The sequence below is a fragment of the Trachurus trachurus genome (assembly GCF_905171665.1).
Source record: "Trachurus trachurus genome assembly, chromosome: 15".
Lineage (NCBI taxonomy): Eukaryota > Metazoa > Chordata > Actinopteri > Carangiformes > Carangidae > Trachurus > Trachurus trachurus.
Window position 1 is genome coordinate 14921056 of NC_139906.1, and position 1143412 is coordinate 16064467.

A 1143412-nucleotide genomic window follows, 5' to 3' on the forward strand; every position below is an offset into this window, starting at 1 on the left:
AAGACCTTGCTGTTTGGTTTTTTTTTTTTTTTTAAAGGTGGAGAGCTGGCAGGTTTTTGAGAGCTTTCCAAGAGCCAGTTTTTACACCCCACCAAAAGATTAATAGGCTACTGCGTCGCCCTTGAAAATTGAAAATCAAAGATATCAAAAAGCTCCTCGGGATTAGAGCCGGGGAGTCTGATATCAAGCCCAGTTTACTCTTTATGATGTCATTTTCTTTTTATGGCGGAAGCAGGGGGTGAAAGCTCAAGGCAGATATGGGATCCAGGTTTGGGGGTAATCTCCCATATACCACAGTGCATAAATCTGCCCCATTGATCTCTGGAATCGCGCTTCTATTGACAAGAGCAAGTCTTTCTTTTTTAAAAGTGATAAGTGTGCAGGACCGTCCCATTAAACGTTTATGGATGTCGTTCCTGCCTTGGTCTGGGCCCTCGTTCTGTAATAGCTTTTAGCGTCATGTAACACTTATACGTGTGAGTGAATGCACAAATGTGTCTGAGACCCTGCTGAGTAAGTTTACGCTAGCCGTTAATCATTGTCTGGGCCAGCTGGCTGTAGCCACTGGGCAGGTGGGCCTGTCAGGTTGGCAGCCTCAATCATGCAGCACTGAAACTGGAGCCCTCGGGGACGACCATGCCCCTGGTGTCTCTCAAGCCCCACATCAACTGGTGCTTACCAAGTGCTATTTTGACTGATACTTTAGATAACAGTCCAGTGTGTTGAACTTGCCCAAGAGCAGTAATTAAATCCCAATAAACAGACACATAAAATTGGAAAGGAAGACATGATGTTTTTATTTTGTCTCTAGTTTCGTAACAGTGAAATATTAGATGGATTAATTCACAAGGCTGTAGAATTGGATATGTTTCCCCTCTACTGTAAACGTGGACTTGACAGAGTGCTATGCTTTAAAGGGAATTTCCGGTATTTTCTGCATTATGATCACTGTCCAGTATAATATTTTATCACCTTGTACAGATTTTGAAAACATGGACTCAAAGAACTGCCTTATGTGCTACTTTCACGCATGCATGTGTGTGAGGTTATGACTTGTTATCAGATTAATTAACACGTATAGAGAAGTGGCTGATATAAATCAATATATTCTGTTTGCTACAAGTTTCCAAACTGTCAAATTTAATTTAACACATGGTACAGTGTTGATCGGATGCTACTCAACTATAAGCTGCCTCTACAGCTGTCGGCTGTTGGCTACAAGATTTACAGGGATATCACTATCTGTTCGTACACTGAGTCAGACTCACAAACAAGTGTCAGAGATTATTTGGGATGAAATAAAGTTTCTCATCAGCATTCTTTGGGTCTAAATCATTATTTTACTGTATTCAAAATAAATAAAGTGAGGAAAATTGTATTTTAACCAATAAGTAATGGGGGGAAACAGATTGTATTTCCAAACCTAAAGCGTGATTGAAATCAAGATAGCATTATGATATACAGTATAACGATGATATACTACTCAAAAGTGTACCCCTCTGTTATCACTCCTCTTATGCTCCGCCCTTCACCTATACGTTGTCGTCATGTACTTAGTCAAATGCGAGAATTGGGGGCTTGCTAACCCATGACTCAGCCATGGTAATGTCTTCCCACAGCTGAAGATCCCACAGATTCCCTCATGTGAAGGTCCTGTTCTTAAACCACCCTGACATTTAACTAGCTCATTGATGGACAGAGGGTCAGGGGTGTTTAGCATTTTCCACTGTAAGTTAACACTAAGGAGAGGGAGAGCACTATGCGCCCCTGTTCTTCCATCCATTGCCCTGAAGTGGCTCTGACAGGAAAGCATCTGTGCCCCCAGGAGCTGACAAGTGTTCTGTGAACCAGAGAGGAATGTCGGGGCCTCGGATTAGCACTGTGGCCCACGATGAGGATGTTCTCTGAGCTGTGAGGTTGAGGACAGTTTGGGGCACAGTGAGTTAAAAATGGTCAGAGGAAGGAGGGGGATTAGTGATTGGGCTCTGTAGCATACATTAGCCTATGTTACAAGTCAAGAGTTGAATACACCAAACTGAATGGATTAAAGCACATCATTGATATCTTTTTTTTTTTTTTTTTTAAAATCACAACACACTAATTGTTGTCCAGTAGACTAGACAAAGGTGGATGCTTATGTCTTCTTGTCTGTTAGACCATATGAAAAAGCAAAGTTTATTACTGCACAGTGCATTTTTTGGAGGCCATGTGTTGGATGATGTCTTGTTGACATCATGTTGTTGCCTGTAGAGTTCACAAACTTTCAGCTTTTCATTTAATGTTTGTACAAATTAAACAAAGAATAAAAACATGGCTATAAGCCTTAGTCTGAGCCAGGTTTTGTGTTTCCCTCTGCTGTAGTATTTATGCTAAGATAGGCTAAGTGCTTCTTGGCTGTAGCTTCATTCTTATCAGACAGATCTGAGAGAGGTGTCAATTTACTTTCAGCAAAACAGAGAGGAAGCAAACTATGTATTTCTATGAATCATCCATAAATGCATTTTAGCATTTGTGTGAGCTCCACACTCCTTTAGCAGATATACTGTAGCCTACACATGAATACAGCAAGTAGCCTACATGAAAACTTGCTACTGTGTTGTGTTGTAGAGAATCGCAACATGAGTGATTTAAGTCGGCGATATATTAGCAGCTTCAGTGTTCTGGGGACATGTTGGTACAGTTTATAAACGGCTTGAAAACAAACCAGCTTGGCCTTTCTTGAGTTTCACACGGCCATCAAACTGTCAGGTCCAGGAACAGACATCTACCCTTTAGTGTCTCCTCATCCCTTGCTGTGCCAGTAAATTCTCCAAAGAGCAAAGACTTCTTTACTGCAATCTTTTAGCGTCACACTGACAGCTATCACAGACCTCCTGCTTTTCTCAACTTACATGCATATAGTAGCTGTTCTTGTAAATCTTAAGGGGCATTAATTAAACAGTCAGGGTTTAATGTGACATTTGGGCTTCTTAGAGTGCTCATTTTGGTTGAGAACATGCTTAATGAGCCATTGATTAAGAATAATAATAATTAAATGAAGGATTTGGAGACATATTCCTATGCACTGAGCTTCCTCCTTCACCCACATTTCAGCATGAAATGAACTCTCTGCAGCTCACAGCAGTTATAACTCACCCCGGGCTTGAAAATATCTCCTGAGCCCAGTATCTCTGCAAAAGTTGCACTGAAATTTGTGATCCTGGGTAATGAGAGTTGAGGGTGCCACAAGTAATCACAGTCATAAAGTTTGGCACTGTAGATTATATTGACAGCATACACACACGCACGTTGCACACATATTCACATCACTCACAGCTCTGTTTCTAGTCTCACGTTTAGAGCTGCGTTCCTGCGGGCAAGATTTATAAAAACGCCAGTGACAACACATCCTACTTGGCCTTTAAGACCTACATAAGTGGTGCTGTGCTGAGGCCAGCTGGGTATTAATAGTTGGCATGGGAAACATAAATTATTGCTCTCTTACCAAAAATGTCATTCTATCCCTACCTCTATACATGTCAGGCTTGTCCTCTTGAACTGCTGAGTAAATCAAACCATATGTTCCACCCCAAGAAATATTCTAAATCCACAGGCTCAGCAATGGCCAAATCAATTTATCAATCAAATCCCACATGCCTATCAATTTGAATAGAGGAGCATTTTCTCTCTCTAGATGGGTCTGTGTCCCCCATCTCGTCCTCTGCTCTGTAACTGGCGTCCACTTTCTCCAACTATTGAATGAAGACATTTTGTGTCTCAGAGGCATTCATTAGCTGCCACGTCCTGTTGTCCAGCCTGTCACAACATCAGTGTTAAAAAGAGACACCCAGCGCCTATTTTGAGCTGGGATGACCTGAGGGCAGTTGAGGATGAGGGCAAAGTGTTAAGGAAAGGACTGGCATTGTGTGAACATCAGATCACCATGCGGCCAGCGTGGCCTCAGCTGCAGCTCAAACACTGGCACTGCTGTGATTACTGATACACAACAAAGATAAATGTATAGTATAGAAGTGTACTTGACTTAAATCAGCCAGTTTGTGTGTTTTTATGGAGCCAAACTCTGATCAGATGTTTTGGAGAAGACAATCCAATTACTGTCAGATCAGATTATTCAAAGATACATTTTCTGATTTCCCTCAAGTCCCAACAAATGTTGTGTAACATATTATATTGTGTTTTAGAATTTGGTTACTTCAACCTATAAAAGCACGACGGTACTGTCAAACTTTAGAGATTAGTTCAATGCAAAAAGAATCCCTACCTTTCTGTGGGTGAGGATATTCATTTCCTCTGTCATTTTAGACAAAGCAAAGCCTTTATTTATGAGAAAACTAACTAACTAACAAAAAAAAAAAAACTTAAAATTAATTTTGGATTTTAATGTTTGCTCTAGAATGATGTGCTATACTTTATTGCCATCGATTTCATCATCAGCATTTTCCAAAACTAGAACCATGTCTGAAATTAGGCATAAATCATATTTTCATGAATTTATCCAAAACATTAGCCTCACAATAAAATGTTGAAGCGCACGTGGAAAACATGGTCTCATCTACTGTAAGGTCATGTTGCAGGTTGTATGCACTCTTAAAAACATTACTCTGTCCAGTGTAGAGGGATCGAGGAGGTTAATATCTGTATCCCACCAGAGCCTCTGTTCCCTCAAAACTGTTTTAGAAGATCCAAGCACGACATGGTCCATGGGAAATGAGGGGTCATTTTAAATGCAGTTAACACTGATGACACCCTTGGGAATTCTTTACCTAAATATGATTTAGTGATAAATGAACTCAAATGTGTCGTTGTCCCCCCCTCCATGTGTAAATCCTCTCAGTATCATCACTGAAGCGGTCACGAGGATAGGAACGGATTCCCTCGCTGGCCTGTGAACATCTGCTGGGCCATTTAGCCAGCTAATAGATCAGCCTGGAAGGGGAGAGAGAGAGAGAGCAGAGGTGCAGGTGTTCCTGGCCAGAGCCAGAAGACATCAAACCAAAAGCCCAGGCCAAATCCACCAGAGCACAAGCTGAATGACTCACGGCCTCTCACAGATAATAAAACAAGCATGAAGTTTGCTTAAGGTACAGGTGGGGGTATTTTGCACCGTACTCGAGAGAGACCAGGCACCGGCCCGGTGAAGGGAGAAAGGTAATTGGATGCATATGGGAGGAGGTAAATGAAAGAATTTTGAGAATATCTCTGTGGAATACCTAATGGGGACAGGACAGAAAAGGAAATTAAAAATTATTTGAAGCAGATGGACTGTTCTTTGAGTTTTTCAGGGAAATTTATTAGTGCTGTGAAAGAAATGTGTCTGTTTATTTTGCGCTGCCACGAAATGAATGGCCTGCTGAGTTGTGCTTGTGTTAGTTTATGACTGCCTGGTCATTATTCATAATTTAGAAGGCATTTGTTATCGATTCATGATGTAGCGTGATTTATTGGTGCATGTCAGGTTTCATTCAAAACTCCACCAGTTTTCTTTCAGCAGCAGGCCCAGAGTTTATGAAAAATATAAACAAAGTTGGGCGATATGCGGATACAGTTTCATTTGTACCTTATTACATAACAGCCTTGGCTGGATTCAAATGGTGCCTCATTGTAATTCATTTGTTCCTGTTATTTCCTTATTGCCAACAACAATAAAATGAAATGTTCTTGAATATAATATCAGTCAAGAAACACTTTGTAATGGAAACGTTGATGGGAAAATGTCAAAATCCCTCCAAGTTCAGACACTGTTTAAAGTTCAGTGTGGTCAGGTAGGAACATATTAACAATTGATCAGGAACAGCAGTTATGTATTATGAGTCTGCCCCAAGAGGATTTGTTAAGAAGCTGTTTTGTTCCTACAGCAAGCATCGTTAAATCTACTGGCTCTGGACGTCTGGGAACATAAAGGTTAGCGCTGATATTAACCCAACATATGGTTCAAATTTGAAAGAAATATGTCAAGATTAAAAGTCTCACAATATAAGAGGGTCAGCTCAATCTGTTCTGTTGTAAATTTACCCCTACTTATGCGTTAACCTTTAATTTCCCCAACATGGCTGAGTCGTATTGACTCAACTCAGTTCTGCATTGTTTCCTCATGAAGATGAACTAAAACAAACACTGTGTGTGATGCGAAGCAGCCAGAACCAAGCTCAGCCTGTGTAATCAAGTTGCAGATCCAGTTGTTTCACAACTGTTGTTCAAATTCGATCTGCGTCAGCCATTGGTGAGTAAAACAAAAGCTGCAGCAGTTTGAAACTGTAGCCATGGATGAGTCAAGGGGCGCAATCTTCAGCCAAAGAGAATAATGCATCCTCCTAATTAGGCACTTGCACCAAAAATATAATACGTGAACATCTGTATGTTGGCAGCTTCAGCATGTCTTCATAAGCAGGTCTGAACTGCTGCTTTCTTTCTTGTTGGTGCTACAGATTTGATAGTTTTTTTTTTTTTCACAGCTGACATTTTGACTTCATGAAAAGCACACCTGTCACAAATAACAGAGGGCTCTGTTCTATTCAAGTGTCCCAGTGGGCCATGTCGGTGCGACAGTGAGCCAGCAGGTGCATTACCAGGACCCTGAAAGTGAAGCAGCGAAATGTAATTCGGCCATCATTCATTTCATTATTTACACCTCAGTTTTTCCTATTGTGAGGCGTCTCCGGCGAGAAATGTGCATGGCCAGGCCGCTCCCTTTGTGAAGAATCTGCAACCTGCAGAACATGAGCGAGTTTATGAGCGAGACACAAACTATAACTGCAAACACATTTGAACTGTGCACTGTGCTCCAAGTTATGATGGAGATGGTGGTGTGCTACTCTTTTCTTTTCTTGTAATATAACAGAGACATACTCTAAGCTCAAGATTATGCCCAAGACTTTGAGGCAAGAGGTGAACCAAAAACACTGCACACACCTTTGTAAGAACCAGATGTACTATTGGCAGTATGAGACCTTCAAAGACTTTTCATTTTTTCAAATAAAAAAGACAAAGAAAATGCACACACATAAAAAAAATAAGAGACAGGCAAAGATGTCTCAGTCTGAATCATTCGCCTCCTCCTCATATGTGCCCCTCGGAGCTACAGGCCAAGAAGGGAGATATGTTGTGAGAATTGTGAGAACAAAAACAATTCTCACCTTGAGATAAACAAGAGGCATCACCGAGGCCTGCTCCCTTCCTGCTGTGCTCAGCGAACAGTTCCATCCAGGACAACCAGGAATTAAACCAACAGTGGAGTTCACCCACTGTCAGTATAAATAAAAAAACTAGATCCAATGAGCTCTGAAAAAGCCGTGCGTAATGGGATTTGATGTCTGTGGGTGTAGATGAGAAAACAAAGTTGGAATCAAAAGAGCAAATAAAACAGATATGTGAACCAAATATCAAAGAGAGAAAGAAATCATCAACTTGTTTGCATAGTTGAAGAAAAGCTTTGTTCTTGTGCAAAACAACAAAATCATCCAAGCGTTATTTTGTTTTGTGAGGCCCTAAATGTCACACAGCCTGAAGTAGTTATGCTCATAGGAACAATTAGCGTTTCACTTATTAGACCCAAATTAAGTTGGGTAAATGTAAGAGCAGGTACAGCCCAGCAGTTTGACCTGTGCAATTACTTACTTGTGCGATTATATGTAGTAAGCAGACACACCCTGCACATCACTGGACCGTGCCTGTTTCATCTGGATCTAAATCGAGCTGCACCTTTCAAGTCTCAGATCGGCACAACTGACGGAAACAAACAAAACCCCTCCTGACAGCTCAAAAGCCTTTCTGTGTCTGTCTGAGGTTAGTGACGCTCCGCGAGCTGACACATGGTAGAGGAAACAATTGCTTCATTAACAAGAGGTGAAATAGTTTCAAAAAGACCTCATTCGCTGCGCTGAGAAGGAATTAATAGGCTCCGGATTGCAGCTTCAACTGAAGTAAATTAAGTTCATAGCTAACAAAATCATTTGGTGTTCGAGCTTCCTCTCTGTATTTCATAGGTCTTTGGCATCGCAAACCAAAAGGTTAGTGATGTTATGTGAGGACTGACCCCCATTAGAATGTAAAATGATGAAAACCTGTAATTAAGAGTAAAGCACCTGGGGTTTGTCAAATCAAAAAGTCTAAATCTAATCAGACAAAGCATGTGTTCCTACAGTGATACTTCATGTTGAACAATAGTCCTAATTGCCTTTACAATAATAAGTTACAATGGCCATGTCAGGCTGAAATGATTCATTGCTATTTAAGTTATTCTTATTTTTATTGTTTCAAACCTAATTTTGCCTAACATTTACTGTTACGATTGTGTGTATGAGCCTACAACTGTAATGTTTTGTGTTGGCTTCACTGCAACTTGTGCTGATCAATGTTTTTAGCAACAACAACAACAACAACAACAACAACAACAAAACCTTTAGGTTTAGGCTGGTCTTTCCTGGTCCTCAGTGGAGTCTACACTAGGCTATTTATTCTTTTCTTTATATTTCCATTGTTACAGCTGCTGTTTTTTTTATCTCATGCTCTAAATGTCTTATTCAATTTGAGTGTCCTTGGATGCATTGTATGCATTATAAACTCGCTCTACGCTACCTGCCCAGCATTGAATTAAGAAACAGACTAAGTTAGCAGTGAGCTGTTGAACTGAAGGGAACATTTTGCAAACGTGTTTGTCTGAACAATTTTATCAAGTAATGTTGGTGTTGTCTTTGTTGTTTATTGCACTGCCCTACAATTACCCAAAAGAATCAATTAAGTCAGGTTTAGAGGGGATATGTGTAATTTAGGTCTTTTTAGTGTTTTGTTTTTGATTTTTTCGCTAGGAGGATTTGACAAAGGCTTCTCCTGTTGTTGCGTTTACAGGAGAAGAGGTTATAATTGCCTATGTCCTCTGGGCAACACTACAAATTCAAGATAGGCTACAGTGAGTCACTACTGGAAAATGACAAGATGGACCATGGCTAGCTGATTAGCACGCTAACTTAAGAGGAAAGAAAAGATGTGATATAGACAATGGTAAACACTGCTACTTTTTTACAGCTTTTGTAAGGAATGAAGTTTAATGATGACAACGTTTAGCAAACAGCTGTTGTAGCAACACTGGTAACATTGGCTATATCTTGCAATAGCTACAACTTTCAGCTCCTTTGAGGACAATAACAACTTCTTGTAGGCCATAGTTTGCTTGACACATGACATTCACATTTGAAAACTGGCAATTTTCTAAAATTGAGCAAAGTGACATCCTACTAAAAGGATACCCAGCATCAAGTTAGCAGTTAAAGTTTCATCAGGAAGGTTGCAATTAGTTACAGCATGTGCCACCCCACATACACAAACACAGCCATCACTACCCAAGCTTCCCACTATCCCATAATGAATGAGAGGCTTGCTTTAATTGAAGTGGCATGTCAGTGGGAGAGCAGGGCTTTGTCACTGTAATGGATGCCAACATACTTAACCCCACCATTTTAGACATTAGCTTCCACCACTGGAACTCCAGAGCGGGCTGCTTCTGGAAACACTTTTCGTATCCAGTACGCTTATATCCCCCCACCACCACCCCCCTTGGACGCTTGGCAGAGAGGAAGATCTTATGATTATAGCAGCTTTTGTTTTTATCCTGACCGTGCTTGGATGGGTTTGCATTTCTAAGAAGTTCAAGATGTGGCAGGCAGACAGGGAGATAGAGAGACAGAGTTAAGGTGAGAGAGAAAAGAAAGCAGAGTAGAGAACAAGACTGTTTAAACCGAGGAGTGTAATGTAGTCAGGATGGAATCTGTCACTCAGCTTATTGCATGTTGATGACTCAGGGTAGTTTCAGCTGTAAGCAGCTCTTGATTTATGGACAGTCTGTGAACTCCTGCGGGCAGCGAGGTAGGGAGGAGAGGGAGATCACAGCCCCGCAACTGCAACAGGACCTCCTTTTTTTTCAAGAGAGCAGAGAGAGAGAGAGAGAGAGAGAGAGGCAGGGCCTGCATTTTTCCCCATCATGCCAGGCTGCTTTGCACGGCAATTAGCTGTGTCCTCATTTAGTTTGCCCCGTCCCAAAGGGTAATGAAAGTCGTACATCATCTTCAGGGCCTGCTAATTATCCAGCTCAGTTGCAGGTAAGCTTTGTAACCATGAGAAGGCCCTGTCGCCCAGATATTTATTGCTCTTCCAATAAGCGGGTAAAAAATACTCTCTTGAAAGGTTGCCTCTACCAGGCACCTCACATCCTTGACATACCTTTTCGCAAATGTGCTAGTCAAAGGGGAAATGTCTTCATTCCACATAAATCATCTCTTCTGGTGTGGCAACAAGATGTCCAGCCAGAGCTGTGTGCAAGTGCTGGAAACCGGAGAACATAAACATTTTGGGGGTCAGCTTGTCTGTGTTGATTTACATATGGCTAATGGAGGAAACACAAGTGAAATACTGTACTCTGTAACACTATGTCTGCTGGACTTAGCCTGCTCCTGCTGTTCCCATTATTGAGAGATATGTGTGTTTAGATTGTGCTGCTCGGATCTGAAACACAGCAGAGTCTCCTTGTCACACTTAATGTACTTGTTTGGATAACAAAACCAAATATTTGTGGGTAATCTTGATTTGATACTAATGGAGACAAAATACTGGAGAATAAATCTGATCCTGGCGCACCTTGATTTAGTCTGAGTAATTGAGAAATATAAATACATTTTCCACACATGTAGAATATTTCTTTTATCCAGTTTTGTTCAAAAGCAACAGTCAAAGTGGAATATTTTCACTGTGTGATTGCTTTCTAAAGGGCAAAAAAGATACAGTCAGTCACAGACTGAATATTACAATTTAGAGCTGGTATGACTAAGAAAGACAGGCAGGAAATGATGAATGAAAGGGCACCAGAAGGCATAGTATTAACTGCCATCCGGGTTGAGATGACAGTACAAAATCCCGTGTCATGCCCTGACATGTTTTGATGTTTTGGCCCACATCCTCCGTCACCTACATAGGGAATCTGTCTTGGTTCACTGATTGTGGCCTTCATTCCTTCCTGCCTCGCTGGTGTCATCTTCTCCCCGCCATCATATCCACCTTGAGCCTGGCAACCTAGTGCAGTCTGGGTATTGGAGTCTGGAGAGCGCAGGGTGAGCGCTAGAGGCAGAGAGGAGACTAATTGTCAAGGTTATGCCTCGGAAGATGATTGATGCCAGGCTGGGCTTTCCTGTCAGCCTGTCAGGAGGCAGGAATGTTTAATGTTCTCATTATTGGTTACGCTGTTGTGTATATTTCTCTGTCAGCGCCGCCGAGCCATCTGAACTGCCAAAGCACTTCAAAGGCCTGCAGGTCATTTATCTTCCCCTGACGCTCCCAATGCTCAGCCTCAGCTGAGTGCCAGTGATTTGTTATGACTTGAGAGCTGGCTGACAGACAGGTCCTCTGTACGGAGGGGGGGAAAAGGAATCCTTTTTGTCACACTGTGAAAACATCAATGTTCCCGTAATGGGCTACAACTGTCAGTGGAGGCCAGCACCTGACAGTTGTGTGGCCTCACTAATTTGCAGTCCCAGTGACTTGCACTCTTCCCAGTTTAGATTTGGTTGTGGTGTCACATACAAACAGGCCGCCATCTGTTGTTCACCGCCAAAGGGAGGGCGGAGGAGAAGAAGAGGGAAGGCTATGCTAATTGAAGACACCTCGTCATTTCGCATTAATCATAAAGCCAACCCATCCTTTCTTTTGAAGTCAGGGCCGAGCGATGAAGAGAAAAATAACTCTGTCTCACTAGAAGGCAGGGAGGAACGTACGGCTCAGGAACACTGCCCAGAACATGGGTGAAAATAGAGAGAGAGAGGAAGGCAGGGGATAAGAAATAGAGGAAGGAGTGTAGGGAGGAGGGAGGGAGGTCTTGCAGAGGGGATGAGAGGGGGCCAGAGGGGAAGAAAAGGAAGAGGTGAGGAAAGGGGAGTGGCATGGGTGCAGCAATAGCGAGAGAGAGAGAGAGAGAGAGAGAGAGAGAGAGAGAGAGGGAAGAGAAGAAAATCAGATCTTTGTTTCCTTTCCCAGGCCATGACATGATTAATCGTTTTCTTCTGATCTAATTTTGGAACATGAAAAACAGCACATTTGTCTTGAAGAAAAATGATGTGCCGCACTGTGCAGATGGAAATTTCAAGCCCTGAAAAAGATTAAAGTGAAATTCCACTCCTTAGACCTAATCATGAGTTGTACATTATACTGTCGTCTTAACCAGATGGTGAGTTTGATTCCCCGGACCCTTCCTCATATTAATGAATGCTAGACTGTTATATTTGACTTTGGTAAGTGAAATGTCTATCAGGCCTAATGGACTGCCAGCCAAACTAACACACGCTGCACCTCTTTCTGCTCGTCCTGCATTTTTCATGCCTTAGACTGGTGCTCTATGTAGAACATTGTGCTTCCCCTTTCATTTCTCACGCCGTTGTCGCCCGCCCTGCCTGCTAAATATTTTCACACAGAGGGTGGAGAACAAGAACAAACTTGTGTCCACAGCTAATTTCCTCCCATAGGTTGGGGCCATAACTCTAGACTTACAAGCGTCACCTGGGGCAAGCAGGGACGGGAACTCAATAGTAATGTGATTAAGCTTCCAGTCAATATGACTGCATACACGCCAGTATGTTAACCAACCTAATTATGAGAGGGGTGATAAAAGGAGAGGAGTGGGTGGCCGGGCATTTCATCTCAGCACACATGCGTTTGCCCTGTGGCACTGTCCTTTTCCTACCAGAGACCCCCACACACACTCACACACACACACAAAGACTCCTGTATTTCATTTCAGGTAAAACCTATTTCTCCTTTTCACCAGACAAACTGGGTTGCACGGGTAGTTGTAGTACTATGCACTGCAAAACTAGCTCCTGTAATGTTAATCAGAGGAGAAATCGACACATCTGTTGCATAATGTTTTGCTTTGATATTATTTTCCCCATCAGAGAATGGCGATGACAGTGCACAGTATTTTTTAAGTAACACAGATACTAATTCCAGGATTTGCAGGATCCTCTCTCTAAGCTCGACTGCAAAACAACTGACATCAGCTTTCTTTAATGTTGCTATCCATTATTCCTTTGCTCCATCTGTTTACCTTAGGGGAAATAGTCCCTCCTCATGAAAAACACAGAAACGATACTTTGGATAGTTGTGTGGATCGTTTTGGCTGCAGGTTGAGGCCTTCTATTTCCTTTTCATGCCTAGCCTAGCTCTGCTTATGCTGTTTCAAAAGGTAATTCCAAGGTAATGCCGTCCACTCTCTGGTCCCACTGCAGCTCTCCTGTCAGTTTCTGGACAGCCGAACTGTAAAAATCTGGTAGTTGACGAACTCCCGTGGCAGACTGCCACTCTCTTTGTTCGCTAATATAGAAAATGCAAATGCTTGGAGGAAAATCTATGAGCAGGGAAAAGACCAGCGGGAGTAAAGGGAGGGAGCCAGCACGAAACTTTATTCATGAATATGCCAGACGCATACTCAAAACAACAGCCCCCTGAAACTTGGACGGCGTCGCAAAAACCACGAACATGAACGGAGGGAGACAGAGAGAGCACAATGCCAATATGTCACACGCTAAATAGTTTTAAATTAGAGCCTGTATACGCCTGTTGGAGACTACATTCATCATACTCAACCTTGGTCTGTTTCTTGCAAACCTGGCAGTAAGAGCTTCCACATGCCAGTGTCGGCGCTGGGGAGAAACAGAATCGGGTTATCAGCAGAAGTTTACTTGTCTTTAATCAGCCTGTAGCTAATTACCAGGCTTCCACACAGCGTGGCCATAAGTCATTAATCATACAGGGCGTCTGGGAGCTCTCAGCTTTGTCCTGGACCACTGCAGCAGACAGGAGCTCCCTTTTCCATGATGGAGCTCCTCTCTCTCCTTCTCTCCCCGTCTCCGTCAGAGCAGCGATGCCTATAGCAGCAATGGCGTCGTCCATTAGGTTGTATATTACAGGCCTCGTCGTAGATACCCAAACAAAGGCCATCTGTTGTACTTCCTGTGGCTTTCTGAATCCCCCTTTTTTTATGAAAGATGACTTCAGAATTATTTTAACAAAACGACAAAAAGTCGTTGTTGGCATATATTCGGTCAATCGACAAATCTGCGCTACTGGGTGATGTCAGCGCTTTGGTGGCAAAATCGCTTGCAAGTTAGCATGGCTGACGTTGGGTTCGATCAAAAGTTGCCATGGAGAAAAGTGTGCTGGTAATATTTTGCAGTGAAAGTGGAGGTGAGAAATAAAATTGTCATTTAGCCAGACCAGGTGATACATCATTCTGTCTGTGCTGCAACACCCTCGCTCACCAGTGACTAAATGGGCCAGGGCTGTTTTCAAATTACAGCACAGAGGTGCCGAGGTCTCCACAAGGATCCATCCATGGCGATCTGACGGCAACATTTTTAATCTGCCGTCCATACAACTGAAAGGTTCATCTACGTGACAGTCAGAGACAGATTGCTCTGTTGGAATGTTTCCAATGATTACATCTAACCGGCCAACACCATGTGTAAAATAACAAGACAACAAGAGCGAGACGAAGGACATTGACACAGAGAGAGAGAGAGAGAGAGAGACCAGAGAGAATGTCTTCTTCCATCACTCTGATCCCTTGGACAGCTCCATTCACCATCCTCCATCACTTGACAGGGGATATTTCCTGCGACCCAACTCTTTTTTTTCTCTCTCTTCTGTGCTACTGAAATTCCACGCTCAAATGTACACACACGAGCATCATTCCAAAGAAAAATATCTGAAAGGAGCCGGCAACTGCAAAGTGAAGCTTTCAGCTGCTTTTCATGCTACTGCATGACAAACTCCTGTGGTTGGCTGAATGTCTCCATCGGCCAGATGGAACAAAACATCCCTTTGTGCACCTTGGAGGGTCAACCTGTTTCCCATCATGAATAACACACACATGCAACACGCAAAAATACCTGGTGTTAAGTGAATTTTTTTGGTGCGTGTGTTCGGTGCACCGGCATCTTGACAGGAGTGGAGAAAGGTTGCGATTTCTTCCTGACTCTTCAACTATTTGAGCATGGGGTTGTGAAGACAGATGGTGCGCAATGTAAAAGCAAAAGACTGGCATCAAATGAAAGATTGTTTAAAGTCAGAACTGCCAAAGCTTTATGCCCATCATTTATCTTGTTACCAATAGATCAAATTCACTTCATGGCAGAGTCATAAAAATGTATGAGAATGTAAATGGCTGAGTGACCCATTCATCTTGTTTAAAGTGGCAAATGTAACATGCTTCTCATCCTGGGTGATAAACTCATACTTCACTCTTTTATGAAGGATTCATTGTTGATGGTGAAACGTTCTGAATTTCATTACAGCAGCAGGTAGAGAGGCTCTGTCAAGGTACTCCTGTTGCAGTACAGTATGTGTAAATCACTCAAGCTGTGTTACACTGGGGACAGACCAGGATGCAGATCTCTTTTCTTTTCTTTTTTCAACAAACTAAAATCGAGCCTTAATGTTTTCTCCTGCCATTTTTTTTAAAGCTCATAGCATTTTATCCAAAAGTCAAACTGAATGCTCGCTATTCAAAGCCAGTTCACCCTTTAAAAAACCTAGATACCATGTGACATTTTTACTTTGCGTGTTTTCCTTTGATGTTGTTTCCTGAAAAATAACATCAATCATTCTGATTTCCTCTCAAGAAGAAAAAGTACATGTGAGTGACTCCCATTTGGCTTCCTCAGCCTGAGAAGTTGTATTTCAAAAAACCTCAGAGGACAAAAAATGCAATCATGCCACTAAAACTCAATATTTCTGCTGGACACAGTGAGTGGTGAGTGAATCAAAGGGCAGGTTTTTCCCTCACACCAACCCACCCACCCACACACATACACACACATTCAAAGTGCTTGCATACACACAAATACAGATACACACATGCTCCTAGACAGAAACATACACACATTAGTCGACAGGGCAGTACACTGAGGTGGTTTATGCTTCTTGTCAGTCGGAGGGCGTGATGAAGTAATGATTAATATGGGGGATGTTTGGAAATGTAAATCTGTGCTGCAGCACAAATAAACCAGGGGGGTTTCTGGGGATGATTAAATGGACATTTCACAGTTGATTGAGCATGCAAAAAGTCATCCATTTCCCGCTAACTCTGTAAACAGCAATGGCTACCCCGTTTCCTGTGAAGTATATGATGGTCGTTGTGGTTTTATATGCACACACAGGCCATTGAAGACGAATGAGTGGCTCAATTTATATAACCACTGGGATCTCCTGATTAGGTAATTTATATGGAGGACAGGTTTATAACTGCTAACTCACCGTCATGTCCCGCAACAATTATTCCTGAAATCCGGCTGTAAAAGCAGACGGTAAATTCTGCATTTCTCTTTTGCTGTCATCAGGTCCCATAACCTGAGATCTGATTTTCAATAAATCTTTTGGAGGGCAATTACATCAAGGGAGGGAGACTTTCAAAATTGATCCGAGTAGTGAAGAGTGGCATGTATAGTGTCTATCTAAGATTGCCCTCAGTGGCCTTGACGAATCCAAAAAGCCTCCGATTTATAGCGTGTCCCACATATTTGAGAAAATGGACTATCATCTCTTAATGCATCAGAAATTCATCTATTGAGGTTGAAGGGAACAAAACACGTTAAGACAGTCCATCATAAATTCACAGAAGATGTATTGGATGGAATGACTGAAATGTCCGTAATCTGATCAATACACTGTATGACAAATCGAGCGGGAGAGTGACGAAGATCTCAAACAATAGGCGTGAAGAAAATCAAGTCCAAATTACCCTCAGATGTCATGTAAACTCCTGCTACCTCAGTTTGCATAAACCAATAAACATACATTACAGCTAAGCTACAACAGTGTAATCGCAAAGCCAAATGTAATCACTGAAAGTATACATGACTGACAGGTAGTTTATTTTGCTGTTGACCCAGTGACAGAGATTCATGAGAGCTTCACTGTCATTGTCTCTAGCAAGGAAACTACAGCTCCAGCTCCGGCCAGGCACCAGAGTCATCATGAGATATAAAAAGAACAACATTAAAGTTTAAAATATACTATATCAGATTTAACAAGGTACAGAGTCATTAATTAAAAGAAGGTAGTGCACAGGGCTGTGAAACGTAAATATAGTGAGTTGTGAAACATAAATATAGCAATAAAAATAGATATAGACGTGTGAAATATTGTAAATACAGGCACAGTGTAACAGCAGCTGAAAATGACAAAGTCAAAAGTTCGTTTAAGTGAACTTGTTATTCATCTTATAGGAATGTTTGACAAGTTAGCAGTGACGTAAACCTGTGTTGGCTGAAACACAAAGTAAGATTTCCTACACTTGAAAGTTTAATGTTGTTGGCCAACCAGAGTAAAACACAGAGACAAGGGAATACAATTTTTTTTATTGCACTCAATTTTTATATTGTATGTCACATTGAGCTCCATCTCTTGTACGAATAATGCTCTCTGGATAAAGTGTGGTATTATTAATCTGTCGGTCAGTAGACCAGTAGACCATGAGGAATGTACTCAAAAGCTGCTGTGCTATACTTTGTATGTTACTGGTGTGTTTGATGTTGTTAATGTGGAGCAACAATGAGGCAATTAAAAAACCTAATTAAAACTTAAATCAAATTATGGCAACATAAAGGCATTGTTATATTATTTGTCATCCCACTAGCCATCAGATTGTTGGAGTGTCTGAAGAGATCTCAGTCTGCTAATTTTTCACCTTCACCAAAGTTTCGTCGTAGCTTAATAACAGTAAGGTAACAACACAGGGTAAATCACTTGTCTTTTCAACGCAAAATCATTGTGAAACAGAAATATTATTCATCACTTCTCAGCTTCTTTCTGGTGTAGTCTGTTTTGTATGATGGTGCCGGATGAAAAGGGAAAAAGTAAACATGCAAGTTACATTAAAACTCCTTTAAAGTTTAACGCTGTGGCCGAGCGCTCATAGAAAATTGATTTCGACATCTCTCTCAGCGTATGTTGGTTTGTTCTGGACAGCATCTGGTGAGAAGTGGATGTGTGCTATTAACAAGTCCTCTGGTTGGGGTCCCACCCCAGCATGGTTGCTTGTAAATGGCACTCTCTTATGGAGACAGATCACCCACTGGTTAGGGTTTCAATGAAAGGGGATACAGTTAGAGTACATAAATATAGCCGTAGGAAGCACCACTAACCATGTGATACTAAAACGATAGACTTTTTGTGGCCAAGAGCCAGGTTTCACTCCAAAGAGGCTCAGCTACCAGAACAGCTAAAAGCTCACAGTATACAGTTTGAATGGAAATTATATCTCTGGCAGAGCCGGAGCCCAGATACTTTTCAACAAGCACATTTAGCTGAACAGATGAGATGGATGGACCATTAAATAGCACACAGAAAATACAAGGACAACTGTGTGTTGGCTCTGCGATGTGTGGAGAGGCTGCAACTTTCTCTCGGATTTTAATGTGTATTTCTGCCAAATAGAGTCAAAGAGACGTCTGTGGAGAGCTTATTAAAACCTGACACGCAGAAGAATCATGTGTACGCATGTGTAACATATCATGCACAATTAACTGGTACGATAACGCATAATAAAATGAAACAAAGATAATTTCTAGAAAGTTGCATCTGTTTCGCTTGCAAGATAAGGCAACCAAGACAGTGTTGTAATCATAATTGTTATTAATTAAAAGTGTTTTTCTGGTTGTCTTCATATTGGAGAAGAGTTCTACAGTTAAGTTAGTATGATGCGTGATGTAGTCTGCGTCCTTGAACATGATCATCGCGAGAACTCCTGCCTGACACACTGACAAACAGTGGAGCACTTCACCATGAGACAGTGTATCACACAGCTCGTGCATCAAATTAGCAATTACAGCTTTGAAATTCGCAAGATTTAAGTAGAGGAAGAAGAAGAAGAAGAAAAAAGAGAAGCATTTTGCATCTCACATGCTTGACTGCCCCATCATCTTCATATTTGTTCACAGCTGTCACATTGATTCTCTTTCTTTTCGCCACGAACAAGGGGATATTGTTCTATCGTTTCAGAGTGAAAGCATGCAGGCACTCAACCTGTCGAAACCACGCTGGGCTGTGTTGAGCTCTGAACTGGAAAATGCTGGCTGCCTCCCCGCAGTTTTGGACTGTCTGAAGCAGTGGTTCTCAAACATTTTCATGTCACACAACCCCAGACAGACACACTATAGGCCACAGACTATGCAGCCAGCGATATTTCTCCCCCTTGACTCCCATAAGGTAAAATCTTTGCCATTGATTTACAACTGAGTTATATAACTCTACAGCCTGGGTGCTACAATCCTCATTCTGATATGCCCTCTGCATGAGATCATTTCTAATGATTTCAAATATAGAAAAACTTTAGCTTCACTAGACGTGCCAAAAGCCCCTATAACTTTCCCCTGAGCAAACCACTGGTTTGAAGGCCAATGACATTAATACCATTAGCTATTGCGAGTTGACATACATCAAAAGAATGGGTGGCTCAGTTCTTATCAGAGCACATAATCAACAGGTGCTCTAAAGTAAACACTGGTATGATTAATTGTTTGGATATCAAGGTCTCCTTTTCTACAAAAATATGCTCAAAATTCAATTAACTGCCAGTGACATTAAACATTAACAGAGTGTAATATATTAAAAGAACAATGCCTTTTGATTGGCGGCATCCATGAATTGAAGTTTAAACGACAGTGTGATGAATAATACCCCTTGGCTTTGTTTGCACACCAATAGACCGGTCGCCCACATAGAACTGACGACGGTGTGTTTTCTTTGAACTGGCATTTAGACTGACAAACACAACACATTTGCCAAAAAAACAGACCCATTCATTTTTCATAAAAGGGCTCTCATGTGAGCGCTGAGGGTAAATCCCACATCAAAATTTTAAAAGGGATCTATTTTTCATACGCGCCACTACATCGGATCACCCAGAGTTACCTGTGGAGTCCTGGACCCGAGGCCCTTTTTTCGCAAACGCACACAACACATTCAGCAGCACCTTGGTTGCTGCTGGTGATGCAGTGTTTCATGGCACCCTGTTTGCAGTGAAGTACTGAGCAGCTTATTAATCAGTGCTGAGAGGTCTCCCATCCATCCAGGCATATGGCTGCTTGCCTGTGGAACATTTTAAAGGCAAGCAGGTCTATACAACAACCATTAAAAGCACCGAGAGCCATATCCTGTAAATTATTTAGCTGGGAGAGGGTAGTAAATCAGTGTGAGTGTCATATACCGAACATGGCACATGCTGCAGTGAAAAATGCATACAGAGCGACTATTCACACACATGGCGCTGAGCGTGGCATTTAAAACCCTGTGTCGTCCGCCATCTCTCCACAGCCCTGTCAACTTCAGTCACAACTAATTCATTGAAGTTGATTACGAGTGATCCATTTTGGGATTTTGGACGGTAGCGCTGTGCTGACTATTGAGCTTATACGTGCACTGGAAGGGGTAGATTATGTTATGTTTCAAATCACTGCTTTTTTCACATTGTTATTTCAAAGGCTGAGGCGAGCAGAGAAGCTCTCCAGTGCATCACAAATGGAAAACTATGTTCAGTCTATGGTGGAGAAAGAATACTGACTTGAAGCACTTTGGGGCTTTAATGGTTTTGTGAGTAAAAACCTTGCTGAAATGTGTGTTTTCAGAAATGCTAAAGCCTCAACACACCAAACTAAACATTTTGTGGTTTAGCCATAATCAGTCTTCCTTCACACAGCTGTTCAAATATTCCATTTGTAATTTTTCAGGCAAGAGTTATTCCTGAATGTCTGTGCTTGAGATCTGGCTTGTCGACAGGCTTCACTGTGACTGACACACTCATCAAAATGAGAATCCTTCTTGCCTGGGGGAACTGTGATACCTGTCAAATGGTGGATATCTTTTAATGTTCCTGTCTCAAATGCATGTCAGAGCAAATGCCAAGTCATAACATCAGTTATTACCTGGATGTTCAACGCCTGATTCCTCTTATTTACCTAAGGTTTCAAAAGATCCCTTCACTTGTCTTTCCCGCTTTCTTTGTGGTGAGAATCCTCTTTGTGACAGTTTTTCTATCTTCAAATTTTCAGTAGATTTCATCTGTTTATTTTTTGATTGACTCCTTGGGTGTGCGGCATGTGTACGTTAGGTGTGCTCGTTCTCTCATAATATTTAAAGCCCTAAAGGTTGATAGCTTGCATTTGCCAGCTTCCATCTTAAAGAAAATTAACTATTACAGACTTGAACATCAGAAACACTCAGGCAGGCTCCTGTGTGTTGTGTAAATTCCAGCTCACTCACAGTCTGTCTACAGGGGGAGCAGTTCAGCACAGGACTGTCACACCACTTTTGACTTTCAAAACGCTCTGTAACCTCAATTCACATAGAAGGGAGAGTTTCTTGTCACATTAAAACAGTTGCACATAATCTCAACTCTAGGGGACATAAGCATCACACATACATCTACACTATATAGGTACTGTGCATTCAATGATATGTGTCTATTAACATTTAACTTGTTACTAATCTATCTCTTCTGAGCAGTTGGTATATAAAAAAAATAATTTGAAATAGAAATAACGAAGAGCAGTTATCCTGGTATGCTTTGCAGCAGCTTTGCTCCTATCCAACAACAAAGGTAAATCTGCATCTGCTGTTATATTGTTTAAGTTTCTTTTTGCAGTGGTATAATGTTCCTTTAATTATTTCTTTAACAGTAATATGACTTAGTGTTTTAAATAAAGAAAACTTATCTTAAAAAGAAAACAGAAACTTGCTTGTTCAGCATAATATGGTCTTATATAATCTTTTCACTATACCTTCAGCAGGGCAGACAACAACAACAAAAAAAGGGTGGAAAAAACAAATGGAGTGTAGGTAATTTTCAGTTCAATTTCACAGTTAACACTAAAATGCATTAAAGCAATAAAAGTGATGTGAGCCACCATATTTCCTGGGGCTGTGTTGCTGTATGTCTTGCCCAATTTGTCTCCCAGTCAGGCCCATTAGTCTACTACGCTCCCTTCTTAATACGCCCGGCTTCCTGAAATGCCTCAGATCAATGTGTGATACATCGCAGCAGCATCACTTACTGCATGTGGATGAGCTGAGAAATGTCCCTCTCTCCTATTATTTCCTCTGAGAAGTCTCTATTGAAAGTCACATGGGTACAGGCAGGGAGAAGTAGTTTGGTTTGGGGTTGCCGGTGTAGAGGTGAGGGAATTGTTTGGTCCACTGACATGAATGAATTGCTGGAGTAATGTGGAGGCTGGTAATAGTTGAATAGTTTATATCAACGTGATAAATATAGCTCTCATAAATCACATAAGTGTTATATATTGCTGTTTTTCACACTTGGCTCCAACCAGGAAACTCTGGAGAGTATCACAGTGGATTGTGTACTTTTTTGTAGGCCTATGAGCTACATTAAGTTCTAGGTCTTCAGTGGTTCCTTAAATTGGATAATAGTCCTATGGTGTACCACCACACTGTAACACAAGGAACTATTAATGACCCCATATGGTGCTTTACAGGTTTGCAACTGATTGTGTCTCTTTGAAAACTGCTTGAGTTGGGAAATTCTGCTCAGTGGTGCAGTAGAGGCAAAACATAACCGTGTTTACTTAAGCTAGTTGCCTGTTAGCAAAGAACTCGCTTGATAAAACAAGCATTTCATATTTGCATTATTATGTTATGTTTCGAATGTAGTCATCCTTTGTACTTGAGGGAGCCATGAAATCATGGTCTGCTTGCAAAATCACACATTGATTCTTACCTTGATGCAGCTGAAAGGTGCTATTAGCTAGCTAGCAAATATGCAGATTCCTGCTGAAATATTATTAAATTGTGATTATTTCTATTTACACTGTTATTTTTGGCCTGTCATAGTAGGAGTTCCAGGGTCCAGGCATTGTGCATACTAGCTTACTATCAAGGCTTGAGCTTTTCCTGATACAAGTTGAAATGACTGGCTGATTATTTGGCTTAAATTGGATACTTTAAATGAATTTGCTTTATTCTGTCAAACAGATGGCTTTTTCAGGATCTATTAGGCTCGTTTTGGCCAACAAAACTTTCAAACAGCTTTTTGTTTTTGGTGTAATTGGGCCAAAAAATAGTGTGTGAGAAAGCAAAAGTTTTTGATTTGCAGTCTGATGGGGGAACTTTTGAAAACATAAAAGTGCAAGAGAAGTTAGCCATTAAACAAATCTCCCCATCCACTGGACCCCATGGGCACTAATGCCAGAGATGTGATGAAGTTTTGTAACGTAACTTTTGGTTGTATCCACTTTCCCTCAACCTCACTCAATATACGCCCACATTAGTTTGTGATTTTCTTTGAGAATCCCTCTGAGAATGTGTCTGAGCTTTCTGCATCCAGCCATTAGTTTTTTACGTGTAGGTGGATCAAGCAACGACGACACCTACGGAGAAAGATTTTCTGCCAAAGAAGAGGTTAAAAGGCCAAATAGTCACACCCCTTCTCAAAACCACCACATGTGGCTGTTATACAAAGGTGGCTGTACAAATAGCTACAATGCATTTCTAACACACAAAAAAAACTCTAAGAAATGTATGGCATACTGGAAATAATTTAGATATAGAACTCTTTCAGTGAGCTCACAAAGACTTGTTACTTGGTAGCCTTGACAGTTAGCATTTACAATGTAGCACATATCAACAACATTCCTACATTTCATTTATTATGCCTCGCAGGGTAAATTCAAGCAGCATTCACGTAGAGCTTGATTACTAAGATGCTAACTAGCCTACCAGTATGCAAAAAATTGTTTTTATTTTGTCGAGATTGTTCTGCCATTTTTTTCTCATATTTTTTGCATGGTCTCCGTTTTACACTTAAATATAAATTATTTAAAATAAGTAAAAGTTCTATAGAGTAGCTAACTATCCTTCACTCTATGATAATTGTAATTTACATTATTCCATTTTCTCATTTTTATTACTGTGTGCAAAGTGCAATGTTTATGTTTTACATCATATCTGTGGCAGTTAATGAACATTTATAAAAGATGTTGTTACTTTTGTGCATTTGGTTTGAATTGTAGCATGTCCCTTTTAGCATGTCTTTCTAATGGAGTGATCAGAGGTATCTGGGTTTGTGTAGTCAGTATGCATGTGAGTCAGGGTAATTGGCGGCCCACACCCATGGAAATGACATCATGTACTCGTGCTGTCATGTAGGGCCCGGTGACACACCATCAGGATTTACTCATAGAAAGGAGAGAACAGCAGAAGACAGCAATTATGTGGTAGACTGAAACCTCAAACCTGTCAACAAAAAAACTTGGAAAGTAAATGCCTTTATCTCAAATTAAGTTGGTTGACTGTCTTTGATAGTCCACTGGGTGGCTACACACAAAGATGCGTGTTGTAAGATGTCTTATACCGTATTTGCGTCAAACAATTAGAATAACCTTGTGATTGTGCGCGATTACACCCTGAAGTTACACTGCTTAGGCATTGCTGATTTCAAATGAAGGCAAAGAGTCCTTTGGAGCCGAGCCCATCTCTGACATTTTCCCTGCTTTTTACATTTATCAGTGACAGACAACAACCTCATCAGCTCGCATACTACTCCAACATACTCCATTAAGGTGCCTGGAATAAGGGTGCATTTCCATAAAATATTCTTTGTCAGGATCAGAAAATGGGCAAATTATCTGAACACTAAAACACCCCAGCGCACCGTAGATCCCAAAGCAGACAGAAATGACCTCAATTAGGCTGTCTAAGCACAAGAAAGTGTCTCACTGGTTAGAGATCTGAGTGGCACAGATAGATCAACACTGCCACTTCTCTCACATCACCTGGATGAGTACTTTACATTTGTAAATCAATGAGCAGGGTAACCACATGTAGAAGAGCTGGGAGGGATTCCTGTCTGCCTTGGCACAGATTTTGAGAACCAAATTACCTCTATTACAGCTCTCAGTTGGGGACTGCATTCTAGGATCAATTTGTCAGAAAAGGGTGCTTTAGCGTTGATGGATACGACACGTGACCAACGACAATGTTGATTTTTTTAATCTCCTGGATAATAGGCAGATTTAGTACAGATTTTCCTGGAGCAGTCAGTGGATCTGTTTACGACCACCGAGCCCCTGCTTTGTTTCATGCTGCTCACTTTATGGCTTCATTACTACAATCACAAAGCTGTGGGCACCTCAGCAGCCCGTATCACCATAAATCACACTGAGATAATGGCAGTCGGGCGTTTCCAGCTAGGATGACACCTTTTACTACGAATGGAGTGCGAAGGCATATTTGAGATATAGGTGTATGTAATGTGCAGTCAACATGAAGGCTGAGATGGTCAGCGATGGAGGCCTTTCTCTGTGGTGTGATGTCTGCGAGGTGGATGTACAATCGAGGTGTATTTGTTGTGTAGCAATCTACTCTTGTAAAACATAATTGCAAGTAAGAAATATCTAGTCTACATAGGCAGTGCAAACAAAGAAGTTGTTGATGGGTGTCTTTTTCCCATCACTGTGAGATTTTCTATATCGCTTGATGATTAAAAAGAAAATCACATGCATAAAAGATAATAATCGCTCTTTGACTTATGTCTGGCATGGGGTTGAACATTATAGCAGCTTCCCCTTATTGACACAGCTGTTATCCAAACTATAGACTTGCCACTGCAGACGACGGCATGTCTTTATATTGTGCCACACACCCACTAATGACAGCTTTAGTGGCGGTAATTCAGTAGGGTTGAATATGGGGTTAGGTGTGTGAGTCACGTCCTGGGCTCCCCCCCTTTGCCAGATGTCCTGCCAGGTTTCCTGCAATGTCTCTCCCTCTCTCTCTCTCTCTTTCTCTATGATGATGCAAGTATGTCCGAAGAATTTCAAAATGGCTGCTGTAGATCTTGACAAAAAATCTGAAGTGTCTTTAAAAAACGTTTAATTTTTGTGCGTACCTTTTACATTTTAAAATACTTGACTAAATACTAGTGGCTGTGTTTTATGTTGTATGAAGACCGTCCACTCAGCAAAACAGATGAGAGCAACCTCAAGAATATACTGTAACTTTAAAATGCCAACTCTCTACACCCTTAAAGTTACACAATAAAGTTGTAGCAGTTTTTGCCAGTTTTCACGGAGAAAGGCTGTGAATTCATGTAAAGCCCTTGACCCAGCACTGTTAATGTTTACTTCAACAGACAAGGCACTTAGCCTACACCTCCCCTTAGCTCCAGCTCACTGACCTGTGTGCCCCCTCCAGACCTTTATGGTTAAGTCCATTGAATTGTATCAAGCAGATTTATCAATAAAGTCCACTTAATTTCATAGTTTTTTTATATGTATATTATTAAATCACTATTTAACACTGGGCTGTGGTTTGATGTATACTTTTGTTCTACACAGCACATACACACACACACACACACCTTAGGACTTTGAAGGCCTTGATGGACAAAGTGAATATGCAGTTTAATAGTCTTGCATACTCTAATCCCCCATGTTCTCTCTCCTCTGTGTCAAATCTCCTCAGTGAGAGGGAGGGCTGGGGAGGTGGGAGGGTGGGTAATTCATGCACACATGTGCCTGCCTGTTCCTCCAGTGACAGGGCCAGGGGGAGGGGCACATGATAAATTGCCTTCCACCGGGGACCTCCGAGCACAGCCACCATGATGTGGGTAAAAATGGAAATTGCTCCCTTTCACCGTCATTACATCAGTTTAGGACGCGTGTGGGCCGTATACACACTATGAGAGGAGTTTGCGTCGTCTGACTAACCGATGCGCGATAGACAAGGGACAGAAGAGCCGGGGAGTTATTTTAAAGAAATAATAATAACTGGAAAACAGCTGGGTCAACAGTTTGTCCCAAAACACGTGGAAGACAAAGTTGATGCCGTTTTGAGTCGATGATAGCGATGTAAAATATGCAGCCCACTCTTTCTTGTTATGTTGACTTCAAACCAGTCACTATGGATAATTAATTGTGGCTGCGTGAACTCAATCACCTAAGTTTTCTGTTGCTATATTAGAAGTCAATAAAGCTCAAATTTGCAGCTGATCTCTCTCAAGAGTGTCATAAATAAAATCAGCTCTAACAATACATGTCCACAACCGTTATCTGAGCAACACAATTTTTGGGGAAAAATATGCTAATGTAAATAATATCCATATGGTTGGTTGTAATTGATAGGTTTTCAATATGCGGCTGGTCCACCAGTTGTGAGTGTTTGTACCTGCATGAAAATCCCACAACTTTGCACAAGTTCGATCTTTTTTTTTTCTTTTAATAAAAAAAACGGAGTGCTCTGTACATTATATTTACAGGTGGATGAGAATATCAATTGCAAATTATATAATGGCATCCAGTTAATGATCATCATCCCAATCAAAAAAATAGCTCAGACTTATTTTATACATAAAGCAGTTATTGGCCTCCACGTGGAAATTTCACCCATGGTGGAGTCTTGCTCTCAGCCCACAGCTTTGTCATGAATCAAATAAAACAAAAAAGACACACCAGTCGAAAAGGGCTTGTAAAAATTCTAGTGCATTCCACCTGAAATCAGCAAATTATTCACTTCATCGTCTGTGTTTCTCTTAAGGCTGGAAAATTGATTTTTTTTTTCTTTTTTTATATTTTAATTTGGCAATTTAAAATACATAAATGTGGCCATGATTTAAAACACACACTCACACACACAGAAAAATCCGCCTGGCCTTGTCGAGCATTTTTTGTTTGTTTGTTTTGTTTCTGATATAGTTCAGAAATTTACTTTTTCTTTACACAGGTAAAGCAAGTCAAGACTCTAACGCTTGTCAAAAAAATAATCCATCTGAAATCACACTGACAAAAGCAGCAAACCGAATTCTCTTATACAAAATCACTTTGTAAAGCCCGTTTAACTCTGTACACACGCACACACTCACACACATTTATCTCCTTCACTCAATTTGCATTAATTTAAACTTTATAGTATGCTATGGTTAAAGTAAACTTTTAAAGCTCCATCATTTGGCTCATAAAGTCATATAATAGAAAGACAGAAGGAAAAGAAAGATTACATGAACAAATAGTCACAATCTGTGTGACAGCAATTTACTGTGTTGAAAAGTTTGACAGTGGGAAAAGGCCTGAGTCGCGGCGATGAACAAATGAGATTTTCTTAACCCCATAAATTTAAATGGCCTTTTTTTTCTTTCTTCCTTTTTTTTGTTTGTTAAAAAATGACAGTGTAAAATAAATCGTAGAATAATTTCAAAGTGAACACTGTTAACACTTAAGAAAATGAGGCACACGGAGATATGGAACAGAATTGTTTCTTATTTTTTTTCCAGAATACATACAAAAAAATACCAATTCTCTTTCCAAGGTGTACACCTGAAAAATAACGGCAATTTAAAATGTGGACAATATTTTTTTTGTTTGAAATTTAAGAAACAAACATGCATGTAAATTATTTTCTTCTCAATGAGACATTAAATAAGAACAAATACAATCATAGCAATTTCAAATTAACATCGAAATGAAGACCCCTACTTTAATTAGTACTCTAACATTTGTGTTTTCACTTTACCTATAGAGTTCAGTTTCAACATAATGCACTTTTTGAGTTGCTCAAATATTTTCCATTTGCAGCTATCGTCTGCTTTTAAGCCGACATATAAATAAATACAGTTGAAGTCCACGGATCCCGCCCATAAGTTTTAGCGCTGTTAATATAAAAGTCTTTATATTTGCATTCTTAGTACTATAAACTTTTCAAAGTCACTTTTCTCCTCACTGGTATCCAAGCGCTGATGCTGTGGTGAGTCTCTGGCCATACAGTGCATAAGGGGAGTAGTAGGGGCCGGTGGCTGCGGGGACGGGGACAGGGGCACCGTTTGGCAGGGGGCTTTTGGAGTACGGATGGTAGCGGCTACTGAGTCCTAACGCGTGGTGCGGGCTCCTGAGAGCCAACGTCCCGGGGCTCCCCGGGGCTCCTGACGGTGGCATGTGCATATGACAGGCCATGGCCGCTGCTGCGGCGCTGGCCAGCGATGAAGAGCCCGGATAACCAGATATCAACTTCTCTGCCCCGGTAAAAGCAGTATGTGTCCTCAGGTGATTCAGGAGCTCCTCCGAGCTGGAGAAGCGCTTGTCGCACGGTCCATTTGCCGACACCCAGTTACAAACATGAGGGAGGGGGTCGTTGGGGAGCATGAAACCATATGGGTACAGGGGGTGTCCGCTGAATGAAGGCGCCGAGGAATGAACGCCATGCATGGGGTGAGTCGGGTACATTAGTGGGTAGCCGGACTTGAGGGCGTTAGCGGCCGCTGCAGCTGCAGAGTCGTGCGTGCAGGAAGCACTGGCTGCGCCCGCTAAGTGACTGGCACAATGGTAACTGAGGCAGTAAGGGTCTCTGCACAGGCTGGCTGACATGATGGACGGTGGAGAAGCCCCAGCCAGGGGACTGGATCCAGCCTTACTGCAGCCCAGTGAACTAGCCAGCTGTGCGTTTACCAAGCTCCCTCCGTGGGGCAGGAAGTGTTGAGGGTAACCTGCATAGGCCCCAGCCAAGCTACCTGGGTAGGTCATACCAGCAGGAGGCAAGGGGAAAACTGTCTGCCCAGGTTTGTAAGGAGAAACCGGCGCCACAAGTCCTGACCCGAGAACGGATGCGGAGGATACAGAAGTTACAGATGGGGACTCCGAGGAGGAGGTTTTAGTGCCAGGCGTCGTCTCCTGGTGTTGGTTGACCTCCACGTTAATTCCACCACAACTCACACTTATCCTACTGTGGCTAGTGGTGCCAGACCCGTCCGTAGTGCCATTTTTATTACAATCAGACTCTTTCTTGTCATCCCTGTCCCCACATTTCCCCTCGGATGGCATAGGAGAGGCTGAAGTGCTGGAGTTGGGGCTGCCTGTCCGCGGCGTGAACGGCTGGCAGGTGGCGCTCGGCACTCGGAAACCAGACTTCTCTCCGCCACCCGACGACGAGTCCTTCTTATCTGAAGGTTTAGAATAAGGTTTGAAGCTAGATTTGTCATCCACACCAATGTCACTCATTTTCAAAGGACCGGATTTAGATTCCTTCTCACTAGATCCATTTGATGTTACGGAGGATAATTTAGAGGAGGGTGGTGGGTCCGGTTTGCCGATCTGAGAGCAGGTCTGCGCCAGCAGAGCCAACGGACTTTTCTTGGCATCTAGCTGCAAAAAGAGAAGATTGAATAGATGTTGATAAATGTTGTTGTTTTTTTTTAAACACATTCAGACTACTTTCTTTTATGATTACTGCACGTACAGCTTCAGAGAATGAGGTTCGACATAAACATTTCCTGACATTTACAAGCGGGATTTTATATGTGGTAATTACGCACGGCTCTTCCGTGAACAAAACTACAGTCAAGATCATTACAAAAACAAACTGCGATGTTTTCCTGCTCCCCTGAACTGTTTCAAACTGTCGTAGGACAGGTTATATTATGGGATGGCTGCAATAGGCTCTCAAAAGCGTGTCCCATGAAACATAAATAAGCAAATACATAACAGTCTAGCCTAACTGTCAGCATACTGTCATAAAGTATTCAAAATGTTCTCCTTACCTCTATGGGACTGACCGGGGTAGAAGGCAAAGGCTGCAGATACTCCGGGTGCAAAATGTGTCCCGACCGTGCGGTAAGCATTTTCAAAACCTTGATGGGAAGTCGCTTTGCTTGTCGTAGTGGATCAGACGGAGGTGCGGAGTGGAGAAAAGGCTTGTTGATGCTCGCTGAGCTACTATTCCGAGAACTGCTCCTTTCCCAGGTTGCACAAATATCACTATTTTTCAGGGCAGACGCCGAGGGCGATGTGATCATGTCCCAATTGTCAGGAAATGAAACGGCGATGCTTTCATCAGATTCATTAAGAAAATCTGGGAGGGAAAAAACTAAAAACAAAAACAATCGAGCCTCTCTCTGGGTAAAGGGTGGGGAGAAAAAGAATGACAAAATGCTTCAATAATGGGTAGTAATCCTGGTGGTGAAGGAGCGAGGCGCGGCAGCTGGAGGGAGACCGTGCGAGGTTATCGCAGATCCGTTGCTGCGTCTTGCACCATGAGCGCTGCGCCTTGTGTGCGCCTGTCTGCAGTTCCTCGCTCTGTACTCCCGAAGTACGAACTGGTAGAAATTTTCACTTCAAAAGCAGCTGAATTAGTCCGAGATTAAAGCCTTTGCCGCCTTCCAATCAAATGGGACCCTGAGGTGATTGGAGGGTCAAGGGGATGTGACGTTCTCCTCTTTGTAAGCGCCTCTATTTTGACAGCTCGGGGGAGGAGATAGGCTCCAATATCTAGGTTACCGTGAACGCTTGCACCGTTTTGGATGTAGGGATACGAGTTCAAAAATAAAAACATAATGTGGTCGAGTTAATAACTATATATAAGGTTGAATCTCTTCTAACAAAATTAACAGGCGCACCTCACTCACTTTAACACTTTTATTATATCTAAAATGAAAGAATGGAGTTATGTGTATAGGCATTAGATAGAACACTCACTTAGGAAAGTTAAATTACGTTGTTAACATTAGTAGCACATTCAGTTTAGTTTTAGTGAAGTGTTAAACAGTGTCAGTCGGGATGGCACACTGCTTTACTGATTTCTCGGCTTTCTGTCACACATTACTGACCTTCTCATGGCTTCACTGCCATTAAGATATTAACGGATATGGTCATGTCTAGAGTCGAGCTAGTTTGTGCGATGAAAAATATTGAACATTCGTGATTAATTGTGATATTTGAACGGTGTGTAACCCCCGGAGAGGCACAAAGTGTGCGCAAATTGCGCACATCCACCGCTGGGACTGTTTTCCTCCCTCCCCACTGGCAAACATAAAACCAACCACTTCAGCTTGAATTCCCTTAACAGACAAGCGTTGACAGGAATAGACCAATGTAGTGATGGAGGGATGTGAATGTCACATGTTTTCAGTATAATATACACCGCCCTTCTATTTCTATCTCCACCCCTCCGTCAAGTGTCAATTCTGCTCCACCGCAATCAATCAGTTATTTGTCAGACGCTGTCAATCCACTGCTTGATTTATGTCAGCTATTGTGGCTGATTACATGCCAGTGTGACTGCGGGGAAAAGAACAAATGGGGAGAGAGACATTCTGCAAGAGACACATGATTTTCGGAGGAAATAAATCGATCCTCGAGTTAAGATTTAATTTTTAGATGCACTAACAATAGTGGACGTCCCCTCCTGTCCAGACGTTGTGTGGGGGGATGAGGAGACTGTGTGTTGAACTTAACACCCACTCTCTTGGTTATTAAACAAAGTCTGTAACTTTTGGAGTTTCTCATCAAACACCTCGGAGGTGGCACACACGATGGGACTTTAATAACTCTCCGACAGTCCGGTTCACATGTTCCGCAGCGTGGCTGTTAGTGCTCAAAGGTGCTAAAGTGCTCCTGCTATAATCGGCCGCTTATAGCGTTAACAAGAAGCCTTAGGAAAAACACTGTTGCCATGAAAAAAAAAGTATGTTGGTGAGAAATAAATTTAGATTAAGTCCAACAAGAAAAACAGGGCGAAATTTATAATTTATGTTTTTTCTATATTTGAATGTGTTTCACAGAGTTTATCCTTCCGAAATATGTTAGTTTAGACAATCAAAAGTGGACATTCATTCAAAAAAATTATAATGTGTAACAACCCGAGTAGTCATCACAGGCTTTCAAAACAGAGCCCTGTCCATTTTGGCTAAACGCGTCTGCTATTGTGTTGTTAAAACCTGTCATCTGCCTCGGGCACACTGTCATCTGCGACACGAATAACAAAGACAGGGAACAAAAAAAGAAATCCAGACATTTTATATTGATGTCAGCTCGATTTTATTTACATACAATGAAAATGATTTATTTTCTTCAAGAGGTAGAAAAGCGGAGTGGGGTGGGGGGGAGAGAAAGAAAAGAAGAGAAATGGTCTGTCAGGCCGTTGAGAAAAGAAGTTTAAAATGCCTTGAACTATTCACCGCTGAGATGGCTAATCAGTATTGAGGCTCTGGGGCAATCGGGCAGCTTTTCAATGCGGTTTTCCTTTCATCTCAATCGGGATGGAGGCGCTCAATTAAAAGCCTATCAGTTTGTAAGTAAATCAACGCCTATCAAAGTTGTCACATCAAACAAAACGATTATTATTGCAACCCGCCTCTGCCATTAATCTCTTTCTGTGGTAATCTGCTTGACAGGTCAACTTGGAGAGCAAGAAAACCTGGAGTGGACAGTGAAGGGGGCAAAATATGTTTTCTTCGTGCAAAATAGAAGGAACTGACTAAAAACAATAAATATGTTGGAGACCACAATCTGCCGTAATTAAATTTTAAGATGAAAATTATGTCATAAAATAAAATAAAACGCAACCACGCGTTTAAAAAATGAATATGAGTAAACAATTCTCAAATCTAACACGCACGAATAAAAACTCTTTTCAGTTAAGTTTGGGGGGAAAAAGAAGATTGGTTTCAGCTTTTAGGCCCACATTGGTCTGCATGACTGCAAGAGCTACTTTGTAAACTGTGTATGAATAAATAAAAACAAGCAGCACTCGTCTTATTTATGAAGACTTAGCTAAGTCTTAATTTTAGGATAATGTTTATATGTATAGACAAATAGATAAATGATTACCAACTCCAGAAGTTCTTTTCAGTTTGTAAGGATTGGGAGAAACGGGTCCAAATGAGCGGGGATCTTATTCCTCCAAGTGTTCTCACTGTTTTTCTCTGGCAGAAAAAAAAGAGGGGGGGACACGTTTCACAATATGCAAAGATGTGTGATTGATAACAGGCTTGCTGTTTTCTGCAAGGGCTGTCAGTCCGTGACACAATATGTGAGTTATTAGGGCAAAGAAGGGCAACCATAAATTTTCACTGTCAGGCGAAAACCCTCTTTATTGTCCGTATGACGAATGGGCTTCTGCACCAGACACCAAAATACTCGGCATTCCCCTTAAATGGGAACACATTCTTGCGACCATAATTCATGATATTTAAATAGAAAGTTTTAATATCCCCCATATATTTCATAACACTGACATGTTTATGAATAAGTCCCCGCATGCAAATACAACTATTTACATCTGGTGAGGAAATATGTTGGACTTGCAGGATTACTTTGAGCTATGTGCTGGGCCACAAGGAAGAACAAATCTCATGGCAAATTTATAGAAAATAGAAAATATATTTTTTTCCCCTAATTACATACCCACAAGTTTGCCTGTAATTTAAAGAAATTACATATTTCTTATAACTAATCTAGTTTTATGCAATTACCTCTAAGTTATTTATTTATTATTTGTTTTGTTCCATATCCTCTCCATGCTGTAGCCTACTTTTGAGATGATATCCCAGCCATAACTGCTTTCTTTTTTCCATTTTAAATTGACGCACATTCGGAGGGGAAAAAAATAATAATCGCAGAAACAGATAAAAGAAGGCAGGCTGCACAGGATAGTACTAAAACCATTCAGATGCATGCATGGAAAGCTTTCTCTAAAACTCCAAGGAGGAAGGACAGGTTTACAGGAAAGTCCGTGACACGACATTACCTGGAAGCATTGCCTACTAAGCCCCGATGTAAAACGTCAGAGAGGTAAAAGAATAAAAAATAAAAACATAACAGTTCAAACATTAAGACATAGTCCGTCTGTCTAAAAGAAGCCTACTTTTGCATTGCTCAAACACAACCACTCTTTGCATTCTGTCAAATGTGAGGCACCGCATGGAGCACGGCGGAGACTGAAGCCATGCAAGACTCTCTCTCGCTCTCTTCCTCTCTCCCTCTCCCTCTCTCACTCCGGGCGGGCTGCAGGGAGAAAGTGGAGCTTTTTTTTTCCGCGTATGGGGAGGTCCCACGTGACGTCACATGACATACAGTGAGGAAGAGAAGCGGCGTGGAGCTCTCAAAAACTTTCACATGTGTCTCAGCTGAAGTGCCCACCACCGTCACCCAAATTGTGCACGGTTTGCCCCCATTGCTTCGTCCGAGGATCACAGCAGTTGTTTTCACTCATTAGCACCGCTTCAGAGAGAGAGGGAGGGATAAACATAGCAGTGAGGTAGCCTAAGCTGCTTTAGTGTTGGGCTGCTATAGTGTGCTTCCAGGGCACAGAGACACATAGGACTAGTAGCCTACTAAAATGAATTGAAGATAGTTTGGTGTCTGAAATAGGTAGGCTAATCATAGGTATGAATCTGGTCAAAAGATTGTATTTTGACGGAATCAACCATCACACAAAGGCAGACATGGTGAAGCCAGTGCATCATCTTTCTATAATAAGACTTAGCCTAAATTACAAGTTGATAATAACAGATGATTATAAGACGATTATCAATCAGACAAACACTAGAATTGGCTCTATCACATGACCTTATGGTCAGGGCCGTTGTAGGGGAGAAAAGTGATGATAATTCTAGGGGCCCAGCGCCTAGTAAGGCCCACAAAAAAACCCAGTACAGTCCAACTTTGTATGACTGATTTATTCTGCACAAGACGCTGACTAATACTCATATGCTGCATTATCATTTTTCATTTAGCCTACTTTGTTTTGATGCTATTACATACGTAGTCTAAGAAAATAAGTGGAAAAGTCAGGGCGTAGGGGCCCACTTTAGTATTCTTTCAGGGGGCCCAGAATTCCTAGCAACGGCCCTGCTTATAGTAACAAATTCAGAGCTATTGGCCACAGTGGTAATGGCTGATCTGGAAAGTTACACCAAGCTGTGCCTCAGAGTGAAACAAACATCAGTCACATTGTTAAAGTGAAGCCATGAAGGTTTGTTCATAGTCCCAACAAGGAAAGTGGTTCAAATATTTTTCACATTTGGCACACTTCTCCCACTTAAGTCAAGGGGCACTCCTTTCAGTCTTCATATGTAAAGATTTAATTTGCCTCCTTACTACTCTGGCAACAGGGTCAAAATCTGGATAGAAAGATAAGAAAGGCTATAGTCAAGCAGGTGTAATCGTTTTTAATTACAATTTTGCCATTCCTGTTAGGCCTGTATAAGCAATTTAATGATCACCCTGCCGCTATATCTTTACCCAGTTATCTCTAAAGTCAGAAATTCATAGAGATACATAATCCATTTGAACTCCGGTCACAAGGGGTTTTATACAGATATGGCATTATTAACCTGGTTTTCATTCAGGACAAGACTGCACGTATGCAAAAATGTTGATAATTATAGTAGACCAAGATACTCAAGTTGGGTCAGTAAATATGCTTGGATTGTTAAATAAAAGCACATTGTAGCTATATCAATTTCTTAAAAAGCTGTCTTTTTTCCCCTTAAGATTAGACACTGTCACCACACAAGCCAGCAAAAGGCTACCACAGACTAGCCTACATATATACAAAGCCTATATGATAAATATAAAGGAGTTGTCTACAACACTTATCTGCAGTAGGCTACTAGTCCAAAAGTATGCATCAGCGTTTAGATTAGGCTACTATGGGTGCACCTATCTGTTTCCCATTCACTAAATGATAGGCTATACCATCATTACTATAATGAGGGGAACCCAAAGTAAGGGTACGGCCCCTATGTGTAGGCTAGGTGTTGTACCCATATCCAATTTTGCATTGCTTACATTTTATAATCCCAAACTACAGACGGATTGATAGGTCTCAGTCCAGGAACATGGTTTAATTTACACTCTATGGTTTGTATATAGGCTACATTAAGGGTTTTACTCCTACGTCTATGCAATTAACTGCATTACAGATGACTTGTGCTCTCTTGCAATGTAAGTGCCTATTAAAACTATTGCGGTTATAGGTTATGTGATGTGGTCCAAGCCAAAAACAATCACACATAATGTCACAACCCTTTGGTATAGTAGTGTTTAGTCTTGTTAAGTGGAAACAACAAGTGATGATTCCAGTGTAACCATAATGTGTCAACAAGACAATGCCACAGTTAGCCTGCATTAAACAACCCACCACAGTTTTAACCGGGACTATTTCCTTGGATAAAAAATAGTTCCTGCAGAACTACCTTCATAGCTACCTAAACAAGCTCACGTTTTTTGTTCTTTTTGGTGCGGAGTGATACAGGGGGCAGCACTGAGCGAGTCCGTCCAGTCACGCAGCAGGTGGATCTGGGCCTCTTTGGATAAACTTCGTCAAAAGGAGTTTTAGCAAATGTAAGTTTCTCCAAACGATATATTTTGATTTAATAAGGTATATTTAATAAATAGCTATGTTTTAGTATATAATTTGGGGGAGTTTAACCACAGGAAACAGACCACGGTGCTTTATTTCTGAACTGCGTCACAGCTAACGTTATTTAAGCTAGCATCAGTAAAATTGAGGCAGTTCCTAGCCCCGTAAATAACCCCATAAAAAACAAAGGTGTTTCTTTTAATGAGACAGGTACAAATTACCTCACCCAGTTGTGATAATATTATTATAATTAGTTTGTACTTATTTTAAATGTAGGCTTTTTTTTTTTTTTTTTTTTTTTCAAGGCAGACTCGAACCAAACATATGGATTTCATACATGTTAAGTTAGTGGAAATGTGAAACTGTCCCTTAATCAGGAGACAGTCAGCAGCACTGTGATTTCTATCTCTGACACACACACACACACACACACACACACACACACACACACACACACACACACACACACACACACACTGGGACCGCGTGCTTCCGCACACAACAGCAGTTGGTCAGCTGATTGAGTTGGCACGCGGAAACTGTAAAAGTCAATTGCAAAGCGCCAGTAGATCTCCAAAGTTGCCGGGCTGAGGGGTTACATCCACTAACATCACCATTTAATGTTTACAGCAGCCGGGTGTCTTAACCGTGAGTAGGACTTAGGTTATCAGCTCTGATAATCTCAGAAAAACAAAACACACACACACACACACACGCACAGTCAGTGGGGCTGTCATTCTCGGGAGGAAGTTATGGCGCGGAACGAGTCGTTGGTCGCTTTGAATGGGACTCAGGTAAGTTTGTTTTGGAAACTGTTGCGTCGCACTTCGCCACGCTCTCGCATGTTTAGCTGGTACATTAACCGGTGCTGTGCTGGTGCTGCATGTAAACCGGGTTTGTTTTTTTCTTCTTCGACATCACCGGTGTCATGTGACACTGTAGCTGAGACGTGAGTTTCAGTTTTGCACTTCCTCCTGCAACTTCACTGAGGAAAATACCGGGGTTACGTTAGTGCAGGGCAAACTCTTGTATTGCGTATTATCCAGAGCATATAATGAATGAAATTAAAAACATGGCTTTGAGTTGTGAGTGTCATGTCCTAACTAAGCTGCTGCATTATGTTGCATTTATATCAGTTAAGAAAATGCAAATGATGATGCTAAATCAATATAAAGGTTGGATATCCTAAATCAATATTATTGTGTTGTTCTCATGTCAGGGTTGCTGTGGTCTTATTGATGCTTATATTGCAGTTATCTCTCTGTGTTTTTTTTTGTGTTTTTTTTTTTTTAATTGTTGTTGTTATCCTTATTCTTTTAAGATTTCCTACATTGGACATGACTGTAAGGACATCCCAGACTTTCTTGGACACACATATGGCCACTTTGCTAGAAGGCTGGATCTGAGCTTCAACCAGCTCAGGTAAGTGATACATACGTAATAACCTGGATGCGTACAATGCCGGTCTGTGCCTCTTCCTCTTTCTCCAGTCTGTTACTGGGAGACATGCATCTTATACATCAGGAGCAATTGAATGTGTGACTTCAGTCTATAGGTGGTCAAGAGTGTCATCAGAACATCAAAGAGCTGAATGAGTGTTAGCGCTGGGCTGGTGTCACACTGGGGCAGGATAAAAGGCGTAATCGATAAATGTGACATGCTAATTCAGGGGCAAATAGAAGAAAAGATTCATCTGTCAGGAGATGAAGGAACACCTCATGGCAGCTGCTTCAGAGGGGGCTGCCATTTCAGCAGCAGGCCTAGTGAAGTTGATCTGGCAAGTAAAAGGAAGGAGATGATGGTTATAAGGTGCTTTTGTTTCTGAACCCTTTTCATGACTGTCAGGCCATGAAGCCGTCTCATTCAAGGCCATTTTTTTCTTGGTGAAAATTGTCGTCTTGAGGCATATTGTCTGTGCTGGAGATGTGGAGTCCTCAATTTAACTCATTTACATTGTGTCATGTTTCAAAACGCCTCATTTGCACACAGTATTCAGACTGGCTGGAAAATATTAATGGAAATGAAATGAATTCACAGATGAAGTCCCTGTGAGCAAGGTACTGTGAGTGCTAGTACAGTTGTTGCTGGATAAAAACATTACCTCTCAGGAAATGTATGAAATAATGACCTAAATGTGCTACAGTGGATGATTATTAATCAGAATTTGAGGGCTGCTTTTGGTTATTTAAATCTAAAAACATAGGTCAATTAAAGTACGTACATGTAATAAATGTTTGCTGGTTTATTTTTTGTATTTCCAACATTTAAAATACAAAAAACACAATAAAACTGTTCATAGGCTAATTTACCAAGCATCTGTCAGTTACATACAAAGAAAGTCACGTAGACTAACAATATTGACCATCACTAAAGTTAACTAACCTGAAAGTTGACCTTGCGCTGTTTTACTTTGATTACTTTGTTAAAAAAAAAACTCACGCTGCCCTCAGATGTACCTGTCAGACATTCAAGTATGTGGCAAAACAAATCTTTCCTCAGAGCATTGTGCTGCATTTTGATTTCACTGTGTAAGTCGACTGCAACCATATCTAGTTAATGCGGCAGAATCCTAAGCCTTTCAATGTTTGTGTTATGAAACAGCTAACCGTAACCAGGATGTTCATGCCATTGTTACCTTGCTGTAATGTGTTGAGTGACTGCTCTAATCTGATTCTCTAAACACAAACAAACAGAAAGTTTGAAATCTGAGCAGGTGATTTGGTCTACTTCACACAGGATGATTGCCATGAGACCATAAATGCTATCTGTATAGTACAATAACATCCTTGGACAGCTGCGTAGTAGACGTCTTGGTGTTACCTCAGAGGAAGAGGAAGCCTGTTATGTCTGGCAAACAGCTTTATGAAATCTGACTGGAACAACCCTTATGTGTGTTGGTTTCGGGGAGATCAAGGCTGGCATTATGTCTCTTGCCCTTGAACCTGTCACATTAAGGACTTGATGTTTAGAATCAAATATTTATAACTCAGATATTACTAATTCATTATTAATTTTCAGTTCGGCTAATCTCAGATGTCAGATATCATTACTAAACTTCAAAGGGTGGTATGGGCAGAGAAGCGGTGCAGGAGTAATGAGGTGGTACTTGAACCATTTGGGGCTCATATCAGTGGACTATTGATTGATGGTTTGCTAGTGGGCAGAGTGATCTGTTACATCGTGCTTCATCTTTTTCTCTTCTATAGACGGCATGTTTAAATGGTTCACATTGAAAACCTGTATGTCGTATTTAACATCAAACATGTCTAGTGGTAGCTTTGCTTTATTCCAGATGCTTCATACGTGCACACATCTCCCTCTGACTTTTTAAACACTGCATACTCTACGATGATACACTGACATTCATATAATGTGTAAACTCTAATTTCCAAGATTGAGTCCTCTTGGTTATGGTAACTGCCAGTGTAAACTGTCAGAGCGCTGTATCTCTATCCATAGCGTTACTGCCGGTTATGCAAGCTTTTCCACCACACACACACACCAGAACTAAATATCCACCATGCTCTCTTAAACTCCCTCTCTATTGCAATTGGGTTCTGTAGGCGCTCACATGACAACACTGGAGGGTCATGGGTGGGTGGAGCTGTGAAACTCAATAAGCAGCTCAACATGTGATAATGTTATATGCTAACTAAGGCATAGCAACCCCCCTGAGTCGATTTGATCCCCATAAGAATGCACCTCATAGACAGAGGCCCCTGACTCACAGCTTAATAGTGGAAAGATTTGTGGAAAGAATTGTTTTTATGCTCTTGAATTCTTGGTGCTGGGCTATTTGTGTGTAGCCCTTTGAGGTAGAGATTGATGATAAGGACAAAATCAAATACTACATTTGTGATCCAATGTTTTGATTAAAAAACATACCAGTTTTCAACAAGAATATTGAAACTTGTACTTAAATTATACTTTGCTTTGAAATGTTGATGAAGCAGGCAGAGGCATGCTTTGCTTATTTTCCTTTTCTTCAAAATATAAATTAGTAAAGAGTGTTATTGAATTGAGGTTTGATAGTGACATTTCTGCGAATAAACTGCCACAAGTCATTTTGATCAGCACTTGATATCTTTAATGAATTTTCTTCTTACTTGTCCATATTTTAAAACTTTCCTGCAAGAACAGTTATGTGTAAATCACTGCACACATTTTAACAATGCACATAAAACTAGCCATGGCTGATTATGGTTGAAATTAATGCAAAGGCACATTTTTGTTCTTGTACTACAGAAATGAATCATCCTCATATCAGATGAAATGTGGTTACTTTGGTATGTTTACTCATTTATAAACTCACAACATACCGTATTTTTCAACAGAATTGAATAAAATGTCACACTCTCCTGTTGTACTGTAATGCAGCCTTTAAGATCAGGGGAAAATTGGGGCAATTTTGTATTCAACATCCAAATTATATACAGTATATACTATCTATCATACCACACAGTTTGTTATTATATCAGACTATATCCACTTTATCTCAGAATGTTAAATTTATATATTGTTCAGGTCCAGCATTCATGAATGTGAAGGTTTAGATAGCAGTCATTTCACATTACATGTTAGACAGTAGAGACATTAGTGTATTGACACCATGACCCCATTTCAGTGTCAGCTGAAGCGAACCAGGTGTAAACAGATGCACATGTTAGTGAAACTCAGTGGACTGCCTTCAGCATTGTGCACCTCTTCATGCTGCTTGACTCAAATCGAGAGGGAGACATTGCCAGAGTTTGTTGTTGCTAATGTCAGCTCAATTGACAACCCTCATCCAGCAGCCTGACAATGAGTCACAATGAGAAGCAAGGTACTGACATCACTTTTAACTGAGTCCTGTGTGTTTTTTTGTGTGAGTGTGCATTGTACATATGTTTATGTTTGTGTGTTGTTGTCCATGTTTGCATGCACTGTTTGTGCACCTGTCTGTGTGAGCATAACTGTGAGTGGCTGGGCAGGTAATGGCAGGATGAAATTATGGTAGCAGGCTGTCACACCCACACCTCTCCCTGTGTGTGCTACAGTGTCAGGCTGTCTCATCAATGTGTTAAGACGTGTGGCTCACAGTGAGATTTCTGTCTCAGGATGAGCTTGGAGAGTATTGTGTTGTCCACTTTGTTCCGGGTCAGGTGTGTGTACACAATGCAGTGAGTGTGCATGTGCTGTGTTGACATGATTCTTCTCTGTGGCTGTGGTGCACTTTTGGGTGCCTGCATCTGTTACATGCAGCGCTCTCACCCTGGACACATGAGGTTTTCAGGAGGACACGTCTATGAGTCATTGGAAGAATCACTGACAGTGTTGAAACAGTGATACCTTTCCTCTGAGATCTGTCATGGCATCTTGATAAACAAATCTGTGTCTATGAGTCTGTGCAATGCCAGCATTTGTGAAACGTTACTCCAACGTGAAAGTTAACCCGGTGCTATTTTACTTTGATCTGTTCTCGCTAGTAAGATGTGCCCCTCACATGTGATACTGTATACTTGCGTAATTTAAGAAAGCTTTTAAAGAATGTTAACACAACTGTGACAATATTTGTTATAGATGATCATAACGTTTGGTCATTACAGTTGATTGGTTCTTTTACAGACCACATCATGTGTGACACAAATTTTACAGCACAGCTATTTTTAAGTGTGGTGCATAAAATGAACATCTGAATAGATTGCAGTGATTCCCATCTTATGCATGTGTTTTTTGTTGTGACAATGTCAGAGAATGTTGTTCATACAACTATGATACTTTTTTATTGCTTAAGTTTGTGTTGGCATGTTTGGCAGCCTGGCAACATGCTACAGTAAGATGACACTCATATAAGAAGGAATTTGCCACTGAAATGGATGAGTTATTTGATTAATTATTTTTGTGCAATTGTAAAATGACAGTCTGTTTGTTGAATAGTTTTTGTTGGTCACAGTTTCATTCAGGTTTAAGGCACTGGATGATTGTGTTCTAACATTTTATTGCAGCCACTTCAAGTAATCTTCAAGTAATCAATCATTTCCAGTGGAAAGTTACATAAAGTTAACATGGAAACCAGTTGACCTGTAACACTGGTACTTGACTTTGCCCTTTGCCATTGACAGCTTCCTCCTCTGTCAGCTGTCAGACCTGATGAATATGTTCCAGTAACACAAATAATGGTTTTAATGACAAGCCTCAATAGCTAGCATATCATCCTGCTATGTTGTCTGTTTACCCAGTGCCAAACTGGAGTTGTTCCACTTTTGCAGTTACAGCTTGTAGTGATGTATTTAAGTATATTTTATTCCAAGGTCAGATTTTAGTTGGTGCAAATTTGTAGCAAAGTTAGAAATTGAACCCTCAGTTAAGCTGTTAACCTAACTTGGGTCAAATCAAGTGGTGTTCTGTATATGATCTCTTTAATGTACCTCAAATATATATGTCATATACATAGATCTATACAATACATACAAATCCCTGCCTTTAGAGTGAAGTTGACATTCAGTTTGTCGTTAAGAAAAAAGTATCTTCTTTGGACTTTAGCATTGCAGAGGAACAATTGCTACCTATCTATACAGTACAGTATATGCGTGTCTGTGTGTATCTGAGGGGATATGTGCTCACCCAGGCTATGTTGGTGATGGCAGGCGTTTTGCATTTTAATGACAAATCAAGTATGCTAACTCGCGTTTTAAAGCGAAAGTGCTCTAAATGTCGCCCGGCTGTCAAAATGAGATGTAAGTAGTCTGATGAAAAGAGAACAAAGAAGACAAAGTAGGGAGGCCTGGTACACTGAGAAATGAAATAAAACCTTGTATGGCCTGTCAGCTGTGTCGTTTTATATTCATATCTAAAGAACATTATAGTATTACTCCGCCGCTCATGCCTCACTCATCTGTCTCTCTTAATTCGTCACAGGCACCGCTCTGTCTTTCAAGTGGCTGTGTGTCAACACGGGAAGGAGCCTGCTAATTGACAAATGAGTGTCACAGACATCAGGTGCTCCTTTTTTTAATCCAAGATAGGTAGACACTGGTTGTTTGATGATGAGGGGGGAGCAGGGGAGGGAGGAGGTGGGGGCTCTGCTATTGGCAGAAGCCCAGTTAGATGCATAAGACTGGTCCTAGAATGAGAAGTGACAAAGGGAAGAGAGCCTGTCATTGTCTTGCCTAAGTGTTCAATCTGCAGAGATGCCGGTATGCAGATAAAGTGTCAGTTAGGAGGAGAGGATATGAAACATTGGCAGTATGAAGTCCTCAAATCACTTAACTGGTAGCCTCCTTGTGTGTGCGTGTGTGTGTGTCTGGTATTAGTGGTGGCGTACTGTGCTCTGCTGAGGAAATATATTCCATATCCGATCTATCAGGCCTGTTTAGGCCGATATACTTGGATAACCTGATCTGTGTCTCATAAATTAAGGAGGATGCAGAGCTCTCCCAGCCCTAAGAGATTTAAACCAGAGGGATGAGAGGGACAGGGTCTGGCAGGAAATAACATATTCATATCAAGGACATTGATATTTTGTATCATTCTGTGGTATTTGGAAAAAAAAAAAACCTTTTTAATTTTCATTGGGATGTCTTTTTTTAACGATGTACTCCTCCTGGGAAGGTGATGGAATGACACAGAGATAAGGATGTTATGCTTAATGGATGACTTGTCTTGTTCCTCCATCTCTCCAATTTGGGGTTATATTCAGAATTTTCTTTTATGTGATTGCAGCAAACAGTTTTGAGTTGAGTCACTTTTGAGGACAGTTACAGCAGTGCAAACAGAAGTTAAGTGCTGAGTCCTATAGTGAAATAGTAAAGAATAATTTGTTCTATTTCAGCAGCATATGTGTGGTATGTAAGGTCTGTAGTCATTTAGATGAGGTTATATTGTGTATTGTGTTTTTGGGTAGGTTTTCAAAGGGTGTAGTAGTGATAGGCATCTGACACACAACTCTTGTTGCATTAAGTTAAGACAACCATCATCCAGTGTAACTAAAGACCAGCCAAAGTGTGCGTTTATCAGTTTTCCTTTTTTGCAAGATGTATATGACTGATTGAAAGCTCTCCCACAAATTGCAACCAAACCACAATGATGTGGCCTTCATTATGTTTTGAATCTGTAGATGGTCCATTGTCTTTGTGTTTTCTGTTTCCAGCAGTGTTTCTTGACTTGACGTAAATTGGCTGCACTATTTGTCCGAAGGAGAGATGATGTTTTCAGATGAACTGCATTTTTTGTTCTTATGTTGTCACCAATGGATCTCATCATCAGTTGGACCAGGAAAAAAACAAACACATTTTGAACATTTTATATACTTAAAGGGACAGTATGTGAGATTTACCCCCATCTAGCGGTGCGGTTGCATGTCGGCGCGTATTCTTGCTGTTGCGTTTACGTAAACTCGGGCAGAAGTCAGAAAAACAACACACGCTGCATGTATCAGGATAAACAAGCCTCTATGTAAACAAACGGTCCGCCAGCACGAGGCAAAACAATACAGGCGTGACAATATGTTGTCATGGTGATGTTGTATTGTTTACCTGACCCACGTTTTACCGGCTTTCTCTCGTCGAGTAAAATAACATCCAGTTGGTTTGCCGACGGCGTCACTCACGGCGTCATTCAGGTGTCTGACTGCACCTGAAGGCAACACCAGTGCCTCCGTCCTTCCTCACACTAGCTACACGGTGGTGACAGTTTTAACAGGCGCTGTCTGGAAAACTTTCTCCCCGAGCCGAGAAGCTCCGGCGGCCCGAGTTTGAGGTTACTTACAGCCACGGTGACACTGAACGTAAAACATGGCGATTCAGAGAAGGTTCGGTGAACCCCCCCCTGTATGTTTGTAACGACTTCAGGGTGTCCGCGGGGTTTTAAAAAGTATTAAAAAGTGATAAATCAAAAAAGCAAAATTTAATGGCCTTAAAAAGTGATAAATTTGGTCCAAAGGTATTAATTTTAAAGAATAGGTATTATTTTTTTTCTTTTGGACAATGACTGGTTTTATTTTGATGAAATAGGCGTAATAAAATAAATAAAGCATTACTTGCTTGCGCCGCTACTTCAAAAAAAAAAAAGGAATGATATTGACGTCATATCAATTCATTGTATTCATTGGCCGCTAGAAATCTAAAATCGTCTTTGCGCGCATAGTTGTCAGGCGGATAGAAGTGCTAGTGAATCTCTTCGGATTTTAGCGTGTGGCAAAACGTTTCGAATATGGGAAAATGCAAGTTTGCAGAAGACTTAAATTGAGATGACAGGCGCCTTGATGTAGCCTATGTGTGTGTCAATGTAGATGCACGTCACGCGCCGCACATCCGATGTGCTCTTTTTTCATGCATTCGCGGCTCACAGCTCCATGAACCTTCTACCGCCAGCCCGGTGTTTAGTCGGACCGGGTCCGGGTCTGCTCCGTTTGAAAGGGCAGGAAGCCCCGAAGCGCTACAGATACAGACACCTGCAGCAGCTGCAGCTTCTACTGAGAGCTGAGGTCAGATGGAACGCACGTGAGACACAGACCGACGGTGCAGATGTGCGGACATTGTTGAAACTTTTCACACTGATGTAAAAAAAAAACATATATATGGCCTACCACTGTGTTCTGTGACGGTAGAGACAGAACCAGGTATTTATTTAAAGAGTTAGTGAGGTGAGTTGGGTGAGGGAGGGAGGTGAGGAAGGAAGACGGAGCGAGGCAAACTGGGTGAGGGAGGGAGGGAGGGAGGTGGAGTGAGGTGAGTGAGTGAGGAGGGGGGGGGGGGGGGGGCAGGTGAGGGTGGGATCAGGGGAGAGAGGCTGGTGATTGAGAAAGGCATGATAAGATATTTTATTTTTGATCAAATGTTCCTGATGACTTATGGATGATGCCCTGTTGTGCAACCGAGTCTCCTGGGTAATGGTAATGATGTAAGTAAGTGTTGGATGATAAAATCTATGTACATGTCATAAAATCTTTCTGATTGATACTTGGTGCAACTCGATGTCGTGGTGGTATTAAAAAAAATCTGAAGGTAGTGAAAAAAGGTATTAAATGGTAGTAAATTGACTCAAAGATTTGTGTATATACCCTGGACTTGTAACATCTCATTCTAAGGTACGAGAAAGCGCTCGTTTGTATGCGGGCGCGATTCCACTTCAGTGAAATACGTATTTATGAAAGCGATATTTGATTTTTGTCAATAAAAAGCCAATAAAGTCCCATACTGTCCCTTTAACTATATGCACACAGTATGCAGTTGATAGACTGAATTCAATCCTCAGTTATGTTTTCCTAATTGAAATTAAAGTTTATAAATTGGTTGTAAAGGGAAACCCCACTCACATAGAGCAGCATGTCATATTCTGCTGAAAGCCCTACATTCACCTTAAACTCGTTAAGATTTGATATCCTCAGGAACAGTTAACAGGACCACAGATTCAGTCTCTGTTTTTTTTAAAAGAAAATGAAATTATCATCTGATATGATAAGCGCATGTCTTGACCCTCTGATTATGGGGTCGTCAAGCTGGTAAATGTGCATCCGCCATTTCTCCTGGCTTGACGGCCTCCAGTCGCTACCTTGGTGGTAGTAGAGAATATTTAAACGAGAGCATTGACGGCTGAAGTGGAGAAGAGTTCCAGATGAACAGCAGTTGAACATGGGTCAGTCCTGACAACTACTGTCAGGGGCAGGGGCGTGTGCAGTTGAGCCCGAGAGGAGGGGCCAAATTGAATGTTTTGTTTACAGACTGCAGTGAACAAACCTACTGGGAAGTTGTGAAAGTTACCATGGTGTCAAACTCTGCAATAGTGCTTGAAGTGGCCCACAACATTGCAGAAGTGTCAGTGTATGCAGAAGTGAGTTTCATATCAGTTTTCTGAAGTGACTGCTGTTGAGAGAGGCAAGCAACAAAGAAAAGAAAAACTTAAACCTGGTTGACTCCGTCTGCAGATATTTACTGTATTGACCACATTTAATGGGATGTAATTATAGCAAAATCAGTGGTCAGAGAATTTAATTTTGTGAAACATAATAGACATAGACTTAAGTTGCCTTTTATTTTTGTATTTTGGAGATGTAAATGCAGAAGTCTTGTCCTGGCCTTCATGAATACATGGTGGCTCATAAATTATGAGGCAGTCATGACACATTAATAAAAAATTAATTACGGTAATTTGTTCATTACGTTTAGAGTTGTACACAAATGCAGGACCATAACAAACAATGTGTTTTTCTTTCTTGCTTAACTACCCAATCTGTAGATGTAAGTCTATCTAGTGAGTTGCAAATATGTAGATTTATCCTTAAAACTGTAGCTTTAAGCAAATTACACTAAAGCAGGCAAACAGTGTGTGTTTGTTGGGACTATTTCTAGCATGGATTAATACATGTTTGGAGCTCTAGAGAGTATTTACAGCAGCAGAACAATGTAGTTGGAGTTGACTGTGCCAATGTTAATCATAATGAAGGGACATGTCACCCACTGCAGCAACAGTGTGGCTCACTGATGTGCTTTTAACAGTTGGGAGGTCTACAGCAGAGAGGAAGAAGCTGTATCAGGCTTTGGCTGCAGAGGAAATACTTGTTAGTGGACTCAATATAGGGCTAGTTTTTAGTTTGTCTGCTTGATTTTATGGCATTTTTTGACAGTGAGAAAAAAATAGAATATTGCAAGCCTTATCCTGTAAGACAGCAGAGCGGCTAGTCTATCAGTTTCTTTACCCTGAGTACACATAAACAATATAAATCTTTATCTCTGTGAAAATACAACAAAAGCCCACAGAAACATCTGTTAATCACTGTCAGCAGCTGCCATCAGTCCTCTCGAGCATCTCAAAATCTCCTCTCCTCTTCAATCTAAGGCCGACTTTTGGTTTGGGATTCTGAATGGAAAGGAACATCTTTATGTTCCTTTTGTTCACATTATATATACTGGGCAGTGATGCCATTCCTTTTATGACTGCGTCACGTTTTTTATTGTATATCCCAAGACGGATGGCGTGCCACTGACACGGAGATTTACAGGCCTTCAGCTTGCAGTGGCAGAGCTTTAGAAGGGCCTGCTGACATCTAGCCAACACTTTGGAGGAGGAGAATAAAAGCTGACATTTTATTGGCTTTAAGAGAGAGGGGGAGAGAGAGAAGAGTTGGGGGAACAGAGAGGAAGGGAGAGGAGAAAGAAAGGAAAAGAGATTCTGTTTCTCTACTTTATATTTTTCAGCGCTGCCAGCTGTCACAGGGACCTTGCTAAAAAGAGGGGATTTATTGGGTATTATTTAGAAACTTGTCAGTGGTAATGACTACAGCTATGATTTCAATTATCACCCACTAAATATAGCTTAATTCACTGCCTCGCTGGCCATAATGAGCTGCCCTGACATCATTTTTCAAAAATTCGATACCATGCTATTTTAATATTTTATGTTGACCACCGATTTAATTTTCCTCCTTGGTGCTTGGCATGTGGCAAGGTCCCACTCCCTAATGCGCAGTTGGACAGTCAGAGCTATTGAGTTCAAAGCTGTCCCAGGGATATATTTTTTCCATTGACAGAAATCCAATTAGTTTTAGTACACAGTCTGGCTGAATAAAAAGGGTCTTAAAATCTACAATATGTTTCCTTAGCGTTTTAGCAGAGTGCAAAGCCAGTGATGGATCTTTATGATTTGACCTGATGGGGCCCAAGTGGTCATACTCCCTTTCCTATTTTGGCAAGTGAAAAACAAACTGTCCATATGTCTTACTCATTTTGATAGGCATAGCAGAGTCTTTTGATATTGCGTAAACATCTACTGTACAGTGCCTGCACCGGCTAAGATCTTGACTCTCGTACATATTTAAACACTTATTAAATACTTTACAACTACTACACAAATTCTGCTGAAACACCATGTAAATATGAGAGAGGGAAAAAGTCTGATGTATAATTCATTAGTGACATGTTTAGTAAGTAGACGATTTTGGGAGAGTTAATGTGTACTCAGGTTTTGACATGAGGGTGTGTATTTCTAAGCGAGCATTAAAAGGGAGATGATTAGGACTGGCACTCGGCTGTCAATAACAAGCTTGCTGCTTGAAGTTGATGATGGGGGTGAATTTCGATATTTCCTTGTCTTCAACCCTCTCCTTCTGCTGCACTCATTTTGAAGCACGTAACAGTCATTTAGGATACCCGCCAACGATTAGGACTTTTCCATATCAGTGTTTTCTCATTTAGGCAAAAAAAAAGGGAAGAGGGCGCAAACTTGTGTTTGAAACACAGCCCATGTCTCTTTTAGCCCATAACTCAAGCTCTGTTTATGTTCACCCCATCACACTTACCCATCTCCTAGATTGATGATGTAAGCAACTGGAAGGCATGGAACATATTAGGACAGAGCATGGAGAGGGGCAGCCATACTTCTACTTCCCTTGGCTTGGTCCCAAATGGAAAAAAGGGGGGAAAAGAAGGTTTGGAGCCTGTTTTGGAAGAGGAACAAAGGAGCTTCCTTTGGTATGGTCTAGGCAGTTTTGGTCGCTTCATGGCTTTCAATCTCCCACAATCTTTCCTAGAGGGCCCAGGGGTGAAAAGTGAAGACAGATACATGTGTGTATTCAAGCCAAGATTTTAGAGGATGATTGCAGTTTTTGCCATGTTTTGAATTTTAGGGGATGATTTTTTAAGAGGCCTGCATGATAAATGTCAGTAGATGAATAAATCCTATGACCATAAAATGCAGTTGGAAGCTGTTATTAGACGTAGCAGCTCTTGAAGGCCTCATGATTGCAAAAAGAATTTGCTGTTAAGTTTTGGTGAAGACCAAAGGGGTCTAATAGAATAATCATTTAACCTCTCTGAGTTGAGTCAGGTTTAATTAGTTTGCCACCCTTGAAGTGATAAACATGCAGGCCTTCTTATTTGCTTGTGCTGCAATTTCAAGCCCCTAACAGCTTTTTGTGGGTGAATCCTCTTTTTTTTACGCTCTCCTGTAGAATGCTTAAACCATCTCTGGCCATGGACAGCTGTGCCACATTCTCGGCACAGCTGTAACTCATTTCCTGTTTCCATTTCGGATAAACTTACTCACATCTTTCACAGCTTTCACTTATAAAAACCACCGACTGTCTTTCCAAGCCGCCATCCCAAGAACTTGATATTGGTCAAACGGGAAGATTTGTGGGAGATAACAGCCCCTGTGCTCTCACCCGGCTGCACTCTTGTTCTCCTCTTTCCTCTATTATTTTAACTCGTTTATAGACTGTATTTACTTGTTCCATTTGCGAAGCATGAAGAATAAGTTTAGAAAAGTGTACTGGGGAATATGCTCAGAAATCAAGGGCAAGCTATGGCTTTTTTTTTTTTAAGGCTACATCTGACATCCATCAGCATGGAAATATGTTTTAATGGTCAGGCAGGCTGCAAGACATCAGTAAGCTGTTGCCTCACTTTTCCACCCAGGGACATATTGAGATAAGAAACAGTGACGGCATGTTTCATGTTCATGCTGCTGACACGTCTGTGTTGGAAAACTACAAGGAACAACCCTTCCATTTTGGGGCCAGCCGTCTGTGTAGTACAGTATTCTTATTCTCTGTTTTCCCTCATAAAACACTGTCTATCCATTAGGATAAATGCATTGACTCCCATCATAGTAGTTCCACTGTGAGCTGCTGACTGCACCATTAGCTGACAGTATGATTATGTGAACAACAGACCAAACAGTCTTCTGATCTTCTCTGTCTGTCCAGACGTTTGGTGATGTTTAAGAGTTTCTCCCCAGTGGTAATGGTTAGATAGCTTTTGTACCGGGGGCACTGTAGAGTTTCTTTATTTTCTCCCTCTGTCTGGATCTCAGGCCCCTGGGTCCTCCAAAGCTCAGAACATGTCTGTACTCAGATGTTTCAAAACACCAAACAGCAGAGGAAGAGAAGGAGAAGGAGGAGGCAGAGGAGGAGGAGGAAGAAGAAGGGATAAAGGAGAGACGGAGGGAAATGGGAGGAGGGTAAGGAATCCTCATAGGGACCAAGTGTACATGTACACGAAGACCAGGCAGAGAGACCCAACAGGGTCTGTAGACTTCTGATCTGAGGGCCGTTTGTGTGTCAGTCAGATCAAAGTCTTTTGAAGAGAAGGAGAAATCCCTTTACCTTCTCTGACTATGGCAACCCTCATTGGCAGCTAGGTAAAAAGAGGGGGATAATAACAGAGGCTGCAGTGAAGCGCTTCAAGTTGAGATGCTTTTCATTGTTTTTGTTACACTTCAGATAAAACATACATTGGTCCAAAGACATTTTCATCCTCACAGCCTTAGGTTTGTTTATTTTGATTTGAATTTATTAAATATGCACATATGGTGCTTCGTTAATAAGTATTATTGTTGACATCAGTTTGAAGGGATTAGGATTAATAAATACAACAACTGTAAACAAGTAAAACTGTTGTCTATGCTTTCATACCACACTGCTCTGATGGTTTAGCACAATGGATGTCTGCTATGTTTTTCCTTGCTAGTATGTAAATGTATTATTTCAAGATGATTTTTACCTGGATGTAATGTCTATACTCATCAGAACATTGCTGTCGTCTCTTTCCAGCAAGAAGACATCCACAGTTTAAACAAAGTCCCCTTAAACTGAGATCATCAAGGCAGGACTAGACAATACGGAAAGGAAAAAATAACATTTCATTTAAAAACAGAGTAAGCACAAATGACCCTGATGATAATTTTTTGTGTTTTGGATGGAAAAAGCTCCAAATCAGAGGCATTGCAATGTTTTCATTATAATTCTGATATTTTCTTCTCTACGTATGTTGTTACTTTAGTTTACAGGGTAATGCATAAAAAAATCTGTTCAGTACACAGTCACCCTACAGTGAGGTTATGCAGGCTTTGTTGCCACTTTCTCTCACACAGTCTGACCAGAGACAGCGCGGTTGCTGCTATCTTCCCCCTACATTTATGGTTATTCTTGAGTACATACTGTATCTTTATGACCTTTTGTTTTGATTTCAGGATTTTATGAATGTGAGAACGTGTGTTCTTGTCAGCGCTATCTTATCAGCTCAACACCTCCCTGTCGAGCTTAATTGGCTACTGATGAGGCTACACGACTGATCAAGTAATTAAAACAAGTCAAATGGCTAAATACTCATCACATGTCAATCTGTACCATGAACCCTGACAAATGTACAGTAGTGGCCACCTGGGGCAAGAGCAAAGCAGGGTGCAACTACGACTCACCAGGAACAAGTTGATCATACAGTAGGTCTATACTGCATATATATACACAGAGCTATTGGTTTCTGGGAGCGCCAGACAGTCCGTCACTCATACTCACCCCCTCATGCTGTGAACGTGTAGTGAGTGTATCCTTCCATGGGCCTGGCTGTTTAAATTAATTATTAGTTTTATAGCGAACCCTGAGGCCTTGCACAGGCAGCTAATCCCTGCAGACGGCTAATCCGACCCCGCGTTACACAAAATCAATGCTGGTCTTTGGTGTTGGCATGCCATCAGGGCACGGGGACACATGTCAGACAGGCCTCCTGATTTTTTCATGAGGTGTGTTTTTGAAGTAGTGAAGCCAGTGGAGGATGCTCGAGGTACCCTGAATTGAAAAGAATATCCGGAAGCGAGATAAAGCTTGTATGACCAAATTTCTCTTGGGGGGTTGGTGATGCAAGTGTGTGGTTTTTGTGCATTACTTTAACTTAGGGATGCACCGATTGTGAAATTCTGGGCCGATGCCGATACCGATGTTTAAAATAACAACTTGGCCGATGGCCGATGCCGATGTTTTTTCTTTTTGTTATTTATTCCGTCTTTGGTGCCACAGAAACATTAGGCTACTTAACTATTTTAAAAGTCTTTCAGCTCTTCATCATATTATTATTTAATGAGCACAAATTCAGTTAGACAAATTTATGAAACAAAAACAACCTTTAATGTCAATTTTTACTTGACATAACCTTAAAACACTTACAGTGGCCTAGAATTAGTATTAGAATGGTAAAAGTAGTAACAAAGTAACTAGCTATAGCATTACTTTTTTTTTTTAATAAAATGCTCAAATTACTTAGACTTCTCTCCCTAACCCCCTTTATCTGCAGTAACACAGAGACAGAATGATGAAAGGTTTTTTTTCCAAACGGTTGATGAACTAAAAATAATCTGTATAATGTACACTGAAAGAGGAACTAAGCAGGATTTCTCCCGTGGCTATGCTACATTTTTACCTCAATTAAAAAGCCCCAGAGTAATTGTGACAGCTAACTACATGACTTGTGACTGGTTACGAGTGAGAATGGAGGCTCTCTGCCTTCACCTGGCGTCTCTCTCGTTGCATCAGTGTAGTAGTCTACCTGGCCGCCCTCCTCCGGTGTCCGTGTCCCAGCTCTTGTCTAGACGCGCTGCGTAACGTTTATAACAGTTACGTAATCCACCGCTCCATTTATTGATTTCTCGCTGGCTTCGTTGTAAACACATACACGTGGCCCGGCGGAGGTTAGAAAAAAAGCGACCAGACGAGTTCCTCTCTAACGTGTATGAAGCCCATACAGGGGATTTAAATGACGAGGGGCGTTCAGGCTCCTCCGTTCCTCCGCTCGCCATGACCACACTGCACTTAACAAGTGTGTTTATTAAACATGCGCTCAACTTTTTTTTTCAAAAATCAATCCGTGGATCACATGTGTGCTGAACCGAAGATATTGATCCGAACAGATCACGGATCAATGATGATCTGTTGCAACACTAATATCTCCCCCCCCCAAAAAAAGGAAAAAAGAAAGGTTCCTCCCGAGCACAGCGTTCATGCGGCATTTAAAGAAACATAAACATCGGCCACTGCCATCGGTGAATGTCATCTTTTTTTGCCGATGGCCGATGGCAGTTAACGAGCCGAACATCGGCAGATGTCGATGTTTGGCCGATGCATCGGTGCATCCCTACTTTAACTGAAAATGGATGAGATCTTGGAGAAAACCCATGTTGTCAGAATATAGGACATGTATAAATTAGTGAAGGTCCATATTGAAAGCATAGATAAAATAAAAAGTAATAAAAAGTGCCCTCTCTTTCTTTCACTCTGTCTCTTTTCGAGTGGTAACTTTCCATTGATAGTCATCTTCTGGATGTTGGCTAGGTAGCGCCTGTTTGATTAGAAACATCAGTGACCTTCTGGCAACCTCCGCAGTGATGGATGTGTGTGGTGGATGAGTGTCCTGCAGTCATCAAGGATTTGAAGGGATTTTGTTTTGCCGTGACTGACTGCAGATCAAGTATTCTGAGTTATGTCATGCTTGGTCTTTCCCTGGTTTGGTGGCTGAGGATCAGCGCCTGTCTAGTCTTGCTGTAAAAATCAGTCTGTGCTATTTGCCTGGTAATTTGATGAAAAAGGGGATTGGAACCGTCATTTTGAAAATGTCAATTTGTGTCATTTTAGTAATAAATCTTTTCTTCTTTTTTTATGACCCAGGATGAGAACATCCCATTTTGTCTTGGTAATGATGCAGACAGTCTGTGTTTTGAGATCGGTTTAAAATCTTGTCAGATTTGATACACTGTCAAAATTGAAACCACCATCCATTTTCTTTGTCAGGGTTTAATACCATTCAGAGAAAATATGAATATTTCTCATTCCTCAGTCTCATTTCATATTCTCAACTGCCTGTCAGTAATTGGACGAGAGAGTGAGAGAGAGATGATCTGACCCAGTCCCCTACTTCTTTTGCACCTCTCATTCTGCCTATTAGTTTTGGATTACCAGCTTTCTCTCTCTCTCTCTCTCTCTCTCTCTCTCTCTCTCTCTCTCTCTCTTTCTCTGTCGCTCTCACACACACACACATACACACCGAGACTGGCAGCTGAAGATAATAGCTTTCATAATGTGTGGAGTTTCATTCCAAGCTCCTCTGTGTTTCTCTTTATGAGAGAACAAAAAATGTCAAGCCCAGTCAGTCTATTCATTTCCTCTATTGGGAGATTAATGAGAGGAACAGTGCTGTCTCAAGCCTTTTGTGACAGGCTTCAAAGTCCCTGTACAGGAGGACTCGTGTCTCCTTCGTCTGTGGAGTTCACACAAGCTGGCATTCATGCACGTTCACACTGTGGTAGTTGATTAGGGAGACTAGCACATGATCAAAAAATATATGCTACAATTATCCCCAGACTTCTAGCCCATTACACCGATGAAGTGATCAGGTATGATAAAAGGCTCATTCAGGCCGTTGTGGGATTTAAGTGAGGCAGCAAGTGATTTAAGTGTTTACAACATGGCACCTAAACACCAAATGTGGTTTGATGTGAGTTTGACTTCATGAAGTGAACCCTTTGTGTGCTTACTATGGCTCTGGTGTGTGTATGTGTGTGTGTGTGTGTGAGGTCATGTGTGTGTGTGGGGGTGTGTGTGACACTAATCAGGAAATGACATAGAAAAATCTTGTGTCTAGTCATGAGACCTGTGGGTTAGACTGTTCTTTCTTATTGAGAACACAAGGAGTCATTCATTGTCAGTAGTCGGGATCTGACTCCTGTCTATCACTCAGGCATTACATATTCTTTCAGTCTATCCAGTGAGTCATTTTCTCTATAACATTTGGACATCTTTTAATGTTATTTGATATGTTAACACTGGATACAGAAAAAAAAGATACTATGATTAACGTAAGGGTTGTAAGCTTGTCTTCTGGGGAAAAAACGTCATATGTAATATCTGTCCTGAAAAGAAAATGGAAATGGAGTGAAGGTGAACAATGCAAACCTCAGCAGGACCTCTGTATATGCGGTACCATGTGTAATAATGAAGTCCCATAACTATAAATCTACCTACATATGAAATCTTGAAAGCTGTTCCTCTGCTCCTCCGACCCCATCCAGTCCATGAAACACCAATAAAGACGCTTGTGACAGTGTGAGCTGTGCCAATTTCTTATCATATGACTGACATTGCAAACAGAATCAAACAATTATCTCAGCTATCAGAGCCTTTTTGCTTGAGAGCTCCTTTACTGTAAGGTTGACTCTGTTCATGCACTGTTTATCTACCCTTTGTCTTACATCTTCAGGAAAATAGGGAAAATGATTTCACTTATTTTGGCCATAACTCAAACAAAGTTCTAGTCTATATGTAAAGTTAAGACTAAAGAGCATGTAGCAAAAGAACAAAGAAATAAAGCTTTGCTAACTGTTTCTCCTGAAATTAAGTAAAGCTGGTGAAACATAGCTGCTCAAATGCATGTAAATATACTGTCACTCATTGTTCTCTTCTTGTGCTAATTTTAAAGTATCGGCTCTTGGAGTATCCAAATAGAAGTGCTATACATTCTGTCATTCATCTTCATAATTAATTTTTTCATTCTTACCTGATCACGTAAGTTGTCAGGGGTGAGACAGACACATCTGGATGTGACCCACACGTCTTTGCTTTGTTGAAATGGTGATATGCCACAGTATGCTACATTGTTTTCAGGCGTGTAATTTTATCTTTCACTAATTGCTCCTGGCCTTTGCACTATCACTATGAAACAAGTGTTTGCAAAACTGTGACAGTTGTAATGTATTAGATAATGTCTTTGTTGGTATAACCAACTTAACACTCAACTCCAAACCTCACATTTGGTGATAAAGATGAAAAACCATCAGGTTGCATTATTACAGAAAGTTAGAAGAAAGTAAAGGAGGAAAACTTTTTTTTTTGCTGTGCACAGCCAGCGTGGTGTATTTGCTTTACATGGCTTTGATTAAAGGTTTTGAGAGAGAGGAGACATTTCTTTTGCTTTATGGCTCTCTTTGCCAGCTTGGCAGCAGCACTAGCATTTAAATGCCCATTAACAACCTTTTAACTGTCAAGATCTTTTGAAATATGGATATTTGCTTTCCTCGCTGCTTCAGAGCCACCAAAATTACTTTTAATAGGACAAATGTTGGTATTAATATGTTCCTTCATGAGCACTAGGCTAGCCGCATGTCATTCTAGTGCGGAGGAGTTTGCCAATGATGTCTGATTAGGAGTGCAAGGGGAGATTAATAGATGTTTCTTCCCCTCATTTGTAATCACTCTTTTAGTGCATTGACTGACTACAGCATGTGATAAATAGAGGGAAGCCTCTGCATTTCCTGAGTGTGACACTATCTATCTACTCGTCAGCCCAGCTCTGTGTTGATGCGATGTCTCCTCTGACAGCACATCCAAAGTCAGCTGCCTAGTCCTGTGCAATTTCAGCAGCAGAGAGGAAGGTGTTTGGGATCTGCATTTTAATCCTGGCCTGTTTAATGTTTGCCCCCTGACAATCTGGGCCAGACATCATTTTAATGGTATGTACAGTGATAAAGCCAATAAAATGTCAGAATGATTGATAATCTGAGCATTATAGCAATATGACTTTCCAGTTCTCCTCTGCGCTCCAATGATGGTTTCCAAATTGAATTCTTTATGTGTGCGAGTGCGTGCGTATGTGTATGCACATTTACACTGTGTGCATGTGTGCGTTTTTGCTGATCCTTAGGTGAGAAGAAAACAGAAGAAATCTTGTTATTTTCTAGTGAATCAGTTTTCAGTGCTTATGCAATACATTATTTCCAAAATAACAAACCATATCGGCTGAATAGATTATCTGTGAATTTTTGGCCTGCTTACTGTGTTCGTCTGGAAAATATGGATTGGAGAGGGAGCAATTATAAGGAAGATTACCATATTTCTTCTGTTAAATAAATGGTATGAAATCGTGCTTTCCTCCGAGTGTCAGAAGCTGTGAATGTATGAACCAGACCTCTGAGACCGGTGTGTGTTTCATATCAAAGCTCGCTTATTTTTGTCCACTGGGGATGGATGGGAGGCGGGGGGAGAGGATGCCATTCATATCTCTTGACTTATGAACTTGTCTAAACACAGGTGGACATTGACATGCCACAGACGTTTGTGAGGCAATCAAATGTTACTGTTGCGTTTTGTCATTAGGCCTCAGTTTTGATTGTTATGATTTTTTAGGTTCCCTCAGGATGGAAACTGTTCGTAACATTAGAAGAGTAGTTTTCCCATTGGTGTGGTTTTCATACATTTAAACAATAACCTGTCTATTCTTTTAAAGCTGTGGGCTCACCTCAGTTCGTATGGATGAGATCAAATGGCTCTGGTTCATAGATTTATTGCTTGCTATTTGCAAACCAATAGCAATTGGTTTGAGATTGACAACACATGTAGGCCTGTCGTGCAGTCAGTGTCTCTATGGACCTATGAAACGGCTCCTTTTATCTCCAGCAAAGTCAGAGCAGTCCTGCCTCTGACTGGCAGTCATAGAAAGCTCTTTGTTTTATGTAAATGGTGATTGATGACATGTCTGGCATAGCCTGCAGTTTTTGACAAAAAGTATTGATGGCTGCTCTCAGTAAAGTGTTAGTCCAGGTGACAGAGCAATCCATTTTAAGATGAATGGGAGAGAGAGAGAGTGAATAAAAGTGAAAGAGAGAGACAGAGAGAGAGAGAGAGACTGAAACAGCAAAGTCATCAGCACTTTCAGGAAAGAGTTATATATTGGTAACCCTAGTTCCATGATCACTGGCTTTCAAGTGGAAAACATGTGCACTGCGATCCCATTTTAGTTAATGTGTGTCGTGTGACAATTTTAGCATCAATACAAAGCACCACAGTGCTCTATGTCAACAGAAACGGAGTGTGTGTATCGACATTTTGTTGCCAATAAGAGCACGGCATCATGCATTATCATTTTCTGCTGCTTCAGCTGTCACTTGAGGACCCAGTCCTTTTTTCTTTGTTCTGTGTCTGTCCTCAATCAGTGCAACAGTAGATCAGAGAGGGCTGACCTATCACAGAAAAAACTAAAAAGCCTAGTGGTGAACCATGATACTACAATAAAAGCTTTGTGTGTGCATTGGCAAAATTGACATACAAAAAGGGGGGGCCGGATGTTTATTTCTTCAAGTTTATTCTCTGCAAAATATACAATAGCAGACTACATTAGCTCCAGTCATGTGAGTCGTGTGACTTCCCAGGTAACTAATGTTATCTGCAGATATCGGGCAGATGTTTTGAAACCTAAGAAGTGGGAGCAGATAAAAGGCTGTGGACTGTTCTGCTCTGTCCGTGCTGCAGCTTTATTGCTGAAGTGGGTTACTTCATTTTTTTTTTTTAGATTAACTATCTCATGGTAAAATTATGTGTAACAATGACATTTATGATGGTGGTGCAGGTCTTGCAGCCTACTTTGTATTTTTACAAATTAACAAAATGAAACATTTAGCTAAATTTTAGGATTTTCAGACATTAAGACTATGTTGATTTGGATGTGTACATACAATAAGAGGAACACTTTCTGCAGTCTCACTACTGATGTTTTTGTGCTGATGCCTAAAATAGGCCCCTCAAAAATGTACCCTGTAAATGTAAGTAGTAAATGAAAAAGCTCTTGTCAAAATATACCTGTCTGTCAGTGAAGGCTCGTTTGGTGCCTGTGGGAGCATTTACAGCCACTGGATTTGTTTGAGTTAGATAATGGGTCCATGATCCGCAGGGGCAACTCCGTCCCCTGCACTCCATCTCCTCTCTGACTTTGGGATGATGAATGTGAATTTACATTTGCACTATATGCTTTTACACTCGGCTGTAATGTAATTTCACTAATGGAGCCACTATCAAAGAGAAGTTTACTTTCGGATCTACGGTATGTAGTAAGGAATGTTCAAGGGATGAGCAGGCCAGAAACTGTGCATAGCAGACAAGTCAGCGAAAAACAAGTCTGCGATTGTGAAGAAAATCTATAACAAAAACAACTCTGAAATGGACCCAGTGCTGACGTGTGTCTGACAGAACCAGATTTAACAGATGCTTCAAGGGGACCTTAACCCATGAAATCACGCTGTCCTGCATCCAGAGCCCCACCCTCTAACTGCTGTATAAATAGATTCTCGTGACAGGGTAATTCATCTCTGGCCATGAAAACATCAGCTTTAAAAGACAGCTCGCTGAGACCCCGCGCTTGTTAGGGGCCAGATCAGCAGCCCAGATGCCTGGGATGTAAACTCATGAAGAGAAGATTAATTTATCTGTCATCCCTGACTTTGACAGTTGTTGTAAATTTGACTCTGGCCTCTGCACACGGAAGAGAAGGGAGGGGTTGAGGGGGGAGGGGGGAAAGGAGAGACGAGTAAAGATATGGAGAGGAGTGTGAAGAGGGAGGATGGCATTAACAAGGGAGGGGGCAAGGTAGGGGTGAGCGTGCTTCAAAAATTTCAAACATACGATATTGACAAGAGAACTCACTCACTCTCTGCTGGTGCACACCTGGATTACATCTGCAGCCCACCCCTTCAGATAATGTGTTGGGAAACCTATTGTTAGGAGAATGTTTGGCAGTGATTTTTAGCTAACCTTCGCTGCCCCTCTCCTTTTTTAAAGCACCCTTCCTCTTCACCAATTTTTCCTCTACCACTCTTTTCAAGATGGTGGCCACATAAGGCACGCAGGAAAATGAGTAGTGGTGGTGTCAGGGAAGCCATTTGGGGTCTGATTGATGGTAGCAGGCGAACCACAGCGGCCATGTTCTCTGATCTCCCTGTATGAAAGCCATGCCTGGCGCTTTCTGAGAAACAGGAGAAGTTTTTTTAAAAGTTAATGCTGCTGCCAGACACATTGCATTAAATTTCTCATCATATCTGTGTCAGTGTTTCAGAAAATAGATGATGAATTGGGATGCATGAAATGTTTATCATTTGAGAAGATGATGATCTGGCCTTGGAGGAAAAATGGGGGGGAAATGGTCACAGCGGTATGGATAATGTACTGTATTTATTTTTTGACTTGAATTAATAATTGTAATCATAATTCTGTTGGCATAGATGGATTAATAAGTATTGGGTTTTATTTTCATGTCAAGGTTTGTAGATGTAGGCTGAATGATTTACAGGATATAGCCCAAATCACATAATTGCACAGTTTGCACTTCATGGAGTACTACAGAATAGTAACTGACTGTTTTTAATGTTTTGTGTCCAACTTTTTTTTCCACAGATTTTGATGCCAGTAGAGCTGCCCTTTTTTATTTTTAGGATTTATAGAGCTACAGATGTGGATGTAGTTATGGCATTTAGCGTAGATGCAAAGCTGGTGCTGTCAATAAAGCACCCCCCTCTGGGCTTTGGGTCTGCATAACTATTATGTCTTCTCTTTGGTCCATTTGACCCCTCTCTCTTTCTGTAGGCCTTCCATGAATGCCACTGTATTTGTAGCAAACATCCTATCAGCTGACACACACAGTACATGATTAATTTATTTTCTCTGAGCATTTTAGCTCTGAGCCTTTACTTTTAAATAGTCCCCCTCCTGATTGGATTTGTTGTATGTCTGATCAGCACGAGTTTATACATGGAGTCTAGCGTTAAAGCAAATCAGTTAAATTTGGTTATGAGATATCAGCACCTCCTTATATGTCTGATTGGACCTAGGGGAAGTGACAAATATAGCCCAGGAGATCTTGAGCTTTTATTGTGGATTAGCATGCTAATAGGCTTTCGCCTTGATTTGACAGAGCTTGCTTCCCCCTGGAGAGGGACAGCCTCGAGCCAGGGAGAGGGGTTCTGTATGGGGGTAAGCAGGGAGAAGGAGGGGTATAAGAGGGAAGAGAAAAGGGAAAGCGGGTTAAAAAAAAAGGAGGGGGTGTATTGGTGGGCAGGCGCCAGGCGGTGATGGAGGAGGTTTTGGGGAGTGTGGAAGATATTGCCAATTAGCATGTGGAAGAAAAAAGGTTCTGACAGGAGTGGTAACCCAGTCATGATAAATATGGTGACTTAACAGTCTCTCCTCCTCCCACCCTTTGTCTGTCAGACCCCACAGCTGTGGACTTAAGAACTCTTTTCACCTAAAAGGAAATCAAAAGATAATCCCAAGTTTGATGTTAGGAGAAACTTTGAGTCGGAGGGGAAAAGGGGTCACCGGTGTATAGGGCAACGGGTTTAAGCTGTAAACCCTTCACAAAAGGTTCTGACAGAGCGAGTTCCTCCCAATCTCTCTGAGTGTATTTGGAAACTTCTGAGCACCTTCTCTGTGCATGACTAAACCTACAGAAGAATAGACAGATAAGGGAACTCATGGGCTTAAAAGCAAAAGTTTAATTTCCCTACGAAAACAAACATCTGGTATCAATCAACAAGGTGGAATTGAAATCCTCTCACCTGTTCCGTGTTTGTCAAAATTCCCGTTGATGATGTAAACAGCTACCTGGATTTGACTGACACTCCTCTCTCGTAGTTTTGTCAACATCAATTGTTGGTATTGTTGAGGGTTTTGGCATCTTATTCCAAGAGGATAATGAAATTAACTGAAGATTTGTCTGAATACACTGTGGAAAGGCTTGATTCAGCTCTTTTCCCTCCTGGAGTTAATATAGAGAGATGTTCTTGAGAGTAGCTAAAGCAGAAGACTTTAGTAAGTGAACTGGGGCATATCACTTTGCTGTGCTGTACATTTTCATTGTCTCGCATTGACAAAGATGAAGGAGACAATGGAACCAATCAGCCATTTAACCTGTTAAGCATCTTGCAGGGGTTTCACATTTTTCCATTTGTATTGTGTCTGTGGGCTGGTAATATATTAACATTTAGCCAACACATGAGAATTCTTGTCTTAAGCTATCAAAGTTCCCCCTGGTTTTACTTAGCACATACAAATATTTCCTATGACCAAGTTTCTTTTTATTTCAAACTATATAACATACATATGTAAAAGTCATTAGTCCAATTTTGTCTAAGCAAACCACATAAAGCTCGACCATCTCTTGACCGCCTTTCGTTCCAAGGACAAAGCTGCAGTACATTAGCTGTCTGTGTGAGGAGATAATTCCTGTGCTGATGATGGCAGCTGACCTTGAAGAGCTTAGATGACAATAACCTTGCTATCATCCCTTGAACCCCAGTTCCCCCAACTAGGTGCACATGTACACACTCAGGCACAGAGACACACACACGCTTACTTTCAGATGCATAAACACACACTGCATATGCCATATTTTACTCACTGAAACCCACACAGCAAATGACCTTTCCTCCCTTCCCTGACAGTTTCATGCAACTGGCAGATGCAGTATTGCTTTAGAGCACATTTGCTTACCATAAGAATGTAATTTTCAGTGATAAGGTCCTGGAACTTGGCAGGGCCTGTGGTGTGGGGGGGGGTCTGTCGTTTTGTGCCAAAGCTCCAGTCCTGGATGATCCAGGGGCTTGCCCTGAGGGACAGCTCGGGGCTGAGAGGGCCAAAGTTATGTCATCCTGCGGAAAAATGATTAATCTCTCCCTGTCTATCCTTCTAGGAGGAAGGATGCACAGCAAAATGCAGTTGAGAAAGTGTCTCAGTGGAGCACATGTAAATTTAATTTTTATTCATTAGGCTCTTGCAAAATTGCCTCATCATTATAATTTAGGGCGTTACTGAAAATTCAAAGAAGAGAAATACACATATCAGTTTAATTTTGTAAAGAAACACATAATATTTGTATCTGAGTTTTTTGTTCAGTTCTCATGGAAGTGTTCAGCTGCGCATGGGGGATCTCTGTACCCTTTAAGGAGCCATGTGCAGTGCACATAAAGTACCCAGGGTTGATATCAGAGCAGAGAGACTCAGCATAAATACCCAGGTCAGAGCTGTCAGCCAGAACACTTCTCCTCGTAGTCCGTCCTCTCTTTTTTAGTTTTAAGCCACTCATCGTGGGCCGCGTGAGAGAGGCACACAGATACCGGAAGGAGGAAGCATGGTATAGCACAGTAACAGATTGGAAAGAGCAAGAAAAGTAGGAGAAAAACATACTCTGAAGTGTGTGCGAATCCATAATAGCACCACTTAATGACACAAACTGTAATCCCTTGCTGTCGGAGAGAGGCTAGGCTTCCTCCGAGCCTCAGACGGCCCTCTGTTACAAAACAGAAGACAGTAGGGCTTTGACAGCTCCAAGTGTCTAGGGCCAGGGATATAATTGATAGCAGGCTGCCTGCATCCAAGGTCCTTTAGCAGTAATTGCAAGCAGAATCTGACTCTCTGATCTCACCAGTGGTATTGGCTATGCCAGAACAGCCTGGCTTTGACAGATTGCCTTCCTGCAGTAATAACTTAGGCATGTTCCCTGTTTTCTCACACAAGGCCATACAGCGCTGTCTCTACCACAGAACTAGCCCAGAATCGTCAGTGATTATTTTAGATGTGTATTTTTCTTTTAGCTCTTGGCAGATTTTTCTGACAGGACGCTGTTCGAGTAATGGTTTTGCCTGCAGCCAACTGCCCCGTACATTGTTTTCCACTGTGAGTTATTTATATATTTATTTTTATTTATCTTCAGAATAAAATGAGTATTGTCTCCGTGTTAACATAAACTTGCGAGACAGAAAGCAGTCAGTGGAGCTTGTGAAAAACAAATAGATGTAATGGGATTCTTTTATTTCTAATTGCCTTGTAAAATCAGACATTTATTAGCCTTAAAAGGAATGTAGTATCTGTGACTGATCAACTGTGCTCCAAAAATCTTTTAGCTAAAAAAAGGAAAGAGGAATTTCCAAACACTCTCCGTTGCCATGGTTCTTGCCCTGAATGACAGCCTGAAGGCTTTATGGCCTTTTGAGGGATAGTCCTCTTCCCCTTTCCCCTCCCTCATCTCCTTGTCTCCTCTCCCTCCTCCCCTCTCGCTCTCAGTGGCACTCTTCCATGCTCACTGTCTGCACTGTAAAGCACTCAGGGATTTATTGTCAGCTGGAGTTTCCTTGATGGGGTGTAATAATACTGTGCCTTTCTCACCCGCTAAGGTGGTAGAATCCCCTCCCTCTGCCGATGAGAGGACCCCCGCGGGCTGCCCTGTGTGTGCCTGTGTTCTGTGGCAGACTTATAAGCCTGGCAGCTCCTCCCCATGGCTGTCCAAACAAGGTTTCTCAACAGGCGCCCACATCAAAAAGAGCAGTGTATGGGGGCTGCAGGAAAGTGAAACGGCAGGATGTTGCCTTTAGTTATTTATTTATCTGGCTTTTCACAAACAGAAGAAAAGAGTTAAAAGCATGTGAGCTCTTTTGGCATGGTAAGGTTTTTTTTTTTTTTTTTTGGTTTTGCTTTTGTTTAATGTTTTGGCAGTGAAACGGTGAATTCTTGCTACTGCTAATTACAGTTGAGTAGTTTTGTATTCGAAGTTGCCAGAAATCATCCCAGACAGGACTGATGAGTGTAAACACTAAACTGATTTCTGAATGAAAATCATTAGAGGAGTTGAAGTGTAAATAGACACGATCCCCATGACACCCTGCAGTAGGAAATTGTGATACTGTGGTTTAGTACTTTACTGCCAATGTCTGCCAGTTAATCTAATTTAATCTTTAAATAAAGGCTTAAATCGATGCCAATAAACATTAGTAAATGAGTCTGGGAATAACATGTGGGAAAGATATCAAACACAATGTGAGCAAAGTTAAAAGTCCCTAAATGCCTCAAAGCGTACTCACAGCTCAGCAGGCGAGCTGCAAAGGCGGCAGCTTGATAATATAAATAGAAACTCCCTTCACAAACCCGCAATTAATAAAAGATCCTTTGAGTGATCCTTGAACAGGGGAGGATATGAGCAAGCAGTCAGTCGGGTCAGGGTGGGATAAACTGGTCCCAGCTCCCTGTCTTCTGTGAGAGCTTGGTGGCAAGATAGATGGGCGCGTCATGCTGCTTTGAATGTCTAAACATAGACGTTTTAGAGGTGGACGCAATGTGAAAATGTAAATAAACTTTATAGGAACGTGGGGTCAGGCTGAGGTTGGATTTATGGTTTTGGCATTCACCCCTAGGCTCATCCGTCATCCCTTGGCCCTACCAAGCCCCTCTGTCCCAACTCCTCCTTCTTGAGCCAAGTCCCTCCCTTGCCCCCACCCCGCACCCCAGATCACAAGACCCTCAGCTGAACTACAGCCGACCTGCTGGATCCAAGGCCAGCTGGGCTTCAGATGCCATAATAAGAACCATTCAGTGCCTTTAATGATTGTGTGACTATTGGGCAGACCTTTTTATCACCCTTTCTCTTCGGTTATCTTTTTTTTTTTTTTTTATCTTTCTTTATCTCATTTCCTCTTAATTTCTTTGTTTCTCTGTCCTCCTTTCTGACACCTTTTGATATATGTTTTTGTGTGTGTTCAGGCTGAAGAGAGAAGTTTGCATCAGTGTTTTTGGACATCTTGAGGGACATGTGGAGTTTAGGCTGTCTTCCCACTGGAGCGGTGTCACACCAGAGTCTGTGTTCACTTATTTACAGCACCAATGCTTGTCATGCCAATGTTCCCGAATTATCAAGACATAACAGGGACTCTTGTCATCAACTATGATCTCAGTAAGAAACATCTGACTCTTGCTCTGTTGCTGTTTTGTTTTCCGTAAATAACAGCTGGTAGAAACAAATTACAGCATTTTATCTCATGGTATGCTGAAGTAAATTGTATCTGTTTTGTAAAGGTGATAATGTTATCATCATTTAAAACAGTAAATTATAATTATGTGTAGTGGTGGTAAAACAAAGCATGCACCTCTTACCTCTGATTCTCTCTTAACACTGCTAAAATGAACTGCAGAATAAATATTAAGCGCCATTGAGCTGTCAACATTTGGTGTTGGCATCAAAATTCTTATCTTTTATGCAAATGATTGTAATGCACAATCAATTGTAAAGGCTGTGGTGTGTTCTTCTTGAAGCTAAAATTATTTACTGGAGCCAGACACAGATTATGTGCCCCTTCTGATAAATGTGCAAAAGTTTAATGAGGGATGAATAAAAATCCTGTTCAGCTTTACACATTGCACTTCATTCAACATGACTTACTGGAAACAAATCCTCAGATGATGTACGGCAGTGACAGGCAAACAATCCTCTGGTACCTTTTCAATAGCTGGGTTTGTGCACTTGTCCCGGCATTAGAATATGAGAGGACACCTGCCTTAAATGACTGAGGGTCAGCTGGGAACCACTTTGATCTGTGTGACAGTTTGACTGCCTCGATGGGAGTGGCACTGATAATCCCTTTGCTTAACTCATGCTTTTTGGCCCAGCCGGGGTCCAGTCCAGGGATAAAGCAGTGGGCTAAGTCTTAATCAAACAGCAGGGTCGGTGGCTGCATGAAGGGAAGGGTCTTTGAGGGTTAGAGTGCGGAAGGGCACATTTAGGACAGGGATGAATACACACAAATGGAGGATTAGAGTGTTTTGCCTACTTGCAAATAGAAGAGGTTTTAGCAGGCAGTTCTCCAATACTGAAAGAGTAAGTCAGTGAGTTTAAGAAAGCAGGCAGTTGTTCTCTCCCCAACAGACCTGAGTTCATGAAGCCAGTCATGATCTACTCTGCCAACAAAAATATGCATCTGCTGCGTGCTGTTGAACACTGACTTTCTGATAATTGTGGCAGTAAATCTTAGTTTAATGACCCATGCTCGTCCGCAAAAACACATATTAACAACTGTCAGATTGCATGCAAACAGTGCAGTTTCACATAAAACAGCCAGCTTTGCAGATTCACTCCGGTCCCACGTCATTGCCTATAGCGATCTGACACCAATCACAACACAGCAGTAAACAAGCATAAGAAGTGTCATCGGTCAGCTATGTGATTCCTGTTTAACAGTGGGAGCATGCCGAGCCTAGCATAGATGAGTTGTAACGGAGACACTGGATGACCTCTGTGCTGTTATCACCTGATCTGCCTTGCATTGTTCCTTAAAGTAACGCTTAACACAGTAACGGTGAGAACAGTGTTTGTTGGATCAGTTTGTTTTCATCTTAATGAATTGTTTACAGGAAGTATGAGTGTGGGAGGGGGCTGGGTGGGCTGCAGCAGCTGTAATAGGCACATGTCAGCAGCATGTCACGTTTCATTTTTGAATTTAAAGAATGAAACTGGTACAATTGTAGAGGACTAATCATCACAACCATGTTTACAGTCATGAAGAATTCTGTCCTGCTTTTACCTGCCATGACAGAGAAGCCATCATCCCCATAAAAATGAGAAAGACAACTCATTTAGAATTATAAACCCTTTTCTCTGTTTGTCACTTCTATTGATTTTCCTCTGCCCCCGTCTCTCATAGTTTATATCTAGCTATAAGATATACTCCTGAAGAGGATTTATTGCAGCTATAGGCCTTGCCCGCCAGGTCTGCTATTACCAACAGATGAAAGGCTGGGGGGGGGGGGGGAAGGCAGGAGGACTACAGCAGTGTGGTATTGGATATTGTTTAAATACCGTAAAAAGAGCCTGCTCATTTACCCAGTGAGAGCCGTGAGAAGCAGACTGATGTGATAATCCTGGGAGTAGCAGGTGGCGCTGCTTTAATGTTGGTGTAAAACAAAATTGCACTTTTCCATTTTCAATACACTCTTTATAATCTCTAAATGAGACGATTGATCGCCCGTTGGCAAGAAAATGGTATCACCAGCTTTTATTCAAAGTGGACCTGAGGAGAGGATGATGGTACACTGGCAGCAAAGGGAAAAAAAGAGCCATATTGTCTTTTTTCTGTCTCTATCCCCTATCTATTTCCCTCACCCTCTCAGACTGGGCTGTCAGGAGTGAGGAAGAGGAGGAGGAGGAAGCAGGCCTTTTTTCTTCTTCCCCCACTACTTCCGAATTACCTGCTGGGTCCGAGCTCTTTTATGCTCTTGTTGTGACAGGTAGATTTATAAGGCTTGAAATTTGTACAAATCAGTTGTCATTCAGCGGCAGCTGTCAATGTGTCAAGCTGTCAGGGCCTGCTGTGAGGGAGATGCCTTAGGGGGCTGAGCGAGGGGGCAACCGCCCAGAAAAGAAAATGAGTTCAAACAGACCTGAGAAGCTCCTTTATTCCACAGGCCTCCCTGCCCCTGCGGAGACGCCATCGATTTCTCTTGATGTTGAGCAACAGCGTGCCCAAAAATGACACGCCACACCGCGCTCAACCCAGTCAGGCTGCGACACGCCAACACGTGCTGTGCCCATCCCCTCAATCTGCAGACATCTCTCATTCTCTACTAAATGACTGGAAATATGTAATCTCTCTGAGGAGGGAGAACACCAGAGTTGTGTTTAGAGATTGTTGGCAATGGCTGTCGTGTTTTTATGTACTGCTTAAGTAGCTGAAATAGAAATCTCTCAGAGGAGAATGACAAGCATGTTTAAAGACTGTTGTCGATTGTTGTCTTGTTTGCTTGTTTTCTCTGGCCTTGTCTCAGCGTGGACCTGCCTGTGTGTGATTGGCGGGCCCACTGGGGCAGTGATGGGCATGACAGCCTCTCTCAGTCAGAGGACCCCAGGTGACACACACCTTCTCCATCCTCTATCCTTCTACACAGCCTTCACAGAGAAATGGGAAAGACAGGTGCTGCAACCAGTGTGAGGTGTGTGGAAACAAAAGACAACAGCTGACAGAGAAGCTGTGCCATGCGGCAGCAAACACGCCGAAGTGTGGGATGACACAAATATGCTCATATTTCTCTCATACGCGTCTTTGTGGGATTATTGGTGCTGCTGTCACATTCAGTATGTGGGAGCAGATGGAAGAGAACAGGTTATTATTGATAACACATTATTAGCACACTGTCAAGTCTGTGATTTGATGCCCATTATCACTGTCTTAGAGTTGAAGTAGTAATACAGTAAATATAATAATTCATATAGAAAATAAAGGTTTTTGTTGTGTGGATGTATTTTTATAGTCATTGTTATGTGTGCATCGCAGTGGAAGTTATTTTTTCGCTTCTTTTTTAATTCAGTTGACTTATTCCTTGTGAAACACATCTAAAATGTGTCATACATCTCCATTTTGTGTAAACATGTTTTTTTCTTTCTCACTAAACACTAAAATCATTGTGTGCACAGGCTGTTTCCACTTAATGATGTTGTCACATTTGTTGTCAGCATTTTGCAGTTGTGAAACAGTACATGATGTTGATATTCAAGGTTTTTGTCACCTTGCCCCTCCAATTTAATGACAACAACATTTTAGGTAAAAAAAAAAAAAACGTCTCTCAGCGGAACAGAAGTGTTTACATCAGGTGTAGCAGCCAAGTTTGTTTTCACACCCTTCGTGTCTGTGTTTGTTGTGTATCACAGCCAAACACCCTCCCGTGAGATGGGTCAAGTATGGCCTGCTGAATCTTATTTTGAAGTTTTGACCAAAGCTTGAGGTTTTGAAAGCACATGAAGGCTGAGAGTAAACATGAGGGGAGGGATTTGGATTCTCCTTTGAGATCTGGTTAATTTGAAAGCTGAGGACTCAATTTCTGTACATATCATACAGGACTACTAATCTGGCTTTAGTCCAAACCTCCACCTAAACACAGACATAGACATGCATCAGAGCTGCATGGCTACACTGTAATTAGCCTGATGAGGTTTGGGGGCATAATCCTAACAGATTTATCATCTCCACCTGGCAAAGCAGGGTCCCAGAAAGAAAAGGTGTCATGGGACACGGTTTGGAAGGTGACACTCGCTCAACAGCCCTGCAACAAGGGGTGAAATATTAATCAAAGTTTTCCATGCAGTTATTAACAGCTGCTGGCCTTGGCCTCTGTGTGGATCTGGGTATGTGTGTGTGTGTGTGTGTGTTTATTGTGTGGCAATGAGCAGCAAGTTAGTCCACAGAGAGATGAGTGTGACGTGTCTGAGTTTGTCTTGTAAAAATGCAGCTGTCCAGGACATGACAGCTACAGCGTTCGAGGGGCCATTACGGGGTGTAGAACATTTCCTGGGAAATGGCTTGAAAAATGACAATACAGCCTGTGCAATATTAATTGCTACACAGTCACCATAAATAAGTCAAAAAGCTTTAAGAGAGGTACAAAGTACTGTACTGTGCTGGTTATCCATTGATCATAAAACAAGAGAACAACATTAAATCTTATGCATCAATAATTTTTATTGTTTTCTTAGTAGTTATATACAATTTTATGTCTGTGCTGTGTCATTATATTTCACTCGCCTTACTGTGGGCTATTGTTTTACTGTGTAAACTGCTGCCTGTCTAAGCTCTGTAGTAACATTTTGACATTGATTCTGTGAATCTATCCCTCTGTCCTCTGTGACCCTTGTGACTCTACCTTGTTAAATGTTGGGTATTTGTACTTCAAACGGCCAGCTTTGGTTTGCAAATGAAATCCTAAATGTGCTCCACAACTCTGATTTAGTTGCAAATTAACAGGTCATTGTTAGGAAGCCGTTGGTGCATGTTTGGCAAACCGTTTTCATGTAATGAATAGCTTACACATGTCGTCAGTCTAAAAGGCAAGGACAGTGAAAAGAAAGCCATTTAATCTTTACAATTTACAAAAAAGGACTAGAAAAGAATAGTCATTGTATTAGATACTTTACACGATCACTTGTGACTTTAGTAATGTCACTGAAGTCAGTTTGTGTGTTTGCAGTTTTTTTCCCGATTAAACAAGTTTAAAGTTGGTTAAATCTTATTATTATATTAGTCTTTCATATCTATTAAAGTCACATTATTATATTTTTAAACTGTGCAACCAAAACATTTCCACAACATTAAGATTGGAAATAATTTGATTTTACACCAAATAAAGTTAGATCAGAGCACAAGAGCCAGACTTTTGTTGTTTATATAGCTCTGTCTTTTCCTTCCTTTCTCCCTGCACATAAAAAGAGAGTTGAGAGGTAAACACTGCAGCAGAGCAGTTTGTTCTGCAGTTATTGTTTTCATGTCTTGTTTCCCAGCAAGCTTTTGTCTGATTTAGTAACAGGCATATGTTGTTTAATAGGAAATTAATTCCCACCCCCACCGTCTATCCCCCAGTAAATCAGGCATGTAAACCAAAAACCTGAACACGGTGACTAATTAGAATCAAAAGGGCTGGGATCCATAATGGGCCTCCTTCACTCAAAACACTACTCTATAATTGGCCATAAATAAACCCTTGCTGTTTTTGTGTGAGCTGTAAACAGCTGAATGCTTCAATTAAGCAGAAATATACCTGCACCATGTTAAATGTAGGGTGCTTGGGAGCTGCTGACATATGGATATGATCTGTGCCCCCCCACCCCCCCACTTCAATTCAGGCCTTATTTTGTGGCGTGCGTGAGAAGCACAGATAATTTCTTTTTGCCGGTGTAATATTATAGTGACTCATAAATAGATGGTTACCCTTTTGGTACTAAAAGTTTTCATTAAAGACGCCTGAGTTTTGTTATTGACACCACGGGTTGCCTATGCAGGGAAACACAGTAAAATTTATCAGTGCTCTTTTCCTCACCTAATAAATCATCTAAACAGGGCAGACCATATGGCAGATAAGACCTTGGAAATGTGGCTTCGGCATGCGAAGAGTCAAGTTGCTTGAAATCAGGAACGATCACAGACTGCTCTCTCCCTTTCCCCCTCTCTCTTCCTCTCTCACAGAATATCTCCCAGTTATTTTACACGCCATTTTCTTGTTCACCTTATCACCTCTTTGTCACTTGTTTTTTTTTTTTTTTTTTACTTTCCCCCAAGAAGAAAGAGAGAAGCAATTCCTGTGTGTAAAGGACTGGGAGTAGATAACTCTCTCTCTCTTCGTTCTCTCTGTTTCTCCCTCTCTTACTCTCACTTCCACCACCACCACCACCACCACCACCTCCTCCTCCCCCCTCTTCTCCACCTCTCTCCCCCCTCTGCCGAGAGGGTCCTGGGAGGTGCATAGACTGATGGGAGAGGATGATATATGTAGCGTCTGTGTCCCGGCTCTCCTCTGGCCCTTTGTCATTAATCATAGCCATTAGCTTTTCTCACTGCAGCCTTGTCTGTGCACTGCTATGAAAAAGAAGCCTTTTCTCTCATATCCCACACCAAGAGAGCCTGCTAATACTTCTGCCTCACTGTCACACGGCTGCATTTTCAGCACACAGCAGACAACTATTGTAATGTAGAAAATGGATATTATATCCAACACATGTGATTCTTCACCAGGCAGTGCAGGGAAATATGGGAGGAATTATTGAGTGGCTGTGAGGTAGAATTGATCGTCAATATTGATTTTTGCCGATATACTTTCTCTCTTTCTGCTCTGTGTACCTTTTGTTGGTATTTTCTCTGCCTTTTCGGAGTAGTTTTTCTTGCACAATATATATTGACTGTTAGAATACTCATTTAGGAAAAAAACCAAAACAAAAAACAACACACTTCAAATGTGACTACATCTGTTTTGGACTGGTTTGAACTGGACCACGATGGATTTGGCTTTGTGGAAGGCTGTAGAGAGTCTGTTTGGACGGCCAACGTGTGAGCTAATGAGAATAAACAGCTGGCCACTGTGGTGACCATCTAGTGTAATAGAGATGTATGGCCACTGGCTCCTGCACGCCTACTCCTCCAATCCCCAAACTGTGCCTGACAGATATACTAAAGCCTCATCAGTCTAGCCCAGTCACACCAAACACACACACACACACACAAACACATTTACCAAGCACACATGCTTTTGCATCATACAGGAACATACACATGCACACAGACCTAAATTCACAGGCAGCATAGCATAGCAACACAGACCTGCTGCAGTCACAGTTCATGTGTCCGTTCACACAAACACATACATACACACGCATACATACACACAGGCACAGAGCCAGCACTTTCCACATTAGAGACTCAACCCTCTTTTTCTCATTTCCCTAACTGTATCATCCATACTGTACCTAATGAAATGATTGCAAGTAGTTATTGCTGACTTATTATCTAGACACACAGCTTTATCAAAGTGCTGCATTGATTTAGTGGACTGTGTCGCCAAGAAAACTCCAGGGATATTTCATTTGCCTGGCTACGCCATAATAATGGGACCCATCCCAGTATGCATTATGCATAGATAGACCATAGATAATTCAAACAGGAGGAACACATGCGTTACCTCGGTGCTGTAACCTCCCAGTCTCATACTGTCTATTATATTAGGTTGCGGTGTTGTTTGTTTTGCGCTGCACTGGGATCCCATTACAGTGAAATGATAAGAACCTACAGTGCAGCCGGCAACATGTACAAATTTGTGTCATAGTTTTCAGCTTTGATAAATCCCAAACACCTTATTCAGCAGGTATTTGTGCTTCCTCTCATTTGACGGTGTTTTGTCCTCACAAAGAGAGAGCTAGCTCCAGGTGGCTCTGTGCCTCCCCCCAGGGTTTGCGGAGTGAGATAAGCGTTTGTCTTTCCCATTCTAAAGTGGCTCCTGTTAAGCCCCATACCTGGAAGATGACTGATTTTGACAATGCAATTTACATCTCTGTATAAAACAATCTCACACTGCGCCTGCAGATTTACACCGGATTAAACTGTTTGTCTCCGTCACGGAGTAACCACACAATCTATCAGGGCCCCTGTACCTTTTCCAATACCACATTCCCCCTCTTGTCCCTAGAGAGTAGAAAATTGATCCAGAATGCAGAGCGGGGGCCTCCCCCTTTAAAATTGCTACAACAGCTTTGCAGGACCTACAATTATTGAAACATGCAGATGTCAGTAATTTCAATAAAACTGATATGGTAGTAATGAAAACATCTGACTGAGGGGGCGACGACTGCAGGATTTATGGCTGCATTAGAGGAAAAAGGCTGAGGTGACAGTTTTGCAGCATTGCTTGACACTCCCTTGTTTCACACGCATTAAAGGCGCAGATCAATTAGCGTCCGACGCAGTTAGCTTTGCCACAGACAGTCCTTTTTACGGCGACATGAAAAATGCATGGGTTCCTGGGAGAGATTTTGGAGCCATTAGCTGTCCCCATCCCTGCATGGTTTCATGTAAGTGTGCATTTGCAATGATGTATGACTGTACTGCAGCTATAACTAAAGTCTGTCTTTATAATCATAGAATCATGACATTGTTTTTGTACCTCTTTGTCTTGGCACAGCATTTTAAATTTATGTACAACTGAAATTTAAGGCAGGAATAGGCCTCCTCTGTTATTCAAAAGTATTATTGCCGTACAATACAGAAACCAACCAACCTGCTTGTCAGACTGTCACAGTCGTATATTATGGCCCTTGAGGAGCGTTAGTATTAAATGCACATCAGTAAAACTGTTATTATACAGAAATCCATACTAATTCACACCATGTAGCTGCAGCCAACCCACTCAGATCAAATACCTTCATTCATCCATTATTGTACTCCTATGATCTCATGGTGTCTGAGTGCTGCCTCTCCATTCCCCTCAGGTGAGTCATTGCAGGGCCTGTCACCCTCTCTGCTCCGTATGCCATATGTCTAATTCTAATTAAATGAACATTAAGACCCCCTTTCTCCTTCCATCCCTTTCTTTCTCACCCTCGCTGATGCTATCAGAGCTAGGAGAGCTCAAATGTTAAAGTAATGAATGTGTTAGCACCATGACAGGAGTAAGAGGAGAAGGAGGTGGTAGAGAAGGAGAAGGAGGAGGAGGAGGAGGAGGAGAGGAGTCTGAGGAGTGACTATGCAGTGCAGCTAGGCTCTCTCCTCAGCGGCCACCGAGGCAGTGACAGGACTTGGTCACATCCGATTTGCATAACGTGCTAAAAAGCTATCAGAGGGGCTGCAATTGATTGAATTTCACCTCAGAGAAGTGCTAATTAATAACGGTGAGGATCTGACAGGCCTTTATTATGTGCGTGGGACAGGAGATGATGTCTGTATTAGCAGGGTCTCTGGAAGCTGTGGAGGAGAATATAGAATGATGAATTAATGGAACTATGTCCTGGCTCTATCATCATATCATTAGAAGACCATTGATGCTTTCACACTATAGGTATAAATCTATAACAGTGTAAAGGCCTTTGCACATCAAGTCCGTTAATACACTGACTCTGAAACTTTCGTCTGTCATTAGAGTTTTCGGAACAGCTTCTATTCTTCCTTTTTTTCGCATCTGTAAAAAGCCTTTTTGACCACTCACATCAGTCTTTTCGAGGCTGTTCCAGAGATCCCGACTGAACTGCCTCAGTGTGTGTGTGTGTGTGTGTGTGTGTGTGTCCCATAGACATACTGACAGCCACTGTTTAGGATCAAATTGGATAACGGAAATTGGTCGTCTTCTTTTCAATGTGTGGCTCAAGTACAGCTAATAATTTATCAAACTGGACCACTGACATCCTAAAATAAACTATGGAAGTGATCATGATGATTCCGCAGCTCATTTACAAGCAGGTTGAACTCTCCTTGCTCTTGACGTCCTTTCAGGATTGGATGGACCCAATCTTTTTATTTTTTTGATAAGCGAGAGGACCACAAAATCAACCTCACTGCTTGACGACCTTTGTCTCCTTTTGTGAATTTTGGAACAGAACGCATAGTAATTAAATGCATTGGACTCAGTGTTTAAGGTATCTGTGCGTAACAATTTTGGTCGGATGACGGATTAGATAAACACATACAGAAAACACAGACAAAAACCTTAATGGTGCAGTAAAATTTAGGCAGCAGCTTGTGCTATCTGCGCTATTTGATGGGTGCTAGTATGTGGTTCTGAGCGATCAAAGTGAACCTGGAGTTTTGGAATTGTTGACTATATGGACAATAACTTTTTTTTGATACTGATAACCGATAACTTTCTGGTTCCAAAGGCCGATACCAATACCGATAACTGATAACATACGTACCTGGAGATAAGAAAGACTAGTGAGGACCTAACATATATCATGACATCAATACTATGTCTATGTATATGTGTTATATATACTATACTATACATACTACACTATGGGTTTTATTAACTTAATGTCTGGTATGAAAATATCCATCAATGGTTTCAATCTTCATGTGTTTATGGCCACACACAGAAGCTCACTGAAACAGATCACATTAAGTAAACAACTTTTTGCTGAGGGTTTCAGGCAATTCAGTTAAAACCAACTGCTAAGCCACATCACTAATAACGGACGTTTTACACAGCTGGTCAAAGGTTAGAGGAAACAACAACAGCTGTGGACGAGGAAACGTGGCAGGAAAGTTTCAGTACAAACAACAAATGTAGCTCAGCCTTCACTATTGGTGACTTCTGGTCTGAAACAGCCGTTAAACAGTGGGAGCTTTGTGCACCTGAGTCACTTGCACATGTTTCCGTTGTTGCTGAAAATTTGTGTCTATTTTTTCCACACAGGAAATTGATGAGGAATTGATAAAGTCGTTTCTATGAATAACATCATGTCAATCCCAATCCTATTATAGGATTAGGTATACCATTTGAAACACCAACCACTACCTTCTTCTTGTTCTTTCTCATTCTGCCCATCATGTTGGTGCAGCATTCACCTTATTTTTTCCAGTCCACAAATGAGCGTCTCTGTTCATGAAACTGTAATAATGTTCACAAAATTGTCTCTGCCCATTTTTGGCAGAGGAGCAATCCATAGTTGACGAGATTTATTTTTCCGAGTCTTGTTCTGGTTTTTGCTGTTTCACTCACTGAGGTCTTCATGGAAAGGATCAGATTGGAAGCTGCCAAAGGCTTTGCTCTTTTTGGCCAAAACGCTCTCCCTAGCTTGGATGATAACACTACAAAATCACTCTTAGACGCCATCATAAACTACCCGAGGGGTATTCTGTGTTGTTGCCAAGAGCAATTACCTTAGTAGAAACAACTTAACTATGTGTAAATGACCACTGCTGCTTGGTGAATATCATATATCCTGAATAACTTATTAGATTAAGAGGCTGCACTGTGAATAGATTGAAAATGACAGATGAAGAAATCAAGCCCAGATTGCGCTGTATATCTGACCAGAAAGTTGTTTCACAACATCACTTGACTAATAAGATGAATTCCTTTTGTTTATAACCACAAGCTCTATAGCGATAAAAACAGGTCTTTATTGTAAAACCTAAGAGTGGTTTTCTGTTATGAATTGCGGTTCGGCAGTGAAACAGATACAGTAATGTAAACATCTCCCTTTTTATGTCTTTTTATTAAGGCACCATATAAGCACAAATATATTAAATACAGTGGCACTGTATGAAAGAAAGATTAGAGTATTCCTCAGATAAAGAACCTCATTATGTTGGTTTACTACTTATTCAAGGTCATACAGTATACTAGTGGCGCTGTGATGCTTTCATGGTGTTCAGTGCTTATTGCACTAAATTAGCTCTCCTAAATCATAGAGGCCTTTCGGATAGGACGCCTGAGAGTCCTGCATGTGTTAATGTTGTATACAACCCACTATTCTACTTGAAGCAGAAATGCTCTTCATCATTCTATGAAACAGGGAAATGCCTGTGGGTAATGAGACTGACTGCAATTGAGAATAACTTATGGAGCTAATATTCTATATCTGCACATAAGCAGGGCTCCACAGAACGTCATAAACATACACTTGGGTGTGTTTCCCAAGCATCACTCTGCAATGCATATTATTTCCCTGTCTGTCTTCACTCTGGTGTTGTAATTGTTTGGTGACTTGATGAATTGCATTTGATATGTCAGAGCAGATTCTCTAAGGATTTCCTTTCTTCGGGCATGCCATTTTCTACGGTTTGTCTGTGTGCAACATGCGTGAATGCAATCCTGTGATCTGGATCCAGGTTGTTACGCTATCATATGAAGTTAAGACAGCGCTGCAAGGGAGCGTGTTGTCTCCTTGTAAAGGCTATGGTATCATATCACATTTAAATCCTTACTCAAGACCTCCCAGAGAGTCATTTGTCCAAATGAGCATTAGTCATTATTCTTTAAGCCCTTATTGGAGCTCATGGATGGACAAATAGGTGGCCTGTGACAGAAATAAGGTGTAGGTATTCAATATCCCACCCCTCCCTACTCCAGTCTCCACTCTCTCCCTCTTAGCTCACTACCTTTTTCTCTGTGTAACACAAAGACATGCATAATGTGGACTGCAATCTGATAAGTGTTCCTGCATGGTAGCCCTCCCCTGCTCTATACATCACAACAGTTAGAGAGAACGTGTCTCTGTGTGTGTATGAGAGAGAGGGAGAGAGTGAGCAGATCAGAGCAGGGGGAGCTGTGGCTGGGATTGAACCGGGCTGTCTGAAGTTGATTAATCGGCCTGTGAGGGTGAGAGACTCCCGGGCCAGGCAGCAGGGTCCATCCCCGTGGCATGTGATGCTGATTGGCTTTGTCCTGTGCGTCTGCGCTGGAGGAGCGGACATTAAGATTAAGTGATGCTGTCGTGTCGGGGAGCACTGCACTGCATCATTCTGGGAAGAGACAGCTGTGCTGCTTAATCCTTCATCACCAGGGGAGAGCTGCCAGGGCCCAGATATACAGCCAAAGATAACCCTCCATAACTTCTGCTAAAGATCAGGAAACTTTGAATTCGCATCCATTTGCTTGGCTCTGTTCAGCTCAACCCCCCTCCGTCTGAGTGCTAGAAATGAGCAGTCAGTTAGAAAGCTAAATAAAAGGGAGGAGGAGGAGGAGGAGAAAGTGAAGGATGGCTGAAGGGAGTAATCTAAGACCAGTAGTGTGCACAAGTTGTGTATGGATAACCTCTGGCACCAAGGACTGTCTTTTGTCTTTGTGAATGATAGATTCATAATACAGATGAATTACAGACACAGTAACCACTTTTCTATTCCTAATCATTCATGGGGAGATTGCACAAAGCATTTGAGCATTTTCTATTCCCCTCTACTGCCAGCACTGCTCACACTTTAACCAACTAGTTTAATTTAATCAGGATCTCTGACTTGTTGTGGTTGATAGTGAGTGTGCAATCTACCGATAGCTGGAGCTATGTGTTGTGACACTGGTGTTAAAGCTTGCCACTGCAGTTTTCTGATAAAGCAAAGACCCAGCCAGTGAGCCCCTGTCTAGATTCATGCCTTGTCCAGTCAGTCAGTGGTCAAATAAATCTTGACGTCCTATCTGCAAACAAACTTTTGGTCCCTATTAACGCTCTTTAGTTTTAAACAAAATAAATAGAACAAATTACATTTTAACTTGTGACTGCAGGTCCTAATTATTTGAATACATAACAACAAGATAATAATTCATTGTGTAATTTAATATAAATATATATAAATTTATTAAAAACTTTGCACACAGCATGCTAAATGAAAGTAAGCCCACATGTCACCTCTCAAACCCATGCAAGGTATATTTGTTGAAATGGATTGTATTTACTCTGAGTTTGCCGGAGAGAAAAGCAAGCTGGTGTGTTGTGAGAGCAGATAAATCCTGGGCGGAGGCCGAGTGGCTGACTGATTCCTCCTGTATGCAGCGATGGGTGGCGTCAGCAGGTTTCACACTGCTGGCCTTTGCATGTTTGCAGCTGGCTTGATGCAGCTGTCAGACCGTGATTGATGAGTATCATCATTTAAAGTGTAAAAGAAAACGTCTCTGTGAAGGGAGACATGATGAACTGCCGCCTGCTGGCGCTCGCAGAGACACGCTCGGCACTTCCTCCTCCCCTCTCCCTTTTCCCTCTCCCTCTCCTCGTTTCTGCTCCACTGCTCCCCTGTCCATCCCTCTATCCTTTTCTCCTTGTATACTTCTTTTGCTGTACCTTCTCTTTCCCTTCAGAGTTTCTCGGAGTCTTTGAGTGCCCCTGTTGCCGCCGCCTCTTCTTCTCTGTTCCTCCTCACTTTACTCCTCCTGCACTCTCTTCCTGTCTCTCTACTGCCCCCATGATTTCCACATCTGTCCTCCCTCTTTTACTCAGGTTTATTTAACACACTTTTGTTGTGTCACTCTTGTGACTGTATGGCCCAATTCCAATCCGACCCCTCACGGACTCACTGACTTAGAGGCGCGTTCACGGGAAGTCTGTGAGTGTGTGAGGGCTGTTCCATTGTCAGATCATCAAGTCAGTGAGTCAGTGAATGAGCCCTTACTGCCCCCTTACCGTAAGTCAGCACCGATGCTGACTTTGGGTATGGAAATTACCCACAGTTCATAGCGTTGTGAAGTCAAACACATGAGATGCCGTCGGAACGCAAGTGTTAAAAAAAAAAAAAGTAAATTAACACACGTGGACAGAGAGAGCTCCGCCGCTCTCGTTATTGTTAATGGACAGGAGCAACAACCAAAAAAAAGAAAGAAAGAAAAAAAAAAGAGTACGTTTACTGTCAGTGTTAACGTGCAGTTTGTGATTATTGATGATGATTTGATCAGATCTGATCCGGGAACATTTTGTTTTGAGTCCGTCCCCCTCACACACCTTGTGCGTATTGAAAGTACGTAAATTATCGGTCCAAGACCGGAGTCAACAACGTTTTGTTGTCAAGGTAACATGTCGTGAGAGTGTGTAAGTGCTGTTCCATTCATGTTTACAGCATCTGGACCCTCACAGACTCTCACACTCTGTCACTTACAGCTGACGTCACTTTAGTCAGTGAGGGTTCAGGGCCTGAGTCTTTAGGGGGCGGATTGGAATTGGGGGACAGTCTGTGTCTCCCTCTTTCACTCCCTTGGACTCTTCCGCTGCTCCTGCCCTCCATATGTCTGTTTGCTTTGTAGAGAAGTCTTGAGAAGCAGCCAGCACTCAAGCTCTGTGTAGTCCTTTCTGTCCGTAATACTTTTCAGATCATATGAAACGTCAAAATTCATATGGACCTTGTAAGGTGATATATTTAGTCCCTGTCTGCTGCATACCTCCACTGCAACCATGACAGTGACATATTAGTTATGCTGTCTTTTGCAATGTGATATCTTTAAATTTGCCACCTTGTTAAGTTTTGATTAATGCGATTCCATTTCAGCAAAGTAATTGGCTTGGCCCTGTTGTGAGCGATACACAGGCGCTGCGCCGGAACAAACGCTGCAACATGGTAATGAGGCAATGAGTTTGTTCTATGGATGCTGGCAAGTGACAGTTATTAATGATTGTTATGATAAACAGACGAGTGCAGATCGGGGGGATGAGTCGGGCCAGACTGACAGTTTAAAAATAACGCGCACTGGAAAGTACTAACGAAGTAATACAGTGTTAGGAAAACAATCATGCAGGTTGTCAGAGGAAGAAGTGTAATTACAGAGCTACACTGGCCTGCCTGGGAGGAGCTGGCTTCTAATAGAGCCAGAGGAATATGCAGTGACAGAGGAGAACAGAATGATATACAACTTTAATTGGATCATCTTTTTACCCCCCTTTCTTTTTCTCAGAATACAAAGGAGGTCTGTGCTCACAGCTGTGTTATGATAGGTTTGGTCCCCTGTGAAGACTAGTGACCCTGTGTAAATGGCTGTATAGTACAGGGAACTGCTGTGTTTGTGTGATCTGAACATGGACTATATTACTGTTGCTATCCCTGTCTCTGCTCAGTATCAAAGCTTGGAAAATGTGTATACAGTATGTTTAAATGGTGTGAAGTGATATAAACCCAGGCCCATTTTAGCCTGGCTCTTTCTTTCCATAGTATACATGAAGCAAAAAGGGAAATAGACCTTTTCTCTCTTGCTGTCATGCACTTATTGTCATTTTTTTAGTTCAGCAATTCCTGAGAAAAATTATTATGATAGTCAGTGTCATTAAGTGATAAATGCTATATCACTTACAAGCTTTCAAAGCACTACTGCAGGGACAAAACCACATTCCTGTCTCTTCTTATTTGCTTTGCCTGATCTATTTCTCTTTTTGCATTGGTGGGTGGAGGGGACATGTTAAATTTGTCCATCTTCTGTCGTCATGCCTGAACTTTTGGTGACATTTAACCTGTACCAGTGCATAGCTGTCATGAAATACTTGGTTTTGGAATGTGATGATCAGATGACTTTGCCGACCTTTGCATGAACCTTGTCTGGTGTTGATTTAGTGAGGCACAGAGATCAAAGCGATCCCTCTCAGCTTTTGTCAGTGGGCGGTTGGTGTATGGGCCCCGAGTGTGAACACAACCAGTCCGACAGAGCACCGGCGAGCTAACAGCATGCTAACTGTGCTGAGGTCACCAGGTGACTTTTACACTAAATAATATTACTTTCTTACATTTCTTCTTTTGTATTTAACCTTTCTTTATGCAACCCATGCCTCCGCCTTCACCTTCCTCCCCAGCAGAGAGGCCATTCTACGTCTTTTACTTGACTTTCATTGTTATGTTAAACTGTGGAGATTTATCTTTCCTTAATTATCTTGAAGACGCCAGCGAGCAAGTTGGCCAAAGATGGCATTAATCTCTAATTGTGGACGCTACTGTTTCCCTTTTAAGGTTGATTACCTATGGAAATAGCTTGGAATGGCCTCATGAATCAAATTATTAAGTCAATGTCAGTGTAACCCTAAACACGGGGCCACTATCTCTGACTCGCACTCTCTCACGCTATCTGCGCTGTGCTGAAATAGTTAAGTGTGCTGAATAGAGTTTTTATGGTCTTGTCAACAATGGAAGGAGAGAAAACCCCCTCACCAAACAAGTCAATATTTCATTTTCCCTCTCTCATTCATATCTGGGTCTGGCTGTGGAAATTGATTGTGGTTAGATGGTCAGGGAGGCAGCGGTGATTCAGTGCAATTTTCAAATAAACTGAAAAAGAATTGTCATTCTGTAATGGTTTTAGTTGGCAGTAAGTGGCCTGGTTGGAATTTCAGGGCCCTACACTATCCATTATCCAAGTTTTCCAACACCCTGTCAATGTTGACAGGTGGATTATAATTTTTCTATAGCAGAACAATTGAAATGACAGCGGTTTAACAAACTTGGATGGGACAAAGGAGACGGAGGGTTCCAACAGGAAATATGCTGCCAACATTTGTGTGCACTTTGTGTTAGGAAGTGAAAGGTCCTGCTTTCTATCTTACTCAGGAATAAGAGTTTTCCAGATTGTCCAAATATGCACTGAACAGGACTGCTCTTGATGAATGAGTGGTTAAAACTGTTTCTACATGAATTCAGACTCCCATGTCATACTAGAAAGCCACAAAACTTTGACCTAGAAAGTATGATAACAAAAAAAAAAACTGCAAACACAACATCCAGTCAATTTATTGCCCTAGATTTTAAACGTAGAATTATTCAAGCAGCTTGATCTTGCCTGCACTCTTCATATTACAAACAGCTTTAGCACCAAATCAGTGCTGTATTGGCTGAGATCCCATTTCCATGCTGCTTGCTTCTTGGCGCTGTCATACAGATTCTCTTCACGGTTCCATTCTTTTTCTTTTTGAAGGCTGTGATTCCTGGCCATATGGAGCCCATCCCTTTGTCTTCTGCGGTGCTATCACAGCGCAGGGCCTCCTCCTCTGGTATAGGCTGGGTTAGTGTGTGGAGCTGCTTGGTGACTGTCAGCCTTAGTAGTCTTCTGTTTGTTGACGTGTGAAGCTGGGCAGCATACTGTAGGCCTGATGTTGGAACTCACTTACAATTAACTTGAGGAGACACTGACACGGGGCCTTCTGTCCCAACAAGTATCGTGGGGGAGACAGCTGTGTGTTATCCCATAGAGCATAAATCAGTTATTACTGTGCCTATTTAGGAGGACATTATACGAATGTTGACCTAACTTTACAGGAATGCGTGAACTTAGAAACACTTTTTATTTTCTATGTGTGTGAGTTGAATGCAGATGAGTAACAGGAAGTGAAGGACACCGAGGCGATGTAGGAACAGTGTGGAGAATGGTAGCATCTCTCCCAGCTGCTCACTCACTGTCTCACTGGGCATGTATCAACACTTCCCTCCACATGGCTCTGCTTCTCCTCAGTGTCTCAGCTTCCCCACGCTCTGCTCTAACTTCTCAACAACTACAGCCCCCAAGCCCCTGTGCCTTCATAATGAGTTTAGTCAGAGTGATTATAGCTGTACTATTCTACTGTCAGTGATTATTAGACAAGAGCTAAAGCTGAAGACCTTTGTCAGCTATTATTTTAATAGCGCTATTAGTATGAGTCCTTGGTGACCATCACCTCCATCAGTCATCATAAACCTAATTGTGTAGTGCACATAGATAGTGTAACTATTACCACTGACGTGGATTTTTGCTTGAACAACATCATTGTGAGAAGTGTAATTGACAGCCACACACACAAACTGACATCTTGTCTGGTTCAGAGCCCCAGATTGCTTCCCTGTTTTATCTTAGTAAACTAAACCTTGAGTCACACATTGTCTGTCTGACACACCACGCAGTAAGTCAGTGTCCTGCAAGATGGGGACTTGCAAATCAGTCCTGGAGACACAAGAAAGCAGACTGAGCGGGAGTTAAGTTTGCTTAGTGGAGTGAAGTGACACCTGTCTCCCACACTAGCCTAACTCATGTGCACCATGAAGTTAATCCTCCTGTCACATGACAGAGCAGACCACAGGGTGAGAGAGAGAGTTTTTCCAATTGCTTACATAGATGTGGAGCAACAATATGATTTGTTGCTAAAAGACAGGGCTGTAATTTAAGATAAAAGTACTGTGATAATTTTTGTTGAAGCTGTCATTACGACTGTGGTTAGTGTTTTCATCCATCAAGATGTTTGGATGATAATTATCACTGCTTTACCCAAGTGTAAGTGCAACCTGATGTGTTACCCATGAGTACACGCTATGCGATACATGAGGGCCGGCGTAATATGAGTAAAAGCTGGTCACAGGATGTGCTGATGTGTTCTATCTTGGTGGAGACGGTGGTGAGAACATACTGATGTTGATTGATTTTGTGCAGCAGTGGGTCATGTTAGGTTGGCTCATTTTCATTCTCAAATGCTCCTCTGACCTGCTACAGCCATATAATGCAGTCTGAGCCTATCAGCTGAATCAATCATGTCAGTCAATGTCAGACATTTAAATGGATGTCAAGAAACATGTATGAAAACATACAGCGGTTGATGTTCATGCTAAATATGACTTTCTTTTTCTTTTTCATGTGTGCCTGTTTTGCTGGATGCGTCATGACTGGATTGGGTGAATTTCTTCAAAATAGGTAAGCTGTTAACAATTAAAGTCCCACAGGAAATTGCAAAAACATGTCACACAGTCAGTATTATATCCTGCTTACAGAAATAGAATTTGAAGTCCATAGCTCAACCATCTGGTTGCCTTGTTTACCGTGCACAGCGTCAGTGTGTGCGTATTAATCATGCTTACACAAGTGTCTTAATTACTCCCAATGTAGCTGCTCCCTCTAGAACCCAGGAGATGACCTTTCTTTCACTGTTCCTTTACGCCATTAATCATGCATAATCAACAACGTCAGAGTCAAGGAGAGGGCCACTCAGAGCTGCCCACCACTGCCCACAGACCTCCATCACATGCACGCTCAGATCTTTATTAATGGCCCACACATGGACTACACAAAAACACAATAGCGTGCACAAACACAAACTTTTTTAACCCAGCTATTGAATTGGGTATATCGAATTTGCCGATAAGAAAAGTATCATGATAATAACCAGGATGACGTATTCTTCCTCATGAAGGTCACTTTTCCATTAATATTCAGGAGTCAATTGTCTGTCATTTTGATGTTCTCTCATATCCTGTATGAAACTGGAGGAGTGTGCCCACAGGCCTAACAAATGGTATTTCACTTATAAATGCGATACTCTGACATTCATGGCAGATGCTGATTCATAGCCGTCACATGGCTGATATGTCTAAGTGCCCAGGACGCACAAGGAAGTGAAAAACTATGGTGTGCAGGGCTTTTAACATTTCAGATCTTGTTTAGCCCTGCCAATGGCAGATTGACAAGTGGAGTTTCTGCTGTAGCAGGTAACTGACATGCCTGGCTTCTCCCCACTGCTGACTGAAAGCTTAATATATCATTTGTCAGTCAAGGATGTGCTTTCATTCAATCATGGCTTGGCATCCACTCAAATGCCAACTGGGGCTTCGATTTCATGCAAAAGAGAAGTTGAATGCACACTTAGCAAGCGTGCACTGGCTGTAGTGATGTGCTGATTTCTAAAACACTGTTGTTCATTAGAGTTCATTAAACTTGTCTGTCAGTTAACGTCCCAACTTTGATACACATTGTTAACACAACTAGTCAGTCGTGATCTCTTTCAAATAAAAGGAGTTATGATATTTCTGGAACACTGGATCATCTTGCATCACTTACATGCAAAAGGACAAAACACCACTTCAAAGTTCTATAATAGTTTTATGACTGCCCACAAATTGCTGTCATAAATTTTTCATTCTTTTTAATTTACTGCCATAAATCACGGCTGCTGTGGGCTCTCTGCTGTAAATGGGATTGCTCCATAGTTTTGGCATGCGGCAATCTGGTTGGATCTCTGAAAAACAGACAGCACACGGAAGGTAGTGCATTAATTTAGGCCCATAAATTATGCACTTACTTTTATAATGTCAAACCATAAATAATGTTGATGCATTGGGAACTGCAACACATCACCCATAGAAATTATGCATTTGAGATGAATGGGGATGCTGTGATGGATAATGGATCTCAACCAATGTGATCTATTTAAGTTTGGTCCCCAGAGGAAATGATGGGGCAGAATTAAGAATGCAAGTTCGAGAGGAGATGGTTGATATTCATGAAGCGCTTCGTCTAACTTTGGTCAGTTCATTATTGATGTTGACATTGTGTAATAACTGTTACATCATGCATCCTTAATTATTATCCTTTGAGTTAAATGATTTTGCTAAATGAGAAAACACAGCCCATCGCAACAAAAACAGTTTTTGCCCAATTTATATTCTTGAAACTTTTGCAGCTCTATCCCTGCTTCCTCGTGCATGTCTGACCAACATGTGCAGCTCTACTGTGGATTGGCCTCAGTGCCAACAGAAATGTTGCCTCTGGTTTTTCCTGCCTACTCCCCAGAGTACCAGATGGATGATTAAGTAAGGGACTTTACAAAGGCTTGTGCAAATGCTTAGTACACTGAACTCCTGAATATTGTGTATTATCTGCCATTAGGCAGGGATAATATTAGCCATTCTCCCTGTAATGGCTTAGGAGAAGAATAATTGAATGTGCTCATGGGCTCTGGTTCAGTGGAGTCACTGTTATGCCACTGTAATTCCTCTTCAAACTGAGCTCCACAGGAGTGTTAGCCGTAGCACCGTGAACACATCCAATCCAGTTCCGTGATTTTATGATCTTCTGGATGTATTAATTATCTGCAGAGAAGCTTGTTTGGACAGCTCATTCATTTTTACTTGATTGTATTGACAACCCTTTCTTAAGCAGTCAAGATAAATGCCATGATCAATACTGCGGTATTGGCTTGCATTATTCCGATAATCCTTGTATGTGAAAATGGCAAGAGAGACTAAAGGGGAGCAGGATCACAGTCACTTTGTTAACATTGAAACGTCCAGTTGATGATCTGATGGGAAAAAATGTCCTCAGTATCAAACTCGTTGTCTTTGGCTGAAGGTTTTATCTGCAATTTATGATCAGTGTTTACATAAAGACGAATGACTGTCTCTGCTGTACTCAACAAAATTGCAACTGATGATTGATGGATATTAAGCAAGTCCACAATGATGTTTAAGTGGATTGTTTAAAATCTCATCCCATTATTATGTGTAGGGAAGCAAGCCTATATAATACAAGCAAATTAGGACAGTATCTTTTGTCAAATTTAAGCTCTGCCCAGGCCGTGAAGTGACTGTACTCTAATAATTGTTCTGTCATTGAATTTGATACCAGACAGTAGCATACGCATCAGACAAAGCCCCTAGTTCTGTATGGTGAGTATAAATCATCTTGATGTTCACATGGCGGTCTTGTGTATACTTTAAATAGAGGGAGATGCCACATCAGCTGCACACTGAAAGTTATGGACCATGGCAAAGTAATTAAACAGTGCACCATGTGCAAAATGCTGCGGTTAACTAATCAGAACATCAGACGTTCTCAGTGAATCGCTCATTTATTTTTGCCTTGTTGATGTTTGATGCCTCAACACTGACCTCACTGTTTGAGATCTTAGAACTCTGGTGACACAGAGGAGAGACTTGTGTTTTTCCCTTTCAGACAAGAGACAACACCCAGTTTTTAGCAAGTATTTCCAGTTGACCCCATTTTCCTCCCTGGGATAATAAGCTCTGACACTGACAGTAAATATCTCTCTGGGTTTCATTACCCTCTGTTTGCCATCATAAATCCTTCCAGAGGAGAAAACATTCCCCAAACTAGCCATGCAGGTAGATCTAGTGTGTGCTTGTGTGTGTCTGCTTGTGTGTGTGTGTGTGTGTGTGTGTGTGTGTGTGTGTGTGTGTGTGTGTGTGTGTGTGTGACTAGGAGTGTGTATGCACGTGCGTTTTTGTGATAGGTCTCGTTGTGTCTGCTAACCTCCCTGTGTGGTACCGGTGAGGGCCTGAAGAGTTCGAAGTCTTGGCACACACACACATGCACACACCTCAATAAACACACCTCAATAAACTCTCTATCAGAATTAGGACAGACTTGTCTATGTTTGGACCAGAAGCTCCAGCAGTGGATAAATTGCACCGTTTTTAAGATGTGAAGTGTTGGACAAGTGTGTGAGGATAGCATATTATGCAGACTTTAAGACCACTATAGAAGGCAGTTTATTGTAGTGGGCACTGTAAGAGTACAGTATATCCATGTCTCCAGCCCTTTGCTGCCCTTGCCACAAAGTCAACAGACTGCAGGGCTGTAGTCAGCGTCCCTGCCCCCTTAGTTCAAGACTGCACTTACCAGAACCTAGCGTAGCTGTTGGTCCTCTCTTTCTCTGAGAGCTGTCACTCTTGTGTGTAATTTGCCCTGCTGAAAGAAAAAAAAGCCCAACTCAAACCGTGAATAATGAGTGGTTGTTAGCTTTCGAGACAGAACAAGCAAAGCGAAACACAAAACACTCCAGCAAAAGAACTGTAATTACCCACAAGCCTGTGAGTGCACTCTTAGAGGGATTGTTATTGTGTGTGAATGACCTTTCATGTCTTTGGCATGCTGCTCTGTGGCTCTGAGTCTGAGACTGTTGCAGTCCCATGTAATCTGGTGTAGCAATAGGAAATAAATATGTCATTTATGGAAGCTTTCACAGCAGATGGCTTTAATAAATAACTTTATCCTCTATTTCATACAGTAACAGCATGATCTCACTTTTAGACCATCCTCTCAACATTTGACAAAACTACTGTTGTCAAAAGCATGAATTTAACATTGATTCGATACTTCCTGTGACTCTCTGGATCATGACTCCAATAAAGACACTTGAGTCATTTGTATTTCAACACATCGACCTTCTGATGAGTTTAACATTAGCTCTCCTTTAGGAAATGTACCCCCCCACAGACCACCCATAGGAAGACGGATTACTGGGAGAGGTCTGTGTCACAAACACCCAGCCCTCCCTCAGCCTGTCCATGTCTTCAGAAGTCCCGCTCAGACAGCAACAAATGGACAGATTACACAGTCACTATGGGATGACAGATAACGCAGCGCCAGCAGAACTCTGGTGCGGGAACCTCCTGTTCCAGGCCTCCCTGTCACAGACTGACTTTTTTAAGATTTATTCCATCAGTCAAGTAATTAACATGATTTATGGTGCTGGGGTGACTGTTAGTGAGACAACAAAGGGGTCGGGCGGTTCCTCCCCCAAGGAGATGCTATCAGGTGTTTTCTGCTGTGCTTGCAATGCAGTCAGCATGCAGCTGTAAATCCAGCCATTCTGCATTGAAGAGACGTGACCCCCCCCCTCTCTTTTCCCTTTTTCCCCCTCTAGTCCTCTCCCCCTTCCTTCTCACTCCAGGAGGTCACAAGTTCACAGCTCGGCCTTAACTGTTAAAACCTGGGGGCTGAACTTCTGACCTCACCAGTGTAAAAGGGAGCACAGTGAATAGTGTTTATAAGGGCTGCCATTCTGAGAGGCCAGAAGGGTTTAGTGAAGGGGCAGGGTGAGGCAGTGGCTGGGGCAAGGCCCACTCTTTTGCCCAACCTACCCCAGATCCAGAGGCCTTTCATAGAAGTGAAGTAAGGAAAGACTGCCCCTCAAGGCAAAGGGAGAGCATGGCACTGGCTGAGATCTGAGGTAGCTTGACTGATGCCTCTATAAGCACAAAGTTTTATGTTTGTTTCTTTAGCAACACAGATCAAACTATCTGCAAGACAAGGTCACTCATGCAGAGACAAATGTTTTTGCATTTTCTAGTTATCCCATTGAGAGTTAAAGATGAGGGTTAATAACGTTCTGTGACAAAACTTTAAATTTAATTTGATGTCTGAAGTTTTCCGGTGAGACATCATGATGGCAGTATAGATATTGCCTGGGAGCATTAGCATAGTAACTGTCTGAAAACAAACATTCATTTGCAATCTTTCCTTATTCATCTGTCAAGTAAAATCTGCAGAACACTCATACCTGCTTTTCACAAGAGTGGCAGTTCCCCGCGTTGTTGTCGCTCGCAGGCAAAAACAAATCCATAAGAAGTGCTTGGCTTAGCCCTGTTTACACACACTCTACTTTTCCTGTAACCTCTATAAAAACAAAACATGGTTTCTCTAGGCTGCCTGTTTCCCCATTAAAACAAGAGGGGGGAAAATTAAATGCCTACAAGCAGATTTTATGATCTGATAAAAGATGGCATTTACTGTTGACTGATTTACTACCTGCCAAAGTTTGTGAGAGTATTGTAGTACAGCATCAGCTCTAGAACAACACAATGGACTTGTTGGGAAGGCTTTCATTTTTGTGAATTTTGCCAAACTGCTGCACCTCCTATTAAACAGCAGAAATCAACAACTGTTTAATGAAAGAGTTGCAGGCTGCTGCAGAAGAAACACCTTTCTGTGAATTATCATCATTAGTTGATCTACAGCGTTGCCTGTGCTCATTACTTTGTACATGTAGTATTCTTTGTTAGACAGGACATTAGGCCTGGCAGGCTGAGAGGCATAGCTGTGTCTATTACTACTAAGTGACTAGCATGTGGTAAAACAAAGCTTGAGTGATTTATCTTGGCCGCACAAATATTAGTTCAGCTAAGCCACTATTGCTGTGGCTCTAATCAGAAGGGGCGATCTCTCCTGTAAATGACAGCTCAGAGATCTCATAGAAGGGTGTTTACATTCGCTCCTAGGCTCCTAACATACACTCGAGTTAACAAAATAAGCCTGGCTGACTGGTGTGGAATTTGGGCCTTGCTTGCAACTGCAGCACTGTGTGACAGGATTGTTTGTTAATGAAGGATTTATGGCTTCTTGGAGCTTTGTTAATTGCCCATTGTACTTCTGCTCTGTTGATGCATTTCTTCTAATAATATGCTGAGGGGCTATTTCCTTTGCTGTGTCCTGTTCGGTGGGATATACCGGTACTTGGCTTGTTAAGTTGTGTCTTTAATTAAAATGGAGATACGTTATCAATTGCATGACTGAGAACTGGGACCAAGATCTGTGCAAATGGCCCCCAGAGTTTTACTTGACATTTTGCTCTTGTGAACCTTAATTATTGTGAAATGTGTAGCAACTGTACTAACTGTGCTGTCCAAAGTTAAGTATTCTTTTATAGCTGTTGCTATCCTACATTTACTGTGCAACCAACCACCGTTTACGCAGTTTTTAGTGATGTTATCAGTCTGTTGCCTTGTTGCCCTCTCATTTTGAAAGAGGCTACACCACTCTGTTTATTTTTCCATCCAACGATTTCAGCATCGTCCCAGTTGTTACCGACCATGCCTTACATTTACATTGGCTGTCCTGTAGTTTGAGAGGCCTCAAAGCAGTATGTTACCTTCACATTCATATTATATTGGACAAATAGACTGTAAGAGTTGAGCAAAAAGTGTCACCTTATTCTTCTGTAATTTTTCTCCCTTTTTCACCTATTATTATAGGTTCGGAGAGTAGAAAGTTTTGGTTGGTTGAAATAATATTGTAGTTGTGGTTCTATAAATATGTATTGTAGCGTCCTTGGGATTTATTGCATTCCTCCTCTTCTTGATATTATTTGTGTTGACCTCTTTTTACTTTAAAATCCATTGTGTGTAATTACTGACTTTGTGTTTGCGTTTGCCTTTGGTCAGTTTTTGTTTGACAAGTGTTGACAGGCTATTATAAATATGTGGCATCTCTGGAGAAAACACACTGTTGTTTTAAGCTTCAGCTCGGAGTTTGGTTTGTCCACATGTAGTTAGCAATGGACAGCGAGGTCTCAACAACAGGATCTCTGTCTGTGCAGATCAAAGAGCATGAGTGGCAGGGGGTCAAAAACTTCCACCTTCTTCCTTTTAATCTTATCCACACCTCCTCCCATTTCAGCATCCTTAATTGCAGGAGAACTAAGGTAAAGGAAGCCCTGTCCTTTGCATTCTTTGTTGTTTCTCCTTTGTGCCTGTTTGACTCCTCCCCTCTGAGCCCTTTGCTGGCCCAGTGAACTCTGTGTGCACTTTGACCTCTGGCTATGCACTGACTACTTCCCAGGCATTCTGGCCCCTACTATTTTTTTTACATGTATATGGAACCTGTCCCTCACCTCTTGACTAACCATGAAGCAGCTGTTTGACCTTTTATTCATCCACTTGGCGTCCTCTTCCCTCCCAGGTCACAGAGTTTTACAACTCGGACCAAAGGGCTAAACTTGGGTAGCGGTCAGCCAAAGTTCTTGGAGCCAGGAAGTCCTGACCACATGTGACCACAGCCGAGTGCATTGGTGTGATGATTTTTACTGACAATCTCTAAAGGTAGCAATGAAGGGGGAGTGAATCAACATTCCATTTATGCTATTTTGTAATTATTGTAAACAAATAAAGGGTTAGGGTTTATAGTCTGATCAACGAAGGGCTCTCATAGACCATGGTGATGAGTAGAAGAATTCAGTCCAATAAGACATTGAATTAAACCATAACATTTTCATTAAAATAGGGCGAGTATTCATTAAACTCCACAGCATTTTCCCAAATGCCTGAATGCAGCACACAGGGAGCAAGAAGAACACGTCATGTTCTAAGAGTCTCGAAGAAAAGCTTATTTGTGGACTATTAACCAGATCAGAACAAACTTAATGTTATTGAAAGTCATAACAGTGAGATACTGTATATTTTGCTTTCTGTGCAACCATATACATCATTGATGTCTGGGAAATATTTAAATGTCTTTATTCAAGCCAGTGTACATGCTGAATATAATTTTCCATAATCACACCCCATTATGTTTAGTTTCTTTGCCTGTGTGTTTCTCTGTAATATGTGCACTTATGCATGTGTTTCCTTTGATGCATTAATGCATGTGTATACATGCTTGCACAGATTTGTGCATAGATGGGTTTGTTATGAGAGGGGGTGCCGTGTGTATGTGTGTGTGTGTGTGTGTCCCTCTCTGTGTGTCTCTGGGATTAGTGGTGCTTAAATGACAGCGTTTGATCAATGGTGTCAGGCTCTGCCCTTGGTTCGTTTGCTTTTTGCTCATCATTACTAACATGGGCTGAAATATCTGGGTAACAAAAATTGATATAATGACGGAGTGTGCCTTATTATCTTCAAGCTACATCAGATTGGCAAACTTCTGAGGGAAAGCAAAATGTCTGAGAAATATTACGAGTCATTTATCAAGTCCCTCTCATTAGCATATTGCCTACAGAAGCACTAGCAGAAATCTAAATAAAAGTGGCCGATTGGGAGTTGGTTCCATTTTTCTTTTAGCTGAAAAAGCGTCTCTGGGAAGCCTTTGCGACCTTGACTTTGCTGTGGACTCCCACTATTGACAGTGCAAACGCTACCACTTATAAGCCAGAGATCTTAGTGTCACAAAAGGTGATAAGCACAAATATTGGTGGTTGATAGAATGATTCCTCATCTGTCAGTCACACCGCTACGACGCTGGCTGATGCTGATGTGCCAGTGTGTGATTTGTTGAGTACGTTTATGATCAGTCGTGAATGTCCTTAGTGGTACAACAATAGTGACAGAGCTACATTAATTAGGAGGTGACTGTGTACTCCATTTTTCCTTGTCACATTAAGCTTGGTCCCAGGTGTACTGTGGCAGAGAAGGAGAGGTAGTGGAGTCCAGATGAGGTGCACCCAGCCCTGCATCCAGCAAACCGAAATAATGAGTTTCCTTCCCCCTTTAGCCACTGTATGCACCATGATATACAACTCGCAATTAAGCATGGCTTGGTGATCCAGTGATTAATGTCTCTTGTGGCGGTTGTGAAGGGACTGGGACTTAGTGTGAGACTGGGGGACTGGCTGAGACTCCATGTTTGTATTCCTATCATGGTTTGCACCTCTCTCTCTCCCCTCTCTCTCACACTCACTTGCTCTCTTTCTCCCTCGTAACCATTCTCCATTACAGGGAAGATGGAGAGGACCATTTGCAATTCAGTAACCTTTATGACAGTGCACTCTTTAATCAGAGGCCCCTATTTCCTTTGAAGAGTAACACACACGCACACAGACCCACACACACTTTTGTGCACACAGAAACACATGTGCACAGTGCGCACACTGCTACGCACACACACATCAAGGGGCCCATGAAACACCCAAGCTGGGTGAGCTGGTGAAAGTGACGTATCTGATTTACAATACCCTGCTGCTGTTTCATTTGTTGTTTGTTGAAGGCTTTTAATTTTTATGGCACGACAGCACTAAGTAAATTGTGTCTCATTTAAGAGAGAAGTCTTGCTTTTAAAAGGGTAGCAGAGGGAGGCACTGAACAATCACAATATTCTACTCTGACTTTTCTGTTTTTAAGAAAGTGTCATCTAGTATGAAACGCATCACCCCTGTGCTTTCATTTTCTAGCCGAGTACACACACAGTTTGTTGTAAAACGTCGAAGAAAATGCCTGTGACAAAAAGGCAGAAATGTTTTGCACAGGGACACAATGAAGTAGCACTAAGTTGATTATGTAAGAGTATTTCTACCCATGGACTTACACCAGACTTAGTCCACTCTCAGGTATTCATAATAGCCTCCGTATAGAGGTCATTTTGCTGACTTGTCTGTACATATGTTTTCTGTTCTTTATTATAGCTTTCTACTTTGTTAACATGTACTGTTTAATTAAACTCAATCATCTGAATTATCAGTCACGGTAATAGCAACAAGACTGTTGCTCCTCACTAGCTGGTGAGGATTATAATGGTAAGCTGTTCCAGCCTTAAATGGCAAATGCTGTTTGCGGCCACTTCGCCGGTCCTGTTTAGTGATGAAGGCTTTTGATTTGCTTTATCCTCCAGAGCCCTATTCAACTGAATGAGCGACACTCATCCTGCAGAGCACAAGGGTGATTTGCTTTCTCTCTCTCTCTCCCTCTCCCTCTGTTTCTCTCCCTCTCTCTTTCTCTCTGTCTGCCCCCCCCTCCTACTTCTACTTTCTCTTCCCCTCTTTACTGGATCATTTCCCTTCACACCCAGAATGGCTTTGTAGTGGCAGCATCATTTTCCTAGCCTGGCTTTTTCTCTCCCTTCATTTTTGTCTCTCTTTCCTTTTTTGCCTCTCTCTTTCACTCTAACTTTCATAAGCTCAGTAAAGCATGGCCTTCAATTCCCTTGTTCTAGTGTTTTCACTTAAGATCAGGAGTGATGAGCAAAAGGTTTCTGGCTCAATCCTTGAGCAAAGGCCTGGCGTGACAGGGATTATTATTTATTTGTCATCTTGGATGTAATAAGCTGTAGGTACAGACTGGAGAGCTAGTGATTTATTGCTCTGTCGAGCGCCAGTAGCAGTCCGGCCGCTGGGGCGTGCAGGATGAATACCGGCCTGTCACTCCCGTCCATCCGTCTCCTCGCGCCTGCCGCCTTCACAACACCGCCCCATTTCATGCCAGAATACATAAACAATCTTTCATTACTCCTAAGCCTTTTTTTCATATTTGCTCTTCACAGGACACAAAGTTTGAATTTATTCATGGATTTTTCTTTTTTTTTCTCCCTTTATCTCCCTCCCTTTGTTAAAAATTAGGCGTTGTCTTTGTGTTTCACCAACAGGGATTTTCTGAATGTGTAGTCTTAAACAGTTTAGAAATCCCACGCCCATACAGTTTTCCCCCTCCTCCTCTGGTTTCATTGTCGTTTCCGATCCTTTTGGCCATGACTTCATTTTTCTTCTCAAAACCGCTTATGAGAAGAACAGCTGAACACACCCACTTCCACTTTAACTTTTTCGAATGGATTATTCTAAGTCCGGAAGATTCTTGAGCCAGGGGTGATCGGACATGAATATGTTGGTGTGCTGTCAGCACCACGTCCTTCCAGTGCATTAGTGTCAGTCTCCATGCTGCACTAAAGCATGAAATGAGTGATGAAATATCAAATCCCTTCCCTTCCCTCCCCCACCCCTCCAACCCCATCCTCCAGAGCAGAAGACATAATATCGACCCCCAGTCCATTTAGACAGGAATTTAATATTTTTCAGCTAAACCAATCACGCATGGTTAGCGCTCAGTGTAATCCAATCACATTCCATCATAAATGCCCCTCTTGTGAGGCTATTCACAGACCTGATAAACTGGTAGAAATCAAGATGTTGAAAAACATGGCCTTAATAGATTGTCTTGGCTGCTTTAGAGGAGCTTGTCCCACTCCTTTCTGTCGATACACATTTTCATTTCTCCAGCCTTAACTGCTCTCTCCAGGCGCAGATTGGCTAAAGTAGAGCTGACTTTGTAAATAGGGCTCTCATTTATTAGGGCCTTTATCTGAAAGCTCGACTGGGAGAGGTCTCAAAGAGGATGCTTAGCCCACATCACCCAGACAGAGGAAGAAGGAGGATAATTATGAGACATTTATTTTGGTGAGCTGATTAATAGTAGGACCTGTTTTCAGTGGCTGTGAAAGCTGTGAGTATGATGGCTTTGCTTTCTGTGTCCTCTGAAAGACTCTGGACACAGTATTCACAATGACACTGCATTCAGAGGCAGCGTATTAACAGCCATAGAGAGCGAGAGAGAGAGAGAGGCAGAATGTGTGTGTGTGCTGGGCCAACTCTCTTAACAGTACAGTGAATAGTGAACATTTGTTAGAGGACATAGGTGGTGATGCCTCACACAGGCAGTGAACTGAGAATACTCATTTGGTTCCTGAATAAAGCCTTGACAGCCACCATTTATATTTGGCTCGTTGTGTGCTGTCCAGCCGATTAATAACAGTTTATTGCTGTCTAATTAGTGTCGGCTGATTGGAAACTGCGTCACAAGTGAGAGAGAGACTTGCTTGCTTTGTTTTAGTGTCTGCAGTGTTGGAGGCAAATTTACAAAGGCTAAAATCAGCAGAATTGGTCATTTGTGAACGTGAGCATTGTTCTGTGCAGTAAAAAGGGTTATTTTAATTTATAAAAACACAAGTTCTCCAACCATCTGCTATATGTAGTTTAATTTGACCTTTTTGTTTCTTTGATATTATTCCTGTTCTGCAGATACATTCAGTGTCATGTTTACATTTTGTGTATTTTCTTATCTGTATGTTACTGGTGATCTTTCCATAAACTTGTGTTATATTTCCCCTTTGATCAGCTATTGCAGCGTCATCAGCATTGCAAGAGTGTGCCTTTGAAGATGCACAGACTCATGGCTGATCATTTCTCACGGTGCTTGGTCTGTGAGGATGCTGTTTTCATTACCAGTAACAACCTGTTCACCAAAATTAGGCTTAGATGTTTGTATGAATTACAAATACATGTGCTCACTGTATAAGTTCAGTTCTAAACTGTGTTTCGCTGCGCTCATAGAATTCTTTTTTTTAAACACGTTGTTTGATTATATCACTTAGCACAGCGACAGTTAAATATAATATCATAGTACACAAATGCAGGGATCAGACTCTGGACCAGTCCAGACATGCTGCTTTTGATAGACTTGTATCAGTTAAATTAGCCTCCAATCATTTGTTTGTTTGTGTCATCATGTACTGCAGCTGTCAAATCTGCCCAGTAAGCTTTTGAAACAACACTGGAACAATAACTGCAGAGCACACAGCAGCCAGCAATTTCAGTTAATTACACATCAGCATGTTTTGCAGACTAGCTTTGTGGAGTAAGTATTCTTAAAAAAATAAAATAATAATTGCATGTCTAAAGTGCTATTTTTCAATTAGATTTGAAGGTTGAACTACAGTACACTGTATTTTATTTTATTAATGGTTCGGCTGTCAAAGTCCTGGCAAACATTTCTGGCCACATTAGATCAACACACTGATACTTAGATATTTTACATAACAAACTAGGAGACCACCAGGGATAGCAATGCAATGCAGGAGACATTCGGCTACCATATATATTTACATAGCTTTACTAAATTAAATGTGGATTCACTGTCCAGCTGTGAATTAAACCAACTTGACATTGACATGTACTTATTACAGGATTTGGATCAGTGTAAAAAAAAAAAAGAAAGAAACCCAGACCAACATGTTCCTATTTATTAATGAGTTGCTTGTGCCCTGTTTTATTGAACTTCTCTGTTTGTGTTGGGGCTGGTGATGGAGGGAAAGCAACCTCTTCTCAATTGCGGCCCAGCCAGACTGAGTGGTTAGGTCAGTGAGGCCCCACAGCTCTGCTTGGCCTCCAAACCACCACTGACATGCAGCTGATCAAGCCTTAATTAAGGAGACATTTTCTCCCTGTGATTTTTATCGATGCACAGCGAAGGGGGAAAAAAACACACACACAATCTGAGCCACTTTCCTACTAGACTGCAGAACAATTGAGTATACAAGACCTTCGACCAGCGGCCAGGAGTCTGTTCAGCTGTATCTACCTCTATATGGCTGCTCTTGGTTTACCCCAAAACCTTCACTTTTGACAACCATCTCCTTCATTTCCCATGCCTTCTAGCTCCAGTGTTTTCTGCTTTTGGATTTCCCCCCGTTTAACCACCATCCTTCTCAAGTTCTACTTCCTCCCTCCCCCTGATCCTTGTCCTCACCTCTGTCACTCATTCAGCTCCTGCCTCCTTCCAATTCCTCTTTGCCAGCTGCCTGTCTTGGCTGTCTGAGCAGAGGCGCGTGGTCTAGGTAGGATGGGGTGCGGCATTAGTGTTTCTGCTTGCCTGTGCAATAGAAGGCGACGCACGTCAGGGCCTCTGTCAGCAGATCAGCACCGATGCAGATGGCAGGTGAAAAGCTCCCTAGTGACGAAGCTCAGAGGCAGTGGCTAATGGTGGAGGCAGGGCCGCCCACTGCTCTTTCCTCCCCTGTCCCCTCCAAATCTGTCTATTTCTTTATTGTGTACACCTCTACACACACACACACACACACACACACACACACACACACACACACACACACACACACACACACACACACACACACACACACACACACACACACACACACACACACACACACACACACATACTTTCTCTCTTTTCCCCAGCCCTTTCTCCTTTGTTATTGCAGCAGTAAGGATGGAGTGGGCTCTGACAAAGTGCTGGGATTGATAGATGGACAGGGCTGGAGACTGGATGAGAGGATGGATGAGGGCAGAGGAGGGAGTTTAACACAGGCAAACACAGAGAGACAGAGAGGAACGACCTGTTCGGCTATGCAGCCACTCACAGCCCCACAGCAATTTAGCCCTCCACTAACCCAGTGCCAGTGGACTCTCAGTCTTGCTACCTGTTCAGTCACGATGCATATGAACAACTGTGACAGCAAGCAGAGGCTAAAAGAATGTAAAGCCCACAAAGAACAGTGTACACACTACTGCATGTATTCTAAGCATAAAGTCTTGCTGCAGCATCGCACAGCAAAAAGAACATTGTTGTGAGCTCATGAGTTGATAAAAACTTGATTTACTTGACCTATTGTTTTGGAAAACGCATGAAATGAAACCGTGTGGGTAAATTTCCTCTTTCTTCCAAACGTACCACATGTATAATTTAACAGTGCTAGAACAGATATTTGATATTTGCACTGCGGTTTTTGTTATTGAATAACATCAGGATGAAATTTGAATTAGATTTTCACCTGTGTGTACCCAAAGACTCTCCCAAATGTCCCTGCAGTGGTGTGTACTGGTGGTGTGCAGGAGGTTTCAGCCATTTTTCACAGCCCCTGCATACCTAACCATCCCTGGAGGAGAAAGATGGGAGAGAGGTTCTAGTAACTGTGTTCTTATTACAAAAGCCTTCCTCTGCATCTTGGGTGGGGTAACCTGTGTCTGTGCGTCCGTGCGTGTGTGCATGCGTCCTCTCATTACGCCCCTACCTGCTCTGCATTACTTGTCAGTGGTGTTGGAGCGCCCCGCTCAGATTAAGACTAATGCCGATGGCCCCAGGAACTGCGATTAGAATCACACTCATTACTCAGGGCCCGGTGACGGAAGCAATTTAAAGCCCTCGTCTTTACAGTACAAGAGGCAGGGCAAGCCCCCACTGTCACAGGAGGTGAGACACTACCCTCCACACACATATACACGCACACATGCACACACACAAAAATACAACTGCACTGCTCCCTCTTCCTGTCCTCCAAGGACACCTGAAGGCCAGGCCCTCAGTGACTTAATTGACTGACTCTCTTTCCTCATAGCTTTTAATTGATTTAACCTGTGAAGGAAAGAGGAGGGGGCACACTAGTTTAGTTTGTATACTGCCTCAGTGTTAAAAAAAAACATACAGAGAGTGATGTTAGTAGGTCTGTGTTGTACATGTACAATAATGTTGAGTAAGGAGAAGTGCGCGCGATAGGTGCTTTCACGCTTCCACGGACCCTGACAAAGATTAGACGGTCAATATATGTCAGTCGCATGTCATTGCCACTGAGTGAGTGTGTTTCTGTGTGTGCATGAGTGTGTGTTTGGGGCTTGGTGTGCATGTAGGTGTTTATATGAAAGCCTTGTTGGCTATACATGGGCACATCTGTGTGAGCTTTGAGAGCCTGTGGGTGTGTCTGTGCAAGTCTGTACTTGCCTCTCTTTGTTCCTGTCGGTACGCTTGCGTGTGTGCACGTGCGAATGGTTCTGTGTGTGTGTGACTCACCTCCACAGTAAGGTTACAGCTGCTTTGAGTCCCTCTGTGACAGTTGTCCAGAAGAATGTCAGTCAGGGCCAGCTCTAGGGTGGCTGTCACTCAATAATGAATGATAGGCCCATCAATTAGCACCTGTCACCATGGCAACTCTATCATAGTAATGACAGCACTGCTCACTCTGGAGAAGAGAAGGGGAGAGTTTTGTCCTTGCCAGAAAGGAGAAAATCTACTGTATAGTGTATCGACGATGTTGTGAATTAATTTTGTTTTGTTTTATTCTGGTTTCTGATGATATTCCTGTCATCTTTTTTTTAGGTTTTATAGTCCCAATTGACATTAACAGACACAAAGAAATGTGAAACATGTACACTAGTCATTGATTTTCTAATATATCAAAGATGCTCATATTTAATGAATCACATGGCTGTATATTGGTTTCCTATGTTGTGTGGTTTCATAACCATGACTACAAATAATCAAGTCTTCAGCAACTCAAATATTGATGTTGAGTTCAGGCTTATAAATACTTTTTTAGTATGAATTATCGAAACATAAATTCAGCAGAGTAGTCTTTTAAGTCTCATTAATGTTGATTGGTTTTTGATCAGCAGGCATCATTTTCATGAACGTACAGTATGTGATTGGTAGATTGGGATTAACTGCCTCTAGTCACAGATCAACTTAAAATCAATCACTGGTAGTTAATACTCTGGTAACTGCGACTGAGAGAAGCACAGTGTGTTGTGTGTGTTGTGTTGTCCCACCTTCCATGCATCTGCAATGCATGCATTTTAATGTAAATAGTCCATCCATAAGTGCTGCAAGCTGTTTGTTGACCTTTTACAGTATTTAAAAGCCCTTCAGAAATAAACACACTGCAAGAGCAGATAATGCTGCAAGACTTATGTGCTATTTCTCAAGGAGCTCAAAGGTGGCAAAGGTTCCTCCCACCTCCATGTTATCTAACTAATTAGTTTAAGATGGCAGCTGTAAAGTCTAAGAAGACCAGTTAACAACACAGTGTGATTTACTCACATTGGTGTGACTGTTATGAGTAAAAGATTGAACTCATAATAGATGTTCAGTTTTGAGTGCAACATTCATTATTTTCGTTTGTGTTTTAGTATTGTTGAGATTATAGAACTGGATTTAACATAGCCTATTATCTTGTAAACAACCGTTTTTTAAACATGTGTTAACATGAAAACATAGACGAGACACTGTCTTTACTTACCACAGTGTTTTACAACCCGAGTAAGTCTTTTCCACCACCCGACATACTGAACACAAATGACACCTACTCTATGCTACTCTATACTCTCTCCCTGTTTGAATAGAGAGTGGCATTGACTGATTGATATTGTAATTCTCGCTGTGAAGTAATGTTTTACAGCATGCGTAAAGACAGATCTGTATGGCCCTCCCTACCGAGCACCTTTCTTCTGTATGGATCTGCCGAGTGCTGAGGACTGGTTAAATGCTGTCAATCATTGATTTTTCCCTCTGACAGTAGAGTGATGGCTGTGGTGATTGAAGGAGTCAGGGTTTTGTCTTTCTCCCCTGTGCTGCAAGGATTCTAGCGAGAAAACCTCACACCTTCTAAGCCAGCCCATCACTTCCCTCCTCCTCTTTTCCCTACTTTCCCACTCCCCCTTTCTCTCTCTCTTTTAACAAATGGGCATCAACAGGCCATGAAATAATCAATGCTGATGATCCATCTTGGAGCCTGTCGATATGTTAATGAGCACGCCTCATCGTTATTGCTGCCGGGTCATAAATCACTGCCTCTTACCAGAATGCACAGCAGCTGGTGCAGCAAACCCCAGGCCAGGAATAAAACACTGTCTTTTAACGATTAATGTCCAAACATTCTGCTGCCCTGTGCCTTGATTGTTTTCAGATGCCAAAAAAGTAGGACGGATTGTAAATCAATAAAACAATAAGACAAAGTGTTTTAATAAAAGGAGAGGTTGCGAGTAAATCATTGCAGTGCTCCATTTAGCACTGCTTCCTGGGTAAGGAATAATTGGATACCTGGTACCCAGAAGTCATTTTTAAGGTTATAAATGCCTGTGTCGGCTAGTAGTGAGAAGCAGGCTAGCTTGCAGCTGTACATTTTTCAAATCTGCTTTTTTTAAGGGACCCTAGCAAAGCAGAGGGAGGGTTTAGTGGCTATTTGTTTCACGATGAGAAATGAAAAGATAACATGTTTGCATTGAGCACACTGTAAATCATTATGATAAGATGCCGGGAAGAGAAGCTTTATTATTTCCTTATTTCCTCTGCTTGAAATCTTATACCTTATTCCAATATATTGAGTACAGCTCCCACATATAAGCTCAATACCCATTATATGTCTCCTCTATGCTGTACACACATTGTTCTGAAGCATATAATTCACAATCGTGTTACCACATTGTATGACAGGTTTCTATAACTTACAGTAGACAGTGTCTGATTGGTTGGTGTTCTAGTTATTGTAGTGTAGTCAATGTAGGTTGTGTTGCAATAAAATGGAACCTAATCATATTGTGGGTTATGAGCATTTGTTCCTTAACCTCTGAGGTATAACTCTGTAGTTAATAAAGAATATTGTTTTTCTCCATATCAGAGCATGCAAACAGGTTATTGAGTTCAGGCTATAGACGGTATTATCTACAGTGGGTGGGAAAGTTCTCGGTTGAATATATGGGGAGCGTGTGCTAGATCTGTAAATCAATAAAAATCTGTCTAAATCAGTGTTAGACTTTACATGTTAAGTTTTGGGGATTGGGCACATAGCTACAAAGTACATGAATAGGGTTGAAAATAGGATAGCATGACGAAAAGTTGTGTGGATGATGTTACTGTAGATTTACCTCTTAAGTTGTGAGAAAATTTGGTTGTCATGGGTCCATTTGTTTTCCTTTTATATGATCTTCGGGCAGTATGGTTTGGCCATCAGTTTTATACATAAATTTCAGTATTTATATACAGCATATGTAGAATTTATTATTGATTTTGTTTGACCAGGTAGTCCTTTAGTTCTTCTGTAAAATGAAGTTAAGTGTTTGAATTCTCCAGATACACCACAGGCTATGGTCAGAGTCATGTAATCATACTCATAAAACATTAAACTATCAGCTTTATGTCTGGATTGCTATAGGGCATGCAGGCAGCTCTGTCTGTTCAAATCAAAGTGTATCACTTTGGAATAACACCCTTGTTTGGTTTTAATATTGCTATTAACTGTGGTATCAGTCTTGTGACCTTGTGCTCAATGATTCAGTCAAGCTTGTAGATTGCAGTATAACCTCTATGTATGTCTCTACTGGACCTCTCAGAGCTGAACAGTTTTATGTTCTAGCCCTCGGACTTCCTGCAAGAAGATGAATCATAAAAACCAAGCATTTATAGCAATGTTAGCAACTAGATTACCATCTACATGAGAGTGCTTTCTCATACATGTGTCCTCACAATGTCAATATTGGTAATTGTGGCCAGTGTGCCACCACAGTTATGGAAAGCCTGTATTTGATGAAATCCCGCCTTCATAACCGAGTGGAGCACTGTTTTTTTTTTCTTTGTTGCGAACATTGGCAACAAGGTAATTGTCAATGTTTGTCATTTTAGATTTTTCTAAAGAAGTTGGATGTCATTGTGGTGACAAGAAAACTTGTTTCGAGGAGACAGAATAAATATTGAGCATGACAAGTTTTTTGTTTTGTTTTTGCTGCTTGTAAATCAACTGTAGCCTCTATTTATTTTGCCTTATTGTAATCTGGTGCAGAGGGAAGATGTGGCCATATTTACTCACTATGTTTTTATTCTGCCTCACACACTCACTAATACACCAGAACACAACTATAGTCGAGGATCCCCTCCTTGGTTTATAGAACCAGATAGCATGTGTGTGCGTTGGACATCCCAATTTATTTACAGGGACTGAATTTACTTCAGACTCTGACAGCTTGAATTCCTGTGGCCTCTGTGGGGCCTAAATCATGCTTGCGATATAGTGCAGCTCTGCATTTTTCTCTCTCAGTGCTAAGTATTATAATGATGAATCTGCTACTCTGGCTTATGCCAGCTCTAGGCGGACATAACAGCAGTTGTTTAAGTTTTCCAAAATAAATAGAGAATATTTCAATGGAGACAGATAGCAGAGAGGAGCCTGGGAAATGGCACAGTTTGACTTGTGGAAGTTGCCTTTCTAAATTGTTTTTGTTGCCAAGATAAGGAACATTAACTCCAGATGTCAAAGAAAGTAAATAATATATCAGTCGGCTGCAATAAATGCCATGTGCTAAAGAACCAAATGGAGAATTTTATTCCTTATAACTGTCATCTATCAATATCTGCATTCTTCCACCAATCTTCATTGCCCATATCCACATACATGTAACCAACCATCCATATCAAATATTATCTGTATTCCCCCCAGATCACATCTATGTGTCTCACCATTTCAGAACAGATGGGCCCTTTGCATCAGGTCATTAGTGTAAATTTATTGCCTTACAATGTACTTTTTTTTTTTTTTAGACAGAGTCACCATTTAACACAGGTTAAAAGGGAGGAAGGTTTCCCATTAGTAGCCCATTTTGGATTTTCATTATTGGTTAGGGAGTTGTTTTTGACTGATCTTGTGGGGAGAAGTCTATCGTACAGGAATTATACTTGTGTTGCCGCTGTGTTCAGTGACAAATTGTGTTGTGAGAAGAAGCAAGACATGTTTCTCAGTGAGCTGCCTTTTGGTAAATCTAGATGTGAAAAAGAAGAATGTGAGAGAAGTGATTCACATAAAATGAAAAAAAAAAAAAATCCAGTTATAAGCTTTTCATGGAGCTGCGATTATTTCGTCAAACTCTTACTTAATAGGTTGTGAAGAAAATATATTTTCTTATTTCTATTCATACTGATAGTGAAGATGGCAATATGTCTCTGTACTTTTGGTGGAACTGCCAATTTTGAAGTGGTAAAGGAATAATAAATGAAACGTGTGTTAAATTATCACAATCATTTCGTACATTTCAGCTTTTTGTTAACTGAAGGACAAGAAGAAACATAATGCAACAACACACAATATGCAAGCTTATAGGGTGTGATTATCAGGCTCTTGTTCCAGCATGCTGAACACTAATATAGAATGGATTTACACCCACTCCTTTCAGTCCACTGCAATATAAAACATTAATGGTAGTTACTTCTACAACGTTAGCAGTCTTGAAGATCAGTTTGACAAATAAGGCCATGCAAGGTTTATGGGAGCTTGGATGTTTTAATTTGAAAAGGTAATGGTTTTATAACTTCAGTCATTTACAGGCATTCTTCTGCTTCAGTATAAACAAAGCTGCCTTGAGACGGATGGTAATGCCTCTTCATACAAACACAAAGCATCCAACAACTTAACTGAACCAAGAGTATAATTGTAATCCTAACCATTGATATCAAAGCAAAATCCCTAAGGGGGGTCCCACCCCCATTTGTGAAGATGCTGAAGAGGACAACATCAACACCCTCCAGTATACGATGTCCCCTGTGGAAAAAAAAAATCCACACCAGTATACCTGAGGTCAGTGGCCTCATAATTTGCTAAAGCATGTTTTGAGATTGCAGATCATTTAGGTTTTATGATATTAATGAGGATATGCGCTTATTAGGGTTCCTGGGAATAGTTGTTGATAGGAACAATCTGGAAGGAGTGAAAAATGATTTAACACGCTCAGCAGGAGTGCAGGCTCGGCCCGTTGCTGTGCGCTGCGATTAGTTCTTATTGTACAGCAAAGCAGCTTGATGGTGTAGCACTGAGGCCGTTTATTGCAGAATTAGTGTGATTTTGCAGCATTTGTTGTGGTGTTATACTAAATGCTAATTAGGCTCTACAACCATAATTAGAACCTTTTGCTAGACAGACCAATTTAACTAGTACCACAGCAAGAGCACACACACATGCACATACAATTACGCGCTCACATACACATGTGATATCACACATGCGTACACAAACATCTCACCTTATAATTGCACTCTTGCTAACTTTCAGTCAAGACAAATGTGGGGGTTGCAGAGGCTCTACGCCCCTAATATGTAAATCATTTCTTTGTTCTTGTGAGCTTTTACAAAGTGTGTGTGGTCTTAATGGTTATTTTATTGAGTACACTGAGTTAGAGAAGTGTGTTAAACACTGGTAAATGCAGGTAGGAGCTGCTATGACATGGAACATTTTGTTCACTTACTATTGGCAGCTCTACACTTTTAAAAACCCCCTTGGTGCTGGTGAACATGCAGTGAATGCCTTGCCTCGGCAAACTGTGGCGCTTGCATGCAAATGTGCAAACACGCACACAGAAGCTTGTGAAGGAACAATCACTTTCACTCAACGTTAATCTCCTTGTATTCATCACCGCCGCTGCTGCTCATGATATGGAAGATCAGAGTGCAACATGCACATCAGTCTGCAGCCTTGCCTGCCAGTCAGGCCTGCATGTTGCCGTGGCGTCAGTGGCATGGCATCCTCCCCTGGCTTGCACATTAAACCAGCGGCTATGGGCAGCGTTCTTGCCTCTCACAGCAGACATACTTCTCAGTCATCCACTGACATGCTGTTGGACAATGTTTAAAGACATAGCTGAGCAAACAGGCTCCAGTGGGTTGTTACTATGTCTGCTCATGCCAAAGATAACTTTTTTTAATACTTCGATTTACTCTTCATTATTAAAAAATAGTAATTGTATTTTTTTGTGTGCAAGACATGTCAGTGAGACTATATCTCAAATAGCCGCAAATATTGGAGACAGAATAAGGTTAGTGTTTTCACTCAGTGTCATTGCTATTGCAATAGGGATTAAGTAAAAAATAACAATGTGAAAATACAGAGGAATCATGATGTTGAAGCTGGATGATGATGATTGATGCATTCATATAAACCTGGTCTGATGTCTCCCTCATTGTTCTGTGCAGCAGCATTCACTCTCCTTGGGCCACAAGAGAAAGGGGGAGAGAGCGGGTGGGGGTTGACCTAAGATGCACAAAGATATATGTAAATACATTTATTATTTATATAGGCATCGGGGACTGCTATTGTTGTCTCAGAACACATTGAGCTTTTGGCTACAGCCTTGGGGCCTTCTGTAAAACACTTTATCATGTTTTTAGTCCTCATGAATAATTAAAAACTTAAATTACTTGCCATGTACAAAATTCATATGCTGGAGGTTGGGGGGAAAAGATACATGAAAATTAATTTTCTTTTCTCTAAGAGTATGACGGGAAATCAATTAATCTTGATGTATTATTTCATGCAGGGCAGGGTAGCAGCAGCAGCAGAGAGAGTGGCTACAGCTGTTCTCATTGGAGAGGCCATATATTATACTTGGCGGCTTTGACAGCTTCTGAAGGAAAGGGCTGAAGGATATCAGGCAGGTGAAGCAACTGTAAAAAAAAATATTAGGGTATACAAACTGTTTCCAGGGAGTGTTATAAACTGTACAGCAGGAGGAAACGTTATTGAATGTATTTTTTTTTTAGACTCTGGCTTCTATTCCCAAAAACTGCTGTCATTCCTCACCAGCATTATTAATGATGTTCCCTTTCAAAACATCATGTTCATTTGATTAACTAGTCATATGTTTTTGTCCCTCTATCTCCAATTTATTTCCTTGTGTCTCCTCTTGCCTTTTTTGGGGAGGTAAGGGGAATTGAGATTTACCACCCGTCAGATAAATGTGTCCAGGTAATATAACACTGGGGATAGAGTGACAGAGCTATTTACTGCCTGCTTTAAAGTTTTATAACTTGTCACAGTTTGCAACTTGTTGTCTGTGCCTTTCCAATTTCTCGACAGTGTCTGTAAATAGAAAAATTGTGTGCAGAAATGATTACTCTTTTAAGAGGAGTAGCAGAAAAATCAGAGAACCATAAGAGAAAAGCAGAGTTAATGGAGGAATAATCCAGTAGTTAATAGACCTAAAACCTGAACTGCTGCCAATTCCCAATTTCTTTTTTTGGAAAAGACATGCGCTACAAGGTGATATAAGTAAACAAAACACAGCGCTTGGAATAACAGTGGACGTTAGTGGTCATCCATTTATGCAACCCTCCCCCGATGACATTTAATCATAGCTTTATGGAAACTTTTCTCCAAAGTGATGTGCGAACTGTTAGAAGTCAGTCATGTCACCCACTTAATGAAAGGAGGATTACAAGCCTGCCAGCTGTGACTGCTGATGAGTGACAAGTGAAATGTGTCATGTCACTTTCCAGCGACGTGTTTGTCAGGAGGATGTTTTTGGACCAACACTTTCTTTCCACCTGTAATAAGCTGTAAAAGGAAAGGGAAATAAAGACCAAATGTGAGAGGCTTATATCAGGGCTCTGACGGTCTTAAAAAGTGTTAAATCCTCTTTCACAAATACCAAAAGTCATTAATATAAACCTCATTGAATCATTAGGTCATAACACGAGCACATTCATTTTAGTTGTGTTTGGTTTTTTGGCAGATTTAGAAGAAGAATTACAAGGAGACCATAGGACCGAGCTCAGTACACTGTCTCTTAGTTAAAAGGTTGGCAACATTTCTCAATTTTCCCTTGGAGAGGTGCATATCCTGCTCTGCTATAAATTCCATTCCATTTATGAACAGATTTCACTGGTCAACAAGACTGGTAATCAACAATCAGTAAACATCTGTTACCATCTATTAATAACCTGGCATTACAGATTTACTGCTGGCCCGACGGCTGGTGAAAATGTATTTCTGCCGCTGACGAGGGGCAGCTTGGAACGGGCGGCCAATGCCATTTGTAAATGTGAGACAAATTAGAGAGCAGGAGACAACTAAATTAAAAAGCCAAATGACCGAGGCCAGATGGAGCTCAATATAACAAATGGAACAAGTTGTGGAGGTGCCAGTTGTACAGACGCTGAGGGACACTGAGGGGGAATTGATTCAGGAGAGCCACTGGGTGAGCAGATGAAAAGGTTATATTAGCACTTACAGGAGGCAGAAAGTAGGCCTCTGTGCCCTCCAGCTTTATGTTGCAGTCATTCACACATATGGACGCTGGTGTCCACATCATCTTTTTAAATGGTGCTGTGTAAATGCCAGTGTGAGAAATAAACATGGTTGGTGTTGCACTCGGTGTCTCTGACACAGGGCATATTGTCAGCACATGGCCAGAATCCCACTGACAACTGAGACTGCTTTTATTCAGATGGTGTCTGACCTTGTGTTGATCATAACAAACACTCACACAGCAGTATGCAGCGCCATGTAAATATAAAAGTTTCCTGTTGTGTAATGTTAAAACAACATAATACAAAACCTTATTATGCATTAATAGACTTGTCATGTGAGACCATGTTTCCCAGAAATAAAGTGCATTATTTAACGTTCAGCGAGACAGTGCACAATATAGCAAACGTGCCTCATTCTGGTTGTTTGCTGGTGATGCATCACACCGCTCTCTAGGTGAAGACACATGAAGCGCGTTTGTGTCTTGTAAATGGGTATGCAACACTAGGGTGAGGAGCACATTTGTTTGGGTTAAAGACTGCATGTTAATGAAATAGATCATGAACACTGCCATTATGATAATGGATTACAGCACTTTCCTTGTGGCGAAATATTTTATTTATGACCTTTTCAGATTACTTAGATGAAAAAGGGGAAAAATAAGATATAGACAGTGTTCTCCTCTACGGCTCTTTTCCAAACACAAAAGCTCAGTATTTACTGAACACATTTTTCCCCATGGCAAGTGAAGATCAGGGAGTTTGAGTGGGAGATTAGCTTTGGGTTAATGAAGTCTGGAGTCAGGAGAGAAATGGTTATTACTCTGTAATGTAGAGTCTTTTAATTTCCACTGTGGCAGTCAGGCCTAATGTGTTATTTTACATTCTGTTTTAGATTGCACAAAGTGGTCACTGCTATTTGTCTTACTCATTTAAACCGCTATTATTCAGATGTATTAGGGGATGATACATTAGGCTGCACTCAATGCTGTTTGCCTTTCCTGGTTACTGAATAATAAAATATTCTTTGTCAGGGACAGTAACACAGCGGTAATATTCTCCTGAAAGCCTATCACAGTCTTTTTCTTCCTCCATGACATACATAAGCTGTTAACACATAATATGCCACCATTTGTTTCTTTAATCTCTGCCTTTTATCCCTTTTTCTGCTCTTGAGGCATCATTATGGGAATCTCTGTTCTCATCACTCACTTGAAATCCCATTTTTGTTTTTCTGTAGGAGATTTCCTCCTGTGCAGTTACTTACAGTGGCCCTCTCCTTACCTCTTGCTTCTGATAAAGGAAGCAGGAACTGACAGGGGCTATTTGTTATGGGGATGAGACAGGGGTGACACACACTAGATTATAAAATGCAGAGACGTGCAGAGGTCAGATAAACAATTTGCCACCAAACTTGGCTACCCATGATGCTCTCTGCTCCCCCGTCTGCTGAATATCAGAAAGGGAGGGAAGAGCAGGGGAGCCACAGCTCTAAGGGAAGGAAGGTGGGAAGGATCATGTGAGGGAAGGAGAGGGGGGAGACAGAGCAGCACAAAGGAACAGTGAGAGAGCCCCCCTGGCTGATGGCAGTCAGGTTTGCATTTTTTTCCCTCCCTCTCTGGGTTAATTCACGGGATGAAAAGCTGCTCTGTGTGATGTGTCATATATCAAAGACAGGGCATCAGTAATCTTTGCTCAAGGGCACCGATAACAGACAGATAGACATGTGAATGAGATGAAAAAAAAGCAACTCATCCTTTTCTGCTACCACCACGGAGGAGATAAAACAAGATTTATGACTCATCTCAGACCACATACCAGCTGCGCGGGCCATTTTTCACATGCTCCAAAAATTGGTACTGGAAAGCAATCTGCTTGTCAGTGTGTCCATCAGGTGCTTCAGGAGGAAATTGGGTCCTTCGGGCTTTTTGCTCTGCAGTCAGCTATTTTCTTTATAGCAGTTTTGTTTTTAATGGTATCCATAAATATATGTAGGGTTATAAGTACCTTTATCACCCAAGGAGCTTTTCCACATGATGTGGTCTGCTATGCTCCGGTGGTTGTTTCTGAACTGAGAGCTTCCTCTGTGTGGTCACTACAATCCAAAAAGCTGCGTAGTTGTCACCACGTTGATGGACAGTGATGTGACGGAGTGACACCTCCCTTGTTGAGTTTGATTGGCAGAAATTTGCTTTGATAGGCAACCAAATCAGTTTTGTCTGCACAATCAGTCATGGCAGATTAAGAAGGGTGAATAGAGAAATGTATTCACTGTAGGCATTTCACAAATATAGGTAAAAGGTGCAGTAATGGTCTGCGAGCAGTGCATAGTAATGTGGTGGATTAAGGCGTTTAAATAGACCAAACTGTCATGTGACTAGGTGTTGCACAGTAGGTAGATCAGAAATAAGTTGATCTGCACGGTGAGAATGACTTTATGTTCCTGTCTGAGCCTGTGAGCTTCATATTACTCACATCTATCAATAATGTGCACCTTAGCTAAACCAGCTGTAAAAAATGCTTCAGTGCACGATGTTAAAACAGTGAAACATACCCTAAATACACAGCATGGCACAAACAACCAAACAGCAGCAGTCAGCACTTTCAATGATGATATCCACAGTGACAGTGAGCATCGGGATAAGGAGAGGCTGTCCAAAACCTTCTGTCTAAAAAAGTTACAGACTGACACTCCTCTCACCACAAAATACCATAGGATGCTTCACAAAGTATTATTGAAAACCATAAAAGAGAAGCTGTTTCACGGGCAATACTGTATTTTCTGGATTGGCATTACAAATTTTAATGTGGCCCTACTTTCGTAATGACTGGTCATGTAGGAAAATATCAACTTGAACGTAGTCTTAAGGAACTCATCACAGGACGGGAATAAAAAGAAGAAAAAAACTATGTTCAGACAGTATGATGCCTTTGTGTCAGCACATTTTCTGTAATATGTGTGTGAATGTCATTGAAAAGAGTCAACACTGGCTAGTTGGCTAGTGATATACTGTATCTTTTTTGATAAATACTTCAGGAGTCACTGTCACAATCATACCTCCACATGCAGACTTTCACACTGGACGCAAAGTGAATTTTCGCCTCGCTTTACTCGCGTGAGATTGACTGCGGGAGTATTTGTGTTACTTGCGTTATACTTGCGCAAATACACGAGTACAAACAACTCGCGCAAATATGTGAGTAGCCTACAAACAACTCACGTCGTCACGTCAGGGTGAATAATATCATTAGAGGTGCACACAGCTCAGTGAATTTCACCACTTTCTCCAGGAGCTCCGTCCGGACAGATATAAGAAGCTCACAGATTATTTGTATACCAGGAGGCAGTTTTTAATTTCTAGGGAAAAAGTGGAAGAAGAAAAAAATAGTATAACCGATGTTACACAAATCTGAAATGAACTCACTCATGAAAAATAAGACACCTTTAAAACATTGGCAAAATAATATGACATCTACAAAGTCTCTTTTTCCAAAAAATAAATTCCATTTCATGAAAGGTTTGCTTGAATATTCAGGGTACTTTGGACTGTAGTTCAAGACGTGGTAATAAATTATGACTGCTATATTCAGCATATGTGTGGCATTGGCTTCTGCTTGGCTGTGTGATTTTTCAAGTGCTTCCTGACTGCCAGGTTGGAATGGGGTATTAGAGTGACCCTGCTGTGCACAGAGTGTTGATAGCACAGGGAGCTGCATGACTCTGTCTGTTATGGATCAGGTTGCACTTGGGGAAACATTTGAAGGCTCCTCTGGGCTTTCACAGAGCAGCAGTTTTCCAGGGGACAGAAGGATCAGCTTAAAGCAACAGGCTTGTTGACTTTGATATCCTATCTGATACCAGCACTTCCACAAGTTTACACCTCTGCAAACAGGCCTGACATTAGAATATCCTCATTTGTGCTAGCTAGGGGGATTTGGCCCCACCGCAGGGGTTTGAGGTTTGTGTTTCTGGGTTAGGGTTAGGGGTGTAGATTTGAGGGTTTCCATAATTTGACTTGTGTTCCCTCTTGCACTAGACCAGCCTGTGAAAATGAGAAACAGGCGAAGGAGAGGGGAGGGCACACATACCTGCTCGGCACAGCAGGCAGATGTTCTATGAGGGTCATTGTGAGTTTCAGCAAGGGAGAGAGGACAGACTGATGTAAAACATACACTTGTTTTGCACGTTGTCACGTTCGCCTCTTGTCTCCTGTTGCCCCTTGAGCTGTGTCCTACCTGCTGTTCCTGTCTAGACTACTTGCCAACTGTGACATCTGTTGTAAGATGAAAGCATAGGCAAAATCTGAATGTCAATATCCTCGCCGTGGACAGACAAAATGAACAAACGGAGGAGTGGCTGTCACTGTGCAGCAATCATCCTTCAAATGAAAGGTTACCGTGCCACATTGTGTGCTGGAGAAATGACCATTTTTAATCAGACAGCAGGGGACACATCTGTCAGAAGCTCAGTAAAGCTGCAGTTTGGAGCCGAGGAGAGGAGAGACTGATCAGTACAAATCATTTCCCCTATTGCCCCACTGACAGAGCAGGCCTAAATGTGAAAAGGCCACAAGGGAATTAAATATGACTTTTCTAAGGTTATCCTTAGGATGCTAAGATGATAAAGTGAGGCTGTTTACTCAAGGCTGATGGATAACATTATGCATGTGTAGATGTTATTGTGTCGAATGCAGCATGCCAGGTTGAGGGGCTGGATGTAAAGAGCGCATGTCTAAGAAAAGTGCACAAGTAAATTAAACGAAATAGTCAGTTATATCTCCTCTGCACCTTTGTTTGTATAATGAAAGAAGTTAATCCTCTGTCTTGGCTGAAGGAATAAAGACAGAATAAGCAACAGAGTAATGATAGTTTATCAAGCTAACATCACAGTCACACTTGCCATCCTCTTTATGATGAGATTAGAGCTTGGTTGGCTGTGTCTTCGCTGTTAGATACATGATGACAATCTGTACTTTTCATCTCACATCATGTTGACTGGCTGCAGAGGAACATGCTCAGGTTTAGACTGCAGAATCCAACAGAATTTCCCCATAAACTGGTTATCTCTGTACATTTCCTCCGTTCTCCATGTTTTGTCTGATCAGAGCCTCCGTGAAAGTGTAAGCTCAGACCTTGGGGTTTGCCCTATCCAGGGGCCTTAACCTTAAGATTACATCTACAGAGCTGGAAAAGTAATTGCAAAGCTAAGGTTAGTAATTTTGTGGTATTAAATTGCCTGTCAGAGCTAAATGAAGTAGGGCTTCTGCACTGCCAAAAGCCATAAGCGCCTATGCAGAGAGTGGTGTAGCTTTACCCGAAGAAGGTAGTATTTTCCTCCACCACATCATTTTATCATTCAGCTGAGTTCATGGTGTTGTTTTAAGAGATTTAAGTCTCATTACCCCAACCTAGGCCCTTTGTGATTTATACCATTATTACAGCACTCTCTCTCACAATAGAAATGATGCATGAATCACATTTGTACTGTAAGACAGATGTTTCTCCAAGGGAAAGAGAGACATTGTAGCTAGTTAAAGGGACCCTCATTAAGCTCTCGTTATTGGATAAGTGGCTCTCATTTTCTCCGTGAGATTCCAGCCCTGACTAACTGGTCTTTATACCTCTCTGTAGATTACAGCGTTGCGTTGCAGCAGTGTTAATTTGTTCTTTGTGATGTGACCAGCAGTTATACATTTATTTTCAGTGTCCAAATCTGTGTCATCCGTGTCATTGACCTTCAATTCCTGCTGAGTCCAACACCTGCTGACCCCAGCCCTAAATTTGTCGGTGATGGAGATAAATATAGGTCCTTAGAGCTGCCTCCTCCCAGCCCAGCTCAGGGTTCAGAAATGTTTTACATCTTGTTTTATGCACACTGCCAGTAATATTCCTTGACCTTTTTAACTCTGCCTTTCAACAACAATATTGACAATACTACACCTACAAATTATGATCAATTTCATCATTGACCACTCTGCCAATTAGTTTGTTGGAGTCATAGTTTTTACGAAAATATAGGCCTATCAGAAAATAGTGAAAATATACATTATTGCTTGTTTTATCCCCCACGACATTGAGTTAATAGTTATGACAGAAGAAGAACAGCAGAATCGATCGAAGAGTACTTGATTATTAATATAATTGCCCATAGGACTGGGCAGTATACTGGTTCATACCGAATACCGGTATTTATTTTTGTTATGATATGAATTTTTCATATACCGCAATACCGGTGAAGAGCCCAAACAACGCCCGGATCATGCGCAGCGGGGACCCGTTTCACCGCTGCTCACCAAACAGGCGTACTAACATGGATGTATAATAGATCCATGTGTGGTAGACGATTGCAACCGCGGAGTAATTTGAACACTGTACAATTACTGTTTTAACTCTAACCCTAACCGACCAAGTCCAGCAGGAGGAGGGGCTGACTGACAGAGCTGAGAGATGGTGAAACGTTGTTAAAAAAAAACATAGTATTTTTTCTGTGAGAGACTGTGGCGGGTCGCCTCGTCTCTTAATTAATGGGAAACACTGAGGGGTCGTGCTGCATTTACCTGTGTGTGGACATTAAAAAGAAAACACTATGCAGTCCTTATGACAGTAGAATGGGCTGTTTAAAGCTGATCTACTACAGTAATTCTTTTCTCATTAAAATGTGGGTTAGCCCACTCTTATTAAAATATTTTAGTTCTCTACACATTTCACCAGCATATTCCTATTCATTCATAAGGTATACGTGACAGTGTGCAAAACATCACTAAATGTTTAATTTTGGTTACTGCTTCACACACATCTGTCAAGTTCAGTGTCAGTTTGAGGCTTCATGGTTTTTGAAATCCAAGTATTTTTAGGTTTTTAATTTTAAAATGTATACTCAATTGTTTTTAAATAAATAAAATAAATGAATGCTTAATCCTGCAGTACTTTTATTCTGAAATACTAAAAAGTAATAAAAAAAAACAGTAAAATATTTCAAAATGGAGGAACAAAAGATGGTAAGAGAAAGCGGCTTTTAAGTGTCTGAAATTTCCTCTCCTGTGGTTTATTTGAAAGCTATCATTTTCTTGAATTCATAGCTGAAAATTGACATTGATTTGCAGGATGACAGATGCTAAGAGCTCCTCTATTGACGTTACCATCGACAGTTTCAGTAAATTCCGCATCTAATTATCATTCCTGGGCAAATGATACACCTTTGTATTCTGTGAGAGGATGTCGATGGCGCACGGCACATTGTTCTAGAAGGACTTATTGAGCCGGGTGTCACTGCACTGTGATTTAGGACATAACAGAGAAGATTTCTTTTTGTGTGGCATAATTAAACCTGGTATGGGCTACTCCCAGACTGCTAAAGACATCACTGAAGAAAAGATTTCTGTTCTTGATGGGTTTTGTGCTCCTCCTTCACCTCACCTTTTCTCTCTTGCTCTTATTCTTTCCATCTCCTCCTCTCCTTCTCTCTTTGCTTTGCTCATTTTTGAAAAAAAACTTCTTCTTTTTTTGCCGTGTAAGTAATTATATCAAAGTAAATTGAGATAATTCAGTGACATGGTATTGACCTCTTCCTCAAATGATTTATAATATCAATATTTCTCCTGTCCCACTATTAATAGAACCCCGGGTGGAGAATTTATTAGAAATAAATCACTTCCTTAACCTTTTTCTGTCAAGGAAAGGATTAACTAGTTTTAGTAAGACCCTGTTATTTGAGAATATTCATTTCATTATATATTGTAACCTTTTATGTGAAGTTTACACTGTGAGTTTTTCCAATTGAGGGTACTGCCTCCAATGGGCAGAAATAAACCACTACAAGTCACCTCTGTTGACCACAAAGTTACTGACAGGCTCTTTGCAGGAATGACATCTGAACCTGCCAGGGGCTCCAGCAGGTGCCAGAACCCGACACCTCCTGGAGGCACTGGGAGCAAAGTGTTGGGTGGTGATGCTGATGGTGGGGGCTTTTGAGCTTTATGTTGGAGGAATAGTAACATGATGCTCAAGTCCCCTGCCTTTTCCCACAGTGGCCCTGAACCACCACTCTGCGGCTCCACTGGCTAACTAACGGCTCACTTGACTGTGGTTACAGGAAGCCTATTGTTGGGCAGGACAGAATTCAGGGGGGAAGTGGTGTAATCCTGGCTCTGCCCTGGATCAGTCAGTTTGGATTTCACACAGGCCCCACGATCAGGCCCAGTGCAGCCAAGGGCCCCTGGACACTGTGTTCCCTAGGAAACGGGCAAACACCTCTTTCTTCGCAGCGGGATCATAAAAAGTAAAACAAGCTATATCTCTTCTAAAAACATAGACTGTTGCAACATCTTGCATCCTTATTGAAAAGTAGAAATGTCAAGTCAGAGTATAAAATAACAAATTATTTTAATGAATACATTTGCGTCTTAGCCACTAAACACTTTAACACCTTGTCCATATAATTATTAAAATGTTTTTTCTTTCAAATCACTTGTTCTTGGTTACATATTGCAGCGTTTAATGTTGTTCCTTTGATACTTGTTATTCTACATACATGATTCATACCCGTCTAATGATGATGAATCCAAACACTTGAGATATGCAGATGTTGTGAACCGTGCCAAAGTACTAAAACTTTATTCAGCTTCTTAGTATTACTGTTTACAAACTGACCAATCACAACAAAAGATATAACTGTTAAACACTGGTTTGAATCATTTTCAGCACATTGACAAAACACATGCAATTCAGCATTTAAACAGTTACAGTTCCTTTTAAAAGAATAATACTGGCTGCATAATCTACTCAGCAGTCCAACAGAGATTATGACTGGGAAGCTGATGGCAACACTGCAGTGCAGCAAAGTATGAGCAGCAAGGCACTATCCTCCTTTTCTTATCTCACTACAGTATATCACAACTGGACACAACTTAGCATTAAGACATCCAAACTCACAGCACATCAAACAGCATTGTGAGAGCTGTGTCATATTTCCTGTCGGTCACACCTTTTACGGAACATCCCGCTGAGATCAGCTTGGTGAGGTATAGATAGGTTAACCACCACTGGTGACAAACTAGAAACACTCCTTTGCAAGTCTAACCTCTGAGCTCTTCTCAACAGTATATGACAAATCATCAGCTGCCTGAATTGTTGCTCCAATCTTCCAAATGATTGCAGCCTTCAGGTTATCTGTGAAAAGAAGAATCTGAGCCAGAGACTGCTATTTTTCAATGGTACAGTAGGTGGCTTGGAAAGGGCAGTAAAGTCATGTCCAATGTGAGTCATGTTGTCTTTCATTCAATTAGACAAACTCTAGCCCACACAAATGACATTGAAATAAATTGATGTAATGACAAGAATTCGTGCCTTGCAACTGTGAGAGGTGAAAATCCACCCCTGCAATTTCAGGCTTTGCACTTGGCATGGCGTGTAATGTGATCTCTGTTGAGTCTGAGGAAAACAAATCCTTTTTTCTCTCTGTTTTACATACAAGTGAGTATGTAAGGCATTTGTAGTTATTTCAGGAGACAGAAAGAGAGAGAGCGCGAGAGCTGCAGGGGTTGCTGGTTCATTCTCCACCTATGCTATGGAGAGCAGATAATTGCTCCATGGCCAGAAGGCTTTGATTGGCTGGCTAGTTAGTGATCAGAGGAGCGAGACGTCTGACTCTCTGTGGACACCAGGAACTTTGTAACGTATGGCAGAGAGAAGTGGGCGGAAGGTTTTTTTAAGTTGCACTAGTCCTCATTTTCTTTATGACCTCTTACATGGGTTACAATGTCATGTAATGCCATAGAATTTCCAGTTAGCCATGGGTATTTCTAGCACTTGTGAGAATTGAAAATGCAAATATAGATTTGACCACAAGCATGCACCGCGTGTCAGACATACAACTTAAAACTACTTCAGATGGATTCCAGTACCGAAAAACTTAACAACATGAAAACTCTTCAAACAAGATATTTTGTGCTTCAAGGTATTAGCCAGCCAAAGTTTTGCTTGGATTGTTTTGAAAAGTCAGTGGCTTTAAAAGCTGGTATAAGTAATTACCATTTTCAAGCTTCCATTCTATCTGCCTATTTTCATGCATTGGCTACAAAGTGCAGTATAGCCACACCAGTCTTAAAACATTGTTATATTGTTTCTCAGCTTATTATTAGTTTTACTTTTTAAGAATAATAACAAATAATAAATACATATTTGTGTGCATATACACTATATGAAGAGTGACATGAATATAGATAAATACTGAATATACACAATTTATATAAGGTTGGATGAAAATAATGGATAGAACAGGTGCAATTGTGATCATCTTTTCATCCAGGTCCTTATGCTGCTCCGACCTTTCTTGATTCACTCCCATTGACTATTTTCAAGAATCATAGCACTTTTTTCTATTATTGCAGTAGAAAATTGCAGAAAGAAAACTGAAGCATTTGTTTTAAAATTTGAAACAAAGGCAAAAACACATGTAGCTGTTGCCCCTATTATGTCAGTAGCTCACCAACATTTCATGACACACTACTTTTGAACAGGCAAAGTCACTTTCAAAGCATTTCATAGCCGTCTTCATACCACCAGAAAAATAAAGCCCCTATCCTTTATTAGACAAGTCCATAAATGTTTGGACAAGGAGGTGCCGGGACATCATAGTTAATCTACATGACATGTATCTTTATACAGCTGAGCTACCAGGATGATCTGAGACATTTATTTTTATACGTGACTGAAGCTTATCAGGGTCAAATACCCTCTGTGCTCTGGATTGTTAAAAGGTGTTCACCACTGTTTGCATCCCTCTATGGAGATCCAGCTCTTTGACAGAGAGAAAATCCTTCCAAAAACCCCAGGGGGTTCTCAGTGGTTACTGAGCTTGAGGCTGCAAAGAAGCCCTCTTTAACACACACGCACGCACACACACACACACAATGTTAAAACAGTATCATGTTGTTGTGGACCCCCTTTGTCCCCTCTCTTTGCCCTGTCTGTAGAGAAATTTGGGCTGATGTTTGTGATGGCAAGGATCCCTCTCAACAAACAATGTCGAGATTGAAAAGAGGATTCTTCTTCTTTTCACTCCGGAGCCTTCTAGTCCGCTGCAAGTTTACATGACCCTTCAACTCCTCTCTACACAAGCTGTTGAGTTTTGTTCAACGGCTTCTGTTTGGGCATATAAGGAGGCATTGTTGCCTGGGTCACAGCAGTGGGATGCTAAGTTCAGGAGTTTACGTAAGAAGGCCTTTCTTCCTGGCTCAGCCTCAGTCTCTTGACAGATCATGTGAAAGACACCAGGCCACAACAACAACACTTTATGTGGCAATGTGCAGGAATATATTTTTGCCTGCCATTTGAAAAAAGACACACAATATCCATTTGAGGAAAGATGCTCTTGATGTTTGCACAATGGTACACTTGTCTTGTCATAAATGGAAAAATAAAAAATAAAATAGTTTTAGAATGTTTGTAGGTAATTTATATCCTCTAAATTGTCTGCACACTCTGTCCTGTCTGTCAGTTTTTTGCTAGAGTGATTTTGAGTTGTTTACTCAAGCACATCAACTCACTTTTCACTCTCACTTAAACTGAATGAGCTTCCTGCATCTACAATACTTCACTAAGCCCGTTTGGCAATGTTGGATGTGTCCATCACTGCATTTCTTGTTCAAGAAAGACAAGACAATGGATTTATTAGGGAGACAGATGAACTTCTTTTCAAATCCCATCATTCTGTTGAGTGTCTAAAAACTAGACAGTTGATGTGCATATGACAGCTGTCACATTCATCACACTCTAGTCACAAACAAGCAGGAACACGTAGGCTGTTGTGCCTGAAAATTCACAGTGCAGCATAGCTTTCAGTAAAGTGTAGCCTGCCATCAGGGCTCTGTGTAGGATCATAAAACACTTGGCATTTTGACTTGTGCCTTGTGATTTATCTTGCCTGGAGACATAATTTGGTCTGAGCCCGCAGCGAAATATATACTTGGATAAATGCTATGGCTTTGAGTTGAAATAAACAAATCCCTAATGCCCTATCAATGTCCTTCCTGTTGGAAACAGAATAACTCCTTTCACTTACCAAAAGGAATATATATCATCAGATAAATGCTCCCTAGAAATAGGAAACCAGGGACAGGCTTAACCACTTCTAAGCCCTGCTTCCCCGTAGACTTGTGTTTATGATAAAGGGTAATGAATGGAAAGTGGATTTTATCAGTGAAAGATGGAGAAATGGTTAGCTTGAGTGATGCTTTTTGTCCCACATGGCACAATCAAGGCCTATTTTTGAAGTATCGTCCCTCGTGTCTTTCTAGACCAATTTTTGTGGATATTGGCTGTGGGATTTTGCAGGCCCTGCTGTACAGTAGAGTGAGAAGGGCAGTCCACTTATCTGAAGATTCGGCAGTCTTGCTTGGCATGCAAATCAAAAAGAAAATAGTTTAACATCCAGCAAACTTTGCGTGTTCTACTTTAGGTTATGCGCTTCACTTCGGTCCACGTGGTTTGGTTGAATAGAATTATATCTTGGCTTGGCCGCAGTTGTGTTTGTGGTTGAATGAACTTTCTCTAAATATGAATAAAAATGAAAGGCGCTAAAATGTAAAGATTCCTTTTTTAAGTTATTTATTCATACACTATAAACTGTGGGTTCATGGTGTAAAGAGGTTAGTTTACAAGACCTTGTGTTCCATATTCAGTGTTTGCACCACAGGACCGTCTCATCACATGCCTCCATCTGCTGATTTCTTCTCCATCTTGTCTTCTTGCCTGTCTTTTTCTTTTAAACCTGACCCTGCTCTCCGTTGCTCCCAATGAGACCTGGCATTGAGCAGATTCAAATAAGGCTGCTCAGCAGGCATGTACACTCCCACCGAATAGATTGGATCTGCGTCAGGAGAGGGTTTTCCTAATGGGTTGACAAATGAATGTGCAGGCTCAAGCTTCTCTGCAATGATTTCATCTACACGAGCATCAGTAAAAACATTTGGTTTTCCACAGTAACAAGAGTGCACCCTAATACTGGGCGTTAGTGAGTTAAACAACTCTCATCTGTTTTAATCTGTGCCTCTAATGGAGAAAACAATAATAAAAGGTTACTGCTGATCAGTAGCCTATACACACACAACCCATCTGTCTGAAGATTAATAAGTTATGTTTTGTTCCAGCAGAAGGGATAGACTTGCCAGATTTATTTTGCTCTTGCTTATTAACACCTTGTGCTGTCTGCCCCTGCTAAAGACAGTTTTTTCATCAGGCCCTAATTGACTGTAGGATTTTGCTGAAGAGTATTATCAATCTCTATCTGTTTCATGTGGAAGGACATTGATCAATGGAAATAGCTTTCCTTTGTTGACTGTATTGGACAGTGCTCCCGGCCACTGCTCGGGCCATGTAATGGAGCTTATGAGAACCAAGCCACCAGATCAATAAAGCATTGAAATAAGAAGATGAAATCCCCCTTTTTCTCAGTGATTACATGCTCAATGGCTGAATTTGTTAGATTTCAAAAAGTTTTTATTTTCCTTTTGGTCTAGAAGTGATTTACTAAAAAAAAAAAGGGGCAAACAACCATCTCAAACCATCCCTTCTCAGCCTCAAGCCCATTAAAATTCCTCTGAAGTTTTTTACATATCACTACATCAAATGCACATAAATTATGAATGTCTCATATAGCAGTCTTGCACTTGTAGCCCCCGGGTTCCCTTGAAACTGATTTGGTGTCTATGAACTTTGTTGTTACGAGGGCCAGAGAAAATTGGAGTAATATGCTCTCTCTGTGATTGATCATTCACAGCTCATAATGCAGAACATGCCATAATAAACATCTCCACCTTCATGTATTACTTTGAGATTGTGTTTATTTCACCATTAATGAATTTACTGTCATAAAGTCGGTTTTAATATTCATGCATGAGAATGACTCTGTCATAAAGGGGCTACACATTTGGATACCCAACAACATATGCTTCCTCCAGACATCACAGGCACAATGGGATTTTCTTTAAGATGCAGAAAGGTCTGGAGGAGGGCAGTTCACTGCACACGTTCTCCTTAATGTTTTGCAGCAGTAATCATTTCCACTGTTATTACTTTAAATACAGTGAAACTTCTAATCGGCACAGATATATTTGGGGAATTGCACCAACTAGTGTCTCTCATCTTTGTTATCATAGTGGCATATATTCCCAAGTTTACAGAATGTAAACTTTTCCACAAATAAGGGGAAAAATAGGGGATTAAAGATCTTGTATTTCACTTTAAAACAAGTAGAACATACACTTAGCATTACCTGTAGCTTACATTTCTGATGGGGCAATTAAAATCTTGGGTGGTTTTCAGCATAGATGTAGGGATAGGCAATCAACATAAACCACCGCAGCTAAGATGGTCTTATTAGTCCTGGGCAACCTGCTCCAAAACATTATTCTCTCAGAGCTATTGCATCTCCATCATGAGAGTTAGAAATAATACCCAACCCTCTGTGTTGTCTGTTTACTTGAAGCCAGTGGTCATTACTGTAGATGAAATGCTTGGGTCTATCATCGCACCCATCAATATGACCACTTTTTGGTCTTGAAAATAGTTTGAAATAAAATCATTTTCTCATGATGTCACACAGTCTGTCTTGATGCAGGAACAAACAGAAGTCTTGATGATGGAGGTTTGGATGGAACCGAGAGTTTTAGCCTTAGGTTCAGCATCAAGCTGGGGCTGTTCTGGCTTTACTGGATGTGATTTATCCCCATCAGTTCAGCTGAGGTTCTCCAGCTGTTTGTCTGACGGATACTTTTACAATGGGTCATGCTGAATATGCTTTGCTCTTCGAGAGCATCCATCTCCACTGTGACACAACCCTTTGGCTTATCGTGATCCCCAGAACATGCAAGGCACAAATGCCTCTTCTTCTAGGCTCAGGCCTTTTCAACACACTACACCCCTGCCTCCCTTAGGGAATTAATACAACATAGTGTGATGAATAATTTATGAACATCCCTACTCTAGTCTCCATGGATGCAAATACTGAAAACTCATTTAAAAAACAAAAAGTAAGATTGCAGATAATGTTTTTGGACAGTATTGGCTTGAATACCTTTTATTAATGGGTTGCAGAACAGACAGATACCCAGCGGTCATTCTAAATCTTTTCCAATCAAATTCATACTGAATTGCTTAAGACTACATTTAAGCTTTAAGCTATTGTGTTCAGCCTTGACATGCGCACTGTTTAGTGACATTTATCCAACTTTGTCAGCACATTAACTACTCAAGCATTGTTTTCTCTCTCTGACTGACAACAACTGGATTGAAGTGCTGCACATCTGACAGTCTGGTTTCACTCATAACCTTATTTATAACTTATTTGCTTCCCTCACATGTCCCTAGAGTTTCACTAAACTTGGATTCCCAGGCTTTGAGAAAAGCAGGCGATATGTCCTGGTGCCTGACTCATGTCTGTTCTAACCAACCCCCCACCCCTCCCCCCACTAAACTCGTAACCAGCTGCACATCAAAAGGAATATGATTTATTAGGGGTGCAACTCCCCAGGACTTTGAACGACCATCGACTTGTTTATCCAAGTTAACATTCTTGGCCATATCCCTATATATTTTTTCTTTGGCCTTTCATGTGGTTCTGCCGGGCTACATCCACCGGCTGCTAGGGTAATAGTCCACCTACAGTAAATGTATGTCGGCTGCTAATGTCACTCATGAAGGATTTAAAGTTTGAGCCACAGTAGTGACATGGATCAGTTCTGTGACTGTTCCTTGAAGGCATTACATAATTGATATATTTTCATGGTGCTGCGGTTAGGTGATGGCACGGGAGGGGGGGGGGGGGGGGGGGGGGGGGGTGATTCTGCTAAGAACAGGCATCATTGACTCTTTTCCCTTGAAGCTGCCCATCCTTTAGCCCTAGAATCCCTCTGCCCTTTTTTTCCCCCTCGCCTCTCTGTGTATCTCCCAAATGGAAAACATGTGGCAGGAGTTGTCATTTGTTAACGTATGGTAGAAAGAGTGAAACAGGCCAGGGGATGGCTCATCAGGAACACTCATTCAGGATGATGAATGTAGCCAAATACACATTTGTCCGTAAAACTTGCCGAGTGGATCAGCATCATTAGGCATGAGGAATAGGTGGAGCCCGCTGAGAAGTGAATGCAGCAAACAGATGTTGCAGATTTTCACCAGCATCTTTCATCCAGAGTACCATCATTAATAAAGTTGAAGGTGATCCTCGTGTTTTCATCTAATAAGACCAAATAAAGTATGGTGGCACTCTCAGGAAATTGCTGAATAAACTGAATATCGCCATGGCTTCTTAAACAAGGACCCATGGTGCTCTGTCTGGTTTTTAAGTAAGTCTTGGCTGCATGACACTGTAGTTAGGATGATGAGTGTAAAGTGTATTAGTCAGCGGATGCTTATGAAGTCCTCAAAGGAGTATATTTCAAGAGAAAAAATCTGAGGGTTATACTATGGCAAAGTAATGTTTTTTGGTTATGTTTTGAGGATAGGAAAATATGCATATACCTGCAAGGGTGCATAGCATAGGAGAATATGAAGCTGAATCTGTGATAGAATCTGACAGTCTAGGTTGGTGCTGTACAATACTATGTCAATCTTTAGTTGTCCTGTGTGTGTGTTTTTCAGTGAGATGCTGAATGGTTGCAGCTGATGCCATGGGTATGTCAGGTGACTGAGCCCCATGTTCAAGCAGCTTGGCCCTGTTGTAGAGGGCCTCCATCTTTGTCAGCCTTGTCTCATCTTATAAACAGGCCCGGACAGAGAAGCTTTACCATGAATAATGCCTCAGGTCTGTAGAATCCCAACACCTATAAATCTTAATAGAGGTTCCCAGATTCCAACGGGCGACCACATCTCTTTCCCACCCTGCCCAGCTCTATTGCACCTCCCATGCCGAGTCTCCAATTTTCTCTCCCTCAAAGTAAACCCACGGTGACTCAAATTTTCCCATGCCATGATTTACCTACGAACAGGATTACATGCATATAGCTCATGCAAATCAATAAAAACATGTCAAGAATGCTTAGCCTCCTGTGGTTTGCTAAATGCAATTTATCACTCAGGGAATCAGGGAAAGGGAATGGGCTAACAAATGGAGTCTGATCATTTGCATTGGACCTGTTGTCAAATTCTTGAAGAGTGCATTTTTCATTTTCTGTACAGTAAATTGCACTTGGTCGTGTGCTTGTTTCAAAGGGACTAGTGGAGTCCCTGCTTATCGCATTTAGTATGGAAACCTGCACTTTTATAAACTGCTGTGTGGTGTTTACTGCAATTCCCAAATCATTTCATATACAACAGATTGCCATACAGTCGAGTGTTTAGAGAATTCTATTTTATAAAAAAACGTTTGAAACTAAAACTATATGATGTATAAGGGAGTTTACCAATCATCTTAACAATCTAAATAATCTTTTGTTAATATGACTTTTTAAAGGCAAAATGAAAACAAAAAGAGGTCATACCTTTAAGCTATTCCCTCTGTGTAGCTGCTGAACTCTGAAGCTTGAGCTGCATCAGACAGCCTGATGTGAATTACATGTTGCATTTTTCATGCTTGCTGACTGAATTATATTAACTGGCTTTGAAGTAAAGTAAAATATACTTAGAAATCAACTGATCTCATGTATATCAAGTTTCTCGCTCAGCGGACAGTCATCAAGAATGCTGCGCATCAACTTAACCGAGACTGGGCATGTGTTGGTATGATGAGCACAGATATTGACACTTTGAGAGACGTCTTGCTTCGCTAAGTCCATCTATGCCTCTGGGCTGAGGCTGGTCAACATGTTGCCCACAGATTCCCCCAAATTGAGCCTGCTTTAGATTCATCATTCATAAATTGGGAATATGTCACCTTTGAAGTGCAATTACAGCACATGTGGAGGTGGATTTTGTGAATTTGCTATTTCACTATTCTACCCTAAATTTCTCATGAGTATGTAGACAAGTCTAACTTAATAGATAACCTAACATTTGACCTGCTATTTTACAGAGGCAAGGGTTGGCTTAAGGTTAAGAGTTGGCTACATTCTCTTTCATGTGCCGTTGTTAACAACCGCTCCTGAAAATGTCTTTGCTACGTTAATGTGTTTTACAAACACAGCCAGTCATTAACTAAATTTAATGAAAAGCCTAAAGGCTCAAAAATGTTGGCACCACTCAAAATTCTGCTCACATGTATCCAACTTTCATTTAATGCCAGTCTGTTTTTTGTTTTTTTTCCTTTATCTGTTTCAAGACTATTGTTTTGGAATCCATCTACCATAAAGTCATGAATATGCCTTTCCTGTGATTCAGTTACTTTGGCATTGTTCCAAGAAATCCTCTGCCAACAGTCCTGGACCATATTCCCATATGGTCATGAACACATTCATTCACAGTGCAATGATCACTGAGTGTGTCTTTAAAATCACTGTGGTGTATGGCAGCGACTGCTCCCATAACTATTCCTCTTTCCTGGTTCAAAGATAAATTAGCAGCTTCTAAATAATGCAGTGAACCCTAATTCTCTTTGATTAGCGGCAAGTTAGATGATAGCGACCCATTGAAATTGGTCATCAGCATAAATAATGACTGAATGAACTGATAAAATGCAAAGTTGCCGACCATCATAAATCAAATGAAAACCACTTGGTGTGGAAGTCACTGGAATTAGAAGTCCATGCTCCTATTAATTATGTTGCCTTGCCAAGGCGACAGTGTTATAAATCAGTTGTGAAAGGTACTCCAGCCGGCTGGCCTGCCCAGCAAGGCCTGCTGCCTGCAAATGGCTCTGTATACCCCCCTAATTGTTTCTTAAACAAGCCACCTCTGGAGGCTGAAGCTGAGGCTGATGGACAGAGTTTAAGAACAGAATTGAAAATGTGGGAGGAGGTTGCACTGTGTATAGTTCACAGCTATGTTACAGTCCATAAGCCTTGAGTCCATGGCCAAGAACTCTTTTGTTTCATCATATATTAAACACTGACATAAAGTTAATTGCCACACCAAGATTGTATAATATACTGTACACTGTACACTGTACTTAAGCAAAGTATGTTAAGATTTTCTCAGTTCTTGATACTCTTCTCACAGCTGGCAGAAACGCTGCATGTTCTTGCAGAATTTTGTCGTCAGAATTATCCTAGCAAACTTTGAGAGGAAAGTCTAGCAATAACTTGTTATCTTTCAGATTTGGTGTTTCCAAAGGTAATCCATGAAGTTGATGTAAAGTGAAGTATAAGCTCTGTGGGTACAACATCAGTCCATGCTGAACTTTTCAACTCATTTTATGATCAAACAGCTGATAAAACTAAAACAGAACAACCTTGCTCAGCTGGCTAACAAGTCATTTTGTAACTTAAAACGTTTATAGCAGCAGTACAATAAGTGAAAGACGAGTTATCACTAGAGTTTATCTGTTCTGCCTGTTAAAGCAACTGAAGAGAACTTTTTACTGGATATGCAAAAGTCTCTCGTTTCCACTGATGTCTCTGTACAACCTACAACAGCAAATGAGGCCATTGGTGGGAAGATAGGCAATTTCTTAAGAGTGTAACTCTAGACCTTCGGGAGGCAGTGGTCGGGTCGGTCCACTGGATGGAACGATATGCGACACTCAGACCTGAGACAGCATGTGCGAGCCAGATAAGCGTCTTTACATGCTAGAGCTCATGGGAAATGCAGTTTTCATTCTGGCAAAAAACACTATCGCTTTTGTCCACAGGTGTCGCCAAAATCAACACAAAATGAAAGTTCTTTGTAGATATTTAAATAAAACACACGTGAATAAGTGATTGAAATGCAGTATATGGCAATATACCATTATATGTCAAAAACCTATAGGTATGTGAATATGAATTTCTTTTATATCTGATGCACTTTCAATATTTATAAATTCTAATTACATAATTTCCTCTTGTGCACGAGTCATTCAACAAAGTAAAAATCATACTGGATCTTGATGTTGGAAACACAGTTTAGACCTGGTTCAGGCCGCTGCATGAAAAAAAAAAAAAAAAATAGCAGTTATAGATCCAAAGAGAGTCTCAAGTTCAAACAGAAATACAGAAGCAGATTGTATTGTACACCTGATCAGTACTTCCCTGTCTTCATCTCTAATCTGACTTTTAACTTATTGATGTAATTCATTCTTTGACATCTTTACCACTGTGTTTCCTCCAACATCCAGCCAGTTCTTCAAAAATATCACATTTCTTGGGAGTTGTGGAGCACTAATCTTTCCCAATGGAAACAGAGGCACGTCCTCTATAAAGGCTCCATGCTCCCACCATCAATCACACATTTCTTATTAGCTTGTCTATAACTGACTGGACTTATTTTGTGGGGAATGCTATTAGAATAATTGCATTCCTATGCAGTTCCCTGTTCTGCTAGATTTATTTGTTTTTACAACACTGAGCTCTTATGAGGTCAAAAAACAACTTGTGATGCTGCCTGTAAATGTCTGTGTAGAGATGTATGTAATGTAATGGACCAGTGCTACAACAGGACCAGGCTGTATATGTCTCTCTCTCAGATATTCTGCAATCGTGCAGTGTAGGGCTGCATGATAATTGGAAAAAACATTGTGATATTGCGATATTAAGGAATACAATACATATACTTTTGCATATTTACATGACTCCCGATTGTAAAAATGAAACTCTGAGAACTAAAACTTTAACGATGCCTGTGTGAAAGCACCCTAAATCTTCCCTTCTCGTTTCTCTTTCTTGCTTGTCGCTCATTTTCAGAGTGTGTGACTGACAGCGAGTGCATGGTGCAGAGTGAGAGAGAGAGATGAGCAGGGCTAGAGTTCTCAATGGGCCGGTCAGACCAACCCTACTGGACGCGCTGGTTGGGGCCGAAAAATAAATAATGCTAGTGAGACAGGCCACGTTGGGTCTGGGTTTCAACACTAGTGGGTCAGTCCGGGTTGGGTTTTAATTTTCATGCCTGTTGAGAACTCTAAGCAGAGCATGGAGCTGGTTCAAACAAAAGTTAACATGTAAAAAAAAAAGAAAAAGAAAAAAGGAAAACATACCTGAAACATCCTGCGTGTGACTGTTGCACATTCGCACATCACAATGGCGATGATATATTGTGCAGCCCTAGTGTCACTGGGCTGAACTGGGTGTACTGTATTTAGGCTTCCTGTGGATTTGTAAAGTTTGGAAACTGAAGAGCCAGCAGGGTAAATAATAGTGTTATTTACTTTGAAGTAACTCTCACCAGGTGTAATTGGTCTGCAACCTCTGTGCCTCTATGAATACTCCTCTCTTAGTGTGTTGGTTATCTGAAATAGCCTTGTAATCTCAATCATCTCATTTTCCCCTGGATTTCCCCACTCTCTTTACATCACCAGTGAATTAGTTCCTGCACTTGTGTCACTGGGCAACTCTGGACTCACAATCTATTACATGCCTCAGACAAAATAGCTCTCTCTTTTTAAATGAGGCCCGCTCTGTCAATCCATTACCCATCTCTGTTCTCCCCCCTCTATCTCTCTCAGCTCTCTACTCCGTGTACGTGTGGCTGTGTGTGCATGTGTGTAGGAAAGTCCCCAAGAAACCATTTAGGCAGTAGAAATGGAGCGGGCCCAGGCCTCAGGTGTCCGTGTCATGGTGATGAATCACATAGAACACATATTAAACCTTCCTCATGTGAGAGGGACCTGTGTTGAGCTGCACCCTTTCCCTGGCTGCCCTCTCTCCCAAAAATGAAATCCATTGACGACCAAGAAAAAAAAAAAGAAAAAAGGAAGAATTATAAATATGACTGTGTGTTCTGCACATAAAGGCCGGCCTGTCCCTGAGAAATTGATTTATTGGACTCCCTGACATTTTAGTTGTGGTCGTTATGTTATATTTATGGGGGAATTGCTGGAGCCTCTCATTATGCTCTCCTAATTTATTTTACATACTTTTATGGCCGCTTGTGCTCAGCAGGCCTTTACGGCAGCTGTTATTGAAAAAGAGAAAAAGGCAAGTACATATCGATCAAGATTTACATGTTTATTGCCAAGATTGTGATTTATTTTAATGTGCTTTCTTGTTTAGGTCCAGCTGCTTTTCAGTCAGTTGTCAAAAGCACTGGGAAACCTGATGCAAATGTTTTCATAGCCCTTATATTTTACACTGTGCATTAGGTTATGCCTCGTTTTCATGTTGTATATTTATTAATGTATTGTGCAAGCAAAAATTTGAATTTATGGGGTACAAGAACTGACAATAATATAGAGGCTGTGTATATAAGTCATATTCAAGATGGTCGCCTCACTAAAAATGTAAACCTAATATTGTAACCTTGAAGACAATACCTTCACCCAGGTCTGTAATTCAGACCAAAATTAAATTATATGGTCAGTTGGAGTTTCAATTCCATGTTTGCACTGTAGATAAAACTCTTAACACACCAAACCATGATTTTGCAGTTTTAGAGATTTTTTTTTGTAATGTACTTTGAAGGGCAACAACAGTCAGTTGGTGTAACACTGTGAGATACCTTGTTGAGGTTGTTCTCTGTCAAGTTATGTGGCCTTGGACATGATTAAGTAATAAAAACAATTAAATTAAATTACTTAAACTTTTGATGCATTAAATGGTGTCCCAAGATCATTCCTCAGCATAAAGGATGTGTAATTAACAGCTGAGATGAAGCGGTTATGAGCTGCTTCTTATTAAATTAAAGTCTAAAAAAAGGGTCTTTCAGTGAAGCCCAAGAACTTGATATATGCTTATGCGGCTCTGAGCATCACCTACCATGAAATTTAGTGTTTCCAGGGTATTTAACATTAAGACGTAGTTAAAATTAATTCTACGTGCAATTTCTCAAAAAGAAAGCTGAGAACTAATGTCAATAAATCGTGCTCGGCCTGAAATGTGGGGATCGTAAATCTGTTGCACAGTGCCGCCCCTCAATGTGGTAGTCAGGGGTCGAATGGGGGTGTGAAGCGGAGTATAGGAATGAGGAAGATGGATTTGTCGGTGAGGGAAGGAGAAAGGGTGATTTAAAAACCCTGGACACTGATTGGTGGAGATGAGGCCTGGGTGTCCTTGTGGTGACATTCAGTCCCTGATATTTGTTTGCCTTTAAATAATACCCGGCATAGGGCCTGAGAGTGATGGCCACTGGGTCGGCTGACATTGCAGCCTGTGCCAAGGTGAGCGACTTCAGGACACTTCCTCTCTCTCTATCTGTCTTCCCCTTCATCTCTCCATGTCTCTCTCTTTCTGTCTCTGGCCTGTCAATACGCATCCACTTGTCTGATGGGTCCTTCTGAGGAGCTTACAGCTGACATGCTGGTGTCTTTATTTCCACCAGCAATCCTTTTAGACTTGGCCTCGGTGATCAGTCATGCCACTGACAAGCAGCTCAGGCCTCAGCACCTCAGCAACCCTCCATCCCCTCCTCCTCATGATTCTATGTCATTACAAAGGAGGAGCAGACAGAGGCTGTGGTCCAGACTAAGAATTTAGGTTGACTCCATTTTTCAGATATTGCAGGATAAGTTGTTCATCTCTATGCTCAGAAGAGTTGATGCCTTGGTAAAATTAATATACAGCAACTTAAAGGAAAAAACAATGTCGCTGACGGTTAAAAAGACCTGTATATGGGAGGCAGTGTGACCCGCATTTTTGCCCACACATACTTGTTTTGTTGTTAAGGACTATTGACATGGAAACAGCAGCTTGGTGGAAAAAACTCCCAACCAAACTCACTTTTTGTTCCTGAAACTTCTGAGATCTTGTGGCTTTCTTCAGCAAATGGAGCAAACATGAAGATGAATTAAGGCAAGACCACAGAAGACACTAAACACCACAGAGAAATACTTTATAAACGATATAACTTTGCAATCCATCGGAGTTCAAAGGTGGATTTGTCTCTTAAACCTGGTTCAGACAATTGGTCAATTAATCGTTCTGTCATCAGTGTCAGCACAGTTATTGACATCATTATTTTAGATTAGTTGGTTGTAAGACATTAGCATATTCACTTGCACGCACGCACATACAGACACACACATGTGGGTGGCTGTGTCCTTAGTCATGGGAGACAGTGTTATGTTGCAGGGTGGAGTAAGTGTGAGTAGTTTTCCAGCTCGTAGCAGATGATGTGCTGTTGATTACACTGGGCCACAGTAATTATGGGCGAGGGCTGGTCCTGGGTTATGGTCTTTGTGATTACCAGCCCACTGCAAATGACTTATTTACAGTGTTGTTGATGCCTCTATAAAGAAATGACTAAGCTCTGGTCATCTTTAATTAGGACGACTTTGGTGACACTTAGATTTACAGTTGGCTTGTGTGGAATTTGGATTTAGACACCAAGCCAGCGCAGATGACAGATATAGAACCATATGGTCCTTGAGTGTGAATGGCTTTACAATGTGGAGGTTTCGTTTGTTTGTTCCAGTCAGGATCTGTATTCTGCAGCTTGATTTTAGAGTCACAGGATGGTCTTGTTAAAGAAACCTACAGTGTCATGTCCGCAGCTTATTGTCCTTACTGCAGGACTTATCGGGGTAAGACAGGACTGTCTTTTTATCACTCATGAAATTAACCCAGATAGGTCATAATTAACATCCCTGTTCCAAGGTAAATATTTTTTTTAAGCAGGGATAATCACTTGCAAGCTCCAACTCTGTATTTTATTTGTCGTCTCAGTTTAGAAACATGTTATCTTAAAGCAGAAGTGAGTGATCCGGTCGTTTTCGCTAATGCTGCGTTCCAGGCAGGCTTTTGAAATCGTAAATTACAGCTTCAAGTCACAACTTACGACTTTGTAGCGTTCCAGGCAACCCACTCGCGTTTTTCCGACCTGTTTTACCGGTGAAAGTCACTATAACGGCCACTCGTAACTTCCGACCGGTGAACTCGTACCAGATCGAACTGGTACCACTTCACGGTCGGAAAAATACGAGTTTCCTTGAACGCACCATAACAGTCCTCGTCGCTACGTCACCACATTCACGGCGTTCCTTGGCTGCACACACAGCCCTGCATGCCGTTCTCTCTCCTCATTGGATAAAAACTGTAGGATACGATAAATGTTTTCTCTTCAGCTCAGAGCAGAGCAGAGGGACTGAGAGACCCGTGTTTCAGTCCAAACACTGTGTAAGTGATTGCTGTCGGAAGATATAACTATTTAAGACTTATATTAACACAAATATATCACTCACTTCTGCTTTAACTTTTTGTTTTCATAGAAAACACTATTTTGCACAGAGTCTAGAAGCTAATTTGGTTCTCAGTATTACAGCATTTATGAAATAGAGTTGGAATGGCAATGGGGCACAGGTCATTAGTAATGTTATTATATTATTACATCTGCATCATTATTATTTTCTAATCTGCGTTGCATCTACTTATGATTCCATCTCAGCTTTTTGACTCTGGTCCTGACATGCTGTGAAAGTACATACATCAATCTGACGCTAGCCTTGGGAGAAAAGCAATTATTCTCCCATCTGAGGAGGAAACAAAGGGAAAACCCATTCCTCTATCAGGCAAATAATAACAGGAATGTCATATCCTGTCTTCATAAAGGATTTTATCTGATATTGGATTACATGGCCATGTCCAATGGTATCATGGCAGGCTTTGTCTCCCCGTGTTTCTGTCATCAGTTTGAGTAACAACCATACTAGTGGTCTCACATGTGCTGGTTTTGATGAAGCTGTGACACAGAACTTGCTGAGCTTTCCCTTTAATTGTACATGACATTGTGTTTGATGTGTCACTCAGAGAACTTAATTTGTACCTTAAGGGATTTTTAATTTGTGTTGTGATTGAAAAGGTTACCGTTCTCAAATAATACAGTTGTGTCAAAAGCAACGTCCTTGTATACGTGTCAAAAATCAGATAGCATGTTGGCACCGATTTTCACCCTACACAATTCACAAAACGGCATTATATCCCTCCATCTCTTTTGTTATTATTGCTTGTTGAAGTGTTGCCTCTCAGAAACAGCAATGTAAAGTGGAGTGTCTTGTTTCCGTTTGCCAAAAGCAGCTTTCTCCAATTCTGCACTTTTGCCATTTTTTATCATTTTTTTTGTTCTGTAAATCTCATGTTTTGTCTCCCTTTCCTCCTCCTTCCTCTCATCTTTTTTCTTTTTTACATGTCCCTCCTCCAGTATAAACTGTATCTCTTCTCTGATCTCTTCTAAGCAAATTTACAGCTTTAATTTCCCCTGAAACATGCATCGCTTCCAGGTGTGTGTGACCAGCGGTGGTGCTGAGACCCGTGGATTGGGGTCAGGGGTCACTCTGATTAACAGCCATCCTCTCCCGGGAATGACAAACTTCCCTGGCGCTGTCACCAAGAAGTATGACGCTCCCTTTGTTCCCCCCTCAGGCAGCTGTGACAGGCTGGCCAATCAGAGGGCTGCAGGTTTAAATCTGCCAAATTTTTAGACAAAACAAAAGTCTCCTCAGTCTAGCAAACAGGCACAGCCCTGCTGCTCGACTGGCTCCCTGTTCCACCACCAGCAGAGATTACACTGAAGTGCTTAGTGCATATAATTACAAATAATTGGCAAATAGTAGGCTCTGACCAAACAGAAATTGTTTCATTATGTCTAATTAACACCTACTTGATTATGGTTAATTACTAGTGTTTGATAATGGAGGAGCAAAGTTGTCAGTCTGGAGACAAGCAGGAGCCATCTGGATCATTGATAACCATATGCTGGTGCCTTGCTTCGCTATGCTGGGATCAGAGCTGTCAGGGCCACCGACAGTGGCAGGTGTCTGCTGTGGATAGATTCAGCATCTGCACAAGGTGTAAACACAACACAACTCGAATAAACATGTCACTGTGTGCACACAAACACGCACACACACTCTCGTATACACAGAAATATTAAAATGCATGCACAATCAAACACACGCCTACACTCTGGCAAGCATGTAATTAATTGTTGTCAGACATAAAATATTCAGTTAAAAGAATGCTCACTTAATTTCATCACTGCTGAAAAGGACTTCACTTTGTATTGCTCTCACACTTTTTCACTCACTGTAACTGAAAAGCAAACTTGTATTTAAATTGAATATACAGTTAAAATGCTCCACATAATTATTGGAGGAAATTGTCAGGAAAGTACAGTGAGGGAATTGTCAGTCCAAAACTTCAGGGAAGGTTGAAATATATGCCATTAGGAGCAAAACAGGGTTCCTAAGAGCCTTCGAAATTATTCGAAACAGAAGGCTCCCTGCTGTAAACAAAAGAAATTACCCTGCACTAAAATTGTCTGTCTGTCCCTGTTAATTAGCAGCACACACAATGTGAAATTAGCTATGACGCACAAGGAAAAGAGAAAGATAAATAGTCCCTTATTGGGAAAGAATAAAGTCAAGACTTGCCATACGTAGCATTTGTCATGTTTAATTGTGGGATCAATTAAAATTTGGGGGATAATGATGATTTATAAGTGTTTGTGTATAATTTGATATTCATTAAGGCCGCCAGACACATGCTGGTATCAGCTTGTTAATTGTGTTTCCTTTTTGTTGAAGGCTGGCTTTTGAATGCAATTGGCTTAAAGTTTACAAACTTGCTTGGCTGAGTGATTCTGTAGCGTGGCAGCCAAGATCCATTGTGCTGCTATAGCAATTTTGTCACTTCTTATTTGCCTGTCTTCAATATTCTTTATGAACTACTGCTGAAATTGCACAGTCCTTTGGCCCTAACCCATTTTACTTTCGTTTGGGGTGGACAACTTGTAATATGTCACCATCTCAACTAACTGACACCATTGATTTTTTTGTCCTTTTTTTTGTTGCTGCGTGTCTAATGTACTTCACAAGCTAACAGATTGCTAAATGAGCTACACGGCATATTAATTATCATTTTCAAATTTGCCACAGCAGTGCTTCTGTAAGTTCAAGTACAGTCATCAATTGCAGTAACGTACAGTAACTGTACTTGATCCATAAACTCTTCCCCATCATGACACATGATGCCACTGAGGAGTGTTTTTAATTGTTCATTTGGGGCTTGAACAGCCACATTCAGTGTGCACTCACAGCGTCACATTGTTCAAAGAGAGGCATTGGTCAGATGAAGAGAGCAGTCATTTGAGCTGTGCATAATGCAGCCAATTCATCATGCACATGTAATGTGTGCTGTTTGAGCGCACCAGACAGCAGTGATGGGAGAGCACTTTGTTGTCACCCCTCCCGCCCCCCCACACACCATTTTTTCCACTGCAAGGCTAAGATGTAGGCCAAGTGGAAGAGAGCCAAATGATTCAACACAGGAAAAGATTCCCATTCAAACGGCGCAGAGCTTTTCCTCCTTATTCATTTTCTTAGATTACCATCAAATTTGTGTCACCAGCAAGGCAGCGTTATTGACTCACAGCGATGCACTCCCTTTGCTTTCGTTGTTATTAGTTGACATGCTGACATTTTCATATGTGTCTTTGCTAATGCCTGCAAATTGCTTTGACCGAAGAACGTGAGAATTGAACAGATAATTTTAATAAGATTCAACTGCAGATGCTGCGATGTGCCTGCCTTACACATATAGAATACCAATTGTAACCTGTTTTCAGAGGCGACTAAGGGAGCGAACTCTAATGGGTTTTGACAACATTGTATTAGGCACAACAACTACGCATAATGTACCGAAAAATTGGACGTGAAATTGGAAACATAGCCAAGAACAAAGTAAATTTACATGGTTTGGTAGGTTTGGTGATGTCTGATATCATACTCTCTCATGCAAGCTCTATCTGGAGGGAGAAGGCAGGAGCTGCAAAGGGGGGGCTTAACAATGGATATCAGTGGAGAGTGCTTTTAAAGTTAAGGCTGATGGATGGCTTGTCAAAAAAATAATTGCACTGGTATGGAAGTGGGCTCGCACGAGCTTGCCGAGGAGGGGTTGGGTGGGTATGGGGGGTGTCAGAGTGGCAGAGGAGGGAGGCGCGATCAGCAGAGAGCATGATGGGAAGTGACAGTGGTCTGTCAAGAGGCAGTGGCTGCCCAGAGAAGTGTGAAGCCAGAGCTATGAGGTGGCAGGAGAGAGCAGGCTGTCAGAGCAAGAAAGTGGCTTTAATACGGCGAAAAGCAAAGGAATCCGCCTGTCAGGCCTGCTCAGCCAAGCCAAGGCGCGGCAGCAGCGGGAGAAAGGAGAGGAGATGGGACGGATACGGGTGAAAACAAAGGTAGAGGGGGAGAGAGAGAGAGAGAGAGAGAGAGAGAGTGAGGGATAGATACTCAAGGAGGAGGGAGCTGGAGAACCGGGGTGCGAGCAGTGAGAGCTGTGTGGCAGCAGGAGAGGCATGATGGGAAATTGTGTGGGACAGAGGAACAGGACCAGCCGTCAATTAGAAGTTCCAGAGGAAGGCTTTGGGGAGGTGATAAAACTCATCAGCTCTCCTACTCACTCTCCAGGTGGCACTGGGTGAGCTCTGTGCTGCTGTTAACAGTCTGCAGAGATACTTGTGTGTATGACTATAGTCAGTATGACTCTATACCACATCTCCTACTGTATCCTAGACTCCCTGCACCGCTCCTGCCTCGTCAGCCATTTAGATCTCTCCATATCCACTGACTGTATGCAAAGTGAGGGACATAGAGTAAAACAGACTCTTGATACCAATGATGTGACTGGAACAAAGACAAAGGCAGGCTGGTAATTATTGTAGTGGATCATCCCATGCCATTTACTTGAAGTGCTGGAATATATTTAATAAGGCTTGTCTGCTCTGCCTTGACCTTGTGTGAAAGGCACTTTAATACTGTGACCCATGAGGAGAAGCTGAGAGGCTTGTGTGTTGATTACTGACATGAATGTATGCTCAGTGGCTTTTCACACGAGAGCAATTGCTTTTGTTTGCGGGGCGTCTGTGATGGGGCTTCATGTATGTTACATTGATAATGGCCGATGATGGATGGAGCATGTCAAGATTCAATAATGACAGTGTCACTTTTCTAACACTGTCTTGGTGTTACATTATGGTTTTGGCCTCTTTTTATGAAGACCAATTTTCATGACATTTTCATGATGTGCATTTATTTATACATTCGCTGGGTGCTGTGTTTTATAACCCTACATAATGGTTAGTAAATGTGCACTAGGCAACATCCATATAGTGCATACAGATGTATGATCTAGAAACCGCGTAGTAAAACTGGGCTCTTCGTTTTGCTTCTGCTGCAGTATGTGTGGTACAGCAGGAGCCATGATCTGTGTCTTCACATTCATAAGCAATTAGTCTTGCCATAATTTATTCCTCATTAAGGGCACATAATTAAAGTTCTCTGTAGCTTCTTTGAACATTAAATTACACTCTCATTTTCTACAAATATAAACCGTGATATTTAAAGGGCCACTAACCACTGACTCGCATAATCAAAAAAGAGTTATTCTGAGAAGTTATCATTACAGATCATGATGATATGTTCTCTTGTGAACTTTATACTCTGTCAGGCCCATGCAGCATACAGAAGCAGCAATTGATTGAGAGACTGTGTATGGATTTTAATGAGGGGCATTAGAGGCTCATTTTATTTGTACTGGTTAAAAATCTTCCAAAGAGTCTGAAGTTATTACCTTAGGCATGTGACATTCATGCGATCTTGGACTCTGAAGTTCTGGCACAAGAGCTGGGTTTATGAGAAACACGATTAAGCCGGAGCTTCTGGCGTCGATAAATGTTTCACCAAATAGGTCCAGCAAGCTGGTAGCATTTTCTTTTATCTAGAAACTACATTCCCAGATAAGTTAGAATAAATGATTCATTCAGATTCTGCACTGTGTTTTATTTCTATTTTTTTTTTTTTTTACTTTTTTGAATATTTTGTAGCTTGAAATGTTTCTTTATACACAAAAAGTTTCTAATCCAGCCACTGAGGAAATTAAGGAGAGTGAGGGCCCATTTAGTAAGTGTTACAAGCCTATAAAACATGCATTGACTCACTTACAGTATTTCAGAAACTAAGGCATAGTTTCACATTTTGAGATATTTGTTTTATTTGCTGCTGTGCCGAGAGTTAGATGAGAATATTGGCGCCACTCTCATGAGTGTACAGTAATGTTGTTAGCTTAGCATAAAGAGTGTAAACCGGCTGAAACCATTAGCTCCAGCCCTGGCTTGTTGAATCTGTACAAAAGCCAAAAATTAAAAACCTCTCGTCAGGTAAGACTATTGGTCAGCTTTTCAGTTTTTTTTCCTACATTTCTATGCTAAGCTAACAGGCACCTGGTTGTAGTTTAATTTATCAACAGTGTGGCATTCTGTGTATTTCTATTTGTTTTATTAAATGTATTTCCTAACATGCCAAACTATTCCCTGGTTAAGTTTTTTTTACATGCATCTATACTGCAAAGGTGCAGACAATTTAGTTTTCCAGAGACGCAAAACCACAAATACAACACACTCTATGTTGCCCAGAAAAGTTGCCTCTTAGAAGTACAGTATATCATCACACTTTGGGTCGTGAAATAAGTTTTGTTTTTTGTGTGATTTTTCTTTTACTTTAATGATAAGGATGTCAAGTTCAACAGAGCAAGAAAAGCTCCTTTGCGAATCAGGAATGGGTAGCTCTGACTCCACAGCTTCTTATTTTCAATACCTGAAAAACAGGCACTGTGTCAGCACTGATTGGAAAAAAAGATATATAGACTACCAAATTGATGAACTGACTCAGGAGGGAGAGAGAAAGACATTGAGAGAGAAAAGGCAGTATGGATAGAATGGATGGATGGATAGAGGGAAAGCCTCATTTAGTGAAGAAAAGGCTGTTTGGCCTGCCCATACAACAGAGGGAGAGTCCAAAGCCATTGATCTCTTGCAGCCAATGACAGGCCAGAACTCAGCAATAATCATGACAAATGAGTGGAGCCTCCACCAGATGAGAAACTGCCGATAATCACACAGACCCCCAAAAAAGAAACTAGCAAGGTCGCAGTGGAGTGCAGTGGAACTCCAATACCTCTCAATACTCCTGAGGGAGGTGTTCTGGGAAATGAGACAGATACAGCTGAGAGAGGGACTTTAATGTCACTGTATTGGACAATGACATAAATACCTTTATATAGTATCAGTGGCTTTAATGAACACATGGAACTATAAGGCCTTAAAATCCCCACAGTGTTATTGATATAATTTGAAATATAGGGCCAGCATAGTTTATTTCTTACTTTACTTTATCCTGACAAGATAAGATAGTGATTTGTGGATGTACCATTAGTGATTACAAGGTCAATAACTAAAAGTTCATATTAATCTTTGCAACGTGTTGTTTAAATCCTTAAAACAACAGTAATGCCTGGAAAATAAATGAGGCTGCTGACAAGCTCCTATAAGGACATTCATGCCTGAAGTGTTCCTCTGTGTAGATTAGAGCTAAACAATAATGATTAAATTGCTGCAGCCAATCAATCTGCCTTCTGATAAAGTATGATTGGTAGCACATTATCCCTTTTCTTTCCCTTCTGGAGGTGTCCTAGTCTCCATCACTATAGCAGCCATCCCCGCCTCCCTGGATGAAACATTTTCTAATCAGCTTTATCTCTCACATCTGAATTTATCTTATTCATGGAAAATGCCAATATATTAACCAGCTTGTATGATACACAAGGTGACCCTACTGACTTAATGACATAATACATTATCCTTAATGAAGTCAATATCTCGTCTTTTAGCTGTCTGTCTATTGGGCCGATTAATTGCGGTGTCATTAAAGTTAGCTCTCTTTTCATTTGAGCTTGGCAAGTGGCATAAAACTAATGTTCTTAGTTATCAACCACTGAAATAGGATGGAGGGTGGAGGAAATTACAGGGAGGACAAGGGGGGTTTCCTACAGCCCACATCAAGTGTTTTTCTCAGTGACACCACACACACACATGCATCCACACATGATACTAAAGAGCAGATGCAGTGGGAACATTTGTCATCATCAGATTAATTTGAATGTTTACATTATTAATGTTTTTCCCTTGTTTTCTAAGCCTCAAAAAAATGTTGTGTTGCAATCTCACATTATTTTTTAATATATTTTAAAGAATGTTTTGCTATTTTAAAATGGAGGTATTAGCAATCTACTGTACCCATTCTTGCACAATAATTGCTAGCCTGGAGGTATGACAGACTGCTGTTTAAAGATGGGGAAAACACTCAGTAAGGCTTTTTTTTTAATTGATATTTTAGAGAGAAACATTTCATTTGTCAATAATGTAAGTGTGTTGTGAAAGTGTATGATGCAGCATTTTTTTTCATGCAGTCCACTGTGATTGACAGGCTGTAAAGTGCTTTTGGTAGAAACTGTGTCCCTGTGGCCGTGACTGTGTGTGTTTAAGGGGGAATTGGGGCCAGTAGCATGGTCTTCCCTAAACTCACATAGGAGCGACAGATGTAGCCAGAGGAGTCTTAGCGACTTGCAAGTCTCTGCCAATGGCCTGAGGGCTAAAAATGACACCTGCTCAACAAAACATTACTTATCTGATGGCTGCTGTTACTATAATACTTTTTTCCCCTTATACTGAACAACTGTCACTCAGGTGTTCCAAGTATTTAAGTTAGAGATCATGACAGTCAACAGTCTGAGTATGATATTTTTAGGGCTTATTTACATACTAATGCCAGGCTCATCGTCAAAGTGAGGATTTCATCTGTGTGGACACTCAGTCATAACTGTGCGAGGCTGACAAGGACAAGACAGTTTTCAGCGACAGAGATGCGTCTCTGTCAGAGCTACAGATACACGAACACCGGAGCCCCCTCCTGCTGCCACTGCCCCCTCCTCTGTTTTCCTGCTGCCCCCTTCTCTGCCACTCTCTCCCCCCCCATGCTGAAACAAGCGGACAGGATAGGTGTAATTTACAATGTGTTATCTTTGTCTATAGCTGCGAAATGATATGAAGTAAATCAAGGCAGGAGTAATGAAAGACTGAGGATTCATTCCTGTGAGCACATTTTAAGTGTAGTATCCGTTATGGTGGCAGCGCCTGAAGAGGCTGGAATGAGACGGGCTGAGGGGCCATAAAGCAGCAGCGGGGCCCATGTTAATGCTGTCTGTCTGGGGTTAGTAATTGGGTTGCACTGATGAGTTGCTTCGAAGACAAAGTGTAAATCCCCCACGCCTGCCATAAATCTTACATTGTTGGAACAAGGTGCAATCCCAACAAATATTGATCCTGCCTAGGGGCCTGCTGCGCCCGAGTGTGTGTGTGTGTGTGTGTGTGTGTGTGTGTGTGTGTGTATGTGTGTGTAGACGTCCAATCACTGTAGTCAAACCAGCACACCCTGGTAGGCTTGTTCTACAGTACAATTGCATCCTTGTCGTTACCTTAGATTTGGCCCCTGTTGTTAAACTGCTGAGCTTGTTTTGCAGCGAGATTGTCGCTGCCTCACCAGCTGTGTTTTTGTGCTGTTGAGTCAGATGTTGGTAGTTTTTGACTGTGAGTATTCTGGCTAAAAGGTAACAGCAGGTAGTTTGGAATGAATTGATGCATTATTCATGGATGTTGCTGCACCAACTGGACAAGTGTTTCGCCCCTGTAATTTTTTCATTGACACTGTTTTTCAGTTTCATGTAGGCTATACATTGTGTCATACTGTGGATAGTACTGCCATTACTTTTCATTGTGTTTAACTTCACCACAGTTCCTATAGCAGACCATTTACAAAGGTTAATTTCCAACTACAAATACTGGAATGTTTGACAGTTCAAAAAAGATGTTTTCACCCAAATGTAAGCCCTTATGATATCAAAATAGATTAAATATTGTTCTGTTTTGGACAGTTAGTTGGTTTTCTGGTATTTTATAGACTTGACAATTAATGAGTCAATCAAAAACTAATCAGCACCTTCGGTCGATAATGAAAACAATCATTTGTTGCAGTCCTAAACCACTTATAAATAGCAAAATGTCAATATACAATTAGTGCTGATATATTTTGTGGGTCATTTGTTATTATATATGTAGGTTAGTTAATTGAATTATGTATTGTAAGTAATGATAGTTGGTATTTAGAAAACAGGAATCGGATCACATGTGCTTTGCTTCTTACAACCTTTGAGGTTTTGAAATGTCATTGAGCTCTCCTTAAGCTGGGTGGTGGACTGTGTGTGTGTGTGTTTGTGTGCGCAGCTGTGTGTGTGTGTGATCCAGGCAGACAGCTTATCGTTGAACACATCCTATCTGGCTTGACAGGTCACTGTCAGGTACAGCTCCCCCCCTCCTCTCACCCCCACTGATACAGGGTGCCACACAGAAATCTACCTGCACCAGTATGCTAATGTGATCTGATGGGAAGAGCTGTTAAAGCTGTGAACCCGTCACAATAATGCAAAGGAAAGTTGATTTACACCTCCTAGTCTGTGTAATTTTAGCATATTTGCACACTGACACAGCTGGGTCATACAGTTCAATTCAGAGTGCTAAAATCTAGAATAGAAAAAAAAAACTGACTATGAGTGGCAGCAGTGATGGGGAATGTGATATGCTGAGCTGCAGTGACGTGCCAATGACTTTTATAGTGAATATGTTTGACTCACAAAAAAGGTCACATCATTTAGAGTAGGAATCATTTGGTCGCCTTAACCTCACCTGTCAGTCTGTTACATTAATCACACTAATCTGCTCAAATATGCGTTCTACAGTCTCACCTCCCATCATCCACGTTTCGCTTGGGTCATTTCTTGACCTGTTGACTGCTGTTATGTTGTTGCTTTTGTGCTTTACATACTCAGGGCCATCGGTTTATAGTACAGTATGTGTTTCACAGTAACATTGCAAGTCATTTCTTATAGGGCTACAGATTTGATTATCAGTAAGTTGTTATGGTAAAGTGGTGCAGAATTCAACCTGCTTAAGTCCAAAGTGTTGTCTTTAAAAAGACCAAAACCCACAGATATTCAGTTTACAACAAGAAAGGCACAAAAGAAGGAAAATCATCAAATTTGCAGAGCATGAACCTGTTATAAGAAGCAGTAATTAATTAGTTATCAAAACATTGGTAGATTAATTTTCTGTCTTTATTAATCTGTTAACCATATCATCTCTGACATCTTATAAAATAAAGTATAAAATACAGTAAGAACAGTTGTTCACAAGAAAGTTTTTAAAGTTTAGTTGTACTATTTGAGCAAAACCAAACCTTATCCGTACATGGCTGTGCGTGCGTGGTTTGCTTCAAATAAACTGTTGATATAAATGTCCATGATTCATGTGTCACGCTATATAAATCTCTACTTCTCCTCTCTCTAGAAAACAGGTGTTAGAAAGTTTCCCAGGTAGGAGAAATATGGTGTTTGCAGTTGGAGCCTTGGTGGTGTTTTGTGGTTGCTGGGTGCTGCGAGGATAACTCATAGCCCTGGCTCACTGTGTCCATCTGTAAAAGAGGGAAACCTGGACCTGGTGTGATGGTACAAGATAAACCAGCACCAAGGAAAGCTCCATTAATAATTCTCTTATTTGGGAACAAGGCCCTGTGCTTACAGAATACAGGGCAGTCCATCTCTTACAGCGAGAAGGGGGGAGGTAGAAAGGAGGAAAAAAAGGAAGTATAAGGTCAGCAGGGAGAGACTCCATCTCCCGTTCGCCCCTCCTTTCCTCCACCCCTCCCCTCTTCAAGAGTGATGGGCCCAGGTTTTCCAAGGTAGTGCATTTGTCTGTCAGGAGTCTTGGCTGGCTGGCGTGATTTAGCTGCTGTCAGTTGATGCTGGTGTCCAGAGGATGATAGCGGCTGGCTGGATGGGGGGAAATTTGTTACCTTTAGCTCTGACAGGGAGATAATTGCTGATGGTTAACAGAACGGTATGGAATCCAAAGGGTTGGAAGCAGAGAGGAAAGTAATAGGATACCAGCCAACGGGTTCAGCCCATATTTCTGCCTACATTCACCTAATCTAACACGTACTGTCTCTCTCCCTTTAACCTCCCTTTCTAGTTGAAGATTATAAAACAGTTTCAGAGTCCAGCTACAGTTAGGGTTTATGATTGTAAAACAATGAAATACATTATTTTGTTTCTGGCTCAACATTTTGGAAAAGTTGCACTTTGGAGGACATGCTGTGAGATCCGTCGTTTGTGAAATTCTTCTGTTTTCCTTTATTTGTACAGTATGTGTGGTTGGTTGTGTTATGTGCAGTGCAAGGCTCAGGTAAAAACTGAGCTTTGTGTGCACTCATGGAAAAGTCAATAAAAAGGGGGTAAGGCTATCTCTCGCCCAGTCCTCTCGTCATTGCAGTGGCAGAGCCCCTCTGCTGCTTTGCACATCTAATTAGGACAGAACAGCAAATTTCTGGCACTCTCTCTTTTCCTTTAGGCCCATTCACTTCACCCGCACATGTCCGCCCCAATCTCCCTCTCTCATATCCACGGCATCCACAGAGGCACCTCCCAGTGCTGGGATCAGGACTGCCGTCAGTCAAGCCATCCAAACTGCCAGCAGCATATCACAGAGAGAGTTAAGTAGGAGGCGGACCTCAGAGTGCAAGTGTGATAGGTTGACAGGGCTTGATTGACAGGTTAAACCCCTGGTTAATTGTCTTCTCCACCTCACATTGATGTGAAATAGGCCTGGCCGTAATGCTGTGGGTGGAGTTAAGCAGCTTACTTTGGAAGGCACTGTTACATTTAACAGCATTTGTTTTTCTGCTTTTTTGCTTCACAAGTGCTTTGAACAGGAAAACACAGACACTTGTTAGCAACCTGACCATACTTTCAAAAAACCCTTGTACGAATGGAGGGTGAACGAGTAATCTTTCAGTATTCCAAAATCCATTATTCTCAGTGTCAGCTGTCTAAAATTTTAATCGCTATCGCTCCAATATTTGTTAATATAATTTAGTCCTAGAATGGGCTTCATCAGGCATATATCCTCTCTATTTTTGATGCACTACCTGCATTAATGAGCAGCATTGATAGGGTCTTAACGCCTTGTCACTCTTGGGTCGACCTCAACATCATATTTTTATTTTCTCTCTGACAATAAGAGTAATAGGAAATATTGATTGGCAGTGCAGTTAAGTTGTCAGCATAGTCATTTAATGTGTCACGAGAACCAGTTAAATTGTCAAAAAAAATCACTTGAGGACTCTGCTCTTCCTTAACGGCTTTCTATAAAAGCATCTCCCTCAGACAGGAAATGCTCCGTTCCTCACTGAATTACAGTGGTTTATATTATAGTGCTTTACAGCGGACGTCTTGTTCTGCAATTTGGCCAGACAGACTGAGTATAGATTCTAATATGATACTAAATATGTTTTATGTTCTTTATTTGTTTATTTTAATTTTTTTCCAAATTGCAGACATACCAATAGCGCAAAAAAACAGATATTACAAAATGATGAAATGCATGTGTGGTATAAACCAGGGGGTTAGATTTGAAAATATCAGTAACATTACAGAGGCAAAGCTAATAGCAAAAGATTCATTTTTGATTGGGATGATCAGGCAGTTGGGAAGTCTGTTTATATTCAATCTATAGTGTAAACACCTCCAACACATTGCAGCTTGGTTGGGATTTGTTTGAAAAAATACACAATGGTATACATTTTGATATGTCCGTGATTTATGGAAGCTTTAAAGAAAACCCTTTCCTCAGATGTTATCTGCACTGATGTAAGGCTTGTAAACATTTCCAACCAGTTTGATCTGTCTTGTTGGTGTTTCCTGGGCAGCCTTGCCTGTCAATTAACTGTCTCTTTAATCTCCAACCCAGAACACGGGAGGATGTATGATGCAATATGTAATCTGATGGTAAAATGGTCGATGAGTGAACGGTGATAGCAATTTGGGAGGAGCTTGAGATGACTTTTTCATTAGGATTATGTTGGACATCATGCGTTATGTTGTGCTGTATGCCAAACATGTAAGACTAAGGTAATAACTGCTGTTAAGAGATAGACAACAGCAGAATGTACTGATGTGCTACTGTATGTGTATTAAACATTCTACAGATATACTAATAATTTGGGACGCAGCTATCCAGCAACAGTATGCAGCACTCAGTGGTTCAACATTTCATATTTAATTTGTACATGATGTGTTTGAATGAAGAATACATCATAATAACCAAAATTAGATTTCACTTTATTATTCTCTGAGTCCAGACCAAAATGGTGTTCATTGTTACAGCAATTTAACCTACTACTCAGTGCAGACCTTTCTGCTGCAGAACACTTCTTATAATGGCTATAGAACTGAAAAACGTACAATTAGTACGGCTGTTTAGTGTTTCAGATGAAACAAGTAATGTAGGTAGGATTGATTTGTGGTTTACACCATAAAGCACATCAGCTTTCTGAATTATTTGATTGTTACAACATTAAAAGTGGCATGGCACCAGAATACCAGCAACAATCCATATACACACACTATATATATATATATGTAATAATTATCATAAAACATGGGGAAGCATTGATACTGAATATATGTAAAACAAATAAATTGATACTTAATTAGTTAGCATAGTATACAATAGTTTGTCTTTGTTTTTCAACAAACAAATGCCATGAAAGCGACAGTTCCTTCCTACTGCTTCAAAGACCAGGGAGTCTGGCTACCTAGACAGCTGACTTGATTTCAATTGCAGCAGTGTTCACTTTTCCGCAGAGCTGAAGCAATGTTATTTGAAGATGTTTAGCGAGGGGCTTGATTGAATTTGCCCCTCGGTGCAGAGACAGGCTCCATTAGGCAGTGGGCAACAGGGTCTAGGGACAGACCAGTTAGAGAGATAAGAAGGGGAGCTGCCAGTGTAGTCTGGCCTCAGACCCAGAGCAGGGGTTCAGGGAATAAAGCTACATAATGGCTGGTCCAGGGTCAGGTAGACAGCCTCCCTCTGTCCGACCCTTTTTGGTTAAGTAACAGTTGGCAGCCTGGTGCAGGGAGCAGTCCAGACTGTGGATGGAGGGATGGAGAACAAAGGTTAGTGTATGGAAAATGGCTAGTGCTGTGATTGTATCTTAAGCAAACTCAGCTTAACTGCCTCTGTGAGTTTGGCATATCTGATTGAAGTTATATCAGTCATCGAGTTGGAAATTGTTTGTGACAGTAACAAGCTGCCTAATCACTTGATTGATGGATGGGAGGAAGACTGTTCGATTGTTAGATGGACATTTCCATGACAGTGAGACTGTTTTCAAAGTTAATCAGACTAAATTAACCGTCAGTTCCACCCTACTTCTCTGCTATATTTATATTTTTCCTCCAAAGGCCTCTATTGTTGGTGACAGTGGTTGCTGCACTTCTCTTTGCTGTGGGAAGTGGATGATTGTGACAGTTGGCTGTCTCAGTGTTTTATGTACCTTAAGCCTCTGTGTGTATCTGACTACCACGGCCCTTTTCTCCAGGCCCTTGGCCCCTGGCCTCTATCTCCTGCTCTCCCTCACAGTAATGAAGCCTGCCTTTAAGGAACCCGGTGCAGGCAGCGAGGCATCACAGATTAGGTCAGTGGAATGGCTAGCGGGCTGAGCATGATGGATGAGGGCCAGAATGAGTTTCTGCCGCTGCTGTATTGTGAAATCTTTTCATTGTCACCGACGGGCCTATGAGGGCCTGATGAATGAGGGAGCAAGTGTCAGAAACGCCCTTCCACGGCTCCCCCTTCTACTCCTTTAATATCTCCCTAAGCTGCCTGGCTGCATGCCTTCCTATCCTGCCCTTTCTGACCGTCCACTCAGCTGGTCACAGCAGTATTGATAAAGTTATCGCTAAAAATAGGCCAGGTCCACTTCAGAGAAAGAGAACAAAAGCACTAATTAGAGAGAATGGTGAAGCCAATGGAGTCATGGAAAGGCTGTCGGACTGGGGATGTGCTGTGCTGGACTTGAAGTTCATAACTGTGCAAAACAAGTCTCCTTGCTCTTTCACACTCACTTGTCTCTCTTTCCTCCCATGCGGACGGACCTCCTGCTTTCACAGAGTGAGAGCGAGAGGCAGCGAGGGGAGGGTAGTGGTGGTGGTGGGGGTGTCTTTATGGGAAACGTTTGTGACCAGCGTGACAGCTCTGCTTGATGGATGGGCCGCCTCCATCTGGTTGCAGTGCATGTAATAAATATCCATGCTCGTGTTTGACCTCTCTCACTTACCAGACACATCTTTCACTTTTGGGACATCCAAGGGGGACTCACAATTATGCTCTGCACTCTCCACTAGCCGGGGTGTGGGGGATAGCAGCTCTGTTTATGGGCCGCAGCCCAAGGGCAAAGAGTCAAAAAAATAGATAGCTGTAAACAATGCTTCCACCGCCAGGAGAATTCTCCAGCATTCAATAACCTTTAACACCTCCTAAACCCTCATCTCCCTGAGCTGGTTGTCTGTGCCCCAGAATGCACTGCAGCTCCGCACACACCGCCCCCATCTTTTGACCAGTGATTTAGCTTGATGTCTAAGCATGGGTCGAAAGATCAAATGTCAGTGCTTGTGTAAAACTTGTAAAAAAAACAAAAATTAGAAAAGTATCAGTGACAAATGGGAAAAAAGTCTGTCCAAATGTAATCCAATTTTGCCTTGTTGAATTTACTGCTTTGCTGAAAAGATGCAATCATCGAACATATGGAAAAGGTTGTTGTTGAGGGCAACTGGATGTGTGTTCGAGCCTGTCTGAGGTCACACTGGCCTAGTTATGCTCCCACCACTATTTGCTAATACCAATAGAAGAAAAAATAGTCATTACTATTCCTCTTTGATTGCTCATAAACAGCAGTTGGTGTGTTTGCCCTTAAGACTGACCCAGTGCATTAGAATGGTCAGCTCCTCTGTAATAGAAACAGATAGGCAGCCATTGGATTTTAATAAACCGGGATAATAATGAGGCTGAAAAGCTGAGTGAATTGTAAAGCAGAAGGCTAATGAAGTGCCTATGTGGGCAGTATGTGAGAAATAACCTATAACCTATTAAGAAACAGCCTAACTCCTTCTGCCCAAGTCCTACCCCCTGATTGAATTAGTGCAGTCTTTAATTACTGAGCATCCAAGATGGGAGCTCTGAATCTAATTGAACTTTTTCATGCTTGCTGCACCCCAGCCAAACAATTTGTTCTGTAAAAAAATTGAATTAACAGTCTCACTTTGTCTCCGTTTCTTTTTTCTTCTTCTTCTTCTTTTTTTGGCATTGATTTTTTTATAACATTAGGACTGTCTCAAGAATTTCCAGGCCGTAAAGACTCAAATCGCACGGCATTATTCACAATAACGCATATGTTATAATCGCAGGGAGAACTTACTTAAAATTCAATCCACTTTGGCATCATTATCATGTATCAACATAATAAATGAGCCCTTCAGAGCATGGTAATTATAATTTGATAAATCATCAGCAGAAAATTAACTGGATGTCAAAACATTCATTGGAAAGGGTGATGAATGGTGGATGATTGTGGTGATGAATTGTGTTAATCTGCGCAGTATGAAGCCAGCGAAATGGCTAAGCAGCCCAAGATGGATGGGCCATAGAAGCTGCAAGGTCAGGACACACAACTGCAGAACGGAGGGAAGAAAAAAATAGGAGGGAATGAAATGGGGAGAAAAGAAGGAAGGACTCTCTCTCTCGCTCTTTTTCTTTCTCTCCACTCAGAGCGTTATCTGTCTTCTCACCACAGCAGTTCTTCATGTGGGGCTTCAGGCATTTGGGTTCTGACAGTGAAGTTCACCCTATAGTCCATTTTTTTTAAAGTGATACTTTGATAATTTTGATAACGATCATGGTCGTGATAGTGATGATAATAAAAGAGTGAAGCTAACCACTAATGTCTCATAATGGATCACGTTGTCTGAATACATGTTGTAGCCCTTTGTGTGGTGTAAATACTGCTGTTTTCTACTGAAAACAGCCATTGATCAGCTGTAAGCCAGTGACTGAACTTATTTATGTAAGTAATTACTCAACAGGTTGGTGAAAGTCATGCACATGTGACACTCCATTGGCTTTCCTGTCCACCTCTGCTTTAATACCTGTAGACACACATACAGAACATGTAGCCTTAAGAAGTGTGTTTTATCTCTTTTTTCATAATAGTCTCTTGAATACAAGGGAAACAAGTTAAAATGCTCCTACTAATAACATTAATGTTTTTTGTCCATTAACCATTTGTAAATTCGTATTTGAAAATGTCACCAGTGTGTGGTGCAAGGGATTTTGTCGCCCTGAATGAGCCTCTCACTGTGCAAGTCCTTCAACCATGTTTTTGCAGCGGTTTGGGTTTGTATCTGACTTTCTGTGCAAAGAGGATGTGCCACAAATGCCACTGAACCCATCCTAAGCCATATGTGTCAAAGTAAAGGCAAATTTGTAGTTTTGATGGGGTGTTGTTTTAGTGCTTCTCTCTCTGGCATAGGATTTTTTAGTTCAGTGAAGGGTGTAGCCTTGTGATTACTGATTGTTCAGCTGCCATAGCTATAGTACTGTAGATGAAAATGGCAAAATGGACAGTATCAGTCCAGCATTTTTGCAACACATCTGTGTCTCTCCTCCTGCCAGCTGTTGTTGGCTACTGAGATGTGCTGTACATACATACCTAAAAATACAATGTGTACTCTCTTCATTATAGAGTGGACAGATACAGAAGAGATCTGACTGTTTTTTTCTCATTTCGAACAAGAATAAAACACAAGCATCTCAGGTTGAGCAGTCACACCTCATCTTGTTGATGTTTAGATGTCAGCATATAATCAGTTCATCTGGTAACATCGTTAGGAAAAGAAGCTTTTACATGAACAAGTATGAGTACACTAGCATTTCTCATATTCACCATCCACCATTGTATTGTTGTTTTTGTTTTACCAACTAACTAATGTATATTTTCCACAGTTTGACACAGATACTGACACAGGGCTTGCTGCTGCTCGCCTCAGTTATGTTGTTTTCAGTTTCAGAGATATTGCTGTTCTAATTGCTTGTGCTACAGTTGCCTAACAAACAATTAGCAAATTCATTCTGGAGTGGGAATGAAAATGTATTAGCACCAGAAAGCAACAGTTCTACTTGGGTCGCAAGCCTCATACTGTTTTCCCATCCATACCATTCAAATACGTTATACAACATCAACCAATGGATGGGTGAATTCATGCTCATCAAACACTTTACTTTAACGTTAATCTAAATGAAGCTACGCTAACTTCTTTATTGTTCAACTCTTTCATGTTTTATAATTCTACATAACAAGACCTGGAAACTTTACTACTTACACAAGACTACCATATCATAGCATATTTCCATTAAAGGGTTGTTGAGCTTCTTTCCAGTGGTGAGAACGGAAGGGCCCTCACCAATGATAATGAAGGCTATTTCTACAAATAACAGTAATTACATGTCAGTGCTTTTGAGATGTGACAAAGCAGACAATGTTGCTTTTATTGAATTCATTATGTTGACAGGCACTTCATCCTTTCATTTATCTGCTATTCGTTATGGCCTGAGAGAACGTGTGCAAACTGACAACTAGACTTCATGTTGCTATTCTCTGTTTGTGAATTTAGATGCACTGTGAGGCATTGCATTTTTGGTGTGTGTGTTAATGCTTGTCCATGTACATGCCTGACCTCTGTAGGAAGTATGTTCCTTCGGTGGTAAGACTGGTGCTGCTGTTTAAGTGGCTTCACCACCACGGAGATCAAAAGTCCCCCTTCACATCCTGTGTCATTTCTAGCTGGGAAGTATTAATCTCATACAGAGCTTCAGACACCTCTTATCTGGTTGGCAGGTTGACATGTAAGGGGATATTTCGTCTTGATTCCTGCAATGAATGCAGCACACAGGCTATCACTTGGCCCACGCTGCATATGGAAGAGGAGAAATCACACCTTTCTTTCTGTGACTTCCATTTTCATTTGTGCTCCCTCCACTCACTCTTTTCTGTCTCTCCTTTTTCTCTCTCCTGGAAATTATCACCAACCATGTCAGGAGCCCTGTCGGATGGAGGGGGAGAAATGTGTCACACTGCCTCTTAAGTTTCTGATTGTCTAAATGACACAGAATCTCATCATACAGCTGTCTCCCTCTCTGACACTACAATTACCCATAATTCTCTCTGTCATTCACTGTCTCAAGGTTAGTATTTTATATCTTGAACAGAAGGCGAGGGCATTTACATGTGGAGGCTAGAATAAAAATGGGACTGGGGAAACACAAAGTTTTGTGCATGTGTGGGGGGTGTATGAGTGTGTGTGTGTGTGATACTGTGCATTTGAAACCTTTCCATTAATTAAAGTGGCTATGTAAAACATTTTTTTTAGGAAACTTGATTTTCTAAATAAAATGATTTAAAAAACAAAACAAAAACCCATATTAGTGCCGAGCACTGTGAACTAGAGTTGTAACTTTAAAATACATCATGTAAATCACCTTTTCCTATTATCTTAATGACTTTGTTAATGACCAAGCATTTGCATTAAGCATTGTCACTCACCAAAATAATACTCCTTGATACTATCCTTCAAAAGTGGGTGTAGTCTGTCCCTCTTGACAAAGTGTGCTCAGTGAAAATGGTCCATTATCATGCCACGTTTTACTCCATTATCTCTGATATTCTTATATGGTCTCTGGGTTAAACAGTACGTCTTCCCATCCTTTTTACCCCATCCCTCGAGTAAAGTGTTCTTCAAAGGTATATATTTCATTGCTAGCTGACAGCCTTGACACTATAATTGACCTGAGAGCTTCCATCTTACTCTTTTGAAATTCTCCGTTGTAATGTGTGTCAACTAGATAAAATGATTTCCATCTCCACCTTTCTCTGGATTTCCATTTGCAAAGACAGCTGGCTGACTGACTGACTGACTGACTGACTTAGGCTCCATTATCATTCTGTTTGAATGTCTGTGATCGTGGAGAGATGGGGGGGTGTGTGATGCGAATGGATCCATTGTTTGAAACAGGTGCTAACACTTGAGTCCTATACATTAGTCGAGCATGTGGGGCTTTTAGGTGGGTTAAATAGTTTGTGGTGATGTTGGGATTTGATATTCTTTGTGAACAATGCGTGGCTCTGTCAGACAGACCTCCTAATCTGTCTTTCAATGTGTCATGGTGTCATTGAGGCAAAATCGGTTTTAGGCCCTCATTAAATTTGCTAATGACCTCTATAATGTTCACATTATTAAACTGGAAATCATCAGGAGTGGGGAATGCAATGTACAGTTTAACCTTTGTGTATACTCGCAGCTCACTAATTCCAATTCTTTATTACTCTGCATCAAGAAAATGTATGTTTGTATTGTACATGTATGAGCAGAATAGAAGCTTATGCATTGGCTTGAAAACTAAAACATCAAAAACATAAAATAAATCATTTTGCAATGTATGTGCACATATGTATCATAATAGAGCATTTCAAATATTTACCAGGTCTCATCTTGTATCGTTTACGCTTCCCACATTTATCCTGGAAATACAGTAAATGCTAGATTATCTCCTTTCCCGTCTCTTTATAATTGTTGCATCTGTTTCTCCTCATGGTTTTTATTACTGTGTCTGTCATATTTATCATGTCACTTGAATCCACAGTCAAATCAAAAGACCCTTTTTTCCCAGTAAAAAGAGAAGCACCTTGCTTGTACTTCTTGTTCATTTTCTTTTATTTGTGCTTCATTTTCGCATGTGGCTATAAAAAGACATGCTCTGTTTTTGTATGCCATGTCATATTATTAAGTTTCACGCTTGCTCCATGAACCCGAGACATATTTTCTGCTTTCCCCCTGGCTAATTGGGAGATTGTTAGGACTGTCTCTACCCAGAGCCTGATGCCCCCAAATGTGTCAATGTGCTGCTATGCTGCTGCAAGACTTCATGTCTTCTTGTCAGTTTGCAGCTTGTTTTTCATAGCAGTTTGTTATTAGATTAATTAACACTGTATTGACAAACTGTGATAGGATTGCGACACAGACACAAAAAGGAGTCTCTTTTTTTAAGTGCACAATAGGAAAGTAAGAGATACCACTTTCTGTGGTATCTCGTTTTACGAAAAGGGTCTTTGAGGAACTTTTTTTTTTTTTATCAGTGCAGTGTACTGTGTGTTGAACAAATGTGACCCATGTGTTTATTTTGCCTTTGTCCGAGCTTACAAAGTAGAGGGAGGCTTTATGTGCCTGAGTAAAAAAGGCTTCAGGGGAAGCAGCACTTTTTGGAGGTAAAGCTGGGAGGCTAAAACAAGCTTTAAAGAGGGTCCAGTCCCACTCAGGTTCACTGGTAAGCCTGTTGGACATCCAGCTTTGTTCCTCTTATAGGCTCCTTATCAGTGGCCTGATGCGGTTGTCCCCTCATATGTTCCTCTTGTTCCTCATCTTGGCCAATTTCATGGCCTGAGTGTTCAAATTGAGCCATTTTGTTTCACTTTGAAACAAACTAGGACCTATTATGAGTGTGTTTTTTTTTTTTATTCAAACCCCCCCTTCTCGTCTCCCTTCCACGTTGGCCTTGGTCTATGTAGTTTGTCAGTCCCCCCCCCCCCGCCTTTCTCTACTCTTAAGTTTGAAGCGCTAGCCTTGTGAGGGGTCAGTGTTTCCACTCCAGCAGTGTCAACTTCAATCTGGGGCGATTTGGTGTGAAATGTGTGCCATGGTGTGGGGGCTTGCAGGTCAAAGCCCCAGTAATTGATGTTGCTTATTCATCTGCTTTTCCTTGTCTACTCTCACTGCAGCACAGCGGCCGTTTTTGTTTGTCTAAATTGTTTGAAGATTTACTGTAGGTCTTAGGGCCCTGAGAAGCATCCCCCTGCTGCACTTTGTCTGTGTTCCTACCTAGCAGGGGGTTCAGCACTGGGGACACACAATGGTGCCTGCACAAAAGAGGCTTTCCCCAACACAAGGCCTGGAGGACATCTCATAGCATGATACTGAGCACTGGGGGACACACAATGGCAGAGGCACAAAGGAAGCTTCTCTTAAGACAGGACTCGGAGGACATCTAGCATGACAAGCAGGGCAGCTCTCACTGTAATTAGCCATGGAGCCAGTCTGACCAATGGCCTTATGAGATCAGTGAGCTATCAGTAAACAGTATTTAAAAAGAAAAAAAAACAGAACGGGAGTTAAGAAGGTTATTGGCAGAGTATTGGTCTTGTGATGCAGCAAACCAAATGAAAATGATGCACGATTAGTAGATGATGCCACTCCAGATAGATAAGACAGCTACGCTTGAAACCAATATCCCTCTCCCACTGAACTCTTTGGCTGTGCTGATCTCTCTTCCGCTCGGTTCCTTCTGAGGAAGGGTACCTGCTAGCTGAAGCGCGGGATGAAATGCTGGATCTGTTTAAGCACAAAGAGGAACGTAATGATGGAGCCACGTTTAATCTGGCCCTCTGGCATGTCAGGCGGCTGCATGGGTGGTATGTCCTCCAGGGCCTTTGAAGAGGGCTGATTTAGAGAAGAGATTTGGATCATTACACAATAAAGAACACTTCATAAGTACTGAAGTGAGTTGGAGAAATGACGGTTAATGATGTTGACAGCAATTCACCTCTGCTGAATTACAGAAAGATTTGACTCAACTTGCCTTCTTTAATGAGCCTCACTCTGTAAAGGTAATGGGCCAGCGGTAAGACAAGGAGAGAGGCGGGGAGGGGAGACAGTGGGGAGAGAGTGAGAGAGAGTGGGAGGGACTTTTTTTTCTATCCTTCTTCTCTGGGAGCTGCACCAGTGCCCTTGGTTTAGACTGGGCAGATCACACGAGGCTATCACATACCTCCCTTTAAGTTGTCATGTCAGGGAGCCGCAGAGACAGAAAGGCCATCTTTACCAAAGAGAGCCTGTGATTCCAACAAGGTTGTCTGATCTCCACTGTTAAAGATGTGCTGTCAAAGCTGTGTGATCATGGACCACCAGGTCTTATATCACAGCTTATTTGCAACCAAAGTGAAACCCTTTTGCTTTTGTAGGGTCGTTGGGGTATAGTATACATAAGAAGCTCTTTGAAGGCGTGTATAATAATGTTTTCATATACTGTGTAGAATGATAAATAATTGCATTTTCACACTTTGGAGCTTGCCATAATGTAAAGGGTGTTCTCCCAATAAGTGTCCATCATTTACTATGATTTTCTTCCAAGTCTGTCTCCAGAATTTTATTCTCTCCGCTTGGATCAAATAAGCCTATTTACACACTTTTGGAGCAAGGACACTGATTCCAGCCTACAGCTTGTTTGCTATTTCTAATCATGCATGTTTATGTGCAAGTTTGTGACAAAAAGCTTAACTGACAGCGCGACAGTTGATTTGCAGTTCTATTTTTTTCCCCACATCTGACTGTCATCCCATCAAAGTAACATATCTGTCGGTGTCTTTGAGTGTCTCACACTGAATGATAAATATGTACATCCAAACTGGGATTCAGTGCCAATTATGCATTGACAGAGATGTCACCGGGAATGTAACATTTAAATTAAAATGATGGCATTCAGTTTCAAACTGCCTTGTGCGATGACATGTTCTATTATCTCCTTGCATGGTGTAAGACAAGGCAAAAACAACAACAATGAGAGAAGGAACTATCCCAAAGGTCAAATCAATAACTTTGTTGTTTCTCTGCTTTTTCGTGTTGGCACACCTACATGTCAGTCATTAAGCCTATTAATAGGTTTGCTGGAGCCAAAACATACTCCCGGCTTTTATTGTCATCTTGGAAAAACTCCACATACTCATTACTTTACCAGCTTTCAGAAACTCTGGAAACCTTCCAGCTTCTGGTAGTGTTGTTTGCTGCATTTAAAACACACAGTTTATGATAGGTCAGTGCGGGTATAATGTTACTACACATATATTGAAGATTGCACATGAGCAATACGTATTATCACATTATGCTGTGCATGGATGTGCGGCGAGCTCAATATCACTTGGGGGAAAAAAACACAAGGCTTGATACTTTAATTGGCAGGAATACTTGTCTAATTATCACTTTTCTGCTTGCTCTCCATGCTGAGATTATGTAATTATCTTTCTGAAACATTGTGGAACGATATTGCTTTTTTGTGTGTCATTTCTGAGACGCCTCTGTACCTGACACTCAGCAAGCCACTTAATAATATGCTGGAAAGGCAGCTAATTATATCATAATAATGGCTTGATGAAAGCAATAAGGCAGGCCGGTGAATGAATCATAGCACTGTTAGACTGCTCAAGTTGTATCTTTATCCCACATTATTAGAATCACGCTAAACAGGAAGTTCTTTAATTACTAATGTGTTTATTCATTATACCACAAGAATTTGGAGTCTTTGTATTTGTTATCATTATGCAAATCACGGCCCATACTAAATGATATGTTTCTCTGCAATGATATTTTCAGCAAATTGAATCCCTTATCAAGTTAATTACTCCATGTTTACAAGCTCCCCCTCCAAGCTCGGATATCCCAATTAAAGACTACACCTGTTCTATTTGTGGGATTTGTATTTGTTACATGTGCCATTACATGTCCTCCTGCAGAGCACAGGTTTGTCAGGGGGGAAGTACCACCAGTTAGACCCCTTACTGGGCTTCCAGATTTCATCCTGCCTCTTCAAACGTTCTTGTCTGACTGGTGTCATCTAGTTACGGGATGCTTTTGCGAAAAGGAGACAGGAACACAGCTGACACACACATCCCTAGGACCTGGGGAGGGGGTAGATGGGTAATCTGACGGAGGGCGCGCCCAAGCACCAGCAGCGGCAGCATCAACAGCAGCCGTAGACTGCTTTCGAAACTTTTTAATTAGCACTAATTACCTTTGCAGGAAAATGTTGAGGCTCGAAAGGATTTGTGTCAGCAAGTGGGAGATCAAAGACTGTGGTGCTGTGCATTTTAATCTGAACACTGAGGGGTAATAGGGAGCTGTTTGTGTGTTAGAGAGGAGGAAGGAGGGAGAGAGGGAGAGAAGCATCCCAGGTGGTACTTGAGTAGTCTACCTCCAGTAATGCTTGTCTACCAATCACACCACAGGTCCTGTCACATTATAATATTTCCCCCTTATATAAAGAAATTAACTTTTTTTTAATTGTTGAACTGAACCATATCTTTCCCCTGCTTTGTTCATTTTCTCCTTCATCCGTGTGTATGCATTCCTCAGTGTCAGCATGTGCACACGCGTGTGATTTTTGTGTGCGCCGCTTCATCAGACTGACAGGCATTTCATAGAGGTGGTTTTTAATGCATGCCTGGACATCACTGTGGCAGGGTCATCCATCAGACTTCAAGACAACATCGATCATTTGCCATGAAGAGAGCGCAGGGTAGTGATTATTTGCTATTAGGTGGATGCTGAGGCATACAAATGGCTGGCAGTTGACAGTTGAACTCACTCAAACGTAATGCGGGATGGCTCCCCCTCTCAGGGAAATGTTGACAGGCACTGAGCCTGAACACTGTAATGACAGAGCGTACAGGCAGTCAGGGGCTGAGGGATTCTTCCACACAGATCACATGTATTATTTAATGTTCTTTTCTTATGTTTTCGCAAAAGTACATGAGCTCATTTCCATTAGCATGCTCTGTAGATATATATTCTATATATTTTTTCACACTTCATTTAAGAAAAACTCTTTGTTTAACGTGGAGCATAATTACTGCCATATGACTTGGCTGACTGACCCTGTCACTGTAATTTTACTGTATTATACACACTTAAAAGTGTATGAGCCTTTGTAGCATGCGTGTGAGCCTGTGTGTGCTTGTTTGTGCTGCATTGATGTCCTCACTGACTGAGATGGCATCAGTGAATTGATTTTCGGCTCCCGCTCACTGAGGGAGGACGGTGTTTGTCATGTGGATAGACAACTAATCTTTCAGTACAAACATTCACAAGACGCATGGCCATACTGTGAGCACAGTCCAGGCACTATGAGGAGCCAAGTGTTGTACAGGCTTCACCAGCACCACTGCTTGCCCCCACCTCTCCTTGTCCGATGATGTATTTCACAGTGTACAGTTTAGTGTTGTACATTGGAAAGCAGCTGTCATTCTGTCTGGCCATGTAACAAACCTCACTTGCTGAAACTTTAAAAGACACATCCACCTTTGGAGCAGTGATCTCTCCATTTCTTTCTTCACCAGGAAACTCTCTCCTGCCTCTCAATCGGGTCATTGTTGGAGCTTAGACTTCATCCCGGGCCAAACCCGGGTCAAGCAAGGCTTATGAGGTCAGACCTGACAGGAATGTCTGTCAAGTTCTTATCCCCCGGCCAGGGTTGATCCAGGGTCATTCATCAGACAGGGATTGGAGGTGCAAGGGGAGGCATGAGGCCAGGTGATGCTGACCTCAGTACAGTGGCTTTGATTTTGTCTAACCCTGGCTCTTTGTGTGTGTGTGTGTGTGTGTGTGTGTGTGTGTGTGTGTGTGTGTGTGTGTGTGTGTGTGTGTGTGTGTGTGTGTGTGTGTGTGTGTGTGTGTGTGTGTGTGTGTGTGTGTGTGTGTGTGTGTGTGTGTGTGTGTGTGTGTGTGTGTGTTGGGGTGGGGTGGGGCTGTGAATTGACAGGATCAGTCCCTGTCTGACTCACAGTAGTCTCAGCCCCTCTGCCAGCGCTAATGACATTGAGAGAGAATATTAACCTCACACACTCAGCAGGAATATCCACAGGAGGAGTCTATAACTCAGACACCGCAGGATCCACAGAGGTATTACATGCAGAAGCTAGCTTTAAACGTTCGACAGACGCACCATGGTGTAGACACTTTCAACAATTTAATCTGCACTTGTCTCATAATAACCTCGTATAGCTTGAAGTAAATGAGCTGTGATATTTAACTTCTTCATCAACAAAGAACTTTGCTAATTATGTTTCACAGATTCCTCCTTGCTTGAATTTGTTTATGCTCTGTTAAAGAGATATTTTTGTTTTGCAAATTGTGCAACTGCAAAGTTCAATCTGACGTGCGACCACCAATCGACAGCTTTGTAACTAGTGATGCTTGTAGACACAGGCTATCGGGAGAAAGCATAACACAATATTCAAAACAGATTAGGAGTGAACCCACATAAAGAAGAGATTTGCTGGCGGCACCAAACGTACTCTAATGATTTGCATTGCCATTAATAGTAATTTGCAGCTGCCTAGGAGGAGACGTGTAATCCCCTTCCCATGTGTGAATTGACATGCATTCAGGGAGGGCTATGTGTGTCCTGGACGTGTGATCTTTAAATGACTGCCACCTGAGGCCTGGCAATACAGAGGGAGGAGTGCCACACTGAGCAGTGACTGTCTACATGTGAGTGAGATAGGGGGTGAGAAAGGGAGAGCTGTGGGGGACTCAGAGACAGATAATGACAGTCTAATTCACCGTCGCCATCACAGATGCATGCACAGAGACGTGTATAGCCCATAAACTGTAGCTGGAGGGAAGAGTGGTGGAACAGACCTGATCAGCACTGTGTGGAGGTGGTATGTTGGGGGGTGGGCTTGAGGGGTTGCAGGGCATTAATTTGCTTTACAGATAATGTCATTTTATTTGCCATGAGCTAATCCTTGATAGTGTTTTGATGCTGTATTATGGTATTTATTTGATGTTTATTTGTATTTTGGTTGCTGGTTAGAGTGATGAAATACAGCTGGGCTGTACAGTATCACTGGAGACTCTGTGTATTGATAGGTTGTATGTTATTATTACATTTTTAACATTATGGTCACAAAAACATCTTTCACACCCAGTACATTGCTACACCAGAAAAAACATCAGTTCTATCCAGCCGTTTAGTATTTAACATTTTCAGAACTTTTTTTGAGTTAATAAATAAATGATAATAAAAAGATGTATGATAATTCGGAAACCAAACAAAATCTTGGTCTTCCAAAAATATTTTAAGCAACTTGACTATCAGAAAACAGGACAGAACAATGCAATTTGTTGTTGTTGTTGTTGTTGTTGTGTGCTGTTGGTTTTTGGGATAAGTTGATATGCATTGGGAACTGTTCAGTATGTATTATCTTAGAGATTCTTGTGATTATTTAGACGAATATGGATAATTAGCTATATAATCTGGATAAATTACTGGATGAATATGAGATATATTTTCAGGTGCACATAGGAACAATAGGAATAGGGCCAACAAAATATTTCTTTACTCTTTCAGACTGAATGGCTTTCAGCCTCCTTCCCCTCTCTGCAGCCAGTCCTCCTCCTCCATTCACCTTTCTTATTAAGTTTATTAAAGCCAGTCCACATACAGGGTTTCCCAGGTCCAGATCCTTTTCCCATTCATTACAGTACCTTATCCAGGCAGGCAATCTGAAGTGTGCTCTGAATAGTCCATTATGCACATATGAAGGCCATCATGGCCCCAGTATTGGTCAATTCATCATACATTTATCTGTTGCCCTCTGAACAGGACGTCAGCATGCCTGTCACTCTGCAGCTCTGGTCCTCCATTTAGAATAACAGCTCATTGCCTTTCTGCTCCACTGCGACCTTTGAGAGGACATCAGTCCTAACTGTGAATTGCAGCTATGAGGGCTCTCCAGCTTTTTAAAGTGTGTGTGTAAGCTCCTTTATATACATTAGTCTCAGGAACTTTTCTAGTTTTGCAGTGGTTGGTAGCTGCAGGGATGTTTGCCTCTGTGCTCTCTATCACCATTTCAGCAACAGAGAAGGCTTTGAGGCTGTTTTACATTGTAGCTCTGTCATTTACAGCTCTGACAATCTCCACATTTGACCTGTCGTCTTCAGAGTTTCTAAAAATTGCCAGCTGTGATTCACTTAGGCAACAGTTTCAAAAGCAACAGACATAAGAGGGGAGCCTGTGTAACACGTGTAAAAGAGCCAAGGCTGTCGTTTCCATTTGTTGCCTGAGGATATCTGACATGACACTAGTGCACACCATTGGAAGGAGTGACTGACATTTCAGCCAGTAATGGTCGAGAGTTTTCTTCCCTCTGTTGTCAGCAGTGGTTTATCAATCACTATGTCTGCATTAGTATTAGTGTATTGATCTGGCAGCGCTGCTCTCTGGGTCAGTGTCTCCTCTCCAGTGTCCTTGTCTGCTTTCTCACATCCTCCCCTGCTTCCTGTGCTGGGGTTTCTGCTCCAGCTGAATCTCAGTGCATGTACTCTGTGCATTCAGTAGACAGGATCTCAGCGGATAATGGAGGTTTCAGCACATACATGCATTTCTTATGTAAGCTCAAAAGTACACACACTGATGCACACAGCGCTGCATGATGTATGATGGTAAGCTTACACAGGCTAAGTGGTAGTCAAAGTGTAAAGACAGCCCGTGTGAAGTATTAGCTCTGACAATGAGGCTGATCATAATTATCTTAACAAGGAGGATTCATCGCCTCACCTCGTTAAAGCTATCGCCTCTCTCCATCTCTGTCTCTCCCTCTTGCTAGTTAAGCAGATGCCACTTGATCACACGTTACCATAGAAATCACATTTTTTTCTGAAAATGTAGGATGAGGTGATGCAATGTGAAGTGACAGTAGAATATTTTCTGTATCCTTTTTAATAAAGGGTCAGGTTTTAATAAAACCTTATTCCAAAACAGGGTCTACTTGATATACATGAAGTGACATTTCCGTTTCATCTGTGGAAATCTCATTAGCAGATGTATGAAACATGGCAAAATGGTAATAGCAGTAGCAGTAAATCTGTGATCCTACAACATTTGCCATTGCACTTTAACTATTACTGTACCACAATCGTCACGTTTTTGAAGGAGCTAAATTGCATAAAATAACTATTCTTTATTTTCTTTATTTACTGTACAACTTGTGTGTTTTGTCTGTGTTTTACCAAATCTCTATAGCATTTGGACTCAAGTCAATTATGCTCATTAGTTTTGTTAAAAGCAACAGCAGCATTTTTTTTAAAGAAGTGAAGCACTTTTACTGCAGTGCTTAAACTTTGTTAGTTTTCCAAGCCGCACATTAAAACAAGAAAGCTTATAAAAAGTAATGAAACCAGCTATGGAAATCTGCAGAGGGAGCACAGAAAGCTGGAGAGTATTAGAAGTTCAATCCCTGCACTGTAGTTAATGCTGGATGGGACTCAGTGGCTCTCCCCTGGCTGTGAATTTAACTGATTAAATCAGCCAGTGCACGCAGCAGTGGTGACATGAAAACAACAATTAATAAGGCTCCCTCCTGCGCCATGCGGCTCCCTTTAACCGAGCAGCTAATAACATCACCCACAGGACTGCAGCCCATCATACACACACATACACACATGCGTGCACACACATTTACAGGTGGAAATAGTTAGTTACCAAACCTCTGTTAACAGCACACAAAATAATGTTAATCCGTTGTGGTAAACCATTATTCCTAACTGCACATGAACAAAGATTAAACTCATTCATTGCATGTTCTACCAAATTTCACATGAGTACAAGCACTGCGCTGAAAACTTAAGCCCTCGTTCCTATTTGCCAACAGTCCAATCACACCTATGCTTCAGTAGTTCTGCTTTTGCATTCTCATAAGTTTTATTCTGAAATCCACGATAAACAACAGTAAATTTACCATAGAGTGACAGGAAAGTAAACAAGTTGAACTGGAATTTATTATTTTCACAAGCTCTCATAGCGTTAAGTATACTGTGTCGTAATGGGCCTTCTTTGTTTCACAAATGTGAAGCACCATGTGGGGAAAACACAAGCAAACAGAGTAGGATTTCATAAAACTGGCACATCTCTCTATTCATCCATCTTGCCAGTGCATTAATCAGACCTGATAAGAGGTTGTCAGCTAGCGGCTTTGCCAGCACACTGGCTAGGTGCTGTCAGCTGTTGTTGTGGGTATCAAGTGTGTGTGTTTGCAAAAATGTTGATGTCTTTTGAAATAAGGCAGCTCGGTCCGCCTCACTCGCAAGTCAACAATGAATTGCTGATTTGTCATTTTCCACCCGAGGAGACAAGTTGCAACATTTTGCTTTGTAGTTCAAAGTTGCTGCCAGTGTGTCCGCTGTGTGCATCTGTGTGAGTTTCTGGATCAAGGAATATGTCTAGGTGGAGTCCAAGCCCATCGCTCGCAAAAAAAAAAACACATGAGAAACAGAGGAGATAAAGCAAGAAAACACTTGGTCTAGCTCACTAAATGTGTTAAAATAAAAGTACGTGCATGGCTACTCAGTGACCAATTAGTTGGACATGTTAACGTCTTGATAGCTCCAAGTGTATTTTGGTGCACTGACTGCCTCATATTCCAAGTACTCAGCATCTTTTTAATATTTCCTTTTCCTTGCGTTGCCCAATGTGTGGTTTCTTTTCCATAATGAATGCTGCTGTATATTATACACCACCTAACACTGTATCCTGCTTGCAGCTATCCTTTTACAGATTGTCATGATAAAGGTATTATATTTACATAGCTCCAAGTTGGTTTGTATCATGGCAGCCACTGACACTAGGCAGATCCAGTGCAGGAGCAATAGTTCACACTGCAGCTGTTTAGACCTCACTGTACCTTGAGTTTGTCATGTTGCAATGTGATTCTGCTCACTGGAGTTTATATTTACGTAACTTAATGTCAAGGTTATCTGTCTGCTTTCAGAAGTACAGACAGTACACTATTATATCACACTATACTAAAGCATAGTGTAGAAATTTGGAAGAATGAAGTGAATTAATATAGTCAAATATTTGTAATAAAATATGATGTCAGATAAAAAGAAATAACCTGTTGTGTGAGAGAGGTAAACTATCTGGGTCAAAGTCTGTCAAATGTAAATGCCAATGAAGTCACCCAGGACACTTTACCATGGCACGCTGACAGTGTGAAGGATTAGACAACACACACATTGCCTTTATGCACCGTCTATGACTTGAACTTTGCAGGGCCCCAACATTACTCCAAACACCACCAGCTCCATCATTTTTATGCCTGTGTGAATGTGCATGTGTGTGTGAGAGAGAAGCAAAGAGTTGAGATGACCCTTCACCTCTTTTTGCAATGTGTCATAAAGCGGAGCGGAAAGGCAGGATTCCTCCTTTAAAAAGAGAGAAAAAAAAGGTCCTTTGATGTTAAAATCCCAACACTAACCCCTATTGCTGCAGCACAGTTGCAAAAAAAAAAAAAAAAAGTTTCCCCTTCCATTCCATCTGTGATTGCGAGTGTATTCCGGTTCCTCTGTGAAAATGATGGATGACAAGTTAAATTTGTGTCTGGGGAGTGAAGGTGAACTGTGACAGAGTGATTTGTCTTGGGAATGGAGGGTTAGGGTCAGGCGAAACTGGGCGCCTCAAGGCACAAGACATTGACAAATTCATCCTGCCCGCCGCATTTCTGAAGCCTTTTGTTTTGAATCCTGGCTACTCACAAGTGACCCCCATCCCTCATCCTGCCAGCCGCTGAAGGATGCCTCACCATGCCAGGGGAGCTCAGCACCACTAATTCTTGTCATTCACTTCCCTGACAGGCCCGGACCCATACTCTCCCCGCATATGAAAGAGGGAGGTTGAAATATTTATTCCTGCACAATAACGTCTGGCCAGATTTAGAGCCATAACAGTTTTCCTGTTACTTTATCATTGCAGGTCACTGGCAGGCCTGAAAATGTTCACTGAGCTGGAAGAGCTGGTCGTCGACAACAATCTGCTTGGAAATGACCTCCTGTTGCCCAGGTTACCCAGCCTCCACACCCTGACACTCAATAAGAACCAAATATCCTTTCAAACAAATCGCTCAGCCCCTCTTCGTCTTTGATTTGCAGTCCACTATGCAGACATAGATTACGGGCATTGGTTTCAGAATCCAAGTTTAGTTTGCTTAAATACAACCTGCTCTCGTGTCAGAGAACCAGTTTTCAATGTCATGGCTTTGCAGGGAGCACTGTGTGTTGCAACAGAGAGCAGGAGAACTTGGCTGTCACTGAGCTCCACACAGGACTAGTTTTTGAACCACAGGGACCTCTAGTGGAATCAGATTTTAGAGTCAACACACCAGATGTGTTTGTATTTTCAAGGAGATTGTGTGGGATTCAAATAATTTCCCAAGATTTAAAAAATAATCAAGTGCCATTTATTTGCTCTTTGGTAAAATCAAGTTTTTAGATTATAAGAATTATAGAATTAAACATTTTTACATTTGCATCAGATGCTATTTCTTTGCCTCGCTGAAATAAAAATGAATCTGTTATTTAAGTTGTCGTGGCACAAACTAAAATGTGCACTTTTTGTGGCTCATTGATTATAATGGCCCTGTGCATTTTGCTTGCCACCCACCGTAAACATGTTAAAACCAGAGCTCGGCACAGCCACCCTCAATTCAAGACACTGGCACATTGCGAGGCTGTTTATGATCAGTCAGAAATGTGTGAACTTCCCCTCTAAGCCTCAGAACAGGTTTAGCAATGTGTCCTGTTTTCCTCTGGTTATGCAGATCCTACTGGGTAACGATGCTCACTCTCTCTCACACATTCACACACAGACACACACACACTTCCAGAGTCAACATTAAAACTGGGGCTCCTTGAAGTGTGCGTCTGGGACTGTGTGCCGAGTTTGGTTGTGAAGTGGTCGGCACATGCTAATAGGCCAATTATGTACATCCTGTCGTGGCACAGTGCCATTTTAAAGCTCGAGCACTGCATTAGTGCAGTTGTATTTTGACACTTTGGGGCTCAATTTTCCAAGTGAATGTATTAGTGATGAATGTGCCTGCTTAGGGGCTGTTTGTTTTTTCCACGTTTCGCAAAAGTTTTCCACAGCATGGCTCTGGGAAGCACGGACTGTTTGAACCACAGGGCATCCATCATTTTGTCACTGTTCTGCACCCGGCCACCTAGGAAATGAAAGAGATCGAGAGAAAGAGAGAGAGAGCAGCAGCCAAATTGTGTCACTGCTATATGCCAAAGCCTGCACCTTAAATTGCCCCTCTGTCTGCCCAGTCTCACAAAGCCAGTGACTAGCCCCTTTGAGCACCTCTGTAAATTTGACAGTGACGTGTTTTAGTGCAGACAGGCCCGGGAGGGGCTGTGCGGGTAGTAAATGCTAATGTAATTAACAGCGCTAGGTCCTTGACATCCGCCCTTTGACACCTGACTGATATCGAGGCCCTGCTGGAACACTTGGCTGATGTGACCCCGTCGCTGGAGTACCTAAGCCTGCTGGGAAATGAGGCCTGCCCCAACCAGCTGGTCAGCCCGGATAAGGATGAGGACGACTACCAGAGATACAGGTCAGTCACTACATAGATGAACTCTGATGATGTCGCTCGCACATAAATAAGGAAAGGATTTTACTCTGAACTGGATGGATGGATAGATAATGTTCTGGGCGTGTTTACATTTTCAGTCAGACAGTTTTGCCACTATTCAGAGTGATAGCTTTTGTAAGTAATGGATTTGGAGATGTTCCATGTTTTTTTTTTTGAGCATCCAGACCCCTGTATTTCACAAGCAGACTGTGGATTCAACCACATCACTCTAAAAGCTTTGTCAACTGGCCCCTCTACACTCCGTTTTGCAAAATGGATTTCATGTGTGACTAGTCACCACCACGAATGAGTGTTTACTACCCTGCCTTACCAGAGCAGATGATGCATTAAACATCAAGCTAGGCCTTAAGCCATGCAATATGACCACCATTTGTCAGGGTCCTTTACATGAAATGCGATAAAAGGCGAAAAGCATACTCTCTTTTGTCTGCTTTAGCCCTAAGTGCTTGTTTCTGACTCAGTGTTGCCTATTAATCATTTACCAACCTTGCCTTTCTTGAATAATCTTTATTCTCTCTTTCTGCCCCCCCCACCCCCCCCCCCCACCCCCTTCTCTCTCTCACACTTTCTCTCTCTTTCTTCCCTACTCCCCCTTTCCCCTCTCCCCGCATGCTTATCTTACTGGTGAGGAGAGCTGTTCTGTTTTGACTGACAACGTCTACGGTCCTGTAATGTAATATTCATAATGTGTCACATAGTAAAACATCAATTTGAGCGTGATGCAGATTTCATGTCTGACAAGGTTAGGCTGTATGCAGGTCGTGACAGCACTGGCCTTGGGCAATAAATACCCAGCCCAGTGCCTCAGGAGCTCTTGGTCTCTCAAGTGAAATACCCTGGTGCGTTGCATCGGTGCCCCAATTAGTGCAATGACATAGAAACATAGTATTTATTCACACAGTACTGTGTAGTCTGCAGGGAGGTTAAATGTTGTCCTGTTCTGAGCCGACCATGCATACGCTCAGTGGCCATTTGTGGTACTACAATAACACAAGAGTTTGAAGCTGTGATGTTATATATTCACAGTAGGCACTGTATTGTGCTTATAGGACGTTGTGTCATCCAAACTCAGTTCTTTCTCTCTGATTCTGTGACGAAGGGAGATTGGCATATTTTCTTGTGACATTTTAACTTCTTATCGTGATGGAAGTTATCAGCGTGTCCGATCTCCTTTTTGTGGCAGATCAGAGATCTTGTGCCTCTGGTTCCTCTTCCATCAGCTGCACTTCTTGTTCACTCAGCCTTTATTCTAAATGCCATAAATGCAGCTGCACAATAATCACCCTCAATATCTATGAATATAAAATTGATTTATGTTTATATTGCGTTGTCTTCCATAACTGTTACACTAGGTACAGTATAATAATAATTGTTTGGTAACATTTCATAGGTCCCATAGTTGTTAATATCATCTTAGAAAGAATCAGATGTAGCTTTAATGTCTGGAGAAGTTTAGTTTAGTTTAGTTTAGTAATAATGAAAACAAAAAGGGAATTATTCAATTAATAAACTCTAAAAAACTTACTATAGTGTAGCCTTCTTTTACCAGTGTGATCTCTGTGTAGTCTGAATTTACAGGCAATAGGACAAGTCCAAAGATTTTATGAAAAAACTTGCCAACAAATAAATGAATAATTAATAGGTTTAATTGATTTCTGTCAGTTTTAATCATTAAAACAGTAGCTTTAAAGCCAGTTATCATAATAAACCCTTATATATTAACTACTTTGTCTCTACTTTCTTTGTAATTAATACCAAAAAATCAATAACAACTATAGGAACATAAAAAGCACTGTGCCAGTTCTTTTTTCTTTTCTATTTAGTAATTAATTGTTCTAGATTTTAGATTTTGAATTTTTTTGATTAAAGTTGTACTTTGCCACAACCACTTCCAAGGGCAAAAAAAATGGTATTGATGTCAACAAATGTTTGGTATTGCTAAAAAATAAAAAAAAAGCTATGAGTCTTTCATTTCCCCAGTCATCTCTCCTACCACCCCCCTTACCCCCTACCCCCCTACCCCCCTGTGCTCTCTTATCCTCCCTCTGTGGTTGGGTTGAATCATTAATATCCCTACTGGCTGACAGAGCCTTGTCATCTGCTCTGACCCTGTGATGGTAGGTTACCTATGGAGAATAACCTCTCTACATGTCTCCCAAGGGCATCTTCACGTTTCATCATGGAAATGCCCTGAACAAAGTCCTTTTACAAGGAGGCAGAAACAGGATGGGGACGGTGCCTCTTGTATTTGAGTGCTGGTGCTCTTGTTGGAAAAGGGGCTCTTATTTGGGCCTGCGAGTCATTTTACTGTACAACAATGTTCCTATAAGAAGTAATTTAGACCCATTTCATATATTCAGTGTTTTAATCATTTATTTTACTAAACACTCATCATACTTTTTTTTTTTAATTATGTCAGACGTTTTTCTCCCTTAATTTTCCACAGAGACATTTCCTGTTCCATGTCAGTCTAACTGTGATCCCTGCATCCCCTCATTATAATCCTCAGGTGTTGAAAACTTGACACAGGCTTTGCCATCTTCCCTCATCGCCATCGCCATCATCAATTTGTCACGGCTCTTTGCGCACAGGTCTTGTCTGTGCCCATATCCCCCGTCCTTTCTCACCCTCCACTTAGGTGCTGCATGCATGTCCTTTTTGGCTACCAGCTCAGCCCTGACATACTGGTTCCTCTATCCCTGCCTGCCTGTGAAAGGATCTGTTGTCATCTGTGTATTCCAACCATTATCTTGTGACATTTCTCTCCCTCCCAATGAAAGACAGAGTGTGTCTGAAAGCTTAGAGAGATATCTGTGATGCTGCCAGAATGACAGCTCTGGCAGACGGGTTGTATCTCCTTTCGTGCTATTTATATGTCGTACTTATTCTTATCAGCTTTGAAGTTATTACATACAAGAAAATATCACCATTAAATCTGCATCACCATTAAATCTCTCTAAACACAGCTTCTTTTCAAGTTTTGTTGATGCGTGCATTTACATATTAGAATCGGTGTCAGTTTGATTAGTGTGTCACAGTTTACATATTTCCTCAGATTCTCTGTTTGTCTCTTTGTCAAGAAACCGGCCTAAAACCGGACCTTTTAAGGCTGCAGTGTGGTACTGTTCAAGCTCAACTGTTGTTTTCTTCTAGGTACTTTGTTCTGCACAAGCTGCCCCATCTGAAGTTCCTGGACACCAGGAAAGTTACCAAAAAGGAAATAATGGAGGCACAGGCAAGAGGAGCATTCATGAAAGTGGTCAAACCCAAGTCAGATGCTGTAAGTTACGCTTGTGTTTTATTTTTATTTACTTTTCTTATTTAATTATATTTTATTTTTTCTAGGGCACTGTTTTAAGTTGTAGTTCCTCTGAAAGTCTGGAGTGGATTTGTCACATTCATCCCTTTCTTCCCTTCTCTCTCCTTTTGCTTTATCCTTCCTTTCTTCCTGCCCATGCTTCACTGTCAGTCTCTCTTTACAGAGGTCCTGCTACAGTGGCCCTTTGAACAGCGTCTCTTTACTATCACTTACTAGCATGTACGTGTGGGTTGCATGTGAGCGTGTGTGTGTGTGTAAATGTGTGTGACCACGGCCTGACCTGATTCCGTATGCATGAGCCCAGATCAAAGACGACGGGCGGCTGTCCGGTCGCGGTTGTGTTGCCAAGTGTGACATGGCTGGCGATTGGAGTGACAGCTCACGTACATGCCGCTCACAATCGCTTAATTATCCAGAGCCCATGCACTTATTCCTCCCTCTTTTGTTTTGGGTCACACGGACTAATTAGAGTTCGGAAGGTTCATAGATATACCCACTTCACCCCTTTCCCCCCCATTTTTTTTTAATACCGCTTTGATAATGCAATATAAATGAACAGCTTTAACCTAGGTTTGATTTCATGTAATTGTAAAGTCATGAAATATTTACCATTTGGATTAGCTAAGCTTTTTCATTTCAAGGTCTCTGGGGCTCTGACAGTGAGCCACGGAGGTAAAAATGGATCCAGAGTAGCAAGAACGAAGGCATCCAGTGACAAATCAGAAGCATGTGAGTCGATGTCGGGTTTAAAAGTGCACACGCAAAACAAAATATTTATTGTTTGAGACAATCAGCTAAGATAGTGTACTCTTTTAGTGTCAGTTCATGCTATGCTTTGTTCTTGATTCTTCATGCAAGTGGCAAGCGAGAAAAGCAAAACATTGAAATAATTTAACCTCAGCCTGGCATGTTTGGTAGATGGAGAAAAGTGGAATGAAAACACTGTTCATCCACTTTATATAAAAAGAGACTAAGGACCTCTACAATGCTTTTTGGCAGGGTAAAGTCACTTTATAAGATTTTATTTACATAGCTTGTCAGTGAAAAAGAAATGTTTGCCTGTGTCGCCACAGCCTTAGATGAAAGGAGAGATAATCACTGATTCTAGCTGACATGATGTGTGTGTTTTTTGTGTCTCAGTGTCTTTGAACCTGCTGTATATGATTATTTATTCCCTATGCAAAGTAAAAGGTTACAGCTTTGATGAAAACCAACCTCCCAACGCACTGCATTTTGTGTGCACTCGAACATACTTGTGCTGTCCTTCGCACGGTTCCTTATTAGCAGTGTTTGAGTGAGTCGACACAGTGAAGGGGATTTTTTTTTTTTTTTTTTTTTTTTGCCCGGACGTATCTCGCGTCAGGGCCATGTGATGTCACAGCACAGCAGCATTTCCGTAACATTTGTTTTGAGTTAGATGAGACGTGATGTGTCAACTATCACAGACTTGATGAGCCATGAGTACCTCCCGGCTCTAATTGTCCACATCATCAGAGTGATTGTAAGCTGACCAATAGTGCGGGCCACCAATTAGCGAAACGTCTGCGACAGAACAGGAACGCGAGGAGAGATGATGGCATAATTAGATATTTGTGTTTGCTATTATGTCTGGTACAGCAGGGTGTTGCTCATAACAGTGGCTCATGGTACAGTGTCTGCCATTTGCTTCATTACAAAGGATGGTAATTAGCTGTCTCGCTGTCGCTTGTGCTACCATTTGAGTCTCAATTAGTGCACGTATTTGGGGGTGCGGGGAATACAGGACCACAGACGTGATTTAAAAGATTTACTTTGGAAATTATTTGACTTTGGGTGTATCAGCGAAAGTTTTTTTTTCTCTCTCTCTCTCTCTGCCTAAACTTATTTTTCCTTTTAAGACCTTAAATGACAAATCCCCTTCCTACTGTTTACAGTAGATAAATTGAAACCATAGTAACAGCGGCAGGGATACAGCAGCAGCAGGGATACAGCGATACATGCCCACTCATGACAGCATAAATCTGAGGAAAAAGCCCCTCTATCAGATCATTCCCGCTGCATGATGTATGTATTGGAATAGTTAATGGGTGCACTATGAAAGAGACAGTGCTGAACTTTGGAGACCCCTCTTGAGTCATATCGGAGTGGATTGTGACCACAGTTTAAACTCCTTTTCAATCATGCCATTATGGCATGGCACTGAGCGACGCCACATGGTTCTGATAAAGCAGTTATGGTCTTTAGCACAATCTGAACACAATAACTTTTCATACATTCCCAATGTTTTCCATGTTCCCTAAATCACAACCAGACAGTCAACGGCTGGTTGTTTGCAGGGAAGGGCGCAAGCACACACACTCACACACACACATACACACAAAACCCTCTGTAGAGGTCTGCGAGTGCAAAATTAACAAAAAAAAGTTATAGCCTTCATAAAAATGTATATCGTCAAAACTTCACTCCAAAGACAAAGAACTGTACTCAAATACATAATCATGTTCATATACTCAGGATAGTTTTGTCGCCTCTTTAATTGTTAGTGGGAGTGACACTAAGTGGGCGACGATGAGCTGTCTCTGACTCGTCCATATGTTTTGTTATTTGCTTGAAGCTGTGTGTGTCGGGGCGGTGGGGGGGTAATTTTCTCTTTTAGGTTTTTGTTATATTGCATTTCTGAGTGGAAAGGACAAGTAGTTGGACAGAAACAGAGGCAAAATGACAAAGACAAGAAAGCGAGAGGGAAAAAAATAAATTTATAAATACCTGAAGTAAACAAAAAACACAGAGGGTACGATTGAAGTGTTTTCCCAAAACCACAACACTAAGCAGAGTCAGAGTGGAAAAGCCTTGAGCTGTATTTTGGGAAATTGGGCGTGTTGGAATGCTATAATGTGATAATTCTCTTTGAGGACTTAGAGGTCATGGAATGAAATGGCGTTAAACCACGTAGAGCCATTTGGACTGTGTTGGGCTGCTTTCGGAAAATACATGTGGTACCTTTTGGCTCGGCTCCTCCTGCTCCCTCCATCGCGCCACGAAGCCCATATTATGCTGTCGAACCCTTGGGTTAAACTGGCCATGTCTATCAAAACACTGTGACAGCACATTCTGTTTTCAGATCCCAAGCACCGCTAAAAAAAGTGCGTAGCAAATTTAACTAGTAGAATAACATTTACTCCTTGCCACATGTTTAAGAGTGTTTCACAGTGAATGAAGTAAGTCTATGGTCTCCCTCACTAAGCACAGCTTGGTAGCTACGTCAGCGGGTATAAATGTTCCTCGGATGTCACTTAGATTTTGCCTGGACGAAGTATTTGACTTGATTTTCTAGCATGAACACAAGTTTTTTTTCCCCACATCCTTCTGCGTATAATGTAAAGCAGACTGCATTGCAGGGTGGCTTGAGCCAACTCCCGGGTCCCATGAGTTTCTGCACACAGGGTAACGGTTCTTCAAGGGAATTGACAGTGACAGAGCCAGGAAAGTCCTCAAGTGGATCTTTTCAGTTCTGTTTTTTCTTCTCCAGACACTAACCTGTTTTACTCTGCAGCAGACAGCGGTTCATTTTAAGTTTGCACTGAAGGGAGCAGTCCAAATCTAAGATAGACTGCATGGTTTTAGACCCATGATTGTGCATTATGTGATGCATGATTGTGGCTTTTCTTTTTTTCTTCTTCTTTCTTTGCAATGAAACTCTGGAAAAAGAGGAGGTATTCTGCTATAGGTTGGTTGTTTTGCTTCCTTTTCAAGTCTCAAATGTGCCCTGTAAAGTATGTTGCCACGTTCATCTCTGTGCTTGAGAGTTATGAGTTCCCCGAAGCTCTCAAACATAACAAACAGCATGCAATATAGCGCTTTGTGAATGTGCCTTCAGTGGGTTAGCTGAATCATTTTACAGAACAAATGTGTCCTCAGAGAAAACTCAAAGAATATGGTTCTCAACAGGGGAAGGAAATATAACCCAACAGATTGCTGTGGTAGCAAGTTTATTACTACTCTTTCCGTCTCTGCTAGATTCTGTATTTGCACCAGCTATTATACATACAGAGGCCTGATTTGTCACCTTTTCTTTCGCGGCACTTGCCTGAATCAATATGTATACAGTAGGTCGACTGAGGACAGAGCTGTGGATAGAGGAGGACTTGTGGGCAAAATATAAGCACACCGAGCGCCTGCCTGCTTTATGTTCAGACAAATACACTCCACTGACAGATTGGGTTGTGATTGCTCTCAAATTATGTTCTTTCCACCGTATTGCATAACGTCTTGTTATCTGTTAATTGCATCACTTGAGACACTGCTGTTCTCTGTCTTTTCACGACAACATATCCTAAATGTTAAAACAGCTGTTTATAATTGTTCAGACGTGTTTAGTTTGTGTGAGAGACGAAATACACCGATATTTCCAGGGAGCCACATGTTCATTCTCTCAGGTATGTGTATTTGTGTGTCAGTGTCTGTGAGTGGTGTACGCCTCCATGTGTGTGTTTCTCTGTAAATGACTGCTGAAGTATGAGCCAGTCCAGTGTTTGGACCAGTGCGACAGGCCCAGTTCTGAGTGCTCTGGCAGCCTAAACCGAGAGGTCACACAGGGGTTATAAGCCAGGAAAACAACACCAATTAGAGGGAGTGACTCACACTGTCCACATAAATCATCCAGGCCCTGCATATCATAAACACACTGTAAAACTTTAAAGCACAATTAATTGTAAGTAATAGTGCCAAGATTGATTTATTGCCTCTTTCAAAGCCTGGAGACATGGGGTGCGTGACCTCAGTGTCACGTCACTCTCGCAAGTGAAAATGATAGATGTATTATTCGTTTTTGGCCAAACGCAGAGCATAAAAAACAAACATGTGTTTTTGTAAGGGCTTTTATGAGACGCTGAAGTGGCCGTGCTGCATTAACTGATTTTCCTCTCCTTCTCCTGGCATCCAGTACAGAGAAGGAGCGCCTCTGCGGTAAAGCATTTGTTGTCTCGACGTCTCTTGTGTTTAGCAGTGCAGTTTGAGGCCTGTCAGAAAACAGGCCAAGGCTGGCCAGCAATAATGAGATGTCTCCCTGTCCCATTGTGATATAAAGTTTTCATAAAGTTTGACAAATCATGCGATCATTCACGTAACTTTTCACTTTTTTTCATCTTTAAAATATAAGTCTTTGTTAAGTTTTTATTAGTGTAATAATACTGGGATTGGCAAGCTACAAAGCCTTTGCTTCTTACATATGCTGTTCCAACTAGATTCTTTATATGCCTTAGGGAAGGGTCAAGATTTTATAGCAATTTTGCAGCTCTGTTCCATTGAAACACAGAAAACTACAGGGAAATAACACACGTCCTTCCTTCCATTTCATTGAACACTTATCATTTTTGTAGACATATGTAAAGTAAACTCTGCCTATGCTCCTCTGTGAAACGGAGCCTTCTTTCACTGCATGCTGAGGAGTTACACAACTCCACAATCCCTGTGCATGTACTGTAGAAACAATGTTATAGCCACTAAGGCATCCCTTCAATTACACTTCTTATCAAATGATGCTTTTAGCTATTACATAGTGCAGAGTCCCAGTGCGTTGGTCTATCAGTCCAATCAGAGCTAATCCTCCCTGTTGGTCTCTTTGGTGACAGGAAGATGCTGCTAGCCTAATGAGAGACAGCTGGCTTAGTGTTTTCTGTGCTCTGAAAACAAAACAAAAAATCCCTCTCTCTTTTCTTCTGCGTCCTACCCCACCGGGTGTTTCCACAGAATTGTGCCAAACTTTAAATCGCTCAAAGAGATCAGTCATTTCTTGGCCTGTCTCCTTTAGTTGATGTTGACAGTACACATTAATCACCATTTCAGCACTCGCATTTATAGTTTGCTTTGAAGTTGACTGTCATGTGCACCCACTCTGGGTTGCTTTGCTTTAATTCACATTCAGATGTTTATCAAATAATTCAAGTAAAGTTGTTGTTGTTTATGACATGCAGATGTTGATGTGTTATTAAAAAAAAGTTAATGAGTGTTAAGACCACTCATTAACTTCAAGATTCAAATGTGTGTCAGATGAGATGGATAGAGACTATACAAAAGTTTGACATTTGTTTATGATTCATCATAGGCACCGAATGGAAAGCTTTGGTTCCTTCATCTGAAATGTTAAATGTTTTTCTTCTCCTTTAATATGCACAAACATGGTGGCATAACGTCTTCTCCCTCCCACAGTGTGCTGGATCATTTGAGCTTTAATCCATTATACCAGTTGTGTCTGTTCTTCAGTACACTGTTACTGGAGATGGAGTCTTCTGTCAGCACCAGCGACTTTCAGAGCATGCAACAGAGGACAGAGCCAGAACTGAAAGTCCCTCCACTGAAGTTTGTGCTTACGCAGGCCTTATTTGTGGTTTTTAGAGCTTGTCAGACATGTCAAGCGCAGGCTAGAAAAAGTATATTGTTTCCAGCCACTTGGATTCCTTTCTCCCTGACATCTGCCACTCTGCCGAGATGATAAATTCTTGCCTCATTAAGCGTGGGTGTGGGATTACAGGCTGACAACACATTAATCACTGGGCTGGGTGGCAGCAGCCCCGCACCAGCTACAGGCATTGTTAACCAAACTTTTCTAATGTGTCACTCTCCCCCCCTGACAGCCCATAATCAATCATCCTGATTGGCAGGGCTGATAGATTACACTATTTATACTTTGTGTAATGAAAGCTAGCGTTTCCACCTACTGTCATTGTCGAGACGATGATAGGCCACACCGTCCAGCTGAATGGAGCACACACAAAAAGAGACAGAGAGAAAAGAAAGGGTAGGCAGACCTTGGTGCTGCTTTGTGAACTTTCAAACAGACACTGTTGAGCTCCAGTGTGGTGTGAGGGGGGGGGGGTATTCTACCAGCCTGTATTGTTCCCCCTGCGCGGCATAGCTTAAAGGCAGTCTTCACACCATCACTGTGAGCCATTGTCATCTTTGTTGCTATCAGTGGCAGGCCGTGCTCTCACAGGTAAAACTATGCTTTGTCTGCGGTGGGATTCAGTTTCTCCGTGACCCCGTTTCTGAGGTGAGGTTTTGTTGTCAAAGCCTCTTTTCTGACAGAAAGTGAATGATTTACACATGTATAACAACAAAATGACAGGACACCATATACTGTACTTGTGTGTATGTGTGTGCGCGTGTGTGCGCGCGCACACTTGTCAATGTGCAGAGGTCGGTCGGATAATGGATTTCAGTGTTTCCTCACTAAGAGCTTTAGAACCATGTTACATCGCTGTACAACCCCCCTAGCGGTACATTTTTTTGCATGGGAACTTGTGGATGAAATGACACACTGCTGGTAGCCTTCAAACATAATAAGGTTATGTTTCTTTTTTGTTCATTTTCAGCAGTATGTCTTTGTCTGGAATTAGAGATGTCCTCGGCACGCCGAGAGAGGATATTGAATATGAGCTCTTAGTTGAGAGGCTGCCAAGCATTTGGAGAAAAGAAAAGAGGAAAAAAAAAGCAGTCCATCATGTTTTTGACAGGCAGTAAATCTGTGAGTTTCCTTATGAGACAGTGTGCTGTCAAGAAATTAGTTAACTAGACCATATTATGGAGAGCCAGGTAATTTACCCTCAGAGATGCAATCGCAAATAACTAGCAGGAGGCCGCATCCCTGACCTGACATTGCTTTGTGTATAATGCAAAATCTGGTGACATGCTCAATGGGTTCTGTCAGCTGCAGGATTGAATTCTCTACCTACTGCGTCTCAGTTTGGAGCACGCTGGTCAATTATTTCTGAGGCTGTCAGTGCGTAGGGAGACACTGTTATTTAGTATGTGTTAACTTGGCATCATTAAGACACTCGCCTGACAGAGAATAGCGCACCTGAATGTTATTTATTTTGATTCCCCCGACAGGGGTAACCTTCAAACAAGTTGACCTCTCCCTATTTTGCGTTTTGTGAAATCCCGTTCGGTCCATTAGAAACAGGAGCTGTCGAGACAGTAGGGAATCAAATGACCGAGTCGTCTAATCTAACACTGTAACGCGCAAGAGAGGCTTCCATTTGTTTGGACAGATTGCTCTGATCACATGTTGGCGGTGCGGTGTCTATCCACACTCGCAGAGTAGACATGACTGTCCACACAATATCTTTAAAACACATACAGAGATGTCATATTATCATAGATCCATGTTTTTGCACACCAGCACAGTATTGAACATTCAGAGAGGGATGCAGCAGTTTTATGTTGCATGTTCCTTTTTAAGTGGTTCTTGAACAGAAACACCAGCAGTGCAATATTTTTATCTCTGTGTCGTGTAAACAGAGAGATCCATTGCATGTACATATTGATTTTATATTGTCATCTGAAATGAATAGCTGGTGGATATTTTAACATTTTTAATGGCAGAGACAGTCTGAGCTCCACAATTAGAACAGAACACTTATGCAAAAACGCTGTAATGTTTTCTCTAAAACCTTAATGACGTCTTCTGTGCTCGTTTAGCAGGAGACACAGCCAGGTGCGGACATAACAAGTTTAAAATTTGAACTCTGTGGGAAACCGATAGTTAGCAAATCTACCCTACCCTACCCTAACCCCCCCATCCTCCCAACACCTCCACCTGCACCACCAACCAGCTCTGGTGATGAATGGGAAACCTGATCGAGTAAAGCCTCAGCATCACCTCTGTACAGCAGGATGACATGATTAGGAGGTGACAGCTTCTGTAACAACATCTCTGCATTTATCTTTTTTCTGTCTGCTCTGTCTCTTACTCGCTCTCTCCCTCTCTCTCTCTCTCTCGCTGTCTCCGTCTGTCTGTCTGTCTGTCTCTTTCCTCTCAACAAGTCAGACTACTCTATAATTAATGTCCCTGAGGGCTATCCGCAGGTCAGGCGAGGGGGGTGCTGTTGAGACAGGTAGTCTTGACACCTCCAGCTTTGTAGCTTATGCATGCGGCTGGGGAGACGGCTGAGGAGGGGTGAGAGAGGCCAATGATGAGGGCGAGAGCATGTTTAGGTTGGAGGCTAAGACGAGAGGAATACTGCAGGTTGAAGGGAGCCAGGCCTCGCTGTGCGACCTTTCCACCTGAGAGACAAAAAAGATGGTTTTTCACAGGATTAACCAGTCAAATCTGTTGCATTAAGGGCTTAGCCTGTCAGGAGCAGCACATCTGAGTGACAGAGAGGGAACATACAGTTTCAATAATGTCAGCACCTCGCACATTTAGCCTAAGGAAGGCACTTAATGTTACGAGATGAATTGCTCCGGGATGTTTGATAGTGTGGGGGTATTTGTTTTACTAAGCGTTAAGTTGGTCAAAAGTTTGCATAGCGGTGTCAGTCATGGGAATTCACTCTCATTCTTTGTTGTGTGCTGCCTCTGTCTTTGCTTTTTGAAAGGTTGCAGAGAATGTTTAGCTCTTCCCTTACACTTAGACCATACACGTTTCCGATATCCACACAGTCTTTCCCACTCCGCGTTTCAGAAACAAAGCAGCTCCCTTTCCCCAACAATCGCAGTCTGAATAGCTACTCATCCCTGTGTGTTTTCTACTTTATTTCTGGAGAGGCGGTTTTCTCTTCTTTCTTTTCGCCCTCCTCAAGTTTTGAATAGAGGTGGAAAAAAAGGATGGGAGAAGCAGGGTGATGAACAGAGCAATGGGAGATTTGGACAGCGCTAAAGAGGAAAATAAGTTGACAGAGGAGAAGAGGGGGACATTGTTGTTTAGCAGTGGGAATATGTGAGAGAGTGAGGGCTACGCAGGGTGCACCAAAGGTCATTTCGGGGGCAGAGGGGTCAAGTGACACTCAGGCGACATTCTTGTGACATTCATGTTGGAGAGGGTTGTGAAGCGTTGGCACTGGGCTACATGTTGCAAATGGGCAGTGAAGTGGGTGAAGATCCTAAATGCCACAATGTTTCCATGGCACCAAAGAAATGTATCATCCTCACTGGGTTTAGTTGTTGTCATCAGTGTGAGTTTCCATCTTCTGAAATATGTGATTAAAGTACAATATCTGAAACCTTTACATGCTACGAAAAAAAAAAATCAAGATCTTAATTTTTTTTTTTTTATTAACCTGACCTTTCTTTTTTCACTGTCACATTATTTGCGTCTTTCAATTGTTATCAAAGGTGTCACAGCCTCTGAGGGTTTCATTCGGTTTCTATTTGCAGTTGGTGTTGAGCTCCAAGCTGACAGATTCATAATGTCTCTTCCTAGAATAGGTCTGACTTCTACGCACTGTACCATACTTAAGAAATTGAATCAGAGCCAGTGAGCTGTAAAGGTCTGTAATAAGATATCCTGGGAGATGTACTGTAAGTCATGATTAGTAACCAATATTTTACTTCAAGGATAACTTCTGCAGGCAGTGTGGAGCAAAGCTTTGTCATTTCATCAAGTCTGATCAAGCTAATACAGGAGGTACTGTGTTGTGGTGGTCGGCGGCAAAAAAAAAAGCTGTTCTGACAGACAATGGATCTGTGTTTCTCTTTATTATATCCGCCTTGCTCTACTTTACCTCATGGAGATAAACCGCTCCCAGAGGTGCTGGCAATGTCCACAGTCAAACTGACAGCATTGACCTTGTAAGCACCAAGTCATTTTGTCCCACTCTGTACGATCTATCTTTTATCTTGTTAAGACCTATAACTGTAACCCATAACCCAGACATTTAATATGATATGATAATAGGTATCCCCCGGGATCACCTGATACGCCGTTTCCATGCAGCAGGCAGATGGATAAGGCACAACGGGCATCACTTCCCAGCGTTTTACCTGCCAACTGGCAACGTCCGTCACCAGACGTGTTCGGGGTAATCCGAGAGGTGGGCCGAGCTGCAGCGGCTCCGACTTTCATCACACCTGTGCTAAAAGCGTGGTGAGGAGCAGCCTGTCCGTCCTACTCCCCCCTCTGTAAGGGAATATTGAGGCGGCAGTGGATCAGATGGGCTCACATCCTGTCAGACTCATCAGATTTCAGGACGACTGAGTGCTTTTGTCAGCTGAATTCCAGACATCTTCTTTCTTTCCCTCAAGAAGGGTTTTGGAAGATAATGTGTCTCAGGACTTGACCCCCCTCGAAACAATAGTATCATTGATACCGCCATGACTCTGATTAATGCTAATGGTGTACGGTACATAATTCATGAGATATCAGGGTGTTCAAAATATGAAGTCCTAGGCTAGCCTAAACTCCAAACCAAACCAGCAGGCCAGAAGGAGGGAGACAGCAAGTCTGATGCTCCTTTCATGAAAACACCCTTGTCTTCAGCTTTTCCTCTCATCTCCTCCAGCTCCTCTCTCAGTGCCCTCTGTCACACATGTCATTCTTTCCTGACACCTGTCTGCCCTTCCCTCTTGTCTCACTGTCCCATCTCCTTCTCTGTGGGGTGGAACTGTTTGTTTTTGGAGGTTTGTTTATGGGGGGAAGAAATACCCCGCTGCTCCAGGCCGCCTCTAGTCTTTCAGCTCATCACACAGAACATGACAGCCCTCCTTCTCTTTGGTGCCGAGATGAGCTGTTTCTCCTGTCCCCACGGGGCGTCAACATTTTCTGCTCCACTCTCTCCTTCTTGAACTTCACTTCAAGACAGCGGATCGATAACGGTGTGCGTGAGCAAACGCTATACCTGCTTTGGGCCGTGTACACAAACATTGTGTAATTTTGTGTTTGTGTACAAGTGATGTGCTCGGAGGTTACAAACCCATTCACTCCAAGAGAAATTAATGTTTCATTGGATGCAGTTATTTCGAAGTATTTTTTGGAAATTCAGCATTAACCAAAAAATTTCAAACCACAGTAAAAGCTAATTGCAGTACAAAATCTGTCTTAAATACTTGTCTTATTTGCTATCATGTTCATTGACACCGTGTATTACTCATGTAATCTGCTCCATTTGGACACCACAGCTTGTAATTATTGCAATGAAATTAGACCTTAATTCTGGTTAACATGAGTGGTGAAAAGACTATAACTGCCCTGTAACTGGGAACGATGTGAAATCAGACACTGAAAATTTGTAGCATGTAATTATGCTGTTTTGCTGACACACATTGTAATTATGTTGCTTACTTTAGCAATGATGTGTTAAACACTCAAGTGTTCCCATTTATACTATCAGTCAATTGAATGTCCTGAAAGTGGACTTTTAAATCTAAGTGCGTTTTTATCTATCATTTCCAAACTCGCAACCAAAAGCTCAGACTGTGTTTGTTTGTGGACAGGGAAGGTTCATGGAAAATAGTTAATACCAATAATCACACTGGGTGGTCTACCACTGGCCTTCTATGGCATCCAGGACTCCACCCAGCAATTTCATTCCTGGTTTCACTTATTTTGTAGCTTATGTCAGTATCTTAGCATCTCAGTGTTTCTAGCATTTAGGTTTCTCTGTAGTGTCAGAACCTCAGACAAGCCAAAGGTACAGCTTTGACTTCTCACATACGCTCAGGGATTGTTTTGTATGTGTGTGTTGGTGTGTGTGTAAGTTGCACGTATTAATTTTTGTCTCTAACATCATGGAGTTAAGACTGAATCAGCTGTTCACACGGCCCTCTCACAAAGCATATTACACACATGCACACACACAGACAGTGCTCAGACATGTACAAAAGCCCAATTGCACAGTAGCAAACACACACTTTTTGCACACACACACACAAAAAAAAACACTCACACACCTAAAGAGGGGGCTGTGCCTCCGGGGGCCACGTCAGTTACCTGCTGACACACAGGCTAGTGATTGATGAGACGCCGGGGGCGCTGGAGTAGACTTTGTCAGCTGCTCATAATTTATACATCTTATCTCCATCAGAAGAAAAGACAGAGTGCCGCGTTGTGTATATGGAGATGAAAACACTGGGCTTGTTTAGGCAGCGGTGACAGGGTAGCTGCTAGCTGTTAGCCGTGGCGCAGAGTGAAAACTCAGATTGCTATCTGTTAGCTTTCTCACCAGGTCCCTCTGTGGCCTGAGCCTTCACTCTTTGCCTGTGATGAATCCTCTGTCTGTCACTCATCCTCACTCACTTTCATTGCCTCTCTCTCTCTCTCTCTCGCTCTCTCTCGCTCTCTCTCATGTTTCCATCTTCCCTCCTCTTTGTGTCTCCTTTTCTCTCCTCCGTCTCGCTCTTTTGTGTCTCTATTTCTCCTCTGTGACGTGTCCTTTTTTCCTCTCTCTCTCTCTCTCCCTCCACCTTTCTCTTCTGTGTCTATCTCCTGTCACATTCTCAGGCCAGACAGGCCCAAGCCTCTGCTGAAAGCTGCTGGCTCTTCTTCTGGCCACTCACAGGGCGAAGGTCAGGACAGAGGCAAGGCTTGAGTTACAGAATAATTAGCACTGTCAGCATCATGTTGAAATCAATGTTCAGATATTGTGTGAGGGTGGGCCAGAGGATTTATTTTAGAAGAGTACAGCCAAGATTAATTTGGGAGTAATGTACTGCGAATCCATTTGTGCTTTATATATTTTTTAAAAATCCATATATACCGTAATTGGGGCAAAAGCTGCACTTGCAACCATTGTGCTATATTGAATTGTGGTCCATTTCTTTGTCAGTACTAATAAAGTCTGTAACTCTGTGGGTGAGTAGATGGATGATTAGAGGTTCATTGTTTCAGAAGATAAAACAAACGTGGCGTCCTGCTGATTTAGAATTTGTTGTTGTAACTATTGTGATTTTTATTTTACTGTTGTTGGAGCCCAGAAACAAAGAAAGGCATCAGTGATCCTGCTTAGAGCTTGTCAGTGGTAAATGAATCTGACTTATGTTGCCCTGTACACTCAGTGTTTGATATTGCCTTCCTGAATGTGAAAAGAAAGTTTATCAACCCACAGAAGTTCACCTCACTCTCCCCCAATTGTCTTTTAGCACGCTTTGTTCTCTCAAATTGTGTTCAGATGTTTTTAAGAGTGTCAGTTAACTACTGCACCAGCAAAACAACTTTGATTCCATAACCCCTTCCCACTATTGATCTTGCCTTGTAGATAAAAGAGTGCTCTCTCTGAAATCATGCATTTTTCATTGTGGTATCAATGGCAGCTTTTGCATTTGGCATCCCACTTAGCTTAAAGCTATACTCACAAATGCTGTCTGTTTTGCTCTATTGATTCAGAGGGTTTGCATCTTGTATATTTGAGATATCAGTCCCTTGGTATCACTTTACTTGGTCTTTGATCAGCGTGATTGCTGTAAACAGCCACAAAGAATCAAGCAAATTATTCTAATTAATGTGTTTTGGTGGAGATTAACATTGTGCTTTGCATTAAATATTCAAGTTTTGAGATAATTAAGAAAGTGTGTGTGGTAATTCAAATCCCCATGACTGCTCTCGCTGCATGGTGCAAGCTGCTTTGTCGGTGTGTGTGGACAATTATTTGTTCACACAATTCCCTTTTTTCAATATTACACACACACTGAATGCACTGAATTTTTTTTTTCTTTAGAATATTTCTATACTGGTATTTTAAAAATGTTCATACCGTATTCTTACCAGATATACAGCTTGAAGGAAAAATTGAGATGTCCAATATTACCTTTCTCACCAAATAGGAGTTGGCATTGTGGTGCTGATGCTTGTCAGGTGTTAAACAACACTTTGGACCAAGGACAGACAAATGAGAGAGTCCTCCTCTCTAATAGAATCTAAAAAGATGAAAAATATAGTGCAGGAGGCAGGAAGGACTAGTCAAAGAGGTGACCATCAGCATCTCAACAGCGTGGCTTGGCAGCCTCCAGCCTGCCATGGTGTAATTGGAGAGAAAACATATATGGGAGCAAATAACCCCCTGTCAGGGGCATTAAAAGGAGATGTTGTGACGACTGAGAGCCCTGCCAGCTGAGCACAGCAAAGTGGAGGGGAAGAATAAGGCCCATCAAATGGAAAAACCTGCTCGGAGCAACCGTACATCCAAATATTCAAGATAATTGTTGACCGGTAGCAGAATAGAGCATCCATGTTTGTTTGTGGAACTGTCCCTCAAGAGAAAAACAGATATTTGTCACTACTGTCGCTGTTGTTAGCCATTCGCTGTCATGCTTTGATTGGTTTGACATGTCTGCTTTGAGTATAATTTGAAAATGGTAAAGGGTGACATTAACAGTAGAAGTGCTCAGCCCATATTACTGTGGAGTGTCAGGTAGGTGATGGAAACGGTGAGGAAAATATGATTCGCTGTCAAAACTCTGCAGTACATTCCTTGAAATGCAGAAGAAAAATAAGCAGACAAAACATTTCTTAATTTAAACAGATGGGCTTACCCTGTGGGAAGCGACATTATCAGCCATTTGAATATGCATTAGGCAAATGACTCTAAACGTTAACCATTACATAACATACATTTATTCTGAACAGTGTGTTTGGGCTTTTATAGGCTCTTGTGGAAAACACATGTGTGAATGTGTTTCTAGACTGTGGTGCCATTGAAACTTTCCTCAGCCAGCCTTTGTTTTGCAACTAAATATCTCCTCTAAACAAATTAGATTTTGGCTTGGCTTATACGGGTGCAAATTCCAGCTTCTCAAATTATTGAATTATCTCAGGCTCCCTGTCGTGTTGACAGAATTTCCCCTGTCCCTCCTGAACCTCCTCTGCGTTTGGAACCTGCCTGACCCCGCCATTCAACTGAGTGTGTCAAAATGTTAATGAGGATCCCCCCCAAAAGCGCTCAGAGGTTAAATAAAGTCTTCATAAGCTGTCGGTCGAAATTCAATAATTTATTTACTTGGCATGTTTCCACTTTCCCTGCCACTCTGCCTCAATTCTTGTTTCTATCCGGGGACAGGGCTTGTCTTGTTTTGTTTTGTTTAATTTTTTTTGTGTGCAGGCAGCTGTGCAGGCAGCCTTTGTCTGTGTGTGAGATTGCTGCTTTAGCTCGGTGGCCCCTCTCATTAATCATCCGGTCAGACTATTTATAATGTGGCAGCCAAGCCGCCACCTTGGTTGCCATTGGCTTTTGTCACCGTGGCACTCTGTTTTGTGGCAGGAGGAAGCCTAATTATTAACTGTTAAGATGACAGCCAGCACTGTTCCGTCAACATGGCTGGCTGACAGTCAGGCTAAAGTGATAGCCCACTGAGCAGCCATAGAACCAACACCTCATTGCACGGCTCAATCCAGGTATCTTGATCTCAAAAGTATATTTTGACACTTTGAATTAAACTTGCTGAAAAGTCATCACCTTTTTTAAATATTTATATTCAACCAATTGTCTGAAAATTAGAAGAAAAGTATACCTGTACGCACAAATTCAAAACAACCATCAGATTTTTACACGCTTGAATTTATGCACCTGTTTAATCAGGTGATTATTTGTTGATTTAGGTTTTGAGGAAAAATGCAGGTGTGATTTTGTTGCAGCATTACAAAATATTTTTTTAAGTGTAGCATTTCCTCAACATTTCATTGACAGATCTTTCTAATTTTGTGTGAAATGGTTCTGGCAGAGGCTGCCAGTCATGAAATCTGTGTTCTTACTGTTAATCAGTTGTGTTCATGCCAGATACAGATATCAAACTAGCATGAATAATTAAATCTTTCCCTGCTTTGCTACGCAATTCCATATCTTGCAAATCCAGGGAAGATTGAGATGGTGCTGGACTTGAAGTGTCAAAAGGATATAATGTGCATCTTTTTTGTGGTGGGGGGGAAAAAAAAGAATTAGTGAAAGCCTCCTGGAGAATGACAGTCTTTGTTATTTGTCTTCTGACTCCTTAGCAGACAGCTATCAGGAAGAAAGAGAACTCACTGTGCACCACCGAGAGAAGAAAATATGTGAGTCAGACTTTCCCCTCCTCCCTCCTTTTCCCAAAGCTTGAGATCCCCCTTCCAAAAATGAAAAGGATCAAGTTGCTGTCACTGTCACCGAACAAACATAAACTTTTCTGGCACCTAATAAATAGGCAGTGTGGCATTGTTCTCAAAGCCAGACAGGTGTGTCTGCCTCAGTGATGATGGATTCCATTATTCTGTATGGAAAGCCTGTTGGCTTTCTTGTCATATGTTGTCACACATCTCTCTCCTGAGAGAGAAAGGTTTGAAAGATGGCCAAAAGTAATTACACAGACGCTTCCCTGATGCTGTTGCCATGTGTTTTCTCCTGCTCATCACCAAAGATAGAAAAAATCTGTTACCCACAGCTATATTTCACAGGGAGTCGAGGAGTGCAGACATGTCGGTGCTCTGCTGCTGCTCTTGTTGTGTTGATTGCTAGCTCATTAACCCGTCAGGTTTATTTTTCCTAGTCATGAACGCTAGCTTTGGGAAAGGGCCCTGGGCAGCTTTACTCATCACTGAGGTGGAGCAGCAGGCCCTCATCTGGGTGTGTGGTGATGACATTATTTGCACCTGAATGGCAGGTACATCAACATCTCCTTGTAAACGTATCAAAAGAGAAACAGTCGCACCTTTGTTTTCCTCACAGCCCACTTGGGTTGCTGACAGCTTGCTGATTGATATTATCATTCTTTAATGTCAGTAAATAGTGCCATGCCAGATAAAGAATCAGTTTCCTCTTGGTGCTGGAGAGCTCATTTATCTTTCTGCAGCTTGCCCTGGCATATGCCGAAATTGGAGCCGGAAGTAGTCTTCCATTTCACTCAGACATTTGGTTTTTTGTTTTTTTTTTCCTCACCATCTCTTAATCTTCCCTCTCGGTCTCGCTTTCTCTCCTTGTCTCTGTCTCCCTGGTTATTTTGATTCTGAGTGAGTGAGACTTAACTGGGAGGAAAGATAGAGCTTAAGTCAGTTGTAATATGTTAGGACAACTCTTGATTAGATTCTGTCAGAGTGAGGTCTCTCTGTGTCTCTCTTGCTCTGGTCTCCCCATCCAGGAACACTAGCTTAACAATGAACAGATATCAGGCCACTCAAGAGCCTTTCCATGAATTTGTTACCAAAATAAGACCCTTGTTAGAGCGACACTTCTACAAAGAGAGAACCACAAAATTATCTAATTGTGTCTCATGTGCAAGACATTTTCTTGCTTCGAGGGTGTCATGCATTTAACGAGTCCTTGCAAGAGGAACCAGGGTAGAAAACCTTTCTATAGCCACCAAAGGTCTCACAGGCATCATATTGAAAAGGTTAAACACTGACAAGTGAACAAGCCTTACATGGTGGGTACACAACCTCTACTGAACAGCAACAAATAATGGCATTTGAAAAGGAGAAAGAAAACGAAAGGAAATTCAATGTGTTTTTTTTTCTATTTTGATTTTAATAAGAATCAAAGGAGAACGGGTAAAAAAAAAAAAACAAGCTGCATTTGATATGGCTGGTGCATCATGGTCACATTGCTCAGAAATTAAAACATGCACACATCTAAGTGCTATGCTATAAGTGTGCAATTCAAAGAACCTGTCTTCATGTTTTTCTCCTTTCACCCCTCCCCTCTCCAATCCTGTTACCCCCTACCCTTTGCTATTATGTTGACAGACAGCACTGATATCCTCTGAGCTGCTGATAGATGCGTCATATCTTGGGGAGAAACGGGTTTGTCCTCAGCAGGTGAATATGCGGCTCCCTCATCCTCCAAGTAGACAGACACGCATGACACTTTTCGACACTCTCTCCCTGATAGCACTTTGGCATGCAGGCAGAATCAAAGGGGGCATCTTTCACATGCAATTAGAGTGGAAAATAAAGACGATGAAGTGCGGTGTACAAAGGAGAGCTGGGGATCAGAAGGCTGTAATGAAAGGTGATTAGAAGTGCAGGGCCCAGCCAATGAGCTGCAGAGAGCTGGGGAAACAAACTCATCCTGGTAGGGTTCTCTATTGAAGACACTGTTAGACATTATCAAAGCTGATAATGACAGACAGCCACTGGCAGGTAGACATGACTCAAAAGTATGCTAGATCTACACGTGTGTGTGTGTGTGTGTGAACTGGGTTTTCTTATATTCTTGGGGTTTGAAAACTGAGAGCCCACAGTACTTGTGGGGACCAAAGTTGTGGACCCTACTAGTTAAAAGCATAGACTGTAAAAAACATGGACGTAGCATCTGTGATGTCACCCACTGGTTTTGGGGAGTCGTTTTTGTGACTCAAATATGGCGGCCTGAACAGCGCCATGTTGGATTTACCGGCCGAGAACTCGCCCACTGGCCTCAAAGCAGCTGTCCATGGACCGCTCCGGATCTGTCACTCAACGTTTCCGCGCCCTAATTGGCGAGAACTTTAAACCTAATAATAGTAAACCGGTAGAGTATAAAAAAAATTCACCCCCCTCAGAGTGTGTGTGGGGGTAGAAACTATCGTTTGAGACTTGAGACCAAAAATCGTGATGGCACCAGGCTTTGATCATGTTTATTGAGGATGTAAAATTGGCGATTTTAACATGGGGTGTATGGAGAATGCTGCTTTCTGACACCAGCCCCCAGAGGAAGCCAAGAGGATTGCAGTTTTTTGAACGCAGAAGTGAGCTTCACTTCTCAGACCGACAACTGCCCCCTTGGTTAAAAGGGATGTTTGGGGGTCAAGATTTGGCTTTAGGGTCAGGGGATATAATTCAGTTGTGTTGGGTAAAGGGCAAGGGAATGGATAATGATGGGCCAATGCTAATATAATAAAACAACAGGATGTGTGTGAGAGAAAGATCTATCTAAAATCATTAGCCGAACCTAAGTTCCATGGTGCAGGGTAACCGAATGTAGTGAGTTCACACCAGAGAAGTGACAAAATGAATGCTTATAACTTCACTTTGCTTGTTTTATCTTCCATCTGAATCGATGCCATCACCTTCTTGAGTCCCTTAACTTCTCATATCATCCTTTCACTTCTGACTGAATAGCATTCTTCCTCCGTCTCTCTATCCCTTCCTTGTCCATCCTCAGAAACAGCGCAGCCGTCCTGCTGGGTGCTGAGTGAGTGAGTGATGGACATTTGTTTCAGTTCTCTCTGCCTAAACTGAAGAAAAGGAGAGCCATTCCTCTGTCTGCCATTGCCAGCTGTGAGTGGTTGTCAGGGTTGGGGCTGGTCCAGAGCCCGCTAATGGTGCTGTCTGTCTCAGTCAAGTCCTTGAGCCCTTGAGTCCCAAAGAGGCACAGAGCTCCAAAGTTTGACTGGAATTAAGCACCTGGTGAATGAGCAGAGGCTGTCATGGATGAAATCATCGTGACTTTACAAATGCAGTTTATGTTTTTAGAGGCTGTATTTGAAGATGTTGTCATGCACTATTACCAGGCTGAATGTCGGGATTAATCATTTTGTGGACCAGTGAATTTTTAAAAAAAGACCTTGATGTACCATTATTCCTTGTGTGTCTTATACTAGCAGGACTAGATATTGATTATCATACCAAAAGGACCCCACTCCCAAATAAAAGAGAGAAAAACACAAGAGTAACATTGAGAACACTGAGGAGGATCCCAGGGGCTTCCACAAACAAACAACACTAATTCAATGCTTCACTGACACAAAATCACATTCAATCAAAGCACCAAATAACATCCTTGTCAAGCATCTGGAAAATAGGTGATTTGCTACTTGAACAACAAGTTGCAGTTGAGGCCCATTCAGATTGTCAGCAGACACTACTACAGGCACGCAATGAGCGGCTTAGCAAAAAGGGGGGCGGCGGGGGAGCGCTGGGGTGGCTGGAGAGTTTAAGACCAGCACTGTAGCTATTACAGGATGTCAGAAAATGTGCTTAATTGAAAATGATTAGGACTCGCGTAAAAGCCGATCAAGTCAGGGTTTGGGGAGAAAGCGCAATTGTCCCACATAATCCTGCCTGCCGCTGTTCTTTCATCTGGATGAAGAGATCAAAAAAGAAGGGATTTGTAAAGGCCAGACCTCCCTGCGCCGCAGCCATTGAGCTCAGCTCCTCTCTCCAGTATTCACTCTCCTTTTCAAATGTACTTCCTCTCTCTCATGCACTCCTTCTTCCTCCCTGTGTTTTTTTTTTGTCTTTTTTTTTTGTACTGGTGTTTCTCATTGGTCACAAGGTATGTGGAGGTCAGCATTCAGCCCTTTGTTGTGATTTTTGCTTAGCGCTCCTGTTTCACTATAATATCAGTATGCTTTGCATTTAGCCATGAATCTTGATGAGGGCTTGTGTGACAGCATGTTTAGAGATAACAGTGTTGCCCTTCATCATCAAGACATCAAAGAGACGCACTCACCCACATTCAAACTTATGTGTGCAACTTCCATGCCTTTATCCATCTTCAAGAAAAGAAAAAAAAAGAAAACAAGAGGATAGAAATTGGTCTGAAATGAAAGCTAGAGGGGCCTACAGAGAGTCAAAGTGAGACACACACAAACATTCACACACACAGAGAGGAATCAGCTGTGAGCTGAATGGATCTGAGTTGGGGGGGAGTACAGTGCCCTTATGGCCTCTCTTTGAAGTGAGGCACAGGCCGTATGTACAGGCCCCAGAGAGGGGCATGTCTACACCCCCCCATAGGCTGGCTGAAGGCAGCGGTCCGAGCAGAGCACACAACACAGAGAAAAGAATGGAGCTTCCTAACTGAGCTGCTTTCTCTTCTTTCCTCGCTTTCCTCGTCCACAGCAGAGTGGTTTTGTTGAGAGGAAAAACGCTCAGGGCAACAAAACTCTCCATACTTCATTTAATGTCTGCAATTTAAGGACATAAGACACAGTTTGAGTTTGTGGTTCTGCAGCTGGTTGTTTAACAACCCACCGCTTTGATGAAGTTGTATTAAAGATTTTCTAGCAACCTATGAACGGCGCTATCAGTCACTTTGAAAGTGATAGCATTCAAGTTGCCCTCCGAAAGATCTATAATGGCCTTCGCTATTTATCTTAAGATTGGTGTAAAATAAATTCCCCCAAACAGCAACATGAGTGATGGGTGTTTAGTTCCAGTCTCAACAATTATGTTTAAGTCAGTGGACGAAGAGAGATTGTGTCCATTTGTGTTGAGTGCAGCACCATTAACCTCTAGTCCGATTAGCAGGACAGAAGAAAAACTCGGAGCAGATGATTTCCGTCACTGTAATGTCACAGTGTTGTTCTCAGCTGTCGAGGCTGCACTCTTAGAACACTCCCTGTAAACACACGCATCCACTTTGATGGACTGTTCCCAGCTTGTGCGCCCGGCACTCGGCTCACGTGTTGGGTGGGATACGGTGAGACAGTGTGAGGTCTTGTCTGGTCTGGTCTGGGCCACTCTTGCTCTGCCGTGGCCTCGGGGAATGTTTGGCGTGAGATAACGCTGTGTTTGAAGAGGAGCTCCAGATGCTCGTATATTACAGGTTGTCTTGTCGTGGTGCAGATAAAGCCTCAGAGAAGCCCCTGTCGCCAGGCCGCACCGCACACAGACACACACTCACAGGGAAGATAAATGTTTACAGGAGGCATTCACCCTTCGACAGTGTCATGCTGTGGACGGCAGAGCTGTCAGAGCTCAACCATTTTTAGGCTGTGGCTCATTTCTGTAGCATCCAGCTTTTGACATGTTGCATATCACTTCTTATAAACATATGATTATATTTTCCTGGCTTTGAGATACTTCCACGCTTTGATAAAATAAAAAAAAATGTTAGCCTTAACAAACTCTGACAGCTATATTGGTAAAAGCCATGTCAAAAAAAAACATGTTAGCATGTATTGGTCTCTTAGATTAGATTTGAGTGTAGCATGGTCTGTTTTTCACAGTGTGTACTGCGGATTGGCCTTCTAATGTCTCCCTGTGTCTTTTTACACACAGTAAAACAAATGTGTAGTTGTAATTTTAGCTCTAAAGAGATGAGATTGTGAATTTGTCACACTGATAAAGATATAAAGTCCTGCCATGGTGTTCTCTACCTTACTTTCACGCCTGCCTTAAGTTTATTAGGCCTTGAAATAGCTTTTACTGTAGGTCATATCTGTAGTGAGTAAAGCTGGGGTTTCAGTTTACTCTCAGCATGTAACTCATTGTAAAGGCTCTGTCCAAAGATTTGTTAGTTAATTGGTTATAACTATTCATTATTTAATTTTGTTAACCTCTCTGTCTTTTGATTGCAAGTATTTCCATCAAATCTCTTTAAGGCGGAGACTGTGTCCCTGCTTTCCATCCAACCTTGAATGAGGTTATCCCTCACTAATAAGACAAGAGATAGAGAGTTTGTATAATGCAGAGACAGGTTTCCCTCTGTCATTAAGTCCTGTGTTTGCTAAAGTGGAATAGTATATTGCTTGGCATAAAACGTGGTGTGTCTTCATTTGTCAGGCTCGTAGAGCTGTGAGACAAACGATGTTCATAGTGTATGTCTGAGGGCCCTCTGAGACCACAGTTGAGCGGCTGCTCACTGGTGCGTTTCTCATGCTAATGTCATGGTCTCCCAGTCTATCTGTCACCCCATTACGCTAACATCATTATGCACAGGGGCCTGTCTCTGGCGTTGAAAAGAACAGAATCATTCCTGTCTCATTTTGAAGCAAATTGTTTGGGGAACATTTCCCTCTTCTTTTTTTTTCCAGTGGTAATGGCGGGCCAATCATTTTGCAAGGCTCCAGGTATGCAGATGAATGAATAGCTATTTGAGCTGTTTGGTGAAAGGAGTTTTTGTATTATTCATGAGAGGGATGGTGTGTCTGAAAGAGAACGTGTGCGGTGTGTATGTGTGTGTGTGTGTGTGTGTGTGTGCGCGTGCGCGTTCATTCGAACTAATGCATGTGTGTGAAGGGGCCAATGTGTCTCTATCAAACACATACATTCACACACAAGTACAGTGTACATGCATTCTACAAGCATGTGTACATCAGCTGTTACACACACCCTACAGAGTCATGCTTAAATATTTCCGATGGATGTCAGCAATGCAGACGGGTGGGGTCCGGTGACGGCTGGATTGGTATTTGACTTTTTAAATACTCAACTAACGGCTGCTTGGCAAAATGATTATAGTTAAGATGATAGATTTTATTATTATATGTATATCATTGCTTAATCAACATATCCACTGTCACTGCAGGCCCACAATGGGCCTAAATCACAGCATGATTCACTCATGCTCTTTTCATCTGACCTAGCGCAGGTTCAAATCCGAGTTAAAACCTTTGTCTCTATCGAGATCTCTCCATCCTGGCAAAGAGTGCACAATTCCAGTCGGTCAGCTCAGCAGATTCCTCGTGCTGGTGTGCGAGCCTCCTGTATGTGTGCCGCCTCTCCGTGTGGCAGACATGCTAGCCATGCACCCACCTGCTAATTGAAAAGCTTCAATCAGCTCCGCTAACTGAACAGACAACCCTGGGTCCCTGTAATTGCCCTAGTGACAGTGCTTCTGCGAGGGGGAAAAAAAGCCTTTCTGTGTGTCTGTGTCATCATTTGCACAACGTTATGAATAGGTTAATAAAATAAAATACTTTAATTATAGCTTAGTTGCCATATTGTTAATGGTGCCAGTGTGGCTCAATTGAATAATACAGTTTCTACTATTAATTATCTGAAAGTGAACTTGTTTAAATGATATTTTACAGCCCCTTGATAAAATTACCGCTAGAGGCAATGTAATGATAGACAGACAAAGGCCATACACGAATTATCATAAACTATTAGCTTGTTTCCAAAGGGTTTTATGTTAATCTTTTAGCGCTTAAGTACCCTGCAATTAACATATCAGGAGGAGCTGCCTTCCAGCTAGGCTTGCAAATTGAAGTGCTCAGATAAAAAGCTATTGAGATGAAACCCTGAAAGAGAAGAGGAGCTATCGCACTGAAGTGTGCTGGAATTTTTACTCGTGTGCTCCGTGTGTGTGTGTGAGCAAATCTGTGAGCAGGGGAGAGCGATAGAGAGACTTTAAGAGCACTGAGACAAAGAATGAGTGAAAAAGAGAGCAAGATGCCGTGAGAGTGTCTGTGATAAAGGATGTATAACAATTCCATTATCTCTCTTGGGTGATGACATGAGACGTCTCTTTCAGGCCTCTTTTCCTTTGTCTAATGCTACACAGTGTGTGAGCTATAGGAGGGATGAAATGGCTCTCATTGGCTGCGATGGCGGCATCTGATGGAATGTGTTTACATATCAGGCTAGTGGCTTGATATGTAAATGCGGCGCGTTGAAAAGGCTACAGGGAGATATGGTTCATTGTTAGGTCTTCACAGACTGTGTTCCCTTTTATGCTAAGCACAATTGTATCCACTGAGCGAGCATCTTGTAAACCGCCCGTTGCCTTTGGTAGGTTAAACCCACAAAGGAGACCCATGCTTTGGAAGATATGCATGTTTTATAGGGTAATTGGCAGCTTTGCTTTGGTCTGCGTTCTTTGTTGTCAACACATAGCAGCTGACACCATTTACATTTACTACAATTAAATGAAAATAACCGTAACACATGTCTTATGAGTTCAGTTCTTTGTCTTGTTTGCTCACTACAGGAAATAGAAGAGGGTAATTATTTTTCTAGATCATTTCTTCCCATCTTTTTTGAAGAAATGTTATGTTATTATAAATTTTCCAGTTCCAGTAGTGTTCCCAGAATAATAAGCCAATGTTATTTGATTTTGTGTCTTTTTCTGTCTGTAACTATCCATAATTATTTCACAGTAATCATTGTGAATAATTAATTGTTAGACCATTACATGTGCCATGCTTTACAATTCCAGTACATCACAGTCCTGACTCAGTGATACCATATTGCCCATAGAGAGCTCTGATATTTTACCCCATCACCCAAAGATAGATGAGTCCACTGAGGCCTTAATCTCATGTTAAAGATTTGTTGGCCTCTAGTAGTCAGGCCTAGCATTGAGATGCCTCATCTGATTTATATTCACTGGCATTGAAGGGGAGCCAAGTGCACTATCTGCAAAGCAGATGCTGCTGCAGTGCCCTTGTATTTGGCCTTATATTTCACCTGAAATAAAACCTCTGAGCAAGGTCATGTCCTCGAACACCCTCTTCTCTCTCTCATTCTCTTATTGTCTGTCTTTCTTCTTTTTTTCATCACTTTTTCATATTTCTAACAAGCACACCCAATAAATTTTCATGTAAATGATTACCTGACAAAAAGAGTATGTCTGCATTCTACATACACAGTCCCCTAACCCTCAGACCGAGAGGTTTTAATTTCTCTTTCATGGCTGGTTCTGAGAGTAAAGAGCTGAGAGAGAAATAAGGTCCATAGCTGGCCAAAATCCTGATGAACACCGCCTTTAAAACCAAATTCTTGTCTGTCAGCTCCTGTAATTTATGGGGCGGAGATTACAAAGCTACAGATACAATAAATTAAACTGATGGACAGAATTATGCCCAGTGCTTCCTGCTCTCCCCAATGACGCACACTAACTTAGCACTGCCTGACAATGAGTGTGATTTACCACCGGGCAAGAGTGGAGAAGGGAAAACATTCACAGGCAGAGGCACCCAGGCCTCACTCTGGCCCGCAGCCTAGTGAATAAAACCCAGCTTTAATTCACCCACAAACGTGTCGCCATTAAAAGACTAAGAATAGGGATTGCAGATCATAAATACTCTCTGATTTATTAGCTAACAACAAAGAGCATAAGCCCAGCCAAGGAGAGGGAGCGTGTTTGACAGAATGTTGTCAAGGAGAGAAAGAGAGAGGAAAAACACACTCATTCTCTCATTCTCAGTCACAGACACTCTTAGCTAAATCTGACCAGGGATGTAGCCCAGCCCTATCTCCTGCAGCAGCGTAGGGAGCAGATGTGTCTGCTCTCTTCTCAATGTGTGACAGACAGAGAAGATAAACAGAGAGAAAAGCAGAGAGAGAGAGAGGGAGAGAGGAAGAGACGGAGGGAGGGAGGTAAAGAGAGAAGGAGCTGGCATGGCACTGGCTAATTTATCTCGCTGAGAGACAGATTAAAGAGAGAGGAGAGTGAAACAAAGTTCCACTGGCTTAATCAGCGGACAGCCTGCTAGCAGAAGACATGATAAATCAGAGCAGGCTCAGTCCAGGAGAAAGCCTTTGCTCTGGGAGGGAACGAGAACGGGAGACGTCCTCGGCCAAACAGCAGTATCTTTTACACCGACTGTTGTAAAGAGCGGCTTGTGAACTTGCTATGTGTGGTTTGCTATGAATCGATACTCATTGCTATTGTTTGAAGAAACGTTGTTATACAGTAGCCTCCTGCTCTTCGCTTTGTTTCAACACTGTTATTTTTAGTAGTGGGGGAACGGTGCTGTTTGGTGGTGTTGTGTAAACAGGACAAAGGGACATGAAAGACCTTAAGTTTCCTCCTGGTTTCTCTTTGCAGCCGTGTCTTTCTTTAGCTTCTCGTCTGACAGGAGACTAACCTAAGGGCCTAACCCAGGAACAGGAAAAGGGGCTTAGATATCCCAGTGTCATTAGTTCACTGCGGGGTCATAGCTGGGCCACTCAGAGCATGATTACACCCCTTGATTTATCTGCTTTGGAGCCCAAACACAGATAAATCTCCAAGCTCATCCCGGCCGTGGGATCCTCACCGTCTGATAAACGGCCCAAGCTGAATAAACAACCGCCAGCCCCCTACCCCCACAAACACCCAGCCTCATACATTATGAATAATTCATTCAGATTGTGAGCTCACTTAAATGTGTATATTTTGTATCTTAAATGGCAAAGGTGCTCCTATGATCTCCATCCAATCCGTTGCGCACGTCTCTGATGAAATACTAGAGAGGCAGAGGTTGGCGGACATTTTGTTTTGTAGTTGTAAACTTTATTTCCTTACCCCGGCTGTCGTCCTCTAGCATTTTCACATAAATATACTTTATGCAAATATGCAGCTCCCGTGTAGATATTGGCCTGTCTGCGACTTTATGACAAAGTTTAAAATCATTCATTACAGTGACCCCTGCGGTAAATTCACTTAGTGGAAAATTGCCCCGGCTCTCCTGTTTGGTGTGTAAATGTGATCACGAGAGCATTTTTAACTTAATTAATTGGCCGTTTCTGTTGACAAGAAATTTATGCAGTAATAATTTGCTCGAAATAGATGCAGAGCGCAGGAAATGAGATATCCATCAGGGCGCTTGTGTTCCGCCAGCTGCACCGCGGCTAATATGAAAGTATTTTGGGCTGCTCAGACCCTGCTGTTTGCGCAGTCAAGATTATATATACCCACGATCCATTGCCTGCCTCAGAGGCGCTCATGGAGGTCTATGATAACAAAGACCATGTGATTTATGGCCTGCTGTGAAAGCAGAACTTGATGAGATTAAACAATTTCATAGCACGAGTGTTTCTCAGAGGGCCCTCTGATTTGTGGCAGCAACGCCGACAGTAAATCAGGTTTATATATCTGAAAGCATGCTCAGCAAAGAAGTGCAATTACTGTTTAAGACAGCTACTTTTTATTTAATTTTTATCCCTGGTTTGTCTTTTTTATTCCTGGCCTGTCACACAGCCATTCACCTTCATAAGTCCTTCTGAGGGAAGGGTTGAAGAAGAGAGGAGGTGGGAGAGTCAAGGAGGGGAGGAGAGGGAGGCACGGCATGGCGTGGGGCCTCTGCTATCTGTCCTCCACAGCTTTTAGAGGAACAACTACAACAACAACAGCAACAACCAGGGGACAACGTCGGCCACCAGCAGAACAACACGGGCATCCATAGAGCAGGGGAGAGCACTCCATTTTTAATGCATTGTTTGCCTGCTGCTCTGTCCCTGTCTGAGTAAATGAAGTAGGCAGAGTGTAATTAGAGAGCCGGGCTTTGCTCCGTGCCATAAAGATGACATGGTGTAATGATACAGCTTACAGGCCCGCAGAGGGTTCTGTCTCGCGACGGAGGATCTGGGTCGTTTGCCTGTGACTTATGATAGGTGTGGAAGATGACAGTGTTATCATTGCGACGTGGAACTCAGAGGATGGGAGAGAATTTCTTGCGAAAGGCTGTCAGGGATTGGAGGCGAGCAGCGATGGATAGGGAGCGTATTAATCATCTGTGTTCACTGCTTGTCATGTAATATTTTCAAATGGATAAATAAAGAGGAATATAATTTTCAGTAATCTAATTATCATAATTGTGTTTGTTTTTAGTGCTGTTTATTTGTCTTTAAATATGTTTAAATACCAGCTCAGAAAATATACATATAATACATTATTCAAATTAATAAACAGTTAAACAGGATTATTATTTTAATCTTATAGCCCTTAATTATTTTTGCATTTAGTTGAGGCCAGTTGTTAAATTTAGATCACTAAGTTTGTGCTGTATTTACATCATGCAAGTCTGCATCTGTACTAATCAACTAATCAGTTTGTGTTTGTGTGTGAATGTAAGTGAGCATGTAAGTACATGTGCATAAGCGTTTCATGCATTCAAATAATATGAGGGGATATCTGTGCACTTTTTAATGTGAGTACATGCACACATGCAAATTTGTGTGTTTTGAAGTTGTGGTTAAATGATCCGTGTTTGTGTGTGTGTGTGTGTGTGTGTGTGTGTGTGTGTGTGTGTGTGTGTGTGTGTGTGTGTGTGTGTGTGTGTGTGTGTGTGTGTGTGCGTGCGTCTGTGTCCTTGGGTGAAGATGTGAGTTGTGCATCTGTCTGCATCATCCCATATCTTCCCAGAAAACATCAAGAGATCTCATTATTTCGACACATCTCAGTTTTTTTTTTCCTCTTTTTTCTTCCCGTATGCCTTGAGTCAAAATTAGTTTTCATTCCCTCTGTGATCTTACTGACTGAAGCTGGCTCAAAGTAAAGAAAATCGCAGTCTTCATAGCGAGGCTGAGTCAAACACACACTTCACACAGCCGCAGTCTGAGTTAAGCATTGCTAAGTAACCTTCACATTTCACTCGTGTGAAGAGCTAATTTCCTTTAAGTTCACATGTCACTTTTTGTGGCTCTTTTTGTGGGTCCTCTTCAAATGTCTCTCGGCGTCTAATTGCATAGGAAACATTCTAGACAAGCCGGTGTGACAGGCCCGCTCCCAGAGTCTTCAATTATTAAACATCCTACACTCTAGAAAACAGCCCTGACGTTAGCTACAGCCCTTAATCGGAACAGAAAACCTCATGATATGTCACACTCCTGAGTAGCTGTGGTTTTGTGTATGCCTGTGTGTTTGTGTGGCTTGGCTTAAACAAGGAAAGATGAAAATATTTCATTTCACACCAGTTAAATAAGGCAAAACATAAAAAAAAATATTTTTGTCACAGGTAGATCAGAACATTTACGTCTTCCTTTTTTTCTCTCTCCTGTATTACAGATAAGAGAATTTGTGCACTTGTGAAAATATATAAAACAATCAGTTAAGTTTTGTGTAAAAGTTTAAATAAGATATTGAATCATTGTTTTAACTAAGATATACCACATTCAGTGGTTTTTTTAGTTCTATTTTGCCTTTGTAACTTTATAGTTTTAGAATGAGTACTCATGGAAAGGTCATACTAGACAAAAATAAGAAATAGCCTCAAGCTAATTGTAGTGCGTACCTGTAATGTAGGCTTTAAATCACCTACACTTATTCTGCAAGACACTCAAAGAAAAGGTCGAATGGGTTTTTAAGATTTCAACCTAAAAACAAACACAGCCTTATTACCATCTATGAGTCATCGCTATGGATGATTAACGTCCAGCAAGCACTCAACCTTTGCCTGTCTGACGCTTAGCTGTACACAAAACGGCGGTGTTCACTGTTGCTGGTTCGCTCCGTGTGCCTCGTGCCCCGAGCGAAACCTCACAACGGTTGCTCTTGTGATCAGTGATCATATGATACATTTACTCAGAGCAAGTTCATTGGAGTAGAACTGGTAAATCATTAAACACACGCTCAGCAGTCTTCCTGCTGAGCAAAAGACTGCTGTACTACCCACAAGTGCAGGCACCATTACATCAAACGCTCTTCCTCTTGCCATTACCTAAGAAAATAGAATTGATATGTTTCATGCACACAACCACAATTTCTAACACATTGTAATCTTTTTCCTGCTCCCTTAGACCAGTCATTAAGGTCAGATGCAAAAAGAGAAATGACTTGAATTAATTTACTACTGTATAGTTTTACTTTTACTTTTACCATGCCACTTGTGATTGTTGTTGGCAAAATCTGCCTCAACCATTCTGACTTTTTATGGCTATATGATAATATAAAAATGTGGTATTTTGTGCAGTAATTCAAAAAATATTAGGATTCTGTTTGAAAATGCTCTGAATTATGCACAAAAGTAGTGTGCATACAAATCAGGACTGGATTCAATCTCTAGTAATGAATTAGAGCGGTTCTCATTTCATCATTGCCATTACATGCTGTAAGACGCTGCAAGCTGGTACTGCTTATTTGTTTTTCATTGTTTATTTCTGAAAGTGTTGTATTGTTCGTAACCCCTAACTTCAGAAGTACGAGACATGAATCATAAAAAATTCTATCTAGTGAAGAGATAAACGTGTCATGCCAGCATTAAATGTTGACTCAAATAAGTTCACAACTTGTGTCTCCTCTGATCTCTAACATGATCAGAAAGCAGCACCAGTTTACAGAGACAAGACGTGAAAAAAGTTCCATGCACAGACACAAAAGAAATATTTTGATATAGACCCAAAGAGAAAACATATCAAAAGACATTTTTATACATGTCTTTTGCAAGCACAAAAAGCAGAAATGGTGTCAAGAGAAAACAAAACAGAAGGCTTGTTTCTTCCAACAATTGCTTTAAGCTACAAAAATCTCCTTGAGTCCCTAGCTTCCCCTCAATGTCAGCCCCCCACCCCCCTTCTACTCGCCCTTCCTCCCTCTCTCTTCCTCCGTTTCTCTCTTTTCCCCTCTTCCCTCTCTAAGGCAGGACAGGACCCTCTTTGCACCCTGATAGGTTGCGGGCTGATGCTTAGCAACAACATTCCTGTGCCCTAAGTAGCAGTAAGCCTCTGGCTGAACTCTTTGATGTGGCTGTCAGGCCACATTTATTTCCTTTTAGCACTTTGTCTACTTGTCCAGATGTATAAGGAGATAAAAAAGGGCTGGTGTTTACACTGGTCTCCCTCTGTAGCGCGGCTGTAATTAGATTGTATTGCTGGTCAGTCTTAAGGAGGGAGGTGAGGTGAGGCGAGGCAGGAACCAGCTGTGTCAGGATGAGCTGGTAAGGGTGAGACCTCAGGCTCGGGCTGCAGTGTATGTAACATGGTCCAAAATAGTTTATATATTTTGGCAGCGAACATCATAATCACATAGTGAAATCTTTCTAGATCAGTCAGCGTAATGTACTGTAATATAACGCCCATCAAGCCACAGCCAAACTTGCAAAACTTTGTAAACTTTGTTGCAGTTGCATCTGAAAAACACCTAGATATGTGTCAACCTTCCCTGACTCACTTTCTGGTGTCTCACGTTCTCGTGAACCTCGCTGTGGAGGTGTTTATGTGCTCCATGTGGCTCTCTTTGTGTTTTGCTTTTCCCGTCTCTCCATCCCTCCCGTCTCTCCCCTCCCGTTCCCCACTCTCATGGTGATATGTTGGAAGTAATAATCACTATTGCCTCTGGGTTTATCAGCATTTATTCGCATAACAACACAGAAAAGGGGTAGACAGACAGCACTGGTGTGATGTATTATCCTGTACGGGAATCATCTTTCATAATGACATCCAACAGAGCTTCCTCTCCCTGCCACCACCCATTTTTCTGTGTGTGTGTGTGTGTGTGTGTCTCTCTCTCTCATTCTCTCACAGACACACACACACTTTCTTCATTTCGCTCTTTCCCTCTTTCCACTCTCCTCTGTCCACCCTGTATTATCACAGAATCCCCGGTGCTCCCCAGCCTGTAAATTTGTGCCGCATTATCATAAGCTGTGGTGATAACTCACATTGCACAGAGACAATAATGATGTGAACACTCAGCATATGCCCCAGGCCCAGCAAATTAAAACAATGCTCAGCTTGATGAGCAGACTAATCTGGACAGCAGAGAGACTGAGACTGAGAGAGAGGGAGAGAGGGAGGAAACAGGGGGTCCAGGAGCATCTTAAATAGACGACACAGCAGCACCTCCCTCTGTTCAGTGTAGGTACAACTAGAGAAAACAAGAAAGGGACACAGAGAGAAAGGAGGAATACAGAGAAGGGGGCATAAAGGGAGTAGGAGCGTGGATGAAGTGCTTGTTTTGGAAAATATGAAAGGGATAAGATGTGTGAGGACATTGTGAGACAATCACTAGTTTTGGTTTTTATTGTTTCCGACTGCTTGAAATTTGTATGATCAAGCTTTGCGCACATATAAAGCTTCTTCTGCAATACGTTCATTAGAGAATGACATTGTTTTACTTGTATCATTGGAGTATCCATGTAGTGTCTCGTTCCTGTTCAACATCCCCAACAAAGTGTTGCCTGTACTGTAGTTATACAACTGTCCTTAAGCACTGATCTTGGTCTTGCTGCTGCTGCTGCTGCCTTCTGCATTTTGATTGTTTCATTGTTGATGCATTAAAATAATCAAACTCATTATTCCATTAAACATCTGAGAGCGAGTGCAAAAAAAAAAAACCCCGATAATCCAATTGTTCTCCGTCATTTGTTCCACATGTTTTGTCATCTTCAGCTTTGGCTGCTTTCTCTTCCTCTGGACGGGTCATTGACTGAAGTGAAAGAGTGCAGATGTGGAGGGGTAGGGAGGAAGGTCTATGGGGGGAAAGGGAGGATCACTACATGGGGCAGCCAACTGATTGATGTGCTGTGGGTGGAGTATAATGGTTATGCTGGGTAGGACACAAAGTGACAACCACAGATGGCGAACGGCTTTGGTATTTGATCAGCAGACATGATGCTGAGGAGGTGAAGCATTGGTATCGTGCATTTCATGGTTACTGAGTGGGTGGTGATACTGAAAGCTAAGTGAATGATGTCCCATAGGACCAAAAGCAGGGTGAAGCAACGCAGTCCTGTATGAAGCAACCGCATCCACTCCTCCCTCTCCTCCTTCTTCTCCAACACCCTCCCAACATGGTCTGTGGGTGGTGCTGTTAATAATGTGGCAACTAGGAAGATTAATTGTGGGCAAGCAGCAGGATTAGAAGGGGCTTTTTAGGGCCAAGCAGGCCTGAAGAGGCCCAGGCCTGTGATCATTCAAGCAGCCCAGGAAATGAGGCAAGCAGGAGCGCAACTTTGCGGAGGCTCAGAAGCACATGGAGGTCGATCAGATAGAGAGGGTTAACAATTCTTCTCTTAATGCCTGAGTTGCTCCGTCAGCTCATAATAATTGTCACGGACTGATTCATTGTGTGATCACCCTGACAGCCATTATCAATTTTATCCTCAAAACAAAATGACAAAACGTAAACTTGGGGAACAGAGAGTTTCTTTGAAGATGGTGTTCTGTTAATATTGGCGTGGGTCTCTTATTGGCCCCTTTCAGTATCCATATTGCAGCAATACCTGTTTTTCCCCAAAAAGGGAGTTGTCCATTTTTTTTACTAAGAACATTATGTTCTTATTTTGTCAAGTTTGACTTCTTCTGTTACATTTTTTATACAAGCACAGCTTACAATCAAGGAGTGATCTGTGATATTTTTAACAGGCTTCAGCCAGTCCAGAGGCTGAGAGCAGCAGGTCTGCTGTCAAAACAATATTTTCTATTCCAAGCTCTGTCTTTCAAAAGCAAGGTCCTTGAGCATATATGTTGTAAGATCTCAAAATAGGCTTATTTTTGCCATTTTTCCTCTCTCGTGTAATATGAGACACATGCTGGCCAGACCTTAATGCCTTTCAGAGATTCTATCTGAAAGCATATTATGTGATCGTATTCAATTCACTGTGCTCTCCTTGCCCATGAAGAATATGGTTCCATTTAACAGCATAGACCATTCCATTTCTCAATGTTATGCATGGGCATGTAGAGGAACAACAATAAAAGTGGGAAAAATGCAGCTCCAAACCATCCCTAATATGTATTTGTCAGTTGAGTCTCTTGCTATGATTAAAGGCCCAGTGAATTCCTTCCTGCAGGAAAGGAAAGTATTTCTGCAAAGGCATCAGATATCGCTGTGTCATGATAAAGTGCCTGCTCTGCTAGCTAAAAGGCTAAGGGAAGGAAGAGGATGTTTTGGACCTTGAAAGTGCATGAAAGAACAACAACGCAAGAAACTCTTGACCTGCTTGAGAGCGCGCTCGAGATTCAAGCCGCTGTTTTCTCTTTCTCTCAAAACAGTGTTTGTCACACTTGTTTAATGTGAAGGGTGTAATAGTTGCACATCATTCGGGAATGTATGCACATATTTACCTTAAATTTCAATTATATGACACTGAGTAAGGTAGCCAGATAAAAAGAGATTAGTATTTAAAATGCAAATAGTTTTTACTCCTTTCAATCCAGAGTTGAGGTCATTCTGTGTCACTCGTCAGATGACACTCATGGCCGTGCTATGTTTGGCTGTTAAACAGTGAGTGACGTCTACCCTTTAGGTGACCACAGCAAGGGGTCATGGCTGAGTGAAGGTTAAGACCTGTCCTCCCTAACCAGGTAGTAGATCAGATCATCAAAGCCAGGACTGACACATGAGATGTAATAAAACATGACTTGCCACATTATGTGTTAAAACGGGAGCAACAGCCCGCAGGATTTGTGACACTGACATTCAGTTGCAGGCATTTTTGTAATTTTAAAACTCATCAAACCACTTTTTCTCTAAATTTCTATTTTGTTTGTTTTTCTCCTTCTCCTAGCCACGCACTGAGCCTGGATCTGAGGGTCACGCACTGCCCTACACTCCTCTACCCCGAGGGTCCAGAGATGCAAAGAACCACAAAGGTAAGGAAAACAGAAAGGTCTTTGGACTTCACATCCTTTTCACGCAGGTGGCTTGTATAAACATCTGTGTGGATATTCTTCAAAAACAAACATGCAGCAACACAATATATAGTTATAGATTCATTCGAATCCTATAGGTCCATGGATTATGTAGATTCAAGTCATAACCCTAACGTCTGCAGAGAGTGGGAATCTATTGAACCTGTGACCTAGCTGAAGTTACAGTATGTTATCTATTGTTACTGATCTCATCTCATCTGTGTGAAATATTGATAGTGGGAATAAATCTGAGTAATCTAGGTTAACGCTGTTCTGAATGTATGCGTGGGAGCACACAGTACATATACAAGATGAAGCCTCCTTGATCTGTTGATACGAGACATTGATTAGGCCTCATATTGACCCAGTGTTGTGAGTTGATGCAATTCTGTAGCAGCTTCTTAACATCAAACACAAGACTCTAGGAAGAACTCATAGCGTTCATTAAAGATACAACGTTCTAGATTAACTGGAGGCCACCTACCGCATTTGTGCAGGCATCATTTTTTATTTTCTTCACTGTATATACAGGTACAAGGTACCAAAATACATATATTTTATCTAAGAATTACAATTGTAATAAAAAATTATTGAACACACAAAACAGTTACCAATAATTGTATTATTTATTGTGTCTGAATGTGCAGTTTATTGCATAACCAGGCTTCAGTTGGCTTGATTTACTGAGTTGGGGTTATGGAGTATTTTAAGCAGGCTTCTCTTTTTTTTTTCTTTTTTTTCCCACTTTTTATTAGTTTTCAACAAGAAAAGACATACATACATACCACAAGTCTAAACTAGGGCTGTCAAACGATTAATTTTTCTAATCGCGATTAATCGCATTTTTTCCATAGTTCATTAGGCCTACCTAATCATAACACATGATGCATGAAACTCACACAGAATTGAAACGAATTGCATCCAGTGGAAATTGCCCTTTACTTTGCTACACCTCTGCCTGGCCATGTGCATTTGTTGACAACCGATGCCGTCAAAAAAATCAATACATGGCCATGTGCATTTGTTTACAACAAAGCCGTCAAAAAATGAATGGATGGAGCTGTGGATATATGTTAGACTGTGTATATTTGTGTAGCAACCAACTTGAAGGTGCCTTACCGCCACCTACTGGACTGGAGGTCCCACACTCCAGTCCTCCAGTCCAGCAGACAGAGGACAAAATGGGCCGCGATTAACAGCGATTAAAAAATTTAATCGCGTTAATTTTTTAAATTAATCGCATCGCGATTAACGCGTTAACTCTGACAGCCCTAGTCTAAACCAAGCCCAAACAGAGCCTCTACAAAAACAAAGACAAACAAACGCACAGAGGGAGTCCAACAGAGACAGTATACCTACACCTATACAAATACATACAAATGCAGACTGGTGACAGGAGTTAACCTAAGGGTGCAACCCACCTTAAGCAGGCTTTTCACAATTAGCTCCACTCTTTACAGGGTCAGTCCCTTACCACCCTCCCACCCAATCTCATCGACACACAAAGACACACACGCACAGCTACCTGAGACATTCATCACTATCTTCACAGAGCAAAACACCTCCGTTGGATGTCCTGTCCATCGCATCACTGGTGTTAGCTTCTCCACCATATATCCTGCAATGTAGACCCACCCCCCCCCCCCCCAACACCACCCTCAACCCAGAGACCTCCATTTATGGCGCCAAGGACATATCTATGTCACAAAAGTCTGGACAGTGGCAGCTCTCACCGGATGTGAGGACAGGAAGAGCCCCATGCTTTGTCAAAATCAGACCGGGCTAAGAACAGTCCATTTAAAGGTGAGGGGATCTGACACATGAAATATTTTCCCCTCCCTCTAAGATCTGAGCAGCAGTGACAGTCTCCATTTGTTATTTTTATGAAGCAGCACTGCAGTCTTAGATAACACAGCCCTCATCTTCGCCCTTCACCTCCTCTTCATGTCCCTGCCTCCATCCCCCTCCCCCGCTCTTTGTTTTTTTTTTCTTTTATTTACACTTCTTAAACATACTTGAGTTTTCTTTATGTGTGGGAGACGGTCACAGTAACTCCTCATTCACAGAGAACAAAGCGATGCTACAACAAACAAAACGTTTCCGACAGTAATTCCAAACAACTGAGTGTTTACTGTGTTAAATTCAGGATATAAACAATAGAGGTGAAACAATATGCTCCTTGATTTTGTGTAGTTCAGTGGAACACACTTCTTTCTATACACACCATAAATTTAAACAACATGTTTTGTTCAACATCTGCTGTAAAAGTGAAGTGCTTTGGTGATACTATATAGTTGGTTATGTCATTACAACTTAATGTCTCTGCACTGTACTGATTTTTTTTTTTTTTTTTACAATATACAGAATCATATAACCCTAACCTTAAGTAAGGAGCTAAAATTTAAAGTACACATTATAAAGTATGTGATAGAGACATAGATGTCTTAAGGGTTAATGAAGTAGGCTCATTTTAATGGGGGAACAGGGAAGGCTGTATAGTTTTATCCTGACTCCTGCAGTAGCAGGCAGATCAGCAGCAGTTCTGACATAGCCCTGTCGGCTGCACAGAAAGAACCTCCCTTTCCTCCTTTCAGCCCCGTGCACCCACCCTCCTCAACATGTCACCTGTGTGGAAGCCCCAGAGCCTGAGTGCCAGAGGTAATTACAGCAGCTAGGAGCTCCCATAGGAGGGCAGCACTGGCAGGTCACTGCCCAGGGAGAGAGGGGTGGAAACTGAGGACAGAACTCCAGGATAAGCTTCTGTCTTGGTTGTTGGAGGAGTCAACCTGGAGGAGACGGAGAAAAACAAGAGCAGGAGAGAGAGGAGGGAGAGATGAGAGTGGAAAGATGTGCTGTTGTGGTAAAGAAATCTAAATCAAGATTCCATAGACCAGATCTGACAACAGATTGATAGATGGAACTAGAGGCTAAGATTAAGGAGAGAGGAATAAGAGGCCCAGTGTTAAACAGGGGAAAAAGAAGAGACCTAAAAGTACGAGAGAGCGAGACAAAGACAGAGTGAAGGAGGATATTGGGGACTCCAGTGTGTCTCGGTAAAGGCGTGACACAGAGTGGAGTAGAGTATATAGTCTGGCAGAGGGGCCTGAGGATCCTCCACTACTGTCACCTTGGCTCTAACTCTCAGTGCTGGTCCAGCTGTCAACTCCAGTCTAAATCTAACAGTCCAAAATGGAGTCCGGGCCTAAAGTACTGCGTGTCTTTATGAAAACTGGTCTATATCATAATGTTAAGCCACAGCTTATGACATATTGCGTTTCTCCTGCCACCATGGCGACTTATCATTTCAGCATGCAAAACAGTGTGCTAGGTTATTTATTACCGGCTTGTCATTTTCTTAGGATGACACATTTTGAAGTGAGATTCACAAGTTTATTTCATAGATCTAATTATAACTGTAGTTCAGAAGTATGTAAAAAAAAAAAAAAAAAAAAAGATGCTTCAGAGTTGATTGATATATCCATGTGCATAGAGGAGATTTTAATGAAATACCTTTCATTTCCTCTGTATATTTCAATAAATATGCCAGGCACTAGTAACAGGTATCAGATTAAATTTGAGTAGGCCATCCCTCAGCAGTGACAGCAGTAAATGAAAGGGATATCTTTGTACAAGCAGAGTAAACAGACAAGGAAGAATGCCTGAAATCTGCCTTATAGTATGAGCCCTGGGCCCTTTTAATGTTGTTGTTCTGGGCCTGCTTCCAGCTACTTTGTATGTATGTATCTTAAATGGTGCACAACTGTTATTAAAATCCCAAGAGGAAAGCAGCCTTCAAAGCAGAAAAGCAAAAAAAAAAAACACAACCTGCTTCCTGACGACACCCATGGGGCGCCTCACATTTGTTTGGCGGTTCGCTTTCATTACATGTCGGGGTGATCTGCACTGCAACTCCTGCTACACTCCCCCTAGCTTCCTCAGTCTCCCCCCCACACACCAAAAAAAAATGGGGAACAGATCCAAACTAAGAGTAAACTGTTTTACAGTTGCTGCACAACAAATAAACAAACATCTGGAAGCATTCAGAGCGGCCCATTAGAAGGGCTCTGGGCTTTGCCAAAAAGGGGTAAATGATGAGGAATGGGCTGTCGAGAGGCTGGTGGAGACAGGGGAGAGGCCAGATGACGGAGCTGTGGGTGCTAAGCACTGCCTTTTAGAGCTCAGCTGGGCTCAGAGAGATCTACACCTGCTGCTATCTCCTCCCCCTCCTCCCCCCCCCGCCAGACATCTGGATGGGATACATGACTAATGGATGACTAAACTGCGAGTGTTGAAACTTAGCTGTTGTCATAATGAAAGGAAAGGTTGTTGGTTTGACTGATGACTTAATGTTCTTTGCACAACACACTTAGTAAAACTAGAAGTGAGTTTGACGGCTTTAAAAATGTTAATGCGTCAAAACAGATATACTGTTCCCCAAAGTCTGTTTATTGTTGCTTGTATAATAACCAGAGCTGATTGTATTATTTACAATCGCATGGTTCAGATGCTGTTGTGAATATAAATACATTCTCATGAAGTCCAGTTATTTTAAGTGAACACATGTGCTGTTGGTTTGGTGATTTATTAATAACTTATTTTTTATTTTTCTGTGAATTGCTACATTACCTCAGACATCTGTTTCTTTGCTCCCGAGTTGTTTTCCGTGCTTATCTTTGGGTGATACCTCCGTTCTGTTTGATGTCACTCTGTAGTTAGAGTGAAAACTCTCATCTTTCTGCTGATAATCTTCCCGTTCTGCTTTGGACTGCCTTGGCATGTTCCATGAGCATGGAAATGTCCTCTCTGGAGCTCAGTGAGAAAAGACAGAGCACCTTTGACGTTTCCCATCAGACACATGTACGTGCTCTGCAAGACATTTCACTCAGCCTCGTAATGATTATACCAGCAGGATCTGTCCCCTGATAAACATCACTCTTAAACACAAAGACTTGAGCTGGCCCCCACACAACTAAAATGAGGCATATGGAAAGAGCAGAGTGTAAGCTTTTCCTCCGCCTCGTCCAGAGCACCCTTCACAGGGCTGCTTTCTGTAAACTTTTATAATAAACTGTAGACAATGCGTGCGTTCAACATCGAGAAATGACAGATGATGAAATATTGTCATAGAGAATGATATATACAGATCTCCCTGCCAGCTATACGCCATGAGCTTGTGTTGAGTGAGTCTCAGCACCAAACTCTATGAGGTGAATTGACAAAGTAAAGACATGGCTTTCTTCCCGGGTGCTGAGTTCATAAAAATGTTTCCCAAGCACTTGTCACCGCATGAAGGTTTTATTTCTTTGCAGTGTGTGCCAGTTTGTGAGCTGAGGAGGTGTTAAAGATTAGTTTCTAATGACTGGGTGTCTCACTGCCATCTCTGATATTGCCTTGTAAATCACAATACAGCCACAAAAATTAAAACCTCAGAGTGATTCTTATTCCTTTGCATCAGTATACACTTTCCTCCAAAAGGCACTACGTGGACATTTTCCCTGGATATAAACTATACTGTGTTGGTGGAGAGTAACAAAGTACATTCACTCAAGTACCACACTTCAGTACAATTTCAGGTTTAGCTACAAACACTACATTTACAGCAATATATTAGATATTATATGTCAACATATGATCAGCTGATAAAATGGCATTGTTCACAATCTAACTACCCAACAGTGTATTATGTATTTAAAACTAGCTACTAACTACTAGCTAGCTATAGCCAGTAAGATACAGTAAGCATATTTTGCTGATAATGTCCCTGTACTTTCACTTAAATAGAAATATGAATGTAGGACTTTTATTTACAGCCAGTATTTTCATATTGTGGTATAGTTTTATTTAAATAAAAAATCTAAATACTTACAATGCCTTACTATACTAGTAGAAGAGTGTTTTTTTTTAAACAAGCATATCTTATTAAAGTATTATATAAACAGATCCCTGATCAAATAGATAAAGTAATAAAAACAGAAAATAATTAAAATGGTCAATATGTATCCATTATAAAGCAGTATGTTGCTGTGTGCTGCTGTGTCAACACCTGTATATGGGGTGGCTGTAATCTAATTGAACAGACAGAAGAAGGGACTCTAATTGCTTCTTGTTCCATGATTCATTTTTCAAACCCAGTCTTGTATTGAGTGAACGAGCACCTGAAAATTCAGTCACAGTCACATTGATCTATTCTTTGGTGAGGTAGTTCCTGCTGCATATCACGGCACATCACAGTGGTATATACTCCCCGTGTATGAGGACAGGCTCTATTTCCTTTATCTGAGTCAGATGATGTGATATTATTTCTCCCTGGAGTGGATTGGCTCAGCAACATGGATATCCATTAAAGCCGGCCTATGGAGATGGATGAGGGGAGAAGGGACGAGGCAAACTGGGCCTGCAATCCTTCAACGTGGCTTCACATAACACTGCACTGTCCGCATTCAAAGTGATGAGAGCTCTTTTTGGAGGCAGGCCTGTCCTTGTTATTACTAGCCCTGGAAATCACCTCTACGTTTTCTCCTTCAGAAGCAGGCTAGATTAAAATGCCAGGATAACCTCCTCAGCTTCCATGACAGCCTTAACTGCCGAACCCTGACATGCCACCTCTAAACTGTTTTGAGAAAGCTGCCTTCCACCAAGTGTCATTATCTCTCCGTTATCGGATGGCACTCCTCTCACAGTGTGTGAATAATTCTGTTTGTGCTGGGTTTGGAGAAATGTCAGTGACACTATTGTTTTTACCTTGCCGTTTGATGTAGCTGAGAGAGTCTCCTGAGTGTCTTGAGTTCTTAAAGTGATGTTGGACGTATACAGCAAAAACTTAAAGTAGAAAGATAGCACTGTCACCTTCTGAGCTATATTCCAAGATATTTGTTTGTTAGTTCCTCTCACTATCAGTATAAAAGTAAATATTGCCTTCTGTGATATTCTGCCTTAATAAGGGTTTTTTTATAGTCAAGGTAAAAGTATGCTGTTTTGTTTTTGACTGAAGCGATCCAAGCACTTTCATTTGGATGCTGCAAAGAGTTCACAGATCAAATGAGACATTATTTATCTGACGGTTATTAATCTCAAGTCATTGTACAAACTAATGTGATATAATGAACATTTGCCATTTTGAACACTGAGCCTGAAATCTTATGATCATACTTTTAAACTCCTCCATCCATCACCACTGAAATATGATGATTACAATCTTTGGAAGAGTTTTCTCAGCAGCAGGAAAATATGTAGCCTCCTAAATCTTTACAGTGCGTGACCATTGCAGACAAACCTTTGTTATTTATGACGATACGAACCCTACTGGACTCGCCCATTAAAACCTGCTACGGCATAAACAGACATAAGTTTGAAGCAATATCTTGGCCCGCTACTCCAAACGTGTCAGGCCGATAGACAAGGACATGAGTTTCTGCCAAGCAGGACCAGCCCTCTTGGAAAAACATACCGCTGGTGCTCTGGACCTTGGTCCACTTCCCAGTTGCACTGGTCATTCTCAGGAAAGTAGCAGAACATAAATCACCCAGAGTGGAGAGGTCTTACTGCTAGAATCAGCTCTGATGTTCTGGTATTGCTAATGCAGCTACACTACTAGTCATTTTCCACCATGATTTGTAGTTGTGGTTCAGAGACAACTGAGATGCGGTCTGCGCTTTCCAGTCATACTTTCAGGCAGAAGTTGGAGCAGGTTTCTGTAGCCTTCATGGTTTGCAAAGATGAGAGTCCATCATAGTAATTTAGGATGGGGGTCAGCTGCCAGATGGTTTTGGATATTTTTACAGCAGGATGGATGTTGGGTCCACCGGTTTTCTTCTGTGTCAGTACCCCTTGAAACAAATTGCTTGGTGGGCAGACAGAGTCTGTCTATGTGAGGGGGCTTGCTACCCTTCATTCTGATGAATCACTACTAACATGCTGGCAGATGCTATCCAACTTATCATGCTAAAAAGGACAGGCTCAGACCACAAGTCCAGACTACAAGTCCTTGTAGATTTGTAATTATTGCTTTATTATCAAGGATGTTTACACAGAGATACAACATGTCTCATATTTCAGATTGTGTGATACAGCAAGTTAACAGAATTAGATATAGTACTAATATATTTGTCTTGTTGGTTTATGTAGCATCGTATATCTTAATCAGGCTGTTTTTAATAAATTATATTTTGAGTAGACTGTAGATCGTAATTCTAGGGTAACTGATTTCACACAGTAATCATTCAAGATGAAAACATGCCTTAATGCTAGTCTGGTTAATGGTTCCAACAAATTAGACTCCACTTCACTCGGTGGCTAGTTTATCATGCTGGGTGACAACACATGCTGCATGACTTAACAGCTGTGCTACATCACTGAACCTTTCTGTCAGGCATGATCGTAACAGAGCTATACATGCCATGGAATCACTAATATGCTGTGAGAAAAGGGGCCACGCGTGATCATTTACTCAGCAGCATAATATGGAGCCCAGAGTCCTGTTAGAGGACAGGCAATAACAGTGGCAATAACACACTGAAACAACTACCCTCCCTGGTTAACCACGTCATGCAGTATATTACGACAAACATGCAGATGGATGTGTTTGTGTAGACAGATGCTGTGTGGAATCATTTCTTACCTAGAAATAGCAGTTTACGCTACAGTTTATTTTACACTTCATATCAACTTAAAGCAGATATCAGTGGAATGTTTTTGTTAATATAAGTCCTAAATAGTCCTATTTTCCGTCAGCAATCACTTACATGAAGTATTTCAGCCTAAACACGAGTCTCTCCGTCACTCTGCTCTGCTGTAACCCGAGGAGAAAATTTTCCTTGTGGGATACAAGTGTTATCCAATGAGGAGAGAGAACGGCATGAAGGGCTGTGTGTGCAGCCAAGGGATGCGCGTGAATGTGGTGACGTAGCACGAGGACCAATTGATGCCTGACAAGGGCGGGGGCTGCTAACTCATGGTGCGTTCAAAGAAACTCGTACTTTGTGTTTTTCCTTCCTGTGAAGTCATACCAGTTCGATCTGGTACGAGTTCACGGGTCGGAAGTTACGAGTGGCCGTTATAGGTAACTTTCACAGACAACAGGATGGTAAAAACACGAGCTACGGGTTACCTGGAACGCTACCAAGTCGTAGTTGTGACTTGAAGCTGTAACTTACGGTTTCAAAAGCCTGCCTTGAACGCAGCATTAGCCGAAACGGCCGTGAAGCTGATATCTGCTTTAATATATATAGATTCATGTGACAAAGCTGTGATGATGACATACTAAGGTATACTGTCTTTACATAGATATTAGAAGATATCATTCCTGAAATTTGGTCATTATATCAATGCTGAACCTATAGTAAATGGTCGATGTTGAGTCAGAAATTCGCCTGTTAACTGGAATGGATGTTTACAACAGGCACTTTGGTTCATAATTTTACTATTACCCTGTTTGATAGTCTGACTGTGCATATTCTTTGCCCCATCTGACTTATTTTTATCATTGTTGCATTATTCCCTAAGTCCAATGCGCATGATTTTTCTTTCATATTGCTTCACTTTCTGATAGTACTGCAGAAATTAGGATACCTGGAAATATCCCAAGGGTCTTGATAAGTTCTATAAACATTCTCAAGCGAGTTTGACAAGAGATAGTATTGAACCAGAAGCTATTTTTCAAGGTAACAATGCAAATCTGCAGATGTTGCTTATCACAAATTACAACAATGTGGCTGTATTTACTAATATAGGAACATTTGTAAACATTCAGTGCGAGCATGACTGCAGGCACTGTTACTCTGGTGATATTGTGGGTCCTGAAACATCATGCACACACACAAACACTGACACACTCATTCCCAGGTACCCTCAATGCTCCAAAGCTATTGTGGTAGAAAGAGCTGAACCCATCTGTCAATTACGGTAAGCTCCATTGGGCCATTGTCTAAACAGTTTTCTCACTCACTGGTGAATCCAGTGATTTATTGTCAACTGCCGAGGCATCAATATACAATTGGGAGACACTAAGCTGTGATGTCTGAACACAAACTATTGTCAGAGTATCAGCATAGCTCACATTAAGTGCCATTTAGATTATTCATTGCATCGGGCTGTGTGAAAGCCTGGTTTGGATTTGCTGCTTGTAAGGGGAAGAGAAGGCCATTATCCCATATGAAGGGATTCCAGTGCTATGGATCTGAGCTTGTATTTACTGCAGATTCACCATTCAAGTGGAAGAACAGTGTCCGAGCAGAACCAAACACAGACTCAATGTTGCACATTTTGTGGGTCAGCTTGTCCTGCCCTGCCTTCAAGTCCATAAGGCTAACTGGGCATGAGTGTCAGGGCTATTTTGTCGACTTGACATGCATTTTATCTCTCTTAAAATATAAAGGGGAGCCTCGGTTACAGGAGGTAGCAGGTCTTTCATGGTTTGCACTGGCATCAACATCCCAGCTCGACCAGAATGAAAAGAGTGAGGTCACTGAAATGCTAGGAAGTCCAAAACAACCTTTTAATCTGTCACTTTGATTTGCTGATTAAGTCACTTTAAACAGACGGAGCAGGTTTCTCTGTCATGATAATATGAGAGGACAAGTTATTTCACCATCATAATTTGATTCGTGGATCGTTTCTGGCATGTTATGTCGCTGCTGCACAAGCTGATTGGATTGACTGAGTCATTTTGGTCAAACACATGAATTTACCCCAGATTGTTGTGATTTAAGAGGCTGTTTGTTTCATTCCCCACCCCTCAGGACAAACATGCATTCAAAACTAAACCTTCACAATTGGTAGCCATCAAACCGTACCATTTCTGCTCCAAAAGATGTAATTCCTTGATTATGCATTTGTTTATAGTATGTGCTGTTTGTTGACTGTGTAAGTTTAGTGTTGTGTGATTGTGGGATCCATGCTTCATAAAACAATGCAGAGGAAAAGAAGGAGTCAGAACAGTGAAATTTCCATTCAGAAGCATAAAGGCTGAAAACCAATTATTTTAGTGCAAATAAGTAGAAGACCTCTGTGCTGTGGAGTGTCGAGCGCCTCGAGAGCCTCAGAAGAAAGTTAAAATATGTCTCTCCATTTGACACTATTAACGACTGTTAACACATGACCTTTGGCAGTTATATCGTTTTAGGCCATCATCTGTGCCTACAATCAGCTAAGGATTTTGACAGTTGGAAAACAAAGATAGGGGAAGAGGGCATAATGTTGGACAAAGTGAAATGAACATGTGCACATGTCTGGCGGTGAAATCTCTTGTTTGCACGGTGACCCTGAGATGCAGTGTCTCAGGGCTAACCAACTGTTTGTTTTGTGCCCTTTGTATTTCTGGTTAAAATAACAAGCCTGGTACTGTCTTCTACTCCTCATTGCATTATACCCTCATGGTTAAGAAAAATACATCTAAGTGCATACATTTGTTGTATACGAATACACATTGTATAATACATTGAACCATCATCTGTGTTATTGTTTTACTCTGTGTAGCAGGCAGTAGATTTTAATGGGGGAGCTGAAAGGATGATATTAAGATAACCTTGGGAGAGAAGCAATAACACAGCCACGGGCATCTGTCCTTCCTGCCATCACTAACCCACTGTGACATTTTGGCCGAAGAACAGCTCAAGCTACCGTGCAAACAGCTTATTTGCACTTTTTTACACGACACTTGAAGGAATGCAATACTTTTTGTGTTATTGCAGAGTTTTAGGGATTGCCCTGCTGGTCATCTTGTATTGTGATATCCTGTTAGCCATTAGACTATGGCGAGGTAATCCTGACAAATACAATGAACAAATCAAGGATATTAGTGCTGTGATGTGCAGTCGATAATATTTGGCTTCATTAATTCCCATGCCCTGAGATGACATCCAGCCCCTATTAGGTTTGAAATCTCATCCCCTTCTCCTCTATACCTCAGCTGTGGCTCAACCAAGCAGCCAAGCAGATAATACGCTCTGAGCTCTGAAACATGTACCATTATAATTAGCTTTGTCAGGTCCTAGCCCCTACAACCCTCATGCAGATAATATGATAATATGTCTTCATAACCGGCTGACCTTACATGCTCAATATTTCTCCCCTTATGAAGATTACATGTCAATAAAGTAATTGAGTCCCGGGGTGTGTGGCAAGTGAAGATTTAGGTTATTGGACTTTTCAGGGTAGTGATGTACGAGCGTTATTATTCTACCTGTCAGGAGATGTGCAGGGGGCTGAGGACAGTCCGAGAGTGTCAGGGGGGAGAGGAGAGGAGCAGGGGAGAGAGAGAGAGAGATAAGGGAAAAGAAAGAGAGAGAGGGGGGAAAGAGCAGAAAGAAATGAAGTGAGCCAAAGAGAGACACCGACAAGGGAGAGTGAGGGAGACGGAAATGAAGAGAGGAGGAGGGAGCACTGGGGAGAGCAGAAGAGGCAAGATCATTTCTCACAAGGAGGGACAGATCCACTGTTAATCATTCCCTCATACCTTCATCTCCCCGTCCCCTCTCTCACTCTGTGCATATGAACAGGGGATATGTCATATTAATTAAGAGAAGTAGAGTTACAGTGGAGCCATCCGTCTGAAGGGGCTACAAGGGAGGCCAGAGGGGCATGAAATATTCCACACAACACAAACCTATCATCACCTGTGCCACACACCTGATTGGCTACTGTGTGTTCATCAGTTCAAATTCTGGCACGAAATGACGGCATGTAATTTGACGCAGCCTTAATTTAGAGCAGCATGTGATGTCATAAAGAATAGTTTCAGCCTCAGGTCTGCATAGGCCGTTTCTTATTCAGGAAACACTGTATACAAATTCATTAAAACATAAATGATACAGTAACACTTGTTCATGGTTTGTCGCGTGAGAATGAGAATGCATACATTGTATAGGCATATTGATTTATAAACATGGAGTGCGTGTAGCCTCATTGTTATGCTGCACACTGCATAAAGTACAAAAACAGACACAAAAAAACCCCAATAAATCTAAAATGGGTGGAGACATGAATGTTTACTTCTTTTGAAAGAAATACAGACAAAATCTTTCAGTGCTAAAATTTTATTTCCAGATTAGATTTTGGCTCACCATATCACCGATGTGGCGCAATACACACTTGTGTTTTGGTGTAAAGAGCCAGCAATAAAATTAGCTTGGCTTGACTTCTCAAGGATTTTCCTCAGGGTCCTGTTTCAAAACATAAAGGTGGAATCCCTGATCTCAACCTTCCACACATGTAGTGCTCTAATCTTCTTCTCTTTTTTTTTTTACTTTCCACATATAGTGACAGATTGTGCTAAATGCCACATGTCAAGGTACAGTTTTGTCCATCATAATTTGACTGTCAGTGCTGGAGACAGAGGAAATGGGATGTGAAAATGACTGTGGTCAATTGAGGTCCAGCAATGAAGGTTACACACATTTTCAGCTGTGAGAGAGACAGAAGCAAGGGACACACAAAAGCAGGGTGGGAGAGCAATGTTAAAGGATATTTTACCATGTCCTTTTGGATTAGGCCTGAAGATTGATATCTTCCAGTCAGATGAAGCTCTGATGTGAGTGATCTAGCCCCTCCATCATTGTGACATGCGGCTCTTGGCTAACGCTCATCCGTGTTGATGGGCACACCCTATGCCACAAGGGCACTGGCTAACATACCCACCTTCCTCTCTCCTCGTCTCTGTCCGCCTCACTCTGCCATCTCTGTTCTTTTATTTCTATTGCCCTTCTCCCCTGTTTTCTGTCACCATGTCATGTCCAATCACTGTTTGGCTGGCCAGGCACTCAGTCGGGCAGGCAGGGAGCAGGAGCCCCAGGTAGAGAACTGCCTAACAGGCATCAGGATGGGCACTGAAATGACTCTAATAATGGGGTCCCCGTGTGGCCCAGACAGGCCAGTCAGTTAGCAGGGCCAGAATGGAGAGTAATAAGTGTTTGATGTCTGCAGGGGAAGGAAGTGTGAAGGAGCACAGCCAACCCTGGGCACTACGGTCAGGCAGGTGCAGCCAGCCAGGATTTGAGGAGGGAGACTGTGAAACAAGACGTCAGACTAGTATTGATATGTGTCAAGCTGGAGGTTGCCAGGCTGTTTGTTTAAGAGAGTGTCTCAGAGTGGTAGTAGCTAGTGCTGCACGATTTGATAAAAATGTGCGATTGCGATTATGGTGGAAAATATTGCGATTTGCGATTGCGATTACGATATTGTAAATTAATGCTGTAAGGAGTCTATTTGCTTGATTATCAAGCACAGCACAGGAAATAACCATATTTTAGGAGTGTATTTCTCAAATAATAAGTGTTTCCTTACAGTATCTTTGTATTAAATAAAAATAGGTAACTTTTTGTGCAGTTTCATAGTCTACTGCGATGTCATTATGCCTTTCTCCCCCCTCCCTCCTCTCACAGTACACAGGTACACAGGTAACACAGAGACAGACAGACAGACAGACTGCACGCACGCGCACACACACACACAACGGACGAGAGGAGATGGCAAATGAGTGTGGCTGTTACCGTAAAATAAAAATAAAAAATAAATAAAAAAGACAGTTAAAAGAAAACCAAACACCGGAGCTTTCTAGTCGTTCGCCCCAACAGGCATATACCTCCTCGTTTTTTAAACGCACTGCACATGTTGCGGAGGAAAACACAGTTCGCTCCGTGACGCTGCAGCTCCACACCTGCTGTAATCACGGGGAGACGGTTCTGCAGCACACGGAGCGCTGTCTGCCAGCTGGGTAGTCACGTGATCAGACCTGCTGGTCACATGACTACTGATGGAGTCTGCTATGCTGCACACATTAGCGGCTCTGCTCCACACACTACAGGAGTTAAAGTCCCGTTTACAGGCTCACGCGGTCGCACATTTATGTACTTTAAATCGCCAATCGCACTCTTTCGTGCGATTACGTAATCGCACGGCGTGACATCGCGATTGCGATTGCGATTAGATTAATCGTGCAGCACTAGTAGTAGCCATGTGGTAATTGATGGCCGGCTCAAAAAGACAAGGTAGAGTACAACCTGATGTGCCTGGTGCTCATTGAAAACCGAGAGCATCACGAAACAAACATTGTCGATTTTATGACACGGCAGAGAAGGAGAAAACTGCACAATGCATCTATATTGTACGTGCATGTTTATATGCATGTGTAAAACTCCAGCAGCAGTTCCTCTTGTGGCTAAATTTGCTGGTCATCTCTGATTTGATGGAAATTGCTACTGACAGGTAGCGAGGTGCCATTTTACCCACTGATGCGTGAAGTCCATCATTGTCTGAGCTGTTGAGTTTAGTTAACATGGCACTTAGCGACTGACATTGCTTTAGAGCCAGAAAAACACTGTCATTGTCATGTCATTTATCTTTTGCTATACCGATTTTCGATGTGTTCCTCGCTGCATGCCTCGCTGAACCCTTCCAGCTTTTTACAGTAGGCATGCGTGGCTACATGCGGTTTCAGTGCCCTCTAAGTGTGAACCACATTCCAAATGCTCAACACATTTTAAGCACTGATATCAGGAGAAATGGCGTGGCCAGCACCTTCCCCTGATAAAGCCACCGCTGTCCCTTCTAGCATGGCTATCAAGTAACAAGCTACTTCCGTTTGAACAGTTTTATGTGGTTGTAATTGACCTGACAATGGGGTTCATTATGCAGTCCCTTTCATGCTGTTTTGCCTGATAATTATTATTTAATGTGTTCGGATGGAGAGCATCATTAATTCATCCCTTCCTCCAATGTCAAAGAGATGAACAGTGAAGTTATCACTCTCTGGTGATTAATATTATGCTCCTTTGTTATTGAATCCTGTCCCAGTGATTAAACCTTCGTTGAGTGACTCACCAGCCGCCCTTTATTAACGGCACCATTACCGAACACAGCCAAACCTCTAATTGCAATTTTCACTTTTTCTTTCTATTTCGGTCAGAGGTTTGAACCACTTATCTGTGCTTTTGTTTTAATTAGAAATCCAGGGTGTAATGACGGACACAATCGATCAGTGTCAGGCTGTGTGCTGTGCATGTGCGGTGATTTGTGATCCACATGTTGATGGAGAAAATGAGCCCTTAAGATTACTGGCCTCATTAGTGGTTTTATGTGCCCTTAAGGGGAGACAAACCTCTTCAATAATAACTATAGCAGTAAATAACCAGCTTGTCGTTGTTTTGCTTACAGGGGAGTTCTTGTTTTTCCATATGCAAGCGACCGTGTTGTCAGTGAGTTTGCTAGATGATAGTAGGTGCCTTGAGAAAGGCGTTCCAAGGGGAGTAAGGACTTTGTAAACTGGCAGAGTCCCCTGCCTTAAACCACCCTCCTCTTATCTCCACACTCCAGAGCTACTGTAACCAGTGTTCTCTCCCAGCTCCATGTGGAATAAATGTCACTGAAATTAATTTCACCATTTTTTTTTCATTAGACCCCCCACAACGGTAATCTGTTTTCAGTCAAAATTTATATGCCCCAGAATTCAATTTCCTTCTCATCCTCATAAGTTGAAAGTACAAAGACTGATAGGCATTTATCTGGTTCTAACTGTAATTCACCCATCAATGAATAATGCCATCCTCAATTTACAGTGTTTGATTACAGCCATTTAGTGAACTGACAGTGATGGAGTGGCATTTTTCATACATTCACCAATGCTTCCCATAAGCTCAAAATATAACCAGTGCATACTGTCGCTTTGTCCATTTATGAACATGCTGAATATGTTTTGTTCCAAATACTAATTAAATTTCTTTGTTTCTTTTTATCAGTAACAAGTCCAGTCACAGCATCTCCTATAACAACAGCTGAACCATATGAAAACATACAGAATATGTTATTGTTGTACTTTAAAGAGAATCATGTGGAAAAATCAACCTGGTATTGATCAGGGCTGGTTGAGCCATGACCCAGCAACCTTCCCCTGACAGTCTATCAGCCTGTGGCAATAGCAAATCTTTCAACTCTCCATGTCCCATACATTCATACACACACACACACACACACACACACATACACACACACACACACACACACACACACACACACACACACACACACACACATCTGACCCTTTTATGTGTGTTGTTTTTATGAGTCATGTACACAGTTACTAAATCTCACTCTCTCCTCAGTCTAGGATTAATTGATATAAGACTCCATCATATGTAATTATACTGTATATGGTGTCTGTGTACAACGTATGTATATATCGTGGTGGAGAAACATTGTCTTTGAATGGGTGACAGACCAACTACTGACTGACTGACAGGAAGTATACAACATGTCAGGCCGCCTGGTGAGAGGTGTTTGGAAAGTCTGACGTCAGAGTCTCATCAAATGTCAGCAGAGACAGTAACAGTTCTGCTGTCTGTCTCCAGTCTGATGGACAGGCATGTCATTAAGGGGGCTTGTTAACCTAGGACTGTTACTGTAGATTATAATCACTATTGATAGCTAATAGTGGGTAGCTTTCCTTACGTTGCTATGAAGCTTCAGCATGTACTGTGTGCAAATGAGTGTTATCCACTCTTCATTTAACACTGCTGGATGTTTTACCACTTGCATTGCACTATTGGCTTGTTAGAAGACTCCTTGTGTTGTAGGCTGTATAATCCCCTCCTTCCTGTCTCTCCTGCCCTCCTTCCATCCCTCCTCCTCTCTGCCTTTTCCCCAGCCTCTGCCTCGGTGAAAAATGGGGCGCATTTTCCTGATAGCCTGTGTGGATGTGGAGAGTATAAATGGCTAATGAATTACAGATGAACATTGACGCAAATTAATCTTCCTGATGTCCCAGGGTTATATGGCAGCTATTTAAAAGTTTAATCAATACGCTGAAGTTGAGAACATGCAGGCACTGCAGTTGTTTGGCCGCAGTAAACAGCCAGGAGGGGAATGGGGAAGGCCCAAGCCAGGGCATGCATCATAATGACAGGTATATATGTTTAATGGACTAAATATTTTTTATTGGTAGAGGGCAAATGTCACAAATTCCTAAAGCTGCACACAGGAGTTTTATTGAGACTGAGTGATAGGTGACACCTCAACTGTCAAAATGGTTAACTAATTGACAAAAGAGTCCAGTAGTAGAGTAAAGATAGATTTAGTTTCAGTGCGTCATATTAAACATTCACTTCTTTTGTGATAAGTGCACATAAAAATGATAATAAAATGGACCTTATGTTGGTGTCGTCAATGTTTTACTTAAGTGGCATTCTTTCTTACTTCACTGTGCTGTTTCCCGCCTTCACTCTCACATAAACACATGCATGAAACTGTAGCCCTTCTATTACTGTTGCAGCAGTTTGTGCTACAGCTTTTTGCAATTAGCAGTTTTTCAACAATTAATTCTCTGTTTCAGAATATGACTCTAAACACAACATGATGCATTGTGTGGGAGTTATGCCAAATGACCAGATATCTTAAAATGAATTCAAAAATGAATTCAACTGATCACTTTGTTTGTCATTGCACTTTGTTATTATTGTAAATTATGCCTGTTATTTAAACACAAACTTAACCAAAAAAGAACAGAGCAATAGAAAATGAACCTAAGTTAATGATAAGTAAAGACTGAAATACTAGCAGAACAAAAGCTTTTTAGATTGACAGACACAGTAGTTGTGCCTGAAGCCAACACTGTGGTCATATAAGGTTTACTCACATAAAGCAGTGTGATTGTTTCCAGCTTGCAACATGTGGATTACACATGTTACTTCTTTTTTTTTTTTTTTTTTACCAATTAAGGAGACCATGAAAGAGGAAGAGTATAAACGACTCCACACGGGAAGCTTTGAATGTTGTTGGAGTATGGAGTATGTACAGCCATTTACAGTACTTTTACTGTATCTCTACAGTACAGTATGTTTCTGTAAGTTTGACAAACATTGGTGTGTAGAAATACTGTACCTTTCTGGGGTGAAGATATTTCTGCATGATTACACCCACTGCTGCTGCCATCATTTGGCTAAATTTAGGGCAGCTTTAATTTCATAATTGCTTTCATTGGGCATTTCATTGGACTCCACTATACTGACTCTGGAAAGCAAACACCGAGCAAATGCATATTTCTGTACTTAATAAGAGGCTCTGGATATACTAGCACCTGAGTTGCTCAGTACTGTTTACCTCTTCATCTTTTGGGAACATTTAACAGGTGCTTCGAAGAATTATATACACATAAGGCATGGCTTACACACTAACACACATATCCAGCATACTAATACTAAGTAAAACAATTCAATTTTCTCTGCATGGCACTACGCTGTGTGTGCCAGCCCACCTCTCAGTAGGCTGATTCGCAGTACACCGGCTGTTGGTTTATGGGACACAGGGGGGTTATCTATCTGCAGGCTTCCCTGTAGAGACGAGATGGTGACTCCATCTCATGACGTTGGGTTGAACTGATAAAAGGACAGCCGGAGATGGATCGTGTCCACAATAATAGCCCTGGCTCACAGCAGCCTATGCCCCAAGCTCATAAGTCACTTTCGCGCCAACTCTTATGGATGCCTGCCCCCAGCTCTGTCTGACCCCACCCCCCACCTGCCCGGTAGTGTTATTTCAACCCATGGAGATAATACAAGGGATGTCTTGTTAATTGGTTTCTTCTCAATGCATTTTTTTTCCATAATGGATGGCTGCACTGATGGAATTGTTGGCTAAGTGGCCACACTGTAGGGTGTGACATAAAAGAAGAGGGGGCAAAAACTATAGCAAACGAGGAATCAGGGTGAAAAAGAGGAATCAAAGAGAGCAAATAAAAGAGTAAGAGTGTAGAGGACGAAAAAGACTGAGTGGAAGCATTTGAGACGAGAGGGGAGGATAGATGTGAAAAGGAGACAGGACAAGAAACTAGGAGTGGTGGGAGTGGATTCATGCCGAGAATAGATAACCTTGATGTTAAAAGCTACATCCGTCGGATGTGTCTTTCTGTGACATATTGATGGCCCTTGAAAAGAGTCAAGCTGATTGTATGCAGGGAACAATCATTAAACCCACTCCATCTCCCTGCTCTCTTTCTCTCCATTGCAAGTGTGTGTGTGCATGCATACACAGTTGTATGTGAGCTGACTAAATGAGTTTTGCAGCAGGGTAGTTGTAGTGTGTGAGATAAATGTTAATAAGTAACCATAAAATTAGTCCTTACTTTACAATGTTTTAGTCATTTTTGTACAACATTTTAGTGACTAGTACTATTCACCATCAGTGACAGAGTGCCACTGCCCTTTACTTTATTTATTCATTTGTTATGGACCGGACCCACAGTTCTCATATGGAGCTATATCTCTAGAGCTGTATTCCAAATTAATATATCAGCTATTTAGTGTTAATTGCTGTGTGGACCTGGCATGGGTGAGAACCTGGCTCATACCCACATCTCCATGGCAGACTGACAGAACCTGATTGGTACAGCAAACATGGAGACTCAAACCAGACGTGATACTCAAAGGTATACAGTATTTTGCCTAACATCTGTTACTGGGCATTTACTTGCTGGGCTAATGCAACACTTTGGCTTCACTTTGGCAATGCCTCTAGGCAGATCTGCTTGCAACACATGATGCAAATGGAAGCAGAAACACTTTGTTGTGACTCATCAGTTTCAGTTTGGGAGGCAGAAATCTAATCCCTATCAACCCTACCAACTTTATTCTCACTTCCATCCTTGCAATCTGCTCTTTCTGGTAATTGATGTTCTCGTGTGAACTTACACACTGACATTTCAGCTTTCCAGAAAAAGTACGAAATAATCCCTCAATGAAAAATTGCACTGTGGAGCTGAGGCCATAGCGAAACAGTATCTGGGAAAAAGACAGGACGAGATGAGATCTTTCATCAGTCTTTCTACTAAATTGTAAATGAATTTTGAAATTAAGTGCCCTTGAAAATTGAATGTATCCAGTGGAAATGCAATTTTAGCAGATATAAATTTGACAGTTCAAGGAGCAGTGTTTCTTGACAAATTTAAATATCCACCACAACCAAGAGCATGAGCTGCAGAGCTGCAGTTAGACCACTAAGTGACTGTTAACTGTATTGATCAACAGCACTTGTAAACCTCTGTTTATGTGTTATGGTCAATTTTGTACAACAGGGCAATAAAGTATCACCAATTGCACCTTATATATTATGTTTAATATGGAAAAATTATGAATTCACAAAGGAGAGAAAAAAAAAAGATCCTCTTACCAGATGTGTTGATTTCGATATTGGAGCACTGCATAGGAGGCTTTGTACAGTACAGCTAGCTTACTCACAGTAAGCGCACCATGGCAGGATGGCCCATCAAGCCCCTGTAGAGAGGACACATGCTTTGGGTAATCAGCTCTGAAACGACCAGACTGTCTGAGGATGAACCTCCACCGCTGCATCCACCGAGAGGAAGATGCAAGATACCGACGGCACAGCTTTTTAATAAAGACAAGAAGGTTAGCTACTCCCCTTAAAAACAACAAGGTGCCGCGTGGCATCTGCAGAACAAAGGCCTGATTGTTCCTCCACTAGGGCATGATGGAAGCATTAGCCTCCACATCACTTTGTTAAAGCTGTCACTTCAATGGCTGCTCCCACTGTTCTCCCTGTGTGCTATGTTTGTGCGCCCGACATCAAAGTGCGTATGGGTTTGTGATGATGTGTATATGGTTGTGAGTGTGGGTGTTGATTCAAGTCTGCTCATCCATGGCTTAGGATACACAGAGGATATAGTAGACAACTGCGTTTGGCACTGTACCACTGGTTATTAAGTACCAGTTCATCAGGTGGAACCCCACAGGCGTGAGCATGCCCCAAGAGCGCGTTATGTAAGACTGAGTTCGACTTAGTTATTCCCTTCTCTGTCTCCAACCGCCCCATCTTTCTCCTGGTTTTGTCCCGTAATAAGAGCGAGCTCTCGCTGTGCAGGGAAGGCAGCAAACTGGAATGTGTTTATGCATAAAAAAACACTGTTTAATGTAACACTGAAAAGTAGCCAGAGCTTGAGCCAGCTTGCACCGAAAATTAAGAGACACATTGATACACTCTTTCACCCTCTGGGAAACAGACCTCATCCCTATGTGCTTTGTTCTACTCTTTCCCTTAATTTACTCCTCCTCTTCTCCCTTGAACACAGCTGTAGCTTCATTTTTTTAGCGTTAAGCGAGAGTCACAGGTCACACATCGTCCAGAGGTTTCTGATTGGTGCTGCAGGATCACAGAATGCGCTCCCTCCAATCTTCCTCGGTCCCCATGGGCTAGTGACGAGATCAGCAGAGTGTGAAGGCTTGGGGGGCCTTTAGCTTCAGTTCCTTCATCTGTGAAGGTTATCTCTGAAAGGCTTTGGTTGCAACCTACAAATATATCCCCTCTAGGTAATGTCTTATTGGAGCCTTGGTTCTGGTACCTCAATGGGTAATCTCTTTAGGGGCCCCACTCCTGGAGAGAGTGAGTTTCTCGCCGGGTAAGCTGTGAATATGTGAAAGGCCCCAGCACCCATGTGATCAGAGCGCAGTGAGACACCCAGAGTCCTGTGGTGTCAAGCCCAGTCCCCAGCCGTGGCACCTATATCCCCAGGCAAATCACGGCAGCTGGAATTCATCCCCACCACCCTCCACCCTCTGCCCCTAACTTCCTCACTGTCAGAGAAGCGCGCACACACAAACACACACATATATGTACCCTCTCACACACCGGAGGAGCAGGCAGGCATGGAGCTGGTCCCGGATTTTATTGGAGGTGACAGCTTCTCACACTTCAGTGTTTGGATCACCTCAAGTAGCTGGGCTATGAGGGGAAATGAGCACTGCTCCACTACAAAGTCCAGATTTAGATTGACTGAGCTTGTCCTCAGGCCTGTGGGCTGCTGCTGCTGCTGCTGCTGCTGCTGCTGCTGCTGCTGCTGCTGTACTGCTCCTCCGCCTGACAGAACACCCACTACTGCTGCGAGGGACTGGTGTGTGTGTGTGTGGGTATTTGTGTACGTCTACGTACTGTATATGTGCGCGAGTGTGTGTGTGCACGCATGTGTGACTTGGTAGAGCCTACTTTGAAGAGTCAGAGAGAGTGGGGTAAAGAGAGCGATGTGTCAGGTTTGGTTAGAATTGAGGGTGGCATCAGAATATGCTTGGCACTAATATGGCACCAGTATCTCTGTCCCTGTCTCTGCTTTCTGTCACTTAGTTGCCATTCTCTCCCCGCCCTTGACAATGTCTCTTTGGATTATGTGATTGGACTTAGCGCTTGGAGCACCCCTCATCCCTCTGCCACGACGCCTCTCCCATAAGTCTCTCCTCTCCTGCCCTGTCTCCAGCCTGGCCCCCTCCTCCTATAATGCACTTGATGTCTATTTAAAAAGCCTGGTGAAAGCTGTATCTATTCTCCTGTCAGAGGATCATTGACAGCACTAATGCCACTTGTCCTTGCCTCATTTGGCGAGAGGTGACACCTAGCCGCAACCCGCCGCATTCATCAAGTGGCAGTGGGAGCGGCTGTGACATCAGAGTCGGAGCAGACCAGCTTCAGAGCTCTGGGCAGCCCTCTGCCTGTACGACAGCACCTCTTATTACAACTAGAGAGCACTGTCGGCCATCTTGGATTCATCCTCACAGATTAAGGTGTAGATGTCATGAGGCTTCTTCTTCTAGCATTAGTTCTGGTTAAGTAATTTCTGAAAATGTAATTTGAAGTCTCTTTTGCTGAGCACTGTTTAATGTGTAAAATATATATGAACCATAAAGACATATAAAACTCTTTGATTAGCAAATTGAACATATTTGACTTTGGGCTTTTACTGACATTTTACTTTCTTGACTATTTTCAGCGGTTTCATCTCAAATAAAATCAGAAGGAGAATAATCTGTGTGGATTTTGTTTCCTCAAGTCACAGTCCTCTCCAAAGCTTCAGCCTACTCTCCATCTATCAGGCTTTTTCAGGAACCATGAATGAAACAGTGGTTCCATGGCAAAGATACTGCATAGATGGTTCACAGTAGCTGGTTCCTAACTCCAAAATTGATCAGTATGATCAGTACGTGTGTTATATTAGCCCATTAAATGCACGTGCACATATGCATGGACATACCACACCCCTGCCTGCTGATAGTTGAATAATTGCTTGCTGTGATGGTTCAGTGTGTGTCTCTGTATGTATGTCTGTGTGAGTGTACGTGGGTGGCTGTGAGCTTGTTACTGTCCGGACTTTGCCCTGAGGCCACACTGGTCTTTCTGTGAAACAAGATGCTCATCCTTTCCAGCAACACCTCTCATCACCCTACGAGGAGCAGACCCGGGCCCTGCTCGGTGCTGCCATTTAAAGCTACCCTGTGGAGTTTTTGCACGACAGTAAACAAACAAGATTTTGTTTACATTAAGTTTTTCTCTGTAAAACTTTTTGTCTCTGTCCTTAAGGTCCAATAAACACATTGAATACATTTACTACCTCATAAAATGTTAAGCCTTGTTTTGACTTGTTCTTTTTACATGTGTTTATGGTCTTCCCCTGCAGTCTTGCTTGAGATGCAGCCATTATTTCCACCTAGTTTGTGTTTGAGGATTTTGGCTACATTGTAACTAGTTTCTTCACTTAAAGCAGAAGTAAGTGATATATTTGTGTTAATATAAGTCTTAAATAGTTATATCTTCCGACAGCAATCACTTACATAGAGTGTTTGGACTGAAACACGGGTCTCTCAGTCCCTCTGCTCTGCTCTGAGCCGAAGAGAAAACATTTATCGTATCCTACAGTTTTTATCCAATGAGGAGAGAGAACGGCATGCAGGGCTGTGTGTGCAGCCAAGGAACGCCGTGAATGTGGTGACGTAGGGACGAGGACTGTTATGGTGCGTTCACGGAAACTCGTATTTTTCCGACCGTGAAGTGGTACCAGTTCGATCTGGTACGAGTTCACCGGTCGGAAGTTACGAGTGGCCGTTATAGTGACTTTCACCGGTAAAACAGGTCGGAAAAACACGAGTGGGTTGCCTGGAACGCAACAAAGTCGTAAGTTGTGACTTGAAGCTGTAATTTACGATTTCAAAAGCCTGCCTGGAACGCAGCATTAGCGAAAACGACCGGACCACTTACTTCTGCTTTAACTGCTGTATATGATCATATCCTAATGAGCTATAATGACTTTGTTGGGTTGTAGGTTAGTCAGGGTCTTTCCTGTGGCTCCCACAGGTTGGGAATCACTCATGCTCATCAATAAATGAAGCACTGCAATTATATATGCCAATAATACAGCTAAAACTTTTATGATCAAGAAATTATTGATTGGTGAACGTCAAGGTGGGAGTCTGTCTGGGGCTGAAATATTTCAACAGATAGCATAAATCTGGTTTTTCTTACATTTATGATTGAAAAATTGTGTGTAGGTGTGGGTGTGTGTGTGTGTGTGTGTGTGTGTGTGTGTGTGTGTGTGTGTGTGTGTGTGTGTGTGTGTGTGTGTGTGTGTGTGTGTGTGTGTGTGTGTGTGTGTGTGTGTGTGTGTGTGTGTGTGTGTGTGTGTGTGTGTGTGTGTGTGTGTGTGTGTTTTGTTATTTGTTATAAGTGCAACCATGACCCAAACTTTACCGGACTTTCTCTCATTATGTCTTTAGGGGTATTCGCCAAGTGCCGTTACGTCTACTACGGCAAGCACTCAGAAGGCAACAGATTCATCCGAAACGACCAGCTCTGATGGACAGCCGGTCAGGCACGAAGAGGGACATGAATGACGATGAGCATTAACAAGAAAAGATGACCACACCGATCTCTTATTTATTAAAAGCACTGGTGACATTTGACTTGCCTGATATGCCACTGAAAGAGATTTTAGAGAAGTTTATCAAAAGATGTTATGTTGTCATGGTTATGTAAGGAGTTTTTTTTTTTTTCCTCCTTCCAAAGATCATTTTCTAGCCCCATAGTTATGGCCTCCTCTGCTGAGCTCGGTCTGCCGCTGCCTCCCTGCTCCCAGCTCGGAGTCAGAGTCAGAGATGACACTCCCACTGACATGATTGCCTCTAAGCATCAGCAGCCGCACAACTACAGACACACAAACACACGCAAAAGGACAGTCTCTCTCCCTCTATCCCTCCCTCTCTCTCCCTCTCTCCCTCCCTCTCTCTCGGTGACAAACAGACCCAGCCAATTGCATCCTTTTCTTTGACAGCCATGATGGATCATCCGTCCACTACCACCACTAATCAAGGGTGAAAGGGGTGACGGTCGCACACCTGGGGCCTGACACGACCACATCTCCCTCACTCCTCTCTCACTCTCTCCCTTTTTCTCTCGCTCTCTTTTACACACACACACACACACACACACACACACACACACACACACACACACACACACACACACACACACACATTACTGCTGTTTAAAACATTAAGACATTGCAAAGAGTTTGACAGAACAAGGTTTACACAGCCTGGTTAAACACTCAGAAGATTTTCAGTCTGAGCTGGAGGCATGATCAGTCTTCTTTCATTTATTTTTCTTCTTTTATTGGAATGAATTTTTATTGAATTTGTTTTATCTGAGGAGAGAAAGAGAAGCTGTTCCCAAAGTCAGACATATATCTGATATTTAAGCTGTACTGTGGTCAGTTTGTGTTGCATGTGTGTATCAACACGTGTTGTTTTTGTTGTTGTTTGTTTGTTTTTGTCAAATGCAGCTTTCAAACTCATTCCACCGTCAACCTTTGTGAAGAATCTAGTTATAACCAATTGTTTAATTTCAGTCGTCATTATCTCCTACTGTATGGTGCCATGTTAATGCACCTGTCCCACGTTCGTCAGCCAGTTAACTATGTTATCCTAAATCATTCCATTTATATTATTTGCATTGTATTGTGGTGAATTGTGAACAAACTCCAAGATGTAATCTTCACAAATGCACTTAATGTAATATTGACCATACAATTGTGAACAAATACATTGTTTTGTCAAGTGTTTACATTTCATAGTACTTTTGTAATTATCATAGTTTCAGAGTGAATGTGTTTATGGTGGCTTGTAATACATCACAGCAACCTAAGCAGCCTTATTTTATATTTCTCCGGGCAAGTTTCCAATCTGAAATTCTGAGATGAGTGAATGATGTAATGTAGCCGATCTGATGTGAAATTGTATTAGCTGGATGTCTCCAAGTGATTAAATGGGTTTAACTTAACACGAGTCTCTTGTCAAGTTGATGTAGAGCTTATTGTGGTGCTTTCACATTAATTCCCTCTGTCACCACAATACGCTTTCCTAATGATCAAATGTCCATCACGTTAATATTTTTTTTCCTGTATAAATCATATAGAGCCAATCAATATTTTAATAGCCCTGTGTAGCTCATCATTACAAAGATGTTCCTGACTGACAAATCTAATGTTGAGTCATGAGGTACAGAGATTACATTACTGTACCTACTTCTTTAGAGGTGGAGGCTTTGAGAGAACCATGATGAGCTTCAGTCTAGTGTGTCAATCATCCACAAACATGAAGGAAAGGTCAGAGATAGCCTCATGCAATGTTTGTTCACTGTGTCTGTATCTGTTTATTTCTCTTTTTTATTAGCTTAAACATTTGTGCTGGTTTACAAGACGGTGCATGTGAGAGTATGTGTGCCCGCTTTCATGTGCTTATACACCGCTTCCTACAGGACTGTGACCATATTCCAGCTGACATGCCGTTCAGGAGCCTGGTCACTAGTGCCGGCGTTTCAAAATGACAAGGTTTATTTGTCTGTGTTTTGATATGCTCAGAGGAAACTGGGGCTGACAGCCGGAGGAGGCAGGAAGAGGGGAGCCACAACAAGTTCCCCCCCGCACGACACAAAATGTCATCCTTCCCCTGGCTGCGGCGCGCGCCCAGCCATCCTGCTGAAAAGAGCAGACATTTAAAACTTTGTGACATGTGTCACAGGCACTGCCATTGAGCCAGTGCCACTGACGGAGCTGGAATTGACAGGCCCCGAGCCACCGGAGCTGGCTGGGGGACACACCGAGTTTGGTGTGTGTCACTTCCTATCCTCGTCAGGGACGCATCCCGAGCTGCCACACCAACACAAACTGCATTATGGGATGGGCGGAGAGTGCCAGAGCGGGTTGACATATGCTTGACATGCGCCTTTGTGCATGCGATGGGGATGAATGGGAAGCCTGGCTTCACGGACAGTAGATTAATTAAGGTATGATCCACAGATCTACCTGTAGGCGATGCACTCCTTGACCCTCATCTCTGTCACTACTGCTGCTCCTTGGGAACTTCCTGGCTGAACAAATGGCATGCCACTTCATCAGGGCAGATCAGTGACATTCTGCTATAGTAGCCCTGCAGGCTCCTCTGCTAGCCACTCTGTGCATGTGTGCGTGTGTGTGTGTGGACTCAAAAAGAAGGTATAACTCCAACATATCGTCAGTGTGTATCCATGCTTGTGTGAACTACAGCTGGATGTCAGTGGTGAATTCTTGTTCTTGCTTTCAATTTGCTTGTCATAAAGAATCTTAGAAATACAATGTGACTGTGACAGTAAACATAATAAAAACCAAAATGATTTTTTTTACTACTAAATTTTTATTTGATTTCATTATGGGCTTTGAGTGTGAAGTGCATTCACTTTGGAGAAGGGACAAAACAGTATGAATGTTATTTTGTTTAAAAAAAGTTAGTATTTTGATTATGGATCCAGTTATTCAACAAAACAAAGCGTAAAATAATAATAATAATAATAATAATAATAATAATAATAATACATTTTATTTATAACGCGCTTTTACAAGTGCTCAAAGACGCTTGAATTTTTTTTTTTTTTTTTTTTTTTACATTGAAACGGGTACAAATGTATATATCATATGTACAGTAATACAGTAGTAACCAAATATTGCAACAATTTCAGGTTCAAAGTTCAAACAGTCTTTATTATCCCCACAGGAGCAATCATCTGTGGTTTTGAGTATGTATTTAATATGTAATAACGTCTGTGCTCTATATTACACTGGTTGTACAGCAGGATTCACCTCCCCAAAAGGCACACTGGTGTCTGACTCACTGTCAGAAGAACTAAGGACCAATCACCCCGTCACTTCCCATCAGCCCACAGCCCGATGACTGATTGGCATGAGCTAATGCAAATTTACAAGACGGCAGAAGGATAAAAAAAAAAAGGACTTGTCTTTATGAGTGACAACTGGCCACTGATAGCAGAGCAGCGAACAGGATGGGGTGAGATTTAGATTTAACTGTCCCCCTGGCTCTAGAAAACTCTCCTCCCCCCTCCTCCTCCTCCCTCACACTCTCTCTCACTCTGTGTGACAAGCAAACTCTTTCACTCCTGCACCTGAAGACATTTGGCAGCACGCTGCTGTCTCACTCCATCCAGCGAAGCTGAAGGGGGGGGAGTGGCCCTTATTTCCTGGCCTGGTCTTAGATGAGTAACATTTGTCATTCAGGGTTGTGCTGTAGTAATTAGCTTGTCAGTGGGCAGCAGGCTGAGCTGGCTCTTTCTGCTAAGAAAGATGGACAGACTGACACAGGAGCTGACAGCCAGTCGATAATGTGGCAATTAATGTCATAAATAATTCCACTGCCAATTATATCAAAATGGACTCTGTTCTTTCACAGGGCCTGGTACTCCCTTATCATTTCCTCTGATAAGAGGAACAACCGTCTTCATCCCCCCCTGTAATTATGGGGCTTTTTATATGGAAATACAACAGGGCCTCACTCACACCACATGTTTATAGCACAGGGGTGAAAAGCAGAGAGTGGGAGACTTGGACAATAACTATAACATGCTAATGAATCTGTTTGGTGCACTTTACCTTGGGCATTTCATGGGGTCAAATATCAAGACCGCGAGGCATTTCAAATGTCATTGGCACACACAAAAGACAAAAAATAACTTGATTTGAAAATGTAGACAATTATGTGAGAGAGATCGATTGAAGATGATATTCTAAAGGTTGCAAAAGCTTAACCAACAATGAGAATATTGATCCTGACCTCCCATCACTTGGTGGGAAAAACTACATCCATTCTCTGTCTTCAAGATGCAGATCAATCAATCGCAGCAGGTGAGAATACATGATGAGCTGGAATCAGCAAGGGTTCACTGAATAGAAAATTTGCTCTTATAGTAGAGGGAAACAAAAAGTGAAAAGTGGGGAATTTGCTTTGAAATGCTTATTATCCACCGCCTCTGCCTGTTTTCACGGGCTCATTTGTCTCGACAAGTGACTCAGTCACTGGGAATGGTCCCCATCAGCCTGACACTAAACTCTTCCTGTGAAATGTATGAGCAAATAAAGTGAGCTCAGCACATGTAAAGCCCTCCTAATGCATTGTAAAACAGCCTTAAACACATCAGATGTATCTTCGGGATGGGAAGGTCGCTCTGATGGTAATATATGGTCTGTGCTGAGAAGTCTCAAGGTCGTGTCAGATTCGCCTACATAATGCATGATTTCCCGTTACTCTCAGACTCCAATCATGCCTTGCAAGCCTTGAGATGAAAATTTTACTAAGTAAATCAGCCACCTTGCTGGCATTTCTATTACCCCTCTGTGTGCACTGACAGAGAAGATGAATAACGCTAAATAATAACACGTGGTAACAAATCATATTTACTACTCATAAAGAGAAAGGCTGCAGCGGATGTAGAACCGTTAGGTGGTTTTTGTTATTCTTTCATCTTGCCTGTGCCGATCTTACTTTTTTGTTGTTTGTTGTGTGTGTGCGTGCGTATAAATGTGTTCTTTGTACTTTATGGAGATGAGTGTGTCACTCCTCCACTTGTCACTGTCCTCTTGTTAGATTGTGTGCGTAATTATTGTGTCATTTATTGCACGAGAATTGCTTGCTTTGAATAAAGCAGTTAAATGACCCTGTTAGCATAATTAATTTAACCATCCTGAGGGGCTGCAAAGTCGCAGTCTCATGAATATTAATTATTGTCAGTGTCAGTGCTAAATATTGTACAACAACAATGCAACACGTTTTTGTTTTGAAGTGAAACACTGTTTGATGCAATTTTGGAGTGAAATTTTGACTCTTTGTTCCTGATGTATAATCACTTTCTCTAAATTTTCTTTTCAAAACACATTTACATAGAAGAAACATGTAAAAATACAATACTTTACAGTGGCTGCATGTTGTCAGATGAATATTAAAGTAGACACTTTCTCCCTTATTGCTTCAGCTACATCATTAAAACAGCAACCACATTCATTTGGCAGAGAACATACAGTAATTATACAGAATGGTATGGCAGAGGGCATGTAATGTTTGCATTTTAATGTTCACACCCTAAGGCCCTACAGCCATACTTAACATGACACAAAGCATCAGCCATTGATTTTACATGCTTGACTTGAACAATCAAACATTTCAATGGAAATTCCTGGAAATACTGGCATTTACTACTTTTCTCCAGGTCCTGAGGGTGGAGATGCTGAGAGTGTGTGCCTGTGTGTGTTTGTGTGTGTATGTTTATCTGACAACTGGACATGAACAAGAACCAGAAAACGCCCTCAGGAGAGATGGATGATTTTCTCACATGGGCAATTCTGTATTACTCCATTGAGGCACAAGATAATACAGTGTACTGTACATTGAGCAAAGTGATGTGCATCTTCAGTTTCAGTAATATCACATTCTTTCATACAACTGGATCTGGATCGTCATGGGAACCTTGGCGGGTTCCGAAATGACACTCCTCACTTAAAAACACAGGAGAATATTCCCGCTAATGTCTTTGAACTGTAAACAATAGTCATACATTTCATATGAATACACACATTATGGGCCCCACAGTAGTGTGACCTGAGGGAGGAGTGTGTTGTGCGTGTGTGTCAGACTTTGTGGTATTTGCTGCGGCGCTCTGATCCTATCTCTGGGGTCCTCTGGAGGGCAGCCTCTCAAATGGCTCGACTTGGCCTTGGCCGATGACAGTGACATACAGAAGCAGTCGATTTTTGACACACGGCAGTGACTAATGGTGAGGAAGAGGTGAGGGAGATCTGTTCTGGGGCCATTCTTAAAGACATGGAGATCCAGCCCACCTCCCCGGGGTATAGCTTAGCACAAATGAAATCCTTGAATCATGAATGCTGCAGTTAGCATCGTGATTCAAAGATGGCAGGTGAGCTGCAATTTACTGCAGCTCATCTTACTTTTATGGAAGTAATATTGGTGGTCAGCTGTGGGAAGCTCATGTTTTAGGTATGCTTTGTTCTCTAGCATTTAAAGGTAGCTTATTGACTTTTATTTGTCTTCTGTAGTGAAGCAAATTGGAGCTACTTGTAATGTGTGAAATTGATTTAAAACACAATTATCATTGCTGAATTTCTGCAACAATTGCCTAAAGGTAAATACTGAATAAAATACACACACACATCACATTACTCACTGAAATAACTAAGTCTAGAAATATATACATGAAGCTAATTTGCGAAAGAAAATGTTGTCAGCAAATTAATAGATTATATTGCTTGTAATCATTACGCATTTTGAAATACCACCTTGCTAGCTTCTCTGTACACCCGCTTTGAGCTACACGCTATGTCAACAAACTAAAATTCCATGCATTGTTAAAATGTTGCCATGTTCAGTATGTAGCCAATATTATTTACCATGCACACCACATTACGTAGCGTGTCACCATGCTAACATTTGCTGATTGCTAGGATTGACTTTAATTTTGCAAATAAGAATAAGGATGACTTTATTAAGCCCTAAAGGGGAATTCATTATTAATTCATTAAATGTCAACCTCTTAATGATGTGAGAGGAAAAAGTCGGGATCCCCAAGGTCACATGGATTTGTCCTCTGCGGAACATGGAGATCTGATCAAAATCTGGACTAATGTATAAAAACATATAGTTGAAGTTATTTGTTTTTGTGTGTGGACCATAATTTGTACTTCTACAAAGTTAAGTATTAGGCTCCTTCAGAGAAGTAGAGTTGTTCTCACAACAAACTATACAAATCATCCACCATTTCAAATATGCATATGGTGATTAAATGCCAATAGCACAAAATATTGATCTACTCACTGGAGTCAGTTTGAATGTCCCTGAGCTAAAGGTTTATTGGTTGTTATGCTACTTCTCTTCTATGTGTGGGTAAAGTTCAGCCGTGAACCTTCACATTTGGGTATTAGCAATGTTTTTTCTCTCTCACACGCACAGGCTGATAAACCTAACCTTGTCTGTCTTTCCAAACATATTGATTAGCCTGTGAGAAGAGGGTGGGCTATGAGACTATGTGCAGAGGCAAAACTTGAACTAATTCACTTCTTGCTAATCACAGCCCATTATTTTATAATAGGGGAAAACTGTTCTCCACCTTATTTCCATGGTATGTGTGTGTTTGTTTTTGTGTGTTTTAAACAAATAATTAAATAATTAAATGAATCCCTGTGTATTATTAGTAATATTGATAATGATTTGCACCATGGCAACCAAAGCTGCCTGATTCGAGAAACATTATCTCGATTTCATGATAAGCAGCATTTATAATGACAGCCTTCTACAAACTGACAAGACTGCTATTGTTTGTCAGGGAGAATATCCAACCACCATCAGCAGCGAGCTCAGCGAAGAAGATTCACCAACTTTTCCAGAAGAGAACATTCAACACAAATTACAAATGGCAGTGGCAGGCAGGAAAAAAGAGAAAAGCCAACCTCTGTGCCTTTGTTGTTCTCCTTTAATTCTGTTAATCGCCCCCAGGTAAAGATTAGCTGCTCTTGCCAATTTAATTCAGCCTCAAATGATGCTGCTACAAGGTCACTTTTTCTTTTCTTCCTCTCCTCCTCTGTCTCTTCATTCACCCCTCCTCCCCTGCCTCCCCCCTCCCATCCCACCCTTCTCTCTCCTCCATTTCTCTTTCCATGAGCAGGATTGAGTTGTCATGTAGTTCTAATAGGCAGCACAGGGAATCATTAGTCCACCTCGGCTCCCTGACTGATGGGTATTTCACTCCAATCATCTGAGTACTGTGCGTGTGTTTGCGTAGGTGTGTGTATGTGTGTGTGCGGAACAAGTGAAAGAGCAGGAGTAGCACCCCCCCCCCACCACCTCCCCACCTACCCATTCACACACACAAACCCCACGACCCTCCAACACGCACGCACGTACGCACACACACACACACACACAAATCCTCCACCCTAGACATTACCATCCCCCCACCCGCCACAGCATTGTGCGCCTGCTGCTATTGACGGGGTGTCAGAGCTGAGGGGAGATGTCTTAATCAACTTGGACACACTGGGCATTGATTTGACAAGCTGCTGTAATGACCTTCTTGTTTTCGTAAAGGATCACTGTTTATCTGGGCCACAACTGATGCGCTGAGCATGCCTCATCGTCATGGAAACTATTATCACGGCTGAATTGGGACAGCGCTCAGTCTTCGGATCACTCTTTTTCTCTCACTGTCGCTCTCTGTCTCTGTCACACACACACACACACACACACACATACACACACAAAGCTGTCTCTTACACACAATTGCAGTCATATGTATTGATATAGATATGTTTGAGGTGATGCGGCGTAACCACATGTGTGTGTGTGTGTGTGCTTTGCTGTGCCTTCAATGTGATGTTTAACACTTCCAGTCAAAATGTGTCAGAGGTCAAAGGGAAAGTCTATAACTGGTGTCAACATCTTTCACATCAGTGTTATGGAAATCATTACAGACTAGATGGACTGATTGAGAAGGCTTAATAATCCCAAGACAGCCATTTCATTTACCTGCCTCTCAGCTCTTTTGGATAATAATATTAAACACTGTAGCTCATTGATGTAGCAAATGACCCATAATGACATCTAAATGGACAATTTATTATATACAGAGAAGAATAAAATATCATTTTACAAATATCAAAAGATCATTTTAAATCTTTCAGAAAAAGGTCTGTTTTTAAACTCTGACATTTTTCTACCATTCTCCTCCTTGATCTGATGTCAAGTCTAATCTTGGAGGTTTAGCGGCAAAGGATTTTGTGTATGAATTATGATCTTCTATCAGCCAGTGCATGGTTTAAAGATGAGGGGGAAAGATTGCCTTTGTTTGTGTTCAGCCAGTAGCACATGAACGGTGTGGTGCTCCATCACCTGGTTCATGGCCACGGGCGCACCCTGCTGCCTTAAGAAGAAGAAGAAGAAGACACTCTGCTGAGTCGATTTGCAGGGATCTCAGGTTCAGGCTCCTGTCAGCCTCTGTCAGGGCAATCAGAAACACTCAGCCTCCCCTGAATAGCCCGCACAGCAGACGGTAAATATTATTGGCATTCTGACACCCTCTCGCTGCGACCAAGTGTGTAAAATTGTTAATAAGGAACATGATGGGGCCACTGCATGCCATTGTGAGAATGGAAAAGCTTGCTCTTGTTGGCAATTATCCAAATAACAGGATGAGGTGTCTGAGGACAGGTGATTTAAGTCCTTAGCAGAGTGGTGGAGAGGTTTGTTTTGGCAGGGAGGAAGTCAGCGAGGTCACACGGTAAACATTGTCCTTGTGCTTTATCCATCTGTGCAACCCTTTGTAAAATCTACATGGAAACCCTTGTGTGCGCTGTTTGGAAAAATTGCTAAAGACACTGCCCACAGATGCTGCACTTTAACACTTGATGGCCACTCTACATTATGTATGATAGTCATCTCGGCTGTACTAAAACAGGTAAAGGTTGTTGTGGTGTCAGCTGTAAGTGTGGCTGAGAACAAGCTGCTTGTTTACTGAAATCCACCGTTATTAGTTATTTCTATGCCTCCCCCCTGAAAGGCTCAATGTGACACTGTGATAAGGCAAACAGTATTTCCCTGCTTGCATAGAGCAGGTAAGTCATTATTTTTAAAGGCATAGTATCTCCAAGTCACAGAAGGACACGTTGATAGCGGAATAAAGTACACAATCGTAAACGTTTATGCCAGTATTTCTCACTGTATGATTACATTTTTATGGCTCATATTCTGATATGGCTTGTTTTTGCTGCCACCGCCAGAGCAATGAGACAGGCCCAGAGGTGGCATTTCTCCTTTGCTTTATGGGGGTAGAGATGCCTAAAGGAGAGTCCTGCTCAGTTTCGTTTGGTAAACACACTGCCAGGCTAAATGGCTGATCAATCAATTTCAGTGGGATCGATCTGCATCAGTTCTGCCTGCATGCACACACCCGGAGCCACTTTATTGTAAATCAATCATTTTGAAAACATCTCACACAGGGGCCCGTCCTCACTAACAAGCCATCAATTCCAGCTGCCTCTGTAGCACCCTTATCAGGCCACAAATCAACAGCCACACAAACATCTGCTCCATTTCCATCGCTTTCCCCCCTCTGCCTCGCTCTGTCTTTTACCCCCGCTTGGTCCCTGCCGCTTGTCGTGTTTTGATGGTGTGTCTGGCGAGGAGGAGAGAGGAGAGGCTGCGAATCTTCACCACACCACTTAAGATAACCCAAGGGTAATAGTGTTTGCACATTTGAGAGAGAAATGAGGACAAATGCCAGGGTGGGTCATACATTCTCCTTCTGACCAGCTTGTTTGACGTTGGAGTGTGAAATTGCACACTTCAGCTGAGGATCGCGGTGGAGAAGGAGGGGGTGGGAGGAGGAGGAGGAGGAAGACCCAGAGACTCATAAGATGTCCACTGATTTGTTTTTTTTTGCTATAAGAGGGGAGTGAGTCGTCTGAGAAGTCGTCCTACCTCATCATAACACCTCAGAATTGGTGCTGCTCATGATATTTGAAGGATTCTCAGGAGATATCTCAGTACCCTTGACACAGACGCCACAGTATTTAATGCAGTGCATCTAGAAGCAGATTATTTCAGTTAGAGAATTACTGGACTAGCTACATAAAGGTTAAAATAGCTTCAACTTGGGCACTGTTAAATGACATGCTTATCAATGCCCGGCTTTACTTAGACATATTATAAAGCTCCAACAGGGGGAGGAGGATTAGTCTCTCAGTTTATCATTTGGCCCTGGAATAACTGTATCTATAAACCCAATCCACATTAAGATGCTACACATCCTGATGTGATGCGCAAACATTCACAGCGGTGACATGACAGCACAGCGAGATACCTGGTATGATGTCCTTTGCTCATCTGCTGTCATCGTCTCCGTGAAGATATACGAGCCGCAGTGGACAGGATGTGATTCGAATGCTATTCCCACCCATCACTGTGGATCCCCTTTGATTGACAGTCTGACAGGTGAAAGTGATGGAGCAGCTAATAGCATGTCAGTAAACGTAAATCAAGACTAATGCCAGGCTCAATGGATAAGTGGATTGGCGGTGTGACTTGGACCACGGGGTCACAGACCTCTCTGCAAGGTGGGGATTGGTAAAATACAATATACATTCATCCTAGGCTTCCCCTGGTGATAGTCAAGGTCAGGCACGGAGTCTATTGCGATCTTACAGTACCTGTTTGTTGTATATACACTGAAGTGGTGGCATGACATAGGGATACACTGATATTTACATTTTTAAAATGCAGGGTAAATTGTCACCTATAATCACCTCACATATGTACAACAGGGTAATTCACAAGCTCCTGATTTCTGCCATTTTTTCAAGCTCTCTGTATTTTTGCTTTGTCTGCTTTAAGTGGGTAAGAATTCCTAAGCTGGAAGAATGTGGTGTTACGTATATCCCTGCAACATTTGAATCAAATGTGATAACAGTTGTATGGTTGTTTATGGCCTGTCTGACCAGGCTGGTGCAAGCTGGATAGCCTGCTAACTTTAGTAGAGGAAAATAAAGGAGAGAAACAGAAGCAAAACATCTGTTAGGTTGTTAAACCACTGGAGACAAGTTGGTGAGTAAAGACATTTGTTTGATGCAGATTTCTGACACTCGCAAGTAAACAGCTGTACTGTAGTAGTGCAAATGTTACCCATATAGCAATAACAATTTTTTTAAGGGTAAAAAGGTCAAATATATCTATATATTATTATATAAAGGCCCTAATACAATTCTATAGAATTGTGAATAATTGAATAATGTTATGTTTTATGATGACATTTCAGCAACATACTTAAGAAATGCTGCCATATGTTAGGGCAGTGTTAACTGTTCAAGTGATGTTGATGTAGTTTTATGTCTACAAATGATAAATACAAACCAAGTTTCATGTTTTGCAGATAAAATCTTCATTAAAAAGCAACTAGAAGGTATAGTTGTAAAATCCATTAAATTAACTAAACAGTAGGGTAAAATACTAGTACTTTGAATTTACAAGTACACTACTTGAATAAATATTCTTATTCTTACGAATACCTTCAACCAGCAGGTAATTTCTGAGACTGAAAAGGGCTATGTTAGAGGAAAATGCAATAAATAAGGAAAGAGACGAGAATTTCCAGTTTTAGAACACAAATACATCCATTTTAATTTGAGAAAATACAAAAAGAAACCATGTACAATCTATGTACAAACTTTTTGTACAAGACAGTATATTTATCAGCAGATTATATTTGACAGAGTCAGGTAGATCAACTCAGCACCATCAAATAATCGATTTGTCCATCATATCAAGAACACATCCAAACTAATTAGACTGCTATGTCAAACTCCTGTTTGCTGCAATGACAATGTGCCAACAAATCCTATCTGTGATACGTAAGAGCAATGTCCTGAATTCTTCCTGAACTGATAGGCAGCCAAAAAGATTAACAAAAATTGCAACTTTTCTTTAAAAAAAAATTGCTGAATGCAATTTTAATGTATTATTAAGACTTGAGACCCACCTCCCATCCCCATAAGTATTATATATTCTATTATATCTAGTACAATTCCCAGCAAATAAGTTATTATATCCATCCTTTACAGCAAAAAATAGATTAACAAAAATAATGCAACATACTGTAACAGTAACGTATGACGCATCATAGTCTTTGATTTGTTCAGTGGATGACAACAACACATCTGATGTTACAGGCATGGGCCTCTATGTGCATCTTTCAGTCATCCATATCTAACTACACAACACGACATAGTCTGATAACCTGTAACCAAGTACACGACAGAGACGTGTGTGGTTTAATGACCAGGGCTGGTATCTAACTGCCCCAGTTGCCCCTTCGGCCACCTTAATGCCACTTTTCGCAATAGTGGGACTTAATATGGGCCCTCCTCTTGACCTTCTGCACTGCCTGGCACTATACTGGCATGGAGGCATTGATGGCTTGGATGTTCTCCATGTCAGTACAGACACTGTTCTCACAGTGGAAAACAAATGGACTTGGCTGCCTCAAGGCGAGCCTGTGTCCCTGAATGACTGAAGGATGCTTGCTCAACTAAACTCTTTTCATGGCACTTCAAAAAACACTCTAAGAACTTTAGAGGTATACACTGCAAAGACCTGAAACATCTAATAGAGACATATGACAAAGGTGTAGAAAGGAGAGAAATCTCAGTCCAGTGTTGTGGATAATGCCAGCCAAAATGAGTCGCACAATGAGGGTTCAGGTAGAAAAAGCACAGTAATCAAGTGTAATGAAAACAAATGGTGCATTACTTTGAGTTTATGTTAATGCCAGTTTGCAGCATGTACTGTTTTTCATATCTGGACAATGCTATGTTTAAGTTCCTCGAAAAAAATACTCTGTAAACAAATAAGAAGCAGTTGTGACAGATTCTGACAGATAATGACAAGCTGACAAAATGGAATGTAAACCCTGCAATAACACAAAGTAATAAAAACAGGAAAATTAAGGATGTTCTCTCTTTTGATAAGCTTTGCTGAATTGGTGCTACCTTCCATCTATGTGATGGCTGACAAACCAGATCAAATTCCGCCTGACTTTTCTTTGTGTCACATACAGTACTTCAACCAAACCTGCATTCTCAGAGAATTCAGGATCTTTCATTTGCAAAATACACATTTGTCTTTTTTTTTCTCAACATAACAATCAGTTTGTCGATTCTATGTATAATGAGTCATTGCCATTATCAAATATTAATAGTTCCTTAATTATTCAGGCTAGCAAGTATGCCGTTAACAACCCAATTATACATACATTTTACTCACATATTTTCTCAAAAGAAATCTATTTGCTACAAAGTGTGACAACGATGTAATCACAGTTCAAAAGTTCACTTCAGGACAATGTGTATGAGGCTTCAGTATAGTTGCACCACACCCAATAGACGGACATTGAAGCTCAGATCATTTTGTTTGAGAAAGAAAGGTGGTCTATATAATGGGTTGAATCTACACAAACATATTAAGCACAATATTAGTTCTTTTTCCATATTCCAAAATTGTTTTTTTTGTTTTTTTATAATTACTTTCCCTTTACAGTCTATAGAGGAGAATCACTGCAATTATCAGACAGCGACTCCCTGTCATATTTGAAGTCATATGTTGTGGAAAACAACAGCACACTGTGCTGTAGTGTATGCGCTCTCCTTCCACACTAGGGACCTAATTTAGGTCAAACACATCTAATGAAGGTCATTCAGTTCTGGCTTGCACACAGAGAGAGCGACTCTATGATCTTGTCATTATTATTACCACTCTGATCTGCTCTCCATCTAAATACAGTTCCCGCCCCAACACATAATTCCTGTACACCTATTGTTCTGTCTGCGTGCTCACAGCAAGGGATGCTTAGTAGTAGACACATTATTTAGTAGATGCTGCTCATCTGTGCAACTAAAAGAGGCTTCAGATGAGCTGTAATTTATTTCTACAAGCACTCAACAGAACTGAGCTGCCAAGGCTGAAGATGGTGATTTCACACTGCAAGCTAGTCTAAGCTTTATGCGCTCCAGCGTGATAACAGTTTGTTAAAGAGGGGGCAGGGGGGTAAAATCATCTTTTGTTTTAGTATGATGTGAAATAAATGGTGATAATATAGTCAAACAGAAAATCCTTTGATATGTAGTTGTAATCAAAGATGAAGTCTTTTAATCTCCTACAGTAGAGAACTTTTCACTTGATTCTTTTCTAGAAAAATAAGTACAAATTGATTATGTTCATGGATACAAAATAATTATGTTTAAATGTATAAATCCAAACACATACTTGTATGAAGTTCATGTATCAGAAGTACAAGGCTACCACCTCAATTGGCCATCTCTACCACAGCTGGATTTGGATCTATTCGTGCCTAATCATGAGCAAAACACTTTCGCTGCACGCAGGCTGACATATAGAACACTAGTTCCTCGGTAGTGTCCTATTTGCAGTCTGTGGCATCATTGTATTTTGACCCAACTATGTTTGAGCATTTCCTCTGCTTAGAGGACCGAGCAAAGCAGCTTGAACTCCTGAGAGTTTTTGAGGCGTATGACATCTGGATTGGCAACAGAGAACATCCAAGCTCTTTACTGCCTCTGTGCCAACCCTGTGCCAGGCAGTTGCTCCGATCAAAGGAGGACCCATTGATGCCCACTTTTATGCAATATGTGGCATTTCTTTCCTCAGACGTGAAACTTTTTGTTAACAGACAAAACATTCAGAAAATACACCACTCTTCTTTGTGATCCCAATTCTGCCGCAGATATGGCGGCAAAGCGTTAGCGGTGGGCCCACGGCTGCTGCTGCTCGGCTCAATCATAGTTTGGGATTTTGATTTACTTAATGTTTCTGTTAGATCCAAATCCTCTAGATTATTCTACTGTTTCTTTTCTACCATGGCTTTCACTTTTTGAGCTAAGATCCCTCATGCTTTTCCGTCAAAGGTGCACCATCACATACAAGCTGATGGAGGAGAAGGAGGGAGGGGGTGTTGACGGCATTGATCAGTGCAACACCAGAAGGATGAGTGGCTGTGATGCACACACACACATACATAATTATACACACACACACACACACATACACACAGCATGTACATAAATGCTCCTGAACGCATGAAGGACAGTGCAGGCTGTTTTTCGTCCTCCTCATGTATTCAGGTGGATCAACTGCACTGTTTCTGTCATAGAGGGGGCTCAGGCACATATCATGCGATAGGAGCTGAAACAGAGTCACAGGCTTGATGATCCGACGTATCAGCGAACGACATGTAGGTACAGGGTTCTCTTTCAGCCAGCAGTTGCCAACGCTGCACCGTTCTCTTGAGTTTTTTTAGACTACTGTTTTGCGAGATGATTTTTGTTCTGCAGGACTGGAATGCTCTCACTCAGCATGACGAGTCAACGTTGAAGTAGCAAACCATAAGCAATGGCATGATGTGTAACAACCTAAGAAGAAGATTAGTATACCTCCGAAGCCAAGCAGCCCTCCCTCCCTCCCTTCCTTCCTTCCTCCATTTATCTCCTCTGAGACGTTTTATTGGGGGTCGGGGTGGGTGGGGGGGTCTGATGGTTCCAGTTGTTCTGTCAAAAGAAACTTTTTCAGTTTTAGTGCAAATAGAACAGAAGCAGACAGGAGATATGAAGTTTGATGAACCCAGCTGGTTCAACATCTGGGCGGATCTTTGGGAGATGATACGATCAGTTTATCGCTGCAACCCTCATCCTCCAACAACCAGTCACCTTAGCCATGGAGTCTGGTCACACGAAGAGGTGAACTATTGCAAAGAATTACAGGAAGTACTTTTTTTTTTTGTCAACTCTTAAAATAATTCCAAAAAGTGCTAGGGGGGGAGGGGCTGTACAATCCTTATTTGATTGTCATTATGTACATCTCTATGGATACATTAATAAATAAAACGATGTCCAAGAGCATGGAAGTAACATTAAAGGTATACACATAGGAGGTCCCTTCCAGTTTGGGTTCCTGTCAAACCCTTGATTAGAAGAATGAGTGAAGATAAATGTGTCAGTCTTCAACATCCCTGTCGTCATCATCATCATCATTATCCTCCTCATCCTCATCCTCATCCTCATCCTCATCATCATCCCTCCTCCACTGGTGATCTCTTCCCGTCTCTTTTAAAAGAGCATACAGATGTCTGGTGAGTCGGCGAGAAAACCTGGTGTTCAGCATTCATCTTCAACTTCTCTGATTGGTGGAATCAGACTACTAGTGGATTTGTATTGGTTGACTTGGTTGGCCATGTGAGTGCTCATGGGCTTGATCTGAATGTTCCGTGGGTAGGCATTTTCTGGTTCATCTGTAAACCATTTCTTTTCTGAAGAGGACAAGGTGAGAGAGGAAGAAGAAAAAAAAGGTGCAGAGTTAGTTTGTAAAAGTATGTAACAGTGGATTATTCACAACCAAACTGCCTCAGTTTAAGTGGTAAATTTGCATGGCATTCATTGTGATTAGCATCAAACCGTGAGGCCGGATATGAGTTTGTTCTGGTGCAGTGAGCCAATTTTTACATGGTCATAGTGGCCCTGTCTATAGTGTACATGGAGAAATAACTTGATTTTAATTTTAAAGCACAAAACTAAAGTGTTGCAAAGTCGGTTCACCCAAATTACAAAAAACAAAAACATGGTTTCATAATTTCCTCTGCTTGTTTTGGATCAATTTACAGATTTTGAGCTGAACTACACAGTGCATTTGAAAACTGTCAGTGTGAGGACAAATGTATTAAAAAAGAAAAGCTAAATTATCACAATGACATATAGTAAGAATTCAAAGCTGTGTCCCCTCGAGACATTTCTACACCTTAATTAGATCCACCACCTGTCTGTATATAAGGTCTCACAGCTGACAGAGCATATCAGAGTAACAGCCAAGCCATCAGGTGGAGGGAGATTCCTGCAGAGCTCAGAGACAGGATCATATTGCCACAGATATTGGTAGGGCTACAACAACATTTCTGCAACACTTGAGAGCCCAGTGGCCTGCAGCATTCTTAAATGGAAGGAGTGTGGAACAACCAGGGCTCTTTCTATACGTGGCTATTTGGCCAAACTGAGCAATCAGGAGCAAGCATGAACCTAATGGTCACCTGGCTGAGTGCCAGAAATACTGTTAGGAGATGTGGGAAACTCCCACAATAACAACCAGTCTGAGCATCTTGTCTGGTTTCTTTCAGACATGATGCAACATGAGGCTTCATCAGACCAGAGGATCTTGTATCTCACAGTCTGGGAGTCCTGTAGGTGTTTTGGGTTTCCTTCTGGCCACTTTGCAAATGCTGCAGTGATGGGTGTCCTCCTGAAACTTTCCCACAAAAAATCTGCATGGCTGTTTACAACTTCAGTTAAGTCAGAAAATATATGTTTTGTAATTTGGGTGACCTGACATATTTCATAGTAAGTCTTACTCTCATGCTGACAGTCATTATGTGAGAGAGGAGATTTGAAAGATTTGGATATGTCATTTTGGAGAGGTTCTCTTCATGTTTAAGTATGCTATGAGAGCACTGTTTCTGAGGAGAGGGAAGGGTGTATGCCAGCTGTCAGAAGTTTGTAAACTCTCTCCCAGCACTTCACAGGCATCTGCAATGCCATTCAAGATGTCACTTCCTTTTGGGTGAAGTTGTAATATCAAATTTTAACTTTCCTATGTGGAGCAAACCGTGTGTGTGTGTGTGTGTGTGTGAGCGAGAGTGTGTGTGTGTGAGTGTGTGTGTGTGCATACGGGTGAATGTGTGTTCACGTACATGCAGGCTTCTTGCATGTGTGGAGATTCATTTGTGAGTGGGCTTATGTGTGTGTCAGCAAGCTTAAGGCTGCGGGGCCGTGTGTTACAGCACAGGCATTTGATGTGTAGAATTGTGCCTGAGGTGAAGCAAGATGTCTGCCATCTCTCTCCAGAGTCTGCTGCTGATACGGTGAACTTAGTGATGTCGCCTCAAACCACCATATCAGGTGCACAGGGTTACAAGAAGGAAACTTACAGGCTCATATCCCCCTTCAATTTAGACTTTAAATTGGTCACACCTCCCACTTTCTTGGTGTGACCGATGGCACAGGGCTGGACACACTTTCTTAAAGTTCTGTGAAGAAGTAAGCAATTTGGCTGCATCAGGGGGATTTGAATCAGCCTGACCTACATGTGAGCTACGATCTGGGTTCGCACAGGTGGGAAACATGTTGTGTTTTATTCTGATACTAATCAAATATTAAACTACTGTACTGCATAAATCTGACATCTCAAAGTATGCTACAGTCATCTGATGCATTCAGTAGGAGGGAAGATGCGCAAACACACAGACCTCTCACACAATGCAAACCATCTCAAGTTGAAATAAATCATAAAAAAGGCATGATAAATGACAGAAAGAAACAATGTGGGAAAAAAGGATTCTTCTGGAAGAAAAGAAAAGTCATATCATCAGAATAACTGAGGTAAAGGCACAAAGAAAGAAGGGAGGGGGGATTTCGTCTCAACCTCATGCAGTGTGAAGATGGTCCTGATCATGGCAGGGAGGAGGCAGGAGCAGCAGCAGACATTTTGCTTTCCAGATGAAAGCAAAACTTAAACTGAGGCATGGTTTACTTAATATCTGAAGAACAGAAGAAAAAAAACAAACTCCCCTCGCCATAACAATGTCCACAGAGGACATAGTTATGATCAGAACCCCAGGTAAAGGTTGCTAAGTCATGCAGAATCGTTAACTTGCATACCTTGGCCCATTCTATTCATCCTTGTTGCACTTCAAAAAGAAAGGTAAGTAATCTACTGTAAGTGAGTAGTATTTACAGTCAATACACAACTGACAAGTGGCTACCAGTTCAACTAAGTTTGACATATTTTTACTACAGTATTTAGACTATATCATACATCTTAATTTTAAGATGTATTGAGGGCTTATCATCTAGCGTTTGATAATTCTCGTAACAAATCTGCATGCTTTTAGAATATGTCACGATTTCAAAATTCAGCCACTTTATTCTCCCAGATGAAACTTAAATTCAAACTGTAAATATGTATATATATATTTTGTTAGTATAAAACATATTGGTCAAATGTATTTCACCAAATTTGAAATAATTATATAATAAACAGAACAGGAAATAAGAGCCTGCTAAAGAGGGCTATCAACATGGTCATGCAATAAAAGCAGTACCGATGCACCATGAATAACAAAATATCAACATTGCTAATGGGGGATGAGCTTATGAGGAGGCAAATGTACTTTATAGTCAAAATCAACTACAGTATGTCAACCACAGTATCCATGATCCAGACGTACTGATCATGTGCACTAAATGTGCACAAATATGCAACAAACAACCAGCTATTTACTACACAAATATTAAGAGTTAGACACAAAACGACTAATATTAGGACAGATACAACAGGTAGACCAAACAACATACTGAGTGTGTTGTGGTGTATTGTGTCATTTCATTTGGCTGTGGATGAGGCCTTTACCTAATAGTACAGTAATTTCACTGTTTACAATACTGTAAATTTAATTTGTAAGAAAAAAAAGTCTTAGTATCCTGAGTGTAATAAATGAGCCCAGCGTGCTACAGAGCGGGCTGAATAAATTTGTTAATGTCATGTAATGATTGCTGTGATGTGAGTGAGGACCACATGCAGGTGATTATGAAGGAAACACACAAACACTGGGCATGGATGCAGAGCACAAGTCACGCAAACACACCACAAACACACAGTACACAGTATTTATCAGTGATTGTGTCACCAAAGTCTGCACACAAACACACACACACCTATAAATTACAAATCAGGTATAACACACTAAACATGCACATCAAAACTCTATAGAGGACACGTGAGCGCACGTACTTCTGTTTGTCGCGGGCTTCCCGGGTCTTACTGCTGCGGTTCTGCCGGTTGGAGGGCGGGATGGAGTGGACGGAGGAGCTCTTTTTGCTGGAGGAATGGGAGGAGTGGGAAGAGTGGGACAAGCTTGTCCGGGACTGGCCTGCATTGTGGTCGAACTGCATGAGGCAGAAGATCAGGTCTGTGGGAACCAGCTCAAACTCGTACGGTGGGTTTGTGATCACATATCTGCCCAGGAAATAAGTGATACAGAGAAGATTAAACCCTTTAAAAAATGTATATATTCAACACTATACACACACTTTAACACACAAATCTATATATATTATTGCATCAAAATGTTGATATCCTGCAGAGCGAAGGCAGTAATTGTACCGTTTTGTACACGGGCTTGGTGCATTGAGATGAGCGTCTCTTAATCTGTAGATTCCAAAACACAGCATGTTGTACGTCTTCAGCGCTTTACAGAATAAATCCCCATAGCAGCCGCCATCCTGGTGAACAACGGAACAAAGACACTGTGAGTGTGTGTTAGGTCAGCCTGATGATCTGGCGCAGTGGCAGAGAGCGTAATTCTCTGTAAAGTTCTAGTGTAAATTCAATGTTCTGCTTTGCTGAGGGTGTTTTCCTTGCAAGTGAATAGCATTTGTTGGCCGTGCAGACTGTAACAGTCAGCAGTGTTTTCAAATTGTGCCACAATTCATCCAAGAAAAAAACAAAATTACTTCAGTATTGGAAGTTCTGTATAACAATGACAAAAAACTGTAAAAACAAGGTTGGAACCAATTAAACTTGGAATTTCCTTGGTGGTACGCATTGTTCTCTTCCCTCTCCACCCACTAAGGCCTGCTTTGCGTGATCACTGTTCTTCACATCGAATTAAGGACCGTGAGGAGCGGAGGTGGCCAGATGTGTGCTGCTGGCTAGTGCCAAAACGTGTCATCTCTGCTTAAACATCCACTTACCCCCAAGTCGGCAAATGGCCCGTCGTAGAGGGCTAGCTGAGCGACGCGACACCTGTCTCTGTTGGCCAGTGTCTGCGGCGTGCTGTAACCTCCTCTGAGAGCGTTCTCCTCAGCCAGCAGAGCCTCCAGCTCTGGTGTGGCTCCCCCTGTGACTAGCGTTCGAATCAGTGTGAGGATGTTATCATTGAAGTACGTCTGGGGAGGAGAAAGAGGAGATATCTGTAAGCAGATGCCATTAGACTCTGGGAGGTGGCGGATGCGGAAAGACGGCAAAGCCCCTATTACGTCGATCCTTGACCTGTCTCTTCATATAACACTGACTAGGAGATGAGGAGACAGGCAATGGGAAACTATATATTTGTGCACCATTCATCTGATGTGGTCCGTGTTTGGGAGGCGAATGGAAAATTCTTTGTGGTGTGGACAATATTGATAAATGAGAGTGAATTATTCACAGATGTCATCATTTATAGTTTCCCCTTTATACAAAAAAAGAAGATCCCTATGAAAACTGTTGATAGCTTTATCCTACATCACAAGGACAATTCATTTTCTAAAGCTTTAAGCACAAAAATGAAATCCCATTCACCTCCATTATTTTGGTGGTAGAAGCTGGTGAACCAACAAATACACTGTTTGAATTGTATAAATTCATAAGATTTGAGCGGGTAAATGTTGATAACCACAGCACATTTGGGCCCTTCCTGTTCTATAAAAAACAGCAGTACTTGAACACAGCACTGCTCCTTCCTCTGTGAACACTCTGTATGATGTCTGCCTTCCCTTCTGAAACAACGATTTGACTGCGCTCTGCGGGTGTCAGGTTCTCTTGTCCTTCAAGCCGATCAGGACCTGCTTTTGCAGCGTGTGAAGACAGCCCATGTCACTCGGCAATCGGGCCAGAGTGGCAGCTCCTCTCCCCGGGCCCCTGACAGGCCTGCAGAGCCTCATGATGGATGAGCACTGTCCATTAGCTGGGTTCACCTCTGACCAGTGCCAGACTACAGCTGAGGCCTGCTCTACTCCCTGCTCAGCTCAGCTCTGCACGCCCCTCTAACCCCTCACTCACTGAGAGGGCTGCTGGAATTAAGCCATCACAGCCCCAAAGGGAAAAACACAGTTGGTCATGAGAGTAGGAGGAAGAGGAGGAGGGGAGTGAATGAGGATGAGGTGTAGAGGAGGATTTTTCCCCCTCCCTACTCCTTTATCTCGTTCCCTGTGCTGTGATGACATTGTCAAAAGATGAAAGAGTGTTTCTTTGGCCTGTTCCAGCCAACCTTGTGTCATCGCCATTACGCTAACCTTCAACACTTACTTCGTTAAAAGATCTAATAAGGCTCTTGAAAGTTGAATTCATAACACTTAAGGTGAGGAGTGACGCCAACAATTTCCCTTTTGATGTCAGCCGAGCTGGCAGGCATGTGTGATCAATGTACTGTAACATTTCATTTACCAACTTCTGCCTACTTAAAATGCTAAAACACTGCTACTGAAACCAGTCGATAAATTTAACCCATTTTTCTCTACTGAGGGAGTAGGTTTTTCATCTACACTTGCTCTAAGGTCTTAATAGTCCAGAGATCGTCTTCTCTTTCATGGAAACTATGTTTGGAAAAAAAACACATAAAACTATAAGCCTCAGTACATGGAGACAGGTGAAATAACAGAATTATTTATCAAATAGCACAGTCATGACCACCAGTGAAGTAAAGGTTTTCTCAGGTCCATCTTTCCAGTCTGACTCACTTCACACGTGCTCCTCTTCTTCATCCTGCAGTTTCTACCAGTGCAACAATATGCAATTGTTACCCAATGGGTGTAGCATCTCCATGTATTTAGTTTGAAACTTCTCTCCACTTTCTCTTTCTTAAACTCAGAGTGTTACTCTCCTGTAGCATCTAAACTGAAATGGGCCCTGGAGTAATAATGAGAAAACGACAATTATACAAAGAGGAAGTAAAACGTGTTATTCTGAGCGAGTGGTTTTGAAAAAAACAACCCCCGAACGCAGGGAGTGAAGAGTGCGCCTGAAAACTCACCGCACTCATCAGGGAGTCGAGCACACTGACAGCGAAGGCGGTGCCGCAGGCGAACGGCTGAGTGAGGTACAGCTCTGTGTCTGGGTCATCATCATCATCTTGGTCCAGGAACTGAACGTTTGAGTCGTTCACTGAGAGGAGGGGGTGAAAACACATCTGACTTAGAGACAGGCACCGTGAAGAGGAAGGAGTCAAGACACACACACTGACACCAACACACCTGAGAGTTTAGAGTGGGTTTTTTTTTTTTTGTTAATTTATTTTTTAGTTTTGCTTGAGAAAAGATCTGGTAATCTAACAACACTTCTCAGGTATATAGGTATTGATGCAAAGTTCGATCTTACAATATAATGTAGCAGTAGATGTACATTATATTTTGCTTCTTCACTGCAAAAACTTTATTTCTTATCCAAACAATTAACATGATTTTTATTGACCCTATATCACTGCTAACTGAATAACCTCTCTTCACATTAAACATAAACTAAGCATGCTATCTAAAGGGGTGTTTCTCTGTCCATGTACCGGATAATTGTTGGGAAGGTGAAAAAAGTATTTATATAAAATATATTTACATAACAATATTTTAAGTAGCTTGATTATTAAATTCACTATTATATCACATGCGGGGTGCATTTCATACATCTAGACAAACCACAATTTTAGGAGAAAATATTTAATTGTATTATGCACACACAGTGATAACCATTGTAGAAGTCTCCAGAATTGAATCAGTCTCACATCTGTTCTGCATTAGTTCCTCAGTAGCCCCTGTAGCTCGATCTGTTTTTAAATTACTGCAAAATACTACAGTACATTTATTGCATTACATGTAGCACATTCAAAATGAGAAATTCTTACTCAAGGTATATCCGCCTTTCTGTTTATTGTGGCTTCAGCAAAGAATAAAATAAGCATATTTGATCAGGAGAAAACAGCATAAAATGTTTTCGGTAAATATGGTAAAAAGCGAGACTTCAACAATGGCTACCATGTCACATGAAAAAAACATGCACTTATAAAATCATGCTTGTCTTTTAGAGTTTTCCTTGATGAATGTGTCTATCACATCATCTCAAATATTTACCTGTACCCTGTAAGTCAAGTTAAAGCCAGGTAACAATACACTTATTTTTGCTTACAACTGATAATGAGTCAGTTCTACTAAATGAAGAAAAATGAGATAACAAGCATATATATATTTTTTTGCCTTTCATGTATGGTGTAATTGGTAGAATAAGAAATGTCCAGTCCTCCCTACTCTGTGTGTGTTTTTCCTTAACATTGTGTGTCTAGCAGCAGTGGGCACTGATGGGCCTATAAACAAAAATTACTTTAAAAAAACAAGCATCAGGCAAGTTTTTGTTTGACTCCACCGATATCTGAGCTTCAGAGATATGGTCTGGAGGAGAAAAAAAGAAACTTGAAAATGAATTTAAAAAATAAATAAACAGCTTAAAAGATTGTTTGATCTTAAGTTTTTTGTTTTTGAAATCTGATTTCTTCCCAGGCTTCCTGTGCGCTGTGGAACAGAAATGTCAGTCAAAGAGACAAGGGGCTGATGCAAACGGGCCTGGGCCAAAAAGAGTGAATTGGGGGGTTGTGTGTGTTTGTGGGGGGGGGGGGGGGGGGGGGGGTTGGAAATGTATGTGTGTGAGTGTGTGCATGTGTGTGATGCGTGTGTGTTTGGAGGAGGAGGGAAGGGGTGGGAGACAGGGTGTTGGGGGGGTGAGTTGCAATGAAAACAGCCACAAGGACAGACTGAGCATGATCAAAGGCCTAGTGATGCTCTGCAAACGCAACTGGAGGAAAAAAAAAATACCCCAAAAAGAAAAAAAAAATCATTAAAAAGGGGCCAAAACAAGACAGTCAATTTCAACCAGAACGAAGAATAAAAATGTGTTCAAAGTGAAGCCATGGGAGCAGCGAGGGCCTTGACTGCAGCCAGATAAATCAAGACAAGCTGATGAGGAGCAGAGCGGTGGAGCGAGGGAACGAACGGCAGCAGAGGACAAAGGCTCAGCTTACCCAGCTCTGTTATCATTTCTATGTTGGTTCCACTTTTTTTTTCCTGACTGAGTGAAACCAATGGCAGTAGTTTGCCAGGTTTAGCTAATGGTGATGAGACAGCGCAGAGAGGAGGAGAAATGGCGTCGTTATTGAAACTGTTTCAAAGACTGCAATAAAGGCTTCCGCTGTCTCAGACTAGTCGTGTCAACTGCGGAATTAGTCCGAGACATTCATGGTTGTCCGGTATCTAAAAGTAAAGCGCCCTGGATTAGAGTGCACAGCAGACACAAAGCCGGAGCTGTCACTGTGCTATACCTCCACCACAACAATAAATTATTTCATGGTAAGACAGTGAAAGGGATAAACAAGGTCTTATCCATAAACACACCTACTTTGCACGCCACGCAAACAAAATCGATCATGCAACTCAGATGAGGCGTGTTTTTATGTTTCAACTTGACTTTAATCTGCTCCTGGCACTATAAACTGAACATATGACAATGTAATTACAGAATATGGTTCCAGTGAGACATGCAGCCACTCTCCTCTCTCCATGCTCTTGCTCCTTCCTTTCCTAAAGGACAATGTTATCACATCTAGTGTTGCTGTGGCTGTGAAATTCGTTAGCCAAGAGCGAGCAGAGGCACAACACCGGAGCCTCTAGTGTTTGAGTCCAGGCCAGGAGCCACTGACTCCAGTATGGAAAGCATCTAGTTTTGATGATTGCGTATGCAGTCGGTGGTCTAATAGGAGAGGCCCTTTGCAGGTAATGGCTGGCCTGGTTACAAGTAACATTAGGTAGCTCCTTTCTCTTTCTGGCCTTTTCTTAGCTGGTCTCATGCTCCATTGCTCCCTAATTGGGTCAGGGGAGACAGAGTAGCCAGTCTCTGGTGCTTTAGAAGGCCCCTCAGAGATCTGAAAGTTTCATGAGTCCCCACCACCAGTGGGAATACAGCCACTGCCATTGTTATTAATAAATGGACCCATTTTGCAACCAAGGCAGTTTTTTTCCCTCAACCTTTTCACTCTCTTTCCTTTCTCCCTCTCTCACCCTCTCCGTCAGGCCAGGTTTCTCTTGTGCATTAGAGGACAAATTGCATGAGATGCAGACGCGGCCCTAAAAATGCCCGCCTGACATCTTCAAGTGACAGTGGTCCACATTGTCTTCAAAGCAGAGATGTGCTCTTGGCCTTACAAGCTAACATTATCACCAATCGACAAAATCCAGCCAGATCCAATAACTGACATACGAATATGAACTTGAGTTGGGCAAAGCTATACCGACAACATGAACGGGAACAAAAATTCCACACCACGCATTCCTCAAGTCCAATTGACCTTGAATGAGTTGGAACTTTTGGTAGCAGCATGATGTTTAAGTCTTGGATTATCAGCTCTATGTGTCTATGTCTGCAAATGAAAAATGAGATGCTCTTACTGTAAGTTATTGGGTATGACATGCGATATTTGCATTCAAGGTGGGTGGAATCAGCTTTACCTAGTTCTGTGATGATGGGGATGTTGGATCCGGTGGTGACGGAAGCCTGACGCACAAAGCCATGTACTGGACTGCTGTCTGGAGATGACCTGTCCATTCCAGGAGGCGTGAAACCTGAACACCATGGGAAATAAAGAGGAACAAAGACAACCGGATGTCAGTAAGAAATTGCCTCTGCCCTACAAACACAGATGGCAGTAGCTACTAACATTAAAGGACTTGGAATTCTCAGATAGGAGGGTTATAATGTCTTCCTTTCATGATTTTTGGCTCATTATTTTTCCCAGAAAAAATCATTAGAACATGAATGTGCCTTTGGCTGCATCTGTGCAACTCTATCTGTCTTCCTGCCTGTTCATACACTGTGAATATTTATGATGAAATCAATTTAATTAAATAATTCACAATAGAACACATTTAAATAATGTATAAAGAATAGCCATGGCAGACAATTTAGCTACAGATGTCACTGGTCTGCGACATGTAGTTTTTAAGAAATTATATATTTCTATGGCATAAAATGACTGTATGGCAAAATAGGTATTAAAAAGTTGGACCCCAGCCTTAACTCTAACTTACAGGAAAAAAAGGAAAAGTTGTCACTGCTTTTGGGGCTTTGTTGGGCAGTATTGTTGACTGCATTATCTTCTGCATGAAGAAAAATAATGTCCAAGCTAAAAATGTGCATCTCATGTAAGTGTGCCTTTCCACGGAAGTATCATACGCATAAGGGCATAGCCTGGAACTCTGTATCAACACCATTATACATAGTGCATGTCAGCCCAGTCAGCATGAATTTGTTGATGTGCATTTTCTGTGTCATTCAAATGTGTGGATTGACAGAAAAAAACAGAGGAAAAGGAGGAGGGGGAGATGGCTAAGTGAACAAGGCATCTGCCTAAAAACTGCAATATGGATACCGTGCTTTTAAGGGTCAGCTAAGACATATTTAGCATTCACGTCCCTCCATCAACGGACAGGCATAAATTTTATATGTTGTTCATTTTGTTACGATAAAATTGGTGAAGTGGATCCTGAAAACCTTTTATCGGAAATGGCGTGGCTCAGAACCATGAAACACAAGTGCAAGTGACAGGACTATGAATTCACATGACTTCACATTTTTGCATTTCCTCAAAGTGACAAGTAAACACCTTAAATCTGTAATGCTATATGCATAATGCATCAACTGTGTTTTGACATCCATCATTTAGTGCTGACTACAGCAAAATACCAGCTTATAGTGCCACCACCAAGGAAACATAATGCAGGGAATATATTCAGGTCACAAAGTTTTTTAAAGGATTGCAAATTCTCCATGTGTATGTATTTGTATGCGTGTGTGTATTTGTATGTGTGTGTGCGTATATGTGTGTGTGCCTTCCCTGTCAGGAAACTCAATGAGCTGCTTACATTACAAAAGAGATCTTCCAGCCCTTTGCAACAGAGAAGACACCAAATGGTTTACTACACAGCAGGAAGCACACACTGAACTGAAGCATGGATAATCATAACTCTTGTTATACCAATTATTGAACTTGGAAATAGCAGAGGTTTGACACTATGAGTCAACCGGGGAGCACAAGCTCAGACAGTGAAAACATCATTTTGTCGATGTCCATAAAGGATGAGGTTTACTCCACCGGAGAGTGACAGTCAGTGTTTGGATACTCTGCTCTTACTGTATCATAGTGAACACGGAGGCGGCGTGGATCAGTAGGAGAGCAGCTTCCGTTCCACGCCGTGTGTAAAGCAGAAAGTGATTGTTGGCGAGAACAGGGATACACAAGGCCTACTGCTGAGCTGCTTTCAAAGCCTGTTAGCTCACAAACAGCTCAAAAGTTGCAATGTGAGCTAGTGAGCTCCAAACAGAGGACTGTATGTCTCTCAAAGACAGAACCAGAGCACTGCGAAACTTAAACACCTTTCATCGTCAACTTCATTATATTCTTCTTTAACCCTTAACCTAACCATTCCAACATGAGGGGTGTATGACAAAACACTTGTTACTCTCTTTATACCATTAAACATTAAGTCCTTGGGCAAAAAAAATGCTAATTATGCTGTGTGCATCCTCATCATTAATTATTTATTCTATTATTTTTTCCATTTGGGCTTTCATTATCTATTTACTGTAACATTTTTATAAACTAAGTCATCATTTATTTCTCAAAGAGTTTGAAAGGCAGCCTGATCAGACACACCGTCTCCTCCTCTGGCTGCTGCTACTGCGAGGCTGTAACCTCGTCTGTTCAGCTACAGTGTACAATAGACAAGTGAGATCTAGGTTACATACCCCCTTATCCCTGTAGCCCCCCGGGCACAGCTATGCTCTGCGGTTGACTACATGCTACAGCAGCCGTGAGAAGCTCTCCCCCAGGAAAGCACATGTTTATTTATTCATTTGCACCTTCTTGTTTTAAATTCCACAGACAGCGTCTGAATGGGAGCATTCAGGGAGGAAGGAATCCCCAAAGCAATACCTATGATACAATTGCAGTGTTTGGATATGTGCGTATGCTTCCTTGTCTATGCATGATTGCATGTCACTGTGGAGTGTATGTGTGTTTTCTAAAGTGAAGTATTTATAACTGAAATGGTTGGTTGATGTAAGACCCAATTATTGATGACAATAGGCTCCATCCATCGACCTTGGGAGAGGATATAGGCTAGTGGGCTTCATAGTGAGGTGGCTTTCTGTGAATACGGCTCCCCAGAGCGGCACGCTCTCAGATTTACCCCTGCTTATTGTTCCTCGGTGGCACCGCTATCGACAGCACATCATTCACTCAAGGCTGGAGAAATAACAGCATTGGCATTCTCCTAAAACATGTGGAAGTGCTCTGCACTAAAAGTAATGGCCTCTTGGACCTTCAACTTTGATTTGTATTTACAACAGTCAGTGTGGTGGCACTAAATAGTACTGAGCTCGAAGCATGTCATGCCTTTCAAGCTAATCATAAACTGAGGATTACCTGTTTGTGGATGTGCATGGATGGATCGCGCTGGCGTGAATGTCTGTTTGTGTGTTACGTGCACAAACACATATGCGCAGCCATTTAAACAGGGAGGTGTGTGCGTGCATGTGTCGCTGTTTTGTTGTGACTAATGAGGAGCAGCTGAATTGGCCTGCCTGGTGATTTGTACTAGCTGCTTAATGATGATGAGGCCTGATGGGATGCCAGGTTCGTGTGTTTGTCTGCAAACATCAACAATCTGTTCCAGACGATCTGCCAGACACCAGATCAGGGGGAACAACATCAAATGACACAGTCATGTTGATTACATCATTAAAAAGTATTATCAAGGAGGTTTAGCAGCATGTAATTACCAGGGAGAAGCTTGAAATCATCAGAAAATTACGTGGAGTAAACACTCTTCAAAGACTTGATGAAACATGTGCACACGTCTTCAGGATTTACAGTAAAGTCCGTTTGCAGATGTCATTTGCTACAGTATGAACTCGAGTATTTCAATTAATAGCAATTTGCAGACTCTGTTCTTGACAGTTACCCACCACCCACCACCCTCCTCTCCTCCTTTCCATCTTTGACTACTGTCTTCCCTCCCTGCCACAACCTGTCCCCTTTGGGCAGCAGTGCACATGGAGTCTAATAGGACGATCCTTACCTTGGGAATTAGCCTGTAAGAGCCCGATGCTGTCATCAAACTGCATAGATTTGATGTTGAGTGATGCCAAGATGCATTCCTTATCCTGCAGTGAAGCGTCTTCGATATTGTTCTGATTGGCTGACAGTATTACACACATGTCGCAGAGGTTGATGTTGACAGCCCTTAAATCTGCCCGACTTAATGGTGTACCCTTCAGGGTGAGGAGAACAGAAAGAGAGAGCAAGACAGAGAGGGAGAAGGCAAAACGCAGAGAACAGACAGACATTGGGGAGAGAAAAACAAATTTAAGAAGTGAGCAGAGTGGAGCTTTGGGAAATTAGCTAACAAGTATTCTTGTTTTGAGGCGATGACATTCCACTGATCTAACCGGGCACTGGAGAATCAGAGACATGGACTAATCTAAAGGCTAGCCTGCGCTGAGGGCTGTGTTTGGGATTCTCCTCTGATCATCAGTCAAGCCAGGCCTAACAAGCTCTAAGGCAGCGAGCCACGCCATCTGTGACGGGCACTGCAGCTGTAACACACATAAACTCCATTTTGGATATGCAGGATGTGTCACTGCTCTGGATGAAGGGGGCTGACTGAACTCTCGCAGAGTGATCATTCAATTGAGTAATGTGTGATCAAATCGAACTGACAATCCCTCTCAGTATTTCAATGTGCATGCAACTCGAAATGTCAACGCCTCGTTAGCTGAAGAGAGATTCTGGTTAAGAATCGGCAGAGAGCTGGTGCACTCACAGGTAAGATGGAGACCTTGGGGAAGTTGTGTAAAGTTTCCCACTCTCTTCGCAGGTAATCCAAGGAACCCACAAAGACTATTGGCTTCAACTCGTGGTAATGGAAGTTACTGGCTCTTAAAGGCATCACCAAGTTTCGCAGCCCCACTAAAGCGGACGTGACATCCCCAAATATACAGACCACTACATGGCCGCTCAGCACTGTCATGGAGGCTTCACTCCGGGTCTGCAGGGAACAGAGGGACACAGGGGGAGGGGGGAGGGAGAGCAAAGAGAGGGGATTAGAAGGAGTGCAGACAGAGAGGAGAGGAGAAGACACACAGAGACAAACACAGATCCACAGAACAGAAATGGGTACTGTTAACAGAAAACTGGGTAATAATGTGCATGAAGTAACAAAGTCTAGTTTTAGCAGCCTTCAGAAGTGTCTTATAAACTGTTATAAACCCATGTTAAATAGTTTGTTAACCAAGTATTCAGTTAAAACAAACATATCCACCATTAAATCATTCTACTGACAGGCTGTGACATTTACATAAAAGATTTGGTTAACTACTATTCTGTTTATAAGCAGTTTATTGGATAATCAGAAATAGGATTTTACAGAACAAAAACAAAACGTGTGTTTTTCCAAAGGGCAGTTGATTCAATCAGGCTGAGAAATGAAATGCAGTTTGTAAGATTTTAGGCGCATACAGTATGTATGAATAGCACCCTGTCATAAATCAGAGAGGTATAAACAAAGCTTCTTGAATTGTATGAAGTTTGTGTCAAAAAAAAAAGAACAATGCAGCGCTCTGCTTTCAAGATCTGTCGCCCAGCATGCCAGCTTGATGTGCATTTTATTGAGACTTTGGGTGTACGTTAAATAAACTAAACACTACTATGATAGCATCTGGTTTTGAAACTAAAACTGTGTCTTTGTTTATTGGACACATGAGGTAGAATAAGAACATCAAGGAGCAACTGCTGCAAACTGGCTCTTACTCTCAGTTGGTTGCCTAATCTGGTGGATTTCACATTTCTAAATATCTTCTCATCTAGAACATTTTTTGGTGACCCAACAAATGCAGGAATTTTCTTCAGCCTCCCATAAATTAAGTAACAATCACAATCTAAGTTAAATATTTCAAGAGCGAACAGGTCAGTGGTACTGTATATCAGTCGGACAAAAAAAACATTCAGTTGTATAGGTGAGTGTGCCTTCTGTTTTACATTTAATTTGGACAGGATTAACCCTGCCCAAACACATTACACACTAACCTAAATGCTTACAAACTGCCTTGTTAAAACATCTGAGCAAAACCATGCGTGGAGAGCTGAAATGCTGTTCACAGATCCTTGGAGGATATAAAAAAAACAATAAACTCACCTTGAAACAACAGAGAGGCATTGAGAGAAATTTCAATACATATTAGTATGTGATTGTGTTGCTACAATATTGAGGGGAAACCTTTGCTCCTGAGCATACTCACTTTCTTTATTTAAGTGTATTTCTATCATATGTTAGGAGATTGATGTGACAAAGCTCTCGTCCCACTCACCAGGATGACTTTTTCGATTTCCTTTGATGGGCACCAGTGAAACATCCCTGTCGAATCATACCTCTTCACGTTCATGTCCATGTTCTCAATTTGTTCATTTCCAGGAATGAGAAGGGGGTCGTGTCGACTGAGAAAACAGAATGACATATGCATGTTTGACCAGTTTATGGAATGGCCGCAGTCTTGTTGTTAAAGCGGTAAAAGATGTTTTTTTGATACAGGTCCGCCTTTTCAAACAACTTATTAAACGTCCATCATGTTCTCAAAGTGTTAAACTTTTTAACTGTAGCCCATAAATACCATATCATTCCTCCTTGTCCTTGATGTCAAGCTCTCAGAAAACTTAAAGACCCCGGTGCTTGTAGTGGTGCAGAGGAGAACAGCAAGACGTGAGTGCTACTGACTGAATGGCATGACAACACAAGGCCAATTACCAGCTTTTACCCTCTCTTCCAGTTCCTGACGCCATGCGGCGCAAATAGTAAACGCTCCAACAGGCTCACACCTTAAATATTTCAGGAATTTGCCCAATCACATTTTGCCTGATGGACATTAATGTTTCAACAGCATGTCACAACCAAACAGACTAATCCACAGCAGTGGGCTGCTGAGTTTTATCCGGTGTAACACTGACCATGAAAGGGCTCCTGTCAGTCCTGTTCTACTGCCTCTCCTGTTCATGCACTCATTCTACAAGACGCGTTCTCACAGTTTCTCTGAAGGAAATCCAGCAAATTTCATCCAAAATGCTGAGTCAAGATAACCTGCAAAAATGTACTGCTGTTCCAGCGTTAGGGTTGTTTGCTCAGCAGCAATGCAAATGTAATTTATTTACAATCCAACCCAAATAATAAAATCCTTGGTTGAAGCAGTACTATACCAACTCCAAAAACAGAGAACTGCGGAGAGACAGACATTTGAGTAATATGGGAGAAAACATCTCAAGAATTTGACATACATCTCTCTCAGTATCACTCTCTCTATCCTCTATCAACACTGTCATTCTCTGACAAGGCTTTGATGTCGTCTCTTCCTTCAGCCTGCATTTGGGTTGCATGCCAACGCAGGGAAAGTAAAAGTATAAAAAAAACAACGAAAAAAAACTGTCAATTAGCCACCTTCTCTCTCTACCTCTCTTTCCCCCTCTTCCCTCTATCAGTTAGTGCAGGTGATAATAACACTGACAGCATTTAGTGTTTTTACACTCAGCCTGAATCTTTCATCCAGAGCTGCGTGTCGCGCCAATCAACTCCACGGAGCCCCCATCACTTCAATCTGCTCAGCTCTGCTCGCCTCCACACGGGCTGACTGGCGCATGCAGGCGGGCTGCCGCTCCACCTCTCTCTGCCAAGACAGCTATCTTTCACAGAGCTGTCAACGGTGTGACTGGCAGCCTGTCACAGCCTCCACACACCTCCTCCTCCCTCTGCCTTCTCGCTGCCTCGGGTTGAACCTACCACAAGGCTCAGGGAGAGCAGACATGACGTCTGTGCCACAGTGCCACGCCCAAGGGATATCAGCTGCAGATGACATCTCCTGCGATTGGATGCATGTCGTCAGTCATGACCCATCAGAAAGGTTTGTGGAGATGGTGTTAATGCCATGGTGGCAATGCAGCTCGTTAGCACAGTGACACGTCGGCTTGGCGACTGGGAAATTAATAACACGGCTATGCTGGGGATAGGTCAGCTAGGATACAAACTGTGATTAAATGTCAGCCTTAGTGCTTATAAAATTCAACAAATAATTTAGAAATAAACTGAAACAATATTTAGTTATCTACTGTAAATTAAATCTGTGTACATTATTTAAGGAGTATTTGCTTCATTAAAATTCCCACGTTAAATTTCAAAATTAAATAAATGTATTTATGCTCAGATTGCAAGACAAATATTTCCCCCTTGCAAGAAAGTAGTATTTTATCAGATGCGCTTTTATATAGGACAAATATTTCTCTTACAGCATGTCTCACTCCAGTGTCTCACCCCCTCGCTTTCTTCCTCCCTCCCCTTAGTATATATTTCAAACAGAGTTGAGTTATTCCAGTGTATCACTCTGCAGTCACAAACTGGGGATGGGCGTGCTCCCCCAATCCCCCTCTGCCAGACTACGAAGGCAGCCTCTTGCTTTGAAAATTTTCCCCATCATGCAAACTGACAAAGGCATGCTTTTCAAAAGCCCACAGCCAATCTGTTGATCATTATTTATTTACAAAGGCCTTTGGGCTGCAAGTCCTGTAAAAATCATACTTGATACGTACGCTCGCTCTCTTGCCAGCTCTCTACTGTGTTTTCCCCCTCCTTGCTTGTAGAATAAAGCATCCCTAAGGCTACCTCAAACAATCACTTTTCATTGTGCATAAAATACACCTTGTAAAGCACAACTGTTTAATATATATGGTGTTATATGTTGGTGGGGGCAGCTGCGAAGGGGGGCTGTGGACTGTGATGGGTAATTTGATGTTTTGCTGAGGGCAAAGACTTAGAAAAAAATCTACACCTATAACAGAGGACCTGTCATCCCAGTACCCAAGAGCCAGCAGAATACAGAAGCACCCCTAAAGCAGAGAAAACTTTGACACCGCTTTGAAGCGTTTTCAAAACTGAGTAAATAACTCACAAGAATTATTATCACTGCGAGATCAAAGCAGAGATGCATATATTACATGGCAAACGGGGACCATCTCCTAAGCAAAAAAGGAAGAGAAGAAAAGGTTTTGTGCTTTAAGTTGGGCAAACTAAACAGCCTTTTAAACAAGCAGTTAGCTGGAAATATGCCAATGTCTACTTGTTTTTGTAGCGGTTTTTCCTCCCTCTGAGCAAGGGCATTTAAAATGATGCTCTGTTGCAAACTAGACTGAAGGGTATGACTCTGTGTTGGGCTAATGGTTTGGCAAGTGCGAAGGCTTATTAAGTGCTTGTTTTCTGCAGAACCGAGGGGGAGGCCGACAAGCACTGGACAAAATCACATAGGCATGCCAGTGTAGTAGGAGGAATGCTGCCTAAGGGAAGCAGGACCAACATACAAAGAGCTCCACTCGAATGTAAGGAAAATACACCACGGCACAAATAACAACTAAAAACAACCATATATACTGCACAAACACAGAAATAAAAAAGTTAAAACTACAGAAATTAAAGAGCATTTGGATCATACACTAAGTGACAGAAATTAAACATTCATGCACTAAATTCTACTGCACTGTAGGCTACTGCAGCTAGACCGTGTAGACACACAGTGACAAGTGTGTGTGTGCGTGACAAAAAAACACGCAGCTCCCTCTTTAGATTTTCCTACTGTAAAGTCATAAAGATGATGACCATAACACTCACTATCATTAAGAGACAAGCAGTGGAGCTATGAGTGTTCCTGTCCTGTTAGATCTCCAGCAGCACCATGCCTTTATCCTGCCGTCCCAGCGCGCACAGCTCGGCCTCCCTGTATTTTCCACACTGTCGTGTAGCGAACCCCGCCTCGCAGCCAGAGGAGCACAAAAACCTACCCCCTTTTATCTTTCAAAATCAATTAACAGCAATTTAATTCCACGGGACAGGATAAAAGGAAGGTAATATTTGAATTCATATTTGATTGTGATGATACATCTCGCATATGGCCTTAAGTACCAGAAACAGTACTCACAGGGGTTCCCACAATAGAGGAGTAGCCTGAGGGCAAAGTAACCATGCAGGTCCCTCTGATTGGTTGCTGGTGTCATTAGTGCCAGCATTGTTTAAGGAGTACATGTGGACCAGACCGGAGGAGGTGACAGCTGGGACTTTAAAGCCAGAGGAGTTTTCAAATGGCTCCTCACAGCAGCTTTTCATGACAGAAATATTATTTCAGCTCTATCATTAACAGCTGACAACATGCCATCCTAAACAGCCAGAGCCTAACAGGGCACTTCTCCTCTCTCTTTCTCTCACGTAGTTTCTTACCTCCTTCTTCTGCCATCCTTAATTTGCCCCCTCCCATCCATCCAAACTCCCACCATCTCACCACCAGCAGCATCTGCCTCTGAAGTATCTCACACGCATCCCTCCATCCTTTCCTCCCACCCTCCCTCCCCTTATCTGACTTCCTCTCACTCCCCACTTGAACGACGGAAAGAGAATAAAATCAACGTCTCTTACCTCATCATCTTGGGCGAGCAGTTGGGTGAGTTTCGCATCCCTCCGTTGCGCTGCTTTTTTTTGGGCGAGAGAGTTGATGGATGCTCGTCTTCAACTGCAAACACATGCACAGAATGTCAGAATAGTGACAGGTGGTTGGGAAAGTGCTGGACCTGACATGAAAATAATTAATTAAAAAAAAGCCAACAATCAATCAATCAATCATTGCAAACAAAAAAAACTGAACAGAGGAAAAGGAAAATTAATAATTCAGTGTCAAATTGAGAAAATATAGAGAAAGCATTAGTAACGGACAATGGTAAATCTGAGAAAGGCAGGAGAAAACCACGGAGAAAAACCAATTTATGACCTGAAAATGTCACAGAAGGCTCACATCCCAAAACCCCCATACTTCGGCTCTTCTAAGGTGCACTTTTACAGGGCTGTCAGTAACACACTACTGCATCTGTTCAGTAAACCTAGTAAATAGTGCAGGTGGTTGGACCACTAGCAGTCTGCATCAGAGTCACCATGCTTACCTACACCATTAATTGCCATGAGATGGTACAGACTGTCATTGTCAGTGGGGCACGGGCAAAAGCAATGACAATGAGATAAATAAAGGTTATGGAGATGGATCTTGAGAGGGTAGTTTTTATTGAGAAAACTACCTGAACCGCACCCCATCAGTCCAGTTTGTGCTAAAGCAACGGCTCATCTACAGGTCCTCCATGCCAAGAGATCATTTTGCACTCAGCGCACATCATGAAGGACAGGCCACGCTAACAGGGTGTGAATTAGTGGACTATGAATATCGAAAAGCAGCTAGTAAATGCACATCGCCCTGCAGTAGACGAAGGTCAGGACTAGTTTTAAAAGTTTAACAGGAAAGTAAATTATTTATTTCCGATTAAATATTCCATTTTTTGTGTTTGATGCCTCAGTTTTAAGTGTTTGTAGGACGCTGAGCTATAAGTCACAACAGAGATTATTTTGATCAGATTTAAGTTCAGTTTGCTGTCAGCTCTTCTTTGCTGTGTTGAGAAACAGTAAAAAACAAAAAACAAAAAAAAAACCTGTTTTTCAAACTTTGCGTAAGTCCCACTCAGACAGAGAGGACAACAAAGGGCAGCCGCAGTGAGGCCAGGCCCTATTGTCTGAAGATTTCAGTCAATGTAACAGTAGTCTGATCTTCACCACTGTCTGTGAGTTTCATGAGCGTTCAGACAGGCACCCAGATACTCTTATCCACTCTGCACTCTCTCAGCGCAAATGCCAAGTGCACCGTCACTTCAAACCTGTATTAGTCCTTTGGTTAGAAATCAATAACACAGCATGATATTAGTGCAAATCAATGTGCACGCCGCAAGCCGTGACTATTCCAAGCATGCGGAATTTCATTATTGTCTGAGCACCCATTCTAGGCTGTCACCTAATTCTGCTAATAAAAGATAAGAAATATGACTCTGCCTTCTGATAAAATGTCATTCTCTGACATTTCCTTTATGCAATTGGGCATTCGGAATAGCTAATATCACAAGCACTTTCCACTTTACAAATAATTCTCTCTCTAATTCTCTTTGAAAATACCACATCAGAAATATGCATTCCTTGCCATATTGTTTGACACACTCCTCCTGGTTTAAACTTAATTTGTTAACAGTGAAAACACAAAACTTCTCACTTACACACAATATCCCACAATAAATACTAATACTCTCCAGCCACAAGGTAATAAAAGCCTTTACAATATTTGATTAAAATCTTTCTTTTTCCTCTCCATATGTCAGTATCCTCACAGCTCACAAATCCTGCAGCACTTCTGGAAATATAAACTGATAAACAGCTCTTTTGAGTTAGTTCTAAAATCACAGCTTTTAGTGCTCCTCAGTTTGGAAGTCACCCAGACAGCAGCAGCTACTGCACTAGCAGGCAAATCTGTGCAAAGCAGCAGGGGCAACAACAGCAGCAGCTCCGGCAGAGTCAACTGTCATGCAGCAAACAAGACAAAATGACGGGACGGGACAGGCGGGGTTACAGACTGATGCATCCCGCTAAGGGGGCAACCTACAGTGCCTACTGTGACTGAGCAGCATGGCATTACTGGAGTGGTAGCGGTATTTCACCGGCAGACTGCGGGCCCGGTTCAGCCGGCTCTCAGCCAGGGATCTGGCCACCACGTCTCCTGGGCCTGAGATACTGAAGCGCAGTTTGGAGGGGTCAGCCCCAGGCCCTGGCCCCTTCGGGAGCAGGCTTCCTTTACGGTTATTAACAAGGGGGATGTTGATTGTGCCTGGGTTGACCAGGGGCTCCTTGTTGGGGTGCAGGGTGTTGGGAAGGAATGCGTTTGAGGTGATGGAGGTGGAGGCGCAGCCGGTGGTTTTAACTGATCGGTTTTGAAAAGATGGTCTAACTTCATCCATTACTGTCAAACAATGGAGAATAAAAAGTGTGAGAAAGCCTGTGTTGTTGCTAATAAATTAGTTAGTCAATATAATGTTAGACTTAAATTAACAAGTGTTAATGTTATTTTTTTTCACATTTTTTTATTTTTTATTTTTTTCTATTAGATTTCAGGGGAAATTGACATAATTCATAATTTCACTTTAGGATATTATCACGCCAAAACATGTTGGTAAATAAGACATGGGCTCACTAATTTGAAATAAATATGCAATAATTACTCAATAAACTGTATATGAATCAAACACTTGTTTCTGTTGAGGGAAAAAATGCACTTTTTAAAATTTGTTAAAGTGAAAAATTCCTGCTAATCCTTTATTTTTATTTTTATAAAACTGGTGTTGAACCTTCATTTTTATTTAACATCTCTTATCTACTTGGCATACGCTCTAAGTGAAATGTTCACAGTGACATTTACTTTGCATTTGTGACAAACATGAATTAATTAGAAGCCTCTGAGTTTTATTTCTCGGTTGTGCTTCACTTTCTGGTAGAACAAAGCAGAGACATGGCTTGGCTTAAGCCAGTCAAATCCAATCAGACACTGTGTCATTTCAAGCATAACATGTGGCACAGTGCTCCTATTTCAACAAATATTAGACTGTAAGAAATAATTGATAATATTACTAATTCAAAAATGCTCTAAACATTAAACATTTATGGGATACATTTGAAAATGTGGTTTAATTCCAGACTAAAAATGCAGTCAACCTATTTTTTTTTTTAACAGTATATTTACGGTTGATAATTTGTCAGAACTTTGGCAACAATCACAGTGTCCGGAGACAACCCACTGTGTCTGAGAGTAAATACACAGATGTACACCTGATGTTCACCCAACCATCCCACCAATCACACACACAAACACACACACACAATCCAACAGACTGCAGAGTTAACCTGTGTGTTTGTATGTTCTGAAGGGGTCATGGCACACTGCAGGAAGACAACAGAGGGAGATGAGTAAAATATCTGGTTGTAAAGTTGACTGGGAGAGGCGGAGCCCTTTTCTCCCCTTTGGTGGAAGGGTGGTTGGTTGGTTGTTTGGAGGAGAGAGCATGCTTGGGTGGCCCCGGGCGATAAACAGACGTTTATCCCAGCCGTCAGCTGCCTCCTTGATTTACGGGGCGCCACCGATAGCTCCTGGATTCATCTGGCCCTTGTCAAACACGTGCAGCGTTAGAGAGCACTCACCCGCCCTGGCAGGTCCACTGTGCATCCTGAACAACCCAGACGGCAACTGTCCCTTCCTGAAATGCTAATCACATGACGGTACTGTCCTGTGCGCATGCAAGCTTTATCAGATCGCCATGACCCAATGTAAACTGGATGATGAGGCAGAGGAATAACAACTAAAAATGTTTACTTTTGTATGTGAGCTAAGTTGGCTTTGCCTTCACGGTGTTTGCTGCATGAACAAGCTTTGTTCTGCATCTGCATTGCAACTGCATGAAATAGCTTTTTAGGCCATGCAACTGTTGAGTGAAACTGATATTATGATAATTTCATTTCCTTTTAGTTTTGCTGAAGAGGCAGCCGCTATTTCACAGAGGAAACAAAAAAAAAACCTAAATGTTTAATAGAAACAAAAACAAAAACATTATACATATAATTATACAAATAAAATGTTAGAGGTGACAAATAACATTTCAAAACTAAAATTAAATCTTAACCAGTAGAGTGAAAGGAATGCATTTAACAATTATTTACCAAAGAATTACCTAAATTGCAATCAGCTTTGAATCGAACGCCAGCCTCTTTTTGACTCCCACTGTTCCCTGGTGTTGTAGCGCCATCTGCTGCTACATGCAGCACAATACAAAAAGAATATTTCATGGAACTACAAGGTATTATCAAAACACAAATGATTTGCTTCAGTTGCTAAAAAATACCAAAAACTACTTGAATTCCCTGTCAATATATGTTGAAATGATTTAATGAAAATGGGTTAAAAGAAACAGTTTGTCTAAGTTAGACATTGAATTAAACTGGTTATATAGTGAGTTTACTTCCACATTTGTCTCTACATTAGACACAAGACAACATCAGTATATTTTTAAGGGATGAGGGACAACAAAGAAAATACTAAAGCAAAGCATCGGTACTAATTATGTTACATGACATAATGAGGGGTCTAGAGTCTACACACAGAGCTGGAGCACAATGGAGAAGGACAGAGAAACACACTTACGTGATCTGACATATCCATTATACTTATATTTGGCTGAGGAGAATGCAAAGACAAGTGGCAGGTCACACAGAGGGAGAAAGGATGTAATGAAACAGACACATTAGGAAATAGAGACATCAATGTAAGAGCAGTGGATGGAAATGAAATCAAATGTACTTGTGACCAAGAACCATCAGTAAAAGTCATGAGAGCATGAACCAAAAATAAAAAGAAAGGTATAAATAATTACAATAATGGTGGCGATGATTTAACACAAAAAAGGCAGACAGGTGGATGAAATGAACTGTCCATTCTCAGTGTGAGCCATGCTTTTGGGAAAGTGTACTAAACCTGCAATGAGTCGTAACCCTTTTTGTAAAAGAAAAATTTGCTCTGTTTTTCATTCAATAAATACTCTGACTTTACACATCACTGTTTCATGGTGTCAAGCATTGTGAGGTCTGTAGACAGAACAAAAAAGCCACCATGGGAAACAAAGACAACAACTATATACTTGAATGCATGTAGACATCCAAAACACAGACAGCAGACACTCATTACTCAAAATAGCCAAGCCAACAGATACACTGCATGGTGGTTATCTGCAGCCCAGGTTTCTTGCAATGTTTTTTTTAAACACAGGTTCAATACTACACCTTAAAAATCCTTATTTAAATAGGGTTGACGGATACAAATGCCAGCAATATTAACTATCTGGAAATGTATTTATCAGTTTGACCATGACTGAGGAGGTGCTGAAGACTGGTACAAATAGAAGCACTGGTTCAGTGGGCACTTGAACTGAGCTCTGAGCTGCTGACACTCCCCACTCTTTCCGAGTCTCTTCCAGCAGTAAAGGTCACAGTGAGGGCCCAGGGCTGGCCTATGACACAGATCCTCAAACAGGGACCCACAGTGGCCCTGGCATCTGTCTCTAGCAATCTGCCCGCGCTGCAGAGGCGGCAGACTAACTGGCTAGCATCTGGGGCGTAGTGAGCCGGCATAGGACAGAGGGTAGTGGGGGGGACCGAGCCTGCCTGGTGGACAGGAGCTGTCAGGGCAAGTTTGGTGACGGACCAGCAGGGCTGGGAAAATGAAAATGCAAACATAATTTCCGTGTCAGGACAAATAAGGTCCCCAGCAATGAGATGCAGATACACACACATGCACGGACACAGAGATACAAGTGCATGTTGTCACACACGCAAGATGTGCACATGCATGCACACACACACACAGCCCAGGGGGTCGTGGACAAGCCGAAAGCGTCCCCTGAGCTTGGGGTCCCCTACCCTTGTCCATGGGCCAGCTTTAAAGAAGCATCAGCCTCCCCATTATATAAACTCTGTCACGTCTATGGCTTTTCTCTCTGAAGGAAGCTGGCTGGCTGTGATGACGATCAGGTGACAATAAAAAACCATATGTAACTCAAAGACCCGCCAAAAGTACCCTTCCGACTGGACTACTAACAATAGTTTCAGAGGTAGTATTTAAAAAAAACTCTTGAAGACCACACGCACACACACATACACACACCACACAACAAGAAACTACATTTTTGTACTTTGCTATATTTACTGTACATATATAATTTACTGTACGCTTTGAACTATATTTTTTGACTACCCAAAAGAAACAGAAACTGCTCCACTGCTTTAACTGCAAAAGTTTCTAACTTGTGCTTATGCCTTTTCTTACTGTTTACCTTTGTAATTCAACATCTGACTAAATTGCAAAATGACTCCATGTATAATCCTTAGCAACAGAAGAGATGCAATTAATTGGCTAATTTATCCCCAGCTTGCTGTTTGTGCAAAGGTTTACTTTTTCTATATCATCAAACATCACATTACTCACTAAACCCCTTGAATCACTGCTTATTAAAATGGCCATTCATTAAAAAATTGCATAGTTAAAGTTTATAAAGCGGTGCGGAGGTTTATGTTTATGTCACCATTAAAAGAGGTGTCTGTATCCCACTGTGTATTTGTGTGGTCCAAGTGCAACATGCATCCGAACACAGGGTGAATTAAATTAAAGAGTGCGATCCAGGAAATCAATTATCCCAGTACTAGGGCCAGACAAATGTGGCTCAGATGTACAAGAGCATGAAGTCATCATGGATAAAGACGTCTTACCCTCTCAGGCTGGTGGAAAAAAAGACGGGAAATGGGGAGAGGAAATCCAACAATCCCTGACTGACAAAGCCCAATGCACTACTTCACTAAACTCACTTTGTTCAGACAAAGTCAGAGTCAAAAAGGGAAAGAAATCTAAGACAGAGGAGGCTTTCCTGAAATCCTACAGGGGGTTGAGGGAGAAGTGAGATCAGTAACCATGTAATGGCCAGTAATTGGTATCGGGGGATATCAGCGCAGGCCGAACTACAAGAGGCCAAGCCAAACTCATCATGGCTTGTTTGACACTAATCTAGGCTGAGTCGGCAGACGGTGGGAGAATGTTGAGAAGGAAATCAGATCTGTATGTCTGAACCCAAGGCTTTGATAGCTAGGCCTACTGCTGCCATGTCTAATTGACAGACAATTTAGTATTTCCTATCCACTCAAAAGGAAAATGGAAAAGGAGTCGCAGTCCTCTTACCTTTTCTTTATCAAGCCAACACCAATTTTTTTTAAGTTCTCATTTTGTCTCTCCTCTCTTTTTTTCTCTCTCCTACAGTACCATCTAATCATAGACTGTTAAAGACTGCAGATACACTTCTTTAAGAATGTGCAAATCTTCTTTAAGAATTGCCAGAATAGTTTCACTGCTGAACCAGTATTCCCAATAAAAACATGTTTCAATATCCGTGCTCTGTTCCTCAGCCATAATGCTTGAAAAGACTATTGGAAATTTTCAAAACACCATTTCAGATGTGATTTTCTCTTATCTTCAACATTACATGAAACAATTTCTCCGCAAAGTTAAAGCAAAGGTTAAAGAAAGTGAAATAGCACTTTCACTCCGCTCTCTGAGTGCCAGTGTTATTTCACAAAAAGTAGATTTAACTGAAAAGTGTAGAATTGAACTGAAAACAGTATTAATCTGAGCTCTGTAATTGCCTTGTATGTAAAATAAAATAAAATAAAGACATAATTTGACAAACAACATTAAATTACAGAGTAAAACCTTAAGAATAAAACAAAATGTTCCATTTTACATAGAGTACATCCTTACCTTGAAGACATGAAAACAGTAACAACAATCCTCCAAAATTGATAATATCACACAACTTCATGACTGATGTAGCATGCGGTAGCCACGTGTCTAACACCTATAGTACTGAACAGTACAGCAGCACCACAGAGCCACACCACCACTTACCCACTACACACATTACACTCAAGAAATAAATCAAACTCATAGCGTCATAATGGGAAAAGATAGATAGATAGATAGATAGATAGATAGATAGATAGATAGATAGATAGATAGATAGATAGATAGATAGATAGATAGATAGATAGATAGATAGATAGATAGATAGATAGATAGATAGATAGATAGATAGATAGATAGATAGATAGATAAGGAAGTACTGAAAAAAATTGTTCGTAAACAAAATTATAATGAATAAATTCACATAAGCCACAGCTACGGAGTCACAGTGGACAGATCACACCATGTAGACAACACGGTACCTCTGCACGGTACAATACACATGGAGCACACACCACAGACATGTAACAGCATGTGTTGAGCGGTGTAACTTACAGGCACGTAAAGTGGTTGCGCAATCATGAACAGAGACAGAGGAAAGTGGGTAGGCCCTCTGAAGGGTGTCCATGTTACTATGTACACTGCCTGACATGCAAGAGCAGTCTTGCTCTGAACGGCCGCAATCAAAACAACATGCCAGTTTCATTCGTTTGTAGACGGACATCTTGGCTACAGTCATGTTTTGGGATGAGAGGAGAGGAAAATCAGCAGGTTAATGGCAAAAGGAGAAATATTCATCCAGGGGAAGTCGGAAGGTAACTTCATCAGAGAGTGCAAGCCTCCCACAGACTTGAGCCCCAATTAATTTAACACAGTGGAAGCACACGGATGTATCCATTCCTAAAATTCATCAAATTGTCAAATGATTTTCATTTTTTAAAATAGTTTTTTCATCAAGGAAAGGATCATAAAAATTTGGACATGCTACTGGTATTATATTAATAATAGAACGATATAATCACATATATCAGCGTATTATTCGTCATTCATGTTGATATAGTCTTGAGAGGTCAAGCTGTGTGCTAAGGCTGTCACAAGTCAAAAGGCAAAACTATAACAGTGGGAAAGAGGGGTGAGGAGAAAGGGGAGAGGGAGGGAGGCATTCAGGGAAAAGAGGCATGAGCAATGTTTTCAGCAGCAAACCTCATACAATGTTTCATACATTTGTACATCCTCTATCCATTTGGCTAAAGGAGTGGATCACGTACCTGTATCCCATCATGCAGCTGTAGCGGCACTGTCCAAGGCATCACACTACTCTACTGACTAGACTGGCCAATTCATGCTAGATTCAGACCTGCAGTTTCACTGCTCTACTCCCCAAGGGAAGCTTCACTCTAATGCGTGAACATGCATGAGCAGCCAAGAAATCATGCATTGTATATCTGTGATTTCTTTGTGTCCATTCAGAGTGAGCCTACGCTACTTTGAAAAGAAGAACTAGATCATTATATTAAAATACATTACTTGTCAGTCCAGTAGGCTACACTTTGTATGGTGTGCCGCTAACACAATGCTAATGCTAATACTGTAGCACACTTCAGTATTCACCTACTGTCAGCCATTAAATTATTGCTTCTAATATTAAGTAAGAAGCACTAGCAATTTTCCATATTTTACTAATATTAGGCTACTCATCTATCTATTAAGCAGTTACTATTTGGGCTGTTTCTGTATTGTTTAATTCCACCCAACTAGGGGTAAAACTTGACAAGAAGTGGACAGTCTATGGTCTTTCAAAATCCATGCTCATCAGACTATTGTATCAAAGCTTTTCATTGATATTTCTTTTCATTTAAGGCACTTTACAAAACTGGCAGTTTGGAGCCCAGGTGCTCTTGTTGAGGTTAGATTGGAAGTGAAAGCACATATTGTATAACTTCATAACTACTAGCCAGCCTGCAGCCAGAAATACTGTAAAAACATCTACTTAATGTCTATCTGTGTGTGTGTGTAACTGGTGTGTGAAGCTGTAAACCCCGAGGGAAGTAGGAATGGAAGTTCCCAGAGCAGCATCCTCTAGATTGCTGTGACTCTGGGCAGAAACAGTCCCTGGTCCCCATTCTCTCATTGCCAAGGTGCAAACAGACAGCAGACTAATATTGTCTGGCACCTTTACAGAGATGCTTTCAGCATCTTTGACTCTGAGTCACATTGGAAAATAAGGTCCTGAATGAAGTAATACGTTTCAGCCTCTGGCCAAGGAAAGAATGGGAAATGCAGATCATAACCCATGGAATGAAAGCATCAGGGACTGTTGCATCCTGTGGCATGCACATGTACTTTTTGAGCTTGTAATATGCATGCAGAAAATGTAGTTTTGGTCTCAGCAACAAGGGGAGGTAAAGAGATAACTGTTCACAGTGATGAAACAGTTTTGAGAGCATGGCAGACAAGTGCAGCAAGGCTTTCAGTTCATGCTGACATTTTTTAACTTCAGAGTTTTTGCTTGGGCATTCGGACCACAGTATATGTGTGTGACAGTGTGGATTACTGACACATGGAGGGGGAGCAATGGAGAACATACACAAGGACATACACATACACACGGACAATGTATTTGACTTCTGACTTCACAAATACCCAGATTCTGGCCTAAGATTAAAAGGTGTTCATTTCAGGGCAGTCCTAATTGGAGATTCAACATGACAGCTGCCCTGATCAACTGTCTGCATGGGTCTAATAAGTCACCATCTTTTAAAATTCACCAAAGGCACAACATACTCAAGCAGAAGCTATCAGGGCGCTATGTTGAATGCAAAGGATGTCCCAAAGAAAGCACCGTTATGATAAATCCCTCTAAAGCTTTCAAATTCAGCAAGAGTGCAAGGAAAAAATGATACTGTTAACTCAACAAACATTGCACAGTAGAATCATAAAGAGTGCGGAGGACAAGTATCTCTCCTTAGGAATGGAGCACACAACTCTCACCAAACCCCAACTATACCCTGTCATGTGACACATTACATTAAAGACTACAAAATGATGAAAGAAACTCAGCAATTTGTCAAACCCAGGTTTTGATTAATTCTATTCTCTTGACACACACACACACACACATATTTAGTCCTTGCATTTTTGCTGAACATGCATCAGGGGATTTGAGTTTCCTCTACAGACATCACCATTTAAATAGTCATATTGACCCTGGCAGGGCACCACCATCTAGTGGCATTCTAATGCCATGACAATTAATACATCTTATTGCTAGTGGGCTTTTCACCAAGTGCAGTGAGTATAGAAAAAAAGAAAAGGGGGGGAGGTGAGGGGTGGGGGGTGTGGGTGTCCAGATTTGATATGCACAAGACTGGTACGGTGACATTTAAATTCTGAAAGGAACTGATGATCTCTGAAACCTCAGACCCAGCTGGGCGAGGACCCAGAGTTTAGAGAGGGGCTGAGATCACAGGGAAGTGGGGCAAAGGGGAGGCCAGATTGTTTTGATTGTGTTTTGGCAACCTAGCTGGCTCGGGTTTGAAGAACTTCCCACAAGGACATTTCTGCTCTCTGAAAGTACAGCCACACACAAAACTTCCTTTGACAGAAAGCAGATCAATTCAAATCTCAGCGGTTCTTGTTCATTTTCTTCCCTTTGTGCAACATCCTCTAAACCTATGATTACTGTATGACATCTCAGATTTTTATGACATTCATTCTGTACTTTCTTGGAGCATGACGCTATGCGGAGGGTAATCATGGCTAATGACATAAGACTTGAGGCAGATTGGCTTTCAAATGCCAAATATGAGTTTGGTTTGATGATCAAATAGTGAGGAAAAATTGAGAGCTCATCGGCCACATCTAATTAAGACACATTCTATTTAATTATTTCCAACTACTCCGAGCAGAAGCTGCCTGGGCCAATGAGGAGGAGGACTGACGCTGGAGTGAGTGTGATTTCTGCTGTTTTGGTTTTGGTCTGGTCTGAGCACAGTGTAGAAATGAAAGGCAAGGAGAGGGATGCAGAAGCTACACTGGTACATGCAACATAGATACAGTTTACTATTTGTTGAAGAGGAAAAAAAAACACTTGCACTGCACTCTGGGTAATAGGACACCCATTTTCTTTTTACTCACAATAAATCACTACCAGTGAGTAGTTAAAATAAAGTGGCGTTTTCCAATGGCAGCAGGGGAGGAAATACATCAAAAGTGTGTCACTGGTCATAAAGAAACATGGGAAAAACAACAAAAGAGAACAAAACATGATAGAACAGAACATATTGTAGGACAGACTTCCATTGCAGTAATGGAACTGTCATCTTTCTAAATGCAACTCTCTTGTCGGAAACTACTGTAATAGGATAAAGCATAACGCCACATTCATCACCAGAGTCGGAGACATGAGGAAATTAAGAAAGCAAACAGAAGTAAACAGTTTATCTAAATGAAACCAGAGTGTGAAGGGCCTGTTGACTCTACTGAGCTGGCAGAGCAAAATAAATGTCTTGTAATAATTGAGATGACACTGACAAAAGAAGGGAATGGTGGGTATATCTTTTAAAACCAGGCTTTGTCTCTACTTCACTGCTTACTGTAATTCTCTGCGACCTTTTGTGGGAATATGGGATATTCACCTGAATTACTTATCCAGTAGCTAACATGTCCTGACAAGTGACTACAGCACATAGGTCAGGTTATATTCATGTGCTGTTCCTGCCTTAATGGTAATGTTATGTCTACATAAAAACAGGGGAAAAAATGACTCATGGGCCTTTTTACTGGCCCATAGTGAACAGTCTTGAATTTAACAATTAAGAGCACATTATATGTCAGCGCTGGACTATTCACAATATGGGAGCATTTGGCTTAAAAAAACATGGCTGAGCTCAACACTCTCAAATACTCCCACCAAGCGCATTTAAGACAATATAATACAATAGGTAACAACCAATAATATTTTAAATATGACGGGGAAAAGCAATGAGCTTTTCTGTCATATTCATCCTCATCCTACTGTCAGTTATTATCTATCTACTTTACTACAGTACTACAGATTGCATAGATGACGTAGTGATCCAATGGATAATACAAAAAGAAAACATATTTATAGATGACAACCTACAATTCAACTTCAAAAAAACAAAAAACAAAAACAAATCTATCATCACATAAAACTCCAATTGATGTTATAAAAATTCAAATGAGACCAATATTTAACACTTCCCTGAGGGTATAATGGTGTGACAACATACAGTATATTACCTTTACAAACACAGTGCCACAGTACAGAAGAACAACAACAACAATGAGAGTATAACATTAGTGTACAAACTAGTTAAGCCTTAAGTATAATGAGACAGACAGACCCACAGGTAGGTGTGGGAGTGAGAGGAAGGGGAGGAGGGAGGCAAGGAGGGAATGTTTTGATGGGGCAACATGAAGGATCGGCTATACTCACGTCGTTTGCAGCCACACTTCTTAATCCTCTTAGGGTCTGTGATGTCATCATGACAAGCTTTGCAGTAGAAAAAAGCTCTAAAGGCGACACAGTAACAATGTTTAACACTTAAAATGATCCATGTCCACTTTGCGTAACAGGTGACCAGTTGTTGACTGGGACGGCTGGATTACCTCTTCACTTCTTTGGCATCACTGGCGATAAAGAACCCCAGTGTTCCCTCTTGCATCTTGACATGGTTGCCCGGGTTGATGAGGATGCTGGGTAATGAGAGAAATAGACACATGACGCTCATTAATTTCTGGACAACACTCAGTTCATGCACACAACTTTGCTAATCAAGAGGAATGGTACACACACGCGGTGAAGCCCTTAATCAAGTGCTTGGTTTGCTCTTTTGTGTTGTGTCCTATGTGTCATCATAAACACACCTGCTCCTCTTAACTTTGGGGCAATTTGCTGATGTGATACTCACACGGATGGACAGAATGTACAACAGTATGAGTGAATTTGAATTCTTTTCTTTACAGAATGGTACTGGATTGTCCCGGGGTGAGACGGGGGGGACAGAGAGGCACGAGTAAAGGGACAAAGGCAGAAAGAATTAAAATCATGGCCATGAAGTGGTTTTAGCCTCAGCACTCAAATACATTCATCTAGTCAAAAACAAATGTTGTGATGGCCACTGAGACATGGCTGTAGTACAGAGAATGTACAGTAAGTGTCATTATCTCGGTTAGTATTTGACAGTGGGATGCAAGGGAATGAACAGCTCTTTTTATTGTCGACTCGAGGCTCATTCTGCTAAGTGACTCTACTGTTGTCTAAGGGATCGCTCCAGGACGGTTGAGCCCCATAAAAATCACAGTGTGGCAATAATTAGAATGTATGTGATACAAGGTCAATATTGACTTCATAAAACATAAACGAAAAGAAAATGTATTATAGCATGCTGAACAGCAGCTGCCCTAAAAATAAATATCACAGGATGTATTAGTCAAACTATTTTTCTTACAACTGAGACTCATACTCATTACTGCTCTAAGCACTGTAAGCGACTGGCTGTATCATTCCCCATTAATTAGACTGAGACAAAGAGTAGACACCACACACACACACTATATATGCTCATACACACGCATACACACCCTGGTCATTAATGGTTACCTGTGGGCAACAATCATCAATGATGTGAGTGTGAACTAGGAAATCAAAACACTGAACCCACACATCTTTAAGGGTCACACTCCTTCAAAATACGAGCCCAGATGAAAGCTGATGAATTTTTAATTCTTATATTTCCCATTTTCTATCTTAAAAACTAAAACTTTTTATTGAATGGTGATAATAATATTCACCACATGGCATACAGAAAAACAGAACATCTTTCTAAGCAACTTGGCTCAAAATTTGGTGACATTTAATTTTGAAAGAGTACACTAGCAGGGAAGAGGAAAATATCTATTCCACTAAATCTTTCCTCTGGGCTCTGGAAAAGGTTACACTAGAGAAAATAAACAAAAATATTAAGGGAGCAATTGAATCCATTTACATATCAGGATGTGATCAAATTGCACCAGTCATGCAGATCAGATTTTTCTTTCCACACTGCAAGAAGTAAAATAGCATCTAACATTCACTCAGATTGAATGGCCCCCAAAAAGGTAAACAGGCATTATGCCTGGCATGCTCTTTAGTCCAAAACAAATGAAAGAAATAGATCAAATCAAGACAGTTCCACAAACATTGCTGCCCAAATCTGAGATTTTACAGGTGTGCCTATCCAAGACATTTTTCTTCAGTCAGGTGCAAACTGGTGAATAGAAACTTAAAAAAGCATCAAAACCTCATATTGTGAGCAACAAGGCAAGCATCAAACACTTTATGTGATAGTGTCATAGCATGCAGTTACCAAACAGCATGAAGAGGACAATAATCAAACAGAAAGGCATAGCCACTGAAGTACAGATATAAGGACAGGTACGTAGATGCAGACGGTTGCAGTAACTTCTGTGCAGTTGGATTGTTTCTCAAACACCAAACTGACAGGAAGTGACCTCACTTAAGAACATCTACTCGAGAGACGCACGAGCATGACTGTACATGGTGGCTGAGACAGACGGACAGACGGAAAGACAGACACTCACTCACTCACACACACACACACACACAAACTCTCTCTCTCTCTCTCTCTCTCTCTCTCTCACACACACACACACACACACACAGAGACGCACACACACAGACGCACATACATGCACAGATGGATATACATTTAACACTGAGAACATGAGAGGGTGATGGAATGCATAAAGTGAAATGTGGGGCACTTGTGAACATTGTAGCCTTTGGTTATTAAATTTCAGTTTGGATAAACTTAATGCTATCCAAATTCAACAGCTCCATGCCTTTCCTAGTGTGTGAAATGATGAAAAGAAAACAAAGGTTGGCAAGGTGCTGCTGGTGTAAAACCATGGAGAAAAAGACATGCTATCGTATCAGCCACTGCCTACAGCAATGGCAAATAATCAGTCAGTTTATTTCATGATCAACAGATAATCAGTGTTTATCGACACCACCTCTGAGGTCTAAGTTATGTGTATAGAAACTCTTCACTGATCTTGAATCAAAGAACCATGAAGTACTGTTCTGGCAAAATGATTTGAAAACACCATGAGTGGAATAATTAGCTTGGCAAAGCTTACATACAGTAGGGAAACAACTGAGCGACACTGAAAAAGAACTGAAAGTGAGAGAAATAAACTAGGCAAAGGACTGGTAAAGGACAAAACGGAAAAGATCAAAAGAGGTAGATATGGAGAGGGTGAGCGTTTGGCCTTGGTACACCGACAACAGCAAAGACAAAGAAACAGCACTTCTACAAACACGTCCAATTTATCTATCCTCTCTCTGCCTGCAAAGAAGTTAGTGCATTAAGCACAAGGGACACCATAAAAAAGAGTTTGAAAAAGAGGCCTGTGAGATAGAGTTTGGAAAAATATCCTTGGGGAAACTCCCAAAGTCAGAAGCTTTAAAGTGGTGGAGATTGGGTGGAACTTTGGAAGTAAGATAAGGTAGAGGGCATACCGCTTTCGGCTTCTGCAAACAACAAGAAAAAATCTCAAATCAAACAGTTATCATGAACATATAGAAGAAGAGGAGAATATGACTTTTACTGATGTTTTTCAGCCAATTTGGTAGGCACGCCATATATGGTCGCAAGTGGTGCAACTCTGTACACACACTGTATGTCATGCTTGTTCGATGTTGAGGTCCTTGCACTAAAAATATTTTTTTTCTAAAAAATGTTTTAACCAAGCTTATCTTAGCAAATGTATAATTAAATAAACTGGCATTGAAAATTTGGCAGTATATTTTCTAGAAAAAATGGCCAAAAAGGAGTATCATGTTTCGTGCTCCGTCATTAACATCATTATGAAAAAGTAATATAAAAATTATATATAAGTAAAATTACAGAATTAAGATAAAGTTGTTTTCAATAACTTATTAAGCTCGAAGGAAATAAGACCTTGGGAAAAACTCTATATCAAAATAGCCATCATTTGCTTTGCAACCTTGCCAGTACATAAAAACATTTGACACAGGTGAATGGGAAAGGGTGGGAGGGATTTGGCAATTGAGATTACTGAAAAATAGTACTTCATGTTGTTACTGGTGATACGACTGACACTGATGCAGAGTTAGTGGTTATCATACAGACCGAACAGGGACAGAATAGAATTGAGTTCAGGAAACACATGACATGAAATTTAAATGTGCAGAAAATTTAGGTGTGAAGGTTTCAGCACAGTGTAACTGAAATGAGACAAAAAACAATCGTGAAAGTTTTCTTGTTCCAGTGCAGTCGTCTGTTACCTGTCTGAACCTGAATTGACGTTTTAGCCAGATTTTATATTTATTCCTGAAGGGTTTGGTTACATATCAGCCTTGGGAATCTGTATTTACCTCCACCAATGACAAATAGTCATTATTCTCAGTTTCATTAATTTGTTCAATCAATCAAATTTTCTAATCAGATTTAGCACTGATGCCAGGTAGTGATTTCCTGCTATTTTTTATTGTAGTTGTGCTTAAATTAAAGGTTTCAGCATGGCAAAATGCAGATTGAAATAAATGATAAACATTAGTGAATATTACTATATTCACTACTACTAAATATATTATTAAAACACAAATTCAAGTTGACTGTGTAGCCACTGCAGAGTTATGCACAGTCTGTGTGCTTTCTGTACTTATTGCATGTAACTTTTGTTCTATTTAATGTTTTGGGTGGGAAAAATAACCCTTAGTGTACATTTTAAATATGTAAGTCATTTTGTTTGTTCACCAAATTAATAACTAATCAAAATCAAATTGATACAGCTGATACAAATATCAGCTGTGTCAGGGAAACAATAGAAAATATCACAGATATCAGAGCTGCCAAGAGGATTTTGGGGAAGAAATATAGGTATTTATTAGAAGCAAATCACTCAGTGGTTCATAGCCCTTGTATCTAATGTTAATGGGAGAAAGATCCAGTCCACAAACCTGCTCTCTCTCTGCTCAGACTTGTATTCGATGGCAATAAGCAACAGCTTCAGCTTCACATAGCACAGCCTGTAAAACATGAGAATTCATTAGGAGAACAGAATATAAGCCGATCACTGCTGAGTTTAAAGACCTTTGAAATTATTTTTCTTCCATCCCCACAGCCCATATTGTCTTTTTTTCTCTCCCTTACTTTTGAATTATTAGCGACCTACCATTGACAGAGGGCTTGCTGAGTGGGGAAAGAGTGATACTTACTCACAGACAGTGGGGAAGGTGAGGCCCACAAAGGCACTGGACAAATACTCTGTGTACATCTCATTGGCCACTCCTTCAAGGTAATACTTCTGCCATGTGTCCTCCTCAATCTGACAAAAAACAAGCACGGAAATGTCACATGTGAAGATTAAGAAAAGGAAGAATAAAGCAACACTGTTTCCCTTCCAATCCAAGCAATCCAATGTGGTCTGCAGATGTTCTCCCGCACAACATCAGCCTGGTCATTATAAGCTGATCCATCATCTTTATGACATGAGAACAGTTCTTTGATAGAGGCAAGCACCTCTTCAATTTTGAGCTGCAGAAACACTGAACAGATTCCATATGAAATGTCACAGTAAAAATATGACGTGCCAGGATGACTGAAAACACTCTAATAGAAGCCTTTCTCTGGACAAAGATGTCAAAATTTCCCAGGGAATGTGCTGTGTCTGATGGATCTAGTCCATCTGTCAGCAGAGAACTTACTGTATCAATTTATTTCACCTCACCTTCAATCTCAGTATAAATCATCTCATTTACAAAAATGCAATGCAGGGATTCATTCATCCATATTACTTCAGTCTGTTCAGAAGGAGTGACTGAGACATGGCAAGTTAATCTTGTCCTCTGTGTTACCTCAATGAAGGACCTCATGGAGAATAGGTTGGCTAGCATTGTGGACAGGCCCTGAGCCAGACAGCTCTGGGCAATGAAGCCTGCCTTCAGCTCCGCCAAGCAGATAGCATCGTCACCCTCCTTCCAGTTCCAGCTTGGAATGTTCAGCAGATGGGCCTTCATCACATGATACAGACGAGGGAGGTCACAAGACACAGAGAGCTCACATTCAGTCATTCAAAGCCCTTACAGGAATACTTCAACATTTTGCAAATTATGCCTGTTTGCTCTCTGAATATGATAGTAAATACAGAGCTTGTGCCAGCATCCAAATGGCTTAGCACATACACTGGAAATCAGGGGTCTTGCGTTGAAGTTTGGTTTGTTCCTACTTTGAATACAGTGTTTCCCTTCTGTTAGAAATACCTTTCCCATAGCCCTCCCTCCCTCTGTGGTTGGGCTTAGAGCTCTGGTAAGGTAATGATTATTTATTCCCTAACGTAGCACCCTCAAAAATTCCACAATGGGACAAAAAACACAGGCATCTAGTATCATGACTACTTAGTTCCAACAATCCTTAAATGCAATTTGTTTGAAAAGTACGCATTGTACTGTCAGCGCTGTCAGTGTTGACACACTTTGACGATGATTAGTAATTTTTTTAAGTCTCAATTTGCTGCTCACTATAGTAACGACTGAGTGTCAATTACACAGGGAGGAGAATATGAGCAGTAGAACATAATCCTTGCAACTCCAAATTATTGCATTTACAATACATGTCTTTCCTATGAAGACATTTTCCTTGAAATGTTTATAACATAATTTGAATGTGCCTAAAAATTGATAATACAATAAATCATTCATTAGGAATTTTTCAAGCTTTCATGTTAGCCTCCTCTCAGACATGTATTTACATAGAAACCCTATATAACCCTATATACTATAAGTTGTATACAGTGTGAAAGGGTGCTCCAAGGTAAATATCAATCTCTGCCATTCTTGCTATTGTATTGTGCCGCTCTTTTTATGTACTGACTTAAAACCGAGGTTTGTACCCAATGATGAAACCAACTGCTATCTATTTACAGTCCAGCTGTTAAACAGAAAGAGTTGTGGTTTATCTGCTGTCAAAAACTTTCTGCCATGTGAGGGAGAACAGAGACCAGTCAAAATGAGGCAAAGCAATCTCATACAGTATACCCCAGGCCAGTGAAGCTTTTTTTATTTTTTATTTTACCTTGTTATGATATTGGAGCATCTGCGTGATTATTCTAATCTTGGGATGATAGTTCTTGATTGAGATGACCCTTGAAAAAAGGCAGAAACAGTGAACAATGAATATGTAACACCTCATCTAGTCTCTGTCTGCTGCTTTCAAAGTCAAGATGATTCAATACCTCATGATGTTGGAGGCATCTTCAGCATCGGGATCTGCACAGTATTTGTTGGCAAGGATTAAACAGGCATCTGCTGACTCGATCTGTGTGTAGAAGACCAAAGAAACACATGGTGAAATGATAATACACCCCAGTATTTATTCACAGGCACCGAGTGCTTTCAGAAAATTGCCTCCGTCTTTTTCTCATAAAATTATACAAATTAGTGGGTTGAACAATGACTAGTGTCAATACTATGAGCAATACTCTTCATCAATATACCACAGCCTTTACCTCTTTTCTTTCTTCTGTCTCTATCCATTTTGGTTAAGAAGTAAAAATAATAACTGACATGGATAGCCATATATTGTCACCCTGTTCTGCTTTGCTGTACTCTATATACCCACTAAAATGAAAAAATATTCAAATGTTCAAACAGGAAACCTCAAAATGTCTGGTTTAGTGAAAGGACTCTGCTCTTAATCTGTCCAATTTAATCTATAATTTTTTGTGTTTTTCCTCCTCCAAGAGTCCTGTCACCAACTTCACCAAGTGTACCTTCACACGGGCCAGATCGTGAGGGTTGAGAACAGATCCCTGGTAGAACTCCACTTGGGTAAAATGGCGTTTGAACAAGGCTTCCAGCTCAAGATTAGGGGAAATACTAACACACAGAGAAAAGGGGAGAGGAGTTAGCGCATGTATGGCTACCTCATGTATACACGTCGACTGCGCATTGTTTCAAACATTGTGTGCAGTGCAAACCTACACGTGGTGAGGAAGAATAAGTTAACTTACTTATGGAGAAAAACAATTTCAACATTGACATCATCCCTGTCCTTGTGTAGGAAGTCTTTGAGGAAGTTGGAGACACTTTCGAGGGTAATATGACCACAGACCACAATATGCCTGGAAGGGGGGAAGAAATCATCTTGAGTGGGCAACATAAATCACTCCAGACACTGGCATGTCTCCCAAAGATAATCAGTCAAACCAAAGCACTCTAACATCTAACTTAAATATAGAGTGAAAAAAATCTATATACATGTCAAGAAATGTTGTTTCAAAGCAAACAAGTAACTGAATTATATCTTTTTGACCATAAAAGTGAATATTTTCCCCCATGTAATGAAAGTGGTTAAATTCTGCACGACAAGTGCAATCAAACACTCAACTCTGAACCACTTTAGAAAATCTAAGATATAATCACACAGCCCACAGTGGTTGGACTGTCATCCGTTCTCAATATAAAAACTACCCCTTCAGCCAAACCACCCCCTTTGTGAGCTGAATGGATGTTGACAAAGACATGTACATCAATATGCTTGTGCTTTTATACAGAACATTACTAAAACTTTCAAAGTGATTTGGAGGCCTGTGGTTGACACAAACTCTAAACAGGACCTCAGAGTATTTGACGGGTCCCTGGCAGGATTCAGTAGTGCATTACAGCTGAGAGAGCTGTCAGAGGGTGCACAGAGCTGATTACAGCACAGAGGAAGTGCGCGGTCAGATTAGAGAGATTTTTGGGTTGAAGTTGTGTGTCCCTGGTTGTCCTCTGACTGCCCTGTAGGCCAGAGTGATCAAGTTCAAAGGTTGGCCTCTCAGTTTTATCAGCTATGAGGGTCATTGTAATAAGATTTTAATAAGACACAGGGAGTTTGGACAGTCACTGTCCAAGTCTTATTAAAATCTTCACATCTTAACAATAAAACTTGTGGTGCTTCTGTAAATGTCAAGTTTTAGTGTCCCAGAACTGAGAAAAATATTCATATTGCTCAAATCATTTATATCATAGGTTTAATCTTACTTTTTAAATGTTGCTATTACACTGCTGTATCTAATGAAAATAATAGCTGTTATTATTAAAAACACTTGGACGATGATACCAAGTATCAGGATTCAATAGCACTGTAAGTATCGGTATCATGGCTATGATGAGGCAATTTAATCACACTAATCTGGTGGATTTATGACTCTCTGCAGTATATGCTTCATTTGCACTGTGGTAAGCTGAACTAGTCTTCTGGACTTTAAGTTAAATGTCACCAAGTCTTTTTGCCAACCCCCTTAGTGAGAAATCCAAACATGCTCAGTAGAATCCAGCCCTTATATTGACATGGATTAGTGTGGATATTCGGCAGACACCCTAATTACCCTATGGAGACCTGTAAGGCAATCTGTGTAATGACAATGGCCTTATCCACTACTTACAAGGATGTGCCAGGAGACAATTGAACCACTTAAGATTTGAGTGTCTGGGTACTGGACGGCTTTGCACTCAACACTAAAGAGATTAAGTTACTCTTTCCTAAAATTAAAAAAAATACATCAGTCATATTTGTTCACTGTTCAAGTTCTTATCATCAGACTAGATTTGTTATGACAGGTTTACCTCAATCTATTATCAGGCTGTTATATAGAAGAAGGAAGCTCTGGCTTACACATTAACCTTAAACTGTTGACGTCTAAAATTGTATAGAACATTAGTGAAATCTGACTCAGTTTGGCAGGTTGAAAGGAAACAGAGATATTTGTGTTAGATGAGAACCATAGTCCAGATCACTGTACGTTCTCCTATCCTGTACCAGATGGACTGGGCAGGGCTGAACTGAAGTGGACTTGGCAAAGTAATGTGACAGACATATTGAGAGAATGGCAGTTTGTGAATGTTGCAGGACATAATGGTCTTCACAGATGTCGCCTCTGTCCTTTAAGAGAATCTAATGAGCAGCCGTGATCGCATGGTTGGCCAGAGTTGAGCAAAGGGCCGTGTGGTCTTACAAGCTGATGAGCTGAGATGTCTGTGGGCAGCCAGCAGAATTTGGCACAAGACTTCGCTCATTTCATGAGATGAAAAACATCAGTCATGTTTTCCTATTCTCAGCATCCAGATGCCCTTCTCCAAGGGTGGAAGTAAGGTACAGATTTATAAGGCGTATTATTTGGCTTGTGTGGGTTTAACATTCAGTACCGAATGGCAGATGAACACACACACAAAAGCACAAACCTGAATCTGTAAATTCATGTTCACAGGTAAACACAGGTGCACGTACATAGAGCGAATGTGGTGCTGCCTTTCACGCTGAAAAGGCGATTTATCGGCATAGGAAAACTTTCTCTCTCAAGTATAATATTTTTTGTTCCCCTGATCAAGCCACTAATTATTAGAGTCTCTGTATTTAAGAACTTGGCCTGGCTGTATTGAGCTTTCCATGTGCCAGTAGTGGCATCAAATTCAATACTGAGATCATGGCTAGTTAAATAGGATATAAAAAAGGATATCATGGATAATTCAACCATTTAAAAATGCTTCATGATACCTCCCCTCTGGTCAACCTGATTGTACAGTACAGTTTAAGATATAGAAATGACTAAAAACAAAAAATTTAAATAAAGCACTTAAAGGGCACAGATTTTTTTTTTTTTTTTTTACAGGAAAATCATACCTGGCAACCCAGAAACTCAAAAAAATAAAAATAAAAAATAAGTGTGGTACACAATCACATTCAATGCAAAGGGGTATTACACAGCATGCACACAAAACATGCAGAAAGGCAACATCCCAGGATGTCACTGGGGATGCACAGAGTACAATATGAACAAACACGAAGAGCTCAAACATCAGCAACAGAGGTCACTCACTTAATACTGCTCTAATCCTTAGGTCAGTGATGAGTTTACTGCAAGAATCATCATCAAAATGTTGCAATTTACACATGAGGGTTCCCCTTAATTTCTATCATCTTTCAGGAAATTCTTAGGCAACAGGTGAAAGTGCATCTCCTGTAATGTCAAGAATCAACAGTGCCATGTGTAGTCATCACATGCTAATCAGAATTAAGTGAGTACATTTATATATACTGCATATTGTCTTTACAGTGCGGTAGTATGCCGACTCTTCACAAGTCAGCCCTATGTATATTTTACCATTATGTAAAGGGAGTGTCTGTGTTAAGGCCTGACAGTGTGCGAGTCTCTGCGTCTGCACGCCTCAAGTCGCTAACCCATACAGACGACTTTCAAAGGTGTATGTCAGAGTTCAGCCAGGGTTGAAGCCAGTTTCCGTGCCAATCCTTCTGTTGAAGTTGGGGCTAATGGAAACCATAGAGCCATAATGGAAACCACAGAGCCCCGAGTGCAGTGTGGGCGCCAACACAACGCAACACTTGTCATTATTATATCAGCATACACAGGCTGAGAGCTGTCACTGCACTCACGGGTGTATGGTACACTGCACAGAGTACTATAAGCAACACTAGCATGAGACTGGAACTCAGTACAGACCCAATGTGACTTCCAAATAACCTTCAAGGCCTGTTTCAAGTGACTGCAGCCAGCCAGAGAGATCAAATAAGGGTTACATTTAAAATACCTCACAATGTATTGTGACCTCATTGTTTGCTAGTTCTGTAATCAGTCTGATACTTGTAATCTCCTAATCTCATTTCCATGATGGATTTTTTTTTCTGTTGATAGCTGCTAAATTTTAATGCACTGAACCCTAATGTCAATCTTAAACCCACATGACAGACCTGTTTTGTCTATGTGTCAGGTCCTATCCATGTAAACACCAAGCACATACATATCTAAATGATTATGCAAAGAGCCTGGTTCCACACTAATCCTGTGTGTTTGGTGGGTCTCCTCGAAATGTTACGATAAATTCACACTACATATCTACACGGAAAGAGAGATGGACGGGGGCCGTGGAAGGAGAAAATTAAGTGTGTGGGAAAAACTATCCTCAGTTTTGACAAGGGTTTCTCTCAACACCCATCTGTGAGTCTGGGCTGAGGTCACTGGCCAAACATAGCATTTCATCAATCTTGTCCCAATGACAGGCAAACATCATCGAACAAAGGCTTTTTTCCTATGCCTCAATCTACTGCTGACTGTCTGGAATCCACCCTGCTGAAACCAAGGGAAGTAAGATTGGAAAAGAGAAACAGAGCGAGAAAGAGAAGACAGCATGGTAGTAGATGCTGAGTGCTACGGAAGAAAATGAGAAGAAAAGGGAAGAAGGAAAAAGAAAAAGTCTGCCCTCCCTATTCTCCACATTTGGATTAAAATAAATCTGTGTGCTGAATATCAGTAAGGTTTGAGCCACGAGGGGAGGAGAACAATACTGCACAATAAGTACTGTGGTAATCCTGTACAAACAGTAAAATGACCACAGTGTCACACATACTTAACAGTGCACTGGAACCTCTGCTCAGAGAGGCCAATTACACATATACATAAATAACAGGAGCCTCCGGAGACAAACTCCACCACCACACAAGAGACGAGAACCAGGCGAGAACCAAGCAGGCAAAGCAAGCCAAAAGCAATTGAGAGCCTCCGATGGGAGTGAGGCATCCAGCATTCAGGGTGTGGGAGCTGACTGAAGATCAGGGCCAGAGTCATGTCAAGCATTGATGATGCGATGGGCTAGCGGTGACAGACAAAAGGTTGATGGCTTTTTCATAGAGTTTGGCAAACAATGAAAAAGCCGCAAGACAGCAGGTTATAACAGAGAGCATGCCAGAGTGATGCAGATAAAGAAAGAAAATCTATAAAACATGCAAAACAAACTCAAGCAAAATGAAACAAGAAAAGAAATTATATCCTGCAATGGTCATTGAGATTGATGATGCTTAAAAAGACCACCAATAATAATGCACTTGCAGATGTTCAAATCTTTCTATTTTCTTGTGGAAAAAAATCCTAAAAGCGGATTGTAGGGGTTTCATGACTATTTTCTTTCATTTTGATGGATTAGGATCCTAAATCATCCCCATAGGCAAGACAGTATTAATGAGAGACTGGATCTGAATAGAATCAGAAATGGGACAAGACATTGAGCACAGATCTACAGGATAGAAGCACCACAGGTTAGTATACTGCAAGTCTACAGTGTAGTAGTCATGAAAGCTCTATTTTCCAAATCAAATTAAAGCGCAACACAGGATGTTTCAAAGAGGACAAAGAAAGAAAATGAACGGCACACAAATGACTTCAGGAAAGCTCTGAGTGAAGGACAGATAGAGGAAGATATAGAAAAGGGTAGAGAGAAAAAAGAAGACAAGGCTAGAGAGAAAGACAGAGAGACAGAGTGAAAGAGAGTAAAGGGGCATGGACATGTATGTCCTAATGGCCAAGGTCTCCAGTCACGCAGTGTGACTTGATGCTATAATATAACTTTACTGTTCTAAAAGGTCAAGTTAACTAACCCCCAGTAACTACAAAACTTCAGGGGGGTGCACTTGAGTCACACAACCACACCTTGTCTGGATTTCAACTTACTTTCTGCCTCGTGTCGAGTTATAACTCCCTCCGTATTTCTTCCGATTAAGGATGAGAGCAGCAATTTCTGGCACGTAGCGAGCAAACATGGCCTACATGCATGGAACAGAAAAAAGAAAAAGGCATGCAGAGAGGGTTCTACCGCACACAGAAAAACAGCAGAACCATCTGGAATACTTACTTTCTCCCATTAACCGCACTATAGGAACCACCATATTTCTTGCGGTTTCCTATTAACTCTATGATTTCAGGGACGTAGCTGGCAAACATGGCCTAAGGAGAAGATAGAAGACAGAAGAAGAGACTAAAAAAGAGACTACTAAGCCGCAGAGTGGGTGGTGGGGAAACTGGTGCGTGAATCCAGATTTCTGAGGGGAGAAAAATATTACTTTGGAAATGAATGAGAGAAAAAAGCTCTCTCATTGTCGGTAAACTTTATAATCATGAAAGAGATCTTCGTATACCAAAAAGAGTCTTGTTTTTGCTGTTGAGTAAAAAAAAATAGCCCCAGTCTTTCAAGGTAGAGGTTTAGGAAAAGGTTTAGTCAGTGGGCAAGAATTTTGTCACAGCTGTTGAGTAGTCAGTCTGTGATAGCACCGAAAACCTTTATGGAGAGCAGAGGTCTAAAAGCTGAGGGAGAATAGAATCAAAACCTATGTGCCATGTTTTGTCCAACAAACACAGATGATGTGGCAGGTTGATTTGAATAGGCCCACCTGATGGTCCACAGCTGCAAAACACATTAAGACTCATTTGTTGGGCTGGAAAATGAGCTGGATGCATTTTGCAAAGTTTCACAGCCATTTATTGCAGGAGAGGGTGGTTTAAGTTTACCATCTAACAATGGGGTTCTCGCTGACACTACTCATCTAGTCTAACATCTACTATAAGAAACAAAGACATGCCCTTGCCCTTGTAAATACACACTTAAATCATGCTTGCAAAGTTTACCTATATGCATTACCAGGAATAATGTGAAATGACGTGGGTTTGAAATGATTCCTGGATTTAAAGTATCTCCAGCCTGGAGTCATTATTCAGCCACTGCTGCTGATAGGAAGCAGCTTGAGGTACTAGCCTAAAGACTTCCAGAGCTTTCAACGCGGAGAAAAACACACAACCTATCACCATGGCCACAGCACGGTACACATCCACACAGCTGCAGGTCATCAGTGCATAGTGATAGCTGGCCAAATGCAGAATACAGTAACTGTGATTTGGCTAGATCCTCCATTTTCTGTAAGAGAAGATGGAGGAGGCAAGGTCTTTGCTATGTGCGTGTGCATATGTGCGTGTGGGTTCTCACAGGTGTGTGTACACATGCACGCTTGTGTGTAAGTTACTACTGTACACTAGTGGCAGCCCAACAGGACGCTAGATCAGGGGAAGGTGTGGGGGTGGGGAGGGGGGCTGCTGTTGCTGTGGTAACAGTCAGGCTGGCCTAAGCCTCATCTCTCTGCCCCTGTGTTTGTTGGAATTGTGGGAAGAGACACGGGAGGAGGGGTGTCCTGAAACCGCAACTGCTTTTAAGAGAACAGTAACAACATTATCAGACAAAAGCTTATACTCTAATCAAACAAATACAGGAATGACACATACGGGGAGGGGACAGAGGAGCACATAGTACTGTAACTACAGCAGACAAGATACAGTAGGCTAAACAGAAGGATACAGCTACACTATGACGAAGAAATACTGTGTACTGGTACAGGCAACATACAGTAGTTCTAACATTTTATAACACTGTGATAAAATATTACACAATACTATCATAAAAGCATTTAAATGTATTTTTCATTATTCAATCATATCTTGCATCATTTTGAATGACAGATGGGAACAGGCAGGATTTTAGGAAGGGGATACAGGGAGTGAGGGGAAAAATAAAAAGCCTGATTTTACCAAACCACCAAGGATGAAGAAGACCATAAACAGGCGCCCCAGGGTAGTTTTTGCATAGACATCCCCGTAGCCCACTGTAGACATAGTCACCATCAGCAAATACACACATTCCCAATAGGAAAGTGACTGGGAATTTTGGAAGTTTTCCCAAGGATCCCCTGAGTTTTCCACCTAAAATGGAAATCGGAGAAGTAGGGAAGCATAATTAGACATAACTCTAACCACCAATTTGTAAACAGGGTTTTGAATAAAGAAACTACTTCATCAAGTTTGATTAAATCCAGCTTCAAGTGCTCCTGCATCCATCTGTGCTATTGCCACCCATAATTTACACACTGAGCTTAGGCTGCCATCTAGTGGTAGAAACAGCTCAATGCTGAGATGTTGAGCAGAAGTGCCAATACACAGTGTATATTTTATGTACTATTGTTTTGAATAATTCTCTTTATAGATTTTTCCTAAGTTTGAGAGTTTGACAGAGGAAAGTGGCAGGAAACCAGAAGAAGCACAGAATAAATATCTATGGCCAGACTTGAATCGCAGAAATCCAATGACATGTTATACTGGTGTTATCATATAGTATATATTGAAAAATCTTTTATTTAAATTCACAAGTTGTTTCACAAGTTATAAGTTATATGTCATCATTCAGTCCTTAAAGAGGTAAAAACAGTTGATGTATTTACTTGTGACTTTGCTGTTTCCTTCTACTGTAACTGTTGTCATAATTGTCATAATTTACCCAACACTGGTATGGGATCAGTACTAGATATTGACAGGTACTGGATGCGTTGTTGGGAGATAAAAAGTTAGGTTATTTACCCCTTCCTGGAGATGTGAGATAAATGCCATCATAGTTTCCTCCCTTATGATTCATTCTCCAGTTTTCAAATTGCACTGTTGTAAGCATCAGGTGTCTCAGTTGTATTATAGCCAGAACACTGTTACTTACTGGCTCAGTAATCAGAAGATCCCCACTGGCCTTCACATCTGCTCACTTACCAAATGTATGAATCCAGCAGCTGTCAGCCATGTACTGATAAAGATGGAACATAGGTTCACTAGCTTGATCGAATTGCTGGGTAGAAGAAGAGCAAACAGAAAACTCTCAAAGACATTCAGGCTACAATGTCAGAAAAAACAAGTTTTGGAAACTCTTGTCAAAGTTACAGCAGGATTGAACTTAAATACACTGTGGGGTATATTAATAAAATATATAGTGTTCTGATTACATATCCTGTGTCTGTGTAACTTATATCCCATCATAAAAAAGTCATTACATACAACTGTGATACTGAGTAAAATAAGATCTATATTAAGTTATTTCTGAGTGATTATATATAGAACTCAAACATATACAGAGTTTTAACACAGCCTCATTGTTAGGCATAGGTTTTTTTGGATGTGTTTCTTGTGAATGAGAAAAGCTTTATTCTTACCTTGTTTTCAAGATATTCAAAAACTGTAAGATTTCTGAGAACTGTATTAATCTTAGAGCTCTCAGGAATCTTAAACCTGTGAGAAAAGGAAGAGAGAGAGAGAGAGAGAGAGAGAGAGAGAGAGAGAGAGAGAGAGAGAGAGAAACAAATAATTACATACTGTACTACTGTACACGACTGATGGTAGTCTCATGACAGATTCAAATTCACATCTGCATGTATCCATAGGCGTTTTCTAAAACATCTTTCCAGCAACAGTGGAGACAGTTAAGAGCAGCAGCTGTGTGTAAACAACACATATGAGGAATTCAGTGAAACAGTACAGTTCAATTGTCTTCAAAACACAGCGCTCAAACACAGCAAAGCACCACACGATGCAAAATTTTGTTCGTAAGACACAAGAAGATGATACATTAAAAAAAAAACCTCAAGATGATGAGTTGGAATTATTTATGCATTCAAACAAGTTAGGAGGAACATCATGTGGCCTACTTTACATGAGCCTCAGTCTGAATCCAAGAGCAGCTCGCTTAGGGATTATAGAACAATGCGACACCTGCCTCCTTGTCTTTTTACATAACACCACTGATCCCGTTGGAATGTGTGTGTGCGTGCTTGTGTCTGTGCCTATGTGTTTTCAACTTCATGTCACAAAAGGTGATGTGAATCCCTACTGAGAAGGATCTCTGCAGATATAAAGTGAGTGGCCATATGCTTGTCACCACACATGAGTCAAGACCAACCAACTGTAAGTGTCAAATTGTTATTTTCAAGAGTTTGATTAACTAGGCCAAGCCTCCTTCTGAACAACTTCTGAGCACACCTCCAGATAATGCATGGCTGTATGCCGATACCTATGTTGATATGTTGATACTAATGCCCTTACCCCAGTTGCAGAGGATCTGTAAACAGGACCAGACTGAATGTTGAAGTCCTGTCTGCCTTTCCTTTTCCTCATTTCCATGATGGACTTGCCTCACCCTGTACCCATTTTGAAACAGATCGCCACAGGACTTCTTTCGCCTCCATGTCTCTCGGAGGGTCTCCAAATTAGCTTCACTGTGTGTGCGCCGGTACATGAGAAGCTTTGGAGGAATCATTGTTTTACACTGAATGCTGTTCCGAGATCCTTTATAGAAATTAAAAATATGTTATCCAATAGATTTATAAAGGGCTAGTAATCCAAAAGCACCTCCAGAACGGACGAGATAATTCCTAAAAGTGAAAAAGGAAGCAAGATTTCACTTTTGTGAAAAACGAAAACCGTCCTTGATACTATACCAAGAACTTCAAAAGTTCCTTGTACAGCAAACACCTCTGACTACGATTAAATCGACGGTCACTGCTGCAGACAGTCAAGCAAAAAGAGACAGGCAGAACTGGCAGATCTTGTCAGTGTTGCCAGGGATTGTGTCTCTGTGAGCAAAATGTCAGCTCTAATATAGGTGTTTTTTTTTCTTTTTTCATTTTTGTTACACTCTATTTAATCCCCACAACCCAAACAGATTTACCTTTCTCATGCCCCTTTCAGTGCTTTACTATTAACCCTTCGGAAGCTTTGTTCCCATCAACACAAAGCTGTGATAAACCTATTTTCTAAAAAATTGAACCCTGCCAAGGATTAGCAAAGATGAAAATAATGCAGAACAACAACAATAATCCTGACTTAAAATTGAGTGTCCTGTTTCCACAGGAAAATGTCAGTCAACTGACGGGGAAAGACTTCTGTCAGACTGCAAACAGGTATGGCCACATGTTTCCTCTGCAGCAAAATGTGGTACAGTATCTGGGGTTGACGGTCAGTTTCCAAGAGCTTTGGCCATTGTCGCCTTCGCAAGAGAGGTTAAAGGAATAGTTCACCAAAAAAGTTGAAAGTGCATCATTTAGGACATTTTTACAGCCTAACAGTCCTGTATTGACATATTTATTTATGAACGTCAGAGCATACAGGACTGTTTAGGCTGTAAAGATTTTCTAAATGACGTCGTTTCAAGTAAACTCTGGACTTCAGGACACTTTGATTGCAGCGGACAAGCAGTATGGAGGAATATTACAAGGTTTTTGTGTAGTTTTCTTTTTATATATATATTTTTTGGGGGGGGGCTTTTTTGCCTTTAATGTACAGGATAGTTGAGAGAGAGACATGAGATGGGAGGCAGAGAGAGGGGGAATGACATGCAGGATAGGGCTGCTCAGCGCGGAATTGAAACCGGGGTCGCCTGCAGTGAGGACTATAGCCTCAACACATGGGACGGGTGCTCTACCAACTGAGCTAAACACCGCCCCGTTTTTGTGTAGTTTTATGGACCTTTTTGTCTTGGGCGCTATCGACTCTCATATAAGGATTTCGTTGGACTACGAACCCCCCTCTCAGGTCTCCAGATGCACTTTGAGGAATAAAAAACTACTCCGCCCGGAGTATTCATCAGCATGAGGGTGAGTCAATAATGACTGAATTTCATTTTTTGGTGAACTATTCCTTTAAGATGTAGCAGTTTTAGTAAACCACCAGAACAGTTGCAGTGGCTGGATTGGAGCTAGCTGGTTAGAAATGTAGCATTGACATTACTTTCCAATGCTGGAGAAAACCACTTGGAGAGTAAAGGAATAAAGTTTCATTCTGAACTTGCAACACTTACATATAGCTTTCTTATATGGCAACTATGTATGTATAGAAAAGAAATACAATGATGAAACAAATTTTTACAAGTTTTCGAATTACTGTATATGACAAAATATATTTCTACTGTAATATTGCCACAAGTAATACAGGGGAAATGTGTACTTCCTTTAATTCTGGTTCTCATAATGTGTACTTGTTTCAGAAATAGACTGGTTTATGTTTTTAAATATTACTGAAAATAATTAACGACTAAAATTATAGAAATGTATGAATTAATATTTATTCATTATGTATTTGTATGTTTTGTGTGCATACATGCTCTTGTTGTGTATAGCCTACATTATTGTAACATTTTTATATTTATTAGGTGTAGGAAATATACACAGGTATGAGAAATGCTCAGAAATGTATAATTCTTTACTACTGAGATCTCAAGGAAATTTTAATTGAACGCAACTGGACTTGGTTATTTGTCTAGGAAGACGTTTCACCTCTAATCCAAGAGGCTTCATCAGTTCATATTCGCATCTGACCAGGCTGAGACTGGTCCGACCAATAACCAAGTCCAGTTGCGTTCGATTTAAATTTCCTTGAGAGATAACTATGACCTGGACAAATGAGAATATTCACAGGCTTTACTACTGAGAAGAATTTGTGTTTGTGCTAAGTGTGCATCTGTGTGTCGTGTGTGTACATTCAACACTCTGGGATCACATTTGGTGACTCACTTCCGATCTGGGGACAAAGGTCTGGTCTCACAACACTAAGCACTTATTTGCCTCCAGGGAATGCATGTGCAGTAAGTCAGTACAACGCTTGTCCTCACAAACACAGCAGTACAAATTATGTGTGTTTGCATGTGTGTGTGTGTGTGTGTGTGCATGGTGCGAAAACTCTCAATGGAATTCTGGTCCATCAAACACGTGTTCATATATGAGAAAGTCTCTTTTCTCAGACATGTTAAAGCCTCTTGCGCTCACACATACGCACATGCACACTCACAGATATACACATGTCAGCTGTCCAGATGCTCATTCAAAAAGGTTTTTCTGGTCTGTGCCCACTCTTACTTCATTGAGGCTTTGCGAGCCACAGCACGGCCTGTGTCACATGTTCTGGCAGAGCAGCCTACTGGGACCTTTTATCAATCAGCAGTCTGGGATAGTTCATCTGGGATAATACTGACAGTCAAGCCAGCCAGAATTAGATTATACGATGCTACACTTGCATCCACACACACACACACACACACACAAACCGTCAGGCACACACAAACTGTCACGCACACGTACACACACTGGACATTCATGCTACATAGAGGGCACATGTATGTACTTAATTCAGAGCACATTTTTTGATATGCTGGGAATTATAACTCAACTCACAGCTTGTACAATTATTCAAACATGCAATGCAACGCAACGCAACATGTGAGAGGCCTGGCCACAGCAAAGAGGCTTAAACTTCCCACAAATTAGTTTCCGTTCCCTGAATGTACATGGAGGCTTCCTGCCAATGGCTGAAAGGCTATATAAGGCGGGTGCACTCATGTCCATGTCAGGTACTGTAAGCCTCTTTCAGTAGGGAAACACAAGGGATCAACCACAGTCAATGGGATCAACAAACAGTATACTAAAGCACCACTAGGAGGCAGTAGCAGGTTAGAATCCAAGCAATGCCTGAGGGCTACTACTGCATTCTCAAAGCCAATGCAGCTCAACATTAAGGGTTGCTGCCATAAAATCATAAACATAACACACCAATCCAATACAACACAGCTTGTAAACATATATTTCTTTTATTTCAAACATTTTGCAATATATGTCCACTTTTATTATTCCCTGTGTTTTTCAAAGGCTGGGTAGGATAACATGAAGTTGGCAAGGTGCTGAGAGTTGGGGTTCAGCAGTCACAGCTACCAGCAATCAAACAGGCATATGCTAATCCCACACTGCCAGGACTCTCTTGGGAGCAATGCTCAGTTCAAGTGGTTAAAGGAGATTAATTCCTTTTTCCAAGGAAGAACTCTACATGCCCCCTTACATTAGCCGCACATCATTCTCCTCCTCTTAATCAATGTCCAATTTGCAGAGGCAGAGAGAACATAACTTGAAATACACACAGCTTGGACTTCCCAGTGAGCAGAGTGGGCGAATACCACATAGCACAGGGCAGAAACCTCTATTAGCACACCTCAACTGGATCTCCAATGGTCTTCTCATGCAGGACCACTGCTGAAGGAGTCAAATGAAAGGTAGTGTAATTATGATGTATTACACAGGCTGCGGTGTGTATTCCCCAGTACTGAATGGAAAGGAAAGATTAACTAATCCACTGGGAATGAGTAGCACTCACAATACACATTCTTAACAACCACCCTGGCTTCCTTTTAACAAAGCCTGTTGAGGAACAAATATACACTTAACTAAATGAATGTAGCACCAATTATGGATTAGTTTATCGATTATTAGGAAAACCATTATGACCCTGTCAAGCTTCCTAGAGGAAGAGCATGTAGGGGGGTTAACTGTCTTTATGGCAATGCTATTTATATATCAGTTAATGTCAGAGGATGGCATCTGAAAGCAGATCAGACATAAGACACTATATGTCACTGTCATTTCCTTTGACTGTTGCTCTAATAAATTGTGCTTATTTTCTTGTCAGAACATGGTACTGTATGTTCTAATTTCCATATTAATAAACGCTATAAACAGCTGATCGTGATTCCTGTCCAATCTCCTAGAGGCTGAGAATGAACAGACACTTTCAGCACCCCATTAGTATTCTGGGAGCTATCACCAGCCTGTTAGGGCACACTATATCCAACTGCAGATTCACACTGTTAATTTTATAACAGAGGATTTGCAACACTTTATGTAGCCTTTAACACATGGGAAAACACACCAACAAGTAAACACACCCTGCCATGCCAGCAGGAGATCTGTTACTATGATGTACTGTTCTTATCTTAGATCCAGCACTGCAGAAATAAAATGCTCTATGACGAAGATGCCATTTGATATGTCATCCTCACAAAAAATAGTCCTCAAGATTCATCCCTTTGCAGAATAATAGTAATAAAAATAAATGCAAATCAGGAGCACAGGAATCTAGGGCATCTCTCACAAGCAATAAATTTACACTCTACACAACGACACTGCAGCTGCACTGTATAGAAAACAGGTCTTTGCTCTCCACGTCAACCCCAGATGCAGGACATTTAATAATCGCAGGTAATTATTCACAGCAGATTGTCAGGCAGCAGCCAGACCCCTATTTCACAGTCTTTCATCATCCTCATCAAGGCCCTAACACTGACGGTTTTCTCAGGATAAGATGAGGACACCTTACATCATGAATACCAGAAGCCAGATTACTTGACTTGGCCATATCTAATTCATTACACAGCTTGCTTCCTGTGAAATTCATGGGCCACTGTGAGCTTCTTAAGAAACCTTCATCACCTCAGAGATCAGACTTTCACAGTTTCAAATTGCTTCACAGATTGAGTGATTCTGTGGGCATGTAGAAACAAGAACATACTCTGCAGGATAGAAGGAGAATCCCTGAATCAATGACAGAATAGTTTGGAACATTAATGCTATCCCTTATAATAATGTTCTCCCCAAAGTGAATGCTAAGATCTAGGAGCTTCACACCATCACTGCATCAACGCAACAATTTCAACAGGGCAATAAATGAGCAGTCTGGGTTGTGAACAAGCAAACTGTTGAGCTAAGATATTTTTATGAGCTGCTGGGCAGTTGAATTTCCCTTTGGGGATAAATAAAGATAAAGTTCTGTCTGTCTGTCTGTCTGTCTGTCTATCTATCCATCTATCTATCATTACATTTTCCAGAATCCAAGGTGATGTCTTAAGTCCTATTTTTGTAGATATAGAAAGGCAGCAATTCTTTATGTTCGAGAAGCTAAAACCAGTGAGTATTTGATTGAAGAAAAAAGGGAAACAAGTCATCCACTGTTAAAACAGGTCCTCGTAAGTTTTCCGCAGATCTGCCTATTTTACAGTAAACAATTGTTGCCCAGTTTGCTCAGAAATGAATTATTATTGCTGATAATTGTTATTATTATAATATATTATTATATACAGCAGATAATTTGACTGAAAAGCACAGGTGTTACTAATGGCATTCATGCTTCTCTTCCAGTAAACCATGAGAGTGTGACAGTGACCCAGCATGCACAATACTGGGAGGCTGAAACTGAAACAGCTAAATGGAATTCAGCCATCATGAAATCTATGACTGACACCTGTGATGTGAAAATAACATTACAGAGAAAAAAAGGCATATAGGATTGTTTATACTTTTAAAAGTAGAGGTGCTTTGCAACCAAAAACAGAACACAGCTACAAAGAAACTCTTTTACTGCAGTGTAATTTAGGCCGCAATACTCTGAATGCAATGAGAAAAGTAGGTCGTTATGTAATGCAGGTTAGGGTGTTTTCCAGTCTGCTCATGCAAGATTGTGTCTGACTGTGTGTGTGTGTGTGTATATAGTATATATACATATATGGGGATAGCACATGCTTTAGCATGTGCATTTTTCATGTGAGTGTGAATGAGCCCATTAGATGGCAGTTATGGACCGCTGTGAGGTATTCCAGGTGCAATGCCTCAACACAGCATTTACCAATGAGTCTGAAGCAACAACACACACCGACACACAAACACACACTCACAGGACCACAGCCCAATTCTGAGTCACTCTCACTCCCATTAGTCCATCCACTCTGCTGTGTCTGTGCTCCCTGAAACATCAGAGGAACTCAGCCCTGTCACTTTCAATGATGAGGAAAAGTTGACTGCAGCCCGGAGCAAGAGGGCCTCAGAGACACACTCCCAGTAATGGGGAGACAGAGGGGGGACCGGGAGTCAGAGGAAGAGATAGGGAGTGATAAAAGGAGGGGTGACGTGAACATAGAGGGCAAAAAGAGAAGAGAAAATGGGTGCTAGAGTTAAGGAAGATGGAAAATGGAGAAAGAAAGCAACAAGAGATGAGGTTGTATGGTGAGAATGAAAGAATGGGTATATGAAATGGAGGTTGTCAAGGCGACATAGAAAAAAAAAACATCAGAGAGAGGTATACAGACTTACCGAGCCAGCTTCTGTTTAAGTATACAGAGACAAACACGGGAGGAACAGTGAAGAAATCGACCACGGAGTTGACCTCCAGCCAGAACCACAGTTTATCATTGGCTGCTATAAACTGTCAAAAAAAAAAGGCAGATGGCATTCAAAATGACAATTATGGCGTCTTTCCCTGGCATTGCTGACATACTCTATAGAATGACAATAGCTTCACCCTATTTGCTGAGTCATGCGAATGGTTGGTGGTGTAAGCAGCTTATGAGTTTATTTATTCATTCATTGGGGATGTCAGGCTTGCGTTTGCACCACTGGAATGCTGCTCTGGCATGACAGCCATGCTAGCAACATTATTCCAACAGTGTCAGTTTAAACTAAAGTCATTCTGCGTGAGTATTTGTAGGTGACTTAGGTGGGTGCCGCCTTCAGTGAAAGGATAGCTGGTTGTCCAGTTAACCTGCTATGTCTCAAAGTGTTTTTTCAAATAAGTTTCAAATTTAAAATGTGAAGAAAACGTTATTTATTATTGATAAAGATTGTAATGTGTGTAAAATGAGGCCTGCCCACATTCCCAGCGTGCATATTGTTTGTGTACTTGTGCATTTAAGAACATGCCTGTAATTGGGCACATGTATGAATGAGTGATGCTGTATGCTTGTGTTTGTGTGTGTATGAGCTGGCGCGCTCATGCTCCATCTTACCCTCAGACCAAAGTATAGAAGGAAGAAGACGTTGAAGGCCATATCGATCTGTAACGTGAAATCTTTATAGAAGTTCTGACAGGATTCTATAGGACTGGAGAACAAAAACAGAGAGAGAGGATAACATCAATACAAGATTAAAACACTCATTAACTGACATGTGGTAGGAAGGTTAATTTTTATTTTTTGGTACTGTTTGTTAAATAATGGATTAAAAATGGGATTGTTATTAATAATACTAAATGAAGTGAATTGAAATTGAGTTTCACTGACACCCTGCAGTTCCTCGTTGGAACCCTAGGGGGTCACAGACCAAGATAAAAGTCCTCGCCATAGAGTCAGTCACATTCAGATGAAACAGCTGCATAATAAACTGGAATTGGTGGCTAAGAACAGCTGCTTTGATGTGACAGTACATTCAGCATACATAAATTATTCAGCATCTGTCAAACACAAATATTCCAACAGATATTCCCTGCTATGACAGAAACTCCGCTTGGAAAATTTTTAACAGTGCAGTGGCTGGCCGGGTGTCACTTTAAAAAAGAAGGAGAAGGAGAGAGAAAAAGCTGATGGCGATAAATGAGCCATAAATTGTCTGGTCTGTCATATAATCCATCTTCATGTTTACCTTGTGATGATTAACCATTAGAAAGTGGGTGCTCTCAACAAAAGCAATAAGAGCCTGTGTTCCCGTCCCATTCTTCACTGAGTCATGGGTCTATAGTGTTTTGCTTTCCAGTAATGAGGTAATCCCACTGTGAGAAAACACATGAATATGCATTATGGTATAGCGGGCTATAGGCGAGCTTTGGGAATGTATAGACTGCTAAGGGAACACACATGAGGCTATTATAAGAATAAACAGCTACAAGTCCCATACGTTCACCTTAAACATTAAAGTATGCATGGGGCCCATAGGGGCACAGCGTGAGATCCAGAATAGACTGATGAGACTCTCCAGATGTAACAAGGAGTGAATCTTAATCATCTTCCAGTTAAGATCAAACATTTTATCACACAATGATCCTTTATAATGGATAACTGAGTAAAAACATGCCAGGCAAAACACATTTCTCCATGAGGAGGATCTAACTTGTAATTCATGAGTGTGTGGTCTGTCTGGAGCATATCCCCAGGACTGATGTGATCTAAGCAGATGTAAAACCCTGGCTCAGGTCCAAGATGCTTCGAATCAGCAGTCTCATGTATGCAGCAACTGTTTTTTAAAAAAAAAATGGGATTTCAGTTGGTTGAGTGGTAATTTCTCATACAGGGCCCTCAGATTTTGGCACAGGTTAATTCACTCGTGACCCCTCGAAGCAGTTCACATTGATCTGGCCTAAATGCTCAATTGTTTACTCACCACCTGCAACTACAGTACACGTGATTGTGTTGGCATTCAACTGAGCAAATGTGCTAAAACAAACCTGCCATGAATCATACATACAGCTTGGGCATACACAACACTCCTTGGGTGATTAAATGTCCTTTTCTCTCAAAACAGCCTCCAGGCCTAACACCCATCTACATATACAGTACACACACACACACACACACACACACACACACACACACACTGCAGCTCATGTGCCCCCCACTCTCCAAAACTGATTTAAAGCTACAACCATAGCTGATCCTTACAGACCATTGTGCATGAGAATGCACACACTACGTACATGGGAATAGGAATACAAATACATAAAGGAGCACATATGAGTATGCACACACAGATGGTGCACAGAGAAGACACCATTTGGAGTGGTCACTGTGGCACTTCCCCTTGGGCCCAGCTCTGGCCTAATTCTGAATAACCGCTCAGCTACGGTCATGTGACCTAAAGCATTCTCAATAACAGAGAGAGCATGGCAGCACACAACATAGGCTCAGCGCTACATTCAATTTTGCAGCACTCAGAGCTGTAATTTAGTAATTTTTTTAATCATCGTTTTATAGTAAGGCTTATCATTAACTAAAATAGGAGGGAACGCGCATCATGCAGACCTACGTTTTCTCTGTTCAGCTCAAGAGCACAATAGCTCATCAGTACGAGAGCAGCTCCCATTGTCTACAAATGTGGAGATGTGCAGAAAAATGGCAACACAGAATAAAAAAAACATGATCTCTTTACTCTTTCTGGCAAGTCATTATGTTTGACTGCATCACTGACAGAAATAAACACTTAAAGGAGCTAATGGTTGATACAGCTCTTTTCCATATTAACATTAAAACAATATTTCAAAATAAAATATTATCTAATTGAATCTACAACTACATAAATAAAAAATAAAAAAACATATGGCAAAAATGGCTGTCCACTGTGAAAGATATCAGGTTCAAAATCAGTTCCCTGGGATGTAATCCAGTTTACACCCCTTTTTGGTTTTGGTTCACTTTCAACCTCAACCTCATTTCTAGCAACAGCAGGTGGCTTTTTTTCAGCTAAAAAAGCTTTAGAAATTGTAATGCATGCCCAATCTTACAGAGAGTTTGTGACTATACACGGAGAACACAGTGGAGACAAAACTGAGATATTTAGTGCCAGGAGATGGCAAGGAAAAAAGCAAAGTTTAAATTTAATTAAATTTTTTATACAGTTAGCCTTCATTCTGTATAATGCAATATATCGATGACGCAGTGAGTATTTATGTTGGGTGTAAATGTTAGGGTGTGGCTTATATGACTTTAACGACAACAACCACAGTTTGTCTCACTCATCACCTCACTGCTCAACTCTGGACAAAAACAGAACATTATAAGCTCCTATGTGTTGCAGGGATTCTGTATTGGATTTCACTACACTGTAAAGATGTTTCAATGTCACTTCACACTCCACAATCACAAGACATTCCTGGACACATGCGCCAGTGTCCTGCAGAAAATAGATCTGCCCACCACAGTTCTTATTACTCCTTTAAGCCCCAGCACAGCCTGGGGTTATGCCATCCTTCCTGAAGGGACGAGGGCAGGGGGGAGACAAAGGAGGAGAGAGGTGGGAAGACAGAAAGCCAGGGACAGAAGAGAGGTAGTGACTGTTGGAGGGAAAGGAAGAGGGAGAAGAAAAGATGACAAAAAGCAAAGGGGACAAAGCTCCCAGAGGTACTGGAGACAATTTGTCTCACTGTAAATAGCACACAACACTATAGTTTGAGGACATGTGGAAATTGCCTGGAGATTCCTGAGCTCCTGTGCTAAAGCTATAGCGTGTAACTTCTGACGACCCCTAGAGGAATTTTATGCAATTACAAGAACCCGCCAGCGCTTCCAGTCATGTCTGGCTAGGCTGTGGTCCTGATGAAGGTCAATACACCGAAACGTTGACTTAACAATAAAAGAGCTTCAAGTGAGTGTGGGAGCAAGTACTGATTTTTTATGTTGAACCTGACTGGGGATCTGTTCCCAGCACCACCCTAAGGAGAATGTGCATGCTGATTAAGCCTGGTTAGGCTGTGACCACACAAACATTACTGCAGGTGTTGTGCTTTAACATCTACAGAAAGAAATAAACTGCTGACACATGTTGCTACTTTACAGACATTGTACTGCAGGAACAACAGTTATATGGTATAACTCCACACCAGAAGATTGTTCATACTGTAGGCTACATAGCAGGCACTGGCAGCTAAAGAATAATCATATGCTGCAGCTGAATGTGACTGAGGTCGCTGCACCGCAGGCACCGGGCGGCGGTGGCGAATATTCCCGCAAATCTGCATCTTAGCTTTGGGTGTGGTCATCCGAAGGGTCGCCACTTCACAATCAGCTCTATGTGTGGGGAGTGAGTGGAAACTACCTCGACATCCTGGCACCATAATTATAGTGGTCACAGCCGAACCACCTCGCCTTAGTTTACTGGCTAGCAAAGTCTGTCGTTGCAGCGCTCGCAATGCTCTGGTTAGGCCAGGTTTCCATGAGAGCGTAAACACAGCAGTTTTCTTGTGCTACGCTGAGAAGCCCTCCACAGTCAAATGTGATCCATGTTGGGCACTTGTTTCTGCCTGTTGCTAGCAGACTCACTGCTCCTGTGCCCCCTTGTCTTGTGAGGTAAAAGGCTCACGACTAAATTATTGCCGCCACTGCTTGAGCATTGGGGCAGACGCACAATAATAATCTACCAGTTAATATTACTTTGCACCGTTTTCCACCTACATAGTTCCTCCTCAGCGGGGGCGGTGTCGGCATATCACGGTGGCTGTGGCCGCATCATCTCGCTCTTTTTTCGACCCTCTCTTCAGCTCCAAACTCACTCGTCTGCACCTCGATTACAGACCAAAGCGTGGTTTTCCACATTTAACTCAGGTAACTCAGGACAGAATAACAACAGTCTCAGTACTACATATCAGTGGGCGCTGTTGCCGGTGTGTTTTTAAAATTAGCGGGTTTGATTCTTGTGTCGGAAGTCACGCTCAAGTGCTAGTGGAAAAGCAAAAAGAAAAGAAAAGCCGGGCCAAGCCGCGCTAGTGGAAAAGGGCCATAAATAATAAACCTAAAGTGTCCCAGTCCGCTGGGAAAAAATGTTGACGATATTATTGTAGCCCATAAGTTTTTAATGTTGCAAAATCCTAGCGGAAACACTGTTATTTCCTGTTTTGCCGCATCATTTCCTGAATGTTTCCGGCTGACATGAAATTCAAAACAACAAATTCGACTGATCGACCTATGATGTCTTATCTCATCTACTAATGGCTTGGGTACAACGAACAAGAGAAAGTTACCCACTATAGCTTTAAACTCTAGACTTCTTCTGTCAACTCAGCAGCACACTAGTCCTTCTCTAACCCCAGCTTGTTAGGAGACCTAGCACTAACACACGTGTGCCCCTTGCTTACATGTAGACCCACACAGGAGAACAGTATCTGCCTTGGGGGAGGCTACAGAGCATGTAAGTCTATTTCAGGACATAAAATGCTTCCCCACGTTAACCTCCTCTGACCAGGAACTCTGCCTCTGGAAAACGCAACCAGAGAGGTAAAACTCATTTGTTCACAAGGGCATAGGAGGATGGTCGGTGATGACGTTCTAAAAATAGCCCCGAACACCTTTAGTCAGTCAGCAGAAGCCAGGCTTTCGTTAGCCTGCACATGACCTTGGCTGGCTGCTGTAGCAACAGAAAGGTTTGCCCTTCCTGAGCAAACAATAGCAACAACAACACAACATCAGAGCAAGACACCAAATCTGAGTCATTCTTCAGAGCCCAGGAATGTCTTAGTATCATAAGCATCTTGGAATGTATTTATGGATTCATAGTCTCATTGATCTGTTGATATTCATATAGCCCCATATCAATGTACAACCCAAACAGAAAAATGTGAACCCATTTAGAGCGCGATGTGAGCACAATGACTGAATGTCTGGTTAAGGTGCCGTATTTCTCCTGAGGCTAGTGCACGTACATGTGAGGGATGCAGCAGGGAGGAGACTGTGAAGCTGAAAGAAGGCCAGGTTAGTACTTAAATGACTGATTTGGGTCAAGGCACCATTACTAAAATAAGAAATACTTTAACACCTACAAGGGCAATGGACAAATAAAACCTCCCCATGGAGACTAAAAATAGACAGCTCTATTTTCTAATCTGAATGCAAATGACTTGACTTCCTCCACAAAGACACTATTTATTTTAGAGTCTGAAGGAGCAGTTTGAGACAGAAAATAGCACATCGCTTCAAGAAACCACAACCCGACAATGCAATATAACTCAAATGAGAGTGAGCACTCACAGAAATAAAGATGACAGAATTTTTTTTTAAAAAGAAAAAAAAAGTGACATGTTTACAAAGGAGAAATAACACTTACACTAATGTATGGTTAATTTATTCTGAAGCCAGTATTACAGAACAATAGCTCAAGTACATACGTCACATCACTCCTCGCTTGAACACAAACCAATTAAGAGATAAAAGCTGTGGTTATGTGCCATATGCAGAAAGAGGAAGTCCTTATCAGCACACCAATTAACACTGTCAAGTGAATGAAGTTGGCCAATCTGGTTTTATTTGTTTTAATTTCAGGGCACTTAACCAGCATTTTTAGAGATCCTCGTGTAAAATAAGTAGTAATAATCAGCACAAAAAAACAAATTTATAAATGTCCCTAATCATGTAATTATTCCAACCTCTCCTAATCCGCTCATAAGAAAAAGAAATGGATCCCTTAGGAAACATGAATTTTAGATACATTTCAAACATTAATTTATTCTGTGGAAAAATTCTTACTTTAATTTTAATTCTTATCTAAATGTAATGACTTCCTCTTCCAAGCCAGCCTCTGAGTTAATCACTATGAGATGGTTAAAGTTTAAGGAAATTATTTTAAACTGCACATGAATGTTAGGAAATTAATCAGTTTATGACAACAAGGTCGTTTCTGCACTAATGTGTGAGGATTCAAATGTGTATTTCCTCTTTTGATTCAATTCATTTCTTGGTTTTGTAAAAACTCCAGTGCTGTTTGATTTGTGGTACAAGGACATACAACTCATATAGACAAACTTAATACAATGATTGTGTGAATGTACAGAAGATGTCTGCACGATTTATCGGGGATTAATGAGCTAAACTACTATTGAATGTGCACAGTCCTGTATCTGATCATGGGAGCTGTTACACGACAATGCAATTTATGATCAATGTAATTGATTATGCAAAAATCAGATCAAAAGCTGGAAGGGTTATCATGAACCGACACTGTGGCTACACATTTGAAAAAGAATAACCATGAAGGAACTTTAATCATTTAAGTTTCATCTGGGCTAGTTAACTAGTTAACTGAATGTTTTGAATATGGCTCATGCTGCGTTCATGCGATGGTCTAAAAATAGCCCTTCCGCTTGGCACTGTGGGATACCAGGGAACTGCAACAGCAAATGGCCTTTATATCGCCATGGTGATTTGGATAAACAAAGAGGTCTGACCATTAGGCATGCACCGATACCAGCGACAAATATCATATTGCAGAGCAACTGGGGTAATTATCTCGTAATCATTTCTTACATTAGATTTCAATCAGTGTTTAAAGCACTGAATCTGCATTTGGAGATAGAGTGACAGCTAGAATGCCTCCACTCTAATACTAACAGCCTGACAGGTGATACCATCACACCAGTGTACAGCTTTGCCACATGTGGGCTACAAAGGAATCCTTTTTTTAGAGCATATATTGATAGTGAGTCACTTATTTGGAATGAGAAAATATCCCTAAAAAATATCAGGGGAAGTACTGAAATGGCATTTAGTCTCCAGTGGGAGGGATTTTAGAAAATTGCAGAAGATTTGATTCGGAAATGAATCATTTCTCACTGCCACAGTTTGTGGATTTAAATCTGAAGCCACTTGGGAATGGTGTCAACTGCAAATTAAGTCCTCTAGTGGTTACATGGTCCTCTCTGACTCCATCCTCAGCCAGGTACTGTCAACACCCCGAGGAGGAGAGCTCCTTATATAGGCTCCCCTTCATCGCCACAAAGTCTGCCAACCTTGTCTCACTGCTCAGCCATATTTCTCACCTTACCCCATTAATTAGTCATTAGGCACTGTTTCTTTTTTCGGGACTGACATTGATCGCACACTAATGATAGAGTTACAGGCCCAGGCTACTGCTTATGAGGCCTCTTAGACAGAAGAGAAATTTTGCTTGTATGTCCATATATCTGTGAGTGGGCTTCTGCCAGTTAACGTGACTATGCAAGTGTGTGCATGTAATTGTCTGTATGTGTGACAGGGACGGTTCGAGAAAGAGGAGCAAAATAGAAACAGAAGTAGAGCAGGAACAAGGGCATCCCTTTAAGAGCAGCCTGCAGAGACTTTGTCCTACATTCCTCTTTATTTGTTTCATGGGAGCACAGAGGAGGAAAAAGAAGGGATGAAGGATGAGCCAAGGTATTAAAGCAGATTCAAATGTGGGTGGGAGAGGACGCAGTATCCTCCCATTGAAAATATAACCAAAATAGCACCAGTTTGGCAAGTGAAGTCTGCTGCAGAGGAAGGTGGTGTTTTATTGTACATTATTATGTGTTGCACTGAACTGTGATAAACAACCACTTTGTGAAAACAAGCAGATGGGCAGTCATTCTCAGTGAAGCTACAGATTCATTCGCATTCATTCATTCAAAAAAAAGGAAAAAAAGACACAGCCCTCTTGACAACAACAGAGTTGCCAAGCCAATGACTATAGTACTTTCTGTGCTCAACTAGGAGGGCATCCAATTAAAAAAATTATTCTTTTCAAACTCTTTCTACCTGCTTCCACAAAAGGCTTTGGTGATCTGTGGCTCTTTGCTGCAGGATGTTGGCCAACAGGGCTCCTGCTAGGAAAGCCCCACTTGCAGAGAGCTAGAAAGAAAACAGCTCATGGGAGACTGGTGCCTGGCCACCAGAAAGGTATGTTTTCCTCAGCATTTTACCCACTGTGTGTATGCATGTGTGTGTATCCCTGCCCCAAGGGGCTACCCTGCTTCAGTGAAGTAGACACAAAAACCCATTGTGCAGATCCAGCCTCCCGAGGTCCAACCCAAATGCACTTATTCCACTACATGTCTCTTTTCGCTGTTACCACAGGAACTCGACCATAATCCTTCCCATTACTGTTGCCTTTTTCACAGACGATTTCAGGATGATGTTCACTTCATCCAATGGCCAAAACGGCACTTTTGAAGAGAAAGGGAGAAAGCAAACCTGTATAGTTCATGCGTCTGTAACCTCAGTATTTGGTGGAGTAATTACTACCATTAATAGGGTGACCTATATTTGTGCTCATCGATTTCCTCGGCCACCAACATTTAGTTGCAAGGAAGCTAGATGGACAGAAGGTCATTTGTAGAGCGTTTTTAGCATTTGAACATGGGGGTAGAATGTGAGTCAAATCATTTATTCATGACCTCGATCAGGAAAGCATGCACATGCAACTCCACAAAGCAATAGCATTTGTCAATATTGGTATCCTTGTGCATGCTCTTTGAGTGACTTCCAAGGACACAGTGAAAAGCTTTGTTGTGATGCTATAGCTCTGTTCACCTGAGACAGTTAGTGTGGATTTTTTTTTCAGTTTGGCAACTTCAGGAATCTTTTTGTTTATTAGATTTTACTGCAAATAGATTTTGACAAATACAAAATGAAGTCTTGCTCAGTGGAATATTAAGAAAGATGTCGTTGGGTCGACTGTGTAAAGTGTAATATTGAGTGTAGAACACAGCTCCAGCTGTTGTAGTGAAAGTATGACCATGACATAAGCCTGGCCCTGTTCAGGATGTCAAAGCCCCCAGAGTCAGCTGAGCCTGCCCTGGGTCGATCAGTAGTCCCCCTGAGAGGACGTGCACACTCAAGTGAAAAGCTTTAGCTAATCACAGTGATGAGGGTGGAGAGGGCCTTGGAGCTTAATAGGAGCACAGAGAGATCAGGGCAATGCTTCAGGGAAGCCAACTCACATAGAAATACACTCAAAGTGCAGCATAACGCACAAGAGATAAACAGGGACTCACAACAGCCAGACAAACCACAGTTCTGCAGCAAAACTGAATAAACCAAACTATTCTACCTTTTTCCAAGTGTGATCTTGTGGCAATGCAACTCCCTGCAAACCTCTTACCTTCAACCTTTCTTGTCTTGTGGACAGGAAACACGCTCATGTTTTAGGTTAGCCTTATGCTAAAGTCATAATCATTTGTTTGCTTTCTGTTTTTATGAGATTCAATAATTACTGATCATTACCACGGCCAATGATTGATTTAGGAAACTACTATATATCCCTAGCTGGTTAGCAAGTGAACACTAAATGGGATTATAATTCTCTCAACCCCCCTTTTTTTCTTTTTTCTTCTTTTTAGCTAATGTGCCAGAGGCAGAATGGAATACAAAGAGGGGGCGATTGAGGGATGTATGGAGAAATAGAGCTGTGGAGGAGGAAGTGAAGGTTTTTATCCTAAGGTACAACTGGGTGACTGGATTCACTCCAGGAATAATTTCCCTCTGCTACTAAGATAAGAAGACAGTACAAGCTGGATTGCATTTTGGAGTTACTTCTTTGTTTTGAGTTTGACATCTCTATTCTTGTTTTAGACTCTCAGTTCCCTCAGGGACATAATTTCAAAGTCCACAGATATTGTATTAAACTGAAAACAAACTACAGGAAGTAGTTGTTACTTAAAGATAACATGCTGCACAGCAGCCAACAGAGGAACGAACATGATGAAAAGGTACCACCATGATACGACGCCACAGTCAACAGATTATGGTTCCTTTGCAGTTGACTTTCCATAACCGCAGGCACTACAGTAAATATTTGAAGCTTTATTTTGATAAATCAATGGTCCATGAAATAAAGTGCAGTCGAGGCACACAGAGTTGGTGTGCAGGCCACAACAACACATTTTTGGTCTTTCTGTTGCCAGAGGCACATGTAACAACTTCTGCTACATAATTGGAAATGATAAATTGCCTCTTTTGCTTAAATTTAAATCAGCACACTCTGAACCATGGTACTCCAAAAATGTGGGGGGTGGGGGCTCTACTACAAAGGCTTTTGCTAATGGAAGTCAGGTGTGGAGAAATGCTGTGAACAAATATACAGGATGGAATAGCACCTTAAATTCAATTAGCCTTTAAAATAACCATTGTTTTGTTGATGAAAATAGGTACAAATACTACTACTGTACTATATGACACCATCAATCAAAATGAACAAGGCTGGGTAAATATTTTAGTTGCCCTGCAAGTGGCTGTTCATGCTCCAGTGTCAGGTCGGCCTGTTGATTATGTTAAAGTCCATTTCAGGACATGTCTTACAGATGCACTATGACCTTCCCATAGGTGACAGTGCAGTGTGCCCTTAAGGCAGAATGATTGATTGAGGTAATTACTTAAATTACCAAGTCATCATCTGATTATTAAGAGGTGATTATATTCTTTTAAAAGCTAATGAGCCCATAAATCTACCAGACAGAACCTTGAAAGACTTGGTGTGGATGGCATGAACTGCAGTATAGTTACTCAAGACATGCCAGACCTCCAATCTGTCTCTGGGTGACTGCCAGCCAGGGATACGCATAAACTAACAATACACATTCATTCGCTCACACGCTGAAGCTCCCCAACACGTACAGTATCTGCCTTTCTCTGTTACCATGGCAACTGACAGCCCTCCCATTGACAAATCCTCAGTTACAGATGTGTGTCTTGTGTGTGTGTGTGTGTGTGTGTGTGTGTGTGTGTGTGTGTGTGTGTGTGTGTGTGTGTGTGTGTGTGTGTGTGTGTGTGTGTGTGTGTGTGTGTGTGTGTGTGTGTGTGTGTGTGTGTGTAGCTATACGTGTGTGTGCATCAACGCCGCTTGCCAGCGCTTGTGGGGGTGTGAGTGTGTGCATTTGCATTTCAGAGACTTCAGCATATGGAGATGAGTAAAGACGCATGTGCACCTGTCATTCACATACAATATGTAGGCCAGTGTAAGTGCATGTAACAAATATGCAAGGTTCATTTTATCTACATTCCAACATCAGTATGGCTGCTGGTGCATGTGTGAAACTCTAGCTTATTTCAGAGTATGTCATGAAACTGATACTTACTCTGAGGAGTCTATAAAGTATATTCCAAGGGCCCCGATGCTGAGCGCAAAGACTAACACCACCTGGAGAGAGAGAGAGAAAGATGGAAGAGAAATTACTTTCATGCACAAAGTGACACGTGTCATCTAATGCCCTATTACTGTAAGTTGGGTTGGACACAATAGGTAACACCATCATTTACAGCATCTGTGATTAAACAGAAACCTGCCCCCTGCATGTCGCAGAACAGTGAACGTTCTCAAAAAGCACGTGTTGAATAATGAATGTTCACCCTCATGTCAACAAACACAACCTATTGAGTACAGGCAGTGTAAAGTCAAGCCAGTACAATCATAGCAAGCTAAGAAAGGACCCAACTGCAGGGAGGAACAGTAACAATGTGGTGTTGAGAGGAATGTTTAGACAGAACCATGTTCATCATGTGTTGACGTGCAGCCCTCAACTTCTATGCTGAGTCAATGTTTACATTGTGTAAGATAGTGACCCTTACTCAACTGTGGTCTGTATAATGTTTCAGTGACTATATATGACTGGTAAGGTAAAGAGACGTGAGGCAACTGGAAGTACAATCACCATTAGCAGCAAAACCTCAGTCCAAAATCAAACATGTTATTTGATTTTGTAAGGAGAATTCAGTTTAACTGATTAAAAAAACAAGAAAAACACTGTACCAATCAGACCAGACAGAAAACTGCATTAGAAATGCACAATTCTTCTTGATTAAATCTGTACTTCTATAATGTAATATCTTACAGCATCCCATTAAAAAGCTCTAAAAAATAATTATATGAAACAGTTTAATTCATTTAACATTGGAAAAAAAAACATACAAAATTGTGCCGTTTATGTTGACAAACAAGAATGTGTTACAGTATTAGTCATTAAGAGAAAATGTCACCTCCCTCTTGTTCAAGGAAAATAAACAGCAGCATGTGCAGCAATAAACCCCTTCGGCAAAGTGCACTTGCAAACATTAGAGTTTGCATCACCATCATCATCACCTCTGTCATCTTAATCATCATCTTTGCAACAGCTGACCAGCGTAGTGGTGCACAATAGTCCCTCCCCTGTGCTCCTTTCTCCCATTCAGCCATCTCACAATAGGAACCCACTGTCCCTGCTGATTGTGCCATTCATAATTGATGGTGGGAGCTTGATTACTTTCATGTGATTGTCCTTTGGATTGATCCAATGCATTGTGGCTGAGGTATTAAGTAAACACCCCCAATCCCCTTGCATTTTTAATGGTTTTCCGCCTGAATGGAGGACGATGGCAGACCCAAGCACAGAGTTGTCCAGGGCCGGAATAACCTTACAAGCCAAAGACATCAATGATGCTCCACACAAAGGAGATGGGCGGAAGGCTCAAGCTCAGACTCTACGATAACATCAGGCTTTTGGATGAGAGGCGCTGGTCTGATTAAAGAAAGTAGTTGACTGGAGGCCATTATCTCATCTACACACTGCCTTATTGTTTATATAGGAATTAAATATGGTTTTACCACAAGATGATATAGTATGTGCATAGTAAGTTGTTGTGTTTTCAAGGGGAAAGGTGAACACATCAGCCAAACTGAGTGAGAAAACACAAGGTTTAACATCAATGTACTATCCAACTGGTGTTGGAGAGTACTAATGCATTTATGCATTTGTAAAAAAAAAAAAGTTGTATCATACGTAAAGTAGGCACCAGGTTTTGAGGAAGAAAAATTTTGACACCTGATTAAAACTGTCCAAGATGTGTCTGTCTGATAATATTATAAGAATGCAATGCTCAACTGCAGTTACATCAATTGGAAATACAGTATAAGGTCTGCTGAATGTTGCCTTGTTCCCATCATCTCTGAGTCTCAGTTTGATCAATTTCACACAACACTTTCAGCCCTTAAAAAACGGAGAATCCTACACATGTACAGTATACATGCATAGACTGAATTTTCCTTGGGAGCAGTGGGGTCATAGGGCAGGTGCAAAGGGCAGCAGAGAAGAGCACCACTGAGCAATGCTGGGTTGCTGAAAAGCTGAGCCGTGAACAGTGAACATCCAGCAATGGGCTGAGGAGATAAGAAGTGTCATCATCCTTAAACTGACCCACTTATTCAGCTGTGAAAGCCCATCCACCCCTCTACCCCCACACTTTCTCCCTCTCTCACACACACTCTCTCTTTCCCTCACAATGTCTACAAGAGATAGCCATCAACCTCAAACCCACAATCTACCAAAGACAACCAACCGAGCAACTGCCACTGCAAATCAGGACCAATGCAGTAATAGGCAGGGGAAACCTACAAGAGTGGTAATGGCAGAGGGGCTTTCCCTTTCCTCTGCTTTCAAAACAAAGTGAGAAATTAAAAAAAAGACACTGGGCAGTTGAAGGAGTGTTGTTTGCTGCATCTTTAAATCACTTTATGAGGCTGTTTCTATGCACAAGTCGTCATTCAGATGTGAAGAGATGGCATGAGTGAGTCATGTTTGTTTGCAGCAAACTGGAATATGGCGGCATCATGTCTTTTAGAGCAACACTCGGACGTGATGTCTATGTTTTCTCTTTAATAGCCGTGTAGGATTTCATTGGTGTGTCCCTGCCTATATTTAAAGTGTAAAGCTGAGTCTGTCAGATGTTTTCTGAGGTGCACTTTAGCAGGCATAGTGGAAGGCTGGAAGTGTAAGAGAAGCCAGGGACAAATCATGTGCATGTTTTTTATGTATGTGTGTGTGTACACTTCAGTGTGTGCGGGTTTCAGGTTCCAGCTCTGCAAACGAGCTAAAGATGCCGGCTCTCACATGACGCCATCAGAATTGTAAACACGTAATAAAATTTTACTTCCATGTATTAACACACGTGTGAGTCTGACGGTCTCAGTTTATTTGGCAGTCTAAAGACTTTCGAGAGCTCGTCAAGGCTCGCCTGTGGAAGTGCCCTAAAACTGAGCCAGAATTTCACACACGACTTCTTCCTCCAACAGGGATCCTGTCTAATGACTTCCTCTGTCCCTTAAGTGCACCCTGCGTAGAGGAGAGAGGAGAATCTCCCAGACAGGTGATGTGGGCTGACAACGTACAGTATAATCGCTTCACATTAAGGCCAACTACCCAGGTCAACAGAGCTGTGACTCAGGGGCCTCCGTCTCCTCCATGTCTCAGTCCAAAGTAATCACGAGAGCCCCACAGCAGTGGCTAAAATCTTCCATCATTCCAGCATGGTATTGGTACCGTACTATGTCAGTGTAGATATATCATGATTAAGTATGGTCAGTGGAAATTTCTCCATCGGAGAGAACCATTTACAAACAGATGGGAAATTCCAGGGAATTAAGCAGCTGAAAAATCACTGTGCTTCATCAAGTCGATGCAGAAAAGAGACCATCTGGACATTCATGAGATAATGAAAGAGTGCCTACCATGGTATATACTGCAAAATCTCTGCTCTCAGTCTTTTCTATACGATAAAGTATAATCCTTGTGGAATGATTTAGGGTCTCCCAATATGTAGTAAAACAGAACTCTCAACACCTTGACCTTCACTGGGAAAGCCAATAAAAAAAGGAGAGGATTGGTGTCAACATCTTCTGTGTGTCTCTGGTGAATAACTGGTTGGTGATAATTATTCTATTTACACACATTTTTTCAGTGCATGTTGGTTTATGGTCAATTTGTGGCAGACTGACTATTTTTAGACTTCTGTTTCCTGTATGAACAGCAAAATACACAACAAAACAGTATCATACCTTTTTGTACATTTTAATATTAATACTAACAACCATACAGGTTTAAAATGAATTAAGGACCCCCCACTGTTCATGTACCATCTCCAATAAAGCTTTGGACCAAATGGAAGAAAGTAGGACGTTATAATCTGAAGCTATTTTAGTTAAATTATATAATAAAAAGCCGAGTTGTGCAAAATATTAATAAAATCCAAAGCCTGGGGCTAATGAGGCCATCCAATTGTGAGCTGATTTGCATGCTATTGTTACAGAGCTTCCAGAGGTTGACATCAAAGGTAGGAAAACAAACATCCTTGTGGGCAGATTAGTAAAGTGAGAGATGAGAGAAAATCTAAACAAGAACATTTCCGTTTTTATTTTTGTCAAACAGTGAAATAAATACTTTCTATGAATCCTAATGGGTTCCCCAAGATTAGATGAGTGGGAATCCTCAGTGGGAAGTCAAGAATGCCCGTCAGTACCGCGTGGCATCAGGATAAGCTCATTCATTAATCCGGCCTGGCTTGCTGCGCTAGCCAGAAAGAGGAGCTCCAAAATGTCCGATTGATGCCTCAGCCACAAAGGATTTCAGAGGTCCATAGCCAAGGAAAGCTCAGGCCCGACCAGTGTGCTGTTTCTGCTTCCCTCAATCTGAATTCTGAATCCCTGAACACATACAGTACATCCATCTTTTATAGCAGGCTTCAAACAAAATGAGAAAAGCTGCCGGAAAGAAAATATTCATTCATATTCAATACAGATTTTCTCAGAATAAGTCAGTGAAGCAGGAGACAAATGCAACTCTACAGTGTTCCCTCCACTCATCCTATTGTCACACTATTTGCACCCACTCTGATTGTCTGCTTTCATAACAAAGACGCGTAGGTTATCAGACACAGGTTGCACATCAATGCAGATTAAGACACAAAGGGAAACAGAGTCACGTTACTGCACAAGGTGAGAGTGTGATCTTCTCACTGGGGGAATGTCAACAGATGACACCTCTGTTAAACTTTGATGGCATACATCCATACATCAGCACGCATCGTGATCTCCCCTTTCCATCACCCTCTCCCCGATGGCAGAGGGCTCTACCCTGTGCAGGTGTGGGTATGATCTGACATCCTGTCAGAAAAACACTCTGTATTCCAGTCACATGCACTTTATACCTCAACCCTGACTACTGATTCCCACTGTGTGGCTGAACAGATGTACCACAAGCATAGCAATTCATGTAGGAGCAATCTTACAAGAAGACAAGAACCACCACACTTGGACAGCTTTGTGAAGTCGATGCTGATTCATATTAAAAGGAGCCGTACATATCTTTGTGATCAGAAGATGAACAGAGGTGTAAGCAGATTTAAATAAAAGAAGAAAGTGCTTTCAAGTCAGAAAAACTGATATTTTTTGTGACATTTTAGATCTTTGTTTCTTAGGCAACGTGACTAAAGACAATCCAGTCGCTGGCTATCAGAGTACCGGAAAGTCCACTTCAGACTGTCTGAGCCTCTGTGTGGTGATAGCTAGCCTCTCAGCAGATTTTCCAATGACATGGATGCTAATTGCCACCTTTGTTACAATTGCACCCTGCTAATTAAACGTGGCGTATAAACAGTTGTGGGTGTGTTAAATAAAACAGACAAGCAGAATACAGTAAGCTTGTCTGACTGTCTGACAGTGCAGGGCCAATTATACTCAGACTTCAACAATACAATTCATAAATTATGAGAGGAGCAAAGGACGAAAACAGGCAGGATACAAGCTGAAGCCTGCAGAGTAAGTTGTGCACTGGTGTGTGTCAGAGTTGTTTTTATCATCCACATCCACTGAAGACTCAGTCAGTTTTCATAAAGTCTAATGGGGGAAGAGCGTGAAAAAAAAGAAGACAAGAAATAGTCTCAAGTAATGAAATGTCGAAAACCACCACTATAGTAGTATATCAGTAATGCAGGGCACTTAGACACAAGTCCAGATGGCCTGATACGCCTCCTCGCTAATAAATTCATCTGCCTACTATATTTTTTTTCCCACTATCTGCGAAACACATTCGCCTATTTCTTTATGAAAAAAAAAACAGTGAAAGAATGTAATTGAGTTTTGCTATCTGATTTGGCTGGTTGCAGTGGATGAGGGAAAATACTACAGGTTTCATAATGATGCACATTGCAACACAAGCCCTGTCTCTCTCTCTCTTTTCTCTGTTTACATCTTCGCCTACCCGACCCTCCCACAGCCGGCTCCTTTTGTGTTACCATCCAAGGTCATGTGGTGACTGTCTCTAGGGTACGGAGCAGGTGAATAGAGGATCGGCAGAAGCAGGCTAACATGTTCTTCACGAATCATCTTTATCATTCATCCAGAAGTGCACACACATGATAGGATGGTGTATTTATTCACAGGACATTTACTACAATTCAATATGCACTTAAGGGTTACACAACCAGTATCGATTGTAAAGAAGTAGAATCAAATTTTGAATGTTGCTCTTTTTTAGTTACAGGTGATGATAATAATTATAATGGCTGGGATTTATATAGTGCTTTTCATGGCACAGAGCTTTACAGAAACCATTATTCATTCACTCTGGTGGTGGTAAGCTACGTTTGTCTGCCAACCCTTCAGTTATTGGACGACCCACTCTACCTCCTGAGCCACTGTTGCCCATGATGTATATGACAAAGACCATTGGGAAAAACTGGGTCTGGAGAAGTGCAAAATGCATTGAGTCGATATATCAACAGCTCTTAAAAGTGAAAAAGGCTACATTTGTTTGTCTACAGCGAAGGTGGTGAGAAAGCTTTTCATTTCTTTGAATCAGACATTGGAAAACTTGAAAAGCGATACTACTGGGACTACGCCTGATTTTCATGCGTGAAAATACAAACGCGGTGTGAAATGTAACACTTTCACAGAGCTGACTCTGGTTAAAATGAACTTGGGCACTGCCAGCAGGACAGGTGCAAACCAGCGACAAGCCTCAACAGGCAGCCACTAGATTTCTCCATAGCAGCCGTGGTCAATGGGGTTTCCAGGTTTTATGATACACCACCACACAAATGTGTGCCTCAAATGTCTACTTCAAAAAAAAAAACTTTGATATACAAAACAAAATCCTCTGTTACTCAGATTCTTGAATATTCTGGTCTCCTCAGGAATTTAATTTAAAACCAACAATCATACTCCGAACCCTGCTGTTCAGATAAGATTTAGCACATTATTTCCTCTTACATAACTCCAAGAAAACACCAAGAAATGTAATCTCATATCAAAATGCTACCACTGATTCAGCACACCCCTGGAATTGGCTCCATTTAACCCTTGTGGCCTTTATGAGACAGATGCACACATATTGTCGTACGTAGGCAACAGATACTGTGATTGACGGGGGAGAGGACGGGGAGGGGGTCAGTATGAAGGAAAGCCTCTCAGGTCTGACAGGATGACAGCTCCTAAAATGAGCATCTGTCAGTGGGAGATGAAGAGGAGGCCTGTGGGGATATGTAATAGACAGACAGGACAACCTGTCTGAAAGATCTCCTCTAAAAGTTTCTCTATGGCATCATTAATTCATGAAAAGAAGTTTTTTTTTTTTTTGCTACTTGATGTGTCAGTGCCAAATTAAACCATCCTAAGCAAGATGAAGTTATATGAGATGTACTGTAAGGTACGCTCCAGATACGAGAGGGGCAGGTCACTCTTTTCTCCTCTACAGCATCCTGTGTCTAATGGCAGCCTTTCCCTAGACATCTAGCTACCTACCTACGTGACCATGACCTTGAGTGTTCGCAGAGGATTCTAAAAGGACAAAAAAGAAGGAGTGAAAAAGGAGAGGAGATAAAAAGATGGAGGTGATGATGACAGGAGATGGAGGGATGAGAGAATATTAGAGAAAGAGCCCTCCCCCTGAGACATGAGGAGCGTTGAGAGGTGGCAGAAAATGGCTTGTGGCAGAGACAGAATAAGAGCGAGAGAGAGAGAGCAGCTGAAGAGAAAGAAGGGTGGAGGGATGGAGAATATTAGAGCATGTCCTCTAAGGCACAGCAAGAGCTTAAATGCCACAGCGTGTACGCGTCTGTGCACGTATCTCCACCTCTTAAGTGTGTGAGTGCATGTATATCATGTGTGTATGTCTTCAACCTCTCCATATGATCAACCTTTGTGTGTGTGCATTTGTCCATGAGACAGAAGGGAGGACCCCTACTGGGATTATGCTAGTGCAGAAAAGATGAGAGGATGCATGTGACCAGCCTGCAAAGAACCACTGACAGCATTTGAGGGGAAAATTCTTCAATCCATTCTCCACCCGACATCCACCACATGAGCTTATAAATGGCTCCTTTTGAAAACCGCAGTATATCTGCAGAATATAGAAAGCTGCTGCCACTGCACAGAGTTACAGTACCATAATGTCCATTATGCATGTAGCATAGCTGGAGGGCAACATTATTTTTAGTGAAACGCGACTGTTCAGCTGTTCCAGCGATGCTAACTCAGTGGTAAGTTAGCCGCGTCTTAAAGATTTAATGTGGGAGTTCAGTGGAGGCGCTCTGTGAGATAACACCGCAGACTCATGAACTCTGGGTAAACTGTCGCTTTTCACTGCTGGATATCAGAGGGCCACAAACTTAGCCCATGTGAGCCCAAGGGGAATCCAGAATCACCAAGTGTCACTAAGTTTGCCACAGCCCACAAGTGAACCTCAGCTTCCTGCACGACACCACCTAGAACCAGCTGTAAGGTTTTACTGCCCATGGAAAACTCAATACAAGTCCAGATTTTATATTTTCCAAGTAAAGTTTGCAGCCAGTTATTTGAGCCTCTAGTTATTCAATGTGTATTTTGACAGGTTAAGGTGAAAAATAGTGGTGAAATGTGAATAATTATGAAGCAGGGAAATGACTACTGGTATTATACACTATTTGAACTCTCATAAAAGTAAATAAAACTTGGCACAGACATTCATTAGTTGAATGAGTCTCTCCATTAATTTCAACTTTTCAGAACATTCAGGTACCAGACTCACCGACTTATGGCCACTGCTTGATCATTCTCCAGCTGAGCAAAACGTGTTACTTCCATGGTGAATTATACAGACCATTCCTCCTCAGTTAACAGTTTGAAGAACCCACCAATAGGCTGCCTCTGCTCTAAATTGCCAGCAGTGTTGCTATTTTCAGAGGAAAGTCGGTACTTGTCGGATCAGGTCATACATGAATTTGCATATTATTTTTGCCGCACTCCCCATTCTAGTGGATGGAGGAGGATTTAGTTGTTTTAGAAGTGTTATGATTATGAACCTTTCTGGAAAAATCAGTCATACTATTATGTTGTCAAGTATTTCTTTGTCAACACAATAACTGTGCTGAGTGTGGTTGCAAGATTTGTCACTGATAGCTCTGCATACATTTTGTCAACAGGGGGGCTGAACACTGACTCAATCTAGCACAATAAAGTTGACTTGAAAGCAACAGTTGCCAGGATTGGGTCTGAGGTGACGCCTGATCTGACTCATTGTAACATAATCAGACTTATGAGTAGGCTTAAAGCAGAACTGACAGGTACCAGTAACAGACTTATGACTATAGTCAGGAAGGAAGTGAATGACCATTTGATAGGCTTAACTAATCTTGAATCATCTTATTTATCTTATTTTAATCAGATGTGATATAAAAAATAAAAAATAAACTAAATTCTAGACTTATGTAAATATTATAAGTTAAAATATAGTGTGTGGTAACATGTTTGAGCTAATTGTTATGATTAAGGTCCTTGCTTCTGGAAATTCATGCACCCCTGCTGTCCTCAGATTGGATCCCATCAAAACATCCTCTCTCTCTGTGTATCCCATTAAGCTTCAATAAAAAAAAGAAAACGCTTCATCCCCCCACAAGACCTCTCCTCAGATTTCTCTCCTCACAGGGAACCCTTTCACACTGACAGAGTGGGGCTGTTTCTCTCAAACCCAGAGATGAAACACAAATCTGTGTGGATTTTTCCCACTTTTCTGAAGTGGAGCCAAGGAGCACGGTGACTTGTCACCCCCGCCCATGCTACTATTGATTCAGGTCTCTGCAGCTGTTTTATTCAAACTCAGATAGAGTGGCTGCATGGAGGTAGTTTAATACAAGAAGCAGCGTTTGATAGGCAGCACAACAAACAAGAGTTTGAAAGAAAAAGGTGGTTTGAAAGAATAAAAGGTCAGCAGTGTAATTCCTTCTTTCACAATATGAATGCATCTACTATGTTAGTCATAATCATTGAGTAATGTATGTACTCATTAATACACATATTTCTGCTCAATCTTTCAATTTACTTTTGTAAACACATTTGTCAAATTTATTGTATTATCTTCCTTGATTTTTCATCCCTCACTATTGTTAAGTATGCAATTGCACCACATAGCAACCCATAGCCAGCTTGACATTTCCATAACTGGTACAATTTCTCATCACAACAATGAGAAATGACCATCCAATCTACAGTAGGAAAATGAAAAGAAAGGAAAGTTTGCTACATGAATACTAAAAGGTTGCCTTTAAATGGCTTATTCTCTATGGTCTGCAGGTTATAATGTATTCAAGTCACACAAGTTGTTCAGGCACTGGTTACTGCCACACAGTCCCATTATGTACCTTTAATCTTAGCATAAATCATCCATGTCATAGTTAATAACATCAAAACTTTATCACACCAACGCCATTTCTATTACAATGCATGCAGAGTGATTACTTTGTCTGATGCATATTGTGCAATTCAGCAGAACCTTTCATCCTTCTCTAAAAAAAATGTCATCCTGCGTTTGGCTGCCAGAGGAGCAGAATATGGAATTAAAAGCTTCAGTTTTGCTTCCCAATAAGATAAATGGCTCAACAACCATCTCAATGATAAAATGATATCACCGTGCCACATCCTGTTTTCTTTCCTCTCTTAAAACCAACCCTCTATACCCCCCACCCCTCCCATCTCACAGGTTTCATCTCAGAGGAGACACAGCGGTGACATGATCTTTATCTAATTAAATCAAGGTTTCGTTTAATTTCCTGAAAGTTAATGAGAAGTTTATCATCCGCGTCAAAGCCCACTTTCGCTCGCTAACAACGTAGTGTGTGTCCTGATAAGGTGGAATGCTCGCTTGCAGCAAGGTGAAAGATGAGACTAGGATCCGCAGAGAAGCAGAAGCGGTATTAGTATTCTGCGCCTGTTGGCAGGGCCATGTGTAAAGTGATGAGCAGCAGCATCTCCATGTATCCCTCCCCTGTTTGCTCTCCGCCACATCAGATCAAGCCCTATACGCAAAGCTGTCCAGCTCAGTCAATAAGGTGGGTGGATGCCTGGGACCTGCCATGTATGACCTTAACACATCTTTGATACCTTCGCTCACCAGCAGGAGGGATGGAGTTGTCACAGTAAACACTTTGGCAGCTGCTCTAACAAAAACAAGTCCAAAGACAGCCATGAGGAACGGAACAAAGTGAACTGAACAAAACTAACATATTTTATATTCAGTTTCATTAATACTTGCCAGGCCCTCAGTATGCTTTTGTAGTTCCGAGATACAGCAGGGGAGAGGAACAGAGGGATAATTTGCTAATGGTCTCTGTTCCTTTTCCTTTTGGGGTATGTATTATTAATTCCACTTTAGTCACAGAGTAGATAATTAATAGTCTGTCTTGCAAAAAGATAGCTAATCCAATGCCAACAGAAACAGAGTAAAGGGTTTTACCCTTTCAGTTTAAGTGCAATGCATACATATTGAATTATTGTCCCGAGAAGCACTGCATCACTGGTCAACAAATATATCTGAAAATGGACCATTAGTCAGTTAATTATTTCATATGTAAACATGTCTGCAGAAGAGGTCAAATCAATGAGCCTTTCACGCAGTTTCTCACGCAGTCCTGACCCTTATTAAGAAGACATTGAGCTAAGCTCCAATTCAGTGTCCATCAGTTCCACCTCTCACCTTTCCTCTGATGATAGTCTGCTGGTTTGATTGATTATTGACCAGCACTGACACCTGTATCAATGTATGTCCAATATCCAACACTCTTTGTTGTGTTTGTTGCATTGGATATTGAATGACTGAAGAATACAGCAGCTACCTTCAGCCTCCCCTGAGATTGAGGATTTTACGGGTTTAATATCAGACGCAAGTCTTTTTAAAATCCACCTCTCCATTCTGAGTCCCAAGACTCCCGCCTCCCTTTACAAAGCCCTGACTTTAGCATGATTGAAACTGCCACATAAAGCTTCCGTGTATACTCATGTCTCAAGCACCTGCATACTGTATACTTTTCTGAGTCTCACAAGAAAATCCAGTTGGGTTTTGCACAGAGCTGTGCAAGTGTCCATCAACTGAAACAGGAACTGTAACTGCATCCAGTCCCAACCTTTGTTCTTCAGACTAAGAGAGCATAAACCTTAAATTTTTATAATCTGAAAAATGCTCAGACCAAATTAGGAAAGGTTTCAGTGCAAAAACAACTTGATTAGGTTGAAGAGAAGAGGACTGAAATTACTTCTTTGTTGGCTTCAGGAGAAATTGGTTGTCAAGCTTTTCATTGCAGTTATGGAAAAATGATGGTCCAGGGAAATGCTCATCAGTCTCCTGTGCCCATCCACTCTAACCTGCTCCCTCTGTGGACTCTTTGCCTCTTTAACAACGTCAGATTGTTTCCTCCTTTGCTCAAGTGAGAGTAAAACAAATTGTTGCAGAAAGTTGTACTCAGAGCCGAACACTATCTGTCTCTACAAACTACAGTAATTTATAATGTGGCACAACTAGCCCTTCAACCTCATTGAGCATGTGGATATGAAGAATGGCAGCATCCTGGGATGGTGGAGGAGCTAGTGAAACACAAAAACAGAAAGAGGCAGCGGATACAAAGCTCAATCCTGTGAATACGGGATGTGATGTTGCCACGGTGATATGCCACTTGTGGGAATAACTGTGAATGCAGTGTGCCAGGGAGACATATACAGGCACACCAAAGTAATAAAAGGGGATCACAAAAGCAAGACATCAATCAGTCTTCAGAGGCTCGGATGCTCCGGCCTTTAGCCCCTCTGTCAGAGGGAGTTTTATGCTTTCATTACTTCATCTAAGTAGCACTGTCATGGAGCTCCCTCCAACTGGACAGTCAATCTTTAGTGATTAAAAGACCCTAAAATAAATGGAGGAACCATATCATGTTATTTTGAATGATAAGAATATTAAAATATTGTCTGATATAAATTATACACATCATGCATTCAATTGAAAGTGTGTGTGTGTGTGGGGGGGGGTATCTACTGTATGCTCATGCATGTGGGCTAAATGTGCAACTAACACTATTATAGCTTGTTAACTGCTGTGTTTTATGTTATTAACATGGTGCAGTATAATAGCATCTCTTGTTGCAGCTGTTGCAGTCAATTTATTTGTCATTCATTAGTATTGATTTACCCTGTAGGATCATTTGTCCCTACTTTCACTTTGACTGTGCCCGACCCCCACCCTTATATTCAGCCATGTGCATACCACATACAGTAACAATCACAATGACAACACAGTCATCCATCCACCATACAGTAGCTTACATGGTACACATTACTCATGGAAGCACATGCTTCTGAGCGTACAATCCAATCCAGCTGTGTCCTTGCAGAAAGGGTGTACTGATAAGGAACTAAAAGAGAGGAGAGGAGAGGAGAGGAGAGGAGAGGAGAGGAGAGGAGAGGAGAGGAGAGGAGAGGAGAGGAGGAAGTGAACAAAGTCATACTGCTTCTGGTCCTTCTTTGATGCATTGGGGCTTTGAAGTCAATACTGATGCAATTTAGGGCCGCAGGCAGAGACCGATCTACAAACCATTTAATTAGCACCTTGCCATGGCTCCTAATGTGAGAGAACCTCAGTAACAAAGCCAAAAAAATTCTCCACCTCTCTGATTCACTCTCAAGAAAGACCAGATTCTTTTTTAGGACATTTGCCTGGCAAAGCTTAAAAGAAATGTCTAAAAATATTTGGCAGCTAAAAAAGAAATGATCAAGGTATTTTGAAAATCTAAAAAAGAAAGCAAATGTGTATTTTAGCCTCCAAAATCTATATTTGGGTCAATATGAATTTTCCTCTTGATTATATTTATTTTTGAATTCCCTTTTCTTCAATGTCTCACCTACGCTCTCATGCAGTAATATTTCTCCCTCCAATCTTCCCTGTGCCAGTTACATCACCTGCGATCGTCCCCTAATGATCTCATGGAAACTGTGAGCAGCGAGCGGCGAGCTGGTGGTGGTGATGTGTTTTAGGGACACTGTGTGGCTGTCCCATCCCAGGAAACAGAATCCCAGTGGGGGTAAACGGATCTGAAACCTGGCTTAGCAGATGGTCCCCACTGTGCTGAGTGCGTTGATAAGCAATTAGATGTACAAACATGAAACGAGTGACAACAGCATATTCAGAACGAACCTGAGACCAGATCTACGACCGGGTCGGGTGCTGTCACAGGAGTCATAGGACGGTCAAAAAAAGATTGAAATATGAAACTTATAATACAGGAGTGCCTACACATGGAAAGCTGGCACTCTATCATTTCAACCTTGTGAGACTGTAGCTACACAGCACAGGAGGGAGGTGTTTCCCACCAATATAAAACATTATGTGACAGTTGCCTTTTTGTCACCTCTTAGGTCAGTTTTAGGAGGAGTAGAACCGTGTCATCTATCTTGATGTTGCTGCAATAATAACCTGTCCACCCTATAAAGCAGAGGTAGGGATGCAGTGAGCCCCATCTCCACTGATCCTTTCACTCCCACACCATCTCCATGTGTGTGACTCAGACCTGCTGATGTATAGATGGTGAGACAGACTGAGAAGAGGAGAAGACAGTTCCTGCTCCACAGAGCAATTGACATGCAGCATATAAAGCCTACACCGAGAAAAATGTTGAATGTTAATAATGTGGTACTTTATCAGAACCCACAGGGGGATTCTCTTAATGCTTAGCCCACTCCAAGGAGTTTGGAGCACAAAGTGCATTGGAGAGCTACACCTATGGAGGTGGAAGGGATTACAGCTTCTTCCTCCAGGTACCCCCAGGTCAATTTACAGCCATTCAGTGGCAGATACATATTTATCTTTGGCTGGTACTATGGGCCCTACAACTGAATTCACAAAAAAGGTCTTTGGGGACGAGTGCTCCTTTAGCCTTGAAGCTTCTGAGCGGGCCTGCTGGTACGATGCTGGCCGCCAGCTGAGCCAAGGAGTCACAATGTAAACAAAACTTGAACTACGTAGCAGCTAAGGACCACTCAACTTAGCATTAAGGGACCTATTTTAACAGTTTAAGTGTTTAATGTGCAGCCAGTGACCAGCTAATTAGGTGTCTCCGTAATAATGCACAACTGCATAAGTGGGAAAATAAAAGAAAGCACTTGTTCAATCAGCTGTGTTGCAACCAAAGAGATTTTTGATTCCTTGCTAATCCCGGTAATGTCCTCTGTCCCCTAATCTTGTTTTTGGAGAGCTTTAAGAAATGAGCCTGGCTGTGACAGCGGCGTGTTTGATGTGGTTGGATCAATGTGATGCTGCAAGTTCTGATCCATTAGGTGTGCATCATCCCAGAGGCACTGAGTCACTCCCTCCCCGAGACCATACCAGGCAGCCATGACAAAGACGAGACGGGGACAGAGCTGTCTTGGAGGTGACAGGGGGGCTCCAAATGACAAACATGAGAATGTCTGCATCTTCTCTCACTGCCTACTTAGGTCTCTATCTGTCTGCACGCAATTTTCCGCCTGTCCATTTGCCTATTTGCCTGTCGACTGCTTGCTCTGTGACTGTGTACATCTATCTGTCTGTCAGTCTGTGGGTCTGTCTTTCGCCCGCAGCCTAATGTGCTTGTGACTCTAAATGTAATCTCATTTCTAACTACCCTGTCACTCCTCAGCCTGAGGTTTCAGCAGAGCATAAATAATCACATTGTAAAAAGTAAACAGAATATCATTACTGCAGTCACTTGCTAGCTCAAGGAGGGCCATATTTTAATTATCTAATAGCATGGACTACTTGTGTAAAAGCTACGGCAGGTTTGTTGTAATTAGCTAAGTGATTTTGGATTTCCTTACCACACACTCCAAGGGCGATGCCACCAGGGCTGTTGACAAACAAACTCTGTGACACAGAATGATCAAATACAATACCTTAACTTTTTACTTCATACATTTTAGTTGCAGAGAAGAGACTTTATTTGTTTGGGGTTTTGTTATAGAATGAATGTGCTGAGTCTTTTCTCTGTAGGCCCAGACTAAAGGAAATAAATGAACGTGCACCGTCGCCACAACGTCTCAGACAAATTGCTTTGTAAGTCACAGGTGACTTTGATCTAATAAGGAGAAGGCCGGGTACCCAGCTAAGTGAAACATCACTCCTGTGTCTGCTCTCTTGACCTTTTCCTCAGCAGAGCAGTTTGAGGGAGGGTGGGACAGACAAAGGGCGCTGAGACTGCGGCGAGAGAAAGCAAGTCCAGGTCATTGGCTCTTTAGCAACAGAAGCCCAGGTGGCAAATGGATGGGTTAATAGATGGTGGTGGGAAGGGTGGGGGTGGAGGTGTGGGGGGGGGCAAGCAATGATGAGTCATCCCGCAGAATGGAGCTGAGTTATAACGGGCCTAAAGGGCGGCTGCAGGGAAAAATCATTCATGAGGACAAATTGAGACCAAGCCTTTCAGAGATGTAAAACTCTCCCCAGTGTGTCGCAAATATAAAAGAAGTGAAATGCAAATCAGTTAAATGTAACAGAGGAAGAACTTCACTACATTATATATGATGAATGATGCGCCCTGGTGGATATATACAATATATCAAAGAGCTCCAGCTGTAACTCTAGTTCTTTCACACATCTTGCACTCTCCTCCTACTCTTACTTGACAGAATTTGAATTGGAATGTTTTTCAGTTAATATAATACATAACACTGTGCCTGTATTTATATATGCCTGCTCAGATGTGCGGCACTATGTCTCTTTGCTAAGTGAGAAGACAGTGTGCAAATTTCTATCCGCTGAAATGATGCATCACGATGGCAGGCCTCCCTGTTGCTTTTCTTTCCTCCTATGACACCCTGCTCTCCTCCTCCTCCTCCTCCTCCTCCTCCTCCTCCTCCTCCTCCACCTCCTCCCTCCTCTTGCTACACTCCGCTCAGTGCACGACTTGTGTTTCTTTTGTGGCAGCAGCCCAGAAAATCCAAGCCAGCAGGGCTGACTTCACACAGCTGACCCTTGGACATGGTATGAGAACACATTCTAAAATCACAACTAAGTCCAGTGACATTTAGCACTAAATCAAAGCCGGAAACCAATAAAAAAAATATATAAACAAGCATTTATCGTTGTTTTGAAGGATTTACAAGTGGACACGGATGTATTATATATATTTGTCACACTAAACAACAGAATCAGTAAGATATGAAGAGTTCATTTGCAAAAGCAGATAACTCCGTTTTTAAAAAATTCCAGAATCTTCATTTTTAATTTTTAATTTACATAAGGTGATATCAGTCAAACCAAAGTTGAGTGACTTTGAGATGTAACAAAACAGACATATCTCAAAAAAATAAAGTTTTATTGAAAAGAATAATTAGCAAAGAATAATTACAAAGCCTCAGCTCATTTTTTTCAAAATGGCACTTATCTGCTTTTGCAAATGAACTCTTCATATAATATCTACAAAACATGACATTTGTTAATGGTGTGTTTCCACGTTGTAGTCTTCCTTCATGTAGAGGAGACTTTGGCTGGTGCTGCTCTCTGCACCTCAGTCTCCCTGCTGCAGTGCTTGTCCCCGGTGGTCCCTCCGGCATAAACAGCCATTCATCGTTCAGAGGATTTAAGTCAATGCCAATTGGATTGCTATCGACTGAACTGATAAATTATGGCAAATGACGAATGAACAAGCTTTGTAGTTAGTCAAACTCAACGGCTGGGAGAAATGGGACGGGGGCAGGGAGACGGCCCTCAGGTTTCAGAGGGCACCTGAGTGAAGAGAATAGGAGCAAACTGGCTCAGAAATTGAGTTTCATTACAGGGGAACACACTGCTGGAGCAAAGTGTCATGTCCCAAATGCTGAGAAGAGAGATGAGAAATTGATGGATTTGTCCGTGTCCACTGCTATTAATTTACAGAGAAATTGGGTTGTGAAGTGCGTGTGGAGAGACGGCCTCTGTGGCTATTGATTGTCTATTTCTCACATCAACAGGACAGATGTTTTCTTAGACAGACATGTTTGACAGACACTGAGGGAATTGACCATTGACACATTTTTCTGTTCATGAGTCAAAGGTAAATGGTCACTTATTGACTTTCAACAGAGTCGCATTAATCTGATTTGATCATGATACCTGAAAATGTCTGCTGTCCGAATGAATGGTTAGTAAACTATTCAACTTAACAAAAGTTATTGGAGTTTGTGACTCGTGTATATTCTGTGCATGGAAATACAGTTCATTGACTTGAAACTTAAAATCACTTCAAATAATTTGGAACATTTTGTCATTTCTGAAATGTAAAAAAAAATCACAATTAGTGTAGGGATAATGATTTCAGCCATATTGCTTGGTCTTAGTTCAGCTTCTATTTGCATATGTACCTGTATGTGTGTGGGTGGATGTGTTTATTGTTAAGATTTCTCATTGAACCTGCTGTTCCGCCTGGGTGGATAAAGTACCATACTGCCTGTTAGTTTTATGCAAAGGGATGAGACTATTGTCACGGAGACGCACGATGCAGAAGATGGTGCTGTGCAGACAGCTGTATTCATGCTGAGGAGTTTACTGACAGCAATAAATTAGTTCCACGCACTCAACAGGAAAGCGTAATTAGGCAGCCCGAACAGACAGACATGCATTTGCACATACACACAAGAACCCACACGCACAACACAGAGAAACATACAGACAGAAAGGCATTGCACGCTCACTCATACAACTCAGAGATGTAAATAGACTGTGGCAGTGCCCAACATCGTTGTAAAAAAAACAAAACACAAACATGCTTATGCAAGCCCAAAGGTCTGCGAGTACAAAACTACATAGAGGTAAAGGCACACACACATACAGTACATGCCGCACTGCAGTGCACAACGTAAACAATTCCACTCTAAAAAGTAGAGCATTGTAAATGACAGCTGTTCTCTGCGCAGGAAGGCCATCACGGGGAGAGAACATATTCACACTTATTTTCTCCACAACAGGATGTTTGAGGACACATGGAAACACAATGGAGCGCAACCACAGTGTCCTCTCACACTTTGCACGATCACACCCTCTTTCCTGCCAAGTCACATACACACTGAAACTATACACATAGGGTAAGGGCTGGAGAAGATGAGGGGTAATCACAGGGAAAAGACACGCCAGGGGGGAGACAGTGTGAGACAGAAACGTGTGCCTCCCCTCAGAGGTGCTGCCGCAAAATCCGTTTTTGTTTTCTTTTTGTTGTTTTTTTTTAAAAGGAGGCATGCTGGATTTGCTACAGATGCAGTTGGAGTGGTTACAGTTAGAACACGTGCTGTCACTCCGCTGCAGAGCGAGACAGATGTGTTGTATTTGCGGATGATAGGGGTCAATATGCAGAGTGCCATGCAGTGTGTGGGTGGATGGGGAAGGCAGAGGGATGACCATAGGGTTTAGGGAGCGGGCCATGTGAACAGATGGTCCCTGGTTGCCACCCAAGATCCCATTAAGAAAGATGGCAGGGCTGACCTATTTCTGGACCCACCATGCCGTGCAAATCCACTGCACGGAGAGATAGGGCGAATATCTACATTCAGAGGTTATAATCCTCGCTGTTTTCGTTGGACATGATGGGATTACATACGTTGTTACTATAGAATTAATGCAGGAATCAATTACATGAGATGCTGCGGTAATGCAGCGCAAGAATTCAGACAACTCATATATCCAGCTGTCCAGCTACTCATTTCCTTGGACATTGTGCCCTTGAGTGCTTAATGAGGTTTTTCCACAAAGCAACCGGGGTGATACGGTTGTCAAGAGACCGATGAGCCATCCACTGCCAGACCAGAGGTGCTATGCCTTTCACCTATGTTTCTCATGTGGTGTCTTTGTGTGGACAGCTGTCTCACAGGGCTCAGAGAGACACGTCCCTCCTTAAGCTGCAGCTGGCACTTAGTCACTTCATTGCTTCCCCCTCTGCGTAACAGACGAACTTCTACGTGTACAATCGCATTTCAGAAAATTATTTGAAACTCATTAAAAATATTTATAATTGGTAAGAATTTCTGTTTTTCTTCTCTATAATTTGATGACTGAGTTACCGCCAGCAGAGAAGAGTATTACCCTGAGTTTCAGTTCATTACCCTCGATGTTTTTTCCTTTGACCCTGAGCTTTGTGTCAACTGAAAACTACACTGGATGCAGGTCATGTGTGAATGAGGCAATAAATATTTGATAAGGTGATATTGTAGAGGTGATGGGTAATACAAAAAGGCTGAGGACCCAAACCGAGGCGCACCACTGGCTGGAGCTAGCATCAATCATTTCCCCTGGTATTTTATAAGGCACACGAGGTGACACAGAGCCTAATCGAAATTGGATACATGACTGTGTGTGTGACGGTGGTTGGGAGGGGCTCATATCTGCAGGTTACAGAGGCTGTGATCACACAAAGACGGGGGGGGGGGGACTGTGACATATGACCAGTCTGAGGAAACAATATATAACCGGCACCTTTGTCTTGTGAAATCACATAGGGCACATAAATATACACACATAAATTCACACAAGTGCCCGTGTGCACCTGCTGCTCTGTGTTTACTGTTATTACATGGTCTGAGCTATGCCATGAGCCATAATAGCTTTCGGCTCTTGCAGGCCTATAGCTCAGCAGTCAGACGTCTTCAAAACAGGGCAGCTAATCAGCAGAATGATGTGTTTCTCATGCAGCACATGTCTGGTCCTAATAGTTATGTGGTGTCGGTGGATATGTGTTCATTTAATCCCGTTCTCATCACAGCAAAGTAGTTTGGCAAAGTCACATTAGGCACCAATAACAACAGAGGCCTCGTTCTTCCCACCCTAGTAATTCGGCTCAGCAAGGGAAAACAATATAGGGGACTCCTGGGCCAAGATGCTGCCACAGATGGATTTAGATTTGACTGGTAATTCAATAAGCCTAGGGGTACACTTGATCTTTCACTAGCAGTGAAGTCATCAAGGCAAACAAATGAACGGGGATAGAGGGCTCTGCCTCTCTGCCTACCAGAGGTTATCTGTCTCAATCTGCTTTGGCTTTGGCTCTTCCACCTGGATAGAATGGAGCCTGCATCAAGCTTTAATCCCACCTCTGTGTGTGTGTGTGTGTGTGTGTGTGTGTGTGTGTGTGTGTGTGTGTGTGTGTGTGTGTGTGTGTGTGTGTGTGTGTGTGTGTGTGTGTGTGTGTGTGTGTTATTTCTGCTTTGCTGCTCTGCTCTGCCCAGGCAGACACCCCCCTAATGTCAGATGACGGAGCGCCACTACACAGCAGTTGCTATGGTTACTATAGCCAGGTTCTGTGTACACGGATACTCATCGCAATTTTGATCTGCAGTGAAGCACTGATGGGAGAGCAAGAGTCCCACAAAATCACCCACCCCCACACACACATTCACACAAGCATATCAATACGCATTCTAATGCATATGTGAGGATATGTTTAGATAGCCTACATGTATTCAAAAACGCACACACACACTCCACCCACAATCATTCACCTACACGGAGCAGTACTCATGTTGGTAGAGTAGACTGTGCATGTGCTCAAATACAGCCTGCTGGCCCGAATTATCAACCCCACCACAAGTAGCACAAATCACAGTAGGTGATAGACCGGGATCTCTCTATGCCTAGAAACCCCTTTAAAGCAACCACTGCTTTATTTCTCACTGACTCTCACACCCACTATCTGTTTCCCTCTCCATATGCCTGTCTTTCGCTCTCCTGGTACAGTATGTCTCTCGCTCTCTCTCTCTCTCTCTCTCCCTAACACACACACAGGGCAGATTGGGAGCGCTCAGTCAGAGCAAAAGATGAAAGCGAGAGGGAGCTGTGTCCATGCCAGAGGAGCTGTGAGAGTGGGGAAGTGATGAAAGAGAGGCTCATTTAGTAAATTGACAGCTCCCTTCAGGATTCTTCATCTTCTCCATGAAAGACCTGAATCCCTCTCAACTCCCGGCCATTCTCACCAGGCGTGAAGAAACTGTCACATTCCAGCAAACATTAACAATGACAGTCTTAGTATTTTAGTTTGGATCCATCTCTCTCCTGACTCCCACTGCTGCTTCATTCAGATGCACAGAGGATATCTGACTGAAGACGGACGTACTGGTGGTAATACTCTGATGCTAATTAAGATGTAAGAGGACCGGGACCAGGCAGGAATGAAATGTGAAAGTTTTTAGTTTTCTATTATTAAAAGCGCCAGATACACTTACACAATACACACTTAATGCAAATCCTTGCACAAACCACACCTGGATTTTCTTATCAGTTACACACTGTTTCCATCCATCAATCAATCCCCTATACCACTTATCCATAAAGGGTCACAGGGGGGACCAATCCTGACATAGGGCAAGGGTCACATTCACAACTGTGGGCCTTTCAGAGTCACCAAGTCACCTAGTGCATCTCCTTGGACAGTGGGAGGAAGCCAGAAACCTAAGAAAGTGTTTTTCAACCTTGGGGCCTGGAATTCAAATGGTGTCACCTGAAATGTCTAGTCTTTGATAAAAAAAAAAAAAAAAGTATGTTTTAACAAATTATTATTCTCAAGTTTAAATAAAATGCAGCAGAAAAAAATATCTTGATTGACCGCCGCGATCACCTGACTGCACATGATCGCAGGGTCGCAAGAAATTTGTGATGTCAAAATGGGGTCACGACCCAAAAAAGGTTGGGAACCACTGACCTAAGAGAACCCATGCAGGCACAGGGAAGAGAAACTCCACCTAAAAAAAGACCCCAAGTTTTGGAATTAAACTTTCTTGTTGACTTTCTTGCCTTTCAAAGTTAAAACAATGTTGCAGAGACAGCATAGGACCAACATGGTTAGCGTGAATGAGCCCAGTTCTAAACATACACTGTGTACTTTTTTAATAATCCATGTAGCTAAGAGAACAAAGCTACCAGTTGCAGGCAGCGTCCTGCTCATGGCTAACAGTGGAGCTAAGTGGCAGACATCTTGCTAAGCACGGTGGAGGAGCGTGCTGCTTGTTGCAAAGGCTTTTAGTTTGGATTTTTAATTATGTATTTTGCCAGAGTGGTGCAATTGCGTAAAGCAGCACAGGATGTAGGAGAAACTTTTAAATCAAATCTTCACTGTGTGTTTGTACAATCCAACGTCTTTTTTTTTTTTTTTTTTTTGTACCAGCAGTGCATTTGGGATATGTATGAAGTGATGCAAGTTACAAGGCACTACAAACAGCAGCTAACTGCTACAACAGTTTCATTTGTTATCCTCAACAAACAGAAGTAACTGACTGTGCTGAAAACTCAAGCAATAAGGGAAGAGGCTGAAAAGCAGCACAGCCTCATATATATGAGTTAGACCACTGCAGATGCTGTGAGGCTCTGGCAAACTAGCAGAGTGCAGTGGAGACTGTGGGAACAGAGTGAGGGATGGAGCTGAGGTAAGGAGGGTCAGTGGAGGAGAGGGGCCGCAATTCATACCAAGAGAAAAGCCATAGCGACAGTATCTTACCTTTTGTGTAAACACCACATATGCTACTTTCTCTTACTTGGACAGATAACTCTACTGCTCACATACACACAGGCATGAGCATGCACACCCACACTCACAAATACACACACTCTCATCGGTTCAGCTGGCAGCGGCTCAGCAGAGTGAGTTACAGCGTGCCACACATAGGCCGCTGCAGCATGGACAGGGGCCGGACAGTGCCAGCCAAACATCCAGCTGAGGTTCAGTGAGGACTAAGCATCTGCAGGCCTCTGTGGGATCAAATTAATTGCCCAGCAGTATGACTCCAGTGGGACCTGTATACAACAGGTGAGTGACTGTGCAGCCTACATGGCAGTGGATTAAACAGAGGATGTATTCAAAAGCTAAGTTGGGTGTGAAAACCAGTTTGCCTGAGGAGGGTTGGACAAAGTGCGAATGGATTGGAGTGTGGATTTGGTTGAACCTACCAGAACTCTGCCGGTGAGGGTCTGAGCGGAGATCATGACACCGGCCCAGTCTTTGACTGAAGTCATCCATCCCACCTCGCTGACCTGCACCTCCTCTTTCTCATCGGGGGCCTTAGCTGGCTTGTCTGTTGCCTGATTGTTGGCGGGGTTGTTCACCTTCTGAACCTCCTGGAGGAAGAAATAATAATCTGAGTTAGGAAATGGAGCATATTAAAAGATAAAAAGCAGGAACATGGTCTCCTTAAGGCAGAAGGAGAATCTAAAGGGGAGAATAAAAAAGGCACATATGTGAAGTGATATTTAACAATGAAGAGATGAAGACATTGGCTTTTGGCAAATCTAAATGTGAAAGAATATTATCAAGAGGCTAAAATAAATTCATCATATCAGCTCTGCTGTAAAACTGAATATTGCCTCCGAACTCTTCAGCTCATGCACATCCATATTCGTGTCAAGCTACAACCTCTGAGGGGAAATGAAGAACCATGACTGCCACAATCACGCCATGATGGCATCCATCTGCTATACATTCACTGTGTGTGTGTGTTTGAATGCAGAATGTTAGATAACGACAAAATGTATGCACATTGGCTCTTGCCGTTTGGTCCATATGGTTCTGTAAGTTAATTGTTCCTCAGGGTAGAGAGCGTAAGACTATTGTTCTCATTCAGGCCTTTCATCGTTCCCTCTTGTGTCCGACTGAGTGAGCAGAGTTGCGCGGCAGTTCATTGACATGCTTTGCTTGGCACAGTCACTGCATGCAGCTGTTCCTCTGCAGCCGTTCACTCACTCCTGATTTGACACAAGCAGGCACTCGGCTTCCCTGTCCTTATGGCAAAAGGGGGGGGGTGAGAAGATTTCCCTGGGTTATACTGCCTCAGAGGCAATAAAATCCTACACTCACAGGCTTTATACATACACACAAACATGCAGAGTTAAGGTTTGTTTTTGTCACTCTTGGCCTCATAAAACCATAGGCCAAGTGCTTGTTTCCAGGAAGGCAGACTCATGTTACAGCATGTGTAGCACTTGGAATGCATTTTACAATGTCCCTCCAACATCCACAGTGATATCCGACAAGTAGCCATCAAAGCAGATTACATGCTATGTCAACAAAGTGACATTTGTTTCCAAGTACTGTGCATGTCACATTGCTACAGTTTGTTTGGACAACCTCCATGATGCGCAGAAACAATGACGCAAATAAAACAACTTGTATTTACTGTAATTTGTTTTTGGTTCATTCCATGGAATGTACAGTATGGGACAATAAAGAGATGGAACTAAAGGCAATGGAACCACCAGAGGAGACCAATGTGTACCTAAATGCAACACACACAAAACAAACCAACTTAAGTATTTTTGCAATACTAAAGAGCAGTGCTATCTCAGATGAGCCCAAGAGAGTGCTCTGTCCATTTCAAGAGGATTGTCTGCTCAAATTGGATTACATTTCATAATGATATGGCATGGACACAGCTGCCATTTTCCTAATTTGATTCCAACCCCATAACAATGCCAATAAACTGGCCTTAAAAAATCCTGACTTAGTCCTAAGATCATTATCTGCTCCTGCCATTGGGCCTCTTGGTACTGCAGTGGATAATTCAGTTACTTATGTTTTATATACTCATAAAAGAGCTCAGTGTTTGGGGATGGGGGCCTCACCTGTCGCAAGTGAGATTTTAAGTATTTAGTTTTGTCTCTGGAAGTCACGTGACATCAGCACCTGATTAAACCCTCACCCCCACCAGACAGAAAACCTGAGAATATTATCCAACAACTGAAGTGAAGTGAAGAGTGGATGAGTAAGACACAGCTCTAAAAGTCTATTAGCCTGATTTCGATATTGCTTGGTACAAAGTTGAACGCCTTGTTTGCTCTAACAGATGTTAATTACCTTCCACAACCTGAGTTCAATATCCTTAAACCAAGAGCTTTTCTGCTGTGACTGCAGTTGGGTTTTCAATCACACCCTAACCAAGTTATTTAAGATTACTTATCCGCTGAAAAAAGTACATGTTAACATTTTTTATATATATATATACACCACTGAATGTGCAGACTGCATGACTAAGATTGTGTCCTCTTTCCCAACCCCACACCGGCACCATACATCTTCGGCGCTAAATTGACTACGTAGCCAGCGTGCGTCTCGCCTGTCACATGCTGCAAATGCTCAGCAAAGTGTGTTTGCATGCAGGTCACCATGCACAGGGATGTCTAAGGTTTCACTCCGATTGGCCGGGAGCCTGCTCGACAGCACTCCAGGCATGTTGTGGTGGCGTAGTATGTGCTAGTCTGTGTCCGGCCGGCGGCTACTTCTTAGCCAGAGGGGGCCTCGCATATACACACATACCACACCGTATCACACCAGAACACAAATTGTGCCTCCGAGTTGCTCACAGTCATTTTCTTTGAAGTAGAGTTTGTTTTCATTTTCATACTTCACACTGTTTCATACTTTGTGTAGACAGCAGGTTAATCTGGGAATATGCTCATGGGTGCACACCTGAACATGGAGGCAACGGGAACACACTCGGTGGCTGAGATGTGTTCCTGTGCGCGCATGTGAGCACGTGTGTGGTGGAGGAGAACACATGAATAATGGATGCAGTCACAAACTGATGGTCGGGCAGATTAGAAGAGACAACGTAAACAAGGAATTGCTTCTAGTTCATTTGAGTGGCCAGCTGAAGGCCTAAGTCAATACAGAGAGAGAGAGAGAGAGAGAGAGAGAGAGAGAGAGAGAGAGAGAGAGAGAGAGAGAGAGAGAGAGAGAGAGAGAGAGAGAGAGAGAGAGAGAGAGAGAGAGAGAGAGAGAGAGAGAGAGAGAGAGAGAGAGAGAGGGAAAGGGGCACTGAAGCAGTCTGCCATGGGAGAATCCATCTGCTGGCTATATATACACACCTGTGATGTCAAACAGAGTGAGACAGGCAGAGGGGGAGACAAACAGAGGTAGAGAGGGAGCAGCGGGAGTTGGTAAATTGTATTTATAACCTAACTCAAAAGGGGGCAAAATGGTATGGTGAAAGAGAGAAAGATTTTTGAACATATATCAAAATAAAATGTTGTGCTAATGCAGAGCTGTAGGAAAGTATGACAAGAAGACAGTCACATAAAAGAGGGCAGTGATCTCTGACACCAGCATTGAATTTATTAAAAAAGGAAGCGTTTTTTTTCTTCTTCTTTTTCTTTAAGGTTACAACCTAATGTTCTCATTAAATCAAAACCCATTTGTCATTCCAGGTTCACACATTCATAAATTACCTCTTTATCTAGCAGTGTACAGAACCCGCCTGGTCCACCATGTGTACATATATACACATAAGACTTTCCATTTTTATCTCAGTGGTATTAGTCAGTGCTTTAGCAAGTTACTGCTGATATAAACCAAACATTTCAGATGAGGTTGAGGTTGCGAAGCAGTCACAGGATATACAGCGTATTTGCTTTGACACTAGTGACGACATTTGTTCATCAAAAATAATTCTACAATCACAGCAGTCCTTTTCAGCATTTTTTGCTCACGAATGAGTTTTACATTTTGCAAATAGCACAGGAACAAGAGGTAGAAGCCATAGTGAGCAACTAAATGAAGAGCTGAAGGCATTAGGCTGCACATCTCCAACTTCTCAGTGAGGTAGACAACCTCGCTGAGCCCTGCTGTTGTGTGAAAAACTATTTGTGACATGTATGAAAACAGATTGCAGATGCAATTATTTACAGACATTCCTCAAAAAACTTGAAATGGTGTAGTTTTGCCATAAACAAATACACCTCCTGCTATTCCGCTGTACTTTAACCAGGACTGAAACTGACTATTATGCTCCTTTTGGGCTCTATTTTTATCCTGGGACTCCACCAGGGCTGCACAATCTCAACCGTATTCGGATCATCCTATCATCAGCCTGTGAAATTGCCTGCTGTCAGGAAATACAAAAGCTTATGTTGCTTGTAAGATGTCATTCTGCTGTTGTAGCATTCAAACCCACTGGAGACCCAGTGTTCAGAGCTGTCTGATGCCCAAGCTTTGATCTCCCTGATATTACTTTTAGTAGGTTTATCTCAATATTTCAATATTTTTCAGAATTTTATTTGATAAACACTTATATGAACATTTGACCTTGGAACATACTGTATGTTTTACATATTCTGTAAAGAAAATAACGGAATAAAAGGATAACAGTCCACTTGTCAATTATTGTGTACTTATTAATTTTACTGTATACGAGTACTTGGTTTTGTAATTCAAATTTTATATTGAATGTTACTTTACCAAACATTTGTGAAAGAATAAATGAAAATACAAATGTAATATACTGACAGTACAAACAGCATTTAGCAAATTATACATGAGAAAAGGTGATTAGAAACCTGGCCAAATTTCTATTTAAAAATGAACTGTATGTAGTTCATCTTCCTACTTCTAGAAACCTTTTTATAACAAGACAGATGAACACCGTTAATATTAGGATTGTACCAATTAACAGAGTACACAGGGGATGCCTGGTAATAATGAGTGCGAGAGAGGCGAATAAAACATGGTAGAGGAAAGAAGGCTGAGAGGGGCTGACAGTGAGACAGGAAGACAGAAGAAGGACACCCAGTCAAAGCAAGATTCAGAGGGAGGCAAGAAGATGGACTGACACAACAATAAAGCGCAAGGGGCAGAGAGAATGACAGAGAGACACAAATTACAAGACATCAAGAGAGGCAGAGTACTGAGCAAAGACAGGACAGACAGACAGACAGAGAGGTGGAAGACAGTGACAGAGAGACGAGGATACCGCAAGACGGGGAGATAAACAAGAGGGTGAAAGACAGACAGGTGGGGCAGATTAGGAGCAAGAGAACCAGGAAGTGAGAGTGAGAGACCAGAGACATAGAGAGAGAGACAGAAACAAAAGACAAGAGAGAGAGAGAGACAGACAGACAGACAGAAACATGCCCATGTGACTCCGCTGATCTAACAGGACTTGGCTTTAGCGCAGCTGTTCCTCCGGCTTTCGTCCTCATCGCTGGGGAAAACTCTATTCCAGTGTGAGAGGCTATTTATAGCTTCACCCAGGGAGACGTTAAACGAGTGAATCTCATAACACGCTCTGTTCTGCATGTTTGCTATTTTAATGCCGGTACAGTTACCCAGTGTCCCTGGGTTACAGGCCTACACTGGGTCACATCAGAAGGGAAGAGGGAGGAAGAATAGGAAGCCTCCTCATATACTAATGCATGTACACACACACACACAGGCGCACACACACAGGTACAAAGCTGGATCTGGCAACACCATGAGAAAAGCTGTTACTCCTGTGTATAGGTCATGCCCACTGAACCATATAGAAGAGAGGGGGCTAAATGGTACAGGCTGATTCACATAAGGTCATAACAAGTGACATGTGGCTACAGTGATTTCTACTACAAAGAAATCCCCACAACCACAAATGGTATTATGATCCAAAATGTATTGTATGTCCATTGCAGTCCATGTACTATGTTCCCTCAGTAAGTAAGTAAGTAAAAATTGTATTAAAGTGTCCTGCACAACAAGGTGCCCAGCCCCCATGGGCTTACAATTGTATAACTGCAAACATAGATGACAAAGTTAAAAAATAAACACATGAAGAGGAGAATTCAGATTTGAGATGGTGGGCCTTTATAATTCTGAGGTTAGGGGCTTAGGCTGCCATGTGTTTGATTTAGGGATTACACAGGTGCAGCCTGGAATACAATCTGCTCAGGATGACACCCATACATGTCACCACTACGAGCACATTGTTGCCATAAAAATGCCATTCGTCACTGCAGCAGTGGAGTAAATGTGATACATGTGATACATGTGATACAGCAGTTATACTGTAAACACATTTGTCATGGAAGACTTAATCTAGATATAGCAGAGAAATATTGAGATCCACGTGAAACTTTTTACGGGCTGAGATCGAGGCTCAGAGGTCCGATCGGGCCTGAGAACCAAGAAACCACAAGGCTGAGCCCAGTCAAAAGACAAATCCAAACTATTCAAAGACCGACAAATACAAAGCACTGCAGACCAAAGCAGGATTAGACATTTTGTGAACACTGAACTAAATACATGACATTCACAATGTTAGCAAATAGGACAACAAGCCAAATGGTTTACAACTCTCAGCATCGCCACTGTACGGTACTGTGTCCAACCAATGGGACAAAAATCACTCAAAATGGCTGCCCTCCCTGTGCACCCTTTGTCCGAACTGTGACGTCTCCTCAGCTAATAGAGGGAAACAATGAGATAGTGATATGAAACAGCACAATGCAGGCCTGCCAGCGCCTGCTGTCTAAGATGTACATTATTTCTCGTCCCTCTGTCCAAACAAAAGAGGATAGAATAAAGGCCCGTCCACATTAGTGTTACTTTCCTATGACTGGAGGGAAAGTAGAAAGAAAAAAAAAATCTTGAATGTACAGTGCTGTTGATTCATAACGCTGTACTGCACCTCTTCCATTGATACAACATTTCAAGCCCCAGTGGTCTGGGATAAAAATAGATGACGCAGTGAATTGTGGGAGATTGAAAGGTCAGCACTTGTCATCTGTAACATTAAGTATTATCATCTTAATGTCAGCAGATAATAGACGGCCAGTGCCTTAAATGAGGACACTCAAAAGATGTAGGCTAAATAATAAAAGAACCTAAATGAAAGTTGTTCATCAGAACATTTCTGGTATAAAAAGCCCAGATAAAGAGCTTAAAAAATGAGCCAATGTGCTAGGCATCTCTATTCCCTCTAGATGCAGTTGTTTGGCAGCTGAAAGCTGTGCGAGCTTTTAACAGTGGGGAGAACCAACCAAATAACATAAACCACTGGTTTCACTTAGTTTACCATGTGATACTATGCTGAGCAATAAATGGCATCATAGCAGTTTAAGACCACAAAAAACCAATATCATAATTTTCTTTCCAGTCTCCTTTACTCTGAAAAACCCCAAGAGAAGGATGATCATGAGCACATCACTGGAATTTGCACTCAACAATGACCTGTGCTCCTGTCTGTGAAGCTCCCTGCTGTGAAAAAGACAGCTTGTCCCTTCCTTTGCTAATCTTTGTTTTTACTGTATTTGACTGAGAGCTCAGATAATTGCCCCTGTACATAATCACCATGAAAACAGGACATTAAAAAGATTTACGGCCTCAGACACACAGACGATGAAAACAAATAAGAGGCAACATAATTACTTTAATGCAGATGTAGGAGTGAAAATTCAACAAATTACTATGTTGAGGGAAAAATGTACAATTAATGAAAAGTCATTACAAACAACAACACACACAAATCACATCCTCCTCCACATGTGCATATTCAATAATTGCTCATTTAATTCTTGACAGGTTTAATTTATTTTTATTTTTTTTATACCTATCCGGAGATGGCTTGTTACTATGGTGATACTCACAATCTTGTTTTCAATGCAAATGAGGACTGACTTGATGGGAAATGTTTCAGATGTGTCCATTTAATAAACCAGACAAATGGCCCTCAATGTGATTGTTGACATGAGAAGAATTCAGATGCAGAGGTTATCACACAGAGGACAGAAATCACAGTTGACATACATTATCTAGGATAAAGTCTTTTTTGTATAATGAGAATGTTCTACACAGTAAATAAATGACCAAGATGTGTTATGACCCAGACTCTAACATACATCATTCTTCCAGAGGGGGTTACATATGATTGTATCCTATCAGAAAGTAGGTGAAATGAAAAAACAGCTACATGCTTGAATGACATCAGCCTTTATCGTACTACAGCCATCGGTGGCGCAATTACCCGAGGCAGATTTCCACCATTTTGTACGGCAGTCAAATTGTACATGTGAATCAGTCTTAACCTGATGAATATTCAAGTGGAGCATTCAAGACAAGTACCAATAAAAATGTATTTGTCTGTGCTACTATGAATTTCTCTTGGGATCAAAAAAGATATATAATAAAGCTAATCTATCTATCTATTGATCTCTTTTCCTATGAATAAATTACACCCCCTTCATTGTTGTTCTTGCTACATAGAACCACCACTCTCTATTTATTCAGCTACACCCAGAAGGTTGACTCTATTTTCTCTTATTGCTTACAAAAAAAACAGTGTTTTCATTCATTTAAGGGTGCCGGAAAAATTTTGCTTTTGTGTGTGCCTATACTGTATGTGTGTGTTAAGGGCAATGATTGATTTCAATTTCATCTAGGGCTCGGTTTGTGTCCGCATCGCTTACCACACCCATGAATCAGGAGGTAATAGTGTGCCTCCAAACTTGCAGCCTGTCTGGACCTCCTAACCATGGAGCCTGTGGCAGAACTCCTATAAGCACTAACAGCTCCATCACCAACAAAGCACTCTCAGTTGCACACTGAGGTCATTTTTTAAACACAGCATGCCTTTTAGCCACATTTCAGCATGGTAGGCAGCTTTAATACAAGATTTCTCAGTGAGGTATTGGAAGAGAAGCACTGTAGCATGAACACCTGGAGCTACTTAATACAACAATTTTACATCCTCAAAGCTTGTGCAGCTAAGTCTATTTTCCCTGAGTCTGATACTGGTTCTCGTCTCGATACAATTTAATCCTGTTGGTTAGCAGACTTGGTACCCTGGAGTTTACATACATACAGTATAAGGTTTATATTCACAATGTATTGTGTGTATCACTGAGTCATAAAATTGAATGCATTTTATATACAAAGTCAATTTTTACATTTTGAAAACTGCATCATTTACACCCATGCCCACGAGCGAGCAATTGTTGCTAGAGTTTTTCTTGTGTGTCTGTTGAGCCTTGACCTTGACTTGTCTTTCACAGTGCTTTTTGTTATTTTAGAAGCCCTTGACAAACGTCACTCTTCCCACTGATGAACAATTTAGAAGCACATTTAAGTGTTTAAAGCAGGGGTGTCAAACATGCGGCCCGTGGGCCAGAACCGGCCCTGCAGAGGGTCCAATCTGGCCCTCAGGATGAATTTGTCAAGTGTGAAAATTTGAAATTGCACATATTTTTATCAAGAAATTTCAGGTGGTTCATAATATGTTTTGTAAAAGGATGTAAACATACTAAAACAGAGGAAAATTTCAATTTTTAAAATATATTTAAAGGTTATTATGCTATTATTTTACTGGTCCGGCCCACTTCAGATTAAATTGTGCTGTTTGTGGCCCCTGAACTAAATTGAGTTTGACATCCCTGGTTTAAAGAGATTGCTACTGTTTACCAGTGTAGAAAAACAATGAGTCCAATATAAACACTCTCTTACTCTTCAGAAATTGTCTCCAGCAGTGCAAAACAACCCCCTAATTCTAAGAATAAGGTTTTTGATGGTTTTGTTAATAAGATGAAGGTATGAGCCTTCCTTCTCAATTGTCTTGTTTCGTCCACATCCCTCAGTGAATTTAGAGAGCGGCAGCTCAGAGAAAAATGAGTACGGGTCGGGTAACAGCCATAACAACAGTCATATCAAGGAGTCACCTGTCTTAGCCCTGATCCCCTATCGCCCTCAGAACACTTTAATGAGCTTTCCTCCTAAATACAGGCAGACAGCTAGCTCTTTGTCAATAAGTGACTCGGCACACAACAGACAGATGAAATCGGGGGCCCATTACCTTCAGCTGAACAGGCCATTTAGGTGTTTTCCAAGAACGGAAAACAACCAAGATGGTAGCTATTGCCCTAATTGGCTCCCTGCTGTCTAACCTGCACTGATCAATGTGCTCGCTCTATAAAGAGCAACATCCAAACATAACTGGTAGATAAAAATTCTTCAACAGCCAACTGGTAGCAGGTTTTAGGTGTCAGATCAAAACTATCTTGTGTAAAATAAAAACAAAGGCATATGTTATGTGAAGTCCTGTCTTCTAAGCAAACAAATAAACAAGATAAGCCCTGGCTCAAATATATGTATTATTACAAGTTCTGCGGTCATAATTACCACAAACTCTTCTTTTCTTAGCAAATCTTTAAGAACTATGCACTCGAATGCAAATCCATTTTCAATAACAACACAACTAGTCAGATACATATGAGTCATCAAATTACTGTGCTAAAAGATTTTGGTATAATATATTCACTTGTGTACTATACATCCTGTAGAGCCAGTGCACTTATGCACATGCACCCACACCACAAAAAGAAGAATTATGTGTGGTTTGTTTATCATCAAACAGTGTGGATTCATACTGCCTTAATGGACTGAATTAATTACTATTGAGAGAGAAAGAGTTTGTGCTCTTTATTGTTGATGCAATGTATTTGCAAATGCAGCAAAAAGAAAACAAACAGATTTAGTGTTGCAATAGATAATACAGCTTGGCATTTTCTGAATATCTCACTTCAGTGGAACATTATCAAATTCTGTAGCACAGGAGTTCAAGGTAAGGTATAGCTAGGTTGCTGAAACAGCTATGTCCAATAGCTTTTTAAAGTTTTATACAGTTGAACACAGCTTTGGAGACTGTCAGTATTAATGGATGTTTTTTTGCTTGTAAGTGTGAAGTAAGCTCTGTTATTTAATGAATCAGTCACTCCCGAACAACAGATGAGTGGGAGATGTTGCATTAGGCGATACGGTTCCAGTGCTGTCCATGCATAAGATATGAATGACTAAGTATGAGCACAGTACAGCCAAGATAGCAGTAATACATGTATATAATGTTGGCCAACTTGATCCAAATATTGTTGCTGATAAAATCTGAGTCACAAAATTACAAAAATAAGTTTCAAATGTTTCAACACAGGTATGTCCATATTATCTCTGAGAGGATTTATTGTTATAGTCATCCCTTCAGCCCTGGACATCCAGCAGGTAAGAGGATAATGATCAACTAATCTTTTTAACATAGATCAACACGTGTCTTTATACTTAACTGAATCGTCTCTTAGATATATTCCCACAATTAAAGACAACAAGCCTCCATGTTGCGCAGCTTCTGCAGTTTAGCCTCTCTTGGTCCCCTCCTCCCTAACAATCATCAAATCAAACCACCACTATACATCATTCACAGATGGCTGACCATAAATCAAGCTTGAGGTACATCGTTGAGTAAACTGGTATAACCATATATCCTCTATCTTCCCACTCTGCTTTCCTTTTCCTCTACCACCACTGTCATCTCTTTTCCTTTATCCCACCTATTCAGTAGAAGAAGCCTGAAGAGACCACTGAGATTAGATTCTCTCAGCTTGAGAGACAGGTCTCATTACCTTTAGCTTCTCCTGATGCAATAATACTCTCACAACTCTCACTGATGCCAGTCATTGCACAGGACTACATGAATTTATTTAGACAAGCTTAAACCACACATTTAGTGTGGAACAATTGCAAAAGAGGTAAGGGTATGAATTTTAAATCAACAGCTGCACTGCTTAATTGTTTGGTCATTGTTAAAAAGACCAATTTGGCCGGTGGGGAGTATCAAATAAAGCTGGATTTATAATTCGTCCTATTTCTGGGAATGTGCTGATTAGGTCCATAACTTGTATTGCACAATATAGGGTCAACAATGTTATTTGGAAAGTGTTCTTGTTAAAGGCAGTAAAAAAGGCAGTCATCTGAGCCTAATGATTCAGAGACTTGCCCTTGATTTGAGAACAGCTCAGAGGCTAACAAATGGAAGTGCAAATGATTTTCTAACTCTAGGCTCGTTTAATCATTTTAAATTTAGATCTCACGCCTCCCACTGGGGAAAATAAATCAGCTTCCTTCATACAGAATTTGCATGTTTTAACCCTGGAGTTAGGAAGAGAAAACAGGGAGAGGACACGATGGGATTGTTGTGGCTTGTGTTTTACTATCAGCCCACAACCAGACCCCCCAAGTGTGTTCCACAGGGAAGGTTGTGTTTCTTTACTGTGACCCCAGACAGCGAGCACTTTGACCTCAGCTAACAAGATCAATTAAGAGGAGCTTAAGTCTGGATGAAACATTGCAGCAAGTGTTCCCAAGCCTACAGAGATTCAGTGTAATTATGCAAGATGGCAGCACACTACCAATCTGTGTGTTTATGGGAAAGGTCATTGCCTTCGGAGGAACACTGGACCGTATTGCACAGCATTAAGTCTCTATGTGATGTCAAGTGTAAAGTAGGCTGGGGGGTAGGACTGAGGCGTCCTGCCTGTCTCTGACTGTGTGGAGCTCAACTTTAACAAATCAAAGGATTCTTATTGTAGAATGAAATATCCACAGACAAGCCTCCACAGGGCTCAGAGAAACACCCTCTATCCAAGCTGAACCATGTTTGTTTGTGTTGAGTGTCAGACGAACATCAGCTCTGGTTTCCGCTGTGATCTGCCTGTTCCTGTTAGAGGAGATGTTGTTGTGTTTGGAACAGGTTTGGGATTTGAGGAGCTGACAGAAAAGCATTGCGGGATTGCCTTTCCGCCTGAGGTCGAGAGAGGCATTCCCTGCGATGTCGCTGCCATGTGGGGGTGGTTCTGTGCGGGTAGGGGTGGAGAAAACCACCTCCCCACAGTCAGCAATTTGACCCTTGTGGGCTTAGTGCAGGCTGCTCTGTTGAGCTCAAATAAATAACACTGAAAATTCAGCACAAAAAAAAAAAAAAAGTGTTGTCAGGGTGTGTTAGCGAGAGAGCGGGCAACAGCTTTCACATGGGATGATGTGAAGACTGAATCAGCTCTCCTCTACTGTCCACACAGTGTGCACTTGATCACTGCAGCATTGTAAGAACCCAAGGACAAGTCACTAGGGGTGACACACAGAATGTGTTATGGCTGCTTTTGCATGTGAGAAGGATTCATTTTATTAAAATATATTGAAGCTACAGTGCAGGGAACAGGGGACGAGGGTGTGTGTGTGTGTGTGTGTGTGTGCACACATGCGTGAGAGTGAGCGATTCATCATAGGCAGCTAGAACTCTTCAATGCTTTTCACTTAAGTGTGATCACTGGCTGTCCTTGCAGATGAAAAACTACAATGATGTACTTCTAGGTTCTGTTGTGATGTGTGTGTACAAGGAAGGACAGCCAGTTACATACATAGTGGTTGCAAATATATACGGCATCCTCCCCCCTTTTCTGACAAGTGAGCATTTATGCAAAGGGTTTATGTGAATGACACAATGTGTGTTACATCATAATGAAGACAGTTTCCGCTTCATCTGGGTTTTGAGAGGCCGTGTAGCTAAGAGCTAGCCCCAGTAATCCACTCATCTAGATGCATTATGCCTGTTGCAGTGAAGTAACCTCCAGCTCATGAGCTTCTCTTCAAATGCAGCAGTGAGGAAATCCACATCACTAATCCCCCCCAGCCTTAGTGCATTTATTTAACAGACTGGACGTCCAGAGAAGGTTTACTGTAAGAACATCTTCCTTTCCTCTTCACTAGCTAATAGCCACTGTTAATCAATACAGTTGTAAGTGCTTTTTAGCGCTCAGCACCAGGCTCATTTGTCAAAATAAAAGCTGTAAGGGCCCAAGGGACTAATCAAAAGGGATGAAGCAACAGGGAAATTTGCAGCTTGGTAACATGAGAGAAAGTCGGGGAGGGATGGGGAGGGGCACAGCGGTGGTTCAAGCATGTTCAGCAGCAGCGTCAGATTACAGCATGGGCTGCAGAAATTTGAATGTTACTGAAGTTTTTGTGCATTTGTGCAACATTTTCTATTTTGTCTCTTCAGTATTATTATTTAAAAATTCTCAATAAATTAAGTAGGCCTATTATCTTATCACAAGAATAAATATCCAGCATGTCTATCGCATTTGGGAAATTATGTTTTTCTTAAAAAAGTAATATTAACTAATGATGGGAAAAAAATAAGCATCAGCAGATACTACAATATAATACTACTCTGTAAAAAACTCTGAAAATCTGATTTGTAAGTCATTCCAAACTTCACACTGGGTGTAACTGAAATTAAATTTCATGTTTGAGTCACTACTCATCCAAGGAAGCTGCAAACTAGAACATTCATTTTAAATTTAGACCTTCTAGTCAATGGACATTTGAAATCCATGTTGATGTTTTTTAATGTATTCAGTACAGCCGTAACAAAATACAAACATATTCAGTTCCTATAACGGCACTGAAGTCTCCCCATAGTAATCTGCTACAACTCTTGTTAGGAGAAATGCAGTGCATGTGCGTACAGCACAGGCAAGGATGAGATCATGATGGACAAACGTCGCTCTCATAAGAGCAGTCCATCGCTCATTGCTTGTCGCTTAGCAACAGAGACCTGGCGGGCAGACAGTAGGTGTGTGAGACAGAGTGTGTGGGAGGGGAGGATTGGAGGAGGGGGTGGAAAGAGGGACAGAGTAGGGAGTGAAAGACACGAGAGATAGGCCAGCATCGATACATTTTCAAGTAATCAGAAAAGTGATTATTCAACAATTTGAGAAGTTACAGATGTAAACAATGGTCTATGTCTTCATTATATAAGATTACTGGTAAATTAAATGTCTACATTTGACTAAATCCACATTGCTTTGTGCATTAGCACAATTTAATATGACTCTATAACTCAATAAAAAATTTAGGTCCAACAGTTTTACAGTTTACTTAATTTTCATTGACCATGTTCATTTAATTTGTTAAGTAATCATCATCAGAGGCAATTAAATGGTAGAAGCCATATTTTCAGCACCACAGTAATGGATAGGGAGAATCAAGGGACCGTCTTCACACAGGTTATGTCAGTTATAATATGAAAGCTGTTTTGTTGCCTTAAAACATAAATTGTGATTTCCGTCCGAGGCTATTCTATTGTTTACCGACATTCAGCTTACATTGTAATTTTTGTGGTGCGTGCACAGAATCAAAGACAGAACGAAAGTACGATATAACACCACAATACTGTATCTCAAAAGTTAATACACCGCGGGTCTGTTGATCAGATTATGTTTGCTCCACTTTCAACCTTAAAATAATCTCGTTAAGAAGCTGAAATGACAGCTGCAGCAGTCAGAGAGTCGCTTTAATCTTGTTATTATCAAATTATAGCATGCACATAAATGCACAGTGTGTGTTATATGGTCAACCTGTCTGCAGTGTTTCACCAACTCCCACCTAATAATCCAATCGGCATCTCAGTGGCCCTGAATTCCCAGAAATAAACCCATGAGAAAAATGAATGAGCACTTTTAAGTGTGTAAAAGGCCACTTGACGATGTGAGATGGTGTGACATTTAAAGACTTCCATCTCGTATGAGCCCATGCATAGCTAACACCTCATCCTTTTTTGCTGCGCTACATTAAAGTCTTTTTCTACTAATAATGGGAAATGAAAAGTCCAAACCAATAGTGGCTCGAGAGATACCTAACTCATTTCTAAAAAAAAAAAAAGAAGGTGTTTTGAGAGACTGCAGTTCTCTGAACCAAGGTTCATGTAAATTAGAAACACGAGCCCCAGCCAGTGTTCTCAAATATTCTTTGTAAACTGATCAAGAACGTAAACTGAGGAGCAATTGTGGTTTTCAAGAATTGAGCAGGAAAGCACAGCAGCACAAAGCAGCTTCACATTATTACCAGTGCAAAATCTTTGCTAAGACTGTGATCAACATTGATATGAACAGGAAACTGAGCATAGCAACAGAAAGAATGGGTTGTGTGGAAAAATAAATTAGGCAAGTATCATATTTTCAAATGCTGATACATATTTTCTAATCTCAGCGCACATTTTCAATTCCATTTTTTATCTTTCTTGACACATTTATCAAGGTTACCCAATTCTTATCTTTTATTTCCACATTAAAGGTGCAGCAGTAGGCAAAGGAAGGGCGTTCTAATAATGCAGGTGGCAAAATACCAAAATACCATCACGTTATTTTTAGCTGGGTGGAGGGTGAAAAATAGCCCAAGTGCAACCTTGGTACACACTCAATCCTCGCAGCCTGGGCTTTACAAGACATATATTCTCCTCCGTTGGTCTAATGTCACCAACAGCAGCCAAGTCTCAAGGAAATGTCAATGACAAGGATAAAGCTGTTCTATGGTGGCTGAAGAATGTCACAAAAAAATCATACTTGACATCACCACAGTGACCGACCAGCGTGTGCTACACCTCTTGAGCCAATGCAGAGACATCGCATGCTTTGCTGCGTTGTCAAATCTTATGGTCTTCCAGTTTTTGATCTCTTAAACTTACTGTCAGTCAAAATTCAGCAATGAGTATTTCCATATACTGTAGCTGCTTGGAAGTTTTACACAGAAGGAGAATAACATTATGTCTGTACACTATACTCTAGACACACAATGTTTTAATAAACCCATTATTGGAGATACATTTTTAACCATGTTTGTTTCAAATACTGCACTAAATTAAATTTGAGGCAGCATCTGTCAATCGATCAGCATAACACAGCTAAACACTTCAAGACACATAGTGTAACAAGAGACACTCTCTCAAACAACTTGCTGATGGAAAATATCCAAGGGACCTCTATAATGGAGCCAACTGACAGCAATCTAATTCAATCACGTGTGTTGCAGTTGCAACTAAGCTGCCTCCAAATACCCACGTCTATTTTAAACCCTGTTCAACAATGACAGACCGTGAAGACTCCAGTATGCCTGAAAAAACATTACGCAAAAGGGAAGAAACCAAACACCCAAGCCTGCCTCTGTCTAGCATGTGTAAATGTGTATCTGGGTGTGCAGGAACCATGCCTCTTCTTGGTCTCAGTGTGTCACAGAGAAATATTTTGCATGCGTGTCCAATTGCACATAGCTGAGTATAACACAGCCTATCAGAATCAGCAACGGGAATGGCAGAATTTGAGCTACACAGAGATTGTTCACATCATATATTCATATCAGTAGCTACAGCTGAATCAATTTTTGTGTACTTTTTATACAATTAAATCACCCAGGGGACAGAATTATCTCATCATATATCCTTATCTTTCACCACAAACACACACGTAAGAAGGAAATAGGGGACATATTTCAGCGGGTGTACAGTGGTAAGAAATAACACTGAGGTTATTCTTTCTTTTCCTTCTTAATCAGAGCACACTGGTGCCCTATAGCTGTTGTTTACTATTACAGCGGGATTAAGGCCGAGTTTTGCTGGGTAGTTCCAGGAGACACCACTGATCGCATGGTTGTTCCCAGAATGCCTGGGTCTTTGAGATCATTTCCAGCAGGGTGTCGAGTTAGTGATGGGAAAAAAGGCGCTCGATTCCTTTGATCTCCAGCCAAATGGCCAGAATGGACAGGTAGAAACTATGTCAGCTGTTTCTTTCTCGTGATCTTCTTCCTCTTTTCCCCATTGTAACATTTTTTTAAATAATATATAAAGTACCAGGCTTGGAAACAACCAAGAGGAAGTATTGTGGCCTCCAGATTGAGAGCGCTGTAAATATATAATGCACTGTTTATTGTGAAAAACGGCTTGAGGGATTTTTTGTTATTGATTTAAGAATATCGGGGTAAAGATCGTCTTGGTCCCATCAATAATGCAGCTACAGTATCTGTGTCCACACAACAAATGAACGACACAGTGGCTTTTCCATTATTCATAAGGGATTCCACCTGTAGCACCTCAGCTCTATTATACAGTATGTGTCCCATAGGATGATTTGCAGGAGCTCTGTGCAAGCCATTAGATGCACTACTTGTAGCGGTACACTGATATTATGATACCCTGCCAATGGAGCTCACACACTCAAGTGCTGTAGTACATGTGAGACATTTCCTCAATATCGTTAAGACAGGAAATTCATCACTGCCCATAACTAATGTGCATAAGAAGTGACCTTGATTTAATACAAGGCAATATCAGAATATGTGCAATAATATGACCAAGAATAAAACTTATAAAGACTGATTTGTAAAATAAAATAAATATCAGTATCATCAGTGGAGATGGAACATTTGATTGAAAGTGGAAGATTATCCCTGGATTTAAGAGGCCTAGATTCAGACTATTGGCCGAGAAGATCTGAAATGACCAGCGAATAAAAGAACGTTGAATTCGATCCTGTTTTGACAAGCAGCCAGTGCAGGGACGCTTGTGGCAGTGTAATGCCATCTCTTTTTCTGGTACCTCTTAGAGGAGTCTCGCTGCGGCAGTCTGCACCCGCTGCAGGCGAGACAGAGAGGACTGGCCAATACCCAGGTACAGTGAGTTGCAATAATCCAGCCTTGAGATTCATGCAGCGGTAACGGTCTTCTGGAGAGGATGGACTTCAATTTAAGAATTTTCCTTCGCTGGAGATAGTAATCTTTCAAATGTCAGTGCAGAGTCAGAGATGACAGAAAGAAAGATTCCTGGCCACAGAGTGACAGGTCAGTGTTGATGATTAGCATCTTGCAGCAAAAGTAACTGTAAAAGTCTTTTGATTATTGCATAGATGTTGTTTGGAGCAAAACAGAGGGCAGATTTAATAATATCTGGTACAAACATGAGTAGAGTCACCTTTAAAACTACAGGGAGCTTCCAGCTGCCTCTTTGTTATTTTGTTTTCCCAGAACAGAGGGGAGGACAGAAAGCCTCTATACCCAGCAGTAACTGGAATGGGTAAACAAAAAATGTAATTCGCCTGTGAACACTGTTGACACAGACAGACAACCTCTGAGCACCAAAAAATTGGAAAAAAATTGTATTGTTTTGTTTTCTCTTTCACTTCAAAGTACCAAAAGGTAACCAGCATTTAAGGGCTGCAGGAAGAAGCAAATGTGAAAATACAACTCTAATGCATTTTAGCAAGTAACTGCTTGGGAAAGTTGAACTCAAAAAACTTCAAATCTAATTTGATTTTCAGGCCCACATTGCTGTTCTCCTGGGTAAACCCACTGACACGGCAGGGCTATTACTTTCCCTGTGTTACAATGAATGAGCCTTGCTCCACTGTCAACCAGAAACGAGGAGGTCACGGCCCCTCTGGGAGGTCACAGCTAGGTCAGGCGTTATGACTACAGTCTGACACTATAGTATAAGCAGCACATCGTATGCATGTAGAGACGAGCAGACAGAGTATGCTTATTTCATTTCAGGATGAGTAACCCCATAAATGGCAGTTAGTCATTTTTACTCTCTGGGTGTTACGAGGATTAAACAACGGAGGTACAATATATATTAATTAGCAGGTTTTAGAGGTGTACTCTGTCTTTAGCCAGCTGCTGACATTAGTTCCCCACAGATGAGAATCAGTCTTAATGTAAAACTGTTCTTTTGTCTTTTCTCTGGAGTTCCATTTACTTGTTCCCACCTGCTTTTAAACTGTCCTGCCTTGCCTCCATGTGAGTGCATTGAAACACAAGAGGCTGCCCAGAAAAGTAAACCACCACCTGTGTGGCGTGCATAGCCTAAATGTCAGACTCCTAATGCTTTTAATGGTGTGTCTCTGTGTTTGTGTGGGACTGGTGTGCACGTGTGCGTGCGTGTGTGTGCGTTATATTGTATGTGTGAATAAAAACAGCAGGGCCAAGGCTGCCCTGAGACAGCAGTAAATCACACTACAATCTCTATATATCGCAGTCACTGCCATTCAGCCCACTGGCTTCCCACTGCTGTTCCAAGTTTCCTTTGTACAAAGACTGACAAAAACTCAAGACATGACATTATGAATTCATCAAAGAAAACATTGATGAATTCATAATGCTTGGGATAATTAAATGTTTCTGTGAGCAAAATGTTCTTAAGTCTTAAGTAGCTGCAGTGTAAAAGCTCTGCTTCTCTGTGTTATTGGACCAGAGTGTGGAAATGGACGTAATGACTAGACTCTGGAAGGCTGAACAAGACTAAGAAGGATCCTCTTTATCTATTTATAACAAGGAGATGTATTTCTTGACTTGTGTGTCTTTGTTCTTATTGCCACATAAACTCTGTATTTCTCACACCCACACGCACACCTCGCCAAGAACGGGTTGCTTTGATCGACAGGGAGCATGGCACTGATGGTCAGAGGCTGCATGTCAAAGTAATTACAGAGCAGCCATCTTAGCAGGCCCGAGCTGCTCCCACAGGAAGAGGAAACAGCAGCAGAGCGGCTTGCATAGGTAGGGTTTCACCTCAGAAGTCTCCGCCTCCGTTCTGTTGACTGGCCGCGTCATGTGAGAACATGCAGACGGCTAATTTCTCCTTCGACCCTCGTCAACTTTGACCCTGTTCCCTTTTGAGACAGGTGAAAGGCTCCTTCTCCAGTCATGCCAAGTCACAGAAATAATCCGTTTCTGATCCCCTGAGCAAGGGTCAACACCCTCAAGTAGGAGGGTAAATCCTTCTACTTGGGGAAAAAAAGAAAGGGTAATTAATGTTCTCATAAACTGTCAAAAACAGAAAGCTGAGAGTTGCAATCTGTCTGCTCCTTTCTTCCTGATCAGCTTTCTCCCTTTCTTGTCATACTCTAATTCTGAGTGACTGCTGAGGGCAAGTTTTTTCCAGTGTTTTAACAATGCTGAATTTCCACATGTCATTTGTGATATCACTTATGATCTGTCCCACTGTGTTCATGTCCCCGAGGCTAGACGCCAAAACAACAAGGGCTCCCCAGCAGAAACCAGTTGTGCCTGGCCACCAAATTCCCAGACTGTGGCTCCTTTTGAGGGAAACACAGGGGACACCTGAAGGACAATGACACATGAAGATGCTTTGAATCAGGAGAAAATGAGGGAGAAAGATGGAGAGTGATGTGGATAATGGAGGAGAAAAAAAGAGGCTGTACATAGGGGAAATACCAACATATGGAAACAGATAAAAACAAAGTATATTAAGTCAACAACTGGGGAAATTAAAGAGGATAAACTGAGAGAGAGAAAGAAGATGAAAGCCTATTGCTTTATGAAAACGTTCCGCTATTCTTCTGTTGCTCATCTTCACTTGAGACAATGTGCAATAGAGAAGCTCCTAAGCTCAGTGGTTTCATTTAGATCAAAGCAAAACAATTGAGAGTATCCAGCCTCTCACCATCAGCGGCAGCGCTGACCATCACAATCATTCACTCAACCATTAAGAAAATTAGAACTAATGAAATGCACAAGACAAAATCTAAGATTTCATCAAATTAAACGCTGTCTTTGATACTATTTTCCCTCAATTGACATTTTCATTGTTATTCCAAGACGCTGGATTCAAATGGGGATTCACAGGAAACAATCCATGCATGTAATCCAGCATAACTGTTTGTGATTTTATCTCACCATAAGCCTCGCTGTTTACTGCTCACTCACCTGCAGCTGTATCAAAGCTGCCTTAAGTTGCTGCTGATACAAAACCGAACATTTTCTATACTGCAGCTGCTTCACTTAACAACTATTCAGGTGTGGAAACACGGGGTGGATTTTATAGTGAAGCCGTTAGATGAAACAGAAGTGTTTGTCACAGAGGGTTAGGTCTGACGACAATAACGGCAGTTCTTTAACTTGATATTTCATCAAGCTCTATGTAAATTACAGTAAGCTTGAAGATCTGACTGGCACTGATAGATTTTTCTTCCTTATCTGCCTTTCGTTTTAATCCCAAAGTCCAATCATGTCACCAAATCTATTCTCGGCTTTTTTCTGAACAGCAATGGTTTTAGTAACCTAAACTAAAGTGCACTTCTCACTTTTGTCAAAACTATCACAATGACTGCACTTAGGAGTGCATTCCTGAGTCCTAATGTCATTTTTTAACTCTCAATTAAAGGTCTGTGTGGGATAGTTCAATCCCACACACGCCCACTCCCTCAAGATTACAGACCATTACAGCCTGTTCCTGCAGATGTGCCAACCCACTCCTGTCGACAAAAAAAAGAGAAGTTTTTATTCAGAAACCCTCAGCCCTGCTCCACAGGGAAAGTGAAGTAAATTAGTGTGTTTTAGCAATATTTTCACAGTCACTCAAGTGTTTAACTGGCCAACCTTTTGAGGACATAGCCCACCTACAGTGAAAATAAATTGTCTTGTCAGGCTTCAGTGGTAGCCTAATTGTATTAAAAAAATTATATCAATTAATATCTCCAATCTAATCCCGCAGTCTGTAAGCAACCCACAAATGTAAATATGCCATACAGATATACAATTAAAAAAGTGTGTGTTTTGCTATTGCTACATAGCTAACATTAGCATCAACATACATTGGCTGTTGACCATTGGCTGAGGAAATGTTGCAAGTTCAGCTCTCCAGATGCCACCAATTTTAACTCTTGTTTCTTTCTATCATAATTTTTATTCTGAAGTTATCACAATAACCAGCTAGCATAACCGGCCATACTTTACCATCGCAAAGAAGCTATTGTCATTCTAAAAAACTAAAAACAAAGTTATCAGGTGTAATTACAATCATACACGTACACACACATACACACACACACTAACCCTTTTCTCTGTGTTCGTTATTATCAACTAGTGGATTCAGCTGTTTGGTTGCTGTTCACCACAGATCAAGCACAGGTGGAGCTAATCACACTAATTATGGCTTCGTTCCACTCAAAGGTCCCAGGAAGCCAACAGTGAGCCAGCAAGCACAGTGGCAGAGACCTGAGCATCTGGAGCCAGACTGAAAATCCAGTGAGCCAATATCATCAGCAGATATTAGCTCATCAGGTATATTTTGTCAGATACCAAAAAATGTGTCTGCATTAATGCGTTGTCTTTACTTAGTAGCCTACTTTTTGACATGGCTTCATCCTCACGTTTCGACTATTGGCGCCACTCTACCACAACAAGAGTTTACCCACAGTGTATTTTGCACAGTGATATGGTGGTTAATATTATGCCTTGTGATCCTATTGTCTTGAGGTCTTTCTGTTAAGTAGTTTGTGTTAAGTAGGGCTGGTAAAAGGCATTACTTCATGTTTTTCTACACAGTGGAAGGATATTCTCTGGCTGCTGATTTTAGTTCACAATCGTGACAAGATTCTGCGTTTGAGCTGCTTGATTCCTGCAGGCCAAACTCTCCAGTTACACAAGAACTTTTATATCCATGACATTTACCGAGTGCATTTATGTTCCCCCAAAGAATGAACCCTGTCAGTTCTGAACATTCATGAACTTCCTCCCGGTACTACCCCTTAGGCCAGAATATCAACTTTGCACATAATATAATCTAATAAGAAGATTGCCATGAAATGTGCTGAGCCAGTGCTCCTAAGGGAATAAACCCACACCTTTAGCCCCACTCTTATGACAGACAAACTTTACTCTTTTTTTTAGCCCCACTACTGTTGAGTGTCTATAAATAACTTGTGTCTTACCATAATGGTTTATATGATTGTTACATGCAACTCTTGTACCTGCAGGACTTTCTGTCTGTCAGCTCATGTTATGTTTAATATTTTTAGCTGAGTATAATCCCATTCTGCTCTCACACATTGGATTTCAAGAAAAATACTGAGGTGTGACTCGGTAAGGCATGAAGAATGCCTTTGATCTTTGATTGGTTTTCCACCAGTTACTCCACTCCAGCTCCTTTCTTACATTCTGTGCAACACACAGGGATATTCAGATCGTCCTGTCACGCACCACCTCCACTTCACTACTGCCGTATTAGCAACCTGTTCACATTCTTGCTTAGTTTCACTGCTACCAATTAAACCCTGCTTTTGATATGTGATGACTCCAACTCATTGCTTATTCCCTGGGCACTAGTTAAAGAGCTTGGAGCTGCTCTATGAGACTGGATTTGTGTCAAGTCAAACTTTTTATCAGGCTATTCCCACAGAATGACTATCCCCAAAGAAAAGATATAGCATTTATGGTAACTACAATTGCATTTTTCGATTCCAATATATCAATATAAACAAAAACCTACTGAAAACAGCTTGCAACTTAAAGTTTATGTATTAGCAAAAGTCTTTTACGATCATCTTAGAATACTAGAAGACTTTATTCACAGAATAAGTTCCAGTTTTTGAACGTATCTGTTCTATTAAAGACAGTGTAGTTTTTGCCATATAGACAGATTGTTTTAGCACAAATAGAAAATGCCGAACAACCGATTTTTAGGCAGTGAACAGCACAGAAATAGACACACATACTGCATAGTATGTGTATGGGAAGCTCATTGCTCCTTCAGTCCTTCCTGAGCTCTCCATGGTGCTGAAAATCTTCACTTGTGCAGAATAGCTGAGGCCTACGGTCGTCATGTTTAATGCATCCTGCCAAAACACAGAGATGGGGCACAACTGCTGTGTGTCACTGTCACCAATGGAATTCACATCTCAGATGAGCACCGTGGACTGCATTACGTAGTCTGAATATTAGAACTAATCCCTGCCGTTCCCCTGGTCAACATCATAATTGGAGCACACATTTCAACACCAACCACAAACTACCCAGAGGCATCCAGGGTGTGAATCCTGATTGACAGTGGTAACATAGTGAGTAGCAATTACCATCAGGGAAGAAACAATATTATAAATTACTTTCTTATCATACATAGGTACATCTGCCAGTCATTAAGAATCAATAGTTTTATCACATTTGACACATTCCTAATCCAACTGATAACAATGCTGCAATCTCTTGTGGATTATAATGTTTTCAGATTCCACATTTCTGTAACCTGATTGTCACACTATTTTCCATTGTAACACAAAAACTGGCACTGCGATAACACTATGCTACAAAAAAAAGAAAAGAAAAAAACTCAGATCCACAACTCTATATAGACATACAATACGTATTGTGAAAAGCATTGTATTATAGGGCATCATGCACTCCCCAGAGCAATATGCATTTCAATCTGACAAGACAGGATCAAAGTATTAGACATTACATCTGGCAATGAAGCCATAACAAACAAATCTATATATTTATAACTGATGCCTGTTGTAGGTACATAATGAATGAGTCGATGCCCCATGGCACTAACCATGATGAATAGACTTATTAGTAGTAGTACATAAAATGATATGTCCACTGAAATGACATTCAGACCAATTAGTTCCTAGAAAATGCATATTTTTCACGTATTACATCATAAATTGTATTTGAATCTGCATAATTTGTCATTCATTTTTAAGTACATCCAGGATGTTCAAAATGGCTTCTGTTCATGTGATAGCTACGTATATCTATTTACAGATTAAAATATCTCCCGTCTGAGTGATCCCCGAGAGGGAAGCTATGCAATTTAATAGTCTAACCACTACTAACCAATTAAAGAGCTCTTTAATATCAATGGCATCGGCTGTCAGAGAGCAGCATGGTAGCTCTACATTATCATCCATCTTTAATGAGGCATCCAGCAACGAACCCATACATTCAGTGCATCATTTGTACATGATGTCTACACGTGCTGTCATTTGGGGCTCAACACTAGGCGCATCATCTTACAGAGCTCGTGTCACTCTGAAATTGCTCTGCCTCACTTGGTTCATGTCTAGATACATTTCACAGCTTTGCGAGCAATGCCGTGCAGCAGACGGAACCTGAGTGAGACAGGACCTTCTGGGATTTCACTTTCGCAGGCATCAAACAAAGCTGTAATTGACAACTGGGCTATTCATTCTGTGCAGCTACCCTGGAAAATGTCAGAAGAAGTCAAGAGGTAAAATCATTGTGTAGCAGGCCCACTCACTTTGGCGGAGCAGGGTTCAGCTTGTAGTCTGCCCCTCACTGTCAGTTGAACTTGCATTTCCTCATAAAGACATTCCATTTTATTAGCGTCTGGTGCTCACCTACCTAATAGATGCTGACTGGGATGTTGCCAAATCGGGTGCAATCTTAGTATCATAGCATGGAAGCTATGAAGGCACATTGTTGGCACACAGAGAAAAACCTGAGCCTGCTGTTAGCCTGCAAGGAGAATGGCAATTAGCATATTAGCCTAGCGCCATTGGAGGTTAATTGAGGTTGCTTGGGGCAGTGGTGGTGGTGGTCGTGTGGTGGCGACGTGTAATCCTAACACTTTCCTAACCTTCTCTGAGAATGGAAGCTCTGCTTGCATGTTCAGCCACTTGTATGTTCAACCTTATACACCAGTGCATGTATGTTGCGAAGAAAGAGAGCTGGTCTCTAAACAGGAAAACAGAAACGGCACCCGCTGAGATCTTTGAAGGTCACTGCAGTGTCCTCTACACATTCTCCCCTCTCTCTGTCTCCATCTCTCTCCCTCTCTCCCTCCGTGCATCAGTGCACACAGCTCAAAGCGCCAATTATTATGTTAACTGCGTTTTGATGTCCACATATCAATGCTCCACGGGCTTCCCTGATTTTGGAGGGTGGGTGGTGAGCTGAGAGGAATGGAGCGAAAATGAGGGGGAGAGTAGGGGATGGCTGGATGTGCCTGATAAAGGGCTGCGCACGTGCCGGCCCGGCTGGTTGCTGTTATTCGATGCAATGGCATGGAAGATTTGAATATTTCTAGTTTTTGAACACTTTTACACAATAAACCTGAAAGAAAAATCTGATTACACTGTATATTAACATAGCGTTCAGTTTTTTTTTAAAAACAGTGTGAGAATCTCAGCATGCAACATTTGTCTATAGTCTTAACAGACATATGTTGCATGTGCATGTAGACTCCAAGCAAAATCGAAAAATGTATTGGAGCAGAATCGGTTTCTGTTAGCTGCACACACACACAAAAATAAGCATTTGTAAATTTTACAAAGATAAAAGACCAGTGAGGCCTGTATGTATAACAGTCAGAGCAGCTGTTGGTATCATTGGAAAATATGGTACTGTCCTTCCAAAACTACAGCTTAAATACTATTCAAAATCCACAAACCAAGATAAAAATATGTTGATATTCACATGTGGATATGCCACATGTGAATATCAACATATTTTTAACAAATTGTCAGTGTAAGCCGTTTGTCTTTTCTTTGAAACTGCTGCAATGTTTCTCGTTCATGTTTCATCTTTTTTAATTTGATTATATATTACTATGGCCTGGCTATAAGAAGGGCACCCAGTCTACACACAGAAAGACACACAGAGAGAGACACACACCCTTCCTCTGATGTTAAGCTGTTTAAGGACAACAACAGCTGAGGAAGAAAGCTGGTAGACTGGAAACCATAAGCCATGATCCCGCTGGCTAGCCAGGCACTACAGTAGCTAGCTATCTCCCTCCTGCAGGCCTCCTATACCAGCTTAGCCTAGCCGCTCTCAACCAGCAGATCTATATGCAAATGGTCCTCCACTGCCAGTTTGACTAGGCAAGGATCAGGTGGCTTAGACCCTATCACACATTTTCAATGTCGGGAATGCCAGTCTTGCACTCCTGCCGCTTGTGGAGCCAGGTACACCCTTCCCCTCTAACCTTTAACCTCTGAATAGTTCCCAGGGCGTGGGCGTCCTTTTAATAGTCCAGTGACTGGCCAAAGAAGACATAACAGCATGACAGCAAGAGAGCACAGTTTGGGCACATGGGGGTGGACCTCTGTTTCTGTTTCATGATATACATAGTCTGGCCTGATATATGGCCTCTCCTTGTCTGTGGATTATCATACATCAGCATGGCACACTAGAGTTGTCCCTAGATGGCCATCAAATCAGGCACAGAGAATTAGGGATTAGGGCCCAGAAAAGGGAGGATCTCCACTGAAGAATAACTCATGAGTCACCCATTCCATAGACAGAACAGATTTGGAAAAGCTTACATTATATCCACTGTGTGCTGCTGCAGTATGTTTATTTTTACATTTGTTTAGAACTCAAAAGTAGATCAAGATAGTGAAATCTCAAAGAGAGCATATACACAAAAATTTAATAAATTCCAACTGACTCATCTCCACACAACTTGTGTTCTTCAGATGAGGCTGAAAATCAATTAGTCATTTAAGTCTCCTATCAAAGAGAAAGACAGATTTCCTCTGCTCTGTGTCATTGCAAATTGAATATCTTTGGATTTTGTGCTGTTGTTTGGACAAAACAAGTAATCTGAAGATATCACTTTGCGCTCTGGGAAATTGCAACAGGCATTTTTACAAAATTTGTTCGGCAAGCTAAGGAAGATGGAAATAATCATTAGTTGCAGCCCTATTCCTGATTTATTTTAAATGGTCTGGGGACTGGCAAGTAGACTGTTCCCACTTTGCCCTGGGATAGCTACCAGGCATGCTCACTCCTAGCAAGTGTCAACACAAGACGAGTCATATGCAGCTGAGCTACTATAGAATATAGTAGTCCACCTCCACACACATTCCTGAAATGACATCAAATAGCTATAACAAGCCTTTATCAAGTGCTCTATGCTACACTCGTGCTCATTTCACCAGGTGTTTGCTTGGCACATTTCATTTCTTCAATTAGCTCTGGACTTTAGCGGACCAGGGCCGAGCTGAAGCAGGCCGAGCTGGGCCACGTTAGGCCGAGGTTAGTGAGAGCGACAGCTGATGGGAGGGTGTGTGCTCTATGCTGCTCTGGCGAAATGCAGCTGGTCGGTTGCCAAGCACAAGGGAGTACACAGGCTCATAACAGTTCCTCTCTGCAGGCACCTCCGCAATCCATTCCAGTGAAAGGTAAGCGCACTGAAGAGTGTCCCAGCTATACCTCTCTCACTCTGCCATGGGTTTTGGGCTATTCCTCGTCACACATGGCAAACACAAACGTGAACACATGCTTACACTGTTGTGGGTTTCAGATTCAGGGATGATTAATCGCTCTGCAGTAAAAGCCAAGCCTTAGAGCATACAAATCAATATCAATCTTCAATTATGGAAATGCATCGTTATGATTTTAAATTCACAGAGGCTGCCATGTCTCATTAGATGGCTGATCATACAATGGATTTTGTCTTGTGGGGGGGGGGGGATTTAAGGAAATTGATCCACCTTTCCACCTTTAACCTTAAAACTATTAAATCTTACGTGATAATACACAACACTGCAGACTGACAGGGGTCAGAGCAAACACAAACACAGCCGATGCACCAGATGAGTCCCCGCCCCACCTGTTTATTAGTCACATCACAGGAGCAGAGTCTGGCCTTCAGTGAAGAGAACCAAAACACGGCCCATCAAACTCTCATTAAATAAGATGAAACTTTAATGATCCCTTGATTGCCACAGGGACACAGGGCTGGAGCAGCAGCAAGCAAACATGAGAAACAACATGAGCTAAATACAAATGAACAAGGATAAAATTCCACTTTTAATACTGATATTTGTAAAATATTATTAAATGTATCAGTCAAAATGTGAGAAAATATTGTTTACAGCATTATAAGTGTTTCCACATTTGCAAAAGACGCGTCAAATTTCAAATAATAGACAAAGTAAAATGTATAATATTCAGACCAGAGGCTAAAATGCAAATAATAAACTAACTGTGTATGGAATGGGCTGAAACTCAAGTAACACGTAGAGTAAGATTTGTGTGAGAGATGCAGAGACGAGCTGGTGTACGGAGGTCCATACAAATGTAGAGAAATTGTCTCAGTATATAAAAACATATATCACATATTATGAAAGTGCAAATGTAATACATCAATATTTAAATATGTAATTTAATAGTCACACCGTGTGGAGGATTGTCTGTTTTTACCACTATGAACAGGAAATATTATGTGCTGATTCACATGCAGAGAACATACAGATGTCGGCAATTATGTAACCAAATGTCATCTAGATTAAGCCCGAGTACAGGAGTGATAAGTGTCAAGAGTAGATTGTCCAAACAGAGCAGGTACACGGCTCCATCACCCCGCTCGCTGAGCTGTTTGGACAGAAACAACTGTACAGTCCTGACGTCTGTTGGCTCTAAAGTGCACATAAAACACTCCATGTTGCACCTTGGGGGGATGAGGGGGAGGCGGAAGGTGCTCAGTGCAGTAGCTGCATCAGCTGTTGTGCTCAGGCAAGGTGGGAGGTGTGTTTTGTTTTTTCAGTCCTCATTTAGCAGGATATATATCTCACCAAAACACACCGACACATGTAGTTTAGTGCTTAGATCGAAATACGTGACAGTCTACTCTGATGCTGCTTGTGCACTTACTTCCTCTGTGTTGTCAGTTCAGACCAGTTCACAGCCGATAGGACGGAACAATCTCTCTCCTAACTGCTCTGTGACAGGTGTCAGTGGTGGAGTCCACTGCAGCTCCTTCTCCCACCGATGCAGGGCTGAACACTGTTCTCCTTCACACCCCCAGATGAAACTGCCTTCTAAACACCTGTAGGGATGTGTTCTGGGTAAAATAACTCAAAGTGGAGGCCCTCGGCCTCTGGTAACAGTGACTGATCAATGTATTTTAAAGAAGGTAAATAGGGACATGGATGGTTTCCATACTGCTGAGAATTAATGAGTTTGTACCAATAAAATCTTACAAATATGATGACATCACTTAGTCAGCCAGATCATGCCAACTGGCAAATTAAACTAGGCAACAGTATGGCATTGGTAATAGCAGTAGCCAACAGTGACCTGCTGTCTAATTAGCCAGTTCACAAAGCTGAAAAATTTGTCAAAAACAATATGGGATAATTTTCAGTATTGATATATATCTGCCTTGTTTAATTGCTTAATTTGAAAAATGTGTGAAATATCACAATTTTGTGGAAGAAAATAAAAGATTTCCAACGATCACAATTTTCTAAAGTCAGTCAGTTTTACATCCCTAAAATCATTTGTTTTGTAAACAGTTCAAAATCCACAGTTTATCCATTTAATAAAAAGCAAATCCTCATGTTTTTAGTTTGAAACAGGACAATTAATTGGGGGTTAATTTTCTGTTGATTAATTATTTTACGAATCAACTATTTAATCCAGCTCCAGCTAAAAATTAACTGAGCTCCTCTCAGCTTTTGTTGCTTTGGACCTGAAAGTTCAACATTTTCTCTGTCATAATATATCAGGTTCACTCAAAATTAACTTTAGATTTCACTGGCTGTCGCAACTACACAAACATATACAAGATATAGGAAAACTGCAATGTGAGTCTAGTTTGAAAAGTGATTCACAAGCGCTAATATAGAAAATACCAGGTGTTTCTCTTTTTTTTCTTAGAGCCATGTTTTCACAGTCATGTTCTCCAGAGGATGATAATGCCATGCATGTTTGAATAGGGATTAATACCACAAACGCAAAGCCTCTATACTCCTCCTCCCCACGCATCCCAAATAACAGAGGCGTCATATAAGAACTCCTGGAGGTGGCATGACGCAGAGTGGATAACTAGACCATTAGATAACCATACAGCAGTGAAGCAGCACAGCACAGAAAACAGCACAAAAACTCAGCAAGACTACAAGACCATAGGGACGGGAATACAGAGCAGAGCTTATATGCTAACAAGCCTTGCAGCATGTTAGTGTGGCTTCCTCCACTTCAGTATATCACTGAGTGGTTGCGCTTACATTTCCATCACTCATGCATATGCATTAGCATTGTCTTGAGTGAGACTTTCCCTTAGTAAGAAAACCCCATATTTAGATTGTGTGAAGTCTTGAACTGCACTATAAAAAGAGAATGAAATATTGTCACTCATCCAGACAGCCTGAGAGCTGCTGTTTGCAGGGGGACTTAGGGCAAATCGCATTACCAATGTGGTTGATACGTGGCTTAAAAGTGGCATTTGAGCACTCTGAAACACCCAGCAGATAAATAATGCCATAATGTTGCCATTACTAGCACAGGTTTAGAAAAATCAATATGTCTTATGTTTTGTTTTTTGTTTTTTTTTTAAATCTGATGTTCGGATCAGACCATTGCTTAACTGTCCACAATACAACTGTTTTGTCTTGTTTTAGACGGATCCAGGTTTTAAAAAAAAAGGTGATTATCCCAGGTTCTGAGGACTCTTTCCCAGCTCCTTGGAGTTCAATATGCATTTATTGGCTTTGCAGTAAATGAGCAGCAACACTGCAGACACCGTTATTGAACAGTGCCGACATCAAAGTTGCACTGCACATTTCCCTTGGCAGAATCCCCTTATCTCTGCCTTTCTTGATGCGTATGATCTCTTCGACCCTTGACCTCTCTCTTATAATCTTAACAGAGAAGATGGCCATTTAAAAGATTTAGGACACCAGCTGTGTGTCAATGGCAAAGCGCAGGAGGACACTATGCAATGCAACACCCCCTCTCGAACCCTTCATCGCCCTCACACCCCCTGTTTCCACTTCCTCCTGTGACTCTCTCAGAGTTTCCACCTCTATTTCCTTGCCTCTGATTCCAGGTTCCCAGTACGCCAACAATGCATCCTGTTTCTGACACATGCCAACCGAGCTGGCCTCACCAGTCAGCTGAACACAGATCCAGTTTCCCTTTCTTAATACTCCTAACAAGCCTTTTCCCACTGCAGCCAAGTGTCAAGCCCCACCAAAGTCACCTAACAGGACAGCTCTGTCGTTCACAACACAGCAACAACACACCGCAACAGAGACAGGGAGCACCAACAGGCGTGTGGTTTCATTTTTATCATTTCTTCTCATTTCCTAGAGATGAGATGCAACCAGATACCCACCAGCAGTCACAAGATGGATGCCTCATTATATTTGCATGGTTTATTTTCATCACTTTCCCCAGCAAGACGGTGCGAAGTATGAAGGATGACATATGGTTTGGTGCCATTTCTGATACTGGGGATACATGGGCATGACAAAATGACAGGAGGCTGACAGCCAAATAATAGCCTAAATGACCTACTGGGCAGAATCATCTCTCAGCATAAACAAGAGATGTTTAGATGAGACCTTTTTTTTTTAGCAATTATTTGGATCCCGGCAGAAGCCTCTTATATGTATCATGGTGATGTCTGCAATTTGTTTCCCGCATGATCAGTTTTCTGAGTGGAAGATTCGAATAATGAAGGAAACATTGAGATGATAAGTGTATCAGTCATATCCAATGCAAAATAGCAGCTTTATGAAATGTATCTGGTTTTGGAGTTTTATGCATGAAGGTAAATTAGGAGTTGGGAGTTATTATCTAGTCAGCTATCAGTACTAGTACTACTAGTAGTAGAATACGTAGAGAAAAAGGGGGTGAGGGAGCACTGTGTGGATCTTGGAGTGAAAAACTGAAAAAAAAAACGGTGCTCTTTGGTGAGGGTTCTAGTAAAATATGTTTTGGATAGGGATTTCTAAATACAAAAAAAATCTAATTGCCGTCATCTCAAATGAACTGCTTCACCATTTTGTAAAACTCTTCACAAATGTAAAATACAATCTTCACCAGCTAATGTTGATGGATTAATTTCCACTTTCTTAAGATTCATTTACACAATACGACCAATACCAAATCAAACACCCTGTATCACATCTTACTGCATTCAACCTTTCCTTCAGTGGAGGGGATCTGCTTTGTTTATTGGCAGCTAGGGTTGCCCCTGTCTCCCACCTGTCACAATACCAAACAGAAAAGGGCAGAAAAGGACCAAGGCGACCAAAAGAACATGACTGAGAAGCAGCAGGAGGTACACGGCTCATCCAAACAAACTGGACACAACCCAAATACATCAAGGACGAGGGAGCTGACACTCGCTCTGTCTTTCTTTTCTGCTAGTCAGTGGCACTGACGCAAAACCCTGGCTAGACTTAAGACAGTTTTTAAAAACACCATTACTTCAGGATTTTTTGTATTAAACGTATGAATATTTTCTTATTTCAAACAAGCATTGAGAAATGAAACATGTTCGGCCATGTTTGTGCACACTCTCAGCAACATTACCTTTCAAGCTGCCCCTCTGTTCAGCCAGGGGTCCATGCACTACACATAAGAGTGTGAGTCATGTATGAAGCAGGCTTTAATACACACATGAATCAGCCGTGATTCATCCTTAATGCAGACCACCCCAAGCGAAGGAATGGGCAGTCACCCTTTTTATCCTAGTTCTACATTATTCCTGCCAACATGCAGAACAAACACATTTCAGCCGCCGCTGAACGTAAACATGAGGTGGAATAACAGAAAGATGTGGCAACAAGGAATGATGTTTCCAGATACTTAATATTGCAGAGTTGTTGCACAGTGTGTTAATCGACAAGCCTCTGTGTCATTGGGTCTGCATGAGAAGTCCCGGTAGACTTCATTAGGTCTCACTGGTGGAATGTGCAGGATCATATGTTTGGTTACATGAAACTGGTGTGCGGCCCCCCTGAGATGTTTACTTTCACCCTAGAAGTTACGAGCTGATGAGGACACTGTGGTGCATGTTGAAGGAAAATGAAATGAAGGCATTGCTCTCTCCCCTCATCTCACCAGCGTCCGTCATGCAACACCACCCCCTATATTCAAGAAGACAGCCGAGCCAAGGGATAATAACAATCATCTTCAGGGGACTCATTCATTACAAAGGCACTGCAATGGGCACTTTATCAGTTTAGTGGCTGCGTATGATGCAGATGATGAGGAAACCCATAACATTCAGCTTAGGGGGCATGTCACTTGAACAGTGGAGGCCATCAGAGAGCAAGAAGTCAAGGCCAATGTGACAGGAATATCACCATTATGTGCATCAGTGTAATATATGGAGGGGCTTCTTTTTTTTTCTTCTTTTTTTTTACACATGTAGCTGCAAACTGACAGCAGAAGTAGAGCAATCTTACCTTGGGTTTTATGTTGCAGTGGCAGCAAACAGTCCACAGATATTTGAGGGTCCTCCATAGCAGGATGATGAAGAGACCCCCAAAAAACGTCACCATGGAGGAGGCGAGGAATGCCCACCACATGCGCTGTCCATTATTGTCGCAGGGCACCTCAGACGAGAACGGGATGACAACGTCTTCCATCTTGGATATTAAGATTGAAGAGTCCGGATTTATATTATTAATGATATTGCTTGTCCTCATAGAGCTGTCGCTTCCATGGGGAACGGTGCCATCTGCTTCAGCTAGCATTTAGGAGCCTTGGAGAGCCTGTGCCAGCGTCCCCAGCCCCACTCACCAGCCATATTGCTTGAAAAAAAAATCCCCTCTTCTCTGTAGATTATGTTCACCCACCCGATTTTTTACTGGGTTTATTAGCAGCCTATGAATTGTTTACTCGTGACAGCGTGAGACGCCGCATATACGCGGACCTGACCAAAATCGCGGGTCGGTGGCCCTTGGTGAGAGGCATTTAAATCCGCAATAATGACGAATCTGTGGCGCTTCTCATTCTGAGGGATTTTCTGGCTCTTTTACGCCAAAAGCCATGGCTAAAGGACGCCGTCGTTTGCAGCCGTCGCGGCTGCCAATGAGACTTCGGACGGTGGTAAATACAACGACAGTCGAAAAGAAAAAAAGAAAAAGAAAAAATAAACAAGAACACAACGTCTGAGCCTGTTTCTCGGCGTGGCGAGCTCTCTCTTAGCCGTCTTCCATTCAGGGAGCTTGTCGATTAGCAGGCGGGGGAATCGATCTCACTTTCTTTAAGCGTCAATCGACTGTGAAGAGCCGTTTGCAACAAGACGGGAAGAAAAAAGAAGGGGGGAAAAAACACGGTTTAATTCTACAGTTGGTCAGCTGTCACTGCGGCCGACTAAGACTACATGTTCTTGCGGGCGTCTTCGCTGTCAGGTCTGCGTAAAAAAACAAAAAAACATAAAGACGGACTGGAGCTCGGGTGAACGTCGCTGTCTCCCATTCGGTCCCCCTGCAACCCTGGCACGGAGCGGCCAGCTGAGAGCGCCTGTCAGATCCGCTCCAGAGGAGAGCGAGGCGGTGGGAGGAGGGGGGTGGAGTGGTGTGGTGTGGTGTGGAGCGGAGAGGGTGGGTGGGTGTAAGGATGAGGTGGGGGTGGTGAGGGGGGGTTTACAGGTAGGAGGGCGGAGCGAAGCGCTAATAATAAGAGATGGACAGGGGGCAGAAACACCGCGACGATGTTTATTCCATGTGGCGACCGCCTCTCTTTCTCTCTTCTGCTGCTGCTGCTGCTGCTGCTGCTGGTGAGGCTGCATAAAGGAGGTAGGCAACAATTGCGCCTTTGCGTCTTAAACGCACGCCGGTGACGCACGTCGCAAGCACAAAGAGGCTATGAAAAGCAACAGTATCGATCGGCTATAAATTTCAGGATTATAACCCACGATAAACATCACTGCAAAAGACGACTCACCCCCTCCACCCCACACCCCACAGGAATCTTGTAGTGACACCGGTGGATATAAAAACTACAATAAAGTGAGGTTACTCATCATTGACTCCAACAGTGACAGTTCCCTGCAGGGATATTATATTGTGGTGAATTTTCATTAAGGATAGTGCTCCCCGTTTTCAATCACTGATGATGGGCGTCCCTGTTTTCATATTGAGAGATGAACTCTATATATAAAAAAGGTCTCACAAATAGAGAGAGACATAGAGGGGTGGGGGGTGTCCTTCTCTATCAATTACTGTAATATGCTTACACTTTTAGAGCACATATTAGTGCAAAAACAGGTGTGGATTGGTGATGACGGTGAGGCACGGCCAGCAGTGGTTTATGGCTGCACATGCAGGATGCCCCTCCAGCAGCCAGCCAGCCAGACCAAAGGGGATATTGAGGGAGGGGCTGGGAGGGGAAACAGCTGGTTTGGAGGCCCCGAATAACCACTGACCCCTGAGCACCAGACCAGGCAGGTGCACACAGCCACCTGTGTCACAAGGCTCCAGACTTCTTGGAGGTATGCGATGCTATAAACTTTCATAAATTTGCGCCCCCTCCCCTGTAAGTCCCTCTGAATGCTTTGATTTAAAACAGTGACAGTGCAGTTGAAGCTGCTCATCCTCTTCTGCACTGATTTAAAGTGAAGGTGACATGATCAACTTTATTTTTTACTTATGTCCCATGATGTGTGGAAATATGGCACCTGGTCTCAAGCACAGATCATGTGAAAAGTAAACATGTTTAGGTACGATGTGAAGAAGATTTATGTTCCATGATGGTAATTTATTGTCTGGGAAATATTAGTGCTTCTACAGAAATAGCTCCTGTAACTGAATCTTTTAACCTGGGAGGGGGGTGAGCTGTAAAACACTGATGACAAGGAGATCTGTAAAATATAGCACTTCAGAGTTATGAATGTCTATGCAAGCACAATGACATCACATAAAACAGAGGCATAGCGGGACTGCGCTGTACCCACCATTGGCTGGTCTAGTGGATATGAGACACAGGACAAGGATAAAGCTCAAGGCACCATGTTTTTAATTCTTTTAATATTCTTATTGATTTTTTTCCCCCAGTTCCATCCACATCGCTCATTTTGAAGTTTGTTTTCGACTGACCCTGCAGGAAACACCAAGACTTAAAAAATCAGACAACTGGGTTCAGGTTTAAAATGCAACTCCAATGTTACATACGTTGTAAAGCTTTATTCATGGCCTGTGATGCCACAGACAGCGTCTGATCTGTTCGTGCTCAGGCAGCCTGATAAGCATTAGGATGGGCTTTGAGCAGCAGCTCTGAAATTGTCCTCCTGCTGGTAAAAAGATGAACTTTCACAATAAAGGCAGATGATGATGCTCCGCAGCAGCCTATAGTGGCAGGATCCACTGACTTTTTCTCTCTTTTTTTTCAAATATTACAACAGCTTATAAAAAATGAATATTCTTGCAAGAACCAAGGTGACATGGGTCAGAAAATAATAAATCTGAGTTATCTAAAGCCTCACGATCAAGAAATGTTTTATTAATGCTCATCTTTATTGAATAAGTGATGAAATCATGAGGAAACAAGCGAGGTGTAAATCACAAGTCCGGCTAACATAGGCCTTCCATTCAGAGTAATAATGTTTATTCATGGTTTGGATTCACAAAGAATTACAAATGTATCTGCACATAATTCATGATGCATGTGGAGAAGAGAGGACAACAACAGGAAAATCAATCCACCGTAGGTAGGCTACTCTGTGTACAAGCCAAGAGAGATCCAAATTCCAAAGCAACAATAACCCCCACGGAGAGGTCACAGAGAGTGAGAGCATCAGCAGCACATGCTATGTACATTATGTGTCATAATAAATCTTCCTGGTGTTTATTGCTGGACGCAGCAGAATGGACTCCAATTGATCACCCCCTCCCTATGAAAGGCCAGCTGGTGTGTAAGTGGTTCCTGTGGGCCAGCAGAACTTTAGCTGGAAGGTCTTGGCACTGACAGATGAGGAGATTAACGTGAAAGCAGTCAGGTGGTAATCCCACAGGGACTTTCGGAGATGCTGGAGTTAACATGCTGGAGAACGGGACGAATTCACCCTATCAAGCGGAGGCACGGTGAAAGAAGGAAACATGCCTCCTCGCTGTGACAACGGGATTTTGACGTGAGCCGGGAAAGGCCACAGCTTGCCACCGTGGACTACAAAGATCCTTTGCTGTCAGACTTGAGACTTCTCAAGTTCAGTCGAGCTGTCAGCAGCTGTCTTGAAACAGACACCTCAGCAGGAGGGCAGGAGACCCTACCCTCTTTCTAAAATAGGCAGGAGGAGACTTGGAGGACATAAAGAATTTGGGACACGACATAGCAGGCTTGCACCTACTGTATGTCTGATGTGCTTCAAAGTCATTAGTGACTGAAACCATGAGCAGCATTCTCTGAAAAACCATTTAGTGGCTAACACAGCGTCCGGTTTCAAACAATGACTGCTCTCACTCAAGTACAGCTGAGTTTCTGGCAGTTTGAGGCAATAGTGGATGTTTTGGAGACACTGGGTGCTCTCTTGCCCCAGTGAACCTGACAGGCAGCTGGAGGGTAGTCATTCACTGTGACATCATTGGCTAGAGGACCATGTGACCCCTGACGCGCAGCTTGGAGGAAACAACCTCGAGCTAGAGGCACCCAATCAACCAGCAAGTTCTGGTGTAGCTACAGGCCGCCTAACTGCATGGAAAGCAGCTCTGAAGGCACGCTGCTGAAATAGAAGTTCCTCTTTTATATGTTTGTTGTGGTACCAAGTGAAGCATAACATTTAGAAGTCATTCTCAAATCATATTAAGCAGAACTAGCCGATCAGAGATGATTCTTCACTTTACATCAATATCATAGTTCTTTTCCTTCAAGAAATCATTGTATTTTAAAAAGTGATGTTTTTCTGGGAAAATATGATTATGAACTGTGAAATTACTTAAACTACTTTAAATCTCATTTCAAATTAATAATTTGTGATTTAATTGAAGCAATTTGGTGGAAATTGAGGCAAAAGGGAAGCAAAAGTGGTATTATTCTCCTCATAAATCATGTACAACTAATAAATCATACGATAAGGAGAAACCCAGCACCACACTGGTGAGTGAAGACAATGAATAATGCATGGAAACAAAATCATAACTAGCTTGGAAAAAGCAAGACATAGTGGTGTAACATCCTATCAAATGTTCACAATGTATAAAAGATCAACTCTTCTTTCATCAGACGATAGGTACAGGCCCAGGTCTACATGGTTATACAATACAATGCAAAGTCTGTCTTTAATTAAATAAAGAGACATGGATCTTAATAAGATCACTGAGTAAATAAAGTAACTGAAGTGACTGATATACCTGCATTATCTTAATCTTTCTTATATAGGGTGTGATGTACGCATTGTTTTACTAAAGAGGATTTCTCAGTGTGCACATTGAGCTGTCACCATCTAACTGCAAACATGATGTACGATAGTTTTGCTGCTGAAGAACAGACAAAGCCACAGCATTTTCAAAACCGTGTATAAACTCAAGGATGCAGCTGCTTCTCTAAAGCTGAATCAAGGCCACATCTTTATCGCACTCCCTCTGAGATCCTGGCAGATACTGTCATGCCACCTTATCTCAACTCAGAAATTGATGGCCCTTTCATTTGCTGATGCTTTCAACAAAATAAGAAGGAAAAAAAAAGTGGATTTGCTTTCTATCCTCGTACGCGTCAGAGGGACACAGTCACATTTCAGCAAGACAGAAAAAAAACTGCCATCAGTTCTGTTTTAGTTCTCTTCTTTAAAAAAAATCTAAATAAAAGAAGACAAAACTTTTTGAAACGTATCTTCTCAAGCATTGCTCAAACAGTGCAAACTGGGCGGTGGTGGTAAGTGAAAGATGCAAATTCAAGCATGCAATATTTTTAGTAGTAGAGCAGAATAAAACTTCAGCCTGAGCCCATGTTGTGATACAGAAAATGAGCTTTATTCTCATGTTAATGTCTCAACATACAAATCACATTCTTTTTAATAAAAGAAAAAGTTCAATCAGTACCTGGCATCTAGATTCTTCTTCCTAAAAATACAACCAATTCATGTTGTATCCTGCTGTCTCTCTCGCTCTCTCTCTAGAACATATGCTATCTATTCAGAAAAATAGGAACATTACAGTTTGCTTCTTCTTACTCTTTTAGCCCAATAGTCAAACTTGTGGACTAATTTTCCTTTGAAAAACTGTGCAAGAATAGATCCCTTTTTAATAATTCAAATAAGAAGTGATCCTTTTTTTCTAATGAAGAATAAAAAGGCCATCAATGAAATGTAAGGAACTGATGTGATACATAAAATGTGAATTAGTTACAGTAGAAATTATAGTACCTATTTGTAGTCTACTGGAAACCTAGGAACAGTTATATGTTTAAGGTTCACAGATAAACAAGTGCAAAACAGAAATAAAAAGGATAAAGTTGCCTTAGTGGATTTTGGCACATTAAGATACAGGATATGGTTTTCGAGGAAGGGCAGAATATTTTTGTCAATATTTTTTTGCCTCCTGAATAAAAAATACAATTAAATAACAATGAAAAGTCACTAACATTTAAACAGACCAGAGAAAAATCGTTTAAGATATTACCCTGCAAATTTTGCTTCATAGTGTCTCTTTTAATGAGTACATCGATAAGTGACTGACAACCAACCACAAAAAAAAACAAAAAATAAATTTAAAAGAAAAAAAAAAACATGCTAATACCTGCTAAGACATTACTTGACTGCCAGACGTTCCTAGGCATATGACCTAGTGAAAATACATGTAATATATATAATATTTGTTTTTTTTCTCTCTCAGATGTATCTGCATATTGTATATGTTATACTCTATATTGTTGTTAAATATATGTTAAAGAGATATAATGATAGTTACACAGTGGTCTGTCTAGCCCTGGAGTGCATTCTGAGGAGTTAACCCGTTGGACGCCTTTCCGGCCGACCCTCAAAACCTCACCATTGTCATGCACTGTACTGGTCTCAAATCAGCCCCTAGATCATTTAGTCCACGATGGGTGAAATGATTATATATCAGATCTGGAGGAGAAACGTTCAACAAAAATCATCTGCGTGTTCTGGCTACGTGACCCAGGGGTTGGTTTCAGATCAGGCTTCTTCTCCGAAGGCACTTCCGAAAGGCCCATAAACTGTCCACACACCCGGCTACTATAGAAACACAATGCATAGAGCACACATCGATGTGTTTGGAGTTTTCATGGCCGTCGCTGCTGCTGGCAGTCGGGTTCAGTGAGAACGCAGCTGCATACTTCAAGAGGTTTTTTGATGCTTTTGCACTTTTTTGTGATGAAACACCACGAGGAATGTGATGTCTGATCCTCGCATTCCATTTCTATAGCGTCGTATTCGAACAACTCATCTGAATTGTCATTACAATTGTGAGCAACAGTCTCAATGCTGTTTTCTCTCTCTCTCTCTCTCTCTCTCACACACACACACAAACTCGCACGCAAAGACAAACACACACACAATTAGTTGTCAGTCATTAAAATGGGTCCATATTTGTAGGGAAACCACAAATGTCATTTGGTACACGGGTGGGTCAGGGGTTGCTGAACTTCATTAGTGTTGAGGTTTGTGTACACTGGTGGACACACACACACACACACACACACACACACACACACACACACGCGCATTCAAGCAAATATTGAACATCAATAGTCAGACACGTCTTTTGACTGTAAACGGATGCTTACAATGCAGCATTACATATACACCAACCAGAAACCCTTAGGGAAGACTCAATGAACTCTAACATGGAGATCCAGTGCTACTAACCTGCTCCGGAGTTACATCAGAAATAAAGGAGGCTCTGATTATAAACCATAACAAAGACAAAATAAAAAAATATCAATAATTTACATAACTAGCTCGCTGTAGAGTACCTATTGTTATAGTGTGAAAGAGTTAATTAGTGTTTGGGGGAATGGAGATGAGAAGCTGCAGTTTGCTGTAGTGGCAGCCGGTCTCCTCTAGGGGCAGCCAAGTGGAGTCCACAGGACTTTACTTTGTTCTTGATCAACTATAGTCATGATCTGAGTGCAAATGTAAGGGAGGGTGCCACCTTGGACAATACCTGCAAAGAAAAGGTGACTCATTGAGAAAAAACAGAGGAGAAAAGTACTGACTGGAAGTGAAAAAAAAGAAAAAAATATATGTGTTTGTTTTTTAAACAAAGAATTATTATATAATCTGTGTTTTAGGCTGGTTTCTGTTGTGATTGCATACAAACCTGTGAAGAATTTGCTGTACTCTTGCTCTATCTTCTGTGCACTTTCAAATTGCTCCTTGGAATGTTTTTGAGAGACTTTGTCCCGCAGATAAATTGGATCCTTCTGTTCCCTGTGATTTTTTTTTTTTTAAAGAAGAAAAAAAAGATCAGTGAACATCATCTTTCTATCTTTACCAACATAAAATGCTTTACAGTTACTTATTTTGCCAGTGAAAAATATGAAAATGTGTCCCAAATTAGCCAAATTATTGTTGTTCAGCCTATTTCAAATATGTAACAACAGCATCTGATGAATCCTGGCAAATATTTATGACAAACAGAGCAGGGGGGGAAAAAACAGTTATGCTTCAGCAGCTGTTTGGGATTATACAGTGTGTGTGGTGGAGTGGGGTGCTCTGACAGACACGCCAAAGGGTTCATGGTAGAATGGAAAGTGTGAAGGCTTATCCCGCTCCATCCATCCATCCATCCATCCATCCATCCATCCATCCATCCATCCATCATCGAGAGACACAGACACACAGGGAATCAGTGCCACTGTACCGGGACATCTCTATCCTCATACTTCTGGCCTTGGCATAGCACTCCAGAGTTCACTCATCAGACATTCTGTACCACACTACCACTGTGTCTGTGTGTGTGTGTGTGTGTGTGTGTCATTGTGTGTACTGTAAAAAGATGCAACTTACTTAATCTGCTTGGCATTTTTGTAGCGGACAAAGACAACAATTGGATAAATGTGAACACTGTGGAGCCTTTCGATGGCATGTGGGGCGATGTCGAGCAAACAGTGGCAGCCCTGTAAGCAAAAAAAACCCAAAATAATATTGACATAACACTTCAACAGATGAACTACGGTACTGACCCGAATATAAGACGGTATTTTTTCCATCTCATAAAGTCTCAAAAAGACGGATAGTCTTATTTTTCAGGGTTGTCTTATATTCGGGTAAATACGGTAATTTAAAGCACTGCCGTCATAACGGGAACCCTTTCATTCAACGATATCCAAGCCTGAAGTGCTGCGATGGTGATAAGTTATCTTCACCAAAGGCAGAGATCAAAGACAAATAGAGGCCACTTTATCGCTCCTGATACAATCTGATGAGAGAGAGTGAGAGGCACTGACTAATACCTTATCTGTTATTTCCTTTATAGAAGCAACAGTGGTCACGTCAAAATGGCCACTCCTGCGCTTGTAGTCGATGAAGAGGCAGTCTTTGACGCCTCTCTCGATGGCTTGCTGGGATGCCTTCATCACCTCTGCAGACAAAAAGAATGGCAGAGTAAAACAAACAGCCAATGTGGTAAAAGCATGGATGTTCCTCAAAGGCATAAAGACATTATGTGACTGAAATACAAATTTTCAAAAACTAAACCACCTATTCCTCCAAACGCAGAGTCTGATTTTTATGAGTGATTTATTCCCCCTGTTGGGACTAACATCTGGATGGGATGAACTCACCCAGTACACATCTGCAGAACTTCCCAGGAGACTCTTTCACCAGCATCTCCTTGACGGGGTCAGTGAGCGGCCCAAGGATGAGCACCGGTCGGGGAGAGGTGCACTCCACCTTCTGGACCCGCTGGTACGCCAGGCTCACACAGTCTGACAGAGGGAGCGAGCACACAGGTCAACAGAAATATCCTCTGGACTTTGTTTTCTTTAATCCGACACATGAAGCCCTTTCTTCTTACCATCAAGAAAGGGGATGGAGTCTGTGCTGATGGCGTCCAGAGCCACCATCTCTTTGCTGTCTTTGGAGCTGCTGCGTTTGTGTTTCTGTTTCCTTCTGAAGAAGGATCTGCGAGCTGCTGCCGACAGAGTTTTGCTGGAGTCTTCCTTCATTTCTGTCACACTGTGTCGGCGGTAAAACTCTTGGTCCATCCTACACGGCACATGAACGCAACAACAGATTTAAGTGAAGAGGATCCGCGCAGGGAAAAGAAAAAAAAAACGATGACAAGTTCACATGTATGGACTGTTTTGTTAAGAGACAATTTGTTGTATTGCATTAGAATCACTGTTTCAGCCAGAAACAGTTTCCAACATCAAGGCACATTTACAGGGAAGATACAATAAGAGAACAATGTCTAAGAGAAAAGCAATGGTCCAAAACATGGAATGGTAGAGAAGTGACATTGGATATGATTCCTGCATCGTGGCAGTATGGCACAGATTGTTGTCTCAGCTGTTACAAACTCTCCGCTTGCTCAAAGATGTACACTATGTGTGTAAGTGTGTATCGCATTCTCCACCCACATGTACTTGCTGGGGATCTGCCCCCTCTGGATCTGCTGTGCGTTCTCATCTAGCTGCCAGGCCATCCAGGTCCCGAAGCTGCCCTTTGGTAAAGACTCATCCACGTACAGGATGTCATCCTTCTTGAAACTGAGGTCCCCCTCGGCCTCACCCACCCGGTCGTAAAGTGCCCTGGTGGGAGGGAGAGACAAAGATAGATGGGGAGTTATGAAGAGTAGGGCGGAACGAGGGTGTGAGGGGCGTGAGGCTGAAGCAGCGAGGGAGGAGGTGAGGCATTGGGAGAGAGAGGTGTGATGGCAACAAGACAAAGAATCAGAGAGTAAGAAAGGAAGTGAAGAGGGAGTTTATCTATAAACAGTATAGGACCTGCTTTCCTCATGTTGCAGCCTCGTAAGTCATTCCCGAACAGCCTATCTGCGACAGCCCGGCAGGCTGAGTGTATTTACTGCAGATGACATCACAAGCCCACTTGCCTATATGACAAGTGACTGCGGCAGCTGCTGCAACACGCCTGGACAGACTTCCAACAATAAAACGTGACTATTTTAGTTCTTGTTTTTCCATTCATACACAATGTTATTTCTAACGACCTGGAAAAACACAGAGCGCAAAATGGACACGGTGTTTGTGAACAGTGAGTAGAGAGAGATTAGATAACCTAAATCTGTGGTGTGATTAGCATCATCGCAGTCACACACTGGATCTGGGACATAATTGGTTAGATGAGAAAGATTCAAGCTTGTCCAAGGGCCACTCCAGTAGTGGTTCTATATATAGCAGCATGGGCAGAGATGAGATGATGAAGTTGCTTGGGGAAAAGTTGTTGTAGTTCTTTTTGCAGAGCTGTAACACATTAAGTCTATGTGTAATATGAGTACTGTATCTATGCACTTACCTAATATAAAAGCCGTCTCCTGGAACATCTTTGAGCATGCTGAAGTCATCTGGCCGATGCTGCACCTTGAACGTGACCACCTCTGCAGGCTTCAGCATCTCGACGTACATCTCTTCTGCCGTCTTATTCTTCATATTCACCAAGTTATACTGAAAGACAACGTGGAGAGGAGCCTAATGAACGTCACGTCATGACAATTGAGAATTGGGAAGCAGAGAAATTTGGAGTGTGAAATAATTTGGCGTGCCTGCGAAGGGTCCACTTGTAAATGGCTACATTTCCTCTGAGCTCTCAGCTGTATTAAAGTGTCGCAGTATTGATTTGTGCCATGTTTGGAGGAAGAAAACAAACAGGATGGGAGATTGAAGGACAGACTGATGCTGTGCAGACTGATGACAAAGCTGCATGGCAATTCAGATAGCAGGTCTTTGTGGCAGAGAGCTAAGTGGGAGCATGCCAAGAATTGTCTATTATGAGTTTGCGGTGCTCCTGGATAGATCACCGATATGGAGAGAGCGAGAGAACGCAGACGAGGAGGAGATCAATGAAAAACAATGACAGGTAGGGGGGAAAAAAAGCCAGCGCCTTCTGTCAGTGCTCGAGTCTGAAGTAACAACAGCACACAAGGCTCTTTAAGAGTCAAGAGACAGCAAACGTCTCATAAGAGCTTTGAGATCACTTCTAGTCCTACGTCTCCTCACTGTCAAATGAAAATCCACAGTGTAATGTGAAACGGACTAAAACTCTCACTTAGAGAACATCCATCTTTCCAGAAATGTCTCCACACACAATTCATAGAAATTCCTAGACAGCAGGTTGTGTGTCTATGCATGCGTGCATGGAAATGTTGTGAGTCTATACCTCTAGGATGAGGTCCCCAGGCAGCAGCCCATCGGGGCCTCTGGCAGGACTGTCCTCATCCAGGCTCTCTATGTAGACGCCCCGCAGGTTCCCTCCGCAGAGCGTGACTCCCACCTCCACTCCGGGCCTGCGCACCGTCACCAGTCGTGGCTCACACACCTTCCTGCTGCCCTCAGACGGCATCCTGGACGACAACAATTGGTCAGTTAGATATGTGCACAGAGCACATATTCATCCTATGCACAGCTTATTACACTGAATAAGATCTCTTAGCATCTCATTAATGTTGGTGCACATGTTTACCTGATGAAATTGTGAGGGCTGGTTGTGGGAGTAGTTTGCTTGGAGGAGGGAGTGAGCGTGCCCTCGTCTTGTTCGCTGAGTGTATCGATGGCGGAGTGATTGTCGGGGGTGGCAGCCCCGCTTCCTTGGGGAGTCGACTGAGTACTGACTGGCTCCAGACGCGAGCTGCACAGATGGAACAGTCAAAGTTTTTGCTCCATCAATTGAATTATTTAAAAAAAACATTACGTTTGATGTTTCTCACTATTACTCAGATGACTCTGCTGACGCTGCTGTTGTACACTGCAGCTGTTCTTGGTATCAATCTAATAGCTAATAGTGTCTAATGTGTGGCCACCAGAGGGTCCAATCCAGCCCACAAGATGAATTTGCCAAGTGTGAAAATTACATAGAAGAAAGAAGAGGCATAATATTGTTGAAACTGCACATACGGTATTTTTCGCAAGAAATTCAGGTTGTTCTTAATGTCTTAATGTACTATCTTAAGGATAGTTCATTAACTGTAAACATAATGTACTTCTACTCCTTTGCAATAAAACAAAGGAAAAAATGTTACGTTCTCTTCGTTTATAGGTTATTACGCTATTATTTTACTGGTCCGTCCCAAATTGTGCAGTATGTGGCTCCTGAACTACAATGAGCTAGAAGCTATGGTGAGGTCAGTCCTGCAACGGTTCTAATCTAAACTAGATTAAGAGCAACTGTGATTTATTGTCAACATGGTGCAAAATTAGAGGATTTTGACCATATAATCTTGCTCCACATTACTTTGTCTACATTATTAAAGTTATAAATTAGCAGCTAATAAAAAAATATTATGGCACAGAAAACTGCGTAAAAAAAGGCATTATTAGATGCAAGAGAGAATATATACGTATTGGTCACAAAACAGTCGAATATCAAAATTTCAGGGATTTATATTGAACGGTCAGGCTCTACCCTGCACTTAGAGAACATTTAAAGATGAACAGCCAGACAGTTAATTCTTTACACTTCACACCTAAATGAACAAATGTTGTTTCTGTGTCTCTGCTCGTTCAGCTGGAAAAGTGTAAATGCAATGAAAATGTATCATCTGGCCTGCCTGAAAAAAAGAAACTCTGTCAAAACATCTCTGTCGTTCTTAACTTAACTGGAACATTTACTGGAACCGATTCAGCAATCAGCCAAAGCAGCCCAGCTGGGACGCAGAATGAACAACTCCCCCACCGAACATCTCTGAATAATTCTTCAAGAAACATCCTGTTACCTGGAGCGAGAGTGGTTGCCCAGCTGGTACATGTGTGGGTTGTACTGGGCCATAATGGTGATGGTGTCACACTGCTGGCCGATGATGAGGCGAGCCTGCTGCTCCGTGGCGTTCCGCAAGTTGATACCGTTATACTGATAAAGGAAGAAATGTGTGATTAGGGAGAGTTTTAGGAGAGATGGGGTTATTAAAAGAACAGAGAGATATGAACACAGTATGTGCCCGGTTTATTAAGGGTTTTAAGTCATTAGTAGTGCTTGGTGGAAACGATACTCATGAGAGTTGACAGAGGATTAACTTTACACCCATTTTCCTGCTTTAGAAAAAAAATATAGTGCATACTCTTTGCTTTGTGCAGAGAGCAGACAGCCATTGTTTGCCTTGAAACATCTGTAGCTCTATTTGCAATTCAGAAGTGCTGAGGCAGCGCATGCTTTGTTGTGATTATGTAAAGCCACTGATGCATATTTATGATGCATTTTTTGTTTTTTGTCGTTTTTTTTTAAGTATGTACCTCGTTCACACAACACATAACTATATTGAACAGACTGAAAGATTAAGGGGAGGTCATCTAGCCACCACTCAGGTGAACATCTTCCTTAAGTCTTAATTACATCTTCATTAATGTCTTCACTTTAACGTAGCTACATTAAGAAATGGATCTGGAGGGTGATTCTACTTTTGTGTTCAATTGTCAACGTAAACATATAAAAAAAGTGCACACTGTTTTTAGTTCATAGCTGGGTTATGTAAGACGGGATGACAGGCATTAGCACTGCCAAAGGAGCCAAAGGAGCCACTACCTTGTGTGATAATGAAGCACAGAAAAAAACAGAGCAACTAAGCCTCTGCAAAGTTCGGGTGTGATAAACAAACTTCAAAAACATCCCACGTCCATAAGTCTTCTTCTTTTAACTACTCAAACTGTGTGTGCATCATTCACAAGTGCAGTACACCCACTTGATATTGCAATAGCACATCAGTATAAGCAGACAGTTCATATGCAGTAAAAACACCATTTCAATTCATGCATTTCAGCTAGTCCTGGGACCTGTGACAGCGCTGATGAATATGCTTGCCCCGCAGTGAGGCTATACAGAACCAAAGGCATCTTATCTTATCGTATACATTCTTATTTATGCCACTTGAAGCTACAACATGAAGTTAGTTGTCTATACCTCCAGCAGTTGGTCTCCATACTCCAATCCTGCCTGGTGGGCGATGCTACCTCCAGTCACTTTAGAGACAAAGATCCCTCCATTCTCCCCGCTGACGATGGAGATGCCAAGAGGCTCCGCACCTTTGTGCACGATGACGTTGCGCGGCTCTTCCAAGTATGGCCTGATGGGAAAGAGGGAAATGAATGAATGAATGCATATACGGTGACAGGATACCACACAGGAGGAAGTTGAGAGGGTAAACGGTGAGGAAAGATTTTCACAGCAGGGCTGAACACTGGATTTACAGCTCTGGAGAGTTACTTGTCACCCAGGTTTGTCTCCTTATACAAAATCATATCTCTTCCAAATATAAAAACACAATACCAACAGAAAGTCATGTTTGAGAAATGTTGGAACCCGAGTTTAAATTTCCTCCCAGGCCTGTAAACCGATCATCTCTCCGGAGGGCCATTCTATGCCTGGCTTAGAGGAGAAACCGGACAGGACAGGCTCAGAGTTCAGAGAGACCATGTGTAACATCATGAAAGCACAGGCAAGTGAAATCCCTTCACATGAAGGAGATTTGCATGAACTTTGCGTCTTCATAACAAGTTGGCTTTGGACATGGGAATACAATTCCATGAAGGATAAGAGAAATGGATTAGCAGCCAGAGACAGGGGTAAACAGAGTGGTGGTGTACAAACAAGACCATGACCCAGAAGCTGGAGGCTAAATAATAATACCGTTGCATAACATACATACTGCAGACTAAAGGGTGACTTGGCTTACGGCCAAAACATACACATGCATATTGACCATGTCATCATTGTGGGGCATGGACGCTGCATGCAATATCCGAGATTCAAGTGGGTTTTCCGACATGGAGGGAGACAAGTACAGACATATAAACACAAGGCTCAACCTTTGAAGTTCACTAAGTGGAACTAATCAGGGCTTTTTTTGTTTCCTGAGGCACGTATCATACTGCAGCATGCAAAGAACTAGCAATCTGAAAATTAAACCACGCTCTTGTGGTGGGTGAAAAACATCAAAAACATATATATATACACATTCTTTTTGCATTCCATATAGTGCATGGAAGCTGTACATGACTACCCTGCTCCTCCATATTATGTACCCAACTGCACTGAAGCATGTGAACGACGTGATTTTGAGGGAAGGGTGGTTGGGTTGGAGGGTGGTGGGGGGTAGGGGGCATTCCCTTGTTTGTAGCACTGTTGAGGGAGAACGAACCTGAGGCTCCTGAGAGAGGAGAACCTCGGCCTTGCAGCCAGAGGAATCCTTAGAAAAGATCGGTTACGGTAAAGAGATCTGGAAGCGGAAGGTTACAGAGAGGCGGGAGGAAGATAAAAGAGGAGAATGGAGGACAGATATCATACAGAGACAGTAACGGTGTAAAAAAGACTGAGTGGTGCTGGTGATAGAAAATGGGACAGAAATGTTGGAGGAAAATCCCAACACACTTGGCGGATCGCTGCATCTATTTTGGAAACGGTAACAAGCTTCTATAAAATTATTAAACAACTTTTAATAGGATTTCAATCTGAATTTCAATGAGGGATTGCAGAGCTCTGACCATGATAGACCTGTTGCCTGGCAACGCCTGTTGAAATAACCTGGGAGGATCCCTCAGGGCAGGCCATATCGTACCAGCTTCTGAAGTGAGCTTTATAATCATACTCTATGTCATTCACACCATCTGTGGAGCCGCTCTCTCTGTATCTACAACAAGGGCCACACTGATCAACTCGACACTAATAACAGTCATCAGATTCATCTTCTTAACAGATAATCCATGATCAACAAGCTAATTTGCAGACGTGCAATTCACTTGTGGACAGTTCATCTCTGGCGTACTGCTCTGCTCTTTAGAATCTGCATCTGTGTGAATCTCCCGTCATACCTGTCTTTCCTGCGCTCCCCTATCGGCACAGGGCTGACTGAGATCCGAGGTAAAGTTGAAATGGAGCCCTGCGATTGGCTGCTGGCAAACGAAGAAGTCTCCAGATTGAGTGGCGAATGTGGAGGTGTGATGAGACTGGGACTGCTACACTCAGAGTGAGAGAGGGAGCCTGGGTTTAACAAGAGACGAACAGGAGCAGAGGAGGACAGAGTGAAAGTCTGCGCCGTTTAAAATGACATTTACACCTCACAGTAAATACGCACTGAAATCTAGTTACAAATACAGTGTCACACCATTTTGTGAAAACAGAACTTTTAGGAAAGAAAAGGCAAACCTATTTGTACAACACATTATCATACACAGAGGTCATTCAACAGAAATCAAATTAGAACACAATATTACAACAGCAGAACTCTGTTCTAATTTAAAAAGATCCAAAAACACAGATTATGTAACAGTTAAACACCTCAGCACAACTTGTCCTACATGCCCATGTGTTCTAATCACATGAAGAGGTGGTTTGGATGATCATACATTTAACTGCCTAGATATGATTTGCATCTGAACATATCATTTTTCTGTCTGCACATAGTCTGGCCCCTCATTTTGGACATTATTACCTCACATAGATGAGATACAAGCTCAAACTGCTTACAAAAAGGATACTTCAAGTGTTCAAGAGGAGAGTTCTTCATCTGGCAATGAAATATTTTGGCTCCTGTTTTCCTTCTGCCAAGGCTGCTAAACCTCAAACAAGACATTGATCTTACAACTTAGCAAACCTGACAAAGTTCAACCAGGCCTGAGGGTTGTGAAACAGAGTTAAAAGACAAAAAAATGCTTAGCCTTATAGGTCCTGCTTTGCAGTATGATCCACTGGGCTTTTAAGTAGTTTGATACTTGTGTGGTAAATGTGAAGTACTAGTGAGAGCAGTACCTCTGTCTGACCCCAGCATGGAGCGAGGGTATCGGGGAGTGGAAGGGATTTTGATCCTCTCTGTGCGGTACTGGACATTATTGGAAGAACCTGGCGGTGGGATAAAATGATACAGGAATGAACGTTTTTTTTAAAGGAAAGGAACAATGAGTCATGACCTTTATGTGTGTGTGTGTTTGAGTGCGTGCGTGAGTGTCAGACTGACCGAGCCGTGCACTGGAGGGCAGTGAGTTTGTACCGTGAGAAGCTCTGCTGCTGCGTGACGATGAGGATTCGGAGTAGTCGCTTGTGCGCTTCTGCTGGCTTAGGTCTAGGCTCAGACGACCCTGGTGTTGGGGGCTGTGCAGTTTGAAAAGAATTCAAAATTTCTCATGCTTATATAATTATATCAGCATGCAAGATATTTCCTAGTTGAGACATAATTAAATTGATGGGCAGAGTTAAACCATAACTGCACAATGTTAGGGCAAAGCAACAGCACACAATTATTTTCCACTCAAACCAAAATTTAATTATGTGATTTTTGCCTTTAGGAAACAGGCTAATTTAAATGTATTACTCATCTTAACAGCCAGAAAGAGTGAACTGACAATCTGTTTTAGAGCAGCGGTCAAAGAAATGGTGAGTGTGAAGAGGGAGGTTACCTGGTGTGGGTGTGCTGGTGACATATCTGGGAGGCGACAGATGGACAGTTGCTGGTATGAACGCGGTGGCTGCGCACCGTGTACACCGGATTCCTCATCACGGCAGTCACAGCGGGGCATGGAGACAGCCCCCGGTGGGCTGAATCTGACAAAGCGCAGACGCACCGCCATGTTAGAGACCGGGGGATTCAAGGTAGGAGGCGTGTGTTTATGTAAGCATTTGAGAGACTCACTAGGAGGTAGGGTGCCATTGTAGACCGTGGGGACGAAGCCGACGCTGTGCCTATGGGAGCGGCTGGGGGAGGAACGCAGCATGTCCCTGGGCTCAGGTGAATGATCGTCGTTAGAGTAGCTCTGTGATGAGTGACAGAAACAAACGGTTACCATTTTCCCTGCAGGGTAATACAACAGGGAGAAATCCTCTGTCCTTTTGCTGCAGACAAGTATTATATGAGAAAAATGCCAGCATGAACATCCCACAACAGTAAAATGAACATTTGTCCTCAACTCCTCCTGGCCCCCCACCCCACCTCCATCTCCTGTGTGCTTCGGGGCCTGAGGAGGTAGCCAGGCAGAGTCGTCTGAGCCCCAGGCACTGACTCAGCTCTTGGTCTGGATGGCTGTACCAGTGCAGGAGCATCAATCACTCAGACACGCTGTCTAAGAGGCCAGTCCCTGGGGTATAACTCTGACAAGGCTGTAAATTCTATTACAAAATGGATGCTTTGGCCCAGTGGGATGATTTGAAATGTTGGTGCCACTTTAGATTTTTGAATCACTTCTCAAATGCATCCTGTTCTCATCTTTTTATTAGAGCGCTCTCTTAAAAGGATAAAATTTCAAAGCAAATACGCCACGTCGAGACTTTGAAGACCTTGACTCACTTGGAAAGTGGGGAAAGTGATGGTCTGGGGGGTCATCCTGCGACGGAGGGCGGGGGCAGATTTAGGGCGTGGTCTCTTCACCTCCGGCTCCTCCCCTCTGGTTCGGCCGATGTCCTCGTCGCAAGACTTCCTGGAGGTCAGGACCTTGCCTTCCAGGAAATAGTGGTTTCCGTTCCTGTCTCTTTCTCGCTCGCTCCTCTCCCTGCTCTCTCCTGCTGCCATGGAGATGACAGCCTCTCCCTTGCCGTCTGAGGTGATGGTGCAGTCGGAGGCAGAGCTGCTTTGATGTTTGTGTTTGAACTTAAAGGAGTCACTGCGAGTGGGTGGGGTGGGAGGGGTTGGGGTAGGGGTGGATGAGGAGGAGAGGGACTCTGTCTTCGAGGGCTGCGGGGAATGAGAGGCTGCGGCTGCGGCAGCTACTGCCGCAATCTGATTGGCTGCCATGTACTCCATCTTTGAGGAAGGTGTTTCGGGGCGTTTGAAAGTGTCTGGGTCGAAGATGGACTTCCTCTGCTTGGGCGACTTGTAGATGGAGAGCTGAGCTGCTGCTGTGACTGTACTGGTGTTCTCCGGTGCAACCGACATACCTCCCACCATCATCTTGGGCCACGTGCCCCCGCTGTGCTTCTTCTCCAGGGTCGTCTCCATTGTGATGCAGTCTGAAGGTGACACAGGTTCAAAGGGCAAGGAGGAAGGCCCCTTGTTGTAGGGACAGCACTCTTGGAAAGCGCTGGGCCCGTATCGGCCGGTACCCAAGTCAGAGGCCGGCCGGAGGCTGGTGGCGTGGAGGGAACCTGTGGAGAACGGCTTGCTGATGTCGTACACCTCCTCAGCTTCACCTCTGACCTTCCTCCTCTCCCCAGAGATGCTGCTTGTGCTAGTGCTCCCAACATCGGGGCAGAAGATGTCAGTCTGCGTCGAGCTGTTGTGTTTGAGGTTGCGACTGTTCCGGGAGTGAATCTCTGACAGATGAATGCGCCCGTTGGACTTTTCCGATGACTCACGCAGACTCTCAAAGATGTTCTGGCCTGACGTGCTGTGAGGGAAGAACTGCAGGGGGAGGACAGATGATGGCATAAGCAACACAAAAGGGACACATATTTAATGATACCCTGGTAAATTAAACAGTAATGCGTCAGATAATTCAGCTCTCACAAAAAGTTGTAAAACTAAGTAGGGCATGCAAAAGTAGAAAAAAAAAGAAAACGCTTGAAGATTTTCAGCGTAGGTGAAGTACAGAAGGAGAAAGTGAGATGAATGTGGCCCACCTTCATGAGAGAGAGGCTCAGAGAGTCCCTGCAGCTCCTCAACAGAGCCTCGCACTCTGTCACAGATTTGTTATCCAGAGCAATGCCATTTATCTGGGGAGTAGAGAGAGACACTGGAAATAAGGACAGGTCCTTCAGCACTAAAGCAATGCACAGTAGTCTTTTTGATATTCCTCTAAGGCCCATGTGTCATGTGGATCTATTTACTGCCACACAGGATGTCTATAAACACATGCAGGTGACATATCTTGTCAACATGACAGCGAACGGGACCCGAGATGTGTGTCGCTCTGCTGTGGTGGGAAAAACCGTGGGAAATTTAGGCCATCACATTTCAGTCAGAAGAATCCTCACAGCGCAATCTGCATATTTCCATCACAATGGGCTCGACTTGAGGAAACGGTCAGAGATACTAAAATGGGGTGATATATTACAGCTGAGCTTTATCGTGAAGTAAGTTCAGGAAGGAACTTTCTGCTTAACCCAGAATGAGTTTGATACATTTTACCAAGCTGAGGAGAGGAAACGGTCACCTCTGGGCTGTGGGGTTCAGCAAGCGACATTCAATTGCATCCCATGCATATTTCAATGCAGATACAGCACTCTTAACTCTTTTTTTTTTTTTGCAAACGCAATTACGCATTTAATAAGTTATACATAACCTGATACACTACTGTGATTAACATCCACAAGGGCATGTTTAAATACGATACTCTTCCACGATTAAGATCTCTTAACGCATCCATCGTCTGTACTTACCAGGGCTAAATGTGGTTGTGCTGAGCTATCATCTGGCATATCACCTGGCTACAAGGAGGAGACTGCTGTGGTGCTAAGTGGTGAGCAGAGACATCCAAGTGCTCTGAGATTTAAAGGTAATGCACAGGTTTCATGCTGAGGTTTAAACTAACCGGGGGAGTAAAGATTTCTGCTGCTGCCAACAGATTAGCATAACAGACAAGGTCACTTTTGGAAGATAAAGATAGGTACGCATGGTTCCATTCCTGACGCTCGTCTTCTCTCACCCACTCCCTTAAGTCTGAGGTTACTGCAGCAGCGGTGTGTGTGTGTATGTGTGTAAAGACAGCTCCACCTAGCCCTGTAGAGCTGCAAGTTTTTGAGGGTTTAATCTAAAGGAGGAGACTTTCTTCCTTCTACTTCACATGCTCAGCCAAATCCCACCTTATCTGGGTTCAGAGTGTGGATACTGGAATGGATCAAGGCCTGGATTAGGAACGAGTGTGAGCTGTAGAGTGGTAGATGTGGAGGAAGGGTGTATTTTCAAAAAAAAAGACAGAAAAAAGGGGGATTTCATTAAGGCTGACAGTGACTCACAGCGATCAGTCTGTCTCCAACTGTGAGAGAACCTTCCCTGGCGGCTGGACTGCCCTGGACGATAGCAGTTACAAACACCCCGCTCTCCAGACCAATACCACTGTCTTAAAACAGAGGAGACAACGTGGTGATAAACAAGGGGACACAAAACAACACGGAAAGAACGAGCACAAGCAAGTATTCCAGCGCCAACACACCCTTGTGTCCCACGAGATTGATGTGAACAGGAGTGACCAGCCTTCCCCCCAGAGACTTCCTTCTTCGTACCACCATGTTGATCAATCCTCCACCATTAAGGACAGCCTTCACCACCTGCTTCCTGTCCTTATTGGTCAGGTCCATGTCATTTATCTTCAATAACCAATCGTTCACTCTGGAAATGAAAGGTCGCAGCGTTTAATAAAGAATCTGTCCGGATGAAAAGGACGCAGGTTAGCATCGTGAGGCAACTCGTACCTTAACCTTCCATCTGCGATACTTCCTTTGTCCACCCTCGTTACAAATATTCCACAATCTCCTGGTAAATATGGATCATTTACCCCCTCAGCGATATCAAACCCAAGTGCCTTCAAATCCATGTCATCCTATAAAAAGGCAATAATACAAATGACAGTAGATTCATTAATTTTGACAAATCCATTTCAATATCGTCAAGTTTTGGCAGTCTTTGGAGCTCTGCTGGCTCTCAGGAGACCGGCGTGTCATCAAATCACTCTCAGTAATAAGATCTGAGCGCTGCTCTTACCCTGTCTTTCTCAAACTCCACCACCTCTGTCTCCCACTCCAGGGAGTCTGTGTCGATGGCTGAGTCGTGAGAGCTGTGGGCCATTAGCTGACAGAACCTGGCCTCCTTCTCCAGCTGGCTCTCCATCTTCTCCCTTAACAAAGGAAGACAGTGCACACAAAGTCAAAGGTCAGTCACTTAGGGATGGACTGGCAGAGGCAACAGAGAGGACTGCACACCACGTGGACGTGGACCGGAACATACAATGCTATACCTGACTGACCTTCCTTTTTTTGATCCTTCTTTCCTTGCGTTATACCTCACATCTTTCATTTAGGGAATTTAATGTATATTTACTCATAGGGAAACCTAAAAGTAGAATGCACACCATGCCCCCTCTGTCAGTAAGATGTATGGTGTCCCATTGAGGCATGCCTTGAGGGTGGCTGTGCCATTAAAGCCCCAATTTTGCATTGTTCTTTAAAGAGGATAACGAAAGAAACTCTCAAAGTCACAGCACACTGTGTAGGGCGTTCAAGGCTTTTGACTCAAGAGTGCTTGTCATATGCACTTCCGCCAGCAGAGGGAGCTTTTACATGCCTTATGAGCACGTTCATAGACAGGGAGGTAGAGACAGTGAGAGACTAAATATTTATGTGTGTCCAAAACACTGACGCTTTCTGGGATTACACTTTTAATCTGGGCATGTGGAAATGGCGCCAGATAAACAACTGAGCTCGGTGATGTCTCCAAAGGCGGAATAGCACAGCTTACGCCTCGCCACACACTGAGGACAACAGCTTATAGAGACAAAGACGGCGTGGCACACGAAGTTGGCTCAGTAGAGTCAAAAATGCTGTTTGTGTGCTTGCTCAAGAATTTTCTTTGGATCGCAAACACGAGCCTGTCCTCCACGGTGACGACTCACTTCAATTCTTTGAGCTCTCGCAACGCGTCGTTCTTCTGTTTCCTCATGTCGTCCAGATTTCGCAGGGCGTCGGCCAGATCGCTGACCGCCCGGTCCCTTTCCCGCCGTAGATTATCACACAGAGTCCTGGGAAAGAAGAGGAGAGAGGTGGTGAGGAGTGATGTGAGAATATGGTGGAGCAGATGAGTCGACTAACTTCATCAGGACTCTTTAACAAACCAATACACAGACTGACCTTATGCTCTCCCTCTCCGCCACTATTTTGTCCCTCTCCTGGAAGGCCCAGTCCCGACGACATTTGGCCACCTCAGCTTCCTGCGTGGCCTCCTTCAGTTCCTGAGACATGGCCTCATACTGTTTCCTCAGCATCTCGATCTCCTTATTGGCTCGTTCCATGTCCAGGGTGGCCGAGTCTTGTTTCTGTGAACATTGAGCACACATGAATGAGGTTAACTGACTAAACACGTGTTCTGTTACAACATCCAAAACGATAAAGGTCAGAGAAAGAGACAGAAATATTAAAAGCTGCAAATTAAGAAACTAATCAGGATGTGTGACTTTTAAACAACCCAAAAGCTCATCTTTCAAGTCTCTAAGGTTCAGGGACATGCGACCTGCCGGGCCATCTAGTGATCAGACAGAGGTGCGACCTAAATCCACTTCAGTCCAATGACATGCTGTAATCCACCGACTGACAGCTCCCTGGCTGCACTAAGCTCTTTATCATGTGTCCAACCTTTGACTTCATACTGTCAAATCAAAAGTGCGGTGTTGTTTGTTACCTGTCTGGCCTGGTAGTACTCTCGCAGTAACTGATCCCTTTGAATGATGGCCTCCGTTCTCTCCTTGCGGGCCACGTCCCTCTCCTCCCGGACCGTCTCGATATCCTTGCAGGCCTGGCTCAGCTCCTTCTGGGCCTCGGCCTTGTCCTTCACCTCGTGGCAGTACTTCTCCAGCAGCTCGTTCCTCTCGCAGATGGCCCTGTCGCGGTCCACCAGCGATGAGTTCAACTCCTGTCACAGAACAAAGGGGGCCAAAATGGAATGAGGGCATCTCAACACTGTGAGTCATTAATGCGATGTGAAAAAAAAGTATTTGCGGGCCAATGCAGAGTGATCCAACACTAGTTATGAATCTCTTTTGTCTGTCAACCGCTGTTCAGAGATCTTCTTCAAAAAGGAGGCGGTGGGGCAGAGCTATTTTTGTACGGTATTCTGGGTGAAAATAGCCTTTGATCCACTGGCTGAAATATGGATGCCAGGCCCGAGCCATTCACACACACACACACACTGAAAACCTGATTTATTAGGCTGATATTAAACTCTCACAGAGGGAATAGTTTAAACTGACGTTTATAGTTCTTGAAGGATGCGGTGGACATACAAGTAGATGGGCTTCTCTCCTCAGTCACCGTCAGCAGGACACTGATTGATGAGTCATGACAGGTTTCACTGCACGCTTTGGCTTTGGTAGCACTTCTTTAGGTGTGTTTTGGTCTGCACCCAACTGAGTCTTCACACAGCCTCGACAAATTAACTATTTGCTTGTTTTGCACCAAGTCTCCTGATCCAATCTGTGTACAGGATTTTAGGATTCACACGTCGTTGCAGCTGTGACTTTAGTTCAGGAGCTTCTACACTCAATCTGACTTTCTGGTCGGAACATTTAAAGCTTTCATAGGACATAAGGTTGTGACTGCAACCGAAAGGTGATCTTTTTATTTGGGGTGTGTTATTTTCAGACTACTGCACAACAGGGGTCTGGGGTTTGGTAATAGGTTACAAGAAAAGTGCCACATTTTGGGAAATGCATTTATATGCTCTTTTGCTGAGAGTCAGATGAGACATTCAACAAAACGCACATGTCTTATGTACGTATGTAGCTGAATGTCTACAAACAAAAACAACATTTTGCCGTTTTATGGGGGCTTTATCTGCCATAACTGTTCTTGGCCTCAACCAGTAACTTCCTTGAATATCCACTGTTTGCCTAGCAACAGGAAATAGCCAAGCACATAACCATTCGGGATTAAACAAACAGGATATTATATGATTGTTTAGATGTGCCAGCAGACAGATTACCTTTGGACAGAGCCAGGCAAGCTGTTTCCTTGTTTGCACTATTAATGCTAAGCTAAACTAACTGTCTCTGGATACATGTCTTACCACAGAGGGGCATGAGACTGGTATTGATGATCTCATCTAACTGTTTACAAGAAAGCAACTAATCATAGTTCCTAAAAAATTCTAACTCTAACCCTTTAGGTTTTTTACTTTCATGTCTGTAAAACATCTGATGACAAGAAAAGGTTTAGTTTTGTTGTTCATGAATCAGTTTGACCTTGTCTGAAATATCTGAGATTATTATATTGTCATATTATTTGTGTTTGTGACAATTTATAAGAACAGTTATTACGCAGAGAGGTTACTGGAGAGTGCTCCAAATTTTATCATGATAAGTGTGCATCTGTTAGTGTGTTATTTGTGTACATCTTCTGCCTGTTACCTGTCTGAGCGCCTCCAACTCCTCACTGGCCACCACTCTCTCTGAGGAGGTGTTCTTCAGTCGGGCCTCGGCTGCCTCCAGCTCTGTCTGCAGCTTGTCCAGCTCTTTGATCACCTGGTCCCTCTCACTCATGATCAGACGATACTCGTTGAACACCGAGTCCCTCTCCTCCTTGTACTTCTCGCAGTCCTTGGCCGATTTCAGCTGCAGGTTCTTGTAGCGCGTCACCTCCGACTGCAGGCGCTCCATCTCTCTCTGCAGCTCCTTGTTCTGGGCCGAGGACTTGTTCAGCTCCTGCTGCACTGAATCAAACCTGGAGGAGCAGGGGGGAACATGAAGAGGTGCTACATTTTAGGATGCTGTAGTGGCACAGCTCATGGCAGCAGTTGCTCCTATGTGTGTTTACAGGTGTTACCTCTGCTGCACTGATTTAAGCATTAATATCTCATATATTATACATTTCTCATCTCAAGTGCTTTGTGTGTGCTGCTTTCACCTTCTCATAGAGGTGGAGTACTGCTGCTGGTAGTGCATGGCTGAGTCGCGCTGTTTGAGCAACGCATCCAGCTGCTTCTGCAGCCGCCGGTTCTCCTCTTCGGCCTGCTCCAGGCGGCTCAGGTCGGTGTTGTGGTTGGCCACCTTCTCGCTGTAGCGCTTGCTCAGGGCGTCGTACTCCTTCTTCACACCCTCCAGCTTGTCCATGGCCGTGTCGTACAGCTTATTCAGCACCTCTGACGAGCCTTTCTCTCTCATTACCTGGTCGGCACAGAACAAAGTCATAAATGCCACTTTATTGCACGTACAAGGGTGGTGCTCAAAATGTTGTTGTCGCATGGGGCTGAGCTGAGCCTGTATTTGCTGTGCCCCACCTTAGCAGCAGATGGCATCAACGTGTCGGCAGGATTTTTACAGCGCAAGCAAAAACCAGTGCCAGCTTAAACAATGGCTTTTGTAAGTGTAAGTGCATTTCTAGAACAGCATGCAAGTAAAAAACACAAAAAAAAAAACGAACGGCTGGCCTGCAACATTAACCGGTTTATATGTAGAGTGTGTCCTTCAGACCGCATTACTCATTCTCTCAATGTCTCATTACTGTAGGTCTTGCTGATATAGTCTTCCTGATTCCTGGGAGAGCTGCTTTGACCTGAGGGCTGTATTGACCTCATCGACACAGCACAACACTGCATATACTCTGATCTTGTAAGGACATGGTTTGGGTCAGTGTGCCCTTTGCCCGAGCCACGGCCCTTTTCTTCTGCACTTGCCCTTTTCAGAAATGCTCTGTATGCATTTCCATTTGCTTGACTGCCCTGTGCTCTTAAGCACTGCAGTGTTCCCACGGGTGCTGTGAGCGACAGTACTGCACAGTAGTCCAATATGTGCCCTCAGCTCCCTTGTGAACAAGGTCTTTAGTACACAGAAGACAACAGACGATATTATGTAATGTCACAAAATCTATGATGAGGCAAAAATCCCTCTGGACTACTAAATGTGTAGTTTTTGTGAATAATCATGTTTGATTTTGTACACTGGCTCTAAATTCTGTGTCGCCTCAGTAAATCTAAGGTCCCTGCTTGTATAATATCTGACAGCTACAGCAGAAACCGTGTGTGTGTGTGTGTGTTTGTTTGTGTGTGTGTGTGTGTGTGTGTGTGTGTGTGTGTACCTGCTGTTGCTGCTGCCGGAGGTCTGCCAACTCCGCCTGGTCTTGACTGTGCAGCCGTTTGAGCTCCTCACAGTTCTGTTTTAGGTGGTTGTGCTCTCGGACAAGTTGGGCATTGTCCCTCCTGAGTGTCTCCATCTCCTCCTTCAGCTGTGTCTGCTCGCCCAGGACCCGACTGTGCAACATGCTGGAAAGAGGAAACGCACATTGTACATGTGAAATTTCTACAGGTGATATTCAGCGTGTGAAATGTTCAAAAGATTTAAGATAATTTGAGTATCTGGAGGTTCATTTTTCCAGGAACCTGTTACCAAATACTAGTATACCATCAAAACACAGCACAGCTAACTTAATATGTCTAAGCTTATGTTTTTAATGAAGCTTTATGTGTGGAATAGACTGCAGGCGATGTTCTTTTGTTGGAGCAACTTGAGCCAACAGCTCACAGCAACCATGTCATTTTTATTCTGTGTAAAATATCAACCCCATTAGCTATTAACTTAATTTGACTACTTATCTTTTGCTTCCATCATATTAGAAAATATTCTCACCAGTAACACTCTCCCATAGCTAATACACTATATGATCAGCCGCTGTGCTCCAGAAATTTTGCCTTGGCTTACGAGCCGAATTATTAAATCACATTGCCTCCATTTCCAAGCTTTTAAAACCATGCATGTTTTTTTGTAGTGCCAATTCCCCTTCAATATGAAAGCCGACTGAAGCTCTTTCAATTAGGTTAATTGCAACACTATGCCAGTATTTGTTACCATTCCAGCAAAACAATGCAATAAAAATTAATTATTTCTATGCTGAAAAGCAGCAGGTGGCAGCTGACAGACTGTTCATCCTACAACAGTTGGACTTCAGTAATGAGCCCCGACACTCACATTCACCGCTGCTCTCCTTTGGAAATCGGAGCAACTAGCTGCATTGTACTTAGACTACATAACACAGGTAAATATTTAAAATGTAATGAGTTCTTCATTAGCAACCAGCAAGGTAAAAGAAGCACCATGACACTCCACGGGAGAAATACTTACTGGTAGAAGTCAGCCTCCTTTACAGCCTCCTCGCACCTCTTTAGTGTTTTGGTGTGCTGGTTCTGGAGAGACTGCAGATCTGCCATGGCCCTCATGCACTGGCTTTTCAGACGCTCATAGTCATGACTGGCTTTGGAATTTGGCCTTAAGGAGAAAAGGCAAGAGCGAGGAATCAACACTTTCTCCTGTAGCCTTGTATAATAATGCAGCCAAATACGGCTCAGATAGGAGGCCGACCTTCCCCTTGTATGAGAATTCATAGAACAGGAATGAAATGTCTGACTAAACGTAAACAGGATTAAAAAAAAAACTGATGTAAGCAAAGCAGTCCTTTCGACTCATCTGCTACACACGGCACATCTGGTAACTGGAGCACATTAAAGTTAATTAAGCAGCCAGTGTCAGTGGCCTCTCTCGGCAAGGTAGAGTCAACATTAGTCCAGACAGCAGAGAATTCAGGGATGAAAACATGGCAGCCAGAGTGGAGGACACTGACATCGCAGTGCCTTTAACAGCAGAGAGAGAGTCAACATTACCACTCATAAACTTTGCTGCTCTCAGAGCAATAAATCCCAGCTCTGGTCAATAGTTGGATCTGATGTATTTCATTTAGGCAAAAAAAGCATCTATAATCACAGTCGACAGTTTCATAGACATCAGCCAAACTCAATTGTTACCACAAGGAAGAAGAAGAAAAAAAAAAACAGCAACAACAACAAAAACTTGGCAGACAGGCTAGGATTTGCACCTGCAGTCATCGAAGGTGGTCCCGGGCGATGCCAACGCCAGGCGCTTACGGAGCTCATCCCTCTCCCTGGTCACCTGGCGGAGCTGGAACAGGATGGTGTCCAGGTTGTCACCGGATGGCCGGTTGTCGTTGATGGCTGGGGGCGGGGAGGACGCTTCGCCGTTAACGGGCGAACCTGCAACATTGAGCACATTACCGAGGGGGCTGGGACTATTGATCTGCGCACAGTGGGATAAAGTTTCCAAAGTGCAATTCACGCCATCATTCAGAAGCTTCGGAGCATTAAATGTATCTCAACTTGTAAAAAAAAATGTAATTGCAACACAATAGACTGAAGACTGTTTAATCTGCTCCGTGAGAATTTACTGAAAAGTTGCTGAAAATTACATTGGATTTATAAAACCACACATCTGTAACCTCTGCCATGAAAGTCAAAGGCAGAAGGAGCAGATAGGAGTGTGCTGATGTACTACGTCTCTGGTTATTTCTCTACCTTTTAAACCATAGTATCCAGGTATATATTTGATTAGTTTTAAGCATTGTGTTTGGAATTCTAATAACTGAAACACTTCATTTATAAAGGATTCCTCTCTCAATAGCTTCATTTTCTTTACCCAGGCCTTTATGCCGCTATTATCAGACCTGACAGTTCAATTCCACCTGTCATGACTGAGATTAAAATTCAACAGATTGATTTTAACAGAGGAGGATTTGTCCTTAAAATAACAAGGTCATTCCCTTTTATTCTGTGTACTTGACACGTTGCCAGATAGACAGATTCTGACAAAAAACTTTACACCATTAATGAGTCATTTTGAGGGTTGTTTTCCTCATAGAAAAGAACAGCCATGGCAGGAAACCTGGGGATTATGTTCATCTTTGGCTCAACATTTGGCCCTTTTGGAGGTTTATGTAACACAGCTGAGTCATTTGGACCTTTGTCAAAACTAGGGAAAGACAAGCATGGCAAAACTTCCTCCAGGGAAGAGGAAGATGTTGGGTGAGCATTATTGCCTTAATGTGGGGTTTCAAGCAAAGGAAAAATAAAGGCCAGCTCCCTGAACTTTAACCCTGTAGACAATCAGATGCCAATATCAGTAAACAGTAAACACACGTAATACAGACATGCTGATTTGACTTTCTACGGTGTACAGTATTTGCTTGTTGTATAGAACCTGTCTGACCTGGCATGACACACACAGACACACACACACACAGCATAACAGGCTTTTTGGGTCATTATACATACCGACACTACTGAGGGAGCTGCTGCTTTCGGAGTCAGAGGGCATGGTGGACAGGACGCTGTATGTGGAACCTGCCAAGAGAAGAGATACATTCAGACACAGAGCGCTGATGGATTGATTGACCAATTATACGCAAGCATGAATTAATTGACCGTGCAATGTGGTAAAAAAATATATATATTACACAGCCCGCTTCATATTCCATCCACAGTTGTATAATGAATTTGGTGCAAGGTTTATACTTGGAATAATAACTTCAATGCTCCTTCTTAGCGGCTCTATATTATCACTCCAGACCGCCGTCGTCATTAAACCTCCTTTCCCTCACTGTGCAGTGCACTCTGCCTTGCTTTGATGTATAGTCCCTGTATGTTTCTGCTACACAGGCAGAATGTCACGGCTGAAATGGGATTTTCTCTTTTTATGTCAAGCACATGGAGAGAAAGAGAGGGAGAGAGAGAGAAAAGAGAGAAAATGATTCCCTATCTGAATAGCTGTACACACCGTTAAGCTGGGGGATATTTCACACAGGCTACCACAATCCATAGGAGAGACTATGCAGATCCCCATTATACTGCAGAGTGCCTCATCCAAAGGGCAACATAAATATGGCTGACAGCATGCACAGGATTTGTTTAAAAGACATCTTACAGTTGTGCATACTGCAGAAGACATATACGCTATTGTAACACTAAAGCGCTCTTTCTTTTTCCAAGAGGAGCAGATGGTTTAAAATAGAATTTCACCCAGAATGCATATCCCCACACATCCAAATGTTGATGTGTTAGGTGCAGCAAGAACACAATTATCAGCAGAATTTATGGTGGATGAGACCCTTGTGTAACCGGCGCACTTTGAAAAATGCTTCCACTGATAAAGTTGAATAGACTTATCAAAGATTTAAATGAGTGAAAAAACAATAATAGATAAGATCTGTTGCTATCAATTATTGTAATTATTGATATCTGTGTGATATTTTTTGAGCTGCATTGTTCACTGCAGTATAATAAAAGATCACAATACGGCCAGGTGCAATACCCAAATCACAGGAGCTACAATTGTCTTCGAATGGTCAAATGTGTCACATGCAATGTGCTTTGTTAACGCCATAAGTATTGTGTTGCTACAGAGATGCCCCCAGTCAACAAATCATACTCTCAAGACATAATGGGACATGATTGTTTGGTACAAAAACCCCAAAACAATAAAATCACATGATCAATTTTATATATTTTTTCAAGTTAAAATGACCATCCCAACTGAAATTGCACGCCTCAATATCGGCCCAAATAATCACAACATGATGCTTTTTACATGTTGTGCTGCCCTAGTTTCAAATGTGCTTCATGTTGAGCCCATAGTCCAAAACTCAAAGGTGTTTCATTTATAAACAACAAAGACAAAAAAACTGTACTCTAAGGAATAATAGAAAAAATTGGAACCTGCATAAGCAGCACAGTGAAGCACAGATAATACTAATTTAATGTGGTAAATGCACACTGAATATACAGGGTTAAGAGAGCAGGGGAATGCTAGCTGGCTTTGTCAGCAGCAGGCAATAGATTGACGCCAACTGTTCTAGATCTCCATCTCTGTCCTTGCCTCCCCACTGGGTTTAGCTACAGCTCTGGCTCCAGCCCTCAATGTGTGACAAGGCCAAGCCTAATTAACTATGAGCTCTGTGCGACTGAGCCACTCCATCTTAGGCCCCGCAGACAGAGCAGAGCAGAGGAGATGAGAGGGGGGCAAGAGGGGAAACAAGAGGAACGCATGGAGCAGAGGAGGACAGATGAAAGGAGATAGCCTAACTAAGTCGCAAAAGAGATAAGGAGGGAGGGGTGTTTGAGAGACAAAGAGTGAGAGAAGGAAGACGAAAGACTGTAGAATAAAGGAGAGAGAGAGGAGCAGGGCGGAAAGACTTTTAATCTGTTCTGACGTTCCCTGATGCTCAACACTTTTACTCTGCAAAGTGCTCCGAGCACACAGTTTTGATTTCATATTGTTCCATCAGACATGATGAGAACAGCTGCACAGCATTAGTTCTCTACAATCAACACTGCTATGCAAAAGGCTCCAGCTCGTTTCCTTGGCTGCACTGAAAAGCAGCGACTGCCTTCTTGAACCCAGAATCCGACTGACAGAGTCTCATGGTAAAAGACGTGAACCTACCGAGCGGTCTTATGCCAGCTCAGCTGGAGGATAAATCTTTTTTTAAACAACTGTACAGAGTCAGAAAGCTCTGTGCCAGGAAAAGCCTAAAAATGTAGCTTCTCGAATGCTGCATTTGGTGATTTGGAAGCTAAAACACTCAGATAAATTAAAATCTGTAGTAATCTGCACCACTCAGGACACTCGCCAATCACCAGAGACCATAACTCCTGTGGACCGGCCAGTTCTGGGGCAATCCTCGGTATCTGATTTGGCTGCAAGGGCAAACATGTGCACCAGAATTCCCATATTTAGATCGTTGTAATAGGCTGATTGGTTAACCCCGTAAGCACCCCAATGAATGGAGGCAGTATGGATTGCACATCAGATACAAGCGGGCTATGTGGTGGTCGATGGGTCAGGGACATTAGCCTTTTCCAACAGGCTTTTAATCATCGATAGCAATTAGCAGCAGCAGCCATGGTTAGTGAGGTTGATCATTTGTAAACACATTCCCTGCATCAATCAAACAGCTCTCCATTAGGGCTGCATAGATCTGATGATATATAGTGGGAGAATCCATCTCTCAGCGCCAACGACAGACAGACAGGTCAGATCAGACCTGGGAAATCACAGCCAACGTTCACATTAACAGATAAATACATCACGACAGATTTTATCCGGGGCCATTAGATATGCTAACAAGGAGCGAGCATCTGCTACTGACTTCCATCGAGAGATGCACTTTAAAGGTGAGAAATATTCAGTGGAGAACCTGAGGCGACAGCAACAAAGGCCCGCGCTGTGATCTAAATAGGTCAGGGGAGTACTCGCCCTACCTAAGGGGTTCCACTACCCCCCACCCCCCCTTCCCCAACTCCTCCCTCTCTCCACTCTGCTTTCCCTCCCAATCAAGCAATGCGCTCAACCACCAACAGTTGCTTCAGACAACCAGATTATGTTCTCCAGCACATAAGGCGACATGACACGCGTTGCCATGGTGAGGCTGGATGAGAGGAATAGTAAATTCTGTAGCGTGGAGAGGAAGAAGGAGCATAAGAGTTGAGAGGCTGATGGAGGAGAGGGAGAGCCTTATCAAACAAAGATGCAAAGTCTGGCTTCCACCGTCGGGCGAGGCTAAATTATTCATCCGCTCCAGAAAATTCTCTTATCTGACAACGAGAGTGTTTCCAAAAAACGTAACGCACGTATGATTATCACGGCGATTGGACTCTGCCGCTGCTTCAAACTCCTGTTATCAGAGCATGTTGACAAGCCTTGAAACTATGGATTCGAAGCAGCAGCCGAGGCGCCCGTTTCTGTTCCCAAGAACATCACAGACCAAAAAATTTTCAGGGCCACTTGGTAAAAGAGCTGCATTAGCATTCCAAAAATAATACTGCGAACTATCCTTTATTAGCCGCTGTCAGCTCTTCTCACTGTCAGTGAGCAACAGTGATTAAAAAAAAAAAAGGAGTCACACACACCAAGCAGAGTCCAAATATTCTTTATGCTCCATCTCCTTTTGTGTCCTCAGCTTCACAGCCGTTAAACTATAGAAGCGAAAATAACAGCAACACTAATAACACGCTTGAAAACTACTACCCACTCATTTTACAGTGTGCTTAAGTGAGGATGAAGGATATGTCAGCGTTAAGCCAGCGAGCAGCAAGTATCTCTTTTACCCTGGCATCACATCACATTCTCTAAATCCTGCTCCCTGTATGGAGGATGCAGCTTCAGTCAGTGATGTGGTGATCCCACCTACTCCGCTTTGATACTGGCTACTAATCCCAAACTTTAATATATTCACAGTATCAAAACAAGAACCAGTGCTCTTTTGCCATTTTTCTATTTAAAGCATGTGTGTGTGTCACTTTGTGTAACCGAGATTTATCCTGCGTGTGAAAGGTAACAGGAAGCTGTAACTACATCACATCAACTACGGACTCTCAGGAGCTGAAGATTTATTTATGTATGACATCAGTGACCAAGAGACTGTATTTAAACCGGATCAGTCCTGTCTGGCTGCTCATCACACTCAGGGCAGTATCAAAAACTCAGGCCCCTGCATCCGATACACCTCATCCCAAAAATCGGTTTAAAGTTTAAATTCTGGTGTATAAATATGACATAATTTCCCCTCATCCAATCCCCTCCCTGTACTGTGGGACTTCCAGTAAGCCATGCAGTGGGCCTAACTTCTGGGGAGGCAATGACACGACAGGCCAAGATTCTGGGCAATGAGCCAGTGAAGCCTTGCTGCTGGGTAAGGGATTGATCATCTGATTTAAGGGGTCTACACGAAACATAAACACGAAGACATCTAACATGATGACTCCATGAGCCAGGATTACTCAACCGCACGCACATCGCCTGACTCACAGCTCGAGCCTGTGGTCCAACCCACCCACCTTTTTTCACTCAAAAAAAAAAAGGTCCATGTCTGCCCTGTGGCGTGTCTCAAAATAAGATCTGCTATTCTGCTGATTGAAATGCAAGACCGTCTTCCTCAGGTGCAGCAATAAAGTCGTTTTGGATCTGTGTAAACACTCTGGGACAAGGGGGGGGGGGCAAGGAGATGCATGGAAGAAAACCTAAGAGGCCCCGATTCTTCAGCCCAGCAGACCTGTCAGAAGTGCTGAGCAGCACCAAAGTCCAAAAAAATCCCCTGACTGCTATCCAGCCCGGCCCATTATCAGCAAGCCATAATGGGTTTTCTCTCTGCAAAGAGCTCTAGCTCAGCATAAATGAGATATAATTTCTTTTTGACCAGCTTTGCCTGCTCGTGCCAAGGGTTGGGTCAAAAACATCTGAGAAAAAAAAAAGGTGAAAGATGCCTGCATGTCCTCCAAATGCTCAGCTACACAGCTTGGACAAATATAAGCCAAAACACTGCCAACAGCCTGTCTGTGTGGAATAAACCCACTATTGGAATTTGGGTAATCTTTGTGACATTCCTTTCATGTTTAATCAGAGGAGACTATGTTTATTCTGAAAGCATTTTCATTGTGAGTTGAGAAAAAATTCAGATGATTAAATTGCACTATAATTCTTTAAAGGTCACAGAGAGAAAGGAATCTCATGTGGAAGGAAAAATGCACATTAAATGAGTCAGCCCTACCAATGTGGACGTGACAAACAGGCCGTTTTCTACTGTATAGCGATTATCAGCAACATAAATGTCATCAGGGGTTCTGCTCTTTTGGTATTAACACTTATTAACACTGGTTTTACACCAAAACATTTCAGTTGAGTTAAATCATTGCTGGAGCTTCATTCTATGGTTCACCTGAATCTGCTCTGTGACCTCTGTGGCACATCGTCCTTTTTTTCTTGTTTCTAATCTATACAAAAGTGAAAGCACTAATAATCGTCGCCAACATTATCATCTGCTGATGAGCAGGTCACTTTGACCTGGGGTCACGTGCAAGGAACTGAAGGACGGATGACGACATGTGTCATCAGGACAGACAAAAAAAAGGAAAAGGTAGAGAATTAAAGAGATAGCAAACAAGGAGAGTCAAGGGTGGAGGAGACGACGTGATGGGAGGAGAGGGGAGGTGGAATAGAAAGAAAAACACTGCAGAACAAAGCAGGGAGGGCAAAGAGAGATGCTGTTTATTTCCATGACTTCATAGCGCTGGTAAACATTTAGATGCTGGCATTTCCTCTACCTTGTGGGGTAATTAGAAAGCGGAGGAACATGTGTAAAATGGTAATGAAGTCCTCTTTCTCAGTACAGCCTTCTGGCTGTGGTTCGCACTTTCAGAGTGTAGATAAACCTGCCATCAGATATTAATGCTAAAGTGAAAAAATATACAAATTTTGCACTAAAAGGGTGGCGTGCTATAGAGCAACACATTTACAAGGGAACAACAAAACCAGTGACCGAGTGGAAGTAGAGAGGCCAACCTCAGGCCTTGATTAGATATATCGAGCAGCATTACTGACCAAACACCCAATACCATTAACAGTGCCACTTACAACTCACCTGAGGCTGAAACTAATGACGTCATCAATGATTTTCAATAATTCAAATAATCATTTAGTCTATCATATTAGTAAATGCTTTTTAAGTCCAATGATTAGCAAAAGAACTGAAGACATAATAAACTCTCATTTAAGGAGCAAACACCAAAGTACATATTGATATTTTTGCTTAATAAATATGTTTGATGATTTATTGGTTAGTCAATCGATTGAACACAATTTTGTATAATTACTGTTGTACAATAACTGTTGCAGCTCACAATGCTGGTTCACAGAGGCGGACCCGGCCCGTTTCGGCGCAATAAAACTCACGCCCACAACTCATCTAGAACGTGATCTACTCAAATGTCATCAATCACACTAAAGCAGAAACATCGGTTAACGGGAGATGAATTGATGGCTTCCTCTCCACACCGAGAGGGAGGAGGATAAGGTCAGACTGTGGTGCAAAGAGAGGAAAAAAGAAAGAGCGTGGCGACACGTGAGAAATGGCGAAGTGAAGAGAGGAGGAGAGGAAGAGGGGTCCGGCTCATGGGAGATATTTAAGAGCAGCGGTCGTGACAAGAGTGTCAGGGTCATAACTCATCCTGTCTGTCCACTGTGCTTTATAGAGTGGGACAGAAACTGGTTGACAGAGAGGAGAGAGCCCCCACCCCACCCCACTCCACTCAACAACACACACACTGGCCTATGTCCTAGGCTGCTGTACACAGAGCAAGCTGCTGACTGTGCACTTTGGGCCTGCTCAACTTCTCAACAAAAGGCTTGTTGTCTACCTCTCTCTTGCCCCGTCTTTCTATCACCCTCTTTCTGTCTCTCTGGCGTGTCCCTCTATTTAAGTGTGCAAAGAAACAAAGGGTACTTCAACGGGGAGAAAAGAAATATAATAAGTCAGGGACAAAAGGAGAAACTAGTTTAGAAAGGGATGGAGGGTGAGTCAGAGAAAAAAGACAATAAAGCATGGGAATGAGACACCAAAACAATGAGTAAATGAAAGCAAACAGATAGCAGGGGAAGAAGAAGAAGAAGAAGAAGATGAAGAAGAAGAGAAGAGGAGGACTGTGGACGTTGCATCCTGTCAGGGAGAATTGTGTTGCCGCCTCTCGGAATGCGTTTAAATCACTGTCACAGACCTTTGAGTCTGAAAAGAGTGGGGGGATGTGCAGGTACATCTCCTCCTGCTCTGTTCTTTCAGGTAAAATGTTGTCCAATGCAGTGCAATGGGATGAGAGGGACACGGCATGAAATCAGCTTGATTGCAGCTGCTTGGATTTATGAAACGGCGGAGAACTTCTGGTCTTGCAGAAACAACAAAATAAGCCTCCCCAAAAAACTTCAATCATCCTCAATATTCAGAGTGAATCGTCTGCTCTGAAGTTTAATCGGAGTTTGAGAATTTGAGTGAGCCACAGTCCCCCGTGGCACGCTGATGAACAAAACAGGCTAAATAATGAATGATTTGTTTGCGAGAAATGTGTTGGAGTTTGCCAGCAAAACACTAATAATTTACAGAGCCCGAGCTTTAAACAAGTGAGCTTTTTTTTCATGCATGCATCTGTGTGCTTTTCCTTTGGGGTGATGAGGATGTTTCTTTGGAGTATTGACGATTGCATATGTGTGTATGTACATGGAGGCTCAGCTGGCAGAGGAGGACGTACATCTGAGAACAAGAGCAGGCAGGCAGCATGAGAGGAGGACGACTTGTGAGCAGGTTGCTATCAGTGAGACTCATCACACACACTCATATTCCTTCTCCTCACTCGCCCTGTGTCGCTCACACAGACACACCGGCGGGGCTCTGAACATTTCATCCCCTATGTGCCTCTCTTTGCCTGGAGCTACGACTGCGAGCGGCTTGTCTTCGGTCTCTCACACAAGTGTGGTTAAAATGCGGTAATCGCATCAGGCGAATCACTACACTAAAGATAATCAAAAGCACATTTGGAAGAAAAAAAAGAAGGAGGAACAACCACAACACTTGAGTCGAAACAGAAGGAGCCAAGAGCGTGGCGACTAATAACAGAGGATTGTAGAGGCATGATAAAGCGTGTCTCACGGAGAGAGTTTACACCAGAGAGAGAGGAGAGCAGGGCCTAATCCTCTGTTGAATAACCGCAGGCTGACTAGCCAGACTCACTCTCTCTCCTAGCACAGGGCAGGTCAGCTCTGAGGCCTCAAGCGCTACAGTCTGTAAAGGTGTGTGGAGAAAAAAAAAAGAAAAAAAAAGCCCAATTCCACTTTGTCAAATCCAAGGCAGAGTCAAGGAACCAACACCGGGTCAAATTCTGCTGATACTTACATGTGAATGGCTGTCAGTGCATTGTGTTATTCTGTAGCAACAACACTCACTTACATTAAAGTAATAAAGCTTAAGAAAGCATTAGCGATCCAGTCAGCAGAGCAGAGCAAGACACCAGCTCAGCATTACCTGCTATGGTCGGTTTGCAGGTAGTAGACAGAGACATGCTACAACTTGGCAGCTGTGAACTATGGATTTAAAGAGGGCACAGACATGTGTGGAATAAAGCTCTGACTGTAGTAAAATGATGTACGAGATAGAGGCTGCATGGTTTGTTTCACATGTGGGATGTGTCAAAGGGAAGCATTTCTCTGCGTCTCCTCCCCACGTTTGGATCTCAAGGCTCATCCTGCATTCAAGCCCTCGGGGCACGAGGCTGGTTGTGAGTAAGCCGACTGGCTTCAGTCATTCAGACAAAGCAAAACAGGCAAAACTAGACGAGGCTTTTACACTTGGTTGCCCTTTGTCTCTGTGCAACAACAACCCCAAAAAACCGCTAGAGTGGAGGCAGTTGCTGTGAAGGACAGCGTGCACATCAAATCATGAATAAACTGTAATTAAAAATGTAGCATGAACGCACCACTGAAGAGATAAATCTGTGGCTGGTAAGAAAACCAGTGCGGTTCTTCTCCCTCTCCCATCTGAGAAGGTAGAGTGATCCACACCATGCATGGGTAGGCTACACACACGCACTCGCATTCACACACCCCATGTACAGGTCGATATGGGCCCACATGTCAGTGGTACACCCGTTGTCATGGAAACAAGTCAGGCAACCTCATGTACCTTAGCCATATCATGCCATTTATTACAAATTGGAGCTTGTGTTGGATATGAGATCATTGATTTTGGTTTTCTCCTCTCTTTGCAGCATACAAATATCATATAGACTATGTTTAGAAGGAATCGCCCATCATTACCTAGCCAAATGCACACTCTACACTGTGGATGTGTAATCTGTGTGTTGCAGTGACTGGGAGCCTTTTGGGGGCAGGATGGATGATAGTAATGGCAGAATACAGTCATATGGGCTCTGCATTAGATCTGCAGGCCAGCCGTTCAAAGAAAGCAAGCTATAGTGCATTAATTAATGTTATAATGTTGCACTCATTTAGTTCAGATTGCAAATGTGCAACCATGCTGTACGCAGCAGCAGTGTTGCCTGAACCTTGCAACCCCTATCATCATCTTATGCAGTTTTGGCTGCCAATAAATGAAGCACCAAGCTCCACTGTTGTGCATCTATCCACACACGGTCTTCTTGCACCAGACCACCCAGATTGTAGCAGCCTACCCAAGGCAGGGGGCTACGCAGTGGCCAGTGGTCCACTCGTTTTTTTCTCTCACATTGATAAATAAGCCTACTCATGAGCGGTATGTTGTCAGCTCTTACCGGTGGAGTGGTCCACGGGTCCACCGCCGTTGTTACTGAACAGGGCAGCGTACAGGTCAGGGTATGCCTTCTCCAGGGCCACACACAGGTCGAGGAAATGGTCGCTCTCCTTGTTCATCAGCATCTTCAAAAGGTGGTCGACTTTCTCGGCGCTGGACGAACAGTTCTGGTCCAGCTCGAACCTGTCCAGTTGACTCAGGGTACCAGAAACTATCAGCAGCTCGATCACTCGGTCCGCATCTGTTATGGACTCCAATAAGTTCTGGTGGCACTGGTCTAGCAACTCTTTGTGCTTTGGCTCCATTGCTATCCGCTGTAGTTCCGTAGCTTCCCAGCTAACCCAGACGGCCAAGTGAGGTGTAATATCCTTACCGATCAAAAGTACCGAGCGATTATTGAACTCAACTTATCGCGGCTTGCAGAAGTTCGCCGGAGCCACCACGGCGTTAGGTTGCACGGGAGATCAATTTTTATAGCATATTGAAAAAGGCACAAGAAGCCATATTTGTTGCCCAAGGCTGTTGACTGCACTAAACAGCGATACATTTTTCCATCTTACTCGTGTGTGGCAGTTCAGGTCGTTTTTTGCTTCCCCTCGGAGTACGCTGTAGCCGAACACATTTTCCTCTTCTTCTGTAACATTTAATGCGCCCTTCGCCGACTCAACTGCTGGGAAAACTCACGTAACTCCGCCGCTGAGCCTCAGTTACACTGTATCCTCCGCCATGTCTGAGCGACTCAGCAGCTGCTACCCGCTGTCAATCAACGTTCCGTTCAATGACCGAATAAGGGAAAAGGGGGCGGGGCTTTCACAAAAAACACACCTATTTCTTCAATGGGCGTACACATCAGCTCCGTAGTACGTCGAAAATCCCAGGCGGAAAAAAACGAGAATGGGGAGAATTTGCATGAAAATCTAGAGATTTTTTTTTTTTTTAAACGAACTATGTAGTGTTAAAGGTGGATAAACAATGACCTCATCTTTTAGGTAGGAAGCAAGCATGTAGGATTAACAGAGCACAAAAAGCTTGTTCTATTGTCTGCAGTGGTGGATTATTTACTGAAGTAGCCTACAGTCAAAAAATAACATTACATAGTTGTCCTTGAGTAGGCTATTTCTCAAATGTGTGCTACTTCCATCACAAATACTACATAATATAGGCTACATTTTACACAAAACATAAACCTACCATGATTTGGTAGATAACACTATCTTATAGGCTATAGCAAATTGATGCAACAGCATTTATCCCATAATAAAATGTCATATATAATGGAATAGCATCCCCAAGATTAGTTATATGCTTTATGAATAGCCTACACTTTGTTCTGCATTTTCATACTAAGATTTACATTTTTCCTTCAAGACTTATCAGAGTATTTTTATGTAGCAGTATGACTGCTTAATCTGAAAGCTTCCACTGTTGTTATGTACTGTTCGTTTCATGTATTTCACTTTATCATCACCAAAATTAATTTATGCCATAAATATTCAGTCAAACACTGTCAATGAACCAAGTATTTATCCCTCATTATAATCTTTTGGTTTAACATAGACATATCAAATCAGCAGAACCCAGTCAATGGTTAACCTCCCTGACTCCCTTATTTGGTGTAGAAAAAAAATGCTAATGCAGTGATAAAAATATAAGCATTTTTATTCAGTCCTTGCATAATACTGTTGCTGTAGCCACGGGCTTGTGCAGCACGTTTCTATATTCAAGCTGCAACACGACAACCAATTTCAGCTTGAACTCTTTCTGTGTGTTGGATAAGATAGGGCAGTGGCTAGTGAAAAAAAAGTGCTTTTGAAATGAAAAGTGTGTTCGAGCAGGATTTGTGAAATACAATATGATGATGATGATGATGATGATGATGGATGCGCACTGCTTCCATTCTAGAGCTGAATAAAAATTGTTGGCACAGAGGCAGGCATCTGCAGGCATACCTCTCAAACCGTGACCTTATTCATGCATGCACTGAATCTCATTGTGACATCTACAACTCTCTCAGTCTGTCTCTCGCTCCCTTCTTTCTGTCTCTCTGCCATGCTGGCTCCATAGCTTGTGCAACCATGTGCTATCCCTTTAGATGAAAAATTAATTACAATTCATTCATATCAAAGGGAAGCAGATCCCCACTGCTGACACAGATTGGACAGTTGTGTCTGTACCCTACTTCTGAGGACACGCATTTGAATAGAGAAGACAGCCTGATGCTTTTTATCTTGGGGGTATGAATGAGTTTATTATTTAGACAACACGGGTTGTGTTTCTAGCTGTCTGATAATTTACTGAAATATTATTTAACAGATTTGTTTATCAGGCAGCTCGGATCAGGATGGATAATAGCTTTATCTTTTATTGAAGAGACTGTCAACAAGCATATCCATCATTTATCCTGGCCAAATAGTCTCAAACTGAAAATTTTATGGGATTTTTTTTTTAAACTGACAGTATGAATCTAGTAAATGAAAAAAAAAAAGCTGTCTGGAAAGGATGGAAAAACAACATTACTGTCTGCTAACTTCTTAGACATTCTCAGCTATGGTGTATCCATTTTATCCTTTATCCTTCAAATATGCACCAGGATGATGCTGTTAGAAAACGTTTGTTGGCATAATTTGTCATTGTATTAAAACATTTTATGTAAAGCCCTAATTTTCCCACAATTTCTCAGACCGCAAGCACTGCGGGAAAGATTCCCAAATGATTAGATCAGTTATAATAGATATTAAACTAGGCTATTCTTAATTATCAGCGAATTACACAGCCTTCAGCTGGACACCTGCAACAGATGGGAGGTTTCTGATCATAATTATAACAACACTACAATGTTGGCAGATACATGCTTCCTTTTAAATTTCATGTAATTATGTCTAAATCATCTTTTCCAAACCAACATAATTGCATGTAATCTTCATTAAAAGTCTAGTTATTGCAATTTAAACATTCATCTAAAGCCCACAGGCCTCCTCTGCCACTTCTAGTGGATTGTAACACGATGTGATCAAAAATGACTCTTCCAGTGTGGCTGTTACCCAAAGGGTCCCCGAGGCCTCCGACAACACTGCAGACATGCTAGACTTGGTTAATGTGGCCGAGGCAGTTTTATGGATGCTATCAATTCCACATGCTCCCTCCTCCTCACTCCACAGAGTTATTGATCCTAGTGCAGTTAACTCTCTTGCACTCACACATACACACACACAACTGTAGCCAGCCGAGCAGAGAGCCACATCTCTACAGTCAAGTGTGTTCAACAGTATTTAAAGTGAAGCCAACAGGGCTTAATAACGCGTGGAGAGCTTCACATGCAACCACACATGCTGCCCTTATACACCACTCAAGCAAAGAGAGATTAAGTATCCACCACATTGACTGAGAATAACGCTGTGAATTAAAGAATCACCCATTGGTTTTGGTACAGATTGTGAGACTTGGAACATATTCAGTGAGGAGAACTATGTAGTGTGTACACATTTATGTGACTATGTGTATTGATCTTATGCCATCAAACAATGATCCACATCCCCTCTGCTGGTTGGAATCCACACTTGTGGTGAAGCTGTTGGGGTTGACGTTAAGACTTCACTGCCCTCTACTGGCATATTGAGGCTATCACCAAATGCTGGACCATGCATACCTGTGAGGCAGACATCAGAGGGACTTTGTATTTTGCACATGATGAACCACATTTATTTCAATGTTTAGTTTCTGAGATTTCAACAACAATTGAGGAAATGCAATTTGCTACAATGACAGGTATATGACACAACTATGATGTAAAGGGATTTGTATGTGTAGACAAAATACAGCATAGATATAATACAGCTGCAAACATTGACTTTGGTACTTTGATACTTTTACATATCCCATGTCTCATATTTTATTCAGCATTGCTGAAAAATAAAAGACAAGTCGATAAACATTCCAGATAACATTATATATCTGATCTTATCTCACAATTGAAATAAAATATCTTAAAAATATATAGCTCTTAAAATTCAAATGTAATCTCAGACAAATCTATTGTATGGCCATCCATTTTCAACTTAAATGATCAAAGTTATCCCAAGTGTAAAAATATAAAACTTTTTTTTGTGCATACTACATATAGAAAAGAAACTGCCCAGCAATATGTATGAGGTTCATATACAACTTAGTAAACATTGCATTGAAGGCATTGGCTTGGCATGCAGGCTGGCTGGCTGTATGTACTGTATATAGTGCGCATAGCTAGTGTGAAAAAGTGATATTTTTGGAATATCTTTATACTGTGGTAGACACCGTTTTCAGTTCAGTCACTGCCTCCACAGAGCTTCAGTAGGAGTTTCTTGTAGTCTCCTGATGTGTCTCCCTGTTAATACAATAAATTAATCAACAATTATTTCAGACACTGGATTTATCATTTTCAAATTAAAGGATAATTAGCGGTTTTTACAATCTGGACCTTATTTCTAGCATAAAATACGATCATTTACTCACCCAGATAACTTTGGTGTCATTACAAGTCGTTCCGACGAAATTAGATCCAGCCGAGAGCCGCGTATATCCGTATAATGCGAGAACACGGGGCACGCAATGCAGCCTCTAAATAACACATCATCCGCCGCGAAACTAGTTCATTTCACCAATATTTTGTCATGATATGCTAGTGCTGTTCCCCTCCGAGCCCGTGGTGGCATGTTATCAACATCCGTGGTCTGTAGGTTGACTACTAACCTCCGACCTGGATGATGTCATCTCCGACCGTGGTGCGGCGCGGCTTGTTGCTACCGCTAATGCTATGGTTTGTTTCTGCGTGTTTCAGACTTGTCAGAACAAAATGAGCAGCTGGACGAAGTTCAGCTTCCACAGGCTTCCTCTCCGCAACCTGGACTTACTAAAGCTCCGACTAGTTGAGCTAAAAATGGACCTGGATGCCGAAGTGGAATGATTATTATCAGAATGAGCCGGGCAGCAGTCGGAGATGACATCAACCAGGTCAGAGGTCAGTAGGTCAACCTGCAGACCACAGATGTTGATAACATGCCACCACGGGCTCGGAGGGGAATAGCACTAGTGTATCATAACAAAATATTGGTGAAATGAACTAGTTTCGCGGCGGATGATGTGTTATTTAGAGGGTGCATTGCGTGCCCCGTGTTCTCGCATTATACGGATATACGCGGCTCTCGGCTGGATCTAATTTCGTCGGAACGACTTGTAATGACACCAAAGTTATCTGGGTGAGTAAATGATCGTATTTTATGCTAGAAATAAGGTCCAGATTGTAAAAAACGGTAATTATCCTTTAAGTATTAAATGTAGCAGATGATGATGATGATAATGATGATACTTACAGAGATAGCTGTGTACAGCGATTTGCCGTAGTTTCTAACATACTCCTGGCGGATATCGAGCATGTCCACCTCAGAACGAGTGACCATGATGCGGATCAGGGTTCTGTCCTTAGTCCCAGCTCCCTGAACACACACAAACAACATATAAACCGAGGGTGATATAAATCAAATATTATTCTGCACTCATGTAATAGTAGTCTAGAAATGGACTGTCCAAACAAAACGTCAAGTCTCACCCTCATGGCCTTGTAAAGCCTCTCAGCAAAGTATCCAGATGTGTTCTTAATACACTTCACTGAAACAGAGAAAATACTTAATATTGCAGCAGAAGCACCACATACTCATTAATTCATACTTTATTTCTTACTCTTGAGAATGAGAGAGATCTGCAATATTTAGAACAACAAAATGGGGGCGTGCTATCTAAAGTGAACTATGTCAAAAAATCAAGCTTTGCGGTTTGCATACATCAAGATGTATGTAATGAGAAAGTAACAAAAGGACAACAAGCAGACTTAAAGTTGCACTAATCAATATTTCTACATTTAAAAAGATAATGAGTGGGGATCCCTCATTATGAAAGAGGGTAATAATTTATCATCAAATGCACGTAGAACTCAGCTAGTCTATGGAGAGAGTTGTAGTTTAACATATTTCTCTCCTCGGAAAGTGGTTAGCAGAGCTAAAAAAGGAGAATACATATAGGGCTTAAATTCATCATATAGCAAGAAATTTGAATCTTATGATCTGATTATGTTACTAAGTGTCTGCTAGATATACACACCATAGCTTATTTATTAGTTTCAACATGTTTATAAAGGTGATAATAAATCAGGGGTCAGACGTTTTTGAGATACTCTGTGCCCCACTGGCCAAATGTTGATTACTGCAGCTTTAAAGTGAGTTATATTTTGAAAAATGAATGAGGAACACAATGTGAAATCAGACACAAAGACATTGTCTAGGAGATTTAAATTAAACAGTGTTGAAACCAATGAAAGCATCCAGCACTGCAGCACACAACACCTCACAATTAAAGATGTATAAACCGAATGTGCAAAATGACGTAAGGATTCAAATAAAAACACATCTAAAAAACAGGTTACTGTACCATAAACCTGAGAAGTGTTGGCAAAAAAACAAAAACAAAAACAAAAACATTAAGCATTCAACTGGAACACTTCCCCAGTACATTTTCAATTGTGTACTGCATTAGCCGTAATAAAGGGTGGAATACAATTGGCATGGAAAACATTTAATGGTTAGATGTTACGTCAAACGTGTACTGTACTGAAGAAGAGCCTCTCTTGTCATGAACTATTCATATGGAAAACATTCTAAGACTTCACACAATAGATGGGTGTGGCTCCTCTAAGGCCTGAATAGGTGTGTGTGTGTTCAACTTCTTACCCACTGCAACCATGCCACTCTCAAGGTCTCCAGACATCTCCCTGACAATGCTCTTCTCAATGTCTCTGCCACACATCTGCTGGTACTCCTGAAACACTACACACAAACATACACACACAAAAATAGGTAACGCAGCTCGCAAACCACAAACATTGCCTGGATTATTTTGACTAAAATGTTTAACTTTGTCTTTTTGTCTATGACAAATACCTGCTCTGAGATGGGATTTGCTCCTGGCACACAGAATGGCATTGAATTTGGACTCATCTGTTCCCAGCTTGTTTTCTCCCGCAGCATACAGGGCCTATTACAAGAACAGCAATATGCACAATGTGACGCGTTTAATACAGTTATTAATTTATGAACTACAAAGTTGCAGATAAATCTTCAAACATTTATTATTTGTGAAAATGATGCTGACTTTACCTGAGCATCTTGTTTAGCCAGAGAGATGTCAACCTGTTCTCGTTCATCACGATTGCCCTACAAAGTACAGAGAAAAACATTCCTAATTAAATCTGAAGGTAGTTGCTAAGACATCAGGCACACAGATAATCCATTTATATAATATCTGTACCTGGGCGAGAGAGATCAGGAGCCTGCGGAAGTGCCCTGAGGTATCCCCACTAATGGCATCCTCAAGTGACTTCTTGTATTCTGAAATGGAAAAAAGGAATGACAATCCTAGTTAAATAAAAATGTAAGGTTACAGAAACCAATAGTATCGAAAGAAATGATGATGGATAAACTATAGGTTTTTCTGACATATACTGTAGGTATGGTGACCAAGACCCAACTTCTTGGCAAGGGAAACAAGCATACTGCAGACTTGTACAAAACTTAGTAAACTATAAAAAATACCCCAAATCAATGTGCCTCTGGCTGTTGCTGACATAGAGGCATAAAGATTGTTGAACAATTAATTTAAATAACCATAAAACCCAGGAAAACTAATACTGTATTTGCAGGCCCTGATATCAATGTCTTATTATTGACTACGAGGGCTGGTGTTAAATAACTGAGTTTATGTCCGACAAATTCCTCACCATAGCATCTGTATTTAGAAATTTTACAGAGATACCCAGATCTAGACACGCTGAGCTTATCCACTAATGTAATAAAAACTCATTCAAAACAGTGTGGTGATGCTGCCAGATAAAGATTTAGAGAGCAGCAGAGAAAAGCAGTGCATGTACCACCCCAAGGCATCTCACCTTGTTTGTAAATGCGGTTTATCTCTTTGATTTCAGCATTGGAGCGAGAAGACAGGATCTCGATCAGACAAGCTTCATCGGTTCCGGCTCCCTGTAAGCAAGGCAGAACAATGATAATCTGACTACCTCATCCGCTGGCCTTGGAGCAGTCAAAGTTCTTCGTGCTCATTTTTGTTGAATGGATCTTTTTTCAAATCTACAATTAATGCAAATTCTAAATACTATTGTCCATGCATTTATTTTACAACATTTTCTGAGTGTTTACCTTGATGGCACTGTTGAGCTCATAGGCATCAAACTCAGCTGGGCTCCTCAACATGGCCATGACCAGCTTCCTGAAGTCTCCAGACAGTTCCGAATGCAGATCCTTAATCAGATCCTAAAAATGGAAACATGCTTGGAATAACTCAAAACCATCATTAACTGCTGCAGTGAAACACTCACTGCGAGAAGCTCTGTGGCATAACTATAATGAGCTTTGAGGACATTCAATCCCCTCTCCATTTTACTGAGAGCGCTAGCACCTGTTGTGTGCTCGCCCCTATTAAGCACCGCTAGGTAATGCACACTGAGCCACATATGACTCTAAATTGGTGTTTGGTGTGCAAATAAACTGTAAAAAATAGATGTGTGTACCTTATGTTATCATACTACCAGTGCATACAGATAGATAAACAGAACAATAAACAGGACTAGTCCGTTACCTTTCCGTAGGCCGTTTTGTAAGACCGGGGCATAGGCACACGCTGCTTGTTGGAGCGGCTCCCCAGCAGCTCAATAATGGCTTGCTCATCAGTTCCTGCAGAGACAAGCCCACAGAGTCAAATCAGAAATTAAAAAAAAAAGTCTTAATATCTTCAACATTTTATTGATACTCAAAACTTTTATACATAAAAATGACAAACGCCTTTGAAATACCAAAATCAAGACTGACTAAAGAATTCTGAATTGACTAAAAAAGTTGATCTGGTGTTTTGATTCTAAAAAATGATTTGTAAACTGATGAAACAACTAAACCATTTGTGGCTAAACAAGACCTTACAACCGCTAACTAACTAATTAAGAGGGATGGCAAAAAAAGAATACACAGCTAGAACATGACTTCACAAATGGGAAACATCCAGCACATCTGGAAGACCTTACAGCTGAAACAAAAGAGATTAAAATTCAAAAATAACAAGCAGAAAACCCTGATTAAGACCTTTGCCCATAATACTCACCAAAGCCCTTCATGGCCTTCCTCAGGACCTCCACATCTTTGAGTGGGTCGGCTCCAGGAAAGTCCTTGATTGATCCTCTGAATCCTCTCTGACACAACAAAACAAAAATTTCTGCAATGTGACAGTGTTTTTCCGACAAAGAGTTGACTGTGTTTTCAACATTACATTGTTAATGTTGTGTGCAGCACATCACAACAGAGACGCATAATGAGAATGGGTGTTGAAAAAAACATTTTCAGTGTCTCTTACATTGACAGGTGGAGCTATTGGCATGGCTCCTCCACCATAGGCTGGCATGGACGGATTTGGTGATGGGACCTTTGGATATCCTGGCATTGGTGCTGGTGCTCCTCCGTATCCAGGGTTAGGTGATGGTGCACGAGGGTACCCTGGCATAGGCTGTCCAGGCTGACCGGGGTAGCCCATCCCTGGGCCTTGGGGTTGCTGCATAGGCCCTCCTGGCTGTGGGTACAGGCCATATGACTGTTGGTTAGGGGAGGGGGCACCATACCCACCAGGCTGGGGGGGGTATGGGTAGCCCACAGGGGCTTGGGCCTGTGATTTGGAAAGATTGGAATTCCATAATATGTCCACACATCCTTGAAATGTTTTCAAAGCATAGATAGCTGGTCACACCTTTTTTGGACTAGATTCATTTTATATGAATTCACCTTGAAAGATTTTAATGAATTTTATTTGAAATAACCAATATCTGTGACAATGTTTTGAGATACTTTCAAGGGAATGTCCCCTATCCTCATCTAACTTCAGTGGTGAGACTGAAGTTAATGTCCCTCATGTCTTGAAGCTCTACCATTTACATGATGTACAAGTATCCAAATAAAGTGTGGCCGCGTTTTATTATAGAATGGAAATACAAATATGCGATAACACAAATACAGCACAGACAGGACAATGAGTCAGCAAACAAAAAAGGTGAAAAAAGTTGACTGATAGATTTTCAAAGGGATTGATAAGAATGAGGCATACGACAGGTTTTCTCATGCAAGAGATTTTGAAAGAGAAGCTGACAAAGAAAACGGTGGAAGTGCTAAGGATTTTAGGATGCGGACTTTGGAAAAGTCTTACCGTAAAATGAAAGGATGTGATATTCCATTAAAGGCTGAGTAATTCAATCTAACTGGGATGTTCAACGCAATAATCTGATGATGTTTCATTAAACATATATTAATTAAGAATTTTACAGGTGCAAGTGAAGGGGGTTTATTTTCGGATATACTTACCATGCCAGCATTGTATCCAGGGTTAGACATACTGTTAAGTCCAATGGAGGGATAACCACCGGTTGGACCACCACCCCAGCTGCCTGGAGAAGATAAGAAGACAAAACTGTCTGAGAAAGTTGAGCTACTAAATGCCAGAAATTAGATTAAGATCAGAGTGAGACAGGAAGGACCACACTCACTGGAACTTCCTTTCTCTGCCTTTCCAACTGGTTAACAGGCAGGTGAAAAGAGTGCTTGACAGACAGTGGGAGTACTATGTGAAGGCTGCACTGTGGGACGTGCTTCTCTTAGCAACAGCAGACATTTGTTTGTTTTTGAGGGGGAAAAAATTCCTCTCTTGACTATAAGTCTCATGATTCTCGTTGGCTACAAAACACGACCCAACAGACTCAATCTTTCTGTGACGGGCATCATAATATTTTCACCATAACATTCAGTATACAGCAGTTTGATTTTAATGTACGATTACATTACCTAAAGAGTTCAACTTGACAACTTGGTAAGGTAATTGCACATGAGTTTATTTCTCAAAAATTTGTTTTGTAGTGTTTCTGTGGCTTTGTGGTCACAGTTCACTCCACACAGCTTTGGCCTAGTTAAGAAATATTAGAAAATATGCCCATTCACTCTCTTGCTGAGATGTAACAAACAAGACCATTTCATTACTTGAGAAAGACCCGGGTCATTTCCTTCCTGTCTGTATGCTAGGGAAATGTTTGCTGGCAGTGTCTTGACACTTCCCATGCAGACATTAGAGCTGCATCTGTACCGTTTTATATTGTTTCATGCTTGCTTACCTGGTGGTGGAGCCTGAGGGTAACCTCCAGCCTGTGGTGGATAACCGCCAGCCTGTGGTGGATAGCCGCCAGCCTGTGGAGGATAGCCACCAGCCTGTGGAGGATAGCCGCCAGCCTGTGGAGGATAGCCACCAGCCTGTGGAGGATAGCCGCCAGGTTGGGGAGGGTAGCCACTTGGCTGTGGTGGGTAGCCTCCAGCCTGGGGAGGGTAAGCACCGGGCTGTGGTGGGTATCCACCTGCCTGAGGGGGGTATCCAGGGTAGCTCATGGCTGTAAACATTAAACAAAACTGTTAGTCAAATGTTAAATATTTAATATTATTATAATAAATAAATAGATTTTGGGAAGCCAGTGGAATTCAACAGTTCCACAGCCAAATGTTAAGAAGAATCAAAAACACAGAACACTTCATTGTTTATATGCTAATAGCTAGGATCTTGACATATGTGTTGTGACTTTATAATACCCCTAAAGGAAAACAGCAACAGGCCTTTAAAACTTGCTCCCCTAGTATAAAGGTTTCCCCTGATTTGTAGGGAGTTGGCGATCTTTTTAGCACAGACTGTGTTTCTGAATGGGGCAGTCACTGTCACTGCGAACTAATGACAGGTCAAACTCTTTATTCTGGGAATTTTGGATCACAGACATTTTCAGCTGAGTAGTGGCGTGGCGAGGAAACTTTCATTTTGGTTTAGCTTAGTATGAAAAGCAAGGCCTATTTGTTCCATGGTAAAACTGACTTCAGAGACCTTAAATGGAACAGTCTTCTCTGCTTTGCATTTTATGGCCACAGGGGAGAAAAAAAAGGGCGTTGCTATGTTTGAATGAGCGCACTGGACAAGGAAGCTACCCTCAGAAATATAGAGGTCAAACCATGAGGTTAATATGTGAAAACAGCTATTTAAGAAAAAATAGGCTACTTTCACTGTTTTGAAAACATGGGTCATTGCAGCCATAATGACTCAAGAGTAAATTGAGAAATAGGCTACTGCTCATGCTCATGCTGCTCTTCCCTATATGCTGCTGCTGCTGTCCATCTCAGTTGCACTGATGGTGATTACTTCAAAAGGCTGACGCCACTGAATATATAAATAGGTTACATAAGGTTAAGACAAAATGTGAATTGTCTGCTTTTGGTTTAGATTATTCATGTTAAAACATGTCTCTCTAACATGTTCAATTGCTGCTCAGGTGCAAATGCATCACGTAGGCCTGCTTTAACACTTCAAAGTGTGAGAACACTGTGATCTGATCAAACCACACCACAAAGCTAGGCTACAAACCAACACCATATTTACTCAGGGGGATGTGGTGCTATTAAAGATGGTTATCATTTCAGTGTCAAAAGAAAAGAAAAGCACCATTGACTAAGGTAGTTTACAACCTTGTGGAGTGTTATAAAACGGTTAAGCGGCGTTCACACCGAACGCGATAGACGCGAATATAATCGCGCCAGACGCTTCCATCTCACCGCTTGGTCATTTTGGATCGTTCGCGTCCGTCGCGTCATTCGCGCTAGACGCTCCGCCCGTTCATTTGAAAACCGGAGATCTCAACCTGCTCTCTTTCCATGTCGATCGTGGCTGATATCACCACCGTTGCTGCACTGTACCTGCTGTAAACACTGGAAAACCACCCGCCGTCGTGTCTGAGTTCACTGTGTGTGTGTGTGTGTGTTTTTTTTTTGTTCACTCTGTGTAGAAGAGGCAGCGGTGCCACACACAGCTCATATACAATTAGCTTCTCCTTCATGTTGTTCTGAGTGTAAATAACCGTACAGAGAAGTGACGTCGTCGGCTTGAACTCATCGCTGATTGGATGTCACGGCGCGATGCCGCCTGAAAAGTTCAATATTTTCAACTTTTGATTCGCGCCGCTCCAGACGCGCCGCTCCAGACGCTTCATTCGCGCCGCGTCTCATCGCTCCAGACGCTCCATTCGCGCCGCCTCCGCCTGCATCGCGTGTCATCGCGCCAATTACATTGATTTTCAATGTAGAGTTGCCGCTCCATTCGCGTCTATCGCGTTCGGTGTGAACGCCGCTTTACACTTTCTGTTTGCTAATGTCATAGCTTACCTTGGATCAATGAGTTTCATTTTATGATTAAGTAGTTAGTATTGGCCTTACAGTTAACATTACTATTGAATTTAACTGGATCAGTGGGGTGTTAGCAGATAGTTGGACATCATGCAAACTGACTTTACTAACGTTAGACACTGTACATAAACAAACATTTAGTAGAAAGCAGCACGGACACATGATTGGTTTTGAACATGGACCTATCAAACGCCCTTACAGGCCTGTAGCAATCTGTTACTGGAAAAAATGAGCTAATTTACCCACCCGTCGAGGAAGTTAGCTAACTTACATAATGTCGATCGATGTTAATCTTGTCAACTAAACCCTGGGCTTATAATGCCATAACTCTCTTATTCACTATCCAACCACACACACACGGTCAAAAATGTGGCAGCAAACGAACACTACGACCTTTGTTTCAGCCTTTAAATGGATTAGCTCAATGCAAAGAGAAACAGCAGCAGCAGCAGCGGGAAGCTAGCGACAGCGTCGACCAGCGTACACAGACATTATGACGAAAAAACAAAACAAAAACAACACCAAAAACTGTTTTCCCCTCTGAAAATATAACTTAAATATAACCAGTCATTATTCTAACTCGCGCTGTTCGAGTAGTTGCTTCATATTTAGTAGGATACTTACTTTTGTCAGCTTGTAGTTTCTTCCCGTGTTTCCTGGAGCCGTCTCTGCAGCACTGACTGTATTTAAGTCTTGTGGGTGGGACTCATAGTTTCCATTTAAGGAACCCACCCATTCTTCTTATGAGCCCTGTCCGTCAGAGATGTGTCACACACTCGTGCCTTTTGACAACAGATAGACAAACACGCCATACGTTATCAATACACGCGGGCATTGATGACAGGGTGGAAAATGTGACAGCTACCGACTACGGGGTCTCACAAAAGGTCTGTTATTGATTTGACAGCTGACACGCCCACAACAAATACCTAGGCCTGCTGACTTGTCTATTTGGCCCCTAAGCTCCCCAAACTTGCCTGCCTATAATTAGCAACACGACACAGCCACATTTACCGGTGTCGTGCCAGGAGTTGATTTTTGCCAGAAACTGATTTCCGGTCCGCGGGAGCGCGCACGGTCTGTTAAAGTTGTGAAGCGCTGATTCTGTGGCGCTATGGCTGCTTTCATTAGGCTCAAACAGCGCCAGTATGCCACAGTTTATATCGATGATAAGTATTTGTGAGACAATAAAACATATTTTAACACATTTGGCAGTGATGAACGTTGGCTGTTCAGAATGTAGGCCAATCAAGCGTTTATGAAGCGATCATTGAATGATCCGATAATGACGATAGTGTGAGAAAGATCATCAAATGTTGTTTTTTTTTTTTTTTTTTTTTTTTTTTTTTTTTTTTATCTCTGTTTATGTGTTTGATAGCCTCCTGTGTGTCCAGTAGCCTAATAGGCCTATTGTTGTTGGGTAGATGGTGATTTATATCTGGCTTGTATTTAGGCAAATAAAGATATTTTGAATCGAGATTGTTTATTTGTTTCTGCCTCAAAATGGCTTGATATCACTCAGCAAAGTAATACTGACAAGATTTGATGTCAACCAGTGCTTGAATAATGTGTAAAGGGCCATTACAATGTAAAAATCAGCATATTTCACCTGCCAGAAATTGATTTACGCCTCTGGCACTGTACAGAGATGAATATTTTTGCTCAAAATGACTTGATATCACTCAGCAGAGCAACATTTACAAGATTTGACCTCAACCAGTGCTTTTTACCACTTGAAAAACGCATAAAGGGCCATTACAATGTAAAAATCAGCCTATTTCACCTGCCAGAATTTGATTTACGCCTCTGTTACTGCACAGAGATGAATACTTTTGCTCAAAATTACTTGATATCACTCAGCAGAGTAACATTTACAAGATTTGACCCCAACCACTGCTTTTTACCACTTGAAAAAGGCATAAAGGGCCATTACAATGTAAAAATCAGGGTATTTCACCTGCCAGAATTTGATTTACGCCTCTGGTACTGCACAGAGATGAATACTTTTGCTCAAAATTACTTGATATCACTCAGCAGAGCAACATTTACAAGATTTGACCTCAACCAGTGCTTTTTACCACTTGAAAAAGGCATAAAGGGCCATTACAATGTAAAAATCAGGGTATTTCACCTGCCAGAATTTGATTTACGCCTCTGGTACTGCACAGAGATGAATACTTTTGCTCAAAATTACTTGTTATCACTCAGCAGAGCAACATTTACAAGATTTGACCTCAACCAGTGCTTTTTACCACTTGAAAAAGGCATAAAGGGCCATTACAATGTAAAAATCAGGGTATTTCACCTGCCAGAATTTGATTTACGCCTCTGTTACTGCACAGAGATGAATACTTTTGCTCAAAATTACTTGATATCACTCAGCAGAGTAACATTTACTAGATTTGACCCCAACCACTGCCTTTTACCACTTGAAAAAGGCATAAAGGGCAATTACAATGTAAAAATCAGGGTATTTCACCTGCCAGAATTTGATTTACGCCTCTGGTACTGCACAGAGATGAATACTTTTGCTCAAAATTACTTGATATCACTCAGCAGAGCAACATTTACAAGATTTGACCTCAACCAGTGCTTTTTACCACTTGAAAAAGGCATAAAGGGCCATTACAATGTAAAAATCAGGGTATTTCACCTGCCAGAATTTGATTTACGCCTCTGTTACTGCACAGAGATGAATAATTTTGCTCAAAATTACTTGATATCACTCAGCAGAGCAACATTTACAAGATTTGACCTCAACCAGTGCTTTTTACCACTTGAAAAAGGCATAAAGGGCCATTACAATGTAAAAATCAGGGTATTTCACCTGCCAGAATTTGATTTACGCCTCTGTTACTGCACAGAGATGAATACTTTTGCTCAAAATTACTTGATATCACTCAGCAGAGCAACATTTACAAGATTTGACCTCAACCAGTGCTTTTTACCACTTGAAAAAGGCATAAAGGGCCATTACAATGTAAAAATCAGGGTATTTCACCTGCCAGAATTTGATTTACGCCTCTGTTACTGCACAGAGATGAATACTTTTGCTCAAAATTACTTGATATCACTCAGCAGAGCAACATTTACAAGATTTGACCTCAACCAGTGCTTTTTACCACTTGAAAAAGGCATAAAGGGCCATTACAATGTAAAAATCAGCCTATTTCACCTGCCAGAATTTGATTTACGCCTCTGTTACTGCACAGAGATGAATACTTTTGCTCAAAATTACTTGATATCACTCAGCAGAGCAACATTTACAAGATTTGACCTCAACCAGTGCTTTTTACCACTTGAAAAACGCATAAAGGGCCATTACAATGTAAAAATCAGGGTATTTCACCTGCCAGAATTTGATTTACGCCTCTGGTACTGCACAGAGATGAATACTTTTGCTCAAAATTACTTGATATCACTCAGCAGAGTAACATTTACAAGATTTGACCCCAACCACTGCTTTTTACCACTTGAAAAAGGCATAAAGGGCCATTACAATGTAAAAATCAGGGTATTTCACCTGCCAGAATTTGATTTACGCCTCTGGTACTGCACAGAGATGAATACTTTTGCTCAAAATTACTTGATATCACTCAGCAGAGCAACATTTACAAGATTTGACCTCAACCAGTGCTTTTTACCACTTGAAAAAGGCATAAAGGGCCATTACAATGTAAAAATCAGGGTATTTCACCTGCCAGAATTTGATTTACGCCTCTGGTACTGCACAGAGATGAATACTTTTGCTCAAAATTACTTGATATCACTCAGCAGAGCAACATTTACAAGATTTGACCTCAACCAGTGCTTTTTACCACTTGAAAAAGGCATAAAGGGCCATTACAATGTAAAAATCAGGGTATTTCACCTGCCAGAATTTGATTTACGCCTCTGTTACTGCACAGAGATGAATAATTTTGCTCAAAATTACTTGATATCACTCAGCAGAGCAACATTTACAAGATTTGACCTCAACCAGTGCTTTTTACCACTTGAAAAAGGCATAAAGGGCCATTACAATGTAAAAATCAGGGTATTTCACCTGCCAGAATTTGATTTACGCCTCTGTTACTGCACAGAGATGAATACTTTTGCTCAAAATTACTTGATATCACTCAGCAGAGCAACATTTACAAGATTTGACCTCAACCAGTGCTTTTTACCACTTGAAAAAGGCATAAAGGGCCATTACAATGTAAAAATCAGGGTATTTCACCTGCCAGAATTTGATTTACGCCTCTGTTACTGCACAGAGATGAATACTTTTGCTCAAAATTACTTGATATCACTCAGCAGAGCAACATTTACAAGATTTGACCTCAACCAGTGCTTTTTACCACTTGAAAAAGGCATAAAGGGCCATTACAATGTAAAAATCAGGGTATTTCACCTGCCAGAATTTGATTTACGCCTCTGTTACTGCACAGAGATGAATAATTTTGCTCAAAATTACTTGATATCACTCAGCAGAGCAACATTTACAAGATTTGACCTCAACCAGTGCTTTTTACCACTTGAAAAAGGCATAAAGGGCCATTACAATGTAAAAATCAGGGTATTTCACCTGCCAGAATTTGATTTACGCCTCTGTTACTGCACAGAGATGAATAATTTTGCTCAAAATTACTTGATATCACTCAGCAGAGCAACATTTACAAGATTTGACCTCAACCAGTGCTTTTTACCACTTGAAAAAGGCATAAAGGGCCATTACAATGTAAAAATCAGCCTATTTCACCTGCCAGAATTTGATTTACGCCTCTGTTACTGCACAGAGATGAATACTTTTGCTCAAAATTACTTGATATCACTCAGCAGAGCAACATTTACAAGATTTGACCTCAACCAGTGCTTTTTACCACTTGAAAAATGCATAAAGGGCCATTACAATGTAAAAATCAGGGTATTTCACCTGCCAGAATTTGATTTACGCCTCTGGTACTGCACAGAGATGAATACTTTTGCTCAAAATTACTTGATATCACTCAGCAGAGCAACATTTACAAGATTTGACCTCAACCAGTGCTTTTTACCACTTGAAAAAGGCATAAAGGGCCATTACAATGTAAAAATCAGGGTATTTCACCTGCCAGAATTTGATTTACGCCTCTGGTACTGCACAGAGATGAATAATTTTGCTCAAAATTACTTGATATCACTCAGCAGAGCAACATTTACAAGATTTGACCTCAACCAGTGCTTTTTACCACTTGAAAAAGGCATAAAGGGCCATTACAATGTAAAAAATCAGGGTATTTCACCTGCCAGAATTTGATTTACGCCTCTGTTACTGCACAGAGATGAATAATTTTGCTCAAAATTACTTGATATCACTCAGCAGAGCAACATTTACAAGATTTGACCTCAACCAGTGCTTTTTACCACTTGAAAAACGCATAAAGGGCCATTACAATGTAAAAATCAGGGTATTTCACCTGCCAGAAATTGATTTACGCCTCTGGTACTGCACAGAGATGAATACTTTTGCTCAAAATTACTTGATATCACTCAGCAGAGTAATACTGATGACATTTGATGTCAACCAGTGCTTGAATAATGTGTAAAGGGCCATATGTAAAAATCAGGATATTTCCCCTACCTAAAATAGCTGTTTCAATTGTGTGCGCCTAATACGCAATATGCGTAAAGTAGCGCACCATTACGCACGGTTGAATAAGACGACAATCTGGACGCTACAGCTTGGAGTATTTCTTTGGAGTCGACAACATGGATCCCGTTGTTTTTAACAACATCAGGTCTTTCCTGTGTGATGGAACCCTCCCTCCTGCATTCACTAAGGTCCAACTCAACAATTTCCGTCGAAAGACAAAAAATTACGAGTTGCAAGGTGAGCTGGATCATCTGGGGCACGCGTTGGGTCGTCATAGACTTAGGCCTACAGGCTAAAAAAAAAAAAAATCCATCTTGTCTGTCTTTTGCGTCGTTTTAAATTTTTATTTATTTATTTCAAACGTGAATAATTGCCCGTCTGAGTGTGAATGTGTGTATCTTAATTGACCCTTGGATCAATAAAGTTTTATTGATTGGTTGATTGATTGATAGCCTACGTAGCACGTGGAAAATCATGTTAAAGTATTCGAAATCTAGGTTTCCAAGTAAGAGTATCTCTCTTCTGTGGTTATGTTCAGGATATGTTTGTTTCATAGTTAGTTTTGTTGTCAATTAACACTACCTACTGTTATTAACTAAAACACACCAAGCCAAACATGGTGATAACAGCAGCAATTATTATATTATAACTTCTTTATCTGGACTTTCTCACTAATTACTTAAATATTAAAAGGCTGGGAGATAAGTAGGGCATATCCAAATATAAATAAATATATTTACTGTATTTGATCACAATTAATCAATAATTTGGTTTTCTTTTTATAGATGGTACCTTGTACTATGTGAGGCATAAGGGCCAGCCTAATTCCACCAGAGCTAAAGTTATTTGTGGACAAGAGGAAGCCAACAATGTCTTCGTAGATTTTCATGCCAGCAGCCATGGTGCACACGGTGGGCAAAAAAAAACGAGAGAGGCCATCTCTCTGCGGTTTTACTGGCCTGGAATGTCTGAGGACATCCATCAGTGGGTCAGTATGAGCATATGCTTGCCTTTCCAATAGTCTGTGGTGGTTTTATATTATGCTCTTTCCTTGACATTTTTCATCCTTCACACCTCGTACGTAACACACACAGATGGATAAAAGGAGAGTAATTTTTTTCATGTTTTTGTTGGTTTGACTTTATAATGTTAGGTTGCCCAGTGTCCTGAATGCCAGGCCAATAGTGTGGTGTTAAAGCAGGAAGTAGAATACCAATCCATTAAAGTAAGTAAAAAATTTAATCTTAATATCATCATCTTCTTTTAGAATAAAAAAAGTTAATAGGTGAAAATAAACATTTGCTGGAAATATGATAGGCATCTAATGAGTTATATGTTATGGGTTGCAGGTCACTGCACCATTTGAACTCGTTGGTATGGATCTTATTGGGAAACTGAGAACCACAGTCACTGGAAATCAGTACATATGTGTGCTTATTGACTACCTGACTAAGTGGCCCCAGGCTTATGCAATCAAATCCAAGACTGCACAGGAGGTCAGTCAGTGCATACTAAAGTTCTTTTACCAGTTTGAAGCACCCAAAAGGATCTTGACAGACCAGGGCCGGGAGTTTGTCAATGAAGTATGTATGCAAAACTAAAAACATCTATCATTCACAAAAATTGCTAACTAATTCTGTAAGGCTTACAAAACTCTGACTCTTTTAGTCACATGTTATTCCATCTATGTCTATCTTTATTTTGCTGTCTTTATGTATTTGTAAAATAGATCAACACCAACGTGTGCAAACTACTGGGCATCAAAAGAAGCCTTTGCGCCCCATATCATCCGCAGACAAATGGACTGGTGGAGAGGATGAATGGAACGATCCAGAGGTATATCTATTTTAACATTATCACTATGGTATATGTCTTCTTATTTAAAAAATATGTCGTAATTTCTCTTTTTTGTAGGGCACTGGCCAAACTGGTGCATGACAGGCCAGACATGTGGGACCAGCATTTAGATGCGGTGATGTTTGGCCTGCGAACCAAGCGGCAAGTTACCACGAAGTTCTCACCCTTCTATTTGATGTTCGGGAGAGAGGCGAGGTATCCCTCTGAAATCCCAGAGGAGTACACGGTAAGATGCATTGTGTATGTTGAAAAAACTATTTCGTAGAAATAGATTAAACTTACAACAATGTAGTGCTTTAACAGGGATTTTATTGAATTGTTCTTTAATTTGATTTTGAAATCATTCAAAAGGTGGATAGCAGTGTGGAGGACAACCTCTCTGTTGAGGAAGTAACGGAAAATGTCCTCAAACTGGATGATGCGCTTCAAAGTGCCATCCAAAACATAAAGGACAACCCCAAACCAAAGAAGGGGAAAAAAAATGCTGCTGACCTTCAGGTGGGAATGAAGGTGTTACGAAAAAATGTTAGGAGTCAGCAGAGGAAAGGAGGGAAATTGGAGGCAAATTATCTTGGGCCCTTCACCATTGCATCGATCACTGGCAAAAGTGTGGATCTGGTAGACCCACATGGGATCACTATCCCCAAAATAAATGTGGATCACCTTGTCCCTTATACTGAGGGGAAAAAAAGAGTTCCACACAAACTGTCCACTGGCCCGCCCAACACCTCAAGTCATGCTCCGCCTGCTGCAGCATCCTCCACCGGTCCCCCAGCTGCACCAGCCTCCTCCTCCGGTCTGCCTGCTGCACCAGCCTCCTCTGGTCCTCCTGCTACACCAGCTGCAGCATCCTCCACCGGTCCCCCAGCTGCACCAGCCTCCTCCACCGGTCCCCCAGCTGCACCAGCCTCCTCCTCCGGTCTGCCTGCTGCACCAGCCTCCTCTGGTCCTCCTGCTACACCAGCTGCAGCATCCTCCACCGGTCCCCCAGCTGCACCAGCCTCCTCCACCGGTCCCCCAGCTGCACCAGCCTCCTCCTCCGGTCTGCCTGCTGCACCAGCCTCCTCTGGTCCTCCTGCTACACCAGCTGCAGCATCCTCCACCGGTCCCCCAGCTGCACCAGCCTCCTCCTCCGGTCTGCCTGCTGCACCAGCCTCCTCTGGTCCTCCTGCTGCACCAGCTGCAGCATCCTCCACCGGTCCGCCTGCTGCACCAGCCTCCTCTGGTCCTCCTGCTGCACCAGCTGCAGCATCCTCCACCGGTCCGCCTGCTGCACCAGCCTCCTCTGGTCCTCCTGCTGCACCAGCTGCAGCATCCTCCACCGGTCCGCCTGCTGCACCAGCCTCCTCCGGTCTGCCTGCTGCACCAGCCTCCTCTGGTCCTCCTGCTGCACCAGCTGCAGCATCCTCCACCGGTCCGCCTGCTGCACCAGCCTCCTCCGGTCTGCCTGCTGCACCAGCCTCCTCTGGCCCTCCTGCTGCACCAGCTGCAGCATCCTCCACCGGTCCGCCTGCTGCACCAGCCTCCTCTGGTCCTCCTGCTGCACCAGCTGCAGCATCCTCCACCGGTCCGCCTGCTGCACCAGCCTCCTCTGGTCCTCCTGCTGCACCAGCTGCAGCATCCTCCACCGGTCCCCCTGCTGCACCAGCCTCCTCTGGTCCTCCTGCTGCACCAGCTGCAGCATCCTCCACCGGTCCGCCTGCTGCACCAGCCTCCTCTGGTCCTCCTGCTGCACCAGCTGCAGCATCCTCCACCGGTCCGCCTGCTGCACCAGCCTCCTCTGGTCCTCCTGCTGCACCAGCTGCAGCATCCTCCACCGGTCCGCCTGCTGCACCAGCCTCCTCCGGTCTGCCTGCTGCACCAGCCTCCTCTGGCCCTCCTGCTGCACCAGCTGCAGCATCCTCCACCGGTCCGCCTGCTGCACCAGCCTCCTCTGGTCCTCCTGCTGCACCAGCTGCAGCATCCTCCACCGGTCCGCCTGCTGCACCAGCCTCCTCTGGTCCTCCTGCTGCACCAGCTGCAGCATCCTCCACCGGTCCCCCTGCTGCACCAGCCTCCTCTGGTCCTCCTGCTGCACCAGCTGCAGCATCCTCCACCGGTCCGCCTGCTGCACCAGCCTCCTCTGGTCCTCCTGCTGCACCAGCTGCAGCATCCTCCACCGGTCCGCCTGCTGCACCAGCCTCCTCTGGTCCTCCTGCTGCACCAGCTGCAGCATCCTCCACCGGTCCGCCTGCTGCACCAGCCTCCTCCGGTCTGCCTGCTGCACCAGCTGCAGCATCCTCCACCGGTCCCCCAGCTACACCAGCTGCAGCATCCTCCACCGGTCCGCCTGCTGCACCAGCCTCCTCCGGTCTGCCTGCTGCACCAGCCTCCTCGTCCGGTCCGCCTGCTCCACCAGCATCCTCCACCGGTCCACCTGCTGCACCAGCATCCTCCGGTCCGCCTGCTGCAGCTTCCTCCTCTGGTCCGCCAACAACCTCATCCAGTGATGGGCGAAGGACCACTGCCCTTTCAGGTTATAAACACCTCCCCTACATGTACAAACTCCACAGTGGACATCCCTGTCAGTAAGCATATGTTTTCTCACGGATAGATGGATGGATGGATAGATAGATGGATAGGAAGGATACATTTAGTCCAAAAGGCTATTGAAAGCAAACCCTAAAGCTATTATATCTCAAATTTATTTTGGAGATCAAATAAATATGTCCTGACAGAATTCCATTAGTACAACTTTAAATTTCTCTTTTCCAGATGTGAGAGATGCATGGGGGGGGAAAAGACCATATGTCCTGCTCTCCAAAGTGGGCCCGTACAAGATATTTTATAGTGACATCTATAACACGGGTCCTCAAATGGAGTTTGAAAGTGAGGTGAGTTTTTAACACTCTTTTCCTTTACATTGTTTTCCCTATTGTAAATACTTTCAGGTAGACACACACATCTCCTATCTTTTTTATATTTTGCCCTGCAAAAAGGGGTTTAACCTTTCGTTTTTAAATTACAGGTTATAAATGCATATCTCACAAGACTTGTGGGAAAATACAACCAAAACAACACCACGAGGGCATTCGCAGTGGACACGTTTGAAATGACGAGGATTTGGGAGGGGAAGAAGCCCAAAATTAAGGTAATAGAATATATTCTATCATGTTTTTTTACTAATCAATACAGCACAATATAAAAATATCACAAGACATATGTATTATCTTATGTTACAGATCGTCCCACAGCTTTACGAATTGATCATGGGCGTGGTCAATCAGGCCCATCACTGGATGCTGGTGGTAACTTCCCAACACAATTTGTGTGTGTGTGTGTGTGTGTGTGTTTGTGTGTGTGTGTGTGTGTGTGTGTGTGTGTGTGTGTGTGTGTGTGTGTGTGTGTGTGTGTGTGTGTGTGTGTGTGTGTGTGTGTGTGTGTGTGTGTGTGTGTGTGTGTGTGTGTGTTGTTACGGCATATTTATAGAATTTGTATCTTGTAGGTGATCTTACCGGCAAAAAAGAAGACAATGTTTCTGGACCCACTGGGTGAAAAGAAAAGGGCTGTCAACCAGTGTAAGGATGTCACAAGGTAATATATTAATCATTCTTTTATGTTGACATAGCTATTGTATTTGCTTAAATCTGTCATTTCAAATAATTTCTATTTCTGCTGTTAGATCGTTCATGAGACAGAGGGGGTTAAATCCTTCGAGGTGGGCGTGTGAAACGACGACCCACTCGATCCAGCAAGATGCCACGTCTTGTGGGGCTTTTGCTTTGAAGGTATATTATAACATAACATGAACATTATTCATCATTGCTCTGAACCTTGCTTAACTGTTTGTTGTAACACACAAACATGTTTGATAAATATGGACAATGGCATTATATTATTTGATATGTAAGAGATGTGTAAGATATTGATATGTAGGAGAAATTAAGTAAAATAGTATGGTATTTAGGGATTTCACTGTTATGTGTTACTTACACACTTGGATGGTCAAATAACACTTTTGTCTGGCTAATGTTCATTTTCATAATACATAAATACATTGTGACATCTATTATTCACAGTTTGCTGAATGCATCTTGGATGGGTTGCCTCTGGTGTTCGACACTTCACCACCCAGTGTCAACACCATAAGGGAGGAGATAGCTGTCTCTCTTATCATGAATACAGGTGTGTGTGTGGGGGGGGTGGGGGTAGGGGGGTCAATCTCCTTTTCTAATTATGATATACCATAACTCTGACAAACATAACTGACTGGCCCTTGTTCTTTGTATTGCAAGATGACCTAAAAGACCTCTGTCATATTTGTGGGGAGCAAACAGGAGACACTTTGTGGGTAAGTGTTTTACCCGTCCTTCCTAAATTTGCCTTTGATTAATAAAACAAACAAGTATCACAAATTCCTAACAATGTAATAATCACTCACATTCTTTTTTAGATCGGGTGTGACATGTGTCCACGGTGGTACCATAAAAGCTGTGCGAAGTACCCCAAAAAGGGAAGGAGGTCATATGTGTGTGAAGCATGCCAGTAGTGTGTGTGTGTGTGTGTGTGTGTGTGTGCATGCATGGGAGAGTGCATGGTAGTGTGCATGGGAGAGTGCATGGTAGTGTGGATGGGAGAGTGCATGGTAGTGTGCATGGTAGTGCGGATGGGAGAGTGCATGGTCTGTCTGTCTATGTCATTCAGTCAGTTGTTTGGACTGTCTGACTGTTCAAAATAAATCCTTTTTCTCAAAACTTGTTAATCCAATGATTATTTATAACAAGTGCACACAGGTTACATCATGTTCATATTACAGTAAGATGTCAAACGAGTTCTTGTCATTGTGATGATTATGTTTCATTACAGGGTAAAATATTTAAACTTTGCTTAGTGATATAAATTAATTGAGAGCTAAAATATTCATCTCTGTGCAGTAGCGAGGTGTAAATCAATTTCTGGCAGGTGAAATACCCTGATTTTTACATTGTAATGACCCTTTACACATTATTTAAGCACTGGTTGACATCAAATGTCATCAGTATTACTCTGCTGAGTGATATCAAGTAATTTTGAGCAAAAGTATTCATCTCTGTGCAGTAACAGAGGCGTAAATCAAATTCTGGCAGGTGAAATAGGCTGATTTTTACATTGTAATGGCCCTTTATGCCTTTTTCAAGTGGTAAAAAGCACTGGTTGAGGTCAAATCTTGTAAATGTTGCTCTGCTGAGTGATATCAAGTAATTTTGAGCAAAAGTATTCATCTCTGTGCAGTAACAGAGGCGTAAATCAAATTCTGGCAGGTGAAATACCCTGATTTTTACATTGTAATGGCCCTTTATGCGTTTTTCAAGTGGTAAAAAGCACTGGTTGAGGTCAAATCTTGTAAATGTTGCTCTGCTGAGTGATATCAAGTAATTTTGAGCAAAATTATTCATCTCTGTGCAGTAACAGAGGCGTAAATCAAATTCTGGCAGGTGAAATACCCTGATTTTTTACATTGTAATGGCCCTTTATGCCTTTTTCAAGTGGTAAAAAGCACTGGTTGAGGTCAAATCTTGTAAATGTTGCTCTGCTGAGTGATATCAAGTAATTTTGAGCAAAATTATTCATCTCTGTGCAGTACCAGAGGCGTAAATCAAATTCTGGCAGGTGAAATACCCTGATTTTTACATTGTAATGGCCCTTTATGCCTTTTTCAAGTGGTAAAAAGCACTGGTTGAGGTCAAATCTTGTAAATGTTGCTCTGCTGAGTGATATCAAGTAATTTTGAGCAAAAGTATTCATCTCTGTGCAGTACCAGAGGCGTAAATCAAATTCTGGCAGGTGAAATACCCTGATTTTTACATTGTAATGGCCCTTTATGCCTTTTTCAAGTGGTAAAAAGCAGTGGTTGGGGTCAAATCTTGTAAATGTTACTCTGCTGAGTGATATCAAGTAATTTTGAGCAAAAGTATTCATCTCTGTGCAGTACCAGAGGCGTAAATCAAATTCTGGCAGGTGAAATACCCTGATTTTTACATTGTAATGGCCCTTTATGCGTTTTTCAAGTGGTAAAAAGCACTGGTTGAGGTCAAATCTTGTAAATGTTGCTCTGCTGAGTGATATCAAGTAATTTTGAGCAAAAGTATTCATCTCTGTGCAGTAACAGAGGCGTAAATCAAATTCTGGCAGGTGAAATAGGCTGATTTTTACATTGTAATGGCCCTTTATGCCTTTTTCAAGTGGTAAAAAGCACTGGTTGAGGTCAAATCTTGTAAATGTTGCTCTGCTGAGTGATATCAAGTAATTTTGAGCAAAAGTATTCATCTCTGTGCAGTAACAGAGGCGTAAATCAAATTCTGGCAGGTGAAATACCCTGATTTTTACATTGTAATGGCCCTTTATGCCTTTTTCAAGTGGTAAAAAGCACTGGTTGAGGTCAAATCTTGTAAATGTTGCTCTGCTGAGTGATATCAAGTAATTTTGAGCAAAAGTATTCATCTCTGTGCAGTAACAGAGGCGTAAATCAAATTCTGGCAGGTGAAATACCCTGATTTTTACATTGTAATGGCCCTTTATGCCTTTTTCAAGTGGTAAAAAGCACTGGTTGAGGTCAAATCTTGTAAATGTTGCTCTGCTGAGTGATATCAAGTAATTTTGAGCAAAAGTATTCATCTCTGTGCAGTAACAGAGGCGTAAATCAAATTCTGGCAGGTGAAATACCCTGATTTTTACATTGTAATGGCCCTTTATGCCTTTTTCAAGTGGTAAAAAGCACTGGTTGAGGTCAAATCTTGTAAATGTTGCTCTGCTGAGTGATATCAAGTAATTTTGAGCAAAATTATTCATCTCTGTGCAGTAACAGAGGCGTAAATCAAATTCTGGCAGGTGAAATACCCTGATTTTTACATTGTAATGGCCCTTTATGCCTTTTTCAAGTGGTAAAAAGCACTGGTTGAGGTCAAATCTTGTAAATGTTGCTCTGCTGAGTGATATCAAGTAATTTTGAGCAAAAGTATTCATCTCTGTGCAGTACCAGAGGCGTAAATCAAATTCTGGCAGGTGAAATACCCTGATTTTTACATTGTAATTGCCCTTTATGCCTTTTTCAAGTGGTAAAAGGCAGTGGTTGGGGTCAAATCTAGTAAATGTTACTCTGCTGAGTGATATCAAGTAATTTTGAGCAAAAGTATTCATCTCTGTGCAGTAACAGAGGCGTAAATCAAATTCTGGCAGGTGAAATACCCTGATTTTTACATTGTAATGGCCCTTTATGCCTTTTTCAAGTGGTAAAAAGCACTGGTTGAGGTCAAATCTTGTAAATGTTGCTCTGCTGAGTGATATCAAGTAATTTTGAGCAAAAGTATTCATCTCTGTGCAGTACCAGAGGCGTAAATCAAATTCTGGCAGGTGAAATACCCTGATTTTTACATTGTAATGGCCCTTTATGCCTTTTTCAAGTGGTAAAAAGCACTGGTTGAGGTCAAATCTTGTAAATGTTGCTCTGCTGAGTGATATCAAGTAATTTTGAGCAAAAGTATTCATCTCTGTGCAGTACCAGAGGCGTAAATCAAATTCTGGCAGGTGAAATACCCTGATTTTTACATTGTAATGGCCCTTTATGCCTTTTTCAAGTGGTAAAAAGCAGTGGTTGGGGTCAAATCTTGTAAATGTTACTCTGCTGAGTGATATCAAGTAATTTTGAGCAAAAGTATTCATCTCTGTGCAGTAACAGAGGCGTAAATCAAATTCTGGCAGGTGAAATAGGCTGATTTTTACATTGTAATGGCCCTTTATGCGTTTTTCAAGTGGTAAAAAGCACTGGTTGAGGTCAAATCTTGTAAATGTTGCTCTGCTGAGTGATATCAAGTCATTTTGAGCAAAAATATTCATCTCTGTACAGTGCCAGAGGCGTAAATCAATTTCTGGCAGGTGAAATATGCTGATTTTTACATTGTAATGGCCCTTTACACATTATTCAAGCACTGGTTGACATCAAATCTTGTCAGTATTACTTTGCTGAGTGATATCAAGCCATTTTGAGGCAGAAACAAATAAACAATCTCGATTCAAAATATCTTTATTTGCCTAAATACAAGCCAGATATAAATCACCATCTACCCAACAACAATAGGCCTATTAGGCTACTGGACACACAGGAGGCTATCAAACACATAAACAGAGATAAAAAAAAAAAAAAAAAAAAAAAAAAAAAAAAAAACATTTGATGATCTTTCTCACACTATCGTCATTATCGGATCATTCAATGATCGCTTCATAAACGCTTGATTGGCCTACATTCTGAACAGCCAACGTTCATCACTGCCAAATGTGTTAAAATATGTTTTATTGTCTCACAAATACTTATCATCGATATAAACTGTGGCATACTGGCGCTGTTTGAGCCTAATGAAAGCAGCCATAGCGCCACAGAATCAGCGCTTCACAACTTTAACAGACCGTGCGCGCTCCCGCGGACCGGAAATCAGTTTCTGGCAAAAATCAACTTCTGGCACGACACCGGAACCAGTAGGCTAGTCTATTATACCAGGATAGCCTATCTGTAGCTATTATTATTACTTTAACATTTTTACGATATTTTCAGTGACAATCAAAGTGACTATAATAGCCTTAAGACAAGCCTAAAGAAAATTTAAATAAAATGAAAAGTAGTCCAAATTGCGATTGATGTGACTGTAAAGTAATTCAACATTTATAAATATGTTTACATTTTCAGTGACAAGTGATTTAAAAAAGTAAGAAAGGCTTAAAGAAAATTTAAATAAAATAAAAAGTTCTCCAAATTGTGATTGATGTCTCTGTAGCTACTGTGATGATGGTCACTTGCAGGGATGGTATTTTTTACCGTCTCCACCACGTCACTGATCCCACTTTTACGAGAAGTGGGTTACACACATCGATTATGTCAAGAATGTCGCAACTATCCTGTGTGTGTGTGTGCGTGTGCGTGAGGGGCATTTATCACTAGAGGGAGCCATTTAAAAGCTTTCTCCATTGCTACCCATGGATGTATTGCTACCTCCAGGTCAGGTTTGAGGCCTGGACACTGATTTGTAGTGGTTGATTTATTCAATTAATTTGTGTTTTCTGATGATAATTACTTTAAATCACTATTCAGATTTTTGAGAGAGACATCTTTCAGACGACCTTACATTATTGATAATGTTTAGGATTCAAATAGCCTACCGGTAGTCAAGGCATTGGGAAACTCAAGCATTTGTCAGTTAAGTGCAACTACTCACCTCTGTAGCTAAATAAACAAAACACCCATCTATAACACCAACACCCCACCCCCTTCTCTATAGGCTAATAAACACACTTTTCAAAACAGACAAAACAATATATTATTAATGATAAAGGCTAGGAGGTCGTATATCATCCTAACGCTCAGAGGTAGTAGCCTGATGAATCGGTTTAATTTAACAAGTAATGTGGTAGCCTCTACAATATTTATTGTGGTAAAGCTGAGATATTGAGTTGAACCATTTGTCTCATCCAGTTGGCTAACAATGAATATTCATGAAAACTGGGACGCTGATTGGCCCGCGTCCTCGGTGACGCAGACTCGTCCTCATTACATATTCAAAGAGCCTCTTAGGGGCCGCTGCAATAAAGGCAGATAGCGGACCATGGGGAGCAGGGGAAAAGTTTTTATACTGACATGTCAGCGCAATGACTTTTGAGAAACATCTATCAGGGACGAGGCTCCCGGCGTGAGGAGGACAGGGCTCTTTACGGGAAGAGAGAAGGAGCTCTTGCCATCTGCCGGGCTACGGGAACAGAAAAGCAAGACGGCTAAAGAGTTGAGACCAGTCCAAGAATCAGCGGTGGAAAATCCAGTTTAGCCATTTAATTTGAAAGATGAGCTTGTTGTCTGCCATAGACACGAGTGCCTCCGTGTACCAGCCCGCGCAACTTCTCAACTGGGTCTATCTCTCCTTACAAGACCCCCACCAGACTAGCGCTTTTGACGCGTTCAGACCAGAACCTAACTCTTCCCACCCGGATCTCAGCTTCAGCAAGACTCCCGGAGCGGCGGACTTGAGCTCTTCCCTGAACTCCAACTATCTCAACAACTTTTTTCAGCTGCAGCGAAATGAGGTGAAAGATAAAACATGCCACACACACTCACACATGTCTGGGATGTTTCACTTTGTGACATTATATGGTTGAAGTTACCATAGCCTAATGAGAAACAGGCTGGGTTGATTTGTTGACTGTCTTGAACAGCAAATGTTTTAGCATGTACAGCATGGGCTATTCTGGTAGGATATACATAACCGCCATGACATCTCTAATATGGAAAATACTTTTAAATAGTCTTGTTAAAACAGCATTTTAGAGTTTTGACTATTAGAATACAGTTGGTAAAACTCTTTCTGAACAATAAAGGCCTATCACAGCATTTAATAGGTTAAGTATCATACTTTATACAACACAAGAGGGATTTAGTCTTTTCTAAATATCACTTTTAAAACTATGAACCCACAGAAACACTGCAAGAATATAATTATTCCACAGGAGTTAGTAAGTTTTTTGTGTCACACTGTTATAACTTATTTCTCATATCAGATGCACTCCAGGTATGGGAATATTGAAGAGTTGACAAAAATTGAAATATCATTTGGGTAAACTTATAAACAAGTTAGTGGCTCTACAAAGTTAAATAGTTAAATATCACAACATGCTTTTCTAAAAATAGACAATTCAGTTTCCTTTCCCTATAATGTTATCCAATGATCTAGGGGACATTAGTCTGTTTATGACATACCAGTAAATTATGGTTCTAATTAAGGGTGAAGCTGCAGTGCAAAAATATGTTATGATCATACTGTACAGTATGCCTATGATCAGAGAGGTAAAAGTGGACAGACGGAAAGAGATTCCCCTGCACGCCTCTGCCTGGAGAGAGTGGGCCACTGCAGCCTCTTGCTGAGGTCTGCTGTCTCTGATGCCTTCAAATAGACCAGGTTGTGCAAACAAAGTCAATCCTTGTTTACATATAGTCTATTTTTGTAGCTCAGTGTAATTTTAGGGACAAACATGCTGATAATGTATGCGGGGGTGCAAACCTGATACTGCAGAACCATACTGTGCAAAATGCACCCCACAACCGCACCCACTCACTTGGATATACATGTGGTGCACACAGAAAAATAATCACACACTGTGGGTAAGATGGTAGTGTAAAGAGTATACAGCAAGGTTCCCAGTGTGTTTATTACGCTACAGATGAGCCCTTTAGATCTATGTCCCCTCTAGTGCTAAAAAACACTACTAGTGGATGGATGGTGTGCTCACTGTATAGTGCCAGTGGCCATTATTATGATGGTAACCATAGAGGCATTTTGAAGTCATTTAACATGAAACAGTTCTCTGAAAACTGGGTGTTCACATTATACATTACATGCAATTGTGTAATGTCATTCAATCCACATGAGTCTGAAGTGTTTCAAAGTGAGGGAACACACATACAGTCTGGAAACAGTTTAAGGGGTGGGAGGGGGGCGCATTTTGCAACTTATTATACCGGGTTAGCCAAGTAAAATAAACCACTGCAGGGATTTGATGGTGAGATGAGTAATGCAAAAATGTGGTTGTTTTTGCAGAAAAGAATCACACAACAGTCAAGCCTCAGTGCAACAGTGATAAATCAATTAATTTGCTGTTGATCGGAGCGCAATTACCACAGTCACATCTGCTGACAGCTGCTTCGTTTACATGTTTGTTACTTTTCTCCCTCATTATAGTTCTAGGTTACAGAGACAAATACTTCAATGTGACTTTTAAATATTTATAACCGATGTGGATTAATCTAACCCTACGGCAGTTTCCTGTGGAACGCATTCTCAGTCACCTTTTAAAGTTTCCACCAGACACCACAACTCTGGTTTAAACATATCAGTGTGTTGATTGCTCCCTGCAGTGTGACACCTCATCCCCAGACCTGTGAAAACAGTCACTGCTCCGCTGCAGTTACCCGACCCCCCCCCCCCCTAACTTGGACACACAAGTGACTGGTAATGATACCAGTTTAGTCCTCATTGTGTTGGCCAACACATACATACATATCCATTGCCACACAGCCTCCTGCTGAGTTGGTCAGTCTGTCACTCGCTCACTCCCTCACTCACTCCCCAGCACACAAAATAAACAAACAGTCTCACCCCACCATTAGCAGATGTGTGTGAAATCTGTTTCCTCTGGCCTGACAGTAGGAGATCTCTGGCCAAAACTGAAGAAATGCGAGGAGCATAAACTGAGCAAAGTTTCCTGTTTTATATTTGTTCAAATAATTCAACAATCTGCACTAAGACTTAAGTTTAGCTAACACACAAACATGTACATTTCCGGGCCAGGAGCCGTAATATATAACACAGTAATACACAGAGCTAAAACACATGGCAGATGGAAAACTTGAGAAGCTACAGAGCTGTAATGCTTGATTTACGGTGACTACATGTAATAAATGAACACGAGTCTTGAAGCTGGAGCCGGTTAGCAAGACAATCTCACAGCCTGCAGATAAAGCTCTGGCTTGCCGTGCTGACCAGGTTGCCAAGTCTAAGGTTTCTGTGCTGTGCAACATTAAACATCAGCAGGAACATTATTTCCCAGACACAAACCTGTGACCAAAAGAAAAGGCCTGACTACTATCTGTGAATTTCATCACACAGTTTTATCAAATCTAAAGGCAGATGATTGGTTTGACTTGTTTAGTTAGCAACATTAAATAAGCAGCAGTCAAAAGTCGATTCCTGTCTGTTGTTTCTGGATTGTATTTGAACAGAGGAAGATGTGAATGAGAGGGGAAACTGCAGGCAATGCTTTCCCTGTTATTAATATTCAGAGGGCATCTTGCATGAATTCACTGGGGCCTGTGGCATGCAACACTGTGTTCTGTGGCTCCGATCAGACTACAAACACACTGACCATGGCTAGTTTACCGCCAACAGCGCATGGTGACATTGCTGATGTTCCACAGGCTGACGAGGGAACATGCCTCCCATCTTGTTTACAATGAGTCATCCTCTCAAAGTCCCGTCTTTCTCTGTGGACATGCTCAGTACTTTTCCAGCTCATGAGCGCCGCTGGGCCTCACGCCAGATGTTCTGAATTTAATGAGAGAAATGATTTCGGAGTTTTTTTTTTGTACTTCATTTCTTTTGCACAACAGAAAATAGGTCATAGTGCATGCAAAGGAAATTGATGATTAATCTCAGTATTATTACACCTCCAAACCATCTTGTATATGATGATGCTGTCCACAATAATATATATCAACATAGACTCTGACTGATACAGTATATCCATCCATCCACTACTGCTTATAAGTCACAGTAGGGGTGCTGGAGCCAATGACATAGGAAGAGGGCAAGGTGCACTCTGGGCAGGTCACTTAGTTCATGATTGATACATGATGTTGGATAAACTTAAGAATTAGAACCTGCAGAATTATGTGTTGAAATATAACCATGTGTGGTATTATTTCAATTTGACCACATCTGGTATTATTCCCATTTTACAGGCCTTAAACAACAACGTATATAAGAATGTGTCACCCTATGGCTCCCTGAACAACATTGTGGATGGACTCAACTCCCTGACGGACCATTTCTCAGACCTTTCCCTTTCTTCAGAGCCGAGAAAACCCAACAAAAGACCCCCACCCAACTACTTGTGCCACCTGTGCTTCAACAAGGGCCACTACATCAAAGACTGCCCTCAGGTGAGACTTATAACACACATGCATTACATAATCTAAGCTTCAGATGACACAAATTGCAATTAAAATCACAAAATGACCCTCATGTGGGAATACCTTCATTTCACTGTTTAGTTACCAGTCTCATATTTTGCTTTGCAAAAACTATGTGACTTTCATACAAGCCAATGATGGCACTAAATGTTGTGTTTGCTCCAGCCAATGCCTCCCTGTCTTTCTCTCCTTCTCTCACTCTTTGGCTCTGGTCTGACCTACTTGTTAAACAGGCTGGCCTCTGTCTTCTGTAGTCATGTGTGTGAGTGTGTGTATGTGTGTGCTTGTGTGCATCTTAACTGCCGCAGCATTACACTGTGTGAAACCATCTATCCATCTAACCATGATAAATAAACTTGTTGGGCTAGTCCAAGAGTCAAAGGTGAAACTGTCTGTCTAGGGTCATCATGTTAACTGTGTGATCTTGCTTCCAAGAAGAAAAAAACAAAACATGAATCAACATTACAGCAGCCATCTTTTCTGACATGCTGAACATATTGTATCCATCCATGGAGTTACAGTTGCAATGTCCTCCAGTTTTCTACCGGATCAGTCTGTGATGATGCAATTTTATTCGTGCAGCACCATGTTAAATCCACCTTGAGGTCTACCATGGAGGTCGCAGCGCACTAATGTGTGACTAATGGAGCCCCAGCTGTTTTCATCTCCTGCAATCTAAACTCATCTTTGAGAGCACCAGGAGAATTTTAGCTTTTAAATAATCCCTGTTTACTTTCAATGAGATCTGGGTGGAAATGTGGTGTTTGGGAATATGGACCTGGTTGGTAGCTACTGATGCAAGTGTGCAATCACTCAACATTTACATGTAAATGAGAGGAAAACGTGTGTGCTGCAAAGTTAAGTGTTGTGTTCATGAAGTATTATTTTGTGGAGTTTGTGGAGTTGTTCAAGAAGGAATGGACTATGAAATTGCTGTGGTGGATCTGTCATTGTGGTATTATATAGGTCCATAACCCCACAGCTGGGACTAAGGCCTGGAAGTGATCTGATTTCATAAGAGGAGCACAGAAATGTGGAATTTTTACACAAAGTTTTTTTTTTGTTTTGTTTTTTGTTGGACTTATGGTACCTAATAATCTCCCTTTTCTCGCTGTCTCTCCTTTGCTTCTCTTTGCTTTCCCTGAGTGAGGTGCAACAGCCTAACCCCAGCCCCGAGTTTCTTGCATGGAATGGTAATGAGGAGCAGATGTGAGATTAAAATGCTTTGACTTGCTTTATGACATATGATGACTGGTCTCGGGAGGTCTGTAAAAGACCTGTGTACTGATGAAATATCTCCTGGACAGCTCCAAACTCCAAAGTGTGGGAATTAGATCATCCACTGACAATTCCAACGGGAATTCTGAGTCGTAGTATATCATGCAACATGTAACTTTTGCCTTCCTTTTCCCCTTATGTAATGCTGTAGTTGTTGATGTTAGCATTGATCAACTGACATAGAAGAAGGTGTCTATTAAGTAATACATAATCTGCTGTTTATTATCTTGTATGTGTTGTATACATTTATACATTATTATTTTTAGGTGTTGTATGTGTTTAAACCAATAATTTAAGCCAAAATGAAAAGTCTAAAATGATGCTGTATTTAACAAACCCCCCATTGACAGTAGAAGCTGCAACATCAATCTTGCTATATATGTAAGCATTCAGGGGGTGGACCTCAAAATCACACTCAGCCCTCTTCTGGCTTGTATTTCAGCTCTTCGTTAAACTGCCAACAGTAACTCAGAAAGCAGCAAAGTCTCCAAGTGGCCTCCACACCTACACAGTTCAACACCATCTCTGTTATTTAGGTCTCTCCTGGGTTTTTTTACTCCATAAATTTACCTTCCATTTATGCTACATCACTTACACTATTGCCCTGTCACCTGTCATTGCATGCCTGGCCAAGGATATAGCTCATCCTTACTTAAAAAGTTGAAGACCCAAATAACAGATGTGACACACATCTTGCAATAGTAACATGAGTTTTTGATGGCACAAGGAGTCAGCTCATCTATTAGCCAACACTTGTGTCATTTTCCAAACAATATTTTCCTGTCTTACATTATCCTGACTCTGTTTTACAAAGTGAAGTGATCAATCGTGTGCCCATGGAGTTTCTGGTCTCTGCCTGCCCTGGAATGTATTTGAGGATGAATGTGCCCCTACTAATAGTTTGTCCTGTCCCGAGGTTCCTTGCCAATGAAAACAGAGGCTTCTGATTCACAGAGCACTGCTAAGTTTGTCATCCAGGTCTAGGCATGGAGAATCACACTCTGATTACATGCACAGTCTTCCTCTTCTTCACTAAAATATGTTTTATTGTGTTGTTTTATACTGTGACTTTTATCAGTGAGTCGAGATATTTTTATACACTTTTGAACTGGATGACATGTTCCAACATCAGATATGTGGAACAGTCTACAGTGGAAAATAGTCAAAAACACATGCATAATCAGCACCTGCTTCAGTAATGTTTACTAAAGAGTTGGCTTAGGAGATCACTTACCATATATATATAAAAAATAAATAAATAAATAAACCTTACCTCTTGTTACCTTTAAAAAAAAAAAATTACTATAGTAAATGAACTTGGGTTGGCAAAACAGAAAGTAGCCTAGCAAAAGATTAGGGAGCTTTTTTGTAAGTTTAGCTATTTCTACATGATCAACTGTAGCATAACAGCTTTTAAATGACCAGACTACAGGCTATGTTGCAAGTTCAGTTTTTAACTTCATTCTTGTCTTCTTTTCTACCACTGAAGTTAGCATACTAACCAGCTAACCCCACCCCGACTAACCCATGTTGTCATTAGAAAAAAAAAAGGAGTCACTGTAACGTCTAGTCAGCCTTGAAAGAGCAGTGTTTCGCAGAGGATGTATAATAACCCTTTGTCCTGTAAATGCAACAATGGCTCAAGGCAACTCTTAGCAAGACCGTAAACAGCTGCTAATGCTAGGGATAGCTATGCAGCAAGTTATAAATAGACCCTTTCAGAATTACAGAAATGTGTTTTTTTGGGGGGATTTGTTTCCAAAAAGAAAATCAAGAAATAGTGGAGGCTACTGTACACCTGCCAGTATTTTTCCTGCCCTCTATCCATCATGCACTAGTAATGTTGTCACTGTTTGAAAATGTCAGTCTTTCTTAGAATTAAGTATTAAACGAGGTTTAGATGTATGAATTGTGCAATTGCTTTTAGATAAATCAAATTTTTAAATTTGAATTAGTGTCAAGTCAATTTGAATGGTGAGATTTCTTTTTTTTATCCCAGCTGTCCAAAGACATGCGGGTGAAGGATTTAAGATAATGGTGGATCCTTGACCTAGTTGATGGTTTTTCTATCCTTTCCATTGGTTCTGGGAGAGCAAAAGTTGGGCAATTAAATAGTTGAGGTCACCAAAGTGTTTATGCATTACTTGAAATTTAAGACCTTTTTTGTTATAAAATGTTAATTTTGGAAATACACAGAGGAGGCTTGCGGCTGTGCTGAGAGAATTATTTTACAGGGAACTCTTGGTAGTTGAGTGAAAGCCACAGGCCTGGCCCAGTGCTCTCTGTCATGGGGACAGAGGTGTTATGTAAACTGGCTTTTATTCGGAAAATGAGGTCGCTCCCCCAGTTATGAGCAGAATGCCCCTCACTGCCACGCTTTGGCCCCCTTCCAAGATATCTTCCACTTGCACTCATGATTTGGTTCTGTTCAGTGGACTAATCCTTTCAACAGTTGGCCCCACCTCTGATTTCAGTGATCAAAACGATGCATTGAGTGACATCTTCTTGCTCTGTCTCTCTGTAGAAAGATTAACTCATGGAAAATGTCTTTGCCGGAATGCAGGTTTGTGGATTTGAGGGGGTGGCTGCTGCTATGTGTGTTTAATGTGTGTGTCTGACTTACAGTGGACTCCAGGGTTACTATACCCCATTCCTGCACGTAATGCATTCCCCTGGTTAGGTCCTTTAGAATTATAGTTTCTTGTTTGTTTCTATTTCATATGTATTCTTCTGAGAAATTCAGATATTTTGAAACTGGAAGAATACTTATACTTACTTTTATAAATTCTAATAAGCCAAAAATAACTGGCATAACATCCATCACTACTACCGCTTTCAACCTTTTGCCTTCTGCTGAAGCTCAAAAATGTGGCTACAAATTTTAGATGCATTTTCAACAATGTAACATTTTCATTTCTACAGTTGTGAACTATTCAACTATCATCACATTTTGATTTAAATTCAACATAGAAAGTAGTAAACAGTAAAAAAAAAAAAAAAAAAAACAATGTTTCAAAGCTTTTTAAGCAACAGTCTGAAGTTTTAGAAAATGAACTAGTTTCTTGTCAGGATTTAGTTGAGAAGATAGTCTGTCTGTCCATTAAATATAATATACCAGTCGGCTAACTAAACATAGTACAGAGACTACAGACATAGGGAAATAACCAACTTGCTCTGTCCAAAAGGATAAAAAAGATTTGCCTGCCAGCACCACCCTGTTTTTAGCCAATTAAAAAATCTAAAATATAGCATGTTAAATGATGAGCTTCATAAGACAGAGGCAGGCTGGATGTCTCCAGTACTTAGATAATCTAACCAGTTTTGCTTCCAGTGCCTCTGTGGCAATAAAGAAACTTCAAAATGATACTGCTGCATCTGAATTTTTTTCACTTCTGAGATCGCATAGATAGATTGTAAAAACAATGATGATACACAGACTTTTCCCTGTTTTTTTTAGGGGAGGCATGGGGTGGGATTGGGGGGCTCTTGTAAGACAAATTTAATTTATTATAGATAAGCCTACACTTAAACATGGAATGTTCTGTTTGTAACCATCTGTAAAAGGGAACAGAGAGGACAGACCGAAGCGACAAGCAGCTCCAAGAGCATCCCAGTTTAGGTGTTGATCAGAAACACATGGAGCCCATTGATCCAGATACAGAGCCTTCTTTATCGCACCAGGATAATGAGCCTTTTGTTCAAATAGTTATGGTGTCTGTGGAATGTGTGTGTATATATATAGCATCAATTTCAAACTTTATATTCCCTTTTTTCATATAGTTTTTTTTTTTAAATCTCATTTGACTTGAAATACTGGCAGATAGTACAGAGTTCACAAGTTCATCTACATGAGACTTGAAGGAGTGTGTGTGCATGCTGAAACATTTGAGTCACTGTACATTTAAGTCACTGCTCAATTAATGAGGATTGATTTCAAAAGGATGTCCTGTCTCACTTTAATGAGTGCAAGTGCTGACATTTCCTCTCATCCCTGCCCCTGTGACGTGTCCATGACCGAGTCTCGTCTAGCATGTATCTGATCTGTATCTGTGACCATATGCCAATTACCATGATGGGACCTTACCCCTCATGCGGCGGTAATTTCAGCAGCAGTCTGTCCTTTGTGACAAATGGTCACCATAATCTCCCATAACAGTGTCAACACGGAGAGCTGTGAAGTGAGGGCCTCTTCACACCAGAGGCAAATCACACTTGGGGTAATGTGTGACTCACCAAAATGCGTGCTTTTCCTTTGGTCGTGGTGATAAACTTGATGACTTGTCATTACTGCAGCCCACTTTGTCTACCATAACAAACATCAGTGGTGGTTGTTTCGCCAAAATGTATTTGGTTTTTAAAAATCTCCTGGTGTTTACCTCTAACAGAGCAGTGATCCTTTTCCGAATTGGTTGGCAGTCATGTGGGGATAATTGTGCAACCACTTTGTTTTAATGTTTCAGTTTGTTGTTGTACTAGGGGATGGGGGTAGGGGAGGAGGGAGGGTATAATGTGTCAAATACACATAGCAAGTTTATAATTCACCAGTCTTACACTGCTGCACAGCACAGTCTGTGTCCTTCACTATTGGAAAACAAGTATTTTAGCCCTCACCCGCACACCCAATTTCCTGCTGTGTGTAACGCTAATATTTAAATCTTAATTGAATAGGGCCAAGGTCTCTAAACGAGTTCCACCTTTTCAGCCTGCACTTTCTCTACCTTTTTTATAACCAATTTATTTTGAGAATGAACAGCACTTTAATAAGACTGGTCTGCTTCAGGGCACAAATTGCCTAAAGAAAATACTATATTTGTTAATACATTTTTTTCAAAAAACAAAAAAGAAAGAGAAAATGTTAGATGTTTTTTTGTATTTTCTTGTATTTTACCAATTTTGCACTGATTTTTTTAAAGTCATGTAAAAGTCTCAGGTTGATATCTGCAAAAGGAGGGTACAGGCGACCACATCCACATCTGGAAGAGAAAGTGCTCCCATGGTGTTACACTGTTGGTGTTTCAGCTGTAAGAGTTAATCAGAAACAGTTGATGTGCCTTGCTTGTGGGTAATTCTGTGGTAGTAAAAGGATGGAAAAGCTGTCTTATTCACTTCACCTACTTCATGTTTTTTTTTTTGCCTCAGCTGGTCCTGGGATTTAAACCAACACTTCTTCTGCTTCCTTTGCAGAGAGTCTGGTACATAACTTAGCCTGTAGCTTCCTGTACAATGTAAATTTTCCAGTCAGAAAAAAATCTAAATAATCTCAATTACAGTTTAATAACTGCTCTGCCTTGTGCCTCTGGTACAACATTTGTCAGCGCTTGTATTGAAAACATGCTTTTAAATGGTCTAAAATAGCTCGCAAGCCCGCTTTTGATAATGCTGATTGTTCAACAGCAACAGATTACGTGGCCTTAATGTGGTTGGAGATGTTAGCTGTCCCCTAGAGGCTAATGTTCCTGGGAGGAGAATGAGCATCTGTCCTTTAGCTTTTCTAATCTCTATTTAACAAACCCCCGCCTCCACTGAAAGATATCTATAGTGAAATCATGTATTTACATTCTCCTCTGCCTGCACCAGCTGTTTTCTGTCATCTTGTCTTTGTTTCACTCTCTCTCTCTCTGACTCTCTGTGCATCCCGCAGTTTGTTAACCCTGTCGATAAACAATCTCTCAGCACCACGGTCACACTTCAGCATTTGTCATGAGAGAATGCTTAACATTTTACCCCCACAATCTCTGTGCCCCGAGGCCATTTCTGACATGGCTGCAGTTATTTGCTGTGGCAGGGAGGCAGTTTGAGATGGGTCACTGTGATGGCACGGAGCAGTGCTGAGTTTGTGTGCGTCAGACACAGAGAGGGTATAGTTTGCAGGCCTGTGAAGGGCACAAGAGCCGAGATACAGCAAGTCCAGCGAAAGGGGACTGAGGGTACTTCCTCTGAAAGGAAATCAAAGTTAAAAGAATGATAAAAGTGCGGTTTCCTGCCAGCTGGTTTGTGTTCTGTACAGAAATCCCATTCTTCCTCTCAGTTTTTGCTGAGACAACAATTGGTCCACTTCCTGTTTTGGTTAACTGTGACACTGAAAACCCTGTCTCTGGGAGGCGGTGCACTGTCACATTTACCATTAGGCAGGTGAACTCACAGCTGCTCCTGTATTAAATGTTGAAATATGAGGAAACAATCGTGAAAACACTAAATGCATCATCAGGAGAGAGTTGTATGAAGACTACATCCCATCTATACTGACTTAGTGTCAGCTTAGCCCAAGTCAAAACATATAATTTTGCTTGCTTTAGGTGAGGCTAAGCTGACACTAAATCCATCAGTCGTCCCCACTCAAATGGATTGTGCACCTCCTATCTGATTAACCCTTTTTTGACCCTCATACTCATCTAAAATATGTTGGATGTTTATTTTCTATTAGCTCATATTCGGAAGATTTCTTATATAATAGTTGAATATGAATCTTTTTGTTGCCACGCCACTGAGCCAGCACTGTAAAACGCAGGCTGGGGTTAATAAAAGAAAATAAACAATAGAGTGTTTGGGGCAGTTGTTCGTCACATTGCTTTATGTAAGCTTGTCTTTGCAGCATGAGAAAAAACAGGTCAGCACTCATTTTAGAGTCTAGTGTGCTCATGTTTTATATCACCTCAGCATAAACCCCCCTAAAAATATAACATTTTACTTCTCTATATACTGAAAAATCTTGTGCTTCTGTAGCCAAGCATCTACTGAATATCAAAACATCAGAAAATTGATCAGGATCATGCTGAAGAATAATGATGACAATACCAGGAATTACTTGTACTGTACAATAGCAACACTTTGGCTTCTGTTATAAGCACAACTACAGTGTCATGAGGGTCAGCTGCCATACACTGAGGCCTCAGGAACTTGAACAGGATGGTTCACTTTCCAGTGAGAGAGGAGGGCGGGATCAGGGGGTCAAGGGTCAGATTGTCACTACAGCATGATGTCCTGTTAGCACACTAGGGCCAGGGCCTGTGTCAGCTCATACTAAATGTAATGTCCTCTCATGCAATCACTAATACTATAAACCATATGTGATAAAATATCATCAGACCGTCCCAACTAATTCACAGTATGTGTTGTATACATTATGAAATATACAGTTGATATGTTGCCACCCCAAAGAAGATAATAGGGATTATTTGATTAATGTAACTAGATATGCAATGATTTATCAATTAATCAATTAGTTGATCATTTGATGATTATGAGAGCATTAATTGGCAATTATTTTGGCAATCGATTAACTCTTGCAACTGTTTTTCATGTGTGACTTTTGCTGCATTTCTTAACAACATCGTAAATTGTATATCTTTGGTTTTGCACCTGTGGTTGGATAAAATTGTGATGGGCTCTTTTCACCATTTTATCAAATATTATCACTAAATATTATAATTCTTGAATTAACTGAGAAAATAAATATTAGTGATTGCAGATGCAGCAGTTTGGATTCTGTTTACTCGGCCCTTTGGAGCTTGTTTTTTCTTTTTCCCTCTCTCACTGATTGCCAACACCTAACAATTGGCATTATATCCAAACACTTTACATAAGGTATGTACATTACTATCTTGACCCTAGCAATTTCAATAAGCTGTCTCTCTCTACAGTTACTCAATGAAGTGAGCAAGGCGGAGGGTGACACGCCTTCAGAATGACGATGTATGAAACCAAGTGCACGAGTCATACATCAGCATGGAACTGGCAACCAAATGTAATGCTTATCTCTACTGGTTGATCGGTATGTGGCCAAACTAATTGCTGCCCATAACCACACACATTCTTGACACACACATGAGCAATAGCTATTCTTATGAGACATGAGACAGACTTACAGAGAAGACGGACAAGCAGACAGAGACACTGTGAAGCTGCAAGGGCTGGCACACAGGACTGGATTTGGTGTCAAGAGATCAGGGACTGACACTGCTGGCTTTGTGTTGCGCTTGAATGGGCACCTTAGGGAGAGACTGTGGCTCTGAATGGGCACCATTGGGGAAAGCCCTAGTGGTTGGAATGGAGTCTGGTAATTAATGCAGTCATTGTATGTCTGTAGGATCTGCTAGACAGAGAGGTCAGGAAGGCAGGCCTGTATTGTTCCCCCAGCAGGACCCTCACTGCATCACAGTTGTGCGTCAAACTCAAGTATGTTTGGAGAGGGCTTTGGATCTTACAGAGAAGAAAAAAAGAGTTACAACAACAAACCACAAAGACAGTCCCATAAAGTCTGTTTGTCTAAATGTCAACATATAGACTATAGGGGCCTCTTCGGTGGTTTTGATTTTGTAACAGCTCCTCTCTTGCTCTGTATGTTTAAGTATTTTGAAGTCCTTCTCTGGCAGGCAACCCAGGAGCTACAACCCTCTCAGGAATTAGGACTGTGTTAACCACTGACTGAAAAAGATTTTTGTTAAATCTGTATTTGGGGGTGTGTGCTCTGTAGAAGATGGATGGGAAAGCAGAAGATTACATGCCTGTTTGGTTGACTGAGTTTGTGAATTAACTAGAGGCTGAAGTAGCTGAAATAATGGAGCCGGCGAAAAGGGTTTGATTGAGGAAAGGCATTATTAAGGGCAGCAGAAAATATACTCAGCTGTGCTTAAGTTGAGGTATCAAATTTAAGGATGAATGAATGAACCCTTAACCACCCACTGGTCAGCTTGCAGGATGCTAGCAGTAGCACTATGTAGAACATTCATGGTATGCTAGTAGTATGACAACTTATATGAATATGAACATGTAATGTAGCAGCTGATAAGACTCTTGACTATATAGTTAAAGAATAATATATAACATGAACTTGCTGCTGAAATGTCAGCATGAGAATACAACATACTTTAATTATATTTACATACTTTTGTACTGCTTTAATCTGTTTACTCTAAAGTTTAATAGCAGGTCTTAGTAATATAGATTTTAGTGACTGTGCTTTTACTTAAAAAAAAAAGACCTTCATTGCTTTTAGAAAGGTTTTCTGTCTCTCCTCTCTATCTGTATGCACTGCCCTGTAGTGTGTCGGGAAGTTTCTGGCAAGGATGAGGGCTGGGGGGAGGTGCACCATGGGAATGTTGTTACAGGGTAACCCCTGATCTTCCTTCCAGTTGCAGCGAAAGGCTCTGAAGGCCCTGCATCTGTCTCTGCTCTAACACTCACTCAATCAGGTTACCGACAGAGACTGAGAGTAGAGACTGCCGTGTAAACAGATAAGGCTTATCAGGGATGCTGGAGACACGCTGTATCAGACAGCTCCTCTCTTCCACAGTGTCACAGCAGTAGGCGACTATCCTCTCTGTGAAAAACAGCTGTGGCCACTACCTGTCAACATATTTTATTTTTGGGGAGTTATAGAGAGAAAGAGACTTTATAGTGGCAGCGCTGAGGAACCATATAGGGCCATAGGTCCAATATAGCATTGACAGCAAGCGACTCTGAGATTAGCAACACACGTGCTCAGTATATCCAGGACAGTGCTGTACAGAAATACACACACACTCACACACATGCACACGCCCACTTACATACACATATTTATAAGCGTTACATGCAGAGATAGACAGCAGTAGTTTGAACTTCCTGTAGCAGATGAGGAGATGTTTTGTGCACCTCTGTATGCCCCAGTCTGCCACCCAACCTGCTCTTGTCATTCACTGGCCTGGTAACCTAACTCTGCAGTGCAGCTGCACAGCTCATTGGGCTTAGTGGGACCATGGATAAGTCCAAGGCTAGGAGAGGGCAGGGGGGGGGGGGGGGGGGGGGTTCACACCCACGGCCCCACTTAGCATTAGCCCTTAACACTCGGTAAATATGGTAAGTGTAGGAATAGGTTAACTTATCCTGTGTCTGTGAAAAGAGGCAGCTTTAGTGTCAAGCTGGTGTGTATATGGAACTGAGCTTCTGGGTTCAACCAGGGCAGAAGCCGAGGCCCAGTTGGCCCATACTTGTGTTTTCTATGAATGAAGCATGAAGAGAGAGAAAGGATCCTGTCAAAAACATCAGTTTTAAAACAAGGGAGTGTTATTGGTATGAAGAAAAACACCCACATGCCTGACTCTCAGGGGTATCCATCATTCATCCAAGAACATGACACTGAGATCCGTGGCTGATTAGAGAATCTGGGTTGTGGAAATCTAGGAATCTGGGAATACGGTTTTGGCGAAGTGCACGCTGGCATGGTGATACGCCTCTGCAGCTGTCTTGGACACAAATGACGTAGGTCTGTTACTGAGGAGAAAAACTTTGAGGTACACACACATGCATGCACATTCACACATGCCTGTGCATTGCATGTCTGTATTGCTGCCTCCATATATTGTATAACAAGTCTGCTAGAAAACAAAACTCAGGAGTAATATAAGAGATTAGTGTTTGGGCACCAGTGAAATGTCATATTGATAAATACATTTCATTATTCTACCGGGAAAAATAAAACATCATCATTGTTTGAACATTGAAATCATCTGCTTGCAATAGCACATATAACAGACCCCCACCGCCAGTTTATCAAAACAACCAGAAATTGCAGGTCACCAGATTTCATTTGTAAGCACTAACATCATTAAATATGACTTAGCTGAGATTTGTTGTAATCTAAATCAACAGATCAGCATATTGTCATGTCAACGGAGCCAGTGTTAGTTTTGCCAAGCTGCATTGTTTCCTACAACTACAAAATGTTTTATGGTCTTTCTCCTTAGCTGAGCCACAATATATTGTCAGAGGCCAGAAACCCGTGGATGTCAGTGGGTAGTAAAAACAAAAAGCTAATCTTATTCAACTGATAAAAGGAAAATGCTGTTCTGGGACATTTCTACGATCTTTGGAAGAAGCTAGCAATTGTTCTAGTGTTTTTGGTTTTGTTTTGTTTTTTTCTGCCTTTTGATTCATTTAATTTCAAGGGACAAATACAAATAAACGTGTTACCATAACAACTTTAGGGTTGAGTAAAACTGCTCTTGTAAATGTGCTTCAATAGTTTCTCAGCATTGATGAAATGTAAAAGCAAAAAGTACCTTTTTTAATACTCAGCCTCTCCACTTATCTACATGGGTAATAGCTGTGGGATGTTTTATCTGTGGTACAGCTGTCTTGATTTACCTTTTCCCTGCGTGATATCTGGGCCTGTCAAAGAACAGACTAAACATAAGTAATATGCTTGGTATCGTTAGGAGACTTGACTTAAATCGACCCCTGTTCTGTTTTAACATCATCACAGAAAGCAGTTGTGTGCCATGCCTAGAATCAATCTCTTCCAGTAGAAACACACACATACAGTACACATACACGCACACACACACACACACACACACACACACACACACACACACACACACACACACTCATACACACTCACACACACACAGTCTGCCAAGCAGAGGCCATTTCCTAGAATGAACTATTTTGGCGTCTCCGTGGGGCTGGAAATGGACTTGTGGTTATTCTTTAAAACAGTTGGAGTGGTTGTCCTCTCAAAATCCTCCTCTCTGTATAATGGTGAGATAACAAACACATTTATAAAGACTTGTGACCTCAGTGGTTAAACCCAGAGATCCACAAGGGAAAAACATGTAACCCCAAGCATCACTGCTCACTTAAAAATATTTATTTAGGTCATTTTAAATTCAGTACCATCCACCTTATATAGACAGCACTTGTAATATTTGTTGCACTGATTCAGGCCCATGAAATATTGCTCTTACATAACTGAAGTTTTCAGATAGCTGTGGATTCGATTATATGCCAATCATGGTTTCACATGAACTTCTCTCAGTCTCTGTCCTCTACCACCTCTGCTGCTTCCCTAACACATTACACCTGAGAGAGGATAAATGCAGCCGTAGACTTTGCCACAGCGGAAATGCCTCACGGGCATATTTAGACCTGGAAACAACTGGGATGTGCTATTGTGAGTAAACCACTTTTTATAGTCCAATGAAATGTCAAGCATATATGAATAGGCTAAAATAAAGAGCTTCTAGAATATGAAACCTTTTTTAAGAATAGCAGCCTGAGCCACATGGGTGCGGTGCAGGTTCAGATGCTGAGTGAGTGAGTGACTGACTGACTGACTGACAGGGGATCGGAAACTTTGTAAGATTTCCTTTCTAATATTATAAAAATCAGTGACAATCAATGCATGAATACATTTGCATATTATTGGTTTATTATAGTTGATTTGCCAGTGTGCATCCATACTGTTTACAGCTGGCACCCAGCCATTAGAAAATGTCACAAACTGTGAATGAGGTGACTGAGCAACTTTATATACATTTTTAAGACCTTTAATTTCTGTTGAAGTTGTCACTTTTTCTAATGTTTGACTATATGATAGAAATATTACATCACACATTTCTAAATAAGCAGGAGTATTAGTTTGAAATTACGGACTAATAATTGTTATTATTGTTGGCATTATTAGATTATTACTAAAGGTAGAGCTGAAACCTTTCCTGGCTTCAACAACTTCTGGCTGTTGGATGGACAAAACGAGATATTTGATTTACCATCACACCGGGTTTTAAGAAAGTCTAATGGAAATTTATGACCTTACTTTTATACTATTTGTATGAGTGTTTGTGCAGTTCCGTTGAATAAATCCACACATGCATTTCTGTGGTTTGCAGTGGAAGTGTTAGTGCGTGCACAAGGTGCGTGTGATTGCGGTTATGTGCAGTACATGATTGTGTAATGCTGCGGTTTATATTTAGAGACAACTGTACAAGATAAGAATGCTTATCTCAGCAGTTGTAGATGTGGAGCTGTGAGGCCGATACAAGGCAGTTACGAGCCACGGTGATCTCCACCATTATGTCTAACATCCATGCCACGCACTAAGTCACTGTTGTTTGAAATATTTAACTCAATATGTAGTTTGGTGGCTACACATACACTTTTCTTCTCTGCTGTAACAGGTTGGAGACGTGAAACCCTGTGGTTATAGGCATCACAGTGTTTGTGAAAGTGTGAGGTTTAAGGCCAGTGAACCACACATTTTGGGGGTGGCAGCTATATTGAGGAACACCAAACCACATGATTAATAGATATATGGTTACTCAAACACTATTATGAAATGTTCAGGAAATATTTCCTCGCTGTGCCTCCGAGAAGGATCAGACATGACTGATGCTTTGATCTTTTTTGATGTTTCACAGAGGAGAACCAGGTTCTCAGGTTTAAACCACATCCAGGCTTTTCCCCCCATGAAGCATTCATCAAACCGCTAAGGCTAGCACGCTAACTGAAAGCATATTAAAGCAATTAGAAGTCTTATCAGAAATGATACGGTTAATGAGCAAACCAAACAAAAACTCCAAAAGACTCAAAGCTAACATTGTGGACTGAACCCCATCCGCTCTATCTGTAAGTCTATCTCTTTCTGAATTGCAGCCAAACCAAATACAGATCCTGAGATGAGGACACAAGAGGAGAGACACAGATATGCGCACGGACACACTCGTGCTCGCTCACGTGCACACGGGAAGTGCAATACACAACAGGTTTTTTTTGGGGCTGGTTTGGTGTTCTTGTGTTGCTTTCTGAGTGATGTCCTGGGGGATGCGGAGAGGCAGAGCGGGGCCTGAGCTCCTCCGCTGCTCCTTTGTTTACACTGATGGTTTCCAGATGCTAGCTAGTGATCGGAGCGCTACGGAACGCTGGGGAGCAGCCCAGCAGTTTGGGGCCTGCGCCAGCAAGCCAGGATTAAGGCAGCTCTATCTGGGATACTTGAAAAAACATGGCTTTGCCTACTAATAACTATTGTTTCACTTTGTATGTTGTGATCTCAGATACAAGTGTCGCAGTCATCCGCGTTTATTGGAGCGATACATGCAATGCCCAATGACGTTAGATCATTAAGTGTAATTATTAGTCACAAAATATAGACTTGGATTAATTGCATCTGACTGTAATTAACATATTTGTTTCTTTAAACAGGATCTAGCCAAGCCTTTGTTCTGATGCTGATTGCAAAGAGAGATTTTGCACCCTATAATTTCCCTCCCCAGCTTGTTTTTTTGTGGCAGCCCAAGTATATTGTCTGTCTCCCCTGTGCTGCTCCATTCAAGGGAAATTGTTTTTTATAAACAGAGGTTCATTGTGCTCGAGAGAGGGCAAATTTATCACTTAAACAGCACACCTGTTCCTCCCGTCACTTTCAGCCTCGGCCACTTTTCTTTACAGGCATTAGAAAGAGACAGCTGCACCAGCAAAGGAGCCGTCCAGAGAGAGAGAGAGAGGTGAGAAAGATGGCAGGGAAAAAGAGAGAGAGACGCACAGAAAACAGTGGCTGTATTTAGAGCTTGTAGTGCATGGTGAGAGTGATAAATAGTCCCCATAATGCACCTGGCTGAGGTTCTGGCATGGGGTCGGGGCTGTTTAGTCCAGCAGCGGAAACAGCCAATAAAAAAATGCTTGTTCTGTGTGCAGTGGGACACAGCTGAGGTGGTGACAGTGTCATTCTTGTGAGGGACTTGAAGCAGTGGCCATCTGCACGCTCTCACTTGGCCCTCAGTTCTGACTGACAGGCTGACCACTGCATCCTCAGATCTTTACTCTGTAGCTGCTGTGATGTCAGACAGCATGAGCAGTGATGCTCAAGTCGATGTGAGGATTTAACTCAGGGGGAGTTTATGTGAAAATACTAGACAACTCCTCCTGAACAACCAGGGTCAATGGGTTCTTTTCTTTTCCTCTTTATTTCTTTTTTCAAGGAATCAAGGGGGTAGAAATACCACAAAAGATACTGGAACGTGTGAAGATATGTGGCATCTGCATATTTTTCATGTTTCACATCTGAGCTGCCTTGATGTGGTCAAAGCAAACCAAACTGTGCACTGAGAGTTGTTTTGCAAGTATTATTTGCCCCAAATGACCCGACAACCATCTCAACCAGACTCTGTCTGGTGTGGTCAAACAAACAACCTCAGCTTATTCCTTCACTAGCCTATTTCTCTTTGCTGAATGGGAGGCTCGTGTTGTGAGTCACTGACCTGTCTTCCTCTCTCTGATCGTGCAGCTTAACGGTGCGGTGATGGGAACATCAAATCAAGCCAAAGAATCTCACATTATCATGAAGAACATCGAGTCTCAAGTCAGGAAGAGACTTGGCTTAAAGATGAAGTCTTACTTGAACATTCATGTGGGAAAATACAGAGCACAGTTGTTTCCTGAATGTTGCACTTCATGCTTTTGTGTTTTTTTCTTTTCCTGCCAGACCAGAAAAGTGGGTGCATACATTTACTACCAACCATTTTCCAAAGCCTCAGTGTTGGTTTTCCCACCAAATCATTTGCATAAAAACTCAAGCTTCACTGTCTGTCAGCTACATGTGGACCCCAAATTAAGTGTAGGTAGATATCTCATCTACTGTAATATGTGGAGTATGTACGAAATCCCATATCCACAACCTTGAAAGTAGTGGTCTCTAGAATGATTTCTTTTAGGTTTGGCTTGGAGAGGACATCTAATATTAAACCAAGGCTAACCTATCCTGTTGCCTGAGACAGGGGGATTAAGGGTTCAGGTTTTTGGGTGAGTGTCTGGGAGTGTACAGTCTGGTGTCTCTCCACTGGTCATTATTCTCAGCCTGGAATGTGAGATCAACAGAAATGCACAATCACCTTTAGGGCCTTAGACAGTGGTCTGGACCATATTTTTCCAGTGGTCAGTAATAGACAGCATATTGTGATTTAAACTAGAGGCAGAATTTCAAGAGGGTTTTTGTGGCTAAATGGACGCCCCCGCGCTGCATATTTGCTAATCAATTTTACGGTATTACCTGAATTACCCTGAAATTTAAAGACGTTGCAGTGGGTGTCGTCTAGACCGGGAACACCCACTTGAAGACACATCTTTGAGAAAAGTCAGAAATCCCCCTGCGATGGTGCACATGCCTCAAATTCCTCATATCACTCTGTTCATACAACATACGTCTTTAAAATCAACCCCCCCCACGTGAAACGTCTACGCATTCCTCCACTTGATAATGAGTCCAATCCACTGTTGTGGTGGCCAGAGCTACAGCGGTTAGTTAACGCTGTTTTACGCCCGCACCTCTCTCTCTCTCTCTCTCTCTGAGATGTATGGCCTAATTGAAAGCAGAGCAGCGATTTTACGACTGCCTTCAGTGTTTCTCGTGTTCTGCCCCTTTGGAGGCCATCTGCTTTGGATTTAGATTTCCTCCTTCGCTCTCTTTCTCTCAGTTTCTCCTTCCCTTTCTCCACCCTCCTGAGAAGGGCTGATTGGAGGGTCTCTCCACAGTTGGCTTGGGCGACTGTGGGGCTTGTGGTATTTGTCCACTTTTCTTTTCTCTCCCCATGTATGTGTGTGTGTTTGTGTGGATGTTGGAGTCTGATTCAAGAGCAGCAGGTTTTTTTTAGACCCCCCCCCCTTCATTACAGAGTCCTTGAGGAGCAGGAGGCTGTTTCACATCCAACTCTGATGTTAATTCCTTCTAGGTCCTAATGAGCATTCTCCCGTTTCTGTTCATCTTGTTCTCCTGTGTTGCATTTTTTTGTCTCCCTTTTTTGTTTTTCTGTCTCTAGCACAGCTCTGTTTATTCTATTTAATGCAGTTTGTGAGCTCATTAATCCTGTGATATAAGCCAAAGAATGATCTGTGTCCTTGAAGCAGGGCTAAACTCTGAGTGGGAGTAGCGCAGGAAACCGTGCGCCGAGACTTTCCGAGTTGCGTCTCAAGAGTGTATGAAAACCTGCGGATGTGGAATTTGTTGGGAGTGCATGTGCGTCTGTATGTGCATTTGTGTCTGGGTGTTAAAGGGGAGAGTGAGACATTGTGTCAGTGTTTGCTTGTGCCTGTGTGTGGCCGTGTTTTGCGTAGAGATAGCATCAGTGAATGGGTGTATCGCTTGTGTGTCTGGGTGTATATGCTGCTCCATTCAACAGTTCACTGACCCGTAGTGCGAGTGCGAGTGTGTGTGTGTGTGTGTGTTATGTGAAGTCCCTGCTGTGATCTAGAGCAAAAGAGGATGTGGTCAGCTAGATGTGGTTATCAAGCCAAACGGTCTTCTCCATTGATAATGTCCTCCACACAGACACACACACACACACTGACCCTTATCTCAACACATGCTGCTGTAGCCTCAGGGACGTAAACAAACATTGACTCAGTGAGAAAGTGATACGACAAACACTGCTGGACACCGGTTGATGGCGCAGACGCTGAACTGATTCGCCAGTTCAAAGCTGCACTTCCACATGATGGACACTTAAAAGGCTCTGAACGGTTCAAACATGTCCATTTAGCTCTCACCGTGGCATGAGCTTGAATGGCTTTATTTGTAGAGAGCGAGGGAAAACAAAACACATCCTCCCGAGCAGGCTCATCTCCAGAGTGTTGTGTGGTGCGATGACGCAGTTCCATTAAATCAGTCATTGTACTGTGTGTATGGTTAGCGTGGTTATTTTCCTGGAAGTCAAGCCTAACTAAAACATTTACACAATGGTTGTAGTGTTTACAGCTGAGGGTTTTTATTTGTAACCCACTGCACCAATGTAAATGGAAATGCAGGTCCTGTATGTATGTATGTATATATGTATGCGAGTGGAAACCCAAAGCTGTGAATCTAGCGCCGTTTTTCTCGGCCTGCCTCTGTTGGCAGCGGTGGCACAAAAGTCCAGTGACATTTGTTCCTGCATTTGTCCACTTGAATGTGTCACGCCAATTACGTCAAAAAAGTTAATACGTTTGGTTTGGTTTGTTTTGGTTTAGTTTAACGACCTCAGCTCTTTATCTTAGTTAGATCTCCATGAGAAGCAGCGTGTTGCAATGAGCTAACAATAACTGACCACCGTGCAAGTAAACTACTCCAGTGTACAAATAAATTCTGGTTTAGGCTCAATTTGTGTGTCTACTATGTAAGGCAGTGGTGACAGATTTTATAAAAGACATTTTTTCCTGCAGTGCTCTTTCACAACACCAATTTCCTGTCCAAATTAATAGTAATAAGTGATGTTTGTTTTCATTACTATTTAGTCTGCTGAAGAGCTTGATCTTCAAATTGCTTGTCCCATCCTATCCTCATCATTTCTAAGATACTTGGTTCGGAGATGTTATGTTTACTATCATAGAGGACAAGAAAAGCTTCACATCCTCACACGGGGGAGAAGGAACCAGCTGCAGACGGAGCATGACACGCAGCCAAAGGCCAAGTCCAGACCCTGGAAACAGCATGGAGCAGGAGAGGAATGGTCATGAGAAGGATGAGTGCTGTATCTGTCCTGCTGAGTCCTGGCTGTACTATCAGGGAGATATTTTTTTTTTTACATCAGAACAAACAGCTACAACAGTAAATTATCTCAATGTTCAGATTTCCAAATGAATAAAGAGGGTTAAGGTTAGACCGCCTGTGTAGAGCACCTGGAAGTCCATCGATCGCTTATTTTTGCACTTTAAAAGATTTATTTCATTAGAAACAATAGTGGTTTCAGTGTTTTACTGCAGCAGAAATTGAGAGAGTGCTGTGTTTTTAAGAGTGAGAATGGCAGCCTGTTTATGGCTGGATCATATTGTAACTAGATCATTCGTAGGAGAGCATCCAAACAAAATGTTGCCATGGCATTGTCTTTGAGATTGCCCACTGATTGGATCAAGACAGCCCTGTCAGAGTGTATAGAGTGTTGTGCTGCAGGCCAGCAGAAGTCAGATTTTCCAGCACTGCGCGCTGTCACAGTGGGAGATGCGAGGCTGACAGTGGGGTTGAGGTCATGCTGTTGAGGGGCCGGCTCGAAGCACAGCCGCTCATACTTAGCGTTGGCTCGCTGGTGCTGATGCAAAGCGCTGACGTCTGTGAGGACAACGCCAGATGCTGCTGATTAAAGTTCCTATTACTCACACATGGGCTGGGACAAAATAAGGGAAGTCCAGGGATTCAGATTGTACCGCTCCCCTCACTCTCGCCGCCCTGCACCCCCCCCTACATTCACCCCGAAATCTGTAGCCAATGTTAAAGTGATTATGTGAACAATCTGCAGTCTTGCAGGGGAGTCAGTAGTGGACTGGACAGGTCTGATTTCACTCTTAACGCAAAGCATTTCGTAACCTCCTGGAAAGCCGCCATCAGCTGCACACTGTGCATTAAATTGACTTCTTTTTGTCGTATTAGATTTCCATCTGTGCATGAAAGCATTTTTAGTTTGAGAGAAAATAGGAGGATTCTTTGCTACTCCATTTACAATGTTTATCTTCCAAATGGGGAGGATTTTGTTTACCAAAAATAACCCCTCCCAGGCTGATAATGACTGTCACAAGGCAGATGCACGTCTGGGGATGATTTTTGGCTGTACTGCAACGAGGGGGGGGGGGGGCAGCCCTATAATCGCAAACATACAGTGTCAACAGACTGCAGCTTAAGAAAACACAAATTCAGATACACATGTGCAACAAATAGCCTACTTACCAACAACAACCAAATATACAAATATGTATTATATTGCATCCCAGCCAGGTTCATCACTTTGGAGTGTCCCCTGGAAACACTTCTTTTGTCATTTATGCTTCTTGCAGTGTGTTGCTGTGTTGGCTTGTGGTGTGAACATTTGCAGTGCATGTGTTATTAAACTGCTGAAGACATTTTCTGGGGCTGGTTTCACAGAGACAGACTCTGACTGTGGCTTAGAGAAAAGAAACAACCTAACTGCAGATAGAAGTCTCAGTTCTTTTGTTGTAGTAAGCAGTTTAGTCCTTGACTACCTTAAGTGGGACTATGGTACAAGGAATTATGGGTAAATAAAGAATTTTCTCCAGAAACAAATAAACAGGGTAAATGAGGGACTACATTCAACCCTGAGCTCTAACCTCAGCAGAAAACGTTTACTTTGAGGAACAACACAATGGTGACAAGGACGCTTGCTTGAAATTCAGTGTAATATAGTATAAAAATAATAATAAATCAGATTTTGGTCTCTAAAAACAATTTCCCAACAATTGAGCCATGCTTGCCTGTTTTTGTTGTGTGGTGCCACTGCTCAGTGCAGGTATCGCCGATAACCATGTTACCATGGTAACAGGTCTCAGACCTGAGGTAGCCTGGGGGTAAGGTGTCTAATGTTACACCAGCTATTATTATTATTTGTGAAACAGTCTTACTAGCATCAGACTAGGCAGAGCAGAACGAAGACGAGCGTAACACAACAGACCAATTTTAAAATATCTTTATGAAACCTGCATGAGTTCTCAGGGCCACTCACTGACCAACCAATTAGCCAAATAACAAGACTAAGCTGAATCCCCACTGGCTATCAGTCTTTCTTGTGGCCTGCAGTGTTGTTAACGTAGGTTGTCAACATAGCACACAACCACACGTGTTGCGAGGTCAGACTTTTTGGACACACCTTGTTTTCCAGATGAAGACGGGCAAAAAAAAAAGGTATCTAGTATCTTGACTCTTTTAACTCAGATGAGAGTCCACCGTGAGGAGCTGCTATCATCATGCTTTTCCTAGGATCTGTCTCTCTCCTGGAAAATTAATATTTTTTTCCGGGGACACAAATTGTACCGGATCTCCACCGTAATCCTCCATAAAACCACATTTGTTTCCTTCTGCTGGTGTCCTGTTTTTTTTCCTGGTTATGTCCTATCCTGTGTGCGGATGAAAACGGTTAAAATAAATTGTCCTTATTACCTAGCAACTCCCACTCATCCCACATCCACAAACTGGGCGACCCGACCTACACAGTTGCCCTGAGTTCCTGGTTCACTCAACAGTTTGCCAGACTTGTTGCTCTCTGTCATTCTCCTGCTCTCTGTCTCTGCATTTTCAGTCTCATTTTCAATCTCCATTGAATCCCTCTTTAAGAATCTCCCCAGAAGTCATAATGACTTCCTCTGACTAACTAACTAATACAGTGTCTCCAACTTGCCAAAAACAACACTATGTGTGTTGTTTTTGGCAAGTTGGAGAAGAGGCTATGATTTATCCTTTTTGATGACTTTTGTTTGTGACACGTTTTTTTTGTGGAAAAATGAATCTTTTGCTCCAGTGCTGCTCTAGTGGCCTGAATAAAGTTGCCAGAATGAAGTCACTCGAGCGGTTCCTCCCAACAATATTGCTCTCAGGCTAGTGTGCTTTTTCATGGCTGACTGACTGTTTGCAATCATCTCCCTCATGAGAATCAGAGGAATAATTTAAAACAGATGTAATGGAAGTAAATGTCAATTACACAACCATATGTTGTGCCAAAAACTGTATTTAGGGGTGTGCTGTATGATGAAGCTGGATATATTTGCATGACAAGGATTGGACACACCCTGCTATCAAAGCTCAGCATGTAGTATGCAATAGGTGCTCTTAAAAATGTCCTGTCCTGAATAGAAACACCCATAAAGTTGTATCTCTTTGACCCAGTGATGGTCTTTTATTCATCTTGCTCTATTTCTTTTTTTCATAGGCCAGACCTAAAGGTGAAGGGCTGACACCCTACCAGGGGAAGAAGAGATGCTTTGGAGAGTACAAGTGCCCAAAGTGTAAGAGGAAGTGGATGAGTGGCAACTCCTGGGCCAACATGGGACAAGAATGTATCAAATGCCACATCAACGTCTATCCACACAAACAGGTAGGTCAACCTACAGTACTGTATGACGTTTGAGAGAAAAACAACCAAAACATTACTCATACACTTTGTTTAAATGGTAGATTGAGTCCAGGCTCTGGCTTGCGTGGCTGCGTATAGTCTTGAGGATATTCCAGATGGCCTCATTAAAATAAAATAAAAATCATACCACAACAACTGCTCTTGCCTCCATGGTTATAAACCAGCACTGAATAAACTAATTACATTTCCTTACTGATAAAAGTTTGGGATTATTTAGGGAATGTCATCAAATTTTAAAACAAATATGTCTTAATAATGGCTCGCAGACACAAAATAACTCCAGGGGTAATTGAGGCTTGCAGCTGCAGAAATTCCTCTCGCATTCAAAAAAAAAAAAGTGAAATCATATTCACCAAGATGCTGCAGAGTGTTTTTCCAAACAGCAAACACTCCGAGGGAATTAACGTGCTGGTGAGCTGTCTTGTTTGGCTTAAATGTTCCTCACAGCCCTGTTGACTAAAGAGGTGGATGGCCTGAGAAAGAATCCACCCTGTTTTCTTCAGCTCCAGATATATTTATCCTCACGCTTCAACTTTTAATATTTATGCTTTTCTACATTCTTCCAATTCCGCTTCCTGAAATAAAATTAGGATTACTGCTTGAGGCCCTGCTCGTTCTCTGAATACCATGGCTGACCAAGCTCCACTCTGTTAACACTTACATGAAATGAAGCAGGAAAGGGACACTGCTCGACAAATTTGCTCTAAATGTCTGGCAAAAGCGTCTCAAAAAAACACGCACCGGAAAGTTAACGCAAGAATTTATTCCAAATCTCTTGTTTATGTATCTGCATCTTCATCGACGTGAGATCTCAACCAAGACTATTAACTAAAGCATGAGAAGCGTGAGTGGAAGACTGTGTTCACTTTGCCAGTACTTAAGCATTTCTTGTTCAAAACCATTTTGTTCCATGAAGCCCACTGGTGGGAAAACCTCTGTCTGTCCTCTGCCTTGCGGCAAAGCTGCACACAGGCAAGCAAATTCCCCCGCATTTGCAATGTCACCCACTTAACATATTTCCCCCCTGTCAGCATTTGAAATGGACCACTAACCTCTGTGTCCTCGAGTATCAAAGAGCACAGCCTCTCAGCACGCCCCCCTCCCTCCCTTTCCTCCCTCCCTGAGTATTTCCATGATTGAACTGAATACAGTATGCATTTTCCAATCTCATCCACATGTATAAAATATTTGTCCCTCTTGGCCGGGAAATATATTTCTTAAACGCCCAGTGCGTTTGGTGCGAGCCAGCCAAGGGTATAATTTCCACAGGGGATGATGAGGACATGCCCCCTTTACTTTTCAAACTGCTATTTCTGCCTCTCCATTCGGACAGCTTGAGTTTGATTTACTCTCTATAATCTCTAAAAAAGTGTCCCCCTGATGCTCAGCTGCCATAATCCAAGTCTTGAACTTGAGTTTTACTTTGCTGAACTTTGACACGTGAATTTCCACCATTGATCAAAAGTAAGACCTCCATGACAGCGCTGACCTTTGAGTGGTCACAATGGAGGAAGCTAATGTAGCTTATTAGCCATGGCTTCATCCATCTTTATTTAGCTGCCTGAGTCGGAGTATAAACTGCACCACAGGGGTCAATGGTACATACTATTTTTAAACAAATTGAATTATTATTAGCCCTTTAGTGACACAGCAAACAAACAACTGACAGTTAACACGGAAGGTTTCTGACTTGTGAGGAGTAGCTAGATGTCGCTTCAATCTTTGTTAAGCAACGTTTGCAGACTCCACAGCACTGCATATCTTTGGGAAAATAAACGACTGACAGAATTTACATGACTCTACAACTGGAACCACACACGAAGCTCGAGTAATACTTAAACAAGGCTTTCCTGCTGCTTTAGTGGTGTCTTTCAGTTGAGCAAATGTGTAGGGCAGTTATTGAGTAATGAGTTTGTTGTTTTCTCTTCTTGCAATTACTACTACTCTAAAAACAGTTTCATCTCAGCCTCAGTTCTTCACAAGTTCAACTACAAAAGAAATTTTAGGAAAAGTAAATTAAAAACACAGATGTAAGAGAGACATCGGAAACCAACCCTGCAACCTTGATTCAAACAAAAACCTAGCTTTGTTTTCATGATTCCTGCCCCTGTGCCAAACACATACTGAAAAAAACAGTTGCATGTTATTGATCGGCGTCTGTGAAATCTCTCTTTTCACTTCCCTCCAAATGGAAAGAGGTCAGACTGCAGCCTCAGCTCCAGACCTGACTCCCTTGAGCTTAAGCCTGTTGCTCAAGGACACTTCAGAAGGGAAGATGCCTGCAGCAAAGGCACTTGAACCCAACTCGCTCAAACCACTGAGGGGACCTAATAAAATATGCATCAGATTTTCCAGCTTTCCTCAAGGACCCAATGTCTTTGACACACCGATAGTAAAGTCTCGATACTTCCTGGCAGACTCATTAGTGGACGACTGAAATATCTCCTTGTAGTGACCCACGGTAACCTGGTTTCCTTTGGTTGGGCCGCTTGGAATAAATAACGGTTTTGTAAAAAAAAAAAAAAAAAAAAAAGTCTCTAACAAGACAAGAACAATGGATGAGAAATAAAATTTTCCAGACAGATTGTTAAAATAACCTCCTAACGTGTTGGCCCCTGATAGATCCCCTTTGTCCTCAATAATGCTTCCAAGACGGCCATCGCTGCAGCAGATCGGTGATATTTCCATACAGGTCATCATGATCAAATGCATGCTGGATCTTTTTCTTTAACACCAGGTTGTTAAAGTGCGCTGCAAGTTTCCAGAGCACATGGTGCGCTGCCATATCTCTGCAGCTAATTGTGTTTAGTGCACGTCTGGTCTGTGAAAAATATGGGCGTAAAGTTGGAGGCCAGAGTTGATGGGCGTATAGCAAGAGTTGAATCTGGTGCCAAATGAGCTGCTTGCAAAAACTGTGTGTGCTGCTTTCTCCAGCGTTTTAATATGACTCATTATTGCTCCTCTGTTTCTGTCCTCAGCGCCCTTTAGAGAAGCCGGACGGCCTGGATGTTTCTGACCAGAGTAAGGAGCACCCGCAACACCTGTGCGAGAAATGTAAAGTCCTGGGCTACTACTGCCGCCGTGTGCAATAATCATCTACTCAGAGTCAGAGAGCAACTTTTGTGTCCCAAGTGCTATCGCTCTTCCTCCATCAAGGCTGTTAACCCCTCCTCCCCAGGTTCCCCTCATCCCCTGCTCTGAAAACAACATGGCGTCCTTTCCTCCTCACATCTTCCCCTCTGTCTTTCAAAAGCCTCAAAATACAAATGTAGCTCTTCTTCTCTTTGAGGCCTTTCCTCCCCAACCACAGCCAATAAACCTGCTATCCCTCTTCTTAAAACCCCACCCTTGGAACACAGATTTTATTCATTATGCCTTTTTTTTCCATTGACAGTACTGATGATTACATCCAGGAATGAGAGGAATATATTAACTTAGGATCATATCTTGTAAAGTGCTCTTCATCAAACGCAAAAACAGCCAAAATCAGTGACTTTTTGTTTTTCGTGTCTCGTGTTATCAGAAACTATATAACCCCACTGATCCAACTCGATGTTTAACAACATCTAATTATTGTATTGTTGAATTCGCACCAGGCATATATTTCATTGGTGTCACTGACAGTATTGGTCTCAATAGATTACCTCACCTTGGCGTTTGTTGGCTTTGTGTTTACAGAGATCTGCCTTTCATTTCCCTGCCAAGTGAAGCATGTGCTAATGTGATGAACATTTAATGCGGGCCTCTCGCGATGGTTTAATGTACAGGAGGCCTGCGACGTCTTGCCGTATTAGGGTCAACAGCACATCTTATTATAACTGTGAATTAACCGAGGGATAAAGTGCCATACATCCCTAGCTTACATTTGGCCTATTTATTTTCTTGTTGTCTAGTGTGCAATTTGAATTTTAACTGGGACATAAAGAAATGTTTTTTTTTGTATGTTTGTATATCACATTATTGTGTGACTGCTTCCACGTGTCTTTAGAAACTACTGTAGGTTCAGTTATGTAGTCGCTCCTCGTCTAGATTTAGTGCGTTGCTAACGAATAAGGTTTCAGTCATCCTCCCGTAGTATTTTTGTTGCCACACAAATTCTCAATTATCTACAGTGTTAGGTAGGTATAGATGCTGCGTTCGTTTCAAATCACAGAAGGTCAACTGAGAAGGAGCTGTAGGAAAACAACAGTAGTTTCAGTAACAGTAATCTCGCCATCCACAGTCGAATATTCAGTTCTTTTCAAAGCAGTTGAAAGAATGAACTGCTCGCCATAATTTAATTAGGATTATGAAACATTACTTTAGAGGTTAAATTGTTCACATGTAAAGCCTGATTAGATTTTAAATGAGTAAAATACAAAGGAGATGTTTGTTTGGAAGAGGTTCACAGAGACATTTAAGATCACATTTTAGTGCCAATTGATGCCTGGCAGCCTTAGTGGAGTCAGTGAAGCTAAATGGAAACATTTCCAAAGGGCTTGCACCCTTCAAAACAATGTCCAACAGCTGATTGCTGCGTAAAGAGTGTCCAGAGGGAGGTGAAGCTTTGGAGAACTGCAATGATTTTTTTTTTTTTTTTAGGTTGGTTGAGAGAAACAAATATGCAGTAGAAGGGCTGACTTGTGATGTGGTGATGCTGAAGATTCAAGGATATATTGAAAGTGGTGATGAAGTTTACATTTGTATTCATTTTCATGGGGCCTACAATAACAAACCAATGTCTTTAAAGAGAGAGAAGTACATGTATCCTGTTTACATAGATCACTACGCAGACCTAAAGCACTACAGAGGAAATTAATGTAGTTTCAACTAGAAACCTGCCTTTCAAGGAACCTTGTTGTAAGAATTGTGAACTATTTTATACGTACTGTATTTCTAGCCTTATAGAAGCTGGTTGACTATATTTTATACTGTAACATACTGTATGTGCCTTAAAAAGATTGAAATCCCTCTGAAGCATCGAGACTAGGAGGCCATTAAAAAAATTAGGAAAAGACATATGGGGACAGGCTCAAAGGTGGAATAGTTTATGTGCATGTGGTAACTGTGGTGTATGAGTTTAATGCAGGTCCGATAAGTGACAAAGGACAGGAGAAGGTGTTCCTCTATTAGCGGTTTGTACTGGCATGGTGGGTGTTTGCTTCAACAAGGTTTGGTGAGTTGGAGGCGCAGGCTGAACCAGCACTCCCAGCTGGCAATAACAATGCTCCTGTGGTCTGTTGTCATGGAATATCAACAAAGACGTGATTTCTTAGTCAATCCTCACAACATAATGGAGTCGTGCACAAAACTGTGGACCTCACTCTTTGTTTTTTCTATCTATTGTTGTTATGTTTATCCAAGGAAGCGTGGGTTTTCTCAAGAAATATACATGGTCACTTGCCTTAGCGGGAGAGATTGCAGTGGCTGATAATGGTACCATACAGTCCTGGGAAATGATCATTCTGGGAAAATGATCATCTATTCCACCTCTAAGGTTAAAGGGGCACTCCAACGATTTACTACTGAAGTTCTACAAAGTCACGAGGCCTTCAAGAGACACTGAAGAAGAGGTGTCCTTAATTTCACCTAGTTGTAGGGCTTATTCATGGGTCCTACAGTTCCCAGTATGCCACTTCATAGCATCTGCCTAGTACACGCATATGTTTAAAACTCTACACCCCCAGTTTGTCATGCAGGCTTAATCTTAAAAATGTGTCCACGCCCAAGTGAAGATAACCTGATGACATCTCTATGACATCATCAGGGTTATTTCCTCAGACTTGACAAAGCTCCTGAAGAGCCACCGAAAGACATTACAACTGATTTAACCATCTGCTTGACTAAACTGAACTTCAGAAGTAAAACTAATGAAGTGCCACTTTAAAAGAAAGAATTGGCAATTGTGCAAAATCAGAATGATTATATCCCTTTTAGTCACTCCTGGGAACAATCCATACTTCCTACTGTTAATATCATCTTCCCTTTGCTTTGTGTGATGAGACTAACCTAACAGGTCTTTACATCTGAACCTTAATGTCAAACAATGTGGCTGCAGCAATGAGAGGAATAGATACCAATGATGCCTTATGAACTAACCTCATAAACATGTAACAGTGTAATTGTGATTCACAGAGTTCTGCTTAAATAGAAATGAGAAATCCTGTTGAAGAGTTTGATTCCGCCCAGAGACATGTTATCATATGAGGAGGCCATTTTAAATGGCAAATCAAGAGCCAATGGAAGCAGCTGATACAATACATTTGAAAAAAGAAGAAGAAATCACTGCTTTCAGACGTAGTGTCTTGAATTACATATACTTGACTTTTCTAGTACCTTTTCAGTTCAAATTTGTTATTTTCTATGAATGAGATGTGTATTTTGGAACACTTAATAGATGTTGAAAATTTTAAAGCAATCTGCAAAAACTCAAGAGTTATTTCCCTGACAAAGATAAGACTGTTTTATGTATATATTTGATGGCCATCATTTTCAAGGATATTAGCTCTTTTGAAGCGTTATGCAATATTGAAGCTTTTTTGTGTTTGTGAAGAAGGGCCTATTGCTGAGAAATAAACAAAGCTGGCAGTTTTTTTTTGTTTTGTTTATGTTTTACAAAAATCTGAGGGGTTATCCTGCAGAAATATTTATGGAAAGATTTTTTACAACACTTTTTGTATAGAATATGCAACAACGTTACACTAAAGAAGGAAATATTGATGTCTACATAGAATATTATTAAAAAAAACAGCTGGTACATAATTAATACCCTTTTTCAATTATAAGCCATTGTATTTTTGTGTTTTGTTTTATGATGTTATCAGTGTTGAATAACCCACAATGTTATTCAGTTGCTATCTGTAACTAATTGTGAGCTGCCATTTACATCCATAGAGTTGCATGTATTCATTTTGTAAACAGTAACTACAATATTATGAAGATATATTGTGTTAACATGCAGAAATCTTTTTTTTTCTTTATTAGTGACGGATACTCACCACTGTATAAGCACGTTAAACTGTGAGATGTAGTTTGCTTAAAGCAGCAATGACAAGAAACTATTATAAGATGTTACGGTGTTATTAGTAGTTTAGGGAGTGTATACTTTTTGTCAAGAAAGCGTGTGTGACAAAGAACTATTTTAGAGTTTGCATGTGCATGTGTTTGGTTTTGAAAGAAATATTATTTTGTGCAATGTATACTTATTTAAATACTTTATGGTAGTTCTCTTCAGTACATGCTGTTCTTAACGTTATCAGCAACTTCTGATTGTTATTAGTCGTGAAGTATTTCATTTACCGCTAGCGTAGCCTCTACGAATAATACATATTTACTGAATGTAATGTGTTAACACTTATGTGGTCAATTTGGAAAGTTATGTTTGTATTCTTTGCTGTCTGTATCACTTGAGATGTTTGTAATGCAATATTGCAATAATGTAATATTTGAATTGGACAGAACACAGGCGTGAGGTTGGGAAGACAATGATTTTGGGAAACAAGGACAGTCATGGTTAAGAGAGTAGACCACAGGTCTGTTTTTCATGTCCATAAAACGGCATTCCAAAATGTGCCTTATTTGTTAGTTGGGAAAACATTTTAGTTCTATAGAGCTGTCGAACGTTTGATGAATAAAAGTCATATTGAATTAGGACTGCTTGGATAATGTGGTTTTCATTTGTTTGGATCCTGTGCTGAGTTGTTGTAACCAGTAACTGGGAGGTGTTCGCTCAGGAGTTTGATTTCAGCCAAAAGCAACACATTGTTTTCTGAGCGCTCCCGTCCGTATAATATTCATTACAGCCAGTGTGCGTTTTCATCATCACCCTGTTCTGTGTCTCTGAGTGCGAGCTCGAAGCCTTACATAAGTGTATAGATTATGATAAAAAAGAAGTTTCCAAATGGATTATTCATGGCTGTTGTGTAACACCGGAGAAATAGGGACTTTTTCCTCACTCTCCATGAAAGTGCTGAAAGATAACAGACATGTTGAGCTGACAGAACTCCATGTCAACACTTTGGGTCAAGAAAACCAAAGCACGCAGAAAAAAGGGACACCCAGCTGACATGGGTGCTGCTTGATAAATGCAGACGTTTACTGCCATGAACCAGCTTGTACCAGTTGTAAAGATGTCATTGTTTTGCATGTGTATTAAACGTTGGCCGCAGCACTGCCGCCTCCCGAGCCAAGTTTCCATGCACAATATTGGACATGCATTCCAAATAACTAAAACTAAACCAGAGGGTGGGGACCCAAATTATATCAAGTTTGTTACAACATCTCGAGCTCAAACAGAGAGAGAGCTGCAAAAGTCTCTATAGCAACAATGTAATCTGAGAATTCAAACAAACGGTGGAAGGTCAGTGCGCATATGGTTTCATTTAGGGGCAAGAGCTGCTTTTTCACGTCGCTTCATTATTTACTTTCATAAAGTATTAGCTCGATAAGCAGCACCACCCAGTCTCTGGCCTTCAGACATGTCCTGGCCGCCTTTTCTCTCTCTCTCTCTCTCTCTCTCTCTCTCTCTCTCTCTCTCTCTCTCTCTCTCTCTCTCTCTCTCTCTCTCTCTCTCTCCTCTGTGTTTCAGATAAAGAGGCTGTGAAGGAAGAGCAGCCCACATACAAGCTTAAAGACATTTTCAGCTTTCTGTATGGTTCCACCAGATTAAATCGTCTGTGTCCGATGAAGCTATAGCCCACAGCTCTCGCATCTGTCCACTGCTTTCATGCGACACTTTCAGCTATACTGTGTAGGTGGATGTCACGTGATGTCACATCCTGACTCTGATGGACAGGAAGTCAGTGGTGCTGGAGAGGCGCTGTCTAAAAAAAGCTTCCTGGATCATTTCCAGGAAGCTTAAAACCAGAGGGGTTGGTGGCACATGAGAGCAAATGTCCTGTACTAAGACCAGAGCTTGTAAAATCTGAAAATACTCATTTATTTGGTGATAAATGGAGAGTAATTGAACAATAACATCTTTCTGGGTCAAGTTAAAACTTAGAAAAACAAGAGATCAGCAAGAAGAAAGATAAAAACGTGTCAGTGTAACTCCCAGTCTTTCCAAATAGCATTATTTATAAGCAAACGTGCAATAGAAACTTTTCATATCTGATTTTGAGTCATAATCAACAGCAGAAGTAGAAATGTCCGATTTTAGGGAAGAACAGGAACACCTGTGAGAGCTGCTCCTTGAAAGCATCATGAAAATGGGAGGACAGATAAAGTAAATAACCAAATGTCTGCACAGTGAGTCATCGCACAGAAGTCCATGTACGATCGTAGGTGTTATTTAATTTCCCCACAGTCAGTGACGACAATTTTTTTGATCACACCACCGTCGTGTAAACCAAAGGATTCCATCTGAGTGACCACGTCCATACCTTCCTTCACCTGCCCGAACACCACGTGTTTCCCGTCTAACCTGTCGAAACAGGGGACAAAATGTGACGTCAGCACGTGATGACTGACAACTGTGCTGAGATGACTGATTAAAAAAGTTCTACAAAATGTTTACCATTCGGTTTTAGTCGTACAGATGAAGAACTGGGAGCCGTTGGTGTTTGGCCCCGAGTTTGCCATGGAAAGAGTTCCTGCAGAGATCAAATAGAAGGCCAAATAAATCAATTAAATGTGATGCAGTCAACAAGATCTTGACCTCCTTTTACTACTGATTCAGTCCCATTCAGGCCTGACTGTAGCAAAAAATGAAGCATGACACACAAGTCAATAACAGGCTTAAGGGAAAAGGCCTGAATCTCTTCTCTGAATCTGACGCAGACCGAGATTATGCAACACTTTCAAATGAAGCTCCAAATGGTCAACATGTGGACGAAGTTTATTGAAGAACAGAGTTATTTTGATTAGTGCATGTTGACGCTCTAAAAAAGTAGGTCATTCACCTGGTGATTGCAAAATCCATATAGGCAGTAGTATTAAAGCTGCATGAGATTAGGCAGTGCCATCTAGTGGATAGGCAGCTGTACTTACCGTATGTCAAATTATATCTTTGGGAAGCATATAAAGTATGTCATGATACAAATAAGAGCTGCTATTTAGAATCATTTATCATATTAGTTAATCTGTTGATTAATGTTTTTGACTCTCTAATCAGATAATTTTTTCTGCCATTTGATTTATTTGACTCAAATGTGTTTTTTTAGGTAGTTAACAGTATATTAGCTTATAGATATGAAAACAAAGCTGTAAGCAATGGCTGCTTTAGTCCTCTAACTATGTAGGTGAAGCTTTGGACATTTACCTGGACTGGTGTGTTTTAATTTGAAGTTTTCATCTTTAAACGTTTTCCCATATATGGATTTCCCTCCTGTACCATTGTGATTAGTGAAATCTCCCCCCTGCAAAAACAAAGTACATCAATACACAACATGGCATACAATGTAATATGTGTATATATATATATATATATAAGACATAAATGCTCATGTAAAATCATATCTAATAGTTACATAATATGAAACCTCATTTGTTGACATCTACTGTATCATGTCTATCCAATACAAAAATGTATTTTTGCTTATATTTTAGACAGATGTTGTAGAAATATATATCTGCTCCATAGCTATATGTGAAAATACGGCAGATGAAGATGATGTGTACTGTACACACACAACTGACGGGACGAACTGACGAGCGTGTGTGTGTGGTGTACATAACTCTGTGAACACTGTGTCCACTGAATCTTACCTGACACATGAACTCTGGTACGATCCTGTGAAACACACAGCCCTTGTATCCAAAGCCATGTTCACCTGTGCACAGCGCTCTAAAGTTTTCTGTTAAAACACATGTAGTTTTATTAGCACCAGCAGGAGACCAAGGGGCAGTTCAGGTGGTTTTAACATTCAGTGGTCGCGGTTGAACGTACCTGCAGTCTTTGGCACCACATCTGCATTTAGCTGCAAAACAATAAACACTACATTCAAATTCACGGCTAAATGTTTTCATGAATGCACTGAGTGTGAGACATGCTGCAGGTCACAACACAACAGAGGCTAGCCGGCTACCTCGATCACTATCCTCCCCAAAGGCTCACCGTCCGCCTCCACGTCCAGAAACACGCGGGGGTTTGAGGCGGGACCGGACGACAGCAGCCGGGCAGCGGCGAGGCCCAGCGCGCTGAACCTCAGGCGGCTTCTGATCTGACTCATCGCTGCTGCATCGCTGCTGACGGGGCGAGCAGGAGGAGGAGGCCCAAGGCCATGGTTGCTGGCTGCTGCTGCTTCTGCTGCTGCTCGTCGCGCACGCTGCTGCGCTGCCGCTCAGCTGGTGTTTGCGTGTGACGTCAGAGCGACGTAACCTCGTAACTTTGCGTGGGGCGTGAAACGAAACAGCGACGCCATGCGCTCAGGAAGTATAAAACAGCACAAAGCCTCACTGCCGCAGTTTTATGAAAATTTCAACACTCAAATTAAAACTTTACACTAACCAGTCTCCATGACAACCGAGTCTTTATCATGAGCATTATTATTACGGTCTTTCGGGTACATTGATCTAATCAAGTCACAGAGAACAGTATGAAATCCTATGTTTTGTTTAACGGAAGCCCTTCAGGATTAATCACAAAATCGCTTGGAAGCCCACAGTAATTTTACAGCTTTAATCTCTGATTGGACTAATTAGGCTGACTGAGAAACAAGTCTGATGATTATTTGCAACAGTAATTGAATCAATCTACTTTCTCTCACTGTTGATTTCAGCTCAAAAGATAAGACATCATTTATGTTTTTCTACATTGAAATAATTATCTCTTCACTAACAGCCTATGAGTAAATGTGATGAAACGGACATTTTCGCCTATGATAGTTAACTTAAGTGATACAAATAGCATAATTAATTTTATTATTTAAATCTGTGCTGTAAACACAAGTGCAATGGGATTTAAATTGCCGTATTTTTGCAAATTCTATGTACTTCAGGCTGTATCCTAGGCTATTATGTATATAATATATGTATGTCAAAAGACACAGAGGCCATTAATTGTGTTTCATCTGAATACATATTTATTAGATAAATATTAGGATGTCACGTCATCTAACTACATACAGATTTGCAAGACTAAAAATCACAATGTTTTTCTGACCAGTTTAGAATATGAAATGATTGTACATAGAATGTACAAAACCAAAGAGACATCTGCCACCTGTAGTGCCAATCACTTCAGATTGTACCTTATAGCATACTTTGCCAAATTGCATAAAAATTATAAATTTGACAAAATTTTTTTACAAACTGTAAATTTGGAAACAACCCTTGAGAGCCACTCAAAGCTCACTGTCTCCAAGTCCCAATTATACCTCAAAAGGTTTTAATAATTTTTTTAGCACCTTTATAAAGTACACAGTTAATAGAGAAATACACAGAAGTTTAATATTACACAAACGAAAAATGTCTTTTTTTCTTGGAAACCCCACGTGGAGGGTCACATAAAGTATCTTACATAAATGAACAGGCGTGGTTAGAGAGGTCTGCACAGACGCAATCAAACACATTTTCCCAATTCAATGTCTGACAGGAGGATGCAAGCTTTACAAATTCTAAATACACTATGCACACTCCCCCTGGAGAAAATGAATACATTTCTGTTAACGTGTCTCTATTTGTCATTTACATTATGTACACGTATCCCTTACATCCCCAACTCCCACCCCCAGCCCTCTGCCACAACCTATCCTCGTAATGCAAGTTGGAGGGGTCCCCCCCTCAAGAAAAAAATTTAAATGTACAATATTAGTTGCATTTCTCTTTCAAATTCTCAACTCAATTTTCCTTGTCTGCAACCAGACAGTACAATTTGTGTCTTTCAAATTACAAGGTGTGATTTACAGTGAGTTACAGTTACACACTGTGTAGGGAAATAAAACATCCCAATGCGGCAGTGCATTGTCTTTAACAAACATATAAACAAACAAACAACATCTGATCCTTCAACTGTGTCATACGCGGGAGATTTCATCAACTCTGAAGACCAGTAAAGCCACATTTGGTTCTTCAAATTGATTACAAATCTCAAATGGGGGAACTTTTTCAGCATATAGTACGTTTTAAATTTAAATCGTTATTTAATTCATTGGTACTGCATAAAACTGTGTAAATCAAATTATACCTGTCATAAAAAAAACACTGGACAAAGATAATAACTTAAAACTCGAAACAATATAAAATGTGATGAAAATACACAAATGATATTCACACATTTTTCCTAGTATGGTTATCAAAAGCTCATTATCAGGCCTCAAATCAACTCAGAGGACATTTTGCACATTCTCACTTTAAATTAAGAGGAAGAGGTCACTTGTTCCAATAATATTAAAACAAATAACTGTTGGAGAAATTTGGACCTCTAAGCTGCAATCCTTTAGACAGAAAAAAACAGCTCATGTATATGTATGTGTGTGTATATATATATATATATATATATATATATATATATATATATATATATATATATATATATATATATATATATATATATATATATATATATATATATATATATATATATATATATATATATATGCACACACACGAAATAAAACAAGAATAACTCACAACTTGCCCACTGAATAATTCAAATATTCCTTTTTGCTGATGCATTGTCACAGGATAATGGAAAAACTGTACACAATACACAGGTAGTTAACACAAGGCCAGTGAGAGTGCATTTGGATCAATTCATTAGAATATTGGACTGGTTAGGGGGGGTTGAGTGTGAGTGTGTGTGCGTGTGTGTTTGTTTGTGAGTGTGTGTTGAGTGTTTGTGAGTGTGTTTGTGTGTGTGTGTGTGTGTGTGTGTGTGTGTGTGTGTGTGTGTGTGTGTGTGTGTGTGTGTGTGTGTGTAGTCCTTGACAGACATACAGTACCATGTAGTTGCAGTAATAGATAGGTACAGTACTGTACAGTCACAAAGTATTCACATAGGGTATATACAACAGCTCTGGAAACACTGTTGGATCATGCAGGATGTTTTTTCCCCCCCAAAAGATGCAGTTCAACAGTAACAAAACGACGAAAGGAAAGATCAGTACAATCACACAGACGTTTCTATAAAATACAGCGATTTAAAATGTTCTGTAGACGTCTGTAGGATGTTGAAATCCTGCTCTTGACACCAACATGATATCCAGGCCCAACCCTTACAAAAAGCATAGGACAACTTTGGTGATGTGGATCTGATTCATTTCAACGTGGGACAAAGATAAAACACATAAAAAAGGACAACAGTAAAAAGATGAATTTGAAATAAAATAAAATAATAAATAAAAACACGAGAAAATGATTTGATCAAGCACGTTTAGGCTGGACAAAGACAACAGGAGCTGTTGGCACACATGCACTTGTGAATAAAACGGTGCTGGATTTGCTGAGGACGAGCGAAAGAGTACAAACAAAAACAAACTGCAGACAGGGAGGAGAGGAAGAAGTGAGACAGCTCTCTGTGGGTTGTTTTATCTGACTTCCATTCAATATTTTCCTTCCCTCCTCCGTCTCAAACCGTCTCTCCCCACTGTCTTTCACAGACGCTCGCAGGCAAACAAAGGGGAACATGTAAACACACACACACAGACACGCATGTACAGTACGTACACACACACACACACACACACACACACACACACACACACACACTACATTGCACTACATGTGCGCTCTTTTCCTATGTTGACATTGGAGGACACTTTAGATCGTCCTCTCAGAGGCTCTGATTCTGGAGAGATCCAGTTATTCAACTGTCTCACACACATGCACACACCCCCCCCCACACACACACACACACACTGGGAAGTCTAGGGGCCAAAGATTTGGAATAACACATTTCCAACAGGATAAAAACACTCTTACAAGACAATGTTTCCCTTGGACTTATCTTTTTTTTTCACAAAAGGAAAATTATAATAAAAAACAAAACAAATAAACAAAACAAAACAAAACAAAGACAGAAAAACAATAAAAACAAAGCTACAACACTTATCCCTAGAGCCCACAAAGGCTCCGGTCTCCTCCGTGTTGTTACACATGATGATTATAGCTGCACAGTTTTCAGTTGAAAAGTCACAAATATCATATATGTATATATATAATATTACTTTAGTGCCCGCCAACATGGCTGTAAATGGCATGTCTCGAGTCAGAGGCGGTGGAACTGGTGCGTGGAATCTTTACAGGAGGAAAAATAAAGGAAGTACGGGGATGAGTGGCATTCCTGCTTTTCCCCTCCTTGGAGTTCCCAAAACAGGTGCCTCTTCGTTTTTTTTTTTCTTTTTTTGTCTTTTAGCCGGGGCTCCTATGCCGCACATTATCTGTTGAGAGATTGTGTACGTGTGTGCGCGCGCGTGAGCACAGGAAGCTGCTTGAAGTGTCGACCAGAGTTCGGTGAAGTGTCTGTGGACGGACAGTCAAACACGTCACCACTCCTGTAGGAGCAGGAAGGTTTCTGGAGAGAGAGAGGAGGAGGAGGAGGAGGAGGAGGAGAATTGGGGGGGGGCTAGTTGTTCTCAAAGAGGGAGAGAAGGTCGTCGCTGCTGTTGGCGGGAAGGTCAGGGGGGTCTAGGTAGGATAGTAGATCGTCTGGGTTGGCGAGCTCTGGAAGCAGCTGCGGAGAGAAAGGAAACAGAGAGACGATTAGCGGCGAGGCGACGTCGCACCGTCAACACATGTTTATCTTTGTGACGCCTGACGATGCTCGAGCGTCTCTTGAAAGCTAGCGCACACGTAAACACAGCTACCGCCGCTCAGAAGCGGTCTGAGCGGCAAACACAAACAAGAGCACATAGCAGAGAGAGAGAGAGAGAGAGAGAGATGAGAATAGCTGCAGCAGACAATGTTAGCTGTTAACAGGTAGCTTATGGGCGCACAAAGCTTTGACACACTTACATCCAGGGAGGGTTCAGGCATATCCTGGGCCCCCTGACCCATCTGTCCATCTGAGGAGGGGTTAAAGTTCAGATCGCTGTGGGGGTGACTGTTCTGCCCAGGCTGCTGCTGAGGCTGCGGCTGAGGCTGCGACTGGCGAAGCGACTGCGATGACTGGCCACTGTGATGCAAAGGCTGCCCTGACTGGCCACTGTGATGTAAGGGCGGCCCTGTTTGGCTGCCGGGGTGGGGAGACGCATGCAAGCTCTGCTGCATGGAGTTATGGGACTGATCGGGATGGGACATCTGCAAGGTGCGAGAGAGGAGGACAGAGAGCGAGAGAGATGGAGAGTGAAAAATAAGGAAGAGGAAACAGGGATAGAGAAAAAGAGAGTGAAGTAGAGTGTTAAGGTTTGTGTGTGTGTGTATGTGTGTTGTATGGGAAGAAGGAGAGGAAAAGCGAAAATGAGCTCCAGCGTGAATAATATGGAACAGGCCTTCTAAATGGAAGCTGTGATCAGCAGACATGTGCAGCTGCAACATTATACGGTGACATGAGCATGTGAGCATGACTGAGCACACATGCTGGCTACAGGCACAGGCTGCACCTTGTTCACAGAACAAATCTCACTCTCTTGTTTTCCCAGTGTGGCACAGATTGTCTAAAGATTCACTGAGGTAACAAGTAAAAGAACTTAGCAACGGATAAATAAAATGCATAAAATTTTAAATTCAGACTGAACTGAATCCTAATTTCAACCATAAATATACTTTCTAGATACAATGGTTTTTGAAAACAAGCAGCGCTGGGAGTTAACCCTACTTACTCCATCGTTCATGCCGTGGTTAAGGGGTTTGTCGTGGGGGAGGAGGCCACCCGGTCCATCTGGGGGATGAGAGAGCTGGGGGCCATGGATGAAGTCACTCATAGGGGGACCTCCACCACCTCCACCACCTCCAACTCCACCACCAGAGGGGTTCCCGTGAGGCATGTCAAAGTTTCCTTGGCTGTGGTAACTGTTGCCTTGAGCCACAAAAGAACAAACACTTTTCTTGTCAAAAGTTTGGCCTGTTTGACTTTTATGATAAATTCATGCTGTTGCAGAAAGTTACCTTCTTACATAACAGGATACACAAGTTCCACTTCTTTTCTTTTTTTACCGTTATGAAACTTTTATCAGAGCAATAAGCTGACAACATTTTAAAACAGGTTCGGCATAAAACTCTGCTTTAGGCTCTTTCTTTGTTTAATGCACATGAGACACATCAATGGTTTCTGTTGTAAAATGCACAACAGCTCACTTTTCCAACAAATGAGCTGACTATCCTGTTCTTCATTTACACAGCAGGATCCTGTCCGCTTTGTGTTTTTCTTACCTGCTCCTGGGTAATCTCCTCCATTGCCACTAGTGTGTTGACCAGGGTGTGGAGGGTAGGGGCTGGGACCTGGTCCAGGGCCGGGTCCAGGTCCGGGTCCTGGGCCAGGACCGGGACCTAACTGTGCGATCATCTCCATTACATTGGGCATGGTCATCTGACTGGGGCTCATGGTCTTAAAGCGTTTGGCCAGCGGTCCGTCAGGGTCTTCTTTGATGTGTAGCTCAGACTTGATGGGGACAGGTCGCCAGCTACATGTTGGGTCTATAGTGACCTCCTCAAACTCTGAGCTGTTGGTGGAGGAAGCAGAATGTGTTGGTTCATTTTTTAAAATAATCGACTAAATAAAAAATAAAGTCAAGGTGGGAGTCAGCCGGAGAAAGAGAGACTCACTTTTGGATGGCATTAAGGATTCCCCACATGTACTGGTCCACCTCCAGACCTTCTAATAATGCTGTTTTACTGAAGTGAGAAAAACAGAGACATTATATATTAGAGGCATTCCTCATTAGTTATCCCATTTTTTTTATATCTCTTCAAAACAGAACTTTTCACTTACTTGCACACAGGACACCTCCATGTCCCTCTCTCACAGTTCAGCTGTAAGTAGGACTCCAGATCAAAACACTGTGGAGAAGAAAATCACAGTTAGAATCAGAAAAGATCTTCTCCATTAACAGTGATGCATTTTTTTTTTTAATTTCCAACCATTTGCCGCCATTTAAAAAAAATCTGAACAAACCTGGACATGTTTGCAGTCATGTCCCCGCGCCGGTAGCTGGATGCGTCGGAAGGTGATGGGACATTTCAGCGACACCTTAATGGCCGTCTGCTCCACGCCGTCTTCACCGTTTAGAGTGGTGTTGCCCGCCGAGGCCGCCACGCTGCTGAAGTTCCTCTTGACTGAGAGGAGAGAAACGGGGGGTGAACATTTGCAGGAGACAAGTTTTAAAGCAAACTGTAAAGAGAAGCAGGTGTGCGCCCCGGTAATTAAGATGTACTTATGCATATTAACCACACTGGGAGACAGAATGAGACGTACTCTTGGTGATGCAGTGTTCTGCAGGAAGGAGTCTCTTCTTCAGGAGCCCCTGGAGGACGGATCGCACAGATGGCCTGTGGACCAGCTGCAGCACAAACAGGTGGGACTGCAAAGCAACACGAGAACATGAAAACAAAGCGAGTTAACACAAGACAGCTGAACATCAAGTCTATTCCGCACATCCGCTGCACAGAGTTCAATCGTTTTCTGTAAAAAAAAAAAAAACATCACAGTCGATGTTTTCGTTGAAGTTTGCGAGCTGTCGGTGATGTTGTGTTGTACTCACACAGCAGCAGGCAGTGACGGTAATCTGGATGGTGTTCCTCCCGGGTTGGCATACGTGCTTCAGGTGCAGGGGTTTGTGGGAGGTTTTGTTGTCTCCCCTCTCGATGGTGAGGGGCGTGGCGTTGACGCTGACCTGGACGGAGGCGGGCCAGTTGGTGTTCATCTGTCTGTCCTCGTGGTGGTAGCACTTAAACTGCAGTTCAAGGTCTGACCTATGGTGGTGACAGGACAAGAGTCAGCTGTTTTCAATAATATTCAGAAAAACACATTAAGTTATCCTGTGACAAAGATGTGTAACTAATGAGTTTTAATAGATACATAAAAAGAAAATGTCTGTAACATCCAGCCGTAATATAATTTCTAGTATGCGTATGAAAAAACTGAAAAAGTTACGACTAAAATTCATAATTAAGGTTAATTATCTTACTGTTATGTTATTACATCCATCACATTTATGTGGAATCAAATCAAACTACCTGTAGTTAATTAAACACTCAAAAGAACTTGAACACATTATCAGAATGATACATACTTTTAATTTTCCTGAAACAACCACACAAAGGCAGACGTCTAATAATTTAAGTATTAAAGCAAATATTCAATCATTAAACACAAGTTCATTTTATTTATATCAATATTTGATATTACATGGAGCAAAATTGACTTAGCGCTGAGTGAATGACCAAAAGTGCACAGAGTTGCTTAAGTGTAAGGAAAGTGGATCAAATGTCTTGCCTCCACATGAGGGTCTGGTGGACGGAGGGTCGGAGGTGGAAGACGTGGTTGCTGACAGCCAGGTTGTGCTCCAAGCGGAATGGCTCCAGCACGACTCCGTCCCTGACTGGAAACGTCAGCCGCAGCTCCTCGTTGGGGTTAGCTGGGAGAGAAGGAAAACACGCAGGGGTGGTCAACTTGAAATCTAACACCGGTAAAGTTACACAGTGTGCGAGATGGAATAAAAGAGAGGCCCAAGGATAAAAGCAAACAGATGCTTCAAATGAAGCAGTTGTCTCAGGACTGCTGTGGGGTACTCACTGGGAGGGGGCGGAAGTGCCGTCATATTTGGTTTCATGTCGGGTGGAAACGGGGGTTTCACATCCTGGTTTGGCGACAGGTACGGAGGAATACTACTTCCTGGGGTCATAGGCGGTGTGGGGTTTCCAGGGACTGGGGAGTGGGGGTAGTTGCCGGGCCTGGGGGGCTGTAAAAGTCAGGAAACGGCAATAATGAAAACATCTGTATAATTCATTTCACATACACGACTGATTCAAATTTAACACAAAGGTCTTGGCATGCTATATTTTACGAATGGAACTTTATTTTTGGAGAGGAAGTTAAAACATACCCCATTGCCTTGACCGTAGGAGTATCCACCTCCGGAGAAGTTGGTGCTCTGACCATTGAAGGGCTCTTGCTGTTAGATAAATAAGAAGAAATAACAATTCAATATAGTTTTTATAGCACAAAGCAGTTTGTTCCAAAAGGCTGCTATAAAATATCTGTAGGAGTGGGAGGAAGTTATTGTAGAAAACGGACAGATAGATAAATGGAACGGCCTCACAGACCTTATAATACTGGCCCATGGGCATGCCAGGCGGGTACTGTCCCTGGCCCTGCTGCCCTGGCATCCTCTGGCCAGGGTAGTTAGGAGAGGGCAGCGGCCTAGAGGCATTTGATGGGGGGTACTGCCCCTGCTGTGGCGGGAACTGACTGTTAGGCCCATACTGCTGACCCCCATAACTTGCCTAGAAGATGAAAGTGAAAGAAAAAAGGTGTTAAACACAGGTCCAAGGTGCTACAAGACACATCATCTCCAGACGGACCTCTCCTCTCACCTCTCCTGGGTACGGCCTCTTCATCCCCTGCATGGGCATGCCCTGTCGGGGTCCTCCAGGATACCCTTGCTGGGGCATCCTCTGGCTGTGAGCACCAAAGGGCCCCATGCCCGGGGTTCGTGCCTGGTTCATGCCCATGGGAGGCCCGCCCGGCATATTGGGGTTGCTCATGGCTGACCCCATGCTCGCTGGGTTCATACCTCCAGGGGGGCCTCGGGGGCCCGGCTGGTTCATGAACTGGTTATTGTAGGCCTGAGCAGGGCCCATTTGAAACGACGAACACATCTGGAGGCAAAAAAAAAAAAAAAGGAGGTTGCAGAATTTAATATGATTATCATGGGTCTCCAACAGGTGGCTGGATAACAGCTTCCTGTGTATGTTAGTATTTTACAGTTGGCTCTGGTTAGTGGCTACAGCTGTAAACATGTTAGCAGGTGTGCATCGTACCTGCCCATACTGGTTCATATCTTTATTCTGGGTTTCCTGCAGAGCTGCTACCGTGGCCGTCGCCGTGGCTGTTGCCGTAGCAGCAGCGGCAGCAACAGCAGCTGCGGCAGCAGCGGCAGCTGGCTGAGTGAAGTCACCAGGAGGACGTGTGTGGGAGGTCATTCCCATACCTCCAGGAGGGGCCTGGCCTCCTGAATAACTGTCAAAAACACACATCAGATGTTTTAATCATTATGGTGAAATTTACTGCTTCTTTTTTTTTTTTAAAGAGAACTCATATCCAGTCTCTTACCTTCCACTGTATCCCCCAGGACCTCCGGGGTAGCCAGGCCTGCCATACATGTTCTGCTGCATGTACTGTTGGTTGGAGCCTCCTTTGTTTGGAAACTGTTGCTGTTGAGCACTGAATTGAGGTGAGTTGAGCCCTGCTGCGCTGGCAGACATACCTGATCCCATGGGGTTACCCCCAGGATTCATGGGGTTATTGCTGTTTGCCATTGGGTTACCCAGCACCTGGATTCAACAGAGCATCATACAGGAAGTTTAAACATCCTGTGCGTTTGCACACTGAACAGAAGAGACACAGATTCTGAGTCAGGTGTTGATTATGTGTTATATATAACTGCAGACTGGATGCTGTTCATGCACATACCTGACTCTGCGACGTATTGGTCACGCCCCACACTGTTGTAACCACAGACAATGACCCAGGGGGCTGGTTGGTGTTTTGTTGCCAGGGGACAGAGTCATAGGGAAAAGATCCATCGCTGGAGAGAAGATCAAAACACAAACATGAGCCTGATGTCACATGAAGTTTCAACTGGCCAGGAACAGAGTGAGTAGAAAGCCAGCAGAGGTGCATATCCATCCAAAAAATGAGAATAATTTGGGAATTCTTCTTGCCAAAACGTTAGGCAATTGGAAATGTTTGGCGCTCGATTTCAAAACATGTTTTCAGCCAGGATGTCTGCTAATGGCTGAACAGTGAGATGAGTAAAAAGATCCAAATGAGCTGATAAAGAGTTGCATGTGCACTCACACCAGTATGAGCTTAATATGATTTAATTATTTCTTTGTTGAAAAATCTTTGGATGTGGATAGGTGGCGTGCAGTTGGAATGTTTAACATTCAGATTTAAAACAAATACCAGGGTAAAATAGGAGAGTCTGTAACATATAATAAATAAGCTAAATCCTCATGGGCAGAGGCAAGTGGCCAGTGGAGTGGGAAGGAACTGCTGTTTTTGGAGAGCAGCTTGTTTTCGTTCAGAGGTTAGCTCTTGGAATGGATGACACGCTCAATATTTCCTCATAAAGGCACAACATTATCCCAAGATCCTCAGCAGAGGCAAACAGGACTCTAGGCCAACTGCAGGCTTTCTTCTTCTTCTTCTACTTTTCTGAGAGAGGCATGAGCACACAATGTTCTCCAAAAACATTACTTCACAGCAGCTCACTTCCCACTTGGCTCATCCTGGCTCTTCTTCAAACAATGGAAATCCTCTGTTTTTTTTAAAATTTATTTTATTACATGACCCGCAATTAAGCCGGACACACTATTCCACTTTAACTAATTGAGCCTTGGTCGGCTTTAATAAATTCAAAGATACTGTAACTACAAAACCAAATACTCTGGGAATATAAGGTAACACTTTAAGGTTTTGCAACTTTAAATCAATAACTGTAACAATGCTTCTTTCTCTTGTTTACATCTCTATGATGTGACATTTGACCCAGTAGCTTTTGTGGTTTTAGTTTTTCACAAGAAAACTATTACAAACCACAATCCAGAATAGACACTGAGGAAAAACTATCCTTGATAATTTAGTGTTATGCCGCTATTATGAAAATCTTTGTGAAGCATGACAATTCAAACTAAAAGTATGGGATGTATCTTATGTGTGCCATATTCACTGGGGAGTACACACACAAATGGCAGAAACAGTATTCACCTAATCATTAGGTGAATACTGTTTCTGCCATTTGTGTGTACTCCCCAGTGTATTCATATATAACCAGCTCACACTGATTTTGTACAGCACATTTTTTTGTCTGATACACTTTGACACTGTTTTTTTTTTTTTTTTTTTTTTTACTCCAGGAAAAAGCTTAATCTCATTCGTACACTGTTCCAACTGTAACCTTGAGCTGAACTGAGAATATGTCTTCACAGTAAGATAAACACAGCTTTGAGTCAAGCGACAGGAGAGATGTCTCAGAGTAGACTCCCCGCTGACCTGTGTGTGAGGCCGGGCTTCATGCTGCTCATGCTGGGCTGCATGGGGACTTTTCCCTGCGGTTCGTTCTGCCTGTTCTTCTGGTGACGCAGCAGGAGGAGACGACCCAGCTCCTCGCACCACGACGACAGCAGGGCTGCAAGGAAAACACACAGACACACACACATATGCGTACGCGTTAGTCTCTTCTCAGCGCAGACGCACGCACATGTTATCCTGAGTGAACTGCACTGAGCATTTATGGTGCATTCGAGGTTCAATATGTGGATGAACTTTCCCCGTATAACACACTTTCTTATGTGAACCTCTGATGAATATAGATTCACTCTGTCAGGTATCTTACCAGTGCACTATAGTGAACTGTTGCTCTGGTCTACAGCCATTCAGCTTGAAGTTACCACTTTAGCCTCCAGGGGGCAGCCTAAACTCAATAAAACCTACACTGATTATTTTTCTATGTGAGATTTCACAACAGTTCCAATCACACCATCTCTACCTGGAGAGTAAAATGTGAAGTGTGAACCTAGCAGTGTTTCTGCTGCAGAACAGGAGAGGCTGAAATGAGGCGTGTGAGGCCGACAGAGGCACGACGACTGGCGTTACCGATAGCGATCTATGTAGGAAGCAAGAAACTGTCACATCTTCACTCTCCACTTCCTCCACTCATCACCACCACTTTTATTCATCTCCACACATCCCATGTCCTCTCATATCTCTGAGGACTCTGCAGCCGTCTCATCCTCTTAATAAAGACATGAGTTCAAATACTGTTTTTTCTCGTGCTAGTGATGTACCAACTTCATTTTTTTCCCCCTACGGTGCCAATCAACTTGTCTTTCTTGAGTCAATCAGAGTTGCGTGGGTTATTTAAACACACTGCCTCTTGATTGCACAAAGTTGATTAGTCTAGCTTCAATTTAAAAAAGAAAGGTTACAGTGTTCAGTACTTAATTAAATAATTTAGGATGTTATTTTTAGCTTGGTAGACCGAGATACACCAGCCTTTAGGAAGTGCTCTTACCAAGTTTAGGGTTTTGAAATGCAGAGTGTTTGAAAATGTCGGTGCCCTGAAGAGATCTTACGCCTGAGGTTTGAACTGTGGGTGACAGTGAAACTGGTGTTGCATTGTGAAGATTTACAAAACCAGAAACAACAAATGTCTGCCTCGTAAAAATCGCCTTGTAAACTCGGAAAAAAAAAACGGAAAAAATGAAGCACTGTTAGCAGCCCACAGTGAGTCATGTCATCTGTAACCTGTTTAATCCATATTGCTCGGGTTAATAATGACTTATATTTTCTGAGTGACAATATGTGATATGAGAAGTGACTGTTTACAAAGTGAGCAAAAAGAGAATAGGAGACACAGGAACAAGAAGAAGAAGGAGAAGGGAAGGAATGAACAAAGCAGAGGAGTGGTAACATTTTCTTCTGGAGGGTGGAGAGAGCCAAGCCTCCTAGTTAAAGAGGAATTATTCCACCCTGCCATTACAGAGAGCTTATCTCCCCACTAAATCACCACCTCCACACAGAGGGACTGTCTCTTCAACTGGCAACCCACTATTTAGACCTAAAGATCAGCACAGAGGGCTGGGAGTTGCTCTGAGAGGGAGAGAGACGTAAAGAGGCAGAGGAGAGGAAAGAGAGTGGTGGTGACTTATCGTACCAGTGTGGCTGCAAGCCGACGAATCTAACAAGCTGCCAAGGCCAGAAGTCATTCATAATAGAGCGAGGTTCTGCTCTGGGCATCGTGCATATTTAGCGAGCTTAGTACAGTGCGCATGACCTTGTTTTCACCCCTGCCAACACCATCACACACCCGCAACTACGCTACCACACTCCTCTCACTTCATCTCTTTGGTCTGCATTAATGCCCTTCTCACATGGCGTACACACCCGCATTCCTCTCAGTCATTTTTTTTTTCAGTTGAAAACTTTAATACTACTCTGATCCTTCTGTCTAAACTATTATTAATGTTTTGTTAAGTTTGGCGATGGAATCCCGCCAACGAAAACACAGGAATGCAAAGGCACGGCCTCCTTCTGGTTACGCCTCTCGTGTTTCATCTTCCATTTACTCCTTTGTCATTCACACTCAAGCCTTGTAGTGTAATCATCGCACACTCCCAACAGCTACCTGGTGGAGACGAGCCAAGGTCAAAGGCTTTTCGCCGAAAACCGTATTCCCTCAACACTGTTGTCCACAACGCCTACTAAGAACTACGCAGAGAGTGAACGGATCCATGATACATGATGCTGAGTTGAAGCGCTGCGAGCCAAATCCTGCAAGTTTCTATTCCAAGATTGATTTACAAAATCATAAAATGATAATTTTACTTCACGATGAGCATGTTATCAACAGGCAAGACATAGGGCAGGATGGACTCATACATGTTTTTCTTATGTCTCCTCATGCAGTTTGAATGTCAAGTGGTGACTTTAGTCCAGCTTTGTCCAATTACTGGATATCTAGAAGATCAAGTAGCTCTTCAGTGCTATACTGACATAGTATTGACATTACACATTACAGTTTACAGGTAAAAAAAAGATAGATGAACATGGGGACATGTATGAGAGAAGAGAGAGCTGCAGCTGTAGTATGTGGCGGTGTTGCCCCAGGGTGCCTTCACCAGCACTGAGGGTTTGTGGTTGTTAGTCTGGTATGACATTTTTTTCTCCCCGAGTACATAAATCCCAACAATAACATTATAGTTTGAAACAACAGTTTCTGCCTGTAGAAGCATGTAAATAGGAGTCGGCTGCCGGTTGCACGTAGCATTTATGTCTTTCTTAATAACAACATTTGTGTGTTTTTAAATATGAAAATTACACCATAGATTACTCAGACAAAGCCATCCTTATTTTGAAACATTTAAAGGCGTATCTCCCCACTTTTGAGAAAAGCTGCCGTTGATCCTGTAGAAATCCAGTAATTGACTTTATGTAGGTTAATCTCGCCACTCTTACCTTTGAACTGCAAGCAGACGCATCAAATGCAATCTATCTCTTTAAAGGCATGGTGAAAAACACTGTGACTGTTCGGAGGTGACTAATATCTGCAGACTAAAATAACTCTCAAGCTCTGTAAAGCTGTTGTGTTAAATGGATACTCTATCACAGAGATCTCTTCATAACAAGTGGTCTGTCCTTTCCTCCACCAGCCGAGAGAGCAGATAGTCTTTAAGCTCGTTTCAGAAACTCTCCTGAACCCTCTGTGAACAGCTCCATTCCTTAGAAGCTGAGGCCCTTTAATTGAGTAATACCCAGAGACATATGGCCCCTCCTCACTCAGGCTGTATTTAATGCTGTATAGCTGACTGATAGCAGAAACTCTGGCCCATACTCACCTCACCTCGGCCCCTCTGGGAGCAGAAGGGAGGGAGAGTAAGCCCTGGTAACAGGCTGCAAGGCCCATTAACTAATGACAGAGTGTGTGTACAAGTCCTCTTTTACAAGGAAACCCCAATGCTAATTGCTATGAACTCTGACAGTGCCGTGTGTGCACAAGCATCTGTGTGTGTCTGTGTGTGGTAAAAGCCTTCTGCTACCGAGCATATCATTTGCCAGTTAAATCATGACAGATTGCTAACTATCTACTTCCTGACATAACTCGGTTAGCTGCGCCCACTCTGTTGATAAAAACACCTGACATGGTTTAAATGCGACGGCCCGGATTTGCCACAGTGTCACGTCACGATAGGGAAGGGGACTGAGACACTCTGGCCCTCTCCATGAACTACTGTTCCCTTTGGCAAGGCAGTTAGCACTGCAGCGGAGCAGCAGCAGAGGAGTGTCGTCACGCTGGACAATGCTAACGTGTGAATCATCAGACAGAACATGTGATATGACCACACAGATGAGCATCATTTTAATATTACCCAGCAAACTCACGTGTGCAGCAGAGAAAGACACTCAGGCATGTTTTGTGTCATTGCACGACCAGTGAGGAAGTGAACTTCCTTACACTGCAATGACTAATTCAATGGGTGAAAACAGATTCATTGTCTCCTGCAACATGTGACATCCTCCGTGTTCAAAGGGCAGCACAGCTCATCAAGCACAGGGGACGTACTGTATTTCAGCCTAAATGTGACAGTTTTATATTATGTTTGCATTAGTATGAATAATACACAATAAACAACAAGGTACTGAACTTTTCACACAGCACAGTTTGCATCTAGTATTGCACTTGGTAACACCGTCTCACTTCAGCGTTGTCGGTATCCTGCAGAGTGAAACATCACTGATCGACCGAGCTAAGTTTAATATGAATATTTTATTTACTTTTAAAAAAAGCAAATGCTGAATAGCCAAGAGAGGCCATGACCATAGCAAATGCTCCAGTGTTGAGTTGTGTTATCAAAACCTTTATACTTTTTTGTTTTTTCCCCCAATCTCAATTATAGCCATGTGTTTGTTTTCCCCTGATCAAATACATGAGAAGAGCAGCTCTCAAGTGCACTCAAAAAAAAGAAAAAAAGAATCAGCTCATGTCTTGATCATTTTGGTTAATTTTAGGTGCAACTTGATTGACAAAACTTTTGATAAGCCATGTTTTCTCTGGAGTGGCAACCTTGTCCCTGGATTTGTTTTGGGTAAACAAACCAACTGCAGTTATTTTTCTTTTCTTTTCTTTTCTTTTTTTAAACGCACTGCACCCCGGTGAGCTTCAGCGAGGGAGAAGTTAATCTGTTTCCTTGTAAGAATACATTACGGCTGTGACTTCACGCTGCCATATCGTGATACTGATATGGCACCAGTGATATGTTGCTGATAGGATATCACACAGCAGCTGTAGGCTTCAGCTCTTTTGTTGTATTTTCAAACGTGTTGTAGCTGCTACATCCAAGATACCTGTTGTAAAGGGGATGGTAGATGTAAAAAAAAACAGAGTGCAAGAAACAAGATCATTCTTGAGATGAGATGTCACTGTGTATTGCTCCTCTTCTTCTGATGCTGACAGTGTCAACAGCAAAGTATAAACATGACGGCTTGGTTTTACAGTTAAGTAGGTTGGTTTGCAAAACGTTTCTGCAATTTAGAAGATTTAATGGGTCTAAATATAAGAGATAAACCAGTGTATGTAATGCACATCCCTGCCATCATCATCCTCACATCACCTCTGGTCCTGAAATGACCACAGAACGCGGCTGTCAGACCAAATCCTGATCACTTACACTGGTCACGCCAGGCTTTGAGAAAGACATGTAATAGTGTGCATGCAGCTCCACTGGGGGGTTTGTTGATCACAACACAGACAAAAAGAGAAATAACTACACTTTCTGAGCATGAACACTGCAGCACTAGACATAGAAGCCTTCTGAGACAATGTGTGGGATGATAAAAAGAAGCAATTTATAATAGATATCATCGGCAGAGGTCTGTTAAACACTGGCAGGTAGGTCTACACTCTGTGGGTACACATTATTATGCAAAAGACGAATATGGATATAAAATCCTGTGAAATAATAATAATAAAAAAAAGTCATGCTTTTTGCAGAAGTGTAATGGAAGCCATTTAAGCAGTCAATGATATCCCCCATCCTGCCCCCTCTCTGTTCAGCCAACTTCTTCTAAGAGAAGAGCATATCAAATGGGCTTTAGTCTCAACAGCTTGGAGGCAGAACAACTCAAACATGCCCTGCAGAGAGACAGCTCTGTGTCAGAAATCACACTCAACCAAAACCAGGCCTTTAATGGATCTAACTGTTCACACATATCCCAATATTCCAAATGTGAAACTGCCTCTAACTTATAAATGTGTCATTTACTTTTACATTTAACTAACTTTTAATTTTTTTTCTCTATGATTGTTTTGCATTGGCGAAACAATGCAGTCTTCGCATCCACCTGGTGTGACAGAATTTTGATCTGCATCCTCTGGCAGTGCACCAGACATGAGGACGGAGGGGGGAGAGGATGGATGGAGGGATGCTAGACAGAGGACAGGTGGAGATGGAGGGAAGGGCAGATCCCCTCCTCCGCGGGATGTGTGGGTCACAAGCCAAAGAGATGGTGCAGCCCAGAAGGGAGGGTTATCTCTACCTGAATCACTCTGACATCTCCTGCAGGTGCTGGTTTCTGTGGGGGTTCAAATTGCACATTTTTAAACGGGGCAGAGAGTCATAAGAATCAGCATGAACACCAAACATAAAGCAGTATGAACGGCTACGTCTGACTAGAGGTGCAAAAAGAAAAGAAAATGCTGGCGCTCGGGTGGGAAATGTGGGATTCTCCATGTCGCATGTGGCCACAAAATACAACAAACACAGTCTGTTACATTTTTTTGTTTGTTTTTAAATGTATTGTGGGGCATGCCTATCAAACTGAGCTTTATTGAGAATAACTACAAAGATTAACATTTCTCAGCAGAGTATTTACAGCAGCTTTAAATGGTCATTCTCATTAGGCAGATACTCTCCATTTGTGTGCCGTTACATAAACAGTCAGGGACAACAAAGGACGAGCACAAGGATGCTAAGCTCCAATCCTTTGTGTAATACTAAATGTCCATTGCCCAGTTTATTTAGCCAATGAATAACCAGTGTGTAATGTTTTTCCATAATCTCATTTTTACACCTTAAAATACTCCCTTTGCTCTCAGCTAATTGTTGCAGCTCTAATTGATGTGGTATTTTTTTTGGTTTTTTACATCCTGTGACGGCACTGCATCCAGTGACAAAACAGACCACATCAGTTACACGGCACCACGAGTTCGCCTCGGGTACATTTGTTACGACAGGGGTTTGACGGCACTGACCTACGGATCTGACCTACATCCTGGCGGGAATGTGAAAATTCAGGTGGCCGGCGTGCCTGCCTGCGTCAGACCCTCAGTGAGTCATCACATCATGCTTACAGTGCTAAGCCCCGGGGGTCACGACCTTCCACATCTGTATCAGAGAACTGTCACAACACTCGCAACGAGCCCGCATACGATCACACAACCGTGATCCACGTACTGTGCGGTAAATATGCACAGCTGCACTCAAAAGGTACGTTTAGGTACACAGGGAAATACACACAAGTTATGTGAACATAAGCATATGTAGGAAAACATAAAAACAATGCAAAGTAAATATGGAAACTGAGGTCTGTGTTAGTGAGTAAACAAACACAGACTGCGTCTTGTCTTTGTGAAGATGTGCTTATACAGTGAAGCACTTCACACGGAAGAGAACGGCGAGCTGTGAATGAACCGCTCTTATCAGCCATGCGCAGCTCCCCACCACTGGAGGGGAACTAGTAAATATCACATGCCTAATTATAACCAGACACGCTGCTTGTCTCAACTTCCACAATGTGTCTTTCATCTCACACTGTTGTTCCTTCAATAAAAACCATTAGGGTGAAAAACACAATCAAGAATTCTGAGATTTCCTGGGGCTGCTGGTTTCATAATATAAGACAGTGATTTAAAAGTGATGAAGTTCTGGCTCTGGCCCCTTTTTTTTTTTTTTTTTTACAGGTGATTTAGTAACAAGTTGCCATGACAAAATGTCAAAACACTTTGACTGAGGCAGTGAATGAATGTGAACATTATTAACATGACCAAAGAATTTTACTAGCATTTCCTGAAACACATCCTGAAAGATCGCTGCATAACCTGGGGCAACGAGAGCTCCACCTCTCACTGCTATCAATACTTGACACCAGCTCGTCCTACCAGAAATTCCTTTCTTAATACTCAAGCAGCAAATCTAACACAAACTTTCCTTGGCCTCTTGTTTTTCAGTGGGAGGAGGCAGGGTTTGCCGAGCACGGCAATGATTCACAGAAAAAGCAGAAACAAACTGCAAAAACAAACACGGGCTGCACACATACAGTTCAAAGTCAAATGTCATGAATGAGTCACTAAATGGCCCGATGGGGGGGGGGGAGTACTCAGAGCGCAGTAACAGGAGGTCACCAAAGTGTGTAGAGTAAGTGATACAAAGAGAGCGTTGGAGCCAGAGAGAAAAGAGGAAGTCTAGAGGGGCAGAGTGGCTGCATGTGGCTCTGAGGTTGAGGATGCAGACGGTTTGGGTGGTTTACACCCTCGCTCGAGCTAACAGGAAGTGCCGCAGCCCCACAACGGCAAGCTGGAAGTCTTATTGTGTGTGTCGTAGTGTTTTCTGCATTATGTCAGTGGAAGATTCTGTTATGGTTTGCGAGAGCCACTCGCTAATGAAGCTGTCAGTTTTAAGGTTAGATTAAGCACTGATTGAATAGCCTTCAGCATGATGTCGCTTTTATTGCCCGAGTGCCCTTTACTCATTCATGTGAAGGAAGTGTTATTTCCCTTTATGAGCCACCTCACACAATGAGAGGTGCATTAAATACTTTTGCCCACCATGGAGAGATTTAAACAACAGGGGGAAGAAAAAGCTTTCCTTGCACTGCCTACACTCCCCATCCTCCCCCTCTGTCTTCGCTCCTAATGAGTGGACAGGCAGACAGGCTCTGGCTCCAAGCACAGGTCAACAACTTCACAAAAAAAGAAAATCCACAGTGGAGAAGTGGGTCGTCTTCTACTGCTGACATAGAAACATGAACTGCACATAGACTTGCACTCTGAACACCATTGTGGATACTTGTTCCTGAACGTGTCGGAAATGAGAAGAAGTTGTAGAATGCATGACGCTGCCAAGTCAGCAGGCCTCATAAAACCCATGAACAACAACAACAATGGGGAATGAGTGAGTGAGCCAATATGGCTTTTGCATATTTGTGTTACGTCAACAAAGCTAAATGCATGCAGACAAAACCACTAATGTCTTGTTTCTCCAACTTTGTGTGAGCTTATAAAGAATCATTTGATAACCACGCTGCATTTCTCAAATCTTGAACATGACTTCCAACTCTTTCAACATAACTAAAATCCAACCTGAAACCTCAAACTTCACTCTTTTAACACCCAGGACATAAAGGCCAGAACATAAATAGAGACTAAACTGTAAACCTGACCCACAAATCCTGTTTAAATAAGCCCAAAACGACCTACAATATTGCGTCACCAATGTATGCTTGTGTACATAGCGTACAGACACAACCCCACTCAGAATAGCCCTATGACAGAACAGCATGTAGGTCAACCTGTGGTCAGCTGATCTGCCCTGATCCTGTCTAGTGAGTGAGTGGCCGGTGCTTTTAGACTACAGTCACACCAGCATGCCAAACAACACAGAAACTCACATCATCATTTATGGCCTAAATCACAGACAACAGTGTCAAAGTGCAGCTGACATTCACAATTTTAACAGTTTAACACTCAAACTTCCAAAAGAAGAAAAAAAATGATTCAGCTTCAATTATTGCATCACTTAGATGTGAATAAACTGCAGGGCTGCCCTCTGTTAACCTCTGATTTTGCCCCTGTGCGTGCACAAACATTCAAAACACATACCACATAGATTTTGTGCAGAGATATACACACGTGGACAACAGACACACACACTTACCCAGAGCCAAGCAAAGTCCCTGCACATCTCATCTCATTCCCTTCATAGCGCAGAGAAAAGACTCAAGTGTCACAAATGTTCCTGTTCCCGCAGAGGCCAGTGGCAACTCTTAGAGCTTTTGCTGCTTCCAAGCCTCCTGCCTGCCTGCGCCTTATCACTCTCACTCTCTGCACATATCCCTTACTCTGCTCACTCTTTCTTTCTCACTTCCTCTCTCCTGTCCTGTCTTTCTCTCTCTTTTCTTTTGCTCACTCTCTTCCTCCTCTCCCTTGCTCTCTGATCTGTCTTTTTCCCCTGTCCGGCGTCTGCACAATGCACATCAATTATTCAGAGGCAGTCTCCCGGTTTCTCCGGCTTATCCAATCAGAGCGGGGCTCCGCACTAATGGGCTCCTGCTGTACCTGCTACCGGCTCCAACACACTCTCGAGACAGCGCGGGGGAGGGAGGGAGAGAAATAGACAGAGGGAACAGAGGAGACAGCCAAAGAGGAGGGAGGATGAGGAGAAGAGATAAAGACAGCGAGCCGACGCAGACAAACAGGAGCAGAGATAGAGAGGGAAAGATATTCCAGTGCTTCTCACCTCAGTTGTGAGGTGCTGTTATTGATGTGCTCAGCTTAGTCTGTCTAGCGCTCCATTGCCCTGGTTCGCTAAGCTGTGAGACAGTGCACACAGAAACACACATTCACACATGCATAATCCAGCGATGCGACTGCCATTTGTCAAGAAGGGCAGAAAAAAAAAACAGAAGAAGAAAAGTCTGCAACCTCAGGCTGCAAACTTGCATAAAGGGGTGGAGCTTAATATGCTATGCAGGCTGGCTGGAAGCCAATGCATGAAAGAGGAAGTGGGAGAAAGAATAAAGTACAAGATGTAAAGTAAAGATCACCCTACTCAAAGTCTGAGAAGTAGTGAGATATAAGCTTTATCAGAGAGGAGATTCCTGACTGCAGGACAATCTAACCTGACAATGTCTCCCTGTCTCCATCACAGACCACTTTGTAGATCTAATTAACAAGACACATCAGAGAGCAGCAGAATATCTCAGTGCAGCTGAATCAAAGAAGACGCAGGTCGAGGGTGAATCTGAGTTCATCCTCTCTTCGTCTGCCCCCGACATAACCCAACATGGAAAAGCAAGAAAAAAACAATACAAAATTAAAAAAAAAAAAAACAGTGAGGATGAATGGACAGGAAAGCTGTCATTGTTCTCTCTCCCCTTACCTAAATGCTGATATGTGCTGTGCCTGTGCAGCCGAAGAGTGGGGAAGCCCACTGGCCTTGTGACAGCAGAGGGAAGTTGTCTTTTGTGTGGCTTTTGTGTGACAGACACACTCAGTCATCAACAGTTTCACAAATGTCCCGCGCAGAATTGAAACACATACACAAGGGAGGCATTGTCGGGCAGAAATATAACATGAAAAGGGTGTGTCAAAAGCCCCCGATGGGAAGAGGAGGGGCGGGTGGTGGTGGTGGTGGGGGTGGAGGGTGGGGGTTAGTGATGGTGGTTGGGTTCCTGAGGTGTGGGTGCCAGATCAGTCAACCCTGAACAAAAGGAGGATTTAAATCATTTGCTCATCCGGTTTTGAGAAGAACAAAGTCTTCTGTGTTCTGAGTACAACTGCACTGCTGGTTCAGCTGGGATATTACCAAAATGAATTTACTTGCAACTGTGTGAACCAAAACAATTAAGCAGCGAGTGATAGAGGACCCAATCAGCCAGAGGCAGCAAATGCAACTACCCTAATAAAGTATTTCCCCATGAGCTTTTATTTCTATAAACTTAATAGTAAACTTCTGAAGGTAGTTTTGGGTTGCAAAGGGGTTTCATCATCTGAAGCGTACCGCCGGAGAGTGTCAGAGGAGAGGCCTGCCTTCTAAAAATAAACCCCGTTTCCTGTTAATAATTCAGCGTGCTGCTCTTACTCAGCAGTAATTAAATATAAAAGTCTGTAAGGTTGATTGGGTCAGTAACAAAGGATGCCTACACCTTCCTCTGGTTCTACACACACAGCTCCAAAAGATGGAAGGAAAGACGGGGTGAGAAAATCAATCAAGTGAAAGTAAACTGAGACAGATGAGTGGAAGGCATGTCAGAACGTGTGTGTGTAGTGTCTGAAGCGTGTGTGTGGTGTGTGTGTGTGCGCAGGTACTCTCACACACACACACACACACACACTGTGCAATGAGTCTACACCGAGTCTAATGGGAGCACTTATTTTCAGTTGTTCATTTACTTGCACTGCTATGGGTGTTACAGGCTGGTGAAGTATTTTTGTGTGTGTGTGCGTGCGTGTATGTGTGTGTGTGTGTGTGTGTGTGTTTTTCAGAGGGCATGGGGTAAGTTACAGCCACACCCTGGAAGTTTTCTGTCATTGTTGACACAGCAGAGAGAGAGCGGCTGTTTTTTCCACATGTGAAACAGCAGATCGCCTCGTGAGCGTGCCCTGTTGACTGACTGACTGACTGACTGACTGCTGACACTTCTACAGCTCTGCTCACACAGTTTCTCTTTTCTTTTTTTTAAATGTCAGATGAAAGTGGGTGGGGGGATTTTAGAAACCATCTCAGAACAAAGCTCAGCTCTGTTAATCATATTTTCCCAATCAGCTGAAAAAGGGGAAACCACTCTCACACATGAGAAACATCAAACGTGATGATCACTTGAGAAGGATCTTTAAAACCACCTGCTCTTCTTGTATTAGCCTACGATGCCACTTTAGATGACTGAATTATTATTTCTCTGCGAGTCGGAGGAACAACAAGTATCGACCTGTGTCTGACTTAAACATGAGTTTCTAAGAACATAGCACTCATACCAGGGAGCTCTTACCTCCAACGCAGAGCGCATCAAGTCATGTCGCAAACAAAGGCACGTTCAAAGCAATCACTTCACGCTTCGTAAATAGAGACTAGAAAACTGTTATGAACTTTGCGACAGAGTGGCAGATTCACTGAGGAAGGAAACACTAAAACCCTTTGCAGATTATGTGGCTAATCTGATTTGTTGTCTGCTGAACTTCACAGTAGCCGAACAGCTCAGAGTCTATTAGGGTTGTGTGTGTGTTTGTGTAGGGCAGCAGCACACCTATTATCTAATGAACCCTCCCAGCTGGAAGTCTGCTTGTGCCAGACTACAGATTATTAGGAGGGAAACATACACTCTAAGGAGATTTACAAATGAACAATGGATTTAACAAAAAAACAAAAACACAGCATTTGAAAATGAAGTTATGCCAATTCATAAAGACGCGCTCTTTTCCACTGATTAAACAAAAATGTAGTATGCTAACGGCATTAGAGCTGTGTATCCTAGCTGGCTCTAACAGTTAACAGTGCTAATGCTAGTTCGCCTAACAGCAGATAAGTCTCTTCACTGGCTGATTCCAGATTAGAGCAACACACTAATCCCTCAGGCCTCGCTGCAGGGTCACAATCTCCAGACAGCTCATCAGCTGCAGCCTGCTGTTGCTGAAAATCTCTCCACTTCAGTCGACGGGTCTCACAGGGCAGCAGATTATACTTTTATATCGAGAGAAGCGCAACTTTGGCCGTTTGTAGTTTGTTCGTAGGGTGGAGTGGGCACGATGGCAATTGCAAAACGCACGCAAAAGGCTATCATGCAGTTTTGCGATTCATTTCTTCTCCGCACCTACTCTGCAGCAACCACAGGATTTTAGAGTTGTAAGTGAGAGATAGATACACATGTCAACTTAATTTCGCATCAACTGACGCTGTCAAATTGTTTATCAATTTCCTCTTTAACTGATGCTGGATGCTGAAAAGAAAGCATCAGCGTGATTGATCCACCTACTTAAAGAGGAGCCTGCAGAGAGCATCCCAGACTCTTTGGGCCCTCATCTGGGCTCTCGGGTGTCAGATTTGCGGCCCCGTGTCGCCGCGGAGGCTGTCAGTAGATTGTGCACCGTCTGCACAATTAAGACACGCACACATTCGCACACACAAAGACAGTGGGAATACACAAATATGAACCATACAGACAGAGGTAACGGAAGCAGGTCCTGCCTCTCCGCTGATGCATTTGTATGAGTTCAACTGTGCATCACGTCTCCTCTGTCGCCCTCCCGTCTGCTCTCTCAGACAGACGTCCTTGTAAGGGAGGTAAGACGGATGCTTAGTGAGTAAGACCTGCCCTGAGTCACATCTGCCTCCCACCCCGCCTGCCCGCCCGCCCGCCCGCCTGCCTGCCTCATTTGATGACTGGCCGCATCATATCTCCCATCCCCCCCTCCACCCCCAACATGCATAATTACACCACAGTTCCCATTTGTCCGCGGTGCATAAACAGCTCTTCCTGAAACCCAGTTCTGTCTTCTATTAGATCCCAGAACCATCAGCGGGGCCTGAGGATGATTCTGACTGTCAGCCGGGCCCAGACAGCCAGCCAGTCCGAGCCATGCCTGGACAACAATCACATTATCCCCACACAGGAACACAGACAGAGAGAGAAATACAACAATCAATATTGTACACTGACGTCTGTCTGCCCACTTAAGTTCCTCCCAACAAGACACTTCCCACCACAACTGAAAGAAGATATCCAACTCAAAGTTAATGTTCATATCATAGGATCATGTGAGCAAAAAAAAACAAGATACAGCAAAAAGTTATACATTTCTCCCATTTGCATATTCAGTAGCAGCACACAGCACCTCAAATGAGGAATTACAGGATAAGATTTCATAATGTTACTGTCAGTGCTGTCACTGCACTTCCTGTTAGGAAACAGCGACATGTTCGGCTTATTACAAAAACAAAAGAAATCAGACAGTTTAATCAAAATATTTGACTCTCACTACCCCTCACTTACGTAAATGCCAAACAATGGTTTATCTGTGTTTTGACTGGATGGTTACGGCTTTGTCAGGTCTTTGTCAGGCAGAGTGAGTGGTCCAGCACACATCAGCAACACCTCTCCAGCCATCCATCTCTTTTCCCCCTCTCCTCTCTGCCGCCTCTGCATGTTTCACTTTGACAAATGTACAAGAACAGGCCACTCCTGCAGGACTGCGTGAGGCGGGGAGGGGAGGTATGGATTGGGGGGAAATTGGATTTGATAGATAAATGTCTGAGGATAGCATTACTGCCTGCTCTTTCTCCCTCTTGCTTTATGTGTGTGTGTGTGTGTGTGTGTGTGTGTGTGTCTGTATGCAGACTGCTCATACAAATGTGGGTTTGTGCAGAGTAGGACTGTTGAGTAGACTGTTTTTGTGAGGCTACCACCCGGACAGCTCATCTCAATAGCACATTAATGTTTAATGGGGACTAAAAATATCTGACATTATAATGCTCTATGGGCTTTCTGTGTGATGTCTGTGGTCGCAGACGTTTGTAGAAATCAGAAATGTCCAAACCGCAGATTCATGGGGACTTTAACAGACACTTTTATTTGAATGGAACAAAATAATCTGCAAATTAAACTGTCTGTTAGTATCGTTATGAGATTCTGCGTGCTTTGCAAACAAAACATCCTAATAGAGCTCAAAACATAATAAGCAGCTTCACTGTGCAGTCATGGCCTGAATGGAGTCATGTCATTGTATACTTCCCTGTCATGATCATGATGTAAAGCCATACTGTGGATTTGTTTTAACTGTTTTATCTAATGAAAAGATGAATAACGGCAGCGTGAGCAACAATGGGCCTCCCGTCGTCCACTGTCTTGCAGGTCAATAGCGGTAAAATGGGATGATGTGTAAACATGCACGTGCTGGGCGTTTTTAGCAAGAACGGTGGAACTGACCTGCAGATTTGGGCGTGAATTTGTCCCTGTTGGCGGCGCACACAGCCAGCAACCTGTAGCCCAGGTCCAAGTCAAACCCCTGCTGAGCAGCGACGCGACTCACCACCTGGGGAAGGGAAGAGTGGATCGTGAGAGGAGCTGCCGTCCTTCAGGCATCTAATAAGTTCAGCATCATTGCATCTTTTTAATTACATCATTACAAGCGGCAGGTTCAGGCAGATGCAGCTCAACCTGAAGTTAAGAGAGCGCCGGTGGGATGAGGAGAGCGATCAATTACCAAAGAATTCCCTCAGTAGATAAACAACATTCAACAGCTAAGGAAAAATAGATGCACCATCTGCAACTACATTATTTTCATTATCAATAGACCTGCTGATTATTTTCTTCATTAACTGAGCATTTTGTTCAGCTTGGTGTCATTATAAATCCAAATATACTGTATTCAGCTTACTTTTAAACAAAACAAACATTAACAAAATTATAAAATGTCTAATCTGAAAAATTGAAACCAGATCATTTTTGCTTTAAAAATAACTAATTAATTATCAGTTATCCGTCAATATTTGCCAATTCATTTTCTGTGGGCTAACAAATCGATTAGTGAGCTAATAACTTCAGCAGCCCTTTCTCTCGTTCTATTATCATCTGAGTAAGCAGGACTTTCTTATGCAATACAATAAAATATTGATCTGGTATATGAATATCAACTGTTAAATAAACTCTAAGGCACAGATAATGCATCATAATCCTTTCATTTTGTTAATTGTGTAAATATTAAGAACAACTGCTATCACTGAACTCCATCCATCTTCAGACAGACACGCAGACTGTAAACACTGGCGCTCGCTCGTACATGTACACACACACAGACACAGACACAGTGAGATTAATGTGGAGTCTGCAGGCTGGATTGCTCCGGTGATCCACAGTCGCGGCGACTCTGATGACTGCATCAACCTCCAAGAGAGGTGAGAGAGCCAAACCACAGTCCCTCTGCAGAGCGAGCAGAGGCTCTGAGAGGTTATCCTCAAAACAAGCTCGTTCTGGCCCCAGCGTGAGCAGAGTCTGTCCCGGTTCAGACAAACTGACCAGAGAGGGACTACAGTATGTGAGTGTATGGAGAGGCAGAGCACAAGGAGAGCAAGTTAAGTGTGTTTTAGCATCAAGTTCCCCCCTGGGTAGGGAGAAGTATTAAAAATTCCTCTTTTGAGTCCCATTTTTGAGAAGGACCAGTCCCCAGCTGTAGGACTTTAATGATCCTTCAGTGTTAATGACTTCAAAAGGAGGTTGAACATTTATGGGACACGAAGCAGGAGCCTCCTGGACTTTAATGTAATGTTAAAGGGGATACTAAGTAATGTTAAACAGGACTCAGGAGACAGTGGTAAATCATTATTAGGAGGGAAAGCCCTTTGCTTTTATCTGCTTGCAGATGACAACTCCTCCGCTCCCCCTGACCTCAAAACACACATTACCCTTAACAAGGTCAGCTGGGGTGCCTTTTAGAGAACCGCGTAACAGCGAGCAGTGATCATAAACTAAATAATATGGCTGCTTGAGCACTGAGGGGGGAAAAAAACTATGGAGATTACATCAACAAACAGGACTTTATTTGATTGCTTTAATCAAGAGATGGTGATATTCAATTCTTCAGCTCCAGTAAATTATGTTATTTTTTTTATTTGAAGCTCTTCAGAGGATACAAGGATGTCATCCCAGGGATAAATACTTCACAGCATAATCTATTCAACCCGACCATATGATGCGAACAATGGCGATTCTGACATTGTTTGCAGCGAATCGTGCTGTTGTCAGTTGTTTAATTTCCTGCGTGACTGAGTCCGCCCTTCAGTTTGCACAAGGCACACAGCCAGCTACAGAGGCTAGCATAGATTCAACATGGATTTAACAGTGTTTCACCTCATAAGCCTTTTTTCAGCTTAATCTCCCTTTGAGTGTACATCCAGGCCCATATTCCTGTCAGCTGTAGCGCTGCAAGAGGTGCTGGAGGGTTATTGGGCCATTCATACTGTTTACCATCCACACTGTTGTTTATCTATTTGCTGAGAAAAGAAGGTGCATCAGTTTTGGAGTTAATTTCTGCTTGATGTTGAAACGGTTGCACATGAAAGAGACGGCTCCCGGTGAGTTATGTGGGTAATTTTAGAAAACTGTGGGACAGACATAATGCAGATGTCTGCATGCGCTGATATCACCCACACACTTGATACACTATGCATAAAGAAAGATGGGGGAAGAAAAACACACTGATTGTCAAACCGACAGAGCTAATAGCGCAGCACTGACACTTATGTCATCTTTGATTAGCTCTGGCGCAGATACTCCATCAGGGAGTAGAGGATGACCTCCACACGCACCACGACACGCTGGAGGGAACAGACGTCTCCAGATGAGGCATACGTAGAGTTTCATTCAGCTATGACGAATATCACAGGGCCGTGATTCAAAGAGATGCACAGTCATCTTTACATCTCGATTGAGCGCTCTGGTAACGCAACCGGCGAGTTCACATCGCGAGGACAAAATCCTCGCAAGAATGCACGGACTTGTTGCACGCTGTAATTCTCCAGATAAGAAGCTGTTTGCTCTCCCAGTCTGATGAAACAATTTAGCTGATGGAAGCAGCCCCATGCTGAGAGGGATCTCAGTGGTGGGCTCCATTGTATAGGCTCTTTATCAGCCTTTAAGAGGCTTTTATTGTGATTTACACATTAATGAGCATTTATCTGTTTGCTCACGCTACCACCTCAGCTGGGGACAATGTTGCTTCAGTGTTTCAAAGACTGATCCCAGCGATAAAACATGTGAAACTTGCAATTCTCTGCTCTAAAGCCTCTTTCAAACATGTGACCGTGTTTGAGTGTGTGGGTTTGTTTGTGTGTGTATGTATGTGTGTGAGTGTGTATATTTCACACACCTGGTGCAGGCCAGCTCTCTGGCCTCGTTCCAGATCGATGAGTGGTACTGAAAGGCGTTAGCCAGAGGTGACTGGCTACTTGAAGTCTTGTTCAAGCCTCTTTTTAGTGTCTGTGTCATGTACGTGTGTGTGTGTGTGTGTGTGTGTGTAAAGCACAAAGTGGAGAGAAGCTGTGTCTGACAAGGACTTTAACCTCTGTCACTGGGCCTTGACGCCCTGAGCGGCCTTGGATAACTGCTGGATACAGACCTGGTGTGACTATAGGCTGCTACTAACAGTTTTTTTACTAACATTTACAAGAGGAGAAAAGGTAACAGGAAAAAAACCTAATACCAACATTTAATATGATATAATGCACAGTCTAGGTTGACGTACAGCGCCTTAAAACTAGGCTAAAAGCTTCAGCTAAAAGTGGACACATCCATCTTTTTTTCCACCATGTTTTCAAAAGTATCCCAAATCTAATTATTGTTTTGCACACGTCTTCTAAAAAGTACCTGAAAACCCCAGCGAAAAACCATAATTAGTGTTTGCGTACCGTCAGACATCCCATGAGACTTTGCTCGAAAGGTCGCTGGAAGGCCCGGGGATCTCCACACCAGTCGAGCAGCTCCGTGGCTGCCGAGTGGAAGTTGGCTGGGTTCTGTAAGTGCTGTGCAAACACGGAGAAAAGAGATCGCCATTAGAAACAATGGGAAATAATGAGCGTTATTTTTTTCACATTAAGTACAAATTGGAAAAACACTGAAACCAAATAGTTCTGCAGCTCCGGCGCTCTCCCACCAAACTGCCTTGATTTAATGTCTTGTGTTTCTGCACAACCCTGTGAGGACCTTGACTCTTTCCAATGTACGCCCACTCAGAGCTCTGCTGCATTGTGGGAAGAAGATCACACCCATATCAACAATGATGCCAGTGTTTCTTGTTAATCTCTCTTGGCAACACCCAGCCCTCACCCTCATGACCCACACAGCAAACCAAATCTTTCCCTCCAATCCTCCTTCTCTCTCTTCCCCTCATTCATGGCCTGTTTTGAGAATGTAACAGAGCCTCAGCACCAGAAGTCCACTGGCTGGCTTGGCCGCGCACAAAGAAAACAACCTTGGTCCTGGCAGCTATGTGTGCAGACTCAATACGCGCCGTTGGTGTGTTGTCTAATCTCTTTCAGTCTCTGTCTGTCTCTCTCGCTTGTTCACTGAGGCCTGAAACAGTTGAGTCTTTTCTTCCCAGTGTCTGAAGGCTACTCAAGCTGGCAGGACACAATAAGCGGTTTTAAAATTGGGCTCCCTTTCTTCACAGCTCAGGAGGTTAATGGCTCTGAAATGGCGCAGAGCTACAGCTTGTTCAGTCGGCGAGATTGAGCCCACTTGAAAGCATTTATTATTCTCATCTGGAGCTGAAGCATCTTGTTTTGTGTGTTCTTGCGGATAAGGTAGAGCTATTGTCTTTAGGGGGCAGCAGAGGTGAGCGCTTTTGAAAGGGCAGCTTTTTTGGGCGATGCGCGACAAAAGGGGCTCTTGGGCGCAAACGCAGTCTTACATGTCAGGCCTGGGACCCGCCCACAGAGAAAATCTCAGAGAGCTTCCAATGATATCATGAGCTTGAAGAGAGGCCTTGAGTGACTCATCTTTTGTGATGTGAAGATTAGCCATTATAGAGTTAGCCGCAGACTCTCACAGGGGTTTGACTGATGATGAGGAGAAGCGGGAGGAGAAGGAGAGAAAGTGAGAGATGCTCTTGTTGAGTGAGAGGGAGGAGAAGAGCCTGTTCTAGATGAGTGATATAATCTGGCATTATTGCTGCTTGATGGGAGGCGTATCAGCCTCCAGCGCGAGAGGAATCAGAACTAGCACAGCAGGGGCTGTCTGTCTAGATCTGTAGTCACAGCTCCTCCTGCTGCAGCGCTCGCCACCGACTCTGCCTGACAACCTCCACTCTGGTGTGTGTGTGTGTGTGTGTGGGGGGGGGGGGGGGGGGGGGACAGCAGAGTGAAACAGCTCTGTGGAGTTTAGAGAGCAGGATGGGGGCCTGAGCTGTTCTTGTTGTTATTGCTGTTCAGGGTTGGATGAGGACAAGAATAGGGAGAGAGAGACAGAGAGAGAGGTGGCGGTGGTGGGTGTGGGTGTGGGTGTGGGTGTGGGTGTGGGTGTGAGGAAAGGGCTGAACAGCAGCAGTGATGGGGCTTCAGCAGACAAAGAGCCAGACGTTTGACAGACTATCCTTTGCAAGATGATAGACCAACTTGCCCACACTTCTTCTGACCAGTCACAGGCAGCAGGCCGGTCAGTGGCTACCTACCTGGCTGCCATGAAAAGCAGCACATCACCTGGCTCGCTGCCAGCGGCTTTCCCCAAACCAAAACAACGCCCTGCTGCCAGAACAGCACACACACACACACAAGCTCGGAGCTCACCTACCAACTCCTGTTTGCGCCTTTGAAGTTTTACTACGAGCTCTACTGCAGCCAGAGCTGAGAAGAAGTATATAAACTAAACTACAATTAGTGAATTTATTAAGCTGGATGTGTTAACTCCGGCTATTTAGGGCTTATCAGTTACGCCTAAGAAAGTAATTGAGGAGGCTTTGGGAAGCGAGCAGCGCCAATTCCGGTGGTATCAAATTTCACTCATGCGAGAAAAGCTGGCATTTTGGAAATAGAGTCGTCCAAGATTGTGACGTCAAGCACATCGCTATATGCCGTCAAAGTGAAAGAACGAGAGCCTGTTTAGGTGAGGGGTATAATAGTGGGTGCTTAGAAGTTTAGTTGGGAGTGGGGTGGGTTTAAGAGAAGGCACAAAGAAAAGGGATATGTCACCTCATAATCGCAGGCTCAAAGCCCTATCATTCACTGATTCACTTGAAGGCATGGTGTCATATGGATGTTGGGAGATATAAAGGATCACACCCACATAGCATAAACAAATAAACCCACAGTCAGCCAACCAGCCAGCCAGCCAACCAGCCAGCCAGCTAGCGAGTTTTTGTAGACTATTAATCACAGGCAGAGGCGGTAGCCCTGGGTTATGTCTCTCTGTCTGTCTCACTGTGTCTTTCAGTCTGTATCTGTCTGTGTGAGGAGTCTCCTGAACGCTGGCAGTCAAGGAAGCATTTAAGCAAAAAAAACCACAACAAGGGCCAGCATACGTCAGGAGTCAGGAACGTGATGTAAGGGAACACAGGACCAAGAGGAGGAGGAGGAGGAGATGAAAAAAAGAAAAAAAGAAAAAGAAAAGTGGCATCTGTTATGTTGCTAGTCTCTTTGAAGTCTCTTCTTGTATTCACTGCCAGATTTGCCTCTCTCTCTCTCTCTCTCTCTCTCTCTCTCTCTCTCTCTCTCTCTCTCTCTCTTGCTCTTCCTCTCTCTGACCCTGTGCAACATGATCTGTGTGACTGCAGCTAATGGCCAGAAAAACTGATGCCCATATAAGGTGCTGAGAGGAGAAAGGAGGGGAAGAAAGGAAAAGGAAATGCAGATTCTTCTTCAACCTCTAGAATCCGTGTCTGAATACACACCTGTTTGATGCACTGCAGCCTGTCATTGGTCTGCTGGATGTGCCGGTCCATTGACGGTAACGTGTTCATCTTGATGCCTCTACCGGGACGCCATTAAAAGTTCTTTACCCTGTAAAAGAAAGAAGAGGAGGAGGAGGAGGAGGAGGAGGAGAGGTACATGTGTTAGAGAAGGTTTCTGTCAGGTCACACATGTGAGGAGTTTGTAGTCTATGAAGTTCAAACAGCATTTTAGCAGCTTGACAAATTCTTAAAAAAAGGGAAAGCCAGCTTGTTTATGCACTGACTCATCGAAGGGTTTGATCTGCCTGAAGCACATTTTTTCTGGCAACTGCACGAAACTGAGATTTTCCACGGCAGCACTTTAAGCGACAAATGGAAACATGATGCAACTGAAACTTTATTCGCCGTACATTACTTATGGGGAGAAAAAAAAATCGAACACTGGCTGCTGCGGCCAAGAAACCGTTATCTTGTCTTCAGAAGACGCACCCCCTCACGTCAAGGTTATCAACGTGGCATGGGCAACTAATTAATGCCTACATCTTAACAGCAGATAAGGCTCGGCTGTACCGCGTCTCTGTCTTTCTGTGTATATCTTGTTCTGGTCCGACAGCGAGCAGCAACAGGAGGAACAATCTCAGCCCCCACGCTCACTATTCGGACCAATCTCGGAGAAATGGATTGCGGGGCTGGATTAATAGGTATCGTGCTGCTTCACCAGCGAGGCCTCCGTCCCTCACCGTCCCTCTGTGTTCATCTCCATCACTGTTGGTCCGCCTCAGATTCCTCCACACAAAAGGCGAACTGAGAAACCACAGGTGGGAGCCGAGAGGAGGGGGGGGGGGGCTCTAGAAAGCTGCTCAGTACTGATAAAGGGTCCCTAAAGATCCCCCGCTGTGAGAGACAGAGCGAGAGAAGGAGTGCGATGGAAGCACAGTGCACAGCCAGGGAGTTTTCATGTGCAATGCTCAGTCTGGTGTGCATATCATAGAAACAGTATTGCAAATATGCCACGCTCTTTTTTCCTTCTGCGTGCACACACTCACGCACACATAACTGCATGTAAACACAAAAGCTGGATTTCTTCACTTTGATTAAGCATAAAGGTAAAACTTCAAAGGAACATTTTGAGAATAGAGAGTGTATTACTAATCCTCTGAGCTTAAGCATTACCAGAGTAGAATTACCTGGAGTGCACTTACAAAGACTTAAACATCAGTGGATACATTGCGCGCATGAGTAAAGGGGGGAATTCTGGTGCGAATGTGGTCAAACGGTGGGCAGTCGAGATTCCACGGACATGACGCTGCAGCAGAGGCTGCTGGGAAGAAAAGTCCCTAGAATAACAGCTAACTTTACATCCTGCAGGGCACCGAGCCGCTTTGACTGCACGTAATCTAACCATATAACTTTGGGTGGCCTAATTCTGCTGTGCTGTTGTGGTGTCTGCCAGCATCCAGCAGATGTCTCCCTCTCCTGCTGCTAACCAGCATGTGTCTTTTACACACACACACATACACACACATACACACATATACACTACACCCGGAGCGAGTGGTCCAGAGAGGGCTCCTTTAAGCCCTGACAAGTGCTACAAATCCCCTTCAGCAGCCAGGCAGCTTCCACGGACCACTAACAGGGCACGCTCCAGCCCAGTGCTGGCCGTCTGACCTTGTGGCTATTGATTAACGTTTCTCCTCCAGCTCCCCTTCCTGTGCTGTCCCAACACACTTGTAGCCAAGACCACGGAGGAGGGAGGAGATAGCTGCCTCTTTTACCCAAGAATCTCTTCCTTTTTTCCTTCCTTCCTCCCTTCCTTCCTTCCTTCCTTCCTTCCTGCCTTCCTTCCCTCTGTTGTGCTTTCACAAATTCCAGCACACACACACACACACCCCTCCTTCGCCTCCAACAAACGGGCAGTTCTTTTGTTAGTCGATGAAAAGATGGGCCCTCAGGTTCTGAAAGGAAAATGAGTGAGGTGGAAATGCGACTGGCCGGCCAGGCCATGTTCAACTGGGTTGTGACTGCAAGAAGTCAGTCCACCTGACTGACTGACTGACTGACAGAAGCTCCAGCACCACACCCCCCCACTGTTGAGGGGAAAAATGTGTTGCATAACAGAGCAGGCCTGGGTGGAAACATGGCAGGAGCCCTCCTCTCGCCCCTCACCGTCATCCCCCTCACTGTTTACTATCAAAACAAAACACGCTAATCTGTCATCTCGACAGGAGAACGACTTGATTGTTGACATCTCTGCCTTCACTTCTCTACGTACTCACTGATTACAGCTGGACTGAAAAAAAACTACATTTGGCAGCAGAGTGAGATTTTTCTTTTCTCCTCCATCTTTCCACTTTCTGTTTCAGACTTTTTTTTAGGCTAATGCTGTTTTTCTTTCTTTCTTTCTTTTCTTTCTTTTTTTTTTTTGTTCCGAGCATGCACACACACTGAGAATGGGCCTGCTTAATCGTTATTGTCTCCCAAACATCTTAATCAGCTCCACTCAGCACTGCTAACCAGAGGTGCAAAGCAAAGGATTACACATCCAATTATGCTGTGCATATTACAAACTCCTTTTAAACAGCAGTGGGAGGACGCTGCTATGAATCACAGAAGAGTAGCAAACCACAAATAATACTAACATCCACAGAAGCTTCTGTCTCTTTCTCTCACTCTCTCAACACACACACACACACACACACACACACACACACACACACACACACACACACACACACACACACACACACACACACACACACACACACACACTCACTTTCAGTTTTTTTCCCCCTCCTTATCACTTTCCTGAGCAAAACAAGCTGGGGGAAGTGGGGCAAGAAATAAGTGCTCAGAAACAAAAGCACAGTAATATGAAAAGCAGTGGAGTATGGCAGGAAGGGGGCAAGGAGGGCCGGCCTCTGCGGGGAAAGGAGACAGAGAGAAAGAAAAAGAGAAAGTGTTGAAATTATCTCTTCATTATCAGCAGCAGCATACACACAGACACAGACACAGACACAGACACACACGCTTATTCATTCATGCACACGTGGTGGCGTATGATCACTCATAGCATGAGTGATTTCTAATTTCAGACAAATGACTACCACCTTTGTTGAGTGCGGCTCGCTTTGTGAATGTGATCAGTCGGTCGGGGGTTGAATGGACGCAGACACATAGGAGCTCATGATACACTCCAGTGCTGTTATATAGTATGTATGTATGAGTGCATGATGAGCAGGGGGCTGCCTGACATGTCTGGAATCAGCGTCATGATGTTAGTGAGGGTGTTTCCTGATTTCAATATTTACATCTATCTTACCAGGGAAATGCAAATATATGCAAAAGTCAGCCCGATTTAATTCAATTCAAAATACTTCATTTGTCCCTTAAGGGGCAATTTGAGGAAAAGCTTACACACATAAAAACAATCTAAAAATACAAATATGTTGTTGATCGTGTAAAAAAAATACACAAGGGTTATAAAGGAGTGTGGTCAATCCACAGATGAACGATGACATCTGGCACCATGGATGAACATTGTGTCAGACAGTAGCAAAATTGCCAGTTCATCAATACACAAGGTAAACTACACTGTCTAAACTTCCATTTGTTTTAACATAGAGGCAAAATAAAACACATTATTTCCGTGCCCCTTAGGTGTTTGCAGTCAGTTCTTGTTGTTGTTAATATATAAGAACAAACTCTCCATAGGTTTTAAACCTAAACTTCAGTCACGTGTTTTGTTGGTTTTTAATTACGTCTGGCTGATAATTATTTATTGAAACAGCAGAAATTTGCAAGCGAAATAAAATAATGCGACCGTATCAGAATATGATCCTGCTGTAAACTGAGATGCAACGATATTATTAACTATGCAGAAATAATTCTCTGTTTAAATTCAATAACAATATGAAAAATGACATCTCTGGTGGTGAGGCCTAATCTCCTAATGCTGAGTCGATCCTGTGTGGAGAGCAGCGGTGACCAATACGTGTGAAGGAGCAACCAGGTGAGGTCAAGCCCGAGATAATCTGTATTATTCAGCGACAGTCTGAAAAGGGAGAACAGAACTATTACGCCTGTTCGCCGGACACAGTGGGGGATCTTCTCTCCTCCTCCTCCTTCTCGTCTTCAGTTCTATGGTTGCAGCTTTTTCTTTCTCTCTCTCTCTCTCTCCTATGTTCTTTTTGCTCCCCTTTTTCTATAGCCCTCAGACATCATTAGAGCCACCCAGCATGCAGCTCCCTTCCACCACCTTCCATTTTCTGTTCTATCATTTTCTTCTCTCCGTCCCTCATATCTCAACCCTCCTGCCACTCTTCCTCCCTCCTCTCCCTTTCCCTCCCTCCTCCTCCTCTTCCTCCTCCTCCTCCTCCTCCTCCTTCTTCCTGGGGCCACCGTGCGGGAGCTGCCATAACAGGAGGTGGAATGGATTCATTTGCTCTAATGTGGTTTGGGCTGCAGCGTGGCACGGCACAGAGCGACACTTTCTCTCAGTGCATAGAGCTTCTCTCTCTCCCTCTCTCTTTCTCTCTCTCTCTCTCTCTCTCTGTCTGCAGTTCATGTGTTTTCAAACAGGCCAATCAACACCACTCAGCTGTGCTGGCCTCTCTCTCTCTCTCCCTCTCCCTCCCACAATCTCTGCTCTCTGTGTGTCTGTAAAAAGCCACCAGTCCTAACACACACACACACACACATACACACACACTATTATATCTAGTGGCAAACTCCCATAGCCAGACATTCCCTTTTCACCCTAACTGCCTTTATTTTCTCCGGTTCACTCCACTCTGTCCTCAGCTACCTTTTCTTCATTTTCTTCTTCTTTTTTTCCCTCCCCACAAACCCACTTCCATCATCATATCTCTGTCTTCCTGCTTTTGTTTTGCTCTTTGCATTATTTTGTAGACTTCCTGCTAATCCGCTCCTCCACTAATCTCTCCCCCTCTCCTTTTCCCTCTCAGCCAAGCCAACTATTAGTCATATCACTCCCTCCGGCCTTTATAAAACTCAGCCCTAGCTCTCTACGCAGCATCATAACCACCAGCCTCTATAAAAATGTGAAATGACTTCTCCCAGGGGTGGAAAAAATAAACTCTAAATGTTGCTGTTTGTTTATCTTCTGTTTTAATGTGACAACCACCGGAGCACCGGGCCGCTATGTGACACCCAACACTGCAATGCAAACAGCTGTGATGTGGGGGATATGTGAGCTGCTCTGTTGCTGTCTATAAATATGGAGCCTTGGTTGTGTGAGTATTGCAGGTATGCGCCACCAGATACCCCCGGGAGCAGCCGATTATTTCACCACTCAATGTGTGAGATCAAAAAAGAGCACCATGTACTCCAAGCGAAGAGGTGCCCTCTCTTAGCGGCTAATGCTAACACATGAGAACGTAGTTGGAGCTGAACCTGTTGCATATGAGGGGGTGGGGGTGATTATTGATTGACACTTACACACTTACACACAACATATCAGGCTTGCATGTAATACTTTTTTCATCCATTGATTGATTTATATTGTAATCTTTTAGTTTGGAGAATATCTATTACTGATCATTTGTTCAAATTGCTCATTTTGTTGGCTAGCAGTCAAAAATCCAATCATATTATAAAATAATTTGTGATAGAAAGCAGGAAAATCAGTTGAGAAGCTGAGAGCAGAATGGTTTTGCATTTTGCCATTGGCAGCCAGAGACAGTTAGAGCTGAAAGGAGAGTCAGTACACACCTACAGTCACCTGAGAGCAGGTGATATGTAAATAGGGAACCGTCAATGTTGTGCTCATAGAATCTGGCAAAAATAATCAGTTATCCAATAACAATAACAAACGCTCCATACATAATGGTACAATATTTTATAAACCACAACACTATCCAGCTCTACAGTAGTTCATTTTTTTATATCTGTGTGAGTGAGTGTGTGTGGTCTGGTGTTTTTTTGTTTTTATTGTCTCAAGTGCATTAACAGAGAACGGCCATCTATCAAACCTCGAGACGCAGGAATCAGGTCATCCTCGAGTAGAAACAGAGCTTGAGCATCACATGATGAATGAATGAACTCCTTATTCCATAGAATGTTCCAGTTGCCGAGGACTATAAATACCAGCTGGGGAAGATTGTATGTCCTGGCTGCCACATACGATTTTCCACTGTCACGAAAGGCAAGATTCTATCACTCATGATGCACAAGGGATGAAGCGAGTGTGTAGTAGTGTCTGGGTGTGTGTGTGTGTGTGTGGAGAACACAAGGCCAATGTATAACCTTTATCACCGTCCCAAGCCATCATAGTGAGGAGAGGAGAGAAGGGGAGAGGAGAGGAGAGGAGAGGAGAGGAGAGGAGAGGAGAGGAGAGGAGAGGAGAGGAGTGATTGACAGTGCAGTCTGACAGGCTTGTGTAAAGCTAACCTTATGGGCCTGACTCCAGCAGAGCTGTTGGCTCACACGCCGCCCCCTGTGACTGCTGAATGGGTAAACTGACAAATTCCATGTCCTTCGGTTTCAGCACCAGCAAACTGCTGACCCAAATGCAATTAAACAACATCCACCGGGGTGAGTGTAACACATCAACGTACGGTAGCATATGAACGCGCATGTGATACAGTCTGTGTGAGGAGAGTGATGAAGCGTGTGCAGGGAAAAAGAGAAACAGGGAAGATTGTGAGACTTGCAGAGAGTGAGTGTGATTCAATCTGCTCAGTAAGCCATGAAATTGTATTGGTGTCATTAGAGAGAGCAAAAATATATCTGTGCCAGTCTGTCCTCCACTCCCCCTTGTCTTTGACACTCCAAAAGCACAATCCTTACGAAAAAAGCAACCAGCTCTGCCTCCCTGCACTTGGTGGAACAAAACGTCCTACAGTGCTGCAGCTCCTGCCGAGCAACCTTTATTTCTCTCCTCTGATCTTTTATGGAACAAATCCAATTAACCATTGAAAAAAAAAACTATTCTTAAGCATTTCCAATTAGAAATCATGCTGAAATCAGTGCATGCGAAATGACACACACAGTACAGACAGAACAGAACAGAGCATGTCATTTATTGAAAGAGTCTTTTCTTGAAAAGGACTTTTAGACAGCTTTGCAAGGACCACTTCGTAAAATGTTTAAAAAAAAACTATGAAAGTGATAAAAAAAAAAACAACAACGCAGGCTTACACATTCATGTATCACAAATTTGATCATCATCAACAACAACAGCACTAAATAAAGTCAGTGGACAAAGGATAAAGTCATCAGATGTTTCTTAATCTAACAGTTGTAGGAAGTATCTCAGTTATCAAAAAAAGCATAAAAACAGACACCTCAACCAACATTTTGGCCTCGTCACATCAGAGGTAGATTTGTTTTTTTCACCTGTCATTAACTTCATTCAAAACCCTAATCATTATAGGATATTGTGATGGTGCCATCTACAGACAATATCCAAATGTGAGCTAAATGAGCTAAAACAACATGTCGTTCAGTGTCAAGATCAGCTGAGGTGCCTGTGTGTCGGTGTGTGTGATTACGTTTGAACTGACTGTCGGCTGTGGAGGAATGTTCTTTACAATCCAGCAACAAAAGAAGAATATATAACCGACAGTACAAACTCCCGAACTGATGTTTCCATCACGCTGCAAACAGCAGATGAAGCCGTGGAACTGGTACAGGGTTAAGGGACTCGTTCAAGGACACTAGAGAAAGACGAGTGTTTGCCAGAACATGCACCAGGTCCTCTGATTGAAGAACGGGTCTGTGTAAGCAGCGATGCAACAAATACAAACAAATCACATTTTCAAGCTTTGCACACTCGGAGTGAAATCCTTTAGAGTGGATTTTTCTTCTTTTTTTATACCGAAACAGCTAAATAACCTTAGAGACAGCGAGACCTTTCTACATGGGTAGAGGGGAGAATGATGCACTCATTCATCTTGCTCTGTGTGTGTGTGTTTATGTGTGTGTTTTCACTCCTGTGTGTGTCAGTGTGAGGGCATGAGTAGAGGAGAACACAAAACATCTGCTCGCTGTGAAAATGAAACAGTCTAATGGTGTGGAGCACCAGTTTTATTCACTGAAGGGACAATCCACACAGGTACTATTTGGCACAGTGAGTGCAAAAAAACAGCACTGAAAGGCTAATGTGTTTCACTGCAGCTTCCACAAAACACTCTTTTAGTGGCACAAAGCACTCCACTAGTGCATGTGTGTGTGTGTGTGTGTGTGTTTGTTTGTTTGTGTGTGTGTGATATTGTGCGTGCATGTATGTTTTTCTCCCTAATCTCAAGTATCGTTCCGTCCTATCAGCTTATATCTTCACGCATGTGTGTGTGTGCGTAACGTGTCAAAATGTTTGACATAGCAGGCACGACACAGGAACACGCTGCGGCCCTCCAGAGGCTTTAATGTGTGTATTTGTGCTTTTCTGTCTGAAATGTTATTCAGCCGTGGCTCTTGTCGTGAGACTCAAGGTACGTAGGAGGGAAAACAGAGGGGAAGGGAGAGGAGAGGAGGGGAGGGGAGGGTGGTTAGGGGGAGGTGGGTGGGGGCACTCGCTCACATGTAGTGGGAGGCACGGAGGAGATAGGGGGGGAAATGGTTGCAGAGCAGGAGAGAGAGAGATGGCGAGAGGTCATCCCTGGGTAATTTGTTTTGGTCCTCTCAGAGCGCAGACACACAGGGAGCAGGTAAACCAATTACAGTGTGACATGAATCACTAAGACCTACAGGCAGCCACGCAGCTGGCCGGCCAAACAGCCAAACAGCCAGCCAGCCAGCCACAGCAAGCCAAGCAGCCCAGCGAGTGCACGGCATGCTGTCTCTTTCCCTAAGTGCTGGTCAATCACAAGCTGCAGCCTCCTCGCTCCTCCCCTTGACCATGATGGGAAGGGAAAGAAGAAAAAATAAAACAACATAAAACACAATCATAATTCCCCCCACCTCCACCTCCACCCCCCTCCCTTGACGCTGAGAGATCGCGTGAAGCTCTGACGGGCTTTTCCATGTTTATCTTCAGCGGATCTGGATGTTCCTCTGAAGACAACAACACTTCAACACTGTCTGCTGGGAAACAACGAGGACTGACCCTAACACACTGAGGATGAATTTTTAATGCAATGCAGATAATAGCAAAACTGGGACTTGTATAGTGGCTTCATCTGTGATAAATCAATCTCATCTGACAGTATGTGTGTTTTTTTGCTTCCTCAATCCCATCCCCATTTACAAACCACAAACAAACAATAACGATAATGATACGGCTCCTTTGAAAATTCACAAGGTTGGATGTCAGATCCCAATGGATGTCAAAGCTGAGCCAAATACTCCAAGGGGAGGTTCTAAGTATTTACACGACAAAGACTTAAGCAATTACTTTAATTTCCTTAATCGCCTGACGGCTGTCAGAACAGAGTCATGTCAGGCCTCAGTCACATCAGCACCACTGGCGATATAACAGAGAAGCGGGAAACAACTTGTAAATAAACAATCATCTATGTCCCTTTCTCCGCGGCAACAGCCCCTAATCCTCGGCTTGATGCTAAACTGACAGGAGCGTCATGAAAATCCGCCCGGCATCAGAAAGACAAGAGAATGAAGTTGACAAGGAGACGGATTGAACTGGATTAGATATCGTCTTGGCACTTGGTGTTATTTGATGTGGCCTTGCTGCACGTTGTAGATTCAGGGGGGGGGCGGCGGTGGGGGTAAATATTTGATGAAGGCCGTCATGGTGTTGGGCTTGCCGCTGCCAGGGGCTTCTTCTGAGGGAGCAACTAATAAAGACGGCAGCAGGCAGGTTGTCGATCACCGCTGGGGCGCTGGCTGAGCAGAAGTGGCTGGATGTGGCGGTGGAGCCAAAGCCTGTCGACTCGTCCCCCCCCCCCCCCCCCCCCCCCCCCACCTCCCCTCGACGTGTTTACCAAAGCACCGGGTTCTTCTAATGTTAGCTCAGCGGGCAAAGATAGCTCTTCCCTCGACTGTACATCAGTATGCACTCTCATGCGTTTGCGCACACACACACAAACACAGAGTGAGCACCAGCGGGGCTGCAGGGAGACACAGTTGGAAGAGATTTCCTAAGATGTTAAATCTACCATCTTGCTGCCCCTTGAAATTAATAAGGGCCTCTGAACTGCACTCTGAGAGCCACTAACTGGCCATTTGCACTGTCTGGCTCCACTGGAAAAGACACTCCCTACTTCCTCTCACGAACCCTGTGCCCCCCCCACCACCACCCATCCCTCTTCCTCCCCTCTTCCTCTCCCATCTTCTCTCCATCACACCGGCTGCTCTCTTCTCCCTTCTCTTTCTGTCTCACCCCACAATTTCCTATTTTTCTTCCCGCCATCTCTTATTGTCTTCCTTCCATCTCCACCCTCTTCATCTCAGTCCGCTCTCCTCTTCTTTCCACCGCCAGCTGCCCCCCCTCCACCCCCCCACCCCTCCACCTCTTCTGACTCCTTGTTCCCTCCCCTCTCTCTCTCTCTCCCTCCCCTCCCTCCCTCCCTCCTCCTCTTCTTCCTTTCTCTCTCTTGCTCCCTCTCACTCTCTCTCTCCATTCCTCTGGCCCTAAAACCAGCCCCTCGGCCGACCGCTTGCGCTCACTCAGATGGCTGTTACCATGACAACCCTGTTCTTTCAGCTCTCGCAAAATAATGAAGACAATGTGTTTTCCATTTAGATGAGTTTTCTGGCGCAGCGGGGAGATATGGAGTGTCCATCTTGCCTTCTCTTTCACTGCGGAGGAAATGTAATAAAAAAAAGGGTTTCTAACCTCTCTCTCTCTTTTTCTTTCTCTCTCTCTCTCTCTCTCTCTCTACACACTTGCACACACACACACAGATTAGGGTGTTGTGTAAGAAGCCAGCTGGGTGGTAAAGTGAGCTCTGTACATTTTTACCAAAGAGGGGAGAACAGCAGCAAAAAGGTAATGTTTGGCTGGTGTTGCAACGAATCGTCTGCAGCAGGTCTTCTTTTTTTTTAGTCATCTGCAGTGTCATCTCAGTGCACGAAAACTGACTGACAGGTAGAGATGGGACTTTAAGAAAACAGCTGCAATGAAATCACAGCAGCCAACACGTTTGTGATAGATTACAGAGTCCTGCTCCCTGTTGTCAAATTCGAGCCCTGACAATGATAAACTGTGAACATTTCTCGTCTTATTTGGGCTTTTTGGGGACTTTGTGATGATATTTTCACAGCATAATGCTCCAGTGCGGGAATAAATGCCATGACAACTAAAATTGATGGAAAGAGCTTTCTTTCTTTTCCTACTTTCTTTTTCTTGCTGCTGTAGATTTATTAACTTACACAGCACACCGGGGGGAGGTGGGGAAGGGGGAGGTGGAGGGCTTACAATCCAACCACTTGTTAAAGACTGAACAGTAACAATTACTCTGCTCTGAGAGGTGATTCAGCTGCACCACATATCAGCATTTTCACCCAGGGGTTCCACGTACACTCGCAAATCCTGATTTTTTCATTGCCTCATATCTAATGACACCAGTGTTGCAATAAAAAGCTTTGGGTATGAAAGAAAAAGACTTTGCAGGAGCTGTGAACACATTCAGTCCTAGTCAAACTTTAAGGTGAAATACTGATGGTAAACACAGTTTGCAAAGCCTTCAGTGTAAGATGCAACCGTTTAAAAAGTTGAGGCAGCTGATGTGCGTAGGTCAAGATTAGTTTTCTGGATCACACTCTGGCATATTTTATGTTGCTTTGGAAAAACACATAGCCTTCTGCCCGAGAGAGCAACGAGACACATATGAGAGGAATAGAGAGAGGGAGCAGTATAATATGTGTATGTCTGTGTGTTTACAGTGGAAATAGTGAGTCTGGGACATTTTCTTTGGGTCTCTTTTCCAGTGTTTATGGAGAGTGGTGAGGAACAACACTTCCTGAGAGGAAAGCCAGCTTTCCAAGCCTAAACCCTCTTCCAAGCCCCGCAGACGGGGAACGCTCTGTCTCCAATTTATGTTTTCACCCCGTGCCGCATAAACACAAGTGTAGAAAAGCTGGTGTGTGCGTGTGTGGATGGGTGTGTTTCAGATAATACACACACACACACACACACACACACACACACACAAAACAAAGGCAGGCAGTCAGGCAGACTAATCATGGACAAATGAGCCAAAACATCTCAGAAGGCAGTGATAGCACAGCACTCCCCGTGTTTACCAGCTGTAATAGACCTTTTCTGGTGAAGAAGCTGCTGCGACGTAAAGAGGGTCAAGCTTCATCGAAACCCCACTCCACTGACCACCTCCTACTCCGCTCCTTCACGTTTCCTCTCCCTGGGTCTGTGGACGGCAGCCAAAGAGGAATTTAAAAAGAAGAAGAAGCAGAAGAAGAAGCTGAGAGGAGAATCTCTCCTCCTCACTTTCTCCCTCCTCTCGTTCTTAATTACATTCAGATCAGCCCATTAATGAAGTCAGTCTGATTTTAACAACACCTACAGGGAGTGAAGGAGGGCTTTCCTCAGCCAGCAAACACATCAAATGAAATCTGGCTCCTGGACTTGACAGGTTTTGTATCCAATTAAAATGACACCCTAAAGTGAATGAGTATTTCCACTGTCAGCTAATCTGACCGTAGTTGTCCTCCTGTATGTATCTACTTGTTCAACATTATCGGACACAGTGATGGGCAGTTTAAGTGAAAAAAAAGAAAGATCAGAGTGTGAAAAATCAATGCAGCAGAGGCAGCCTCGTCAAAAACATGATGCCTACATTTCTCATAATATAAGTATAAAGCTGAAAGCTCAGGTTGTGCCTTGAGCCTCCAGCTTCAGGCGGAGGTGAGGAGCGGGCCCGCAGAGCAGAGGTCCTTCACAATCACTTCCTTCTTTTACATTTTCATAATATAATAATTCATCGTAAAACTCTTCTTCACACACAATCCACACTGACTTGGGCAACATCACTTTACCAGACCTTGTGAACTGTCACTGGAGCACATTGCTGTACTCCTCGCCAAGACCTTTAAACAGACATTGGTACAGTAAAACTGGTCAATTTCCACCCTTATTGATTTATATTTTTAGGCTGAGGAAATGGTAATAAATAACACCCAGAATCAATGTTGACGTCTTTATAGTTTCAAAATATTCCATTTACAATAACGAGCAGAAGCTGGAAACAGTGGATTTTGGGGTATATTCTTGCTTGACAAATTAGTTAGTAAGCGATTAATCGATTAACAAAGTTGTTGCTGATTAATTTTCCGTCTCTTCTCGGACCGATCGGTTGATAGGCTCAACATTTGAAGCGCTCTGTGGAAGCAGTCGAAACAAGACTCTTTAACTGTTAGTGTGACTGCGCTGGGGCAGGATTTATCATCTATCAGCTCTCGGCTGTTTGAGGTGGCGACAGCTCGCCGCGTGCGCTATGGTGTACACGTTTAAACAGACCTAATCATCAGCCACAGAAACGCCATCATATCTTTTTCTCGCTCTGTTTATTTGCCTGCTGTGAGGCAGAGCTGCCTGTGTTTGATCCTCAAAGAGTACACCACCAGTGATGCACATATAAACTTGTGTACAAATACAAGAAGAAGGGGGGGGGGGGTTGTTTCATGTTATATGGCTCCATATGTATACAGAGATGGCAGCCTTTTGATGAGCAGGTTGCCCGTATGGGGGCTTTAAAGTGCTCCAGTGATGCAGTTGCTTCCCACACGCATTCATATTTGATGTACAGCATGTGGCGGGAAACAGCCTCTGTGCTCCAGGCGCTCTGCTCTGCTCAAGACTCTCCTGTCAGAAAGCATGATGGCTCGACGTGAGCTGTAACACTCGCTTCTATATGTTTACACACATGAGCCTGGGTGTGTGTGTGTGTGTGTGTCAGTGTGCCACAAGGTGTGTGTTTTTGTCTGTGTATATATATACTCAAATGTCTGCCTCTCTCTGTAATACCATTGTCCACTGCCACCTGCAGAGCACAGCAGCGTTAGAAAACCCACACACACACACACACACATACACAACACAAATCCCAACAGATCAAAACACTGCACTCCATCAAATCCAGTGAAAAGCCTGTTTACTGATGATCTGGTGTGAAGACAACAGGCGGCTGGGGCGGGGAGATGAAGAGAGAGAGGGAGAGAGGGAGGGAGAGAATGGGAGAGGTGAGGGGTGAGAGTGGTTGAGACAGTGAAGCAATCGGGGAGTGGCCGACTGCAGGGGCTTTTATTATCAGCCATTGTAAAGGAGCTAGGTGGGATAATTGGTCTCCTAAGCTCAACGCGCAGCATGCATTTTTAATGAGCCCACACTGTTGCTCATTTAATATATAGGCAAGAGATTGCAGATAAGAAAGAAGCACTGAGAGGTGAGCTCAGAGAGACAGATAAATATTCTTCTGTTGTGTATCTTTTGTTAATATTATCAGTGGTTTGTTGCATAATTGCTCTATAAACATGTGAAAGACTTCTTCCAGTGTTACCTTTTACTGTACTGATGTGCATGAGTCTGCACAGAGGTCAAAGTTTATTTCAAGACTTTCATTCAAGATATTTATCTCATACTGAATGTTACAGTTCTGCTTTGCTGAAGAACTGGGCGATAATGCAACTACAGTATCAACTTTCTGACAAATGTAGTAAGTTTGTTTATGCAAATGATGCATCCATAAAAAAAAATGACTGAAAAAAAGAGAAAATACTGAAAAATGTTCATCAGAAGTTCCACAAGTTAAAAGTGATTTATTTGACATGACGCGACCTTAAAAACTGTTTGGTTGTAAAACAACAACTGTTCAGATTTAAGAAGTTTGGGCAACTGAGTTGCGTTCGCTTGAGAAATTAGCCACGTCTGCCACTTGATTTTTTTTATCGATTTTACTAATCGACTGTTTCAGCTCTAATTAATTTCAACCATATGACACAGCCTCCTGTCTCCTGTTCTTTCAGGACGGCAGCAGATTATATCAAATATTCTTCCAATGAACTTTTCATTATCTCGAGAGGGACAGAGAGGAACGATTAGCCGCTATGGAGCTGACAGGGTGAGTGAATCTCACCGCGGACTAATAAACCTCACCCACCGAAATGACACACACTCCAATCCAAATTCACCGCTGGTAAGCCGACAGCTCAGCCAGGCCAAGAAGAGGCTGCAGTGAAGTACAGTCAGCGAAGAAAACACACACACACACACACAAACACCAGCTCCAGCCAAGACTTCTGACCTGTCAAAGCACCTCGTAATGTTCTTACTGACCTCAAGGCAACAAAAAGAGCAACTCTTTGCATTGCAGCAGTCTCAGGCGGGCATTAGAGGGCTGCGCTGACCAGGAAGTTAAGAGGCTGGTGGCAGGGAGCACAAGCATCCCAGTTTAAGTGAATTAAGAAAAGTAAGTTGTGTTGAGCCCCGGCATGAGTCCATCTCTCCTTGTTGGAGGGCATAGTGCCTGGGCTGCCACCTCGTAATAGCATTAAACACCTCCCAACGTGATGTTTGGGACCGAGTACAGGCTGAAAAGGGGGAGGCTGCTTACAAAGGAGGACCGCACTTGGACTTAGAACAAAAAAAAAAATTGTTACGAAGAAAAGGCGGGAGGAAGGAGGAAGGGGGAAGGGGGGGGGGGGTTAAAGATGTGTGGCAGGCAGGATAAAGAGAGGACAGGAGGCAGAGAGGACAAGTGGCAGGTGGAGGTAGTTTGATTAATGACGGGTCTTTCTTTTTTTTTGCCCCTCTCTCTCTCTCCTCTCTCCCTCCTCCCCTCCTACAGTACTTCCTTCAGGGACTACACAGACCTCCTCCAGCATCCTGCTCCCAAGCCCTCCGCGAGATCTCCAGTCTGGGTCCATCCATCAACCCTCCACAACAGAGGACCCGACTCCCCCCCCCACCCCCTCTGTAGTAACCCTAACACAGCCTGTTAACACAGCGTCTGCTCCGTCTGTCCTCGCTCCACTTGGGCTGCAACTACTGTGATTATTTTCATTACTGACAAACACTTAGTAAAAGAACAGTGAACAGTGTCAAGTCCAGCATGAAGCAGTTGAAATACTTTTCTACATCTTTCCTAAAATATATGTTTCAGACATTTAACAAAAAAAGGCTAAACAACTGTACAAAATAATCTTAGTCAGTTTAGTAGTGGTAGGCACATGTCAACAAGTGAGAGTGTGGTTCTTTTAGCACCACGTGTGACCATGATAAAGAGCTTCACAGAGAGAATGAATGGTACGTCTTTAAAGCAGCTTATACATAAAAAAAAACAAATGTCTAAAGCCTGACCTGTGTGCTCTGTACATATGTTGGTACACATGTTAAACAGGGTACGTAGTAGTCATCAGGGCTATGGCCGTTCTCTTTGATGTGAGTACAAAAGCTGCCTAGCAGATGTGAGCGAGCCCCCCTGACTCCACCTCCACCTCCAACACCAAACACCACCGCCCCTCCCACTCCCACTCGCTCACCACCACCACCACCACCACCACCACTACTACTACCGCCGCCAAGCCCAGCAGGCCAATCCTCTCCTCTGACTGAGCAACACACACAAAAACAAGAGGCGCAGAGAGCTGAGCATTAAGCATCTGGATTGCACAAATGAATTCTATTTTCTGACAGCAGACAGACGGATCCACCGGACGGCCGCCCGCTAATCTGCCACCTCCCCTCTCCTCTCCTCTCCTCTCCTCCCACCACCACCACCACCACTTATAATCCCTGACAGAGAGACAGGCAGCAGGAACCACAGAGTTTATAACACAGAAAGAAAGAGAAAGAGAGAAAAAAGGGAGTGACACTTCAATAATGGTTAAAACAAGCTTGATCATACCCCACCACCCCCTCCAGCCTGAAATGAAACGGACGGCCCTCTTGGCTAAATAAACACTTGTTGGCCACTTTGCTAATGCTACTCAACACAATGGAAGACGGATGATGTTTCGCTCACACTAGCGGCTGCCTTGTTTGATTTGCTGGCACAGCAGAGTGTATACAGTAGTAGAAATAATAAACCTTGCCGTCCAGTGAAAGCTGCGGCAACGTTGGTCTCACTCAAGTCTTGTTAGGTGACAGACGACTCGGCTGTAAACACGCTCCGAGTGAGAAAACAAGCGGCGAGGGCCATATTTCTTCCGATTAAGTGTAACTGACTTGTAATTTAGCACAATCTCCTTTGGGTTTGTACGGGAGCCCCCACCCCAACCCGCACCGCCGCCACACCAGTGAGAGGGGAGTGGACATAAAGATGAGGCGTATGAGTGTGTGTCTCGTGTGCTACAATATGTGCTTTGTATTCATTGCAGATAACAGGAGGCCGTTGGAGGAGAGAAAACAGCAGCCATTGATTTTGTGTGCTGGGCAGGCGTTTCTCCATTCCTGAGTCTGGTCGATGCTCACACACACCAAGATCAGGGTGGGTGTCTTTGGACACTGCGCACACACACCCACACACACACACACACATACACACACACAGTCAGCAGCGAGAAGACATAAAGCCCATCAGGTAATCACAGTGATCTCATTACCTGCCAACGCATTCACAAATGCATGATCACAAGCAAATACAACTATTTTCATGCAAACAGGTCAAATTAACAACTGGTTTCAATAAGGGGATTTCTTTTACTGTGGGTAAGGCAGCAGAGGGGGTGGGGGCAGGTTTCAGCATTAAATCCTTTATCAAGTAGCCAGCAAATCAAACATTGATTTCCATGAGCCACTGTGCCGGGGGCAATAAGGATCTCCCTCATCAACTGCGGCAGTATTGGCCACACACACCCACACACACACACACACACACACACACACACACACACACACACTAGTGCATAACCATGCGGACAGGAGGCACTAAATGAACTTTAGGTCAAATAGTAATTGCTGCAATCTGAACAGGAAAAACATTTGCGTGGCTTTTCTGTTTGTGGTCGGCCTGGTCAGGAACCAGAGGAGAGCTTTGATCAAAGCTGCACTGCCTCAGCTGGACAAGTGGCCATTAGAGGAGGACGCTGACAAATGTGACAGTTCAGCTCACATTTATGTTTCATGAGACGGAAAAAACAAACAAACAAAACAACTGGACAGTTTACAGGAATAGCTACAGCAGATTTTCTTTCTTTTTTTACACTGCACTATTTTTGTGGTCAAGTGCTCATTGGTCAAAGGAAACAACCTGCTCATAGGTCGGTGTGTGTTCTTGAGATTTGATCATTAGAGTGATTGACACTTTTCTAGAGCTGGAGGGGGAGAAAAAGAAATCGATGTTGCAATATTTAGTGTGGCAATATCGTACAGCTGGACCTCTGGACACAGACGCCAAATATTGATCTTTTGTTATATAAATTACAAATACTCATTTCACTTTCATTACCAGAATATTAAATTACTTTTTATGGCTGTGTTTTGCAAGAATACAAATTGTTTAAGTGAGATAACCAGACTTCACACGTAACCTTATTAGATCAAACAGAAACAAAGACAGAGTTTTCTATTCAGGAGACCATTTACAGCAGCAAAGAGGTAATAAACCGCAACACCTACGTTATTACAATACTATCACAATATTGTCATTTCATTGTGCCTTTAGCTGATTTCTACCCCTACCCTATGGACAATTTCATTCACCTATACTTGTTACCCAAGAGCCAATATAACATTTACAGTTTGGTTGTGAGAAATTGACACACAAAATTACATCAGGACGCAACAATGTCAGTGACGGTGTCAAGGACATGAATAAAATGAAAATGTCACTCTAATCTGTCACTGCAGAGCCAAAGTTGGTTTCCTATAAAGCTCCATGCGAAAAAACTCTGGAGCAAACTGGTGCAGTGGAGGGGCCATGGCATCCATAGACAGACGACCAAACACATTCATTAACGGTGATGCTTCACTGCCGGATGCAAAGAAGGACGTTCCCCTGGACAGATTTGCATAAAGACCCTGAGGCTGAGCTGTTGGAGTGTGAGATTTTTCCTGCCGACTCTTAAATTGTACAACAGAATAAAAAAAAGAATTTCACATCATAAGCTTTATTTGTTTTAGCTGATTAAGGTAGCGCTTTTATTCTAAACGCAATTAAATCAAGGCAAAAAAAAAAAAAAAAAACACACAGTGCATCTTTGCGGTCTGACAAACATGCTGACTGTGCAGTATATACTTTCCCTAAACATCATTTGCAAGTTTGGGTTTTTCTTTGAAGTCTAAAAACGTCCGTGTTTACTCGCTGCTGTCTCCCTCCTCCCTGCATTTGTTGCCTCGTTGCCGTTGCCGTATCTCTCAGTACGATGCTGCCACTTGTAGATCGGCGCTATGGCGTGAAACCACTGGCAGGGATGTACGAGCGTGCAAATAAAAGCAAACAAAAACAGGCACAGCCAAACATCCACAATTTGTTTGTTACCTAAGTGATTACACAATGTCCAGAAAAACACAGTTTGATGTAAGAGCATCAAGCTGGAAAAGTCACAACCTGACTCCAAACTCCGCTGAGCGCACACACACACTACTAGGTCATTCACCGAACCAGCCTCCTCCAATGAAATTAAACTGTTGTGACATGTTAAGCTGTGAGCTGAGAGCCAGTCAGAGACAAGAGGATGACGAACAGGCGCACACAGAGGAAACACAGAAACACACGCATGTGATAGATACACGCACGGGGAAGCAGAATGGAAAAACAGGCTCAGGAAATTGGCCAGTTCCTGTATAAGAGAGGTAGAGAGGGAAAGAGGAGGGGTGGATGGAAGAAAACAAGAGAGGTGAAATAGCTACTGACAAAAAAAACAGACGCACAACGAGACTTATGTAACTTCAGTGTCACTGTTTAGTTTTTCAGACACACCAACATGTCAGACTGTCAAGAGTTTCCATAAATTATTAAAAACCCTCCTGAGCCTTCTGAGGAAACCATCACTTGTTACACTGAGTTTTCACTGGGACTGTCGGGATGTGGCGGTCCGTACGCTACTTTCAAGAAACTTTTTTATATTTTATATAGGGGTCACGATCACGACGTGTTCTGGCATTAAAATTCATAACACTCAGACCAAGATTGCGTTGCGTTGGGGTGCGAATGCAGCGGACGTGGCTGCGGAAGCATCTGTTTTGAGTCATGATGTCAACGTGGGGCTTTACACCGATGTCACTGCCAAAATGTCATTGAGGAAAAAACAAGACAAACAAACACAAAAACGTCAATGAACACCTAAATGTTCTCTTTTTCTGTGGATATGCAAAGAAGTTGGAAGATTACTTGCCAACATCTTAGCAAGATAGTGACACTTGCACAAATGAACGACAGATAGATGGAAGGATGTTTATTTGTATAACAGGTCTCAGGAAAATAATCAGCTGATTAATCTGATAACAGCTGTAAGTGGCAGTTGCAACACTGGGATGACTCAAAACACACGCATGAGCACCACTAACCTCCATCAGTCACAATGGAACATGTGAGGGTGTAAATGACACAAGTGCTGCAAGTGTATTAAATCTAACCATGTTTTTCACAAAAAATAAAAATAACAACAGGAAAATCTATAAATGTAAATGTTTTCCATTGCAATGCACCAGTAATATAAATAATCACCAACTTTGCATAAGGTTAGACATTTAAATGTGACCTTTCTGAGCATGTTATGTGTGGGTGTATTTAGGTAGATGTGTGTAGAGAAGTCTAGTCGGAGCAGTTCCTCCCTCACCGTACCTCCACAGAGTCAACTTTGACCTCTGAGGCCCCACGGAGCAGGACAGATGACCCCTGCTGAAATCTGAGCCTTTTGGTTTCCATGTGAAACCAGACGAGACACCTGACCCTCCGGATTCCTCCTGGCAGATAGTCCAGTAATTTTAGGCCAAAAAAGGGGTCAACGTTAAACAAATTGCAACAGAAGCAAACTCAACTGATTTTGTATCCCCAACATGTCCTGAGTGAGGGAAAAAAAGCCCCGAAGAATCCCATTAGGGGAAAGTTTCGAAAAACACCCAAACATATCCCATTTATACGAATATAAAAAGTTTTTTTCACGTGAATAGGGTAAAATTTTTAACCTTTAGATATCTCCATGAAAATTACTGAGTTGATTACTTACATTAAGACAAACAAAAAATGTATTACAAGTTTTTTTTAATTATTTGTTAACATGAGCAAATTTGCATAAATTTGCATAAATCTGCATAAATTGTACCGTTTTGACGGCACATGTGTATATGAAGTTGCTGTGTTGGTACCGGCACGAAAATTGGAATGAGTTGACTCCATCGGTCAACCGACAAGTTGACCACTTTAAATTTCAAGATGACTGCAATTTTTCAAGACAGCCACATCCTTAGTAGAGCAGGTAAAATGTCTCTATAAATTGGTTCCATTCCTTAAGTTTTATAACTGTAATATGTAACAAGATTGAACAAGACATTTTCACCTGCTCTATCCAATGTTTAGATCAAGTGCTGTATGTATGCAAATTAGCCATATGTAATTGGATTATGCACTGTTGGCTCATGTCATACCTGCTCTACTAAGGATATGGCTATCTTGAAAAATCAACCAAAACCTGGCCATAGCAGCGTATTTCAGTTTGTGCGAATAAGGGGATTTTACAGTCATCTTGAAATTTAAAGTGGTCAACTTGTCGGTTGACCGATGGAGTCAACTCATTCCAATTCTCATGCCGGTACCACCACAGCAACTTCATATATACATGTGCCGTCAAAACGGTACAATTTATGCAGATTTATGCAAATTTATGCAAATTTGCTCATGTTAACAAATAATTTAAAAAAACTTGTAATACATTTTTTGTTTGTCTTAATGTAAGTAATCAACTCAGTAATTTTCATGGAGATATCTAAAGGTTAAAAATTTTACCCTATTCACGTGAAAAAAACTTTTTATATTCGTATAAATGGGATATGTTTGGGTGTTTTTCGAAACTTTCCCCTAATGGGATTCTTCGGGGCTTTTTTTCCCTCACTCAGGACATGCTGAGGATACAAAATCAGTTGAGTTTGCTTCTGTTGCAATTTGTTTAACCTTTTCTCATAAAATGACTGGACTAAGATGCATGTGTACTCAAACACACACATAAACACAGAAAACACACACACACACAGACACCAGCGAAAAACCACAATATAGACACGCAATCACAAACACCTGTCCGCTGGTTACACATGCAGGGCACACAAACAATTCAACGAGGCACATAAAGGCGCTCTCTCAGTGACGCACAAAAATCTTGTGTATCAATTTCCTCACACACACACACACACACACACACACACACACACAAGCAGCTCTCACTTAAAGCAAGCATTTCTCAATGTGAGCAGCAGATATTACTCTGACTGTGTCTATTGTGTCTGCTGCGGCGTCTGGAGAGTTACAAAAGAAACACGGTAAGTTTGCACTGCTCGTGTTTCTCCAACAGATATGTCGCGCTTTTGTTAAAGTGCGGACAGAGCTGAGAAGAGAGCGGAGTAAAGAGAAAGCGAGAGAGGGAAGGAGAGAGAAAGAAAGAGAGAGAGAGAGGTAAGGCATGAAGTGTGGCGAGTATGTTCCAGCTCTCCAGCCATTTAAAAAAGTAGACTCCTTCTGTGCTCGCGTGTGCATATGTTTATGTATATGTGGCTCTGTGTGGGTGAACATAAATAGTGACGGAACATGCTGTGCTCGACATTTTCTGTTAATCCTCAAAAAAGACGCACAAAAAAGTGCATTTTAACACTTTTCGCAACAGTTTTGGAGTCTGTGGAGCTCAGGTCCAAACGCATTCACTCCTCTAAGAACAAGCCACACATACACTATAACACTATAGTTTGAAGTCATTTCCTCAAACACTGTGGTTTTCAGGAAACATTATGCAAACAGCAGTATATTGTTGAGGACTATATTCAACTGTAGGTTAATACATATTTCATTCTCTAGTGAGTATAAACATCAGCAGAGTGCTGTTAAAAAATAAAAAACTACAACACCCATGTTTGTCACCGTGATGAATCAACATGTCACCCAGTGTCGAGCCGTTGTTCGCTGATGTGGTTTTAATACATTTTTGACAACAATGAAAGTTTCTGGCACAAAAGCTTCACAGAACATACAATTAATTCTTGTTTTATTATTTGTTTTTTACACTTTTTATGCAATTTGAGGGGAAGAAATGACACAATCATATACTAAAATATTGAAAAAGTGAGCTATATACAGACAAAGTGTCATTTTGTTATTGGTACCAAAACTCAGACAGAAATGAGCGAGGACAAATGAGATGAAGGTCTCCCTCAAAGACTGGAGCTCTAAAAGCACACACATTCATTATGTGAATGGAGAGGAGGTGATAGAAGAAACCTATCTAGGGTATAAATGGCACATCCATGATGTTGGTGCATGTATGTAAGTATCTCCTTTTTTTTCTTTTCACAGTTCATTAAGGGGAGCCACTTCACCACTGAATGGGGGGTGGAGGGGGCAGCAGCTTTGAGCACATTGTGGATCTACTAATCCTTCACTTATCTGAGCTACATCAATACTCCTGCATTCTCTGCCTTCCCCTCTGCGCGTCCCTCTCTTCAATTTTCTCCCCCCTTCCTCACCTTCACCATTCCCGCCTTGCAGCTCTTATCCCAGACCCCCCCTCCACCCCCAACTCTCCAGCAACCTCCCTCGAGGTGCTGCTTGAGATCCATCCTATCTTCTTTTCCTTCCTCTGGACAAAACAGAGAGGGTGCAGGGGGTAATAAGAAAGAGCAGCAGGGGTGGGATGGCCCTAGTAAGGTTATTAAGTCTCACACACAAACACACGGTTTCGCCACAGGGCCACTGAGGTGAGGCCCCAGGAGGCTGAGGGCCATTTCTGTGTGTGTGTGTGTGTGTGTTAAGAAGGAAATTGATGAGTTCATGCTGGGAGGGGTGAATCATGAAGCCACCCACCTTTTACTGCCACTAACAAACCAGTGTCCACTCATTTGCTTTGTGCTTTGTCTGTTAATATCTTCCAAGGATCCAAAGTCTGCAGGTCCTCGAAGACTAAAGCGATATAATATATCGTAGCTGCAAACAGGATTTAGGCCAACGTGTACAGTACGAGCAAAACTATCCAGTGAAACCTAAACAAATCCAACTTATTTAAGTGGGTTAACAGCTCCTCGAGGCAGCGTGAGACATGTTTCACTGCAGGTTTTACAGACTGTCAGCCCCTGTAGCCGGTCGAGTAAAAAACTCCCACATCAAGCTGTAAAAAAAAAAAAAAAAAAGTTCTTCTGGTTTCCTTTTTCATATAAAATAATTGAAGTGTTCACTGTACATGGAAATTATTGATGGAATCCGACCAAAGAGTTGCATGATTGGACAGACGTGGACTAATTGTGGTTTTGGGAGGAGGTGGGGGGCGGAAAAAACAGAGGAGAGGTCCAGTTGTAACTAGCTCTATCTTTACAGCAATAAGGATAAAGGCTCTTTAAAAAGGATTTGGCCTGACCCTCCACTCTATAGCTGGGAGCTGATACAGCAGTGCACAGCCAGTGGTGGATCATTTTTCATCTCCAAATCTGTTTTGGCATGGTCAGGAGTGCCAGTGTGTGCATGTGTGTTATGTGAGTGTGCGTGCGTGTATGTGTGTGTGTGTGTGTGTGTGTGTGTGTGTGTGTGTGTGTGTGTGTGTGTGTGTGTGTGTCTGGGGGTGGGGGTGGGAGAGACTCTAAGAAGGAGGGGCTGTCAGCCGGGGTGCATTGTGGTCCATCTTTTGTGGTTTTTATTGGTGCTATACTCTGACAACACAAGGCTGGGTCTTCCCTCACTGCTCAGCTGAGCAATCAGGTCACCTCATCTTGACAGACACAGACACACATACACACACGCAGACATAAACACACAGAGGCACGCACACACATACACACACATACACACACATACACACACATACACACGCGCGTGCCGAGTAAGACACACAGTACATGCAGCCTGCAGCTGTTGCCAATGATGTCAGTCCTGATTTGGCCCAACTAGCCTTTTGTTTCACAGCATGAACACAGAACAGAGGAGGAGGCTTCATTTGGCAGCAGAGCAGGAGTTTTTTTCTCTGGAAGATTGTTTGGATTAGGGATTAGCTACTGGTTGCACACATGAAAGTCTGAAAGCAAAACAAAGACATTTTACGTGCTTGAGCGGTTAATGGGTTGCAAAATTGACAATAGCTTTGATAATCAATTAAATCTGTTAAATCATTTAACAGCTGAAGTGCTACACATTGAGCAGATTTGATGTTGTGTCCCGATATAACGCAAAAAGGTCACAGCTAGTACATGTGTTTGTGTTTTGTGCTCGCAATTAATTTCAGAGGCGGAGGCTTAAAAGTTGTTGCAACAGAAGCTCATAATAAGTGGTGTATGTTTCAGATGTATTTTAGATGTACAGTGGCGTGTAGAGTGCGAGCTTGTTATATAAAAAGGTAAAGTAGAAAGAACAAGTACACAGGGAGAGAGATGTTACACTGATTTCTGCACTAAACTGTCTGAAAGCAAATGTAAAAAGCTACAAGCTGATAACTGACAGCAGGTTACTGACACATCACTGTAATGAGTTGTTCAAACACTTGAAAAGTACAAAATTGACTTAGTGTAACACAAAGTTAAAGACCCCCCTCCCCACACACACACACACAACACAAATACACAACACGCACGCACACAAACACTCTCTGCCTCCAACCCCCTCATGTCTGTTGGCAGAACTGTCTGAGGAGCTAAATTGGTACTTTCTCATTTTTTCCTCTTCCTCTCTCTCTGTAACTTTGCCACTCTCCCATTCAGCTGTGTGCGCGTGCCTATGTGTGTGTGTGTGTGTGTGTGTCTGTTCGGTCTGTACAGTGCAGGAGGAGCAGCGCAAGTGTGTCTGTGTGTTTTCATGGCAGCAGGACAAGAGCGTGGGTGTCACTAAATGAAACAGAGGCCGAGGCAACTGCACACTCTGTGGCAATGTGATAGGATGAGCCAACTCGGTTAACCAAATCTTGGAATGAGCCTCATCTGAATTAGGTGCACGCTATAAACGCACACACACACACACACACATACACACACACACACACACACACAAACGAGCGAATGAACAGATACACACACCAGTTGTCCCAGTGCCCAGGCAGCTTTCCTGCTGCTGATAATGAGGAGGTTTGGAGATGTGCGTTTGTTTGTGCAGATCTGAAACACACACACACACTTTAATGGCTAACTCAATGGCTTGTGCACTCTGCCAATCACACACACACACACACACCAGTTTCAGTCAACAGAATCAGCATTCCACCTACTTTCACATTTGTATACGGTCGCTTTCATGACTGTGGACTCACACACAGAGTCACATATCACACCTGCTGACACCAGATAGAAACATAACATGAGACACTTCTTCCACGCTGCTATTATGCTGTCAGTGACATTTTCGAAAAAATAATCCTACTTCTCCTGACATTTCATGCGGCGGCTGGTTACAGTACACACTCCGCTGTACAAGCAAAGCCTGCCTCTTGATCGGAGCTCTGTTAGCTGGAAGCCCGGCAGCCAGCGCTGCTTGTTGGAGCAATGATTTGATTAGGTTTGCGTTGATTACAGTCTTGTTGGTTACAATATACGGCTCCATCAGAGAAGAGCGAGAGGGAGGGAGGGAGGGCGGGAGAGGGAGTGATTGTGAGTGGGACTGTCAGTTTGTCAAGCTGTCAAGAGCAATGCTGTATTGCACTTTTGTGTTGAGTTGAGGTGTGCGTGGGCAGGCGAGCAGAGATTCAAAATGAATCAGCTGATATCAAAGAGTATACCAGCAAGGATATTAATACAAATCTGTTAGCAGTTATCAGCACTCGGGAGAGCGATACCACGCCGTGCGTCGCACTGGCCCCACTTTGACTCAGATCGCGGCGAAGGAAAAGGAGCAGCGCATCTGAACGGCTCCCATTTCACAAACAACGCTATCACGGACAAACACTTTTAAAGGCAAGTGCCTCGTCTTGGCGTCGTGCACGGGGGCTGTTGACTTTGCGGCGCAGTGGCGCAGCAGCTCGATCGTGGTGTGTAATATTGGCCGAGAACAAATAATCTGAAAAGCCTCAAATGCCCTCTGCCTTTGTAAGCTTTATGAAATATTAACCAAATTAATCTACAGTCTTTTTTTCCCAGAGAACATACTGTACTGCCACTGATTCCCTGTAAACCAACAATCATTCCTGAGATTAATTCTGAGAAATGCAGCAACATTTTTTGATCTCCGAGAGCCGGGGACAAGGTGTAATTATCCTCTTCCATATATCATGTTTTCTATTAATTAGGTCTGCGCCCGTCCGTTGTTAAAGAGACGGCCACGGAGCCACAGGCATCTCTCAGCACAGCTCTGCTCCTAACAGCAAGCGTGCCGGGTGGAACGTGTTATTATAACATTATGGGGCTTAACAGCCAGCAGTGCAGCATCTGATTGGAGGTCAGATTCGTGTTGTACCCCGTGAAGATATTTTTAAAGACCGATATGATACCGTGTTTAGTAAAGCAATTTCTAGAGGCCTCAAGGCAGAACAAAAGGGCAGAGTTCACTGAGAGCAGAAAGAGCTTCTCTCCCAAACATGTGACCAGAAAATGAGGGCCGCAAAGTAAAATAGAAAATCATTTGAAGGGATTTTACAGATTGCAGATTTAATGTCCGTCTGATGGAGGAAAAAAAGAGAGAGAGAGATCAGAATTAATCCTCTTAGCTGTTTGTTTGGTAATCTGATTTAGTCTGATTTTTAGGCTGCTATCTCTGGTTCTGGTTACTGATGCTGTCTCTGGATTGACCACAGCCATTTTCACCTTCAGCGGCTCCTTCCCCTCTGGTATATTAGGGTTTGGGTTTTGACATATAAACAAAATATCTGTATATGTAAATCCCCCCAGCGCAGTTCACCAAATCCAGTAATGTGTCTGCTTATGAAATGATTCCCCACTCTGACAGTGCTCCAGAGAGGCACACTATGGCTGTCCCTGCTCCAAATAAATGACCTACTTTGCACATTAACACACATTTACATGCAGGCTAGATCCAGGGCAGCTTCATACTTTCTGTTCCCGGCTCAGACGCTTTTTTTTTTGCTTCAAGTGTAACGTGGCTCCTGTCCAATTCTTAGAAAACGCAGCCCTTTTTTTTTTTTTTTCTTATTTCGCTGCCATCTTTGAAGGGAGTCACTCTGGCAGCAAAGCTGAATGGAGACAAGTTAAACAATATTTCCTTTCAAGCTAACTCGAAAATAGGGCCACGATAATGCGGCAGGTTCTGGACCAGAAATGCACTTTTTATCGTGCAAGCATGTTAAAGGAAGGTGAGGCTGGCACAGAGGCCCACCTAAGGTGCTCCCAGCTCAGGCGGAGCTATTTCCAGACCACCAGCCCCCCTCCCGTCTCCTCCACCTCCACCTCTGGTGGGGGAAACCACACATCTGCACAGGCCCCAGTCACAGACATGACTCAAGAATGGATCCATTATTCACGCAGGCTGTTAGGGGACTGGCACACAAGGGCTGGATGCGGTAGTGGGACACGAACACTCACTTTTACTTAACTTTACTTAGAATTGCTCAAGCAGGCAAAATGCATAATGAGAGATCAGCTTTTTTTAAACAAAGCGGGAAACAGGTGAACTCAGCATTCCATGTATTATTAGACAAGTTAAACAACGTCATATAAATACACACTGTGATTTGACTGGTGTCAAATCCAACAGCTCCTAACAGAGCAGATTTGCCACCGTGTCCTCCATGCGCACGCTCAACACTGAAATGATATGTGTGAACTATCAGGGGCCATGTGACTACAGACGCACACCGAGACACACAATGCAACACAACAGTGCGGCTAAAGTTAACACAGCTCTAGACACACGTCAAATCAAGTTCAGAGAACGCCTGACAGCACAACATAGCTCGGCACAACTCGACATGGATGGATGTGTAAGTGCTCTCTCACTTTTCTCACACACACACACACATACACACTCACTCACTCACACAGGGAGGCCAGATTGTATACGAGTTTGCTCACGGACCATGATAAGAAAATGTGGTAAATGCGTAATCTGATATGCATGGCTTGAGGTTTCTCCCTGCCTTTCTTTTCCTCTTGGAAATCGCAGGTTGCATCCATAATTTACACCAGCCTCCGTCTGTTTCTCTCTTTTCCACTCTGCTCCCTCCCTGTTTTCTCTCTCTCCATCTCCCCTTCTCTCTCCTGGCAATCTGGCTTTTGCAGCTTGGCTCATTAGCATATTGCAGATTGTGCAGATGCCACCAAAAATTATTCACCTTCCAGCACTTTGATGCCGTTTCACATGTATACAAACTACAGTGTCGACATTTTGCACAGCCTCCCAAACAAAAGCAGAGGGACAGGCCTCTCCTTTTACTCTAATGTGTTTTCGTGGGGGGCCATGATGGGATGTCCTTTAGTCTGATGTTTTCCTCACATCCTCATTCACCCCAATTACATCACACCTCAAGTCATTGAAAGGTGTTTGACACCGTGATGGTGACGATGGAGTGTGTCTTCTCAGCTAAACGAACACTTAATATTCATGCAGTTCAAGGGAGAACTGAATACGTAATATTCATGCTGTTCAAAGGCTAATTGCACCAGTGTTCATGCATGTTTTTGCATCAAATGGAGCCTCATCCTGCAGAAGAAAACAAACGATTGGAGGATGGCGATATGGGGATTAGCAGTTGTCCTCCTCTCGGAAATTGATATTGGTGTGGATGGAGGCAGATCAATGCTTGTACATAGTAACTAACCATTGGTTCACTGCTGTTCAGGTTTTACACACTAGGAGCAGCTGAAAGCAGAGCAGGGGAGGCATCACCGCTGTAGTATGCGTGCGAGAAAGCAGTCTCGTAAACATCCTTCAAATGGGCTTTTTCTAAATCGACCACATCAGAGGAGGAACGGTGATACAGTGAAGCGCAGAATGACTTGGCATCGCAACTTGTGTGGGCTCTGAGGACTGACTGCCCCCGTTACCTGACAAACACCAGCTGTCTGCTATCGAAAGAGGAAATGCCATCACCCGCAAAATCCCAACTCCAATCATGCAAATCATCACATAAACAAATGCTTTCATTCAAAGCAATGGCAGTGGAACCTCTCGCAGCGATTGATTCAGGATGTGCATTCACTGACATCTATGTGGCCCAGTATTGTTCTAATCAAGTGTAAGACACAGTCTGGTATGAGTTTCAGTATCACAGGAAAGGACAAAAATGCTTCAGCACACCGTCTCCTGCTTCACTTTCTTTATAAAAAACAAAGTGCATTATGTTCTAGGGCAAAATGCCTGTGTGTTTGGTGGCTGCTGTGACACAACGGGGAAAAAAAAAAAAAAAACTAAATCCAAACTGCAGCCATCTTATCTTGTTTGCAAAACCACACTGAGGCGTATCTGCATCGCCACACGAGCCGATGCTCAGCTGAAGACAAAGGTGATAAATCAGGATGCTTACCAGTGTGGATGAGGACGTTCCTGTGTTTCCTATTAGGCAAAATCCGTCTCCTAATCCTCATCAATCACAGAGCCGGTCTAAAATGAGACAAAACAGAACGCAAAGCACATCAGGGAGTGTGACAAAACTCTGTTTTTTAGTGATAGGAAAACAAGACTTAGGTGCCATCATTTATCGAGATGTAATAAAGCACCCTGTCGTGCATCTGACAGATTGCAGACACATAACAAGGACTGACAGAGCTGGAGAGAACGTGCATCTCTTAATCCCCGCCAAATATGAAATATGAAATATGAAACGCTTAAATGACAAATACGAGTTGATTTCTCGTCTTCCTTGTGAGTGTTTTTTTGCGCCCATCTTGTTGCAGAGGCGAGCCGTCTTTGAACTCTCCAGGCTCTAATCATGGAGGAATAATTCCTCTCTGCTCCTGGCTCCTCTGTGCAGATCTCCTAATGGGACGACCACTCGCCGACTATTAATGCACTTGCCTACTTTACTGGGCTGCATCTTTAGCTCACTTATTCCTGTGTTTGAAACTCCCACATCATTCCATTAATATTCTGCTAGACTCCCCCCCCCCCCCCCCAAAAAAAAAAAAAAAAAAAAAAAAACGTCTGGCTCACATTTTTTCCACATGTGTACTTGTACAGTAGGCGGAAAGAAAAGACTTAGCTATCTTCACAGGCTACAGATTGCCCCACATTTAATTACTGTTAACACCAGCGCTAGCAAGCTAAATACGCCTCCATGATTTATTCATTTCCCCCCATATTTGAGTCAAATTAAATTAGTCATATGGGTTTAATTAACTAAATATGATCTGATATTGTAATTTCACACTTGGATATGGGATACAGAGAAGGGTATTTGAGCACAAAAACACACACACACACACACACACAGTAAACCGGTGCTCATTAGAGTCTCTTATGTGTAGTCATGTTGGCATTACCAACAGCTGCATTAGCTGAATGATTGCTCCTAATCAAGGTTTACACACTCGGAGGTTACCTTTGTTCCTAAAGAAGCAGGATCACTCCGCTCACACCATTATTCACTGCTCCTATTAGTCATCCAACCGTGGCTAATACAAGAAACTCCCCTCATATTTTCTGGGACCTGTGCTCTGCTCATTACTGTTACCGACGACCACGAAACTGCAATTAGGAAAAATAATAGTAGATTCCTGCAGTTTAACAGGGGGTCGATTCATCCCCGCCCCAAAAACATTCATTTAATGGTACCTGGCAACGAAGAAGAGAGAGTTCTGCTCCCGTTTTATTTGTGGTGCTCACGACACAAAAAATGATATATATTTGTTTTATAATTCAGAGCAACTGAATTTCAAAAGTTTTCAAAACAGGATATCTGCATGACTAGAAGCTACTGAACGTAAAAGGAAAAGACGTGTTTTATTGCCAAATGGAGGCTCTTATAGTTTATCGTGCCTGATGAAAGAAATGGTTTAAAACACATCTTTTTATTTTCCCTTTTATGATGCAAAGATGCTTGATGGAAAATACAGTTTGCTGTATTCCCTGACACAGGAGAATATTTTATATTCAAACATTTGTAAGCGCTCGTGTCTGGGAAGGTCATCCCTTTGTGGTGAATCAATGCTGCTCACATAGACTGAAACATTCACCACAGGACCCGCCGCTGGGTTTTTCCTTTTCAATTCCACCTGATAATTCCTCTGCTGGTGCGTCTTTAGTTGACTGAGTAGTTCTGAAGCACAGTATCTAATGCTGGTGTTATTTCCCACTCACACAAAGGCTCCATCATTGCAATAAATGAGCTGCAGTGAGTCATATTAAAAAAAAAAGAGAGAAAAAAAAGGCATGCGGTAATTTACTGATACTCCGTAATGAAACATGAGGCCGGTGTGGCGTGTTTTCTCACTCTCACCGCGAAGAAATATGGCTGCTGAGGAGCTACGCCGGCTTGCACACACACTGTCACACCGCCTCACGACACAGACAGAATTATCAGAGAAAAAACAAATGGAGGCATTGATTCACTAGTTGTTTATTTACAGCCCTCTCCGGAGAAGAAATAAATTCCCCTGTTGAGGCTTTGTTTCCCCATCACACAACACAATGGGATGCATGAGAAGAGGGGTGAGCAGGCCACACACACACACAGCGCGACAGAAACACACATACAAATCTAAGCGCATACACACACACAGGCATACACACGTCTTACATCTGGATTAATCTCCAATGGGTGTCATCACAGATGCCATTAAACGTAGCAGAAGGCGAGAATCATGCAGGAGGAGAGGCTGCCATCTGAATAATTTATTCAGAGGCTCATCTTGTCTCACACCAGGGGGATTTCTGCTTTCAATTTACACTGTTTTCCTCCCCATATTCAAATCAGGGAGCAGGTTTATTGTGATTGGCACACGGAAGGTCAACGTTAGCAAGCTAGCGTCAACGCTGTCCTCAGTGGGGATGGTATGCTGGTCTATTAGCACACTAGGATAGTGTGTGTACGTGTGTGTGGCAGTCTTTGTTTACCTCAGTGTGCGCTGGGTGACACTGGAGAATAGGCCTGTGGAGCGCAGAGACAGCAGTGTGTGTCTGAGCTTATTAGGCTGCTTTCCAAGGACACAGGAGGCTCTAGACATTACACTGGCTGGGGGAGAAAAAAAAAACACTACTGCTAATCATAGCAGGAAGATGTTAGGACTGCAGACACGGAGCGAGGGGTAGGGAGGGGAGACGAAAGGGACAAGAGAGGGAAGGGAGGATGAGAGAGAGAGGGAGAGGAAAGTGGAGGAGTCAAGGATGAGAGCGGGAGGGAGGAGGCAAAATAAGAGTTGGGGAGGGAGGGAGCGAGGGGGGGGCTCAGGATGAAGTCATGGCTCTCATGCATGTCCTCAGTGTGTGTGTCACACTGGGACTGGGAAGAGGACGGAGGATGGTTCACTAAAGCACAGGTCATCTGTGACAGGATGAGCTGCCATTAGCCAAAGGCACAGAGAGCAACTGACAAGCAGGAGGGGACGGGGGGGACGGGGGACCAAAAAAAAAACTCCCTCAGAGTGACAAACTGTAGTTTCAAGGCTTCTTTTTGAAATCGCCGACATTTGATGCAGCACAAAAGGATCTGTTCTGTTGTTTTGTGCTGTTGTTGTATAATTCCTTGGGGGAAAAGATCAGTCTATTTCACTTTGCACTCCATGTAGGCGGCGTACATGCAACAGAGACGGAGAACACATTCCAGACGCGAGCGCTGTGTTTGTCTAAAGACATTTGCTCCGTTACTGTACGAGAGGAGCTTCTCATTCTCTGAAATGTAATCCAAATTTTGAAAAGAAGAAAAAAAAAATGGGTTACGAGGTTACTCGGGGGGAAACTGTGCTTACCAAGCAAAATGACCTTGTCATTTCCAGTAGTAAATTGGTATGTGCTTTGCTAGCTGGCGCTGATGACAGGACTTGGCTGTTTCTGCCGTTACAGGCATGAATGGCCCTGTAGTAGCCGGGCACAGTGCAGCGGTTCAACAAGGCCTCTTTAACCAGCTGAATGACAGGCAAGCAGACGGGCGGTGAGCCAACCACAGACATTCAGCCCTGGCTGCTGTAATGATGCCAATTCAGCCAGACCAGAGGGCCCACATGATGAGGGCAGAGAGAAGAGTAGGAGAGAGAAAGAGAAAGAGAGAAAGAGGGAGACGAAAATCTATGAGTGCATCCGCAGCTAGGTCACCACCAGGCTGGGTCTTTTTCCTCTCTTCACTGTGTCCCACCTCCATATGTCTCTAATTTTTCACCATTGTAGTCCCCTCATGTTTGCTCTTTAAACATTTTTCTGTTGTCTTTTTGTTACCATAGGGAGTCCGTGAATGCGTGGCTTGTTAAACTTTTAATGTCAGCGTCTACAGCCCCGAGCATTGCGTCAGTAGCCCTTTGCACCCTTCGCCTTGTGGAAATCTCCATGCAAACGGAGGGGAAACTCGGCACCAGTATGACACAGCATGGAGGAATGCACCAGCGGATGTGGCTCTCTCTCTCTCTCTGTTTCTCTCTCTCTCTCTCTCCTTCTCAGTCAACCCCTGTCTCCTCCTCCTCCTCCCCCTCCCGCTGTGGGCAGGTCCATATGCACCCAGTAATTATCAAGGTTATTTTCTCTGGAGAGCCAAATCCCTGTTTATGGGCATGAGCGTGTGTCACAGGGCCCTGGCTGTCAACCCACAGGACGCTGCTGACTCTGTAGACAACCCCAGAGAAAATCTCAGCTTCAGCGACACTGCGGTTGCCAGATCCTGCAGTCGCTCAGACTTTGCTCCCGTTAAAAAAAAAAGAAAGAAAAAGAAAGAAAAAAAGAAGAAAGAAATACTTTAGCGATTTTCAGTGGCTGTGTCATGACCTCAAATGAGACAGCAAAAACTATCTTTCGTGTGAGCTTCAACCTCAGCTCTTGCCAAAAACCCAGGAGTTATTTCTGGGAAACCACAAACTAAACGGAGGGCATCCGGCAGCAAAGATAAAAATTAATACCCAGAAAACTGAACCCCCCCCCCCCCCCCCCCCCCCCTCCCCCTTTAAAAAAAAATAGCAAAGCTGGACATGAACGCCTTTGATTTAAATCTGTGTTATTTATTCACTGCAGACAAGAAGCTGAGGAGTGCAGGTTCTATACGTTAGCTCGACTGAAGTGCAGAAAAAGGAGACAATTTTCTGCTATTATTGGTTCAGTTCAGTCCCCTCACACAGCCAGACACCCTGGAGAATTGTGACCTGAGCTACGCTGCACATTTCCCTTTGGCAATGGCTACAGAGGAAGTGTAAACTGTGAAAGACCATTGGTTAACAAGCTCTGTAAAAAAAAAATTAAAAAAACACTAACCTATCCAACAAGCTAGGTATTATACCAGTTAATTAGAAGCAAACAGGAGGCAACTTTGTTTTCTGAATGGGATACAGAGTGGGCTTGTTCTTGCGCTACAGAAAGGTTCGTCAGCAAACAAGAGCCTGGAGCAACCTGAACTACAAGCTCAAAAGTAAATTTGCATGTAACAAACTGTTAACCAGGGTCCGCAGTACACACACACACACACACACACACACACACACACACACGTCGAAATCGGCTGCTCCCTTCACAAAAGCTGCTTCCTCTCTGTTTCATCACGCAGGCCGGGCTTTGTTAGTGTGCGGAAATGCCTCCAGAGGGAATGAAAATACTGGCAAGTCCCTGCAGCTCTTTCTGGAGAGAGACTCGCGGGAGGGGGGGACGGGTCCTGCTGCAGCTGCGAGATCACACACACGCAAACCACACACATGTATGCCAAGTGCCCCGTGTAGGTTGAGGGGCTCCGGTTACGCGCAGAGATAACCGTGTTAACCTATAGAACATAAACACCGGTGTGTGGTTACAGGACTGTCAGCGGAGGAGTCAGAGGAGGCGAACACTGACAGTACGCAATCTAAAAAAGACGGACTAATGCTGTTACGCCTGCCACAAAATTATAGGCAACGTCACCGTGAAAAGCTCATATCACTGTTAAAATCATGGGGTTTTTCCAGCCTGGGAATTACGTGTGGAGAATTAAATGACCCTACTTCCTAGGTTCATCGAATCATACAAGTATTACTGTCTTATTGAGAGACCCCATGAAATAAACTGTCCAAGAAAGTTCAATAAAAGTTGAGATCTCTGGGGCGTCGTTTAGCTCAGTGGGTAGAGCATGCGCCCCATATGCAGAGGCTAAAGTCCTCGCTGCGTATCGAATCCCGATTCTGGTGGCCCTTTGCTACATGTCATTCCCCCTCTCTCTGCCTCCCCATTTCCTGTCTCTCTTGACTGCACTATCAATTAAAGGCAAAAGCCCAAAAAATATACTTGAAAAAAAGAAAAGTTGAGATTTCTAAGAAACTTTAAATCAACAGCGGCAACTAAACCTCACTATTCATTTTCTAGACCCACTTCCATTCACTCAGTTTAAGAGTCCCCAGTTCACCCCGGGTGCAGGAAAACCAGAGCACCCAAAGAAAAACACATGGCGAGCGTTGGGAGAAACTTCACACTGAACAGCTCCGGTCGCCTTGCGGGTGCAAAACCTCCGAAGCTTGGGGGATAACCACTGAGCCACTGTGCAGCCCAGTGCCTCATTAATGCTCTTAATTTTTTTTTTTTTTTTTTAATATTCCATTACCTCACTCTGTGGCTATCTTGGTTGGCGAACAACACGTGTTTGTAATCAGACGACAGCGCACCAACAACAGATGATTGCAATCAAACAGTCAATGGCCGGCAATTAAGGCAAAGAAGGGAAAAAAAAAAGAAAAAAGCAGCGTATTAGTAAGAAACAGAAACCCATGATTTTAAAGGAACACATGATGTTTTCAAGAGATTGGTCCATTGTTCAAGTCATGAAAATGTAGACACTGAAATCAACCATGCGCATCAAGGTAATGTTTCCTTTTCAGTATGTGAAATCATAGCAGCCGTATTATCCAAAATAAGAGATCAAACCTCCCAGTGAAGTGAAATCACAAACTTTATTTAACATACACTGAGCTGACTAGTCACATTCATTGTTGGAACTGTTTCAAGTGAGCAAAACCACTGCACTCAGTGATTTTCAGCTCTACAACGTCTCTGTGTGCCTGCCACCCACACTCACATTCAGTTGACCCAGGAAAATTAAAACAGTATGCTATTTTTGTGTCATATCTCATGTAAATTGTACCTCCCACACCAAACTGACAGACTCTGCTGCCTAATACTATGTCTTTTCATTACAGCTGCTACAAGTTTTTCCGAGATAGTACTAGTCGCCTACACTAGTCAACACTAAGTGTGTGCTAAAGATACGTGCTGGCTTTTCAAAAGCCTTATTGTCATCGATTTAACTAATACACTGTATCTACTACAAGATTGCATAACGTTGTATTCGCCGCCTCCACTGGACATAATTTTACAACAGAATCAAATGGGCCCAAGGAAATACAACTAAGGCATCCCTAGTAGTGAAAAATCGCATCTGCACAATTGATTAAAAACTCACTACCGGCTTTGCTTTTCCTCCGCATATAATGAAAGACATGAGATCAACCTTCAAGTTGAGCAAAACATCGCCTGATTAGAGATGTTGAGCAAAAATAGACAACTTGGGTAATTATTCTCGTTAATGTCACTCTCATTTATACCTTTATTAATTGAGATCATTTAAAACATTCAAAAATGAATTGGGAATAACAATTCTGACATTATGTTAAAGAGATTTATGTATTGTTTTGCAAAGTGTCAAAACTGAGCATCTTAGCCAGCTAGTCACAGTCCATAGTGGGTTGCGATGCCACCTTGTACCTCAAGAGGCACTAGTGAATCCATGAGGCGTCCAGTCCCCGTCCAACATGAGAGGACAAAGAAGCAGCGCTGCCCAGACGGCATATTCTAACCTCTAAGTCAGTGAATGGAAGAGTAAAAGCAGCGATGGCTGAAGCTGTTGCGAGCGACCATCGCTGCCGCCAACGCCGCCCACTCACGGCAAAGACTCTGCGTTCGGCTGGTGGAGGGAAGAAGTAACGAAAATAGAAGCAAAACAAGAGTTAACATAAGCGTGGTTTTGCAGCTCTTGGCAAGTAGAGAAATGCTGAACTTGATGCTCATCGTTTCCTCCAGACTGAAAAGTCATGTTAATATCTAGCGATGGCAAACACCGACATGCAGCGCCTTTAAATAACCCACGTCTGAAAGTTTGGTGAGACAGGCTGTAATAAAAACAGTGGCAGATGTATGGATGTACGTGCAAAAGATGTACTGACTGTAAATATGACAGGAAGAGCCGTGTTGTACAAACATAAATTTACCTTTAAATATAAGCAAAGCAAACTGGTTCACTGGGGACACGACGATACAGTTTATGATCTCATTACTGAACAGAGACTCATTTCCAAAACCTGAGCTCTTCTAACGACAGAAAGGTGGAGGTTTGTTTGACCACGACAACTGACTGGAGCGCCGTCTTCCAGGGGATGTATCGAGGGGGGGGGGGGGGGACAGATTCAAAATGTACTGACAGAGTGGAGGAGCGTTCGAGACAGCTGCTCGAGTTTCTCTCTCTGTCACTCTCGCTTACCCACACGCGCGCACGCACGCACACCCGTGCAAACACACACTCCGCTCCCTCTCTCCTTTTTAGCCAGTGACAGCAGGCACCCAGCGATGACATGAGGAGTGTCTCTGGCAGCCAGTAAGGCAGCACTAAACAGACAGAAATATCTGCTCTGACAGACGGACAGACCGTCACCCACTACACAACATACATGCAGCTGTCACCGAGCACGCCGCTCCTCCGTCCCCACCCCTCTCTGCTTTGATTTCCCCTTATGCTGCTCCGAACAGCACACCCCTCTCGGTTGTTTCTTTCTATCTTTCTTGCAGCTATTATATACTATTGTAAAAAGTTGCACCTACATTTAAGGACATTGTGTTTGGCTTTGTTGGGCTCAAAGCCAGAAATGAGGAAGAGGCGGGAGGAGGAAGGAGTTTGGGCTTTCATGAGGCCAACTGTTGAGCGCACAGCCATCCTTCCACTTGATCAGCATTGGCCTGCACACGTCTCGGCTCTTTACTCCTTTCATTTACTCAAGTCTTTTGTTCTTACTTTCTCCAGCTTCCACACAAGAATCTGTCCTCCCTCTCTCTCTCTCTCTCTCTCTCTCTCTCTGTTTAGCTCTCTCTTTCGCAGCCACAGCCGTTCTCAATTAGGAGGGTCAGGCAGCGCAGTGGAGAATAACTCAGGCTCTGGTATCTGGAGCTGGAAGGACCCAAAGATCAGCAGCAACAAGAAACCACAGCTAGAAAGTGCTGCGCCAAAAACTGCTCTGTGGCCGCCTGCGTGTTTGTGGCATAAATCTGCCCGCCGTGTCAACAGGTTGTCAGCGCCCTTTGACCTCACTGCTGTGATTGGCACCGCCGTCCTCCTCCTCCCCCCGCGACGGGGTGTCGATCTTCTCGCTGTTCGATTCAAGAGATCGTGGCGTGAAAAACAATGTGTAATTACTCACACACACTCATGCACAGGCAGGCACACCCACTCATCAAAACTAGAGTGCTACTTTAATTGCTTTGTTTCAGTGGTCCCCTCTGAATGGGAGAGAAGCTGCGGGCTGCAGTTTACAAGACACATCTGCAGGTGTTGCATTTCAAACTGAGAAACTCAAGCTGTGAGACTGAACACATACAATAACACAGGCACAGACAGAGGAATATACAGCCAGATTGTTTCTCTCTGTCTCCTCTCTCTCTCTCACACACACACACACAGACTGCAGGTGCAGCGCTGCTCGATGCGTTCCTCCACGGCATTGAGCCTGAAAACACTGGCACATCTGAGCGAGGTGAAATTGAAAAATCTCTGAACATCTGTGTCGCTTTCTATAAAAATACTGACTTTAATGTGCGAAGAAGGCACAAAATATATGACAAGACAAAGCTGAGGCGCAGTGTATCGAGCACAGGCCTGTCAAATTGAGAGAAAGAATGTGCTTATCAATGGGGCCTCTGCCTCCCCAGCAGGCCTTACACACTGCAGCCACAAACACCCCCACTGATGTTGCCGAAGGGTTGTGTAGGTTTTCGATAACCTCTCAGTGGCCGATACAGTTCGCGAAAAACTACTTTACAACTGGCACACAGCATCTCATCTCCTTCGAAAAACAATTCATTCATAACAAATTTCACCCCTCTAATTTGAAACCTCTCGGTACAGTGTCTCTATGAGAATCAAATCTGTTTGTTATAGCTGGGAGTCAAGTAGTTTTGGAGGCTCTCGGGTAGCATGCCTCCTAATTCACCAAAAGAAAGAGCAATCAGCTAAGCTTCAGATGGCATCCGACAGACGACAGATTCAATCTCCTTTCTTCGAGCGTCTCTATTGTAACGTTCCCACACACTGGCGTGCATGCAGCTTTCCTGGTAATCTTTGCAAATAGGCCACAGATGGACAAGTATGTATCTCATTGTGAAACATATGTGTCGTACTTTTAAAAGTAGTAATTTTCACATCTCTCTTGTGTTATTTTTCTGCGTTTCTCTCCTCATCCTGTTTCTTCCATCTATTGTTCCTTCATTACGAGTTACGTGTGACTGTGATGCTGGCTTCTTGCCACACCATTTGTGAAATTATTCAAATGAGGACACCGTGTTTCTTTTGTTTACTGCCTTGAATGGTGACACGGAAACAAGGTTGGAGTATTCATGAAAGCCATTTCTCACTCTCACTCTCATGCTACGACTACCCCCATCTCTCCCTCTCTCTCTCTCCCTCTCTCTCTCTGTGAATCCTGCCGTGGCATTGGAGGAACGTCCCGGGCATTATGAGAAGCCATTAATGAGTGTGTGGCGTGGCGTGTTGTGATGCGCGGCATATTGCAGCCATTCATCAGAGCTGGGAGACACTTGACAGGCGGACAGCCAACAGGTTGTGTAATCATATAACACAGCCATGTCAGGCCTGCCACGGCTCCGTGTCCCATTCAGGCCTCTAATGTTGTTTTCCTCTGGGTAATTGACGACGCCAGACAGAGAGACCCAGTGATGGATAACATCACGGACCGACCGGCGCACGGAGATGCTTGGTCGACTGGAGTGATGTCATTTCAGATTACATCAACGTTTTGAAGACATTTAAAGGAAAAAATCTGGTTCATTAACAACTTGGGTCTCATTTTCATAGTTTCAGCCAACATCATGATAACTTCATCATCTGGGATCTGAGATGTGGAAACATGATGGTAACCCTGAAACTAAATCGCACAGAGGAAGATATCAGTGGTCACATGATCAGATAAACTACATTATCTAAACAGCAGATTATCTTTAAGCACCAAAAACCTCAAAAATTAGCGCAACCAAAAGACTAGCCATAATGTGTTAGCTACTGCACAGGAGAACTGGAAGTGAAAGCGAAACCAAGAATAGCCACAGCCACCAATGTATACTTGGCAACTCCTTTTAGCATTCCTTATTTTTATTTGTTTATCCAGCCGAGAGAACCGAGCCATCTGTGATCAAAAAACCAGTGTGCAATCTCTCCCTGTGCAAGCCCTCTTCTACCTGTTTGTACACCTGCCACAGTCTGTGAAAAGGAACTTGAAATAGCTTTACAAATCTTTATTGACGAGTCTTGTATTGGCCGTCGAGGGTCAGCGAGCAGATGGACCCATCAAAACATCAATAAAGTTTATTCCATGGGAAACATTGTAAACTGTGATGGATGTTTGCACGGTTTCAGTTTCTTGGGTTTCTTTTCTCTTGCACATTATATTCGGCCATTCTGGGGATTTGTTTACAACCTGTATGATCATCTGACCAATCCTGGCTGACTTCTTTTTTAACAATGACTCTCTACACCAAACTAGTACCAAGTCTTCTACTCGTATCAAAGAGAGCCGTAACACCTAACTTGAATGAAACTGGAATTTCCCAGGAAAAAAGCCCAGGTAACGCCATCCTAATCTATTTTGCTATTATGGTATAGGTTTGTGTAAATGGAGGAAGACGTAAAAACACATATAGGTCTGTTAAAGAAAAAGACATTAATCTAAGGCCTTGCATTCATTATGTCACAACTTGACAAAGTGAATCTGTTACATGGTAATTACAGTGTAACCTGTAATGCCATCTGACGCTGAGGAATGTGTTGCAAATATTCCAACTCCTCTGCACAACACAAACCTCAGCTGCATCAGAGAAGTAGAGGTGGCCCTGAGGCGGTGTTAGACGTTGTTAAGGATAGCAAGTATCCTCACACAACCTGTTCTGCTCTGTCCCTAAGCTGGAAAAGAGAAGACAATGTTCTCTCTCATCCTCCCACTCTCACCACTTTATACCTCTGCTTGTTTGTGAGATGCCTCTTGCAGCACACAATCCAAAAAAGGGCCGGCTTCTATGTGTGTGTGTGTGTCTGTGTCTGTGTGAGGAAAAATGGGCCATAAGACGATAACCACAATGACTATCACCAGCAAGGATAAAAATACACATTCCTGTCTTTTGAATATCATCACAGTTACCTAAGCTGCAGCACCCTGAAGTGAAACTCCTCCGAGAATCAGAGTCTTGAAGAGACGCGTGTTCTTTCTCATTTTGTCTTTATCTATGTTTTTCACCTTTCCTCTGTCACAAACATACGGCATAATATCCTGGCACATCAGTGCACAGATGATGGAGAAAACCATACAAGAGAAGAGGGATGGGCTGAAAAAAAAAATAAGGAAGAGAGAGTGCAAGACACAAAATGGAGGGAAAGAAACACAAAAATGAAAGAGAGGGCTGGGAATGGGATGCTAAATCACTTGGTGTGAGCTAATCCCCAGGATCCTTTGCTTTATCTAGGAATGCCACGCGGCACAGAGGAGCACACAACACATCAAAAAGAGCCAAACCCAACACTGTAAGACTACGTCTGCTAATTTGTACAAAAAAAACCCCAAAAACGTTCTTTGCACGACTGACCGACGTCGCATCCACACCAGTGTTGTTCTTCTTCTGAGTCTCATCTAGGAAACAGCGGCTTCTGTGCTGCACCACCGTTTTATGAACAAAATAAACAAATACAGATCCATGACATCAGCCTGTATTGAGTAATCGCTAAATGTGAGTGACAGCAGAGAACATAAAGTTGTTCCCCTAACCTCATCGTATCCGGGAAGGGTTTATTTATTTGATCGTGTTTTCTCAAAACTCAGTTTCCCCCCTCGTTCGTGTCGTGATACAAGCGGCTACGTGCGTTACTCCACAACTACAGGCCGCAACCCTGGTGTTGCAGAAACATAAATTTCACCTTTAGTGTGGACGTAACACTGAAGGAATCCACCCAACCCTCGGACAAACTCGCGCGCACACAAACACGCTCTTCCTCTCTCCTCAATCTCAACTCCCATCGCCTTCACAACGGCCACAGTGTTCAGTGTCAACAGTGACCACACTATGTGGCGCTGACATTAAAAATGCATCCAATTAAAGCTCCAGGGGAAAATACTCCTCTGTAAACGGCAACAGTCTGTGGCATGTTTGCAGCAATGATAGGCTTTCTAAACAAATTAAGCCAGCGGAGCTCTACATTACTCATCCTGGCTGCCTGTCTGGCCAAATTCTGCCTCAATTGCACAGTTGTTTGATCAACTGTTGGTGTGCTGTGTATGTGTTAATGTGAGAGGAGGAGAAAAAAAAAAAAAGGAGAACAGACACGAGTCCATGGATACCAGGCGAGATGAATACAGAACGACAGCAACCGAGAGGCGCAGTAAAACTTGTCTTCCTATACTTTCATGTGTCTGCAGTCGTGTGCTGTCACATTCCGCAGCTCTGCGCTGTGCACTGGCAGCTTCTCTCTTTCTTTCACTGTGCATTACTTGTCACTCCGCGGATGGTCGACGCATTTGTGCTTCTGTGTGAGTTTATGTATGTATGTGTGTGCCTCCTCCTGCGCGTGTGTGTGTGTGTGTGTTAAACCTGTCGCTTTCTGTGCTCTGACGTCCGTGTGCTAATCGCTTTGGCTGATCCCTGCTAGTCGCGCATGTGTGTACAGTATTTGTGTCTGTCTGCCTGCGTTACGTGTGCATGCGTGTGTTTGTGTGCGAGGCAGATGTTCCCCTGGTGGTGCCATTGCTCACATGCACACACACACACACACACACACACACACACTGCACTAAGGAAGATTAACCAGCACTTTATTATTTATTTGCTCCCCACCCCTCCACAATACTCCTTAATCCCTGGTAGCAAACACAGTAAGAAAGGCTGAAGAGGAGAGTGTAACATGGAGCTAGGTGGAGGAGTTTTGCACTTTTATGGACCTACTTTTAAAAACATGACAAACTTTTCAGGTTGCATGAGAAAAAGCCTCTGAATATCAACCACAGCACTTGCATGAATATTTTCACATCCAGCATCTGTCCACTGTTTAAAAAAAAAAAAAAAAAAAAGTCAGAAAATATGAGCGTTTTGGAAAAAAAAAAAAAGATTCTTGAATCAAAGCATCATGGTTTTGTTCTACTCTCCAAGTATTGACACTGGCCACAGGGTTCTCGGCGGGGACTGGCTGGGTTTTTTTTTTTTTTTTTTTTTTTCTTAACACAGAGCCAAACAGGATCCTGCACAGCTCCTCATAAACAGCAGCTGCAGACTGCTCAGATCCCAGTTCCTCCCCGGCCGCCAGCCCAGGAGGGTCCAATCAAAACCAGCCACATTACTCCCTCATTTCGCCTTTGCGTGCCAAGTCTTCTCCGTGTCGAAAAAAAAAAAACACACACACATACACACGCCAGGACTGAACCAAAGAGTGTGCACAAGCACAGAGCAGTGGATTAAGAGAGAAAAAAAAAATCTGCTTACCTGTGTGAACTTTGACCTCGGTGGTACTGCCGCTGTGGTGGCCGCCCCCTCCCCCAACCCACCCTTCATGTATTCCTCACGCACGGTCCCTCGCTGACCCCGCTTCCTTAAGCGGTGATCTGAGGGGAAGGAAGACAGAAGAAAAGACTGTTAAATTTCTTTTAATGGATTGCCAGGGAGAACCTGGTTCAGACAGAGGACAAATGGATCACAGAGAAATACACCCTGGTATTGAAAAATGTATGCAGGAAGCCATGAGGGAGTTTGCTATACTGCCCCATTTATTCTACCCCCTAACCCTGCCGGAGAGCCAATGAACCAATGAACAACTGCACCACCCATCACACCGTGCCTGTATACTGCAGCAGTCCTGTATATCCCCCCACGCGACCCAACCCCCCGCTGCACAGGAACAATGTCCTTCCTAAAGGTTATCAGCAGCCTGACGCTTGGTCAGCCCTCATCCTGAGTCCATTACACACAGAGCAGTGAGATTCACTGCCTTAATACACCTCTCTTAGTCTCTCCTCACTGCTTCACTGCGCCCTTTACAGGCTGATACAAATCCAGCATAGGGCCAGAACACACACACACACACACACACACACACAAACACACGCAGGTTTTGGGATTAGCCTACCAGCACATTACTGCTCTGTCTCTAGTAATCAACGATACGCTTCAGTTCAATCGATAAAAGTTTTGTTTTGTTGTTTAAAATGCTGTGAAGAACCCACTGTGTGTTACCTGCCCAGGAGCAAACCACAGACAGAATTACTATGAGTCCCTGAAGGGTGAATAGTGAAGCATAAGGTGAGTTTCCACCACCAGAACTTTCCCCAGGAACCATTTGAGGAACTATATGTTTCAACCACAGGAACCAGGGTCAACATTTAGCTCCAGGAGCATTGATCTACTACGACCCAAAAAAGCCCCTATTCAAGGGTTCGTACTTTCCAAAGCTTCCGGAACTTTTGGGTGTGGTCTGCAGTGCTGAACATTTGTGATAGGTCGAGTACTCACAACATTTCATATCATCCGTGATGTTTAAAAACTGCAGCTGTAGGCAGACGGTTTTGTTCTGATGCAAGACTGTATGAGATGAAATGACAACCAGGTCCAGGTCTTGCTAACCATTTAAACGAAAGACAACATCCATCGGGAACTGGAAACTGTAACCTGGAACTAAAAGGTTAACGCTGTAATATCTACGAGGTTGAGTGAGCACAGCATTGGCCAAACCACGGAACAGGTCCGGGCTAAGGTGAAAAAACTAAAACAGGTTCATTTGTTAACTGTAGTGTCACACAAATGAAGACGTCGAGCCTGTCCTTCACTTTCGTTGTATAACCCCTGTCCTCTTCTTACCACCACCTACTGGATTGGAGGTGTTGTGCATTTTCAGGACTTACAGGCTGCAGTGCAAACGCAGACAATAATGGGTCACAGCAATAGTTTAGTTTGTTCAAAAAGTACCTTTTGGTTCAAACCTGGCTATAGAGTTATGTAGCTACCCTGTTCTTTTCCCCCGGGGGTTAATGTGGAGTAAAAACTGAGGTGGGAGACTATGAGCAATATTGAATTTACATTTGCCAGGTGGTACGAACATGATGCTAAATCAGTGCTTATGTTGCTGGATGTGTGCAAAGCAGCAACCGTTTGCTACCACAACCTTGTTTGTCTTTCTTGTTTATAAGACTTTTCTGTGACTATTATTCAACATCAGCGTTTTCAAACTGTCTTCTGTGTGAAAAAAATGACTCTTTTCTTTGCAGTTCTTTAGAAATACATATGAGAACATAAATTCAGTCTTTATCTAAAGGTCTCCTGGCAAAACACACACCACCCTGTTATCTCTCCCATTGTTTCATCCCTTACAATCTCTAACACTGAAGCAAACAGGCTTCCTCTGCTTCAGGGTGCCCTTGTGGCCATTTTCCAAGAGGTACAGTAAAACTTGGCTTGTCTGATCACGCAGTCGAAGAATTTTTTTTCTCTCTCTTTCTCTCTTTTTTTTGGGCCAGTGGAACTGGACAACGAGGAAGTGTCCCTCAAACAATAGCACGGGGAAAGTGGAAGAAATCTGATATTAGTAATATCGGAAGGAACAGGTGAATTGCTCTAGTACATCATCTTGAAAATATCTCCCGTTGGTATTTGGACGCTGTACTGTAAAATGGTTTAAACAGAAGGGGCCCATGGATTGAATGGGGGCCCCCCTCCCATACATCTTAACACCTGCTCATTCATTCATTTAATCCATGAGAAGAAGGGAGCACACTGGAGAACATACTGTGGGAAGAGGGGGTTGATTTTGGACCCAGGCCAAAAAGAAGAGGACGGGGTGGAGGAGAAAGCCATAAATACACAGGGAGGCGAGCAGGTGTCGCAGACAAATGTGATTTACAGGGTCTACATACCATACAGTGCTGGCAGGTAAGCCTATTAGGCTGATATTACCCAGCTATAACACGCACTGATGGGCCCTCTTTAAAAAATGTGTGTGCTGAAAGTGTGTAAAGGTGATGGGTTTAAGAGAGAGATTATAATATCACATTGTTAAGTTTGCCACATATTAAGTTCCTAAAAATTCAATAATCATATCTTTATTGAGCCAATTTTCAAGCCGTTTTCTTCGTTCCATGACATAGTTTTCCGAGGTGATGTCATTTAGGAGCCACACAAGAGAGAAATGTGTTTCGTTTTCTTAACGCTGGTCAAAAAAAATAGAATAATGTGGTTTTATTACAGCAGCGGTTAGCTTGGATTCTAGTTTACAAGCAAATACTGGGCATTCTTTTCCCCTCTCTGAAATGACATAAGGCTTCAAAGCCGAGGAGAGCAAGAGAGAGCTAAATACTGAGATGGCAGTGCGTTTCTGCATATTGGAAAACGCCAGGAAGCAAACACCGAAAGAATGCAAACGTTTATGAGAAACTAAACGCACTAGAACGTCGAGCGGAGATCTGCAATCGAGTTTCACTTGTAATACTGCATGAGAGACACGAGACTACAAGGAAATTGCTACCACTTGAGCAGCACACTACAGATGGTGTTGAGAGCCACACAGCACAAAGCAATGTGTTCCTTAATAATGTGGTGAATATTGCAGTGAAAAGCTGAGTGCTTCGTACTAGCTTCTGCAGACTCCAGCTTTTTTTTTTTTTTTCTTCCTGTCAGAAGTGTGAACTCTTTCATCCCAGATATAAGAGGCTGCGGTAAAATCCTCAAAGAAACTAATCGTGTTAAGTGACGTTTGTGTCTGTATCCATGACTTCTGAGCGTGTTGTTGGTATATGCGCGCTGGTGGGAGGGGTTATAGGTGCCACTCGGCGACGGAAAAATTCCCGTCACCTTTGGATCTAAACTCTGTGTCAACTCTCCACTCGAGTCGAACCGTCTCCTGTTTCATAATCGTGTCGGGTATTACTCTCTTAACGTTTCAGTCCTGGTAATCGTATCTGATGATGTGGCTGTTCATTGACTGAGATAAACCAATTTTCTGTGCAAACTCTTTAAAGTGATTCGAATTCTGGAGATGACAAAGCCCAAGTTTGCTTGTTAAAAGCCCTTAACACCACAAGGTTTACTTTAGCTTCCTGGGGGGAATCCTAGTCTCAAGCGGCTGCTCAACTCGTACAGACAGACACGCTCACATCTATACACACATACACACACACACACACACACACCTTATCATCCAAGGCTGAGGAAGCAGGAGGGCTATAAAAGCCAACCTCATCTCCTTAAAACAGGCAAGGCTGTCCCTGAGCGTCTTAACACAACTCATCAACTGTTAAACCAGAGAGAGAAGCTGAGCAGTAAAAATCAATGCCCCCCCACCCAACACGGCAAACAGCAGTCAATGATGTTGGGTGGGAGAGGGAGGAGCGAGAATTTGCAGCCGCATCTGGAGAGGTAAGGAGAAGGAGGGAGGGAAAGAAGGAGAAAGTCTGTGTTAAACTAAAAGGGTAGCCTAATATATGTAATTGATTACCTCCATGCAAATAGAAGAGCTCTTAAAACCAGAGAATGCAATTTAAAACAGCGGAGTCTCTGAAATCGATTGGCACTGTGAGCGAGAGAAGCCATTTCCCCCTAGCCAAGATAAAACACTTTACTATGAGCTGTCAGATACTTATCAGGAGGAAATTAGCAGAGGAATACCATTTTCCCAAAACAAACAGGTCAAGTGTTTCTCCTCCTTGAGTGGTCTCTCCCTCTCCTTCATTCTCTCCCGCTCTGATATCATCATCTGTTATTTCCTCCCTGTTTAAATGCCAACAGCGAGGAGTGCCGGGGCTGTGTTTCATTCAAACAGATCATTTGTAATAATAATAATATTTTTAAAAAATGCAGGCAAGGCCCCCGTGCGCCGTGGCAGGAGCAGGCCGTTGTTTGAAACGAAGAAGATGAGGTCTCGGGTTCGCCTCGGCTCCCGGGAGCAACCCCGGAGCCTGCCAGCGCCCGCACGTACACACTGACGCAAGTCTGTCTTGAATCTCCGAGCCAGATCTCACCAAAACAATATTTGCGTTTTTTGGCCTGCAGTCTGTGTTCCCGGCTGAAAAAAGAGAAAGAGAAAGAGAAAGAGAGAGAGAGAGAGAGAGAGAGAGAGAGAGAGAGAGAGAGAGAGAGAGAGAGAGAGAGAGAGAGAGAGAGAGAGACGGGGGGGGGGGGGTAGAAAGAAAGAAAACACACATAGAACAGAGCACAAAGAGATGTGGAAGCAGGCAGCAGCCCACACAAGGCAGCCTTGTCGGAGAGAGGAGAGGGCAGCTCGGCGTCAACATCAACACTGGTTCTGCAGTCATCGCTCAGCAGGTAATTATGATAACAACGTGTTCCCTGGGCAGCCTCGCTCTGATTTGGTTTCCGTGCACTTACCCTTCCTAAAATCTCCTCCTGATAACATCTGATATGATTACAAAGTCAAGATCCTTTTCAAGGAGTGCCCACTTATGTGCCTCAAGTTTACCGTACAGTAACTCTCCCTCTTGTGACTACTCAATAACGCGTCTCGGCCTTATTGTTGCATCATTCAGATCTTCATAACATGTAGCACATCGCCCTGACACAACTGAACCTCGCCCACCAGCTGCTACTGAACCCTCCACTGGCTGCTGTTACCTTTGATTGTAAACACAGTATTGCCACACGGGGAGGGAGGGGGGGCGGGGGGGGGTTAGATCATTCATTGTGTCTGTTATCATCCAGTTTGAAAAAGTGGGAGTTTGGCCCTGAATGGAGTCGGCGGAGTTGACCCTGTGATTACCTCTGCGGTGCGGCATTTTCCTTGGCTGTCATCGCAGCCCGACCCCTTTAAACAGCCGAGCGCTGCTCTGCAACAGGGCTAGGCTGTTGACATACTGAAGACATTTAAGATAATCCCGGAGATGTCTCTGTGTTTTCCAAGATTACATCTTCAAAGGGGAAACGCGGCCGGCAGCCTCTACTTGAAAGGGAGAGAGATGTGGAGGGCTCTTGTTCTGAAGGAGGGGGGGATGGAATAGCTCAAGAATGCAATCATGGTTTTGGAGTGGAGGGAAGGCCTGTCCTGGCTAGCTAAGCTGGCGGGAGGGTGGTAGGAGAGGAGTCAGACCTGAGAGAGAAAACACACCTGTTGGATGGGACAAAACAGAGAGAGAGAGAGAGAGAGAGTGGTAAAGAGAGGACTCTCGTCTGCGTGACCTGACAAAGGTTGTAAATCTCAGAGTTCATCTCTGGCCCAGCCCTGCCTTTTATAACGCCTGCTATGCCGTCATGTTGAGGTTAAATGGTCGGGTTTACAAAGTAAATTGTATGGACCCACCATATCATTTCTCAACAAACTGTAGTTTGTTACTACTTTATAAAGTCTTATTCACATTATCACAGGTTTTTTGTTTGTCTGCAAAACAGAAAGCCCCAGTGACATCATCAGGGTTATCTCTGTTTGGGCTTGAGGATTACAAACTGATAACAAAAGGCCTTGTGTTCTAACCTGGGAAAGGTGTGGGAATTTAACACGCAGGGGAAGTCTCAACAAAGAAGGTAGTGAAGTTGAATTGTGGACGATGCTGAGTGTTTTTGGAGTTTGACCTTCACAGTGGACTGGCTGTTTGGATATCTCTATGGTAAAATATCAGTTAAGTATATTTGTATTGTTTGTTATTTCGGTGCAGAAGCCAAACTTTTAGAAAACAGTGTTGGTGCGGATGGTGTTTCCAAGGTCATTAAAAGTTGTGTTTCTAGATCAAAATGTGACAAAGTGTGATGTTTGCCAACTAAAGTTTAGTTAGAGTCTCTTAATCCCCCCGAGGGAAGATTTGTCTTCTCCATGTGACCCATCCTGACTATTTAGGACTAGGAACTTCCTGCTCCCTGGGCGCTGTGCTGTGCTGTGCCTGTAACTCCAGTGATCATGACTTAACTCCTGCGTCGCCTCCAGGCAGCTCACTCCCACAGTGAGCTATACATACTGCATCATCACAACATATTTTCTTTCTCTGTTTTTTTTTTTTTAGATACTTTGCATGACATCTGCGAGGAGCTGTGAGCTGCTGCTGCCTGGCTACTTTACATCTCCCGAGCAAGAAGATAAGCATCAGAGATACTCAATGAAATGTGTCACACTCAAATTTGCTAAGGAAGCATCGAATAAAAGCAAGAAACTATGACTCATGTTTGCAACAAATGTCAGCGGTGACGTCCTCTGTAGCTCTGAGCGTCTCTTAATGACTCACAGGAGCGTTTGCGAGCGTGGCTCTGACGGACATAGACAGTACCATTTCCAGCCACTGACTGGCACTGTGATAATATTGGTGCTAATTATAGGACAACATTGTTTTGACACAGTGCACAGGGGAGAACTGTGAAGAGCACAGACGTAATGAATAGTAAAGTCCTACAACGGCGACTATAGCAGGCAAAAGACTGTGAGTCTCCATGCTTCCTCTCTCTCTCTCTGCCCCGGCCTCTTTCTCAGCTGGCTTGGTGACATCATCAGTGAGTCAGCGACCAGAGAGAGAGAGAGAGAGAGAGAGCCCAGAGCCAGGGATCAAAAAGCACAGAGTGAGGTCTGTCTATGATCAGCCGCACATACTGTACACCATGAGAAGGCACAAGCACCCACAGACACAGAGGCACAAGTCACACAACCACCAGAAGGCTGTTTCTGAGCCGCAGAGGAAGAGGGGACCGAGGAAAACAAATCTGTCATCGACAGGAGGAGGCCGGGACGGCGGCGGGTATAGAGACGGAATCAGTTGATTCATAATTGAGTCTCGCAAAGAAAGGAACTTATTTTAGAATCGGCGGCGATTAACGGCGACGGGGCCGAAGCACAAAGGCAACAAACGGTCGGCAGCGTTAGGTATTAGTATATACGGTTCCTCTGAGGGAGCTCTGCGGTGGGGCCCCTCCTCCGTCCCTCCAGCCTCACAGGCCACGGTTGAAAAATTAATGCAGCAAACTGACAACACTTAGGGCCTCCCTCTCTCTCTCTCACCCTCCCTCTAACTCTCACTCTCTTCCTCCCTCTCTCTCCCCCTCCCCACATGTACCAAACAGGATCAATTACCAAAGCAGGGCTCCACTCAGCAGCGCTACAGAAACAAGAGGCACTCTGCATCACAGCTGTATGTGTGTGTGTGTGCACGTGCAAGTATGTATGTGTGTGTGTGTGTGTGTGTGTGTGTGTGTGTGTGTGTGTGTGTGTGTGTGTGTGTGCGAGGTTCAAGAAGGCTTATGACGAGCAGAAAGAGGAGGAGGAGGTGGTGGTAATAGTCTGTTTGCTTCTCTCTAATGACAGCAGCAGAGTGGATTAGTGAGCCTCATAACCCATCAGCATCACTCCTCCCAGTAAGTGACAGAGCATGTAAATAACCAGTCGTGGCCACTATTAGGAGGAGAGGAAAAGAGAGGGATGGAGGGTGGGGTGGGTGGGGGGGGGGGGGGGGGGGGACAAATACACCAAAAGAGTCTGAATGTGTGTGTTATGTGAGCTTTCCGTCCACGCTCGCCTTCATTTGTATGCAGGTGGAGATTTCCAAGGAGTTCCATTTCTACAACATCAGCCAAGTTATTCAAATGCGGCACATCTGACTGGAGAGGATAACATAAAGAAAGGCATCAGCAGAAAATGGCAGCAGGCAGTAATCCCTCGGCCAGGGCCACTTGTGTTTGCCACGCAGGCAGGCAGGCAGGCAGGCAGCGCTGTCAGTGGCAGCACCTATACACGGGCCTTATCAGTGGCAGCCATAGGGCTCTTCTAATAACCCCGCTGATGCTCTGCGCTGCGAGGAACAGACGAGCGGACACACAGAGAGACAGAGAGACAGACAGACAGACGGACAGACAGAGAGAGATGGGTTTCACTTCCCACTTAAAGAAAGAGCCTGAGTGCCAGCCAGGTATCAGCCTGTCGCCGCGTGGCGCAGAGTGCAATTACTCATTTCCCTCACTTTGTTGCGTGTTAAGTCCTCGGAGCGTCACATCACATGTGCTGCCACTTTCATCTAAAATGCACCGCAGCGTCGACGACCGCCCCACCTCTTAACCCTTCACACGCACACACACACACATTTTGCATTTACGACACAGCCAGTTGTTTTAACTCAGCCACCGGCAGGGAGCATCATATCTGACTCCAGCATCATTATCACCATTCAAAAAGGTCAAGCACAGTGCTTCCACCCTCTTGGTTGTGATTTATGCCTTTGTGCTATTACTTCTGTTCACATTAATCTCCATCTGTAAATCTAATCACACCCGCCTCGCCATCGCAGCTCCTGGCGCTCTCAGGACAGAAGCCGCAGCCGACGGGAAACAGCTTATGTAAATACACCACTGTTGACACAAGATGGGCAGCACACGGTGCCTCGCTGCTGCGATGAGACGCACTGATCAGGGTACAGATAGGAGCAGCTATCACTTTATTGTTGTTTCTCCTCATTTACTGTCACTGTTCATGGCTATCTTTACATCCGTCTATCTCGATATACTTTTCATATCTCCCCGGAGCAGTTTTTTTTTTTCTCAGCTCTTCTTGAGAGACTGAGGTTGTTGTTATACTGAGAGAAACTGCAGACACAGTGCAGTCAGGTCTCCATTTGTAATCAATGAATAACTTGAAAATTGACACCAGTAAATGAGGGTGACGCAAAAAACAGAGCAGCATCTTCAAATAGAAGTGCTTCCAGGCGTTTCTGCGCGTGTATGTGAGCCAGTAATCATTACCTTCAGAGAGGCTCACTTGAAGCGTCGTGAAAACATCTTGTCTCGCGTGCCTGCAAGGAGCCTTGGAGCACTTTTTTTTTAGCATAGTAGCCGGACGCTCTGCTCTGTGGCTACCACATGCAAGTATAAAGACTTAATCAGGTCTCCTGTGTGGGAAATGCAGAGAGAATTCCCTCCGCACGGGACCGATGGGAACCTTGGCGATGACGCCGAGGAGCCTGGAGGCCTGTCAGCTTGTCTCCGTGCAGCTCGAATCAGCACTTGGCTCTCAGAGAACCTCTCCGCTTGCCTCGCTGACACGCACTCACACGCCGCGCTGACACGAAATCTCCACCATCACTTCAAACATCCACTCACTCCCTCAACATCATACTCGACATGTGGCGTGTGTGTGTGTGAGATTCTCACCACCACAAGCCCGGGCCGAATCACTCAAGCTATTAAATTAGATATTGTGTGGCACACAATCATCGGAAAGATCAAGTCCAGATATGTAGGAGCGCATAAATCCAGCTGGACCGGAGGCTGCAGGGAGAGAACTGTTAAAGGTTGTATTAAGTTTTATTGGCACGAAACGTTTAATCATCAATTTGTTTCAATTTTCTGTGCCGTAAATGTTGATCTAGCTTCACATCCAAGCCAAGAAGTGTCTGTGGTAGACATATTTTCATTCAATTAATAAAACGCTAAGTGATGATGTTATAAACAGCTTCTTGGAAGCCTAAAAAGCCTTTCTATCGATGAGAGCAGATGACAGCGACAAACCAGTGTTCGCTGTTGCAATCTGTTGCAACCACCACCTTTAAGATGCACAACATACAAGGAGAGGGTTTTAAGAAATCAATACAAAGCCCTAATTCCTTTGACGGATATCATCAACTCAAGATTTCAAGATGGTGACTGGTATTTTATGTGCCACCAAAATGCAAGGAGAGAGCTTTTAATAATTGATGGTGCTGGAGCAGGGAGATTTTTAACCGCTCTCCTCCTGTTATCAATCATTAATGGAGTTTCCATCAAAAACACTTCAACCCCTCAAGTATCAAATCTCTCTTGAAGGTGGAGGGCCCACATTCAAACATCCCACTTAATCAAAGGGCACACAATGTGCTCTCCCTTTCTCTCATTTTCGCTTGCGCAAATTAGGATAATAACAGCACAAATTGCAAAATTGTTCACAGCGTAAGTGTAAAAGTAGGCATTTTAGCTGAGGTCTTCTTGTGAGTGATGAGGGTTAATGGGAAAATTCTAAATGTTGAAATCACAGAGGGGGAAACAGCCTGCCAGCCAGCGTTTTTTTTTATTATTATTTTATACACTTTCTTTCTCTCTAATGCCAGATATATATGCAGAGCTGTTAAAAAACTAGATGCATCTATCCAGACCCGCTCTGCTCTGTAAAGCTGCAAGGCCTGCCTGGTCAAAGTCATACAGGACGCGATGTGCATTAGCGACACTCACAAAGAACCGTAACAGCGGCTCTACCCTTTAAAAAAAAACAAAAAACAACCACAAGGTTACACACTGAGATGTGCGTACACATAAAGATGCACACAAACACATCCTGAGTCATCTAGAGTTTACAGCTTTGGAGTGACTTTAAATGAATCAGCTAAAAAAAAAAAAAAACCTTTTAATATCAAAGTCCACAACAAGCCCAGCTGGGGTTACATTGTGTAAAATGTAGTTTTAATCGCCACAGCAGCATCTTCTCCAACAATTCCCCCACAGCCGCAGATGCCACATACGCAGCGTGCACCTAGCAGCAAAGTGATAGCTGAAATGATAGAGTATTCCTAATTACCCATCAAGATGGTTTTGACAGTGTTCTGTGTGCCAGTAATCAGTGTCATGGCGCAGCGCCAGTAGCGACTCGGTTTTGTTTGATTTGCAGTCTGCAGCTGAGTAGCAGGTCTTACACCATCAAAGCTGCAGTGCCACTCTCTCTTTCGTGTCTCTCTCTCTCTCTCTCTCTCTCTCCCTTTCTCCTCCTGCCAGCCCCCTCCATCCATCCCCCATTCTCTCACAAACCCCCTCCCCTCCTCCCTCCCTCCCTCCCTCAGCGACACACTCACATATACACACTCGCACTGTCCTGTTTCACTGGCCCGACCTTGCCTGTCATCAGGTATAAAACACCTTTTCCAGGCTGCTGCATAACTGGCGCACAGAGAGGACACTAAGAGGATTCTTGTTGGAGAAACTTCAAGTTTCCAAAGGTTGAGGCACACACAAAAAAGAGGCAGGGTGCATCAGGATCTATAAGATATTAATAAGTACCTATGAAAGCTATAAAAGGTGGATGTGTAGCCACTAATGAGATACATTATGACAGTGCAAAATGAGCTACATCAAGGTGAATGGGTGTTATTGAGCACCAACGTGCGACTATGAAAGAGTGATTTATATGGTGTAAGCATACTGTGGGCCTTGGCGATGGTACTGCAAGTGAACAGAATTAATGCACAGAGTCAGCCAGCTAATATTTGCTTAGTGAATGTTATCGGAAATTTGCAACGCAGCTAGTTTTTTTAATGTCTTTAGTAGTGTACATTGGCCTGGAGTTGGTCTGGTTATAATAGCTGTTCTAATCCTAAACCCATGCAGAGAGAGGAGCCGGTCTATACCATGACTATGTACACTACGTTAACTCACACAGCATTATCTCTTTGCAATGGCCACATACAGTACAGGCCAAAAGTTTGGACACACTCAATGCATTTCCTTTATTTTCATGACTATTTACACTGTCGATTCTCACTGAAATTCCACTAATGAACCCTGACAAGGCACACCTGTGAAGTGAAAACCATGTTTAGGTCAGGTTCACCTCTTGAAGCTCACCAAGAGAATGCCAAGAGCAAAAAGCAGTAATCAGAGCAAAGGGTGGCTACTTTGAAGAAACTAGAATTGGAGGGGTCAGAGATAGAGGAGGAGGAGGAAGAAGGAGAGGAAGAAGAAAAGAAGAAAGAGAAGACAAAGAAGAAAAGACATGTTTTTAGTTATTTCACACTTTTTTTGTTAATTCCACATGTGTTCATTCTTAGTTTTGGTGCCTTCAGTGAGAGTAAAGGAAACACATTGAATGAGAAGGTGTGTCCAAACTTTTGGCCTGTACTGTATGTAAACAACATGTGTTTTTGATCCGAACTGCCACCTGCACTTGAGAGAGCATTTACATTCATATCATGAAGCCATCATGTGCTTGGTCTCCTGCCAACAAAGTGTCACAGGTTCAATTACCTTTCAGAAGATAACAGCCATGTCTCCCATTTATCTAATCTGGGCCTGATTTTCATCTCAGGGATTTATACAAGTAAACAAGACGTCAAGATGTTCATTTTGAAAGCAGACGGGCGTCGTAAAGGGGGCTAATCTGCTTGTCACACTTGCTAGCCCTCTTTTACTTTGTGACTGTGCTGACTCACAGGAGACGAGCAGCTTCTGATTCAGTGACTCAGGAGCTTTGTAAAGCTGAGGACTCCCAAAGCTTTGACTTAATCAAATGGGCTTGGTGCTTTATATTAAAAGAACCGTACCTGCGCACCTGTGGATCTCTGAATCGCTGCCCCTATACGTAACCCATTGATGGTTGTTTCGCCACAGAAGAAGATCAGAGCGTTGCGTTGACGTTTATGTCGTTTTACGGTGCCAGGGCAGGACAAGGCGGTAACAGATAAGTTGTCATTAATGGCAACAAGTGTGAATGAGACTTCTGCCGCTAAACCGGTTGTTGCGAGTCACGCTTTTGGAAAATTTTTAAATCTGCATATTCCCTCAGGCAAAATTATGTTAACAGATATGTCAGAGACTGGTTTGTAAGGACAAAGTAACTCCTTCCTCTCCCTGAAAAGAAAACATCAGGAAGTGAAAAGAAAATGGTAATTCAGTCTGATTATCACAATGACACCCAAAATGCCTTTAGCCCTTTAAAGGGGAACTATGCAAGTCCGGTCGTTTTTCCGCTGTTTTGCTAACCCTCCTCCCAGCCATGTGTTTTAGATTTTAACGAAGCCGGTGAGAAAACAATCCATGGAGCGGTGGATGACGTTATATATCATAAATGCATTATGATGTACATATGTGTAGTCTTTTTTGTCATAAACAAGAGATTACGGGTTACGTTTGTGTCGCGCACTTATCTTGCAAGGCAGGTTTTCGGCCAAGAGATGCTAGGTGGAAGGCAGAGAGCCTCCATTCTCCCTCATAACAAGTTACAAGTCGTTTATTTAAACATCACAATTACTCCAAAGCTGTTTAATTAAAGCAGAAGTGAGTGATATATTTGTGTTAATATAAGTCTTAAATAGTTATATCTTCCGACAGCAATCACTTACATAGAGTGTTTGGACTGAAACACGGGTCTGTCAGTCACTCTGCTCTGCTCTGAGCCGAGGAGAAAACATTTATCGTATCCTACAGTTTTTATCCAATGAGGAGAGAGAACGGCATGCAGGGCTGTGTGTGCAGCCAAGGGATGCGCCTGAATGTGGTGACGTAGGGACGAGGACTGTTATGGTGCGTTCAAGGAAACTCGTATTTTTCCGACCGTGAACTCGTACCAGTTCGATCTGGTACGAGTTCACCGGTCGGAAGTTACGAGTGGCCGTTATAGTGACTTTCACCGGTAAAACAGGTCGGAAAAACACGAGTGGGTTGCCTGGAACGCTACAAAGTCGTAAGTTGTGACTTGAAGCTGTAATTTACGATTTCAAAAGCCTGCCTGGAACGCAGCATTAGCGAAAACGACCGGACCACTCACTTCTGCTTTAAGGTAAATATAATTAGCAAGGTAAATATCTTGCATGGTTCCTCTTTAAATTAAACATTTAAATCAACTTATGGAAAGTTGAAGTTCATCTTAAGATCAATAATCCATCACAGTCTGCAATGTGTGCTATACTAATATACTCTAAGTAAGGAGGAACAACTTTCAGAACTCATGCAATACCAGAAAGCTGTCAAGAGCTGTAAAAAACAGAGAGAACAGCTTTGACAAGTTGTACTGTCTGGAAATCAAACCTCAGTGGCAGGTGAGTAAACACTGATGTGAAGAGGAGCAGGTGAATTTAGTTGTTTCTTGCTTTGTAAAGGTTCCTTTGCTCCCAGATCTCAGATGCTGGAGCATCTTCAAGACGTTTTCCACCTCTGCTGTCACCAGCATCGCTATGTTCAAATTACATACCCTAAGGGCAACTAAACACTATGTGCCATGATGGATTAGCTGTCTCAATCAAATCTCACATCTCTGCAAAGTTAAAATTCATAATTGAGTGGAATGAACAAGGACAAATTGCAGCCTAGAAGGGAGGAAATTACTCTGGAACTGTGAGGAAACGTATTGGGTGTGTAAAATACAGTGTAAGAGATTTGTAGTTAATGGGCTACTACTGGCAAAAAAAACCTTGTATGGTCCATTAATAGTAGCAGTCCCTCTTCTACGTGTCACATTTTCCCATGAACCCCTGAGCTGAGCATTCACCAGCCTTGCCACTTGGTATGAACTCACCTGCTTTGAGGGGAAAGCTACCACAGCTACACCGATACATGTCAAAACACAGAGCGGGATCAATACACGAGACTTTAATCTCTCAAGTAGGTATGTGAAGTATCAAACTTGGCAGACACTGTGTACGTCAACCCACAGTTTCACTCTGACACTTTTTCTCCTCGCAACAGTCACTTTAACACAACCGAGCAGCCGCAATTAGCAACCTTTTATTCATTCTGTCATTAGTTTTGTCATTAATGGCGATGCCCCCAGGCACAAGAATCCAGTTTAACTGTCAAAATCCTCCTTTCAGATCAACTGCACATCATTGCAGCTGATGAACAGCCTGATAAAACCCACATTTCCCTCTGCTCTCAGCACCTGTGAGTCGAAAGAAAGAGCTCTATCTGGAAGACATGGGACGCTGCCAGCCCAATTTGACTTACACAGTCCAAGCGACAGACGCTCCACAAAGAGACAACAAGTAGCTTAATACCCCGGTGTGTGAGCAGCTATGTGCAGTGTGAATTTTAATGAGGAAGACAGAGAAACATAAGAGACACAAGAGGACCAAAAACACAGATAGAGCGCTCAGATTGTCTCCCACGGTGTCTGGACCGGCGGCTGCTACTCTTTGTGACCCCGATGCTTCGAGCCACAGATCAGATCAGGGACACTGTGCGACAGATGTCTGCCCCGGCGCTCTGTTCCAGGCATGAGTGCTGCTGGCACACACACCAAAGACAAGAGGGAAAGGAGAGAAGGAGGAGGAGGAGGAGGAGGGGAGCTGAAGCAAAAGGGAGAGAGAGAGAGGAGAAGATGGATGGAATGGAAAATCAGAGAGAGGAGAAGGAAAAACCGAAAGAGGAGAAGTGGATGAGGAGAGTTTGCCCTCGGAAGCCAGACGTCACGCCACACAGGCTTCGTCGGTGGGGACGAGATACGCTCTGTCATGTTTCTGTCAAACGTGAACCAGTTTGGTCAGAAAGTGACACTGCAAGTTAAGACATACCTCGAGCCGTGACTCTCACCCTGACTGACCCGGAGGGGGGGGGGGGGTAGGAACAGGAGACCTTACATGCACTAAATCCCCATTAGTGCTCCTTTCTTTAAAAACCAGGAGGCTGTCACACACTGAATAATGAGGCAGAAAAACACACAAGACATGCTGATAAAACTAAGGAAGAGAGTGTTCAGTAAGCCGCTGACGCCTCTACACCAAACTCAACACATGACCTCCGCACAACGACTCCGCCACTCTACTTTGAGGAGCAACATGCAAAAAAGAAGATAAGAGGAGAGAAGAAAGGAGCTAATTATAGCCTCGCAGCAGGATGCCCAGAAACAAACTTGATTATCATCATCGTCAAGAAGGCACAAAGGAAACCTGCTGCCTCCCCCCTTCCACCACAATCCAATAGAGAGGCTTTTAGCCTTCGTAATGATTTAGAAAGTGACAAGTCAAACAGATTTACTGTGACAGCCTGAAAGGGACCAGCACGAAGACTATTATTGCTCACGTGACCAGACCTCCTAACCCTTCTCCTATTCCCCCTTCTCCCACCTCGCCACCCCCGCCAGCCTGTTTCAGGGGACAGCGAAGAATGAAGCTGGCTCAATAGAGGCAGGCAACAAGCCTATTCAATTCCCCCCTCGCTCAACACGAGCCCCCTTCAAATAAGAGGGAAAAGCTCTGCTTTGTGGAAGTTAGTTACTAAAAGCGACAGCCCCCCCCCTCTACCCCGATAAGGATCTGGTCACGGAAAACTTGTGGCACAGAGTAAATGCAGATACCTTTGTGCAATTTTAACACCATTACCCAGAGTTTATCAGATTTAATGAGTCATGAATGTGAGGTGAAATTTTCAGCTAGCAGGAGCTGCTGACAACATTTGTACAGCAGCCTCGGCCTGCTGGCCATGAAACTCTATTAAAACACTTATTAAACTCCAAAGGAGGATCATTAAAAAATGGAAAACATTAGGCAACCAATGCAACACTTTTTTTCCATTATTGGTAGTTTTTGAATAAACAGAGTGCTCCTTCTACTCATCTTTTCCATCCATATTCATCACAAGGTATCTATTGTGTCCTGAGTGACGGGATCTACATTTGACTTTCATTTCCATCGCCCTGATATACGGAGCAAATTTATGTTTGAGTAGCATCAGTCCCCCCAGGACCCAGACGCTTTGCCTGGTGCAGTCATTATCCAGCCCACCTCCTTGTCTTTTTTTTCTGGAAGGTGAAAAACACCTTGGCTGTTCTGAGCTTTGAAAACAGAGCCACCCCTAAAACCATCAGAGCTGGCGGCGGAGGGATGTGTGTGCGGAGAATTCTCAAGAAGCAGAGACCCCTCGGGCTACGCAGATTCAGTTTCCCCTTTTCTGGCTTCCAAAAACAAAGGAATTCCAGAGAAAATCAGGGCAGGACCTCACCCCAAGCCACCGCCGCACTACTACCCCCTCCTCCCTTTCTCTCTTGCTCTCGTACACACACACATTTCATGGCTACATGCACACACACACAAACACACGGCACAGCGAAGGTGATTTCATGCAACCATCAATGAGACACACCTCCTATCTTGTTATACAATCATGTTGATTTGATATGAGGGGAGAGATGACAAGGTTACAGAGACATGACAAGGAGAGGAGGAAGTGGGGTGTGTGTGGGGGGGGGGGGGTGTGTGTGGGGGGGGGGGAGGTAACATGCTGTTTGGCCCTAATTCATATTTCAGAGCCATGTCTGTCTGCTGTTGTTGCTGACCGTCGGTAAGCACCAATAGAGTTGCTCCCTTCAGACTGTAGCTACACATTTTAGTGAGACGTTGAGCAACAGCCTCAAGATGTAGCTTGAGGCTGGGGGGGGGGGGGGCTGTGGTGGGGAAAACTGCCCTCCACCCCACCCCACCCCACCCTCCACTCCACTCCACCCACTCCTCTAAATATATGAGCCAGACATGAAACGTGTGATGTCCTCACGTGTGTCTTTAACAATGTCAACACATGCCATTCAGCTTCCACTCGTCTCCCACCGGGCGGCCGAGGAGAGGTTACAGGACGGCTGGGAAAGCAATAATATAGGACTGAGAGGTGTATTAACTAGTGTAAGTAATCTGAGGTGATGTGTGGTTGCAGCAGACACAGAGGAGCTCACATTAGTTATTTCCAGTTTAAGTTTTACTTGCAAATTGGCTGAGAAAAATGAATTCATCTTGTTGTGTTCCTCAATCATCTCTAATTTGGTCATATCTGCCAAACGCATACTGTGAAGGATGCTAGACACACCAAACAACAGTTAAACTACTTCTTTTTTTTTTTTTTTTTACATTAAACACTTGTGTGTAATGATCAATTTTCAGCATGTAAAAATCAAAAAGTCTATTTGTTGTTATTTTCTCCAGCAGACATGTTTGTGAATAGTAACCCAGCAGCCTTTAAAAATCATAAAACACATGGGCCCTTGCTGTTTTGTCAATAATGTTTGCCAGATAATTAAAGAGCCCTGGGAGACAATGATAAACATTGTTTAGAGGCTGATCCCTGGCAAGCGCCAAGCAGTGTATCATTGCTGTCTCCGGAATACACACGATTAGCCCGGTCTCATTACTGAAATAATAAACGACGTGGCTTCAGTTTGCAGGGAGGACGTACTTGCAACAGGGGCTGATTGGAAAAAAAGTGTGTGTGTGTGTGTAGAGGGGGGGTGGCGGATCATGTCACCTTTTTAATAGACCTGGGATAAAGAGAGAGATGGGTTATCTGCAGTGTGACTGCAGATAATGTTTGTGATATTTGCCAAGTCAGGTCTGCAGCCAGTTCTACTACTTCCAGCTATATATTTTGAATTGCTGAGATCACTGTTTAATAAAGTGGACTTTTACATTCTTTGCTCCCTTTATTTGTTTCACTCCGCATCAACCCCTACCTTCTCCTCCATCCCTCCCTCTCTCCTTCTCTCTCTCTCTCTCTCTCTCTGTGAAGTTAATGCTGTAGCTCAGCCCCGGCCCACCAGCCCGTCTCTCTTTACAGTTGGTGTATCCACACAGAGGTTTAAAATATGCCCCTTTATCTGAGCCGCCCAGGCGGGAAAATGAAAGGGATGTCAGTCCTTAGAACCCTGGGAAAGCGCCTGGCTCAACCGCCAGTGTCAAAACCGAGGGGAGGGCACCAAGCGGGCAAACACAACTGCACACAGTAATAGACTTTTTCTGTCACTGAGCAATGTCGGCAAGCAGTAAGAAAACGGTCTTAGTAGGGCAGTGGAGCTCAAGATGTTATGCCTTTATGATTTGGGGGTGGGGGGGGCTCTCCATAACAACCACAGCTGACTTTATTAACAGAGCAGAGGCACAAATGGAAAACTGACATCTAGACTACAACCTTCCTCCAGCCTTTAAACTGAATCCTAGCCTGCAAAAAAAAACTGTTTATTGTTTGCTCGTAGGAAAACAAAGAATAATGAAAAACTCTGTCCAGCAGCAGTGACCAGATTTCACCCCTTGTGCATGTGTAAGAATTAGCATCATCTGAGAGGAGATACTGCATGACTCCTCCTCTCTCTCCCTCATAACTGACATCGCGGGCAAAGAATAAATGCTGTCCCTTTGCATTAGCAAATCCTAGTTAATTTACTTTGTCAGAAAACAAGGAAGTATGTATCCCTGGAGGCCATGTTGGAGACAATTCGACCGCCTTCAGAGAATCTCTGCCATCGCTCTCCCGTCTCCCACGCAACCTCCACCAGAAAATCAGCATCACCGTGCACTCTGAGAGACAACAGTGCCGACTAGACAGGAGCCCGTTTATAGCACAAATGATATTATAAACACAGCATGCGGCGTATTTGTCTTTAGGAAAAGATTCATTATAGGCTATAAGCTGGAAAGATTTGCTACATGCTGTGTGGAGGGTAACTAAAGTATATGTAAAAATTAATTTGCATAATCTAGAGTGCTCTGCGAAGTGCACTGCTGAAAACATAACAGGTTTTTAACTTATTGACTCAGCCCAGCAGGTGCTCTTCTTAACGCTGGGGCTGGGCCGCGCTCTAATATACCTGGCATGAACTCCAGCTCGCATGAGAGCGAGCCTGAGCGCCGAGTCCTGAGTGGCTGTCTGGCAAATGAACCCATGTGGGACAGTGTGTAAGGTGTGAAGACCTCTTGGAGGAGGCTGCAGTCTGCGCTGGCTTGCAGGCATGCTCCGGTATCAGGAGAGACAAGGCAAACATAGCAGATCGGTACTGAAACCGTAAACCCACTGACCCAGCATGAAGAGGGAGAGGGGAATAATTAGTGACTGTACTCACAACTCAAAAGGAGAGGGAGGGAAGGAAGGGAGGGAGGGAAGGAGGCATAGAGAAAGAGGGGGGGGGGCACACACACAGAGCACGCAGTTGGAGGATGAGGACAATGAGTTTGTTTAGCTTAAACAGGATTTATAAGCCAAACAGACACACGCCAACGCCACTCACTCAGACACATACTATCTCTTTTTCCTCTCTATCTCTTCCCCCTTTTCTCTTGCCGTCTCACCAACACAGACACACAGCTGAGACAGGCTCTGTGAGGATTTCATCAGCAGTAAAAAAAAAAAAAAAAAAAAAAAAAAAAAGTGAGGGTAATTGCTTGCGATGGTGAGAAATCTTGAGTGCAGGCGGCAGCGGTGGGCGAATGGATGGATGGATGGAGGGAACATTTTGTTCCTCCTGTGCGGGCTCTGACTCTCATATTGTTCCCGGTGAGGCCGGGTGTCATTTATGATTCAAGGGCCCCCAGCCTCTCGGCGGATGGGAACAGGACATGGCCATTGTGACGTCCCCTGCGCTCGTTTCTCAAAGAACATCAAATCAAACATGCATGAGACGGGGACAGGGGTGGGCCGGCAACTTCTCTCTTCACTCTCTCCCTCTCTCTGCACAAAAAACACACACACACACTTAGTAGTAGACTGTGTCTCCCTGATGTTGAGAGAGTTCAAGGTTGAGGCAACTGCTCTCCAGACACAGGAGTTAAGCTGGTGTTTTCCTTTTCTCTTTATTGTCCACTTAACAAGATATCTGAAGACATAATAGAAAAAGGCAAGGCAGCATTTTTAATGCAGATACCGCCCAGGTTCCGTTTCACACACCTGGAAACAGCGCACACAGCTACACCTACTTGTACGGTTGGTCGCCAAACAACAGCGTTTGTTTTTACTGGAGGTTATATGCCTTGCTCAAAGACTCAGCGGTGACTCTCTTGACTTTCTCAGCCACCTCAGGCGTTTTAAACCAGCCACAGACCGCACCGCGGTGCCAAGGTTTGCAGCTCGAAGGACAGCGGTGACAGCCATGTGGCATTGAGGTTTTCTTATCCAGCCGTGCCTCCCGTTGTTGATCCGCTGTTTTTTTTTTTTTTTTTGGCTCCCTACAGCAACCAAAAACTGATGTCATCATCACAAGTCAGTCAGCCAGGATGAGTTACATCCTGGCCACCCTGGGCGCTTCATTTTCTATGTATTAGTTACACTGCAATTACCAGGGTTTTAACTTGTAGAGAGCTTATGACAAGAATTACACCGTTTAGGAAGTAGTTATGCGTCTGACACGAGGGCACAACCTCGGCTCAAAACTAAACATTTCAAGTCATACCTCCCCTCTGAGCCCTTGTGTTCAAAATTAGTCTTAAAAATGCTCCGAGGCAACACAAGTTTTTTTTTTTTTCCTTATTAAAAGCAAAATAGAGCACACTGAAAACAAAGCCTCAGTCTAAATGAAAAGTAACTGCCAAGTTGAACCACAAGCGACACAAGAGAGCGAGAGGAGACAGACGTACAGAAACAAAGGCCGACTTCTGCTCGGGACATGAGTAGGTGGGTTCGGGCTTGACGTTGAGAACACCAGACTACAAGAATCCATGTCAAGCAAACAGGCAGCAAGTATTTCACAGCGATCCTTGAAAACCAACACGAGCAGTTAGATGAAATGTCAGGCTGTCAAAACATTGATTAGCGTGCGCCAGGTTTTAAGCACTTACCAGGCTTGCAGCTGTGCCAACACACAGTAAACAGCGGCAACTTGTTAAATTGCTGAGTAACAAAAAGCTAATTACTACTCAGACACAAGTAATTAGTTGTTTTTTTCCCCCCCTGTACATACTTCTAATCAGTATTAGCTTGCTGCTTCACGGAGGTTCAAAGATACAGAATCGCTACCTTTCTGCTTTCTGTGAATAATCAGCATGTGGGATCGAAGAATAGCTGCAGGTGTTTGAAGCTGAATTTCTTATCTAACTTGTTGCAGTCTGATCCTTTTAAAAAATGATTAAATGGTGATAAAGAGGTGTTATTAAAACTCATGAGAGGAGTCAAATATCTGATATTTGCAATCAGCCACGTTGGGAAATCTCCTTATAAGGAGCAAGAAACAAACTTGTTTTCTTGTCTTCTTCCTCGTGTTTAGCTGCAGCTTGTACCACTGCCAGGCCATGTGTTGTCTTTCACGATTCCCGGCATCATCCCCTCCGCATCATGACGTCGACAACCCAGCGTCAGTGAGCTCACATGCATTTACACCCAGCATCATATTAGGCGCCCTTTGAAAGAAAAAAAAACACCCAAATCTAATTTCAAAGTGAGTATACCACAGCCTTTAGCTTGGTTAGTGAATCAGACACTCTTCTGTCTTGTCTCACAGCCCGGCCGGCCGGCTGGCTGGCTGGCTGGCTTTTTGCAGAGAGGCCCCAGGAGGGACCACAGAAGGAAAGAAAACTCACACATACACACACACACACAAACAACACACACTTCCAAGTTTCAAACAGTTGCAGATGGCTTTAATTCCTTGCTCTCTTTCTTTCACATTTTATCAGGTAAGCTACTCTGAACAAGCGTGCCTTCTTTTCATGCCTTGCTGACATGACTTAACGTTGCTTTGGTTCGTCAGGAGGAGGGGGAGAAGAGAGGAGGGGGGGAAAAAAAGTCGAACAGCACTAATTAATGTGGTGCGGCTGACAAGTGTTGCTGCTGAAACAATTTCATTACATCACCAATTTAAATTACCGAGGAAGGAGACACACTGGAGGGTGCACCCATTCAAAATCTGTTCAACACACTGTCTTAGACATATAAGGAGTGGACACAATAACACGAACACCTGCAATCTAATGCAATACTCCTGCAATAAATACCGACTGTGCTAAGCTTCTAATGCTTAATTGCAGTTGAGACTGTGTCATTTCTTAGGAAACAGGGGTTTTGGTATGACTGATGTGGTGCTGGTGATGACAGAACATCCACTTGTTATCATACCGGATGATATAAATGAGTAAGATACACAAGACAGGGGTGTAGATTGGATATCCATGGTATCAACAACTCCACAACAAAAGCCAAGCATGTACCTAATCATGCTCTATTCCACTCCAGCACCTTACAAATGAGGGTAAAAGGTGGTTATGTCGCCACCCCTTCCCAAAGTTTAACTGTCCTGCAGCAGGGTGCACAGTAATGAAAGAGTGACAGTCTCCTCCTCCTCTACCTCCTCGTCCCGCCGGGAGCCCCCTCTCTGTTGCTGCTGCTGCTGCTGCTGAGCTCTGCCCCGGCTGGCCTCACATCCAGACGGGAGGAATTTAACGGGGAGGGTCTGCCAGACTGAAGGCAGAAGGAGAAGGGGCTGCTGCATGTGCTGCTGAGTCAAGCAGCTCATCCACACTCGGCTGCAGAAAAGCCTCGGTAAAATGTGGTGCTGCTGGTCTCTACCGGGGGATTCAGAGTTTCATATCCAGGAAAAACAGATGTAGTGTGCTGTGTTTTCAGGGGTGCATGCATGCACTGGCACCTATGCATCTTAACTGTGGAAGTAAACTATACGTTATCTCACTCCACAAAGAGTCCCATTAAGGGCCACTGTAGGGGTCTCAATGGGAGCCACTGATCTTTGAATGATCTCTTGATGGTATCCAATCAGTGTTATCAGTCATCAATCAAAGATGGCAAAAGAAAAGTCAAGGAAGCTGCGTTGCATGGTGTTTGTCTGATAGGACACACAGAGTAGCTAACAAAACATGGACGTGTCTGCTGGTTGCATTACAACAGGTAGCCGATAATAGCCCTTGGTGGGAGTCAACAAGCCCAGACACACTGCTGACTGTTAGCTAAGTGACATACATTCTCAGTTTAGCCTCCACCGAGCCATCAGCTGATCGACCGAGACGACACACACAGAGAGAGAGAGAGACAGACAAGAGACCTGCAATCACTGAGTTCACAACACATTCCTGTCTATATAATGTCTTCACCAGTTGAAGAAAAAAATGCAAACACACCTATGTTGGAGTAAGGCTGCATGCAGTCAGACGCACGCTGACTTTCGCTCCAGTTTACAACAACTCGTCCACAGCACCAGGCGGAGAGCAGAGAGAGCAGAGAGCCGGAGAGCAGAGAGCCTGGCCGGGTATGAACGCTGCGTTAACCCCGCTCTGGTAAGAAATCCTCCGCCCCGCTCCGCTGCTCTCCCCTGGCTCACCCCCGGACACGAGTTCACCAGCGGGCTCGTTAAAGGTTTCTAGGAGGTCAACCCTATTGTTGTAGCAAGGTAAGTAGCCTATCTGTCCATATCTCCAGCAACAACACACGCAGGCACAGTATTCAAACCCCCGGCTCTGCAACAAAAAACACACACATAATATCCTACACACGCATACACAGCCAGTCGCGAAACTTACTTTGAGCTCGGACCTCGTTGGTAAATCCGCGTTATTGTTCCTCCACTTAAAAAAAAACAAAAAACCTCGTGTTTACGGTGCTCCTCTCTCTCTCTTTCTCTCTCTCGGTGTCTCCACTTCACAAAAGACGGACGTGAGAGCCCCGGAGACGGTGTGAGTGAGTGACTGAATCAACTACCGTAGAGCACGGCAAGTTGAAGTGTCAGATTACACTGGCTATTCAGTTACCAGCGAGAGAGCCGTGCTCGGCGGTCACCGGGAAAACGCGACCTAGATTTCCCCCCAGCCTCCCCGCGGAAGGACACGGCGCAGCAGCAGCAGCAGCAGCAGCAGCGGAGGAGAAGGTGTAACCTATGGGTGTAACTACACGCTAATAGGCTGCTAACGACACATTTCACACACACACACACACTGGAGCGGACTGCGGCTCGCTGCTCCGGCTATTGTCCGCCTCTAGTCTGCTGCTGTCATGCAGCGGTGGTAGGACCTCAGAGCTGCCTGCCTGCCGCTGCGATCACACCAGTAGTTTATTGGTTAAATAAACAGTAGCTTCACATCCAGTTTATTAGCTATTAGTTCAGAACATAACAGTTCAATGAAATATATTTAGCATATAGGGCAATAACTTGATAAAAAAAATTATAAATAGTTTCAAAATATTATTGTTTGTTGTTTTATTAGTATGTAAATTACACATTTGATACAAAATATTGATCATGTCATAAAATTGTAAAAAGTAGGCATATCCTTTTTCCTTTTCTTTTTTGTTTGTTTGTTTGTTTGTTTTTAAACCCAGTAAGATTCAAATTAATAGCTTTAAAGACAACCACCTGCACTTTTTTGTGTGGAACTATTCATTCATGGATTTGTGTTAACTTATTTTATCATTGCCTAATCTATAAATAAATAATGCCATGAGGTTTGTTAGAGGCTATAGGTCCAATGATACTTTCATTAAAACATAAAGTTATTGTAATCATCTTGTAAAGAGTATAATCAAGTAGTGATAACAGGACTATATCCTGCAGTAGGCTAAGTAGCCTATGCTGCTAGGCTAACATTTAACTGTTAAGGTAGGCTATTAATATTTGCCCTGACTTGTTTTACATTTCACTTCCCTCTTCATATATTTGAATGTGTGTGTGTGTGCACTGTGAACCTTGCAGCCCAGCTCCAGCAGCAGGTTCCTGCAGGCCTGCGGCTCCGTGTTTTGCGGATCGCCGGTCTCCGGTGGAAGCCTCGGAATAACAAAGACGTGTTTGAGAGCAGCGGCAGGCTGGGCTGAGCGGTGACGTCAAGGAACAATGTCTCTCCCTCCCGACGCGCACGCGCTCGCGCACACCCCCGGCTCACGCATAAGCACGCACGCACGCACGCCAGCCAGCACACAAGCTCTTCCCTCTCCTCCTAGTCAGGCAAGGCTGAACTGCCCAGAGGGAGGGCCGCTCAGTTCGCAGTGCATCAGATAGAATCACTCACTCCTCATGCTGTGCCTGCACACAGGATTTCTTCAGTGTTTTTTTTTCTATTTATTTGTTTGTTTGTTTTTTTGCAGGGAAAAATAACAATGGGGTGGCAGATCAGTCACTGCAAATAAACCACCATGAGAGAAAACAACAAAAGTAGGCCTGTGTGTGTGCACTTTAACAAACACTTTATTTCCTGTGGCTGATAAATTCAGATGCAGCACCATCAATAAAGGTGACAAGATTAGGTCTGCTGAAAGGTAACGCACAATTTCCCTTTACATACAGTGCCATCAGTTCCTGGGGCCCAAATTCCTGTCAGCAGCTCCATGACCCAGGCTTCTCCCCTATATTTGAATGGAAGTGAGGGGGCTGCCATCCTTTTAGTTTCCTGCCTGCAGGGCTCCTGACACTGATGCAGTGAGGGCCTGAACAGGGTATCAGCAGCAGGGTGGGTGTGTGGGGGTGGGCAGGTGGGTGGGTGTCTTTATCACTGTGTCTCAAGGACACCCCAGCCCCCTGGTAGAAGCAGCTATCCACACTGATGGGGACAAATGTGGCCAGTGACATCACCGGCTCAGACACTCACTCATTTTTATTTCGGGGGTGCCTGTTTCTTAGATGGAGATTGGGCGAGCAGTCAATGTCACAATTGCTGTAGCTGTGAGCTCATGATCAGTTTTTTTTCTTTCTCTCTCTCTCTCTGGAAATGACCCATGCCTTTGTTCTGACACTGCTTCTGTTATTGATGGTTTTCGTCTGCCATGTTGCAATAGAAATATTGATGTTGACACTATGATTCACATAAGACACTTCCTATAAGCAGGGTTTTTCTTAGAAATCCTCAGGGGTTGAGCCTTTTTCCAGTTTAATAGGAGCTAAAGTGTAGGTTTCTGTTTCCCCAGAGCTTGGGATAAACAACTGACAGATCTATTGTTGGCTTTTTAGGCCATTTAGGTTTCAGTCTGATCATCAAATTATGCGTTCTGGATCATCCATCAAGTTTTTGTTTAATACCAACTCAAGACGACAAGGTCAGTTATGGGTGTCAGGGGGGCCCACAGCTGGTCAGGTCAATCTCTAGTGATACTCTCCTGTTCAAAGAATGGCTTGTTATCAGAAGTCCTCGTTTTCATAGCGAGGCGTGCGCCCCAGCCTTTCCAAAATAATACGGCCAGATGGCTGCCAACAAGATGGATGGATTATAGGTGGGGTGACTTCGGCTTGACTTGGCTCTGTGTATAATTTCATACGCGCAGTATTTCAAAGGGCTGAGTGAATGCATCAAAGGAGAACAAAGGGAACTCTCGGTGAAGCATGCTCCAACAAGGTTAATACATATTGCATTGTGTTGGAGTGTATCAAATTAACATATGAAAACTGTTTGGACTGCAGCACATTAGCGACGATCACACCCCGCCTTGGCTTGGCTTCCGACTTGTGTTCAGACGTGAAATAATGCACAACTCTCTTGGCCACCTCGCTGTAGGTCTTTCTGCTGGTGATAAAGCAGGCAGCAGCAGGGGGGGGGGGGGGTGATGGATGCTGCTCCAGCTTCATGTAGCTACATGATGGAGGGAGACTCTCAGTTGTGCTGACATAAGGTCTCCCATTCACATCGAGGTGTGATGGTTGTTTACAGTGCCACCCTGCTGTCACTGCCACGAGGCCCTTGCTGATGAAAACACTACACGGAAATACTAATAAACAAGTTCTATCATTAAGTAGGAGTGACTGAGTGACTGGCTGAGTGACTGATTCCTCTTTCACACTGAAGCTAAGAGACATTTTCCTGTGGTGGAAATGGGTTCTCTGACCCTGGTCAACAACACTGCTCCTGTCAAAGGTCTAGCACTGCCGCTTTGGTTTACAGAGTGAAGTGAAATAAGAATGGCTCGATTAGAAACTATTGTAAAATAACTTTTAAAAAGTCAAGTGGCAGCCGCTGTGAGCAATTTTCCAAATACTGAATAGTCTTAAGATGTTTCATTAACCTGATCATATAAAAAAAAAGCAATTTTATCACGTCACATCAGATTCTCTATATAATCCACTCTGCTGAATCTATACAAGTTACTGTCGCCACCCCTTTAGATGACAATAATAACATCTTTGTAAAGATAATTTTGTGGTTAAGTGATGATCTTTGAGGAATGACAGCAGCAAGTCACACATCTGTATTTTTAGTAGCACACAACGATTGGATGACCAAAATAACAAAAACCACAAGGATTTTTCTCTTGTACAAACGGTCAACAACACTGCCTCGGTCCAGCTTTAACAAAGCACCAGCAAAAATCCACTAAGGATTGCTATGGTAACCATATGACTGCCATATGGTTATGATAGTACAATGAAAATAGCAGCAACAATAATGACATTAACCCTCTACAGTATAGCAGCGATCTCAAAATATTTCTACAATAAACTCTGCAAAGGCCCTTGACATGATGTGCAATGTTAGTCAGCGCATTAACCTTTCATACAGCGACTACAGAAAGAAAAGAAAATCCCTCAAACCTCCACACCTACATAAACGACCCACCATGTTGATGTTTAATGGCAGTGACAGCCCACATCCCTGTAAACGACTCTTCAGTAGAGACACTTTGTGGAACCACAGTTGATAAATCTGCAACTTGAGATTATTTTATTGATTCATCACTTAACTTTTTTTTTTCAATTAGTAAATTAATTCTTTAGTGTTGAAGAAAACAATTTTCCATAGTCCAGTGTTTGATCTCTGTCTGCAGTGACACATTTCCTTGATAAATGTCTTAAACAATTAAGCGATTACCAAATTCATTTTCACGTACTTTTCCTCTTGATTGTTTAATCATAATCAACATATCAATCCGGCACTGACTTGAGGTTGACGGCAACAACTTGGCCTGAGCACATGATCGATAGGCTGTTGTGACTGCTTTAATGAGGATTTAACCTATGTTGAATATCCCATAAAAATAACTGCTTATTTCTGTGCCTGAAAATGATATAACCGTTTGACCGGGAGACGCTCGGAGGAGTTCATATTCAGGATTGAAGAAGATGTAGGGCAGTAAATAGATCGTCTCCTGCAGAGAAAAGGCAGAGGAGCACTATTTTAAAACAAGACAAGAGAAGTCTGGTTGAGTACACCATTGATTGTCTCTGGCTGCGAGAAGAACAAGGAGCTGAGAGAGAAGGAAGGAAAACAGATGATACCACTGCTGGCTTGTGGAAGCTTGGACAGCCTTTTATAGATGCTCTCTCTATCTCTCTCTCTCTCTCTTTCTCTCTCTGGGTGTCTTTTTTTTTCAAATGTTCCCTCCGTTTCTCTTCTGTTTTTTCGCAGTGTATGTCGACTGAGCAGTGGCAGATAAGGCAGACAGCCGGGGCCCCATGCTGACTGGCCCGACTGGCTGTGGGGAGCACAGAGGCAATCAATGAGTGCTCACAATAGAGTGCCAGCATTCAGATAGCTAACAGCTCCCCGAGGCCATGGTAGAGGAGGTGGGGGAGAAGGGGGTGGGAGGGGTGGGGGGGTGGTGGTGCTACAAGGAAGGGGAAGAGAGACAGAGAGAGAGAGAGGAGAGAAAAGTCAGGGGAAGGTGGAGGAAGGTGGGTGAAGTGATTTTGTGCTTTAACACACGGGTGTCATAGGTTGTTTCCACGTCACTGGTAGGAATAAAGAACACGTTACGAGGCATCAAAGCACATATTCCCTCCGTGGTTGTTTATGCTCAGCAAACCATGTGTAACTTGAGGTCAAGAACTCTTGACTGCATCTGAAGCAGGACTCTCCAGTTATGAGATGTGAAGTGTGGAGTGGTGCTCTGATGCTCCGGGTGATGGCTGTAGTGATAGCGCTATTTTTAGCCGGCTTCTTCTTGCCCTCATTGTGGCATGGTTTGCGTGTTTGTATGTGTGCATATGTGTGAGCCTTGTTGTTTTTTATTATTATTATTATGCAATGCAGTAGCTGACCTTGGGAAGAGCATGTACCAGGGGGATAGGGAGAGAGCTGAGTAAATATGTGACCACTTCAACCTCTGTGTCATCCTTGACTGCACAATAGCTACCTCACTAGTCACAGAGCAGCTCTCACGAGGACGCAGCATTATTAATTCATCTTATTCACTTCCGTAGGATGCCATCTCATTGTGTTGCATTGATACCTGGTGCAAGGTTTGGTATCATTTCAAATATAGTCAATATCCTCTCTTTAAGTTGGTTAAAACCAGCTTTCTGTATCAACCTTTGCATTGTAACAAGGAGCTCAAGACTGGAGTTAAAAAGGAAAAACAGGCTGGCAGACAAGCCACCTAAGCTAGTGCCTATTTCTCAGGATGACATTAATATAATAGTGCTGGTGCCCAAAACAACTTTGTATTGATTCGCATAACCTTTTAAGCCAATCGATGGCTGCACTCTAACTCAGAACGCTTTGGCATGGGCATGTTTTCAAGCAAGGATTTGTTGCAGTGTTGCATGTTAAATATTGTGTCTCTTGGAGTCATTTCTGCTGATGTGTGTGTTAAATTCATCTTCATTCACCCTTTTTTTTCATCTCTTGCTCATTCATATAACATGTGAAAAACAAGCCATCAATCTCCTCTGTGATTTATCTTATGAGCGTTCTTCCAAAAGTTTTGAGTTTCTAGAGAAATACTTTGTTATGACATCTGTTGTAATATGCTTTCATCCTTGCCATGGTGACTCATGCTTCCCTGCTTTTCAATAGCCCTATTGCTTCCCAACCTGCTGGTCATGGTGACTCATCCTTAAACACATTCTTGAGATCCATTTGGTATTTGCTGATCCTGGAGGGAGTTCATGAGAAGCCTGAATGGCCAAAAAGACACTGGGATTGATTGTAATCATGCGGCAAACTCGCTGCACTTTCTGCTCAAGTGTGGCTGCAGGTGTCAAGGCAACCAGATTTCTTTTTTTATTTGTAGTTACACAGGGTTCAGCCTTTCATGTGTACCTGCAAAAACATTTTCAGTGCACATGGAAACCTTGGCTGCACCGAACATGACGTGGTAAATGCCACCACTTAGTTGTTGTTGCTTGTGCTGAAGTACTTGGTTCCTTTTGTTAAACTATAGTGGATGGAAGAGCATTTGTGGAGTTTAAAGTGTCCTGTTTTCCCCCCAAAATTGAGTCTTTAGTCTTTCAGTCAATCAGAGAAACAGTTGTGCAGTGTTGCTGGAGAGATGTTGAGAGATTTTCAGATAGCCATTTCACTGCTTTTCACAGTTTAGTCCCTCTGATCCAGTTGACCAAACTCACATGAAAAAATCTTAATCATGTTCCGCACTGCAGGTTTAAACGAAGATGTACAATAAATGATTATGTTCCTACTTCCACCATGGTTTCTATATGATTGTCTGGAATCTGCGGCATCTCAAATTAACCTTATCAAATATGCTACAGTACTAAACTTGTGGATTTGAAACATATGGCACACGTAGTAGATAAATCATGTGGATAAACGCAATGCATTTTTTTCCCTCAGGAAATACAGAGCATTACGTGATATTAGCTAACGTATTTCGTGTGGATATTGAGGAATTTAAGGGGACTAGAAGGGGTTCGTTACAGCAGCACTGCAAGGGAACGCTAACAATGTCTACTTAGCATCTTAACAACAGAAACACAGCCTGTAGCCTGCTTAAGAGCTTTAGCCATCCCAAATCTCTGCGATTATATACATTAACAACAGCTAATCAGGTTATACAACCTACAACTCTCCACTTCTCCAAAGCCCTCGGTGGCTGAGATCACAACCTCTCGTGTGTCTCTGGAGGGCAAGTGTTTTGTGCCTCAGAGTTCAGGACGGAGCTTGGAGCCGCAGAGCAGCAGGAGGAGGTATTGAATCTCCTCCAGAAAAAATAAATAACGCCCTTGTCTGCAAGTGACCGGTGCTCACTCCCAGACTTTCAAGGCGGCTCGAGTTACTGTGGCCCCTGACAGGAGCAGACAGGTTGTGTCTGAGAGAAATACCTTCCCACAGATGACATCATCGTGCGGGAGAGCGAGGCACTAAAAGTGAGCCAGGAACGGCTCCGCCACAAAGGCTCAATACTCAATCAAAACCTAAGATCACGTCCTGATCTTTTTTCCTCCCAACAAGTTTTACTGCATGATGTTATCTGCGAGAACATTCTGTCTTTCTCTCAGAAGGTTTGGCTGCATCTCTGACTTGATCCGGACGCCGATTAGACTGTTATGTGTCCACGAAGAGGAGAACTTCAATCTTGAGTTATTAGTATTCGAGAGGCATGACAACATGACCTTAATTCCCCAGGGTGGCAATGCTCAGAGGGTACACTCCTCCTTTTAATATGTGCTCGCCTCGCATACACACAGTCTCTTAAGAGGAAGAAATAGTGCGATCTAACAAGGCGGCATCAGAGATGAGTCTATTGTGTGGGTTGAAATTAGCTCCCACCACCCTGTTCCCAATGAGGGTGGTCTCCCCTGGGCGCTGTGGATGACATTAAAGGGATTTGTCCGTGAAGATCTGACTCTATTACCACAGATAATGCTCCACTAGACAGCCACAGAGATCAGAGAGGGAAAAAAAAGCGTGTTGCTCACAACTTGTAATCATGTGTATCACAATTATCTAAAATGGCCTCATCTATTCATCTACTTCAACATCGCTGGATCTAGAGACCCATGGCGGTTTAACTGAGAGCAGAAACGTGTGAGAATTTAATTTTGAATCTCTACACTGGACTGACAGTGACGTGTCCTCTGTTGATAGATGGATTTGGTGATTAAAAGAAAAAAAAAGCCCAAATATTTTAACCCAAAGAAAACAATGTGATACCACAGAGGACAGCACCACCTGCTGGTTGAGACTGGGTACTGGTGTGTGTGTGTGTGTGTGTGTGTGTGTCGGTGGGTGGGTGGGGGTGGTTGAGAGTGTTGGGGGCGGGGGGGTCACATACAGATGTGATCACTGAACGCGATGAGATGAGATATGGGAGCCAGGGACGCACATGACAAGTAGATCCAGATGCTGCTCAACACCGTCTCACTCACAGTTACTGTAGACGCGCTGTGAGTGAATGAGTAACCAGAGTGACAGAGCCCAAAGGCTGTAGATGGCTGTGGCTTGCAATGAAAGAGTTGTCAAGGAAGAAAAAAAAATACAGACAGTGCAACAAGATCCCCTAACAGCCCAATGGAGATGGTCTAACAAAGCAGGAGGGTGTCCAGATCAGAATCTTCACAGACAAACATGTGTTGAAAACATTCCCAGATTCATTCATGATCTCCATGCTCTCATTCAGCCTCGGACACCCCTCTGTGATATGATGCAACGGTGCAACGAGCCAGCTTTAGCTGCGCAAACATCTCAGTGAGAATGGACTCTGGACCTCGACGATCAGCAAGCTGTAAAACCTCCCAACCACCACCACCACCCACCCACATGTTGCCACATTTGGGACAAACACAGCGTGACTCATCCCGGCGCAGGAAAGGATCCACCCATCAAGTCTCACGGTATCTTTATACCCTGTGCACAGCACCTGACCCGCGGCTCGGCTCACCGCTGCTCCCCTCGTCCTCGTATCCAAATGCTGTTTGGAATGCGTTGCCGGGCAACGGTCTCCGTAAACACAGCACCTGGCAACTCTGACAGGAAACCTCCACAGCTCTGTGGAAAATTAGATGCCATTACTGAGTGCACACCCATTTGTTCAGATAACTCGATATCTGTGAGTGAGCTCTTTCTCTGTCACTCTCCGTTCTTTTGTTTCTACTGTAAAACAATACCTGCTTTGTAATTGTGTATATTTTCTACAAGTGCTGTGATTTTCCAACCAATCAACGATCTGCTCTCTACGTGTTGGTTCATGAACTCCCAACATCAGCTCCCATTCCTCCTCATTACTATAAGCAGCCTCTCACCAATTAACTCCCTCTCTTATTTGCATTGCAAAGGTGGCCAAGAAAGTGCCATTACTGGTCCTGGACGCTGTTTACTCTGTCCCATCAATTTCCTGCTATTGTTGGCAGTTGAGCTGAAGCCCCAGTATTGATCCCTCACCCTGGGAGAAGATAAGGTGGGGAATCGAGATGGATTCCATATCTATTATCTAATGGAATTCCTCCTCCCAGAAAGGGCTATGGATTTTCTGCCATTGAAGCTGTGAAAATGTGTGTCTATGTGGGCCTTGCTCTGTGTTGTGTGTGTGTGCGTGCAAGTGTCCTCTCTCCAAGCACAGAGTGACGCTTTCGTAGGATGGATTAATGCGGTAAACAGAATATGGTAGAAAGTGGCACTGAGGCTTTACGGACTGTTGAAGCATTCAGGGAAATGCACTCTCTATGAATGTGTATTGACCTGCTGCTCTCCAAATGGCCCTCTTAGAGAAGTGCACATACATAGGCTCTCATGTGTGGAGTATTGCATCAAATACTGACACACAAAGTGGTGCTGTGATGGCGGCTTTCTTTAGACTGCAGCCTGTATATCAGAGAGATACAGCTCTCTCATGCCGCAGCTCTCTATATATGCTTTATAACCTGTATGCTACAGGTTTATTAATGGTTAATAAATCATTTACTACACTATATTGATCAGTTGTGTGCCATAATGGGAGCAACATCTGTACTGTCCTGTCAAGACAAAAATGGCTGATCAATCATAATGAATTGATTAATTCAAGGTTTTCACTTTCTATAGCCAAACAACAAAAAAGTGGCATCTTCAATTACATGTATTGATAAGCCATTGATGATGGTTGTTATTTAAAACTGCATTAACTGATTTTTTTTTTTTGCTACTTTAGGGTACTGACAAACTGCAAACACGACATTATCAACTAAGCTTGCAAAATTAATCGCAATGTGATCAAATTAGCAAAATGGCCAAGTGCAATATCCAGCAGGAGCTGCAATTTGTGTCACAGCATCATTGTGCATTTTCAGCACCATAAGTGTTGTGTTGCTATAGAGAAGCCCTGGTCAACTAATCATATTCTCAAGATGTAAGGGGAGTAGGGACATGTTTGTTTGGTACAAGACTCAACAAAAATCACATCATCAGTTTTATATTTTTCAAGTGAAGTGAAAATGAAAAGCAAAAATGACATGGCCGACCATCCATTACAACTGAAATTGCAATTGCTATATCTGCCCATATGCAATGATGGGTTTTTTTTTGCATATGGTTGCAACCTTAGCATTAACCTTTCAGTTTATAGAGATGCATTGTGGTCCAAACCAAATTTCTAGTCCCCTTTTAGCTTTGTTTTGGTCTCCTCCAACTCCTGAGGGAAATATCTGGCTCTAAATAGTGCCATCATCTACAAGGGAGTGAACCATGTTTCAAAGAAAATAGAAACAAGTTGAATTACAAAGATGTTTCTGTGTAGGTGTAGCATCCTTTCTTTCTTTGTTTCTTGCTTTCTTTTGTTCCTACATCCTGCATGCCACCTTATCAGAGCATCAGATAAGCTGTGCAGATCATCCCCTTCCTTAATCACAAACAGGCACAGGCTGACCCTGCACAGATAGCAGCTCTTATTTTCATTTTCTAATATCCCACAAAACATTAAGAAGAATTTCATCCACCCCCCCAACGACCCCCCTCTTCCCATAAACAGTGAGTGCACAGGCGAGGTGGGAGATGCTGGGACCATAACATTTCTGCATCCCATTATGATTTGATTACCCTCAAAAAAAGAAAGAAAATTGACTCACGGTGGCAAAAATGTGTTTGGAACGCATCGGAAATTATGAAGAATGAACAACCTATCACGGTGATAGCCGCGTTTCTAGTAGCTCTGTGGCTCTCAGAATACACACAACAATTTTACACAGAGCTTAAATCAATGTGCGACGCAGCAGAATGCAGGTGGGTCTGTTGGCCTGCTCTGGGATGACACGTCCCTGTGTAATAAAACGGTGGCACAGTTGCATATAGGGAGAATACTGTCATTCAGAGCAACTGCTTATAGGACAGTGCCTGTTTACTACAAACAGGGGACGGAGCTGGAGGGTTTAATGTGTAAAGCCAATGGATGAGGACTGAAAACCTGCTTTGTATATGAATAGCATTTGTGTGGCTGGTTACAGCAGCTGGATATTAACCACAATTTACCCTCCCCTAGATTCAATTGTACTGAATGGACTCTGGTACACACCCCACGTGCACAAATACACAACCCTCTGCATCGCAGGCTTAAACCAGGAGACAGAAGTCAGTCCTGTAATGGGGAAGGTGATAGCCTTAGTGGGTAAATGAATGTCAGTAGCAATTAGAGGCCCGCGTAATAGCATCTAACAGAGAGGCCACGGCGCAGTCGGGTCAGGAGTTTACCATGTATCACCAGGATTACATCCACACAGAGCAGACACTTCCAGCCAAGGACGTCTCGAGGGCGGGGAGACAACAGGACAAGCAGGCAGGCAGGGTCTACACACACAATATGAAACCAGCAGTCTCGCAAAGAGCAGGCGATTAATGTGCATAAGGCTGTGGCAAACAGCGTGATACCAAAGCTACCACAGATGGGTAATTCCCTGAAGGTAAATGAGATAGCTTGTTGTCCTTCCTCTAGCTGTTGTACTTGACTGTATGCAGCGAGACCTCAGCGGGTTAAGATATTGAGCTTATGAGTGTAAACATTGTGCAGGGATGAGACAGTAGGTCACAATAAACAGAGAAATGAATCCAAATAGTCAAAGTGGCCTCTGGGGAAACACACTCACACACACACACATACACACTCCTACACACACTTAGACTTAAGATACAGTAGCCTTTGTGTCAAGCAACCTACAGGAAGTACAATAACTCATGTGTGCTGAAGCTGCTCATGGCACAAGACAACTCACATCTGGGATCACAGGCAGGATCTTCTCAGTGGTAAGATTCAGCTTAAGATTCTAGAAAAAGAATAATAAAAAAAAAGTTCAACATGTCAATGCACTCATATTTGTTTTAAACAAGTAAAAAATACATCTCTGAGAGAGCTAAGACAATGCAGATTGCTACACTAAGGCAAGCTTAATGTTGAGGTTGAAATCATTATACCTAATTATAAGGTGCTGACACTCATGTCTGGAGTTTGTTAAATAAAACTCCCTACCGGACACAGAGAAATACACTCTTAGAAATAAAAGTGCTAACTAGAACCATATACTGTAAGGTTCTTCCACTTGTCTTCAGAGGATAACCCTTTATTGTTCCTTAGTTTTACCAAGAAGCCTTTTTTTAAGCCTCTTCAGAAGCAAATGGTTCTGGCTAGAACCTCAGTCCTTCTAGAAGAACCCTTTTGGAACCCTTATTTCTAAGAGTGTAGACAGAAATGACCAATTACTGTAAAATGTAGTTTTTGCAGCATTCAATGTCCCCATGGAAAGAAAGAAAGAAAGAAAGAAAGAAAGAAAGAAAGAAAGAAAGAAAGAAAGAAAGAAAGAAAGAAAGAAAGAAAAGGTCTTTTGCTGCATATTCAGAGGTTTTCCCATGAGTCTGACACACTGGGCTAATCTCATCCCACGCTGACACTGTGTCTACCAGCAGAGAGAGGGTTCAGGGATAGAGAAAGGGAGAGGGAATGAGGTAGGGGGGGGAGAATGATGGGAGGTGTATAAAGAGGGAGGAGGTGGTGGGAGTGACGGGAAGGAGGCAGGCAGGAGATGGATGGAGGCACGGAGAGAAAGAGGAAGGTTGTTAGAAACCGGCAGCTGATGACTGAGTGGAGCGACTGCACAGAGGTGAAACCACATAGAAGATACAGGAGGTTTCTGGTGGAGGTTGAGATCACACATTAATGATTTCCATCTCAACAAGTTTCTCCTTATAATTCAAAATGGAAAACAGCACTGAAACGATATACCACAATATGCATTCCAGATGATCAGACAACCCTGTAAAAATGTAAACCTGTGGTGCTTTAATTCTGCATTTCCTATTATTCCTCCCAGCCAGATGCTTTGTGTGGTTGAAGATGGCATCAATTTTAATTAGATATAATTATCCCTCTCTCTGTGACTTCCAGACCTCAGAGCTTCATAGTGTATTCTCCAAACACATCACACAGCGCCCTCTGTTGGCTGTTGCCGAGCTTGTCCTTTCTCTGAGTCAATGGCCCATATGGAGAGTGGAGAGGTTCCAGTTTTGACGCCATTAACTTTAATATATCTGTCCCCTGGTGCAAAGTGTCTGAACACACTCTGTACTCTGGCGCCAAGCTGGATAGTTTGTCACCTCTCTGAGCATTTAAAGCTGACTGTGGCTATGGAGGAGGAGCAGGTTGTGCGCTCCAAGTGTAACAAAATGGTATCGAGCTCCAAGAGCCAGCAGCACAGACTAACACACTGTATCCTCGGAGAACAACCAACCATATGCCAGAAGGAGGCTTTATTAGTGTAAACATGTGATCGGACTGCGATTTGAGACTTTTAATCTCCCTTCTGTCACATGTAAACCTGTTCCCATTCATGTTTTTACTACAGTAGCACACTGGCAAAAAAATATTGTGGATTCATGCCCTAACCATGCAACATGCTACACACTGAATTGTGTGATTTGACTGATAATGAGGTTCACGTGTAGGATCTTATCTCATTCTTATAATCCATTGGCATTATAGCTCCCGAAGGTCTAGCTCTCCTCACACAACCAAGCATGTAGCAGACAATAAAAGTATATTTGAGAACAAGCAGCACGGGGGAACTCTTTGGCATTTGCAGCGTGCCAGTGCGTATTGACTGATTGAAGCAGAACATGTCTTAAATGGCTTATATCAGAAATAGTTTCCCCGTCTCGTCTCCACTAATGTTAACTCAGTCATTTCCAACATGCTCACAGATGAAAACTATTTGCATCCTATAATAATCTCCTGTGTCCATGGCAACCGTGTTTCTTCTGGTACCGAGGAGCTCAGGTGCACACTGTTCCTCCACACATTCTGCAAACACGCACACACACACACATACATACATACACACACAAGCTAACGGCTCCCCTGACAACAGAGCACAGCTTGCATGGAGTGAATGAAATGAACACCAGAAACACCCAGCAAACTGTTACATCAACCCTTTCTGGCACAGTCCTCCCATCACATCTGCTTTTGTTATTGGCTCATAGGAGCTCTCCTTCTGTTGGGTTAGGGTTCGAGCGAAATCCGTCTCTCACGCTTCTTTTTTTGTTGTTGCTTTCCCTCATCCATCCATCCATCCATCCATTGTCCGCCGCATTATCCGAGTCCGGGTCGCGGGGGCAGCAGTCGGAGCAGGGATCCCCAGACTTCCCTCTCCCCGGACACTTCCTCCAGCTCTTCCGGGGGGACCCCAAGGCGTTCCCAGGCCAGCTTTCCCTCATCCTTAAGGGATAAATAAAGGAGTTGTGATGCTATGGACACGGATGGTGCCTATGACACAGAATATGTACTTAAAAAAGGACTAGAAGTCAAAATCCAATTTAACCATATTTGGCACAACAGCGGTTGCAGCACAGTTCGGATTACAGAGGATTTTAGGTCACTGTGGACACAGGGTGGTGAGTGACACTCCAAAGATTGATACTGTCTTAACTAAAAGGGTCTGCAGTACACAGAATACAGAATACATATTATAATGCTCCTCGTGTCTGTTTGCCAATACGACCTTGCCTGTCAAAGACTCCTAAGTGGCATAATTGCTTGTACAACCTTCAGGAGGTTGAGCATGCTTGTCCCCCATTAGATTCAAGCATTTCTGGGCAGCACATGGACAGTGCACATTAAGGGCGGTGTCTATTTCCCTGTTCTCCTCCACTCTGCCTTTAATCTCCCTTTCCAATCTCACCATCCCTCTCTCTTTTTATGAGAACTGTCACATTCATTCCCCTTGCTCTCCTGCCGCAAGTGAAGTCCCGGCCAGCCGCCAGTCTTTGCCTTGGGCTGTGCGATAGAAGAGCTTTCATTTATTAACGATTATATCACTAACACAAACCAGACCAGAGAGCTCTTTCTTTTTCTCTCTCTCGCTCTGCTGAAACACAGGAGCAGCGCTGGTCATCAGAAGCAACAGTGGAAGTCCCCACATCGCTGAGATCTGATGGCTTCAAATGAATTCTCTGATCAATGTGTCAGAGTAGAAGAAAGAGTTGTCACATTCAGGCGTCCATATCGTCAAAACTCACAAGTTAACCAGCACGCAGTGATCAGATGTGTTTCTTCTGCTGTTACCATGGTGCTCTGTACGGTCGTATTAACACCCAAACATATTTTCCTGTTGGTTTCTTTTAACAACAAAATCCCACTCTCCCATCATGTGGGTGTACGTGACCAGATTTAAAAAAAAACAAGTTTGACAGTTTTTATGTTGGACATCCATTACTAATGAGAGGTACTCTCAAATGTTGTAAGATGATATCTAAGTTTTTGAAAAAGGGGGGGGGGAGGCACTGCTTGGGTGTGGTCACTGTCAACATGGGAATCGAACCCACAACCTTAACATCAGGAGTCACACATCGTACAGACAGAGCTAATCAGATGGACACATGTTCGTCTCTGTCTGGACACTGGCATGAAGGAGCTGTCAACCTGTCTGTGTGCATTTGTGTGAGTGTGTGTGCAGAGTGAGAGGAGAGTCCCTAATCAAGACATGCAGCTGGACCGGTCAGTGGGTAATGCCATTGATTTTGGATTGGGAGGTTTGGGGGTTTGAGTCACATTCATGTGGCCATTTGCCCAGTGTGTTCCCTGGGTCAACAGATGAAGAGTTTATTATTGCTTAGGCCGATGGCTAGCTTGAGCTTCCTTGGGTTTGTTAAGGACCCGTCTAAAGCGGCAGCGACCAAGGGGACAGATGGGGAGCCTGCTGCCATCTCCCATCTCTGAAGGAAACAGCGACAGAGGGCTGAACATATCCAGCTATGTACAATGTCTAATGCCATTGACTTTGGGTTGGGAGGGTTGGGAGGCTTGGGTTTAAATCCTACACATTGCTACTATGTTGTACAAGCAAGAAGAAGAAGAAGATATTTATTGCAGCCACACCTTGCCCCGGTCTCCCAGAGCCGGAGACAGTGTGGCCTTGGGCTCGGCCGTACAATAGCTATTTCATAGCAGAGGTCAGTGCCTTGGAGTGTTAGCCCTGTGGCACTAATTAAGCAATAAATAAATATAAATATGAGGGTGTAAAGGTGAAGAATTCTCTATTAAGAAGACAGTCTGGCAGAGAATACAAAAAAAACTTCCTCTGGTTTCACCCAGCTCTAATTTTTCGATGTAGCTGCTATATCATCTATACGTATTTCACTTTGTCATACCCTCCAACATTAAAGATCTGTCAGGTACACAAACAGCAAGGGGGGGGACAAGCTAACTTGTACATCAACTGGGTGTGCTGATTGATTGACATGATGATGTCGCTTGTGACACTCAGTAATAAAAGCCTTTTGTCTTTCTTCACAGTCATTAGAGTGAGATTTTATTTAAAATGTCAGTCTTGCAGTGGTGTCCTTTGAAAACTAGAGCTAATTTTTTTACATTAAAGCCTAGAACTAATCAAAATGTGGGACATCATCTCAATATGCATGGAGTTGGACAAGGGATCAAAATGCTGTGCAGTCCCTCACAAAGCAGGACACCTGATTGCCTCAGGTGTATGAAGCTATTAAGCCAGAGAAGCAGCAGGTATAAGCTACAGGTTTGTATTTACCTCTTCTTGAGAGCATGACTTCTGAAGACGGATAACTCTCTCTCCTTCCCTACACAAAATGATAAAAAGAGTAAATATCAGATAAAATGCTGTCCTCTTTGTGTAGATGAACATGTACAGGCACAGGAAGCACATGCAAACTCCACACAGATTGAGCCAGTTACCTTCCTGCAGTGAGGTGACCTTACTAACCTCTGTACCACCGTGCTGCCTAATGATAAATCTAATGTGAAATCAGACCATTTTGAACTGAAGTTTCTTTATTATCCATATGTATTTGCTTTCACCCTTGCTATGAATACTTATTTCCAGACTATGGATGATGTTTTGTTTTGCTTGTTCTGCCTTTTGCAGAAATACCTTCAAACCATCCCCCCAAAAAATTCTAACTCAAAACATTTCATTGGACCTTTAAAGAAAACTACTGCTAAATGATGACAGAGTAAACATGTATTTAGTGTTTTGGCAGCCTGTGTGGTCACACCATTACATTACTAGGCAAAGGTGGAGCCAAAACAAAAGCATGTTGGTTTGCTGGCAGGCTGTCTGGTCTAATGGTTGCTCTGTTAGCCTGCAGTAATCCAGCCCAGCTCCCCTGTCTCAGCAGCCCTCCATCTGTCATTGGAAAGCTGCAGCGGTCCCCCAGGTGGGAGCGTTGTGTCAGCCTGGCAGGGTCATTACAGCAGGGCCTGGGAGTGCTGCTGCAGCCTGCTCCTCTGCAGTCCCTGCCCGGCTCTAACCCCTGCCAGGTAGCAAGATCTCACACAGACCTAATGTATTCACACTAATTAAACTGTGCCAGGCAGCGCGAGCGCCCAGCCGTTAAAATAGAAAGACCAACTGTTTGTATTACAGGATGGCAATGTCATATTCTTGCACCCAACACCACCTGGATCATCTGGATCTGAGAGAAACCACAGAGAGGCAATATCCTTTTAAACATCTACAAACATTTGCCCATTAAAATATTTTCCTAGAGATTTTTTTTTTTTTGCCTTAATTAATAAACACAGCAGGAAGCTGACAGGAAAAGAGGGGAGAGAGAGATGAGGGATGACACACAACAAAGGAAGCTAACTGTAATTTATCCAGTGGTGCTGGAGCCGCTGGGCCACCGGGACACCTTCCATAAAAATGTTCTGTGCTTACATGAATTTTGAACACAGAAAATATCAAAAAGGTAATTATGAGTTTAGAATTTACATGATATCTCATAATATTTATCTGCATTCATTAAAAAAAACCCAGGAATAATATTAAAGGTACAAATGTTCCTACTTCTGGTTTCACACTATGTCACTGATCAAAAAGCTAATCGATATAATAGGTAAAGTAACACAAGAGGAGGAGGATTTTTAGTCTACGATAAATGAGGGTAGGTCGGAGGGTAAAGGAGGACACACATAGCAGTTGCAAACATGTACAGTGGCAGTGAGACTGAGTGAGAGCTGTTTAATCCCAGTCAGGGCTGTGAGGAAGCTCATGATGGGTAATTGCAGGGGTGAGAGGAGGAGTGATGGAGAGGGCTGAGGGAAACAGTCTGTGCCTATGTATTTTTGTCTGGCAAAAGATGCCCTCTCTTGACTTATTTCACTGCCAGCACAAAATACAGACTCTTCGGGCTTCCAAACATCACATGAGACAAAGACTAAAGAGCAACAACCAGCTGCCCCAACATGACCCACTTAGTCAGATAGGATGCACTTCTTGGTGACAGCTAAAACAATCAGTGTGACTACGGATATCGAGAGCTGTTGTACGGCCAGGGGAAGCTGAATGCAGTGTTCCAATATGTTAGATTGTTTATTAGTGATCTCCTTCCAAAAGTGTTGTACGGGTGGAAAGGGCCAGATTGCACACAAACAAGTAATCATCTAAAGTGTGAGGGGGACAAAAGTGAGCAGGTGTTTGATTGTGAGAGATCCATTTGGGACAGATTCAAGTCCACAAGTTGGCAGCCAGCGTGATTGATTGATATTTCTCCCATTTTACGCTCTTGTTGTTGTTGTTAGGATCTTTCTGTGTTGTTGAGTGGGTTTAACTCGTAAAATTCATAATTTACTCTGTGGTTACGGATGCTTGGAGATTGTGTTGTTTTATACTGACATTTGATCTCACAGCTAATTTGAACCAGCACCTGTCAGAGAGCAGAGTTATTTCACATCACGCCAGAGTTATATAATACCTTTATTTAGTTTTTTTTTTTTTCATTTTATGTTAAGCATTGATTTAGTTTGTTGTTGTTTTTTAATCGGATTGCATAATCACCTTTTAGATAGCTAAATAAGTATTATTTTTAAATAATAATTCCTGAAATTTGAAGCCAAGATTAAATTGACAGTGAGTTTATGTGACTTAATGTAGTCTTACATTATAAATATATCCTACTTGAATGTGTTTTTCAGTGTGATTTATGATCTAATGCCAAAATGTATTTTTCTACATTATTTCAGTTTCATTACTTATCTTTCAGCTGGTTGTGGCATACAGCGTTTCTAGCTTTTGTTGACTTGTCTTTGTACACTGTCCCAGTGATGGTCTTACCACATATCTTGGCTGACCCACAAGCCCTTGCCTGCCAATTTGCATAAATCACAGTCTAGATCTGACAGTTACTAGGCAGCACAGGCGGGGAGATGCCCAGCCCCCGTGCAGAAACCAGGCCACCAACCCAAAGAACGGGAAGCCTGCCTGCCAGAGTGACAAATGTGTCCAGAGCCCGCTAACTGCCTCCTCTTGTGTGAATGGTGTGTGTGGGTACGCCCCTGTGTGACATGACAAATAAAGGGCCAAAAGGTGCTCCAGGGCTCAAAATAAAGGAACCTAACAAATAATATCTACAGTATTGTAATACAGTGAAATCAACCTGGTTCTCGAGTATATACATTGATGTTATCCACTGTTTCCTCAGCATCACTGTGACATCACAAACTGAGTCTGTCAGACAGTAGAGGATGAACTTGTGGCGCACACACACGACCAGCGTGAAGTGCTGTGAACCATTATAGACAGATCATTAAATACTGCCCAACCCACTGATCCCTCTGAGACATGGCAGAGACCCAAGGAAAGCTTGATACCTCTATTAATCTACCTGCAAATGTGCCTACTTGTCTTCCTAAAAACGGACTAAAATGAGAACGTAATTAGAAGGACGCCAATTAAACCTCAAACTGATGTGAATATGGAATATGTTTCAGTCTCCACGTCAATCGACACACGTCTGAAGTTTTTCACATGTCATCTTTTTCATTTCTTCAGTGGGGCAGAAGCTTGATGGGCATGAAGATCCCAAGCTTCATGCATGTGAAGCTTTATAATTTTACATTGCACTTTATTGCATGGTGTTTTGTTTTTATAGATACGCAAAGACTCAAATACTATTATTGTTCATTGGAGCATTATGATTATAAAAAGTGGCCTTTCCAACTGTCGCCACAATGATGGTAAGACACTTTTGTCTAAAATCATATTGGATACTAGGAGGAAAAAATTGATACAGCATAGAAGTAGACGGAAGTATTGACCGTTTATTATGTAGACTATATGTTTTTAACACTAGAACAGTACTTTTAATGACTGTGTTGGTCAGTCTGTCGGCTTGACAGGCCTAATTTAAGTTAAATACGTACATACATAGACTGAGAACTTTATCCTATTGGAGGATGGTGGTGACAAAGTTTTCCTTTCAGGACATAATTTGCAGTTGTGATAATAAATCGCTGGGTATCACAATATTCAAAATGTTTAAAATTGCATTAAAATTGGATTGTGACATTGTGACAATATTGTATCACTGGCCTTCTGGTGATCCCCACCCCTATCAGTAAAGTTCCTATAAGAGGCCTTGCCCAAATCACAAGATACAAAGATGCACAAAGCTTTGCAGACATGATCGTCCACATCCTTTTGGCCACATGGCTGCAGCAGGCAACAGGATGAAAATCATCCAACATGACACCTGAGTGGGTCAGTTCTAATCACCGACCGTGATTACAAACAATGATTTTACATTTTGCAGCACAACTTGGTTTGCGACAGCTCGATTGTCTTTAAAACAATAGACACAGATGACTCTCATCATGGTCAGTTTAGCTACAGTGTGTTAATGATACTTCTCTATGATACTCGAAATAAAAATGTCAGGTGGAGCTAAAGGACCATGCTGGCGAGTTTAATGAGTTTAATGAGTTTCTAAGTGCTTAAGTAGCCACATTCGGAGACACCACAGGGCTTGAGATGGGTCTCTCTCGTCTCTCTAATTAGATATGAGGAGAGGCTTACTGTACTGAGAGGCCAATCTAAAGTGACAGTCAGAAAACAACATGGCGGAGATTGAGGGGATGAAAGATGGAAGTCAACCGGAGCGTGACAGACCAGTCATTTCCCAGAGCACAGCACTGACACTCATATCTGCTTCTCTCAGAGAGCATTAGGACAAAAAAAAAAGAAGAAGCAAAAAAAAAAAAAAAACACTGTAAAAAGTGATTTGGTGCAGTTATTTTCACCACAAAGCCATGGATTATACATCAGCGGACACATCAGCTAAACTCTGTGATAATATGGGGAAAGAAGCAGTGACAGGAAGTCCTCCAGAAAAGGTCTTAATAAGTGCTACCGTGATTTTCCATCACGCTGCCTGAGCTGCACGAGATGCCTGTGGTCTTGTGTGATGCTGTGAAGTGTGCCCAGCACTGACATTGCAGCTGTTTACACATCCCCTACTGAGGACCACTCTCATTGCAACACCCAACCCCTGAGTTACATAATGCTACGTTATGTGCATGCGGGTCCAATGTGAGAAAACAAGAGGGAGGTGTGTGTGGGGGGTATCCACACACTGCTCAAGCTGTGTGCTCAGGCTGAATGATGATACAATTACACATACTCCACCTTTTTTTTTTTTTTTACTGTTGTTTTGGTTACGGATTAACATGCCAGACATGAACCATGCATACGCAAACACAGCTGTTCATCCTGCCTATTGGAGGAGCTCTGCCCCCCACCCATCACCATCACCATCACCATCACCACCTCCCTCATACACATTTGTACGGCTCTGCCAGAGAAAGTCTGTAATCGCCGTTGTTTCTGTGGATATGTTTCAATCAATCGACCTAAATAATATCTGGACTCGACGAAAAAGATATTCATCTCCTTCAGATGATGCGGTATATACCAATCAGGATTCAGATGGAAACGTTTAGTTGTGGTCTGACAAAAAAAAAAACCCGGCACTTCAAAAGCACTTTTGATGTTTCCCCTCTGTTTTTCCAGGCCACTCATGCATCAGTAGTTTTGTGAAAAACACAGACTCTGAGACAATATTAGAAACAATGCCTGCAGGCGGTTCTTTGAAGCTGAACGCCAGAGCCAGTCGGCCAGTCAGCCCATTGATAGCGTGCTACTCTCCCCACTAGTTTGTATGATGCTGGTCTTCAGCCAGGCTAGAGGGAATACAAAACAGCTTCTTCTACTTTTTTTTTCCTCCAACCTATGTCAGCACTGATGTTAAATCTTAATATTGCAGCGTGGGCTTCAACAGAGGCTAGTGAAAATCTCACTGTCATTTGCTCAACAGAGCATGTAACATTTGGCGTAAAAAGCAGCTCAAGTAGCTCATAATGCTCATCTCAAGTTAATGTAACCAAAGTCAGAGAGTATACTGGTGCCTTTAGCTTTCTCAAGTATTCAGTGAATATTCACAATGGCACGGGTTCACAGTCTCAAGATCTTGTTCTTTTCTACAACGCTCTAAAACACTGGGAATAAAAAAGCTGATCCATCCCAAGAAGCCTTGAGCAATAATACCATTTTGTGAGTAATGTCGCCCCTGGCAGTGAACATGAACTCCACCGTGGCAGTAGCGTGCTCACAATGTCATCTCTTTTCATTTTACTTAATCAGGTTTCACGTTAAGTCTTTGCATCAGATGTCTTAGATTGTGGGTTGAACCTCGCTGGGAATAAACATCACCGCTGGGACGCTAATCATAGCTGTTGCTCTTGGAATAGCTGTGCCAGCAGGCATGAAATCATGCATACGTTACGGCAGCCATTAGGGATTACCTAGGTGTTCTACTTCCCCTGCAAACACACACAGAGGGAAGTACTTAAGTAATCGTTCCTCTTGAAGTGAATGATGATGAGCTGTGTATTGATAGATATAAGACAGATAATGGCCTTCTGCTATCTTATATGAGTATGATGACGCAAAGCGAAAGCGTAAACTAAGTGTGTGGTACTCATTGTAGTAATACTTAAACACATGACCTTCAGTGGATTTGACTGACAGGTTTCAAGAGTGCCACAGCGACATATTATTCACAGAATAATTAAAACTCCAGGTGATTCTTGTGGCCATGTTTCCAGTCCTACATAGCATCATTAAACACAGATGCATCAGTATTTCCCTGTTAACTTTTCCTGGACTGCTTTCTTCCTGGTATCCATATGTCATTAGCACTTCTCACCATTCATCTCCTTCTCCTCTATCCTGGCTCTTTTTCATGCCAGTGCAGTTGACTGCACAACAGGGAGCAGCTTATATTCTGGGTTCCTCTTAATTATTAATGGGCTTCTCAACATGTAGTCTAATCCATCTACACAACTCGAAATACTGACACGGGGAGAAATCACTCTTTCTGAGGTGTAACTTTCCTTATGAGATTAGGAGCTGACCCAATTTCACCTGGTTTTACAGTAAATGTGAGGGAACATGGGGAGGACATCTGGAATTAGGCTGTTACACTGGCCAACTATTCAAATCAGAGGGGGGGAAAAAATCATTTAATATTTAGTGCATTTCCTTCAGGTTCATCCATTTCACATAAGGTTATGATGTAAAAAATTAAAATTTAAACTCACTACTTGGATGCACAGTGATCACTGTCGATTTCCATGGTCTGATGGACTCAAACGAAACGTATTTTGAGTCTTGAGCTTAAAGCACTTACTGGATGCTGAGGTTCATGAACACTGGCAGGAGGTTCGTGTTTACTAATATTAACTGGTTGCTCCCCCCACCCTTTTTTTTTTTACAGTGCAGACGTTCAATTTGTTGTACAGGTGTTTGATCACAAACCCATGTATTGGACAAATGGGTAACCCTTAAATTTACAGTCCGCTAATCACATGACAATGTCAAGAAATAGCCAAGAAATAACAAATAATTGCGTCATTATGTCGAGAATAGCCAAGAAATAATGATTGATTGTGTAGAAATAGCCCAGAATGATTGATTGTAACTGACAATTGCAAGGACTTGGTGGACCAAACTAATGGCCTTTCCCAAAAAATTCAAAGCATGAAAAGCATGTATAATCTTTTGCCTTTATGAAAAACATGACAATACTAAGAAATTGACGGTTATTTCCAGGCTTTTTCTTGACATTACTACGCAATTAATTGTTATTTCTTGACATTAGCACATAATTAGTGACCTGTAAATTAAAGGGTTACCGACAAATGCAAATGATGCTAGATGAAAAGTTCAAAACATCTAACATTGACATGGACCAAAGCCATGCCACTTCTGTCCCTTGAGTTGTGCTGTTGGTGTGGCATAAAACATGAAACGATGGATGTTCTGTGCACCACTATGTGTGCATTTGAAAAAACATATGAATTTTAAACTGGTGTGTTTTACGCATTAATTGCTGAGATACTGCTGTGATACTGGCTAAACTGCATTGTCCACAAGCACTCAACTGCCGCCCACGGTGTTGACTAGTGGCTTTAGTAGTGGACGAGTGCTTGTGCCGAGACAGTGGAGGACATACTGTGTTCTGATGGGGTCTCCAACACAGCCTCTGACAGAGGTAAGGTCAGAGCCTATTGATTTTTAACACTGCTCAATAAGACAGCAGGCTGCTCAGTGCAAAAGATACCACTATAGAGCCAGTGTAAAGAAACACGGCCTCAGCTCGGTTACACCGGCTGCTACATCCATTTCATGTAGGTGTACTGTAATGAAAAAGCAATACAAGGGGATCTCTATATGATTGGCTTTCCACCTGGATGCTTTCATCCATTCTATCTCTCAGATCAGCAATCACCTTGAAGAAGAAAGGCAGCAGGAATAAGGGAGGCTTCCATCATGGCATCATGCGCCACAGAAGAGCAGCCAGGGCTACGGCCTTTTGTGTGCTATACAGTATAGGTGGGAGGGAAAGTGGGGCACGGGGTCTTTAATGTGCAGGGTGGTATTATATATCCTTTTAATCATGCTCCCCCTCCCAGCAGCAGTTTAGGATGAGAGTGACAGAGAGCCAACACAAAGCTAATTCCGCCCCTGTCACATCCGATCGTCTCTTACCTCGCAAATGAGCTGCAGTAATGACACTCGCCTGATGGCCCATGCTCATGCACATTTGCAGGGGTAATGTTTGATAGAAATCAATCCGTGATAATATGGTGGATGTGAGCACTGAGGTGATTTTCCAGAGATGGGTTTTGTCTGGGCTCTGGGGATGTTTCATACGGCTTCCAAATCAGCTCGCAAGCCAAGCAATATTTTTAAGAGTTTTTAACCTATAACCCTTAAATGCACATTATAAAGATTATTGTGTATTTGCCTCATGTTGTTCAGCACTGCTTGCTACTAGAACAGGGCTGGTCTTTTATATTTTATATTTATATCATTACAAAACATGCAGTGTGGTAAGTACAGCCACTCTGAGCTGCAAAACACCGTACACACATACCGCATTATGTTTGAGTGAGCGAATACAAAAATATAAACTATTGTGCAAATGAACAGCAACAGATAACATAATACTCAATGCAATAGTTCATTCCATCAATTTCCTGCAGGAAACTGGTGGCCAGTACTAAAGATATACTATATGTTTAGAAGCAATAAAAAACAAAGATTTCTCTTAAGACTACCATGACTTAAATTATGTCTTAATTTCAGGAAAAAGGTTTCCCTGTGGCAAAGCAGTCTCTACATTATTTACTGCAGATAAATATTTAGTTCAATAGTCTCCTGTGCTGAATGAGTTTCTTGCCGTTTCAAAAAAAAGAAAACTCTGGACCGATCCAGACATGCCAAGACTATGGATTAATGCAAAAATGTAGCAGTGATGAGATAATCACTCAGACAGCAATAATAAGATATATTACATTTTAATTACTTGGGCAAGTGTTAAAAGACTTGTGAGTAAATTGAGAAACACAAACTTAAATAGGGAACATCAATTATTCCAACTACGACCTGATAATGATGATGACTAACTTGACTTTCTCATTCATTGCATATAGCTCCTGTATGTGGGGATATGTTAGGAGTCACTAACAACACCATGAATTATACATCTCTCCAGCGACAGAACATATTATGGGATCTGAGAGGCAATATGAGCAAATCTCCCTTTTTATTCATGCCAGTACTGTTTAATGAATCACTGGGAGATTGCTCTCACTGTTGCCATTAATCAGAGCTTCTCTGCTGCTGATTGAAGAGGGTAATATGAACAGGAATACCAATGAGTGGGGGAATGTGCACGGGTTGAAAAATGGCAGAATAACTCAGCCATATGGACAGCCAAGTGCCGTGTGAAGTCCAAACCTTGCCCTGTCCTCACAAGGCATAAGTCCATTTCAATTTTACTGTGTTTTCCGATGATATAGAGTGACTATAGCAGACCACTGCGTACCCACAAGAGACTGAGACAATTTGCTTTTAGACTGCTATTGGAAAACCATGTACCACAGTCATATTGGTACTTTGGAAGCTGCATGATGCGATGTTAAGTCCCAAACACAAATTTGTTTCATTGATTGAAGAAAACTGGACCAGGCTTGTGCTCGAGGGAGCATTTTGTTCATAAATTGAATCTATAAATTTGTCCATATGCAGTTAATGTCTCCAGAATAAAGATAATTTAGACACCATTTGGGTTTGTAAGACATAATTTCTCTTTTGATATTTTGTTTCTTTTTGCATCCCCACTGGATTCATAAAAATGTCATTCAAGCCTTTGCAATTAACTATAATTGACATATGGGCCAAGATATTGAAAGGAGTATTTTCATAAAATGCATTTATTTGCTTTCTTGCCATCAGTCTAATAAATGTGAAGTCAAAGCCAGTGCTACAGTATGACTATTAGCTTAGCTTAGCATAAAGACTGGTAACCAAGAGAGAATTGGCCGGTTTGCACCCATTCAACCACAACTTTTTGTTTTATAGCTTTCACTAAACTAAGCTAAAAGTTCAGTTTCACATGCTTTCAGTTTTTGAGGTAGGGGCTAGGCTATGTGTTGCTTAGTGAGTCTGGTAAATGTAAGATTACAGCCAGAAGGTGGTTAGCTGAGGTCAGTTTAGCACAAAGGCTGGAGAAAAGGGGAAGCTAACCTGTTTCCAAAGGAAACAAAATCTAGTCTACCACCTCTAAAGTTTATAGTCCATAAAAGGCATTTCTTTTTTTGCTTAAAGCAGAAGTAAGCAGAATGTTTGTGTTAATATAAGTCTTAAATAGTTATATCTTCCGACAGCAATCACTTATATAGAGTGTTTGGTCCGAAACACGGGTCTGTCAGTCACTCTGCTCTGCTGTAAGCCGAGGAGAAAACTTTCCTTGTATCCTACAACCTTTATCCAATGAGGAGAGAGAACGGCATAAAAGGGCGGTCCTCTCTGTGTGTGCAGCCAAGGGATGCGCATGAATGTGGTAACGCAGGGACGAGGGTGGGGGCTGCTAACTCCATCGGCTGACAAGAAGTTAGCCAAAACGACCGGATCGCTTACTTCTGCTTTAATCCATGCAAAATCCAAATGTACAAACATCACAGTGGCCGTCTGTTAGCTGTAGCCTCCTAGCTTACAGGCTTGAATGAGGATGTTTCTGTAAAAATTAGGTGAATTTCAAGTTCCATTTCCCAATGGTAAAACAGCAAGGGTTTGCATCAGTTAGTTATTTTGTTCGCATAGATACAGCACAACAAAACTGGTCAATTGATTTTACACAGGCTGTGAGTACAAAGGTATAAATGACTCAGATTTACCAGCAGCATCATAAACCATAAGCAGTCAAACCGTGGTGATTCAGTCCTTAGGTCCTTACCTCCAAAGCCTTGTCCTGTCCCACAGTCTGTCTCCAGTCAGTCTTCCTTAGTTCAAACAAACAAAACAAAACAGAAAAAAATCCAAAGGTGTTAAAAAATATTCCATGTTGATACTTGTGAAGTTCATTGCTTTTAAGTTCTTAAAACGTACCCCCCCCCCCCATCTGGGTTCACTCTGGTTCACTGCCAGGTTATCAGCTACTTCATACAGTCTATGCTCCTAACCAATGAACAAACCAGCTAACCTTGTCTCTGCCGAGGAGCAAAAAAAAGAGACAAGCCTGATTGGATAACTCAATTTTGATGGTTTTAGCTTTTTATAATGCAGTCTATGGGTTTTAGCCATGGACTGTAAAAGGTAGCCAGCCTGTTTCTGAAGATGCTATAGCTAGCAGTGACGTGCGGTGACCTTACAACCGAAGCAACAATAATGTTAACTGTACTCAACAAGCTATTATTACATTAGAAAGTACGTAAAACCTGCTAACTGTTGGTCTCCTGTCAGGAAAAAGCTGCCGTTTATTCCTCAAATGAAGCCCATGAAGTTGTGGAGCGTCTCCGGTACAGTTATCCATCACTGCAGTTGAGCCGCTAAACTGCTGGACGCAAAAACCGAGGGGGCCGTGTGTTTCCAATTCACGAAAGCAACGTGAACGTACGTGCCACTCACACTTAGTAGAGTTACCATAGGAGAGTTACGCAATGAGGCAGCGTAGCATCTGCCTCCCTTGGCGTACATGTAAGTCTATGGGGGGAACAAATCAGCCCCCCTGTAATGCTCTCAGCAGGCACGCCGATTTTTCCCAGTGGCCACCCGTGGTACTGCAACAAAAAATCCCATGCGGCCCAAAAAGGATTTTTCCCATAGACCGCAATAGTAAAAGAGATTGAAGCCTGTAAAACTGTTCACAGGACACCTCCAGCTGTAACCTCCGTTAATTACTAATCTTTGTATTCTACATTTTTAAGTCATGGACTTTTTATCCATCAAAATACAACGAGACGGCGAGTGGCTTCTACGGGTGCTGCCTGGCCGGAGGTAAACTCAGTTGAGTCGCGTTTATTAGACTATGAAAATCACCAAATGCTGACACATTTAAACCTGTAAAGTTATCTGGAAAAATTAAATTTAAAAAAATTAAACCATAGATCAGAGCGATTGATATAACAATCAAGTGCCTAGAGGAGGCACTGCCTCCCCTGACTGCACGTCCTTAGTAGTCTCAAAACAAAAGCAACAGTAGATGCTTATTATAATAAACTCTAATTTATATAGCACCTTTAAAAAAAAAACCAAGGTCGCTTGAACAGAAGAGGGAGAGTGCCCAGGTTAACTGCAAGATCCTTGTAGGCCTACACCTGCAGGACTGGCCAGGTCCACCCAGGTGGAAGAACACCACCCACAAGCCTACAAGAAACACCCACAAAGACAGACAAAGAGAAAGCAGAGAGGCAACACAGATAAACAGCAGGCCCTACTGGCAGGAGGCCGTCACAGCTATATCTTTTTGATTAGTAGTTAACTTAGCACAAGTGGAGAAAAACAGCTCTATCCAAAAGAATCAAAATCTCCTAGGGTAATAGCCTACTTACTGAATAGCATATTGTTTATTAAATCTATTTTTTAAATTGTAAAAACCATTATGGTTTGGTTATGTCTTGGATTATTTACTATATTTGGGACACCTTTGGGCAGTCAGCCTAAAATCAATGAGTAAAAGGAGCCAGTCACTTTTAATATTAACATGTCATGAAGACTTCAAATGTATCTGTGTGATATTACAACTGGAGTAATATTGTATTTTATAGCATTTTGCTATGATTAAATTAAATTAGCGATAATAATGTATCATGATGGATTGTCTGGAAAATGGTGTGCATGGGAATAGACCTACGGTATTTTCTTATCACCAACCTGATATGACTATCAAGCATAGTGTTCAAACCAAAGGACACAATGATGCAGATGCAAATGATTCCTTATTGACTGCACACACAAACACACAGCTCCTATAGTCTGGAGAGTACAGCACGGTTATCAGACAGAGCACTCCATCATACTGTCACTCACAAGGCACAGATCATCCTGCTGCCCGTACTCATTACCGCACCCTCCCGTTTCTCCCTCTCCTTTGCCTCCCCCCTCGGCCAAACCTTCTTCTTTCACTCTCTTTCTCTCTTCCCCCTGCTCCCCAGTCGATCTTTCCGTGCCAACAGAAACGAACAGAATTCCTCAGGACGTAGGTGGCTTGGTGGGGAGGCAGGTGGGCTGACATGCTTTTACACCAGCCTGATGTCCTCTGAGCCTCAGACAACATGTTCACAGTCTGCAAAAAGGGGCCACAGACTGGTTTCAATACACTTCACATGATTGAAACCGAGAAGTGATTTTTCACATGCACACACTGGTTTGAGTGCCAGAATTAGACAGCAGGTATCATTTTTTTCACCTCTCCCTGAACCCGTGAAACTGGATTGGGTGGAAAACACCATTGTTGCATTTTGGCGACTGTAATGCGTGTCCATGAGGGTTCTGTCTGTTTTGGGCAGATGTAGTTAACTGCAGGCTCCGCAGGTTTTTTCCCCTCTGCCACTTCCAAAGAGGGATAAATGACAAAACCATGTCGGGCTGGTGATGCAAAGAGGATAATTAGGATTCACGAAACACAGTTTGTCCTCAAAAGCAAATCACTTCCCCGGTGCTCAGGTGCTACCAAGGCACAGATCATTTTATATATCAGCACCTAGCAACTGGCAGATGGAGTGAACTTCGTGCAGGCTGCCAAAGCTGATAGGACACTGCAGGACTGCAAAATGAGCTGTGATGATTCCCCTGCTGAGGCCAACAAGAGAGACATACCTCATTAAAATGCATAGCATCCTCAAATGCACGGCCACACTTAACAGCTCCAAGTTGCCCCTTTGCAAAAAAATGTTCACAGTGCCACTGAAAACATACAGTTTGTATCTGATGAATGGAAAACAAACATGGACCAGCTTGGTGATTACAAACATAAATTTAGCAATGCATTGAACATACGAAACAAAATGTTGTTCTATGTGTAGATATGAATGACAATAAAGTATCAGAATCTGAAGAGAAATATAAACCATTAAGCTAAATCCGTATAATACTTAGTTCAGAGCTACACTGATACACATCAATGGACTGTACATACCTTATTATGATGGGGGGGAACAGCTGGACTGTTTTCTTTGGTCATTTATCTATCGCAGCTATTGATATTTACATGCACATGCTGGCAAAAACACAGTGATTCACCAGAAATTTTGTCCATTTTCTCTTTATAATACCAGAGCTCAACTCCATGCATGGAGAGAGACAGGCCATTAAAACTGCACCTGTTGTGAAGCATAAACATGTGTTCCTCATAACCATCTATCATAAACCTGACGGCAAAAACACCTTTGTTGTACAAACAGGCATGGGGCATATTCTCATTACAAAACTCCACCTGCCCTAAAGGCAAGCAGAGGTGAATGTAGTCCTTTATCTGGCTGTATTTGGTATGTATGGGGGTCCCTGGAGGCCCTTCACGCAGACTCCTGATGCTGAGACCGCAGATGCCGTGCAGTGCGCCTTGCAAACATACCAGCACGCATCGCATTTGCTTTGCAGCTCGACATCATACATCAATGTCTGAACATTGTCCGCTCGCTTATCTCACTCTCATCTCCTCTCAACCCTTTTGCTTATCGCCCATCACATCACCAGCCCATCTTTTTTTTTTCTGTCCTCCCCCTCAGTTTATTTCTTCCCGTTTCTCTCAATAATATCCCGTATATTGGATTACCCTGTTAACTTTCCTACTGATGTCATTTTTTGCTTTCCTGTTATAGCAAAAATACAGGAGCAGCATGAGGAGGAGGGGGAGCGATGTCATTCGCCCAACAACTGAAACAAAGGACGGGGCTAGAAGATAAGAAATGACAGGAAGAAAAATGAATGAGAGACACTGAGAACAGGGGCTGCAAGAAGAGAGGAGAGACAAAGACAGAGAGGCAGAGACTCCTGGGACGGACCGACAGGGCTGTGGAGAGAGGAGCTTAATTTCCCAACACCATCTGTTACCAGTCCCTGGGTTGAAAGCTCCACTTATGTCAAACCTCCCACAACCACACAGCAGTAGAGCACCAGAGCCGTGAGACACCCCCACTGCCTTTTCCTTGTCTGTCCCCTGCACCTTTTTATGCTTTGCAACAGTCACCCACCTGCCCACCCTCATCCTCCACAGTGTACACTACAACACACACTTTAGCTGAGATAGATTAATCTGTCTGATTTTTTCTGGGTCGTAGTGGGCTTAAGGTTCTGCTAAGGAAAATATAAAAGTGTATGCATATGGGGACCAACATCTTTAATGTCCCCATGCTTGGTAGGAAAAAGGATTTCCTTTTAAGATATTCACCTTTTACACCAGTTCACCATCCACTTAACCAATTAAGTCTTTGTGTTTTAAGTCCCATTTTATGTTGTATATTTGGACTTCAAATTATCTTGATAAACTGTCAGTGTTTAATCTTAGCCAGGTGGCATCGATTGAAGCAAAGACCACAGGGGATGCTGGGTATATATAGGACTTTCTACTGGGAAAGAAGAGCCCACGACTCAAAATGTGTCAATGGAAGTGCCTCCAAGCTACTGTTTTTCTTTTTTTTTCTGGTGGTGTAGTCACTGAGGTCTCTGGTGCGGAATCGCCTGGCCTATATTCAAGTTTGTAGAGGCAAGTAAAAAAGTCAATTGCAGGGTTGAAGACAATTATATATAATATGTATAAAATAGACCTTGAGTGCAGTCCCTCGCATGCTGCTGTTGCATTAAGTTGAGCAGCACTGTGGATTATGATCGTGGAGAGGGTGTTACCTTGAGGACAGTGAAGGTCATTGGAGGTTGAAAGTTATCATTTTTAACATTTCAGTGTATGAGTGCAAGTGCTCTTCTTGTTGCATGCAGCTATTATTCATAACTAGTATTAGCACAGTATTGTCCAATGACATCTTTGTTCTCCTCTTGACATTGTAGAAAAGACATTTCTCGTACCTAAGCTGGTTGGTGCCCCTGCATACACTACATGAGGAAATTTTGATATCCATAAAGGGCTGGGAGACATTGGGAGGCAGTCGTGAGGTGGGGGTAGTGGTGAGGGGGTTACCCTGAGGACAGACCATTCCCTGGCATTTTAATCACTCCATTTACACACTCTCTCAGGGTATTTCTATGCAAATTATCTGAAAAGGTCACACTGCAAAGAGGGATATCTATTCTGTTCCAAATGGTGTTTATAAACAGGGAAAAAGGCAAAAGTCCACACACAGGCAGGTTTATCTGCATACGAGTACAATTTAGTCACCAGGGACTTTGCTTCTAGGATTAATTAGTGGTGAATATACTTTATCCCAACAGGTAAATACCTTCAGTAAAGCTTCAGTGTATTTAACTGGTTTAATATTTTATTCAATGAAGGGGGTCCTCATGTGGCCATTTGTGTAACTACAGCTAGGTTTTTGATTCATTGCAAAACTAAACTGAAAGCATTTGCAAAATCAAACAGATCTGCTAGGGGGTAAAAAAAAAAAAAAAAAAAAAGCTTCTGATGAGTAACAAAAATTAAAATTAAGTACACAACAAAAAATGTGCCTCAAAGTTGCCAGCATGCTCGGGAGAATCTACAAAATTGTGAAATTGATTGAAATTCTTTTTTTTTTTTTTACAGCTTTCCTATCACTGAGTTTCTAAACTTTGAGAGTACCAAATCATTTTAGAAGTAGCACAACAATAAAAGGCTGAAAGGACCAGCTGTTTTGCAGTAATGTCATTGCAAAACAACAACAATTCCCATGTGTTCAGTATTGATCAAATCAAATTATGTAGTGAATATTGTGCAATGTGTACTGAAACACTCTGAAAATTCGATACAACATGGATGTGTGGACACAGCGTGGACTGGCATCATTCAGCAGTTCCTATAGAAAAGCACGTCACAAGCCTGGCTACAGTCTGCTTTAACACAAGTGGGTATTTATCTTTTCCAAAGACACTCAAAACATGTCCATCTAGGTCTATTCAGACGAGCTCAAATCAATCAAGTTGGTTGTTAAAATTCATATAAAGGACCAAACATTTTCAGATTTTTTCCAAATTTTATTTGATGACAATATACAAGAACATATTGAGCACGTAGACCATCCCTGGCTGTCCGGGCTCACTGTGGGGAGAGAGGAGAAAAATGAGTGCAAGAGCCAGCATCATGTGTACAACAAAACAAGGTGAGTACTGTAAAGTTAACAAGTGCACATTGACACTGCAAACGTTGACAAGTAGTATTTCAGTGGAGCAAAATACCCCAACACATAGTTAAAAACTTCATATGCAGTAGATAAAATCAAAAAACACACTTTTGACTTGCATAAGACAATTTAAGGGGAGACAAAATTTAAGTGAGAAATTCACACACTAACTGCCCCACTCACACTTTAAAAACCCCACTAAGATCCACATGCTAACACTCGAGATCTGCTTCTACTAACTAGCAATATGAAGCAACGTCAAAGCACTTGTCCATTAAGATGTAAGCAGTAAGGCAAAACCTCAGGGATATGACATTATTATAGCAGAGACAGAGGAAAAAAAGGGACTGGGAAAGATGGGAAACCTATTAAACAACATGGGAAAGAGGGAATCGCACTAGAGGAAAACTGCGGGGTAAAGAAGGGTGAGACATGCATGGCACAGCTCAGGTCTATCAGCTTTTGATGTGCAACACAATGGCACACCATGCTTGTTCTGCTTCTATACCTGCACACTGACACCTCATTTCTGCAAAAGAAATCCATGGGAAGCAAAAGAACAGGGGATGGAACAAAATAATGTTAACATGTTGAAAATTGAAACAGAAAAACAGAAAAGATCTCTGAATGGATTTTAGATGGCTTTGGTGTGTTAGACATGTCTGATCAGCATCAATATTTTTTACAAGCCAGCTGTGCTGTAGCTGTAACAGGTGCAATTTTCATATTAAAAACAGCCCAGCTGGACTTTTTTTATTCAGAGACCTATTCCAGGTGACTTCAGGCCAGTGGTTGCTGTCATAGAGGGTACAGGGGGAGGCAGGGTTTCATTAAAACATCTACAGCAGGAACATTTACTGATTAGTGCTGAATTTATGCTCTATTTTATTAGCTGCAGGATCACCTTACAGTGCTATTAGGTTTCCAAGATGGGATCTACAGCAATTTCCAATTTATACTTACAGTCATTAGTATTAAAAGAGGGATCAGCCAGGTCATATTTTATATTGGATGCATCACGTACATCCAAAAAGGGGAAAAAGCTTTGGCTCTTAGATGATGAGTGAGGGTGTAAGGGGAGTAATTAGCCATTATCTATCACTCCTGGATTATCTGCACACTGCAGTTAGTCTATGTGTAAACAAAATTTACCTTCTACAGTTCCCGAAGAAAAATTGATACGTTTGGAAAGATGACAAAGGAAATTAAAACAGTAAAATGTTGTGAAAAACAAAGATTAGCAGGGTAGGAAAAGAACAGGTGAGCAATGGAAATCAATAAAGAATCAAGTGTATTGATTGCAACATTGTCTACCATAACTCTTCTGTTTTTGCTTTGGTTAAGAAGGACAACTCCTACTTCCATATGGCAGATTATCAAAGGAATACTGATATCAAGTACTTGTGCAAGACTACAAATGTGGTCCGTGACTGTTTTGGCACAAAGCAGTGAAATTACCTTTTTGCCAGCAGCGCCCACACTGGCCTTCTTGATGCCTCGTACTTTCTTCATTCTGTTCTTGCGTTCCTTGCGCTGTTTCCTTGAGGTCTTCTTTTTCTCATACAGACCATGCTGAGGAACACAAATAAAAAAACATTGAATTAACCATGTCATACTCACAACATAATGATAACATTGGTTGCTCATTACCAGCACATTACGATCATACTGGCAGCCTGTTCAGACATATGTGACAATCATTCCTGTGTTGCATCAAGAGTATGTACTGCTCTACAAAGGTGCTCGACGTATTTGCTTTGATGGTCACAAAAATATCAGTGCAGTAGCCTGCTGATATTGAAGTTGAACAAAGCAGGCTACAAATCCACTGCTCCAGCTTTACCAAGTGCCTCTTGTAAACTACGGATAATCAACTGGCATTTCGACAGTACTTCTCATGCCTTCACACCTTTCTACTATACTTCTCATCCAACCTTTTACACCACATTAAGTGCTGCTTCCTGCTGCCACCTGCAAGCTACTTGATGTACATTAGAAATGGGACACACTCAGCAACTGACAATACTGAGGGGCACCAAGAGCCTCTACAACATAAGCAAAGACCACCCACTCAATACCACATTTGAGATCCAGAACGTAGACGTTGTAGCTGTTCACTGTTGTTAGATTTAGAATAACGGGTGGGAATAAAACCCAAATAACTTAAAGGGATAGTTCACCCTAGAATGATATTTCGCTCATTATCTACTCACCCTCATGTTGACTAAGGGCTGGAAGAATTATCAGAGTCCACCGTCCCTTCTCTGAGTTACAGGGGGTCTCGGCGTAGCAGTGAATTTCAATGCAACGGTTGCAAAGGGACACCAGAGTTCTTCGTAAAAAAACATCCAAATACCTCCATGATGCTCGTATGTAATGTCCGTCTTGTGCTGAAGCCCCAAATTGCGTAATTGTCCCGAAAAAAATTAAATAAGTCTATATTTTAAGCTTGTTTGTAGCGGAAGCTTCTCGAAGCTCCTCTTCCTGGTCCGTCCAAATATCGCGTGATTCGCAGTAACCGCACTGACGCCGGCGCAAATCACGCGATATTTGGACGGACCAGGAAGAGGAGCTGCGAGAAGCTTCCGCTACAAACAAGCTTAAAATATAGACTTATTTAATTTTTTTCGGGACAATTACGCAATTTGGGGCTTCAGCACAAGACGGACATTACATACGAGCATCATGGAGGTATTTGGATGTTTTTTTGTGTGTGTTTTTTTACGAAGAGCTCTGGTGTCCCTTTGCAACCGTTGCATTGAAATGCACTGCTACGCCGAGACCCCCTGTAACTCAGAGAAGGGACGGTGGACTCTGATAATTCTTCCAGCCCTTAGTCAACATGAGGGTGAGTAGATAATGAGCGAAATATCATTCTAGGGTGAACTATCCCTTTAACATGTTAAATTGTCAGCTATAAGAGGACATGCTCCAACACTCACTCTGGCCAGTCTGTGTTTGGGCTCATTCTTCTTGGCATAGTCGAGGGAATCGTACACCATGGCAAAGCCTGTTGTCTTGCCGCCACCGAACTGAGTCCTGAAGCCAAAGACGAACACGACATCAGGAGTGGTCTTGTACATCTTGGCAAGTTTCTCCCTGATTTCAGTCTTGGGGACTGTGGCCTTGCCGGGATGCAGGACATCGACGACCTGCAGAGAGGAAAAGACTTGTTTTAACAAGAAGGCCCAAGGATGTTAAAGACTGGACCAAATGTGGAGTTGGGATTGAAACCTTACCATTTGCTTCCTCTGAAGCAGCCGGTTCGTCATGAACTTGCGGGTCCTTACTGTCACTGTGTCATTCTGTAGAGGAGGAAGAGCACATGTCATCTCAAGATCAGCTTTTACAAAAACAAAAATTAAATCTACTTTAGTTCAGGTTTGAGCTTCAACCACTCCAAAAAGAAAAACTACAATGCCAGGTGGAAAAGTTACCTGGGGCTTCTTAGCCAACATGCTAGCTTAGGTACCCATCTTTCTTGATACCTTTAATGACTCAACAAACTCAATGCAGCCTGTTGTTACAAACAATAACGAGTCCGCTGGCAAGACTTATTAATAATATAATATTTGAGTAATATCCCAATTCGCAAGGAGTGAGGGCCTGACTACGGGTGTCAACATGGTGTGTGCTAACGTTAGCATTAACACACACACACTACCGAAGCTAGGAGCTAGGTCTCCACGTCTGTACAATAACAAGCTTTAATACCTCGGTTTGTGTTTATTGAGCAACTGTGGGGCTAAATTAAGTTGAGTAGTGATTGAAAATGTATAAACACTCAGTGTGGAAACAATACACGGCATCCCCGAGTGGTAAAGATGAAGTGTGTACCCGGAGGAGCGACTACAGGAGCAGGGTAGCATCTGAACGGTGCCGCTCAATTTCCTCTTATATAGTTTCATATCGCGTCAATATTGACATTTTATTATCGAGCAGACATTAACGATCACTTAGTCTGCAGTAAATGTGTGTCGGTGGACGGATGGCCTCGATGATGAACGGATTTTAGTTGTAATTTTTGCCACAAGACTCACCATCTTTACGCCGGCCTCGCTCAGGGACGTAGAAAAGGAGGAAGGACCGGCAGGCGCCCGGATTAATGCCTGCAGAAAATTGGTCGGGCTTCTCCCTCAAGTGCCTGACGTAAAAACGACTTTAGAAAATGCGAGTGACGGTTTTTTATTTTTTTATTTTAATTCTAGTAGAGGGCAATAAAGCCAAAAGTCTGCTGCTCTTATTCTTTTGTATTGTTTGTAGGCATCCAGATGTAATACTATGACAACTGACATTTTCTTCATACGTAAAATTGTCAAAAGAAAAAAAAAACCCCAAAGCAAACCAAAACAAAACACATCATCATGAATTTATTTTTATGGCATGATTTTTCACAATAAGGTGGGCTACAATGTATATCACTGCAATAAGTAAACTAAGTGATAAAAATGTTGTATTGCTCCATGTATTATATAGCCTAGTATAATAGGATTTTTAAATCAACAGAGCTAGTTAGCAAACCTAAATCAATTTTAGGTTAGAATAAAGACTGGAAGAGTCCACATATAAAGAAGTTGTTTTACACATATGGCCTTACCTTATGATAGGCTGAGATAAACTAACTACCTACAGCAAGCATGGGTAAACTAGGGCTGGCAAATATTGGTACAGAATTGTCTGAATTATAGCAAAGACCACAAACTTTGATGTGCTGGCAAAAATGGGTGACCAACAACACTGCTCTCACTGAAATTGAAAGTAATTTTGTCTTTTATTTTTAGGTAATGGCTTTTACATGTAATTTCTATTAGTTCACACAAACACGCACCATCCAACTGACACTGGCCGTCAAATTTTAAAACTCAGTGTGGCTCCTGAGCCAAAAAGTTCCCCCAACCCTGACCTACCATGGATGTATGTGACCTACAGACTCGATTGGCATTTCCTGTATGAAACTATGTGTCAGATTAAGAACTGTAAGCAAATCTCTCAAGTCTTTGTGAATGAAAGGCAAGGCCTTCAAGGTAAAATCATGGGAAGAGGCTGTTGGGCGTGTAAATTAAAAACCTGAATTTGAAATGCTGAATGTACAATGGGCAAACACCACTCAAAGTTAATCTTAGATCCACAGGGTGGCAGTATTGCAAGAGCTACAGACAGACCTCTCTGGAACACTATTGAGATAGACTTTTAACAAAATGTAGACCATACAAATATAGACATTGCAGTTTACCTTGGATGTGTGCTCATGGCCAGATTAACCTGTTAAGGTAGGGGCCCAGGGCTAAAATTAACTGTCAGGCTCCTACTAAATCTACACTCTTGTCACCTACCACTCTCTACACATTGTTCAGGGTGTCTGATCCCCAGTTTTCCATATTAGTTTACGTTTATTCGAATAAACACCAGTCTACAGGTTGGGGGAATATGCATCAGTTTTAAATCAATAATAAAGGGCTCAAAACCTTTCTATGACAGACAGCTGATTTTGCACCTAAATGGTATAGGTAGAAAAATTCAAATGAATCGAATGACTAAGACCAACTGACATGCAGTGAACCTGAGATGGCTTGTGGCTTGCATTGGGAATCCTGGTTCCATCTATTAGTCTGGGAGAGAGATCTCAGTTATCAGCCTGAGGAAACAGTGTCTTATGAATGAGCAATTGAGTGTGAGAAATAACACAAAATGGCCACAAGAGATTTTATTTTTAGTTTGTTAATGAGTATGTGTGATGTGACATTTGGATTGCTCCACTGTGCACAACATGAATCAGTTGTTACTGAGGCAGAGGAACACTGTGGTAACAAAATGGTGAGAATAGAGAAAATACAAAGAGAAAAACCAGAAGACTACGCAAAAAGAGAGTCAATTAAAAACACAACATCTTACTTTCTTTGTTACGGAACTTTATTGATCTTGCAGCAACGGTGTCCACTGCCATTGGAGTTTCCATTTAAAATAAAGTTGCTTAAAATCAGAACAGAAAGTTACAGTAAGTTTGTTTCACATCTCTTTCAGCACACAATGTTAAGCCCTCATCGTCAAACCAAACTTGTTTGATATAAATTTGCAATTTTAATTATGATACTGTAATAGAAAGAGTTGTTGCCAAAAATGTGCAATGCAAATTGGGTTCAAGTAACCCCCTCGACATATTTGTCACCAAACATGGCCAAGAGTTAATTACGAAAGCCAAAACGAAAAAAAAAACTTTGATAAATATCTTTTCAGTGGTTCCAGTCACACGGAGAAACAAACTTGAATTCATGGATTATGAATGACAAACCGAGCAGCTAAGATGACTGGAGTGAAAATAAAATAAACTAGTAAACTAAAAATGGGACTATATGAGCATGTGGCACTCTTTTTTAACCACAACACCATCTGAAACTTCAGAATCCCAAAATGACTTATATGTCATCCCACTATCAAACTTCACAGCTGCTTGAGGAAAAAAAAAAAAAAAAAAAGGATTTGTTTTGCTCAATTGCTAGGTACAATGTTACCTGTTCAGTGTTACAGTGAAAAAATAAACATCTGTTGGAAAGTACAAATTTGATGACAAGGAACCTAGTTTTTGTTACTGCATCTCATGTAAAGTAAGGCATGGGCAGACATGACACGTGAAGAGAATAAGGTAATGTACAACGGATTAAGGACACTGGGGACAGATTTGTAGATTAAGGGACGGCATCCATCAAGCCTGATGCAAACAATGTTTTCTGGTTCCTTGACACATCTAACAAATCCAAAGGCTTGACAGTGCTTATTCCCAACCAAATACCCTCAATACTAAGAAACTGTATTAAAAATAAAATGCATATAAAACATCTGGAGTATTTCAAGTTTTTTTCTGTTTTTTTTTTTAAATCTTCTTGTTTTTCACCTAAAAATGAACACTGGGATATCAATCATTACAATATTGTTCTAAATCTTCATCTGATCTGGATTATTGAAAAACTTCTGCCAGATGTTGCCAAGAAAATGTATCAAATTAAGAGCACAAAGATTGTGCCAGTATGACAAAGCTGGCTGACGTAGGCTTTTAAAGGTGTACTCATTTTTCTTGGCAGTAGAGAAATTTGTAAATAAAATTTCTAGCAAGATCACAGCAGGGGTGACCCCAGCTGCTTGATGTTGTTGAAATGTTATAAATGAAAAGCTTGTCCACTGATGCCGGGTTACAATTAACTTTACGTCGTAGAGGGAAATACAATCATTTGAGACTATGAAACATTTAAATAAAGGCCTAAACTTTTGCTTTTTTTCTGTGAAAAAAAAAAGGATTCCCCTGAAAACCGGAAAACAGGCCTGTGTTGATAATGGAAAGTAAAATCTTGGAATGGCATGAATTCTTCACCTAATTGGAAAATAAAAACAACAAGAAAGCGTCCCTTTACATAGCATCAGGGGAAACTAAACTGACCAAACAACCAATGATAGATTGTGGAGCTTTTCAAGTAGTTCCAAAAGAAAAAAAATCAGTTAAATAACATGCTCACAAAGGCCTTCAAAACTAAAGACTGTGATGAATATGAAAACTTTTGACTAATTCTAAGGCCAGTAATTGAAATTACCACTTTATCCCCCAGTTAACTTGGAATAATGTTGGTTTTACAGTGTGCTCTGTTAAGTGTCCTGACTCAGAAAGCTGTAAAAATGAGCACTGCCATTTACTAATTGGACAAAGTGTCTGGGTGTTTCATATTCATGCCCACTCCCTGTGTTGTGTGGTTGTTGATTTGTACAGCATTTGGTAACCATGGAAATCTATTCAAATGAAGCTAGCTTCCAGAGTTGGCCGCACTGTACCTGTATGTATGATGCACTGAATCCCCATGGTTTACACACATTACATCCAGCAGCGAGACAGAGAGCTAAAGAAGATGGCTGCCATGAGGGCTCACAACATTGGTTTCTACAAGCCAAGCCACTGGCACCTTGATGCCAGGTCATTTGCTTTTTGCTGGTGAGGTTTTAGACAGTTAGATGTCCATCTCAAACTGCGCATCATCACCTTTGGAGACAAAGGAAGAGACAAAGAGATAATACAATAGAGTGTGAGAGGAGCAGGCTGGGTTGTTGTTTTATTATTACAATGGTTATTACGGTATACAGGGTGTGTGTGAGTCACATGTCTGAGCAGAGACATGTTGGCAACTCTACTAATAAAACAATTCCTCTTGCATATGAAAAGACTTACCGGTTGTGGGTTTGCCATCATGGTTGTTGATGTGGTTGTTGGCTGAATTCTTCCGGTTCTCACTCAGGATGTTTTGGCTGGTCACCCCGGGGATGACAGGCAGGTGAGCTGGGGGAGTCTGGGCTATGGGAGAGTTACGCCGGTCCAGTAGGAACTTGCGGTCATAGATGATCCGGGTTCCTGCAACAAGACGCATATCAAGGTTGAGGTTCAGTAACTGAGGAAATTAGTCTGGTCTTCATCCAGACTTTTCTGGAAGTGTCTTCCCATCTGGCAGCCATCATTATTTGTCATGCTCTGGGCCTTGACAATGAAAATGCAGGACTTGGTTGAGCTAGAAAACAAATGTACAACCCAAATAGGGCAAAAACACCAAATAGAAGCTAAATGTGACTCATCAAGAACATGAGCCAGACAGTGTGACTGCACTTGGTCTTTGAAAATGGTTCCCAAACTTTCTCTGTTATGCCCTTCTTGGGAAGCCCCCACAAATCCCCATTAAAAGCACAATACTGGAGTACAATTACTGCACACACTTATCATCTCATAGTGGTTATCCTGATCGATCTTCATAAATTGAATTTGACTTGCAAGTTGGATTAATGAGCTTCATGAGTTTTTTCTTTCCTCTTCAAAATATGTCCTGCGTTCTTTTCTGAGCAAATCTGGTCAACAGCAAGCTCATAATTTTAGCTTGCATCACAGATCTCTTTGTTTATTGATTTGGTTTCCAAACTAATTCTATTCATTGACCTTTTCCACAGCTGCAGACATTTTGACTTTTCATGGCAGTAAAGCACAGGCAGAACTTTGACATTATCAGTGGCTCAGTTCCAGCATTTATTGCAAAGCAAAACCTGTGTCTAGCAGATGGAAATGTCTGGTGTGAGAGCTTTTCAGCCGAAGTTTCACTTCTGTTTTATTTTTGTACAGTACATGTACATCTTTCCTGTTATGTGAGATATATGAGAGGCGGTTCATAACCACATATATTTAAAAGGTGTGTTAGAGAAGTGTTATGTATAGAACAAGATCTGTATGAATGTGTGTGTGAGAGTACGTTAATGTGAAATCTACAGCACTTGAGTGGTTGTCAAGACTAGGAAAGCATAATATGAATGCAGCCCATTTACCACTGACCATAAATTATTAGAGTCGAGAAAAAATAAAAATCAAATCAATGTAACATGAATAGGTTCTGGAAAGTTTATTAGGTTTGACTATTTTCTGGTATTTGAAATGCAAAGCAATCAAATTAATTGAAGATGAACATAGCAAACGAAATGCCTTGACAAAAAGATCTCTTCTTGTCAGCTACACTCGGTATCCTACAGTGGTTTATTTACAGTAAAGTGTGCTATACTTTTTGTACTTCCTCATGTAGAAGGGATTAATCACTCTAATCAGTCATTCATTGCAGTTTGGCTGTGCTCCAAACAATAATATTGTATGATACATAGCTGGCTTCTGTTTCTGCTTAAATCTACAGCCTACAGGGCATAATATTTGCCATGGGTGACAAATATGTTGGCTTTTGTTAATAACTGTGATGGGCGACAATACATTCATCAGAATCTCTGCGCTGCAAACCAGCCAATCAGAGGGCAGGTAGAGAGCAAGGGGGCGGGGCTTAGCTTTGTTTTTGTTTTGATCAGGATGACAAGGCAGCCTAGGCCACAGTGACAGCAACACTGCAAGGTTCGGTGAGAGCACAAACACCACAGTAAAAGATAACTGTCATGAACACGTTTTTTTTTTCTTTACAAATTATGATCAAATAGACTTTACCTCCAGGAGTGGTAGAGAATAAAGTGCCTCCGGGGGTGGTACAATAGTCATGAGGTAGCTGCGTTGTGTCGTTGATCAACACCGTCCTGGTCGGGATGGCCCTGCTCTCGCTAAGCTGACGACTGGTCGACATTTTTCCGCGCCGATGTGGTGACAAATCCAGCAGCTACAGGAATCTGGGGTGTTTATTTCCCGACGGACGGTGGATACCCGGGCCGTTCCCCTCTTCTCTTTTATCTTCCCTAAAGCTTTCTTTCTCCTTTCGTCCTCCCAGCCGTCAGCACCGTCCCCTCCCTCAGCAAGGCAGGAAGCACGACAGGCTGCGGGCGGATGTGAGGTCAGCGGGGCGCGGCGTCATCAGCGGCGGTAAGCACCTAACCACAGCCAGCCCGCTGGGAGAAATCATTTTCATTTTTATAAAAGTCATTTCAACACTCTGAAGAAAAATATCCCAAATGAATTCCATTATTTTACTTATTTATAACTGACCCTGAACATCATTTTAAGTCTCTGAAAAGTTGACTAGCCTATGATATTTATCTCTTTGTTTGTTTGTTTATTTAGTTTAATTAATTGCCATGTCTTTTTTCTTGACAGTACGATTTGGATACTTTCCCTCATACTTACAAGTGCGTACGTGGGTCTAACAAAATGATATTATTAATAAATTAATCATTATCAAAACTGTAATGATTGACAGTCATTATGCTGCCTTTAGTGTATCTTGTCGTTTTCTGTACAAGTAAAAATGACAACTTTATTAGATTGAATAAGCAGACCAGTGGTGGGAGAAGTACTAATACAACAATATAAAATACAAATTGCATAAGAACTTAAAGTTTCAGAATCTTATTTTAGCAAGAGTACAAAAATAGGCTACTATCAGCAAAATGTAGCCTATTTATCACAAAATAATGTCTATTCAATACTTCTTCTATTCTTACTTACTTTTTATTACTACAATACCAGCCAATATCATGCTTCGTATTACAATTACAATACTTCTGTTTAATTGGGTATTTCATTAATTCTTTTTAATACAAAATAGTAGCCTACACACACAACTTTTTTATTTTATCAACAGTTTCAATATTTCCGTTAGTCCATGAAGGCGTCATTGATAACAATGCGCATGCGCTGTGCCCTTTCTGTCTCTCCACGTTACAAACGACCATCACCGGGGCCAGACGTCTCCTTCCGCCGCCATCCTCCATCCAAGTCCCAGGCACAGCGAACACAAACCTGCCCCTGAACATGAGCTTCACGGTGGAACAGAGAGGAGCCCTGAACGCCCTCAGCTACCGCCTCTTCTTCAGTGAGTACCTACTAATAACAAAGTTGTACCTTTTGTTTGCTACTTTCCGGGACTCTGCACAAACCTCCCACACAGGCCAGGCAGCCGCAGCCTGCAACCTCCCACGTGTCATTTAGTATTCATTAATAATTGTCACCGGTTTATTCACCAGGTTAATAACACGTAGATTTTGTTTTTACGTTTTCTACCGAAATGGCGCGGTTGGAGCCAGTTATCCAGCTGTGCCGGTTTTGCTGGGTTCGCCGGTCGCGTTTGACGTGTCATGGTTTAACAAAGAGATAGAGGGAGAAAAATGTCATCGACGTGACTGAACTTGGCGGAAGGAAGTTGTTTATTTCGAGAAATCTCTCAAGGTGCTTCACACGTCAGTATAAAATGATAAGAGCTGTAAGATGGTGAGACAACGCCCTCTCCGATTACAACAAGTTAATAAACCCATTGATAAGAGGGCAAAGCTGCCAGGTAATCACGGATTGTCCTGATTTAACACTTTCATAATGTCTAGTTTGATGTCATAGCTCATATTTCTCTAATTAGCCTACAAACCCAAAAATAGAAACATATCATCATCAAAATGCCAAATCCAAGTCATTGCAATAAGGGCATAATGCCAAAGTAGGCCTGTGGGATCAGTGACTCCAAGCAGCACTTATAATGTAGCACTATGTCCTCATATCTTAACTCTTGTTGTACAGACACGAATGCATTAGCTGTGATGTTTGTTTTTTGTGGTCTAGATCAACAGAAAGCATACTGGCACACCTTCAGTTAAAAGTAAATAAAAAGGAACAATGATAACCTGTGTACGCTCTCTTGCAACCTCATGGGATATGATGACACAATCTCCCTGGTGTAAGGCGATCATCTGTTGACAATAAGAAAGAAAAACGGCTTGTGTCTTCCTGCGATATTAATACATCTCACTGTTTTACAGAAAATGAAGACGGAAAGTACATCTCACCATTCCATGACATACCAATGTATGCTGATGAGAGTCAGGTAACACAACATCTGTAGCCCTTTACCCGATAAACATTTTAAATCCACCCACTAGTTAAATCCCTTCTATGCTGCTGCTATGAATTTGTATCTCTGTAGCAAAGTGAATGTATTTCTCTCCAGAATAGTGAGGTCATAGTCTATTTGTGAAGTCAATGGCCTTTACTCTTTATTTTCTCAGTGCTGTGTCAATATCTCTTGTGACTGCAGGGGATTATCTATTATCTTATCTGTCTGAAACAATTACTCCTTTTCATGTAGAAGTTTCAATGGGGGCAATGCTTGAGTAAAAGTCAGGATGTATGATGTCATGTAAGGATAATGTGCTTGAAAATTGTGTCATCTTAAGTTTTGTCATATGCAGTTTCATAATAACTGAAAGTTTCTTGTTTCTTACAGAACATCTTTCACATGGTTGTCGAAGTACCAAGATGGACAAATGCAAAGATGGAGGTAAATTAGCAACAGAAGAACATGATCAGTGAATTTAGTTGTGCAAGTAATTTAATTGCTACTTTAATTGTTACCGATGTTCCCCAATTCCTCACTTTATTTCCAGATTGCTACAAAAGACCTTTTAAACCCAATTAAGCAAGATGTGAAGAAGGGCAAATTGCGCTACGTTGCCAATGTTTTCCCTCATAGAGGCTACATATGGAACTACGGAGCCGTTCCTCAGGTTAGTAATCATTTTCTGATACAGGTGTGTATCATCCTGCAGCATTTTAAATTGTACTACATCAAATGGTTAGCAGCTTTAGACGATGCCTTGTTTTGTAATGTTTCAGACATGGGAAGATCCCTCACACAAAGATGGAGACACCGGTTGCTGTGGTGACAACGACCCCATCGACGTCTGCGAGATCGGCAGTAAGGTGTGTTCCCGTGGGGAGGTCATCAAAGTGAAGGTGCTCGGGGTCCTGGCCATGATCGATGAGGGTGAGACCGACTGGAAGGTTATTGCAATCAACGTTGAAGACCCTGAAGCAAACGACTTAAACAGTAAGCACCTCCGTTTTATTTAAACTCGATTTTCGTTTGTCTGTCTTGCGTGTTTCAATCATCAATCATACTCAACTCCTTTGGTCCATCTGTGTCTTTTATCAGACATCAGTGACGTCCAGCGCCTGAAACCAGGCTACCTGGAGGCCACAGTCGACTGGTTCAGGAGGTACAAAGTGCCAGATGGGAAACCAGAGAACCGGTTTGCTTTCAATGACGAGTTCAAAGACAAGGTCTGCACACAACACACTATATACACAACTTCCCCCTGTCACTACTGGAGTTAGATTCATCTAAAGCACTTGTCTGCTTTGAGTAAATTTTTACCTTTTCTAATGGTTAACTTGCCCTGTTCAAGCGATCGTAGATTTGTTGTTGCTCACACAGGTCTGTGCATGAATGTAATGGTAAACATTACACTTTACGCTTAACTAATAAATGACTGTTTCTTGTGTCTCAGGACTTTGCCATTGAAGTAATCAAGAGCACTCACAACTTCTGGAAAGCCCTTATTTCCCAAAAGGCCAAAGCTGGTGAACTGAACTGGTACACACTGCAGTTCTCTTATTTTGTCGATTTTATCTGCCCAATCAACAAATACCTCCTGAATGACTCTTTCTTATCGTTTATTACAGCAAAAACACGTGTGTCTCGGCCAGCGACAGTCCTTTCTGCTGCTCAGCAGATGAGGCTAAAGCCGTTGTTGATGTACGTGACCTTTTTTTTTTTTTTGGTCTCATTTTGCAACATAAGCACCAGAAATTTCAACAGCCTCATTCCTCTTTGAATATTATTTCATAACTTGATGTTTCACTCTATTCTCAGGGATGTGCTTGTGGAAAAGAGGAAGAGATCCCCTCATCAGGTAGACTTTATATTTGCATCAGTCAAGTCCAGACGATTGAATGTGGCTGAGTTTCTTATAATGTCTGGTTGTGCAACTCACATTGTTTTTCTTCATTTACAGTAGATAAATGGTTCTACTATGAGAAGAAGTAATCCAGGAGCTGTTTGGATTGGAGCAGTGTGAAAGGCTCATCTCAGGAATACTTGAAGATGGTCTTGTATCATGAACCAATGGGATGGGACATGGATGGTTGGGGCTGGGTCAACTAGGTGGAGAGATAGAGGTTAGATTCAATAGAGAAAGTTAAAAAAAAAATCTCTCATGTCTTGACCAATTGATTTTCACGTATTTAACAAAGATCTCTTTGGAGATGTGCTACCTTAAACCACGTACAGGTATTGTGCCTCGTAGATACTTGCATCCGTTGTGAGACTCTGAACCGCTTTAATAAAGCTTCTCTGGTTAAATTATCAACAAAGCCTGACTTCTTTTTCTTCCATCAACCACTGGAAAATAAAATGATTGCACCGCACTTGTCAGTTGTGGATTTAACTCTAATTTTGGAGCTGAGAAATGTCATCTGTCCATGCTGAGATTTTAATAGTAGGTTCCCTCAGTGTTACAATACTGCTGCCCTGTGGCCAGTGTCCTACATTACCTCTAAATGCAATTCAACATGTTTACACGAATGTTCAGTATTTTCACATGACTGTGTTGTGTTAGGTCATTCCTCTGGCTTCGCTGTGACTGTCAAGTTTGTGTGGCTTTATTTTCCTATTCATAACAGCAGTGGTAAACAGTGAAAACAGATCTAATTAAAGTTATATTGAGGCAGTGAAATTAAATTAAATTTCAGATTTTCTTTCTTCGGCTCATTAAAATAATGAATTTTCCACAACGAAAAAACAGTGACCTGTTTTTTTAAATGGTTAAATCAAATGTGTTGATGCCTTTAAAACAGCTTTTTTTTGTTGTTTAATTATTATGAAACTCTCCATTATTTCGTTGGTGAATTGACATTAGTTTATAAAATGCCAATTAGAATTTTTATTATCATTTATTGAAGCCTAAGTTGACATATTTATGACTTGTTTCGTCTGACGAACAATAAAAAAAGCGAAGAAAAAAATGTTGCATTGAACGTCACAGGAAAGAGGTAAATTTAAGCTAATAAAGGTGATTAAAAAAATAACACACACTCTTCTGTTGCTAATTTATGACTCTTTATTTGCCTTGAGAAATTCTCTCTTGCCTTGAACGTCTTTTTAAAACGTAAATTACGTATTAATAAATTACATAGAAAACTATTTTAAAGCGAAGCTCCATTCATTTTTAAAACTATTTGCTGGCCCGTCCCCACGACCCCTCCCGTGTTATTAGCCGGAGTGACGTAGTTTCCGGTTAACTGTCAAAGTTGCGGGCTTCATGTCAGTCGACGGGACAAGCTTGGACCAAAAACCAGCGGACGGGGGGCTCATAACTTCAACAGACCGAGGTAACACTACGAATTATGGGACTAACTTTCCACTTTCCACGTTATTTCTCCCGTAGTGCTCTCTGCTCGTGGTGCCACCCTCCTGACATTAGCCTACATATAAAGTTACAGGTGTAGTTGTCAGCGTGGACCTCTCTCTCTCGCTCTCATGCGCAGGTTGTTTACTAAATGTGTCACGGTTTGATCCGTGGCAGCTGAAGTCGTTACCACAGGGAACTGGAGCCGAAGTGAGGCAGGAGACATGAAATTATAGGGAAAGTCATTCCTGAGAAGTTCAGTCCTGAGTTCAGCAGCCAGTATTGTTTTATGATGTTATAATGTGTGTTTATTTAAAGGTGCTGCTTTGAGATCTGTGGAAACCTGCTGCCACTTAGCCTAAATGACTAGGGGCATTTTTATTTTATTTTTGAGGGTATTGAAGACACAGCACCTGTTGTGTTATGGCATTTAACTCATACTGTAGTACATATGAATTAAATCTGTATTTATAGATAGAGTTTGGTGTAAATACGTGACCCAGGTGAATGAGTAGTATGAGAAATAACAGAACAACTGGTTCAATTCCTTAGTCACTGAAGGCCTCACTGTTCACTGTACCGAGCACATCAAGTTCCACAGAGAGTGACAGGCGAGTGTGTGTGTGTGAGTGTGTGTTTAAGAGCGAGAGAGAGACCAGGAGAGGGTGAAGCAGGGGGTGACTGCCCAGATCAAGTGTCCTTGCCACAACCTGTCATAAAAATAGTCAGAGGATAGATCAGTGTGACTCAGGGAGGCAGCTGGCAGAACAGACTAGCATCAAAAAAATCATCTAAAGCCTGTTTGTTGCTTGGTTCGCCCTCCTTTCTTTCATGCTTTAAAGCTTGTGTGATTACACAGAGCTTACACATACCAGCAAAGTAATCCAGGGTCAGGAATAATGATCAACAATGGGCTTCATTGCTAGGTTCTGTATCGCAACCACATCCTTTTGCAATAGCACATTAAACTCTATACTTGTTTGCTAGCATGTGTTTCATTATTGTGGGGGTATGTGTATGAGGGGACCTTGGTTGAGCACTGACAGCAGTTTGAACATGAATCAATCATTTCGTGTTTACTGTGTTCTCGTTAATGTGTCATAATAAATACTTTCTGTATTTCAGGCAGTCCAGAGACATGTCTTTTATATTTGACTGGATCTACAGGAGCTTCAGCAGCGTCTTACAACTATTAGGTAGAGTATCACACAGAAATATCAACAGGACTGTACAACCTTAACCACCACAACCTCTTTAAGTTGCAATTTGATTTAAAAAAAGAAAACATTTGCAAAATTGCAACATTGGCATTACCCTTTCTGACCCCATCCTTGTTTTGAAACAAAATTGCCCAAAATTATGTACCCAAATTAAAATGGATGTGGGTCACAACCCACACACTAATTCAACACATAAATAAATAAGATGTTGCCAGAAAGGCGAGGTTTGTTGCACAAGTGTAAAAATACCACAGAAGTATGTTACAGAAACACAGGGGGAGGCATTTGACTCGGTAAACTCTGGGAGTTTTTGGTCTCGCAAAAAATATACATATAATTTTAGCCTGAATAAGTCTGTGTTTTTGTCAGAACAAGTCCAGGACAGGGCTACAGACAAACCACCAATCGATCGTCAATACCTGACTGAAATATAAAGGAGATAGCACAGCACATGACGGATATACAATGTTTTTTACAAATTAGTGCAGATGTCTCCAGAAAGAACACTTGAGGCTCTCTAAAAGCCACATTTTTATAATTACTATACATCAGTCAATCTGCAAAAATGTAATAGTCTGTACTATTACATTTTGGTTATAAGGTCATTGGCATTCCTAAATGTGAAAAACTACTAATCCTTGGTGTTTGTGATGACTGTGGACTAGACAGAGAAAAAGAAAAAAACAAATTCATAGCGAGTGTATATCAAATTCCCATCATTGCGTTTTCTTTGTCTCACCAGGGTTGTACAGGAAGACTGGCAAGCTGGTGTTCCTCGGACTAGACAATGCTGGAAAAACAACTCTCCTGCACATGCTCAGAGACGACAGACTAGGACAACACGTGCCGACTCTTCATCCAAGTACGTCGCCTGGTGATGTGACACGTTGTCAGTTCAGCAATCAGATTTGTTTCTTGCTTCATTACTCATCTAAACTTCCCTCCTGTCCTCATGCAGCATCTGAGGAGCTGACCATCGCTGGAATGACCTTTACGACGTTTGACCTTGGAGGCCATACACAAGGTAGTGCTGTGGAAAATGCTGTTTGAGACACTGGCAGTTACTGTATCACTTCTGTTTTACATAATGAGTGAAACTGTGTTGCGCTCACAGCACGAAGGATCTGGAAGAACTACCTCCCAGCCATAAACGGTATAGTCTACATGGTGGATTGTGCTGACCATGAGCGGCTAGTAGAGGCTAAGGTTGAGCTGGATGTAAGTATATTGATTTTACTTAGATATCCACACAAAACAGACTTGTTTACAGTTTTCTTTTATCGACAAGAATGATCTATTTGCTGAGCACATCGCACATCCTGTTTGTACATAGGCCCTGTTAACAGACGAAACCATCTCCAACGTTCCTGTTCTCATCCTGGGGAATAAGATCGACCGTCCGGAGGCCATCAGTGAGGATGCACTGAGGGGAATGTTTGGTCTTCATGGACATACGACTGGGAAGGTAATGCACACCCAACATGTTGATCGTATCTTCTATTATGTGTGCTGTTATTGCATCTGTCTATACGGTGGACTTTGCTACAATACAAGACAGCATCTGTTGTCTGCCTTGAGAATGAGATGCTCAAGAGTATTTTCACTGTATTATACCAAAAGTGAGTTTTACAAATTTCACAGGGCCAAACCTGTCTGCTTCTCAGTAGAGAAGGAAAGTGTAAACACACTGACTATTCATCAGTGTAAATCTTTATAAGCACCTTCTGTTTCTCAGCAAAAAACACAAGGAGAGATAAAGGAAACAGAGTGAAAATACTGAATCATTAGAGAGACATGCCACAGCTCGACTGATATCACACCATGGTCCACCCACTTGTAGCACAACATGCAGAAAGTTACAGGTTTAAGATGATAGCACACATTCAGGGTGCATGGAAAATGCGTTAACGTCTGCGGTTCTGTTTCTTTTCAGGGCAAAGTGTCGCTGAAGGAGCTGAATTTGAGGCCGATGGAGGTTTTTATGTGCAGTGTGCTGAAGAGACAAGGATATGGAGAGGGTTTCCGCTGGCTCTCTCAGTATATTGACTGATTCACACATCTTTTGAATAACTTAAAGCAGATTTACCATTCTGCCCGTGCACACAGAAACATGTTCCACACAAGGCTACCTGCTATAGAGAGATAGAATATTCTTTGTTTAGGATTTTGACTGTGCCAGTAGGAAATGTGTTCCAGGCAGTGTTTTTGTGTTCATATATACTGTTTTCATCATGCGCTCTAAGAAATCTGAAGGTCATATCATGCGCACCACAGTGAGTCAAAGATAAGTTGTGAATCAACATATTGTTCAGATTGAATGTGGAGAATGATCTTCATGCTGTGGTTTCTACCTTCACTTAAAGCCTGTAGGAAATTCTTTCTGCCATATAGAACATGTCATCGCTGTGAACCAGTTTCTGACCCGGGTTTATTTTTAGGTGTCGGTGTTGACTTACAGTGAAGGTCCTTTGGGTTAACACTCTCTACTTGGAATTACTCCTCCTTCATCGAGGATGAACAAAACTATGTTGGCATAGATAAAAAGCATCATATATCTGTATATTTATCCAATTTCTTTTAAACGAATGGGAAATTTGTTCCATCATTTTTTTTCCAAGATTAAAATAGTTTTTCTAGAAAGAGCTGCTGTGATTTAGTGCCATATTTGTTAATGGGAAAAGTGTCAATACAGTAGCCTGCTACCTCTGAGGATACTGACATTTTTGCTGATTGCATGTTTTTTTTTTTTTTTTTTATCAATGAAGGGTTTACCACTACAGGCCAATAACATGAATGTGACCACAAGTGCATTAACTTACATTTTGCCGTGAGGAGCTTTATTTAATACCATAGAACAGTGTTTAGATAATTGCAGTATATGTTAACTGCATCAGCACAGCCAGGTGATGTTACAAGCTCATACGTGTCCAGAGTGAGGATGCTAAACTACCTGTTGTCACGATGGTTACTTGCTGTGAAATGACTTGAGTACTTTGTGATTAGTTGCTGCTCACGATGCAGTGATATTATGAGAGTGCTCGAGTGGTGCTTAAAAATATGGCATGCAAATATATGCATGAAATTACCTATTAGTGCAATATTATACATTATTTGTATATAAACTGTTATTTATATTTTGCAATAAATTTGGCTTGCCTTGTTACATCAAGCATTGAGCTCTGACGTAATATACGTGTTAAAAAAAGCCAGTCAAATTGTTATTACTAAATGCGTGAAGTTTGAGCATAATAAATGTTTTTGACAAACCTTTAAATCTTCATGACTGACTCATTCTTATTTTTATTTTTTAATGGGAGCAGCTTTGATACAAGCAGTTACAAACACGATTAAATGACACTACTCCTATTAGAACTAGAAGATGCAATTTCTGAAAAAATTGCAGTGGAGTCCCTGAAACCAGGGATTGCTGACTTGTGCACAAGCCAAAGCTAAACTGCTTTGCTGGCTGGAATTTGTCTCAGACATACCCAGACAAAACAATAATTAACCAATGCTGTTTAAAATAATCAGAGTTTGTTGCAACTTAATATCCATTGAACAAATAGCCTACATTGGCATGATAAAGTGTGTGAAATAGTGAACTCAATAAATATCTAATTGAAGAATGACATACGTAATTACATAGTCCAGTCAAGGGACAGGTGGGTCTTACGTTCATCTCCACTGCGGGCCTTGAAAAACAGATATTCAAGCCAGTGCCCACGTCCAATCATTATTTTATCCCAGTTTTACGCATTGTCCATTTCAGAAATCACCTTATTGGCACGATTCTTTACCGTAAGTGTTCGTTACAGTATTAAAAAATATATATGAACGCTGACATTTCAGTGTCACAAAATGTAACCTTTTTATACACTCTATTGTTACCCAAAGAAACAGCTGGGAACTTCAGCCCTATGGGAGACACCATGTAGCAAAACTGTCCCGCCTTCCTGTATCCCCATTGGCCCAGAACTGTTCGTATGTTTTTTCTGACCAATCACAGTTATCGTAACTTTTCGTGTCTTTTCGTGGACCAATGAGACTCAAGCAGGAAGTTGGAATGACAATTTCAGCTCTAAACCGCTGTGTAGAGGAAAAATAGTGTAATTTAAAGTTGCCAGTATTAGTTTTCCGTATCTGTTGAATGTCGAAGTTTGTTTCCACGACTCACCGTTGCTCTCAAGCTGTTTGAAATGTGCTTTTCCCCCACTGGTTTATCCGCTGAGCCGTAATCGACGCATGGCTAAAGTTACTTAGCATGGAGGTGAAGGAGATAGAGAGCTGCTGCTGTGTCGTTAAGGTATCAGAGGCTTTTTCTACAAAGAAACAGGTGAGCTGCAGCGGGGTTATCGTTCACCCTCAAACCGGAACTGTGATATGTGCCGCCCTGCCGTTTTCACGTTTTATCACCGACAGCAACGATGAGCCCTTCTTCTGCTCGGACCGTGAGTGCCTGCCACCCAGCTCCTTCAGCGAAAAACTTAAAGTCCGCGTCAGCTTTTCTCTGCAGCGAGGTCAGGAGGAGACCACCAGCCGGGTGTCTGCCTTCACACCCTCCTCCAGAGCCCAAACAACACGGCGGCGGGAAGTGTCGGCCCGGTTGCTGATGCTGGTGAACTGCCTGGAGTTCAAAGATGCTTTCCAGGCAGTTTTCCAGGAGGCTGACCGGTGGCGTTTCCATGGTGACAAGGAGGAGGAGGAGGAGGAGGATGAGGAGCAGCAGCTGTTGAGGAGAGATGCCCGCTTCCTCAGCTGGTTCGCTGTGCTCCAGACAGATGTGGGGGTCAAAAGCAGCCCAGATTTAGGGACCATCATCCCGTGGCAGAGCAGCTCGTCTCTCCAGAAGGGCGGCCCAGTCGTAGCATGTGGTTCGCCCTTCGGCTCCCTGTGCTTGGACCTCTTCATCAGCACCCTCAGCAAGGGAATCATCAGTAACCTTGCCGGAGAGGACAACGCTGTCATCCTCACAGATGCCCGCTGTCTGCCGGGCACGGAGGGTGGAGGGCTGTTTGCGGTGGAAGGTGCAGCAGACAGCAGCACCGCACGTCTCATTGGGCTGATCGTGTCTCCGTTTGGCTGGAAAGCGAACGAGTGGATCGGCCTCACTCTGGTCTGCTCGGTCCATCTGATCTTCAGGAATGTCATCCGCCACATGAGCGCTCTGGAGGATCCACTGCGGGACGTTTGGCTACATCCGGCGGAGACAGGCCTCCTCCACATGTCCACCACAGCCCATGCATCAAAAGCTGTGAAATACCCCACTGTGTGCTTTGTGGACAGTGGCCAGTTCTGGGGCTCAGGGGTCGTTGTTACCTCTCAGCTGGTTTTAACCTGCCGGCATGTTGTCAACGGGAAGTCCACAGTCACCCTGAAGTTCCACCACAGGGACAGGTGACAACACATTCACTGTCCTCATGTCCTTTGTTCATCCTTATCCGAATAGGAACGGATTTAATTTGAAGTGAAAAGAAATAAATCATAAAAGATGTCACAACTTCTTTGTTAGACCATTTCCATAACAGACACTCTGAGTATGACTAGTGGGGAAAACACAGATGAAACTAAAACTATTAAAGACTCTGTTATGTCAGTGTCAGGTAAAACCATTGTGGATTGTACTGGAGACCTAACTTTCCTGCAATGCTGTGGCACTGGCATGTGAAAAGATTTGATATACTGCAAACTCACACCTCATTTAGTTGCACAAGTAGTTGTTATTATCACGTTTTTACATTACCTTACACCCTTGATTCACCTCCATAGGTGTTTTCACTTATTTATCCTGGTTGGATCTCTTCTTATGACTGGGAATGTGCATATCCACATCTGTGGCTTAAAATTGTGTGAAATTAGGACTGATTTCTGCTACACCAGAAACTCATCAATGTGTCTTCCTGAGACATTTGGTTCTGCACCAAATGTGGCTACACATGTTCTGTGTATACGTCTTGGTTTTACCTATTTATCATTAGTATATGGACTTAAGTGACCTCACATTCATTAAAAACCAACTGCTAATGACTTCAGTCTGAGTAGAGGTTCACAGAATACGGCAATTGAAAACATTGGTGTGTGGGTTCAGGGCCTGTTTTCTGTTTTCTATTTCACAGAGTCTTTAATTTTGTGGGTGGTACGCTGTTTTCCACTAAACCATCTTCACCCTACGATCTGGCTTTGGTGCAGCTGAGAGGCTCTCTCCCAGAGGCTGTGGTGCCTCGGATGGCTCAGAGCTTCAATCCAGGTTTGGTTGCATTTGCTTCGTTGAAACAGAAACAGGGAAACCTTCTTTACACCATTGAAGCTATTAGGAGATTGATCGTTCAGCTTGCTTTCTCTTCCTACAGGTGAGTCTGTGGTTGTGGTGGGATACGGTGGATTGGGTCGGATCTGTGGTCCATCTCAGACCTGTGGCGTCCTCTCCAAAGCCATCAGCTTGAATCACCAGCCCATCATGCTTCAGACCACTTGTGCAGTACAAGCAGGGGCCAGCGGGGGCGCTGTGGTGCGGGCCAGCACAGGAGAGCTGCTTGGTAAGAAACCCTGCAACTACAAAATCACATACTCCTTTTGATCAGTGGGGGGCACATGATGACCACAGAAAAATGGAACAATGCACCATATGTGAGGAGGGATAAGGCAGCCACACATGCCAGATTACTCTCTGTCTGTCTCTCTCTCTGCACTGCTGTATCTGCAGTTTTAACAATAATTTCCTGTTTTGCAGGTATCGTGTCCAGCAACACGAGGGACTTAGCTGCCAAAGTGACCTATCCACACCTCAACTTCAGCATCCCGGTGACTGTTTTCCACAGATTGTTGCAGCGCTATGAGCAGACAAAGGATGTGAATGTGTTCAGGGTATTGAACACCACGGAAAAAGAAGTGAGGAGGGTGTGGAGACTACAAGGTGCTCAAAGCAAACTGTAACTAAGACACCTGCAAGACTGAGATGTGCCAGAGAAAACTGTTGGCTGGTTAAATGAAAAATCCCTTTAGATAATAATAATAATAACTCAAATCTTTTTTATAAAACAAAAGTGATATTTTTAAGTATATAATTCAATGTTTCATTCCATAATATAAAGAAACACCAGAATCATGCTATAAATAATGTGAAATATTTAAAAGACCACTTAATATTAACAGGCAGTTAAAGTTATTGAGTGATTTTGCAATTGTAATTAAATGTATCAATTTATTTTATTATGTTGTTGTAATGTTATTTACATTCAGTCCCTGTGTATATTTCTGTACACAATCATTCCAAATGACCAACATTATAGAGACTTATGTACCAAAGGAGCAGTATGAGATGAGATTATTATAGTTATTGTACAGTTACAGGAGCAAGAGGAGTCAGTGCACGTGTTGTACACCTGGTTCTCATGCATATGGCATGTTTTTACGAAGCAGGAGGAATATTCAGTATAATAAGCTGACAGGCTGCAGAAGATGATTGGTCCCTTTGGGTAGACACAGTCAGTATCAGGTATTCAGACATCTGCTGGCAGGCGCACCCACTCCCAGCAAACACATTTAAGGTTTCCCCCACTGGGACGTCACCGTTACCGATTTCCATTATCACAGAAACGTGAAACTGAGAAAATGACATTTCGGAGGATTGGTTACTGTCAAATTTTTTACAATGCTAAGACAAGCTTTCATGGCCGCAGCTCCAGTGGACGTGCCTACGTACACTCTAACATACTGTAAGGTTTCTATTTCACAGTGCTCAGACTGAATAGTTGACAGGGGAGAGGGTTGAGCAATGTCCCGAGGAGGCACAGGAGTGAGTTTTCTATAGGCATTGTGCTTTTAGAAGTGCTGATACGCAGACCTGGGTCTGTATCTCATTTCTGCCGGTTTCCCATAGCTATAAGCTACACTCCACTGCAGAACGAGGTGAGCCAACAATGAGGTCTGCTCCTCTGAGAAAAAGTCACAGAGAAGAGATGTATGTCTTTGAAACTGTACCTCATGGGAATTAAAACAAGCCCCATAAAAGATTACAACATCTTATTTTAAACTTTCAGAGAATTAATAAAGGATGGAAATTATGTCGGTAAGTGTGTAACCAAATTACAGTCACCTAAATATTCAATATTTGATTATTTTATTCACAAGAAGTGCATGATATTCAAGAATGAGTGTTATAAGAAAATACAGATAGTATAGAGAAGTATAGGTACATTTTACTTCACTTCTGTTGAAGAAACTCTGACCTACTTGTGGTTTGTGCATCATGAATCACAGAAATTGCTTGAGGAAAATATTTGCTCGGGGGAAGTGCTGTAGTGATGATGGAAGATTTAGAGATTTAAGTCCAGCCAATGCACTGCAAAGCTGATATTACCTGACAATTTAATATGATATTGGTATTGGAGTATTATATATGATGGCTAATCTGTACAATATGCAATATATTTTTGTTATTTAAGACATTACTTTCTTCTCAGAATGTTTACCTTTGTTGTCTTGACCTTTTAAGCTACAGTGCCATCATTGGGTTAAAGTTTCTCTTTGCTAATTTGAGTTATGAATTCCAGAACGTCAACTGGAGCATTTAACACAAAGCTCCACTGGGACTGAACATGACTTGTCCACTGTTACTTTTGTTGAAACTTAAACACAGTGTCTGTCTCAAAAACCCAATATTGTCTGGACATTAGTCTGTGTACTTTGAACGTAGTGGTCTTGCTGATAAAAAGAAAAAAACGTGTACTTCAATACTCGCTTATTCTGCGCCTTTTGAAGATCATGATGCTGCTAAAATTTGAAAGGGAACAAAGAGAGAGAAAGAGCCCAGACGCTGAAGTACGGTGGCCAGCTGGGCCACATAGACCAGTTTATTTCTTTTTTTTTTTTTTATTAAACACAATAATTGAGCCACATTATGATACCATGTACACTTGTCAACTTAGCAGTATACGCTGCCAGTCTTTCAAGGCATTGATAACGGGACTAATAGGTGACACTCTGTCTTCTGATACACACATTATATACAAGCTAAAGAGTGATGCGTGAGAATTTTTATTTTATTTTAAATATATCATGAATGAGACAGAGCACTACTGTCACATATGAGCCAAAGCGTATGACATGTAAACAGTAAAGTGGAAGGGTAATTTTCAGTATTCTGAAGTGGCTTCCTTTCTTTATCGTCCATTTCCTGCCTGAAACCAAACCTGGTTATCTAAATTGTGTTAATCTGCACAAGGAAAAGATGAAAGAGGCCAATTTAGACGACTGAAATGCAACCCAACCTTTCCCCATTTTTTAATGCAAGCACATGACGAGCACCTGCAGCTCCATTATGCATCGGCTAAAAACTGCTCAAAGATAGTTCAAAGGACATACAACAGAAGAGAACAAAGATTCACAAATATGAGGGACAAAATTCTCGACTCCAGACCCATTATTTCTGAATAGTGATATTTTCCCTTCCCGTGCCTGTTTTAAGAACATTCTGTAACATTAAACACTCCCATAACATATGCTTCTTCCCTCACCCAACCCGCGCTACCCTCTCCCTCGCTTTTCCACAAGTCAGTGTTATTCTGAGTGTGAGAGTTTCACCATGTCCATCTCTTTGCAGGATCTGTGTGTGTGTTTGTGTTTGTGTTTGGAACCGTCGCGATGCTCCCGTAGAGAGGTTGGACTAACGCGTTGGCCCGTTACCAGATATATCCCCCGTCGTCCACCTCTCCCACCTCTCCCTCCTCCTCCTCCGCCTCCTCCGCAGTCTCCTCGGCTTCTTTCTCTTCTTCGTCTTCCCACCCGACCCCGCTGCCAAAATCACCTGAATACACCATTTCGTCATCTGTAGGGAGATGCAGAACGATGGGGGTGGGGGGTTGTAGTGGGGGCACAGATTGAATTATCCAATGTGGTCATCTTGTATATTGCAATAAATTCTGCTCAGTGTATCTTCCTCTCAACTTTGATGGAGCCTCCTCTACACTGACGAGAAATGCTGAAATCAATTTAAAAAGCCTGACTGCAGTAGCAGAAAGGGGGGCATGTGTTTGACTTTGTCTGGATTTTAATAGCTATTTCTAAACCTTGCCAGGGGACCCATTCTTATCAGGCGCAGGTTCAGTCCAACCAGTCCTCATTTATCTTGAAAGACTTTTCTCACAGCGACAAGCAGCGCTTTAGAATGCAAATGACTCTGGACACATGAATGTGGCACTGGTCCCTGCAGTGAGTTATGTTGCAGTGGGCCTCAGTCCTTTAACATAAAGGAAGCCTTGTGCAAAAGGCATGTGGGGGTGAAGTGGGCTGATCCACAGCAGAGGTTTCTCTCTCTCTCCCTACATTCAGCGTTCAGCTTCAAATTCTATTAGCGTATTGACAGCTGACACCTATTTGGACTTACCGCAATCTGGCTTGCCGCGAATCCTAGATCCGGCTACTTCTCCTCCGTTCTGGTCCACACACCAGCACTCTCCCCTGTCACACTGCTGCTTCCTGTAGTAGCCGTCTTCATCGCAGCTGGGGATGAATCGACCTGACGAACGTACGCGCAAACACACACAGAAACAAACAAACAAGAATCGGGTAATGTTGAGGGAGACCTGACCTCACGTATGGTACAATCTCTGCGAACCCTGTTGGAAGGCAAACGCAGATAAACACATCCTGCATCGTGCCTCATCACACATGGCACCCAGCCCAAGTGAGGCTGTAATGCATGCAGCATACGTGGCAGCCAATTCCATATTCCATGAATACAAATATGTTCACGGAGCAAGATGGAGGTGAATAAGTATTAAGTCAGCATATTGAAGCATATTGGGGTGGTGTGTGAGTGTGTGTGTGTGTGTGTGTGTGTGTGTGGCTAATCATCATAGAATAAAGGAGGGCACAAGATTGGAAAGTTTTCATTTTCTGAGCAGTTACATGAATATAAAATAATGTGAATGTGTGTCTGTGTTCACACATAAGCATGTAGAAAGCCATGGGATAGGGAGCTGAGGCAAAATGTAACCTTCACTTAAGGAGAGTAAACTGTCATACTCGTCAGAGGTGGATGTATTTGTTATGACGTTAGAAATTTCTGAGGCTATTTTCATAATATTGTTAAAGAATGGTAAGAGGTCTAACACAAACGAGACGGGGCAAAGCAGAACTGTCTGTCCGGTCTTTCAAGGGAACATCTGAGCGTCGGGCTGGCAGGCTGCCCCCCTTGCTCGCTGCTCTGTGTCCTTGGAGAGTCCTGACTCAGAGCCCAGTCAGCCAGCCAAAAGCTGCAGTGTGGACATGCGTACACACATACACACACACTTATATACACACCCACACACGCACGTCCAAATCCACACACACACACACGCATGAGATGCATGAGACACTGATGGCTGCTTTCCTTTGCCGTCTGTCAGTATAACGTTCTAATCCACAAGACTGATCAGGGCCTAATCCCCGCCTCCTGCTTGTCATCTGCTCTGTGAAGCCCCTCGACCAAGAAAGACAGATCCACTTGGGTTGAAACGCTCTCATCAGAAGTCAGATACCTACCAAATTTTCTCTTGCCACCGTCTAGTACTTGGATCCGCTCAAGCTCAGCCAGACAGGGAGGCTCTGAAAAGAAACAGAAACAGAAAGAGAGAAAATAATTGAATAAAGCACACGCCTAAGAACAATTCAAGTTGGGACGGAGTTAATGAGCTAAAATCAGCAGTGAATTCGCTTGTAATCAATGTTTTCTAATGACCTCCTGCGATTTGTAAAAATCAATTCCCTCCCAAACAAGGAACTGTTTGACACCTCGAGCAAGTTTCTGCTCGGCTGCTCGGCTGACAGGCGCCATCTTCCAGAGCCGCGGGAGACCCCGGCTGCCAACAAGCAGCAGGGATGTTTTTTAGTGTCTTGCATTGGCCGTTTCACCCATAAGGGGAACTGGAGGGTGAGCAGGAAAGACAAATAATAGTGACGGGCCAGCAGCGCGCGGTTGAGCACCTTGAAGTCTGACTGCATGTGGCAAGGGGAATATGTCAGCAGACGGGCACATGGCAGTGTGTGTGCGGCACATGTCGCCCGGCCGTCACGACGCACACATCCTCCCACCAGAACACTCACTCTCTCTCCAGAAGCAGAGGCACCACTCGGCGGTGGAGACTTTGCCGTCCCTGTAGGAGTCGCAGGAGTTGAAGAAAGGCCGGATGCAGACCTCGTACTTGTCCAGGTTGATGGCCGCCAGCTCGGCCTGGTCCAGGTACAGATCGCTATTGGTGTCCAGCTTGGAAAACATCCAGCCTATGGAGTCCTTACAGCTGGCGACCAGGCTCCTGTCCAGCACTGCAAACACAGAGACAAACAAACAATTGTTTTTTTTTAATCAGGGGGACAGCTGCACAAATGGAGAAAAGAAACAATGCCAGTGTGTTCAGAAATATCTCCTGCTGCTTCCAACGCACACGTTTATATCGTTTAAATCGTCTTTTGTCAGGCACCAACTTGTGAACAACTACATCCTGAGGGTTACTTGCTGTTGCTGCCCTGGTAACTATTTTAAATCATATAATAGAGATCCATACAGAGAGAGGCAGGAGAAAACATGAAGGTGGAAGCAGCCCCAGCAGAGCCTCGATGAGGATTTCACTCTCCCTGCTGGGTTTCTTTTTTGCTTTTCCTATTGTAGCGTCAATTTTTATGTAGGCAGTAGCACCTGAGCAACAACAACCACCAGCGTCCTCACAGAGATATGAGACATAAGACCATATTTGTATAATAATATCTGCAATCAAAGTGTTGTGACATCCCCCCGAATACAATCAGGATTCTTTAGTTGTTGTAGCTCTAACCCGATGTGCTGCTTGGTGCAGTGGTTCTGGCCCCGGGCTTGCTGTTGTTGTTCTGCTTGGCATTGCTCTGCAGCAGCTGGAACCAGTCCCTCAGACGCTCCCCGAGATCAGCCAGATCCTGTCCGGTACAGCTCTCTGTTGGAAGCCAGAGGCAAGAGGAAGAATACGATATTTGTTGCATCCATTCATGTATTTATGATGATTGTTGTGTTTATTGTGTGCGAGAGACGAGATAAGGAAAAAAAAAAGAGGTCGAGAAATGTTGAGCATTGTGCGGCACTGAATTCCTATTAAATAAATCTGTCCTGATTATTTCTTGCGGTAGTTGGTGCGTGTTTGATCTTACCATGTTTACTCTCCTTGGGGGAAGGAGCTGCAGTCGGACAAGGACACAGACCTGAACACTTCAGGGTAAGCTCCTTCCCTGTAAGACACGCCTGCTGCTCCAGCTTACACTGCAATGCAAACAAAAACGTACATGCATTAACACAGACACACACACACACACACGCACACACACACACACACGTCCGGCGACATTGACAAGGGGACACAAAGGTGAAGTAAAATGAGTTATTGCTGCTCCGCCAATCAAATATTCATGAGATGACCCACTGTAGGCCTTAATTCAAATCTCAGACTTGCTCCCGAATGCATTTTTCCAACCTCTGCGTGCGCACAAGGTCGGGAATAGTGATCAAAAAGACAAAGCATAAATCAATAAATACATGGGATTCAGTCAGCACAATAAGCCACCAACTGCTCCCGTTGAGGCCATATATCAAGAGTCTTTGTCTCAGTCTTTCCCCCCCGAGAGCCTCCTCACACCCCTCGGCTCTGCGTGTGCAAGGCATATGTCACTGTTTACCCCACAATGCATACACATTATGCTAACACAAACTTAAGGATGTGAATACATTTACCAGCACAGGGCTGCGGCACATACTGTCACACAGATGTATCAATTCTGGCGTGTATCTTTTTTGTGGAATCTATAATAGTAAAAGGTGTCAAAGCTATTTCAGTCACTTTTAGCAACACAACATATGTTATTACAAAGCACATGGTGCATGTGTCTGAGTTTCTTTACTGAGGGGGATGTTGTACAGTTACATTGCCAATACATCTCTCTCTGCACGCACACAAGCAATATTTATTCCTACCTTCATTTTTTTTTCTTTTGTAAGAAACACACACAGTCAATATAGACCAGAAAAGACATTTAAACTCAAACCTGAACTAATTGTTCTTCGCCACAGGGAGAATGCAGGTCAAGTATTCGCTCTCCTCTAAGATTTGTTTTGCTCTCTATCAACTCCTGAGGGAAGTAGCTGTTTTTTTTTAGCCACGTAATGCTTCACCAGTGAGTTGCTAACTAGGCAGGTGGGGTAGAGTGGGTTTATCAAAGGTTTCTAGTTGGAAACAAGATCTGAAAGACACTAAAATGCTTCTCAGAGTGTAAAATGACCATAAAGTCAAATCTTGAAAAATCTATCATAGAGACATGAAACTGCTGAAAGTGTTAGATAAACTGGTATTATCGAGTGGAATCCCGGGGTACCTTTGAGGCGTAGTTGTGTCCGTCTGATCCACACACAGGCCCGGTGGAGGAGATGGGACAGGGCTGACAGTTTCCATCAGGAGACCGGAGAGCAGGCTGCTTCAGTCTGCAGCAGGACAGAGACAGAGGACACACAAACACTTCAGCCTCTCTAAAAGTCCAGCTGAGACAGCAACTGCTGTGCTAACTCAGGGTAACAGCCCTCATCCATGTTGTCTGAATGTATTAGCTTATCATTAAACAGCAGGCTGTCCCACTGCACTGGTGTACAAACAAGCTTTTATTATTACCAGTGTGGCTGACGGGGATACACACATCCCAGACCGTCACAAACCCCATGCACTGTAAACTTGGCTGTGTTGCCATCATGTTACTGTGGATGCGAGAGGATTTGTAAGTATGTGTTTTGGGAGTTAGTGCCTAGGGGCTACAGACACTCACCTGTGCTCAAGTTTCTTGCGGTTGACGCACACAGCTCTCTGGTAGCCCTGGGCAATACACACCTTGTGTCTGCTGCACTTAACCTTTTGACAGGGATCCTTGGTGGTATCTACATCTGTGGGGGGAAAAAAAGGAAAATGAGATCTACACTGTATCCTCGCGTTTTCACTTTTTTTCTTTTTTTTTTTTACCCTTTTTTCTCTTTCTTTCTCTGCCCGTCATCCTTCATTTCTCTCCTAGACTCAAATCCCAAATCTCTGCCCTCTATTTGCTCAGAATAACCTGAGAGTCTGTCTATAATTAGAGTGGTGCAGAACTGTTGGCCTTGCACTTAACCAGTGAGCATCTTCAGACATTCTGTGCTTCATTGAGGGTGGAGAGACAAATCTTATTTCTGAACATAAAAATCCAGCGTCCATCTCAGAGGAGGAAGCACATCAGTTTGTTTCTAATGCAGCCGCACGTTTGAATGTGTTTAAAAATCCTCTTTGGTTAAATGAAGAGCTTGTCCCGTGATAATCTCACTCCATTCGAAAACAGAAGTGGATATGTGCTGGAAGAAAGTGCTTTTGTGACACCTCACTTGCAGATTCACTTATTTAAATGTGATTTTAATAATACAGTTAAGGTGACCTGATAAGACAAATACTTTCTGCAATGTGGGCTAAAGCCTGTGTGGCTAGCCCACACTACCCCATCCATCACACTCTCTGCTAGCGGCTAATGCTAGACCGTGTGTCAGCACCCCGAACACACTCATATGTCACAGCTGTCTGTTCCTTGCAGGCCTGGTGGAGCACCAACCTGGATGCCACACTCTATTCTCTTCAGCTCCCCCGGCCTTTATTCACCTACACTATCTATCAGTAGAGTACACCTGAATATGGCTTATCCACAGCCGACTATTACAGGGTTCATCTCTTACTGTATCCTGTTTTATGGCACTATTATCATTTAGCGTGGAGGCTTAGGATCTCCTCTCTTGTCCTCTCCAGTGGCCGAATGCATTAATGCTGCCTACATCACAGGATTATTGAAGCATACCGACAGATATCTGATTTGAGAAGCAAATCCAAAACAATACACCCCCCTGTCATGGCTGAGCTGGTTGTATAACCGACTGACTGACTGACTGACTGCTCTGCTGCTGGAGAGAAACAGTGAGGCTTGGACGCATTAATGCCCGAACGCAGACCCCTCATCCATTCGGACTGTCAACAGTGGAGCCTTATTCTCAGGTCGCCCCGTATCCCATTGGCGCTGATTGTGTAGAGGATCTCAGTGTAACGGTATCACACACATCTCCCAGCCTTTCCCTCTCTCTTGAGGATCTCTGCCTTTCTCTCGCTCCTGCTCTTTCTCAACTCTGTCCTCTTTGTCACCACCTTTTCTTTCTTTCTTGTCCTCTCTGGGTTTGACGTTTCACTCCCTGTCTACTTCGTGCCGGTGCATCAGCAGAATCGGGGTGCAGTGTTAGCCAATTCAATCCTGCAGGACACTTCCTGACACAAAGAACAAGGAGATCAAGCTAGTACTCGCACGGTATTTCTGAGTTTTGCAATCCATCTGATGGGAGATTTAACCAATACTTGCAACAAAAAGAAATTAAAAGAAGCAGAATACAAACATGGAGCAGATAATCCTGTCTTCTAATAGCAAAACAATTGTAAATAAATCTTGTCGGTTAGCGAATGGCTACAATGTTGGCACGGCGATGTGTTGTGAGCACAGAAACATAAGGTGGGTGCCTGAGCCTCATGTTAATTTAACAGGCTTCCACAGATTAAAGCAGTGCCTACAATGATGACGTTTCCATAGCAACAGGCTCTCTGTGGTCCGGGAATCATTTCTGGGTTGACTGTGATTTGCAGCTCAATCTGGTGTTTCTGAGAAGTCTCTCCCGCTCTCTTTCTGAAACCCCCATTGCGCAATCATGTCCATCAATCTACCTTTCTTCCTTCTTTTTCACCGTCCTTTGTCTCCTCCTGGTATCACATATCTTCACTCTGAATGCTCATCCTGGCTTTACCTGCATGTTGATTATTCTCTTCATCGCATCCTCTCTTTCTCGATTCAACCCTTTGATTCACCAGTTTTTACTTTTCGAAAGTCTCTCCTCTGGTATTAAACTAATGCCTGCAGCAGTAAACCTCTCCTAATTAGGCTCCCTGTGCTTTAGTCTAATCCAATCCAGATTTGCATGAGGTTTATCCCTGCAGATTGGGGATAACGGAAGCAGAGCTCAGGCCACATCCTCATCATCAACCCTCTTATCTTCTATTTACACACTCAGACTTTAATATCGTCAGCACTATCTTGTCTTCTAGGTAGCAGTTAAGTCAGTCGTGTCTCTGTCTGCAGTTGTGAGTCCAGGATTGAATCCCCATATAGTCACAGAAAAAAAAAGACCAGCAAATCAAGGAGAGTAAAGGTCTAAACTCAACATGCCTTAATTGATTTTTTGGCTACTTGTGGGCAGTGCAACACGCTGAAAACGCAACACTGATATATTATCACCTCGTATGGTGAAAATTGCTAATTAACACATCCAGCAGACACAGCAACAAATTTAGCATCCATTTGGAGTCATGTCTCTGGCCACCTGGTGAACCATAATTTTAGATTCACTATGTTTTTGTTTTGGTCTCCATTAACTCCTCAGAAAATAATATGCCTCTTCAGCTGCTAAATGTGCAGCTACGTTCACTTGCTAACCACTAACTTTGTCTGCTGAGCAGGTTACATTAGCACACAGTGGATTTGAGCAAAACGACTCTAATGCATTACTTCATTGTTTTTAGGTTGCCTTTAAACATATGGCAGGGATAGTGGATGAAAGCCTTACTGGCTAACTCTTGCTCACTTAGAGTTTATTTTATATACTGTTGATTAGTGTTGTATTGTCCCTGTTAAATAAACCAATAAATAAATAAATAAATAAATAAAAGACACAGTCACTGTGACTCTTCGTGGAAACAAGACTGATGAGAGTGTTCGGCTCGAAAGCCTAAACAGTGATAAAAAAAGCTCAGCTCGATAAAGCTGAAGGGAACTTTAGAGTTGGGTGACAGTTGTGTCACAATGAGTGACACCTTTCAAAGTACACTCAGAGATTTGAATATAATGTTCCTACTTGTGAGCTAGTAAATCAATACAGCATCACATGTGAATGCATCCAGCAGGAAACTTGGCCACTTGTTGCCTTTACATTTATGCCTTTGCACTGGGGTTGGGGAGACACGCTCGGCCCTTCACAGCCTCATATGTGGAGTCTTTGTAATTGATAGACGCGGCCTCAGGTGGGCAGAAGGAGGAAGGTGTGATTCTGGGAGAATTTGCAGTGTGAAGGTGAGAGGGGAAACAGGAGTCGCTGGAGGATGATTGTGCCTGTTTTTGGAGGTTGAGGGTTGAAGCAGTCCACACACAAGATGTGTACAGTGTGTACAAAAATTGGGCAGACTCCCTGGTGGGATTATTGTTGAGTAAAAACACGTAACACTTAATGGCGGTGGAAAGGTCGTACAGAGGGTTGGATTCTTCCAAAACAAAATAAAAGAGCTGCTCCATTATGTTGAAGTTTTATTAAGGCAGAGGCAGACATCCAGCTGGAGACTTCAACAAGGTGTTTGATGGCAAGCTACCATGTGTGTGTGTGTTGGCTGCCTTAGCAGCAATATCTATCAACGGCCTCCAAGAGGTATTAAACTCTAGACCTTGCTGATTGTGGACTCAGCGTGTTCTCCTATCTCTTTAGTGTCTGCCATTGATCTCAAACCATTGATTTGCCAGAATGTGTCCATTTACCATTCACCTGGGCTCTCTGGCAGAAATAAGCTTCTAGAAAGCCAAGATACTCTTGAAAAACACATGTTTAAAAAAGATCAGGCCCTTTGTGAGTGCATTAGGCGAGAGTGTTGGCGCGGTTGTGACCGTGAATATACACTTGTTTGTTCTCAAAAGTGCAAATTACAGCTGCTCTCCTGCAGTGTTTACTGTCTTAAGGGTGAGGTGATTGAATCAGCTGCTGGACTGATGAATTGACTGTTGGATCCACTGGAAATTACCTGCTCTCTTTCTCGCTCAGCACAGCCTACCGCTGGCTGAAGTGGAGTCAGCCACAGCGGGATCTGAATGCAAATTTCCACCTCAAGTCTGTTGTTGGCATTGACTGTCTGTGTGTAAGGAACGCTGACAGTTCAAAAGCTCTGTCTTCCTTTACGTGGCGGGGCTGCCTGGCTGAGAAATGAGGCCTGGAGGCTCACCGAAGCTCGGGAGTGAAGATATCACACTGATTTAGTGTTGTCTCAGAGGGACAAATTTTCTCTTTTTCCTTCTTCGCTTCATTAGGCCTCTCATAAAGGAAGGCAGATCAATGGCGGGAGATAGCGCAGTCATGTCAAAACGAGAGAAAGGGATATAGATAGATGAAGAGCTTTATGCTGTGTGAAATGAAAGTAATGAAGTACCATTCATCTGAAAACCTGAGGCAAGACCATAAAACTTTGGTAAAGTTTCATAAAGCCTGAGCACACACAGCTGAACCTCTCCATTACAGAGATGCCACTTGTGAAGGAGATCTATGTGACTAAGCTTGTTATTTCAACTCTACAGCTGTCAGTATTAGAAGATTCTGCAAAACCCAAGCTTAGGATCAACGCTAACATTTGTTTTATCACCCGATGTCAACATTTTTGGTGTGGATTAGTTTTTGGCGTGGTCAAGGTTTGGTAATGACTGTGGTTATGATAAATAAATGACAGTTATGCAGCTACAACACTTTAAGACTGGGGAAAGACCAGTAGGTAAAGGGGAGCGCGAGACGAGAGCTCGGACACCGGGTCTGAGGCGCTTTTCAGCCAAGAGGCGCTACGTGGAAGGCAGAGAGCTCCACTTTCACCCTGTAACAAGTTATAAGTCATTCATTTAACCATCACAATTACTCCGAAGCTGTTTAATTAGGGCAAAAATGTAGCATAGTTAAGGTAAAAAATCTTGCATAGTTCCCCTTTAAGAGTTGCAATTACAAATCCACCACCTCACAACAAGCAGAAGTCAATAACCGCCAAATATTGATGTAATTCTTATGGTGAGGTTGCTATTTAGATGCATTATTAATGTTTTTAGATGGATGTTTAGATATCATATTTTTTGATAGAGTGGTGTTTAATCCTTCCAGGAGATTTTCAGACACTTGTCACAAGGCACCAAAGCTGCTCTGGAGCATCATGGCTATTAAGAAACAATACACTTCACCTTACAACAAATGAAATTCCAGCAATGCCTTAATGTAATTTCTCCATATTGCATTTAGACTGAGGTTGAGTGTTTCTGTAGATGAAAAGCAAAATTTTAGGCTAAATATGTTCTTGAAAGACTGCTTTTTATATTCAATACATAAATGAAGATCAAAATACTGCCTGACATATTCAGTGATTACACAGCTCATTTATGTTTGATATAAATTAATCACCTGTGTGTGCAGTGGCCTTGTTTCTGAGTCTGTATCTTGTCTCGCCTAATGATGTCCGCTCTGTGTTCTTCCTAGTTAACAAACCTCTTCACAGATGAACAGAACAAAGAGACATCCTTTCACTTTTTTCCATTTTTACTCTATGATATACTCCTACACCAGTCAGCTCGCTTTCTTCGTCCAGTCCACAATTTCCTCATCACTTAGAGTTGGCAGGAATAATGTTGATGTCAGTCGCTTTATGCTAAATCGGTGCATATTAGCCCCCCACCCCCATCCCACTCTCTTCTCATGCTTTTACGTCTCTCCCTGGCCCTTTCATTGGAAGCCATAATTAGTCCTTCATTAAGCCCTTGGAAACTGCAATAATCGACTCTGCCATTCAGCTGACTTCATTTAAGCTGCAAATCAAGCGACAATGGTTGAGGACACGACTCTGTGTCATGACTTCATCTCACGGCGGCTCAATTAAAGCTAGAGTCGCAGCAGGAGTCGAGGAGGAGCCCTCAGACGGTTGGCCTCCTGCACGGCTCCTGCTCGAGTGCAGCGGAGAAAGAGAAAGAGAAAGAGAAAGAGCAGGAAGCAGAAGGATGTGGTGACGGGTTGAAGTCGAGCCAGTGTTTAGCATCTCCTCGGGGAGACACATCAGATCCACTGAAGCAGATAAAACAGAGCGCTAACATCTTTCAACCTTTTTGTTGAGGAACCACTACAAGTGCGGACAGCGTGTGGTTGACCCCGGAATACAAACGGAGGATAACTCTGTATAGGATGAACCAGTGACGGTCTGGGAGGCTTCGCAGTTCAAACACAGGGCACAGATTCTGTCTGTGTGCTACTGTAACAGTCTAATGACACTCTGTTTCAATTAATCATGTGGCCGTGCTCGCTGCCTCAGCGTGCATCTCATGCACTTAAACCAAAATTGGCCCCATTTCCTATTTGGCCTGTGTTTGTGGAATTATGTTTGTGCCCGAATCTTAAAAATGTGATAAAACCTTTGGAACGTTTCTTAAATCATATAAATGAATACAGAGAAATTCCTACTTCCCGGTAAGTGGAGGGAATTGACAGAAAGCACTAGCAAAACAAAAATAAATCTTGCCCACAATTTAGTTATTTGTGTTCTTAATTGTGCATTACTTGCTGGTCTTTTGTGTTATGGCTTTTTAGTTTTTCACTTTCAGGGGGAAAAAGCATTGAGAAGGAGGACATCTTTGTTCTAAGATATAATATCTCTCTTTTTCTTACTTACACTTCAGCCAATGCAATACATTTTGTTTAGAGAAATTATTGTAAAGCAGAGAGAATAATCTGATTAATCTGAGCACACAAAAAACATTTTGTGCCTAATAAATTCATTTGCATATTAATCATGGTGAATAAAACTAGATTAAGAGACTAAATCTGAGCACAGATTTTTTTTGTTCGCCGGAATCAAACTCTATACTATATTATATGTGTGAACATTTCTTTCTTGAAATGTGTCGAATCACGTAATTAATCTTTTTTCTGTCCTTGAAATGTCACACAGAGGCTATATGAGCCTGTTAATATAGCAAATCCCATAAAAGACTCATATTAATTCACATTTGGGGACTTAACTAACTGTACAGAGGAAAGAAGATGAAATGGTTGATGTGAGACTTACTATCACTGGATCCTTGACTTTCATCCCAGGTGCGAACGTAATCATCCTGCAGAAACATGAAGAAAACAATGATGGATTAGCAGCTGCAGGGAATGTGGATCCAGGTAATTCTCAATGCAGGCCTGAGCAAAGTGCTGCTGATAGCAACACACATAAACACTCTGTCATCTCCATAGAGGAGGAGTGAAGTCATTTACATTATCACTGCACACCGACTATAATGCGTATATTAGTCTTACGGCATGATAATTAGCTAAGTGAGACACACTGGAGACAGGCGTGTATGTACTGTGGCTGTACATCTGTATGGAAATGAGTCGGACAAATCTGCACCCAGTGTCTATATGTGAGACATATGGCATCGGGGGTGAGCTGCCTTTAAGTGCTCTGCCCCCCCCCCCCCCCCCCCCCCCCCCCCCCCCCCACACACACACACACTTAATTAGAAACATTAATCGTTCTAATTAAAATGGGCAACTTGAAAGAGATGTTGTAAAAAAGAAAAAAAGAAAACGAGAGAGAGGAATGATGGAGAAGCAGAGATAAAGTCACATAAAAAGACAAGGAAATGAGTCCGTAATGATAAAGACATTGTACAAAGGCAGCTGGGAGGAGCAATGTAGAAAAAAAAAACAGAACTGACCTCTACCTCCTGGTGAAATGACAGCAAAAGGAGAGAAAAAAGCCAGTATTAGTGAAGAAGAAAAGTATAAATTTAGATACAGGGTATTGAGCGGCATTCAATGACACTAAGGCCACAAGAAATACATTTTGTGTTCATTTGAAATGAGACTTCTTTAGGTCTTTAAATATTCATGACTAGTTCAGCAACAGTCACAAACTCATGTCAGATTTGGTGCTTCATTAAGATTCTGGGTAACCGTCCTCACAATAGGAGACAATAGGAACTGATTCCCATCAGGTCCCAACACTCATAATGAGAAGTTGGTGAAGAAAATCTTATCGGGACCTTTAATGTTGAATAAATATTGTAAAACTAAAGAAAAATCGTGCACTGAGTGTGGCCTCTTAATGCTGAAACTAGAAACATGCCTTATTATTAGTGAATCCAAAGATTAAATTGGGCACATTTCTGACTGTGTTGTGTGTTTTGTGTTGTGTGTAAGGGGAACCCAGATGTAAAGCTTTTTGAGCATATTGCATTCTCTGAAATAATAAACATGAGTCACATCAAGATATTTATAATCGGGCACCTCCCGCCCATCCCCCCCCTTAGCGATGACTTACTCATCACTGTAAACATTTACTGTCCTGGAAGCGTGTGCCAAACAGCTCCCTGGAAGGCGATAAATCCTGACACAACACGTGAAATAAGCAGCCCTCATGAAAGCTGGGACCTTCTTCTTTGACCCTCACAGTTTTATTTCACGGAGGTAAATATTTTCATCGCTGGCAAAGCACTCGAGCTCGAGCGAGCGCCGAGATCTAACGAGCTGCACCACTGTCGTCGCTCTGCTCATCCTCTGCTTGGTGCAGCGCTGAGCTCATTTCCCCTTCCTCAGTGACAGAAAAACCACTTCCAGTAAACTGGCTCGTGTCTGGATTTTAACTCAACACCCCCCCGGTTGAGCTTCGTGAATGATTGTCAGTTATGCAGTTTAACCTTGTTTGGGCCTAATGGAGTCACGCATTAGCAGGGTAAGACCTCAAAGAGTTTACGACCTGGCCATTAATCTAACGCCTACCATGTCTCTTTTATTGATGCTTCAGCTCCTGCATTATTTAGCAGCCTCTCTGTATTTGTGTTTCTGCCAGGACCGATGAGGAACGTGTCCTGCTGCGCTGACAGGACTGGAAATCAATGATTTCATAAAAGAAAGGCTGCAGAAAATGTATTCGGGGAAAATAAATTCTCCTGAGTGTACAGTGAAATTGAGCATGAAACGCAGGAGCACGGTGACAAGTTTAGCACACAGAGAAGAAGTTACATCGCTTCTTGAAAATATGATTCACAGAGCCTGATGAAAAGGCTGCTGTTTTGTTTTTGTTTGTTTTTTTACACAAGAGTGATTAAAGGAAGCTGGAAGAGAGGTGAAAATGCTCGGCTGAATCCAGGAGCTCTGTAATTTACCTGATAACATCAGATCAGATCTTCTCCTCTAGTTAAACAGGGAAGCTTACCATCTGCATCAAACAACGCAGACTGTTTGCCCTGCTGCCGAGCTCCACAATACTGATTGACAGGTCGCAATCCCTCGTATCTGTGTTCACGATGAGACTCTCCACTATAAAATAGGACTCAACTCCAGAACTGAGCGGTGTCGCACGTGAAAGACGAGAGACTCGCAGTGCTCACGGCGTGGACGGAAGAAGAACAAAGCAAAAACAAACTGTTGGAAATGAATGTACAGGTGTGTGTGTGTGTGTCTATCTGACTGACACAGCTCGTGTGTGTGACTGACAGGTGTTTCTGGGTAAATGTCAGCTGTCAGACACACTCTTGTGTTCGTCAGTAACAAAGGACACAGTAATAACACTTTCATGTGGAGATCTGTGCGGGCTCGTCTGCTGGATGAAGGTTTATGCTTGACCTTTTCTTACAATTACTGTTAATATCTGCCTTCAATAGACTCGTCAACCCGGCGTGCAGAACAGAAGACAGCTACGATGTACACACACCGCACACTACTGTAGTACACACCACACAAAAAGCACCAGAGGTCATAAAATGCACGCAATAAACAATTTTAGCCCACACACACACACACCCCCCCCATCCTTCGCTTTTTATGTATGGTAGTGATTCCTTTGCCAAAAGCTTTTTATGAACAAGTTGAAACAGCCTCAGATTTGCTGCAAAGTGAATGCATGTATCAAGGGAGATCCCCATCTGAAGAAGAAATATATAAGCCAGTTCCAAAATTACATTTCAAATGGATGAAAAAGGAAGCGGTTTCTATGTACCTGTTCCTGAATGAGAAACCCAACTGTTTGATCAAAGGACGGCATCAGAGTGTGTAGTTTCCTGCAGAGGCGAATCTCAATACTCTTCTTTTTAAATGCAGATCATGTGAATGTCATATCAACAAGTCCTCCAATTAACATGACAGGATATGTCATTGTAGTTTGGATTTAAAGGACTTTTAGCCACCTGCATCATCAACATTGATGGCTGGTAGTATCTGGTATCGCTGCTAAATTGGCACATTTTGTTGACTCATCCATCCACTCCAACCTCAAAAGAACTTGCGCCTACATAAATACGTCACTGTGTTTCCTCTGTTGCTCCCAACGGATAAGAGCCCCAATTACTGCTGCCTGCGGCCTCTAGAGGGCTTTGTCACTTGTGCGTATACACGTGTTGTTTATAGGCACTTGCTGTAACGAGTTGACTGATGCTGATCTTCCAGGCTTTGATGACCTCACCTGCTTTGCACAATAAGATTGAGCTCTACTCTGCATGGAAGCTTCAGTTTCCTATAATCTCCCTCCAGACGACTTCCACTGAGGACCGGGGTGCATGCCCACCTCTTCTGGTGCTGGAGTCCCATGTTTTTCCTTTTCTCCCCAGTAAACGCTCACGACACCAAAAGGTCCTGACGAAAATACAAGAATTCCTTCAAAGGCGAGAGTCACTGACCGATGAGGGCACAAGGAGGACGACTGTGTACAACCAGGAGATGCAGGGCTCCAGGCTAACATTTTTTTCTAGGACCACAGTGGGCCCCAACTTAAAATCTTAGGAGCGCAGGCACAACATTTAGAGGGGCACGTCATAAATCGACTTGCAAAGCAAATATTCACGTTTTTTTCTTCTTTGCATTCATGATCTTCACACGTTGGCCTACCACCTGTAATGACAGATTCCAGATACTTTGAGCTGCCCCTACTACATTTCACCAGTGTAAAAAAAAGGGGCAAAAAGAGGCAAATTTACTGGTTTACATGTGCAAGTAGATTAAAATGTACTTGTACTGTCTCAAATCTTAGCAGCAAAATGCCCTGGGGCCCTGAGATGGAACACAATGCAATACACTGGTACATATCGCCTTTTCTTTATTGCTTAACTAACTGCCAGCCATATAAATGAAAGCATTACCAACACCGTAAGTAACCACTGAGTGAACTCTGGCCTGTGTGTACTTGCTGCTGAACTGTTCTGTATTACAAACCTGTACACACCCATACACTTGACTCAACTGCTGCTGACACCAGCTCTTATACAGACAACAGTACTGCAGCCTGGACCCTGAAGAGAATACCGATACTGGACCACAACTCAACACATTTAGAGGCCTGCACCGAGCAGGCAGTACACTGAGGGGGACAAACACTTGAACATCTTGGCACTAATACTAATTCCATTTGAACAATGTGAAAAAAGAGACTTGCAGAGGGTTCAGCATTTTAGTAGAATCTCTTCCCTTTTTTTCAAGCAGTGTAGTTTTACAAGGCATATTCATGTACTGATGTTTTATTATAGCTGCACCAGGGATAATCTTGTCGAAGTACACTACTGAAATAAACTCTGCTGGATACTGTTGTACAAAATATAACCCCAAAATATGATGAAATAAAGCTGAAAAATAAAAAATTACATTTCCCTGAAGTTCTCTTCAACAGCGATGCTACATGCAGCATCGTATCACTTCCTCCCACCTAAAGACACGCATAAAGACTCGGCATCTCAGCTTAGAGATCACATGAGACATGCCTGAGATGAAAGAAAACAGCCACAACAATATTCTCATCCTGTATGTCCTCCTCTTATCGTCATGCACATTAGGCTCCGGGGCACGGGAAACAAGCTCGCCGATTCCTACGTTTCTGCGTGCACACACAGGGCTCGTAGCTGAGGCTTCAGGATTTGCAGAGCAGAGGCAAAGCATCAATTGCTGAAAGGCTGGTCTGCTTCCCTTTCAGGACGGAGTCAAGTGCAAAGCTTATGTAAGAGAGCTGGGAAGACTTTTGGGAAGCAGATCGATGGACAAAATAAGGGTGGGGATGAAGCGGTGATACAGACCAGCAGTTCCTCACTAGTAGGCTCAAATTAAATCCGAGGTGTTGGGAAATGAGCCGGAGAAAAGAAGAGAAACATATTTCTACGTCTTATATCATGCTTATCTTTTTTGTTTTTATAGGTAATGCACAGATTATGTTTACCTTTTAATGCCTTCAAATAAAATCTTATTGACATATTTCTTCTCTCTGTTTTCAGGATATCAAACATGTGTTTCCAGAGACGGAGAAAAGCTACAGTAGGTCCTGCATTAGATTATCTACAGCGTGTGGGTTTAAGCATAACTGTTTAATTTCATTTGAGATTAATTACTGTATATATAGTATTGATTTGTCCTGTTTTGTGATCCACAAGACAGCACTGAAGTATTTTGACCCCTGAGGATTAAACATTTCAGAACTTTTTTTCTGTGTCTACCTCCACTGGATGAGCTCTTTTTCTATGTCATTATAGGCCTTGAGAGGTCTATAGTGACTGTGAGCTTGGCGTCATTATTACAGTGTTCCTTTTTTAATAATCCCTCACTTCAAACAGAAGGATCAGTCAAATTGCTTTAAACATGCTCCTGACAAATAGAATAAGCTACAAAAACTTAAGAAATTGAAACCTCTTTTCAAGTAAAATGAACGCTACTCATGGCCATTTTCTTTCATATGAATTAATGTATATTTTTGGATGTGAATATTTTGTATGTAATTGTGTTATGTTATTGTGTGTTTGTTTGAGGCCACCGGTGTAAACAAGGATTAAATAATTGAGTTAAAGTGGCAGAAAATGCCTTAATCACACTGAGTGGAACAAGTCTTTAAGTAGACTACCTGGGGTAGAACAAGGGGCCATTAAACCAGAAGACACACTGCACACATAATGATTGTGAACCTCATGGCAGCAAAGTCTCAGCTGGTTTTTCTGCATGTTTCCTCACTATGTGCCCCATGGGACTGTTTTAACAAGGAGGGGGTGCAGAAACTGATGCTCAATCCTTATTTCCAGCACTTTGTACGTACTTTGTATGTGTGACACAATAGAAGCACCAGGTTACATGTAAAATAAAAAAAAGCAATTACAACCTATGTTGAAAATCAAATTCAGAATGATTCATTTACATATTTTGTATACTTCGATTTGCAGAGAGATTTCCATTTGTATCTCAAAAAACACACTTTGACAAATGAATAGGCATTGTCTGTACTGCACTTCACCGTACTGGTTCATACATGAGTAACCTCTTTCATACTGAAGATGGACGGTGGACAAAAGGTATTAATTTATGTCAGCACTCAATGCCGAGACACTCGCTGAGATGTCTATGTTGTGCTTTATACATAATAATTCCCTGCTTCACACGAGACAGGCTCTAATGTCACTGCTCACACTCAAGCAGAGAGATGTGTGACGTCAACAGGAAAGCATGGATAAAAGATAAAATATAAAAGCGTGGTGGAAAATTGGAGGCATGTATGTAAACAGTGAGTTGCTTTTTTCATTTCCCTATCAAAGGGACGGGACAAAAACGGACTGTTTTCATTGAATTTGGCAGAAATATTGATGCAGCTCCGGGTTCTTAAACCTTCTTGTTTTGCTGTTATCACTTCACAATACGCACAGCATGCACGCAACAGACACAGACAGATACAGCTATAAAAACCACACTTAGTCCACAAAGTCTCTGTGCACTCATGCCAGCCCTGTACTCACTATCTATAAATAAAATCAGTCCTTGTGCCTCTCGGGGGCCCTGGAGGGAATAAGAAAACAGTCTGCAACTCACTGGAGAATCTGGTACAAACGGCGAGAACCTTCACACTTCACTGAAAACACTGAGCTCAACTGAAAAAAAAAAACAGACTTGTACAACAATGGAAAATCGATGAAGTTTCCTCGGTAGGGGCTAAAAGAAGGATAAGAATCAGCCCATGATTTGAGACGGGGGACTCCGAAACAATATAATCGAATAAGAGAATCGCAACCCGATCGGCTGCAACAGTGGACTGAAACCTGGCTCGGCCTTGAGGGAAAGGCAGACTGGCTGTCACTTCTGGTGCCTAACAAGTCCAGTCTTTTGGCTCACTCATATCTAATGCTGTTAAAAAAAAAATCTTAAAAACAGATTCACACGGTTACTGTGCTTCTTTCTGTATCATTTGTAAACCACAAACTATTTCCAACACTGATTGATTCTCTAAAATTGGAGAACACACAACGCCATTGTACATCCCTCTTTGCCTTCTGCTGCCGCACCTGTCAAGCTTTCCACTCTGGTGAATCATATACACTGTTTACAAAGATTTACCAGCAAATACCATCGTGTTTTTTGGAACAATGGGTTCTTGATTTCAGACAGAAGAGAAACAAAAGCAGTCGCTCTTATTTCTAGCCATTTACTGTAAACACTGTCCATACCTGAAATAGACAGACAAGGATATGACTGCTTCATTCTAACCATGACCATTATGGCACAGGCAGGAGAGAAAGTTTTGCTTTATTGTGTGTATTCTCTATTCTGGATGTGGCAAGTGATAACACATTTAGCTGGAGATGCTTAAGTGTAAACTTTCCCAAAACCAATAAAGAGCAGAACGGAGTTGCGAGTGTTATCTCAAATCTGATAAGGCAGCATCTAAGACCAGGGTAGGAAAATACTCTGCAGTGTCGTCGTGCTACTCATGTTCATTTCTTTCTGTTTGATCTATCTTTTTATTTGTAATGTGTAACCCCACAAATCAATGTGGTGTAAATGAAGCCAGTAAAGGCTTCTGCTGTATGTAACAATCTAATTCAGGGCTGCTAATTCATGCAACTGCCAGGTAACAGGCAATGACATTACAGATGCCTACTGTCACGCCAGCTTTCCATCCTCGCTTCCTTCTGTACCCATCACTGACGTCACAGAGATCCAATATTTTTTCTGAATGTTTAGAAAAAACTCTAAAATAAATCTGCTTTGGTGCTGCGTGAAAATTATACAATGCTAAGATAAGAGACTTTCTCATCTGATCACCAGCGTCAATGTTAATACGTGGGTGGAATGAATGATTTTGTTCTTGTGACGAAATAACCCAAATTACAATAACATAGTGGTTCTTTGAGTATGTACATCATTACTATTTAGTTTCACTTGAGTGAATTAGATAGCTGGCAAACATCCTCCCATTTCAATTCAGTATGTGTCAAGCATTGAAATGCCTGTTAAGATGGGGTGCCCTTATATACTTTTAAATTTATTGCAAGATCCTAGCACCGGCAACATTTGCATTTAAATATCAATTGACTCCATGTTTACTCTCTTCACCAACACAGATGAAAATGAAAAGGCTGCATCAGTCACAGCTCTGCTTTGGGAGGGGAACAGATGCAGAACAAGACGAGGAGAGAGAGAGAGAATGAAAACAATAAAGAAAGAAGGTGATGGAGATGAGAGAGGGAGAGCAGGTACAACCCACTTATCCAGAATAGGATGAACATCATGACCCTCCCTGTGCTACTCAAAGCAAAAACCCACCAACTTGATCTCATCAAAACAATCTAACTTTGTGCTACACACAAAAATGAGCTATTATACTCATTTAGTTTTGGTTTTAGAGAGGGTAAAATAATGAACTATCACTGAAGTTCTTTTTTTTTTTTTTTTTTTTTTTTTTTCCGTATGAAGCTTCTCTCTGTTCAACATGTGTTGAAATCTAAGCTTGGCATACCCACCATGCCTTCTTACCTATGCCTATGAATGAACTCCTTCTAGTCATGTTATGTCTTAAATCTGACCATGAGATCTTCCCAGCTACCAGCTGCTCAGCTTCTCAACACCAACCACTGTGGGTTTCTTAACCCTTCTGTTGTCCTCCTGGGTCAAGGAAGGAAGGACGAAGGGAAAGAAGGATGGAAGGAAGGACAAAGGGAAAGATGGAAGGAAAGAAGGAAGGGAAAAAGGAAGGTAGGATAGAAGGAGGGAGGGAACAGATTGGGCCAATTGGGTCAAAAACAAAGGAAGAAGTAAGGACGAAAGGAAGGAAGGAAGAAAGGAAGGGAGAGGAAAAGGATTGTGGAAAGAAGGAAGGGAAAAGGGAAGAAAAGAAAGATGGAGGGAGGGAACAGATTCATTCAAGGAAGGAAGAAGGGAGGGAACAGATCAGGTCAATTGGATCAAAAGAGGAAGAAAGTAAGGACAAAGGGAAGGAAGGAAGGAAGGAAGGAAGGAAGGAAGGAAGGAAGGAAGGAAGGAAGGAAGGAAGGAAGGAAGGAAGGAAGGAAGGAAGGAAGGAAGGGAATTAGGATTGTGAAAAGAAGGAAGGGGAAAGGAAGGAAAGAAAGATGGAGGGAGGGAACAGATCAGGTCAATTGGATCAAAAGAGGAAGGAAGGACGAAGGGGAGAAAGGAAGGAATGAACGGAATAAGGATTGTGGAAAGAAGGAAGGGAGAAAGGTAGGATGGAGGAAGGGAACAGATTGGGTCAATTTGACCCATAAGGACAACAGGAGGGTTAAATGTGCACGCAGTACCTGTATGTGTGTGCATGCTCTTTTGAGTTTGATTACTGGCAACATTCTGTCGACAAGCCACCTCTCACGTGTAAAACATGCAGATTTGCTCAGCTATTTCCGCCCAACTCTACATTTTCTCATCAGATTCTCTTGTATCAGCTACTGTGTCTACAGGCGCTGATCTCACACACAGTCACAGGCTGTGACTCGGTCTGGCGCAAGCCCAAAGGTAATAACACTTGGGTGGCATTTACTGTAGAGACAACCACTGCCACTTAGAGTTATTGTTAGTTTTAATGGAAGAAAAAAAAAGGTCTAATTTATTGAATGTCTTGCAGAATATCAAAAGCAGGACGCAGTCTCATAATAATTTAGGACGTGTAGTGCATTTGCAAAAGAGAGTTAATTATGAAACAAATCTCTCCAGTTTTGAATTCATATAAGCTAATGCCACAATGCACAGCTCTTCAAAGAAGAAAATATCCTGCAGGGCTTTTACCACTGCTAATATCTGAGCTATTAGTAACGACAGCAGGACACTGATGTCCCTGAGAAAGAGCTCTTATGAGAAGGATTCCTAAGGTGTTCTTTGCACTCAGCAGCCTATTTGGCACAGCGACTCCCAGGTGTAGCCAACATAGAAGCAGGTCACTGCAAGATCTGAAATGCTCACAGGGGTTTATGGCGGAGGAATGCTCTACAAAAAGACGCCCTAAAGAACCAAGTCTATGTATGTTTGTCACACCTGTATGAAAAGTTCTGGGTGTGGATACGTTTAATCAATTTTATACACAATTGCTAAGAAAATTGATATTTATCATCTTTTCTTGCTACTTGTCAAATCTGCTTCCTGTCTCTCTGCGGCACCTGTGCCCTTCAGCTGTGGCTATTGTGCTGCAGTGGGAAGCAGCTGTAGCTGTGCAAGCAGGGCATGATGAAAGGTTGTTTCTTCTTTTTTTTTTCTTCTCCTCAATTACAGCCCACCTAAGCCTCTGGTGCCCAGCCAAGACGCCCCACGGGGCGCCAGTAAAGCGTCCAAATCCCGGAACAACCAGACCATCTCTCCCTGACCTGTCGAGGAGATCGAGATCCACTTCATCTGCATTGCCAGCGAAGTTTTGGACATTTGCAGCTTTATAGAGAAACTGGAGCACGATAAGGAACAACTCACGCCAGAACAAAGCATGATTAGATAGACTAATGGAATTCTGATTAACTGTTATCATCATTCATAGCATTAATGCATCAGCAGTAGTCTTTTCTAATATCAGAGAGCACAGGGCTGTGGAGCTGCTGTGTGATAGGGAAGCCAGACTGAGCACAGGGCCAGTGATGATAATTTACGGTCTGGATATTCTTAAATGGAGTATTTGGCACCGGTGTTACAGATGCCATTATCCACAATTATGTTTCCTCGGCTCGTATGATGAAATGATAAAAAAAAAGCAGCAGTGACAGGTGCATTCCACAATCGGGAAGTGTTAAAATTGTGCTGGATTGTATCCAATTTAAGAGACAAAAGGTTAAAAGCAGACATGGGCAGTATAGGTAGCTCATCTCAGGTAAACCTATACCCTCAAATGTTCTCTAAAGATTACCAGTGTGGCGCAAAAGAACAACATAATAATGACTGCCAGAACCTGCAGCAAGCACATTCTGCATATTTAATCCACCGACATCGACAAGGGATGTGATGTTTTTGTGCTTTCTGCTCATTAAAAATGAAGTGACTGGATAACAGGTGCAGGCAGGATCGGTGCCGGGGTGGTCCAGAGCTGCCCGACTGTAGAGGCATGCATTTTTAAGATAAGGATTTACCAGGCACAGACAGGACAGGGGAACGCGGAGGGAAGCAAGAAAAATGCTAGGCAAAAATCACATCACAAACCCCTTTCTGTGATGGATGTTGACAAAAAAACCTCCTCCCTCTAGGGTGAAACCTGCATTGCCTGCCACCAATAATAATCTCTTTTAAGGCAAATATCTGAGTTTGTCTTAAATCAACAGGAATAAAACATCAGACCAATTTCATGGCTTAGTGGTTGCAAGGACAGTGTCATCTTTACAAGGGAAGTTGAGCAAAAAATTGAATTTACTGTTGATTTGCTTTAAGCAGACACATCAGATTGGATCTGCTCTGCATAGAATGCTGTAGTCTCTCCAGCCATTTAATTTCATAGTGAAGTGAAGTTAGACTTGGCTGGCGAGATGATCCCGGTTGACATCTAATTGTGGCTTTAATTGAGTCTCTGAATTTCCGTGTGGTTAGGTAACTTACAAATGGTGCAACTTCTAGCTCTCTGTGTCTCTATCTTTAGCGATTAGGGCTCTGTTATTCTATTTAGACCTTCATATTGAAGATTCATTATTAGTGAAGATGTTCTGGTTTCTATTTGCGACTAATTTCCAAGATTTAAGCAAAGATGTCAGTCTTTTTGCATTCTGTTACCATCATGTTCCTCCTTTTTTATTATCTATTTATTTATCTATCTATTTTTCCTGCATTTGGTGCATTAGTGGAATGAAATGTTGAGTGCACATGTCAGATTAAAGGATTGAAGGTATCTCATTCTGTTATTTGTTGACTGTAACTGTTCAACCTAATCGCCTTCTCTTCCTGTGAAATAGATTGAATTGAAGTGAGGGAGCTATTTTTATTGGAAGTGAAAGAGGCTCTTATCCTGAATCTGCTTTTACATTTTGTAAGAGAATAAATATGAAATATTTACAGTGCGCATTCTGCTGCCTATGTATTGTGTGTGTTTATGTGTGTGTGTCTGTCTGTGTGTGTTTGTGCAGGAGGGAGATTGAAAGAGCTTTTCTTTCATGTTGTGCAGCTTTGATTATTGCTTTCCAGAGTTGGATTAATATTCAACATCCAACTCTCAAGAGGACTGTGCAAGTCAACATCAATTTATGTAATCTGAATACCTATAAGTGTGTCATTGGCATTCCTTTATACATCAACCAAATGATTCCCAGAGAGTGAACTACTCATTTTCTAGTTCCGATTTTTCTTTTTCGCTCAAAGACCAACATGAAGCAACGCCAATTAAACCTTCATTATATTCAATAATCAGCAGCTCTCATTAAGAATCATCAAGAAAATATTAAATGGTGAACAATTATATTTCAGCTGAAGGAGCCTACAGAGTTAATGACATTAAGAGGGATCCTAGTAAAGGATGTTTCCACTTATTCCTCCACCCTGAAGCAGGACTGCTGAGGGGATAGAGTCATCAAACTCCCAGTGATACAGGCTCCATTTCAGCACCATAACACACAGACTGCTGTTGCTACGGCAGCAAGCAGAAATCAGAGAGGTTTCTATCGGTGATTCCCCCGGGAGGTTCAGTGGATCGCTTCTGTGATGTTTCTCCTGTCATCATCATCATCACCAGAGACACCAGCGCTCCTGCCCTTTAATGCGCTTGCAAACGCACAAACACACACAACAAGCGCGCGCAAAACGCAACAGCCCTGACAAAAAAAAAATCTCTCTTATGCACTTGCACAAGTATAGACACAATCACACAAATGCGCCACGTACACACATTAAGAAAATTGCTCCTGGGAATTATGATCATGAAAGGGATGCAGTGTGCAACTGTAGGGGTTGGTTGTGTCACACAGCAGCTTGGATGTTAAACTGAGGAAAAAAGAGAACACAGAGCAAGTGACATCTTCATACTGGCAAACCCTTAAGCGATGTAGAGAAGATGATCCCACTTAACCTGTACTGTTAAATATCTTGGGAATGGGATGTTTTACATATTCCAGGGGTGTGAGTTTATTAACTCTTGGAAGGAGTGAGATTTTTTTTCTCCCCCTGCAAAGCCAATCGAGATGTGCTGAACTGAGAATGAAGCTGCTCCTCTAAGATTTTGGATCAAAGCTGTGTAAATATGGAGCAGCATCCAGTGAGTTATAATCCCACAATAATTCTGACTTAATCTTTCCATGCCCACAATTTCATTACCTCCTTAAGTACAGTTCCAGAGGACATTCTCTTTAAGTAATCACAGTCAAACTAATCCATCCCCACGAGAGGTGGCTGCCAATTTTCACAAATATCATGGGCCATGACCCCTAATTTAAGGCAGTGTATGAATGTGGATGAAAAAGTGACACCACAGCCTGTCTGTGATGTTATTATTATTTAGAAAGGCTCACCTTCTCCTCCTGAGAAGACATGGCATTGCTCTCGTGTAGATGTTCAAGCTCAAATGCTCATATTTCAAATCCAATAATGGTACCTATCACGTGCTGCAGTGACCACCCCGGATCAATTAAAACCCAATTAACAGGAGCCATGTGGAACATAATCCAACTGCACTATTGTCCAAATCCTGTTGGGATCATTAGTAATCATTGCACAGAGCTGGAGGCAAAACCACATCTATACATTCATAGACACAGCAATATATCACTGTGCATACCCTGCAGGCTTTAATCAATCCTCGCAACCCAGTTCAGTCTGCACAGTAGGTGAATATGCACATCAATCAATCACCACCCCTCTGTTCTAATTGCTTAATTCTCTTGTTTGTGAAATCTCTTGGGCACATCTGGAAACAAATCCTAACCCATATTACGGGCAGTTTGATGGAATAGGTCTATACAGCTCCTGCTGTGCAAGTGGGACTAAGACATTAATTGCTTATAATTAACCAAAGGCCTCTATACTAAACGTAGGAAGAGCGGTAGCCTACATATGGGTTGTGTTTACAACTTTGACCTAGCTTTCCTTGAAAAGCTTGTTTGGAAGCGCTCTGTTTAAGAATCACTTTGGACAAATTGAATTGTGGGAAAGCATTTATAAAAGTAATGGCCAATGTTCAGTCAATGTTTGGCACTTTGCCATCCTTACAAATTATGTTTCACTCATGATGTCCAACATATTTTGAATAATCAGTCAAAAAAAAAGAAGGAAAAAAAGGCTAAACATATGACAAAAATGTGGGTAAAAATAAACTCTCATCTAATTCCATCTTAATTTCTTAATTGATAGGCTACACTTAGCCTAATATAAAGTGTGAGTTTCTCCAATGTGGACCATGTTTCAACAACAGCACCAAGTTTGTGTGCATTATTTGCCAATCCCAAGAAAGTGAATGATAACTATTTTTAGTGTTTCTAAATGGACGCGCGTATGTGTGTGTACTAGGCTGTGTGTATGTGTGTGTGTGTGTTTCTTCTACCGCATTACCGCGCATCTCTCGACCACCGCGGCGGACTTACATCTCTGAAGCGATTCCAGTGCTTGATCTTGCGGCTGTACTGTGAAATGGTGGACAGCCACTGCTCGTCCTCCATGAAATTCCCCGTTTTTTCCGCCTCTTTGACGCTCTTCACGTCGGTCTGGAAGGTAGACCCGGTGAGCATCACCAGCGGGACGAGAAGGCACACGATATCCGTAATTTCCACCATGGCAGCGGACAAAAACACCTCGCGCACACCGGCTGTCGGTTTCTCTCTTCTGGGAGGAGGAGGAGGAGGAGGAGGAGGATGCTGAGGCTTGGATTGAAACTACCAACTGATTAGCCTATAGGATGCTCCTTCTGCTGCTGAGGGGGAGAGAGAGGGAGGGGGGAGAGAAACAGAGGGAGAGAGAGAGAGAGAGAGAGAGAGAGAGAGAGAGAGAGTCTGTGAAAACTGTAGGCTATGTTGATGCTATGGCAACATTATTCCTCTAAAACTTATGTGACAGCAAATTACCTTTGATTTGCATTTAAAAAAAAAAACGTACTAGAGGAATAAAGTAGAATAAGATTAATTACTGAAGCACATTAGGCTACTTGAATGGTAGACCTATGTAGCTATAAACGATTTACCACCTGAAACTCAGGCCATCAAAGTTAGGCTACTTAAACAGGAAAGAGGGGAAAAAGCCAATTCTGTAGATAAAGACGTCCGTAGTTGCCCACACTCATAACTTCATGATGAGCATGTTTTGAACTTCAGAGTAGGTCGTGCCGCCACCGCCATCTTGGTTGTTAATGGCTGCCAATAACTTGCTAATGGATGAAGGTGTAGAGAGGATATTTTGGTGTATGTCGGTTTGTGACACCACCTGTCTTTCGAAGCGATAAGTCCTCAAATTTCAGTAAAATGTCAAATAAAATGTTTCATTAAATGTCAATTGGTGTGTTGTAACCCTGCAGTCACAGTCATAAAAAGGACATTGAGTAGGCTGCATGAGGCCAAATCATTTTTCTCAGCTGTAAAAGTTGGTATTTTAGTGGCCATTCAAAGAGCTAGCCTACTGTTTTTGGTAGCCTACTAACCTTGTTGGTTTTTGTGTCCAACTGTCTTTATTTTAGTTTTTTTTTCTATCTAGGCTAAACAAACCCAACCACTTAAAAATCCATGTCCTTTATGTATGTCCAACGTTACATAGCCTATGTTGAACAGCACACGTTTTGACCTGTGGTGACAGGAAATGCACAGGTGTGACTAATAACATCACCAATGGGTCTGTTCCATTTAAGTGTCCTGGCAAACCATGTCAGGGAGTCAGCAGACATAATATTAGGGCTCAGGAACTGGGACACCTAAATACAATGCAGCCATAATTAATGTTGTTCACTTGCTGTGAAAAATGCCCATTATGATTCAGCCGAATCAACAAAAACAGAACATTAATGAGTCAGAAATTAATTAGTAGCTATTAACTGCAGGGCTATTGTATTGGCGTGTGATGCCACAATGAATCTATCTGGATAAAGTAAATGGATTGTTGATTGCATTGCTTCATACAGGGTTTACTTTGACGCATTCTGTCTATCCCTACAGAATCACTTGGCATATGTGCTGCTACCCTGTCTCAGAATTGTTACCTCCGCTCCATTCATTAAAAGATGGCACAAATGCTGTCAATCTCTGTTCTCCTGTGTTCAGATGGCCAACAGGTAGGCTAATGGCAATTTCTGATATGTCACTGAGCAGTATAGGGCATTTGCATTGTACCACAGCTATAAGACCTGACTGTATCTTCCCTGCCTGCTGCATATCTCCCTGCTGCAGCCTCACTCAACTAGTCCTCAGAGACAGTGCACTAGATGGCGGCTTGTAATTGAAGTGCTGGATAAACTGATGCCATCTTTTTTTCATCCTGAAAAGAGTGACTTTAATGAAGGCAGACATGAGACAGGGTGGTGTCACTCATCTGAATGCAATCAAGTTTACAGGGAAAGATATAGGAAAAGGGGAAGTTGTTTAAACTGAGCACACGTGGTGGTATCACATGTCTTAATCCACATGCTTATATACTGGCATGTGGATCGTGGCAAGTGCATATCCATGTGTGCAAACAACAGATGTATAGCTATTTAATGTGAATACGATCCTCAGTTTGTAACTAATGCTGTGTGTGTGGTCATACTGAAGTTTTTTTTTTTTTTTATCACAGTGGATCATTCACAGTGACATTAATCAAACTAAGAGCAATGAGACAAATCCAGCACAAATGGCACTGTGTGATCAAAATTACACATCCTCTCAGGCACACATTACTCTGGGAGTCCGACACAGACCCCATCATGAACCCACAGACAGATGAGACGTGACAGTCAGAGAGAGAGAGGAGGGCAGAACATGACAGGCCAACAATGTTCATCTCATTTATTGGAGCCAGTTAAAGAAAAAAAAAACGGCTGAGTAATCCTAGACTCACAGAGCCATAGGGGGTTTCAGGTAATCTCCTTATAAAAGCTAGGAAAATACACGCCGCTGTCAGTGATGTGAGAGTGGTTTCCACAGGTCTGATGCTTTGTCAAATGAAGGGAGGGAATCTAATGGTGGTGGCGGGCGGGAATGGCTGCAGGATGGAGACATGTAAAGATCAGATGATGCTCATTAAAACACGTATAGGCTGCTGTCATCAAAGGCAGACACCATAGACATGAGATAATGCTCTGTTTTCACGGGCCATGTTTAAAATGTTTTTATTTACTTAAAACTGTTCTTCAAGAACATTTAGAAAACATTACATGTATATTCTTTTATTCTGCTGCATATTTAGCCACACAGGATTAGGAATGGTGATCTGGTTGGTTGGTTATTGGATGGATTTGGCACAACAGCATAATACAGATTTCAATGATGTTCAGGGGATGAACTGTAATGACTTTGATCCTCTGACTTTTCATCTAATGACACTGGCAAGTTTTCACTAATCCAATGAGATATCTCAACATCTGAATGGATTGGCACAAAGTTTTGCACACACATTTTTAGTTGCCTGACTATGAAAAAAGTGAATAGGCAGATTATTCTGAATGTCAAACTATAAAGTGCATTTCACATGAATAGGCTCTGTGAGATATGGTAAGCACATCTGATTGAAGATTCAAAGAACAGTCATAACAGCAACAACAAGTCGTGTTTAATTCAAAACCAGACACAAAAAGCACAACATTGGCAGCACTGTTAAATAATGCACAGACATGGCTCTAAAATGAAAGATAGCATCACTCAGGGAAAGATAAGAGGTAAGAGTACTTATAAATAATGATCAGGATACTTTTCTCTGTTTAGTGTGATGTGGTCACAGTTCATCATGCATTCAATGACTTTCTTACCCCCGAACCTATCACTTAGCAATGCAGCCTCTTTGCCTAATGACATTCAATCAATAGCAATAATAAGGCTCATTCATGACCATAAAAACTACAAATAATCCAGTTCCTCTGGGTGTTCTACGTCAAGTCGGTTAAAGGGAAACAACAATCATACCTTTTCCGGGGGAAATACATTTGCATTCAGTGCTCAGATGCTGTGACTGACAACAAGAATAAATCAATGTAGAAAATCCTACTGAGCCAGATTACTGAATAAAATATATGTACACATGAAAATATAAAGGTACAGTACTAGCCTATATGAATCTCATGAAAACATACAATAAGAAATAAATACAGTGCTACCAACTTATAGATTTTGCTAGTGCTGCTAACTTTCTGTAAATCACTGAACAAATAAGATACTGTTAGATAAGGCTTGTACTGCTGAAAGCCATGAACAGTGTCACACTGTAGTTTTCATGCCATCAGTTTTCATGTTTCTCAGATTATAGCCTGCAGATTTTTATATCTGCATTGGATCATTTGTGAAACATTGTTTTAAAATGGTATTTATGGATAAAGGCCCTTTTCAGTTAACCTGGTTTAAGCTTAGTCATGTTTTTTTTTTCTTTCTCCTCTCTTTGATTTTTCAATGTCCCAAATATTTAAAAAACTTCAAGAAACCCTCAGATTTTACTTTTAAGTCAAGGTCTGCCAAAAGCCGAGAGTCCAACACTCCATTAAGATAATATTCAAAGCATAGGTTATTTAAAATGGGTAGGCCTATGCAAAGTGTTAATGCTTTGATAAAGAAGAGTGCATCTCAGCAAAACTTGCCAAACATCACAGTTTCTCCTGCACCCCCCCTTGAGAGTACAGGTCTGCTTCTGCTTCCTCCAGCAATAAATCAAAAAGTAAATGGAACAATATCCCAGCTCTGACTTCAGGTGACGCTGGCACATAGAACCAAACAGGGTCCTGTGCAGAACTAAAAGGTTCCTGATAAAAACAGGGCTCAGATGACACAGGAATGAGAGGCTGCATGCAGGGATGCTTAGCAGTGATATGCAATGATACTCTGTTTCTCCTTTAATTAGAATCATGTCAGCTAACACCCGGTTTTCATGTCATGAACAATGATTAAAAACAATGAAGCATCCAAGATTGTCACACCACAGCTTCAACAAAACACGTCAGCTTCAGTGAGGTGGATCCTGCTCTCAACAGTATGCTGTTGCTATAGTTACAGCCTGGGAAACACAATCCAGGGATCCTTTTTCCCCGTTTCTGAATTAATTAATGACAAGAGCATATTCAAAAGAGCCCGAAAAACAGGATTGCATCTGAGCTTGCTCAGGTGTGAATACATTGCATTCTCCACTTCCTCTAAGTGCCTTATAATTGCTCCAGGTATTTTCACACCAATTACTGAAACAGATAGTTCTCTGGAATAAAAAATGTGAGAAGACAAAGGTTTTACATTGTGATTCACTCTAATGCACCTCAGATTAAAGCAAATTGTTCCCAGAAAAAAAGAAGAATCCATTCTTAACAATCCATTTGGTAGTAGATTTATTATACATGAATTACATAGCCTGAGGCTGGCCAGCCTAACAGCTCTCTCAGGCCTGTTTGAATTGTAAAACACAGAGCCTGTCACGCTTTATTTCCTCTTTTCCATTTTACTTTTTTTTCCATGACATGGCACAAATAATGTTTTACCCCAAACAGTGTGGTGTTGAAGCTGAAGCTGAATTGAATTATAAACTTTGAATGCTAAGCGCGCGCACACACACATAAGGAAAAAAGAGAAATACCAGTAAAGTGCACAGGCACATGAATGAATGCATGTCGGAGACAAAGTGTTCATGGGTACAATCACTCAAAACAATAGGTGCACTCAGGCATAAACATTTTCCACACTCACACACCACACTGGTTCGCAGCTTTGTAATCTGTAATTTTAAGGCTGCAGTTTGTCTGTAAAGTAATGAAGTGGCGCCACCACGTGGAAGTCTACGATACATTACACCATTTAGTCCAGGTCCTGCTGTGCCACCAATTTGGCAAGCATATAAAAGAACTAATTTGAGGAGTCCTATTTCCTTCATAATTGTTTAAACCAGTTCTACTAAGTAAGTCTACTAAATACGTTTTTTTTATTAAATGATAACATGGTAGAATAACTGGATGTCGTTTTCTGTACATAAAGGATCAAGTTTTGTTTGGTGGGTTTTGAGTATAAAACTTAATTTTGGGCATTTTATATTGCCTGTGTTTGAACAGCATCCCATTAAATTACATGGATTAGGCTCACATTCTTCCATGTTCATCAGGTTTATCATACACACATGCTATTATTTTCAAAAATATCCTTTAAATGGAGAGAAAAAACTACCCACTCACTGTATGTACATGGGGCCCACCTCTTAACCAAACTCTGTTTTCAGGGGTGGGGGATGGTCTGTGTGAATAGCTGCATAGATGTCAGGAGTCAAAGGAGTTGTTGGGACAGACAAGGCTACAACTCAAAAACTCTGGGTTTAAGTTCCCCAAAGATTAGATTAGATTAGATTAGAGTTTGATGACAAAATAATGAAAGTAGCCTACCTCAAAGAACACAGTGGCCATGCGCACCACCACCACCACCACCACTATCACACACAAGATAGACACATGTTTAACCAAATGATTACCAGTGTGAAACAATTAACACAAGTAGTCTAAGTACCTGAGTACACACACCAACAACCTCTTTGAAGAAAATCAAGGTTTTTGTCTTTTTAATTTTATTTACTGGTATTTATTTATTTTTACAATTTTATATTTAAGGCAATCGGCTACAATTCTATGATAAATTATGTCTAAATATGATTATGATCCATTATACCATTAATTTACCTGGAGCTGAACTATATGAGTTTGTCAGGTTTGTGAACAGGCTTCAGTAGAACATGTAGCCTATCAACAAAATCCTCATTTAGATACATCAGTTTTTGACAAGCTCCAAAATTCATCGTCAGCATTTCTCATCGAGTGGCCTAATAAAAAACAGGCGAGGCCTACGTGTGATACGTGTCTCAAACAGCCATTCACAGGAATGAGTTTTTCCCCAGCTTTCATCATCTCCCTTTTCTCCAGAAACAAAAAAGGGGGGGTGGTTTTCATTGTTTCAAAACCGTTTTCATTTTTCGGCATTTTACTGTCTAATTTCGTAATTAAAAGTTAAATTATTTCAGGAAAAACTAAAACTTGTGTCTAGTTTGACTGTGGGGGGGTCGGGCGCCTGCTGGGGTCGGGGGGTTGGGGGGGGGTCCTGGCCTTTGCCTCATCAAAGGGACCAGAAAATGTTACCAGGCAGGGTAGAGAGCCGAGGACGTGAGCTCAAACCTCATTGGATGACAAAAGCAGTGGGCGGGGCCTCCAGGCTTGGGTATTTAACGCTTTGTTCCATTGTTACAGTGTGTTTTCCAGCTGGCCTGGCTCTGGAGTTTCAGAGGGGTCCGGTGTTAGAGGATACCACTGCACTTCTTTTGTAGTCTTTTTAAATTATTTTTTTACACTCTCTTTTTTTATTATGTCTTTTTCATGCAACCAGTCTCTGGACGGCAGTTTTCCTCCCTCTCCAGCGGAGGACAGAGGGTCCAAGCGGCTGTCCTGGGGCAGCCTGCTGCAGAGGCTGACTGAGCTGAAGGGGATCAACCAGAGGGTCGCAGCAGAACAGTCCTGCAGGAGTGAAACTGGTGAGTGCTGCTGGCTATTGTCTGAGCAAACCCCATTTATTCATGTTGTTGCAAATAGTGCATAGGTTTTCCTTGATTGTTTGGTTTGCTTGCACATGAAAATATAGACACAATGAAGTGATAAAGTACAAAGAGGTGGAGGAAGAGATGTTTTTTTGATGACCTACTTATATTTTTAATCAGAAAACTGTACTTAAAGTTTAAGGTTAAAAACTGCACAGGATTTAATGTATATTCCTTTGTTTTATAGGATCTGTGGCAGACATGTCTCTGTCAGAGGCAGATTTCTTCTGTGATCCCATGGAAGAGACATTAGCTACAGAACTTGTACAAACCATTGCACAGAGCCTCAACAATGCATCCGACATCCTGAGCTGCTCCAAACTCATTTTACCAGACTGCCTACTGCACTCCATCAGCCAAGAGCTGCTTCATCTGGCTGAGAGCGAACCCTGCGGCCTCAGGGGGGCACTCATCGACTTGTGTGTGGACAGGGGAGACCAGGGGTCCCTATGCACTGTGGACCAAATAGCAGTGGACGCCACACTGGTCCCAACCTTTCACGTCACTCTGGTGCTGAGGCTCGAGTCAAACGGATTGTGGCCAAAGGTTCAGAAGCTCTTCAAGTCCCCGCAGACATCATCAACACCTCTGAAGCACAGGCACACTCAGAAGCTGAGTACGAGCTTCAGAGCTATTAAAAGGAAACTGTATTGTTCAGGGGAGCTGCTGATTGAAGAGTGCTGCTGACCAAGCACTACTCTTCCTCCCTGATAAGCTGAACAAAACACATGTGGACTGTGAAGAGAGGCATCACATGTAAAAAGGCAATGACAAAGAGGTCCTGAAGTAGCACATACACAAATCTGTTCACTTACAGCGGGGAAAATAAGTATTGAACACGTCAACATTTTTCTCAGAAAAAATATTTCTAATAGAGCTATTGACATGAAATTTTCACCAGATGTCGGCATCAACCCAAGTAATGCACACATACAAAGAAATCCGAACATTAATGTCCATAAATTAAGTTATGTGTAATAAAGTGAAATGACACAGGGAATAAGTATTGAACACATGAAGAAAAGGAGGGGCAAAAAGGTATGGAAAGCCAAGAAAACAGCTGGAGTTTGTCAGTATTTAGAATGTAATCCTGTCTCCTATCAGTGCAAAGTCATATCTGCTGGTTTAGTCCTGATTGATGCCTTTTAAAAAGGTTTCTCACCACCAAGGTGTCAGACAATAAGAATTGCATGGTGGGCAATGGCAAAGAGCTGTCTAAGAGCTGTCTAAAGACCTACGCAGCCAAAGATTTCAAACAGAAGAGTCAAAACAATAATCAGAAGGGTTCCCTAACAGTCCAGGACACTGGTGGAGAGCTTCAGAAAGATCTGGAATCAGCAGGTACAGTTGTTTCAGAGAAAACAATAAGTAATGCACTCAACCATCATGGCCTCCATGCACACACACCATGCAAGCCATGGCAGTTGAGTGCATTACTTATTGTTTTCTCTGTAACAACTGTACCTGCTGATCCCAGGTCTGTCTGAAGCTCTCCACCAGTGTCCTGGACTGTTAGGGAACCCTTCTGATTATTGTTTTGACTCCTGTTTTGCAATAGTAAGGTTGTGTAGGTCTTTAGACAGCTCTTAGACAGCTCTTTGCCATTGCCCACCATGCAATTCTTATTGTCTGACACCTTGGTGGTGAGAAACCTTTTTAAAAGGCATCAATCAGGACTAAACCAGCAGATATTACTTTGCACTGATAGGAGACAGGATTACATTCTAAATACTGACAAACTCCAGCTGTTTTCTTGGCTTTCCATACCTTTTTGCCCCTCCTTTTCTTCATGTGTTCAATACTTATTCCCTGTGTCATTTCACTTTATTACACATAACTTAATTTATGGACATTAATGTTCGGATTTCTTTGTATGTGTGCATTACTTGGGTTGATGCCAACATCTGGTGAAAATTTCATGTCAATAGCTCTATTAGAAATATATTTTCTGAGAAAAATGTTGACGCGTTCAATACTTATTTTCCCCGCTGTATGTATCTCTAAGGTTTCCCTGGAACCGACTTATGTCTCATGGCAGCTTCACACCTGGCTATAGGTGACTCAGCAGTGAAGATTCGTGTTGAAACATGGATCGGTTTGTTTCCTATGAATGTAAAGTCACATCCTGAAGGGAATGACTTATGTATTTGATAGTCAAACAACTTGTGTCTTGAATTTTTAAAACTTGAACATGAAAAAAATAAATTATTTTCTTCTATATTTTATTTTGTCTTGGTTTTCTTCTAATTCTATATTAATCAATGACTGTGTGCCATTTTCATATGACAAACTAATTCTAGACGGTGTACAACATCTTAGTTTCAGGAGTTATTACAGAGAAAATAAACACCAAATTATTTGATATAAATTTGAAATTAAGTATGCATGGTGTCCATTTTAAATACACTTCCTTCTGTTTCAGTGTGAACACTATATCCTTGAGAACTGCTCAGTATTGTGAACAGTATGGCTCGGATCAACTTCTTATAAAAATGACATGAGAGTGTGTGTGTGTTTCTTATAAAAGAGGAAACATGCACCCATCAATCATTGGACAAATTTAATTCAAAGAAACTTTTATACAATTTTTTAGCATGTTAATTTAATAAATATGGTTTACTTTTATTTGTGCAATGATTTTCAATACTTATGATCCAACAGACTACAAGCGAATCCACATTATAACATTACAGTATATGATATTAACTTCAATAAACCCTGCACTATTAAAAGTAAAATGAATATTTACATTGGTAAGAACTATAAAAATTACACACTTTCCTTGTGAGTGGCTCAGACATCTGTCTATGAGAAGGCCATGAGGTTTCTCAAAAATATTTTAGGAAAACAAAAAAAAAAAAAAAAAAAAGAAAAGAAAAAAGATTGGGACAGAGAAAGCTAATCTTAGCAGCTTTGTAACCGTTCAAATATGCTCTTACTTTCCACCGTGCTGCCCTGCGGACTCTGACCATTCTGAAGAAACTAGAGTAAGAAAATGTCAGCAGTCCACTCAAAGCCTCTCACAGTTCTACAGGAAGTCAATCTACACAGAGTTGCAGAGAGGTTCCCTGATGAGGTCTGCTGCCCACTGCACGTAAGGCGTTTTTGATTCTCTTGGTTTGCTGCAGAAATATGCTCCAATTTGAGTGGGCTCCGACCGATTTCTTCTAATCAGATTCAAGTACCGATGAACCTGAAGAAAACAAAGGAATCAATCATAGTTGTTAAATAGTTGAAGATTCCTATACATGCGTACAACCAAGAAAGTTACAGTTTCAACATAAGGGATTCATTATCACTTTTGCTTGTGCAATTCTCAGTATTACCAGACCAGCTGCAGAAGGAAATTGATCACAGCATAAGCATTCAGAATTTTACTTGTCTTAAGTAAGTATTTCCTATCTTCTAGATAAGTTATAGGTTTTTGGCTTTTGTTTAAGAAAGAAGTTGCAGAGACTTGACCCTCACTTGATAGAGCTGTTCCTTCACAGTGACCCATTGGTTGCCTTTATTGATGTCTTTCCATTTGTTTGTTCTGACATCCCATGATACTGCAATTACGATGGGGCCAGTTTTAAAAACTCTTGCTGGTGTAGTAAAATGTTTATGGGAAACTTCAACAGCTGACGTTTGAAAAACAAAAATAAGGCTGATTAAATGTCCACAGGAATGGATTCAAATGAATGAAACTTAGTGTGTATGACGCTCTGGATGCATTAGTAATTGAGTTCTGTCACTGCAGTGTTCGTGCAACTTACCCATACATGTGCAAGTGGTTTCTATCCATCCAATATGACCTGAATCTCAGATAGTCTGGAGCAGCTGGGCGTGCCCATTCTCTGTGCCCTTTGGTACAACTCAGAATCCCCAAAGTAACGGGCACGGTACAGTAAGCCTTCCTCTGAAAACACAAGAGGAGAGTATGAGAGCAGGCATTGGTGCATTGCTTTTCAAAAATGAACTAAGATTACAACCAACCAAGAAAAGAAAGCTGCTGCAGTCCAGGTGTCACACAATTGTGGTACTTCAAATTGCATCTGATGTGTTGTGAAAAATAAAACAAGGGAAATCACCCATCTTGATAATTGATTTTTTTTTGTTAATGTGAGTTTTAAATCCTGACAAACTACTGGTAGTCAGACAAATCAAATAACTGAAATATGTCAATTTGAATTTTGATGTGTATTTTATCTGTAACTTTAAAGACCAAATGATTAAGTGGTTAATAATAAAAATATCTGTAAGATTAATTGACAATTAAAATAACTGCTATGTGCAGTGGACATGTGGTAAGGATGCCTCCAGGATGCTTCTCTAGGGAGGAGCAGGTTCAACTGCTGTAGGAAGCGGCCACGGGGCAGACCGAGGACTAGGTGCAGAGATTATATCTCCAGCCTGGCCTGGGAACGCCTCGGGATCCCCCAGTCAGAGATGGCCAATGTCACCGGGGAAAGGGAAGTCTGGAGCTCACTGGTGATCTGCTGCCCCTGCGACCCGATCTCAGACAAGCAGTCGAAGATGGATGGATGGATGGCTATGTGCAGCACTACTGTAAACTCACTCTGCTGCTTCTCCTTCCAACAGTTGTTTCTAAGATTGGAGATGTAGTCCTCTTCTACACTTCTCTCAACATTCTTCAGGTTATTTCCCGAATGTTCCTCATTGAAGCGGTCTCCCACGTAGAAAGGCACCTTCAGGTGGGATGTATGCCTTTTGTGAATATGTCCAGCTGACCTGATGCACAGAGGAGATGTGACAACACAGAGTGAGACAGAAATCGAGACATTTTCACACAAGCCCAGTGAGATCTCTGCGTGTCTGAACCACTTACGGGTGGTAGCTAAGGCTGTAGGGAGGCTGGGTGACCATCATCTGACTGAGGGCAGAGACAATGATGAGGATTAAGATGGGCATCAGCTGGACAAACAGAGCCAGACCTCCCTGTTCAGAGAGAAAAACAACATTTGATTAACAGTTTATGACAGACAACACAATCCATCAGCTGCTACAAAATCCAAGAGTATTAGTACTGAAATATTACAGACAGGACTTACATCTCTCTGCTGTTCTCGTCTTTCTTGCCTATTATGATGCGCAAAGTGCATTCTTCCGTTCCTGTAAACATGTACGTTGCCTAAAGCGAATTTGAAGAAATAGAAATTTAAAAAAAAAAAGACATAATATGGCACTCAGCAGTGATGCAACTCAAAACCACGTGAAATCAAGGCCTAGGAGAATGCAGGTTTTTAGTCAAATCAGTTACTAAACACAGGTTAAAAAATCATCCACTACATAGGAGGAACATTTACAGCTTTCAATACACATTGTGCTTTTACCTAGAATCATGCTGAGTAGAGGGGATTTATTACATTATACAGCCGGTGACATTGATGTAGTCACGTGTAGACAAGAGAAATAACTGGAGTCTGTGTTTTCATTCCAATGATATACAGAGGCAAACAGAACAAACAACCAGCCGCATTCATTCCACTGTGTATCTGATAAAATCAATCTTGTCATATGCTTGTAAGATGTTAATGATAAGATAACGACTCTGCCACCATGCACTTTGCCTTACTTGGCACGGGCAAAACACTGTGGTTTTTTTTTTTTGTTTTGTTAGTGGAAGTGGAAAAGCCAAGGCGTGGCTAGAAAAAACTGAATATGCACGAGGCTGAACAGCCAGTCGGACAACTTTTTCTTGCTTTCCATGAAAATGATCGCTGATAAGATGACAAAACACAAAAACTAAGAGTGAAGGAGAAACAAGCTCTGGTTGCTTTGTGTGGCTTGCTCTGATACTGAATGGTTTACTCAGCCATGCAAATATGTTCCTCCCCAACATTATAATAAAACTACTTTTGCCTTAATGACACAGCACAACATCGCAGCTGAGACCACATTCAACCGGCCTCTGCTTACTTGATGGGAAACCTCCACCGAAGAACATGTTGAAGAGGTCCTCCGGTGAGATGTCTGCTTCGAAATCACGATGGTGTCTGTGTCTGGTTGGGTGTGACCTTTCCTCTCCATACTGGTCATACTGCCTTCGTTTCTCAGCATTACTCAGAACAGCATAGGCATTACCGATAGCTGAAAGTCACAAACACACACACACATGAAAAACATGTGTGCTTTGCAAACCTACATTTGAATATTTTACATAAATAAGCAATTGAGAGAACTTGTATATTACCTTTGAATGCCTCTGTGGCTCCAGGGGCATGATTTTTGTCTGGGTGAAATTTCAGGGCCAGTTTTCTGTAGGCCTTTTTAAGATCCTCCTCAGAGGCGTTTTTTTCAACTCCCAGAATTTGGTAGTAGTCTTTACAGCTCTTAATCCTGCAGACACACAAACCAGAGATGGTTAATAGATTGTGGAAAAAAGGAAACCCATGAAAACACTGGACGGGAACCAAAATATGCACCTTTATTGATGGAAAGTGAAGTGATGAAACAAACACAGACCAACCCCACTATAAATGTTCTGCACTTTTATCTTATTTCTGACGATGCTATTTTCTCTCTATAAATACCAGACAACTGCAGTCTTAGAGCGAATGGACAAGACACCAATGTTCAGATATTAAAGACTGAATTTAACATGCTTGTTTTTCTTGTGAGGGTATTTGCACAACCACATGTCACAGGTGCAGTCTTTGTGTGATGTAAAACATTACAATAGTTTTATTAAAATGAACATCCCACGCACTGCTCTTGCTCAGTATAACTGTTTAAAAATACTTAAGACAAAGGTCAAGAGAGACTGAAATGTTAGGTTGATCAATGAAATTGTGAGGCTGAGCAAGATCAGTGGGCGGATTATGCATCTTTACAAGAATATGCATGCTTTTAAATTCTTTCTACTTAAATTATAGACATTATGTTCCACCATTTAATGCCTGAAATATCACAGCGGATTATTCTTTTCACATACAAATGATGTCTTTTCTGCTTTAATGTTGCAGAAGTAAAATTAAGTTATCTGACTCTTTCAGCTGAGTGCCATGAGCTTCTATGATCAAAACAGATGGCGATTAATTTTTCTGTAGTTGGCCTACAGTATGTGAGTAATGGACTACTCCACTAACACCACAAAACATATCTACATGTGCACTGACTTTCTGACAGCATCCAGCTGCTCTGTGGTGTAGGGTTTGGCTGAGTCTGTGGCTCCCTGTGCAGGACCCTCAGTCTGCTCCCCGTGGCTGCGGTGCCTCATGGTGGGCCCTTCTCCATTCACGGGATTGCCATTCTCCTCTGGAGGCTTTCCGTTCTGTGTTAATGACTCCAGTAAGTCTGTAAAGGAAGAGATGCCATGTTAACTTGCTCCATATTTATAATACAAAGAACCATACTAGACCGGGTTCGAAACAGGGATATCTTAATAATCTATTGGACACAAATCTCCACAGAGCATGTGCCTATGTAACAGCTATTGTGGCCTTCTGTTCAAGCTGATATGATTAAACTCAAGGAGAATGTGTAGCCACAACCCAGATCTTCAAGAACTGATGCAGCTTCCTCCATAGATACTAAACCCAAATAATGGTGTGAGACAGCTGTCTTCAATACCCTAACCTTTGTCTGTTACACTAACAGTGTAATCTTACTTCCCGGTAGACCCACGGGTAGACATACAATTAAATTCAAACATTAAGGCTGATTTTCTAAAATCTGCATTGAGTGATACAATCTTTAACAATATAGCCCAAACAAAATAATCTAGATAACTTTAAACCTCACGATACCATGGGGCGGCTCTACGATTTGTCATGTAGGCCTTCAATGCTGGGTATAACGTTACACCACTGTAAGACAGGTAATGTAAACAACACATCCGTGGCCATATTATGCGAGGATGTCTACCGTGTTCATATTTAGTCCATTAAGCCACTAGCACAGTGAGCTAACGGTTAGCCTAGCAACAGCTTAACAACGAAGTGTATGTAAGAGTCAACTGCGGATAAATAAGCACCAGTTTAAGACAATATGTGACCAAATACAACCGAGAGATTGCGACTACGGGGCGGAAAAGACTACAAGTACCAGTGTAAGCCAGCTGGTGTAACATTAACACGGTTATGCTAACGTTAGCTGATCTGGTTACACTGCCGTGGCCCAGTGGTTAAGACATAAAGAAAACACCGACGAAACAGCAGTTTACTCGACGTACTTTTGGCTCGATCTGTCGGAAACAAGCGCTGTGCCTTCTCCAGAAACTTCCTAGCTTTGTCTGCCTGGTCGTTGCTGATCGCGTTTAGGGCTATTTTAATGCACCGCTCCGCTTCGTCCTTGTTTGAGTCCATCGCGATACGGCGGAAATGTTTACTTGCCCTGGGACGCACGGAGATGACGTCAGGAAAGCGTTCGACTCGTGAATTATACGTTCTGACGGTCGAATGCGAATCGAAACTTTACAGACTAGCACATTTATAAAACCTTTACAGTCAGTGAGGTTCAATCATAACCCATATACCGGTAGCTACCATTTCGACAGTCTGAATGGCTTTGGCAGCTACAAGCAGCAGGTCCGTCCTATTTGTTAAACGCAAGATTTTAAATTCTTTTAGGTTGTTTTCAATCGACTACACTTATGTAGCTGGTTCTGGTCAAGGTAAACCACCATCCAAGAAACGGGGGAAGAAAAATCACAAGAAAGCTCCCTGGACTGATGATCTGCCTTGGGTAGACAGGCTGGCTGATGCAGTAACCCCTCTGTGGAGGCTGAGATATGATGAGCAACTCGAGGTCAAGCAAAAGCAACAGGAAAGGATACTGTCCCAGCTCTCTGGGTATCTTGCAGGTGACAACCAATCACAGTCCTCATCACCGGTGAGAGGTAAACCCAGCTTCCCTGTCCTGCCTATTCTACCATCACCTGTTAGAGATGGCTATCGAAACAAGTCTACATTTTCTGTGAACAGAGGAGTGGATGGGAATACAAAGACGGTTGGATTTTACGTAGGCACTGGCAAGGCAGGCAACATTGTCTGCGTCAATGGTGACCACCTGCTCAACATGCCGGAGAAGCACAAACAGGTTGCCAGATGCTACCAGGACTTCATCCGCCTCTCTCCCCTTGAGCCCTGCCTGCTTTTCCACACGGGGGGTCACTGGAGAGAGGTCACAGTGAGGACCAACAGAGAGGGCCGCACCATGGCCATGGTGTACTTTCATCCACAGACATTTACCCCAGACGAAGTGGCTGCCCACAAAGCTGAGCTGGTGGATTACTTCACGCGGGGTCCAGGATCTGTCTGTCAGCTGGATTCACTGTTCTTCCAGGAGAGCAGCATGACTCGCTGCAGTCATGAAGAATCCCCCTACCAGCTCCTGCATGGTCAGCCACATATAGAAGAAGAGGTAATAGGGCACAATTACAAAGAATCCCTGAAGGATCTCACATAGCACAGACATTTGGCATTGCAGTTCAACAGATGATTGAAAAATAATTTCTTCCTCACCAGACACAGGCCACATCTTTTAAATCTGATATCAACAGACAGGAATATCAGACAGTTAATAATTTAGAGCAGCAGTGCTGACCTGTCCCAATCATTATTATCCATATAAATGGTAAATTTATGATACAGTGGACAGTGAAAAACACAAATTGCATAATAAGACGTATAAGACTTGTTATTGATCCCACGCCACGTGTGGTAAAATCACTTGTAACAGTAGCAAAGAGTACAGGACGCGTAAAGAGTAAGGAATAAGAATATAAAGAATTTACTATGTACAAACATATATAAAAAACAAAGATATAATAATAAAAATTAATTTTATTTATAAGCGCTTTTACAAATGCTCAAAGACACTTTACACTTTAAAAATCATAAAATAGAGCAATTCAAATTGTAATTCAGTTAAAACAGCAGAGACAGTATAAAACACAAAAATTATATATTAATAAAAGCTAATTTAAAAAAGTGTGTTTTGAGCATGGTCTTGAATGTTGGGAGGTGTGTGCAGACACGGATGGGTTTGGGGAGTGATGAGTGGTCAGGATTAACTGGCCTGAAGTGTTTTGGCTCACTGGGATGTGTAGTCTTGGGAACTGGAACCACACAAGATGTTTTCCACAGGAGCTGAACTCTTTCCAGACTGAGGCTCAAGTTGATAATGCATTGTATGCCTAATGCCTATATTGTGTTTTTTTCAGTTTCCTGTCCCTAAGTTATTTTGTGATTTACAGGTGCTGGGCTTCAAGTTCCGAATCTCTGCCGATGCCTTTTTCCAGGTGAACCAGGCCGCTGCTGAGGTGCTGTATGGCAAAGTGAGAGACCTGTGTGTCCCAAACACTGAGGAAGGTGTAGGCCAAGAAAAAGATGGTGGTACTCTTCTAGATGTTTGCTGTGGGACCGGTGCTATGGGCATTACCATATCCCCCAGAGTGGACAGAATTATTGGTATAGAGCTCATAGAGCAGGCCGTGGAAGATGCAAGACACAATGCAGCTCTCAATAATGTACTGAACTGTGAGTTTATCCCTGGGAAGGCAGAGGTGGTGCTTCCAGGCCTCATGCCTCAACTGAGCTCTGGAGGAGGCCTTACAGCTGTGGTAAACCCTGCTAGGGCTGGCCTGCACTACAGAGTGGTGCGAGCTTTGCGAAATGAACCCTCTATCCGCCGGCTGGTCTATGTTTCCTGTAAACCGGATGGAGAGGCTATGAGGAACTTCAGGGAGCTTTGTTGTGCACCTGACCTGCGGAAGAAACTCAGAGGAGAGGCCTTCTCTCCAACTCTGGCTGTACCTGTTGACATGTTCCCACATACCCCTCACTGTGAACTGGTGCTACTTTTTGAGAGGTAGCAAAAGTTTGTGTTAAGAGATGTGCTTTGACCCCTCGCCAGCTATGCTGTGTAGAGCTAACATGGTGTTATATAATGATGTACATATGCCAAATGATAATGGAAGTGATCATAACTACAAAAATTGTACACCCCCACACTTATGTTTTCACTTGCTGTCTGTGCTGCAACAAATAAACCACTCCAACAATTTTATGAAATTATGTTTGATGGTCATATAATTGTGCACACTTCTTATTGCCCTGCTTCTTTGCCTTCCCTGCAGTAGCTGTAGTTGTACAGAAGGTGGTGCAATTACAAATTATTTGGCTTCATACTTTGAGGAACATGTGCCTAAAACAGCTGTTGCACAACCTCTGGTCTAAGGTCATCCAGTTCACTAAAGGTTATAATAATGTGTGTACAGTATGAGTGGTCCAATTTTTTTCCCCAAGAGGTTACCTCAGTTTGTATGTGGGAGTCATACAGTATTGTGACATCGCTCAGAGATCGAATGTTCTTTTATCTCCTGGGTGAAGTAATGGGATGATGATGATATGTACAAGGTCCTCCAGACTGCAATGAAACAGGGAAATGAACTTTTTTTACCCACACAACAACTGCCAACAGCTGTGTCGGGGTTGATATCAGTCAGCCGTACATTTCTGTGGTACGATGTGCTGCAGAAAGCAAAGATGAACTCCCCCAAAAAATTCAAATCATAACTGCAAACTGTAACACATACTCCCACTTCTTGCAGCTGCTAATGTCTTCTAATGGAAAATGTAACCACAGTTGGGATATTTTGGCAGTTTACAGTTCACAACCACAGCAGATTTGACTAGTTTTTAAATAAGTGAAAACAGGAGCTTGCAGAATTACAAAACTCCACAGTAGCCAGCCACATATGTTTTTCAGATGACAGTTGCGAGTCAATGTAAAGGGCCCAGTCACACTATATGCAAATGTTTTGTCAAGGCTGTGACTGTCTGCCATTGCCGCATGACATCACGGTGTCATGTGAGCTGACCTCTTGTGTTTGCCACCTTCTGCAACGTTTCATCAGATTAAAGAGTCGCATAAAGATCTGACTTTCTGATGGTGGGGAAGAAGAGGGAGGGCGGTAGGCTAAACATCAGTTAAAGCAAACAGCCAATGGGACATCCAGAGACGGTGGCATCAACTTCCCCCCCATCGGAAAAAAAACTGCTTTATAACCACCTCCGAAGAGGCCGTAAGAGGATATTCCAGCAACCGTGTATCAACGCACTGCCGCTCTTTTCTTTTCGTTTTCATTTTTTTCATCTGCACCCGGATCCCCCGCAGCGGTGGTAGCTTCCTCTGTAAGGAAACGCGGCAGGAGAGCGCACGGTCGGTGAGTAGGCTCCACTATTGTAAGCAGCTGTTTCAATCAAAAGAAACTGAATGGACATTTTTTTTTTAACAGAGAGACGCCGAGTGTCGTTTATATTATGAGGGGTATAAAGTACTACCCCGCTGCTCGGTACATGAAAACTATGCCCCTCCTCTGCTACACAGCGGTTTTACATCGTGTCGTCGCTGCGTATTACTGTACAGCTGCTGTGAGGGAGCTAGCTGTGCTACATGCTACATGCATCACTGTTGTTGTACCTGTGGATGCTAACACGGCCGGAGGAACCGTTTATTGGGCCCTGGCGCGATAAATCAGCCGGGCACCTGCTGCTGCTGCATACATGACAGCTAAATTATTTTCCCCAACAGGTCATAAGATAACTGACAGTCAACTCTGTGTTCTTGCCCCCCCCTCCACCCTTAAAAAAAATGACCAGCAGTTTCCTGGTTTCCACAGTTTTATGATGCTCATGCAATGACTTCAGGTTTTTGACTGTTGCTAGGACAACAACCAGATTCAGACTTCGTTTTGGTGCCAAGGACGAGAAAGAACAATAATTGAGAAGATAAAGGTACAAAAATACAACTTAACATTAACAAATACTAAATAGAGAATAAATTATTGAAAAAATGTGTACAATATACACATTTAATCATAAAAAATAATGTTTTATGTAAATAGGAATCGAGGAGGACATTTTACGTCCTAATTCAACAATATTGTGAATTATTGGCAATTGGGCCTATTATTTTTTTGTATTTTATTAATTGCCTGTGAGTATGATAGAAATAAAATATTTTTATACCAAATTGGCTTGTTTTAAACTAAATGTTATGATATTAGTGTTAATGTTGACATTGTTTTATAATCTGTAAAATGTAAAATAAAGAACGAGTCGCATGTTGTACCTCAGTAGTGCAAATTTGCAGTTGATCACATGATACAGAGTGAACCTGGGGTATTTGGGGCCGCAGGGGGTCTGGGGGGCTTTGGGAATCATCCCTTTAGCCCTGTTGGTAATCCCACCTTGACCACTGAGAATAAGCACATCATGCCATTACATCAAGCGCTGGTGGTGATATGTGATGTCAAACAAGTAACATCCTCTTTTAGACCCACCCTGCAACAGCACGTCACGATCATAAGACATTGAGAATTTGTATAATGAGGCATTTTGTGTCTGTCTCCTTCTATGCGCTGTTTAGAAACGCCTATAAGCCTGTGGCATTATCAGCCAGCACGGTGTGCCTTAGTTGAATAACGCTGGCATGTTTTTTTTTTTTTTTTTTTTTTAACCACTATTTCCATCACGGCGCTGCAGCAGCTGTGGAGTTAAACCGCGAGCTGCTACATGTACGCAGCCAGCCGCCGTACCTCTCTCTCCCTCTCTCTCTCTCTCTCTCTCTCTCTCCCTCCCTCCCTCTTTCTCTCTCTCTCCCTCTCTCTTTCTCTGCATCCCGCTGTGCGCATTCAACTGAGCAACTTCTCCTCTTTTTTCCCCCTCCTGCTGCGCACTGCTGTTGACAGAAACCCCCCTTCACAGCAAAAATGACCGAGACGGAAACCAGGACTGTCTGCGCCGGCAAACATCAGAATGGCGATGCCCAGGCGACGGAGACATCGACGGTGGAGGATGTTTTTGACGACACCTATAGAGAGAAGGAAGGTCCCAAACCGCCGAGGACGCTGGTGTGGAGAAATATCATACTTATGGTCCTCCTACATAGCGGTGCGCTTTATGGACTGGTTGTCTTTCCCTCCGCATCGATGTCAACTCTTGCATGGAGTAAGTATTTGGTAAACACTGGGGGCAGGCTGGGCTCTGCAGCTCTGCAAATGCCACAGTAGGAGAACAGAATGTGCTGATGTTGTGTGATCGTTGCTAACTACTGTACAGTGCAGCCTGAGGGGTCCTGCCAGTGGGAATAATAGAGAATGAGTCACTGAGGTTTTGTAATTTCCTCTCACACATCCATGCTTGTATAAGTATCCACATCTATTTAGTCCAGATTTTATGAGCTCAAACCTGTAGCTGATTGTGAACTGTTTGGACTTGTTGGACTCTCCCAGATCATAAGTCTTTAATTTGCAGTGGTAGGAGCCATAATGTTTGCTGAATAATTAAAATATGTGGCCTATATGTATCTGTATTTAGATACAGACTATTATGGCATGACTCGAATTCCTAAACAGTCTCAACTTTGTTTCCACGCTGGCACTGCATAATTTTCCCCTCTCTTTGCAATGCTGAGCTGCATATTATTTCACTGGGGAAGACAAAGCACAATCACCGTACCCATAGACATCCCATTGTGAGCTGTGTGGCACCACAACAGAATGCTCTTTGCCAGTCCGAAGCCCCCGGTTCTCAAATCCCGGGTAGTCTTGTCTGGGCTTCACATAGAAACACATTCAGCAGTTTTAGAACAACAAAATTGTGAGGGCAGACCTGCACGCTCCCACACCGTCCCATCTCCCAACATAGATGACTTTTTCTCTGAACAAAGAGGCCTGGGTGTAATGGAAAGAACATGGTGTCCCAGTGACTCTGCTCTCAGGGGTGTAAAATTAATCTAAGTGTAGGTGTGACGGTTTCCCCTAAGATACCTGTCCTCTTCACCTCTCCTCCTTCCAGCTGCAGTGTGCTACCTCATCAGTGCCCTCGGTGTGACTGCTGGTGCACACAGATTATGGAGCCACAGATCCTATAAGGCTTCTTTTCCCCTGAAAGTCTTCCTCGCTCTCGCCAACTCAATGGCCTTTCAGGTAATACAGAAAAAAAATTCATATTCCATATGCTTTGCCTTGCAGATTGATATATGTGTAGATCTTTTGCTATTTTTACATTCATTAGACAAGAAAAACCTACAGTTTTACAACTCACAAACATGGCAGGAAGCTGTTTTAATGTTTAATACTCATTACATTTGCCATCAAACAAGTGTATGATTTCAGTAAAATTGTGTAATCTGTGTGATGTGCATCTATTGTTTTGTTGCCACATGATGGCTGACCTTAATCTGATGATCTCAAACTTTCACCCATATGGGTAATCCTCTCCTTCTCTGCCTGTCCCCCGTGCGTGCAGAATGACATATACGAGTGGGCGAGGGACCACCGCGTCCACCACAAGTACTCAGAGACAGACGCAGACCCCCACAACGCTACGCGGGGCTTCTTCTTCGCCCACATCGGTTGGCTGCTTGTTCGCAAACACCCAGACGTCATCGAGAAGGGACGGAAGCTGGAGCTGACGGACCTGAAGGCGGATGAAGTGGTTATGTTTCAAAGACGGTGAGAAAAATATCAACCAGAGATGTGCACAAAACAGAAACCACCAGAGTCCACATGTCATCAGCTGATGTAATTGCTGAGGTGTACTGGATTCACAGCGCCTGGCTGGTACTACATTATTGTTTCACAGTGGTAGATATATCTGTTACAAATATCTGCCAGAATTTTTTATTTTTTGTGTGGATACACATTTTAATGTTAAAACTAGTACACAATGCTAGCATCCATCCATCCATCTCTTCAAAATACACATCTTTGCTACCCAAAGCATGTTTATAATTGTCACAGTATCTCCTCCATCAGCGCTGAGTGCTGCCACTGTTAATGCAGACTGCGTACATGTAAACCTGTTGACAGGGTTTGTGAGTGGCGCTCTGTCTCAACATTAAAAACCACTTCCTGACTGGCACACTGTACCACAGGATGTGGTAGTCTGGGTCACGGTGACCATGACAACACTCGGTGACAAATCTACTGATAAGGCATGTTTTCACTCAGGGACTGAGTCACAGCGTATCCATGCAGTATTCACCAACTAGTCATTTGTCAACATTTCTACCCTTCTGGAAACAGTCCCAGATTTTCATTTGTGCTCTCACGCGAGGGGGCTTATCACTGGCACAGAGCGAGCCAATCAGAAGGCGCCGTCAATTGTATACTGTGAACTCATGTTCGAATTGTCAGATGACAATCACTCTCAGTTCACCTGACTCTTGTGAACATAATATCTCAGGCAGACCTGGAGGAAACTGCTTTAAACGTCACGCAGTGTTCACTTTGACGCAAAGATGAACTGAGTACTAAGTTTAACTAAGTTTCTTGGTCAAAGGTCAGTGTGACCTCACAAAAAAAAATGATAGTGATGACATTTTGTATCCAAAAGGTCAACTTCACTATGACATAGTTATGTTACGTCAAAAACAGGTCATTATTTAGCTTTTATAACTTAGAATCACAAGGAGAGATTTTGACCATATTTCCTGCAACATGAGTGGTTGTTAAAAGAATAACAACCATGAGGCAGGAAATCTGGTTTGAGGCTGAGATTGAATAAAGTATGAATGGATGTTCTTTCATTTCAGGCACTACAAGCTCTCTGTGCTGATCCTTTGCTTCCTCGTGCCCACCTTGGTGCCCTGGTACTTCTGGGGCGAGTCCTTGGCTGTAGGATACTTCGTCCCTGGGCTCCTGAGATACGCCATTGTGCTCAACGCCACCTGGCTGGTCAACAGCGCCGCACATATATGGGGCACCAGGCCTTATGACAAGACCATCAACCCCAGGGAAAACCCAATGGTTGCTTTCAGTGCCATAGGTAAGGACACAGCATGGTGATTACTCGCTATTCATGTCCCGTTATATTCTGACTACATAAGCATTTTTGTGTAATTCAGTATCTTTGTGTGCCTGAGGGATGTTTCAATTATCTTTTCATCACTTGTTGAAGGCTTGTCTTGTCAAGTCAACCACGGTGGGGGCTCTCTCAAAGCTGATGTATCCTGGCACCAGTGGTGGGACTGTGTGCTAATCCTGATGTTTGTTTTGTCCTGGCTGTGACAGTTAGCTGTGGTCAGTGCTCAAGCTGTGCATTGAGCCATTTTTTGTTCAAGTTGGATGTTGATGTTATTTTTGGTAAGTGGATTTGTTTCTGATGAGTCAAGACTTTATTTGTAGTGGCTGACACCATGGGGGTGTGATGCAGCAAATAGTACTGAGCATTGTTGGCTGCAAAACAGTGTGAAATTCACAAGCTTGACTAAAGATTGCATAAGAATCAACTGGGGGGAGAGGGAGGGGCAACTACTGGAAACAATTATGTTCCTGAGTCTGTTTCACCTTTTAAATTCTCATCCATTGTGTCATCACTCAGAGCATCTGTAGCGTACAAACAACAAGTAAAAACTGTAGCTGCTTGTTTTGGAAGCATTTTCCACTTGAATTTATACAGATACGTTTCTGATGAGTCATAAATCAGAGCCAATAAGTTACAGTACATTGCTACATTCATAAACGCTGCACCAGAGTCTCAGATGAACTAGGGATGAAAATTACATTCTAGCTAACTCTGGTGCACTTAATGAGCTGTGCATTGTCCCTGTCAATTAATAATAAATCAATAAATGCCCTCAAAAATGTATCCAGCAAGCTCTATCATCAGCATTAGCTGTGTGTGCTGCAGAAGTAGGAACTTGTTGATTGGATTGTTGGTTGCTGGCTGCAGTTCTTTGTGGGATTCAAGGTTTGTCATATCTCCGGAAGTTGTTAATGTCTTTTCATGACCCTCAATTTCCTTTTTTACACCGTATATTCTCATGGTTTGTGCTGTTTATTGAACTTTGCGTTAAAAAAAGAGGACTGTTTATTACCATGACAACTGTAGGACACCGTAATAATTATATGAGCTAATTTGCCAAATCTGATTTTGGTAGCTTGTAAATTACATCATGCGACAGTCAGCTTTTTAAGATTTTCAGAGCCAGAAATAAGTCTCCAGTTAACATCTGTCACATGCTGGCAGTGGCTGGTTTGTTGCTCCACCACAGCCCTCTCTCCTGTCTTCAAGTCACTGTAAATTCACCATATGATTGTTGTCGATCTTATCATGTCTGTCATTGTGTTGTACATACATATCTATACATATCTACTGCACACTCAAGTCAAACTTTTTAACATTCTGCAAAACACTCAAGTTGTATTTTCTGCTTTCAGGGGAAGGTTTCCACAACTACCATCACACATTCCCCTTCGACTACGCTACCAGTGAGTTTGGCTGGAGGTTCAATCTCACCACTGCCTTTATAGACCTCATGTGCTCCCTGGGTTTGGCCAAGGACTGCAAGAAGGTGTCGAAGGAGCTGATAGTGGCCCGCATCCAGCGAACAGGGGACAGCAGCTTCAAAAGTGGCTGAGTCACACTAGCTACAAACTCTGCACGTGAAAACCGATGTGTCGAACCAAGACCGAACGTAGCAACAGGTATAGCAGCATTTCAGTGGTGGGGTGGTGATTACCATGCTTCTGATTATAAGTTAAACCTCTTCCTGAGATTAATACTGGCTTTAAAGAGTTATAGACCTTTCCATAAATCGTGTGGGTCTCTTATAAGTTTTGGAGTGTCCTCACTGACTATTAGCCACAGCCAGCCACTTGGCTACATGTGCAAGCACAGCTTTTTTTCACCATAATACCAAACAGGCACAAAGACAATGACAAAGGCAAATTGGGATTTAAGTCTCTTTTTGGCAGCAGTAGGACAGCCAAACAAGGTCTGCGTGAGTGGTGCGTAAAAGCAGTAATTACAGAATACTTTACTGTATCTCTTATTTATTAATGTGCTATTTATTAATAGTCTTTGGCACTTTGAAAAGCTTTATTGAAACCCTTAACAATGAGGTTTTTCTACAAGCAAGACTGAGGGCCTTCCGCTCTAACTTCTGTCAGTAGTGCTTTGTTTCATTCCACAGGGAGTGGAGTTTAATCTTGATCTTTGTTTGTCTGTTCTATGCTAAGGTTTTTCTCTATTTTTGGTAAGCTCGTAGTCTTACTAAACCAGATGCTGCTGTGTTCAAGGCCCATGTTAAAAGCCTCCGGACTGAAACACAGAATCAGATGTCTCACTCTTAATATGAAAAGAGAAATATTTGCATTTATTTTGTATTCATTTGAAATGAACTCTCCCTCTCCCTCAGATAAGGCCAACGAGGCATGTGTAGAAGGTGCAGTTACCTTTTTGTGCTGTGTGATATTATTGAAACATACGCCAGGACTCTTGCCCAAATGCCTTATGGGGATTGCACACCTGTTTAAAAAAAATAAATAAATAAAAGTGCAAGTCATGGAAATAAATTAGGGCTTAAATTTTCTGTCTAATCATGGTTGTTTGGTGTCTGTTTTTGGGGAAAACATGAAAAACTGTAATCCCTTATTTATAATGACAAAGAGGGACCATTCAACAAATTCTGAAAAAATCTATGATTTAAAAAATTTAACTTTGTGTAACCAAACAAATACTTTGCTCTGAAACAAGATCTAGACTTGTAATAATACCATTAATGATGCTGTTGTAATATGTCTCACTTTCTCTTTTACAGAGCAACAATTTTTTACAGTGTTAACTTCTTGAATATTGCCTTAAAAAATGGCACATTTTTTCAAAGAATGTTTTTGCCCACAGTATGTACCGTAAATAAACCAAATTTTCTACTTGTGACAAAGTATGTTTTGCTGTTTTTGTTGGAATTCTGTAATACTCCTTATTCGTATGCTGAATAAAAAAAAAAAAGTATGATCATACAAACTGTTATGTTCTTCATCGGTGGCTTTTAAGATCCTACAATAACAACCACTACTGATGATGATAATAATAATAATTATTTCATATAAACTATGCTATAAAGAAACCTGTGTTGACAAAAATACATTGCGATGTACAGTATATTCAGAAATTATATGACAACATCTGAGCTGTTTCCATTGTGTATTATTTTATACATGTTCCAATAGTGCTGCAGACTCAGATATAATTTAGATATTTACTATATTTGCTACATATCAGGGCTACATTTTCTACAACATGCATTGTGTATTGAGGCCTGATGGGCTGGTGCAACGGGGGTTAAGAATCTGGGGGTTATTATCTTCATCTTCCCTTTGACGTCAAGGAGCCGTAGCCACCCCAGCATCTCTCATTCCTTTTCGGACATCTTGTACTTGTTAATTGACAGCCTCCTTGTCTACATGCCTATCCTGATTGTGATCTGCCTCTGCCCTTCATGCTTTGCTTACTTGTCTCACCTGCCCATCAAACAATGCCGTACATATTTGAAATATCTTCGAATACACTAGAAGGCTTGCAGCTTCAAGTGTCCACTTCTGCAGACTGAAATCTTGAAACAGGATCTTGAATCATCTTGTTATCAGAGTGGTTGTATTTGTATGTCCTGATGGGAGCAGCAGGGTGGTCACACTGGTCCTCAGTCTGCAGACTTCTGCCCCCTCCCACAGTCCTAGCCTGATATTTTCGGAGGCGGGCGAGCATGACAGATAATCTCCTATAAAGAGACTTCTTTAGTATTTGCTATCAATACATCTTTGAACCCTAATGCCAACTATGTGCACTGGCTCCCTCTGCTGGAGAAACACGTGATGGCAAACTAACCAACCAACAGCTGCCAATAACAGTGCATTGCCCTTTTGTTCTGTGTGAAAGTGGTAAATGTTTGTTCTGTTTGTTGCAGTTGGTGCTTTTTGGCAGAAAACCTGTGCAGACTGCTACAGAGCAGAGAGCAGCCACCAGTCTGAGTCCCGGTCCAAATGTACTGTAAGTGGTCCCACCAGTGCTGATCTCTGTGGCCCCCGACAGTGACATCAGCCCTCTGTCTATTGGCTGCTGACTGTCAGGCCATCCTCTTCACGCATGTAACACCTCAGTGTGGTCACACTGCCGGGTCCAGCTCAGACACTTGACTGTGCTCACTCACACAGTTTTAGCTCTGGCTCTTGCAAAGTTGTGCAACAAGGGCTTGTTATAGATTGTATTGATGCATCTGCTGCTGCTGCTGCTGGGCAGTTGATCATAACATATGACACTGAAATTATTTCATACTAGTGTAGCCTAAATATTTTTCATTTTATTTCTTACATACACATCACACTTTGTCCAAATTTGTATCATTACACAAAGCCCTTCTTGTCAGGGATGTCCGGTATTAAATAAAGATCTAACAACAGAATGGATCAGGTTTTGTCTTTATCTTATACTTGTCATTCCTCTTTAAATCTTAATCCAAAAACATCCCTCAGAAAGCCACCCTCCTTCTCTCCTCCTCCTCCCCCATCTTCTTTCTCCAAATCACTTTTTTCTCTAATCCTAATTTGCACACAAGAAGATTGCTAAAGGGCTGCCAGTGCCAAAGGAAAGGGACCTACGGGTCAGACGGGGTTACTTGGGGAATAACCCTTCATCCAGCGTTAGGTAGGGACCGTCTGGATTAGTGATGCAAATGTCATCTGAGCAATAGCTACAGGGCCAATCCACCTTTTATTTCCTTGACAGGGGATTTTAATTCCTCACGTGCAAATTAAAGCAAATTAAAGTCATTTTAGGGTCAATTTTGGATAAATAAAATGTTGCAGGAAAATTAGAAAATCGAACATTTTGATAAATCACAAGTAAAATCCACAAATGAATCAGATCCTGCAGCTGACTTTAGGACAGCTCATTGACTTGGGATGTGGTGCGTCAAAGACCTTTGAAAATTAGTCTGTGTCATTTTCTTACTTGCAAATGTGATGAAATAACCAAAACATCACTACCCAGTAGGCTATCTGTGCAGTGACGATACCTAAAGATATTGGTGAGAAACGGTCGCGTATCCGTGCGCACTTGATTATTTTGAGCAAATACGTTGCTCTTAAATTGGCGCTGTTTAAATCGCTTTTTTGGAAATGCAGTTTGACCCCATTTGTAATGAAATACTCATATGTAACTCTGGAGTTTATTAGCCTATAGCCTGGTCGTCTAACGTCTGAGTGAGTGGCAGTCCCTGTGTTTCAAGATGATAAACACTGATTCAATCATACTTTTAAACCGTGAATTACTTCCTACTCTCGACAACAAACAGTAAGGGCCTAATTTTTCGTCGTAGTTCAATCAAACTAGATGACGATCCTCTAGTAATCCTCGACAATCATCTGCACGATATCTTAAATAAACTTTTCCCCCTCTCTGACCAGATATTCAAGGGATCAGTGTTACACTTTCCCTATAGGATTAAACAGATCTTCCTCTGCTCTTGAATGGAGGCAGGGAACCTACCGTTGCCCGGCCCTGAAGGCCCAGGGTGCCCTTTTGATCATTTCAGTCTCTCCTTGGTGCAATACTCCTGATTGGCCAAGAGAGTAAGAAGGGGGAAAATCTTTAATTAAGCAGATAATCTCTTGTTGGGACGAGAGCAGCTCCATTTCAGAGCCCCCTCCTTGAATCCTGGAAGCCCCTGGTGAAGTTTGATGCTCTGCTAGCTCAGTTTCCTCTCCATCTCCAGAGTGTCTGCAGGCTTTGGACGGGCTCACAGTTACCGTCATCCCCTCCTCACCTGTCAGGATGTTCATGCATTTGGAGGTTTTCTACTACATTTTCATTCTCCTGGCTCACATGAGGTCCTGCTGCTGTTGGTAAGTTTCTTTTATTCTAAAAACCTTCTTTAAAAAATGCAGTTGGATTGTTTCATCAATTAGACCACTTACCAAGACAGCCTATAAAATCTCTAACTAACTTACAAATGTTTATCAGATCACTTGTAGCCATTAGTAAGAACAATGTTTGGGTTGCCAGGTTGGTAAAACCTTGGTTAGAAGTTGTTATTTCTAGAAAATAGGTGCAGACAATTTAGACCAACATTAATTTATTACTAACCTGTTTTAAGGCTGGATGCCTTAAAACAATTTATTACGAACTAATTAACATTTAAAGCAGCAGTGTTGGGAAGTTATTAGAAAACAAGCATTTATAAACGGACTACAAACATTTGTGATTGCGTTACAACTACATTATTCACAACCTGTCAACCCAGAGTTCTCATTTATAAAGAGTTAATAACAACAATTAATTCAATTGTCCACAGTGGACTTCAGCTTTTACATTTCTAGAACCTTTTTTTTTTTTTTAAAAACAAATTCAGCAGTTTTGTTCACTAAGGTTGGGATGTCCACTGGTGTCATGGTACAACATGTTACAAAGTGCACTAATGAGAGATATTAGCAGAGGAATTTGTGGAGGACACTGAGCTTCCCTGAGTGAATAAGCTGTCTCCTTTTCCAGGTCAGTGAATAATTTCTTGATGACTGGACCCAAGGTAAGCCAACTTTCTTTTGATCTTGTCTCCCCGTCCTTTTCCCAAAAGAGCCCGGCAGAGAAAACATGCTTTCTCTGTGTTTTTTTTTTCTTCGCTGCAGGCCTGCTCAGTCCTTGTGACATGTTAACTCAAGTGTATGGCCAAGCTCTGGTACCTGTTGTATGCAACAATGGCACTAATGATATATCAGTGATATTCTTGGCCCTTTGTGATTTTCTTTCCCCCTCCGTACACTTGACCTTATTCAGAGGCTCTGTGTATCTGCGACTTGAATGTGTTAAGAGGAGAGGGCAGGCATTGCTGTAGTGGGTGGTCATCATTAGTGAGCGAGACCCCTGTGAAAGAGGTGGTACTCCATCTCCCCAAAGACCACTTGAGACATATTAGTTATATTATTGTTCACACAGTCTGAACAAGCAGCAGAGCAGTGGGTGAAAGCCAAGGACGGAGCTCTGCGATTCATTGCATTCACTCCACTTTGAAAAAGCATAACGACGTTAGAGCACGTTTTGAATCAGTTCACGACACTGATAATTAGTTTCACCTCAATCTCCAAAACACTGACAGACTTGTTCATATATTTTATCCACTTTGAACATTTCAGTGTGATCTTTTTGTCTTGGTCAAGGATATAATGATAAAAAGAATAAAATATTTCATGGCCCCCAGAGTCAGGTCTGAGCAGGTAAACCTGCTAACTCTCATTTCCTTAGCTGGATTTATTTGGGTATAAAATGATGCCAGATGTTTCAGAACCATCTCATCTTCTTATAGCGTGATGGACCTAAGTTTGATATTTGCCCTGTCTCTGGTGCTGCTGCAGGCGTACCTGATCTACTCCAGCAGCGTGGCAGCAGGAGCTCAGAGTGGCATAGAGGAGTGCAAATACCAGTTTGCATGGGACCGCTGGAACTGCCCCGAGAGAGCTCTGCAGCTGTCCACACACAGCAGCCTGCGCAGCGGTGAGTCCAGACTCCAATACCCCCCCCCCCAGAGACCATCAGCTTTAACACTGGAAACTGCAGTCTGCAGTCGCTGCTTGATTTCCAAACGTGTTTCGAAAAGTGTTTTGTAACCGTGCACTTCTGTTTGTTTCACAGTCTGTGATATCTCTGTGGGGGGATGGGGGAGCTTTCCTTTCCTTTGTGAAATGGAGATGTTTACTTTAGTTAAAACATTCGTCACCCTCTGGGATAGTTACAGTGGCCTTGGTTGCTAGAGGCAAAGCAAACACACTAATCCATTTCACAACATCCCCCAAATCACTGCCTCTATTTGCAGCTAATGAAAAAATAGACTGAGATTCACAAAACAAGGATTAAAATGTGTAGACGCCTTTGCAGAAGTTTGGTTTTACCAGCTGATCAGTGTTGCTAATCAAACTTCATGAGGGGAGGAGATCTGCAGTATTCTGTCTAAAATTTTAGTTAATAAGTCTCTCCTTTGACAGCAAATCGGGAGACAGCGTTCGTCCACGCCATCAGTTCCGCTGGAGTCATGTACACTTTAACCAGGAACTGCAGTCTCGGAGACTTTGATAACTGCGGCTGTGATGACAGCAGGAACGGACAACGAGGTATGAGATGTGCAGAGATCTGTATATAAAGTGTACTTTTTGAGTAGCAGTGAAATAACACCTGCTTCTTCTCCCTTTGACTTTCACCCAGGGGGTCACGGTTGGCTCTGGGGCGGCTGCAGTGACAATGTCGGCTTTGGAGAGGCCATCTCCAAACAGTTTGTCGATGCCTTGGAGACCGGGCAGGATGCACGAGCAGCCATGAATCTCCATAATAACGAGGCCGGACGAAAGGTACAGTATAGGTGCTCGTAATTCGCTCTGTCAACTTGGCAGTGAGAGATAAGCCCCTTTGTTGGGCAATTATGACATGTTAATGCCTTGTATTGAACCATGGAGTTTTGATACTGGGTGGCGTTTGGTTGAAATTTTGGGAATCTCTCCCGGCCCTCCAACTGATTGCACAGTGTAAAGCACCTTTTGAATAATTTTTTCCTGCTCAGAATTACACTGAGTGTGCCACCCAAGCATCCCTTTCACTTTGCTATAAGTGAGGTGCCACTCGTCCCCAATAATAACAGTGTGTTCGGTGTACCAGAAGGGCCTATTTACCAGTGCTGAATGCCCCTAATGACAATACCTCAACTCAAGAATCTCAGGATCACTGGTGCAAGCTTAATTAGAGATCCTGGGGAGCCAGACATAGCACAGCATTCTGCATTATACTGCTTTTTAAAATAAGTGTTTAGTTTTATTCTTGCAATAAGGATCCCACATTTATGTTGGTCTTTGTTTGGCCCCGAGGGAGTCTGAGGGGACCACAGGCGTGCAGCTGAAGTGCTCTTTGTTTACGGTGCCTTTGCTCCCCCCTGTTGGGTCCTAGGATCCCCATGGCACCTGGAGCATCATTGTAACAGAAAAAAATGGGGACAGAAAGAGAGAAAAACTCCTTTTTCATTTCTACCCACTCAATGGGACTCTCCATTGGGTCTTCTCACACTAGAAAACATGTTGATAATGAACATGCTAAATAAATACTCCTATTTCTTCTGGGGGGACAATAGGACTCGATGTGAAACTTTGATTCAGCCTCAGAGTTCATCCCCTCCTCACGAAAGGAAAACGCTCCTTTTCAACCGACAGCTGTTTTGTGTCGGGTAAAGTCAGGAAACACTGGGGGCGACAAAGAAACTCAGCAATGGACCTTGAAGCTATCACTTCGTCCTTTCACCGTATTCATCCCTTTTGGAAAACGTTGAGAATACAATCGGTTAATTTGACAACACATCAGTCAGAAGACAATGGACATCCCGTCTTTTACACAGACACACATGCACTCTTATGCTCATTTATAGACATATGTATCTTTGTATATTCATAACTTCCGTCCCTTTGTTCGTCTATGGAACTTGGAGCAAAACATAATATTCTTTAATGTTGTTGTGGAGTTAAGTGAATCCTCTCTTTTTACCTCTCCAGGCTGTGAAAGGGACCATGCAGAAGACGTGTAAGTGCCACGGCGTCTCAGGAAGCTGCACCACTCAGACCTGCTGGCTGCAGCTGCCAGAGTTCAGGGAAGTGGGGAACTACTTGAAGGAGAAGTACCACAGGGCTTTGAAAGTGGATCTCCTCCGAGGAGCGGGGAACAGTGCGGCCAGCCGCGGGGCCATCGCCGAGACCTTCAGCTCCATCTCTCGCAAGGAGCTGGTCCACCTGGAAGACTCCCCCGATTACTGCCTGGAAAACGGCACCCTGGGCTTGCCTGGCACAGAGGGCCGCGAGTGCCTCAAGAAGGGCAAGAACCTGAGCAAATGGGAGAAGCGGAGCTGCAAGAGGCTGTGCGGGGAGTGCGGGCTGGCCGTGGAGGAGCGCAAAGCCGAGATGGTGTCGAGCTGTAACTGTAAATTCCACTGGTGCTGCGCCGTGAAGTGTGAGCAGTGCCGAAAGACAGTGACCAAGTACTTCTGCGTGAAGAGAGGAGGCCAGAGGGGAAGGAACGAGAGCGCCGGCAGCCGCAGGAAGAACCTCAGACTGAGGAAGAAGCACTGAGCGTCTCCATCGCCTCTCGCCTGCTGCACCACTGCAGCTCCCGTCAACGCCCAGACTGTGCATGTTCAGATAGCGTGTTTTGGACACATTGTAGTTACTTCAGATGACTTTCATTTTAAGTTTTGTGTTAAAAGTTAAAGACAGTGGGATGTGCACAAAGCCACATGATAGAGAAGATGAGAAGGGTACCTTTGGTATAAATGTATTTAAGATATATTTTTATACTTTTTTTTTTTTTTTTTTTTTACAGCATTTTGAAAAGTCACCAGACATTTGAAGATAATTTCTTTGACTACAAAATTCTTCCACAACGTGATTTTTTTTTTTTTTTTTTACACTCACACAAAAAAAACTTGGGGAACAATTAAACAGTAATTACTTTTCAAATTACGGAGGATTTGGCTTTTGAACAATGCCATAATTGGGGTTTTTAAGACCCTGTCAGTATAGTCTGTATTTCCATGTATCACCATGACTGTCAAATCTTTGTATATTTCAAGTGTCACTGCCAAACTTTGAATTCATTTGGAAACATTTTTGCATTTTCAGGCAAGGTTTGCTCTCCTGTTATCTGGTATCTGGCTCCCCCTGGCCTTTGCTGCCCTCTTTATGTATTTAATTGTATATAAAATTAAGCACTTTGTACTGTACATTGTTAATTTATTGCACAGCATTTCCTAGTTTTGCTTCATTGTTAGTCGCCTTTGTGGTTTGTTTTCTATTAAAATGTAATGAAAGAATAATAAATCCTTCAATCCTATATATCACACAGCCTGAAGAGAGTGCTCATCCTTCTTTAACATACTCTTTGTGACAGTAATACCTAATGGCCTGCAGTAAACACAACCTTACACCCCTCATTGTTCACATGGGGGTTAGGATACTCCGTGCCAAAGCATCAAGAATAAGAAAACTTTCCAGCGTACTCTTCCTTCCATCGCGCCTTTCTCAATTTCGCCTCAACAAATACCTCCCGTTCTCTCCCTCATCATGATAATCCTCAAAGAGCCCCCTAACTCCCAAGCGCTTGGAAGTTTCTTTACTGTTTAATACTGGTTTAATTAACTTTGTCCAGACAGAGTAGGTCCGTGGGGGTGGAGGGCATGAGGCAAGTTGCCCTTAAAAATCATCCCGCCTCTAATTTTGTATGCTAATCTCCTTTTTCACGCCGCACCTCCTTAGGAGTGGGGAAAAGAAATGTTGGGAAAACTTTGGGTTGCCTGTGCAGGGCTTCCTGCGGCTGTTTTATTTCTGGGCCCACCTATTTGGATCCTTTCACTCCTCTAGGGCCTTCCTTTGCTCGATTTAACAATGAATGCAGAGCTAATCAGCTCTCTCGGAAATGCACCACTGTCGAGGAAGGTAATCCCTTCTTCTCTACTCTCAATGGGCTGTCGCCTTCTAAAGGACTTTGGGAAAAGGCTTTGCACAGATTCACACTGTTCGCTCAAAAGAAGTTAGTTCAAGTATTGTGCCCAAACAAGTGGGTTTTATAAACACATGCTTGCCAGGATACTCACCCCACCTGCAAGTAAGAAGTGCCAGGCCCAGGCAGACTAGCACATGGCAGCTGAAGCCGAAACCCTTCAGAGGAGATGGGACATGAAAGAGAAGATTAGAGGACCTATTGAGAAGGGGGCGTTCATTTCTGCACCTTCCTCCTTTTACTCAATAAAGTGTCAAGGAAACACCTTGTTGACATCTTATTTACCAAATAATGATCATAATCAAAACTCCTCCCTCCTCTGATGACCCCTGTGGGCCGGCTGGATTGCTCTGCCTGGCATGCAGCAAAACCCTCTCCCCAACAAAAGAACCGGCATACCAAACTTTTGCCCTGCGGCTCTGTGGAAGTTCTGCAGTTTACTGTGGTTGGGAGTACAACACAAGCACGTACAAATGTTTGCTCACAATATTTTACATGTAATGTACAAAGTAGAATTAGAATATTTTGGATTTAAGTTTACAGAGTTGCTACAAAGTTGACGTGCAGGCTGCAACGACTGAGTTTTTCTTTGATTAGTTAAGAGAGTCCAGCTTTATACAGGGATTCACCCTCTGCAGTAAATGTCTTACCTGTACCCACATGCACAGATTACCACATGCATACACATAAACACACAAACTGATGACACAGCAATTAAGCAATGTATGGGAAACTTACATGGAAAAAATAGCAAAAACAACGGCCTCTGGCACTTTTTAAAGTTCTGTTCCCTCAAGAAGGAGATGAACTGAATGGTGCACAAGGTATGACAGCGTGTGAAACAGCACCTAATGTTGATCATGACTCAGACATGCAATTTCCCCCCACCCAGAGAGTGACACGGCCTCTGACCGAGGGGTCTGAACTTCCGTCTCTCGGGCTGGCTCTGCCACATCCAATTTGCACCAACACATGAGCCCGAGGTGACGGGGAGAGAGGCGACACCACAGAGGAAGAGTGAGCATGCTTTCTTTCATGTAGCTTATATAAGAAGTTTGAACACCTGCAGAAACACCAGAGATTGCTGCTAGAAATATGAACATGCATTATACAATTCAATAGTGGCAGTATTGAAAGAGATTTGTTTTTTCAGTTTTGGTAAGAGGTGAATTTTTGTTTTGATTAAACAGCGTTCTTTTTAAACTATATGCAGTACGTCACTGCTGTAAATGATAATAATAATGGTAAGAGAGAAATATCCCTAACCACTTAACTTATGAAATCTTTAACATTTATGTGAATTTTTAATTTTTTAATTTTTTTTATAATTGCTGTGTGAATTCTTGGGTTATGGCTTAAAACACATTTTATTCAGTCACTGCGACCTTGACCTTTGACCACCAAAATCTAATCAGTTTCTCCTTAAGTCCAAGTGAATATTTGTGTCAAATTAGACTGGATTTCTTTGAGGAGTTTGAGAGATATTACGTTCACAAGGTTAAAATTGTTTTTTCTGAGGTGACTGTGACCTTTGACCTTTGGTCACCAAAAACTAATCAGTTTGTCTTTGACTCCAAATGAATGTTTGTGTGTTACTGAATGCAACACATGGACAGATTTGTTGCTGTATTCTGATCAATAAGTTGGTATGTTCTCTTTTTCTAATTGGTTGATCTATAGCTTTATTATGATCAGTTCGTTTGTAGCTCTGTTGATCGTCATGTTCTGATTAGTTGATGTGTAATGTTATTCTGATAGTTTGGTTTGTAGGGTTGTTCTCTTTGTTAGATTAATGATGCCACATTCTAATAAGTTGGTTTGGAGCGCTATTTGTAACATTTTGACTGAACTTTTCAGACATAGAGACAAACTAACCAATCACAATACTGATTTAACGAAAGGTGGCTGATTTCTCTCAGGCAGTGAGTGATAGTGAATCACTGAAAGACGGGAAAATGACTTGTAATGCTTCAGAGAATCCTTGACTAATAGGATTTATGGCTTAAGGGCTCTGGACCTACAACACCTGGAGGGGCGAGGGTCAGTATGAATGAGTGAGAAAGCCAGCACAGACGAGTGCAGAGATGCGGTGCATCCACCACGTGCTCTTTAAGTGTCGAACAGAAGTGAGTGAAATCTGTGGCTGTTGACTTGTTAGTAATCATTGCATCAGCTACACGCTCGAGGATTTAGATGCTTGCGCTCATCAGGGAAGTGTTTCATCATAACATTAGCTCCTCATGAGAGTCTTTGTTTTGACAGCAGTCCATCTGTTGGGGAGAAGATGACAGTGGTGTGTGTGTTTGTGCGTCTTTTTTTTTTTTTTTTTTGCTGCTATCAGCAGGTTGAGATACTAGGCTTCTTGGAGCTCACCAGGGTGGCCAATGTCCTGTCTGTGGGTATCTCCAAAGAATGGGGAGGAGAGGATCATCAGGGGGATCAGCTCAGATCAACTCAGCCCACTGATCTACACAGGAAACACAGAGCATGGGAACTCAGCAGGGAACCCAAAGCAGTCCCTGGAGTGGAAATCTTGGGAGAAAACATACAAGATTTAACAGCTTTTACAAAGATTTTAGGAATATAAGAGGCAATGGTTGAGGCAGAAGGGTTCAGGTTGACTACTGATCCCTGGCTCCTCAAACCCCAGATGGGTCTGGAAGGATACCCAGAATCACTACACTGATTTTATTCTGCTCTGGGTACACCAACATTTATTTTGGGGAATTCCTTTCTTCCTCTGAGCCACAATCATTATGGCTCTTTGTAGCTTGTGTCACAGTGAAGTCAAGTGGTTGATGTACCCCACCCTAGTTCAATAACATTGATGAAACTGGCCGAGGCTCCATCAGCTGATCAGACCACTGTGCAAGGTACAGTGTGCACCTATCTGCTATCTGATGAAGAGTGATCGCCCACTGGTCAATAAAGTAATGCCGTGACTATGATGACCATGGTTAAATATTGGCTCAGGGTTTCAAAAGTGTTTGTTCAGTCTTTCATTGCCATATCTTGTCATAGAGAGGAAAACCAAGAAGGTGGAGGTAACTACAGTACAAACCCTGGTTGGTGTTATATCAGTTATCATATTATTGTGCAACATGCCTAAGCAGTACTTCTGAAGCTAGATGTGGTTCTTTTGTGTAATTATATATTAGTTGTATTATTATTATTATATATTTAGTTATATAAATATTACAATGCATTACTATACTTTATAAACTATAAAAATGAAATATTTTGCATAACTCTTGGTGTGACAACTGGATCTGAATCTGTCACTAGAGCAGTGAAATAAATGTAGCAGAACTGGTTATGTGAGTAAAACAGAGTATTTCCCTCTAAAATGTACCGAAGTGGAACTGGACTATATAAGGGCCAATGACTTGGTGTCAAGTGGTGTAACTGGTATTTTTTCATAAAAATCTGACAATATCCAGGAAAATGAACCTGGACTCAAATGTGGAATACCGGTAAATGTAATTCCCTTTTGCAACACTATGTTTCTTGACAAATTATACATAATTTGTTGCACACTATTTAGAAAAAAAGCGGTATTTTTTAAACACAGTATATTTATACAATTAAATCCACTGTAGGTGGATAAAATATTTAATGTTTATCATTCTTTTGTGATTACACCATTTCACATTTTCAAGGGCATTCAGTCATATTTTTGTTTTAAAATGGTGCAAATGCCATTCCAAATGACATAAAACCAACATGAATACAAAATGTAAATTTTAACAAGTCGGATGCATGCTTTTAAAACAACTTTTTAAAGTAATATTTCTGAATTGCTCATCGTGCCAACCCTTATCTGTCACTGACCCACAAACAGCAAGATGGAGATAAGTAAAGTGCTGCACCTATACCTAATAAAACTTAATTTCAAACCCAGGGAGCAACTTGTGACAGTTGGTTTTTCACCTGTTTGTGCTAGTCTTTCAGCTTTTAATTTGTTGTTGACTGAAATGTTGTATGCTTTTATTTTCTTAGACATAGACATTTTTAAATGCAGCCAAATCCCCTATTCAAACTGTAATGTTTATATTTTTTGGTTCATTCAGTAATTCTGACTTTAAAATAATAAGATAAATAGTACAAATTGTATACGTATTTCATTGGTATTTCCCCACCAATACTTAATTTACTAAAAGAGTCATTTGAAAGACATCATCAGGGCTGGCTGGCTCCCAGTGACAAGGCAAACTGGTGAGATGCAGTTTTGTGTGTTTGAGTCTCACCGCTGCTGGTCATTGCATTTGTGTGTGTGTGTGTGTGTGTGTGTGTGTGTGTGTGTGTGTGTGTGTGTGTGTTTTCAATAGCTTTAGATCTTCACATCAGTCAGGGGAGACATGTCTTACAATGAAACCCCATATTGACACAATCGTGTTAATTAAACTAGCATCAGAGAACTTCAAATAAGCATCATCAGTCTCTGCAATGATTGATTTGTCCAGAGGTCAACATATATAACTTATATAGACACTATTTAAAAATCAAAAGCTACCTGAGTATTTTCAAACAGTGGAGAGATGAGAGATGTGTAATGATTTATCATGCATTGTCATGCATCATCAATAGGTCATAGGTCAATATGAATACATACAATTCTACATTAATAATGTAGAATTTATAGCTGAGTAGGCCTATTATACATGAGTTTGATTCCAGCATGTGTCTGCATGAGACAGTGGGAGACAGAGAGGCTGGGAGAGAGGGGGTGGGGTGGGGGGTCACATGCAGAAAACGGCACGAGCTGAATGATTCACTGCAACCATGTGAACTGCCATTGTTGCTTTATGCACGACAAACCAACAGTGACAAGTGTGTGTGGTGTGGATAGATACATTGACAGTAATACTTTGAAATGTAAACATTTTTATTGATCCTTTTGAAAGTATTGGTATTATCGGATCGATCCCATAGTTAACAGCAGTCACCCACAACCTGAAATATAGAAAGCAGAAGAGAGTAGGCTACATGTTTATTACTAATGGAGATAGATGCTTTACAAGCGCAATGACTCCCTCTAGTGGCCTAGGCGCGTCATTACAACACAAACACTCAGTCACCCGGTACACTGGGGGTCGCTGTCCGATACTCAAGTGTTTCCCTGAGTTTGGCTCGTGTCGTTAGTTTTTCTGGCTGTCAACACGGCGTGTAAACACCTACACGGAACAGAGCTGCGGAGCAGAGCTGCAGGCGGCAGGACCGCGCAGATTTCCTTTGCCAATTCAACAGCTGAATGGGAAAAGCCTGCATGATATTCCCTCTGCTGAGTCGGTAGCGTCGCTGAGGGAAGAGTCCGGAAGAAAAGCCAGGACGGTAGTTTCATTGTTTGCAAGAGAGGGAGAGAAGGATAGAGGGAGAGAGGGAGAGAGAGACAGGGGAGGACGGAGGAGGCAGCAGCAGCAGCAGCAGCAGCTCGTCAGCGCCTGTAGAGACGAACCATGGCAGCAGCGACCGTGGTGGAGGCTGATCCGACCACGAGCGATGGCGGCGCCGCTTTCTCCGGCGCACAGAGCCGGGGATGGGATGAGTCTCAGCTCCGGGCATATTCTTTCCCGACCAAACCCATCCCCAGACTGTCCCACACGGACCCCCGAGCAGAGATGCTGATCAATAACGAGGTGAGACTGGCAAGTTTGCTTGCTCAAACTTTTACCTCACCGCAGCCTTCTTACAATATCATTTAAAAAACAAAACAAAAACTTAATTAATCACGTGCATTAATCAGTTCACATTAACCAACCTTAAAATCTGGTTTTATAAGAAGTTCACCCAAGCAGCTGTGGCTTGAAAATAACATTAGCCCAACTCAAAATCCACCAGGCGATCAATATCTTGTTTTTATCTAATTTTGATTACAGTATTGAAAACGAAAGTAACAATGTTAAACGAGGGATGCAACCAACGATTATTTCCTTGATAGATCGGATGTCAAGTTCGTCTTTATAAATAATCCGTTTATTTCAGTATAATTTCATCGAGTCAAGAATGACATCTCAGCAGCCCAAAAGTATGTCAACATTAAAATCACGTTTTGTAATGATAAGCTCAACATTTTCACATTTATGGTTGCTGGGACAGTCAAATAGCATATTTTCTGTTTTGACAGTAATAAAACTGCAAAGCTCAGTGAGTCTCAAGTTAAAGAATTACACAGTCATTTTTGTCACACCGGTACTTTGCCTCTCCACATCTGGTTTGCAAATACTTGTTAACATAATTTTGCTCAGATCGGTCAGCTGCAGTTTTTCTACTGTATGTGAGTCTAACAGCTGTTGGTAGTCAAAGTATGACAAATCCAGCTGAAGTGTTGCCTCTGTGGTTTTAATGTGCACATTCAAGTTGAGACAGTAACAATCCTCTGTATGCATAATGCATTAAACATCTAGGCTGATAAAATTATGCAAAACAAAAAGCATGATCAAATTTTGTTCATTTTGGGGAAACGAACCTTGCTGTATCTTATTAGTATCTTTCATGTTTGTTGCGTTCAGCTAGAGCTTTTCCCTGGAGGCTTGTCTACCTGGTTTACATAGACAATAGGCAGCTTGCACAGATGTGTCCTGGTGGGGAAATGTGCAGTCTTACACATCACCTCCATAGAAGTGATATGACATGGGTAGCCTACTGTATGTGTTGTCACGTCTCGTTGAGAGGACATGACAAACACTTAACCCCACCTCAAAATGTTCTAATGGCTTGACTCTTATCTTATCCCAACATGGAGGGGAACACATTTAGTTTTAAGATATTTTTGGATTGAACAAGAGGCTTAGATTATGATGAAAAGGGACAGACCTTTGTTAAATGGTGAACTCCTTGACTGGTGCTAAAATAGTACTTTACTGGTATCCTCACTTTATGATTAAAAAAAATCAGCTGGTTTTCTGAGTTTTTCATGTTCACATAGAGCAGGGTAGATCATCTCCTAATACATGTGAATGTGTCTGAACCAGATATAGGCTAAACTAAAACATAGAAAATTCTGTCCTGCATTGGATGAAATTACCTCTTTGCTTTATCTATTCACCAGCAGTGTGCACAGGAATAAAAATAGCCTGCGTCAGTGACCACTTTTAATGACTGTATTGCACACTAACCTATGACAAATTTCAGCTTTTGACATATGGCTTACAAGGATAGTGACACCACAATATTACATAACCCATGTGCCAGATTTAAAATTTATGGAGTTCAAATGTGAGTCAGGTTCAGTGAAAAAACATTTTTACACACAACTGAACCGGGAGCTTCTTTATATTAAAGAAAGGAATTTGTTGCTGTAATGATGTCCCTAATTTTGAACCAGTGCTGCTTTGACTATATTAGAACATTTCTTGCTTTTTTTGAGATTGATAACTTGCACTTAAATGTGATATGCATGATTCGAGCTTGGAGTTTGCAGAGAAAGTCATGATGAGGGACCGGGGTACCAGAATAATATTGTTACTGTACCATGATGCAATATTATAAATATTATCAAGGTAGAGAGGGTGGAGAACTTTAAATTCCTGAGTCTGCATCAGGGCAGACCTGTAAACATTGTTTCCAGACATCTCTCACGTAGTGGGGAAGGCCCAGCAGAAATTATACTGAACAGTCCCACCTCCAAGAGCAAGAACTACTGAGCTCCTGCTGCACAGTATGGTCTGGCTGTTGCTCTGTGGAAGACCTAAGGGGATTGTTTACTCCCATAATAGCCATATTGCAATTTTGTTTGTATTCTGGTAAATAATGCAGCCCCATTGTCACATTGGGCATATACTGCAGTATTGCATGTACCAGACCATTTAATGCTACTCCTCATACCTTTTGCTTTTACTAGTTGAGCTGTTCTGAGAAAAGACAAAGATCTAATCACTGAATCTTACTCCTCCACATAACAGTGGAGGAGTAAGATTCATTCATGCTTCTACTCACAGTTTGAATGAGTGCAGTCGACATTTTTAACAGGTTAAAACCTTAATAATAAGTGTTTGGCATAAGGAAAATTCAAATATGTCCATATAGGCTCTAAGTCGTATCCAGATGGCACATTAAAGAGAGAGAGAAAAAAAAGAGTTAAACACAGAAAAAAGAAAAGAGCGATATCAGAAGTGCATCGCGTGCGACCTGTCGTTGTAAAGCAGCCGCGAGGACACAGAGAAAGACCCAGAGGAAGCCGCTGCTTGAACTGAACGTGGGCCAAGAGCGAAGTCCCTGCACGTAAACACATTAAAGTTAGTCGACGGAGCTCGTTTTTGTGCTGTTGACACCGTTTTTATTGACGCCTCGGGACCACAAACCCCCTATCCACGCGCCTCAGCGAAAGTGAAACCTAGAGAAAGAAGAGAAGAGAGGGGGAAAGAGAGAGAGAGGGAGAGAGAGAGGCTGGCAGCGGGAGCGCGCTCACCCGGCTACGTTCAGTTTGTCACGTAGCCCTCGCGGCGCGGTGCGTTCAATGCCGCACACTACTGCACTATCCATGTACTGCGCCTATGCGTGCTCGGTTCCTCTTTGTTTTAAGGGTTATTCAAGGCAAGAAAAACACTGATACAATCAAGACGATGCACACGCAGAAAATGATGATGTTGATGTAATCCGGAAAGGTGCAATATAATAAAAATGCCACAAAGAACAATAATAAGCAGTAATTATGTTTAGATGATGAATTGCAGTTTTAAACTGCTGTAAACACTGTAGATAATTAGTAAATGCAGCAAAGAACAGTGACTTTTAGAATTAATATTAAATAACAGTGATACAGGCTTTCTACATGTATTGTAGTAATTTATCATGAGTGCATGATTATAAGCTTTATTTCAGACACAGGTCCATATCACAAATCATACAATATAAATAGTAAAAAATAAAAGAAAGTACAAAAATACAAGAAAAGTGTGCATAAAGTATAGGACAATTAAAATGTAAGTTATTGTAGTATTACTGCTATAATGTTCTTTATTTGTTTTCAGGAACCGGTGGTTTTAACAGACACAAACCTTGTGTATCCAGCTCTCAAATGGGACATTCCATACCTCCTGGAGAACATTGGGAATGGAGACTTCTCTGTTTACACGGCTGAAAAACACAAGTTTCTCTACTATGATGAGAAGAAAATGGCAAATTTTGAGAACTTTGTCCCCAAATCACAACGGACGGAAATGAAATTCTCAGAATTTGTGGATAAAATGCATATAACGGAGCAGATGGGAGGAGAGGAGAGGTAAGAGTTATTTGTCATGGTCTTTTAGTCGGAGCTGTGCACTTATGCATTTAACAGGAATATGATGCAAGATGTGTTTATGTTAAGGCTGCCTGACTGAGCCTAAACAAAGTCATCTCTTTGAAGCACAAATACCCACGTATCAGGGTGTGATTGTGCTGCAGGTGTGGTTGACAGTGAAGGGTGTTTTCTCTCGTTCTCTCAAATGAAATGCAGCACAAGGAAGTGGCACAAATGACTAAGCATTTACTCTGGAGAACCGGGGGCGAAATCCAGTCCTGTGATCTGACTCGGCTCTGGCTGCACACACACACACATATCACTTACTGAAGTGAACTCACTCTTTGACTCGCTGACACTCACAGTGGCTGTGATCAGTTTGAATTTACACTGTCCACTTCCCTCAATGTCATGTTGTTCTTCACGTCTGAAAGGAGATATAATATACTGAAACACAAGTACCTTGTAAATAAATCCTAAATGCTGCAGAAATATTTATAGGGATTCTGAAATTGAGCTGCATTGTGAGTTGTTTCAGCTCCCATAATGTTAAACTGAGTGGCTAATCATTTTTTTTCTGGTCTCCTTTTTCATGCATTTGAAGAGTATATCTGCAGCAGACCCTGAATGACACAGTAGGGAAGAAGATCGTTGTTGACTTCCTTGGTTTCAACTGGAATTGGATCAACAAGCAGCAAGCCAAGAGAAACTGGGGACAGCTGACATCTAACCTGCTGCTCATAGGCATGGAGGGTAAGGATTTCAAGAGGAGTCATTTGCTGCACAGGGAATGCAGTGTCTGCTCTCAAATGTTTTGTCTGCAGGCCTGGTTAAAGTGTTTTAAAGCACCTTTCTAGCTATAGATGCATTTGCTTCTATTTATTGTATTACTCTTTAATTTTTTTCTCTCACAATAGGCAATGTGACGCCAGCACATTACGACGAACAGCAGAACTTCTTTGCACAGATCAAAGGACATAAGAGGTGCATCCTCTTCCCTCCAGACCAGTTTGATTGTCTTTATCCATATCCTGTGCATCACCCCTGTGACAGGCAGAGCCAAGTAAGCCATTCACCTGATAATGTGATAATGTATTGGTGACTTGATTAAGTTTAGTGCACTCACCTTTATGAAATTTGTCTCCGTTACCGCTGCGGTCGACAAAATGTGTTCATGTTGTGCTTGTCTTTCATCTTTAGGTGGATTTCGATAGCCCGGACTATGAAAGGTTTCCCAGTTTCAGAAATGTTGTTGGCTATGAGACTGTTGTGGGCCCAGGAGATGTGCTCTACATCCCTATGTATTGGTAAGAAGTACATGTACCAACAGCACACGCTGCTTCTCGGATCTAGTACACAACTCTAGTTTTAACTTAGGGTATTTCTTGGACCTTGGGTTTCTTCGATACATTGCCAGCTGTGTTCTGTGTCTTAGTATAAAAGGTTATAACAGTTATAATTCTTAGTGAATCTGATGTGTGGGAGCATGAATCTACATTGAGTGTAGTGTTATTTTAAACTACTCATAACGACTAATACAAAATAGAAATAGTCGTAATAGTCACAGATGTGTGTTGATGATTTTACTGGGTGGGGGCAATGTAATGAGCACAATGAAAACTTCCTTGCACAAGCTCTTGCTCTACTGTGAACTACACAGATACTAGTTAGGAGACGTAGCCCCAAACCTGCAGCTTTATTCACCATTAGCAAGCATATTAGCATAAATAACATTATAGCAGATTGACATAACTCTGTGCCAACCTTAAATATGAATACATTTTCAGATGTAAATGTCTCTTTAGAGGTATGATAAAAAACATAATGATAATTTTTAGATAACAAACTTGCAGATTATAGAGAAACTTTTTCAAAATAAAATGATACTTGATAAAATGATTTTACACTTGCATTTATAACATGGTCTTATTTATATTTTGTCTTCTTTTCTTCAGGTGGCATCACATTGAATCACTGTTGAACGGTGGAGTGACGATCACTGTAAACTTCTGGTACAAAGTAGGTACATTTCAATTATCTCGCCTTCCCTGCTACACATTTGTGTTTCCTTCTTAACCACTCACCAGTTTGACTCTTGATCTGATCAGGGCGCCCCTACACCCAAGAGGATAGAGTACCCTCTACGAGCTCATCAGAAGGTGGCCATCATGAGAAATATTGAGAAAATGCTGGGAGAAGCACTTGGAGACCCACATGAAGTAAACACATTTTATTTTCTCTCCTCTCTCACCATCAGTGTACTGATGCACAAGTTAGACATGAATGTCACATTGCCCGTTTCTAGAACATCAACTCCACATCTAGGTCACCTGTTAGATCAAATCCCTGGGGCATGCTGACCCTTCCAGCAACCCAATTACAGTGAATATTTATGGCTTACCTGATTTAGTACAAAAGGAAAGATATATACGGTCCGGGACAACGAGTAAAACAATGTTATGTATCTCTATGAAGCAGCCTATCCTAACCAAGATCTTTTGTTTCCCCTGTAGGTCGGACCTTTACTAAAAACGATGATCAAGGGGCGATATGAACAGGATCATAGTTAAAGAGTCCCACCCTGAAAAATGTTAACTAGACTGCTTCAGGAAAACTGTATGCGTGTGGAATTAAGACTGCTGTGTGTGTGTGTGTGTGTGTGTGTGTGTGTGTGTGTATAATGAGCATCCTGACTTCGGAGCTACGTATCACTGCATGGCAAATAAGCGGCCATCTTGAAACCATTCTGCTTCAGTCGTCTCCAAGTGCCATTGTCATTGCAAATGTGTTAAGAGAAGAAACATCTGAACGGCTTAAGGGAATTTGCCCAATTTCAAGAAGTTTTTTTTCCCCTTCTGGCTCAAGTCCAGATGTATTTATGTGAGTCAGTATTCTGTCAACAGTTGCACTGTTCAAGAAAATGGGTATTTGGGTATATTTGCTCACCTAAGCCACTTAATAAGTGAGATCGGTACCTTCTGGAGCAACCTCAATATTTTGACCACTTATGGATGAATCAATGGGTATTATATACAAATATCTCTCTATATATGTATATATATACTTGAGCTAAAAACATGACAAATCTTATATACTTGTAAAAACACAGTTGTGGCTTGATGCTTAATGTGGAGTGACCATATTGTATCTCGTCTTTATCATGAGGACAGTTCTACAATAGATTGGATTATTGCCAGTAAGACGACAGGTCTTTTAAGTGTCTTTGGAATACTTATCTGTGCAAGTCTACATTATCTCTATGCCCACGAATGACATAGATTTCAGGGAGGGGTCAGAGAAAATGTTCAGTTGCAAAGTCACAGTAATAAAGGACAGCATTTACAGTGATTAAAAACAGTGGTGAAATACGATCAGAATAATGTGTGGGTGTACAGATGGGGGTTCATATATTCAGCTGAAGGAATGTGTGACAGCTTGCAGCTAAATTATTTTAGCAGAGTTATCACTTTGTGTTATCGGATCTAGTACACAGCTCTGTTATTTATTTATGCTCTTCCTCGTTTGATTTGTATTTCAAGGACTTTATTGGATGTGTTATCAAGAGCATTATTGAGTATGAGTTATCTCTCCATACCAGTAACAGGTCAGGAAGAACTGACTGAGTTTTCTTGGGAAATGTTATTACAGGACTGAATTAGCAGGGCCATCCACTGAGAGTGGGTCAGAAAACAGCCATGGAAGTGCATCATAGTGCACCATCTAGTGTTCAAGTTTGCAGTTGCATGTTAAGCTTGATGTGTCTGGTTCATACACTATAATTCTACAATACAGATATTCAACATGTATTTAATGCAGCAGGTTTGAAATTAAATTCTGCTGCGACATGTTCTAAAGTCTATCTCCAGCTGAAAACCTGTGCTTGCCCTCTGCTACTATAGGTTAACAATCAGAAATGCACTTGTTTCTACTTTCATGCAGCCATATTTTGAAGATAACTTGAAATATAGCCGTCGCTGTGCCAGTTGAAAGTACTTTCTCAGACTGTTGTGAAAAATTAACATGAAACAAAAAGGGGAGGATAATTTCATGTTATGTTATTACGTGGCAAATCCAACTTTTAAAACCACTTTAAGAGTTATCCTCATATTCAAATAGCTTTGTTTGCTTGTGACATGTGGATGAATCAGTAAATGGTGTACTATAAGAACGTTGAATTTGCCTTAATTTGCAGGTTTTCAAGGTTTGTTTATCATTAAGATTCATCTTTTCAAGTGCCGATAAGGTGCAAATGTATTTCTTACAGACTGCACGTTCACCGAACTGTGCTAATTCCAATGTAATTCCAATGAATTTACCTTATGTAAAACTGAGGTTTCATCTCTCTTCTGTTGCCACATTTTCCCCTGTTTACTGTATGTGCCTTGCTTAATGTGGGTTTGGCACTTAATATTGGAAAAAAAAAGTTTTTTAATTTTTATTTTACGGTCAAAATGTTTATTTTCACTTAAAACATTCAACAGCTTTAAAAGGTGAGAGTGATATGGATTTATAGAGGTAGAGGCATGTTTTTTTTATTTTTATTTGATGGATGCTGGTTTTCTGTTTTGAACTTTACAGTATATGCTCACCTTGTTCATCTGATTTAAAACATTTTGTTTGAGAAATTCTGCACTGTTGAGTTTTTAATGACTGCTCAGAGATGTGATGACTTCTTGAATTAGTCCCTTCTGCAACATGAGTGAATAAATCAAAGAATACAACATCAGTGGTAGTCTACAAAAATTAGTTTTTTATTTACTACAAATTGTGCGTCAGTGGTTTCTCAAAGCGAAGGGTTAAACTCATTTGTGACTGAACAGCTTCAATAAACCCGTTCCATGCTGGACAGCAACACCATCATATAGTAATTGAAGACACCATTGCTGCTGATAATGACATGTATCAGTAACAACACATCTTCTCAACATTGGGTTGTGTTACATTTACACTCAGGGAAACTATATTATACCACCAATCATAAACAATTGCTTATAGCTGCTCCAAATGGATGCAGAGGAGGAACATAAATAAAGAGCTGGTATATCTTTTTTTTTAAACTGACCAACCCATTTATCCTAATATACAGTTAACAAGAAATGAGAATCTAATCATACTCAGAAATTCCACAACCAACAACCACAAGCCAAGCTAAATTCACAGAGCACAAATGAGATGAAAGGAGCCAAGAGGACCACTTCAGTAACATCATGTAAACGGACTTTGAAAGCACAAAACGTTGCCTCTTCACAATAAAACACATGATCTGAGACTTTGCAAATCTAAACATCTATATCAAAAATAAAGAGACTGCTGCTGGAATTAACTTAAAAATTCCTCCATCAGCATTTAAGGGGCAACCACAGTTCTCCGCTTTATTATGCCAGAATTTATAGCGCTGTAATAGCCAGTGCAACCCTTGAGAATTGAATTTGCTGTGCTAGAAAATTAGCTAACAAACACTTTATTGATAGTTGTAGTGTTTTCCAATATATTGATAATACAAGGCCATACAATTATATTACAAAGGTGTATGTAAATGATAGCTGCCCTTTGTTTAATCGTAATTAGGCTTCTCAGGAGTCACATGTCCACTGGGTCATAGTAGTCAGTTTCTAAACCACACTTTTCGTTGACTTTAAGCTGAAGCCATTGTGTTCACTTTTCAAAACTACATGATTTTCCATTTGAGAAATTACAATTTTCTAAAAACAAAAATAGTTCTATACAGTGGAAAATGTTGCATATTATCGCATATACCCTTTCTTTATTTACCCTAAGTAATATTATGTAATGTTAATGTTAATTACTGTAAACAAATCAAAAATCACAGATTTCTTTTGTGGACCTATTAGGAGGATGATACAAGATAATACTCAACTATCTCAGAAACACAGAACCTCCTTCATCATCATAAAACATCTGGATCTTAAATCGACATTAAGCAACATACATAGTCCAGCTAAAGAAACATGATATAGGTGTTATCATTAACAAGGACTATGAAGTGGATCAGTATATAGTTTTTCCTGAAGGTGTCCAACCACATATCAAACACCTACGTGATGACGGCTGTTGCTACTTGCATACAAATATTCATTAAAAAGGTTTAATCTGAAAACAATTTTGTAGCACAACAAATTGTCCAAAACACAAGGCTTGACTAAACATTTTCACAGCGCTATTCCTGTATGATGTAAAAATATAACTTTAAATAAAATTGGCATCAATGATTTAAATTTTATATGTACATAAAAAGACAGTTGTGGTTTGTAATGTCCAGAAGATATTTTACAGCACCACTAGAACTTATTTACAGAAATGAAAATAGATTCATCTCTATAATGTCATGTCATCATTGTGTATCCATGTTGTACTATGTGAAAAGACAATGCCAAAAAAAATAATTATGGTATAAAAATCAAAAGAAAAAATTATGTGGTAAAAAAAAGAGAAGATAAAAGGACAGTAACGTCAGTGCAACATCAGACCTGCTGAGATGACAAAACGTATACGTATATGTAGGTGAGGCTGTTACACAAACCGGAACACAAGTTACAACATCCCCATCAAAATATCACACTAAATTTCAGAAGTTCCTAAAACGAGTAGTGATGCAACTGAAACACTGTAATTTTACGTTTCAACCAAGGCATATAATGGTAACATTTTGTTAAAATAAGCCACTGACACCAACTAACAAATATGTTCCTTAGGAAAAAGGTCTAACAAATTCAGGCTAAATGGACTTGATAAATAATAACAGTGTAAACAATATTGTCAGTAGCTGCTCTTACAGTGTTGTGCTCGTCATCAATGGAATCTGTACTTGCGAGCGGGCTTGAGGTTGACATACGTCTTCTTCATGTCCTCAGTCTCGTTTGTCTTCACGAGTTGGTAACGCTCTCCCTTCGTGGTTACCACCTGATTACCGTGGTACCGTACTAGCTTCTTGGGAGCCTGCAGAAATCACAGCAGGATGCCCAGGTTAAAATGTGTCAAGGGCATTTGATAAAGCAGCAGCAGAGTATAAGCAGAGACTTACGTCTTTGGGGGCAACAGGACGGTGTGTTTTTTTGTCATCCTCCCTGTCCACATGCATGTACCTGTGGAGATGAAACACAGGCATAAATGTGGAAACAAGGTAGTGAGGCCATGTTTGCTCTCCACTGTATGGTAACAACCTTACTTACTTCTCAAGGATGCTCTCTTTCAGTTTGTGGTCGGCCACTGAGGAAATACTTTTCCCATGGTTCACCTGAGGCAGTTGGACAGCATCAAATCAGACATACACAACATAGGCTAGGCTGCAGCTGACTTGAAACACAACGACTGTCTGTGTGTTGTGGCAGAGACTCACATTAAGAGGAGTGGGGCTGAGTTGAACATCGCCCTCTATGATAAGGCGCACAGCTTCCTCCATGTCTCCTTTGGCAATAGACAGGGCACTACGAGCCTCCGACAGACTACACTTGGGAAACATCTCCAGCAGGTGCTGCTCTTGGGCCTCCCACTCTGACACTGGTAGCTGGACATATACACATCTACACATGTTAACCTCTCAATTCAAATACAGGTAATACTCAGAAAATTAGAATATCGTGAAAAAGTTCATTCACTTCCCCATGATTGCGAACTGTACTGAACCAGACAGAGAGCTTTTAAAGGCTCAGGAACCCTTTGCAGGTGTTTTGGATTAATTGGCTGACAATTTGAGCTACAACATTGAACTTTTTCACGATATTCAAATTTTTTGAGATTCTGATTTTGGGGTTTTCATAAGCTGTAAGCCATAATAATCAAAATTCTAACAAATAAAAGCTTGAAATATCTTGCAATGCCTGTTATGAGTCTAAATAATATATTCATTTCACCTTTTAAGTTGAATTACTTAAATGAATGAACGTTTTCACGATATTCTAATTTTCTGAGTATTACCTGTACATTAGGAAAAGGAAAACAATGTGCTGATGTGCACTAAAATGATCACCTTAGCAGTAGCACCCTCCGTCTGGGGTTTAAGGCACTGTGTTTCTTTTCCTGGTGGAGGGTCACTGGGCATAGTGGTGAGTTTCAATGAAACATCATCTGTGCCTGCCTTAGGTACGCTGTTTTCTTCATCAGCTAAACAGAAAACTGACAAGTTATTATCAGCACAGAATACTAAACATGTTAAACCGGTGATACCGAACAGTGGCACTTTGCTTGTTTTTGATGCCTCTTTTTGAAATATTGAAAACTATATGGAAATAAAGAAAGGGTAACACTGTATATATCAGAAATAATCAAAAGGCAGTACCTGAGGTCCGAGCTGTGGCTAGTTTTGAAGCCAAGTTGAACATCATTTCACAGACCTTTACACTGAAAAAACAAACAAACAAAAAAACATTTTAATAACAACAAATGACAGAGTAATGTTGCGTTCTGGTCTTATTTAACAATGTTACCTGTCAATTTCAGCAAAGCCAGGTATGTAAGCCTCTAGCATCTCTGCAAAGACCTCCACATCAAAGTTTTCCTCCACACTCTGCTGGGAGCCGAGATCCTCCAGGACTCCAGTGATATAAGACAGAAGAACATCATCCAGTGCGCTGCAGACAGGGAAGGGTAAAGGAGAAATTACCGTAAAACTGATTGAATTATACTTTTCTGTGAAGATGCAAGAAATTACACTTAGAAACTGCTTACCTGAGATCTGCATCCGGAATGTAAGTCTGAATAAACTCGTGCATCGCACTGTGGATGATTTTGTGGAGGTCCATCGTCTTCTACTGTGCAGCAGAGGAAATGCTGTAGTTGGGAACACAGCAGACGGTCGACAGGTTTATAATGAGCGGCAGTGACAGGCAGCAAACCTCAAGTGACCAAACACACCAGTTGTCATCCGTGCACCAAATAAGGTGCACCCACCGACCCAGGCTGACATAAGGAGGTTACCAAAGCATTTCTCTTACGAAAGCCTGGTTATGAAAGCTTGTGAGACTGCAGTCACGGCACGGAGGTCAGCTTTTTAATTTAATTTCACTTAAAAGCATCAACACATTAGTTGGTTTACACTTGCCAGTTCATATCAGCAAAGATCACTAGAAGGTTAAGATGAACTAGGATGCAACTACAACTCATATTAACAATGGAGGACCGCGGGAAGCTACTTGACGACTAGGCTACACAGTGGTTAATTGAAGGTAACAATTACTATAGTTAAAAGCTTTGAATACTACTCGTTTGTTGCAGTTCATCAGCCATGCTAACGTTGATTTTGTTGCACAGCGTTAGCATTACAGCTACGGCTAACGTCGCGGCTAGGCTAAGCTAAGCTATCACCGTTTGCCAGTACCCGCCTCTTTGAGCTACCAGCCCCACGCAGGTATTTTCCACGACATTATCACTGTCCGTTAATCTTCATTTTCGCAACCTCTGACAGAAATAACTGTACGTTGTTAGCGAACTAGCGGCTTAGCTGAGTGGTTTGTTGTTAGCCGTCAATAACAGCCAGCTAACGGTTAACGCTCGCGACCAAAGCGACCCTCGGTTCGTATTTATGTCGGAGAGACTTTTAACGGAGTAAAGACTTACTGCGGCAGAAACTATGGGGACATGAAGCTCAAATTTTGTTTTTACCCCCCGATTGTAGTAGGGGTGGTAGATTGGTCAATGCAGAGGGTCCAGAGGCTTTTTTTTGTATCCGTGTTGCTGCTTGTTGGCCCCCGCACGCGCACGAACGATTCAAAACATTAGCACGTCATTTCCTTTGGTTGTAAATGTAAACACAGTAACACGGTGTCTGTGTGAAGTGTTGGTAAACGTGGATTTGAATGTATTTTCTCCTTATCAGAGTGAGGATAAGAGGTAGTGAGAAGTGTGTTAGTGATAATGAAAAAACAGACAAATATTTCAAAGTGATAAATACTGAAAAACTCTTAGGCCTAGGCTTCTTATGGAGGAGCGTTTTTGTGGCTGCTCATAGGTTAATATATATAAATTCTTTTGGGAAAAATTGGCCTGATTGATCCTCTCTCACTGTGAGGATTTACATTGTTGAGGATTTGGACAGAAGATGAAATAGGCTAATGCATGTCACCTTTACTTTGTCACTTTGTCACCTTGGCCTCTGTGACCTCTGTGACCTTTTACAGTTGGTCAAAAAACAACTCATTACATTAGCCTACATCTCCAGTGCCTTGAAAACCCTATTCAAATCCCCAAATTTCATCCATGTTTGTTATGTTACATGAACTCAAAAACAATTAAAATGCTAAATAAAAGAGCTATTAGCCTATATGACAAAAATATGCACCGTTGAAGCAGGTATTTTGTCAACACTAGGATAGGCTATTTCATATTTCATGGACGTGTTAGAACCCATATACAGTAACAGATAAAACTTCAGTGAATCCAACAATGTGCTTTATTTTTTAAGACAAAAAAGCAAATTATCAGCTTCTTGTCTGTGTTTTTGTGAGTTAGAAAACTGAAGCAACACTCAGACAGAATAAAAAAGACAAACGCTATAGGTCCAACAAGTGCTCAAAGTAGAACAGCTTTCTCTCAAATGTGAAATCCCTCTCAAGTTCCACTGGAAACCAAGTCTTTAATAGTCAATCATACACATGTTTGATTAAGATTAATCTCCTCATTGGATGTGAAGGTTTCTGTGACTCATCTTCGGTTCCTGACTCGGTGTCTCAACACTGGTCTAGGCTACATTAGGCCAGCAAATAGTCTACTCTCAGTGGGACATTATCTTATATCTTTTGCCAGATCCATACATAGTTGATGATCAAGGTGTTATCTGAGGCAGCATCAATGATGCCATCAGAGCCTGCTCTCAGTTACCTCCGCCTGTGTTGGTATTATAGCAGATATGTACATGTAAATCATTAATGCCCATTCAATTGTTTTCTTGCTCCCTTGGCAGTATCTCTTGCCGGCTGTAGTATTTCATCAGGAAATATGGTACACGCCACTGATAAAACAAACAAGAACCATTCTCAACTTGGCTGAACTCTGTTTCAACCCTGAGCTCATGGCTAGACAGGTGGGGCTGAGCTATCTAGGGGGAGACCATGTAAAATCTGCAGCAGAGGAGAGCATCTTGTTTTTCTTCATGTGTGTTAACAGCTGACAATGAGAAGAGCCTCTGAGCCATAACACACATTGAGTATCCTGTTTTATCACACTTGTGTTCAAACTGTACAGGCTCAAACTTCAGGCAACATTTCCCAACACTTTTACAGACAAAGCAAAAATCTTAAGTGCAGTGTGTGTCGCATTCATACCTAAACAAAATGTAGCCTAATGCTTTAAAAATTAAACTGTTCAGAATCACATTTTTCAACTTGTTCAGTTCAGAATTCAGCTGTAAATATGAAGCATAATAGGCATAATAAAGCAGACACTGTAGGATTTCATTTTTTATTTTTTTTCTTTTTACATCAAAAATTGCCACAACACTAGGTGGCAGCATTGAGTTATTAGTGACGCCCGGACCTCATCCACTTCTCTGAGTGGTGGTTTGCTGTTGAGACCCCCCAACAAAACAACAAAGGAAATTCATTGCTATAATCAGACCCACAATGATTTATACAAATGTTATATTTTAGAATTTGTTCTGGAGAACAAGTCAAGATTAAGACACAACAGTTGCAAGTTGTTCGCCAGTGCTTAAATCTGGGTTGTAGCCATCACCAAAATAAATGGAGCCAATGTTGTTGAGGAAGATTATCTCCCAGTTTTACTTGAATCCCAAAGTGGAACAACAGTCATAATGTTTGGTCAGACTTCAGTATCGTGATTTGTTTTTGTTTTCTAATACCTATCATCTTGGTTCCATGTGCGAGTGAGAGAGGGAAACATACAGAACATGCATGCATGAACTCAAATCATGCACTTATCCAAACAGTATTTTAAACTATCTTTAAATGAATCCATTGCCAAATAAAAAAATATAGCCTACCACTGATTATGATAAAGATTGAAATATTCTTGTTGGGAAACTGTCTTGCTTTCCTGCTCTTGCTCGCATCACAAGAAACATGCAAACATTCAGCTGTATAATAATTCGATAATCAGATACAAACACGCACACTATAAGCCGGATCAATACAAAATGACATATACCATCAATAATAACAAGGCCAACATTGCGTTGTTAGCCTCAAGCAACGTTATTATTTAAAATTTCCATTGGGAGCTGAGTTAAAACAGTGTGGTAATAAAATAAATCAGTGGATATGTTTTCATAAAATGCATTCAAAGCATGTTTGAATGTGGAAATCATATTCCTTACAGAAGTAGAAGGACAAGATTTTTTTTTCCCGAGAATAAATAATTAAAAAACTTACAAACTCATTATACTATACACGCTGCTGCAAGTGGAGGAGAAACTTTAATATGTGCTAATGGTATGTTTACTCTTTTCTGCTCCTATATACCGGGGTACAATCAAGCATGTCATGCAACAATGTTGAGTCAGGGCACATAATGTGGATATTGTACTGGTGGCACAGATTTCCATTTTCACACAGACAGTGGGGATGGGGGGTGGGGGGAGTGGGGGAGAGAAGGGGTTGGCCGGGGGATGTCTGAGCAAAAATAAATTAATTTTACAATTCTCATCAGAGTCCCCAAAACACTGAATGATTTACTGCCAAATTAATTACCCTTTACCTAACTTTAGACAATAATGCTCAGCGCTGTCTGTCGGAACAGTATTATTCTATTAACGTTCGATTTGCAGTTCAGCCAGAGTGACTTCATATTTAGATTTTATTATATTTCCTTAGTGAATGTGTAGCATTGCATCCACAATAGAAAGGCACAGAACTATCAGATATTTTTCAGTTGAATCACCTGTGCAGAAGAGATGGGATCAGCACATTATTTGGAGAGAGAATTTGTTAAAATTTTTTAAACACTTAACATATCTGTTCCACGGCATTACAAAAGGTGCATTTACAGAGTGAATTCAAGCACAGTGCAGTTTAATTAATTGAAACTTTTATAATATGGGTCTTCCTTCACAATCATCACCCATCTTTAATCAAATATAAGGCTTACTTATCATTTCACCTCTCTCTGCTTGGTTTTGAAGGTCGTGTGATTCAAAGGGTTATTGTGTAGATTTTGACAAAAGTAGAGTATTAACAACACTTGTGAAATCAAAGTTGGCGTATGTTTTCAATTAAATTTTTTACCTTTAGACTTCTTTTTTTAAAATTCTTTATCGAAGAGCCGCAATGTTAGTGACTTGAAGAGACTTGGAGCATGAGGGTGAGATTAGCTGGCTGGTCGTCTGAGGGAGAGGGGCTGACCTGATCCAGATCCGGGCCACCTGTGAGGGCTAGCCTGCCCTCCCGTCTGCCTCCTGTCCTGTCTCCAGGAAGTAGTCACCAGGCCACTTTTACCACAGTCAGAGGTTACACAAGGACTACAGGGTTAAACAGTAGACCATTACACTTAGGGCAAAAATGTTAATATTGCTCTGTAGAGTTATATATTCAATAGAAAATCAGTGACATGACTGTAAAGATTTCTATACAGTAGATAAACCTATGAAATGACATTCTGTATTTCCCAGAGTAAAGTTTAGTTAGACATAATAAGCTGCAACAAATGGGTGCAATAAGCAGGGCAGTTCAAAAACACAACCTGCATTGGGTTCTTCTCAGTAAATGGGTTGGTCTCCCTTGTCTTGGTTTGTGTGTCTCTGTTCAGCAGTCGATAGGTTAACCTGCCCCTGGCATCCATCTTATGTGGCCCCCCTCGCATTACCATTGATCTGAGGGAAATAAAGAGCACACGTGTTATTATATACAGCCCAGGAAAAACACCCTCTCACAGTGATGGAGTGAACAGGCCAAATGTATGAAATATTGCCCCTCCGACATATTCTGTCTTCCTGTCAATAGTGCAGCCTTTGCCCACAATCTGGATCAATAGCGACTTATCTTTTCATGATAACACATAACAATGTTGTCTGTTGTCTTTTTCTGATGTTGAAGTTCTAATTCTGTCCCTCTGCCTTTTTAAATCATCCACGCTGAAATGTATATTCGGATATTTATTGTTTTCCTTGTTTTTTTTTCCACCTAAAGGCATAAAATTGGCGTGGGCCCGCAAGTCTGAGACATGGCAGTTACAAATTTACATGTTGGTTTTCTGGACGTTTCTCTGAAGCTTTTGGGGGTCTCTCATGTGTGAGACTGCTCAGTGGAGAGAAGACACCCCTCTGTAAAAACATCTGTTGTGGAAATGGCTGTCAGACTCCCTTTTGTGGGCTCCGTCTTTTCTTTGCACAGAGATTGTCATTTGTTTTGATCATTTATGTGGGTGAAAGAATAATGATAAAAAATCTGGAGAATGTAGCCATGCAGTTGAGCAATCTACAGTGGGGCTGTGTTTATACACTTATTTAATTTATTTATTTTTTTAGGGAAAGAAACATTTCTCTCTGATTTAGAGGCATTGTGGTCTGCACAATGAGGCATGTCATGTAACTATGTTATCTAATGTAAAAGTAAACTATAATGCACCCTGAGTGATGCGACAAAGTAAAGTTTTTGCAAATATTTTGCAATTAACCATTTCAGTAAGCATATGTTCCCTGTACATTAAGACAAGCTGCTAAAAGATGATAACAAAATACTCTTTAATTATTCATGATGTGGTGATGGTTATCATCTATGGAAGAAGTCACTGGAAAAGAGACATTTAGATCTATTTAATTATGGAAAATGCTCTCTCTTTTAATTTCATATAAATGAACCCAACTGATTGCTATAAGAAAAGTGCAATAGGAAGTGATATAATGTGTCAAATATATTGTCAATAAATGCTTTGTGTTGTCCTTTTTTTCTCAGAGTGGCCCAAGGTGCACTGACACCACCGTGCTCCACCAGCACAGGAAGTGTTTGGAAAGCACCTGTCCAGTGGTGCCACAGGGCACATCACCTCTGTGTACCAACAGGTCAGCCTCCATTTGTCTGAGTCAGGTAGCTCTCTCACTTCATGCCTTTTTTCACTGCCCGACACTATACAAGACACAACATGAAATAATTAGTTTTGCTAAAATCAAATTAGGTCATTTTTAAATAGGTGTTATTTCCATCATCTGTTTTATGTTTTAGAAGCCCCATACAACAGGAAATTTACAGACACAACTGAATAGTTCATATATACTGTATCATGAAGTTGAAAGCAGAATTAGACATTTTACCGGCAACTTCCTCTCATGACCTTGTTGGACGATAAAGAAAAGTTCTGCATGGACATGATTTTTCCTGTGAATCCAAAGGTTTCATATTATTATTTCTGAGTGTAACTGCCATTTTCAGTTCTCATTGTTTCAAAAAATATATATATAGTGCAAAATGGAGCAGATTCTATGTAAAAGAATCTAAACATTGTGTGTACGACCTGGTTTAAAAGGTGTAAAAAGCTGTCTCTATTTAAATGAACCATAACAGCGAGATCCCTGCATGAATTAATGGGACGCCTGTTTGCGACTCTATGATTTTCCTGCAGAACAGGTGAGTGTTTGAGCAGAGTGACACCTCATAAACTAGCTGATAACCTGTTCCTGTGTCTTCTTATCTGTCTTCCAGACAATCCCTGGTCCCTGAGCACGTTGTCGTTTCCCCTCGGGCCCATTATCAGATCCCCTCTGTAGGCTCCCAGCAGCTGCAGTTATTGTGGAAGACTCTACTTTTATAGCCTCATGACGTCTGTGACAACACTGGTTTTTATGAGTGAGTACATGCTGTCTTGTGGTTGTTGGGATAGTTTCCTTTTTTGTTTTGACTCAGCAGCTTCCTTCTATGTTTTTTTGTTTTTCTTGTCAAATATATTTTTAAAAAATTGATTTTTTTTTTTTTAATGGACAATGTGCTTAACACAGTAAATGAATATTTCTTGGCAAACAAGTACGAAAATGTAATGATTTATGGCTTTTCAGTAGTAGTGGTGTTTATACCAAATCTGAAAAGTGTAAATTAAACCTAACATAATAAAAGAAAACAAAAAAAACAAGGCAAAGAAAAGCCCACTGAAAAATGTAGCGCTGAATTTAATTATTAGGTTATTTTCAAATATTATATCATTAATCATCTTTTTCCAATCATGTTTCAGCACTGATCGGTCCCTCGCTCTATCTGTGAGAAACGTGTTATCTCCCTCTGCCATTCATGTACACATTTATTGGATTCCAAGTCTCTGGGATCAATCTTTTGGCCACCAGAGGAGCATAACTAATGGCAACATTAGAATGGCTTTGTGAGAGGGACTGGCCGGATGCAGGTTAACCAAGCAGGAAATAATCTAGGATTTTATATCCTGCATGAATGGCGATAGGATATGCTGAGAATAAATTAATCCCCCCCAAAATTTTAGCACTGAGGTTATCTTTTGAATGAAACAGTTACAGAGGGGTGGACGGTTTATTTGGCTGATTTTTTTTTTTCTGGGGGAGGAGGGGGGTGGTGTTGCTCCCTGCATGCACATGTGGAATTTCTTGGCAGATAATGACCGTCATCTTAATGCTCAGCCAGGGTCAGACTATCTATTCTGCCTCTGACCGCAGGTCTAGACGTCCTTCCTCTGGAAAGCGTCCCCCCTCCTCCTTCCTTTTAAAGATCCACTTCTATTTTCCTGTTGTGCCCAAACAAGGATTTTATAAAACGGGTGACATCGCCACACAAGCTGTCTGCCGAATCCCCCTTAATTAAAGTGACGTTTAAAGCCTTCCTCAGACACTAATAAACCCCCTCCATTAAGATCCTCCTAATTACTGTGTGCAAAGGAAAAGGGGACACACACAGACAGACAGTGTGGAGGTAAGCCTGCTGGCATTTGGCCCCATAAGCTGGGCGCCACACAAAAGAAAATGTCCCCTGGGTTACCCATCCTACTAGACAGATTCCTGTTTTTTTTTCCAACCTCGCTCCCCCTCTCTTGTTTTCTTCTTTATGAATGAAAGTATATGACATGTGTGGCTGAGTGTCCATTCATGGAGCTGCTGGAATGTGTGAATAAGGCATGAATGAGGCATGAGTCCCAGCCACCTGATTAGTCATTAAGCAGTTTTTTGACATTACCATTGTTTAAATGTGCATAGTGGAAGTGAGGGTGCTGTCGATTTGAAAAGATAAATATTCAGAGGGAACTGAGGGACGCAGGGATCTCAGAGAGCATCCATCTAACATTTTGATCATCAGAACACTGATTTTTTAAGGCTTTGCTACGCAGATTCAAGTCCCGTGCTAGTTTGATATGACTTTGATGTGGACAAGAGACTCTCATATGGTTATGCGCCGCTCTGAGCCACATGTACATAGTGTGTGGACAGTCACTACAGCGTCAGTGGCAGAGTCCTGCCCAGAGAGGTTAAAAGTGTTTGGTTCGTGTCCTGGTCTGCAGATTAATGACATTAACGAAGTTTCCATTAGTCGTGCAACTGGGGGAGACATGGGCGTCCATGCGGAAAGCCACATGACCGAGGCAGAGATAAGAGAAAATGAAATACGTCTTCGTGGAGACAGGAGGGGCCAGGAAGTGCCACTCCAAATTAGCCGCAGGCCCAGTTTGTTGTTACTTCATTAACCCAACAGCCCCGGGAAAAATAAAAAGCAGGGTCGCAACCTTTAGCAACAGGGAGGCCTGAAATTTGCAAAGAGAGGCTCTGTCAAACTTTTAGCTGGATGCAACTTTTGACACAATACAGACAAGTGTTTATGGGGGAAAGTGGGCATTTAAAGTCAAATCCAGGAAACTTCACACTTTATTAGGTTTTAGTATTTTACCTCAAAACAGGTCTTTCTCATCTGAGATTGATTCAGTTATAATTGCTGCAGTTCCAATTAAAAGAACAACAACTCTACTCTACTTTTGTTTTAATCATTTAGGCAAACGTTAAAATATCGCGCAGGTTAATTACAAGCATGTATTCAGTTTTTTTAATAGAATTGTGAGGTTGAAATCAATTATTTTGTAATAATCCTGAGAAGTTGTTATAAATTAGATGAAGTAGTCGGTTTCTGACTGTCTGATCTATTAAATGTTAATATTTATGTCCTACAGAAAAACTACGTAAAAGTGACAGTGTGTATTTATTTAGGTCAGTTATGCTCCTTGGTTCAGATCTGACATGATATGGATGTGAAAGTTCACACAGACTCTGTGCGGACATTGAGAAACTTTACACAACATTACGTCAAACTAACCCAGCCCATTCACATCAGTCAAATACACTCATTATCAGCCTTTCTACAAATGACAATAAAATAGGATATTATTGGATCATTCTTTTTAGATAATGTGTGTTGAGCTCTGTTTGTTGCTGTGCAGCACTTGGTGGTGTTCTTCAAAACAGAGCTGAGGTGTATAATGCCGTCCTTGTTGTTGTAACACGAGCGGAGCAGTGGCTCTTTATTTGCAGGCAGTGACTTTATTAGAGTCTATGGTTACAGACCCTTGGAAGGAGGGCTATTGTATTCTCACCCCTTCTCTGGCAAACATACCTCTGCTGCTCTCCTCCATTGTGCACTCTTCATAACAAACAGGCCTGATGGATTCTGCAGAGAGAGGAGACATCTGAAGCTTATATGTATTTTGTGTAGTTATCTTCTATTGATTAGGAAGGTGGAGTTTGTCACTCTGAAATGCCCTCATGAATCTTTTCATTGCTTTAGATCTGAATTCCAAGTTTATCTCTTAAAAAGTCAGATAAATTGCCTTCTCTCTCTCTCTGCCCCCCCCTCTCTCTCTCTCTCTCTCTCTCTCTCTCTCTCTCTCTCTCACACACACACACACACAGACACACACACACACACACACACACAGACACACACACACACACACACACACACACACACACACACACACACACACACACACACACACACACACACACACACACACACACACACACCTACTCAGCAACATGGATCAGCAGCAGCTGACTTGGCTAGAAACTCTGTGGCACAGGTAGACAGAAGCAGGGTCCAGCGAGTGTCTACTGAGGCTGCAGACACATCTGCCTGCTTGATTTCACCTGGTAACTGAGCATGTAGTATTTACTTCTCGGCTGAAATGCAATCAGGGGCTGGTAGCTGGCAAGGAAGCAACGAGCCTGCGATTAGGTGCAGCTTTTTTTCCTCCCTCCCCTTCTCATGAGAGTTAAGGAAGACTTGGAGTTGGAAAAGTGGAAAAGAAAAGAATGTATTGAAATATTTTGACAACTTATGTAAAACAGCATGAGATTTTTTTTTTAGGTTATGTTATACTATGTAGAAGAACATAAAAATATTACCTAAACTATCAAAAACAGTCTTCTATTGTGAAATCTTTAGTTTTCCAAGAATTGTGTTGCATGTGTTGGCAGGACACTCATATATCAAACTTATTGCTTCTATCATTTACTACTGAAGTGGTAGTTATGATAACATTCAAGCAGAGTTCAAGGTCTAGCACTAAAAGCATGATTAATTGTACAATACAGTTTCCAATTCATCATTATGAGCTGTTTCATTGCTGACGAAAAGAGCCTCATGAATTCCTGATGGTGAACGTAAAAGTGACGCAACTGAGGTTCCTACGGTAGAGTGCTCCCCTGTGTGTGTATAAACATTTTACATGCTCTAGACAAGAGTCACCTCTCTAATCTGGCTGAAGAAGTGTGTGGAGAGGTCCTTTATCCCTCCCTGCTTTAACCGGTTGCTCACAGAAGAGCCATTTACCTCCACTAATGGGGAGTGAGCCTTTCACTGGGGCCTGTTTGCCTCTCAGTCCTCTGAAAGAAAACTTCGCCAGAGAGGAGACATTAAGAAAACCAGTTAATCTGGAGCAGCCTGTCTGTGTCTGCCCAGGGAGTGGACCGAGCTCCTTGGTGCCTTTTCAAGAGGCTCCCCTTCACAGCAACTATAGAAGTGTTAGATCAGCACTTTTCTCAGTCGCCCTCACGAAGACACAGTGGTTAAATAAGTGAGTGGTTAGCCACCATGTCTGCTGCTCATTGAGTCTGAAAGCTCTAAACCTAAATGAACCACACAACATTTGCCACTAACAATTTATTTTGTAGGTTTGTTACTACACACCTGTCACTCAGGGGCCAAAGCATTATGATAGGAGCCTTCAAATGTGAGAGAAGTTAAGCAGACTGTTGAAGTAACATGACAAACCATGTTCACTCTAGTTTAGTGTGTTGCATGCTAATATTTACTTGTTAGCTTCTGAATGGAAAATAGAGCTGAGGCCTATGGGAATGCCACCATATAGGCTACCAATCTACCTGATAATGGTGCAGGATGAGAAATTTAGGGATGGTCAAATTTCTTAAAATCATCTTGGGGGAATGCAAACATCTGAGTCAAACTTCATGGAGCTGATTAACATATTTCACATAAGGCCTAACATGTCAACCTGCTGGTGGCGCTTGGGGTAAAGCCAAAGAGAGCACTTAAGTCAGGAGGAATCATCATCAGGGGACCATGAATGTTACATAATTAATGGCAATCCATCCAGTAGTTACTGATATATTACAATCTGTGGACTGACCATAACTGCTCTTGTATCTGTGGAGCAAACACACAAACACACAAACACACACACACATGTGAAAAAAAGAGCTAAGACCGTCTGTGGTGTTAAATACTCACTCTAACCCATATAGAGAAAATGTATTATTTCTATTAAAGTAGCAAGTCTCTGAATCAGGCAATAAACCAGGAGGGACAGAAGCCTTACTACACTCACAACCAAGTCACTGCTACCTTTGTTTGTGGCAGTGGGGGCTTTTAACCCCCGGACAGTTAGTCTTTACTGACCGTTTATTTATGGAGCAATCCTACTGTGGCAGGAGTGCTACACCAAGGTCATCAGTGGCTGCAGCCACAGCGACCTGTCGTTAAAGACGGGACAAATAAACACAGGAGGAACTCTGGAGAATGGGGTTAATCAGGTAGGTAGTCACAATGGCAGGTGGCTAGCAGGTTAGGGTGAGCAGGAAGGACCGGTGTGTGGGGGGCTGGGTTTAGGAGAGAGTGAGGTGTGAGCGCGAGAAGCAGGTATTTGGTTTGTGGAATTTGAAATACACAAGAAATAAGACATAAAAAAATGTGGAGACAGAGACACACACACACACACACACGCACACAGTGGGTACGACAGATGCCGTATGGACTCCTGTATTCTCAGCGGTGAAGGAGGGCCCTGAGGGTCTCTGCTGTCTTACAGTACACCAGGGATCAGCTGTGACACAGTGACACTGATCCCCTCGTGTCACACACAATGCTGTTAGAACACCACTTTGTGTGTAAGTGTGTGTGTGTGTGTTGTGGGATTTCATCATGTCAAATACACTCCTGCAGATTTATTCATGTCAGGAGTGTGACACTGCCTTATGCACCTTTATGCACACACCCAGGGCAACATGTCTGCCATACTAATATCCTCTTTCTATGTTGTTGCTTCAAAATAAGAGTTTTGAGGGGAAAAAAATGCATCAAAGGAATTTTTTGTGTATCTAAAATAATGGTTTTGTCCTATCAGGGAAGTGTCTGTGCAGACACTGGGGAAGCTGGGAGGTGCTGTGGGTTGTACTGCTCTCGTTTGGCCAGTTGAGGCCATGCTTTCCTCAGGGTGAGCAGAGTCTGCCGCCAGCCTCAGCATTCACACACCAGCTCTGGCCCACTTCTCCCCTCACAAGGAAGCTGTATATATGGGTCATGCAATAGGACTCATTGGAGAAATCATCTTAAAATCTATACCACAGACAGCAATGTAAAGCAAAAAAAAGAAAAAAAAAACAGCTTACTAATTTTCTGAGTGATTTTTTTGGTACTGATTGAGTTAACTGCTGATTACCATTGTATGTGCTTTTTCTTTGACATTCCACTTTTTCTCTTCTATGTCTATATTCACTGATTGCACCTTAGAATAGGGGTGTCAAACGTGGGGCCCGCGGGCCAAAACCGGCCCGGCAAAGGCTCCAATCCTCAGGATGAATTTGCCAAGTGTGAAAATTACATAGAAATATTGTTGAAATTGCACATATTCTATTTCTATCAAGAAATCTTAGGTTATTCATAATATGTTTTGTAAAAGGATAGCTCATTAACTGTAAACATCTTCATACTGTACTAAAACAAAGAGAAAAAAATGTAAAGTTATTTTTATTTATAGGTTATCTGGCCTACTTGAGATCCAATTGCGCTGTTTGTGGACCCTGAACTAAAGTGAGTTTGACACCCCTGCTCTAGAATAATCTACAACATCATTCCAAGATTGGCTTGGAAAATTAAATTCTTAGTATCTTAAAAACGTAATGCATATTATCCATAACAAGCCATCCTTCAGAATACATACGTGTACCTATGTTTTCCTCTCTGCATATATGTTTATACATCAGTTCAGTTCAATTATATCAGTTCAAGTTTAAATACAGATCTCAGAGAATTTCTGTTTATCACCTTTCCTTTGATAGGAGCAGAAATCATTCCAACAAAGTTATGAAGAGAAAAGAAAATTAAAGATCTGAATAGTTTTTAGTTTCTAACCCTAGCCCTAACCTTACCCTTATTAGCTTATTAGCCTACATTGTCCATTCTTTCTTTTCTTTTGTACATAACAGAAGGAGATTACTTATTTTAAATTACATATATGTTGGAGAGCGATACTGAGTTGATGTTTTCCTCTCTTCTTGCCTCCAGCAGTGGTGGTCCATGTGCTGTACTGTGGCCAGCCTCCGTCCAGGTGCAGACCTTCTCTGCTGAAAACCACCGTGAGCCTGTCAAATAAAGTAAAACCGAAGAGATGTGTGGCCCGTGAAAGGGATATGCTCACCCTGCTAGCGGGCTCAGAGACGCTTCTTTGTTTCCTGGCATGTCTCACATACTTTCAGAGGCCAGATAAGCCCCAGCGCCATGAAACACTGCTTTATGTTTGGCCTCAGTAACATCCCAGAGAGGGCAGAGTGGACTCAGAGGAGAGACCAGCCAGTGAGCAGGTAATATGTTCTTCGTGTCGCACCTTATTAAAGGGCCAGGTACATTAGAAGCGTAAGGAAAATCTTGGTTATGTAGTCCTGAGGTATTTCAAGTACCCATACTCCAATAACCAAACTTCCTGTTAAAATATTCCTCCCTCCAACTCCTTTGCTGTCACTCATTTTTCTTTTATTTCCATCCCTCTCTGAGGGGAAGGGGTAAGCCTGGATGGTGAAAGGCGAGGGAGGGGGAGGTGGGGGTTTTGCTGTTTCCTGAAATCGGATTAGCAGCTACTCTACACTTAGATTGCAGGGACTGGGGCTTTAGTTTAGCCCAGCTCAAGACCACCCAACAGGTAAACAGGTACATTACCCTGGAGCAAAAAAGGGAAAGTGAATGTTGAAGGGATGGAGGATAAAACTCATGAGAGATGGATATAGAGTGAGTGAAATATATATGAGACTGTTTGACAGATTGGAGAGGGCAGACTTCTTAGTGAGGTTAAAGTGAAATTACTTCCAAAACTTCCCGATTATATGGTGAAAATTCAGAAATTGCAATGAAACAAACAAAAAAGAAAAAGAAAAGAAAAAAAGAATACCAAACGTTACTTACTTTAGAAATTTATTCTGACTACCAATTTGTGAACTTCCACTTCTTGAACCAACTCTCTGGACCTTCACAAAAGACCTACATATCTCAACCCCAGCCCTCCCCTCTCACCAAGATATATAAACCTCACATTGTCATGCTGCTGCCACTGCATCCCACAGAAAACCTCCTGAAAATTAGTTTTTGGCAACCGGCTCGCAAACACACTCTCCTGTCTGCTGCAAGCCACCAAGGCTTTGTTAGGCAGGCCTGCTCTGAGCCCAGAGCCTTCAAGACCCCCATTATGCAGCAGGACTCAGCGGGGCAGAAAGAGCAGGAGTGTTTTCGCCAGTCATGTGGGCACACAGGCATTATACACTCTTCAGTGGCACTGTAGATATTTTGTGAGTCTTACAAACAGAGGGGAGGCCTGCAAAGGCTGCAAGAAGTTTTGATAATTGGGAGTTATATAAGTTCCCAAATCCTCACAGGAGGATTTTAAGTTTTTTCCCCCTATTGTGTATTTTGAAAAGCTGTGTGTGAAGGCCCCACTGCGAAGGTGACAAATCCTTTGACATAAATCATTTTGTAAAGGTTAAAGGAATACAGTCAAGTGCTCAGGAAGAAGAGCCTCTAATTGCCTGCTTTGCTCCAGCTTTGCTGAGCAGTGTTTTACAAATTAAAACAACAGCTCCTGCACACTGCGGCGCATTTGTCTGCGCGTACATGCTCCCCCTCCTGCGCGTGTGTTTGTGTGTTTTTGTTTACACGCGCCTCGGTGTGTGTCCGCTTCTGTCTTATCGTAAAGATAAGCTTGCTCAGAGCTTGTGTCAATATCCACACACACACACACACGCGAGCGTGTCAGCTGCAACTGGGCAGGAAGGGCTGGAGTTTTTATTAATCAGTGATGGACAAACTCAGGGCTCCCTGCATCTCAAACATCACTGCTTCTGTCAGGGGCCCTGAGTGAGTGCAGAGCGAGGCAGGCTGAGCAGCTCTGATCAGCAGTGCTGTGTGATTCTTTTTTTCCCCTACTGAATCACACCGGGGAACATGTGTGTGTGTTTGAGATGCATGCTGCTAACCCTCCCCTGAGTAGTAATGCATGAACTGTTGCTTCTGCCGTTGCCTTCTATGTTAATAAGACGTGGAGAAAAAAAAAGAGAAAAGGGAGGGGGTGTGAGCACAGATGTAATTCAAGGTTGACATCACAAGATTCATAATGCACCTATAGTGCGGGATGTCATGCATTTGGCAGACCTTAGGCGAACTTTCAAAGTCAATAGAGAAGACAACCCTGCAGTCACTCTCGGATGATGATTTCACATGAGGCGGCTCGGTTAAATGATGACAAAATGATTTTAGATTACATGTTTCACATTATTATCAAATACGATGTTTTGGAAATCAATTTCTTGTCATAAAACAAACATATTCAATCATATTTTGACACAGTAAGTTCTTGCAGCCCATTGCGAGCCCTCTGCATTTGCACTCGCGGTGCCATTTATGCAGCATTTCAAGCTGTCAAGCCGCTCGCTTCCATGTCACTCAGTTACGTCTTCTAGAGAGAAGAGTTCAGGGTGTGTAAATGTATTTATGAATGCATGATTTTGTGAAAGTGTGTACTTGGCTCTCTCCTCTTGCTGTCTAATAACTGGTAACCCCAGCTGTGAGTGTGTGTGTGTATTTGTCTGCCTGTGTAAAGCTGAGGCTCGCCGGGGCACTGAGGCGTAACTTGGCCCCAGTCAGGCCAGTGCGCAGAGTGCAGAGACCAAAAAGCCTCCAGCCGCGCTTTCCCTCTCTCACTCTCTCTCTGTCTTCCACTGGGATTTGGAAATAGGTAGCCCGGAAGATGTAACATGTATTTATTTTGTATACAGAATAAATGCCCTTTTGTAAATGCACATGCAATACATTTTACAGTGGCCGGCAGAACAACAAAAGAAAAGAAAAGATAAAAAAAAAAAAAAACACCAACTTTGCAAGATTATCTAACTCCCAATACAACAGTCTCCATAAACAATCACTCATTTTCTTACACCTCCTCAGTGGACAGATATTTGTATATCTTTTATTTGTGTCTCTTCTCATCTCCTTCCTCCCTCACAGGACCTTCCAGTACCCTGAAGAGGGAAAACCAGCATGAAGCCAAGAGCACTGGTTAAGCATTTTCATGCTGGATTTGAAATCAGATTATATATGGGCCTGCTCAATTGACTTAATGGATTTGAAGAGACTAGATCCTATTAATAAAGGAATAAAAGAGATGGAGGAAAGGAGAAAAGGGGTGACTTTGCCCCCGAGGCTGTTGCCCCACCAGTGGGACTGGAGGGCTAATCTGCCATGCAAATTAAATCCTGCCTCTATGCAGTGGCCCCTCTAATGTCCTCCATTACACACCTTTTATTTGTTGTGATCTGATATTGCAAACAGATTCGGTTCCAGCGGCAGTCAGACTGGTATGGGAGTGATTACTGGGGAAGATGGAATTTGCGTCCTCTCTCGTCCCAGCAAAGTGCTCTCTGCCTCGGAGGAACGAGCAATGGGAATATTCCAAGATGGTCTTCAGATTGGGAATGACACCCGTTTGGTGTCTCCTTTGGATGTTTTTTTTTTTTTACCCCCTCCTCTTAAAGAATCTGCCCTCATGAGTTCCAGGCAGGATTATGATGCAGTTGAGACTGAGAGGTTTAATCAGTGAGAGTGGCAGTGTTTGGGCTGTAACAGAGCTTACCTCGCCGTTTTCTCTTTTGTCTTAATGAGGCTGTACTTTGCTTCATTCCTTGGAAGTCTACCTCTCACACTCTGTTTCTGTCGGCCTGTCAAAGACGGCTGTAAAAACACACATATGCCACATATGCTAATCCGATTTGCACTTAATCATGACAGGGATTATACTGTACGTACAGTAGCTACAAAGCTGTGAAACTTTCAGCGTTTCTCTCTGAGTTTTTCCAGTTCACTTTCCTGTGAGTCTGGCACAGGTTTGCAGGGCAGAGTATTTTGTCTGTGATTAGGAATTAAAACTAAACAGGGGCTAAGGAAAGAAAAATCCAAAGAACTCTTGCATAAGTAGCTTTTTCTTTCAATAATCGCCGCAAATGAGTAGATGAAGTGCTGGCTCAAGTGTTTGTTTGTTTGTGCACTGGCCAGTTGGTGGGAAAGTCTGCCTTCTTTGCACAAAGAAGTTTGACACAAAAGAAATTAATTTCGAGGACAGAACAGAGCAGATCTCGTACCCTAATTAAACAAATTTTGCAATGATCCAAAATAAACACATAGATGTTTCAGTAACATATAAAAACTTAGTGATCAATACAAAATCATAACTTCCTCATAACCTCCAGTCTGTTTCACAAAAAGAGCATTTGGACCTGATCTGCTCTTGTATGATGAAAAGGATGCTCAGCTCTTTCTATTGCCTCCTTCATCTGTGTAGGAGGAGCGTAATTTCTGTCCAATCACCGCTGAGAAAAACACTCGACTAAAACCGAGCACCACGGCGTTCTTCACCCTATTATCAGTGTTTGAGTGTTTTACCAATCACTGCAAGAGAAACTGCTTCTGCAGGATAAACATAAACTAAATATGGAATATATCCTGTATCTTTGATATCAACATCCTGCCAAATAAAAAATGAATATCCACCTTTCAAACAAAGGTATGCCTGGGAGTGTGGACCTCATTTCAAGCACAATTAACTTGAAATGGAGTGCTGCAAGATCAATAGTCCCCAGTTGATCCAGAGGGAGCTGTCAGTCTATGGAAATGGCACACATATGGTAATATCCCCAGCTTAACAACAACTTAGAGGATTTACTGTTGCTGTTTTCAGACCCACATGAATAACAAACAGTGGGCCACCCCCTGGGAACCATTTTGTTTTATCCCAGCTTCAATTAATCTTTAAGGGGGAGGATACCATTCAGGAGAAATGGCAGGGGGGATATGAAGAGGGCGTTTTGTAGATGTGAAAGGTATTCTGCTAATTATAAAAATTACAAATAGACGATCCACTCATGCAAATTGGATGAATGTGTGTGCGTGTGAAAGTGGTTTCTTCACCTAACTAGCTCTCCATCATCTCCTTTTTTTCTCCTCTACACTCCCTCCATCACCACACACAGTCAGATAAAGTGTGTTTGCACTTTCATTTTCTAATTAGGACACTTTTGTCTCAGTGAGAGCTGCTATTGACAGGCTTGCAGACATTAGCAGGATTGTATGAGTTCTTACACTGATGAGTGTGATGAGATCTCAGGAGATGTGTATGGATTTTACCTCCTGCTGACTGCACTTCTCTCCTCTTAGCCTTGGGCCAGAAACCTGTGGCATAAAAGGATCTGACTAAAAAAAAAAGAAAGAAAGAAAGAAATGAGAGCGAGGGTTGATGGCAAGCAAGGGTAGTTATACGCTCCAGTGTGATGTCATTAAGTCAGATTCGTTTAGCAGAGTCAGGTGCCGACAGCCAGTGCGTATAGACAATGCAGTGTCACCTGAGATAGAGCTGGGACTTAGGTCAATTCAGAATTGATTTACCTCAACTCTGCGATTGATGAAGTCCGTTCAGGTTAAACTGCAGAGTTCTCGATTGGACATGCACTTTGCGGAGTCGCTATTGGAATTGACTTCTATGTGTCGCCCTGAGCTCAAGCCAGGTGGGAAATTGAGTTACAAAGCACAGTATGAGAGGGATAGATGACCTCTGTGACAGTTATACAGTTTGTGTCTGCCTCTCATAACTCCAGCTGAAGAAAGTCAGTCGACTGAACTGAAAAGGAGAATAACATAAAAAATCCATATTACTCTCCTCATACTCTTGTAATCTTGAGGACTGCCGAGGCCTCTTGAGAATATAAGAGCACCTACTGGAGAGATCCATTCAAAACATGACTGGGAAGGCCCCGCTATTGGTAAATCCCTGAATGATGGGCCAGTCAGAGGTATGTAAAACCCTTTCCCTCCTTCCCATTGAGGAAGGTGAGATGTAGGTAGAGACACGTGACAGGCACTGAGGCAATTCCCTGTCCTGTTTCCCAGGGAGCGTGTTAAACTAAATCTAAATTGCTACTATGATTTCTTCACTTGCCTCTGATAGAGGAGACGTGATGTTGGTAAAGAAATGAATAAATGGAGGGGGGGAAAAAACAACACAACAAAAAAAAAAAAAACACCACAGCTCGGGGCTTGTGGCTTTTCCTGACTCCAGCTTTTATCATGTAAATAAGGCGAATGGGACTGGGTTAGGGGGACAATTCCCCAGCCACCACTTGGGCCAAATACAACTTTCCTGCGCTTTCGGCTCACAATGAGGAATGTATTTGGAGGCCTCAGTTTTAATTTAACTAGAGTGGCAGCTGAGGGGGCACCAGGGACCTCATCTCATGACTGCTGTGAAGGCTCCGGTGGAAGGAGGGGAAACCTCAGCCCTGGTGCCGCACATTTCAATGTGCAAGATTTCCTCCATAGCTCCATTGCTGGTTAAGTGCGTGTGTGTATATATGCACGTGTTTGTGTGTTGGCAGCTGACTGTTGCGCGCACACACTCCGTAACACTTCTCTGGTTTCCCAGGGAGGAAACACGCTTCTTGCTCCGCTGTAACATTTGATTCATTACGATCTGAAACAGCACATCAGTTCGCTTATTATGTCTTAAAAAATCCTCCCAGCGTCCCAAAGAGCAAGGGGGAAAAAATCCACCAAAGAGGCACTGCCTTGAAATTGACAGCTGTTATTGTGCTGTGCCATCTGGTGCATTTGCCAGGGAACAGAAAAGGGTTAATATTCTATGATGTGTGGTAGCAGTGGCACAGCCTCTTTTGCACAGCCAGAGTGAAATACCGGGTGCCAGGAGTCTGTGCACCCAATGGAGAGAAACCCTCAACATTAGCATGGCACCATATCAACCAATGTGGCTAATTTAATGGGTCAAATACGGTTGGGAGGATGCCAAAATAACAGCCGTACCACCAGAATTTCTAACAGGGCGGAGAATCACAAAGGAAAGTTACAGCTCCGCTTGACGTTCTGCAGCTTTTAATCATAATTCTTAGTATATAAGGCACAGCAATTCCAAATTTTTTTTATTTTTTTTTGTTAACCTGACATTTGGGAAATCTGCGTTCAGCTTGTGTGTCTATTTGTGTCCCAGTGCATTTGTGTGCTAGTATGTACTTTGCTGTGTTGGAGCTGTCATTATTCATTGACCACAGATGTAAATGGATCTAAACAATGGGACGCGCGTGCTGCGGGTAGTGATCGCCCCTGGAGAGGACAGGGCCTGCTGAAATTAATAGGCCTCCCGTGGCTAAATAAGCAATGGCAAAATAAGCCTAAATGTCCCCCAATCACATGACAGACAGGGCCCAAGAATCCGAACAGCAGGTAGTTATTATATGAATTGCTGGAGAGGGACATATTGCAGACCCAACATGCCACATCAAAACCATCACACTGCACTGGATCTGAATCATTATGTGTGTATGGTACATTTCAGTGGAGGAAAAAGCTCATTTGATGTGCAATGTTTCTGTCTATTTTTTGCTTTTTATGAACCACGGTTTTAAACATCACCACTAATTCTTTCACAACGTATAAGCCTAAACATGAAAAGTCTAATCACTACTTTCTTTTTTATTCAACAGTATGACTAAACTTTTGTGAGAAGGGAGGCGAATCACGAAACATCAAACATCAAAACAATGTCTTTCTATCAGAAAATGCCACATATGGGCTGTCATATGCCCAAAGCCCTAATGTGGAAAAAAAAGCTGAAGAATATGGGTATAAATATGCTCCTTAGCTGGAAGACACACTTCTTTGAGCCATCGGCTCATTTCTAATTCTGAGTGCTGGTTCACAAAATGGTCCAACATTTAAAGCGACTGGCAGGGGGTAAATTAGTGCTCCGAGATGAATTATCATACAATTAAGGACCCCAGAATGTGCCAAAACACAAAACACACAATATGGAGGAAAGACCTACTTTCCCCCCTAACTCATCAGAGACAGACCAGAGTCCCATCCTCTTTTAAAGGAACAGGCTTTCACTTCCAAGTCCATTTGCACTTGTGCTTTTTTTTTTTTTTTGACACTTTTTCACTTTATTAAGAGATTTCTATATCTATAAAGCGCTGTAGTTTGCTGTGATTTTCCTGCTTATGTTGAATAAATAGTCAGTCTGATGAGACATTCAAATGTATTGTGTGTGGATGGATTCTGATGATTGTATAATTCCTTAGGAGGCAATAATTCACATGCTTTTCATATAAGACGGTGGCGCCTCAGTTTAAAGCACCAGCTTTTCATTCATCTTAACATGTGTTCCTCGTGCTGCTGCTGTCTGTCTTTTCTTCTGGCTTCTGTGTGACGATAAAGATGGCTGTATTGGGGATCTGGGCTCTGCAGAGTGATGGGACTGCTGAGGTGGTCAATAATCTATTATGGCACACAGCCCCGCGCAGAGTGACAAATGTCTGTCAGAGAAATGGGCCCAGAGAGGTCAGAGCTGGGCTACTGACCTCAGCCCCCCTTCAGTCAGCACTTGTGCACAGTTACGAGCAGGTGGACGCCAGCTATGGCAAAATCCTCCAGTTTGATGGCAGGTGTCTGTTTCTGCGTTCGCCACCTTTATCAAAACATACAGACTTTCAAAACTTAATTTAGCTCCGCAGTCATGTCGGTAAACCTCAACATCCAACTCATCATCACTGCACGCTTCGACAAATCCTGCAATCTTGTTTAGTGCCATGTAAAATGAGGCTTTAAAATTCATGAACTCATTTTCCTTTTTTCTTTTTTTTTTAAATTTTGGGCAGGGGGACTTTATGTAGGTATGAATCATCTTCCTGTTTAGAGACATCATTCCATCACAGGCCAAGCACAAGCCAGGAACATTCATTGCGAGGTGCAGCTGAACCTAAAGGAGATGACATCAGCTTTGGCACACAGCGGACCTGTGGGGCTGGTAAGTCCATTTATGAGGACGTTAGCATCCTGGTTTCAGTCTTCCACAGTATTCTGTATGTATCAATCCTAGTTTTTAGACATTGGGATACAGGGATCCAAATCCTGGCTACTGTTATGGCCATGCATACGTGGACATGGGTAACTAGGCTTCTGTTCAATTAATATCAAAACAAGGACAATGATGCAAAGTCAGTGTGAAAATAAGTTCACTATTGACATCCCATAATATTGGCAGGAAATATTTATAAAAATGATGGTAACTTCTCACAGTGTGTACAGAAAAGTTTTATTACATTTGAATAAGGGACCACTCTCTTTGACTTCATGTGGTGCTGAGTATATGAAACCTCCTTCACAGCTGTTTGGAGTCACCCTGAGAGGAGTCAGTGGTCTTTGTGTATTGGCAGCCGTGCTTCCATGTTATAATGATAGGAATGGACGTAGACCATTTAAGTATCAAATCAATATCAAATTAAATTTTTTAGCAGTGCAAGCTACACTCAGCATCACCTGTAATTAGCCTTGACAGACTCTGGTCACACTGCTCTCATGTCACTTTACTCCCAATACACACACTGCGTAGAGCTACACACTCACGACACCCGAACACCTGAAGTAGGTTAAGTAGAAACACATGTGTCTGGCCTGGTGGTGCAGCTTGGAAAATGGGCTGGGACCTGATTTAGACAAAAACACGATGACCCACAGGCGCTCTTATAATGAATAGTGTGTTCTCCGAGCCTTTCTTTTTCCTCCAGCTCACTACATTTGTCATCTTCATATGAATAAACAGGCCTATTTAATCTCTCTGTCCTTCCGTGGGATCTTGTGGCACATACACTATATACGCTAACAGCGGGCACCGTGTAGCCTACAAACATGCTTGTTTTGTCCTGTTTCCGCTGAATGGTTAGCGAGAGAATCTCCATTGCAAATGAACTGCAGGGAGAGGTAGCACCAATCTGTCATTCTCTGAATTTATGTGCAAACTTGGACAGTGTTTTGAATGAACTCAGACTTGATCAGCGTGTTCTTGTGTAAAACTTCAGCAGCAGCTGTAGCTTGATCATAGAGATGCCTCAAATGTTCACTCGAGGCTGCTAAAGATGACGGTTGACGTGTTGATGCTGACCTGCTCCTCTCACTGTGCTCACATCTGCAGCACATCTACTGTTGATCAAGTGGAAATTAACTGCACCTGAATGGCACGCCACGCTGAGAACCTTGCACATTGGCTCTGCCTTTTTAATAGACTTACACCTCATTTGGCCTCTAAAGCCTGTGAAGTCTCCCATGGGATGGCCTGAGGCAGACACACACACACTTGCAAACACACACACACACCCACATAAATGCATGCACATACAGAAAGCCAGAGGGAGTGATGCCTAGGCCAGACTTAGAAAGATGTGGGGAGAAAGAGTAAGAAGGAGAAAATGTAAAAAAGGGAGATGGATGGAACGATTGCTTGCAGGAGAAAGATGGGGGAGAGTAAGACAAGTGAGTCTCTGAAGGCAGATACTGAAATGGAGACAGGAACAGACAAGGAGACAATGGTAGATGAAGTAGAAAACATAGAATGAGCTTGTGCTGTCTGTGTCGGGCAACAGCGACAAAGCCTGATTAGGCCATCGCTGCACGGCCAGGGAGGGAGCGAGGACCGAACAATGCAGACTGCTTCCCCTTCATAACAACAGACCTTCCTGTCTGACCCTCTAACCTCTGTCACCGGCAATACGTGTCACAGCCGCGACGACACCCTGTCAGACCCCCCCAACCCCCTACTCCCCCTCTTTCTCCTTCCCTCAGTCAGTCCAACCTTGTCAACTCATGAACCCCAAATTATTCACTTTTTCAACAGCAGGTTTGATGACGAGAGATCTTCCTTTTTCGTCTGTTACAACAATGTTGGTCCAAAAAGTTCAGAAATAAATGTCTGTTTTATTGTTTACAATAGTTTCTCTGTGAAAATACATATGATAAATACAGGGAATTAAATGATTATAACATTATTAGAGCTGAAATGATTAGTCAATTCATCTAAAAGTCAGTTGGGAGAGAAGTTATCAGCAGCTATAATGCTGGTCAGTTAACTTACTGAGTCGTATTTTGAGCAAAAATGCCTGGTTCTTACTTCTAAAATGTGTGTGTTTATGGCTTTTCTCTTATTAATATCACTGTAAATGAAAGGTTTTCAGCTTTCAGACCATCTAGGGACAATATAAGCAATTTGGAGACATCACCTTGGGTAATATAGGAAGCTGTGATTTACCGATTTCTGACATTTTAAAGACTAAACAACCGTTCAAGAAAATTACCACAAAATTAACCTATAATATAAAATAGTTGTTACTTGAATGTCCCACTAGTCTTATAGTGTTTCTAATAGTTCCCTTTCAACCAGATGAAGTTGATTTGAGACAAAATGAGATTAAATGTTTTATTTTAGGTTTTTAAATCAGTCATGTAATGTACAAATTCAGTTTACAGATTATTCATCTGTTTTTGCAAATGTATTTTGTGGGGAACATTGTTGTCGCCTTGAGTATATGAACTTTTTCTATTGAAGTGCTACTGTTTTGTACCATTTTGTACCACAAGTCATGAAGACATTAAAACATTTCCTCATTATAATGAAAAAAGAGAGAGAAAAAAATCTGACTCCATTATGTACCACTCAGAACATTATTTCCTTTACAAATACATAATATATACACTTAATTTCTGGAAGAATTTCTTCTGCAGCAGCTCCAGAGATAACAGATACCACTGCTCGCTAATTTCCACGACATTGTTTGGTATTCATTCTGTGTAGTTTGATGCAGCTCTAGCAGATGGTTACAGCAGAGTTAAAAATCTGCTGCAAAATGGCATCCCTCTATCAGAAGTTAACAGTTAACAATTAAAGCGATTCTCCAGTTAAACCAGATCTAATTAGCTTTTGCCAATTTCCCCCCTCTCGTACCCCTAAAACACTCCATCTGCTGCACTGGAGCTCCTGATACTGAACTCCACTTCTGTGAAGAGGAGCCTCTGCAAAGCTCACTCTCTCTGTTTCTCTTTCTTTTTTTTTCTCTGTCTTTTTTTTTGTTTCACTGGCTGGTTTGAAGTCATCTTTTGTCTGGTGAGTGGGGCTTATTGTCTACATATTAAGTGAGGTTCTGTACGGGTTTCGGCAGCATCTTGACTCCCCTAAGCTGAGGAGCAGCTGAGGTTAAGTGGTCTCCTCGCTCATGGCACCCATCTTCTTCTTCACTGTGACAGCTGGGGACCAGACCGTTGCCATAGATACACTCTCCACCCCCAGTCAACTGCTCATTTGAAGTGAACACACACACGCGCACACACACACACACACACACATATACTGTATATCAGCTGATAGTGATTGATCTTTGACCCCGTTCATTCGTTCTGCTTCTCTTGATATCCTCCTGCCAAGGCGGCTGACTGAAAATAAACTTTGATCAACATGAATACTGAATCTGAAAGTAGAAAACTCTTTTTTTCATGCGCTCTAAGGTTTAATTGTTATCTATCAGAACTGATTATGAAAAATGGAAAGTCAGTTTTTGGAACAGTAAAAATAAATTTCAGTAACTGTAGATGAGTGCATTTCTGTTTGTTTTGCTCAAATTGCAGAACTTCCACTGGAGGTGGAAGAATTCCAAGAGATAAGCCAGTGATCAGGAAAATAATTTCAAATATTATTTTCCAATAACACACTCCACAGGGCAACTTCTTGTGTGCCAGGCTACAAAAGACACAGGTCTCGTTCACACACCGAACGGACTGGAATTTGCTTTGTATGCGGGAACTTCTCTGAGTCATAAATTTAAAGTTTTGAAAACGTATGAATAACACTAGAGGATCATTTATTTCCATAGCCAGCATAATTTTTTATTTGTCTCTATCTCTGTCAAGTATATTCAAGTAACTGAAAGTATAAAAGATAGTGAAATAAAATGACAGAGGAGATGTCTCACAAAATGGAAACATCTTTATCCTTAACAGACCAAGAGTGCAGGACAGGTAGATTTACATTTACTTTATAACAAGGATTTATTCATCTACAGTCTGTGTCAACAATTATAACCTCTGTTGCAAAAATCTACTTCTCTTACAACACACTACTTGTGATATGGAGCAAAGAAGTCCTCTGGAATCCTTATCATTTTAAAACACAAAAGAGGGCATATTAGTGCGAACATAGCCTCAGCATAGTGTGTTGCATATGAGAAATTACACTTTTACAGAGAGATCTGATGACAGTACTTCTGTAGAATGTGGCCTTGCTTACCCAGCATGCATCTCTCTGCCAGGGTTAATGTAGACATGAAAACTGTAAATACAGTATCCATTTTATTATACATAATTAACAAAAACACCATGGGAAAATGTGAATGAGTGTATATAATTGGATCTTTTATTATTTGAACAATGAATATCATCTCCATTCGCTCAGTAAATCACTGTCTTTGCCACAGTGAGAACAGACATTCATAGTAGGTCTGTCAGAGAAAATAATGAGGTCAGAGTGATTAAATAGTCTAATTCAAAAGTCAAAACATTCACAAAGAAATTGTAAAGACACATTCAAAAAAACACACTTTCTTTAGATCTCAATAAATGTAGTGTCATACTGCTGTTAAATCATCACTATATTTTATGAGTTTAAGTCAGTATTTCTCTTTTCTGCTCAGTATAAATGTAATTCAGTGCCTACAGATCATTAGCTCTTCATCTCAACTGGTCACTATAGAAAGTCCTGTGTAGGTAGAGTTGTTGGATCTTTGGATGGGACAATCAGGAGGCCCCACCCAGGACCCCGGACCAGCAGGCTCAGATTAGAGGACATTTGTTCCACAATATTGCAGCCTCCTGGTTTCCTAAGGCTGCTGCGTTTTGCACAGAAGGTGCAGGCAGATATTTGGGCAGTGGCCAAAGCCTTTCCTCGCTAGCGGGCCACCTCGCTATAGAGCTGCAGGTGCTGAGAAAGACTCCCCACTGCTTCCTAGCGTGGTCTGCGACCCTACAGGCTGATGAAACAAATGCTGGTCGAGGGAAAATAAACTTATCTCATTTGGATGACAACACATAGCCTCAGGTTACTGTGTTGTGTTGCACCAGTTCTGAGAAACAAGTCGGATGGGGTCAGTGGCTCATCCTGCATTGTGAAGCAGCGAGCACAGTTCTGACACACAAGTTTGTCCCAGGATCTGCTGTGTTTATTGATATCTGTACTTTATTGAAAATCCAATATATTGTTAATACAGGAAGACTAATCGAAAGGGAAACAGAAACGATTTTACTTACCTTGCACTATTTGCTGGGTAACTGGGGGTGTTGGAGGTATTCTCTGTGGAGGGGCTCTCCTCTGGGTGACCTGGCCCTGACCCCTGAGGTGAACCCCATCACACAGAGGTGTAAGCGTGCCACCCAGTGTGATGGATCACCCCTCAGATCCCTGTGATCCAACAATCACGGCCAATCGTCAGGACTCTCTCTCTGTTACTATAATGATCGGCAATGATTTGGGCCTGGAGTATTCAGATGATGGATGGAGGCTCATGCTGGGTCCTAAGAGAGGGCGAGCCAGGCTGGATATGGCTGAGACTCAATGTCTATTGACAGCGTTGGTGGGTTGGGTAGTTGTTCACATCTTTACCATAATGAAGTGGAGATACTTAACCCTGGAGTACGTGGAGGTCTCCTGATGCCTTAATACTGATGTTTAAGGTGACCCCCCTTGGGGAGACGCCCACACATTGGCTAACCATTTTGCCAGATGATATGCTAATTTCTGTGACCTTAGGTTGAGCTGGGTTACTCCCACGTCTACTGAAAAAAAGAGGATGATGAACTCAGCGTGACTTGTAAAGGAGTCTTTAATTTGAATCTCATGTTTATGTTGTTATCAGGTATTGGAGTCGTCAGGCAGAGACACAAATCCTTCCTGCGACACGTACTGATAAACACTGCACTGTAACTATATACATGCAATGATTTTCTAGTGCGATCCTGCCTAATACATACAGAAGATCAAAGTCACACAAATACTAATGTATACAGCATGAGCTCCATTTGTATGGAAAAAAAGCATTGCTGCAGTAATAAAATGTTTGAAGCTGGGTCCTGTACTGTATTCCTATATAATACATGCAGCGCCTATGTCTAGCCTTGGATTTGGGTAAAGGCTGTCACAAGCTCACATGAGTGCATGCATCACGGAGCAGGGGTACTCATCCAAACCCCACCCAAAAACCCAGTCCCCTGGTGCGGGGAATTACTGGGCCTCTCCCAGCTCCTGGTAACCCCTTCATTATCCACACACCAATGGGTCCGGATCAGATTCAGCCTTTCTGCAGGGGGGAAAGAAATGGAAATTGGGAGGCAGGGGCTGCAGTCCATGCATCTGAACAATGCCTCAATGTTTAAGAAATGGCCTCATGGATGGGAAGTGATAGGGTGCAGTTGTACTCGGCGTGGAGCGGTGTTTCCTTGTTTTCATTTGGTCATTTTGCGAGAACCTGCCCCAGTGGATGCTTTGGATCTGTGGCTATTTATTAATTATCACACGCTTAATTAGCAGCATTGCTTCACAGAAAAAAATAAATATTTGATGCTATATACTGCTGCTTCCATGAGCTGTGTGGTCTGTGCTCTGTCGCTATCTCTTTTCTCTCTCTCTCTATGTCCTCTATTCATTTTTAAATTAACCTCCTAATGGACCTCATCTGTCCAGAGAGAGCCTATTAACTAAAGCCCTGCTCTCATCCAGCGTCCCTGCCACAGAGGGCTGCAGGCCCCACCCACACGAACCTGTCCCTTACTGCCCATCAAAGGAACAGCCTCACACATCAGGAAACAAAAATTAAATGCTGAGAAAACCAAGAGGTAACAAAAGGATTTCATTATATATAGTTAATTACCTACTGGCTCTTTCCGAACTGAAGAATTAGAGGGCTTTAATTGCTCCATCACCTGGGCCTCGTGTGTGCAGCAACTCAGCAATCAGGCTGATTTGTTTTAAATGAGCTGCCATGAGGATGGCGTGGAAGCTTGATGCTCTTCTATCTGCCCTCCAGCACCTATAGGTGAGGTGGTGGACTGAGGAGTGTTGGCGTGAAGCCGGGAGGTTCCTGAATGGTAAATTGAACGTCTGTGAATGAATGGAAATCAACAGTGTCAGTCCCTGGAAGCTCTTGAAACCTTTTCTACAGGTCAAAAACAATCCTCAAGAACCGACACAGGCTCTTTTCTTCTTCTTCTTCTTCTTCTTCTTTTTTTAAACAGAGGTTTCAAAGCCCCAACACACTAACTCCCTCAGGATGTGGACGCAGCCTTGGGATTTGAACACCAGTGTTACTGAAGCAATTAGCATATTCCTGTATTAAAGGAGGGAAGCGTGACAGTGTTTTCCAGGATGTCAGTATGTATCATTAAAAGGCATATTTTAATTAGGGACATGTTAGTTCGTTACACTAAATGGATTAACATTGCTTGTCAAGGGTAGAGATATGTTTTACATTTAAGTCCACTGGGGAACAAGGTCTCAATTTAACAAGACATCTTAAGTTGAGATGGGTCTTGTTAGTGGGCATTCAGAAATGGCACTTAGACAGTTTAATGTTTTGAAAATGTGCGAGAGATGGCGTATCGCTGGGCCGCTGCTTTTGTGTAACTGAGTGTAAGGAGTCAATTATTATATCGCAATAGTCTGCAGGCTGTGATCTGGAAACAATATGCTCAAAGGGCAGACAGTTTGCCATCATTTGCAAACAATGTTATTAACAACAGACAAACTTCAACTTCGACTTGTTATAGTTTCATATAATAATTAGAAAAACAAACGTATCTGTCTCAAAGCGTATAGTCTTCCCTCTCAAAGTTTTGGAGGAGAGATTTAAAAGCGAGGAGCTCGGCAGTCCACTTTCTGACGATGCAGCGAGTATAGGTTCTGCATGACCGTTTGGATCAAAGAGTGGTTATCTCTCCTATTGAGCTGTTCTCACCTCTGTCTTCTCTCATTATGGGCTGGACAACAAGAATTTCCCTCCATTAATCAGAACCCAGAGCCCGGGTCAGCCATCACAGAACTCTTAACAAGCCAAAATGCAAAAAAGAAATGTGTGGAAATCAGGAAAAAAGTAAAATAAAGAATAAAAAAAAAAGAAGACAAGCATCTCCTGAATGTCATAGATGCCCGAGAATTGATTTCTTCCCTGTTAGTGGGAGAAAATGGGCGAGAAACTACTGCTTAGCCAGAGGTTCTACTAAATTAGATTCACTTTGTGTGTGCAGTCAGCAATCAGTCAGCAAAGTCAACTTGAACTGGTTGTGAAGTAAGCACATATTCATATAAATTGGCTTTTTTTTTTCCTGCTGTGAATGAAATAATCCCCCGCCTGACCGCAGTGGATTGCTCTACATACATTTAAACAAGTTGTTTCCATCCATACATGAATAATAGCTTGTGTTAGAGAATGTATTTCCAGAGTTTCCATAAAGAGCGTGTCAAAGGATTGTGAGACTATCAGGATAGTTATTGGGATGTGAACCCTGCAGCTGTGTTTCTACATTTCTTACGCACCTGCTGTGCTAACAACACTCCTGCAAGGATTATATCCGAGAGGATTTGCAGCCTAGAGGCGTTAAGAATAAAAAGTGTCTGAATTCTTGACATGTGCTGCACACATTCATGAAGTTGCCTATAAAAGATGAGATGAATTCAGACGAATGCATGACAGACACTTTTTTTTTTTAAACATTTTAAAATCAGATCAATTACAAAATACATGCATCCTCCTTTCCACGCCGTGCCATTTTCCATGAGATTACCTTCAGTAGAATATCATCACTTCCCTTGTCTGACTGTCACTTAGTCCTGTCTTGGTGTAATGTCCAGCCCTACTTTGCCAGTTCTTGATTAAAATGTTGACTTTTTGCTGGGTAATAACCTGATTAATGTAATTGAATGTAAAAGGGCGTAGCTCAGCAGCACTGCTGATCACTGGAGATGGATTAGGAGAGAAGGCTTTCAAATTGAATACAGTTCTCCCTCCTCAGCTTGTTAATTGTGCCGTTTACCACTACCTGAGTCAGTGACCACTGCTATTTAGTCTCTCTAATGATGATGCACAGTCCGACCCAACCACAGATAATTAAAAAAGCCTTCCTTGCACCCCCCTCGCTCCCCCCATCTCTCTCTGTCTTGAGTTTGGTGTAACATTGACAAGCCACACTAAGGCTAGATATTGAGCTGTTCGCTTCGCAGAGTCTTGGCTGCAGGACCACGTAGCCCTCTAAATGCGGTTGTGTTGTCTGTTTTCTTGGAGGAAAGTTATAGGGATAGATGCTTGGTGTTTGGCTGTGATTGACGGTGAAAAAAAGATGGTCAAGATGGTTTCTCCCACTTTGTCTCTCTAAAGCAACTACTTTTGTGGTATTATTAACTCCAACATGAAAAAATGGAGCAGAGCTTTTTGTTGAGCTTCCAGTTGGAGGGCGTAAAGAAATTGTGGTTTACTTAATCGCCTTGTTTTCATTTATGACACCAGCTTATGAAATTAGACCGATTTTTCCATTCATCACCGACAATCTCAAAGAGCATCATTCCTCTTATCACGTTTCTGGCCCCGCATCTGTGTGAATCAAACTGTCTCTGTGCAGAAACTCACACTTTGTAAACCTGTAAATGTCTCTGAGGGTTAGGCTTTTTTGGATGGATTTCTCCCAGAAAGGAAATGTTTGCAAAATGTTCATATAAAGTAGCTCTAACTTAAATTCAATAAGTTGTTCTTCATGTAAGAGCTGCAATGAAAGATACTGATTATTTTTTGCAATTAACCAATCATTTTCAAAATTTCAGAAAGAATTGTGACATCTTAGCTTCCTTCGTGAAAACAGAACCATTTGGAACCAATTAATATTTGGCATTTTTGATTGATTAATTACTAAAATAAACATTTAATTACTGAAATTGATGCTGATCCACTATTTCTATCAACTATTAGCTTTCCGTTAAACAGCATTTACACACACTAATGAAACACAAATCGTCGTCTAATATTCAGTAAGCACAATGACACTGAGTTCTGTTTTTGGCAAATAACTATGACGCTACTGTTGCATCAGTTTAGACAAGTAGGTCTTACTTTTACATCACTTGATTTAATGTTAACTTTGATTTATGATGATTTTTCTCCAAATAAGAGTAAGTTTTTCTGCTTCATACTATTTTTGTTGTGTTAATTGCAGGTCTCAGTTCTGAACACCTTATATGACTTTGTGTATATTTGCTTTAAACAGTAAAATAATTGGAGAGTGTGTAATGTGTTTCTTCTATAGGAAATTAATCAACGTGTTCTTTTGTGCATTGTGTGCATCTCTTTAAATGTACCTTGCTGAAGCAGCTCTAGGATGAAGAGCATTTTAAGGGGTCTGAGATGAGGAAAAAAAAAGAAGTCTGTGAATTTACACAGCTTGCAGTCTTGAAGCAAGTGCTGAAATAATTAGGGGAGAAAAATCTTTGGCTTGTGCAAACTTCCTTCCACCATTGCAGAACAAAATAATAAAGAGAATGTGTGTGAGACAAAGGCAAGAGACCCCCATGGTGCCTGGGTCTCTGCTTCCTGTCATGAGTATTCCTGCGGGGTTTCACATGACAAAACGCAGAAAGTTGTTTTGTCCCCATGCCTGTCACGATACACCCTCATAACCGCAGCTGCGTGTTTGTGTGCGCAGGTTTGTGTGTGTGTGTGTGTTTGCTTATGCACTTGCATATGTGTGTGTGACTGTGCTTTTCTTTTTTTGTACTGGCATGTTGTCTCGCTGTCTTCCCTGTCAGCTCATAGCCTGGCACCTGCTCTCATGTTCCTAATTAGTCTCATTTAATTAATTATATTCTACAGCACATCTCCTCTCTGTTCATATGCAGTTTCTTTTTTTGTAGGTTTCACTCCCATCCTTCTAATCTTTGGATATAAGAGTCTTCCCATGTCCTGTGCAGCAGTAGTATTGTTTTGGTTATGAGTTTGTTGAGAAGCAGAGGAGGTTGTGTTTGAACTGTTAATAAGCCGTTCTCTGCTTGAATTGGGAAATCCTTATACACAAAACCTGATCGCCTTTTCAGTTCAATTAAACCCATGAAAAGGGGGAAAAATGCCTCCTGTGTTGTTAAACTCTCAAAAGCTGCACTTGGTAACTATTTCCTGCCTTCAAATCTGACGCTAAATGAGTGTTTTTGCTTGCGAGACACGTTGACAACCAGCTGACTCACAGACAGAACCTCTTCAGCAGGCTGCAGGAAAAACAAGTCAAGTTTCAAGCATGGTGAGTAAACAGAAATCAGGAAAGCACTTTACCTGTGACAGTTGGTCTAAGCACCTCTTTCTTCACTGTTAGCTTTTCTGTTCCATTTGTCAGGTTCACTTGCCTTGTATGCCACTGTTGTCTATTAGGTGCAATTTCAGTGTGCTTAGCACTACAGTAAAAGACTGAGAGGAGACGACTGAGAGAGGGAGAGAGAGTTTATTAGTCCCCGGAGAAATTGCTCATCATTTGGCCGCGAGAAATGTAAACTGAGAATAAGGAATATTTGTGGTTTAATTGTCAATAATAACTACACCACAGTATCTGACACTGAAGTGAAAAAACACCCATCCTTACTTACTAATGTTGCATGAGGTGTGATAATTCCTTAAAACCGAGTGACACTGAGAAGGGGGCATCCAAGGTACACAAGCCCATCAATGGACGACAGTGGAAACAGCGTTGAATTTCACTTCCTGATGTCAGAGGAGAGTGGCAGCCAGTCACAGGCAGCCTCCCAGCTGCCTCTCATCCCGCGTTTTCCACCAGAGGATCCCAGGCTTAAAGAAAAGATGCTGTTAATAATTCAAAGCCTTGATGAACACCACCCAACACCGCCACAAAAGACAAGATCAAACTTTTGGCAAAGCCGGCGCCGCAGCGGGGCCGATAGTGTTTCCCAGCGTCGCTCGCTGTACGTTGACCATATGGACATCATAATCACCCGTGGGATGAATCAGCAGATTCTTGATCTGGAGCCCAAAATCAGACAACACCTTAATTAGCTGGTGTTGATATCGCCCTTCACAGTGCTAATTTGTCACTAGCAACAAAACGGCTCTTGGCAAGCGCGGTTCTGTCGAATTCTGTCAACATTGTTATGGAAACAGAGACGGAGCATACGAGGTGAAAAAATATATATGACAGGTAGGTGGGCAGGTGCAAGGCAAAAGCGTTTCTCTTATCCATAAAGATTTCGCAGTGGATCATGTTAGATTTCAGTCAATTATGAGGAACTAAACATGCGTTTGTCTGTGTTACTTGCTGAATAATTAATGCAGCCATCATTAAATTATTTGGGACTGTGTTTATTCCCAATGACATGCAGTTCCCAATAAGGTGTAAATAATTGCTGCCCTCCTTGGGAGGCGTAACCACCATGAAGCAGTGAGTTGAAAAGGTCAGACATGTTCTGCACGCCAGCTCTAAAGTGGTTTATTAGCATCCCAACGACATATTCAGGAGATCGTCTGAGACATAATTACCTGGATAAGGTACAGATGAATACTGTATTTGGGGGAGAAGGCAAGGTTGGTTGGATATTGGCTTTGTCTCCATTAACCTGGAGCACGGTGTTAAAGGATCTGTTTGTGGAGAGAAAATGACAGGGAGTCGGGCTGACGGGGCTGGACTGAGACAGTTAAGGGCCCGTCGCTGCATAGGATAATTAATAAATAAAATACCAGGGGAGCCCCTGCCATGCCTTCGTCTATGACAGGGGCTGTCTCCAGTGCGCTAAAGCATTAAATGACCAATTTCTGTCAGACTAACTTCCACCACGCTCGCTCTCCCCTCTTCCTTTCTTTCTCCCTCTCTCTTTTGCTTGCCCTCTCGTCTCCACCACACTCTCACCCCTCTCTCCCTTGTTCCCTCCCTCGCTTCCTCATTTTCTGAAGTGGGGCTACTTTGCTCTCTTTGCACTGAGTTTTTCAGCGACTGATGGCTCTAGTTCATTTCTGCTGAATTAATTGGTCCCTGAATGAATTCTGTTGACAGGGCAATTCATCATGTGTTTGGCCTGACAGTGACTGGGTGTTGGGTAGGGGAGGAGGTGGAGGCACCGGGGAGTGTGTATCTCTGTGTGTGTACGTGTGTACGTGTATGTGTGTGTGTGTGTGTGTGTGTATGTGTGTATTGGGGGGCTGTAGCCAGTCAGAGGTGGTGGGGGTTGGTGATTGTGGCCTCCCACTTTTCTTTCTCTCTGCTTTGCCTCGTCTCTTCTTCCTCCCATGTTCCTACTGGAGCTGGATGCTCTTGTTGAACTGTTTTACCAAAACAGTTGGGACTCAAACAAACCAGCACCCCCCACCCTTCCCCTCAGGCTGGGCTTCTGTCAGGCTGAAGACCTTCTCTCAGCTTGAAGGGGGCACGTAGGTCAGTGCTACCCCATTTTACCCACTTTGGCCTTTTGTTATGCCCCCACACACTTCCTCCCCAACACTGAATCCCCTCCCCACCACTTGATGTGTCCACACAGACACAGGAACACCATTCCTCGCCCCACAGCTCCTCAGCTCTTTTGGAGAGTGACATAATCAGGTAGCGAGGCATATTTAGTGCTTAATTACACAATGTGTCGCACAATGGCCATTCAAAACGGTAATTTAGCTCCTGAAGGGAAATTGCTCTGCACTGGTGACTGATCTAACAGGGATGGGAATGGTATAATAGCATATAGTTGGCAGATGAGGCCTGGGTTGAGAAACGCAGCAATTGCATTTCTCCAGACAGCTCTCCGACTGCTCATTATTCTAATTGCGAACTATGCTACAGTACAGGATGTGCACAGAGCCCAAGCATCCTTTGAGCTTGAACATGGAGGAAACCTCTTTAGGCTGTGTTGAGTCAATCAATGCTCACTCATTACAAACATCACAAAGTCATGTTCTTGTCGCCTGGATGGTCTCACCCGCCGACAGTGAAAATAACCTCATAATCATCGTTCTGTCAGGATCAGGATCATCAGAGACCGGGCTCTGAACCCTCTGACTCCCCTTCCGCGCTGAAATAATCTGAGGGTGAGATGATGATTTATTTTCACAAGGACATTTTCGCAAAACCTTTATTTTAATTTTCAAAGCCTGTCATCCATGGTTGCTTCTTCAGGGACACTTTTACATCTGTTTAAATCAACCACACTACTTTCAAGGTACAAGCCACATAAGAAATAACTCTTTTCAACGAAGCAACACATGAAGTCGCTTCACATTATACCAGTGGACCACTGCTGCTGCCTCTTCCCAACCCAAATCCATTTGGGATTAACAGAGTTAACTAAGGCGGCGTTGTGAACAATACTGCACCCGTGCAGCCACTAATTAAAGCCGCTTCTAATGAGGGCTCGTTGATTGACACAGAAGGGTTGGCCTCTCCCCTCGCCAGCATCAACTATGACAGCCACATGATGAGGCTGATGACAGGCTCCCATGCAGGCAGATGACAGGATGTCACAGCTAGACCACCACTGGTCCTCATCTCCGAACAATACTGTGCTCGCGTGGCACCTCCAGATTCGTCAAGTGGATGTTTACACAAAGGGTAATGATTATATATTGAATTCTAGGTGTTTACACCCTAGCATGTCAGTGTTTATTCTGTTCAGAGGAAACACATTTTGTCAACCACTGGTGGAAGATGAAGCCTACATATAACCTTTAATTAGGTAAGAATACCAACTCAGCTGTAGAAATCCTGCATTCAAAAATGCTTAATATTATCAGCAAAAAGTGAATTTAGTATCAACCTTTGCAAATATTATAGAATTGAAAAAATACTATTAATATGAAGGCATTAATTTACCGGTAAATGGCTTCTCTTGTAGCAGACTCAGGTGCAGGACGTTTTCTACAGCTTCCTTTTCTAAAGGGTTGAGACAAACCTGGAAGAAAATATGGGAGAGAACAGAAAAAAAAGTCAGGAATATAAATTTGAATGACATTTTTTCCCCATTCGTTTCACATCTTTGGGTGTTGAACAGTTATTAAAAAGAAGGAAGAAACACCCAAGCCCTGTGTTATAGATGATTGTCAAAAGTTTTTTTTATTGGAATCAATATATAAAGTCACAAGTAACTATAGCTGTGAGGAAAATCTTGTGAATGTTGTGGAGTTAAAGTAGAAAGTGACACACACACAAAAGAAAAAGTACAAATATCTCAAAATAAATTGCTCTGAGCTCTGTGGTAGGCTACTTCATTGGATGTATACTTTTAGTTTTATGTTATTTTCCACTACTGCCGTCAACCATCAATCTTAAAGCTTAAGAAGTCAGAGTTAACAAAAAAAAGTGAAATAGAAAATACAGATAATTAATGCAACATGTTAAAGTCTGAGTAAAACTTTAAATTTGCAAAGTCTTGCGTCAGACTGTGTCCAGCTACCAGCTCTTTAAAATGGGCTTATTTCGCTGTATATATTACCAGTGACAGACATGAATCATGCCAAAGAGGCCTAGCATAGGGCATCACCACGCCAAGTTGACAATGAGGGTGAAGTGTTTGAGTTCATCTTGCACGAGGCCCATTGGCCCCCGTGGCAGGGCCTCTCCGTGCGGGGTTTGAGAAGCCCTGAGGATGACAGGTGCTTTTCGTAATGCCTAACTGATGAGAGCCAATCAGTGCGCCCCGTTCTGCTGGTGTGTGTGTGTGTGTGTGAGTGTGCGCCTTCTCCTGTTGTTGTCATCTGGCCCGCTAAAGTAAAGATGAGCTTGACTGACAGATGCATCCGGGTTCACAGTTTATTGGTTTCTACGAGAGAGCCAGATATGCCAATTTAGACAGGGTAGTGACAAAAAAGTTCCCATCTAAATGGAATAATTTTACCACTGGGAATTCTCAGCTGGGAGTAGAGGGAGCGTTAGAGTGTATGTGTGGCTGTGTGTGTGTGTGTTTTTATCTTTTAACAAGGCCTGAATGACAAACACATAGGACAGTTAGGGGCTGACAGAAACAGCAGCTTTTGATGCTTCACAGGGGATCCATGAAATAAACAATAGGCAGAGGAAGCAGAGAAATTGAATTACCACTGGATGGGTTTCAGAGTAGAGAGTGCAGAGAGAGGAGGCGAGGCAGCAGCAGCAGCAGCACTGTGGTTTAGCAGGATGAAACTGATGCATCATTAAATATACTGGAGTCAGAGGCTGGGGCAATGCTCTCCTGCCTTCCACAACTCGCCTTCTTATTTGTTTCACCCTCTTCTTTCTCCGTTCTTTTCTCACTTATTTCTCTCTTTGCCCTGCACACACACACACACACACACAAACACACAACCGTTTTCTATTTTATCACTTTTAATCACTTACTCTAATCTTTTTCCTTGGGTCATTATGTGTATGATTTCTGCAGACATCCACACACGGATCCACACAAACAATGTGAATGTGTTGTGCAGCTATTGTGTATTTCACATCTGAGAGCTGTAACCCACGTGAACGCCTCCTGTGGTCCTGAGTGTTCATAAAACCCAAACGTCAATACACCAGCAGCAGCGGTGCTCCGCGGAAACCTTGAACTCTGAATCATTTTCTTATGGGGTTAATAATGAGGGGGACGCCGAGTCAACGACTGACATATAAAAGAATTTATTTCTCATGTGCACAAAAAGAATTGGAACAGAACTGAAACAGAACAATGATTGAGGCCACAAGGCTTTCCGTATAGATTTTCATCAGAAATCCTTTTTATGTCCATGACACATCTCCTGTATCATCTTTACAACAGCAGAAGACCCATTCCCTCAGAGGTGCTCCGCTTCCTAAAGCAACGACTTCGCCTGAAACGACGTGGCTTGCACCTCTGTGCCAGCTTTTTCATCCTCAGATATGTCCAGCTACATGTAGACGGAAATAGGCAAAATTCCCATGTGCAACTTGTAGAGGAGAGGTTTCTCCTGAAGAGCAGGACCGCAGTCTGTATCTCTTGTTTCTGGTGCCCTCAGCAATGACCGTGAACCCTGGTACCAGGCGGTGTATAAGTAAACTTCATCTTGGATGCCTTATGCCAAAAAGTTGTATTGGTAGCAGGGTTGAGAGCTTGGATTGAGATAAGGAGTGGAGAGAGAGAGAGGGAGAGAGGGAGGGAGGAGAGATGGGCGACTGGGGATAAGCATGGATGTGTTTCTATACATGGAGGCACAGATGACTGTAATTTGGATTAACATAATGATCACAACATCTACTCACAGCAAACAGGACAATATCTTTGATTGTTGCCAAGGACTTCAGTTTGATCACGTCTTGATTTAAGGGAATTTGTGGAACAAAAGTGAAACCATTTCACACTTGGAGGTCTTTTGAACTTTGTAACTTTTATGCTGTTTTTCCACTGGGTTTTTTACTTGTTCGGAGCCCAACAACAAAAGATGATACAGAAAGCCATTTTAACTCATTGCATAGTGACATAAAACATCATCATGACAATATCATGAAAATAAAATAAAATGACAAAGACAGCCTATGTGATGTTAGCATCTGAAACCTGCTACTGACGCAGCCACAGGTTATATAGTAGTTGTGCATTTCCTCAGAGCACAACATTACATTAAGACACAAATGTAATGCATGTTTTTTTTTAGTCTGTATATCTACAAAGGGAGCCAGTACATTAGTATGATACTGCAATGGTGTGTGTGATATTATTTACAGAGAAGAATTGTCTTCACATTATTCACAAATCATTCTACAAAGCAGCAACTGTTGCAAACTGTTGGAATATTGAGTCACTGAATTTCACCTTTTTCATTACAGTCATATGCATCATGTTGTTCGCCTGTTGAGAGGTCACGACATACATGTTCAGTGTTGACTACGCATTTAAAAGATAATACTGCTTTACTTATGCATACATATACTGTAAATAAAATATTAAATATCAAACTAAGTCTTTGGCAAATGTAGTTAAAAGTACATTCACAAAATATTTTTCCAAAAAAATGCAAACTGAATCAGTATTTCCTTTCAGTCCCTATGGAGAGTGGAACGTAACACAAAGAGGGTGGTGGACGTGTGTTTGTAAAGGCAATTAATTTTCATTGAACAGGCATGAATTTAAGTTGAGAAAACAGGTTTGTAAGGCAATTGTTGAAGCTAATTTACAGTCGGTTCGCTCAACTGCGTACAGCTTTCTAAACTGTGTAGGCATCTAGTGGTATGACTAAGTAGCTGAATGAAGTATAACCCAGGAGAATTGAAAGGATTTGTTCGTGTAGCCAAAGAGCTATGGCTTACAATGTCTTCAGAAAGGTGGAAGCATCGCTTTTATTCTGTAAAAGATCTTCACACAAAAACATATCTGTCTGTCTGTCTGCTTTGTGTTTTTACAGCTAAAACATAAATATCTGAAACTTATGCTTTACCTTGGTAGGTTAATTCAACTTAATTTTATGTGAATGTACCAAGCAAATAAAATAAGCTGAGGTTATAGTGCAAAATAAAAGAGCAAAGAACGATCATGCATGGACATGGATGTGACTGGAACATGAGGGAGGTGTGACGACTACTCTGAAAAATCTTTGATACCATTTTTTTTACATTAAAAAATAGTGACAGGAAAAAATAATTTAAAGTATTCAAAATTCTGGACCATTCTGAGTTCATGGTCGCCACATTTGTAATACTTTGAAAAATGATTTACATTTTTTACATCTGATTGTTTGCCACAGGGAAAACGTGATGTTGCCATTGGTCCGTACAGGGTGAGTAAACGTTGTAGGACACGTCGTGTTTATCTGGTAACGCAGGCGGAGAAATGGGGAGCAGAAGATGTAGTCAAAGCACCAGAGTAAAGCCCGCCCTACAGTGTGGAGCCGGGGTCTCATTAAGCGTCAGAGGGGCCCCACAACACTGGTTCAAGTCGCTGCATCATCAAGCTGTGGGACCGTCTCCCCTGGACTTCTCTCTTTACAGCAGAAAAATACTGCAGTTCTTGACGTAAAGGAATGTGAGGATCCATGAATAAAATAACAACAACAACAAGAGCAACAAAGAAACAAAAAATAAAAACCCACAACATTTTTTTTCCACATGGTATTCTTCACACTGTTTTTCTTCAATTTATATTTTATAATATATATATTTATATAATCTCTTAAAGTCATTCTGGAAATGTTCAGGCCTGTGAGAGAGTGAGGGCATGATGGGTGAGTTCTGAACGCCCGCTGGGCCGCATTTTGGCCCGGAGTGTGTTAACGCTGAGGCTGGGCTAGATGCACCGGCGTCAACCTTTGCTGATCCTTCCTCATAACATCACGAGGGGTGGGTGGGTGGGTGAGGGGGTTTCCTTTAGGATTCCACCTCGCTTCCCTTTGACCTCAGTGTTTCTCAGACGGGGACAATATGGAGGCCGAAGCCATGGCCCTGCAGTTTGAGCTGGTCTCCATGGTAACTAGTGGCGGTCGTAGGCAGTGGCAGCAGTGGGAGGTGCGGAGCCACGGGATGCGGCACTATAATAATAAGGGGAACCTGAAAGTTAACAGAAGAACGAGCCGTTGGAAACCACGAGGTCAAATGGCATGTGCTTTAAAAGCCCCAAAGACAGAGAATATGAAATCAAGAGATTTTCAAATATGACTTAATTTATAGCAGATCAAATTTGATTAATATTTTTATCATACAGAAAAGGCACTTACTTAGTAATGCTGGATTGCTGAACCGCCATGCTTCATTATAAGTGGTGTATTGTGGATGAGAGTAGGGGTTTCCAGAAAAGTCCCCTCCTGCAGAACAAATCAATAAACACAAACATTGGCAAAGCGCTAATGAACCAAAATGAGATACATCCTTAGTAAAACATCAATCTGAAAAAAAAGAAGTCACTTTACAGTCTCGTCAAACAACAATGTTTTTAAGGTATCTATGTCCTGGCTGCTTGTCTCCACTGTCCCTTTTTGAAATTGATTGTTTTATTAATTCTCCGTTAGTCTTTAGGATTTCCTCTCTCCTTTCCCTAAAGTCAGGAGTTCAGTGCTCGCTTCAAAACTCCCTAATAGGCTCTGTGAGACTCTCATTCCTTTTTTGTCCTCCAGCACAGGTCATGGCGGATAGGAAAGCGAGGCTGAGGGGATGTCAGAGAGCAATGCTGTGGGTCCACAGGTTTCTTTCTTTTATGAGACTATAAAGGCCAGGTTTTATATGAAGCTGCTGAAAAATGGCCTTTGCTTTAACAGTGTTTGGGGCCAGTCACTAAATCTGAGTCGTTCTCCAGCAGATTAAAAAAAGAGAAAAAAGAAAAAAACACATGACCATACCTGGATTAAGGAGGCATCTATGCTTGTGTGCTAGTATATAGTATTTATATATATATATATATATATATATATATATATGCAATGGAATATAATCCAGTAAAGCAAAACTAATTATTTGATCTGATATATCAGGCTTGTACCTCCATGTAGATCACGCACGCTGAGCTGACTTGTAAATACTGCACGCCTGCTTTGATTATCGAGTGAAAGGTACATGTCTCCGAGCTATAAAGGGAATTGTGTTTTCACTTGTTTGGAGGAGAGATCTACACGCGCTGGCAGCTATAGCATCCTCACTGCTGGTCGTGTAACTGGAGCTCATCCCTGAGAGAGATAGTGATTTAAATATTTACAGGCCCTCCATGCCTCTGTGTTTTGACCCTTAACTGTTTGCTGTGAACCTGAACTGCAGGTTAAGTAGAGGGGAAAGAGATACGCTCTGCAGCCCTGAGTGTCCGGGGAGGCGAGGAGAGGAGCAAAAGCAGTGTTTATCGACGGGGCTGGTGAGAGTGCGCTGTGTGGACACGGCGAGGGTAATGAGCGCTGGGAGCTGGAGTGTAACTGAGAGGAACTGTCCTATCTCACGGCCACTGATTGTGGTGATCGCCTATCGAGTTCATCTAATGTCCTCATCCGCAGATGCTAACCACACGCTAACCGCAGTCTAACAAAGCTATAACAAGCTCTCCTCAATCCTCTGAGTCTACAGCAATGATTCAAACTTTCTACACTATCTTGGCAGCGTGTTTCTAATAAACCACAGAAAATCACAGAGAAGCATCACCACCTGTTTAAAGTGACCTCGGGTTGTTTAAACAAGATCAACTGAAGGGGACTATCTGGTGAAAATTAATGGCATCGTAAAAAGGGAACAGTGTCACCTACCAGGAACCATTCCAGCGAGTGTAGAGGTGGGGTAGCTGCCTTGTCCTGTCGGGGGGACATGAGGCGGGTAGCCAGGTAAGGTGGTGCTGGCCATGTCTCGACCTGCAGGGACACAGGAGGAAAACAGTTACAAGGAGGTTCAAACACAGAAAAGCACTTCATTTCATCATTTAGTAACAGCGTCAGTGTATTTTTGGATTTTTCCACCCATGCGTATACAAGTTTGGGTATAGGAGTACTTTCCCCTCTGGACCATGAATCCAAGAAGACACGTTAAAGTCATCTACAGTCACAGCCACAGACACATCACACCATTATAATTCTTATGCAAGATCATCATTCAAAAATAACCTAAATTATTCTTAAAAGATGCACAAAAAAAAGTATATCTTGTAAATAAGCGGTTGCAGAGGGCTGAGGCCTGTCCCAGCATGCATTAGACAGGTCACCCATCTTTTATAACTTGCATTTTAACTCCATAAAAGTTATGTTTTTTTCATGAAAACATTTCATCAGACCCAGCAGCTACTGCAGCGTTAATGTGCCACTGTGTGACAGGAGCATCAGGCCAGCGAGAGCTCTCTCTGCTCTGTGCTCCACATTCAGCTCTGTAATTAACAGTGACAGCACCGGGCCTGACTGGAGGAGGGGGCCAACAGGACAGGGAGTTGTGGGTCCAAAGCAGGCCTACGCATCAGCTCTACATCTCTACCTCTGCCTGTACCCCCCCGCCCCTTCACTCCCCCCTCCCACCTCCCTCCCCCCACCCCCATCCAGACCTCGGGCCTGTCACGAGGACCTGAAGGTCTATTGTTAACCCAGGAGACGAGCAAGGGGTCAGAGCTGGAGAAAAGCAGGGTGAAAAGGGGGAGAAAGAGCAGTCGCTGTTAATGAGGGGCAGTCAGTTTTGCTCTTGTATACACAACAGTAAAGCCACAAAGCATGATGGGATTGATGACTTTGCAATGTGAAAAGCAGTCGTTTTAATCTGGTGAGTAGAGAGTTAACAAAGAATTTTTTTTTTTAACTGATCAGAGTGAGCTAGATTTTGGTACAAAGCCTTATGGGTAAAATTGTACCTGCTATAAAGGGCTGGCTGGCATAGTGGCTGTAGCAGGGGCCGTGGGCATGGGCAGGAAAGCTGGGAGTAGAGGCATCTACAGAGAGGCTGCACTGGTGGGGCAAGATGTCAGCTAGAGCAGAGTCCCCAACAGAGGAGGGGGTGAAGGGGGCAAAGGATGCCTCATGGGGCTCCCGCTTTACACACATGGAGGGTGGATATGATGGGTGAGAGTCTGCCAGGCGGAAACAAAAGAAAAAGGGGGGGAAAAAAACTAGGTATAATGTAGACATTCAACTCCTCACATACTGTACATACATTCATTTCAGTCACTCAGATATGGTGGGATGGATGTTGTTGTATAGCTTTCTAAATGTCCCCCCAAGAAACAAATTGAAAACTACTGTATAAAGGCAAAAACAAATCAAATCTGTTGCAGGAGATGTTTTCAGATTTGTCATGCACACTGCCACAGGGCAATAAATCAAACACAAGGGGTTCCAAGTCTTTTTTGCAGGTTTGTGCTATGAATTAAACGGAGCCTGAAAGATAAAGAACACTCCAAGAGGTACACCTGCTACTATACATTAACTTCTTATCTTTTACCAACTCGAGGCCAGACATAAGGATTCATATGAATTCTGAGTAGGCAGTCTTTAGCAGTCGATTTGTTCATTTACATAGCTTATAATAATAATCTCATATGCATCCAGCAGTAATTCATTCAACTAAGTGGAAACATACACCAGTGAAATGTAGCAACAACACATCGCGCCTGATCAATCAAGCTCAAATGCGTAAAAAATTTCCCCAAGGTTTTGGGTAAACAAACAACATAATCTCACGGCTGCTTTCTCACAACAAAATCACTCCCACAAATAACCAAACAATCGGCTCGCAGACAGTTCAAAACTACACTTTGATCTAATTTGGCTGATGAGTCTTGGCATCTTTCATTTCACCGGCTCTGCCTCTCGAACCTATGTAAATCAATGTGAGCTCTGTCTCCGGCCCCTCCACGTCTGCTGCAGAGCCTGCACTGTTCACGGGGGCCTTTAGGGAGAGATGGCTCTTTCCCGACACCATGATAGCCTCATTAGCTGCTTCCCTCATCATTGTTGTTTTACAACAGGACTGTGTGTTGCGATTCCTCATTAAGATAAGGGCTGTTCTATGGAAGGGGGAAGCAACCCTGTTTAGCCCTATGAACCTAATTCCAGGGAACCAAGCAATGTAACTGTCTGCTTTTCCGTTGAAACCTATTGCAGGTTCTTCCGAATCTTTTTCTCCCACTTTGTCTCTGTAACAGCTGTAGCTGCTGATTTAGACAGAGGTACTGCAATTACACCGACTACTCTCGTCTCATTTGGACAAATGCCATTGTTATCGAGGAAACGACACAATGTACGAGGCACATCTCTGACTTATGATCAAATCATTAAAAAGAACGGATGCCACGAATCTCTGGCGGGAACAGAAATATTCTAATGAGTGGACTTTGCATTTAATTGGGTGGACCATAACTTTGTCACATGCACTCTACAAGTACATGTATGTCAAGAATTTATTGGACACAGGGTCTGCATATGGGAATGATTGCAAACGCTTCTGTTCTGCTCTTCATCTAATTATAGCTAAAGTATCTAAAGTTTAAAACAGCTTTCAAAAGTCCAGTTGATTTGGCTGAAAAACAAACCCCTACCCCTCAGAGAAAAAGCATGCATTCATGACAATACAGCAGATGATGTTAGCGGTTAGCCATAAAAGCACCTACACATTCACTGCAGGCCTAAACCACTCAGCAGTAATTTCACAGAAAGAACAACATTATAAGCAGTCGCACATAGTAAAAAAAAAAAAAAAAAAAAAGGATTCGTAAACTGTTGGTAAAGACACTTAAATGCTGTAAAAGTCTTAAAAGACCTTCCACTTGATAGTGGATCGTGTGTCTGTCACCTCAGACTGCCTGTAGATTGAATCTTGCTCACACACACACAGACACCACAGTGTATCAGGGTGACACTGGGCCACCTGACCTCTGGGACACTAATCTAAACTTAAAGACGATCCTGAGGGCACCATACTGATACTGAGCCTGTTTACACTCTATCTGAGACTTCCTGCCTACTACTGTAGGCTTCTGTTTTCTCAGCGGCTGAGCAACCGTTGTCAAACAGACAGGGGTTACGACGCAACAACAACTGATACAAACGCTGCGTTCAAGACCACTGAACTCTGAAACTAATCAGACATGGTGTTGCTTATTGTCCTGGAGACGAGGCAGAGCTTGGGTAAAGGGAGCCTGTCAAATCACAGGCCTTGATGATGGAGATGGAAGATAAACTCAGGGTCCTTGGGGACTCTTCTACCCAGCAAACACATCTCTGAGAGAGTGGAGACGCTATAGAGTTCTCCAACATCTGTCTCTGCTCCACCATTGATACCACGTCTGCAGACCCCATCAACCATAGAAATGGACTGTTAAGAACCTACAACAGTCCTGGGAGTGATGCGTCCAGATATAGCTGCAACAGCCTTCTCTCAAGTGAGCATTTCATTTTTAAACACTCACCAAGGAACGTGGAACGCGCAAACCATTTACTGGCACAACTCTTGTTTTGAAAGTCTGACGTTCAATCAGCAGAGAACTTTTTCACTCCTGCTGTATGTGGAAAATCACAGCAAAAACTTCCCTCACGTGTAGCCATCCAGAGACAAGACTACATGTAATTGAATGTTAAATTCACCACAACAGGGACGGACCACAGATTAAAGAACAGCCAGTTAAACCTCTACTTTTAGCTCTCCTGCATTGTAGAGGTGGCAATACACAGCCACTTACACGAGAGAGGGACAAAGGCACGACAAAGGCTGAGTAAAGAATATTTGCAGGGACCAGATAGCTTAGACCCCCCCCCCCCCCCCCATCTACATCTTTAAAGTCATTCATTATCAAACGTGTGCTCAAAGGTTAGTGTTAGTGTTGCTATTGCTTGTGTGTGTGGGGGGGTTGATATAAACATTAATTTCCAAGCTAGGGGCTGGGGGCGTTAAGTGAGCTGAGACAAGCAGTTTGTCACCAGGCCACACACCAAGCACCGCAGGTTAGGTGGCTGCTTGTTGTTTGCCACCCAGCAGAGAGGGAGCTGGTGCTGCCAAGTCATAAAATAGGCTCGAAGTGCGGCGAATGTTTGAGCTGAGATTAATTTGAATGGAAATGTTATTTATTTCACCTGCGCTCTCTCATCTGTAGTTTTGTCATATTTTCTTCCCCTCACAGGGAGAAAGAGAAATACATAGGTGAGATCTGAGCAGATAGATATGAAGACAGATGGAATAACACTAGATCTTCACATCTGCTAGAGGAGTAGTAGGTCAGAGGGGTGCCCATTTACACCCAGGCTCCCTACAGGCTCTGGTGAGAGTGATTATCGAGCGCAGCCTGCATAGAGACCACCAAGCTCTCATTGGGCATAACCCTATTTAACAACTGATAAGTAGCTACAACATTATACTAAATATAACTGACTGAAGTCGAGATGCATGAGATCTCCTGGATACGGTGTGTTGATGTCTCTCTGTTCAGGTATTAACAGGAAATTGTACAGACATACAAACGCTGGACCAGAGCCAGAGTCCAGGGGTGACTCATGACATGTTTGGACGCACTGAAGAGTTCACAGTGTTCACCTGCTGGATACAGACACACAAACACAGCAGCTTTTCTCCAGCTTGTATGCACTGAAACAAAGCCCTCCATTTGCTTCGGATCCACTACAATAACGCGTTATTTTAAAGTAAAAAAAATGCTGCTCAATTTGATCGGAATATTGAAAGTCCCTTCTTAGGTAACCATGCCTTTCACACATTGGGGTAAACAGAGGACACAAAAGATGGCCGACATTGCTTTCGCTATAGCGCCCTTGGAATGCAAAACTGTGCACTTCATTAATCATTCATCTTTAATAGATTATGCAAATTTCAGGACATAAAAATCAACAAGATCAATAACTGCATGAATTTTAATTGGGAGCTGAAAACATTTAAAGAATGAATATAATCTCATAGCTCCATCCAGTATGAGAGCATAATTTATTGATAATTGGATCTCAGCCTAAGTGAGAAAGGCAATTTAGCATTTTTTTCAGCCTTGGCATACATTCCTATTTGCAGGGTTTGCTAATGGCAGAAAAAAATAATATTATGCACTAACAACCTACAACCAATCAAATGCTTCATGCATTACTTTGCATCGTCGTGAAAATTAAGTAATAAAAGTTTACTGGGTATTACTTCTGAGTTAATTTGGAGCTCAGAATACGCAGACACTTTTTAGCTATATCAAAGTATGTTGTCATATTCCACTTTAACTTTTGTTAGTTGACCTGCTCATTATGCAATCTGTGTCCCCCACATGTATCGCGTTAGGAGGCCCCCTCGGGCCCCCAGGTGGCTTGGAGGCCACCTGCTATGAGTGTGCTCCCCAGAGCGAGACCGCTTTCATAGGAGGAGCCCAGCATAAAAGACAAAAACACACCTTTCTTCTCCTGAGGCCCAACTTTCTGGGGCAAATCTACCTCCCACATATTCAGGAATAAAAAAAGCGGTCTTTCTTTTCCCATAGCTCTGCGCCTCAGTCCGGGGCCGGACTATAGGGATCATTTGAGAAGGGCCACTGCAGTTTTCAATCATGCTGTCCTCTTTACTTTCTTTACTCTCTCTCTCTCTCTCTCTCTCTCTCTCACACACACACACACACACACACACACACACACACACACACACACACACACACACACACACACACACACACACACACACACACACACACACACACACACACACACACACACACACATCACAGTGGACTCATTGACTTGGATGCCCACTGCATAATTATGGGTGTTTTATTAAAAGGCTGGCATATTATTCTGGAGTCAGTGTGGCCATCAGTAAACCTAACCTCTCCTGGGAAAGCGCCTCAGCCGCCACAATGAAACAATATTTCAATTAACCAGGCGGCCATCTACCTCGACAGCAGAGCAAAAGAAGCCAGTGTGCAATACAGGGTGGGTTAGTGGGGGTTATATGATACAGATAGTTCATACCGCATGATATTCAATACACTGCACCTGCCATTACCTGCTGGCTCTCAGTGGATGTTACTCTCGGAAACAGCAGCCGGTTCATAACTTGGAATAAAAACCTGTAATTTTAGTGTTTCTTTAACTGACTGCTCCTGATCAGTATCTGGGTCTCTCTCTCTTTCCCTCTCTCTTTATCTCCCTCTCTCTCTCTCTCTCTCCACAGCATGAGGCAGCCAGCCAGCCACGGTGCTATTCCAGCCGCTGTCAATCAACAGGCTATCATAGCCTTTGATGACAACGTCGTGTCGTGGCGAGAACAGCAGCTGTCTCTTATGAGAAGTGCTCCCAGTCAATCTGTTAGCAGGCCAATCCAGGCTAACACAATAGCCAGTTAGGAGCAGCGTGTGAAAGGCCGGTAGGATTTAATGGGCTCAGATGATATATCACCTCGCTCTGGAAATAAACACACAGTTTGAGTGCCTCACAAAAAAAAAAAGAAAAAAAAGAAAAAAGAAAAAGCCTTGAATGAGCTTTTTCATTTGGTGATAAGAATTTTATACATTGCTGGAAAATGTGCGCACCATCAGGAAGTGGCAGACAAAACTTTGATGAGTCGATAATGCAGCAATATCTTAAAGCCGAGTGTGATATTTGCGAAAACAGTCATACGGTAATAAAAAAGATTTACTCTACATTTGTGCAGTCTTAAGTTTTATATGCACACAATGTAACCTAAAAATCCATACAGAAATTATCCACATGACATTATTAGTAAACTGGGCTGACTATGACTGAACTTTCTGACTTTTTTTTTTTTTTAACACTACAGTGTGTTTGTGTTCTGAACACCAAGTCCTGTAAGTTCGACCAGATGTCTTCGACCTGCTGCAGCGGTGTGTGTGTGTGTTCTTTTAGGGATCAATGTAGCGCGAGTCAGATTGTACCTGTCACAACAGAGTAGCTCTGGGAGACGCTGGAGGTGAGGTCGGAGCTGGCGCTGGAGGAGAGGCTCGGCTTCACGTCTTCCAGGCCAGCATTCAGGGGTGGGAGGGAGTACTCATTCGCCTGGAGATGAATACGCAACAAATGCAAAAATATGTCAGGAGGAGAGATGCACCTGCGAAGAACAATTCACCTCTTTCTATAGAAAAATCGCATCACATTCCACCATACTGCGCCATGAGCTGGTTAATATCGCTGCTCCGCTACGTGCAGGCCTTCTTTGAGTTACAGATTTGGAGCAGCTCTCCCAGTTCAAGTGATGATATGTGAAATATGTCTGAAGATAACCCCCTGGTGTATCTGAGGAAGCTGTCTGTGATCCTCTCGCTGTGTTTTCTTCTGAATATTTCCTGTGAATTTTGTGAACACCACCACCACTGTCGCCGCCGCCGCTGCCCCCCCTCTCCACCCATCCCGTCCCTGCTCCCTGTGCTTTACCAAGACCCATGATGTATGCATGCATTAGGGCTTGTCTGAGGAGAAGGCAGAAAGGGAGAGTGGGATGAGAGAGGGATTGGGAGAGGAGTGAAAGGATGGGGTGTCAGCTGGCTCTTTGTGCTCCACTGCAGTCATCCCTGTGACCAGTCAAGGGAGGAGACATTCAGGGCTTTGTTACAGGAGAGACATGTGGTGTGTGTGTGTGTGTGTTTTTTTTTTTTAAAAAGGCGAGTACAACCTTAAAATCAACCTTTTTGCTTTGCCTTCAGGATGAACACATAAAACTGGGTTAATAAAATGATAAACTAAGCATGATGAATATTCTTGTGTGATTTTTGTTCATGTTTTGTTACTTTATATATATATATATATTTCATGCTGTAATATGTCTCATTAAAAAAAAAATAGCAGTAGTGTACTGTACTGCATGAGAACTTCAAGTGAGACTCAACCACTTACTAGAGTCTTAAGTGTTTATTCACTTTAATCTCAGGTTAAGACCGTGCTAACAGCTGTGATGAATCCTGTTTGTTAATGAAATGACACTTCCTGACCCGACTCTTTAAAAGGATAAGTGTGTCTGTACACATTTGTGTCTGCGAGTGTTTGTATCAGACTGCGTGTGTGCATCTGTTTGTCTCAATGGGACGGGGTCCCACAGGGGCAAGCTGGTGACCCCAGTCTTGTCTGCCTCTATCCCAGATAAACTCTAATTGTCTGCTTACAACTGTTCCCTGGCACTAGGCTGGATGTTCCTCTCTATTCCGCTGGGCCTCCGCAGCACAAGAGCCATTTTGTCATGCAGATGGGCTGTGGGCAGGGCTGGGCAGGGCTGGGCGGAGGGCGAGTGGCAAGCACAGAGGGGCCTGAATGACCTGACCACATGGCTGCCAGAAGTGTGGGAGGGATGAGGCCTATTCAGCCTGGCCTCTTCAAAATGGCTTTTTAATGCCCTGACGCAGACACCAGACAAGCCCCTAATAGCCTAATATCCCACCTTTTCACCAGTTTAAGAAAAGGAGGGGGTGTTGGAAACAGGAAGAAAAAAGGAGGTGCAGAGAAAGAGTGCAAAGCGCCCTGATTAATATTACATTAAATTAAAACTGATTTTTCTGGACCACTCTGACACCGTTTTTCTCTCCCCTCCTCCACCTTCCTCTCGCCTTTCTAATACCTTCTCCTCCACTCTTTGTGATTGCAAGTCATTTCCAATTCGTTTTGGTATTGATCTTGCCGTAGAAATCACTTTGGTAATTAGCTGCATTAGGGGCTGTATAGCAGGCTGAGGGGCTGTCCCTCTGATTTATCGCCGCTGTAATTCCCCGCGATCGCGCAGAGATGAAAATGAACTCAATTAGGGCACTGCTAAGGCTGCATGGGCACCCACATAGAGTTCCAATGGAAAAATTAATAGTCTCTTGTTGTTTAACAGTCTAATGAATGTAAATAAAGGTTATCCGCTGTAATAGGCTGTAGGCTCGTAGGTTGCTTTGAGCAAGAAGTTGTGCCGTGCATTTTTGTCACCGGCGTCAGTTTCTTCGCTGTATAATGTTAGAAATCGTTGTAAACTATTCCACTGCTGGGGTCTACAGAGGAAGAAAGAAGCTTGGACGGGAGTGGAGGAGTGATAATGTCACTGTTGGAAAGGAATCTGTCTGGCCAACCTGTTCGGGCTTGATGTGTTCTGAAGTGGGGAAGACATCAGGGTAAGAAGGACGTTCAAACACACGGTCCAGGGCCTCCAGCTGCTGCTGGGTGAAGGCGTCTGCTCGCAGATGCTTCCTTAAACTCTCCACGCTGCCCTGAGAGTCGCTGCCAGGGCCTGAACCATCAGAGCCATCTAGAGAAAGAAGGAAAGGAGGAAGGAAGAGACCAAGAGGAAGGGTGGGTGGGGGGCGGGGGGACAACAATCTGCATCAGGGTATGGCTCTGCTTTTTCTGTGGACATGATTCTAGCATCGTGAGGTAAACATTTGTGAGCTCAGTGGGTATGAGAGTGATGGCATGAGGAGCACTAGTAAATTCAGGGAGACCCACCAGCATGTCTGCCCTTTATCTCCCTCTCTGTTTTTCACTATCCCTCTCTTCCTCTCACACACGCACTCACTAAAGCAGCCCCCTCCACCCTCCTTCTCTCTCTCTCTTTCTCTCCCACCTTTCCTCGCGGCCACCATCAGCACGGTCATCATGTGATAGGTCTATGGTAATTGATGGATTACCTTCAGTGCAAATATATACTTGTAAGGAAGAGCGTGTGTTTCAGGAGGAGAAAGTAGGGCTGGCGATTACATACAGAGCCTCTCATTCTGCCAGCGGGAAATGGAGAGCCATTATTTAACTGTACTATTTCCTCCTGAACATATTACCCTTCCCTCTCTCTGTCTCTCTTTCTCTCTCTCTCTCTCCATCCCCCCACATATTGCCTGTCTTCTGGAAAACAGAATGGAATGGGGACGGCACTCAGGGCCGAATGAGGACGGGGCGACGAGGGCAAGCGTATGCATTTCCTCACTCGGTCACACTCTATATAAACAAATGAGCCTATGCTTCCCTCGTGCTCCTGATCTCTGACCCTATCAACTCTGCTAGGAGAGCCCACCGTCCCCGCTACAGCTCTCCCTCTGCTCACCCATCAAGTCCTGAACACAGAGAGGAAAAATATATATATAAAAAAAAAACAGCAGCTAAAACCTCCAACCAGCATCCCAGGAACCTCCACTCCACCACTTGCCTCCCACCACCCTCCCTTTCCTCCCTATACCCCACCGCCAACAGCGGATGAGGGCTTTAGCTCCCGTACAAATCTGTCATTCTAAATTTGCAGCAGATTATGTTCTCTCCTGGGCGAGCCAGCGGTGATATATGATATGCAAGGCCGCTATTGATTGCCTGATCCGCCAGCAGAGGAGGGAGGCGAAATGAACTTGGAATGAACATCATGCCTCAACTCATTGTGCGTATAATACTCTACTTAATCCCACATTTTTCTGTGCTATGGAATTCAATTGATCAATCATGTTCCACTGATGGTACCATTTCAGGGGCGTTATTGCCATTCTGCTCGGCTGCTTGACCTTTTTTCAATGGCTGAGGCCAGAGGATGAACCCGACTCGCACCAAGAAATAGATCCATGGAGAGAATGGAATAGAGAACTGCAATTGGGTACAAGTGTGTGTATGTGTAGAGAGGAAGGTGTGCGTTGGTGGTGAGTTTCACCACTTAAAATATACTGACTTTAGCTTTTTATTATTATAAAGAAATATGTTTTGTTTTTCTCGGAACATATCTTATTTTCCTCCAATCAGTATTTTTTTTTTTCGCGTATTCTTTATTTCTCTCTTTTTTTTCAGAAAGCTTCTTTAGATGAAAGGTTGGTGGTTGGTGGTTGTTGCTGGTGGGGGAGCAGCATCAGTGTAGCTGTATGAAACTCAATTGTTCTCTGTGGTACAGGAGAAAATGGAGTCATTAATTACCCCGTATCAGCTGGTCTGAGAAAAGAGGCGAGCTCGATCAATAGCAAGTGTTTGTCATTCACAATGGAGGATGCATGCTTATACCCCCCCCAAACACTAACCTCCCCACCTCCTCACACACACTTCATGAGGTTTAGCAGCAAAAGCACACACATTACTATAACAGGATACTTATTTTGTGTGCTTTCTGTAATCTAAGCATTATCAAATGCTTACTACAAAAAGGAAAAAACACAATTTTAGACCCTGTGAATTGACTCACTAAGAATAAACAACAACTAAAGCTATATTAGCAACACTGTGACGTTGTTAAAGGTTTGTTTACACCAGTAATGTTTTCAAACCTAGAGTGAAACAGGCTTCATTTTTTTAATCATGTTCCTCTCAGTGAAACACACATTTTTCCCCCCCATATCTCACTCTTCAGTTATGCATGCGAATATATTTCAAATTTATGTGGCCCAAAAGAAATTACTGATTTGGCCGTTAAATAGAAATAATAGTAAATCGTTTATTTTCAGAATTTGCCAATAGAGGTTCATGTTTGACATATATCATAAGAGAACTGCAATAAATCAGATTCATCCTTTGACAGTCAGCGTGTCAAGTGGAGTGTGAAGCCCGACTGTCAGATGTGTGTGTGTGTGTGTGTGTGTGTGTGTGTGTGTGTGTGTGTGTGTGTGTGTGTGTGTGTGTGTGTGTGTGTGTGTGTGTCTCATTGACTGGCTTTTTCCCCCATTTTCTCACTGTTTCTTCAACCCCTTTGGGTGTCTCAGCAGGTATTCTCTTATCACTCCCACAGCACCAGCTGACTGCATCTCTTTGTTTTAACACCAAAGTGTGAGGAGACATTCCAAGATAAAAAAAAAAAAACAAAAAACAAGACTCTCCAACAGTGACATTCACACATCAACTCCAAAAAAGCAAAGGACTTTCTGGTAATTGCTCTCTTTGATCAACTCCAGGAGGCTCATTGTGTCCACAAGTTATATGTTTCTGAAACATTTTGCTGGATTGTTCAAAGCGAAAAAGGATAAACCAAGGGAGCGGACATGGAACTGCAGCTGGTTAACAACACTCTGATAAAAGTATGTAAGAGTTGCTGTATGCCACTTCACACAGAGAGAGAGAGAGAGAGAGAGAGAGAGAGAGAGAGAGAGAGAGAGAGAGAGAGAGAGAGAGACAGAGAGAGGGAGAGAGAGCAGTGACAGTAGCTACTGTGACACAGACTACAATGATATCAAAAGCTGTTCTGTCTTGCTTTGTCTCTAGGGGGGATGTTAACGTCCTAACGTCCTGTGTTGGCATGGTGGCACTTTATGTCCTTCTTTCATCTCCCCTGTTCTTGTGATAAGATAACTTAGAAGAGACTAGAGGTGTATGGGAGGGACGAGCCGGGGTGGGTGGGTGGTATCGGGGGTCTCTTGTTTGAAAGGCAAATGAATTCCTACACACTGCCTGGCTCTCTCCGTAAATCAATGACACGGGGTTTCCTAGATCAGAGGCTGCGAGTCGACCGTTTACTTATTCACCCTCTGCTGATAGGTGAAATGATGCTATCGCAAATTGTGGAATCATTTGTTGATGTTTTTAAAAATTCAGTTGAGCTTGAAAAAAAAGGAGAGGGAGAAAGAGAGAGAGAGAGCACAAACAAACTGGTATACCCAGAGGGTGAACACTCCTTCCCTGTAAGCTAGCTATATTTATGAAACCTCTGAAGCGGAAAGGAGAGAGGTGGGTGGGGTGGTGGAGAGAGAGGGAGAGAGGCAGCAACACTGCCATGGCTGTTAAGATCCTGTTATGTTGTGGCGTGTTTAAGAGCTTTATTAATTCGATTTAGCACCACCAACCAGTGTACTGACTGTCAGCAGGCATAGTGATGCTTATTTGATATTTGCACTCACTGCAAGCACTGAGGCTGCATCGATATTACTTTGAAGCACTCTGCTTATTTTATTTACTTTAATTCAAATTCTCAGATCCAGGCCGATGCAGAAAGTTCATAATGAATAAATAAGTACACAACTATTTGGATCCAGTTCATGACTCTGTAATATTAATAAAGAGGGAGGCTGAAGCTCAGATGAGCCAATCCACAGTGAATTTACTTTTAATTGTTAGCATGGTTGGTGGTTTGATTTCAAAGTGCCTTTGAGCAAAGCACTAATCTGCTGTATGTGGGGGAAAAAAATTTGGACAAAAGTACTCATTCACATCCAAATGAATGTAAAGCAAAATTGAATTATGCTCATGCAGTGAGTCTATTGCAGAATAATTCTGATAAGACTTCAGGAATCAGGAAAAGAGTGGAATTTGTTTTTGCACCACAAATAAGAGAAATAATAAAACGCTTCAGTTTGCATTGAAAACAACATTAGATAATCAAAGTAATTCACAAATCAGTTACAGCCCCGTAAGAATGATATGTTTGCATTAAAACCTTTCCCTCTTCAATATGACTCCATCCGCAACTCTTCCTTTCTCTTTGTCCTCCTTTGGACCAGCCTTTTGTTTAGTGTTGTCACCCTGTGTGGCGAGTATTTGTGGAAATGCAATTAACGTATGCCTTCTCTCCTCTTGCCTTTTCTCCCTCCTCAAGCTGAGTAATGCATCGCTCCATTAATTCTCGGCATCGGCGCCCATAATTGACTTTTCTCTGACATGATTCCTCTCCATTGAGTGATTTCCCTCTCCTTATATTTTTGTGACGGATCTCGTTGTACATTGTTTACAACTATATAGAGGGGTTTCGCGCAACCATGTTAGCCAAATGCAAAAGACGCCAGAAAGAAGAAGAAGAGTGGATGTGGGGTGGCGGAGGGAGGAGAAATGAAATGTTGAAGAGAAAGAACGACAAGGATAGACCGGAGAAGGAGGAGGGGGAGAAATGCAATGTGGACCCTTTTGTGTCCTCCTCCACTGTCGGGGCCCTAACAGCTTCTTGTCTCTATGTTACGCTCTGTGGCCCCTCTCAAACCTGGGCTTTTCTCTCGCGCACACACCCCATCAGGGCCATCATGGTGCTCATGATTCCATTTATTTCTGTCTCGCTTTGGATGCATTTATTTTCTGAAGTGATCCTCTATTGACTCATTGTCATGGACTGGCTTGACTAGCCAACCAGTGTAGGCCCAGGTTCAAATCCATACACTAACTGATTTAAACTCAACAAATGGGTCATATGTGTTAAAAGATACACACCGGACAATCTCCAAAAGGTCCAAATATAAAATTTGAACAAATCAGCGGCTGTATTCATTTCTCCTCCACCTATTGAACAAGGTTGATACGACTCTGGCTGCTGTGTACAATTCTTTTATGTCATGAATGGGCAACCTGCTAGGGCCATATTTTTTTTCTCCCCGCTCACACACTCATCAGCTCCTTCTACACTCATCCCACACCCACGCTACAATCACAAGTTATGACCTTTGCTTTCTCCATCTAATTTATCACTGTAGCTCCCTACTGCCTGTCCTCCCTATGAGCTCCACTGGGCTCCATCCAGGACGTGGTAAGCCAGCGATGAGAGAAGCATACACTCAGGTCACATCAACCTGACTGCATACAGCAGCAAGGTCAGGAGGAAGTTGTCACTGTGAGCAAAGACTAGGAAAACAATGCATTTACATAAAGCTGCGGCTCCAACAGAAACGGCAGGAAGAAGAACAAGCGAGAGCAGGTACTGTACGTCTCACAAGGAAGCGAGTGGAGGGCTCAAACTTTTAAAAAATGCGTGCATGGATTTCTATCATTATTATGGACATTTGACAACCACGCAGCAGTTGTCACCCAATTCTTTTCTTGGCTTCCACTTCCACCATAGGTTTAAATGACTGAGTGAGAGCATGCTGTACAACAGGCTAATTTCCCCACTTCACTATTAATGCATTTGGCAGGAACAACATCCCATTTCCTGTAATGAGATACACAAATAAATCTGGAGGGTTCAGGGTGGTGGTGGTGGAGGTGGTGATGGTGGTGGGAAGAAGAAGAAGAGGGGGGGGGGGGGGGGGGGGCAAAGGAGGGGGCGCATTGAGACGCATTCTCCCAGCTCTGGCATAATTGGTATCGCTGCTTGCAGACATGCAAACCAATCTCTCCACAGATAGGGCTGAGACTCTCTCTTTTCCCCCCTTAAGGCTATTTCTTTTGTCTTTTCGATAGCTTGCACATCCAAGATAGAGGGAGGGAGGGGGGGGTGAGATGTTAATTTGTGAATTAATAGCTTTTCTCTGCAGAATTGCAAATTCTTTTAAATGTCACTATGTTCACTGTGTGAGGAGCATCTGAAGCCACGGAGTTAGTAGTACCAACACACACACACACACACACAGACAGACATTTCCATGCATAGGTGTGTACAAATGCATGCACAAATCCTAAAACTAATCCTTGCTCAACTCTTGTTGAGTCTGCCACAACCTCTTCCTTCTCTCCTCACTTCATAAACCTACTCTTTTTCTCCCATCCCCCTTTTCCTGTCTCTCTTTTTTTCCTCCTCCTCCTCCCATCTTCACTCGAAGCCGTCCAGTGTAACATGCTACTTTTAATTTGCAATAACACATGACAAGGACAGATTAATGGCTCTTATGGCACCGATGTCCCTGAAGCTCGTCTTACGGGGACCCGGTGTACATAACGCATGTCACACTACATTATCTATACAGCCCTCCAGTAATGGGGACCTTTTTCTTCCTCAAAGGGCAACCGCTGACTTCAGCCACACCGGGAACGCACACCATCACAACACCAGCAGTGCAGGGGACTGTGCAATGCTTCTTTTCACGTTCGTCGTGGTCAGATTAACGACGGTGCAGACGCAGATATGTGAGGCTCTGATTGGTTTCTATTCTACACATGCAGCAGAGTGTCTCCCCTTGTTTTTGATGTGTTTATTTACCTGCTTATCTGTTTTCTTATTTAGCACATTAGCAACATTTTAGCAGGTGCATTCTTTGCTATGACAGTCTTAGGGAGCTCAGGTGGACTGGGCCTTTTTACCCACACAGGTCCAACTGCAGCTGAGATTATATCTAAGGCATTATTTTTGCACGATAAGAACAATTTTTAAAATATGGGAAATTAAAAATGACTGTAAATGACCAAATGCAAGCGCTGTAGTAGTAAAACAAAAGGGAAATGTTAGAGTCACTAAAAAAAACATGAATGTTTACAATAAACTGTGTCTTGTAGCTTAAAAACCTTAGACATCCTTGAACAATTTTAAATAAACAACAGTGCATTGCTGTATATTGAACTGCCATTAAATGGAAAATATGATTTTCCACAGTCACTTTATCTTAATTCATTTTAATTTCTCGGGAGATTATTTATTGGGGGGGGAAAAAATCCTCCCCTCGCCTCGTCCTCCTCTAAACTCATAACCCTGGAAGAGCAAAAAACAAGCAATAGAGAAGAAAGTTTTGTGATCTGATTGACCAAAGCAAAAGAGAAGGTTGTCTAACTTCAACTTACAATGTCCTATTTTCCTTCCATCCAAGTGGTTGCCACTCCAGAGAACTAAAGAGACAGAAACATAAAAGAAGGAAGTGGCCTGTTTTGATGAGTACTCTTTGAAATAAATTTGCAACCATATCATCCCATCAGCCACCTCAAAGCAACACCACAGAATCACACACGCACACACAAACACACACACACAGACATACGCACTGGCACATGCACACACATGCAGCCCCCTCCCTGCCTCCACCGGTCTGTTCCTACACCTGTTCAGGCCTCCACCAGGGACATGTTAATTCATAGGCATTAAAAAAGCCAATTGTTTGCACAACCGATAATCTATTAGCCCTCAGGCAGTGTGTGTCCACTCTTGCCTTGCCTAGGAATGAGAAATTCTGGCTTGGACCGGATAGGCTTCCACTTAATCTTTGAGCGTATCTAGGTCTATTTTCTTGCCAGTCCCCTGGTATTGTATATTCTAGTATGCAGTCATAGAAAAATACTTTATTGTTGAGTTTTAAATGCTGTTCAACACCTTAGAATGAAATATTTATGTATCTATGTACTGCAGAATATCAAATGACTGGTAGTTAACTGGTAGTATCAGGGGAGAGAATCACAAAAGAGCTTCTTTCGCTGCCTTTTGCTGTGATATAGAAATGAAGGGAGCAGCAGCACTGATGCCTTGCCAAGGGGGGATTAGAGTTGTATGACAGCTATATGGGATATCTACAGTACGCCTGAGCATGGTATAAAATTGAGATGCAGCTCTGTAGGCGTATGGTAAAAACGTGGGGCATCAAAAAAGCTGATTGAATCGCAACACTCTCTCAACACTTTGCCCTGCCTGATATACAACATAACAAGTCACTGGAGACGGCACACAGAAACACACTTGGCTGCAGCGCTGTCATAAATGCCATCTTCTTCACACACAGAAAAAAGAAAAAGTAGGAGACGAGTGATGGAGAGAATTAAAAGGATGGAAAACAAAGGGATCTTGTGTCTCCCTTACCATCGTCTCGTTTCCTCTTCTCGCCGTTGGAGCGAGGGATACCCAGAATGCCGTTGATGGAGTAGGATCCTACGGGATCGTTGGAGGCGCTGGTCACAGGGGGGGAGGCTGTGCTGGGCACTGATGGAGAAAGCTGGAGTTAGTGTGTGCACAAAGTGAGGGAGTGTTTTGTGTGTGTGCATGTGTGTGTGTGTGTTTATTCAGGTGCATGCACATTTAAGTGGCCAAATACATGTTTTGATGTTTTTTATTTCATTTGATTCCTCCTGGTTCATGGGCTCTGATTGGCTCATTTGACTGTGCTTGTAATCTGTGTCTGGCCTCATTCGCGCTCACCTATGGTGTGGCCGGGCGTGGAGAGCGGCGTGACGGATCCGTCAGGGGACGGGTGGAATTGCTGCTGGACTTTGGTGCGGATAATCCTGGTAAAGTGAACAACAGACACGGATCAATCAATACTGCTTCCAGAGCATGGAGATTTCACACCAGCCCGGTTGCCCCGGGACACTTATACACGCCACATCACGTCCACTTACGCCCGTGCATGTACAAGTGCTCCGTCGTTTGGGGGCACTTGTATCCTCACATTCAGGCCCCTGTCACAAATAGCCAATCTCGGGGCCTTAGGGGCAATCTCCCAGCTCCTGTGTGAGGCTGAATAGGGGCTGCCCCCTGAGATTGTGGATTCAATCTAGTTGGATTCTGAGGTTAGAAATATGATAAAGTCCCCATACCAGTAAGATGTGATGTGGCGGGAAAGTCTTCATTGCACTTTGGTCTGAATGATCTTGCAAACAAAGCATGAAATCACATCAATTCACCTCAATGATCAGCTTCACTGGCTCTACCTGGCCAACTCTAATAATCTCCCTCTGCTGCTCCTTCTCTCTTTCTCGCTCCATCTCTCAAACCCGATCTTTCACTCCCCTCGCCCCCCACCCTCATCCTCTTTTCTCATTTCTGCTCTACTGTCCAATGTGCTCTCTGTTTTACTGTACTTTACACTCCTCTTTTCTCTTTCGCTCTCTCTTTATCCACTCCTTTCGGGCTCATTTTTGTATTCCTCTCTGTATTTCTCTGTCACCTCTCCGGTGTCTGTTTTTTTTTTTTTTTTTTGGTCTTTTTGTTGCTCAGTGTAGCACGCAGGAATCCTTCAGGCTCACTGAGGATCAGAGCCTATTGATTGGGACTCTGGGATAGAAAAGTTGACGACGGATGGCAGTAAGGAACAGCAAATGCAAATGGTGATCTATAAATTACGTGTGACTGGAAAGCGATAGTGTCTCATTGGCCCGACCCAAGACAACTACCACATCCAGTGTCTTTTAATCTGCGGTGCACTTTGAGATAAATAAACAAACTTTACACATGACAAAAAAAAATGAGATGGCGCATGAAGACAATGCCAATTTTGAACAGTTTCTATAATTCTATAGGCACGACAGGAAGGTACAGTGGGATTTATACAATCTCAGCTTTGGCTCTTATGGGACATGATCGCGCTGCATTAAAACATGACTATGATAACCTTTTGATTGACAGACGAATGTTGGATCATTCAATAACAGGCAGCGTTGTGTACTGACAGAAATCCCACATGGAAGCTCCTTTCACTCAAGAGCTGTGACAAAAAAAACAGACTTTTACAGACTACAGATGAGGCGAAGACGTCCACAACAACATGTGCATCCAGCATCTAGCATTGAACTATCAACTCCGAATCAGGCGGCTACGGGGTTAACCTCCTCAGGGGGGGCAAAAAAAAAAAGAAAAGAAAAAAAAAAAAAAAGAAAATGTACATCAGACTCTTTTCATTCCCCTCAGTATCTCACACGTCCTCTATACTCTCTCCTTCAGGCAGGCAACAAAGGCTAGCAGCCTCCTCCAGAAAACACACATCAATATTTTATTTGAATTTCTAACATCTCACCACAACAGTTATCTGACCTCATGACTTGAGGGAGCCTCATAAATTCAAGGACTTTGTTTCGAGTCTATGTTGTTGATATTGAATAAGCAATTTGGATGGGTGAATTAACGACTTTGGTGTTTGGGTGTTGTAAAAAAAAACATCCCCAAAGAAATATTAAAATGTGGATCAATAGGATTGAAAGACGCTTAGGTCCTTATGGGTATACGCTTCTGTCCACTGGGCATGGTGCAGAGGGTGGAAACTCCTCTCTGCGGCAACAAAACAAAGTGCAACCCAGTATCTGTGTAATCTTTAATAATTCATGCAGGGAAAATGTGTTTAAAACCAGGACATCCTCTCTGGTCTACAGAGCAGGGGTCAGGCCCTTAACCACAGAGACCACCAGGAGCCCACTGCCTCTTTCTCATACCACTGCCTCCCTCATCTACTTCTCTTTCCTGACTTTTCTCCTCCTCCTCCACATCTTTCCCAATCCTCCCTTCACCAACAAGCACACAGCAACAAACTAAAACAACATTTTAAAAAGCACTGAAACCTGAAAATGACAGGAAACAACCGCTGGAGCTAAGATAAATTTTTATTCTTCCACAAATCCTCCTTTGCATTTTTTTTAAAATAAAAATTAAATATTGGGCTTAATTAATCTTTCTTCAGTCATAATACAGATTTAAGATAATAAAATTAAAGGGTGAAACCTGTGTAGTTATTTGCTTTAAGGAGAAAAAAAAAATCGGATTTGAGCATTGCCACAAGGTTTCATGTTAATTATTAATTCACAGGCCAAGTTAGTTTCTAAGGACAGTTTCTCCATAGCAGATAATAACAGGTTTTGCCACCACAGCCACGTGAACACATTTTCCTCGCTTTTATGAACAACAGGTTAAAACAAAGACTGGCGCCTAAAAGACCTGTTGAAACCATAATTTCCATGGCAGCCTGATTTTCTAATATTTCTCTGACTCTGACTTTTTTTTTTTGGTAAAGATTCACCCATCTCCTCCATTTAGCTGGATGTGTTATGAGACTCTCTTCAGCTCATTAAAATGCAATGCCGATGACCAGCTCTCTGGAACAGTGCCTCCTAACCAAAGTTCATCACTCGCAGGGACTATGGGGCTTTTTTTTTTTTTTTTTTTTTTACTTTGCACACACATGCACTGGCTCTTTTCACCGGCGCGTCCTCTGTCTAAAGACACTTTGTCCACTGCTGTCCCGTTTCATGTGCAAAGGTGGAGGTGTAGGGTGTCTCCACTGGAACAGAAACTCTTTTATAGTCCATTTACCCACAGACAAACACTGGTTTGGGGGCAGCAACATTTTTTAATTTTTTGTAATTAAGACTAATAATACTAGTAATAATAACAATTAGAATTGCTATTATGAAATTGATTATGTATAATTAAACCAGAATGAATCGGAATTGAATCATGTGTGATCTACTGTCGCTCCACATTCACCTCGGTGTTGGGAAACAGAGCAATTGGTTGGCAATAAAGAGGCTGCTGCCGCCTCTGTCGCAGTGTGGTCCGCGTATTGAACGACTTTGTTGGGTATTTCCCTCTGCCTCTGGATCTGGTTACGCGGTATTGATCGGTTTTTATCGAGACAGATGTGATTCTTTTTTTCCGTGGCCCCAGCCTCAGCTCCCCCACCACCCACACCCACCAGAGCTGGCTGTGGTGTCGCGGGAGGGCCGCACATGGGGATTGAATTGCACTTGTGAGACCACCCCGGATAGTCTCGATCTGGAAATGACTATATAGTTCAGCCTTGTGTGTGGAGGTAAAATAGCTCTCTGCTTATTTCAGAGTTGATTTATCCCATTGATACGCGTGGGGAAAGCGACAAGGTTTCCATCCCTCTCTTGTTTCTAGTCTTTTGGATTTGGCTCAAAACATTTTCTCGGACGTGTGTGGACACATTTTAGGAGCAAAACCACAAACCACTTTTACGCACACAATTTCTACGCACACTGGAACAATTCAATGTGGCATTTACATTCTTTTTAAAAATATAAATTGAATTGAAGCTATTATTTCCACCTACCTGTTGATGGATGAAACACTGGGGACAGTGTCGTTGTCGCAGACGCCCTCAGCCAGTAGTCGGTCCCTTATTTCCCAAGCGAACATGGTCGGATTCTGGCGTTTATAATCTGCAATTTTATCCACCACTTTCGGGGTTGCAACCTTTGGTTTGGAGCCACCAATGACTCCGGGTTTAATACTGCCGGTTTCATAGTACCTGCATGGGGACAGAGTGAGTGTTCCTGAATGCATCCCTCCTTCAGTCAGAGTGAGAATGATGAGAAAAGTGGCTTAAAAAATCGTTTGTGTGGAAACAAATCTCCAGCGACCTTTTCTACATGTAGGGCAAAAATAATAATAATAAAAGATCCTACAAATATGATGGCGGCTTTAATCTATAACTGGTGTGGAGGTGTGCTGTTATATGGGCCTAATTGTGTGTCAGCTGGAAGGTGAACAGAGCGGGTTTCCAACGAAAAGCGGTGTAATTGAAATTACACAATTTATAAAGGCAAGTGAGACGGACAGGACAAAAGGACAGTTTAGACCTCATTTGCTACAGTCTCCGTGATCTTACAGTAGCATGCACGACATGCCACCATGACCTATTTGGTATAAATGTTGGTGACAAACATTCAGTGTGTGTGAAATGAAATACCTCTGAAATGCCTTCTGATAGCTGAAAAAAATATATTTCAAAATATTATCTCACAGCATTTGCGCTCTGAAGTAAAAAAAAATAAAGATGTTGATCTAATTTGTCAGTTTGAAACCAGCTTTTTACACTGATGGAAAAAATACAGCAACTTAAAGTGTGTATTTATGGTATTTTTTTTCCCTAATGTAATGGACTGTGGTGCTGAAGGGTGAGTTTACAGTGGCCGGAGACTGTGGTGTTATACAACTGAAAAGTCAGTTTTCAAGTGACCTCATGGCGCTTTATAATATTTTCTTTATCACATACAGTCTCCTTTAATATTAATACAGCCCCAATATTATTTTTTCTGGGTTGTTTTTTTCTTATGAAAATATATATCTGTTATGTTTAAGCTTTACACTTCCCTCCTAAAATTAATTTGATGATTATGATTCTTTTTCTCTCGCGAGGGAGGCTGCAGGTGATGGATAGAAAATCTCGGACTCAGAACTGCTGTGTTCAAGCAAAAAAAATAAATAAAACATAAAAAAAAGAGAAAGTTAAAAAATGAGCTGCCTATATAACCGATGACTGAAGCTGAAATAGAGCTGGGTGCGCACATACGAGCTATAGAAGATTGATGTTTGACACACATAGGGCTCTGTTGGAAGTGGTTTCCCCCCTTTTACCTGCCGAGGATTTTGCTGACACAGCCGTGACTGACCCGTAGCTGTCTGGAGATGTCGCAGGGCCGGACGCCCTGGTGGGCCAGCTCCACGATCCGCTGCCTCACCACGTCCGGGAGGGGTCTGCCGTTCACAAACACCCCACCGAGCTGGTTCACACCGCCATGCCCTGCGTGGGACACAACAGCAGCACAGGGGGAGCATAACATTACATACCTGCAGAAGACACGGGCTCTCACCTCATGAGGGTAAATTTGATTTGAAACTATGTGTTGTAGCTATTTTTAGTCCAAGAGGTTTTCTTTCCATTACAACTAACTACTAACAATCATACACATTCATTTAACATGGGTTACATGTACCCATAAACAGAAGTGTGTAAGTGTGTAATGTAAGAAATACTGTATATTTAAGCAACAATTGTAAATTATAATAATAATATTAATGCTGATGATGATAATAATTGAATTGGTGAAAACTATAAATACGGAAGCAGACAAAGTGTGAAATAGTAAAGTTCAGGTACTGAGCTGCTTTCAAGTAAACAAAATAAATAATTTAGATGAAAAATAAAAAACAAAACAAAATTGAATATAATAATACTAATAAAAAAAATACATTACTGGCTGAATTACTAACAACTTCTCTCTCCCCCTGTACGTGGAGCTGCTTAGGCAATATTTTCCAGGAGCATCTCCTCCCCTGCAGCCTAACACATGTCGCAGATATTGTGTTTCAACCTGTTTAATTTTCCTGCACAATTACTGTAAATAATTAAAATGAGCTTTGATAACTCATATTACAAACGCGGATGGTGCGAATGAGGAGGAATAAATAATTTACACACAGTGCCGGCTCTTCTTTACGCATATCATATGGACAAACATACACAGACACACACACACACACACACACTCACACAAGGAAAAATTAAGAGTTGCAACAACTGTTTGTTTTTTCCTTCCTTTTTCTTTGTTTTACTTCAGTTTTTATAAATCTGAAGTGGGAACTGGAAAACAAAGCGACACGTTCACAATTTACACACAACGTGCTCTGCTCTCCCTAAAGCATCTGTCATTTCACAGGTAATAAAAGCTTTGTATTTTAATGGAGGGGGGCTCTAGTTTCTCACTTAATACTAAATGTGCCTAAACCAGCTCAAATTGTCCTATTTATATTACAATTTGTACACAAAATTAAATACATAAAAATAAAACTTTTCACTGACCCACGTGCTATTAAAATATCATTGTTTTGAAGCATGTTTCCAGCCATTTAATAATATTTTCTGTGCCTCTTTTTATTATTATCATTGTGGGGAATTACGTTATTAAATCTATTTTTAAATTTTGCCAGTGTGTTTTTAAGGAGGAAATATGAGAGTTGGGAAAAATCATGTTTGATCTCCCAGTTCAGTAATAACACGTTGCCTTAATGGACTTTAAATGTAAAATACATGGGCTGCAAATGCACATTTCAATAAATAAACACCACTGTCGTTGCAAACGTCTTGGATCTAACTGGAGCAGGAGCTGAAGTGACAGCACAGACGTGTTTTTTTTTTTTTTTGCTTTTAAACTAATTCAGTATACTCACGGTGCATCGCTGAGAAGGGGTCTGCTTTGCAGTGAATATCCATGGGATAGCAAAGGAAAGAAAGGTAATCGACTGAGGTCGCCGTTTCGCCTCGTTGGTGCAGCTTTAAAGGAGTAAAAAAAAACACAACAACAATTTATATGTTGGTGTAGAACAGTCCGTGTGGGCAGAGTCCGCAGGCTGCAGCAGGGAATAACTTCTTGGAGGGAGCGATGCTAAGTTTTCCTCCTGTGAAACTGTGAAGTGAAAAGTCTGCGGAAAGGTTTGGCTGTCAGGTGCAGAGCATGACCCACGCGTGTGCAGAGCGCACCGGTCGCAGCAAACATTGGCTTAAACCGAGGTCACTGTTTGTGTTTAAAGGACATCATGAGCAAAATATTTTTTAAAAACAAAACAAAAAACAAAACGGTTGTAGCTCGAAGTCTCCACGGGTCCGCTCGCGGGAATCTGAGGCCGGGGAAAAAACAGATCCTCCTCTCCTCTGACGGCGTGGAGCAACCGGCGGGGCTCTGTGGTTTAATCAGATAGGGGCGGAGATGACAACAACATGGACACGGCGAAGTCTACAGAGCAGTGCGTCCCCCTCTCCTCCAGAATGGGCTGTGCCTGAGCCAAGCTTTGGGCTGAGAATGAAACCCCTCTCCTTGTGTGTCTGTTTCTAAAAGCTGCAGTCCCACAGATCACCCCCACCACCACCACCGCCGCCGCCACAACCACCACCCCTCCTCCTCCTCCCTCCCTCCCCCCTACTCCTACCTCCATCCCACAGATCCCCTCGCATAGAGATGGATGACTTGTCAGACAAAGGCAATAGATTCCAACACTTTGTGATTCGCCCACGTAAAAACCTGCAGCTCAAACGAGGAGGTCCCTGCATCCGACAGCCAGGAAGGGGAGGGAGACAAAATGGGAAATGATGAGACTTTGGGGGTGAAGAATCAAGGAAATTAAAGGCAAGGGGGGTAAGAAGAGAGGTAAAGCACTGTCAAGCTGCTCTATGTTGTTTAAAAGCGATGCTATGCTCAGATGTTTTCATGGGGTCCCGACGGAAACAACATGATGAGTGGGACTCAGGGAAGAGATGACCACTTCAAGGCTTTTCACTGATGCCACCACATTTTTAAAGTGACACAGATAAATTATATTTATTTCACAAAATTAAAGGTGAAACTGACTTTTTGGAGGCTCCTGAACATCACTGAGCGACCCCATAACCTATAGCCCCTGGATCAAATTGCACACTCAGATTATCTCAGTTATTCTAAATATATATTTAATCATATTTCAAAATAAAATCCCTTCTCTTTTGTTAGATGAGTTGCTGATTTTACAGCATCTCCCCCACGAAGCTTCCTGCTGTTAAATGAATCAGAAGAACAGACTCTAACAAAACAGAAAGTGTGAAAGTCTTTGCATGATTTGTGTTTTATCACTTTATCACTCCTCCTCCTGACAGACGAGTTGTGGCTGAACAGGAGGTGTGCGCAAAGGTGAGCTGGCAGCCTGCAGAGGGAGAGTCAGTCACTAGGCCATCATCATCATCATCATCATCACCACCATCATCATCAACCAGCACCATCATCATCATCACCGCCGCCACCTTCCTCCACTACTCACCGCCTGTGAGCAGCATCGCTCTGTAGATGGCGCTCATACAGTAGGGTACGCACAGCCCGCTGTGCTCATGCAGCAGCCAGGCAGCCAGGCAGGCAGGTATACAGGCTGATGCTTTGCTTGAGGTTTGGCCGGGTCAAAGGTTGATGCTAAGTCTACTGTAGCTGAATTGTGCTCCCCTAATCTCTTCCGGTGGAACTCAATCTGAGGGACAACAAAGAGGAAAAACAGTCAGAGTCAAGTCAGAGCTTTAAAAGAAAAGTAGCTGCTAGAGGCGTGAGGTTGACGCCAACTTCTGCATGTCTGTAACTCACTGCCATTAAGCCCACAGAGCTGCAGTGTAAAAAATAATAACTAAAAAAATAAAATAAAATAAAGATTGTGTGCAGTAAAATGTTATCAGCACTGTTTGTCCACAGAAGCTGCAATCTGCTGCGTAGTTTAAATTATTTAGTTGTCATGAAAAAAATATAACAATAATAATAATAATATATATTATTATAATATAATAATTATTATGATTAATAATAATAATATAGTTGTTATTTAGAGGATTTACGAACTCCATGACACAGGGCTCCGTGTTGCGTCCAGCTGCCCTCTGGACAAGTTTGAGGACGATTCCTCTTTTTGTTTGTGTTTTTTTCTCTCCCTCCTTTCCTTTCTCCTTTCTTTCTTTTTTGGGGAGGGAGCTTCTGGTACAATATGTAGCACCATGGGCTGTAATTTCACACGTCAGTGCACTTTTGCCCTAAAGCTGCTTCTATTTCCCCCACAACACCCCGATTTGCCCCCCGTACTTCTGTGGAGCTGCCGCGGTGACGTCCCCGTGTCACGGAGCCACAGCGAAAAAACAAACGGTGGGATAATTAAGAAACTGTTAGTCCTGACTTCACCCCTTTTAAAACCCCAGCCACCGAGGACGTAATGCGATTATTGTTTTCGATTTTTTTTTTTTTTTGCATTCTGCATTGCACAATAAGGAAGCCTCGACACAGTTGTCACACTCCATGAGAACAGTTGATTTTAATGCCACTGACTCTTTCAGACACTTGAAACAATTACATAGTTTACATAGGGTGCTTTATTGATATCAGCAGAGGTTAACTCCCCATAATAGATCTTTAAGGCCTGGCTTTCATTTTCATTACACTGGAATGCACTATCCCAAATGTAAACATAGGTTACAGTTGAGGTAAAAACTAATAATAATTATTAATATTATAATAATACATACAGTTATATTCTAATAAGTGTACTGTAGTGGAGAGACAGGTAGAAGAGAGATGCAGAGAGGGAAGGAGGGTCATGAATTTCCACGGAGACCAAATTAATCTTTTTCCCTCCGTGTTTTTTTTTTTGGGTGGGCGGGTGGGTGGGCATATGGCCTGTAACCGCGTTCAAACGTCAACAATCGATATTACGTGTATTTGACACTATGGAGCTGCCAAACATTTCTGTGATTAGAAATATTATTATTAATAATAATATAATGTTTGTTTACTATGGGTGCAGATGTTTGTTTGTAGATGTGGGACGTGCAGTTAGAGACTGAAATAAAAAGTGATTAGAACATTTTTCATTACATTCATTTTTCATATTTCGGTTGGAATATGAGTTTTGGCATATATTTAAAGAGCCCTGATGTCCCCTTACCACATAAGCCACAGCTACAAGTCTGACTTGTAAAGCTTCATCACTTGTATATAAAGTCTGGCTGTGGGAGAATAATCATTTTAAAATAGATTTATATATTCTCATATTTAAAAATATAAACAACCTCTCTTTGCACTTCTTTAATGTATAAACTCCATTCACAACTTCCAGGTGTCAGTGAAGTTAACACTGCAAAAACTCAACTTCTACAAACGTTGTGCACCAAATATTTCACACTCCACATATTAAAGACTCATTTTCTGCACGTCAGACACCACCAAGCTGTAATTCCGTGCGCACTTCCCTTATATCTATTTTGTTTCCCTCCTATTAGTCAAAACATCAGCATCATATCGGGAGTCACTTGTAATATCCCACAATGATTTGGTGTCTCCTGACACCCCAAAAGCCATATGGGTAGGCTATGCCAAACTGCAGGATATCAGCTGCGTCCTCAGATTGCTTATTCATGTGCTTTATAACGGGAGCAGATGGATATCAATTTGACTCTATCCTCGACACCATCACAGATTGATTTTGTACTTGCTTTTAATTTTGCCATAATTAATTAGATCATTACAACTGTTTTCCATTGATCTTCCCATCTAAACCCAAAATTGAGAGGTGAATTAGATTGTGATCTATGTTTTCAATTATATCCCCAAGCATATAGGTGATGTTAATAGACTATTAAGCTATCAGGTGCAATGGTGATAATAATAATAATGACAATGATGATAATAACAATAACAATGAGCCACATCCAAATATAATGTTCTGATATTAATTTGACGTTGTACTATAACAAAACACTAAGTTTAAATACATGATGTCACTGCACAGTATTGGGGGGGGAAAGCACAGCATAGGTTACTTTTTTTGATCTAAGAATAAAAAAAAAACATGAAATAAAAATCCAGAGAGACTGTACAAGCAAAGAGCTGCAGCCTGCACACAGATTTGTCCCACACAGCGCAACCAACATACCTGCAAACAAACATTGACATTAGTATGAGGCAGAGAGAGAAATCCTTACCTGATCGACCAGCGCTGTGAGGCATGGTTCTCCCTTGTCTAATGGTGCGTCTCCCCGATGCAGCCCAGTAGATCTGTCCGGCCTCCTGCGCTCCCTCCCCGGCTGGGCGTCGTGCTTCTACCCGCTGGTTGTCAGAATCTTTGACCGATCATCCAAAACTAAACGGTTTAGGCGACAACAAAAAGAGGAAGCAACCCTGCTCCAATGAACTAAGAATTGATAAAGGGGGTTAAAAAAAACAGAAATCAAAGAACACATTGCGTTGCAGGTGCTGAATTAAAAGGAACTGTAACTAAAACTTGTCTCGTGTTAAGAAATAATAATAATGAAGGGAGATTTCAGTTTGCAAATTGCTGGAGCTTCAAGTATTTGACTCAGCACGATGAATGTAGATTTTAAAAGCGGCATATTTCGCACTCAGTGGTGTGTGTCAGTCAGTGCTCAACGATAACACTCAGTTTGAAATGATTAAAACGTTGTGATATTATTTATGACAATTTGTAACAGAAATAACACACGCATGGACATTCTCAGACAGACTTCATAGATCCTCATCAACACTAACTTTGTTAAAATCATTTTCATTTAAATTAATCTAATTCAGTCTATAGTATAGTGTGGCAGGTTTGTAACAGCACTGAATGCCACTATACATGTATGAAATTACATCTTGTCACTGTGTGTGTGTGTGTGTGTGTGTGTGTGTGTGTGTGTGTGTGTGTGTGTGTGTGAGAGAGAGAAAAAGAGAGAGAGAGAGAGAGAGAGAGAGAGAGAGAGAGAGAGAGAGAGAGAGAGAGAGAGAGAGAGAGAGAGAGATGAGGTACAAAAGACAAAATAGTGAAAAGCCATAGTGTAGAATTCTTGCACACCTTGTATATAAACATATACGTATACGTGTGTGTATAATACACACCTATATAGCTCCTTATCAATCATGGTTTGGACATGTTGGCTTTTAAACTGTGATCACTAGGAGATTTAGTCCACTCACATATAGATAAACTTCACAAAGGAAACTTTCTCTATGTGTTTAACAGTGTGAGAGAATACAAAAAAAAGTATCAGAGAGAGTATAAAACTTAGTAACTGGAACATTAACAGATGAATAACCAGTAAAAATGCAATATTACAATATCCACAAGAACGACAGAGCGTGGTAAAGCTATAAAACTCAACATTAAAAGATTATAGCTTCTCTATCGGCTATTTAACAAACATTTTGCATTATAAGACTCTTTACAGTGCTTGAAGTTCAGAAATGGTAATAACACTGCCACTGGACCAAGGACCAGTAATGGATATTATGGAAGACTTTATATCTAAAATACTCAGCGAGAAAAGATCGGCTCTTCACTTAAAATGCCATTTAAAGAAGGAGCCTGCTCTCCCACTGGATACTGTCCTATAGTGTCCTATTTAAAACATCACATCACATTATTATCCATATTTCTAATTTTAAATATACAGTGATACATAGAAAATATATAATTACATTGTGACTGAAAACTAATATGTTTGATTAAGTAATAATAATAATAATAATAAAAGAAAAAATGTGGACTTAAACAGAGCTTTAATGTTTAGGAAAATTAACTTGTGTAAAAAACTGTAATTTTTTAACTATAGTTGTGCTTTGGAGAAATGGTATCACATAATAATACAGTATATTTCTTCAAATATAATATAATATAATATAATATAATATTTAGGAGACCAATAACAGTTACAATTGTGTCCTTCTCAGGAAAAAATGGGGACGTTTGCAGACCTTCAGCTCTCACCATGTGTTATGGTAATGTATTCTCAACACTAAGCAAGTGTGCTGCACTATATTTTCCATACTAATCCCTATCCTACAGAAAACAACCTACATTTTAATTCAGGCTAATCTACAAAGAGTCAAACTGATACATACTATTGTGTTGTCTTTGCTGTATTATTGTTTACTGCTGTGAGCACAGAAATTAACAGCGAGAGTTGAGACTGCCCTGGTGATCTGGACATTAATGATCTTAAGTGGTTTTTCCCTCCATCTCTGTGTTGAGGCAACACACTGGAGGTCTGCAGGAACATCGGGATGGGAGGAACCCAAATTGAGGAGCTTAAACGGCCATAAAGCTGTGTGGGCTGCCAGTAATGGAACCTAAGCTCTTCTCAGAGCCACACACCACATTTATGGGTTATGACCGGAGTCTGCAGGAGAGGCAGATTGAAAATTGAGGGAGAGGAGTGATTTTGGTTGGGGCGGTGTTGTTGGGAGGAGGAGGATGTGGAGGGTGGAGGTGGGGGGGGGGGGGTGTCTTATGGCATAGTCCATTAGACTGGTCAATGGTATCTACTCTGTCCAAGATTGCCAGGGGCGCTGAAAGTGAGGGAGTGTGTGCGCAATGGGTTGAAGGGTGGGTGTATGTGTGTGTGTGTGTGTGTGTGTGTGTGTGTGTGTGTGTGTGTGTGGGGTCAGGTTAGTGTTGAGGTATGTATCTTCAAACCCTCTCTTCCTGTCTCCTCTGCACAGACAAAGTTCTCACCTGAATTTCCGCCCTTCACCCTCCAACACCCCCCCACCACGCTGTCACCTCCACCCTCCTCCTCTCCCCTTTTTAAAAATAGTGTCCCACTTGCTCATGGGCTGAACATTAAATAAACCTCCCTCCTTCACCCTTCATGCCCCCACCCCACCCCCCCTTCCTCTTCCTCTTGCTCTCTTGCTGGCACCACCCCCCTCTCCTTGCTCAGAGGAGGCCACTGTAACTCTATGCACCAGCCTGTGCCCATCATTTATTACGCCATGCACCAGCACATACAAAAGCAGATGCACAAATTTAACAAATGTTACGCGCGCTATTTTATTACTATTATATCCTAAATGGTTTAATGCATAGTTTGTCTAACATGTCTTTCCCTCGGAGGGAGAATGGATGGACAAACTAAGACAACAACAGGACAATATGTTTCCTGCCTGGTGTCTGGATGGTTTGTAGGAAATCTGGGCTGAGCGACAGCCAGTATGATCATCATCAACTCTTGCCAGCTTTTCATATTTAAAGCCAGCAAGGGTTTAATTACCAAATGATGACAGTGTCATATGGTACCATGATGGCACAGAATGAGGGTGTGTAATGCGCGAATCTGTGCACGCGCGTGTGTTTATCTCGCTCTCTGTGTGTTGTACACATTTGTTTGCGACGGTGCCAGAGAGCGAACACCTTTGTGTGTTAACATCGTGATAGCAGGTAGCTGAAGGGCCTGAACAGGGAGGCAGACAGCGGACAGGAGTTGTTGTGGGAGGGAAAAAAACACACAGTAAAACATCTGTAATTTGTAATTCCCCAGTATTCAATGGCTGCTCATGGATTAAAGATTAAAAGCTATTGTCTTGACAGATGGAAGAGAGAGGGAGAGAGAGAGGGTAAGGAGAGGGGGACACTCATGCACATCCCATTTCCATTTGTATATGAGCAGCACAGTTTGGCTAATCACAGTGGAAAAATAAGCTGTCTGCTTGCCTCACTCTGGGCAATGCCACCATGAGCTTTAATTCCAGCTGTGGAGACATTAGAGTCACAGGACTCGTTGTGTTGTGATGGGACCGTGTCAGCCTGAAACGAGTGTTTGTTTGTTAATATTCCAGGGGGGATAAAGCGCAGAGACGCACTGTGATCAGCAGATAGGAATGGCATTATAATACACTCAACTCCCACCTTCCCAAACCATCAAGCTGCGATGACATCAAAACTAAACACCACTGTCAGATCTCAAGGCCCTGCAGAGCAGCCAGTGAGGTGACTATCAAACTGTGGGTGGTTGCAATATGAATGTTTTTTTTTTTCTCTGTAATTAACATTTGTCACTGGCTTGTTTGAAATGTAGATAATTGTGCACAGAAAGAGCACAAGACGCTGCATGGATGAGTTGGGATTTCTTGTTTAGTCTGTGTGGTCTGCATTGAGAGGGCAGTGTGTATATGGGCGTGTGTGTGTGTGTGTGTGTGTGTGTGTGTGTGTGTGTGTGTGTGTGTGTGTGTGTGTGTGTGTGTGTGTGTAGGGGTAATGGTCTGGTCAGTGGAGTGAAGCAGACCACCTGAGAGTTGTTTTTGGGCATTAGTGTGTGCTCTCTCTCTCTCTCTCTCTCTCCCTCTGTGTGTGTGTGTGTGTGTGTGTGTGTGTGTGTGTGTGTGTGTGTGTGTGTGTGTGATATATGACACTGGCCATCTGAAGGAGGTGCCTTGCTCTCCCTCTCCAAGCTGCATGAAAGGGAGCTGAGAAGCCTGATGAATTAAAGCCTCTCTTCAATAAAACATCAGAGTCTTTCAGTAACACACGCTTGAGATGCCCCAGTAATTGACTTTTGGACTTTAGGATTTACATGAACCCTCCAAAAGCAGCTTACCTGTGCAGTGATGCCCCTTGAGTCTGCATCCATTCCCTGCTGATGTGGATTTCCATAAACTCATGCAATCTCTCTTTTTTTTCATTTTTGATAAATGCAAAACTATCCACTGTAGATAATTTGAGGGATTTATTGAAGTGTTTGAATTTATTTATCTTGAATAAGAAATCTCACCAAATAAATCTCAATCCATAAATATTTGGCACAGTTATATTATAATGTGGTCGCCCCTTCAGATTTAACTCAATAGCTGTTTCCTTATTTATAGCATTAACATAAGTATTACATAAGCGTATTGCATAATTTACTTGAGAGGATTGTATATTTGCAGTCAACTCAGGTGGTCTCTGTGTTAACGTTTGACATCATTCAAAGGTGGAAAACTGATCATGTTGGACATAAAATCTCTAATTTAATACCACGTATTTCATGAAAACATCTTGTTGTGCCATAAAATAAGACACACACACTATTGGTGAACAAATACACTATATTGGATGTCAAAAACACACATGTGTGACTATCTGTCAGACCAAACATTATTCATTGCCGTCGCTCAAAGAGGCCCAAGAGGCTTTGGTACCTTTTTGTTCTCTCACAGCCAGAACCTAGAAGCTATTAAGGAGGGCAGGACTAGTGCGATGTACAATTTATTGGTCAATTCTTCACAAGTGTCAGGTAACATTTGCTCCTTCTGTCTTTCATAATGGAGGAAATGTGAGGTTGGATGTCATTGGATTAGAAATCGAATATTACGGATAGAAGTTAAAATTTTGATATCTGCGACTCAGATTGGTGGTGCTGGACAAAGTTATGAATTTCCTTTTCATCTCTCGCAGCACATAATAAACTCTTTAACAAGATGGGGAAAGTAAGAGTGAAGGAAGATCTATGGGAGGGGCAGAGTAGCTTGGCAGATTTAATTAATTACTGCATATTAAAATGTTTGTTTACAGAAGTGAGCAGCTACAAGAGGTCCGATGTTAATTAATTTAAGGCGTACTTCCCCCCAGCCTCAGTGATGTGTCACAAGCTGCAAGAGCTACTCCCTTTGGCAGGGACTGTGCGTCTCATTGGATATCCATCAATTGCTGTGAGGTGTGTAAGAAACAAAGATGCACGGCGCACAAATTAGGCCCAATGTTAACATGATTGCATATTAAGATTTCTAATTAGCAGGCAGAAGGGAAAGGTGAAGTAGCTGAGGAGTGTGTGGTGCATCGGTGTCCATTCAAGGAACAGAGCAGATGAAGCATGAATGTTGAATGTGGAGCGTCTATTTTCTGTTCCAGCGCTGAAATCAATGAATGTTAAGTTTAGTTTTCCATGCTAAACAGCCCAGACGCTTGTGTTCAAAGTGTTTGTTGACAGATGCAGCGACAGGACAGACTGCTTGACACATGTGCTGCTTCTGTCTGGTCTCTAGAGGTTCCTCTCCGGACAATGATGTATCTAACTTCCCTTTGAGGTCAGCTGGACTGAGTCCAGAACATCACCTGCAATCAATAGTGTGGGTAAAGCAGGCCCAGCTGAAGGCGTACGAGGGCAAAGACTCCACTCAGAAGCCCACTGTGGGGAAAAAAGGCCTGCATGGCCCATTGCCTTGCTAAAACCAAACCAGGGCCAGGTTGGACACTTGACACACCGGTGTCTTTAGGAGACGGGTGCAGAGATGGCGCAAATAGAGAGACACAAAGAGCGAGAGGCGAGACACATCGAAGGTAAAACCAAAACACACCTCACACAGTCAAACACTGCTTCTTATAACGTCAGTATCTGGTATCAGTGAGGGTCTATCACGTCAAGCACACTATGAGAGAGAGAGGCACACACAGACCCAGAGAGAGAGGGTGTTCATTGAGGTGAGGAATGGCAGTATTTGTGTGGATGCATGTAATTATTTCACTTCTTAGAGTCATTATTGGCCCTGCTTGCTGCACTGTCAGCAGCTAAGAACCTAACATCTACATGCCGAGCACCAGCGTAATGTTCCACTGAGGCAATCTAACATGTGTTTCCTACAAATTGCTCTCTTACCTCTGATCATCATTATCAGACCACGGCTCCGAGTGAGGGCAGCCACCTCCTCTATCTTGGATAAACATGCAACAAGACAGAATGTGGATTAGTAAAAACACAGTCGGACATTATTACAATTTACATGATGAGGAATCAAAGTAAAACCAAATAAGCAAATGTCAACTCTGTTTTCTTTGAAAACCTCAACATCGTTGTTCATTTTGTTCATTTTGTTCATTTTCTAATTTTGCATTTACAGTAAGCCTTTATTTTGGTAATGCAGTCGAGAGATGTCTCCCACCCTGGTCTATTTCATTGTCCATACAGAAAATACCAAATGCAAAGACCTTTTATTTTATGAATCCTGCCAGGGTTTTCTGTCACTGTTAATGTTCTCCCCCTATAAACACGCACACACACATTCTTCTTCAGAGAATGTGACACAGAAAAACTAACCCATTAATCCAACATACACTTGTGTTGCCTCAGCCCAAACAGCCATGGTGTTGGTGTTCTTATTCTTAACTCTCAGCTGCCGACAGAGCTGCGGCTGCTTCCTCAATCAAGACCTTTACAGTGGCACAGTGCAGACTCCACCGCTGCACACACTGCTGCCTGGGACACACAGGCTCGGGAAAGAGGCAGATGCTCAGCTGTGTATGGAATCTAAGTGTGTGTGTGTGTGTATGCGTGTGTGTTTGTGTGTGCGAACTCCTACTGTAAGTGGGATTTGAAGAATTGGCACAGTCATCTGAGCAGTGCTCCGCATCTCTCACAAACAAATGAAGGCCAGGAGCCTCAAAGTGAGATTGATATCTCTTTCTGAACTTCACGGCGAATATTCTGAATATGGAGAGGGGTTCCTCACTCCCAGGGGAACCGAAGGGCGCCTCCTCTCTTCTATTTGCCCCCCCCCCCCCCCCCCCATCTCCACACCAACAACAACAAGAAAGGATAAAAAAAAATGGCTCGGTTACATCTTTTGTGTTCATCAGTATTCACTCATTCATCGTGTGTCCTGGCAGCTGAAATGTCGACAAGCACGCTACGATAGATGGGCCAGAAATCCACTTTGTTCGCAGCGTGGCGGATGTCTAAAATTGAGTTTGGAATTAAAATAGAACAATCCCCAATTTTTCTGGACCAGAGGCAGAGCCATACATTTCACTTAGCGACTGAAAACTTTTCAATTTGTGCGAGGGGGTCTTCAACAGAACCCAGCCATTAAATAGGTCAAGGATGGATATACCCGGCGACATCGCTCTCCGAGTCAAACAAAGAAAGTTGGGGGCACGTTTGCGAGACATCATTTGTTTCACACAAAAGGGAAACGCTTGCAACTTGGGGATTATACACCTAAGCAAATAATGCAATGAATAGATGTATGAGTCGGGGGTCTTCTGAAGCAACAATAAACACTGAGCAGGAGAAGCAGCTAGCTCCTTTCAAAAGCTGTCGAGGTTTAGATGACTTGAGATGGAAAATCCAAATGCCATCACGCATATTTCCAGTAGAATGTGTAGTCGCGAGAAACAGATCCTTGGGTGGGATTCATCGCAGCTAAATGTAACGATTATCACAGCAGGGTGACTGTGACAGAGCTGGCCCCCGATCTGACTCACTGACCTGGTCCTGCATGGGTCACAAACTAAGCAAAAGTTTATGACACCAAAGCGGCGGATCTCTGAACATGTCTCTGTTAAAATCTGTCTCCTGGAAATATCTGAAAGGATCAATACAACATGGTGATACGTTTTTAATCATGTGCAATTGATACTGATTTGACTGTCATTTTCATGGTGGATGCACAGAGCTGCTCAAAGCACATGTCCACTCATGGGGTCAGTGATTTCTACTGTTTCAATATTAATTAATCTCAAGTTGTTTTTGCCTGCTGTCATGATTTTATTAACTATTATCAAAAAGTAAAGGTAAAGTGTGACAAATTATTTTAGATAGCAATATAACACAAATATGTATATCTTATACTTACTTGATTTGGAGCCCTACGACTATTATATTTACATGTGTAGACATGTAAAGATTCATGCACATTTCCATCATGGAGGACATGAACAACTGAAGCTCACCTCTTTTTGCCTCTTTTAAATCGCATCCTTCCAAAACAACTTCGTAATGATCTCCCTCTGAAAGGTAAATCAATTATATAACAACGACAAAAGAACCATTTTGTCATAAAATGGTAATTAGTGTGGGTCCTGACCTCCCTCTTGGCACCCCGACTCCCCCAGCTGAGGACCGGGGCAGGTCCACAGTCCACACTTAACGACAGGCAGGCGTAACACACTGGCTGAGCATTGTGGGGCCTTTGTCTTCATTCAGGGAAAGATGAAGTTCTCGCCGCCACGTTTATCAATCATGGAGGGGCTCCAGCTGTTCCACAGGCTTCGGCCTGGCTTCAACAGCCGGCCTTACAAATTGTCTGTGAATAGCAAGGAAAATGGACCCCCACTGAACACACACACACACACACAACCCACCATACGCACACAAACAACATTAGCATCAACATACAACTGTCGCCACATACTAATGCACAGGCCAGCATCACATGTACACAATCACTCCACTGCCTTCTGTTTAGCACACAAAGACACACACATACATGGGAACGGGATCACACCATCACAGACACACACAAAAGCCTTCATCACACATGCACATGCACTCAAATACATAATACCTATTGTTCACGCCCAGTGACAAATGTTTCTCTGCAGCCTTTCCACAGACACGACCAACCCTGCCGTCTGCTCGCTGCAATTACAAGATGGATTAACAGCTCTTTCTAACACTGTCATCATCACCTTGCATGCCTTGGAGGAATCGGAGGAAGCTACATTCCTGAGAATTACACCCAATTACAGCTTAATGAATGAAGGAGACACATATACAACTGAACAAACCAGGCATATTGAAGCTGCTCTGAATTAACTCAGTGTAGAATTCGAGGCTGTTATTTTGTCTATAGATCTTACGTTATCGATGGCTCAGCATGTCAGAGATCAAGTGGCCCACAGAGTCAAATCCTGCAAGTAAAGAATTATTATTTTATGTTTGCATGAATGATCTGCAGGCTTTCACTGAAATGAAAAGTTACATGTGTCAAATATATAGATAGATGAACACAGGAATTAACTGTTCTCCAAGGTCAGATGGTGATTGCATTGTTACTCTCACATGCCACTAAGATCTGCGCTCTCACTTTTTCATCATATTCTGCACATCAACAAAACAGCACCAGGATGAAATGAAGGGGGCAAATAGAGAGAGAGAGAGCGAGAGAGAGAGAGAAAGAGAGAAAAGAAGAAGAACGAGAAAGGGATACAAATTGATCGTTTGGTGGCTAGATCAGTCATAGTCATCCTGGGCGGATGGATGAATGTCTTTGATGGCCACTGCAGGTTCAGGCAGGGAGACTGTCTGAAAACAAGAAAAATTGGCTTGGGCCCTCGGGAGGGGAATCAATGTGTGAGGGGCATGTAAGTGCTGTACTGTTGATTTGTGCAGGGCTATGGGGGTTGTCCAAAGTTTGAGAGGTCTTGAATGTGACAGCTAAATTCTCTTTCGAGATGTCCATGTTTTGTTTGCTTCTTTGAAAAGACAAAAAAAAAAAAAAAAACTTTGCGCAGAGGTTTTTTTTAACTTATTCAAGTCCATGGTCAAATTTTTGATGCACACATTTTTTATAACTGCATGTAAACATTACTGTTAGCCAGACTAAATGACAAACATCTTTGACCTTTATTAAGATTTGTTTTCATAAAGTGACAACTGAAAAATGCTTCTTCAAAATAAGCTCTCTCTTCAGTGCCACGAACCTTCATTTAGCAGGGCCTGCTAGTATCCAGCGTCAACACTTTTTGAAGAGTTTGGAATTCAGTTAAATAAACATAATGATTTTTCAACTCACATTCGACCAGTTATTGCATTTTAAATATATGATTACTATTATTAAACTTGGGTTGGACACTTTTGGAAAAAAAAAAAGTGTATGTTTCATCATCATCAACAACCTTTATTTAACCAGGCAAAATTGCTAAGAAAACATTCTTATTTAGGCAATGGCCTGGTTTGCCTAAGTCTGTAAACCAAGTTATTTATCTGGAACAATTCCAGCAGTTATTTTTGTACAGCACACAGAGATAACACAGAGACATAATGCCAGGGAGCCAGAGTTGCACAAATATAATCAGTTCTCAGAAACTTTAGGATCTATGGTGCCATTTTCCCCCCCTATACAGTAACACTGTTTATGTTTTTTATTCACATCTGCATTTCTAATGTCTGTTTAATATATCTATGGGCTATTTAAGTATAACAGACAATGGAGTTCACAGTAACTTTTCCTCCTCTGACACCTGCTGTCCAGCAGGCCGGAGGAGGTCAGCAGCTGGCCCAGGCACCATATTTCTTTTTTCTTTTTTTTTTTCTGTTATGGAAAATCTTGCAGCTCCAAATGATGTCCCTTCATCTCCTTTGGGTTGGAGTGCTGCAGCAGCTTTTAATCTTTGACCAGAGGTAGTGGGCGAGGAGGTGGTGAGGCAGGTGGTTAGATGCTTCAGGGAGTTTTGCACTAAGAGTGAGAGAGCCAAAATACAATCTATCTATATCTATCTGTGGGAAGCGCTCTTCCAGCTGTACTCTGTTATGCTCTCAGGCCGCTGTACTCACAGGGTTTCTCACACTAATGGCAGCCACCATCTCATTCACGATGGCAGTAATAGAGTTTTATTAACTGATTAGTCCCTATTTTCGGGGTGGAAACAAGAATCAAAATCTCATGCCACTTAATGGGGCCATTGTGACTTGAATAGTTATATCTGTCGGATTATGATTTTTCTGCCACACAGTGTCTTTGAACGATGATGCAACCAAGTCGACTGTGCTCTGGTAATGAGTCATATGACAACTCCTGGGGTTTCTCCTAACTATCCAGGCAAATGTCAGCAGTCTACCCCCCATTCCCTTTGATGACCTATTAAATATTATGAGGACCCCCTCCTGTGTGCACTGTAGTCCCAGTCATATCAAGATGGTGTTTAATGCCCATGAGACAAACAACAGACAGATTAAAGCTATTATACCCTGCTGCACTCCCACATTCACCCTCTACAAAGTGGAGTTGTGATGAGTTGTTTAATAGTTTTGCGGCTTAAAACCAGTAAAACACAATGTTGGGTTATAAACGACATGTGAGAATTTATAGTACAGTGATCTTTCAAAACAAAGCAGACTTACTGCCTTAGACACGGAGGACTCACCTCCCTCTGATCCAGCAGTTGTTATTAATAAAGCTACTGAAACCTAATCAACTTCAAATACTGCTTGTCAGTGAGACAATATATTAAGACAAATGATGATTTTATCCTCAGCCAAATGACAGACTTCACATTTTTTCAAACATGGTCATTTTCTGGCTTGTGAGTCAAGTATAAGGAGCTAATTATATGACGATCTGAGCAAAAATAACTTCTCATTTTCAAGAATAATGGGAGAAATGTTATAGATTAATGGCACTATTTATCTTTTTTAAATTTCTGTCTTTCTCTAGTGATGGCAGCACTCCCCAAGGAAAATATTCATAAAATGAAATTGAAGTCATAACTTAATAGGTTATTAAAATTTTTGAATGCATATCACTTCTCCTTTTGCGGCGCTGTAAATTTAAATTGAAGTTTGTGGTGTTCGGAGACACCAGCAGGAGTTTTTTTTTTTTTTTATGGTGGCACAAGAGAGGGAGGACATGCATCTCTGTCAGTGGGGTATTTGCTATTCTAATTTTATGGCAGGCCAGATTATCAGGCAGGAATGTCAGTGTGTGCGCAGGCAGACTGCTGACAACACCTCAGCCCTCAGCCATGTGTTTCCATTAGAGAGAGCCAGCGTCCAGGGGTTTGTTCCCTCTATTATTTTCTATTTCTGTCTTTTATCTTGATTTAAACTGAGACTTTATGCATATTCCCCTCCTGTCATTTCTCACCCTTTCCCGCGTCCTCCGCTCACTTAGATTCCTGTTCTCTTTCTTCACTCCTTCCCTCCCTCTAGATCTGCTATTTTCTGTGTTCTCACCCCCCTCTCTGTCTACCACTGCTCCTCAAGGGGGGGGGCAGGGGTCTCAGAAGAGACTGAGGAGACAGAGAGAGACGCTATGCAAATCTCGCGGGGATGGGTTTTTATTGCAAGTGAAGGTGAGACACCTATCTTTAGCCTACTATCTATGTATGGACACTGTGGCAAAGAGAAGGTAAGATGTATGGAGGTGATTGAAAGCGGGAGCAGGGAGTGATGGAGGCAGAGGGGTCCATCATCTCAGGTGGATGGGTGGGAGGGGAGTTTTCCTCAAGGTCAGGGGGCAAATTTATTTATTTCCCTGGAAGTTACAATGAAATTTTACTGAGTACTTTGCTCTGATGATGAGAGAGATCAGTAGCTATAAATTTGTCTTGCCATTTGGTTGCCAGTGATGAACCATTTATTATGCTGCCTTCAAGGACACAGCATGGTATTTGTATGATAGTGCTATTCTATGTAATGATATCCATTTCATTGTGCCATATAACACAAATGAGAAAATTAAGAATAAAACTGCTGGGTGCAGAGCAGGTCTAGCTTTATTCATAGCTATCTAATGGGATATGTACAGTAAATGTCACATGATATTTGTGATGCCCTTGTCCTGGTTTTACAGTAGCGGTTAAATGTTGATGTTGTCTTGTCTTCAAAAAAAAAAAAGTACCAAGGGCTTTTGGAAATCGCAGCACTGCTGAAAAGCCTGAGTTTTGTTAAATATATATATTTTTTCTCAGCCATAAAAATACAGCACTCATTTGAATTTGCTCTCTTGCTAAATTAAATATTGAAACTTTACTACTCAAACAACGAATTGAGCCCATGTTTGGTTTCTCACATTCATCATCCACAAAGAATGGGGCTCTTGACTGCACACTTTACCCTTTTTGTGCAGCCTCTCAACACACAACAGACACCTCCAGGGTCCCTCAGAGGGCACGATGAACTAATGCTCTTTATTGATTGGCCATTTAAAAGCCTCTTGTAGCCTTGGGAGTATGTTAATGCCATGAGGCCCTTTCCCCCCGCTGCCCCGCGGTCCCCAGGGCCCTTGTGTGTATTCCTCAGTGGGCTATCATAGGGAGTTCATTAATGGTCACTTACTAATATCTGATGAGGCTCATTGTGTTACGTTGCGGCCGTAACTGGGCATCTGTCTCTCCTACTTTGCAAACATCACAACAACACAGGGGCTTTTAATGCAGGGGGATCACTCAGAGAAATCCCATGCTGAAAGGAACATTAGAGATAAGGAACAACATCCCATTATTTAACTGTGTCTGGCTTTATGTGGATTTAATATTGTTTGATTTGATTTGATGTTTGTGTATTCTGTTTTTGCACAGAGCCCCACTATGAAACCTCTGGGGATTTTTCCTCAGTAATTTTCGATTTCTGTTTAGTGATTTCTGCATGGTGAAAACCTTAAAGTATAACATATTGGAGCTGACCTGTTTATGCAAGGAGACTTGATAGGCTGTCAGGCCCCAAGTGGGAAGAGCCCCCCTGAATGAGACGAGGCTTCTTTTGACTGCTGGGCTGATATTTGTGGATAATAAAAGGAATAAATCAGACAACGGGGCTGAATATTTCATTTGTTATCCATATTCCTTGTGGGAAAATGATACAGAAATGTAAAAACAGCAATTTCCCACCAGGCCCTGCTGGGATTGTGCCAGAGCAGAAGGACTGTTTTCATGTCTGAAGATAAAGTGCATCTTTACCAGCCAATTCTCTCTGGTATAAATCTAACAGGCAGCTTATACATTACCTGTTCCAATGCAACATACTTCTGCATAAATATGTTTTATTATTTTCAGTTTTTTCCCCTCCTCTCACTTCCTGTCTGTCAACATTTCTCTCTCTTTCTCTCTATAACTGTCCCCTCCTCTCTCTCTCTCTTTTTTTTCTGTCCTACTTCTACTCTCCAGAGGACAACATTCAATCTGTGGGACGTCGGGGTCAGCGGGATAACTTGTGATGACATTATAATGACCTTCACTTTCCGCCCCTTCTGGTGATAGATCCCATGAGTTATCTCTCCTTCTGCTGAGAGGTGAAGATTATCTGAATGAAATGGGCCTGTGAAGTGATAACCACTGTGCATTGTAGCCACTCGGCTGCTTTACAAATGGAGGAAAATAAACACAGCGAGGTAGAGAAGGGGTACTGTGCTCAAACTGGCTTTGGTCCCAAACTTAGGAATGCAGTTTTGAATGCTCCCCAAAGCTGATAAGAACCTGCTGGGAGAAACCACATTAAAGAAAAAGTTAAACTGAAGGGAGTCATTTCAAAGAGTATGACTTATCAACATAATTTAATGTGCAATGAAATTTTGTCCATTTGAGTCACCAGTGGGCCGTTTGCCAATTTCACTCTTCAAATAATCATTTAATCTTTTGGGAAAGTCATTATCTGTTCAAAGACATGTTTTCTCTCATTTCCCTCATAAAACTGTGAATTTCTGATGTCATGTGTGTAAGTTTAAAAAAAAAACGCACGAGCATGATGAATGTAAGGCAGAGTGCAAGCAGTAACAATCTCTATTGTAAACTATTTTTGCAGGCCTCCGATGCCAAGAGAAAGGGCCTGTTTGGTGGGCTTTTTATGCCAAGTCAGCACTCTGTCTCACAGTGCCCCATCCCATCTGTCAGTGGACCCTTTAGTGCCGCCGAGCTCGGGGGTGGCAGGAGCTGAAAGCAGGGCAATTGGGATCAGTCTGTGTCCCACTGCCATTATCAGTTTTGCCCTGACAACACATCTACTTTTCACTTTCACCCCAGATAAAGGGGAGGTGGAGGGGGGGCTTCACAGAGGTAGTGGCAAGAGCAGGAGATGATGGACATGAAAATGAGCTTCTTTCCCCCTCCCTTCACTGAGTGGATGGAAGAAAATGTGGTGTCATATCTTGTCACAGTCTGGCTCATAGCCAAGTGGAGATTGATGCTGAAGTAGGTCCAGCCACCTCTCTGCTTCAGATTTCATCGTTAAACAAGATGGACAGACGGGAAAGTGCTGCTCATTACTCAGAACTCTAATTACCATCGGCTCTAGGTCATCAAAATATCTGAGTAACTTAGTAAAAACTACAAAACTCAACTTGGTCAGTTTGGTCAACTTTGACGTTTTGTTCAGCTCCCTGAATACATTTTAAACGGGATGACAACCACATCAGGATGACACTACGATAAAGACCTTACTTATTAGTTACAATAACAGTTTGTGTCTTTTGTTACATTGCAGGTGGGAAAACAGACTTTAAATATGTGTGTTGTTAAATAAACCAGGTTGACTATAAAGCATTTAAGTTAACCTGCATCAAATTTATAATAATTTATAACCAGTGCAAAACACAGACACATCTTTCTTGTGTTATGACTGTTATATCTGCCTCCTAGTATCTTGCAATACTTAAATATCTAAAATGAATACTTTATCACTTCAGTATTTGGGCCCAGAGAAAAAAGAGATTTAGATGTGTGCATCATCATCACCTCCTATCCAAATTAAGTTTTGAAAGTATCAAATACATTTCTCTGTTCCCCATAAAGACCAAATCTAATGGTGTTTTTTATATAGTTTATAAGAAGACCTTTTATTGGGACAGCTACATTTAATTTTAAATGTGAGTAAAACTAGACATGTAAATTAAATGAAAAAGTATTAATTAAAGAAAGTAACATGAATTAGTTATAATCATGCTAAAGTTGAGCCGCTCCTCACCACACCACAGGTGAAGCTCTTACACAGCGACTCTGCTGAATGATTTGGATCTACACTGGGCAGCGGTGTGGGCGAGGGGCCGCTCTTCTGATCATTGATGACCGCCAGCCAGCGCGGCCCTCTGGTGATATGTGGGCCCTCCGAGCTCTGGTAGCCCCACCACACCACACCCTGGGGTGCAACAAATATCAGCATTGTAATTTCACGCCTGTGATTATTATCGCGAGCTGTATCTCTGACTGGGAATCCTCCACCCATCCTCTTTAGTCCTCCCAGCTGAGATACTGCTTAACAGCCTCTCCCCTGGACCTGTGCACTCAGACACACACACCCAGTCTCTCTCTCTCACACACACACATACACATAAACTAATGTCTGTACACACACACACACACGCACACACACACACACACAATATTTTAATGTCTGCCCTCCATGGGCCCGTTTTAGGCTTTCTCATTTCTTCTTCTCCCATCTTCTGTTAATTCACCACCATCTGCCTCAGCATCTGTTTGAAGAGCCAGAAAAAAGTGTCTGTCATGGCAGAGAAACTCTCTGCTTTTTCTCTCTCTTGTTTTTTTTGGGTTTTTTTTTCAGTTTTTCCCCCTCTACTTTTCTCAGTTCCTCACCCTCTTGCCCATTTAAATGCCAGTGGCAGCATCCTCTTCAGTCTTTGTCTGGCCTCCCGCTCCACCCCCTCTTGTAACTGGCCCTGATTTAGCATAATCTCCAAAAACCTTGGTCCCTCCCCCTCAGCCTTCTCCACACACACACACACACACACACACACACACACACACACACACACACACACACACACACACACACACACACACACACACACACACACACACACACACACACACACACACACACACACACACACACACACACACACACACACACACACACACACACACACACACACACACACACACACACACACACACACAAATATTTTCCTATCCATCTCATCAGCCACGGATAAAAAACAAACAAAAAGATGATCCACATCATCTTCATCCCTAATGATTAATTTCTTTTTTCCTTAATACTCAAAAAAAAAAAACATGAACTCATTCACTTGTGAAAAAAAGGAATAAACAGCAAATATTACTGAAGTTGACAGATACCACGGCAACAATTTTCACAGGATAACAGCGAGTAGGTGAGTTTCATGAGGAGGATTAAAGGGAAAGACGCTACCTGCTCCTCACCGTCAACCCCACACCGTTAATCCATCCACCCCTGCACTATATTTAACTGCTTCCACAACCTTTTTCCTCACTGTTTTTTTCCCTCTCCACCTCCTGCCTGCTCTCCTATCTTCCTTCTCTCCTTTGAGGTTTAAAGCAACAATGGGACTGTCCACCGCACAGCCGGCCTGAGCCACAGGATCCATCCCTGCCAGAAGAGATTACAAGCATTCCTAAGCCTGGACCAGAGTTGTTGTGGAGACGTGCGATGCTGGGAGCTTTCTAGGGACAGTTTTTCTTTTTTTTTTTTTTTCTTTTTTGTTTTGAACATGTCCGTCTTTTAACAGTAACTTTCAGTGGTTTCAATTGTGGCAGGGGCATGACATTTACAAACTGACAGTCATGTGTGTTGAAGAAGAAGAAGGAGAAGAAGCCTCAAAAATCATATTACCACGAAAAAAAAACTGGTGCAAGAAACGAGCCTCCTTGTAGTTTGGTAATAAATGAAGGTAAGGTAATTATGTAGATAGCTGCATGTAAAGTGACCTGTAATTTGACAACAACAGTTTGACATTATTTGTATCTAAAACGCACATTCTTATCTCATCTGTTTCCATCTTTCTGTTTTTCACTGTTACATCTCGGGAATGACATGCATCCTCTCATGATCTCGGGCCCTCTGGGACCTACAGTGTTTATTTAGCAGCTCTTACAGACGGCAGTAAAAGAAAAAACCCACTTACACTTGAGGCCTTGCCACAGGCGAGAGGTATTAGAGTCATCTAATTAAATACAGGGCTGGACGTCCTCTGTGCCCTGCCTCGCCTCAGGCTAACATGGATTGGGCAGCTTTGTGCAATATGCTAAAACATATGGGGCGATACTCGGGACTCTGAATAGACATGTGATCTTTGACACTGCAGCCACTAAGATAATTGTAATTATAATACAGTTTCTTCCTCATCCTCATATTATATTATTCTGGCTGTGGGCAATGATGTCTGCCTGCTCCCTCCCTCCCTCCCTCCTCCTCTCTTTGTGTCATTTCCACATTCTCTGTGGGGAGCTGTTGTCTGATAAGTTGTCACATTAAGTGCTAACTTTTGGGTGATCGCTGGGCTTTTCTTTCTATCTCTTTATGGCCGAACCCTCTAATAGCTGTCCTGCGGCAGCGCCCGAGGCAATCATGTTACAAATAAACAGGCTGACACAGTCATTTACTCAAATCGTCCCTGCACTATTCACAACCCTCCGCTGGTGATGATCCTTCGAACAACAATTATTTCAAATGTCAAAGATCCAAGCCTCCGGGGCGTAGACAAATGAACATTAAAAATCTATTACCAAACACTTTAAAAATATACATGTAGGTTTTCCTTATTTTTCTGATAGTAGATCACACTACTCAGAGAGCCTGGATAGCTAAAAAACATCACACTTTAATGTTTAATGAAGATCAATTTTGGCCTTTTTTTTTTAAACGATGGAATGAGGCCATAAGTGCTGCAGAACGCTCCGAGGTGGTGGTGTTTGCCTACAGAGGTTTGTGTTTGTGTTTCATCTCCTTGTTTCCTTTTGTTTCACGTGACTCCATCCGGAGGGGTGGCCTCTGATTTGCTGTCATGCTAGCTGTTCTACATGACCTCTCATAACCTCATCTCATCTCTCCGAGGACTCCCGGGAACCTTCGGCCGACCCTGCGGATGAGATGAAGATATTTCCACCTCAGCCAAGTGAAACCTCTGGGCAATAATGGTTTTTGAGTAATCACAATAGTCAAGAGTTTGACCTGTGTGATTCTTTGATGCTCACATTAAAAAAGAAAAAAGAAAAAAAAAGGCGAACGATGAGAGAAATGAAGAAAGTACTGAATGAAGAGAGGAGGAAATATGATTAAAGTTGTCTGCCTCTGGCTGCAGAGTTACTTGGTTCAACTACTTCCTGTTTTGCCTTCTTGTAAGTGAATTGTCCAGTTAAGATGTATAAGCCTAATAAAAAAGTATTGCTTGCAGTATCAATCTATTCCATGTGATTGCCCCTCATGATGGGCACAAAATCCATCCAGTGATAATGGCATCCATCTCCGCCTTTATATTGCATGTATTTGTTACCTTTGGCCCAGTAGCAATAAATCCAATCTAGTCTCCTGGACGTGGACCGCTGACCACTGCGAACTGGTCAAGGAGAGTGGCTACAGTTCATTTCACATTACGCCTGTCATGATTACAGAGAGATTACCCCCCCTCTACACACACACACCAATCCCATCAACATATTTTCACTGTGTGTTTTGTAGTTTTAGGAGAATCCACTCAGATAATTGTTATTGCGATGTGATTTTTTTTAAACTATACTGGCTGTGAGCTCAGTGTTATTTACTTATTATTAACTCCAGATTTAACCATGACATGAATCACTATTTTATGTCATCCCCAGGACAAAACAGCTTTGTGTGGATTTATATTTGTTTGGCATTACTTAGACTGTGCCAGCTGTGAATTAACATATTTGTCTCTATTTTATTTGGTGTACTGTAACAGCTGTATTCCACCTTGGCTACACAGTGGGTTTCTTTTTCTAGCCTTCTGCTCAGAGCCTAATCTACAGCAACAATTACATGTAGGCCACATTTTATCATATTTTACTGTCAAATAAAGCTACATGTTTTTAGCTCTAATTATTCTAACTGTGTTAAAGTTATGGTAATCACCTCTCAGGCCCACAAATCCATGAATTCAACAGATCATATACACGTACTGTATGTACAAATATGTCTGTGCACGCTTTGATAAAACGTGTTGTGATGTCTCTCTGTTTCATTAGAGTTTGCTTTATCTTTATGTGTATAAGATGCGATTTTAGCTCTGCACAGAGTGTGATGCTCTCTATGGGTCTAAACTTAAGCACTCAGGACTCTCATCAGCGGTGATTTCAACCTATCACGACCGTCCCCAGGGGAGCTCTAAGTGGAGCAGATGGTAGACAAATAGCGTGAAAGAGGGAGAAAAATTAAAGAGTTTTACAGGATTTTCATCAATTACCTGAGCTAATGCATCAATATAGAGTAAAAAAATGCTATTTGCAATGTTTTTGACAGCACCATCAATATATTAATAACAGCAATGTAAGACATCAATCTTCATTTCCAACTTCAAAGGATGTTGCTTGATGCCACCATACCTGACAAGTAAAAAGTTGAATTCTCCCACTCTGCATTTTCATGTATCATGCAACCACTTCTGTCACAGCCCTCATGTTGGGCCCCCAGTATGTTCCATAATAGCAGGCAATGAGCGAGTCATTGTCCTGCATTAGCATGTTACGGTACAGGGAGTTAAAGAGACCAATTTCATCTCTGCCCCACATCCCCCTGATGGGATTGGCTTTGATGGGTCTGTGTGTTAGAGGGCTGGTTTCTGGCTTCATAAAGGATGATATGAGTGTGTCATGGCTTCATAAAACAGTAAGACATGCTTTTTGGAGCCTGGAAGGATTGCTAAACTCAAACCTATTACAGAGCAGTCCTTCTGTTTTAGCCTTTAAATATTGTGAATGAAGACTGAAACATTTTAGGCTGAGAAAGGCGCACCCATCCCTTTCATCCTAGTTCAAAGCCTAATGTGTATAAGGCTTGATTCACATGATGGAAACATTCAGCTGCTGAAATTATATAACTCACACCAGAATGGTTGGATTGAAAAAATAAAAATCATTACTTAGTGGGGCATCATGTAGATAACAATAAATGAAGTAATTAACTAATGGTGACTATGTCCCCAGAAGAGATTTATTTTAAAGTGACAAACTCAAAATAGAGAAAATAGATAAAAAGCATTCTTTATCACTGTTAGTATAAGAGCTCAATTTTAGACCAATGTATTCATGTCAATATCAAGTTTCATTCTTTTTATATGTTTTGATTGTATTTTTTTTTTTTTTTTTTACATAAAAAGTAAAATGAAGCTGCTACTTATAGTTCAATAATCTAATAAAATCACTGCTGCAAATAAGAGAGCTCACGATGAAGGTGAAGAGGAGTCATCACACAAATGAGTAAAACAGCCATACTTCAAAATCCCAAAAGTTATTTTTTCAGGTCTTCACTTCCAACTGTTCAGTTCCTTCTGAGTCCTAATTAATATGTTAAGACTTCTGTAATTAAAATGCTCCTGGTGTAAATGCAATATTCAACAGTTCTCCTGACAGTGATATATTCTACATGGATTATCCTCAGTGATTTTGTCTTGCTAATTAATCAACATTATTCATGATGATAAAAGAGGGGAAAAAACTCACACTGATGAACAGACTGCCTCAGCAATCATGATGTACTCAAGTAAACTTCTGAAATATTTATTATTCGATGTGAGTGCTCCAATGTGATGGGGCCACCAGCTGAAGTCTATGGCTGAGACCAAGATGCCCCTGTGGTTTCATTTTAAGCATTTAACTGTTACACCAAGCATTTAGCATTAAATTGAGTTTTCACATTTCTCATGGAGCATCTCTGAATGACTGAATGTTTAATTAATACATACAATGAAAATAATGTAAACATTTTATCGATAAGTACAATTAATATATATAATGAATGTAATAAATTGCATTGCAACTCTTTTACAATGTCATTCATCCACATTCCGTCATAAATAACTCATCTGGTCTGTTATTGTTGTTAATAAGCACAATAATTCGTATTTCAAAATATCATTATATCTGCTTACAACTACATTTAGTGTGTTGTAAACCAATAATCCATTGCTTACTGTTCATAAATGAGAATAGCAATACAGGACCACACAGTGAGTTAATGGTTGAATTAGAAAAACCTTGGGTCAGTTGTTTCTCAAACCCCAAAATTATTCTCATGAAGGCTCATGATCTTTAATTATTCCAGCAACAACGAGGTCTAATCTACAATTTTAAGTTGTTCTCCCTGAAATAAAGAAATATGCACACCCACTTCCCAAGGCTTCCAGGCTTAGCCCTGCCCATTGTGTTGTTTCTGCAGTTTGTCTCTATTCATTTGCATTTTTATGCAAGGTTAGTAGTGAGGGACTTCTATTACTGCCATGAATACATTAAGAAAACCATTAATCACGTTCGGAGTGAATCAGCGACACACCTGTCCTGCTCGCTTTTTGGAAGGGAGGGGGCTTGTACTTATAACTCACAGTAGGCAGGACAGGGACATGAACTTGAGGCAGATATATCCAGACCTGCCCCATCCAAAAAGATAGATATCCTTCACTCGTGTCACAATGTTTTTCAAAACTTGTTGAGATGGTCATTAATTATTCATTTTCTTACCATATTTCTTTTTTGGGTTTTTGTACTTTCCTCTCTGGCAGGCTGAGAACAAAGCCAACCTGGCATGTTGCTGTTTCCCCCCCCCCTGATCAAATTACAGCTCTCATTATGCAAATAGTAAAACACTGCATAATTCCTGATCAAAAGAGTCAAATTCCCCAATAAATAATCATTTATCAAAAGCAAAATGATGACTTTTGCTGAAATCTGAGGCATGAAATTGTTTTAATCTGTTGTTAGCTCCTTAATTTAACCTCTGGCTAAATATAGCCAAGCTGACACTGAAGCTATTACCAAACAACCAAAGCATCAAATACAGGTTGTTAAAACGCACTTAGAGCCAAGAAGAGCTTTATTTCTCACCATCGTGAGAAAAACGATAGGAATTAGCCGACCAACAAGGAAATAAGCAAATAAACAGACAGCATAATGTAATGGTTATGGTGCTGCTCCTGAAGTTGATGTTCCACCTACCTTTTCTGTTTTGGTGAAAGGAACATTAATCTGACGCACCAGTGGAGTTCTGTCTAATGTGAAAATGTGGAGTTTTTTTTTTTTAACCCCCCTGCTTCTGCAAGGAAGAAGCTTCTATCACACTAATGATAATAAATGGCAACTAATGGGATGACCAAACATAACAAATGGAAAGTTTTAAAGGTGTGGGGGCCACATTAAATCTGCAAAGACATGCTCAAGTCTGAGCTGTTTCTGTGCTAAACAAGAAAAAGTGGTCAGAGTTATGTGTGAAGTTTGGGTATATCATTGTTCATAATCATGTAGGCTGCATCACTTATATCTCATAAAGTGTGTGTAGCATGTTTGAAAATTGTCATATACTATAGTGTCTATAATGCAGTGAATGTACTGTAATGTACTGTAATTAAACACTGTCCTCTTACTTTGCCACTTCTTGATTTACTTTGGTTTGTAGACGAAAACAAGCTACAAGTAACTGCAGTGATGGTGAGGTAACTGCAACAGGTTAGAGATGACTAATTACCGAAAATGTATTTGTTAATTAATATAGTCTGTTGATGCCCTGTAGAAATTCCACAACCTAATGGCCTCTCCACATTCATATTAAACACAATGCTGGAATAAGTTCATGAGTATTAATAGATCGCACACTTACCCATGTTGTCTTCAGATACACCGACAGAATGTATTCGAACTCTGCAAAACAACAAAACAAAGCAACAGTATGAATGTATATTCTATAAGTTTTTCAAATAATATCATATCATATCATAATAGTTTAAGTACTTTAGCAGGACGTGGTCTTCCAGGGTTACAATACGTATAGCATTATTTGTTCTTCACTTTACAAAAATCCAGAATGGACATTATGTTGTAACCAGTTGTTTCTCCAGTAGAGGACTAGCGTGTATGGTAGAAAGACTCTGGGAAGTCTGTCTCAGTGCATTTCAGGTCTTTGGCATTGAGTAGAACTGCATTTGTCTTAATGATCGTGCTCGTTGAGCTGATTTTTGTTTCACAATAATCAATATCAAAGTCGCCAGTGGCAGCAATGCCCAGGAAAGGAGGAGTAAACATAGAGAGGCATTCGTTCTCTGTGTTGGCCTTGTCAATGTAACAATGCTTTTAGAGTTTGGCCCTGAGCATCTAAACACACTTTCAATCACTCCTGAAATCCTAGTAGGCCACACTTGGCTGCTATTGTAACTTAGATACAGTCTCAATTTGTATGTTGTCTCACAGTAGACATGGGAAAAAATAAATGGATTGATCTTCCGTCCCAGTCCAACAGCTACTGCACATCTGTTTCACGAGAGGATATATATAAAACATGTCACTGCTGAAAAATACACAGGTAAACCTTTAGATGATGTTATCATACCTGTATTTTACACAGTTCAATCATATATAACATGAAAATACTATTTTGACACTATGCTGCCTTTGAAGGGTGTTGTTCAGGTGTTGTTGTTTTTTGTGTTGTTGCTGTCTTGGTATGTTGATGTGTGAGTTTGTTCTGTCTGGTTACTGTGTACTGGTGTGAAATAAAACACTTAAAAAAAAAAAAGCAAACAAATGAGACATTGGATAAACCTGTATAATTGTGTTTATCATACAACAAAACTGAAACTGAACAGAAACAGATGATGGTAAAGACATGTGAAAGAGGAAAACATGAACAAAAGATGGACATTAAAAAGAAGAAGAAGAAAAAGACTCGGATCAATCATCCTCTAATTTCTTCTCTATGAGGACTCATCTTCTGCAAAGACTCCCACTCCAGGAGAGGCCTACTTAATTTACTGCACATCCCAACATGCAAACTCAGAACAAACAGAAGTTAATGACTCTTTTTATTTTCCCCCGCCTGCAAGTAGCACAGGTTTGTCAGTGACACTGACTGCACGGCTCTATCTCACTGCAGAGAAAATCTAAGAACGCTCCACTCAACTCAACACTGGCTGAAATCCACAGTGACATTCAGGCATATTTCTTGGCTTTCTTATTGTAATCACACTTATTCAGATCGTGGTCCGTTTGGGCGATGGGGAGGGGTGCGAGAGGTTCGCAGCCCTGTTTGGCCCCCTCGGTGACCAGAGAGGAGGTGATAAATGACTACAACACTCATCCCTGTCAGCAGAGAGAAGGGGGAGAAGCAGCCCTCCTACCGTGAGCTACATCATCCTAACAACATTATTCTTTTCATGCGGTTTGTCGATAGAAGCCCTGTGTGATTGGCATGGGGATCCGCTCAGGTTAATTGGAAGCCTGAACTGTGTAACGGCACGGGAAGCTGAGCAGACATTGTCCCCCTTGTAATAACACAGGAGGCCTGTGTGTCTGTGTATCGATTACATCTTAGGTTCATGGCACCCGTATGGGAATGAAATATCAGAGGACAGGTTATGGATGTTGCCATCAATGGCGCTGAAGGAGCGGAGATGGGCCACTTGCACCGAAGGAAAGACCCTAAATGAAACGCTTTAAAAGAGATTGCATTATAATAAATCATTTGATAAATATCCTACACACCTCCCACCCCAAAGCACCACTCACACACTTCTATTTAAAGCTCTGAAATTAAGTTTGAAGTTAGTGGAACAGACGTGATTTGTCAGCCTGAGATATATGCATCTGTTTGGCATGTGACAGGTGCATTTGCCCTCATACCTGAACTCTGTGGGCAGAAAAACACTCATTTTGACCCCCCCCACCCACGCGCCCCCACCCCACTCTTTAGTCTGCTTGCATTAGATGAAAGACACATGATACCTCATATAGGAGGTAACCTAACACAGAGTTTCCTACATGGATGCACAACTTGCAAGGCCCCGGACCAGGCCACCCTGGTCAGCGGTGAGATTAAGAAGACAGAGTGACTGACAGCGCTAATATGCACTGGAGGAGATTTAAAGTTATATTTCTGAAAGTTATGGCATGTATATTATGTGTAATCTGCCCATTTTTTAAAAACTCCACTATGAAACAACCTGCCAAGTCTGAGAAGTGTTGATCTCCTCCCAAAGTCATATTTTTATTATTGTCTCGATCGTTCCAGGTGGCACCTTGATGCATTGTTTGGCGGCCAAGGTTTCAAAGGGTTGGATGCCATAACTCAGAGATTTTGCTTATTAATTTGGAAATTAATTACAAACACAAAGTGACATTTTACAAGAAATGTTTAGCATAGCATGAATTATCGCTGCTGTAAATTGGATGCAAGCGACGGAGTGCAAAGCCTTGACTTGAGCTCTTTGTGATTAATAAAAGAAGCTTTCACTTCAGTTTCAAAGCCAGTCATGATGAACGATACAAAAGGATGAAACTAAACTCCTCCTCCAGCTGAAGGACAAGCTCTTTTAAGGGCGGATGTGCATTTTAAAAGACGTGTCAGATTAAGAGGAATCAAGACTATCATTTATTGTATTTGTTGTCCCGTCAGACAGTTCAGTGACTAATAGCCAATGAAGGACATAACTAAAGATGGAGGTCACACATTTATTCAGCAGAGAGTAATTTCTGCGTTTTAATATGTTAAACAAGTCAATGTATGTCAGTAAGTTTTCTTTTCTTTTGCTGATGATCACATTATCGTTTGACATTTTGTCATAGACAAAATGCCTGCATTAGCGACTGCACAGGCAGGCAATGACTTGGACACCCTCGCTCTGTTCTGTGGAACACAAACAGGAGGTCCAGCTTTGTCTCCTGTGGAGCAGAGGATCTGGATTCTACATGAGTGACTGAGACACAGCATCCTCCATCCTGCTTCCCATAGCCCCCTCATCGAGCCCCACAAGGCCCACCACGTGGCTCTCAGCGCCGGGGTCCAGATTGTGCCACTGGGCTGGTACCGGACTGGAGGTGGGCGATGGAGCCCCAATCCATCTCCCGCGGGAGCCCGGTGACGGGAGCATCGGTTGCCCACTCCTCGGCTCTGAGCACACTCAGGAAGATGGATTGGTTGGCCAACTCACCAAAGGAGGCAAAGCATGCCGTTAAGAGCCTGTGCATCACTTGGCTGCTCATATGCAAAGTTTGATGAAAGAGGTTTTTCTGGGAGCGATGAATTAGGGCTCTGCTGTGAAATTAGATTTCTGGTGAAAACCTCACAAGGTTTAGAAGTAGCATTGTTTCGTTACTGCCGTCTAGCCCAACGGTGATTATAGATAAAAGTGAAATTATGGTGGGAATTCAGCAATGAAAGATAAAGATGGATGTCAGAATAGCTGACACACCTAAAGAACGAGATCTTAATGGTGCAAATGGCAATAAAGACAATAATGCTGCATGTAAAATGAACTACAACTGCGCATAATTTGTACCATAGCAAGAAAAAAAAAGCAGATGATATATTACGTAAGTGAAGGTGTTAACTGGACGTTACTGTAACAGTGCACTGTTAATTGTCCCAGTTAATGTGGTGGAGTATACTGTAGGCAACAACTGTCCATCATTATTCAAGTCTATGCACATCCAGTAGTTTATGGACAGGAATGGGAAACGTGCAACAAACAAACGGAGAGCATATGAAATATTTCCCCCCTGATGAAATAAATCTTGTGGAAAAATTGTCTCATCTTCAGAAACGGTCCAAAGTGGTCGGCACTTTAACCTGATACACTAAGGATCCCGCCTCCTCCTCTCTGTGACCCAAACCTAAAACGGCGGCATGAACACTGACAAATTTGACAAAGGGAATTTGCTCAAAAAACACAGCCTCTATTTGGTCAGCCAAGCGGCAAATATGTCGGATGATATGGTTTATTAGGCAATCCATTTCTCCACAATAGTGGGGCCATCTGCAAAGGTTAGCGTGCATAAGGTTCATATGGTAAATTCTATCTAATCTGCCTTCGAAGGGGCCGCCACGAAAACTCAGTGGCACATTTTTCATGTACGTACGATTTGGAATGCAAATAGAATAGCTGATGAAAGAGGTGACCTTCTAAGTGCAGATCAGCGGGGGCTTTGTGGAATATGCACAGGCAGAATAGAATAGAAAAGAATGAGTTACTGCTACTGCCACCTCAGCTGCATTGTAATATACGACTGTGGCTCAGATACAAGTGAACCTGGCCTCAAGAACATCTAGGTTAATCTCTGAGGATGGCACATCATGTACTCAGTGTGAAAAAAAAATAGCTGGCTCGCAGAATTATATGCCTTTCTGCAGTGAATAAAGCCTCCAATGTCAAACAAAACATCTCAAAACGAAAAGCATTTCATACAGTTCATACAGTGGCCAATACACAAGTTTGCATTTGCGTTTTTAATTTCATATAAACATAAAGTCACATAAAATATCGCCTAGATTCACTAGATTAATTATTTTACTTTTGAGACAACATTTAATGACATTAATTTGGATTTCTGCCCACATTATGCATTTGGTGTAATAAATAGCAGCATGTATGGAACATTAAGTGGCAGCTCCAGTTGATGGATGCTGTAACATGCTCAAAATCTAACTCAAAAAGGAAAGTTTGAACGAGATATTCCAAGATAAAGGTGCAACTATATGTCAATAGTGTGGTATACGGACTCCTTTTTCATACGTTGTGCAAAGCTTGAACACATAGACAAATGGGTGAGGTGTATCATGGTCATTCAGCCGTGCATGTCTCATCTGTAGCCAGCTTTGGCAGAGTAGTCATCTTCATTCCCTTTGTCCTTACTGCAGTAGGTAATCTATCAGCCTCGAGACGTGCTGGAGAGTCCGGCTGGCCTACTCGCTCTCCCATTTGAATTGAGAACCCAGTTTCTGCGTTACCCGTGGTCCCAGTTAGACCGAGCTGCAATTGAGAGTGAGTGAGCTGTCCTTGATTCATATTACTGTCCCAGTATGATTGAGCTTCTTTGGTATCGCTGGAGAATGGAGAGAAAATTGAGCACTTGACTTTGCAGGGTTGAAATCCCAGTACTGCATGCATGCATTTTCTCAGGGTTTTTCATGGGACACGCTTGAGGTGCGTTCTTTATGTTGTGCTCAATGAGACAGAAGCACAGGGGTGTTTAGGGTGGTATTTGGAAGTTAGCACAAACCACTTTGTTGTCTTCAATATGTAAGAAATCGACTGCAGCTGAATGAAACCGGCTTTATTTAAAGGGTAAGGCTGCTGTTACTCCACATATTCATTATTGTCAACAAGTCCCATGAAATAACCAAAAGAAATAATATTTCATTCAGAGTCTTATTGTTCTGACTTTTCAGTCTGCGGCTTCCAGCACCAAGCCCATTCATTCCTACTCACAACATAACTCTTTAAATATATCACAAATATATATATTCTTTTTTGGGGGGTGGGGGGTTATTTATTTGTTTTTACAGCTTAATAATGCCCTGCAAGAGCTACACACTGTTGTTAAAAAATGTTACACAAACAACAGTTAAATCTAGCCTACTAGACTATTTTCAAATGCAGATTAACATACATTGAACAATGAGTATTTACAGCACCAGAACTGAATAGTGGCACTTTATATCAACCACAGTCCAAATAAGCTTTATCTCAGTTAGTACTTATTAGCCAGATCTTAGGTCGCTTTAAGGGATTCGCTAAGAAATGATCTTGCCTGCCCTAACCTTTAACAATATAATTGGATGACACCAAGCTCTTGAAAAACTGAGATATTCCAAGCAGTATATGAATTATCAATAAATAAATTAACACATAATCAAATGTTAGATGCATGCCCTAAAATATCAAGATGCATTATCACTCATGCAAATTCCTCCCTGTCATCTTTCCCTGGTTGAAGAAGTTAGCTATCATATCACATCAGGTGACCTACTGCTGTGTATGCCAGGAGTGCTTCTCTGTTTAAGATGAAATCAATAGAGATTTGACACAGACTTGTGGGAACATGCCTGTCTTATTTCAGCCAGTTCCTCCCCTCATGGTTGGCTATAGGGGGGTGGGTTGTGGGGGCAGATTCGTCACCTGCATGGAGACGGGCCTTTAGCTGCGGTTTGATAGAGGGAGCCGATTATGATGCATGTCGATCGTTCTGACAAATATTGACATGGAAACAGTGTGAGGACAACCCCACGGCTCATAGCCCCTTTCTTCCCATACTGTCTGCTTCACTCGGCAGCTCTGCCTCACACAGACACACACATACACACATAAATAACATAAAGCACCTATATGGTCCACACACATTTTCACAAACATACACATGGCTTATGCTGTGTGCACAGAAAGAAGATGCCCAGAAACCAATTGCCCCAATCAATGGCCTCTAATCAGCTTCTCTGACCAAACCAAGCTCCGTTTTGCACACAGTGTGTGTGCGGGAGGTTGATTAGTCATTCACGTTTATTTACTTTAGGGCAGAGGAAGAGGTCATTTCCCCTGCCACACTCCCCTCATACTGGCTGTTAAGCCTGCTGTCTGTGCTGCAGTCTCCACGGCACTGCGCTCCCTCTGAACCTGTCCCTGGGAACCAAGAGGGTTAATGACGAAACACAAACAATGTTTGCTGTGAGAGAGAAAGCAAAGGACTTCTGTCAGGATAGTGAAGACAGTGGAGAGAGAAAGAGAGAGAGAGACTGGGGGAGTGGAATGAAAAGAGAGGCTGGGGGGATGGAGGAAAGAGCCGAGGTGCTAATGACAGGTGTGTCTGTAAATTCTTCATCCTGTATAAACTGCTAGGGAAACTGCTTGGCAGGGCACTCATCCACGACTTTACAACTAATCCTGTTTGTAAGTTATTATTTATCTTCAGCAAAGTTTGTCAAACTCAGGCTTTGATTTCTCCCCCTGAGTTCCCTCTCGTGGCCCGCTCCCGCACATGCTCCCCACATAATTTATGACTGCCTCTGGTCCTGATGACAGATTATTAAAAGTAGAATTAGTTTTTTGCTGGGGATTTTTCCTGTGGGAATTGGGAAGGCAGGGCTCTCAGAGGAAGGTCTCTGACGAGGTCTCCATTACTAATAGAGGCGGATTTTTTTCCTTCCCTGTCTCTATGGCGGAGTGAGAAGACTAATGATTTGAATTTACTGTGGCAGCCGTCACGTGGTCTGGAAGCCAGCATCGGAGGAGAGGAGAGGTTAAGTTCTTCCCTGTGGAGAGGTTTATTGGATTGTTTAGCACCAGAAGGATAATGTTTTTGTCATAGACTGCTGGTGCTTCTGCTTCCAGGCTAGGGGGAGGCCGGGAGCAATTCTGCTATTTGTGTGCGTGTGTGTGTATGTGGTGCATGTTTGTGTGTGTGAGGTTGAATGAAGATCAAAATATGAGAAGATCAGAGAAGAAAAGGAGGAATATAGTTATTTGGAGTTGTGGTGCGTAGGGGGAGCTAACAGGGAGAAGCTCATAAGCTCATAATTATTACAGAAAATGGCTCTAATAGTTACTACGTGAGGACAGAAATTCAGAAATTCACTTTGACTGCACTCAACAAAGTGATACAAACACTACTTCATTCTATTTCTCTGAAGTCGCTGCCAACTCTCTGATCCTCCCCTATCAGCAACTCTTCTGCACCAACAACGCTACACTCTTTCTCCATCTCTGCTGACACACAAAGAGGATGTAGGCTTTCCCTTTTCCCCTGTTCACCTGATGGCCGTTTGGAGCCTGTTCCCCCAGCGTGTGTCTGCAGCCTGGGAAGCAGAGGGGAGTCTCAGCACAGCTGAGAGGCTCGGCTTAATCTTATGCATCATTAAGCACTCAGCGGCATGCCGCAGCTCCTCATATACATCATCCACGCTTAATAAACATAATGATGACATAAGATGTAATTCCAGATGAATTTTCATTTTATAGGGAAATGGAGAATTCCTGTAGAAAGGAGGAGAAAAAGAAAAGAGGAATGAAAGAGGGAGAGAAAAAGTAAATTATCTGGGAAGTACAGAATAAATGATGTTTTTTCTCCACAAGATGGATTGTGGGGTTCTGGGGGCAGTTGGAGTAGGAGAGGAGTGTCGGACGGAGGGAGGGAGGGAGGGTGAGAAAGGTGAGGGGGCAGAGGGCTGCAGTGGTGGTGGCCTGCGAGTGGAAGGGTGGCATGGGGGATGAGGGGTTGGAGGGGGAGAGAGAAAAAGAGGGAGAGAGAGAGAGAGAGAGAGAGAGAGAGAGAGAGAGAGAGAGAGAGAGAGAGAGAGAGAGAGAGAGAGAGAGAGAGAGAGAGGGAGAGAAAAATGTTGGTCATTCCAAGTGTTTTAATCGCCAGGCTTGATGGACAGGCTGAGAGGACCTGAGGTGCGGCCATCCATCATAGGAGGCTAGAATGGTAGTGTGAGGGGTAGAGTTTCAGAGGGGGCTTTTGGGCTGTTGGGGGGGGGGGGGGGTGAGATTCTGATGAAAGTGTAAGAGAAAGGCGGCTGTACACAGTAAAGGCCAATAAGGGCAAGAGAACCAAAGATTAGCGCTGCGCTTCTGCAGCATGTTGGGAAAGGCAGGAGGGATGGAGATTTTAATAGCACTGCTGCCATGTGACAATGTCACCACATGGGCTTTCATGTCCGTTTGGCTCTGGATTCCTGTTTAGAAACTGGAAAGGCTTTTAAAGCTTCATTCATGTTTTCAAAAAAGCATGTATACGTCTGAGAGGAACAGTTTTTCTATTTGGGTTTATGTGCAGTTTTGACATGTTGTGATATGCTAGGGGCTCACCACTACCACACACCTTCTCTCTGATGTACTTTCCCTGAACTCAGGCCTCTCACCCTGACATTTCCTCACACAGACACCACAGCCTATACATCCATCCAACAAGCTAAACCACCAACCGAGCTCTAAAGAAAACACAGGAGGGAGGAGAAGATGAATAGTGAGAAAAGATTTGAAATTATCATATCTGTTACATTCCAATGGGAATAAAGCATTCGACCCTGTCGCCCCTTTGATTTCTTATCAGACACTTCTGGCACATGTGAGATAAAAAAACAACAACTTTGAATTTCAATCTACAAATCACAGTAAAATTATGATGACAAAAGGAGTAGAAACCAGGAGTAAAAAAGCAGTCCCTAGATTTACTATGAAATATTTGATTTTGCCCCCCTCCTCCCCTCTTTTTCTCCTTTAAAGACCATTTGGGAATGAAAAAACTATTTAGCTGTTGCCAGTGAAGCCAGTTTTTGTCGCGGGAAAGCAGCATCCCATGCATGCTTCCAGCTGGACGCCATCCCAGACTGCCATGCCTGGTTAATGTGGCCATTCTCTGCTGCCAGAATTAGAATTCATGGTTTATATTAAACAAACAAACACAAAAACATGGAAACAATGACACAAATTGACCTTGCGTGAACCGAACGTACTGTAACTGATTCAGTAAACTGCTAAAAAAAACAAAAAAAACAGTATATTACACGAGCTGTTAATGGACATATATTCTAGGCACATTCACTTTTCAAGCACATGCTCCCCCTGGTATCACAGACACTGGAGATCTGATCTTTAGCTTCAGCTATGTAGCTTTGAGTGATGCAATACAGTTGGGGATATTAATGGAGCCCACCACCACCACCACCACCACCACACACCTCTCCTCTGGTGGCCTGTGCTGCACAAAGGCATTTCTGGATTCAAACCTCAGCATGTTCAGGGCTAGTGGAGCATGCCCAGTAGTATGCCAAGGTTAGATGGGTGCCAAGGGTGCCACTTAACAGAACCTCATCCTCTGCTCTATCCTCTCATACCCAACACACAATGCAGCAATGTAGCACAATGCTAAACTATATAAAACAAAATGCAATGGATAGAATGGAGACAAAAAAAGAAAGCATCCAAAGTATGTATCACTTCTATTTGTTATTATTTATGAGTGAATATCCTCCTCCGATTCACACACTCATGCTTTTGAAAGACCAATAATGTACACATCAGTGAGTAGCCTTGGCAACAGTAGATGTCCATTTCATCTGTCACTTTCTCTGTCTTATGGTTCCTATACACTTCTCCCTCCCGTTGTGTGCGTTGAGTATAACTCACAGATAATGTCTTCATCAGTGATGTTCTCACACTGGTCTGTTTGCGTTGACTTACAGGCCACACTCCCTCTCTCTCTCCCTTACACACACACACACACACACACACACACACGCACGCACGCACACACAACCCCGGTCCGCTCCTGGCACCAAACGCAGATTACATCTTGTTTCCCAAACTACTAAAAGTGTCAGAGGCTGTCTGGCTTTGCTTTTATATAGTGTTATTAATGGCAGTGAGCACCCACAGCCCCAGTTTTTGCGTATGTGTGTGCCTGTGTGTGTGTGTGTGCCTGTGTCTAATTAAAGGATCGCTGCTTACAGAAGCAGAGAATGGGTTTGCAAGATAGGAAATAATAATTGCAAATATTATCATTATTGTTTTCACGGCTTATAGAGAAGTGACATGAGGTTGGAAGACCATATTTGAACTGTGAATTGTGAACTTGCACAGTGATTGTAATGGGCTGCTGTTAAAAACCATAAGGGCCAGACTTGGCTATTATATAACTCTGACCAAGACCTTATAATCTGCTCCACAATAAGGCTGTGAATTTCCGGTGTGGAACTTCGTACTCACTGCTAAAATATCACAGCTCCAAAATAAGATAAACAAATTAAAATTCTCTATGTTTTCACAGAATCTAATGGGAAATTAACAGCTGCATTAAACCCAATCTTAGATGTAAATCAAAAAAGTATATATACTGCTGAAGCAGAATATATCTTGTATATATTTTTCACAAGTCAAGACACCACAGTCGTGTTGGGTTCGTCCCTATATATCGTGTCAACAAACACAAAAAAATTCGGACTACAATTGAAATTTTAAGAGTATATTGTTTTTTTTCTAATCTAATTCTATATATTTGCACAAAAAACACTTTAGGTTTAGTGAGGTGAGGTTCAGCGTTTGTTTAGCCCCTTTGCAATTCGTCAAACTTGACATGTGGAATAATAGTTGGTTGCACACAGATTAATCCAGGTCCAGCTCATTTTAGCTAAGCCTCCTTTATTGACATGTTGCACTGATATACATTTTTATTTGGAATTATTCTTGACCAGAGTCTGGGACCTCAGGCCCATTGTGTAGCTGAGCCTTTTCTCAGACAGCTGTGGCTTGGCTGGCTCTCAGCTCCCCCCTGTCTTAACCTGAAGAATTATGTGCTCAGATAATTAGCTCTTATAGGTACACTCTCCATTTCTCCACTCCACTGGGCACATCATCTTCCTCGCCTCTTTATTGTTTGGTTTGCTTTGTCAGATCGATGTCTTGCTACTGCGTAACCAGCACTCATATCTCAGGCTGCATAAATCACAACAAGGTTTCTGTCGCTCGGGAGAGTGGTGTGGCTTTGCTGCACACACGCACACTCACAAACACACACACACACACATAAACAAGTGGGTGGACCACTTTATGCTCCACATCTAACAAACTCTCTTCACCTCTCTCCTTGATACTTCTCCTCTCCTCCTTTTTTTCCCTGCATCTCCACCACTGCTGAGTGACCAGTGAAGAGGAACCCATCAGATTATCCTCTACCCGGTAGCGATGGGTAGGGTGGGTGCAGCAGAATGGAGGGAGGGTAGGGGTCTGTATCACGGCTTATGATTGCAGCGCCACCCTTGTAATGAATTCAAAAAATGCAAATGGCTCTCCCCATGTAAAAGTTGACATTGTCGCCTGTGATAAATTTTCTGCTGAGGTAAGAGACAATTTAGATGCGAATTACAAGCGGGCTCTTTGTCACTCCTCAGTTCCATTTACATCCTTAATTAGCTGATTCCCTCCCATTTCCATTAGAGGATAAGAGAGAGAAAGACAGACAGAAAGGAAGAGAGAGAGAGAGAGAGAGAGACAGGAACAATGACATAGACAGAGAAAACTGACATGTGAAGCTGAGCTCAGTTACACAAAAGCAAGCTTGCAGATGATTAAAAAAAGCACACACACAAATCTGTCCGACTTCACACAAAAGGTACATAAGCCTTGATTATGGTGCAGGAAATGAGCCAGAAACACCATCCCATGTGTTAGGACCTCAGGGTTGATCAGCATCCTTGGGTCTGTGTCTCCGTTAATGTCATCCTTAACAGCAAGCTAAACACCGCAGGTTTGTAGACATTAGCTATGCCTGCTAAAATACTCATTTACCGAGCCTCCTCATCACACGACGCTCCTCTGCTTTGAATGACAGGCCTAAACATGCCATTCTATTAGGAGGCTTACTCAATAGAGCAATGTTCAGTCATTCGTGTCCCTCCCAAGTGCACGGCTTGTCTGCGAGACCCCACAAAGAATATGCTCAACACGAGGTCATATATTACAGTTTACAATATGTGCTTGGGCTCCGTGACAGTGGAGAGTCACTCAGAGCATCACATCAAAGCCTGGATTGGCACACATGCTTTGGTTTCTAATGATGTAAACTGAAGCGTGGTGTGAATATTCATGTTTAGACCAAAGGATGATGATGTCCTGATTTCATGGCGCAGAGTAGGCCTTGCTGACTGATTTTGTTCTGCTATCTTTAATGTATACATTCAAGCAGTGGGGATTAATAGAGCATGTGGCAGCTTTACAATGCACGGGATCTGTGGGTGGCCAATTCATTCTGCCAGCTGACTGTCCCTAAATATGGTCTGCCAAACACAGCGTGGGTCTGGTGGATAAACTGACAGTGCAACTTATATTTACTTCAAAAAGATATCAATAAATGGTTTCGGAGCATTTTTCTGTGTTCCTGCACTAAAACATACAACGTTATTCATTTTATGCAGATCAAAACACAGTTTCTAATTGTCCTACAGCACAACATGGCGCTACAGACAACACATGTCAATAGAAAACATTTTTGTTCAATGCATACTCCACTCAGAGGGTAAGGCGTGCTACGCTAACTAGCATCCTCTCAGTGAGTACATACTGATTTCCATAAGGGATTAAATTGTGTGAGTCCAATATTATAAAGAAAAAGAACGGTGGGTGTGGGGGGTGGTCTGTCTGTGGAGTTGTCTATCAACATTTCATCCTTAACGGCTCAGTTTAAATCCCTAAACAAAGTAACATACAGAGTCATGGAGACATTTTTCAAATCAAAGATAGGACTGTTGAAATTGAAATGGGACCTAGAAGTACTTTCAGTGTTTTTTCACTGATTAAATCACAAGTTAGAAGTCAGTTTATCATACCAAAAAACTTCAATTTGGGAATTAAATATTTACCTAATAAGGATGAAATTGTTTTTGAAATAAAAGTTGCCGTTTCAATCGCTCATTGTTCGCACAGCAATTTGTAAAGTAAAATACTTGAGCGGGAGAAGAAAATCTTTCTGTCTGGGGCCTTCACTTGCCAAATTTTTGGTCAGAGGTCATTAGTTTCATCTGGAATGTGCTGCTTCCCTCTGTAAACTGGTAAATGAAAAGCAACTTGTTTGCTGTTTACTGTACACACAATTGATCAGCAAAACAATGACGCAATTGACCACCCACTTGACCTGGCCTGATGGCTGCAGCGAATCAGATGGGTCTCAAGTTTTTTTTTTTTTTTTAGACTCATATGTAAGTGGTCTATGAATGTGGCTTTCTCTCTAATAGGGCTGTGGATGGGAATGTTTGTGTTTTTCTTTGTGTGCTGCTCGCTAATTGATTCGGATGACCAACGCGTCAAAATAATTAATTTGATTCATTGTCTCTGATAGATTGTCTCCTCCCCGACAAGGAAGTATTTGACAGAATGCATATTTCTGTTACCACGCGGGTTTATGACTGACAGCATCGTCTTTCCTCCTCTTTTGTTTTTCGTCTGTTTGTTTCATGGCTCTGACATTTTCTTTTCTCGCAAATGTTAAATTTAAAGAAAACCACACATGTGACTTTCACACTGAAGAAACACTGTCATTACTAACATCAATCATGCGCAATATTTTCAGACATGTTGCTTTAATGTACCATTTTAAATGCAAAGTCTGGGGGACACGGTGCTGCTGGCCTCTCATGGTGTAGGTATACGTTCTTCAGCCACTGTAAAATGTGTATGAACAGAGAGAAGGATGGCAGTCACGAGAGAAAGGATGCATTGTCTGTCTTTTGCTGTCATTAGGCGGCGTCTGGAGGATGATGTGAAAGCAGTATGGGGTCCGGGGGAAGTATTTATGACCCTGTAGGAAACTCGTTGGACTCCGGTGATCGCAGGGAGATAATGGGAGGGAATGGGATGCAGCGAGGTGTTCCGACAGCACCAACCAGACAAGAGAACAGCCAGGATAAATCAATGTTGGTCATTTTCTCTTCTCCGCTATCGCCCCCCTGCCTCACCACACCCACCTCGAATCATTTACACATTCCACCATTAAAACCCCTTCAAGAATTTTGAATGAAACAGCAGAGTCACGCGCAAAGGGAGAAGCAAATTTTATGTAAAATGACTAGAGCAAAAATGTTTTTACTCGAACAGTTTGATGTAAAATGGCAGCGCAGTAATGCTAATTTGATTTAATTCTGACACAGCCGCTTGAATGACTTTTCTGGTGACATTGGGAGGCATACAAACAAGACTTCACCTCATTAAACAGGAACAAACTGAGGGGAAATTACACTTAGTTATGGAAATGGATTTTAAGCATGCACAACATTACTTGCACTGACTTTAAGCTGAAATATGAAAAACATCAGTGTTGGTGTTAGCCTGGCTGTGACGCCAACACCATTAAAAGGGAGTGAGGATCAAGGTACAATCTAACCTCTGATGATCAAAAGAGACAACTCATTATAGAAGTATATTGACCTTAAAGACGACTTAATTTAATAAAGTACTACCTCAGAAGGTAGGAGTGCATTTATGGTTGCTCAAGTACAATGCACACAGCATATTACAAGCGCAGCTAAAACTGATAGATGGACTACTGCAGTGAATTAGGACTTTTTAGAGTCCTGCAGTTTTATCAGTAGAGTTAAGATCATCTACTGTCCAAATACAGACCAACGGACATGAGTATGGGCCAGGAGTATGAACAGGGATGAAACTAAGATTATTATTATCTTAACCACCGATTTCTGTTGTGTATATTGGAACCTGCCATCACTTATTTGTTGATTGATGATAAGTGATATGCCCGTTTACTATAGACATTATTTTCTATTAATAAGTGAAACCTATTTTATATTTTTATTTATGTCTAATTTATGGTGCAAAGTGAGATTGTGCCTTTAAAATACCCCCCTCGCATCAAAAATGGGTATTAAGTTTTCATCCTGCAGCTTGCTTTTGTTTTTCAAGGTAGTTAAAGGTGACATTGAACAGGACGGGTGTTTATCTGTTGTCTACAAACTAATCTGTTTGCATTACCGCTTGTATTCCAATGGTCCCATTATGTATTAGAAAAGCAATTAACAGTTCATTAAACTTCGAAGGTGTTAATACAAGTCATAAGACTAAGCCATCTGTCGGATTCTCTCCAAAGCCCGACTTTGATACCATCCACTAAACAACGTTTCTAACCAATTAAGGTTAGACTTGGTAATTTAAATTTGAAAATAGGACATCTTGTTCTTGATCTTGCTGGTTGTCTAATAATAGGGATACATATGGTGAGGGTTTGGTGTGTGATAATGAGAGAGATAGCCTCCTTAATTTGTCTTGTAAATATTAGGGAGGGAGGCAGATTGAGGCCTCAGGACTTAACATATGCCTGCCTTCAACCTCTATACTATGTTTCAAGTAAGACAAGGAGGGTAAAAAAAATATACAGTATCAGGAAGAGCACATATCTGTGCCAGTATCCCAGGTTTAATATGATATATATAAAAAATGCAGACAGTGTATGAGCAATGATGGACCCACCTACTCATTTACTATTTGTTGACTAGATAAATGTTGCCTTTTGTCTCATCTGTGAACACGACAAATGAACAGGGTGAACATGATTCAATTCATCATGTTTCTTGAGGATTTAGTGAGATTTGCTCTCATTAGTGGCTCATCTGTCAGGGAGACACTCTGATCCTGGAGCGAGAAAAAAAACTGCCTCTTCTCACTTAATTGGGAGCCACACACGCCGTGAAAGAGACACAGCAGCTATGTCAACCTTTTACATCCCAAATTTATCTTCCAAAATCAATCCGTCAACATCCTAATTGGCCCTCACTTTATGATTGCTGTGCTGGCTCACTCTCTGAGGATCTACAGCTAAATGGAGTCATAAGCCCAACAGATAAAATGTTGAAATATGTGATGCTTGGCAATCATCCGTTTATATAAATCTTAAACTGAAAGATAGGGATTAGATGAATGTGTCTGGAGATGCTCAAGGAGGAGGAGACAGCTTTAAAGCCTTTAAGAATTTATCAAAGTTTGATATTGAGTCTATGTACAGTAGAGAAAATCTGAATTATTACTACATTATTAGGTACCTGGACAGTTTACCAGCTGCTAAATGTTATCAGGAAATAAGGGAGGATCTGTATCGCATCAAGGGAAAGTAGAGCAGGTAGCATTCAACATAGCCTGAATGAGTATTGACATATTATTCAAGGTGCTGGCAACAGAATGGCTCTCATTAGTCTTTTGTGAGTCGGTAATGGCAGATCACCTCTTAGGGCCACAGAATTGACAGGCTGTGCTCCCCCTCAGTAGATATCTGAGAGCTGTTTATTGGCTTCCCCTCCAAACACCCCCCTACTAATGCTGCCCGATGGCCTGGTTAACCTTGGTGATGCCTTCTGAAGCTGGAAAGGTATCACACAAAGTTCACTCAATCATTAGCGGTGCAGAAGAGTTCAATTCTGCATGCTCTGAAGTTTTATTGATATCTTTACGTGGCTTAATGCGGAGCAGGGAGCACTCTGAGTTTTCTGTGGAAACCTTTAGAATAAATTCAAAATGTCCTACATTTGTATCATGGGGGACAGGAAAAGCCTTTGAATTGGCCATTTTGTATAGAATTCGCTGCTGAGAGAAAAGTTTCTTTCTCCTACTTAATGAACAGGTGTCTACATAACACAGCCCACCCCACAGATGGCAGCGTAATTAGCAGTCATTATGGTGGTCTTCAAGAAGGCCGGGATCTGTGCAGCCGCACAGAGCGCCTAACCTCTTCACCCCCTGACAGGGCCCACGGGGGGCCGCTGACACGTGTTGTTCTCCCGGAGAAGCCAAAGGTGGAGTTCCCCTTTCACGAGGTGTCATCCTGATGTGCTGGAAACCCCGAGACATGTGTTAAAGGATCAGAATGTCAAGGGCCTCTCTCTGGTCACAGCACCATAGGAACAATGAAAAAGTCCAGTGGTCTGAACAGAAGGCGTCTGTATTGTTCAGAAATCTGCTTCATGAAGAGCTTTTACAAACAGCATACTTTAAATGGTATATTGTTGTCTTTAAATTATTGTTTCTGTGCATTCGGCAAAACACAATTTTGAGTTTTTCAAGTCAAACCTCCAATGTCTTAAAAAATGCTTCCAATGTACCTACAGTGTAGCTGTGTATCTTGAGCAGCAGACATATGCTCGCGCGACCTCAGACTGATCTGACCTTTAAAACAACACAGCTTCCTCCTGCCGTACTGAAGGTGGCCACGGATGTGGTTTGCGGGGTCATTCCCTGTTCATGTCACCGTTCATGCCCGACTACCCCTCCGTTGTTGGGCAATTGGTGGGGGTGAGCAGAGGCTGCTGTCGGGTTGCCAATAGGCTTGTAATTTCCCCTCACTTAGAAATGAATTCCATCTAATCTCATTCCACCATGTCAAATAGCAGCGCGACACGCTGTTTTATACTGTAACATTTGGTTATACTGAAGCAGCTGACTGCCTCCCGCTCCAGCCCGACACCCTCTGGATATTAAAACTCTGTATAATATTTCACTGTGATCGGATGTGGCTTAAACACAGTGCATTAGCGTGGCCCTGATAAATACTTCCACCAACTTTGCCGCCTTACATTTCTTATCCAATAAACGTGGATGGCGGACTCAGTAGCCGTGATTTACTGTGATCTCCCCACATTAAGAATCAAGGTTGAACTTACGCAAGGAGAAAATGACCCCTGGCTATTTTGACCGTAACATCCTTTTCTATTATCAAGGCCAGACAATCACTTCGTTCAACAGATGAATGGATATATTGCACACAGAAAACATGCCTAATGGTGGTGTGATCAAAAATGGATGATGTAACATCATCCTCTAAGTGTAAATTCAGAATTTGGTTCGGTATATTATTATTTCTTCAGGTCCAATCATGACCTTTTAAACATATGTAAAGAAAATTTTATTTGAAATACAAAATAAGTCCTAAATTAGCCTGATGCTGGTTACTCTTAATTGTCCATTGGTCCATTTCTGCCAATCACTACAGGAGATGCACACAGGCTTTGTAATGTGACTCTTCATCTACTAAAATTTTTATCTATAAAATCTATATAATTGCAATTTATTGAACTGTGTCTTCATCAGTAACATACTGTAAGCTAACCTGCTAAACAAATCTTCACAAAAACGAGTTTCATATAAGCATTTAGCTTGTTATTCCTCCCTCATCTTTTTTTGTCTCTCAGCAGAAAGCAGCCTCTCCTAGAAGGGGTTAATGCTCTGAGGTTGTTTGTGATAATAATTTATTCCTTTGAAGTCATAATCAGGCCACATCAGAGGACTGTAAGAAGTTCAGCTCCATTGCTACCTTCCCATCAGTGAGTCATTATTACAACATTGCTGCTCTTAAGTAGCTCACTGACTGGCTGACCAGCTTTGAAATACACACTAAACCACTTGCTGGTCTGCACAAAATGGCCGATTGGCTCATTGCTTTCAGTGTTGAAATGAAGAAACTCACAACAAGGAGAACACTGACACCTGCTCATACGAAGCTGTCAGTCAACTCAAACCTGAGGCATTCAGAAAGGAGGACTTTTTAATGCAACATTCAGTCAGAATTATAGCACAGAGCTTACATTTATGTAATTATTTTCATTTTAGAGTCAGCGGCAAGTTACATTAGAAAGCAGACTGTACATTTAGGTGTAAACTGACATTTGTATATCAAAATTAACGTAATATTGGTTGTTATAATTTTGATTCCATGAATGAAAATGAATTCTGTGAGCATATTTTGTGCAGAAAAAACAATTAGGATAATGTCCAATCAAAATGAATGTGCAAACAATGACAGCTCCTTTAGTTTATGTCCATCATGACAGTTGTGAGCGTAATTGCTGCTAAAAATCCATTTATATGATTGCATGTTGTTAATTATTGTGGATTGATATAAAAATTGTGAAGCAGCTGAAGCATTTCAGCTTTCCAAATCATACTATATATTGCCTCAGAAGACACACGCACACACATGAACACATATGCACACACATGCACACACACTATGGACAGCCACTTAAATAAATTCATTTGTCTCATCACGTGTTAAGCTCATTTCCAGGAGATGAGGAAATAGAGTGGGATTTTTTCCCCCCCTTCCTTTTCATCTTTCGATGGGATTTAGGAAGCATGTAAGTGAGGTTTTCTTTGTTATGTACACCAGGGCAGAGGCCCCTAAGTTTATCCTGCCTCATATGGAGCCGGCTTAAGGGATGGTGAGCCCTGGGAACAATGCCTCTTAGTGGAAACAAAGTGACTCCTGTATTTCATCTGTTGTTATGGTAAAAAGTGGTGGCTCTAAATGACCACTTCTATGCATATGTGGATTGGTGTTTGCCTTTGCTCTGGCAGGGAGCCAGTGGCTGAAACCTTCTGTTCCCCATATGGTAGCATTGTGGTGAAAATGCTGGACAATCACCCCCTCCCCAGGAGAAGCCCCCAGGTCTCGCTGCTGGAACAGAAACTGTTGGTTTCACTTTTTATCAAAACCCCCACAGGCGACCAGACAGCCTGTGGGGGCACACACACGCACACAAGCACACACACGCACACACAGGCAGCCTCACACTTAGACACGTTCATTGATAAATATACAGGTTATTTAACAAGCTGTACAATGGCCACAACTGATTTGCATCAAAGGAAACTGACTGAAGAAAAAGGGTGGGGGCGGAAAGATTGTCAAGACAGCCGTCTATACTATGAGGATTACAATATATTCAACATACATGGGGAAATAGTTTGACAAGAAAATTCTAGCATCTCTATAAATGCATTGTTCGTAATTGCAACTAAATCAGTTGACATTCTTATCAATATGATCTGAAGCTCTTCTCTCCTATGATGCACATCTAAATAAATATCTCATTATTAAAACACCTCTGTCTTCAATGAATCACTCACTTTGTTTCATTTGCTCAATACTCGATAAAGAAAACCACACGTATACAAAGACAAATAGAAACTGTACAACTGCAAGGCCCCCGGTGGAAATGCCCACAGGCTCTAATAGCTCACTTGACTAATTTGGAATGAATTTTAAAAAAGTTCATTACTATATGTAAATGCATAGCCACGATGAAATCTGCCTGATCTGCAAATATGCTGATGATGCAGCGACAGACAATGTAGCCCGTGTTGTTTTATTTTAATGAACAATGCTTTTCCCCCCGCAGACGGATAATGTGATTACCCGTTGCTCCTCCTCACCAGTTGGGTTGTCTCAGTTTGCTGAAGTTATCGTGTCCTCCCTGTCACTCCACTGTGTTTGCATGGCTGTCACATCGGCCACCCTTAATGGAGAAATTAATTACCACTGGTGTCATCTCTCATGACACAGGAGTCAATTTGATCATGTTAACCAAATGAAAGGACCACTTGATATACCCGTCCTTTGTAATCATGCTTTGATGGAGAGGATTAAAATGCATTTAGGCTATTTAACAGTATTCATTAGATACAACTGCCATTGTGTGATGTGAACTATTAATTGATTAAGGAGGTCACATTGTCACTCTTTAACCTTGATGAAAGTATTGAGATGTCATACACATCAGAAATGATGTACAATTATGCAGGACACTTAAATATATAAATTTTCAAGAATTAGCGTACATGTTAGTGGAAAATCTTATATAATTAAAAATGAATAGCTTGTAAGTCTTTTGTTTCTCTCTCTCTGAAGTTAGTCATTTCTTCTACACTACATTACAAAAGGTGAATATTGTACAATTTGCTACACTAGAGTCAGAGCCAAAGTGACTAATTACTTTACAGAACACTTTGAAAAACGTGTAATATGTAGCCTATAAAGCTTAACACACTGTTAAAGATTAAACCATTTAGTTTGTGACCCCTTACAAAAAGCATGTGTCAGATGTCTGTGACATGTTGGCAGTTCCCCATGAAACTTCAGTTGAATGCTCAAAAAGCTAAAATTATCCAATATTTAACAAAAAAAACCACACTTTGGATAACATGGGTTGAATGTGCAAACTGTATATAAACTGGTTAAAACCAGTTCAACCACCTTTGAATCGCTATTAACAATCCACTTTAACACATCAGTTACATAGACAGGGTTTTACAATTTGCTACTAACACCTCTGTAGTTTAACCTTACTAGCAGGATTTTATTAACATTTTTACAATGTCTTAAGTAGAAGATCTGAGTACTTCCTCCACTGTTTGCAGTCCTAATACATCTTCTGGCTTGTTTAAATGGGAATCCCCCGCCTGCCTCTTGACACACACACAAACACGCACACACTAGACCTGTCAAAGGACTCCTTTGTTCGCTTCATTATTCATTTCTTTTTCTACCAAAGTTCACTCCTAAGCCTGCCCCGGACTCCCCTTACTAGAGCCATCTGAATGTAGCTTTGTCGCTCCTTGCAGGTTTTTCATAGAGCTCAGACAAAGCTTAACTAATCACTCATAAATATTGCTGAGTGGGCAGGCCTCTGCACACAGCAAAAACAAATCAGCCGCCATGAACGCACTAATTGGCCTCAAGGTTAGAGGTGAGTCCGAGTTTTAAAATAAAAACCCAACACTGTTCTTGTCGGAAAATAGAAACATATCCATTTCTTTTATTTTCATCCACACAAACCCTCACACCTCACCTGTGAACTGTGCATATAGACATGGACCATGCAGCCTGTAGTGTGTAATGTGCAGCACCTAAACACTCCCCCCTGCTCCCAAAAAAACCACCCTCTCCTCTCCAGCACAGCGCAGGTTTCTGAATTGTTAAAGAGTAACAAAGCTGTTTTGTGCCCGGCAGATAAAAGACCTGTGTACCAGCGAGGTCAGTCACTCCATAAATATGTTGGCTCTTCTTATTACAAGCTGTGTCCATGACAAAGGACAAACAGCTGGGAAAAGAAATGCTACATGGCAGGAATGGACAAGGGCCATTTTCAGCCTGGCTGGTCAGACACCAGCCCCTGAGCTGTCCCCACGAAGGCTGTTTACTTGACCCACCGGAGAGAGAGAGAGAGAGAGAAAGTTGACACAGTAAGCCTCCAGCTCTCCTCCCTCCATCTCATACACACAATCTCTCATTCTCTCTCTCTCTCCCTCCCTCTCTACCTATCTCTCTCTCTCTCTCTCTGATGACAAAGATTAAGCCTTGGAACAATATCTCCAATGCTGAGGAAGGGTCATCAATTACCCTATGATACTCTTCATTACCTTCCACCTGTTTCATCCACCACTTCCCCTCAATGCTCTGCCTGGTTGTACGATGCACGTTGCATGATGGAGGAAAGTTTAAAACAACACATAGAGGTGTATTTACATGGCTGCTGTCAGTTTAGATTATTTGGAATGAAAAATACATATAAAGTCTTATAGGGTGTACAGGGTTGTCGTGAGTCTGAGAATGAATGGGCCAGTTTGGTTTTCAAGGTTAATTCTTATATATTTTAGACTTAATATCGTTAGATTTGATCAGTTCTAGACAGAATATATTTATATTGTAATAATCTCCTTTTGGGGGAAATAGAAAAAATACAACAGAGTACTTAAGTGAAAAATTATATATTGCCATAATTTTGGTGGCTGGTCAAACATTTCCTCAGGGGTGGGAGCTGCATGTTTGTTTGTTTTCTTTTTGTGTAATGACTTTAGTATCTAAAACATTCATTATGTCCTTGAAACTGTGTGTATTATTATATGAACGAAATATTAAATTCTGTGAAGAAAATAATCTCATATATTGTATGTTTGTTGTTATTTGAGGCATCAAATCACATTTCCTATGCAAGAACAATGAGAGATGTGAATCAAAACCCTGGGGACTGGAGTGAGATTATTATTTTTGGTTAATTGTACACACAAAATACACTGTATTCATTTTTCCATAAATGTATTTCCTCCTCCATTTTTCCCCGTTTTCTTCTCTGAATTTGATTATCGTGATATGTGGATCAGTCATAGTGGAGGAACCTGTTTATGTTTGATAAAGAGGATTGGTTTCTGAAAGAGAGCAAATTAATTGGCAGCGTGTGAGGTGCATTCAGAAAAACAGCAAATGCAAAGAAGCTTTTTGCTCAACATGACTCTTGAAAAGCACAGGAGGCTGAATAAGAATAATGATAAAAAGAAAAAACAATATCAGGAGACCATAAATCCATAGATGAGTATTCTCCTTCAGCAGCTTGCCACCTCAGCTAGCCCAGTTTTACAACTATGTTAATTAATGCTGAAGCAAATGTCATGTTTGGCCAGTTCATTAACCCACTGCTATTCATCTCCCATGATTGCTGAAATCTGGAGGATCAGCTTGAGCGAAAGTTAAATTTTTCCTCCTTTCTGTCCTCTTAAAGCTCCTACTTGTCCTTATGGGATTTTTAATTAAGTCAAACTACCAACAGACATCCTCAACATAAAAACCATCTACCAAAGAGATGCATCTTTGGTTTTAGTGGCATAGTTTTTAAATGGCTACTGATTAGAATAGAGATAAACTGAGATTTTTTTTCTTCTCATGCACCTTTACTGCTTCCTGTATAAGGGAGGACCCCTGCTGGAGGTATAGTGTTTGTTGGAGTGAGGCTTTTTTGGTTTTTGGTTTTGTTTTGTTTTTTCCGCCAGATTATATATTCATGTAAAGTCCAGGATTTCTTATCTGGGCTGACCCTCTGTGCTTGCTCTGTGTCAGAGCGGGTATGATGGTGGGGATTTGTTTGTTCAGTTGATTTTGGCAGCTGTGTTTCTCATTTTGTTTCAGATGATGCTCATCAGAGCGGTGCTCTTTCGGGAATTGTGCTTCTGCTTCTCCTCCACTGAGATAATTAATATTTAAAAGATGTTTACCAACTTTAAAATTCTTACAAATGTTGATTAATTGTTCAGTTAGTGCTTTGGAATGGCTGGTGTTTCATTTTACTGTATAATCAAATGAAAACTTGCATTTTGTGGATAAAAAGATTCACACTAGTCTGAATAATGTACAAAATTATCCATTAAATTCCATTATTTTTCTATTAATGTTGACATCTTTTAACCTTTTTAAGTGTGGCCTAATATTTAATGTCAGTGCACACATTAATCATTGAACTACTTCATATGAACTTCATGTGGCAGCTCATACTTTTCCCACTCTCCATCTCAATGCTATCTGTTTCAAAAGGCCTCATGCAAAATGAATTAAGGGCTATGTATGAAGGAAACCTAATTCCTAAGGGAGGAGGATTTGTCTAGGTGTATTTAAGAAGCAATGCTTGTAATTTATGAGCGCCTATTTTTTTTGTAATTAAATACCACCTGAATATTTAACACCATTGTTTGGCTCTGTAGCGAAATCGGTGCAATGCCATTTGGACTATCAACTAACTATTGTCTCACAAAATGAGATATTAACTGAATTGAAAACCATCCCCTGTCGCATTTGATAATTTATTTGCATAATTAGGTCTTAATTTTAATTCACTATGCAAATATATGCCCCTTTTAAATTGCATTTAAATGTGAACTGGATCCACTGTCAGGCCTAATGTGAATGTATTTAATTTTATCATCTGGAAAGCTTGAGAAATCGTTCAGGGCGGAATAGGCAAAAAAGGAACAGCACTGGTGATTTAACAATATTTGAAATGAAATACTCAAACATTTCAGTCATGTCTCAGGGGGAAAAAACCCACAAATATCTTGTCCTGCAATAGTTTTGTTTTCACAGTGTCCCACAAGAAGTCTGTGTTGAGAGTTATACGGTATCTGTTTCTATTTGGATGTCCCTTCCTTTCTAGGGAGTGTTATCTCTTGTTTCACTTTTTAAAAAGGAGTTGTGCTTAGGAGGCATGTATTGCCGTCTATTATTCTGTGAATCAAACGGGGGCAGAGACAGGGCAGCTGAGAGAGAGTGAGCCTCCGGTCCAGTCCAATGGTGGCCTTTGTGGACTCAGGGAATACAAACTCCAAGACAGGACAAAGTCAGAGGAAATTGACCTGCTTGATCCTTTCCCTGAGAGGGAGGCGGCACTCCTCCTTTCATCTTTTCCCGAGGGCCCAGATCTTTGAGCTACACTTAACAAACAAAATACTGTCTGGACCTAACTCAGGGTTGAGGTTGTCTTTGGAGCTAGGAGATGCTGATACCCAGGGTGGCAGTAGGCTGGTAAGGAGGAGGAGGAGGAGGGATGGGGGGTAACCTGAGACAGACAGGCCTCTGGGATAGGGAAGTAGCCAAAAGGGACAAATTAGCTTTAGACAATAGGGGACCTTTTCCACCAGGGGGATAATTAAACGTTTCTTCATCAAAGCTGAGACAGTTTGCAAGCTGCTCATTTTGTAATTCTATCATGTTTGCCCCTGAGATATGCATTCTGTATTTTGTCCACCCCCACCACTCAAACCACTTCCTCAATACATTGGCATTACCATTAATTTAGATTCTGTTTGATTACTCTGTTGGGGGTGTTAATTACACAGAGTTAGCACTGGTCTAATTGAGCTCAGTGGAAACAGAGGGTCTATTCGAGTGACAATATGTATGCCTCCATTTAGCCTACTGTGCAAAAACCTTTGTTTTCCATTCTCATATTCATTCATTCATTCAGCAGCACATGTTGGGATGCTAGGACGCCTTTTGCAATTGTTGCAGGTCTTGTTCATCAGGTTACAGGTCGGTTTGTCATTGGTGATGAACCACTGATACACAGCAAGATAAGACTGAGCTACTTATCATGTAAGATAAAAAAAAAAAAAACATAAGATGACCAAAGTTCTACCTTTAAGAACTTTTATACGACTTAAACCGACTTTTCTGCGGCATGCATGTGCTAGTGCAGTGTAGTGCATGCCCTAATGGAGGTGATGCATAATGTGCATGCCTCTGAATGTGCGTATGGGTAAAAGACATTGTGTGACGGGTCTTTTTCCTTGGCCACTCAGCTGTGGACCACAGGGTCTGTTGTGTGCCTTGGATCACACGGAGGAAGCTGAATGATGTTGCCCCAGCTCTCTGAAGGAAGGCTATGCTTGGCTGGCTACAGAACAGCCTTAACAGGATATCACAGAAGAAACTGTGGCTTTTGTCCAGCTCTCCTTAAAAAAAAAAAAAAGAAAGGGAAAAAAAAGCTGTGTCAAAGGGACTTGGGAGGGTGTTTCTTTTTCAACAGATGCTAGAACAGTGTGTAGTGGCTCTCTGGAAGCCCGTATCTACAATGGCGCCTATCTAACCCTGTGACATCATCAAAGAGCGTGCTGTGTGCGGCTGCCGGGCTGCAGTGTAGGATTCATGCCATTACAACACCAGCAACATGTCTCTTAAGGCACCAGTGAACAACGCTGAGCACCAGTGCTTTTACCCCCGCTGGAGCGTTTTCTAACATAGCTGCTGCAACAAGGTAAACCAGGACAGTCTCAGACAGAGTGTAAACAAACTGAGGTACTTTTGCTTTTGGAGAGCTAAGCAACATTTTTTTTTTCGGTGTAGTCTTTTTGTTTTGAGGAGAGAGATACTGGAAATTTAACATTGTTTTTACGAGCATCTATTTCCAGTGTGTGACTCTTTGTACAGTATCCTGTATGTCTGCATGTACAGTTCAGTGTGTTAACAATATGCCTGCATTCACACAGGGAGCGCTACAGAGTCAGACAGTGTTTGTCAGGGTACTGCCATGCTGTGAGCAGCCCATCTCTGTGAAAGCCCTAGCCTCGGGGCTATAGACAGACCCCTGGGACCAGCCAGCACTCAAGGGCCTATTTGTTCAACAGAATGTGTTATTCTATCACAGCAAGCCTGTCACAGCAGCAATCATTCAAATACCCATTCATTTCTGGAATTCTGAATCCTTTCCTCTGAGGACCATCAAGACTTGTTTATATGTTTAGCTTCAGAGTTGACTTGTCTCTTTGATTCATAGTTGCCAGGGTTAATACGGCTCAGGAGGACGTGTATTTGTTCTTACATAGCAGCCTCTTCCTGTGTATAAAAAAACTGTTAGTAAAATGTGCTTTCCTGTCTTAACCTTTACCCTAAAATTAGCTAAGATTCACAGAAACACAATCTTTTGTCATATTGACACATTGCAATTAAACACGTTGTGACTGAGACTACTGTAAATCAGAGCATGAATAATAGTAGCTATAATGACTTAAAAACACTTCAGGAAAGTATTTGAAATATACTGCAGCATGCTTCCAGGATAAGATCATACAGATGTATTGTGATGGGGTCTTACACCTCTTCTATGGAGATATACTTCAGAGTGAGCAATGTATGGATGAATTTTGAAGTATCAGATCTGGTTTAGCTTGCCATGCCCATACTAAAATAACAAACTGAAACAAACAAACAAAAAAAAAAGTGAGTTTCAAAGTAACTTTCTCAATTCTGTAGCTCTCAGTGATGGAGCTGAACACGATGAACATCTTAAATTAGCAGCCGTGGCGCGCCTCCTGTTAAGGTTGCTGCAGCCATTTCAAATCCACCTCCATCCCAGCTCATGAATGTTTTTCTAATTGAAAGTGATATCTTGGTGCGAGTCGTTGGTCAGGGCCTGTGAAGAGTGGTGGTACAATAGACCTGTCAGGGTTGATGGATCTCCAACACAGCTGGGATATGGGTCCCCAGACCAAAGCCAATAAGAGCAGGGCCGGTATGTAAAGAACAGAGGCTCATGGCTGTCCGTCCACAGCTCAAACAAACACATTCACACACGTGCATAAAGTCAGACACACACATACACAGACCTGATCAATAGCATATTCTTCTAAAAGGGAGAGGAGGCTGGGCTGAAATACATAAGTGGGATTAGAGTGAGTGATATTGGAGAGAAGTGAATGGGGCTGTGATAGTTTCTCATAATCAGTATTTTCTGTTGGACCACTGGATTTTTTTTTAGTTAAGTATAATCAATGAGGTGGTCCATTTGGGCTCGGCTGGTTGGTGATAGCCAGTCATTACAGATTAGCCCGAGTGACTAATGGGAGTCCTACTGAGCAACGTAATGCAATTCAATAACTGTACTTGTGGGAGGCGGTGTGGTGTTGGTTTTGGGTGGGGAGAGGGGGGGCGTGTTAACCTGGACAGAACCCCCTCCACCAATAATAGGCTGCTTTTACACACACCGGTGTTTCTGTTATCTCTGGTTATCTCTAAGATAATAAAAGGGGATTAAAATATGTATAGATAGTGTTTCTTTTCATTCTATAACTTCATACACTAATCCTGTCATTTGCTGGTGGTGAATATTTCAGTCTAATCTCGGGCTTACCTTACTGTTGTACTACTTGAAAAACAAAACAAGGCACCCAATGATGCCAATTAATTAGGAAGATATGAATATTTCAGTGCTCTATGATACAATGGTGGCTGCACCGAGATAGAATTCACAACAGCTCCTAATGGAATATTAATAATGTGGTGACGTTACCTTCTTCTTTTTCTCAGCTTTCAGTGAAGGTGTGCAGGTGGAGAGGGTTCATACACTGGTCACACTGCTTCAAGGAGACTTAGGTCTACCATGTTTAAATCCTCAATATCGATAACTAAAACAGGAACCTTTCAAATAAAATCTTGCTATATATTTTTTGGTGTATTTCAGGCTCAGGTGAAACTGATCTTTGTGGTCTGTTTTAAAATTGCTTACCACCAACACACAACCTCTTATACAGAGATTAGTTACTAAATAGCCTAATTAACCTACTGCTAACTAAACCAAATGTCAAAACTAATACTAGCGGGCTATATAACCTCTTCAGATTGGTGAGATTGATACATAAAAGAGGTAATGGGACATGGCTGACACATCTGACCCTGACACTTTGATAAATGACAACATCTTAGTAAAATATATTCTACTATAATAATACAATACACTACAAATTACAAACTTGCACCATAAAGATTTTGGCATGCCTCTAACAAAATTATATAGATTGAAATTTCGGTTTGATTAATCAATCAATTTTGCAATATTCTCCAGCTTCCTGATCATTTTCACCTGCAATAATCCTGGTAACTCTTGACACACTTTCTCGATTTAATAACGTATAATTACCGCAAAATAATTCCTACATACAAATTTTGCAAATTTGCAAATACAATTGTTGTGCTCCCTAAAACCTTTTTGTTGGACAACTATACTATACTGCAAAGTTTCTGAACGTTTCTACACATCATTAAAGTACATTTCTTGAGTTTTGACAATGTTAAAACTAATTTGTTTAAAACAAGACAGTATAGTTAGTTCCTTAAAATGACTTTACAGAGAATATTTATTTGCTTCACTGGTCTAAGTGACAATTTCACATCATACCTCCATCCGAACCCATACTATCTTTAATGGTCACTCAGCATATTGTGTACTTTTTAGCATCATACATATGAACTTAACTCAGCGGTTATTCTTACAATTTATCCACTAATCCGCTTGGGACAGAAGAAGGTGGTGAAGAATCCAGCCTCAGTGTATTTTTTGTCTGCACGATACAAAGTTGAACAGTGAAGGTCTCCATAATCATGAGAGAAAAACAGAGTAGGCTACTTGTACTAACATTATCATAATGAAAGTGAGAGCTTGTGTTTCCAGACATTAAAAGTTCGTGTTTAACATGCATGTCAAAAAAATATAAAATATGCACATGAGTTTCACAACATTTTGCCAGTTGTTTCCTCATGTAGTTCTGCTTCATTTTCTTAATACTGACTAAGATTTGCATGAAGGTGTTCACAGATACCTCATGGGAAATACTTGGGACATGAAAAGCATTTCTGTGCCAACAAAAACCTTTCAAAGCTGTTGTTTTACATTTATTCATTTAATTATTCCTCACTTTCATGCCAAAGCCATAATTATTTTCACATTAACACCTGCTGCATTTTGCGCATGTGCATGTGTGTGTCGACTGTACGTATCTGTTTAATCTTCATCATTAGGTGGGCTAGCCTGAGCCACGCACTGATGTTTATTAAGGTAGAAAGTCAACTCTATGTACTGTCTGTTGGGAAGTGTGCAGCTGCGTCACGATAAACCTGCAGTTATGATATGAAAGAGATGCAGATTTACTTCCCCCCTTTCTTTTTCTTCTCTCTGGCAAGGATCACCCTGGCAGAGCTTATGTTATTCATGGACAGACTCATTTCCTGCAGCAGCAGCCGCACGGTTCGATAGTGAAGCTGTAAAACAGTTTCAGCTAGCCATAAACACATTTGATGAAAACAAATTAGGAGCGAGAAATATAACTGACGGAAAACATAACAGCCGGCAATGGAATCACATTAGAGGGGACGCTGGATGCCGCCGCAAATAAATGTACATTTAATAAATGGATAAATACAACACATAAAGCCCTATGTTGCCAAAACTCATTCATCATTTAAATGTCTCCTTCTTTTTCCATTAAATCCCATATTAAAACACCTTGCAAATAAATGTGAGGCTTTACCAACTTGACAGCTCACCACTACAGTAACCTGTTGACACTCGGGTCCTGAAACGTCGCTGAAGGGGAACTTAATTCCTTTCAGATGAAATCACTAATGGCAATAATCTTTTGACAACATGAGATGAAAGTCTCTCTGATTTGTTGCTGTGACGCAGTACTATTCTTGTTAATGAATTTTTAATATCCTTAATGACAGGAGAGGAACGATGTAATTAAAAGAGCAAGTTACGAAAAACGCTGACTCCAACTCTTTATGGGGACCGTTTTAATGTTAGTTTAATTGGAACTAACACATTATCTTAATGAACAGATTGCCTTCAAGGAGACCATTTCCCCTCCCCTATAGCGAGCTCAAACTAGCCACTATGCACATAAAGAAATTTCCTTTTCATTCCCCAAGACAACGGAGAGGGTGGTGGGTTTTTCAGAAAAGATACACAGGAACTTTCCGGCAGCACGATTTATTTTCGTAAACATAAACTTCCACATCATCCTGAGCTGCGAGTCAAAGGATGACAGGCTTGGGGTGGTTTAGGAGGGAGGAACCGGGCGGGGGGCAGGCCTAGTTGCAGGCAGAGGCTTTGTGGCATGAAATACATGCATACAGCCAAACATGGCCAACAAGCGGACAAATTGACCACTCCACAACCTTGACACTGTTGACACCTGGACACCTATCAGTATTTTTTTTCCCTCCCTTTACACCCTGTGCAGCTGAGAGGAAGACACGGGAAGGCGGGATGTGAGGTGAGGGTGTTTTTACGCTGGGGAGCTTTGGGCAGTTGAGTTTAATTTGGGATTTACAAGTGACATTGTGCCCCCATGGCTGTCTTCTTACTGGGCCAGGTTTATGGAGTGAGACAGTGGGGTCTTTTCCTTGTGATTAGCAGGCCTGCGAGCAACCATGCACAAAGTATTATAGCCCACAGCATTATGTATCAGAGTTTACAGACCCCCTCCATCTCCACAGACCCTTTCATCAACCTGCGATCAAACCCCACCTTCACTCACACCTCCGGAAGGTCAAACCTCTCAAACAAGTCAATAACTAATGGAGACGTGCAATGTCTCCACCAGACACAGGGAAATAAAATAATGAATTTAATTTTTGAGAGAAAATTTAGAAGCACAAAAATGAAATATGTGCACACCCACACCCACCCACACACACACAAACAGATTAATATTATTAAATGATTTAGGGTTTCCAACTAAGGGGGAAAGCAGAGTATGAACTGTGAACAGCCACATGACGACCCGGAGGCTTATCTCACAGAGGCTGTTTGGCTTAAGCCATGGCATTAATACACTGATAGCCTACGGAATAGCCAAGCATAAAATGAATGTGAAAGGATGAAGAAACAACAAGAAAAGGGAGGAAGAAAGAGGATGAAAGTGGTTAGGCCTCCAGCTTAACAGACCAGAAATATAGAACTACCAGAAGCATTACAGGGAGACCCTTATTGATATGAGTGTTATTTCTGAGACATGCTTTTGTTGCTGCTTTACAAACAAAACCAAGAAATACTAATAGAAATAACTTTTTTCTTCTTCTTTGGAAAGTTTTCCAGCAACTACAACATCAAAAAATGTAAAATTATTTAAGGATAAAAAAAAAAAAACTATCATGAACTTGGACACATTCATAATAAAGACAGAGTAAGAAGGTGCACTAAGACTGATAATTGAATCTGAGCAAACATAAAGATCCTGTAAAACAGCAAGAATTGAAGAAAACAAATCCTCTGTACAGCCTTTGTAACCTAACCCAGTGCTGAGGCTTTTATCCCTTTATTTTATTGATTAAAAAAATCCCAGAGGCACTAAAACGTACAGTCAATGATTAATGTCCCTCTCAGAAAAAGAAATTATATGGAATAAATTAAACTACTGCAGCAGCAAATTGAAAAATAAGAATGTAAATGAGCTTTGAATACTTAATATCATAGAGAAAAATAGGCAATGAGGCCCAAAAATGATGAGGGATTAGCACAGAAACATGACATTAGCTCTAATGGTAAAGAGTAGATTTTCTCTACTGTCAAAATTTAACTGTCGCGTCTGATTTTCTGCCAGGTAAATGAAAAATGGGAGACAGTGTGTGGCAGCCGAAAGCTCTAACCTTGTTCACAAGGTGAAAAATATGGACTCAGAGTTGCACATCAGTACTTCCAGTCTAAAATAAGAGAATAGAGAAATAATGTGTTTTGAAATGCAATTACAGGGAGTCAGTAGCACTTATCCAATGTGTGGTTTTACTGTGGTTTCACAGTTATAGCTTTTGTTTGCAGGGGTGGTGGGGACATATGTTATAAAGATGATGTTTTGTAAATCATAACATAGTAATATTTTGATCTGACATGGAAGCGATACATAAATAGTGACCAATTGTACCTTGTGTTTGTTTTTTTGTTGTTGTTGTTGTTTTTTCCCCCCCAGTGCTGTACTTGCATCTGCACGGAAACAAACAAGTGCTTAGACAGTAGTTAAAATGCAGTTTTGGTCTGCTATCCTGCCTCCCACATTACTCCTGCAGTTATCCTGCAGGAGAGAGGAAAGGTGTGAACTGCATCAAGCAAGGTTCTCTCAGTTGGAACCTTTAATTATAACTTCACAGTATCAGTTACAGCAACCTTGCACAGATGCAAAACCCCTCGGAGGCTTGGCTACTCTACCTTACTTAATCTGAGCGGGAGGCACTGAGACAGTGCTGTACCATCAGCCAATTCAATCACAAGCCAGGACGGCGCCGCATCCTGCATCGGGGTCCAATCACAGCGCAAAACAGTTCAAGTCACGTGACCTCGCTACTTAGCATCCTTCATCAACACCTGTTTTCTTTTTTCTGCATGCAATATTGTTATTTGCTCCTTCCTCCCTGCCTTTTTGCAGGCTCCCTCTTTCCGGAGGATATAGTGAGGTCTGTGCGTGCAGAGCTAAAGACGCTATAAAAATTGCTGAGGTATAAAATCGAAAGTGCTCAAGCTGTCTGCGACTGGAATTGCTGGCTGGCTCGGGCCTGTTGGAGGTGGTGAAGGATCCCCGGCCAAGACCCGCTAATGTTGTAAATCAGAGAAAGTTTGGGCTTGTTTGTTTACATATTACAGGCTTTACAGTGGGCCTACCACAGTACACAAGGAGCTGTGCTTGGCCCAGGCTATTGTATGGGTCATAAAACTAAAGAATGTAATGGCTCTGTGCTGCTCAAACCAACCTCTCCTGCACTTGTTCACTAGTAATACTCTGTTTTGTTTAGCCGAGGGAAAACTTGTGTTACAAAAAAACTAACTATTGAAACAACACAGATTTCTTTCACCTGCATGTTGTGGGTGAAAAATGTCGATAAAGAGTTTTGTGTGTCGCAAGCTGAAATATATTGTGGGTGAAAAATGTACTTATAAATCATGACAGTTCCAAATTATTATTTAGTTTCATAAAAAGGGAATAAAATCAAAATAAGTACACAATAAAAACGTAAAAATAGAAGAAAAAAATCGCATTTAGTAATCCCTGACTGAACATCCATTTGGCTCTAATTGCATGATGTTGCTTTACAATGATTTTTAAGTTTTGAATTTTTGGCTACATAAAAATGGTTGACATATAGAATGAGTGAGAAATGAATGAAAAAAGAAAAAGAAAACAGAACTCCAACATATCTCCAAAGCCCTACAGGCCAAGAGCACATAAAAAAGTATTTTTGTGTGTGTGTGTGTGAGTGTGTGTATAATCCCTAGTTGGTTCACTGATACATACTGTGGCACCCTGGTATACAGTATATTTAGAAAAAAAAAATCCAGTCAGGTGTTACCGTGTCTTTCCAAATGCACTGTGAGCCAAAACACTTATCCTTAAGAGAGATCAAGCTTGCACGTTATCTTATCAGTGCTTACAGTGCTACACGTACAGTAGAGGTACACTCAGCTGCTCATGCAGACCCTGCTTACAGGAGATCAAACGCAGGTCAGAGACTCCACCATACACTTCCTTTTAATCCACACAAGTGCCTCTCTGTACGTATGTGTATGAACGTGTGTGTGTGACAGTGGAAGAGAGAAAGAGAGAGAGAGGAAAGGAGAAAGTGAGGGAGAGAGCATATACATTTTTTTTTCTTTTTGTGTCAGCAGCAGTGGTCTGGTTGTTTTGTGACAGTCATAGGCAGAGCACAGGAAATGCACCACGATGTGGCCAGTCACAGTTGAATTTCTTCAGCGATAAGGATAGATTTTTTTTTTTCCGTTGCAGGCCTGACAGTCCATCCTTACAGCAACATAATGCATCTGCAGAGGTTTGATCAGTAAAGCAAGAAATGTTTGTACTGTATTCTTTACGAGAACTTTTACGGTTAATGATGTTTTATTTTTTTATGTAAAATGTACCTTTCTTCTTACCTCTGGTCTGATTTACAAGGGAGCCTGACCGCTTACTCACACAGTCATACACACAGATAGGTGCACACAAAAGGAGGCACAACAAAAAAAAATGAAGGATGGAGGAAGGTGACAGGTAAACAAATTCAGTGTCATATTCTCCTGCTGTCTTCACTGTGTCACTTGGCATTTTAATGGAAGGGAATCTGATGTAACATATAGTGGTAACTACAACAGCAGCCTCGTACCAGAGGGGAAAACTTAACTCCTCAGACCTATGCATTAAACATATTGTAGAATAGAGTGTAACATTTATCACTGTCATTCCTAGAGAGTTTGTGTAAATTTAAATGCGCTCAAGCGTGCTGATTCCCCCCACACACCCACCCCACCCTCCACAATGTATGCGTACAATGCCACCCCAAAGCCCATTTTCCTGAAATCCTTCTCATTGTTCTGCACGACCATACCACCAAACAGCTATTCATCTTTGGGGAATATGCTGTACAGAAATGTCTTTGTATGTGGGGCCTTTTTCTGTCGCCGTGTTCCATGTTTCATATTGCAGAATCTGTCCACCTATTTTTCATGGTTTAATATATTTTTAAAAATTGAACGAAAGATACTATATACAGCAAGATTGCATATTTATTTCACTGTAAAATACATTTGTAGGCTGATTTCTGCAAGATATGTATAAATAATTACCTTAAAAAAATGGGTTTCTGGCAAAGGGAATATTTTATCGAGTTTGTGTGTGGTATGTATGTATGATTTGGTCTTTTTATAAAATGAATATAAAGTATTACTGGCTTTCACTTTTTACTCTGACCTAGAGAAAAGAGTAGCAACCACAGAGGGGCCTAAAGACAATTAAATAAGACTTTGTAGATTATTTATGACAAGTACTTTTCCAGGATTGTGAGCTGTGGAATAAATGGAACAATAATGCCTTTAAGTGTGGAATATATTGGGACAGTAGTGCATGGCAATACCAGCTGACACACTAAACATTAAAATAAATTACCTAACCTTTTACAACTTGCGGTGCCAATAACAGGACAAATGACAGATCATGGGTTATTATTCACTGAGAGATCCTATACATAATAATGCTGTCATCAATAATGGCCAAGATATCATGGCTCCTGCAGCTTTTAAAAAAACATTTTAAGCACTTTGTTTTAAATCATCAGTACAAGTCCAGGCCTCAATCACTCACATAGAGAAAAATAAGTGACAGGAGTTGAGTTGCTAAAGGATTGAGAGACAGAAAGAGAGAATAAAAGGCTGAGGGAAAGAATAAAAAACAGAAAAAGAAAAAGGTGCCACATTACATTTATGTTACCAAATGGCACTCATGAGTCAATTTGCCAAATAATAAGAGCAGAACTTGACTGAGGGGGCACATCAGTGCTGCTAATATCTGAGGCTGTCAGTGACCAAGTCGACGACAAAAAACATCTCCTCTGACAAATAACAGAATTATCCTGAGGGGGTTTAGGGGCGGTTACAGTGGTGGTCTTTCATTTTTGGCTTGACTGTTGGCACAAGTCATCTTGAGTGGAGCTCTGACAACAAGCCTGTAAATGTGTGTGCGTACACATCATTTTTAATGCTTCACTTTCCTTTTCTTTCCTTTTCCACAAAGCTCAACAAACTTGACCTCAGTGCTTTAGCACTTAATAAGCACACACAAATGTACATAATTTGCACACAAAAAAGTCAATGCACATTAAATACCTTTTCTTGGAGTGACTGCTTTACTATACGTAGTCTTGTTTATATTTAAGCATAGACTAGACACTCTAATATCAACCCTCATAGGCCTGTAGGAGCCTATAGGCTAGTGGGACAGCCAACATCCTTACTCCAGTTTGAGTTAAATATGTGATTTATTTTCTCCTTAAACTTAACAATCTGCACTTTCTCTCAAGCCCTTTTTCACCAATTTGAGTCAAGGATCTCAGTCAATACACTTACTGCCTCTTCTTATTGTGGGCCTAGGAGGGCAAGCAGGCTGATGTGTTACCTCTTTAACAAGAAATAACAACAAGCAAGAGGTTTTGAGATAGCAAACCCATAAAAACATGGTCATCCTTTATAATGTATGGACACTTCTCAAGGCCTAAATCATCACGACCCTCCAAACCATCTTTATCTTAACTCAGGTAACACCTAACAGGTTTTTAATCCACTTAGCTGCTACTTGCTGTCCCATTTGTGGGTCCATTAGAGGTTCTTAACATGTTCTGACAGAGTAAATGCTTTAAATTTAGTCAATACAGACCAGCTGAACCTCATTAAATCACTGAAAGTCTTAATTTGTGCTAAAAGCAAACACAAAATATCAACCAGCATCAGGTAGCCTAAGCCTACCAACAGAACCAGCAGTGCAGTGTTGATCCATACCTTCATGAAGTTCTCCCCCTCTGCAGTCCTCTGTTAGGCCTACTCCTCTTGACCGTAGAGGCCCACAAATCACGAAAATGAAAATGCGTTTTTCATAAACATAATCCAAGTTATGGATATCTTCATGAGAATCAGACCGTGAGTCTTTATCAGCGCCAGCTTTCCCTCACTTTCACGTCATTTCATATTTCCGGTGGCGTCTGCACCTGAGTGAACAGGTGAGTTTGTTTTTGATCAAGTTTCTGGAGACAACATGGCGGCCTCCCTGTTAGGATCCGAAAAGATTCATGGTCACTCCAGAAAGATCAGGTGGGGGTGGGGGGGACAACATGCGTCTTCTTCTTCTTCTTCTTCTTCTTCTTCTTCTTCTTCTTCTTCTTTGTTTAACGGCGGTTGGCAACCAGCTTACCGGCGCATTACCGCCACCCTGACAACATGCGTCTCCGAGCGTAAAACGTAATGACGCGCATTCTCCGTGGATTTTTTTTTTTTTTTTTTTTTTTTTTTTTTACTTTACCTTGCAGTGCTGTTTTCATGGCTCTCATAGACTCTGGTTGGAAGTGAAACCTGTTTGAGCTGATCAAGTTTAGGTTGTGTTTTAGTCACATGTTTAAATTATGTTTCATAAATGCATGGATTTCTTCTCTTGAATCCTTATATAATGCAGGTGCATAATGGGTTTAAAAGTCAGAGTGAAGAGGTTGAACCTTTCTCCATCTCACTATAATTTGCTCATCTGGTGTTTATTAACATTTAAAAAACAAACAAACAAAAACACTAGATTTATTTTCCTGCATATAATGCATGACCATGATAGGTTAAATTATAATAATGAGTCCTGGTAGCACTGAGCCTTAATGGCTACAGATGAGGAGGCATGTCTCTTTTGTGTAATGTTCACATATTTGTCCCTCTCTTGTCCTTCACTGTTTTGAGAAACCATGCTTTGTACGCTGTAAATGCGAACAGCGAGATTTTCTTCTTTACTTTCCCATGATGCCTCCTGATTGATGCCTTCTGTTCACACTGATCATACATTATAGAACGCATTACAGCATATTGTGCATTTCAGTAAGGGTCATTTTCAGAAAGCCGTTTACTCTGCCTCTGCAGAAAATCTTAAATAAATTTAATTGTCTGCATCCACCATCAGAAATGACTTTATGCGTTTTGCTTCATAATGAAGAGCTTTCACATCCATAAACTTAAATCACTGTGCACAGCTGTTGAGGTGTAATTAAAGCATTAAATATGTGAGCGATCAACTCCCACTAAACAAGATGACACCAACACCCCCGGCACAGAACTTAGAGGTGAACTGCAGGCTGGCTGGGCTTTTCCTAAAACTAAGACCCACACTTTCTCCCTTTCTTCTGTTTTCACACTCTCAGATGTCATTCCCATAAATCTCCCTGGCTCGCCTCAGCACTAGTAGCTGAACTGATGCTAACACCATTAGCTGATGATTTAATGACACTGTAGATGAGGACAGTCATCCTCTTTCTATCATTCCCTCGTTTTTTTTTTTTCATCCCTGCCTGCTGGCTGAGGATACAGGGAATCTGTGTGTTTTTGAGGATGAGGGTGGTGGGTGCTCGTATCTCATCCACCTCCATTACGCCAAGGTCACTCCGTTGCTTTTTCTTAATGTGATCAGGGAAAGTGTCACTTTTGCAGTTCTGTGGCAGTAAATAAGAACTGGCTCTAATTTGAATGTAGTGTACCAGAGGCCCTTTATGGGTTGTTAATTTAGTGTTTAAATACATTTAACAGTTGAGAGAGAGTACTGATTAGACCGGCTCTCCATGTGAAGGCTATTTTTCTCTCCACTATTTTCCACTGACTCGCTGTAGATTATTATTGTTATGATGTGACAGATGAATGCCAAGCTTATTTTGAATTAAGAGGAATTTCAAAGGCCAAGAGAGCAATAAAATCTGTCATTTTCTTAAATCATTTCTCCTTTATTTCACCTCTAAATTCCTTATTTATTTTCATATGTTACAAATAAATGGTTCCAATTGACTAAGATGCTGCAAATTAAATTAGATATTCTGAACGACAAATAATTCAACCCAATGAGGAAGCCTTTTTATTTAATCTATCCGCCAAAAACCATCATGGCAAACAAACCTACAAAAGCAAAAGTGTATTTTACTAGTTTTTCTTACAGCTAAGTCCTGATTAATGTGTTTTTTATGGTTACATTAAGGTATTCAAAGCTCTTAGTAAAGGTTGGAGAAAATCTTGTAAACTTATGTTTCTGACTTTTATTGTTAATTCAAACCACAGTAGTTTTCTAAGATGAACCCAGTTGGTTTTGTTCAACAAACGTAACAAAATCAACATCATCAATAACTGGTGCAAAAAGATGATTTCTAGAGGACGGACTCACATAAACACCCAAAACATTTGGTAATTCTATATCAATAATACATTGGCTTAGTACCCTCTTTTCATTAAAACTCCTGGCAGAGTTGTAAGATCCACTGGACACATCTCTCATATCTCTGATCGCAGAGGTCACTGAGGTAGTCAAAGCTACTCGGTGGCAAAGAGCCAGAAAAACTTAAATGATCCCCACAGACACACGGCAGGTCCGGGGTAACTGTCTCCTCTGCTAGGGCAGTCCAAAAAGTATAGGTAAAAAGTAAAAGTGGACAGAGTCTTGTCATGTTTCCAGTTGGTGCGGTGTCAGCAGGAATACAGATCTTGTATAAGACCATTGTGGTGAAGAGGGACTTGAGAAAAAAGGCAAAGCTCTTGATTTATTATGGTCATGAACACTGTGTAATGGCCAAAAGAATGAGATGAACACAGCCCAAAATGAGTGTCCTCTCTGATGAGGCTGAACTCATCCTTGTGGATAAGGTGAGGACCTGACTTCCTTGATCCACTGGACCTACCCATCAACAGCAGCCAGTTCACATGGTTCAGGCATCAGATCGAGACTGTGACATCCGAGATTTCCTTCCACTGGAGGTTTTCCAGGCTGGTACAGGAGGCTCCACAGTGGACCAACAATACACTGGAAAGAGCATGGACTATCTTCTTCCACTGCAACCTAACCCAGGATTAACAGCTGAAATTGGGCGAATGAAGGGTACAAGTATTATGTTCTTTATATAATTTTTGTCAAATTTATTAAAGTGCCATTGTGACGTAACAGATGAGGTCATATGTTTTTGGTATTCTAACGCATACATAAAACTGGCCGCTACATTTCCAAAACCTGAAGGACAGTCACCTGAAGGAGTCCTCAAGCAACAACTGATAAAGTCCTTGTGTTTTTTATTTTCTCCCATTATCTTTCCACTACTCCCCACTTTCACTCACTTCCTACACCAGCCGAGAGCACACAGTAGCCATGAAAAGCCAATAAGGCCACCTCCACACTACAGATTTCTCCTGACACCTAATGCCAGTTATGAAATTGGGGGATAAGTTAATGTGTCACAGTAGCATTGATTTTTCATTTGCTTCTCGCTGCCCCCAGTCCCAGAGCCAGCCTGGGCCTTTCCTTCATGTTTCAGGATGGATTACTGTGGCCCCCTTTGAAACAGAGCATCGCAGGGTGACAAGGGAGCCGGTGCGGGTGTTCATGAGAGGTGCCACACCTGATTACAGGTGACACAATACCGCCGTCATCCGCTGTGCCAGCAGAGATCAAATATCAAGATCAAGTCCTTCACTGCAGTGTTAATTTACCTTGTGTCTGAGTGTGCCATTAATACTGCAATTTTAAGGTATTTCTGATTATTGCCTCTATGAAATGCCTATTTATGTGCATATGTTATAATAAACAATCTAAAACTCGTCTATTTTCTCGATCTGACCTATAAATTGAATTCAGTTCTGATGGGGAAGAGAACAACGAGGAGAGCTACAGTGGGGATAAAATGAGTGGTACAAGAAATCTGTGCCTGCTCCCTATGAAAGGAAAAATACGCTCACGTAACAACAACACGGTGCTCAATGAGCTATGTCCTCAGTTCCATATGAGATTGGTTAATACAAAAGCTTGCTGGTGAAAAACATTGTCCTGCTCCCAGTGACAAAGACAAAGTGCCTGTGTTTGGCGTACGCGAGTCAAAGGGACAGGTGACGACAGGGAGGGAGACCAGGGAGGGAATTTGAATTTCACATCTAGGAGGAGGCAGCATGTCATTAAAAACCCTAATTTCAGTGTCAGGTAGACTTACAGGTGATCCATCATCTTGTCAGAAGAATTTTATTTTATTTTCAAAGGAGTTCAAACCAGGCTCTTCAGACTTTTTTTTTTTTTTTCTTCAGTTCCAATTAGATTTCAACACAATTAACAGAAAAGTCTAGACCTATGTGTATGGTCCAGAGATACCTGCCTGCTCAAGCAGATCAGAGGGAAAAACAATTTAAAATACAAGTGAGTACCAAACGTACTGTATAGAAGCAGAACCCGTATGAGTAATCCACCAGCATAGTGAAACTATATCATAATTAATAGATCATTGCTACCTTCAAGTTAATATTCCAGCGTCGCACACAGAACTCCTGCACTGCTCTTCATGTACCACCAGCAAACTGCATATCATGAATGCCATTTATTGGTACATTTCTAAATGTTAACGCCTGTCAACTCCAATCTCTCCAAAGGAGGCGCTCGGGAAATAAAATGCATCGGAGGGGACCTGAGAGGAGGACACACGTTAACCCAGATAGGCTGTGACAAAACACCATTACCTTCTCCTGTTCACACAGTGACGTACAGGACAGCTAGTAGTCCCCTGTCCCTGGGAGGAATCCATCTAAATGAGACACACACACACACACACACACACACACACACACACACACACACACACACACACACACACACACACACACACACACACACACACACACACACACACACACACACACACATCCTCACACTGTGGGAGAACACTCTTTGAACAAGGAACGCAAACTTGGAAGTTTTCTTTTCCTAGAATCCACTATAAATCTGCAGAGAGAAAACACACATTGGTCTTTACAACTTTACACACTTTCTTGAGTTACTGAGCTATTTCTTATTTGATCCTAATGCGTCATTACAGTGTAAAGATATTACAAGAGAAAACATTAAAAATCGTAAATCCGGTAAAAGAGTATGAGTATCATTACAAAGATCAACATTAATTTTAGTCACTTTTAACATTATTGTGAAGTTTGATTAGGGGTGGAAAAGGGTATTTCTTTATTTATCAATAACTTTGCATAGTATTACTCAAAGTCCAGACTAATTCAAAACAAAATCAGCTTAAATACACAAATTAAAAGACACTTTTATTCACAATGGGTCCTGTGAGGTTTTCTGTTGTATTTGATAGTGTTACCACAGCAGCTGTACTTTGGTAGCAGTACTAGTTGTTGTAGTTTAGGTTAAGTTTGTATGAGATAGTATCAACTGATCATGGATGTAAGTATTCAAGGTGTCTAAAAGGCAAATAAAAAGAGTGAGAGACAGAAAAGATGTACTAAGAATAAAGCAGCATGAAACCAAAACATTCAAAAGTATCTCTATTTTTTTTCTAGACCACACAGCAGTTCATTTACTTTCCACTGCAGGATTTAATCCAGAACAAAGCATCAAGTGTTAGTTACAGTAGTTACATCCCATCACAGGAAATGAACTCACAAACGCACTGACTGCGTTGTGTGATGAAAGAAAATGCATACTGTAACAGACAGTCTCAGATGCCTTCCACCCGCCAGTGTGTCGATGTTGAATGGTGACAGAACTCAGATGGATGTGACACCAGCAGTCCAACCACACTGCGCTCCTGCTGGTGTCGTAACATGGATATATAACCACTGCCGTCCTAACGCCACGCTGCCTAAATGGACAAAAATGCCAGGGCAGCAAAAAATGGCGAACAAAACCCAGGGCTTCATTAGCAGAATCTTCCCAGCATGCTTTGCGATGACAAATGATTGACTTGGAACAATATCTAAGGCGATCAGGATAAAGTACCAGCCATTTCAAGGCTCAGCAAAATTCAAATTCTAATTAGACCTTGCACCACATTCCAAATAAAAATGGGTCCCTAGGTGGTTTACCCTATCAGGTGTCTCTCCCAGACCACTGAAACAAAACGAATAAAGAAAATGATTAAAGCGATAACAAAGGCATAAAATTCAAATTATAGCAGCATCACATCTGGGATCTGTATGTCACTGCACTACCATTTCTGCTCTCTCCCTCTTTTTCTCTGGCTTTCTTTAACACATTTACACACAGACACACACAGAGAGAGACACACACACACACACAGCATTCCTTTCTTTTCTGCATGAGGGCAATCAAAGAACAGGAAAAAAAGACGGAGCAGGAGAGAGAGAGAGAGAGAGAAAGAGAGAGAGAGTGAAAAAGCAGGGAAATTAAAAGGTAGAGAGCGAGAACACAAATAGGCTCTCAGCTTTAAGGTTATTAATGACTCCTCAAAAATGTGCGACTTTTCCAATCTCTCTGAGAAGCGCTTGAAGGAGCCTGCAGATGAAGCTGACCTTCACAATGTTCTTTGGTCTTTAGTTAAGAAATTCACTCACCATTATGGCATCATTAGGGAAACAAGGATAAAATTACTCCATGGTTAATGACCTATAGGATCCCCACCAAAATTTGTTTCAGATCTAATAAAACTGAGCTTAACACACTCGAATGAATTATGAGGACTGCTATGCTGGGGTATTAAAATGTGGGGAAATAGATTTTCTGAAGCTAGGAGGACTGGACTTTTCAAATCAGATAGTAGAATGGAATTTTCTGGGCAATAAATTCTACCATGTCTCAATTTCATTTTTTTTTTTTTTTTTTTTTACCTCACAGAATTTTTCAGCCTATGATGGAATCTGTGAGTGGGATGGCCTCTAAAAATTCATTGCCAATTGCCGTCTCCTCCTCTATCCCCTTAAGGAAGATAGATTGATGGATGAATGGCTAAATGGGCAAATAAGTGGAGAAATGTATAGTCGAATGAAAACTCAATGTATGATAGAAATAAATGATTAGATACACACAGATACTTAAACAAAATCCCACAAGGCAAAAGTGGAGAGGATGTGATAAGTAAAAAGAAGTGCATCAAAATCTGCGATGACGCTGATTATTTTAAGTGTTTACATTTTCTCCAGCTTGCCGCTATTTAGTACATGCCAAGCTGGCCATTAGCATAATGCAGGGGCAGTTGAGAGGACACACAAAAACTCATTAAAGAGGACAATGTAAAGCTGCAGGCAAATGTGCCTCTGCAAGACGCAGCCCAGACACATGCATCAAAGTGAAGCACAATGCACATATGAAACTTTGCATGTAACCTGAACAAAACTAACATGAATTTGATATTAAAAAAAGAGGAAAAAAAAACCCACGCCATTCTAAAAGCAGTATTGGTTTAGCTCGGTTTGGTTGCAGCCCCTGAGAGGGGTTTGTGAGCTAATGGCATTTGCTCTCTTTAAACTTTAATCTTTCCTATTAATTCCCTGCAACTGGAGAATGTGCGAGAGTTAATGTTCCATGAACGTGTTTCTCACTCTGCAATCTCTTCAAGCTAATTACCTTCAGGTGCTAAATGGGGGGAAATTGCAATCCATTTGGAAGGGAGAAATTTCACCTCCCCTTTGCCTATGTAACTGTGTGTGCAGTTAAAAAGAAAGAAAATCAAACATAAGAAGTCAGGCCCAGAGTACATTTAATCAAAAAATGGACACTCTGCGCAGAGCCCTGATTGGCTCTCCGTTTCCAAGGTAGCTTTGGGAGAGTAAATTGCTTCCTGTAGTTTCCCGCCTCACTGCTTATTTTGCAGGTCACTTGGAGGTCAGCAGGTGCAGCAGTGGACAAAACACAGAGCAGATGTTTGATTGACATGGATCACGCAGATTGGCAATCAAAGTTTTCTGATGAGAAAGGAGAGGCGCACCGAATGGCCGTTTTGAAGGGTGAACACCAAGGAGATGCGGAAGAAGTCAAAATACAAATTAAAATCAGATTAAGTCAACGTGACAGATTCACGGTTGCCTGTACGGAACATTAAATCTCGGGGAGTGACGTGGTATCCGTCAATGACAGGATCAAGTTGCGAGTGTACAAATGGTTCCCGAGTCAATCACTAATCAGTAACGCAGGATGAACAGGCTCATTGCAGACAAATAGCTTTGATAAGTTTTACCTTTAGAGAGGGGCCGGCCTGTGGAGGAGGGCTATGTGGAGAGGAAGTGGGGAGAGATAGGGTCAGGGCGAGTGAGCAGTGGGGGTTCTTCATTTTCCTCACAGGAGTCTGGAGCGTGGAGGGTCACTTTGTCCCCTGTTTGATCTTTGTCTTCAGATGACACGGCAGGAAATTAAAGATGAAAGGAGAGTCTAACTACTGTCTAATAAACACAGAGAGAGAAAACCCTCATTTGCTGCCACATATCCGGCCTAAAACTGCAGGATCCATGGGTGATCCACACGTAGATCTGGATTAGCAAAGCCCTTTTGTAAACAGCATCCTCAAAGGAGCAGGCCCATCACACTGTGTCAAATGCATTTGTATCAATACAACTTTATTTGTTAGGTCATTAAAAAGTTACAAATTAAAAGCCGCGTATGTGAACATTTATTGTTTTTCTAACTCACTGCCAATGTCTTTTCATCATACTGCACTGTAAATGGTCTTTTCATAGTCATTAGATACAGTGGCTGTGTTCAATTCATCACTGAGTATATTTTATGAGCGCACTTAAGAGATAAAATGATTAGTTTGAAAAAGAAAGAAGGAAAAGTCAGTTTCTAAATCCAGTATAGCTAATTTGGATATTTCAAACAAAAGGGAGGTGCAGTCCTGATGTAAAAAGACAAAACAGCAACACTTTTTTTCTTTTCTTTTTTTTTACCCTGAGCTGTGTTTTTTGTGTCTAATAATAAATGAATTAGTAGTGGGGTGCACTACAAACAGTCCATATCTTAGACAAACACTTGTAGTGACAGCCCTGAGCTCCCACTGTGTTGAGGAATCTCCTACCAACAGCACTCCCTCCCATTTATCTCAGTGGCTGAGAGCAGGAAAAAAGAGCACAAGCTGGGAGGTTGAGGGAACATCAAAAGAAGAGCATCCAAGATAACTGCAGCTCTCTTTTTCTAGCGCCTTATAATAAAAACAAAAACACCTCTACGCTGGTAACTAAAACCCAAGAAGCATGATAGCTGTGTGTGGCCTTTTGCTCCATCATTTCAAACAGATTGCTTAAAGGCATAACTAAAACCTGAACGGCTGCTGATGTTTTTATTTGGTTGTTTTGTTTTTTTCCCCTGTTTCTGTTCTTCAATTTTTTTTCTATCTTCCTAAAATGCCAAAGCTATTTGGTTAAATCATTAGAGGTGTTATGGTCGTAGAAAGGCTCAGTGGAGTAGCATCCCTATGTTGTACTGAAAGGTTATTTTCTTCATGAACACTTGAGGGTCCACTGATCCCTTGTAAGTGTCTGTTGGAAAATGCATTGACATTTTACGTGAATGGAAAAACCCTCCTCAATAGACTCTCTTTCATTGCTCTTCAGGTTTCAGGTCATTATACCCGCAATAGGGGACCACTCAACCTAGTTTGGTATTACCTCAGAGAAAACCCTTATGCTACTTCACTTACTCCATTCACAAATTTGGTTTGGAAGTGAGAGATATCAACCTCTGACCTGAAGAGAGATTTTCAACATGTAAAGGTATTTCTCCCGTGTAAGCATCATCATTTTTTATAGTTTGATATCATGTCTGACCATGCATTGTTGTATGTATTTACTCATATAAATATATCAGTTATTCTACATTAAGCTGTATTGATGTGAAGCTTTAGTGATGTCCTTCACTTACGCTACCATTATATAAAAAATACTCTATTATGACCTTAAATCCTGCCGTATTATCATGCAAAATGCTTGCATGTATTAATGTATAACTACATCATAATATTTATAATGATGCATCAATATGTAATCATGATATAAATATTACAGCTGCTTTTCACAATATTGAATGGTAGTTGTACCTATAAGAATGTATCATACTGTGTAAGCCCATGTCTTGAAGTCTTATGTTAAAAAGTAAAAAAAAAAAAACATACCAATTTAAAATTACAGTAAGAATTCCAATACTTAAATCTAAATTTGAAATAAAATTATATACAAATCCTCTATTTTAATTTAAGTACCTCAAACTCTGTGTATGGCCACCCAAAACAATCCTATCCAACAAAAACTTCATATGTGAATTTTGTCACATTTAATTCTTGCTAAGTCTGCTTCTGTGCTGGGTCACATTACATTATTATTAGGATAAAAAAAACAATAGCAGATTTTTATTTTTTTGTGCAAGATTATTGCTTTACAGTATAATTTACAGGAGTTATTGTGTCGACCCAATGTACAAGGATTGAAGAAAAAAAGAAAAGTTAAAGCAAAGTTTGTCTAATCAAGCTGGGTTCAGATATAGTCACAGGCACCAATCTCCATAGACAAGCCCATTCAATGCAAATGCTGCACCTGCCATGAGTTGTAAAAGCTTTTGCGATTTCAGTGAAAACAGGGTTCACATCATTTGGAAAGGTAGACTTGCCATTTCACGCACCAGTATCCCAGCAATCCGTAAAGACCTGGAGACATTCCTCGACAGGATTACAATTTTACGATCACCAAGAAAACGACTTCAGAAGCAAAAAGTCATCCTTTCTTAACCCGCTATTCTTATTTTACCCCCAAAATTCTGATGTTAACCACTTTTGTAATATATGATGTATTAAATAGCATAAATTGGGAACATTCATTTTTCCTATTCCTATATTAATTCCAATGTCAGTAGAGATATGATTTGTCTTATCAAAAAAAAATACAATATTGCAGTAAATCCTGAATAAATATCTGCCAGTAAATTAAATAAGGTATAATTCGGGTGCCGACCAGCACTGACGAGAGCTACAACACAGAGCTGGTCAGAGACTATATGGATAGTAGTTGGCCAGGCTTCCCAATCCAGTCAGGCTGAGTCGGTTCACACTGATAACGTAGGTAATGGTGTTTCTGGAAGAGTGAGGCCAGATGAAACACACCACACGGACAGATACCACAGGCATACTGGCCCCTTCTGTTGGAAAATTTCATTTTTTCCGGCAGGAAGCCATGAATGCTGAGGCTGAATCCAAATCCGGTTTTCCGCACTTTATCAGCGTGTGGCCCACCAAGTGGTGAGATGGCGGGGGAAGTGGAGGGCTGAGGGAAGGGGGGTGATCCACTCAGCCGAGACCCTCCACTTTAATCCAATTTACAGCCTCCCCCAGCAAAAGATAATTACAACCCTTAAACCAGCTAGGAGAGGGGTAGAAAGAAAAGGCCTCACTCACCCAAACTGTGCCTCTGGCCCCTGAAGTCTCCACCTAGAGAAAGAGAAGGAGGGGGGGCTCTGTTAGCAGGACTCAAGCAAAGGCATTGTGACAAACTAAGAGTGTGTGTAGCTAATGAGGCAAAGTGATTTTTTTTTCCAGCAAATGGATGCCCGCTGGGCAGTGGTAGAATGCACCCCAGGACATCTTTGCTCGCTGATGTTCACCACAGATGTAGGGGAGGTGTATTTTAGGTTGGTATTTCAATAAGTGTGTGAGTATTCCATGAATCCGTGTACTTCAATAACACAACGTCTGTTGATCACGGTATGTCTGCGCCGATTATAGTTAGTTTGTCAGGAGAGTTATGAATCACGTGTTTGCAGTGTCATCCTCAAAGTATTTGGCCACAAATTAAGATTATTCCTGTTTATTATGTTGTTGTTGTTGTTATTTTCATTAGATATATTTGCTTCTTTTCTTGCTTTTTTAAAGAAAACAATCTCTGAAAGATGCTCTGAAATTAAAAGCTTAAATTTTCGCCTTTTTTTTCTTCTTTGTCAGAAGTCTTTGAAGTGCGAATAAAGGAATGGGGTAAACTTTTGCAAAAGAATGTGAAGAAATAATAATGAAGGGGCTCACAGGGGAGCGGAAACGCTGGCCAGTCCTAATTAATAGAAGGAGAGACACTCCCAAAGTCTCCCATTCACAAGCTCACAATGGAGTTCTCCACCAAGCAGAACCTGGAATGGAATATGGGAGGAGTGAATAGAGAGAGAGAGAGAGAGAGAGAGAGAGAGAGAGAGAGAGAGAGAGAGAGAGAGAGAGAGAGAGAGAGAGAGAGAGACTCAAGCCCTCATTCTCTTTGCACCCATCTCTCTTATTGTATTTCCATTTTATAGCATCAGGCCCAGGCCCATGCTCCTTTAGTCCATGTTCCATTCAGTGTGACTGTGTTCAGAGAATCCCACTGGTCAGTTTTGTAAATATGGGCCCTGGCAGTGCGAATGAAAGGATGGCACATTTCCAGAACTTATCCAATGCAGGCTTCTCCTCCTGCTTTTTCAAAATGTTGTTCAACCCCCACTGGTCACCCACCCCCCCTCACACCATCTCTCTCTCCCTCTCTGTCAGGTGCATTAACAGTTGCTGGAGTCAAGTGCATTGGTAGCCTACATCGCGAAGGGGTCGGATGAGTGGTGGTGGTGGTGGGGGGGCGCAGGGGGATGTCAGGGGGCCGGGTGGGCTTATTTTGCCAAGTCAAGTCAAGAGGGGAGGGGTTTGTGAGGGGCAACAGGAGAAGTGTGGACCCACCTGCCACTGATTATCCTCCCAGTTAGAGGGTTTAGTCTTGACCTCTGAACTTCAGAGCTGCCCCACACCACTAATCTGTTAATTAACCGAGAAATACCCTGGAAAAACTTTGAACAGCCATTGTGTGTGTGTGCATGTGTGCAAGTAAGTGTGTAAAGGGAAGAGACAACAAGAGCAACAGAGGGAGAGAGGGAGAGAGAGAGAGAGAGAGAGAGTAGTGTATTGCAGGAACACATGGGGGCATGTGGTTACTCTGTATATCGACGGCACATTCCCTCAGTGCAGTGCTGCTGGATAAGTAGGACACAGTTTTACATGCTCATCTTTGTTGTCAGCGTGTTCAGCCCTCTAATAGAGGAGGCCGCAGTCTCTACAGCTTGATGACTCTCATCACTGCTGACCTCAAATGCCTTAAGACCCCAAGTAGTAAGGCTCATGCTACATCAAACACGCTTTTATATTGTATTTCTTATGTTTGCAGTGCTGCTTCTCTTTCATTATAGTAAACTATCTACTACGTAGTATCATGTCCAATGCATATGTAATGTAATATTGATTTTTCTTACATGAGTTCTGAATTATTAATTGTGCATCATGCTTTGACAATATTGCATTTGCTGTAAATTATTCACGTTTGTAATAAATAAAACCTGAGGGGTGGCTTGATGATAAATACAAAAGAAGAAAAGAATATATGCAAATTATTTAATTCTTTTTCTCATGTATTCAGGCATTATTCTGATTTATAACTTTAAGTTGTGTGAAATGGTTACAAGTTGTTTGATTTGTGTATTTTTGTTTTAGTTAAAGATGTTTGTGTGTGACACAGTGTGACATGCAATACGTTATGTTATACTCTTATGTGGACTGCAACCTTCTGTTTGCATGACACAATATATATCATAAGCATAGGGCCTAAAAAACAAGCATCCATTAATCCACCTACAGAGTATATAGATAATGTAATATCTAGCCAAATACACTTGTAATTTCCTTTTAAATCCATGTGCTATTATTTTGCACTGTTGTCATAGAAAAGCCTGTTTTGTTTTTAAGTTTGTTTCTGATACATTATAATGACCACACAACACTGATATAATAAAGTGTATTTTTCCTCGGTTGATCAGACACACCTGGAAGTCCTGCTGTAAACAAACAAAAATCTCTGAGGTTGCTTTGACTGGTGAGGCAGCTGATAAGTGGGGCAACAAAGTCAATTAGTTCTGTGTTTATTAGTATGTGACAGGTGCTGGGTCATGCAGATTAACTCACAACCCTTGGAGGGATGGGACAACAATAATGGTGAAACATGTCCGTCCGACCAGAAAGTAAAGGTAGCAAAAGGAACATAGCAAAGCCTGCTCAATTAATTATGTGGATTAATGAAGTTCTGCTTGATTAAGTGTTGATGGCATTAAAAACGCCTATTTTTTCTCCACAGTGCGACATAATGGACACTTACATAAATAATGGAATCCTTCATGGTTACGGAAACCAACACAGTATATGTTATGAACCACTCCCCCTCCTGAACCCCAAATCGATTAATTAAAGCTATTGCCCTTGATTATCCAATCACAGGTTTCATCAAGGTTTGACCTCTAACCTTCAACCTTCCCTGACTGGAATGATATTGATTAAGGGGAATGGCTTTTTTTCACTTTCTGGAAACAACATTACCTTTAAAAAGTGTAGCTGACAGAGTGTCTTTTCATTGACCTCAGAGAGGTGTTGCAGCTATTGTTTTTGTACACTTCAGGTTGAACAAAAGGCTCAGACATCACATTGTGCCCATTTAGACAACTATTACATTAAATAATTGTCAAAATGAAGTGAAGGATCAATAACGCTCAGTGTTCTCTGAAAGCCACTGATGCAAAAAGTCACACATCCTGTATTTCAAACAAAGTAATATCCCGTTTATTACTTTCAAAATAACAAGTGAATTATTCCACTATGTTACCGGGTGTAGGTGCATGTGATATGACAGAATTGTTTGTCGCATTGTTTTGTGGTAAAACCCTCTCTATTATCAAAATAGTGTTTATTCTTTTTTTTCATGATGGAGGATCTTTCTCCTTTTGTGACAAATTAAGCATGCAGTGTTTGCAAATGCAATTACAGCATAACTGATGTTTACATAAATAAGCAATGCATCAACAAAACACACCAATCAATGGTTCACATCATCCTGACCTGAAGCTGCTCACCAGCCGCTGGAGCAAAGCCACACAGACATAATGAGCTATAGTGTGGTCAGACTATGGTCTGCCTCGGGATGTCCTCTTCATAGCAACTTTGATCCGATTAATAACCAGGCCCGGTCTTTACTGCTGAGTTTAATCTCTCAGAGACGCAGCAGGTTCAGACTTGTTCTCAAATCTGACATTTCTATTGGTAAATCAGTGTTTTAGAGGAAATTCAACGGGAGCAGCAAAATTAAAGGAAGGTTTTTTTTTATGTAATAAACTTGCAGTGTATGCATTCAGGCTATGTTTTCATGATGGTACGAATATGCGTTTCCTTGCTGCTATCCTTGCCATCACCATGGAACCCAACTGTAAACAGCATTAAGACGCTGTTAATATTTAAACAACCAAAGTCATGACACAAACTCAAAAACATAACTGGAATCTGCCCTCAAAATGATTAACTAAAGGTCACGTTTGTTTTTGCTTTTTTTTCCTTCTTCTTCGCCTTTTTTTAAATTAAATCCAACGTGATGACTAAAATATTTGTTCTACTGCACCTTCCCCGAGTGGGCTTGAACTGCAAGGATTCATGTGAGCAAAAATCCCCCTGGCAGAATTCGAAACACCACTGATGTGTCAACATATCAAATAACTGTTGTGAAATGCCATGGCTGCATTCATTCCTTGTTTTGGTGCTTGTTGAACAAGGCGGCGTGGGATTGCTCTCCCTCACCCTGTGGTCTGTCCTCTAGGGTGCAAGGAATCTGAGTCACTCACTGCACATCAGGCCCCCGCCCCCCCCACCCCCCAGGGGCCCTGGCACTGGCAGAGGCAGGTTAACAAACTGTAAAGGCTTCAACTGAGCAGCACACAAACTGTTTTCTCTCCACAAAAGGGATTGGCTCCAACAAATGTCATAAGCCTATAATGAGATAGCTGATCTCGGTAGTAAAGAAGAAAAGAAAAGAAAAATGCTTCCCCTCTTCAGTCAGTGGCTATTAGAGTCAGTGAGAGTAAAAAGGGGAAGCTTCCCCATTTTCTTAGAAGCCCTCGGAGGCCGGCCAACATGACAATGCTGGTCAATTAATTGGTGAAAAAGTGAAAATCCAATTAATGCGTATCAAGCTGGCAGTTTTGCATGATGATGGCTCATTAGGAGACCAAGCTGAGGGTGGAGGAGTACATGGGTGGAGGGGCTTAAACCCCAATCATTAAAGCTCTGTCTTTCTCTGTGGGGTTTTAGGGACTGGCTTATTTATGCAACAGGTTCTAAACAAAACCTCAATGTAACGCTCATTTAGTAGATTTGGAACTGATGAATTCCTAAATGGCGTGGGTGGAGACTCTTTGGTTCTCGTGCCAAACTTAGTTTGTTCGCATAGCTACGCTTCGTATTCAGCATGCGGCGATATGCGTACGAAACCGGCACATATTAGAAGTTGTATACGAGTGAAGCGGTGTCTACACAACAAAGATGGGAACACTGAAGAAGTTTCAAATGCTCACGCACACTCCCACACTGTAGCACCTTTATCAGTGAATACACAATCATGTCATATATACAGAGACACATGTGTGAGAACAATATGCAGTCTTACAGTTTTATCCTAAATTAGCTTTAGAATTACTCTTTCTTATGTCCAATGGTTCTGTGTTGCCCTCCTTAAATAAACTAACAAATAAAAGGAAAAAAAATATACCATGAAAAGGGAAGGAAAAGCCAGCACGCTCACGATCCCTTTGACAAATTTTTATTACAGGACAAGCAAGCACAGACGTTTCAACCAAAGTCTTTTTCAATGTCTTTTCAGTTTGTTGCTGTAGCCGTGCACCTCCTTAAGTTTTATCCTTTTTTTTGGTGAGTGCTCGCTTCTCCCTCTTTTTTGAAAAATATATACCATACCATCAAAATAAATTAGCATTTCAGTATATCAAGCTAAAAAAAAAAACCTTTCAAGTCAACTGCAAGACTAATATTTCATGTGTGACGCTAATAAATCCACATCAAAAAACATAATTGTTCCATTACGTAACATTTACAGACAAGAGATGTTATCAAACTAGTTAAAAGAGGAGGTCATGGCCCTCTAAGTGCATTGCAAAATGAGATGATGGTGTTCTCTCGGCTACTTCTGAACCCCAGCGTATACTGACAAAATAAAGAATGTGCTCCCATACTCTTGCAGCCAGCCTGTGTTTGTCTAGCCTCTGCCTCTATGTGTAAGATTAATACTCTTGCCACACTCTCATAGAATAATGTCACTTTAATCTTGTTTGGGGCGAAATTCGAAGTGGAGTGTGTCTACTTGTTTCCTGAGATTACTTCATCTTTCTTTCGGCAGCGGTGTGTGACTCTGCCGCCTGCTGTCCCCTGGCGTTGGATGTCCCATTACCCTTCACACGCCGCAACTTTCTGCTGTTTGCACAACACTGGCCACAGGACCCAACAGCAGGCCAGTAAACTATTGATGTTTTTAGTTTTTCTTTACTACTGCCAAGATCATTTTAGCTGCGTGTGGCCTACTATAGACGACTATTGCCAGTGGCTGAGCCATTGTGAATATTTTAGATGCTTTCAAATGTGTCACCCAGTGAAGAATATCACTGCATCATGTGTTGCTCCTGCTGTTTCTTTGAATTTAGACTCACTTCACTTAGTATTTCACTACTGTTGCACTGAATATTATTAATGAACATCAAATTCAACTGCAGTTTTAATATTAACAAAAAAAAATTGCTTCTCAGATGTTTGAAAAATCAAATTATCAATATTAGAGATTCATCTCATGTAGAATACAGATTTTTATTTCCAGGTGGCCCATGAAAACGGTTTTCACACAATTGTTCCATTTCAGATTATGAATCCATTCAGTCATTTGTATTTTTGTATTCTCTTTCAGTAATGTACAATAAGTCTTCCCACACTTATGCCTTTCCACTGTGTTGACCCCAGCATTTCTGACTGAATGAGCTGCAGTGCGTCAGCGATAAATCTCTAATGAGGCTTGATGTAAACACCACAATGCAAACTGCATAAATTCCTTACACAACAACTTTGCACATTTTGCACACACACACACACACACAGACGTAAGCACACAAACACAATCTCTGGTCCAATAGCTACACAAATCCAGATGTGTTTCTTTCTTGTTTATTGTGTTCTGTAATTACTTTGTGTTTTTTTTATGTCTTTAAAACCTGTAGTCTAAATAATTAATTTGACTGGACTATTACAACATGGGTTTAAATGTATTTACATTACTGAATGTTTAATGTTCTTGTTAGTGAATGTGAATGACAATTTAAATGGCCAGTGCTGCCACTGCATTTTCTCAGCTTCTTTATGGTTGAGGTGGAGGAACACACTTTGTAAGGCAAGCCTTGTGCTGTTTGGAGAAGCAGTGTGTTTTTCCCCTCACTTCCTAATAATCTATTCTGTTCAGCCAGCTGCATACATTGACAAATGTTTCCAGCATTAGGTATTTACCCGGTGAAAGGTAATAGATGCAAGGGTTTAAAAATGCCTGCTGCAAGAAAAAGCAAGCACACTGGCAAAAAAAAAGAAAAAGAAAAATCACAATAGGAAACATTCGTCTTCTCTTCACAACAGGAAAATGGTCTATATTTACAAAAGTACAGCCCCTGTTAAAAGCACAAGCAAAATATAAGAAATACTAACAAAGCAACCACAGACATATGATGTGATATGTATCTTTTTTTAGCTTTTTGTATGACTAATTTCTAATTTAAGAATATTTTTCATATTTTCATTTATTTTTTATAATTCACAAGGTGTTGGCATATTACATAGGCTACTGGAACTGCACATGGTGAGGAGATGGTGAGGAGGCTGCTATCTATCTGTCACAAGCTGCTATGTAAGTTCTCCACAGATTCACTCAGACTGTGTTTAAGATACAGGCTAATTCACTGCCACTTGTGTAGTAAAACTACACCTAGATAAAATCCAGGGTTTTAGTTTTCAGTGCCCCTAATCTGTTGATTGTCTTTTGGGTTAGTTTGCTGTAATTTCCTTTTACATCTCTTTCTTTGTGATTTATATTGGTGCAGCTTGTTCTTGGAGGCTAATGAAAGCTGTGACAGTGCATTAATGAGGCTGGTTATTTCAACTGAACTCCACTTCCTCCATTTACCTCACTCACTTTGTTCTCTCAATCCACATCTCCTCTCCCACTCTTTTGTGCTGTGTGTCACGCTGGTAACATTATGCCCACTCCTTCGCCTTCTAATCTCACATTCTCGGAAATATTTTAGTATTTACTGGCTTTTACTGTTGTCAGATTCTTCAGCATGACACTATGTTGCTGATAGGGTCAGTAACATCAAAACAGGGCGCGGAACAAAAGGCAATAAAATTGTGTCAGTGCACAAGATTAGACTCCTGTTCATCTGTGTGTTCTTGTAAAAGTTCTTATGTATCTGATCTACAGTCGGTGCAGAGGCAACATCCTGAGACAAAAGAGGATTGTAACCTCTAAACAGATACATACTGGATGCTAGTCAGGAGACAAAATGTTCCCTGTTATTTCCGTATCGAGAACAAATAAAAACTGTCTAGTTTTGTGAATACTTGAATAAAGGCCAAATTCTGACATTTTCATTCATTCATTTTCATTTTCTGACATCTGGAAATAAATTCAACCATTTATAGAAACAAGATCTCATATATTTTATATTAAATGCTATTATTTTTCTATCAATTTCATAATAACCAGAAAATAAGAGCGGTACAGTCAAAAGAAATGTAAATTCTGGGCAGGAATAAAGTCGCAGTGCACTAAACACTCACTGCTGACATAGTGATTTAAATGAAAAAACACACCATTAGAATCAGAGTTAAGAATCAAAGAGACTGTTGGTGTTGTGCGCTTAGCCCGCTGGGATTAATGGATAACTCCAGTGAGAGACGCCTCTGTTCTTAGGCAAGACAAAATGACCACAGGCAGCCCAAGAATTTGGCGGTCAGTAACTGTGGCTGTTTCCCATACATATATTATTATAGCAATAGCAGCAGTGGTGATTGAATTTCTGACCTTTTGTTGAAATGGGGAAAGGGGGAGGGGTGAATTTCAATTTCTGTTGTGTCATTCATGTCTTAAAATAACTACAGGGATGAAAGATCATGGCTTGATTCAATTACAGTGCAGCGTAAAGGCTAAAGATTCCTGTATTCAACATGGAACCTGACTTGTACGTATCTGGGATAAATATAGCTGATTTCACACACTTTTAATGGACTGAAATTGGTTAGGCGAACACTCCCTGTCTTGCTCTTTGGAGCCTAGAAATCTTATTTTACAGTAAACTCCCATTTCATGGCTACAAAGCTGACAGAGTTATTTCCTGCACGTATAAAAAAAAAGCAGCACATGGCTCAATCAACAACATTTAAAACATGAGGGAACAGTACCTTGATTAGCTGAGCTACAACTGCTGTTTGTACATCCTCAAGATGACAAACCTGATACTGGACTCTTCATACCACACAGTCCGTCCAACACTCCAGAAACTAGAGGTCGCCAAACTAGAAAAGTTTGGTGGTAGAACCTGGCCGGCTCTGCCAATCAATAGCAAAGTTCACATTAAAAACTGCTGACAGCTGTGGGAGAGCGTTCCCACTTTCATCTAGCGCTGTCTGGCCCTCCAGCTAACCTCACCGTCACCCTCTCCCTTCGCAGACCTGCTCTCTTTATTAATCTTTGTCGCATCCCACAGCCCGACCCAGAGAACTGCCCCGGCTCTCGTTTTTTCGCTTATCACCAAACTTTTGGCTCATTTCATTTTTTTTCCCTCTCTCTCTCTCCTCCTTTTTTTTCTTTAAAAGAACACTTCACTTGATAGCCTTGAACCGAGGGCCCTGCACTCCTGCAGAGGAGCCCACCCAGCAGCTCTGTCTCAACATATCAACCTGTTCGCTGAAAGAAGGAAAACGAGCTCCACAAATGAAGTGTGTAGTTGTGTCTGACAGAGAGAAAGAGGATTTGTTTTTTTCTTCCTGAAAACTATCACATGAACGAATGTAAAATAAAATATAAAAAAACAGGATAAAGTATGACTCTCTTACATCAGGTTATACAGACATTTAATGATTTTTAGTTGAAGCCATTGTTGAACTTTGGTCCTTTTTGCTGTTTTCTTACTCTTGGAGGCAGGAGGGTCCCGTCAGACAGTCAGTGCTCAAACATGCCTCTGGTTAATGCAGGACTCTGCTGCCCCTTAGGGGTGCAAGAGGAAAGGACAACCAAAGTCCCCTCAGCATTGGAGGGTAGACTTTATGTTGTGAGTGTGTTTGTGTGTTGTGTTGTGTGTGCGAACGTGCGTGCGTGTGTGTGTGTGTGTGTTTACAAGTAATATTGAAACATTCATTAATTTTCATTTGTTATAATGATGGATTATTTTGATCTGGAGTGAAAGTTGTTTGAGCTTTTCTGCCAGCTCACAGCTTGGTGTGTGTGGGTGTGTGTGTGTGTAAGTGTGTGCGTGCGTGCGTGTGGCAGGTCTAATCCCATTAGTGCTGCTGATTCTGGGCCTCAGGATGTGTTGTGTCTCTATCAAACCTGCTTTATGCTTTGTCTGTTGAACTCCAATCCGTTTGCTCAGCAGCGGCAATAAACAAATCTTGTTTTCAGGTTGTACATAAAAAAGCTAAGTGAAAATTCCTTCCTCTGCCTTGTTCCACACATCTTTCCAACATAGAAGTTGTATTTGAGCCGATCAACTTTTATCAGACTCTCAGAGGTATGTTTAACCTTCAACTTCAAGGCTCAATATGCATTATATGTACTTTTATCAAGGATATTCTGCACCCTGGGCATCAGAGAAATCATTTATCTCCCACTTCCCTCCCTTTTTTTTCCCAAATTACAATAATTTGAATCATTTTAAACATTTAAACAACTATAGAATTGCATTGAATCCAATAAATCAGGACTTTACTGAACTGAAATAAAATTCGAGGATATTGTGAAATCACACTGAACCTGAAATCGCAATCGTGAAATATATTGCAAATCTCTTCTGTTTCATTCAAGAATTTCACCATGAAGTTTGACATTTATTTTCTAAAACGTTTATAAATTACCTGTGAATATACAGATGTAATAGCAATTTACAAATGATAAAAAAAAAGCATGATAGTATGGCGTCACTGCTACATTTAAAAATGAGAGAGTTTAACCAAAAGCCTTACCCTAACCCCTAACGATGGCAGAGCAAAATTTGGTGCTGAATTAATTTGATGAATGCATTTGTTGAACCTCAGTTATATGAAAAAATATGCAGATTCGGAAATGAAAGAATTTGTTGCTCTATAACAAGAATGGAGCTTTTGCCACACGACCACCAAGATACAGAAAGTCTTGTAGGAGGTGTTGTAAAGAATTACGTACGCTCACACTGAGACCTTTGTTTGAATTATTTCATTCAGACATGATATTCTTTCCTGTTCCTGGCATGAATTGCAGAAGGTCTAAGAAGGTTTGCACCACTGAATGATCACACTGTCTTTTATACACTTTTTCTTTTGTCTGCAGATACGACAAATGAGACGCAGTCCCATGGAAAACGTCTACAGCTCAAAGTTTGAAACCAGGGCACTGTTATCTCCGGGGGGAGAAAGGTGTCTTGTCCAATTAAGATGAGGAGTGGACAACTGGAGGAGTGGGAGTTCAGGTATCTCAACGAATAATTTATGAGAAAGGTTAAAAGACATTAACCTCCAATTAGGTGCTGTGGCTACAGCAATATGAGTGACATCAGGGATACAAAGGAAGCCCAGAGTAACCTTCTGCTCAGGATGGATTACCTTTCACTCTGGGATTGGTTTTAATTTGACCAATATATTTCATCAAGAAAGTTAATTAAATAAGTAAAGTAGGTTTATTAAAACTCAAAATTGCATAGTGGTAGTAGTAGCAGGTTATAGGTAGGTTACGCAACTACATTTGTATTTTATTTCATAATCTTTTATCCTCCCATCTCATGTAACAGGATAACATGGCCATTTTCGACTTTTAAGGAAGAGATGGGAACCAAATGGAAGGCTGAGAGGAAGTGAATGCAATGTCATTATATCCTGAGGTGTTAAGTTCCTTTTTGTGCGTATTAGTACATGCACTTAACCTTCAGTCCCCTGCCACAGCCCCTTTGGGTTTGTTACCTAAGAAAAATGTCTCCTCTTTTCTCTCGGCGGTGAGGTTCCCCCTGAAAACTTGTCAGCAAGACAATGTGGAAGGAAGTGAGAGATAAAGTTGCCGGGCTCTCCTTCTGTGCAGTGTTTATTTGCTGTGTCAAGGATTGAGAGATTACACTGTTTCTACGCGGTAAGGGAGGAATCTGGTCAAGCATTTCCTCAGGCTAAAAACATCAGTTGAAGAAGCAGAGGAGGATTACTGACACCTGCATTAACAACTGAAATCCCGACTCAGGCCCATTTGCGGTGAGTAAGGGAGTCATCATCAATCATTTATTTTAAGAGGCTGTTTACAGTGCAGGGGCTTTATTTTGGTCTTGGAAAACTAGAAACTGGGCCCGTACAGTAAATGGATTCTCTCTATTTTCAGGCAATGTGGTAAAATCCAGAAACACTGAAGTCTCAAAGTTTCTGAACTTACTGAAACATTTGGCATGTAACTTATAATTTTTATTGCAAATCAGATATTTTTTAAAAAGTTTAAGTACAAGTCTCAGTAAATTATTAGTCTATACAAGCCTCTACAAACAAACCAAAAATAATAGTTTTAAGTTTGTCTTTTCCACATCCATGCATATATAGCCTCCGGTGCATTATTTTAAGACATATGTCGATGACGTTGTATTATATATTGGCATATATTGAATTAGTATGCAATTTCAGTCCTTAGTTGCTACCTGTCCTTTGTGTTCGATCCACAGACGCCCACTTAGAGGCAGTAGGGATGGTAACACTAACCCTCATGCTGTCAACAGTGTGATTGATCACCAGCAGATAAACATCAGATCTGCAAGAGAACAGGACAGACATTGATCCCCAGAGGAAGAGAGGACTTGTCACACACCAGCATACACAAACCTCTGTGAAACATCTGTCAAAATACCACAATGACAGAGAACTGTACCTCTGTGACTAACATGGGAACCCACAGACAGCTGTCAGCTGTTTTGGATGCTGGTTGATGACCAGAGACTACAATTTTTCACCATTACTTAACTCGTAGCTACTGTCCAAAGAGTGAAAAGTTGAAATCGTTCATAAAGTGAGCCTTAAAAAAAAATCTACTCTGATGAGTATAGGATGGTCAGAGAGATGAGAATTAGTTATTGTTCATTTCTTGTAGGATAGTGGAGATGAACTCCTTCCTGCCCTGAGGCACAGCAAACAACAGAAGAGGGTGAAATATTCGCTGTTGCTCCTTTGGCAGCCATAAAAGATCCCCTGTGGCACTACTGTCACAAACAGAACAGAAAACAAAGTAAGAACTGTGTGTGTGTTTTTACTAAATGTCAATCCCAGCTGGTCACATGAAGCGCTCTCTCTCACCTGGCTGGGCCCTGAACATGTCTTTCCCGTCATTAGCTACAGACCTCATGCGATGCCATACTTAAGAACAGAAGAAAGAGAGGAAAAGAAAATGAATGAGAAGTGAATGGTCAGTCTGACAAAAGGGGGCCAGCCTTGCGTCGACAGGAAGAAAAGCATTAGCACCCTTTATGTGCGTGGCGGCGGATTTCCGTGTGCTACACTGTCAGTGTATTTTTCCCCTTAATTAAAACAGTCACAAGTTTCATTGAGCGGTGAATCAAAGGGCGGCTACACCATGAAGCAGACTCAACTCTGTAACCCTGATTGTGCATGTGTGTGTGTGTGTGTGTGTGTGTGTGTGTAGAGTTGGGGAGTCAGACTTAAGCACACACAGGGACTGGGATGAAGGGGATTTAAGCTGTGCCCATTCCCATGGTCAGTCACTCAGAATTGGTCATTACTGTCCTGCCTGGAGATGAAAACACAGCGATTAAGAATTACTCGGAGGAAAACATGACCAGTCCTAAACTGCTTCCCCATACCCTTGTGCCCTTAAACACAGGATCAATTTTAGATGCCTTTGTCAGCTTTTATTTGTGATGCGTCACTCAAATAATATTAATTAAACTCGTCTTTCAATGCTGCCAAGAAAAGGAGATGTTCGATATTCAAATAATCAACCAAGGACATGTGCTGCTGAGGCAGGGAATTTCTCCTTAAGCACTTTATTAATTTTAACTGAATAAATGGTAATGTTAACCCGTCCTATCCCACTGTGAACCTGAGCAGGCTTCTACGATGACAAACCTCACCCTCTCTCAGCTTAATAACACAGCCAGACAATAGCGGACTGAACTGAGAGAAGGGGAAACTCTTGCTCCGCTTTGGTCAGTTTATGGAATCTCCTCTATGCGGCTTTGTCATACTTAGTCTCTGGATCAGGAGGGGACTGGATCCCTGACGGCCTAATGACCCAACACTTTCCACACCATTTCATTTCCTTGAGGGAAGCGGGGCAAACCTGCACCTACGAACTTACCCCTTATCAATTATAAATCAGCCAATGTTTCGATAATTAAAAATGCAGCATTATTTTCTCACTCCCACTTCAAGACAAGCCCTCTGGGGTTTTGTTGGAGTAGGATGGGACTCCCCTCTCGTGTTCTCTCCAGGGGACAGTCAAAAAGAACTAAAGGCATGAATTATGCAGGGGACGATACATAAGGGCAGAAATTGCTAATCATAGCTCATGCAACTTGAGAGGGTTTGTACAGCAGATTGACTGACAGAGGGGTGCAGAGGAGATGACACAGGATAAGGTAACATCGATGGCTATAGAGTCCTCTCGGGGCTGACCTTAATGGGGGACAACCATCACTCAGGACAGAGGTGTATTGAAGAGCACTGGCATCATAGGAGGAAAGAATGACGTCATGCCATCGATATTTTCTCTTCAGTGCCACTTGAGGTTTAGACAAATGCAAGAACTTTTGCTTTGCTAATCTTGAAACATAAAATAATGCCTTAAACTGGAAAGATAAAACTACTGCAGTTGGATAAAAGCCAAACATATTGGAGGTAGCATGATCAAATTTTAACAGGGAAGGTGGTGGCAGCAGTGATGGGATTGTATTATCTGACAAAGCTGACATTCCCAGAGTGAGTTTTAATCCCCAACTCTGGCACTACAGATAGACCTTTCCTATGGGGGCTCGGCGTCTGGAAGATATTCAGCTGCACACTGTTACCTTTTGTTTCATGTCAGTCTAACATAACCTGGCTGCCTCTATGATGTTCACTGGGAGATTAAGGAGTGAATAGAAAGGCTTAGTATTACTTAGTGGATGGCACAATATCATATGCTATCGATTTCTGTTGAGGATGCTGCTGCTATCAGTTTTTCAATATCAGTTACATGTTCTCTGCTGTTTTGTACATGTTGCTTTACAATGGTGACTCTCAGGTAAAGCATTCAAATTATATAGGTAACCACACATGAAAAAAAAAAAAAAGTGAGACAAATTAACCACTACTGCTGCTGTTATATTATGGATTTAATGTAGTTTTTATTAGTCAATTTACTTTCTTTCTATTGCTGCTATCACAGTTATATGAATATTTGTATCTCTTTAATTTTCTTACTCTATTCACGTGATTTTAAAATGCAAAACAGATTTTTTTTTTTTTAGATTAAACTCACTCATTTCCAGCAGTTTAATTGTTTTGTCTTGATGCTTTTATAATTTTGTTTAAAACCCTTGTCTCAATCTGCCTCAGACAGTGCCACAAAGTCATGCAAAATGACCCAATAAAAAACGACAGCATTGTCAGTTTCATCTGAAATTGTATTAAGGACACAAGAACCAAATGTAACATATCCAGGACACTTACTCTGCAAATTAAGGTCCACTCTCATTTTGCTGCAGTGCATTGGCACCATCATAAAAGTGGCGAGTAAACGAAAAATGGGGTCAGTCGCTAGTGAGCATTTGTGCCGTTTGTTGTCAGTCCCCGCTGTCACAATGATGGAGTGTCTGTCTGACAGGTGCTGTGATTTGCCTGACCCCATTGTATTCAAACAACACAGGCTCCTCACACAGGAAGAGTAGAGGAAACAATGGTACAGGTGAGTCTCCAAGAATTTCCCCTCAAGGGCTGCCCATCTGACAGTTAGTAAAGAGGTGTGGGTCTGTATGAGTGTGTGAATGTGTCTGTGTCTGTGTGGACAGACACATTTTCATTGCAAACCATCATTGTGAGGACATTTTGGCTAGTCTTCAAAATAATAAATAATAAATCTTTATATTTATGGTATTGTAGTGCGTCACTAACTAATCTTACGACTATACAGTAAATAGATGTATTTGGATTTGTATGTGTCTTGATTCTAGCTTGATTCTAGCTTTCTTGACAGCTAGTTCACTTGAGTCCACTTTGAGTCAGCCTATCAACAAAATGAAAATCATCTTGTAAGGCCCTCTCTGCTTAAAAATCTTGCTCATGCTCTACATGCTCATTTATTTCTTCTAAGGTGACCATGCCAATTCCAGCTCATCTTTATCTGTGGTGCAGGTGTTGTGTTGTATGAGGATCCTCATGAGAGATTGCTCTATACCGTCCAAGATTAGTAAGTAAGGGGACGTGTGTGTTAAGTTCAGCTCTGCCTGCCTGTCATTATTTGCGGATTAGTGCTGGCCTGCACCCTCTTTGATGTGGACATCTTTCACACTTCCGTCCCATTGAGCTCCAGGGACGCATTGAAAGGAACAGAGAGCCAAACAATGAATTGAAGAGGAACAGGCATAAGCAGGAGTCATCTTCTGTTTTGCCTTCAGCTGCAGCAAAACGTCCTGTAATGAGGAAGATAGAAAAAAACGACACAGTAATTACCGCTGCACATATGAGCAAACACACACACACAAACACGCACAAATGCACATATGACCATTAAGATGCTTTAAAGAATGTACATATGCAGTTCTGCATGCCTTTGTGCACACATACATATATTCATACATGCAAACATACATACATACAGTAGTGTTCAGTTACAAAAGCATATGCAGGATGTATTGATCCTTTGGGGTCTACTGCCCTCTGCTGGACACACAGGAGACATACTGCATTAGGCACTAAGCTGTCATACCCTTAATGAACATATATAACCTCACAATGGTGTGAGGTTATATATTCATTAAATGTTCACTATAGTTAAAACAGCAATATGTATTAGCAATGTAAGAAAGTTTTTATTTCAAATGTAACTTTTTTATCTGATTTGTTGGGTTCTCCACTGAGCAAACCCCTCTGTGCATGGCCAAGTGTGTGGCTGAGTGGAGCCACCTTACAGGAGGCAAACACAAGGCCTCTTTCAGGCAGAGCAGCTCCAGAGGCATATGAGGGCACCCAGTGTTCCACCCCAACCACAGGATTTATTTACCTTCCTACGAGGGGCAGCCAGTAAGAGGAGATGGAGTGTGCTTAGAGAAAGGTAGGGGTGCAGAAAGTGTCTGTTTGCATGTGTGTGTTTGCTTGAAGGGTGGAGAGCTGGACTGAAGGAGCACAGTGATTGTGTGACAACTGGATAACTCAAAGTTTAGGTTATCATCCCAAAAAAGAAGTCAGAAGACATTCCACACACAAAAACACACACACACACACACACACACACACACACACACACACACAAATATCACAGACAATCACTACCTTGCTGCGTATGAAGACTGCAGTGGAACAGAGGATGTCTAAAAGAGAAGGAACATGGATGAGAGCCAGAAAAGGTCGATTTTAGGCTGGGGGTGGGGTGGTTTATGTTTCCTCAGCCGTCTACCTTCCCTTACGCAGCACAAACAGTCATTGAATCTGTCAGCATATAAGCACACTGTGTGCATCTGTTGGTACAGTATCTTTAAGGTATGACACTCTAAACCACTGTCACCCTTGGATCAAGGGGTGCCAAGATCTAACTTAGAAACTCAGAAATGACACTGTCTAAGTGAAAGGTTGTAGGTGAACAGGCAGGTACTGATTTCTTGAACATACAGGACTAATCTGTTTTTATTCCTTCAAAATGCTTGTGTTTGTAAAAACAGACAAATAATGACAAATAATTGCAGATTACTTTAGGTTAGAAAAACTGTGTTCCTGTGTCCACTGACTTCTGTGCTGTTCAGGCTATATGAAACATATTCTGTGACTTTATGCGTAATAAGAAAGGTCAGGTTCTGTTCACAGGCACAAAAGCATGAGTACCCAGGATACAATGGTCTACTGTACAACTAAGAGTGAATTGTAGTTAGGGTTTTGCAGGATCCCCATGCTTGTTGTTGGTGTGGTTCAAGTTGGGAAACAAGTCAACAAAACAAAGTCAGGTTTATCGTCTTTAACTGACCTTGAAGTGCAGGGCTTAAACTCAGAGACAAGGGCTAAGTCGATGAAGACGTGTGTTGGCAGGTGACAAAGATAGGTAAGGAAAGTTTTCTTGAATGTTACTGAGAGAAGCACTCAAACACTTGGATACCATGCAGGGTAAATAGACAAACTGATGGAGATGCCGGGGTTTAAATATTGCGGTGATCAGGTGAGCGACAGACCATAGGAAGCCACTCCCCGGAAACATGACTGACAGCTGAGACAGACAAGAAAAACACATGGGAAAGGGCAGACCGCCGGATATTCACAGTAGATTTTTTCTGTGTAATGTAAATCAAGATTCTTTTTATGAAATCAGACCAAAATCTTAGTGTATGTGAGACTACAACCATGAAACAGTTTAATAATGCCACAGTTGCTACAAATGGGAATTGCACAGTCATTTGTTGTTTAAATGTTGTCTTATTTCAGGAAACAGGGGTAGGGTAATAGGTGGTGGTATCCTCAGGGCCAAAGCAACATGGTATTTTTCAAACCTTCAACTCTTATAAAACCTGTATTATTTTAACAAGGCTGCACTCGTTAAATTATATTTTGATGCAATGTTACTATTTAGCCTAAACCTAACCCTATTATAGACTGGGTGTTATTAAATAACCACATATACTGAACAGCTCAATAAAATTAAAGCAAAAAACTTTTATATTCTGTGGTATCGGTCATAAACCTCACCCCTTAATGTTAGTGGATGGACCATGGTCAATTTTAAAAGACAAAGCAGGCCTATGTAGGTTAGGGGGGGTTAGGATAAATTCATTATTTGATGCTGTCGTGATTGACGGCAGTGGCATGACTGGGTCCACCAGGTGCATGGGTGCCACTGCTTATGTCTGGTAGTTGTCCACCTACAGTACACAAAGCCAAACATATTGGGCTTATTAGCATGACTCTGAATAGATACTGGATAACAGTAATTAATAACCCCAACCTTCCATGAGCAATTTACAGCCAGTAGAAGTGAGCATTGCGTCGATCTTCAGCACCTCTAGTGGTCAAAACCAACAATCAATACCTTGAGCATGTTTGAAACTGGACTGGAGCTGGCTCTTCCGTAACTTATCACCAAGACTTTTCTCTTTTGCCTGATGCAAACATCTGTTGTGCTGCTGTGGGAATATTCAGCATTGGGGGAAACGATCTGGGGGAAAAAACAGCCTGACCAACAGCTGTGAACTCTGAAGTGTTTCTTTTTTTTCAAAGCGCAGGCATGAAACAGACAGAAAGAATGCAGACTTGAATGGGCTCCTTGTTTTGGCCTTTTTTCTCCAGTTACTTCCCACTCAGCCTTTTGGGGATCCCTGGCAACTGCATGCATTTGGATGAGAAGCTACACTGAGAGAATGCAACTGACTAAACAATCCCACATTTATCGCCGTTAGTGCCATGGGGCTCTGCCCTGTCCGGCTCAATCAGGATCGATGTACTCTTACTTTTCTTGACAAAATATGAATTTTTCATGATATAAAAATCGCAAAAAAAAGAAAAATCTCCCATGCACAGAAAATGACTGAGGGGTGAAAAAAATTGAAAGAAACTATGGGACTTTTTCAAACATGCTTCGGGCAAACTTTCACCCGGAGAAACAAACTTGAACGTTAAAAGACACAAGTCTCGTCTATTGATGTGATTGTGTTTGATTGATGTTTTGGTTTTTATGGGTTTTGATCAATTAGTGTTCGATGATCTTGATCATTTTTGGAGAAACATTGCACGCAATGTTCAGGCTAAAGTGGGTGACATCACTGGCTACAGTGGGAGAAGTTGTCTGAAAAACTTCACGACAACTAACAAATTTAACATCTTTATCACAGTGTGCTTAAAACAGCACATGGCCAAGCTCAAGCCCACACTGCCTCCAGTTCTCTGAGGGAGACAGGGCTCAGGCACAGCTACAACTAATACTTTCTTCTTCTTAGTCTTCTTTGAGTTGTCCACTGCTGTATCCTTCAGAGGTGGGAGATCCCCATCCGGCAGATAGGCTGCTGTCTCTTTAGACAGGTCCTTAACATGCAGAGAGATATTGCAACCCAGACCAAACCCAAGAAAGCCAGCCATTGGCCTAAGCTGGCGGATGGTTGAGCCTGCTGCCAGTTTCCTGTCTCTGTGGAGAAACAGTGGTCAGGCCCAATAATTGACTCTTCTTCTTCTGTTGACCTAGGCAACATACTATCCAATACAGTCATAGCCCTGACTCGGATTCATCCCCCTGCCTCCCAATTGAAAGTCAAATGGCATTAATACCCACTGACCTATCCAGCTGCATGTGTTGAGCCCTCAGGTCCACCATACTAGATTACACTTCCTAATAATACTTACTGATAATGAAACGAAACACAATTATGTTGTGATCAGATCACTGTACTGTCTGTTCAGGATATTTACTGTTTGCTTTACAAATTCTTGCAGGGCATGTTCGCCTCCATGTGTCGCTTTGTCTTCTTTTGCTTTTAACTCAGACAACTGACAAAGCCAGAGCTGTTCTTCAGTTCCAATACTCTGTCCTGTGATTGGTTGGAGCACAACAGAGGAAGCCCAACGTGTGAGTGGTTAGAAAGCACGTATGAGCGTATGAGCTGTGTTTCTGATCCCCCCATTCTCCCTCCCCATTTTCCATCATACAGTACAGTACCTCCACTGTCAGACACATCCAGAGGCTCATAGTTCAAATTCTGTCTGTTTTTTTTAGCAGTCCCCGCCCTCATCCCTACGTTACCACATTCACGCGCACCCCTTGGCTGCACACACAGAGAGGACTGCCCCTTTATGCCGTTCTCTCTCCTCATTGGATAAAGGTTGTAGGATACAAGGAAAGTTTTCTCCTCGGCTTACAGCAGAGCAGAGTGACTGACAGACCCGTGTTTCAGACCAAACACTCTATATAAGTGATTGCTGTCGGAAGATATAACTATTTAAGACTTATATTAACACATATATTCCGCTTACTTCTGCTTTAAGTGTTTGTGATTTACTGTGACTCAAAGGTCGCCACACTGTTAAACCAGAGTGACCAGTGTATCATGTACTGTATGGAGCTGTGATGATGATGATGATGATGATGATTAGAGGACAGACCAACTGTTAAGATATTTGCTTTGTTTATTTTTCTCTGTTCACATTAGCCGCATACACTTCTCAAGGTGAACAGAAAATTGACAGTCAAGTATATTCCAGTTGATTGTGGATAAATACATTTTCTGTGTTTAAACTGTAGTGAGTAATTATTTTGCAGATACTAGCTCATGATCAAAGTAATGGGACACTTCAATTGTGAATTATTGTTTTCGGTATCATTAAATTTAATTAGTGCACAGGAAACATCAGCAAAGCAAAAGCTTTAATATGTATCTCTGGATCCTTTATTGTCAGTGTTGAAGGATGGCAACATTTAAACATTTGTATTTTTCTTGTGGGTAATTAAAGCAAACATAGAAATAGCCTTGGAAGTTATTCCTGAAGTTATCATTAATTAAATTAGTGTGTCATCTATCTTGTCCATGTTTCTGCTGTTAAAATTCATACCAGATATGGTATGTAAAAACCCACAAAGCAAATCTTCATAAATAACTTAACTTCACATCAAAACTGCACTAATTTCAGCAATTTACAACACTGGAAATGTATTTAAAAAAAAAAAAAAAAGCTGTGAATGACATAAAGGTGAACCTTACTGTCACAAAACAAGTTTGCATACTGGAAGCTGAATCTCCAGTGAAACATCATTTTAGGTTGACCGTAGCTACAGCAGCTGTTCATCAGTGATGGTGTTTCACACAGTTTTTATAGCAGACTAATAACAGCTGTGGGGTATATTGAATGCTTAATGATCAGGCCCAAGCATTGCAATGACTTGATATAAAAAAAATTATAATAATAAGAGCTTGAAAGCAAAATGTCATGACTTTCTGATGGACCACAGTCACAGACCTGAAACATGACTTATCTTGATACTTTTCCCACGATAAATAGTTAATTCAAAACAATAATGTCAAACAACCACCTTTTACACCCACACATTCCTGAAGAACTTTACACGAAATGAATTGATGAACTCACATCATTATTATTATTGTTATTGCCTCTTTATGTATTTGAATTGGTTGTATGTATATTCTGACCACACCCATTGTTGCAGTTGCACTCGTATTTCACACTAGTCTTATTTTAAATACTTCAGTAGTGAATCTGGGCAGCTCAAAGCCTGTGAGTAGTACTCATGTCTTAAACACTAAGGTTTTATAAGCCCACTACTATACGTACCTCAAATGCATTCCCCTTTTCCATGAGCAGCAGTTTCAGCTGTGCCTCAGCCAAGCTGAACACAATGCTGCCATTGAAGCAGAGTCACAGTGGATACCTTTATAAACCATCAAGACTGACAGTTAATGCAGCAGCACCTGGGTCTCACTCAGTGATTGACCACATTAATGCAGTTAAATGCATATATTGGATATTTGTCACGAAACCTTCAAGATACAAGAATGTCATGACTTATAACTGGATTTTATGTCTTTGATTTTATATGTCTTGATTTTTCTGGTGGTTTTATTTCTTTTAGTTGGGAAGTAATAAAATAAAAAATAAATTCCACTTTTGCGTCCATGAACTTGTCTGACATGTACGGGTCAGCTCTCACCTTGTTATTACTGAATGGCCTGCCGACAGCAGCACTGCTTTTGTAAACTGACACCCACACTGCCTGTTTACTTAGAGGCCGGGAAGCAGCACTGGGAAATACATTACTACAACTATGGCTACTGGCAAAAACAGCACTTGAATGCTAAAGACACTTGCAGGTATCTCAAGTAAAGTATAGTTCTTTTATCATATTACTATTGTATATCTATCTTAAATAGACTATTTTTTCTGTGTATTATGTAAATTGCATCACAAGAGAATTGCTTTATATGGCATTTGGTTAAAGATGTTACAGATTTGTATTTTCATGTGGTGTACTAATGGGAAGATATGAATACTCTGCAAGACACTGCAAAACGCAATTCAACATTCATTTTACCTGAGACGGTTAGGTAAAGCCCTATCATCACACATCAGGCATAATCTAAAGTGATCATATTAGTCACTTAGTCTAATCCAGATCTATTAGAACACAAACCAGGTTGAATTAGGCAGAATTAAGCGTTAGTGTCTTTAACCACATGAGCAGAGACACTCCTGCCTCCATACACACACAAACAAAACACATACACATCACTTTCACTGTAGTTTATCCCTGAAAATCTAAACATAATCAACTATCAATAAAATCTTACATAATAATCTCAGGCAATCTGTTGCGCTTGACATCTATGCGTATTTCATATAAATGAAACACAGAGCATGACATAAAGCTTAAGTACCAGGCTCTTGAGAACACGATATGCAAATAAATACTTTTCTTTATCAAGTGGCTCGTCATTGTTACAATGAGGCACATCATTGGTGAGTATGAATATTACTGTATGTAATGCCCAAATGCTGCCAACAATAAAACATTTTGTGTCTTTTATGGCACCTTTGTTTACTAGTTTTGGTGTGTGCAATAATGGCTTCTGACGGCTTCCATCTGTCACATGCAGAGCTCTGCACACTCACAGCTACATTTGTGAGCTTGAAACTAGTTAAACCCTCTTTCCTCAAGCAAACTGATGGATTTATTGGTTAGTGTCTTTTCATCATCAACAAACTTGTACCCAAACAGCTTCATGGTGGGTCCACACACTCTCTGCACTACCTGAGCCAGTGTAAAGGGAATGCTAAACCTCCACTTCTCTGCCTGCTCTGATGAGTTCCTCTGGGTGGAGTAAATCCCACTTGCTCCCTGTGTGGTCTGGGTGTTACTAAGAATCCACGTCCTAGCTTGGGGACTGAAGGGTATCCCTGTGAACTTGTACATGTCCTCTGCCTTCTGCATAGGGTAGCGGGCAATATCCTCATAACGCACTAACATGTAGCGGCTCCTCAGCCAGCGAGGTCGGCTCAGTCCCACCTCTGCAGACATCCTAATTTGGTCACAGTTTCCTTTGAGCCTCTTCACCTCCTCGTCATCTTCAGGCACCTGGCCGTCCTGCGCCCAGGTCTTCCACGTCTTGTACTTTGAAGAAAAAGCCACCATCCGAGATGCTAAAATGGCCCGTGGATCTCGGACTAGCTGGATCACCCTGACATCCAGGCGAGGGTCTTCCACCAAAGGCTGCAGTGTCTCCAGCTGGCGCACTCGAACCGTCTTAATGGCATGGTGCTGCTTGGAAAGGCAAGATTCTGTTGCAAGGGTCAAGTTCAGCGGCCCACAGCGGCGAGTCTTACAGTGATGCCTAGGACAAGAGAAATGCATTTTTTTTTAGATGATAAACGTTTTTCAAAAGAAAGAGGAGTTGTTACAGATCTTACAGAGATAAATGTTGAGTTCATTTCCTCAGCACTGAGAAGACTTCAAAAGCTTGCATGGGCACGAAACTCTCTGGCTGAATCACAGATGAAGAAATAGGTTCTTTGGAATAACGACAATGTTTTTAATGTTGTTGTCTTGGGCTACAACTGACAATAATTTTCATTATCATTCAATCTGCTGCTCATTTTCTGGATTAATTGATGACAATTTTTGTAATGAAATACCTCAAATGGAGGAAAATGCACATCACAGTTTCATAAATGTCTTCAAATGTCTTGTTTGCCTATGCTTTATAATTATATCATTAAACTACTTCAGAGACACTTATTTAAACTTTTAATATTAGATTACTGCAGCAACTACATCATTCCCAATTGTAAAGAAGAAGCATTTTTAATGTGCTATAGCTCTGCAACGAGAAGCATAGGCTTAAGTGCATGGGTATCATACTACGTAAACAGAGCAGATTCAACAGAAGGAAAAAGATAGAAGTTAAGTTGAATTAATCAGAATATAAGATATAAGATTGAGATAACAGAATCCTATGGGATCAGGGATGTCATGCCAAGAAAACTTACTACAAGTGCCAGCAGCCCATCCCTTTTTGTAACTGTATCACTTTGTGAGAAGTGCAATACCTTTCAAAAACATCTTTAACCACAGGACTGCAGACGGGGTCTTCACAGAGCGATAAACTAGACTCTCTGCGGAAAAGAGCCGCAGTGACGTGGTCCTGTGGCGTGGGAGAGATGAACTTCTCGAGGGGAGTGAAGTCGCACAGGAAGAGCCCCTGGAGTACATCCCGGTAGATTCCCGACAACACTGTCCCATTGTTTGCCTCTGTGGCCAGCATGCGTTCAACATGCCACAAAGGTTCGAACAGGTAAAACATGTTGTCCCCGTGCTGGTTGAAAAACTCCCCCACAAATGAGGAACCTGTTCGTGTGGTGGCCAGGAGTAATATGTGCTTACGGCCACCGCTGAAGCTGTACGTCCCCAGGTCATCCAGTTCATCCTCCTCCTGCTCCTCTGAGAGATTTGAGTAATTCCCTTTGGTACCGGTGAGTTTAGAAAGCAGCATTTTGAGGACCGACAGGGAGCCATTTTGTGTCGTGTTGCTGTAGTTCAGTGGAGTCTGTGGGGTCTGCTGAGGAGTCTGCCTCTGGATCAGCTTATCAGAGACCCTGAAGAGAAATTGCAATAAACAACAGATAAAGTAGTGTTAACGCAGAACTCATTTTTTGCATTTAGCTGACCCGCTCTATGTTTGAGTTGGTTAGCTTAACTTGTCCTAGTGTGAAGACCGGAAACGAGAAGGAGCAAAACCAACTGCTCACAAAAACTGCTCCGCACTCCATGAAACCACAGCTTTTCAGATTTTAAATTCTCTTTTTACACCTTAATCAATAAAGATACAGTATAACAAGTGAGCTGACCAATAAACACAAATTTGTTACTTTTGTGCAGAGCAAGGTTTGCTAGTCCCCCTGCTATTATCCTAACCTAAGATAACCAGGTGCTGACTGGCTTTGTTTCCCATCTCATCCCATCTAAATCTTGATCATTTTTAAAGGATATCGAGCAGTTGGTGAGATTTCAAAGTAAACTTTATTGTCAGCGCTGTCGTATGAAAAAAGAGACAGATTGAGATGTAATTTCTCATGCATCCCCTGGTGTAAAAAAAATTGCTCACAATCCAGATTATTTTTTAGAGTAATTAAGTGTAAAATAGAAATTAAATATAGGTACAAAATGATGATAGAAAAGCAGAAGTTGATGCTAAGACACAGTGTGTATGTAAATCTGTGCACGTGTTTCTTTTCCAAAAGCTACACGGTTATGTAGGCTTTGACTCCAAACAAAGCTAATGTAAAATCGCTTGTGCTTTACTGCATTTCATGCTATTACCTTGACAGGATATTGCTTTCCTTCTCGATGATGACCAGGGCAACGATACAGATGAAGATGATTGCATATTTGGTCCTCATTCTTGGGTCCTGGCTTTGTAGCTTCTTGGGCGTCTAGAGTCTAGTCTGTGTGCTGGTCATAGCTCGTCATGCAGAGGCTAAAGCTTCATTCTGAAATAAGAAAGGTAGGACTACATTAATTAAAATGGTTAAAAAAAACAAGTGTATCATGCAAACATAACATGATTTTATGCAACGTTCAGGATGACTCTTGGATGACACTGAACACAAAAACTAGACTTGGTATGATGATGGATGTGCATACTGCATTTGGCTCACATCTTAAGAATACTTTTTATAGATAAGAAGATGGGTAAACACAAAGCAGGCTATGATGACAAGAGTGGATTTCCTATGGTATATGTGTAGCCTACTAGGTTTCAGCTCTTTTCTCACACTACCCAAAATTCAGGTGATCTGTAACAACATGTAATAACAGGTACATTCATTTTAATACTCAAACAATTATCATCTGGCACATAGCTTCAAAAGACTTGTTTGTCTAGTTTCTTGCAACCAGAGAAAAAAAAACCTGGGATGAGATCAGGGGTGGAGGAGAAGACAGATGTGACAGAGAGAGGGTGGGAGAGGAAGAGTTCATGTAAACAGTTGTGGTTCTCAGTACCGGCAAACACACTGGAGCAATGCCACATGGCACTGAGTCATGGGGTAAGGCCAATTTTGACTTCACTACTGTGTGGTTTGAACAGTCCCATCCACAGTTTTAACTGCATGGAGGCCAATGTGTTGCTTAATTGTAACGACTTACAAGTAAATTCATGACAAAGAACATAGGACAAGTCAGAGCATGGTAGTGTAAATATCCAATCTTGCGTCATCAACTGTAGTAGTGTCTTTCCCATCCATTGGGAGTATTGAATTACAGTTCCATGTGTAAGGGCTATTCAGGCAACCCTGAACTCATAAATGCTGAGGCAGATCAGTGAGTAAGACTTGACCAAGCCCACACTCGGGACACACTGCCCTTGTGAAGGACTTTATTTTTGAAATCCCTGAATACAGCATATTTCTAAATTCTGAATAAATTATCCATAGACTGCCATAGACTACTGAAACACACACACACCTAGACACACAGACACACGTATGCCATTTGGACCTGTCAAAAGAGTGAAAGATTTCTACAAAGCATATCATTAAGAGAAAAAGAGAGACATGATAGTTTTCAAGCCGTTGTGAAATGATTGTGTGCTCTGTAAGTAAATATCATCCAATTATCTGAGCTTAATACGCCACAGCCGTCAAACTGTCAGGCTGAAGCACGTTGAGCTGAGGACTTTTACATATTCAAGAGTCACTGGAGCGTTTGGCAAATCTGACTATCTGCTCAAGCAGAAACACACATCACTCTGTTTATCATCTCACTACAAATTACATTAATGGCTGCCTTCAAAGCCTTGAAGCAGCAGCATCTCATGGAGACGCTGAAAGCTGAATTCCCCCCTGAAAGCTCCTCTGTTCATTCAGGGGTGTTCATGTAAACAATTAAGTCTTATGGGCAAACATACAAAACTGCTATAATTTATAGGTGCTGTTTATCATTTCCAAGTGATCTACTGATTTTACTTTGGATGTCATCCTTTAAAAAAAAACTAACCCCCTCTATGTATGTGTGTGTGTGTGTGTGTGTGTGTGTGTGGTGGCCATGTAATAATATAGCAGTCATTTGGGGGGAGGGGGCTCTCAATTCAGTTGAATTTCCAACATCCCCCCCACCACCACCACCACCACCACTAGTAAACCTGAATGAATTAACACTAATGGTTACTTCTGCATGATATTAATCTCTGGTGTCTTGAGATTAGAGGGTGATGCTTTCTTGCCCACAACATAAAATCTGAAAAAAAAGGGTTTTACGAGCAACTCACATAGGCTATAGGAGAAGTGCTGTTAATGGTGGAATAGCCTACAAACCACACACATCCTGCATCGCAAGAGCAAACGTACACATCTCACGTATGGTTTTAATAGAGGGGGTGGTGGGCTTTATCATTATTCATCATTTATAGCATAAAACGCGCACAGCAGCTTGATGTTTACAAGCGTCACCGTGCACCGGTGGCTCTATAGGTTATTATGTGTCTTTCTTTCCAGCTCTGTGTCATTTCCTGCCACAAGAAAATTAGATGTGTGTTTAGATGTTGACAAACCTTTAGCTGGTTTCTCTCTGCAATCGAGCCTGAAATATCCCTGATGTGGCGAGAAGCAGTCCCCGGTCCCCTCGTAGCATCTTGCTGCATTGTCTCGGACAAGGACACACTGCTTCATTGTATCCACGGACGCGGGCTTGTCTCCTCCGCCGGATGAATGAGAGGCAGCGCGAAGACACGGACGACTTGGAGAAACATCGGCTTTAAAACCGGAGGGCGAACGATAAATATCTTTATTCTCCTTTTAAATGTAGCCAATAAATGTATTCTTTTAAATTAGAGTGAACAATATTAGTATAATAATAGTATAACATATAAAGGCTAATTAAAGAATTTGCCTGCAACCGATATAGACGCAATTTGCCCGGAGATTTAAATCTGTGTTCCCAATATAATTGCTTCCACAACTTTTCCTCTAACTTTTCTCATGTGCGGGACCACGCTGCACAAGCAAGCTGACTGTGCTGCTCACCCTTCACGTCACCGCTCCCCCTGCGTGGGACATCCTGTAGGCAAGGTCACGTGATCTCTCCCAAAAAAAGAGAAGAAAGGAAAAACAACACACACACACACACACACACACACACACACACACACACACACACACACACACACACACACACACACACACACACACACACACACAATGTTGAAACAGAATCCGACTGCAGGAGGAAAGCAAAGCATTTAAAGTGCCTAGCCTATAATTATCTATATGTAGCTGTAGTTGATTCTGGTCAATTCTGTTGGTTTTCTTCATCATCCACATAGGAAGACATTTCTGTATTTTGATAATATGTTATTTTTAAATCTTAAATATGTCGAACGTGTTCTTTTTTTATCTTCATTTAGCCTATTTATTATTTTACAAATATTGTCCACCACCTGTTTCTGACCACTTGGGGGCAGCAGTGTGAAAGAAAATATAGTATAGTGAGGGTTATGGAGCAGTATCAGAGGGGAACTGACATGAACAGCCTTCACCAAGCCCAGTAGACCTACCTGTTTAATATGACATTCAGCAACCGAATAAATTGGATGCAAGTCTAACTGATTTTCCACTTTTAATACACTTTAAATGTAAAATATATTATGAATTCTGTTAAATGAACCTTTGCAGTAGGCCTACTTTAAGTGAAAGGTAGGCTACTGTAGTTCAGTCCACCACATGTGTTGGGAGAGTTTCAGTGTAGGCCTATAGCATTGTTTTCATCAGTAGGCTATATTTTGAGATTACTTTGTAATCAATGGATATACTTAAACACTGGTTGAATGTAGAGCCTGCAGAAGTGAATGCTTATAGGATCAGCAGCTGAAATGGCCACAAAAGACAATTGAAACAACAAAAGCAGCCATTATTGTTCTCATGCCCGTCTTTTGCAGACAGTTGGGTTAAACATGGTAAGCATTTAACCAAACTAAAGATAAACAAATCTCTGTTAAGTTTTATCAAACAGTTTAACTTTAAAATTCAGCTGCTCAAAAATGCAAAAGCAGCAAGCTGTGATTGTTTTTTCTCCTTTTCAAAATAAAATAGAATAAATTCCACAAACTAAAAAGCTCTGCTTCAAAGTATCACCATGAAACTTACCACGTTTATCATTTGCATTAAGACAAATATTTTTTGTATTACATTTTTGTCAGATTTTATGTTTAAATATGTCAATTAGGCAATATCTAATGAAATATGCACTAAAGCCCCTTTCAAAATTTGTTTTATTTTGTTGACATATTAGAGTCAGAAGTCTTTACAGAGGGGATTTTGGATATCTCTCAAAATTGATCAGTGCATGAAAAAACTGAAGTATGTGGTGGAGACGCAGAAAATGCAGGCTACTTAAGTACAGGAAAATAAAAGTTCTTTGTTACTGTCTATCCTTGCCCATTATACAAGAGCAACCAGGTTCATAAATCATCTGTACACCTCCTTTGATTCCTGCTCGTGACCATTTTAGAAAAGTCCATGATGAGTCCTGCTGAAGTAGCGTGTCATATCTTTTGGGATTTTGTATGATTCATGACTCTGTGTTCTCTGCAAGCACTCTCAGAGGTTTATGAAAATGAAAGGCTGTTAACCTACAGTATACTACATGGAGAGATTAAAGGAGTGACCTAGTTTTAGAGTGGACCAGGACTAAAAGCGAACCTCTGCCCTTAGCAAACCGCACTAGAGATTATCAATAATAATCCAAAACGGTAAAGCTGAATTGGGCGTCTTGAAAACAGGTGCTCTAACAGACAGAATGATCTGGTATTGAGACAAGCACTGTGGGCAATACATTATGCAAGTTTTCATTTCTATTTTTGAACTGGCAAATCAAATTTTTCCAAGTATGCACAGGAATTTCTCTTGTAATGTTTTTTTTTTTCATAAAGGATTTACCAAGGCAGGATTTTATTTTTACCTCCCTGAACACACAATTTAAACAGAGAATTCCACATACACAATTCAAACAAATGTGTAGTAAATTTCAAACGCACACACACATATGATATGATAGGTGTATTTTGAGTATACTTGGGATTCTTGTAATCCAAAATGTTCTTGATGTCTTAGAGATCAACACTCAAGTCCACATGTTCATTTGTATATTTATGGGATCTCACGTTTTGGTGCCGGATGAGAGGATGAGAGCCAAACTAGTTCTACTTGCAGCTCTCTGTTTTGACATCCCCTCTTGATAAACGTCCAGAAACGTGCTCTAAACTTCAACCAAATAATGTGATCATACACAGTAAACCCTAATGTTGCAGAGGGAAACATTTTCTCATACATGTAATTTGAAGTTGTGACTCTTCATTTTAAATACATTTACCATAATATATCATATTATTGTCATACTCTTGTTGTTTTCGCTTAAATGAAACTACTTTTTTTTTTTGTCATTGCTTTAGCGGTCCATAACACTTTTTTTTATTTTTAATCATTCACTTGAGAGTCTGAATTAGACATGTGCTTAGCATGGACAGGGAGGTTATGCAACTCCAGCTTACAGTAAAAATACTTTCCATAGAGCATTAGAGTCAAAAATTTAGAAAAATGAAAGCCAAATCACGAAATATAGTTGGGTGAAAGAATGACATTTGTAATGTAGATCTAAAGATGACTGCGGGACTTTAAACTTTAGGCCTTGCTGTGGTTTGACACTAGTTTCTTATATGTATATTCAAGATATTTACTACACAGTGACTATAAACAGGTGCGTCCATGTTTGGATTTAATTCTCAAAGTAATCAACAGACTGGTGCCAGCTGATCTAAGAGGTCAAGCTGGTTGATACTGTAGCAAAACTTCTTAATGTGTTTTGGTCGTAGCGAAAGATGCCCTCTGCTCTTTTCTTATGGATTTCTCATAACACAGCAGAGGAAGGAAGAAATATTTTCTAATCTTTTTATCCTCTGCTGCTCTTGATTCCTTGACTCTTGTCTTTTTCATGTGGATGCCAAAGCTTTAAAGAGCAATATATCCTTTTTTTAAAAGTAAGAATATGACTGAAGTGGCCAATGTACTGTAGTCAATGAGCAACATGACCTGAGTCATGTCTTATAAAGGTATTTGAGGTTATACTGAGTTTATTTAATGGCTGGTCTTTACTATTGATAACAACAGTCCAAATCAAGTGATGCACATGTAACAGTTAACAGTGAGTTGAAGTGATGAGCATCTGAAATTTCCCTGTGGGCAGCCTAATAGCTCCATCCCCGACAGGAACAAAGAGGTCAGCATGTGCCACTGTGATTGAAGGCACGGGATTAGAAACTAAGAAGATGACTACAGATGAGCAGTGAGCTATCACCAGTATGATTTTTCACAGTGATCATCTGAAAAAACACTTGCACGTACAGTGAGAGATTTTTATTGTTGAGAGCAGGCACTAACACACGTGCAGGTTTTGAAACATTATAAACAAAAGTCCCATTCACCATGACGGAGGATAAAAACCATGAAGGTCATCTGTTTGTGAACCAGCGTAATGTTGCACGCAATATGTGGCATGTCCACTCTGTGGCTACTTGTAGCAAGATTGTGTGTTGCTAATTGTTTTTTACATCTATGTCTGATGGAGCCCCTGTGGCACAGACAGGTCCCATGCATTACAAGATGAGGACGGATTAGAGCACAGTGGGTTAATCTTTAGGCCTGCCATCTGCCAGTACCATGAGAATTAAACCTGGAACCAAGGCCTTGACCACCAACATCCATAAGTAACCTGACAGGTGATCTTTTTTTTAGGGGATTTATTGTTGGACCATTGTTTATTGTTGGACCATCATATGAAAACACAAAAACCAACCATGTGCCTTTGAATACTACTGTCTGGATACTGTGGCTCCAGCTAAACAGCTGGAGCCGCAGGCCAGAGGTCGATCGTATACACTGATGTTCCTAAAAAAAATGGCATGCTGGTGGTAATCACCTTTTTCCTTCCTCTAACAATGTGGCACTTTGCAGTTTGTAGACAGTAAAACTTGAACTACTGTATCTGCACCAAGCATACACTGAGGTCATGCTATGTCCTGTACATTCAACCAGTACCACTCAGATTATGAAGTAGATTTAATTTCTGTATGAGAATGGACCATAAAAGGTTTATTCTTGTGTGTGTAAATCCTCTTGCATGCAACATGTTTTAATGGCGTGCATGTGCATCACACAGTTGTTTTGTCTGTACCATTGACCTACAGTGAACGACAAAATATCACATCTGTAATTGTTTTATTTTTTACAGTGACCAGGTCCCACAGGTCAATATACCATCATCATCAGAAGTAAAATAAATAAGGCTGGGAACTCTATCACTTTGATTTGGATCCCATCTCTTTTTATCTGAATTGAAGTAAATATCTTAATATAAAATAAAATAAATAAATAAATAAAACACCTGAGGAGATTCAGTAAGTAATCAATGGGTTGGTGATCATGCCTAAATAAAGGATTGCTGGGTTCATTTTATATAACATTTGCTTGCAGGACTTTACCCCTGGGTGGTAAATAAGACCAGACAAGAAGATTAGCCAGCTTCAGTGCCCAAAATACTCTTCAAAAACTACCAGAAAGGCATTAAGTTAATCAGTATGGTTTTTAATTAAGGAGAACACAATGAACCTGGAAATAAAGAAAGGAAGTGACAAACCAATAACAATCCCAACAACAAATAACAATTGCATATAAAACAATTTTCACACATTTTGATATGGTAAAAATGTCATCTGTCTTTGTCATTTAATTCAGATTTAACACCAGCCATCATTACCATCATTATCATCGGTCCACTTCATAAATTTAACCAGAGCATCCTAACAGGATCTATAATCTCATCAGATCATTCACTGGTTTCATCTGTAGCTATCATCCCTGGTTTTATGATTATTCTATTAATTGAGTAAATAGTGGAGTGTTTTCTCTTCTTCTTTTTCCTAATGCAACAGCTGGTTGTGGAGTGCATAGCAGATGGTACTGTATAAAATGTATCACGATACAGATTCTGCATCATTTTAATCCCACAATTTTCTCCATGACAGAGTTTGTCACAGCACTTAGTGGACAGTAACACACTTTGTTTTGTTTACAGCTCAATGTAGATTTAATACAACAACACATGCAAATGTTAACACAAGCACAATGTTACGAAATCTGAGATTGCAGTTGATAAAAACACATTTTTTGCCAAAGTTTCCAATGCAATCTTTTCTAATTTATTGCTAATACAATATTTTATCAGACAGCTAGTGCATTAGCACTGAGCACTACCTGACGAGTGAAGTCATGATATTTGGACACAATATCCATCTTACCTTAAAATACAAGCATCTCTTCCATGAACAGAACATTACCAGAAAATTGCATATTCTTACAAGTGGAAAATATACCTGTGCATCATCTGCAAAGTTGCAATGTATCCGTGCTTTGTCTGCCCTGTGAATGCAGCCATCTCTTATGTTTTGATGTGACTAAAGAAGCCCAGTTGGACTGAAGGGGCCTTAGGAGTAACTCTTAACATGTGTGATTGGATTATCACGTGAGCATATGCCTTTAGCCTTCTCCAGTCGCCCGCTAACACCTTAAGAACTGCATCTCATGTGCAGGACTCTCGACGAAGCCGTCTTCATGGTGCGGTTTAACGACTTTATTCTTTAGGATGAAGAATGTAAATATTATACATTTGCCACAGCTTTTTGTGTTTTTTCAAGCCTGCTTTGGTAAGTTTCACATCTTTATTTCTTTGCTTGTAGTAGACTCATGTTCCTAGGATCAGATAGTGGAAGATGTTCAAACACATCAGAGAGACTCTGGGTATAGATGCTGTAACTGTAAATTATTCTTTCGTTTGTGTTTTCAATTCATTTACATCCTTTGCTTTTTGATCATTTGCTTTTTTATATACAAATGTGACTATGGACACTGCATGCCTTTCCTACAAACTGATATATTCGATATAGTATGAAGTTGGTTTCAAAGATAATATAAACTTGATATAGTGAATAAAAACTGCCTTTTTTGTCTTCAGAGATCTCAGTTCTATGTATGGAACAGGTATCTTAGGATGTTGACGTAATGCCCCTGTAATCCCAGTCAAAGTGACCGAGAAATCGGTGGCGCAAGTGCAGAGTGTAGAGCTCGGTTTATGTCATTCCAGTATTTAAAGTCCAACTACGTAACTTAATTGACAGTGACCATTGATGGCACCAATCACTAAATGATGGTGAATGCTAATAAATACTGTATTGAATCAAGCAAGGAAGAGGCATTAAATCAGAAAAGTGCTTCAGTTCAAGCAAGCGTTAGCTTGATTGCTAACGTTAGCAAACAAATGCCAAAAGTGAAGCCATTAAAGCAAAATACTCTGTGTACTGAACTGATTAAGGCTGTTTCATAATTTATAAATTATTTTTCAATGTGTTATTAACTCTTTTTGAATTTACATGGTCTCCCTTTAAAGTGAATTACATAACCTTTCAAGCATGTAATCCCCACATCTCTGTCCTCAGCACAAGCAGACTTTGCCCCCTACTTCTACGACAACGGACCATACAGCCACAATGGGAACCTGGCACTGTTCAGCCTGTCAGAGGACACGCCTGTCGGTGAGCTCGACCTCTGACACGCAGGACATTTAGTGTAAACAGCTAATGGGCTAGTGGAACAACCAATCAACAAAATGGTGTGTTAGGGCTGCCAATATCTGAGAGTCCGCCATGTTAAATAGACTTTGATAAATGAACAGATGTTGTGTGGCATGTACGAACTCACACTAACGTGCTCATCTGCCGGCGCCACCTGTGTGATATGAGGGACAGTTTGCTGGCTGTGAATGTGGCGCAGATGTTCCTCTACATCTTGCATCAGTTCTATGTCATAGCTTGTTTGTGTTAACATGAACCAAGTAAAGGTGATTAAATTATTGTGTGTCTCGCTTTAGGCACACAGATCTATTGTCTCAATGGCACAGACCCTGAGGGCCACGAGGTGAGGTATGGCCTCTCCTTTGATCCAGGGTCCAAAGAGTACTTCAGGGTCGACCCCGTATCTGGAAACATCACACTGGTGGAAAAGTTGGACAGAGAGGTAAACCCAACATTACAGTACATAAACTCATACATATTGACATCATCTTCTGCCATATTATCATGTAGGACTACATATTAACTTGTTTCATGTTTGTTTTTGTTAAGAAACAAGATTCTATTGATGTTCTCGTCAGCATCACAGATGGGCAAAGCAAGGTATCAACATCCAGTCCAATATGTGATATGATATGTCTCAGTGGCATCCTGAATATAATTATTTAACTTTAACATGTTTCAAGTGTTTCAAGTCTTCTTCTTCCTCTTTCTCTTTCCAGGTTGTGGAAAGAGTCACAATATTTGTAATGGATGCAAATGATGAAAAGCCCGACTTCAAAAACATGCCTGCAATCATTGATGTAGTGGAAGTAAGTTAATCATGTGTGCTATAAACGTTTACAGAATCAGCTTCTCCACATAATATGTAAGACATTATTGTTAGGGAGGAATTTGTGGTGATGCCGGTGAAGAAGAAGTACCAGAGTCCTGGATGTCTTATGCTGAAGGAGTTTATTTAGGCTCGATCGAGGAGAACAGAAAAGTCGTCAATACAACACGAGTGCGTGACGCCACCTTAATTCTAAGGGTCAAACAGCAAAGCTCAGATTCTTATACTAGAAAGGTGGACCAAGACAGATGTGTTAACATCCAACACAGAGGGATTGACCAGCATTAACTACACAAACTATCTAGGGAAGTGAAATTATTCTCTAACAATTATGTTACTGTAAAAAATGATGCGTTACTTGCATCATTCCTCATATCAATCTGAATTGTTTTCTGTGGTGTACATTTTAGACCACCACATCTGGCAGCAGCATCTTCAAGGTTGAAGCAGTGGACAGGGACACAGGCTCAGGAGGCTCAGTCACCTACTACCTTCAGGTACAGTATCACTTGATCACACATCACTCACAAATCAAGACACTTTATTTACATAGAACCCTAGCTGCTAACTTGAACTAGCCACTTACAATGTTAATGTGCATGTGATGTACAGATGTACTGATAAGGAGGTTAACCTTATTTTGTATGTTTTTGTGCATGTGACTGAAAACGGTGGTGTGGTTGTGATGACGGGGATTAAATCACAATTACATTTGTGTCAGGTACTGGAGGCTTAGAGGGCAGCTTTGGCAGCAGGTGGCAGGGAATGTTAGTTTGCACTTTGGACTATTAGGACCAAAGAACAGCTGGCCTGATGAGTGACAGTGACGAGTGAGGCAGTGTACATCTGGACCCAGCACCTGCCTGCCCTGTCCTTGACCATATGGGTTCTTTACATCCAGATGGACAAAGAGATAGACTTTATACAGGATGTGGCCTAATTCAAGAGGCTACTGAGTGTTTTTATGCAGCCATCTGACCACTTTTCATGATATCTCACGTGAGTGGTTGTAAATGGGGTTTATGGGGTTTCAGCGACAGGATTTCATTCATGTGACCTTACTCTCTCTCCCTCTGTGTGTGTGTGTGTGTGTGTGTGTGTGTGTGTGTGTGTGTGTGTGTGTGTGTGTGTGTGTGTGTGTGTGTGTGTGTGTGTGTGTGTGTGTGTGTGTGTGTGTGTGTGTGTGTGTGTGTGTGGGTGTGTGCTTTTAAAATCCTTTTTTCCTCACTGTTACAGAATGGCCAGTCCCCTTTGTTTGCCATTGACAGACATAGTGGAGTCCTTCGCATCAAGTCCGGAGAGATGTTGGACTATGAGAAAACTAAGACACACTTTGTCACTGTCATTGCAAAGGTAATGAAGACATCAGCACTCAGTGTCTCTGTCCTGCAATAGTGTACATCCTCTTTTACTTCATCAGTAGCCTGTAAGGGTTTTGCTGCTGGTTGTACTGTACAGATGTGATGTCTAGGAGACAGGGTTGGCCCACGACTGTATACTGTGACACAATATATATGCTTGTGGCCAGTTTCACCCTCCAGAAAACAGTGACTTAGTGCCGATATCGTTCCTATGGCAGTGTGCCAAGAAAAGACGGAGAGGAGGAAGAAGAAGAGTGCTAGCAAACCTAGCATACTGTACAGTACATGCTAGGTTTGATAACTTTAAAAAACAGCTTTGCAAATGTTTCATTACATAACCCTTAATTTGTATTGATAAAAACTAAATTTATAAAGTTAAATATAGCAAAGCTCCCCTTCTCTGTCCTTGATGAAATTAATCTTTATGCTAACGCTTTAACCGTATATTTGTATTGTTTCAGGATGGTGGTGGTAATTTTAATGGCAAGGAGCAGTTTCTGTCCTCCTCTTCTACGCTGACCATCAATGTGATCGATGCACAAGACACTCCACCATCTTTTATTGGGACGCCCTATTTTGGCTACGTTTATGAAATCTCAGTGCCAGTGAGTATGAAAACGTATACCAGTCACTATGATTTTAGGATTTCTATGATTATGATTTTTTTTCCCACTGAAAATCATAGGAGTTACAAATAAAAACAATTCATCACACACTTTCCATCTTGTTGTACATTTGAATTATTGTAATGTCTTTTGTATTCCAAAACATTCACGCAGGCATTTCATTGAACATCAGACTGAATGTAGCGTGAGCATGTTAAGTTACTGTAATATACTGAATGCAACTCATTTAAATGAAATTGAAGATCCAACATATCACATGTATCACATCACACAGCTCTAATTGCTGGCATTTCACAGTAATGCCAGTGCTGCTTCCCTCTTTCTTTCTGACACAGCTTTTGAAAGGCACATTATCTTCTCAGTGTCAAAATGTCACTGCAGTAGCACATCACAGAGGGAAGATTAGACCTTCTAACTTTCATCCGAAAAGGAATAATTAGGACGTTGACATTTTAATGTGCCTTTGAAGAGTCAGTGAAGGTGCAGAGTAGATTACTGCGTGGTGTTGTGACTGTAGCTCCAACACCGGCTCCAAACATGACTCAACATTTAGTTAAAATGCATGCTCTGTTTTTGTTGAGGGTGTTTGCAAAATGATAACAACAGTTTATCAGTCAACATATTGATTTCACAGCTTTTTTCCCCCCCAGGGATCTGAAATATTCACTGCTGTCGCCAAAGATGGTGATGTGGGAAATCCAAATCCAGTCGTTTATTCCTTTGATGATGGTAAGTATTTTGAACTTCAGAAGACTAGAATGAAGAAAAAGGAAAATTTAACTAAAATGTATCTAAAAAATATGAGTGTTCATCTGTCTCTGCAGGTGATGATGGTGTTTTTAACATCAATAAAACAAGCGGCTGCATCACCCTGCTGATTTTCCCAATGTATCTGAAGAGAGAGATATTTAACATTAAAGTCAGGGTAAGTTGTACGCCATTAGATAAGATCATGTTATTTGTGTGTGTGTGTGTGTGCATGTGTGTGTGCCTATGTGCTGGGGTGGGGGGGGGGGGTGGTTGCTTTTAAACATGTAAGTTGCTTTGTGCTACGTTTTTTTTGTATGAAAAGTGCTTTATAAATTAAGTTTGATTCATTGATTGATTCATTGATTTGAATTTTAGTATTTTACCAAGAAAAAAAACGTACTGGTGCTTGTAAATTATCATTGAATTGTCTGTCAAATAACCTGAAAATCAAACCTCAGATTGGATAAATACACAGGCTCATATACACTGACTACACAAGTGACACATGTGCATAATTATATCTCTCCAGGCTTCAGAAGTAAGTCCTGAGGGCAGATTGATGGACTATGGGGTGACCACTGTGGTGATCCGTGTGGTGGACCTGAACAATAACCCACCTACTTTCTACGGGGAGAACGGCCCTCAGAACATGTTTGAGATGACCATGTATGAGCACCCACCGGAGGGAGAGATACTGCGGGGGCTGAAAATCACTGTAAACGACTCAGATCAGGTAGAGAGAATATTGCCGTCTGTTATGTTATGTTATGTTTTGTTTTGCGCTGACACTGACTCATTTAAAAAATACTGTTTTCAGCAATGTTTTACTGAGCAAGTATCATCTTTCAGCACTGACATAATTTTGTTGCCTCTGAAAGCTGCCTGTGCTAGCCGAGAGAGAGTTACAGTTATTACGTAACAACAAATTACTTTGTTATCTAATAAGAAACTTATTTAATCATCATGCACTGTACCACAACAATGTGCGCGGGCTGGTGTCTGTGTTCTCTGTCTGAAATGGTTTTAAGCCCTCCATTATCACAGACAATCCTTTTAAAATTACATGAACTTGAGAGTAAGCCAACACAAATTAAAAGGTGCTTCCTAACTATGCCATTTGTCAGCTTATGCAAGTCCGTGTGCCCGTGTCCGTGTGTGTGTGCAGCTCCTTGTATACAAGCCTTGTCCAAATGGCTGATGTTCACCAAATGATAATAAAAAACAAACTGATAATACTGTTACAACATCAGAGTGAGCTTTCTCTTTGTCCACTGACATTACGCCTTAAATCACTGCCACTGATATCCTATTGATTGCTCTTACATTACTGTAATATAGAAAAGGCAAAGCTTTTATATTGATTGAATGCACTATATTCTGCATGGATTATATTAAATGTCTGCTTGTTTGCCATAGCTTTGCAACAAATGCAGATTACTATAAATAGCTACATGCATATGTAACATAACATGTCATTTTTATTAATGAGATGTTTGCAATTGTGCGTTAATGTGTGTTGTGTTCTTGCAGGGTGCAAATGCTAAATTCAACCTGAGACTGATTGGACCAGGAAGGATGCTGCGAGTCGTCCCTCAGACTGTGCTGAATGAGGCGCAAGTAACAATCTTAGTAGAAGACTCAGCTGCCATGGACTATGAGAAACACCATTTTCTCACATATAAGGTTAGGCCATTACATGAAGGGTGCAGACCCAGTAAAGAGAAATGCACCTGAAAGCATAGCACTCGATTTCATTTATATATTTTCCAATCATTCTCCTCTTTAGCTACTCGCAGTTGAGATTGACACACCGGAGAGGTTCAGCGCCACGGCAGACATCGTCATCCACCTCCTGGACACCAATGACAACGCTCCCAAATTCTCCTCAGATTACTATATCGCCAGGATACCAGAAAATTCACCCGGTGGCTCCAATGTGGTGTCAGTCACGGTGAGCGAGTCTTCATCCTCATCTAAAAATACATGACTTCACCAACGTACGTCACTCTGAGCTAAAGAGGAATGCTGATTTTAACAAAATACCAAAGAGGGCCATTAATTCCCTAAATGTAGATGTGTTTTTGGGCACTGGGGGTTGGGATAATATGTGAAAACATGTAGATAAAAGCTAGGCGAGGTAAGCTGCCAGATGGCTATCACTTTCATTTAGTTGTGTAACACCAAATTCCCCGATTTTTTTTTCTAATGCTTAGTAGCACATGCAGCTGCATTACAGAAATAACATGAACACTAAGGACATGTTGGATTTTTTAGGGCCATTTAGTTTAAAAAGGATTCGCCCTTGTCAGCGCATATCAGCCCTGCAGAGGCTCAAAGCAACGGGGGAGGCTCACTAATAAATCCTGCCCTTGCGTGAACGACACAGAGGCTCGTTGCCTTGATCCCAGGCAATTTCAATCAGATAAAAGAACAGCCAACAAGTGACCTTGGACACACGGAGACAGCGAACAGGCATCCCTGCAGTGACAGACAGATTAGCTGATGCCCATGATGATGTTTCTATGACATCAAAAAATCGGTCTTTTTATAGCTTGACCTCTGTAACATCATGTTCCAATCCAGCACAGATTCATTCAGTTTACTGAGCCCACGGTGGCAGACAGTTCACTCAGCTGCTTATTCGGGTTAAGACAAATATGAACAAACAGAACGTCATCGTGTTGACGTTTGTAAAAGAAAAAAGAAGAAGAACATATAATATTGGTCACTTGCCTAACTTGAACCCAAATTATTGCCAGGACTTGGACAGTGCATATGACTTATCTTTTCTGAGCCACATGTTGTACTAAAATCCTTAAAGTGAAATTTCAGATTACCCTCACTAAAGTGGTGTCGAACTGACCCAATTTATGGAAGTGCTACAACCAAACTCATAACGCCACATGTTTTTTTTTCCCCTCTTAATCTGTTTTTTCCTGTTTTCTCTACAGGCGACAGACCCAGACTCAGGACCTTGGGGTGAAGTGAAGTACTCCATCTACGGATCAGGAGCCGAGATGTGAGTATGAAAAACGCAACTGAGGTTCACGAGGTTGTTGTTTGAAAGAAGCAGGAGGTTACTCAGCCCCCTTCAAAGCCTCCTCACATCCTCATGATCCCCATGATGTGTTTGAACAACATTATCTTGATCAAATTAAGGCATGTTTGATCCTTATCAAACCGTCAGTCTGCTTTTGTGTTGCCCCCTCTGCGTTCCTGGCAGGATGGCGGACAAAATCTGATGATGACGTCCGGCAAATGAAAATGAAAACATCACAAATGCTTACACAACATTATTAGCGGTTGATACTCAGTGGGGGGAAAAACAACAACAACAACAAAAAACAGGCTGCACTCTTCATTAAACTCACCCTCTTCTCAGGAAAATAGCTCAACTGAATGACAAAGAAATGTGATCTGGGATCGAATGTGGCATTTTAACTGTACACAACCATCTACAGCAAAAACACTCCTGCCTGAGATTTGTACAGAAATATGACAGCAGACTTTTTTCATATGAGAACTTGGTTTCTGTTTATTGCACCTAAGCGCTGTAGTCCCTCAGAGGATTTGCTGGCATTTTCTCTCAGCTCGATTTTTATTACATTTCTACTTGAAGTCAAACCTCAGAGGGAAAAAAAGCTCAGTGGTTGCTGTTCTTTCTCAGTAATAACACACACTGCATACCTTCATATCATTACCGAGAGTCCTAAAGATCACCTGCATTTGGTAGCTACAAAGTTAGTGCCACACATCCCAACACTGTGGCAATCAATACTGTAATTGTTGTTGTGCTTCTTGATCACATTTCTGCATGGGTGCCTTAGAGGGGCAGACAATACGAAACATGAATCAATACTGGTGTTCAACAAGTGTATGTTTGTAAGGTCATGTTTAATCTCTTCGGGCCATTTTCAATAAAAACCACTTTCTTTGTATGATGAAATGTGGGTGGAGTATTTTTGGACCCCTCAGTAGAGATTTTAGGAATGATTTAGTGGAGATATGTGGTGCCACATGGTTTCCAGGAGAAGGATTTCCAAAATAAGCAGCGGGGGGAGATTTAGAACACTTTTAGCTTAGTGGAGACTTGTTTGGTCTGCACCATTTTGAAACCATTCCACCTCAGATTACCCCCCAGACAGAAGGAATACATGGTTGAATTTCTTTGCTCTGCATCTGTACAGATTTTTTTTTTTTTTTTTTTTACATTTTTTACTACATCCTGTACTTCAGAGTAGCCTACTGTACATAGTGCTGTGCCGTCTCCGATCTTTGCCTGCTCATCCTCTGTCTTCACTAATCTTATAATGGGATTGGAGGAGAAAATAGACTGGTCTTTGCTTCTGTACCTTTGCACTGTGACAAAGTCATGCAGGGTAAGAGAGTCAGTCGGTGACACCCTCTAATTCCCCGCTGTATGTTAACACATCAATCTTAAAATAGTTTATTTGAATTAAGTTGCCTGGTATGTTCAAGGCACCTGAACCCACCTAAAAAAACAAAATAATGGTTTACACACAATAATCAGTATAAAATATTATATCCGTATAATGAGACTTTGTGGAAAACCAAGCCTGCGTATTGCATTCATGTAAGTCTCAGACACATTTCTTTCTCTATTTAAAGGTTTCTGATCCAGTCTGCATCTGGGATCATCTACACCCAGCCATGGGCGAGCCTGGATGCTGAGGTGAGATCCAAATATAACTTCTATGTGAAGGCGGAGGACTCAGAGGGGAAGTACAGCCTGGCTGAGGTCTTTGTGACTGTACTGGATCTGAACGACCACCCACCTGCTTTCAATGATAACTTCCTGGAGAAGACCATGGTGATCGGAGCACCAGTGAAAATCGAGGTTAATACACTTCCTTGTGCTTTTACTACATCAGGCCAAGTGGAATTGAAACTTATGACAAGCTCTGATGGTAATCAAATGCATCTGTTTGCACACAGGCTAAAGATGAAGATGCAGAGATACCCAACAATGTCATCGAGTACGCCATCATGAAAGCAGAGCCAGACAACAACATCTTCGACATCAACTCTGACACCGGGGAGATCATGCTCAAGTCCTACATCAAGTCCATGGCCATCATCCAGAACATCACCAAGCAGAGGGACTTCACCTGGTCTCTGGTGGTGCAGGCCAGAGACCGAGGCCAGCCGTCCTTCAGCACCACCGCTGTTGTCAAGATCGACATCACTGAAGCTGTAAGTTACCACAAAACATTACATTTTTCAAAGTCTTAAAATGCAGATTTATGAAAAGTAGTGTTCAAGGTTTCAACCATGAGTTCATCAGCATCATTTTTGTAACTGCTTGGATGTCATTCTAGTTCTAGCTCTATAGTTTTTTATTTTATTATTTGCACCACCTAATTTTCATTTGTCATTTGTATTTTGAATTTATACAAAAAATTCTACAGTATAGTTCAAACTATGTGTGTCTTGTTCAATGCACTGCCCAGTTACACCAGCTGTTTGCTTTGGCAGCAGTTAAAGATGTTTAGTCACAAATGAAAATTAGGTCGTGCGAATCATAAAAAAACATCAAAATATGCATGTTTTGATTTTCAAAATTTCAACAAATGCAAATGTCATGTTTTCAGGTCAAATCCAGATTTTTCTCATACTTCTTGGGCCTAAGGAAACGTCCAGGGGCCGTGTTTGGGATTTGTTTGACCATTGTCACCTTCGCCATTTCACTGACAATCTTCATATCAACTCTTATATACTGGAACTCTGTGAAAAAGTCCCGTGTTCAATCTCAGGGCAAGATCAGAAAGATTATAAGAAGGCCTATGCCATAACTGAAGCTTGCCTTGAGATAATCAGCACAGCGTTTCTATTGTTTTTACTCTGTGGTACCAAGAATTTGTAGCAATTTTATTTAAAAGGATTTCACAGTAGAACAAGGCTGTGTCTGTAAAAGAGTACAGGAGCACAATATAAACTATCCTCTCAGCACTTTCCCATGCTTTCTTCTGTCTAGGTTTTTTTTATATTATGGCAACCAAAATGACTACGTTTGAGCTTTTCATTTTTTCAGTTTCAGTCATGGGTTTCCCAGTTAACCTCTCTGATCTTGTCTTGACACAATATTAATACAGCAAATTAAAATATAGTTTAATTTGCAAAACATGTTTATGAAGATATCTTTCCTTTCATGCAGACAGTATTATGGCAGTATATTCGCACTCATTTATATAGTAGTTTTACATATTTTGCACATTTTGCACTTCATAGTATCTCTGGCCAAACGGTGAATAGATGCAGTATTACAGTACATGCACGGGACAGTATTACAAGTAAATCTTTGTGTGACAGACTATGACTTCAGTCCCATGGATGTGAATTCTCCCTGTGCTCTTTTACAGACCCAACTCAAAGGGGGGCCTTTGGGATCATTTTTAATGCAGAGTAGAAACAACCCTTTGCAAATCCTAGGCATGCTTGCTGGTGGTATTAGTCTCATGGTCATAGTCACGGTCATCATCTCCACTGCAACATTCTTGCGCAACAAAAAGTCCAACCGGATCCTGCCAAACCGCCGTGTAAGGAGGCGACCTCGAAACCAAAACGCCTGGCCCTGGCACTTCAAAAACCCCTTAAAAACCCCGGAAACCCCCGGAGAGAAATTCAGAGTTGAAGAGGAGGAGCGAGAGCCCGAGGTCATTGTGGAGAATATCAACTACAACAACAATGTCAACAATGTCAATAATGTCAATAATGTCGACCATGTTGACCATGTCGACAATGTCGGCTGTGTCTGCAGTGTCAGCAATGTTGTTAGACAGTGGCCCCCGCCACCGCCGCCACCCAACGCCCCATGTCTGCCCCCTCCAGCACCCCCTTACCTCCCGAGGGACAGGCAGCGGGCCATTCCCACCGTCTCAGCAACAGTGGCAGCCAAACCTAAAAAGAAGCCGGCGATCACCAGACAGGACACTGTGAACAAAGCACTTGTCTCAGAGCTCAAGATGAGGCTGGAGCAGAAGAGGATGCTGAAACATCATTAGTGGTATTTAGTGGCTGTGCTGGAGCTGCTTTGATCAGGTCTGCCCGGGTTGCCATGGAAATGTATAGCTGGTCAGTTACCAACCGATGAAGATCACAGTGATGATCAAAAGCTCCAAGATAGTCACTAAATGGACCTTGTGGTGAGATTGTTTTGTCGACTGCTGTTTCCAAAGTCGGGAATGAACTCAAGCATTAATAGTGCTTTGTGTGTGCATGAGTGTGCATGAGTGTGCATGAGTGTGTGTGTGTGTGTGTGTGTGTGTGTGTGTGTGTGTGCGTGCGTGTGTGTGTGTGTTTTCAAAAGGTTTAAATCCACTAAAACCAGTTAACAGCTTCAATTCCTTGTATATTGATAATGTCGTTTTCATATGTTGAAGGATCCTGTGTCTATATTTTCTCTGGTTCGCGTGACATTTTATAACACATAACCCTAACCCACCCTTTGAACCATTTGTTGACACACTAGTGGCTTAAAGGTCTTCAACCTGGATCCCTTGTCGGGAATGAAGTCATTCAGATCTCAACAAGCGAGACTGTTTATTTGGGATCCAACCAAGCTCCTTACAAGGGATTTCATGACACTTGAACTGTACTAAAGAGATCAGCCCGAGAGAAGGGAAGCAAAGCGATCACGTTAGGAAGACGTTTAATCCTACTGCGCAGGTGTAAAGCACCATGTAGAGTTGTGTTTCACAGCAGTCACAATATGTCTCTCTCTCACTTGTTTACTGCTCTATGTGTGGTGAAGTATCTGTTTCAATTGGTGTCTTTTTTCTCATAATACAGTTACTGTCAAAGGATCTGTATTGATTTTACTACTGTACCAATAAAAAACATTGTTTGTAATTTCAACAGTGGAGGAACTTTTTAGCTCATTCTACTCAAGTAGCAATGTCACACTATGAAAATACTCCTTTACAAGCAAGACAATGTACAAATCATTACTGTATGTAGAGTACAAATTGATACATAACTGATTTATTACTCTAAAACAGAGCACCATCTTTTGTGGACTGACGACATTTTTTTTGCACAATTTTTACACAAAGTAACTACAGCTGTTAGGTACAGTATAGTTAAAGCACAGTATAAAATTGTACACATTGTAAATGTGCTTTCCATCATCAGATTTGAGATCAAAAGGTAGTTTGACTGCTGACAACAACAGCTACACAATTTCCTAAATTCCTTAAGAAACTTCTGCGGTGTTGTGTTGGTGGTGGCACAGCATGGTGCATCTGGTCAAGAAAAGCTACAGCTGTCCAGGATTACACCAGGACAAACAACCCAGGACAAACAGATCAGTAGAGTGTTGCCTTCAGGGCACTAGTAAACACAGAGAGGGGGGAGAAACAGCTCTGTTGTCATCATCTTAAGACCAACACCTCCTTAATGAGCCTGTAAGTATACTGTACTGCCCCCTTCTGGTGATAAAGAAGAAGCTGCTCGGACCACAGGTGAGAGGTTTGTTCTGAAATCCTCACACAAACTCACAGAGACTAAAACTTAAACTTTTGTGGCCTTGAGAAAGATTCGAGTGACATTACTCTCAGACTCTCTATTGTATAAAAAGTAGAGCAGAGGAAAATAGCCAGTGGTGATTAGATATTGTAAAATTTAGAGCAATGTGAACAAAGCAGTATATCCAAACACTGATTAAGAGTCTTAATGTATAATAATATAATGTATAATGTATAACAGCAGGAGCAGGAATGATGTATGAGGGAGGTTTTTATCATACCACTATATTCAATTTGTCATTGATTTTAATGAGACCTAACCAGATGTTCTGCAGATATGTAATAAATTATCCAGACACAAGCCTCCTTTGCTCTCCTGAGCTGTCATGTCGAAGTGAGCACTACCAATTATGAAGTTACACTGAGCCACTAGCTGGGTATTTGTGGAGACATGAGCCAAACATGCACATTATTTCAAAGTTACATAAAACATGAAATTTGCAGATTACCCTCTCTAATCCAAGGACCAACTTGTTCATCTTTGTACAATATTGACTCATTGGCGAAAAACCAAAAGTCCATCTGCCCTGATCTAGTTTGGACGGAAGATATGTGTGACTGTCATCAAACTTTCTGCAGCACTGGCTGTCAGATGTCACATGGTTATGATGATGCAGAGTAAAACTCTATATTTATTATTAACAAATTAAACCCTACCTCCTGAACTCAGTCAGATTAAAGGCGCAAAATGTTTTTCCACAAATGTGAGATGTGCTGCTTTGTCACGCAACATCAGCTGCAAAGATTGAGGAACCAGACCCAAATTTTAGGCCAAAACTGTCACACACACACACACACACACACACACACACACACACACACACACACACACACACACACACACACACACACACTCGCACAAAAACACAAACACTTTTCAATGTTGCAAGCTGTTAATGCGCTGAAGTGAAATGAGGGAATATGAGGAGCAGCCCAAATGATCATGCATTATGCCATGTAAGAGGCAGCCAGGATTACTGGGCTATTTGATAGAGGATTACAGAGTTGAAAGTTGCAAAGAGCATTGATGCTTTAGAATGAAAGAAAACTACGCACAGGCTTCAAAACCCCAGAACGTGTTGGAAGCAGTGAAGCTTCCTAAAGGTAAATGAAATATCTGCTCTTCTGAATATAGAAAAAAACTAATGAATAAAAGAATCAAGAGGAGGACAGGTTGAGCTTGTGATCTTTGAACACTGTTGCCCATGAGATCAGCAGCTGTTATAGTGTTTAAATGATACATGGGGTATGTAGGGAGAAAATAAGATAAGCCCAAACAAACATGCCATTCATGTGCTCTGTGCTGAAATTGAGTGTTTGCGAAATTCACATGGTCTTGTGTCATAACAATGTGGAAAAGGATTACAACAAAAAAAAAGCAACATCAATCCCCCGCCAACCGCAAATCATATAAACACATCTGAACAAGCAAGAAAGCAGATGTGCCCCTGCTCCAGAAAATGAGAGCTGCCAATCTCAGCCAGTTGTTTAAACCCTCATGGTACGTCAACATGAGCGGGTCCCAGTAGAGATGAACTGATCTCCTTGCATCACAAGAGGCAACAACACATATAGATGGAGGAGGGGGCTCGTGTGTGTTGATCCTGAAGTGACGGCAAGAGGGGATATGGGAGAGAATGCCACTGTTTGGGTATTATGTCAAATGAACAATGCCATTGGCCGAGGCATACTGTATCTGATGTGCCATCTGTTTGGGTTGGTCACTCACCACAGATCGCATGTGTGTGACGCATGGCTGCTGTGTGTTGTGTTCGCAGAAGTGGAAGAGAAGAGCTGTGACGTACATGTACAGTGACGCAGGGAGGATTAAACATATGTCGGTGAAACTTTACAGTTCACATACAAAACTTCATCAAACAGCTTCAGTCACATCAGTGGTATGTGACTGCAATTCTGAAGTTCGATCATGTGTTGTGTTGTGTTGTGTTGTACAGCCCTCACAAGTTCCCGTTTGACAATGTCTATAACCAATTAATTTAATACGGTAAATAGGTTCTGTCCTGTCACATTGTGCCTGATCAAATAAAGATAGTTATATGCTTTTAAAATGGAAATATTTATTAATGCACTTGCATAAAGTTGAGTGAATCACAAATGTTTTTTTGTTTTTTACCAGAGTCAAGCATTAATTAGTTAATTAATTTGAACACACAAATACACATACACAAGTTTTAAATGGTAAATCAATTTAATTCCATTTTGCTGGTATTGTGTGTTGCCATGTACAACATGTTACGGTGGTGCCACTGCTTTCAAAGAACTAATATGACACCAAACACATAGTATGACCCCATGACACAAACACACATTTACACAAAAGGAAGCAAAAAAAAAAAAACATTATATAAAATGATTAGAAAGATTTAAGATGATACATTGATACATGAGGTGTCTGGTTGCTCTTTTAAAAAGTAGAAAAAACTCATACCATACATAGTATACCAGTAATTTATTACATAGCTACTAATACAGAGTACAAACTGTGAATTGTTATGATTTGTAGAAAATGGAATAAAAATATGTTGTACTGACAATCCAGTATTATATTACAGTAGGATCTGACAACTGAAGTGACTATTTAGTTGTACCAGTCAGATCAATGGATCATTAGATTAGGATATAATATAAGTATAAATATGTAAAATAAAGTGCTAACACAGACTCAGATCATGATGAAATGTATACATCTACCACTCATAGACCTATTAAAAGTCCTTTTCAGAGTTTATTTTATATCAGTCACAAAGGATTTGTATAAAGCAGCAATAATTTACATTTGATCAAAATCATGTTAACAAGACAGATACAGTAGGTCCTATTTCAGACAGGAACAAACTGCAGCACATTCTCTACACTGGTGCAAATCCTTGAATTACACTCTTGACATAACGGTCATCATTCACATCTTTGCAACACACTCCTCGGCCTAGAACAAGAGGAAGAGATAAGATTAAAACCAAGGCAGACAACATTGTCATTCTGTTGAATAATGTACTTATGTCAGTATCAGTCAGCGTCATGCAGCAGGTCTTGTCTTTTCTGTTCTATTTTTACAAAAAAGAGTTGATACAGAGTTGAGTCATCAGTCTATTACAAGCTCAGTTTCATGTATTTCCGTGTTGATTTAACAAAACAGTAATTTAATATAGTTCAGCTGTGAGTCTGCTGTGGTCGGCTTTGCTCTTGTGCAGTTTGTCTGCATCTGACCTCCTCCTCACCTTCCTGTCTTCACTGGAGTCTTTATTAACCAGGCCCTCGTCGCTGGCGGCCTGCAGGCTGTCGAAGGTGCCCTGCCTGTCGTGCTCCACCCCTGAAGAGCTGCTTTCTCTCCGCCGATTCTTCCAGGACTCCATGATGCCATCCAGACAGGTGAACTTAGTGTCAGTGGTGCAGGCATACATACCTATGGGCACCGCCAGCACCATGGCTAAAACTATCACCACTATATGAATCAGTTTCTCCCTCTGCTCCATCTCAGTAATGTCACTTCCTGTTACAAACACAATGCACTGGCCTGGACGTGGTGCCTTATTCTTGAGGGTTACACAGATTTCATATTTGGTCGCAGGCATCAGGTCAGCAACGGAGTAAGAGTTTATCCCCGGCCCGATGTAGATCGTTTCTTTTTTATCAGCATCAGCGCGGCCAAAGTGGATGGTGAACCAGGTCTCGGTGGGGTGCTCCAAGGCCGCGTACCACTCGATGGAGATACCACGGACTGTCTGTTTGGTGATGCGGATGTCAATGTAGATATTTTCATCACCAGCACCAGGTGCAGCTGGGAGGCCAGGGTGGCTTGATGAGTGAGAGCCGTAAGGATATGGAGAGTCAACGTCAACCAGGATGCTGACAGAGGAGTTCCCAATGAAGTTGACAGCAGTGCAGGTGTAGACCCCACGGTCCGCGGCATGAAGGGAGGGGATCACCAGGAGGGATCTAATGGTGTCCTCATCCACTCTCTCTTGAGACTCTGAGAAGACAACAACAGCCAATAGTAGTAAAAAAAAAAAAAAAAAAAAAAAAATGCAACCTTAAGAATCTCATCTTGGTTTCTGGTAATCATACTGAGGAATTTTCCCCAAAACACAGAGATGAACAAGAATTTCAGGTGGGTTTTTCTAGGCCAGAAGAACAAGAAGCCAAACGATTATACCACTGCACTGACCCCCATTAAAGTTAAAAGCCCAACACTAATATGACCTGAAAGACGAAAAGCAGTGCTACAGACATATTCTAGGGTTCATATCAGCTTTAAGATGGACTGCACCTAACAATCTTTTTAAAATGGGTGTGAAAATACATTTACTTATTTATGCAAGATTTGTTATCATACTTTAAATAGGCCTGTGCATATTCTCATTTGTCCAGGTCATAGTATTTCAAAGGAGGTTAAATCGAAAGCAACTGGACTTAGTTATTTGTCTAGGAAGACGTTTCACCTCTCATCCAAGAGGCTTCATCCATTCATGTACGCAGTTGCTTTTGATTTAACCTCCTTTTAACATACTTTAAATATGATGAATGTTGATGAATGAAAATGTGAAACTAACAGCTTTATAAATGAAATTATGTCAGTTACAAGGATTTAATTAGATGAGAAATCTCTTTCTTTGTTGAGCACTTTTTAACACTTGTTACTGCAGCCTTGATTGCTTATACTCTTAAAACCTTTCATCAATGATCTTATCAAAGACTTGAATATTCATGGGTGGGGTTATCATTGGTCAGGAAGATCTCTCAAAACTGATTTGAGTTTGTTTTTATCAGTGGCTTAGAGCTGAGACTGTCACAATTTATCAATAATTGATCCTCTAATTTAAAGCTTTGTTGGTTTTGAGCATTATTAAGGATAGAAATGTATAAACAACATTGTCATTGGTCTAAAACAGCAGTGACAGTGATAGGTCTACTAATGGAGAGCAGCAGACTGGTATTAGTTTATGATGGACTACTGGGTAAGTATTATACCCACTATATGGTTAAGTCTAATGACGCAGAGGTTTAATTAATGACACAGTATCCCAACACACAGTTGACATTAGGTAGGCTCTATAATCTCCAGCACTCTTAAAACACTGATGGTGTTGTGGAGCTTGAGAGAATCAGCGGTGATTATATTGCGGTGGGCCAACATCCAGATTTAACTCTCCTCATCTTAAGAAGGGGTTAGAGGGGTCTGCGATTAAAAATGTGTGCTTAAGTATCTAATTTACCATAAGATATCACTTCTGCTGGTGCGTGGATGTATGTCACACTCTTACCATGAAATCCTCTGATTATCTTCAGACCATATGTCCACCACACCGCGGGGTCTGGCCTGGCCTTGGCGAGGCAGCGCAGCGTGAGGTTCGTGCCCTGGGGCAGGCTGATGTTGGAGGATGGGCTGCTGACCACGGGCTTCATGCAGGCCTGCAGCTCCACTTCATGGAAGAACCTACCCGCTCTAAAGTCCGGCCCTGAGCAGGTCAAGTAGGAGTTCATCAGAATAATCGGGGGGCTTAGGGACCGGATGAACTCCACGAAGCCCTTCAGGCGGCAGTCGCAGAGCCAGGCGTTGTCGTGAAGGGCCAGGACGACGTTCGGCCCGAAAGCCGTCGCCTCCCGCTCGTCCGTGCTCTGGAGCTTTTGGTAAAGGGGCCAGTTTTGGAAGACTTCCTTCGATATGACCGTAAGCCGATTGAAGGATAAGTCTAAGTAAGTCAGACCTGGCAAAAATTTTAACGCATGCTCCGGCAGGACGTCCAGCTGGTTGTGCTTCAGGTCCAGGATCTTGAGGGCCGGCGTGTCCTCGAACGCTGTCCATGGTACTGATCGCAGCTTGTTCCCTTGCAGACGCAGCTCGGTTAAATTCCCCAAACCCTCCAGACCTTTGGAGTTTATCACTGTGATGTCATTAAAATTCAACCACAAGTTCTCCAATGCGGGGGTGTTTAAGAATGCCCCTCTAGGTATTTCAGTAAAGTGAGATTTTTCTATTCGGATTTTGATCATATCATCTGGAAGGTTCTCTGGTATGGCCCCAAACGCACTCTCCTCCATACATATGAGCGACCTATGGTTAAAGGGAAGAGCAAAAATAAACGTTTGCTTTCTGTGCAGCTTAATGGCTCATGAATGCAGATTAGAGTCTAATACACCCGAATCTTGCACCAAAACCTAACCTTTCGATCTTATTGAGTAAACATAAACTCTAATAAATAACCCCCATTTTAGTGACTGCTGTGACCACTGTCACCCACTGACACATATTGTTTAAAAATACCCCTGTCTTAGTGAAGATTGTACTAGTACATGAAATCAGGTCTTACCTCCCATGACGGTCTTCTACACAGCTGCACCCGCGTAAACATTGAGAATAACTTCCATATGCTTGAACGTTAAACACAGCTATAACTAGCAAGAAACAAATTATGTCCATAGTCCGCGAAAATACTTGAAATTTAAGGGCTACATTCGTGCTCAAGACATGTCGAGTGCGGCAGACGAGAGAAGCCTATTAAACTTAATCCCTGACGTACCACGTACAGAACAAGTGGCATCTAATTCTTGGGAAAGACGCACATGATTAACACTTGACAGTGTCAGTAGGTCTGACACGCTATATCTTCAGGCTGGTGTCACTTTCTGATTAAGTTAATTGTTTTGATTTGTTTTCCTAAATGTGACTAATGAAAACTATGAATTACTGTCATTGAAATATTACAAGCACTTTGTGAAGACTGAAATTAAATCCTATGAGGCAGAGAGTAATATAGAGTTGGCAGATCCCCAACAGATCAGCTCTAAGCAGTCCACAGATGAATGAAGTATAAACACCTTCTTCAAGGAGACCCAGGTTGAAAAGTGATCAATAAAATGAGGTGAGAACAGAGATATAGAAACACACAGCATTTCTAACTGGATGTGTATGTATAAAAGTTTATTCAACTATATATTCAAATAATATCATTGGAATGAATAGTTCTACATTTAATGGGATAATGATGCCTCTAGGTGGCACAAAACAGGTACATAGAGTTATTTCAGGAAGTGTCTCATTGCTGGGAGTAGAAATTGTTTAATATTTTATAATTTTTTGCATAATTTCCACGCTATTTACATTGTGTCATAGTTCAGTCCTTTCGTACTTCTCTCCAGCTCCAGCTTTTCCTCCATTCATCAGAGTTTAGAACCATGCCTATGTGTATATCTTCTCCGAGAACGTATGACAGATATATACAGAGGCACAGACTTAACTGTATATGTAAGTGTACATCAGCCAGTAACATATTTACAAATCATACACATACATATATGATATAAACAATGGAGTATCTGCTGATGAGTTACCTTAAAATCAGAATAGGTTGCAGAGGTTTCTTTGCTGAGCCATGCAAGTGAAATGAAATATAAATTACAATGATCGTTTCAGCTTTAGACATCTTTTCTCTTACAGGCTTAGTGATAAAAACATTCTTTTAGACATGAAAGCATGAGTGTGTTTGAATGTTGTCTTATTATTACCATGTGGATACAATTGTGTGACAGTCCAAGTGAGTTTCACTCTATCTTCTAGAAATATGTGGAGAAAAAAAACAAGTGAATTCAAATGTGAATATTCTCTAAACTGATATTTCCATGATAGTGCAGCGTGCAAAAGTTCTTTGATAAAAGTTGGCTCTCTGTGGCGGTGGAGTAGGTGGTGTGATCCAGCGAGGGGGAACAGGTGGGGGGGACTCCCATGGTGTGGGTGTATGAGAGCGAGTGGGAGGGGGACTTACGTCGGGATGCTGATGAGGGTGAGAGTGTGGGTAGTGATGGGGATACGGATGTGGATGGTGATGGGGCTGGGGCTGGGGGTGGTGATGAGGATGGGGATGTGGATGGGCGTTAGGGTTCGGACTGGGCCGTGGGTGTGGGTGAGTGCGAGGAAGATGGCGTGGAGCAGGAGCCGGAGCTGGAGCATGACGTCAGCAGAAGTACTCGTTAGGCTGTCCCTCTATCTTAGCGGTGGCTTCGGAGTCCAGGCTTGAGCGGGCCGACAGCAGCCTGTTGGACTCTTCTGGGTTCAGTCTGTTTAAATACTCGCCCTCGAGCCCTTTGGCCTTTGTGCCGGGCGACAGCGTTTCAAAGGTCACATATGAATCTTGAATGTCCTTGGATTTCTTTCCCCAGTACTTCTGAATGCGTCTCTTCAATGCCCCACAGCACACGATGACAGTGAGTGGGACTGCGATGATACAGGCCACTGTGATCACAATCACATTAATCAGCCTCTGGGTGCCAGTAGCACTGGCTGCTTCATCAGTGGAAAAAATGACACATTGTTCCTTCTTGGGGATCAGCCCCCTCACACACACACAGGCAATGTACTTGGTCCTGGGCACGAGCCCGTTGATGGTTACACGGTTCTGTCCTGCCCCAACATTGATCTTTCTCATGTCCCTCTCCCCGAACACGGCATACAGCACACTAAATGCTGTTGTGTTCTTGGCTTTAGGGGCTCTCCAGTTTAAATAAATTGTATTGTCTGTGTCCCCCACCACCTTTACTGAGCGGACAACCCTGTCCGGGTCCTGCTGCAGCGACGAGGTGTTTGCTGCCAAGTTGCTTAGGTTCGTCTTCTCCAGATCCAGCAGTGCATCTGGGTTGGAGGAGGTTGCAGGCCCCGGCGTGGCTCGGTCAGCCAGACTGTAACTGGCTAGTCCAGGATCAGGACCGAGCCCAGGTGGAAGGCCAGGATCCATAGCGGGCAGGGAAGTAGGGGTGGTGGTTGGAGCGACATATCTGGCCACCAGTTTCTCCTGGTAGGCAGCTTTTCCCATCTGGTTGGGCTTCTTGGCTTTGGGTTTCTTTTCATTGCTGGTTTGGTTCCCCTCTGGTTTGGGTGAGTTAGAGATGACGAGAGAAATGACGGCCTCTGCGTTCCCTGCGTAGTTAGTGGCCTTGCAGATGTATTTCCCTGAATCACGATAGGACACAGCTGGGACACTGAGGATGGACCAGGTGATTCCCTCCTTTGAGGTTTCTTGCTGGACTGTGGCAGCAGAGAGGACAGAGTATGGTTGTTACACAATGATGACAAAAGGAAAACATGTGAAAATGAAAATAAAAAAATCTTTAAATGTGAAAAGAGATGCCAAGCAGTGACCAGTGTTACATAACTCACTGTTGTGGCCACAGCTGTCACTCAGACTTACAACTGGTAGCTTTCTGTTTAATTAACATCACTACAGTGCAGACAAAAGCATCTTATCTCAGCCACAAAAACAAACCCTGACATCCCCAAAGCTGCTGACTCACCTGTTCCATTGAGGACTCGTCCGTCCGCCCTCCGCCATGACAGGTCTGGGATGGGGACGCCGATGGTCCCGCAACGGAGCAGCACATTGTTTCCAACAGCGCTCCGGACCCGTGCCACAGCGGTGTGGATACGTGGGAGCTGACAACGCCGCAGCTCTGCATCGCTGAACAAAACGCCTGACACGCTCTCAGGAGCTGAACACCGCAGCCTTGTGTCGATGAACGCCACCGAAAGAGTCGGAGACTTCTGGAACTGGACCAGGTCGAAGAGCCGGCAGTCACACACCCAGGGGTTGTCATGGAGACCTGAGGGTGAGGATATATAAGTGAGGCTACAGGAGGAAGATGAGCGTCCAGCTGCGTACAAAGTGATAGAACAGCCTGCAGATGGCTGGTGTGGATGTTAGGATGTTAATCCTGTAAGAAGATTAACATTTAATTCATAAACTACATTATGACCATGACTACGGCAATGATGGTGATGATGATGATGAGGATGATGAGGATGATGATGATGATGGTGGTGGTGGAGGTCTGGTGATCAAGATCAGACTTTCCCCACCTTTGAACATAACCAACACCCCAGCCTTTCAAACTGAACCTGCAGCTGTCCATTATTTTAGGTTTGAGGATGGGTTAAACACACAAGATGACAAAGTGTTAAATGAAGTTTGTATTTTTACTACTAATAACTTCTACCACTTAGTCACATACTCAGACTTCTTCCACATTTAATTTAACTACTTCAAATTGTGACATACAATTTAGTACAAAATCAATACATTTAATGGTTTATGCAATAATAGAGAGAAGAAAGAGATGAGGTACAAAACAATGACTGTTTTGTCAACAATTATAACTGCTCCTTTAGATACAATGACTGTTTTGTCAACAATTATAACTGCTCCTTTAAATACAATGACTGTTTTGTCAATAATTATAACTGCTCCTTTAAATACATGTTTTATGTTAATACAACTGCGTTGTACTGTATTGTCATTGATCTTCTTTATATACCAGGCTCTACGTATAGGTGTCAACAGGTTAAGTTATACTTGTTGACAAACACAGATACATTAATAAACTGTAAAAGTGCTCACAACTCCATTATTGTGTATTACAACCATCTATTAAGTGTTTATACTGTCTATAAATGCATTGCCTTGGTGTTACACTGCCCAGAACAAAAAAGGTTGTAATGTGACAGTTTCCATCATTACTATGCATCAAACGATGTGTTGCTTAAGCTCAGCCCCAGTCCCGAATATTTTGCCCACTCTGTTAAGGTAGCCTATTGTCAATTAATTACGGAACCACAACCTGCAAGTTTGGGTGAATGATGGCTGGATGTCAGGGTGTGCATTCTCCCTTACCAAGAATCATTTTGGAGCTCTCTGGCCCTTGTGCTGGTTTGACCACTAGCCAGGTGGACAGCACTTCTACGGGCAGGGTCAGCAGGTTGTTGCTGGACAGATCCAGGTAGGTGAGGTTCTTGATGTAAATCGTGGCCTCCGCGGGCAGCGAGGTGAGCTGGTTGTTGTGCAAATCGAGAAGTCTGAGGCTGGGCATGTCCATGATAGATTCCCAGGGAAAGGCGGTGAGGGCATTGCCGTCCAGACGAAGCTCTTCCAGGTTGAACAATCCCCTGAAACTGTCCGGGTTCAAGGCGGACAGTGTGTTGAAAGACATCCACAGGAATTCCAGACTGGAGAGGTAGTTGAAGGCGTCGCTTGGTATCCGCTGGATGGCCGTCTTCTCGATCCGCAGCTTGGACGTGTCAACAGGGAACCCCACAGGCACAAGAGATATTTCGGGATCGTTGCAAATGACGCTCCTACAAGAAAGACACAAGTGAATTTGTGTGCACTTCCAAATCAACCTTCACAAACTATGCAAATAAGCCCTTTTTTCTTCTTTTTTTTGCAAACTACATTTAGCACAGCAAATTAATATAAATTAAACTAACGAAACTGCAACTAAAGGCTTCAATTAAAACACGATTGGGACTGTATGACACACACACACACAAAAAAAATATATATATATGGTGAATTCACGGGCAGCAAAAAGCCTGCTGCTAATAATTCATTCCCCAATCCATCCAAACACATAAAACGCATAGATGGGGAGGCTGAAAGTGCCTTTGAGAGATAATCCTGCATTAAATAAAATTGGACCAACATGCACTCCCTGAATTATCTTTTGTACACGTGTTCACCTCTGTGCAAACATCTGTGAGGACAAGAGCTGTCCTGTCTAAAAAAGATGCGTCTGTGCGCACAAACCTGGCCACACCATAGTGCGTTTTGGATGTAAAATATTTTTTTATACATGTGGTCATCCTCCTTACCTGGCCTTCGATCCATCACTCAGGTTGTGGAAAAAACAGCTGCACTGCGACGGACAGGAGCTCACTGGGGAGACAAGTTCACCTGCGGCCACGTAGAGCCCCAGGAGCAGAACGAGGAACATTTTGGCCCACTTTTACGCATATGCAGCTTTGCCTACATGCGCCCAGTTTGCGCCCACTTTAGTCAAAGAGACTTGCTTTTCTTTCTCATTTACAGGAATATCATCCGCATGGCTTTGTCCCACCGCTTCGCTGTCCCATAGTGATCAGACTGCTATGAGTCCCGAGATAAAAAGGATATACAAGGATTAGCGAAAGGACTGGCGTTCTTTTCATTTGGATGCGTATTGCATCCCGGAATCCGATAGGCTGCGCAGAGACGTCCCTATTTATTATAACAGAAAAACACTTCCGAAATGGTCATAATCCACTGTGATGTTTGGATTTTTCCCCCCCTTTCCCTCAAATGTAGTTTGTTCATTTGAGCCCTGCCATGACTGTTAATCTGAAAATGAGCAGCACTACGTTTTACCACACGGTGGCCCCTATCACAGCCTGTGGCTCCTACCTTGGGATGTGCATTCAACAGATGTTCACTTAATATTCTCTGACTCTGCCATCCTTTTAATATTAGTGTCACAAAGCAACTCATATTTCTTCTGTTTGACAGCAGATATGATATTTGATTTGAAACTGATATTTTATATACTATTCCACCCATGAAATACACCTACCCTGCTGCTTGAACCAGAAAGCAGTAAATGAAGCCCCACACAAAATAAAAAGCTGATCATGCTAAATCAAACCTAAACGGTTTTTAAAATTCAGATTACCCCCTTTTCCCACTCATTACATATATTTATTACAAATATTTAATATGTACTGACAGTAAAGTGGTATTTTCTAATCCAACAGAAGCTGTTAGAATAAAAGAAAAAAAACAACACTTTCAACACATATGTTAAATCAGCTCAATTCAAAGAGACCTTCAGTGGCCTTTGGATTTTATCTCAGTAACCTATTTGGACATGGTCCCACACTACTGATTTAAAAATAGTTCACGTTGTAAAGCTTTTGTTTTCCGTTGTAGGTAAATACCACATGTGTTATTTGGCACCTATCCCTTGTGTTCCCCCTCGTATTTCATCACCCTGGAAGTCCAGCATTTGGCTGCCACCCAAAAGTGTGTGGTCTAAAGAGATGTCGAAACTCAGGCCTTTAATGTGTTTGAACAACTTGGCAGCCGGAGCCAACTTTTTTACATCTGACCCACATTAAACCACAGAGCCAGGTCAGAGGTTTAAGTCTGCAATAAAAAGTTCAATAGAGATTTTAGATTAATAATAGCAGATTCATTTCTTCATTTAGAAATCTTCAGTGTGCTGTGCTCTCCCTTAGGTCCATGTGAGCTGTGTGCCTCATTCATATATTAGTCTTGACCCATAGTCCATATTTATACCTTGCATTGCTCACATTGACCTTTTGTATCAAAATCCCTCTGGGTCACAGGTCTTGTAGTATGTGTGGTTTTAGAACCGTGCAGTTGACTAAAGAGGCTCTAAAGGTGTTGAGCAATCATGTTCCCTCGTGTTAAAAAACGTATACATTCCATATTGCATTGCAAGTCCTTAATCTTATTTACCGAGGCCAATAAGGCTGCCCCTTTATATTGTAGAAACTGAAGGACCAGGCTTTATTTAAAAGTACTATGTCATTCTTAGTATGTGAAAATTCTCCTGACAACAGATGTAGCACAGTAATGTTCGGATAAATACATTTCAGCTTTCAGCAGAAAAAGTTATCAGACAAAATGTGACAGCTGCACACTTAAATTCATGTTGGGGTCAGCTGAGGAAACAGAGATTTAAATGTTTTTCTTCAACGTCAGTAGGAGAAATTAAAGTAATTCAATCTGTTGTCCCAGAGTCTCAACATTCAGATCTAACACATAGTTTATTTTTCATTTTATGGCTAATATATTATAAGATACAAAATTAGTAATTTTGTCATAAGATGGGGATGTGGAGGTGTAAAGTGTCCAGAATATAAATAAAAATTAAATACATCTTGGACCATTTGCATTTGCATATAATTTAGCACTTTATACATGTTCACCTATATTTAACATGGTTCCTGATTTTATAATCCCAGGACTGGGACAGACCTCGGCCACACAATGTCATGCTTGTTCCCCCCTCCAGCCCTATGGCATGAAAAGCTCCAAGTGATGTTGCAACTGAAACATGACAAATCCATTGAAGGCTGCATGATGGCGGGGTTTAATTTCATTCACACACTTTTACTCATTCTTTAGTTTTAATTGTACTCATATAGCCAATATATACAATAAAAAGAGTAAAAAAAACAACAACAAAGCCGCAGACCAAATCAATCCTCTGTTGTGTCTGCAGCTACAGAAAGTGCAATTTTGTTCCATCCGACTATCATTTCCGGCAGATGTAGAGTTAGTTTAATCTCTTGGGGCCAGTGTGTCTTTCAGACGTTTTATTAATGGCTGGAAAAAAAACAACAAAAAAACAAAAGTCCACAAACAAAATGCTGACATGTCCAGTTTTACGTTCACTAGTCAAAACAGTGTCCTGCCATATGGGTCAAAGGCTTAATAAAGATCCAGAACAACAACAGTCACATGGATCCTGTGTAGCGTTTTCACAATAGTCATTTTCTGTCATTGATAAGTGTGTGGGTAGAGTCAGTGTAATGAATTGAAATCATAGACGGTATAGAAAATTGAATTGATTAAAATCTACATCTGATTATAATTTTTCAACATTAACTCTGATTAAGCTGCAGAGCATGGCCATGCATAAGGCTTGAAATGTGGAAACAATAAATCTATGTAAAGTTGTCTCTTGCCAGCAGATAAGAGAGATGTCTGACAGTTATTTACAAGGAGCCTTTATTTCAACACTGTCATCACTGGAGGTGTCCAGTTACACACTGATGATTATCGTCATGGTGCAAATATTTGAGGGCTTTTGTCTCCTCATTTGATGCGAGTGTGTTTCTGGTTGGCAGGATGCGGACACCTGTTGTGTCTCCTTAAAGCGACACGGACCCATATGGGCTGCATCAAACAGCGTCGTGCGTTCGTTTGACATCAGCAGCACCCGCATCCTCACCGGGACACAGACACAAAGGCTTGTTGTGTAACTAATTGACGGCTTTACTGTTGCGGTGCGGGCAAATACGCATTAAGGGTTGCGGTTTGTGTGGTTATGTTCATTAAGACATTCCTGTACGGATTGGGGCGACAAAGAGAGAGAGGGGGGGCTTTACATAATAAAGTGCATGCTTTTCACGTGAAATGCGCCTTTAAAAGCGGGCTCTCCTCTCCAGTCACACCGAGGCACATCGTAAAACGAGCGGACGGAGGAGTGAAAAGTCTGTGACAGCTGCACTTTTGTTGACTCAGATCGGCTTCAGGATGGTCTCGTCTTACCCTTTACCGGATGGCTTCTCCGAGTTTGATGTGTTCTCCCTTGGATCTTGTCTGCTCGTGGAGGGTGAGTGTTTCTCGTTTTTGTGCTGGACTTCAGCCAAATGCTACGAGGGCTGCGCTCGCTGCGTGTGTCATTAACCTGTAACCCGGACCTGACGCTGCCCGCGGTCACTGACGGCATCATGTCGTTGAGGTCGGGGAGACGATCTAATGAAACTACTACTACTACTACTACTACTACTGATGGTCCTCTGGTAGTCTGGAAACAAAGAAATGGCTGCGATGTTTACTCTCATCGTGAAAAATGTCACGGCGCGAACGCTGACCTCCATTCATCGCCGCATATATAGGCTTTCATTCATGATTTTGTACTGTTTGTTTCTGTTCCGCCAAAAGGTCTGCTGGGCTTCTTTCTCAACGCGGTGACAGTCGTTGCTTTCCTCAAAGTGAGGGAGCTCAGGACCCCCAGCAATTTCCTAGTCTTCAGCTTAGCGCTGGCTGACATGGGCATCTCCATGAACGCCACCATCGCCGCTTTCTCCAGCTTCCTGAGGTGAGTGATGATGTAACAGCTCTTTCGTAATCAATATCACGGTCAGATCATATGTGACCATTTACATGTTATGGGCAAATAACGCCGCCGACAGTTCTGGCTACCTGTCCTGGAGGTGAATTATCTACATGGGGTTGTATAAGGGATACAGACAGAGTGATGGATGCTGGGTGGGTGGGTTGGTGGGTGGGGGAGGCGGTCAATACACTGCTGAGGCCCCGTGTCATGATGTGCAGAAGCAGAGGATTTTCAAGCTGTAATCAGGAGATGAGAGATGCTGATCTCAGGGTCCATTAGTCCTAGGGATTGTATATACTGTTATTGTTATTATTTTAAGAACATCTACACTGTATATGTCACTGGACTGGAATATGTAAACTGATAGTAGTGTGAAGGTTTTCTACCATCATCACCCTGATACAGACAGCTCATCCTGAAGGCACTATGTTTACAAATTCTTAATGAGCTCATCTGTACAAACGCATCCCCCCTGTCTCCAGGTACTGGCCTTATGGCTCTGACGGATGCCAGACTCACGGTTTCCAGGGTTTCATGACCGCTTTGGCCAGCATCCACTTCATCGCTGCCATCGCCTGGGACAGATACCATCAGTACTGCACTAGTAAGTTAACACCTGCATCGGTCTATGATCAGACGACAAAACCAAATTCCACACACACACTGAACAGTTTTTTTTTGTTCTTTGTTCTCTCTACCTGATCTTAAGACCTCTTGCTTTTGTCTTTAAATTTGCCACAGACTTTTGTAATTACCATAACTAACCAGGACATTTTGGAACAAATACCCAAATAAAAATGTGACTTAGTAGACTTGAGTGTGACCACCACCTCTACACCACTGAGATTATTTCTCACCCTCACTGCTATTTGTAGACATCCTGACGTAGCAGGATACAAGGAAGGCAAACGTGTTTTAACACCTAACCTGCAATTCACAGATCATTCACAGTTGATCTAGTATAAATGTTTTAAAACAAATTACTTTACTTAGGCAATTAAACATTAGCAATGACTAAAGAGAGCTGCCTTCACATAATTGAGAGAAAAAAGTAGTCAAGCATGTATTTATGTTTTGTAGTAGGGGTTTAACTCTGTCCTGATAATAGTGTTTGAACCCTGTTCTTGTCAGGAACAAAGCTTCAGTGGAGCAGCGCCATCACCCTGGCTGTATTCGTGTGGCTCTTCACTGCCTTCTGGTCCGCTATGCCCCTCATTGGCTGGGGAGAGTACGACTACGAACCACTCAGGACCTGCTGCACTCTGGACTACAGCAAGGGAGACAGGTGTTGTATAATATTTTCACTGTGTCGTCAAGATAAATATATTTCTTAGTGTTTTTTATTTTGAAGTAGATGCAGCTTGTGCTGATTTTTTAAATAGCATTTCTCTCTCCACAGAAACTATGTGTCCTACTTGATCCCCATGTCCATCTTCAACATGGCCGTTCAGGTGTTTGTTGTGATGTCCTCATACCAGTCCATTGCACAGAAATTCAAGAAGACTGGCAACCCCAGGGTAAGTCAAGTGACATTGATTGAAAGCATGTGTCTTGAGAAGGAATTCAGTTTTCTCTGTATGTGAAATTATAAAGATATACAGTCCGAGATCTAAGATGCAATTTGGAACAGCAATTTTCTGTTTTCATATCAACAGAGAGGCAGATCGGCTTAGCTTTGCCTCAGTCACTCCAAACCCAATTTTGATTACATGCATGACGCAGAAGAATCTAAGAAACCACCAGTTATAACTAAAGTCCAGCCAACAATACAAAATCTTAAAGATAACCTCACAGAAAAATTGTACTCATTTTGATGTCACCCATTGGATGGAGTCAGAGGAATAATTTCATCCTTCCTAGCAAAAGCACACATCGTCACATGGCGCTCATTCATTGTAACAAAACAGAGTGAATGGGGGGGGGAGTGCAGACCGTGACATATATAGGTCATTGCCTCACGGGAAAGACCGGGTGCTTCATTTGTTGGGAATGTGGACAGTAGCTGTTGTGCAGTGAAAAGAACAATGTATCTGTGAGTGGTGAGTTCAATAGCGGAGTTCCTCAGGGGCTGAATCAGGTTGCCTCACTTTATATTGCATAACCTCATTACTCACAGTCATCTGTGTTGGCTGGAGGCATTTTCTTTTGAACACAACGGCTGCAGAGTAGAGATGCCAAAAGCTCTTCACCACGACAATGAAATTATGTAATGATCAAACGTCTTATAGTCACACGCTGCCCAATTTATCATGAACATTACGTGTGTGCAGTTAAACATGGCCACTGTCCAGTGTCTGATGTTCAGTAAGCCTACTAATAAACCTCGAAATTGACGTCTCAGGACCCCCATTAATGGCCGAGTCAGCTCAAGCCCACATTTGCCAAATTCTGTTTAAACCCTTAGGATTTCTAACATACCGGGGTGAATGTGTAAAAAAGGTCACCATGTCCAGAATATTTCCATTAGATTGAAGGTGCAACCATAAAAACATGGTGTATTTACGTATACTGAATATTTCATGTAATGTAAACATCAAATGTAGCAGCCTCAGCAAAGAGTTGCAGAGGCTAAAACAGAATATTTATATATATATACATATATATATATGACATTGTCAGACAATGTGGAATAAGTCTTTCTTTTCCAACCATAAAGCTTACGTTAAGTGTTACATTTTTGCTTTGTATGTGCATAAATTACACCAGCATCTTTATACTTGAGCTCTTTCTGGTTCCTAGCAGAGACTGAACGCTCTTAACACAGACACTATTTTTCTCCCAGACATTATCCCAGGCGTGTGACTCCCCCCCACCACCACCACCAAGTAGAAACCACAAGGCATTTTTGTCTCCTTCACTCTTTATGGTTGATCGGTGACTAATCATTCCTTTTTGTCCCCCCTCCCCACCCCTTTCTCTCACTCTTTCTCTCTCTCGCTCTCTCTTCTACTTTCCATTCTTTTCCACATTTATCCCTCCTGCTCTGCCTCTCTCCATACTTTACCCTCTGTAGTTCAACCCCAACACCCCTCTTAAGACCATGCTGTTCTGCTGGGGCCCCTATGGTATCCTGGCTTTCTATGCTGCCGTGGAGAACGCCAACCTGGTCTCCCCTAAGCTCAGGATGGTAAGGACAACAGAGCGCAAATACATTACAATCCCACTATAATTCAAACATATTAATCCTGATTTTGCTTGATAACAACTTGGTTGTGGTTGCACCTGTCTCTGCAGATGGCTCCAATCCTGGCTAAGACTTCCCCAACCTTTAATGTATTCCTGTACGCTTTGGGAAATGAGAACTACAGAGGAGGCATCTGGCAGCTCCTCACCGGGGAAAAGATTGATGTGCCCCAAATTGAGAACAAGTCCAAATAAACTGAACATGTAATAATTACACACACCTACTGTCCTAGTGGTTTCTCACAGGTACCTAAATGTTTCTGTTTGTGAGTGCATGTGCATGTGTTTGTGTCTTGAGCCATTGTCCCTTGCGCACATCTGTCCTGAATGTGCGCTTCATTGTTTCTGCTGCTGTTTTTGTAAAGGATGTAACAGACCTTAACAAACTCATGATTTCTCAGGTCAGAGTCAAACTTATGATAATTTTATTTTATTGAGTAGGATATTATTTTAATCTTAAATGAAAACTCAAATAATCCTACAAAGAAAGTAGTGTGGAGCTGCAAGCTAAAGTATATACCTCATAGCAAATATCAACATCTTTAAAAGAACAGTAGCTCCTCAACCCAAACATCAATGTAGCACGACTTTCCTTCTGGCTGAAGCATGATGTAAACAACTAGTTCACTAGCCAACACCTCTGTTGCCAAGAGACTGTCATCTGAGCCCTGTCAATAATCCTTAAGTGCAAAAGTCCCCTTGGCACACAGCCATTCAAACATGTTTGTTTCCTGTCTGTATCCTCTTGAGGTGTGAAGGCCTTAAAGAAATTGATTTAGCTAAAAATAAAAATAAAACACAACCGAGGGCGAACGTCAGAGGTTTATGACGTTTTTGACCCGAGCCTGGGGACAGTGTTTATCACGCCTGTCAGTGAAATGTGAAAATGTGTGCATGCCATTGATGTCTCGTCAGGCTCTATAAAGTCGTCAGGGATAGCCTGAGTAGAACGGCACTAATCCACTAAACAAGAGGACCATTCTTCAATACACAGCCCCCACAACAAGTTAGAGATTAGTCGCTGGTTGTAGATTAACTGGACTTGCATTCTCTCCACTAGATTTACATATGAAATAAAGACAGAAGCCTGTGTGACATTTAAATAGTATCCAAACGAGATATGGCAGACCTAATCACTGGTATTTACTTAATGGATTTTTTATATAATCAAATCAATGAGAAGGACTAGGCTGTAAATTTTAAACTTAGCTGCAATTTAGTTTATTACTTATTTATCAAACATGTGAATGTCCTTAATTTATAAAATTATTATGTTTACGCATGCATGACTTTTCTCCTCACAAATCTCATCTTAGAAATAGGGCATTGCTTTTGCTATTTCTTTGACATGGGTTGTCTAACCACAGTGTTAAACAACTCACAGCAGCATACTGGTTATCATATAATCAATATTCTTATAGTAGGTTTCAAAAACCAAATCATCCACTGTTGTGGTTTTAATGTAGCACATGATTTAGTACTGTAGCACAGGATAATGAGGAATGTAATTAATGTACAACACATGATCAGACTTTGGGTCAGAGCGGGGCATACTTCTAAATGGAGTAACATTGTTACAAGAGCCGCTGATCCAAAAAAAAAAGGGTGGACATTTTTTAAACACTTGGGATATTAACACAGATTCCATTTCTGCACCATTTTGTATCCATGTGATTTATGACGTCATAATGTAAATCCTCTACAGCACAAACAGGCCTATTCACACCCTAACCCCCCATGTAAATGGTCAAGTAGTTGTAAATGTGAGGTTCTTTGACATCTTAAAGATTAGTTGGAGGAAACATCTGAGGACTCCAGATATTAAGAGCCTAGATGAGCCTAAATGATTCCCTTGCTGTACAATTTGGTTATATATACATTTTGTATAGCTACTTAACGGCCCCTGTGAAATCCTGTTAATTTGTATTCATATTTTATTGTATTGGGTTGAAAATATAATAAGATTTTTCCTGTGTTCCGTTTCTCTGCAAGTGATTAGCATATAATGGCAACTTGCAAAGATCCATCGATTCATGGTTAATCAATAAAAGATTAACACTGTCTAAACTCTTTGTGCTTCCGACTCCTCTGTCTTACATCACCATGCAACTCTCATCTTACATAATTATAATCATAATACAAAGTACCCACAATGTAAAAGCGTAATTCTATTTTCCTCTCTATGACATTTCAGAAGTCTACTTTACTTTTTAGCCCAATAAATTTGCTGGGCAGTTTGAGTTATCATTGTATTTGCTTTCCAGATTCAGATTAATACAAAATATATTCAAATAAAATGCAATATCTTAGTTTAGTCTTATGAGCTGCAACATTTACAGTAGCCTAAGTGATGTATATATTTGTATAATAGTATAAGTACATACTCATATTTACTTTTTCTCAGGTAAAATGTTGTTACAACTTAAATATCTCACTACTCCTTCCAATACTGGCCGTGTGTCAGCTCATTTAAAGAGGACTAGACACAATGAAGATAACACCCAGAGGTTGCAGCATACAGTAGAAGCTCCCACTTGGTGTTTCTAAGCAGATTAGTTGAGACAGGCTGTCAGTGGAGCGCGTTGTTGCATAATTATGTGATAATGACACATGTGCACTGGGCAATCCCAACCCCTGCGTCATCCCACCCCTTATTTATTGCAGCTAATTCAATCATCAGCATAGAAAAACAACAACTATGGATTACACTTTTCAAATATCATGACAAGTACTTGAAATAAGGATTAATTTAATCTTACACGCATGAACCCTGAACAGATTATTTTATTTATAATCAATACAAACTTCCTCTGCAACCTCCATGACGTGAACATCGAAGTCCCCAGACACTGATGGACATATGGAGCTGTCATCTGCTGGGAAGAGCTACTCTGACCCCACTTCCTAAACCACTCTAGACCACGATCAGCTGACAACAGGGATCAATGGAGTTTCAGAGTTTTAAAGAACATTATGCAATAAATAGTTATGAAAACAAAATTTACATTAAAAGTACTATTGTCATAAGCCTATTCAACCCCATTCATTTAGACTCTAGTTCTTCTTTATTCAAAGAAATAGGCAAGTACTGTGGCTTCTGTGAAATGGTAAGAGCTCTTAATATGTAAGTAAATTATAATTTCTCCAGGGTTTGAAACACCAGAGGATTATTGACGCAAAAGCCAAACTGAATGCCTCGTGTTTTATCAAAAAAAATAGTTTAAGTTTAATATAATGGTGGGGAGGAGATTGCCTTGCACAGCACAGATTAGAACCTCACAATGCACACAGTGCCGGTGGTGTCAGGAATAAATCAAGCCTGATGAAGCCCACACGGGTGAAACGCGTTGCTGCTTGACTTTTTAAATAAATAATCAGTGTTTATATGACCCCTTTGTGTGCGGTGGAACTCCTTCCTTTTTTTTTTCTTTTAATATAATGGTGGTTCACTGTTCCCCTAGGACTACAGAGTAAATTAACATGTCTGAACCTGACACATTAACCAATGTTTAAGGCTTGCAATGCTTAGTGATGCTAAAAAAATATACTTTTCTTATATTTTATTAGTATTCAATAATGAGTTGTCGTCATAGATTATGTTCACAGATTTCATTATTTAAGCCACACTGGCCACAGATTTACATCAGATGCTGGATTATGTTATACTTTGAATCCAAATGTCTGGCAGGAGACCAGTTCGATTTTTTTTTTTTTTATCGGCTTCCCCTCCCCTCTCTTACAATCAAACATATTCAGGTACTTAGAGTTCACTGAGGATTATGTCTGGTCAACCAATGAAGTTTTCATATGGGCTTTTTGAGAGGATTACACAGCAACATGAGCACGAGTGCCGGAGAAAAGAGAGAGTTGGGGAGAGTTAGGAAGACTGTTTTCAGAAAGAGAGTTAGAAGCAGCAGCTCCCTGAGAAACTAGGGAGAATAAACTATAATACTAGTACAGCGGCTGATGACCATGGTCGTAACACAGGATAATACTGATAATAATAATCCAATCAACAACAAAACACAGATCATGTGATTTTTGTGTGAATGCTCCTGATACTATCAGCCTCAGTAACCAAGTGAATGTATCAATCTAGATAAGGAGAATCACCTGACTCTGGAGTGCAGTAGATAACAGTTCACTTGTTAATAAAATGTTACGCCGTATTTCCTAACGGTTGGCCAGTTGTAGAATTGCAAGCAATTATGAAGATAAAGATCAGTGGATAGATTAATAACAGCTACAACAGGAAACTACATGTTACACGTCATAACACGTCACTACTCAATAACTACAAAATATCTGAAATCTTCTTAGGCTTATGCATTAGTCTGCAGATTTTTGGTCATGGCTAAAAATACATTTCTGCCTCACACTGCCCTGTTTTATTATTATAATCTCATTATACAACCTGCAGATACAAAAAATAAAACCCATAAGAAAACATATCACCAGCTATACTGTATCTGAAATCCTTCATGTGCACATGACCTCTTTGCTGCTCAGTGAACGTTGAGGTGAACAGTCTCTCCAACCTGGAGTTCATAATTTAGTTTCCATCTTTGGTAGAATCAGATGGTAATTTCAACACCTCGTGGTTGACCTCAGGCTCGGTCGAGCATAAAAACGAGGTGAAATGTCAGTCTGCTGCCTCGGGTCGACCACACTCTCCTTTACTCCATCACTTATCTTGACTGTCAGATGTGAAGCCGATTATATAACCCCTAACCCATAAGACTGCATCCACACACGCACGCACGCTCGCACACACGCACACACATATACGGTATATACACACACGCTCTTGTTGTGCAGCCACAGGACAATCAGTGGTAATGCTGAACACAGCTGCTCTTCCAATCAATTCATTGAACCTGGGAAATCACACCATTTGTACACAGTGTGATTTACATGTAAAACAACATGAATATGTGGCAACATTGTAAACACATTCAATCTTAAACCAACAATAACATACTATACACACCTAACATATTGCATATGAGACAAAAAAACATATTTGTTTAAAAGAAACAGTATTTTTACAGGATTAGTGTGCCTGTGTAATCTGGATTAGAGTGGAGCTGTGCGTCACTGCTCTTTAGAAATCGCTGTTTTAATTCATTAAACCGCTCACTTTGACCAGTATAGGGAGGACAGTATTGTGACCACTTCACACTATCCACACACTGACTTACACACACACACACACACAAATACATATAATACACAATAGAGCAGCTTTGCTGAACAGAAAATGACACTGAGATTATTTCTACTGTTACACTCGAGAGGTTAAGATCATTTCATGGCATCAAATATATTCCAGCCAAGCTCAAGTGGAATGCGTAACATTATTTCCTTTCCCGTAGATGTTTTTCACCTAAAATTAAAAATGAACAAATCGTTTTTTTTTTTGAGGATGTGGAAAAGGAAATGCTGTTTTCCTACAAGGTGGCAGAGTTACTAAAATTGAAGGTGACACATCTCTGTTCACTATTACGTTATGAAACTCTCCAGTCAGCATGACGAGCAGCTAGACTACACTTTGATCAAAGGAATGTATACTTCACACATGGGTACGATTTTTTTTTAATCCATTCAGCAACATGGATTATGCTATCAATCAACATTTATATTCAATGCAGTACATGCAGTATCCTCTAAACAAATATAGACATATATTTAATTCTGTATTGCTCTCTATTTTTATCTGCACCGGGTTGTTGAGCTTAAATACAGGACACTTATATAAATGTATCTATAGCTTGACTGTTTACAGAGAGTGATTGGTGTAAACACATGCTAAACACCAAGTTGGAGTCAGTTATATTGTTATAACACTGTAATGTACCCCACTACATTTATCTGAAGGCTGCACTTTTTTACTTACTGCAGTGTCTGAGTACATCATTAACATCAGATACGCTCATAAAATATAACTGTGAAGTCATACTGTGACTCTTCTGTCATGCTAGAAGCTCTGTTATGCACAGTCGTGCTCTTAGCTAAATCTAATTAAAGGTTGGACCAAAGCAGCGGACAGTGTCATCATGATAAACAGAGAGTATTTAACAGGATAGTAGATTGAAAAAGTGCACTCAAGGAAAGAGTTAGACAAAGAGCTGCACACCACAAATTGTAACAGACTAACTTTGTCGGACGTTGTCAAACAGACATCGCACAGAAGAGCAAGTCCAGACAAACAAATTGCAAGACCGGGAGTCAGTCTACTCTAAAACGGAACCAATCAGAGCAGAGTAGGGCTGGACAACAATACCAGACACTCAAAATGAAGTCTAGAGCATGACAAAAATAGATAAATATTAGGCTAGATATAATTAAATAAATCCTACATGTTGTATGTATGTTTTCTATAAGGAAGTGACAAAAATAGTGATAAATACTGGATTCTGTAGACACAATCTTATATGAAAGTATTTGATAGTGTTGCCAGCTCTGTTGTGATTGGTTACTTTTGAGACTAGACTGGCTCGCATACCAATATGTTGCCAGTTTTTCTTTGTGATGTCTGTCTGACAATATCTGCACCTGTCACTGTTAGATCAGAACATTTCTCTGATGAATTTACTTTTCCAAAATGTACCAAACTGTAAACTTTTCAGGAGCTCTGACAAACAGCCTGGTTTTCTTTTCAGACTAATTTCCTCCTTGTCTTTCTTTTTTTTTCCTTCCACCCTCCTTTCTCCCATTCTCCTTCCTGACTTTTTTCAACTGATTTGGAAGCATGAAATTGCTGATTTTATCCAACAGTAGACATAAACTCCACTCTTCTGAGTACATTTCTCCTCCCCCTGCTCTTCCTTCCTCCTCTTCTTCCTTTCCCTCCTCAGAAAACCTACTCCAGTTCACAATGACTGCTTTCACTTTGCACTGCTGGCATTCAGTTTACATTTACTAATGTAAAATGTAACACTGGACTCGTACCACTGTGGTATTGTTACACATAAGGGAATGTTTCCAGTACAGCTCCCACCAGTGTCAACTACAGCTGGAATGCAAAGCATGTGAACTTTGATAGCTCTGATAATCGAGGAATCTGCATTTACAAACCTGTCTGTCTCTCTCTCTTGCAGAAGGCAACCCATTGCTAATTTTATGAATGTAGAGTCATCTATCTATTTACAGATTTGACTATACACTTCGTATTGTAATCATTCAAGTGCCTCAGGGTTATTTCTGGTGTTCGGGCTGTGTGCGTTTGGCTGCAGCGGCTTGGGATTTTGTGCGGCCGCTAGAAATTAATACTTTGGCAGCCACTCAAGATTACATGGCGATCTTGAATCTCCTGAGCTAGTTTCAAATCAGATCAGAGCAGAATCACTGGGAAAACAGCAAAAAATGTTGATCCCCTAACACAGCCAAATTCAGTTATGAGGGCAGTGCTGACTCCGCCCTCAATAAGAGTCAAGTGGACATTGTACCAAAAGCAGATTGTTTTCCCTAAATAAAGAGGTGACCGGCAAAACAGCTGAACAAGGCTCACTCAGACTGAAATGTGTGGATACTGACTGTTTGTGTTTGTCTGTCTCAGCCCTTTCTGTGCCACTGTCTGCATGTGTGTGTAGGGAGAGAGAGAGAGAGAGAGAGTAAGAAAGAAAAGGAGAAAGAGAGAGAAAAAAGAAATAGAGAGATCAAGCACAGCAGTCTCTCTGGTGAATGAGAACCACTACCTAAGCCCAGTTACAGTATGTTCACTGGGGGAAATAAATGTGATTATCAAAGCTGTTCTCTCACTAATATGATGTAACGTTTCATCCAAAAATAACAGAAATATTTTGAGCCGCTTTGGTTCGATTCCTAATATTTCTTGCCTGGACCCCCTACCCACACACACAATTCTGTTCTGCTCTTCTGTTTCTTCACCGTACAGCCAGGAAGAGGATACAAATGTGGTGTTTGCATGTTTCGAAAGTCTGATTACAGGTGCAATGTTGAGGTCTTCTTATCTTTGTATTTTGTTTTTTTGTGTATTTGTGGCATTTCGTTGTTTTTATGGATGAATAAACAGAACTTTTGGATCATTGTGTTTTTTGAGTGTCCTAGGTTGTGTGTTTTTAGTTACTGAACATGGACCTCATCATCTTGTGCTGATTTCTCACAGTATCTTTAATTTACAGTATAGTTAGCCTCTTCTTAGGCAGTGACTGAATGGACTATTTGGGCTGATAAACAGAAATCCCTACCAGGTACAGTGTGGTGGCCTTGAAGCTGGCTTTTGTTGTACTGTGACAACTATAAAGTTGAAAATCCTATTGCATTACTAGAAATGCATGAGGATATGAGGACATCTACTGGTTGAAAAAGGGACACACCAAACACTGCATCCAAAGACCAAACCAACAGGGAGATCATGTTAATTCAAGCAACATCATGGGAACTAAAGGTGTCAACACACATACTGTACTGTTATTATTTAATTTACCAGTAGGCTAATGCACTAATTACTATTACTCATTTTGAAATCAATTAACATCAAAACGTGTTTTTTTGTTGTTTGCCTTTTCCAAAAAAAAAAAAAAAAAAAAAGTCAACAACTTTCAGATAAGGAATAAAATATCTAGGAGGGTTAGGGTTAAAGTTAGAGGGCTTTACCTGACCACTTCATTCTCTATCCACTAGATGTCAATACTGCTCTGTCTCTGTTATAATCATCAATCCATGGTATTCTGCAGAAACTGATAAGCCATTTAGTTTGATTCATTCTGAAAAAAGGTTGAAACTAAAGCAAAAAGACAAAATAAATACAGAAAAACTACAGAAAACACTGCCCCTGCAGTGATGCAGTGATTAAATTAAAAACTATTTCCAATCCAACCATTCTGTTTTAAATGGTATTGCTATTCTAAGTGCCAATATCTTGAGTCAACCCATAGAAGGAAATCTGGCTCAGCTGTGATACTCAATTCAAGTAACTTTTCTAAAGAGGTCGATTTGCATTTAAACTTAATTATTTAACTCCATTAGTAGATTGCTTTTCACATGTGGTACAATACAATGGATGATGGCGACAGCTGCTGAACCTTCTCCTCACCAGTAGAGGGTGATGTCAGTCTGTCTTTAAACACCCACTTCACTCATTTCATGCATCCTCATGAGGAGGAACAGATACGATCTCTTGGATTTTTCTTAAAATGTGACATTAGTTGTGATTGGTGGTCAGATAAAATGATATATATTCATCATCTACAATTGCTCAGAGGACATTAATAAAAAGTGTTTTTTAAGTGAAACTGAACACAACTTTGTGCAAAGAATTTTGAAGAAGAGGCAGTAATTACATAGTGCAGAAAAAAATTAGATAAGGATGAACTTCTCAGTTAATCAACAAAGCAATTATGAAGATCTGGGTCTAACGTGATTCCAAAGCAAAGAGAAAGAACCAAGTTATTTCCCTTCCGTCCGCAGATATCACACACAGAGAGATGAGAGCGCACGATCAGTCTTTGCTGGCTCAAGCTTTCGGTGGTTTTTGCTCTGTTACACTTCAGCAATAGTGATGCGCATCGTGAACCTAAACTCACCTCCCTGATGACCAACAGTGTTTACGTTTGGAAATGAAGAACGTATGAAATTAAAAAGGGAGAAAGTGGGAAAAGAAAATGACCAAGTTTTATTAGTCCAGATTTTAGTGGCGTCCTCTGTGGAGCTGTCCGCTGGAGTGTGGTGCTGAAACGAAACAGTTTGGACTGAACGATGCGGTGAAGTATGTGTGTTTCTTTGTATCAGTCAATGAAAGCTGCAGGTTTCCTCCTGTCACCGAGTTCACAATTAGTTAAAAGCTCAACGAGCACAGATTTTTGTAAACGTGTCCTACTTTTAGACTTATAAGTTAAAACTGCTGACAAATGTCGTGTAAAATTGAGAAGGAGAAGTACAACACCAACTGAAGCAAGCATCGTCTGCTCTGCTTCGGAGCAAGTGAGTGGACAGCAGTGTGCACTCGGGATTTTGAGTTTAATTAGCATAAAAGATCTGCTGGAGAGCAGCAGGACCGTGCGTCACAGCCGGAGATGTGAAGGGGGAGGGGGACACCTATGGGAGTCAACAAACTGCGGTGTGTATTCCTTCCACGGCCGACAAAAAGCGGTCCGGTTGATGTGAAATGATGACTTAGCTCGCAGCGTTACAGGTGACTGGAGACAGCTGGGAGCGTCTGGGAGCCGGAGGGGCGCAGAGCAGACGGACCTTAAACAGCGAGCGCGCCGATGAAGCCGTCCGGCACTGTGAGCTGCAGGTGATTCCCCCCAACTTGCGAGTGCTGCCCGGGACCAGCGCGTCACCTGAATGACGGGATATGAGACAATGAAGCAACTAGGGACGACGGGGATAAAACGGGTCCAAGTCACTAAAGTGGAAATGCGCGTGCGATGACGGACGGCGCAAGGGACAGAGAAGAAGGTAACGCAGAGGAAAGTTGTCTAGCTCATTAGTAGGGCTCCCGGCGCTGGATAAGAAAAGGAAAGAAGGGAAAAGACAGAACAAATGTACCAAGTGTGCATAATTCTATAAACAAATCGAGTGGGGGAAGACGACTTTTTTTTCCATAAGATTTGAGCAAGAGAGGGATAAAATCATGGAGCCGGAGGAGACCACGGGGGGACACGGCACTAATTTGGCACAGTCGGCCGCCACCAAACTGTCCCAGATGAGTGAAAGAACTAAACAACTCGTAATCAAAGACCCAGAGCGGCAGAAACGGATTATTCTAGTAATAGTCTGTACAGCACTTTTGTTAGACAATATGCTTTACATGGTAATTGTGCCAATCATACCTGATTACCTTGAAAATCTACAAAAGGCAGCGGACAAAGCCCAAGAGGCTACAGTGCACCACATCAACTCCACTAACAGCACCATCCACACAGTAGCCAAGGGGAACTTCGACGTACAGATAGGTGTTCTTTTCGCCTCCAAAGCCATCCTGCAGCTTCTGGTGAACCCGATAAGTGGCACGTTTATAGATAGGGTCGGGTATGACATCCCGCTCTTCATCGGGCTCAATGTCATGTTTCTCTCCACCGTCATATTTGCCTTCGCTGATAACTACGCGACCCTGTTCCTGGCGCGCAGCATGCAGGGCCTCGGCTCGGCTTTCGCGGACACCTCAGGGATCGCCCTGATCGCGGACAGGTACACGGAGGACACGGAGAGGAGCAAAGCTCTGGGCATTGCCTTGGCCTTCATCTCTTTTGGGAGTCTGGTGGCGCCCCCCTTTGGAGGGGTCCTCTATGAGTTTGCAGGGAAGCGCGTGCCCTTCCTGATTCTGGCCTGCATCTGTTTCGTTGATGGTGTTTTGTGTCTCACTGTGCTGAAACCTTTCTCAAACCGAGAGAGAGAAAACATGCCAGTGGGCACCCCCATGTATAAACTGATGATTGATCCTTACATTGCTGTGGTGGCTGGCGCTCTGACTATTTGTAACATCCCCCTCGCCTTCCTTGAGCCCACCATCGCCCACTGGATGGAGGAAAACATGCACTCCAGCCAGTGGGAGATCGGCATGACATGGTTTCCTGCATTCTTCCCCCATGTTTTAGGTGTATTTCTCACTGTCAAACTAGCAGCAAAGTACCCTCATCTCCAGTGGTTTTACGGGGCTATAGGCATGGTGTTCATAGGCGCGAGCTCCTGCACGGTGCCAGCCTGTAAAAACTTTGGACAGCTCATGATCCCGCTGTGCGGAATCTGCTTTGGCATCGCCTTCGTGGACACGGCGCTCCTGCCAACACTGGCATTCCTGGTGGACGTGCGACACGTCTCAGTGTATGGCAGTGTGTACGCTATCGCGGACATCTCATACTGCGTGGCCTATGCCCTCGGGCCCATAGTGGCCGGAAAGATAGTGCACGACCTGGGCTTTGTACAACTCAACTTAGGCATGGGCCTCGCCAATGTACTTTACGCACCGGCGCTCCTTCTGCTGAAGAATGTCACACAGATGAAGCCTTCTTTCTCCGAGCGAAATATGCTCCTGGAAGACGGCCCAACGGGACTGTATGATACTATTAAGATGGAGGAACGGGAGAAGAAGAGAAAGGGTTTGTGCACAACGATCGACGAGAACGGCACTGAGACCTTCGCGCAACGGTCTTATTCAGAGGAATCCTCAGGAGGAGACTATGCGTAAAAAGACCTTTGACTGAGTGTAAAACTATCAAAGTGCCCATGTAGAGTTGTGTGCATCCCGTCTGATCAATTGCATAACACGTTTAGGATTGTGTAACGACAATTATTCACTGCTTCTGGTGACAGTCCCCACGGATATTGTCAAATCAAGTAGCTTCAAGCTTTTGCAGTAGAAAGGAGCTCGCTGGCGTTTGTTCATGTTAAAGTGAGAGTATTGTGAAAGATTTGTCGAGATAAATGTCTATTCTATTCATTAACAGTAGGCTATTTATCACTGTAATAGAAACCGACTCATATTGTATTCAGGGACTATGTGTAAATGTATTTTAAACAACAAAAGAGGACAAATTATAATGTATGCGTCTTATAATGTAACCTGTATTCCTTTAGCGAGAGTTGTGCTGCTAAAATCAATATGCAATACTGTGTCACACTGCAATTTTAGAAGAAAAACCAGATGGAAAAATGAAATCTTGTTATTTTTTTCGTTGATTTTGGATGATGTACTTCTGGAATGCATAGCCTCAGTGTATGATCTGCGACTGTACATACATGTATATTCATGTACATAATTAAATCAATATTATGTGAATGATGCTGTTTATGGAAATGGTTTATTCAGGCAATAAAATAGATTATTTATTGCAGTATACCACAAGTTTATTTTTCTCTGGACTCCACACAAACAAAAATAACATTATAATATGATGATACTTAATCGCAACTTTTCCACGTAAAAGAGATTTTTTTCAGCCTTTGAACATGAATTAATGAATTAATTAGATTGTCTAAAATTTGATTCATTAAGGCCAACATTGAAAATCTTAAAAGAGTCAAAATTGAATATGTAATAATATAAAGAAGGTCATTTCTCCTGATTTAAAGATTTTTTTGGGGAAAGGGCATATCATTTTTTAAAGGATCCTACGGTTGATATTGTGTTTAAAATAAACAGTTCATCAAAGCATTAGCGTTTGAAGAATGCAAATCTTTGCACTCAATATTAAATGCACAACGCCAAATCAACCAGGTGAGGTGAATGCGCCCAAAAGCAAAAGCGTTGAGAACTCCAGAGGAAGCAAGAGCTCCAGCAAGAAATCCACGCAAAAATGCATCCTAATCGCTCCCCGGTGCGACATGTGAGCATCCGAGGCGTTCAGTCCGCGTCTAAATAAGGTGGGGTGAAAATGTGAAGTGCCAAATAAACTTCTCGGCGAATAGCAGGACTTCTGGGAGGAGCTTGCCTGCCAGGAGGGTGAGGTACCATCTCAGCCTCTCTCCTGAGCCAGCGAGGGAGTTGTGCACTTGCCATTCCCGGAGACTGAAAGATGCTTAAAATGATTAAGGATAAAAGTCGTGAAATTTAAAAGAAATTCGACCAGAAATGGATTCAAGGTGAGGAAAAGATCTTAATTCCTTCCTTGAGCTTCAGGACGAGTGGGATTGTTTAATACAGCTGGTGAGTAAAATATGTACTTTTTATATCATGGATTATTTTAATTTTGTAAATTGTCTAAGTTTATAAATGTTCATTCTGTCAGCCTGTTAACATTACATGGGCAATTCTTGAACATCAAGCGGCATACGAAACCCCTCAAAGTGCGCCTTATAATAACTGTATAAAATACTTTTTTTCCTTTTTTTGCATTAGATAAAGCATTTTTTCTTGTTATCATAACAACGATGAATCGTTTAAAACTGTAGCTATCGGTTTGTCACTGTGACAGACACTTACTTTCAGTTGTCAGAACTTCATGTACTGATATGATTTTATTTATGGACACAGAGACTGCCTCATGAATCAACCTGCTTGACTGCCCCTCTGCACCGCCAACATGCCAGTCCTGGACCGAGAGCCCTCCAAAGATTTAGGGGGCGGAGATGTAAATATCTTATATGTGATTTACATTGATACAACATTAAATTAACTGGACCATTAGAGAAATAAATGAACTAATAAAATAAATTAAAGTAAATAATATTAATTAGAGTAAGACATAAAAGTGGCTTTTTAGAAATCAGGACAGATTAGTTGATCTATGGATTTGTATAAGAAAAACTGATAGTTCACTGGAGTTCACTTCTTATTTTGACTCAAGTAAAGTGTTTTTTGGCCAGTTGTTCTTGGTTAAAAACAGCAGTTGTTTATCTACAGTATTTTCTTGGTAAAATGATGTAACGCATGTGTCAAAAGGCAGTCAGAAGTTTGAAGTTGATGTATGGTGATGAGTATTTTCATCCCCTACAAATCAGGGTCTGCCGAAGCTGCCGCTCCCGGACCTGAAGGACACACTGGACATGTACCTGAGGTGCATGAAGCACCTGCTAACAGAGGAACAGTTTAATGAGACCCAAAAAATAGTGAAGCAGTTTGGAGCCCCTGGAGGAGTGGGGGAGCTACTACAGAGCAAACTCATGGAGAGGAGGGAAAACAAGGCAAACTGGGTAAATAAAATGCTCCTGGGTCTGGAATTCCCATAATAATGATGAGCTTTGAGAGTTATTTTAAATACCAAAAAAAAAACTGTTTACAACTAGAAACACTATGATAGACTAAAGGTTGCAGGTGACTGTTCTATTTTAACGTTTTAATAAACTCTCCAGCTCATGACATTGAGCAAAGAATAAAGTTTTAAAAGACCATGTAGTGATTTTTAGAATGTATTTGTCAAAATTTGCACATGTAACTGACAACCTAGAGTTAGAGATAAAAATTATACATTTTGTGTGACTATACTTTATGATATGTTTCTGTTCACAAACTTGATTTGAACAAACCTTTTGCACCCCTGGAAAACATTTACAGAATTATAGAGCTTCTTTGTGCTGGATGAACATATTCATATTGGGCTATCACTTTATTCACCATTATTATACTTTTTAGTTTTACCTCTTAGTGAATCCCTCTGTTTCCTGCTGTAGGTGTATGACTACTGGCTGAATGACATGTACCTGAACAACAGGCTGGCTCTGCCCGTCAACTCCAGTCCTGCGATGGTCTTCCCACAGCAGAACTTCAGGGCTCCCATCGACTCTTTAAGGCATGAAGTGCTGCAACCAACGGGACAAATGAGTCATAAGAAAAAACCTCAGAGTGTAGCTATGTACATGACAGGACAGACAAATATATTGTCGAGTACTGAGAGTGATCCTTGCTGTAGCTGCCATGCTAGTAAAAAGTTAACACTTAGCATGAAGACCTGAGAAATGATAGCCAACAGTGCCAATTACTTAGATACTGACTGGCTTTGATTGATTATAGAAACCTGAAAGCTCCCTTGCTTCACATTGACAGATAGGGTCATTACCCAGAACACCCTGAGGGCTGAGAGGCCAGGCGAGGCTACTGGTGGCAAGGTTAATAGACGAGGAAGTCTGTGGTTTGGTTAACGTGGCATTGATCTGAGACTGGCTCCTTAACCACATGATTTACATACAGCATTTATGCCGTTAAGTGTAACACAGCAGCTCCAAAATAAATCAGGAATTAGGCCAATTAGTGCCATGAGAAGGAGTGACCAAGTACAATATGTGTATGTTAGTGGAGCAGATAAAAGCAAAATTTGAGTGGAATTGTGCAAATTATGATACAAGCATGAAATTTGGTGTATTTGTTCTGGAGAGGCTTCTGATCAAATTTGTCTGATTGGACATTTGAAAATCCAAGATGGCGACCATTGTTCAAGATGGCTGCCAAATCATAAATCACTATTTTTATATTAATGTGTGTAGTTTTTATTTTATTTTATTGATCTTGGTGTCAATTCCTATATTTTCAAGTCTGTTGACTTGGATTTTGTGATTTTATACAGGTATAGCGCCCAACAGTGTTTTTCAAACTGTGGGGGGCGCCAGAGTTTTTAAGGGGGGGCATGACGTGAGAAAGAAAGAACTGTAAACATTAAAACAAAAGATGAGTGAAGTGTCACCTGCACTTATGGGCTCAATGATTAATTGCATTTGCAATTATAATGCAATATGATCAAATGCGATTTTGTTACACGCAGGCTGCGATTATGCTCTAGTGTTATTTGTCATGCAAACAAGGGGGGATGGCCTGTCGGTGAAAAGAGAAGGCAACAACGCCACACTGTTACGTGTTTTATGGCTGAATGTAGCACTATGTTGGCCGTGGAACTATTCCAGTTAAAAAAATTAGAGCGTCAGGTGTGTCACACCGCGTCAGGTATGCAGCAGGACCAGTGGTACAGCGTCCTACAGCGTCCTTCCGCATACATTTGAGCCCGGTCGTTACCAGAGTTTTTTTTTTTTTTTTTTTAATGACTGGAGCACGAGCCGAGTTTTCCTCTACTACAACTGTACAGCCTTGTTCATCTCGTACGTAATGTGCGCGTTACTTATTGTGCAGATCAGGTGCACACTCGTGGTCATGGTGGTTTCCAGGGGCAGACAAGAACGGCGTAACGCTACAACAACAGCTTCTGCCACCGGCTGTCTTGGACACCAGTGCAGGGGGTGTGGAGCATGACCACATGCACTGTCCAGTTAAACTCTGATTAAGGGCTTTATACATGTCGGAGAAAGTCCAATTCCAATCGCATTATCTGGGTGTCTGAATCAGAGTTGGAGAACTCCAATATTAGTTGGACTAATGCGTTTACATGAACTCAGTTATAGTCGGATAAGGCAATAATTCGGTTTTCTTAAGTGTCATGTAAAAACGTACTGAGTGTTACGTATTGTATGTTGGTCTCAGGCTCGGCTGAATGTAGCACTACTTTGGCTCATGTGGAACTATCCCAATTAAAAAAATAAGAGCATCAGTCAGGTATGCTGCTGAGCGACAAGTGTGCCGCACCGCGGCCTACAGCGTCCTTCCGCATACATTTTAGCCCGGTCTCTAAACCAGAGTTTTTTGTTTATTTTTTAAATGACTGGAGCACGAGCCGAGTTTTCCTCTACTACTACAGCTGAACAGCTGACATGTGGTCAAGACGTACAGCAGAGACCTAGCACAGTCTCATCGGTGCATTTCATTATTATAAACTTCAACCTGAAAGCTCTCTGTCCTCAGACTGTCCACTACCCAGGCCATCACCCAGGGAGAGCATGTGTGGCTTGTGTCATGAGTGTTACAGAGTTCGATATGAATGTTCACATCAGTCTTATTTGTCAGTGCTTTGTTGTCATGATGGCTATGCTGAGAAACAGGCTTGTAGCCTAAAATAAATCCTAAAGGAAAGACCAGTTTATGTTTAATAAATCAAACATTGTTCAATAGCTTCAAATCAGGGCTTCCTTGCCCAGCACTCTGCAGCTGCATATGTGACCAGTAGCAGCTTGAGGGACTTTTGTGTTTAGTGTGAAGTTACACAGCCTATTAGCCTATTGGTGTCCTTTTCCGTAACTGTTCCAGTAAAGTTATATATTAAAGCAGAAGTAAGCGATCCGGTCGTTTTAGCTAACTTCTTGTCGGCCAATGGAGTTAGCAGTCCCCGCCCTCGTCCCTACGTCACCACATTCACGCGCATCCCTTGGCTGCACGTACAGAGAGGACCGCCCCTTTATGCCGTTCTCTCTCCTCATTGGATAAAGGTTGTAGGATACAAGGAAAGTTTTCTCCTTGGCTTACAGCAGAGCAGAGTGACTGACAGACCCGTGTTTCGGACCAAACACTCTATAGAAGTGATTGCTGTCGGAAGATAACTATTTAAGACTTAGGCTATATTAACACAAACAGTCCGCTTACTTCTGCTTTAATCTTTTTTTCTCCTTTTCCATTAAAGCAGAAGTAAGCGATATTTTTGTGTTAATATAAGTCTTAAATAGTTATATCTTTCGACAGCAATCACTTACATATAGAGTGTTTGGACCGAAACACGGGTCTCTCAGTCACTCTGCTCTGCTCTGAGCCGAGGAGAAAGCTTTTCTCGTATTCTACAAGTTTTATCCAATGAGGAGAGAGAACGGCATGAAGGGCTGTGTGTGCAGCCGAGGGATGCGCCTGAATGTGGTGACGTAGGGACGAGGACCAATAGATCCATGACGAGGGTGGGGGCTGCTAACTCCATCGGCTGACAAGACGTTATGGTGCGTTCAAGGCAACCCGTAACTCGTGTTTTTCCGACGTGTGAAGTCGTACCAGTTCGATCTGGTACGAGTTCATGGGTCGGAAGTTACGAGTGGCCGTTATAGTGTCACAGGTAAAACAGGTCGGAAAAACACGAGTGGGTTGCCTGGAACGCTACAAAGTCGTAAGTCGTGACTTGAAGCTGTAATTTATGGTTTCAAAAGCCTGCCTGGAACGCAGCATTAGCCAAAACGACCGGATCGCTTACTTCTGCTTTAATAATGTCATCCATGTGTCTATATACAAATACAATTCAATGTATCACTAATGTCATTCAAATTAGTCAACTACACACATTGCTATGAAAAAAAGGAACTTCGGGGGGCTAATTTGGCCACCATCTTGAAAAATGGCCGCCATCTTGGATTTTCACATGTCCAATCGGTGAGATTTCATCAATAGGCCCTAGAGAACAACCAGACCAAATTTCATGCTTGTATCATAATTTGCATGATTTTTCTGTTATCTACTCCACTATGTTGTTGTGTGTTGTGTATCTAATGATGCAATGTTTTTCTTACCTAGATTTGCTGCACATTTCATTTCTGGAGTTCTGGAGTACAAAACTCTTCTTGATGCGTAAGTTAATACAAAGTTAGAGCACAAGTAGATGCGTGAATAAATACTGTAGGTGTGCAACGCAGCTGTAAGTGTGTGTCTGTGTGTAGACGTGCCCTGCCTGTGGACTACGCCCGGGGCCAGCTGGCTGGAACCCCTATGTGCATGGAGCAGTACTATCGCCTCTTCACTTCCTACCGCCTACCGGGACCAGAGAGGGACACACTGGTGGCACAGGAGAGCAGCGTGATGCCAGAACCTGAGCACATCATCGTGGCTTGTAAAAACCAGGTCAGAAAACATGCAGTGTGTTTAGTTCCTTTGACTAGTTTTTCTGGGGCTTTCAACCAACTCACAGAATCAGACAATACATCTGTGTCCCTGTCACAACAGAACATATGGATCATGACTCAATTGTGTCTGACAGTTAATATACGGTAATGCTGACTTATCTCCCAATGAGTAATTAAAGGAGATATCAGTGAAATGTTTTTGTTAATATAAGTCCTAATTAGTCATATTTTCCGTCAGCAATCACTTACATAGAGTGTTTCGACCGGAACACGAGTCTCTCCGTCACTCTGCTCTGCTGTAACCCGAGGAGAAAACATTTCTTCTGGGATACAAGTGTTATCCAATGAGGAGAGAGAACGGCATGAAGGGCTGTGTGTGCAGCCAAGGGATGCGCGTGAATGTGGTGACGTAGCACGAGGACCAATTGATGCCTGACAAGGGCGGGGGCTGCTAACTCATGGTGCGTTCAAAGAAACTCGTACTTTGTGTTTTTCCTTCCTGTGAAGTCATACCAGTTCGATCTGGTACGAGTTCACGGGTCGGAAGTTACGAGTGGCCGTTATAGGGAACTTTCACAGACAACAGGATGGTAAAAACACGAGCTACGGGTTACCTGGAACGCTACCAAGTCGTAGTTGTGACTTGAAGCTGTAACTTACGGTTTCAAAAGCCTGCCTTGAACGCAGCATTAGCCGAAACGGCCGTGAAGCTGATATCTGCTTTAACTGGCCAATGGCAAGTCCTCCCTGTTGCGTTAATTATCTATAACATTTACACATCAGCCTGTATCCACCAGCTCTCAAAACTCAGAGGTTCTCTCATTTATATCAGAAGAATGAAAGGTGATCACTTATAAAAACACAATCAAATATGCTCATACCACCAATAAGAGATGAGAGAAAACTATTTTATTTTAGGGAGTTGGGGTTGTGGATCAACAGTGAGTGCTAAAATCCAAAAATCCAGTAAATGAAAAATGTAAAAATGGTAGCACAGCTCAAATTGCCAAGTTACGGAGGTGGACAAAGTACTCACATTTGACTTCTTTTAATGGCTCACATCAAAAAACAAACGCTGACATGTTTTGGCACATGGCCTTCTTCAGAGCACTCTGAAAAGTGTTTTACTGTTCCTGTTGCAATAGCTTTTAAATAGAAATACAAGAACCACAACTTCAGACTCATCCAGACTTAAGTAAGCATTAACATTAGACAATGCTTCCACCTCAGATTGAAAGAAGTGCCACACTCTGTTTGACACAGATAATAATAAAGCTTGACTCACCAGGTTTATTGCCGGTATCAGAAACACATCAATATGGCAGCAACTGAGTCTGATGGAACAAAAAAAAAACAGGGGAGTTAGTTAATCATATGAGTTTTAAACATCCTCAATGCCTGCATGAATTACTATGAAAGAAAAACCTGACGGACCACTGCACTGAAACATTTTGTGTCTGATCTAAACTTCTGTCCAGTTCTTTGTGTTGGATGTGGTGATCAACTTCCGCCGACTGAATGAAAGAGATCTTTTGACTCAGCTGGAGAAGATTGCCAAAATGGCTTACAGTGAGGAGGAGCAGCTCCCACCTATAGGTCTTCTTACATCAGATGGACGGACAGAGTGGGCAGAGTCGCGCAGTGTGCTAATGAGAGGTACAGTTTAAAGAGTGGTTTTAGATTTTCTGATTAAAAAAAACCCTCTGAAATCAAGATCTGTGGATCCAAGTCTGTTTGTCCCACTGGATTAACTTATTCTTTTTTTTTAAACTATTATCCTCTAGAGTCTACTAACAGGGACTCTATGGACATGATCGAGCGCTGCCTGTGTCTGGTTTGTCTGGATGACCCGAGTGGTCCCGAGCTAAATGACACCACCCGTGCCATGCTGATGCTGCACGGAGGGGGAGTGGCCAAGAATGGTGGCAACCGCTGGTACGACAAACCTATGCAGGTCAGTGAGCAGCTTAAATGCAGAACAACAGTTTACTTCTTAAACATAATGTGAAAAAATTCAGCTTCATCTCTCACTGTGCCATGGAGAAAAAAAGAAAAAAGAAATCCCATGCCAAAATAAGATTGAATATTTAAAGAAATCCTGAAGGAGAGCAGCTGTTCTCACTGGATTTCAAGCCCTTAGTTTGAGAAATGTCATTAGCATGAACTTTGATGGAGTTGTTTTGATAAAGAATTCAGATTGCTTTAATGAAATATATGATTTAACATCCACTACCTGGAGATTTGAAGGCTTCCTCTCTTAATAATTTCTACACTGCAGGGTGTAAAGTACGAATGAGATGTGAAGGAGGGAACATTAATTACACTGGATCTGCGAATGAGCTGAATCTTAGATAATGTAGCACTGAAGTTTGGTCCAACTCAACTGAAGGTAACATGACGGTGTCAGTTTGTTGTAGGAGCTGACGGCTGCTGTGGAGTCGTGTGTGAGCACTCTGCATTTGAGGGAATTGTCCTTGTGCAGTGCACAGAGTATCTCCTCAAATACATGTAAGAAATGAAATAATTGGAATTAAGAAAAGGAAAATGTGTATGTGATATTTATTGGTTTATGCCTAGAAAAAAAACTAAATTATTATATTCCTATTTAACACCAGGATTGGCAGCCCATCAAAGCTGGTCAGAGCTGCGAGTGTGAGCGAGCTGCCTGCACCACGGAGACTCCGCTGGAAATGTACTCCAGAGATTCACAAGCTCCTCAAGTCCTCTGGTGACAAACTCCAGAGGTCTGGCTACACTGTGCTTTATAATCAGACAAATGAATAAATCCTTTCAAGTCATGACAACAGGGTTCATTTTTATCTGCTCAGGCTGGTGAGAAATCTGGACATGAACGTCCACAAATTCTACGATTACGGGAAAGAGTTCATCAAGAAGCAGAAGATGAGCCCAGATGCCTACATCCAGGTTGCTCTTCAGTTAACCTACTACCGGTAAGAGAAAGAGGTCGATTCTCATCTGTCACTTTAGCGCAGGCCTCAAACCTTAAAAGGCCATCCTCGCCTCTTTGTGTGTTACTCTAGATGTCACGGCAGACTGGTGTCAACCTATGAGAGCGCTTCCATACGACGTTTTCAAGAGGGCAGAGTGGACAACATCCGCTCAGCCACACCTGAAGCCCTGGCCTTTGTCAAAGCAATGACTGATGGGATGCTCAGCACAAGTGTAAGATGTTTTTATGTGAATGTTACAGCCTCTGTTCATGTTAAATGAATGTAGCTACAGAGTAAAAATATCAGTTTGAATAATGTAATGAAACTGTCAGTTTTCTTTGCTTTCAACAGTGTGTGTGAGTCAATCTTTTACTTCAGTCTCTGTTTATGTCCTTCACAATGAAAAACTATGCTTAGCGTAAGTAAAGGAGATTTAATAGCCTGATATTGATTCTCAGTTATTTACTTCTCCAGGATACTGAAAAGATGGAGATGTTACAGGGTGCCATAAATGCACAGACAAAGTATACCATTCTGGTAATTCCCTCATCCACTGATATAGAGTATTAATATTTTGACTTTGCTTATCGAAGAAATTACATGAACAAGAACATACATGTGCATTTTGCTTTTCAGGCAATCACAGGGATGGCAATAGACAATCACCTTCTGGGACTTCGTGGAATTGCACAAGAACTGAAGATGGAGAGGCCAGAGATATTTAAAGATGATACCTATCTCATCAGTAATCAGTTCATTCTCTCTACAAGTCAGGTATCTGATTTTAAAACATCACAAACTATACTCAATCAAAGATGTATAAGAGTGTCACCACTTTTACTCATCAAGTCCTGTTAACTTGTTACTTCTGTGATTCTGGAGGAGCTTGCTAAAGTCTAAAAAGATACCTCAGCTTGTGCCAAACTAAGAGTAGGCCTGATGTTGAGCAGAGCACTAGGGCACACAACTGTCCTATTTCTACTGTATATTGATTTTATTCTGACACAAAAGCAATATTTTTCATAAGATGAGATCACATTTCAATTTAGGTTTAATTTATATCACAAACAGCAGCACACATGCCCTAATAGTCCAATCTAAACATTGCAGGAGTACAGCAGAGTGCAATAGTCAAACTGTGAGTGCAGCACTAAAGCAGTCCCTCTTCCCTCAGGTCCCGACTACCGTTGAGATGTTTTGCTGCTACGGACCCGTGGTCCCGAATGGATATGGAGCGTGCTACAATCCACAGTCAGACCACATTATCTTCTCTGTGTCCAGTTTCCGTGAGAGCTCACAGACAAGTTCAGCAGAATTTGTCAAGTGTCTGGTGCAGGGACTCCTGGACATGAGGGATCTGTGCAATAAATGCAATCGCGGCTCTAATCCAGCCGAGCAAAGGAAGGCTCCTCAGACACTGGAGACACACACACAAACGGAAACAAACTGGCAAAATAAAACACAGCAAAGACCGTCTGACTTGACCAAGAATCAGCAATCACTGCCACAGGTTCTGGTGAAGGCACCAGACCAGACTAAAGTTGAGGCCCAAACCCAGACTTCATTCACAGGAAGAGGCACCGGCCTCGAAGACCGTAAGTAAACCAGAGCAGCAATCTGTCAGTGCCAGTGAAAAAAGTGGTGGTGTGATTTTAAATGTATGTTTTTGTGCTGCAATAATGTACTTTCCTCGAGTCATTCACAAAATGTACACTGTAACTATGTGATCCAAAATGTTATGTGAAGCAGTTGTGTTGTTAAATGTATCAAGTGGTAACAATCATCTAATCTACTATATTCTTAGAGAATATAGGAGTTTGGTTATCAAAGATAACAGTTTCTGCTGTTGTCAAAAATGTTTAATATAGCAAGAATTGAAAAGTCTATCAGAATAGCTAATGTAGACATAAATACGTATTTGAGACAAATTTGAGCTTTTGATTGTTGTTTTGCACTATAGATTAAGATAGGCCTAAAAAGCTGAAGACAGAGGTAAATTTAACTGCTACAATTGAGGCTGTTGGAAATGAGCAAATGTTATGGGGAAAAAAAGAAAGAAATGCAAACAATCAAGATTCATTCTCCCTGTCTGCATCCTGTCGTCTATGAAGCCTGTCAATCAGGTTGACAAACTGAAAGTAGTCTCTGAGTTATGATACATGGCTGGTTGTCTGTCTGTGTCACTTTGCAGAATTGCATGCTGCTATTTAATGACTTTCTGAAGATTATGGTACATTATGAAACTAGTCTTCTATGCAATTTCCATGTAAACTGTCCTCATGAATTGTCGTCTGTAGCACCAACAATACATAGCCTATATGGTGTAACTAAAAAGTATCCTTTTATAAAATCAGTGGACAGTGAGTTTATAGTTCTCTATGCTAGATACTGTTTGATGTATACTATTATAAACAGAAAGCAAGTGACTATGATTTTAAAGGGTTATTTGACAAAGAATGTTAAGTAAGAGCAACTATTTGTAAATTTAAGAGCAGAATATCAATTTATTTATTTATTTATTTTTGTATCATAGTGTTATACAATGTAAACGTAAAGTTTAAAAAAGTAAGTGTATAAAACTTACTAAACAGAGGTGATCACTGTGTTTATGACTGTCAAATTGTATAGCTAAAGATTAAAAACAAAAATAAACTGAAAACGTATGCTTGTTTTGTTGTTTACAGATCAATATTGTTTGTTTGTTGTTGTTTGTTTTGTTGATCTACAGATTTTTTAGTATGGTCGACTCACCTTACACACATTTACCCTTTGCGTAATATGCTGAAGCAGATCAGATCAGATGTCAGTGTGTCGGTATTAGTTTACAGTTATCTGATTAAAAAATATGAATACCAGCAATAATTTACCCAGTGACTAATTTTTATCAATCATTTCATTTCATTCACTTTTTATTTATCTTACAAGGACAATGAACTTTGGCCAACATTAGCCATACCAGCAATATTGTTCACCTATAGAGTGTGTTATAGGTCATCATCATCAATAAGCATCATCAAAGAGTTCTTTGTAGACTGTTGAACAATCAAACAAGGGTTATGATTAACCCATTAACATTCAGCATCTATCAGAAAAAGCTGGATAGCTATGAGGAAAAACACTCACAGGCCAAAGTTAGTAGGGGTGACTGACTTTGGAGGCTCACAAAGACAACCCAAAGATATGTTTAATGTCTGTGTTGAAACTTTACTTTGTTTGTTTGTTTGTTTTTACACATTTTGGGCATTTTAAAGTAGGCTAGCCAACTCTGTCTAAAAACTACAAGGGGCGACTGACTTTGGAGCTATAGGCTACAACTCGCACTGAATCAAAAGATAGCCTAATGTCTGTGTTGAAACTTTGTTTGTTTTTTACACAAATTGGGCAAAATATATATAAATATACATAAAGTACTGTGCACTCACGTCTCTCCTTCAACACACTGCCCTGATGGAGGAACCAGCCCAAACCAAATAACAGGGCAAGGAAACAAGGAGCCCAACTCGTTACATGATAGCAGCAGTACCTACTTAGCAAGAAAGACAGGAAGCGGTGCATCGTTGTTTCCCAGGTAACAACAAACAATGCCGGCGACCGCGCGGGTGACGCTTTGTTACGGACCTTATGAATCCAACGGAGTTGTACAACACAGGACCTTCCGCCTCCAGGGTCTCCGAGGTACTGTATGTTTCTTCTCCCCCACTTGAGTGCAGGTCGGCCGCCGCCTGCGTGTGGTCTGAGGCCAAATTAACACAAACACCTGACCGAGTCCGACCGTCTAACACAGGGATGTCAAACATGCGGCCCGGGGGCCAAAACCGGCCGCCAGAGGGTCTAATCCGGCCCGTGGTATGGTGCGTTCCAGGCAGGCTTTTTAACCCGTAAGTCACGACTTCAAGTCACGACTTCAAGTCACCAGTTACGAGTTTGTAGCGTTCCAGGCAAGTTACGAGTTACGAACTGGGAACTGGGAGTAGATCGATCTAGTACGAGTTCACAGGAGTTTGACTGAACGTTCTAACGGGTAACCATAGGAACAGGTCGGAAAAATACGAGTTACGGGTTGCCTGGAACGCACCATAATTTGCCACGTTTAAAGGTGTACAGAAAAGAAAATTTAATTTGAGCCCACTTTGGGTCATAAAATGAATGTGATAACTCATCTTTCAGACGTTGTAGGCCAAACTTTGTGCAAAATTCTATTTTTGAGTAAATCCGGGATGAAAGTGTGTATTTTTTTTTTCGCATTGGATAATGCAGGCGCACGGATTATACGTCAGCCTGTACACGATTCACCAGCCACTGATATTGGATCCCTAATCCGTCATTCAAACGTCTGAGACACGCACACACACACGGAGCTCGGGCTCGCCCCAAGCTTTGAATATCCCGCCCGCTCGATAACGACCAATCAAATTCGTTTTCCTCACTCGGGTAAACTCGTGTTGCAGCTCGTGACAACTCGGCGCGACAAACAGGACAAACGGCCATTTCTGTACACCTTTAAAAATGACATAGAATACAGAAACATCATATTGCTGAAATTGCACATTTCTTAAAGGGACAACGAGGAGTTTTGGAAAAGCGAAGCGTTGCTACATTTATGAGCCTCCGCGCACACCGTAAAATTCTTTGACCGGCGCAAGACGGACTCATGTTTTCATTCATCAATAATTAAAGTCAGAGGTTCAAAGAGGTTCATATAGGTACCGTCGTAGTTCCGACCATAAACGGTGATTCGGCTGCGTTATTCTCATGACTCGCCACGAAGGAAACGCTGGTCAGCTCGACCAGCATTTCCGCCGGCGCCACCACTAATAATAACAAAATAACGATGGAGACAGAATGATATATTTATCGAAAATGGGCCCATTAACAAGTGTGGGTAGCGGAGATTCATCCACATTAACGTGAGACTTTTTTATAACCGAACAGAAACTCCTCGTTGTCCCTTTAAGAATTTTCAGATGGTTGAAAACGTTTTGTAAAAGGATAGTTCATTAAATGTAAACATCTTAAAGGTGTAGCCTACAGAAAAGAAAATTGAATTTGAGCCCACTGTGGGTCTTAACATTAGTGTTAACTCATCTATCAGACGATGTAGCCCAAACTTTGTGCAAAATTCTATTTTCGAGTAAATCCGGGATGAAAGTGTGGTATTTCTTTTTCGCATTGGATAATGCAGGCACACAAATTATGCGTCACGCTGCACACGATTCATCAGCCACTGATATTGGATCCGTCATCCGTCAATCAAACATCTGAGACACACACACACAGAGCTCGGTTTTGAAAAGTAGCCTACACGCTGTAGCCGTCTTCTCCATGTGTTTATAGAGCCTGTAATACGGGTGCACATGAAATGTTGGAGTGGCTTGTGAATGTCTATTGAATATCCAACTTAAAACTAACTTCACTGCGGTTAATAATGAACTTATTTGCACTAAAACCAAGGGAAAAATTTAGATTTTTCGTTATTTACAGGTTATTGTTATCATTTTACTGGTCCAGCCCATTTGAGATCAAATTGCGCTGTATGTGGCCCCTGAATAAATATAATTTTGGACATCTCTAACATGTCTGCAGCTGCTCTGTCGAGGCGCGGGCATCAGTGCGTCTTGGAGGAAACGCGCGAGTGGAACATGGTGGAGCTCGTGGTCAACGGGGAGCTCGTCTTCACCTGTCACATAAAACAGCTGGAGTTTGGTGAGTTGACGAAGCGGAGACTATTTGTCTACTTTGTTAACTTTATGGTTGAGGTTTGGCCCATCACTGTCTGGCAACTTGTTGTGCTTTCACCCCAAAGGTGGAGATGGGAAACTGGACCCTCTTTGCAAAGAGGCTGTTGCTGCTGTGGAGAACGCTTATTGAAGAAAACCCCAGCGTTTAAATAAAGAAAAATCACCAGATTCATTGTTAGATGGTGTTGGCAATTTGCTTAATTTCTGTGTCTTTTATAAATGTGTCAAAACTGATATTCTTAATCATCATTATGAAATGGTGTCCATAACTACTACAAACTAAGGGACAGAGACAACCTAGGAACAGGTAATACAATAACAGCGTAAGTTCACTATTGATTTGTGGGTAAATAATGAATCTACTATGTGCAGCCAGTCCACCCTGTGCTCTTTACTTAGAAGGGGATCTGGAGGCAAGAGGGTGTAATTCACAGATGATCGGTGAGAAATCAATATGTGCTCAACATCATAAATTTGCTCTTGTTAGATTAGTTCATCTAGAATCATTGCTCCTATGTATTTGTTTCATTAAGGTATGAACCAAACAAATGACCAGTGTTGTGTACAACTCAACATGAAGACCAATCTGTGTTATTGAACTTATTTATTAACATATTTTATTGCATATGTAATTTTTCCTAGTGTAAGTGCAAACCCATCAAACTGCGCATATGTTTCAGTACCCACATGGATATGTACACACATTTTTCTTCCATTAATTAAGTAGCAGCACATAAACCTAAAATGTCATTAAATATGCAAGATAATATTTGTGCGTGGTTCATGGTTATACAGTATCTTTAGCCGTAAGTGGAAAAGGAGAGCTACAATACAGTTAAACAAGAAGCATAATTTTATGGCGTTACAAAGCAAAGAGGTAACTAGTATCAATTTTGTTAAATTCCTCGGGATTTTAATATGACAACTAAGCGTCAGTATTGCTCTCAAAGCATCCAAGGCTTTGCTGTGTTTATATGTGTGTGTGTGCACATCCCTCAGCCTCCAAAGAGGAAGCGGAGCCTTATGTCCTAAGTAGAAAACATGGCTGCAAGTCTCTGTGCCAGCTGGCTCATGTCTCCTGGTGAAGTGAGGTGTGACAATAAATACAGCCTCTTTCATTTACAGCTAAGGAAGCCAAAGTAAATACAGTCAGTAAACCTACTGCTGTGTTTAATTTAAGAACAGTCTTCATACCTGTGATATGTGATAGACATTCATTGTTAAAGTACAATGGTCATTGCACTGTGCATCTGGTCATCATCTACAAAAATCAATATAAACTCTAATCCTACTACAATATACACTGCAATTCTGAATATAAGCAATGGAGGTATCTACAGTAATAAAACTATTGCATAAACAGTGATTGTCACAAATCTAAATTTTGGTGTGTGAATGTTATTGGAGGTACTGTTGTTACTTCACCACTCATCTACCGTTAGTTCTCAAGTGAGAAATCTGTGATGGAGTGAATATATTTCATGTTTCTATCATAATTTTGCAGGTACCTTTTATTTTTAAATACATGTGTTGTCTGTGTAGCACCCTTTAGAGGCTAAAAATGTTGTGTCTAGTTGTCTTTAGATAATACACATACAAACACACATTGTACTCTACAAAACCAACATAAAGGCCCTTCCCTGAACAGTGTTGATTGAATAAAGTGCAGATTGTTGCAGGAAAGCTGGGATCAAGCTACGTGTGGAGGCTTTTGTTCAACCAATTAAGGTTATAAAGATCAAAGTTGTCTGGGTTATCATGGGACATTTAAATAAAAATGACATGATTCGATATGGGATAGCCAGGGAATGGCAGTGACTACTAGTTTGCTGATGCTGATGTGTCCAATGCATTACATGAATTGCATTGCAGTGAAAGACAACTCATTCTGCATATAGGAAATCTCATAGGAACTTGTATGTAGTGGTGGTGGTAGTATCTCCAAAACAGTTCAATACACCTCCAGAGTCCGCCATGACACCCCTGATATCACAGCTGTTAATGAAAAGGTGATTGAAATGCCTACAAGCTACAGTACGACTAGTAGGGACTAAACAAGTTGACCATCTCTACAGACATAAATGTTGTGTTGTCTGGTTCAGACATAAACTGCAGACATATCTTTCACATAAGGTTATCAGAGGTCAGAGTGACACGTATTAAGATCAGACTATGTTCAGGATTGTCACAAATCTAAAAGAGTTGTAAAATTGTGCCACAGGAAGACTTAATAGACCATAATGATTGGAGATGAAACTGCACCTCCAGCATGGCTCTTATTCAACATCTTCATTACAAGTCCTTCCCCTTGAAGGCATTCAGGTTGAAAGCAGTGTCCATGAACCTCCTTAGCTCATTCAGATGAGTGGACTTGTTCCCTGTCGCAGGTGCAGCTGCAGGGTCCCGTCCAACGTACCTGGAAGAAATAAAACACTGATAGTCTGTCACCAGGGACACGGTTCAAATCCCTCACCAGATTCTTTTAGCGATTTTCCTCCGTCATGAGCAAATCAAGCAAGACCCCTTACCATACAGGTTTCTTGTTGGCCACCACTGTGGAGAAACGTGGACGGACGTAATCGTAGTAACCCATGTTTTTGTGCTCCTCCTGACACCACACCAGCTCAGCATTGGCATATTTCTCCGCCTCTGCTCTGACTAGATCGAACGGGAACGGAGAGATCTGCGGGGGAAGGTGAAGAATAAGTGAAAGGAAAGGTGAGAAAACTGCATTTCAAAATCCACAGGGAACAACATGCTCAGTCAAGAGAGGGTTTTAAACACCTGTTCAAGTCTGATGATGGCGACATCTTTCTCCAGGTTTAGTTGTTTCCTCTCTCTGGCCAGTTCATAGTAGACTTTGCCGGTGCAGAAGATCACCCTCTTCACTTGGCCTGGGCTTTGACTTGCAGGACTCTGATCAGGAATCAGCCTCTTGAATTTAGTGCCTGCAGAGACCAGGTACGGTAGATTTGCAAGAGCTGTACACCAACATTTGAGACACATTTTATGTCAGATTGAGTAAGCTTCACCTTTGGCGAGGTCATCAAAACTGGACCTTGCATCCGGGAGCCTCAGTAGAGATTTGGGAGTGAAAATAATCAACTGTGGAAGAAAAAAAGGAAAAAGTTTCTGTGACAGACATAAAAAACCCAGATTGATTCTGTCATCCGTATCTCTATTGTGCGCCTTGGAAAAAACTCCAGAGATGAAAGTTTTTATCTCTTTTCACGCTAATTTATTGCCGCCATGTAGCATGCAACATCAGCATTGGGAAAACAAAACATTTCTTTAACAATCAAATAAATAAAACCCTTTGTGCTCAGTCGACCAAGTCCAGAATTTCAGAGTTTTTTCATAAAAAACAAACAATATGATCCCCTGTTGGCCCTCTCACTAATTTGCTCAGGAAGTAATTTTCTCATGCTTGGCAAAGCATTGCATTTACGTGCGACAGGGGATCAGTTAAGACATTCACTGTGGCTGAAAACTGAGAGACTGAAAAAAGAGCTGTGCACATTAAAAAAAAGAGAAATGCTTTACATTCCACAACTTTATACCTAAACTAGCACTACTTTAGTGATTCAAAGTACTGAATAAGAACATACAAAACCATACAGTATTGTATCATAACAGTGATATTGATATACCGTATGTACAGTATCTACAGCAAGGAATAAATACTAAGGCTGAGGTTTACATGAATAATGGTGTCAAATTGACAACTACTATTTATTTTTCAAGAACTAGGGACTTTTGAATTTGGATTCAATCTGTGCTAAATCTCATCATTACACGACAAACCGGTGCTAAGCAAGACACAGATAAGACAGAGTAGAGTCAATGTTCCACTTTACCGGTTTTCTGAATGGCAGCAGAATCTGTCGTCTGAGCACATGACAGTAGTTAGCAGGCGTGGAGCAGTTGACTACGATCCAGTTGCAGTCATGCAGCTGCTGGACTTCAAAATCTCCACTAAACTCCTTTGTAAAAAGAAAAAACAAGACAACAAAAGAATGGGATTATAAAACTCTGACTCTGAAAACAGAAGAATGCTTAATATACGTCAAGTTATAAAGTCACAGTGTTTTTGCATATTCTGTGTTATAAACTGTTTTCTTGTCTGTATACAACATCTATTGCACGTCTGCCCGTCCTGGGTGAGGGTTCCCTCCTCTGTTTCTCCAAATTTTTCCCTGTTTAAAGGGTTTTCCTGGGAGTTTTTCCTCAGTCGATGTGAGGGTCTAAGGGCAGAGGATGTTGTTATGATGCTATGTAAAGCCCTTTGAGACAAACTGTTTGTAAAAATGGGCTATACAAATAAAATTGCCGTGCCTTGCCTTTGTTGAGGGGAAGTTTTTTCTAAGAATAGCCTAGGAGATGCAACGCTTGAATGGAATACCTCTCTCTCTCACACACACACACACACAAACACACAGGACTAAGGATGTTAATCCCTCAGTACTCTCCCACTAATAGTTTGATCAATATCCCATTTGGAGATGAATCTGGCAAGCTTCTGCTGATACAGCTGCTGTGGTTCCCGCATATGAGGCGACCCCTGGACCAGACTTCCTGCTGAATACCAACTCTTTAGAGGCCACAATGAAAAGACTTTTCAGCTCTAAAGAAATTGGCCATCATCACTTAAGTGGTCATGACATAAGCAGAGCCATTAAAACAGGAAGCTACTGGATTTGAAGTGCCGCACATAGCGGAGAGTTTCTATGATATTTGTCATTAGGTCATCACATTTCTCAAATTGGTAACCATTAGAGCCGTAATGTAACTTGAACAAGTGAACACACAGGAAAGTGATCGGGATCGTCGTTGCTCATCTGCAGAAAGCGTTCAGGTCGAGCTGATGAATGTTCTGGACCCTGAAGAAGAAGAAGACAAAGCAGGATATGTAATCACAAATAGGAAGAGGAATTTCACTGCAAGGTAAAATCCAATACTGCAGAATAATACCCTTTTCATAAGAACTATAGCCTGGTTGATCACTGTCACTTCTCACCATTCCCTCCATCCCATGTGGCAGCAGGAGGACAATACCATTGTTGCGGAACCACTTGGTCTGGCCCGAGCTGATGAACTGATCGATGATACACTGGGCCGTGTTGTTAAAGTCTCCGAACTGGGCTTCCCACAGGATCAGCGCGTTGGGGCTGGCCATGGCAAAGCCAAGCTCAAACCCTGAAATCACAGTCATCCTATAACAGATTTTGAGGGGAAAAAGGAGATCTCAAGAACACACAATGTAGGTAGGGGAGCTGCAGTCTTACCTAGCACCCCGTACTCTGATAAGGAGCTGTTGCACACAGTGTAAGGAGCCTGGTTGGCCCACAGGTGGTTCATGGGAACACAGATGCGCTTGTCCACCTCTTGGTCGTGCAGGACATGATGGCGGTGACTGCAAAACACCAGAAGAGCAGAGACAGAAAGAAGTGAAAAAGACAAAAAAAACAAAAAAAAAAACACTGTTGTGTAAGTAAATCTATGTGTGTTTACGTCCATCCATCTTTTAGAGGCCTGGGATTGAACACAGAACCACCACCATGCCAAAAAAAACTCAAATTTTAATTCATTATAAAAAACAGAGAAATGCCACATTCAACAAACTGGAACAAGTCAATAGTTTAATAGTGGTTTATGGTTTTTGCTTGATAACTTTCTTAACTGATTAAAACATTTAAATATTGTCATGGCCTCTTGTTTTAGGTCATGGTGTTGTGATTGTATATTGTGACTGATGTGTGCAAATCATTTAATCACTAGTATTATATTAGCTGGACAAAAAAGCAGTGATCCTGCCTCAGACTTTCATGTGTTGTCAATAATAGTGATGAAACAACTGCTTTTATTGATGCAAATAGATGTTTTAAGGGTTTTTAACCCACAAGATGCATGGTAATAGCAGTCACACACACACACACACTACAGCCCGTGTTTCAGCCCATGAAGGCACTCGATGAAAAGCACCCTCCTCTCTCCTGATCTTCAGCCAGCATGAGGCCCAACAAGAGTTGATGGGAGCAAAGAGCCAAGCGTTAACAAGCTCTGCCAGTCGGCTCGCTCCCAGTGCAGGAATCAGGCTTCAGATCCAGCACGATCAGACAATCACTTAAACCCCTTTAACATCACTCTAATGACGTCTACATGCACACACACACACACAAAGTGCTAGAGGTTATGTAATTGTCAGACGGAAGAACTGCAGGAAATAACCAAAATCTATTGATTATTATCTTGAATTTGATGTATTACAGTATGCCCTAGAAGACCAGATGATCATGATCTGAGTCCTTGAAATAATATCATCCATAATTATGGACTAATGAGGATACGTCATGTGCTGCCTAATTGTTTTGTTTGATCCTTGCTTCACATCTCCAGGATATACACTTTCTCTTCAAGGAATCCTTTGATGAAAGAAGAAAATCAAGAGCATCGAGCATCAATTGAGGCCACTCTCTCAATCCAAAGAGGACCCCAAAAGAAAAACCCTGACGATGAGATCTTTCCCTGGGATTGCCTCATAAACTGCACCCCGGCCTCTCTCTTCTTCCTTTGTGTTTTTTATTTCTCCACGTATATAAACACACACAAAAACACACACACTTCCTCTGCCTGGGGGCCCCATTAGTCAGGGAAAGGGGTGCGCGGAGCAGCGCATGCAACCCACCCAAACACGACAACTGAATCCATTAGTCCACCCTGCTACGTACATCATAGAAACGCAAGCAGGCCCACTCAACTGTAACATGCCAATATGCTCAGCTCCTAAGATGGGAAACAGAGTAGTGGGGGATGAAAAAAGTGTAGGTGGAGGGGAGAAAAAAGCAGTAAAGGGAGGTATAAAGTATTGCTGAAGTACAAATAGGAAGAAAGGTGATTCAAAGAGTAAAATGTGGTATAAATGCCAGGTGATATGTGGTATTTGACGGCTGTCGTTTTTTTTTCTCAGGCCAGGGAAATTACCCTACTGAACAGGACAGAGGAAGAGGAGAAGTCGTGTCAGTGGTAAATGCGAGGCAAAAGAAAAAAGCCCGTAGCCTCTGGTTAGTTAGTGTGATGTATGTCGCTGTGAGCTGGAGGCGGGTTGGGGAGGGGGGCAGTGTCACTAGAGATGGGCTGGTGGAGAAATGATAGGGGACAGATGAGACAGGCGCAGTGAAAAGGGGGAGCTGGTTTTTGTTCATGTGTCACTCGTTCCCTCCATACCATGACAACACCATGTGGGCTTCACAGGTCCCAGGAGACTGCGCTGACGTCCTCTGTCTGACAGACTCCCTGTGCCACCCACCCCACCCAACCCCAATTACTAAATTCACCATTTTTTTTTTTTTTGCTGACCATGACATAACCAGTAAATGTACCAGTTTGTTTTCAAAATAATAGATTTGATGTGATCTCAATGTCAGAGTCACTCTAATATATTGACAATTGACATTTACACAGAAACCACTTTATTAGGCACCTGTAAACTGCTCTAATCTCACAAAGATAATGTTCAGTTTTGATTGATACTGTCTGAAAAGTATTGATTATAATTATAACTATGCATGACTGAGGTTGTAGTTTAGGTTCAGCGCAACACCACAACTGACTATGTCTTCAATTACAAACATACTGTATAGTGGAAGTAACACATGTCTGACAAAGTCAGCAACAGCTGAATATTATAATATTTTTCAATGAAGAATTTGTGGCAGATCTGTTGGATTTGTTACCTAATAATGTTCCCAGAGACTGTATTTTGCATTTAAATTAAATACATGTAAAATCATTGTCACATTACATGTGAAAAAAGTCTCTGTGTGTAAATAATATTAATTTCTGACTAGAGTTCATCATTAAAGCAGAAGTAAGTGATATATTTGTGTTAATATAAGTCTTAAATAGTTATATCTTCCGACAGCAATCACTTACATAGAGTGTTTGGTCTGAAACACGGGTCTGTCAGTCACTCTGCTCTGCTCTGAGCCGAGGAGAAAACATTTATCGTATCCTACCGTTTTTATCCAATGAGGAGAGAGAACGGCATGCAGGGCTGTGTGTGCAGCCAAGGAACGCCGTGAATGTGGCGACGTAGGGACGAGGACTGTTATGGTGCGTTCAAGGAAACTCGTATTTTTCCGACCGTGAAGTTGTACCAGTTCGATCCGGTACGAGTTCACCGGTCGGAAGTTACGAGTGGCCGTTATAGTGACTTTCACCGGTAAAACAGGTCGGAAAAACATGAGTGGGTTGCCTGGAACGCTACAAAGTCGTAAGTTGTGACTTGAAGCTGTAATTTACGATTTCAAAAGCCTGCCTGGAACGCAGCATTAGCGAAAACGACCGGACCACTTACTTCTGCTTTAATGTGGACAATAGCATTGATTCGGGTCAGTGACACAAAAACACTCACACTTGATTGACGAGGGGAAAATAAATAAATTTAAAACACTGTTTACTAATAACTACAATGGAGGTTTAGGCTGTGGTGGCAGTAGGAGCTCCCATCACTGCAGACCAGGACATTTATTCAAACACTAAACAGGGCTCACAGAGGCTCAAAAAAGATTCATATAAATCCCAGTAGAGGCAACATTGAGTTTTCAGTTGTGCGGACATGGACTCACCTAAAGGTGCCCCGCTCCACATCCTGCCCACTGAGTCGCACATGGATGCCATCTTTGAGGAGGGAACCAAAGGCCATGTACTCTCCGAGAGCCCAGTCCATCTGCCGGTTCTTCACCAGGTCGGCTCGACCACGCAGGATACGAGACACACCTGGAATACACACACACAGGGAGAGAGAAAGAGAGACACATATACACACAGGGGAACAAAAACAAAACCATTACCATGACTGCCGGTCTGTCTCAGAGCTCTGTTTTATATTTTTTGTTTGTTTTTTGCATAAAGCAACCAGACTCACCTGCGTGGATCTTAAAATCTTCCAGAGGCACCGAGCTGGCTGTCTGGCCGATGTGCTGCAGAACCTCCTCCTCCAGTCCAGTGGGGACGCAGCTCATGCTCTTGGGCTCTCCCTCGGCTGTGAAGAAATCTACGAGAAGACACAGCTTCATTTTAGCAGGAACAGGAAGTACTCAGCAGACAAAAGGTGAAGGGAGAATTCACACCTGGCCAGGGGGAGTCGAGCCAGTTTCGAATGTGTAATATCTTTTCATCCTTGGAGCTGGTGTATGCCTCCTCACATATCTTGTCATATTTGGCAACTTCTTCCTGCAACAACATTGAAAAAAGCACCATATTAACTGATGCACCATTTGTTTATTTTAAATAAAGGGCTGCAGCTGAATAACCAAAACTGTGTGTAGCTGACAGAGAGAAAGAGACTGAGAAGAAGAGAGAGGGGAGTGAGAGAGCTATTAGAGGAAGAGGAAAGCCTCTACCAGCAGTAATGGTTCTGCCTTGCCATATTACAAATGGGGCTTTTGCAAGACAGGCCACACAACAGAAAACAATGTCCATCAAAAAGCCAGGAACTAACACACCACAGAGGCGCTGCAGTATTTCTCTGACATGCGGTCTAAAAGAAATAAAGCTCAGAATGGATGTTGCGATCAAAGTTTCTTTTTTGGATGAAGAAACTGAGCAATTTCATTGAATGTTGCCAGAATCGGAGGTATACTTCAACTTCATTGAGCAATATATTCTCTGTTTGAGGGATTGTGAGGCCAGGCGATTGAACTGAGTCAGTAAATTGAAAGCCAAATACAGCGGTGCTGGCACAACACATTTACCCAAAGGCTAGGGTAATAGCTAAGTTTGATTTAATGCACATACTACGGCGGATGGTGATGTCAAATAAAACAGCATACAGTAGCAGCCACCAATATACAGTATATTTAACAAGAGCAAACAGTGTTAGATCACAGACCTCAAATTCCTGCAGTGTCACCACTCCCTCAGCAATGAGCTTGTCAGAGTACTTTTTCAGCACATGCTCCTGCCGACGGATCTGTTTGTACATCAGCGGCTGGGTGAACATGGGCTCGTCCATCTCATTGTGGCCAAACCGTCTGTAGCAAACCTATCAAAAAAACACACACATGCCTTAAAATAAAAGATGGCACATCTTAGAATGCAGTTGTTATTTATTAATCCATTAAGACGTAACTCTGACTGACCAGGTCAATGACCACATCTTTGTTGAACGTGGTCTTCCACTCTGCAGCCACCCGACACACATACATGACAGCCTCGGGGTCATCGGCGTTCACGTGGAAGATGGGTGCGTTGACAACGCGAGCAACATCAGTGGGGTAGGGAGAGGAGCGGGCAACTCGAGGGTCTGTGGTGAAACCAATCTAGGAGGCAATAATAACATGTTGAAATTTATATTTACAGCCTACAATGCATGTAAAATCAAAATGAATAAGACAAAATGTCCACGGAAAAAAAAGGTTTTAACACTTTTTGTTGTTCTGAAGCACAATTTGTTTGTAATTGTTATTTAAACAGCTTTATGTAAAGCTAGTGTAGCAGTAATAACAGTTATACCAATAACTTTATCGGTATTAGCTGTTTCATGTGAGCCAATAAAAGATATGAAGTCTAGAAAATGTTACAGAAAACACTGATCTTCCCATTACCTGGTTATTGACCACCACATGGATCGTACCATGTGTCGTGTAGGAGGGGAGCTCACTTAAGTGGAAGGTCTCATACACAACCCCTTGCCCGGCAAATGCTGCATCACCGTGCATCAAGATGGACATGACCTAGAAAAATCACATCATAAAGTAATCACAATGTAGCTCCTTGAAATTAAGTCTCCAAAATATCAAAATGTCTCCACCATGGACCTGGGATAAAAGCTATCACCTTCTTTCCTTGGGTGTCTCCTCTGTAGAACTGCTCAGCTTTGGCCTTGCCCTGAACCACTGGGTCCACCGCTTCCAGGTGGGAGGGGTTTGCCATGAGTGACAGCGTGATGTCCTTGTCCGTCTCCCGGTTAATCCTCTCATGGTACATCCCAAGATGGTATTTGACATCACCTGAACCCTATACGTAAACCAAAGGGGGTTATTTAAAGCATCAGTTGTGTCCGAAACGCAGTTTTCTATATTGTCACATATTTACCACTTCCTCACCTCATCGGCCGCCTCTAACTTGGGGTCGAACTGGCAGAAGATCTGATCCAGGTCCTTACGGATCACATTAGCGAGGACATTCAGTCGACCCCTGGGAATAAAACATCAGAATCAGAAATAGGAGGATAATTGACTGCATGTATAGACCGAACTGAGAGGTGACAGGACGCTACCGATGAGGCATCCCCATGATCACACTGTCGATGCCTGCAGCACTCGATTTGTCAATGATGGTTTTCAGAGCTGGGATGAGCACTTCACAGCCCTCGAGACCAAAACGTTTCTCTGATGACCACTTCCTGGCCAAGAAGTCTTCAAATCTACAAATAAAAAAAATGATAAGAAATAACCAACATTACTTTATGATACAGTATTAATGTCTTGAACAGAAAATAATTTTAGAACATTAGGAAGATTTAGACACTCTTGCGTACAACTATTTGCATAAATCTATACTCTTCGGCATGAATAGGAACTTAGCAAATACTGATTTACTCTACTCCTACATTATCACAAAGAAATAAATAAGTCACAGGAGAGGAAATATGGAGCCAGATTACTTTCAGGAACTGCCACCAACTCCTACGATCATTTATCAAAGATGAAAATGAAGAATAGGGGTGTTCTTCTTTCCAAATATACCGGGCAAACAGGAGTTTTGTTTATGTTATGTGAGCTATAAGTAAAAGTGAAGTATCGCGCTGTCGCCAAAGTGTAAACAAGAAAATGTTTATTGACTGCTGACCGTGTGGATCTGATCAGGCGGGCGAGCAAAGTTCTCTTCTCAGCATTAGTGAACTGCAAGATCCCCGGAGTCTCAAATTTCTGACGGATCCACTGACACTGGTCCACGTTGTTGATGAACATGAACTCGACTCCGATGTGACCGCAGTAGGATGTCTAAACAAGAAGAGATTGAAAATAAGTTACGGCCTTTCCTCGTCATGATAGAAATGTCTGGGCGCAGCGCACACAGATCAAATACCTCTAGTCTGCGGATGATTTCTCTCAGAGGAAGGGTGGTGTTTCCTCCTCCAATGAAAGTGGTAGGGGGCAGCTGGAAGCTCCTGTCCAGGTCAGACTCATCAAGACCGTAGAAATCTACAGTAACACCACGTACATTTCCATCAGCTAGATCTCACACTCATTCATACATACATCACATACAACATCTTCCATGTTTAATTCACCATTCCTGTGGATTACAATAATTACAATCCATTTTTTGTGTGAAAACTCACTGTATAAGAAGAAAGCCATTAGTTTCCATGGAGAATCATTATAATGTGACTCACTTGTGCGTAAGAAAAAGCAAAGATCCAAAGCAAAGAACACCTTCGCATATCATGTGAACACAGAAAGTCACAGTAAAATGTATTGCAATGTGTTTGGTCACAAATATTTCAATATTTGTCACTAGCCTGATTGGTTAATTGGGTTACTAAAGACTTTTGATAATGGATTAATTATTCAAATTATCTATCAAACATAAATATTGTACACTGTTGGTTCCACTGAGCTGAAGGTTACTGAGTTACTGCCATCGTCTTGGACTTTGAGAGTAACTTTGGGAGTAAACAACGACTGAGCCATCAATATATAATAACGAAAAGATTAATTGATAATGAAAACAATCATTAGCTGCCATTCTAAATGAGACTGCAGTGCTCCCTCCACTCTCAGATCACGGGCCTGCAGGGAAGTGTCTGAATACATTTTCAATCTTAATCACAGATGACTGATTTGATGGCAAAAAACTGTGAAGGTGAAAATCAAAACAATAAGAACCAGTATGAGTTTGAGGCAGCCAGTGAGGCAGCAGGACCAGTGGAGATCCAGCATCAGGTCTCTGTTCTGACAGAGCCCACCTGAGAGAGCTGCTCAAGCTCAAGATGGCAGGCTACATAAGAGGAGACAGGTGCAAATCATATTAGGGACACAGCAAAGACAAAGGGGGCCAGGAATAGACTCGTGCACTATCAGCTGACCAAATAAGGGGCCAAGGAGGCCGTCATTAGCCTTCATTAAGGAACTATAGTCCTGGTAACAATACATGATGCAACGCTATGTCCTGACAGACACTGATCACTGATAACGGCAGAAACTGATGTCTCTCTCTATAACTCTCTCTCTCCTCCTTACTGGCCATTACCGTAGACTTCGATCGCTTTCTTCGGCCATTCCCCTTCTTTCGACCCTCACTCCGCTTAATGAAATGGAGAATGACAAGAGCTAGGCCTGAGATTAATGGCAGCATTAGGACAACCAACCCCTACACAGACTTGGTGGGGAACGTTAGCGGACCTTTTATACTGAAAAACCACTTAAACACTTGGGTCTGCTCAGTTACACAACCCTGGATCGGAGATGTGTGTATGATAACATGTAGAAATGCCCAAGAAAAATACACATTGGATATTCATAGTTCATATAAAAGAATATGCTTTAGATTTAAATCTTAGATTTGAATAAATTAGAAGAAATGCCTCATCATCTGCATATAAAACATACTGATTACAGTAATTCCATATATCACAAGTTAGGAGAGGGGAATACAGTATAAGAACCATACACATCTTATTTAAAAGTCTACAGTATATTAACATATATAATATTATTAGATCTGCAGTTAGATGCAACCTTCAATCTCTGGTCAATAATCTAAAAAAAAGTTCTACTTTGATTTGAATTCCTTTTAAATGTGTTTCATGTAGCTGAAGTTTATGAAACTACATCAGTAAATGAAAAACTATGTTAACGTGATTGGCACTATTGCCTCTAAACAAGAAGGTTTAGGGTTTGATTCCCAGTTCTGGGTGGAGTGTCCCTGCATTTGTGTGTGGGATCTCTCCACCTTTCTCCCACAGTCCACAGACATGCACAGTAGGCAGACTGGACACTCTGAATTGCCCATAGGTGTGAATGTAAATGACTGTGTTGCTCATCTCTAATATGTCGGCCCTGTAATAGACCGGCAATCTGTCCAGGGTGTACACCACCCTCACCCTATGTCAGCTGGGATTGGCTAAAGCCAATGGATGGATGGATGGATGGATGGATGGATGGATGGATGGATGGATGGATGGATGGATGGATGGATGGATGGATGGATGGATGGATGGATGGATGGATGGATGGATGGATGGATGGATGGATGGATGGATGGATGGATGGATGGATGTCATGGTTGTGAGCCTCACCTAATTTATCAATGGTTGTGATCAGGTCAGAGGGAACGAAGGAGTCCAGGTCAGCCTCCAGGATTCCCAGCGGGTCTAACTGGGCAACGTGGTGACCGCGAATCTACAGGAGGGATGGGAAAACTTAGAGATCTTGGCCAGGTAAAAAATAAGAGAGTGACTAGCAGGAGAGAACAAGAGGCAGTTTGGCAGAGGGTCCTGCTGCCAGCATGATGCTGAGTATGAACAGCCGGAGAATAAGCTAATACTCAGTTATAGGTCAACCTCTCTGAGGAAAGAGCCCCATGGGAGTGCTTTTATGTGTATGCGTACACACACACACACACACACACACACACACACACACACACACACACACACACACACACACACACACACACACACACACACACACACACACACACACACACGTTCCCACCAGGATCTCAGCAAGCTGGGAATAAAAGTGACGCTTTTGCCAAAAGACAGAATTTAATAAATCCCTCGGATAGTTCCTCGAATTAATTTGAGGGCGAGGGGAATGTTACCACCTGTTTTGTTTAAGTAGTCTCTTTGATATTTCCATTTTCAAAAAGCAGCCAGGGTAAGTAGGTTAGACTTAATCTACCAATTTGCATAACCTCATGCAGTGACAAACAAATCGTGCATTCCTTTTAATACAAGGACACACACAGTATAAACAGCTTCCCATTGCCAGTTGCATCTGTTTTGGCGAGTCGAGCCGACTTCATCTGATGCATTTTTCACTGACACAAGCAAACACACGTTGGAGATACTAATAGTCAGCCAGTTGTGGCTCAAGGCAGATGACATCTTAATTCTTATTCTTAATGCCTATGAGACATGTGATCTGTCTCTTCATTTGTAAATAACATTAATCCACATTAAGCCAAAAGCTGATGCGTGTACAGTGTGTATGTGTGTGTGTGCCCCTCACAGCTGGGTGTGGAGTACCTGGTAGGCTCTAATGAGAGTGTGTACAGCCAGGTGGTCCTCCACCACTTTCTCTGTCATGTCTGGTGAGTGGGACAGCACTCGGCCCTGGAGCAGAGCGGAGGGGCGTCTCTCGCCCGCCTCGCCAGACGGACTGGACGCCTGCATGTTACGGAAGAACGCATCCCAGGACTAGAAGACACAGAAAGACGGATCCAGCATAGGGGAAACAGGAACATGGAGCAACTGCTTTGTGACTAATAAAGAAGTACATCAGCGTGTGAACTGTGTTTTAATGTTTTCCTGTCTTACCGTCACAATGTAGACAGGAAGGAAGAAAGGCCGTGGGGTGGGGGGGTTGGTGGGGGTATGACATGTCTGTGAAAGGCTACGATGGAGTCTGGGATATTTGCAACTACAGTACATTTACATGACTCAGGCAAGTGAACTACCAGCACACTCTAGTGTGCATACACTGTGTCCTCAGGGCACAGAGTTATGCTGAACTGTGTTATAAGACCAAACAAACTGTAATGCATCTGGTTCCTGAGTCGCCTGCACTTCTCCATTCATGGGCAAATAAATATGAAATATCTAATAATATTACTCTCAGCTGTCAGTGACTGGTATTGAGATGAAAGGCACATGTTGCACACAGATACCTCGTGGACGTTTTTATGATCCTCCAGCCAGGCAAAGTACATCTCCTCCATGTAGCTGGGGCTGCTGGTCATTGCTGAGGGGACCGGTGCAGCCCCGGAGGAGCAGCCTCTCCTGGGATCAACCCAGCGCCTGGCCGGGCCTCCTCCTCCTCCTCCTCCTACAGACCCTCGCAGCCACTGGCTCCCCCCGGTACGCCCACCCCTCAGCACACCCGCTAACGCCCGGAACTGACTCATGGCTGCAGAAACACAGAAATCAACAAACATTTTTTATTTAAGAAAAAAAAAAAAAAGAGCGCGTACTAATGGTTTGACGTCAGTTTTATCACAAAGCATCATCATCTGAATGGGAAGTTTCTGAATGTCACATCTCTGCTGCACAAACTGATTGTAGGTTACGCACAGATTATAATTGCGCATACAGTATGAAATGGCTTTAAAGAAGCACCGAAGCTGCGTAATATCCGAGGTAAAAAAAACAAAAAAACATTACATGACTGATAATGACAGCTATGTAACGGCCTGTGAGTCGGTTTGAGCACAAAGTCGCTCCAGCTGCAAAAACAAAGCGCGTAACGGGCGATCAGTCCAACCCAGTACTATATGACCGTGCTGGTGTGGGACTGCAGCACGAGGAGCTACAACCCGCTGCCTCACCTTCTCCTGTAGGACGGTCGGCTTCAGTACTGCTTTCTTCGGGACACTAACGCCGACATCAATGCCAAAACATTGCCTACAGTTCACTCTAGGTCTGCCACGGTTTCTCTGGACCTCTAATCCCTCAACGTCAACACAAATCCTCATAATCTCCCCCTCGTCTCTGACATTGCGGCATCACGGGAAATAAAAAATAAAAAGGGACGGTGGCTTAAGGAACCAAAAAAAAAAAATACTGTCATCTTTGTTTTATTTGCACAAATTGCACATTTACCTTAGACTGGCTCTGCTATCATCGCTGAGGGGGGTGCAGGTGAAGTAGGGCAGGTATCAGTTAAGGTGACACAGATCCCAGAGCAGCGGCAGCTACGTTTGACACGCCCCCCTGCTCCCCCCCCTCCTCCTCCTCCTCTCCAGTGTGTCAGGTGGTGCTGCACCCAAAGGTGCCACTGGTAACAGTCAAACACAAGGGACCTCCAGACAGGAAAACAACCCACAAAATTCATTGTTTCCGGATAAGACTTTTCTTTCTTTTCTTTTCTTTTTTTTTTACTTTACACAAACAAAAACCATCAGTTAATTATTAATTAGGAATCAGTTAATTATCCTGCAGGGTTGTGGTGTTTTGTTTTACTTACTTTAATCCTGTCACTTCAAATCTATGAGCCCTGGCACACACTCATTTATTTTTCCCCCACTTCTCCTCTAGGTTACATCACACATATGTCTTTCCCCTCAGTGTTAATTATATAAGCCAATTAAACTTTTATAAAGGCTGAACATGAGTCATTTGAGCAAGTGGTTTCAGATTGATGGGCTTCCACCTTGAGTGGGTTAAACAATAAGATAATTGGCCCTCCCTCACCACCACCACCACCACCTCCACCTCCAGTCTCTTTCCTCCCCCTGCTGCCTCCCTCCTACCCTCCCTCTCCAGCCCTGCTCTCCTCCTCATCTAGATTTTCATCATTCATACTTGCTGGCACAAGAAGGAACAGTATTATCCATCATGACAAACACTCCACTGGAAAGAAAAAGTGGGGGGATAATGGAGCAGCAGCAGTTGTTAAAGGATCTACCAGACAGAACAGTGTTGGTCTAAATATCAGAACGTGATAATCGCAGGGTCATTTTGTGGTATTGAAACTGGTAACCAGTCTCTTCTCTCAACCTGTAACCCTCGTTTACTTCTATCATTCATCTCCCCAGTTGCTGAGTATAACCCAAGTGTTTTCACCCGCAGCCACGATATAGCCTACAGTACATCCGCTCTGCAACGAGCCACATTAACGCTGAGAGTTCTTCCGTTTTCATTTGTTACATTTGTGTTTGTTGCTGCTCTCCGGCTGACCTGGAGAACGCAGGGTCAGGCAATTATGAACTGAAATGCCATTTTGTTGTGGTGGCGTTGCTGCCTGACAGAGATGGAGCGAAGACCAGTTGCTTTCTGGCGTTTTATTAATAGTGTTCATCGATGAAAAGACCTGTGCCGCTGGGTAACAGGGCTTGGTGTTAAATTACATCCTGTTTAGAATAATTACATCACTACACGGGACAAGACTGGACCAGCTGTTTGATGTTTGAAACATTTCTTGTTTATAGGGGAAATTAAACATGGGACTGTTCCCCAGCCTCTTATTTCTGGGGAAGCTGTTTTTGACAATGTGAAAAACCTAGTAAGCATCTAAATACATCATCATTGTTACCGACTGTGGTGCTTCATTTTTTAAGATGCATTCAATGTCAAAGTTTAGTGTTATTAAAGATTTGATCTAAGAAGCAGCGGTAAACTAAACAAAGCCAATGTCCAGGTGGCATCAACAGTCAGGTCTGCCAAACCAAATTGACTGTGTCCATGACCGAGTCCACAGCTCATTCGGTCAGCGCTGGGCCCGGTACAAAGAGCGGGAGAAGCAGATAATGTCTAATCCACTTACTCAGAGCCAAGCCTACACACCATTTATGGAAGTCCACGTCATGAGGCTATTTGGGAACCTTTAATTCATCTAATAAAGCATGTTTGGAGGTAGAATTAAATTTGTCTGACAGCCCCTTGGTACACGTGCTATCACAAAAATCAATCACATTTCAGATATTAAATAATGTATGATTTCATTAAATTAAAAGACAAATCTGTGGTGCCGGGGTACAGTTACAAAGACACATGTTAAAAGAGAAATGAATTCTTTCTGATGAAGGAAACAATTCTGTAGTAAAATCTGTTATTTCTAGATGAATTATGAATAATTAAATTACCTAGATATAAAGAAACATATCGAGAACACCGCTGGATGGGTTTTTGACATAATTTTTGGTTTACATTAAAATGTTTGAGTTTGTATTGTAATGATCCTTTGGTCATGAGCCAGTAAATCACATAGATGTGAGCTGAGAAATACAATTTGAACAGGGTATACTTTAATTAAGAAATTATAATAAAAATAGTACAACCTAAAAACCTAAAGTACAGTATTATGCAATACATTTACAGCCTTTATGAATCTATCATTAAATAGAACCCACACCGTCAATCAGGAAATACACCAAAAAAGTAAAAGAAAAAAAAAATCCATAACCACATCCCCGAACTAAAGGTTGAGTAAAAACATTAACAAAAATAATATTTTGCGTGCAATTCTTTCTTTATCTGCTCCCCCATTTATTTGTAAATACTGTATCAGTACTGTGCTTTACACTGCACATGTGTGAAAATGACAGAATCAATGGTCTGAGATGATGATGACCATAAATATCCGTTTCATCCGAAATGATTTTCATACCAGTGTCCATTTCATTGATTATTTTCCACTCGTGTTAACATAAGCTTTAAGGACAATATGTGTGTTTTGAAGTTCGGCATCCTAAAAGGATATAAAAGAGCAGCATATAGTTGTAGAATATTTGATAAATAAATGTTACCCATGCATAGACTACAGTATGGCATCTCATTATCTTTCTGCATTCAGCAACCTCACCTCAGCCTGGGTATGGTGAACAGAGGAGACAACCCATTCAGAAAAAGTAGCAAACACAATATAAGACATGATAACCAGGGGGGGTTGGATTATCAAATCCTGGATTATCAATAGTGAAAAGTGTCCACAACCATGCATATGATGACTATTTGGCCATATTTGTAATTAGTATGTAAAAACAAAAAGAATTCCACATCACATTTAGTGTAAATAAAAGGCCTAACAGCAACCAGGATTTACTATTGCTATAAGTCTCTGAAACTTCTCACCACGTTTGGTGGCAAACTACAAGGCTCCTATAACACCACCAGCAAGAAAGGCAAAACTGTGTCTTGGTAGTTTGTGTGTTGGGATCACAAACTTAAAGGGCGTGTGTGTGTGAGCGTTTGTGTGTGTGTGTGTGTGTGTGTGTGTGTGTGTGTGTGTGTGTGTGTGTGTGTGTGTGTGTGTGTGTGTGTGTGTGTGTGTGTGTGTGTGTGTGTGTGTGTGTGTGTGTGTGTGTGTGTGTGTGTGTAAGAGAGAAAAAGTGATTGTAAGCACAAGACTGAGAGCACAGAGAGGTTTCTGAACCTGGAGTCTCTGTTACACAAAGAGACTGGGGAAGGGAGGTCGAGTCGCAGCTCTCTTCCGTGTTAATGGAAGTCCGACGTTATGGGCGACATCCCAGAATCCTTGGCGGAGTCCGTGGCGTCGGCGGATGAGGGGGAGGAGACCTTCTCATAGATAAAACTGTAGAGGCTGACATCGGGTCGGGTCGTGCGGCAGTTCTTGCAGAAGACGCTGGAGTACTGGTTCAAGAGGTTGTACAACCGCCCTGGGAGGGTGAGTGGTGGAGAGAGAGGGAGGACGGAGACAGAGTGTGAAAGATGGAGGGAGAGGATGATGCAGGGGTCAAGAGGAGGAAGAAATATGGAGGGAGATAAACAGGATTTGAGAGAAATAGACAAAAAGGACGAATGAGTGGAGAGTAAAAGAACAAGCTACTGTATGAAGGAAAAGAGAAAACACTGAAAAATAAAAAAGTGTGTTCAGACTCATTTATAATCAAGTGCACACACACACACACACACAAACACACACACACACACACACAAGCCGTAAGCTTTTTCTCTGTAGCTCCACTTTAGGAAATGGATGGCTAGAGGGGAATTTCTCTGAAAGGCTTCAATAAATGTCAGCGGAAGAAAAATGAAAAGAGGGGGAGGGGAGAGGCTGGGGTCAGTTCAGGCAGTAATCCACTTTGCAGCCGAGGCTGAATGGATGGGCTGAAGAGCCGAGATGGCCCATAAGGTGGAATAACTTAACATACAGATGGACTGCGTTCCTTTATTTATGCCTGCTGTCCCCTATAATGACGGCACCGCGGATAACTGCACGAGCCTCAGGAGCCCCACAATCTAAACCGTGGCTGATATCATCACTGCTCCTGTTCATTATGTAATATACTGTGAGAGGAAGAGACAGTTATATCTGTGTGTGTGTGTGTGTGATCGTGGCTAGTACAACAACACACACATTTGATTTTGCGAGCACATCTTACCAACGGTGACTCGTCTCTCGGTGAGGAAAGCGTACATTTCATGTACGTCTCTCATGAGCTGAGCGTCTCCGAATGTGAAGTAAGCCACATCTCTTCCGGCCTCTGCGGCAGCCATCAACTGGATCAGTGCTGGAGAAAAAAAATAAGAGAGAAGGAGAAAGCTGAAAGGAAATACAAGCAACAAGAACAACATGTCGTATTAGCGTCTTAAGTACCCTTCAGCCTGTGAGGAAAATCATAAATGCGTAATTGGCCGCTGAAAATAACCAACTGATTGGTCAATAAGCCAGATAAGGTGCGGCTTCTGGCGGAAAAGAACACGACTGACAGGGGCAATTTGTATCAGAGGAGTAAATAATCCACCACTGGTTGTATAGCCTCATCAACTGCACTCAATCCTTTAGCTCTTGCAAATTAGGTCTTAAGACTTTTAAATATTTAACGAAATGGATATTGATTTCAGATTAATGAACACACGAAACAAAACCATCATTTGCAAAAGGTCTGTAATCATTACAACAGCGTAACAGCTTAGTCTTGTGTAACTACCACATCTCAAGTCGGCTCCGGGACTTTTAATGTAAAATACAGTTATCACCTTCTAAAAATACCAGCTATGCTAATTCCAGGGTTGATGGGCGGGGGTCCCCGGAAGCTAATATCATCCTCAGGGACTTTGTCAAGTCCAGTGGATCTATTCATAGCATGTTGCAGAGGAAATTAACACCTTCAGTTCTACATGAAACTGTACATAAACATCATTGTTCAGAACATCTGCATTCATAATAAATTACAGCTAATGAAAATGTGTCAAGACTAGAAATACATATACAAACAATAATGGCAAAAAGAAATGTGGTGGTGGCATACTGGAGGGGACAGTAAGGGGCTCCTGCTTATGAAGAGTGATGTTGTGTAAGCCAGCAGAGACCTGCATCAGCCTGGATTTATGGTGTCCCTTCCCTGTAATCAATCGCCCTTTTAATGGAAAACATAAATGTGTGTCAGCTGATCAATAAAGGGAGGGAAGGAACGGTTGACTGACACACCCTGGGAGAGCTCCTAATTGACCAGAGGGGTTTGAGAGAGACCAGCATATCCGTGACTGTGCCGTACAGTCCGTTCCGCAGGAACGCTGAGTGTCCGTCAGCGGCGGCCTCAGCGGCTGGGAATTGATCATCCTGTCTGAGTCGCTGATTTTTAGATGCTGCTTCAGAATCTCAAATCTTAACAAGATGCATCTGTGTGGCAGTTTTTACAGTTTTCAGCTCTCACATGTGAAAAGCTGCAGGTTTCATCATACTTGCAGGCTTTTGGTGTAGCCAATGGTACCTTTGAGCCGCGTGTCTCCACCAAAAGCTCCACAACCCCAGTTGCCCGTGGCTACTGCAGAGAGGTGCTTGCTGTTGGCGTTACTTCGGAAGAATCCACAGTACGCCTGGAGTGAGGGAGGAGGCGTAGGTGGGGAGAAAAGACAAAAGAAGCTCTTATTTTCTAATATTTTTCTATAATTTCTTAAGATACGTTCCATTTTAAAACTGAATAAAGACTGTGTGAAATTTATGTAGCGGTTGTGTGTTTAATTTGCATGATGAAACATAGTGTTTAGGTGAAAGCCTCAGGCTGAACGATAAGCAAAACAACACTTGATACAGGGACAGAATATTTTTGCCCAATTGCTCAGCAGAAAGAAAAAAACAGCTGTAAATGACAGTATCACTTCTACAAATAGCTCTGTGAGTAGCCCTGAGCTAAATTCAATAGTGTTTCAGAACACAGAGCCTTTAATTAACATCTTTGCAGGGGATACCTGACAATGTGTCAAAGTTCACGAAAATGAGCTTTTAGCCAGCCACATAATATCTATCAGCATTTTATGCTATAAACTATATCCCTCTCTCTCACCTTGTTGAGCTCTCTGGTCATCTTCTCGGGGAGAAACTGCTCTAAGAAGTGTCTGTATTTAAGAGCATCAATGGCCACGATCTCTGTGCATCGTCTCTGCCAGTCATCCCTGGTAATAAGAGAGACAATCAGAATAGAGTGACTAACAAATATCCTCCCAACTTTTTCTGACTAAATCAACAGATGTTTTTAAAGTATCAAAACAGTGAAAAATGAACAATGTGAAAAAGATACCTGGGAGTTTCATCCTTGTAGCTCTCCTTCCATTTGTAACTCTCGGCGTAACCAGAATATTTACTGTACTGTTCAGTGCCTGGAGAACAGGAAAGAAAAGTCAAGGAAAAATAACAATACAATACATGACATTACTCAATATTCAGCAGTCAGAGCACATAGTGAGCCTAAATCTGTTTCAGCGCCTTGTTTTCTAAATCAAATTTAGTGCTTTCTATGCTCCCCATGTGAGTACACAGTATCAGCTTGTATTGGATTGTCATAAATAAAGGCCATTGATTTAATAACTAATCCGCTTTGGGGTTTGAAATGAAAAGCTTTCAGCCATAATAAGAAGAAATGGTTAGAACAGAAGAAGCTAACCTTGGCCACATTTGCAAAAATGTTTTCATCTCTCATTAAGTGATGGGGGTTACACACCTCTGTTACCAAGACACTGGCTCCAAAGGTTTCATCATTCTTTTCTACATTACAAAAACAGCTGCACTCAATTAAACAAAAAATGATACTTTTAAAGGCGCCATACATTATGCATTAGGTAAGAGGTGGATGCACAATACTTCAATGAAAAGCAGGAGTTAAACATGGGATTAACATAACCTTTGAGGTTCTGGTGTGTTTACTGGCAGAGTTACGCGTGCAACTGGCCAAGTGGGGAAGATTTTGTAGTTAAGTTCACGATAACCAGAAAAGCTCAGCGGTATTTCAGAAGCAACGCTCAATGTCATCCTGCAGAGGAGACACTGAGAGGCAGCAATGAAACGCTGCTTTTACTTTCTCATAACTGATTTGATTTCAAGCGCACTGCCATTACTCTAACTGTAAGAAAAAACTTGAATCCTAAGCAGACAACAATATTTTAAAAGCCTTTCTATGTCAAACAATGACGATGAGCTAACGGGCAGGCAGGCAGGCTAAGGCAGCGGGACAAAAACTTAAGATGGCAGAAAGAACTGGGCAAAGAATTATGTTTCCGTGTAAGCACTTGGCAAAGCAAACAAAAAGACCATTTACTGTGAAAAACATTTTGCATCACTGCAGGTCCAGCCAGTCAAATGAAGTTCTCTCTATGACACTAGCGACTCCTAATGTCAAACAACAGGAAACCCCTATCACTTTTTCCCATCAACATTTCTCTCTACCTCCTCCTTCACCTTGATGCCATTTACTCTGGCGACCGCACATGACAGCTTCCTGGCATACGGGTCTCCATCACTAGATTACATCGTGAACATCTACCTTCCGATTTGAAAACGCCTATGGACAAAACTGGAAGTCCTCGTGGGAAGACACCTCTAAAGAGAAGGAAATATGATTAACAAGACAGAAGAGAAAAGCAAAGGCAGGGAGGGAGACAGATAAAAAAGACTATTGAAACAGAGGCTAGACTTAAAGAGGAAACACTGCATACGTACGATGAATATTGTGATGGTTTTAATGAATCTATAGCGTAACTGGCCCATTCCATTAGTCGAGCAATGACCTTAGTTGGGCTATAAATTCCTTTCTGTCCAAAATGTAATAAAGTTAAGTGGATAGGAGGAGGAGGGGGAAGAGGGAGGGAGGCAGAATTATGGGAGGCAGGGAGGGGGACGGTGACTAACAACTGAAGGTGACTTGCAAGAGATGGGATTTTCAGAGAAGACACCATGGCGCCATAGAAACGAGACCACGCCTCGCTTTTGAAGAGTAAAGTACCAAACAAGACAGAAGATAATTTCTACATTGATTGTGTTTGCACGGCGGTTTTACCAATGAGGGTCTGGGTCTCTAAGAGCATGTTTGCATTTCCTTTCACTACCAGCCTATAAAAGCAACAAGCTTTAGATCAGGATTGTGCCAAGACTAACCATCAGAGCAACTCCTCATCTCTTCAACTTCAAAGGAGACTCCATAGACAGAATCTATCAAACGCAGACATTTGGGAATGCTTTTTACATTTGAGTTTCTGCTTAATTAATTATTTCTCCTCATATCAAAATGATGGATTTATCACACAGAGTAATGTTGTTCCATCAAAGATCTAACGGTGTTTTTTTAATGACGCATTTACATTCAAACACCAAAACAGGACAAGTGGGTGTTAAATATTTGTTTTGCTCAGCTAACTAGATAATGTCAGTCAGTTGAGTCATTCATTAAATAAGGCAAAACGTGGGAGGAGGGGAGGGGTCAGCGCATTACACTACAAACCTAAATAATGACGGTAAACTTGAATGAATATTACACACACATGTCCCCAATGATCTTCATCAATGTATGTTTTATTTCTTTCTGACCAGCAGTGAATGAGGTACAGTTGAGAGGTAGGGAAACAGTGGGTTGGTCGGGGGGGGGGAGGGGTTGCTGGGGGGAGTGAGAGGGCAGGACACTTAGACAGGTTGACCGAAGCAGAGTGAGTTGGAGGTTGAAAAATAGAGCAATTCTGCTGGGGAGAAATGAAGGATAACTGGGCAGTCCTGAGTGAATCAATGCAATGGATTTACCTTTGAACCAAATGGAACGACAGGGGGAGGGAAAAAATGAATGGAGTCCAATAAACACACAGGGCTCAATGAACAACAGGAAATAACTCAAGAGACAAAAAAAAGAGACCAGTTTTCTCCCCGTTACATACGTGTGTGGTTTCTATAGGTGAAAAAAGAAAGTACAAAATACCAAGCAATATCAAGGAATCAAGGTCCAGTACACATGACATGAAGCAGCACTACATTCAAGTGTTCTCATAACATTGACAAAGAAATATACTATACCACGGTGGCAAATGCACACCGTTCGCTCTACAGTGGCTAAATAAGCTCCAAGTCACAGAAACTGGGTGAAAAACTATAAATAACCTGTCCTAATATCTAAGTCCTATTGAGGACTATTCAGTGTATGTCAATGCATGTGTACAGTAGGAAACACAACCATGCCTTTGAGAGTACTATTACTTTTTTTGTGGGAAGTGAGTTATGTGAAATTTAGAGGCCAAGAACAGAAACAAACTAACAAACAATCACCCATGTCTGCCTGATCATGTCCTCCAGACCCTCCAGGAGGTGTAAGTATATATCAACCGGCCTCATGGTTCAGCTCCCTGTTCATCCTGAGATGTTCACGCCCCCTTGACCAACCCAAGGGGCACAGGTTTCTATACTCCCTGGGATAGAAACCGAGAAGAAAAGGAGCTGCTACCTCTCGACCCACCTGTCCCATACGCAGTGTGCTGAAGGTCACAGTCCGCCAAAGCTAAAAGAAATATATAATTTGCAAAAAGCAGGAGAAGCAATCCTTTAGGTCACTAAACTGGACACTCTTCATTTGGCAGCGGCTCAGTGATTCTGTCCATGAATTTGCACAAAGAACAGAGCTCGTTCACTGAGAGTGCAGCTTCACCTACCGCCAAGAAAATGGCCACAACTCTCACTTCAGCCAAACCACTTAATGATGATTATCCACACGCCATAGTGCCACAAAAATTCAGACTGGATCAAAAAACAGGTACAGTAACATAGCTTTTTCTGAGGAAGCTCAACATGGTGCTACAACCTTAACTGAAGAATATCTCCTGGTCCGGTTAAACTAAAATGTTTTGTAAAGGGGACCAACTTATAGACCAAAGTATTTGGACGGGTACGTGTATTTATGCTCTTCAGGCTCTGTGCTACATCCACTAAATTAAAAGGCAGGTCTCTTACTTGGATTGGCCTACATAAATATAGAAAGAAGTGTGTGGGAGACATTTACCCTTTTAACACACCGTGGCCAGATTGCCGGGAAGTGATTCGCAGTAACCGCACTGACGCCGGCGCAAATCACGCGAGATTTGGACGGACCAGGAAGAGGAGCTTCGAGAAGCTTCCGCTACAAACAAGCTTAAAATATAGACTTATTTAATTTTTTTCGGGACAATTACGCAATTTGGGGCTTCAGCACAAGACGGACATTACATACGAGCATCATGGAGGTATTTGGATGTTTTTTTGTGTGTGTTTTTTTACGAAGAGCTCTGGTGTCCCTTTGCAACCGTTGCATTGAAATGCACTGCTACGCCAAGACCCCCTGTAACTCAGAGAAGGGACGGTGGACTCTGAAAATTCTTCCAGCCCTTAGTCAACATGAGGGTGAGTAGATAATGAGCGAAATATCATTCTAGGGTGAACTATCCCTTTAAAGTGAATGTGCTGAAGCACAGCCTGAACAAGAAAAACACGTAACTGTCAATATCTGTTATTGTTGGTCACTATATAAAGGGTTAGGGTTAATAATTCTTGACTTACCTTGATACGTATGTTCATATTGCCGTTTGTTTGTGTATTTTACAAAGCTACACACACTTAAGCTATCTGTTGTTTCTCACATTTCTGTTTTATCCTTCTTTCAATCTCAGGGTGACAACAGTGAGGGATGAAGGAGCAAATCTAGCCAGGTGCATTTGAGATGTGGGGCATGTGGATAAGACTCAGTGAACGTCTGTTTATGGTACAGTTATTAACACCACACAAAGAAGATCCAGACAGTGGGTACCTGTGATAATGAGGCATTCATTGTACTCCAGCGCTTCGGTGAAGAGACGAGAGACAATGAGTTCAGCGTTGATGATGAACCTGATTTCTTCCTGGACCAGCCCGTGTCCTGTCACTCCTCCACCGACAAACCTATTCGCAAAGTCCACCTAGTGAGATAAAAGACAAGAAATGAAGGAGTTATATATATATATCACCCTGTGACATCAGTGGTGTGTGGTAACTCATTTTCTGTGTTTTCTCTTACACACACACTCAACTATAATTCATTCTGCACCTAACTATGGACATGTTTTAAGTTTACCACTCACGTCATAAAGTAACAGTGGGTTTCATCTACTATCATGAGGTTATCAACAGATAAGACTTTAGGATAGGGATTCCACTGTACTCTCCTGAATTACAATGCAGGTTTGTCTTCCTGGTCTCCTGCTATTGGCTCTTACCACAACACCACACTGACATCTGTCTATTATTATACTATCTGGCTCCAAATGGTCTATTACACTCACAACATTGCAGTGCAACTACCATCATATAATCACAACTAATTCAAATTCAATATACTATAGTATCAAACACATGACTTACAAACTCCATTTAACCTGCTGCTTACACAATACTTTACTCAGGTACCGTCAACATCAATGATTTTATCAACATGCTCCGAGTTCTAAATCTAAATTTCTAAATTAGTTTATTTGTCACATATAATAATACAAGATCATTGCAGTGAAATGACATGTGCATAGACTCCAATGACTGTGCAGATTAAAAACACGACAGGACAACAACATTAACCTGACTGGCTGGTCTGAGGCCAGTGGGTGGCATGCTTTCTTTGGCAAAGGCCTGACTGTTCACAATTTGGCAGTGGCATGATGGTAGCTTCATCTGATAGGTTAATTATTGTATTTTTTTCCATCAATGGATACCAACTTCTACATGGCCTCTCAGAGAGAGTCCAAGTGTGTGTTTTTTTTTTTTAATTATTATTAAAATGACAACAAGAGTCTGAAAAACAGGGTAAGCCTGTCCGTTCAGTGCACTTGAGAAGAACTGTGATGTTTAGCTACTGTCACTCCAATTAGTTGAATAAATGACTCCATTAGTGTCTCTCTTATTATCTGTCACCCACTGTGGTCATTTAATACAGACAAATGTCTAAGGATCATAACACTGCTTCCTGCCTGGGAATAATCAGATCAGGAAATTGTAGAAAAACAACGCACAAGAAATCAAAAGAGATGGTTAAATGTGAATACAATCTACAATTATTGGTGAGCAGAGCATCAATGCAAAATCCACTTCAATATAACCTAATATATTTTCATATATAGGAGAGAAGTAAGTCTGCTGGCATTCCCTGTGAGAGCTCAATGTTCAGAGTTTAATCCACAGGGATAGAAGAAACATCACAAGTGTCTTTTTAAACAAAGAGTTGGCTCTCTAATTATCCTGAGTATTTGTCATTATTTAATCTGACACTGGGGAGGAAGCAATGATAACAAAATAATAAACCTGTGGGGGGAACTTCATCTCCTAATGAAAGCCAAACTATGAGACATCTTTTACAGCTCTAAAATTTGGGACTTGAAAATAACTATACTGTATATCCATATGAACCCAAATCAAACACAGAGCTGTAGTTTTCTCAGAATCACTAATAGCCTATAGACATGGTAGCCAGTATATTCATATTATATACTGTATATTGCCACAGAAATTGAAATGGTGAGGACATTTCCAATTTTTTTGCCATGTTCCATCACAAAAGTCCACCACTTTGGTTTTGATTGAAACATCTGCACAACTTTTGGATAGAAGGGAGGAAGTTCGGTGAAGTTTTCCAAAGTTTTCACTTATCTTGTGAAATATCTCAACACGCCCTAAATGGACTTGGACTAAAATATTCTATGGATATTCTGTGACTTTCATTCACCATGCGAACTGCATATGTATGTGACAACATTTTTTTTGTTGTATTATTGATTCATAGACTCTATCTCTAACACCAGCATCTAAGTTAAATGTTACTTTTTCTTTATTCCCATCAGCTCAATCCAGCCTCACAGAGCTGCTACAGTAGCATGGCTGCAGACTAGACTCTTATGTTTTCAAGTTCAGTGAATGCAACATTTATGAAATGGCCTGAGATACAAACCCAGACCGACTGATGAAATATAACAGCTTGTGGTTATTTCTAGGAGTGTTGTTTCGGTGAAGGAAATGTTTTAATGTGATACTGAAGCTTCATGCCATGTTGAGCCCACTCCTTGTTTTTGTGGCGTGGATCAGAGGAGAAGCCCATTCAATCACAATTCTGCTATTTAAACAGCCTGTCAGGGCCGAGGGCTGTGCTCACTGGCCCACAGCTACGTCAATCTGTGTGACAGTGAGTGTGTTTGTATGTGCATGTGTATGTTTTCTAACCAGTCCCTCAACACCACACCTCCCTCACCGGTTCACCCTTAACCCCACCCCCACCCTTAAATCTCACCTCCTGACAGAATGACAGCCCACTCGCCCCTATTGAAACTCAACACACAGCCAGTGCCCATGCCTGGTGGGGTAGCCATCAATCCCCCTGCAGGACTCCTGGCCCAGTGGGTCGCCGCAGAGAGATGGCTCACCCTTTTCATGTTTTCCTCACCCCCCCCACCCTAGGGTCCTCTCCTCGCCCCCTTTGCCCCTCTTAGCTACTCATGTGTATACATCAGCTGTCAACGGGGGAGGACAAAAAAAATGCACCAACCACCCTGAAACACTGATAGGCGTGAGGAGATGGGGTGAATCAATGCAGACAGATAGACAACCAATAACATTCACATTTGCAAAAAAAAAAAAAAAAAAAAAAAATTATGCAACCAATTTAACCAACCAAGCTCAAAGTACTAGACCAGGGGTTCCCAAACTTTGCAAACCCACCGAGTTTTGAAACAGTTATCAGTTAATGGCCGTGATGTCATGAATGATAATTTGTCTGGCAGGCGGCAATTTGAAAGATGAGCATGGCAAATAAGGTTTCAATATGTTATATTATCATAAATTAGATTACATAATAATGCCCCAAAACAATAATTTTATTTTATTTTGTTATTTGCATTTGCTCTCATCTTCCCTCCAATTGAGTTCAAAACTGACACTTTGAGGAAAGGATCATCACAATGAAGATGTTGTACAACTCTTCTAAAAAGAAAAAGAGGCTTTATTGTGCAGGTAAAATAATTACTGCATCTAACTGAAGATGTTTTTTTGGTCAGATTGGCATTAGATGCAAGAGTAAGTATCATTCTTACCTGCAGCATCCCGTATCCATCATCCTCAATCGTCCCCTCACAAGTGATATGTAGGCGCGTAAGCTGAGTCTGACAGCTTGACAAAAAAAGACAGAAAAACTTTCAGTTATTCATTCCAGCAAAGCAGCTCTAGAGACAGGTATACTGCTGGAGAAAAATCCTTGAAGTTTTTATAAAACAGGGTTTTCAGGAAGGAAACAAAACTGCTCAAACTCTGCTGTGAGGTTTTTACAACAAGTGTCCTGAAATGAATTAATATTTTTTGAACCAGCACATGAACATAAAGAGGTCATGAAGCTGCTTCTGGTGGATTTACTGAGGCTTTGTGACGCACCTCCGAACAGTTTATCATCCCAAAATGTTGAACTGTGAGTATTTCAGGCTACTCTCTGCTGTGAAGTCATCCCAATGTCCATTCAGTGATAACTTTTGACTACTGTTGTGATGGAATATAAACTGCCACTTCAGCCGCGGGTCTTTCCACAACAATTCATTGGTATTTGTCACCATTCAGTCACACCATCCTCCCCGCTAAAAAGCCGCCTCTCGGTACAATGTGGCCATCATTTTATCCTTCTAGCAACGTACCACAGCAGCAGCAAAGAAGGAAAAGATGTTGATAATGTCAATGTTTGGTCCAATGGGACGACAGAAGATTGAGACAGAATTGTTCAATGTTGTTCAAGTTGCACTTTAGACAATAAGTGATTTTTTATACAAATTAACTAAATGCGGATTGTTACCACATATGAGAAGAATAGAAGATGGACTGAAACAAAATGGAGAAAAATCCCAGTTTATATCATTTTAATTCAGGCCATTGAATCATTTAATTTATAATGTAGCACAATGGAGAATATTACCTTTCCCAGTTTGGAGGATGATTCAATGTTTGTCTGGTGAATGTAACAAGGCCCTTGGGCTCTTGGGGAAAAAAAAGATAGATAAAGACAGAGTTAAAAGAATTATTATCAACATGAGAACAATGAAGAGAAACAACTGCTGTAACATAATGTGGGCCATTTTTTAAGCTTACTCGTCTGTGTAACTCTCCTGAAATAACACAGCAGCGTTTTCAATTTCTCAATTTTTCTTGGTGAAGATCCTTCAAATAACCTGAAACACAAAGCAAATGGAATATGAGTTCACAAATAAGGGACTGACTTAAAACTGTGCATGTGATTGTCTTCAAAGTCTCCGACAAGAGAAAATGCAAAAATAATTTGACAGGAAAAGGCTTTTTTTTTTGGTATTAAATAAAATTGTGAGTTACATTTTATCAGATGAGAGGTATTAATGTTTCACCCAGAGTAATTATCTATGGCTCACTAGGCGACCATGCTATAGCCTGTCATGAGTGTGGTTGAGCTTTCAAACTGGGACGATGTCTCTCCCATCTACCTCAATCCTTCATACAATGGCAGCGCCTGGGGCCCTGTTTCAGTTCTTCAGAGTTACCATAAAAACTAGGGTGGAGGGAGGGAGGAGAGATAGAGAGAGAAAGACAGAGAGAGAGAGAGAAAGAGAGACCCTTAGGAGGACAACTTAAATTGCCCCATACTGGTGCTCTCCCTCCATTAAAAGCAACCTAAGCTGATGACTCATCACAGTTCAGCATTAATCTGGAGAGTGAGGCTGAGATTTCTGGTTGAGCCACAAATCATACCTGCTGGAGACAGAGGAGCAACTAATTAAGAAGGATTTAGTTACAAAATATATAGCAGTGATTTTCTAGGATAGTCACATTAATTATTGGTTCTTGTCCACTGTAACCTTGCCTGCTGTATAAAGTGCACCAGGAGACAAGGTTTCTGACAGTTTCACCATTACCAATTAGGCTATTTTAGTCTAAATGAGATAGGCCATCGTCCAGTCATTCAGTGCGCAAACAAAACCAAAAAAAGAGGATTTCTTTCTTAGTAATGAGGTTTCAATGCTGACTAAACTGTTGAACGGGTTTCCTCTGTCATTTTCTTCTCAAACAGAGAAGAACACAAGCTAAAGAGACAAGTCTCCTGCCTTCTCTCCTCCCCCTCGAATCTATCCATCACTTAACAGAGGACAAACCTTGACAGTTCTGCCAAAACAGCAATCAGCAGATTGCTTGCTGCTCTGCTCGTCCAAGACAGAGCGCTACTGTAGCCGATAAGCAAAGTGACGGACACTCCCGCAATTAAGAGGGGGAAAGGAGGGGCAGTAACGATCCAGGGCCCATTTTAGACTGCACTGGTTGTCTTGTCTCGTCTCATCTTCTCAGAAACACCAAGAGTTTTTTTTCCCCCTCTTGCTTGCCCCTTCCTGTATTTTGCTGCAGGCAGACATGCTGATAGTTAAGGCAGCCCGAACGCCTGCGACCAAGTGCTGGCATGGTTCTGAAACAGCCAGCCCCGCAAACTGGGATCAATGCTTACGCTATTACAGAGGCCTCTTCACTTAGCCCGCCGCTGGCCTTTGATGTGGCGGCAGATATCATGCACACAGATGACTGATTGTGAAAGTTGGATGGAAGGATTATGGTTCAGATAAAAAAGAGGGAGTTCTAGGAGGGAATATGGAGCAAATCACAGATAATCAATATGACTGTCCCTGGGATTCATAAAATAATACCGCTCAACCCCCAAGGAAGAGCAGATGGCTAATTAGACTCTGAATAGCAGTTAGAGCCCATGCAGATTGCAGAGAATACTGTAGCAAAATTATATACCACTAAACTTAGCCTTCATGTTCTGCAATGAGTTCTATCATAATAAGGTATTACCAAACCAACATCTAGTCTCCGAGCAGCGGGCAACACAACAACAATGTAGATTGATTTGGAGAATGGAACAATCTAGAAAAACGTGACGGTAGAAAACTTTAGTGCCAACTTCTGCTGCTGTGTGAACATGTCACACCAGCAGAGCGGAGGTTGTGTACTTCAGAGCCATCACTCTCATTGAGGGCGTGGGCCAGACTGTACGAGACACCAGGGAGGGATAAGACAGGTGTGCACTTAAAAAACACTCTTTCAAAGACTATTTGTTTCAATTAGCCCTTTATGCTTTTTTCTTAACAGGCCACTGGTTCTGTGTGTGGGTAGAAGCAGAAAATGTGGTGTGTGTGTGTGGTAAGAAGTGGAAATAACAGGATGGTCTGTTTGAGTATTTGCGATAAGATTTTGGACACCAAGTTGGGACAGGGCCAAGTAAAAAAATAAATAAAAAAAAGGTCAACCTGACCCATTGGAGCAACAGGACCAGTTTGGTTTTGCCAAAACAATCACAATATTTGGAAAACATGCTTAACTAACAGTCGAGAGACGACCTGTACCCTGTTTTGACTAGGCTCTAGAAGCCTGGACATTCGAGTCGGGGGTTTGGGATTTTGGGGTCTTTCTAGGTTTGTTGGGTCTCTGACATATTCAGCAGTGTTGCTCAATAAAACCCTGACGGCTGCTGAATGTTGCCTTGTTCCTGTCGTCTCCGAGTCTGAGTTTGGTCTACTTGAAATCTTCAACAAGAACACCAATTTACCACTCCCACTCGGAGTGTCCCACCCACACACAGAGACATATTAGAAACATGGAGCGCAAAGAGATTCTCTGCCCACAGAGCAGTCCTCAGTCCAATAAGGTGACAGGAGCAGTTACAGCACACACTGTAACAGCACAATGTAAAATATGGTCTTTGACAAAAGACAAATGAGACACCACAAGCTATGACAACCAGATCCAAACTCATTGCATGCACATTAAAAGAAAAATAAACATAAATCACACTGGACTTACTGGACACCGACTAAAGAAGTAAAAGCTGGAGTAAAAACACACAATTCATCTATTTGGGGTTTTCAAGGCAGTAGTGCCCCCTTATGGAAATCAGTTTATTTTTCTTTGAGTGCTAGGGCCACTACAAACAGAGCCACTCCAGCAGATTGCAATAGATGACTGTGCTTAATCGTGAAAATAATACACATCTTTGTATGTGTACAGCGCCTAATCACTAAGAACACGACTGAAAACATTGTGAGAAAACCTGACTCTGTTTTTTACTCCAATAAAAACTGGTCAACAGGTTCTACAATCATTGAGTTATAGTAAAAGGTGTAATGACGCCAATGAGCGCAATCATGCTCCTGTCCGACAGCATAGTAAGCTTCTTGTTGAGGAGGACTGACCAATGAGGGGAACTCGGGATCAATATCTGCGTCTGCTCAGGAATAGATCTCGGCAAAGGACTCAAGGGGCAAATCTCATTTTGTAAATAAAATACTAACAACCCCTGCTCACTCAATTACGCCAGTGGGCTACTGATCACTGTTTCGTGACTCTGTGTGTGCGTTTCACCTGTAGAAGTTGATCTCTGGGTAGTTGCAGTACTCCGACTTGCGGGAATTGCGTCGGGGGAATGTGCAGAAGAAGGCGTTGGCCAGAAGACAGGCTATTTGCTCCTGAGACAGAGTCAGGGAGTGGTTCGTCCTGCACTTCAACAGGGGAATTGGCTAAGAAAGAAGAGAGGGAGAGATAGAGAACAGAAAAAGAAGAGACAGATCACAATCACAGGCACTGATGTGGAGTCAAAGCACAGAGACGAAATCTGATGGACGGGGAAATGTAGAGACACGAGGACAGACGCTGGAGGGACATACAAGGTTACGTGGGTGCGACAGTGTAGGTCTGTGGGCTAATGGGAGCAGGTAATTAGTTTAGCAATCTAGCACGCAGTAGAGACAAGGAGAGTTCCATTAGGTAAATGGGTGGTAGTAATTAAGGTCCTGGTTTTCTTGCTCTCCCCGAGGTTCGTTCAGTCAGACACATGAGGCCCATCTATCTTCACTGACTGGGGCTAAAGAGCCTCCCAAGGCTGCCCAGTTAGCAGATCAATAGCGGCTCTAATAACACACACATAAACATTAGCCTTGATGCTTAATACTGCAAAACGGAGCGGAGAGTCGGAAAGCTTCATTATCCAACGACTACAAATGATTCTGAGGTGAAATCTGTGCCAGAAAAATTCCCTCCTTCAGTTTTAAACAGAGGAGTCTTTATGCTCTGCCTGTGGTTTCGGTCTCTCCAATAACAACTACAGGGATTTTCCTATCCTGCCCAGAGAGGGAGCTCAATTAACTTTATTAAATCAAACAGCGGACCCTGAAATAGATAAGTGAATTACAAAAATACCAATTCTTGCATTGCTATAATTGATGACCGAGAGGGGAAATGAAGACAAATGGGGATGACATTTAAGAGATCTGACGTGGATCAGCTCCATTTAATGTGAATAAAAAGGGAGGGCCTCTGAGGTTTGATGAGGGTAGTATCAAAAAACACTTTTCCCAAAATATACTGCTCAGAGGAGGAACGGCTGGTGGTGTGCGAGTCCGAAGGAATAGACAGAATTTAAAAATCCAGAAACCAGTTCCAGCTTAGTGGAGCACTGAATGCAAAAAAGTAAGATGGATTTTCTTAAGTGCACAAGCAGAACACATCGTCTGGATGACAGGACGCCAGACAGACCTCTCCTCCTTCCGTCCTCTTTTCTAATGAAGCGGTTCTTGCTGTGAACCCAAAAGGAGCATTCATTATCAACCAGTTGTAAGTCATGAGCTCATCCTGTATGACATGCACCGTCTGACCGTTTGCCTCACAACCTTGTACCTTAATACAGGTGAAGTGAGAGAACTCGCAGGAGATTGTGCACTTACCATTGTGCAGAGGCTAGGAGCGCTGACTGCCAGGTCGACCATGGCAGGTAAAATGACCTCAAACAGGTGTTGCGCCTCACAATGCTCAAGACACTGGGAGAGGAGGGGGGAAAAATATTGTTAGATGGGATATCTCTGTGGAGCTGACTGCCTAGTTAGGCAGGCAGTAACTCAGAGCCAGCAGTCACGCTGACTGATGGGGTCTGAAGTGACATACCGGTCTGTAATTCATTCCATTCATTTTTCTATGCAAAAAGTAAAATAAAAAGCTCAATACCACAGAAATATTAAAGTCACAAACACATGAAAAATTATTTTTATAAATGTTATCTTATTAATCAGTAGTTTATATCATAAAATCCATTCAGCAGCTCTCAAGAAAATGAAGGTTTTGTTTGTTTTTACCTTCAATTGGCATTTCTCTTTTTTCTGTTAAATATGGGGGTTTATTTTGTACAGGTAAAAACAAGACCAAATTTACTCCTTTATTTATTGTTGCTTTTTTTTTTAACAATCCTGTTTCAAGTAGAGAAGCTTAAAACACAGTTACAACTTAACCTTAAATTGCGTTATAACTTCTTTCAAGGGTTACTATTATTGCCCTGTTAATACAACAAAAATAGGACGTACATGAGAAGCAATAACAATATAATAACAACAGTTTCACAGTGAGTCTGAGGTCATAACCCTGTACCACTAACCAATATCTAAGCACCGTTCTCTCATATCCAACAAGAAAAGTCAGTGTCAGTGAAGGCAGCAGAGGTTTATTGTTGTTAGAGGGAGAACTCCCACTCCTCAGATATCAATAACCCCAACAGTGAAAGAGGAAACAGAAATGCTGCAGAGCTGCTCACTACACAGAACCTGTTTCAGAGGAAACTATCAATCCAGGAGCGAGTCCGCCACGACTGAGGCATCCATACTTCAGCCTATAGCTTACCTCAGCATCCATCTGCAATTCCCTCTAAAATAAACACCCAGTTATTCCATCATAGACTGAGATTTACAACGCAATCACTTATGAGTGTATTGGCTTCGAATGTCACTGTCATCAATCACTCGCCTTATTCTATAAAGGTAAGCAGGGGGAGCCCGCGCTGATTAAATGGACCTTCTGGAGCAAATGCAAACGAGCAATTGTGGAGAGAGTGACAGCGGGGTTCGCTTGATTTTCAACAGGAAGTCTTTGGTGGGTGATTTGAGCCAGGGGGCATTTATATGGCCACAGAGCAGGTCTGACTAAACGCTGTCAGAAGTAATGAGCTGGCAGACATCATAAAGCGCTCCTGTGGGACTAATAGATGGTAGCTGGTGATGCAGCAGGATGAGGGTAGAAAGATGATCCGCCCGCCTCTCCACAGCCATGGCAGCCGGCCACGTCGCTAACACGCGGCTCGGGCTGCACACACACACACACAAACTCTTACCTTTCATATCAATACCTAAGACGGACAGCTCCAGCAGATTTACTGCTGCATAGGCTAATGATCGATTACACTCTGAACGCCCATTCATTCTGGTCTTTACAAGTTATTTTCATTTCCTAGCAGCTCAACCTAAGCACGTCTTGATTGAATTTTTTATTTATTTATTTATTTAGAGATCTTCTGGGCAAATTGTCACTGTATTACTTTTTAAAATCGCCATGCAGGAGAGAGCTATGAGCAAAGAAGTGACTAATGTGAAAGGGACAGAGGATGTTGTTATCTTGCTGCTGAATGTTCATGTAGCACTTGAACATCAGCTGTGCTTACTCCTGGACTGTTTTGCTGCTCTGCATTCATCGAAAAATGACACAGTGACAGTTTCATTTGGCAGGGGAGAAACACTAAGACAATTTGCAGACAAGCCGTAATTTGGATAACTCTTTTTTTTCCCCTCCCTATGGCTATTACACGTTGAGCGGAGTGTCAATCACTGACTCAGGGGCAATGTACCTCTTGACAATTACCCCAGTGCTGTACAAATGTTGCTCCAGATTTAATTAGGTGTTCTTGGCTGAGGAGTGGTGGCGACACTTAGGATTCAAACTCAGAACAAAACTACACCGGTGAATGGCTGAAAAATTCACTGCATGTGATTTTTTTTTTTTTTTTTACTGCAATAGACTGTGTGTCAAAGATAAATTACACTGAATGATGCATGTCTGCTGTGGAATGGCAGCTGTTAATCATTGCTGCTGGTTACGACTGTTTGCAAATTGTCGGCCATACTGCATCCATCAACAGGCAAACATTAAAATGACAGAAAGTAGTGGCAGCCAGTAGATATTCTACATCTGACCAATGTGTCTATTCCCGTGTGCCAATGGCTGTACATATTATAAATGAGCAACTTTTTGGTGTTCAGACCTTGACTTGCCCTTATTCTGTGAGCCCCAGCCTCCTTTGCTAAATGCATCAGCAGCAGAGACATGAAAAAATAGGACGAGGTGCAGCTCAGGGCAGTAAATGGACAGTTGGAGCTGCTGACGCAATAGACTCCTGGAAGGGCAACTTCTTTTTTGTTGGCCTCCCTTAGCATCCTTACAGATTTAATGGGTCTTTTTTAATTAAACTGGATAAAGGTATAAAAAATGCTCAGACAGATATTGATCTGCCAAGTTCTCTCCATTAGGCTACTCTGAGACATTATTTCGGAGAAGAGGGAAAAAGGGATGGACTGAATTTAGCTGAGTAATCATAGATGAGAATGGATGGACATTCAGGTTTGAATATCAATCTGACCGGGCTGTAATAGATATGAAATTCTTCTACTTAATTGCAAGAAGTCCATTAGGATAATGGTCTTATTTCTAAAGACTCTAACCAAGACATGAACTTACTGAGACAAAATTTGACGATAAACCACATATTTTATGAAATGTATATAACCTAATTACACTTCAAGCTGAATTTGATTTTCTATCCATTCAAAAACTTCAAATAGAGACTAATTTCCAAGAACAAACAATGTCTACTCAGACTTTATCTAATTTAAGGAGGCAATTTTCAGAGGAAGAAGTGATTACTTAGACATTTTAAATGTATAAAACTGGTTTAATTTAGCAAATATTAAATATATAACACATCATGGTCCGTGACTGTCTGAAGAGAAGATAAGGAGTGTTAAAAGAAGAAGGAAGGAGACAGAAAGAAAGAGAGACAATCCCCAGGTTCACCTGCAACAGCTGCTGCCGTCACGCTCTACGCTCATCTGTCCTAACTGTATGATGCATATTTACTCCTGTGAGACTCCCAGGTAATGGGAGGGGACGACGCACACTGATGGGCTGGCAGCCAAACAGAAGAGAGCAGACTCCCCTCTCTATAGCAACTCTGGCTTCATACTTCATTGAGATACATTTTAAAGACATAGTTAATTATGTTGAGTTAAAGAAAATAGTGCCAGCCTCTACAAGGGAAAGCCGACATTCAGAACGGCACACACACAACCGGGTGTAGTTTACTGATGTGTATTTTCATGCCAAAACTATTCAATAAAGAAGTAAGAATGAAACACTTAATTACTGTGTTTCCTAAATGATATTCCCCACCCAAATAAGTTGATCCAAAATGAATATGCTGGATGTTCAGTACAGAAACATACCAAAGTGCGCTCTGTATGCTTTAGGGAAGTCATTATGATTGACCTGCTTTATCTTGTGTATATGTCCTTGTCAAAGATTCTGATACCTTACCTCTGTGCAAAGAAGGTTCAGGGCAGTGAAGTCCCATTTCTTTGCATGTGTTGTGTTGTATCTCAATATTGCATCCTGGAGAGGAGAATAAGGAGTTATTCACAGAAAACTAATTTTAAATAGATGTCAAACTATATGGCTGCAGATAAATGGCATGTTTATCCACAAAAATAGAAAAGAGCAAAAGTCTCCCAACAAAACCATCTATAATTGATGCAAACTCTGCCACCATGTGGCGGTTTGTGGAATTGCTCTTTTGAAACTGGAATGAGTTTAATTGGAATAATGTATGAGCAGAAATTTTCCAGTATCAAAGACACACTGGCCAAATGAGCCAGATACTGGTTGAAAAACACATTTCATTAATTAAAAATGCAGTGGCTGACGATGAGCTCAGCCCTGTGTTGCAGTAATGTTTAAATATAACACAATTTTATTGTGACGAGAGAAGACAAATAGCTGTATTTTTTAGGTTTTGACATTTCAGTGAGGACTGTGGACTGGAAACTATGCGTCTATGCAAACTGTTTAAAACACATGTTTGGATCTATCTAAGTGAGCACATAGAGTCTGTTGAGCAAGGATGTCTCACCCTCACGTCCAGAGAACTTTTGAATCCTCCCCGCAAGGCAGTGCGGATCAAGTCCCACCTGCTTTGGACACCACCTCCATCCTACATGACACAACATTTAACATATGGCTTTAACTACTATGTTCCTGCAGTAATTAACCTTGTTATATCACATCAGCGCATTTTGATGAAAGGACGACGTGATGCAGCTAAAGAACAAAACTGTAACTAGTTCACCTCAGTCTCCATAGGAAACAGGTTCTTCTCAGAGCAGGGCATCTTCACTGACATGTCGTCCCACGCATCTTTGAACTTGGTGGGGTATGGGACAGGGACCTCTCCCTCCCTGAGGAGATCTGTCTGTAACAGGGAAAAGAAATAGAAGGGGAGACTAAATGTCTGCACTGATTACTCTTATTTTTAGAGCGGTGACAGACACAACAGATTTCCGTATGCTTGTTAAAAATAATCTGTGGTGCTATTTTTTTTAACAACCTCTGAAAATTATGACATGGTGTGTATGGTGCTGTATGAAAACAAATAATTAAGACAGAGTTGCAACATAGCCCTAATGCCTTAATACATTGATAATAACCATACGAGCTTGACTCAGAAGTGACAGGCTATTTGCTGGCTGACTAAACAAATGAAAGCTGTCCAGTTTGCAGAGTCGTGATTTTCTTAAAAATGATAATTAAACATTTAGTATAATTTTTAAATGTAGGGGGTTATGGGCACTCTAGATTAAGTGTCAGTGGCTGTTGATGATTAGAGGAAGTAGCAGCGACACACCAGCACTGACACTGTTCCCGTGGGACTGTCGGTTGGAAGACAATGTCTGATTGGAGCTCTACTGACGAGACGCCATGGGGGAATCATAGCGGATGACTTCACCCTGCCCAGCGCGACATTCCTCCTCTCATTCCCCCAGTGTCTATATTTACACAACAACTTTTTCACAACACTCCCTCAGCCACTTTTCTCTCTATACCTTTTCTATTCACTCATCAAAACTACAAGTGTAGCCCTGTCACATAATGCCCAGTCACATCTGCATTTACAACCCATTTACAACAGTGTTCTTTACAACATACCACAGACAAACACACACACACACACACACACACACATGTACACACAAAACAAAAGTGCTTGTTGACTCACCCTGACTGTCACAGTGTGGTTAGGCACTGCTTTCAGGTGGGACAGAGGGGGCGCACATTGAGGCATTCTGTTCAGCTCTTCTATGCGTGTCCCCAGCCATCGTTTGTCAGTGTTATGCAATGCAAATGAAATACTGTGTAGGAAAAAAAGATTTTAAAAAAGTCAGTATACCAGACTGTTACCGAGTTAGGTGGGGGTACAAAACAAGAATAATATTTCACTCATAGAAAAAGACAAAAAGCCAGCCATACAGAGAAATAAAGATTTTTAACAAGTACCTTTCAGAAATGGCACCTGGTTGGCTTCTAATTGACTCCTGGCTCATATTAGATGAGCCACTGCACTCTGCTACCTCAGCATCCTCAGTCCCCATGGCAACCGGTTGGCCTCTTTCTTTGGCCGAAGTTCCCGAGTCAGAGTCGTTGACAAATTGCTGAGAATCCACTACCTGAGCCTTTGCAGAGCCAGAGTCCTCAGCGCAAACACTGCCGTCATGATCCTTGTCTGCGGAGTTGTTGAAGAGCATGGTTTTACAGATGGGGCTGTCAGGACTCAGCATCTCCACATCACTGGGCGTACTTACTACATTTTTGGGACTACTACTAAGACAGAGGGTGAGTTTGGGATTTTGAGAGAGCGCATCAACACAGGTCGCTTTGACAGGGTGGGGACCAGGTGAGCCAGGCCTCTTGGATTTCTGTCCGTTAGAGCAGTTTGTCTGAGTCGTGTTACTTATGCTTCCAGCGAGCCCAGATTCATCCGGTCCACCCACAGACCCACAGTCCATCGAATTCTGAGACGCCACGTCGTCTTGCGTGCTCTCTGTCGGTACAGAGTCCTTTGTCGTGTCATGTGTATGTGGTTCACAAAAGAGTTCATCTTTTCCATCTGTTGATTTTGTTTGTGTGACATCATTCTTCACACCCTCTGGCTTGACTTCAGCAGTCACACTGCAGCAGAACAGATAAGAGAACAACGTGAGAGATAGCTTTAAGTCTTATGAGATCATTATTATCGCTTTTCCCAGAGTGAACTTTGTACCACCTCTGGTTAACAAGTCTATTATATCAATAAGGCTTTATCAGCATGCACATTCTCCTTTGGGGTGGTGCTGGGAACAGATCCCCAGTAAGGTTCAACATAAAAAATCAGCAACAAATCTGTCAATAGACCGAAACGTAAAAGAGCTTCAAGTGAGTGCGGGAGCAAGTGCTGATTTTTTATGTTTAACAAGTCTATTATAGTCACAATTATTACTGAACATACTGGCTTACCTTTTTTGAGAGTCCATCGTTTCATCCATCTTTAAACAGGTCAGACAAGATGAATCGAGGATAGCTGATAGAGAAAGAAGAATATTCATGTAAAGCTCAGACAATATCGATCATGTTATTCATGTCCATGATGTTCTACTGTAATTACACACTGTCCCTTTACTGGAGTTCACATAGAGCCGACTATGAAGTTGTTGTTTATGCCCGGTCTTATACGAGTCTACACTCTGAGTTTTGTTAAGGACGGCCAGTAAAACTTGAAGCTGTGTTTTCTGACTTTGTTTGGGCCACTTGTCCGGCTTGTCCGTGACGCCAGGCAGTGGGCAGCTCGCTGGGCCGAACCGCAGTCAAAGCCTTTCAGACCCTGTGGGTTTCAGCTTTCACTTCAGCCTCCTGGCTTGGGTTTCACATTCATTTTTGCACAAATAAACACACACGTCCAGCAGCCAGCGCTTCCAGGTTTCACAAACCCACTGTGGGCTAGCTGACAAACCAGCTTTTCGATGTGATTTCTGACAAAGTATCTCACGGTTTCACATTGTCACTCGGCTAATGGTGGGAAAATAATTTATCCGTGGGATTTGTACAGCTCACAGCCTCAATGCGAACATATCTTGCGGGTCAGAGAACAAGTCATCTTGAGCTAACTTAGCTTTGATAGGCTAATAATCAAACCGCTAGCGATTAGCTTTCATTATTGTACATGACATAAACGTAATTCAACCAGACCGAGCAAGCAGAGCTGCCTCCGTTTAAAGCAAAGAGATACAACTTACAAGCATGCCCCTCTTTGTGTAACACTTCTGAGTTAGATCGATTACATAATTATATATTTATTTTTTATATGCAACTGTTCCTTTCCAGACCACATATCACTCCAAATGTTATCGTCCCAGTTATTGGTTCACTTTCATTTCGTTGTTGCAGCTGCTTCGCCTTGACGGCAGGAGAATCCCGACCAATCACAGCGTAGTTCTGGGGAAAAGAGGCGGGATCGGGAACGGGTATCCTAGCAACAAGGTTACAAAGCAGTTCACTGTCGCAATTCTTAAAGAGGCACGTAAAGGCAGACGCTGGGAGTGAGAGTGTAACGGTGAAACAGCAAGGAAGCAACAGTGTCTGACTGGATCAAACACCAGAAATTAACTGGGAACTGCTTCTCAAGTGTTAATATTTACCATACTTACATGTTTCCTTTGGCATTGTCTCAAAACAATTTGTGTACTATAGCAACATGTTATTTTTTATCATGTAAACTTAATTGCTGGTCTCAGCTTTACACACACACACACACACACACACACACAGAGCGAGAGAACCAACCTTTTTATACATTACTTTATTTGATTTGATTTCATCTTTTCTTCTTTTACAGTAGCTATGCCACTCAAGTAGGCTACACATTAGGTATAAAAAAAAATCACAATTTCAACAAGTCACCATAAATGTTTATAAAGCTATTTCATAGTGCTGGTATTTCTGATTTAATGTCAGTGCTAAAACATGTTCATACAATACAAGCAATTTCTTGGCCAGATTGTTTTATTGTTTTCTAAGTTTGATTATAAGAAGGATTACTTGCTTTACAAACATAGCAATACTGAGGGCACATAAAAAAACCACACCAATGATTATGTGAGAAGAAAATGATTAATATCAGGCATATCAGCAGTTACAGTTAGTGCATATTTCTTAGGGACATTAAACAGTGACTAGTACTGAATCTGCTTCAGGAAGGCAGACAGCTTCTCTGCAAAACTCCTTAGGAGAACGGCTTCACAATCTTCATTGAGATGTAATTCTGCAAACAGAAGAACACATTTCAGAGTTGCAGTGAATAAACATTCATGGTGTTTAAAATGCCAGTGTCACAATGGCCAAAAGTAATTTATAGCAGTTTTCAGCATTGTTTCGGCAACAATGAAATACAATTTTTGTCAATAAATTGAGTGATCTTACAGGTAGGGAGTAGAACAGGATCCCAAGGAACAAGATCACCAGCAGAAGAAGAATCGCCCCAATGAAAACCCATCTGAATCTGCGCCAAACTATGAACTTCATGGTCTTGCAAGGGTTTGTGAACCAGAAGAATGACGTGTCAGGGCGACTGTTCAGAGGAGACAAACAGCAATATTCTCATTATGTGGCTCCATATCAAAGATATTATAGTCTTGATTTAGAGAGCTATATTTCTCACTTGGGTGGGTCCAGTTTGGGATTCATGTTTGGCTCATCTCTGCCTTTCCCAGTAGGTCTCTCCTCCATCTCCTTCTCCTCCACTATTTCTAAGGTCATCTCCACTTTCCCCTGTGAAATTGTGAAACACATTCTTAAACAGAAACCAGGGAAAAAAATACCTCTCTTCATGGATTGACCTGCAGATATGAACATACACCAATCACATGTTTCCCGTCCTGTTCAATCGCACATGGCCACCAGCCTCGCACAGACTTCTGGGAGAAGAGTGAGCTGGATAGTGGTTTTTTGGCGGAGGATGAGCCTGGCATCCCCGGCAACATCTTCAGGCTGCATTTCTCTGGGGTCTTAGCAGGGGGGATCAGATTGAGTAGGTCCAGCTCAACTGAACCTGTGACAGAAACATGGATAGAAAATTAAGATGTGTATATCTGGTACATAGTATATTCATTAAATCAAGCCTTTCACTTTGTTTGGCCATGGAATTAAATGTGCTTAATAACAACACATTTTCACCTAAATAGTCATCCAAGGAGAATTTGTCATTGTCCCAAACCTGGACGATCAGTTTAGGAGGAATCCTAAATTCAGTTTTGTCCAAATTCCAAAAGTGTTCCTGTAAAGAGACAGACACTTGATTTATATCATTACTTGCCAACACACTATCACAATGAATTGATATAGTTATGAACAACAATCGCTTTGTTCCCAAACCATGAGCTCACTCACTTTCCTGGAGATGACACACAGCTGCTCTGCAGGCAGGTATTCAAACCCAAAGATGAACCTCCAGTTGAAGTTTCCATCACCATCCAAGGATCTGTAGTGGACATCGGTCTTCTGTTTGTCCTCCTCCATTCCTGGCATCCATCTAGGAAACGTGGTTGTGTTTTATCCAGTTTAGCCACTTGTGATTGAAAAATGGTACAAAAAAACTGTTAGAAGATTTTTACCCTTTAACGTAGATGTCACTCATGTTTTCTCCGGTGATGCTTGTTTCGTCCAGAATGACATCAGTTGTGTTCCAAACGATGGCCCGCAAGAAGTACCTGTTTCAAATATACTATTATATTTCGTCCCTCAGAGCACTGTGTTGAAACATGTTCATTTCATAAAGTGTTTCTTACTTCTTGGCTTTGCGCGGCGTGATGTCACACGGAGGCCCTGGCAAACCGAGGTTCTTGGGGAAAATGTCCACCCACATTTGAATCCGCCCCTGCATTTGTGGAAAAGGATGCTATTTTTAGTCAAAGTAACTATCATAAATACAAAAAAAAATAAACATAGTCATTATTGTTATAACCTGAGACAGGTTGGGTTGGTGGGAGCTACAAAGGGTCCTGGTCTCCACGTGCTCTGGTACCAAGCCCTGGTCTCTGAGGACATGCAGGGCCAGCCTCTCTCTGGTTGGGCCCATGTGTGGATGGATCACAGTGTTTGTCTCTGCAAAGGGTGAGGTATATCACAAATGACTGATGCTTGTTAATATCAAACATACACAACAGCCAAAATGAGAGTGAAATCCACCTTTCCCTGCTAAAATTTGACATAACCAGACATAACCAGTGAGATTATTGATATGATTAATTCTAGAAATAGTAAATAGGAACAAGCTGTACCAAAATCTTGCAGGTTGTAGAGTTTTCCTGAGAAAGTCAGTGAGGTGCCATCTGCTTCTGTGCGCGGAGCAGGAACACCCCTCAATTTGGCCATGTTCTGGAGGATCTGAGAAGGCTTCAGCTGGTCTCTCCACTGATTGATCCCTGACCTGCAAGAACATGGCATCAACAGAGCCTTGTCTGTCTCAACTGACCTTAATCACCACATGCAGGTAAAACAGTGCTACAATTTGTAGTAAAACCATTAATATTCAGTAGATACACTTACACACAGTAAGTCTGTGGCAGGCCACAGCAGGATCTGAAGCGAGACAGGAGCCTGTTCTCCAAATCGATGATGGTCTCTCCCACTTTTTCATCTCTGCTCAGTAAGTCATAATCATACACAGCAATCTTCAGGTCCTTGTCTTGAGGCAGGAAGCAGGAAAGCTCAAACAACCTGGACAAAAATGAAAGACATCATAACATGTGTTTTTTAAATTTATGTTCCCACACAATCTTAAAATGATGTCTTCATAGTTTAACAACAAAAATGGCTCTCACCTGCCAAACTCTGGATTGAGTGTGTTTGGTTTGTAGTTATCTCTGTCATCCAATGTCTTCCTCCCCAATGTGATCTTAACATATGGGTCACACTGAAATGACAAAATGCAAAAAATGTTGACTTAGCTTTGACAGCTTAAAAATCAAGGGCATACAGTATCTGAAATTTAAATGTGATGCAGGGTTTGTCATTGGTTGATCAGTGGTTGCTTCATTTAAAACTCACCATGCCATTTGTGTCTTTAGGCTGCAGGTCAATACAGCGGACAACATATATTCTGACAAGGCACTCCTGAGGTCCGCTCTCAGGAAGCTCCCTGAACTGGCGAGGTGGAGCTGGGACTCCTGGGTCATCGGACAGTGGGTAAATCTTGAATGATCCCTGTGGAAAAGGAAAAGGGACATTGCCTTTATTTTATATTGTGCCTTAATGAATACATTAGAGCCCACTCTGTCACATTGGTCTAACCTTGCCGAGACAAACATAAATCAAGTTTATCATGGTTTTATCCTTACTCATGAGAATATATAGTTCACTCAGCTTGCTACATGACAAAATGATCAGCTAAAATGAATTAAACACTGACAACAGGATGAAAGCTGGACTTCTACTCCAGAAGTGCAATATATTGTAGCAAATGTCAACATAACACTTTGCAGGCTGTATATATTATAATGTGCATCTTCTGTCACGGAAATACATCTCTTCTCTGAACCCATGAACAAAGTGCTAAATCCTGCATTATTTTTTTTGCAGCTGACAAAATAATCAGTGATTTCAATTGAAATTCACAAATTATCCAGCAGAGGGCAGACAAAGGCTGGGAAAAGAAGATGTTACAGTAAGAGGTAAAAGCAGCAGTGCTACATAATAGTTTAGGTATAGGCCTACAGACTAAGCAACAGTGACACTTCCACAAAATTTTGCTTCAGTACCTTGAACTCTCCCACCACTGAGGGATCCTCTTCCTCATCTTCAGTCTTTCCACGCTGAAGTTTGAAAGTGCTGCAGAAATCAGTGAGTCCCTGGTACTGTGCAATCTCCTCCAGTTCAGAGTTATACACCTGGAAGCAACATTAACACCATAACACAAACAGGCTACAGAAGGGACATTTCAAATTGCATTTATTGTAATTGTGCACAAAACAAAAACAGTCTAACTATACTTCATACCCTTTTGGATATCTACACTTCTGCAAACTCTTACCTCCAAAAGAGGACGAGGGAAGTTTGGTCAAAACCACAAAGCACGTAACCCCAGCACAAACTCAAACACAGATTCAATCTGGTTTTATGTATTCAAAACATGTTCTGATGACATATCCTCACCTGTAATGTGTCATATCCCTTTTTCAAGTAGGGTCCACACTTCTCCTGCTCTCCAACAGAGGCAAAGAACTTACTCCACCAGTCTACTGCCTCCTCCTCCTGCATAAGGGAGAATAATGTTGAACTGTGTGTCTTGTTAGAGATGCTATCTATCAGTTGACTATCTGGGAAAAGAGGGAATCTCACCTTTTCTGTTTGAAGCTGAAAGGTGGGAAGCAAACAAAGAACACTGATCAATAAAGAAGTAGATGTAAAAACACTTCACAACTTGTGCGACTGCAGTTTGTGTTTTTTGTTTTAGTTTTTTACCTCAGCTTTCACGATTGGTCTCTCATCAATATCAATGACAACATCTCCTTGAGCAGCAGCTATCATGGCCACTGCAAAGTTCATCAAAAAGGACAAATTATATCCCTGTCGCGTGTAGCTGAGTCCTACAGTAGCTGTATGTGTGCACGACGTACCTCTGGCAGACATGCAGACGTCGTTGTTAATGCGATACGGGTCACAGCGGAACTCGTCCAGGCAGTCGATGGTGCACTGACCGACCACAGGTTTCCTCCCAAAGGGTCGGTGGTCGATCACTTTCAGCACAATAGGAGGCGTGTACATCTCCTCTTTGGGCAGAAGCTAGGGAACACGGACAATAATCCACATCAACAAACCTGCATGTTTACCGGTGCCTAAGTATTTGGAATAGGACTAGAGGACTAACACTCTAGCTGCAGAGACTTTTATTGTTAATACCACTTTGAGCATCAGCACAGATCCGGGGAAGTTCGGGTTCTTTTTGAAGTTCTTGATCACGGCCGTCTGGACGATCTCACCACCACATTCCACTATGAGACTGGGAGAGGACACCGAAGCCAACTGGTAGGTCTTCATGTTCCTCAAACCCCAAGTCAAGACCTGGTGTCAAATAAACATGTAAACATAGTCACATGAACCTGCAGTACTAGTGCATTCAGATCAAAGGAATAACATTGTGGTGGCAGATAAGTGAAAAGAAGGGAGTGACAGATGAGAAATGCAGCCATAACAGAAATCCTAGGGTTGGGCTGGTCTTGTCTGATCTTGTAATGTGTGTCAAGGGGATTTGTGGCATAAGGAGCAGCATGGATTTATTATGGTGTACCTCGATCGCAGTGAGATGCACCACAGGCCTGATTCCCTGGGGGACCATGTAGAGTTTCTCACCCCGCCGAGGAGGCACCAAGGGCAGATCTCCCTCATTGGCCTGTAGGGCAAATCACAGCGTCACCTCCTGCACACAGACTCATTCAGTTAAGTTACAATATGCTCGTTTTCTTTAAAGAGTCTCGTACCTTGTCCTTCAGAAGGAGCTCAGCAGCGAGCAGCGCCTCCCCTGCATTGCGTCCGTTTTTGGTGACTGGGAACCACAGCAGCTTCGGGGTGACGGCCACACCGGGGTTCAGTTTGACCACAGGGGGGCAAGTGCAGCGACCCATGGGCTCATCTTTACCCTAGTGAAAGAAGTGCAGATATTCACCGTGAGGCCGTCCTGCCTTTATAACGAAGAATTTAGTGTGATCCTTGTGATTTGGCAGGGGAAGTTTGGGAAGATTAAACACATTGCATACCACTTGATCACTGTCATACAGCTCCAAGACCACATCAGGAGGGTTGCGGGCGACTGTCTGCGGGTCTCCGTAGATTTCAATGTCCTCGAAGATGAGAGTCTGATCCCAGGTGGGATTTAGAGTGGATCTTATGACTTCTGTGGTCTTACTCACATGTAGGAATGACACATGGGCATAGGGATCTGGAGAAGATCAGGGTAGTTATAGTGAGTGAACAAACTGACGTTGAATGGTAGGCTGGATGGATCATGAGTAGATTTAATTCATTCCTCCTGATTGGTAATGTACTTTGTTTGCTGATACTAGGCCTTAAAGTCACTGCTTTGTTTTTACCTGAGAAGCTGTCTTTGTCCATGGCACAGAGATTCCTCGCCTGATACACGTACACCCTCAGGTGATAAACGTAAGACCCTGGGGGGGAGATCATTTTTATCAGCATGCCACAATATAATCTCACAGGATACAAACGACGCTGCTCATTAGAGGAGCACATACTTTTCCAACATTTGCAGACTTCGTGATTAAATGTTATCTTGAATTAGGACCAGTCAGGAAGTTTAAAAGAAACAGCATGAAGCCTTTCATCAGTGCCAGTGACCAGGAATTTATTTTATCGGACCCATCTACTCACGGCTAAAGTGGCAGGAAACAGTGGGTGTGTTGGCACCAAACAGTTTGGCTGCGTCCATCTTATTGGCCTTCTCGTCAACGTCAACCCCCTGTCAATTAACAAAATGCAGGATGAGGTGCTTGAAGGACAATGTTATGGTAAACATCTGCAAGAATGAAATCTGAAGAGAGAACTGAGACAAAAACTTCCTGAGTTGATTGCCCACATCAGACAGGAACAGGCACATGCACGGGAATAATGAGAGGATATGACTCACATGGCATTAAGTAACTCCTGTTGCCATGGCAATGGTCTCATTGGAGTTAAAAATACAGCATATATTTAGCAATAGTTTTCTGTGGAGTACAGCAAGACTCACTAATGCCCCTTCCAGTTTGAAGATGGCAGAAGCCCCAATGCAGTCTGATGGGATCATCTTTCTCCTCCAGCAGCGGCGGCGGAACGTGTCGGAGGAGCGCTCCTTCCGGTGGAACTTCCAGCCAATCAGGGAGGAGTATTCCCAGCCTTCTCCCTGTTCTCGTCTCTGATGGAGGAGACAAGAACAAGAAAGGTATAAGAACCCCCGTCCATGATATTAAATTATTCTTTTTCTCTTCTACAGCTTTCTTACCTCAGTAGAAGCCACTTTGTCAGAGATCCTCTTCCTCGGTCTTATGAGTCTCTTCCTGCGATGAACGTGGTACATTTTCTCTGCCGCAACCCAGGACTTGGGCTTGTCATCGGGAGGGATGGTCACCCCGTATTCCCAACCTGATGCCCGAAGAAGACACACAGACTGTGTGTGACTAACCTCACTTCAAACATGGACGTTTTTGAAACCTATTTCAGCTCTAGTGTTCCTGTTACCTCTCTCATCCACAGCTCTGTTGCTATCGAAGCTCCAGTCGTCCTCCCAGCTCCATCCAGGAGGACAGTCAAAGTCTCCAGGGCTCTGGGCCTTTTCTCCATTCTACACAACAAAAACACTGTCATTCATGTATGTCATGTTGCAGAAATAAAATCTACATTTTCTTATGAGCCTATGACAATAAACACAATTTATATATTTGCATTTGTAAGTCTTTAAAACCAACTATCCGTTTTTCCTCTCCACCACTACCAACATTTGAGAGAAATATTTGGTTCCTTTAGCTGCTAAATCCTTTCTGTCTAGTCTCTAGCTTTGTCTGTTTGATGTCTGGAGCTGGGCAGGTATAGCCTCCAGTGTGTTTATCAGACATCAGCTGCCTGCTATGTTATGAATGAGAGCAAATCAAAACACTGAGTTGTGGAGGAATGAAAGCAAAACACTGGATGTTTTACTGAGTGAAAAATCCTAAACTCATTGCATACAGTATTACTTGTAATCATACAGTATATAGTCCATTAAACATATTCAGTATTGCAGCTTTTGCTCAAGCATACTCCAAAAATAATCTATAGCAGCCCTTATGGAAACTACACAATCACAACCACACAGACACTGAGCCATATTCACGTCAATCTAACTACGAAACAATCCATCCGTCCTGAGTACACAACAGCACAAAAGAAGCTGATAACATTATAAATAGGCATAAACAGACTTAGGCTTTTGCCCTGTTATCTTCAACCACATTTTTCACACAGTGTCCCAAAAGCTAAGTGTGTGTATGAATGCATGTCGTACCACGTCTGTGTATGGCTCTGCAGCAGGCTTCCACTCGCCACCCGGGAAACGTGTTTCATTCTGAAAAATTTCATCAGTGAACTCTGTGTGGCCAGCATCTGCTTCTGTTAACAGGCTGTAAGAAAACACCGCCACAGCACAAAGGTTGGTGAAAGACTTTGGTGACTCAGACAGTAACTATGCAGGACCATGATAAACAGTTAAGAAAGACCGGGGTCCAGGAGCTAAAACTATTTACATGAGTCTCAGCAGTTAATGTAAGCACTTCAGAAGTAGGAGGCACGGAGGGAGTGAGGGAAGGACCTCTATTAACTCAAACACTGGTTGAATTTCCTGTAATTGTGTTTATAATACGAGTCGACACTGCGGTAGCTCTTATTATGATTATCCACAGTGATAACAGGATGTTTGTATTTGGATTTAGAAAAGCCATAAATCATGAGGGGAGCTGCATGTTTGTGTGTGAGTGTGCCAAACTCACCATCTCTGGGGATCAACGAACCAGTCATCATCCCATTCCCATCCACGCGGTGGTAGAAAGCGCTCCCGTTTGAGTTTCACTTTTCCAGTCACATCTGAGAACTTATGGCGACCAACCAGTCCGGTGGTTCCCCACTTTCCAAACACCTGCGCCTGGTTTTCGTACTGCAGAGGGAAAACCTCTGTGTTCAGGGACAATCTTCTTCACAAAGCATAGTAAAACAGTGTGTATGTGTATTTTTTTTTTGGAAATATGGTTTGTGTAGCGATGTAGATACCATTTCAGCATACACGCTGAAGTTCCCCTCTGAAAAGCTGTTGAACTTCTTCTCATGGGCAGACAGACCGAACCACATGTTGACCCGCAGCTGAACAGGGACCTTCACACCCTTGTTTTTGTCCATGGGGTACTGACCAATCAAAAGATAACTTTTTAGTTATGTGAAATCTATATCATGTGTTACGTGTATGAGCATGTGTGCTGATAAGTCCTCCACCTGCATGAAGATGGTCTGGATCTTTCCACAGTGTTTGCCACAGGCTTGTTCACTGAGGTTGGAGAACAGGATCTGGTTGGCTGGGACTCGGGCGTAAGCAACCCGTTTCTCTCTTCTCAACATCCAGATGACAACATCTGGCATGCTGTTCTGAGGCTGATGGAGACAAAACATCTTCCATTATATAATTAAAGTCACATCTTATCACAACAACAAAATTCTTTTTTTTTTTCCTGACCTCCTCTGCCAGCTGCTTGAGTCTTTCCAACCAGTCTTCAATGTCACCAATAGTACTCTTAACATCTGTGGCCTCTTCTCTCATGTTACTGGCCACCTGTCTGATACTGTCGACAGCAGCATCACGCAGGTTTTTCATTTGGAGGTCCAGCGCAGTCACATTGGCCTTGCCCTCCACCACTGGAAGCTGGACACTGTGAGAACGGGGGACAAAGTCAAACAACCTGCAAATGTATGTATGTAATTGCTGAAGGCATTTACAGGCATTTATTTATAATACTGGTCCTACTGGCCACAAATTACACTCCAAACACATGTTTTCTTTCCACTGTTGCAGACAAGCTTGGAGTATAGTTAGTTAGTTCATATACTGTGGCCTGAAAGCTGGAGGAGAATGGAGGAGTAGCTACACAGACATCTTGTATGCGATAGTTATGGAGTTCTTTATTGATCAAACCTTTCAATAGTGTCCCACTGGGGTCAAATATCATATTAAAAACCCCTGAAATGAGCAATAGGTCCCCTTCTAGTACAGATTTGTCTTAAATTGGAGGAGTTTAGGGTGCTCATACAGTAGACCCCTTTCTCCCATACATTTGTATGTAACCCTGTGCCAAATCACCTAAGCCATTAAAATCACCATGACAACCTCTGAGGGCAGGTGTTTTAAATCAGGTCATTAGGGACTTACAGGCTATATCAGGGCTGTGGTGTTATCACCTACTTCACCGTTAACGGTCCAACACTCACACTGAGGTTAGTTAGGTTTTGGGTTTTCAGCTGTAGCATCGACCTTTTCAGCATTGCTTCAGGTAGCATTCAGCTGCTTTCAGCATTCACATGCATTTTCTTCATTTTCTTCAGGAAATGCTCTTTCTAGTTTACATTCTAGTGATTAGGACATGTCTTTACCTGTCAAGATCTTGAATCATTTGGGTGATGAGTTTGAGCCAGATCTCTGCCAGCTGTGTCTCCGACACCTTGGCTAAGATGGCCGTTTTTAAAGATGTAAGGTGGGACTCCTAAAACAAATCACAGACAGATAAAAGGAGATAATATTATTGAATCATACTCTCTGTGTTGATGCACTGCTCTAGGCTGTCACTGTGACTCCTTCTCACCAGTCTCTCAGCGATGGAGAGGAGAATATTGACAGAGTCCAAACGGTGGCTGATGTCCTCCCAGTATGAAGTGAGAATCACCACTGGCTTGGTGTCAGCCCAGGGCAGGTAATGGTAGTGATTACCTGTGGGATGCAAAATAAATATACCCAGTCATTGTAAATATATGGTGTGGAGTTCTCTGCATACTAAAAAAGGCTGTGTAGTTACAGTAGAGTTGTAATTATACTGTATATTACCATTTAGATAGAAATTTATACTGTTACAGACATGAAAATGTTGGAGTGTAAAAAGTGGGTCAGGGGCCACAAAGAAGGTAAAATACCCTGTTCTTACATGTAATATAATAAACTTTCTCATACCATCAAACACAGCAAAGCTGTACTGGGTGGTGGACGCCAGGGGCTTGCAGGTAGAGTCCAGCTTGTTACCATAGTTACCAATGCTGACTTCGAATTGAATTGGCTCGCCCGGCTCTTCGATCATGCACGCGCTGTGGAACACAGCACAGAGAGAGTACTTCCTCCTCCGCTGGTATTTCTGCACTCAGTTGAAAGAAGAGATTGCAGTGTTAAACGACGGTTAATGAAGTATTATTATTTATTATTATTATTCTTTCTCTTTTTATTAGGAATACACACATGCAGGGACGTGCACATGACTATAGAGGGGCAGTGGCTCAACATCAGAAAAGGGCAGTACAATGTACAATGTTTTTCAGGCCTTAATATCAAAATTAATCAATCAATCGAGTCATGACTTCTGAACTGGTGGGCTAAGGCTAATATGGTAGGCTACACATCTATATGTGACAAAACCAAGAAATGACTACTGTGACTGCTACTGTGCATGTTTCAGAACAGCAGCAATGTTTACAACAGCAACGTCACAATTACCGGTAACAATATCTGGAAACAAATTCAAATAGTCAGTGAAATCAAGCTCGATTCCTCCTGTTGCTGCTGTTGTTCACTACATTCAGGTGATGTTAGACAGAGGACGGGGGTCTTAACTCTTAACAAGCAGTGAGCTAAACAAACACAAATGGGCGCTTTTCTGAAATATGACTCATATTAAGCTCGTTGAATAAGTGGAAGGCGACTTGTCAGAAGGAAGACGAGGGGAAGGAAGGAAGTTATGTTGGTGGATTTATAACTCACAAAGGTTTACAGTAAGTCGCTCCACTGTCACGTCTCATCTAACACAGGCAGAGTTATCAATGAGGCAGCAGCTTGTACTTCTCTCTCTCTATCTGGACGTGTGAGTGAGGGAGCGCGCACCGCGGGGCAGCCCCGCCCCTCAGTGAGAGACAGAGCGGAGCAGCAGCAGACAGAGAGGCTGCGTTACAGTCTATGGTTGGGCTCAACACGTACTCAACATACATACACATACCGTGTATATTACAAGGAAATGCGTACGGTAGATAACCGTGACATTTTTACAGCGCCGTTGTTTACATCCCATGCACAACAGGAATGTATTTATTTATTGAAAAAAACAAACCTAAAAAGGGCACCTTTTAATACGAGGCAAAAAAGGCAGGGGCTGCATGTGTGCACGTGCCTGCACACATGCACTCTGAATACAAATGAGTACGGTAATATTCGGATCCACCACTAATTACAGTATGACATGTTCGCATTGTGTACCTGTGCCACCAAGATGTCATCACTGCTGATGTCATCAACGTTTTTGTCGATCTTTCCATCCAGCTGAGTGGACAGCTCAACCAGGACCCTCCCCCGGTAGGCGACCCCTTCGCCCTGCAACACATTGAAATGCAAATGTAGACAGGTTCATAAAAGGTAAATATCCTTTTGTCTTGTGTTTCATGGTTTGGAAACCTGTCCCTTAAAAACAAAAAACTATCTGAACCAAATTGTGATTCATCCGCCATCCCTGTACACGAAACAGTTAAGTCATAAATGATGGCTCCCACCCTCTAAACGCTCAGTTGCAGTTAGGCCGGAGCACTGTTGTCACTTCATACATATGTCCTGTTACATGTCTTGTGCTGTTTTTGTTTTGTGCTGTAAATGTTGAAAAGCTGATTCACTGCAAACAAAATTTACCTCAGGGTATAAATAAAGTAACCTTTGACTTTTGACCTTTGACCTGCCTGTATTCACCTCTGAGTTGATGAAGCAGTCTTACCTTGCCAAAGTTAAGTTCCTCATATGGGTCGGGCAGGCCAGTGAATTCTCTTGGACTACCATACAGGTTGACATAGCAAGGTCCAAAAGCTGGAAGAAAGCCAACTTCGGATGTTTCCGTGCTCTCTGTAACACACACACACACACACAGTTTAAAAGCCATCCTGCTCAGTTTCAGGGCATACACCGTTTTTGTTTTTTTTCCCCAAAACAGTTAACAATGAACTCAATAGAAAAACTATTACACATTTCACAAAACAGCAAAACCCAGTCAAAGTGAAAACAGATGATGAGACACTGATTACCCATTACACACCACTCCAAACCAAATAGAAAACAGTGTTGAGGGTAAAATGGGTGAAATGAGATCTCAGATGAGGTTCAGACAATGATATTACTGCATAGGCTACACAAACACAGATATATATACATTTATATACGCATGTATGCAGCATACACATTGAGGCAGAGGCAGCTGCTCACTTCTCAAATCACAACATGATTACCTTCGATCTCTCCGCCAGAGGAAGACATTTTGCTCAGGTTCAAGAACATTGTTCCTATGGCATCATCTCTGGTGAGACGATCCCTGTCAAGAAAACATTGAAATGTCAAGTACGGCTGTGACCTGACCTGACACTCACTTAAGGACCTGTGTATGAAAAGACTTCCTTTGCTCTTACCAGTCATACATGGTCAACTTGACGCGCTCACACATGGATGGAAACTAAAGGGGCAGAAATATGTGTTAGTTTGTCCTGAAGAAATTGTTTTTGACATAAATAAATCAAGTCCATAAAACACCCCTTCCTGTATGTAACATTCATGCTTTATACCTTAACTTGAAGATTGATAAGTTGATTCCACTCTGGATTAGCATTTTTCTCGATGATTTTGGTGCACAGCTAAAACAAAAAAAATATGATTGCAAATCAACAATATTCAGAGCGTGAGAATTGAAAAAAAAAAAGAAAAAAAAACATGTTTTATGAAACATGAAATACCTTTTTCCCAGCAAAGCTGACTTCCAAATATGGATCCACCAAGTTTTTCCGGTCTCCATCCCCTCCAAAGACTTGTTTCACAGTTTGAACAAAGGCATCATCCACTGCAACATAAAATAGTTTCTAAATCGCAGATCGTTGAAGGTATTTAAATGCATTACAGTTCAGGGAATGCAGTAATATATGAACTTGTTGCTCCCTTACTCTGGGGCAAATCCTCAGCACGGTAGACTTTAAGGCGGAGAGTGGCCCATCGCATTGTGATACCAGCTGGCACCAAGAGATTGCTTTCTATGTCATCCTGCTCCTCGTTTATCCCTCTTCTGTCAGTCTGTAGGAGATGAGAGGAGAGGACAGGAGAGGAGAATGTTTCATGTTTTTTTCAATACTGATCTATCCTGTGTGTCTAGTAGAGATAATTTGATGGTCACGTAGAAGGTACTCGTACCGGTGGTTCATCTCCAGTGCCAACAACAATTATGCTGACTTTCAGGTAACCTCTGGCCCCTGAGCTGGAGTCGTCAGGGTCACTCAGGAGGAGCCATTTCCTCAATATGGCATGACCTGGACGTGATATAACACCCAACATGTTCAAATACCTAAACATACTTATGTACACATTTGAAATAGAAGGACTGACCTGGTTCATCGTAGATGTAGCCGACATCCAACTTGAAAAAAAAAGAAAAAGAATTAGATATTTGTCAGAAGTCAAAACTGTGCAACAACAAGTCACTATTACTGAGTGTTAAATCATTACAGCCTGTGAATTGAAACTCCCACCAGCTAAACAAAGCACAGATAATAATGTAGAAACAACTGAAATGACGTACCTTAAACTCTCCCATTAGACTGTCAGCTCTGAGAGAGAAGGAGTCATAAACCTAAAGAAAAGGCAGCACCACAGCTTCAGAAGATGCATAAGATATCAACCATTTCAAAAACTCATAGTGAATGAAAATATAATTTGCATTAACAATGACAGTGAACATACCCGGAGACTAATGCTCTCGTCAAACAGCTCTGAGGGAAGCATGTTAACGTTGTAGAAAAACATCTGAAGGACATGAGAACAACGGTGAATGACGGTTTCTGCTGTCACTGGATCAGACACACTTGTTATTGTGATTGTGACAAACTTTATAGGACTTACAATTGCTAAAGCTGAGCTGATTATGCTTTGGCAAGAGCTGAGAGAAGGCAATATAGATATGCGGAGAAAGCTGCCAATGAAAGAGAGAAATACCTCAGGAGGTTATTGAAGCTGGTGGGCATTGAGTGGCAAAGAAAGAAACAGTTGAGCAAGGTAAAAAGCACAAGTATGTAATCACTAATACATTTCTTTAAAGAGAGGAAGCACTTTTGCATGGAAATGGACTTATTACCTCGTCAAAGAATGGGTTATTTCCTCTTCTAATTCTTGTCCTGTGGGTTTGTCCACATGCATTCACTTTCACCACTGGCTTGATGTTGTTGCCAGGCAGTTGTCGGCCTTCAATAACTCGTACACGGATCTGGATATTGCAAGAAACAGTGAGGAAGCTGTTAGATAATTCATCTGGATGCATTTTGAAAAGGTGTCATTAGTTAGTTTGGGTTGACAAACACCGACTGACTGGGTACACACAAAGCTACACCTGTTGCTAAAGAAACATACATGTGAAATTGTGAACTTAACGCAGACAACAACAGAAAGGGGTTTCACATGTTGTCAATTCTCTAACATGAGGGATAAATCTTGTGATCCACTGTCTCATCTCAGCCTTGAGTGTGTATTGGCAGTAGTGAAACCTGCTGACAGGCAGGACATCAATTATAAAAAGTCCCCTCGAAACTGGCATCCGTGATTGTCCAGGAACGGAGTAATCAAAACTCAAACAATACCTGGAAGTCCTGAGGCTTATTGGCCAGGGCTCTGTGTCTCTTGCGGCTGAGACGGATTGGCTTGCGGTTGGGTTTCCCAGGCTGGTTTGGTAAAGTGGGTGAACCCGAACTCTCACCCTGACCACCTCCGTCCATGTCTGCCTCACCCTCGCCATCTTCATCATCGCCTCCTGTGACAATTATCACAACAACACAATATTCTTAATAAACCAAATACCAGCTGTACTGTTGTCTCAGCCTGAATGCTATGCTATATAAACAGACAAGAAAAATAGGAGCAGCGATTTTACTGTAAAATGACCAACAATAATGGCAGCCAAAAGTGCTTTGCATTTTAGACAGATAGTTATCTGTTTCTCTGGGTTAGTGCGTTGTTTGGAGGTTAACTCTCTACTTACCAGCATCCACATGAGACATGTCTCCATCATGCTGATCATTTGGGTTTGGAGTGGTGCCGGCCGGTGGCTCATATCCAATAAGCAAATCAATGGTTGCCTGGAGAAAATAAAAAAGGATGTTTTTCCCAATTAGCATTACCATTTCTATATGTTTGATACAAAATTATTAGTCATATGATTCAGCAAATCTAATTACTTCCTGCAAACCGATACAAATACTGTATGCAGTGTTGGGGAAGCTACTTTGCAAGCATAGCTTGTAAAACTACATGTATTTCAGCCTGGCAGTAGTTTGAACAAATTACATTTCTACCCCTGAAGAAATTAGTTTGTAAAACTACAGCTAAAAAAGTAGCTTTAGTTACTACTTATACTCATTACACTCATTTAACTCAGCGTTAAATAAATCAACATGTGGTGTATGTGAAACAAAATATAATAGCCTACAAAAAAATTCACATGCCAACAGAAATATGCCTCTCAACTCAGTTTTATTTTTTTTAAAGAAGGGTTAGGGTTAAAAAAGCTGACACTTTTGGTCACCATACTGTAGGTTAACCATATGTTGTGTAATTTATAGACATGTTGGGTAATATACAGAGAAAATGAAAGTCCTAACTTTCTATGTGTACAGCACTTTGACGACTTTGGTCATTTTAAATGTGCTCTATAAATAAAATTTGACTTGACTTGACTAACCCAATACAGACTTGTAAATCATAAATGTAAATCAGTCAACAACAAATGTCATAAAAAATACAAAGAGGTAGACATATTCTAGATCAGTGTGTCTTGAACAAGAGGCAGCGTTGGCTTGGCATGTCATGACATGATTCATGCCTTTTTTCAAAGAGAGTTCTGTAACACAATAATGGTAAAATAAAAATTATATTATATACCGGTAGGTCTTTTTTTAATTTAAAAAATATTTCAGGTTATTGACCAAAACTTTATTTTGTAAATTGAGTACCGGTAGTTACACTACAAAAAATGATCCAAAAAGAAGTTGTAGCAAATTGTTGTTAAGCTATGTAGATCAACTAGACATAGTTTAAGTCTCCCCAGCACTGCAAATACCAGGTGCCGTCTATTACCAGAGCTGAAGTTGCCTTATCTGATGTTCCGTAACATAAAATTTTGCAAAAGTGTCAGGGCATGGAATCTGTTTAGGATAATTCAGGTTATTCACCCCGACAGCCTGTTGTTTCTCATTGATCAAGGGCACATTCTTGGATGGGAGGGATTTCACATGACCACTGGCCAAGTCTTTCAGAGAGACTTTTGCAGAGCCAATGAATCTGAAAAGCAAACACACAAAACACTTTGGGTCAAACAACATATCAAACATTCCAGTTGGAGGGAAACTGTTTGTTTAAAAAGGGCAGCAAGGACCAATGAAGGAGCATGAGGAAACACTAGGGCAGATGATTTGTTTCCAACAGTGACAAACTTGTGCGGTCACCACAGAGTGTTAGGCGCAGTGTTTGTTACTGTACGATATAGCACTAAACGGTTTGACGGTTTTCACTTCCCAATTTCACTTCACATTTTATGACACACTGAGCAACAACACCTACACTGTTACTTTGTGTACCAAACAGTTGTGATGTGGTAACAGTGATTCATAACTCTTGTGGATTGCACCAATTAGGAATTTTCTAAAACCATCTCAAACCAAACTTGTAGATCACGCACCCTGAGCTTTACTGTAGCTTTGAATAATAGATAGATGGATAATTGTTGCTTGTGCTGTAACACTGATGATGACCCTCTGTTTATAAAGTGTTATCACTTCATCATTTTATCCAATTAGATATGTGATACATTTTGATTTAGTGTCTGTGACCTTTGACCCTTGGCCACCAAATTCTCATCAGTGCATCCCTACTTGGATCCAAGGGACCAAGTGATGTTATCAAGATCAGCCCTCAGTTGCTGGAAATTATTGCTGTAATATTAAACACAAAGGATTTGAGCACAAACAGCTGAGATATCTAAGCTTCATGAATTACACTCCTGGGGGATCTTCTTTTACATTATTATTCTTTGTTTCATCTCTTGTTGTGGTTACGCGGGTTATTATCTTTCACCAAACACAATCATGACTCACACAATCATGTGAGATCGTGATTTTGCAGTTTTATATTTGGAGAAAAATCTTCCTACACTTCACATGAACCATTCATCATGTGCATTGTTTGTTCTTTTATTAGCTCAACACCACAATGACAAATCTTAGTGACAAAATCCACTTTGCCCGCCGGTTCATTTTGGTGAAAGAGCGTTTGTGAGACAACAAAACGTCTTTCAAGAGAAAATATTGGAGACTTTACACACAGGAAAATAAAAGTGCACAAGAAAAAACTAGGGAGATGGAAACAATTAACATGTACCACAGGCATGTGCTGGGCGCTCTGTGGCCAGCAGGGAGTAAAAATATACTACAGAACTAAGAAGATGCTTACACAAATTCAACACCAGAACAGGCACATCCATATGCATGGTTATGCTCGGCCACTTTTTTTCTTCTCGACATCTATCTAGTTCTCAAAGGTCCTGTGATTACTTTTGATTACACAGAGCTGGAAAACACTAGGGCTGTGCTTGAAGAGCAGGACCAGATTTAAAGAAATCTGGAAAGACAGTTTACTGTTCCTGTCGCTGCCACATGCAGGGACTGGTCTACAGAGATTAAGATTTGTAGACAAAAACAAACTTGAACTCTGATTTCAAGTACTTGGATCAGCTCCAGTGAATTAAAAGAAACTTAGTCACAGTGAATATACCAGTGGATGATTTCCCTGGTGCACTGATATGTTTTCCACTGACTGAGTAATGTAGGAACACTAAAAAACCCTTTTTGCTATTCAAACAGAGCAGCTGACTCCACCGGCTGGAGCATCTGGCTCACGTTGATGACACCACAGATTTGATACCCGTGTTGTGTTTTCTCACAATGACTCACATTCCTTTTCTACATTTTCCAACATTGAAAACTTGGTCGCAAAGTATTGTTGACATTTCCAACATTCTCCCACCGGATTTAGCTTAGTGCTGTGTATAATCAATTTATTTATCATTTATTTATAGAGCACTTGTCATACCTCAGGAAACAGCCCAAAGTGCTTTAGGTAATGAAACAATAGACAACAAACAATATCCCCCCACATTTACGCTTATACTCACATGCACACATACACATACATGCGCATTCACACGAACATACTTGAGGAACACTGAGGATAAAGTTCATTCAGGGTTAGCATTACAGGCCGAACTACAATCAGCCACCACAGATGTGCCAATGACAAGCCAGAGCAGGCTTTCTTATTCACCCCAGTCAGGCACTGGAGCGAGCATGGAAAAATATCTAAGTGTGTGCGTGGCTGAGGCAGACACTCCTCCACCGCTGCCCCCACTACCTTGTGTCTACCCCAAATAATTTACACAATACACAAACATTATGACTTATCAGTGTTTTTGCCTGCACCATAGAAAGACAAAATGACTCAGGCTCATAATGTTAAAGAATACCTAACATACTAAAAATCAACTGTGCATTAAGGAGAGTAATAAATAACATATATGTCAGCCAGAGCTACAGTAATCTACTGTGGTGAAGTTAAAATGAAGTAATCTTTCTTTTCCTTTTCAGGCAGCATTCCTCCTGTTAAGAGCCAATATGCTGCTGTGAAGGAGAGAAAGCAGCTTCTTCACAGACGCTGCAAGTCTTAACATGGTCGCAGTGACGTTATAACATCGTCTCTGTTCCCACAGAACAGATCATAATAGCTGTTTACAGCCACACTGTAGTAATATTATTGCTAGTCGGGCTGCATCTGCTATGACACAAGCATGTCTGTCACATGTCTGTCTTCTCAAAAGTTAAACCTCTGAGGAACAATAAGGTTTTTCCCTTTCAGTCACTACCTGCTCGACAAAGTGTAGCATGTTTTTCAGGAGGGAGGTTTCTGTAATGACATAGTACAATCTCTCAGGGGGAAGTTATTTCTAATTTAGAGGTCCTCCTCCACAAAAGCAGGAGTGTGTTAAAGGCAAATAATTTGTCATACTGAAAGGCCGTCTGAGGGTCGTGCATTCAAACAAAAAAAAAAAGAAGAGAGAGAGAGATGTCATGACCTATGAGGCTTGCCAATACAGATTTTTATCAGAGCATTATGACTTGCACGGACGACAACATCAGACACATACTTATCTTTGCCGATTGTTTCGTAGTCTTTCACTACTATGTTGATAAATGAGGATGCATCCAAGGAGCAGCCCTTCAGATCAAATTCAAGAACCTGTAATTATAGAAGAGGTGGTTAGGTTACAATCATCCACCTATATACTGTACTGTTGTTTTAACCCCAGTAATGGCAGCTGTCAGGAAAATAGAGAAAACCCACAAAGTTGTAAGTCTTACACATTAAAGCTCACTTTAATCCCCCACTTACTTCATTCCACACAGGATTCAGTTCATTGTCAATTGCTTTGGTTTTCTTCTTTTCACCTGTGAGCACAAAGAAAACCTATGTTTACTTACTACATTAACATAAACACAATATAAACATTTTTTAGCTCAAAACATAGGAACATCCAATGCAATGGCATCTCATTAAAATATAATAGAGCCATCTGGCCACAAAAGCTGCTGCTCTCTGGAGAATGCAGTGGGTTATTCTTCTGACCGTATAAGGATGCAGCCTTTTGTCCATGAATCACTAGGGAATCGTGCATAAACTGCTGCTGCATTTATGAGCAAAAGTGATGCCCAAAACATTCAGAACAACAAAAAAGGAGATAATATGATAGAAACTTGAATGTTGACGATCAGTATCACTGAGAGATGACTTAAAATGGTGCAGTTTCCAGAGTTTTAAAAAAAATCCAAAGGGTTAGTCAACGGTACAGTATATCTCACCTCTGAAGACAACAGCAGCTATTGGATCTGGATTTCCAAGTTTCTTTTTGGGGATCCCGCTGGCAGACTCAACAATGACCCGCAGCATTTTGAGTCCAAAACAGTTCAAACAAGTCCAAATTTATCCATAGACACTAATCATAATCCGGAGAGAGATCAGCAGCTCTCACACAAGAAGGAACTGAAAGTCACAGATGTGTGGAGGGGAGGAGAGGATACGGGAGAGCAGCCCCGATATGAGTCATGGGCATGAACCACACCACCACCACCCAGCCAGGGAGGTGGCAGCGACTCAGGGGTAACCTGGGCTGGTCGGGATGTCCCACGGTTGTCATCATTAGCTTTCCAAATGTTCCCCATACTCCATGCAAAAGGCTTGAAAGTTGAAATCAATTGTGCAGGGATCTGAATTGATTAATTCGCCATTCAGGTAAAAAACCATAGAGGTAAAACCATATAACAGCACACGCGGAGTCAGACCACTCTTTATTTAGACTGCAGCGCCCCCCAGTGGCCGTAGTAATTAAGCAGGTGACCCCTCCTGTTGACCTCTCTCTAGTTGCACATGGACCAGGAAACGTCTGACACTCTGTGGAGTAGTGTGGACCGACACTTGCCCATGGATCTATTATAAGAAAGATAATATAATACATGATCCATGCACTTGCTTCTGCCACCAGAGTTTTGCAGCTTGTAGTCTCGCTCGCCAGACCCTCCTCCAGAGAAGAAGGCAGCTTGAGACCTTCTCGGCATCGTTGTTGTTGTTCAAAACCACAAATTGTGGGTTCCTCCAATCTTTCGGGACCCTATAGTGTCCAAAAATTGACCATCAAAAGAACTGTTGTATCATATCTTTTTTTTTCTGCATAAATCTCTCTCACTACTATGCTGAGTTATAGCAAAGAAAAGCCTTGCAGAAAAATGACTGCCCCTGTAACTCAGGAGTGCAAAGGGTGACATTGACCAAATTCACTGTACTTGCACCTGGTACCCTCTACCATAGATATAGAAACATATTTCTATACAGTTCTATATCTATGCCCTCTACTATATCACTCCAGAAAATTCTGTGAATATTGCCCTTTGCAATCCTGAGTTACAGGGGGCAGTTGTTATTTTGACAGCGGTTGTCTGACGTCACACAACTACCGGTATCTGCACCCGGGCCGAACCACATACCGGTAGTCAACGGTAAATGCCAAAATACATTAAAAGTTTTTTTCAATTTGTTTTTGTGCCCTTTGTAATGTTTGTATATGCCCTACGTGAAGCACGTCGAATGCAAAGTGTTTCCGGTCCGCCATGTTTTTGGTTATTCTGTGCGTCTCGAACTCTGTGAAGTTTTCAACTGGGAAAGATCCGAGTTCCGACTTGTAGTAGTAGTAGTAGTAGCAAAGAAGATACTCAACCGTCTTTGGTAGTAGAAGAGCATCTTGAGCATGGATAATAGATCCATGATCTTGAGTAGAGTACCGTATCTGCTGATTGGACAATAACATTCAGACTCAGACAGGCAACTCTTTCTCTCTGTCTCTTTTTGCTCCTGTGGCTCTAGGGGGGCGGCGCCCTTTCGCCCAGGAAACTTTCCAGATTTCTTTCAATAAGGTAAACCTACAATCTTGGATAAGGTGTAAACATAACTAAAGCATTACTTTTGGTCTTCGTCTTTCGTCTTAATCCACAGACAGTGTTGTTACTTTCAAGAAATACGTCAATTTACGTTCGCGCCTAATGTTTAGCTGGGACCATGAAGGCAGCACAGTGATTTTAAAATCCAACAAAATACAAAACAACATTAATTAATATGGAGTTCACGAAATAATTATTTAGCAACGGTGAGAACAGTAGTGTTTCGACCTATACTGTTCTTCACTTCAACTAAAACTATATTTAACACAGTTTTTCTTTTTGCTAACATTAACGTTAGCTAGCCTAACGTTAGCCTAGCTAACTTTGGTGTCATTTTCTCTCTGCTCCAGAGATTAACGTAACATTAAATGAACTCTTACTTTGTTGAATAACATATTCTTACTGGCAGAGAAAATCAATCCCACGGTGTCCAAATTATAGTCTTCTCCTCATTGAGCAAGTTAACGTTATAGGCCTATCAGTCATTTAGCTAATGCTAGTTATTAACATTATCCTGAAGTTGGATTTCATAACTGAAGGATGAGCTACAAACTTCTACTATGTGTGTCTGTTTGTTTGATGAAGGTCCACCACCAGAAAATGTAAATTATAGCAGACACCTTTCCAGTAAAGTCAAAGTTGTAAAATATGACATGGCAAAAAATATGCAAAAAATACCATACAGTTCTCTGACAGAGTGGACAGAAGCTTAACATTGAAATATAAGATATATCACAGAAATCTCATTATAAAGTTGATTTAGATGTGGAAAAACTATTATTTGCTGAGTTTGGGTAAGTCACCAACTTTGGGCCCATTCAGAATGTTTGTGTTTAAAAAAGTATGTTCTGACAAATGTATTGCTTTTTGTTGTTGTTGTTTTAGTCTCTTTTAATATCTGTGAACAGGTGACAGAGATGGCGTCCCCTAAATGTAAACGTTTCCTCAAGAAAAAGCACAACTCTGAGCCCGACATGATCGTCAGCAGCCTGAGGAAGGAAAATTTAGACCTGAAGAAGACCCTGGTTGAGCTGTCTCGTCAGCATTCAGAGCATTACAAGCTAGTGGAGGTAGTCAAAGACCCACTCAGTTGAATGTCAGTATTATGATGTTGCCAATGAGAGCTGAGTATGTGGTAACCATAGACTGTAAGAAATAGGTGGTAACCCATTAATGAAATCATTTTTTCCTCTGTATATGTTGGCAGAGGTTCCTCTCTCTCGAAACTGGAAGGACTGGAAGGAAACTGGATGAGAAGCCTGCTTTGCCATCAGAGCAGCTGAATAAGAAAGTAGGAAACGTAACAGCCATGAGGACAATATCTGCCACCGCCAGAGAAATTGAAGAAATCAAGAACAAGCTTGTGAGCATCTCAACTAGGTGTCAGTCTCTGGAGAACAAAGTTACAAGGAAGAAGGTACTTTAGGGCTCCTTTTTTTTAAAATTATTATTATAAATTCATGTTATTAATTCACATACATCTTCAAAAGCAGGAGTTAAATATTTAATATCTATTGATTATGTAAATTACAACATACAGTATATTCAAAATAAACATGTGACACAATTCATGATATTGCCATTTTTGTGGTAAGTAGTGTAATAAATAAGCACGTTCGTTTGTTTTTCCAAGCCTAGCGTTAAGAAGGGTGGTATAAATATTTCCAAAGCAAACATTGTGACTTGTAATTGTGAGAAAAGCTGAACCATTGAACCAGCATGTACAATACCAAGACCAAGAAACCAGTTCAGATTAATGAAATTTGACCAACATTAACTTTATCATTCACACACTGCTTGTTTTTCTGCTGTGACCTGTCAGAATATCTTAGCTGTAAAAAAAAAAAAAAAAAAAAAAAAAAGATTCATGCATGATTGTGATTGGTTGACAAAAACTCTCAAGTCTCATATCAGTTCTCTGCCACTAGAGGGCAGCACTTGTTTATAAATGTCAGCCTTTCATTTACAGGAGAAATACTGGTCTCCATTAAAACAAACTTCCTCCCGTAGTGAAATGTGAGACACTGCTGTGATCCTAACACTTTGATGCTGTGAATTCAGTGTTTTGTCCCTCGTCATGACCTGTCACACTGTCAAAACATGATCAGCTGTTAATTCATTGTATGAGGCTGTGCTGTATTTTTCTGTTGTGTGTTAGAACGACTCCAAATTGGATGAACAGGCTTCCCCCACCAGTAAAACTGAGCTCCAGCATCACCTCAGAGATGTAAGCGCTTTGTTGTTGCCACACAGCCTGAAAGGGATCTCTTGTGGTTAAGATATTTTCATTAACGTCTAATCCAACTTGTTGTGCTCTCTGTTACCTCTTAGTTTCTACTTTGTGTGTGTGTGTGCATTTGTTTGTGTCTGTGTACAGTGCACATGTCTTGCTGAGTGTTTGTGCTTTGGAGCCATCCCCCTGGCACAGCTCGGTTTCTGTCTTTCTCTATTATATGCTTCTCATTCTTTTATTTAAATCCCCCAAGGCCTTGGAGAAGAACAAGCAGTGGCTGGAATATGACCAGCAGAGAGAGGCCTATGTGAGGGAAACTATAGCCAGAATGTTATGGCTGGAGAAGCAGCTGAACGAAGCCAATCAGGCGCTCTCAAAGCAGCACAATAAGGAGCATTCAGATGGTGAGCCAGAGGGCCAGTGGGCAGCGGGCACTCAACACTGGGGCAACAGACTGTCACAATAAGGTTTTTAAGATATCGAGATTGCCCTGGAGTAGCCCGCTAAGACAGTATGTGGCTTTGTGCTGCATCTTCATAAATCACATTTTATTACTGAATGGCGCATGTGTAAAGTTGTGCGTAACATCTTTTATTAGGTATGCAAATGTGTAACTCTCTTCTCTGTTCATTTCACTTTTGATGTCATTCATTGTCTAATTTCTATTTTAGAGAAGATGCAAATGCGCCAGATGCAGGAACACTATGAAAGACTCTTACAGAAAGCCAAAGATGAGCTGTACGAGCTCAGGGAGCAACTCAACGACACCCACCAGAAACTGTTAAGAACACGACACTGGTATGTCTGCTGTAGAAAAGTTAAGTTTATAACAATATGGAGAAGCGTACAGTGGTAGTCAGCTACATTATAGACCATTTGATGTGTAGGTACGAGGAAAAGGCGATGGAGGTGGAGGAGCTTGAGCAGCTGAACTCTGCAAAAATGTGCAAGGAAAATGCACAGGGAGGTCATCACTGGTCTGAGGAGGAAGAGCGACAGCTGAGGGATCAGTCCGAATTCCTCAAGGGGAGACTTGACGTAGAGATGCGCAAATCTGCTAACTATGAGCTACAAGTATGTATGTGTGGGAAAAATGAAAATCTACCCTCTACAAGTGAAGAAAGCTACCCATTTAAAAATTAAACTTCTCTTTTCTCAGGCGAACCTCTTTCAGAAGTGCATGTTAAATTGTCACCATGCAGACCAGGAGAAGATTGCAGACCTGGAGCGGCAGGTATGAAAGAGACACTCACTCTGTGTGAACCGTCTTAGATTTGGTATCTCATCCACCTTGCTAGAATAAATCCTTAGAATTAGCTCAAAACTGAGGGATATTTCTAATCCACTGACTGTTGATGACAGCGCAGGTTAATCACACTTAGCAGAGGCTTGACAAGGGCACACCGTTCTCTCTTTTCTATCTGAAAAATATGCCACCCACGCTCGTGCAGGATTAACGTCTTGACTGCAGTGGTAACTTTTTAAATTGTAGATCAACATTTCTTCACAAGACCTCAAGGATGAGAAGCAGGATTGTTCGTATTTAAAGAAGCAGATGGCGAGGGTTTTGAGGATGCTGCAAAAAGCCGAGGATCGTGCGACAAAACAGTCCAAGGTTTGCATTATTTGTAATTAGTTTTAAGGTTAACACGTAAAGCTGCATGAAGTTGTATAAAGTGCTTGTTTACACATGCTGGCTCTCCTTTTACCTTTGTTTGGATCTCCACTCACTCCTCAGAGCAACATCTGGCTCTTTTGCTGCTAAATGCTCAGATGCTATTTGTGTGATGTCTTGCAGATTACAGTCATTTGATCCTCCCTTAATATAAAACATATTTATCAGTGCAGCTTTCAGGTCTTTGGTTGCTTTTTCATCATGATTCTTAACCAGAGTCTTATAATCTATAACTGATGGTTGACTTCATTTTTTATTTTTTTTTCTGCATTAGGGAGACCAACAGGATTTCCACTCGTGTGAAGCGACACCCCCACCCTCCCAGCTTTCCAGACACAATCTGACATCGTCCACTCACAGCAGCTTGCTTAATGAAAGCTACCTGGAGTGTCCCGGCTGCCACGCTGAGTATCCTGCCAGTCACTACAGAGAACTGATGAACCACCTGGAAATGTGTCTCGACTGAGCTGAGTCTTGAATCTTTTTAGTTCTCTATCTTGATTGACTTTGATCCATTACTGTTTAATCTGAAATTGCAAGTTATCTTAATAAAGCACAGAGTTCAGCTGCTGATCCTGATTCTTGATGTGTGTGTGGGCAGCCCAGGACTTTGGTCCAAGCTGAAATATATTAAACTGGTTTATTCATAGTTCCTTAAAGATAAAAATCAGGTTAGACTGGGATTCCAAAATTGCACATTTTACTGTCTTTGGTGGCTCTCTATACATTTCCATGTAGCATCATTACCAAGTCAAATGTTACTTCAATTTATGGCCAACCACCCAAACAGCTAAAGACATTTTGAGCAATACTTGTCAAATCATGGTGCCGTAGGTCCTTGTCCCCTCAGGTCTCACGATGTTCAAACCAGATGAATAGCTCAAAACAGCTTGTGCAAGTTAATCCCTTTTCTGTGCTATTTAAGGACACGGATTAGTATTGCTAACCAACAATATGGAGAGTCACAGGTTTGTGCAGTGACTGGAGGCTTTGAAAGGGAACATAACCCCAAGGGTTGACCTCCTAAGCTAACGGCTTTAGAAAAAAGATGATAATATGGTTTAGACACCTGAGTCTCTGTTCCTTTCAGGAACATTTCATATGGAAACGTCTTCATGGAAAGTTAGAATATGAGCTTAGCCTGTCTGAGAGGCAGCCAAGTGGGCGTTTCTCCTGGAGCCATGCAGATTATTATTCACACCAGACGAGGCTTAATTGCTGCCAGAGAAAGGAGGATGTTTTAGTAAAATAAATATTTCTAAGATAGATCAGCGCCTTATTAATGTTTTTAAACCAATCCCTGCAGTGTTTGCACATGTCGAAAAAACCTTTTTGTAGGATGGCCTCTGATCAATTACTGCATCACCCCTGAGGATGTAAACCTGGTAATCTTATGCAGAGTAAATAAAAGAAGTGTTTAACTAATTAGATCTCAGCAGCTAATTTGTGATTTACACAGGTTTACTGTTCAACAGGTGCAAAGATCGAAGATTAGAACTTGGATTAACCCGCAGGGGGGGATCGCCTCAATCTCAGTCCATTTGCAAACTGAAGCGTGTTTAATTTAATCAAGAGCTGCTCCTCGAGAAAGGATGTGCAGTGTGCAGGCGTAGCTGTGTTAGAAAAAGTGCTACATTTGCTGTAGTGAAATGGCACCGAAGTAGCTCCGGGGATAAGAGCACAGAACATCTTGTGATATTTGACTTCCCTTCAGGTTGCAGCTGGAGCAAACAGCATGGAAAAGGTTAGTCACCTCCCTCCATCCATCCTCCCTCCCCCTCTCCTGTATCACTTATCAGCCTCTGGTCCTTTTATTCAGTTGTCCGGCGGTCACCACAGTGAATTTAGTTTATATCATAGATCCAAAAACATTTTCATCCTCTATGGATTTTGATCCTCACACTCAGTTAGTCCACTTTAGAAACTTCACATATTTTTCCTTCTTCTCTGAATTTGACCACTCTGATCGTGTGGTCGCCGCTACCGTTGAGACCCTGGTTATCTCCACAGTCTTTGTGGTGTCCGTGGCAGCGAATGTGGGAGCTGCAGCCCTGGTGACCCGGGAACGCAGACTGCTGGCCAACAAGACCATCCTGACCCTCAACTTGTTTGTGGCTGACCTGCTGTTTGTCAGCATGATCCCTCTGATAGCAGCAGTACGCTGGACCGTGTCCTGGAATTTGGGGTTCACGGCCTGTCACACGGTGCTGTACGTCATCTGTGTGAGTGGCTGTGTCACCATCACGACCCTGGCCACCATCAGCGTGGAGAGGGTCCAGGCGATCCTGCGGCTGCAGACCGTGCCCACGCTGAACCCCAGGATGGCGACTGTCGCCATCGTCTTCATCTGGGCCGTCTCTGCACTCACTGCTTTACCCCTCAGTTTGTTCTTCACTGTGATGGAAGTGGATTTCCCCGAGCAAGTATGGAGGAATCTTTTGGTGAAAGCCATGACTTGCTGCCCTGTCCCTGCTTATGTTTTTTTTAATTTGCTGAATGTTTGTCACTATATTCTTGTTTCTTCTCCACAGAAATGTGGACACATCTGTACTCTCAAGTGGCCTGACACAACTGGAGAGATCGTATGGAATATATCCTTTACCACCTTGTGCTTCCTTCTCCCAGGACTCATTATCGTGGTCAGTTACAGCAAAATATTACAGGTAGGATAGTTGTCAAATATGTTGTTGGTTTTTTTGCTTCCTTAATAAACAGATATAGGCACAAGGCCTTTAGTAAATATTTCCTCAAACAGTGGTAAATTACATATGGGTTCAGGAGTACATTGATACACATGGTGTCGTAGTGCTTACTTACAGCAACAGGTTGGGGTGTGTGGGAATTACTGAAAACAATCTACAGTGCCCATGACGGTGGTAACAGGAATACCTCACCCTGTAAAGTGTTTATTATAGTTTGTGGATAACAATATGACCAAGGAACATAATGCACCACACTGGCTGCACCAGTGGGATCAATTAATTGTTAGTTTTCCTGACAATAAGAAGATTATAAAATACTGGCAGCCTAACCTTTCAAACAAAAGCTGATTTTATGAAATAGATAAAAAGGAAGCAACATTTCTGTCTATTATATTTATTACTGTAGACTGATGATTGAGATATTTGCTTCCCATTTTTGGCCTCACTTTGATTTTGCTCAAATGTACTGTACTTTTACTGCCATAAACCTTGACAATGGTTGTTCATCTAATAATATAAACATTTCCCTAGAATTTGCAATACCATGTGAGAAAAACCTGCTGTAATCATTCATTCTCTATCTCATACATACTCAGGCATCTCTTTGTTCCCCGAATATGAAGCATATCTCTTGTCATTGCGATAACAGACGTGTGTGTGCTTTGTCAATAGCTGAAGCTGAAAATGGTGTATGTGTGTGTGGGTTCAACACCTTGCACTATCAACTGTCAATATTGCATCGGGACATCCAGTTCTACCAATGTGTACATTAACATGATACAGACAATTGAAAATGGTCCTGACAAGCAGAACATTGATTTTTATCTCTGGAGAGACTTAATGGATGTTTGAGACACATTGAAGACAAACATTAAGGACCTCACTGCCTTGTGGGCAAATCCACATGTAGATCAATTGGTTTGCATAAACAGCTCATATAATTTTGATTTGATTTATTTTTTTTACCTTTACAGATTGCAAAAAGTTGTAGGCGAAGGCTCCGAACTCGAGACAATCAGTCTCGAGTGGTTGAGCCTGTTGAGTACCACATCTCCCGCCAGGACATGAGGCTCTTCCGCACTCTTCTGGTCCTTGTGCTCTCTTTCTTAATCATGTGGAGTCCTATTTTCATCAACACGTTCCTCATCCTGGCCAGAAACGTCCTGGGTCACCTGTACATCTCCTCCACCATGTTCTTCTGGGTGATGACGTTCACACTGGCCAACTCGGCTCTCAATCCCATCCTCTACTCAGTCTGCCAGTTCAAGAACGGCTGGCGTAAACTCTGCTGTGGCTCTGCTGTGGCGCCCCTGCGAAAAGAGCCGTGCGCCAGTGGTCAAAGGATGCATCCGTGACTGTCATGGTTCTCTCAACAGATAGTGGATTCAAGCTGACATGGAGTGCACAGCATGCCCTCCACACCTTCGATGACACTTACAAACCATCACCTACAGTACCTACCTTCACCAGCCTTCATGATGAACTCATACAGACTGAAACACCTTATAGAGAGCTATCACTCTTTTTTGGGGGGCATTTTTTAGTAATTTCTTTCCAGTCAACAAAAATGGCTATTCCCTTGAATGCAATGTGGCATACAATAAATGCTGGACATCTGAATTACTCCTCGGTCAACTGATAATAATATGCCCCATTTTACAAAGTCTTATAATCCTTAAAACAGCCCAAACGAATCAAATGTTCAGGAACTAGCACCAAATAAATCAATCAATTGACTAATATGGTCAATAATATAGTCATTTGGAACTTGTGCCTCTTAATGCTACTCCCTTTGCTTGACAACAAGAGTAATTAAACCCCAAGCAGCGGTTAACAATCCCACTTAATCCTGTCAGTGGTTAAATGAGGCTGCCGTCTGACATGAGAAAACCAAGGAAAGCCAGCCTCGTGAGATAAACACTCATTTCTCTCTGGAGGAAACAGCTGTAGACCTGAGACACTAAGACCACATTACTGCTGACTCTCAGTGCTTCTTCTGAACTGATCCCTTGCAAGTGCAGTTTCTTTTTAATCTTGTGTCATAACATAACTTCTGTGACATCTTCCTTCCTTATTTTCTCAGAAGATACAACTGTTGCAAGGTTTTTCAAATCTCTTCTTGCTCTACATAGGCTCTGTATTCTTTATGGCTCCTGTCCTCGAATCGCGTGCTGTCATACAAATCTTCTCAGACACCATAAGACCCTTAAACACAGCTTTTATTAAGTGGTCAATGTCTCTCATCGTCTTTCCCTGGTGTTATGGTTATGGTATTATCCTTATCCCCTGGAAATCATGTCATCATCCTGTCTTTCTGTCATATGTTAGCTATGTTTTAAATGAATGAATAGCATTTTAATAATATAGTATTTAATAGTGTATTTACTTTAATGACAAAGTTTGCTCAGGGTGTTTAGAGAAAAGATGAAACATGATGTCAATATGTCATCATCACTCAGGTTAAGGAAATCCCTCTTAAGTGATTCCAGCCTTTCTCCTTGCCCTCCTGTACATAGCAGGTCATACTGTAGGTGCCATAACTCAGCTATTACCTGTGATGGGATTGGCCCAACTAAAATGACAAGTGGCTGGATTTACAAGTTAAGAAAGCTCAGGGGCTTTATGACTTCTACGTCACAGTGTTTAGCCCCCCCTTGGATCCCCTTAGACAGTAAGCCACTCACTACCTTCTGTTACTGGGGGGAAAGTTGGAGCTTCAGCTTTGGTCCCGAGTGCATAGAGGAGGCTCGGAAATGTCTCAGTAACAGCTGCACTGTCACATCTTCTGTAGGCCACCTTCACTGCTTCGCCCTGCTCTTCTCCCATCCGGCTGTACCCACCTGAGGAGAGCATCTTCGTGCATCGACAGACGTTCATCCAAACTTTGGACAAAATGGGAGACAAAGACACTGTAGAGAAGTTCCTTGACAACAACCCACAGTTTGCAAAGGAGTACTACGAAAAGAAAGTCAAGGCTGATGTGATCACTGCTGCGTTCAACAACCAGGTCCAGGTCAAGGACCCATCCTCTTACAAGGATGTCACCACCATCCAGGAGGCTGAGTTCATGTTTGAGCTGATAAAGGAGATGCAGGCCAACAACCCATGGGAGAAAACCTTGCATAAAGTTCTCCAGAGGATTGCTCTGCTGATCCAGGCTGATCGCTGCAGCTACTTCGGCTACAGGTCTCGTAATGGAGTACCTGAGCTGTCCACCATCCTCTTTGATGTGACACACAATTCTCCATATGCAAATAACATGGTGAACCCCAACGTAGAGATTGTTTTCCCCACCGACATGGGACTTGTTGGATGGACGGCACACTCCAAGAAGCCTCAGAATATTCCTGATGTGAAGAAGGTAAGTGGATAAAAAGATTTAATGAACGACATCTTATAATTCTGTCTTGTTAAACCCAAACTATTCTCACTGCTGTTTCGCTCACATTGATGTCAACTGACCTTAGTTGTCTTTGGCTGAAGTGTTTAAGCAGTGATGTAATAATCTTGAACAGCTCTCCTGTGTTTTTGTTGTGGTTTCCAGGACTCTCATTTCAGTGACTTTGTGGATAAACAGACCAAATACACCACAAAATGTATGGTTACTGCTCCTATCATGAGCGAAAAGGAACCCGTTGGCGTCATCATGGCACTCAACAAACAGGGCGCCGCAGAGTTCTCAAAGAGTGATCAGGAGGTGAGTGGACAGGATGTTCATCAGTACAGTAATGAGTGAGTATTTATATACTGACTGAGTGTTTGCCAGAATGACTCAGAAACACAAAATCAAACACAGGCTGCACTTGGCTGCACCAAGGCACTGAGTACACTGTGGAGGCTTCACTTGGAGTGGACAGAGACAGATCAATATGTGGATCATATCCTTAAATTGACTTTGTAAAAGAGCCAACTTTAGCCCACCAGCTTCCTGTCTCTGGCCCGTATATTTAGAGGCAGGACTTTGTGCTTTGGGTCACCAGTCGTTATGAAAGCTCAACATATAATCCTGTTAGGGAGGAGAAGCTCAGACTTTTTTTTATTTTTTTTTACCTATTTTCTTTCATGGTGTCTTTGGGAGACTGATTCTAAAGATCGTCCAAGTGAAGATTTGTTAGAGAAAGTGTCTAATCTGTTGTCGTTCAGTGACAGTTTTCCAGAAACAAATCTGATTCTTTGCTCTTTCATTACAGCTCTTCAGCAAATATGTGAACTTTGCTTCCATTGTCCTTCTCCAAGCGCACACTGCGTACATGTGGGATGTAGAGTCCAGGAGAAGCCAGGTGAAAAAACACAACAATAAAACCATTTGTCCAGTCTAGTTTTCCCAAGATTAAATTTGAAAATGAATGACTTCTTTGTTCTTTTCCAGCTGTGCCAAAAAAGAAAGAAAGTGAAAGTGACACCAAATCCTAAGCACTGATTCTTTTTCTTGCCATAGGTGTTGTTGTGGTCAGCCAGCAAAGTCTTTGAGGAATTGACAGATATTGAGAGGCAGTTTCACAAAGCCCTGTACACAGTGAGGACATATATCAACTGTGAGAGATACTCTGTGGGACTCCTGGACATGACCAAAGACAAGGTGTGTAGGTGAAAGTCTAATTTACCTAGAGTTCTGTCTGCAGTTGCCTGTACTGCAGCATTCATAAGAATAAATGAAAGTACAAAGCCAAATGGTTTATGGCCTTCTCCCCCCCAGGAATTCTTTGATGAGTGGCCAATCAAACTAGGAGAACAGGAGCCATACAAGGGCCCCAAGACACCTGATGGCAGAGTGAGGCCACATGTTTGTCTTTATCGTGTTATTTTTCAAACACCAATTTGAGAACATTTTTCTAAAAACTGTCTTTAATGTTCAAAACATCCAGGAAATCAACTTCTACAAGATTATTGACTACTTGCTGGAAGACAAAGAGGAGATTAAAGTTATCCCGTACGTATCATGATGTAGTGTAGCCCTTGTGTCTATGCTGATGATGTAGTTTTATTTGTATATGTTCGGAAGTTAATGATTCCTCCTCTAAACTCACAGTGGTCCTCCTGCAGACCACTGGGCCTTGGTCAGCGGACTCCCATCCTATGTGGCTGAGAATGGATTTGTAAGTTTCACCTTCTTTCCTTCAGTTTCAGTGAAATGCCCCCAGTTGAATCATTGCTGTTATCTCCAAACACACGTGAAATAATTTATTTTACATCTCCCAGATCTGCAACATGATGAACGTTGGAGGAGATGAGTACTTCAATTTTCAGGTGAGTTACAGATGAAGACTCTAATTAAATTCTTTTCACTTAAATAATCTCGATATTTTATTTGTTTATCTGGACAGAAAGAAGCAGTGGATGAGACTGGATGGAGGATTAAGAACGTCCTCTCCCTCCCTATCGTCAACAAAAAGGAAGAAATTGTCGGCGTTGCCACGTTCTTCAACAGAAATGACGGCAAACCATTCGATGAGAACGATGAACAAATTACAGAAGTACGGAAAACTTACTCTTTCTACGTACTGGGATATTTGTTGTTTCAATCTTGAGTGACATCTTGTTAGAATTTAAATTTTATTACAGGATGACACTGACAGCTGATATTATTTCTCCATGTCACCAGGCTCTGACCCAGTTCCTTGGCTGGTCCACTCTGAATAGCGACACATACGACAAACTCAACAGGACAGAGTGGAGTAAAGATATTGCCCTTGAAATGCTCATGTACCAGGCGAGGGCCAACCCAGAGCAAGTGCAGAGTATTCTGGTAAACTGCCACCACGCTCGACTGCTATTGCCTCAGCCAGATTGAAAACAGACTAATGGACTGAGCTTGCTTTCTCCCACAGAACACTGAGGAGAAGTTGGGCTCTGCACCAGAGGACTGTGACCAGAAGGAGATGTACAAACTGCTGGTATGCACTGTGATCCGTACAGTGATGTATGCAGTGTTTTTCAGACCTCAGTGCTCATAACCTTCTGTTTGCTTGTGATGCCATTGCAGAGGTCCAACATCCCTGAAGCCAAGAGTGTGGAGCTGCTCGAGTTTCGCTTCAGTGACTTCCCCCTGTCAGAGTTTGATCTCATCAAGTGTGGTATCCGCTGCTTCTTCGAGTTGGGGGTGGTGGAGAAGTTCAAAGTCCCAGCTGATGTACAGTATAAGTTGAAGAAGTACTTTAAGTTTTTATATCAGAGGTCTGACACAACTAGTCAGACCCTTTCACCAGATCTACTTATTTTCATTTTTTCTGGTCTCTTTTGTCATGCAGGTCCTGACACGATGGATGTACACCGTCCGCAGGGGATACCGTGACATCACCTACCACAACTGGAGGCACGGCTTCAATGTTGGACAAACCATGTTCACTCTGCTGCTAGTGAGTCAGACACCTGCTGATATTTTCTGCTGTGTACAACATTTACGCAGTTGTTTATCATAACACCGGGTCGTCCTCTCTGCTCCCCCACAGACAGGTAAATTGAAGAAGTATTACTCTGACCTCGAGGCCTTTGCCATGGTTGCTGCTGGATTCTGCCACGATATTGACCACAGAGGAACCAACAATCTCTACCAGACAAAGTAAGATTTTTTTAATCTTGTGCTTGGGTTGAGAAATTGATGATGAGGAAGTGAAAATCCTGACTCTGGTTGACTGTTGTAGGAGTGCATCCCCACTGGCAAAACTGCACAGCTCCTCAGTTATGGAGCGGCATCATCTTCAGTTCAGTAAAACCATAATGGAGGATGAGGTGAGTCCTTATGTAATATGTTAACCTTTTTTGTGCATTCAAGTTGGGATTTGAAAATCTGTCTAATGTCTAACTCTAACGCTGCTGCCGTTCACAGAACCTGAACATCTTCCAAAACCTCCAGAAGCGTCAGTTTGAAACAGTGCAGCATCTGTTTGAAGTTTGCATTATTGCCACTGATCTTGCACTCTATTTCAAGTAAGGGATGCCAGGACTTTTGGACCATCAAACTACTTGATATAGCAACTGAGTGCCCTACATTCAGCATTATCAGACTTTTAATACTTGTTAATGATGATAAAGAACAAATAAAAAATCCAGTGTCTTTCTCATCTTTTAGGAAGAGAACAATGTTTCAAGCGATTGTGGGGTCAGTGGAGGTGATGGAGGAAGAGAAAGACAGGATCAACTACATCTCCAACAACGCAACCAGGAAGGAGATTATCATGTATGCCAATTATGTGAAATGTCCAATGTCAACGCATCTGTTGTGTAACCATTTCTGTCTTTCCTTTGATTTGTGTCGGTGCTTCATTTCTAAACACCTGTGTTACATGTAGGGCAATGATGATGACAGCTTGTGACCTGTCCGCCATTACAAAGCCATGGGAGGTGCAGAGCAAGGTGTGTTCCCTTCTTCACACTTACGTCAAGATTAGAAAGTATCATTCACACATTATCATTGTTATTTTTGACAATATATTCATTTATTTTTGTCACATCCAAGGTTGCTCTGATGGTGGCAGCTGAATTCTGGGAGCAGGGCGACCTCGAAAGGACAGTTCTTGACCAGCAGCCAATTGTAAGATCTTTGAAATATATTTTTTGTCACACTGTATGAATTTGTCATGTTGTTGTAAATACTACAAATCATCTCTTTCTTTGTCGCTCAGCCTATGATGGACAGAAATCATGCTGAAGAACTTCCCAAGATGCAGTGTGGTTTCATTGACTTTGTCTGCTCCTTTGTGTACAAGGTACATAGACAAAGAAACATATTTGGGTGTATATACTGTAGGTGCAAAGGTGTTTTGTATATTGATATATAAATCTATTCACAATTACTCACACAACCCCCTTATCTGTGTGTTTGTGTGTGGGATGTTTGCAGGAGTTTTCTCGCTTCCACAAAGAGATCCAACCCATGTTCGACGGGTTGAATATCAACAGGGGAGAGTGGAGAGCTCTAGCAGATGTCTACGAGGCCAAGATGAAGGCCATCGAAGACGAGAAGAAGAAGCTGGAAGGAGGAGGAGAAGGTGAGCACTGGTGTTTGAAATGTGTTTCTCTGTGTTTGTATGGTCACCACTGTCTCACTGACTTTCTCATTTGTTCCCTTTGCAGCTCCAGAGGGGGGGAAGTCAAAGACATGTGTTATCTGCTAGACCCCCCAGAGTATTAATGGATGGTTGCCTGCATGTGTGCTTGTACAGAGTGTGTGAATGTGCATGAGCATGTGTACACAAATAAGGGAAAACTGTGCAAAAATGTCAAAAGTATTATTTTTATATACAATAAAGTGTAGTTCTGCTGTCTTCTGACACAGATAACTATTTTAATCAGCACAATTCAGTGCATACAGTTTGTATGTGAAACTATATAAACAGTAATTTACCTTTTTCTTGTTTATACTAAAAGCATATCTGAAAATTTATTGTGAATATTTAAACTGAATATCTAGGAGACCTTCTCTGGCTTTGGACCTTTTGTGAATAGGAATGATAGGCTCCAAATACGATGCAGTATGAACTCTTGTATCTGAATATATTCAGAATATAAATGCTACAATTCATGTGTATGAATGCATGTACATTTTGTAGAGAGTTATTAGTTGCCTCTTGTTTTTTTATTTTTATTTCAAGCAGTACTTTCACAATTTCAAGCATATGTCCCTGGCAAAGGGTGAGAGATGTAAGAAGATTTGACTGAATTGGATTTGGTTATAAGCCAGCTGGAGCCCTAGGCTTTCCTTTTTTTAAGTCCTATGCTTACATAAAGAAAAAATACTGCTGCCCTGCTAACACGTCACCACATCCAGAGAATATGTGGCACTGACAAACACTGACCATGCAGAGTCACAATCAAAATATACAGGAGCAAAGGCTCTGTTTAACTGTGAAACCGCGTATTTATCATGTGAATATGTAGTGATGTCTTCATTAAATGTCACACAGATTTCTCTGCACAGAGCTCTTGATGCAGGGAGCATGTTGCAGGATGATATTGGATTTATTGTATGTTTGTTTTTCCTGATGTAAGAGTTTGTTTGCAACAAATACCGGCAACACAACCTTTAAGAAATCTAAATGTCAGGCCAGTATAGCTGTGAATATGTAACCATTAAATATGCTATAGCATCATGTATAAAATATGGAAAAATGTCAATAAAGTTTATTTTCAAAGCATGTGCACCTGGATTATTGAGTAGAAAGAGTTAACTGATGGTAACCTGAAGCCTTATTGATTCCATGACCACCCCCGTGGTATGTGTTGTTTATGATGTTCACTCCTGAGATCAGCTGAGGGGGTTTAAGACTGACCAAGCATCACCTCTTAATCATCTGCTAACAAGCTTATAAGAGACCTGTGGCACTCATTTGGAGCTAGTTTCTGTGTGTGTGTATAGAAGTGTGTATCAAGGTGTGTACAGTATAGCCTTCATGCATTTACTTAAAAATACACAGAACTGATGAAGAAGAAAATATATCAAATGAATTCCTCCTCACTTGCTGCATTTTACTGCATTTCCCATGGGGTTTATTGACAGAAATATGCCCACATAGCCATGACCTTTGACCTTCAACTGCTTGGCATGTTGTTTGACCTCAGGAGGGATGGCTAACAGATGTTGTGGTGCGTCATATGAGAATATCCCAGGAAAATCCCACTCAGGCAAAGGTATCAGTGCTTCTGCTGCACCTTTACAAATCTTTAGAACTGTGAATAGAAAAGTGTTTTTTTTTTCCATCTGTGATTTAGATATAAAATATGCAACCTCTCAAATCAATGAGTGTAATAACAAACTTTTTATTTTCTTTAATTATTTTTAATATACCCATACTTGGAATTAACTTAAATTTCTCAGTATTTCTCTATTGCAACATAATTATGTCTATTTAAAAAACTATGTGTTGGTAAGCAGTGATCCCTTTGATGCAATTGGGTCAGGCAAGTGACTGGCAGGTGGCGTGCAAACTGCATAGCTCATACAAGAAGCAGAGAAAATATCAGTTACAGAAGCCCGGCAGTCGCATTATAGTTAGTAAGCCAGCTTTGTGGACTGACAGGACTCCTTAAGTCAAATGAGGAGGTCTAGAGGTCAAACAGCAAAACAAATGTGTGTTGACGGTGCCTTCTGTCATATTATAAAGATAATGGCTTTGTTTTTGTGAAAATATAGTATAAATATTACTTTGTATTTAAAACTGTATTAGTATTAATTAACATAATAATAACAACAAATCTAAATCTAAAGAGAAATAAAGAAGAGAACAAAAGTAAGATACAAAATAACAGTGTTGACATGATTTTGTATTATGATTGTTATTATTTTCTTGTTTTGTTTCTTTTTAAGTAATTCAAGTCATCTTAAAGGAGCATTATCGCAAATACAGCAGTAATAGCATAAAATAAGCTGACATATGCAAAAGATGGGTCGGGGGGAGCCATAACTAAATTTACAAAAAAAAATCGCCAACAGTATAGTGTCCATGGGGCAAATGCAGCATTTGTCTTTGTTATGATCCAAGCCGGCCCGGCGCTTGCTGCGTTAAAATGCACTCGGAACTCGCAAATCCGACCTCCGAACCGGACAAATATGCAACAGTAAGTAATGTAGCAGTGTTAGGCTGCTTACAGTCACTGAATCGCTGGTAGAACACTTTGTCTCCACGTCCCTGTGTCTTTCTTCAGCTGTCCTCTCAGCATTATTAAGGAGGAGGACGTGTCAGTAGTTGTTGTCGTTGTTGTGGTTGTGCGCGACGTAGAGCTGCCGCTTCCACTAGCGAGTTTTCTTTTTCCCGCGATTGCACGTTCATTCAGCGGTGAGGGAGGAGGAGGGGGAAGGGAGAAGGAGGGGGGGAGGGGGGGAGGGGGGGGGACTAAACGAGGCTGCTCTCTCTCTCTGACAGCTGCCCACTTGTTTATATCTGATAAGCTCCGCCTGGCTCCATCTAGTGGCCGAATTTTGCGATAATACTCCTTTAAAGGGCTGAGAGCTCGTCAGTCAATCTGGCTGTGACATGATTCAACCTCAGCTCTACGTTTCCCTCTAGTGGGGAGGTCAGAATCCATGTGGGAAGACTGTGTGACAATCTGTAGTGTATCAAAAACAGTTTTTTTTTTTTTACCAGATATCCATCGATTTCATAAAGCTAAAAATGTCTCCTTAGCTGCATAAGTGTTGCACATTAACATATACGTATAAACAGACCGCTATTGATGACATCAGATCCTGGAAAGTCTTTAAAAGTCAAGTAACGTCAGAGACGGGCACATCAATGACTGTGGTGGAATGGTTGCTGGACAGTGTGTTTTCTATTCTGTTGATGAATGATGGCATTTATGAAGCACTCACACTACCCATCATCTTGAAGAACAACAATAACATCCAGTGTTCTCCAGTTAGTCCAAGAGCAAAAAAGAGAGACTTGATTTGTTACTTTCCGTCCTTTCCAACGTCACCATGTCTACATTTCCACTCGGTATGTTCCCTCTCTCTGAGTTAAGCCGACTCCTTCAGATGGTCTCGCTCACTGCTAATGGCTTTATTCTTCCATCCCTCCCTCTGAGATAGTGCAGCGGCATACCACAAAACAGCCCCCAGACCACGACCCTGCTCCTCCGAATGCTCTGCTTTCATTTTTTTTACAAGCAGAATTGTGTTATGGTTGTAAACAGACGCTGGATATCAAATGGTGTAATCACATCAGAGACAGAGATAGAGGGCCAGGGGAGCATATATTTATTCAAAGACCTTTTAAAAGCCCCCCTGCTGCACATGTGTCTTCCCAGAAGGGACTGACGCATGCAGGCCTGCCAGGCACAGCCGGTAAACATATTAATCTTACAACTCTGGAGGGATCAGAGAAATTAGTCTGTGAAGAAGAATACCTTATAGGGCTCCAAGTGGATCCTCAAGTCTGGCCCTGAAAAATACAGTCCCCCAATAAAACTGTGAGGGTAGTGTTTTAAAGCAATAAAGCTTAAAAACAGAGAAGTAGGGTTTTTCTTTCTGTTGTGGCTTTGGGAGGTGAAACAGACATGATGTCATGCAGAAAAACAGGATGGAGCCTGTATTAACCTGGCCTTTGTTTGTGAGGGGTAATGGGGGGAGGGGACCAACTGGGGTTCATTTGCAGAGCAGATGTCAGGGTGACAGGAGGGCTTCCCCACACCCCTCCATCACACATTTTGCATCCAACAGTCGCCATGGAAACGGCGTGCAAAACCAGGAAATAGCCTAAGCCCCACCAAAAATGTGCCAAACCATGAAAAACAGAAAACAAGACATAAAATGGCACTGACTGCGTAGCAATGTTACGCAACGGCAGTCTTCTGGGACACTGATTATAATATTGCAGCAATTATTTTTTATCATGACAATAAATTATCCTCGGGTTTCCCACCCCGCTTCTTCCCGCATAGAAAGCCCGTACGCGCCTGCGCCACAGGCAGCAATCCGCTGGCTCATGTCAGGGCTTCGTTTTCTCCAGCTGATTCACCAAAAAAAAAAAAAAAAAAAAAAATTACACAATTCCCGTTGCCTATTGGACGGAATCCTCCTCCAAGACTTCTAGAGGGAGAGAGTTGTGGCGTTTGCTGAAATCACAGGCCCCATAGGCGTGGTTTTGGATGGAGATGCTCCGTCTGCTCCCGCTGGGATCCCCACCTGCCTTCACACCGCGTTTGTCACAGCGCCAGTTGGCATTTTCCTGAGCCCGAGCCACCACCATCCACCACCACCGTGCGCATTTGATTAGGTTTTTATTTTTATTTTTTGGGGGGGTTTGTGGAGACACAGGGTGGATGATTTGTCTGGGTGGTGTGGTGTAAGAAAGCGCAGCGCTGTGGACGTAGGCAACTGTGCGCCCGGTTTAGTCACTTCCATATCGGCGGCGGCGGCGGCGGTGGAGGAGACGGTGCTGGCGCACGGCACTTTGCTGTAGATAAACAAGAGCGGACAGCGCCGTCGCTTGGCCTCCAGGCAGCAGCAGCAGCAGCACCAGTGGTGCAAAACAGGGGGTCCACAGCGGAGACCCTGGTGCATGTGTAGGGCTTTTCGAGGCGCAGGTCGTGCCCGCAGCGGTTCTCAAGGATGGAAAATACACGCAAGACGCCCAGAAGATCGCCCCTGCTCGGGCTGCTGCTGGTGGCGTCTGTTTTACTCTTAGTGGACAGCAGGAAGCCCAAGCAGCCTCGGTGCCCCTCTTCATGTACATGTACCAAAGATAACGCGCTGTGCGAGAGCGCAGGACTGATTCCCCGCAGCTTCCCACCCGATGTCACATCACTGTAAGTCTCATTTCTCCTTGTTTTTCCACTACAGAGATTTGTACAAAACACCCTCGGTTCTCCACGCTGGTAACAAGAATCAGAGTGGGATAAGTGTTTTTAAAGCTGAACATTGTGTCTGTCTGTCTTTCTGTGTGTCATGTTTTCTCTTCCACAGATCGTTCGTCAAGTCTGAATTTACTGAAATCCCGAAGGAGAGCTTCATCCACACTCCTGCCCTGCATCTCCTGTGAGAAATCTCCCCAGAGCTTTTTGTTCTTCAGTCTTTGTTGCATGATGTCAGTCCCCAGTGAGGTGATCAACGCCATGTTTAATGTTCAAGACGCCCCTCCACCCCCTTCTCTCTCCTCTGATGCTCCCACATTATAATAGGATAGATGTTGCAGTAGCTATCCCAAGAGTGTGGAGCTTCATCAGCAAAGGACTAATGTGATATCCATGCAGGTCTTTTCATGCCATGGCAGTTGTGTCTCTGCTGGGCTTTGATTAATCCTGGTATTAGACTGTAATTGTGCAAACTGTGACTCAGACCTGGTGAGATGTATCTGTGGGGAATCCCTCCTGTAAAAGAGGGAATCCCCTTCACTCTGGTCTCACTGGGTTGAGTATTGACTGACTGGCTGTGTCCTTCACAACAAACATGTAAGGCTGCAGGAAGCCTAATGGAGCATTGATCCTTGTCTTTGACGTATTTGGGTTACCCTAAAGAACAAAGGAGAGGGGTTTCCATCAAAGCGTACAGCTGCTAATGTGAGACAACAGCTTCTCATTATCCAATTTGTGACTATGAATGGTAAAATATTCACCACGGATCTCTCCCTCTGTGCAGGCTCTTCACAGCCAACAACCTTGAGTCTATAAACGAAGACGCTTTCCTCGGTCTTCCTCATCTGGAGTATCTGTAAGTAGAGATTGCAAAAATGTTACCCCGGAAGCTGAGACACTGCCTGCTTCCTGGTGCACTGACTGCACTCGACGCCTCTTTCAGGTTCATCGAAAACAACCAAATCACGTCAATATCGCCACAAGCTTTCCGCGGACTGAAAACCTTGGTGCATCTGTAAGTATGACAGTGTGTAACCTCCTGTGCAAAGATTAGAGAAGGCTTCATCAGCAATATAGTGCATGTAATATGATGTAAAATGTGAGAGTTATTTGTTTCAGTGCAAAGATGCAGGTGCATGAATGCATTGTACCAGTGAGATGCTGACAAAGTTTATTGCGCAACATTTATTGCAACATAGACGTTTCTCCAAAGGCCGTGCAGCTGGTAATGTGATTATGAAGCGAATCCTGTCACTTTTGCTTTTTAGCAGCTGAAGGCCTGCTACATACACATTTGGCTATAAACTTACTATATGGTACTTCTTAAGAGTATGTTAAAATTTCCCATCTCAAATACAAATGCAACCCTCTCAACAGTGGAGTCTACTTGTCCCCCCGCTCTTCTTGAAGCAGGAAAAGTCATAAAATGGCTGAGGAGGCGGCTCTAAAAATAGCTTGATGTTTCCTCAAACTCACAATAAGCAATGTTCCTGCCATCAGTCTCGTCTCCTGGGTGGCAGTATGTGCCCAGGCTCTTTAACAGATATTCAATAAACTCCACGAGAAGGAAACGCTGCAAATCCCACTTCCACATTTCCATTTTGTAATGCACTGGATGTTCCTCTCATACAAGAACACAGACGCAGCAGAATATCTGTATCTGGTAAGAGCAATGAAGGGGGAAGTAATAATCAGTGCATCTGAACAGCTGCTGTTTTACCTCTTTGTCATGCAGGAGTCTGGCCTACAATAATCTGGTGACTCTTCCAAAAGATTTGTTCAAGGGTCTTGAGGCGTTGACGAAAGTGTAAGTATGAATTTTAATCCTGCTTTATCTGGAAAACAAAGAGAAGAGATAATCACGCTGTAGGCAGAACGCCTGCTATCATGGACAATGAGTTTTCTGCACAGGCTTCTAAATATAGACTACAGTATCATTATTTCACTTCAGTCAAGGCTTGAAAAATGTGTGGGCAGCTGGTGCGTTTAACACCATTAAAATTGCATGCTGCAGCGAGGGAGGGAGATAGTTTGCAATCTATCACCAACGGAGGATGTTCGGTTCTCTTTTACAGTCTCTCTTGATATTAATGCAAACACAAGATGATGAAGGCAGTGATCGTGCCTGCCCGGCTGCAGCTTTAGAGAATCAGCTGCATTCTCAGAGCTGAGAGCAAATCCTGTCGGCAGTTGAGGGTTTTTGAGGTTAGTTAGTTTTTTTGTCTCTCCAGAGACCTGCGGGGGAACCAGTTCACCTGTGACTGTAAGCTCAAGTGGTTGGTGGAGTGGATCTACAGCACCAATGCCACGGTGGATCAGATCTACTGCAAAGGTCCGGCCTCCCAGCTGGACAATAAGATCAACGACCTGGTGCCGCAGTCCTTCGACTGCATCACCACAGGTGGAGCGCAGACAGTTGTTTTTTTCTACAGTAATACAAAATCCCAAGAGTTTTTACTGTTATTATAAAGTGTGTTTTGCTTTTTCTCACAGAGTTTGCTTCCTACCAGTCCCTGAAGTTTGAGTCCATATCGGTGGAGGCGTTCTCCTTTGGGAATGATCAGTATGTGGTGTTTGCTCAGCCCTTCATTGGGAAATGCAGCTTCCTCGAGTGGGATCATGTGGAGATGGTCTTCAGAAACTTTGACGACATTGACAGTAAGTAAATGTCAGGAATGCTGTAATGCGAGGAGGGGCTGAGATTGAAAAGGGAACCACTAGATGGAGACAAGTACTAAGAGAAAGTGAAGCAGTGTTGTGTTCATCCTTTCTTTCTCCTCACCAGGCACGTCCACAGTGATTTGCAAACCCCTGGTCATTGACAACCAGCTCTTTATCATCGTGGCTCAGCTGTTCGGTGGCTCACACATCTATAAGCGTGACACCTCGGCGAATAAATTCATTAAGCTTCAAGGCATCGACATCCTCAAAATCCGCAAACCAAACGATGTCGAGACTTTCCGCATCGATGGAGAGTCTTTCTTCGTCATCGCCGACAGCTCCAAGGCCGGATCCACCACCATCTACAAGTGGAACGGAAACGGCTTCTACTCTCACCAGTCGCTCCATCCGTGGTACCGGGACACGGATGTGGAGTACATGGAGATCTCCTCCAAACCCCACCTGATCCTGTCCAGCAGTTCCCAGAGGCCGGTCATCTACCAGTGGAACAAAAGCACCAAGCTGTTCGACAGACGCACCGACATTCCAGAGATGGAGGACGTCTACGCCGTGAAGCACTTCCAGGTCAAGTCCGACCTCTACATCTGCCTGACGCGCTTCATCGGCGACTCCAAGGTGATGCGTTGGGACGGGGCCCTCTTCAGAGAGTTGCAGACCATGCCCTCCCGTGGCTCCGTGGTGTTCCAGCCCTTCACCGTGGGCAACTGGCAGTACGCCATCCTGGGCAGCGATTACTCTTTCACCCAGGTGTACCGCTGGGATGCCAAGAAGGGCGAGTTTGTCCATTTCCAGGAGCTGAACATCCAGGCGCCCAGAGCCTTCTCTCCAGTCTCCATAGACAACCGGCAGTTCCTGCTTGCCTCCAGTTTCAAAGGGAAAACTCAAATCTATGAGCACCGGGTCATTGATCTGAGCAATTAAGTAATTGCTTCTTTTGTTTTTGTTTTGTTTTGTTTTGACCGATTGATAGGTTATCGGTAACTCTAGTGGTCTTTGTGTTTCAGGAAGGATACACTGCAACCCTGAAAGTGATCATCAGTTGATCCTAACTTGAGAAAAGCAAGCATTAACTCTGACTCATTTTTCAAAATCTTCCATTGAAGTCAGTGCATGGTTAATGTAAAGATGAATGCATCTATCCCATATTTGGCTGAGTTCAATGCACGGATCTCAAGTTAGGATTAAAACCCAAGGTGAAGAAGTTGTCAGGACATTAATGCATGACCAGGGCCTCAGTCAGTCCGTCACATCCAAACAAATGCAGCATCCATGGCCATTAATCCATATAAAGCTAGCACTGACCAGTAGGTTTTTTTTTGTTTTTACCATTCATGTGACTCAACAAAGTTTATACATTTGTAACCTCATATTTATCTACTGAGAATAATAACAAAATGGTACTTTTTAACCTATTAACGTGTTTAACTGAACAAATCTGCCAAAACGAGATGTTTACATTTTTCTGTCTTTCCACTTGTCTGCTAAAAAAGATTTGTAAATGAAGCTTTTGTAAGTTTAAGAGGGACCATGTCAGTTATGATACATATTTGTTAAGGAGACAGATTTCAAATTACGTTTTTAATTTGAAAAATATCAATGGAAATGTTGTGTGGGAATCTTCCTATATATCCTTGCAACTTACATTTTTATCATTAACTGTTTGTATAATGTTTTAAGTATTGAAAAAGTTCAAGTTTTTCATAAGAAGTACGGAAACATTTTGGGCACACTTGGAACTATTTTCAAACATTTTAAGGAACTGAGATGAAAAACTGAGGATATTGTTCATAATGCTTTACCTTTGATTAACATGTATGCAAAATACATCAACTGTGTCATGATTAGGATTGAGTTTTTGACTAATATCATCCTGTTTAGAGTCAATAAAGGTTTACATCATTAACTGTTCTCCTGTGAGCTCCCTGCTGGCAACGCGTAGTATGACATGCCTTCGGTGCAAAACACTCACATACAGTCCTCAAGGCAAAACAACACAACACAACACACTTCACAACACAATCTACTTAACCACCGGAGGGAAGTTGTCGTCTCAGAGTTAGTTGTGTTATCATGATACAGACATGAGAAATGAAATGAAAGAAATACAAACAAATAAAATCCTTTTTATTTTCTCCAACAAAGTGCACGCCTCAATTCTACAAAGCAGCACATTACAATGTAATGGAATAAATACAATAAAATCCGCTGAATTAAAAAAAAGAAGAAAAAAAAAAAAAACACAAGCAAGGAGATACACAAGTACCTGCACAATCACACTGGTGGCAGGACTAAATCAGGCTCTTCAGAAAGGCTCGTTTGACACCAACTGCTTCTTTCGTGGTGATTGTTTGACTTTTCATGCATCTTCAGTCCTTTGGATAAAGACGTCCTGTCCTCTGCTTTTCTAAAGTAAACCAATTTAAATCCTGCTTTTTTTTATTTTAAATTGAGGACTAACCAAACTAACATGAAAGAAATACAGGTGCATACTCTCATGTTCATACACATCACCCTGGAAAACTTGTGCAATAGCAGCAGGACCTCCGATTCACTCGCCTGCTGCTGAGAGAAAATAAAGTGAACACATTTTCAGTTTTAACTGAAGTTACAACTAAGTCTATGTGGTGCAACTTAGTGTTTTCTTTTCTGTAGGCAAATAAAATATAACATAAAAGGCAAGGGAACACATCCCTTAATATTCCACAAAATAATTTAGTGCTCTTTAAATAAAATTAAAAACACTATTTTCATATGGTGGCTCTTAAAAAAAAGAATTAAAAAAACTCACAGACTGAAAGAATAATGCTCTAAGAGACATCAATTATATTCGGAAAGAACTCAAACTCCATGAAAAAAGACAGTATTGACAATAAAATCCTGTACAGAACTCAAAATCAATATACAATACAGTACCTGCAGATGTTATGCATACAGTACAATTCTCTTTTACATAGTTTTAGTATGGACTCCAGCCTGATCTATATACTGACTTAACACAGGTGGAAAAGCGGCTATTTTTTTAGCTAATTTTAATGGTTATTCAGCGAGGAGTAGATCTTGTAGTAGGCATTTAGAAAAAGAGATTGAAAACATTATTGCAGGATGGTCATTTTCAGTTGCATACTGCATGTGTTACATGAATGTGTCCTGCGGGCTGATGAAAGAGACAGAGAGCCGGACGGAAGAAAAACAAAATAAAATAAACGAGAGGTGGGAGGGTGGAGGGGGTTAGCTGTTTTTGCTATCTCTCTCTCTCCGTCACAGAGGTTAAACCTTGCACGATCTTTCATCCACTACCCTGTACAGTACATTCATGGCCAGTATTGCACGTTTACCAGCCGAGTCCACCCTGATTCTGCACGGTGAGGACCTTCAGTGCTGAATTTTTATTTTTTTTCAAGTCCTGTAAAGTCAACACTAATCCAGTGATGAGATGAGACCACCGTAACCAGAGCTCGCCCCCCAAAAGACGGACCGGGATCTGCTGTCACAGTTTGAGCTCATTGGCAATTTTGCAGGCGATATTCTTAAAGGCGATGGACGTGCCCGATATCCTCTTGAAGCGCACGCCGTTGAGCGAGAGGCGGGGCAGCTTGCACACCTCCATCTCCCATTGGACCAGGTTGTCCTGGCGAGCGTCGCCGTGGACGCAGAAAAGCAGGAAGCGTTCTCGCTGCTCGTAATCGCAGCTGTTGGCGTCCAGGACCTTTCGGATCTCCCTCATCATTTCGGCGGGCTCCATGGAGGAGGTGGTCTTCATGCTCCAGGTGAAACGCAGCGAGCGAGGCTTGGAGTCCCGGCCGCCGTCCTCCTTGGTGTCGCCGGACGCGCTCCTACGGGCGACAGAAGGAAGGAAGGAGATGACAGGAAGAGAGAAGTGAGCACAGAGGAGGGGAGGAGAGACGGTTACAGCTTCTCTGTGACGTCTACGTCGCGATCAAACTCTCACCTTGGTGTTTCTGTCCTGGCACTGGCCTCTCCCTCACTAGGCACCCTGAAATAAACCAGGAATACACTGTTAACTCCCACAAGCTGATTTCAACACAAGTCCCCGCCCCACCCGCCACGAACACCACCATCATCATCATCATCATCATCATCATCATCACTGGACATGGAGAAGGGGTGTCAGGCATCATGCCAGGAAAGAATCCACACTCCTGTGTATCAGGGTTCAGCACACAATGAGGTGACTGTGACTTTTTGAGGCACTTAGTACTGTGGCACCTTCACAATAACCGAATGCATCCGACCGTCCACTGTGCGCTATACCTTTCCTTAATCCCCACTGATCCATCCGTACGGAGCGTTAAGAGCGGGTTTCTGAAGTCTTAAGATCCGGCCTGCGTTTAATTTGCCTGATCTTTTTCTCTTATAGCGCAGCACGAGGACAGGGGAGAGTAAGGAGAGGACAGCCAGCGACTTGAGAAGCAGATATTGTGTCTTAGTAGAGGAGAAGCTGGTGAGCTGTAAGGTTTTGTTCTTGAGGCAGTGGACACAAGGGAAGGAAATACACGGCATAACAAGGGGGTCAGTAAGCAAGGATGTGGTGTGGTGGGCAAGTACGTAAGGGGTTAAGGAAACACGGGCCAAGGTCATTGTGGGCACAGAGTCTTTTTTTTTTATCTCTTTTTGGATGGGAGTGGGGGGGACAGGTGCAGCAAGCGTTGTGTTCTCCTACCTCCGGGTTGACCTGAAAGACAGAGCTCTATGCGGAGAGAAGAGGAGAGAGAGCTGTGAGCTTCTAGCAGACGGGCCAGTGTGAAGGTGACACTGGGAGATAACTGGTGTTTGGATCAGCAGCTTTTATCCTTTGCCTGTCATGTTGACAGGAAAGGGTAATAGCGTAGCATCCAACAATAAGCTCTAAGCATTGGGAATAAGAGCACATCTGTTTTCAAGAAGCTGGTAGAGCACGTGAGAAATTTCTTTGTTTTCACTGCTGGAAAAGTTTACATCATATTATCTGAATTTTTTTTTGCACCATATGTTGACCTGTTTTAAACATTTAAAGCAAACCATGGATGATCCTTTATGTCTCCCACTGCTCTTGATGGTAAAGAGAATATCTCTACATAGCTTAGCTCTGATACTTGATGTTTTTCCGACCAGTGGTTACTACACTGAAAATGTACCGTTTTGAATATATACATGCTGTGAATAAGATAATATTCCATATTATTGTATATATATTGTTTTCTCTTACAATTCATTTTGTGGGCACCTGTTATTAAGTGTGATAAAAAGTTCTTTTTTAAACAATGACAGCAGCTGAGAGGCAGGAAAAATGTTTACATTACACAACATTATACAACATTATACAACATCTTAGTACCTGATCCTACAAACATTCAGTGTGATTATTAATTAAGGATGTTATTAATGTTACCATCCTTCATACCTTCAATTATTCAGAGACATAAAACAGCATCCATTAGTTTATCTGACTGAGAAGGTAAAGAGGATTTCTTTCAAAACTGAACCATCCCTTTAACAATCTGTGTTTAAGGACACACACACTCGACTCTCAATCAAATGTCCCCTCTACAAGAATCTAAGTGAATCGCCAGTGTAGCCGTTTTGTCTTCGCTCACCTGCGGACGAACTTGGAGGTGATCTTGCTGATGATCCCGGTGGAGGTGCCCCTGCGTTGCTGAGCGAGAGCCCCCGTGTCGTGGGACAGAGTGGGCGAGGCCGGCGGGCCGTTGTAGGTGGCGCTGCGGCGGTCTCTGAGCTGAGCTCCGTGGAAAGTGCTGCGACTGGTGGTACCACGAGGGAAGCGGTTCTTCTCCGGGGTACTAATACTGTGTGCAGACGGAGAGGTGGAGGGACCCCGCGGAGAGGAGCTACAGGATACAGACAGGTTATAGAGTTAGAGGTGTAAATTACGTACATGAATTATACTGTCAGTATCACTTCTGTCATTTCATTTCATTTATTTGATCATATGTGCAAAATTACACAAGCAGACATATACAGTACATTCATTTGCTTTTGTTTTTGAATGATCAAAAGGGTGTAGGCTGAAGTTGTTGAGCTTATATGTGCCTACTCCTGAATCTTCCTATTGATATTTATGCATTTTATGTTAACTAATCACTCCAAAGAGTTGTGAGGGGAAAAAAAAGAAAACTCTGAATATGTACCAGTACCTTTGAAACCAGTAAAATGAAGATAAACACATAATCATAAATAGAACAGAGACAAAATAAGAAAAATATACATAATGAAGTTAATTTCAGAATTTAACATCTCACAATAACAAAGTACATTAATTAGAACAGCAGACATAGAGATCAATGCATCAGAAATGTTCAAAACAAACAACTTCACAAAGAGAAACAAAATCTATTATGTAAGTTACTGGTTGAAACTTGTATGTATTGTAGTAAGTAGGTAGTTTGTACTTTGATTTACCAGATGATGAGGCTGCTCACCTGGCTTTAAGCTCCGTGTTGTCGTCGATGGGGGGCAGTGTGCTCTTTGAAGGATGCCCTGACGAAGACATGGACTTAGTGTGACGCGGTCGCGTGGAGCTCATGGCAGTCGACGGGGTGCTACCCGACACCTCGGTTAAACTGGGGACAGAGGGAAGAGAGCATCACTACAACAACATGCACATGGAAACAGAGAACACACGGAGCCGAACCTGTAGCTCAGTGTTTGTATTTACCTGCTGTCTTTGCCATTAGGAATGGCCGAGTAGCGGTCAGTGGAGGAACGCTCGCACACATACGTGTTCCTGCGAGTCATTGATCCATTGGTCTACATGCGGAGAAAGACACCAGAAGACATATTTTTAACCGAACTAATTACTGAGCGATGAGAAGATAAGAAAGGCACAAACAGGAAGCTGTGACCTCTTTTTCCTCACCATAAATTCTTTCTACCACCCTCATTTGTTCATGTGTTATCTGTGTGTTTTCTCCTTTCTCACCCCGACAGCACTAGTCGTCTTCTTCCTCTCCTGGACGCCCAGCGGGGAAGCGGGAACGTCTCCTTTGGAAGTGCTGAGCTCCAGCCGGCGCGCTCCGTCCCACTCCTCCCTGTGGTCGCTCTCCACGCTCAGGGCCTGGCCGCGCTTCGTGTACGACACCGCCGGCGGCACGGACGGACCAACTAAAGGAGCGGCAACACGTACAGACACAGATGAAAATCTCATTCAATCAGGGCGGGGACTCAAATTTACAGACGTTCAAGATGCCGAGGAACGTTTTTAGACAAAGGATGAGGACAGTGTCTTCATTACAATGGTGCCAGTAAAAGCCACTCAAAGCCAGGATGTACACATCATCCAGTCCGTCAGGTATTATACTTCCGCAAAAAACAACAATTAGTTCCACACATTGTCGAGCTACAGAAGCCAAGGTGAGCGGGTACAAGGCAAAGCTGTTCCCTCCTCATGCTTTGAGGTGCTGGTCCAGAGGGAGCTACAGGAAAGCAGCCAGCCAGCAGATGGCGGCAGACACAATGGCCCCACATGACATAGAAGGAAGCTGCTACACAACCCGAGGCAACACATGGTCAGGTTGAGTCACTGCTTTGTGCATTTGAATAAACTGTTCAGGAAAATTTCGCCACAGTCGGTAAAGAAATTAGTCTCAGTGTGACGACCAAGTAACAGTTGTATCGAAAATCTATGAACACATAAGAACACAGTGTGTTTCTTTATGTTGTTTCTACGAGCAAAATGTTTATTTCGGCTTTATTCACCTATATAAAAAAGCACTAGTCGTGTTTAAAATGCTCTAGCGCCTTTGCTCAGTGGCACGTCAGCAGCGTGGATACAAGCAGCTTCCCTCTACACAACACGCAGCCAGCAGCACTCTCAGAGCTGGGAAGGACGAGGTTACTTTACTTGGCTTCTCTACGACACCACCACCACCACCACCATCATCATCCCCACCATGATCACTGTAGCGGCGCTGCTTCTGATTGGCCGAGATGCTGCGCGTGACCTTGGGATGGGCGGGAGAAATGCTGGAGCTGTTGTTGATGTCGCTGGTCGGCCGCTGTCGCTGGCCCAGGATGCTGTTGGTCAGAGGCTCGCTGCCCTCGAACTGAAATGCAAAGGCGGAAATGTAAAAAAAGAGGCGGAGCGGTTGGCCCCGTTAAACCAGAGGTGATGATGTCAAAGACAAGGACAAAAGTCCCGGCATGTACCGACCTCTGGAGCTTTTCTGCCCAGCAGCAGGTAGGTTGCCATGACGTCATCGTACTTCTGGTTTTGTAGAGACTCTGTGATCTCATCTTTAGGGAAACCCATCGTCACCATGAGCTCTGATGGAGGACAGACGTCGGCGTAAATCACAGCGTTAGCATTGGACATGACATATGAACGTACACACGCATGAACACACACACACACACACACGAACACACACACACGCAGTTTGACACACCTATTCTGGATGAATCACTAAAGTCGGCCTCAGGCTCGATGTAAGGTTTCAGCTCCTCCTCCTCGTGACCCACATTCATCCAATGGTCTTTCATGATTTGCTGACAAAGAAACAAGACAATTAATGCACGTCGCATAGAATTAGTGCTACAGCTATTTTCTTAGCGACACGTCATGAATCATGACTTACATTCGTTATAATTCACTATTCAACATGACAGTTAAGGGCCAGGCTAATGACATGGGAGTGGAGAAATGGATGACTTCTTTATAAAAATGTCTTTGATCGCAGGTTCAGCTGCGGCCGGACAACACTGTGATCAATGGTTGTTATTGGTGGAGAAATCTTTAATATTGAACTTTAGCCTGGTCCTGAGTGCAGGGGCGGTATCGACTGTGGAAAAGGTCGAGTGTAAAATGAACTGATATTGTTTTGCAAAGGAGAAACAAGCTCCAACCAATGCTCAACGACAGGATGCACTCTAACATGCAAGGGTTGCGTTGTTTTTATTTAGTTTGATATGCTTCAACAGTTGTATCTAGTTGTATTATTTCTTGAATGTGTTCATCAAAAGAATCTGTAATGTTTTTTTTCTTCTCTTATCTCAGATGAACAATGTTTCCTAATCTCCTTCTGACAGGCTGTAAATTGTACAGCTCTGTTCTGTTCATAATTAACAGCAGCGGCAATTATGTGCTTCCAGATGACGCACAACAATCCTGCTCTAAATCATTAGGACTGCCTCTGTTCCACTGCAGGCCCACCGCTGTGTGTGTGTGTGTGTGTGTGTGTGTGTGCAACACATTTGTGAATGGGGAGAAAACAATTGTGAGGATGCAAATGCCAGTAAATACCTCCAAACTGCCTCGTTTGACAGGGTTGAGCACGAGTAGTTTCTTCAGCAGGTTTTCACAGTCTGTAGACATGTAGAAAGGAATGCGGTACTTTCCCCGCAGGACCCTCTCCCTCAGCTCCTGCACACCGAGCCACAGACATTCAGAGATGAAACCAATATCGGAAATTAGCAGTGCAGGTTTTTGTAATTATTGTCTTTCGGGAGCAATGCATGGAGGTGTAACAACAACATTATCGCAGTATTAAGTTGAAAGAGAGACAAAGCAAGCAAACAGTTGCCTATTCAGTCATCCAGCAGATACAGACCATTATTAGCATTCACTCATCAAGCTCTGTTATTTGGTCCACATTAACTCCTGCAGCAAACCTCTCACTCATTTAGTTAGTAAATGATTCATAATGTTTACTGACGGTGCTTTTTAAGTGTGCAGTGGGCTTAACGCAGCCTTTTATCTAGAAACAGCTGCCTGTTGTGGTTTAGGACAAAAGGTTGTCGAACATTAAACTAATGTGATTAACTGAATTTGCTGAAAGGTACTTAAAAAGCTCCACAGAATTTAGGGAAGTAAAAACAATTGAGTTATAACTCATGGATTTCACTAAGAAGTGCAGCAGCTTTCAGATTAAATGTAGTCATGTGATCAATTCATTATTAGTACACTACAGATCACTCTGGATAGCTATAAATATGAATAATATTGGGATGCTATAAATATTTTTTGACCTGCTACATTCACTGAAGCTTCAAGACTTTTCTTTTTCCAAAACTAAATTATTAACGCAGGGTAGATTAATCTCTATAATGTCTCATTCCAATGGACAGACACAGGAAATTCCACTCTTAATTTAGTTATTCAAGTAACCCAGTTTGGGGTTGTTGTATCCTAATTCAGTTAGAATATCGCACTGTAGCACTTTGATTTTTCTATTTTATTTTTATCAGACAAAAACTGAATAATTTATGTATTTTGATGCATAAATGTATTGTTGTTGTTCTTGTTGTTGTTTCCCAGCAACAGCGGCGGCTGTGCGGTTTCATACTTAGTTTTGGGAGAGATTAAAGATCTCAATGTGTTTCAAAGTTGCCAGGGTGTGTCCTCTGAATATGTCTATGGGCAAAACTGTTTTTATATAATAGTTCTCTGACTTACTGCACACAAAGGCAAAGCTAAAAGTCTGCCATTGTAGAAAGAGGCAAGATGCCATGAATCACGTAAGGGGAGAAAACGCCTTCAAGAAAAACAGAAATCCAAACCCAGTGCCCTTTGCAACTTTTGCAAGGTAGGTGGCTAGGTGGTGCATAAATAATACCATTACTGTTGGATTGTGTGTTAGAAAGAGGTTTCAGAGAATAATAAAAGCCTGTAATAAAACAGGAAGTAATGTTGGTAATAAATATGATGATGGGGGAAGTGCATCATCGGGTACAGGAACAAGGTTTAAGGTAATCAACTTCATAACCTGATACATCCCAAAAACCAGAACAAGTGCACACCTTTAGGTTCTGTCCGTCGAAGGGCAGAGAGCCGCTGACCAGTGTGTAGAGGATGACCCCGAGGCTCCAGACATCCACTTCTGGTCCATCGTACTTCTTTCCCTGGAAGAGTTCAGGGGCAGCGTACGGCGGAGAGCCACAGAAAGTGTCCAGCTTACTGCCCACGGTGAACTCGTTGCTGAAGCCAAAGTCGGCGATCTTGATGTTCATGTCGGCGTCTAACAACAGGTTCTCTGCCTGAGGTGGGAAAAACACAAAACCATTCATTCATTTACAGAGTCTTTCTCAAGTTAAATTACATATTATACCGTGAAAAGAGCGTCAGACAGAGAACTAGTTTGGATCCTCACCTTTAGATCCCTGTGTACTATCCTTCTCTGGTGACAATACTGCACTGCAGACACAATCTGAAACACACACATACACACATCATAAGACACTGACTGCAGGTATATTAATGATAAAAAAAACAATGATGCATCACATTTAAAAAAAATAGTAGTAGCTATATGGATCTTTATGCAAAGCTAGAAGTTGTTTTGTCTGACCAACAGGCCATAAGCTAAAGATAAAACTGCTACTAAATCAAATCGTAATTTTTTTTTTTAATGATGTCCTTTATATTCAAAAACTCAGCTCAAGTTTACATTGCATCAAATATTTTTCACTGAAGCTCAGTTTAGCCACAGTAACGTCCTCAGTGATGATAGCAGTGGATAAAACCTGGAGGGCTTGATAGAAAACTGTTTGAGCATCACAGGGCTTGTGATCATATTCTGAGGTCTAACAAACCACATATTTCGCTTGAGTCGACATCCAACAGTTGCTAGGGACAGTTGACGGGGACACTTCATGAACATACACCGGCATCAATCAAACAGAAAACGCGCTGTTCTTTGACAGATGACACTGACCACCTGCATGCAGTCGGCAACACACAAACTACCTTTCTAAATTTGACACATACACAGATAGACACACTGCCCACATCCTCTGAGTCATCTAATACCACCAAATGAGGGATTTTAATCATGGGCCAAATGGATGTGAAAATCTTGCTCTTGCTTCATTGAATAAAAAGAAAATTAAGCGAAAGACACAAACGTCCTGTTCATTTCAGGGCATTAGTAAGCATAAAGCAGACTATTACATACATACAGTGGTGTAGATGCCTCACTGCTCTTGTAACGCCACTAGGTGTCAGAGCAGCATCTATAAGGAAGTTGTTCTCAACCCCCTGTTCTCCCAGACCAAGCTATCTGCACTCCATCTCTCCTCTGCAGCTGGTGACGAAGCTTGATCTTGGTGCATGCAGTGTTTCCCTCTGAAGACCGTAATGGAGTGACGACAGAGGTGCGAGCGCTAGCTTACAGATACTGTAATGATGACTCACCTGTCTGAACTTGGCCCTGGCCTCCTTCTCCTTCATCCTACCATGAGCCACTAGATAATCAAACACCTCTCCTGGGGTAGAGAGAAAAAACACAATCAGGTTATATTTCCTTTATCACAACTAGGGTTAACAGCAATATTCATGCTCGCTGCGTGTGTGTGTGAGATATATAGTATAAGCAGCTACCAAATGGCACATTCGACATAAAAGCATTTGTGACAGTGACTGGTCAGAGGTCACAGATGTGTAATGATCAGGATGTTCTGGGATGAATATTACATTAGCGGCAGCTTGAACTTACATGACCTTGTGGTATACAGTGCTGACAGTGTTTTTTGTAGTCTGTGTGTGTGTGTGCGCTTATCAAATTGCTCTACAACTGATAAATGTGGAAATAACAAGCAGGAATACGCTCACAAGATCAACCAAGTGTCACACATTTAGTGGATTATGCATCAACGCGTCACTCACCACCGCTGGCGTACTCCATCACCAAATAAAGTGTCTTCTCCGTCTCAATCACCTCAAACAGTTTCACTGCAGGGGGAGATTGGAGAGAGGGGAAGAGGATGAGGCTGGGGGGCGATGAGAAAGAGCTACGTGCAACAGGACAGGTTTGTTTTTAGGTTCTACATTGGTGTCAGCTGAGTTTACTTGTCTGATTAGTGTAGGATCATTACATTAAAACTGATATCAGAGGCTGAATGAAATCTGAATGGGAAAAAAATCACAAAACAGGGCGGCACAGTAGAGCAGTGGTTAGCACTGTTCCCTCACAGTAAGACGTTTTCGGTTTGAACCCCTATGTCCAACCCTCCTGTGACACTGTAAAGGTAAGCGAATGATGGGAAGTCCAACCACACGAAATCAGAGGATCCCATGATCAATAAATATATGCTATTGTAATTAACTTAATTAAGTGTGATCCCTGATTTTCTTGAATGATTATATTTCTTTCTCTAATCCAGCAGCAAGTTACGTTGGTTTCGTTTGGTATATGCTGTTCATGGTCTGTTGTTTTAATGATGCAGTACTGTAGGTTCCGGTTTGAACGTACCTATATTGGGATGATTCAGTATCTTCATTATTCGGACTTCCCTGAAGAGCTGTTGAGAGACAGAGGGACATTATTTGATGCACTCAAAAACAAGTTGAATGACATTACAAGCGGCGAGCCTGCGTGCCCGCTCTGCGAGAGCACTTTTAGAAAATGTTATTAAGCACTGATTGGTGAGCTAAGCGAAGGAAGGGAGCTGAGCCACAATAAACTCTACACTGTGTATATATATTTGAAACTGGATTACACTCTGCAGGAACATGAAAGGACCTGAGGATCATGGGACTGCAGGACTGTGTAAAGCAATATGACTGATGCGGTGACAAAGTCACACTAAACCCTACCCAACACGGATAAGGAGCAGAATTACAGCTGCACTGACGCGCTGCAGTCCAGTCAGCTGCACATCCAAACAACCAGACAACAGCGTAACACACAGGCAGCTAAAGCAGTAATATAAGCATCTTAAGCAAGGCCGTCCAAAAAAAAAACAGCTGTAACAAAAAAAAAAAAAAATCGTATTGATGGCTTAGTCCTATATCTGTGGGTTTTACCACCAGCACCACGTTTAGCAGAACAGCCGAGCGCACTGTCGGCTTCAGACTCATAATCATTTAAAACCATGTCTCCTCCACAGTCTTGGTGCGACTGTTTATGTCATATGAGCTCCTTCAGCCACTTAGAGGTGCTGTTGAATCATTTACATTCTGCTGACTCCCGGTCGTGCTGCGCCGAGGATGTGTTTGAGTGTTAAATTTCAACACTCACTCAACTGGGATTTAGCTTCTGCTGCTACCGGAGACAGAACACAGATTTTTTTTTTTCCTCCCCATTGGCAGAACACGTTGATTGAGCGAAAAAGGCCACGAGTGATGCTTTCATCTCTCTCTGGCCAGAGAAAATCAACAACAACCCAACGTGTCATTACTGAACATGTCGAATATAAACATTAAAAAAATGTGGATGGACGCTGTAATGGTGTGTGTGTGTGTGTACATACGAGTGTGAGCATGCAACTTTTTCTAATGGTCCTCTTAAGTCTTACATAAGTGCTGGGGTAGTCTATGTTTCTAGGTCATCAAACGCAGCCATTATACCAGTGTGAGCAGGCCCGACTCTGTGGGACCTCTCTGCTACAGTCTGGTTCCACAACATGCAGGTACTCTCTGCCTCTCTAATTCTAGCTTCTGTTCTCTGCCTCTACTTGCTCGCCTGCCTTACCTCTTCTTTCTTTCTGACACCTCATCTCATTAGACCCTAAACACGCACACGCACAGAGTAAAGACAGAGCTGCTGCAGAAGGCTTCAAGAAACCACTTGGTATTGTTTTTTTTCCCATAAAAAGAAGAAAACCAACAAAGACTCTCTTCACACTAATTCGTATTGTCTGTGCAGCCAAGCCCTGTTATACATTATTCCCCTGATGATTGTGCCATAGAGCTCCATTGTTACTGAAAAACTATTTAAAATGCATTAATGAGCTACACTGGGACACTGGTGACATCCTGAAAGAACATGGGAACTGTATTTCCCACACACGCCATCCTACTACTGAACTATAGGCTATATAAAAATGTGCATTAAACACCTCCAAACAGTTCTACAAATGGTCTATTATAGAATATAAAATATAACATCATATAATGTAATATCTATGTGTAAACAAACACATGAAAATACAAATAGGATAATGTCAAATGTGACATTTGAAGAAACATGGATCAGTTACTGTACACACAACTAAGAGCTCCTCTCATAAGATTTTAAAATTGTGATATTAATGTTATTAGTTTTTGTGTTATTATAACTAGTCACATATACATACATTTATATATAGTTATCCAATGACACAGTGTCCCTTTAGGAATGTAGTTGTTCAAATCTGCCTCTCTGAATGTACTGTGATTCCTTTGTGTCTACTGTAACACTGCAGGCAGTTTAATCAAGTAATCTATTTGTGTGTTTATTATTTCACATTTTAAAGTAATGTCTGTGTATGTACATGGATCCATTCAGTGTTTGGTTATGGGACCAGTGTTTTTGTCCCCAAATCCTACAGTTCCTGGGAGGCTCGGTGTAGTCGGCTTCTCCTGTGTGGCCAAACGCAGCTCCACATTCATCAGCTGCTCTGTGGGCCTGAGAGATTCCCCCATGGTAACAAAGTCAATTAGAGTGGAAATACACTGACACAATAACCAGAAGATATCCTGCACTACACAAGAATAAACACACAAGTGACAGTCTCAAATATGCATATCTCTCTCTCTCTCTCTCTCTCTCTCTCTGCATCCATCGAGACAAGCTCTTCATTATTCTGAATGAGTGATAGACCATGGAGTCAGTGTTTTATCTACATCTCTTATCTTTTCCCCTCTCTCTCACTCTTGTTTGCGTCATTGCCCTAAAGCCCTTCACATGGGAAGCACGCGTGCAGCCACTTGGAAACAAAAATTAGAACAAATCTGAGAAGGGCGGTGGAAAACGACAACAACGAACACAGTGGCAGTCAATACAAGCTCAATAGGGATGTAGCTGCCATGGTGGCTGACAGCAGATAATGAGTTTGGAGTTTGATCCAGTCTAGTACAAATATCAATAATATCTACAGGCGCAAAGGAGAGTCACAGCGTGGCATAAAGCAGCTTTTGAGGTGTGTCTGGACATTAGCAACAAGTGAATATTTGGGCTTCCTCCGAGGGAAAAAAAATGACCTTTCAAACAAAAACAGTCCATTCAGGTGAGGAACTGAGACAGTGAACGGCCAAAAGGACAATAGCTGCAAAAACAAAATGCATATCACACACATGAAAGCACGCCGTTTCCAATGTGCCTGAATCTCAGGAGTCTGTGCCAGTGACCTACTTCCCACCGCCTAGGGGCGCCCAGACTCCCAAACTAGCCTTAATTACAGCAGAGTCCCCGTGCAGAAGGAGCAGAACAGCAGATATCAGTCTGGGAGCACTTACAGGAACTGGCTGGACTATTTCAGTCACAGCAGCACAGCTGCTCATTCAACATGGAGATTATTGATAGGATGTGTAGCCTGGAAGACTTCATCCCTCTAATGAGTGTGTGTTTGTGTATATACAAGTTTTGATTTGCACAAAAAAGTTCCTCAAAACCACAAATCAGTAAATAACAATGTCCGCTGTCAGTCAGAGGAAGAAAGTGAGAGACAAAGAAACAGGTGGGCAGAGGGATCGAAAGTGTGACTGACATTCAGTGTCCTGTCCTGTCCTGTCCTGTCCTGTCCTGTCCTGCCCTCCACTCCTGAGGTGCTGAAAATAACCCCTACACGAAAAGGCACATCTCTCTGTCTCCTGTAAAGATGTGCCACTTGCTATTCATGATCTTTAACTCCACGAGTCAAGTCAGCAGCAGACTTCACTTTTTCTTCTTTGGCCCATTCTACCTCTCCATTAAAGCCAAGACAGCAGCACTGAGATCTCATCCATGGACAGGTAAAGCTGCAGCTTCCACATTTTGGTTTGTATTATAATACTGAATATTGCAAGATGTAACTTTGAAATGCCATGCTGTAGCAGCAGCATCGCTTATATTTCAAACATCATTTACATCATGATATTTAAACTGGACTGTACTGAGACACTGTAACACTGTGTGCTATAACTGTGCTATCTGTCCACTCACATTCTACTCATCTGTACGACAGCAGAGCTCCTCTGGCCCATGGGCTCCACAGCGTTTCATAGGCTAATGCAGAGTGGCAGGCATAAACAACAACCATTAAGAGAGCTTGACCCAATGGTGATCTTTTTACAACTGGCAGAAAAAATAACACGTGTTGTTCTGACAACTATCTCTCTGTCTCAAAAACTAGAAAACTGCATTCACTTGCAGATTTAATGTAGCGAGACTGAAGGTTCGCACTGCGGTTTAACTGTAGTTTAGGCTTTTAGATTTTAGTGTTTAGAGAAGCTGTCAGTGTCATTTACTCTCTCGCTCTCCGTCTCCCTGTTTTGCATCACAAATCAAACAGTCCTACGTTTTCTCAATGCACCTTGCATTTTTACAGTGCGGGCTTGGATTTCGTCTGCATGCGTGACCGGGTGTTCGTACTGTATAACCTTTAACATGTCTGTGTGGAAGCGATGAAAAGAAACAACTCTTATTTACAGATTAGAGGAGAGACAGAGAGCGATGGGATGGTGGGATGAGAGCAGTGTTTGCTCAGTGAAAGAGGGGATTAACGGAGAGGCCTATTTTAGAGCTAAAATGCCCCAAAAACCATGACAACGTCAACATCCCAGACCACAGATGACTTGTGATGCGTTTCCTGTGGCGGATCTAAGGAGGTGCTTTGGAGGCTCAGCTGACCTCATTTCCTGTTACACTGAAACCACCACAAAGTCACACCAGGGCAGAGAGCGCCAATGGGCCATAAAGGAACAGATCAGAGCTTCATTCTAACCTCATGACTCACTCTGCCGGCCGCTTACCTCTTTTTAAAAACCAAATAATCCAACGGAAACACACGGCCGACGAGGACAAGCTTGGGAAAATAAGTGATGAAAACATGGATGTTAAGATCTGACGTCTCGGCTCTTTTCCTCTGCGTTATGAACTCCACTTTAAATACTGAGTTAAATGAGGAGGAGGGCTGTGAGTGGAAGCAAATTAAATTAAATTAATGGCTTCGGCTACACAGGTGCAGAAATGAATTCATGCATGTGAAATGTTGCCAACACTGTGACTGATATCCTAAAAAAAAAAACTCAGGTTCTGCCAACGTAAAAAACCAAAAGGCTCTCCTGAATCTGTCTGTATGTGTCATGTAGGCTTGTGTGTGTGTGTGTCTATGTGTGTGTGTTCATGTGGTTGTATAGGAGCTGCCAGAGCACTGGCTGTGCCTCCAGTGCCAGATGGTGTGTGCCCACAGCCTGGCTCCTATGAGACCATAAAAAGAGAGATCAGTGGCATTTTGACGGGGTAACATGAAAGAGCCTCCGTTAACAGTGAGTGGATGAGTGATGTGGCCAGTCCAGACCTCTCCAACCTCAATGACACACACACACACTGACCAACAAACAGGACCACAGAGGAAAAAAGTGAAACAATATACAGTGAAATATATGAATTGTTCACTTCTATCACCTCTAAAGCAGAGGAGGAGAGGTCGAGTCTTCAGATGCAACAGAGGATCCTTCAACCTCGGCTCTTCATGCATGTAAAAAAGCCTGAGTCACTGAATCAATAATCGCTCCTGTCTGTTGTTTATATCCGCCTCTAGAAATAGCCGGCTCAGCTATACAGAAAAGCATTTTCAAACCATGAAACTGTACACCATGCTGATTAATTTATTGCCCCACAAGCTGTGTTGCACAACTAGTATATGGCCACTTTGTCAGAGATGTTAAGAGGGGAGAAAACAAAAAATGTGTTGCATGCTGGCTTCTTAAATCTTACGTTCATTCATTCACTGTTTTATTTCCTCGCTGTCATCCCAGGGCGAGGGTCATGATGGGGAAAGAGCAAAGAGGAGCAACCCAGATACCCTCAGGGAACGCAGCGAAATTCAGTCTAGACTTCTAAACATGAGGAATGCCTCCAACAAAACACGCAACCGAAGCAGAAATCCTGAAATGAGCGATGCCAACGAGAGACGTTTCCATCACTGAGGAACAAAGTCAGTATGTTTATGTGAAGACAGAACCGGGCAAGATTTTCCAATTAAAAAATGAGGGATGAATATTCCTCTGAATGAATGATAGTTGGAGGGTCAAATGATCCAGAGTGCTAAGGTAGATCCCCAAATTAAAGTGGTGGGTTTTCTTTTCTTTTTTTCATGTTTTCCTGAAGCATAATTCAATTCCAAAAACCAGCAGTAACAAACAGTGACTGACAATTATTCTCTTTTCTTAGACTTCACCGTGCCAGATATTATTCTGTCCAATGCAAATTCACAACAGCAGCCGAGCAAAAACTGCCTTACAGTGGATTCTCCCTTTAATGCATCCATGGAGCTCACACTGGGATCACATGTAGGACGCTCAGAGTCAATGAGACTGAATTGATTCAATCCCAGAGACAACTGCTGCATTATCAGACAATCTTCTGCATTGCAGATGGCACTTGCGTATACCATTACAGCAATCCATAGTACTGAGACGAGGGCAATTCAAATATACGACCAAACTGTATAAGCTCCACACAGACATACTGGCATCTCTACGCTTGAATACGGCTTCACAAAGACACCAGATTTAACATTTAAACAAACACGACCATCAACATCAATGTACATACATGTCATCACACCAATAGTAACTCATTCCCCATTAAAAACGCTCAAAAGCTACTACATATCGACCCTGGTCAATATGTTGGGCTACTGCAGCTGACATCTGAAAGGCCCTCTGAATAATTGATCAGCACGATCCTGATTGGTCTGCAGTCTCACATGAGACGTCTGTCCTGCGACGCTCATCACCAGGCAGCGGACAACCTGACCCATCGGGGTGTGTAACCACTCATCACGACCTCGACAAGACCCCGATGGGTCAATTCAGCCGGGTTATATTCAGAATCTCAATGCCAGACACACTCACACACTCACACACACACACACAAGCACATCCCTTGTAAATATTCATTTCTCCACTGTACTGTATGGAAAACACACAATAGGCTGTTTGACAAAAGAGCTCACACAATGAAATTTATCCCAGTCAGATTAGATGAGTGTTGAACTGAGAGCTTGAAATTCTCACAGCATCCTCGCACTGATTGGCTGAAGAATTGCAGTCGGATCCCATTAAGATCCAAGACAATTACAGATGAGCTTTGCTGGTGGAGAACAATGACAGAAACAAAGTCACGCTAGAAATGCCTTGATAGCCTATAAACTGCTTTGTTTTACAGATCTACGAGAAGAATTTCTATGAGACACATTTTGTCTCCTATTAGCCCTTCACAATAATACTCATGTTTGATTAGCCCAACATTAACTTCTTCCAGTTACACACTGCGAGTTCACTCCCTTCATCCCCACTCAGGGCGATGCTGGTTGCTTGGTTGGCTGGCAGACGTTTTGGGAAGCTAACTGTTGTCATCCCTCGGTCATTAAGACGTTACGGCGGCAATATTTTCCCACCTCGTTTAGCTCTCGGAGGCCAGGAGATCCATCAAGACATCAACTGCCGTTTACGTAGGTGTCGGCGGTTATAACGGCCCATTGTTATAATGAGTCACCGCCGCGGCAGCTGCTTAGCAATTCGTTCATCCTCCACAGTAAACAGTAAGCGTGAGATTAAAAGAGCAGCAGTGGTCATGACCATGAAAAGAATTCCTGTCAGTCAGCTGCTGCACACCTGCATTATTTTTAGATTCACAGAAGGTGATGCTGGTTCATATTGGAGCTCGGACTGCTTCCCTTCCTCACGGTCTATCTATTCTACCATGAGGGATTTATGTGTATGAATATGTGAATGTGTGAGAGAGAGCTTGTTTAACTAACCTGTGGGGTCCAACAGCTTTATGGGGACTAAAAAGATGGAAGTTTAAATGACTGTTTGAGGTTAAAGTGCTGTGGTTCAAGCTAAAATTTGATTCAGATTTAGGTTAGAGTTAGAAATTTGGTTGTGATGGACAAAATCAGGGGAAGGGGCTGGGAAATGCATGAGGTCAATGATGGGTCCCCACAAATATGGTACGAAAAGGATGTGTGTGTGTGTGTGTGTGTGTGTGTGTGTGTGTGTGTGTGTGTGTGTGTGTGTGTGTGTGTGTGTGTGTGTGTGCACATGTGTGTATTTAATCAGCAGAAAGAGCTGGATTTGGACTCAGTAATCAGGAAACGGTCCCAAACCCTTCGTTGTAATTGGTTATGACTGCTAGACAAGGGTAAGTGACAAACATGCAGGCGGGGGTATTTTTAGCTGCTCCTAAACCACAAACCAACATAGAGTCAAGAGTGTGTGTGCGTGTTTGTGTGTGTGTGTGTGTGTGGGGGGGGGGGGGAATGGAGATTAAACATGCCTTGTGGTCTCTCCTGACTACTTCTGATTACATTATGTAAAACAGCACATCCTGAGTTCAAAGAGCAAAGAAACAGAGCGGCAAGGGCTCAGGAATGACTAATGGAAAAGCCATGAGCACTGTAACCAAGACATTAATGTTACCATGTGGCCAATATAAAACAGAGACTCACCTTCTGTAGACTGGTGGGATTCAGCTGGGTTTTGTCTATAATCTTCACCGCCACCTGGAGAGAGAAAAGACAGGACGACGAAGACAGGGGGGAAAGAAAGGGACGGGACGGGATGAGGGAGATAAAAGACAATCGAAATGTCAAAATCAATTCGAGTTTTGTAATTCGTGTTTTCAGTTGTACAGCAAAAAGCCTACGTCGAAACCATTCTCATTATTTCACGACTGCACTGTGAGGCAGCTTTGTCAAAACATGTCACAGCTGAACTGGTGCTGTTCACTCTGAACACACCTTAAAGGGATAGTTCAACATTTTGGCAAATTGGCCCATTGCCATAATCCCCATAGTCATAGCAGTAGGTTCGTTACCTGTAATTGTCAGTGCAAGCTGTTTTTAGAACGGAGGAGCAGAGCCGTGAGCTGCTCAGAGCTACGCTATGGAGGCTAATGGGATTTCTTGGTTTCCCTCTCCAAATTCATCAAATACACAATCCAACAACTCCAAAACGCTTTGGTGGACAAGTTGTGACCTGCACATTCACCACGCTATGAGATAATAACGGAACATTACCAGACAGAGTTGTTTTCGGGGCAAATGCAGAGACCCCCCCCCCTGACGGGAAAACGAATCAGCGGTTTTGCATGAATTTACCTCGAAGACAACTCCGTCTCGTAACGTTCCGTTATTATCTCATAGCGTGGTGAATGTGCAGGTCACAACTTGTCTGAGGGAAACCAAGAAATCCCATGAGCCTCCATAGTGTAGCTTTAAACAGCTTGCTGCTCTGCTCCGCCGTTCTAAAAATAGCTTGCACCGACAATTAAAGGTAACAAACCTACTACTGCTATGACTATAGGGATTATGGCAATGGGCCAATTTGCCAAAATGTTGAACTATCCCTTTAAAAGATCTTTTTATTTAGTAATTTCTGAAGAGGTGAAGCAGACAGAAAAAAAACAGACTGATAAATGTGTATTTGTTTCCATGATGGTGAACATATTGGTAGGGTATAATGCAGAAACGGACAGGACAGAAAGTGACTGGAGGAAACGGTCTCTGTGTTGATGTACTGTATGTGAGCGTGCAGGTTGATCTACTGTTCACTGTGGGTAGATTTTGCTGAGCAGCAGTCTGACCCATCCATCCATCTCAATAATCACCCCCAAAGTGCACACTGAAACAGACCTGCTCACCTCACGTTCTGACAGCTCAGCAGCTTCCACAAAGCCACTAGACCAGCGATACAGCAGACTCACCAGCAAGTCCATTCATTATGCTGATACGCGATTGAAGAGCAGTTTTACAATACAATGTAATCACAGAGAAATAATACAGTACATACAGCCTTTTTGTCGCTGCACCAAATGACTCGACGATAATTATGCTTTTTATTGCACAGGCTGAGTTTGACTAACCACAGACAAATGACCACAGAGTCTTTTTTAGCCACACAAAAAACACAGGATGACACCATTAGTAGGTTCCTGGTGGGTTCACTCCATCTCAAAGAGGTATTTTAACTTGACAACGAAAACGATTTAACATATGAAAAGTGTTTTTCTTTTTTTAGGAAAGCAGCTCCAATAAAATGAACCGATTCTTACCACTACTGAAAACAACAGCATGCATACTAAAATCTCTTGATTTTTGAGCTTGGTGTTGATGTGACAGGATGCCATTGTCCCATAAAATAATTCACAATGGAAAAGGAGGAGCTTCTGGTGGCTCTGGTGGTGTGACATCTCTGGTGAGGTGACAAAATCATTTGTGCATTTTTTATTTATTTTTTATATATCAAGTAACTTTTATTTTTCCTTGTTTGCATAATCCAGTGCAGGAAGTTAACTGTCTTGTAAAGAAATACAGTCTACTCAGTGCTAAATCAAATCGTTTTTTTTTTCCAGTGTGGATGATATTAACTGGGACACAGTGAGTGTGGGTCCAGCTGGGATTGTAAATGACTGAGGCAGCAGTTTGGACATTTAAAAAAAAAAAACATCTTAAAGCTAAGTAATGGAGCGTCACAGTTGTCTGGTGTTCAAAGACAGTTGCCTCTTAACACAGCATACCTGCTTCGCATCAGGCTGGGGACCTTTGTGTATGTTGTCACTCTCTCTTTTCCCACATCGTCTCTAATCTTTATACACTTGTATTAATGTGGGAAATAACAACTTTATTACAAATGTATTTGTTATTTGTTTATTTTCTGTTAAGGGCCATTGCATTCTTTTTAATTTTCCAAATTGTAAGCAAGTCCTCTACTTCTATCATGTGTTGCATCATTGGAAATGGATTATCATGTCTGCATGATAATCCATTGAGGTAGATGTATTCTTTTTTTTCCCTGATCCTTTATGTTGACATTAACAAGGCTCTAATGCAGAAACCCCGACCCCCAACCTCTCTGTAGGAGGAGGAAAGTGGAGGAACGGCTTCCAGAGATCAATAACATCATGAAAGGATTGATTAAAAGCAGCATTACTGTGACTCTGGCCTTATAAGAGCTTAATAAGCATGCTTCAGCGGATGCAGACTTTGGCTGTAATCCCAAGCAGCCTGTTAAGGGGAAAACCAGAAACCAAATGCTGAGTCATGGTGGAGAGAATGCATGTTATTCATCCTGAGAAGGGTTTCCCTGAGACCTACAAGATGATGGGACGTTTAATTTCATCCAAACCTGGAAGCTAAACTCCATAATAACACCAGTGTTGTGGCTATGAAAGGAACAGAGTGCATGGGGCGAAACTAGAGAGCTCAGTGAAAGGCCTGCTGTGTGTGTAGACACACGCAGTACGCAGGTGGAGTCTTAGTCTTAGGTGGGGCAGGTGCACGCGGACAGACCTCGGCCCCTTCCTCTCTGCTCCCTCCTGTCATGGACAAAATTCAAGTGGAGGCATGTATGTGTGTGCGTGTTTGCGTATGTGTGGTGATGTGCGCATGCAGGTGTTAGAGCTGTCCTCATGTGTCACTCTATTGTTTCAACTTCCTCTAAACCCTTAACATGAGTCAGAGATATTAATTACATTTCATACACGGAGCAGCAATGTGCCAATATTTCCCTTTTTGCTCTCCGATTGAGAGATTCGATGAATGTGTGGATGGCATCGCATCGTATGCCAGCGTATGTGTGTGTGTGTGTGCATACATACATATGTGTGTGTGTGTGTTCTCCCTCTAATGGATTTGAGGGTGAATAATTCAGTCCCACCATGACAGAAGGGCAACGTGCATCACTGTTAATTATTCAGCGCATTGGTAACACACGGGCCATATGCTGCTCACCGTGTGCAGGTCTTGTGATCGTGCGCGCGAATAAAACATGTACACGTGAATATTGAGCCAGAGAGGAGGAGGACAGGGAGGGGAAACTTACGTGAGTGCCGCAAGTGCTTTACATGTTCCTCTTCACTTTTATTTCCCTCTGAAATGTTTTTTTTTTTTGTTGTTGTTGTTGTTCTCTACCTCAGGGTCATGATCTCTTTGTACCAAAGGGAACTGCTGATCAGATCTCATACAGAGAAACCAAAGGTATCACTGTTGTTAGGGAGGCAGCACGGCTGGGTGATTAGTCGGATTAGAAAAATCAATACTGCAATGTTCAAAATGTCCAAGAAATGTTCTCATATCCTTTAACTGTCACATCGTGTGTATGTCGAAGAGGTCTGCACACACTGTGCTAACTAAGCTACAGTACCTGTACTCTACTCTCAACTCTGTGAACAGAATCATTTATCACATGACCCAAAAATTACACTTAAATATTTCAAAGCTCTTCACATTTAACACTCACAGTACAGCTTATACAGAATATAGCCATACACTGCATATGAATGTCTAAATCTCTCGGTTTTTATTTCTTCTACTATTTTTATTTAACGATCATTATGCCTCCTTGGTTCATCTTAATCCAGGTTGATGGTCTAATAATAGAGGGGTGTCAGGTAGATTTGTGATTTGTGCCCATATATGGTTAATGAAACTGACTAAGCTTCAGTTTCCGTACCTACTTGCCCCACAACAGCTGTATGTTCATGTTGTTCATCACCTTTTTTTGCTTTGTTGTCTCTGTCTTTATCTCTGTACAAGTGCAAGTGTGCTATGTGTGAGTACATTAAGTGCTTATAAAAACTGGGGTCAAAATCTTTCTACCAGCTGAAATCATTTGTTGATTAATCTGTGATGATGTGTCACTGAAAAATGAAATATTTGAATAACTAGTATTACTGTATCATGCCCACCCCTCCTTAGTAGGTAGGAGATGAGGGCATATGGTGGAGGCAAATGTTTCCATCAGTGCAGCTGACCATGTGTGTGAGTGTGATGTGTGTTTGCCTTTTTCAGCAGATAGATGACACTTCCGTCACCTATGTTTCCTCCCACACCAAAACAAATTTTACAACAAAATAAAACCGTTGTCCGTTTTCAGTGAGCGGAATCGTTGCTGGTCAGAGCCTCGCTAGGTTCAGGCTACGATAGCATCGGTTTTAGTGGGTTGTGTTCTTTCCACCTGTTCGGCCTCACTCTGATCCATGTCTTTGCATTCTGATGAGCCAGCAAAGTCACTGAGGCACACAAAGCAGTGTCTGACCTTCTCAGCAAAACACTGAGCAACATGCTGCATTAAAGGGGCAGAACTTTTAGCCACTGCATTGAAAGTCCAACACACCCTATCATTATATATCATTTTCTTTGCTTTCATTGCTGTGGGGATAATCAGGAAGGTGCTCTTTGGTGGGACTGCAGTGAAAACTGAGAAAAAACAAGATCCAAGTTAAAACAATGCAACTATTTTGTCACTGGCTGCCTATGGACATGTGGTTACAGACTATCTACCTATGGATGCGTTGTGTTGAGGATGTGATGCCTGCAGTGTGGCACAGGCTCCACGCTAGCCTGATTGGGCCTAATTTAGGCCACCTATGTACATTGTTGCAATATACCCTAGTCTGGGGCCGTTGACTCGCTGTTTTGGTAGGAAACGGAACCAGGGCGAGAGACACAGGGCAGGCCTTTCCGTCAAAATAAAAGCACCAAGCTAATGAAATGCGTTGAAACTCTTTAATTTAAGGAATATAATTTACAAGAAAGTCCCCGAGCCATTAAGTTAACATTTTGCTTTTATTGTATTACAAGTTAATGTCTATTTTACAAGTTTTATGTTGGTGAACACTTTTATTTTGGTGAATTTGGTGATTTCGGTCTCCGCTACAGACGGGAACCAGAATGCAGACAAAATTCGGAGTAAACAGACACCAGGCTCTTCGCTTGTCTGAAGAGCCTGGTGACGCGAGGCTAGTATACCCTGATGAAGCCCTGTGGGCCGAAACATGTTGGTCTTTATTGTTCCACCATGAACTAGTCGCTTAATAAAGGCTTTTTATATTTTTGTATCAGCGAAGAGTTGCCTTGGATCTTGTTTTTTTTTCTGATATAATTTTCTTTGTTGCAAATTAGCATTTCACTGCAAAAACCAAATGCAGTGCTTTGACGTAGCTGCATGTTGCAGGTCGAATTATACTGTTACGTCCATGTTAAATAAAGCTAACTAAACTAAAACCAAACTACCAAGAATTCCTGTTTAATATTAGCATCAAAGGAAACAGGATGGATCAAACTGCTACCAGTTTCAAGGAGAATATTTATGCCCAGAATACTCTGACATGAGCAGGTAGATAATAAAGGAAGCAAACGGCTAAGACACAGACATGGGAGGACAGGTGAGGTGGCTCAGGGCTGTCAGTGAGTGCAGTGGGTCCTGCTGAGTGAACGACAGCGGACAGATCGCAGGTCATTGTTTTCTCCTAAGGGAAACAGGAGCTTTAATTACAGACACACCAAAGCAGGACGTCTATCACTCTGACAGGTCAACAGTGTATGACTGTGTGTGTGTACGTGTGTGACAACAGATACAGAGAGCTGGGCCTGACCTGACTGGGAAGGACTAAAGTGGTCAAGTATAATATCATCATGACAGGTGATCACTCATTCTCCTGACAGTCCAAACAGGACAGAAAACTGGGTTTAGTTTGGAGCTAATCTGTGTCTCATATGCAAAATGCCTGCTCAACATAATCTTCCTTTGAAAGACTTAAAGGAGCTATTTGTAAGTTTTGCTATATTGCTTCACAGCCAACATTAGCAAGAACAGGTGTTTACGTATCAGTCTTGCAAAGAGCTTTAGGCATCGTTGCATTTACAAGACAAGAGACAAGAGATAATAATACTCGTCCCTCTGCATCAGAGTACTGCATAGGTCCAATTTTGGAAACCCGTGCCCTCCCCGCCCGTAGGTTTTTAAGCCCGTGTCCCGACCCGTCACCCGTGATTATTTCCGAATTCAATCCGGATCCGACCCACCCATCAATATTAAGACCCGTTGCCCGTGAGATCACCGTCATCGCATGCGATACCAGGGTAGTTTTACTCTTTCGCGTCTATTTCCGGAACGGAAAATGAGAGCGATGTAATTCATTTTTTTAATCATAGCGGAACACTTCAGCCTTTACATTGATCACATCGGTGTGTTTGTAGCTTACCCGGAAGCCGAGCAGTCAAGCCGGTAAAATCGGGTGTCCAATAGGGATCCGTGTGCCATCACATGACAGGCTAAAATCCAATGGGAAAGCTGTGAGCGGTCACATGAGCGGCCAAAGATTGTTTATTTATCAAGATGGTTCCTCTGTTGTTGTCGTGTATGATACTATCAGGAAATCTCCCAAATCATTTTTAAAAAATGACGGTCATTTTTAAAAAAATAATTTGCTACGCTGGTTCGTAAAGCTGCAAGTGAGTTTTTCTCTGTAGAACTACACACATACACCCGCGTACCCACCCGCGTTCATTTGAGTTCCAACCGTGCCCGACCCGTGAATTTACACAAGACAGTTTATTCACCCGTTCAACACCATTTTTGCGGGGTACCCTTCGGGGATCCGACCCGATGCAGGACTCTACTCTGCATAGCAGCACTGCTTCTTCAGGACAGCCTATAGATCAGGTAGGGCAACCTCTTCCACAAAGGGCTGGTGTGGCTGCAGGTTTTTGTTCCAGTCAGCCAAGAGCACACAGTTTGACCAATCATCTGTCTGAAGACTGAGATCAGTTGATTAATCGAGTCAAGTCTGGTGTGCAGCTGCTGCTTGGTCAGAAAGAAAAGCTGCTGCCACACCACCGGCCCTTTGGTGAAGAGGTTGCCCATGCCTGATCTAGGCTGTCCTGAAGGAGCAGTGCTGCTATGCAGAGGGAGTATTATTATCTCTTGTCTTGTAGATGCAACGATGCCTAAAGCTCTTTGCAAGACTGATATGTGAACACCTGTTCTTGCTAACATTGGCTGTGAAGCAATATAACTTACAAATACTAGATGCTACAACGACTCAATATCAGAAAGAGACCCAAGCTAGCTGGTTAGCTAGAGAATTACAGTTGAAGAAAAGAAAGTGAAACAAAGAAAGAGGGTTACTTTCCACCTCTGGAGAGAGCTCCTAAAGAGAAAATGAAAGCATCTTCTGTAAGACTGATCAGGAAACAGCTGTAATGCTTGTGAAACTTACACACAGCTCCTTTAAATCAAATAAAGCAAACAAATACTGTATGATGCCACCCTCCAGTTACACTGCATAAAAACCTGACATGAATGAGAAATGTGAGTTGAGATGAGTCATGAAGGTGGGTACACTTAAAATCTGAACTTTTCATTTCAGGGAGCTCATCACTAGAGCTGAATTGATTATTCAGTTAATCAGTTGATGGACCCAAATATATTTAAACCAAAAGTGCAGAGACTCCACTTGTTTCAGCCTCTTTTATGTGAACATTTGATGATTTTCTTTGTCTTCCTTGATGTTAAGTTCAATATCCTCAGGTTTTAGACTAAACAGGTAGTTGCCAACATGGACTCCACAAGGTGATGGATATTATTTGCTATTTTCATAGTGTATTGATCAAATAATCCATCAACTCATCAAGAAAATAAATCTGTAGCAACGAACGAGTGAGGCTGATGTAGGTTTTGGGATAAATGATGAAAACAAGGACAAAACAGAAACACCTCAGTGATTTATAAAAACGTGTCTCACCTCTCGTCCAGTCAGGACATGTCGTGCCAGCTTCACCTTGGCGAAATTCCCCTTCCCAATGGTCTTGAGGAGGCGATAATTGCCAATATGGGGATGCTCCTCCGTGGAGGTGAAAGAGTTGCGACATCGCGGCAAGCTGTGGCGACTCGCAGACTTTGTCGGGGGGACTGGGGGCTCGACAAAGCCGTCCACCGATGAGTGCTGCGGGAAAGCCAAACGAGCGGAGATCAGCAACATCCTCATCCCCCTGACTGGAACCTTTGATTTATGTACACATGACAAAAAAAACTACAAGTCCCTGGCCCTCCACACGGACTCCTCCTCTTGCTACACCGGCTGCACTCGTACAAACAATGCAGCAGAGTGCTGCAGTGAGGGATTGTGTGTGCCAAAGCTGGGGTACTGGCTGTGCAAACAGAGATGAACCCATTAACTCAGTCTCAGATCCAAGAGAGGGATCCACTGTGCAACATGTGCATATGTGAGTCTGAGCACACTCAACTATATTTACAGTTCCTCCCTGCAAGCATGCCCACTGAGAGCCTGTGTGGGAGACAGTTAGGTTCCTTCCTCTCCCTTCGTGACACCTTAACCTCCTAACCCACAGACTGTATCTACCTCAAGGCCAGATGTGATACAAGAGAGTGAACTTGACTGTGTGTGAGAATACCTACAGAGTGTGCAGTCAAGAGTTATAACAATGTTAGCGTCTCCACAGATAACAACAAGCGTCCCTGTGATATGGCATGTGAAGGTGAATTAGGAACAGCTTGCCGTAAGTACAACGCTGGCACAGGCTATGCACAGTCTCTGCTGTCTGTTTCGTCTCCTCTACAACAGCTGCTGATGTCAGTCCAGGTCAGAGATCCCATGATCCTCTGCTCCTGAGCAGCACCACACCCAGCCAGAGAATAAAGCCTCGGTCTGATTACCCAGGCTCCCCTGCTCCCGTTTCACCGGGGGGGAAATGCTACACCCTGCAGGGTGCACCTCACCTCAGCTATAGCCCACATCCCGACACAGAGGGAGAGAGCCGCCACACTGCAGGATTCAAACACTCCCCAGTGTCACAGCGTGAGGGAGAGAGAGAGAGAGAGAAAGAGTGAGAAAAAAGGTGGGCAAGGGAAAAATCTTGATCAGATGCCAGTTAAAGTCAAACGTCCTCGTTTCTAATGCACCAAAACCCTGTTCAGATCTCTATGGCCGAGCAATCAGTGCAGCTTGTACTCACTGGTCAGTTCCTCCTGTCAACTTTACATCACCGCTTTGTCATAGGACAGTTCATATTTCAGCCACACACACACACATGATGTTACACTACTTCATATTACTATTTCTAATGCACTTTGTTTTTATACACTCCTTAGCAGCTTTTTAGCCGTCAGTATCAGTCTGAGCAAGCATTTTAGATATATTTTTAAAGGTACTGTCTGTTTATCTATTTATTCTGTCTATTTATTGCTATTCCGTCTGTTTATTGTTGTTTTGAATGAATGTATTATGGGCTGCTGGCATCGAGAATTTCCTTCGGGATTAATAAAGTTTATTCAATTCAATATTAGCAAGAGCAGCATCTGGACAGGTAGGTGATGTAGAGCACTAGCACTTCATTAATACATAAAAGTTTTACTCCCACCCGCTGACGTCATGTCTTCAGAGAAACCAGATATTAAGAAAAATAATAAGCAACACCACAAACATAAAGAAAAATAAGAAGAAGAAAGACAGGAGAGAGCTTCTTCTATTTTGCTGCACTAAAAGCCACTCTGCCCTCTGAGTAATAAGCTGTTATGCAATGCAGTTCAGCTGCTAGTGGGCCCTGGGGCTGCATGCTAGAGTCAAACAGAGGCAGGCTAGGCTGGTTGGCTACTGCCAGCGCTGCTGAGGCAGTGATTTAAGAGCCGCCTAGGAGTCTATGTCCATGAGACCTAAAGCAGCATTAGACTGTTAGACACTTACATTAGCAGTCCACTAAGCTAATGCATTTGAGAACGATCAGAGTTAGATAGGCTACCATCACGTAAACTTAACATTAAGCTTTGTTAAGTTATGTAACTTAACTGGAATGGAAATGCATTTTCCAATGAGGATTTTATCACCTGAGTAGGGAGCAATTCAGATCCATATAGACTCTGACATGCAAGAGCAATAATAATAATAGCACTGTTCTTAAATCTGGGGATAAAATAGTGCTTCCAGCTATTTTCCACTGCTCGGCAGTAACATAATATCATACAGGGAGGCTTTAGACAAGGTCTGTGCCTCGTCTTGTTTGCAGCAGAAAAAAAACAGATGAACCTAGATATGTCAGAGTCTGTCAGTATACAGCAGTCCTCATTTGGACTGCCTTTTTTTTCTTTTCTTTTTTTTATACTGTGCTGTGTGCGCGCGCGGTGGACGGTCGATATAAACATTCCTCCACACTGTGGATGGGAAATCTCATCTTCTTTGCTCTTTTATTTTATTGTTTCTTGTAAATGAATGCACGTCTGTGTGCTGCTGCTCCAGCTCATCAGAGTCGTGGCAGCAGAATGGTGAATAATAACTGTCTCCCTCCTCCTCCTCCTCCTCCTCCTCCTCAGCACTGAGCGTGCAGTTACAACAGGGCCCAATAGGTGATGGATGTCACATTGCGATGCTACCAAGCGTTGCCATTGAAAAGTAGGGCAACATCCTCCCCCACCCTCCCTAATCATTGACGTTGTGGACTACAAAATAGCCCTCAGTTGTAGGAGTGGAGCAACACCATTTTCTCACAGGGCCACACAGACAGGCAACGTTTTTTTTTTTTTTATCCACTCGGGCTTCGCGTATAACCATTAATGCCAGCACACTGACGCAGTGCGTTGTTATGGCTAGCCTTATTGTGTAGGCACAAACTGGGACAGACATGACCAAACTGCACCTTCACTCGAGGTTATTCAAGGCCCCTTGTTCTGTCCCCCTCGCCAGGAGAAAAGGAAAGAAAGGCAGAAAGCCCACAGTGGTCACTGCATGGTCGACTCTGTGCACCACTGTAGCCCTCCCCACGAAAATCGTTGTCATGTCATAAAGCTGCACCGACCTGTGCGCCGAATAGCCACAGTCAGAGCCCCCTTCTCCTCCACCACCACCACCACCACCACCACCCCACCCGCTTCCCTCCTCTCTCTCTCTCTGTCTCTCTTTCTCTCATTCTTCTATCAATTATTCCGGTTAAACCCACACACGGTGTTAACAGCAACTTACATTCTCGGTGTCTCGCTCGTTCACCGTGGGCAATGGCGTTCTGGTCGACATCTTGTGAGCTTCGCAGGCCGCTCAGCGATGCAGCGGGCTGGGCAGAGCAGAGCAGACACGGCGCGGTCCGTCGGTGCCTCCGTCCCTCTCTAACATCCCCTGTAAACACACCGCAAAAACGGCGGCGGCCTGTGCGGTTTCTCTTTTCTTCTGCTTCTTCTTCTTTTTTGTCCTTTTTCTTTTTCTTTTTCTTTTTTTTTTTTACCGCAGCATAGCGCTAGCCAGGCCCCGGCAGACGCGCCAGATTTCCTTATTAGCTTTGTGCACTTCCCTTCAGGTAGGCTAGTGGCAGACAGAAAAGGAGGAAAGAGAGACAGAAAGAGAGGGAGAGAGGCAGGGAGAGCGAGAGAGGAGGAGGTGGTGGTGGTGGTGGTGGTGGTGGAGGGAGGGGGGGCAGGCCAGGAAGATGCGTTGCGTCGGTAGCGGACGGGTCTGCGCAGCGCATCTCAAACCTCCCACCAGGAAGGATGGAGGGATCTCTCTCTCTCTCTCTCTCTCTCTCTCTCTCTCTCTCTCTCTCTCTCTCTCATGCACATACACTCCCTTTGTCTCCTCTTTATAGCTCATTATTCAAGTCACCAGAAAACACTTAAGCACACAGTTGGAACAGTGTCAGTCAGATTTAGACCAGATCTAACATCTAAACAGGGAGTGTAGCTACACCCAGCCAAAGCGGTCCATATTTGGCTACTTCTTACAATAGCCTGATTATGGAGAAATATTGCATATTGCAGAATGTCAAGGAGAAAGGACCCAATACTGCTGGGATAATGTAAAATAAATCAAATGCATTGTTCTCATGTTTCCATATTTGTGGTTTTTTAACATGTTACATGCGTCAGCTCCTTGGTGTGAGAGTGGAAATGTGGTTTGACAGCTCAGTCATTTATTACTCCATGTGGTGTTTTGAATATGACAATGTGGTAAACACTGTCCAGAGAGAGGCCTAGTCCAAGGGTAAGGCCTGTGTCACACTGTTTAGCTGGACAGACTTTGCCATCTGTTGGGCCATTACAGCATTACACCCCTCATTGTTCCTCCAGTTTGTGACTAATGATAACACAAACAACTGCACCCCCTGAGTGATGGGGTTAATTAAAAAAATCTGCTTATATATTAATACGAGGTATAATTTGTATTTCTCATCCATGAATCATTGCTTGTTTTGTTTTTTTTCTGGGTGAGGTGATCATAGGTGTGATGTATGCAGGTGTGCATGTCCAGTTTGTCCTCTAGGTGTCAGGCTGCACCTGCAGTATGCAGCACATCTGCAGCACTCGACATGTGGGGGGGCCCTAACAAATAATGTCATCGCTCATCGTATTGCTTGAATTACCTTCAGCTTTCATACTGTGCCTCGTAAGTCAGGAGTGCACTGACATGTATTGTGATGAGAAACAAGCAGCGCAACAGGAGTGAATGTCCATTACTGGGTTTTCTTGCATGAGATGTCACGTCTTCTTTGTCTCTGTGGTGTTACTGTGGGATCCAGGCAGACAGTGCACCTTCCTGGGTGTTACATGACTGATGGTTTGTCTCACACAGCAGAGAGGCCCCAACCATAATAATAGACACAGCATGACATAACGTATCACAATAACTGATGGATATAGGACCTGAAAGCCATTGAGAACATTAGGTCTGTTTTTGTGGTTTTCAGGAATCTGTAGTTTATTTTTCACCAACTTGAACCTCGGCCCCTTAACATCAGTTCAAAAAGACCCCCCACCACCACCACGCCTTCCCACCAGCAGATCCAGGTCAGAGTGCTCAGATAAATTTCATTGAAAAATTGTTTTGTCTTCATAATGTTTTTTAGGGGGGAGGGAGATACCAGAACAATATGCAAAGAGATAAGATGGTTCAACAAAATAAAAGGGGTCCAACATTGAATCTTGGCATGAAGATGGGCATTTTTGAAATTCTGCATCTGATCCCAGCGTGGATCGGGTCCCAGCATAGCAGATCTTATCCTCTCTGAGCCTTAACAACTGGGACCAGCTGAATTATCCCAGCAAGCCACATCCTCTTACTACTAATAGTGAGATATTTGGCTTTGCTTGGTGTCTATTTTAGATTTGATAACACCTATCTACTGTGTGTTTTCATACATTTACACAATGAAATAATAATAATAAAAAAAACTATCTATATCCTCACCTCTTATTCACTTGGAAAAGGTCAATTTGCACTTGAAGCAATGAATACAACTCAGTTTCTTCTTGTGGTTTTCCTCAGAGTTCCCTTCGTTTGTGCATGGGATTTGCATTCTGTACCTGAGTTGCACTGCTTTGGAATGTAATGGGCACTGACACTGGTTTAATGAGTGCATGTACACCCAGGGCCAAATGCAATTACATGCTCTTACAGGCAACCATCAAAAAAGAGACAGCTGTTAACAGCCATTCATCGTGGATGGTCATGCAGTTAACTGTATTTGCAGGACAGGGGGTGAGAGGAAAGAGTAGAAAGACACAGAACGAGGGGGGAGAGGCTAAACTCATTATGAGACAGATAGCAGAGTAGCATCTGTCAGCATTGGCCCTTTACCACAGCTTCTTTTGCCTGACTCAGTTTCACCAGAGAAAGTCAAACCACTGCTTTCCAGTCGGTGTTTGCACACATCCTGCAGCGGTGTGGGAAATACCGTGCGTAGCCTCTTTGGAAAGGAAGATGTTTTGTAGATTTTTACATGCTCACTTAATGCCTTCATGTGCCTCTAATTCATCACCATTACATTCGAATCACAGATCTGAGCATCTATGAAAAATAAATAACCAGTGATGTCTGGGAAACCCATGCAGAGGCTAGGTTAACATTTACAGCTATGCTGAAACTATTCTTTTCAAAATCGAAATGGAAATCATGGAAATGACATAGTATGTCCTTGTTCATTGTGTAGAATAAGAAAAATAAAGCAAAGCATCATTTTTGAAAATATAAAATACTCAAGTGACATCAGTGTTCTACATTTTCTTCATTTGGGACAATGTGGGACATCCATTAAAAGAAAAACCAGGAAAAAAAAACAATGAGAGGTCTTAAATGTTGACAGATTGTGCCTAAGTTTTAAAAGAATAAACACACAGACTGCAGGTTTCAATTACACTACTGGTGCTTTCATCTTCCAAATGCGAGACTGCATTACAGGTTTAAAATCTCCTCGCAGAAATTTGAGTGTGATCTCTGTCAACGTGGGAATTGAACCCACAACCTTAACATCAGGCGTCAAAAACTGTACAGAGCTAATCAGACAGACACATGCTCATCTCTCTCTCTTTCTCTTCTGAACTTTGACTGTGTTTTCACAGCTCAGTTTCATGAAGCGTGTAGAGTTTGTGTGTCTGTTTTGGAAGAGGGGGATACAAGTATTGTCATCCAGCTATTTTTGACTATTCAATACTTCTCTTTCACTCTCTCTCTCTCTCTCTCTCTGTCAACCTGTCTGTGTGCATTTGTGTGAGTGTGTGTGGAGAGTGAGAGGAGTCCCTAATCAATACATGCAGCTGTATGGGTCAGTGGGTAATGCCATTGATTCTGGATAGGGAGGTTTGGGGTTTGAGACCCAGTCGTGGCTAGTATATTGCCTGGGTCAACAAGATCTGCCGGAGAAGAGCTTGCTCTCTTGAAAATGAAAAGATGTGGAAAGTATTTGCTGTAATCAGGAGCAGAACATTTCACTTTTATGACTGACCTTGTTCCGTATCGCAGGCTTGAAGCAAGACAAAGCGACACGTGTAATGTAAGACTGTAATAGTATGGTGCAGCTGAGGGCTCAACATATCCAGCTGGACAGGTCAGTGGGTAATGCCACTGACTTTGGATCTGGGGGAGGGGTTTGAATCCCAGTCATGGCTAGTATGTTGTGAATGCAAAGGAGAAAAAAAAGACTGTATTCTATTAGTACACAACTTAATTTGTGTGAAAACCTCCATGCAAACACAATAGCTGGATAAATGCAAGACAAAGTAGTCAACAAACAAGCACAGGTTACCCAGTTTAAGAGCTTAAAACAGTTTAAGACAGTAAAAGTCAATGAGGTCAATGAGGTCAGGAGATGCCTCTCCACCTGTCACCGTTACAGTGCCAGCAGCAACATTTCAACTAAAATACAAAAAAGGTTTTACAAATAAAAAAACGCAGACATTCCTGCTTTAGAAACCTGTTAACTGCACACCTTACAAGGCAGAGCTTGCTCTCTCCTGTCTGCTCTGACAAGTCAATAAAACCCACTGGTATGCCGAACATTTTTGGAAGGCAAGATAGATATGAGGCTGTGGTGGAATTTGATCAGGCAGAGAGCCAGCCCTCTGTTCATTACACTGCTTTCCAGCAGTAACACACCCTCCCGGTGAGCACACCTCAACCTGAGGAAAAGTATTACTGACTGGCACGTCAAGAGCCGGCGTCCACCCTTGGCCTCCCCTCACCTGCCTGTCACACATGCATGTACTCACGCCCACACACACACACACACACACACACACACACACACACACACACACACACACACACACACACACACACACACACACACACACACACACACACACACACACACACACACACACACACACACACACACACACACACACACACACACCATAAAACACACACATCATGGGACTCTCTCTCTCTCTCCCGATTTCTCCCAGCTTTCACTGGGAGGGATGGCAGGGAAGTGGAAAATATGAAAAGGCTTGAAAATCCAGGGCAGATGTGAGCTGACAGGGTGGGAGAGATGGAAGTGGACTGGGAGCAAAGGGTGTGAGTGCAGATTCTCAAAAGTATAGTTGCAGAACAGTGTGAATAGTTTTCTGACACTGTTGAGCAGTGTGGCAGGGATCATTATGTTTAAAAGACTTTCGTAACTCAGCTTCAGATGAACTTCTCAATAGACTTTCACACAGAGGGGAAAGACGCTGGAATCCATTCCCGATCGTGCTCTGAAAGCATGTCAGGAATGGATTTCATAATAGCCTGTATGAGCAAGAGGAATGATTACAGAAAGATCAGCACCTGACTATTGTTTTAAGACAGACCTGAACATGTGCGTGAGGAAGCCCCCCCTCTGGCAGTTACCTTCCTGTTAGGATTATCCCCCTTGCACTTTTTTCCTGGCTCACCTTGACTTTTAGCCAATCAGAGCCCAGTGGCCAAACTTGCCCTCCCTCACCCCAGAATCAGTCAGCTTTCTACACTTTCTATCTACCATATATCTCATTAAAGTTATAACGAAAGGGCTTATTTACTGAACAAAATGATTTGGGATAAATGAGGAATTCGCAAACTGCAGCAACAGTGAGTCATCTCGCTTGTAAAGATGTCACAAGACTAACAGAAGATTGAATGGGAGGCCAATCAAAGCACAACCTGTTTCTTGATTGGCCTCTACAGTGTCCTGTGAAAACACCAGTATGGATGGACAATAGGGACTATTACAGTTTTTCTCGATTGCTAAGACACATTTCTCGAAAGCTTCTCTCATTTTCTCTAAACTGTGAACACAAACCCCAATTTTCAAGCTACATTCACAAAACCTCAGACTCTTCTTGCAAAACCAAACTTTCACCTCAAAACAGTTCAATCTGTGCCCAAAACTGAACTCTGTTGTCAAATCGTGCCCCGAGTCAATCAAAATTAAAAACACTACTGAGCAGCCACTAAACACTACATAGAAAAATAGAAAACACAATGCTCAGCACATGAAGCTGTAGAAATAAATGTTTATCGTTCACTGTAGCTAAATGCATGTTGCAAAACAACAAACCTGTGCATTTACACTGTAGCACTTCTCTCCTTCCCTTTCTTTCACCCTCCTCCTTCCCTCTCCACATCCATTTCACATCCATCCATTTCATCCCTTTTCCTTCCTTCTTATTTTTTCTTCCCAGTTCATCCCTCCCTCCCTCATCCTTTCTTCCTTCACCCTGTCGTCTCTCATCTTCTCCTATTGCAAAACAAAAAAACTGTGCATTTAGCACTTGTACATAGTACTGTAAAAAAAAACAAAAAAAAACAGAAATCTTGTGCATTTACACGTAGCACTTGTACAGTACAAAGACAAACAGAAATCTTGAGCATTTAGCACTTGTATACAGTAAGCCTACGTAAAAATAAAGTACAAAAATATAGAAATGAGAAGTGCACAACTCAGCCACAGCATCATTTCTCTGTACTGAATCAGACCACAGGACTTCATCCTGAACTGGCTTACAGTTTATGTGCCCTCACATCATTGGACATAAGTGTTATCAATTTTGAGTTGTTGTGTTCAACCGGTGAAACTTGTGCTTTACTTGTGTTTGACTTTTGCCACCTGTGCTCAGCATTTTGCAACACAGGTGCATCACAATGAAAATGTGTTGGTAAGATGTGTCTAAACAGGTGAAAAGTGTTGATGGTTTTGCCAAAAGAGTGACTGATTCAATCAGTGGGTTCAGGCAACTGAGAATTTGGTTCAGACAACAGGGTTTAGTGTTTTAGCAACTGAGAAAAACTGTAACTCAGTAGGCCTACTCCCAAAAACATCAAAAGCAATGCATTTTCTCTTTTTCAAATGTGTTAGTCTTCTACAGTTGGTGTACACGGCCTGTTAGCCTTTACCTTCTGTGGTTTTTCTCAACAACTTCTGAATAAAACAACACCACAGAGACGTAGAGCTGCGGCCGAACATGATGTTTCCTCTTGACCCAGCAGCACCGTGCAGGAGAAACATAAACCATTTCCCCGATATGAACCTTTATCATAAAAGGCCTTTACTGTTACTGTGCTTGGGGATAATTATCATCCTTGTATATCATGTTTTCCCTTGTAATTATGTCATAATTCAAAGGCTTCCCTGGCGAGCTAAAAACAGTCAGGTACGTCATCATATAACAAACTCTTCTCTGAGGAACGGGGCCTATTAATTGTCAGGATATAATTACATTCACAACACCCCGAGGACCCGTCTCGTTTAGTCATCTTAGAGTTACTGCTCCAAACTATAATTAGAGAATGTAATCACACAGGTATGGACCTCCAGGATTTATTTTTCAGGCTGACTGAAGGCTGATTGAAACGACATCTGTGGTTGGGCACCAGGCAGGGAGTGTTTACAACCTGGCACATGTTCAACAGCCACATGCAGTGGCACCGAGCGTTATACGGTACCAGCGGTGAGTTCACAATTTACATCCACAAACAGGCATGCACGCACGGGTGGTTCTGCTAATTTGTTTGATGTGTGTATGTTCTCGTTAGCCTGGTGATTTCTTGAGTGGCATGCGTGTATGTGTGTGTGTGTGTGTGTGTTTCCCCCCGTGAATGCCCTTGTGTGGTTATGCCACCCTCATGTGGCACTTTCTGCCAGTGTTAACAAGTGACCTCATCCCATTATGTCTTTCCGATCTCAAATGCCATCCAATAAACTACTCATTTCTCACCTCTTCATGCACTCGCTCTCTCTTGCCATTAAAGTACCTCTTACCTCTCTCCCTGACTCCCACTCTAAAGAGCTCCAAACAGGCAGGGGACAACATAAAGTAATTGTACACTATGAAGTGACTGTGACTGATTTCCCAGTGAGAAGTGATTAATCACTTGTGTTTCAACATCGTTTACGTGATTTGGACCCTGAGTGTAAAACCTGGATAACTCTGGAGCCAGTGGATGTCTGAGTTAATGTAGTTCTGCTGCATCTTTTCACCCTCTCATACGTCTATTTAATTATGTTTCTTTTTCTTTCATCTTTGACCCAAATCATGCAAAAACAAAGCAAATGGTATGACACACTGTAACAAATGACATGCTGTAATGCCAATTGTGCAGAAGTCTCAGGGGCCTCGCAGACTTAAAGGGATAGTTCAACATTTTGGCAAATTGGCCCATTGCCATAATCCCTATAGTCATAGCAGTAGGTTCATTACCTTTATTTTGTCGGTGCAAGCTATTTTGAGAACGATGAGCGAGCTGCTCAGAGCTACGCTGCGGAGGCTAATGGAATTTCTTGGTTTCCCTCATCAAACTCACGCGCATCAGCGGTTTTGCATAAATTTCCCTCAAAAACAACTCCTTCTCGTAACGTTCCATTATTATCTCGTAGCGTGGTGAATGTGCAGGTCACAACTTGTCCACCAGAGCGTTTTGGAGTTGTTGGATTGTGTATTTGATGAGTTTGATGAAGGAAACCAAGAACTTCCAGCTCTGCCGTTCTAAAGATAGCTTGCACTGACAATCAAAGGAACCTATACTATGACTATAGGGGTTATGGCAATGGGCCAGTTTGCCAAAATGTTGAATTATCCCTTTAAGGTAAAGATCAAGGTATTTAACAGTTGCATTATGGAAATCGGGACCTAAATTGAGGATTTCTCAGCTTCTGCTACTTTGGGAGTGCAATAAGTACATAGTTCATTCAGTTCAAAGGTACCTTGTGGAGTTTTTGACCACAAGTAGTGCCATGAGGCGGATTTTATGTGTGGCTCCCCATTTGTCAGTAGATGAACCATGCACAACAGGAGGTGTTGGTACCACTCAAAGAAACACAGCAACATGCCAACAAGGGAAAAGAAGAGAAAGATTGTCAGCTTGTACATGTATTTCCTCAAAAGGTGATGGGGCACTGTTTTAATAAGAAGCATCATTTTCATGTGCTGCAGTTTGCTGTTTGGCTGCATGTTAATGCTCAAAACTTAAAAGCCCTGTGGTGTTTCAGAGGACAGAAATCCTTTATTTGTTAATAGGGCGTTTCTTTTGCCTCCTTCTTTCCTGCTCCGTGTGCTTATAGTGTGTCTTAATGTGTAGTTATCCCTCTGCCTCCTTTGGTCATAATGATACATGTAATGAAAGTAGTTTATTTTATGTAATGAAGGCAAGGCTCAGTGAATTGGAAGTCCTTCTCCATTTCCCAGTGCAGCTGGATAACTGCCCGTACCAAGAGGTGTAGCCCTAAGCCCATGGTTGGCATCCATACACGATCCAGTCATATATTGGTTTTATACCTAGTTTCTAAATCTATCAACAAATGCACTAATTTGGTGACACTGCCGGCTGTAAATGCCTCCTAATACAGCGTTGGTGCCAATTCATTTTGACAGAGCAACGGCCAATAAGGACAGTCCAACTCAGTCTGCCAAAAATATCCATGATTTAAAATATTTTAAAAACAACTTTGCAAATGCTTCACAACATGCTCGGATACAATTCTGTTCTATCAAAAACAGTGTCCCAAATCAATGATGACCAACTAGCAGAGAATGAATAGGGGTGTCAGTAGGTTATTGTGGGACCCCAGAGCTCTGGGGCCTCTTCAGGGTCCTGTTTGTAATGTATCTGATACAGTAGGTACTTGTTACTGTATTTCTTCCCAAACCAAAGCAAAGAATCTGGCCTTCAGATACTTAACAGTAGTAGAAAGTATTCTGATGATGAGCTAACCATCACTGACTGCTGTTACACCCAGTTGCCTTTGGAGTTTGACAGTCAGTTGGGATGGATGACTTTTTAGTGGAACAGTGCACAAAAATTTGAACTCCAACGAGTTTAGATTATATTATTGCATCACTGGGATACTGTAGCAAGGAGATGACAGAGGGTAACAAACATCCAACTTACTGAACTTTCAGGGTTTCTCCCTCTTTTCTGTGATCTTGGGCCAGGAACTCGGCCTTTGATCTGTTTAATAAATCTCACAGTGATTAATGGAACGTCTAAGCTATATGCAGGGAGATAAAGTTAATTATCTTCACCGTTACCCTGAGTGGAATATTAATCAGGAACCAGGACCTGGAAACGTTAGCGCTCTTGAAGAAGTTCAGCGCACGGTTGCGTCACAGAAAAAGTGGGTGAGCAATGTTTTCTCCTGGGGGTTGAATCATGCACGGACAGCAAAAACACGGCTCCAATGAGCGGGGAGCTGAAGATGGGGTTAGGGGAACAATGACACATCATGTATCATCTTACACGTCCCAGCGCTGCTCTGACTAAAGCTCTAGACAGCAGAATGATTGAGTAACAACTTACCATAAAACCACTCCCAACCAATTTCAGATCTAAATACATTGTGTGTGTGTGCAGGCTTCACATTTGTCCCTCAGCACACATTGACTGAACATACTGTTATTATATTCCCCCCGGATCCCTTTAAATAAGATAGATATGATGGCTAGAGCATCATGTTCACTGAATTTATCATTGTTAGATTCAGATGAAATCATCCTCACGTTTTCCCAAAAGCATGAGAAGAGCAGTGGAGCATTTCACACAACCACTGCATTTTCCATTACACTGTATGTGAAGTCAGATCTTGTTCACAGTGCAGAACAACATTTCTTACGACCACTTCTCACACATTTCCACGGTTTCTCTGCTCTTGTGCATATAGGAAACAAACACCTAGCCCCGTTTATCCATCAGATTTTATTCAACATGTTCAATATAACTTTTGCTCTTCAGATTACAATCAATATAAGATACATATGACAAAATATATTTTAAATAGAAGAGAAAAAACATTAAGGCAAGTTCAATGATTAAGAGTCTTGACAGCATGACTGATTAGTGTTACATTTCTTTTGAGTTTATACCTCTAAGGCACTATGGCATGATCACTGCTGAAACCACATGAAAGACTTTAAAGGCGAAGATGGATAACTTTCTACACTTACAGAGTAGTGACAACATGTTGGTTTTCATGTGGTTTTCAGTGCAGTGTGTCTACAGTGTACAGTGTTTCAGCAATAAGCCAGAGCAGACACATGGAGTCACGAAAAGGCAAAGCAGGTAGTGAAAGATTTCTCATTCTGCCAAAAAAAAATAAAAAAAAAGTGTGGTGGGGTGGCACTGTATTAACACTTTAATAATCCCCTGTTTCACACATGAACCAGCTATACGCAGCAAAAGCACTGTAATTATCTTTATCACGCAAGCCAGCCTGGTGCCAGTGTGACTTCTTGACTGGGACCGACATTAGAAAGCCCAGATGTTCCTCAGGAGAATCGCCGTGGCACCAATGAGCGGTCAATTGGCCGAGGCGTGTTGTGAAAGCCGTCATTTCCTGTGCGTGTTTGTCGAGTTCAAAAATCTCTGTTATTGCCTCTGTGACCGAGGGCTGTTAGGATGGCATCAAAGAAACGCATAAACAGCTCAACCACATCCACTAAACCCGGGGCAGAGAACAAGCTCTTTCTCACTCTTTCCCTTTCTCTCCCTCTGTGTTTCACACTTTCACTCGCATGCATGCAAAACAAAGCCAGGCACACACACACACAAACACACACACACACACACACACACAGATTTGTTACCTAGGTATATACACGACTTAACTCCTGTGGGTATAGTCTATGAGCATGAAGCTTGTTGTCATACAAAGTTAAGCAGACTCTCAACTCACAGGCAAATTCCCTCCCTTTACACTTCTGAACTGTTCTGGACTTCTCTGGAAATTATTACTCATGAGTAAAATTATACAGAAACTTGCACGGATAGCGTGGCGCAGCAGTACTAACCCCTAACAACATGTATCAACAAAAGCTGTGATTTACAAATTACTTTTTAAATATCAAAAGATGCTCATACCGGGTATTTGTCATGTACATTAATATAGAAAATATGATTTATTTTTTTTCCCTCTCTTTCTCACAACAAGAGTGCTTCACTGGTGCACAAACTGGTTATTGCAAGCAGCTGTGGTTTGTACAAAGTGATAAATGTAGATCCAGCTGCATCAAAGATTGATCACAGTTCGGATGTGTGTCCACTAGGCCTCTTTTCCTGAGTGCCACTGTTCTGCTCCCTATTGTTTTTAGTACAGTAGTAGCAAACAGCCACTGCAGGTGAAAGTGCTGCATAGAGCTTTTTTTTTTTTTTCTTCTCATGTCCGCTTCAGGCACTTAAGAGTCCGAAATGTTTCAACTTTAACAATGAAAAGGGTTTTAGTTTTTAAGTGCAGTTGTTGAAACACAGTGCCTGATAGCGGTGGGCACTTGAAACTTTTTGGTCACACAATGCCTCCCAGCACCTTGAGAGAAAAAGACGCCCAGTGGTCACATGTGGTTACAGCATGGACTTGTGTTGTCTTGAGCAAGCTTATTGCAACTGCTGTGCTGCTGTACAGTATGAGTCGGTGACAGCCTACGTTATATGTTGTATGCATGTATTGTATGAAAATGATCAGTATTTTATGCTGATACAGGCATCTGCTGTGCTGCACTGCTATGTTTGCTGAACCAGACGTTATGTGGGCTGCTGGGAATTTGCGTGCTCAGAAAGCGTAGGGCCCGACTATGATTGTGAGCCGCAGCAGTGAGCTGGAGCGGTAGTTCATGTTCAGATGGTGAGTGATCATCTCCAGGTCCACAATGTACTCCTTAGGGCCCGACAGGGGCTTGGTTAGCACCAGCATGGCGCTAACGTTGCTGGATGGCTGCAAAAAGAAATAGAAAACAATTTAAAAAAAGAAGATTTCGTTAATCCGACAGCGCACAATTACAGATTTTTTTTTCTTTTTAAATAAATCTTTTAACGTTATACATGCTGGACATCAATATGTTAGCCTTCTGACTCTGAGTTTGTTTGCGTGATGACATTAGCCTGCACAGGGCCCACAGTGGGTAATTGTGGGTTTGTGCTAGCATGGGTGTTGACTTTTAGTGTTAGATAATATTTTGTGAATGCAGCATAACTGTAACTACTGTGTTACAGGTGGCATATGTCAACAAACTCTCAGCCTGGCTAATTGTCAACACAATAACAGTGTCAAAATGTTTAGCATTTAATCTGCTGATTATCGCTGTCCCACAGCTTCTCAGAGGGAAAACAAAAATTCACACTTACACTTACCCTCAGGAAAAATTCTCCTCCCTCATTCCCAGCTTTGATCCTGAAGAGATTGTGTGTGTTGGCGTAGATGTTGGTGGCCTGGATCTGGAAGATGTCCGCTGGCACGGTCCGGTCGGCCTGGATGCTCATGTATTTGTATACGATCGATGGTGGGAGACCCTGGCACTCAGCCTGAGAGCGGCAGATACAGCGACTGCAAACACACCAGAATTATGACAATCTCTGTAATAAAATCAACTGATGATAGTGAAATAAAAAAATAAACGGATGATGTTTACTGACTTTTCGGAGGTTTTGGCATAGGGCGCCTCGCAGGGGTTTCTGGGATAGCAGCGGAAGCCTCCGTAATAGTTCCAACACATTTCATCTTCTTGGCAGTTATGGGTCCCCGTCTCACATTCATTTATGTCTTGTGATTGGCGGAGTGACAGAGAGAGAGAGAGAAAGAGAGAGAGAGAAAAGTACTGAATAGTCAAAAATAGCTGGATGACAATACTTGTATCCCCCTCTTCCAAAACACACACACACAAACTCTACACGCTTCATGAAACTGAGCTGTGAAAACACAGTCAAAGTTCAGAACATGTACAATTTGGGAATGGTATTTTAGGGTTGTAGCTGAACTTCCAGCAGCCTGGAAGATGCAAGGGAACACAAGAGGGAAGCCCCTGATGCAACCCCACGCGGGCCTGACTGCAGCTCGTTCCCTGCAGCACCATGAAAATAGCCCCATCAAACGTGCCTCAAACCACAGGGCTATTTCTGGCACAGCAACCTGGATTCATCACCAAAAGGTCCCCCTGACACAACAGGCCGGATTCATGGCTCCCCCTATTAAGCCTGCACCTGACCGAGGGGGAGAGGAAAAAATAACAGCTCACCCTCTGGGAGAACGCCGGGGCTTCAAATAAATCCACTTCAAGAAACCAACATCATGCATATAAATTCACAGAGGTGGCTCAACGGGGCAACAGCTAAGTTGCTGTGTTTGTGTTGCCTAACCTCTGCATTCTTTCGATGACAGCACCGGTTCAGGGCGAGTTTCGTTCCTGCTCAAGAGGTAGAATAGAGGATGATAGCGGGGACGATCGAGTTTCCCAGGGAGGGCAGGAAGGGAGAGAGAAGGAAAGGACTCGCTTTGGGAAGTTTGTTGTGTGTGAAAACACAGAGGAGGGTAAGATAGATAAATAAATAAACTAAGAAGGGATTAAAAAAATAAAGACTAATGGAAGAAGAAGAGGCCAGCAGTACCTTGACACAACCTGTTCCCCTGGAGCTGATATCCATCTGGACACTCACAGGAGTAACTTCCTGGGCTGTTGACACACTGGTACTGACACATGTAGCTGGAGAAACTGCATTCATCGATATCTGTACAAAACACACACAACCACATACACAGTGAATGAGGGCAGCGCATGTTGAAAAAAGATAGATAGATAGATAGATAGATAGATAGATAGATAGATAGATAGATAGATAGATAGATAGATGATAGATAGATAGATGATAGATAGATAGATAGATAGATAGATAGATAGATAGATAGATAGATAGATAGATAGATAGATAGATAGATAGATAGATAGATAGATAGATAGATAGATAGATAGATAGATAGATAGATAGATAGATAGATAGATAGATAGACAGATAGACAGACCTTGGCAGGAGACCATGTCCTGTGCCAGCTCGTAGCCCTGGTCACACTGGCAGAGGAAGGAGCCAATCAGGTTGTAGCAGTGGTGCTGACAGGGACTCTCCACATCACACTCATTCACATCTGGAACAAAAGCAGTTGTTTTACATGTACAGTGTGATAAGGATCATAACACATCAGTACACACACACACACTCAGCATAAAACCACAAACACACACATGTCTCAGCATACTGTAGCTGGGGTCATGGGTTTTCATGGATTTCTAAATTCAGTTTCAGAGATAAACAGCTCTCTATCACGGCACGACCTCTTCAATAACTTCCTTTGACTTCAGCGGGAGATTTGCTCTGTGGGTTCAGGTTGCACGGTCAATCTCATGATAGCTCTGAGCCTCCAGGCATTCAAAGCAACAGCTTGTGCACCATTTGTTTTGTTAAAGCCATTCCTGACCTCAAAATATCTGTATCCTGAGAAAACTTGAGAAATGAGAGAAACACACCAAGTGTCGACAAGCTTAACCTGAGCTGACATCCTCTGCTGCACCCCTTTCCATCCCCCTGTTTATTAGTGCTGTTTACTTGTTATTATGTTTCATCTTGTATTGTGTACATTGAATTCTCTGTTGACCTGGTGTGCGGTGGTTTTGCTCTACTTATATTTATAGCAAAGCAAAATAAGACAGTGAAATATTAATTTAAAAAATCATCATAATAATAATCATTATACACACTTTTCATTTGCATTGAGTGTGCAAGTTGCAACAGGTATCCAAAAATATCAAAAAGTCAGCCTGACAACTGGGTAGATTGGGTGGATATCTGCTCCAACATGAAATGTCTGATAGCCTGCCTGTGAATAACAACGCACTGAAGCAAAATGTTTTTATAATTCAATGCTAAAACACGCACACACACACACACACACACTCACACATGAGTACACATGACTTTCGGCGACTTACCAACACAGCTGTGGTTGTTGCTGGCCAACTTGTGACCCGTGTTGCACTTGCAGTAGTACGAGCCCTGCGTGTTCACACATCTGTGCATGCAGTAGTGGGTCAGGGCGCACTCGTCTCTGTCTGCCGGGATAACACAAACACATCATACATGTAACAGGGGAATACTATGGAGATATAGGCGGCGGTATTTGGTGTGTGTTTTGCATCTGCAGTTGACAACGACTCACCTACACAGCGGTCTCCGCTCCTCTGGTAGCCTGGAGGACACTGGCAGCTGTAGGAGCCTCTGGTGTTGTAGCACGTCTGTTCAGGGCCGCATGAGTGTCTACTTGTCGCACATTCGTCTATGTCTGCAACAAACGACACACAAGGACCCGATGAGAGGAAGCTACACGGACTGAACGTCGACTGTATGCAGGAACATATGGCAGACAAAGCAGAGCGACATGTCTGGACTGTATGCAGTCTGTGGTCTGTGATGTGTGAGCTGTTTTGTGATCACTGGGACCATCACATCACACACGTGGGGCAAACTCACACATGTTCACACAGAGAGCAGGCGATTAAATAAAGAAGGCTTTTATTCAGCAGCTCCGGGTGAAGGGGAAAACACAGATCATATCTTCTGCTAACAGGACAGCTTTTTGAAGGGGGAAGTTTGTGTTTGTGTGTGTAAATGTGTGGGTGTGTGTGTGTGTGTGTGTATGAGAGAGAGAGAGAGAAGGAGAAAGAGCTCAACTGATAAGTCATGTGCTTTCGACCGTAACACCTCGCTCTCTCTCTCAACAGACATCCATTGGGCCAAAAAGCACACAGATCCAAACGCATTGGGTTTTCCATCTCTCACCCATCATTAGGAAGTTACATAACACGATAAGGAGCAGTTTGATGTTAGTATAAGAAGCTTAAAAACACAACGCTCTGGCCAGAAAGATGCTACATTTCTATAAACCAATTCAAACCAGGATGAAGCAACAAAAAATAAAACATCTACACAGCTTTTCAGTTAATGGTGAACATGATTATCAGCAGAAATCTTAAAGCCTGGCCAAATTGTTTAAAATGAGTTAGTCTGTACATACAATCACCAGTGTATCAATGTTTGAACAAGTGTTTTTCTTTTTTTTTCTTCCTCCAGTCTGGGGTTTGAACACATGATGACACATCAGTGGAAAGATTCTCCTGCAAACAAGTTCTCAATTTTGGTTTGTTTGGAGCCACAGCCTTTTAAAAATGTTTTTTTTCATGCTATAAGGCTCCATCTTGCTTGATTTTTTTTTCTCTGAACTTCTATGACCCCCACCCCCCCACCCCACCCCCTCCACCAACACACATGCACTACTAATACACCCATACTGTATACTCTCATCCCTGTGGGGCCACCAGCAGTCCTCCTGGGTGGTCTGACATAAAACCATCATATGCAGACAGCCAGTGGGCATCAGTTAAAGAGCATGACAGACAGTTATCCTCACTACCACACACACACACACATGCAGGAAAGGAGGGGTTACTATTACTGCATTGTGATTTGACACGTGTGCAACAGTAATCAGAAGAAACTGACTGGAGGACGACTGGAGAACATGCAGCTGCACTCGGTCCCTCTGTAACACACACTGCTGACATGACAGATATGCTGGTGTTATCCCTCCTGCAGGGTTTAGATTCAATGCACCTGAGACCAACTGTAACACAATGACGGAGCCCCTATTAAAAAACACTAACACATGTGAAATGGATGATCCAACTATTAAAATGAGCATAGATATCTTTGATTGATGATTCATGATGATCAACCCTTCTCTGAGTGCCTTTATGTCCTATTAGAGAGTCCCACAACCTCCACCGTCCAGTGGGAAATTGGCTCGACTTACTGCGGAAGAGCACGTGAAACAAAAGTCAGACAGAAGGTGAGTTGTCCTCAAACCTTAAAGGAAAGAAAGGAAAGAGGCTCAACTCTGAGGGGGCGCGGTGATAAGATGAGCTCAGTACATTAGGGACAAAACCTGGGCTTATCTAAAGGTGCACCTGAGAGACAACAGGTGCGAATTACATAGAGGGAGGAATGCCAAGACGAGGGCTTGTCGCCCACTGAACCGCTTTGTAAAGGACAAAGTTAAAAGCCGCGTTGTCCTTGAGAATCTACGCTCTGATGTGGCTTGAAAAGCGATGTGGGAAAGTGCATCGGGAACCAGCAGCGAGAATTGAAATGCTCAGATCACAGCAAGATCACACTGCAGGCATGTACTGACACACTTGCACCAGCCCAACGGCTTCAAGACATGAAGCATTAGAGCGTTTCTGTCACCTGCAGCATCCAGATCCAGCCTCTTAGGTCAGAAGATACCTCGCCTGAGATGTTTAACTTTGGATGATTTGAGGTTAGGGTTACGCCTGTCTGGGTGGGTATGGTATATGAAATTGAGTAAACACATATCTGTATAGTACATTAAAATATCTGCAGGGATGTCAACAAACAAGACAGGAGACGGCAAGAGTAAGAAGCCGGGATCAAGCCCCAGTGATTCACAGTCACACCTACTTCCTGGAGATATTTGGTGATTCATTGAGACTGGAAATGCCCTGCCTTCTGGCTGCACATTCAGACAGCACAAGTCTGAGGCTCTTGATAAAATAAGGTCTTGTCTATCGATGCTGTCACACTGCCAAGAAACTGACAACAAAAGTATGATGCCCGTCAAGTCAACCGTAAATTTTGGTGACTTCGCCAATGCTTTAGCATCTTGGTTTGTTAACATTTGCTCATTGGGAGTTCACATATTTGGACTTGTTGACATTTTTGCCTGGCAGTTGAAATAAATGTTTGAGGATGACCAAAGTTCGAACAGATCTTCCTGTTGGAGACAGGAAGGTCACAGTGGACAATTCATTGATTTAAGCTTTTATGTTCCTGGACAGGATTAGTGCAAAGCTCAGACAGGCAGCAGAATCTGACAGATTACAGCTGGCACCACTCCACTCTGTTCAGAATAAATTCAGGACAAAAAAGCAGACGCCAAAGGGGGGGTCCACATATGGCTTCAGGACTTGGACTACCAATCAAATCCTTTTAGCGACATTAGCTCGCTTTTTTAAGACCATCGTTGCCAACCAGAGTGAAATCAGGTGGACCTGGAATGAGTTTGAATTACCTGGCACGAGTCTGACAACATTTATGCCACAGTCTTGGCGACCAGGGAGACTGTGAATCATTAAGGCACAGGGGCAGATATCTGCAGGCTGCGGATCATGCTCCCACACTCTCCTACCTAAGGTGGAGAAACCATGAACTGTTGGAGAAAGAGAGGCAACTGCACACAACTGTAAATTGTTTGAATGCAGCGATGCTTCCCAAGAAGTTCGGTGTACAGAAAAGAGTCATCCTCACTCCCTTCAAGAGCGCCCGGAGAGCTCTAAATAAAAGCATATGTGCTGAACGCGGTCCAAGAAGTTCATTCATGGGAATATCTTGCGGTAACTGTTACTTTGTCGCTAAACCTTTAAGAAGCTGCCAATGCAAAGTTACACAAAAGTGTGTGTGTGTGTGCAGAAGTGGGTTTGTGGGTGTATATGGAGGAGGGGTTGGGAGGGCATCCCATGCTAGCTGGCTCTGACTCACATGCAGTACAGTTCATATAGTTTACACAGGAAAACAGATTTTTACTGCAACAAGCCATCACATGTGATGATGTGTTGCATGCGAGGAGAAGTGACTGTTCTATTAGGTCAATTTTCTTTTTCTCCCCCCCTCCAAAAAAATTTATTTAACAAGTTTCCTCTAAGAGCAAGCCTGCTGTAACGTCACAGGGAGAGATAAGGCTGTCCAGCAGAAGAGTGGAAGATGTGGGAGGGAAGAATGAGAGCAAGAAGGGTGGGGGCTTTTATTTTTTAAACAAAAAAAACAAAAAAAAGAGGGCTCTTTCAGATTTGAAGTTAGATTTACAACCGTGTATGCATATGTGATGTCAGAGTTAAAAACTCCTTGCTTTTCAGGGAGATTAATTCTAAATGCCTTGCGGGAGCTGGGGGAGTAACGGGGATGGCGGCAGCTCAAAGAATGTGAGTGTGTGTGTTCGGACTAGTGGTGTGTGTGTGTGTGTGTGTGTGTGTGTGTGTGTGTGTGTGTGTGTGTGTGTGTGTGTGTGTGTGTGTGTGTGTGTGTGTGTGTGTGTGTGTGTGTGTGTGTGTGTGAATCAGAGGTCCTGTTTGAGGAGCTTGAACATTAAATGGCCTTTTCTGCAGAGCTAATGTTTAGTCATACACTATGAAGACATGTGTGGTTGATGTGCGTGTGTTATGTGTGGTAGCGTGTGGATCTAAATGAAAAAAACAAACATGTCTGCCTGAAATGGGGACTTAAAAAATGATTTGGCCTGATTTCAGAACAATGTGTTATTTGCTCCAGATTTATCCTGACATGATAGGGCTTGTTGTAATTATCACTTGAGAGCATTTAGTCTTGTTTTCACTGAACCACTGCAATGGAAAGCAGGAGCTGTTCCAAAGAACAGTTGGAGTCATCCTGCTGTTGGACTGCATCTCTGTTTCCCTCTGATTATTGGATAATTCAATCTTTGGGAAAGCAGGGGGCAAGATGTGCAATGTTAATAGCCCATAAAATTTCACAGTGTCAAATTTATCAGCTTGTCATACAACAGCCCCCGAGCGTTAGGTTTTCGCTTAACCTCAAACACCTTAATATCACCGCTCCTGGCAAACAAACACTGTGCGGTGCATGTTATGTCATTTGTGTATTCATTCTCCCTGCAATACAGTGTGAAACGCAAGCCCATCGTTGGCTTGAACACGACCTCGGGACAAATGGGAGTGGTGGTGTTTCCCCTTTCAATGCAAGTCCAAACACAAAGCAGATAAGAAATCAAAGAATTCAAGACGCTCAAACTTTATATTCAGCGTATTTCCATCCGTATTAGGGCATGAAATATTTCCATGCGCCTGGCTATTTGCACCACTCCCAAGATTCCCCACTCATCGCCCTCATTGTTCAGGAGGAACAGGAGTTTTTAGTCATGTTGACACTTACTAACTGATTTGTGAGTTTGTTCCACACTCTTCTAAAGGTCGGGCAAAGTCTTGACGTTCTTGAAAATCCGTCCAGTGTGCCAGCTACATTCCCGACAGATAATAATCCTTCCTGTTACTCTGAAAAAAAGCTTAGAAAAAAAAAGAGAAAAGAAGTGGTGGCAAAGCAGAGCAACCCTCCTGCTATTCAACGTGAAGAAGATCAATCACTCTGCCCATCCGACCTGCTGATAGTCAGGCTGTAGCTATTTACAGCCTTCATAGAAAATTTGTGGCATGGAAGGAATGAAAGCTGTAAACACGGACGCCTTGAAAGTATGGTCAAAATATCCCTGCGCTATAACAAGAATCAGGAGAAAGAGAAAGAGGGTGAGAAACGCGAATTGTGCGATCGCATGTGTGTCACCCAGCTGAGCGCAATAGTGATTTATAGCAGCCCTGTGTCCCTTTCCATCATGAGGTAAACGGAAAGATCAACACATGTAAGCACATCAGAGGAGGAAGCAGCTGGCCGTTGGACAGGCACCGACCTCTGGGAGAATACTAACAACAACACTGAGCACTTACACAAGAGGAGGCAACGGCAAAGCTGCTTCCCACTTGCTCCTCTCTGCCATCACATCGACGATGGCAAGTAGAGGAGCCAGCAGCAAAAACCACAAGCAATAACAGCAAGACGGCACAGGCCAAGAGAGAGACACTCAGATTTATTTCTCATGTAATGTGTTGGGTTTTGTTACAGGGTGTTATTGCTAAGGTTTCAGTTGTAGTTGTTTTACCCTGATTCCTTGGTTTCTAAAAAAAAAAAAAAAAAAAAAAATCAAGAGACTCAAAAACATGTTGCTATAGTGACGCAGATGTCAAAATATATCCAGTAATTAAAAGAGAGAGATAGAAAATTTGATTCTTTCTTTCTTTCTTTTTTCTTTTTTTCTTTTTTGACTGAGGAGTTGCAACATCCTCTTGGTTCTGGCACAGTTTACAAGTGGAAAGTGAGTTTTGAAAGCCAGAAATCTCAGCAATGTTGATTCACGAGTTACTGACTTTCAAACATGACCAGTACTGTATTTCTGAGATAGATGCTGATGAATGTGTAGGGCCAATATTACGTTCTCTTTAACGCTAACACAAAACATAACTGAAAGTGTTTGACAAAGATTCACGAAATGTAGTTATTAAGCAGGACTTTTTTTTATAGTTAAAAAAAAAACTTGTGCTCTCTAGTGGACAGCTTATGTTATAGCACTCTGGTTTAATAACTTATATATGATATATAATATTAAGCTATCAAATAGATTCAGCTATATAATAACAGAAGTGGCTCCATGAGGCTGGACTTAGGTGCAATTGTGCATTGAATAAAATGCTAACGTCAGCATGCTAAAATGCTCACAACTTCTATGATTAGTATGTTTGCATGCTAACATGCTAAACTAAATAAAATCAAAAGACTAAACATAGAATATTGATTAACCTGTTGGAAATGTTCATACTTTTGCCGCAAAAAAAACTTGTGTTCATGAAGAATATAAAAGAGCACATCTAAATCTTGCATTTCAACAACAACCTGACTGTGTGATCTGCACACTGACCAATGCACGCTGCCCTGACTGTATCACATCTACACTTCACAGGCTCCGAGATGAAACAGTGGTTGTTAGAGCTGAAGCTGCAGTGAAACAGGTGCAACGAACTGGACAGTAAAATCATAGGGCACCAGGATGGTGGCGTATACGACACATCAGCCCGAGAACAGGTGGAAGAAGAAGCTTAGCTGGTAATAGGAGGGTTCAACATGGCACAAAGGTGTGCCTCAGGTGTGTTGTGTTTAAGTCCCCCTGCATAAAGTGGGTCAGTTTTCATTAAGCAGAGGCTTTCTGTTTGATCCCACTTCCTCTCCCTCGAGCAACACAACGATCGCAGAATGTTTTAATTCAACATCCTGTGTAATCTGTATCGCGTTCACCTCAGCGTTGAAGTCTTCGGCACAGATTTCCTAAATCTGTGTTGCTTATCTTTGATGGAAGTTGAGGAGAAACAAACACGAGCAGGATAACATCTGAAGGAATTTCCTGAAAAACTGTTATCGCTCTCTGTGTATCCTCCTCTTAGATTGGCTGCGGAACACCAAAGACCGGTCTCCACGGCTCGTTCCTTCAAATGCAAATGTCAGGATGAGACGACAGCAAGTGGAGCCGTAAAAGTTCAAACTGTAAAGGTCAAATCATGAAGCCTGTTGGCAGCGTCACGTCGTGCTTTCCAAACCAACGGTCTCTCTCCCTGTCTCTCTCTCTCCTTCTCTCTTTCTCCGCGCTTGTTCTGCTCTCTGCATTCCTGCTCCTCGCAGATCGATCCGATGCTTATCTGTCAAGGTGGTGAGTAATTCCTACCATCACAAAAGATGGGAACAAACGGAAAAAACAACCACCACTGACATTCCAAAGATATTCCTCCCAAGTGCATTGCATCTGCATGGAAAAATGTTATTGCATGCACTCGGCCTTGTTCGGAAAAGTACACAAGTTCTCTGTCACAGAGGGCTTAACAGGCCTTAATAGAACATACTTAGGAAAGATTTCCAGCCACTGCAGGTGAAGAGAGTCCAGACGTAGCTGAAATTAGTCAGGCATGTAGGTGGTAATGCGGCCTACATGACCTCAGGAAACCAGACAGGTAAACAGGAGTGGCATGTCTTTTCATGTCCCATACTGCAGCGCATGAGTGTCTAATTTAGAGATGAAAAATAAATAGGCAGAAGGTAAAGTATGTAAACTCAAGACTCATGAGGAGAACAAGTAAAGCCAGAGTGAAGAACGTGATATTTATCATTCTCTTTTGACCAACGTTACATGCCATTGCCTGAACCCACTGAGAGCACAGCTAAGTTAGCATTTCTAAAAAAAAAAAAAAAAAACGAGAGGGTGTGCTCTCGAACAGTGTTCAACTGTAAATGAGAATCATAAAGCAACTGCTCTCCGCTTTTCAACGGATTTAATGACTGATCTTGACCGGTTTTGACGGACAACCTCAATTTCTGAGAGGAAGTGATCTCACCTCGGATGAAAATACGCGCGAGAGAATACCCGCACACATGAGTACAACAAGCCACTTGTAGGCATCTCCCGCCGCTCAACACAGCAAGTATGTGTATGTATGTTTGGAGGTGGGGTGGAGGGTGGAGGGTGGTGGGGGTCATGGAAATGCGGGGCATCATTAAACTGTCACACTTACAGTAAAGGTTCATAGTTTTCTCTGTGTGGCCCGGGCTGGAGTAGAAGAGCCAGCTTCCCCTTATGTAGCACTACAACAACACACACTTAGGCTCGGGTTCACACTCGGGGCCAAAGGCTTTATTGCCCATTTGCAATAGTTATGCACATGGGAATGAATATTAAAGTTGCATTTAAAAGGAAAAATACCAGTGAAGTGTATTATGTAATTTGTGGTTTGTTTCACTTTTAATCAGCATAGAGAATAGCGCACTTAAGAGAAGCTATTTTGTTTTTAGAAACTTTTTTTTTTTTTTTACAATTTAAGTTGTGCTTTGGAAAATTGGCTTTGCTTTTTGCCGAGCATTTAGCTGATCTCTCTACTATTACTGCCACACACTCAGCAGTAAATCACCAGAGCGGCTCAGCAGCAGAACAACCCATGACGTTGGTACGTCCCGGCTCGGTCAGTGCTCCGGCACTTCTGCGGTTATTTAGTCAGTGTCAGCCTTTCATCTTCCCCTTTGCCCTACCTGACTCTGCACCCTGTGTTTCCTCCACAGAGTGGTGAGTTTGCAGGAAAAGGAGCCTGATGTAAGCGCTATTTGATACACTGAGGTTTCCCCTCCATTGAAAGCTAATGGGAATTCCTTCGCTTTGCAAGATACGTAGCCGTACAAAACAGCCACTGTGGAACAACAAGAAAAAAGAAAAAGGAACGACAATTCTGCGTCCAAGAACAATTGGCACATTGTAGAAAGTTAAAGGTAATGACAGAGAAACCGGAGAATGATGTAAACAAAGATTATATCACTCCACCAACAGAAATATACACCCACATAACGACATGAGATGCCTTCCAGTTAAAGCCCTCCAGTCTTTTCAAAGCAATAACACTGACAGCAACAGCCTATCTTTGTTTAGCCCCTGCACTGGAACAGCACACCAGTAAATGACTAAGTATTATACCTATGCCAGCTCGCTTATGTGGTTACTTTAGCTGATATGCTGCCATGTTTTACACTCTAATAAAACCTAATTGGGTTCCAATTCAGAGAAACACATAAAACACCTCACACAAATCTTTGCCCCCAGGTGTAAAATCAAATTTGTTACTTTCACCGGAGCTGTGCGACCGCAAGCCTCAGTCACCACATGATTCTTAAACCACCAGACACATGTACGGCATGGTAACACACTCCACCTCACATTACATTCAGAGAGCTGACTCTAAAAAAACAGTCCACATTTTACCCTCCTTGATCTCTCTCACAATGACTAAAAGATGTAAAGAGGATGCCTGTCCCTCAGGTGCAGCTATGAACATCTGGCCACCATTGTGTGTGAATGTGAGTGTGTGTGTGTGCGTGAGTGTGAATGTGTGTGTGTTAGCGAGACAAAGAATGAATCTTTAAACCACTCCCCATTTCAGAGGATCAAAGAGTCTCGCTCAAGCACAGGATCACACCCACATAGTGCTGAGCAGCTACTGAAATCACAAGCCTGTTGTTTTTTTTTTTTGAGATTTTATCATTTTTGTAGAGAGCTGCCAGACTAAGTTTTGTTGTACATGCACAACGACAATTAAGTTTATTCTGATTCTGACTGTCAAGGCCGAGGGAATATTTACTGTACTGTAGGTCTAAAGGCTGTATGTGAGCACAGAGCTTGAGACAGCATTATAAAACCTTCTTCATTTGCCCCTGAGGTAAAACCCAAAACAAGAACTATATGTATACACTGTAAAAAAAAATTTCATAAGGTGAACTCTGGCCAAAAACATCACACTGTGGGCTACCAGAGAGTTTAAAAAACATGACATCACAGAGAGAAAAAGCGAGAAGCTTGCAACACATCTGGCGACTATGCATGGTTTAGCCGTTGATGGCTGTCAGACAGATGGATGAACAGCTCACCTCTGGAGCTCCTGCTTATTGAGCCTCTAAAGTCGTTAGTGAGTAATTATGAAATACCTACGTAGGTCAGACACATTCCTCCAGGCCAACAAAAGCACACCACTGATATTCAGGAGATTAAAAACACCTCTCACTATCAGCACTGAATTGTGCCAGCCTGAATGCCAATCTGTAATCTCAAGTTGTCATCTGCTTTTTCATGAGGGCCAGACGGCTCATCTTTGATATTGTGGAAGATTTTTAAAAATGTGAGAGTGTGGCTGCCATCCATGCACTTGTAGATCATACTTTGTGGTCCCCTCTCTGAGTCCAATTTCTCTCCTGAGGAGCTTGTCAGCACCTCTTGCTGAGATAAGAAGAGCTGTCTGTGTTGATGTGAAGCAGTAAAAAAAAAAAAATGAAAGGCTAGTTTTCAAAGTACTTTGATGGTACTTCATATGATCTTACAGCTGAACAAAAAAACAAAAAAAAGCTCTAACCCCACAGGCAGCTTGATCTCACCTCTGCAGACGTTCTGCTCATCTGCAGTAAATCCAGGCGAACAGGTGATGGTCCAGCCGGGCCTGGGGCCTCGGGGGCCGCTGGGGTACACGGGGACGGGCTGAGGCTGGCTCGGCGGGACGGCAGGGACAGGGGGGCCCGGGTCCGCCGGCAACGGCACCTGCTCGCCCCCCTCCTGACTAATGTAGATGACGGCACTCTTAGGGAGGCAGAGGTATCCACCGAAGTGGTTGATACACTGCATCCCTCCTTTGCAGGCATCAGCTAACAAGGCACACTCGTCGATGTCTGACACAAGGAGGAGAGGAAGGCATTAGATGAGGCATTTTCTGCACTTCTGTATTATTCTAACAACATATACATTCAGAGAATAGATACAGATTTATGAGAGATGTAAACACATTAAGCAAAAAAAAAGGCTGCTCAGGGGTAATAACCCAAGCTTGACATTGAAGGAGATGTGTCATTTCTCACCTCTGCACTGCTCTCTGGCTCTGTCATACTCATAGCCTTCTGTGCACTGAGGACACACAACAATGACCACCATGAGATGATACACAGCACAGAGCAGATGATGAGTAAAAACATCAGCCCAGATGCAGCATCTCAAACATGGAAGACCACAAAACGCCACTATCAGGTATTACATTTTTTTTTTTTACTCACTGTGTAGGAGATGGGCTCCTCGGGCTCCTGAGAGAGGACATGCGTGAAAACCGCACACAGACACACGCAGATCCCCAGCATGTCGGCCAAACGTCGGAGGAGCACTGTAACGAGATGTGGAGGAACCAACTGGATAAAGCGTGCAAGATCATTTTTTTTCTCTCCTCTCCTCTCCTCTCCTCTCCTCTTCTTTTTTTTTTTTTTTGCTTGACAAGCCTACAAGTTTTAATACCAGTTATTACATCACTGATGGCATTGCTTAACGAGTCCCAACGTCTCCCGCTGCTGGCGTGATGTTTATGTTGGCACCGCCCCAGCTAAATCTGCGACTTCAACTTCAAGTGTTTTTCTGCTGTTTTTCTCCAAAAGGATTTAGTGCGTAATACGCGTAAAGATCGTGCGTAAACATGTCCAAGAGTGTCAGTCAGTGTCAGGGGGGGAAAATGAACGAGTTAATCAGCCATGCAGTGCTCGTGTTGATTAAAAGTTTATTTGCACAATACATGTCCAACATAACAAGCCACCCCCCAATCGCTTCAAATCTGATTGCGTCCCGTTCATCCACACAGCCCCATTGACACTTGTTACCGGACAATTCCCTGAAACAAGCGAACAGTATGAGAAACAAGTGCTACTGCAGAGTTTTTATTTTTTCTCTCTCCAAATCTCTCCTGAGTATTGTTTTCACTGTTATCTGATCACAGCAGTAGCTTTGCCATCCTGTGCTGCCTTGGAGACCTACCTGCAATTACCTGCGGATCTCCAGCTCTCCTGGCGCCGGCTGAAGGAGGAGGAAAAAAAAAAACGTGTTATGTTCGGTTGCAGATCGAAGCAGCAGGCTGGTCTCCTTCTTGTTCTTCTTCTTCTTTTTTCTCCTCCTTTATCCTGCAGACGGTGCAGTGGATGCGAGGTGGTTGCTGCCGAGTGAGTGGAAGCAAGCAGCACTTGTGATGAACATGCGGTTCGTACTGTATGACATGCTGGGGGCGGTGTACCGGGCAGGTTGAGCTCCGGGTTTGTCTCTCACCGGGGTTCATGAGCGATCAGCAGACCACAGTGGCTCCCTCTATAGACTGATGAGCAGTCAGCAAAAAAAAAGGGTATCATCACCAGAAAATATAAATCTCATTAGAAAAGTTAATACTGATTCCACTGCTGTAGCCTATTTATAATAATGAGAAAACGACATAAATAGCCTTTTTTTTATTATATAAAAAAAAAAAATCATGTATCTTTACTTTCATCTCATGCTGTAAACTTTTCTTTATTATTTTGGAACCAAGATGTGATATTGTGACATATCATACTTGGTTTGGAGCATTTAAAAAGTTCCCTATTTGCTGTAAATCCTCTTTTCAGTCTTAAATTTCTATTTCCATTCTTAAGTTTTGGGGTTGCAACATGGTGACCCCGACAAGCTGGGAGACCTTACTGCTTGTGTATGTAATGTACAGTATGTACATGTGCATTGTGTGTGTGCAGCAGGTGGTGAAGTCAACTCATGTGTTGAAGACCTCCGTCAACAACCACTACATTAGCCTCTAATACATTTCATGGTGTTTACAAGATGCCTGCGCTTCAGGAACATCTGCTGGAATTGGCATGGCTTCCTGGATTTCCCATGGGTGAAGAGACAGCAAGTGATTGTGTTTGTGTGTGTCAGTGTGTGTGTGTGTGTGCGCGCGCTCATGTACATGTGCCAAAAGCTTGCTGATATGAGCGGATAGACATGGACTTGGCACCTTCTCATTTAATGCTGACCTTTCCTCACAGGGTGTGGATGACAGAGGATTGGAGCTCAATTCTGTGTGGTGCCATAACCCGTAGGTGCAGAGTCAAACTCAAACTTTTCTTGGCAAAAAGTCGAGTCTTTGCTTCCAGGATTCCAGAGATCCACTGTTTAATCCTAGTTGTCAGTGTTTGACTTGTAATCAGAATGAGTTCACCAGATTAAACTAATTCACACTTAGGGGCCAAGTTATTGTCCTGCACCATAGAGATGTTGTCTACTCATGTGATGACTCAATCAGCCAATACAACATATGATTTAGGAATAAACCAAAGAATATGCAAGTAAATAGTGGGTGATCCACAAAATAAGTGTGCAAAAGGCTTTACTCTTCATTAAAAGTTTATTTTACTTGGCAGGCGATTTAACACACGGACAATAAAGGCAGAACCATTTAGATAAAGCACTTGAGTAATCAAACCTGTTATGAGACAGTTTTTAGAGATTAATAGTAGATTTAATCCAAGAGTAATGAAAAAGAGGATGAGAGAACATTCCCATCGGTCCCATTTCTCAGTGGAACCAAATGAGACAGTCGGTGCTGCAAATCCAGGCGAGGCTGAGGTGGGTGTGTCCCCTGGGTGCATCTCTAGGTGTGAGAAAGTCTCCGCACCCAACGTTACTGAAGTCAGAGCAGATGATCCTTCTCACATTGATGCGACAAATGCACTGGTCTAACACATACAGTGCATTTGGACATCTCTGCAAAGATGCTTTAAGCAGGGAAAAAAAACAACCCACACCAACATATGACCTCAAATGACCCAAGTGTCCTGTTTGGACATAATGGACGGGTGTGTGTGTGTGTGTGTGTGTGTGTGTGTGTGTGTGTGTGTGTGTGTGTGTATGTGTGTGTGTGTGTGTGTGTGTGTGTGTGGGGGGGGGGGGGGGTATAAGACACCAGATAGTATAAACATATTTTTGAGTGTCAGGTTGATGGATTGGACCACAGCTTAACTTTAGTACTGCTTTGAGCTTTACAATATCTCCATGATCATTACAGCCTAACCCCCCAGGTCACAACGGTCTCTAAAATACTAAAATACGTACACACACACATTTGGATTCTGTGGTAACCCTGTGGCAAGTGTGTAAAGTGATTGATGAGTATCTGTTTATTATTACTGTTTCACAGTCCTGGAAGCAGGAATACAAATCTAAAACTCGTATATTTAATACACTTGTTTAGTGCATTTTTCAGTCTGTTGTGACGTTTCTTTCGATGCTGAAGGCAATGCATCAGGTACTGTTGGCAATTGAGCATCGGCCAATCAGTTCCTGATGCAGTATCATCCACATCAGAGAACTCTTCTCCGCCCCAGCGTCACTGCAGGGGCAATAAAAGCTGGTTACAGAACATTTCGGTCCTTCTGCAATATCTTCTAATGGTGAGAGGGACGATGCAGAAATAACTCAAACTCATAAAAAGCCATTATTATTCTTTTCATACTACCATGATACAATAGCCAATACTGTACAGTACACATCATTGTAAGTCAAGATGGCAGCAGAAGCATCTGGAAAGTGAATTCATGCAAATTCAAAATGGGCATGCATTATGAAAGAGCTGCAAGAGATGAGGCTGCACTTCAAAAGACTGTCGAAAAGAAATTTTAAAAAGTGGGGAAGGGGGATACGAGAGGAGGAAGAGCAGACAGAGAGGGTGTCTGTGAAACGCGCTTGTGTAATTGCAGTGACATCTTCATTGAGAGCCCTCCATCTCTTTCCTGTGTGCTCCAAAGGGCGTCGCTGACGCCGGTCGATGGGGAGAGCAGCCGAGGCGCTGTGTTTAGCATAATCCCAGAGGCCATTGTGAGAGCAGCTAGTGAACGACTCACAGTTGCCAGCTGAGATTTCACCAAAACACAGCAGAACACAAGGAGAAGGGGATGAGGTAGGAAAATCAGAGGAGGAGGAGGGGTAAAAGGGGAGAAAGAACTCGGGCAAGAGACAGGAGGATTGGTGGGGCTAATGAGAAACAAAATGCTTGTGTGCCAAATATTACTTTACACTGAATCTGGAGAGAGATATTTTGTCTATGTAGGAGTTTTGCTGAGGGATGGCAGGATGGATCAGGGAGGTCGTGTTTCTGTGGTGAGTGTGCAGCTTGCACAGCATCAAAGAGACAAAGTATAAAGTGTGAAATGCATTGTCTTCCAGGTGGACTGCACCTGTTGGCCCTTATTCAGGACTGTAATACAATAATCTTCCCCTTTTCTTCTTTTAACCAATCACTAACTGTTTTGACTTGTAACAGTCAGGCATAAAAAGATTAAGCAAAACTGTCACATGGCAACACTTCTTTTTCCTTGTGCAATGATCATTACCTTAAGCTAGAGTATGAAATCCTCTTTGATCACCGTTTCAGGTGGGGAGGCAGTTTTGAGACAAGCTTTGGTAAACAACTGGGCCTCCTATGTCGCAGCAAAACACAGGATGAATAATGACATGGTGACGAAGCCTCTGTGGTTTGGAGTTTTGTTATAGTTAGATGAAAGAATGGAGATTATTAGTTTTACGGTTATATTTACATTTTTTAAGGTATGTTAGACAAACTGCAGAATCTCTCCAGGTGATTGTGAGAAAATAAAGCACCATCACAGTTGCCTGCAGAGATTACCCAGTCGGCCCAGGGACTCCCGCCTCGTGCCCCATCTCTTACACTTACTCACCGTTCTGTGGTGGGTATGTGTTATATCTACAAGAGTCAATTGGCAGCAGATGGTTAACACAGATCAGGATAAAGACCAAGCTTTGACCCTGCTCCCCCCCCCACGGTTCCAAAAAGGTCTTGTGTTACCATGGTGACACGGCCAAGGCACGTGCCTCCCATTGTTGAGCTGTATCCTCCAGGGTCAGCCGCACACCCAGTCAGAGGTCAGATGTCACCCAGGCCTCTCGCTCAGGTCACCACTCACCAGCTTTCAGCCTTTGACCCGAACAAGCACTGAAACAAATTGAGAGATGGGGGAGAGAGAGAGAGAGAGAGAGAGAGAAGGACAAAAAGACAAAATTAAACATATTTACTCAGCTATTCTCCACTACCACATGACAGCCGAGGATATTCTGACCAACATCATAGATGAACAGCTCGTCATGTACAGAGCAGTGTACAGTAGGGAGAGGACTCACTCCGCAAGTAACCTTATGTCTCCCTCTTGTGGTGAAGTATGATGCTTTGAATGATTTCACATTTTGTGAACTTGATTCAAAGCGTTGCAGAAAGACGGAAAGCGGGGCGTCCTGCTGCCCAAACGATTTGTACAATATAATTCTCGTTTTTGTTTTCTTTTCATCTCCTTCTCACCCAGTGTTTTCTGTCAACACCTGCACCGTAAACTGTATAGTAAAAAAGTAAAACGGCAAAAAATCAATGCCACATTTATGCTGATATGTTAAAGTGGCGTGTAGATGTACATAAATGTTACATACACATAATAGTAAACAGCCTTTCATAAACAGCCTTTCATAGTTTTATAGACAGTGTTTTCATGCTGGATTCTAACAAATACATAATTTCATAGTAACACGACTCCACATTCATTGTGGCCATGCACACATCCAGCTAAAAAAAAACCCTCTGGACCCTTATTATGTTTAATTAACAAAACACCATCAGCTATTGGAATTTAACTGACCAAACCAGACATATGTCCACACATTTTGGAAAATCTTTTGCCAGAGGTGCCATCTTTTCCATTGAGCCTGGATGCATGTTGGGATATTCAGGTCATCGAGTTGCAAAGTGTTGCTCAGGCGTTGACAAAAGAAAAATCTTAAGTTTATTAAACGGAACAGGCTGACAGTCCACACTTTGTTAGGCAGTGAATGAACAGAGTGGTTTTGACAGGCCTAACCTCTTAAGCTTCGGGTCCCACTGAGCTCAGCACAGCTAGAGCTAAATGCCATCTGTCCCAACATCATGAGGCCCCCCCAACCTGTCCCTCAACAGTTTAGCATAAAAATCATTCAATACTGCTATTAAAGGAAAAATACAGGTCATTATTCACAAGTCCAAAAATTCAAAATAATACTTCAGCAAAGGATAAGTTTTCAGTCAAACATATTCAGCCTGTCCAGGTTTAATATTTTGCAAATACTGTATAATGCATAATCCACATGATTTGATTTTTGAGGTAAATGCACTATGGGTTTCTTTGAAAACTTAAATGGAAGTCTCTGTGGGTGTTTTTTTGTTTTTGTTTTTATTTTTAATAAGTATAGCCTTGGGCATCTACAAGTCCTTCTGTGTGGTTAAACTTTATAATTAAGAGTAAAACATGCAGAAAAGGGGGAGTGAGAAGACTGAACAAGAAGAAATGGTAGATTCAAGCTGATACCACTGAGCTCTCAACTGGCTTACTATGAGTAACTCCAAATATAAAATTAAGGGTTTTTGTTTGTTTGTTTGTTTTCTTTTAAATTTTGGCTTTGCAAATAATCCCATTCATCCACCATATTTCTTCTTTTTTTTAGGTCTGGGGTAGGGCCTTTTGCTGGGAAGGTCAAGATCCTGCTGCACATGTCTGGACCGTCTGACCCTCACAACCTATTCAAACCACAAGTCATTGTTTTCTTCAGTTAGTCCCTCACTGTGACTCATCAATGGCCGTTCTGAATTCAGTTTTGAAGAAATTCATTTTACGCTTTACTGACTTCCACATAAAGCACCGAACAATAAAATAATGATATCACCATATAAACTTTAGTCTCCATCCCTCCACTGTGTTGTCTGCTCCGTTAGCTGTCATCTAATGTTAAGAGCAAAAAACGACCTTTCTGCCCTGCAGCCAATGTGTGTGCTTTAGCACTTCATTAAGGCCCCGGACCTTCACTGTACAAGCAATTGTCTTCCCCTAACAAAAAGACTGACGCATTGTATCAGTTGGAGGTAAATTTATCAAAGGAGGCCGATACAATGGACAGAACAGCCCAAATTATGAAACAGGTCTGTAAGGGGCCTCCTAGTGAGCCATATTGTACTGTTTGTTGATGGTCCAGTTGGAACTGAATGACATGTGGTGACATTGCAGTGTGTGACAGTGTATACAAAGAAATTGAAATGTACAATATACGAGTCCACAAATATGAGTGCACGTGCAACATGGTGTGCGCCAGTTGTGTGAAATGATGTGGGGTTTCACTTGCGTATACAAAGCCATGCTGAGAAACGCGGGCAACCCATGGACCTCTGAGGTGCACAGTGGCTAAAAACAATTGGGATCTCCATGAACTGATGTGACATGTGTATTTGTCCCCGTTCTTCCGTTAGGAGTCCTACTGTAGAGGTGAAAGGGGAAAAAAATGCATGCAGAAAAGGAGGGAAACAGGGATAGCAGGAAGTGGAAGGGGCACAATGAGGTCTTTGGAGTAAAAAATCAACCTGCAACAGCACAAGCTGCACAGAGACTGAGGGTCTATTAGCACAGCCAATTACGTTACGTCAAATAGAGGAACAATAAATCATGCACATAAAAACAAGTACAATGTGGATTACATGAAACTACACATTCTGTCACTGCTTCAGTGATTCATCTTGTGATAAATTTCTCTCAGTGGTTATCGTCTGTGGTCATTTGTTTAACTACTTTTACACACACCAGTTACTACACAGCGGCAACTTTCGGTTGATTAAATCGATCAATATAAAATTCTCTTTTAATAATCAGTTAAATTATCAAAATTATCAACATATTCAACACATTAACATCGAATAGTCTATGGCCCCAGAGTCTACAATGTTAGGATTTGCTTTTGTGTTTTATATCACAGTTAACTAAATATCTCTGGACTTTGAACTGCTGCCCTGAAATTGTATAGACAAAGCGATTTAATGAGAAAATACTCTTCAGATTAATCAACGGTAAAACTGTTACTTATCTTACCTATACAAAAATGACCTGGTGACAGGCAAACACTCCACTTAAACCAGACACTTAATTTCACATCAAACACTTAGTGTAGGAGACTGTGGAGACCAGTTTTAATTTGCCAGTCCTTCAGTGTGGGACTGGCTGCCATTTAGCCCCTGCACTGCAGTCCCAGATGAAATGGGCCGATGGCACATCACACTACTGACTGTCCCAACCATATTTACATCCCATCTCAGTTATTGGATGCATTATTCCTCCACACATCTCTTCAATCTTATATCACCCACATACACACACATACATGCGGGCGGCTGACTACAATTATAATTTCATATGCCCCAGTGTATCGGCCACCCGAGCAATTTTCGACCATTTAAATGTGAATTTATGTCTCATGTAAATGAGCACCGAGTCGATCAGCTCCATTGGACGACTGGCCTTTTCCCGAGGAGCAGTCTGTGATAGGTCTCTGGTCATTTCAAGGTCCCTGTTCTTCACCTTGACTTAACAAATGGCAGCGGCCCCACCATCAACTTTATTCCTTCCCTAGATACAGTGTCACCCAATCTTACATAACATAGCAACTTTTTTTCCAAAACTTCCAAGAGAAACTATTAAATGTTAAGGTGACACCTCAAAAGAGTTATTACCCTGCTGCTCTTAAACTGGGCCTCCATTGAGAAACCCTGATTTTAACATAAATGTAAATCAGTTACTGCAGTATGATCATATTTGTCTCAAAAAATACACAGTTGTGGTATAATATTACATTTCTGATATATTTTAAATCAACTTGCCTTGTAAACTTGAACACTTATAAAATTTCACTGCATGTAAAGGGCACCGCCTTTTAAAATGTTGAGTCACGTTTGAAAAGGAACTATAAAAACTGTCTTTTCTGCTCCTCTGTGAGCTGAAGAAAAAACATCACAGTTTTAGTAGTGTGGTAACGCACTGCACCATTGTGTGTGTTACCTACTATGTCTATGACAGAGTTAACAATGTGAGCACATGGCTCACCTCAGGCTACAAGGATGTATTTTTAAACCTGCAGTCCCCGACCATGGGCACCACGCAGAAAGAGCTTCATATCTTATCTGAAGTTTGTTTAACAAACTCTGTTTTTTAGTAACTACTCAGTCATGGGCTCCTCATAAAGCCTTTCTGGAACTTTGTAGTTTCACCGTTTCATGAATGAACCTGAAGGATTATTTATATTACAAAAAAAAGGCACATTTCCAATCCTAAGGATAAAACTCGAGACAAAACATTCTCATTAGTGCATGTTTCACAGGGTCAGTTATTGGCTGTTTTATTGGCTGCACACACAACAAGCAGTAATATGTGACCTTTACAAAGAGCATATCTTCACCACATGGGCACCACATCACTTCATTAAGAGCCCATCACAGAGCAGGTTTCTTTCTACATTCAACTGAAAAAATATCTCAACTGACATTGAATTTATTTGATAAACTTTACGCTATTTCTATTCCACCTTTTATACATTTCGAGGGGACAAAATAGAATAAAAGATTGTTTCCACACTTAACAGAGACATAATATACTAAATCTATAGTTTTAGGGATAAGCGTAAGTTTTTAATCCTAGTTTAGTACTGGTGTATGGTGTGCCTTTTAAGTAGTTACTCATACTGTTGCAGTTGAGGAGATAAATGTGAAGTGAACCTTTCAGCTGATCAAACTATGTCTGAAAGACAAGACCTTGACCACTTGATCGATCACCAGCTCTTATCACAACAATAACCAGTCCACCTGCTGCTTATCACACGCACTCTCCAAAACCATTGGCAGTATTGCAAAATGCATAGCAACTCAGCACACCCTACCACATGTCTTATCCAAAAACCAAGGTCTTTACACTCATCAATCAAATGCACCTGGCCCCTGCTCATACCATACAGCTATGGATGATGGCGTCTTTGCATACGCTGTGAATTTAAGTTTCTACATTTCTTCAGCAAACGAGGGAATTTCAGAGACGGTATAGGAGAGCAAAAACGCTCAGTGGTAGGAGACAATACAGCTAGACGAAGAATGAGCTCAGTTAAGACACTGGTGAAACATACGGACAAGAGATGCAGGTAGTTCATACGGGGACGAGGCACACGCAGAGCTCTTCGACAACTGACATCAGGTACATGCAGGGAAACAAGATGCCAAGCAGGCACGTAGAAGCACCTGCGTCAAGCTAATAATGGCACGCAGTAGTCACAGTGAACCCTGAGTAACACATACTGTACTTATACTGCTGACAGTACATACAGACACACATGTAGAGGGGGTCCCTCATTCTTTTTTAGTCCAATTTACTTATTTTAAAATAGAATGAAAGCCACACACACCTCATGTTGTGCAGATATTACTTCAACTAGAGAATCAAAAGCTGATAGGAACAGGGGAAATCATTTGTGTTTGTGTGACCAGCGTATACGAGGCTCAGTCGCACCATAAAATGTAAGCTCTCGTCACAGGGTAAAAAGACATGGCACCACACAAATGTGTTGCATGAGTTACGGTGCAGGGTTAAGGCAAAGTCCAGGAAAATGCAGTGCTGCAAGTGCTGTGTAATTCCAGCCCAGAGAAAGGACTTGAGGGACCAGCAAAAGAGCAATGCGGCTCACCGTGCATTTGTGATTGATGGTCTCTGTCTGTGCAATAGCTGACTGAGCAACATGTACATCTCTCTTATTCACACACTTAATGGCATGCACACATCCTATTGTGTGCTCAACATACTTGCACCACAACCTGTATATGTAATGTGCACGTGGAGCCTCCCTTACAGTAATACACAGCAGGCCCATCATGGTGGCTCATTTGACGAAGCACCATACCATGTTACTGTAACTGCGACATCTTGGTTTGGAGACCAACCTGGGATCTTTGTCGCATGTCTTGTTTTCTTCCTCTGACCTCGTCTTCCTCCCACCATGGCACACTGTTTAGGCACACAGAGAAAAGAGAAAAAATAATCTTTAATAATCACAATCCCAGAGAAATGTGAATGACATACAGATTGTTATACTTGTCGATAACATAGATCAACAATACTGGCTATAGTATGAACATAGTCCCCCCCCCCAATCCTTGATCCCGTCACGTCTCTGTTGTCTAGTGCCAAGACATGTCAGGTCTGGCTTGTGGCCAGACTGGGCTGGTCGCCACCACGGCCCCAGCAGCCTAGCAGGCAGGCCTAGCTTAATGCTGACACATCGCTAACATCAGCCAGGGAGAGGAAACATCAGCACAGCACCATTTCAGATTTACAAGGAGGGATACACTTGCTCATCTGCAGCAGATTTTCAGAAAATGTCAAACCAACATCGTGGGACATTATTTCAATAAAATCCCCTTTGAGGGCTGAGGGATTACATGTATCTAAAAAGATACCCCGAAAGACCCTGACAACACAGGCCCAGAAAATTGTGGTTATGCACTAAAAAGGCCACACCCTTTCAGATGAATGTATCAAGATTTACATAACGCCATCAGTAAACAGTTACTGTTTTCCCAACAGGAAAAAACACACCAAATTATTGGTTTTCAGGGATTTCAGATCAATGCAGAACAGTATTAAAAGTGTAAAAAACACAGAAAACAATATGCTGGATAAATTGGCACATTAGTGGTTCACTTCGTCAGATATTGAAAAATGTCATATACTGATCGGCAATAACGTTTAAAATGGTAATAACAATACAACAGAACACCTAATACCTGCAAAGAGAGTATGTTCTTCTTTAGAAGTATTTTTTTGGGGGAAATCGATTGAGCAGCAATTACCATTTATAAAGTGTATGGCATTAATCAAGATCAAGATCATTTAAATACCTGCATAATGAAAAGGGTTAAAATCTCAAAAACGTAAGGGGTAAACTATATAACTATAATTGCATGAGCAAAACGGCACCGAAACTGCTACTTTCATTCACATTCGTCTGACTATAATCGCTGCCCTTTGTGCTTGGCGAATCATGCAAATGAGATTGGCAGAAACGAGTATATGTCATCGATATGCACAGATATAACCAGGAGTGCCACTGATTGATGATGCAAACCTTCTCCCTATAGCCTTGTTTGTGACCTCTGACTCCTCACCCCTCGAGGGGTTAAACTTATTACCCTTTGACTCGTGTGACCTCTGCTGTGAAAAGAGCTAGATTGAGGGATGACCACAGCTTTGGTCCTATTGGTCGCTCTCTGACCAAACTGTGGCCAGAGGGCTGACCATCCAAACCCTACAGGGATGTGACCCTGGCCCCGCCACACGCTCTGTGGATAATACTATTAACAGGTCAATACAAGCCTAAAAAAGGGGGAAGAAAACACTGCTTTAACCTCAAGGATGAGCAAAAGAAAGGGATGAGGGGGACATATTGTGGGAGGTACAGATTTGCAGGATGGATTTGGAGGTTATTTGTCAGTTCTGTTTGAACAAATGGTCACCAACTTGATTGCCAAACAAGGATGTAGTGACCTGGACAGATACGAGGGGGGCTATCCCGAAAACTTGAGCATTTGCAGAGTGTATGGTTATAATTGTGTCACATTCATTTCTCAAATTTTCAAATTAACGGTTTGACTAAGCCCCAGAAAAATAATATGCACATTTTAGCTTAGTCATCCCGGTAAAATCACGCTAACATATGTTCAAATGTAGAGTTATAATAAATACTGAACTCAAGATTCTGTTGCACATAGAAATAAAATGTCCCTAGTTAATATTGTTTCATACATATTAGAGGAGTGCTGCTTTCCACTGTACCTCCATCTCTAGTGTGAACAGAAAAAGGGTGTATTGGGTGTTTGCCAATACAGCACGTTACATGCAGGACATGTGCTCACTCTTGCTCTCACATAGACATAGACATAGACACACAACACACACACACACACACTCCACGTTGTCGGATTATTAGCCATTTTTTGCAGCCATCTCGCTTATTTCGATAATAAAGCACATCATCTGCTTTACGTTTGAAAAATTGAGACTTTATGTGACCTACAAATCAACTTTTTATGAGGAAAAGAAAAAAATATGCCACAACTCAACTAACCACTATTTTTTTCGTGTGTTACAGTTCAAAGAATCTTGTCCAATGTAAAAACCATTTAGACGACAAAACTACTCCCAAAAATCACAATTTGCACATCTCCAGCTCTTTCACACCCACCATCACCACAATCGCATCCCGAAAGAAAAAGAAAAAATAAAACACACAATTATAGCAAAGATGCAGCCATACTAGAGTTGATGTGACTGAAAGCCGCTACCCAAACATCATGAATACGCATATGGAGGGTGTACACAAGGCATACATAATGCGCTTTGTCTCCCTCTATCCTTAAGAGTTGAACGCCAATAAAAAATAATAAAATGCCAGACTAAATAATGCAACAAGCAGCCAAAGCCATGACCCCTATAAAATTAGTTTTCAAAAAGGCATTACAGGATAATAAAATAATATTGAGCTGAAACACATGGAGATAACAGAATCCACTCTGCTAAAGTTATCAGACCTGCGGCTACAGTAGAGCTTGTAAACAACCATACAAGCATGCATTCAGTGACACACAAACGCACATGCAGTCTCACACAAACACATACACATTAGCAGCAGAGGCTCACAGATTACTCTGACACATGAGGAGAGGAAATCTTCGAACGGAGACGGAGTAAAGCGCAAAGCAAAGAAAACTGAGGAAAAATGAGGATGAGTGGCAGAAAGGAGAGAGAAACAAATTGAAACAGTACCTACTAAAGCATCAGTGTGATGAGAGAAGGGTGGGACACCTGCAGAACCTCGCATGGTCTATCCAGAGCTCTTCAGCGACTGCTCCCTCGCGGAGCACAGTGTGTGTATGAGCCAGAGAGAGAGTATGTGTGTGTGTCTGTGGTTGAGGGAGGGGATCCTACCCCTCCTCCTTAGGACTGTGCCTCCTTAACAGGATGGAGGGGTAGGTGGGGCCACTGCAATAAAGCAAACACACACACACACACACACACATACACACATTTTTCTATGGTTGTTATGTCCTCGCTTCTCTCGCTCTTTCCCGCCTCCACACTTCCATCTTTCTGTCTCTTTCCAAGACTTGCTCTGTCCCTCCTTCCCTCGCAGACTTGCTCTCATTCCTCTTGCCTCGTGCTTGCCTCTGAATCTTAGTCTGTCTGCAAGGCTCTTACACTCTCTCTCTACCTTTCATCTCACACCCCTCCCTACCCCTTGCCCCTATCTCCTCCTCTCTGACTGTATGGTAATATTAACATGCTCTCATTAATCTGGAGAGGAGAGGGACATATGCTGTTTCTGGCTGGTGGTCCACAACCTGCTAAACTCCTGGTGTGTGTGTGTGTGTGTGTGTGTGTTTGTCTGTGTGTGTGTGGTGTGCGTGTCCCGTCGGTCTTTAGTCTCATAATACTACAGCACTAAGATTAAGCGGGACAGTCAGAGAGCATGGTGTGTTTGAGAGATGAAAAGAGAGGGGAGGACAGCGGGAAGAGGAGAGGAGCGGTGCCACGATCAACAGCAGCGAAGCACACTTTTTTTTCCTTCTTTCTTTTTTTTAACCTTTTATAGTTCCCCTTGCTCTGGGTCGCTGTGCCACCACCCCTCCTCCCCTGCACTCATCCGGCCACCAAACACAAATCCCATCTGATTCAGGGGAGCAGCCATTCCTACATAAATCACTCCGTTATTCCATTGGCCACACGTTACATTGAAAGTATTGATTTCCCTCCTCCCTCTGCCACAGCACTGATTGCAAGGAAACCCTTCGCAACGGTCACAAACAGGAAGTGGAAAAACAAACCACGGGTGTGTTTCGATTGACCACAATGGCGGACTCTGAAGCTTTGGTCACAGCACCGAAGATGGGGGATCTATGCTTTGTGCCACATAAAACATGTGGTGTAAAACCCAGCGCAGTATGTCAAACACAAAAAGAGCAAGCAAAAGCAAAATAACTAATTGGGAAAATGTAACATCTCAAAACAAAAGTAAAAGAGGACAATTTGGCACCGACATTTTCTTGAGAACAACCCAGGTGGTAGGACTACCGCAAAAGCAGCCATTACATTTATCTGTATTTCAATATTTACAAATGAGATGTGTCCACAAAGAATAATATCTTATGTTCAGTTGTAGCTTCATAAAAAGCATTTCCTTTGAGTGCTTTAACTGAGTAACTACCAAAAACCCCAAAGGTGAGACAAAATAACAGCAAATGAAAATATGATTTCAAATGGCCCACTATCCTTGGATTAAAACTGGTGAGGGGAAGAGCAAATGCTGCTGTTTCCATGACAGCACAGCTGAGGATACTTTGAACTCTGACCTTATACTCCTGCCTGTGCTCTGAAGCAGTGACCAAACCCAGGGGTCAATGAAAAAGAAGGTCAGCGGGGGTCAGATGGTAATGACCCCACTCTGGTTACGCAACCTCATTGCATCAACCTCCTCCAAGTTGCATCTAAGCATCATTCATCCTAATCAGAGGTGCACCTTCCGGGAGTACGAGGTGATGCTGCCTGTGTATAATGAGGTAGGTGAAAGCACATTAAAGACAAGAGAAGACAAGAAAATATTATGAAGATAAACAAGAGATGAATCATTTAGTTTTCAGTCCCTTCTAATACAGTACAGGAACGCTATATTTATTAACTTATCTCTTTAAGTATTCCATTAGATGCAACTTTTAGAAAACAACTGTCCTACATAACTTTGCTGTTATGTTTGATAATTAAAAGTTGAGGAAAAGGGCAGTTATCATGAGGAAGATGACCGGCAAAATGGTTAATAATGGTTAATAATGGTTGGAGTTGAATCTGGTACACACCGACATGCCAGACTAGGTGCTGTAGGTGAGAAGTAGCAGAGACAGAAGTTATATTTTCTCTATGCAGGGCATCTGCTAGTATGCGGAATACCTGTGATGAGTCAGCACAAAATGAGGAAGGGTTTAATGACTGAACGGGACGATAAAATAGTCAGATCCATCAACAATGATGGAGGAAGACTGTCCAAACAATTGGATTTATCCTGTATCAAATGTTAGTTAACAACACACATCCGAAAAGGAAGAGGGGTTGATCCTTAAGAAAGGATGACACCGTCTTGGGGTAGAGAAACTGGGTTGGAAAAGACGGGGGAAAGACAGATGAAGGGGTGGAGGGACTGATCAGAGGGGTGCCAGACACAAAGAGGCCAGGCCATGGCCGGTGGCACGCGATGGGCAGATTAACCAGCGTTTCCTCCCCTAACTGAAGCATTAGGACACCTGACTGAGTCCCGCCAATGGCAGTCAGCCAAGGATTTGTGGGGGGGGGTGGGGGGGGGACAAGCTGGGGCTCGCCTTTCAACACTCAGGCTCTTCAACAACACAAAGAGGGGTGGGGTGGTGTTCGTGGGGGGAAAAAAATAGGGGGTGATGGGCTGGTGGCTTGGAGTGGGAAGGAGGGTGGGTGGGGGGGGCTACAACCCTTACCCCTCACCATCTGCTGCCCAGGCTAAGTGAGGACAGGGGTAGGGCCAGAGTGCAGGGTGGAGTATTTGAGCGTGTGCACAGAAAACACACGTGTATCCGCATGCACGCACCTGTTAGTGTGTCAGTGGGTGGGTGGGTGAGTGGAATGGCAGATGGACAGGGCATACTCCTGGCACCGGACTGTCCATGTTAGTCATCCCACATTAAGGAGTATCCCCCTTCCCCCACATTCCTAACCCCTGCTACCTAATCCACAGTGCCAGCCAATTCTTTATGTTTTGCTCAGTTTGATTAAGACATCCATGATTAGAGACATTATGGGCTGGGTGTGTGTGGGTGTGGGTGTACCACTTATCCATTCTGCTGTTTACTGTAATCAAAGCCAAACAGATGTAGCTCCCCTTTGCAGGCACACCACTTAATATCGCTTATTTGGACACATTTTTAATCAGTCACTGATCTAGCTTTTTTTTATTCTGTCTCAAAAGAGTTACATCAAAATATGGGTTAAACAGAAATCCCCTTGGTAATTGTAAAAAAGAAAAAAAAAAAAAAAATCCACAGACACCACTGCTGCCCCAAACAAACTATACCCACTGACACATCCTCATGCAGCATTTGATAATTTCCCCCCTATGCTGTGTGTGTCTTTATTGGCACATCATCAGTGAGCTGTTTATTTCCCCTGTTAAAAAGGGGGTCAGAGCAGCAGACCGTTCAGTCTTGCTGAGCAGTAATCTGAAAATGCCTGTAATCCTCCATACAGAGCCCTTCTGGAGACTGGAGTTGTGGAGTAGAGAGGTGTAGCCTCGTCTCCGTTTAGCAGCCATGTGTCTGACCAAGCTTGACACGCAACCAGAGCCTTACAGCTGCCAGGACACACACTGAGAGATGAGGCACAGTAAAGCTGCCCTGGTCACTCACTGGAATAATTATGCCATTTTTTTGCCCTATACAATGCAGCATGAGTGCAGGTCACTGAACTTATTCAACTCAGTGTTTAGAACAAGTAGTCAATGGAAATCACAGTTTTATGAACATGGTATTATCAGGGTGTGTAAATTCTGAAATTTGAGATCAACACAAGCTAAAAAAACACAATTCAGTGATAATTGTTTACTTGGCATCATCATCAACAACAGGAATACATCAGTATATCAAGCATTATTATGTGGGTGACAGTTCTTTTTAGTGAGTACACGTAAATCTTCCCAAGGAATTTCTGTAACGATGAAGTTGCACTGAAGCTCCTGAAATAAATGGCACATTAAGGCATCCTTTAAACACATTTCCACATTGACAAAATGACCTGGGACAGAAAAGTAAGGTGCGCAATTGCATTTATCACTCCCAGGACACACGCGGGTGACCTTATTTATCATAGTATGGCGCTTTCTGCACCGTCTAAAACGTTGAACTTGCCTTGTATTCAGAGTCGAAACCACACAGTTCACCGCCAGCCACTGTGTCACCGTCCTTACACCCTGTACGCCCCAGCTGCACGTCCAGGATGTAGTTTATTCCCGCGACCACCTACAAGAAATAAGACTTATTGTTAAGTTCCGTTTGTGGTTTTAAATAAATGATACTTAGCTATGTCACTCTAATAAGGAGCCATACCTGGATTTTGGCCGATGTTATGTTCACAATTTTGTAGGCAGGCTGCTCCTCTGCGTTGGCTCTGTTGAATTCACCCACAGCAAACCGAGCTGCCGCCAAAACCTTCGTGTTGTTTACTGGAACTTCTCGAGGCTGGCCGGTCATCACTTTCCCAGTGGTTGCGGCCGAAGCGCAGACGAAAATACACAACAAAACAAACATCTTTAACACCCAACAAGTTGCTTCGAGGTGGCGGAGTGTCCCGGTTTCCGTCGCTGACCGACTTCACCTGCAGCGCGGGGGTAAATTACGCCGACTAAACACGCACACCTGTTCCCTATCTGTTGGCTGAAATATAAACGTCCGAACAGAAAATCACCAGAAACTTGTGTGTTGCGGGGCAACCGCGTTGCTAAGCTGCCGTGAAGCTGGCGCTGCTAGTGAAAAACAAGCTGAAGTGTGTTAATTCAGTCACAAAGTTACATCAAATCAAAGCTCTCAATCTAACGCTTAATATATTTTAAGAGAAATAAAGCACTGTTTCGACATACAGTGACCTCTCACAGGCTATAACAATAATCATGTTATATGATAAAACATCAAGCACAGCAGGTGTGACCTATATTTGATCATAATACAGCATCTAGCCTAATTAAGATTCATCCTAATCCTGTTGATAAATCATTAAAAAAATACTTACAGGCTCAGAGGAAGGTAGATTTAATGTTACTGTTTCACTACACTTATAGTGAATGTGACCTTAAAAGGTTTTTCCCTAATCTGAACTCAACACACACAAAAATATTTAAAAGCTAACATTAAATTTTGCTCTAAAAAATATGAACAAAAATTCAACATAAAAAGGGATATATAGCTACTCTATTTACATATCAAAGCAATAACCTTCTTTGCCAATTAAGATTAATGGAGGTCACCTGTGTTATCAAGGTGTGACAAGTAATCTACTTACTGCAGGGTCAGGTGAGAAAACTTCCTGGCAAAAACTACATCCAAAGCCATAAAAATATTCTAAACCATGACAGAGGGATGTCAAAAGTATCAGGTAGGGGAATGATATGACCAAATCTTCAGGACA

General features: G+C 42.1%; 39 protein-coding genes and 1 long non-coding RNA gene across 56 annotated transcripts; 19 read left to right on the plus strand and 21 right to left on the minus strand.

The window, feature by feature from the left end:
* Positions 1–28531: 28531 nt before the first annotated feature.
* Positions 28532–31189, minus strand: znf503 (zinc finger protein 503). Its single transcript, XM_083988418.1, has 2 exons — positions 30572–31189; positions 28532–30176 (listed from the first exon to the last, which is right to left on the minus strand). The coding sequence occupies exons 1-2, from the start codon at positions 30824–30826 to the stop codon at positions 28758–28760; spliced, it is 1674 nt and encodes a 557-aa protein (XP_083844544.1). The 5' UTR covers positions 30827–31189; the 3' UTR covers positions 28532–28757.
* Positions 31190–37796: 6607 nt separating this feature from the next.
* Positions 37797–237486, plus strand: lrmda (leucine rich melanocyte differentiation associated). The gene is made up of 7 exons (XM_083987595.1): positions 37797–37970; positions 38498–38598; positions 170227–170353; positions 171729–171868; positions 175061–175187; positions 210741–210825; positions 236394–237486. Exons 1-7 carry the CDS (start codon positions 37929–37931, stop codon positions 236471–236473), a joined length of 702 nt encoding a protein of 233 aa, XP_083843721.1. The 5' UTR covers positions 37797–37928; the 3' UTR covers positions 236474–237486.
* Positions 237487–249241: 11755 nt separating this feature from the next.
* On the minus strand, positions 249242–382927 carry kcnma1a (potassium large conductance calcium-activated channel, subfamily M, alpha member 1a). 2 transcript variants are annotated; one of them, XM_083988342.1, is made up of 32 exons: positions 381903–382927; positions 347499–347666; positions 323607–323668; positions 312055–312148; positions 311363–311474; positions 303620–303695; positions 303183–303258; positions 302181–302351; positions 300460–300551; positions 294789–294899; positions 294549–294654; positions 294012–294094; positions 293852–293921; positions 292636–292791; positions 291997–292106; positions 291739–291807; positions 287361–287447; positions 287188–287264; positions 278119–278199; positions 276015–276359; positions 273956–274049; positions 269826–269952; positions 268283–268507; positions 267539–267731; positions 263909–264022; positions 262429–262512; positions 260401–260531; positions 258362–258556; positions 257772–257890; positions 257400–257624; positions 256268–256296; positions 249242–253872 (listed from the first exon to the last, which is right to left on the minus strand). In XM_083988342.1, exons 1-32 carry the CDS (start codon positions 382191–382193, stop codon positions 253721–253723), a joined length of 4125 nt encoding a protein of 1374 aa, XP_083844468.1. In that variant the 5' UTR covers positions 382194–382927; the 3' UTR covers positions 249242–253720. The 2 variants fall into 2 exon arrangements, with proteins under 2 accessions (XP_083844468.1, XP_083844467.1); XM_083988341.1 differs by lacking the exon at positions 276015–276359.
* A 4499-nt stretch (positions 382928–387426) lies between these two features.
* Positions 387427–422860, minus strand: dlg5a (discs, large homolog 5a; the record flags this gene model as incomplete). Of its 2 annotated transcripts, none has more annotated exons than XM_083988263.1 (33): positions 422133–422860; positions 412302–412370; positions 411053–411227; positions 410305–410448; positions 409265–409448; positions 408095–408354; positions 407599–407911; positions 405876–406106; positions 405329–405513; positions 405094–405219; positions 404187–404319; positions 403898–404025; positions 403639–403814; positions 403442–403545; positions 402107–402199; positions 400839–401888; positions 400188–400308; positions 399955–400099; positions 399516–399649; positions 399311–399400; positions 398374–398542; positions 396467–396629; positions 395289–395422; positions 394040–394204; positions 393737–393920; positions 392876–393024; positions 391981–392151; positions 391416–391606; positions 391183–391326; positions 390853–390980; positions 390407–390516; positions 389718–389827; positions 387427–389561 (listed from the first exon to the last, which is right to left on the minus strand). In XM_083988263.1, exons 1-33 carry the CDS (start codon positions 422434–422436, stop codon positions 389458–389460), a joined length of 6087 nt encoding a protein of 2028 aa, XP_083844389.1. In that variant the 5' UTR covers positions 422437–422860. The 2 variants fall into 2 exon arrangements, with proteins under 2 accessions (XP_083844389.1, XP_083844390.1); XM_083988264.1 differs by having other exon boundaries at positions 389458–389561; positions 411053–411206.
* Positions 422861–425750: 2890 nt separating this feature from the next.
* anxa11a (annexin A11a) lies at positions 425751–436346 on the minus strand. 2 transcript variants are annotated; one of them, XM_083988569.1, is made up of 15 exons: positions 436087–436346; positions 433365–433634; positions 432565–432647; positions 431570–431875; positions 431321–431408; positions 430805–430899; positions 430366–430479; positions 430101–430191; positions 429464–429543; positions 429313–429369; positions 429097–429190; positions 428887–428982; positions 427713–427771; positions 427477–427599; positions 425751–426491 (listed from the first exon to the last, which is right to left on the minus strand). In XM_083988569.1, the coding sequence occupies exons 2-15, from the start codon at positions 433630–433632 to the stop codon at positions 426432–426434; spliced, it is 1614 nt and encodes a 537-aa protein (XP_083844695.1). In that variant the 5' UTR covers positions 433633–433634; positions 436087–436346; the 3' UTR covers positions 425751–426431. The 2 variants fall into 2 exon arrangements, with proteins under 2 accessions (XP_083844695.1, XP_083844696.1); XM_083988570.1 differs by having other exon boundaries at positions 425754–426491; positions 431570–431782.
* Positions 436347–452522: 16176 nt separating this feature from the next.
* zcchc24 (zinc finger, CCHC domain containing 24) lies at positions 452523–486489 on the plus strand. Its single transcript, XM_083988340.1, has 4 exons — positions 452523–453013; positions 456441–456641; positions 479381–479545; positions 482563–486489. Exons 1-4 carry the CDS (start codon positions 452774–452776, stop codon positions 482674–482676), a joined length of 720 nt encoding a protein of 239 aa, XP_083844466.1. The 5' UTR covers positions 452523–452773; the 3' UTR covers positions 482677–486489.
* A 2021-nt stretch (positions 486490–488510) lies between these two features.
* ppifa (peptidylprolyl isomerase Fa) lies at positions 488511–490830 on the minus strand. The gene is made up of 6 exons (XM_083987942.1): positions 490588–490830; positions 490449–490479; positions 490268–490356; positions 489822–489918; positions 489078–489153; positions 488511–488984 (listed from the first exon to the last, which is right to left on the minus strand). Exons 1-6 carry the CDS (start codon positions 490729–490731, stop codon positions 488849–488851), a joined length of 573 nt encoding a protein of 190 aa, XP_083844068.1. The 5' UTR covers positions 490732–490830; the 3' UTR covers positions 488511–488848.
* Positions 490831–493112: 2282 nt separating this feature from the next.
* Positions 493113–593734, minus strand: zmiz1a (zinc finger, MIZ-type containing 1a). Of its 7 annotated transcripts, XM_083987612.1 has the most exons (25): positions 593555–593734; positions 569133–569251; positions 554770–554846; positions 524308–524416; positions 521333–521446; positions 517857–517962; positions 508698–508733; positions 502656–502791; positions 501072–501186; positions 500712–500932; positions 500420–500618; positions 499973–500257; positions 499703–499882; positions 499483–499551; positions 499173–499338; positions 498873–499014; positions 498139–498349; positions 497853–497958; positions 497553–497713; positions 497370–497437; positions 497204–497272; positions 496811–497100; positions 496261–496457; positions 495455–495739; positions 493113–495173 (listed from the first exon to the last, which is right to left on the minus strand). In XM_083987612.1, exons 4-25 carry the CDS (start codon positions 524374–524376, stop codon positions 495066–495068), a joined length of 3333 nt encoding a protein of 1110 aa, XP_083843738.1. In that variant the 5' UTR covers positions 524377–524416; positions 554770–554846; positions 569133–569251; positions 593555–593734; the 3' UTR covers positions 493113–495065. The 7 variants fall into 7 exon arrangements, with proteins under 7 accessions (XP_083843738.1, XP_083843739.1, XP_083843740.1 ...); XM_083987613.1 differs by lacking the exon at positions 554770–554846; XM_083987614.1 differs by lacking the exon at positions 508698–508733.
* Positions 593735–627891: 34157 nt separating this feature from the next.
* rps24 (ribosomal protein S24) lies at positions 627892–632152 on the minus strand. 2 transcript variants are annotated; one of them, XM_083987664.1, is made up of 6 exons: positions 632099–632152; positions 631298–631363; positions 631001–631210; positions 629517–629630; positions 628567–628587; positions 627892–627976 (listed from the first exon to the last, which is right to left on the minus strand). In XM_083987664.1, the coding sequence occupies exons 1-5, from the start codon at positions 632099–632101 to the stop codon at positions 628582–628584; spliced, it is 399 nt and encodes a 132-aa protein (XP_083843790.1). In that variant the 5' UTR covers positions 632102–632152; the 3' UTR covers positions 627892–627976; positions 628567–628581. The 2 variants fall into 2 exon arrangements, with proteins under 2 accessions (XP_083843790.1, XP_083843791.1); XM_083987665.1 differs by lacking the exon at positions 628567–628587.
* A 2400-nt stretch (positions 632153–634552) lies between these two features.
* eif4ebp2 (eukaryotic translation initiation factor 4E binding protein 2) lies at positions 634553–638416 on the minus strand. Its single transcript, XM_083988318.1, has 3 exons — positions 638053–638416; positions 636265–636444; positions 634553–636078 (listed from the first exon to the last, which is right to left on the minus strand). Exons 1-3 carry the CDS (start codon positions 638183–638185, stop codon positions 636047–636049), a joined length of 345 nt encoding a protein of 114 aa, XP_083844444.1. The 5' UTR covers positions 638186–638416; the 3' UTR covers positions 634553–636046.
* Positions 638417–639174: 758 nt separating this feature from the next.
* ppa1b (inorganic pyrophosphatase 1b) lies at positions 639175–642706 on the plus strand. The gene is made up of 10 exons (XM_083988317.1): positions 639175–639367; positions 640302–640366; positions 640766–640819; positions 640926–641045; positions 641155–641368; positions 641474–641601; positions 641829–641914; positions 642004–642076; positions 642194–642233; positions 642336–642706. The coding sequence occupies exons 1-10, from the start codon at positions 639307–639309 to the stop codon at positions 642365–642367; spliced, it is 873 nt and encodes a 290-aa protein (XP_083844443.1). The 5' UTR covers positions 639175–639306; the 3' UTR covers positions 642368–642706.
* A 920-nt stretch (positions 642707–643626) lies between these two features.
* On the plus strand, positions 643627–648214 carry sar1ab (secretion associated, Ras related GTPase 1Ab). Its single transcript, XM_083988465.1, has 7 exons — positions 643627–643710; positions 644853–644923; positions 645690–645809; positions 645906–645971; positions 646062–646165; positions 646281–646412; positions 646881–648214. Exons 2-7 carry the CDS (start codon positions 644866–644868, stop codon positions 646995–646997), a joined length of 597 nt encoding a protein of 198 aa, XP_083844591.1. The 5' UTR covers positions 643627–643710; positions 644853–644865; the 3' UTR covers positions 646998–648214.
* An 804-nt stretch (positions 648215–649018) lies between these two features.
* On the plus strand, positions 649019–652088 carry tysnd1 (trypsin like peroxisomal matrix peptidase 1). Its single transcript, XM_083987689.1, has 4 exons — positions 649019–650341; positions 651061–651191; positions 651295–651480; positions 651675–652088. The coding sequence occupies exons 1-4, from the start codon at positions 649209–649211 to the stop codon at positions 651875–651877; spliced, it is 1653 nt and encodes a 550-aa protein (XP_083843815.1). The 5' UTR covers positions 649019–649208; the 3' UTR covers positions 651878–652088.
* A 2536-nt stretch (positions 652089–654624) lies between these two features.
* On the minus strand, positions 654625–681769 carry spock2 (SPARC (osteonectin), cwcv and kazal like domains proteoglycan 2; the record flags this gene model as incomplete). The annotated part of the gene is made up of 10 exons (XM_083987868.1): positions 654625–654770; positions 655329–655460; positions 656471–656533; positions 657032–657250; positions 657757–657891; positions 658103–658211; positions 659318–659423; positions 659759–659873; positions 666880–666925; positions 681581–681769. The coding sequence occupies 10 exons, from the start codon at positions 681767–681769 to the stop codon at positions 654625–654627; spliced, it is 1260 nt and encodes a 419-aa protein (XP_083843994.1).
* Positions 681770–688480: 6711 nt separating this feature from the next.
* On the plus strand, positions 688481–689486 carry LOC310998630 (DNA damage-inducible transcript 4 protein-like; the record flags this gene model as incomplete). Its single annotated transcript, XM_083988777.1, has 2 exons — positions 688481–688646; positions 688897–689486. 2 exons carry the CDS (start codon positions 688481–688483, stop codon positions 689394–689396), a joined length of 666 nt encoding a protein of 221 aa, XP_083844903.1. The 3' UTR covers positions 689397–689486.
* A 1768-nt stretch (positions 689487–691254) lies between these two features.
* On the minus strand, positions 691255–697071 carry dnajb12a (DnaJ heat shock protein family (Hsp40) member B12a). The gene is made up of 9 exons (XM_083988281.1): positions 696886–697071; positions 695831–696008; positions 694906–695051; positions 694632–694802; positions 693764–693843; positions 693541–693650; positions 693271–693443; positions 692468–692610; positions 691255–691902 (listed from the first exon to the last, which is right to left on the minus strand). Exons 1-8 carry the CDS (start codon positions 697016–697018, stop codon positions 692489–692491), a joined length of 1113 nt encoding a protein of 370 aa, XP_083844407.1. The 5' UTR covers positions 697019–697071; the 3' UTR covers positions 691255–691902; positions 692468–692488.
* Positions 697072–697100: 29 nt separating this feature from the next.
* trmt2b (tRNA methyltransferase 2 homolog B) lies at positions 697101–699690 on the plus strand. The gene is made up of 2 exons (XM_083988280.1): positions 697101–698075; positions 698911–699690. The coding sequence occupies exons 1-2, from the start codon at positions 697215–697217 to the stop codon at positions 699526–699528; spliced, it is 1479 nt and encodes a 492-aa protein (XP_083844406.1). The 5' UTR covers positions 697101–697214; the 3' UTR covers positions 699529–699690.
* A 995-nt stretch (positions 699691–700685) lies between these two features.
* On the plus strand, positions 700686–708472 carry scdb (stearoyl-CoA desaturase b). Its single transcript, XM_083988346.1, has 6 exons — positions 700686–700881; positions 702409–702667; positions 703517–703647; positions 703970–704175; positions 705258–705490; positions 706885–708472. Exons 2-6 carry the CDS (start codon positions 702430–702432, stop codon positions 707082–707084), a joined length of 1008 nt encoding a protein of 335 aa, XP_083844472.1. The 5' UTR covers positions 700686–700881; positions 702409–702429; the 3' UTR covers positions 707085–708472.
* A 2244-nt stretch (positions 708473–710716) lies between these two features.
* On the plus strand, positions 710717–716306 carry wnt8b (wingless-type MMTV integration site family, member 8b). Its single transcript, XM_083988099.1, has 6 exons — positions 710717–711348; positions 711995–712028; positions 712852–712990; positions 713479–713604; positions 713696–713838; positions 715024–716306. Exons 1-6 carry the CDS (start codon positions 711278–711280, stop codon positions 715591–715593), a joined length of 1083 nt encoding a protein of 360 aa, XP_083844225.1. The 5' UTR covers positions 710717–711277; the 3' UTR covers positions 715594–716306.
* A 5867-nt stretch (positions 716307–722173) lies between these two features.
* On the plus strand, positions 722174–730957 carry hif1an (hypoxia inducible factor 1 subunit alpha inhibitor). The gene is made up of 8 exons (XM_083988159.1): positions 722174–722655; positions 725989–726239; positions 726844–726992; positions 727157–727302; positions 727440–727546; positions 728195–728258; positions 728348–728458; positions 728753–730957. Exons 1-8 carry the CDS (start codon positions 722476–722478, stop codon positions 728807–728809), a joined length of 1065 nt encoding a protein of 354 aa, XP_083844285.1. The 5' UTR covers positions 722174–722475; the 3' UTR covers positions 728810–730957.
* Positions 730958–731074: 117 nt separating this feature from the next.
* Positions 731075–735962, minus strand: cuedc2 (CUE domain containing 2). 2 transcript variants are annotated; one of them, XM_083987873.1, is made up of 9 exons: positions 735813–735962; positions 734925–735026; positions 734684–734827; positions 734536–734597; positions 734227–734360; positions 733597–733764; positions 733430–733494; positions 733282–733342; positions 731075–733196 (listed from the first exon to the last, which is right to left on the minus strand). In XM_083987873.1, exons 2-9 carry the CDS (start codon positions 734996–734998, stop codon positions 733050–733052), a joined length of 855 nt encoding a protein of 284 aa, XP_083843999.1. In that variant the 5' UTR covers positions 734999–735026; positions 735813–735962; the 3' UTR covers positions 731075–733049. The 2 variants fall into 2 exon arrangements, with proteins under 2 accessions (XP_083843999.1, XP_083844000.1); XM_083987874.1 differs by having other exon boundaries at positions 735858–735940.
* Positions 735963–777187: 41225 nt separating this feature from the next.
* On the minus strand, positions 777188–803468 carry pax2a (paired box 2a; the record flags this gene model as incomplete). Of its 2 annotated transcripts, none has more annotated exons than XM_083988432.1 (10): positions 777188–777309; positions 777496–777582; positions 778999–779100; positions 786090–786210; positions 788250–788425; positions 796541–796660; positions 796877–796962; positions 800520–800717; positions 801827–801992; positions 803420–803462. In XM_083988432.1, 10 exons carry the CDS (start codon positions 803460–803462, stop codon positions 777188–777190), a joined length of 1221 nt encoding a protein of 406 aa, XP_083844558.1. The 2 variants fall into 2 exon arrangements, with proteins under 2 accessions (XP_083844558.1, XP_083844559.1); XM_083988433.1 differs by having other exon boundaries at positions 777252–777328; positions 803420–803468.
* Positions 803469–816848: 13380 nt separating this feature from the next.
* Positions 816849–869677, minus strand: LOC310998044. The gene is made up of 4 exons (XR_014595964.1): positions 869424–869677; positions 831588–831628; positions 817133–817183; positions 816849–816911 (listed from the first exon to the last, which is right to left on the minus strand). It is a non-coding gene; the product is annotated as an uncharacterized lncRNA (long non-coding RNA).
* Positions 869678–904364: 34687 nt separating this feature from the next.
* chst3a (carbohydrate (chondroitin 6) sulfotransferase 3a) lies at positions 904365–907196 on the minus strand (the record flags this gene model as incomplete). Its single annotated transcript, XM_083987535.1, is given in 5 exon segments — positions 904365–905061; positions 905777–906322; positions 907047–907147; positions 907149–907166; positions 907170–907196. Coding segments are annotated over 5 exon segments (1389 nt in total).
* An 8211-nt stretch (positions 907197–915407) lies between these two features.
* Positions 915408–926989, plus strand: cdhr1a (cadherin-related family member 1a; the record flags this gene model as incomplete). Its single annotated transcript, XM_083988676.1, has 17 exons — positions 915408–915477; positions 916267–916362; positions 916698–916843; positions 916951–917001; positions 917121–917210; positions 917641–917727; positions 918467–918583; positions 919053–919196; positions 919868–919946; positions 920042–920142; positions 920497–920700; positions 921498–921650; positions 921754–921918; positions 922919–922986; positions 924597–924825; positions 924924–925181; positions 926348–926989. The coding sequence occupies exons 1-17, from the start codon at positions 915417–915419 to the stop codon at positions 926987–926989; spliced, it is 2691 nt and encodes an 896-aa protein (XP_083844802.1). The 5' UTR covers positions 915408–915416.
* Positions 926990–931671: 4682 nt separating this feature from the next.
* On the minus strand, positions 931672–934949 carry lrit2 (leucine-rich repeat, immunoglobulin-like and transmembrane domains 2; the record flags this gene model as incomplete). The annotated part of the gene is made up of 3 exons (XM_083988085.1): positions 931672–932501; positions 933793–934583; positions 934840–934949. The coding sequence occupies 3 exons, from the start codon at positions 934947–934949 to the stop codon at positions 931672–931674; spliced, it is 1731 nt and encodes a 576-aa protein (XP_083844211.1).
* Positions 934950–936480: 1531 nt separating this feature from the next.
* On the minus strand, positions 936481–940285 carry lrit1a (leucine-rich repeat, immunoglobulin-like and transmembrane domains 1a; the record flags this gene model as incomplete). The annotated part of the gene is made up of 4 exons (XM_083987668.1): positions 936481–937547; positions 937814–938119; positions 939187–939647; positions 940164–940285. 4 exons carry the CDS (start codon positions 940283–940285, stop codon positions 936481–936483), a joined length of 1956 nt encoding a protein of 651 aa, XP_083843794.1.
* Positions 940286–943294: 3009 nt separating this feature from the next.
* Positions 943295–947575, plus strand: rgra (retinal G protein coupled receptor a; the record flags this gene model as incomplete). Its single annotated transcript, XM_083987601.1, has 7 exons — positions 943295–943690; positions 944023–944179; positions 944680–944801; positions 945329–945482; positions 945597–945714; positions 947211–947324; positions 947432–947575. Exons 1-7 carry the CDS (start codon positions 943612–943614, stop codon positions 947573–947575), a joined length of 888 nt encoding a protein of 295 aa, XP_083843727.1. The 5' UTR covers positions 943295–943611.
* A 10405-nt stretch (positions 947576–957980) lies between these two features.
* Positions 957981–959534, plus strand: slc18a3a (solute carrier family 18 member 3a; the record flags this gene model as incomplete). Its single annotated transcript, XM_083988079.1, has 1 exon — positions 957981–959534. One exon carries the CDS (start codon positions 957981–957983, stop codon positions 959532–959534), a length of 1554 nt encoding a protein of 517 aa, XP_083844205.1.
* Positions 959535–961368: 1834 nt separating this feature from the next.
* On the plus strand, positions 961369–971029 carry chata (choline O-acetyltransferase a; the record flags this gene model as incomplete). The annotated part of the gene is made up of 14 exons (XM_083988677.1): positions 961369–961416; positions 961787–961978; positions 962456–962574; positions 966150–966203; positions 966293–966473; positions 967954–968131; positions 968260–968429; positions 968883–968983; positions 969091–969219; positions 969304–969426; positions 969517–969658; positions 969901–969963; positions 970063–970200; positions 970601–971029. The coding sequence occupies 14 exons, from the start codon at positions 961369–961371 to the stop codon at positions 971027–971029; spliced, it is 2067 nt and encodes a 688-aa protein (XP_083844803.1).
* Positions 971030–973003: 1974 nt separating this feature from the next.
* cUnh10orf53 (chromosome Un C10orf53 homolog) lies at positions 973004–975294 on the plus strand (the record flags this gene model as incomplete). Its single annotated transcript, XM_083988319.1, has 3 exons — positions 973004–973101; positions 975010–975129; positions 975230–975294. Exons 1-3 carry the CDS (start codon positions 973008–973010, stop codon positions 975292–975294), a joined length of 279 nt encoding a protein of 92 aa, XP_083844445.1. The 5' UTR covers positions 973004–973007.
* Positions 975295–975801: 507 nt separating this feature from the next.
* On the minus strand, positions 975802–992115 carry ogdhl (oxoglutarate dehydrogenase L). 2 transcript variants are annotated; one of them, XM_083987627.1, is made up of 23 exons: positions 991999–992115; positions 991068–991306; positions 990427–990597; positions 989473–989575; positions 987258–987373; positions 987018–987172; positions 986446–986592; positions 986273–986363; positions 986004–986183; positions 985772–985900; positions 985307–985486; positions 985057–985209; positions 984296–984398; positions 984091–984219; positions 983792–983942; positions 980450–980577; positions 980182–980360; positions 979973–980044; positions 979022–979147; positions 978197–978269; positions 977949–978112; positions 977693–977847; positions 975802–977580 (listed from the first exon to the last, which is right to left on the minus strand). In XM_083987627.1, exons 2-23 carry the CDS (start codon positions 991302–991304, stop codon positions 977457–977459), a joined length of 3066 nt encoding a protein of 1021 aa, XP_083843753.1. In that variant the 5' UTR covers positions 991305–991306; positions 991999–992115; the 3' UTR covers positions 975802–977456. The 2 variants fall into 2 exon arrangements, with proteins under 2 accessions (XP_083843753.1, XP_083843754.1); XM_083987628.1 differs by lacking the exons at positions 975802–977580; positions 977693–977847; positions 977949–978112; positions 978197–978269 and having other exon boundaries at positions 980136–980360.
* Positions 992116–994156: 2041 nt separating this feature from the next.
* parga (poly (ADP-ribose) glycohydrolase a) lies at positions 994157–1019464 on the minus strand. Its single transcript, XM_083988216.1, has 18 exons — positions 1019335–1019464; positions 1018559–1018622; positions 1017563–1018234; positions 1017285–1017417; positions 1016358–1016480; positions 1016142–1016222; positions 1015550–1015624; positions 1011868–1011960; positions 1010510–1010664; positions 1007222–1007301; positions 1007049–1007109; positions 1006186–1006261; positions 1002888–1003035; positions 998379–998457; positions 998145–998253; positions 997572–997677; positions 996240–996368; positions 994157–995513 (listed from the first exon to the last, which is right to left on the minus strand). Exons 2-18 carry the CDS (start codon positions 1018585–1018587, stop codon positions 995332–995334), a joined length of 2331 nt encoding a protein of 776 aa, XP_083844342.1. The 5' UTR covers positions 1018588–1018622; positions 1019335–1019464; the 3' UTR covers positions 994157–995331.
* Positions 1019465–1020085: 621 nt separating this feature from the next.
* myofl (myoferlin like) lies at positions 1020086–1041001 on the minus strand. Its single transcript, XM_083988616.1, has 53 exons — positions 1040825–1041001; positions 1040358–1040413; positions 1040113–1040204; positions 1037090–1037198; positions 1035901–1035997; positions 1035503–1035672; positions 1035004–1035132; positions 1034613–1034675; positions 1034452–1034502; positions 1034259–1034289; positions 1034067–1034182; positions 1033823–1033949; positions 1033619–1033722; positions 1033451–1033519; positions 1033298–1033341; positions 1033121–1033203; positions 1032616–1032740; positions 1032111–1032224; positions 1030824–1031001; positions 1030462–1030586; positions 1030253–1030362; positions 1029342–1029534; positions 1029104–1029259; positions 1028885–1029016; positions 1028608–1028771; positions 1028127–1028241; positions 1027325–1027427; positions 1027089–1027228; positions 1026837–1027001; positions 1026479–1026566; positions 1026181–1026258; positions 1025848–1026029; positions 1025572–1025730; positions 1025382–1025483; positions 1024994–1025155; positions 1024711–1024876; positions 1024556–1024626; positions 1024433–1024447; positions 1024247–1024345; positions 1023853–1023981; positions 1023143–1023298; positions 1022917–1023008; positions 1022642–1022812; positions 1022374–1022522; positions 1022058–1022197; positions 1021882–1021970; positions 1021708–1021803; positions 1021484–1021625; positions 1021271–1021370; positions 1020952–1021145; positions 1020756–1020865; positions 1020518–1020665; positions 1020086–1020359 (listed from the first exon to the last, which is right to left on the minus strand). The coding sequence occupies exons 1-53, from the start codon at positions 1040910–1040912 to the stop codon at positions 1020321–1020323; spliced, it is 6126 nt and encodes a 2041-aa protein (XP_083844742.1). The 5' UTR covers positions 1040913–1041001; the 3' UTR covers positions 1020086–1020320.
* Positions 1041002–1043370: 2369 nt separating this feature from the next.
* Positions 1043371–1046827, plus strand: LOC310997750 (centrosomal protein of 55 kDa-like; the record flags this gene model as incomplete). Its single annotated transcript, XM_083987541.1, has 9 exons — positions 1043371–1043523; positions 1043661–1043870; positions 1044612–1044680; positions 1044940–1045090; positions 1045358–1045484; positions 1045574–1045760; positions 1045846–1045920; positions 1046179–1046301; positions 1046636–1046827. 9 exons carry the CDS (start codon positions 1043371–1043373, stop codon positions 1046825–1046827), a joined length of 1287 nt encoding a protein of 428 aa, XP_083843667.1.
* A 1417-nt stretch (positions 1046828–1048244) lies between these two features.
* On the plus strand, positions 1048245–1050418 carry LOC310997751 (free fatty acid receptor 4-like; the record flags this gene model as incomplete). The annotated part of the gene is made up of 3 exons (XM_083987542.1): positions 1048245–1048784; positions 1048893–1049024; positions 1050038–1050418. The coding sequence occupies 3 exons, from the start codon at positions 1048245–1048247 to the stop codon at positions 1050416–1050418; spliced, it is 1053 nt and encodes a 350-aa protein (XP_083843668.1).
* Positions 1050419–1051956: 1538 nt separating this feature from the next.
* Positions 1051957–1057398, plus strand: LOC310998512 (cone cGMP-specific 3',5'-cyclic phosphodiesterase subunit alpha'-like; the record flags this gene model as incomplete). Its single annotated transcript, XM_083988617.1, has 22 exons — positions 1051957–1052424; positions 1052608–1052760; positions 1053254–1053343; positions 1053502–1053642; positions 1053760–1053834; positions 1053929–1053993; positions 1054093–1054159; positions 1054263–1054310; positions 1054388–1054537; positions 1054666–1054809; positions 1054892–1054957; positions 1055047–1055193; positions 1055312–1055419; positions 1055513–1055622; positions 1055705–1055792; positions 1055890–1055990; positions 1056133–1056240; positions 1056353–1056416; positions 1056520–1056594; positions 1056686–1056769; positions 1056904–1057051; positions 1057137–1057398. 22 exons carry the CDS (start codon positions 1051957–1051959, stop codon positions 1057175–1057177), a joined length of 2541 nt encoding a protein of 846 aa, XP_083844743.1. The 3' UTR covers positions 1057178–1057398.
* Positions 1057399–1062016: 4618 nt separating this feature from the next.
* On the plus strand, positions 1062017–1066871 carry LOC310998143 (leucine-rich glioma-inactivated protein 1-like). The gene is made up of 8 exons (XM_083988074.1): positions 1062017–1062305; positions 1062463–1062534; positions 1063135–1063206; positions 1063294–1063365; positions 1064086–1064157; positions 1064582–1064751; positions 1064844–1065008; positions 1065136–1066871. Exons 1-8 carry the CDS (start codon positions 1062109–1062111, stop codon positions 1065951–1065953), a joined length of 1638 nt encoding a protein of 545 aa, XP_083844200.1. The 5' UTR covers positions 1062017–1062108; the 3' UTR covers positions 1065954–1066871.
* Positions 1066872–1067168: 297 nt separating this feature from the next.
* LOC310997879 (serine/threonine-protein kinase MARK1-like) lies at positions 1067169–1097837 on the minus strand. The gene is made up of 18 exons (XM_083987703.1): positions 1097708–1097837; positions 1094480–1094680; positions 1086402–1086455; positions 1078235–1078283; positions 1077649–1077714; positions 1077178–1077248; positions 1076135–1076191; positions 1075785–1076021; positions 1074289–1074408; positions 1073435–1073534; positions 1073200–1073312; positions 1072891–1073092; positions 1071970–1072151; positions 1071706–1071797; positions 1071470–1071610; positions 1070627–1070878; positions 1068982–1069026; positions 1067169–1068865 (listed from the first exon to the last, which is right to left on the minus strand). The coding sequence occupies exons 1-18, from the start codon at positions 1097756–1097758 to the stop codon at positions 1068520–1068522; spliced, it is 2379 nt and encodes a 792-aa protein (XP_083843829.1). The 5' UTR covers positions 1097759–1097837; the 3' UTR covers positions 1067169–1068519.
* A 10339-nt stretch (positions 1097838–1108176) lies between these two features.
* On the minus strand, positions 1108177–1125523 carry efemp1 (EGF containing fibulin extracellular matrix protein 1). 4 transcript variants are annotated; one of them, XM_083988425.1, is made up of 11 exons: positions 1125288–1125523; positions 1124546–1124649; positions 1124354–1124399; positions 1123880–1124167; positions 1113435–1113557; positions 1113208–1113327; positions 1112247–1112366; positions 1111835–1111954; positions 1110866–1110992; positions 1110584–1110776; positions 1108177–1110167 (listed from the first exon to the last, which is right to left on the minus strand). In XM_083988425.1, the coding sequence occupies exons 2-11, from the start codon at positions 1124624–1124626 to the stop codon at positions 1110006–1110008; spliced, it is 1380 nt and encodes a 459-aa protein (XP_083844551.1). In that variant the 5' UTR covers positions 1124627–1124649; positions 1125288–1125523; the 3' UTR covers positions 1108177–1110005. The 4 variants fall into 4 exon arrangements, with proteins under 4 accessions (XP_083844551.1, XP_083844550.1, XP_083844553.1 ...); XM_083988424.1 differs by having other exon boundaries at positions 1110578–1110776; XM_083988427.1 differs by having other exon boundaries at positions 1125298–1125516.
* Between the last annotated feature and the right edge of the window lie 17889 nt (positions 1125524–1143412).

Coding starts and splice junctions, on each gene's coding strand:
- zmiz1a (XM_083987613.1), bottom strand. CDS start 524,376: ATGAACACGTTACCGTCAATGGACCGGCACATCCAGCAGACCAATGAC. Junction 521,447..524,307: donor GGCTGCAGTGCATCAAACAG/GTGTGTATTCAG, acceptor GTGTTTGCACAG/CACTTACAGAACCCAGCCAA. Junction 501,187..502,655: donor AAGCCCGGCCTCACACACAG/GTCAGCGGGGAG, acceptor TCTTCTCTCCAG/CGATGGATCTTTTCCCTATG.
- dnajb12a (XM_083988281.1), bottom strand. CDS start 697,018: ATGGACTCAAACAAGGACGAAGCGGAGCGGTGCATTAAAATAGCCCTA. Junction 696,009..696,885: donor TCCGACAGATCGAGCCAAAA/GTACGTCGAGTA, acceptor CTTCCTTTACAG/ACTTACTGGAGTCATTAACA. Junction 693,651..693,763: donor GACGAGAACAGCAGAGAGAT/GTAAGTCCTGTC, acceptor CTCTCTGAACAG/GGAGGTCTGGCTCTGTTTGT.
- anxa11a (XM_083988569.1), bottom strand. CDS start 433,632: ATGAGCTACCCTGGATACCCCCCTCAGGCAGGTGGATACCCACCACAG. Junction 430,900..431,320: donor GAAGGCCATGAAGGGCTTTG/GTGAGTATTATG, acceptor TTGTCTCTGCAG/GAACTGATGAGCAAGCCATT. Junction 429,544..430,100: donor AAACCGCATTTACAAACAAG/GTGAGATGCCTT, acceptor TTTCCATTTCAG/AATACAAGAAGTCACTTGAG.
- trmt2b (XM_083988280.1), top strand. CDS start 697,215: ATGGCTTTGGCAGCTACAAGCAGCAGGTCCGTCCTATTTGTTAAACGC. Junction 698,076..698,910: donor AGCCACATATAGAAGAAGAG/GTAATAGGGCAC, acceptor TGTGATTTACAG/GTGCTGGGCTTCAAGTTCCG.
- tysnd1 (XM_083987689.1), top strand. CDS start 649,209: ATGGAGGTGAAGGAGATAGAGAGCTGCTGCTGTGTCGTTAAGGTATCA. Junction 651,192..651,294: donor GGCTCAGAGCTTCAATCCAG/GTTTGGTTGCAT, acceptor CTCTTCCTACAG/GTGAGTCTGTGGTTGTGGTG. Junction 651,481..651,674: donor CAGCACAGGAGAGCTGCTTG/GTAAGAAACCCT, acceptor CCTGTTTTGCAG/GTATCGTGTCCAGCAACACG.
- myofl (XM_083988616.1), bottom strand. CDS start 1,040,912: ATGCTGCGGGTCATTGTTGAGTCTGCCAGCGGGATCCCCAAAAAGAAA. Junction 1,029,260..1,029,341: donor TCAAGCAGCTGGCAGAGGAG/GTCAGGAAAAAA, acceptor TGTCTCCATCAG/CCTCAGAACAGCATGCCAGA. Junction 1,023,299..1,023,852: donor CAGTGGTGGGAGAGTTCAAG/GTACTGAAGCAA, acceptor CCTTTTCCACAG/GGATCATTCAAGATTTACCC.
- sar1ab (XM_083988465.1), top strand. CDS start 644,866: ATGTCTTTTATATTTGACTGGATCTACAGGAGCTTCAGCAGCGTCTTA. Junction 644,924..645,689: donor CAGCGTCTTACAACTATTAG/GTAGAGTATCAC, acceptor TTGTCTCACCAG/GGTTGTACAGGAAGACTGGC. Junction 645,972..646,061: donor CCTTGGAGGCCATACACAAG/GTAGTGCTGTGG, acceptor TTGCGCTCACAG/CACGAAGGATCTGGAAGAAC.
- LOC310997879 (XM_083987703.1), bottom strand. CDS start 1,097,758: ATGTCGACCAGAACGCCATTGCCCACGGTGAACGAGCGAGACACCGAG. Junction 1,094,681..1,097,707: donor ACGAGCGAGACACCGAGAAT/GTAAGTTGCTGT, acceptor GCTTTCCCGCAG/CACTCATCGGTGGACGGCTT. Junction 1,071,798..1,071,969: donor AGACGACTAGTGCTGTCGGG/GTGAGAAAGGAG, acceptor CTCCGCATGTAG/ACCAATGGATCAATGACTCG.
- efemp1 (XM_083988424.1), bottom strand. CDS start 1,124,626: ATGCTGGGGATCTGCGTGTGTCTGTGTGCGGTTTTCACGCATGTCCTC. Junction 1,124,168..1,124,353: donor AGCCAGAGAGCAGTGCAGAG/GTGAGAAATGAC, acceptor TCCTTGTGTCAG/ACATCGACGAGTGTGCCTTG. Junction 1,113,558..1,123,879: donor TGAGCAGAACGTCTGCAGAG/GTGAGATCAAGC, acceptor CGTTTGTTGCAG/ACATAGACGAATGTGCGACA.
- parga (XM_083988216.1), bottom strand. CDS start 1,018,587: ATGGATGAAACGATGGACTCTCAAAAAAG. Junction 1,011,961..1,015,549: donor TGAACCTTCTTTGCACAGAG/GTAAGGTATCAG, acceptor CTCCTCTCCCAG/TGTCTTGAGCATTGTGAGGC. Junction 1,006,262..1,007,048: donor CATCCTCCAAACTGGGAAAG/GTAATATTCTCC, acceptor TTTTTTGTCAAG/CTGTCAGACTCAGCTTACGC.
- ogdhl (XM_083987627.1), bottom strand. CDS start 991,304: ATGAGTCAGTTCCGGGCGTTAGCGGGTGTGCTGAGGGGTGGGCGTACC. Junction 990,598..991,067: donor ATCATAAAAACGTCCACGAG/GTATCTGTGTGC, acceptor TGTGTCTTCTAG/TCCTGGGATGCGTTCTTCCG. Junction 984,220..984,295: donor GCTCGACTCCCCCTGGCCAG/GTGTGAATTCTC, acceptor GTCTTCTCGTAG/ATTTCTTCACAGCCGAGGGA.
- scdb (XM_083988346.1), top strand. CDS start 702,430: ATGACCGAGACGGAAACCAGGACTGTCTGCGCCGGCAAACATCAGAAT. Junction 702,668..703,516: donor GATGTCAACTCTTGCATGGA/GTAAGTATTTGG, acceptor TCCTCCTTCCAG/CTGCAGTGTGCTACCTCATC. Junction 703,648..703,969: donor CCAACTCAATGGCCTTTCAG/GTAATACAGAAA, acceptor CCGTGCGTGCAG/AATGACATATACGAGTGGGC.
- ppifa (XM_083987942.1), bottom strand. CDS start 490,731: ATGAGTCAGATCAGAAGCCGCCTGAGGTTCAGCGCGCTGGGCCTCGCC. Junction 490,480..490,587: donor TGGGGAGGATAGTGATCGAG/GTAGCCGGCTAG, acceptor ATTGTTTTGCAG/CTAAATGCAGATGTGGTGCC. Junction 490,357..490,448: donor TGTGGTGCCAAAGACTGCAG/GTACGTTCAACC, acceptor GTGTTTTAACAG/AAAACTTTAGAGCGCTGTGC.
- kcnma1a (XM_083988342.1), bottom strand. CDS start 382,193: ATGCTAGCTGAAGCAGATGGCACCGTTCCCCATGGAAGCGACAGCTCT. Junction 323,669..347,498: donor CCCTCACCGGCAGAGTTCTG/GTAGGTTCAACC, acceptor CTCTCTCTCCAG/GTGGTGTTAGTCTTTGCGCT. Junction 260,532..262,428: donor AGAAATGATAACAGAGCTGG/GTAAGCTGAGCC, acceptor CCCTCCTCTCAG/TGAACGACTCAAACGTTCAG.
- znf503 (XM_083988418.1), bottom strand. CDS start 30,826: ATGATCACATCGCCCTCGGCGTCTGCCCTGAAAAATAGTGATATTTGT. Junction 30,177..30,571: donor CCCCGGTCAGTCCCATAGAG/GTAAGGAGAACA, acceptor CTCTTTTTGCAG/CTAGATGCCAAGAAAAGTCC.
- cuedc2 (XM_083987873.1), bottom strand. CDS start 734,998: ATGGACCTCCACAAAATCATCCACAGTGCGATGCACGAGTTTATTCAG. Junction 734,828..734,924: donor ATTCCGGATGCAGATCTCAG/GTAAGCAGTTTC, acceptor CCCTGTCTGCAG/CGCACTGGATGATGTTCTTC. Junction 733,197..733,281: donor GTCCTGTTGCCCCCAAAGAC/GTAAGTCTCTGC, acceptor TGATTTCTGCAG/GCTCCCAAGAAGCTAGTACG.
- wnt8b (XM_083988099.1), top strand. CDS start 711,278: ATGTTCATGCATTTGGAGGTTTTCTACTACATTTTCATTCTCCTGGCT. Junction 713,605..713,695: donor CAGCAGGAACGGACAACGAG/GTATGAGATGTG, acceptor ACTTTCACCCAG/GGGGTCACGGTTGGCTCTGG. Junction 713,839..715,023: donor ATAACGAGGCCGGACGAAAG/GTACAGTATAGG, acceptor TTACCTCTCCAG/GCTGTGAAAGGGACCATGCA.
- zcchc24 (XM_083988340.1), top strand. CDS start 452,774: ATGAGCTTGTTGTCTGCCATAGACACGAGTGCCTCCGTGTACCAGCCC. Junction 456,642..479,380: donor ACATCAAAGACTGCCCTCAG/GTGAGACTTATA, acceptor TTTTTTTCATAG/GCCAGACCTAAAGGTGAAGG. Junction 479,546..482,562: donor ACGTCTATCCACACAAACAG/GTAGGTCAACCT, acceptor TTCTGTCCTCAG/CGCCCTTTAGAGAAGCCGGA.
- ppa1b (XM_083988317.1), top strand. CDS start 639,307: ATGAGCTTCACGGTGGAACAGAGAGGAGCCCTGAACGCCCTCAGCTAC. Junction 640,820..640,925: donor GGACAAATGCAAAGATGGAG/GTAAATTAGCAA, acceptor CTTTATTTCCAG/ATTGCTACAAAAGACCTTTT. Junction 641,369..641,473: donor TGAAGCAAACGACTTAAACA/GTAAGCACCTCC, acceptor GTCTTTTATCAG/ACATCAGTGACGTCCAGCGC.
- hif1an (XM_083988159.1), top strand. CDS start 722,476: ATGGCAGCAGCGACCGTGGTGGAGGCTGATCCGACCACGAGCGATGGC. Junction 727,303..727,439: donor CCTGTGACAGGCAGAGCCAA/GTAAGCCATTCA, acceptor TTTCATCTTTAG/GTGGATTTCGATAGCCCGGA. Junction 728,459..728,752: donor CACTTGGAGACCCACATGAA/GTAAACACATTT, acceptor TTTCCCCTGTAG/GTCGGACCTTTACTAAAAAC.
- eif4ebp2 (XM_083988318.1), bottom strand. CDS start 638,185: ATGTCGACCAGTCGTCAGCTTAGCGAGAGCAGGGCCATCCCGACCAGG. Junction 636,445..638,052: donor ATTCTCTACCACTCCTGGAG/GTAAAGTCTATT, acceptor GTCTTGTTGCAG/GAACCCGGATCATCTATGAC. Junction 636,079..636,264: donor TGATGGCAAACCCACAACCG/GTAAGTCTTTTC, acceptor TTGTCTCCAAAG/GTGATGATGCGCAGTTTGAG.
- LOC310998143 (XM_083988074.1), top strand. CDS start 1,062,109: ATGGAAAATACACGCAAGACGCCCAGAAGATCGCCCCTGCTCGGGCTG. Junction 1,063,207..1,063,293: donor CTTCCTCATCTGGAGTATCT/GTAAGTAGAGAT, acceptor CGCCTCTTTCAG/GTTCATCGAAAACAACCAAA. Junction 1,063,366..1,064,085: donor CTGAAAACCTTGGTGCATCT/GTAAGTATGACA, acceptor TTTGTCATGCAG/GAGTCTGGCCTACAATAATC.
- lrmda (XM_083987595.1), top strand. CDS start 37,929: ATGGCGCGGAACGAGTCGTTGGTCGCTTTGAATGGGACTCAG. Junction 170,354..171,728: donor TGACACTCAATAAGAACCAA/ATATCCTTTCAA, acceptor GCCCTTTGACAC/CTGACTGATATCGAGGCCCT. Junction 210,826..236,393: donor AGATGCAAAGAACCACAAAG/GTAAGGAAAACA, acceptor TTATGTCTTTAG/GGGTATTCGCCAAGTGCCGT.
- rps24 (XM_083987664.1), bottom strand. Junction 631,211..631,297: donor TGCTTCAGAGGAAGCAAATG/GTAAGGTTTCAA, acceptor TCCTCTCTGCAG/GTCGTCGATGTCCTGCATCC. Junction 629,631..631,000: donor CCAAACACAGACTGGCCAGA/GTGAGTGTTGGA, acceptor TGTGTTCCTCAG/CATGGTCTGTATGAGAAAAA.